General features: G+C 38.7%; 5 protein-coding genes, 2 long non-coding RNA genes and 1 pseudogene across 17 annotated transcripts; 5 read left to right on the top strand and 3 right to left on the bottom strand.

Annotated features, from left to right (window-relative positions):
• Positions 1 to 109,470: 109,470 nt before the first annotated feature.
• On the bottom strand, positions 109,471 to 122,305 carry STC1 (stanniocalcin 1). The gene is made up of 4 exons (XM_079927629.1): positions 121,713 to 122,305; positions 119,547 to 119,689; positions 118,641 to 118,852; positions 109,471 to 112,508 (listed from the first exon to the last, which is right to left on the bottom strand). Exons 1-4 carry the CDS (start codon positions 122,176 to 122,178, stop codon positions 112,238 to 112,240), a joined length of 1,092 nt encoding a protein of 363 aa, XP_079783755.1. The 5' UTR covers positions 122,179 to 122,305; the 3' UTR covers positions 109,471 to 112,237.
• A 123,122-nt stretch (positions 122,306 to 245,427) lies between these two features.
• ADAM28 (ADAM metallopeptidase domain 28) lies at positions 245,428 to 602,294 on the top strand. Of its 8 annotated transcripts, XM_079927363.1 has the most exons (28): positions 245,428 to 245,572; positions 248,120 to 248,253; positions 254,075 to 254,207; positions 366,077 to 366,336; positions 394,904 to 394,999; positions 550,243 to 550,346; positions 554,599 to 554,675; positions 556,163 to 556,241; positions 558,071 to 558,147; positions 559,775 to 559,967; positions 561,721 to 561,792; positions 562,679 to 562,750; positions 567,403 to 567,572; positions 570,149 to 570,233; positions 577,411 to 577,541; positions 580,536 to 580,713; positions 581,898 to 581,987; positions 584,704 to 584,899; positions 587,635 to 587,737; positions 589,766 to 589,925; positions 590,633 to 590,713; positions 591,035 to 591,113; positions 597,329 to 597,437; positions 598,347 to 598,425; positions 599,182 to 599,238; positions 599,710 to 599,772; positions 600,650 to 600,712; positions 601,257 to 602,294. In XM_079927363.1, exons 7-28 carry the CDS (start codon positions 554,629 to 554,631, stop codon positions 601,275 to 601,277), a joined length of 2,205 nt encoding a protein of 734 aa, XP_079783489.1. In that variant the 5' UTR covers positions 245,428 to 245,572; positions 248,120 to 248,253; positions 254,075 to 254,207; positions 366,077 to 366,336; positions 394,904 to 394,999; positions 550,243 to 550,346; positions 554,599 to 554,628; the 3' UTR covers positions 601,278 to 602,294. The 8 variants fall into 8 exon arrangements, with proteins under 8 accessions (XP_079783489.1, XP_079783495.1, XP_079783490.1 ...); XM_079927369.1 differs by lacking the exons at positions 600,650 to 600,712; positions 601,257 to 602,294 and adding an exon at positions 600,143 to 600,175; XM_079927364.1 differs by lacking the exons at positions 245,428 to 245,572; positions 248,120 to 248,253; positions 254,075 to 254,207 and adding an exon at positions 303,478 to 303,985.
• LOC307189356 lies at positions 582,050 to 855,653 on the bottom strand. 2 transcript variants are annotated; one of them, XR_013829163.1, is made up of 9 exons: positions 855,092 to 855,653; positions 851,738 to 851,992; positions 714,943 to 715,047; positions 711,206 to 711,265; positions 709,913 to 709,997; positions 604,136 to 604,206; positions 602,310 to 602,426; positions 598,912 to 599,034; positions 582,050 to 582,404 (listed from the first exon to the last, which is right to left on the bottom strand). It is a non-coding gene; the product is annotated as an uncharacterized lncRNA (long non-coding RNA). The 2 variants fall into 2 exon arrangements; XR_013829164.1 differs by lacking the exon at positions 714,943 to 715,047.
• LOC307189354 (ADAM DEC1-like) lies at positions 626,275 to 703,011 on the top strand. Its single transcript, XM_079927371.1, has 14 exons — positions 626,275 to 626,572; positions 626,804 to 626,922; positions 627,528 to 627,604; positions 635,643 to 635,721; positions 637,136 to 637,212; positions 638,391 to 638,577; positions 638,753 to 638,812; positions 639,501 to 639,572; positions 640,042 to 640,211; positions 640,574 to 640,655; positions 641,370 to 641,500; positions 642,452 to 642,629; positions 701,619 to 701,708; positions 702,735 to 703,011. The coding sequence occupies exons 1-14, from the start codon at positions 626,485 to 626,487 to the stop codon at positions 702,951 to 702,953; spliced, it is 1,629 nt and encodes a 542-aa protein (XP_079783497.1). The 5' UTR covers positions 626,275 to 626,484; the 3' UTR covers positions 702,954 to 703,011.
• Positions 688,846 to 696,364, top strand: LOC307189355 (disintegrin and metalloproteinase domain-containing protein 7-like). Its single transcript, XM_079927372.1, has 3 exons — positions 688,846 to 689,045; positions 692,398 to 692,466; positions 695,242 to 696,364. Exons 1-3 carry the CDS (start codon positions 688,995 to 688,997, stop codon positions 695,374 to 695,376), a joined length of 255 nt encoding a protein of 84 aa, XP_079783498.1. The 5' UTR covers positions 688,846 to 688,994; the 3' UTR covers positions 695,377 to 696,364.
• A 252-nt stretch (positions 855,654 to 855,905) lies between the features above and the next one.
• On the top strand, positions 855,906 to 856,677 carry LOC307189583 (tyrosine--tRNA ligase, mitochondrial-like; annotated as a pseudogene). The gene has a single exon. The product of its transcript is annotated as a tyrosine--tRNA ligase, mitochondrial-like (transcript).
• Positions 856,678 to 867,371: 10,694 nt separating this feature from the next.
• LOC307189357 lies at positions 867,372 to 1,127,386 on the bottom strand. Of its 2 annotated transcripts, none has more exons than XR_013829165.1 (6): positions 1,126,923 to 1,127,386; positions 1,008,321 to 1,008,469; positions 978,323 to 978,365; positions 959,999 to 960,075; positions 873,571 to 873,732; positions 867,372 to 867,634 (listed from the first exon to the last, which is right to left on the bottom strand). It is a non-coding gene; the product is annotated as an uncharacterized lncRNA (long non-coding RNA). The 2 variants fall into 2 exon arrangements; XR_013829166.1 differs by lacking the exon at positions 1,126,923 to 1,127,386 and adding an exon at positions 1,021,639 to 1,021,738.
• An 18,683-nt stretch (positions 1,127,387 to 1,146,069) lies between these two features.
• Positions 1,146,070 to 1,151,072, top strand: NEFM (neurofilament medium chain). The gene is made up of 3 exons (XM_079927306.1): positions 1,146,070 to 1,147,192; positions 1,147,923 to 1,148,047; positions 1,149,262 to 1,151,072. Exons 1-3 carry the CDS (start codon positions 1,146,113 to 1,146,115, stop codon positions 1,150,631 to 1,150,633), a joined length of 2,577 nt encoding a protein of 858 aa, XP_079783432.1. The 5' UTR covers positions 1,146,070 to 1,146,112; the 3' UTR covers positions 1,150,634 to 1,151,072.
• The last annotated feature ends 2,361 nt before the right edge of the window (positions 1,151,073 to 1,153,433 follow it).

The following is a 1,153,433-nucleotide window of genomic DNA, read 5'->3' as shown; positions in this document are numbered from 1 at the left end:
CTGATCCTCTGTGTGGGAATCTCACCGCTTTGCCCCTCGCACCCCTGTTGCTGTGCTCTCCGCGGCTCCGAAGCTTTCCCCCTGCGCCACCCGCAGTCTCCGCCCGCGAAGGGGCTTCCTAGTGTATGGAAACCTTTCCTCCTTCACGGCTCCCTCCCACGGGTGCAGGTCCCGTCCCTATCCTTTTGTCTCTGTTTATTCTTTTTTCTTTTGCCCTACTCAGGTACGTGGGGGGGTTTCTTGCCTTTTGGGAGGTCTGAGGTCTTCAGCCAGCGTTCACTAGGTGTTCTGTAGGAGTTGTTCCACGTGTAGATGTATTTCTGGTGTATCTGTGGGGAGGAAGGTGATCTCCGCGTCTTACTCTTCCGCCATCTTCCCGGAAGCCCTATTTTTGTTTCCTGTTGCAGTTGCAGACATATATTCCTAGTTGACCAGATAGTCTTATCTTTTAAATATTTGTATGTAAGAGGAATAGTTACAATTAGATTTCTATAGCAAGATGATGACAAAAGTGACTAAGCTATAATCTAAATTTCCTCTTCTTGTATCTTCCCCTTGTATGCTGTATTTTTAATTTTATTCTTTTGTAATGAAATGGCACAGCAGGGCAGGAATTCGGATTTCAGTGAGCAAGTGAAACCATGTCAGAGCTGTGAGGTTGAACATGAGTTAAGAAGTGCTTGCAAGGACTTCCCTGGTGGTGCAGTGGTTAAGAATCTGCCTGCCAATGCAGGGGACATGGGTTCGATCCCTGGTCCAGTCAGATCCCACATGCTGCGGAGCAACTAAGCCTGTGCGCCACAACTGCTGAGCTCTAGAACCCACGAGCCACAACTACTGAGCCCACGTACCACAACTACTGAAGCCCACGCACTTAGAGTCCGTGCTCCACAACAAGAGAAGCCACCGCAATGAGAAGCCCGCATACCACAGCGAAGAGTAGCCCCTGCTCGCCACAGCTAGAGAAAGCCTGTGTGCAGCAACGAAGACCCAACACAGCCAAAAATAGATAAAAGGAAATAAATAAATTTATGAAAAATAAATAAAAACTAAGTGCTTGTAGCTGAGGTAGCTGAATAGTAGGGAGAAGGGTTGTGATTTTCTCCAGGAAAGCCTCAAATCCAGATCTTCAGGAAGAAATAAAGCCAGCTTCTGCTGCCTGCGAGGCTTCCTGTCACCTACCACTCTGCCTTTGATTTCTGGCAAAATCTAGTATCACCTTATACTTCCACCTAACTTTTAATCTGCTTATGTGTAAACCAGTATCTCTTTAAAACTTCTTCATGCTTTTTCCCCGCCTTTCCAAATTGCACACCCATGCTTTGTTTTCTTGGTTGTTGTTTTTTGTTTTTTGTTTTTTGTGGTACGCGGGCCTCTCACTGTTGTGGCCTCTCCCGTTGCGCAGCACAGGCTCCGGACGCACAGGCTCAGAGGCCATGGCTCACGGGCCCAGCCGCTCTGCGGCATGTGGGATATTCCCGGACTGGGGCACGAACCCGTGTCTCCTGCATCGGCAGGCGGACTCTCAACCACTGCGCCACCAGGGAAGCCCCATGCTTTGTTTTTGTTCTAAGATGCCTGCCTTCAGTGCTGGGAGTTCAGAAGGCACGGAGAGTTTTGAAGTCTCAGTGTCGTGAATCTATCCTCCCCACCTTCTGGGGTGTAAATTGAGCTGTGGTCCTGGACCTGCCGTTTCTCTGTCTCTCACCTGCTTGACCTTGACATAGTAACATCACATTCGAAGCCGCCTTGGGAGAAGACCTCCCAAAGTGCTCTTTAAACGGTCCCCCCATTGAAACTCACATCTAGATTTTTGTCTCGAATTGAAACCTTACGAGAGCCTAGGACCTGGGTCTGATTTGGCAATAACTCAGCTTCCATGTGTGTGTGAGAAGCAGGTGCAATTGAAGTAAGTGACCTCTTTTTGCCCAATTAGAACAGAAGGGCTTGCAGGAACCCACAAAGACTCGGCCCTGACAAGCACGATGAAATCTTTGTCTTGCAATTTTTAAGAGAAATAATTATCAGAGTCACTGTGGCACAAGGGTCTGTGTATTTGGTTTCCTGATTTTGTATATAAAGAGTGTGAGTAGAAGAGAATATTTATAATTTAAAAACATTATTGGTAACACAGAAAAAAAGCAACACAGCACATGGTGAAATAGATGTGTGGTATAGTTTAAACAGTATTCTTTTGTACTCATGGAATGGTTTAGTGACCATGAGAAAATTTCTTTCTCAGAAATGCTCATAATTGGGAAAATAATTAAACCAATTTTATAACAACAACCAAAAAATCATGATAAATTAAAAAATGGCTTCTGGTCAGTTGGTATAATTTTTTATGCTTAGCATTATTGAAATATATTTTAAAATTATTCAGTATTTGATAAAACAGAAAACCAAAGAAAGGTATGAAAAATAAAGGAAAATGAATATATCCTTTGACTTAACAATCTTACGTCTGTATTCTACAGAAGGAATACCATGATTATATAAAGATGTATCCTCCAGGATGATAATTAGAGTGGTATTTGTAATTGAAATACTAAAAAAGCCTAGATATTCATTAATAGACATTTTGGTGATCATACAATGGGGTAGTACATAGTCACTTAAAAAATGACTGGATTTGGAAGAAAGATGTATGTGATATTTTTTAGGTGAAAATGTGAGTTGTAGACCAGAAAAATTACAAGATTCCACATTTGGAAAAGAAGTGTGTGTGTGTGTGTGTGTGTGTGTGTGTATAAATTCACAGTGGAGTGTGTTTAAATTTAGGAACGAGTTAGGAAGGACAAACGGAATGTTAACAGTTACTAACTTTGGGAGGTGGACTGCATAGATGGAGTGTCCTTTATATAATTCAAACGACAAATGATGGGATTATAGGTAATTTTTGGTGCCTTTTAAATTATATACATATTAAAAAAATATATATCCTGAAACAATGTCGTTAGGCAGCATGAAAACCTCAAGACCAGAGGAAGATACATGGGGAAACTTTGAGCCAACACTGCCCTCTGCTGGGAAAGTTGTGTCATGCACCGGCTTGGTTTGCTCCGGGTCCCAGAAGCTGAGGGTCAGAAACTTTTGAAAGAGCAAGGAAGGTCGCTAAGAGTTAACCCAGTCGAGCGACCTTCAGACCTGGTGTGCATGTCAGAATTACTAGGGCTGCACCCACGGAGAAGCGAATGGAACATATTTACTACTGGGGCCAGGAATTTGTCCCGCGGTTGGTGCTGTTCGTCAGATGTGGGTTCTTGTCTCCATCCTTCCGTGTAGCTTTGCAAACTGAACTGGTCGAGGAAGTTAGTTGTGCTGGATTACACAGGAGGCTTTAGCAGAGCCAGAACTAGAACCCAGATCCCTTGATTCCTAGCCCAGAAAATTCTTTTAAATTCCCCCTCCCCCAATCCTTTCCTGTTGACTTTTGTGCCCTGAATCCACATTTTGCCAGCAATGACCTTGCCCGGTATCCTGTGGTCTTTCCTCTTACAGGTGTCACCTGGGAGTTTCCTGGACTTTCTCCTCTAGCTTACCTCTTTGGCGGGTGTTGGAGATTCTATACCAATAAATTAGGAATCCAGCCCCTTTTAACCTAATTTTCATGGGAAAGCACCCAAACACAGGCCCCAGGATTAGAAGGCTTGGCTGGAATCAGGCTTCACCATTCATCAGCGATGAGACCTTGGGCAGGATAGAACAGATATTTAAGCTTCAGTTTCATCATCTTTAAAGTGGCAGCAAATAATAGTACTTTCCCTCTTAGGGCTGTTAAGGGATCAGATGAGTTAATCTATGTACAGCATCTAGCCTGGCGCCTGATATATTTGCTCTTCTTTTTCTAAAGCAATACAGCAATGCAGAGGGTGGTTAGAAATTATAATGACCCTTGAATCCTGACGAAGAAAGGTGGCAATGGCATAAATGGACCCCACTCATTTCAGAGAACCTCTACCAAGTGTCCATTTAATTCTGACAACATCTCCCTAAAGATAGAGGAAAAATATATGGAAATAAAGGCACTACAAACTTTAGAAAATAAAATTATTTCCTACTTTCAAAGTTAAACTTTTTTTTTTGTAAAAAGTAAAAATAGTCTTTCTGTTTTCCCAGCATCTTCACGTGAGAAAGTAGACACCTCACAAATGAGCAGTTTATGAGAAAACTACTTTATGCACAGTATACTAACATAGTGACTTCAGATCCTTGATGAGCATTAAAATATCAAAAGTATTCAAATACTTAAGAAAGGAAAACAAAGCTGGAGGCATCATGCTCCCTGATTTTAAACAATATTATAAGACCTTCATCATCAAAACGGTATGGTATTAGCATAAAAACAGACACATAGATCAATGGAACATAATAGAGAGCCCAGAAATAAACCCATGTACATATGGTCAATTAACTTACAACAAAAGAGCCAAGAATATACAGTGGGGAAAGGACAGACTCTTCAATAAATGGTATTGGGAAAACTGGGCAGCCACACTCAAAAGAATGAAACTGCACCGCTATCTTACACCACGTACAAAAATAAACTCAAAATGAACTGAAGACTTGGATGTAAGACCCCAAACCATAAAACTCTTAGAAGACAACACAGGCAGTAAGCTCCTTGACATCAATCTTGGCAAAGATGTTTTGGATCTGACTCTAAAAGCAAAGGCAACAAAAGCAAAAGTAAACAAGTGGGACTACATCAAACTAAAAAGCTTCTGCACAGCTAAGGGAACCTTCACAAAATGAAAAGGCAACCTACTAAATGGGAGAAGATATTTGTACATCATATATCTGATAAGTGTTAATATCCAAAATATTTAAAGGACTCATACAACTCAATAGCAAACAAAAACAATCTGATTAAAACATGGAAAGATGATCTGACCTTAAGCCAATAAGAAACATCCCTAACTGATAGTCTGACTTATTCTTCAGAAGCCCTTTTTCAGGGAGTTATTTAGTATTCTCCCATGTAAGCATGTCACATTAATTCATTTAGCAATTAAAAAGGTATTCAAATACTTCCCCAAACTGCTTTTCTACATGACCTCTTCATTACAGGATATTTTTGTATCTATAAGCAGGGCACTTTTGGAAACGCAGGTATGGGAGTGGGATTTATTCTGTTGGGGCAGGAGAAATGGGGTATTGGATATTGGACATATCCAGGATAGGGGAACCCAGAGTGAGGTGGTGAGGTGTTTGAATGTATAGGGGGCGCCGGGGACTCAGAGCACGGAGGCTGCCCAGGAATGGAAGAGGTAAGAGCGAGCAGAAAACAGGTGTGTCAGGGCCAGGTAGGGGCTCCTTGGAGAGCAGCTGCATACATCAGTGGTTTCTCAACTCTGCTGCATGTTAGAACCACGGCGGTGGCTGAAAAATGTCCCCAGAGATATTAGGTCCTAATCCCTGGAGGCATGTGAATGTTACCTTATTTGGAAAAAAGGTCTTTGCAGATGTGATTCAATTAAGGATCTTGAGATGAGGAGGTAATCTTGCATTATCCAGGTGGGCCCTAAATGCCATTATGAGTACCCTTATTAGAGAGCGGTGGATAGACAGGCACAGTGGATAAGGGGATGTGAAGAAGTAGGCAGAGGATGGAGTGATGTGGCCACATGTCAAGGGATGCTGGCAGCTGCCAGAAGCCGGAAGAGGCGAGGAACTGATTCTTCCCCAGAGCCTCTGGAAGGAGCACGGGCCTGCTGTCACCTTGATTCTAGCCCAGTGATACTGATTTCTGACTTCTGGTCTCCAAAACTGGGGGAGAATAAATTTCTATTATCTTAAGTTACTCCATTTGCGGTGATTTGTTTGTTACAGCAGCTCCAGGAGACTAATAAAACCACTCAGGGGGATTCTAAACATTCCAATGGCTAGAGTGCACCCCAGGCCAGTCAAATAAGGATGCCAAGGAGGTGGAGCCAAGCATCAGGATTTATTAAAGATCCCCAGGTGATGTCATGTTCGCAGATCCCTTCCTCTTATTTTAAAATCTGCCCCATTTGCCTTTCTTGGAGTTAGATAGTCCGGCAATTAGGGATTTGCTCCTTGGCGTTTCTTGATCTGCTGCCTCAGCCATTTCCTAGCTGTACCTGGGGCAGAACTTGCTCTTGTTAAATCCTGATTTCAAATGATAATCCAGACATTTTCTTAGTTCAGACTAGTTAGCTCCAAAGGGAGGGTGGGGATAGAGTGGGTACCCTCAAATTTGGAAGAAGAGGCTTCATTGTGTTAGCTCACCAAGTAATTTGTCTGAGTTATCTTTGACTTCAGTTATTACCTTCCAATGAACTATTGGATTCTAAACTCAAAATAACAGCACGTTGTGGTTGGTCCTTGAGAAATTTTCAAAGAAAGTGAAATGAGTCTTATGGTGCATCAGCCTCCCTTCCTTTTAGGGATCCCTCTGTTAGGGACCTAGTGCCCTCCCCTATCTTCCCGATGCAGCTCACAGGTTCTTTCCACTCACAGCCTTCCCTATTGGTGAATCACTGCACCTTAAAGAGTTTAGTAGTTCTGTGTCCCCTAGCTCTGAGCCAAGGGGAACGGCACCCCCTCTAATAAGACACAATCTGGAACCTCCAGGGTTTGTACAGGAAGGAGAAGGTCCTGGTGAGGGATTGCTGACTGAGCAATCTCAGCTCTGCTCCTTCACTTCTGTCATCTTAGGGTTGAACCTCCAGCCTCAAGAATTTGTTTCTCAACCTTTAACTCTCTTATCTCATAGCTAGGATAATCCGGGACTGTAAAGAAACAGTGAATTTTACTCTCCAGAGAGCAAAAGGAATTAAGCAGAGTATTACCCTCTATCAAAGATGCAGCTTGGGCTTCCCCGGTGGCGCAGTGGTTGAGAATCCTCCTGCCAATGCAGGGGACACGGGTTCGTGCCCCAGTCTGGGAAGATCCCACATGCCGCGGAGCGGCTGGGCCCGTGAGTCACAACTACTGAGCCTGCGCGTCTGGAGCCTGTGCTCCACAACAAGAGAGGGTGCGATAGTGAGAGGCCCGCACACTGCGATGAAGAGTGGCCCCCGCTCGCCACAACTAGAGAAAGCCCTCGCACAGAAACGAAGACCCAACACAGCCAAAAATAAATAAATAAACTAATAAACTCCTACCCCCAACATCTTCTTAAAAAAAAAAAAAAGATGCAGCTTGCAAAGTAGATCTCACCAAAACTTGCGTACCGTCTGGAGCTCCTGGGCCCTGTCCTGCTCCCTTGGGAGTTGTGGAGGGAAAAGAGGACCCTGCTAAAAAATTCTCCCTGTTCACTTTAGCATCTTCTTTTCACCTTTTTGTGACAGACTCACTTCCTAGGTCAGGGGCAGGAAGCCTTGTTTCTAGTACAGGTCGGATAGGATTCTGATTGTCTAACACAGGACACTCACCAGAGCCTTTGAGTAACTAAAATCACACGTGTGGAGGGATATGGGAAGCTGGGGAAGCACACATCTATCCCTCACATCTATCCTCTGATCCCTTGATGGTAAATACTGACTTACTGCGATCTCTTTTAGAAAGCATTTTTACTTCTTAATACACTTCAAATGCTTTAGTATGGAGGAGTGAGTCAGGCCTAGGGCAGCAGCGCACGCTTGTGTGCCTTCCTGCGTGTACGTGTGTTCCTGTGTATTTGTGGGAGAGTGAAGTGTCCCTCTGATGGCACAGAACTCAGCGGTGTCGAACATGCTCAGTGGCATGGGTGCTCTGGGTGCTCAAATACATGTTGATTGGCTGAGAATCCAATGTTTCTCCTGCGCTGGGATGCCGGCGTAGGTTTGGGAATTGGGGAGGAAGGGAGAGTGTTGTCTCTGCTTGCTGCAAGGCCCATGGACAGGAAACAGGTGGCTTTGAGAAGCTCAAGCCTGAAGATGCTTTTAACCTCCTTAGGCTTTCAGAAGTGTAGGCTGCTATCATTTTTTTTTTTTGCAGTATGCGGGCCTCTCACTGCTGTGGCCTCTCCCGTTGCGGAGCGCAGGCTCAGCGGCCATGGCTCACGGGCCCAGCCGCTCCGCGGCATGTGGGATCTTCCCGGACCGGGGCAGGAACCCGTGTCCCCTGCATCGGCAGGCGGACTCCCAACCACTGCTCCACCAGGGAAGCCCCTATCATTTTTTTGCTTACCCCACCAACTGCCTACGCCAGCCCTAACCCGAATCCAGTGCTAACCCTTCCCCTCTCCCCTGCTGTTGCATTCCTGCAGGTGAGCGTCCTCTCTCACTGCCGGCTCAGCTCAGCACCAGTTCCCAGGCCAATTTAACTTGAGATGGGAGCCCTCTAAACTGCTTCTGTAGCAGTTCTTGTGCCCCCCAGACACACACACACACACACACACACACACACACACACACACACACACACTATAGTGGGGACATGGTATCCAGTCACCCTCTTTGCTGCTATAGCCACAGACCTCTGCCTTATTTCCCACTGGGATATACGGTAGATAAGCTTCGCCTTATCACAGGGCTCTTTTTCAAAGTTCCAGAGCCTGAGCCTTTACTATGTGCCCAAAATATTTTTTGTCATTTGTCCCTTGGCTCATTCTGTATTTACTAAGTGTCTGCACTTAGTAAATACCCAGTGTCCATGCTGGGCCTGGGGCTTGGTACCTGCACAAGGAGTTCCTGCTCGGACTCCCTGGCAGTGTCTGTCCCATCCTTCTCATCTGTCTGGGAGGCGGAGTCCTGTGATTCCTATCTGCACCTCCCCGCTGCGCGCTGGTATGTCTGGACCTCAGCGTCCTGATCACCCCAAGACTCAGGCTGGTGGGAAGGAACATCTTGTTACTTTTCCCTTGAACTGCGGTGGGAGAGGCCTGCTTGAGCCTCCAGGGGCAGCCCATTCTGGTACCAAGAACAGCCGTTTCCACTCCTGTCCAGCCCCAGGGGGAATATTGAGCGCCGACTGTGGCCTGTGTCACACCGTCTGCCTCATCCTGTGCTCATTAGCCAAGTCCTGAAATGTCCGGGTAGAGCACAGCAGCCTGTAGGGTGAGGTGCGGTGTGAGTGTGGGTATAACGTGTGCATGATGGCGCCATTGGTGGCAAAGAAGGACCTCTAGGAGGAGAAAATTAAACTCTCAGCTGGAGAAAGAAGCCTCCCAGAGTCAAATGAATCAGTTCCTTAAAAAGGAATGAAACTGTGCCATTTTCAGAGACGGGGATGCACCTAGAGCCTGTCATACAGAGTGAAGTCAGAAGGAGAAAGACCAATATCGTATATTAACGCAGATATGTGGAATCTAGAAAAATGGTACAGTTGAACTTATTTGCAAAGCAGAAATAGAGACACAGACGTAGAGAACAAACATATGGACAGCAAGGGGGGCGGGGGTGGGTGGGATGAATCGGCGATTGGGATTGACATCTATACACTATTGATACTATGTATAAAATAGATAGCTAATGAGAACCTACTGTATAACACAGGGAACTCTACTCAGTGCTCTGTGGTGACCTAAATGGGAAGGAAATCCAAAAAAGAGTGGATGTATGTATACATATAACTGATTCACTTTGCTGTACAGCAGAAACTAACATAACATTGTAAAGCAATTATACTCCAAAAAAAAAAATAAAAGGATGTCTTGAGCTTAAAAGATAGAGAGGGAGACAGATTAGCATGGGGTGGGCAGAGGGTGGGCAGGGGACGGCCAGCTAACCTTAGGGAACAAAGAACTGGGTCGAGAGTCCTGGATCCTACATATCTGTCTGCCATTAAGCCCATTGTGTGTCCAGGGTCTATTAACCATGTGTTTTGCTGCTTTGATATTTGAAGCCTTGCTCAACCCCGAGGGACGGCCCCTCCCAGGCTTGGCCAGTTCCTAGGTACAGTAAAGGACTCACCTGAGAGCATGCCTTTCATATGCCTCCCGACCAATCCAGAGCCTGTTCCTAAATCGCCTCCTTTATTGGGCTCTTGCATCTGGGCCACTATCTCTTGTTGCCCTAATCACCGCAGGGCCAGCTAGACACAGCCCTTATGCCCCAGAGCTCGCTGAAACGGTTCAACTAGCCAGTCCTACACCTGCTTGCCCCGCCCTGCCTGCTCTTTCCTGGGAAACCACAATAAAGGCACTTGCCTGCAATTCCCCTCATTCCCTCTGCCTCTTGACTGACCCTGGTGCTTCCTGTGTGCCCCCCGCCCCCATGACCTGGTGTGCCCCCTCCTCTAGGGTATGTTGAGTAACAAACCGTCTTTTCAATGGCCATAGCCTCCTGGTCTGTTGGCCTCACACAATAATAATAACACTTCAAAGGTACAAGGAAGTCTGAACTTCAGTTTTCTATGTTTATTTATTGGCTGCGCCACGTGGCTTGCAGATCTTAGTTCCCCGACCAGGGATTGAACCTGTGCCCTTGGCAGTGAAAGCATGGAGCCCTAACCACTGGACCACCAGGGAATTCCTCTGAGCTTCAGTTTTCTGATCACGAAAATGAGAGACTGGATTCAATGGACTTTTTTGGAGTCTCCTTTTAATGACCCAGATAGGCTTGTTTGCTTCCCCCCGAACTCCCTCAGAACCGGTAACCTTGGGCGTCCTCCCCTCTCCCGGTCACTCAGGGGGCGGAAGATGCTGCCCAGCTTCCTGATCACTGCTGTGGGCATCCTTCCTAGCAATCCAAATGAAAGAACTCTGTTTAAGTGTACAATCCAGTCTGATTAATATAGGCGCGATGTTGTACAGCAGATGTCTAGAGCTTATCCATGCTGCATAACTGAAACTTCATGCTCGTCGCAGGACACTTCCTTATCACTCCCCCGACCCCGAGCCTCTAACAACCACCATTTTACTCTTTGATTCTAGGAATCTATTATAGATGCCTCATATATATGGAATCATGCAGGATTTGTCCTACTGTCTGCTGTGTCTTAGAGGCAATTGTTTGGACTCTGGGGTTGCTCCAGCTTGTCACATGGATGTCTTGACCTGGGCACAGGGCTTCAGGTGTAGCTGCCCAGCACGGGTCATGAGGGTTCACACACAGCTTAGATCCAGGCCCCTAGTTGATGTGGCCCCAGGCAGAGAACACTCCTGGCTGTGTATTTGCAAGAAGAGTAGTTTTACTGTCTAAGTCCCCTAGATGGTGCTACTTGTCAAGTGTGAGTGTTTACTTTTCTTTTTTCCTTTTTTTCTTTCTTTTGAAACTGCTGGCATCTCCCTGTGGCTCCCAGGCGGAAGCTAGTGTCCCTTGCCTTAGTGGAAAGTTACTGCTGTCCGACCTGGTGAGTGATGTCAGAGATGATTTCTACCGGAAATAATCCTCACCTCTGGGTATTTCAAAATGATTTAGGGTATGAGTGTGTTGTACGACTTGTTTACGTGTGTGCGCCTCGCTCTCATGCCTGGTCGCATGACTGTATCATCGGAAACACTGTGTGCGCGGAAGCAGGTCGATATTTACAGTGATCTGTCTGGGGAGGGAGGATGGGGAGAAGGGAGATGTCAGAATTCGTCCCTTCATCCCTTTCTCTCCCTGATTCAACTTTTCGTTAGGTAAGAAACATATCCAGAGGCCCTGATCCATCACAAGCTTTCAGATGTCTCCCTTATCTGCTCTCCGTCCTTCCTGAAATGCTACCAGGTCATATCCATTTTTTTTTTTTTTGCATCATCAGGAGTCTTCCTAACAAGTATATATCCATTCACACCCATAGCTGACTGAAATCACTCTGGTCTGGGAGTCAGAATTTTAACAATGGAGGTAAAAGGATGCTCTAGGAATGTAAGGAGACTTTTTGTGATGTGAGGGCTGAAAATGGGGGAAGACCAGGGACATCAGGAGGGGTGGGTGAAGACCTGGGGAGATGCCAGACAGTTGAAGGAAGCACTAAGATGGGAAGTGGGGAGAAATGAAGGCACGTTTTGCCAGGTAATGTTGAGGACTGCTGGCCTCCTATAAGAATGGGGCTCTTTTTTTTTTTTTATTAATTAATTTATTTATTATTTTTGGCTGTGTTGGGTCTTTGTTTCTGCGCGAGGGCTTTCTCTAGTTGCGGCGAGCGGGAGCCACTCCTCATCGCGGTGCGGGGGCCTCTCAACTGTTGTGGCCTCTCTCGTTGCGGAGCACAGGCTCCAGACGCGCAGGCTCAGTAGTTGTGGCCCACGGGCCCAGTTGCTCCGCAGCATGTGGGATCCTCCCAGACCGGGGCACGAACCCGTGTCCCCTGCATCGGCAGGCGGACTCTCAACCACTGCGCCACCAGGGAAGCCCCAGAATGGGGCTCTTTTGATCCAACATGGAGGCCCTGGGAGCAATCTCTTAGCGGAGGAGATGCTCACTATACCTTGCTAGGGTCCCTGATACACGTCTGTGTGTACTCAAACCAACTGACAGGCATCTCATTTGTTCCCAGTAATTGCTTTATGTTGAGGAGGTCACTATAGAATAAACTCAGCCTTTTGGGAGGAGAAAAGTTTGGTTGCTCACTGGTGAAAACAGGTGGGCTGCAGCTCTTGGTGCAATTTGTTAGGTGCTATTGGTAACGTCTTATGGCTTTGCTCTATCATTTGAGGCCACGGGAGGTCATCTGCTGGTGAAGTAGGTCATCAGGAGAAAGGTGGGGCAAGGACAGGCTTAGGCTTCCTGATACTCTGGGTTTTGGAGGAGTGAAATGTGAAGTGAGGAGAGAGATGGTCAGAAAAGGAACAGCAGTCACCCAAGTAATGAGTTCAGTTGAATCAGTCATTTTCAGTTTTCTCTTTGTAGTTAATTTCCATATTGCAGTCTAAAGCAAGACTTGTGTCCTGACTGCTTTTGTTTTACTTCATTTCACTCTGTAAGCTTGATTCCAGCTTTTGTATTTTATAGTCCACTGATTTGGACATGCAAAGAGTATGTTGAGGAAAGAAGGGTAGGAAAATTGAAGAGGGAAAGAAGGCTGACAAGGGAGCAGAGTCTCTTGCCTTCTGTGGTGTATGTCCGGACCCCTGGGACACAGGCTTGCAAGTTGACACAGGCAACCCACACTCCTCTGTGATGTGGTGGTGCTATCTGACTCAGGTGATGGGAACACACCGTTCTTGCAACTTATCTGACTTCTTAAAGAGACCCAGGGTTCTAGTCTGTCTTACTTGCACACACCATCAACTTCTTCTAAGATGTTGGCTGATAAAGGCTTAAAATATCACCTCTCCTAGGGATTTTTGTACCTTGATTAAGACCTCTTGAATGAAATCCAAACTCCTTAGTTTGTTTTCAGTGTCCTCTATGCTCTGTTCCCAGTCTTACCTTCCTAGATATACTCCCCTTTCCATGCCTTTCAAGGCAGCCACGTCACTGGACAGTGAGCTCTTCCAAGGCAGGTGTATGATTTACTCTTTGGTACTTGTGGTAGATACCTAATGAATCACGCTTCCCCGAATTCAAACCCCATGTATTCTCTTCCCTCACTAAGTCTGGACTGACCTCATGACTTGCTTGTACAAATAAAACATGGTGGAAATGATGTTGTGCAAGTTTCTGGGTCTAGGCCATAGGAGGCCTTGCAGCTTTTGCTTTTGCTCACTTGATGTAAGAGGGGAGCCCTGGAGTATGCAAGACCGTGTGGAGAAGGAGAGGGCCATCTAGCTGCTATCTGGTCACAGTCGTCTTGGAGGAGATGCCAGACTATGCCTGAGGCCATCCTGGATTTTCCATTCCTGGTGAAACCATAAGCTGATTGTGGAGGGGAGATAAGCCATGCTCCTGAGCCCAGTGTAGATTGCAGAATTGTGAATAACTAAGTGGTGGTTGTTGTCCTAAGCCACTAAGTTCTGGGATATTTGTTACACAGCAATAGATAGCTGATACAGTATTGTAAATCATCTTTGTATCTGCATGCCAAACAGAGTTTCATTAGTTGGCTCAATATTTCTTAGGCATGCTTCACACCTTCTCATGCCCCCATGCTCATGTTCTTCCAACCTGGAAGAACTGATTTTTCCCTTTTATCTACCAAAACACAATGGATTCTACCTTCTCTGATGCCCCAACTAGGATTGATCCTCCCCTCCTTCTGAACTCTTTTGGTGTCTCCTGCTATTTGGCATATCCTGTCTTTGTGTATATGTCTTTCTCACTAATTAAATTTTAAACTTTTCAAGGTCAGGTTCTATTTTTTTAAACATCTTTACGGAGATATAATTCACACACCAACACATTCACTTGTCTGAAGCATACAATTCAATGGGTTTTAGTGTGTTTGTAGAGTTGTGCAACTATTACCACAATCTGAGTTTGGGATAATATCATTCACTCCAGAAGGAAACCCCATACCCATTCCACCCAACCCCTAGCCTGAGACAACCACTAATCTACTTCTAAAAAAAAAAATTATTGAAGTATAGTTTATTTGCAATGTTGAGTTCACTAATCTACTTTTGATTTCCACGGATTTAGGACTTTTTTTGGTCAAGCAATGGAAGTCTAATCACTCTGTGTTGACTAATGGAGTGAAACCTCTAAACCTTTTTAAGACCAGGAATGATTGTGCAGTGGTCCAATTTCAGGTTCAGTGACAGGAGCAGAGAGGGACTTTTGCTGAGGAAGGTTTCCGTAGTACTTCATAGATAGCCCCATAGCTGCATCTCCGTTACTCCTCAGAGATGAGTGTTCTGGAGAAAGGACATGGTGAGATCTTGAGTCAGAGCTTGCTTCTGCTGGTTACTAGTTCTGAGGTCTAGCACTAGTTACCCACCTTCTCTGAGCTTTGGTTTCCTCAGTGGTAAGACTTCATAAAGAGATGACACACAGGGTAGAGTTGCCTGTGCTATACAGTAGGTTCTTATTAGTTATCTATTTTCTATATAGTAGTATGTCTATGTCAATCCCAATCTCCCAATTTATCCCTCCCCTGGTAACTCCAATAAAAATTAAAAAAAAAAAAGAGATGACACACAGGGGACACCTCCCACACCTCCCATTGTACATACAAAGTGATTTCCCTTCTCCTAGCGCTTATCCTTTCACTCTCCTCTGTGTCCTCTTCCACCCCAGCTGCCCCACCCAACTGGGTTGCTTCCACCCCACCCAACTCTGCTCCGGGTGGATTGCTCCGGGTGGATTGCTCTGCTTGAATGAGAACTGGGTGGACCAAGGCACTGTGGGTGGGAGGTACCTGGAGAGCTGGGGACCGTGTCATGGCACCAGGAGGATGATGTGATACCCTAGGACCAGACATTCCCAGATAGAAGACTCCCTGGATAGAATTCCACCAATCCCTTCCAAAGATAAGACTTTGGACCATGGCTCTTCCTCCTTTAGTTCTCTCTATGGTGATTTTTGGGGCACATGTATCTAGGCGGCCACTTAGTTGCAGACGAGGTTAGCTGCAGATAGCTGGTCTTTTTGTACAGATTGGCTGACATAGATTTGCTCACACAGAACGCTGGCTAAGCTTTGTGGTGGTTTGGGCTCCCCTGGAAAAGGCAGGAGACAAAGACAAATGTGGGCAAACACAGGGCTAGGCTCCTCTGAATATGCCGGTGGACTTGATGTACTCTGTTCTCTCTCAGCTTTCACAATATTTACAACTGGGGCCGCATGTTTCATGCTGAACTTCTGTGGAGAAAGCAGGCAGGGAGCAGGCTGCCCCACGTGCAATGCCACATGCTCTCTGCTGGGCATCCCCACCAGAGGGCTCCTGGGGGCACGGGGATAAAACTGCACAAGCAGAGCAGCTTCGGTAGAGTCAGGGCATTCTTGGGACAGAGTTGTTCACTGTCATCGCACAGGCAAGGTGGGAGGGACCCTGGCAAACACTGAGAGGTGGGGTTGCTCTCTAGCTTGGTCTCATGGGGCAGAACTGACACATTCACCGTGCTCGGACTCTGATTGGTTCCCGCTTTGGGCAAAGAGGACCAAGAAGGGCCTTTTGCTCCTCAGTTTGCCCCTAGTCCCGTAGTCTCAATAGACATAGCTCCAAAGCCTGGTGCTGTCCCCCTCAAACCTGCCAGATGCTCTGGTGAAGCTCTGCATGTTCTGCTGCACACCACTGGGTCTTCCCATCTTTGCTCTGAGCCAGGCTGCTGGCTGCTCCGTGTAGCCCTCCCACCCCTCCCAGGGATGGAGTCGGACATGGGGACTAGGGAGGAGTTGGGAGGTTCAGATCATGGTTCCTTCCGCTGACTGTTAAGAGAATTCCCATCACCAGCATGGTGGCTTCTGCAGGATTGAGGGTACCTACCTGTCAATCTAGCTCTGTCCTTGGTCAGGAGCGATCAACAACATGAGCTTCGTTAGCGTCCTTCTTCTCAGACAAAGCCCGAGGGTGAAAGAGAGGAAGCTGTCGTAGGTGTGTCCTAAGTGCAGGAGCAGGGGATGGGCATGTGAGGATGTGAGCAAAGACATGCAGGAGACTCACTCTCTGACCCTTTTGATTGTTTTCTCCCCCAATCCCTTCTCCACTCCTGCACCCCAACACTCACAAAAATAGGAAGTGATGTCATCACACATGTGCATGCCTCCCCTTCCAGCGAGGATGCCTCCCTCCAGGTCACCGCTTCCTGTTTCTGAGTCATCGGGAAGGTAATTTCCCTCTGATGCTCTATATCCTCAGGGACACTCTGATCACCAGCACCTACCCAGTCTCCACTTCTTCTATCCTTTCTTTTCTTTTAAATAAAAAAGAAAGTGCACCCCACCCCCCAAAAAAGAAAAAAAAAAGAAAAACTAAACTAAACACAGTACAGCTGCTGGTCTGAGCTGCTGCAAGCTCACGAAATGCATGGTGGATTACAGCCGTCAGCCCCTATTTGGAAGGATGGCTGAGTGCCTGGGTTTAATTGGATAATTATAAGTGAAGATGATTCTGGAGAGCCTCTCCTTCTGTAAGAAGATCTGCCCTAGATCTTGACTACTAAGGGAAAGAGGGGTATTTGACTGCTCTCCCAATACATAGAATGAATCAAAGTGCCAGAATAAGATACCCCGGAGGAACAAGATAGCACTGGAAGGATTTGTTAAGAGTCAACTGAAGCAAATCTTCAAAGAGCCAGTTCTGTAGACAGCCTCCCACTGCATTTTCCCCCCTTCTCCTTTTCTCTCCCCCTCCTCCTTCCTTTGCAGTCCTCCCTCCCCCTTTCCCTCCCTCCCTCCCTTCATTCTTCCATCCTTCCTTCCCTCCCTCCCTCCCCCCTTCCTTCCTTTCTTTCTCTTTCTTTCTTTCTCTTTCTTTCTTTCTTTCTTTCTTTCTTTCTTTCTTTCTTTCTTTCTTTCTTTCCTTTCTTTCTTTCTTTCTTTCTTTCTTTTTCTTTCTTTCTTTCCTTCTTTCTTTCTTCTCTCTCTCTCTCCCTCCCTCTCTTATCCCTTCCCTTTTCCCCTCCTTCTTCCTTAAATCATGTACCACCCTTGCACTTGCTTTCTGCCTATTTTTCGCTCTCTCTGATTTTCACAGGAGGGAGTGACTAGTAAGATCAGGGATATAAAGCAAGTGCTTAGGGCTCAGTAGTTCATTTCCTAACCACTTACTGAATATACTAGGTGCCAAGTGCTTTGCTAGGTGCAGGGCTCAGAGATGTATAGGGTACCCTCCTGGCCTTCAAGAATCTCAGAGTCTGTGGAGACATTTTGTTTAATCATCTATCATCTGTGGATGGACACTGGGGTTATTAAATGATGTTTTAAATAAAACAGGGGTGGGATTAGAGGCTGTGAGGGTCAAGTGGAATTCAAAACTAGAGAAGTGAAAGGAAGCAAGGATCCCAAGTGCATTTTTTGTGGATTGGCCTGGATTAGGGAAGGGGCATACATTCTGCACAGGCTGGCGACAAGAAAGCTAGCGGTGGAGTTGGGAAGATCTATAAATTCCTAAGGGCCCAGGACCCCCAAGAGACTTCCTACTAATTACCCCCAAATTTCTCGGCATAAGTCGGGAGGGAGGCCAGACCTGGTGGAGGTGGGGCAGATGGTGTGAGAAGGGGGAAGAGAAGAATGGCCTCTGCAGGCTTTGCAGGGGGAGCTGAGGCTGGCAGATTGGAGACCTGGCCGCACCCCACGTGATTTCCTTCCCCACTCCCAGGGGGCTCCCCCTCTCTTCATAGCTTCTTCTTTGTTTTCCTTGCCCTCCGAGCTGTTAAATTTCGGTTGGGAGTAGAACGGAGGAGCTTTAAAGTCAGTGCCATGGAAATCTTGCAACAGAGGGATCTAGAAAACCTCTCCCTCTGAGCCAGCCTCCCAGATTGAAGCCTGGCCTCCCGGGAGTGTGGCCCCAGCCTCTGACTTCATGAAGGGCCAGTGGGACCCGTGGCCCACAGCCTGGGCTTAGAGGCAGAGGACCGTCCAGGTCCTGGTGCTGCATGGCCACGGGGCGGGCTGTGGAACCACTCTGATCCTCGGTGTCTTCATCGGCGGGGAGAGACGAGCCTAGGCTGTGTGAACCTCAAGGACGGTGACGCAGGCACACTGTGGGTCACGACAGTGACCGTCCTGAGTGTCTGGACTGTCAGCTGCTCTACGGGACTCCTCTCCTCCCTGCCCGGTCACACCCTCGCCTCGTGCACTGGCGTTCCCCTGTCCACTGAATCCTAATCCCCTTCTTTTTATTTTTTAAAGTCTTTATTGAATTCGTTACAATATTGCTTCTGTTCTATGTTTTGGTTTTTTGGCTGCAAGGCATCTGGGATCTTAGCTCCCCAGCCAGGGATCGAACTTGCACCCCCTGCATTGGAAGGCAAAGTCCCAACCACCGGACGTCCAGGGAAGCCCCCTAATCCCCTTCTAATCACCATCCGGGTGAGAAGATATCAAGCGTCTGCAGCCTGGCCTGCGAGCGCCCCTCCCGTGGGGCGGGGGCGTGGTCTTCTGGGCTCCGCGGGCCAGTACCATTTCCTGTGTTATTTGGGCTCACTCACTGGGGTTACTTTGGAAGCATGGCTTTGTGGGGCTTCTGGGAGCCTGGCTGGGAATTAAGCAACCGCTCTACTCTGGTGCACTGAAGCCGCTGCTTCCCAGAGCCAGGGGCCCTCAGCCGGAGAAGATGTGCTGGGAAAGCGGGTGAAATTGAACTTCTTAGGTTCCCAGGGGGACAGAGGAGAGCGTGGCGGCTGTCTTCTCTCCAGAGGTTCTGACGAGGACCGAACTTGGTTGTGAACCAAGTAATGAGGAAAGCGGGGTGCAGGATACACAGAGGTGGGTCCTCTCAGCCCTAAGTCCCCACGCTGGGGACAGGCTGGCCCCTGCGACTGGGAGAGAGAAGGGAGAAGAGGAGAAGCAGGGGAGGAAACAGAATGGAAAGGAGAAGGGAGGTGGAGGGGGCGGAGGGGGTCGGTGGAGAGAGAACGCTGCCACATGCACAAGAAATGGCTTATTCTGCTGCAGACGCCCCTGCCTGCCGTAGCTTTCCCTCCTCGAGATCCGTCTGTCCCATTCTCCTCAAGTGCCCTTTCAGGGGCAGAACCTGCTCTTCTATAGGGTATGAACGTGGAGGTTCCCAAGCTAAGGAGCTGCGGGAGGGGAAGGGGGACAAGAAAAGGCACCTTTGATCTAAGGGGGTGACTCAGCCTAGACTCCTGTTTCATCCACCAAGGCAGACGTTGGCTGCCCTCCAATTCCTTCCCTGGCCTGCTGTAGGCCAGTCTCTAGGAGCACATCCTCCATCAGTTTATTCATTGTTCACCGCGTGCTGGAAACTTCCAACACAGCAGCTTTCTAAAGACTTGATCCCGTCTTTTGAGGTAGGTGTTACCACTCCCATTTTACAGGTGAGTGGTCTGGGGCTCAGAGAGTTTAAGGAGTATGTCTTGGGTCACACAGCTGTTAAGAGGCAAAGCCAGTTCTCAGCTCCACTTCTGCCTGGCTCCAAAGCCATTCCTTATGGTGCTTGACAAAACCCAAATTTTCTTTGATTCTCTCTCCAAAATGTGTCCGGATTCTGTCTACCTTCCTTCACACCCACTGATACATCCAGACCGGACCAGTGTCATCTCTTAACTGGCAATCTGCAATAGCTTCTTAACTGATCACCCTGTTCCTGCTTTTGTCTCTGTCCAATGTGCTCTCCACAGGACTCTAGAGAAATAATCTTAAAAGGTAAATTGGCTTAGAACACGCCTACCCATAAAACTCAAGGGCTTCCTAGTGCAGTTGGGCTCAAATCTGGACTTCTTAACGTGGGCTGCAGGATCTGTAAGAGCTGACTCAGCTCTCTCCGAGGGTCTGAAACTCATTACACAGTTTTATGAGTACCCCTGTCTTCTTTACTTAGCGTGATCCAGCTACACTGGACATTCAGTTCTTTTCTACCTCAGAGCCTTAGCACATGCTGCTTTTTCAGAATGGAAGATGTTCCCTCCAGTCTTCATCTGGCTAATTCTTAATCATTGGTTTGGATTTCAGCTTCAATGTCACTTCCTTATAGAGAAGAGACCTTTCCTGAACCCCTCAACTGAATGAAACCATCCTTGTGCTTGGAGCTTCTTGGTTGGCAAAGAAGGAAACGGGATGAGTTACAAAGGTCTCATTGTCAGAAGGGAGAGAGAATGCTAGTTCTTCATGGGTGAGAGTTTCCTCTGGCACTGAATTCCTTCCCTAGGAATGATAAGCTAATGTGAACGGCAGACTGTCCTCCACATAAATCATACGGTTAAGCTTGGCCTGGATGGACCACTCTCTGTGGGAAGACTTCACAGAGGAGATGGGTAAGACCTCTCCCTTGTGGATGGAAGGATTTGGATTAGCTAGAAGGGAAAACAGCCTGGCCATGGCTTGATGAAGTGTGGGAATGAAAGCACTGAAAGACCAGTGTGTAGTAGGCACCTCGTATATCTTAGCTTGGATTTTTCTAGTCCTTAAAGTTTCCTTAGTAATGCACACCTCTGCTGTGGTAGCCACTGTGGCTTTTAGGCCAATCCACAGAGGGGCTCATCCCTGTCCGCCTCCTGTGTTCACTTCCTCTTTATCTACCCAAAGGTTTCACCAACTCTGCCCAGCAGGGCCGGGACTAGGGGGCAGCAAGCGAGACGCTGAGGGCATTTGGTGGGCGAGCCGAGCTTGAGGACCTGCTCAGATGGTTCACCCTGGGACACTAACTCCTGTGGGCCAGCGTCTGACCTTAGCCAATCAGGCCATCACCAGTTATGCTGAGAAAAGCAACAGAAACCTTGATTCAAGTGTGTAGGGAGGAAGTGGAGAGTGGCCCTAGAAGGAGGCCAGGAGGTGGACACATTCATCCAAAAGCCCTTTCCAAAAACATCTGACTTCGTTTCTTTACATTGTTAAGAAGACTTTTAAAGCCCAGCTGCCTCTTATTAAGCCTGTTTGGGCTGATCGCCTTCCTGCCAGCCTAGCTCTCGGGCTGTGCCAGCATAAACGGCTAGGTGGAAGTGAAGGGCCCACGGAGTGACGTCAGTGGCTAGGTCTGGGCTTCAGATCTCAGCCCAAGCAGCTGAGAACACAGCACCTTGGTCCTCTTCCAGGGGGAACAGAAAATGCTCTACCCACTGCCCTCGAAGGCCTTCAAGCCTTGGGGGGACCGGAGGATGGACGGGAGAGCATAGGGTGCCCATGCTGGGTGACTTAAGGGGTGGCCTGTAGACTCCAGGGCCATAAATCTTTGTCAGCATGAGGTAGGGAAAGGAGCATGAGTCTGGGGGATCACAGAGCCCTGAGTCTCAATGTAGGCATTTCCTAATTGTATGACCTTGGGCAAGTTAACCAATATCTCTGAACAGCGTTTCCTCCATGGTACGATGTGAATAATGATGCCAGTACCCACCTAAGAGGGTTGTTGTTGGGATTAAAATGGGTTTCTTTATGTGAAGGGTTCAGCACAGACAGGGTCTGGTGCAAAATAGATGTTCAATAAATGCTACCTCTCTTTTTCCCTCTCCCCTCCCTCCCTCCCTCCCTTCCTTCCTTCCTCCCTCCTCTCTTCCCCTCTCCCCCTTCCCCTCCTCCCAGTTTTCCCTCCTTCTCTTCTATCTTTTCCTCTCCCCCCTCCACTTTCCTTCTCCTCCTTCAGAGAAAGCTAATACCTAACAGTCTGTGGGAGTTAGGTGAGTTAGGTGGGATGAAATCAACAAGGAATGCAAACCTTGAAAGGCTTAGGAGTCAGAGGCATCAGAATCTCGGTACCTCTGAAAACTGAGAGACTAGGAAGGGGCAAAACACAGAAGGGCTGGCGGAAGGTTTGCACAAAAAACACGTAGGTACTCACATTCACTCTCTCTTCAGGCATCCAGGCAAGTGCCCCTCTACCTGCTTCTCCCCACCACACACTCCCCCCAAGGTTGTAGACTTAGCCTGGCATTCATGTAATGTGCTAAAAACAGGTACTAAGGGAAACTCTGCACCCCGAAGTGCAAAGGGAATATACGTGGGCTCTTTAGATAAGTGAGATTCCCTTAGCCCCTTCCGCTGCTGAGCACACTCAGTGCAGGAGGCCAGGCGAGGAGAGTGGAGATTGTATTCTGGGAAAACTGTCCAGCTCCAGACAAAGACCTAACAGAATAGATGGATCCTCCCTGGAGCTCTGGTGAAGCTCACCAGGCAATTAGCCCTGCCTATGCATGAGAAACCTCTAATAAATGCTTTGTTCCTCACCATTAAGTATGAAAAGAGGAAGTCAAGAATCACCAAAATTTGAGGCAAGCCCAGAAGGTCAAACATTTGACCATTAGGAGCTCAAGAGGGAGAAAAAAAAAAAAAAAGAAAAAAAAAAAGAAAATAGAGGGGTTAACTATCAAAGAAATGGGAACAAAATCTTCAAAGCATCTAAAGTCCTGGATTTGCAGTCCAGAAAAGCTTAGTGAATGCTCAGCCTAATGGATGAAAAAAAGAGGCCTCATGCAAGGCACATTATTGTGAAATATTAGGACCCTACCAGAGAGGAACAAAGCAGATTGTATGCAAAGGACCAGAAATCAGATAAGATTTTCAACCTTTTGGATATGGTGTAGCAGTGCCTTCCACATTCTGAGGGAAGAATGATTTCCCACATAGTCCTAGTCCTAGAAAAATGACCAGTCAGGAGTGAAGGCAGGTCTCGGGCTTCCCTGGTGGCTCAGTGGTTAATAATCCGCCTGCCAATGCAGGGGACATGGGTTCGAGCCCTGGTCCGGGAAGATCCCACATGCCACGGAGCAACTAAGCCCGTGCGTCACAACTACTGAGCCTGCGCTCTAGGGCCCGCAAGCCACAACTACTGAAGCCTGCACACCTAGAGCCCGTGCTCCGCAGCAAGAGAAGCCACCACAGTGAGAAGTCTGCACACCACAGCAAAAGAGTAGTCCCCGCTCAACTAGAGAAAAGCCCGTGCGCAGCAACGAAGACCCAACGCAGCACCCCCCCAAAAAAAAGAAAAACAAACAGTGAAGGCAGGTCTCAAAAAACGTGCCTTCCTTGCACCCTTTTTTCAGAAAGCTACTGTAGGATGTGCTCCACCAAATGAGGATGAAAACCAAGAAACAGGAAGACTTGGAATCTAGGAATCACAGACAATAAAACCAATGGAAGTAAAGACAATAAAACCAATGGAAGTACAGGAAATTAGTAAGATGATGGAAAGGGAAGCTCAAGACAACAGAGAGGAGCAGCCTAGTGAGAAATCCTTCCATATGAAAGGGATGATGGACGATTGTATGAAAGGTAACAAGTGGTAGATTTCCTGGTGTGTTTCACTGTATTGAGAGTTTTACTGTTGTTTTGGAAGGTGTGGGCTGAATTAGAGATAGATACTAGAAAGACAGATTGAAAACAAAAGCAATTATGCAAAACAAAATGTGTACAAGGAAAAACATTATCATAGTATACTAAAATATGTTAATATAATTGTTGAATAATAATTTCACCACTAAGTGTAATGTAACTATATGGGGAGGATAGAGGGAGGGAAAAGGGATGTTTGTATGCCTGGTGGGGCATGGTGAGGGGTTGGTAAAGAGAACAGGATCTTTATCTTCTGTAGCAGGAAGAGAAAAGATAATGTCAAACTATAAACAGTTAAAATAGAGTATACTATGGGCTACGGGCTATTTAGAAAAATGAGGATTATAGAAAAATATTTTAAAAACTATTAAGACATAGCACTGTTTGACTTCAAAAAAGCTATGCTTGTGCATTACTTTAATTAAGATAAAAAGAATGGGAAGTGAGGAGTGTTTATTGCACAGTTGGGTTGTGAAGACCATCAACCAAAAGTGGGATTTTGAGTCATAGTGACTTTTTTAAGGATAGGAGAGGCTCAGGTGCATTTATAAGCTACAATCTGAGGGGGACGATAGAGAGAGACGGAAGATCCAGAAAAAAAGAGAGAGAATTCATGTTGCAGGAGAAGATCTAAAGCAGAGGTAGGTGGATGAATTAACCTCAGAAAAATGTCCAGGGAAGGAAGGGTAGGTCTAGACACAGATGCATTTGGGATGCTGAGAGAGCTCTCACCTGAGGGTACCTATTTTCTTTGTGAAATAAGAGAGAAGATGTGTAGTTAGAGTGAAGACATTGTTAGGGAGACAGTTTAAGGAGAGTGTTAAAGTTGGAATCATTACTGTAGTGACTAGGGACAGAGAGCTGACCTCGGCAGGGAACAGGGTATCTGAGCAGACCTGAGAATGGAAACTATGCCTTTGGAATGGCAAACCTTCCCAGCTGTGCCTTTTCTCTAGTCACCTCTGCAATCCTGGGGAGCATGCGTGTTGGGATACTGGGGATTTGCTAGATAAGCATAGCCCCAGGACCGAACCGAGGAGATGCAGGTGATGGAGAGAAATAATTGACGGTCTGTCGTGTAGGGTCTGGTCTAGAGAAGGGAGGAGATGAAGCAGAGAAGTGTGAACAGACTGGGAGAAAAGGCTGCAGGGGTTTGGTGCGCTCTGTGAAGATGGGGAGTAAAGTGGGAAAAAAGAGAGCGAGGGAGCTGAAGGACAGGGTGTTGTCACTGGAAGTGGGCCCTAGAGTCTAAGAGGCTAAGATTTTGGCAGTGGGGCAGTTCTAGCATGGACAGTTGACCTGAAGATGATGAAGCCAGGGTGCCCAGGATGAGGGCAATGCTTGAGGTGAGGAGAAGCTAGTGAGACCATTGCCGAAGTCTGACGAGTGAAGGTAGAATTACTAGGAGGTCAGACGTGAGTGCTATGAGGCCAGGCAGAGAGTGGTAGAGCCAGATAGCTAGAGGGCCAAAAGGGGGGTACTTTCAAAAATGAAAGTGAGAAGGTGGGAGAACATCCCAGCTCTAGAATATGGGACTTAGAAATGGGTACACTCCACATTCTACAGGGCTGTAAGGGAAGTGATGTCCTTGGGGAAGGGTCAGCTTCAGATACGGCAAGTTGATGGAGGGAGTACCTTTCAAAGGTGTGCATGGGGTTTCTAGACTTTGACAGTATTGGGAGGGAGGTTAACAGAAAGCAGATGAGTCAGTTGAGAGGCAGAGGGGCATATGCCTCTTAAACTGAGGTCAAGGAGATGAGAGGCGTGGAACTAACTGATTTTAAGGGTTGGATTTTAAAACTCTGATGCAGAAACATTTTCTTTTATTGGAAGAGAGACAGACCTACAGATGAGGTGGGGAGAAGGGCAAGGTCAAACACACTGTCTACATCTGGTCCTTAGGAGCTCCCCAAATGGAAAACAAACAAACAAATGCTATCCATGCCAGAGAGGGAGGGGATTCCCATGCTGCTGAGTGGGCTGGAGTCCTACTCGTTATTTCAGTTTAATACTTTAGAATGGATAACACAAATCCAGCAGCTTCTGATTAGCATGATCAAGCTCAACTTACTTGATGACCAGGGTATGTCTAAGAATCTTGTTTTTCTCCAGGACTAAAATCAGGTTGGGAATCTTAGGATGGTATTTTTCTCGAGATGGGTGTCTATTAAAATTAATTTTGTTATTTTCCGGAATTGCCCTACATAGGGCTTCTTAAACTTACTCTTTGACTCCCATCATTTAGTATTTTCTAGGGTTTCTTGCAACTTTCCTTGACAGAATTCCACCCTCCCCCACCCAATTCTCTGCTTCCTGAGGACTACTGGAGCTAATCACACAACTGGGGGGATTAATATCGCTACAAATTCATGAGGGGGTGCTTCCTACTTCTTCAAGAAAAGCAAAGGGCAAAAAACATGATCTTCCTCAATATAACTTTTTAAAATTAATTTTTATTGGAGTATAGTTGATTTACAGTGTTGTGTTAGTTTCTCCTGTACAGCAAAGTGAATCAGTTATACATATATCCACTCTTTTTCAGATTCTTTTCCCATATAGGTCATTACAGACTATTGAGTAGAGCAGGGGTCCCCAACCCCCAGGCCATGGATTGGTAGTGGTCCGCAGCCTGTTAGGGACCGGGCGTCACAGCAGGAGGTGAGTGGTGGGCGAGCTAGCAAAGCTTCACCTGTATTTTCAGCCGCTCCCCGTCGCTTGCATTACCGCCTGAGCTCTGCCTTCTGTCAGCATTATGGTGAGTTGTATAATTATTTCATTATATATTACAATGTAATAATAATAGAAATAAAGTGCACAATAAATGTAATGTGCTTGAATCATCCTGAAACTATGCCCCACCTTCCCCGTCCGTGGAAAAATTGTCTTCCACAGAACTGGTCCCTGGTGCCAAAAAGTTTGGGGACTGTTGGAGTAGAGTTCCCTGTGCTCTACAGTAGGTTCTTATTAGTTATCTATCTTATATATAGTTGTGTGTATATGTCAATCCCAATCTCCCAGTTTATCCTTCCTCCCCTTTCCCCCTTGGTAACCGTGTTTGTTTTCTACATTTGTGACTCTATTTCTGCTTTGTAAATAAATTCACTTGTACCATTTTTTTTTTTTTTTTAGATTCCACAAGTAAGGGATATTATATGATATTTGTCTTTCTCTGTCTGACTTCACTCAGTATGACAATCTCTAGGTCCATCCATGTTCTGCAGATGGCATTATCTCAATAGAGCTACCATATGATCAATATCTTTAAACTTTCCTATATACTTTTCTAACTGATCTGCAGCTGTACTTTCCCTGCTGTTTTCTGCAGGCTTAGAGCTTACTTGTGCTTTATGTTCAGATCTGAGGAGTTGCCATGCTCTTGGCCTGACTCCTATCACATCAGGCACTGCTGCATTAATCAACCCCTCTACCTCCTCTCCCCGTCTTGGCTAATATCCTCAGTCTTTCTCTCTCTTAACAGTTCCTTCCTCTCAATCAATAAACATAGTCAAGTCTTCCCCATTCTAGAAACACCAAGGTCCACCAGACCCTCCCCTGGTCTCTGACCCCCTTAGCCACTTCTCTTCTCCTTCAGTCTGCTATCGAATTGCACTTTTGGAGACCAATGTCTCCCAAATGGCTGTATCCAGAGGATCTTTATTTTTTTGCGTTTATTCTAGGTTTTCTCTAGCTTTCTTCTGAATCCGGCACTACTGATGACTCTCATTTTCTTATAGCATTATGCATTTGGCTTCCAGAACTCTATAATCTCCTGATTTTTCTTGTACCTTTCCAATTATTTATTAACTGTCTCCTGCAGGAGATCCTCTTCTGTGCAACTTCCCAGTATTTGGGTTCTCCCTTGGGGCCTGTCCTTGGCTCGCTGAGCTTCTTCGGGGAAGAGCTCATCCATACCTATGACTTCAGCTACCACCTAGAGGTAGGCAACCTCCAGGTCTCTTTGGGAGGACCGGATGTGTACATTCTGTTGCATCTCTGCTTGAGGTCTCACAGACACCTCAATTCAGTATCTTCAACACTTGACTCATCATTTCAAACCAGCTGTCTTCCCGGGGACTTGAATGCCCCATGTGCGGCTCTTACACCCATCTAAACAATCACCAAGACCTGGCACTTTTTCTTTCTAATTAATTTTTGGATTTGTTCTCTCACCTCCATTCATATTTTGAGCACCCTAATGGGTGCCTTTACTAATTTTCAACTTAATATTGTAAGTTTCCTGTCTTATCTCTGCCTCTAATTTTGTCTCTGTTAAATCTACCCTTTGCTCCCCTGCTGTCATGATCTGTTTAAAACACTGCTCTGGCCATGTCACTCCCTGTTTTAAAACCTTCCGAGGGCTCCGCATTGTCTATGGGATAAAGTTCATGCTTCTCAACACAGCACGCAGGGCCCAGCACCAACCAGCCTCTCCAGATCTTTCTGCCCCGCTGCCCTTCCTTCCTTCCTGCCTGCCTCACGTTTATTCTCTAACAATACTGGCTGCCTCAGAATTCTCAGCCCACGCTTTTGCTGAGATGGTCCCCTTGGTGAAGATGGTCCCTTTCCTCTTCCTGCCCCTTATTGTAATAATTCATATTCATCCTATAAGATCCAGTTCATATGAAACCTGCTCCAGGAAGCCTTCCTTGAGCCCTCAAACTGCTACTGCTCAGGGCCCTCTAATGTCTGTATATGTCTGAGCACGTGGTATAATAAAAAGAACAAGAGCTTTAGAGGAAGACTGACCTGGATATAAATAGCACCGCTGAGACCTTGGAAAAGATACTACTGATTTCAAGCCTCAGTTTTGTCATCTGTTGATTGGGGATAATAATATTATTTAATTTGGGGGGATAATAATACTATTTAATTTTTAGGGATATAGGAAGGATTATCTTAAATAATGTATATGCTTGTAGTGCTAGACACTAGCAGGCACTCGGTAAATGGTAATTATTATTTTATTTGCATCTTCATCGTTGTATCTACTATAATATTTTATATAACCCAGGTGTGGGAAGGATCCTTTTTTTCATGCCTTTTAACTTGCATTAATTTACGAAAGATTTCCTGGGAACTTTGTCCTCCTGCCTCTTGGGCACAGGGTTCTTCGTGGCAGCTGTTTCCAATCAATGGTGACTCTGCCCTGTGGGAAGGTGGAGCTTGGGGGATAAGAAATGGATGCCCCTTCAGCCATGGCTGTGCAACATGACTGGGGAGCAGTTCCTGTGTCTTACTAGAGGTTTTCCAATTTTCTTCAGACCAAACACTGTATTGCAGTGGAAGAGTAAAAAGTTTTTACTGAGGGGTTGTGTAGCTATCAAAAGAACGGGACAGGGCTTCCCTGGTGGCGCAGTGGTTGAGAGTCCGCCTGCCGATGCAGGGGACGCGGGTTCGTGCCCCGGTCCGGGAAGATCCCACATGCCGCGGAGCGGCTGGGCCCGTGAGCCATGGCCGCTGAGCCTGCGCGTCTGGAGCCTGTGCTCCGCAACGGGAGAGGCCACAACAGTGAGAGGCCCGCGTACCGCAAAAAAACAAACAAAAAACCAACAGGACAGGGCAAACTGAATGGAAATTGTATTTGTATCTAATTTGCTTGTTCTTTGGTATATGCCAGGGAAGCGCATTGTAAATGGAGGCTTTTGAAAAAAGCTTGTCCAATATGTCCGCTCCCTTATTTTCTCCTCTTTTGCGCTCTTAATGTCCCCTAAATCGTGCTTCCATTCCCTTTCACAATTCCACCCCTCCCCACAGAAAGTGTAGGCCCCCCACTCCTATGCTCTACAAATTTGAGTGCCTCTTGCTTTGGCCGGTTGCTGATGGAGTTTTCCCAGTTTTTCATTGCTGCCTTTGGTTGGAGTGGAGATGGACTCTAATTCTCAAAAGAAGGATGGAAGTGCGTGCTCAAGTTTCAGTATGATCTCCCCATCAGTTTAAACTAAAACCAAGCTCACCTTGCCGAAGCAAGCAACACAGTTGAGGCTTATTTGAGGAAAGTCTATTCCTTCTCCAGTCTGTTGCGAAATAATAACACCTACCATTAGTACGTTAAGTAGTATTCTACCATGCCAGCTACAAGTGCCCTGAAGTCTTGAGTAGTTGGCAACAGATTTTCTTAGTTTCAAAATGCTGTCAATGGAATGGGGATGGGGCGTTCCACTTAATTTTGACATTTCATTTGACAGTGCTCTATTGCAGAGTAGACTGTGGCTTCTCGAGAGTAGGGGCCACATTTTATTCAACCCAGTACTCTCAGTCTTGCTTACAGTGCTGGCTTCCTAGAAGGCGTTCATTATTGACTGTGTGAGTGAATCTCAAAGTTTAACGGAATATTCTAACCTTTTCTTTCTTTTGTCAGTGGTGGAATTCAAGTTTGGAGCATAGAAAACATGGGTTTTCCTCTAAGCTCAGATCTCTCCTTCTTGGGAGGTTCAATATCAAGGTGCAGGAGAGCTTTGAAATTCCACATCAGGCCTGTAGAACATTCCAAAGGAGGGTTGGCTACTGAAGTTCATTAATTTGTTCAGCAGGTATTTACTGAGGTTTTTTTTTTTTTTTTTTTTGCAGTACGCGGGCTTCTCACTGTTGTGGCCTCTCCCGTTACGGAGCACAGGCTCCGGACGCGCAGGCTCAGAGGCCATGGCTCACGGGCCCAGCTGCTCTGCGGCATGTGGGATCTTCCCGGACCGGGGCATGAACCCGCGTCCCCTGCATCGGCAGGCGGACTCTCAACCACTGCGCCACAGGGAAGACCTACTGAGGTCTTATGATATGCTTGGCAACATGTTAGGTGTTGGGACTACAGAAGGCGAATGAGTGACAGTTCTCCTAGAATTTGCAACTTTGCTCTAAATTCTTAATCTTTACAGGGTAGGTTTCACTGAAAGGAAAAACGTGGTGTGATTTCAGAGGAATTCTCCCTTGCTCTCGCTTGATACTCAAAATGGACTTTGTAGTTGTACTATCGATCACTTCAATCTCTTTTATGTTCAGCCTACTGGACAGATAATATCTAAATCGTGTTTGACACTCTTGTATGAAAAGAGAAATTGAGAGCAGGTCTTGATTTGGGAGGAGGGAAGGCAATGAAGGTCCTTGGTTACTGTGTTTGGAGAAAGGGGATGTTACTAATGGGGGAAGGGAGAGGATGAAGGACCTGGAGGCTGGGGCCCCAGTGACTGACATGGAGGGGCAGGGCAATGCAGTGTAGAGTTGACAGTCATTGGGGCTTTACTCTGCCACTCATGCATGGGTTGATCTGTGGCAACATCCCTAAAATTCTGATAGTCTAACTTTCAAAGTCCATAATATAGAGATGACAATACTCAACTTTTTAAGAGTTATTGTTCATTTCTTTTCCACTTCCACAGTTTGCTTTGATCTTTGTGACTTGTCAGTAAAGGTATTATTCTTTGTTAAAATGCAAATAGTCTTGGATGAAGGTATAGAAAACTATTACTGGCCGTAAGTATATTGGTAGGAACTAGCATTTATTAAATAAAAACTCTCACCTTGAAAAATAGAACCAAACTCCAGGAAATGCATTCCTTGCTAGGTATGTTTGTTGAGAAGAGAGGATAAGGTTTTCACATACATGAGCCTGAGTTTGTTCTGCGGTGATGAGAGGACATAAGGAGGGAAGGGGGCGCTCCGTACAGAGGAAGAGGGTCCTATGGGATGGGAAAAAAGAAGCTTGCTGTCATGCCTCTTTTTAAATTTATTTTTAAAACTTTAAAATTTATTTTTAATTTCTCATGCCTCTTTCACAGTTTGGTAGACTCAGAACCTTTTCTATGTATCTTATATATTTGTATATATCTTTATATATAGAAAAGATATCTTATGTATATCATATATATGATATCTACCTATCTATTTATTCATATATATATCTATCTACCTATCTATCTATTTATCTATTCATATATATGATATCTACCTATCTATCTATCTATTCATATATATGATATCTACCTATCTATCTATCTATTTATCTATCTATCTTTTTATCCTTTACCTTGTTTGAGATTCTCATAGGAACAGAAGTTGCTTTTATGAGGCTGTCTACTTCCATCAAAGACAGCATTTTGCTCTGGAGAGCGAGATAGAGAGATAGAGAGAGAGAGGGAGAGAGAGAAAGAAGGAGAGTAGGAGGAGAAGGAAGAGGTTGAGGAAGGGGAGAGGAGGGAAAGGGGAAGGAAAAGCAAAGTAAAGCAAAGCAAAAGATATAGTTGATAGTCAATGTCAGATTGATGACAATATACTCTAGCCTGGTGTGATGGCAACTTGAATATTTTGTTCCATTCGTGGGTGCTACATTTTAGGAAGGACATTAGTAAATCTGACAGTAACAAAGGATGTGTGAAGACATTTAAGAAACTGCTGAAAGAAACAAGGATGTTTAAGTTGGAGAAAAATTTCAGAATCCAAATGAAAGCTATTTTCAGACATCTGAGGCAGAGTCTCGGGGAGAAGAAGCAAGGGCTTGTCCTCTGTGTGTCAGAGAACTCTGGGCAAGGGAGAGCCCCGGGTCCTGGATGTCTGGCCTTAGGGATGCTCCTGTCTGTGGGGAATTAGGCTAAATGACTCCAAGGCTCTCTTCTGAGTCTAAGTAGTTAACCAATTGCTTTGAGTGAAATGAGACTTAGACCAGCTTATTAATGATATGACTTAAAAATCTTGTTATAAAAGTACTATGTGTGCCTTATAAAATATTTGGGAAGTAAAGAAAAATATAAAGATGATTGTAACAACTACTAACATTTTGACACCTTGATTTTCAATTTTCTCCACATTTTGGGGCCAAACTAAGAACAGAATCACTTATCTTTTTGCAAAATTAAAAAAAAATACATTTATTTAGTTAAAAAATTTTCAGGTTTTTTGAGATGTAATTGATAAATGTAATTGTAATATATTTAAAGTGTACATCATGGTGATTTGATATATGTATACATTGTGAAAGGATTCCCCCATCTAGTTATCGATAATTAACATATCTATCACCTCACAATTCTCTCTGTCTCTGTCTCTCTTCTTGGTGAGAGCATTTAATTCTACTCTAGCAAATTTGAATTACACGTGCTGTGCATAACTACAGGCACCATGTTTTACATTAGATCCATGTTTTATAGTAAGAAGAGCTTATTCATCTTATTGTTGAAAGTTTATACCCTTTACCAACCTCTCTTTGTTTCCCCTACTTCCCAGTCCCAGCAACCACTTTTATACTCTTAGTTTCTGTGGGCTTGACCCTTTCTTTTCTTTTTTTCTCTTTTCGTTTCTTTTAAGATTCCACAAATAAGTGACACCAAGTGGTATTTGCCTTATTTCACTTTGCATAATGCCCTCAAGGTCCATCCATGTTGTTGCAGGTGGCGGGATTTCCTTCTTTCTCATGGCTCAGTAATATTCCATCATATGTATATTCCACGTCTTCTTTACCTGGTCAACCATTGGTGAACTCTTAGTGTGTTCCCATACCTTGGGCATGGTGAATAACGCTGCAATGAACTCCATATCCTGTTCTCATTTTCTTTGGATATATATTCAGAAGTGGGATTGCAAGATCATCTGGCAGTTCTATTTTTAATTTTTTTGAGGAATCTTCATTCTGTTTTCCATATTGTCTGAACCAGTTTACATTCCCACCGACAGTGCTCAAGAATTCCCTTTTCTCCACACCCTCACCAATACTTGTTATTTCTTGTCTTTTTGATAATAGCCATTCTAATAGGTGTGAGGTGATATCTCATTGTGGTTTTGAGTTACATTTCCCTGGTGATTGATGACACTGAGCATCTTTTCACATACCTGTTGGCAATCTGTATATCTTCTTTGGAAAAATGTTTATTCAGATTTTCTGCCCATTTTCTAATCATATTGTTTGGTGGTTTTTTTTGTTTTTTGTTTTTTGCTATTGCATTGTATGAAGAATGACTTTTCAATATGCAGAGTGAGGCCAAAATTGACACCTCATTTAATCATAATCAGGGACACAGACTGACCCCTGCCTGGGTCACTGTTTACAAGTTAGTTCCTGCTTATCTTAAGGCACAAACTGTCCGTGTTTATGTTTCTGGGCTCCTTCAAGGCCTTTCCCCTATTTCCTCTCTGTGCCCTTCTCTCCCTTCCCATCTATCGAAAAAGAAAAAAGCAAAAAAAAAAAAACAAACCAAAACAAAAAAAACTCCTGTAGATACAGAAAGCATTCCCCTCTCGCCCACAGCAAAAGAAGACCCTACATAGAAATTTGCATCTTCTTTCTATAGTGATTTTTATGCGGAGGAGTCTGGTGCTAGGCTTTGAAAGTTTGTATAAAGGATGAAATGAATGAGGCTGAAATAGGGAGTATTCCCTCCCCCACCCCCATGTATCGTTTTGGGTGAGTCCAGATTCCCCTGGAATGATATGGAAGGGTTAAAGAGCTGCTACAGAATTATTTTGTACTGGACTAACTGCTTCCTGCAGCCTTGGCTGGGAGTTGGAACCCTGGTCCTTTGAGGAGAGTTACAACGGGGGCAAGGGCAAGGAGAATGCAGGGTGGCCGGGAGTTGTCAGGACGTTTGTAGGCACCCTGGCCAGCATGCTATGTTAGGTTTATTAACAGCAAAGCAGAGTTCTGGAGTCCGCTGTCCTTGAGAGAGGTCAGGCCAGTTAAAGGTGAGATGTATGAAGTTCGGTTTCCCCAGAATTTTCTGGCATGGCTCTGGGCAAGCTTTCACTGGAGGTCTGTTTCTCTAGGATTATTTTGCTCTCCAAAGAATGCCCAAGGGTTGATTGATGAATGCCAGAAGATCTAGGTGAATCCTTTTGAAATCGGCTGCTTCTTCAGCTTGGGAGTTTGTCTGAGTGTCCATGCTTTCCTGCATTGGATGCAGTGGAGCAGAAAGGGCACCAGATGAGGACTGTGAAACCTGGCTTTCTTACTAGTTACGTGACGTTGGGTAAATTTGCTTATCCTTAAAATGACAAACTTAGACTAGAAAATGGCATTTAGCATGAGCTCTAAGATGCTTAGGGGTTCATGAGATTTTTCCAATATTTAAAAATGATTCCTGGGAATCATAATTTACCTGTGATATGGCCACACAGGCTAAATAAAGGATCAGGAGTCTTTGCTTTGGGCTGCATTAAGCTATATCCACGCAGTAGTGCTGTTGCATGCTGCCCAGAGGCTGTGATGGACAGTAAGGACATCATTTCTGAAAAACGCCTGGTGAGTCCACCCAAAGTCATCTGTTAGATTATCACATATCTGAGTTAAAATACCACTGCTAGTACTGTGATTTTACTGATAATGGTGTCTTTAGTGGTGAATCTCTGAGGCACAGCTCTGATGTTCTATAAAACTCTAGGTAGGAGAGAGGAAGATGAGGCTTCAAGGAGAATGTTCTTGAATAATAATGACCATAGCGGGTGTCTAATTATGAGACAGGAAACTTGCTTTCTGCAAGGGTCTTTCCATCCTGTTTGGTGCCTTTACCTAGCAAGCCTCCTTGCTCAAGCAGGGTCATCATAAATTGGCAGGTTCCATGTTCCAAGAGTACCTACCTTTCCCTCTCCTCACCCCATCCCATGGACAGTTACCCTTTGATCTGGCAAGTAGTAATGGGCTTCTTAAATCATTTGTCTGAATGTTCTCTATGTAAACTAGCTAAAGGGACCTATATATCAGGAAGACCAAGAATTCATAAATCTTCCCTGGGGTCAGGTTGTCTGCATCGATAACTCAAATGCTCAGTGAAAAAGTGTTGACATAAATGGTGTGAGTAACATTTGCATGGTCAGTCAAAGCTAATTAATTCTGCCTGAATCATTGGAAAGTTTTGATAGTTAAAGGGGGCTAGTCTGCCGCACTAGTTTCTTAGAAAATCTATCGTGCATGGAGAATCTGGATAAATAATATGAAAGAGAAATCTGGATAAATAATATGAAAGAGAAATTTCTAAAAAAGCAATGCTTAAGATATCTGAGCAAAAGAAATTGCTTGCCAGCCCACTCAAGCACCTTGGAAACTTGCTTTCACTTTGGTACTTCTGGATTTCATTTTCAGTCTTGAGAGAAGTGTGGTGTTTTTCACCATGCAAACAAAGAACAAAAGGAAGGAAAGAAGCGGGGAAGGAAGAGAGGGAGGGAAGAAGGGAGGAAGGGAAACTGTAGTTTTGGATTCTGTTACCCAGAAATGGTGGTACCTCAGATATAGTTATGTAATTCAAACAAGATCATAGTCATAGAAGTATTTAAGAAAATGGCAAACTTACCTTTGCTTCTTAAAACAAAAAACTTTAAAAAGTCAAATGTATTCAACAAAGCAATAAGTATATTTGCAGATGATATTTTACGGACTCCTTGTATTTAAACATTATGTTATGGAGTAGCTTTTAGAAAGGTATGTAACAGCAGCTAATTTATGTTAGACACTATGTTCCGGGCACTGCGCTAAGCATTTTATACGCATTATTGCATTTAATCCCCACAGTCTGTCAATGTGGTAGGTAACGTTATTTTTATAGGTAAGAGGCTCAGTGTGGTTTACTCTCTTACCTAAAGTTATGTCTCTAGATAGAAGTAGAGCCAGAACTTGAATCCAGGTCTTGTGGATCTAAGGCTTGTGTTTCTAAAACACGATTGCTAGTGTTGATGATTTGGCATTTCCTCACCAGAGCTTTTCTCTGATAGATTTTTTTTTTTTTTTTTTGCGGTACGCGGGCCTCTCACTGTTGTGGCCTCTCCCGTTGCGGAGCACAGGCTCCGGACGCGCAGGCCCAGCGGCCATGGCTCACGGGCCCAGCCGCTCTGCGGCATGTGGGATCTTCCCGGACCGGGGCATGAACCCGCGTCCCCTGCATCAGCAGGCGGACTCTCAACCACTGCGCCACCAGGGAAGCCCTCTGATAGATGTCTTTATAATCTGCTATGCAAACTCTACTCTGTAGCTCCACCTGATTATGTTCTCTTGGAAGCAAAAGCATTCACTTTTTTAAAGATGGAATGGGAGGACCCAAGATTTGAGAGGGTGGAGTGAGTTTTAGAGACCGCAGAGAATCTGAGGGAGAGAACGGATTGAGAATGATAAAAAGAATTGCCTTCCGGTTATAAAACACGTATGTACTGGGGATGTAGTGTACAGCATGGTGACTGTAGTTTACAGTACAGTATTGTATATTTGAAAGTTGCTAAGAAGGTAGATCTTAAAAGTTCTCATCACCAAAAAAAAAATTGTAACTATCTGTGGTGATGGATGGTAACTGAACTTATTGTGGGGATTACTTCGTAATGTATACATATATCAAATCATTATGTTGTACACCTAAAACTAATACAATGTTATAGGTCAGTTATATCACAATTTAAAAAAGGTTAAAAAAAAAAAGAAGTGCCAAGGGGCTTTAAGGTCCAATACTCTTCCTGAGTTAGAAAGATAAGTGTACACTGTTCAGTAGTAGAATACTCTCAGCAAGTTACCTCTTTCTTCCTAGCGACATGACCTTGTCGCAGTCTTTGTGATGACTCTGGTCACCGGCGTTTTGAATAGTCTGCTCCTAGAGTAACTACCCAATAATTGTAGTTTCTGCTCTTTCAAATGACCTCTCTCTTTGTCCTCCCCCCTCTTCTTGTACATATCATGGAAGAAGAGGATGAGAACAGTGGTTAGAATAACTCTCTAATGACAGGAAGCATGCACTTTGAGTCATTTTATTCTTTTGACATGTAGATTTCTTGGTGACTTTTAAAAAGAACAGTAAAACATTTCTGAATTCCTTTTCAGGTTAGGAATTGATGGGAATATTTTGGCCATTATGCTTCACTAGTTAAATAGTTTTCACATTCCTTAGCAACCAAAAAGTTTTATAGGCATCTCAGTTAGGAAGCTTTCTGGAAAATATTTCCTTTTATGTGTGACAGCAACATTTTGAACTGAATTTGAATAAGAATGTCTTAAAATTGAGATTCAAACTAGTATCATGACATGTGGTTTGCATATAAACAAGTGACAAAATACTTTTAAAGAATTCCACTCTATTTTGTTAAAGCAGGTGGTCTAAAAGCATCTGCTTTCGTTTGAATTTTTTAAATCATGAATTAAAAAAAAAACTCAATAAAACAAACTTGGAAGCACAAAAATGCATAAAGGGGCAGAAATTAAAGACCTTAAAATCCTTCCTCAGAGAGGCAATCACTGTAAACATTTCCTTCCAATCTTTTTGTTCTATTCACGTTTATGGCATGTTGTATCAGTCATGATAGGCTCGGTTATAATGTGGTTATAAGCACCTCTAAATTTCTATCAAATATCAGTATAGATATTTGTTTCCAGCGCACGGCATGTGTCCATTGCCTGTAGTCCTCCCTCAGGGCAATCACGATGTGGAACATCTTTGGTAACAAAAATGTTTGTTACCGAACATCTTTAGTAACAAAGATGTTTGTTACCAAACATCTTTGCAGGGGGACAAGAATGCTCTGAGTGTCCACACACTGGAAGTTGAATGCTTGGACAGGAAATAACACATACTAAACTTCTGGCCACAAATCATGGCAGGGATCAATCATGTGGCCTTACCAACCACAGGCCACCACTGTATCACGTAAGCTTTGTTTAACAAAGTGGTTATTATTAAACAGTGCTTTTAAAGTTTAGTTGGAGTTGCATGAAATTCACAAAATTACGTTTCTTTTCAAATTCGTCCATAGTTCAGACTTCCAACTAAATCGTCGGATTGCCAAGGGTTCACTTGTTGGTCATACCTATCATATTTTGTTTGTAAAGTAATGTTTTTTTCCCTCACTCCAGATGTTTCCTTCCATGCGCTGAGGGACCCACCAGTTTAACACTCTCATCCTCTAGTGACTTAATTTGATTGGTGTGTTTGGAATAAAAAATTGGGCACCATAGCCCAGGCCTTCCGCTCTCCTTCCTCTTGAGAGGGAGCTCTCCACGAGGTGCAGTCTGCCCTGCCCCCATGCTGTTGGGGGCAGTCTGCCCTGGCCCAGCTGGGATGAGCCATCATCCTGGTTTGCTCAGGCTGAGGGTTTCCTGGGATGTGAGGCTTTCGGTGCTAAAACAAGGAGTCTCTTTCTATGACTGGTTGGTCAAATCTGGATAATTTTGGGATCTAGGACTAGGAAGCCCATTTGTTCCATACATAAGTCACATCCTCTATTATCACATTTATCAGTAATCAGGGTGATAATTCAGTGTCCCGTCAAAGACAGGTTTTGACTTATTTCTCAACTGGACCAGAACTCAGGTGAGTAAGAGAGATGCTATTTGTGGGGCCTGTTCAACCTGAACCCTGGATTAGCACCGTCCCCACTTGTCCTTACCATGGACTGACTTGGCAGCCTTCCCAAATAATGAACCCAGATCTGAAGTTGCACTTCTCCAAGATAAACATCCCCATGGGACTCATAAGCTTGATCTAGTTGAGGTCTAAGGTCAGAGTTTATTTATCTATTTGGCTTCTGTAGTGTAATTTCTCCAAAGCCCAGTGATGTTTAGATAACCAGGCCCATAGTGATTAAGGGAGGGTCAGATCAAAGTCAAGACAGGAGAGGGGGTGTGGGGTGTAAGTAAAGGAGGGAGAGAGGAAGATGGGCACTCAGGCAGCTCCATTACCCCAGGGGGGCCCAGGTTGTCAGGCGAGTCATAGAGCCATTTTTGATTCCTTAAGCAAGGGGAGCAGCATGGACCCAGTGGCTAGATTCGCTTCAAACGTAGACCACAGAGGGAAGCCACCAATATGCTAAGAGATTTACTCCTGCTTTCTAGACAGAAACATTGTTGCATATGTTGCTTTCTTTCACTTTTCATAAATCCCCAAATATTTCAGTTAAAGCAAGGATGGAAAGAAACGAAAGGACCTTTGAACATTTAAGTAGCTTCCTAACAGTTTCATTTGTATGTAACCTCTTCTGTTCTGCATATTTGCATATCTGTCATTTTTACAGATAAAAGCTCTTAAATATTTTTAAGAACTATTCTGGCTGACATTCAGCTGCTTTTAATGTATCTATACAATGGTGATGTGCACAATATTTAACAACCAGCACAGCCTGGATCCCAGCCAAGCAGAACAAATACTATATGTAAACCACTGTATAGTGAGGCGTGCTTCACGGAGGTGTGGTCCTGCCAGAAACCAGCTGTGTATATATGTGAATATGGGAATTATCTTGTGAATACCTCTCTGAAGGTCACTTGGATTCTCAGTTCTCTGACTAGAATGCTCTGCATCAGTAATCATCCGTATCTTTTTATTTTTCCTGCTCTTTCCATGGTATTTCTCCAAGTGCAGTGTTCTGGGGAGCTTGTTGAAAATGCAGATTTCTGGGCCTTCCTTCCAACCTGTTGAGTCAGAAGTCCTGGGGTGGGCCCCATCGTGTCTGACTTTGGCAGACTCCTCAGATGACTCTGACGCAGCTCACCCAGGTTTGAAGATCCTTCTCCAGTGCGTTTCTCCATCCCTAAAGAGCCACTTATAATGTGACTGTGGTTACCTCCTGCTGTCCTCATATTAGGATTAGCTGTCTTAAAGGTAGGCCCTTATTATTATTTGACATTTTGAGACCATTAACTTCAACTTAATCTGGTCAGTCATCCTTTTCATTGTCTTGGATGAGGTCAGACTTGCTGAGAATAAACACGAGCCTTTTCCAAAAGGAAGACGCGTGGATCATCTTTGGTCTCACTTTCTTGTCTACAAAGAAGATTTTTCTCTTTTGAGGCTGTTTGGAAAGAAAGAAAGAAAGAAAGAAAGGGAGAAAGTCAGCCTCCACTGCCCCTCCCCTCCTCTTGGTGGGAAGGTAGGAATGAGGTACTAAGTATTTTGTCAGTAATAGAAAAGGCAGGTCTGAGTTTTTCTCCTCCAGGCTGATTTCATAGTCAATAAACTTCTTCTACTCAGCCAAGACCATCCACAGAGCTGGTGGTTTCTGTAACCACTGGGTTTTTAAAAGTAGGTTTTAGGATCTTCTAGCAGTTTTTGAGGTTGGAATGGCATTAGCTACATGCATGAATATGCTCTCAGATATCAAATGTGTTTTCCAAAATGGATCTCACAGAGGCCTGTGGAAGCGTTTCAGCCAGGCCCTCTGCAGGGTGATGAAATTAGATGTAAGTACTGTTTCAGTGGACAAGACGTGACCATACCATTTGTAAGCTGTTAGCTTTATGCCAGTGCTCTGGGGGTCTAGGAGAAGACTAAGGATTGATTCTTGTCCTTTTGGTGTAACTGAGGAGAAACCATCGACATGCATGAAGTGAGAGAAAAATAATACAAAGCTGTGTAAGTTAATATTATCCAAACCGTAGGTGCTGTAGGAACTCAAAGGAAAGAGCATCCAGGGAGCACTGGAGTGGCAGGGCAAAGCTTCTTGGAAAAGATGGACGTGAACTTCACCTTGAAGGATTTGGGAGGACACGGCAGACCCCGGAAGGATGTGAGCAAGGCTCAGAGGTGGGACCGAGGTGGGGATCAGTGTGGGGATTAGCCTAGCAATAGTGAGGGATCAGGGTGAGACCTGCAGGGAACAGGCTGAGGAGGCCCCTGACAGGCAAGCAGAGAAGCTAAAAACAAAACAAAACAAAACAGGAAATAAGGATAGTGGAACGTTTCTGAATGGGGGAAGTGACAGGTTTAAAGAAGAGCTTTTGTGGTTCTGTGGAAATGACTTTATGACCCAGTGTTTCATGGCAGTAGGAGAATTGAGCAACTACGTCGCTGAGCCCAGAGGAGCTGCGATTTGGCCCAGAGCTGCTGCTTCCTCATAGACGTCATCTTTCTAATTTTAAAGCGTTGATGATGATGATGATTTTTTTGTCACCCCTCCTATGTCCAGGTACCACCAATCCGAAAGGATATGGCCTTGTGCTGGAGCAGGTTCTTGAGTCCGCCCCCAGGTCCAGGTGCTAACCCTTTACTTGCTGGATCATGGGAAGTGTGGGTGACTCTGGGGGAGCCTTGGGGGAAGGTCAGAGGAGTGTTTTTTTTTAGCTAAGCTTTTTGTTTTTTAATAGCTAGTGCAGTTTTCCTAGAGAGGACTGAATGGATATTGGCTTCTCGTGAGATTTAGTTCTTGGTGATAAGTGTAAACTCATTTCATAGCTGAAAGTAGACAAAGGATAGGCTAAATGGCATGTCCTACATCATACAACAACAAGAAAAAAAGAAACAGTTCTCTATTAAATTTATCCCTTGGTCCGTAGCCCCCGATTTCTTTTTTTTTTAAGAAATATTGAAGTATAGTTGATTTACTATATTGTATTAGTTTCAGGTGTACAGCATAATGATTCAGTAGTTTTGCAGACTATATTCCATTGTAGGTTATGACAAGATGTTGGGTAGAGTTTCCCATGCTATACAGTAAATCCTTGTTGCTTATGTAGTTTATGTGTAGTAGTTTTAATCTGCGAACCCCATGCCCCTAATTTGTCCACCCTCTCTCTCTCCCCTTTGGTACCCGTAAGTTTGTTTTCTATGTCTGTGAATCTGTTTCTGTTTCGTGTATACATTCATTTGTATTATTTTTTAGATTCCACATATAAATGATATCATATAGTATAATAGTTGCCTTTCTCTGTCTGATTTATTTCACCAAGCATAATATTCTTCAAGTCTATCAGTGTTGCTGCAAATGGCAATATTTCATTCTCTTTTATGACTAATATTCCATTATATATATAAATATATAAATGCATATATAAAATAAATATATAAATAATTATAAATGAATATATAAATAAATATATATCACATCTCCTTAATCCAATCATCTGTTGTTGAGCGCTTGGGCCGCTTCTTGACTCTTGTAAATAATGCTGCTGTGTACATTGGGTGCATGTATCTTTTCGAGTTAGTGTTTTTGCTTTTTTCTGGATATACATTCTCAGGAATGGAATTTCTGGATTACATGGTAGTTCTATTTTTAGTTTTTTGAGAAACCTCCATACGGTTCTCCACAGTGGCTGCACCAATTTCCATTCCCACCAACAGTGTGGGAGGGTTCCCATTTCTCCACACCCTCTCCAACATTTATTATTTGTAGACTTTTTGATGATAGTCATTTTATCAGGTGTGAGGTGATAACTCATTGTGGTTTTGATGTGCATTTCTCTAATAGTTAGCAATGTTGAGCATGTTTTCATGTGCCTGTGGGCCATCTGTATGTCTTCTTTGAAAAAATGTCTATTCAGATCTTCTGCCCATTTTTGGATTTGGTCATTTGTTTTTTGATATTGAGTTGTATGAGCTGTTTGTATATTTTTGATATTAACCCTTTGTTGGTCATAGCTCTTGCAAATATTTTCTCCCATTCTGTAGGTTGTCTTTTTGTTTTGTTGGTGGTTTCATTTGCTGTGCAAAAGCTTTGAAGTTTAATTAGGTCCCATTGTATTTTTGCTTTTATTTATTTTGCCTCATAGCTCTTGTTTTTATTGTGGTAAAAGGTTTTCTGAATTTGAAACCTTTTTCAGAAAAAGGTTGAATGGGAATGGGGGAGGGGCACAGAGCTGGAAGAAAGAAAAGAGGATTCCAGAGCAGTGTGGTGTAACTGAATATTCTCAATCCACAACTAATTGCAAAGTGGGCAACTCCAGTCTGCCAGGAAGCCAGCCCCTTGGGAGATATTTGTGCTGATGAAGATCTCTTTGATGGGACTCACACCTTATCCTTGAATGGATAGATGAATGATGAATGAGTGAGAAAAACACAGGGGGCCTGGAGGGAGAGTTAAGAGACTCAAGTTCTACCTGTAGTTCTACTACGAGCCAGCTGTGGAACCAGGGGCATATCCATGTTTCTGGAACTCATTTCCTTGCTTCCTTTTAATTTTATAACCATTCCTTCACTCCAAAGGGGATTGTGGGATCTAATGAGATGATGCCTGTGTATGTGTCCTTGTGAGCATGAAAGCTGCATGCAAACAGAGGCATTCATGTGTCTTTCCACTCTAGCTTGCTTTGTAACTTTCTATGTGTTTTCTAGGTAACCAGAATCCAGATAATGAACTTTTAGTCAGCAGAGTTGCCTGTTTTTCCTCAAGCGGGTCTTTCCTCCCACGTCAGAGCAGTTGAAGTGGGTGTCTATGCACCCTCTGTCGGTCCTGTAACTATTTCCTATTGGGGCCAGCGGACCTTTGTGGGGGAGGGGGGCTCCGAAGACTCTGGGGGCTTCAGGGACAGTTGTCACCAGTCAACTCTTGGGATCTGGTGTTCACTGGGGTCTCGTAGCTTGGACACCTGGGAAAACAGACTGTTGACCATGAGAATCCTGGCACGTCTGACCACTGACAGAGAGCCTAAATTTCTCCTGGTTAAATGGTCCCCCACAGCTCGGACGATCCAGGAGGTGGGCTGGATATGCGCTGGACCTCCCACCAGCCTTGAGTCACGAGCAGCCAGAACTTCCTCCTGTCCCAGGGCTAGATGTGACCTGGGATCACGAATGTTCTTCCTTTAGTTTCCTTTCCTCTCCTAATCATTTCCAGGCAGCCCTCACTCTGACATGAGCAATATGGCCTCTGTTTATGGAACTTGTGGGCAAGTTCCTAGGGGTCCTAGGCCACTCAGCAGGGGAAAGTCAGATTGATGACACCCAACCAAGGATCTACGTAAATGCCGGCAAACAGCAGAGGAACTTAGATTTGGAATTACAGCATCTCAGTTCCGGTTCTTTCTGTAACAGTGCCTGTGAGCTCCCGTGGACATGGGGCCAGCCTAGCTGGCCGCTCAGAACTTGAAGCTGCAGATCCCTGGCCTTAGAATGAGAAGGACAATTTTGGTCCACCCCTGCCTCCCCCGCCCTACCTTTCACCCCCGCCCAAGATTTGTTGTAAAGATCAAATGAGATACTAGATGTTTGAGGAAAAGCACTTTTAAATCTTCAAGAGTCGTACAAGGTAGCGTCTTTTCCTTCCTGCAACATAAGGGAGACATTTGGAGAAAGAAGGAGCACCGACCCCTCAGATTCTGCTATCATGAAATTTTGGAGGTATGGTTAGGGTCCCTGGGGTACATACAGCTGGGTCAGCTTGGCTGTCCCCCAAACCTCTGGGAACTATACTCAACTGGATGGCAAGCAGTTAGTTGAAGTGATAGAGAAGGAAGTGGCTTCAACAGCTTGGCTTTTAAACACACCTGCAAGTTTTTCCTGTTGCCAGGCCAGGGGGTGGAATTCCTGCTGCTTTTCTTGTTTCCTTTCCAGGCTGGCCTATGGGTGTACAGATGTTTCTTTAGGGGCCTGGGTGACGGGACGGTGAGAACACAGCACGGACACAGCGCGGTGTCTGAGCTGTTTGTGTACTAGTCTAGAGCTAGCTGATAGGTTTTAAGGAAGGGGAGCTGGCTGATGTGTTACTGCCCACTCTGCATACCTGCCCTTAATCCCATTTTCAGAGAAGGGGAAATTTCTCTGCTCCCAGAAAGTGCCAGAGAGGCACTGTCCCCTGGGTTGGTTCAGGGGTGTGTCTCAATTGGCATTATTTTATGTGCTAGATTGGGCCAAAGTCTACCAAGTTCCCTTTCCTTCGTGTGTTCAAAAGGATATGAAATCCGTGTTTGGGGCTTCCTAACACTCATTCATCATTTGGCAAGAGTTTTAATCCAAGAATGATTTCCTGCCTTGGGGATGAGGCCCATCCAGGGGCAGTGGGTTTTACCCCTTGCTCTGCTCTTGTCTTGCTGTTCGATCTGGGCTAATCTACTTGCTCTTTCTGTTACGGGTATCTTCAGCCTTGAAAGATGATGTCCTTTTAATTTTAAAAACAAAAATGAAACAAAACCCCAACCTCTCTAATCTTCCAAAACAGAAAAAAAAAAAAAAAGTGCCTTTTGAAAAGAGGAAATTACTTTTTATTAGGTGTAAAAACCAACAAAAAAGCTCCCAACATCCCCAGAGTCCTGGGAGTTGCCGTGAACCGCTGACCCCATTTCGTTAGGTTGGCAAACATCTGCCCCAGCCCGCCATCCAAGCAGAACGTTGAGCTTGTGCCATGGAACAGCCGTGCCTCACATCGCATCGAGAGACATTTCCATATCCTCCCAAGGGTGGCAGCATAGTCTGGGTACATGTCTTGAGTAAGGGACATTCATTGGCAGGTAGATAAAATATGCTGGAGTGCACCTTGAGGGACCATCGTGTAATCACATCATTTGAGAAATGAGGAAACTGCAACTCAGAAAGGGAGTCGTTTGCCAAGTTCCACGAGGGTTGATGTAACACCTGGGGCTGGAACCTCATCCTTCAGAGCAGTCAGTACTCTTCCCACGAAGTCCCTGGAGACTTTAGAAGGATATTCCCAGTGGCAGCCATAGTCATTTCTCACCAAATATTAGATGTGCTCCCCTACAATCCCCAGTACTCAGGTTGGGGACAGGTGAGTAGTTTTGGCCAACGGGCTCTTGGCAGAACTGAACAAAAGTCAACAAGAAGCAAATTTTGTTGTGTTAAAGCCGCTGAGATTTCGGAGGCATTCTGGCTAACGTGGAGTAACCTAACTTATCCTCATCTAGCACAAACCACCTTGGCAAAGTTGTCCCAGAAAAGCTGACTCCTTGAAGGCCGTATAATGTCTCATCCAAAGGTGATGTTTTTTGTTGACTGGGAGGTGATAGAGTGCAGCAGTTTTGAGACAGACTTTGCTTTTACAGGCTTGGGAATCTGGCAGCTAGAGTGTGTATCTCAGATCCACCACTTGTTAGCTGTATGATTTTCAAGCAGTTTACCTAACCTCTGTGCCTCAGTTCCTCATCTGCAAAGTGGAAGTATCAGTAGTGACCCTATCATCGACTTGTTGAGAAGATTAGATAACACACCAAAAGCCCTTATCACAATGCCTACTGCTGAGTAAGCATTCAATCTGCATTAGCTCATGTTATTTATTGGACATATGCACTCTGTAAAAGTTACTGTACTGGGCTTTTCAGATGCTGTAGGAGTGAATTGGCTGTCTGCAAGGTACTTGTCAGGTATCACCAGTCAGTTACCCAGGAGCTAGATGCATACCCACAGAAGACAAATCCTAGTTGAAAAGCATGAAAAATACAGGCTCTCTGGGTCCCATTCTTGGAAGAACTGCACTAGGGGGTCCGAATGCCAACCTCTTTCTGTGACATTGTCACTCAGTACCTGGAGTCTCCAGGATACTGCTGGTGGACTCCCCATAGAGGAACCAATTCAATTTCAGTATTCACCAACGTTTGCTTTTAGCAAAAGATCGGTATTTGAACTTAGCTATGTGACAGCCAGTATGAGAAGAAGATTTTAAAATACCTAAGGGCTGTGGTTGAAATTAATGAGTACTCTTCTCTGGGGAAAAAAAAAATCTTACAAGGGAAAAATAATAAAACACAACATAAAACTCTGGTTCAAAATAAATGGATCACACACCCTGGCTCTACTAAATGCCTCCAGAAATATTTATTTATTAAAAAGCATCAACTACTCTACTGCTGTGAGGCTGGGGTTGATCTGGGAGTGGGGACAGGAATGCAGAGGCTCGGACCGCCAGTTCAGTGGACGTTGCATGTCATTTGGAACAGCCTGTGCTCTACCTTTTAGCACTTCCCCTGGCCCACACTCCAGTCAGAATGACTCTTAGGAATCCTTACTCTTGATTTTAGTTATATTCTACAGAATGAAAAGGAAGGAAGAAACAAAACAACATCAGAAATCCCTGGGCCTTAATCTCTGGAGTGGAGATTGTGACCTACAGAGCGTTCTCCTTTGTTTCTGTCACGTTCTGTCACAGACTTAAAATCAGCTCCAAAATGAGGAATGAGATTTCAGTTCCTCTTCTTTGAGGGTAATATTTTTAAATAGGAAAAGCCCAGTTGTGACTAACGACCCATGTGGGATAATTCCTCTCTACGCTCCCCAGCAGTATCCTCTGTCTTGTGAGCCAACTTGTCAAAAATAGTCATAACCTGGGCATTTCCATCAGATAAAAGACAACCTATCTGTGAAATGGGCTTTGCATGTGTCTTCCTGCCTCAGTTTCTTTCTGAGAGGTTATTTTTTAACCGCATAAGAAAAATTATTACCCTTTTAGGGAGGTTGTTAGAAGATATGTCTGAAATGGGAAAAGTGTCATAAAAATTAGAAAATAGTGCTTTCCACTTTCTAGAACATTTTCAATTTCACGGTGTCATTTGATTTTCCTGGCGTCTCTGTGAGTTGTGTGGAATAGACATTTTAATCCTGATTTTCCAGACAAAGGAAGTGAAGCATGGAGAGCCCCAGGAACGTAGGAAATCAATTGCAAAGTCAGAACCAAAACCTAATGCAATGTCCTCAAGTGATAACGGGGAACAAATAGCTCTTCGTAGAACTTCAGGAGACCTGTGCTTGGTTCCTGATCTGCCACCAAATGGGAGTGGGACCTTGAAATCACTTAAAATTCTTGACCCTCCTTTCTTCTTGTTTACACAGTGATGAGGTAGATGAATGTTCTTTAAAATCCCAACCCTCCCTGGTTCTTTCCACCCTATAAAGTGGTTGCAAGTGGTGTACGTGGGGGGATTGGAGGCGCTACTGGGGAATAACACTTCACAACTCGCAGAAGGATGGAAAGCGCAGTTATCATACCTAGATGAGGCTGGGGTCTGTATTTTTTTATCTTTCCAAGATGCTTGGCCTCTGAGAGATGCCCATCATGCTAGGCGTGCACAAGATGGTGCTGACCGAAAGCAGAAAGAGGAATAATGCCTTTGCATCTTATCCATCTCAGACAGACACACCCGAGCTGAAGGGGGAAAGGTGCTATCAAGAGTAGGGATTGTTTAAAAAGAGAGGAAGGAGGACTTCCCTGGTGGTGCAGTGGTTAAGACTCTGCACTCCCAATGCAGGGTGCCCGGGTTCCATCCCTGGTCAGGGAACTAGATCCCACATGCATGCTGCAACAAAGGAGCCTGCAAGCCACAACTAAGGAGCGTCTGCCACAACTAAGACCCAGAGCAACCAAATAAATAAATATTAAAAAAAAAAAAAAAGAGTAAGGGAAATGTGTTGGCTTGGCTGGGAGGCCAGAAATGACCCTGCTTTCGGCAGGAGGAAATTCAAAGTGAAAACAAGTCTTGCTTCCATTCTCTTCCCACAGGGCCAGCAAACACTGAGGGACTTCATTTTTTCTCCCCTTAATAAATGCTAACATTTATCTTGTTGGCAGGTGCTTATCTTCCCCTGGATCTCCTTGAGCCTTTGGGAAATACTGAGATAATATAACGAAGGACATGGCCCTCAAAAGATAAGTGCCTGCTTTTTAATAAAGAACTGCTGTCAAGTAAAATGATTTAATGGAAATAGCATGAAAGGGTCCAAAGAAAAGGTTTTGTCTTTTGTTTTGGTTGGCACTATGGAGTTGGTGCCAAGGGAAGTGATCTGCTCTGTCCAGGGTGAGGCTAACGAGAGGCAACAGAGCAAAGTCAAGGGCCAGGTCAGGAGGCTGGGCACCTGTTTTCATTTGCTGTTTATGGCCTGATGACTGTGTGAACTTGCATAAGTCATTCTCCTCACTAAGCTTTAGCTTTCTCAACTATACAACGAGGAAGCGGAGAAACAATTTGAAATTTCCTGCAAAGAAATCTTTAATTCCCATGTAGCCCTTTGAAGTTGCTGCTTTTTTTTTTTTTTGGTCAGACACTCCTTCCCAGGACCCCTCAATGATTTTCCTCCTGGGGTAAGCTCATAGCCTCTCAGGAAGGCTTCTCCAGGGAGTCTGGGTAATGCTTCCCGGACAGCTTTGAAAATGGGGTAGATTCTCCTTCCTCTCTGACTGTTGAGTAAGTAGGTTCTTGCTTGGAACAGGGAGTGGGCTGAAATCTCTGGTTCGCAAACATCCACGAGGGCTCAGAAGCATCAGAATGGTCACTGGTTAACAAAATAAAATAAAAACAACAAACCAAAACTGACCCCTGGGTCCATACCCTAGATCCCGTGGAATCCTGAGGGGTGGTACTTGAGATCTATATATTTAAATAAATTCTGCAGGTTGGGGCCAACTGCCAGCTTAAATAATCTCTTAGGTTCTCTTCTGGCTCTTTGAGAGCAAAGTGTTTTTAATAGAGCTCCCAGCGTTGAGGTGAGGAGGGACAAGCCAAAGTGTTGACCATTGCCCCATTTCACAAACTTATCCCACACTGCTCTGACTTCTCAAAGCCCCTCACCACACCTGCGCTCACTCATCTCGGTCTCTGTGCTCATGACTTCGCCCCACCTCAAATGTCATTTCCTCTCCTCTTGGAGTTTCTAAGTTCACCCATTTTATGCAGCCCAACTCAAGCCCCTCTTCCTCCAAAATACCATCTCTGTTCACCCAGCCCACACTTAGTATCCTCTTTTATCCCCCACTCTGAAATCCATTTTTCGTCCACTAACACACTGTCTTGCATTGTACTTTGGCGAGCTCAGTCAGGCTCACAAGTCTGCCTTGTGGAGCGTGAGTTAATAGAGGGCAGGTGGCCAAGGCACATCTTTCTCTGGCATCTTCCTTGGTGTTGCACACAATACCATCACAAAGAGGAGCATCCTGGGGGGTCCATGCTCCCAGGACCAGCTGACCCAGCTGCAGGACCGGAAATCAGACTTGTAGGAAGGCTGCTGGTGGCTGGATGGGGACAGGGGTGACAGGTGGAGATAGCTAGGGAGGTGAGATACATGCCTTTATTGTGTCCAAAAACACATATCTTTAGCGCCTGGATGAGAGAATCCTGCTTTCTCTTCCTGGCAACTGCAACCCTTATCCTTCCCTCCTACACCCCCTACAGGTACAGGATGACCCTCTTCCCCTTCAAGGATGATGTTGATATTTATTGTAATTTGGCTTCCCGTGACTTAAAAGAAGGTGAAGGTCTATCCTAAATATTGTTATTTAGCACATGGTTGAGTACATTGGTTCCGAGTTGGTCTAGATCTGCACTGTCTAATATGGGAGCCACTAGCAACAGGTGGCTACTGAAATATAGGTTAATTAAAATGAAATAAAAGTGTAAAATTCAGGGCTTCCCTGGTGGCGCAGTGGTTGAGAGTCCGCCTGCCGATGCAGGGGACACGGGTTCGTGCCCCGGTCTGGGAAGATTCCACATGCTGCAGAGCGGCTGGGCCCGTGAGCCATGGCCGCTGGGCCTGCGCGTCGGGAGCCTGTGCCTGTGCTCCGCAATGGGAGAGGCCACAACAGTGAGAGGCCCGCGTACCGCAAAAAAAAAAAAAAAAAGTAAAATTCAGTCATCCATTTGCACCAAGCACATCTCACGTGCTCAGTAACTACATATGGCTTGTGGCTACCATATTGGATAGTGAAACACGGAGCATTTTAAACATTGCAGAAAGTTCTACTGGACAGCGCTGGTCTGGGTTCAAACCTCCGCTCATTTGCTGTGTGATTTTGAAGAAATTACTTAGTCTTCTGGTGTCTCAGTTTCCTCATTTATAAAGTGGACAAAATAATAGTACCAGCGTCACGAGATTGTCGAGGTTCATGTAAGATAAGCCATGTAAACTGAGTGGCAGAGCACAGCACTCAATGGCAGCTGTCACAACATAGCTTATACTATTGGCCCTATTGTTTCTGAGTCCTCTTTCCCCACCACAAAGGATGGCTCTGGTGCCAAACACTGGGAACTTCTCAACAGATGCTCATCATATGAACAAAGTGTTAACTCCCGTGAGAACAAAGGGCTCCGCGGAAAGAGAGTCAGAAGGTTACTTGGTGCAGGCAGCTCTGTTGAGTCAAGACTGAGTGTTCTCTGCGTACACGCAGTAGCTTGGATCTGCAGTTGAACCAGAGGACGTTCTGATGCTTTCACCTTTTCTGAAAGGACAGAAGTTTCCCTGATTGTGGGCATCCAGCCAAGGGTGAACACGTCTTGACCCTCTCCGGTTCTCTCTCTCTCTCTCTTTTTTTTCCCACACTGAAAGCGTATTCCCTCTGAAGAGGAAGTTTGTTTTCTGTGTCCTGGAAATGTCAGGCTCCCCAGAGGGCTGAAGGGTGGACCTGTCTCAGTCAAATGTCTCTTCCTCTGATGCAGTGGGTGACCCCCTGCTTTCTTGAATGACATCAGCCGAGCCGTAATCAAAGTACTCACGCCTGACTCACCATAGACTGTGGAGAACTGACTTCCAGCATAGCGGGGTGGGGGTGAGTGGAGGAAATGGCCCTTGGCATGTGAATGACTTCTTGACTTTTGACTCAGACATTTCAATTGTGGTCAGGCCTCGGCATTCCCCTTCCCTGAGCATCTGTTCGTTCTTGACTTAATTCCTTGCCAGTTTACAGTAAGCCCACCCTGGTTTTCACAGGTCACTGCAGAAGAGCTGAGTAGTTTGCATCAGCAGGGAGCCAGGATGCTTTGCAGAGTGTGCCCAGAGGCTGGTCTCTGCATTGTAAATTCCCGTCAACACACAGGAGCTGGAGTACATCAGCTGATGCATTTTGGCATTTGGTGATGACTTATAGGAGGAGAGAAGGCAGTGTTTGAGGTTTCAGGGGCCAGTCTCGCATTAGGGAGCTAACCTTGAATTACTTTCAGAAGCAAAGAGACGTCAGCTGTTTCCCAGCCTCTTAGCCATCTAGTCTCCCTCGTAATTATAACTCATTGTTCCACTGACTTCCTTTTCCATAGGACAGTGTCTCAAGGGTGGACCTGTCTTAGGGCAGGGCTTCCAGAAGCAGTCCTAGAGAGGGCTCAAATATGTGTACTGAGATTTTCCCAGAGCTCCTTAAAATCTGACTGATGAGTTGTCTGAGGGCCAAACCGAGCTGAGCAAAAGTGAAAATTCGTTTACCATCGGGTCTCTTTCTCTGCTGAAACCACGGAGAGCTCACCACCTCATCCATCATCTGTAACTCAGCACTCAAAATAATTTCCCTCTTGCTTTCTAGAGTGTAGCAAGATAGACCTTTTCACTACAGGGTACACTTCTTTCTAGATATTGCCTTTTTAGGGTAACTTCTAATTTTTGTATAATTTCAAAGTTCCAGCAAAGTTGCAAGAATATATACCTTTCTTTACTGGTTCACCAACTGTTGACAATTTTCCCCATTTTCTATTTTTGCTTTAACACTCCTCCCTTTCTCCCTCTCTCTATGTATATTTTTATGTTTTCCCCCTGAACTTTTGAAAGTAAATTGGAAACATTGTGTCTTTTTACTCCTAAATACTTGTACTTTCTAAGAAAAAGGATATTCTCTTACATAACTGTAGTGTAGGTACTAGAGAATGCATGAAGCTTTTAAAGAAAACAGATGTTTTCATACCTTTCTTAAAGAGTGTATTACCGCAAACAAAACAAAACAAAGCCCCCCCCACCCCCCCCCCCCCCCGCCAAATCTCCAGACACACGTGTATCAAGGTCATTCTATGTATCCAGCATGATGTTGGGAATTGGAAATGATATAAGGAAAGATTAGAAACAGTCCCTGTCCTAGCTGGGGAAGTAAGATCTGTGAAAAGTTAAAAATCAATGAAAGATTTAAAAGGAGACTATTAATTGGTTAAATGCAGTTTCTCTGGGAAAAAAAAATTGAAATACCCTTGAAGGGACTTCCCTGGTTGCCCAGTGGTTAAGGCTTTGCCTTCCAATGCAGGGGGTGCAGGTTTGATACCTGGTCGGAGAGCTAAGATCCCACATGCGTCTCAGCCAAAAAACCAAAACATAAAACAGAAGCAGTCTTGTAACAAATTCAATAAAGACTTAAAAAAAAAAACACTCATTCTAAAAAAATAAATAAATAAAATAAAATACCCTTGAAATAACCATGAAAAAAACTGTAAGTTCAACATTAAGATAATTGTTCTAACTTTATTTTTAGGCTGTATAAATTCCTTAGCTAATAGCAAAATTGTAGAAGGATTTTGAGATAATTGACAGTAAAGTTTTGATTGGATTGAATTTTTTATTACTTCAATCAAATTAGAGTGTGGAGCAAAAAATTATTCTTTGTTTTAGTAGACAAAGCCTTCAATACCAAAAGCAAAGGAAATCTGTATTAAAACTCATTTGTAATCTTTAAGTATTAAAGGATTAGTGGAAAGCTTGACTATGTCCTGTTTAGTTTTGTAACAGTACCTCTCCCTAGCACGGTGCCAGGCACCTGCTAGATAATTGATACACATTGTTTGATGAGAGACAACGGACTGTCTTTGGGGAAGGACACATGGAGCATGAATGCATATCCCGGGGGAAGAGTTTTGGATCCTTCATCTTCATCTTTATTGGAATGTATTCTTGGAAGCTGAGTGCGTTCCAGAATAGGAGGTTATCATGGTTCAGGTTCAAAATCAAGATAACTAGATGTAGTACACTGAAGAGTTACAAGATGGTGGCCTAGATAGAAGAGCCTGAAATGGCGATTAGGATCTGAGGTATAGAAACATGGGATTGGAGAGCAAAGGGAGAGGAGTGATGAAGCCAAGGTGAGTGTGAGTGAGTGTGGAAGACAGGGCTTGGCACTAGGCTTTCATGTGCTACCATTGGGTATGTATGGGTGGGCTTGATCCATTTTGGGTATAGGAAGGAGCGGATACACAGTAGAACTCGATAAATGGTCCCCTGGAATAAATAAAAGATAGCAACCCAGTATCTTATTATTTAGGACATTAAAAACAACCAAAGAACCTCTGAACTGAAGGCATTGCTGTCATCACCTGCAAGGATTTTCAAAATACACCCCACCTCTATCCCCCAGATATGTATAGTGTTTGCCCTAGACTGGGCAAAACAGCTCTTTGAATCCTGAATTTATAAACTCAGGTGCCTAAAGATCGTGGACATAAAATATGAAGATGACACCTGTCATTGTGGGTGTCAACAATTATCCCCTCAGTTTTTCCGCCTTACTACTTGTGGTCAAATGATCCAAAGTGAGTCCCCTTCCCTTACTTCCTTGAGCTCTTCTCCTCTTTATCTTGTCCTTCACCCATCCTCAGCCACTCGTTCCCCCAGGTATATTTTCAACCACATCACCAATAGCTGCAATATCTCCTCCCTCTCAATATCATGTTCTGCCCTTTTTCTGACCAACACCACTATTCTTTAGCCCAACACCAAGAATCTATCCCATCATGACCTCCAATCCATTGGTCCTACCATATTTTCCCTGCCTCTCATTCCCTTGATCCTCATCCCCTCTTCACCTATCTTAAATTCCATGTTCAATTATAATCCTTGCAGATACCTTTGATTCCCTTTCTGCTCGCTCTTTATCATATTCACTTGGCTACATCACAATCCAACTCTTTTTCTGCTTGGCACCTGTGCTTAAGCACGGAGAAATGTAGTTGGAGGAAAACATGTAATTACACTGGGTAGTCTCACTTTAAAATCATGGTCTTGAATCTAAAGTGGACTTTTTAAGGCTGAGAAGCAATCTTATTTTTCACACCTGGTCATCTAACTCTCTCACTTTTCTAGAATCCCTTTGCAATCTGTCATAAACAGTCTCATCCCACACACTCCCTCCCATGCAACTTAATTTTTAATTGAATTTTATCAAAGTAAATCATGTACATAGTTTAAAAGTCAACAAATAATACTACATAGATAATGAAAAAACAGCAGTTCTTTGCCAAATTTCTCATCATTTCCAATTCTTACATTCTTGAGGTAATATTTTCAACTCTTTTACCTGTTTCTTCCCCCAGTATTGTGATTATATTTCTTATCTTTTCAGTGATATATTGCCTTTACACACACACTCATACCTGCACACACACATGAGCGCACACACATTTCCTCTCCCATTACTCCCTAATTTTTCCCATATGGTTTTCTCAAAAGTTTGGGTTAAGTCATTCCCCAGTATTTACATTATTATTACTATGTAACTAATATTCACAGCTGAGCTTCACAGTATGCCAGGACACCATTGCTTCTTCTTTAAAAAAAAAAACAACAACTTAATTTTACCCCTGAATTAACTATTGTCACTTTTTTATTCACCCAGTTTTATTTGGCCCATTCCCTAAATCCCCCAAACTTTCCTCTGAAACAAATCAGAGAGGCTCCTCTGAATACTTCAGGTTTTCTATCATTTTCATTCTTTCTTGATGACCTCCTTCAGGGAACTTCCTTTGCCTGTTCCAGTCCAGCTGGTTTCTCTCTCACCTCCTGCAGAATTGCCATACAGGGCTGCTCTTCACTACAATTCCATGGGGTCCTTCATCATCTCTTCTGTGTTGGAGCCCTGTTACTAGGATCCCACGTCTTCTTCTTTCTTGCCTAAGTCTTTTCTGTGAGAGAGTGAGTCATCCAGTAGCTTCCTGGGGAAGGTACTTGGGAGGACAATTTTGGGGGCATATTGAAAGTCAAAAATGTCTTTATTTTATCCACATACTTGATAATTTGGTTTGGTACCTAATTCTAGATTAGAATCAATTGTCTCTCCCATTTTGATGATACTGCCACATTGTTTTCTAGCTACTAGTGTTGCTAATAAGAATTTTAATGACATTGATACATGCCTTGTAAATGAACACATTTTTACTCTCCACATAATTTTAGATTCTTATCTTATCCCTGCTTTTCAGAAATGTCACATGATGTTCCTTTTCAGTCCTGGAAATTATTATTTTTGTTGTTGTTGTTATTCTTGTATAATTGTTGCTCTTTTCCCTATTTTCTTTTTCTAGAACTCCTATTAGTTGGCCATTGTATGTCCTGGATTGATCGTCTGTTTTCCTTACTTATCTCACCAATTTTCTCTCTCCTTTTCAATTTGTTCTCCTTCCTGGGGTCTTTCCTCAACATTATTTCCCAACATTTTTTCTGAATTAAATTTTTTTGCTTTCATGCTTTTACTTCTCAAGAGCTCTTTCTTATATTTTGAATGTTCCCCTTTTCATAGTATCACGTTCTTATTTCGTGGACCAGGATTTTTTTATTTTTTGGATGATGTTAATCATAAAATACTCTCTTAGTCCTGAGCATGACATGCAAACAAACAAAAACAAATTTGCTGAAGAACACATGAAAGCCTCTGTCCCTGGGGATTTGGTGCTCAGCACTGGGCATGAGACGTAACTTAAACATTTGTTTTCATGACTAACTCCAGGGAAATATTTATTCACATCTCCTGCCCTAAGTCTCAAGACTGAAGGGAATTGTCTTTAAATGCTGGGAAGGTCTGTGGGCGGTGTCATGCAGGATTTAGAGGAGGACACTGCTTAGGTGAATGAGGAGGATGTGAGTGATGGGAGCACTTACGTAAATGTAAAAACAATTAATTTGTCAAATCCTTTTCTCGGATAGCATGAGTGCAATACATTTTTGCCTAATAAAGTATCATTTTCCAATAGCACCCAGTATTCATTTCTTGCTCCTCTTCAGGTTTAACTTGTGGTTTCAGAGTTATTCACGGATTAGCATAATATTTGCCAACAGTTGATCATAGCAGCTGAAGAACATTTTGCACTTTTAAACAAAAATACGCTGAAATTTGTGTATGTGTGGGTCTAGACGTAACATTGTGAAATGCGATACCAATCATTCATTGGCAACTAGATGGACATTGATTTGAGAATAGGTTTATTTTAATGAAATATATCATAGTAAGATGTAATCATACTTTCAAAAAATTAAATAAAACCGAGTTTACTTAAATCATTTCGATTTAAACTTTGGTATTTTTAACTATGATTTTTTTTGTCTTTAAATTTTAATAGATCATTTTGAATGCTTTAGAAGAAATAACTTTTAAAAACACATTATGAACAGAAAAGTTTTTGAATTTACTTTATAATTTTATTGAAAATATATTAGAATTTTGTAAACCTTAACACAATTATATTTTAGTTTTCGATATCATTCCTGTCAATAGAATCTAAAACATGTAAAAATATCAATTGTAAGAACAGTGGTTTTACTGAAATGGAGGCAAGGAAAATAAAGTTTGTAGAATAAGTAAGTAATAATTATGAATCATATATGACTTTATTACTGATCATTGCTAGCCCAGCAACAGAACGAGGACAATAATTCAATCATCGTTGATATTTTTCTGACTTTCAGTCATTTAAAATCCTAGCTTTACCTGAACTTTTCTTTCTTTCTTTTTTTTTGTTATGAGGGTATATTCGTCAAGATAAGAGGAGAGGACCTATTTTATTGAACAATTTGTTAGCTTGGTTTAAAATTTTAAAATATTTAAACATACAGTGCATGGGACTTCATCTGTACTTCTGCCCCAGCCCTTTCATTTGAGGAGACTTAGAGTTCTTATTATTATTAGGTTTAGGCCTAGAATTGAAGGCTGTTGAGATTGTTACCTGGGCTCTTGTGTTCTCGTCTTCCTTCCTCTGTCTCCCACGCTCCCTCTAAACTGGGGTAGGGAGGCAAAGACTATGAAAGTGTAATGTATGATTTATGTTCTAACAATCTATTGTGAGGTAGAGAGTCAAACAAGACATTCTCTATATAATCAATTGCTTGTGGTGACATGAAATATTCTAGTATTTTGAGATGGGATTGATGAAAATCACTAGCTCCTTGGGGATAGAGGTCATGTAGAACTGATCTTTCTCTTTAACAGTGCCTAGCAGAGTCCTGGGCAAATAAGGGAGTGTTTTTGGAAAAGATGAAACACTTCCAAGGCCTGGAGGATGGGGAGGATTTCATACACAGAGTGTTGGAAATATCAGGTCTGGGAATGCAATTGTGGACGAGGTGCAAAAGTATGTGTACGTGTACGTGCGTGTGTGTGGGCGTGTGAGTGTATGAGTGAGATGGGGTGGGGGTGTGAGAGAGATTTTAGCTTGGATGAACTGGAGGGTGTGCTAGAGGAGTGGAGAATAGGATGGGGCAAAAGAGAGCCCCAGCTGATGCAAGACCTTGGGGAAAAACATTATTCTCAGGTTACATTATGAACATGTGGAACAGAGAGGATGGTGCCATTGGAAAAAGGTGATTTATGGATCGCTGTGAATTACTGTAATTACTTTCAGTCAAGCAAAACAAAAGGGAATGATTAAGACAGGGTCCATTTGCATGAAATTTGAGTTTTAAAATCTGGAAAGCTCCAGAGAAGGCAGGAAGCAAAGTGCATCACCAACTTCACAACCAGGCTCATTTTCTAATTTGGCTAATTTTAAGAGCCAATTTTTTGAGTGTCTTTGCTTAACTATAAAGAAAGCAAAGAGAAGCAGGAAGGGTGAGGGCCAGGAAAATTTGAGATGATTTTTCCTTTGTTATATAATGAAACTTAAAAAAAAAAAGTAGATAAGAGCATCAGTCAATCAGTTTCTTTGATTTTGGGCCAAGTTGAAATGTCCTCTGTTCTATTTGCTCATTTTAAAGAGCTTAATGTTAACAAACTCTAATCCTTTCAGTTCTTCTATGCTCATAAGAAAATGCAACACCTGTCAAAGAAAATCTTGTGATCATTTTTGGTTAAAATGAATACAGAAAGGAACTGGGGCAAATTAATCTCCAGCACTGCTTCTTAGCAAATTAACCTCCAGCACTGCTTCCTAGCCCTAAGAAGGGTATTGGGGAATGTTTAGGGGAAAGAGCTGGTCCCAAGCTCTCCTGTTTTATAAAATGCAATAAACATTACCCTCATAGTTTGGGTATTATCCAGTACATGAAAGTCAGTGGAATAATACAAGGCGTTCCAGGGCTGACCCTGCTATTAACTGACTGTATGACTTTAGAAAACTTATCTCTGGGGGGCTCCATTTTCTTCTCCAAAAACAAGAAGAAATTGAAATAGATTATCCCAAAAGTACACTTTGCGAGAGAGAAATGGAGGGCCAGAGGGAAGTAGGAAGGGGACATCAAAAGAAAGGGTCTGGGTGCTTGCTACTGAAGTGTTGCTGCTTCTAAGTGGTGTCAGCTGACAAAGCAAGAAAATATGTGTTTATATTAATAGGTTACATACACATATCTGTGAACATTTTTGTATATAAACATTCGTGTCTACATTAAGGGTCAATTCACACTGATCTCTCTAACTCTAATCTGTTTCCAGGTGGGTCTTTCTGGACTCCTCCCCTAGATTATCTGTAACCTTCTACTCCAACAGTGAGAACCTGGCTCCCATCATCTGCCGCCCATTAATTTAATAGTTCAATTCTAGTATACATCTATAGTGGTATCCAAATGGTTAATCTACACCCCATGGGAATCAACTTGATCAGCTAGGGTGTATCAACTGTGCTTATGTACAGTTTCTCTTGCCTTTGATCTTACAGACTCCATTTCCAAAGTGTCCAGTGTCAGCAGCTTTTCCCCCACCCCTTTCAATGAAGTTGTTTCATACATTTGTAATATGGTTAGATAGTTTTGTCATATTATATATTCTATTCTGGTATCCTTCAGACTTCTACATGATTTTTTTTTTTTTACTTTGGCCGAACCAGGCGGCTTGTGGGATCTCAGTTCCCCGACTAGGGATTGGGCCCTGGCAGTGAAAGCACTGAGTCCTAACCACTGGACTGCCAGGGAATTCCCCTCAAACTCTTAAATGACTTTTTATTTATTTTTTTTTTTTTGCGGTACGTGGGCCTCTCACTGTTGTGGCCTCTCCCATTGTGGAGCACAGGCTCCGGACGCGCAGGCTCAGCGGCCATGGCTCACGGGCCCAGCCGCTCCGCGGCATGTGGGATCTTCCTGGACCGGGACACGAACCCGTGTCCCCTGCATCGGCAGGCGGACTCTCAACCACTGCGCCACCAGGGAAGCCCTTAAATGACTTTTTTAGTTTGCATACATTAAGCTTCACTAATCTATAAAGTTCCATGGGTTTTGACAAATGTGTGGTGTTGTATTTTCACCATTAAAATATACAGAATAATTTTACCATAATTTTACCATAATTTTGAATGCTTCATCATTCAACCCTCTCTTCCCTCGGAACCCTGGAAAACACTGATATTTTTACCATCTGCATAGTTTTGCCTTTTCCAGAATGTCGTATAATTGGAACCTTACAGACTGGCTTCTTTCACTTAGTAATATCTATTTGAGATTTCTCCATGTCTTTCTGCAACTTGATTGTTCCTTTAAAAAAAAGTATTGCACCGTGTGGATGCACCAGAGTTTGTTTAACCTCTCATTTATTGAAGGAAATCTTGGTTGTTTCCATTTTTTGGAAATTATGAATAAAGCTGCTATCAACACTCACCTTTGTGTGAACATAAGTTTTCAAATCAGCCTGGTGAAAACCTAGGAGCACAATGGCTGTAACTTATGGTAGAAAAGTGCCAAACAGTCTTTCAAAGTGGCTCTATCATTTTGCATTTCCATAACAATAAATTAGATAAATATATTGCTTTTTCATTGATTGAGGAGATTTAAAAATGAAAAATTTTGACTTTGCTTAGAAGTTAGTAGTTCTCATGAGGGAAAAAACCCAACTTCAATGGGGGTGTTTTCAGTGTTTCAGACACTATGATAATGCTAAAAACACAAAGATGGTGTAGGCTTCAAACACTAGAGTGTCTATGGAAACCAGGAAGATGAACATTGAAAAAACAACAGCATATACAGTTGACCTTTGAACAGCACGGTTTGAAGCGCGTGGGTCCAGTTATACGCAGATTTTTTTCGATAAATATGTGGTTGGTCTGTGAAATCTGCAGCTGTGGACGGCCAACTATAGGACTTGAGCATCGGCAGATTTTGGTATCTATTGCGGGTCCTGGAACAAATCTCCCTTGGATACAGAGGGAGGGGCGACATTAGTTTGCATTTTCTAGAGTTTTACATAAATGGAATTGTATATTATGTATTCCTTTTTTGTCTGCCTTCTTTCACTCAGAATAGTTATTCTGAGATTTACCATGTTGTGAGATCAATAGTTCACTCATTTTTTTTTTTTTTTTAACGGTACGCGGGCCTCTCACTGTTGTGGCCTCTCCCGTTGTGGAGCACAGGCTCCGGACGCGCAGGCTCAGCGGCCATGGCTCACGGGCCCAGCCGCTCCGCGGCATGTGGGATCTTCCCGGACCGGGGCACGAACCCGTGTCCCCTGCATCGGCAGGCGGACTCTCAACCACTGCGCCACCAGGGAAGCCCCTAGTTCACTCATTTTAATAGCTACATAGTATTCCATTGCATGAATATACCATACTTTTTTCTTTATTAGGATTTCTATCTCTCTGCTTACCTATCTGTTCTTGTGTAATGTCTGCTTTATCTATTGGAGCCCTTAGCACATTAATTATAGTTGGTTTAAATTCCAGATCTGATATTCTAACATCCCTGTCACGTCTGGTCCTGATGTTTGCTCTGACTCTTCAAATTGTGTTTTTTGTCTTTTGATATGGCTTGTAAATTTTTCTTGATAGCTGGACATGATATACCAGAAAAAAGGGACAGGTGTAAATAGGCCTTTGGTAATGTGGTGCAGCGTTGCGGGGAGGGGAAGCGTTCTATAGTCCTATGATCAGGCCTCAGTCTTTTAGGGAGCCTGTGCCTCTGTGAACTTCACGAGTATTTCTCAGTTTTTTTTTTTTTTTTCTTTTCTTACCCTTGGGTGGGAAGGGATGACTCCAGTAGGTTGGACTTGAGTATTTCCCTTCTCCCACCTGGAAAGCTAGAGCTTCCCCCAGGTCAGATAGACTCTAATAATAACCCAGCAGGTTAGACTCTGGTAACTAATTTCTTCTGAGGGCAGGCCTAATTAGAAAGAATGCTGTGGCATATTTAAAAATGGTTCTTTCTCTCCTCCCCTGATGGAAGCTTGAGGGAATTTTTTTTCTGATACTTACTACGAGAATCCAGTAGAATTTGGTATGGTCAGTCTTATTAATTTTAGCTATACTAGTGGGTGTGTAGTGGTGTCTTATTGTGGTTTTAATTTGCATTTCCCTGATCACTAATTACATTGAGCGTGTTTTCATGTGATCATTTGCCCTCCGTATATCTCCTTTGGTGAAGTGTCTATTCAAATCCTTTGTCCATAATTTTATTGAATAATTTTAAAAATTATTGAGTTAGGAGAGTTTTAAGACTATGTATATATATTCTAGATGCAAGTCCTTTGTCAGATGTATGCTTTGCAAATATTTTATCACTATCTGTGATTGTTCTTTTCATTTTCTTAATGGAGTTTTTTGAAGAGCAGGTTGATTAGTGCCCAGGTCTTAATTCGTAAAGGCAATTGAACGACAACACAGAGAAGTCAATACCATTGAAAGAAAAACTTAATGTTGCTCAGTTTCCTGGAAATGTTCCGTGTAAAATTACATGGGAAGCATTATCAAATAAGTGATAAAACTTCCTAGGTATATTGTTTGGGTAAATGTTATTAATATAGATATTGTAGAAATTATATGGAATTCCTAAAAATGTGGTATGTCCTGGTAAAATGTTATCAGTCATAATTCTAGTTATTATCTTAAAATGTTGTATGTCACAGCAGTAATCAAGTTCGTTTGTTAGTTGCATTCTAGTCAGGTCTTTAACCATGCCCTTTAAGTCTTTTGTCATTCATAGACAGAATTGTGTTACTCTGATGCTTTTGAAAAAATGCTTCATTTTTGAGAAGATTCATAGAAGGGACTTTTTGACAAGTACAGGTTTTTGATCAATTTCAGATCATACAGCTGAACTGGGTAAGAAATTAAGAAATCCTAATGGAAAACCTGATGGCTTAATAAGACTGTTAACAAAAAGGACTAGTTACATAGGACTGAGTGAACTGGTAAATATAATTATAATTTTTATGGATTTTCTTTTGGTCTGAAATATTGTCTTTTAATCTGTGTTCTCCAGATATAAGAAAACCTTTTCTCTTAATCTAATGACTTACAACAATTTGGTAAATTATATCTTTGTAAGCAGAATTGAAACATTTAAATATTTATCTTTTCTTTCTACTTATCCCCCAGAAATTGGAAACTCTTAGGTTACTGGAAGTCTTATCAGGTGAATAAGGAAGGTCACCACCTGACAGGTGCAGGAATCTCAAGATACTTTGGGGACTTCAAGAAGAGAGAAATTCACTCAAATCTATAGATATTGCAGGCGGAATCTGCGGCAAGCCCTTAGCATGGCTTTCCGGGCCTTAAGAAGCCTTTTAAAAGTTTAATCTGAGATTTCTTATAAAAATTTCCAGCAAAATCAATTTTAAAAAGGCTCTATGATCGATTACACTTATGTAAGTAATCAGGTCAAGTTTATTGAAACCAGACTGATTTGCAAAACAAATTAGTCATAATTTAACTATATTTGATAGAAATGAGGGCAATTTTAGAGAGAAAAATTATGTATCAATGGATATTAAGTTCTATTATAATTAATTATCTTTGAGGTTTGATATTTACTGCCTAAAACTCACTTCCCAGATAGCTCCTTGTTGCTGTGTTACATAATTGTAAATTTTAATTGAATTATTAAAAGAACACTCTAAGCTTGTTTCTGAAGCTTATCACAGTAATCTGTCTTTGGGTGAAGATCAGATGCCCCACTACCTGCAACCAGTAGAGTGTGCATACTGGAAAAGACATCATTTAAAGAACTGTCTCCAGCCTAGATGGAAGGACCTTTATCAGGTACTCTTAACTAGCTCATGAGCAGTGAAACTGAAGGGGATTGACTCTTGGATTTATATTTCCCACTTAGAAAAGGCCCTGACACTGGACTGGTTTATAGAGAGGACTGCTGACCTCAAAATCACCTTAAAATGACACTCAAACAGGGGAGAAAACCACACCCACACCAGGATGAGAACATGACATCAGAAGTAGACAGCTACCCCAAGATGCTGGACCTGACCTGTATGATTATTTACAGTATTTTCTTAATTTCTTGGACTTTTGCATATGAATCAAATGTTGTTTTCTGTCATAAGTACAATCTAATGCAGAGTTTTAAAATTAATTTAATTGTTGGGTTTGTGGTCAATTACCTATATCCAGTACTTTTGGGTTACTTTGGTGGATTTCTCCTTTCTAAGGCTCTAACTGGATGGCCCTTAGGAAATTAATTCTAGAAGAAAGGAGTTATGTCTGGGACACTATTGATAATACTAGATGGGACTCCCTCACTTGGCCAATCAATCATACTTGCTCTGACCATGGCCATAAATATGAATTTTCTTTTAAAGTTAATCAAGCTCAGTCAGAGTAATGAGCTAACTTTCAGTCAAAGGAAATGACCTTCGTCAGTTATGGGATGGATTTATATGGATAATGCCTGGTTATGATGGTTTAAGTTTAAGGGCCCCCCTTATGTTGGGAACAATTAAACCATACTAAGGATAGTCAGCCTAATAACACTAGGAAATTGAGCTGGGTGCCTTATGAACAATGTGAATATATAATTTCCCTTAAAGATAGGGATTGGTATGGAGCAGACTAGGTCAGATGACCCGGAGGTATACTGGGCTGCACCTAATGGAAGTTCTTGCCTTAATTTCTTACTTATGACCTTACCAATCCTACTAGGTATATTACTTGTATTCTGCCTATTTTGCAAGGTTGTTGTTTCTTGCATTACCAAATGTGTGGCTGAGCCTCTGATAAAATGATGACTAGGTGACTTGAAATGATTGACCAAATACATAGTTCTACATGATATCAATGATTGTAATGGTGATATTCTAGATATGTGAGGAAGCTGCAAGAGGGAATCTTTTCCTGGACCATCACAGACTAGTAAGCCAGGTTGTCCAGGGCCTTTTGGCTACTGTTAACAGAGCCTAGTCCAGTAATAACACTAAATAACCAAAATTCTGGTCTGACCTAGGAGTGAGCATTCCTACCACTGTGGGACAAAATGGTCATGGAATGCCTCCTAAACCATGGTCAATTTTATGATCATGAGGGGGCACTGACAACTAAAAATCATCACTTGCCATCTGATTCTACAAGAATTAAATCACTAGTCACTGCAGTTGCTGACCTTTAACACACCCTGAAAGGAGTTCAGGGCAGAGATCAGGAATGAGGCACTCTGTGCTCTGGAAAAACTGGCAGAACAGGCCTTTTCAGAAGAAAATTTTATGAACCCAATTTCTTGCACCTTCCCATACTTAGAAAAGTACTGAAAACATTAACTAAGATGTCTGTTCCTCGTGACTAGTGGCAACCTTCTACCAGTTCTGTGCTTGATTGCATGTACTCCCTTCACCAAAATTACATATATGCTGACCTCCCCCTACCTCTTCAGAGCAGTTCCTTAGAGTTATCTGAGAGGCCTCTTCTGGGCAAAGAACCAGCTTTTAGTTTCATCAATTTGGTGTAATGTTCTATTTCAGTGTTTTCTGCTTTGATCTTTATGAATTCGTTTGTTTTGGCTATTTGAGATTTAATTTGCTCTTCTTTTCTAGTTCTTCAGGTGGAAGCTGAGGCCATTGATTTGACACTTTAAAAAGGTATAAGCATTTAGTGTTAGGAATTTCCCTTTAAGAGTAATCTCATAGAAGATGATAAAGTAGGAAGCAGCAGGAAGCTTTGTCTCCACCTGGACAACAAGAGTCCTGGTAGAAATGGTCTGAAATAAATATTTTGGAACTCTAACATTTATTGGAATGCTTGCAACTTCCAGGGGAAATCTTGGCTGGTAAGTTGCAGTTAATTTTGGTCAATTTCAGCCATTGGTGCTTTGGGGCTACCCATTTCAAATTCTCAGCCCTGTGACAGTCAGCTGTGGGGATGGCAATCTGTGTTTTTGGTGCTGCATCTAGGCTAGGTAATAAAGACCTTGTCCTCCAAATATTGGAGTTCTGGTTGTAGATTGCTGCTCTGATTACTAAGGCATAGGCATGGTGGCTGGCTGCCATTGTTCCAACCCCCATGGGCTGTAGTGACTTCCAAGATACTTAAAAGCCTCCGCGTGTTTTTTTGTTTGTTTTTTGACATTCAAAAAAAAAAGACTATACATGTAGGGAAATTTAGAAGCCATCATATATTCCCAGGGAGATACACAGACTCAGAAAAGAACTGAGATCTTAAGCTTTCACCTCAGACTGATCCTAGCATAGAGACACCCTATAAGAATCAGGAAAACAGTAAACCCTGGGGGAGGATAAGACTGATTTTCATAGTTACCACATTATAAAATTATAATGTTTACTGTACAACAAAAGTCATAAGGCATACAAAGAAAGTACAGCTCATTCAAAGGAACAAAAAATAATTGATAGAAAATGTGCCCAAACTATCCCAGATGTCAGACTTACTGGACAAAGACTTTAAAACAACTCTTAAAGATACTCAGAGCTAAAGGAAGACATGTACAAAAAAGAGGATATCAATGTGCTAACAAAATGAGAATATCAATAAGGAGATAGAAATTAGAAAAAGGAATCAAAAAGAATTTGTGAAGCTGAAAAGTATGATAACTGAAATAAAAACTAAAATGGAGGGGTTCAAAATCAGATATGAGCAAGCAAAAGAAAGAATCAGTTTATAGATAGGACAATTGGAATTATCAAGTCCAAGGAACAGAAAGAAAAAGGGAATGAAGAAAAGTGAACAGAGTCTAAGGGACCTGTGGGATACCATCAAATAGACCAACATGCACATATGGGAATCCCAGGAAGAGAAGAGAGAGAAAGTGGCAGAAAGAATATTTGAAGAACTAATGGCTGAAAACTACCCAAATTTGATGCAAGATATAAATATACAAATCCAAGAAGCTCATTAACTCCAAGTAGAATAAGCTCAAAGATATTATAATCAAACTGCCAAAAGCCAAAGCCAAAGTGAGAATCTTAACATCAGCAAGAGGGAAGTGATTTAGCAAATACAAGGGATCCTCAACAAAGATTATCAGCCAAATTCTCATCAGAAACCTCGGAGGCCAGAAGGTAGTGGGTTGATATGTTCAAAGTACTGAAAGAAAAAAAAAAAACAAACACTGAGAACTCTATATCTGGCAAAACTGTCCTTTAAAAATGAGGGAGAAATCCCCAAATAAAGGCATTCCTAGATAAACAAAAGGAGTTTATTACCACTACACCTGCCTTGCAAGAAATACTGAAGGGAGTTCTTCAGGTTGAAATGAAAGGAAACTAGACAGTAACTTGAAGCCATATGAAGAAATAAAAATCTCTGGTAAAGGTAAATAGGTGGGAAATTATAAAAGTCAGTATTATTGTAATTCTGCTTTGTAACATCACTTTTTATATTTTGTACATGATTCAAAAAACAAATTATTAATCAATGTTATTGAGCATATAATATATAAAGATGTAATCTCTGACATCAGTAACAGAAAGATGTGGACAGAGCTGTAGAGGAGTAGAGTTTTTGTATGCTATTCAAGTTAAATTGGGATAAATTCAAATTAGATTGTTAGAACTTTAGGATGTTAAATGTACTCTTCATGGTAACCTCAAAGAAAATGTCTATGGAGTATAGACATAAGAAGATGAGAAAGGAAGCAAAATGTTTTACTAAAAAAAATTAAACACAAAAAGAAGGCAGTAATGGAGAAATTGAGGAACAAAAAAGCTAAAGTCGTACAGAAAATATATAGCAAAATGGCAGATTTTTTTCTTATCAGTAATTACTCTAAATGTAAGTAGATTGGAGGAGTGGGTAGAAAATATGATTCGAATGTATACTATCTACAAGAGACTCAGTTTATATCTAAATATACAAATAGGTTGAAAGTGAAAGGATGGAAAAGATATTCAATATAAATAGCAACTGAAAGAGAGCTGGAGTGGTTATACTAATATCAGACAAAATAGGTCTTAAATCCAGAAATATTCAAGGGACAAAGAATGATATTATATATTAATAAAAGTTTAGTATAGCAATATGATATAATAATTATAAACATTTACACACCTAATAACAGATTCTCAAAATATACAAAGCAAAAATTGAGAGAATTGAAGGGAGAAAAAGACAATCCTACAATAATAATTGGAGGCTTCAGTACTCCAATAATGGTAAATCAACCAGACATAACATAAGTAAGGAAATAGAGCACTTGAACTACACAATAAAACAACTAAACCTAACAGACGTATGCTAAACACTCCACCCAACAACAGTAGAATAAACATTCTTCTTAAGTGAATAGGGAACTTCTCCAGGATAGACCATATATAAGGCCAAGAAACAAGTCTCAGTGGATTTAAAAACATAGATATCATACAAAGTATCTTCTTTAATCTCAACAAGATCAAGTTAGAAATCGCTAACAGAAGGAAAACTGGAAAATTCACAAATATGTGGAATTAAACAACACACTGTTATACAACCAATGGGTCAAAGAAAAAAAATCAAAAGGAAAATTAGAAAATACTTAGAGGTGAATGAAGACAAAAACACGATATACAAACACATATGGGATGCATTACAGCAGCGCTCACAAGAAAATAAAGATCTGTAAATGCCCATGTTGAAAAGGAAGAAAAATCTCAAAACAATAACCTAGCTTTATATCTTAAAGACCTAGAAAAGGAAGAGCAAATTAAACCCAAATCTAGCAGAAGGAAGAAAATAATTTTTAAAAATATAAGACAGAGGTAAATGGAGAATAGAAACAAAATAGAGAAAATCAATAAAACCAAATATTGGTTCTACGAAAAGCTCAACAAAATTTACAAACCTTTAGCTAGATTGACAATGAAAAATAGAGAAGGCACAAATAACCAAAATCAGAAGTGAAACTGGAAACATTACTAGTGCCCTGACAAAGATAAAAAGATTATGAGTATACTATGAGCAAAGGTATGCCAACAAATTCGATATCTAGAAGAAATGTACAATGACTTAAGACACAAATTAACTAAACTGACTCAAGAAGAAATAACATATTTTATCGGATGTTTGACAATTGAAGAGATTGAATCAGTAACCATAAACCTCCCAAGAAAGAAAAGTCCTGGACCAGATGGCTTCACTAGTGAATTCTAACAAACATTTAAAGGATTAGCACCAATCATTCTCTAACTCTTCCAAAAAATTGAAGAGAACACTTCCTAACTCAGTCTATGAGACTAGCATAACTTTGATCCCAAAGCCAGATAAGGACATCACAGAAAAGAAAATTACAGATCCAAATTCCTTATGAATATTGAGGTAAAAATCCACAAAAATATATTAGCAAATTGAATCCAACAGCATATCAAAATGATTATTCATCATGATCAAGGGATTTACCCTAGGAATGCAAGGTTGCTCATTATAATTAGTAAAACACAATTAACAGAACGAAGAAAAAGAATCCACATGATCATCTCAACTGATGTAGAAAAGACATTTGGCAAAAATGCAACACACCTTTCACGATAAAAGCTCTCAGGAACATAGGAATAGAGGAAAATTTCCTCAACACAATAAAGAGTATTTTAAAAAATTTATTGAAGTGTAGTTGATTTACAATGTTGTGTTAGTTTCAGATGTACAGCAAAGTGATTCAGTTATACGTATACATATATTCACTCTTTATCAGATTCTTTTCCCGTATAGGTTATTACAGAATATTGAGTAGAGTTCCCTGTGCTATACAGTAGGTCTATAAAGGGTATTTATGAATAAACTACAGCTAACATGATATTCAATGGTGAAAGACTGAAATCTTTCCCCCTAATGTCAGGAACAAGATGAGGATGCTCGCTTTCCTTCTTGCTATTCAACCTTGTACTGGAAATTCTAGCCAGAGATTCTTACTCTTCATGTTAACTTTGATTATCTGATTGAGGTAGCATTTGTCAGGTTCTCCACTAGAAAGTTGGAGAAACTCCTTTTAATAATGTATGCTTTTGAAAGGAAGTCACTATACACAGCATACATTTAAGGAGTGAGGAGTTATGTTCCATCCCTTTGAGAGCAGAGTGTCTCTGTAACTTATTTAGAATTCTTCTGTGATTTGTCTATTATCTCCCATTTATTTATTGATTGAGTATTGATTGATATCAGTATTGACTCATGGATATTTATATTATACTTTGAGTTATAAACCAGTGTTACTTTATTTTGTTGCTCAAAAAAACAGAAAACAGTTTTGTCATTATTTTTTCAAAAATTTTTTCTCCCTTCTCCTTCATTGAGGATTCCTACAATATGTTTATTAGTCCAATTAAGTTTATCCAGCTGGTGTTCTTTCCCCTTTTTTCCTCTTTAGGTTTCTTTTTTGTATAATTTTTATGGCTATGCCTTTCAATTCTCTACTCATTCCTTCTGCAATGTCTGATCTGCCATTAATCCCATACAACATACCTTACAGTCTCTGACATTGTAGTTTTAATCTCTGAACATTACATTTGTGTACTTTTTGGAGCTCCCATATCTCTACTTAACTTTTTGGATGTATGGAACACTATATTTTATGTTTGTATTAATGTCCTTGTCTACTAATTCTAACATCTGTATTAGCTCTGGGTTGGTTTTTATTGATTGGTTTGTCTCTCATAAGGCATCATATTTTTGGTTCTTTGCATGCCTGGTAATTTTTGATTGGATATCAGACATCATGAATTTTACCTTGTTGGATACTGGTTATCTTTATATTCTTATAAATATTCTTAACCTTTGTTCCAGCACACAGTTGACATACTTGCAAATATCAACATTTTGATTCACTTGATGTCCTGCTTTTTAGATTTGTTAAGTGATACAAGGGCAAGATTTGGTCTAGAGCTAATTATTTCACACTACTGGGGTAAGATCCTTCTGAGTATTTTACCCAGCACCTCGTGAATTATGAGGTTTTCCAGTTGGCTGTTGGAAATAGTCAATATTCCTGGCCTTATGTGAGTACTGGACACATTTTCCCTCAATTTTTAAAATTTCTGTCTCTGGCCTCAGGTAGTCTTTTCACAAGGATCAGTATTCTGTTGAATATTCAATGGGGACCCTCGTTCTTTCCCTGTGCAGCTCTCTCCTTTTTGATATTCTGTCCTGTGAATTATAGCCACCTCAGTCAGCTCAGTTTCCTAAATTCTGGGAGTCCTTTGGGCTCTGCCTAGGCTCCCCTCCCGCCATGCCATGGTCTGGAGACTGTCTCAAGACAATATACTGGGGCCATGGTAGGGTTCACCTCATTTCCCCCCCGTCTTTCAGGAATCATTGTTCTTTATTACCTGATGTTCAGTTTCTTGAAAAGTTTTTTTTTTTTTTTCATATGCTTTGTCTTTTTGTTTTGTTCAGTTTGGTTTGATTTTTTCAGGCAGGATGTTCAATCTGGTCTTTGTTACTTTATCTTAGATAGAAGTTGAACATCATTTTGCTCATTTGTTAAATATTGGCACATAATAGAGAATTTAAAAAGACATATTGCAAGCAGACAAAAAACGTCTAGGCTTGCATTTAGTCCTTAGGTCATCAGTTTGTGATCTCTGAGGGAGAAGATCACGTAGATAGGCAAAAGTCTCATTCTGAGAAAAATGAAGCAAGCCAGGGTGAGCTGGTTTAGCCGAGAATAAAAAGATATTCTATGTTTTCAAGAAGAATGGGATTGGCAGCCAATGTTTCCCTGTCTGTTGTAAGGTTGGCCAAGATTATTACTATATTGAAAATTGTTGGGTTTAGGAGGAGACAAGAGGTCAGTATGTGAATAAAATAGGATTGCCAGATTCAGCAAATAGAAATATAGGGCAAGTTTAAATATGAATTTAAAGTAACGAAGGAGAAATCTTTACTATAAGTATGTCCTAGGTGTGATTTGGAACATACATAAACTAAAACAGTTATTTGGTGTTTATCTTAAATTCAAATTTAACTGGATGCCCTGCATTTTTTTTTTTTTTTTTTTGGCCAACTCTAGGATAAAACTACTCAGTGAAAGTGGGAGAAAAACCCAAAGCAAGTCAGGGTGAGCTGAGTTAGGAATCAAAAGTCCTGTTTTGAGTATAATCATAAATGGATTGTCATTGGCTTAGGTCTTGGGATTAGTCTGGTTTTGAAAGAAAGAACTGAAAACTAGCCCACAAAGCTCTTTTAATAATATGATCCCTTACACTGATATAACACGTATGCTTTTCCAAAGTTCTTTCACAATGCATTCTCTCACTTTACCCTCCAAACCACCAGAAGTTCAGTTCACATTAGCCGTAGTTTGACAGTCGAAAACAACCAAGGGCTAGAGAAAAGAGACTATTCTGAAGTCCCCAAATGGGTTAGTATTAAATCAATACCCAGGAACTATTTTTTTTCCTACTTGTAGAGGAGTTGACAATCTTAAAATAGAGGTGCCAAGGTTCAGACTCTGTGTGTGAGTGTGTGTGTGTGTGTGTACATGGACAAACAGGTGAGAATGTGTGACATTCCTAGCAAGGGAGGAAGAGGTTAATCTGCTTAATATGAACCTAATCCTGTGAGTTTAAACCAGGCCACACTTTCCATCCTTCATTTCATAGCTGAAACCGAATCAAAACCAGCTCAGGTGAAGGCAGTTCTTTGGGTCATGCTCACTTCACTTTTCTTGCTTTCTTTTGTTCCTGCCTCTCTTTGTCTCTTAGCTCTTGGAGTTATCTTCCATATCCGGATCCTCAGAGACAAATTTCAGGTTCTTGGGTTTCATTGCTTCCATCCTCGAGATAACAGTTTGACTTGCTCTCGCCCTCTGGTACTTCCTGGTCCTGCCATCTTGACTGAGCTCCAGCCCCCCGCAAGACCGCAGCCTGCTGTTGACTTGGTGAGCTGATATTCTAGCCAGGGTGGGGCTTTTGAAGGAAGCAGGTGGGTAGTAGTCTTGAGCTGTGAGGGGGTGCTTTGGCAGCAGCCAATTAGCTAAAAATCTTCTGCAAACTTGTCTGTTGACCATTTCTGAGACGTGTGCTGTGCTGCTATTCATCTACCTTTCAGCCTGGAGTGCTATGACACAGTCCATACCCCTGGCAGGAACCTTCCTGGCGACCTGCTTTAAGTGTTGACTTAAGCCAGGTTCATGAACATAAGGCCTCCATAGTTCGTGTACCTCTTAAGCTGCCAGCAAATGTTTATTCAGTGCTTTAATTTTATTAATCTGTTTTCCTTCTTTCTCTCTTGTTCTCTTTTTTGCCCTCTCACCCACCCCTTTCTCCCTCTGCCTCTCTCCCCTGCCTTTCTCTTTCCAATCTAGAGCCATTTGAATGGAAATAAGGAACATACTACAATATGCAAGGCACAGCTCCATCCAGTAATATGTTTTACTCTTTTCCAGTTCGTATCAGTTGGGCCAAAAACCCACTACTAAACCAGATGTGAAGCTCCCCCTACCAGCAGTGCATTCTCATCAACTGCTTTGAGCTAAGGATGGAATAAATCGGCTGCTTGAATTGGAAATTTTTACTGACCCTGATACTAAGAAAAAGTATAGCAAATAGGGGTCATGAGGTAATCATTTGTATGTTAGTCAAAGAAGCTCCCTGTGTTGACCTCCAAACCTAAAAATTTTAGGAGAAGATGATATATGGAAGCCCATATTCTCTGTCCTAATCTCACATAACTTTGGAGTTGGAAAAAGCATTGGAGACTCTGAGATGTTGAATGAGGTAGAGTAGGGACAAAACTCAAAGCCCCTAGGCTTTATGACAATCTACTGTTACAATATACTTCCTTTAGTTTTCTGAGTTTTTCATTTCACTCTGTGAGATTGAGAAGTTTCAGAATAATGTGCTTGGTTAGATTGGTGGGAATATCCAATCTAACTGAGATCCAACTAGCTGAGAATCTAGTTCTTTATCTCTTTAGGATAGGGCTGATTCTCCAATGTAGGGCAAAAGTCCAAACTCCTTAGGTTGGCCATTTGAGGTCCTCCACAGGTTGATGTCCACCTGATTTTCCATCTTTATTCCTGGTGAGTGTCATCAGCTTATGCAAACTGGTTCCCTTACTGCCCACGGAACACTCTTCATGCTTTGCCTCTTCTGAGTCTGTTTCTGAAATGGGCTCCTCTCTCCATGCTATCTACATCCTATACCATCTCAAGTCCTAGCTCAGATGTTACTTCTCTATGAAACTTTCCTGACACCCTCTGATCTCCTAGGCCATTTTTGTCTGCACCATTCTTGACGACTTACTGTGTACCAGGAATGAAGTTCAACATAGTGGGCACTAATTGATCAAAATGGTTGCTGGTCATAGCTCTAGCACAGGGTTCCAAAGGATTTCCTTTTGTTCCAGATAGTTCCCTTTAATTGCTAGATGATGAGGAGATCTGGAGGGAAGGGCCAGAGTGGCCAGAGTAGCCCTGGCACAGTGGTGGGAGGATTTTGGGACAGATGTAGAATAGAGGTATTTACCACCCAGAATAGAGGTATTTTAAGATTTTAGCAGTCTGCATAGACATAACAGTGCATATCAGACTAATGTCATTTCTCCATGTATTATCTTATTTTCTTAACCTGCTTTATATGGGTGTGTTTTACATAGTTTTAGAACTAAAAATTTATTTCAGAAATCATCCATTCTAGGGGTTCTTAGCCTAGGGTTCATTCTATAGACTCAAAAGGAGTTGATAGCTTTCATCAGATTTTTCAAAGGTATGCATAAAGAAGAAAAATTTAGGAACAACTGCTCTGCTCCAACACTTCCATTTACAGACCAAGAAAGTATAGCTCAGTGGTTGAGCATTAGTGCTCTGCATGCAATACTTTTCAGGGAAATATTTGCTGCCTGCAGTCTAATTTAAGTTCCTTTGTTGAAGGCACCCTTATTATTAACCTTATTGAAGGTGTTCCATGACACCACGTTGATTGTCTGTACCTTTTCTTCTGCAAGGAGCCTGTGGAGCTTGCCTGCTAGGTTGGAGTTCTTTTTTTAAACAATTTATTTTATTCAAGTATAGCTGATTTACTGTGTTGTGTTAATTTCTGCTGTACAGCAAAGTGATTTATGTATACATATATAGACATTCTTTTCCATTATGGTTTATCACAGGATACTGAATATAGTTCCCTGTGCTATGCAGTAGGACGTTGTTGTTTATCCATCCTATATGTAATATAGGGTGTAATTAGCATCTGCAAATCCCAAACTCTCAGTCTATCCCTCCCCTGCCCTTGGCAAGCACAAGTCTGTTCCCTACATCTGTGAGTCTGTTTCTGTTTCGTAGATAAGTTCATTTATGTCATATTTTAGATTCCACATGTAAGTGATATCATATGGTATTTGTCTTTCTCTTTCTGACTTACTTCACTTAGTACGATAATCTCTAGGTCCATCCATGTTGCTGCAAATGGCATTATTTCATTCTTTTTTAAGGCTGAGTAGTAGTCCACTGTATATATGTACCACATCTTCTTTATGCATTCATCTGTCAATGGACATTTAGGTTGTTTCTGTGACTTGGCTACTGTAAATAGTGCTGTTATAAACATAAGGGTTCATGTATCTTTTTGAATTATAGTTTTATCCAGATATATGCCCAGGACTGGAATTGCTGGATCATATGGTAGCTCTATTTTTAGTTTTTTGAGGAACCTCCATACTGTTTTCCATAGTGGCTGCACCAATTTATGTTCCCACCCACAGTGTAAGAGGGTTCCCTTTTCTCTGCGCCCTTTGTGGCATTTATTATTTGTAGTCTTCTTAATGACGGCCATTCTACTGGTGTGAGGTAGTATCGCATTGTAGTTTTGATTTACATTTCTCTAACAATTAGTAATGTTGAGCATCTTTTCATGTGCCTGTTGGCCATCTGTATGTCTTCTTTGGAGAAATGTCTATTTAGGTCTTCTGCTCATTTTATGATTGGGTTGTTTGGGGTGGTTTTTTTTTTTGTTTTTTTTTTGCGGTACGTGGGGCTCTCACTGTTGTGGCCTCTCCTGTTGCGGAGCACAGGTTCCAGATGCGCAGACTCAGCGGCCATGGCTCACGGGCCTAGCCGCTCCGTGGCATGTGGGATCCTCTCGAGGGACCGGGGCACGAACCTGTGTCTCCTGCATCAGCAGGCGGACTCTCAACCACTGCACCACCAGGGAAGCCCCGGGTGTTTTTGTTATTAAATTGTATGAGCTGTTTGTGTATTTTGGAAATCAATCCATTGTTGGCCACATCATTTGCAAATATTTTCTCTTAGTCTGTAGGTTGTCTTTTTGTTTGTTTATGGTTTCCTTTGCTGTACAAAATCTTGTAAGTTTGATTAGGTCCCATTTGTTTATTTTTCCTTTTATTTCTATTGCCTTGGGAGACTGGAAGTTGGAGTTCTTTTTTTTAAAATTTTAAGATTAATTAATTTTTATTGGAGTCTAGTTGATTTACAATGTTGTGTTAGTTTCAGGTGTACAGCAAAGTGAATCAGCTATACATATATCCACTCTTTTTTAGATTCTATTTCCATATCGGTCATTACGGAGTATTGAGTAGAGTTCCCTGTGCTATTCAGTAGATTGACATATACACACTACTATATATAAGTTAGGGTTCTTGATGGAGTGAGGGTGAGTTGCTGGTGGAGGCAACAGCTCTTACCTAAGGCAATAGGTGATGCTTATACTGAGGTAGTGTGTAGACAAAGCAATTTGTTGGAGAGACAAGTTCAAAAGCCCAGAGCAGAATCTAAAATGGATCGTCAGACCATGGAAGGAGTTGAAAGCAGATATTAATAATTTCTATATTATCTACTATATTAATAGATCATTTATTATCAGATAAGCACTTTACATGTGTTTAAGCTTTGTGACAAACTTATGAGGTAGGAACTTCCATCTTCCATCTTCCAGATGAAGAATTCGAGGCCCAGAGAGGATACTTTCCTTGCTCAAGTTCATACAACTAGGAGAACTAAGATTTGAGCTGACGTAGTCTGGTTCCAGCATCTTCACTTCCAACTACTACATCAACTACTGCCTCTTAAAAGTTGGGGTGTAGAGTCAGGGAATGAAAAGGCAAGGAAGGATAGATTGAAGTGGGTGGTTTAAGTCGAGGGATAGAGTGAGGGAGGCTGGCAAATGTTTCCATCAAGTGCTGCTGCCACAGCCGGCTTTTGTGTGGCTTGTGCTGGGCTGCCGGCCAGGTGTAAAGGGTAATGATGGAGTGGACAGAGTCTCCTGAGAGTCTGAAAGCCAACGGTATTTATTTATTCATCCATGTAAGCCCGGTGCTTGGTACTGGGCACACAAGATGCATCAACAGCCTGGTACCGAAGAAACTTGCAGTTCTTTCCAAAAGGAATAGAAAGCTGAGAATCTGACAGTTCATCTTTGAGGCTGCATCCTCCCCTTTCAGAGCCTTTCCTGCTCCTCGATGCCTTTCTCCCTTCTGTCCTCCAGGGTCCAGTGCCATCATCCTTGCTTCTCTGCTAAATAGTTTGCTCTCAGGAGAGGAAGGGAAACCCTGTTTGCCTGGGGTGTACATAACGAGGGAGGCATAAACTTTTACATTTCCTGGATGTTATTTTAAGCATGTTCTGTCTAGCTCTTCACTTTTACTCCTATGTCTCCTTGAAGAATCATGTAGTCAGCACCACTACGACTAAGCTCCAAACATCCCTCCACCCTCATTCTCAACCCAAGCTCTGGACCCTGCCCCAGCACAGGTTTCTGAATTTTCCTCTTCTTTCTGTGCCTGTACTCGCCTTGGAGCTGATGACAGCATCTATCTCTTCTGTGGCACTGCCTGGCTGCTATCCTTGTCACCCATCCCCAGCTGTGGCAGGATGAGCCTGGCTGGGAAGTGGGGCTGGACTGGGTGGACTTGGGCTGGGACAGCTACTTAAAGAGCCTGGTATTGGGAACAGCCAGGGGACGAGTGTGACCATTCCTGAGGTCTTAACAGCCTCTGGGCTTTCCATACTTTATCTTATTTAATTTTCCCCATAACCCTATGAGGTTAGTGACCTCATCTTACAGATGAGAAAACTGAAGATTAGAGAGTTTAAAATACCTTGTTCAAGCTCACACAGCTAGTGAATGGCAGAGCTGGGACTCAACCCTTACGTGTCTGATTGCAAAGCCCCTCTGTGATATTTCCCCTTCCCTAATACCATGGAAGCAGAATCCTGTTGTCTAGTCCAAGGTGGCAAGGAAAGGACCAGAAATGAAAGAGAAAAGTGAAAGGGTTAGATGTTGAGTGGGCATTGAAGTGAAGCAACCAGAAAAAACCAGCAAGGGAAAGGACAGAACTAGAAAGTAAGATAATCACAATGAGTGAAGCTGGAAAGCCTGAATCTTCTTATGTTTTGGCTTTGGGTCCCATGGTTGGTGGGAGGGGTGGTCTGGTGTTGGGGCACAGGATGGGTCTTCCCAGCCATGCTTTGACTCTCATTCCTGCACCTGTTCTGCTCATAATGACCACTTCACACATGACTTGGCTCCAGACCCCAGGACGGCTCCCCAGCCTTGGCCAGCAGCTCCACGGGGCTCACCCCAGACTGTGCGGCAGGACCAGACAAAATGGGATCAAAGACTGTAAGCCTGTGAACAGAGCTGGCAGCCTGGGATTTTAAACATGAGCAGGTTTGTGGGGAAGGCTGTCTTCTTCATTCAAGGGGTCCTTCTCAGTATCCCTAAAATCCTACCCTGGTTGGTAGCTGCCTATTTTCCATAAGCCTGAATCTGGCTTCAGATAAAGTTATGCAGGTGATATTAGCCCCCTGGATGCTCTTACTTTGGTTTTCTGACTTCCTCTACAGATCCTTTCTCAGGAGAATGACATGCCTTTTCCTTTCCCTTCCCCACCATTATATACTTCCTGGCTGAGACGTGAAATGGAGTCCACAGATGGCTTGGGGGAACCCCAGTGGTCTTCAGCTTGGCTCTCGAAGCTGGAACAGGAGAATTCCAGCTCTGACCTGAACGGCTGACTAAACTCAGCTCCCCTTGTAGAGCTCAGGGTTGTGTTGTTCTCTGCTTCTGGGCATTAGGCAGTGTGTTGAGAACCGCGTGGCTGAGAGAGAGGAAACAGGTGGATAGCACGTGGGCTGGAGGAAGCACAGGGTCACTAACTCCCGCTGGGGCCCCGGATGATTGCTCTTTTTGGAGAATGGCGTGTTAATCATCAGATCACCAAGGTGTCAGGCTGTAGAGAGGAAAGTGAGAGGGGGGCTTGTTAGGTTTGTGATGAGGAACCAATTTAGCACGGGTTAGAGTCACTTTCAGTTCCTTTTCTCAGTGATGTTAGACATTGGAAAAAACCTGAACATTGTCATTGACACCAGGCAGATTGCACTGCCCTCTACGCTCTGGAACTGGATAACTGGAAGAGACCACCTGGTCTAGTGCCTGGTGCTGGAGGGGCTCTGTCAATGTTTATTGAATCTTACTGGATTTTATAGAGGAGGGCAGTGACCTTCCCAAGCTTGTGCTGTACATTAGGACTGGAAGGAGGTGGGTCCCAGGCAGGGATGCCCTTCCCTGTGCAGGAACACTGAATTCTGCACCGCCCTGGAAATCTGTCATAAATATGATTGCCAGAATGAGTTAAGTGGATGGGCAAATATAAATAAGAGTTTCACACATCATGTGTTATTCTCCTATGGATTTGTCATTTAGAGATAATTTATCTTAGTTAACATCCTTCACATTAATTAGAATGTGGATCTCTAAGCCCTGCTCCCTTAGCTGCTCTGCCAGGTTTTGCTTTGTTTTGTTTTGATTTTGGGCATTTAATACTCTACAATCATTGCATGTTCTGTGGGGTCTACATATTTGTTGGGGTGGCAGTGTAGTTTAATAGAAAGAGAAATGGGTGAGGGACTGAGCAGCCCTGGGCTTCAAATCCTGTCTCCACTGCTGATTAGATATGTAACCTCTTGCTTGTTACTTACTTTCTCAGAATTTCTGATTTCTTATCTGTAAAATGAGAGATAGTAAGAACGCTTTCTGTGGGTTACTGTGAGGATTAAATGGGATAATACATGCCTAGCCTGGCATCTAGCACCTAGTAAGCCCTCAATAAAGGTTACTGATATTTAAATCTTAAACTGAACAATATTTAACATTAGTTTTCTTTCACTTATAGGATATTCTGTCTTCAAAGTAGGAACCTCCCTGCCCACCCCCTGCTCCTGCTTTTAAAAAAATAACCAAATAGCCATTACTTTGTAAAGTTGAATGTTCTTATATTGTTTGACATACGTGGAAATACACATCTGTATTTTAAATTAGATCACCTGGTGTTTATAGCCTCTCTGGGGTATACAAAGGACTTTTACATCAGTTTAGTTTTCTTTTTTTAATAAGCTCATTAGTTTTCACAACATTCTTATGAGACAGGAATTAGACATATTGTTCATGAATTAATGAAAATACAGAGAAGTTTTGGCACTTGTCCAACAACACAGAAAAATCAGTGACACGCAGGAATAGCATGGACATCTCCGGGCTGCAAACTCTGTGTCATCTCGCTCTCAGCTGACTATGTGCTCCATGTCCATGCCTTTTCTCCTCTGCTTGGGTTGTGTGTATCTTAGGTCCTCTGTGGTACACGAAGGGTATGAGGGATGCACAGGGAGCCCCTACCAGATGTTGACTACTGACCATTCCCGCTGCCCCTCCCCCATGCCACTTTCAATTAGATGAGACGGAAGGGCCACCTGGAGCAGCGCTGCTGAAGATAAAATGAAGTGTATGAAATACCTAACCTTCTTCTATCCCACTTTCCATACCCTTTTGCCTTCCATTATGTCCATGTTTTTTGACCTTTCTGGAGCCAAGTTCTTTTCTTCCTTTGACACTCTGTTCCTAGGGAAGGTGCTCTCTATTCCTCTCTCTCTGTTGATGGCATCTTAAGTCTTATCCTGAACAAAATCCATTAAGTTCTATTCCACAACCAAAGGCATCTCAGGCATTAGTGTGGTGCTGGTAGGTTATCTGGGGACCAACATGCCATTCCTTGTGTTCCTAAAATCAAGTTGTAACGTTGGGAACCTTTCTACCTCTGGGTGAAGGGTGCTGGTTGAAATCAGGATGTCAGATTTGGGCTCCAGCTGCCTTGCTCAGAGGGTGGACATAAGCCCCCCTGTGGTAGAAGAGGTCTGGTCTTCATAGGCAGCCTTGAGATTGACTCTGGAATGACCAGGTGACCACTTGCTCCCATATTTGGTCTCCCTGATCATGCTGGCTGTCTCAAACCCTGGGGTTGACTCATGGACTCTTCCTCCTCAATGGTTTCTGCAAAGCCTTGTTGTCTTGTGTTGCCTTGCCTGCTAACTGAGGACCTGGGACCAGGCTTAACTCCATTTTGGCAGCTTTCACTGTGTTTCGATTTCCTTCTTCTAGATTCCCGGCAGCCTAGACTTTCACCATCTCTGATTTTGGCCTCAAGCACCTCTCTTAGTGTTGACTGTTTAGTTTTGTCCCTCCTTGCTGTAAGATTAGAAGGAAGAGGGTAGAACAGGCTGGTGATTCACACAAGGTTTCCTGCAGGAGCTAGGAATTGAAATGGTACTTGAAGTTTGGGTGACATCCCAACAAGTGGAGAGAGTTGGCCAGGGGGCCCCAGGCAGAAAAAACAAGAGTTAGGAAGTGCAGCATGGTGTCATAGAAAAAGCATGGTTTGGTGTTGGACAGAATTGGGCTCAAAGTGTAAGTGGCGTCTGGTACTTATGGAACATCTATGCAGGCTTTATGTATGTTTTAATTACAGTGATCTCACTGCAGAGTTTGGGTCCAACAAGAGAGTCACACAAAAAAAATTTCACAGGAAATTCTTTTCTCTTTCCCCAAACTACATACAAGATAGAAGCTGTGGTTGTATATACTTGCATATACATGCATGTATTTAGCTTCTAAAGCCCCCTTTTTATCATAAAAGTAGTGAAATCTCCATATAGGTTATTTTCTACTATAAAAGAAGCAGCTTCTGAAAAATGTATGACTAGCGCTTTGAGTGTGAGGAATTATCAGAAAGGTTCTTGGGTAGACCTCTTAACTTCTCTGGACCTTGCTTTCTTATCTGTAAAATGGGGATAATATAACTTACTTATCAGTGTTGTTGGGACTATTTTTTTTTACATTTTTATTGGAGTATAATTGCTTTACAATGGTGTGTTAGTTTCTACTTTATAACAAAGTGAATCAGTTATACATATACATATGTTCCCATATCTCTTCCCTCTTGCATCTCCCTCCCTCCCACCCTCCCTATCCCACCCTTCCAGGTGGTCACAAAGCTCCAAGCTGATATCCCTGTGCTATGCGGCTGCTTCCCACTAGCTATCTACCTTACGTTTGGTAGTGTATATATGTCCATGCCTCTCTCTCGCTTTGTCACAGCTTACACTTCCCCCTCCCCATATCCTCAAGTCCATTCTCTAGTAGGTCTGTGTCTTTATTCCTGTCTTACCCCTAGGTTCTTCATGACATTTTTTTTCTTAAATTCCATATATATGTGTTAGCATATGGTATTTGTCTTTCTCTTTCTCAATTATGTCACTCTGTATGACAGTCTCTAGGTCCATCCACCTCATTACAAATAGCTTAATTTCGTTTCTTTTTATGGCTGAGTAATATTCCATTGTATATATGTGTCACATCTTCTTTATCCATTCATCCGATGATGGACACTTAGGTTGTTTCCATCTCCGGGCTATTGTAAATAGAGCTGCAATGAACATTTTGGTACATGACTCTTTTTTTTTGAATTATGGTTTTCTCAGGGTATATGCCCAGTAGTGGGATTGCTGGGTCATATGGTAGTTCTATTTGTAGTTTTTTAAGGAACCTCCATACTCTTCTCCACAGTGGCTGTATCAATTTACATTCCCACCAACAGTGCAAGAGTGTTCCCTTTTCTCCACACCCTCCCCAACATTTATTGTTTCTAGATTTTTTGATGATGCCCATTCTAACTGGTGTGGGATGATATCTCATTGTAGTTTTGATTTGCATTTCTCTAATGATTAATGATTTTGAGCATTCTTTCATGTGTTTGTTGGCAGTCTGTATATCTTCTTTGGAGAAATGTCTATTTAGGTCTTCTGCCCATTTTTGGATTGGGTTGTTTGCTTTTTTGTTATTGAGCTGCATGAGCTGCTTCTAAATTTTGGAGATTAATCTTTTGTCAGTTGCTTCATTTGCAAATACTTTCTCCCATTCTGAGGGTTGTTTTTTGGTCTTGTTTATGGTTTCCTTTGCTGTGCAAAAGCTTTGAAGTTTCGTTAGGTCCCATTTGTTTATTTTTGGTGTTATTTCCATTTCTCTAGGAGGTGGGTCAAAAAGGATCTTGCTGTGATTTATGTCATAGAGTGTTCTTCCTATGTTTTCCTCTAAGAGTTTGATCGTTTCTGGCCTTACATTTAGGTCTTTAATCCATTTTGAGCTTATTTTTGTGTATGGTGTTAGGGAGTGATCTAATCTCATACTTTTACATGTACCTGTCCAGTTTTCCCAGCACCACTTATTGAAGAGGCTGCCCTTTCTCCACTGTACACTCCTGCATCCTTTATCAAAGATAAGATGACCATATGTGCATGGGTTTATCTCTGGGCTTTCTAATCTGTTCCATTGATCTATCTTTCTGGTTTTGTGCCAGTACCATACTGTCTTGATTACTGTAGCTTTGTAGTATAGTCTGAAATCAGGGAGCCTGATTCCTCCAGCTCCATTTTTCGTTCTCAAGATTGCTTTGGCTATTCGGGGTCTTTTGTGTTTCCATACAAATTGTGAAATTTTTTGTTCTAGTTCTGTGAAAAATGCCATTGGTAGTTTGATAGGGATTGCATTGAACCTGTAGATTGCTTTGGGTAGTAGAGTCATTTTCACAATGTTGATTCTTCCAATCCAAGAACATGGTATATCTCTCCATCTATTTGTATCATCTTTAATTTCTTTCATCAGAGTCTTATAATTTTCTGCATACAGGTCTTTTGTCGCCTTAGGTAGGTTTATTCCTAGATATTTTATTCTTTTTGTTGCAATGGTAAATGGGAGTGTTTTCTTGATTTCATTTTCAGATGTTTCATCATTAGTGTATAGGAATGCCAGAGATTTCTGTGCATTAATTTTGTATCCTGCTACTTTACCAAATTCATTGATTAGCTCTAGTAGTTTTCTGGTAGTATCTTTAGGATTCTCTCTATATAGTATCATGTCATCTGCAAACAGTGACAGCTTTACTTCTTCTTTTCTGATTTGGATTCCTTTTATTTCCCTTTCTTCTCTGATTGCTGTGGCTAAAACTTCCAAAACTATGTTGAATAAGAGTGGTGAGAGTGGGCAACCTTGTCTTGTTCCTGATCTTAGTGGAAATGCTTTGTTTTTCACCATTGAGGATGATGTTGGCTGTGGGTTTGTCATATATGGCCTTTATTATGTTGAGGAAAGTTCCCTCTATGCCTACTTTCTGCAGGGTTTTTATCATAAATGGGTGTTGAATTTTGTCAAAAGTTTTCTCTGCATCTATTGAAATGATCATATGGTTTTTCTCCTTCAATTTGTTAATATGGTGTATCACGTTGATTGATTTGTGTATATTGAAGAATCCTCACATTCCTGGAATAAACCCCACTTGATCATGGTGTATGATCCGTTTAATGTGCTGTTGGATTCTATTTGCTAGTATTTTGTTGAGGATTTTTGCATTTATGTTCATCAGTGATATTGGCCTGTAGTTTTCTTTCTTTGTGACATCCTTGTCTGGTTTTGGTATCAGGGTGATGGTGGCCTCGTAGAATGAGTTTGGGAGTGTTCCTCCCTCTGCTATATTTTGGAAGAGTTTGAGAAGGATAGATGTTAGCTCTTCTCTAAGTGTTTGATATAATTCGCCTGTGAAGCCATCTGGTCCTGGGCTTTTGTTTGTTGGAAGATTTTTAATCACACTCTCAATTTCAGTGCTTGTGATTGGTCTGTTCATCTCTTCTATTTCTTCCTGAATCAGTCTTGGCAGGTTATGCATTTCTAAGAATTTGTCCATTTCTTCCAGGCTGTCCATTTTATTGGCATAGAGTTGCTTGTAGTAATCTCTCATGATCTTTTGTATGTCTGCAGTGTCAGTTGTTAGTTCTCCTTTTTCATTTCTAATTCTATTGATTTGAGTCTTCTCCCTTTTTTTCTTGATGTGTCTGGCTAATGGTTTATCAATTTTGTTTATCTTCTCAGAGAACCACCTTTTAGTGTTATTGATCTTTGCTATCGTTTCCTTCATTTCTTTTTCATTTATTTCTGATCTGATTTTTATGATTCCTTTCCTTCTGCTAACTTTGGGTTTTTTTTTTCTTCTTTCTCTAATTGCTTTAGGTGCAAGGTTAGGTTGTTTATTCGAGATGTTTCCTGTTTCTTATGGTAGGATTGTATTGCTATCAACTTCCCTCTTAGAACTGCTTTTGTTGCATCCCATAGATTTTGGGTCGTCGTGACTCCATTTTCATTTGTTTCTAGGTATTTTTTGATTTCCTCTTTGATTTCTTCAGTGATCACTTCGTTATTAAGTAGTGTATTGTTTAGCCTCCATGTGTTTGTATTTTTTACAGATCTTCTCCTGTAATTGATATCTAGTCTCATAGCATTGTGGTCGGAAAAGATACTTGATACAATTTCAATTTTCTTAAATTTACCAAGGCTTGATTTGTGACCCAAGATATGATCTATCCTGGAGAATGTTCCATGAGCACTTAAGAAAAATGTGTATTCTATTGTTTTTGGATGGAATGTCCTATAAATATCAATTAAGTCCATCTTGTTTAATGTATCATTTAAAGCTTGTGTTTCCTTATTTATTTTCATTTTGGATGATCTGTCCATTGGTGAAAGTGGGGTGTTAAAGTTCCCTACTATGAATGTGTTACTGTCGATTTCCCCTTTTATGGCTGTTAGTATTTGCTTTATGTATTGAGTGCTTCTATGTTGGGTGCATAAATATTTGCAATTGTTATATCTTCTTGGACCGATCCCTTGATCATTATGTAGTGTCCTTCTTTGTCTCTTCTAATAGTCTTTATTTTAAAGTCTATTTTGTCTGATATGAGAATTGCTACTCCAGCTTCTTTTGCTGTCTATTTGCATGAAATATCTTTTTCCATCCCCTTACTTTCAGTCTGTATGTGTCTCTAGGTCTGAAGTGGGTCTCTTGTAGGCAGCAAATATATGGGTCTTGTTTTTGTATCCATTTAGCCAATCTATGTCTTTTGGTGGGAGCATTTAGTCCATTTACATTTAAGGTAATTATCGATATGTATGTTCCTATTCCCATTTTCTTAATTGTTTTTGGTTCGTTATTGTAGGTCTTTTCCTTCTCTTGTGCTTCTTGCCTAGAGAAGTTCCTTTAGCAGTTGTTTTAAAGCTTGTTTGGTGGTGCTGAACTCTCTCAGCTTTTCCTTGTCTGTACAGGTTTTAATGTCTCCATCAAATCTGAATGAGAACCTTGCTGGGTAGAGTAATCTTGGTTGCAGGTTTTTCTCCTTCATCACTTTAAATATGTCCTGCCAGTCCCTTCTGGCTTGCAGAGTTTCTGCTGAAAGATCAGCTGTTAACCTTATGGGGATTCCCTTGTGTGTTATTTGTTGTTTTTCCCTTGCTGCTTTTAATATGTTTTCTTTGTATTTAATTTTTGACAGTTTGATTAATATGTGTCTTGGCGTATTTCTCCTTGGACTTATCCTGTATGGGACTCTCTGTGCTTCCTGGACTTGATTAACTATTTCCTTTCCCATATTAGGGAAGTTTTCAACTATAATTTCTTCAAATATTTTCTCAGTCCGTTTCTTTTTCTCTTCTTCTTCTGGAACTCCTATAATTCGAATGTTGGTGTGTTTAATGTTGTCCCAGAGGTCTCTGAGACTGTCCTCAGTTCTTTTCATTCTTTTTTCCTTATTCTGCTCTGCAGTAGTTATTTCCACTATTTTATCTTCCAGGTCACTTATCCGTTCCTCTGCCTCAGTTATTCTGCTATTGTCCCATCTAGAGTATTTTTAATTTCATTTATTGTGTTGTTCATCGTTATTTGTTTCATCTTTAGTTCTTCTAGGTCCTTGTTAAATGTTTCTTGTATTTTGTCTATTCTATTTCCAAGATTTTGGATCATCTTTACTATCATTATTCTGAATTCTTTTTCAGGTAGACTGCCTAGTTCCTCTTCATTTGTTAGGTCTGGTGCGTTTTTATCTTGCTCCTTCATCAGCTGTGTGTTTTTCTGTCTTCTCATTTTGCTTATCTTACTGTGTTTGGGGTCTCCTTTTTGCAGGCTGCAGGTTCGTAGTTCTCGTTGTTTTTGGTGTCTGTCCCCAGTGGCTAAGGTTGGTTCAGTGGGTTGTGTAGGCTTCCTGGTGGAGGGGACTAGTGCCTGTGTTCTGGTGGATGAGGCTGGATCTTGTCTTTCTGGTGGGCAGGTCCACGTCTGGTGGTGTGTTTTGGGGTGTCTGTGGACTTCTTATGATTGTAGGCAGCCTCTCTGCTAATGGGTGGGGTTGTGTTCCTGTCTTGCTAGTTGTTTGGCATAGGATGTCCAGCACTGTAGCTTGCTGGTCGTTGAGTGAAGCTGGGTGCTGGTGCTGAGATGGAGATCTCTGGGAGATTTTCGCCGTTTGATATTATGTGGATCTGTGAGGTCTCCTGTGGACCAGTGTCCTGAAGTTGGCTCTCCCACCTCAGAGGCACAGCACTGACTCCTGCCTGCAGCACCAAGAGCCTTTCATCCACATGGCTCAGAATAAAAGGGAGAAAAAGTAGAAAGAAAGAATTAGTAGAAGTAGAAAGAAAGGAAGGAGGGAGGGAGGGAGAAAGGAAGGAAGGAGGGAAGGAAGGAAAAAAAGAAAGAAGATAAAATAAAATAAAGATAAAAAGTAATAAAGTTATTAAAATAAAAATATAATTAAGAGAAAAAATATTAAAAAACAACAAAACAACAACAAAAAAAATGGACGGTAGAACCCTAGGACAAATGGTGGAAGCTAAGCTATAGAGACAAAATCTCACACAGAAGCATACACATACACACAAAAAGAGGAAAAGGGGAAAAAATAATAAATCTTGGTCTCAAAGTCCACCTCCTCAATTTGGGATGATTCGTTGTCTATTCCTGTATTCCACAGATGCAGCGTACATCAAGTTGATTGTGGAGCTTTAATCCGCTGCTCCTGAGGCTGCTGAGAGAGATTTCCCTTTCTCTTGTTTGTTCTCACAGCTCCCGGGGCTCAGCTTTGGATTTGGCCCCGCCTCTGCATGTAGGTCGCCGGAGGGCGTGTGTTCTTCGCTCAGACAGTACGGGGTTAAAGGAGCAGCTGCGTCGGGGGCTCTGGCTCACTCAGGCCTGGGGGAGGGAGGGGCACGGAGTGCGGGGCGGGCCTGCGGCTGCGGAGGCCGCCGTGACGTTGCACGAGCCTGAGGTGCGCCGCGCGTTCTCCCGGGGATGTCGTTCCTGGATCCCGGGACCCTGGCAGTGGTGTGTTGCACAGGCTCCCCGGAAGAGGGGTGTGGATAGTGACCTGTGCTCGCACATAGGCTTCTTGGTGGCGGCAGCAGCAGCCTTAGCGTCTCATGTCCGGCCGCGGCTCGCGCCCGTCTCTGGAGCTCCTTTAAGCAGCGTTCTGAATCCCCTCTCCTCGCGCACCAGGAAACAAAGAAGGAAGAAAAAGTCTCTTGCGTCTTCGGCAGGTCCAGGCTTTTCCCCGGACCCCCTCCCGTCTAGCCGTGGCGCACTAACCCCCTGCAGGCTGTGTTCACGCCGCCAACTCCAGTTCTCTCCCGGCGCTCCTACCGGAGCCCGAGCCTCAACTCCAGGCCCCGCCCGTCCTGGTGGGTGAGCAGACAAGCCTCTCGAACCGGTGAGTGCTGGTCGGCCCTGATCCTCTGTGCGGGAATCTCTCCGCTTTGCCCGCCGCACCCCTGTGGCTGCGCTGTGCTCTGTGGCTGCACTATCCCCCGCGGCTCGAAGCTTTCCCCCTCCGCCATCTGCAGTCTCCGCCCGCGAAGGGGCTTCCCAGTGTGTGGAAAACTTTCCTCCTTCACAAATCCCCCCCCCACTGGTGCAGGTCCCGTCCCTATTTTGTTTCTGTTTATTCTGTTTTCTTTTGCCCTACCCAGGTACGTGGGGAGTTTCTTGCCTTTTGGGAGGTCTGAGGTCTTCTGCCAGCGTTCAGTAGGTGTTCTGTAGGAGTTGTTACACGTGTAGATGTATTTCTGGTGTATCTGTGGGGAGGAAAGTGATCTCCGCGTCTTACTCTTCCGTCGTCTTCCCGGAAGCCTCTGTTGGGACTATTAAATAGTACATGTGAAAGCAGCCAGCACGGTGCCCCCGGGGAAGATTCTCAAAAAATACCAATTTTATGTCATTGCATGCCTTTTATGGCATTCATGCTGCCTGAAATGCTGGTTTACTTAGGTAGTTTGGAGAAAGCCAGAGAGAGAGAGAAAGAGAAAAGCTTCTGTTTCTGCTCCAACCTCTTGCCTGGCCAGCTGCTCAATGTTGAGCACTGAAGATGCTTCCTCTACAGATATGCCTGTTCCCCTGGGCCAGGCTTGAGTGTTTCAGTGCTAGAACTTGCACACTGGTCTAATGATGCTTTTTCTCGTCCTTAATAAAACTCAGCCTGGGAATGAAAAGTGGTATCAGCTCCTTCCCCTCCCAGGTGCCCCGTGTCCCTCATCCTCTTTCCTTGTGATAATGAATTCTAGCTGTTGGTGGCCTTGTGCATTTCACACCAGGCATTGTTATGGAAACTCTAGATTTATGCTGAGTTTAGAGAGAACCTGATGTTGGGAGTAGCTTGGGCTCTTGTTAATCGGATGTGCTTGTGTGCTTATGAGGACATATCTCGTTCCAGCTCAAGAACCAAGGTGCCCATCTGAAGATCTTTATTTTAGGATTTCCATCTTAGGACTTGAACTTCTGCTGGCAAGATGAAGTCATTGTCTCTTGTTTTTGATTCCTAGTTTTTCCCTTACGTTTGATGTAGATGTTTCATCAGCCTCCATCTTTTTTCTTTAGTAACTCAAAATGCCATGGATCATTATCTAGGTACCAATACTTTTGTCCCTGATATTGGATGTCCAGGATTCTTCAATTCTATCTTTAGCTGAGTCCCTTTCGCTTTTTATAGGTCAAAATCTACCTGACCATCTGCCAGAAATGCCCTGGGTCTGGAAGTATCTCTAGACTCCAAACTCTAACTCTGATTCAGCAGAGACTTTGATTTAGCAGGTTGGCTGGAGAAGGGGCTGGGATGATGAAGAACTAAGGGGAAGTGGAGCCTAGACCTGCCCAGAACTCCAGGTGCTTCTGGTACAGGTGGTTCATGGATCATTCAATTTGAGAAACACTAACACTGAAGTTTCTAGAAATTTGACTTTCATATAAAGGGAAATGTTGTCATCTTGGCCCACAGAGCTTTAAAGCCACAGGTAAGAAGGACTTGTTTTAAATCAGAGCTTCTTTGGGGACTGAAAACAGTTTCATTTCCTAAGTAAGCAAAACATTCTTTCTGTAAGTTTGTCTATCATAAGCATCTTTCTTCAGAGGAAACTCAGAGGTGAATTTCAGGCCATGCTTTGTCAAATAACTTTAAAAGTTGAATTTGTTCAAGTCTGTGTTTATGAATTGTGCCTGCGCTCACAAAATATAAAGTGTATTCTCATTTGGTACCATTGTCCGTTTCCCCACCCGCCTCCAATCCTTGCCCTTAATCTGCCCCACACTCCTGCCAGCTCCCAGCAAACATTAGTAATAAGTGCTTCATGGGTGATCTTTCTTTGAGCCGTATTTTTAGCAGAAGAGATGAAAGGAGACTGAAAAATTAAAATCAAGATAAGCAATCTCTCTCTTGGAATGTTATTAAGAGGATATAGTCATTTAAAAGTACTTCCCCCTCTTCTTCTCAGTGTTCGACATCTGAAGTCATGGAAGATGCTATCACACCTTGCTTTATTAACATAGCTAGAGTCACCTGTTTTGAAAGGCCCAGAACATTAACCTTAAATGAAAAGAAAGTGGAACAAAAGGGAAGATAAAGGGAGACTGGGTTTTGGCAGTGGATGCAGGCTCTCAGCCAGGCCCCTTCAGCTACACTGTTAAATGGCCCCTTGAATTTATTTTACAGGGAGATCATTTCCACTATCTGAGTATACTGAGTCTGCTGTTGTTCAGACAAGATCCAGAAGCCCAGTTAAGTTACGTAACGTGTTGATCTTCCAGGAGAACAAGGGAGGGAAGTAGCAAGTTAACGAAGGGAATAGACAGTAAAGATGAAGAGGATTGGCCTTTGGAGCCCAGCGGGACTTGGGGAGAAGGGTCAGGGGTTCAAGAGAAGTTGGGCTGAGGATTATATACACTAAAGCCACAGTCGTTGAGCCCGAGGCCAAAGGCATGTGCTGATAGAGCATGGCTCTTGCAGGAAAGGCGAGGTGAAGCAGAGCTGGGAAGGTGGGTATTACAGCAGTTGACAGAAGCCTTAAAGCAAGCACTGTCACTAATTCCATTTTTTTGCACTGAGGCCTGGGCTTATCATTCTATTTCTTGTTGTTAGAGGTTGAATGTTCCTGAAAGGTGGATGGGGTGGGGATGGGATAGGAGTGTGAAACACTTATAGCCCAGATTTTACAAGACAGGCATATTCCCAGTGTCCTTCAATGACTTCATAGCCCACTGGTCAAACTGTATGTCCTGACCTGGGGGGCTGTAGACCTTCATGCTTTGTTTCTCTGATAGTTTGTCACAGAGTGGCTTTGGGTTCTGTAAAACTTCACTTCCAGGTCTGCTACTTGCCCTCTAGAGTCTAATGAGGCAAGTGACTTTAGTTCGTTAGAATATTAGAATAGCTTGTTATTCAGTAGAATAATGAGGACTGGGGAATGGGTTTGATCAAAAGTGCAACAGGTGGTTTTGCTCTGGTTCCTGAGCGCAGACAGAACTCCCCTACTGCAGGCTACCTTGCAAATGGTTTACCTCTGGTCGTAGAGCCAAAGGGAGAGTGAGGAGGAGGCAAAGATCAGGTGTGAATCCATTTTCCCATTTGGGAAAACAGCTCAATGTATGTGTCATCTTGATGGCTTCATCACTGTATGGAAGAGACAGAAAGTTTGTACCCTGGTAGGAAATGTTTTTCATTCACATAAAAAATAAGGAAAAACTATAAACTGTTACCATTTAGTAGAGGTGAAAGGTGTTATAAGTTCTGGACTGTGATGAGTACAGAGCCTAGCACTTAATAGGAGCTAGATAATGATGTTGTGTGATGTATGAATTGCCTTAACCTTGAGTAGTGTGATTGAGCAGTTTTCTAGGAAAAGACACATATCTCTTAAATTAAAATCATTGGATGTATTTATGAACAGCTGGGAAGCAAATAAGACAAGGGAGCTTGCTACTTTATTTATTTTCTTTATTTTTGGAGCCAAAATGACATTATTATTATCTTTTTAACACCTTTATTGGAGTATAATTGCTGTACAATTTTGTGTTAGTTTCTGCTGTATAACAAAGTGAATCAGTTATATGTATACCTATATCCCCATATCCCCTCTCTCCTGCACCTCCCTCCCACCCTCCCTATCCCACCCCTCTGGTGGTCACAAAGCACCGAGCTGATCTCCCTGTGCCATGCGGCTGCTTCCCACTAGCTATCTATTCTACCTTTGGTAGTGTTTATATGACAATCCTATTGGTCACTTCGTCCCAGCTTACCCTTCCCCCTCCCAGTGTCCTCAAGCCCATTCTCTATGTCTGAGTCTTTATTCCTGTCCTGCCCCTAGGTTCATCAGAACCATTTTTTTTTCTTTTCAGATTCCAAATATATGTGTTAGCATACGGTATTGGTTTTTCTCTTTCTGACTTACTTCACTCTATATGACAGACCCTAGGTCCATCCACCTCACTACAAATAACTCAATTCCATTTCTGTTTATGGCTGAGTAATATTCCATTGTATATATGTGCCACATCTTCTTTATCCATTCATCTGTCAGTGGACACTTAGGTTGCTTCCATGTTCTGGCTATTGTAAATAGTGCTGCAATGAACATTGTGGTACATGACTCTTTTTGAATTATGGTTTCCTCAGGGTATATGCCCAGTAGTGGGATTGCTGGGTCATATGGTAGTTCTATTTTTAGTTTTCTAAGGAACCTCCGTACTGTTCTCCATAGTGGCTGTATCAATTTACATTCCCACCAACAGTGCAAGAGGGTTCCCTTTTCTCAACACCCTCTCCAACATTTATCGTTTGTAGATTTTTTTTTTTTTTTTTTTTTTTTTGCGGTATGCGGACCTCTCACTGTTGTGGCCTCTGCCGTTGCGGAGCACAGGCTCCGGATGCGCAGGCTCAGCGGCCATGGCTCACGGGCCCAGCTGCTCCGCGGCATGTGGGATCTTCCTGGACCGGGGCACGAACCCGTGTCCCCTGCATCGGCAGGCGGACTCTCAACCACTGCGCCACCAGGGAAGCCCCGTTTGTAGATTTTTTGATGATGTCCATTCTGACGAGTGTGAGGTGATACCTCATTGTGGTTTTTATTTGCATTTCTCTAATGATTAGTGATGTTGAGCATCCTTTCATGTGTTTGCTGGCTATCTGTATATCTCCTTTGGAGAAATGTGTATTAGGTCTTCTGCCTGTTTTTGGATTGGGTTTGTTTGTTTTTTTGATATTGAGCTGCATGAGCTGCCTGTATATTTTGGAGATTAATCCTTTGTCAGTTGCTTCATTTGCAAATATTTTCTCCCATCCTGAGGGTTGTCTTTTGGTCTTGTTTATGGTTTCCTTTGCTGTGCAAAAGCTTTGAAGTTTCATTATGTCCCATTTGTTTCTTTTTGTTTTTATTTCCATTTCTCTAGGAGGTGGGTCAAAAAGGATCTTGCTGTGATTTATGTCATAGAGTGTTCTTCCTATGTTTTCCTCTAAGAGTTTGATAGTTTCTGGCCTTACAGTTAGGTCTTTAATCCATTTTGAGTTTATTTTTGTGTATGGTGTTATAAGTGTGCTTTTTTTTTTTTTTTTTTTGTGGTACGCGGGCCTCTCACTGTTGTGGCTTCTCCCATTGCGGAGCACAGGCCCTGGACGCGCAGGCTCAGCGGCCATGGCTCACGGGCACAGCCGCTCCGTGGCATGTGGGATCTTCCTGGACCGGGGCATGAACCCGTGTCCCCTGCATTGGCAGGCGGACTCTCAACCACTGCGCCACCAGGGAAGCCCTTTAGTAAGTGTTCTAATATCATTCTTTTACATGTAGCTGTTCAGTTTTCCCAGCACCACTTATTGAAGAGGCTGTCTTTTCTCCACTGTATATTCTTGCCTCCTTATCAAAAGTAAGGTGACCATATGTGCATGGGTTTATCTCTGGGCTTTCTATCCTGTTCCATTGATCTATATTTCTGTTTTTGTGCCAGTACCATACTGTCTTGATTAGTGTAGCTTTGTAGTATAGTCTGAAGCCAGGGAGCCTGATTCCTCAGGCTCCATTTTTCTTTCTCAGCTTGCTTTGGCTATTCGCGGTCTTCTGTGTTTCCACACAAATTGTAAAATTTTTTGTTCTAGTTCTGTGAAAAAATGCCACTGGTAGCTTGATACGGATTGCACTAAATCTGTAGATTGCTTTGGGTAGTACAGTCATTTTCACATTATTCTTCCAATCCAAGAACATGGTATATCTCTCCATCTGTTTGTATCGGCTTTAATTTCTTTCATCAGTGTCCTACAGTTTTCTGCATACAGGTCTTTTGTCTCCCTAGGAAGGTTTATTCCTAGGTGTTTTATTCTTTTTGTTGCAATGGTAAATGGGAGCGTTTCTTTAATTTCTCTTTCAGATTTTTTGTCATTAGTGTATAGGAATGCAAGAGATTTCTGTGTATTAATGTAGTGTCCTGCTACTTTACTAAATTCATTGATTACCTCTAGTAGTTTTCTGGTAGCATCTTTAGGATTCTCTATGTATAGTATCATGTCATCTGCAAACAGTGACAGTTTTACTTCTTCTTTTCCAGTTTGGATTCCTTTTATTTCTTTTTCTTCTCTGATCTCTATGGCTAAAACTTCCAAAACTATGTTGAATAATAGTGGTGAGAGTGGGCAGCATTGTCTTGTTCCTGATCTTAGAGGAAATGGTTTCAGTTTTTCACCATTGAGAACGATGTTGACTGTGGGTTTGTCATATATGGCCTTTATTATGTTGAGGTAGGTTCCCTCGATACCCACTTTCTGGAGAGTTTTTAATCATAAATTGGTGTTGAATTTTGTTGAAAGCTTTTTCTGCATCTGTTGAGATTATCATATGCTTTTTATCCTTCAGTTTGTTAATATGGTGTATCGCATTGATTGATTTGTGTATATTGAAGAATCCTTGCATTCCTGCGATAAACCCCACTTGATCATGGTGTATGATCCTTTTAATGGGCTGTTGGATTCGTTTGCTAGTATTTTGTTGAGGATTTTTGCATCTATGTTCATCAGTGATATTGGCCTGTAGTTTTCTTTCTTTGTGACATCCTTGTCTGGTTTTGGTATCAGTGTGATGGTGGCCTCAGAGAATGGGTTTGGGAGTGCTACTCCCTCTGCTATATTGTGGAAGAGTTTGAGAAGGATAGGTGTTAGCTCTTCTCTACGTGTTTGATATAATTCGCCTGTGAAGCCATCTGGTCCTGGGCTTTTGTTTGTTGGAAGATTTTTAATCACACTTTCAATTTCAGTGCTTGTGATTGGTCTGTTCATATTTTCTATTTGTTCCTGGTTCAGTCTTTGAAGGTTGTACTTTTCTAAGAATTTGTCTGTTTTATTGGCATATAGTTGCTTGTGAAGTCTCTCATGATCCTTAGTATTTCTGCAGTGTCAGTTGTTACTTCTCCTTTTTCATTTCTAAATCTGTTGATTTGTGTCTTCTCCCTTTTTTTCTTGATGAGTCTGGCTAATGTTTTATCAATTTTGTTTGTCTTCTCAAAGAACCAGCTTTTAGTTTTATTGATCTTTGCTATTGTTTCCTTTGTTTCTTTTTCATTTATTTCTGATCTAATTTTTATGATTTCTTTCCTTCTGCTCACTTTTTTTTTTTAATTGCTCTTGTTCTTCTTTCTTTAGCTGCTTTAGGTGTAAGGTTAGGTTGCTTATTTGAGATTTTTCTTGTTTCTTGAGGTAAGATTGTATTGCTTTAAACTTCCATCTTAGAACTTTTTTTGCTGCATCCCATAGGTTTTGGGTCGTGCTGTTTTTATTGTCATTTGTTCGTAGGTATTTTTTTATTTCGTCTTTGATTTCTTCAGTGACCTCTTGGTTATTTACTAGTGTATTGTTTAGCCTCCATGTGTTTGTATTTTTTACAGTTTTTTTTCCTGTAATTGATATCTAGTCTCATAGTGTTGTGGTTGGAAAATATACTTGATACAATTTCAATGTTCTTAAATTTACCAAGGCTTGATTTGTGACCCAAGATATGATCTATCCTGGAGAATATTCCATGAGCACTTGAGAAGAAACTGTATTCTGGTTTTTTTGGATGGAATGTCCTATAAATATCAATTAAGTCTATCTTGTTTAATGTGTCATTTAAAGCTTGTGTTTCCTTATTTATTTTCATTTGGGTTGATCTGTCCATTGATAAAAGTGAGGTGTTAAAGTCCCCTACTATTACTGTATTACTGTCGATTTCCCCTTTTATGGCTGTTAACATTTGCCTTATGTATTGAGGTGCTCCTATATTGGGTGCATAAATATTTACAATGGTTATATCTTCTTCTTGCCTTGATCCCTTGATCATTATTTAGTGTCCTTCTTTGTCTCTTGTAATAGTCTGTATTTTAAAGTCTATTTTATCTGATATGAGAATTGCTACTCCAGCTTTCTTTTGATTTCCATTTGCATGGAATATCTTTTTCCATCCCCTCACTTTCAGTCTGCATGTGTCCCTAGGTCTGAAGTGGGTCTCTTGTGGCCTGCAGATATATGGGTCTCTTTTCTGTATCCATTCAGCCATTCTGTGTCTTTTGGTTGGAGCATTTAATCCATTTACATTTAAGGTAATTATTGATATGTATGTTTCTATTACCATTTTCTTAATTGTTTTGGGTTTGTTACTGTAGGTCTTTTCCTTCTCTTGTGTTTCCTGCCTAGAGAAGTTCCTTTAGCATTTGTTGTAAAGCTGGTTTGGTGGTGTGAATTCTCTTAACTTTTGCTTGTGTGTAAATGTTTTAATTTCTCCCTTGAATCTGAATGAGATCCTTGCTGGGTAGAGTAACCTCGGTTGTAAGTTTTTCCTTTTCATCAGTTTAAATATGTCCTGCCCCTCCCTTCTGACTTGCAGAGTTTCTGCTGAAAGATCAGCTGTTAACCTTACGGGGTTTCCCTTGTCATGTTATTTGTTGCTTTTCCCTTTCTGCTTTTAATTTTTTTTCTTTGAATTTAAGTTTTGATATTTTGATTAATATGTGTCTTGATGTGTTTCTCGTTGGATTTATCCTGTATGGGACTCTCTGTGCTTCCTGGACTTGATTAGCTATTTCCTTTCCCATGTTAGGGAAGTTTTCAACTATAATCTCATCAAATATTTTCTCAGACCCTTTCTTTTTCTCTTTTTCTGGGACCCCTATAATTCGAATGTTGCTGTGTTTAATGTTGTCCCAGAGGTCTCTGAGACTGTCCTCAATTCTTTTCATTCTTTTTTCTTTATTGTGCTCTGTGGCAGTTATTTCCACGATTTTATCTTCCAGGTCACTTATCTGATTTTCTGCCTCAGTTATTCTGCTATTGATTCCTTCTAGAGTATTTTTAGTTTTGTTTATTGTTTTGTTCATCATTTTTTGTTTGCTCTTTATTTCTTCTAGGTCCTGTTAAATGTTTCTTGTATTTTCTCCATTCTATTTCTGTGATTTGGATCACCTTTGCTGTCATTACTCTGAATTCTTTTTCAGGTAGACTGCCTATTTCCTCTTCATTTGTTTGATTTGCTGGGTTTTTACCTTGCTCCTTCATCTGCTGCATATTTCTCTGTTTTCTCATTTTGTTTCACTTACTGTGTTTGGGGTTTCCTTTCTGCAGGCTGCAGGTTCATAGTTCCTGTTACTTTTGGTGTCTGCCTCCAGCGGGTGAGGTTGGTTCGGTGGCCTGTGTAGGCCTCCTGGTAGAGGGGACTGGTGCCTGTCTTCTGGTGGGTGGGGCTGTATCTTGTTCTTCTGATGGGCAGGGCTTCATCCGGTGGTGTGTTTTGGAGTGTCTGTGAACTTAGTATGACTTTAGGCACCGTCTGTGCTAATGGGTGGGGTTGTGTTCCTGTCTTGCTTGTTGTTTAGCATGGGGTATCCAGCAGTGGAGCTTGCTGACCTTTGGGTAGAGCTGGGTCTTAGTGTCGAGACGAAGATCTCTGGGAGAGCTCTCACTGATTGATATTACGTGGGGCCAGGATGTTTCTGGTGGTCCAATGTCCTGGACTCGGCCCTCCCACCTTGGAGGCTCAGACCTGACACCTGGCTGGAGCACCAAAACCCTGCCAGCCACATGGCTCAGAAGAAAAGGAAGAAAGAAAAAACAAAAAACAAAAATCAAAAACAAAAAAATGAACAGACAGAACCCTAGGACAAATGGTAAAAGCAAACCTATACAGACAAAAGCACACAGAGAAGCATGCACATACACACTCACAAAAAGAGAAAAAGGAGAAGAAAAAAATATCTATATTAAAAAAAAGGAAGAGAGCCACCAAACCAATAAACAAATCTGCCAATGATAATAAGCACTAAATAGTATACTAAGAAAAACATAAAACCAGAAACAAATTAGACGCAGAAAGCAAACCCCCAAGTCTACAGTTGCTCCCAAAGTCCACCTCCTCAATTTTGAGAACTTTTGTTGTCTATTCAGGTATTCTTCAGATGCAGGGTTTATCAAATTGATTGTGGGGATTTAATCTGCTGCTCCTGAGGATGCAAGGAGAAGTTTCCCTTTCTCTTCTTTGTTTGCACAGCTCCTGGGTTTCAGCTTTGGTTTTGGCCCTGCCTCTGCATGTAGGTCACCCTCAGGAGTCTGTTATCCACCCAGACAGGAGGGGGTTAGAGCAGCAGCCGATTAGGGCTCTCTTGCTCACTCAGGCCAGGGAGAGGGAGGGGTACGATTGTCATAATTGGAATGCGGGGCAAACCTGAGGCAGCAGAGGCCAGTGTGACGTTGCAACAGCCTGAAGCACTCCATGTGTTCCCCTGGGGAAGTTGTCCCTGGATCATGGGACCGTGGCTGTGATGTGCTTACACAGGCTCCCGGGGAGGTGTGGATAGTGACTTGGTCTTGCACACAGGATTGGTGGCAGTGGTAGTAGCGTTAGTGGTTCATACCCATCTCTGGGGTCTGAGCTGATAGCCGTGGCTTGCGCCTGTCTCTGGAACTCTTTTAGGCAGTGCTCTGCCTTCTATGGGCACACTGGGAAGGAATCCCCTCTCCTCATGCACCCTGAAACAATGGCCTCTTGCCTCTTAGGCAGGTCCAGACTTTTCCCCAGACTCCCTCCCAGCTAGCTGTGGTGCTCTAGCCCCCTTCAGGCTGTGTTCACGCAGCCAACCCCAGTCCTCTCCCTGGGGTCTGACCTCCGAAGCCCGAGTCTCAGCTCCCAGCCCCGCCTGCCCCGGCGGGTGAGCAGACAAGCCTCTCGGGCTGGTGAGTGCTGGTCGCACTGATCCTGTGTGTGGGAATCTCTCCACTTTGCCCTCTGCACCCCTGTTGCTGTGCTCTCCTTCGTAGCTCCAAAGCTTCCCCTTGCCCACCCTCTGTCTCCACCAGTCAAGGGGCTTCCTAGTGTGTGGAAACCTTTCCTCCTTCACAGCTCCCTCCCAGAGGTGCAGGTCCTGTCCCTATTCTTTTGTCTCTGTTTTTTCTTTTTTCTTTTGCCCTACACAGGTACATGGGTATTTTCTTGCCTTTTGGGAGGTCTGAGGTCTTCTGCCAGCATTCAGTAGGTGTTCTGTAGGAGTTGTTCCACATGTAGATGTATTTTTGATGTATTTATGGGGAGGAAGGTGATCTCCACATCTTACTCCTCCGCCATCTTGAAGGTCTGTTGAGTTTGCTACTTTAATGAGGACTTTTATATAAATATATATGGTGAGAATACAGTATTAATATTTTGGACCCTTTAAGGTCAAAATAAAGTAGCTTCACAGTAATAAGTGACTGTGTAAGGCATGATTTTTTATTCTGATTTTGTAAAATTTTATTTTCGTTGTATAATAAAAGTAGTACATTAGAAAAGTACTGGAAATACAGAAAAACCTCCAAAAAACAAAGCCAAAATGGCAAGTTATTCTATGAAACAAAAATAATCTCTATCAGCATTTTATTATGTAAACTTCTAGTCTGATATATAAATATTTATGGATACATACACACATATCTACATATTTTTATAAAAATAAGATCATATTGTACATGAATTTTTTTTACGTTCTTTTTTCACTTATATATTTTGAATCTTTTCCTATGTTTATAAATATGCTTTGTATCCTTTTTAAAGACAATATTATTTCACCACAATTTCTTTAGTCAATTTATTATTGTATATATAAGTTATTTTTGTTTATTTGGTAATAGAAAAGTTTTTGTGATAAATATCTCCATAGCAAAATGTTGTACGTAGGTATTTTCCTATAGTACACTTCCATATGTGGAATTTCTAGTTTAAAGCCTTTGTAAAAGTTTAAGACCTTGGACAGATACTGATAAAATATTCACCAAAAAGTCACTATTTTGCATTATTATCAGTAGTGTTTGAGAGTTTTCCTTTCTTTAAACACTGATGAACACTGGAAATTATTATTTACAAAATCTTTCAAGTTAGATAGGTGCAGATATACACATCTTGAACCTTTTTCACCTGAAATGGCCAACTGTATTTGTTCTTTTGGAACCTGCTTTCATTTCCTTTGCCACTTTTCCTACCAGAGTGTTTATGTTTATAGATGCTAAGAGCAATTTGTGTCTCACATGTGTCTTGCTGTTGTCCCAGAATGAATCCCCCTAGGAAAAGAATGACCACCTTTTAATTAATTTAACTATGCCACATTCTTCTTCAGTTAAATTCAACAAGTCTTTATTGAGTAACTATTATGTGCCAGGCACTATGCTTGACAATAGGCATTCAGTTTTGAAAGATGACACTGACCCAGCCCTCAAAGAACATATAGTCTAGTGAAGGAAGAGAAACAAGTCTATAGGAAATTTAAATTCTCCAATAGAGAAATAAGCACTAGAAGCTTTGGAAGCAGTAGAAACAGTACCAAACTCTGTCTTAGGTAGTCATAGAAGGCTTCTTGGGAAAGGGATGCTTTTACTGAATTCACCCCAAAGGATGAATGGCAGTTGAGCCAGACATGGAAATGTGTGTGTGTTTGTGTTTGTGTGATACAATAGTGCTAAAAAGTTTTATTGTATTGTTAATACAATAGTATTAAGAAAGGTCAAGGAGACCAAGGTAAATGTATGGAATTGCATATACAACATGCGTGGCTGGAGCTCACAGTGAGAGAAGTAGGAAAGGGGTTGAACTGGTTAGTGAGAGGTGAAGCTGAACATTCAGAAGTGGCCAGATTATGTAGCATCTTATATTGCATGCTAAGCAGCGTGCGGCTTTTTCTGATGTTTTAGAGTTGCCACTGACAGTTTTCAAGCCATGGAGTGATGGAGTCAGATTTGCTCTCTGGAAAGAGTCTTCTGGCTCTAAAGTAGGAAATGGATTTTGGGGCAAAGGCAGGGCATTACTGGAGTCTCAGAAGGAGTTTAGGAGGCTCTTGAGAATGGGGGGTAGCAGTGTGAATGTGGATAAGTGGACCGATTAGAGAGATAATTAGGGAGAAAAACAATGGTTAATATTTGCTGAGAGAGATGAGGAGAGAGGAGTTAAAGGTGGTACCTATATTTTGGGTGGTGGAGACGCCTTGAAATGAGTTTGGGAGCACAGTTTGGGAACACAGAATAGAAGCAAGTCTCTGAGGATGAAGGCGTTTGGAGAATTCAGTTTTGGATCTGCTGTGTTGTTGGTGGCTGTCATACATCAAAGTGGAAGTATCTTGTTGGAAATGTGTTGGATATATGGATCTGAAGCTCAGTGGAGTTTTCAAGGGAAATACAGAGCTTTGGAGTTACCAACACATAAACAGGAATTGAAATATGAGTTCCAAAGAAGAGTATATAGAATGAGAAGAAAAGAGGGGTCAGGACAGAAAGCTGAGGAATTCCAGTATTTAATGGATGAAAAGAAGAGATGAGATGGAGTAATCAGAGAAAGAAAGAGTGTTGCCATGGAAGGCCTTTTAAGGAGGACAGGATGTTTATCAGCAGCAAATGGTGTCCATTAATCACATAAGAATTTTGGATTTAGCAACAAGAGGTATCTTGACCTAGTTTACAGGTATTTCAGTGGAGGTGGATGCCACATTCCAAAGCGTTAAAGGGTACATGGGAGATGAGGCATGAAGAAAATAAATGCAGACACCTCTTTTTAAAAGACTGTAAAAGGATGAGAGAGATAGGATGGTAGCTGAAAGATGGCTCTGAGAGGAAACAGAGCGGGAGAGGCTGCTGATGTAGGAGAGAGGACACTTGAAATGATGGGTGAAAGGGTTGGGCTCTAGAACTCGGGAGCATTCATTCTTCTGAGACAGCAAGAGAGATTCTGCACCGTTTGTGGCAGGAAAAGTAAATAAGAATAGGTATAAATGGGTATGGTAGTGGGGAATTGAGGGCTTTTTGATGTGATGGTTTCTATTTTATTTGTGCGGTAGGAGGCAAGATTCTCTGCTGGGTGTTAGAAGAGTCATGGTCAGGTAGGAGGTTTGAATAGATTGGAGGTTTTAATTGCTGCTGTGGAGAGTGGAAAGGGGAGCCAAACGGGGATGGATAAGAAGATGCCCAGGCAACGCTGAGGGTCCTGTGGAGCTTGAAGCTGATACTTTTTTTTTTTTTTTTTTTTGCGGTACGCGGGCCTCTCACTGCTGTGGCCTCTCCCGTTGCGCAGCGCAGGCTCTGGACGTGCAGGCTCAGCGGCCATGACTCACGGGCCCAGCGTCTCCGCGGCATGTGGGATCTTCCCGGACTGGGACGTGAACCCGCGTCCCCTGCATCGGCAGGCGGACTCTCAACCACTGCTCCACCAGGGAAGCCCCTGAAGCTGATAATTTTAAGTGACATCATATCTGTGCATGGCTTTATAATTTTCTTCTCTAGCTGAGAAGGCAGACTTCAAGGTTTGGGAGTTTTCCAGTTGAGTGTGACGGAAGATTGATGGGGCAAGCTATTTGAGGGCAATGCAATTGCATGGTTGAAGTGAAATTAACCATGGGTTTAAGGCTGAGCAGGGAGAGGATCGTGATAGGAGGGGGTCTGAAAGATCAGGAGAGTGTAGATGGGTCAAGGTCCTGGAGGACGGGGTAAAGTTAAAGAACTGTGTAAGTACAAATAAATGAGTAGGAGAGCTGTAAGGGAAAGATGTTGCAGTCAGAAGCAGAGATTTTGGATTTAAGTTTTCAGAATTGTACCATTTTCAGAGAAGGGTTGTATTCAACGAATTTAACTGGTCTGACATGGCCAATGACCAATCAGAGTAAACCATACACAGTCATACTGATGTGTACCTTTTGATTCCAGAGCATGGGTATGGGGTTGAACTGAGGAAGGACAAGGAGTGTGAGCCCTGGATGAAGCATTTCCCTGAATATTGAATTTTTCCAGACTGAAGTTGTGACTTGAGGATGAAAAGGAAAATCATGAGTCTGTTACCACTATCATCGAAAATGAGAGAGGCAGTTCTTGTCAGTATCATGCCAAGATAATTTGGGGCTGGTTAACCGTGATAAAGAGAGGAGGAAAGTGGTAGAGTCAGGTGGGGCTGCTATAATAGAACACCAAATACTGGGTGACTTACAAACAACAGAAATTTATTTCTCACAGTTTTGGAAGCTAGAAATCCAAGATCAAAGCATTGGAAGGTTTGGCATCTGGCAAGGAGCTGCTTCTTAGTTCATAGCTAGGTATCTTCTCGCTGTGTCCTCACATGGTGGAAGAGGCAAGGAAGCTCTCTCAGGTCCCTTTTTTAAGGGCACTAATCCCATTCAGGAAAGCTCCACCCTCATACCTAAGCACCTCTCAAAGACCACACCTCCTAATACCATTACCTTTGGGATTAGGATTTCAACATACGAATTTTTTTTTTGGCGGGGGCAACACCAACATTTAGACCATAGCAACCTACGCCTCAGCTGGTCAGAAGTTTTACAGGACAGTGGCAGAGTCATATTCTGAACCAGTGTTAGGAGAAAGGCATATGGACCCCACTCTCCAACCCTGGGGATTTGGAAAGATAAGCAACCATTTGGGAAGATTGCAGGGAACAATGTTCTTTGAGGAACCAGTAAGACAAGAAATCAGAGGGGATATTAAAAGGGAGGATGAGATACAGTAGACTGTGTTTACCCTGCAGTGGCAGAGTTTGGAATGAGGAGAGCAGTGGGAGGTTGATTCAGGGAAGAAGGACATAAAGCAATATGAAAATGTGCAGATAGGAGGATGCTAGATGTCAGAGAGGCTTAGACCTTGAGTGCTATCTTTGGAATGATTAGCAAGCTGCAAGGTTTAGTCATAGCAGTCTCCTGATGGATAGGGGATGGGGAGGATAGGAGCTCAGGCCAGTGTGGAAAGAGTGAGCCGTGGCCTGGAATGATTGTGCTTCCAAGAAATCCCAAGGCAGGTGAGCAGGCTGTCACTGGAATTGGTTCCAAGATTTTGACCAAATGTTGGAAACACCGACTGTCTCTTGTGGGACATGTATCTGGTTTTCCTACAGCAGAGTACACCTGCAGTGTGACTTAATTGTGCTAAAGTTGAGAATAACATTCTATCCTCAAATGGAAGCCGTGAATCCCTTAGTGCAGAGTGGGGAGCCGAGATGCATTTAACTGGAAAGCAAGGGTCTGAATTAGTGAGTACTCAGTTTAGCCTGCTGTACGCTGTCTCCAGATACAGTGTCAAATAGCACATAGGTCTTCAGACGATACTTATTCAATAATTGGGCTTTGGTTAGTTGTTTGCAAAACGGAGTGATGTGCACTGCTTTTCAGATTTTACAGTAGAGTGATGGGGTGGGCTTGGCCAATATCTCACTCTGGTCCTCAGGTTCTTCCTTGAGGTAAAAAAATCAAAGGGCCATGGGGAACGCTGTTTGTGGCAGAGCTTGAGTATAGAGAAGAAGAATTAGTGAACTGAAGGGTATTATAAAAATAAGTACATGCCAAATAACTAAGGATACAAGAAAACTTGATGTAGCTTGACTTGCAGATGACCTTATTCCTTCCGTGTTCCAGCTCTCCAGTATGATGCCTTGCACAGACTTAGTGAATATCTAAACATGTTTGTCGATGAGTCTTTTGTTGCTCAGGTTACCAGGAGAAAGTAACAGCAAATGTATACTTTTATCAAGGGTAGTGCTGGAAAGGAATATAGCTATGTGGTATTGTTACAAGCTGGCAGACTTAAGGATACCCAACTGGCAGCTGGAATTAGTTTTCCTGCTCACCATGGTAACATGCTCTCCACTCCCCAGCATAGTCTGCTATTGCTGCAAAGGCCCCAGCATCCTAGTGGAGGAAGAGTCATGGATTAGTTGATGGTGGTCAAAAGACTTCCTTCCTTCCTTCCTTCCCTCCTTTCTCCACTCACAAATGCTTAGCGCATGCCAGCTTTGTGTTAAGTACCGGGAATACAAAGATGACGAAATCCTCTCTCCTTGCAAACAGCCTTCAGTGCAATTCGCTACAAACTTGGGTATTCTGGGAAGGCTTCCCGGGTGATACAGGCTTTGGAGAATGAAAACGAGTTTGGGGAGAAGAATATTCATTAGCAGGAATGATAGGTGTGAAGTTAATGTGTCAAAATAATGAGGCGGAAAAGGTCATGGTGTCTTTGGGGGAAGAATGAGAAATCAGCATTAACAAAATCTAGAATGCATACTGGAAAGAAGGGCCCAGATTTTGAGAGGCTTAAATTTGAAGTCAAGATGCCTGATTTTTGTCCTTTAGGCAGTGGGGAGCTACTAAAGCAAGGAAGTGAAATGATCATACTTGCTGTTTAGTAAGATCCTTGTCGTGGCTGTGTGGAGGCCTCTAGGATTGAGGAATGGATTCGGTTATGTCAGAACAACTGGGACCTTGCTACTTGAATTATCCTCTGTGGAGTATCAGCTTCAATAGCAGCGTCACCTGGGAGCATGTGAGAAATGCAGACTCTTGGGCCTCACCCAGAGGTACTGAATCATTTTAACGAGATTCCCAGGTGATACGTGTGCACAGTAAATCGGAAGCTAGGTTGATAGGTAGTGCTTATGGCATTCATGTAGGACCCATGGGAGGGATGACCTGAACTTTTTCCTTCTCTTATACCACAGATGCACAAACCACTCCATGATCTTTTTATCCCCGTTTTTGAAATGCTGGGGGAAATCTTTAAATGTATATTTCAATAATTTGAGAAATTTTGAAAATTCTTTTAAGCCATGGCTTTTGGAAACATTTTTGTCACAGGTTGTTAATGTACGAGTGGGTTCAGGGAGGCATGCACAAGAGACTTTTATATCTGTGCTATCTTATTTCTTAAGCTTGGTGATGGGATGCAGGTGTTCATATATTACAATTTGCTGTTTTATGTAGGTTGCAATATTTTATCATTCATATTCATAAACTCTTGATTCAACAGTAATTTTTAGTGATGTACAAAGGGAAAAGGGCAAGAGACTTCATCCAATATGGTACCTCAAGACTCATGTCAGGGGTGGGAGAACATAAATGATGGTGGTAATATTCGTGTGAATGGTAATAGTTACATTTGCTGAGTGCTTAATAGATACTCTTTTGGGTATACTCACTATGTGCTAGACACCATTTTAAGTGCTTTATCTATAACTCGCTGAATGCTCATGACCACTCTAGGTGGTAGGACCTATTATTTATCATGATTTCATAGGGACATATTATTTTAAATTTTATCAAAGTATAGTTGAATGATAACGTTGTGTTAATTTCTACTGTATACCACAGTGATTCAGTTATACCCATGTATGCATTCTTTTTCCTATTCTTTTCCGTGATGGCTTATCACAGGATACTGAATATAGTTTCCTGTGCTATACAGTAGGACTTTGTTGTTTATCCATTCTATATATAATAGTTTTTGCATCTGTTAATCTCAAACTCCCGCTTCATCCCTCCCCCACGCCCCATTCCCCTTGGCAACCACAAGTCTATTCTCTATGTCTGTATGTTTCTGTTTCATAGATAAGTTCATTTATTTTGTATTTTAGATTCCATGTATAAGTGATATCATGTGGTATTTGTATTTCCCTTTCTGACTTACTTCACTTAGTATGACAATCTCTAGGTCCATCCATGTTGCTGCAAATGGCATTGTTTCATTCTTTTTTATGGCTGAGTAGTATTCCATTGTCTATATGTGCCACATCTTCTTTATGCATTCATCTGTCAATGGACAGTTAGGCTGTTTCCGTGACTTGGCTATTGTAAATAGTGCTGCTATGAACATAAGGGTTCATGTATCTTTTTGAATTCTAGTTTTGTCAAGATATACGCCCGGGAGTGAAATTGCTGGATCATATGGCAACTTTATTTTTAGTTTCTTGAGGAACCTCCATACTGTTTTCCATAGTGGCTGCACCAATTTACATTCCCACCAACAGCGTAGAACTGTTCTCATAAGGATATGTTCATAGGTGGAAAAAAAAAAGTGTGAAGATGTTAGATACCTGGCCCAAGGCCACAAACTAGAATTTGGACTCAGTTCCCGGAAATCCCAGGCCTAAGTTCTTAATCACTACACTATAGTGTAGTATGTACACAGCCTCTCTGCATAAATAGATATTGATTGAAGACGATTGAGGATAAAGGATCATAATGAAATAAATGTACTCTTTTTCCTCGGCCAGTTCAGAGCAAAGCAAATGCAATACATTTTTGGCTTTGGGGAGACAATTCTCATAGCATTTGTTAGCTATCTTCTGTATATCTAAACTTGGGAAAATGCAGTTTGGAGCTAGAAATGAATGATATTGAGAAACATCCCATTTGAATTTAAAATATGGAGAAAATCCACTCATTAAAAAATAAACTATATAAGACCTCTCTTTGAAACATCTACACCGCACAAGTCCCCAGTTTTCTGTGACTGAACTTGTAACCTTCCTTCTAGACCCAGGTAAATGTCATTCTGTTGGAAATCTTTTCCCCATTTTCCAAGATGGGCCACCTCCTCCTTTCATTCACGTCCCCTCTACCTGTGATGATAATAATAATAGCTGACACTTATTACATTACGGTGTGTTGAACATGTTGTTAGCATTTAACTTATTTTATCTTCTTCTAACAGCCCCATGGACAGTTATCACTCTCCTCATTTTACAGAGGAAGAAACTGATGTATTTTGAGATTAAGTAACTTGTCTGACATCTTGCAGAGACAGAATTCAAATTTCAGTAGTCTGACCCTGGAGCTGGATCTTCAGCACCACAGAGCTATCTGCCTCCCTCCCCACAAGGATTCAATTGTCTTTTCCCCTCTTCTGACTCTTTCTAAATCATTCATTAAAGTATTGAGTGTATCTTGCGAATTGGGTTTTCTTCCCAGTGCTGGGAATGCATTGGTGAACAAGCAAAGGTGCTTCCCCTCTCGGCAAAGGGTGGAGGGCAACATCTTCTAGAAAGTGAGAACAGCATAATTAATGGTGTGGAAGGGAGAGAGTGAACAGTCCTTCCCAGAGCTCCTTCATGGATGGAGCGTAGAGTTCACTGAACAGAAGGGTGAGTCTTGAGGCTGGAGAGCTGAGCAGAGCCAGACCATAAAGCTTCTTCTCGCGTTGTAAGGAGTTTGGGTTGCAGTTTACTGTGAGGGTAATGGTTTTGAGGACATTCGGAGAATGTGCATCTAAAGTATATGTATTTACATATTGGCACTTCGTTAGCGACTTTAAAGAAACTAATCAGCCATTAACTTCATGTTCAGAAAGTCTCATTCAAGAAGTTTTTTTAAAGAATAACAATGAAAGACATTGGGGGAAAAAAAACCCAATAAAACGTAACACTTTATTATTATTTGTTATCTTAGAAGGAATTCACCAAAGGCTTCATATTATGCTATGGCATCTTTAATTATAAAAATAAGCAAATAAAATAACTTGCATCTGTCATTACCATGATATGTTTCATAACCTTTATATGCACATGGAGCTTAAAAATGTAATTTAACAATAAATAATGACATATACCAGATATGCTCACTGTTTATTCCAGTACTCAGCCAAAAACCTAAATATCATTTAAATTATAAATACATAATGCAAATATAATGGCACAAAAATGTCTAAAGTGCAACCAAATCACAAGAGAAGAATCATGCAAACTGGTCTAGGTCAGCCCCGGAATCACTCTGTGCAGCAAACACAAGACTAAAGCTTTGGAAGTTTAAGGGGGACTTGGAGGGAGCAGGATGGGAAGAAGAGAAGCAAAAAACTAGCAACATTGTGAGAACTGCTTCTTTCCATATGTGTAGATATATGTATTATAGATACATATATAAATATTATTGTGGGGAGAAAAGGAGGGGGGTACCACGGTTTGAAGAGGTCACAGCAAATCAAAGAGAATCCACTGGACGGAAGTAAGAGAGAATTTTGTTAGGAATACTCATGAACTACTCGTTGCATTGGGGTCCTGGCTTAGTGGGTTTGAGAAATGGACACAACACACAAAACTGTAATAGCTTTTCTGGTTTGGAGAAGCCAGCCTTGCCTGCAGGGGAGGAATGGGTGAGGGAGGGAGAGGGATAGTCAACTTAGAGTATGATCTACCTGATTTCCAAGAGGCTAAGGCAGTGTCCATATGTTTGGGGACCTGGGGATGGGACAGTTCTGAGTATAAAAATGCTCTTAACAATCTGATGTCAGCACGCTGAGAGGCTGTGTGGGGACAAAGGCAGCCACGCTTGTGCTGCTGCTGGGTCTGTTGCATTCGCTCTTGGTCCTTGAGCAGCACGTTACTGGTTTTAAAGGCTTTGTGGTAAAGTTGTATTGCTTTTCGTTTTTCTGGGGATGTGCCCTCCCTCCTCCCACCAGCATCCCTAACACTCGATTTGGGCAAATCTGGAGTTTATCCTAGTGAGAGTCAAGCACCAATGGTTTCTACCTAAGCGAGTTTGGAGTGGCCCTTACAGTCCTACCCCTCCTCCCTCTTCCTCTCTCAACATTGACCTTTGGTGGGCAGTGACGCTCCTAAGGGACTGTTGGGTTCAAGGACAGTGACCCTGAGAAACTACTGTTGTTCATAGCTAGGTTAATCATTTGGCTTTGGTGGTCGCCATCTTGTAAACATCACGGCAGAAATGATCAAACCGCCAGCTCTTTTTTTTCCTCTTTCTTTCATTTTTTTTTTTTTCTTTTTTCTTTTTTGCAATCCTACAGAGATGGCCCAGCTGCCAGGACTACTTTGGCAGGCAGCGTGCTACAGGACAAAAATGTAAGAGGAGTCTATTAAGGCTGGACAGCCCAGGGTTATTTATACCCCCTCAGCCCCAAGTCCCCCAAACTAAAGACCCAAAGGCTGATTGACTCATTCCTGATTGAGTTAAGGGAAAGCCTCCTACCCCATCATCAGGCTGCCAGATGTACCAGGCCCTGATGAAAGGCAGAAAGTCAAGAACTGCCACTTCCCAAGGTATAGCAGGCCTTATCACACTCTAAGTGGTCCAAGCCCAAAGGGATGCTCTTTTTGGTTCCTGTAATTCTCAGTTGGATGTGACAGAGCTGTTTCAGGAGAGGTCTAAGTCAAGAGTAGCCTCTGGGTTGAGGTGGGCTGGGAGATTAACATCTTGCCTGGGGTCCTTCAGATAAACCTGTTGGTTTTTCCTATCTCATACAGGCCCATCTTAAGTTTTGATGTTGAATAAAACTACTTCTACCCCCTTAGTTATAAAAAAGGCCACAAGGAGCATTTATGTGGATATCTGGAAGTGAGATAGTTATTCCATTCCCAGGAAAAGAAAAATAAAGCTAAGTTACAAAACTAAATCTATATGCAATAAAGTTATTCTATACTGCTTTGTTGAAGCAGAGTCCTCTGGAATTTATGTACAGTACATTAGTTTTCACCTGTTTATATTCCACAGTTAGACCTTAAGATTCTCTGGATTTAAGACAATTGTTAAAGATACTTTTAAAGCTCTGAGCAGTTACAGTACATAGAGATGTTAGCTTTTTGTTTTTCATTAGATGCAAGAAGAGGCAGGCTCCAAGTCTGGTTGGAGAGCCAGGCTCGGGCAATTTGGTAAATGTGTTGGGAAGGAGATTAGACATTGAGGATCAAGACCGTAAGACACTAGCTCATGAGAGATCAAGAATTCAAATATGACATTCATATTCGTCCATGGCCAGCACAGATTCATAACACGAATTCCACTGAGCATCTTTATGAGCGTTTTAAGACATGCATTTAAATTAAGTTGCTTCTTACCAGCTAACTCTACTGGGGCAACCATTCTAAAGGGTTCCACATCTTCAAATGACAAAGTCTGGGGAATTAACATGAATGTTTTGTGTTTGAGAGTCATTGGAGGGGAGCTGGGAAAAGACCTGGTAGAGGAAAGTGGTAAAAGAGACCACTTTCTCCTGAGGAGAGGCAGAAAAGATCACACGTGTTCTGTTGGTGAGAATGCCGCCATTGAAGAATGTTGAGAGATTGATTACAGAAGCCTAGTTTCATGCAATTTTTTTTTTTAAGGGGGGGATAGAAAATAGGAACTACTTAAAAAAAATCAAACCAGGCACAGTACACTCGAAGTTGGTGAGCGAACACCCTTAAAATGATCGTAGTTTGGTGAGGTTGTGAATACCTCTCCCCGGCTATGCACTCTCGTGGGAGGTGCGTTTGATGAGGGAGGGAGAGGCCACCTCACCTCGGAGGCTCCTGAGGAGGACTTTCAGCTTCTGTGGCTCGTTGGCACGCCTCCTGTTGAAGTCAGCTCGCTGGTGTGTGTGGGCACAGTGGTCTGTCTGCAGGATGTGAAAGAGGCTGGCCATGTTGGGTCCGATTTTCTCCATCAGGCTGTCTCTGATTGTGCTGACTGTGTCTTCGTCACATTCCAGTAGGCTTCGGACGAGTCTGTTATAGTATCTGCATTGGGAAAGAGAGGGTCATTCAGTGAGAGCAAGGCAAGACCCAGGCTTTCATCTGGGCTCCAGTCAACACCCGTCCTGAATGGCCAGATGAAGCACCCACGAATAGTTGCCTCAGCTGAAGGTGGCTTTTGCTTCTAACCTTTAGGCAGTGTCTTCTTAGCGTGAGTGCTTGCGCTGCCTGGATTTACCACCCAGTGCAAGACAGCTCTGTGTTCACGTTTTGAGCTCAGGAGACTGAGATCGTACTTTGAATAGTAGGCTCGTGGCGATGTCTAAAATGTTTAGAAAGAGAGAATCGTGGAGCTAGATGGGATCACAGAGACGATTTAATGACTCTTTCATCCTTTCACTGTATAGAGAAGAAACTTAAGGTGGGAGAGCTGAAGTGACTTGTCTGAGGTCATACAGTGGGCTAGTGGTCGAAGCAGGACTTAGTCAAATGTATGAGGTGACCCAACCCTCACACTTATGTTTTAATAGTCATTGCACATGGATGCAATCATTTGCAGTTATTTTGGTGCCTCTTTGCGATCTTTCTTTTTCTTGGTGGTGTGTGTGTGTGTGTGTGTGTGTGTGTGTGTGCATATTCTGATTAATTTCTATCTTTTTTTTTTGGCCGTGCCGAGTGGCAGGTGGGATTTTAGTTCCCTGACCAGGGATCAAACCCGTGCCCCCTGCAGTGGAAGTGTGGAGCCCTAACCACTGGACTGCCAGGGAAGTCCCTAAATTTCTGTTTTTAAAGGAGATCCCTGTCTTCAGTATCTCATGCATTTTTCTACTCAGTCTAATTTCCCTGTCATACACTTGGCTAGCCTCTCTGAAGGCTATTGTCTCACCTCATTTTCAGTCTTCTTGCAAAGGTATATTGCAGTCAGAGGGCCAGATGCCAGGCAACAAGGATATTTAAATAGAAAGATTGGTGATCCTTAGCGGTGTGTGCTTCAATAGTTTCAAGAAGCCTTCTCCCACTGCTCTAGATCGTGCTGCCCTCTCCTTTTTTGGGATGTTTTATAGATATTGGGTTACCATCGTACAGGTCAGCATTTGATGGTTTATTGATGGTTTTATCTTCCTGACTAGGCTGTAAACTTATTGAAGGCAGGACATGTGTCCTTATTCTTTGTATCCCTCATGTGCCATGTCCTAGGGCTATAGTGCCTGCACACTGTCATTTTGTTGATTTATTTTGTGGCCACTGAGAGAATGGAGCTTTCAAAATAGAGTTCTTTCCAATGTCATGATTCCCAAAAGAAGAAATTATCTGTAGGTCTTCTGGTAAGTTTTACAAAAGAATTTATGTTTGGTAAAAATTTCCTTCATCTTTGGTGCAAGTTCTTTAAGCCTCCAAAATGCTGCAGCTAACTGTTACGGCTCAGAAAGGGTAAAACTGTCTTAATATATTTTTTTTCCTGAAGACCATGGTTTAATCATTTTAAATAGTCACAGGACATGTTTCCACACATAAGGTGACAGTGAAGAAGATGTGAAAACAATTGTGTAAATGTTGTACAGCAAATAGTCCTAGGCAATACTCCTTTTGATGCAGGTTTTTGAAAAATCAGTATATATGGGTTAGACAGCATGGAAACTACCCAAAAAAAGATGGAGTCTTTTATGACATAGAGAACACACTTAAACCTTGTCATTGACCTTTTATCAGTAAACTCTCTAATAGTTAAGGCATATAAATTACTCATCCTATTATTTGGGAGGACACTTCGGGTATTTCCCAATTTGAATTGGGATGCATTTGCTCCATTTCGAGGTGGCAGTTGTCAGAACCCATTAGCTCTGTGTTCACTAATTAGGGACTGTCCTAATGATGGTGGTCTGCAGCATTTATGTGGAGAGACCCTTTCCTCAGAGGAGCTCGAGGACTGCCGGACCACAAGATCTGCCGTGAAAAGAAACCTGTTTATTTTTAACTCACCTCACAGAGCACAGGATCAAACATCTTTCCAGAATAACTTAACCCCCCAGAGAGGTCCTTTCAAGGATGTACAGTAAATAGAGTGGAATGTGGGCACTGAAGCAAAGCCATCACCCTTCTGTGAGGGAGCAGAACCAAGCTGGGGACAGAGGGAGAAATGTGTCTGGGTCTCCGATATAGTCCTGGCTCTACCCCTCCCACGAGGGAGGATTATATCCAGCTGTTGGTAAAACTGGGATTCCCTGGCACAGAGACACATTTTCCAACCCTTTGGAATTATAAAGCACATGAGTCAAAGCAGATCTCACTTGGATGGGGAAATGGGGAGAAAAGTGGTTTTGGAAAAACTGAGAATAAACTACTTTGTACCATTAGCTTCAGACATATCTACACACCCACACAGATCCCCAGGCATCTCGTGGGCTCTGCTAGGATGTGGGTCCCCTGGATCTCTTTGTCTATTTCAAACGGTGATTAGATCCTAGAGAAAACGGTTTCTGACCCCTCATCTTCCTGCCCCTCAATAAGGACTTTATAACTTAGAAGTTAACCCTTCCACTTCTAGAAAGAAAGAACTGTTCACACCAAAGGATCTTCCAAATGGGCTGGAGAGGATGATCTTTCCTTATATCAACATGGAAAACTCTAGTCTGGATGAAGAAGTCTAACACCAGTAAGGAAACTAAGCTTCTGTAACTAGCCTCACCTCTTTAAGGTCAGACGCGTTCCTCTGGCCCCCACTTTGTCAAAACACCTCTTTTCCATCTCTGAGAGAGCCTACCTTTACTGTTACTTTCTCTGCTGGCCCCGATAGGCCACCTGTTCTTAGTGCTTCTTGAGGATGACCCTTGCCAGCCTGACTGTTCTTAGCGACTCCCCCCAAATCTACCCTTAGCTTCTCCCATGGAGCTGGTTACCTCAGCCAGGGCAGGCTAAGAGAGCTCCTTGGAATAGATAACAGGCATGGCTCCAGTAGCGGCTCCTCCAAGTGTGGGAAACCTATCAGGCTGCCTTGATGACAACACCGTTTGCCTGAGCAAGCAATAGATTAATCCCACACCTCTCTATTGAGGGCCAGAATATGGCATTGACCTCTGGGGTTGTGTGGGCTGATGAGACAGACCTTTCCTATCTCTAAGCCACTCAGTGAGGTTACTGAAGAGATTTAGCAATTGTCATGTGTTCCTTGATCACTGTCTTGGACCAAGACTTGATGTTACTATAGCTATTGGTGAGAGCTGTACACAAATTTAATCGTTGATCACCAGGGGGTACATTTATTCCATTCTACTTGGAATTCCATTTTTGGATTGTGGATTTTATCTGCAGGTTTTAGTGGCTGCCATTTTTGAAGTGGAAATCAAATAGCCTGGCTCAGGGCCATGTGAATTGTAGGCTCAACTCTGTCATTCACTAGCTGTGTGACCTTCAGCAGGTCGCCCCTCTCTCTGGGTCTCTGTTCTTTAATCAGTAAAATGAGGCAGTTAGTCTAGATAACCTTTATGGTCATTTCCAGCTATGACATTTTGTGTTTCTGGGGTTCGGTATATACGCACCTTCTCAATTTAACAAAAAAATAGTGCAGCTCTGCTTAAGGCCCATCCTTGGCAGGAAGAGTCACAACTATTTAAGAAGATGCCTTTCTTCATCTTTATGGGGAGTGGTGGTGGGATGTACTCCCGAGACTTAATGGGCTAAGTGTTCAGATCGCCCAGCCTGGAAGGACCCTTTAAAGCATGTTTCTTTCCTCCCCCTTTGAAAATTCCATCACTGACTTCTTTCCTCGGTAAAGAATAAGATCAGATATTCTCCATAGCTACTGTTTCAGCCATGCTTACCCAAATACACACATACTGCCTAGGAACGTTCTGTGTGAAGGTTTATAAATAGTCCTTTGTTTCCCTTGATCAATATTATTCTTCTGTTTCCTGTTCCCTATCCATGCCCTAGAGAGTTGGAAGCTTTGTCAGTTTTCCCATCTGGATCTGGATTGGTTTAATTTCTTCTCAGGCCTCATGCTGTCCAGCCCGCCTGATCAATTGTGCCTGCTTCCCTCATGGTTGAAAGTAGAGTTTACAAATTCAGCCAGGGGGACACTCCAGCTCTCCTTTGTGTTCTAAGTGCATTTCTGTCATGGAAAACCTCCCTGTTCTGGCTCCTGGTCCAGTCACAGGCTTTTGGATTCTCCCAGGCCCAAATCTCATGGTAGATAAGTCACAGGAAGGTGGAATGAACCTGTAACTACTTCCTTTCACAATTCTTTGCCAACTGGCACGACGTAGTGTGTATCTATGGTGGGACAGAGGCTGGGAAAGCAGGATGTTTCAGAGGAGTGAGGAGCTTAAATAGAGCAAATCGAGCCCAGCATGGAACCGGAAATCTCTAGCTCTGAGCAGGAATAACATTAGCCAGTTCGAGTGAAGTAACTGGAGGAAGGTAAGAGCTGCATGGAGGATTCTAGTCTTCAAGAGATGACCTTCCTAATGAGGATGATTCTTCTAAGATGATAAAGGGAGATAACGAGACTCCTGTGACCCTTTTCTAAAGGTGGTGAAAACAAGGCACCTATTGAAAAGAACAATGGCCTGGTTAAAAACTCCTATTACTAGTCTCTTCTTAGATTGTTCGGATCACCGGTCCAGAATCCGTATTCTCCTTTCTGTAAGACCTCCTCTTCCTAATGGAAGACGCTACCTCAGTTGAATTAGAGATGTTAGTATTGTCTCAAAACTGGCCACATGCCATATTATAGATCATGAATTGTCACTGGACCATTAAAGATCAAAACTTAGAATAACGACTGTGCTAACATATTCCTGCCCCCCAGCTACCACATAAACACATACTAAAGAGACAGGGCACTCGAGATAAATGCTGAATTTGATTTTCCTGTTCTCAGAAAATCAGGACCATGACAGAGTCACTTTCAAGGACTGAACAAACGATTTTTATAAACTGACATGAGGTTCCGAAGAACAATGATGTGTAGTTAAGAGTGAATCAGAAATTTACAAAGTTTAACAGTCAGAGGCCTTAACCTTTCCCTGAGGAGGAGCTACTTCTCCCGTTTTCCAGTTGCATGTATGTACATGACTAACCCACTGGTAAGCCCCAGAAGGACTAGGTTATTGCCAGTATCTGAAGAAGGGTGGCAGCATCTGGCTAGGAAATTAATCAGGTAAGTCTGCGTTAGTGCCCCTGTGGTCAGAATAGCACATTAAGGTCTGATCTTTGTGAATATGTGCAGATTTGGCTGGAGAGTCAAAGAATCATAGCACTTCAGGACTAGGAGTCAAGTCAGTGGCATCACAGCAGGCTGAACTTGACCGTTCTGCACTGCCCCTACCATGCCTCCATGCTAGCCCCATCAGCACCTTTCTGAACTTGACCACGGATGGGGAAGCCCAGGTCTTGCCAGGAAACTTTCTACGCCTTGGAATGAGCATGTCTGCCATCTCATGTCTTAGATGTTCACACCTGGCTGGTAAAGACAGTGAGTCAAGGGCACAGAAAGGCACGATGCTCAGATATTACTAGCTCAGCGGCTTGGGATCAGTTTAGAATACTAAGATGAGAATGTGATCTGGGGAGTCACCAGAACACCCTTCCAGGAAATCTTGGACTAGACAAATGGGATAACAGACCTGGAAGGGACCACGGGAATCATCTAGTCTAGCCACTTCACTTTTCACAAAGGAAATTTGAGTCCCACCAAAGTCAGATGGTTCGCTCTGGGCTACCCAGCGAAATATCTGATTGGGCTTAGGATGGACTCAAATATATGCAGTTTTAAAACTCTGCATTATGACATGTGACCAAGGTTTTCATAATGGCCAACTGTACTGTGCATAGTCATGATTTCAGCCCAATCTGATGTCTCAGAATCTTGTTTCCATAAACTTCACAATTGCCTTCAGGCTTATGGAAGGAAATAGACAATGCACCCCGGGATGCTGCCGATGAAGTTTTCTATTAGCTGCATGGAGAGACTTTTCCTATAACCGTGAAAAAAAAAAATCCAGGCTGCTTGAGCTGTCACAACCAATCACAAACATATTTTTTTCCTGCAAAAGCTGGGAAGACTGCAAGCTAAAATAAGAGCATCACTGTGGCAATTTAACTCCTTCTGTGTCTGGTTCTGCCGACCAACCACTCCCCTTCCCCCCGAACTGCCACACGAGTGGACTCATTTTGTACCTGTTGGAGAAGTGATTAGGGAGCTGGACGACTTCCGTGATGGCTTCAGGGTTCCGCTTGGCGACACTACACACGTTCAGCTTGCTGTAGCACTCCTCCTGCACCTCGGCAATCATCCTCTGGAAAGTGGAGCACCTCCGAATGGCCAGGAAGACCTTGGAGGTGACCCCGTTGGCGATGCACTTTAAGCTCTCTTTGACAAATGCTTTTCCCTGCCGGGGAAGGGGGGTAGGAGGACAAGATTTAGCTTGAGCTGACAAGAGAGGACAGGGCCTATGCTATGTGGAACTGAAGGGGGCTCACCTCGGCGCTGTCCCATGGCCCTCTCTGCATGTCCTTGCAATAAGCGAACTGTACCCTGCGACCAGGATTTTTTTAAAAGTCCCTATTCCCTTAGACTACCTTGAGAATTGAGCTACATAGAAATGAAATGCGATGAGAAAAAGAGATGAACCATAAACAACCACCCTTCAGCCTAAAAATAGCCATAATAGAGTTTTGTATTCTTGGGATTGAGACTTGATAAATCACAAGCTAGGAAAAAAAAAAAAAAAAGCTAGTACGCCGGCTCTTCGTGAGAAGAACTTCTTTGTTAGAAGAACATTTTTATTTCCTCTTGAAGAGGCAAAGATTTTCCGCTCATCACCCCTCCCTTAGAAGACAGCCTCTGTCAGCCTGTTACAATTGTGTATTAGAGTGGGTGGAGAGTGGCTTATATAGAACCTATTTCTTGGCCAAAAGTGTGTGTGTGTGTGTGTACACACGTTGAGAATTGAGATGAGAATTTAGACTGGGGAGGCTGAGAAGCAGAGCCGGTTCCCTACGAGCCCGGCTCCTAAGAACAATAGCCTCATACACTGTTAAAGACAAGCAGCCAGTTGTGAGCAGGGGTCAAGGTCTTATTACCTGAGTGTCAAATTTAGCAGCGCTGTACAAGAAGGATTTACAGATGTCGTACATCCCATCTGTGTCACAGGTGGAGTTTTCCAGGCATGCAAAAGCTCCACAGCCAACCTGCAGGGCGCTGTTGAGGCAGCGAACCACTTCAGCTGAAAGAGACAAATCCATCCAATCTGGGTCAAACGGTGAGGACAGTCTGGAGGGATCAAGCTGATGTGGAGGCAAAATTCAAGCAAAAGGGGTCGGAAGAACTTATCCTAGAAGTCTGTGATGGGGCCAGTAGATAGAACCCTTCCGAGCGGGGTGGGAGTGAAGAAGAGAGGGGACAGACAGATCCCTTTTGCTTATAAGAACCAGAGAACATGGAGGAAGGGAATGAGTTTTCCCTCGGAGATACACTCTCTTGGTCTCACCATCACACACAGTTTGGGTGGCTGGAAAAGTAAGGTTGGAGTGTGAGGCATGCTCAGTGCTTACAGCAGCTCTGCAGAGTCCAAGGGCATCCCTTAAAGGCTGAAAGCATGGGAAGGTAGATGGTAGTGGTGGGTGGTCAAGTTTAGGAGGAGGAAGGACCAGGGAATCCATTTGGCTTCCAAAAAATACACTCCAGAGTCATAAGGATGGAATTTTGGTCTAAATGGCAGAGAAGAATTTGCCAGGAGTCCACTAGGAGACCCTTCTGATTTAGGGCTTTTAACTTACCTTCCTATTGGCAGAAAGAAATCTGATCCGTTCATGTTTCATCCCAACCCCCCACTATAGGACAGTGCTTAGAGGTATGCATAATCTCTCTCATATTAAAAGCCTTTTTTTTTTTTTTTTTTTAAAAAAAGAGAGAAACACAGGTGTAGAATAACCAGGCCAAGGCAACACTTGTGCAAGACTGGAAGAAAACCGCAGAGAACTTGCATGAGGCTTTCTACATTCTGGATAAGATCTTCCATAAAAGTAATTTCTCTCCTACAGAAGAGGGGTGTTCTGGCAGGCAGCTCCGCGAGAAATGATCTGCAGCCTTCATACCATAGGAGTCTCCTCTGAGATCAAAAGCACGGTTCGGTTAGGCGGCCCCTCCCCCTCCCACCACCCGCAGCCTCTGGGATGTTACAAGTCATTTCCCTAATTATATATTTCCACGGGTTCAAATGATAACTTTGCTTTAAGCAGTTTTAATATGCATTAGGATTGCTATTGTTTTTGGCAAGCTTGAATTGTGAATCACTGCATCTCTATAGCAACTAAGTACAAAAGGAAGTGAAGCAAAGCCCTCCTCTCGGCAGGGACCTGTGCTCTTCCGAGGGGAGCAAGCGTCTGCAGCATTTGGACACCTGCGAGCCCATCTTTGCTGACAGTTGGGGGAGAGAGAGCAGTCATGGAAGGGGAGCAAGCTGGACAAGCGAAGTCCAAAGACAGAGGTGTCAATGCCGGCTTCCTAAGGACTCTTTTCCTTTAGAGACCAAGATAATACACAATTAACTGCTCAAGGAGTCAGGGCTAGAGTGAGACCTCTCCCTTGGAGAAATAGCTGCTACGTTTCACAGATACTCTTTTTCGAGGGGCTCTCTAGCCACGGGGCTGTGTGGGGACTGAATGGAGCCCGAGAGAGCAGGGAGGGACAGAAGGAACAGTGTCGAGGGTGGGATGTGTAGGGTTTTCTCTGAATCTGCCCTGGATTTGTCAGACTGGAGGGCTATGGTTCCGTAAATCAGTCTGCAAAGGGAGCTTTCTGTGTGTTCTCTGGAGGGGCAGGGAAGTCAAGTTATAGGGTCTTCAGGGTAAAGAAAGAGGGACAGCATCAGACAAGTCACGTCTCACCTTAAGATCAGCTTCAGCTTCTGGAAAGTATAGAGAGCGCTTTGAAGCATGCCAACATTCAAGTCTTTCCCCCGCCCCCTCCCCCCCAAGAGGGTACGTGCCAGATTTCAGGCAATCAGGCTAGGCTTATGCAATGAAATACCCTCAGCAGAGCGCCCAGCTTCTTCGTTAGTTGCATGCAATTTATTAAACAAAGGAGCTCCACTTCCTAAGGCTATTGGATTACCCTGGCAGTTTATTGCCATCAGGCATGAAGCACATTTATTATCAAGATCAGCCGTCACAGACACAGTTGCAAAAGCGAGAGGCAAATGAGGACAGCTCTTTGGGGGAGAAACCGGTCCTGGGTTTGCCGCTTACCTGAGTTCTGAGCTGCCACCCGGGCTTTCCTGGGGCTCACAGAATCATTCTGCTCCGCCTCATGGGTTGCAGAAGCACTGATCACCAGCACCAGAAGCACTGCTGAGTTTTGGAGCATTCTCTGAGAAGTTTCCGCTAAGTTGTTGGTTTTTTTTTTTTTTTTTTTCCTCCCCCCCCTTTCCTCTTTCCCTCTCCTGGCTCGAGTGAAGATGTGGATCTGGATACACTGAGAGCCTAGGTGAGGATTTGATGAGGATCTTTTTGTTGCTGCTGATGCTGCTTCTGCTGGCGCTTTTGCTGCTGCTGCTGCTGCTGCAGTCGCTGCTTCTTGCACCTCTGGCTTTTGCAAACTGGGGGCCCAAGAGCTGCACCCAGGGATTTTATAGCCGTTCTTATCGGTCCTCAGGATCAGGGACCAATCAGGTCCCTCAACTGGTCTGGCCAGCCAATCGGAGGGCATGCTCATTGGGCTGGAGCTGTTTGACTTCTTAGAAATATTTTCCAGCAAATTAAAAGTACCTGCTGCCAATGTCTTATACGTGTGTGTGACTGTGTGTGCAGAGATGTGTGAAAAAGCTGTTTTCACAGAATTAAGGGATGACTTTGTATTGATCTAACGAAAGGGAGATCATATGACCATCTCAACAAGATGCCTTGGGAAATCTATCCATCTCTTTTAAAAAATGTGCTATGGGGAGGAATGGGCAGCACAGGCAGGATGAGTAGTGTGGTCTCTTTCGATTCGAATTTAGCCTCATTATAGCAGTTTTTCTATCATTTTCACAGCCCATTCTCTGTGTTGTAAGCTACATACACCATACCTCCCTGTCTTCTCAGTTTAAGTATGTTTACAGGTCTGTGAGGCATTTTGGTTGTATGTGGACATCCTGAGTTTTCACATGTATGAGCCCTTGGGAAGGGACAGATAGGAGGGGGAAGGGCCCTCATGGACTGGAATATGACAGCTCTGAGCTGTGGCCCGAGTTCCTCTTTTGATTAGCTCTATGACCCTGGTCAAGTCCTTTTACCTTGTTCTACCTGTTTCCCGATCTGTCAAATGCCAAAGTTGGAGTCTAGCATTCTTTACGCCTCTAAAACTATGATTCTCTAGTAACACAAATTAACCTCGACTCCATCTTTTTTGTTACCATCACGACTACAAACTCCAAGAGTGTTAGTTACTACAGGTAGACACACGCACACCTATGTACACCACGCTCAACAGGGAGACATCATGAATGCCTGGAAATTAATAAACTGTGTATTCAAGCCCAACAACTTCATAATCACGTTGAAACCATAAGCTGGCCAAAGTAAGACTAAATCTGCTGGGTAAACCAATTCATTTCTTGGGGAGGGGGAGGGGTAAGGGGGTGGACAGTACAGGGAGGAAGGGGCAGGAGACCAGAATGTGTAGGAGAAAAGACAGATAAGCTCTAGACATAATAAGAAAATTACAGTGGCATCACAAACAAGCCTAGGATAGAAGCTCATATTTTCTTATAAGTGGGTTGTAGGCAACACTGAGGCTTGTCACTAACTTGTGAAGGAAGCTAATGATCTCAGAGAGGACTTAGGGTAGAAAAGTGGTCATTAAGGGCTGGGTTGAAGTAAAGGATTAAGCAAGACAACCTATAAACATTTTGGGGAGGTAAATGAGAAAGGGCCATTGGAGATTCATACAGAGAGGGGCAAGATGACCTTGTAAGGAAACAGAGCCAGTGGCTTCTGTGTAAATCCTCCAATCTTCAAACAAAGGTTGAAGAAAGAGCGCCAACCCTATTAACCACAAACCAAGAATCAACCCTATGTGTGTGTGGGGAGTGAGCTTGCTGAGTGATTAGAGGTTCCCTTGCCAAAAAAAAAAAAAAAAGGTTGTTTGGAAAGCATGAAGTTTGCTAGAAAAAGAGATAGAGGAAATAAAGGATAGAGGGAATAACCAAAGAAAAGAAAGGGAATTTTCAAATTTCCATTAAATAATAGTGTTTTTCAATTTAGATTAACTGACAGTATTTGTCAAGTGTCTTCTAGGCTGGGAGCTAGTGGATGAGTGGGGGAAGGTAAAGGAGAATAGAGATAGAAGGAAGAAAAGTAATGATTCTTATCATCGAGGAGCTTGTAATCAAGTTGGGAAGACAGTCAACCCCAGTCATATTTCCTAAAGGTTCGAGATGTCAGGACCTTGCATGGTAAGAGAAGAGCATGGTCAACATTGGCTAGAGATGTGGGGAAGGCTTCACGGAAGGGTCAGTGCAGGAAAGATGTGAGCTGCTGTTCGTGCCTTTTAAGAATGTAGGAAAAAGCCATGATATTTCATTTTTTAAAGCGCTTGTGTTCCGGAAATCTCAGAGGTTGTTTTTATTGCTTTAGGCAGGAGTGGTAGGTGTATGGCACTGTGGCACGGCAACATAGTCGTTCAGTGTTTTCTTCTAGAAGGAAAAAGAGGACAGATGCATGCATATTATTCCCAAGGATTTGGATTTCTGTTCCTCAACATTCTCTGCCTCCTTAGCCATTGTTTATTTTTCTTATTTTTTAAAAAATAAATTTATTTATATATTTATTTTTATCTTTGGCTGCGTTGGGTCTTTGTTGCTGCGCGCGGGCTTTCTCTAGTTGTGGTGAGCAGGGTGAGCACTTGGTGAGCACTTCGTTGCAGTGTGTGGGCTTCTCATTGCGGTGGCTTCTCGTTGCAGAGCACTGGCTCTAGGTGCGCGGGCTTCAGTAGTTGTGGCGCATGGGCCCAGTTGCTCCATGGCATGTGGGAACTTCCCAGACCAAGGTATTGAACCCGTGTCCCCTGCATTGGCAGGCGGATTCTTAACCACTGCACCACCAGGGAAGTCCCAACCATTGTTTATTGTTAATGGCAGTGCTGTTTCTCTTGTTAGACTTTCCCTGTGTTGACCTACTGGCTTTGTAGGGTGATGACTTACTTTCCACCATCCACATTTTTCCCCTACGCTCTGGTGCTCCCACCAGAACAGATTGTTCCACAAGTGTCAGGATGTGTTTTGCGTTTTCTCTGATGTTGATTTATAGTTTCTCCTTATTTCACTCACTTACTATCATGTGCCTGGAGGTTCCTAGCTGGGTGTGTGAAGTGTCTCACAGTGACAGATAAGCTGTCAGCTGAAGAAATCCAATAGTGGGCAGCCATATTGGTTTGCATATTAATTAGTGCATCAGTGCATTTGAGAACATCAAAGGCGGAAGCTGAAGCCTAAGTAGAAATGCCCAATGGAAATAAAGTTTCTTCCCCAGAGTTCAAGGACCTCTAAATGTGCACAATCATTGTGCTCCTCTTGGACTTTGATATAGCAATGATAGAAGAGTCTTGGGAACACTGCAGGTGATGTCTAGTTTCTAAGGAATTTGAATATCAGACTTCAGAGTTTGAATACTATCTTGCAAGCAACAAGGAGTCAAGGGTTCTTGAGTAGGAATTGTTAAATGTGTTGAAATTAGCATCTGGGGAAGGTCTTTTGATTGTACTTAAGATGGTTTGAAGGAAGAAAAGAATGGCGGTTGTAAGACTAGTTAGTAATATCAGTTTGCTTTGATGAGGTCCTGGACAACCACAGTAGTAATAGGAAAGGAAGGGAGAAAATTATGAGAGATATTTTAAGTAAAATGGAAATTATCAATTAACCTAAGAAATTGATTGGAAAAAATCTTTCTCGTAGTTTAATGATAATGGAGATAATATACATCAGGGTTTTCCCTTCCCCATTTATTGGTTATGATTTTTAGTGGATAAGACTATCTAGCATCTCAGTTAGGCAGGCACTTTCTGGGATTCTGTTAAGGTAGTAATTTACCCAACAAAAGGACTTGACGTGCTTAAGGTAGGTGAGGAACCGTACAGTAGGTGGGAGGGGAGGGAAGCCTTTGCCATTACCCCCAAGCAGGGAAAGTGCAAAGGAGTGGGTGGCAGAAGCTGCCAACACCTAAGGCTGGGTGATGGTGCCCTGGCTGTGCCCATGCAAGGCTGGCATGAGTTCAGTGAGAAGATGAAGCCAAAGATCTCTGGGGCTTTGTTGGATTTGGCTAGCTTAAAGCTGAGCAGTGAATGGCTCTTCGCCTTTTGGTGAGAGCAGCCAGGAGCATGGTTTCTTGGTAAATGTTTCTTTTGTTGTTAACAGAGTGCAAGGCTCATCAAGGTTGGTGTGACATGGTGACCAAGGTTGGAGTGTCATCATCATTCTTTTATGGGAATTTTAGGCCTGACTGCACGGTTGGACTATTGAGTCATGCCTTCCTAACCTCAAGAAAAAGGAGGAGAGGAAGAGGAGAAAGGTGAGGGGGAAAAATGATTTTCATCCTTCTGTAAAGATACCAGGTTTTCTGTGTGGACAGTCTCAAATTCTTGAGTCTTAAATTCTTTACCTCTCTAAGTTGTCTTTGATTGCTTTAAACTCTGCCAAAGAAAGAAAGGGAGAAAATATATTAAGAGGGCGAACTCCCCTCACCCCCACTGATTTAGGGAGGGTTACTGAGTGCTTGGCACTAGGTCAGGTGATGTGGGAAATGCAGAGAAACGTTTGATGTTTTCCTGTGCTCCATGAATTCCCAAACTAGTTCTTAACGCACGAATGTTGTATTTGATGAGGAAGAATATCTGTTTTCTGGAAATATAATACGGTAAGTGGGTTGGACTAGGGTTTACAGGTTTAGATTCAATTAACATTTACTGGGTGCCTATCTGCTCTATGCCAGGCATTGCTGCCGGTGCTTCATATCTGTGAGAAAAAACCCTGGTCTCCTCTCCTCCCACAGGAAGAATATGGGACCAGAGAGAAAATGGTTTATGCATGGTCATAGGGTGGATGGTGGAGCTAGGTTACCTGAAATTTCTTATTCTAGAAGGTGCTCTGGGTTCTTCAGTTGTGTGACCCCCGCAGTGCAGGAGAAGTTAGTGCCCTGCCCCTTGGGGTGGGGCAGGGGAGGGAAAAGAAATACACGGGATGACCTAACATGTTTAAACCAGAACAGGCAAGTTGACCTTAGCCTCTACGCCTGTGAACGCTGGCATACCATCCTTTCAGGTGTAAGTTACAATGTCACTTTATATCAGGGAGGACAAGTTCATAGTCCCTGTCAATCTTCCGCTTCATACGAGGCTCCTGAAACAAGTACAAAGAGGATACGTGTGTCATTGAATCTGTCAGTACCAATGGCCCTTTGGAGACTTGAAGGGACATTACTCTATTGAGGCACACGAGGGCGCCCGAACCAACCAGCAAGGAGATGTTTCTTCTACGTTAAAAAGAAAGTGTGAATGCTGGCTAAGTTAGATTGACCATTGATTGTTTCAGGCCATCAGTACGCTTTTTTAGGGACATGACTTATGTTTGTGGTTTAGGTCAGCGGTCCCCAACCTTTTTGTCACCAGAAACCAGTTTCGCGGAAGACAATTTCTCCCCGGACTGGGGGTGGGGGGATGATTTCAGGATGATTCAAACACATTACATTTATTGTGCACTTTATTTCTATTATTATTACATTGTAATATACAACGAAATAATTATACAACTCACCATAATGCAGAACCAGTGGGAGCCCTGAGCTGCTTTTCACTTGCCACTCACTGATAGGGTTTTGAGATGAGTCTGCAAGAAACTGATTTATTATGGTCTCTGTGCAGTCAGACCTCTCTGCTAATGATAATGTGTATTTGCGGCCGCTCCCCAGCTCTAGCGTCACCGCCTCAGCTCCACCTCAGATCATCAGGCATTAGATCCTCGTGAGGGGCACGCAGCCTAGATCCCTCGCACGTGCCGTTCACAGTAGGTTTCGTGCTCCTATGAGAATCTAATGCCGCTGCTGATATGACCAGAGGTGGAGCTCAGGCGGTAATGCGAGTGATGGGGAGCGGCTGTAAATACAGATGGAGCTTCTCTGTCTCGCCCACCTGTGGTTCCTAACCCCGGGGTTGGGGACCCATGGTTTAGGTAACACACCTGTGACTTAGCCAGTGAGCTTACAGATGACTAGCATGGTTCTACATATTTAGAAATTTTGTGATATAACCATTCTGTTTACCATCCTATTATTACCTAGTAGAGAGAGAGGTTGTAGGCAAGTTTATTAACTATTCTACCCCAGCGCTAAGGGGAGGATCACGTCTGTACCTAACTGTTCAGGGCAGATGAGGGGATACGTCAGATAACACATGTATTATCTGAGCTCTTTGGTTTAAAAAAGGGATTCTACTTTAAGGTGGCAGTGAACATTTCACTTTGTTAGTGAAGAAAACAAAACTTCTTTGACCCATTTTTCTACTTAGCGTTCTTTCTTCCAGGGGTCTGCAGACAGAGGTCAAGGCTGACTAACTTTCCACTCAATTTCTGACACTTTTTTGCATCTATCCTATGGCTTGGAAATCTTCCTGGGGAGTGTTGGGAGGTCGACGTGGAGGCAAATCTGTGCATGAGTGTTTTCTCCTGCTTCTCGGTCCTGCCCTCAAACGCCTTTGTGAAGAGGACATTTGTACTCCGTTAGATGCAGGAATAGCTGAGGGATCGGACTGACCTGTCACACTGCACACTTCTGAGAAAGCCTTCCACCCAGCACTTAATGCAGACCTCTCCAGTTAGAGACCAAGGCTTATCACTTGTTGACAGATCCATCCATCAGTGTGTATTCCTTAAGCTCTCTGTGCCTGGGATGGTGCTAGCACTGTGAAAATACAGACAGTGCAGTGCGGGGTGAGACATAGAGGGGTGGACCTGAATCCAAGGCAGCAAATCCACAGGACCCAACTGTGAGCTCTAACGAGTGAGACTGATGAGTGATGCCAGTGAGTTTGTGAAATAGAAATTTTAAAAAATCCACTCCAGCAACCCATGCTGAAGCATCATTCTGACATATGTAGCCTAAAGCCAGCTTGTCATTTGCAAAATGCTGTCCAAGTATAAAGAAGTGTCTTGCAGCCATTCTTGAGTGCTAGACAAATCTATTATTCTGAATTTATTGGCTGAGAAAGGGGGAAGTGGAGAGGGAGCAGCCTCTATACAAAGTTACCTTGCAAGTTAGCAAAGGGACCAGACTAAGAGACTAGAGATTTCTCTACTTGATGTTTGGAAAGCTTGCCAAGAAATTGATTATGGCAATTCAAGTGCATTCTATAATCAAGTTGCATTTAATATGCTTTAGGCGAAAGTGCAATGAAGATACACCGGTTCCTGGCTCTGGATGGGTGTCGTGGGAGTCTCATCATATTCTGATTACTATATCAGTGTAATAAAGTATAGAATGCAGAGTCAGAATTTATACTGTAAGGATTTTATAATGGTAGCGAAAATGGTCACCAAGTGCCATTCTGTTTGCTTTCATGGAACACGGTTTTTGTCAGCTGTTTGAGAAATGGACTCTCTCAGCTCTTTTAAAAATTAATGGTAAGGAAATTTAGTGGAATTAATGGAAAATCCTAGTGCAAAGGAAACACACTCTGGCCTCAAGGCAAGCATTTTCTCGAGGATGTCATTCTGCACTCTGCAGTGACAATAATAGGAAGGGGGAGGAAGAGAGAGAGAGAAAAGAAGTTACAGCTTTGGAGGAAGTGGTGAAGTCCTTAAGGGCAAAAAATGTCATCAGGGAGTCACCGCGCTAAGACAGGAAAATTTAGCCCGAGAAAGCATGGAGCAGCAGAATTTTATTCTTCTCATACAGCAAATTTTAATTATATTTTCAGTGTTCCTCATATTTGTGCCTATAATAATTTCTTCACATAGTTGTGATTGATTGCCTTTACTGTTTTTCTTGTTAAGTTAACAAAGGAAGTGCAGTTTCCTCTCTGTGTGTGTGTGTGTGTGTGTGTGTGTGTGTGTGTGTGTGTGTGTATGGGGGGGGCGTGGTGGTTTACCCTTCACTTGGCATTTAAATCACTCACAGCAGACTTTAGAATATGGAAAACAACTAGAAGTGAGCCACCCTGTTAAAATCAAACATTAGAAGTGAGAAAAAAGTATTTCCTAACATGATGTTAAACAGACCCTGAGAAGTAGATTGAAGGATGGGTCAATGTTTGGAGCTTTTAAAGTCATAGCTTCCCTCTCTCTCTCTTTTTTCTCCAAAGAAGTAGAGACACCGACTGATAGTTTTGCCCTATTCCATGAGCCCAGATGTCTTTCTGATCATGGAGAAAGGTGCAGGGATATGGAGTCATGTCTCTTACGACCTCAGGTGTGGCCCGCACATACAACCATCTCATCTCAACCCGGGCTGACCCTCTGCGGGACTCGGGGAAGCTGGCTGTGTCCATAGTTACAAGGCTCTGAGAATCTATACCTTTCCTTGTGTGTCTCTTTTCCAAAAAGTGATAAATTTTAAGAAGACCTTTGAAGCAGTGAGATTTTCTTTCGGCCCCTCTCAAAACCTTTCCCCGACTCCCTCCTTAAAATGTTGCCTTTTGCCATGAATCGGAAAGAACCCCTGAAAGCCCAGGGCTGCTTTCAGAAGCAGTGAATGCAAAGCCATCAGCTGTAAAATATGTGCCCTGAATGGCTTTGCATAGAGAGGGGGAGAAAGCTTTGCCTCGCTGCAGCCTCTGCGGGTATTGCCAAAAAGGATTTGCTACGTGGTTGAGAATCCAAACCTTACTGAGTCCTTGAGGACTGCTTGTGGAAGGTGGGGAGAGGGGACCCCCCAACCGACCTCACTATTAAGTGATTGAATCTGACTGCTGCTCTCATGCCAGGGGCTTGGTTTATAATTTTGGTTCCTAATTGGTTGGAACTTCTCCAGCTCCTGGTTGTGTGTGTGTGTGTGTGTGTGTGTGTGTGTGTGTGCGCGCACGCACACGCATGCACATGCACTTATGCACCTGCATTCTTGTACATTACGTGATTTAAAGGTATGGCCCTTATCAAGGTAACCAATGGTCTTTCTAAACTCTAGGCTCTCATTCTAATGGAGCTCCTGAATAGTAAATGTGTTATGATGCACCTATATTCCAGGAAAAGTACATTTTTATGTAATTCTATATGATGTGTTGAACAGCAGTTGGCATAATAGCATGATGGTACATTTTGTAGACATTTACTTAAATATCTGTTTCAAATTTTTGCAGTTTTCTTATCGTATTTTTTTCCCTTTGGAACCAGCAAAATTTTTCCCCAGTTCTTCATCATCTTTAAGCCCTTGAAGAACTCATTGATGCTGGGTACCATACTATAATGCCTAAGGTACAAGTTGGTTCTGAGCTTTAGACTTAAGGAGTTATCAGACAACCCAGGGGCCCATTCATTTAAACCAACATTTCCTAGATTGTGTTCCAAGAGGTAATAGTCCCATGCACCATGAAAACAGGACCCCATGCTCAAATCCATTGGGGGTGGGTGGTTTGTGGTGAGTATCTAGCATATCAAAGTCACCCAGGAACCTTGCAATAAGAAAACTATTAAATTGTTTAATCCAGTGTTTCCCAAATGTATTATTTAGAAAGATTTAAAAATAAGTAATACTTATCAATATCCTGCAGGACTAGCGTTCCTTGGAACTCACTTTGGGGAATGCTAGTTTTAAGCTGATCAGCTCCTGGTCACCTCCTCTGAGTTTACCTTGGCCTTGCCCTGGACCAGCTTTCGTCCTTGCATCCTCAAGCTCCCTTCTTTACAACCATAGTTCTAATTAGACCTACCTTTACTTGAGTGTCTACAGAGCTTTAGGTGCTCGACACATCTCATTTAATCCTCCCAACAACAGTGCAACACAGGTATTATTACGAATATTGTACTTACAAAGAGAGTGAGGTTCAAAGAAGCATAGTCATTAAGAAGTAGTACCTTGATTCAACATTGGGGCTGACTCTAGAGCACATGATTCTAACCAATGATTCCATAAAAGAAAACGGAAGCACTTAATTCAGATGTAAGTATATTTAGGAAGACAATAGAAAGAGTGTGTTTCTCTGTAGATTTCTGAAAACTCTACCTTCAACTGAACAGGACTCTCCCAAACTGCCTGTTGGAGCAGAGCAGAGAGGGAAGGAGCACAGGCACTCCTGAATGGTGTTTCGCCTCCTCTCTGCTGCTACCAGTGATCCAGGGTTTTCAGGCCAGGCTGCACCCAGAAGTTTAGGAGGGCTGCTTCCTTTGGAATTTACCTGCTGGGTTCAGCTCCTCATTGGCTGCCTCCCCACGCTACTTCTTCTGCTGAGTTTGCTACCGGCTACCCAAAATACTGCAGCAAAACAAAGTCATCTGGGTTGCCCTTGTCTGTGCTTTCTTCGTTGTTCTACCACCATTGCTCTTGCCTCTTGCTGGGGAATGGCTCAGTCTCTGACTCAGGGTAATTTTCTTGTCTGGAGAAAACGGGAGGGGGAGCACAGTGGTGGCTTTGATGAGTCTGACAGAGCTCAGTGGTGTGTTGGCTTTCTCTCTACTTAAAGAAAAGACTTTTAGAGTCACAACTATTACTGCTGCTCATTTGAGGGGTCCTGAGTCATCACTCCTCAAAACTGCTGGGGAAATTCTAAACTTATGCCTTTCCCCATTTGTATGTAGTAGAAGCGATGTATACCTGGTAAAGACTATACATATAATTTTTTAAAGCACCTCTTTCACGGGAAGACATCTATGTGCCATCCCAATAGTTGATCCTCCATGTGAGGTCTTTTGTCTGTCTATAAAGGTATGTATAGTAATAGCCTTCCTATGTCTCTTATTGGGGGAGTGAGGCACAGAAATTTGTATATATATATTCTCCAGGCTTCACAATTATGTGAAGCTTTTTATTTTTATTTGATTTTTTGGCCATGCCGTGAGGCTTCCTGGATCTTAGTTTCCCGAGCAGGGATTGAAACTGTGCCCCCTGCAATGGAAACACGGAGTCTTAACCACTGGACCGCCAGGGAAGTCCCTGCATAACTAAATGAAATGACACAGGGAAAAGCCAAACTATGGAAATGGAAAGGATTATCCATGTTATTTTTTTTTTCTTTCACCTATTTCTAAGCCAAGAACATCCGTGGGGATAGGGAGAAAAAATTGTTGTTAAATATTACTTAGGTGCTTGACATGTTATGAGGGGCAAAGTCCAACCACATTCTTATGTATACCATTATGTTCACTCCTCTATTAATATCAGTCGTTTGACTAAGTGGCAGTTACAGGCTAACGCAAGCAAAGAGTCATCAATGTGCTGAGTGTTACAACTCAAAAATTCAAGACAATAATCAGACCGCGTGGTCAAAGAAGGTTTCCTAGAAGAGGTGTTGAAGCTGAAATCTCAACAATAACCATGATGTAGTTTGGCAATAGTGAGGGTAGGGCGGTTGGGTTGCACAACTCTAGGGATCACCAATCATAGCCCTCTTAGTCTAGGTATATGATAACCTCTAGTTATTTAACCCTGTTGTGGAAAGGTGTGCAATGGAAGAGGGGGAGAGGTGTCTAGTGGGAAGGAACAGCATGTGTGGCCATCCTGAGATGCAGTATGGTGGACCTGAGGAACTGAAAGTTGTACAGTAGGTGAAACTTAGGGAGAGGAAGAGTGATATTAGGTGAGACCGAAGTGGTTGAATCTAGCTAGATCAAGCATGATTTTGTAGTCCATGTTAAGATTTCTCAACTCTTTCCTACGGGGGAACGAGAGACCCGTAAAGAGGTTTAAGCAAGCAAGTGTAGTTGGTAAGATTGGTATTTAAAAATGTGTATTTCATACTACAGTGTGAAGGAGGGATTGGTTGAGAACTAAGGTAGGGTAGGCACACTAATAGGAGATGAGTGATGTTTGGACTACAGTGATAGTGGGATTAGAGAAAAATGTATGGGTCCAAGGGACATTTAGGATATTGGATCCGTGGGATCAGGTGATTGATATTTTGGGGTGGGGTATAGTAAGGCGAGAGAGATGGTAGATTCAGAGATAATTTCTGAGTTTCTGCCTTGAACTGGATGGATGGGGTGACATTTACTAACATATAAGACGCTAGTGGGAGAGATTTTTGTGTGTGAAGGCAAAATCGTGACCTCAGTTTTGGACTGAATTAAGATGCTAAGTTGTCTAAAGGGAGATTTTGAGAGTGGGCTGGATATATAGATCCGGGAGTCAGGAGGGGAATCTGAGCTGTAGTTATACATTTGGTGGTTGTCAGGGTTTAGAAACCCTGGAAGTGGTTGAGATCGTTTAGGAGAAAGTGTTGGGTTAGAATCAGAGAAGACCCCCAAAGAAAGAGGTTTCTGGAAATCACACATTAAATGGTTGGGTAGATGAAGAGGAGGTTACAGAGGAGATTTAAAAGGAGAGTCCAGAGAGATAAGAGGGTGCAATTATCAGAAGCAAGGGAAGAGAATGTTTCATGAAGAAGGAAGTTGTTAACTGTTAGATGTTGTTGAGGGATGAAGGGTATAAGGTAGGATATCTTTAGCTGCAAACAACAGAGGATCTGATTCAAACTTGCTTAAATTTAAACAACCAGGATATGTATCAACTCTTCTAACTGGAATTTAAGAAATATACAATAATACTGAGCTCTGTGCGTCTGGAGCCTGTGCTCCGCAGCAAGAGAGGCCGCGACAGTGAGAGGCCCGCGCACCGCGATGAAGAGTAGCCCCTGCTTGCCACAACTAGAGAAAGCCCTCGCACAGAAACAAAGACCCAACACAGCCAAAAATAAATAAATGAATAAATAAATTTATTTAAAAAAAAAAGAAATATACAATAAAAGTCTTCAGGTTCACCTTACTCTAATGGCTCTGCCTTCATTACTCTGGATTGGGTTGGTTTTATCTTTAGATGATGATGATTATTGTTAGTATTAATTATAGTTGCTTCTGGCTTCATATCAATACTTCCTGGTGTCCAGAAGTGAGAGTTTGTCTATTCCAACTTGCTCACCACTGAAAGTGAGAAAATTTATTTTATAAAAACCCTTGGCACACTATTCTGGCTTATTATTGAACTGTACTTAGTCACATGCTTATTCCTGGACCAAATACTGACCGGAAAAATACCTTGCATTGAACGAGTTAAATGTGATTCCTGAAACTATTACTGCTTTGGGGTGGGGTGGGGGGGAGACATAAACAGACCAATAAGGCCAATCCCAGGAAATAAGGCTGGAGTTATTTCCTCTTGTGGCACAAATCTGGAGTTCTTTGGGGAATGATGGGGAAGAGAATGGATGTAGGCTGGGCAACCAACAATGTCCAGTATATTAACATAAGAAAGGGCTGAGAATTGTACTTTGGAATTTAAAAAATTCTATATATATTTATTGAGGTATAGTGGACATATATTACATTTACATTTCTAAAAGTGTACCATGAAATGGTGACCACAATCAGGATAAAGAACATATCCATAGTAACAAAAGTTTCCTTATGACCCTTTGTAATCATTTCCCCCCCTTTCTGCCTATCATACCCCTTCCTCCTTGACCAGTCCTCAGGCAATCACTGATTGTGTCTTCTGAGGAATTTATCCCTTTCATCTACATTGCCTAACTTATTAATATAAAGTCCACAATGTTCCCTATTCCTTTTAATATCTGTGGAATCTGTGATGATGTCACTTCTCTCACTGCTGTTATTGTTTACTTATGTGTTTTCTCTTTTGTTCTGCATCATTCTGGCTAGAGAATTGTCTATTGGATTTCTTCCTCTTCCTCCCCCTCCCCCTCCCCAACCTCCTCCTCCTTCTTTCTCCTGTATGTTACTAGAAAATGGAAATAAAAAAATACAAGTTGAGACACCCGCCTAAAGCAAGTACCTCTCTAGTCACAGCAAGTTTTAACAATTCTTTTTAAAATGTTAAGTTACTTTATATAAAGTAGTCATTTTCATATTGTGAAAATTTGCAGTATGCAAGATCAGAAAATAAAAATTAAAAGTCCTCTTTTGTTTCTCACCTTTGTCCCTTTTTTACAGTTTCCACACACCTTGACCTCCTGATGGAATTATTCGTAACAGTTTGGTGCATATTTTGCTAGATGCAATGTTCTCATTGTTTTAAAATTTAAATGGAATTACCTTGCACACATTGCTCCATAATTTATTCTGTTTCCTGTAAAAATATTTTGTAGACACTTTCAGTTAAGCATACACAGGTAGACATCATTTTAAAACCGTTTTATAGAATTAATGTGCAAAATATGTAGCCAACTCCCTAATGGGGGGCATTTAGCTTGCTCCGATACTTTCAACATTACAAAATATTCTGCAACATTGTAACTGTCTTTTGCGGCACGTGTAAGACTTTCTGTGGACTAGTTTCCTCAAAGTAAAATGTCTGGGCCAAAGAGTAAGCATACAAAATTTTATAGAGGTTGAAAAGCATCCTCCTTTAATGAAATAGTGCCATTTGCAGAGACATGGATGGACTTAGAGATTATAATACAGAGTGAGGTAAGTCAGAAAGAGAAAAACAAATAACGTATAATATCACTTATATGTGGAATCTAGAAAAGTGGTACAGATGAACTCATTTGCAAAGCAGAAACAGAGTCACAGATGTAGAGAACAAACTAAGGGTTACCAAGGGGAGAAGGGGAGGGTGGGGTGAACTGGAAGATTGGGATTGACATATATATACCACTATGTATAAAATAGATAACTAATGAGAACCTACTATTGGGTGCTCTGTGGTGACCTAAATGGGAAGGAAATCTAAAAAAGAGTGGATATGTCTATACGCATGGCTGATTCACTTCGCTGTACAGCAGAAACTAACACAACATTGTAAAGCAGCTATACTCCAATAAAATAAGAAAAGAAAAAGCATCCTCCTTTCTACTGCTTCTTTGAATAGTCCATGAGAAAGAACATTTCATCCGTACACTCACCAATGCCGAACAGCAACAGTTAGAAAATATTAGGTGAAATTATATTGTCATTTTATTTTATTTCCTAGATTATTATTATATCTTTCAAAGTGAATCCTTCCCTCTACTTTAAATTTATTTTCATTTTTTGCTTTATTTGGATTTTCTACTCTTTTTTACATGTATGTGGGCAAATTATATTTTTCCTAGAAGAAAGTCATCCATCAATATTTACATTACATTGGTATAAATTTCTTCATGGTATTCCCTTTTAATTTATGAAATATCCTCTGTACCTGTAATTAAGACCATTTGTTGGCTTTTAGTATTGTTTATTTGTACCTTCTCTCTGTTTTTTTGTTAATCAGACTTAGTAAAGATTCTTTCATTATATTGTTTTCATAGCACCATTTTTAAAAAGTCTTCTAGTTATTTGTTCTAGATTATTAATTTCTATTTTATCTTAATAAATTTATTCTTTCTACTTTTAAGATGCTTATTTTACTGTAAGTTTTGCAGCCTTTTGGCTTAGGAGTTTAATTTATTTGAAAAATTTCTTGTTATATAATGCTTTAAGTGTATATATTTCCCTAAAAGCTACTTGGTCACGCTCTAAGAATTTTACCAGTTTTTTCAACAATTTTTAATTTCATATTGTATTCCCTTTAAAAATAAGTAATTATTTAGATAAATTTTAGTCTTCTAATGGTACCACTAATATTTTAAAACATATTTGGAGTTATGTTTTTTCTTGTGATGACTAGTGTTATATTCTCCCTCAAGAATATTATCTGCAACTACTTTTGCTTTTTCCACTGTCACCATGTCCCAAATTGCTATCTAATATTTGTTGTTTAGGTGTATGAAAGCCTTTGGTTGAATAATATGCCATTGCATGTATCTACCACATTTTCTCTATCCATTCATCTGGCAATGAATATTTAGATTGTTTTCCACATCTTAGCTATTGTGACTAGCACTGCAGTGAACATGGGACTGCTAATATCTCTTTGAGATCCTGATTTCAATTTTTAAGGATAAATACCCGGAAGTGGGGTATCTGGATCATATTGTGGTTCTATTTTTAATTTTTTGAGGAACTTCCATACTGTTTTTTATGGTAACTGCACCATTTTGCATTCCCACCAAAAATGCACAAGGATTCCAATTTCTCTACATCCTTGGCAACATTTGTATAAAATTTCAGTGAAGCAAGATGAATAAGTTCTAGAGATCTGCTGTACAACATTGTACCTATAGCCAATAATACTGTGTTATACAATTAAACATTTATTAAGAAAGTAGCTCTCGTGTTACGTGTTCTTACCACAATAAAATAAAATTAAAAAAAAAGACTTTGGATAAAATATGGGTATCAGTTCCTCATTTTCAACCAAATTTTAACAACTCCCAGAGATAATATAGACGTTACCCTTTTAATCTAGCAATAGCACATTTGCAAAATTAAAAAGAAATCCCCAAACAATAACAAGTGATATTAATCATAATGTAATCCCTCCATCTTGCAAAGTGAATAAATAATGCACATTCCTTTTTAGCTCTTGAAGTGGCTGGAGTTTGTGGATGCTTTTTGCTTTGTACTTCCCAGTTGATGAGATTGCTGTTATTTGGTTTGTCTGTGCCAGGACTTTCAACTTTTCTTCTGGACAGTTTTCTTTTAATGGGATTCAAGCCAAGAATCTGTTATCTGGAGCACTGGTCACCTAAATAGGTCATCGAACATTCCGGGATGATAATCATGGGCCTTGAGCAACATAATCAACAGAGACATCAAGAATGACTAGTGCCTTTCGTCCATCCCATAATTACATCTGGGTCTCTGAAAAGCAGCATAATGCCTCTCTTTCCCACTTTCAGTAGGATTTGGACACTTTGGCTTTCGGGATGCCTTCTGTTCACCTCTAGATACCTGGCAAGTCAGTAGTGGACATGACAGCTGAGCTACCTACACTCCTGCCTCCCAGGTCTGAGACTCTGGAGCTTCCCCCATCTTTATTTTGATCCAGGGAATGTAAGAACCTGGCTGCCAGCATTTCTGGAAATATTGAGGAAAGAGGACTGGAGTCTCAGCTCCTTTCCTTTTGTGGAAAGTTCCTCTCTAGAACTCTCTGTACTCACACAGCTCATGGTGCAGAAGGAAGGATAATTGTGGACTCTCATGTAAGCACCAGGCATGCTTAGCTCTAGCGATATTGTCCCAGGGGGCAAATTCCTCATCTCTGATGCTAATGATATTAGTGATGCAACCTTCCCCAACTATTGCTCCTCTCACTGTCACCCTTTATGTCTTCAGATCTGAGAAGGTAGTGGGTGCTAGACAGAAGTTTCAGGACCTGGAGTCACTCATGTCCCATGAGGGGTGGGTCATCCTGCTGCAGTTCTGCATACAGTGCTTTTCTCTGTGTGCCTGTGGACCATGCCTCTCTGCTGCCACTGCCAGGTAGCCTGTCCCACACCGTGGCCTTCCGTCACTTGGGATGGTACTCCCTTTCTCCTGTGCTTTCAAAAGTATTTTTGTATTATTTATTCAAGTTTGAGAAATTGTGGCATAAAGCATTGCCTCTTGAGAGTCCTAGTAAAAATGCTAATATGTTCCTTGGCAAGATCAAAGGTTAATGTAACTACTTCCAACATTCATCAATAAATCTGTAAATTATATCAGATTAGCTAGTTACCCTGCATCATACGTAATAATGTCATGAACACTGGGACAGCTCCATAGTGGTGGAGATAGAGGCTTAGGATTTATTTAGAATCTACTAATTCTAACCATGAGGTGCTTGTCTTATTCCATTCTTATTCTACCCAGACTGGGTGGCTTATTAATAAGAGAATTTTATTTCTCACAGTTCTGGAGCCTTGAAGTCCAAGATCAAGACACCAGCCTCCTTATGTTCTTGTGAAGGGCTACTTTCCAGTTCCTAGCCAGCTCCTTTTCACTGTCCTCACATGGTGGTGGCGGGGGTTAGGCATCTTTCTGGAGCTTCTTTTATAAGGCACAATCTCATTCATGAGGATTTTTCCCTCATGACTTAAGTACCTCCCAAAGGCACCCCCTACTAATACCATCACTTTGGACAATAGGAGACACTTAAGGGGGAACACAAACATTCAGACCATAGCAATGCTAAAGAAGAGTAATAGGAAAATAGGAGAAGGCAGGGGACAGTCTTCTCTTAATCAACATTTTGCTTTTGTGTGGGCCTAATTTGACAAAGATTTAGTGGATAAAAGAGCTTCCTGTGACGGTAGATAGACCTTTGCTGGAGACGCTGGTTTTTAGCCCCTCGTATGCACCCTCTTCAATCCCCGGTCCTCAGATGAGCACGGTGAGCCTCAGTTTCACTTGCCCCTTTTTACTCTTCTCAGCATTGTGTTGGGAACACTAATCTGGTTCCGTCCATCATTTTATGTTTGAGGAAACTGAGCTCTATTTATCTCAAAGTGACTTTCCCAAGATCTCTTATCTTGTAGCCTGTGATAGTCACTGGCTCCCCTCAAAAAATTCATCTCCAGCCCCCCCCCCGAGTATGGCAGTGGACAGCGTCCCCTTGTGAGTATTCTCCTTCTGAGACCAACCTCAGGGGATCTAAGCACAGCTTTGCAAAATTCCTGGTGACCTTCCTTCCATGCAGTTTGTTTTCCTTGAATTTTTGGAATTGACTTTACATAGAGCCACGGTAACAGTGAAAGCTTTTGACAGTGATGACCTTGGCTTTAAGTAGATCACTATAATATAAAAAGAGTTATTTGAGGAAAATGTGGCAAACTGGTAGATGACTGTCTGATTTGATGGCAGGCATGTAAGTAGGGAATAGAGAAGTATTTGTATACCTAATATCTCAGGGTGAATGTTGTCTTGAGAAGACTGAGAGGGAAGTATACAGGGGAAGAAAAAAAGTAGATCCCTGGAAACCTCAACTAGAGAAAGAGCTGGAGATGAGAGTCATGGCTTGTTTGCTTCCCCGTGACTATCCTTTCTACTTTGATTCCCAACAGTTGGTTTAACTGTATTGTGTATCCGATTCTTTCTCCCTCTCCCTCTCTCTCTCTTTTATTTAACAGAGATTATTTCCAAAGAACTTACCTGTGTATTTATCTACTTATCCATCTATCCATCATCTAATAGTAATAGCACACTTTGGGCTGCTTTTAATGGCATTTTTAATGGGTTTATTCATTTCTCACATTGTACTGTAATTGTTTCATTACTGTAAACATGTTTTTTTTGAACATCAGACTAAGTTCCTTAAGGAGAGAATCCATGTCTTATTTGAATTCTGTATCCCAGCGGTCCAGCAGAGAGAGCTTTGGGATGAAGGAATGAGCTCATAATATAGAGATTAGACACACTGCCCTTATTTTAAATTTGTGTGTGTGTGTGTGTGTGTGTGTGTGTGTGTAAGGTAAGTGGCTAACAAGTGGTACCAATATAAACTAATAGAAGAGTTGAGAAAAGCCAGAATGCATGAAGGCATTGTAGGGATTAGGCACTCAGCTGGTCCTTGAAGGATGGAGATAAATTGAATAGGATGTCAGAAGATGTTTGAGGACAGAAAGAATGATGTGAGCTAAGATGTGGATTCAGGAAAGTATAAGGTGTGTTTGGGGGAACAGTTTGAATGAGGATGTTCAAGGTGGCTGAGTTATGTTGGGGAATGATTGGCAGAAGGCTCAAAGTTTGGCCTGGTCTGTGAGCATCTTGAATATCTGTACAATATGCACAAATGAGGGCACAAATGAGAATATTGGGATATGAAGTAGGATGGAAGGTACCAGCAGCTTTGATGAGAGAACTGCCACGATGAAAGTACAGGGGTAAGAAAGAGTTTAAAAGCACTTTATTCATTCCATACATCCTGTGTGCCATGCACAATGCTAGCTTGGGATACAGCATTAAATGTATCCTGAGAGTCAGTAAGTATCCACCCTCGAGAGCTATAGAAGAGGCAGACAGACATTCACAATACACATGATAAGTGTTAAGGGGTCCACGTGAGATAATTGGCCATTAGAAGGAGCATCTGAGACATTCTTGGAGGATTGGCTGGGAAGGTTTCCTAGAAGTGACAACTTGACAAATAAAGGAGGCTTTCTGAAAAGGAAGATCCAGAGTGCCACAGAAAAGAGCATGGCACTTTCATGGCATTCCAAGTAGTTTAGCCTGGTTTGAGTATGGAGACAAAGAGGATGGAGGGGGGGATGTGGTGACCAGGAAGTAGTGACTGATGAAATTGGAAAAATGAGCATGAGAGCCCTGGCTTGCAACCCTAACCTAGTTAGAGATTGCATTATTCATACTTAAAATATTCTTCTTCCTTATACTCCCTCTGAGATGTTTATCAAGGTTACTCTTTTTCATACGATGTCATCTAAATTCATTGCATTCTCTTTTCCACTAACAGTAAGGGCTTTCTTAGGTACCCAAGTCAAAATCAGTGGACTTCTGCCCTCAAAGTACAGAGACTGTAGTTTTCTCCTTTGATAGTCTAATGTCTATTACAAGATTTCTAATATTATTATCATTCTTGAGTTCCTGGAATAAAACTTGTTTTATTAAAAAAGTATTTTTCTGATAATTAGTGAATTAATTTACCAGTACTCTATTCTAGATTTTTGCTCATATATTTTGTCAGAGAGATTGTTTTGCAGGTGTGTTTTTCAGTGGTCAGATATTAGAGAGGATAAGTATAACTTGCTGAAATGAATCACCAAGTAACTTTCCATTGTTTTCTATGGTCTAGTGCATTTTAAACAGTACAGGAATGATCTTTCCCTGAAATTTCAAAAGCTTTATTATTTAGTAAGGAAACCTTCTAATGGAGTCTTTATGATTTTCAGCATAAGAAATCATGTCAGCTGCAAATTGAGACAATTTTACTTCTTCCTTTCAAAATTTGATGCCCTTTATTTCTTTTTCTTGCTTGATTACTCTGGCTGGGATTTCCAGTACTATGTTGAATAGGAGTGGAGAAAGTGGGCAACCTTGTCTTGTTTACTAAATTTAGAGGTAAAGGTTTCAACCTTTTAACATTGATTTTGGTGTTAGTTGTGGGCTTGTCATATATGGCCTTTATTATACTGAGGTACAGTCCTTCTATACCTAATTTGTTGAGAGATTTTATCATGAACAGATGTTGAATTTTTTTCAAAAATTTTTTTGCATTTATTTAGATGATTGTGTGATTTTTTCCTTTCATCCTATTAATGTGATGTATCATATTTATTGATTTGTGTATATGTAGTGGAAGCACCTGAGAGTTGGCTTTTTTGATTGTCAAGCGCGTGCACTTGAGGCATCCACTTCAAAGACAGCTATCTCGAATAAACATGCTGCCAGCCACATCACAAGATAAAGAGCCAGCACCTCCCTCAACCCAAAGTTTTCTTTGTTTTAGTGATCTCTGGATGACTTAGATAACTGACCATCTGACCCCGTGTTTTTCCCCTCCTGCATTTTAATTCCTGCTCTTATGTTTCAAATTCAACAGTAAAGAGTGGACCTGTGAGACCATAGGCACCCCACCCTCAACCCCAATAAAAGCAGAACCCCAGGCCCAGTCTCTGTCTCTCTCTCTCTCTCTCTCTCTCTCTCTGTCTCTCTCCTTGTGACCTCACTGTGTGGCCCCAGGCATGCTGTGTGCCCTCCAGGACCTATGTGTAATGAAACATTTTTTTCCCAAGCTTCCCTGATGGTTATTGCTGAAGTGTGTCTTACAATTACAGTAAGAACTACAAAGACTGGTCTAGCCACAATATTGTTTCCAAAAGGGTAAATGTCTCTGGGGGGCTCATTGTGGGCCCACATGAGTGCCCCCAGGCATTTCTAGCTGACAGCATCACTATCAATGGGCTGAGACCAGCACAAAACAGTATGTTGAACCATCCTTGCGTCCCAGGGATAAATCCCACTTGATCATGATGAATCATCCTTTTAATGTGCTGCTGAATTTGGTTTGCTCGTATTTTGTTGAAAACTTCTGCATTTATATTCATCAGGGATATGGCCTATAGTTTTCTTTTCTTGTAGTATCCTTATCTGGCTTTTGAATCAGAATAATGCTAGACTTGAGTTTGGGAGTGTTCTCTCCTCTTTGATCTTTTGGAACAGTTTGAGAAAGATTGGCTTTAATTCTTCTTTAAATGTTTGGTAAAATTCACCTGTGAAGCCATCTGGTCCTGGGCTTTTCTTTGTTGGGAGATTTTTGGTTACTGATTTAATCTCCTTACTAGTAATAGGTCTGTTTAGATTTTCTATTTCTTCCCAATTCATTCTTGGGGGGTTGTATGTTTCTAAGACTTTTCCCATTTATTCTAGTTTTCCTAGTTTGTTGGTGTATAATTGTTCATAATCTTTCATGATCTTTTATATTTCTGTGGTATCAGTTGTAATGTCTCCTCTTTTGTTCACAAATTAGTTGATTAGGGTCTTCTCAGAAAACCTTCTAATGGCATGAATTTTCCTCTGAGAACAACTTAGGCCCCACAAATTTGTTTAGTTATATAGTGCTTGTATCTTATTATTTTTCCATGTAATTTATGATTGTGTTTTATATTTCCAATTTTATTCAAATATTGCTTGAAAGTGTTTTGTAGTTTCTAAATTGGTTTCCGCCATGAATTAAAGTAGTTGCTATAATTTTTTTCTTTTTAAAAAATAAAATTGTGATCATAGATTTTGGTCTAGATTCAGAGTAAACAAATTTCTATAGATGGCCGGGTATAGTGGCTTTGCAGGTGTATGGTCTCTTTTGCAACTGCTCAGCTCTACCATGGTAGCAGGAAAGCAGCCATAGACAGTATGTAAGAAAATGAACTGTGTTCCTGCTACTAAATGATCAGAAACATTGAGGTCCTTTCTCAGCATAAGGCTAAAATATTTCTGTAAAGAAATGGATATTTATGTGTTTAGTAGGCTTTATTTTTAATGTAGAGGCAAGAAGCTAAAATATTTCACCATTCACCTTAATACTAAACACCAAGCAATCCATTTGCATATTCACTGTGAATACTACCCTTTAACATCATATTACCCTCTTTGGAATGTTTTATGCTTTTGGCTATAAATTCTAATTTGTCCATAAATAGAGCTATCTCTAGCTTATTTATTGCCTCTTACCTGGAAAATCTTTGCTTGTTGTTTTGTTTTAGAACTTTCTGGATCACTGTAGTTTAGGTTTGCACACAGAACTGATAGAGGATGGGAAGCATGGCATTTCCCAGTATGCACCGCTTGTAGGGTTTCTCTTGTCTCTCTTCAGCACACAGTGCTTTAGGCTCATTCCTGGAAATCAGTAACCCACTGCCTTCCTTCTTTCAGCCCACTTATTTCTGTAAGACGTCCTCTTCTACTTGTTTCAAAGAGTGAAACCTGGTTTTGCCATGAGGAGAAGTCTTGATTGGGTGTTTCCCATCCACCTCTCCTCAGTGGAAAAAACAATGTAATGTTGGATCAGAGTCCGATATTACATTGTCTCTAAGTCTTAGGTTTTGGTGTGGTAAGTTTTCATATTTCTCTCAGTTTTAGTGTAAATTTGGTAGAGATGGGCACCATTTTAACCAAGAAGGTCTAAGAGTTATTTTTCATTAGTGATCCCTCCTCAGCTAGAAAGGGGGTTAATGTTTCTGACTTAAATCTTTTTGTTTTTCGTTCTGCATGAATAATTTGGGGGAAAACAATTTTTTTTGCTTAGCATTTCACTTTCCAGAAACATCAAGTATGTTATGGCCATTACTTAGAAACAATGCATAGTTTGTTTGGGTCTTGTGTGTTTGGTGTGTGTCTGTGTTTTTCTAAACAGATGTTGAGTAAAATCTTCAGGTCATGTGTGAGCCAGAGTACTTAGAAGAATGCTTCAGAGCCCAGCCAACTTTAAACACCTTGTCAAATCCATTGTTTATTAAAGTGAAACAATGCAAAAGAGGAAGTAGTGGAAAGCTGCTGGGTTAATATTAAATGAAAGTCATCCCTCTCTTCCACATAAGACATGTCAAACCACAATGAATTATAAGCTAAATGAAGTTTAGAGAGCTGGTTCAGAAATCTTTGAACCAAACTATAACAAAACACAGCCCTAATGGCATGAATTCCACTTCAAATATTTTGCTAGGTTGTTCTACAGACCAGCAGTGAGTCTGCAAAAGGTGGGTTCTCAGGGTCAACCCTGGAACTACTTTGCCAAATAGGAGAAGAGGTGTAACTGATACAAGCCTCAAGAACAGTGGATTTAGAAAGTCAGGGAAGATATTCCTGCTGAGAGAGAAGATCTGGCTCCACATTAAGTTGACAGAATGCTTGTTTGTAAACGTTTCTTCAAGTAAGATCCAACGTCCACTCCAAGTAGGCTGTGAACTCCTCAGGAAGCCAAGCCACCAGGCGGAGGAGGCAGGGTTGGAGGGATCAAAATGATTCCCAGTTTCCCTACTGTAATGGTTCATTTTATGTGTCAACTTCACTAGGCCATAGTATTCAGATACTTGGTCAAACAGCAGTCTGAATGGCACCATGAAGGTGTTTTTTAGGTAAGATTACCATTTAAATCAGTAGACCTCGAATAAGTAGATTACCCTCCATAATGTTAGTGGACATCAACTAGTCAGTTGAAAGCCTTCACTGAAAAAAGACTGAGGGCTCTTGAAGAAGAGGGAATTCTGCTTCCAGACTGCTTTTTGATTTGGGCTGCAACATCAACTCTTCTCTGGTCTCTAGCCTGCTGTCCTGCCCTATAGATTTCAGACTTGCCAGCCCCCACAATTGGTATGAGCCAATTCCTTAAAATAAATCTCTATCATCATCATCATCATCACCATCTATCGTCTATCTCTATCCTATTGGTTGTGATTATCTGGAGAATCCTGACTAGTATACTTACCAAAGTGTAAAGAAGATATATTACTCCATAGCCCCCTAGGCAAGGGCCAACTCATCATTTCTTTGTTAATAACTCAGCCACCTTCCCCAAGCAATGTGGTCAGTTCACACTGGAATCTGAGAATCCCCTAGAGTGACTCCCCAATTCCCACAAAATCATACCCAGACTTCTCTGGCTGTGAATTAGGACCTATTAAAATCTGGCTACATGGCCACTATCCTATCACCTTCCAACACAAAACCTCTGCCCTAGGTGGATGGTTTCTCTTACTCCACCTGCATTTGCCAGAAGAATGTCCTCTTCTGCATCTTGACATAGTCAGGCATCGAATGTCCTTCTGTCTTTTCTTCTAAAGTCCTTCCACTCCTTCCAAGCACAGCTTAAGTTCCACCTCCTCCATGCCATCTCTTCTGACTTTTCCTATCTCTCAACTCCACTTGTATCTCTAGTCTGCCTCACATTGCAATTACTTGTTCTCCAATATTGATTCGAGTATGTGTATTAGTTCAACTTTAGGCTCCTGGAAAGAAGACACCAAGCATCTTACTAATTATGCCTATTCCCCTGGTGCCTATTTGAGTGCTTAGCACATGGAGGCATCATACGGTCCTTGACAACTGATGACTGAAATATATGTCATCTGGGGTTATTACAACTTGACCTTGTGTCGCCTAGACCTATAGCTACATGTTAAACTGGAGTCTGCCACATACTTTCTTTTCAGATGACATGGTTCTGTTTTGATGTGGTTTCAATAGGACAATGCCAATGACTTCCCAGTAATTATTGTTCATCTCACCCATTAATAAACTCCACTTAACTGCCCTGTGATAACTCCTGGTATAATTCTCTTTTGAGGTGTTGTTTGTATAGACTGTGCTTTAATATTTCATCAACTTGAATATCAGAGTTAAAGACTTGGAATGCTCCACAGTGCTTGGCACGTAGTAAGCCCTCCATTAACCAAATTATGATGTAAAGAGTATGGGGAAATGTTCTACCCTTTGCCACAATGTTCTTCCATTTCATACCTCCATACCTTTGTTCATGTAGCTTCCTATGCCTGAAACACTCTTCTTCTCTATTTAGAAACTCCATCTTATCCCTCAAAGCTCAGCTTGAATTTCACCCTTCTGTGATGCCTTTTCACTCAGGCTATGTTAGTTACTCCTTCTTAGACGTTCATAGTTCATAATTCTGTTGTAGAACGTGAATTGTGGCTGTCTGCTTCTTTGTATTTCTTTCTCTGTCTTAGCCATCAGTAGGATATCAGATTCTTGAGGGCAGAACCTGTGTCTTATTCATCTCTTAATCCCCAGTCCTTGGCCCATAACAGATAAGAACTTCTTGATGAATGTATAAATGAAGAATGAATGCTAGTCAAAATAGTTGAATATGCTTATTTTCGGAGTCTTGACTTGTGCATGGGGTGGAAGTTAATATGGTATAGTTTGAGAAAGTCTTCCTGATTTTCTATATATCAGTACCTTTTCCAAGTGCCCTCTGATTCTTTTCTTATTGATGGAAGATCATATTTTCCTTAGTGGGGACTGTGGCCTTCATTTTGCTGTTATGAAGTAGACAATATATGATGACCCTTGGGAAAGGTCACAAACCAATTGTTGCTCACCATGAATGGTCCTATAGTTAATACCAGAACTTTTCTGAGAGTAAACTTTGGTGAACGGTGGTAAGAGAATTGGAGTGGAGCATCAAAGTCCTGGATGCTTGATGAATTGAGTAAGACATCATAGTAAAAGGATGCTGGAAGTTCCAAGATGGCCTCTTTCAGTCACGCTAGGAACTCCACTGTGGCACTCTAAGATCACTGCGGGAGAGATCTTAATACTCCTTGCAAGTATTTATTTGCAATACAAATAAATAAGTATTTATTTGTCTCATTTATACCAATTTTGCTACCTTCTCATATTCAGTATTTAGCCCTCTATGTCTCATTTCCTATATAAATGGGAATTATATAACTCAGGGGTCAGTTATAGGGACTAAATGAGATCATGGATATGAGAAATGATACAGCCCTTTGCAAGTGAAACAGATTAGTGTGTTATTTTCTATTTTTTTCTGGTAACTAATACGTGCCTGGCATATAATGGACATATTTTTTGAATGTGACACATCACACATATGCAGTGTGCACAACTTGTGGCCGTGGTTGGGATTCCTGCAAGTCCATTTCAGGAATAAACCAGGAAAAGGGTTTGCAGGCAGAATATCTGACTCACCTTTTCTTTCTCCTCATGAGTATTATATTCTCCACGTCTGGTTGACCAGACCCAACCCAGCTGACCTCCTTTTTGCCCTTTTCCCGTTAGTGCACACACCTTATTTGTTAGAACCCTCTATTGTCACCTGTTGGATCCAAGAAACTTGGCAATTCTTTTGTTAAAGCCTCTGCATCAGACAACGCAGACTAGAGTGGACCATGGCCAGGAAGGGCTTCATGGAACACAGTCATACAGCGAATATTTTCATCAGCCTTTGGGAACTGGTCATATTGTGGCCTCTCACCCCATAGGAGATTCGCCTGACCCAAGGCTGTGCCTGTTCTTCCAGTTCCTTTCCCATCCAGAGGTTGCTCCACTACTCCTGAGCCCATATCATTGTTCATTTTTAAGTGCCCATTTATTTTTGAGAAAATTTCCCTCCTTTCCTGGGCTATGAGAGGAGTTGAATTTAGGGATGAAGGGCTAGTATTCAAAGATAACAGTAGATTGGAGAGAAGTTCAGAGCTCATCTCTCTGAACGAGCCCTGGAACACCATCGAAAGGGTCCTGCACTGAAATCAGCTACCTTGTCTTGGGCATGTGCCATTCTACCCCACTTCTTGCTGTCTAGCGGTCACTCAGAGCCAGTATCTTCTGAATATTCCTCGACAGTGGTAACTAGCAGGCCCACAGACTGCAGCTAGTTCATCGTGTTGAGAAAGTTTCTTCAAGAAGGAGGGAATCCCACAAAACAGGAAATGCATAGCGGCATGTGTCAGAGTGCGTTAGACTTTGTTACTTTGTCTCTGAAAATGAACAGCACGGGGATGTGGTTGGTGCTCTGGTGTGATGGTTAATTTTTTGTGTCAGATTCACTTGGCCGCAAGGTGCCTAGATATCTGTTCAGATATTACTGGGTGTTTCTGCAAGGGTGTTTTTGTATGAGATTAACATTTTCTTATTTATTTATTTTTAAATTTATTTTTTTATTTTATATTGGAGTTAAGTTGATTTACAATGTTGTGTTCATTTCAGGTATATGGCAAAATGGTTCATTTATATATATATATATATATATATATATATATTCTTTTTCAGATTCTTTTGCCATGTAGATTATTACAGAATATTGAGTAAAGTTCCCTGTGCTATACGGTAGGTAGGTCCTTGTTGTTTATCTATTTTATACATAGTAGTGTGTATATGTTAATCCCAAACTCCTAATTTATCCCTCCCCTCACCTTTCCCTCTTGGTAACCATAAGTTTGTTTTCGAAGTCTGTGAGTCTGTTTCTGTTTTGTAAATAAGTTCATTTGTATCATCTTTTTAGATTTCCCGTATAAGTGATATCATATGATATTTGTCTCTCTCTGTCTGACTTACTTCGTTTAGTATGATAATCTCTAGGTCCATCCATGTTGCTGCAAATGGCATTATTTCATTCTTCTTTATGGCTGAGTAATATTCTGAGATTAACATTTAAATTGATGGTCCAAGTAAAGCAGATTTATCTCCATCATGTGGGTGTGTCTCATCCAGTTAGCAAAGGCCAGCATAGCACAAAAAGGCTGACCCTCTCCTGAGTAAGAGAATTCTGTCTGCCTGGCTGCTTTCAAACTGGGATGTCAGCTTTTTCCTGCCTTTGGACTTGACTGATACATCAGCTCTCCTGGGTCTTGAGCTGCGGTACGTGGGCCTCTCACTGTTGTGACCTCTCCCATTGTGAAGCAGGCTCAGGGGCCATGGCTCACGGGCCCAGCTGCTTCAAGGCATGTAGGATCTTCCCGGAACCGTGTCCCCTGCATCGGCAGGCGGATCCTCAACCACTGCGCCACCAGGGAAGCCCCCTTCTGATTCTTAGACCTTCCAACTCAGACTAGAACTAACCCATTCGTTCTCCTGGGTCTCTAGCTTGCCAACTCACCCTGCAGATATTGGGACTTACTGACCTCCAAAATGGCATGAGCCAATTCCTTACAGTAAATCTCTATTTATACACCTTATTGGTTCTGTTTTTCTGCAGAACCCAGAATAATATACCTGGTCTCTCTGTACAGTCCTGAGGTCTGCTTGAGATCTGGTGACTGGCCAGCATAATTGATAAAGACATAAAGTTCAGAGGGAGGTTATTCATTCAGCCAGCTCCTGTGGCCCTTTCTGGTGCATGGTTACTAATTCCTGTCTTGTGTTTCCAGTTTGGCAGGATCAGGGTTTCTGGTATTCAAGCATGGCCTGCCCTAGGGCCAGATTCTGCTCTGCCCATGTCTTCCAGAAGGGGATTTTCTAGACCACTAGGGAATTTGGGGCTTTTCTGATAATCTCTTGGTGGAAAGAATCTGCCTAATGGACCTGGAAGGTGCCACATAAGGATAAAATCGATAGAATAATAGGGATCGAAGGGAGCCAGTACAACTGGCATCATAGGAACCCAACCAGATTTTCTGAAGTGCAGTTTTCACCCCAGTTACACTTCTTGGTGTGTGCTCCCTAAACAACAGTAAAATGTCCTTTTTGACTCTAAGACTCAATAGTTTTCAGTGTGAGAGGTTTAGAAACTTTTGCCAACTATGTATGGGATGACAGTAAATGGGGAAATACTCTTCGAGTCCAATTTTATTGAATCATGAGGGTACATGTCTAGAAAAATTCTAGGGTAGAATGGGACTCAGTGAATAGCCGCTAATTCTATTTCTACTGTTAACTCAGGAAACGACCTTGGGAAAGTCATTTAATTGCTCTTGATCTCCTATGTCCACTTGCCTCCCCAAAAGTGGCCCTCTTAGCAACTCTCAAGTATATGATACGGTGTTGTTAACCGTATGCTGTACATTAGAGTCCCAAACTTATTTATCTTAGAACTAATCTTATTGTGGTAATCATTTCATAATATATACCTATATCAAATATCACATTTTACACCTGAAACTTATACAATGCTGTACGTCAATCACATCTCAGTAAACCTGGGGGGAAAAAAAGAAAAGTAAGAAATGAATGCAAGAAAAAGTGGTTCTCAAACCAGCAGCCTCCATATCACCTGGAAGCTAGTTAGAAATTTAGAATCTCATGCCCTGCTCCAGACCTACTGAATCAAATCTACATTTTAACAAGATTTCCAGATGGTCTATTTACATATTAAAGTTTGGCAAGCACTGGTATGGAGGAAAGAGCACAACATTTTTGACTGATTTAGAAACTTCTGTTTCCTTGGTCTGGACAGTCCTGTGTGCTTTTGCACATGTCACTGAAAATCTCTGAGCCTCAACTTCCCTATTTCAAAACGAGGGATAAAAATATCTGCCTACCAACCTGATGGAATTTTCAGGAGGATCAAAATAATTTAAAATGTCGTACACAAGTATTGAGGGACTTCACTGTGCCTGGCCCTGTGCGGGCCACTCCAGGGTAAAGAGATGAACTGGACACAGCCCTGGTGTCCAGGAACTCTGCCTCTGACACAGTGGGAAAATATGTATGAAAGCGCTTTTAAATGCAAAGGGCTACCTAATGTTAGCTATTATTAGTATTAATGGAGATAATAATACTTGCCCTACTTATGCTGCATGGTCATTATTAAGCTTAAGCGAGATAAAGCATGTCAAAGCCATTTGAAAAGCTGAAAAGTACTGACGTAAGAACTTATTATTAGTATTATTATTGCCATCACTGAGTGAATGATAATTAAGTCCAGTAGGGGAAAAACCTAGATTTAATTACATTTACTCAGGCCGCAGAGGATCCTGGAGTTTAAATACCAAACTTGGGACTCTTTGTTTAACACGCAAGGGGATTCTCACTTGCTTTTGGTTCCATAGAGGAGCTGCATCGAAAATTAAGTCTGTTAATACTTCTGCTATTTTAGACTATCTGATCCTAGAAGCAGGGATTTCTTTGCAGTTTACTGGCGACTCACTGAAATGCATCCACCTGTGAGGTGGAATGTTCTATCTGATGGGCAGCCTGACAGTGGCACTACTCTGCCGATTAGGATGTGGTCAGGTGGAAAAAAATACAAGAGGCCTATGTTCTGCGAGGTCCTCTATCTGGGCACATGCTCAGGGGTAGTCTCCTGCTCTGTGTATTCCTGTCCTTGGAGCCCAAGGCATCCTGTTGAAACGCTGGGTGCTCATGGTGGGCAAAGGATCTTGGAAATCATCCAGCCTAGTCATCCATGCTTCTTCAGGGGAAGTCGCTGGCCTGGAGAGGAGACGTGTCATATGTACCCTGCTCCAGACCACACTTCAAGCTGATGAAAAAGGAACTTGGAAAATCAGTCCTCCTAATTCCCAGTCTAGCGTGCTTGCATTTCATCTTAACGCACTGGAGGATGCTTTTTTTCTTTTGGGGGTGGGTCTGAGTAATAAACATAGCAGTAGGGAGACAGTTCTCATTGCGGTTGTGATCGGGATGTCTCACGTGTCTACCCTCTGCTCTTTGTTTTTGGTGGTTTGATGGTATAGATGCAGTCTCTGCTCTTCTTGCCTACTGGCTGTAGATTTTCTCTCTTAATACTGCCTGTGACATGGTCAGCGCAAATTTTAATGAGGCAGAGAAAGGGCAAGATTAACATTTTCCTCCCCAGCTGTCATGCATGTTTATTCTCTCGTTGCATACGGTCTGCTTTGATTTCCAGTTATTCATGTGTCTACCTCTCCCACCAGATTATAAAGCTCTGAGCTCTGAAGGTGGCAGCTCTACTGTTGAAATCTAGCTTTATCACTTGGTTGCCCTGTGATCTTGAGTGAATTACATACCACTCTGAACCTCTGTAAATTGGGAAACAATCATATCCACAGATGGTGAAAATTAAATAAACCGTGTGAAGTTATTGATCCATTGCAGTTACTGCAGTAACTGTAGTTACTCCATCTCTGCTGCTCTCAGATGTGGTTTTGGGGGTAGATGGGGAGCAATATCTGATCAACTTCAGCCACCCCCTCACTTCCCCACTCATCCAAACAGATTCTCCAAACAAAAATGGCCTGAGCTCCCAGAAGAACATTCAATAGCCCATAGGGTCACTTAATTCTGACTATTGGTTCTTTTTCAGGGAGGCCATGTCTGCTTCTTCACGGCCCTTCATTATCATTCCCTTTGTTCTTTTGTTATTGCTTTTCAGCTCTGACATCTCTCATCCTTTCACTGCCAAGCTTACTCCCATTTTGTTTTGAAGGATGGTGATGATTCCTTCAGGAGAATAATATTACCTGTTTACCTATGCATGGAGGAATGCGTGCTGAATTGAGAATAATTGGATGCCACTTGACTTGGGACTCTGATTGGGACCTTGACTCATGAGTCATGGCACATTTGCAATCATACCCTTTCTCATCCTGAAGCTCACAGTGGGCGGTGACTCTTCCTCCTTTGACCCTGCCCACCTAGACAGTATATATCTCAAGGGCAGGCATGCCTGTACTGCTCTAGCCCCCCCCACCCGCCCCCAGAGCACCTTGAGTCTAATAGAAACTCAATACAGAGTTGCCTGATTCCTGCTTCTTGAACTTGGTGCTCCCCCTTTAATTAGAAGATGTTTTCCCTTAGCAGCAGATATTAGAAGTCCTTTGAGAGTGTCTCAGCTCCTTCCCTAGGAAAATGCCTTCTTAGTTCACTTAGGGCAGAAACTGAGCCTCCAGGGCCTGGATGAGCTGTTAGTGCTGAGGTTTCTGAAGGAGAAAGATACTTTGCATGACAAGCAGAAAAGTACTTTGCTGGGGAATGGGGGATTCAGGAAGAAGATGTGAGGAATGGAGAGAGAGAAAGAGAGAACTCGGCAGACAGGATGAGCATGATGGGAGAACGCTGTGTCCTTGATGTGATGACCTCTACCCAGGTCCCAAATAATTGGAGAAGCTTGGAGTGACTGGCTCTCCCTTGGATCCTGGTGAAAGGCTGATTCCTCCTGTGAGTGGATGGGAAGATAGCTCTCGAGACTTCGCAGCTCTGCGATTTCACAAAAATCTGGGGAGGAGTGTGGATAGGAAACAGACTGGACTCCTCCAGACCTTGGAAACTGAGACCTGATGCAATGTGTGTGGGGAGCAGGAATTCAAGTAGTTTAAGTCTAGAATGCAAGGGGCAGAAGGATCTTTGTTAACCTCTGGCTTATTTTCACATTGACGCTGGCACAAAACCATGTATTGAAAATGATATCCTGCCAGGATTTTTTGTTTCTGTAGAAAGGGATATGGCAACATTTCAAGGGGACACTGTTGATATCAGAAGGCCACTTTGGGTCACCTCATCCAGGAGTCTCTACTAGTTCCCATGATGCCCAGCCATTAAGAGAACTTTTGGCACTTGGCACCCGGCCTTTCTCCCTCTTGCCCTCTATCTCAATATACACAGGTGCAGCTACCACTGGCTACCAGGCATTTGGGGAATCTGAAGCTTGCTTGTGTCCTAAGCAACTATTATTGGCTCTGAACACAACCACCTCCTCTTTCATTGAGATCTGTGGCACTAGGCTGGCAGCAGATCTTGCAGACCTGAAAAGGGGTCTCTAGAGCGTAGACTCCAGGCTCAATTTCCTCACCAGCATGATCCAAAAGAGGAGACAGCCAACCAAACCCATGTGCCTGTTTTAAGAATGAACAGATGAAGTTTTCTGAGCTTCTCAAATTATCTCTTCAAAGAGCACCTCAACAGGCTTTCCCGTGCTCTTGCAGCTGTGCAGCTGGCCACAATTGCTTACAGGGATACAAGAGTATAAGAGGTGGATCAACGTTTTTTTTCAATATGCCTTACTCACAGCTGTTCACATATTTGGTTTCTTCTAATGTGCTTTCTCCTGGACTTAACCAGAAGAGGAGTTTCGTGAGCCATAAGGCAATATAAATTAAATTTAATAATGAAAGTTTTCAATTTAAAAATGACCTTAAATAATTCTTGGGTTAACAGAGAAATCAGAACTGCAATAATAGACTGCTTAGAAAAGAATCAACAACGAGAATACTCCGTATGGAACTTACACCAGTGTTGTTCTCAAGGGAAATGTCATTGTGCTCAATGCTTTCAGAAATAAACAATACGAATGGAAAAGAATTAAACTGAGGAATGCAAGAAGTTAGAAAATAGTATACACATGAGGAAAGCAAGAAGAAAATTTCGAAAGTTGACATTATTAAATTAGAATAGCAAAATGTAATATAATGGATTAATAAATCTAACAGATATTTCTTTTCATACAATAAGACAGAATAAACTCTGCCTAATGTAAATTACAAATGTAATGAAAATACAAATATTTAATATGAGAAATAAGAAAAAATATGTACCCTAGAGAAAGGTGATTTAAAGAGTAAAAGAAATATTATGGACAACTTGATGTTGGTAATTCTGAAAATACTACTTAGATAAATGATTTTCTTATAACTGTGAATCACCAAGTTGACTCTAGAAGAAATACATAACAAGAACAGAACAGTAGCCATAAAATAATTGGAAAAAAATGTTTAAAGAACTACTTCTAAAAAAAGATCTTGGTTTGTACAGTTCTACTATATTCTTCTTTTAAATTTTTAAGGAAACCCAGAAATCATAAAAAGAAATGGACAGATTTGATTACATAAAACCTAAAAATTTATTATGGCACAAGATACAAATGAGGTGCCAAGTAAAATGATAAATGAAGAGGCAGTATGTACAATGTATAAAAAAGGGTTACTATTCGTTGTATGCCAAGAGCTCTTAGTCATTAATAAGAAAAATCACCTAATAAAATAGGTAGAGCTTAAGAACAAATGAAAAGAAAAGGAGATATAATTTGTCAGTAATATACAGAAAGATACATACCTTTACTAGGAGTTAGGGAAAAATAAAACCATATTGAAATACCATATTTCACCAATTAGGCTGACAAACTGAAAGACTTATTTAAATGATTAAAACGTCCTTTACTGACAGGAAAGTGGGGACACTCATACATTGTTGTTGAGGTTAAAGATGATTACAACCTCTTCAGAAAGTAACTGGCCACCTTTCTTAAAAATGCAAAATATGCCTGTTTGTCAGAAAGCCTAGTTCTAGGAATCTATTTCTCAGAAATAGTTACTAGTTTTTAAAAATAAATGGATAAGGACTTTTATTGCACCGTTGCCTTAAAATACCAAACATTCTGGAAACAATCCAAATGCTCAGTATAGGGGGATGATGATATACATCATGAAGGTAGTAATACCCAATTACTTTCTCAGACCCAAGTCTCTGGAACCATCCTTCACCTCAGTTTTCATGTATACACTGTATCCAGTCCATCAACAAATTCTGTTTGCTTTCCCTTAAAAGTGATTCCTGGTGGCGCAGTGGTTGAGAGTCCGCCTGCCGATGCAGGGGACACGGGTTCGTGCCCCGGTCCGGGAAGATCCCACATGCCGCGGAGCGGCTGGGCCCGTGAGCCATGGCCGCTGAGCCTGCGCGTCCAGAGCCTGTGCTCCGCAACGGGAGAGGCCACAACAGTGAGAGGCCCGCGTACCGCAAAAAAAAAAAAAAAAGTGATTCCAAATATGAACGCACCTCTCCGCTTCCACGGCTACCCCTTGGTCCAAGCTCCCATATTTCTACCCTAAGACTCAATAGTCTCCTACATGGTACCCCTGCTTCCACCCTGCTCACCCTGCCGTCTCTTATGTGTGCAGATGCCAGAGTGAGGAATTAAAAATGTAAAATAAGTGCCACCCTCTTGCTTAAACCTCTGTAGTGTCTGTCTTCCCACTGCACTTACAATGGTATCTGTAATCTGACCACAGCTTAATGGTGCTCTTTGATCCTGCGCTTGGCCATTGCTCAAACTCATTTCCTACCCTTCTTCCCCTTGCTAACTTCTCTGCCAACAATGACTTCTTGCTATTCCTTGAACATGTAAAAGGACCACTGAACTTGATATTCCATCTGCTTGGAAGCCCCCCGCCCCCAAGTTATTGGCATACTCTCTCCTTCACTTCCTCTGGATCTTTGTTTGATTTTGCCCTTCCCAGATCATCTTATTTAAAACAGCAACTCTTCTCTGATCTATCTACATGACACATTCTGAGAAAACACAAGTCCCAAATGTAAGAAAGCATTAAAATAGAGTATATTTTATTTTTTATTAAAGTATATTTGATTTACAGTATTGTATTAGTTTCAAGTGTACAGTATAGTGATTCAGTATTTTTACAGATTATACTCCTTTCCAAGCTATTACAAGATAATGGCTATAATTCCTTGTGCTATACGATATATCCTTGTTGCTTATCTATTTTATACATAGTAGTTTGTATCTCTTAATCCTATACCCCTAACTTGCCCCTCACCACTTCCCTCTCCCCCCTGGTAACCACTGGTCTGTTTTATGTATCTGCAAGTCTGTTTTTCTTTTGCTACGTACATTTGTTTTTGTTTGTATTATTTTTTAGATTCCACATGTGATATCATACTGTATTTGTCTTTCGCTCTCTGACTTATTTCACTAAGCATAATGACCTAATTCTCTAGGTCCATCCACATTGCTGTAAATGGCAGAATTTCATTTTTTATGGCCTAGTAATATTCCATTATATATATATATATGTGTGTATATATATATATATATATAAAACATATTTATCCATTTGTCTGTTGATGGGCACTTGGGTTGCTTCCATGTCTTGGCTATTGTAAATAGTGCTGCTATGAATATTGGGGTGCATGTATCTTTTTGAGTTAGTGTTGTCATTTTTTTATGGGTATATAACCAAGAGTGGGATTGCTGGGTCGTATGGTAGTTCTATTTTTAGTTTTTTGAGGAATTTCCGTACTATTTTCCACAGTGGCTGTACCAATTTACATTCCCACCAACAGTGTATGAGGGTTCTACCAAATATATAAAGAAGATATAATACCTATCCTTCACAAACTAATCCAAACATCTGAAGGGATGAAACACTCCCACATTCACTCTATGAGACCACAGTTACCCTGGTACCAAAACCAGAAAAAGACACTCCCCAAAATGAAAATTACAGGGCATTATCTTTAATGAATATAGATACAAAAATCCTCAACAAAATATTAGCAAACCAAAGCCAACAATATATAAAAAGGATCATACACCATGATCAAGGAGGATTTATTCCAGGGAGGCAAGGATAGTTTAATATTTGCATATCAATGTGATACACCACATTAACAAAAGGAAGGATAAAAATCACATGATAATCTCAATAGACACAGAAAAAGCATTTGACTAAATTCAACAACCATTCATGATAAAAATTCTCATCAAAGTGAGTATTGAGGAAACATATCTCAACATAATAAAGGCCATTTATGACAAATCTACAGCTAACATCGTACTCAATGGTGAAATGTAGTTGAAATCATTGCTAAATTCTCTCAAACAACTCCCAAATGTGGGTGACAGTAGTATCCCTTACACCAATTTAACCACTTAACTGCCAAGCACTTTACACAAGTCGTCTCATTTAATTTTCACCATACTCTTTTTATCAGTATTCCTTATATACAGATCGTTAATCCAAGGATGAGTGACATTGAAAACTTGCTCCTGATTTCCTACAGTGTGAGTGGTGGAGCCAGGATTTGAACCCTGGCAGTAAGGCTTGGCAGCAACAGGCTGTACTGCCCCATAGGGCACTAAGCATTTCTTTCCTTCTTGCTTTTGTGTTGTCTCACAAAGCAAAGCAGCTGTCTTTAAGCTCATGTTTCACTCTTTAAAAGTTTCACAAAACTTCTTCCCCAAACCCAGCCCACACTGGCTAGTTGCTCTCGTGCTGTTTCCTCCTTCCATCCTCGGTCTCTTCTGCCTTGGCTGTGTTCAGTGTAAAACAGTCTGGAATCCTGGCTTCCTGAGCTCTGTATCCCTAGCCACTGTGTCCTCATCTGCACACAAAAAAATCCCAAAAAGCAGCCTGGGCATGCCACACCCTCCTACAGTGGGGAAGGACTGGAGACAGGAACTTTGTCCCACTTATTTTCAAGCTCTTAGGAGAAGCCTCTGTAGCACTTTAGTACTGAGCACATACTTGCTGAACCATTCCAAGTGGACATGACTTCACCTCTATTTCTTTTTTTTTTTTCAGCATCTTTATTGGACTATAATTGCTCTACAAAGGTGTGTTAGCGTCTGCTGTATAACATAGTGAATCAGCCATACGTGTACACATATCCCCATATCCCCTCCCTCTTGCGTCTCCCTCCCACCCTCCCTATCCCACCCCTCTAGGTGGTCACAAAGCACCGAGCTGATCTCCCTGTGCTATGTGGCTGCTTCCCACTAGCTATGTATTTTAAATTTCGTAGTGTATATATGTCCATGCCACTCTCTCACTTTGTCCCAGCTTACCCTTCCCCCTCCCCATATCCTCAAGTCCATTCTCTACATCTGTGTCTTTATTCCTGTCCTGCCCCTAGGTTCTTCAGAACCATTTCTTTTCTTAGATTCCATATATATGTGTTAGCATTACAGTATTTGTTTTTCTCTTTCTGAATTACTTTGCCTGTATGACAGACTCTAGGTTCATCCACCTCACTACAAATAACTCAATTCCGTTTCTGTTTATGGCTGAGTAATATTCCATTGTATATATGTGCCACATCTTCTTTATCATTCATCTGTTGATGGACACTTAGGTTGCTTCCATGTCCTGGCTATTGTAAATAGTGCTGCAGTGAACATTGTGGTACATGACTCTTTGAATTATGGTTTCCTTGGGGTATATGCCCAGTAGTGGGATTGCTGGGTCATATGGTAGTTCTATTTTTAGTTTTTTAAGGAACCTCCATACTGTTCTTCATAGTGGCTGTGTCAATTTCCATTCCCACCAACAGTGCAAGAGGGTTCCCTTTTCTCCACACCCTCTCCAGCATTTGTTGTTTGTAGATTTTCTGACGATGCCCATAATAAATGGTGTGAGGTGACATCTCATTGTAGTTTTGATTTGCATTTCTCTAATAATTAGTGATGTTGAGCATCCTTTCATGTGTTTGTTGGCAATCTGTTTATCTTCTTTGGGGTAATGTCTATTTAGATCTTCTGCCCATTTTTGGATTGGGTTGTTTGTTTCTTTGATATTGAGCTGCATGAGCTGCTTGTATATTTTGGAGATTAATCCTTTGTCAGTAGCTTTGTTTGCAAATATTTTCTCCCATTCTGAGGGTTGTCTTTTCATCTGGTTTGTGGTTTCCTTTGCTGTGCAAAAGTTTTTGTTTCATTAGGTTCCATTTGTTTCTTTTTGTTTCTCTTTCTATTTCTCTAGGAGGTGGGTCAAAAAGGATCTTGCTGTGATGTATGTCATAGAGTGTTCTGCCTATGTTTTCCCCTAAGAGTTTTATACTGTCTGGCCTTACATTTAGGTCTTTAATCCATTTTGAGTTTATTTTTGTGTATGGTGTTAGGAAGTGTTCTAATTTCATTCTTTTACATGTAGCTCTCCAGTTTTCCAGCACCATTTATCAAAGAGGCTGTCTTTTCTCCATTTTATATTCTTGCCTCCTTTATCAAAGGTAAGGTGACGATATGTGCCTGGGTTTATCTCTGGGCTTTCTATCCTGTTCCATTGATCTATATTTCTGTTTTTGTGCCAGTACCATACTGTCTTGATTAGTGTAGCTTTGTATTATAGTCTGAAGTCAGGGAGCCTGATTCCCCCAGCTCCGTTTTTCTTTCTCAAGATTGCTTTGGCTACTCGGGGTCTTTTATGTTTCCCACACAAATTATGAAATTTTTTGTTCTAGTTCTGTGAAAAATGCCATCGGTAGTTTGATAGGGATTGCACTGAATCAGTAGATTGCTTTGGGTAATATAGTCATTTTCACAATGTTGATTCTTCCAATCCAAATACATGGTATATCTCTCCATCTGTTTGTATCGTCATTAATTTCTTTCATCAGTGTCTTATAGTTTTCTGCATACAGGTCTTTTGTCTCCTTAGGTAGGTTTATTCATAGGTATTTTATTTTATTTTTTTTGCAATTGTAAATGGCTGTGTTTCCTTAATTTCTCTTTCAGATTTTTCATCATTAGCATATCAGATTGCAAGAGATTTCTGTGCATTAATTTTGTATCCTGCTACTTTACCAAATACATTGATTAACTCTAGTAGTTTTCTGGTAGCATTTTTAGGATTCTCTATGCATATTATCATGTCATCTGCAAACAGTGACAGTATTACTTCTTCTTGTTTGATTTGGATTCCATTTCTTTCTTTTTCTTCTCTGATTGCTGTGGCTAAAACTTCCAAAACTATGTTGCATAATAGTGGTGAGAGTGGGCAACCTTGTCTTGTTCCTGATCTTAGTGGAAATGGTTTCAGTTTTTCACCATTGAGAACGATGTTGGCTGTGGGTTTGTCATATATGACCTTTATTATGTTGAGGTAAGTTCCTTCTGTGCCTACTTTCTGAATGGTTTTTTATCATAAATAGGTGTTGAATTTTGTCAAAAGCTTTTTCTGCACCTACTGAGATGATCATATGGTTTTTCTCCTTCAGTTTGTTGATATGGTTTATCACATTGATTGATTTGGGTATATTGAAGAATCCTTGCATTCCTGGGTTAAATCCCACTTGATCATGGTGTATGATCCTTTTAATGTGCTGTTGGATTTTGCTTGCTAGTATTTTGTTGAGGATTTTTGCATCTATGTTCATCAGTGATATTGGCCTGTAGTTTTCCTTTTTTGTGACATCTTTGTCTGGTTTTGGTACCAGGGTGATGGTGGCCTTGTAGAATGAGTTTGGGAGTGTTTCTCCCTCTGCTATATTGTGGAAGAGTTTGAGAGGATAGGTGTTAGCTCTTCTGTAAATGTTTCATAGAATTCGCCTGTGAAGCCATCTGGTCCTGGGCTTTTGTTGTTGGAAGATTTTTAATCACAGTTCCAATTTCAGTGCTTGTGCTTGGTCTCTTTATATTTTCTATTTCTTCTTAATTCAGTCTCGGAAGGTTGTGCTTTTCTAAGAATTTGTCCATTTCTTCCAGGTTGTCCATTTTATTGGCATATAGTTGCTTGTAGTAATCTCTCATGATCCTTTGTATTTCTGCAGTGTCAGTTGTTACTTCTTTTTCATTTCTAATTCTATTGATTTGAGTCTTCTCCTTTTTTTTCTTGATGAGTCTGGTTAATGGTTTATCAATTTTGTTTCTTTGTTTGTTTTTCTTCTCAAAGAACCAGCTTTTCATTTTATTGATCTTTGCTATCATTTCCTTCATTTCTTTTTCATTTATTTCTCATCTGATCTTAATTATTTCTTTCCTTCTGCTATCTTTGGGGTTTTTTGTTGTTGTTGTTCTTTTTCTTTATCTAATTGTTTTAGGTGTAAGGTTAGGTTGTTTATTTGAGATTTGTCTTGTTTCTTGAGGTAGGATTGTATTGCTATAAACTTCCCTCTTAGAACTGCTTTTGCTGCATCCCATAGGTTTTGGGTCATCGTGTTTTTATTGTCATTTGTTCCTAGGTGTCTTTTTATTTCCTCTTTCATTTCTTCAGTGATCTCTTGGTTATTTACTAGTGTATTGTTTAGCCTCCATGTGTTTGTAGTTTATACAGTTTTTTTCCCGTTATTGATATGTAGTCTTACAGCATTTTGGTTGGAAAATATATTTGATATGATTTCAATTTTCTTAAACTTACTGTGGCTTGATTTGTGACCCAAGATATGATCTATCCTGGAGAGTGTTCCATGAGCACTTGAGAAGAAAGTGTATTCTGGTTTTTTTGCATGGAATGTCCTATAAATATCAATTAAGTCCATCTTGTTTAATGTGTCATTTAAAGCTTGTGTTTCCTTATTTATTTTCATTTTAGATGATCTGTCCATTGGTGAAAGTGGGTTGTTAAAGTCTCCTACTATGATTGTGTTACTGTTGATTTCCCCCTTTATGGCTGTTAGCATTTGCCTTATGTACTGAGATGCTCCTATGTTGGGTGCATAAATATTTACAATTGTTATATCTTCTTCTTGGATTGATCCCTTGATCATTATGTAGTGTCCTTTGTCTCTTTTAATAGTCTTTGTTTTAAAGTCTATTTTGTCTAATATGAGAATTGCTACTCCAGCTTTCTTTTGATTTCCATTTGCATGGAATATCTTTTTCCATCCCCTCACTTTTAGCCTGTATGTGTCCCTAAGTCTGAAGTGGCTCTCTTGTAGACTGCATATATACAGGTCTTGCTTTTGTATCCTTTCAGCCAGTCTACATCTTTCAGTGGGAACATTTAATCCATTTACATTTAAGGTAATTATTGATATGTATGTTTCTATTACCATTTTCTTAATTGTTTTGGGTTTGTTATTGTAGGTCTTTTCCTTCTCTTGTGTTTCCTGCCTAGAGAAGTTCCTTTAGCATTTGTTGTGAAGCTGGTTTGGTGGTGCTGAATTCGCTTAACTTTTGCTTGTATGTAAAGTTTTAATTTCTCCATCAAATCTGAATGAGATCCTTGCAGGGTAGAGTAATCTTGGTTGTAGGTTTTTCCCTTTCATCATTTGAAGTATGTCCTGCCACTCCCTTCTGGCTTGCAGAGTTTCTGCTGAAAGATCAGCTGTTAACCTTATGGGGATTCCCGTGTATGTTATTTCCCCTTGCTTTTAATATTTCTTCTTTGTATTTAATTTTTGATAGTTTGAGTAGTATGTGTCTTGGCGTGTTTCTCCTTGGATTTATCCTTTATGGGAATCTCTGTGCTCTCTGCACTTGACTGACTATTTCCTTTCCCATTTTAGGGAAGTTTTCAACTATAATCTCTTCAAATATTTTCTCAGACCTTTTCTTTTTCTCTTCTTCTTTTGGGACCCCTATAATTCAAATGGTGTGTTTAATGTTGTCCCAGAGGTCTCTGAGACTGTCCTCAATTCTTTTTTCTTAAGTCTGCTCTGCGGTAGTTATTTCCACTGTTTTATCTTCCAGGTCACTTATCCGTTCTTCTGCCTCAGTTATTCTGCTGTTGATTCCTTCTAGAGAATTTTTAATTTCATTTATTGTGTTGTTCATCATTGTTTGTTTGCTCTTTAGTTCTTCTAGGTCCTTGTTAAACGTTTCTTGTATTTTCTCCATTCTATTTCCAATTTTGGGGGTCATCTTTACTATCATTATTCTGAATTCTTTTTTAGGTGGACTGCCTATTTGCTCTTCATCAGTTTGCTCTGGTGGGTTTTCATCTTTCTCCTTCATCTGCTGTGTGTTTCTCTGTCTTCTCGTTTTGCTTAACATACTGTGTTTGGGGTTCCCTTTTTGCCGGCTGCAGGTTTGTAGTTCTCGTTGTTTTGGGTGTCTGCCTCCAGTGGGTAAAGTTGGTTCAGTGGGTTGTGTAGGCTTCCTGGTGGAGGAGACTGGTGCCTGTGTTCTGGTGGATGAGGCTGGATCTTGTCTTTCTGGTGGGTAGACCGTGTCCAGTGGTGTGTTTTGGGGTGTCTGTGAACTTACTATGATTTTAGGCAGCCTTTCTGCTAATGTGTGGGGTTGTGTCCTGTCTTGCCAGTTGTCTGGCATGGGGTGTCCAGCACTGGAGCTTGCTGGTTGGTCTTTGAGTGGAGCTGGGTCTTAGCGTTGAGTTGGAGTTCTCTGGGAGAGCTCTCTCCAACTGATATTACTTGGGGCCGGGAGGTCTCTGGTGGACCAGTGTCCTGAATTCGGCTCTCCCTCCTCAGAGGCTCAGGCCTGACAGCTTTCTGGAGCCCCAAAACCCTGTCAGCCGCCAGCTGGAGAAGATGGGCTATGAGTTTGTTGTCAGCCACTGCCCTCTCTCAGGTCTCTCTCAGCTGTCTCCAAAGGTCACCCAGATACATTGGGTTATTCCACCATTCCTCAGAACTTGCACATGCCAGTCTGGGATTTGTAGATGTCTTCCTGATACTCTTCATTGAAATACCTTGCATTCGTGGTGGTGAGAGATACTAATAGTGTTGGTTCTCTTCAGTTCAGAGGCTAGAACAGTCTGAGCCTTCATGTGGCCAAGTCAGGAGCAGCTGGCCAACGGTCCCAAAGTGATAACATGTCAGATTCCAAGAAGGTTTTCTGCAGCGCCCGAGCAGTAGTCCCTAGCAGCCACTCTGCTCAGCTGCAGCACTCCGACTGGGGAACTTGGTGGGACCCTCAATCGAGGATTTCTGCCGGCCCTAGAGGCTGACTTGCCCACCCTGGCAAGGAGCTGAGGAGAGTGTCTCCTGGCCCTGTCTCACCAGAGGAGTGGACACCTGGAAGCTGCTTCACCTCTCTTTCTATAGAACATATTACCGATTCCATTCATTTCACCCTAGTATATAACAATATAAGGCAATTGGTAGCTGTGCTGCCTTGAGAAAGTTACTTTCCCACTGCATCTTAGTTTCTTCCTCTGTAAAATGGGGAAAAATATCTACATTTTGGGTTCATTGTAGGAATCAACAAAAGTTACCTAGTAATACTCGATATATAGCTGATGCTTATTAGATATGAGTTGATTTTGAATCCGAATCTGAAGACAGAATATGTACCTTTCCTCATACTTGCAATGTTGTGTCATTGTATGTATTGTATTTTCTGGAGGAAATCACTGGAAAAGAAGCCTAGATTTCACAGCGAAGGAATATCAAGATTACATGGTATATAAAAAACAAAAGAAGGAAACAAACAAAATACATGTAAGCATGCTTCTAACCCTCCTGTGCACGGTTTCCAGGTCAGACATTTCTAAATGTAGCCTTCGATGGACACCTTTGAGCACTGGATGCCCATGCATGGCATGATGGATATGGAAATGGACTGAGATAGGGGATCTGAATTCTGGTCACACTTGCCTCTAACCAGCCGTGTGATCCTGCTCAAGACACTTACTTTCCTTAGGACTCAGTTTTTTTGTGTCTTAACTGGGAAATACCCATAAAACAACCAACCAAATGACAACAGAAACCTTCTCTGCTTGCTTAATAGGGTGGCTGGATCAAGAAAGATAACCTATAGGAAGGTACTTTGTCTATCATAAAAGAAAAAAAAAGTATAAAATATGAGAGAGTGTTATACTAATTTTCTTGTCTTCCTTTCCATTGAAAACAAAATGCAGCTGTAAGTAAGCATTTCCCCCAGTGCTGGCTTGATCGCCGGGCGCATTCTGTAGATGCTGAGCAGCTTCCACTCCTCCCTTTGGGGGGGATGCTGCTCTAGGGCAGTCGCATCAGCATCAGGCTTAGGAAGGGCATGGTCAACAATTGGATCTTGAACTTCAACTGACCTCTGTAGGTCATTTGATTGCTTCCTCTGCCTCTGATAGGACTGTGACTCAGCTCTATGGGCAGGAAGGGGTCAATGCCTGGTGGCCATGGAATGATCTCAGTCTCTCTCTCCCTCTCTCTCTCCTATCTATGCAGATCTATTTATTTTTTTAGCCATGACTGAGCTTCTTAATCCAAATTCCTCTTTTTGCTGCAAAAGCGAGGTTTATTTGATGTTGTAAAATAGGAATGCTCCAAAACGGCTACCTGCCACACAAATAAAGACATATAGCTCTCTATTATATGTTTCCAGATCTTTCTATCAATCTATCATTCCAGTGACAGATAACAAAATGATATCATTTTGTTCAATATATTCATTGACTTCTACCTGCTAGAGTGTACCCTTTTTCTTTATCTTTTGCCTGTCTTTGGGCCCAATCTGGCATAGGGACTATGGCTTCCATCCAAGCAAGTTTCATTCAGTTTGTTCTCAGCCAAGTGATGGTCTAAATTTAGAACCCCCCAGAGGTTTCGAGAATGTCTTTCAACCTTTGGATGATTATCTGAATTCAATCCAGACCTTCATGCTTGAAGACTCTGCTGTTGTAAATTGTAGATCCTCTTCACTGCTGGTCAGTTACCTGGCTGTTTTCCTTTTGCTTAGGAAATGACCTTGTACAGATTTCCTGGGTTGTTTAAAAACCAGCTGCATGGCAGAGGCTGACTGATGATGGGTGAACCAAAGAAGGTTGATAGCATTCATCTTGGCTTTCCCTGGCCCAGGGCCCAAAGCCCCAGGCTTTGCATAAACTCAAATGCAATTCACCTGAAGAGCAGCTTTCGCTAATAATTGTTTATGGTACTGTCTAAATCACAAAAGCCTTATGAGAACTCTGGGCCAGAAAGCACAGGAACAGGCGTGGCCAAGACAGCAGTGGGGATAGGACAGTTGATTATAGGATACAACCTACCTCCCTCATCACTGATGGAGCCTTCGTTTGGCAGTTTGATTTTAGTACATCCTCATTTGGTCCCCTCTACATTGAATTCTAGCTGGGGACTTGAGAAAGAGCTTTTATTTCATTCTTGGCTTAAAAAAATAATAAAGGCAATATGTTCTTTTAAAAGAGAAAACAACAAAACAGGTTTTGCAAGGGCTGGATTTTCAGTTCTGGAGTTTCCCACATTACCTATGAAAGGCCTTGGCAAGAGCAGCCCATGGCTGTTCAGGGTGAAAAAGGTAAAAATAATATCTTATATTTGAGTAGAGGTTATACTTTACAGGTCTTTTCAACAGTCATTGATTGCATACATAATTTCTGCTAGGCGATGTGCTAGGGGAACAAAGAATGTAAAGCAAGGTCCTTCCTTTCAAGCAGCTTCCAGTGTAGAAGAGGGGGACAGATGTAACAACCCACTGTTCATGCTACCATACTGTGCATCTCTACAGTGGGGAGGAGGGAGGAGACAATTCTATTGTGTTGAGGGTAGGACTTAGAAAAGTAGGACAAAAATATTCAAGCTTGATGGAACTTAGATTTTATATAATCTTACATACTCAGTTTAAAGACGAAAGAATTTCATCCCAGATATGAAGTGACTTACTTGAGGTCATGCAGCTAGATGAGCAGCGTGATGGGTCTGGTATATTATTCTTTCATTTCTCAGGACAGTAATTTTTTTGGGTTTTTTTTTTGTGGTATGCGGGCCTCTTACTGTTCTGGCCTCTCCCATTGTGGAGCACAGGCTCTGGACGCGCAGGCTCAGCGACCATGGCTCACGGGCCCAGCCGCTCCGCGGCACGTGGGATCTTCCCGGACCGGGGCACGAACCCGTGTCCCCTGCATCGGCAGGCGGACTCTCAACCACTGCGCCACCAGGGAAGCCCAGGACAGTAGTTTGTTTCTCCCCATAACGGTATCTTGCATCTTCAGGAAGGGACCTGAGCAGTTTGATTGGCTCTGGACTATGCTGGTGAGGATGCCACTTCTTCCTTGTCCTGCACACAGAGCTGATTCAAGGCCAGCCGGGACTCCTGCCCTTCCTCTGTGCCTTTTGCACTTTCTTTCAGTGATGACTAGAGTTTTGGTCCTCAGGGTCTCTCCAGGATTCAGATATTCTCACACAGTCTACGGTGTTAATGATTTCATTTTGTAATCTCCCTCAGAGCATAGCGCCTAGGAGAAGGTCTTAGGAAGAGCATCTAAGAGCCAACTTTCAGGAATTTAGTACAGATACATTTGGGGCAGGAGAGGTACCCATATCCTACCAGTCACACTCCACCAAGGACTACTCAGTAGTTCTAGTTTCTGGGACAGTGAAATTTTGGGGGAAACCTCGACTCTTGTCAGAACCATTCCTCAGCTCACGGAAGTGCGCTGGGAACCTGTACCATGGCTCACAGCTAAAACTAGGTAGAGGAGCTACTGGTGTTTCATGGGAGAAAATCCAGAGGAGTGAGGTCAAGGTCACATGGCTGTTATGGGACCTTGGTGCTCACGCTGCCTGATCGAGTCTGACTTCCTTTTTACCAGCCTCTGGCTCAGTGTGGACATTTACAAGTGCAGTGAGAGTGGTGAGACCTGAGAGCCAGGAGTGGAGGGAGAGGCTCTCTGTGCAACTGTGTGTGTCCATTACTCTCTGGGCTCTTGGTATTGCCTCACCCTTCTCCCCTGAGTTGATCTCAGGAAGGAAAACAAAGTACTGTCCCCATTACTGGACAAACACTTTATGTTGTGGGTCTATTTTGTTCCTTAATCCCTGGTTGCTTTTTGGCTCTATGTGCAGAATATTAGTTCCTGGGACAGCTGTGTGTGTGTGTGTGTGTGTGTGTGTGTGTGTGCGTGTCCCTCTCTCTCTACATGTCACACAATATACAATAAATTTCCGCAGTTTGGTCCAGGCATCTGAGTTTGGTAATATTTGGATTATGAAGACCTGAATCCCAGAATATTCTAAATTAAACATATTTCAAGTTAAAGTCATAGAATCTTTATTTTTTAAAATCCCAGAACTATGGCTAAGAATTATATCTTTACCTGTATCTATCTATCTATCTATCTACCTATTTATCATCTATCTATCATCTATCTATATCTATCTATCTATCTCATCTCTATTAATATATCTATATATTTTAAAATATAATATCTATTTATTGCTTTTTGCCACAGGTGTATTGCAACTATACCCTACCATGTGCAGTGTAAATAATGCTAGATTGGAATCAAGGATGTGGAGTAGGTATAGGAAAGGGAAAAAGGAGGAAGAAGCATATTATAATTTTTCAAGATGGAATGATTGACCCCTTATTTTTTCTAAATAAAAATATTTACTGTGTCTAACACATATGTGAGCAGACATATACATATTCACCCATATTTAAAATAATAAAGCTAACAAAGCAGAATTTATATATCAGTTTATAGTAAGGATCCCCAAAAAGGCCACCGGTCTCTTTAATGATCATGTGCTTCACGGGAAGCAGCATGGAGTCCTGCGGAGGAGAGAGTGGCTGTGTGTTCAGGTTTCAAGTTGGTGCTGCTACTTACTAGGCCTGTAAGCTTGGCAATGTTACTTCCTGTGGGCCTCAGTTTCCTACCCTGTAAAATCAGGGGAAATGATGTTATGTCAGGGGATTGTGAGAATTAAACAAAATCTTAAATTGCCTGGCACATGGCCAGCATTCAATAAATGTTAGTTTCCTCATAAGCTTAGAAGCCTTTCTGTTTACAAAGCACTTGCACATTATTATGGGCTGAATGTTTGTGTGTGTGTCCCGTCCCCCCCCCACCCCGCCCCCGCCCTATATGATGATAGTTGGAGATAGGACGTTGGGGGATAATTAGGTTTAGATGAGGTCATGGGGGTGGGACCCCCAACGATGGGCTTATGCAGCCCTGGAAGAAGAGATGCCAGAGAGCTTTCTCTCTCTACCATGTGAGGACACAGGGAGAAAGCGGCCGTCTGCAAACCAGGAAAAGAGCTCTCCCTGGGACAGAACAGAGTCAGCTGGGACCTTGATCTTGGACATCCAGCCTCCAGAACTGTAAGGAATAAATGTCTGTTGTTTAAACCACTCAGTCTGTGGTATTTTGTTATAGCAGCCCAGGCTGACTGACACATATATGATGGTATTTTATTTATATAATCCCCAATCCTGGGGGTAGGTAGGACTGACTTGGTTCCTATTTCCTGGATGAGGGAGTAGGAGGCTCAGGGAAGTCATGAAGCCCAGCGTTTATACAGAAGGGTCAGATTCAGGGTTAGATGCCATGTCTCTAGTGTCTAACTCAGCATTCTTCCGTGATACCACATTGCCTCTCTATAATGATGGGGCTTGTCGTGTCAGAACTGGAGGGAGTATGGACTTTAATCTTATTTCTTTGTTTCTGATTCAATTCCTTATTGGGCTGACAGCAGTGCTTCTCAATCTGGGGCAGTTTTACCCCCCAGGGAGCATTTGGCAATGTCTGGAGACAGTTTTGATTGTATCCATTTAGATTAGGGTGAAGGGTGCTACTAGCAGCTAGTGGCTAGAGGCCAGAGATGCTGTTTCAGTGTATGGGACAGACCTCACAGTTGAGAAATACAATGAAAGACAGTGGAATGCATTTTTCACCTAGAGATGACAATACTTATACTGTTTGCCGTCTGCCATGGGCTCTGCTGAGTTTGGGGATCAACAACTTGCTGCAAAGTACAATATAAAGCTAGAAGAGGAAAATACAACCCATCTCAGAAATAATAGTCCTTGAACACTTACAAAAATATTATGGCACTGATCAAATCATATTAAAATAACAGGAGATTTCTAAGATAAAACATTTCTGAATCTCATTACCTAATTAAATTGTCCCCATACATACTTAAAATATGAGATATTCATAGCCATCCAAATCTTAAGCTTATATGTAAATGTTCACCTGATTCTAGAAAATGGCTGTGTAACCCTAGAGAACTGACAAAACATATTCTAGAACGTTTCTCATGAATCTGTTATTAAAGAAACTATCTGAAACTTTGATGAATTGGATCCCTCACTAACTGGAACTGCTATAATCGTGTTTAACAGAAAAGACAGAAATGGCAAGAAAATAAACTCATGAAGGGATTTAACGATGAAAGGAATTCCCAGGACATTTGTCGGGTTCAATACTGGTTCCCTACCCCCTGTAGGTACTGGAACAATCTGGTCTCTGATATAAATGATCCTAGGGCTTGTGACTGCTTCAGTTTTCCTGGACAGAGTTGCCCTGCTTTTGCCAAGGCAGGAAAGTAAATCTAGAAAAAATTGCATCGGAATAAAGGACTGGGGGAGAAATGCTGTAAAAATGTCTTTTGGGGGATTCCACATTAATTGCTTGCAAAAATCAATACCCCAAGTGCTCTATTAATAGGGTTTTACCGTAAAACGCCCCTGTATATGTGAAAGATTGAGCTTGAGGTTTGACAAGGATGCAATGGAGGTACACTCCAGCACATACGTTTTATAGAGGTTAGAGGTTACTGCAAGAAGCTCAGGGAATTCATCCTCAGCAGAGCATCCTGAGAGGTGTTAGGCTGGAGGATATTTGATGATGGTGCCTTCCATGATTCCTCCCCCAAAGCACATTGAGATTGTGGCAAAGAAATTCTTTCTTTTGAGGATAAGATCCATGAAGGTCATGGAAAGCCCTGAACAGTAACTTGGCAAACTTCTTTTTTAAAAAGGAAACTATTCTTTTTCTTAAAAAATTGAAATCCACAGAAAATTAAAAGAAAAATACTATAATGTTTTGAGAACTGTAATGAACACTATGTACCCCTCACTTAGATTTTTAAGCTGCTAACATCTTGCTACACCACCTCCATGTTACTTTCTCTAGATAAACACGCTGCCTTTGTGCCAAACCATTTAAACCATTCATTAGTAGCCTGCAAACATCATGACACTTCAGTCTTCAATACTTCAGCATTCATCTCCCAGGAAAAAGAGAGTTCTCATGCATAACCACACCATTAACAAACCTAAGGAAATTAACACGAGTTTAATATTATCACCCAACAAACAGTCCCTACTCAAATATTCCCAGTTGTCCCAACAATGCCCTCAATAACGTTTTGCCATTGCATTGCCTAATATGTTTCTTTAGTTTCTTCTAATTTAGAACAATCACCAAGTATTTCTCTGTTCTCCATAACACTGAAATTTTTGAAGGGTCTGATATTGGTCTGACAGTGTCTTCCTGATTAGAATCAGGTCAAACAATTACAGCAAGAACACAAGTGACATTGTGTGTACTCATTGTGTCACACAGGAGGCATAACGTGTCAGCTGTCCCACTATTGGGGATGCTAAGCTTGACCATTTAGATTAGGAGGTGACCACCAAATTTCTCCATTGAAAAGGACCCCCCCCCCCCAGATAATAAGTAATTTGTGGGATGACACCTTGAGGTTTTGCTTTTAACATACATTGATGATCTTTGCCCGAATCAATTATTACCTTGGAGGGTTTTCTCATTTTAGTTACTAGTTGGCATCTCTCTGTAGAAAGATTTCCCTTTTGTTCTTATTTTCTCTCCACTCCCTTCCTTGCCCCTTCCTCTTCCCCCGATGCCCTCTCTCTCTATTTTTCAAGTATCAGCATTAACTTACACATTTTTTCAATGTTGTAATCTACCACCATTGTTGTTCCACCCCAGTTTTGGACAACGAGAGCCCCTGAAGACAGCGCCTGTGTTCTTTTGACCTGTATCCATCTGTCTTTGAACACTTGCTCCCTTTCCGGCTCAAGATGTGTTAGGCTCATCTCGTTCTTTCCCTGTCTAGGCCTGGAGTCAGTGTTTCTCAATGAATTCTGGTTCCTATTAGTGGGGAGTGGTATTAGAAATACGTACACACGCTCACTTCATATTTATACACGCTCATTTCATATTTATACATCTAATTTACATAGAACATCACAGAATTTTTCCTCAGCTTCTCTCATCCCATATTTATATCTCCCTGCCCTCACAGTGAAAACGCTGGCTTTGCTGTTCTTCTTAGACTCCATCCCCTTATATTTAGATTACTTGAAATAAGTATTTTTCTCTCACTACATGTGTTTTTACTCTGATATAAGTGTTACTTATTTTTGTTTGTATTAAATTTTAGAGTTTGCTTGTTACAACATTTGTGATTTTTATTTTTCGGATATGTAATATTATTTTTAGTTTTTTAATATGGTTCAAAAGTCAAAACTCTATAAAAAGATATACTCAAAGAAACCTCAGTGCTTTCTGTTATCTTCTCCACTCCACTCCCACAGCCTTGTATAGGTATTATTTTCATCAATTTTTAGTTTATCTTCCCTGTTTTTCCTTTTCATAAAAGGTGAATGAATACATATATATACTCATATGTTCCCATATTTCTTTTACAGAAGGCAGCATCCTCTATAACTTCTTAAACAGGTTAATGTATAACATGCAAAATGCAAGTTCCCTCTCTCCTCCCTCCCCACTCTACTGTCACTTTCTAGAGATATCAGAGCTCCCAGTTAGCCATCTAGCCTTCCTTGAAGCGTTCTAAGTGAGCAATGGGATCTCAGTGAGCATCTCTGGATACCAGTTTGGAAGTCCTGCGGGATCCTACCCTCTACTGTCCTGTCATGCTTCGAGTGTTTTCAGGGTGGTCCAAAGTCGTCCCAGGCTTCTTGTGCCTGCAGTAGTGGTTCATCGTCCAGAAGCCTAGGTTTGTTAGGGGAGACATGTAGCTGGGTATGAGCAGAGAAAGGGGGGCATGGGCCAGGTGGCAGGGAATCCTGCATCTTGTAAACAGCGGGGGTCCGTGGGCAGACAAAGAAAAGCAGGAACCTCCAGACTGACAGGAAACGACACATTTTGAGTGATAAGTGTCCTGGAGACAGACAAAGGAAGGTGGGGAAAGGAGGGAATCCCCTGCGCCTGGATGTAACCTGTTGTTCATCATGCTCTCATTACAAGAAAATTAGCCTTGCAGATAAGAAGTTCTCATGATGCACCGGTGCCATGACACGTCCCATAAAAGCTAAATAAGGACAAAAATCTCTCCTCCCCTGGGGAAGGTAGAGCTGGGATGAAAATCAGGGAATACAACTCCCAAACTCCTCCTCCCTAGTGAATATTCTGTCCCTTCATTTGTATGTTCCTTATAATTGGTTTGTCAAAGAAAGCCAGGGCAGCAGCTCACCTGTCTGCTTGCTCTCCCTCTGAGAGTGTATTCTCGTTTAAGTAAGTCCTCACTTTACCTTCTTGACCTCCCCGTCTCATCTCTTAATTCCTTCTGCGATGAGACAAGAACCTTAAATTCACCCGGGGAACAGGTTGACCCTTAATTTTGACACAGCTTTCCGTTACCTTGCAAATCCAGGACTCCCTTGTCTGGGGTGCTAATGAGAGAAAGCTTTGTTAACACAATCCTCTCGATTAAGATATTTTATATACTGTGCTTTTTAGTGTAGTGGTCAGGGAGAATAACACACAGCATATTTCTCTTTGAGCAATGCATGGCTCCCCAGGGGGCTTGTGATGGTTCATTTTACGAGTCAACTGGGCCAAGTTGTGCCCAGATTAAATATTATTTTTAGACGTGTGAGTGTGTCTCTGGATGAAATCAGCATTTCAGTTGGTGGACTCAGTAATGTAGACGCCTTTCTCGATGTAGGTGGGCCTCATCCAATTCATCGAGGGCACGAATAGAACAAAAGGCAGAGGAAGGAGGAATTCACCCTTTTTTGCTTCCTACCTGCCTGATTGAGCTGAGACTTCGGTCTTCTACCCTTGGACTGAGCTTTACACTTTCGGCTCCCCTGGTTCTCAGGCCCTCAGATTCTTCAGACTGGAATTACACCACCAGCTTTCCTGGGCCTCTAGCCTGCGGACAGCAGGTTATGGGATTCAGTGTCCATAACTGCATGAGCCAACTCCTCATAATAAATCTCTCTCTCTATCTACATATCTATCTATCTATGAACTATCTATCTATCTATCATCTATCTATCTACACACATATATTCCTATTGGTTCTGCTTCTCTGAGGAGCACTGACTAATACAGTACTGAAAGTTTGTGTTTGGTTATAAATTTAACAATTGGCTGAAATCACCACCAGGAGTGCCTTGAATGACAGCACCACTTCTGTTAGAAAGAGGCAGGCTGGGTAGATCCTGTTAATGCTGGAAAACCTATTTAGAGATTCAGAAAAGCAGATAGACTAAGTTTTCAAATTTATAACTCTATGTACTGCCTATAAAAGCAGCTTTCTGCTAAATTCCTCTTGGCCCCAACTGTATGAGGTATCACAAATTTCAGTTGTTTTCTCCATGCATAGAGAAATTATCAATGAGGCAATAAAACAAAAAGATCCTTTCCAGGCCCTGAGCATCATCTCAGCAGAGCTGTGGCAAGAGTGGCCCCCTCAAGGGAGAGTTTGCTAATAATGCCATGGAGAGAAGTCCAGGGTCAGGATGGCCTAGGAAGGGGTTGCTTTGTTAAGTTGGAAAACGCCACATGAAAGCATGACCCTTTTTCCCGAGGAGCTCTTGGAAAGGAAACCATAAACACAGGGCTTTGGGGCAGACTCCCCTGGAAAACCATTTATTGCTATAGCTTCATGGGCTTGGAAATCCTGTCTCCAGCACAGCACTAGCTTGAATTCGTTCTGTCCTGCCCAAGCAATTGGGTCATGTCCCCACTAGGGTGCTTGCCACTCAGATAACTTTGGGAGACAAAGACAACAAGGTATTAGTACAAATCTCTCCTGGTGCCCTATGTAGAGAATCCAGGTCCTTCTGCAATGCCTCTGGATGTCTGCCAGATTTACCATCTGCCCATCTCAAAAATGTCCCATCTTGTTCAACAGGGAACCAGTTTAACTCTGGGTCCCAGGCTGAATGGGTCCTGCAATAACATTATATTTTATCAGGATGAAAACCAGAGAGGCTTTTGCCCATAGCATGAATGCTCAGACTGAAGTGCTTCTGGGGCTTTACTTTTATCATCTCCTTCTTCCAAAAAAAAAAAAAGCAGAATTACGTGATTATGAAGAATAAGACATAGGGAAAGTGTTTATCTTTTCCCAGGCTCCCTTATACAGAGACTGGAGATGGTGGCAAGAATTGTCATCTCCATTCTACCATTCTAGATGGGGGTGGATTAGTATTCTGTAGACCACATTCCCACCTTTCCCCAGATCTCTTTGACTTCCTCAGTGCCCTGGAAAGTGGGAGTGGGTTTCAAGAACAGAGGATAGTGAGAGGAAGGGGGAGAGGAACTAAAATGTGTTGAGTACCTTCTACTTCCATAACATACTTTCTTTGTGAAAACCTGTCAATGACCCTGCAAGTTAATTATTTCTCTCTGTATTCTACAGAAGAGGCAACTGAGTTTCCCTCAACTGAACAGTTTGCCTAAAGTCACACAAATAGTGAGAGATGGAGCCAGGATTTGAATCTACTCTTGCCAGCCCTTTTCAGTAAATCACACTGCCTCTCTACACTGGAGTCACAATAAAGGATCCTTATAGGAGAGAAAATGTTGGGAAGAAATGAAACAATGCCCAGTGCTGGGAGAAGAGGCAATAAAAGACACCCTCAACCCTTTCCTCTCCACTCATCTCCCATTATCACAGGATCAGGGGTGGAGGGTGGGCTGCAGAGGGTGGGACTTCTTTGGAGATAAGTGAAGGGAAGACAAATGAAGGACAGCGGGAGGACACTCTTTTGAGAATCTGGGAGAGAAGGTCAAAAGGCAATTACCTTTTTCTCTCTCTTCTTTTTTCTTTCATTGTTAAGACTTCAGCCCAGTATGCATTCAGCTGAAAAGACACTTTTGACTATTGATAGCCAAGAGTAGTGGTTTTCAAACTTTCTGGTCTCAAGGTCCTCTTACTTCATAAAAATTATTGAGGAACTTTACCTGGTTTTGTTTATGCAGGTTATATTTACTGATATTTACTAAGGCAGAAATTAAAATAGAGAAAATATGAAAATATTTATTAGCTATTTAATAGGAACAATAATATACCTATTATATGTTCACGCGTTTGCTTAAAAAGGACTATATTTTCAAAAAAATGTAATGCATAGATTGGCTTTTTTTTTTTGCAAATCTCTTTTATGTGTGGATTAGAAGACAGGGGTATCCTCATGTCTGCTCTTGCATTCAGTGTGTTGCAATATACTGTTTTGGTTGAAGTATATTTGGTAGGAACTTCATACAGCTCTGTCATTGGAAAAGGGATTACTTTCATAGCTGTTTCAGATAACTGTTAATATTCTTTGATACTTCAACAAAGCTTAACAAATGGTAGTTTCTTAAAGGAATGTGGAATGGGAAGCCTTATCAACGCAGTGTTCATGTTTTGTGAAACTGAAATCGATTGCTCTATCTTGAACTTTCAATATGTCTTTATTCATGCATGATTTTGTAATTTTCCTACGTTGGTTATTTGGAAGATATGAGTTCACGAGTCATGCAGATCTTCCAAATGTTGATTGATTCCATTAAAAATCACATTCATTAATCACTAATCTCATCAAAAAAGTCTCTAAGTACTGGAAAGCTCTCAAACTCTTAATAACAGATACAAGTTTTCCAATATTCTTATTGTTTCTTGAAAGTTCACATTTTACCACTGATGACAAACATTAATGACTGTTTCTCTTTAAACGACAGGCTCACTTGGCTCATTTTCAAGAAAATGTCTGCCCTATACACAGATCTAAATAACCAAAGTATCATGGTTAGTCATTCTTTCACGTAAAAATGGTACTCCATGAAACAAGTGGATAGTTTAGCTCAAGTTCAATAGTCACACAAGTACTTTTCCTTGAGACAACCATTGTCCTTCAGTTTGTACCAGAAGTGCTTTAGGCATATGGCCCATTTTGTCACCTTGAATATTAAAAGGTCTTGTACTCTGAGATCAAAATTTAATAACATTACTACTTTTTCCCTGTCCTTCATCAAGGACACTCTAAAGAGAAACTGGTATTTTTCATCCCCTTGCAAGTATGTGGGTTGAAGAATATGACTGCTAGGAGAGGTTGGTGTCACTTCCTTGATTTATGTTAGTCATGTTTTATCCACCATTGCTACTGCACCATCACTTCAAGTGTCAACATAATTGGTCCAGGATAAAACATCAGATATTTAAAAATTATTCAACCCTTTGAATATCTCAGTACCACTTGTGTTTGCTGCCAAGCACTCATGTAGAACATCTTTGATCATAGTTAGTGCTAATTCCAGACAAATTCAAGCAAAACTACAAGTCTAGCCATAGGTTCATCTGTAACAATACAAAAGTACAATTCTACAGATGTGACGCTAACTCATTTTTCATGTTTACAGCTAAATAATTTGTCAAGTTACTGTATTTTTGGAAAGTGGCAGGGTCATGATTTCTTTAAACAACTTTCCATCCAGCAGGCATTCAGCAAATGTCAAATGTAGAAGCTTTATTGAAGTCTCAGTTACTGTGTTCACTTCTCCAGACAATGCCTTGGACACTAAATCTCAAAATGATGCCACCATTTAATTGACACCAAAGTGCTATTCAACAGTGTTCTGCTGCATAATACACAATAATTTAGGTGGTTATTATCATTAATAAAACTGAAGAAAAGATAGCTTTCTTTATATTTTTGCATCTTATTTACATTTTCTTCCAGTTTCTTTCTAGTAGTTTCTTCTCTCTCATGAGTCAAAAAACTCTTTGTTATCTCAATTTTATCTTTTTCAGCACTTTAGAGGTAGACAGTACAGTTGTACGTTGAAAAGTAAGTCTTAATTCCCCCATTTAAGCCAACAATCCGTCCTAAAATACAAGGAAAACATTTTTAAAACATTTTTATTTGTTTCAGAATAAAATTATATTACATTCCAAAATAATGTTTTGATAAAACTTAGAAAGTTTAAAAGGTAAAAAAAGATTTTTTTTGCAAAAGAAGACAAAAATTATATTCATTTTTTGTTGTATTTCCACATAGGTATGAAGAAAAGTTAGAAGTTTTAAAATAATAATTTCTTGGAGGGTAAGGAGATAACATGAATTATAGCTGGTATAACTGAAGATAACTAGGAAACTCTCAGTAGAAGTCTTGAGGACAAACTGAGCTAATCTCACATGTTTATATCCTAAACTCACAACTTAAAAACATTCTGAAAAACCCAGGAATACACAAACTAGCCATCAGAGCAATGGCAGCATCCCATACCATATAGCTTGAGAAAAGTACCTCTATATATTTGTGAGAGAATAAGAGTGAAAAGGGTGAATAACATCTTAGTGATATTAGGACAAAAATTTTGACATCTGGAATTCCCTCACAGAACTTCTGGTTGCTTGAAAACTGCAGGATAAGAGAAAACTGAGCTAGGATCAGAGCAAAGAAAGAAAATGCGTAACTATTCAGGACCTTTTTTTTTTTTTTTTTTTTTTTTAATCTTTAAGGGAGAGGGATAAGGGACTTGAGGCTTCCACATCGTTGGCCCTAGCTTATCTGAGTAGGCAAGCCGAGAGGAATTTGGAGATAACTCCTCTAGCCAGGAATGGAGGGTAATTCAGCTGGAGTGTATCTTGTTTTGTGATTCTAAGTTGACTCTATATAGAAGATTGCTGGTCTGGGTACCAATCTCATGGAGTGTTGGGAACACATAATAGCCATCAATCAGCCTGAGGTCTTTTAAAGGTGAGAAGGGGAGAAAGAGTGGAAAAAAACCCTGCATTTGAAAGAATTACCTGCCCACTCCTGAACCTTCAAATCTCTAGTTCTTACTTGTCTTTTTCAAATCATACTTTAAAAATTAGGTGAATATTTACTTCTTCACCAAAGTTCTTCCATTATCATTTCTGATTCGCATCCTCATATGTCCATTTCATTGCTTAGGATTTGGATTAGTATTGCCAGATGGTACAGAAACCATGCTGACCCAAAGGTGACTCATCGAAGAGGGGTGTCTCAGTCCATCTGGGCTGCTATAACAAGATACCATAAATTGTGTGGATTATAAACAAATGTTTATTTCTCACCGTTCTGGATGCTGGGAAGTCCAGGATCATGGTACCAACACAGCTGGTGTTTGGTGAGGGTATCCTGGTTTATAGATGACTGTCTTTTTGCTGTGTCCCCACATGGTGGAAGGGGCAAGCTAGCTCTCTGTGGTCCCTATCATGGGGGTTCCACCCTCATGACTCAATCATCCCCAAAGGCCTCATCTCCTAATACCATCACCTTGGGAGTTAGGTTTCAACAAGTAAATTTTGGGGCACTCAACATTCAGACCATAGCAAGGTGTAATGTTGGGTCTTCAGCATCAATGATATTGTCTGGAAAGGAATGGCATTCTAATTGTTTAGAAAGAACAGATGCCCTTCTGATTAATTCTCCCCCCATTGAATCCTAACTGGCCGATTCACAATTTCCATTGTTTTATACTTCATCTTTCCCCACTCTATTCCATTGGAAGATTTAAGATAAATAAAAAACAAAACGAAAAATATTAACAAACAACAATAAAACTCTACAGCAGCACAGTTCATTAAAACTTTCTACAGTGATGGAAATGTTCTGTATCTTTGCTGTCCAATATGGTAGCCACTCACCACAGTGGCTATTGAATCTTTGAAATTACTAGTACACTGTTAAATTGAATGTTTTAATTTAACTTAACAGCTTAATCTTAAATAGCTAGATATAGCTATCAACCATATTTGATAGCACATCTCTAGACAGCTGTAGCCACGATCGTTCTTCCCGGTTTCATTTCTTTTTCTGTACTCCTAAGCTCCTTGGGTTTTGTGGTATTGTGATTTCACAGGGGGGTGGGGGAAATGCTGGTATTCTTTTTTCCCTACCTGATGCAGTGGTCATGGGACCAGGGCTGGAACTGTAAGGCTGATAGGAGGGATGATTCCTAAGGCAAAATCTGTAACTGTGTTTTTACCCTTTACATCAGAATTCCTAAGGGACTGATGAGGCAGGATGTGCCTTCACCTCATCTGGTAAAATTGGGATTAACAGTGAATGCAGCTGTATTGCCTGGTTGTGAAGATGGCCCACTAGTTCTGTGCCTATGTAATCTACATGACTAAGCGAACAGGAGTAGACTGAGGGCGGGGGATGGGGGACTTGCCGCCTGCAATCTAGACCAGCACAGTCGCAGAACCCATCCAATGGTGTAAAAGTCTGAGTACAAATGGAGAGAAGGAAAAGTGGTAGATGAATAAATGGGGTATGTAATGAGGGAAATCCAAGGTGATAGTAGCACCTCCAAAGAAGCTCAGAGCAAGAGATGATACTGTCTCTTCGCTCAAGTACACCAGATGCCTGAAAGGGTAAAGTCGTATGTGTCTGACATCACGTCTGCTTTTGGAACCCAATAAAATCAAATGGAAGTCTGCAAACCTGCGTGGCCTTGCCCTGGGAGATGTTTTCACAGGATATGATGATGGAATGGATATTCGCTCATGACTGAATGGGATTATAGTAATGTGCCAGTATCTTTTGACTTTTATGATTGTTTTGCTATAGGAGATTGTGTTCAAAGACCCCGGAGGGGGAATGTGATATTGTAATTGATAATAAGAAATGTATATTTGGTCTTCGTCTCTATTTCTGGCACAGAGCCCTTAAAACCCTTGAAATTTCCTAAGTGATAAAGGTGTCTTTTGTTATGTTCGTGAGGTGACTTTTGGACTGCACCAAAGCCTCTTGGGGTGGTAATAATGAGGGCATGACCAGGGAGTTAGATAGACGAGTTAGCAATTCAGGGCCAAATATCAGACAAAGATTTTCTTGGACAGGTGTCATACGCACCTCTATTCAATGAATAGGAATCGTAGAACTGCACTAAAGGCATGGTTTCTCTCAGATGGGAAACAATGCTCACTAATTGTTTGTGAAATAAAACTGGATAAAACGTAAATGTAAGTTATATGTTTTATTTCATTTTTTAAAATTTATTTATTTATTTTTGGCTGCGTTGGGTCTTCGTTGCTGTGCACGGGCTTTCTCTAGCTGGCGGCGAGTGGGGGCTACTCTTAGTTGCGTTTCGCGGGCTTCTCATTGCGGTGGCTTCTCTTGTTGCAGAGCACGAGCTCTAGGTGTGCGGGCTTCAGTAGTTGTGGCATGCGAGTGCAGTAGTTGTGGCTCATGGGCTCTAGAGCGCAGGCTCAGTAGTTGTGGCTCACGGGCCCAGTTGCTCCACAGCATGTGAGATCTTCCCAGACAGGGATCGAACCCGTGTCCCCTGTACTGGCGGGAGGATTCTTAGCCACTGCGCCACCAGGGAAGTCCCAGTTATATGTTTTAGATATAAAATGTATAAAGTATAAACCACATATACATTGAAGAGAAATATACAGGTCTAGGGTGAATACTTTCTGCCATCAAGTAGCTCATATTCTTGATAGAGAAACAAAGACATAGACACCTAGATGGAGCAATACCACAATGCTATATTAATTTGAATAAAAGATGAAGGTAAAAGTGATTAGCTCTGTTTTTTATGATCACATTCTATTTTTCCAAATATGAATCCACCATTTGCGCAGTGTTTTGAGGGTACAGAGATGTTTGTCGGATAGAGGAATGGATGACCTCTTAACAAAGAGCTTTACTTCTGGTTCTTGTAATCTGAGCCTCACCTCATTACAGCTCCTTAAGATGCTTTGAAACTATCAATTCTAGACCAGTTTTAACCCTGAATACTTAGACAACTTTCCTGGCAGCTGCAGATAAACATTCAGTCAATGTTGTTGGAGCATCTACCAGGAAGATAGAAGATCATCTTTGGAAGATAATGTATAGGTCCCTGTCCTCAAATAGCTTAGAACAAGAATAATGCATTTAAAATTTTGCCACCAATAGAATAGAGTGTACATTACATGTCAGATGAATGGTATAGACGTTAAGTACTAGGCCAGTTCCGAGGAGGGAAGGGTGTTTTCCAGCTGGTGTGATCCAGCTGTTGTGATTAATCAGCATGAGGATGCCCTGGGGGATGGTAGCTGGCTCTGTTTTCTGAGGCCTTTAGTGCTGACTTAGCCGTTCCAGGAGTAAAGGAAACTGACTCCAGTGAAAAAGTCCCAGCCTGACTTCTTTTCTAGAAAAGCATTGGCAAGTGGACTCTCTATTGTAATTCAATGATGAACAGCTTGATACAACTGTCATGGATTGTCCTGGCTTCTCCTGGATGTGAATTAGATCCTTTTGTAAGCTGCAAAAATTCCTTAAGGTCACAAAGTACCATTCTGCTGCCTTGCTCTGCACATTATAAAAGGCTCCCTTAATTATGTACTTGGGAAGAGTACAAAGATTCTCATAATGTATTTGTAATTCACGGTCATGTGAAGTAAGATCTGTATTTGAATTCCATTTTGTCATTTGCCAGCTGTGTGACCTTGGAGAAGTCAGTCTTTCTGGTCCTTCCTCACTCTCCCCCCGCTCCGCCCCCATAGATTTCTGCTTTTAATCCTGAGTATGTAAGTGTTAAATGACATTACACATTTAACCAATAGTTACCATTCAGGTTAATAAGATCCAGGATCTGTAGTTTATCCATTTTCCTTTTCTTTTTTTTTTTTAAATCAGATAATTCTTTCTGTTTCTAGTTTCCCCCTTTGGATATGGATTGCATTATACTATTTCCAATATAATTACCTCAAGAAGGGAGACAATCAAACTTCCACCAGAGGCACCTAAAATAAGGGCTGTACCTTTAAATACCGGTAGGGAGACACCCCACCTAAATTTAGTCTATCATGGTTGTGCTACGGTATAGAGATATAGGCTTCATGAAAGATTATCCCGTTAAGGATAATCATTTATTCCCTCTTCAGCATTCTTTCTTTAGTTATATAGATCTCACTTTCGAATTATTTTCCTTCTCTGTGCAGAACTTTAAAAAAATTCTTTATCTTTTAGAGCAGATTTAAGTTTACAACAAAATTGGGAGAAATGTACAGAGATTTCCCACATGTCCCCTTACCCCAGACAAGTATAGCATCCCTCCTTACCCACATCTTCCACCAGAGTGGTACATTTGTTACAACTGATGAACCTGCACTGACACATCATTGTCACACAAAATCCGTAGTTAACATTAGGGTTCGTTCTTGGCGTTGGACATTCTACGGGTTTGGGCAAATGTGTAATGACATGTGTCCATTATTGTAGTATCATACAGAGCATTTTCATTGCCTTAAAAGTCCTCTATCCTCCACCTATTGATCCTTCTCTCTGTCCTCAGCCCTTGGTAACCACTGATTTTTTACTGTCTCCATGGTTTTGTCTTTTTCAGAATGTCATATAGTTGGAATCATAGAATATGTAACCTTTTCAGATTGGCTTCTTTCACTTAGAAATATGCATTTAAAGTTTCTCCATGTCTTTTCATGGCTTGATAGCTCATTTCTTTTTAGCACTGAATAATATTCCATTGTCTGGATGTACCGCCCTTCATCCATTTACCTACTGAAGGACATCTTGGTTGCTTCTAAGTTTTGGCAATCATGAATAAAGCTACTATAAACATATGTGTGTGGGTTTTTGTGTGAGCAAGTTTTCAGTTTCTTTGGAAAAATACCAAGGAGTGTGATTACTGGATTGTATGCTAAGAGTATGTTTAATTTTGTAAGATGCTGCCAAACTTCCTTTCCAAGTGGCTTTATACCATGTTGCATTCCCAACAGCAGTAAATGACAGTTACTGTTTTCCACGTCCTCACCAGCATTTGGTATTGTCGGTGTTCTGTGTCTTAGCCATTATAATAGGTGTGGAGTGGTGTCTCATTATTGTAATTTGCAATTCCCCAATGGCGTATGATGTGGAAAGCTTCTGTTAATACTTGTTTCAGGGTAGGTCTGTGAGCAATGGCTTTCCTCAGTTTTTGTTTGTTTGAGAAAATATTTCCCCTTCACTTTTAAAGGATAATTTTGCTGGATACAGAATGCTTGGTTGGGAAGATTTTCTATCAGCCCTTGAATATTTCACCCCACCTTCTTCTTGCTTGCATGGTTTCTGGTGAGAAGTCCACTTTAATCCTTATCCTTGCTCCTTTATAGGTAAGGTGTTTCCCCCCGTCTTGTTTCTTTAAAGATTTTGTTTTTGTCTTTGGCTTACTGCAGTTTGAATATAATATGCCTAGGTATATATATTTTTTGATATTTACCCTGCTTAGTATTCTCTGAGGTCCCTGATCAATGGGTTAATGCCTGTCATTAATGTTGGAACATTCTCAGCCACTATTACTTCAAGTATTTCTTCTACTCTGTTCTATCTTCTTCTGGTATTCCGGTTATCTATATATTACATTAAAAAAATTGTCCCACAGTTTTGGGTGTTCTGTTCCTATGTTTTTATTTCTTTTTTTCTCTTGGAGAAAGAGAGTTTGAAAAGTTTCTATCTGACCTATCTTCTAGTTCACTGATTCTTTCCTTGGCCATGTCCAGTCTACCAATGAGACCACTGAAAGCATTCTTCATTTCTGTGCAGTTAGTTTTGATTTCTAGCTTTTCCTTTAGATACTTTCTTAGGATTTCCACTTCTATGTTTACATTATCCATCTGTTCTTATGTATTTTTCACTTTTACCTTGGATCCTTTAACATATTAACCATAGTTGTTTTTAAATTCCCTGCCTAGTAATTCCAAAATGGATGTCATGTCTGAGTCTGATTCCGATACTTACTTTGTCTCTTCAGACTTTTTTTCCTTTCCTTTTAGCATGGCTTCTAATTATTTTGTTGAAAGCTGGACATGATATATTGGGTAATAGAAATTGAGGTAAATAGATCTTTGGTGTGAGATTCTATGTTACACTGGCTAGGAGTTGGGCTATATTTAATGCTACTGTAGCTGTAGGTTCTGGAGGCTTTAAACTCCCCCAGGTGTCCTTGCTTTTGTCTCCCTTGTTGTCATTGGGCTTCCCTAAGAACTCCTCCTCAGATAGTCTCCACCTCAAATTTTGTACAGCTATAATCCATTGTTATAGTAGAGTCCTGTTGGTATGGTGGTAAGTTTTGAATGAGGAGGAGAAGCATTCTAAAATCTTACGATTAAATCTAGGTCTTTTAGTGGATCTGTGTTTCTGAGCTGTGACCTTCACAAGCGTTTCTTAGCCCCCGCCCCATCTTTTTTTTTCACTCCTAGGTGAGACAGCAAAATTAGAGAGGGCTGGATTTGAGAAATGCAGTTTCCCCAGGTGGAATAAAATCTGAAAAGGCATTTCCTCCAGAGAACAGGCCTTTGTTATAAAGATTGCTCGGGGTGTATTTCACAATGGTTACTTTTCCTCTCCTTTTGCTGGAGCCAGAAAGGGATGTTTCTTGGCTCTTCAGTGTAGGAAACTGGTGGAATCCCTGGAGGTAAAAGCGATGGAAGTGTACAGGTCCCTCTAAGACTGTGTTCCAAAGAGTTTCTCACTCAAGCTAGTGCACACTCAGCCCTGGGCAATTCATCCAAATTACCATTTAAGTGTTGCTACCAGTTTATGGCTCCAGCAGCTTCAGCTCCAGGATCCTGGCAATGAGGCTCTGAATTTGCCCGTCTCTCCAGATTTCCAGTGCTAAAGATGTACACTTTGACTGTTGTATTTGAATGGACCTTCCAAGTTAGCTGAATTTTTCATATGTGTCCTTCTCACATGCAAATCAACCTTGGCTCTGAAATAACACTTGGTTTTCAAGCTTTTTGTTTAGGTTTCTTCTAGGGAGGCCTTGGGAACACAAGGAAAGATGAGCTTTGCATTATATTTTGCATCTAATGAATTCTTCAGCTTCTGTTTTATTTCTTGGGCTTATGGAAACAAGTTTTTATAATTACAGAGGGACACCCTGAAAAATCTTGTAATTCCTTATATCTGTGATTCTTAGTTTATGTTTGCGATTGCGATAAATAGGAAGAAAGCTTATGTGGCTTCAGAGGTTTTTTTCCAATAGGAGATCAGAGCATTTGGTGGTAAAAAACTCTCCACTTATTCTGCTATTTTCCTCATTTTTTTTTTTTTTTTTCCATGGGATGTAAGCGACTGACCTATTATCGAATCAGGATAGACGGAAGAGAACTGGCCTTCTCTGTTCAGGTCTGTGCTGGCTCATGAAACCTGGAAGATTTCCTGTCCCTTCCCTCAGACCATGCAGACATGTGTGTTGCAGCTGCATTTATTAACCTGGTTGGTCGTCCTCCTAAACTAGATAGCCACACACTCTACCACCAGCTACCATCGTGTATGGTATATCTTAGAAAATGAATCATTTAAGAACACTTTAAAAATATAAATGATATTTTTATTTCTTTATATTACAAAAACTGCAAAATAGAGATAAATAACAAGCCAATTTATTTCACGATGAATTTTCCCTTTTTATAGTACATTTCCTTCCTTCTTTTTCTTATACATGTTTTTCATATAACTGCAGTCACAGTTAACGTAACTACATAATATAGTTAACGTGACCGTGGTATCGTGAACTTCTAGTCATTCTGATATGTGGGATTTTCTACCCACAGCACCAAGAAATTCTTCAGCACCACCTGGGTGTCCTACAATTCAACTCAATTCTGACACTATCTACCCAGAGATAGCATCAGGTTCCACAGGTTAAGGGCTCAGTCCCACAAGACTGCCCTCTGCTTCAGATTCCAATCACAAGTCCAGGTTGTCACCTGTGCTTCTGACAGACTGGCTATAGATCAGAGGTTCCCACGACCCCCTCCTTGGGTTCAATTGATTTGCTAGAGCAGCTCACAGAACTCAGGAGACTAGTTTACTCACTAGATTACCATTTTATTACAAAGGATATTAAAGGATAAGAATCAGCAGCCAGATGAAGAGATACATAAGAAGGTTTTGAACAAAGGAGCTTCTGTCCCCGTGGAGTTTGGGGACCTGACACGGTGGCACATGAAAGCACTCTGGTTCACCAACCTGGAAGCTCTTTGTAACCCCTCTTTTTTGGTTTTTTATGGAGGCTTCATTACATAGGCATGATTGATAAAAATCGTTGGCCATTGGTGACTGATTCTACCTCCAGCCCCTCTCTCCTGCCTGGAAATCAGGGGATGGGATTGAGAGTTCCAACCCTCTATTCATGGTTGGTTCCCCTGGCAACCAGCCACCCCAACCCCATCTTTAGGGGATTTCTAAAAGTCATCTCATTAACATAAACTCAGTTGTGGTTGAAAAGTCAGTGTTATGAATAGCAAGACACCTATTTCACGTTTATGGCTCTGAAGCCATTTGAGGAACTGGGGACAAGAGACCAAATACTATAACAAAAGATGATCCCCTCACCCTTCTTTTTTTTAGTTGAAATATAGTTGATTTACAATGTTGTGTTAGTTTCAGGTGTATGGCAAAATGATTCAGTGATACATAAATATATATCTATGTTTTTCAGATTCTTTTCCCTTGTAGATTATTATAACATATTGAGTATAATTCCAAGGGTTTTAGGAGCTGCGATCTAGGAACCATGTACAAAAACAAAAATATGTATTTATAACTTATATAATACTGTACATCAACTCAACTTCAATTTTAAGAATTAAATTTAAAAAGTAAAATAAAATATCCCTTAAAAATGTATTTATTATAAATCACAGAATCACGCATAATTAATGTTAAGAAAGCAGGATACAATTTGTCATGGGAGGCAAGAAAGGACTAGGCAACTAACTGGCCTTCTGCTCTCAATCTGTACTCACTTTGGTGCCAGAGACTTCAGGGGGGTGCAACCCAAAGGTATTTCTTTGACATGAAGTCATATTTTCTGATGGCAGTTACGGGAAATGAGATTGGAAAGGGTTAACAGATGGTTTTCAGTTCCTTCAAGAACCCTGCTGACTTTTGTACAGTAAAATAATAAAGTTCCAATTTGGGAGAAAATTTGCTACTGTGACACTAATACAGCCCCAGGCTATTAGAGGATTAGATGAGCCCAAAGCCTTATGAGCCATCAGCTGTGGCACTGGAGGGTGATTCAGCATGTCGGTTGCTGGGAGCAGAGCTGTTAATTGGAACGGGAGAGAGAGGAGCCCTAGTTTGGCAGATCAGGTTTAAATGGGTGGATTGTCTGACGGAGACTTTTTCTGTTCTCTTCTGGCTTTGTTCAGTGCTTATAGCCAGACTGTCCTGCTCCCAGATGGACGTTGCTTGCCTTGGAATGGCTTATTTTTTGGTCGCTTTGTAGTTCCAGATTTCATAGGGCTTGGGTAAGTGAGAGGGGCAGTAGCCTACTTTCATCATCTGACTCTGTGATTTCTCTGGAACCATATTTTACTTTCCAGCTCATTTCATTCTTCTGTCAGCATTGTCCTATGCTCCTTCCCTCCTAATCATAGAGCAGGCATTGCTGCAAGTTTATTTTCAGTACAGTTCAATTCAGCAAGTGTTTATTAGGTCCCTAATGAGATGGCAAGAGCAGAGGATGTGGTAGCCAAAGACCTAAGTTCAGAAAGTGCTTTTACTACTTAGATAGATAACTTGTAAGTTTGATTAGTTCCCATTTGTTTATTTTTGCTTTTATTTCTATTGCCTTGGGAGACTGACCTAAGAAAACATTGCTGTGATTTATGTCAGAGAATGTTTTGCCTATGTTTCCTTCTAGGAGTTTTACGGTGTCCTGTCTTTTTAAGTCTTTAAGCCATTTTGAGTTTATTTTTGTATATGGTATGAGGGTGTGTTCTAACTTCATTGATTTACATGCAGCTGGCCAGCTTCCCCAACACCACTTGCTGAAGAGGCTGTCTTTTCTCCATTGTATATTCTTCCCTCCTTTGTCAAAGATTAATTGATCATAGGTGTGTGGGTTTATTTCTGGGCTCTCTATTCTGTTCCATCGATCCATTTGTCTGTTTTGTGTCCATGCCACACGGTTTTGATGACTGTGGCTTTGTAGTATTGTCTGAAGTCTGGGAGGGTTATGCCTCCAGCTTTGTTCTTTTTCCTCAGGATCACCTTGTCAATTCTGGGTCTTTTGTGGTTCCATATAATTTTTAGGATTATTTTTTCTAGTTCTTTAAAAAAAATGTAATGGGTAATTTGATAGAGTTCACATTAAATCTGTAGATTGCTTTGGGTAGTATGGCCATTTTAATAATATTAATTCTTCCAATCCAAGAACATGGAATATCTTTCATTTCTTTGAGTCATCTTCAATTTCCTTGATCAATGTTTTATAGTTCTCAGCATATAAGTCTTTCACCTCCTTGGTCAGATTTATTCTTAAGTATTTTATTTTTGGATGCAATTTTTTTTTTTTTTTTTTTTTGGCGGTACACGGGCCTCTCACTGTTGTGTCCTCTCCCGTTGCGGAGCACAGGCTCTGGACGTGCAGGCTCAGCGGCCATGGCTCACGGGCCTAGCCACTTCACGGCATGTGGAATCTTCCTGGACTGGGGCATGAACCCATGTCCCCTGCATCGGCAGGCAGACTCTTAACCACTGCGCCACCAGGGAAGCCCTGGATGCAATTTTAAAAGAGATTTTTTAAAAACTTTCTCTTTCTGATATTTCATTGTTAGTGTAAAGAAATGCTACAGATTTCTGTATGTAGCAACTCTTTCTTCTGATGGCTACCTCTTGCGTTTATTACTATTTGCTGACTTTTCCATTTTATACAAAAATCTGTTGACTTCCTATTATAGAAGATGTGAATTTATCTCTATTTCATCTCTTTTCCTAAACAACCCCTCCCCACCACCATATTAGTTTCCTGCTACTGCTATAACAAATTACCACAAACTTAGTGGCTTGAAACAACAGAAAAAAATGTATTCTTTCATATTTCCATAAGTCTAAAATTAGTATCGCTGGGCCCAAATCAAAATGTTGACAGGGCAGCACTCCCTTCAGAGGCTCTGGGGGAGATTCTATTCCTTGCTTCTTTTGGCTTCTGGTGGCTGCCAGCATTCCTTGGTTTGTGGCCATATCACTTTGATTTAAGCCTCCATCTTCATACTGTGCCTTCTCCTCTGTGTGTCTGTCTGACCTCCATATGACTCCCTTTCATATGGATACGTGTGATTACATTTAGGACCACCAGGTAATCCCGGATAATTTCCTCATCTCAAAATCCTTAATTTAATCACACCAAACAAGGACCCTTTTCTTTTTCAAATCAGGTCACAGTTACACGTTCCAGGGATTAGGGCCTGATATCTTTGGGGGACATTATTCAGCCTTCTTCCTCAGCTGCATTCATTACGGATTAATTGGATGTTTTGCTCAGCTAATATTTTGTGCTGACAGTTTTTCTTATGATTATGTAGATATTGTGCACGGCTGAACCATGTAGTATACTATGATGGCATTTCTTTTTTTGTGTGTGTGAACTTTCTTATTTATGGTAATTTATAAAAAATACGGTTTTTAAAAAAATTTTTTTAACATCTTTATTGGGGTATAATTGCTTTACAGTGGTGTGTTAGTTTCTGCTTTATAACAAAGTGAATCAGTTATACATATACATATGTCCCCATATCTCTTCCCTCTTGAGTCTCCCTCCCTCCCACCCTCCCTATGCCACCCCTCCAGGCGGTCACAAAGCACCGAGCTGATATCCCTGTGCTATGCGGCTGCTTCCCACTAGCTATCTACCTTACGTTTGGTAGTGTATATATTGCTCACCATGTGTTTTCTTTGGAGGAAACCATTTTTGATTTGTGGGTTTTTTTAATTAGTTTTCTAGGTGCTCTTCACCAAGTCAGTCTCAATCTTTCTCACAGAATCATGAAACGCCCCTCAACATGGATAAGCTTATGAGGGGCTCCTCGTCACTCTCCTCTTTTTTAACTGGATGCTCCAGTCTGGGCTGGCCGCTCTGTTCTGTGGCATAGCTGTCATCTCAAGACTTCTCTCTACCATTGTCCTCACCTTTCCTTGATCCCTTGCTTGTGCTGGAGCCTCTGTCTCTTGGAGCCCGTGTCTTTTCTCTTCATGGTTTTCTTCCTTGTTTTGATAGAGTAAATCATGGGGTCGGTTTTTTGAGTGCCTGAAAGATAACAGTTTGGAGATCCTTTATTTCTGAAAATACCTTTATTCCACCTTCATCTTTGATTAATATGATCAAGACTGTACCAAACAAATCCCAGAATGCTCTGGGGGTTGGTTTCCAGGGGTCACTCCTGGTACCAAGTCCTATATCAGCCAGGTTTCAATCAGAAAAGAGAAACCACATTACGTACTTGAAAGAGATAATTTAATATAAGGATGGTAAAATGGGTGCCGGAGAACTGAAAAAGTGAAAAAGGGCCCCGAAGGAAACACAAAGATAATAATTGTAGGAAGAGGTAGCATACTTAGGGCAATGAAGGGAAGGTGTTGGGATCCTTAGATCCGGAAGCTTGAAGGAGGAGCCTCATGGTGTTAAGATCCAGACCTCAGATGAAGAGGTGTGGCCAGCCAGTGCCGAGCTCTCTGAGGGGTAGCACGAGATTGGTTCTGGAGTTCTAGGAAAATAAAATACCCAAAGCCTGGAGAGTGATCAGCTGCCCCAGCCAGGGTAAGGGCTGTTGATGCTGATGGGAGTAGAAGGAAACAGGAAAGAGCCTGTACTCGTCCCTTCTCCAGAATCCCAGTCTCCCTCTCTGCCACCTATTGACAGACTCTAACAGGAAGCCAACTAGCGAAGGAGAAATGTGTGGCAGAGTCCCAGCTGTGGGGGGATTGAGGTTAAGGGGAAAGCTCAAAACCCAGCACAATTGTCTTCCTGCAACTGGTGTTGCTAGAAGTTTAGAATCTTCTCTGTAACCTTGGTGTTATAAAATTTCACTTAAAGTACCTTTGAGTGGATTTTTCTTTCAATGACTGAGTTAGGCATTGGTGGGTCCTTTCAATCTGGAAACTATATTCAGTTTTAGAAAAATGTCTTACATTACTACTTTGGTCATTTTAGCCCCTCTATTTTCTTTATCTTTCTAGAATCCATACTGTATATCTCCTTTACCTCTTTGATTGTCTAATTTTCCTATAGTCTTGTCTTGTGTTTCTTATCTCTTTTTCTTCTTGTGATGCTCATTGTGAGATTTTTCTCAACTTTCTATTCTAACCCTTTTAAGTTTTAAAATTTCTGCTAATATATTTTAAAATTTCCAAGACCTCTTTTTTAATCATCTTGTCTTCTATTTTAAATGGCACTCTATTCAACAACAAATAGCACTCTTCATAGATCTTGACCTTGTTTCATCCTTTCTTATGTCTCTTATGCTATACTAAATATATTTAAAATTGTTTCTTCTATAGCACTTCTTGTCTTTCTCGGTCTGTCTGTTATGTTATAGGCTTTTCTCAAATCTCAGATACTGATTGGCGATCCTTTTGAAGGACCAAGTACTCAAAGGCTGAATGGAACAGCTGAGTGTGGGGACGGGGCTCTCTGATTGCTAAATCTCACTATTGGATACTCAAGTAAGAACCTGGGTAATTACTTTGTAATCAAACAGCAATATCTATAGGTATTTTTGGTCCGCCTCCCCGCGCCCCCATCCTTGGACCTGTCAGGTTGCACAGAGAGGAGCTTTTTAGTTTCCAGCCGGGCGCTGTATCCTGGTTGCCTTCTCTGAGAGTTAACTAGGGAAGGTGGAGGTGCCCACCATTCATGACTCATCTTCTATCAAAAGCTCCTGTGTTCTATGCAGTGTCTCCCTCCTTCCCATAACCGTGCCTAGTATTCCTGTTTCCAGAGCTTCTTTGTTTACTCTGTTCAGAGAAGAAACCTCCCCTCCTCTTCCAGGATAGGAGATGGCGTGATGTTGGCTGTACACGCTGGGCGAGACCTGGGAGTCTATCTGTTCCTTGCACAGACTTCCAACCAGTTCTTCTCTTTTCCTCCCTCTGGCCTTTGGAGGCTCCTGCTGCCACCAAGCGCTGAGCTTTTGGAGCTCTCTCTCCCTCAAACAGAGAGACGTGAGAGCTCATCTCTTTTGGACGTGCCTACTGCCCTGTCAGGACTGAAAACCGGCAGGCTCAAGCACGTTTCAGTTGGAAAAGATATTGTAGGAAGTTTACTAAATACTTGTTCTACTGCAGTGAGAAGGTTTTATGATATAAGCATTCCAAGGAGCCCCCTTTTAGCTGCACTTTACACACTCACTCAGGACAACTGGGTGTGCACAGGTCTTTGACCAATTATGTGCTGCCCACCACATTCTTCCTGCCTTGCTTTAAGCACCCAGGTGACCCTCCCATCCTCCGTGAAGCCTTCCTGACTATTGCAGTTCACACTTCCGTCTTTCTTTCTGGTTCTAACTATCCAGGGTGCTGATCCCTAGGCTTCCCTGGGACATCTTCTCACCTTGCTGTCTAGTATGATTTACTCATTGTTTAGGTGTTTACCACCTTTGCCCTGCACGGATGGTGGGTACTTTGGGGGGATGGTGGAGCCGAATTCCGCTTGTTTGTATCCCTTCACTCTGTGCAGAGTGTCTTCTTACACACAGACACACACACACACACACACACACACACACCCTCCCTTTACTTCAACCAGCAGTTATTTGATTATGAATAAATAATGACTGAGGGGAATATTAGTATCACACGTATATAGTTCTTTATAAAAAACCTTCGCATGCTTTATGCCACTTAATTTTCATAATTGGGGAGGAGGATGTGTTGTACCTTTTTTTTTTTTTTTTTTTTTTTTTTTTTTTGCGGTATGTGGGCCTCTCACTGTCATGGCCTCTCCCGTTGCGGAGCACGGGCTCCGGACGTGCAGGCTCAGCGGCCATGGCTCACGCGCCCAGCCGCTACGCGGCACGTGGGATCTTCCCGGACCAGGGCACCAACCCGCGTCCCCTGCATCAGCAGGCGGACTCTCAACCACTGCGCCACCAGGGAAGCCCTGTGTGGTACCTTTTTGATGGCTGAAAACACAGAGGCTCAGAGAGGTGAGATAACATGCAGGACTGGCAGCCACGTCTTTCCTTATGACAATCAAATACTCTTTATTTTGGACACAAATATTCTTAGCAACATTATTTGTAATAGGCCTAAACCGGAAACAACCAAAATATCTAACCATCTGAAGATGAATGGCTGAGCAAATGGTGGCAAATCCATACAATGGAGTACTACCCTGCAATGAAAAGGAATGAATGATTGGTACACACGTGGATAAATCTCAAGATAATTTTACTGAAAGCAAAAAGCCAGACAAACAAAGAATGCATCCTGTAGGGTTCCACTTATATAAAACTCTAGGAAACGCAAAATAACGTATAGCCACAGCAGATCCTGTGGTTGCCTGGGGATGGGAGTGAGAGTCAGACACTCTTTGCCATGCACTACAGCTGACTCTCTCACCAAAGGAAGGCCGGCAGACCCTCACCCCACCCGCTCACAGAAGGGCAGCCTCGGCCCTGGCAGCACACGAGTAGGTAAGTGACCCGAAGAGGCTGGCAGAGCCCAGGTGTCTAGTCTCCCAGTCACCTTAGACCCCGCTTCTTCTCAGACCAATGTGGGATTGTTCTGTCATAAAAATACAAGTGTAGTCATAAAACATATCTTTGTGGGAGAAAAAAGTTCCCAGGCCTAGGAATGTGTGTGTGTAAATGTGAGACAAGCTAAGACAGGTGTCACCCCCTTCCCTCCCCTAGCCTGGGGCCAGGGTGGCCAGGTGTGAGCGCGTGCTAACCTACAACACGAGGGAAGCCCTGAAAGGCGGATGGCATCTGATACCTTCTGTATCAGGCTTAGAACAGTTTCCCAAAAGCTTTGCATTCTCTGGGTCAAGAGCTCTGTTTTTCCCCCCCCCCCCCAAACACATGTGTATTTCAGCAGAAATTCAATCCCTGGGGTTCCAACTCCTTCACACTTACATCAGTTAAAATAGCATTTCTGAAGAGACATGTGATCCTGCAGAAGTCTCTGGAGACTAAGCTCAGCTTGGTAGCCCTTCTCATTTCTTGACCTTAAACCAAAAAAGAGGAAATCACATTTCGTTTTCTAGATCATCTTGACGAAGTCTTTCCTTTGGATTGGCCTGGATTGAATCTTCTGCTCTCATGGATTCTTTTGCCACATTGTCATATCGCTTTGCCTGATGGGAGCAGCTGTCAGACCCCAGGCTGTGGCCAGTGGGCTGTGTCCCTGAGTCCCAACTGCCTGGTTCCTCCATAGAGCTGACCCGAGGGAGACTGGGGCTCTGCACCAGGTCAGGTGAGTTGTAGTTCCCGAAGCATCCTAGAGGTTATCTTTCACTTCCTTGCTCCCCCTTCTAGAGATGAAGAAACTCATGCCCAGGGAGCAAGTGTCTTCCTAGGATCACAGAGATAATGAATAGAGATTCCCATTCTTTTAGGGACCGAAACTGCCAGACATCATGCTAAGTGTTCCACCTTGATTATCTTATTTATCTTGTTCAGTAATTCATTACTAAGTCACTGTTAGCCCCATTTTACGGATGGGAGAAATGAGGCAACTTGTCTAAAGTCACAGCGCTTCCGTGGCAGGATGGAGATTGGAACCATGTGCCCACGTTTGTGTGTTTCTCTCGACACATGTGCTACTTGGTTCCTGCAGGACTTGGGGGTGCGAAGAGGAGGCAAGAACCCAAGCCTCTCCACACCTGTCCTCTCATGTGTTTCTTGGTTTTGACATTCAGAATATTTTATGTAACCACTAGACTTCAGTGTGTATGTCTAGTTCCTCAAAACTTGAAGCTATCTTCGCCTGACTTTGGTGTTGTGAGAACTGATACTAGGTGATGTTGTTGATCTAGCTTTCCGCGCAGTTGTTTTCTTTCTAACCAAGTCTAGCCCCTCCATATCTCTTCTGTTCATATCTTCCACCTCTTGTTGGCACCCAGTTCTCTCTTCCTTTTAGAAAGTTTCAAGAAAGGATCTACTCTTGGTGTGTAAACTTCAGCCAATCGAGACTTCTGCTGGGGGTATTTGTCTTATTCCTGATGGTGGAATGGAGAGATTTCAAGGAAGAAGGAAAAAAGCAAGGACGTGCCACTCACTGGGATGTATTTTGTGTCAGCTATTGTGCTAGATTCTGTTACATAACTTTACTTATAAAACACTTCCTTTCCTCCTCCCCGTTTTTAACAGATAAGGACACTGAAGCTTAGAGATGTTAAATAACTTGCCCCCAGTCCTCCAGTAGTGACTTCCATTTGTGGGATTCTTTCCACTGTACCATCAGCTAGAAGGGGAGGATTTTGAGGGTGATCATGTTGGGAGGGAGGGGCTTCTCTGCATCCTTGGATCGACTGTGAGAGGCTGACCTCTACTGGAGCACATAGCACTTGAACATGAAAAGGGAGAAATAATTTTCTTAGCCTCAAGTGATATACTCTCACATTTTGGAGAGGAATCTATTTAACATAGCTATGGCAAATGCCTCCTACCTACGAAATACTGCCCTAACTGAAAAGGTAAAGCAAATATAAATCAGTGGGCCTGTGTAAGTAACAGTAGGAACAAGCGTCCTACACCTGGTGTGGCCAGCGTCACCAGGGAGGTATTTCCAAATAGTGAAAGACAAGACTCTTCTCGAAGGACTGGAAGACTCTGGTTTAGCCAAAGAGCAGCCCTTCTCTAGGTATATCCTTCTCATATCATACTCCATGTGTTATAATAGGCACATCTGCATTCTGTGTCATTATTTTTGTCCCCTTGTCCACTTTTTTTTCATGCAACATTGATTCTTTAAACAGGCATGTTCTCTGAGAATCACATAAAATGGTTTGAGACACAGAGAGCTGACTCTTATGAATGTTTTATTTACTTATCTGTCATTCTTATCAGTGGCCTTCTCCCCTGTCTCTGGTTACCTTTTTCACTTAGCTGGCCAACTGAGAATTAGATGAAGGATGGAAATAAATTGGCAGGTTGCCTTAGCTGCTAGACAAGGGTTCTTTCTTTCTGTGGTTTAGATTCACAAAGGGTTTTGTAGGCATTGGAAGTTGGTACAAAGCAGCATGGTCTAAAGGTTGCAGCCCAGGAGTATAAACGAAGAAGTCAGGTTCGTTGGCTTCATGCTGCCAGTTTTTGATGTGATGAAATCACTTGTATCTTTTTTTTTTCATTGAGGTATAGTTGATTTATAATGTGATAGTTTCACGTGTAAAGCAAAGTGATTCAGTTATCTATTATCTATGTATCATCTATCTGTCTGTGTATCCATCTATCTATTTTTTTCAGATTCTTTTCCATTATAGGTTATTGCAAGATACCGAATATAATTCCCTGTGCTATACAGTAGGTCCTTGTTGCTTATCTATTTTATATATAGTCGTGTGTATCTGTTGGTCCCGTACTACTAATTTATCCCTCACACCCTTTCTCCTTTGGTAACCATAAGTTTGTTTTCTGTCTGTGAGTCTAGTCATTTATACTTCTTGTCCCTTTCCGGCACTTGGAAAAATTATTTGGAATTATAGTTGTTTATTATTATTATTTTACATTTTATTTGGAAGTTAGTGCTAACTGACCAGAGAATGTGTCTACTGCAGTCGTGTAGCACTCAGCCTGAATGGCATCATTTAGCAGCTGGGGATCATGTACAAAGTCACTCTGCATATAAAAGAAGCACTTCTCTATTAATTTCTAATGTTTTATTGTGCTTGTCTTATTACAAAAGTATTTAATGCAGAAAATTTGAAAAGTACAGATAAGCAACAAATAAATACATAAAAACCACTTGAATCCTTTCACCCAAAGATACCCACTGACAACATTTTATATTATTTTTTATGCTTTTTAAATGCATCTTTTAACAGAAGCAACACTATGCTATTCACAATATTTTTTGAATTCCTTTTTCTTTCAGCAATATATCTGAATATCATTCCATGTCATAAAAATCTTCTAGAATATCGTATTTCATGGTTCCTAAGTATGTGGTTCATATAGGAATATCATAATTTATTTAACTACTTTTTAGGAATATTTAATTTATATCCAACATTTTGTCATTTTGTCACATTTTTGCTCTAAACATCTTTGTTGCTAAGACTTTGTGAACATCCATGCTTTGTTCTTTAGATCAAAGTCTAAGGGTATAAAAAATTTAAGGGTTTTGATATTTGTTGCCCAGCTGATCCCAAGAAAGTTGTATCAGTGTGTACTGCTACCCGTCGAATCATACTTGGGAAAATAGTAGGTGATCGATTATTTTAAAATTTTGCCAATTTGATAGACTAAAGTAGTGTCACATATGTAGCTAAATTTCTTTGGTTATTACTGAAATCTAACAGTTTTTGGATTTTTACAATATACTACTGATTTTTTAACCTTTAAAAGCTCTTTATTTTAATTTGTATATATTTACATTAAGAATACATAAAGCATGGTTCTGAAGACAAACTGACTGGGGTCCAGCCCAAGCTCTGCCATTGCTAGTCATGCTTAGAAAGACCTACATTCAAGACCATATTAATATTAACTCCTATTTTTTCCAGGTACTTTGGAGTTCAATTTTCTACACTTCTACATTTAAAAAAAACTATGTTAAAAGGGCTTCCCTGGTGGCGCAGTGGTTAAGAATCTGCCTGCCAGTTCAGGGGACACGGGTTTGAGCCCTGGTCTGGGAATCTCCCCCATGCCATGGAGCAACTAAGCCCGTGCGCCACAACTACTGAGCCTGTGCGCCTAGAGGCCGTGCTCCACAACAAGAGAAGCCACCACAATGAGAAGCCCGCGCACCGCAAGGAAGAGTAACCCCCGCTCTCCACAACTAGAGAAAGCGCGAGCACAGCGAACAAAGACCCAATGCAGCCAAAAATAAATAAATAGCAATAAGTAACTTTAAAAAAAGAAAAAAACTATGTTAGTGACTTGGTTGCTTATTCTCCAGCACCCCCTCCAGATCCATTTCCTATCCTTTTCCAGCTGCTCTGTGCCACAGGGGCTGCAGGAATGGGTTGCACCATTGGGCTGTCTTGCCTTCTGGCTTTGGTTGGGTCCAGCTAACGGCTGGCGGTGAACGGAAAGGCAGAGGCTGGAATATTCTATTGCAGAGAACAGCATGTGTTAGGCTGAGGACTTTGGATTTAAAACTATACCTAGAGGGAAACTGAGAAGGCTTTTAGGTAGAAGAGGAAGAGGATCAAAAATCAAAGTGGTTGGGCTTCCCTGGTGCCGCAGTGGTTGAGAGTCCGCCTGCCGATGCAGGGGACACGGGTTCGTGCCCCGGTCCGGGAAGATCCCACATGTTGCAGAGCGGCTGGGCCCGTGAGCCATGGCCGCTGAGCTTGCGCGTCTGGAGCCTGTGCTCCGCAACGGGAGAGGCCACAACAGTGAGAGGCCCGCGTACCGCAAAAAAAAAAAAAAATCAAAGTGGCAAATTAAGACAATTTGGTGGCACTGGGCAGGCTCGCAGAAGGCTGAAGTCATAAAGCGCCAGGGGAATGCTAGAAGTACAGTAATGAGGCTCAACTTGTATAGATTGACCACGGGGGAGGAAAATCATAAAGAACTGATTTAAAAGACACTTCTAAAGAAAATGGACTGGTCTTAGGGGGTGTAAGGAATCGAAGAGTAGCACTGTTGCCTTTCTAGTGTGACATCCCACTTGGATCTTTGCAGGGAGAACCTACCTAGTGGCTAATAAGGAGAACAGCTTCCTTTATCATCTTGTTACTAAAGCCAAACAATGTTTGTGTATTTTCTCTTTTGTTTGATTTCCAGGCTTTAGAATATTTTAATTTCCTGAGAACATATACTTAAAATAACAATGACTAACTTTTTTTTCCTTAGTACTTACCTATTATCTCATTTAATATTTTTATTCCTAGTTGGCCTAAATGTTATTGCATAATCAGTTGAAAATCCTAATTGGGAGGCCGCCTGGAATAGAGAAGAATATGGGCTGGGAGGCGATCAGAGTGGGTGCCAAGCAAAGTGGGGCATCTATGTGTGTCTTTCCTCTTAAAGACTCTCCAGCTGCTCGTGTGCAGTCCTTTGGTAACTTCTTTATCCTCTAAATACTTTACTTGAAAATACGATTTCATCTGGGTGTAAAGTATGTGAAGACGTGGGAAGGAGAGAGAATTTAGTTATAATACTTTGAGATATATGGTAGATCTGGACTCCGTTGCCATTGGCTCTGCTTTCTCTTAGGCATTTACCAAGTTCTGGTCTAATCATTGAGCAATGGTCATTGTATCGACTAGTCACATCGAAAGTGATTTTAGATATCGTGTAATCCAATCTCTTCATTTTGCCCCCAAGGAAACCAAAATTCAAATCCCCCCTCTTTATCCCTTGGTCTCCTCACACTGGAAATCTGTCACTTTCTGTGAATCAGCTCCATTAAATGCTGTTGATGTCTGGATAACTTGGAGGTCCCTGGCAAAATGTGATGACCCTCATCACGAGCCCTTGGTCTCTCCTCCAGCTCATTGGTGATTTCTTCATGTTGTCAGCTCCTATTCAGATTTTATATTTGCTTTTACTTCTGAGGGTGTTGATTTTGGTGACGACTAGAGCACATTGGGGCTGGGTAAGGAGCAAGTGACCTTTACTCATCAGGGTTCAATAGAAGAAATGGAGAAAGAGGTACACCTGTGACCTGTTGGGCAAAAAGGCAAGGTTGTATCTGGACAGGACCCTCCACGTAGCGGAAAGTCTGTGGAATGAACTCGTTTTCAATAGAAAAACCCCTGTGGGACTGGAATGCTATTCTCTTTTCCATGTTTTTAGATTTTCCTCTTTGTATATTTCTTCATTCTCCAAATTTTCTGTCATGAATGTCTAACTTTGGTATCCAGAGAAATTCATTTTATTTGTATGTATCTATATCACAATTTCTAAAGGAAATAAAATGCTTGGGGGAAGCAGCTTTGAAAACTTTGTGGACAGTTTTCAAGAAGATTGAAATGGAAGCCCTAAACAGCATTTCCTAAAGTGTTTTGTGGGAAGCGGTCTTGGAAAAAACGTTGCCTGGCCAAATACACTTGGAGCGATGTGGTTCAGCCTCTTCTTGGAGAATTATAATGCCCATTAAGGGCGCTGGAACTTTCTGCAGGAAAAATGAAACAAAACACGAAATTCTGTTTCAGTTCTTTTAACTCAGTGTTTCAAAACATATCTGATTGAAGACTACTTTTTGTGCCTTAACATTCCAGCAAAACCAGTATTTTTTGAAACGTGCTTTGGGAGGGCACCCTTAAGAGAGTTCCACAGAAACTCTTTTCGAAGCCCCGTGGGTCTCAGAATAAGCCTTTTGGAGTCTGAGGCAACCAAATCATGATGTCTCTTCTTTCCTCTGTTGTTGTCTGGGTGTCCATCAGTTAAAGTGGATATTAGAGCTTGCCTTGAAGGGGAAAAGAAGCCCTAAAACCACAAAGCTTGGAGTAGGAGGGGGAGTGTCTTAATGGGGGAAGATCAGACTTAAGGCCTATTGGCAGGGATACCCTTGCATCAGTGTAGCTGGAAGGGTCTCCCCTTCTCATTGGCCACTAACTTCCTAAGTCACAGCCCAGGAGTCTGGTTGCAGCCACTTCCCCAGCCAGGAGGGGGCGCCTCTCTTCTCTGTTGGAGGCCCCAGGGAGGTGACATCTGCATGTATTGTACTGGGTCCATCCTATGTGTACAGCAGCCTTCTAGGCACCCTGGGGTGGCCAAAGGAGACAGCTTCACTCCTACCTTACAAAGCTAACAATCTAAGTTGAGAAGAAGAGGCACATCCGTATAAAGTGTCAGAAAATACAAGGTTATCATATTGTGCTTTGTCATGTGATACAGATTTTAAGGTATTGTAGACATTTGGAGAAGAAGAGGACATCAGTGAGCTTGGGGTGATTAGACAGACTCTCCCAGGATGTGGCAAGTAGGGACAGAGGAATGAATAGAATTTGAAAAGGTAGAGATGAGAGGGGAAGGCAATCATGCAGGGGAAAAGCCTGGAAGAAGCACATGATTTGTCCAGGGGCAGCATTACCACGTCCCATTAGGAAGCCCCCAGGCCACTCTGAAAGGTGCTACACTCAGCAGAATTTTTCAGTTGGATTCTAGGCGTGGCTGGAGGCCTGAGCACCTCCTCCACGCCTTCTTCCCTGGCCACCCTAGTCTCTTCTCTGCTGTGGCAGTTGTGGTTGAGTAGCTGGTCCACACTTCACAGTTCTGGGCTTGCGTTTATGTCCTGTGAGTGTATCTTGTTTCCTCGTTAGGCCTAAGAGCATTTTGAAGGCGTGAGCACAATGGTCTTATCCTCGGCTTCCCCTTTCCCTCCTACCCGTTGGCCTAAAGCATGTCACACGATGCTCAGAATAGATCATGCACTTAGTAAATGTCTGTGGATGGATCTGCTGGATTCTGAATAAAACCTGTGGCTTAGACGCACCTCTACGACCTCATTACGTCATCAGTGACTGCTGGTGTCTCCATTGCGCTGGGGGTCGAAAAGGGGATGGGGGAACCCCACACACTCCAAGGTGGTTAGAGAACCTCATCTAAAATCTCTTTTGAGGCTTAAGAGGCCTTTGCTGGCTCAATTCAGTGTAACAGTAAGCATTTGCTGAGTCCTAGCCTCAGTCTAGTTTGGTGTGTGTAGCAGTGGGAGTGGAAGGGGAAGAATAAAGTGCAAAGACGACGTGGCTGTCTTCCTACCCTCAAGAGGCTTACACTCTGGTAAGAAGAACCAGGGTCAGCACCATCACCTAGAAAGGAGCTGCCAGCCAGCCTTTAAGGCTGTAGGGGTAAGAGGTGCCCCTTCAGTTACCTGTAGATTGTTACTCACTGTTCAAGAAAGATGGGTCAGGGGTCTCTTCTGTTGCTTTCTGCAGAGCCTCTTTTCTCATTGATGCTGACTAGCCTGCCAGCACCCTGGCCTTATCCCCCCTCTCCTCGTGCCCTGGGGCAATGACAGGAGGGTGCTGCAGCTTCCTCGCAATCCAGAGCAGCCCCTGTACCTCCAGGCACAGTCCACCAGAGGGTGCAAAACAAATGAAACACCCTTCATCGTGGTCTATTTAGCTTATCAAACCCGAAATTGGACAGCTGAGGAGAGAACTTCGTTTCCGGGAATTTTCCAGTTCTGAGTTCAGCCAGAAGGGTGTGAAACTGCACCCTTGAGACCCGAATAGAACATTTGGAGTAGATTTAGAAATTAAAAACGTGTGTGCGTGTGTGTGTGTGTGTAAAGAGGTCTTCTTTGTAGGCAGAAAGGAAGCACTTGCCTACATGTGGAGTCTGGGAGACCTCCTGCCCTCACCCCAGATATTCTTCCACCTCCTGGCTCAGTGCTAAACTTTCATGCCACAGAATCGTAAAGGTGTTCAGGTATTAATACTCTAGGGAGGAGTAATAATGCCTCATATTTATTCAGAGCCTTGCATGTACTTTCATACCTATGATTTCGTTACACCTTTATAACAACCCCGTGAAGCTGGTGATGTTATTATAGTTGTTTTATGGATGAGGAAACCTAGGATCAGAGATAGTAAGAGTCCCGAGGTTACACGCTTGGTCAATGATAGAGCTGCTATAGATCAAATGGACATCTTCAAGGGTCAAATCTCTTGCTCTTTTTCACTCCACTGGGCTGAATTCTCTCTTTAAATGATTGCAATCCAATTTTTTTGAAAAGTAGGTGGTGAGAGGGAGAAGGAAGGGGAGAGTGGAGAGAGCTGAACTCTTGACAGAGCAGAGAACGGGCAATCTAAGGGAAGACTGGGCACCCAGAGACAAGATGTGCTTCTTCAAGTTTTCTTGGGCCAGTTGTGTGTGTGTGTGTGTGTGTGTGTGTGTGTGTGTGTGTGTGTGTGAGAGAGAGAGAGAGAGAGAGAGAGGGAGAGAGAGAGAGAGAGAGAGAGAGAGAGAGAGAGGCATACTCACATATACATACATGAACACAGAGTAAGTATCACCTTATAGAGATGATGCCCTGGACTCTTGTGGTTGCAGTGAAACAGATGAGAAAATCAAGTTGTAGGGGCTTCCCTGGTGGCGCAGTGGTTGAGAGCCCGCCTGCCGATGCAGGGCACACGGGTTCGTGCCCCGGTCCGGGAAGATCCCGCATGCCACGGAGCGGCTGGGCCTGTGAGCCATGGCTGCTGAGCCTGCGCGTCCAGAGCCTGTGTTCCACAACGGGAGAGGCCACGACAGTGAGAGGCCCACGTACCGCAAAAAAAAAAAAAAAAAAAAAAATCAAGTTGTAAACAAGAAGTAATAGAAAATAAGCAGATGAAAGCTGTTTCCCTGTTAAATCAAGGTTGCACCAATACCCCAGTACAGCAGCCCATGCCAACCGAGGAAACGTGGTTTCCACGCCCTTGCCTGACCTCCTCTCTGAGCTGCCTGTGCACTTGCCCTTCTGGGCCACATAGGCAGCATGTTGTGAGCCCATCATCATACCTCCTCTGCATCTCTCATTCTTGCCTTTCCCCCAGCCCCCGACAGAACCTGCGAGACTGTCACAGCCCTTAGAGCCTGCCAAGTGAGCACAGATCCTTGAGAATCATCTGTGCTAAATATATTAGTGAATGCTAATGAGTTAATGGGTTGCTTAGCTAAGATTTTATTTTATTCAAAGCATTATACACAATTTAAAACAAAGCAATATGGAGGTTTTAGGCACTGATGCTGGTCAGGTCTTCAAGGTTGCCAAGACTCCTCAGGATCTTGCACACCACACCGTTTGTCTGTGCAGTCAGCCCATGGAGTCAGCTTTGTCGCCTGCCCTTAGAAATGTTTTCTGTTAAGGGGTTATATCTAACCAGGCAAAGTCATTCCTATCTTCTCTCTTCTTTCCCACTTTAGTGCTCCTGGTCTAGTTAAGATTCCTAGGACATCCAACCAGATTATTGCAATAATCTCCTATGGCCCATTTCACCTCCAGCTTCCTTGTACTTTCATCCTAGAGGGTGGCTGCTGGAAGATTTTTTTTTTTTAATTTATTTTTGGCTGTCTTGGGTCTTTGTTGTGGTGCGTGGGCTTCTCATTGCAGTGGCTTCTCTTGCTGTGGAGCACGGGCTCTAGGTGTGTGAGCTTCAGTAGTTGTGGTGTGCGGGCTCAGTAGTTGTGGCTCATGGGCGCTAGAGTGCAGGCTCAGTAGTTGTGGCGCACGGGCTTAGTTGCTCCGCGGCATGTGGGAGCTTCCCGGACCAGGGCTCGAACCCATGTCCCCTGCATTGGCAGGCAGACTCTTAACCACTGTGCCACCAGGGAAGCCCCTGGAAGATGTTTTATACAACTTCGGTGGATCGTTTTACTTTTCTTCTTGAAAATCTTAAATACCTCTCCCTATTTCTTTTTTTTTTAACAATGGCTTTATTGAGATATCATTCACATACTATAAAATTTACCCATTTAAGCTGCATGAATCAATGGTTTTTAGTGTATTCACAGAGTTTTGCAAGTATCACCACTGTAATGGACTGAATTGTGTACCCCTAAAACTCATATGTTGAAGTCCTAACCCTAGTACCTCAGAATGTGCCTGTATTTGGAGATAGGGCCCTTTAAAAGCTAAGTAGCATAAAATGAATTCATGTGGATGAGCCCTAATCTGATATGACTTGTGTCCTTATAAGAGGAGGAAATTAGAACACAGACAACCTGAGGGGCTAACACATAAGGACACAGAAGTCAAAGAGAGAGGCTTCATAAGAAACCAAACTTGTTGACACCTTGATCTTGAACTTCCAGCCTCCAGACTGTGAGAAATAAATTTTTGTTGTTCAAGCCATCCAGTCTGTGTATTTTGGTTTTGTTGATTTTTTCCTATAGTTTTTCTATTCTCTACATCATTTATTTCCACTCATATTATTTCTTTCCTTCCTTTTGCTTTGAGCGTAGTTTACTCCTATTTTCTCATTTCTTATATCAAAGGTTAAGCTACTGAATGGAGCTCTTACTTTTTTAAAAAACAATATATGTATTTACAAACACAAATTTTTTTCTAAACACTCCTTTAGTTATATCCCATAAGTTGTAGTACGTTGTATTTTTGTTTTCATTTGTCTCAAAGTATTTTGTTTCCCTGTGATTTCTGCCTTGACTCATTGGTTGTTTAGGAGTGTGTTGTTTAATAGCCATATGTTTGTACAATTCCCAAATTCCCTGTTACTGGCTTCTAATTTCATTCCACTGTGGTCAGAGAACATACTTTGTATGATTTCAATATTTTAAGTTTGTTGCCGCTTGTTTTATAGCCTATCATATGTTCTATTCAGGAGCATATCCTGTCTGTGCTTAAGAAGAATGTGTATTCTGCTGTTGTTGGGTGGAGTGTTCTAAAGCTGTCTTTAGGTCTAGTTAGTTTATAGCGTGTCCACATTTTCTACACTCTTGTTGATCTTCTGTGTAGTTGTTTTAACCATTATTCAGACTGGGGTATTGAAGTCTCCAGCTGTTATTGTTGAATTGCATATTTCTCCTTTAATTCTATCCATTTTTGCTTCATGTATTTTGGGGGCTCTGTTGTTAGATGCATATATAATTGTTATATATTCCTGATCACTTAAGTCTTTTACAGTTATACAATATCCTTCTTTATTTCTAGTAACTTTTTTGTTTTAAAGTCTATTTTGTCTCAGAGGCGTTATGTCTTACAGACACAATACTGGCAATCTAGCTTTCTTAGAGTTGCAATTTGCATGATATATTTTTTTCTATCCCTTTTCTTTCAAACTATTTGTATATTTGAATCAAAATTGCATCTCCTGTAAACAGCATACAGTTGCCACTTGTCTTCTTATCCATTCTACCAATCTTTGCCTTTTAATTGTATTAATTCATTCATGTTTAATGTTCTTATTGACATGGTTTGAATTATGTCTGCCATTTTGCTTTTGTTTTCTGTATTTGTATTGAATGGATATTTTCTAGTGTAACTTTGTAATAACTTTGATAATTTTTAAAACTATATTTTTTGAGCTAATCTCTCAGTGGTTACTCTAAGTATATATATTAACTTATCAGAAAATATATTTTAAACAATCAGAATCAGATTTATACTAACATAATTCCAATGAGATAGAGAAAATTTACTCATATATAGCTCTATTCCCCCCTCACATTTTAGCTATTATTTTTATACATATCACATCTATAAATGTTACAAACCCAACTATACCTTATTGGTAGTACTACTTTATATATTTTAGTCTTACTTTTAAATGAGCTAAGACAGAAGGGTAAATACATATTTATAGCTTTTTTTGTTTTAAACATTTACCTTCTTATTTACCATTTCTGGTTTTAAAAATTTCTTCCTGTGAATTTGAGTTACCATCTTACGTCATTTCCTTACCTGAATATAGCTTTGTTTCTGCAAATATTCATCAAATGTGTTACATTTCTATATTTATTTTGTAGGCTCAACAATAAATTATATATATATACATATGTATATAGTTTTATGCAGTTGCTTTTAAAATCCGCTTTGAGGAGAAGTAAAATTAGTCTTTTATAATTAACGATATGATAACCTTACCGGCACCCTTTGTTTGCACCTGTGGATTTAAATCACTGTCTGGTGTCACTTCTTTTTTGCTTAAAGAACTTCCTTTAGTATTTTTTGAAAGACAGGTCTGCTAACAATGAATTCTCTCAGTTTTTGTTATCTTGGAATGTCTTTATTTTGCCTTAATTTTTTTTTTTAACCAGCACTTTGAATTAGTTACCTGTTTATTTTTAAATATTTATTTATTTGGCTGTGCCGGGTCTTAATTGCGGCACGCAGGAGCTTCTTTGCCACGTACAGGATCTTCCTTGCGGTATGCGGGATCTTTTTAGTTGCAGCATGCAGGATCTTTAGTTACAGCATGTGAACTCTTAGTTGCAGCATGTGGGTTCTAGTTCCCTGACCAGAGATCGAACCTGGGTCCCCTGCATTGGGAGTGTGGAGTCTTAGCCACTAGACCACCAGGGAAGTCTCTAAACCAGCACTTTGAACATGTAATCCCACTGACTTCTTGTCTCTGTTGTTATTTTATGAGAAGTCAGCTGTGAATCTTACTGGGGTTTCTTTCCTTATACTGAATTAATATTCTATGCTCCTTTCAAAATTTTATCTTTGTCTTTCAACATTTGATTATGATGTGTTTCGGTATAGACCTCTTTGCATCTGTCCTACATTGAGTCCTTTGAGAATTTTGGATGGGTATATTAACGTTCTTCATCAAATTTTAAAAATTTGCAGCAGTGATTACTTAACATTTTTTAACGCTCCTCTCTCTCTCCTCCCTTTCCAGTACTTCCATTTAGTGTATGCTTGAGTGCTTAAATATTGTCTCACATTTGTCAGAGGCTTTGATCATTTTACTCTATTTTTTTATCACTCTGTTTTCAGATTGCATAATCTCCATAAATCTATTTTAAAGTTAGCTGATTCTTCCTTCTGCCAGCTTATATCTACTGTTTAGCTCTGCTAGAAAAATGTTCATTTCTGTTATTGTAATTTTCAACTCTAGCATTTCCACTGGGTTATTTTAAAAATAATTTGTATCTCATATTGATATTCTCTATCATTGTTCCTTTCTTTAATTTTTTAGGTGTGGCTTTCTTTAGTTCTTTGAACGTATGTGCAGTTGACCTTTGAACAATGTAGGCATTAGGGGTGCCAACCTCCCGCATGGTCAAAATTCTGCGTGTAACTTTTGACCCTCCCAAAACTTAATTATTATTAGTTGAATGGAAGTCTTACTGAAACATAATCAATTAACATATTTTTAATGTTATATGCATATATGTATATCTATAAAATATATCTACATGTATTTTATGCATTTATGACATACCTTTCTCTTAATTTTTTGGTATTTCTAGGCTATGTGGTTCATCTGTGAGTTTTTTCAAATTTTTGCAAATCTTAACATTTTTCCAGTATATTTACTGAAAAAAAAATCCCATATAAGTGGACCCATGCTGTTCATATCTGTGCTGCTCAAGGATCAACTCTACTGGCTGTTAAGTTAGTAACAATCAGGCCCTATCCTAAGTACTTTCTGTTGCTTGCTTTTCTTCTATGTATGGGTCACACCACTGTTTCTTTGCATGTCTCATAAATTTTTTGTTTAAAGCTGACATTTTCTATAATACACTGTAGCATTTCTGGATGCTGATCTCCTATCCTGAAATGTGAAAATGGGCGGTAAAAAGGATATACTGTTCGATATGACTTCTAACCTATTCCCTTGTCTCAATTCTCTCAGAAAAGATTCATAGTAGATGTTAAAGACAAATGTAAGAAAGAGAAATAGAGAGGTATCCAGGAAAGAAAACATTGAGAAGAGGTATAAACATTCTCTATTCTAGAGGGTAAGATAGATACCTTTTTCCTACCTCCCCAGGTTGAATACTATGGGATGGATGGCGTAAGAGGACAGCTGGAAGGAGAGCCAAAGCAAAGAGAAATAACTTCTCTATATACTCTTTTTGGGAGTAGTGTTTTGATTTTACACTGATCTACTTTAAAAAAAAAAAAAAAAAAAAGGGCTTCCCTGGTGGCACAGTGGTTGAGGGTCCGCCTGCCGATGCAGGGGACACGGGTTTGTGCCCCGGTCCGGGAAGATCCCACATGCAGCGGAGCAGTTGGGCCCGTGAGCCATGGCCGCTAGGCCTGCGTGTCCGGAGCCTGTGCTCCGCAGCGGGAGAGGCCACAACAGTGAGAGGCCCGCGTACCGCAAAAAAAAAAAAAAAAAAAAAAAAAAAAAAGCCTTATGAACTCTGCTTTTGGAAAACAAGTGAGAGTAGGACAAATCCAAAGGAGAAAAAAGGAGAGATGACTATTTAGCATTGTCTTTGAAAATGAGAGATGAGCCCTTTGAGTTTTCTGTCTAAATCATCTAGTGTAAGTGGCTAGAAGGGAAACAAAGGCACTTTTTAAGGAGTAAAATCTCAAATAATTAGAAAGAGTTTGAATTTGAGTGGATTGTGTCCCTGTGTTGTTATGGTCTGCCAGCCTCTTTTCCCTTATTTCCTAGTAACATCACCCCCTTTAATTTGGGGGGAACATCTCGTCCTCCGTTTCTCATTCAAGAGGAGCAGTTGATTCCAGTGCTTAACCCCCTATCCTTCAAGTCTTCCTGCACATTCTGTGAACTTTACTGTATTCATGTAATAAATATCTTTTCCCCTTCCTTAGGTCAGTCAAAGTTTGTTTCTGTTGATTGCAATAAAAGAATCCCTCAACACCCAGACCCATGTGGTAGATGTCTCTCTAGAACTTTATTGAAGTTGATGAGATCCCGTAACACATGATACTATTACTAACCCAATAACACTGATAGCAAAGCAAACATCTATTTCAAATTCAAAGACAGTAAAAAAGAGAGTGATTATAAAATGAAGAATTTGTTTAAGAGAGCTTGATACTACTGATCCTTGAAATACTAGTCCAGAGGAAAGATTGAAAGCGTAGTTGGATGCCAGAATGACTAAATTCAGAATTTGAACAGGGGACTGGAAGGAACCTGGAAAGAGGCCAAGCTATTGCTTTGAACTACTTTAAAGAGGAAAACAAAGAGCTAACTGTAACGCAGAAACTAGTATGAGAAAATCCTGCACACACCACCAAAGCAAGTTCTGTGCCCTGGCTGTTTCCTCCTTACGCCCTACCCCTCTGGGACTTCTGTGCATGAGCTGCACTCTGCATGTTAGAGCACTTGGTCTGCCAGCTAGAGCACTTCCTCCTGGAGGGGCCGTAGCTGCTGCTGGGAGTGCAGCATTGCCAGCAGGTTCCCTAGGGCTGCCCCCTCCCCAGGGGTCATCTGTCACCCACCTTCCTTGCTGAACCTCTCTCCCACCTCTGCTTTTGCCCTCTGTTCTCTGTTGCTGGCCCCTCTGATGACCTCACGCCCGGGCTCTTGTATTACTGTCCCCTTTCTGTTCTGCCCCTGCTCTAGTCTCTTCCGGACATGGCAGGACTCTGCCTTCCCTTCTGGCAGAAAAAGTAAATTCTTCAACACCTCTTTCCACGACCCTCCCTCCAGACACAAGCAAACACACTGACCCTGGCTCATAAACATGAGCTCTGTTGGTTAGCTGTCAGTGCTCCCCAGGGCTCAGAAAACAGAGGATCTCTGGGTCAACAACAGGTTCCAATTCCATAAAATCAAGCTTTCACCTTGCTCTTTCCCCAGGATGAGAAGGGACAGACTGAGCAATCGGACCCTCCAGGCAGAAGCACTGGATGCCGTCCTGTACTCTTCTTGATTCCCAGGTTTCTCCATGGGGGATTACAATCGACTTCCTATGCCTAGAGCTGCATGAGGTCCCATCACAGCTAACGCCTGCTCTCTTCTTCATCTTCTTTCCCCATTCATTTTACCCCAACAGTCCCATCTGTCTTTAGGGGGAAAATCCTCCTTCCTCCTTCAGTCACCTTGCTTTATGGCTCCGGCAGCCCTGCCCCTCCCCGCTCCTTCCCACCAGACACATGCAGTTACCTGAAGCCACATCGTCATGGACTTCCTCATTAGGAGAGATTTTAGACCATCAGCCTTTCAGGTGAGAGTATAGTTTTGGGGATTTCACAAGTTGAGAAGATGCGTGGACCTTTTTGTGCAGAGCAAGGTTGACACATGGCGAACAAATACATCTATCTCAGCAGGCTCCTTCCACACGAAAGGTAGGGGCGTGTGCCAACGTGTGGGCGAGTCACATCACCCCTCCTCTGGAAATCTAGTGTTTGAGCATTGGAGAACGGTAAACTTAACTCTTCTTCTGTGTTTCAGAGACATTCATTGACTTGCACTCGATGGTCTGTGCACTTCACAAGTTCTTTAGAGAAAAGGGGAGGGAGAGAAAGTTCACACAAGTATGAGAGAATTGAGAGAGGCATCTCAGGTGTTCGGAAATGATTCCTTGTCCTTTGTTTCTTTACTTTTTTTTTTTTTTTTTTTTGTGGTACGCGGGCCTCTCACTGTTGTGGCCTCTCCCGTTGCGGAGCACAGGCTCCGGATGCGCAGGCTCAGCGGCCATGGCTCACGGGCCCAGCCGCTCTGCGACATGTGGGATCTTCCCGGACCGGGGCACGAACCCGTGTCCCCTGCATCGGCAAGCGGACTCTCAACCACTGCGCCACCAGGGAAGCCCTGTTTCTTTACTTTTAAACAAAGATTAAATTCAAGAAAATGGGGACAAAGATGACAATGGAAGATGGACAAAATATGGCAGGTTTTAGGAAAGCATTTTTAACACTGTAAGGCTGAATAAAAGGTTCTAAGGAAACATAGTACCTTTTTGATAGTGTGGAGAAGATTAAAAGAAATAAACCTTGAAAAAGCAACATTTCTTAAAAGATGTTTTTTATCAGAATTAATTACACATTTATCTTACATAAAACAAACAAAATCCTGATTGGAAAGATTCAAAATACTTCAGATTGAGGTTCAGTGGGTAGTTATTGAAAGCTTATTACATGTAAAGATTTATATCTGAGGCTTTCATGTATGTAATCTCATTGAACACCTAAAGTAATCTTATAAAATTGTCATCATTATTCCCATTTTACAGATGAGAAAACTGAAGCTTGAGCCAATTAAATTATTTCCCTAGTGTCAAAGCGAGAGTCAGATGAAATTCTTTCCTCCCATCTCCTCCCCATCTTTACTGAGGTATAATTGGCAAGTATAATTGTAAGATATTTAAAGTGTACAGTGTGATGATTTGATGTACGTATACATCGTGAAGTATACTCCCATCGAGTTATTTAACACATCCATCACCTCACATATTTACATTATTATTTGTATTATTTTTGGTGAGAACATTTAAGTTCTACTCTCAGTAAATTTCAGTTACAAATACAAAATACAATACAGTGTTTTCCACTACAGTCACATTAGATCCCCAGATCTTATAACTGAAATGTGTACCATTTTATCAATCTCTCCCTTATTTCTCCCAGCTTCTGGCCCCTGACCATCACTTTTCTACTCTCTGTTTCTATGAGTTGGACTTTTTTTTTTTTTTTTCAGATTCCACATATAAGTGATACCATCTTCCTAATGTTCTTGAACTGTTGCAAAACCAGTACAATTACTGAGACCTAACAGAAGCCAAAGGAAATGACTGACCATGAGAGATGAGCAGAACCCTTTCTCCAGCCAGGAGGAGAACTTGCAGGCAGGCAGTTATCCTGTTGCCTAGTGGAAAATAGAAATTTTCTCCAGGGATGGTGCAGAGCCCTCAACTACCAAAGCTGGGGTTTCAGAGGGGCTCCTAATCCAGGCCTGAGTTCATAAATATCCATCAGGCAGAAGCGATGGCATTGGGAGAAGGGCACATGCCTACCACCTCGCAGAGGACAGTATCCACAACTGTTGGAAATGTGACAGGTCTATGAAAAACAGGGGAGCTCAGTCTCATAAATTGTCATGAATTTTTTGAGCCACTGTAAAAGGCGCACATTTTTCATCATGGTGGGAAATGAAAGCAAAGTACAACTGTGAACACTTGTAGAACTCGTGCTTCAACTGCAGGAGGGCTTGGCCTACCCACAGCCCAAGATGATGTGTTCAGCTCACCCTGACTGGTAGGCAGGGGTCTTACTCCTTTGGAGTGGTCTTCCCTGCCTAGTAAAATCACGTCTTGGAGAGACGCCCACACCCTACTCCTTACCATGTTAAACTACTCTGCATGCAATCCTGCCCTGAAGCAAACATTTTATTCATGCTCTGCTCATGCCTCTCTTGGGCGTCTGTGGGGCTGAATCCCTTTATTTCAAAATGAGAGACGCTGTTTTAAAACAGTTCTCTTACAGAACTCAGGCAGCCTGATATCTCAAGTAAGAGTAAAAATAACTGATGCTCAAGCTTTTTTGGAGGGCTTATTTGGAGGTTTGGGTAGAGCCAAGGAAGAATCATGGTGGTGGTTTAGTATAAGAGAACTCTCCCAGCCTAGGAGTCAGAAGCCCTTGATGCCAGGTCTGGTGTTCAAGGTTAAGGGGTGATTTTATTTTTATTAAAAAAGCCTTTTATTGAAGTATAAAAGTATAAAATAAAAGTATAAACTATTGCTGTGCGATATTATATAAGTTATAGGGGTACAATATAGTGATTCAAAATTTTTAAGGGTTAAGCTCCGTTTATAGTTATAAAATAGTGGCTATATTCCCTGTGTTGTACAATATATCCTTGTAGCTTATTTTATACAGAATAGTTTGTACCTTCTAATGCGCTACACTTATCTTGCCCCTCCCCGCTTACCTCTCCCTACTGGTAACCACTGGTTTGTTCTCTATATCCATGAGCCTGTTTCTTTTTTGTTATATTCACTAGTTTTTTGTATTTTTTAGATTCCACATACAAGTGAAATCACACAGTATTTGTCTTTCTCTGACATTTCACTTAGCACAATGCCCTCCAAGTCCATCCATGTTGCTGCAAATGGCAAGATTTCATTCTTTTTTATGGCTGAGTAGTATTCCATTGTATATAATACCACATATTCTTTATCCATTCATCTGTCAATGGACACTGAGGTTGCTTCTGTGTCTTGGTTATTGTAAATAGTGCTGCTATGAACATAGGGGTGCATGTATCTTTTTGAATTAATGTTTTTGGGTTTTTTCGGATATATATATACCCAAGAGTTGCCGGGTGATAAGGTAGTTCTATTTTTAGTTTTTTGAGAAACCTCCATACTGTTTTCCACAGTGTTTGCACCAATTTACATTCCCACCAACAGTGTACAAGGGTTCTAAGGGGTGATTTTAAATGAGAGGCTTCTATAAAGTGGATCTGTTCTATAGTATTTAATGAGGACATAGGTAAGATAAAGTATATGAAAGCATCAGGTATGATTCCTGGAACATAAAGACCTGAAGACATTGGTGAACTGAAGATGGGCTTGGAAGTGGCAGAAAGGGAGAAACAGGCTGAAGGGGAAGCTAGATATTTGAAGACCCATTCCCCTGCTTGGTGGGTTTTTCAAGGGTAACCTCTAGGGGGCTCAGAGGTAGAGGTTCTCAATAGGTGCTAGTTTCCTTCCTGCTCTTTTCTCAGTGGAGTGGGCTTGAGGGCCATGGATGATACTGATTGCTCCAATGACACAAATGCTTCAGTTTTTCCAAGTGAAAAACAGAGTAAAAACTGGTTCCTTGCCAAAGTCCACCTGATAATGAAAGAGGACTATGTTGTTTCCTTTCCAGGTATGTGGGCTTTCCCCCCAGCCCCCTGGAATACTGCAGAGTACCCTAGTCTAATTGTCACAAATGCAGACTTAGGAAAATGAGGTCGCTCTTGAGATAGCCAAAGTAAAATTTTGAACATCTGGGAACATCAGGTCAACAGCTATCTCTGGCTCAACTGTCACTTTGCCTTCTTTGGGATGATCCAGAGGAAGAGAACTGAGTTGTTGAGGAAGGGAATTGCTCAATTGCAAATTCCTTTGATATCAGGCTGGTGGGTAGAGTTTTAGAGAAGGAAAGCCTTTTTTGTTGTTGTTGTTCCCTATGACATTACTCTGGAAAGTTCAGATTGCTGAGACCATGCATAATTGACTTTTGAGACAGTCATTGGTTTTATGATTACAGGTGAGCTCTTGGACTTTACGTTTGGCTGGGCAAGAGTGTACAAGAAGAGGCAGTATTGATTCTAGAATTTCTACATTGGAGAGGCCTTGGGTAGCAACCTGCTTGCAAGTATGGGTCGGCGTAGGACAGAGTGTGGTGGGCTGGGTCAGGGGTTTGTTGGGTGTAGTAGGTACACTGCTTTTAGAGAATATACTGCCCTGGGGTGGGTTGGAGAGCATGCTGGTTCTGATTATGGGAGAGGGCACCTAAGCCCTGTCAGCAACTCCATGGTGTCAGCTCTTAAGAGGAGATGAGTTGGAGAAGCCAGGGCAGTTGCTCACTGAAGTATAACGGACAGTACTTGACCGAGGAAGTTGGTTCTTAGATCTGAGTTCCAGCCCTGGCTCTGCTAACAGTCTCATTGTAGGCAAATCAGACTCTCCTCTTTTTTAGGTATCAGGTTAGTTATGTTTAAAATGAGGGAAGTCATCTAGATCAGCACAGTCATGTAGAAATATAATGTGAGAAACATATGGATTTTAGAATTTTCTAGCAACCACATTTTAAGAAGTCCAAAGAAACAAGTAAAATCATAATGGTCTGTTCAACCCCCTATATCTAAATTATTACCATTTCAACAGGTAATCAGTGTAAAATTTACAAATGAGATGTTTTACATCCCTTTTTGTATTAACTCTGCAAAGACCAGTGCGTAGTTGACATAGCACATCTCAACTGGACCAACACATCTGAAGTGCTCTGTGGTCCCACGTGGTCAGTGGCTGCCATATTGGACGGCACGAATCAGGATGATGTCTGAAGGCACTTCCAGCTCTAACATTCTGTGATTCCGTGACAGGCCATCCGTGGATGGCTTTGCCTTTTCCTTAGTCATCCTTCTTCGTCTGGGTTCTCAAGTTTCAAGGACCCCTGTGTCAATGCGAGTACAGGAAGAAATAATTTGTGACTAGACCCTCCTGTCCCAGATAGGCTAGAGACCTCCCAGGAATAAAGCAATTAACTCCCCTACTTACCTTGGGAAATTGCCTCGAGATCCCGTGTGAAAGGAGATGATATATACAAATACAAAGTAATTAGTCTGTGAGCATGTCTTCTTACACAGTCACCTACCTAAGTGCAGTCTGCCATGCATATTCCTGCCCGAAGCCTCAGGAAGCCTAATTAACTATCTCCTGTAAAGTGCGGGAGGTGCTCCAGATGAAAGGTGGCCAGTGGGAACCACACTTCATCCAGAGGAACATTTGAACGTGCCCATCCCCAGGCTGCACCATTACAAGCCCGGACAGAAGTCAGTCACTTTCTGCAGGTAGCAGCTCTTCTGCCTGGGGAAAGATGTAATGGGAGTGTTCAGGCCTCACCAGATGACCCATTAAAAGAAAAAAAAAAAAAAAAGAAACACCCCCAGACTCTTGCTCCAGCGACCTTGCTTTGTCATAGATTCCAAGAAGCAGATCCCATTCCCCCTAAATTGCACACTTATTGCCTAACTGAGTGCTCTTCTCCTAAAGCTGAAGTCACTTCAGGTAGTAAATGCTTTGAATACAGTTCTTCTCATTTTCTTTCTGCTAAGTTGAGCTGGCGTTCAAGGCAAATGTGAAGAAAGTGGGGTTTATCTCCAGCACATGTGTATTTTCTCTTCCCAAGGCCCATTGCTCTTCCTAAGGACACAGCCATCTAGCAGCCCACCCAAGCCCTTGCTTCTGTTCCTCATCCCCTCCTGCCCTGCCATCTGCCATCTCCAAACCGGGCCCTGGACTCATTTACTCCCCTCTCATCTTTTTTTTTTTTTTTTTTAAGTCTTTATTGAATTTGTTACAATATTGCTTCTGTTTTATGTTTTGGTTTCTTTGGCCCCAAGGCTTGTGGGATCTTAGCTCCCTGACCGGGGATCGAACCCACACCCCCTGCATTGGAAGGCGAAGTCTTAACCACTGGACCACCAGGGAAGTCCCTTACTCGCCTCTCATCTTTACGACTGCTTTCTCACCATCGGCATCTCATAACAATTTTACCACATTCATTCTCCCAGATGTGAAGCCTCAGTGGTTTGTCTCATTTGCTCCTTCCTGCATCATCCGTTCGTTAACTCAGCATCTGTGTGTACCAGTCGGTGTGCTTGGTAGGCAATGAACCAGGCTTCAGAGGTAAATTGTGCCCCTTTTGATGTTTCATTTTTTCTGTCTGTCCTGCACATTCTGATGTTCCCCTGGTTTCCAGCCTCCTCATTCATTCACAGAACGTTCTTTTCATTTCCTGTGCTCTCCTGAGGCCCGCTGCCCTTGGCAGTGAATATTGTGAACTGTGCAACTCCAGGGAATAGTGGGATGGAGTTGAGTTCTACAACAGTTGGTCCTGCTTTTCCTGAGAAGTCTCAACTCTCCCAAGGACCTCCAAATCTGTATCTCTAGGCCTCTTCTCACTCTCGAATCCTAGGCCTAGATTTACTTTTCTCCCCCTTTTTTAAAAAATTGAGTTAACACATACCTAACCAGTGTGCCTAAGGTGCTATCTTAGATTAAGACACTTTAACAAAAAACCCACACACTGGGTGGCTTAAAAAACAGACATTTACTCTCATAGTTGTGGAAGCTGGGAAGCCCAAGAGCAAGGTGCAGTTGGTTGCTGATGAGGACCCTTTTCCTGGTTTGTAGATTGTGTTCTTGTACCCTGACATGGGGGAGAGGGAGAGAGAGAGAGAGAGAGAGAGAGAGAGAGAGAGAGAGAGAGAGAGAGAGAGAGAGAGAGAGAGAGAGGAGAGAGGGAGAGGGAGGGAGAGGGCATGCCTCTTCTTATAAGGGCACTAATCCTATCGTGAGGGCTCCACCCTCATGACCTAATCACCTCTCAAAGGCCCCCACCTCCAAATATAATCACATTGAGAATTAGAGTTTCAACACACGAATTTCGAGGGGGCACAACATTCAGTCCTTAACAGGTGCTCATCTTAAGTTGCTGTGTTTCTACATATGTGTGTTCTCTATCTGGTTCAAAATATAAAATCAGTCCAGCTTCCTAGAAGGTTCCTTCATTCTCCTCTTCAGTCAGGCAGGACCATCCTTTGGAAGGAACCATTTTAAAAACTTTTTGACCATAGATCAGTTTTGCTTGTCCTTCAACTTCAGATACATAGAATAGAGTGTGTATACTTTTTTGGTCTGGCTTCGTTCATGCAACACAGTATCTGAGAGATTTAGCCTTGCTATTGCCTATATCAACACTCAGGCCCGTATTTCTAGTAGTATATCTATCTACCTCTATACCCTGCTGAGAAATCCAGTGCTATATATCCGTAACCGAACACATTATTTCTATATTTTGAAATCTGATGGAGGGTCACCCTATCATCAAAAGAATTAATCCTGACCTGAAATAAAGTTAACATGTCAAAGAGATAATGTACGTAGGACACTTAGCAAAATTCTCAAGTAGTTAATGTCAAAAAAATTATTCAGAGTTGAGGGAGGAGTGCCATTCTCCTGGGTCCACATTAATCTTAGCTGCTTACTTTCTGTTTGTGGAAAGTGGGCTCTGAGCTATCTGGTGGTCATGCTTTTATCTTAAATAAAATTTTAGTCTTTAATAAGACTAAATAAAATGATTTTTTTGCTCCGGGAATTTAGCAATACGTTGGGGTCTACTGATTTGTACATTTGAATGGGAGTTAATTTCTTAGGATATACTATCAGGTTTGGAAGTGACTTAGTTGACAATTCAGTGTTAGAAAAACAGTCTAGATCTTTTGTTACCTTTCAGCATAGAGTGACACTTTTAATCACAGAGCGAGTCTTAATACAAATAAATTAAAAAATCAATATGAAATATTAACACCCTTATAGGCAGCCTCCATTCCAAGTAAACATTCTAGTAAATATCAGACTAACTCTATTGCTAGAATGGTGAGTTATTCACTTTGCATTACCTTAAGCTTTAGACATAACGTGAATCTATGGTTCTTACTGACGCTCTACCAAACATTATAAATATCTAGACAAAGGAAAGAAGGAAACAAAATTCCAGTTCTGGGAATTTGGAGTAGAGAGTCAGGGAATCTCCCACTGTAGGAACAAATACTAGGATCTAGGAAAGCAGATGAGGATGAACTGCAGATGTCCAGAGTCAGGAAAGAGCTGGGAGTTACTAGAAATTCTACAAAGGAAAAGTTAGCCTCTGAACAGGAATCAAAGTTTCACAAATCTCTGATGCTGTAGCTTTAGTCATTGCGATGTTCCTACTGTAGTACACAGCTAACATGCCATATCATTGGCAAAATTCTAACCCCTTCCACACCAAACATTGTCAATGTAGCCTAATGTGAAACTTTGGTTGTCATAACACACTTTAAAAATAGAAACAATAGGGAAATAAGGTTTACTTTATACAGATATACTTCTCAGCTCATTCTGTGGTCATGAATTTATTCTATAATATAATGGATTCTTTAGTGAAAGGAAAACATTCGTCATTTTTTTTCCCCCAAAGTCTCCTACTTCTCAATCTCTTTGTGTAAGTGCAGTAAAGAGAATATAGGAGCGACATCATGATGGAAATAGAGAGTCTTCTAGTGGCCAAGTGCGTCTGTTGGCTACTGAGAATTTGGGGTAGCAACAGACCAGCTGAAAGGGTAGCCACAATCGGGGGGGTAGGGCTCCTTCTGAGCGAGGCTGTGAGGACCCTCATGTCAAAGAGACAGAGTTCCCTCCCAGCAAGGCAGTGACAAAGTGTGGAGTTAGCAATTGCCCTAACCTCCCTGTCCCTTTGTTCTCCTCTCTGAGTTGACGATACTAATGGCGTTCATTGAATATTTATTATACTGACTCAGTATAGGATATTGTGTTAGGTATAGAGCAGCACAGATATGAGAAACACACGGAAACTCCTGCATTATTGCTGCTCCTTCTTTACCATGAAGATGACCTATTTCATGAGAAGAGCTGTTGGCTTGGAGATGGAAGAACCAGACATAAGAACTTCGGGTCATGGCTTTGTGGGCAAAGGTCAAGGAGAAAGAATGTGTGATGGGAGAAACACAGCATGGTGTAATCCTAGAAGTGTGACTAGTAAATCAGGGTTGAAATCTCACTTCTCTGCCTTCCTTGTGTGTGACCGTGGACAAGTTACTCTACTCTTGGAACTTCCTTTGTAGAATGGAGATGATAGGACCTTCTCAGGGCTGAGGTGAGGATCAATGAGGTAACATGGGACAGGTGGAGGAGAGGAAAGAAAGTGATAACAATGTTTCTTCATCCTTTTATTAAGAAACTACTCTTTCAATGATTCCTTTTTTCACTTACCAGGTGCTAGGGCCCAGTGATCTAGCAGAGAGCAGGACAGCCCTTGCAGCATGGAGAAGGTCAAGTCTGCGGCAGCACACATTAGGGTGAAACACAGCTCTTCTGGGGCTTGGATTGCAGCTTGGGGCCAGATCTGTGTTGGATGGCAGGTTAGGAAACATGGGCCATACCAAGAGTTATCTTCACTTGATTCACTTAAGTTGGCATATGTATTTCATCATATATTTGCTTTACTGTCAAGAGTATTCTGGGGGTGAGTGGTATAAAACAGGGATGGAGGGAATAACTAATATTTCAGTTTGTGGATATCTGTTTAATTAGCCTAGATACTCCTACAAGACTGTCATTTGCCTTCAGGGAAGTTCATCTCCGAAATAAACTGCCAGGGTGCAGAGAGGCCTTATTTTGCACAGCAGTTGGTTTCCTAAGAAGTAACATGTAAAAAAAAAAAAAAATAGAACCTTATTAAACCCACTAGGGCAGTTGTGGATTATATATGCTTAGGTAGTTCTAAACATAGATAAGTAATCAGTCCCTAATTTTATTAATCTTGTAAAGTTAGATGACTGAGTCTTGGGTTTTCTCAAAATGAGAGATATCCTTATATTTAGTAACAAAAATGAACAGCCACCACGTGGGCTTCCTGGGGGCAGTTAAGAGCAGGTTATTCAGCTCCTGCTTTAGATAAACAGTGGATAAGAATGTCAAGTCTCTAGCCACCCCTCCCCCCCTTTTCCGGCTCCCCACACACTCCCCCCAGCTCTCCCAGATGTTTCAGATTCCAAGAATGTTTGCATTGATTAAACATTCTATTTTTTTACTTATTTCCCCATCCCAGACCTTGAAAATGTTATCTTTACTTTATTGCTGGAGATCACGGCTATTTCTGGAAGCTGTGGGGTTCAGGGGAAAAAAAAATCACATTTTGTGCTCTTCTCTCCCCTGTTTTTTTTTCTTTTGTACAGGTGGGAGCTAACAGGGCTTCAAGGGCAGCTCTTGGAGGAGGAGAGACTATCTGAAGTCCATCAGTGAAGGATTCTGATGGACTGTTCCCTGAGCAATAGATAAAGGAGCGTCCAGGGTCTTGTTATGTGTCAATGATTAAGGCATCTTCCTGAGAACCCTGCAGTCCTGGCTTAGTAGTTTGAGTATGGATGAATCTCTGTATGTGTGTGTGTGTGGAGGGGTGGGTTGGGTTATATAGGGGAGGGTGAGGATAGTCATATCCCCATATCCTGGGGAAGGAAGTCAAGGGCAGCAAGGCTGAGTGACTGCACTTTGGAAAATAAGTCGCAGTCTCTGGGGTTGGCCTGTCAGTCATCTAGCAGTCTAATTTTAACTCTAATTCACTTCAGTGATTTGGTACCTAGGTCACTGCCTTCAAGCTATGCCTGGGCCAGTGATCAGAGGCAGCCACGGGATAAAATACAACACATTGGAGACTTCAAGTCAGGAGCCTTGGAATAAAACTGGATGCTGCCACTTCCTAACGCCATAGCCTTGGGCAAGCCAGTGAACCCCTCTGAACCTCAGTATCTTTATCTACTAGAACAGGGGTGACAACATCTGCCTTATAGGATTGGCATTTCAGTGTTATTGTAAGAATGAAAGGGAATAATGTATGAGGAGATTCCAATCCAGCGTTTGGCACACAGTAGGTGATTTGAACTTTCAGGAATTCTGAAGTTCATAGGGTACCCTTTTCTGGGAAGGTCCCTTCCTGGGGACTTCTATGCTCCAAAATCACTTTGAAATGATCTTCACTTGTCTGACAGTAAAAGTGATTTGGAGAATTCTGGGTCCAGTCTCTATCAAAAGGGACATTTTAAAATTTTATTTTATTTTTTGCGGTACGCGGACCTCTCACCGTTGTGGCCTCTCCCGTTGCGGAGCACAGGCTCCGGACGCGCAGGCTCAGCGGCCATGGCTCACGGGCCCAGCCGCTCCGCGGCATGTGGGATCTTCCCGGACCGGGACACGAACCCGCGTCCCCTGCATCGGCAGGCAGACTCTCAACCACTGCGCCACCAGGGAAGCCCAAAAGGGACATTTTAATTCATATTTCATCAGCGGCTGTTCTTTGTAAAGTTTCCCTCACTTGCTATTGTGTGAAGTAGGGGGCTTTTGCCGAGACTGAGGGGGTTATGGTTTTGGGAATGATGGGGAGGCTTTTATTTCCTCCAGTCTGGAGCTTTAGTTGGGGTCCATGGAATTGCCTAGGGAAGGTGCCAGTGCTCAGGCCCACGACAGACCTGTTGCATCAGAAAATCTAAGGGTGGTGCGTGGAATTCTGCATTAAAAAATCAAGTCCCCTTGATGAGTCCTGTGCACAGAAAAACTGAAAGCCACTGCTTTAAACTGTTATTTTGACTTGTGTGGCTGGAAATCAGGGAAGGAAAGTTGGCCCAGCTTAGGGTGAGAGCTGGGAAGTCAAGGTAGGAATAACCAAGGACCAGTTCTGCTGCCTTCATTGATTTGAGGCCCAGTTCCCTGCCACATCAGAAAACATCATGTTCTATGGAGGGAGAGGAGGACTGATGATTCCCACGCACTTGAGTCTAGAGTGAATCAATAAATTACCTCGCATTTTTTTAAATTGATTTATTTTATTTATTTTTGGTTTTGGCTGCATTGGGTCTTTGTTGCTGCGCGTGGGCTTTCTCTAGTTGTGGCGAGCAGGGGCTACTCTTCGCTGCGGTGCGCAGGCTTCTCATTGCAGTGGCTTCTCTTGTTGCGGAGCACGGGCTCTAGGCATGTGGGCTTCAGTAGTTGTGGCACGCGGGCTCCAGGGCGCAGGCTCAGTTGTTGTGGTGCACGGGCTTAGTTGCTCTGCTGCATGTGGGATCTTCCCAGACCAGGGCTCGAACCCGAGTCCCCTGCATTGGCAGGCAGATTCTTAACCGCTGCACCACCGGGGAAACCCCTAACTTGCATTTTTTTTCCCCTGGAGTTTTGGTTTTGCACAAGGTTCTGACAAAGCTCGGTGTTGGGCTTGTGGATACATGATAGGAGGCTTAGAAAATGTACTTTGACTGTGGATTGGGCCGGTGGGAACTTTTTTTCCTCTTCAGTAACCTTTTTGAACCTAAATCACATATTTGCTGGCAGCATTAGAAACAGGCATGAATTAAGTTATTGCATTTCCTCAATTTAACTCTGTCTTTGTACTACTCAGCCCACAGGAATAGGGATATGTTTTCTTCCCAGTGACACATCTGCGGTTTCTCCTCTTATCTTCCACCCAAACTTCAAGAAAGGGAAGAGAGCTTTAATACCAAGCACAAGGAGGTTTCAGATAATTCAGCAGGTTGTTGTGAAGTTCCTGGAATGGAGCAGAAAGCTCAAAATAGATATCAGCAAAAAAGAGGAAATGGTGACAAAGAACTTACTTTAAGATGGCAAGACCCTCCTTTTATTGCCACAGTTGAGTCACGTAAATTTTTAGTCTCTGCCATGGAGAGGGGTGTTCCCATAGATTGATTCATGTTCTTTGTTTCCTCCTTGAAGAGAAAAAAGAAAAAAAAAAAGGAAACTACTCTGCCGATCTGAGTAATTCCAGCCATCAAAGTAGTGAGGACTCATGGATCTCAGGTTCTCGCAGAAATCTCAGTGAAATAAGGCAGGGCTTAGAGATTCTGTTCCTGTGACAATTCATTCACTCAACAAATGTCAGTTGGGTGCCTACTATATGCCAGATGCTGGGATACAGAAACTAATACGAGATTGCCCCTTCCATTAAGGACCTCTTTGTGGGAGAAGACACAAAGTAAATGAGGAATGCTATGAAATACGAACCTAAAGGACCACGCTGACTTTCTCTGTGGCCCTTCAGGGGCTACTGCCCAGTGAAATCCAGCTAAAAGAAGAGTTTCACAGTTTAGTTGCTGTAGTGGGTTGTATGGTGTTCTCTCAACATTCATGTCCACCCGGAATCTCAGAACATGACATTATTTGGAAGTAGGGTCTTTGGAGATGGAATTAAGATGATGTCATATCAGGTTAAGGCGGGTCCTAAATCCAGGGATTGATGTCCCCATGAAAAAAGTAGAGGGTACACAGAAATACACAGGGAGAAAGGCCGTGTGAAGATGGATGCAGAGATTGGCATGATGCCGCCATAAGCCTAGGAACGCCAAAGGCTGTCAGTAACCAGAAGAGGCTAGGAGAGAGGCATGGAAGAGAGTCTCCCCTGAGCCCCCAGAAGGAACCAACCTTACCAAAATCTTGATTTCAGACTCTGCTCTCCAGAGCTCTGAGACGATTCATTTTTGTTGTTTCAAGCCACCCAGTTTCTGACGGTTCGTCACGGCAGTTCAGCAATGCAGAAGTTTCCATGGTTACTTTCTTCTTTGCCTTACACTTTGGTATTTTTTAATCAGTTTATTCTGCCTGGTTCTTAATCCCTCAATACTGGTAATTCCCTTGGCTGTCGCTGTCTTTCTCTCCATTCTTACCTGCTGTCCTCCTCCACTTGAGTTATTTCCAACATCCTTTTTAGAAAAGACTTTGATCCTTATAACATTCTCTTGTATCTATCCACATGGAACTGCTAATTCATGGTTCAGTTGTGATTCCTTGGCAAAGAAGGTAATGACTGTGTGAGTAAGCCAGAGTTTTAGCTCTATATGCTTTCAGTTTTACTTACAGATGTAAGAATGTTAACGCAGGGAGAGGCAAACCGAATAACATTTTCTATCATATTGATACAGAAGTTGACACAGAAGTTGAGGCTGGTTTTCTAATATTTCAAAATGATCAGCGCCAGAGTTGAGATTGAATCAAAGATCCTTCCCTCTACCTCCCTGCCGGCTGTGTCGGGCAGGAATGGCATGGTCATTATTCCCCAGATTCCAGCAGCACAGATGCCAGAGATAAGGCTTTCTCTATCAGGTTGGTTTGTCTGGGAAATTTTAAAAAATTCGACTTCTCTTCCCTTCCCCCAGACTCATTTATGAAGCAGATGCCAGATGGTGAATTTCAGATTGTATTTCAGTTTCTCCATTCACTCAGAAATTTTATGACCTTGGTTTCATATCCACAGGGGGAAAAGTGTTTCCAAAGAAGCTGGAAAATTATTGAGGGGGTTGAATGTCTCCCCAGTCGCCCCCTGGGACACATCTAGGGGTAAATGTATCTTTTTAATCTATTCATTTTTCTTGTCTATGGGGGCTACCGGATACATCATTTAGAAAGAAAAAGTAGGTTAATTTAATCAAAGAAATGGCCCTACTCTCTCCCTTTGCTATTCCTAACGATGATTGGTTATGAAACTTGTTCTAGAAGGGGAACTCAGGATTGTTACTGGGCCAACCGCCCACCATACTTGCGCTTTACCACATCAGCACCCAGATCACTCTACCAGCCAAGGAACAGGCCAGCCATACTGAAAATCATCACAGCAGCCGTAAGCACCCAGTCCCACTTCCAAGTACGTACCTGAGTGAAAGGACTGCCTTCTGAGTGGCGCTAGTACTTATCAGAGGTGTCACTTTGGGAAAGTTGCTGAACCTCTCTGGCCTCGGTTTCCTATCTGTAAAATGATAATCATGCTAGCCACTTCTCAGGACTATTATGAGGATAAGAGATAAGGTACCTAAAGCAATGCAGAGAGTCAGTACTCCATAGCTAGGAACCACGCTTATCATTTTTAAAATTACAGGGATCATCTGTGTATCTTTATCTATAGGCTTGATCATGATGAAATCTTCCATGGGAGCAAACTTCCCTTAGGCTTATTCATTTACTTAAGAGGTAAGACATCTTTGAGTCACCTTCAGTCACATTTTGGCTGCAGTTCATCTGCTTATTAACGTGTCTGGACTTTCTCGAGGCTCCTGGCCAGCTGAAGGTCCCATGACCTCTGCCCAGTCTCAGGTGCCCAGATGCAGGGACTGGGTAGAGGGCAGTAGGAAGAGGCAGTGAGGGGTCCCCCCTCCAAGGTTTCCTGCACACTTGGCTGAGTTGCTCCAGCCCCAAAAGACTCGTGCCTTAAAGGGGACATCTCAGAGGTTTCAGATAAGAGCAATTCACATTAGGGGGACATCTCATTGTGCTGTCTGGCCCCTCCGGGAGAGACAGATTCTCTGCCCTGCAACCATCACATCAGTTCTTTCCATAACCGTTTTGCATTCTGTTTGGTCTCCTCTCCTCCATTTTTTTTTGCATATTTCTAACAAGATAGGGCACTATTTCCCTTATCATCTAACAGGAATTATAGTTGCTGCTTCTCAGTGCTTAAAGGAAAGATTATGGCTGGTGTGTTATTAGGTTTGCTAAAAGATCTGAACAAATCTAAGATTAAAAAAGCACCTACCTAATATCTTCCTTAAAAGGTGAAAATTTATACGATCTGAAGAGAAACCAGAGTATCCTAATATCTTCCTTAAGGTATCAATTTGGACAAAACATTAAGTATCTAAATACTATCCAAAATTGGGACCAGGGGGGAAGATGGAGGGAGTTACAGATAAACAAATGAAGAATTATAAACGAAATGGTGACATTGTCTGTAGGCATAGGAGTTTCAGTCTGAACCTCTGGGCAGCTGTGTTAGACTGGAAAGGGCACTGCATTTGACATCAGAAAATTTGAGTTGTTTCCGCTCTGCCTTATACCCGTGCTCTTACGTCGGGCAAGACTTGAGCCTTAGTGTCCCGGTCTATCAATGGGGATAATAACGCCTGTCCTACCTGACAGACTGGTTGTGTCAATCAAATGAATTTAACGTCTGTTAAAACGCCCTATAAATTACAAAATGCCCCAGAAATATTATTATCTGGTTATGGCCCAATAAAAAGGGGCTCCACATCTGTTTTTATATACTCGGTGCAGAGCCGATCTTGATCTCCAAGGAAATTGGGATCGGCTAATGACTTCAGATGGAAAAGCTAAAGGAACGTGTCTGCACAGCCCAAGTTACCATCTATGGCAGCTTCTTGTCATTTCCAAATGAATCCAGGAAGAATTCAGCAGCTGAAGCAGTTTCACTGCTTCATTTGCTTTCAAAACCTCAAGTCATCTGGAAAATTACAGGGTTGGAGTTGTTGAGAATGTAAAGTCACTGAGGAAGGCATTTCTGGAGGGCCCTGTGGCCTGGTGCTGCTGGGTTGTACTGCATACACCATGGAGAAGTTGGCTGTTTCCAAGAGAGATGGGGTTGAAGAAACTGAACTAACTGGGAGAGGCTTTCTGTGTTCAGTCCCGAAAGCTGAGGAGGAAGTTAATTTGCTCAGGCTTTTGCTCAGGACCTTTCTGGTGCAGTGGAGAAACGACCAAAAAAAAAAAAAAAAAAAAAAAAAAATCCTTCATGAATAGGAGGATGTGGAAAGCTCTGGACACCCTGTCTGAATTGCTGGGGCAAGAAGGATCCAGCACAGGGCATGGAGAATCAAGTGTGCCCCTCCCTCGATTCCTTACCTTGATCTCTTTCCTGGCGGGCTAGGCAGAATTTGCTTCACTAATAGAGCTCTTGAAAGATTTCAGCCAGCATGTGGGCTCATGTAGGAAACACTTTTGAGTGGTTTTCCTTCACACCACGATAGTGGTGGACTTACGTTAGGACCATGAGGTATGTCTTTCATAGCGTGCCCAGCTGAGGGATTAATGCTAACATCAGTTTTTAAGTTCATAATGGTTCCCATCTCTGGGCCTTGGTGTTAGAGAGCCATAAATGTTCCCAGTCCCTAAAATTCTTTAGGATTAGACCTACCTCTAATGGGGGGAGGGGGAAGGGAGGTGACTGGCTCATGGTGAATAAGCAACACGCCCCAAATGCTAATAGCTTCATTTATTCACTGGGTTCTGTGCTTTACTTACTGTGTTTTCCATGTACTTATTCTCATCTAATCATCAAAACAAACTTATGAGGGAGGTATTATTACGCCATTTTTCAGAGGAGAAAACTAGTGCTGACAGGGGTTACATAACTAGCCCCTCATAGCCACACGGTACTAGATGTCAGAGCCAGGATTTGAACACAAGTCTGTCTATAGTTGACTGTACTGTTTCAACTAAACAAAGGTTTATCGAGAATTCCTCAATCCACACTCTTGAAGATGCTGTGCTGTCTTACTCTATGCCTTCAATGGGTTTTCTATCTTATAGGACAAGAAAAGAACACAGATACCTGTAACATAAGACCCTACATGGTAGATGTCTGAAGGATGGGTTAAATTCACCAGATTGTAACAATAAGTAACTGACCAATCAGAACAGGTTCTGACATGAAACAGTTGTCCTGCTGTATCAGTGGGTACAAGCTGATTGGCACTCCCAGTATTGGCTAAACGGTTTGAAAGCCATATTCACTACCAACAGTCAAGGAGGGATAAGGTGAATCATGGTTACGAGCTTACAACTAGAACACAGTTAAAACTTTTGTAAGTCAAGTTATAATTCAACAAACGCTTACTGCACTGTTGTGGGAAATTAGCTCCCCATCCTACCCCAAGTGTCCCCCAGTTACTTCTGGGAGTTTGCCCCATTGTTTGTGTAACACTCCATGGGGTCTTTATCTGTGGACTGCTGGTCTCCTAGGCACAGCCGTGGTTTTTTTTGTTTTTTTTTTAAATTTTCTTCCAGATTTGTTAGAGTAATGGTGTGTTGCTTCATGGTTCCATCCCATCTCCTTTATTTAAAAAAAATTATTTTATTGAAGTAAAGCTGATTTACAATGTCGTTGTGTTAATTTCTGCTGTACAGCAAAGTGATTCAGTTACACATACATATATATTCTTTTCCATATTCCTTTCCATTATGGTTCATCACAGGATATTGAATGTAGTTCCCTGTGCTGTACAGTAGGACCTTGTTGTTTATGCATCCTAAATATGATAGTTTGCATCTGCTAACCCCAACCCTCAGTCCGTCCCTTCCCCACCCCCTCCCCCTTGGCAACCACAATTTTGCTCTCTAGGTCACAGCTGTGTTTTGGTGACTGCCATCATGACCCCCGCCATGGACTCTACAGAGGGGCTGCTGCTCTCCTTTATTACCCTGTGATAGACTCATCATCTTAGGGGTAGTTTTACTCGCAAACCATTTTGCTGTTTAGAGTCTATTTTTTTCAATTCTCAGGGATCTTTATTCTCCCTTACCTGTCTCGGAGAGTGATAGCAACATGGTTTAACTCGGGCACCATCCTCTTTAACTCATTTTATAGCTGGGCTAAATGAAAATGTGTCCTTCAGCACCTAAGTCACAGAATACACATTGAGCTCTTACTGTATACCCTGCTAGGTGCCCTGTCAGAGACAAAAAAGACAAGGCACATTTGAACTCTTGAAGGGATTTTTACCTTTTCTAGAGAAACAAGACCATTGAACACATGTGCTGTGATGGGGACGGAGCATTGAAGAGGGAGCTTGGAGAATCAGCTCTGCCTTTTGATCCTGGTGTGACCTTATTCAAGTCACTCAGCCTCATATGGAGTCTTCATGTTCCCATCTGAAAAGAATTGGCCTAGATGATATTTCATTGCCATTCCAGCTCTTGTTTTCTAATTCCATGAAACACAAGACAGCAATGCTGAATGGTTTATAACCTGCTGTGAGGATAAGACATGGACTGTATGTGTTCCAAGAAAGGGAAGAATCATGATGTGCTGGGGGTGTCCCTGGAAGACTTGATGTATGAGAGGGGACTCATTTGAGTATTAAAGAGTAATAAGGTTTGGATTAGCAATAGAGAGGAAGAATTTGGTCCATTTCTATCCTGGGTGTAAATGAATTGGGTTAAGGGAGTTACTATCAGAAGTGAAATTTTAGTTAGTAGGGGTGGTATACGAGTGGGTGGATTAAGTGTGCACTTTTGATGAATTTGTTGTAGTTCTGTCCCCAGTTTGTTTTCCTAAAACCCAATTCCATTTCTTGTGCTTTCTTCCCTGCCCTTTAATCAAAAAATCACATTTTGGGGGTGCATTTCACCACTTCTTGTTCCTGAATTCTGAGGGGAAGAAAAGTTTATGCATGTATTTTTTTTTTTTTTTTTTTTTTGCGTCACGCGGGCCTCTCACTGTTGTGGCCTCTCCCGTTGCGGAGCACAGGCTCCGGACGTACAGGCTCAGCGGCCATGGCTCACGGGCCCAGCCGTTCCGCGGCATGTGGGATCTTCCCGGACCAGGGCACGAACCCGTGTCCCCTGCATCGGCAGGCAGACTCTCAACCACTGTGCCACCAGGGAAGCCCTATGTGTGTATTAATAACTGTCCATTGTTTTTCTTTCTGTAACTCCCTTCTCAAAATCTTCAAATCATCCTAAGGGCTCTCCCCCATGTATAAAGACTACAGTGGTAGTTAGTCTTCAAAAACACCCTCCCACCCTCAGAGAATCATGCCTCACCTTAATCATACTCTTGTATAGACCGCTCTTTCTGAATCTGGACTAACCTTGAAACTCATTCAACAGAGAAGTGATACTGCATGACTCCCAGGAATAAGTCATAAAAAGCTTTCATGATTCTTCCTGAATCTCTTGGAAGTTTCAGTCTTGGAAAACTCCCCATTGGAAACTAGCACTATGTAAAGAGGATAGCCACTAGGCTATTCTGAGGACCATCCTGCTGGGAGATACCCAAGTCATGTGGAGAAGCCCAGGAAAGTGAGATGTCATGTGGGGAGAAAGGTCAACGGACACCAAGATGGCTGACATGTAGGTGGTTAAAGTCACCTTGAAAGTAGATTCCCCCAGCCTGGCTGATGCCACATGAATCAGAGACAAACCTACCAGATTTTTCCCAAATTCCTGACCCATAGAATCATGATCAAACAAAAGTAGTTATTTAAGTCACTAAGTTTTGGGGGGCAGTGTTTAAGCTGCAGTGGATAACTGGAGTGAGCACCACCAAGCCACAATACTATTCCAGAAGTGTTTGCTGCAGGAGATTGGAAGATACGAAAAATGGCAGTGGACTGTGAGGCTGGAAAGAGAATTCAGGCCAGACTGTATTATTCTAAGACACTTGGGTTTTTTCCATTAATAATGGAAAACTATTAGAGTTTTTGATTAAGAGAATGACCTATTTGAATAAAAAATTACCTAGAAATCTGGCTGGTGCATCAGAGAGGAAAAAAACGGAGCCAGAAAAATCACTTAAGAAACCTAGGAAAAGAGGAAGGAGGGTGTAAAGTAGGAAAATGGCAATGGCAGTGGAGAAAGGGGACTGGGCAAAGTATGTTGGCAGGATTACTGTAAACAGAACTTAACAACTAACTAGATTGGGGGTGCAAGGAAGGACAGAGGAGAACCTACGAGAAACCTGAGTTTGTAAGCCCTCACGACTTGGAAAAACTGTCCATTAATAGAACCAGGGGATTTCGGAGGGGGGTTTAGTTGGGAAGTGAGGGAGGGGATGGGAGAGGATGGATGATAATGACTTCAGTGTTGAGATGTTTTATTGGTTATCTAGTGTTGTGTTACAAAGTACCCTAAGGCTTAGTGACTTAAAACGAACATTTATTATATCACAGTTTCTCAGGGTCAGGAATCGAGGAGTGGCTTAGCTTGATGGTTCTGGCTCAGGGTGTCTGCTGAGGTTTCAGTCGAGCTGTCAGCACGGGCTGCTGTTATCTAAAGATGTGACTGGGTCTGGAGGATCCCCTTCCAAGTACACTCACGTGGCTGTTGGCACGAGGTGGTAGTTTCTTGCCACGTGAACTTCTCCAGTATGGCTTCCTCCAGGGCAAGTGATGAAAGAGAAAGAGGTGAGAGGAGGAAGGAAAGGGAGGGGAAAAGGTGAGGAAGAGGGAAGGAGGGAGGGAGGTAGAGCCTGAACCCAAAGGAAGTCATAGTCTTTGCTATGGTCCTAGTGTGTCCCCCCCAAATTCTTATGTTGAAACCTAACCCCCAAGGTGATGCTATTAGGAGGTGGGTCCTCTGGGAGGTGATTATCTCTCATGAATGGGATTAGTGTCCTTATAAAAGAGGCTCCAGAGAGATGCCATGCTCCTTTGCACCAGTACTTATCCTGCAGGGAGGATACTGTGGGAAATCCACGACACGGAAGAGGGCCTTCCATGGACCATGGCCCTCTGATCTTGGACTTCCAGGCTCCAGAATTGTGAAAAATAAATTTCTGTTGTTCATAAACTTCCCAGTCTGTGGTGCTTTGTTACAGCAGCTCGAAGGAACTATCAATAAGACAGCCTTCCTATAATCTAATCTTGGAGTGGATACACACTCGCCCACTTCCTTCTGTTGCTAGAAGCAAGTCACAAAATCCAGCCTCTACCACAAGGTAGGGAAGTTAAGCTCTACGTCTCTAGGAGAGAGAATTTGTGGACATATTTCCGTTTAACTTTTAATTTTATATTGGAGTATAGTTGATTAACAATGTTGCGTTAGTTTCAGGTGTACGAGGAAGTGATTCAGTTACCTATACATGTATCGATTCTTTTTCAAATCCTTTTCCCAGTTAGGTTGTTACATAACATTGAGCAGAGTTCCCTGCGCTATACAGTAGGTCCTTGTTGGTTATACATTTTAAATATGGCAGTGTGTACATGTCAGTCCCAAACTTCCTCACTATCCCTCCCTGCCACCCTTCCCCCCCAACCATGAGTTGGTTCTCTAAGTCTGTGAGTCTGTTTCTGTCTCGTAGATAAGCTCATTTGTATCATTTTTTGATTCTGCATATAAGCAATGTACGATATTTCTCTTTCTCTGTCTGACTTACTTCACTCAGTCTGACAGTCTATAGATCCATCCATGGTGCTGCAAATGGCATTATTTCATTCTTTTTAATGGCTGAGTAATATTCCACTGTATATATGTACCACATCTTCTTTATCCATTCTTCTGTCAATGGACATTTAGGTTGGTTCCATGTCTTGGCTATTGTAAACAGTGTTGCAATGAACATTGGGGTGCATGCATCCTTTTGGACCATGTTTTTCTCTGGACGTATGCCCAGGAGTGGGATTGCAGGATCATATGGTAGCTGTATTTTTAGTTTCTTAAGGAAACTCCATACTGTTCTCCATAGTGGCTGCACCAACAGTGTAGGAGGGTTCCCTTCTCTCCACACCCTCTCCAGCATTTATCGTTTGTGGATTTTTTTGATGATGGCCATTCTGACTGGTGTGAGGTGATTTTTAAAATCACTGCAGATGTAAGTTTCAGCTGCTGAGAGTCTATCTAGGTGAAGACAGTTGGTGGACCTTAGGAAATGTGTGTATGGAATTCAGGATTGAGGTTAGAGTGCAAACCAGGGGTTGACGAGTTCTTTTTTGGTTTATTCTAGAATTTTATTCTGAGCATCTCCAATGTCCCAAGCACTCTGCAGAGTGAGGGGTATTCGGGGGTGAATAAGACAAACAAGGTGCCTGTCTTTATCCTGCTTACAGCCGAGAGAAAAATTCAATTAAGTCAACAGGAAGTTAAAACTACAAAATTGTAATACCCTAGGAAATGAGGAGCCGGGGGTAAAGTTTAAGATGAGATTTGGAGGATGTGTAAGAATTAACTGGATGAAAATGGGGTTAGAAGAGAGACATAGAGGCCAGTGTAGGGGTAACATGGAAGTTGGGAAAAAAGGATGCTGCCTAGGAGCTGGGCCATTGTTTTCAACCCGGCTGCTCATCAACAGAATCTGGCCCATGGACTTATTTTATTTGGCCTGAATTCTGTTTTTTTTTGTTTTTTTGTTTCTTTTTAATGAAATAGTTGCCAGTGTTTAAAAGTCCTGGATTTCTATTTTCTGTAAAACTTTGCATTCTCACATGGCACACCCTGCTGGTGCTGCCTTCTTCTGAAGGGTCTTTGCTCTCGTTTATCCCCCTCCCTGACACTTTCAGTTAACTCCACTGCCGTCGTTGCTACTTGTCTCATTTACGCTGTCCGATTGGCTTGCTTTGCTCAACCACACTTTCTGCCTTGTTCTTGTTGCCATGTAAGTTTGCATCCTAGATTTGACATTTGGATGTATTGGGTTGGCCAGAAAGTTGTTCGGGTTTTTCCATAAATTGTTCTGTAAGATGTTTTGGCCAATGCGATACTATGGTTCATAGAGATGTTTAAGTCCTCCAAGATGATGGCAGATGTGGGATTGGGAGAAAAATGATCCCACAGAAGAAGAATTTTAGAGGGCATGGCAGAAAGTTCTGGAAGGGAAGGGAGGCTTGGCAGCATGGCCAGACGAGCAGGAATACTTGGCTGTATTGGATGAAGTGCTGGAGAGGACAGTGTGTGGGATTATAATCAGGGCTGTGAGACATTGTGAGTGCAGCGGGGCCACAATCTTTGAAAGAATAAGTCCTGGCAGTCCCCTGAAAGATGATGAAAATAAGAATAGCCAACTGTTACTGAGCACTTTATATGCCACGCCCTCCTCTGGGTCCCTCATAGGACTGACCTCAGTTTGCTCTCACGACAGCTCTATGAGGAGGTACTAGGATGACGTCATCTTTTTTTTTTGGCACATGGGGAAACTGAGGCAGGAATGAATTGTGCTATTACAGTTAGCCACAGGCAGAACGGGATTTTACCCCGGACTGTGCGACTCTAGAGTCTGAGGTCTCAACCCCCAAACCGTGGGAGAGAAAATTTGAAACTAGCTTCAGAATGAGCCAGTTAAGACCTGCATTAATTGCATTTATAAGGGATTCCTCCTCTCTGGTAGATGTAGAGAAGCCAGTCTCCCTGAAAGGAGGTAACTTCACTCTGGATTAATTGTGTATTCTCAGTTTTAGTTTATTATTTATTTATTTGTTTGTTTTTAAAAAAATGTTTTTGGCTGTGCTGCATGGCATATGGGATCCTAGTTCCCTGAGCAGGGATCAAACCTGCGTCTGCCAGAAGTGGAAGCACGGAGTCTTAACCACTGGACCACCAGGGAAGTCGCAGTTTTAGTTTATTTGTAATTTTTGGGCAGGCTCCAGGGAGAAGTGGTCTGTCTTGACGCTATTGGCAACAGATTCCCCAGACAGGATGAAGGGGACCGATCTTGCCTGTGAAGATAGTCTCAGACGGCACATTGGTGGTCAGATGCCTGGTTTCTCAAGGCTGACCTAAGTGCACAATCCAATCCAAGATTTCTGGAAATCCATATTTGTTACTAGTCACAAGCGCTTCTCAGTGGTGGGTCCATTCTTGAGCTCCGTCTGTTGGGATCTTGTGTAGTCAAACATGGCTCAGGGTATGCAGCCACCAGTGGGGTGCTGGAGGGCTGTACCTAAGCCTCAGAGAGTGCCCTGGCCTCACCAACACAACTGGAAATGTTCAGTCCTGACGGCCTACTGTTCTTTGCTTCCAGCTCTATCTTAATGATGACTTCACTCTAGAATGGAAATCTTGAAATTCTGATGGCTAAAGCCTCCTCTTTTTTAGACCAGGTTTCTCACAGAGGGACCAATCAAATTCACAGATGAAGATAACTTTAACTGGAAACGTAGTTTATCAATATGGATCTTTGCAATATGGTTTGGTTTATCTCTTGGCCCTTCTTGAGTCCTGGGGACACTCTGAAGAAAACATGAACCCTTCTGGCTCCTGATTTGGGTAATTACCCTTAGCACTGGCTGCGAAGATTGCTTCCTAGCTGTATGGTGCCAGTTTTCTTTCTCGTTTTTCCTTCTTTTGCTGAATCAGAAAAAGCCTCAGAACAGAAACTTTCTCTACAGCAACATTTGCCCAACATAGGCATCTCGGACTGACAGCAATATTGCTGTGGCAGTGTGGACTTCCTGGAAATATTTTTTTCACAGTTGGAGACATGCTTAAATAATAAAACTAGGCTGTCATCCCTGGGTTAAGGGTGAAGGAGCTATTTATAGATGAACCAAAAAATCTATGTGATAACTCACATTATTGTACAAGGACAATGGAAAATTCTCCAGGAGACAGATAGCATAAAAAGAATTTGAAATTAACCTCATCACATTTTATTCATCAGGACCTTAAGTGGACTTTTTTTTTATGAAGGCCATGTAATTTTGATTCCTTTCAGTTCTTTTTTTAAAAAAAATAAAGCAGCAAGCCATTTAAATAATTATGCCAGGTCACAAACTGTGATCCTATGGGCCTGTCTTGCCTCGAGACCTACTTGTTTTGCTCAATAAATATTTAATATTTTAGAAATTTCTGTTTAAGTCCTGAAGCTGGGCTCAGGCCCTCGAGTTCACTATAGTCTACGCTACTCTTGCCTGCAGTGCCCGTGGGCATCCAAGTGTGTGATTCCTGCTCTGGGTCTTCTCATGCCCTGTGCAGCCCAGATACATTCTAAGCCCTATGGCTTTGCCTCGTGTATTGCAGCCCCAACTAGTGTATCTCCCCTTTCTTCCAATCCGAATCTTACATATCTCATACACACTGCTGCCAAGAAGCCTTCTCAGGCTATTTTGACCCATGGTGATCTCTCCCCTTCCTGTCTTCCCAACGCACGTAGTTCCCGAAGACTAGGGGAAACAGAGGAAATGTGATCATTAAAAGGTGTTATAACAGTGTTATGACAAGATTTAAGATCCCTGAGGGCAGTTATCATGGCATCTAATTGAAAATGTGCACCTCAGTGTCAGGCACAAATCTTACACCTTGGAGTTCATTTAAGCATGTTGCATTTCAGGTTTACCTGGCTCATTTGTTGTAAAACTTCAAATAACGAAAACTGCGGGGTAGGAGGGAGGGGGGTAGGGGGAGAGAGAGAGAGAGGGAGAGAGAGAGATTAATTGTGAAGAAGAAAGGAGGGAAAGAAGGAAGGGAGAGAGGGAGGAAGGAAAGACAAAAAGAAAGAGAAAGAATAGAAAGAGAAGGAGGGAGAAGGAAGACACGAATTTGGAGTAACATAATGCGTAAAGAATCACCGAGATTAAAATTGGATCAGACCTTAAAGAACATCTAGTGATCCTCCCTCATTTTAGCGCAGGAAGTTGGTGTGACTAATTCAAGGTCATACTGCTAGTTAACGGAAGGGTGGAGCTAGTAATGTAGTCTGCAAATTCCTGTTACAATGTCATTTCTCTCTCTCTCTCTCCCTCCCTCCATTCCTCCCTCCCTCCTTCTCCCAAAGCCTGAGTATGAGTATGTGTGTACAAACAGGTGAGGGTGTGCACGTGTGTGTGCAAGCATGCGTACCACGGTATACATAGAGGATGCTTTGGAAGTCTGTCTATAACAAAAGCCCACTGATACACCAGAAATCTTTTCATGCTAATGGGTAATGGATGAATTGAAGGTGTAATATTAGGGATATATGGTTAATTTGAATTGAGAAAGGGAATCCAGGGATACCTTTTAGAAAATTTTTCATCTGTAATGGTTAAAACAAAAGGTTGGTGCTTAAATGTGTCAAAACCCTTCAACCAACTAGAAAGTTTGACTGTCCTGACTGGCTCCTGCCCAGTTTACAGATGGTTAAGCTTTTACTGCATTTCCATTAGTTAGCAAATGTGATGCCTCAGCCTGTCTGAATCTTGGGAGCCACGGAGGGAGGCTCCAGGTGGAAGGGGTGCCCTTGCGGGCGGCTCCTCTTGCCTTCCTGCTCTGTGTGTTTCGGGGATTGATATGCAGCTGTTCTCCAGATGCCGGCTCTTCCCCAGAAGCAGCTGCGTCTCAGCAGGGGCCCCTTCTATCAATGTGACAACCTGCTGAGGGCTTTGGAACTCTTCCAGATGTAAGGCATGTTGGGGCTATAAAACATAATCATTAGCATTATCTCCATTTTCGTTTTAGAGTCTCAGCTGTTAAAGTTTCTTGTACAGATTTAGGGCTTAATTGTTCTCATTTTTCTTCATAGGTAGCTTCTTTTAGACAGCATGGGATCTTCCCTTGGAGCTGCTTTCCAAAAAAGAAAGAAAGAATAGCTTATGAGAAATGTTCCTTCATTCTGGCAGGCTGAGAAGGCTGAGATTAGGGAGCAGTATTTTCCCAGCTGCGGTTATATGTGTGTCTACGAGCTAAACAAAATCGTCTATGGCTTTTTTTTGCTGAATCACAGGGCTTTCTTTTGCTGAATTCACTTGGAATCAATTTCTCCTTTCTTTTTTCTTTTCTCCCTCCCCACCCTTTGTCAACACAGCCCCTGGCTTCCATATTGCCTGGAGAGAATCTCTTCTTACTTCATTTTTCTTGAGATCTATGCCTTACTCAAAAGGGAGTATATATATATATATATATATATATACACACACACACACACACATATGCATATATATATATACACATATATAACATATATATACATATATATATTTGGGGGGGCTGCTACTTGAAGATTAAAAAGCTAATGTTTCTTTGCAAGACTGTAAAAAGGCATTTCATAGTGAAGGTGAAGAAAATTGGAAACATGGAGTTTGAAGGTCTGTGGAAACATTAACCAAAGACACAGAAAATACAATGACCTCGATAAATTTGCCCGTAGAAATTCATCTTGTTGGTTTATGCTCTAGCTGTTTTGTCTTGGAAATGGCATTTCTCAGTGCACAGCCTCATAATCACACTGAGTTTTGATGACAGGATTAGAAGTATTCGCAGAACTCCACGCTGATCTTCGCAGGCAGGCGTCTATGGCATCAGCTCCAGGCGACTCGTGCCAGGAACTGCTGAGAAGCATTTGTTCACATAGGGAGCTCAGTAACTGGCCAGAAGACAGAGACTTATGCATACTGATGTCTAAATTTCCTGCAATGGTTTACAGGTCTTGAATTTGACATTTAGAATGTTCTTGTCAGTTTCCCAGACAGTTTACAAGATGCTGGACAGGCTTTAGCTACAGACCTCTCCTGAGTTTGGGTCCTGGGCTAGGTGGCCTTGAGATCCACTGTAAGCCTGGCTTCTCCAAGGAGCCAGAGTCTCTGCAGAGAAAGACATATAGGCTGGACAGTGGGTGCTGAACTTCATGTCAGAAACTCCTTATTTCACCTAACAACATAAAACAGTATGCATAGTAAGATCCTATTTTTTAAAAAAGTACATACACACCTATCATTCTATCTATAAAATATTTGTTTAAAGGAAGATTGTAAGACACAAAGCTAATACTGGTTTTGTCTGGGTGATAGGATTATGGATTATTTTTTTCTTACAGAGAAATAATATTTTGAATTTATAAAGTAGCCATTTGTATTCATTTTTTAGATTTTTGTATTTTCTGATTTTTTTTTTACAATAACCATGAGCTACCTTTATAATCAGAAAATATCTACCGATGTGTACAAATGTCTTAAATATTTGAACCCCAAATTGGCTTCAGAATTGGACAGTATCAGCGTTGAGAGTCTTTTCTCTACAAACCTACTCGAATCTCATTGACTCGGGAAATCCACTCTGTGTGCCATAAAAGCTAATTCAGACAAAGGCTGCGGAAAACCCAGATTGACCATTTTGTCATCAGTGTTGCAATGGGTTTCTCTAATACCCATAATTTTGCATATCCTTTCAGCTGGTTATTGTGGTGAATTCACTTGTCAAAACTCTAAAATCTCTTATGATCTGTGTATTTTACTGTTTTTAAATTATATACCAATAAAAAAGAAATAAAAATAAAAAGTCAATATAAGGAGGAATGTACTTTTTCCAGACCTTTGTAATGTCTGTGAGATTATGCCACAAATTGAATGACCTGGTCAGACCAAAAAAAAAAAAAAAGTGCCCGATGGGAACAGAGTATTAGTCTGTTATTTATGTAGTACCAGAACCAAAGTATGAGATGTGGTTAATTTCCCTAGGTTGGAAACTGGGATAAATATAATATTAGGAAAAGCCATTAGGCCATCTCTTCCCTAAGAAATGGAAGCTTAAGATATGCTGTCTCTCCTGTTGGAAGACATCGGTATCAGGGAAGGAAGGTCCTGAGCAAAGGCCTTTAGGTGTCGTATTGGGAGACTGACACATGAGAATAGAATAAGAGGCCCAGTGACATGAACACGTTTGCTGGTTACAAAGCATCATCTGTAATTAAGACTCGAAAGAGGATATTAGACAAGATAACTTACATGGGATATCTTTCATTTTATAAGTAATAAGGTAACCTTCAAATTGTGATTTTTCTCCCTCAGTGTTTGATGTGAAAGATACTCAGCCTGAGGGTTCAGGTCTGAGCCCAATAGAGGGGAGATGTGCTAGCAGAGCTGAGGGAATTTTGGGGGGGCATTTCAATAATGAGTAACTGGCCTTAAACACCTGATAAGACCAAGAGATTATTTCTTAGGACTTCTTTTAAATTTCAGTGATGCAAGGTGAATTGGATGATTAATCAACTATGTTTTGTTATTTAGCTAACGAGGTAAATGTAACTAGTGGTAAATATTTACCTAATGAGGTAAAATTAGAAAAATTCCAATGAGTGTCTCAATCTTCGATCTTAGGTTATACGTATAGAAACTTTTTTTTTCTTTTGTTTTGTTTTTATTTTTCGGCCGTGCCATGGGGCATGTGGGATCCTAGTACCCAGACCAGGGGGTCGAACCCGTGCCCCCTGCATTGGAAATGCGGAGTATTAAGCACTGGACTACCAGGGAAGTCCCCTAGAAACATTATTATACGAATAATAATATTTTAAGTTTATAGTGCGTTATAGTTTGAAATGCATTTTCACCTACATGCTCTCAGTTATTTACCCCGACAACCCTCCAAGAAGTCAGACTAGAAATTACTATCTTTTTATTTTAAGGAAAATTAAACCTCAGTGAGGTTAGATGACTTTCCCAATTCCACTGCTAGAAATTGGATCTGACCCCCACTTTGACTCCTGATATCCCCGATTCAAAAGGGACCCATGCTACTTATTTCTACTTTTGAAAAATCCGGTTAACCAGAATCCACTATATGAATGGTCTCAGACACTCCAGATAAGTGAGTATCTTGTGCCTTCTGTTTACTGAGTCTGCATCAACTGCAGGCTCCTCACGCCATCACTGGTCTGTGCACTCAAATCAGGTCACTGTGACAGTCATAATTTAAATTTCTCCAGATCAGGCCAACCCCTTGAACAAGGTAGGAACTTCAACCCTCCGTTTCCCACTACCCACCACGTTATTTCCTTCTCGGCATGTTCTGTGAGTTCTCATGAACGATCTCATTTCTTCCCACTAAGGGCCCATGGGCTTGGTGGTACTTGGAGGGCAGCCCCAGACCACTGGTATTGCCATCATGGCCTCCTGGGATGCTGTGTCTGACAAGGGTGTCCTTGCTCAGGCCCTGCATTACCAACCCTGCAGATACCAGACTAGCAGAGGTAGGGCGAAGCTGGTACAAATGATTGGACTTGGAGATTCAGACAGGAGTCAGCCCAACTATGTCAACTGTCAAAATAAACTGGTAGTAAACAGCTTAGCCCATGTGTCATTGAAAGGGGTCTGCAATTCTTTTTTTAAATGGGACCCAAATCTGCTTTTGGTAGCCCTAACCTTCCCTAAATCTCCCTGCTAGGCTGAAACCCTGAGAAGCAGGCAGTATGCTTCTCTTTATCACATGGGCATCAAAGTAGAAGAGCTTAGGGGCTTCCCTGGTGGTGCAGTGGTTGGGGGTCCGCCTGCCGATGCAGGGGACACGGGTTCGTGCCCTGGTCCGGGAAGATCCCACATGCCGCAGAGCGGCTGGGCCTGTGAGCCATGGCCACTGAGCCTGCGCGTCCGGAGCCTGTGCTCCACAATGGGGGAGGCCACAACAGTGAAAGGCCCGCGAACCGCAAAAAAAAAAAAAAAGAAAAAAGAAAATAGTAGAAGATCTTAGCTCCCTTGCCTCAAGGGAAAAAAAATAATAATAATCCCTTAGCTCTGCTAGCAAATCTCCCCTCTGTTGGGCTCAGACCTGCACCCTCAGGCTGAGCACGGAACTGATATCTGAAGTCAGACACCTGACTCTCCCCAGCTGCTGGTCTTCCCCTCCACCACTTGGGGATGCACACAACCTAGGTGCTCAAAACCTTCAGCAAAGACCTCCTATGCAAATAACTTACGATGGCCACAACTATGAGTCATCACACAGGCCAGACTGCTCAGACATATCTGGATCCCACTTTTGGCTCAAGCCAAACCTCTGCCTCATTATCCACTTGGAGCAGCAAGATTAACGCCTGTGAAAAGATTAGCGCACGATCCAAGATAGAGTGTAATCAAATGCTAGACAAAATATACGGCCTCTAAGTTCTCTAGGGTTTCAGGGCCAGAAGAGGTTGGTGTTGTTAAGAAAGACCACAGGTGAGGACAGCAGTGAGCTGAGCCCTAAAGCAATGGCAGGATTTTGATGAGCGACCCTGTGTCATTAATTCTACTTGAGGGGTATTGAACATGCACATCCTTACAGAGGACACTCCATGAGTTTTCTAATTTCAGGGTTTTAATTGAAACCAAGTTACTGGCTTATTTTTTCCCCCATCTTCTGGCACTAGAGAGAGAAGCATTTGAGTTCCAATTCCATGCTTTAATGTACTGAAGTGATCAGGCAAGAGATGCAGTGTCTTAGATCAAAGTAGAAACTGCAGAGACCGGAAGTTATTAGATTCTAGTGTTTGCTGATGGATTGGATGTGAAGGTGAGGAAAAGAAAGGAGTCAAAAATGACTGCAAAAATTTTGGCCTGATAAGTTGGGAGGGTGAAGGCCCCACCAGCTGGGCTAAGGAAGGCTGCAGGTTGAAGATGTGTTTGAGGGGAGATTAGGAGTCCAGTTCTGGATACTTTCCATTTGGTATCCACATGGAGATACCGAGCAGCCAGTTAGATACATGAGTCCGGAGGGCAGTAGAAAGCTTTGGGGTGGAGATACTGAAGTCATTGGCATTGAGATGGGCTTTAAAAACCACCTAAAAATGGGAGGAGATGGAAAAAGAGGCAAAGTCCCACGTCTGAGCCCCTTGAGTTAAGGGGGCAATCCAACATATCCAACATTCTCAATAATTAATTTGTATTCAGATCCTTGGGCTTCCCTTCCCTGCAAGCTACTTCCAGTGCAGCTTCCGGAATCAATGAGCTGCCATGCAGTGTCTGCTGGATGCTGAGCAATTGTCTTCTGCCGTGCAGGACATTCGCAGACTCCACTACCTGAGCCAGGCACCACTGCCATCTGCTGGGCATTCATGAGGCTTCTCCTGGTGCAGCTGCACCCCTGGATGCCAGGATGCCGTCTCCTGCAGAGCTGTTGCTGTCTGGGGTGCGTGAGGTCTCAGAAGTGGGTGGAATGGTGGTGGTGTGTATGTAGGGGCATACAGGTTTACCAAAGCAGTACGGCTCACAGCCCCAAATTTAATAGCTGAAAACTCCAAATTCTCCCTCCTGCAGCCATCTACCCCCATCACATTCACAGAATTCAAAGCCTAGTGACAAATACCATGCCCACATGAGGATTGTCCCTTCCCTGACCCCACTGGACATGCTTATCTGTTTGACCTTCTCTTCCCTTGGAATGAATTCTCCCCTGGGAGGTTTCTTCATCCTTCATTCAAATAGACATTTGGCAAGTGTAGCACATCGGTTTGCCAGACATGCCTAGATATGCATCAGTCCAAACAGTGGGGCTTTTAGGCGTATCATGGGGCCCAAGTTCAGACTTTTTCATATGAGAATGCATCTCGCATATTAGTTACTGGGAAGTCTACTGGTTTAGCTTGACACATATCTGATTCATAGTAACATGCAAAAAGATGGGATCTGCTGATGGGTAGGTTTGTTTTCTGAAACGTCTTTGATCATTAGCCTGAAGGAAACAGAATTTCAACTGGCATCAGCTAAGACAAAGCACTTATGTGGCAGTCGTGAGCCATTTGCTGTTTAGCTGGTTTGGAGGTGAAAATATGCAGAAGTCTCCTGGACAGTCATCATGCTTTTACATAGTGAACAACACTTAAAAGTATGTGGAAATGTGACTATTTTTTTTTTAAACTCATTACTTTTAAACGTTTTTTCCAAAGACTGTTTGCTTTTAGTTTAATTTAATTTTTTATTTTTGGCTGCGTTGGGTCTTCCTTGCTGCGGGCGGGCCTTCTCTAGTTGCCGCGAGCGGGGGCTACTCTTCGTTGCAGCGCGCGGGCTTCTCATTGCGGTGGCTTCTCTTGTTGCGGAGCACGGGCTCTAGGCACGCGGGCTTCAGTAGTTGTGGCTCGCGAGCTCTAGAGCGCAGCCTCAGCGGTTGTGGTGCACGCGCTTAGTCACTCTGCGGCATGTGGGATCTTCCCGGACCGGGGCTCGAACCCGTGTCCCCTGCACTGGCAGGCGGATTCTTAACCACTGAACCACCAGGGAAGTCCTGAAATGTGACTATTGAAATCGCATTTTTATTCATCTTGTTAGTTTTTATTATGCTCATGCTTTAAAATTTTTAAGTTTCAAAGTTTTAAAAAAAATTATATTACCATTAGGAACCTACATAGGCCTTAATATATACTTGTTTTTGAAGGGGGCAGGCCCCACAGAAGGCTTTGTCCATGTACGTATCTTACTGGTTATACCACTTCCCCTACTATATTATCTGTAGATCTGCTGAGACAAGGCTGACATTCTGCTGGTCAGTGTTTATTCTGACGGCTAGGAGTCCCCTTTGATGAGTCCATGCCAATGTCACATCAGTCAATAAATATTTTGAGTAGCATCCCCGGTTTTAGATAGAGCTGTTAACCTATTGATATAGTAATTTACATTTTATAGAATGATTTTACATACTTATTACCTTGGAAAATTATAACAACCCTATGAGGTAGATGGGGGAGGTGTATCGATAATAGTCATTACTTTCATTTGGAAGATAAGAAAACTCAAAGTCACAGTGACTATGCCCCAAATTATACCATAAGAAAATATCAATGTCATCTTTAGAACTCAGGACCCCTGATCCCCAGGAAAATGTTCTCTTCATTAGGCAACGCTCCCTTCTCAAGGTTCTTCTGCCTTTTGTGTCATTATCCACATGCACTCTGGTTTCTCTTCAGAGTTACTATAAAGGAGAAAAGGTACAGAGTGAAGTAAGTCAGAAAGAGAAAAACAGATACCATATGTTAACACATATATGTGGAATCTAAAAAAAAAAAGAAAGAAAGAAAATGGTCAGAAGAACCTAGGGGCAAGACAGGAATAAAGATGCAGACCTACTAGAGAATGGACTGGAGGATATGGGGAGGGGGAAGGGTAAGGTGGGACAAAGTGAGAGAGTGGCGTGGACATATATACACTACCAAACATAAAATAGATAGCTAGTGGGAAGCAGCCGCATAGCACAGGGAGATCAGCTCAGTGCTTTGTGACCACCTAGAGAGGTGGGATAGGGAGGGTGGGAGGGAGACGCAAGAGGGAGGGGATATGGGGAGATATGTATATGTATAGCTGATTCACTTTGTTATAAAGCAGAAACTAACACACCATTGTAAAGCAATTATACTCTAATAAAGATGTTAAAAAATAAAAAGAATTTAAAAATTAAAAAAAATAGGAGAAAAGGTAGAAACTTTTGCTTTGACATACTTCCCACAATTCCTTTTGTTTACAAAGTGACATCGCCTCCTCATTCTGGGTTTGCATGTTTGGGAGGAATGTCCTATCTACATGAAAAAATGAAGATGTGAATTTATAGGCTGATGTATAGGCTAGAGGAGAGGAGTGTTTGGTGGGTGATGACAGGTGTGTGAGGGATGTGAGGTTGTGAGCAGGTGGGTGAGAGGGTGTGATGGAGCACAGTGATGTCAGGCTGAGTAACATTTCCTCTCCACAGGGTAATTTACTATGGGACACTTGACACAGCAGGAAATGGAGGAGTAGATAGTGTAAGAACAGCTGGAACACCTGGAGAAACTTTATACTTGGAGGGAACTGTGGATTCAACGTCTTCATTTCATTTGCTACCTGGTATTGTTTGTTATCTTTCTTTGGATGTATTAGCTGTTGTTTTGGGGTTTTTTTCCCCCCTAACTGCGTGCCAAGCTTCCAGATGGAAGGAATGGTATTTTGCCTCATTTTCTCCCTGCAGTGTCTGGCCAGCAGACATTGCATGTGTTTAGAACCCATTGTTAATTGATTGATCCCTGCCATTCCCAGTGGTCGTATATCTTATTGCTCTGCAAGCTGTAGTTAAAAAAATCCATGAGCCCCAATAAGGAAAATCAGTTCACAGTTGCTGCTTCCCTTAACTCTTAAGGAGTCCAAGCACAGCAATGCTGTCATTTTAGCCTGCAAATAGACTTTTTAGTCAAAAATTTAACCAAAAAACCTGAATAAACATTTTGGAAAGTCTGGCTAAAATAGTTCTCTCAGAAAGGTTTTGTTTACCTAACCATAATAATTTTACACCCTTAATCATTTCTTTTCCAAGTTTTGCCCCATGATCCATCTCATCCCAGATTTTCCTAGTTATCATTTGCTAGCAGTAGAAATTTAGTGGCAGGAAGGATAAAATGTGAGCTCCATGAAGGTTAAGATGTGGCACGAAAAAGGTGATTGTAGTAGATTGCAAACATGGCCACCAATGATTCTTCTCCCTCTTCTACAGCCCCTTGTAATTGATTGTATAGGTCTTGTCACATTTGGAGTCTCTTTCTCCACTCCTTAAACGTGGGCTGAACTTGATTTTTGTCAATGGGACATTAATTAATGTGATGCAAGCAGAGACTTGAAGAGTACATCTTCACTGGGACTTTGCCCTCCTGCTACTCTTGCAATCTGGAGATGCCATGTGAACAAGTCCAGGCTAACTGACCACACGAGAGCCACGCAGCTCAGTTGCCTCTGTTGCTCCCGCTGATAGCCAGCCAAACCCCAGAAGCAGAGACACCTTAGCTGACTGACAGCTGACCGAAGACACAGGAAAGACCCCCAATGGAGACTAGCAGAAGAACCACACAGCTGAGCCCTGACCAAATTGCCACTCTGACAGATTGTGAGCTAAATAAATGGTTGGTGTTTTAAAGTACTAAATTTGGGGTGGTTATAAAGCAAAAGCCAACTAATACAGTGCTCACTAAAAATTTCTTGAATAGATAAATAAAATGAATGAATGAATGAATGAAATGAAATAGGTGATTATTTTATGCAGTCTCTCCATTCCACAAGTAAAGAAACTGAAGTCAAAATAGTTAAATAACTTGGCTAATATTAGACAGCCAGTTAGTGGAGGGGCCAGTATAAAATACCGATTGTCCTTTTCTTTTAAAATGATGTTCTGGCTCCCTAATAATATTGTAAGTTTCTTGGGACCAGGAATCTTCACTTCTTTAGATCAGCAGTGTCTAACAAAGTATTTTATGCATTTTCTCTATAAAAATTACTTTTGAACATAGAATACATGCACACAGCTCCCAGGTGAAAAGTTACAGAAGCTTCAGTGAAAAGCAAATCTCTCTCCCATCCCTTTTACTGAGCTTCCCAATTTTCTTCCCTAGAGGCATTTACCGTCAAAAATATTTTTGTTTGCTTGGTGGTTTTGTTTTGTGTACAGTATGTAGTATACATCATACTGATGTATACTGATGGTCTGTCCTACATTTGGTATAGAAGATGGTGACTAAAACTTCGGGCTTGTTTCCAAAATTCAGGGAAAAGAAAGTAGGGGCAACATAGAAAAGCCAGCCTCCTGCTTTCCTCCCAGCCACCCATTACGCTATTGACAAAGCCACACTATTTGTGGAGACAAAGTTGAGACAGAAAAGAATCAGGGCTGATCAGAGTAAATTTATCTTTTAGGTTTTGGTGATCTATATCTGTCCTGGTAAAGCTAAGGAAAACAACAGCAATGTGGAAACGTAGGAGTTTCCCAGGACACTGACCTAGATCCGTGTCCTTAAATGTTTTGTCTGGGTCAGAAACAACTGAAATGTATCTCCAAAGCATAAGGCTCTGAGGAACGGCCTTGGTTTGCTCTACAGTTGGCCAGTGAACAACACAAGGGTTGGGGCCTCCACCCTCTGCTTAGCGACAATCCGCGTATTAATTATGATCGGCCCCTTCTTTTTTTTTTTTTTTTTTTTCGGTACGTGAGCCTCTCACTGATGTGACCTCTCCCGTTGCGGAGCACAGGCTCCGGACGCGCAGGCCCAGTGGCCATGGCTCACGGGCCCAGCCGCTCCACGGCACGCGGGATCCTCCCGGACCGGAACACGAACCCGCGTCCCCTGCATCGGCAGGCGGACTCCCAACCACTGTGCCACCAGGGAAGCCCGGGCCCCTTCTCATAAGTGGTTTCTCCATATCTGCGGTTCTGCATCTGCAGATTCAACAATCCCCCATCCCTGTCACACACAACTGTAGTTATTTATGACCGAAAAAAAAAAAAAAGTCCGTGTAGTACTGGCAACAAAGGAGAAAGGGAAGAATTGGATCCCAGGACAAATCAAGAAGGGTGGGGCTTTCAACAGTTTGAAATGTGGTAGAGAAACTAAAAAAAACGAAGGCTGAAAAAGAGTGTGGGGTTAGTTGGAAGGAGGCCACTACCCCATGGAAGTTCAATATAAATACATTTAAGTAGCAGCTGGGAGGGAAAAGCCAGATTGCTGGGGATTAGGAAATGAGGGAAAGAAGGAAGGAGGACTTACAGAGAAACTGAAGGTAGCACATGATGACCATGTGTGCGAAGGTTTTTTGGCTCTGCTAGGAGAGTGAAAGATGAGGTGGTAGAAAAGGAGGAGACACTGAAATAAAGCTTTTTATATTTTTCGAGGTCATTTTTAATATAGGGAAGTTCAGAACATGTTTGAAAATGGAAAGAAGCTCCCAAAAAAAGGGTTAAAAAAAAAAAGAAAAATTTAAAGTAAGGGGGACACATTCAGTTGTATTAATAACACATGTAACATTTTGTCAAAGTGCTTCAAAGTACTTGATTTCACAGGTATTTCCTATTCTAAATATACTTACATGCCCTACAAATTTGTAGGTCTTTCCCTCTGTCCAGCAAGGCAAACATTTTTACCATTACATTTTAGGTTCTTATCAAAATTTTTAAAATACACATTTTCTTTTCTCACCTCTTCTTCCTCTCTTTCCCCTAATACCTTCTCCTGTTACAGTTCCTATTCTACACATGCCTCTTTGTTTCAGCATCTGTCCTGTCAGAGATCATGAATGTCATCCCCCTGACCCTGTCGGTCATCTTCTTTCAACACAGCTCCACAAAATTGTTCGAGCCTAAAATGTTGCTCTGTTTCTCCAAATTTTTCACTGTCAAAATTTTATAGTTCCCCTCTTCTCTACAAGAGGACTTTAGGCAGGGACTTTTCTCCTTCTCCAGAGTGACGTAAGTTCTCACCAGCCATCGGATGCATAATACACTCCCCACACCATCTAGCCTTCCATTGTGGTGACCATCGCATGAGGCAGGCAGACCTCACTCTCAGCAGAGTGTTTTTTCTACCACGATGACATCTCAGTTTTGCGGGGTGAGCGTTTTTTAGGTCCTCGAGGCCTTTTTCATGTGTGCCAGGGTTTCCTGCAAATGGGAGAGCTAACTTTCTTTCTGCAGGTGCCCATGGAAACAGGTCCTTCTCAACATTGCCCTGCACTTGCTTCTTCTCACCCACTCCCCTTGCCTTGCATTAGGTATGTCTTCTTTTTGGAGGCTAACTGGAAGCATGGCCTAAGAAAGTTTTCACAAGAGAATTGTACAGTTGCACAAAATCAGATCGCCTTGATGTTTCATTCTGGAAATTTCATGGCCCTGGGAAATCAGGGAGTGGGTGGTTTGTTGTCAGTACTCCCAACATCTGTTTCTGAGATTCTGTTGGGCCTCTTTCCACTTCTCTCCCCAAAGGGCTCTTGCTGTTAAAACTGGGGCAAAGGGCTTCCCTGGTGGCACAGTGGTTGAGAGTCCGCCTGCCGATGCAGGGGACGTGGGTTCGTGCCCCGGTCTGGGAAGATTCCACATGCCGCGGAGCGGCTGGGCCTGTGAGCCATGGCCTCTGAGCCTGCGCGTCCGGAGCCTGTGCTCCGCAACAGGAGAGGCCACAGCAGTGAGAGGCCCGTGTACCGCAAAACAAAAACAAAAACAAAAACAAACTGGGACAAAGACATTCATGAGAAGGCATCAGTAACTTTATAGGGAGAAGGCAGTGATGGATGTGGTCCTCCCATGATGATTTCTTAGACACCATGAAACTCCAAGGAAGAGATATGTTTGGGCCAGGGCAGGGTTTCCTAGGTGTTCTCCAGGCCCTCACATCCTCACCTTCTCTGCTTGCTCATAAGATGGCTCTGACGGTAATTTTCAGTACTTATGCAAAGTCTCGAGGCTGCCTTTTAGCCAGTGCCTCCATTTACCCCATCACCACCTCAAAGCTCCATCCTGCTCTGCCAGGCTGGCCCCCTGCACATAAAGGTTGTATCTTCCCTGTCTTGTCTCTGGCAACTTTGGTGTTCAACTTCCCTGAACTGGAAGAAGAGGAAAGAAGAAGAACTGAAGAACCCTCCTGGTTGAGAATTCATTCCAGCACAGTTACCCAGCACCGAGCGGTGCCTCCCACACACAGCTCACGGCTCCCAGCATGGTGTCTGCACAGCCTGGCCCCTGTATCAGCTTTGATAAGAGCCCGGGTGTAATCAGCGCAGCCGCAGTTCTCTGGCTCTGATTTTCCCCTTGTGGCTTCTTCATTCCTGTGGATAATTAAAGGAAGCTTTTCTTGCCATGCTGAAGGCTATATAAAATAAGTTAATAAGTAATAAAAGAAATGGCTTGGAGCCAGGAACTGCTTCTGGGATCCTTCCCATCCTTGTGGTGTCGTTACTGAGGGGAAGCTTGGCTCAAAACAAAACTCAGCCTTTGGAATCGGATCGCTGGGAGAGCAGGCTCAGCTTGGCACTCTGCTGAAAATGTAAGATGCATAGAGAACATTCTGTGAGAGTGTTTATATGGGCCTTGGCCTTTGAAGGAGATGGACCAGTGGTATTTCTTCCTATCTTCCCATCTAGGATTTGCTTTTCTTAAACCCTAGATTTCTTAATTCTCTTTGTCATCTGTAACACTTTAGGGCTCATCCTATTGTATTAAGTTTAAAATAAATGCAGAGGAGACTTGATCTCCAAAGAGTATGTATACTCAAACATCAATTCCTTTTCCACCTTTTCAAAGTTTTATGTGGACCCAACATTAAAGATGAGTGCCTTGGGGCGTCCCTGGTGGCGCAGTGGTTGGGAGTCCGCCTGCCGATGCAGAGGACACGGGTTCGTGCCCCGGTCCGGGAAGATCCCACATGCCGTGGAGCGGCTGGGCCCGTGAGCCATGGCCGCTGAGCCTGCGCGTCCGGAGCCTGTGCTCCGCGGCGGGAGAGGCCGCAGCAGTGAGAGGCCCGCGTACCGCAAAAAAAAAAAAAAAAAAAAAAAAAAAAGATGACTGCCTTGAAAGAGTGCTGTTTATTTGGGGTTTACTGTCTGTCCACTTATGCTCTCTTGAAGTGGCCATGGGTCATTTTCCTCTTCCTGGAGGCCTTGGATAAACCCTCTGTAATGAGGTTTAGGCTCCATCACCTGTTTTGATTAGTCACAGATGCTTTTCTTGCATTCAGTCTGCCTTTGGCACAAAGGGAGAGAAAAAGTTGAGGCCATTCTTCAAGTTATTTGGGTTAAAAAAAATCCCCATAGTCAACTTCCCTGTCAAAAAAGAAGGTGATTTTGGATGTGAATGACCCAGGATGTCTGTTTCAATGAATGAGTATAATTGATGCTCAAGACACATATTTGCTTTTATCAGCTGCCCACCTTGTTCTCTGGCATCGAAAAGGCACAACGCTGTAAAGGACTGGAAGGACAGTTCCAGGAGCACCTCGCAGCAGAGCCTCTAATGCAACCCCTCTGAGGCCTCACAGCCCCCAGTCCACGGGCTTGTAAGTACAGCACTAACAAAATTAACTAAGGTCTATTCTGGAATTACGTGCAGTTCATCTCTGGTTTCTGTGTTTGACATTCAGCTTCCGGTTTCATATATTTCTCCCCATCCATCCCTCGTACTGACTTCATAGTTGCATTCAAAACCTTAACGTGAACTCTCTTTCCTTCCGGAATGCTGATGCATCATTTCTTATCTGCTTCACATGTACTGTCCCAGGGTTAGTCTTGGTTGATTCCAGATTTTCTACCCTAAGTTGGCCCCTGACTCCAGCTCTTCTGAAGGTTACTCACTGTGAAACTTGACTGCAGGGCAGGTGATGAAACAGTTACTGCAGTACATCTATTTGCTGACTCATCCTGGAATCCCAAAGATATACTTATGATAACTTCCGCTGAAATTAATCAACCACATTCTAAGACCAGGGCTGCCACAATGCACAACTGCAGGGCACTCAGTTCACAAAGGGTGCAATGTGAATGGTGCTTCCCAGAGTTGTGCTGTGTGAAGACTTAGATGAAAGCTTTGTCCATGTCAACAAACTCTGTCTTCAACCTCAATGTACAAAACCATATTTTAGAAGAATCTGAAAACTGACATGTTTAGTGATTGCAAAAATTTTAAGATCAGACTTGCCATACAGTTAACTGATGTATTATTGTCTTCTGTGTCTACACCCTAGGTACAGGTGAAACAGCCACATTCAAGCTGGTCATCTACCATATTATAAAAACAGAAAGTGGATATATATACCTACAAAAGACACTTTCTTTCACAGCCACTCTTAACACACTTAAGCATCTTTATCCCTAGTTTTCTCAACTGTTTTCAACCTGGGACATTTCCTACTCTTCAGGGTCTTTGTTCTATTTTGGGTTAGCCAATCTCCTTCCTCACACATACTGAATCCTGACCTCCTCCTTCTTTTTACCTGTAAAAGATGGGTTTTGGCAATTTTGTTTGGCAATTATACTTTCTCATGTACCTTCTGGAATTCTTTGTTGGAAGGTTGGGAGAAATGGGTTCTTTTGTTACCAGGAATTGGACTAAGCTATAGACATATCCTTTCTGTGTGTGTGTGTGTGTATATATATATATATATATATATATATACACACATGAATATGACTCTGGTGTCGGCTTTGTATCCCTTCATTTATTTACTGTTACTGTAAGAGGATTGGATGATATAGCTCCAGTGATATCACTGGTTATTGAACATGTCACCTCTGATGATTTAGTACTTTTTGAATGTCTACTGTGTGCAGAATTCTGTGCTAGAACTAAAGTAGCAAATAAGAGAAACATGGATCTGATGTTATATCAGTGGAGACAAATATTTCACAATTTGTTACAGAATATTTCATTCTAGTTCCTTTAAGTTACCTTGAGAGAGAAGATAGTAGGCTAGAGGATGATAAAGGGCAACTAACATGTCTTGGGGGAAAGGAAAGACTTCTTTGAGCTGGAGTTGAGATTTGAATACAGAGTAAGAATAGATAAGGCAAAGCGGTGAAGTTATGGTGAAAAAAGAATTGGGCAATAGATGTGAGTTGGCATTAAATGTTCCAGGTAGGGCCTAAGACATATGAAGATCCTGAGCCAGGAAGAAAGATGCCATATTCAAGGAACTGAAAGAAAGACAGGATGGCAGGAGTATAGAGAGCTTGGGGAAGCATGTGATAGGAGTCAGCAGAGGTCGGGTGATATATGACCTTCTAGATCATGTTAAGGATACTATCACCAGTTGGACTCTCCAGGAAGCAGACTCTGAGATGCAGATTAGCAGGTAGGAAGTCTAAGGATCTGTATCCATGGCCAGGTGAAGAAAGTAAGACTGTCTGGGCAGAGAGGTAAGTTGGACTATAATACAGTCACAGGAAACTTATCAGTCCATCCTAGAGGGAGCTGCGAGAGCCCTTCAGAGTTGTTACAAGTTTAGGTAAGAAGGCTAGGTCTTTATAATTTCTCAAGTGCCAGTTGACCACTGGTTGAATGGTCACTTCCCTGAGAAAGGGTGTGTGATCATGGTTGAGGTAGCTTTCTTTCCCTGAGGGCAAATCCTGGAGAGGGATTCAGCTGAGAGCTATCAGCTGCTACATACCAGAAGCTGGGGGAATGCACACCTTGGTCCTGAGTGGGAAAACCTCGGTGCACACAATGGCATTCACTACAGATATTACTCTAAGTCTGGTTAGAAAGCAGTGGCAGGTTTTCAACCTGTAAGTAATATCATATTTGTGTAAAAAAGGTTATATTGGCTGTTGCGTAGAGGATAGATTGGAAGGTGGCAGGTTTGGCTCCAGAAATACCAGCTACAAGGCTATGGCAGCAATTCAGGTAAAAGATAAAAATAGATTGACTGTATGATGGCAGAAGAGATGAAAGTGTGCATCGGGTTAGTTATGGAAAAGAGGATCTGACAACAGATTGGTTGTGGGAGACTGAATGATAGAGAGATTCAAGTATAATCACAGAGTTCCTGGCTTATAGTACTGGGAGGATGGTAAGGTCATTCACTGAGCTTCTTTTATTTTGAGAAGAGTAGATCTTAGTTCAATTTAGGGTAAGTTAAACTGAAGTGCTTGTGAGGCATGCAAACAGTGGAGCTAGTTGGATGTGTGATTTTCAAGCTCAGAAAAGATGTCTGGGCCGCAGAGGTAAATTTTAGAAAGGTCATGGTATATGAGACCATGGGCTTAGGTAAAAGGTGGCCTAGAAAGTAGTGTGGAGTAAAAATGAATTTAAAAATCACCCTAGAGGAACTCCCACTTTTCAAGGTCAAGTGGATGAAGAGCTCCTAACAAAAACAGAAGAGGAATAACCTAGAGGGGTAGGAGGAAAGCTAAGAGAGTGTAACATCACAGAAAACAAGAAGTGCGTCAAGATGAAGTTTCAAATGCTGCTTCTGTAGTTGGAAAAACTATAGCCATGCTGTAGACACTTTTTATATTGTTATAAAATGCTATCATCGAAAAACGATGTAAATGTATGTAAAAATAAGGTTATGGAGTTTTCTGTTTCTTTTCCGGTCAGAGCTACTTTAGCCAAGGTTTTAAATAATCGATGGTTGTTCACAATATCCGAATTAAAGCAATACTTTCCCCGGATGCAAAGAAGGGAACATTCCTTTTACCACATAAAAAAATAACTGGTGAAGATCTACTGAGTGCCTACTCTGTTCCAGCACTCAGCTAAGTACTGTTGGATGCATGGAGGCCAAGGTCAGGTCTGTGCTCTTAAGAAGCTTAAAACCTACTTGAAGAAAGAAGACCTTCTACTTCATTAGATATGCCTTAATACCCAAATAAATGATGCTACAGGATATAAGAGCAAAAATTATGGGACAGGGAGATCAGGAAGGGGCTAGGTGGAGATACTGAAATTTTTCACTTGGCTCTGAAGGTTGGGTAGGATCTGGGTGGGAGGGAAGATACGTCAGGTGAAGGGTAGGATTTATGAAAAGGTGGAGAGGGTGAAATAGGCAAGATACATTTAGGAGATTTTAATAATGGAAAAATGCATAAACGTGGTGGTACGTGAACGCTGTTTAAAATAACTGTCATATTCTAAATTCTTATCTAGTTGAGAGGCCTTTGAATATCCTGATATTCAGTTTGTAATATCTTTTGATGTTTTGAAATTTTCTGATGAAATATTTGCTTTTCTTTTGAATTTTAATTGGTGTGTGCCTTGCTTTGTGGTTTCAAATTTCAGATTGGCTAACTTAGCCATCAAGCCCAGAGAGGTTTCCTCTGAAATGCAGTCCAGTGAATCCTACATTATACTTCATTCTTTTATCCCTACCCCACACAAAGAGATCATAGCATACGCTTTTACTAGTGAATTATAGATAACAGTTTGGGTGATGTTTTAAAATCCAGAATGGGTAATTCTTTGAAGCATCTAAAACCTTTGCTTACACACTCTTTCCACATTTATTTAGAATTGATAGACTGTAAAAAGGGGAAAATATGATCAGCACATATATGTTGAAATAGTCAGCAGGCATAGATCCACAGCATTATGTTTATGATAATTGAACTTATTTATTAAGTGGCAGATTGCCGTCTGGCTCTTTCCCAAACGTATGATACTGAATATCATTTAGCAGGCTTGTGCAAACCTAAACTGCTACGTGCTTATCTTTTCATGTTTGCTGTGATTGCAACCAGTTCCCAAACTGAACAGCTCCGGAGAGTATCATTGACATCCTGCTTTATGTAAATTCCATCTTCTATATAAACAAAGAGATTAAAAAACAGAAGCTAAAAAACTATGAAAGTTGAAGGATCAGTATGTTCAATATCCAAATATGTTGGTACCCAGAAAGAAGAATTAATTTATTAGTAATACAAAATATTCACAAAACTACAGATCATGAGTTTCCAGGTTGAAAGGGACTACCAAGCATTCAACATAATAAATACCTTTTAAAACAGTCACCCCTTAGCATCTCATTATGAAATTCAAGAACTCCCAGGATAAAAAGAACCAAAACATTTTCCAAGGGAAAATACGAAGGAATCACATCAAGGAATAGAAATCAGAACAACAATGGCCTTCTCAGTGGCAACTCTGGAAGTGATGAGGCCATGAATCAATTCCTTCAAAATTCTGAGAGAAAATAATTTTTACCTAGAATTCTATACCTAGCCAAAATACCAAACTAGGAACTAAAATAAAGATATTTTCAGACATGAAGTATGTTGGGTAATTTACCTCCCAAGCTGCTGAGTAATGCCGTCTGCCAAAATAAAGGAGTACCCCAAGAGAGAGGATAACTCAGAATCTAGAAAATTTAATAGCGTCAGGAACAAAGATCCTAAAACTATCTAAAAAGTTAAAACTTATACAAAGAATCAAAATACACCAGTCTTTTAGAGAACAATCCTGCATGCTAGAAGGAAATGGAACACAGCCTTTAAAATTCTTGGGGAAAATCTATTTCAACCAAGAATTCTTTATTCAACCAAACTATCAATCAGGTGCTGGAGTAGGTGAAGATTGGTTTGTGCCCATGCTACATAGGGTTAGATATTGGGCCTATCCCTTCCTCCTGTGGCTGTGGGGAAGCTAGTGGCTTCCATAAGGCCCAGACTTCACCTCTACCTACTTACACCATTTTCAGACAGAGCTACCATAAGTGGCACAGACTGTACATCGCACAATTAATCATAATTGAAAAAACTTTTTTTCTTCTCTTTCCTTCAGGACCTTCTGTTTGTTTTGGTCTCTGGCTTTCCTCAAATATCTGATGATCCATGGCGGTATTTAATATTTGGGAGTGAAATTTTAAAAGGTAACCTCTGTGCGAGGCTTGTCGACTGGTGTGTTCACTGTAGGATGACTGGGGCAGGCTGTTTCACTGGGCTGGTCAGTTTGTCCAGAAAAGAGTCGTTTCATCTTCTGTTGGGGGCTTATAAGCTGACTGTTTTTATTCTAGGAGTCAAATAAGGGACGGAACAGTGAGTCTCGCTGTTCAGTATGTTTACTTTCCCGTAATCCCTACGTAGGACTCTGGTCCTCAGCTGAGCCTGGTGTTCCTTTAAGACATTCTTATGCCACTGCCTGAGAAGCGGCCAGTCTTCTGGTTTCTTTTGGGGGGATGGGGAGGAGAGTTATATATTTCTATTTTTTTGTTCTTGTAGATTTATGCCTTTAAAAAAACGCTTTTCCTTGTTTTTCGTAGAGATTTGAAAGGCATTGAAAGTTGATCTTTGTTTTTAATCTCCTCTGTTTAACCTGTGGCCAGAGGCATCCTCTTTGGAGCCCAGGGTTTCCTGTCCCTTTAGACACTTTCTAGGGCCGTGATGTGAATCTCAGACCTCCATATCACTGCAGCCACAGTGAATTCTAGAAGGTGATGGTCCGTGAAGCTATATCCACTAGCTGTGCAGAGTCTGCCTTCATGCGTGGTGGTTTCTCGCTCTTACTACAATCTCCAGTGTCCCTCCTTAGGGCCACCAAAATAACGCCTCACCAGGGTTTTGAATGGATTCCAGAACAAATAAAATGTGTTGTCTATTAGCCGGGCCACACTCTATGAATTCATTAGGCCTCTTGTCCTCTGGAAGACTCTGCCTGCCACCAATGAACACTTGAGTCCTGCCAGCCCCAACATTGGTTCTCATCTCTGTCATCATGTCACCTACAATGCAGCCTCTCCAGGCCCCTATCTTCCCACTTCCTACTCTTCTCACCCCCAAGCTAACTCCTACATCCCTCTTCTCTTTGCTGCTCTCTTGCTCACCATTCCTGGTAGAACGACATGATTAACAAGCTTTTCTTTGTCTTTACATCTTTACAGAATTCTTCCTAACATCTTTGTTTAACTTGGCTTAACCTGGCTACATTTTAAAACTTATTAGCCCCCTTTAAAATATTTCATAATTCTTTTGGTTCTTTTTCGTCATCTTTTAAAAAAATTTTTTTTAATTGGAGTATAGTTGATTTAAAATGTTACGTTAGCTTCTTTGGTACAGCAAAGTGAATCAGTTATACGTACACATATATCAACTCTTTTTTAGATTCTTTTCCCATATAGGCCATTGCAGAGTATTGAGTAGTGTTCCCTGTGCTATACAGTAGGTCCTTATTAGTTATCTATTTTATATATAGTCATGTGTAATGTCAATCCCAGTCTCTCAATTTATTCCTGTCCCCTCCCCACACTTCCCCCCGGTAACCATAAGTTTGTCTTCTACGTCTGTGACTCTGTTTCTGTTTTGCAAAGAGGTTCATTTTTTGAGTTTAGAATTTGCTTATTTTTGAACGGTATGGGATAAAGAGATGCCTTCAAGTAAAATGTTTTGCTTGTGTCAGCGTACTTTTAAAGTTCATATTATAAATTTCATTAAAATACAATTTTACATTGGATTCTCCAGCCAAGAAAGAGAAAAACAGAAATTTACATACATATATTAATAATAGAGATTATTCATTATTACCTATACATATTTAAATATTTTATCATACGTACATTTTAACTGTTCCCATTGAAAAAAATGAAGCATACTTTTTATTTTACTGTGAATTAAAACACATCTATTTTAGAAACTAAGTTGACATTTAATCATATATTGCTTCATCAAGAAAACACTTTATGGTCTAATGTTCAGGATTACTTCACTTTCCATTTTAACTGAAACTTAGCTCTTCTCATAAGGATGCTGTCTTCCTGCAGCTCTCTTGAGTAGAGACAGCTGTCCCCTCATCTCACAGGGCACAAATATGCCATCAACAATTTCTTCCCTCCCTTTGCCAAGCTGACCACAATTGTCTCAATTTCGGGAATTCTCCTTTATTAGTTAAGGGCGTTGTCACCTGGCTCACTGTCCTCTCCCATCTTCCACAGGATTGTGTGCTATAATGGTTGCTTGCCCTCTTCAGGCTGCGGAGGGGAGCAATGTGTCTTACATGTTTGACAACACTAGCCTGGAGCAGCTCTGCATTGCCTCTGAAATCGTAAACTCCACTAACTGTCCTCTACCCACAACTCTCTATGCCTGTAGTCCTTCCACTTACCCCAAGTACACTGGGATCGGACCTCACTATGATCTCAAATATCTCATTTCCTTTTACTCTCTTGGTCCATAAGCCTCCTTCATGGTTTGACTTCTTCCCCATCTAGCCTAGACCTCCATCGCATTATTTAACTAGTATTTTTTTCTATCATTCTCAATACTTTATTAGTAGTATCAAAAGATGACATTTATTAGCATGTTTAGGTGGTAGGTATGTTACTGACCACTTTACATAGATGATATGTCATTCTTTAAATAAAAAGCTCTATGGTTAGATACTTCCATTATCTTTAATTTATAGATGAAGAAACTATGACTGAGAAAGGTAAGATACCTTGCCTCTGGTGACATGGCTGGAAAGAGTTATACTGACTTTCTGTTTAGCGCCAGAACCACTACTCTTTTAAATCATTGTGCTCACATCTCAGCTGTTTCCTCTTACCTGCCTTGCAACTGCCCCTTGGATCATTTTTGTCATCCCCTTTTTCTACACTTATATCAGGACTTCTGATTGCTGCTGGAGAAAAATCACCACAGTGCTTGGTACCATGACAGAATCATGGTCTGCAGAATCACCTGGGCTTTTCTGTTACTCCAGTTTACATGCACCTTATCAGAAAACTCTTTCCCTTTCTGCAGTGGCAATTCCAAACTTTCTTTACAATCCTCAAGTCCTTTACCTTCCTCCTATCTCGTTTGCTCTTAGCAAATGACTTCAACTCCTACTTCACTAAGACAATCATGACTATAAGGTATAAATTAATGTTCTGCCCACACTGACAAATAGACTTATATCTGCAACTACTGTAGCCTCTTTTCCTGCAGTCCAAGAAGATGATGACTCTGCTCAAGACTAATTCTTATGTCTGGCTTCTGGACTCATACTCTTCTATCTAGTCCAAGATAAGGATCACAGCACACATTTCTTGCTTTGTCTTCCATACTTTCTGTCTTCCCATCTCCACTCGTTCCTTCTCCTCCCTGTGATCCATATCGTCTGTTAGCAGGCTTGAGATATGCATTAGCCATGTTCCTAGCAGAAGCAGACAGGGCAATTTGAAGAGAGTTTAATTAAGAGAGTACAGTGGACCTTTGAACGACCTAGGGAGGTTAGGAGCAATCTGCATATAAGTGGACCTGTGCAGTTCAAACCTGCGTTGCTCAAGGGTCAACTGTATTTGCAAAGCTATGAGCAGACGGCAGGGAAACTACAAGCCCAGTAGACACATAGGGCTGAGGGGCGAGGGAACTGGAAGTTACTGGAGTTACTGGAACCCAGAAAAGAGTTATATGGGTAGGGTCAACTTAAGAGGAGTTGGTCAAGGGACAGCGCTAGTCCTAGTTGACTCTATAGGAAGATTTCTATGCAATAAATATCCCAACCTTGTTCTTCTCCCTCCAGTTTCCTGCCAGAGACTTCCATAGGCCAGACACAACCAGAAGCCAATGGACAAAAGATTCCAAATTATAATTAGACCCCTTAGAGACCAGTGTCTTAGGGCACAGAGTAGAAGAAAGAAGGATGAAAAGTGGATCTGGATGGGGCAAACAGAAGATAGAAATAGTGTATGGAATTTTTTTTTTTTTCTGGAACATCTTTATTTTAATTTTCATTGGAATGTTAATTTTAAAGAAGATATGTCCTTTTAAAAGTTTTAGTTGTCATTATTTGATTTCTAGGTGGTAGAATAAATTTCAAAAAATACGTAATTGAGAAAAGGTCCTAATTGGTATATTTTTTTGGTTCCATCATTCTAAGTGTCCATTTATTGTGTGCCTTGAATGTAGGAGTTGCCAAATCAATGATTGATTGGATTTGTTTTAGCTTCACTACACACCATTCTCTATTTGCTTGCATTTCTGTTGCCTTGGTAACTTTCAAAGGCTTCATTCTATAAACAACAAAGGTGAGAGAAAAAGCAAAAAAATCCCCAAAAACAAAAAAACCTCAGTTTTCTTTTTTCTCCAAGTATCGCAAAGTAAGAAACAAACTAAACAAAACATGGAACGATGTTACACACAGTGGGGAAATCTTAATTTTAAGGTAACGAAGTAGGCTTCCCCACCATGCCTGGTTTTGGCTAAGCCATGGTGCATCAAGGCCAAACTGTATGTGGCCAGGGTGGGCCCAAGGGAAGTCCCCCTTTCAGAACTGGCTGACCTCACACCTGCACAAACACCCTTTAAGAAAGGGGCAGTTGTATTTGGCGGCCAGTTCCCCATTGCTATTTCATCAGGGCTTTCTCTTGCTTTTCTCCATTTATTCACCATGGACCTTGGCTAGCATGTTCCTGACACGGATCTGTCTGTGGTTTTCCTGGGAGCACGATGTCGAAGAGGGTGGGTGTTGGCTTCCTGGGGTTGATTAAAGAGTGTCCTGGTTTGCTCGGAAACACTGAAGCCCTGAGTGTCCCTTGGGTCTGTCTGAAGGTTTGCACAGCTGTCTCATGCTCAGGATAGGGTGCATCACCACCAATTATTTTGTCAGCATTATATCTTGAAACGGTAACACTTTGCCACATGGGCGTATAAAGAAAATATGGGAATACACTGGTGGTTATGGCCTGGGGAGAGTGTGACATGCAAAGCTCAGCTTTATCTTGAAACCAGGCAGATCCTTAAGAAAACTCCATTGTTTTCTGAGGAAATTTGAATCATTTGTGCTTACCTCTATTTTCCCCTTCTATTTCCTATTTCCCTTTATTATCTACTTAAAAAACGTCTCCTACCAACAGGCATGAAATAGGACAGGCACATGTCTCGTCACCATCCTTTGATACCTGGACATCTGTTCCAGTCTGTACACTAAGCAGGTTTCAAATGGCCAGACAATCTTACAGAAGCTCTTCCTTGTTACAAGAAATCATAGCTACACTTTGGTTATACGCCACCAGGTGAACAGTGGAACTGGAACAGGTTAAATGCACACTGACTGAAAAATTGAAAAAGACAGGGATGTTATTCTTAAGAGTCTCACTCATTTCCATATAATTGAAAACCTCATACCGTACATACATTTGAATTAAGATAAGCCACAACTACTGAGCCTGTGTGCCACAACTACTGAAGCCCCCGTGCCTAGAGCCCACGCTCTGCAACAAGAGAAGCCACCGCAATGAGAAGCCCGTGCACCACAACGAAGAGTAACCCCCTCTCGCCGCAACTAGAGAAAGCCCACGTGCAGCAACGAAGACCCAACACAGCCAAAAATAAATAAGGCTTTATTCCTTCTTATTACTTTATAGTCATCTTCCCCTCTGTGAACAATCCTCACAAATATTTATTGAGGGCCTTTTATTTTTTATTATTTTTTGTTTTGTTCTGTTCTTTTTTTAGTTTTGGTTTTCTGTTTTTGTTTTTTTTTAATTTTCTTGAAGTATAGTTGATGTACTATATTATATAAGTTACAGGGGTACAATGTAGTGATTCAAAATTTTTTAAGGTTATACTTCACTTATAACTATTATTAAATATATTATAAAATATTTGCTATATTCCCCAAGTTGTACAAAAATAAATAAATAAATAATTTTTTAAAAAGAAGGGATTATATACTTTATCTATCTGTGATGGTTACTTTAATATATCAAGTTGACTGGCCATCTGGTGCCCAGATGAAACCTTATTTCTGGGTGTGTCAGTGAGGGTGTTTCCGGAGAGATTAGCATTTGAATTGATGGGCTCAGGAAAGTAGATTACCCTCCCAAATGTGGGTGGCGTCCTCATCCAGTCCACTGAGGGCATGAATAGAACAAAAGGAGGAGGAAGGAAGAATTCACCCCTTTTTTCCTGCTTCACTGTTTAAGCTGGGACATTTTTTCTCATGTTCTCCTACTCTCCCAACTGAGATTTACACCGGTGACTCCCCTGGTTCTCAAGGGAGACTTAGACTGAATTACACCACTAGCTGTCCTGGGTCTCCAGATTGCAGACAGCAGATCTTGGGACTTCTCAGCCTCCATAATCAATCACATTAGCCATTTTCTCATAATAAATCTCCTTTATATATATACATATATATACACACACACACACACACACACACACACACACATAAATGTTCTGTTTCCCTGGAGAGCACTAATACTTTATCTGTCTACCTATGTATATCTCTCTATATCTCTATCTAGCTAATCTATCTATTTATCTATTATCTATCTATCTATCTATCTATCTATCTATCTATCTATCCCTCTGCCCCATATCATCTATCATCTACATATCTCTATATCCTATCATCTATCTATCTATCAATCAAAAGTATATTGCTATATTTTTTGAGTTTCTGCCTGTTTGAATGCTTGGCGAGCTGGATGGCCATTCAGCCCAGATGATGGTGCAAATATAATATATTCATAGGATTTATTGAATCATCCTCCCGAGAGTCAGGAATGCTCAGAAGCAGGAACCAGGAACTGAGAAGCTTCAGCAGCCAAGGAATAGGAGAACGTTACTCACTGAGCCTGAGCTGGTTTTGTTTGAATGGCTACAAGTGGTCTAGTTCCATGGGTCAGTAGTGCTCAGAGCTTTCTTGGAAGCAGAATATGTTTTATACAGTAGGATTGGGCTTGTGAATCTTCAACAGGCCCTGCACTTGGGTGGCTGGCAGTCTGTGTTGGCTCTGTGAGATGCACTCGATAATAGAGGTGGGGAGGTGAGGGGATGTCTGGAAGCATCAGTAGACCAGTTTGACTGGAACAGAGGTTTTGAAGAGAAGAGTGAGAGAAAGTATTAGGAATGCAGGTTAAATTGTGGAAGGCCTTAAACAGTGCTTTAAGCAAGTCTTTATGGATGTGTAAGCCTTAGTTACCTCATCTCTAAAATGGGAATAATAAAACACATCTCATGAGGTGATCATGAAATGACTTAATACATAGAAAATGTCTAGCATTAATTGGACACATATTAAGTGCTTAATAAAGAATAACTGCTACTATGATAATGAAAATGGTATTTAAGGATGATTAATGTGGCAATAGTGTGCAGGGTTAGTTGGAGGAGGGAAGTAGTGGAATAGAGAGCCCAGTTACAAGGTTGTTTGAACAGTCTAGGCATAAATGTAGTACTAACGAGGCTGGGAAAGAAGAAACCAATGAGAAATAACGTGAAAGAAGAATTAAGAGGCTTTGGAGAGTGCCTGGGAATATGCCATAGAGGGGATGGAGAACTTAAAGATAACTGGGATTTGGGCCTGAGTGATGGGCAATTCCAAGTATGGAATTGGTATTGACTAGGGTTGTTAAATGACAAAACCACCAAGCAGGGGTGGGCTGGGAGAGAGCTTATGCCAAGAACAGGTGTCACACTGGAGAAAGGAAGATGGAGAGGCCAAGTAAAAGCTGAAGGATGAAAACAGACCAGCCCAGAGGAGAAATGTCCAATGGCAAGGCCTGATGATCAGGGAGAGAAGAACAGTGTCGAGGATGAACTGCCTAGTCAGCCACGGTAACTGGAGGAGAGAGTCCAGGAACTAAATCAGATTCCTTCCTCCTTCTATTCTTTCTTTCTTTCCTTCCTTCCTGTTTCCTGTTTTTCTGCCTTCCCTCCCTTCTACACTTTCTTCTTTGCCTCCCTTCTTCCTTTCTTCTCTCCCTCCCTCTTCCCCCCACCTCCTTTCCCTGCTTCCTTCTCTGCTTCCTTCCTTCGTTCCTTCGTTCCTTCTTCCTTTCCTTCCTTCCTTCCTTTCCTCTTTTCTTTCTTCCTTCCTTCTTCAGTTACAGATTGGGCTACATCCTGTGCCTGCTACTAGGTGGATAACGTTAAATAAATGAGATCCTTGCTCTCAAGAAATTCACTATCCAAAGTGAGTTAGACAAAAAGGCTGAGTAAAAATGTGAGAAATAGTTCAGTAAATTAGATCTGGTTATACTGAATTGGGAGAAAAAGAATTAACCAACAAAGTAGAGATCTTTTCATTTCTTTCTGGAGATCCAGGAAGTGTGAGATAAGGAGATTTAGGTGCAATTTATTTGTTTTATTTTTTTAGTTTATAGGTGATATGAGTGCATTTTCATCTGTAGGTAATATGAGTGGCTTTTCATCTGTATGTGATATGAGTGGATTTCTTTTCCAGCCCTTCTCTCTAAAGTGAAAATTATGTGAACTCTGATGAAGAAAGTCGATTTTGATGTTCATTTCAAGAATGTTGAGCTTACTAAGTTTGAAATGGATCCATCTCACCATCATGATATATGGCAAAATTTTTTCTTTACCTTTCTTTCTGAATTAAAAATGCACCTCCGGGACTTCCCTGGTGGCACAGCGGTTGAGAGTCCGCCTGCCGATGCAGGGGACACGGGTTCGTGCCCCGGTCCAGGAGGATCCCACATGCCGCGGAGCGGCTGGGCCCGTGAGCCATGGCCGCTGAGCCTGCGCGTCTGGAGCCTGTGCACCGCAACGGGAGAGGCCACGACAGTGAGAGGCCCGCGTACCACAAAAAAAAAAAAAAAAAAATGCACCTCCGCTGATGATGAGCCATTAGGTCCATCATTCTCAAGTATGGTTCGTGGACCTGCAGCAGCAGCAGCAGCACCTGGGAACTGGTTAGGAATCATTATTCTCAGGTCCCAACCCAGACCTACTGAAACAGAAGTTCTGGAGGTGGGACCCAGCCATCTGTGTTTTCACAAGACCTCCGAGTGATTCTGAGGCCAGCTAAAGTTTGAGAACTGCTGCTTTAGAACCCAGTATACAGCCTTGCATTTAGTGGGTAAACAATAACATCTGTTGAATCAAATTAGTCATATCTGATGCTTTTTTCCACATCTACCCAAGAGGTGGTAACAAACTCTCGGGTGAAATGCTGTATAAAGTTCTCTTAGAAAGTGGAAGAAGCAGAGATTTCTTGTCCTCTTCTTGCCTGGCTCGATTTTCCTTTTGCACTTAACCTCGGCAGTTGGCATAGTAAGCTTTCTATTCTGCGTGAGACCCAGGTTCCATCTTGGGGACAGCTTCATCCTCTGCTCATTACGCTACAGTGAGTGACCCAAAGAATGAGAGTCACGGGTGGCCATTTTTAGTGCGTTCCTCAGTCTCTAGGCTTTATATGGAATCAGAGAAACAAGCACAGGTGCTGGGTTTAGCCTCACCTCCTGGCCATGTGACAGTACTCGATCCTGTTGATTAATGCTGCCTTTTTGAAATTTGCCCTCTCTTAGCTTCCGCCCTGACCTCTGCTCTCTGTCCTTTGCGAGCTTCTTTTCCTGTTCTCTTTTCCTGCCCTTGACTGTTTCTCTGTTCTCTCTGTTTTGGTGATTTCAACCGCATCCAGGGCTCCAACTACTATATCTAAGGGAATTTCTCTCACGTGTATCTCTCAAGCACAGGTCTTCATCAGAGCACCCAGTCTCTATTTCTAACTGTCCTCTGGAATCTCCACCTGGACATCCCACTTGTACCTTAAACTTAACCTGCTTGAAAAAAATTCCTCAATTTTTCCATCATTCGACCCTTCCTCCCAACTTCTCCATTTCTGTTCAGGGTGCCAACACTTGAAATACCAGAATCATCTTTCATGCACGGGATCAAGGCGAAGGCAGGATTAAGGCAGTGCCAGCACTGAGGATGCTTCCCCGCTGGTTCCCTGTCGGTTATGCCCCTGTGCTGGCTCACTCCCTCCTTTCTAGTTTAGCTCTTCACTGACTCTCACCTATGCTGCAGCAGTAGCTTCCTCCTGACTTACTTTCCTCTCTGTGTGAGACTCAAGGATACCGTGAGAAATCGCCCTTAACTTTCCTTTCTCATTTTCAAATTTCCAAGTCATTATTAAATATGTGGGGAAAATCATCTTGCTCTGCAGTTGTATAATAAAGCTCTTGGTGGTAGCTTGTTCAGCCAGCGTGGGCTTGAGATCGTAAACAAATGGAGGTCGTTTTGCCTCCTGGGGGCTTAGTTTTCATATCCAAGATTTTTCAGTTCCTGCTCATTTCCCCTGCTTCTTGCTTCAGAAGTGCAAAATTCACAGCTAAATCCATTGATGGCTTCCACAAAACATAAATCCCAGAAAAGAATGCATAATTTATTCATTGAGGAGACCCTCAGACCTTCAATCTAAACATAGGTGATAATGTATGAGACGCATTCTCACGTGCGTTATTACCTGGCTTTGCACACTGCATGGAAACAGCAAATTAGATTTCTGAAAGGAGAGGGGATGGCGCATAATGCCAAGATTGGCTGACATTAGAAGTGACCTTTAGGGCTTCCCTGGTGGCGCAGTGGTTGAGAGTCCGCCTGCTGATGCAGGGGACACGGGTTCGTGCCCCGGTCCGGGAAGATCCCACATGCCGCGGAGCGGCTGGGCCCGTGAGCCATGGCCGCTGAGCCTGCGCGTCCAGAGCCTGTGCTCCGCAGCGGGAGAGGCCACAACAGTGAGAGGCCCGCGTACCGCAAAAAAAAAAAAAAAAAAAAAAAAAAAAAAAAGAAGTGACCTTTCAAAACAAGCAAGGGAAAGAAAGGAAATGAATCGATATTTTTTTAAGTATTTTCCTTCAATTGTTCAGTCAATCCTGATGACATCTCTTATTTAATAGATGAGGAAACTGAGACTCAGAAATGTTTAATAACTCACTCAAGGTCATATTTCTGCAAGAACTAGAGATTTTAACTTGAGTACCTTGGACCTCCAAAGCCAATTTTCTCTTTATCACACCAGTATCTTCCAAAATGATTCAGTGGAATATGAGTTTGTTGGAATGGTGACCTGTATTCTATGTAAAAGTTTGAGCAAGTTACAGAACAGTCTCAATACTGCTGTTTTATAGTCAACTTCTCTCCCTACCCAGATCCTGGCAAACATTGATCTCTTCTCTGTCCCTATAGCTTTGGCTTTTCCAGATGTCATATAAAGGGAATCATGCAGTATGCAGCCTTTTGGTTTATCCCTGCTTCTTTCACTTAGAAAAATGCATATGAAACTTATCATGTTGTATCAACAGTTTGTTCCTTTTTATTGTTAAATAGTCTTCCATTGTTTGGGTGTTGAAAAACATCCCGGTTGTTTCTAGTTTTTGGCAATTGAGAATAAACTTGCTATAAACAATCTCATATAGATAGGGCGGTAAACATAAGTTTCTATTTCTTTTGGATGGGATTGCTGGACAGTGGAGAAGAGCTTGGAATTTAAAGTAAATATTATATCTTCAGCCCCCACTGATTCTATATTTTCTTGATATCTCACACTTGACCTTAACATTGAAAACTTTGTCTGAATTTTTCTTAAGTATGTCTGGCTACATCTGCCCTAGGTAAGTAGGGCTACAGTTCTGTGGCTCCCTGCAAATGCCTTTTAAGTGCCTGCCTTTCTTTAGATTTCTTGTTAATTGTTGTCCTAAAACCTTAGCTCTGTGATGGACTTATGAAAAGTTTGCTTGTTCTTTTTGTTTTTTTTTGGTTGTCATTGTTGTAAGGGTGAAAGGAATTATATCTCAAGCTGAAACAAATCCCAAGCTAGAATTCTATTTGCTCATGTTTTAAAAAAAACCCAAATACAAGTAATTATTTTGAATAGATCCAAGAGATTCCAAAAACTGGTGCAGTTTACTTCCAGTATTGTTGATAGATGGCTTTATATGCATGGTGGAAAATTTCTTCGAATATAACATTCTCATTTGTAAATATAAAAGGTTAATTTCCATGGACTCCAAATTGTTATGTATTTCTAATATTATGTGCTTGTATGTCCTATAAAGAGGCTTGACATCTAGCAATAGGACTCTCTAGCTGATTCCATTCCAAAGTAAGGTTTCTTAGATCTATTAAGTCTTAAATCAATCTCACGTCTGTCTATGCATGTGTGCATGTGTGTCTTTGTGTGAGAGAGAGAGAGAGAAAGAGACAGAGAGAGAGATCCATATATAGAGGTTAGCATTTTTCGGTCTACTTCAAGCTCATGAAAAGAAAATACAAATACTTTTGGATGCCCATTCCTTCTGCTATATATACTTTCCAGACTCCCTTGACTTTGCTGTCATCATCTACCAACTTCTGATCACTATAGCATGTCCACTGGGACCTGGGAGTGTACAATCTTCCTATAAATCCCAAATTTTACCATCATCTAAACCATCCAATACCCTAGCCTCTCAGAATTGCTGGAGATAAATTACCAAAATGGTGCTTCTACAAATACATGTTTCCAACCTGACTCCAGGTCTCAGACTTCACTTCAAAATCCTTTTAGGTGCCCCTAGCCTACTTATTCTACCATCTACTCAGAGGACATCCCAACATATTAACCCCTCTTTAAAAATTTCAGGCTACTGTCCAATTGCTTATTCAGTTGATGACCTCACTGCCTACAGCCATCATGTGGGATTCATGACTAATTTTTTCCGTGCTCCACAGTTTATTTTTGTGCATTTGTCCTAATCTCCTCTTTTTGTTTTAGTTAATAACATTTTCTCTTCTAATCTAAGGTTAATATTTTCCTCAGAACCCAGCAATTTCCATCGAAAATTTTGAGCCAGCTGTCAATTTTGACAAAAAACCCATTGAGATTTTGGATGGGAATTACTGAATCTATAGAGAGATTCACATTAGTCATTAAAATAATAATTTTTGACATACCTGGTAATATTTCCTGCTTTAAGTTTACTTTTTTGATATTAATGTAGTCATTGCAGTTTTTTTTAAGTTTTTTTTTTTTTTAAAACATGGACCATCGTTAAAGTCTTTATTGAATTTGTTACAATATTGCTTCTGTTTTATGTTTTGGTTTTTTGGCCGTGAGGCATGTGGGTTCCTGGCTCGCCGACCAGGGACCAAACCTGCACACCCCGCGTTGGACGGAGAAGTCTTAACCACTAGACCGCTAGGGAAGTCCCCAACTTTCTTTTGATTAGTATTTGCGTCCCCTTTCTCTCCCTTTATTCGTAATCGATCTGTTTTTATATTTAAAGTGAGATGCTTCTAGACACGTATAGTTGGGTTTTCCTTTTTTCTCCAGTCTGAAAATCCCTGTATTTAAATTGGAGTGTTTAGGATATTTATATTAACATAATTACTGATATGGTTTGGTTTTTATTTAACATCTTACTATTTGTTTTCTATTTGTTTCATCTGCTCTCTGTCCCATTTTCCTTTTTTCTCCCCTTCTTTTGGACTAATTCAGTATTTGATAAAATTTCATTTTATCTCCACTCATCGTCTTTTAGTGATATGTCTTGTTTTATTTTTTGAGCATTTGTTCTAAAGTTTACAATGAATCTTTAACTTATCACAGACTACCATTTCATGGATGATTTAAGACTCTTACAACATAAATTTCCATTTCCTTTATTCTGTTCTTTGTCTTGTACAAAAGTTTAAATCAAAATTTGTTTCTAGGTTCAGGGTCATCGCCACTATACCATTTGGAAAGGCATACTGTGATGGATACCAGCAATACTAAGACATAGACCCCTTCCCTAAGACGTTTACTTGAGAATATGGAACATATTTAAATAAAAAGTAATTGTAAGAGGGCAAAGAAATATATGTGGTAAAAGTCTAATGGCCAGAACAGATACCAAGTATAAAATAAACTAAGAGGAAGTCAGCATGGATTGGAGTGACCAAGAGAGGCTCCATGAAGAGGATGGAACTCAAAGGAAGGATTTACCAAAAGAATTGTATTAACTAAACAAGAATGAGCGAGATGGCAACTCTGGGATTTGGTAAAAGTAGTCTCGTGAAAATGAGCTTGACCAGAATGAGGAACTTGAGTTACAAATGTTAGAATACAAATTTGGAGAGGTTGGCATAATACTTTTGTAAAATTAAGCACAATGTTTTTTGCAGAACACCGCCTCATTATTTTACAAATTGTATTTCTACAGCTTTGTCCTTTTATGCTATTCCATCCCCTTCTTTTAGGTAACAGTGATTTGTTACACAGCGTGCCAAAAGCAGCTCTGCTTTCGTAAACCTTGCATCTAATAACTGTTAATGAATGACTGGAGTGAGGAAAGCAGAGCTGGGAGGCAGAGAATTTAATAAGTTATTGAGAAAGTAATAATGAGTCTAGTGGAGAATATCACTTTTAGACTTGAGAAAAATCTGCTTGAAAAAGAAGAACAAATATTTCCTTTTTTTGTTGTTAAAGTATAGTTGATTTACAGTGTTATGTTCATTTCTGCTGTACAGCAAAGTGATTCAGTTACACATATACATACATTCTTTTTATATATTCTTTTCCATTATGATTTATCACAGGATATTGAATATAGTTCCCTGTGCTGTACAGTAGGACTTTGTTGTTTATGCATCCTATATATAATAGTTTACATCTGCTAATACCAAACTCCCACTCCCTTCCTCCCCCAAAACCCCTGCCCCTTGGCAACCACCTGTCTATTCTCTATGTCTGTGATTCTGTTTCCCTTTCATAGATGGGTTCATTTGTGTTATATTTTAGATTCCACATATGAGTGATATCATATGGTATTTGTCTTTCTCTTACTTCACTTAGTATGAGAATCTCTAGTTGCATCCATGTTGCTGTAAATGGCATTATTTCGAAGAATAAGTATTTCTTAGTTTCATGCTCTCTTCTTTCATTCCCCCTACTGCACTGCATATCAGATTTCTCTCTCGTTTAAATATATCTCTAATTCATCCCTCATGTCACAACTTGTGCTGCTTCTTAAGCCTTAATTAATACTTCCATGACCTGCTCAGTGACCTCACTCCATAGGGGTTGCTTGATAGAAATGGTCTTTCACCTCTTTGATGGAACCATCTGAGTGGCTGTGCAGGTTATTCTCCTCTTCCTTTACTATTTCATGGCATTTCTCAAGGAGAACATTTTATTGATAGGATGATTCTCATTGATATAGGGAGACTACTCTTCAGTCAATAGTTTATTACTTCTATATAGTCAATGATATGTAAACAGATGCTCTGTATGGTTGCTAACCTGGCATTATGACACTTGCACTGCCAGCACCTCTAGCAGTGCACAACCACTGCTACCAACCACTGCCACCAAGCACTGCCACCACCAACACTACTTCCGTTTCCATTACTGCTCTCACTCTTGGCTGTTATGATCAGTACTGTGCTGGACTTCGTCTCTACATCTTTTCCAATCATCCAAGACTCCTGCATTATTGTCCTCTTGCTGCACGAGTACACTGATCATCACGAAGATTAGAGAATGTGTCTAAAGTTAGTGATCAGTAAAGCCGGGGAGTAAGCCTAAGTTTGTCTGATTCTAAACCTAAAGTTCTTTCAACCATCACAAACAGCCTATCCCCAAACCTCCATTAGCTTTACAATTCACTTTCCGAAGCCTACACTGGATGCCTACAGTGCTTATGCGGATAAACCTATTGTTGATATGTTCCCAAATGTCGTTCCGATTATCTTTATGGTTTTATTTGTTTTTATTTTCTTTCTTGTTCTTTTTGCTTCTTTCTTTTTTGCTCCAAGTTAAATGTCTGATCCATGGTTTGGAGCCTCTGTGGCAGTTGGTGATCACTCTAGTGAATGTCAATTTTATTTAAAAAATGCTGTTTAAGTGCCATTTAGCACCGTTTTCAATGTAAAGGCATCTCATAATAATGAAAATTGGCACTAAGTATCATAATGTTCTTAGAAGTGGTGGCACATGGAAAATCTAGTTTGAGTCTTTTCTGAGGGAGTGGAGAGGGACGTGTGATGGTCCATGAAGGTGTATGTTGTTAACTTATTTAAACACAGTCACATGGTAACATTTCCACACTAGTAAATTGCCAATAGTATCTGGTCTCAGGTTAGCCATATCTGTGTTTCCTATATAACCTTAAAAAACTGCTGCAGCTGCTGGCTTTAATTATTTCATGCTTTGCCATTTTAACTCCAGTTCCATATTTCACATCTTACCCATTTTCTGTGATTCCTAATCTCTTGGATTTTCATCTTGTTTTGCTCTTTGGAGTTTTTATCCTGCCTTCATCAAATGAGCAGATGCCATTGGTTGTTCTTTTCATTCCTTTGAACACAGGCAGGGTTGCAAGCTTGGCTTTATCGCAGCAAGGAAGGGATGTATTTTGATGGGTTTTAACCAATCATAGGTAATTTCATTGTCCTTGACTGTGACTGATGTGACCATTGACATTTAATGTAATTTTGGCAAATGAGATGTGAGAGGAAGTCTGTTGAAGGATTTTTTGCAAGCTTTTTCTCATTGGTAAATATTGACAGTGGAGGAACTATTTTTCTTCTATCGCTCAATATTTTTGTGACTCCTGTGATGCATGGAACTGCAGCAGCTAACTTGTGATGATGAGGAACAAGCATAAAGTTGAAAGAAAACAGATCAAAGATGCAATGCCAGAAGATGGGAAGAAGCTGTGTCCCTGGAAACATTTTTGAACCTAGTTAATAAATTCCGCTGAAATTTAATATTTATGTGAGAAAAAAAAACATCAGGTGTGAAATTTGTTGGTGTTACTAAATATCTCAAACTTTGAGAAGAGGCCTTTTTTTTCCTCTCTCTCTCTTTCCTTTTTTTCTTTTCCACAGCAGCACTTGTCAGAGACTGAAAACCAATGGATATGTGAGGAGGAAGCTCATCAAATGGGAGGAGGTAGAGAAATTATTTTATAATTATTAAGATATAAATATCAGCTATCATTCACACTATATTGAGTTTCTAATGCATGCATTACTATTAAATGTGATCTAATTATTCTGGCCTTTATTATTCTCAAGAGTATAGAAAGCTTTAGAAAAGAAACATGGTGATAAAGTTTTCTGCTGACCTCAAAGTCTTCCATGAAGTGCTTTAGACTTCCAGCCACATCAACTCAGCTATATCTGCTTTTTCAAAGGAAAAAGGCACAGCTGAAGAGTTGGCTTATATGAACTTCTGTGACAGAATGCCACATTCAGACTTAAGTTTTTTAGGCGATAATAAACAGGAATGGCATATGTAAGGCTCATTGACTTACAGAATTTTAAGAAATAAACTGATTTGCCAAGTCCTACAATCGGGCAAGTGACTAATGTTCAATAATAATAATAGCTAAATAAATAACTAAAACAATTAGTAGATGTGTTTTATTCCTTCTGCATGGAACACGTTAGCTGATTTTCTTATTCTCCTCTATTATTGTCTTCAATAAGATCTAACTTTTCTGAGAACCCTAGATGTATTTCTTCTTCTTTCTTTGGAGCCATATCTATTTTATTTCTCATTCTGTCAAATGCTAGAGTTTTCTGACAAATTGAAAGTAATCTGATAAAAATACAAGATCATCTTAATGGAAGTCAGAAGACCTGGTTTCCTGATTCAGGGCCATCATTGACTAACTGCATAACTGTGGACCTGTTAAGTACATTTGCTTTATCCATTTTCTAAATGACATAATCCAAAGCCAAATTGAACTGATTTTTGGATAATCACAGCAGGCTCTTGTTGTCATGAATCATTGGAGTTGACTATAGACTCAAACTTGTCTTGCTTATCATATTATGCAAACCCAGTACTATTTTCTCACTGTAGATTATGAAGGCCCCTGACCTTCAATGCTAATAATACACAGGCATAGCTGGTCAAGATACGGTCTGGATCTCTGGGGCCAAGTAAAGCTCTTTGTCTCACATGGACACATTTCATGTACTTGTTATCCCTAAACCTCCACCAGCTGTGTTTATTGGCCTTGCTGCATTATCAACTTATTATGGATATCCATGCCAGAAACTGTTGAGATGGGTGCAAGATACTGAACAGATGCACAAATCCCATTAATGGAACTCTAATGATAGTGAGCTATAGAGCTGATTATGTGCTGCTTGTCATTCTAAGCTGAATGTTGACTTTGAAGATGGCATCAGATCCAAGCCTCTCCTCTGCTTCTCCATAGTTGATTTATAACCTATTGTCAAGTGATAATTTGATGAGATTAACTCATGTTTTCTAGGGAAATAACCCTGCATTGCTCACACTTGAGAAAGTTTTAGGTCACACCTGTATTCTGGATACTTCACATAAAATTCAAACTTGCCTGTGCTGAGCTTTTATTATTTATTGACAAGACCTCTGTTGGTCCTCTTCAGACAGCTCACAAACAAGGGTTTTGTGTCAAGTTCAGACCAGCACAATAAGATGTGTGTTTTAAAGGATAATGCAGACCTGCTTATTTATCAAGAATGGAGGAACTTGGAAAACCAAGGAGGAGAGAGAAGAATGATGGATGGGGGAAGGGCAGAGCAAATATAACCACTAAGAAAATTCATCCTGCAGAAAGTGATAGGGAGGAATTTTCTTTTTAAGGGTTAGAAGATAATGGTGTTCTACACTTTTTTTGGTGTGCTTCTTATTTATTCTGGTCCTACTATTAGGTTTGCAAGGCCAGATAAGTTCATGTGCTGAATTCAAGTATCTCAAGGTCAAGGAAACACTAAAATATTGAAGTTTTTGAGTCAGAATGCAGCATTTTTGTTTGTTTTTTTGTTAGTTTTGCACCTGTGTTTGCACCTGTGTTTGAGGCTCTATTCCTAGAGATTCAGTATTACTTAGAAATGCTGTAAAGATGAAGTGAGGTGATGGGCATGGAGAGAAGAGATTGTTCATCATATTGTTGTTCAAGCCAAATTGTGTGTGACAGTTTGAATGGGCAGAGCTTTATAGAGAGGTTGTGATTAGAGGTATCTTCATTGAACCATAGAATGACAGAGCAAGAGTGTGGGCCTTGATGATCAGCCTGTCCTTCTCCTTTTATAGAGAGGACAACTGAGGATGAAAGAGATGAGACAATTGTTTCAAGACCACACAAAAAGTTAGTGTCAGAGCCAGTAGGCTATTAGGGACACCAAATACCAAAGGGTATAGGTATGTGGATTTTGGAGCTGGACTCTTCGGTTCTACCACCCATTAGCTATATATTCTTGAATAATTTGCCTAATCTTCCTGGAACTCATCTTCCTCATGTACAACATGGAGATATTACCTACTCTAAAGGTTTGCTTTTCTTACCGTATAAAGTGATTACATATGATAATATATGTAAATTATCAATAAATGTGAAGTAAATAAATATATTCTTGGACAATGCCTAATAAGTGCTCAATAAATGTTAGCTACTATTAGTTATTGTTACATCAACTGGCATTTCTTTGGTGAATATTTTTGCACATATTTACTCAAATGTTGATAGCAATAAAGATGACTCAAGGTCATAAAGACATCATTCCTGACTGTAAGAAGCTTAGGGTCTGATTCAGGGGTCAAGAAATGATGCCTGAATAGTTAAATAGCAGGGAAAGGTAGTAATATAAGGTGGTTATCCATAACAGCTGGCTTGCAAGATTAGGCAAATGGGAGCATTTGGGGTGGTGCAGGCATAGAAGTGCAAGTGACCTCTCGAGGGATTTTCTTGCAAAGTTGGAGTCTTTAGCAAAAGGTCCTAGGAACAGCTAGCTATTGAGGATAAGCATTGAGGGTATCACCAAAAAAAAAACCCCAAACAAACTTGGAAGCCTCATAGGAAAAAGACTCAGATTTAACTACTTTTTGGCCAGAAGGCAGCTTATGATGATGCTAGTCAAGTAACATTGTTTTTGTTCACATTACTTCTTTTATCTTCCTTTCCTCCAACCTCAGAAGAGGGGATCAGAATTAGCAGCTGGTGTGTAAAGGATAGAGATGAGGGAGAAAAAGTTACCTGCAATCCCTTTCCTAAAGGCAGATACCCTGATTTCAATAAGGCTTAGCTTGGGAAGGATATGGAGATAAGTCCTACTTTTAATCAGTATAAAATATTAGGCTGGATAACTTTGATTACTGAATTGAGAGAGTGTTTATGACTCAAACTGATGGTAAACCTTTTTATTACCATAAAGAATCTAGAGGAGCTAACTGAATTTTCATCCAAGGGCAGAAAAAAACCTGTAACATTACTGAATACCATTAAAGAAACAGTGGAAGAAAAAATAAAGTTACTTTATGATTATCTCCATAAGTCTTTTATCTTTGAAAAATCATGTAGCATTTTGACCCAACTTTGCTGTCAGCTGCCAAATTATTCCAGCCAGTTTTGTCAGTGGAAGGCATCATGATAAAATAAATTTTATTCTTTTAAATCGTTTTTTAGAACAAAGAAAGGAAAGCATACCTACCTACATATATATGTGTGTGTGTGTATTTACGTACAAACTCAGCAGAATTCTCTAGACTTTTTTATACTCACTTTTTCAGTGGTCCTTTACAATGTATAGCATTTGTCAGGCATGCACTATGGGTGAAAGAAATAGCACAGAGAGAAAATCTGCCTTAGTTGGTCAAACAGTACAACAAAACAAAAATTTTTAACAGTTGAAAGAAAAGTGCACTAGTGAGTGAACTTCTGAAATGGCAGAGTAAAGATCTCACTGAATTTTCTCTTCCTAGAAAACCACAGAATTATGGCAAAAACAACTAAAATCAATAATCCAAAATCAAATGAAGAAATCTGGTAATAATCAAAGCCATAGGACAAACTGGAAATCATCTATCCAAGGGAAACTACTGAAACTCAATGATACAGTGGGGTCTGTGACATTTGAACTCGGAGCTATTTCTTTTCCCTCACCTTCCCCAGCTCAGCAGTATGGTAACAAAAAGTTGGTAGCATTGCAAATAATGGAAAAATCTGACTGCTTTTTGAGATTTGCTAAAAGCACCATCCCCAGAGGACAGTCAATATTTTGTCCAAACATCAACCATGGGAAACTTCTGTTCTCAGAGTATAGTGGTTATTTGCTTTGACTAGAACTCAACTCAGTGTGTGTTTGTGTGTGTGTGTGTGTGTGTGTATGTGTGTGTGTGTAGATAGAAGCCTACCTCAGGCCTTTATCGAAACAATAGCAAGCTGCTGGCAAAGTGTCAGTTGCCTAAGTTTGTGATTTCAGTTGGGCAAACAAGAGCCTGACTTGTTTTAAAAGCAAATCCTGCAGAACTTGACAATCACAACAAACATTGAAAAGCTCAGACATAGTCCTGGAAATCTAGAAGGCTGCACATGTGCAAATGCCCAGGAAAGACCTGGGAAAGGAGAAGGGACCAGTCACTCACTTCTGGATGACCTTGAAGCCCTAAGCAAGCAGGACGTAAAAGTAAGACTGTTTTGTAAACTGCCTCAAATTTTAAAGCTTGAAGTTTTACACAGACCCCCTTGAAAAAGGTTGGAGGATTTAAATGCAAAAGAGTTAATAAAACTTTCTGACCAACTGTTTGTTGACCACAAAATTATACTGAACCAGGTGTGACACCTAGGAAGTCAGACTTAAAAATAAAAACAAGAGCTTAAAAAAAAAAAAAAAGAAAGAAAAACTAGCAGAGAACTCAGAGGCCACACACTTCAGGGAATACAGAATCTAGGAAAGTTGCTAAACAATAATCAGAAAGAAGAAAAAAAAAGAGTAACAACAAGAAAACTTGGGGTTGGGCGAGTGGAGGAAACTGATATCACAGTTGTTACAATATATTATTTAGGAAATCCAATTTAAACAAAAAATGAAGTCTTTGTCTAGTAAGTCCCTGAGGAAACCAGATGTTGGACTTACTAGACAAAGACTTTAAATCAGCTATTTTTAATATGCTCAAAGAACTAAAGGAAACTATGTTTCAAAACTTAAAGGAAAAGATGACAATAATGTCACATTAAATGGAAGATATTATTAAAGTGTTAAACATTATAAAAAATAGCTCAATAGAAATCCTGGCATTGAAAATACAATAACAAGAAATTTTAAAAAATTACTGTAGGGCAATAGCAGATCTGAACTGGCAGAAGAAAGGAGCAATGAACTTCACAAACTTTCAGTAGAGATTATCTAGTTTGAGGAACAGAAAGAAAAAAGATTAAGGAAAAATAAACAGTCTCAGAAATGTGAGAAACCATAAAGATACACATAATGGGAATCCCAAAACAGTAAGAGAAAGAAATGGCAGAAAAATATTAAATAAATGAAGAAATAATGACCAAATATTTCTCAAACTTGATGAAAAATATTAATCTACACATTCAAGAAGCTCGATAAACTTAAACATATCTATCTACACATAGACATATCAATCATAGTCAAATTGATGAAAGTCAAAGATTGTCAACAAAGAATCCTGAATCTGGATAATTTCTTCTTTTTTGTTTTTTCTAAAGAAAAATTAAGATATTTTTAAACCAGAAGAAATAGAGAGGGAGAGAGAGAGAAAAAATGTTGCTTACAGACCTGACCTACAGGGATACTAAAGAAAATCCTTCAGGCTGAAGTAAAAGTACACTAAACAGTAACTCAAATCCATATAAAGAAGTAAAGAGCACCAGTAAAGGTAAATGACAGATATCATAAAGGACAGTATAAATATATTTTTGATTGCAACTATTTATTCTTCCACATGTTTTCTGCATAAAGTAATAAGTATAAAAGTATTTTTTATAAGCCCATCAATGTATAAAGACATAATTTCTTTGACAATAATAGCACAACAGAGGGGATGGAGCTATAGAAGAGCAAAGGTTTTGTGTAATATTGAAATTTTGTTGGTATTAATTTGACTAAATTGTTGTAAGTTAAGATGTAAGTAGTTATCCCCAAGGCAATCACTAAGAAAACAATTTTTTAAAGTATGCAGTAAAAGAACTGACAAGGGAATTAAAATGATACATTAGACAATATCTATTTAACACAAAAATAGAATTGAGGAATAGAGAAAAAAGAAGTGACATATGCAGAAAAAAGCAAAATAACAGCCTTAAATTCTACTTTATCAGCAATTATATTAAATGTGAATGGATTACATACACCAGTCAAAAGATAGAGACTGGAAAATGGATTTAAGAAAGAAAACATGATGCAACTTTATGCTATCTACAAGCAACACACTTTAGATTCAGAAACATAAGTTGTAAATAAAAGGATGGAAAAAGGCATAACATGCAGATAGTACCCCAAAAAAGAGGTGAAGTGGCTATAGTAATAGCACTCAAAATAAACTTTAAGACAAAAAGTGTTATTATAGACAAAAAATGGTATTTTATAAGAATGTCAGTCCTTCATGAAGATGTAATGATTATAAACATATACACCTAAAACATAGCCCCTGAATACAGGAAGAAAAAGCTGATGAAAATTTAACAATAATATTTAGATATTTCAATATGGGTAGAACAACTAAGCAGAAAGTCAACGTGGACATGAAAGATTTGAAGAACTAGACCTAACAGACATCTATAGAAAATGTCACCTTACAATGGCAGAATGCACATTCTTCTCAAGTATACATGGAACTTTCCCTGTGATAGATTCTATTCTGGTCAATAAAACAAGCCTGAATGTACTTAAAGGGTTTGGAATCATACAAAATATGTTTTCCAACCAAAATAGAACTAAATTAGAAATTAATTATAGAAAAACATTTGGGAAATTAAACAAAATATGTTGAAATTAAGTAATACTCTTCTAAATAAATAATGGGTCAAGAAGACATTGAAGTAGAAATTAGAAAATACTTTGAGACAAATGAAAACAAAAACACAACATACCAAAGCACATGGAGTGCAGCTAAAGCAGTGTTTAGAGGGAAGGTTATGGTTGTTAACAAACATATTAAAAAAGAAGTTCTTCAGACAATAAATGAACCATTTATCTTAAGAAACTAAAAAGGCAGACATAAAAACTAACTCAAAGGAAGCAGGAAGAAGGAAATAATAAATAGTACATCAGAAATAAATGAAATAGAGAATAGAAAAACGATAGAGAAAATCAATAAAATCAACAGTTGGTTTTTTGTAAAGGTCAACAAAATTGATAAACTTTTAAATAGACTGAATGAAAGAAGAAAAAAAGACTGAAATTATTAAACCAGGAATGAAGGAGAGGGCATCACTACTGACCTTTTAAAAATAAAAGGATTTATAAGGGAATACTGTAAGTAACAGTATGCCAACAAATTGAATAATTTAGAGAAATAGATAAATTCCTAAAATAACAGAAACTACTGAAACTGACTTAATAAATAAAAATCTGAATTGACCTATAACAAGCAAACTTGAATTAGTAATTAATTGCCCTTCCAACAAAGAAAAGACCAGGCACAAGATGGCTTCACTTGTGAATTCTACCAAGCATTTAAAGAAGAATTAATACTAATCCCTTACAGACCCTTCCAAGAAAATATGAGGAGGTAATGTTTCCCAACTATAAGGCCAGTATTACCCTTTTACCAAAACTAGACAAGGCTATCACAATAAAATCATATACCAATATTCATTATGAATGTCGATGCAAAAACTCTCAAAAAAATGCTAGCAAACCAAATCCAGCAACATATAAAAAGATTATACACCATGACCATGTAGTATTTATCCTAGAAATGCAAGAGTGGTTCAACATTTGAAAATTAATCAATGCAATAAACTAAATCAATAGAATAAAAGACAAAACACATGGTCATCTTAATAGATGCAGAAAAAGCATTTAATAAAATCTAAAACTCTTTCATGATAAAAATATCTGACAAGAATCACTCAGCTTGACAAGGGGCGTCTATGTAAGAACCACAGGTAACATCATACTTAATGGTGAAAGATGAAATACCTTTCTCCTAAGATCAAGAATAAGACAAGGATGCTGCTTTTGCCATTTCTATTAAAACTTGTACTAATAGTTCTAGCCAGGGCAATTAGTGAAGAAAAAGAAACAAAAGTCATTCAATTTGAAAAGGAGGAAGCACAAGGATCTCTATTTCCAAATGATTTTGTATATAATTTCATATATAGAAATTTATAAGGAACCACTAAAAATATTTGAACTAATAAACAAGTTCAGCAATGTAGCAGGATAGAGGATCAATATACAAGAAATTGTGTTTCTGTACACTGATGAGGAACAATTTAAAAATAAAATTTAAAAACAATTCCATTTACAATAGCATCAGAAAGGGAAATATTTAGAAATAAGTTCAACAAAATATGTACAAGACTTGTACAATGAAAAGTACATTGCTAGAAATAAGGAAGATCTAAATAAAAAAGCAAAAATAAATGAATAAAAGGGAAACATCTATGTTCATGAATTTGAAGACTTAAAATTGTTAGGATGACAACAGTCCCCAATCTGATCTACAGATTCAACACAATCTTATCAAAATCCAAGTTTTGTTTTGCTTTTGGGTTTTTTTTTTTTTTAACAGATATTGGCAAGCTGATCCTAAATTTCATATGGAAATGAAAGGGACCAAGAATAGTCAAATCAGTCTTGAAAAAGAATGAAGTTGGAGAACTCACCCTTTGCTACTTCAAAACCTACCACAAAACTACAGTAATCATGTGCAACAATAAGAATTCTTGTTAGGTTGAGTTAGAGCTTCAAGTGTGGTGGAGCCAAAGGGTTCTGCCTTGGAGTCAGGAGACCTGAGTGCTGGCCCCAGCTCTGCCACCTAAGACAATCTCTCCAAGGTCCAAGTGCCTTCTCTATAAAATGAAGCTGACAGTCCTTTCCAACTTGTTCATACTATAGGGCTTTGAGTACACCCACATGGAACACCTCATAAAGTTTAAAAAGTTACCTTTACAACTCCAGATTGGGAACTCTTTGAAGGAAGGGATACACTTTATACTCCTTGTGTTCAATGCCTGGCATACCATAGTATCTCAATTTTTGAGTGAATTTTTGTTTAGAGGTTAGAATGTGTCATTAGTTGTTAGAATTATTTCTGGAGAGCTGTCAACTGCACCTCTTTGCCTTTTTTAGAACTTAGGAAGCAGCGGGAGCCTTACCCTACAAATCCACATCTGCCCTATGACTTGGACAGATCATAGGAGACCTTAAAAGCCTAAAGGCTAAAGCAGATGGGAAGAGAGGAACCTAAGATCAAAGACCAACCCAGAGCAGAGTTCCTGATTACTGACAGTGACCATGACTCACTGAATCAAGATTTGTGGGGATGGGGAAGGAAACCCCAAGGAATAGTTCAAAATATCCTGCTTCCTCATTGACACATATACACTACCAAATGTAAACTAGATAGCTAGTGGGAAGCAGCCACAAAGCACAGGGAGATCAGCTTGGTGCTTTGTGACCACCTAGAGGGCTGGGATGGGGAGGGTGAGAGGGAGATGCAAGAGGGAGGGGATATAAGGATATATGTATACATATAGCTGATTCACTTTGTTATACAGCAGAAACTAACACACCACTGTAAAGCAATTCTACTACAATAAAGATGTTAAAAAAAACCCAAACCTCGAGTAATCAAGACAGTGTGGTACTGGCATAAGGATATATGTATTCACCAATGGAAGAGTATTGAAAGTCCAGAAATAAACCCTTACGTTTATGGTCAGTAGGTTTTTGACAAGGGTGTCTAGAAAATGAATGGGGAACAGAATATTCTTTTCAACAAATGGTGCTTGGATAACTGGATAGTCACATGCAAAAGAATGAATTTGGTTCCCTACATCACACTAGACACAAATATTATTCAAAATGTATCATAGATCTAAATGTAAGAGCTAAAACTATAAAACTCCTAGGAGAAAACATAGGTGTAAGTCTTTGTGACCTTCAGTTAGACAGTGATTTCATAGATATGAAACCATAAGCACAAGTGACAAAAGAAAAAATGATACATCTGACTTCATCAAAATTGAAATTTGGGGGCTTCAGCCCAATAGAAACTTGGGGCTTCTATTAACAAGAAAGTGAGATACCCAAAATAGGAAAAATATTCAGAAATCATATATCTAATAAGGAATTTATATCCAGAGTATATAAAGAACTCTTATAACGCAACAATAGAAACACACATCACCAAATTGAAAAGTAGGTAAAGGATTTGAATAAACACTTAGCCAAAGAAGATATGCAAATTGCCGAAAGATACGTGCACTCTTAGTCATTAGGGAAATGCAAATCAAATCACAGTGAGATACCACTTCATACCCAATGATGATTGTTAAAATAAAAAGAGATGGAAAAGAATGTGTTGGCAAGAATGTGGAGAAATTGGAACACTCATACACTGCTGGTGGGAATGTAAAATGGTGAAGCCACTTTGGAAAATAGTTTGACAGTTCTTCAAAATGCTAAATACAGAGTTTTTCTATGATCCAGCAATTCCACTCCCAGGTATACATTCAAAAGGAATGAAAATGTATGTCCTTAAAAAGTTGTGTATAAACATTCACAGCAGATTTATCCATGATAGCCAAAAAGTAGAAACACCTAAACATCCATGCACTGATAAATGGATAAACAAAATTAGTATATTCATACAATGGAGTTTTTTCAGCATTAAAAAAAGGATATTGATATGTTACAACATAAATGAACCTTGACATCATCTTGCTAAGTGAAAGAAGCCAGTCACGAAAGGTCACTTAGTATATGATTCCATTAGTGTGAAATGTGTAGAATAGGCAAATACATGGAGACAGAAAGTAGATTTAGGGTCGTCTTGGGTTGGAATGGGGCTGGGGAGCAGGAATACAGTGTGATTGCTAATGTGCATGAGGTTTCTTTTTGACCTGTTGAAAATATTCTGAAATTAGCATGTGGTTATAGTTGCGTAACTCTGTTAATATAGCAAAAACTACTCAACTGTACATGTTAAGTGGGTGAATTTTACAATACGTGAAATATATCTCAGTAAAGTTACAAGAAAAGACCTAGAATTCCAGTTTCTACAAACACCTCTTTTCATTTGTATAGTGAGCCTTTGTGAAATTAAACGGCTTGTTTAGTGTTATATATGGAGGATGTGGCAGATTCAAGACAGAAACTAGCTTGGTCTAACATTGGGATTTGTGTTCTTAACCCTACCTAGCTCTTTACTAAGTAAACAGATCTTACCTGAGATAACCATTTCATGCAGGATTGCAAAACACTGGGTGATTTAGAAATAGCCTTTGATATTTATCACATTGTATGCTAATGAAATGAGAAACTGATATAATTATAAATCGTCTGCTTAAAGAAGAATATAAGTATGCATTTTTCCCACCTATATGATTTAGATTGTCTTAGTACAACATTCTTTTCTATGTGATAATGGGAGTTTGATTCAAAAATTTTGAAGAAGTCAAAAAGACTGTATAATAAAGATTCTCCAGTAGGTAGATGTTTGTGAGGATGTGTGCATACATGGGGTGTGAAACATAGGTTTATATCTGTTTAGACCCCTATAACATTCAGGAGAGTGTTATGTACATGAGGAACCATCAGCAACCCCTCTTGCTTATACAATCAAGACCACCTTTGATGGTCCAGTATTTCAGGCTTTCTATTCATCAGCCATTTCATCCATATCTCCTATGAACATCTCTCCATATAGCATATGTTATAGCCAAAGTACCCATAGGTGGTTCCTTGGTCACTGCTTGACCTCAAAAGGTTCTGACCAAGGACACAGTCTTGGGAATTGTTTCCACAAGGATGGGGATACAGTAAAGGAGACAGAGAAATAGCCTCAGAGGCAGGAGCCTTCTCATAGCCAGACTACGGGTACTTACTGAGTATTTACAATGTGCTCACCTTGGCAGTGTAATCAAAAAGAAAAATATCAGGAAAACAGGGGTAGGCAGGCATTTTAATATGGAAAGATACTTCAATTTGGCGATTAGTGGGGGACTTCCTCATCAGGAGAGGTGAGAAAAATAGACCGATTATGATGGATTGTGAACACAATGAATCTATGAATCTGACTGTGAAAGGAAATAAAATTCACAACTATAAGAGGGACAGAATATTTTGTGAAGGGCTTTATAGGCTAGAAATGCAAAGTGTGTTTAAGCCAAGTGGAGGGAAGAAATAAAAAGATAAGGATTGCAGATTTTGGTTGCAGCCCCTTTGAAGGATATTTGAACAAAGCCATGGTCAAGGGTTCAGGTGTCATTCGGTCCAGTTAGCCTTCCATAATAAATGCTTTGGTATTTATTTTTGGACACAGCTGCATCCCTGGCCTTGGACTACCACTTGACATTGCATAACTTTTGACACAAGGAAAGTCAGGCAAGCCAGAGCTGTGAATGTTTTGATACAGATTCATCTCAATACCTGAAAAGGAAACTTGGATCTATACAAAATTAGTAGTGGTGAAGTGCAGTAAAAATCCCACTAGGCTTGGATTTAGAAAATCTGGATTGCAATCCCTCTCTGTACTGTTCCCTTAATACTCTCAGAACACTTCAGAATATTTCAGTGCTCTGGTTACCTGACATGACTGGAAGTAGCATAAAAGTCTTCATTAAGACAATTTACCTGTCTTTTAATAAAAATATAGTTACTTCATAATCATGGCATGACAGGGAAGAAGGAGTATACTGGTTCAATCATTTGTTTATTCATTTAACAAATATTTATTGAGTATCTATCAATCTGTCAGGCACTGAACTAGGTAAGGGGACACAGAAGTTGAGAAGATAGACAAAGTCTCAGGGAAACAAGTAGAAAACAAGTAAACAAAAAACAGATAAGACTTTTAGAGATCGTGATAAGCTTTATGAAAGAAATAAAGTAGGTAATGAATTTGAGTGACTGAGGGTAACCTCTGTAGAGAGAGTGGCCATGAAAAGCCAGTTTGGTTATTCCAGAAACAGACTCTAATATAATGCCAAGTAATGCCAAGAATCACTGGAAAGACAGTGGGTGAGACAGAGGGAAAAGAGCCAATCAAGGATGATTTATCGATCATGTTATCACTTGGGCAACTGCAGCTGAATCTCCCCAGGAACTCTTGGAAATGATGTTGAACATGGTCTCTGAGTTATCCCATTCCAGGAGAGCGAGAGTTGGGATATTTACAAAATAATTACTGTCAGTTATTGGTTGAGAATGGCTGGGGGTGGAGGACACTAACGAGGGCATTCCTTGGCATTTCCATCCTGCTACACATGTGGCCAGGGGAAAACCCTCAGCTAAAGAAATGCAAGTGCAAGCAGTTGGAAGTCAGGCCTGCAAGGTAGAGGTGAGAGGACATGGGTGGGAATGACAAAGTCTGTCACAGCTTCCGGAAGATGGGGTTTGAGTAGATATGTGAAGAATGAAAATGATACCACCATATGAAGAGCTATAAGAGGTGCATTCCTGACAGAGGAAACTGCAAGTGGAAATTCCAAGATGTAGGAAAGAATTGGTGTGTTTGGACTGAAAGACAGGCCAATGTAGCTATGTATTGAGAGTTAGGAGAATGCTGTATATGATGTTCATAGGTATGATAATCCAGATGAGGTAGAGACTCAAAGAACAGGGAGAGGGTTTGGCAGTTATTCTAAGAACAAAGGGGACTAATGAAAGAATTTTAAGCAAGAGAATGTTATTACAAAAAATCACTCTGGCTTCTATGGGCTGAATGAATTAGAAGAGGGGCAAGAGTGGACAAGGATGGTGGCAGTGGGGATGGAAATGAGTTTGATATTTGAAAAAAAAGTCTAGAAATGGAACCCAAGGATCATGATTTGATAAGAAGGTGAAAGAAATGGAGGACAAAAGGCTGATTTAGATACTTGGTGTGAGCAGCCAGGCAGATGGTGGTGCCGTTTCCTGAGACAGTGAAGACTGGAGGAGAAAGAGTTTGGACAAACTGAGTTTGTTGGTGATGTCTGTTAGACATCCAGCTAGAGGTACTAAGTAGCATTTGGCGGATGAGTCTAGAATTCATGAGAGAACTAAATTTGACAAATGACTTTAGGAATTACCAACATGTAGTTGACCTTTAGAATTATGAAGCTAGATTAGCTCACCTAGGAAGAGGGTAGAGAAAAAAAGGAGGAGAGGTTTGTGCACTAATACTCAACAAACACAGGCATTTAATGATCAGTTTGAAAAGGAGGAATCAGCTGTGGAGACAGAAAGAAGGGCTTGAGGGGTAGGAAAAAATTGGGGTGTGTCCTGTCGTGGAGACTATATTGATAAATGCATTTTGGAGGCAAGTGATGACTAAAATAAATCTTCGCTCGCTTAAGTAAAAGAAAGAATTTATTGAACTGTGAAATCGAAAGCTCTAAGATTAGCCAGTTTCAGGCATGGTTAGATCCAAGGGCTCAAATGATGTCATTTATTATTTTTTGGCTCTATTTTCCTCTTTTTTCACCTTATTCTTAGGCAGACTCATGCATGGTCACAATATGTTCCTCTGACTTACAAATCCCAATGGCAAGAGAGTTTCTCTTTCCCACTGCCCATCCTGAATCAAGGACTGTGGTCAAAGAATGTGAGAAACAGAATAGTAAAGTGATTCAGAGTATCAGATTCAACTCAGCACCACCATTTATAAGCTGAGCGAACTTGGACTATTCAACTATTCTGTGGTTCAATTTTGTTATTGCTAGAATTGGCTAATGTATTTATCTCATTAAATGATTATAAATATTAAGTGAATTAATATTCCTAATATGTTTAGAACAATACATGTCTTGCACACAGTAAATACAATGTGCTATTATTATTTGATTGTCTGGGGCGGAGATAGAGGGTCATCCCTAGCTGATATGATATGACCAATGGAAAAAGAGGACAAAATAATGTTGTTACCAGGAGGAAAAGTAGGTCCCAGTGGAAGAAATTCAGTAGACATCCACTTCAGAAGAAGAAAACCGAAGAATGTTTCAAGAGGCAAGCATAGTAAACAGGATTATATACTGGCAAAGAAGAAGTCAGATGAGAACAGAAAAGTATTCATTGGATGTGGAAACATGAGGTCACCAGACAACAGAGGCCAGAATGAAATAGTGTAAAAGGAGACTTGAGGACGTGGGCAGAGATAATAAGACAACTGTTAACTTTGGCTATGAATTCATTGAAGAAACTGAGCAGCCAATGGTAGGAGATGTGAGGGTTAAGAGCTTTTTAATTGTTGCTGTGTTTTTTAGTGACAGATATTAAAACATATTGTATCCAATGGTAATGGCCCAATAGAGAGGGAGACACTGATTACACAGGGTGTGGAGAAGAGATAAAGGAAGAGGCTGAGGCTTTGAGAAAGCAAGAGATGATGGTTTCCAGATCTCAGGTGGAAAAAGATGCCTTCAATCAGAGCAGGACCTTTCTTCCAACGTAATAACAGAGAAGGAGGGGAAGAAGGGGCTGTGTGCACGCATGTTTATATTTTTGGTTAAGAGAACTGGGTGCAGTTTTCCTTCATTACCTTCTTCAACAGTGGAGTAAAAAGTGAGGTCAGGGCTTCCCTGGTGGCGCAGTGGTTGAGAGTTTGCCTGCCAATGCAGGGGAACACGGGTTCGAGCCCTGGTCTGGGAGGATCCCACATGCCGCGGAGCAACTAGGCCCGTGAGCCACAACTACTGAGCCTGCGCGTCTGGAGCCTGTGCTCCGCAACAGGAGAGGCCACGATAGTGAGAGGCCCGCGCATCGCGATGAAGAGTGGCCCCCGCTTGCCGCAACTAGAGAAAGCCCTCGCACAGAAACGAAGACCCAACACAGACAAAAAATAAATAATAAAGAAATAAAAAAAAAAAAACACTGAGGTCATCATCTGAGAGTAAGTGTACGTTGTGGGGAAGGATTCTGGAAAGTTTGAGGAGAGAGAGAAGTTCTGATATAACCTTAGTGGGCCCATGTGAGAGAGTAGGTCATCATGATGAGATAGTAGACCTGTTAGTGGGGAGGGATGATGAAGCCCTTTCGAGGTTTGGTGCCCCACTGTGGAGGAGTCCTGGTATTCAGGGACTCTCATAACATGGAGCAAGTTAAGAATATTTCTGATCTCATTTTTCTAATTTCTACATTTATTTTCAATCACTCAAGTAACACGTCAGTATTCTAACTTCTGTCTCAACTCTGAGAAATCTTGCGCTGACAGTTCAGCACTGTCACCTCCCCACCACTGCCTCCTGTACCAAGTGAGAAGTTTCTCCTTTACTCTGGAGGATGCTCAGTGTCTCAGTCTCCATCTGTGGATTTACAGATGTTGCAAGGTGGGATTTTTCTTTATGTGGTCAGAGCATGAACCATTTGTAATAGTTAAGGTTCTTCAGAGAACTAGGACCAGTGGGAGAACCAGAAGAGCTGATGGTGTAATTCAGCCTGAGTCTGAAGGCCTGAGAATGAGAGTCTGATTGTACAAGTCCTGCTTGGCGTCCAAAGGCATGAGAACCAAGGGTGCCGATGTCCGAGGCAGGAGAAGATGAATGTCTCAGAGTAAGCAGAAAGAGCAAATTCTCCCTTCCTCTGCCACTTTTGTTCTATTTGGGCATTTAATGGATTGGATGATGTCCACCTGCATTGATAAGAGCGATCTTTACTCAGTCCACTGATTTCAATGCTCATCTTTTCCAGAAACACTCCCACAACCACACCTCAAAATAATGTTTTACCAGCTATCTGGGCATCACTTAGCCCAGTCAGGCTGACACATAAAATTAATCAGCATACTGTTTCTGGGCTCTCTTGGTCAATTTCTGGATTTTTGTAGAAGGGAAAGCCTCACTGGGTTCCCATGGGAAAGGCTGGAGTAGCTTCTGGTCATGGAAGATGAGCCACCTTCATTCCCATCATGACTGAGGTGATCCAGAACAGAAACTCAGCTGTTCAGCATAATTCATAAGTAATATACATGTATGACTGTCTTGATCATCTTTGAAAAATATATTCAAAGATAAAAATTTAAATAAAGTATGAGATAAAGATGAAAACATTAAAATGTATTTAACTATAATTTATTAATGATAGTAGAAGCATTTTTGCTTTCATTAAAGTATTACTAATAATTGTTATTAATAATGATATATTTAGTGAGACTAAGGTCATTGAATATTGTGTTTGGAATTAAATGGAGTGATTTGGGTCCTGAGAATAGTTTTTTATGAACCTAACTCTTCTCTTTTTTTTTAGCCTTGAATAGCCCCAGGCTAGTCCTGGAACATGTTTAACTTGGCTTTAGCAAAACTTCACCTTGAAGCCATAATCAATTATTCCTGAAAGCGCGAAGCAGATTGGTTCAAAACAGAAAATTGGCAAATTGGGCGTGGGGCTTTTAATTCCAAGTTTCTGATTTTATTTGACCCATACTTTTGTTATTCCACCATTTTCTCATTGCCAAAGTTAATTATTTCCTTAGTTAAAGAATCCCCTCATTAACAAGCACCACACAGTATGTTGGGGCCATTTGAGGTAAAATGTGTTGCTTTCCCACTTTCCCACCTTTTATTGAGACTATAATTACAAAGGCAAAGTAAGAATAAAAAAAAAGTCCTTATGATCCCTTTCCTCTCCCCACCTTTTTTTTTTAACTAGGTAGTAACAAAGCATTGATAAAAAGACATCAGAATAATTGGTGACTTTTTTCATTTTTTAATCATTGATCATGCTAGATTGACCTAATTAGCAGTCTGGAGAGAACATTCCAGGCTGTGGAACTGATCACCTACATTCTATCTGCATCTTTAGTTAAAGGGATACCATTAAGGCATGACTATGAATGAAGTCTCATTGTGCTTTCTTATTGTCTTATTGTGCTTTCTCACAATAAACGAATATGCTGTGTGAGTGCATGCAGTCTCTTTTAAGGGAGACTCCTTCAAATGCAATACAGTTATACCGGTAATACTGTCATTGCTCAGGACAATCTTTATAAATTCTACTTTTTAATTGTCCTTAGAATTCATCACTAGTTACCCAGTGAAACTAGTGCTAGCGTATTAAAAGTCCACTTAATTTTTAACTGAGTTCGATTGCATAAAACATTAGAAAATTCAGCCTTGAATGGATTTAGACTGTTTCTGAACATCGCGATGATACAAGAACATATGACAAGTTCTGAGCATAGTTCCAAATGAAAGCTAAATTTGGAAATGGAATTTGAGAGTTAGGGGGAAAGGGTCTGAGTTATTTTCAGGACTAAATAGTTAATACACATGAGAGCCATCCTAGCAGAGTCTGGCATTATTAGGTACATGGCAAATGCCATGTTGTTATGGTGACAAAGTAAGATCACATTTACTTCTTTTCCCTTTCCCATCCTTCCCCACTCTCGTGCAACTCCCTAAAGGCTTCTGTGTGCTTTTTGTACTGTTATTCACACTGCCCACTCTCCACTGGACTCTGGCCACTAGAGCTACTTAGCTTTCCTGCCACCCAGAGAGTCCAAAAGTACCTGGAATTTAATGTCCCACCCGAGGTGGCCATATGTAGGGATTATGAAAGCCCAGCTTCTTTTCCTCTTTCAGACCTAAGTCATGCTCAGTGGCGACTGGGCCTGAAACCATCCCTATCCTGCTTCCTTCCTTCTCTTCGTGGTTTCTCCATAGAGGCACGTCTTCAATGAATTACTTGCACGTGAACGCTCCCCCTCCAGGATCTGTTATTTTTGGTTTAAAAAATTATTTTTTATTTTCAGCCATGCTGTGGCTTGCGGGATCTTAGTTCCTTGACCAGGGATGGAACCCGGGGCCCCTGCAGTGGAAGCACGAAGTCCTAACCACTGGACAACCTGGGAATTCCCTAGGATCTCTTTTTGCACACACTGTTCTCCTGGTCTTGACATTTTTGTTTAAATCAGTGGCAGTGTTCAACTATTGCTACCATGTAAATATTCACTGCAGAGATAACTAGTAGGCCATAATTTTATTTCCTTTTTAGATTTTAATTTTTTCTTAGTTTTTTTATTATGTCATATAGCGTCATCATAACCTGAACATTTTTCAAATACATCGTTTTGTTGATCATCCTATTGAAGCCTCTTTAAGATACTTCCTTCCCAGAGCCCTTCATCCTCCTTAATCTGGTATTCTGTAGGTTTTTGTACTCGTTCCCTCTGCTTAAATGTTCTTTGCCCAGATCATTACTTTTTATTTTTGAGATTTCAGCTAAATGCAAGTTCCTCAGAGAGGTCTTCCCTGACCATCATAGGTTAGTAGCTGACCCACCTCCAAAGCTCCTCCCTAATTTCTTGTCTATACTGTCATTTTGTTTTCTTTTCTTTAGGGCACTTATCCTAATTTGAAACTGCTTCATGTGATTAGTGTGTTTTGTTTGTTTGCTTGTATTCAGCCCCATACCTGCCAGTGGAATATAAGCTCTGTGAGTGATTGTTTTTGCTTTTTTGCCATTCTTTCTCAAATATGTAGAACAATGGCTAGTAGGGAGAATGTACTCAAAGCATATTGGTTAAGTGAATGAGTGAACTGAAAGTGTAATGAAAAGTGAAAAGGTCGGGCAGCAAATAGCTCCAAGCAGCATAAGGGCACTGGAAAAGAATGAACAAACCAAAATGAAAATACCCAATATTATTTCAAAACAATTTATATAACACAAATCATTCTGTGCCTAATGCCCTTCACTGGCTTTTCTTTTTTTTTTTCTTTTTTATAAATTTATTTATTTTTGGCTGCGTTGGATCTTCATTGCTGCACGCAGGATTTCTCTAGTTGCAGCAAGCGGGGGCTACTCTTCGTTGCAGTGCGTGGGCTTCTCATTGCGGTGGTTTCTCTTGTTGCAGAGCATGGGCTCTAGGCATGGGGGCTTCAGTAGTTGTGGCACACGGACTCAGTAGTTGTTGCTCGCGGGCTCTAGAGCGCAGGCTTAGTAGTTGTGGCGCATGGGCTTTGTTGCTCCACGGCATGTGGGATATTCCCAGACAAGGGCTCGAGCCCATGTCCCCTGCATTGGCAGGCGGATTCTTAACCACTGTGCCACCAGGGAAGTCCCCTACTGGCTTTTCTTACTCTGAAGTCCAAACGCCTTCATACAGCCTACAAGGCTCTCCAGGAGGTGATCCCTGCCCACTTCTCCTGACTGCACCAGCTCCCAAAACACTAGCATTTCCTTGGTCATCAGTAATTTAGTATCTCCTTTTCCTTCTGGTGTTTATTAAATAAACTCTTCTGAAGACAGCCCTGATCAAGATCATTTGTGATTTTTTACTAAAAAATAATTTAGATCCTCAAACTCCACCTTCAAAAGTACTGTACTGGGATCTGAAGATGAAATAGCATCTTTTTTTAAATTTTTAGCTAGCTCCACAGGTGCTGCTTTTGCCCTGCATGTTGGAGAACCTCTGCCTTACTCTGTAACATCTAGGGTCTGTAAATATCTTCGTCCCTATGTATCACTGGCGTCCATTATATTGCCTGTAGATGCCAATAAGTATTGAAGAAGTAAGTTCCTTTGTCATCGTATCTAAGTCACAGAGAATATAAGACAGAGCCTAGGTCTAAATAGTGGTGGAGGAATAAGATCAGAATACATGAGAAGAGGTCAGAGTTCTTACTGGTGCTTGATAAAGGAACCAGAGAGGGCTCTTCACTTCCAAATGACAGAAACTTACAGGCTACACCTGGAGAAGAATTTGTTGAATCATGCAGCTAAAAATTCAGGTGTATGCCTGTCTTTAGATATGAATGGATTCAAAGGTTCAAATGATGTCACCATTAGAACTCAGTCATTCACTTTTCTCACTGAGAACAAAGCTCTATTTCTTTTTTTTAATTAATTAATTAATTAATTTTTACATCTTTATTGGAGTATAATTGCTTTACAATGGTGTGTTAGTTTCTGCTTTATAACAAAGTGAATCAGTTATACATATACATATGTTCCCATATCTCTTCCCTCTTGCGTCTCCCTCCCTCCCACCCTCCCTATCCCACCCCTCCAGGCAGTCAAAAAGCACGGAGCTGATCCCCCTGTGCTATGCAGCTGCTTCCCACTAGCTATCAACCTTACGTTTGGTAGTGTATATATGTCCATGCCTCTCTCTCGCTTTCTCACAGCTTACCCTTCCCCCTCCCCATATCCTCAAGTCCATTCTCTAGTAGGTCTGTGTCTTTATTCCTGTCTTACCCCTAGGTTCTTCATGACATTTTTTTTCCTTAAATTCCATATATATGTGTTAGCATATGGTATTTGTCTTTCTCTTTCTGACTTACTTCACTCTGTATGACAGACTCTGGGTCTATCCATCTCATTACAAATAGCTCAATTTCGTTTCTTTTTATGGCTGAGTAATATTCCATTGTATATACGAGCCACTCTGTATGACAGACTCTGGGTCTATCCATCTCATTACAAATAGCTCAATTTCGTTTCTTTTTATGGCTGAGTAATATTCCATTGTATATACGAGCCACATCTTCTTTATCCGTTCATCCAATGATGGACACTTAGGTTGTTTCCATTTCTGGGCTATTGTAAATAGAGCTGCAATGAACATTTTGGTACATGACTCTTTTTGAATTATGGTTATCTCAGGGTATATGCCCAGTAGGGGAATTGCTGGGTCATATGGTAGTTCTATTTGTAGTTTTTTAAGGAACCGCCATACTGTTCTCCATAGTGGCTGTGTCAACTTACATTCCCACCGGCAGTGCAAGAGGGTTCCCTTTTCTCCACACCCTCTCCAGCATTTATTGTTTCTACATTTTTTGATGATGGCCATTCTGACCAGTGTGAGATGATATCTCATTGTAGTTTTGATTTGCATTTCTCTAATGATTAATGAAGTTGAGCATTCTTTCATGTGTTTGTTGGCAGTCTGTATATCTTCTTTGGAGAAATGTCTATTTAGGTCTTCTGCCCATTTTTGGATTGGGTTGTTTGTTCTTTTGTTATTAAGCTGCATGAGCTGCTTATAAATTTTGGAGATTAATCCTTTGTCAGTTGCTTCATTTGCAAATATTTTCTCCCATTCTGAGGGTTGTCTTTTGACCTTCTTTATGGTTTCCTTTGCTGCGCAAAAGCTTTTAAGTTTCATTAGGTCCCATTTGTTTACTTTTGTTTTTATTTCCATTTCTCTAGGAGGTGGGTCAAAAAGGATCTTGCTGTGATTTATGTCATAGAGTGTTCTGCCTATGTTTTCCTCTAAGAGTTTGATAGTTTCTGGCCTTACATTTAGGTCTTTAATCCATTTTGAGCTTATTTTTGTGTATGGTGTTAGGGAGTGATCTAATCTCATACTTTTACATGTAGCTGTCCAGTTTTCCCAGCACCACTTATTGAATAGGCTGTCCTTTCTCCACTGTACATTTCTGCCTCCTTTGTCAAAGATAAGGTGACCATATGTGTGTGGGTTTATCTCTGGGCTTTCTATCCTGTTCCATTGATCTATATTTCTGTTTTTGTGCCAGTACCATACTGTCTTGATTACTGTAGCTTTGTAGTATAGTCTGAAGTCAGGAAGCCTGATTCCTCCAGCTCCATTTTTCGTTCTCAAGATTGCTTTGGCTATTCGGGGTCTTTTGTGTTTCCATACAAATTGTGAGATTTTTTGTTCTAGTTCTGTGAAAAATGCCAGTGGTAGTTTCACAGGGATTGCATTGAATCTGTAGATTGCTTTGGGTAGTAGAGTCATTTTCACAATGTTGATTCTTCCAATCCAAGAACATGGTATATCTCTCCATCTATTTGTATCATTTTTAATTTCTTTCATCAGTGTCTTATAATTTTCTGCATACAGGTCTTTTGTCTCCTTAGGTAGGTTTATTCCTAGGTATTTTATTCTTTTTGTTGCAATGGTAAATGGGAGTGTTTTCTTGATTTCACTTTTAGATTTTTCATCCTTAGTGTATAGGAATGCCAGAGATTTCTGTGCATTAATTTTGTATCCTGCTACTTTACCAAATTCATTGATTAGCTCTAGTAGTTTTCTGGTAGCATCTTTAGGATTCTCTATGTATAGTATCATGTCATCTGCAAACAGTGACAGCTTTACTTCTTCTTTTCCAATTTGGATTCCTTTTATTTCCTTTTCTTCTCTGATTGCTGTGGCTAAAACTTCCAACACTATGTTGAATAAGAGTGGTGAGAGTGGGCAACCTTGTCTTGTTCCTGATCTTAGTGGAAATGCTTTCAGTTTTTCACCATTGAGGACGATGTTGGCTGTGAGTTTGTCATATATGGCCTTTATTATGTTGAGGAAAGTTCCCTCTATGCCTACTTTCTTCAGGGTTTTTTTCATAAATGGGTGTTGAATTTTGTCGAAAGCTTTCTCTGCATCTATTGAGATCATATGGTTTTTCTCCTTCAATTTGTTAATATGGTTTATCACATTGATTGTTTTGCGTATACTGAAGAATCCTTGCATTCCTGGAATAAACCCCACTTGATCATGGTGTATGATCCTTTTAATGGGCTGTTGGATTCTGTTTGCTAGTATTTTGTTGAGGATTTTTGCACCTATGGTCATCAGTGATATTGGCCTGTAGTTTTCTTTCTTTGTGACATCCTTGTCTGGTTTTGGTATCAAGGTGATGGTGGCCTCATAGAATGAGTTTGGGAGTGTTCCTCCCTGTGCTATATTTTGGAAGAGTTTTAGAAGGATAGGTGTTAGCTCTTCTCTAAATGTTTGAGAGAATTCGCCTGTGAAGCCATCTGGTCCTGGGCTTTTGTTTGTTGGAAGATTTTTAATCACAGTTTCAATTTCAGTGCTTGTGATTGTTCTGTTCATCTTTTCTATTTCTTCCTGATTCAGTCTGGGCAGGTTGTGCATTTCTAAGAATTTGTCCATTTCTTCCAGGTTGTCCATTTTATTGGCATAGAGTTGCTTGTAGTAATCTCTCATGATCTTTTGTAGTTCTGAAGTGTCAGTTGTTACTTCTCCTTTTTCATTTCTAATTCTATTGATTTGAGTCTTCTCCCTTTTTTTCTTGATGAGTCTGGCTAATGGTTTATCAATTTTGTTCATCTTCTCAAAGAACCAGCTTTTAGTGTTATTGATCTTTGCTATCGTTTCCTTCATTTCTTTTTCATTTATTTCTGATCTGATTTTTATGATTTCTTTCCTTCTGCTAACTTTGGGTTTTTTTTTTTGTTGTTGTTGTTCTTCTTTCTCTAATTGCTTTAGGTGCAAGGTTAGGTTGTTTATTCGAGATGTTTCCTGTTTCTTATGGTAGGATTGTATTGCTATAAACTTCCCTCTTAGAACTGCTTTTGCTGCATCCCATAGATTTTGGGTCGTTGTGTCTCCATTGTCATTTGTTTCTAGGTATTTTTTGATTTCCTCTTTGATTTCTTCAGTGATCACTTCGTTATTAAGTAGTGTATTGTTTAGCCTCCATGTGTTTGTATTTTTTACAGGTCTCTTCCTGTAATTGGAAAAGATACTTGAAACAATTCCAATTTTCTTAAATTTACCACGGCTTGACTTGTGACCCACGATATGATCTATCCTGGAGAATGTTCCTTGAGCACTTGAGAAAAATGTGTATTCTGTTGTTTTTGGATGGAATGTCCTATAAATATCAATTAAGTCCATCTCGTTTAATGTATCATATAAAGCGTGTGTTTCCTTATTTATTTTCATTTTGGATGATCTGTCCATTGGTGAAAGTGGGGTGTTAAAGTCCCCTACTATGAATGTGTTACTGTCGATTTCCCCTTTTATGGCTGTTAGTATTTGCCTTATGCACTTAGGTGCTCCTATGTTGGGTGCATAAATATTTACAATTCTTACATCTTCTTCTTGGATCAATCCCTTGATCATTATGTAGTGTCCTTCTTTGTCTCTTCTAATAGTCTTTATTTTAAAGTCTATTTTGTCTGATATGAGAATTGCTACTTCAGCTTTCTTTTGATTTCCATTTGCATGAAATATCTTTTTCCATCCCCTTACTTTCAGTCTGTATGTGTCTCTAGGTCTGAAGTGGGTCTCTTGTAGGCAGCAAATATAGGGTCTTGTTTTTGTATCCATTCAGCCAATCTGTATCTTTTGGTGGGAGCATTTAGTCCATTTACATTTAAGGTAATTATCAATATGTATGTTCCTATTCCCATTTTCTTTATTGCTTTGGGTTCGTTATTGTAGGTCTTTTCCTTCTCTTGTGGTTCTTGCCTAGAGAAGTTCCTTTAGCAGTTGTTTTAAAGCTTGTTTGGTGGTGCTGAGCTCTCTCAGCTTTTCCTTGTTTGTAAAGGTTTTAATTTCTCCATCAAATCTGAATGAGATCCTTGCTGGGTAGAGTAATCTTGGTTGCAGGTGTTTCTCCTTCATCACTTTAAATATGTCCTGTCAGTCCCTTCTGGGTTGCAGAGTTTCTGCTGAAAGATCAGCTGGTAACCTTATGGGGATTCCCTTGTGTGTTGTTTTTCCCTTGCTGCTTTTAATATGTTTTCTTTGTATTTAATTTTTGACAGTTTGATTAATGTGTGTCTTGGCATATCTCTCCTTGGATTTATCCTCTATGGGACTCTCTGTGCTTCCTGGACTTAATTAACTATTTCCTTTCCCATATTAGGGAAGTTTTCAACTATAATCTCTTCAAATATCTTCTCAGTCCCTTTCTTTTTCTCTTCTTCTTCTGGAACCCCTATAATTCAAATGTTGGTGTGTTTAATGTTGTCCCAGAGGTCTCTGAGACTGTCCTCAGTTCTTTTCATTCTTTTTTCTTTATTCTGCTCTGCAGTAGTTATTTCCACTATATTATCTTCCAGGTCACTTACCTGTTCTTCTGCCTCAGTTATTCTGCTATTGATCCCATCTAGAGTATTTTTAATTTCATTTATTGTGTTGTTCATCGTTGTTTGTTTCATCTTTAGTTCTTCTAGGTCCTTGTTAAATGTTTCTTGCATTTTGTCCATTCTATTTCCAAGATTTTGGATCATATTTACCATCATTATTCTGAATTCTTTTTCAGGTAGACTGCCTATTTCCTCTTCATTGGTTAGGTCTGGTGGGTTTTTATCTTGCTCCTTCATCTGCTGTGTGTTTCTCTGTCTTCTCATTTTGCTTATCTTACTGTGTTTTGGGTCTCCCTTTTGCAGGCTGCAGGTTCATAGTTCCCCTTGTTTTTGGTGTCTGTCCCCAGTGGCTAAGGTTGGTTCAGTGGGCTGTGTAGGCTTCCTGGTGGAGGAGACTAGTGCCTGTGTTCCGGTGGATGAGGCTGGATCTTGTCTTTCTGCTGGGCAGCTCCATGTCTGGTGGTGTGTTTTGGGGTGTCTGTGGAGTTATTATGATTTTAGGCAGCCTCTCTGCTAATGGGTGGGGTCGTGTTCCTGTCTTGCTAGTTGTTTGGCATAGGATGTCCAGCACTGTATCTTGCTGGTTGAGTGAAGCTGGGTGCTGGTGTTGAGATGGAGATCTCTGGGAGATTTTCGCAGTTTGATATTATGTGGAGCTGGGAGGTCTCTTGAATGTATCTCTTCAGTGTCCTGAAGTTCGCTGTCCCACCTCAGGGGCACAGCACTGACTCCTGGCTGCAGCACCAAGAGCCTTTCATCCACATGGCTCAGAATAAAAGGGAGAAAAAGTAGAAAGAAAGAATTAGTAGAAGTAGAAAGTAAGAAAGAAAGAAAGAAAGAAAGAAAGAAAGGAGGGAGCGAGGGAGGGAGGAAGGAGGAAGGAAGGAGGGAAGGAAGGAAAAAAAGAAAGAAAGAAGATAAAGTAAAATAAATAAAGATTATAATATAATAAAGTTATTAAAATAAAAGAATAATTATTAAGAAAAGAAAATTAAAAAAAAAAAGGACGAATAGAACCCCCTAGGACAAATGGTGGAAGGAAAGCTATACAGCATAAATCTTGCTCTGAAAGTGCACCTCCTCAATTTGGGTTGATTCGTTGTGTATTCATGTATTCCACAGACATCAAGTTGATTGTGGAGGTTTATTCTGCTGCTTCTGCGGCTGCTGGGAGAGATTTCCCTTTCTCTTCTTTGTTCTCACAGCTCCCAGGGGCTCAGCTTTGGATTTGGCCCCGCCTCTGCGTGTAGGTCGCCGGAGGGCGTCTGTTCTTCGCTCAGACAGGATGGGGTTAAAGGAGCCGCTGATTCGGTGGCTCTGGCTCACTCAGGCTGGGGGGTGGGGGTGGGGGTGGGGGGGGGCGGGGCGGGCACTGCGTGCGGGGCGGGCACTGCGTGCGGGGCGGGCCTGCGGCGGCAGAGGCCGGCGTGACGTTGCACCAGCCTGAGGCGCGCTGTGCGTTCTTCCGGGGGAGTTCTCCCTGGATCCTGGGACCCTGGTAGTGGCGGGCTGCACAGGCTCCCTGGAAGGGGGTTGTGGAGAGTGACCTGTGCTCGCACACAGGCTTCTTGGTGGCGGCAGCAGCAGCCTTAGCGTCTCATGTCCGTCTCTGGGGTCCGCGCTTTTAGCCGAGGCTGACGCCCTTCTCTGGAGCTCCTTTAAGCAGCGCTCTGAATCCCCTCTCCTCGCGTAGCAGGAAACAAAGAGGGAAGAAAAAGTCTCTTGCCACTTCGGCAGGTCCAGATTTTTCCCCGGACTCCCTCCCGGCTAGCCGTGGCGCACTAACCCCTGCAGGCTGTATTCACGCCGCCAACCCCAGTTCTCTCCCGGTGCTCCGACCGAAGCCCGAGCCTCGACTCCAGGCCCCGCCCGCCCCGGCGGGTGAGCAGAGAAGCCTCTCGGACTGGTGAGTGTTGGTCGGCCCTGATACTCTGTGCGGGCATCTCTCCGCTTTGCCCTCCGCACCCCTGTTGCTGTGCTCTCCGCGGCTCCGAAGCTTTCCCTCTCTGCCACCCGCAGTCTCCGACCGCGAAGGGGCTTCCTAGTGTTTGGAAACCTTTCCTCCTTCACAGCTCCCTCCCACTGGTGCAGGTCCCGTCCCTATCCTTTTGTTTCTGTTTATTCTTTTTTCTTTTGCCCTACTCAGGTACGTGAGGGGTTTGTTGACTTTTGGGAGGTCTGAGGTCTTCTGCCAGCGTTCAGTAGGTGTTCTGTAGGAGTTGTTCCACGTGTAGATGTATTTCTGGTGTATCTGGGGGGAGGAAGGTGATCTCCACGTCTTACTCTTCCGCCATCTTCCCGGAAGCCCCTGCTCTATTTCTTATTTGGTGCAGATTCTACACTCTTGGTGGCAAAATAGTTGTCATCAGCTCCAGGATTACATCTTTCAGCTCAGCAATCTCAGCAGAAGAACATCTCTCAAGTATTAACTCAGAGGAAGTCCCGAGATTGAGTCCATTTGAGCCAATGTGGTTATTTGATCATTCCCACTTTAGTCAGGATGATGGAATTGATTGGCCACACCTGAAAATGTATGTGCTCCTTCAGTGGTGAGCAATAGAGTCAGATATACCCGATCCATATGGATTGAGTGTAAGAGTGAGTTTTCAAAGCAAAATTGAGAATGCATCAGATCTCTGTTACTGAAAATTCATTTGACTAATCATTATTTTTTGATCCCCATGCTGTGTGCCACATTGCTTTATGCACTAAGCATACAGCACGGAACAAGACAAATCAAAGTTTTAAAGTTTGTGTTCATATGCAGCTTACTGTCTGTCCAGGCAGGTGGACAATTCCATTATAATTACAATAATATTAAGTAAGTGTTGCAATAGAGGATTAACATGAAGTATTTACAGAGAGAGTTTATTTGGGCCAGAGAATGAAGGAAGGTGTCCTGGAAAGAGTGAACGTTGAGTTGAGCAGACTCCTGAAGATTGATTAGGAGTTAGCCAGAACTGTCAGAGGGTGGAAGAGTTCTAGGCAGAGAAACGGTTCCAGAGAATAGAGATCATAACACGTCTGAGAACTTGAAATAAGTACAGCTTGAGGGAAGGAGTAGTCCTCTCCATCTCTGTGGTCTGAGCTATTACCAGGCAGTTTTCTTGTGATACCACTTTCCCAAGGCAGCCCCGGCTTATCGGTTATGGTAATACTGTCTCTGCCCTGAGTCCCTCCGATCCTAAGGGTGGTTACAACGGTTGACTGGGTTACAATGTCTTCATTATGTCACCATCCCTCCTTTGGCTTTTCAACTCTTCCATCATTATGCAACCAATTTCGTGTATTAAATGCTCTCAGTTTGAGGTACCTAGAGTCGCTTTTATATTCCCTTTTGGACTATGGTAGAACTTAAAGCCATGAATGGTTAGCTTGTTTCAGTGTTTGATTTTCAGAGTTCTGTTTCTGGTTTGCTTAGTTTTCATTTCTCATTTTTCAAAGTTGATGTGCTAGAGTTCTTTACTTAATCTTGTGACCAGTATTTATGTTGCAAATATTTTTTCAAGATGATGTTGAGTTTTCACTCCTCATTCACATTTTTTGATGTCCTGAATTTTAAAAAAACTCAAAAAATCTAAACAAACATGTTATTTTATGTAATCAAATCAAAACCACTGAGTATATATTCACTTATATTTTTTCAATTCTTCTTTCTCTCTCTTGAAGTTTAATCTTTTATACATCTAGAATGTTTATGTTATATTGGGTGAAATAAAGAGCTAGCTTACCTTGCTTTCCCCTAAATGATGAGTTAGAATTATTTATTGTCACTCTATTCTCATTCTGCTGTCACACATTTGAATCATGTTTCTTTATCCAGGTACCATAAGGTTTGCACTGTAATGCATTTTTGTGTCATTGACATCTATTGAAGGACAGTATAAGAATATTTTATTGAATGGTTTGGGTATATTTTGAAAAACTAGCTGAAGCTATTGTACATGACATAGGTACCAAGACACTCAGGGGATAAGTATTTTCTTGAATTTAATTTAAAAAGTTTATTATCTCATTATATTTTCTGCAGATTGGAAAGAATTCCTTTCTCAGGATATAAAAACTGTGTAGTGAAATATACCATTTAACCAAAAAGTGAACATATTTAGCTCTGTATTAACTAACATCTAACTATTTAAGCCTTTCCCTTTTGGAGTCTAAAAAACTCTCTTCCTTCTGTTTCCTTAAACACTTCATTCAGGTTACTCTTAGTTGTTATGATTGATCTGCAAACTTACCTCAAATGAAGTGAATTTGGAAGACACAAATAACAACAGTAACTAAGTTCTTCAAGATGCCAGTTTCTCTATAAGACTAGGTATGAAAGCGAAGTTTTTTTTTTTTTTTAGATTTGTCCTTTATTTAAAGAATTCAATGCTGAGAAGCTCATATGGGAATAATCCATGAGCTCAATCTCATTCAAGTCAAATTAACAAGTCTAAACATCTAGAATGCATTAATTCATTCAATCAACAAATCAATCAACAAATTTTATGCTAAAAATATCAGTTAGGTGCTAGGGATTCACGGGTGAACAAGATACATGTTCCTTGCCTCCAAGTAATTTCCAGTCTGGTGGGCGAAATGGTATATTATCGATGTGACGTAGGTAGTTAGTAGTTGTTCTTTAGCGCACATGGGGACCATGTTCAATCTAGTTTTTGTAGGTCAGGGAATACATCTCGGAGGAAGCTCACCTGGAAATCTAAAGAACACAGGAGTGGTGGATGAGATATGTATGACTTTAAGGCAAAGAAACAGCATATATAAGGGCCCCATAAGAAGTCCATGGGGTATTAAGAAAAGTTCAAGTAGTGAGTATGATTTAATGACAGAGGGTGATGACCATGAAGTCCTTTAAGTCAAATTAAGATATTTGTCCTGAGGGGAGTAGGGAGTCACCTCAGGACTGTAAGCACAGGGGAGGGCATAATCAGATCTGCTTTTTATAAGCCTCATTTAGCTTCAGCTGAAGCATGGACTGGGGAGAGAAGGCCAGAAGGGAGGCAGGATGACCAATTAGGGGTTGCAGCATGGCCAAATGAGGGGAAGTGGACAAATACGAGAAAGCTTGAAGAAGTAGAATCTACAGGAAGCGGTGATACATTGGAGATGGGGCAGAGAGAAGAATTCAGGATGACTTTAGGTTTCAGTGTTGGTACAGTGAGTGAATAATGGTACAGTTTATCGGCATGGTGACCCCAGGAGAAAGCACAGATCAGAAAAGAAGGTGCAGTTTGGGGCAGGTTAAATTCAAGGTTCCTGTGGGACACCCAAGTGGAGGTGTCTAGTAAAGATTAGGGTACATGGGCGTAGAACTCAAGGATCCAGGTGGAGATTTAGAAATCACCAGTCTGTGAATGGAGAATGGCATCATGAAAATAATTGAGAAGATTGGTTATTGCTCACCTGATTCGGTCCACTACTATGGGCAGGAATGACTACCGAGCAAGTGGAAAGAAGCCTCCCTGCCATTTGCCTGGGTTATAAGCACAGGGAAGTTAGCGGTGTTCCCACCTGAACAATTCCATCTGTGATTTTTTAAGACAAGTACAAAGCTGCAATCTTGACACATTTGCAAAAATATAAATTGAAATATATTATTAAGGAAAGAAACAAAAACATTAAAAGTCTTTGTTGGTCAGTGATGTTCCCCAAAGCTTAGAAGATTCCTTGGCATGTAGTAGGCCCTTAATGAATATTTGATGACTATGTGAATAAATTACAAATTCTCTAAAAAGAAATATAGTATTGATCTAACGGCCCATAATGGTCTCCAGGCTTTTTATTAAAATTCAGTAAATGGCTCATTGAGTGTTTCTTTTATTATAGTTTTTAAATATCCAAAATTCATACCCAAAAGGTGAATTTTAAATAAAAACGTTCAGAGCCTAAGGCACAAAGCCCCAAATTGCAGAACCGATTCTGAACCAGGTCTTGCACTGGTCCCCAGTATTCCTTCTATTTCTGTGACTCTAAGATCAAGAGAAAGGGGGAAACAGATTACCTTGTTTTCCCACAAACTCATCCTGTGTTCCCAATCTGTATCTCCCCACGAAGCCAGCCCTCCAGTTCGATCCTTTGTAATCTCTGTTGCCACCTCTCTGTCCTCATGTGCGGAGAAAATAGTTATTTTTCATCTAAACCTTAGAATATGACCTGTACATGAGATATCCTAGTGAAAATGTTTTCCCAACCTGTTGTAGCTTCCTGCCCTTTGTTTGAAAAGAGTGAAACAACACGGACTTTACTTTTTGACCTTTGAGCATTCATGAGGGAGACAGAGGAGCGAGGCAGCAAGGAGGCCTGGGAGAACGCAGGCCCATAAACCGCTGTCATCATTTGAGCCTCTAAAAGGGCAAGCCTGTTGCTAAGGAAACTGCTGCTCTGGGAGGGCTAAACACACAGTGAAATCGCAGGGAAAGAAAGGCACAAACAAGTCAGATGCTTGGGGGAGGGGTAGCACGAAGCAGCCTGAGAACTTCTAAACCTTTATTGCTGGGAGCACATCAAAGGCTTGGGGGAAGGGAGGTTGACAGGATAGGAGGGGTTCAAGCATCCGTATGCCTTCCTAGAATATAACTAGCTGGAATTTAAAGGGATCCTAGACTCTTCTGTGAATTTAATTTTGCCCAGCGCACAAGCAGGAAGACAAAGTGGCTGTTAACTTTCCATTAACCTTCAGGAAGTTTATAGCAGTTTTTCAAGTTTAATCACCTTCATTTGTAATATGCCAGATCATTAGAACAGATTTACAATGCTCAAAAGCATCTTGTGATTTATTTTGTGCTTGATGCTTACTATTAATGGGGTTAAACAACTATAGAGGCAGTCATTTTGGAAATTATGTGGTGTGCTTTTTAAAAAATTGCATAACTCTCTACCTTTCTTGAAATAAAAATTATGTTCTTAGTTAGAGAATATGTTTGACACTATTTTCTGTTACTCATTTGTAACCAAATGAGCCTTGAGTTGCTTAAGTGAAGAAATCAGCTAGATTAAGAATATTGGAAATAGAATTTTTAACTTTCTACTTAAAAATTAAGGACTATAACTTCAAAGACATTTTCTCTTGTTATAAAATGTCTCCTTTTTACACCAACGAAAAGTTAAATTTTTTATATAGAATGAGTTGGCACAGCATCTAACATGGACAATCTTTGGTCTTTCCATTGCCCTGGCTTGTAAAAAGATCTGCTTGCATCAATAAACATTTCCTTCCCTTCCATACTCTCTTCCAGAATAAAATAAGTCATCAGTTCACAGCTATGCTATCTAGACTGGTACATTATTGAAGTTGGATTGTTGCTTAGAGATCATGTAATCCAAGCTTCTCATTTAGCATGGGATGATATCTACACGCAACTTTTGTTTCTTCTTTCTGGGGTCATTTCCAAACCCATTTATGAAAAGGTATCCGTAAAACTCGAAGATTAAATTCATGTGGATATACCACCAACACACCTAAAATTTTGGCTTTGAAAATATCCACCTCCTTGTTAACATCAGCAGTATCCACAAAGATTTTTTTTTATCTCAAGGGGTATTTTACCAAAATAAGCATGTGCAATAGAGCCATAGAAACTTTAAAATAAGGATAATTCTTTGTAAGTAACAGAAAGCTAAGTTGAGCTGCACAGCATTAAATGAGAAGCCAGGGACTTCCCTGATGTCCCAGTGGTTAAGAGTCCGCCTGCCAGTGCAGGGGACACAGATTTGGGACCTGGTCTGGGAAGATCCCACATGCCACAGAACAGCCAAGCCTGTGTGCCACAACTACTGAACCTGTGCTCTAGAACCCGTGAGCCACAACTACTGAGCCTGTGTACCACAACTACTGAAGCCTGTACACCTAGAGCCCGTGCTTCGCAACAAGACAAGCCACCACAATGAGAAACCCTCACACGGCAATGAGGAGTAGCCCCCACTTGCCACAACTAGAGAAAGCCCACGTGTGGCCATGAAGACCCAACGCAGCCAAAAATAAATAAATAAGTAAACTTATTTTAAAAAAATGAGAGGGCAGCAGAAAAGTCAAGAAGCATTCACCCACCTTGTGCCCAGCATCATATGTATAGATACACAAAGTAGAGTATGTGTATCTGCAGGTGTGTGTGGGCATGTGGAGGAGAATGAAAGAGAAATCAAAGATGTAAGCCTAGTCTGTTGGAACCTGTAATCCAACCAGGTTACTTGAAGGAAGCCAGCTCATCACTAATAAGTGTTTTGGTTCAATAGGTGTTTACTTCAAGAGGTATTAAAGTGAATCTCAAGTGTGTACTTTGATGAACTCAACATACTATTACCAAATGCAAGGTCATGTGCCTGATGCACAGTCAGGCCAAACAAACCAAGATGTTGGAGTTTGGAGCAGAGAAAGGGTTATTGCAGGGCCATACAAGGAGATGGGTGGCTAGTGCCCCCAAACTCCCAGACTCCTCGAAGGGTTTCAGCAAGGCATTTTTAAAGGCAAGGTGAGGAAGGGATGTAGTTAGTTGTTGCAAACTTCTTGGTGTTGGAATCCTGTGTTCTTACAGCTGCTTTTGTAGGTAAGGTCACGATGTTCTGTAAACCTCCAACAAGACAAATATTATTCTCTGTTCTGCAACTTACCTCTATATGAATGGACTCTTAAACGTCAGAGCCCTGAGAATAGGCTATCCTCTATATTTCAGGCTACAGGCAGAATTCTTTTACAAAAGGTGCAGACCAGCCATGACTAGGCACAGGCAACAAAGTACAAAGGTTGAAGTAGAAGGAACAGATCCAATATGGAGTCAGATTCATTCTTCCTTATTATAATACCAGACCCTAAACCCTTACCCAGACTGGCCTTACCAGACTTCATTGTTCATAAGGTCAGTGTTTGACTTCATAACATAAACGAAGGATAATTTTATGGGAAAAAGCTAAGTTTGTTTTCTTTTAAATTGGTGCTGAATTTCTAACTCAGTATTTTTATGGAGATATTTTGAAAGAAGCTCTTGAAGTCTTAGTGATATTGCTAAGCAGTCTTAAGAAAAATTAAACAGACAAGCATCCTAAATGGTCCTAGCTGATTTAAGTTAATTGTGAAAATGAGAAGGGCAAGAGTGCCTTAAAGAAAAAGGAAGATAGAGTAAAAAGTAATTTGAAAAATAAAGGTGGAGTTAGAAAGATATCTGAGAACATGTAGATTAATTAAAAGTCAAAGGCAGATAGAAGTGGTTCATTCATTTTAACAAATTCTTTTATTCATCATCCAACAATTAACTGAGGTCTGATTGAATTCCAGGCACTGTGTTAGGTATTTTGGGAAATATAATATTAATAAAATACAGTTCCTTTCCTCAAATAGCTCACACTTTAATATGTGGACTAAAGACAGAATTTATGCCAGTAATAATATATGACTTTATATGGGGCTTATTTCCTGCTTTATAACATTTAAATATGGAGAAGTATTAGAAATCACCTGTTATAATTCCTTTAAAGAAAGACTAAGATAACATTTCATGTTGAAAACCAGAATCTGTTTTACTGCTCTGCTTGTTTGGTCAGTGGTGAACTTCTGAAATGCATAAGCAACAACAAAAATATATGTTAATAAGGTTTTAGAATATACAAAACACTGCCATACCCATTATCCTGCCTGATTTGCACAATGTCAGTGCTAGATTTATTACCTCACTGCATAGGTATAGAAGTTAGGACAAAGAGAAGTGAGTGGCTTTCTCAAAGTCACTTGGCTGCTAAGAAATAATTCTGCAGTCCATATCTTTGGAACACAAATGTTCTTCTTTTTATAATCCTGGAGCTATGTGTGCAGTTTAATTTTCTAAGGAATATTTATTTTGATTTTAAGAGTATTATATTATATGCATTTTAAAATGAAAATAATAATATTATTTCATTATTGATTATTCTTTTTATTAGTCTAAAATATACACAACATAGTGTATAAAATACACAAATCTTAAGTGTACAGATCAAGGAAAAAATTTTCATATATCCTGTAACCATCATCCAAATTAAAGTACAGAATACTTCCACAGTCCAGAAAGCTGCATCATATAGCTTTTGAGTTGATATCCCCTTTCCTTCTTCCACACTGACCCTCACAAAAGTAACCACTATTCTGACTTTTATCACCAGAGGTTAGTTTTGGATGTCCTTGAACTTTGTATAGAGTCTTACTATATATTGACATTTGTGCCTGGATTTCTTACTCAGCATTATATCTGTGAGATTTGTCCACATGGTTGCTTGAATTCATAGTTTTTTTTCCTATTTTATTGTTCCATAATATTTCATTATACTCTATAGTATGAATATATTATAATTTTAAAATGCTTGCTATTATTGATGAATATTTCAGTTGTTTCAAGTTTTTGGCTATTATAAACAAAACTTCTATGAACATGTCTTTTGGTGGACATACTAATTTCTCTTGTGTATATATGAGCAGAATTGCCAGGTCATAGGGTATACATGCTTCTGGCTTTAGTTGGTGCTGTCAAACAATTGTTCTAATTGTTCTACTTTCTCATCATCTTACGCGGTTGTCAGTCTTTTTAAATTTGGGGCACTCTGTTTGTAGAGGTATCTCATTGTGGTTTAAATTTGCACTTTCCTGATCAGTACCAATATTGAGTACCTTTTCATACACCCATTGGCCAGTTAGAAATTCTCTTTTGTGCTTATGTTTAAACATTTTTATGTTGAGTTATTTGTCTTTTCCTTGTTAATTCATGGGAGTTCTTTTATGTCGTGGCTATAAATACTGTGTTAGAATATGTATTACAAATATCTTCTCCCAGCCTGTGGCTTACCTGTTTTTCTCACTTAATCATGTTTTTGATGAATGAACGTTCTTAAGTTTAATGAATCTCAATTTATCAATTTTTCTTATATGGTTAGTACTTTATCTTTGTTTCTCTCAGGTTCATGAAGATATTCTACAATGTTTCTTCTAGAAACTATGTTGTTTTATACTTAAACTTCGTGTCTATGATACATCTCATATTTATTTTCTATATATTGTGAAGGAAAGGTAATTGGATGGGAGAAAATACCTCATTTTTAAAACTTGTTTTTTCCCCTAGCTTACAAATAATGTGGACAATTCTTTCCACTGCTTCCATTTACTTCTCATTTTTTTAAACCATTATTAGTTGCCCATCCTGTGCTAACACCAGAAATACAGCAGTAAGCAAAACAGACAAACATATCTTGTCCACTTGTATTTCTCCTGTGAGTGTTCTTGGTCATATTCTTTTTCATTTTTTTACTTGGCTGTTTGCAATTGTTTTTTATTTGTATGAGTGCTTTTATATATTTTTAGGTTCTTAAGCTTGTGTTGGTTGTTGATTATTTTTTTTCTCAGACTTTTCACTCATCTTTTGACTTTATGGCATCTTCTGATATTCAGAAAGTTTAAATTCTTTCGAGGGTACAATCCATCACTCTGACGTTTTACCTTTTAGGTTTTACCGGGCTCAGTGCATCACTTAGAAAGTTTTTCTGTGATAAGAGAAAATCTGACAAAGACTGACTTAAACAAGTAGACCCTTGCTCTGCTATATCACAGGATGTTTGGGGATAGATAGTCTGGGGCTGGTGGTGGAACTCCAGGGTCCTTTCCACTTTTTCTGTTCTATGATTTTTAACACAAGGGCTGTTGTTTTTATGCTAATTTATGGTTGCCAGATGACTGCTGTAGTTTCCTATCCTGGGTTCATACTTCAGGCAGGAAAAAAAGGAAGCAGAAGAGGTAGGGCTAGCAGATGTCTGTGTACATCTCATTAGCCAGAATTGTGTCTCATGTACACAGAAAGGCTGGAAATGGAGTTTTCGTTTTTATAGTCTGTATAATAGAAGAAGACAGGAAATAAGCTAGAAATGAAAGATGGATAACTCAGTATACAGATGCTAAATTTAGGAAAAACTCTGTGGTGGATTGTCAAATCATTAGTTGCCTTTAATAATTAACTGTTAATTGTCCTATTATATCTGGAATTTTCTCCAACCTTGTATGGATACACCTGCTCCACACTTATTGCTCCCTCTTGTGGAGGAATTCTTAAATTTTTATGTCTTTGTTTCTTTCAACTCACCAGGCTAGCTGTTGGAAACCTTTCTTTTGTTTCCCAGAAAGTGAAGCTATAGCTTAAATCTGTGGTTCCTCTCTTGCCCACAGACCTGGTGTGTTTTTCTGAAAGCACTGTGTTACAGGTGCTGTCTCTCACTGCTGCACTAGGGAGTGTGCCCAAGTAGCCAGCTGCAGAGTGGGAGGAGGTGTAGGTTTGGCACTTTGTGTGTTGGGTGTGCCTGCAGACCTGGTGGGGAGGGGTCCTCGGGGGAGGTTCTCTCAGAGGCTTGTGGGTGTACTTCCTGCTGAAGTCCTGAGTGCAATCAGCAAGAACTGCATCTCTTTAATGCCTTTTGATCTTCTCATCTGCTTCTTTTCCAAAATGCCCCTGCCCCCAGCCATGGAGTTCCTACCTCAGTGTTCTGGGTGCTGCTGGAGAGAAACATGTTCCTCCAGCAGCATCCTGCACAGGTTGGTTAGCTGGGCACTCACTCACCACTTTCCTTTCCCTCTCAGGAGAGGTTGCTGCTGGCTAATTCAGCCATGTGCTTTGTCACCCTGCGGGAGGCTGTGCTGGCAAAGTTCCTCTTAACTTCTCCAAATGTGTCCAGACTCATGTATATATATATGGTTCCAGTGGCATGCTGGAATATTCCCTCTAGAAGGATGGACTTCTACAAAATCTCTCTCATCCGTAAGTATCTTCTTAAGTCAGCACTCTTCAAAATTTCCCTGACTGTGGGTGAGAAGGGTTGGGCTGGGTTTGCCAGTTCCTCCTCGTTCCATAACCTGAATGGAGGCCTACCTGTCTACTACTGGATGCACAGGTGGGCAAGATTCCTCCCTGGTCTGTCGGCTTATGGTGCTGGGTCCCACAGCTCCCACAGAAGCACTTCTGTTCGTGAACGGATGCCTAGTTAGTCGTTAAAAATGGGGACAAAGAGCATGTTGCTTCAAATAAAAGTTCTAATGACTTTTCTTGAACCCATTAGGGATTTAAAGTTGCAGAGGGGCTTCCTTGGTGGTGCAGTGGTTGAGAGTCTGCCTGCCGATGCAGGGGACATGGGTTCGAGCCCCGGTCCGGGAAGATCCCACATGCTGCAGAGCAGCTGGGCCTGTGAGCCATGGCCGCTGAGCCTGCGCGTCCGGAGCCTGTGCTCCGCAACAGGAGAGGCCACAACAGTGAGAGGCCCACTTACCACAAAAAATAAATAAATAAATAAAGTTTCAGAGAAAACCATCACCTAAAAATCTTATGCCACTGTGATGCTGACATCACTGAGAACCTAATCATTAATTAGATAATTACTTATCTTTTAGATTAGTTAACAATAAGAGAAATAAAAATTTTATTTTACTCTCGTTTATTCTTTCTCCAATGCTTTTCTTTTCTTTACCTGGACCCAATATTTGACTTATATCATTTTCCTTCTGGCCTCAAAACTTGCTTTAACATTTTTTTGCAGAGCAGATGTGACAGCAATGAATTACCTCAGATTTTGTTTTTCTGAAAAAGTCTATATTTCTTTTGTTTTTGATAGGTAATTTTGCTGGATATAGAAGTTTAGGTTGGTTTTCTTTTAAAAATACTTTAAATAGGGGCTTCCCTGGTGGCGCAGTGGTTGGGAGTCTGCCTGCCGATGCAGGGGACACGGGTTCGTGCCCCGGTCCAGGAGGATCCCACATGCCGCGGAGCGGCTGGGCCTGTGAGCCATGGCCGCTGGGCCTGCGCGTCCGGAGCCTGTGCTCCGCAGCGGGAGAGGCCACAACAGTGAGAGGCCCGCGTAATGCAAAAAAAAAAAAAAAAAAATACTTTAAATAGTTCATCCCATTCACTTCTTGCTTGCATGTTTTTTGATGAGAAGTCCACTGTAGTTCCTGTCCCGTTTCCTCTAGAAGTAAGTTTCCCCTCCACCCTTGCCTTCTTTAAATATTTTATCTTTGTCTTCCTGTAGTTTGAATACAGTTTGCCTAAATATAGATATTTTTGGTGTTTATTCTGCTTAATATTCCCTGAGCTTCCTGGATCTGTGGTTTGAAGTCTGTCATTAATTTTGGGAAATTCCAAGACATTATTCTTCCCTTCCATGGCTGCAGAACTCCCAATCTAATTCCTGGAAGCCCTGAGGCACGTTAACTCTGTTTTTGCCACTTACGTGAGATAGGAAGGCTAAAGGGGGCTAGAGCAGGAGGAATGTCCAGTAGTCCGTCTGGGATAAGGCTCTGGAAAAGTTTCTTAACTGGAGAGTAGGGCTGTGTTATGGAGAGGGAACTGGGCACATTTTACAGTGATTATTCTTCCATTCTCCCATCAGAACCACAAGGAGGAGGTGTTCCTGGTAGTAAAACCCATGAAATTGTGTGTGTGTGTGTATGTATGTGGTGTGCGAGGGGTCTTCTAATACTGCATTCCCTAGTAGTTTTCTTACTCTCACACTAGCCCACATTCAGGCTCCAACAGTTCATCCAAATTACCACTTAAGGGTTCCTACCAGGTTATGGTTCCAGCATCTTCTGCTGCAAGTAAACATATTTCAAATGTGGCTCTCTGGATATACTTCTCTTTTAGTATTTTGAGGTGATGGTTTTCCCTGCAACTTTAAATCCCTGATGTGTTCAAGAAAAGTTATTAGGATTTTTATTTTGTCCAACATGCTCTTATTGTAAGGACAGGAGTGATGACTTTTAAGGTCTTTATTTGCAAGTTAAACCATTGACACTTATTGTGAGTAAAGCTTCTGCTATTTAGCATAGCTGAGGAGGGAGAAGAGAAGCTCCTCTTTCTTGAGTGACTCATATCACTTTCATCTTTATCCTTTCCTATTATTTTTAAGAGAAACTCAAGTTTTTCTCTTTATTCATAAATACAATTTCTGTAATAATTAATCAGCTTTTAATTGTCCCAATTATACTTTCAAAATTAAGTATTCTTAATTTTTGTTAGATTTCCAAAAAACGTATTTCTTGGTCTAATGATTTTTCATTTAAGTCAGTGTTTCCATCTACTTAAGAATTTTAATACTTCCTTGAATTTCATTAAAAATAAAAAATTAAAGATGTTCTAACAAGTTCTCCTTTTAAAGCAACTATTTAATGAAAGAAATACTAGTTCTAATTTTTTAGATTGGTCCTTTAGTTAAAAATGCAACACTCTTTTCTTATGCTTGACTCATCCTGACAAAGGGGGTCTAAGCTGGTCTAATTGCGTATTGAGAGAGTTCTGTCAGCAATTAGGTGATTCATTATTGGAATCTGTCAGATAAAATTTGTCTTTACTTTGCTGGAATATAGGTACATATAAGTATATTGTATACAGCTATGAAATATAGCTACTGTTATAGAGTAAGGAGGAAGCTATAACTAGCAATATCTAAGTATAAATCTTTGTCTTTGGGGCAAATTATTTCTTTAACGGGTTTGTGGTGGCATCCTTCTTTAAATGGCAGAACTCTCTTGTTATGACATAGCCATGACACCCCCCTGTCATATTTAGCAAGCAAGCCATCCACGCCTAGGGTAAGCTAGAAGTAATCCTTGGAATAGGAAGTTTGCTTTGTCAAAACTCTAGTTTCTCTGATATGTCTTTAAGACCTTAAAAATCCCAACACTTGCCCTAAACAGCTATCCCATGAACATATCACTCTAAATTTAGGGTAGCAAAGACTGGTGGTTTATTCCATCTACTTCCCAGTGGACGGTTAGCCCTCCTCTATGATTAATCTGAAATTGGCCAGCTCTCCATCTCTGCTTTTATTTGGTGTATAGTTCTCTCATTTTCTGTAATCATATAGATTTTCCTTTATTTCCTTTGTCTACGGTAGAAAAAATTGGAAGCGAACAGAGAGGAGGGTGGTTTTTAATCCTGTGCACTCAGATTTCCATCTAGATGCTTAAATCTGTTTATTGTTTCCCCAGTCTCCAGGTTAAATCCCAGGTTTGAAGCTTTTCAGATTATTTGATGAATATCATACTGTCAGTGTATTTTAAAATTTTAGAGAGTAACAAAGCAGCCCCATCAGTGTTAGAGATTACAACCCACAAAACAATGAATTTCAGTTTATCTACATCTAGCTGTCTCCTTACACTCAAAGTGACATGTATCTTACAAAAAGTTCTCTCTGTTCTGAGGCCATTTATATACACTGCGACATCTCTAAAGCAAACCCTGAATATTTGATAATTATCACTGGAAAGGCAAATGTTATGGACCCTTCACTATGTGTTAGTTTTTATAGTAGTTCTTTGCATGTGTCTCACCTTAAAATGAAATCTTTCATGAGATTTAGCTCTGAAATTTCTAATTTTGCTATTTCAAAAGCTCTTAAGGTTGGAGGATTTATCATAAGGCAATTTTGCTGAGCAATTGTCAGCCTGGAAAACTTGCTGTCAGAGAAAATTAGAAATAGCTTCACACAACCAAATTAAGAACGGAATTTGGCAATATATTTTGGTTGCCTGCCCAATATTTAATATTACTTCAGGGAATGTCTGCTTTTAATGAAAAATAGATTTGCAGAGTGAAAGAACATTTTTATTTTCTCCTTTATCAAAATTAATGATATAGATTAAGAATAAGGTTGTAGTTTTGCATATTTTTCTTGAATATTGCAGGTATTCTCTAAAGTTAACACAGTCCACGTCTTGAAGAAGAATACCCTTATTTTATCCCTCTCCAATCTACCCAAGACTAGCCTTGAATAAAATTATGAAGGAACTGAAGTTTATTTCCGACTATTCTAGAGTAACTAAGAACATATGATGCCCATAAAGTCAGACTGACCTCTAAGTAAATCTTCCTGAGCCTTAGTTCCTCATCTGTTAAATAAAGATAATATTACCTATGTCCTAGGATTTTTGAGAGGATTAAATGAGATAATATATACAAAACATCCAGTATTGTGCCTCTTACTGAGTAGTAGCTCAATAAATGACAGGTTTTTTTATTGTTTTTAAAAATTATTATTTATTAATAAATGCAAGTTCCCGTAGCCAATTCCTTTTCCTTTGGTGCCTGAAAAAGTAAGTAAAAGAACGAAGTAAAGGGAAGCAGTTTAGGAATAACAAGAGACTAGCTGTTTTGACTTTGAACTGATAATTAGACAGAGTCCTGAATCTGTGTTTCTGTTCAGCAATTTTCTGTTTCTACACAAAACATAGCAAATACCAACAACAAGCAAACAAATAGAAGCACACACAAAAGGCTTTGTACCATGGCAGAATACTTACTAATAATAATCAATAAGTGTGTATTGTAATCAATATGACAAAATTATGTCAGTGATTCACAGTGGAAAGTGCTTCTCAATTTTAATTCCAACAATTTTAGAAATATTAATGACAAGATTTTTTTTGTCTTGTTTTTGTTGTGGTTGATCTGTATCTATCTGGATGCCTAAATGCATGGATCAGTTGCAGTATGGTCCTTTCAATGGAACTGAACCTTTCCATGAGCATATGCCAGCATGAGGTGCAGACTGGAAAAAAAGAACAGCTTTTATGAAATGAGTGATTAAATTCAGTTCATTGCATTCCACCGATTTTCCCCATTTTTTGGATCAGAGCTGTGGTTTGGATTGAGTTCAGAGAGAGAGGTTTTTCAGAAGTTGAATTGTTTATATGATTTCAGGAATTTGTGTAAACCCATGAGTTGTTTGCTGTAGCCTCCTTTTCTTCGCACTTCTTTTAGAATAAAGTCCAAATCCTTTTAACATGGCCCATAAAGTCTCTCCTTTTCTAGCCACATCTCTCACCATCTTCCCCTCACCCTATGTGACTCAGCACTTCTCAGCTTTATTCAATTCTTTGAACCTGTCATATCTTCCCCTACATCTAGATCTTCACATGTGCTATTTCCTCTGCTGTGAAAACCCTTCTACACCTTCTTTGCTTTGCCTTCAGGTCTTCAGTTCTCAGCTTACAAGTCACTTCCTCCAGGAAGCTTTCTCTGATAACCAAGTCAGGGTCAGCTCCCCTCCTGGGTGCTTGTACATTTACATTATAGTAAAATAACATACTGGCTGTTTGTCTATAATACTCACTGTTCCTGTATTCCCATGTGGGTGGAAACCATGTTCATTTTTGTGTCAAATATAGTTCCCAGCACGTAAGAAGAACTCAATGAATATTTGTTAAATCAATATACTCGATCTGTATCTTAAATAATAAACAGGAGGATTTTGTGAAGGTACTTCTGGCCCAAATATACATATGTTTTATTTACCCCTTAGCTATCTCTAGTCCTTTTTTCCATATCTCTATCATCCTTTTCTGGAACGTGGGTTTTAAGTAGAATATTAAGAACCTTCACAGACAGGTATGTTTAATGGTATTGAGAACTTAAGTTTATAATGTATATGATGACAAGGCAACATAGCTTAGATGTTAAATGCCAGATTTGGAGTTAGGAAAGCCTGTGTTTAAATCCACCCTTACAGGTGCTGATTCTCAACAGTTTACCTTATCTATGCAAGACTTAGTTTTATCATCTACAGAATCAGAATAATGATGCATTCATTACTCATAGGATTTCACGACAGTTACATGAGGTATCATATATATTTGATTTATTGAGCATTAGGGACTCAATAGAATATGAGCAGGAGGCCACTTAATTCCTTCTTTGTTTCCATCGTTTCTTTAAAATTGCTCTGCTGACTCCTTCATTTCCCCTGACTGAAATCTCAAACAGATAAACGTGTTTTCTGATCATTCTTAAGTGTTAGCATATAGTCTCATTTTTCAGGTGTTAAAAAGTCCAACCCATTTTAATTTCAAAACTTTCATTTCTCATTTAATTCTGATCTTTTTCCTGTGTCCAGGTTGATGTTGCCTCAGATTAGAAAAACCGTGGTTGGGAGAAGATTCTGGGGAACTTGTTCAACATTGCCCCACATTGTTCTTTTCCTCTTCCTCCCCTCATTCACCACACTGCCTCTGCTCTTGCAGGGTGAAGCCTGGAGAAGGGAAGACCACAAAAGACAGATAAGCTCGTTCTTGCTAGCATAGTTTTACCTGGTATTGGTGCCTTTCTAGTGTGGCAGAGGAAAATGCTGGCCTTTTCTCTCTTGTGCTCTTTTTTTGTTTCTCAGAGGATCTTGTTTCTGGGAATCTTCCTTCTGCTCTTCCCTACGTCTTCATGGCTGGTTGCTTAAGAGCTCCTTCAGCCCATTTCTATGTACTCCAAATAACTTTCTTGAAGGTGACTTATCCCTCCAAGCCTACCTTTTGGACAGGGTTCCTTTCAAGTTGACTCATGTCTGGTTCCCCTCCCCAGTGCCTACGTCTCTTCTTGTCCTTGAAGCTCTAGAAATTCTCAAGGTGAAAGATGTTCTTAATGGGACCCCATCTATTCTCTGTCATGCCAAGTTGCTCTAAACAGCTTCTTTCCTTTAGAAGTTTTTGTTGTTGTTGCCATTGTGGAGGTGGTTATAAGTCAGGTACCAGCCCCCTCCCCCAAACTTTAGAGAACCTGTGTCAAGATTTCTGAAACTCATTTTATTTGGATGGGGATGGGGTGGGAGAAAGGAAAAATAGCATCTTGAAATGCTCTTGCTAGGGAAATGCTTACTCCCCAACACCTCTTCCCCAGTTGTCAAGCATTCCTGGTTGTGTGTGTCCTCTAGGTGTCCCAGTGTTTGCTAAGCCTGTTTGCCAGACTACCTGTTAGATGATCTGGTATCTCTCTTTAGAACTTTGGCTACTCATTACGTTTTGGTTTCAGGTTTGGGGAACCAACCAATATTAACATGATGAGAAAGCATCTCGTTTGATATCCTGTTGCACATGTCAAGTTTACATGTAATATAGGTAATTAGTAAGTGGTGTAGTAATTAGCTTGTTATTAAAGCAAAGCAGATGTGTCAGCATCAATTCTGTCATATTGAGTCATTCTCCCTTTTAAGGATGGTAGGAAGATTTAAGTGCTGAATGTTATATAAAATGAAGGATGAAAGAGAACTATGTCTGTCTATGCCATAATCACCACCTAGTAGCTTTCCACTCCGGTTAGAGAAAGAGGTAGGGGGAAAGGATTTCCATTTCCTCACATATATTGGGATTTGATTCCAAATGCTATTTCTTTGGCTTGGAATCTCCTCTCATCTACCCTTTGACCCATTTGCTTAGAAAATTCCTATTTATTCTTTAAGACATAGGAAACGTTTTATTGTATTTTGAAGCGTTTCCTGTTCTAGCTCCAGAGTTGGTCTTCCTTCATACTCTTATAACGCTCTATGTAGACCTTTACTTGGACACTTGGAAAATTGTATTTTACGTTTTTGTATTCACAATATTCTTAAGAGAAAGAACCATACCTTATCATTATTTCTCAGGTATCCGGCATACTTGAGGGGGCCCAAGTTGGCTTTCAATAAAAATCTATAGAATAGATATATCACAGTTAATTTGCTTATGTTGGCTCTCTAAAGTCAGAATGTTAAACACAAGTTGGAATATGCAGTGGAGCTTTGACTAAAATGTAATATTGGTGGAAATTTTATGGTTAGAAATATATAATACTCTGAGAAATATTTATTTCATGTCCCAGGTATAGCTATCCTTTCTATTGTTCTTATCAAGAAACATTTAAGCCCACTATACATCTCATGTTTCTTCCACCTCAACCTTAAAAACCATTCCAGGTATGCCAACAGTACTTTTCAAGAAACAGAGTCAAAATATAAAGGCCTCATTTTACACAACAGATATATTGGGGGAGATATTTTCTACTTTTGATACAAGTTTTGTAGCATAGTTTATTTGTATTAAGACCTTCAATGGATCAGTGGAAATAATAAACTTAACATTTGCAAAGAATGCTCCTGTTTACAGAAACACTATTATAGTTATTATCTCACTTATTTCTTAACACATTATGAGGTGGTGGGTTTATCATCCTCATTATAGGAAAATCGAAGCCCGGAGAGTTTAATAATTTGCCCAACAGCACATTAGTAAGAAGTAATATATAGGTTCATTATTCAAATCAATTCTCCTGACTGAAGGTTCCATATTCTTTTCATTATACCAAAGCTCATTTTGTAAGCTATACAATTAATAACAACAAAAAGTTGTAAATATGATTTATCCGGAACAGATCTAATGCATAATCTATTTATAGGTAGTGTTATCAGGCAGCCAATATTCAATACAAGAAATTATATTAAAATATTGTTTAAATGTATACTAAATTTTCATATTTTTATACACTTAATACTTTTTAAAATGCTTTAATTTCTCTACTGCTTCTCACAATAATCCAACTCTGAGACTTTTCCTCCATTAGTATCTTAATAACTCATAAATATTCCAAAAATATATATAAAGTCAAGCATTTTGTGACATTTCATAATACAGAAACTCGATTACAAGGTTCTGGGAAAATGAAACCATAAATTATAATGCCATGTATAGATTTGAAACAGAGACATCCTCTCTTCTTTTAGTGGTAAAGCGATTGTTCACCCATTTATTCACTAATTGTGCTGCTATCATCATTAAGGAACAGGCTTTAGACCCGCAGAAGATACTAAAATTAATAAAGTTTATCCTTTGCTATCAAGTGCCTTATATCAAGTACCTTCACATATTTGAGATTAAAATATATGACATAAACTTATACGATTCAAATATTTAGTAGGAAAGGATAAAAGACTAAAGAAGTGTTGACGTTCTGTGGAAAGAGACTAATACCACCTCAGGGAATCAAGAGACACTTTAGGGGAAAGAAGACGTTTGAATGGGACCTTGAATGATATAGGCAAGTGAAAACAACATGGAAGAATCTTCTAGTCTCAGCGAATAATAAAATCAAAGGCAAAATATGAAAGCCCAGGCTGAGTTTTGGAAATGATTTGCCAGGTCATAGAATGTATGGAAAGGAGTACAGGAAGATAGATCTCACAAGGTATTTGAGGCCAGGTAGTGAAAAGCCTTGATTATCGAACAAGGAGGTGGATTTTATTCAGTGCACCATGGGGAGCTACCAAAGGATTCTGATTAGGAAAGTGTCACAAATTGCGAACTATAATCTATAAACCTTTTGATATTTGAAAAAAAGTAGAAGAGGCATCAATCTGAGTGACCATAATTGTAGATCTGATTATGTCATCCTTCTTAAATATGCTTCAGTGATTTTTTTTGTCTTTAGGAAACAATGAAAATATAACATTTCTGAGAAGACCTGTGTTCTTTCTCTTTTTTGCTTCTCCATATGCCTTCACTTATCCCAACATGCTGTGCTCGCTCACTCAAGATACCTTTACATATGCTATTTTCTCTGCCAGGAAAATGCTTCCTCCGTCTTCTTTCTGGACTAACTTCAAGAATATGTGTAACCGTTATTACTTCCAGGAGATCTTGTAGTCTCTCTATAAAATAGTAAAATCTAAAAAAAAAAAAAAAAAAGTAAAATCTCCCTAGCTATGTGTCTCCATAGTCCCATGAACTTCTGTTCTGATGCTTATTGCATTTTATTATAATTAGTTGTTTAATTTTGTGTCTTCCCAGTTATATTATAAGCTCTCTGGAAGCATAAACTGTGTCTGTCTTGTAGAATTATGTATCCCTAGCACAGTGCCTAGTTCATGGAGGTTTCTTTACAAATATCTCTGGAATATAAATGTGTGTATATATGGAAGAAATCCACATATGAAAGAAATCCTAGAGTAGCAGCAAAGATATACATACTATCTTATAGCTAAGAATGAAGATTATAATAGCAAATAAACACTTTAGCAAGTTACCTTGTATGTCCTTCCTTATATAGATTAGAATGACCAAGCTTTTTGGTTGAGTGAAGTCAAATCATATATATTTCTGTCCACGGTGCTAAATATTAATATTTTGCCCTTGAGAATTGTTATTTCTCTGGGAGTCGGAGAGTGGGAAATGTGCTTCTTTTCTCTTGTGCATGAACTTACATGGATGTGCCTCCTATCAACATCATCATCATCATATCACCATCATCATTATCATCATTGTCATCATCACAGCAGCTCTCATTTTCTGATCGCCTACACTGTGCTAATCTTTGTGCTAAGAGTTTTATTCATTTTGTTTCACTTAATTTAAGCAACAGTATAAGGCAGTCTCTGTTTTGTTTAATGGGGAATTGATAGTGTTCCTTTAACCCATTAGCACCTCCCATCTATACCTTATCAACAGGTCACCTTTCTCTCCAGAAATGAAGCCTCTCATCTGTGGAATTCCCTTCCTCAATGGATTCCAGAGTGTCTTAAGCCATCTGTTCCCCTCTATCACCACTCCTATCCAGTCCCAAATCTACCCTCTTTTCTCGTTGGCCTCAGACCTCAGTCACTAGGGGCAGATCAATGAGGCTGAAGAAGGGTATGAAGAGAAGTGCTCCTCCTTGGTCTGGGGCCAGCATCAAGCATCAGATCTCTTTAAGGTGGCTATTTCTCCTCTTTAATTTTTATAAAAACAATGTAAAATGGACCAAAGGAGAAGGTGTAAGTCCATAGATAGCTAGGTCTTAGACATGAGGTTGGCATTGAGAGTGAGGCAGTACTCAAATTCACAAGGTGATAGGAGCAGATCCTTGTAGGGACATGAAATGAGCATACTACTCAAATAGGAAAGGGATGAATAGAAAGGAATTGGAATAGAGACTTGCAATGGAGGCTAAGACTAAAGCCTAATTAGATGAACTGAGCCTGCAGTGATGGTGAACCAGGGGGAGCTTGAAGATACTCTAAGGACCAGGGAGAGGCTAAGATTTATGGTGGAAGGTCAGCAAACAGAGCACTGAGAAGCTGGGGCAACAGCAGCGAGTGAAATCAGGCAAGAATACTACATTCGTTGAAAGGAATCGTATCTAACTCCTAATTTGAAACAAAAGGGAGTTTACATTAGATGCAGTGGCAGAAATATTTATGTATATTTTACTTCATTTGATCCTCAGAACAACTATAGGTGATGCTGTTGTCCCATTTTTTCATGTTGAAAAGCACAATTTGCAACATGATTCTTGGTTTCATACAGAAAGTGCAATGTTAAAAGCAGGAGAAACTGGGCTTCCCTGGTGGCGCAGTGGTTGAGAGTCCGCCTGCCGACGCAGGGGACACGGGTTCGTGCCCCCCGTTCGGGAAGATACCACATGCCGCGGAGCGGCTGGGCCCGTGAGCCATGGCTGCTGAGCCTGCGCATCCGGAGCCTGTGCTCCGCAACGGGAGAGGCCACAACAGTGAGAGGCCCATGTACCGCAAAAAAAAAAAAAAAAAAAAAAACAACAACACGAGAAACTATGGTGAAACAGCAATTTCCTTTTTACTATGATCATTTTAGATATGAGCACTGTCACATCACTGTCTTTCTTAAGTAGCCAGAATTCTTAGAACTGGGGAAAAAAAAAAACGAAAGGAAAAAAGAAAGAAATCCTGCTTAGCCACTATCTGATGGCTGGAAGTAGTTTTTCCTTAACACCATGCCAGAGAACATTTTTGCTCTGTGAGCTGTTGCTATGCTAGCCTTAGCCCTGGGATCAAACACTTTACATGTGTTGGCCCTGGGAGAGTGCCCATCTCCCTAAATGTTTGGTTTAGTAAAAGCTAGTGTTTGAACTCAATGATGAGGTCATCTGATTGACTATAGTTAATATTAACATAGGCTGGGGATGAGTTCAAGAATTTGGAGCTCTCCCTTATATTCTCTGTCCACGCCCCCCCAAAAAATTGAGTATGGAGAAGATGAATCTCGGTTGTCCTTAGAATAAATCTATGCAGCAAGTAAAGGTTTTGGTTAGTCTATGGCCAATATCTATGTGCCTGTTCCCTTATAGAATTGTCAAAACTTACAGAGCAGAATCACAACATTTGGAGGACAGAGAGACTACTGCAGTCTTGAAGTTTTTCCACCCATTTGCCTACTTCTTCATCATGCTGTCAGGGGACTGAGTGTCACAAATGTCAAAATATTTTTTTTTCCCTAGGTAGATTTTTTTTTTCTCCCTGTTGGTGATCAATCAGACAGTATTTCTTTGAGCAGAGAATCATTTTGGCAGGATGCCTAGCATTGTGTTGATGAATGAAAGTCCCTAGATTATAATATGCACCTCTGTGCAAAAAAACTATACTGCAATATGTAAAGTTACCCATATAATGAGAAAAGAACGCAATGGAAAATTTGGAACACTAGTGGCTCTGTTCTTAAGGTCTATCAGAAGTTTTTTGCCTTCAGGCAATAATTTGGGGTGTCTTATAGTGAGTGGCAAAGGAACTTAATCAGTACACTAATATGTCTTTATCATTGGACTGTACTTTCCTCCTGCTTAGGAAAATGGTTCCCTCAAGATTGGGATAATGAGCCAGACTTGTGTGGTGAAGTAAAGGGTCACACACAGTGTAGGTGAGATCTTTAGAAAGGGACTCCGAATTGCAAAACTTGGCTTTATAATTTCTAAACTGTGAAACCATTATATTCAACCTATTACAGTATCCAGAACCCTCTGTGAAAGAATTCTTTTTTTTTAAACCAGGAAGCTAAAGGACTACTTTAGAGCCAGAAAACATTTTTTCCATCACAGTCATACATATGAAACTACAATCAGGTTAGAAGGCAGTTGATGAACATCTGGGATCAGGGAAAGAAGAGTTTAATAGAGCTTTCCATGTGTAAATAATCTCAACCTCAAACTATTCTGTTTGCTTGATATTGACTAGTGGGAGGAAAAGAAAAGAGTGATGAGGTAGAGAAGCGGTGGAAACATTTATAAGGATACAGGACTTGTCTCCAAAGGTTATCTATCTTTGTCCAATATAGTCAACAAAGAATCATGACAAATGTGTGGTTTTATTCTGTCTTGAGTAGACATCTAAGGTGGCATCATCTAACATGGGATATAAGACAAAAAGACATTTATGGTACTAGTAATACTTTTAATTGGGTATGTGGCACCATTGGTTTCCAGGTACTTAGAATGCTTGCAGCGGCATCAGGGAAAAGCTAAAATGTTGGGAAGCAAGTACCAGCCTTCTAGAGAAAGGCATTGATGAGACAGCGTGGTAGGGAGTCCAAGCAATATTCAACCCAGCTGGAGATGCAGATAGATCTCCAGGCCCAGCAGGAACCTTCAGTGCCAGGTAAGAATTAGAAAGCAGAAATCTAATTAGATGCAATGAACCAACATGCATGGAGAAGAAAAATCTTCCACTGATTATGGAAACTATCCAGTATATTAGGAACACAACAAAGTCTTAAATTTCTCTTGCTGCTGAGGCTGAAGTTTTTAAAATACTCCTGGACCTGAAAGGCTTGTTTGTGAAAGGTTTGGGGACTTAAAGTTAGTGTTTTTCAAGCTTTCTTTTAAAAGATCTTGTACTACTCTCTCCCACCCACCTTCTCTGCCCACTTTCTAAAGGAATGAAGAATTGAGTGATAACCATGGAGTGGAAATCTCTAGGCAGGAGTTCCAAATATCTTCATGTGCAAGTGCCCAGTGGAGATTTTTTGTGTCATCCAGACTCATTGACAGAATATGAGTTTAGAGTTTTCAGTAAACTCTGTTAAAACTTCAATTCTATTTTATGAATTTCAGTTTTGGTCATTCTTTATTTGCCCAGTTTTATTGAGATGCAATTGACACATAACATGATGAAAGTTTAAGGTATACAATGTGATTATTTGATACACACGTATACTATGAAATGATTATGACGATTAGATTAGTTAATATATCCATCACCACACATAATTACCTTTGTGTGTGTGTGCGTGCACGTGTGTGCGTGCACGTGTGTGTGTGTGTGGTGAGAAGACTTAAGATCTACCCTCTTAGCAGCTTACAAGTATGCAAAACAATGTTTTTAACTATATTCACATGCAGTACCTAAGATCCCCAGAATTTATTCATCTTATAACTCGAATTTTGTACCCTTTGACTAGCATGCCTTTATTTTTCTGATGCCCCAGCCTTTGGCAACCACGAATCTACTCACTGTTTCCATGAGTTTGGCTTTTTTAGATTCTACATATAAGTGAACTCATTCAGTATTTGTATTTCTCTATTTGACTTATTTCACTTAACGTAATGTCCTCAAGATTCATGCATGTTGTTGCAAGTGGCAGGTTTCCTTCTTTCTCATGGCTGAGTAATATTCCATTGTGCATGTCACATTATCTTCATCCATTCTTCCATCCGTGGACACTTAGATTGCTTTCATGTCTTGGATATTTTGAATAATGCTACATCAAACGTGAGGGTTCAGATATCTCTTTGAGAGAGCGATTTCATTTCCTTCAGCTATATACCCGGAAGTGAGATAGCTAGATTATATGGTAGTTCTGTTTTTAGTTTTGAGAAACCTCCATACTGTTTTCGACAGAGGCTGTACCAATTTATATTCCCACCAACAGTGTACAAGGGTTCCCTTTTCTCCACATCCTCGCCAACGTTTGTTATTTGTGTTCTTTTTGATGATAGCCATTCTCACAAGTGTGAGGTGATATCTCATTGTGGTTTTGATTTACATTTCCCTGATAATTAGCGATATTGAGCATCTTTTCATGTGCCTGTTGGCCATTTGCATGTTCTCTTTGGAAAAATGTCTATTCAGTTCTGCTGCCCCTTTTTTAATCGGGTGGTTTCGTTTATTTTGTTGTTGAGTTGTTTAAGCCGTTCATACACATTGGATATTAATCCCTTATAGGTCATATCATTTACAAGTATTTTCTCCCATTCAGTAGGTTGCCTTTTCATTTTGTCAGTGGTTTCCTTTGCTGTGCAAAAGCTTTTAAGTTTAATTATGTCCCATTTGTTTATTTTTGCTTTTATTTCCTTTACTTTAGGAGGCAGATCAAAAAAAATATTGTTGTGATTTATATCAAAGAGTGTTCTGCCTATGTTTTCCCCTAGGAATTTTATAGTATCTGGTCTTATATTTAGGTCTTTAATCCATTTTGAGTTTATTTTTGTATATAGTGTTAGCAAATGTTCTAATTTCATTCTTTTACGTGTAGCTGTCCAGTTCTCCCAGCACCAGTTATTGAAGAGAGTATCTTTTCTCCATTGTATATTCTTGCCTCCTTTAACAAAGATTAATTGCCTAGGTCATTGATTTTAATCTATTCAGTTTTTCTAACATAAGCATTTAATGTCACCTATTCTCTCTAAACATTGCTTTACCTTGATCTGACAGATTTTGATGTATTGTGTTCCTTTTCATTAGTTCACAATATTTTCTAATTTCCCTTGTGGTAATTCCTTGACCCAATTTCCTTTAGAAATTGGGTGTTAGATTTCCAAATACATGAATATTTTTCAGATTTCTTTTTGTTGTGAATTCTGATTTAATTCTATTGTGTCCAATTATATTTGTAAAATTTTAATGATAAAATTTTGCATTTATTGAGACTTATTTACTTTATGGAGACTTGTAGACAAGAATATGTTTTATCTTAGAAAAATTCCATATTCCATAAAAGAATATGCATTCTTCTGGTCGTGGTGGTGTGGAATGGTCTCTAAACATCAAGTCAAGTTGCTTGATAGTATTATTCAACTTTTCTATAACTTTCCTGACTTTTCACTCACTTCCTTTCTATCAATTATTGACAGAGGAATTTGAAATCTCCAGCAATAATTGTGGATTAATTTTTTTCCTTTTAGTACTTACTGTTTATATTTGATATATTTAAAGCCATGTTAATAAGTGAGTACATTTTTAGGGTGCTTATTTCTTCTTTATTAACTAAATGGTTCCTTTATCATTATGCAGTGACCATCTCTGTCACTGGTAATATTTTTTGGTTGTTCTGTACCTACTTAGTGTGATATTAATGTAGCTACTCCTGTTTGTGTGTATGTATGTGTGAGTGTGAGTGTACATGCATGGTATAATTTTTATATTTTTAACCTACATATGCCTTTATATTTAATGTTAACTTCTCACAGATAGAATGCAGTTTGACTGTCCTTTTTCATCTAATCTGTATAACTCTGCCTTTCAATTGGTATATTTTTATAATTCGCATTTAATGTAATTTTTAAAAAATGTTTATTTTCTTATTAGTCATCCATTTTATACACATCAGTGTATACATGTCAATACCAATTGCCCAATTAATCACACCCCCACACCCCCCGCTGCTTTCTCCCCTTTGTGTCCATAAGTTTGTTCTCTACATTGTGTCTCAATTTCTGTCCTGCAAACTGGATCATCTGTACCATTTTCTAGGTTCCACATATATGTGTTAATATATGATATTTGTTTTTCTCTTTCTGACTTACTTCACTCTGTATCACAGTCTCTAGATCCATCCACGTCTCTACAAATGACCCAATTTCATTCCTTTCTGTGGCTGAGTAATATTCCATTGTATATATGTGCCACATCTTCTTTATTCATTCGTCTGTCAATGGGCATTTAGGTTGATTCCATGACCTGGCTATTGTAAATAGTGCTGCAATGAATATTGCAGTGCATGTGTCCTTTTGAATTATGTCTTTCTCAGGGTATATGCCCAGTAGTGGGATTGCTGGGTCATATGGTAGTTCTATTTTTAGTTTTTTAAGGAATCTCCATACTGTTCTCCATAGTGGCTGTATCAATTTACATTCCCACCAAGAGTGCAAGAGGGTTCCCTATTCTCCACTCTCTCTCCAGCATTTGTTGTTTGTAGATTTTCTATTGATGCCCATGCTAACTGGTGCGAGGTGATACCACATTGTAATTTCGATTTGCATTTCTGTAATAATTAGTGATGTTGAGCAGATTTTCATGTGCTTCTGTATGTCTTCTCTGGAGAAATGTCTATTTAGGTCTTCTGCCCACTTTTGGATTGGGTTGTTTGTTTTTTTAATATTGAGCTACATGAGCTGTTTATATATTTTGGAAATTAATCCTTTGTCCAGTGATTCATTTGCAAATGTTTTCTCCTATTCTGAGGGTTGTATTTTCGTCTTGTTTATGGATTCCTTCGCTGTGCAAAAGCTTTTAAATTTCATTAGGTCCCATTTGTTTATTTTTGTTTTTATTTCCATTACTCTAGGAGGTGGATCAAAAAAGATCTTGCTGTGATTTATGTCAAAGAGTGTTCTTCCTATGTTTTCCTCTAAGAGTTTTATAGTGTCTGGTCTTACATTTAGGTCTCTAATCCATTTTGGGTTTATTTTTGTGTGTGGTGTTAGGGAGTGTTCTAATTTCATTCTTTTACATGTAGCTGTCCAGTTTTCCCAGCACCACTTATTGAAGAGACTGCCTTTTCTGCATTGTATATCCTTGCCATAGATTAGTTGACCATAGGTGCGTGGGTTTACCTCTGGGCTTTCTATCCTGTTTCATTGATCTGTATTTCTGTTTTTGTGCCAGTACCATAATGTCTTGATTACTGTAGCTTTGTAGTATAGTTTGAAGCCAGGAAGTCTTATTCCTCCAGCTCCATTTCTTTCCCCTCAGTACTACTTTGGCTATACAGGGTGTTTTGTGTCTCCATACAAATTTTAAGATCTTTTTGTTCTAGTCCTGTAAAAAATGCCATTGGTAATTTGATAGGGATTGCATTGAATCTGTAGATTGCTTGGAGTAGTATAGTCATTTTCACAATATTGATTCTTCCAATCCAAGAACATGGTATATCTCTCCATCTGTTGGTATCATCTTTAAATTCTTTCATCAGTGTCTTACAGTTTTCTGCATACAGGTCTTTTGTCTCCCTAGGTAGGTTTATTCCTAGGTATTTTATTCTTTTTGTTGCAATGCTAAGTGGGAGTGTTTCCTTAATTTCTCTTTCAGATTTGTCATTATTAGTGTATAGGAATGCAAGAGAGTTCTGTGCATTAATTTTGTATCCTGCAACTTTATCAAGTTCATTGATTAGCTCAAGTAATTTTCTGGTGGCATCTTTAGGATTCTCTATGTATAGTATCATATCATCTGCAAACAGTGACAATTTTACTTCTTCTTTTCCAATTTGGATTCCTTTTATCTCTTTTTCTTCTCTGATTGCCGTGGCTAGGACTTCCAAAACTATGTTGAATAATACTGTTGAGAGTGGGCATCCTTGTCTCGTTCCTGATCTTAGAGGAAATGGTTTCAGTTTTTCACCATTGAGAATGATGTTTCTGTGGGTTTGTCATATATGGCCTTTATTATGTTGAGGTAGGTTCCCTCTGTACCCACTTTCTGGAGAGTTTTTATCATAAATGGGTGTTGAATTTTGTCAAAAGCTTTTTCTGCATCTATTGAGATGGTCATATGGTTTTCATTCTTCAATTTGTTAATATGGTGTATCACATTGATTGATTTACATATATTGAAGAATCCTTTCATCCCTGGAATAAATCCCACTTGATCATGGTGTATAATCCTTTTAATGTGTTGTTGGATTCTATTTGCTAGCATTTTGTTGAGGATTTTTGCATCTATATTCGTCAGTGATATTAGTCTGTAATTTTCTGTTTTTGTAGTATCTTTGTGTGGTTTTGGTATCAGGGTGTTGGTGGCCTCATAGAACGAGTTTGGGTGTTTTCCTTCCTCTTTAGTTTTTTGGAAGAGTTTGAGAAGGATGGGTGTTAGCTCTTCTCTAAATGTTGGATAGAATTCAACTGTGAAGCCATCTGGTCCTGGACTTTTGTTTGTTGGAAGATTTTTAATCACAGTTTCAATTTCATTACTTGTGATTGGTCTGTTCATATTTTCTATTTCTTCCTGGTTCAGTCTTGGAAGGTTATACCTTTCTAAGAATTTGTCCATTTCTTCCAGGTTGTCCATTTTATTGGCATAGAGTTGCTTGTAGTAGTCTCTTAGGATACTTTGTGCTTCTGCGGTGTCTGTTGTAACTTCTCCTTTTTCATTTCTGATTTTATTAATTTGAGTCCTCTCCCTCTTTTTCTTGATGAGTGTAGCAAATGGTTTATCAATTTTGTTTATCTTCTCAAAGAACCAGCTTTTAGTTTTATTGATCTTTGCTATTGTTTTCTTTGTTTCTATTTCACTTATTTCTGCTCTGATCTTTATGATTTCTTTCCTTCTGCTAACTTTGGATTTTGTTTGTTCTTCTTTCTCTAGTTCCTTTAGGTGTAAGTTTAGATTGTTTATTTGAGATTTTTCTTGTTTCTTGAGGTAGGCTTCTATAGCTCTAAACTTCCCTCTTAGAACTGCTTTTGCTGCATCCCATGGGTTTTGGATCGTCGTGTTTTCATTGTCATTTGTGTCTAGGTATTTTTTGGTTTCCTCTTTGATTTCTTCAGTGATCTCTTGGTTATTTAGTAACATATTGTTTAGCCTCCATGTGTTTGTGTTTTTTACGTTATTTTCCCTGTAATTCATTTCTAATCTCCTAGCAATGTGGTCAGAAAAGATGCTTGATATGATTTCAGTTTTCTTAAATTTACTGAGGCTTGATTTCTGACCCAAGATGTGATCTATCCTGGGGAATGTTCCCTGTGCACTTGAAAAGAAAGTGTAATCTGCTGTTTTTGGATGGAGTCCTATAAATATCAATTAAATCTATCTGGTCTGCTGTGTCTTCTATAGCTTGTGATTCCATATTAATTTTCTGTTTGGGTGATCTGTCCATTGGTGTAAGTGAGGTGTTAAAGTCCCCCACTGTTATTGTGTTACTGTCGATTTCCTCTTTTATAGCTGTTATCAGTTGCCTTATGTATTGAGGTGCTCCTATGTTGGGTGTATATATATTTATAATTGTTATATCTTCTTCTTGGATTGATCGCTTGATCATTATGTAGTGTCCTTCCTTGTCTCTTGTAACATTCTTTATTTTTAAGTCTATTTTATCTGATATGAGTATTGTTGCTCCAGCTCTCTTTTGATTTCCATTTGCATGTAATATCTTTTTCCATCCCCTCACTTTCAGTCTGTATGTGTTCCTAGGTGTGAAGTGGGTCTCTTGTAGACAGCAAATATATGGGTCTCGTTTTTGTATCCATTCAGCAAGCTTGTGTCTTTTGGTTGGAGCATTTAATCCATTCACATTTAAGGTCATTATCGATATGTATGTTCATATTACCATTTTCTTAATTTGGGGGGTTTTGTTTCTGTAGGTCCTTTCCCTCTCTTGTGTTTCCCACTTAGAGAATTTTCTTTAGCATTTGTTGTAGAGCTGGTTTGGTGGTGCTGAATTCTCTTAGCTTGTGCTTATCTGTACAGCTTTTGATTTCTCCATCGAATCTGAATGAGATCCTTGCTGGGTAGAGTAATCTTGGTTGTAGGTTCTTCCCTTTCATCACTTTAAGTATATCATGCCACTCCCTTCTGGCTTGTAGAGTTTCTGCTGAGAAATCAGCTGTTAACCTTATGGGAGTTCCCTTGTATGTTATTTGCCCCTTTTCCCTTGCTGCTTTCAATAATTTTTTTTTGTCTTTAACTTTTGTTAATTTGATTACTATGTGTCTCGGCGTGTTTCTCCTTGGGTTTATCCTGTATGGGACTCTCTGTGCTTCCTGGACTTGGGTGGCTCTTTCCTTTCCCATGTTAGGGGAGTTTTCGACTATAATCTCTTCAAATATTTTCTCGAGTCTTTTCTCTCTCTCTTCTCCTTCTGGGACCCCTATAATGAGAATGTTGTTGAGTTTAATATTGCCCCAGAGGTGTCTTAGGCTGTCTTCATTTCTTTTCATTCTTTTTTCTTTATTCTGTTCTGCAGCAGTGAATTCCACCATTCTCTCTTCCAGGTCACTTATCAGTTCTTCTGCCTCAGTTATTCTGCTATTGATTCCTTCTAGTGTATTTTTCATTTCAGTTATTGTATTGTTCATCTCTGTTTGTTTGTTCTTTAATTCTTCTAGATCTTTGTTAAACAGTTTTTGCATCTTCTCGATCTTTGCCTCCTTTCTTTTTCCAAGGTCCTGTATCATCTTCACTATCAATATTCTGAATTCTTTTTCTGGAAGATTGCCTATCTCCATTTCTTTTAGTTGTTTTTCTGGGGTTTTATCTTGTTCCTTCATCTGGTAATAGCCCTCTGCCTTTTCATCTTGTCTTTCTGTGAATGTTGTTTTCCACAGGCTGCAGGATTGTAGTTCTTCTTGCTTCTGCTGTCTGCCCTCTGGTGGATGAGGCTGTCTGAGAGGCTTGTGGAAGTTTCCTGATGGGAGGGCATGGTGGTGGGTAGAGCTGGCTGTTGCTCTGGTGGGCAGAGCTCAGTAAAACTTTAATCCAATGTAATTGTTTATATGCATGGCTTTAAATCTACCATCTTGTTATTTATTTTTTCCCATATGTAAGTCCTTTGTTTTTCTCCTTTCTTTTAGATCAGTTAAATATTTTTCATAACTTGATTTTTATTTCCTTGTTGCCTTTTTTGTCTAGCATGTACATATACATATAATTTTTAATTTATAACAACCTTCATTTTAATAATAGTATACTGCTCCATGCATATCATAAGATAGTAAGAGATATTGCTGGCTATAGAATTACAGGTTGACTTTGTTTTCTAGTACTTCAACACTGTTGCTTCACTGCATTCTGGCTTGTGCTGTTTTTGCTTAGGAGTTTATCATCATTTTTACCTTTGTGGTTTTGTGTGTACTGTGTCTTTTTTCCATGGCTGTTTTTAACAATTTTACTTTATTGTTGTTTGGCAATAATTGGGTTATGATGTGTCTTCTTGTGATTTTCTTCATGTTTATTCTGCTGGGGTTTTTTGAGCTTCTTAGTTCTGTGGGATTATAGTTTCCTTCAAATTTTTGAGAATTTTAGCAATTATTTCTTCCAAAAATTTTTTGTCTCACTTCTTGCTCCTTTTCTTCTAAGATTCCAATCATGTATTTGTTACACTGCTTGATACTGCCCATAGCTCATTGTTACTCTGTTTATTTTTCAGTCTTTTTTCTCTGTGTTTTATTTTGGATAACTTCTCTTGCTATGTTTCTAAGTTCTAAGTTTTTTTTCTTCTTCATAATATCATGTCAGGGTGCTTTTATGTTAAACTTTATATTTTTATTCCCAGAAGTTAAATTCATGTCTTAAAATCTTCCATCAATCTTTTTATAATGCTCATGCTTTCCTCCATCTTCTTGAACATATTGAGTTATATTTACAGTAACTATTTTAACATCTTTATTCACTAATTTATCATTTGTGTTCTTTCTGAGTCTGTCCCTGTTGATTGACTTTTTCTACTTATTATTAGTTATATTTTTCTGCTGCTTTTCATGACTGATAAAGTATAACTGTATTTCAATTATTGTTACTTTTATGTTCTTGGGTTTTAGATTTTCTTTTACTTTTTAAATATATTTATTTGGTCTATATTCTGGGACATAGGTACATTACTTAGAAGTTTGTTTTTACCTTAGTTATGTGGATTAAGAGCAGCTTTTTGTGTAGGGTTAATTTGTCCCAACTAGTGAAACAATACACTTTTGCGGTCTCTACTCTAGAGTTGGCAAACATTTTCCTCTCAAGGGCCAGATAGTAAAACTCGCTCCAGGCAGTAATCTGGGGTAATCATAGGACTCTTAGTTTGGTTTAGTAGTTTGAGTCTTAGAAAATCATTGTCATGATTTTATCTGTTGTCCAATGTCTGAAAGCTGTTATTTATAGCAGTTTATATTTATATATTTTGACTTTTTTTAGACAGGTATATAAATCTGGTCTCTATTACTCTGTCATAACTGGGAGCAGGAGTCACTTCCTTAAGTACTTTCTATTATACTTACAAAGTCTCAATGCTATTCATATTGTCTTTGTACCAGGATTCCAAGGGGATAAATTCTAACTTTAAAAAATATGTTTTACTCATTTTAGTTCTTTATGTACATTTTACTTGTGAGTTGAGACTTTGAAAGTCATCATTCATTATGGCATTTATTAATATAAAGTTTCTGAATCTTTCAACATTATTTCCTCTGAACTTATAAAAACTTGTAAATGTAAGAGGAAAATTTTCTGCCTTGTTTTTACTTTTCATTTTTTCCCACAAGCACATATTTAAACTTATTCTGCTAAAACTGCTCTTGATACTTACCATTTCCTATTCATATTAATGGATTTTGATTAAGAGACATTTCCTGCTCTATTCTCCCTGGTTTTCTAAAGGAGTATTTTTCTGTCAAATCCTAGCTTAAGGCTGAGAAGGAGGGAGGCTGAGAGGGTTCTGGCACAGCTTAGACCTTATTATATTTCAAGATTAAAATAAAAGAGTGGCAGTGAGTAGAACACTAAAAGAGAGACAAGAAAACAAGCCATTTGACATTTTAATGTGGGGTTGCACCCAGGGATGGAAGCAATTAGAAAGTCTAGGCAGGTAAATATCAAGATGTCCTTAGCTAGATGACAGAACAAAGTTGTCACTGAGCTCTTGGTTTTAGTCTGATGCCATGTGTACTATATCTGGTAAGACTTCTCTGGTAGTTGTACATGTGGCCTATACTCTTCCGTTGTTCATAGTTCTGATGCTCTTGGCCCTCATTCCTGTACCTCCTAGGTTATTTTAGCCTAGATATGACTTAGAAGGAAAAGGAGGGGAAGGGTCTGCACCCCAAGTGGGAAATTAGAACAATTCCGAGCAAGTTCGAAAGCTTCTGTGGTTACCTATTATGAGACATTTCAGATGCTATATCAACTAAACACTTCATTTAGTCCATCAAGATGTGCTAGGTACTTGTTATTTGGTATACTGTGTGCTAAGTAATGAGACTATAAGGATGATTATTAGTATGTGTTTTCAGCTTTTGTGAACGTTAGTTTCTGGTTGGGAATATAGACATGCAAATAATTAACTGTACTTTTTTTCTGTAGTATTAGGGGTATATGTGAAATGCTCAGGACCCTAATAGAGCAATTAGCAAGCCCTGTAATGACTTACTAGTAAATACATTCGTTTTAATATTCTAAGTCTTTATTACTCAGTGTAACAAGATACTCCTGTCTTGACCCTTTACTAATTATTTGCAATTTACTAACAGAGAAAAACATGGTGCTATTTTCTTTCTTGAGCTACCAATTTTCTTCTTTCTTTTTTGATATTATGGAGTAAATCATTATTTTACTTTTCCTTGCATTTGATCTAAATATGTTTTGGAAGTAGCATTTTTTAAATATAAATTTTAATAATCTACTTTTGGGTAGTTGGAAAAAAATTTCCAATCCTTCTTAACTCTAGAGGACTGACTGTCATTTTTAGTACCTTTGTGGCATGAGATTTATTTAATTACTCATCATCTAAAACAGATGTTGACTAAGAAGAACAGGATCACCATATAATTTTAGGATTGGTTTCAGGTGATTTGCGGTAGGCCGGCCTCTCACTATTGTGGCCCCTCCCGCCGCGGAGCACAGGCTCCTGACGCGCAGGCCCAGCGGCCACGGCTCATGGGCCTAGCCGCTCCGCGGCATGCGGGATCCTCCCGGGCCGGGGCACAAACCCGCGTCCCCAGCATCGGCAGGCGGACTCTCAACCACTGCGCCACCAGGGAAACCCTCAGGTAATTTTGCCTATTGTCAGACTATGAACTAGTTGCTCCTTTTTCCTTCCTCCCTCCCCTACTTCTTTTTCTTCTCTTGGGCATGTTAAATTAACCTAGTCTGTCTCTTCCTGAGGCACAATGAGAAAGCCAATTGCAATAGTCTTGTAATAGAATTCATGTGTGGGTATTAGGCTATTTGAAAATAGTTTCTCATGGAGGATAGATCAAGATGATTATGTCTGCAGATGTCTTTGGAACCCAGGTACAGTATAAATTTGGTGGTAAAAGGATAAAGCCAGGTCTCTTCCAGAATGTTAGTTGTAGAGGTGAGAGTGTAAAGCAGCAACATCTGAATTGAAAATCACCTGAAGGGATGGCGCCTGTTTCACCAGAAGAACACGTAAATTGCTGTGGTGAATCTGAGTAATCATTCATTCACCCTGGCATTTATTGTTTAATAACCTCCTGAAATTCATCTGGTTGGTGTCATTTTTCACTTCATGTTCAGGTGGGATGCATGCTGGGGAGTGTATAATCAGACCAATGAGAGAAGAAACAGACCAAACCATGCAGCTGGCACCATGGGGGCAATCAGGAAATTCAAAGCTAAGTGGGCAAACTGCATAGTATCAGCAGACATCTGTATCTGAGAGTGCTTAATCCAGCAGGTTGGGACTAGCATTAAAGTCCAGGGGACAGACAGGGACATCTGAAGTGAGATGGTGAGCAACTGAAGATCTGGGGAGCAAGGCCAGGCCTACATGGAGGCTTTCAAGGGTGTCAAGACTAGGGAAGCTGGAGTCAGGGAATCAAAAGCAAAATATCCAAGGTTGGACCAGCACAGTGGGGGCTAGGGTTAGGGGAAGGCTGTGTATATACAATGGGACTGGAGGAAGGGAAGAATTCACAAATATGATTCAAACTCCCCAGACATATTAGATACTGTTTTATGTGAGTGAGATTACTTTCCGTGTCTACTGCTGATATACTGTCCTTCTAGTTTTTAGATAAGCTTAGAAACTAACCAGGGCTGGGCCTGCCAATGAGGAGGTGAGGCAGTCAGAAGGTGACTTTTAGTGCTCGTGCACCAAGAGCAAACGAAGTGTCCTACCTGAATATCTAATTTTCCTCATGTCTATTATCTATGCTCCCTTTCTGCTTTCTATTTTTTGCTTAGATTTCATTTTGCTGGTAATAATTTCCTGTGAAAAATAAAACTTCCTTTAATCTATCTTACAGAGGGGTTAAATTAATAAATATAAGTAGGGTCTCTTCTAGCTCTAAACATTTATGATTTGGAATCTCTTTCTATATATGTCTATATAGATATATAGAGAGAATTATACCATCTATCTATATCTATCTATTTATGTATCTATATAGAGAGATAAATGTATATGTGTGTACATATATATGTAGATATGTAGATATATGTGTGTGTGTATATATATATATAGAGAGAGAGAGAGAGAGAGATCTAGAGCTAGATGTCTAGAAATCTAGAGCTAGAAGAAATCTTACTGATACCTATTAGTTGTATAAACTTAAAAATTTTATACATATAAGAGTTATAAATATATCTTTATATGTAAAGATATGTGTATGGAAAAAATATATGTAGAGAGAGAATGATATCACATTATTTAAGAAACACATTTTAAGTCACCCTACTCAATAGCAGGTATTTATGACAACAGTCTTTAATATTGTCGATTCCTGCCTGTCCCTAGCCTGTCTGGTGAAAATCATTCATTTCTTTTTTCATTCAACAATATGACTAAGTACCTACTACATTGCTGGTGCAAAGAATGCAAAGATGAATAAGATATGGCCACTATTGAAGTCTTGCAACTAATAGGCACAAAAGGGTTTGATTCTTCTCCATGTCTAGACAAGACTGGCCTCCTTAATCTATAAATAAAGCATCTGCTGATGTTACCAATGTTGCCAGATGACCAGCAGCCTTTGTTGCCTAATCCTGGACCAGTCCTTCAATGAGCCCAATAGATGCTTATTCCAGATAAGGTTCATGTTTGGTTGATTTGGACTGATGTTCTTTTCCCGGATGGGGACAATCCTTTCTTCCTAGTAAATGTGTCCTGGTTTTACCTAAAACTAGTCCCAGCTTGCTCTCTCCTTTTGGCTGGAAACTTCCAGCATACCATGTGGTTTTAGCAAGAGCTGTATTAAGAAAAAACTGATTAAAATGTTATTTTTAGGCCATGAAAAAAATGTCATTTTACAGTAGTAGTTAAATTCATGTTCATTCTATATATGATTTTTTTTCTTTTTTTGGTATTTGATTATTACCTTCCTCCTTTCAGACTGAAGAATAAGACATAATGTATCAGTTAGGGTTCATTCAGAGAAGTAGAACTACGAGTGATAAAGGGTAAGAGATTTAGTATAAGGTTTTGACCTTATTCAGTGGTGGGAGCTGGTGGAAGTGTCTGTACAATGCTGCTGTTCTGAGTCTGGATTGATGTTGAAACCTTTATGAGCCAACCAGACTGAGAGGTAGGAAGAAGAGCTGGACATGTAGAGAAACAAGGAAAACTGGAACCAGAAAGGATGAACCCATAAGAACAAACTGAAACCTATGTCTGTCTCTCATCACCTGGAGCCGTTCCCATGGATGACCTGGAAAAGAAACTGAAACCTGTTGCCATGGGCTGTGCATGTTCTTGACGCAAGACTCAGAGCAACAGAAAGGGAAGATCTGGCAGGATCAAGGGTATTATTGGTCTATGGTGTTGGCAGCTTGGGCACTGTTATCAGATCAACCTTGGTGAATGTATTAGTCAGAGTTCTCCTGAGAAACAGAACCAATAGTATACCTATGTGGAAAGAGATTTATTATAAGGAAATGGTCGTGCAATTGTGGAGACAGAGAAGTTCCAGAATCTGCCATCTGCAAGCTGGAGATCCAGGAAAGCTGGTGGTATAATTCAGTCTGAGTCTGAAGGCCTGAAAACCGGGAGCAAAGAGGACAGGAGAAGACTGGTGTCTCAGCTCTTGCAATCAGGCAGGAAGGGCTAGAGTCTTCCTTCCTTCATCTTTTTTTGTTCTATTCATGCCCTTAAGGAATAGAATCATGCCCACCCACACTGGGGACAGCCATCTGCTTTACCCAGTTCACCATTTCAAACGTTAATTTCATCCAGAAGTACCCTCACAGACACACCCTCACAGACACACCCAGAAATGTCTGGCCAAATATCAGGGCACTGAATGAGCCAGTCAAATTGACACATAAAATAACTTTTCCAGTGAGTGGAAGTCCACATCGTTAAGCACATGCATGATGTACATCATGCTGCCATAACCACTTTATCAGTCCACTGGGCAATGAAAGTGGTAGTTGGGAAAAGAGGCTGCTTGATGTCCAGAAAAAAGGGTAGTTTCATCCACCAGATTATCAAGGTCCTCCTCTGCTGAGGGCATCCATTGATGGGCATTCATATGGGACACAAATATCTCTATACTACACCCATTTAGGGTCTTCTCTCCACATACCTCTTCCCAAGATCTCCTTATGGACAATTTTTCAATTTTGTTCCTTCCAAGCCCCTAAGGATCCAGTTAAACCATTAATCACTGTCCATGAACAAGCTATATCTGGCCACCTTTTTTATCTATGCCTTCAGAATCTGCTTAAATTTCCTCTTTTATATCGCTTTCTGCTACTGTGCAGACTTTTTGGCTTTGTAGGTCAGACAACCCCAACAAATGATGGGCAGCTCAAGTCACATGGTAACTTATTGGCCCATGATTAAGCATTCAGTCTATACCAGGGTCCAGCCGTAAGCCAGAAGCTGTTCCTCAGAATACGAGTTATTGATAGAGGATGGCATAGCTTTGCTCCATAATCCTAGAAATCTGCGCTGTAATTCACCTAGAGATCCTGCCCAAGGCTCTTTGCTTCATGCCTATCTGCTTCAGATGTTTCAAGCACCATCATATCTGCTGGATCATACAGCCTGACAGCAGTTTGCTTGAGAGCCTGGACTGGTTGCACAGCTTTTTCTTATTCTGTGCCCCACTCAGTGTACTGACAAATAGAAAATCTTCTAAGTTTAGACTGAAGGACAAGACTGAATTTAAAAAATTCAACAGGTTATGGATACCTATGAAGGCTTTGGCAAAATAGCTAGTCAGCTTTTTCTTTGTCAGTGACACACACATTGCTTTTTCTAATCACTTTTGAAAGTTGTTCTTTTATTATTTTCTTTTTTTTTTTTAGTTTCTTATCAACTAAAAACCTTAGAGCATTTTTAAAGATGCAGATGAATAACAAAGAGAACCACTGGGTCTGTACAGTCCTTCTAAACCCTGAGCATGCAGTCACACGATAAATTGGTTGAATTAATACTTGAACAAAGAATGAACCAATAATTATAAATGGGACAAATGTTCACTTGTATGAATAGGTAGAAGATATAGATTAAATATATATGATAGTTTATATAAACCCTGATACCCTTATGTACCCAGATAAATTACTCAGTTTTTCTTTAAATTGAAAGTTGTATTTATTATAGGGAATGGATGTGATCAAATAAACTTTAGAATAGTTTTAGATTTACAGAAAAGATGTGAATATAGTTTAGAGATACCCCACATACAGTTTCTTCTATTATTAGTATCTCCCATTAGTATGGTATATTTGTCATAATTAGTGAACCAATGCTGATACATTATTATTAGCTAATGTCCATATTTTAAAATATTTCCTTAGATTTTTACCTAATGTCACTTTTCTGTTCTAGGATCCCATACAGGATCCAATATTACATTTAGTTGTCATTTCTCCTTAGTCTCCTCCTGGCTATGACAGTTTCTCAGTCTGTTTTTGATGACCTTGAACGTTTTGAGGCATATTGCTCAGGTATTTGCTCAGGTAGAATGCCCTTCAACAGGAATTTGTTCTGATATTTTTCTTATAGATATATTGGAGTTATGTGTTCTTGGGAGGAGGACCATAGAGGTAAAAAGTCATTCTCGTCACATCTTCTCAAGAAGATACACATACATCAACATGATTTATCACTGTCGACATTAACCTTCATCATCTGACTGAAGGAATGTCTGTCAGGTTTACCCCCTATAAAGTTAGTCCTTTACCACCTTTCCATACTGTACTCTTGCGAAGGAAGTCTCCATGCAGAGCCCACATTTAAGATGTACAGAGTTACACTCCTCACTTGTGGGTGAAATGATAAATTATTTGGAATTCTCCTGCATGGGAGATTTATCTCTCCCCCCCCATTTATTTATTTATTCAGTTTTTATTGAACTATGTATGGGGTCATGATTATTTATTTTGTACTTTGTGTTATAATCCAATACTATATTTTGTTGTTCAAATTGTTTCCTCTTTGGTCCTTAGGAGCTCTTTGAGTTTGTCTCTGTCTTTCTTTGACATACCATCATCACTGTGAATTTTTTTGAATACTTTCTCATTTTCTGTCACTACAAGAGGCTCCAGGCTCATCTTGTATATTTCTCGCCTCAGGCCTAGAATCAGACATTTCCCCAAGGCCTTGGTTTCTTTTATTGGAGAATGGTATTAGAAACCAAGATCTGGGTACTAGGTGCACTCAATCAATGCTTCTATAGTGTCATTGTTTCTAGGCTCTCAGGTGACAGAGCAAAATATATGTGTGTGTGTACCAAACTGTGTATATACGCATATTCATAAATATTTCTATATGTAACCATCTGCTTCTATATTAAGCTGAGTTCATACTAATGAATTTCAATCTATTATCACATGGATCATTTTTAGCTTTCTTCCCTTGCTTTTCTGTAAACTCCCACTCCAAATATGAGAAACCTTACTTCTACCATTTGTCCTGTGTTTACCCAATTATTCTATCCTAGCATGTAAGTGTTGTAGACTGAATGTTTTTGCCCCCTCATCAAAAAAATTCATATGTTGAAACTCTAATCGCCAGTGTGACTGTATTTGGAGATTGAGACTTTAAGTTGATAATTAAATGTTAAACGAAGTCATAAGGATGAGGCCCTAATTTAATAGGATTGGTGTCCTTATCAGAAGATGAAGAGATGCCAGAGATCTCAGACCCCCATCTCCCCTCAACCCCCATCCCCACCCCATGCACACACACACACAGAAGAAATCATGTGAGCATACAGTGAGCTGCTGGCCAGAGAGGCCTCAACAGAAATCAACCCTGCTGGCACCTTGATCTTAGATTTATAGCTTCTAGAACTAATAAACTAATAATAATCAAAAACTAATAACCTATTAGTAAAATATTAATAATATTCTAGAAAAAATATCATTCTGTTGTTTAAGCCACTCAGATATTTTGTTATAAAAGCCTGAGCAGACTAAAACATGTAGTGGTTTCAGAATTGCTAACCCATATTTCCATGGGAGATAAATTTATCAACTAAAGTACAACGCTTATATACACTTTCTTTTGCTTTAGTCTTACAGTTACTTAGGTCAGCACCACCCCACCCCTGCGACTCCCTTCAATGAAGGAAGGAATTATTTCATACATTTGTAATACATTTAGATTCTTTTGTCACAGTCTGCATTCCATCCTGAAGTTCCCCAACATCCTAAATGATTTTTAAATGTTTACACACATCAGGATTTACTCTTTGTGTTATAAAGGTCAGTGGATTTTGACAAATGCATAGTGTTGTGTATTCACAATTCTGGTATCAGACCATCAGACAAAACAAATAGTTTCACTGCCAGGGCAAAAATCCCCTGTGCCTCACCTATTCAGAAACTTCTGCCAACCACTGACTGATCTGTTAACTGTCTCTATAGTTTGCCTTTTCCAAAATGTCATATAAATTGAATTGTACAGCCTTTTCAGACTGATTCGTTTCACTTAGTAACATGCATTTAAGAATCATCCATGACTTTGCAGGACTTCATAGTGTGATGACCAGGTTTCCTAGTTTCTCTCCTTGATGCTTTGACACCTTGGGGCCTTGCTGACCCTAGAGGGATTGCCCCTCCCAGGATTAGCTAGTTCCTAGAGAGAGCAAACAAATCACCTTTGAACATACCTTTCATATGTAAACTAACCAATCCAAAACCCACACCCGCAACTGTCTTCTTTGTTGGGCTGTCACATTTTAGGCCACTGTCTCCTTGCCCTAATCACACAGGGCCAGGTACCAGAAAATTAGCGACAGCCTTCCAGCCCAGAGGCTGCTGACATTATTCAAACTAATCCTAAACCTGCTTAGTCTGCTTACTCTGCCTACTGATTCCTTCCTGTGAAAATCACAATAACGGCTCTTGTCCACATTTGCCCCTTGCTCCTTGGCCTCCTAACTGATCTGTGTGGCCCCCCACGATGTGTATAACAGACTATCTTTTATATGGCAATCATTTCCAGCTCTGTTGGCCTTGCCATACCTGAATAATAATAAAGCCTACATTTTAAAACACGCAGGTCATTCCTTTTTGTTACTGAGTATAATTCCATTGTAGAGATACACTACAGTTTGTTTATCCTTTCACCTACTGAAGAGCATATATTAGTTGCTTCTAGTTTGGGGCAATTACACATAAAACTGCTATAAACATTCATGCGGAGGTTTTTGCGTGGGCACATGTTTTAAAATCAGTTGGGTAAGTAAATACCTTTGAGTTCAATTGCTGGATTATATGGTAAGACTATGTTTTGCTTTGTAAGAAACTACCAAACTGACTTCCAACTTGGCTGTACCATTTTGCATTCGCAAAAACAATGAATGAGAGTCTCTATTGCTCCACATTTTGCCAGAAATTGGTATTTTCATTATTTTAAAATTTAGCCATTCTAATAGGTGTGTTGTTTTATTTTGCATTTCCTAATGAAAAATGACATTCAGCATCTTTAATATACTTTTTTGCCATCTGTATATTTTTTTTGGTGAGATGCCTGTTCAGATCTTTGGTCCATTTTTTAATTGGGTTGTTTATTTTCTTATTGTTGATTTTAACAGTTCTATGCATATTTTGGCTACGAGTACTTTATCAGATATGTGTTTTGAAAATATTTTTTCTCCCAGTTGGTGGTTTGTATTTTCATTCTCTTAACATTGTATTACACAGAGCAGATGATTCTAATTTTAATAAAGTCCAACTTATCAATTTTTTCTTTCATGGACCACACTTTATTTTGTACCTAAAAATCTCTAAAGTCAGGACCACTTATACTTTCTTCTATGTTTTCTTCTAGACATTTTGTAGTTTTGAATTTTACATTTAGATCTATGATCCATCTGAGTTAATTTTTGTGAGAAGGTGTAAGGTTTTTTTGTGTTTCTTTTTTTTTTAATTTTTGCATATGGATGTTCAGTTGTTCCAGCAACCTTCATTGAAAGAGCATCTTTTCTCCATTGAACTGCCTTTGTACCTTCATCAAAGATTAATTATATTTGTGTGGCCTATCTCTACTCTCTTTATTCTGTTTCAGTGGTCTGTCTTTTTTCAGCAGATACCACATTATCTTTATTATTGTAGCTTTATAGTAACTTTTGAAATAGAGTCATGTGTGTCCTTCAAGTTCTTTTTTTTTAAGAATTGTGTTGGTTATTTTATGCCTTTTGCCTTTCCGTATAAACTTTAAAATCAGTTTGTTGATAGCTAAAAGATACTTTTCTGGGATTGGGATTGTGTTGAATCTATTGATGATGTTGAGAAGAACTGACATTTTAATACTATTCAGTCTATCAGTCCATGAACATGAAATATCTCTCCATTTATTTAGATCTTCTTCGATATTCTATTTTTTCTTTCTTTGTTTTTTTTTTTTTCCTTTACATTTCAGTTTGGGAAGTTTCTATTGACCTATCTTTAAGCTCAGTGATTCTATCCTCTGCTGTGTCTAGTCTACCAATCAGTCCATGAAAGATATTCTTCATTTAGGTAGAGTTTTTGTGATGTGTAGTATTCCCTTTGATTCTTTTTTAGAGTTTCCATCTCTCTGTTACCTATCCGTTCCTACATGTTGTCTACTTTTATCATAGTTATTTTAAATTCCCTATGTAATAATTCCAAAATCTAAGTCATGTCTGAATCTAATTCTAATGCATGCATTTTCTCTTCTGACTCTGTCTCTTCTTACCTTTTAGCATGCTTTCTAATATTTTGTTGAAAGCCAGAAATTTGTCTAGTAATCAAAACTGAGGTAACTAGACCTCTAGTGTGAGCTTTTATGTTAATCTGGGTATGCATTGGGTTGTGTTTAATATTTTCTTTAACCGTTGGTGTCAGAGGATTCAAAGTCCTTGTTTTGTGTCTCCCTTGTTTTCTCTGGGTTTCCCTAAGAACTCTATCTTAGATAAAGTCTATGTCTTAGTGCCCTTTGAGTTGTATTATACTACTATGTCACTGCCACTATACTAGAGACTTATTGGTATTGTGTAAGGTATAGGGGAAGGGAAGCACTCTATAATCTTATGATTAAATCTCAGTCTTTTCGTTGGCCTGTCTCCTTGGGCTGTGACCTTCACACGTGTTCCTTAGCTTCTCTCTCTTTAGTTTAGAGAGTAAGTCTAGAGGAGGCTTGAATCAGAGAGATGACCTTACTCTACAGGGGATAAGGCTCTGGTAAAGTTTTTCCTTCTGGAGAATAGGCCTTGTTATGGAGAAGGTCCTGGGTGCATTTCACAATGTTTATTCTTTCTTGACCTCTGATATAACCATCTTTCTTGGATTTTCACGTTGAGAACCTTATGTGTGTCTTGAAAATAAAGCCCAGGAAAGTGTGGCATCCCCTAAGACTGGCTTCCAGGAGTTTTGCTCTTTCATGCTAGTCTACACTTAGCTTCCAGAGGCTTCTGCTCGGGGCAAGCAGGTGTCAGATGTAATTATCTGCAGTCACCTGTTTCTCCAGCTTTTGTGGTGGCAGTTTGCCATGAAACTTGCCTTATGCATCCAAGAAAAGACATTGGTTTTCAGTCTATTTACCTTTTAATTGTTGTAAGGATGGGAGGGACAGCTTCCAAGCTCTTTATGTGCTATAGGTAAAACTGGTAGTTGTGATCATATAGATTTAATTGCTCATCTTTTATTGTTTTTGGTATAACATTGTAATGATGAGTAGTGTGTTTTTTTTCCCTGAGGTATTATTTACCCTAAGGAATTAGAGTCACTGTGTAATATAATTTTTTTACTAGATGTTTTATTTGGTTTTATGATTTTTAGTAAAGAAGACACTGCTTTCTTTCCCAAATGGTATACTTAGGCATTGCTTTTCTTTGAACTGAAGTACTTATATGCAAGATGTTTTCCAAGTTGTTAAAAATCTTTACCCGTCAATGGATATGATTCCCTGGCTTGGATTATAGCTTTGGGAGGTGGTTGCAAATTTGGGTAACTAATAAATAAAGTGACTTTTCCATAAAGATTATTTTTTTTATCCTATAAAAGTTTAATTTGCTAGAGGAATAAATGAAAAATAGGCCAGAAGAACTAAAATCTAAAAACCAACCAAAGTTATGATGAGAACACTTGAAAACTTTTTTCTATGTGGCAGAGCATACATCTGTATCTTTATTAAATGGAATTACTGCCCAGCAGATCACAAAATTACTTGATATAGTTTCCCTGAACTACAGAACTTCCTGTGACTCACAGATATGAACTACCTTGTGTTTAGTACTTTTCCCTAATACAAACCAAGAGCCAAATTAGTTATAATGCTTCCAGGAAAAGGAACAAGATTGTCTTCACTCTTATTCTCTCTCTTTAAAACCACAGATTTACTTGATGCTAAGTCTTTTTTCTTTTCAAATAAGAATTCCTTGCCAATTTTAATAAAAATGCAGAGCAACTGGCAGGCATTGATATTTCCTCTCTCCTCTGCATGTGTTATGAAAATGACCCTCCAATATGACTCTGTGTAATTTACTTCTCCATTTCTGAAAACACCGTTATTAACATTAACACTGTTTTGAGAAATAGGAGTTTAATCTGCTTATTGGCTAGCTTAACAGTCGACCTAAACAATATTCAATATTCTCTCTGGTTACAGGAATTTCACTTCTATTATATCCTTGCTTGTAGAATATCAGACTTTTTTGTGTTCTTTTAACAGGACAGTACGATGACACTAATTTATTAAACAACTCTACTTTTCTAGAAATTTTAATATACAGTTCTTTCATTTAATTATCACTGTAATTTTTTTTTTTCTTTTCTTTTTTTGCGGTACGCAGGCCTCTCACTGTCGTGGCCTCTCCCGTTGTGGAGCACAGGCTCTGGACGCGCAGTCTCAGCGGCCATGGCTCACGGGCCCAGCCGCTCCGCGGCATGTGGGATCTTCCCGGACCGGAGCACGAACCCGTGTCCCCTGCATCGGCAGGCGGACTCCCAACCACTGTGCCACCGGGGAAGCCCTGTAATTTTTTGTTTTTAACTAGAGAATTAACAGGGCTGAGATCCAGCTGGTTCACCCTAGTATGGTTACGTGGATTGTTTTGAGCATCACTATCCTATTTCTGACATGAGAACTATCTAGAGATTAATGACCTTACTCAAGATAGTTCAGCTAGTGGTCAGCTGAACTAACATCTGAACCAACCTGTCACACCATGCCAAGTTATCTCAGATTACTTCACTTTGCAGGAGGTCAGTGGCTTTCAATGGGCAGTGAGTGTTTCAGTGGGAATAGCAAATATAAGTGCAATTTTTTGATACAAAGACTGGAAAAGAGCAGTAGATTAAATTCGTCTCCCAGAGTATCAACTGGTGCAACTAGTTGTGCAACTAGTGATCAAAACCAGGACATGTTCCCATGACCAAGAGAAGAAATGTGAGTAACTTTCTTGCTCTCTGGAGTATTTTCCCACCTTCCCTCTCTTTCCCCTAGTTTCCTTCCTTTCCCTTCTCTTCTTTTTTCTCTACTTTTCCTTCCTCCCTTCCTTCCTTCCTTCTGCCTTTTTCTTCTTCTTCTCCTCCTCTCTCTCTCTATACATATATATATATATATACATATATGTGTGTGTATATATATATCCTTCTCATTTTTTTTTCCTACTTATACTGAAAAAAAATACAAGGAGAAATTGCATTTGGCTAAGTGGAATGGCAGTTGTTAATGTGGTAAATTTTGAGTTCTCGTCAGCATATTATGGTCCATGGGCCACATCTTTCTTGCCATCTGTTTTTATATGACCACATGAGTTAAGAAGGATTTTTACATTATAAAATGGTTAAAAAAGAAGAAGAATCATTCATGACACATAAATACTATATGAAATTTAAATTCAGTGTCCATAAATAAAGTTTATTGGAACACAGCCATGCTCACTTATTTACACATTGTTTCTGGTTTCTATCCCATTACAGTGCAGAGCAGAGTAATTGCAATAGAGACCACATGGCCCAGAAAACCTAATTATTTACTATCTGGCCCATTATAGAAAAGTGTGCTTTCTTAGAGGACTAATCTTTTTTTATATATATATAAATATTTATTTTTGATGTTAATAAAAATGTATTGAAATCCTACTAATTGTATAACCTACTTTTGGTGATGTGGAGATATATATATATATATATATATATATATTTTAAACATCTTTATTGGAGTATAATTGCTTTACAATGGTGTGTTAGTTTCTGCTTTATAACAAAGTGAATCAGTTATACATATACATATGTCCCCATATCTCTTCCCTCTTGCGTCTCCCTCCCTCCCACCCTCCCTATCCCACCCCTCTAGGTGGTCACAAAGCACTGAGTTGATCTCCCTGTGCTATGCGGCTGCTTCCCACTAGCTATCTATTTTACATTTGATAGTGTATATATGTCCATGCCACTCTCTCACTTTGCCCCAGCTTACCCTTCCCCCTCCCTGTATCTTCAAGTCCATTCTCTAGTAGGTCTGTGTCTTTATTCCCATCTTGCCCCTGGGTTCTTCATGACCATTTTTCTTTCTTTTTTTTCTTTTTGTAGATTGCATATATGTGTTTTAGCATACGGTATTTGTTTTTCTCTTTCTGACTTACTTCACTCTGTATGACAGACTCTAGGTCCATCTACCTCACTACAAATAACTCAATTTTGTTTCTTTTTATGGCTGAGTAATATTCCATTGTATATATGTGCTATATCTTCTTTATCCATCCATCTGTTGATGGACACTTAGGTTGCTTCCATGTCCTGGCTATTGTAAATAGAGCTGCAATGAACATTTTGGTACATGACTCTTTTTGAATTATGGTTTCCTCAGGGTATATGCCCAGTAGTGGGATAGCTGGGTTGTATGGTAGTTCTGTTTTTAGTTTTTTAAGGAACCTCCATACTGTTCTCTGTAGTGGCTGTATCAATTTACATTCCTACCAACAGTGCAAGAGGGTTCCCTTTTTAGAGGACTAATCTTCATCCTCAAAATCTTCACCAGTGCTTGGAATTCAACCATTAGACATTCCTATTTTGAATGGAGGGATAATTGTTTATTAAAATACAGGTTTTTCTGCAAGGCAAGTACAGTTGACTCTTGAACAATGCGGTGGGTAGGGTGCCAACCCTCTTGAGATGTAGTAAAAACTCTGCCTATAATTTATAGTAGTCCCTCCATATCTGTGATTCTTTGGTGTCTGTGGTTCCGCATCTGCTGATTCAACTAACCACAGATCATGTAGTACTTTAGTAGTTACTACTGAACAAGATATACATACAAGTGGACCTGTGCAGTTCAAACACATGCTGTTCAAGGGTCAACTGTATTCCTATTATTCATCTAGAATTAGTAAGACTAATAGGAATACAGTCCTAAAATGCATCTAATGAATAGCTAGGACTAATAGTTGAAAGATTTGAGAGGGCATAGTTTTCTCTGGGCCATTATGGAAAGATGGGGTAGATAGGCTCTGATTGGGGTGCTGATCATAGGCTGAAAAATACAAGACACAGACATTTACTGCAGACTTAGGATTCAACCCAGGGCTATCAGTTCCCCCATAGCCATGATCACACTTAATTTTCTTTTCTTTTTACACAATTTTGTTTAGGATTGGCTCCAATTACATTATTGTAATATTAGCCTAACTCCTATATTATCAAATTCCTGCTTACAATAATGAACTCCCTATCAGATTAGTTGGTTGAGTTCTTTTGTTTTGTTTTTTTGCAGGCGGTAGTTGGGTGTTGACCCAGCCCAAACAGTTTTGATGTACTATATGGTTCCCTGGGGGATGGCTATGGGAAGTGATGACCCCCAGAATCGTACTGTGTTCCACCTTTTACTTCCTCTTCCCCAGTCTACCAGGTTAAATCTTATGGAATTGTCATTTAAAAATCAAAAACATTTGAAGTTCCAAAACAATTTCATGAGATGCAACCTAATATATTCATTCTGAAAAGGTCTTTTAGAATAGGAAGGGGCTGAGTAATTCTCTATCTCAGCATGTTGTTAGGGGAATGGGTTGCAAATCAGACACTGATCTTTCTTACTGCCAGTAGCTGGAAACACTTTCTTTACTACTTTCTATTTTTATCTTGAGCCACAAGTCCCTGCAACATGTATCATGTACACCTATTCTCCAAAAACCCAGTGGACCAGAAAAAATGTTTTTATTAATTTAGCTCTGATCTTCTATTACAGTGACAGCCATATGATCAAATGTGTGTGTGGGTGTCCATATCTTTAATTATTTCCTAGGTTAAGGATGGAATGTGTCCAGATTCATTGGCCTTAACTCTCACACAATTTTCTGACCAAAATGCCATGAATCTCATATTGACTTCTTATATAAAGTTAGAGGCAATTGAAATGAATTATAAGGTGTTTCACAAGATTCTTTTAAAAATAGTTCTTACCTCTGTTTGTAATTCGTCATAACATCCTTTTCCCTTCACCGCTACCCTGTGTGGGGCTATTTGTCACTGCAGATTTTCTCATATCCTCGATTTTTTTCTCCTGTAGTTTTTCATTAATTCTGGGCTGCTGCTGCTGGTTTAAATTGTGGTTTTACTTTTTCCCGGTTAAAAAAATGAAACAACATGTAAGGAAAATTATCCATACAAATGACTCAATGTTTACAGATCTTCTGATGGAGAAAGAAAATGCCTGGCCTGATGGAGAGAGTTAGGGTCAGTGTGGACATTGAGAGAGAAAAAAAGAATTTCTAAATTATTTCATCTGTGGGCTTCTGGGGAGAATCACTATGGTGAAACTTACACAAAACCTGTCTCTGAACCTTTGCTGCTCACAATGTAGATTCATGGCTTAAAAGGACCAGATCTCTCAGTCAAGTCAGAGAAACAAGCAGCGCTGAGCTTAGGTTAACCTACTGGTGATTTTAGCTTTCCGTCTTAAACTCAAGTGACAGTTAGCCGCCTTTTCTATGTTCAAGGTTAGATAGCAACCACAGGTATTAATGTTATGATTAAACTTCACAGACTAGATCGTTGATTGTTTTACCCAAAATGCACTATTTAACTGGAAAGCCAATTTACTGACCCCTGTTGATTCTTTGTTTTCCTAACGCCATTGTTTAAAACTTAATGGACATTCAGGATATGCATTTTAGCACTGTGTATTGTATATTAAACAGATGCTACTGAATAGGACAGTGACTTACCAAGGTGTGGAACCCTCAGTAAATCTCAATATTTTCTTTTTTCACCCCACATATTGTAGATATGAAATACTAGATTTAAAAAAATGTTAAGGACAGTCTTAAGGAAGAAAGAGGTCAGAGAGAGTGGGATCTGTCAAAGGACAGGGTGGTGAGGAGTTCCAGCTCCATTTTAAAAAATCTCAGTGGTGAATAAATGTATCAAGAAGCAGAAGTGCACAGTGTATAAGCTGCCTAGACCCTGAGAACTGGCTTGGCAGTTTTGTCAATCAACCTATCTTCCGACCGTTGATCTGAGAAGGAGACCCAGCCATTACACAAGCAGACAAGGAAAATAACTTTAATTTATAGAAGAGATTGAAAATATTTCAGAAGGGTGTTGAATCCTGAAGATTTTATGATTTTTGTTTCAAAACATTAAGGAAAACCCAATGTCCATGCTACTTAATCTGTTTATTTTATCAAATCATTATAATATACAGACTACATTTTGGCAGAGGGAAGACAGATGATGAGAAAGACAGATGAAATTCACTAATGAATGTACAGTTAATTTTGCATAGTAAACAACAAAATTAACTGATGCACAGATTACTGAGAGTAAGAGGTGGAAAGGGCCTGGGGTCCATTCACCTCCTCAGTAGTGCTTGATAATCAGCAGCAGCTAGAGAAAGGGGATTTTTTGGTAGGGGGAACAACCAGTGTAAATGCTGAAGTTGCAGAAGGGTGTGTGTGTGGGGGGGGAGCAGTAGAGGACATGAGACAAAGAGCAGGGAACCAGAACACAGGAGGCCTTAGGCCACACAAGTCTGATGTCAGGACCTGCAGCTTCAGCCCTCACTGAATGCATGTTAGAAATGCAAAATCTAACCTTGACCCATTGAATCACAGTCTGCATTTTAACAAGGTCCTCAGGCATTTCTCAGACATATTAAAATTTAAGAAGCACCGTGGATGTAAGACTTTGGCTTTTACTTGGGGCCAATTGTTGCCTGCCCATTGGTAGAATGTGGGGACATTAAAAAATAATGATACCCTACTGCCACGCCCAGATGCTCTGGCTTAGTGGGTTCAGGGTAAGGTCCGAGCATTAGTATTTTAAATGCTCCTGCTGATTCTAATGGACAATAAGTTATTTGGCTGCTCCAAATAACATGATTTGATTTTCCTTTACAAAGGATCAGTCTTGCTGCTAGCAGAGGTAAGATGGCGTGAGGACAGGAGTAGAAATAGGAATAAAATGGGCAAAAATCCAATTCATGCCAACGCGAAAAAATTTAAAAATTGGTTTGGAATTATGTGAAGAAAAATATGTAACTTTATTGAGTATACATTAATAAGGATTTAGCAAAAAATAAAGTGGAAATTCATACTGTCATCTTAGGAAGATCCAAAGGGTAAAGGTGTCCACCCTGTTTTTAATGATATATTTATTGAATTCATTTATCATCAGAATTCCATAAGATTTTGTTGAAACTTTATAAAATCCTTCTAATCCTCATCTAGATGCATTGAAAGTATGAAGAGAGGGACCTACATTTTGATAAAGAAGAATGAATTATAGAAAGTAGTGCTGGAAAGTGTTAAAACCTAACAACCTATAGTAACTATTTCAGTAGATGTATCAGTGGAGATACAATAAAAAGTAAAGAAATAGACATAAATATATGTAAGAATTTAATATTTTCAAAAGGTGATATTTCAGATTGATGCTAGATTACTCATTTGGGATGTTCCTATCTCATACATTTAGATAAGCTCCAGATGGAAGTATTAAAGACATATATGTTAAAGAATTCCCACAAAACACAACTAGAAAAATACTGTGACTATGCATATATATATGTGTAAATATATTTTTGAAGTGGATGAGAATTTTTTAAAGCATGATAAAGGCAGAAAGCATAAAGGAAAAAATGAGTTTGCTTAGGTAAAAACAACTTATACATGAATAAAATACAAATAATACCCTATAGGAAATATTTGTCACATATGTGTTAGTCAAAGGATCACATGTGTGTGTGTGTATATATATATATATATATGTATATAAATCTTACAAATCAGTAATCAAATTGATAAATACTCTGGTATACAATGTGAAAGGTTACCCAGAAAATACAGAAGAAAAAGTACTAATGGAGGGTAAACATACTAACATATGTCCAACCTCAGTGTATTTTCAAGAAATTTAAGTTAAAAGCATAATATAACATTTTTTGCCTGTTGAATTGAAAAGTATTTTAAAATTATTTCATATTAAAATGATGATACTTAATCTGTAAAGAATATAGCAAAATGAGCATTTTCATATACTTCTTTTCAAACTTGGCATATCTGTTAATCCAAATAATAATTTTATGGGAACTTTTATTAAGACAATAATTATTACTGTAAATAAAAATTTGGCCCCAATATATTTTCACAGCATGTTTTTAAAGAATAAAAAGATAATAACATAAAAATTTTCTAGTTGTTCAATATTTCAGTAATTTAAGATAGATCTGAACAATGTAACACCGTATAGACATACTGTAGGAAATAGTCAATATGATTGAATGTTGAAAGAATGCATGTTCTAAATTAATATTTGACAAATAGATATACTTACACATACTATTAAGTAAAAACTGTATTTGAAGATAATACATGCAGTTTGAATTAAAGATATTTTTTCATAGAAAAAAATCTGGAAGTGCCAAAATTTTGGCAAGTCATCTTTGAGTTATGATTTCTTCATATTTCTGCTTATCTGTATTTTCTAAATTTTCTGTAATAAATATATATTGTTTTGAAAAAATAAATTTTTTAACTTGGAGTAATTTTAGATTTACAGAAAAGTTGCAAAGAAAGTGGAGGTCCTATGTAACCTTCACCCAGTTTCTCTTAATGTTAATATATTATAAAACTGTGATACATTTGTTAAAACTAAAATGTTAACGTTTGTACATTACTGTTAACTAAACTACAGATTCTTTTTGTATTGCACCAGTTGATCAACTAATGTTCTTATTCTATTCCAGAATCTAAGCTAGGATACCACATTGCACTTAGTGTATTACTTTTCTAAAAAGATAAAGCCTCCAAAACTCACTGAAAAATAATAACAACAACAATATAAAACCTCCTAATTGAGGAAAACTGTAACATTCGAGCATAAAATGGGCTTTTTCTGGGCTCTATTGGTCAAGAAAAAGAGGGAAAGTTGAGAGGAAACATAGCAGTTCATCGGCTGACACTGTTTCCCCTACATACTTGAGGCAGGTAATTGATGGCAATAGGGAAATTGGGGGGAGATATTTACATACTTTTTCAAGGAACCTGATAGAAAAACATATATTTCTCTGCATGACAGCTATCTATAGCAACAGATCATTAGTCTGGTTAAAACTATATTGACCAAGTATACTTCTTTAATCCTGCTCAGAAACTGTCATTAGCTGTCATACCTTATAAGGAATTGAAAACTGGTTTATTAAATGCAATTTGGTATACTTTTGTGTTCTGTTGGGGGAAAACAAGAAAAGATATTTGATGTTTAGAAATACCTGTGGCTTAAAGAAGTATTTATTGCCAACTCTTATTTAAAAGGAATCAGATTGTGTTGGTTGATTCCATTTCTCTTGCTTTGCTCCATTAGAGACAAGAAGCTTATCTTTCTTAAATTCCATATATATGTGTTAGCATACGGTGTTTGTCTTTCGCTTTCTGAGTTACTTCACTCTGTATGACAGACTCTAGGTCCATCCACCTCATTACAAATAGCTCAATTTCGTTTCCAGCTCGGTGCTTTGTGACCACCTAGAGGGGTGGGATAGGGAGGGAGGCACATGCAAGAGGGAAGAGATATGGGAACATATGTATATGTATAACTGATTCAATTTGTTATAAAGCAGAAACTAGCACACCACTGTAAAGCAATTATTCTCCAATAAAGATTAAAAAAAAAAAAGCGTATCTTTGTAAGGCAGCCGACGCAAGACTTTAAGACAGAGTGAAGTTTTAAGGGCCGGTCAGGTTTTGCATATCTGAGAACTATCTTATTAATGTATATGACACCCAAGGAACTTACTCATTTCATGTCCTGAAGCCTGAATTTATTCAGTGGAAAAATAAGAAGTATTAGGTGATCTCTTTTTTTCCCAACTGTAGTGCTCCTTGCTCTGAGATAGGACCAGTATCTCAGGATTTATCTGGCCTCATGAAATAGAGAGGATTCGACTGGAAAAATCCAAAAACTCAACCTCATTGACTTAGAAAGCCTTCTTTCTACCAGTGTTCTTTCATTTAGTGGGATGATAGGGAATTGCCATTGTGGAATGAAGCTATATAGCTGAATGTCAGATATGTTTATTGAGTTCTTTGATGCCTAAAACAGATTGTTGGCTGACATCTGGTATAAATCCACTATGTTGATTTCCCTGGTACCCCATCCTTTGCAATGGTATCTAAGCTGTTTTATACGTAGGCAGTCTAATTCTGGATAGAGCATAGGTAGTGAACCATAGACTCCCAAACCTGTGCAAGAATAAGCATTGCTGAGGCACAGGCACACTTGTAAAACCAATCTTGCTTAGGAAGCCTTGCTGCGTGATGGACCCACACAGACTTCGGAGTAAGGTGGAGCTGGGTGTAATTCTGTCTTTGTCATTTACGTGCTGTGGGACTTCAGGTTTGTTCCTTACCCTCACTGATCTTTCATTTCCTTATTCATTAAGAGGAGATCCTATATCCTTTGCAGAACTATGAGGATTAAATGAAATAATGTCTATAAAATATTTGATACATAATAGTCGTTCAATTAATTATTCTCTTTTTGGTCCTGCTTCTTCCCTGAAAATCATGCCGTCTTGATCCCAAAAACATAATTCTTATGCAATCATATTGTTTTGAAGCAAGGAAAGGGCAAAATGAAAATAACAACACCTCTGTATTTCCCAGTAAAGTCAAGTGACTTGAGAGTTTGGGATGTGAACATAAAGACATGCCCCTTTGGATCATGGGTTCTCAGAAAGGTGGGGTGAAATTATTCTGTGATTCAAGGCTCCCATCAGTCTGAATTTCCAGAACTAGTTACTCTGTAGAGGCTTTGTGCTGATAACTCAGTTTCTAGATTCATTTGATCAGTTCTCCCACTAAGCCAGAAATAAATGAATCCCAAATGACTTCAAGCTATTCTAGGACGAGTGTCATTTTCCTTAAAGCCAGTCATTACACCTCTTCCCCTGAAGTGTATCTCACATTTTTCCTGCCGAGCAATTTCTGTAATAAAGATTACAAAAAAATGAAAAAAAAGTGTTTATTTTCAAAATATTCCTAGCTACTCTAATTGAAAGAAGATGAAATGTAAAAACATCAGCTCTAGCACTAATATGATGTAGTTATGAAGCTCTAAAAGAATGTAAGAATGAAAAAAGAGAGAATTTAATTGTATTTTATTAGAAGAGAAGAATTTTGTGCTATAAATGCACTTTTAAAAAACGAATGCACCAGTTCTTAAGCCTTTGTACATCTAAAAACTAGATGGATTGTTTAATTTGAAATGTGAATTCTTAGGTTTCACTAACAAAGATCCTGAATCAGTGGGCTGGGCTGGTACCTCTGTAATATTCCTTTTAAGAAGGCATATGGTGGATCTCATGTAGATTTCCTTTACACTATATTTTGTGAAACAATTGGAGAATGGAACTTTTTGGCGTGCAGGTCTTCGAGTAATTCAGCTCTCCTTCTTTTCACAAAATCGCCCTATCGGCCTACAGTTCTGAATTGTTTAAATCATCATTATTTCAGCCTTCCACAATTCCAGTATTCCAAGGAGTTCAAGGTGCTCTGAACTTAAGCATTAAGCCAAGGTAGTTTAAAAATTGTAGAAATAGCAAACACCCTTATTTAGGGTATACAGAAATGTCTCCATTATTCAAAGAAAGCCATGGAGACTGCTCAGAACTAGCACAATGAGTTAATGAGAAACACACCTGACTGAAGTTACCTAGAAATGTAACTGAGATTAGAGAATTGCATCTTGCATATTGGATCTAGCAGTAAGTTTACTTAAAATTTTAATCTAGAGACTGGTAGTACAGACCAGAGCTTCTCAACATGTGTTCTGTGGACTGATGTCCATCCTTGAAGTGTTTGTTACCAATTGGTGACAGAATAAGTACAGAAATTAAGATTAATTTTTCAGAAACTTTAATAGCCTTTTGAAAGAGTAATTTTATGTTTGTTGTATTTAGTAAGTAAAATAAATTAGGCTTGCATTTCGTACATCTTTTCTTACTTACACTTTTCCAGTAATTCGTTTTCATTGAAATTACAAGGTTATTGGACCATGATGTATTGGAGATTTTAAATAAAATTGTTCTCTCACCACCAATAGTTTGAGAAGCGCTGGTTCTAGATCACCTTATTTGCAGTTATCCTTGAGATGGTTATTTAAAATTACTCAGAAATTGACCATTTCTTCTACTTCCTGACTCACACCATTGTTGTTGCCAACCCTGTTTATAACTAGACAGTGAAGATAAAGGGAACTATTAATTATATTTATTACAGTATATCCAGTTTGTTCCAGAAAGGACTTAAGGAGCCTGGCTCGGGGGCTAAGAATGCAGAGATAGAGTGAGGCTCTCTAAATTTGGAAGACATTTTCTGTTTTCAAAGGAAGGTTTTAATGGCCTTTGGATGGGGGACCTCCTTCTTTTTCTCCCACCCTCTGACAGATGATTAGCAGATGGGAGCTGGCTTTGTCTGTCTCATATTTGGATTTATGTGGGTCTCAACTCTGGTTCATGTGTTGACTATGTGTAAGGCTACTTATCAGGTGGAACACAGAAAAAGCTACTCTGAAAATTAAGTATGAATCATGTCCTGTATTATTTACTAGTTGACCTGGCCTATGCGTAACTTAGAACTCCCCGAAATTAAATTTGGGGAGAAGAGAAGCTTTACCTATTAATACTGATGAAAAAGTACACCTTTATTACATTTCTGAGTCTCATTCCCCACCTGGCAACTGTCCCATGGAATGAAGTAGATGGTGTTAGGGAGTCCCCAAGCCCAAGGTCAGCATTTTCAGAGTCCATTAGATTCTACCTATTAACCTGTAATCACTAGGCAGGTCTAACTCCTAATTCTCCAATAGATGCTTCCACATAATACTGCAAATACCATAATTTTCTATGACCCTGTGTTAGTTTCTTATTTCTATTGAAACCAATTAGCACAAATTTACTGGCTTAAAACAAATATATTTATTCTTACAGTTTTGGAGACCCAGAGTCTGAAATGAGTCTTACAGGGCTAAAATCAAGGTGTCAGCAAGGCTGGTTCCTTCCCAAGGCTCCAGGAGAGAATCTTTTCTTTGCTTCTTCCAGCTTCTGGTGGCTGCCATCATTCCTTGCCTTGTGGCTGCATCATTCCAATCTCGGCTTCTATCATCACCTCGTCTTCTCCTATTCTGTGTTAGCATCCCCCTCTGCCACTCTCTTTTGAGGACACGTGTGTTTACATTTAAAGACCACCTAGATAATCTAGGTGGGCTTTAAATTATGTTTAAATGTAAACATAATTTCCCCGTCTCAACATTTTTAATCACACCTGCAAAGTCCCTTTTGCCATATAATGTAACACAATCACAGATTCCAGGGATTCAGACATGGACATTTAAGGGGGCCATTATTTAGCCTCCCACAGGCCCCAGTAAAAATCCCTTGTCCCCTTTTCCTCTTCCCATCACATTTTTGAAGTGTCGCAGCAGAGACTACAGAAAAATGGTTAAGACTATGGACTCTGTAGGCTTAAACTATGTAGGTTAAAGCTAGACTATTTGGTTCAAATTTTAACTCTGCCACTTATAGTCTCTGTGAAATTGACCTGTTTGTGCCTTATTTACCTCATTTATAAAATGGATAATAGTACTTCCTAAGCTTATTATGAGGTTTAGATGAGTTAGTTTATGCAAAGAACTTAGAAGAGTATCAGGAAATGTAGTAAGTGCTCAATAAATGTTAGCTGTAGCCAGTATTACTAAGCAAATATATATTGGCTCACCCTGGGCCAGGCAGTGTGTGAGAGCCCTGGGATTTTTTTCATATGTATTATACCATTTCATACTCATAATAAAAGCTGTGGTGAATATTGAGAGTTGACTCACTCAACCTTTATTCCATCTACTTCTAACATGTCTGTCTTAGGTGAGTTTCGCAGGAAACAGATTCTAAGGTGAATATTCATATTCAGGAAGTCGGTATTGGAGTGACCATGAGATCAATAGTTCTGGAGAATAAAGGGCATAGGATTGGGCAGAGAAAGGAGTTGAACTGTGAGGCTGTCACAACGAAGGACTCAGTCAATTATATGAGGACCTCTGGAGCTGGGATGACCTTCAGAGATATCCTGCCTTGAGGCAAAGGGTCTGGCTCTTTATACCCTCATGGGGATCAGTAATTATGGGGATGCCCCAAATGGCCCTGCCAACAGTGCCCTCCTAAACTAGATGTGCTGTGAGTCCAACATCTCAGGGTCTTACACTGCGTTCCAGCTAGAGGGCTGCATATGATTTGGGTTCTAGCAATGAGAGTACTACTGGGAAGTTTTGATTCAGAACTGAGTTAAGGAGGGGAAAGAGCAGATGGTAGACATTCACCTTGCTGAGTGGGGCTGTGTCACAGGCATGGTGGTTTTTGGTTGGCAGTTTCATTATATTTCATTGGTGGTGACAGCTCTGCTGCCATCATGGCAGAGGCAGTGTGGGAAATGTTTCAGGAAGTCAGCCAAGAGCTGGCTCTTTCAGCTTTCCTGTGATTTTGTAAGCCACTTAATAGTACCTGTTAATAAATTATCTCTGCTTAATTTAGTCAGAGGCTAAATATTTTGCAACTCTACCCTAACCAATTATAATAATCTTCCCGTATTTTGTTCATAGATAAAGAAACTGAAGTCAGAGAGGTGCAGTGATGTGCATAGGATCAGAGCTTGTAAGTGGCGAAGCCCAGATTCAAATCTAGACACTCTGGCTCCACGCTCTAATAGCAAGGTTACAAAATACACGTTATGGGTTCCATCACTCCAACTCTCTTCCCTTGTCCAGAAATGGACTCACAATCTTTAGCACAAAGCTCTATTAATTGATAGAAGTTAGCATATAGATAAAATCTGTTTTTAATTTAGCTCAATATCACACAATATATAGCTTCACTAAAGTAGGCAGTCTTGTTTCTTGGTTCTCTTCCTACCTTTCTTTCTTTCCTCTTCTCTTTTAATATGTTTCATGAGCTCTTCCCAGTCTACACTCTCAGAGGTCAGCCATTCTCTTCTGGAAAGATGTTGTCAATCGAATGTCTTATCCTCATACCAGGGATTTTGACACTTAAAGGAAGATCTTCAAAAGAAAGAAGACAATGCTTAACCCTAAAGAAGAAACTAATAATAAAGGGAGTTTATAACACTTTAAGAGAGACGTTTCAATAATTTCTGGGGACTGGCACTTCCCCTAGTACAGCACTTTGCACAATTTTGCTCAATACATATTTTTTGATTGAATGCTTTTCTAATTTGTCTGCTAATGGCTGTGTGGGCAATGGCAGAAGACTTGGTTTCAAAACAAAGAGCAGTATTAGGGTTAAAATGGTTTCTTCCAGGGACAGCTCCCAGGGTAATATTCTGGAGCATAAATTTAGCTTGGCTGATCTTTTGTGAAGGAAGTAGAGGAGTCTTTATTTATTTTGAAATGCAATAGCCAAGGATTCAGCCTTTGATTTCTCTCCAGATATGGTTGGAAGTCCTGAATAGGTCTCTGGGTGCCTTGATCTTGCTACCCCAGTGCGAATCTTCTTGGTGTCTCTCCTGGGTAGCTATAATCTGCCTTTGATCTCTCTATTTCTGGGTGTGTGTGTGTGGATATTTATAGTTGTACATTTGTTTGCTTCCTTCTCTTTGCCCAACTGATCCATTTTTCAGCTGGGGGTCAATAACCAAAAGCTATGACATTTGGTGGCACTGCCACCCACCCCATTCTTAAAGTGAACACATCTGTGTATTATATAAACAGGATGGCATTACTCTCGCTGGGGAATTTATACCAAAGCTCTGTGTTTTTTCAGATGTATTAAATAAAATTTTCCTTGACTACATTGGTGGTTTAACAATGGATTTAACCTAAAAGCGACCATATGTAGACCTCACCCAGTAGGACGCAGATAAAGGAGCTAACATTCCTTGAACCTTAATTATGTTAGTCACTGTGATAGGCATTTGAAATATACAAATTTTATTTAATCCTCACCATGTTTTGTGACATAGGCATTATTACTCTGAGACATAAAATAAGCCAAAAAAGGGCACAGAGATTTGAATCTACTTGTAATTGACTTCTCAGAACATCATTTTGCCTCCTGGTGGTCTGGGTAGGATGTCATGAATTCAACAAGTCAGTAATACAGACTTTCAGAGACCTTTATATATTGGTCCAAAGTAGACAATTATTTTTGCCCACCTTAGACTCAGACACATTCAGAAAAAAATATATATTTATAAAAATAAAATGGCAAGCCTGATCTCACCAATTAATTGACAATCTTAACATCCTATACTTGTTTATTTGAAAATTTTCTGCATAATAAGAATAGCTGAGTGATTTTTCCCTGTCCTACCTCCATATCATATGAAGCAATGATAAAAATATTTAAATTACTTTTTGCAAAATCAAAACCAAAAAAGCCTGCTGGAGGTTAACTATGGAGATTTGCTGACCAGGTGTGGTCTTAGGTTTTACCTTCACTCTATTCTTTCATTTATGTCCATGAAAGTGGAGGAAAAAGTGGACTTGGAGTGAGAAACCATGAATTCCTATGCCAGCGTTGCATTAACTTGCTGTATAATCGGCAAAATATTTTACTTGTTTGGGCCTCTTTTTCCTCATCTGTAAAAGGGGTGAATTGGGCTAAGTGATTACCATTTCTCTCATACAGCTCTCCCAGCTGCCTGGAAGTGGGTAGAGAATGTTTCATAAAGGATATTTCACTTGATCTGAGTCTGGAAGAATGCACAAGAGTTTACCAGTGACGGAGAATTATGGCTGAGAGAGATAATAATAATACTGAGAAAGAAGAATACTGAGAGAGAAAACAGAATGTTCACCTCTACATGTATGGTGTCTTGGAGAATGGTGAGAAGCTAAGACTTTGGATAGAACACACACTGAGACGAGAAGAAATATGAAGCCGCAGAGGTAAGTTGGGGTGAATTGTAAAGTGCCTTGGATTATCATTTAAGGAGTTTGGATTTAATCCTGTATGTAGGAAATCAATGAAAACCTTTAATCCGTGCAAGTTATTGTCAGAGCTGTGCTTTAGGAAGATTTGTCTAGCAGCAATACTGAGAATGGGCTGGAGAGAGGAGAACTAAGATGGTAAAACAATAGGTTTTGCATATCAATTGTCCAGGCAAAAAACGATGCAGGCTGAAATGAAGATTTTAGCAAAAGGAACATAAAAAAGATACAAATTTCTAAAGAGAGATCTGGGGAACAAACATTTTCCTGTCATAACGATTTAAATTCTCTTGTATATTTCATAGATTCTAAATGCACAGAGTTTTAAAAAACATTTTTGAAAATGGGATTCATCTTATCTTTGGTTTATCCTGATTTAATTGGCACAGTATTCTTTTTTCTTTCTAAATGAATACAAATAATGGTGACTGAAGCAATCTATGGTGTCTTATAGATAATGAAATAAAATCAATAGTCGTCCAATTATTCCCTGTACAAAAGCCTTCTAAAATCTTCTAGTCCAGTTGAGATTAAAAAAAAAAAAAGTTACCTTTCTTTTGTTGAGTGGAGCAAAGTAAAAAACTAAAAATCAACTTGGATCTCCTTAGTACATAAAGGATCTAATTGTTTGTTTAACGTATAAACCCATTCTCTGTTAAAACTGTTTGTATGTAAAGATGAAGTCAATTCTCTTCTCTAAATGAAACAACCAAGTAATGATTCCTGCTGAAGAGAAGCACCAAGGGATAATTTTAAAAAATAATAATTTGTCAGAAGCTCTAATTTTGAGTTCTGTGTTTGGGGCACCAGTTGTGTGACCTTAGGCAAGTCTTTTAAGTCTTTCCAAGTTGCTCAGTCATCTCACCAGTAAAATAGTTATAAGATCAGTCTCATAAAATTATTGGGGGACTTCCCTGGTGGCGCAGTGGTTAAGAATCTGCCTGCAAATGCAGGGGACACGGGTTTGAGCCCCTGTCCGGGAAGATGCCACATGCCGCGGAGCAACTGAGCCTGTGCGCCACAACTACTGAGCCCGTGTGCCTAGAGCCTGTGCTCCGCAACAAGAGAAGCCACTGCAATGAGAAGCCCGCGCACAGCAACGAAGAGTAGCCCTTGCTCGCCACAAGTAGAGAAAGCCTGCGTGCAGCAACGAAGACCCAACTCAGCCAAAAATACATAAATAAAATAAATAAATTAAAAAAAATTATTGGGAGGCTCAAATCAGATAACATATTCACATGGGTGACACAAAAGGAATTTCCCAGTTGATCCATTATCTTGTGTGAGTACTTCGTAAGCTTCAAATTACCATGCAAAACCTAGGTATTAATTTGCTGGCTATATCTGAATGCCCTCATGGTGTGTTCATAGCCTATCTATGGCCCAGTATCTCAGACCTCCAGAGAGTCGTCCTGTCTAACCTGTTTTGTGATTTGGCTCAGAAAGCACGTTTTGGTGGCGGATGTGGTATTACAAATGTTCTAGAGGGGAGAGTGGTTTGCCAGGAAGTTTTGCCAATTGAAAGCAAAGTGAAAATTCAGAATTACGGAGGTTTAATTTCCTGCTGAATAATTCTCCACAAGCTGTGTAAACTTCACTGAACAAATACTCCGGATAAAATACCTTAGATGCTCTTTTCCTTTTTAATAAGAAATGTTCATATTATTTGAGAGTGGAGCCAAAGGAAGAAGAAGGTCCGGCGCTCCTGAGCTGAGTTTGTGTAAGTCATCAAGAATCCTGCTGTGCCTTCGACCTGTGGAGTTTGGAAGGTTGGGTGAGAAGAGTCGTTTTCCAAGGACTTTTTTTCCAGCCAGAGCCCCACAGATTGTCCATGGGCAAGTTCTCTGCAGTCTGACTTTATGGTTCTTTAATGAATTAACCTTTTACAGAAGATGCTTTAAAATAGCACTTGAGCACCTACAAGGTGCCATCCTTGAATAGCAAAATAGGAGTAGTTCTTGACTTCCTAGAACGCAATTTAGAAGAGGATTCAACCAACAAATATTCACATAAATAAATATAAGGGTGAAAACTTTGATAGGTGTTAGTTTATATCAGTGCATCAGAGAAAGATGCTTTCAAGAAAGGACATTTGAACTGGAACCTAAATGGTAAATGGGAGTTGGCTAGCTGTCAAACACTTAGATGAATCTTTTAGTCAATGGTGGTCTTGTGTGCAAAGTCCCCAAAGTGGGGCAACAGCTTGGTGCATTTGAGAAGCTGGAATGAGGTCGGTATGGCAGACAGGACATAGTGAACATGATGGAGAATGGTACAAGTTGAAGAGAAAGCATTGGTTTCAAGATAGAAGCTCCCAGTGACCTGCAAGGACAGTGAGAACCCACTGAATAGTGTAATCAAGGGAATAACTTGATCAGATGATGTTTATGAAATCACTTTGCCTGCGTGTGGAAACCCAGTGAAGAAGAGCAAACCATACAAGCAAGAAAGCCCTTATAATTGAGGTGGACTAACTTGGTGACAAAGGTGATGAAGAGCAGTATACCACTCTCAGATGTGTTTGAAGTCAGGATCCACATGACTTGGTTCTGAATTGGATGTGAGAAGTGATGGAGAGGGAGTGATCAAGGTGGAGTCCCAAGTGTCCTGCTTGAACACGAGCTAGGTTTATGGTGGCGCCGTTTACTGACTCAGTTACACTGAAGGAGGCAGGTTTGAGGGAAGAGACCCAGCTCAGCTTCAGTCATATTGAGTCTGAGCTTCCAAGACTCCCAAGTGAAGTCATAGAGTGCATGTTACATGCATGTGGAGCTTTCAGCAGAGTTCAAGGTTGGAGTTACAAATTAGGCAATTCATCAGCAGGTGAACAGTCTTGAAAACCATGAAATGATGGGATTCCAGAATATTGTCACTAAGAGAATTTGGGGCAAGCTCTTCCTCTGGAGCTAATGTGTTAAGATTAGTTGATGGAGTCAGGTTATTGGGACACAGGCCACGATCGAGAAGGTCAAATCGATCATTATAAAATGAGAGCAATTAGGAGTCAAGCTTCTGTTTTGTTTTGTTTTTTAAGCAGCACTGTCTCTCATTTGAAACATACATTTTTGATTAAACACAAACCGTGTAACAGGCACTGTGCAAGCCATTTTACAAACATTTTTTCCAAGTTAAAAGTTTTTAAAAGTTTGTATTTTTATAAAATTTATATATGCATATAGGTTAAGGAGTCAAATCATTCTACACAGATTATTATAAAAGTAAGTTTCCTCTGCCCTACCTTGTCCCATTGCCCATTACTCATAGGCAATAGCTTTTCATTCTTTTAGCTTTTACACTTGGTATTAACAAGTCTTGAATAACATGTTTATAATGTTAATTCTTGATTTTTATTGTTGTTTAGTTATAGGCATTGTATTTTGGCTTTTCTCTATAAAAGATGAGAATTTAGCCCTTTTTCATCGAGCTCCTCCCCTCAAACACAAAGGCACTGAGAACGTGTCCCCTGAAGTTATGGACAGCGTATAGTAGAATGCATTTTAAAAGCCTCTCTAGTGGTGTTTGAATTGTCAGCGGGGTCTTGAAGTGAGAGATATATCTTGATGGGATGTGAGGGCATGGCAGAAACAGCTCACCTGGAGAAGAAACATCTCCCTGGAGAGGAGTGTAAGATACAGACACCTTGGAGATGACCATAGCACCTTGCATTCCAAACGGTTTCTCTCTTCACAGTGTTTTTCACACCGACTCTCTAAAGGGTTCCTGATAGTTCAGTGAAAAGGTTGGGTGGATATTATTATTCAGACTTTTTTTTCCTCAAGGAAGTAATTGAAGTTTAGAAAGCATGGCCCATTAAACCAAAATGAGTGGCAATCGTGGTCACAGGAATGAGAGAAATAACTGATAGCTGAATAGCCATATATCAAATTCCAAATGAACATATGGGTAATGTTCATGTTTCCAATAATCAAGAAATATACAATATACCTTATATATTACATTGTATATTGCAATGTAATATACATTATTACATGTATATACATGTGTATATATTACATGTGCATATAAATTATATAGGTGTATAACAGTGTATGATTTCATTCACTGTGAAAATATCCTGTGTGTGTGTGTGTGCATGCATATGACATAAATTGGTGCAAACATGGTAGGAAATATGAAAAGGTAAAATAATTTAGTTGGGAACATCAGATTGTGAATGATGGATAAAAACTGATTTTCCCCTGCTATTTATACAGTTACATTATATTTTCAAAACAAATTAAAAAGTGGTGGGACTTAGTAGGTATTGAAACCAAATTTTAAGAGTTTTGGATTTTACACTGGAAATGCTACAGGCTCTTGTTTAGAGAGCCACACAAATAGAAAATTTTAGAAGAAGTTACCAAGTGAGCATAATTATGGTTTAAGAGAGAGAATAAGGATACAGTCTCTCCCCACTTTCTAATACTCCCTTCCCAATTCCTACTTCTTTACATATTTCAAAATTGCAATTTGGGGGATTATGTTATTCAGTGAGTCACGATTTATCCTCGAATCAGCCATGTAAACTCATGAAGAGATTTACCACTGCCTCTCTTCAGCATACAGCCACACACCCATGATTTTGTCATGGTGCCCCTCTTCAGGGTAGTCATGATAATGCTTGCTGGGAAAAAGAAAAACTAGATCAGAGAGGGATTTATTGCTGTGAGTTAATCACGAGAGAGAGAACTACCCAGATGAAGGTAAGGGTAAGGTAAGAATTTGAAGACATATTTTCCCTGAAGTTTGGTTGGGAAAAAAAATCAGTATTCTGAAAACTGCTTAATATGTGATGATTTCTAAAACTTCAAGGCAGTGTAGCAGGCATGTCATTGAAAAATAATTAACTTAGCAATTGGAAGTAGAGTTGAGAATGTCAACCCCCTTCTGTGCGTCTGTGAAAAATGCAAGGTGCCTTTAATGGATTTAAACATGAACTGTTTAGTGTAACATCCCTTGTGAGAACATAATGCCTGTAAATGTAATGAAAAGTCATGAGAGGCTAAATTGCAACTTATTAGCATAACTACTAGAAGAGTGAATTGAAGAAGAAATGTAACCTCCCTGGCCTGATTCCATAATGGATATGACACACATTCAGATGGCAGCCCACACTCTGGGTCACACAGGTATAACCGATGCTCTGAATGATCACAAGTAAATAGCGAGCTCTACTTTGTTCCCTGTGATATGCTTATCTCTTGCTGATGAATGCATTACTTATTTTGTAATGCTAAGTGACTACTTAAAATGAATTTTTCTCCCTAATTAGGAATACTTCCCTATGTGCTGTATTCTCTCCCCAAGTGAAAATTTGATTTAGTGGGAAACTTGCTTTAAGAATGTCTGCATGGACATATATACACTACCAAATGTAAAATAGCTAGCTAGTGGGAAGCAGCCGCATAGCACAGGGAGATCAGCTCGGTGCTTTGTGACCACCTAGAGGGGTGGGATAGGGAGGGTGGTGGGGAGACGCAAGAGAGAGGGGATATGGGGATATATGTATATATATAGCTCATTCACTCTGTTGTAAAGCAGAAACTAACACACCATTGTAAAGCAATTATACTCCAATAAAGATGTTAAAAAAAAAAAGAATGTCTGCATGAAAAAAGAACAGGAGTACAGCTTAGAGTGATCCAGGAATTTTGCATTTTATTAATCTCGCACTCTCTATTGTTGTAGAGATGAGTTTTCATCCACTTTGAAATAAACCCTTTATGTCTTGATAAGCGCTTTACACCCACATGTAGAGCTGATTTAAATTGTGCATCTCCTTCCTCCTTACATTAGGGATTTTTGATAATGCTTGTCAGGAACCATCTGGTCCAGGTTACCCTCTGTGGGGCTTGGGACCCAACTTCTGTGTCCCTTTTCTAGTTGAATCCATGCCTTTTCAAGGTTCCTGTGTCTCAAGTAATGAGCCTGCAGAACAGCTGGTAGAGGGAAAAATCCCAGCACTGTGCTGAATAAAATGGGCACAGAGAACTGTTAAAAGGAGGATCAGTCATCAGACTCCTTGGACCAGACCTCATGACCTCCTACACCAGAATCGAAGGATGATTTAAGTTTCTATGTCACTGGATTAGTGAGCAGAGCTTTATTGCCTCCAGGATAGGAGATAGGGGCATCAGTTTGCGTTCACAAGTGAACAATCCAGGGGCTGTTTCTCTTAAGAAAATCTTGAGCTGTAGAATGAGGTGGCAGGGTACCTCATTTGGCTTATGGAAAAATAATAGTTGAAGGCCATTGTACGTTTGGTAGTGCATCTTTCATTGGGGGTGACCTTCTTCACTCATCCTCCCTCACAGTGAGTAAACCTGTCTCCCTTTGTTGTGGTTTTTACAGTCGTGGCAGAAGTCAAATGGTTGAGGAGAATTAAAACGTTCTCAGTGATTTCTTTCTCAACAGGCTCTTCTAGTCCATCATTTGTCCAGCCAGTACTATTTTCAGGGTGACATGTGTTTGTGCTTTTTTTGGGTTGAATATCCACAGTCTGGCCTGTTTCCCTGGATATTAGCCCCTTCCTTCTTCACTCTTCCAGCAGAAACAGAGCTGCTTTTCACCTCTTTGTGACTTCCTAGGGACAAGTGCCCAACCACAATCTCATAGACTATGTATCTCCACCATAGGAAAATTCAAATTTAATACACGTACTCGCACGCGTGCACACACACACACACCCTAGGTCCTTGCTGCCTGTGGCTGCAGATCAGGATTCAACCCAATTTTTTCATTTTTTTTTAAGCAACTCTCTTTGAAGGGATAATCACCTATTATTCAAAGCCTCCATTTTTTTGATCAGTCACATACATCAGGGTGTGTGTGTGTGTGTGTGTGTGTGTGTGTGTGTGTGTGTGTATTTAAATCTGATGAGCGTGAATCTAGTCTTCCTACCAAGGATGTTGTGTGCCCTCCTTTCTATAATGCTAACTCCTCCCCACTTATCCCCAAGGATACACCTTCCTGCCCCCTTGCCCCACCCAGACTTGTGCATATTGAGTTTGAATCACTTTATGCTTATTGGGTACCTACTTTTCTTGTGAGCATTCTGTTTACGTACATTGCCCATTGTTCTACTGGAGGTATCTTTCCTTAGTGTTTTGTTTATTTATGATCTATTTTAATTTCCATTTCGGATGCTCCTTCTGTGACTTAGCTCAGATATTTTGCCAGAATGTGTTACGCAGTCAACCTCTTCTTTGATTTCACCTGGGATGTGATGAGCTTTCTCAGTTTCATAGAGTAAGGTTTTGCTTGAAAAAGTTTCACTCTTTTATATCTTTGATTGGTATTTGGGTTCCATACATTCTCATATGGTCAATCCTAATGATTCATGGATGCTGTATTTGTGAATTTGCCTACTCCATGAAGTTTATTTGTAACCTTGAAATCAACGCTTGTGGCACCTTTATAGTCATTTGTGGACATTCACATGCACAGAGCAGCAAAAAATTTCAGTTCCTCGTGATGTGTAAGTTCTCAGCTGAGATAGATAAAGCAACACTGCCTTTTTGTTTCAGCTCTCATACTGGAAAAGAGTGTCCTTTTCATGGTGTATTTAATGCCACATTTCTTTACATTTTGCTTTTTTTGTTGGTGATTTCTCTGTTTACAATGGCGCTCAAGCATAGTGCTGTTCAGTGTTCCAACATGCAAGAAGACTGTCACGTTCCTTATAGAGAAAACGAGAGTTTCCAGGCAGGAATTATAGTTCTATTGGCTGTGAGTTCAATGTTAATTAATCAACAATATATATTAAATAAGGTATCTTTAAACAGAAATACACATAAAAAGGTTATGTATTAATCAGTTGACTAATGTGTCCAGAAGCTCACAGGAACCTAACTCTGTATTTCCCCTGGAAGCAATTGTCCAGGATTCACTAGTTCAGTGTTCAGAATGACTTTATAGAAAATAACTACCACAAATAATGAGAATTGACTGTATATCTTTCAGAGGCATTGATATTTTGAGCCTGTCCTCTCTTTCTACTATTTCCCTTGTTTGTTAACCTTTTGATCTCTTAGATTTCTTTGTGAATTTTGCTAGCTTGACTCCACTCAATTGATTCAGTTTTCTTTTTAACAGGATTAAATATGCTTTTTTACCACCTCCAGTAAGGACTATCAGCCTTCTGTTTTGTTGTTGTTGCTGTGATTTTTCATCTGTTTGTATCTTTCTGGCTATTAGCGTGAAAAATCTGAAGTCTTACCAGAGCTTACTGAAGAGATGTCATTTTGAACTAGAAGTCTGCTGATTATTCTGGTTTTGCTTTCAGTTGTTTTATGTGTCATGAGACTTAGTATATCATAATGACATGCAGACACAAAGATATTATCTTCATTCAATTTCTTCAGTGATAAAAAGGGCTACCCTAGAATATGTCAACCAGTAAAAAAAAGGTTCATTTTCCCTTAAAATTGACTGAATTATCCACCCGCCCCCCACTGTGGTTCTACTTTTAGAAAATTAAAGCCAATGATTATCCTTAAAATGAATGAATCCACAGTAACATTACTCCTTTTTTAGTATGAGGTGAAGTGGGGATGGAGCAGGAAAGACAGCCGTGAGATTCTTTTACCACAAGAAACTCACCTTTATTGATCCTTGTCAGGCATTTAAAACACTATCTTAATAATTACAAAACCAAATAGTATAGGCATTTATACACTCAGTATAAGAGTAGGTTAAGAGCTGGGGTTTGGAGGAGACTTCTTATATTTTAACCCTGGCTCTGTTACTTATAAGAAAAATAATGAGCTCTACCTTACAAGGTTATTATGAACATTGCATGAATTAATTCATGCAAAGCACCTAAAAGAACTCCTGGCACTTAATGTTCAGATATAAGTGCTATTTTTTGGTAAAGAAAACATTTTTAATCTTATAATACAGTACCTTAAAAGTACAGTAGTACAGTACAACAGCTGGTGCTTCTTAGAAGTACCAGCTACCGCACCGCTGCTTTTACGCTTGCTTCCGGACATCCTGGGCTTGAAACAAAGATACTGTACTACTGTACTCTATACAGTACTGTGAAGTACACAAAATCACAACCATAAGTGCTATTTTTGGAACTATAACAATCTTTCAAATGAACTCAAACTCAGAGATCAAGTAGTTTTTTTGAAGTCACAAAGAAAATAAATGGGAGCACCAAGACTCAGACCAGACTTTTCTGAATTTAGATTCCTTATCCTTCTCGTGCCATTTACTGTCCCTTAAGATAAATATTACAACCTGTATTTGTGTTATAACTGTATGTGCGGCAGGGTTTCAAGGAGGCAATGATCAATGTGTTCTTCAAAATGGTCACTTCTCAATAATGATAAAAATGATAATTGACTATGCATTTAAAAATATTACTGGTATTACATAAATATTTACATACTTCCTCTGAAAATATGTGCTTTTCACTAATTTTTCCCTTTACTGTTTTGCACGTCACCTGTTGACCCTGCCATGTTGCAAAGATCTACCTTTCCTTCTGGCAGTTGGGTTCTCCTTGACCTTTTTAGCTGGACGGATGCACTGAGGCCTAATCTCAGTAGATAGAGTCTTCTGTGCCATGACCCTGTGTTCCCTTCCATGAGTAATTCAAGAAACCCATTTTGAAATCTGTTGTGTCCCAAACACAGAGCTTTACTGTCTGTCACCCCTTGCAAATATTGTAAAACAAATCTGGTTGTTGTGGAGATGTTGAAAATTGGTTCCCAGATCCTAAAAGCTGTCTCAGTGGCTCCAGCCCTCATGACTAAATGGGCAGAGGTATAAGATAGCCAGAAGACTACAGTCTCTGGAATAATTAAAACCCTGGTCTGGCCATTCAATAACAATGTGACCTCAGGCAAATTAGTTAATCTCTATGACTCACAAACTTTTCATTTAAAAAATACCATAATGATGCGTATGATAGAGAATAGTTGCAAATATTTAATGGGAAATATATATAAAGCATCCATCTATGTGTCTGTACATTAAATGTATTCTTCTATTTATCCTCCCATGATAACTCCCACTTTCACATGTGTGTGAAGAGCGTGCCTCACTTCTTAGAAGGTTAAGATGACATTGCAGCTTTCAAAAGGATTTAATAAAGAAAATAGGATCAAGGAAAGAATTAACAGGAGATGTCATTTCAGGATAAAAGGCTCTAGGGTAAGTGATGAGATTAAGAAATTTTCCCTGAATATTACCATCAATTTTTGACCCTGGTTTCCTAATTTAGGGGAGTTCTTCCCTGTTGTTCTGGAAGCATTGCTTTCATGGGGAAAGTATGTAGATGTGCTACTTCTACCATCATGTGTTTTAGACTGATATAGATCTGTGTGTATATACAGTATAACACTTCAATAATCAATGTAGCCACCGCAGTGAAAATAAGTCAGAGCTTTTAGCATCATAGAAACACTTTATCTTAGAAAAAAGAATTCTTATAGCTTATTTTGGAAATAGAGATGTGATCCCAGAATAACCAGATGAAAGGTGAAAACAAGCATCCTTCAAAGTAGTGTCCTATTGGGGGTATAGGAAAGAATCACCTGTAGAAACTTTAAAATATACTCATGCCTGACATCAGGTCTCAGAGGTTCTTATTTGATTGGTGTGGGTGGGGCCTCAGTATCTGTATTTTGTTTTATAGCAGCTGTATTAATATAACTCACAAACTAAGTAAGGTATCAAGTGGATTCAAGCATGCATGCATGGCTACAGCTTTCGGCCATGGTTTTATAATTTTCATTGTTTCCCCTATTTTAAAGATAATGCTATACTAGTTATTTTTCTTTTGCTCATCCATGTTCAATGTCCACTCTTTTCTATCCTGATCTATGATAGGATAAGCTAATCTTCAGGGTATTCTTTCCATTGCTTCCCCCCTGGCAAAGGAATCAGTCCTTGGGCAACCTCTGAACTCTCTGGGATGTGCTAAGGATGCCCTCCTCCAGACCTAGGGGGTTGTAATACCTCTTGGCTCTTGTTAACCCAGAATATGGATTCTGTTTCTAGCCCCAGCTACTTGGTTTTCTTAAACCTAGTCAATACCATGTGTGATGGTTAATTTTATGTGTCAACTTGACTAGACTATGGAGTGCCCAGACATTTGGTCAAACATTATCCTGGGTGTGCCTTTGAGGGTATTTGAGGCTAACACTTGAATCAACAGACTGAGTAAAGCAGAGTGCCCTCTTGCTGTGTGGGTGGGCCTCATCCAATCAATTGGAAACCTGAATAGACCAAAATGGTTGAGTAAGTGGCAACTCCTCCTCCCTGACTACTGAGCTGGAAAATCAGTCCTTTTTGGCCTTCAGACTGTCACTGAAACATTAGCTTTTCTTGGATTCTTTCTGGATTTCAGTCTGGAAATATGATCATTGATACTCCTGGTTCTCAAGACTTTGGACTAGGACCGGAACTACCCATTGGCTATTCCGGGTCTCCAGCTTCCTGGCTCCAGATCTTGAGACTTCTCAGCCTCCATAATTGCATGAGCCAATTCCTTATAATAAATCTCTTTATCTCTCTCTCTGTCTCTCTCTGTCTCTCTCTCTGTCTCTCTCTCTCTCTCTCTCTCTCTCTCTCTCTATATATATATATATATATATACACACACACACACATTCTATTGGTTCTGTTTCCCAGGATAACCCTAACTAAATATAAGTTGTAAGTAACCACTTTATCAAACTCAACTCAATCAACCATTTCTGATGAGCCATAACCCTGCCTCCTGATGCATATACCTAATTCAATGGCCTACGATGACTAATCAGTTATTCCACAGCTGTCTTTTTCTTTTAAATTAATTTTTATTGGAGTATAGTTGCTTTACAATGTTGTGTTAGTTTCTACTGTACAGAAAAATGAATCAGCTATATGTATACATATATCCCCTCTTTTTTGGATTTCCTTCCCATTTAGGTCACCACAGAGCACTGAGTAGAGTTCCCTGTGCTACACAGTAGGTTCTCATTAGTTATCTATTTTATACATAGTATCAATAGTGTATATATATCAACCCCAATCTCCCAATTCCTCCCATCCCCCCCTTTCCCTCTTGGTATCCATACATTTTTTCTCTATGGCTGTGTCTCTATTTCTACTTTGCAAATAAGATCATCTATACCATTTTTCTAGATTCCAAATATATGCATTAATATATGATATTTGTTTTTCTCCTTCTGACTTACTTCGCTCTTTACGATAGTCTGTAGGTCCATCCACATCTCTACAAATGACCCAATTTCATTCCTTTTTATGGCTGAGTAATATTCCATTGTATATATGTACCACATCTTCTTTATGCATTCCTTTGTCAGTGGACATTTAGGTTGATTCCATGTCCTGGCTATTGTAAATAGTGCTTCAATGAACATTGGGTTGCAAGTGTCTTTTTTTTTTTTTTTGGCAGTACGCGGGCCTCTCACTGTTGTGGCCTCTCCCATTGCGGGGCACAGGCTCTGGATGCACAGGCTCAGCGGCCATGGCTCACGGGCCCAGCCGCTCCGCGGCATGTGGGATCTTCCCAGACTGGGGCACGAACCCGTGTCCCCTGCATTGGCAGGCGGACTCTCAACCACTGCGCCACCAGGGAAGCCCGCAAGTGTCTTTTTGAATTATGGTTGTCTTTGGGTATATTCCCAGTAGTGGTATTGCTGGGTCATATGGTAGTCCTATTTTTAGTTTTTTAAGGAACCTCCATACTGCTCTCCATAATGGCTCTATCAATATACATTCCCACCAACAATGCATGAAGGTTCCCTTTTCTCCACACCCTCTCCAGCATTTATTATTTGTAGATTTTTTGATGATGGCCATTCTGACTGGTGTGAGGTGATACCTCATTGTGGTTTTCGTTTGCATTTCTCTAATAATTACTGATGCTGAGCACCTTATCATGTGTTTGTTGGCCATCTGTATGTCTTCTTTGGTGAAATGTCTATTTAGGTCTTCTGCCCATTTTTTGATTGGGCTGTTTGTTCTTTTGATATTGAGCTCCATGTGCTGTCTGTACATTTTGGAGATTAATCCTTCATCAGTTGCTTCATTTGCAGATATTTTCTCCCATTCTGAGGGTTGTCTTTTCATCTTATTTATAGTTTCCTTTGCTGTGCAAAAGCTTTTAAATTTAATCAGGTTCCATTTGTTTATTTTTGTTTTTATTCTCATTACTCTAGAAGGTGGATCTGAAAAGATCTTGTTGCAATTTATATCACAGAGTGTTCTGCCTATGTTTTCCTCTAAGAGTTTTATGGTGCCTGGCCTTACATTTAGGTCTTTAATCCATTTTGAGTTTATTTTTGTGTATGGTGTTAGGGAGTGTTCTAATTTCATTCTTTTACATGTAGCCCTCCAGTTTTCCCAGCACCACTTATTGAAGAGGCTGTCTTTTCTCCATTGTATATTCTTGCCTCCTTTGTTATAGATTAGGTGACCATAGGTGTGTGTGGGTTTATCTCTGGGCTTTCTATCCTGTTCCATTGGTCTATATTTCTGTTTTTGTGCCAGTACCATTCTGTCTTGATTACCGTAGCTTTGTAGTATAGTATGAAGTCAGGGAGCCTGGTTTTTCCAGCTCTGTTTTTCTTTCTCAAGATTGGTTTGGCTATTCAGGGTCTTTTGTGTTTCTGTGCACATTTTAAGATTTTTTTGCTCTAGTTCTGTGAAAAAGGCCATTGGTAATTTGGTAGGGATTGCGCTGAATCTGTAGATTGCTTTGGGTAGTATAGTCATTTCCACAGTATTGATTCTTCCAATCCAGGAACGTGGTATATCTCTCCAACTGTTTGTGTCTTTGATTTCTTTCTTCAGTATCTTACAATTTTCTGTGCACAGGTCTTTTGCCTCCTTAGGTAGGTTTATTCCTAGGTATTTAATTCTTTTTGTTGTAATGGTAAATGGGTTTGTTTCCTTAATTTACCTCTGTGATCTTTCATTGTTAGTGTACAGGAATGCAAGAGATTCAAAATTCAACACCCATTTATGATAAAAACTCTCCAGAAAGTGGGCATAGAAGGAACGTACCTCAACATAATAAAGGCCATATATGACAAACCCACAGCAAACATTATTCTCAGTGGCGAAAAACTGAAAGCATTTCCTCTAAGATAGGAACAAGACAATGGTGTCCACTCTTGCCACTATTATTCAACATAGTTTTGGAAGTCCTAGCCACGGCAATCAGAGAAGAAAAAGAAATAAAAGGAATCCAAATTGGAAAGGAAGATGTAAAACTGTCACTGTTTGCAGATGACATGATACTCTACATAGAAAATCCTAATGAGGCCACCAGAAAACTATTAGAGCTAATCAGTGAATTTAGTAAAGTCACAGGACACAACTGTCCTTTTGATTTTTGACTATATTTTATAAAAAAATTTCCAGTAAATCTATATAAATTGACATTATTGACTTTATAAAATTATTGTTTTTATGCCAAAAGTAATCTACTGAGGAGTTTTATAGACATTTTAGAGCATTTTAGAAAATTAGCTTCTTTCTGCAAGTATTTTGCTTTTTTTCATAAGTTCCAAATGTAGGAGTGGATTTGCTTTGTCATCATTCATTTCAGTTTGTTTGTTGTCAACTCTACCAGGGCACTGGTATGTGTGGGTCTTAGTGAAAATAGTTTAGTTCCCAGTGGAAAGAGTGTCCAATTGTTTTAATTTCTTTTATCACAGCTGTTAAGGAGCTCTTTCATCTTTGTAGTGGATCAACTTTTGTTGCATTTGAAATCCTTCAGAATGAAATTTGGTCAATTCATGAGGAGAATATTGACCTTGGAATCTGTGGGCACTGATTAAATGTGCAGGGTCATGTAGGGAGAAAAGCTGAGTACTCTAGTGAGGGCTCCAGTGACTGGGGTTGTTGATCTACTTGGAAAAAACCTTGACTCTCATCTGGAACTTACTGAATAATCAATTCATTACACTCTTTGGCTGAATTCTCACTAGCTAGGTAAAATTTATCTAATATGAATCCCCACTGAATTTCTTCATTCTTGTCCAGAAGTGGATCCATCATTTCAAGCAGTGAAGGTGAACACAGTTCTTTAATAAGCTTAAGAGATATCTACCACTAGGAATGGTTCTCCCCTGATCATCTGTGTGATTGAGCAGAGTTATGCTGCTGTATGTGTTTCTTCTCTCCAATATAAAGCATAATTTCTCTACTACAAAAACATTTATGCAAAGACAGTTATAGGCTCCAGATATTAGGAAGGAACTTAGTTATTATCTAATGTATAGGTTCTCATTCTGGGAGCCATGGGTTGGACATTAGGGGTTTGTGAACCCATGAAATGTAAAATTTTGTAAATGTGTACCGCATGGGGGAGGAGATGAAAAGCCATAAAATGCAACTGGTTGGTTGGTTTGTCTCATGAGAAGCTCTCTTTGAATCTTCATCATCCATACAAAAATCTAGGGATCTCTCGAGCAGAAGGGCGAGTTCAGGTCGCGCGCGTGCGCGCGCGCGCGCACACACACACACACACACACACACACACACACACACACAGAGTCCCTTAAAGACTGAGTCTGTCATTCATGTTCAAATGATGCAGCCCAACCCATACAGAGCCCAAAGAGTGAGGAGAAATTAGTGAGTTTGTTCCCTATTCAGAAAGGAAAGGCCTCTCTCAGAGACAATTGGGGCATCCCATGTGGATGCATCTCTGCCAGTGGTGATCTCCTTACTTGTGTTCTAGCTCCCCTTTAGCACAGTTATTTGGTCCTTTAACCTCTTCTTTTTCTCCAGAGTTCTTGCCTCCTTGTGTATTTCACTTGCTGGAGAGGACAAGGAGAAACTTCAGGTCCTGTGTGTAGAGGAATGCGAAAGGAAAGACAACAGGAGTCCTTGCTTTTGGATAAAGTCTCTAAAAACAATCAGACATCAAGTTTACATATCAGCCAGGGGATCAAATTATTAAAAATACCTCTTGTTGTTAGCTTGCTCTTGGAAGGTACCAAAGTGGAAAATAGAAAATGTGAGAGGAGAGGCATTTGTCCAGCTTTGTACATCCCTTCTGTTGAGAAAATTTATCTATCACTTTTGTGAAATTGTCAAAGGAGTATATGACATAGAAGGATTTAAGAGCCACTGCTTAAATGGAAATTTCTCATTTCATAGATAAGAAAACTGATGTTCAGGAAAATGGGGGGAATTGCCCAGGCTCACACAGGTAGAGACAGCGGGGTGGAACATAGCTAAAATGCACTTTTGCAGGCTTTGTTTCTCATTTCAGCACTACTTCAGAGATACACTGCTGACTCTAAAATCACATATAAAAGGAGGTTTTACAAAATTTTTCTCAAGGAAGATGACATATAAGTTCAAGTTAGGGTTCTGATTAACAGAAGAGCTACTTTTGAAAAGGCCTAAATCAAACCCCCCAGTTAGGAATGCAGTTTTGGAACTGGTTTGTTTCTTACGGGTGATGACTATGAATGACAGCTGCAAATGACCAGCATCTCAGTATTTACTCTGACCCATAATGGGAAAGCAGGAGTGCTTTATGCTGGGAGTAGGGGCCAGATAATGCTCTGTGAGTGGGAGAGAGAAGAGAATTTCACTTTCCTTTTCTGGCTTTAATCACCATGGATACAAATTGAACATGATAAAATATTCATTCATTTTGCCTCCTTGACCCATATCTGCATGTTTTTAATCCATATATATTAAAATTCAAGCATTTAATCATAACCATAGACTTATATAGAACCTGCAATTGTTAAGGCTCTTTAATAGTATCTCGTAACTCATCGATCTCTGATAGATCCTGTGTCTGTAATGCTTCCTAAGGTTAGCTTAAGGTACTTGTAACTACTTCTGTTGCCATTCTATTGTGCAACAAAGAACATTTTTTCCTAGTCTGTAGCTTCCATTGTACGCTCTCTTTGTGTGCATAAGAATCCCTAAACTGAAAACTGTGTCTACTTGCTTCCCTGGTCCTTTCTATCTGGGAACCAGTTGGCTAAAGCACATTTGAAATTTACCGTAATACACACACAAGGCATATGCACACAAAGCATATGTACAGAATGTGACTAGATCTTGTTCCTATGCATGTGATTGACTAAGGTTGGTTACTAGCCAAGACGTATGAACTGGTCCCAGTAAGCAAACTGATTCTGGGTAGACCTGAGTGGTCCACATATACCACTGTAGCCGTGTCTAAACCACTTTGATTCCTCCGATTGCCTCCAGAAATTACCTGCCCACCACAGCGTAACACAGTTACTCGGATCACATAAAGCCATCAGAACATAAGCAAGGTATCACTTACACAATGACTGAAATAAGATAGTTACTTACATGCTTCCTATGTCTCTGCCTCTTTACATATACACACCTTTCTCTGTAGAGTCTCTAACATGGGGAGAAAGGCTTAGGCTATGTCCTTCTACTTTGTTAGGAGGGTCCAGACTTAGTAGCTTGGGAGGACAACATTGCTGTTCAGAGCATTGCTGGTAGGTTCCAGGGTGACTTTTTGATTTCTCTAATCAGAAAAGGACTTACAGACTTTTTTTTTAGTATTTTCTCTAGAGATTATAATATACATCTAATTTATCACTGTCTACCTTGAATTAATATATCGTCATTTCACTTACAATGTAAGAGTTCTACAGCAGTGTGTTTCTATGTATGTCCCTATCATCTCCTTGCTATAATTGCCATATATTTTACTGCTGTTATAAACCCTATAATATATTGTTGTTATTTTTTTGCTTCACTGAGTCAATGGACTTTTAAAGGATTTTGAAAAAGAAAGAAAACTAGTCATTTTTGTTTTTTCACATAGTTACCATCTTTACTGCTTTTTATTTCTCCCTATAGATTTAAATTTCCATCTGACATCATTTCACGTTTATCTGAAAAACTCCCTTTAGCATTTTTTGTAGTACAGATTTGTAGAAGACAAATTTAAGAAGATTTTATCTGAAAATGACTTTTCTTTTGCCTCCATTTTAAAGATATTTTTCACCTAGATGTAAAATTCTAGGCTGACAGTCCTTTCTTTCAGCATTTAAAAAATATTGTTCCACTGTTTTATGGCTTCCATAGTTTCTGAGAAGTCAGCTTATTGCTATCCTTGTTTCTCTATAGGTAATGGGCCTCCTTCCGTGGACTTCTTTTAAGATTTTCTCTTTATTTTTGTTTTGTAGCAGTTTGATTGTGATACACCTCCGTATGGATTTGCGTGTGTATTTATCCTGCTAGAATTTCCTGTATTTGTGTGATGCCATTTTTGATCAGTTTTGGAAAAATTTCAGCCAACATTTCTGCAAGTATTTTTATTCACAATTACCTTTCCTCTCTCCTTCTGAGATTACAATTACACACGCATTAGACAACTTAACTCTGTTCCCCTTGTCATTGACACACTCTTCATTCTTTTCTAAAAAATTTTTATTGTGCTTTAATTTTTAAACATTTTTTTGACTTTTTTTTTTAACATTTACTGGTTTTCTGTTGTGTCCAGTTTGCTGTTATTACCATCCAACAATTATTTATTTTCAGTTATCATATTTTTTAGTTTTAAGATTTCCTTTTGTTCTTATTTATAACTTCAATATATGAAATATGGCTTCAGTACAGGAAAAAAATATATATCTCCCTTGAAATTCCCCACCCTTTTGCCATTTAATCCATTTTTGTTTCCTGTAGCTTCTTTAACATAATATGTATCATGGTAACTTAAAAGTCCTACTTTGTTAATTAAATTTGGGATGTCAGGGACATTCGTAGTTTTGTTTCTATTAACCATTTTTTTCTTCACTTATAGGTCATATTTTTAAACTTCTTTGTGAATCTAAAACTGCTTTATTTTATCTAAAGATTATAGAATATATTAGATTCAACGTTGCAGAACATTGTAGAGAATTTGGATTCTGGTATCACCCTCTGAGGGGTGCTGAGACTTGTTCTAAGCTCCCTGGAGTCTTACACATGTATTGTTCAGGGATCAGCAAAGAATTTGAGAGAAGTTTATACACTAATTTTGTAGCTCCCCTTCTGTGACTTCTTCCATTAATTTCTAGCCACTCTGGCAGCTCCAAATTCTGTCCCATGACTCCTAAGGCCAATAATGGTATGAGTTTGAGTTCTATCCTTTGAGTGCAGTGCAGAGAAGGGAATAACTTCAGCAGAGTTAGGACAAAGGTAAGGCAATAGAGGCATCTAGGATACAACATTAGAGGAGGTTTTCACTATTAGCATCATGCAAATGCACGGTCATTACTTGGGATCAAGTGCCTCCTTACATGGACCCCAGGCACCTCTCTTCCTCATCCCCCTCCCAGTCTGGCCTGACCTTCAGGAGAAAAGCTATATACATTAGGAAGGAGAAAAAAAATGGAAGGAGAAAAATAATACTACCTTTATCACTACACAATAAGAAAAGAAAGGGAAAGAAACACCTCTATTCTCTAATGAAAACCTACTTTAAAAACCCATTATATACATATACACATACATATGAATATATGTATACTCTCCAAAAGGAAAAATAGAACTGAGGGGAGACTGTGGACCAGAGATGTCATCAGATTTAGAACAAAGGAAACAGCTGGCTGAGTGGGATTTGTTCAGCATAAAGGAGAAAGCTGAAACCTAAGGGCTTGGAGAAGAAATGTGAATGAGAAGCAAGGTCATCTGAATCACAGAACTCTGGAAAGGCAATAGGTTACCTAGTTTACTAGGGCATAACTAAAATCAGGGAGTTGGAAATCTGCGTAAAGATTAGTTAAACCCTAGTACCTCTCCTCCTGTCCCAAACAGGACACCTTGCCCAGCTTCACCAGCACTTCAGAGGACGGGAGGTTATTTCTAATGGAAATAACCATGTCTTAGGCCAGTGGTTAAGCACTGTATAAAAAGCAGTTGAGAAGCGTGTATTTCAAGAGAAAATACATGTCTGGTAGGGATATTCTTGGCTGTCTTTTGATACTCTTCAGCTAGCATGTTGGCAGCCAGCCTTCTATCTCTCTTGGCAAAGGATTGGAAGATTATTCTCTGGAAAAACTGACCCAAGAGAAACGCCTACAGATACTAACATTTGGGAGTCCACCAATGAAACGTTCATGACCTGGCCAGAATTATAACAACAGTGTGAGATTTAAATCCACTTATCTCAGAAGCTAATAAGCCAAAAGAAAGAAAAAGTCTTTAATTATGTTAGAAAAATCTTTGATACATAAAATGTATCTAATAAACCAGAGATGAGAAAAAAATGGACTATTAATAAAATTTGACTGTGTATTAAGCCCCAAAGAAAAAATGTCCATAAGTTTCCATAAAGCAGAATTTTTATGAATATTTTCTAGGTCTAAAGTAGGAAATTATAAATTACCAATAAAAGTATTTTTGGTTGCAAGCAACAGAACTTACTATGACTATTTTCAGCAGCAAAGAAATTTATTGGAAAGATAGTAGAGAGCTTACAGAACTGACTGTAGGTGGGAGAACCAGGTAAGATACAAGAAGGACAGGTCAAACAGAACTCATGGTGAAGGTCCAGTTTGGATGTCATCTTGTGTATGATCATTTGATACTCGCTGCCACTGGAATCTTGCTGCTACCCTCATCTCTGGAGTCTCCACCAAGACTCATCCCGCAGAGGCTGACCTCCAAATTGGAGGGGTGGCTGAATGCTAGGTAGCACAGAACAGCAAATATCAACTACTGGAAATAACAACAACAAAAGAAAATGAAAAGAAATACCCTCTGCTATTCATATGAATATTTTCTTAAAAATTCTTTTAAATAATTCAAGTTAAAGAAGAAATCAATGTTGAAATGACAGTCTATTTGGGAACGAATGAAAATGTGAGCAAAATCAAAACTGCCAAGGCAATACTTAGAGTAAATTTTTTAACAAAATTATATATTAGAAAATTACATATAAAAATTATATATTAAAAAATTGAAGATAAAGCACATCACTGAATAAACTAAAAAATAACCACTGTTTCAATGACAGAATACCTGAAGATACGAATAATCAAGGGAAAAACAGAACACAGTTGCAAATCTGTCACTTCAGTGAAGCTACTGGCCTACATTACTGAAAGGAATTCTACCTAATCTTGAAGGGATAGGTAATTCTATTTGAACTGTTCAAACAGAAAAAGACAAGAAGTCCACTAATCTATTCTGTGTGGTTACAGAGTGCTCATGAAAATTACTGGACAACGATAGCATAAAGAAAACTGTAGATCAATTTTACTTGAGAGCATTAATGCAAAAAAAATATGAGAATGGTATTTTCAAATTAAGTACAGTAATGGATTGACAGAATAATCATATTCTAAGCATTGTTTATTCCAGGATTGCAAGAATGATTCAACAATTGGAATCTATTACTCTGAATCAACATATTAATTGAAAAAACAAACACATATTATCTTCTCAATAGATGTCACAGGAGTTTTGATAACATTTAATATTCTTTCCTGATTTTAAAAGACCTCATCAAGCTAAGACTAGAACCGAGCTTCCTCAGGCTGATAAAACTCTCTATCAGAAAATTACAGTACCCAGCCTAATAATTTCTTTTTTTAAATTGAAGTATAGTTATTTCAATGTTGTGTTTATTTCTGCTGCACAGCAAGGTGATTCGGTTATACATATATATATGCACATTCTTTTTAAAATTTTCTTTTCTATTATGGTTTATCATAGGATATTGAATATAGTTCTCTGTGCTATACAGTAGGACCTTGTTGTTTATCCATTCTATATATGACACATGTTTCTGAAACATTAGACACAGTCTAATGTAAGTCACAGTAAGTCAGGGTGGCAGGCGCTCTTGGTTGTCTACCCATTATACCTTCTTCCTTTCTTCCTTTCTAATAAAACGTCACTGTCCTTTTGGGGGACGAAGATGCTCAGTTAAGTACTCATTTTCTCAGCTACTTTTGCTGTAAGAGGTGGTTATAGGATTGAGTTCTGTCCACTCAGTTGTACATGGAAGTCCCCTGTGCATTCTGAGAAAGCTTGTTTTTCTTTCTTGATAGAAGGAGGTACCAGACTGTCCCGAATTTCTCCTCATTCTTTTGCCTTGATTGTGAGAAGGACCCGTTTTTCAACCCACAAATAGTGAGTCTAAGGAAAACCCAACATACTAAGGAAGATGCAGAGAAAGATATAAAGAGCTCGACTCACTGTTGGCACTTTTCTTGAACAGTTGTACCACACCAACAACCTATGAACTTCTAAGTACTGAGGGGAGAAGGAAACTTTAGTTGAATTATTCAGGACTGAACACATCTAACTGAAACAGCCAGAAATAAGACAATAATACCCACCATAACCAATATTATTCAGTGGTGTATTAGAGCTTAAAGCCAATGTAGTAAGATGAAACAATTAAACAAAAACTTCAGGAAGGCAATAGGACAAATTTTCACTATTGACAGACAATATGCCTGCCTATAAAATTCAAGAAAGTCAAACTGAAAGATATTAGAATAAAGTAGAACAGTAAAGTGGCTGGTTACAATACCTATGTTCAATGATCATCAGCTTTCCTAATCAGTATTTACAACCAATTAGAAAATATGATGGAGTAAACAGCCCCATTCACAAGAGTAACAAAATCATAAAGTATTTAACAGGAAAAGTACATGATCTGTATATGATAGGAACACAACTGAAGGACAAATAGAGACAGGAAGACATACCATGTTCTTGGGTAGAATGACTCAATGTTGTAAAGATGCCAATTATTGCAAAATTATTTTTAAAATTCAATGGACCATGAAGTTAAGCCCCTGATAGGATATTTTATTAAGCTTAACAAGCAGGTTTTAAAGTTTCACAAAAGATAAAATGGACAAAAAAGGCAAGTATGTTTGAAAACACCATCAAAATATAAATGAGTCTGCTCTATCATATGTCAGCGTATTACAAAGCTATAACAGTGAAAGCAATGTGGAATTGTCACAGTAATAAATCAGTCACAGAACTGGATAGAGTCATGTTTATCATCAGTGTGTCTATGTGTATACATATGTAGGTCAGCCTCTTATATGTCTGGAGTTAAGGGCAACACCATGCTTTGGAGATTTTTTTTATTAAAAGAAGCATCATTTAGGTGGGCTACATTAGTTATGTAAGTGTAAGTGACCCGTTGTCCTAGTAGAAGGGTACTCAAAGGTGCTAGTGAGAATATTGTTCAATTAATATATGGGAGGAAAAGCCATACCTCTAACCCCTTCTTTTTTATAGTCCAGTGTTGTTATAACTCTCTTGATGGCTTGAGATTGTCCCACTCAGATCTATTAGAATCAAAAGACATTAAGAACCTAAGAGGGTGCCCACTGGAAAGGCGGTGTCTTGTAGGGTTCAGGCGGGGTCCTCTGGATTGGTAACCAGAGCTCCACAGCAGATCTTGGATTGCAAGAAAGAGTAGGGGGCTCTTTCTCACACCAACTGTAGTGAGTCTTGAACCACCTTCAAGCTTTGCCACTCTGGCAAAGTGTTGTGATTTGGGGATGAGAGCTGAGCATGTGTGTGTGGGCTAACAGATTGGCCACTTTGGAAGAGAAGGCAACTGCAACTGCAGGCTTGGAGACATCTGAACCAGCAGGGGCACAAACACAGCAGTGGAAAAGTGATCATCATACTGTGTCAGGGTCAATGTATAAGAGCAATGCCCTGTGGCGGGACAAAAGTGACAGTACTAGTGAATAATTCAGCCTTTTCAGTGCTATTAGTTTGTCTGGTATATGGAAGCAGTCTTGAAGAGGACGCCCCTCCCCCCACCCCCAGATTTTGTACAGAATTTAAAGTTAGGAAGGTGAGAAGCCTTCCAGAAAGATAGCAGATTTCCTACTGGTAAAATATTTGAGGTTTGATGATTAGAAAAATAAATCAGATATGACTACATATATTTCCCTAATTGATGAAGATATTCACAATGGTGCAATAGATGAAGTCTGTCTTTTCTTCTTAAAATTGCAGATGGAATTACAGTATAAATGTATTGAAATAAAATTTAACTGTTTTTACTTCATATATATTTTAGACTTTTTCTATGTCAGTACACATAGATATAATCCATTCTTTTAAAGTGTTTTCTAAGATCTTATTGTAGGGATGTACAAAAATGTATTTATTTTGCCCCCTCTTGATGATTATTAATTCTTTCTGCTGTTATAAAAATGCAACGAAGAATATCCTTGCAATGATATCTTTGTGACATTGTGTAATTTGTCTATAGAACGAATTCCTAAAAGTAAAACTGCTGGATCAAAGTGTATGTATAAAATATTTTGAAGCTACTGCCAAATTGAAAATTATGTTTCAGTTTATAGTCACCAAAACAATATTTGAGTGGGCCTGTTTTCTTATTAGCAAATATTGAATATTCTCAAACACACCTTTGCCAATCTGATATATGGAAAATTGCATCCCTTTATTACTTTCTTTTGAATTTCTTAAAATATGAGAGGCTGAGAATGTTTCTGAATTTGTTGCAATTTATATATGGGTTTGTAGTTCTTTGTATATGGTTACCTGAATTATTCTTTGAACTGAATATTTAGTAAGTATTAATATTACCATTTTTAATTTTTTCATTTTACTGATATATTTTTCCAGGTTTTGTTTTTAACCTTTCTGTGTCATTCTGTTTTATATATTTCCTTGGGAAATAATAATGAGCTATTTTGAAACTAATATAATATTCTTGATTTTAAATAGATAAGTTGAACTTATTCATATTCATTATAAATTCTGATCTGCTTGGTTCACTTTAGGGCATATTATTTTATTTTATTTCACCTCTGTATACTGTGTTTTTTAAGTTAAATGTCCTCTCCCACTTCCCATTTCCTTAACAGTAAGATAAATACATTTTCTGTTTCATCTTAATTCCTTAAGTGGTTTGGGCATGATAGATCTCAAGTATGTTCTAATAATATTTATGCTTAAATTTTTAACAGACTTATTTGAATTATCTATCAAAATGAAAAATCTATACACTAATAACATACTATCAGAAAGAGAAATTAAGAAAACAATGCCATTTAAAATTGCATCAAAAGAATAAAATACCCATGGATAAATCTAACTAAGGAGGTAAAAAACCTGTACTTGGAAAACTGGAAGATACTGATGAAAGAAATTGATGATGATGCAATCAAATGGAAAGATATACTTACTGTGTTCATGGATTAGAAGAATTAATATTGTTAAAATGACCATACTATCCAAGGCAATTTACAGAGTCAATACAATTCTTATCAAAATACCAATGGCATTTTTCACAGAACTAGAACAAATAATTTTAAAATTTGTATGGAAGCACAAAAGACCCCAAATAACCAAAACAATATTGAGAAAGAAGAACAAACTAGAAGTATTATGATTCCTGATTTCAAATGATACCACAAAGCTACAGTAATCAAAACAGTATGGTACTGGCACAAAACAGACACACAGATCAACGGAACACAATGGGGAGCCCAGAAATGAACGGACATTTACATGGTCAATTAATCTATGACAAAGGAAGCAGGAATGTACAATGTGGGGAAGACAGCCTCTTCACTAAATGGTGTTGGGAAAACTGGAAAGCTACATGCAAAAGAATCAATGGACTGCTTTCTCATACCATGTACAAAATAATCTCAAAATGGATTAATGACTTAAACATGACACCTGAAACCATAAAACTCCTAGAAGAAAACACAGGCAGTACACCCTTTGGCATCAATCTTAGCAATATATATTTTTTTAAATGTCACCTCAGGCAAGTGAAACAAAAGCAAAAATAAACATATGGGACTGTATCAAACTAAAAAGCTTTTACACTGCAAAGGAAACTATCAATGAAATGAAAAGGCTACCTACTGAGTTGGATAACATATTTACAAATGATATATCTGATAAGGGGTTAATATCCAAAATATACAAAACTCATACAACTCAACACCAAAAAAATCAAACAATCCAATTAAAAAATGGATGGAGAAACTGAATAGACACTTTTCTAAAGAAAACATATAGATGGCCAACAGACAGATGAAAAGATTTTCAACATCACTAATCATCAGGGAAATGCAAATCAAAACCACAATGAGATATTACCTCATACCTGTCAGAATGGCTATTATCAAAAGGACAGCAAATAACCAATATTAGTGAGGGTGTGGAGAAAAGGGAACCCCATGCATTGTTGGTGGGAATGTAAATTGGCGCAGGCACTGTGGAAAACAAAATAGAGATTCCTCAAAAAATTAAAAATAGAACCACCATATGATCCAGCAATTCCATTTCTGGGTATTTTTCCAAAGAAAATAAAAACGCTAACTTGAAAAGATGTATGAACTCCAATGTTCACTGCAGCATTATTTGCAATAGTCAAGATATGGAAGGAGCCTAAGTGTCCATCGATAGATGGACGAATAAAAAGAGATGTGGTATATATTATATATACAATGGAATTTTACTAAGCCGTAAAAAAAGAATGAAATCTTGCCACTTGTGACAACATGGTTGGACCTAGAAGGTATTACGCTAAGTGAAATAAGTCAGACAGAGAAAGACAAATACCATATAATTCCACTTGTATGTGGAATCTAAAAACCAAAACAAATGAAGGAACATAGCCAAACAGAAGCAGAGTCACAGTTACAAGGAACAAACGTGGTTACCAGAGGGGAGAAGGGTGAGTGAAATAGATGAGGGAAATTAAGAGGTACAAACTTTCAGTTACAAGATAAATGAGTTACAAGAATGAAATGTAAAGCATGGGGAATATAGTCAATAATAATATATCTTTGTATGGTGACAAGAGTAGTCAAAAGGTACAAACGTCCAGTTATAAGGTAAGTAATTACTAGGGCTGTAATGTACAACATGATTAATGTAACTATATGTTATTTACGAAGGTTATTAAGAGAGTAAATCCTAAGAGCTTTCAACACAAGGAAAAATTTATTTCTTTTCTTTTGTATCTATATGAGATAATGGATGTTCACTTGACTTACTGTGATGATCATTTCATGATGTATATAAGTCAAATCATGGTGCTGCACAGTTTAAACTTATACAGTACTGTACATCAATTATCTATCAATAAAACTGGGAAAAAAACCCAAAAAATTTAAATGAAGAATTATATTATTAATAGTCTTCCTTTTTTAAACAAGATAAGATCTCAGCCTTTTTTAACTTTCCTCCTTTCCTCCCAGTCTGTTGTCAAAAATATTTGTTTTGCTAAAATAATCTGGAATTTTAGCTTTAGGTTGCTATTATTATTACCAACTTTATTTTATATTTCCCACTTGTATTTAAATAATTTTTTTTCCCTAATAAGAGCAGTCAATTTCACAGACATTATGAACAGTGGCTTAGATTTACTCTTAAGTTTTCCTGTTTGGAGCTTATCACTATTTCTGCTATAGCATGTCTTCTCCCTTCCTGAAGTATTGCTCAGATTCAATTTTGCTTATTTGGTACACTTCATCAGGGATTTTTCTCCAAAATTTATTTAGGAGAAAAATAAATAGTAATTTTTTGTTTTTATATATTTAAAAATGTCTTTATTTTTCCCTCACATGGAAAAATAATCAAATTTTCCTGTTTATACCTTTTAAATGTCACAGTCTTTGAACTGAGAGTGAAGGAATGAGTTTGAATTCTAATCTCTAAGTTAACTGAGGGAGACGGGAACATTCCAGACACAAGGAAAGGTATTTGGAGAAATTTTAAGGCACTGATTTTCATTAGATTTATCTTTGGATATAAGGAATGATGAAAAGGAATATATTGAAAATAAGGAGATAGTTAAGGAAGAAAACAAATGGAGTGGCTTGGGAAGTAGAAGAAAAAACATAAACATAATGCTTTATGACATCATTTTCCAGTTGAGAAAACTGGTAGACGTGGTAAGACCATACAATATAAATGAGAAGCCAAGATCAAAGAGAAGCATAAAGAGAGGTTCAAGAGTTAAACAAGGTGAAAGATTCAGACTTAGAAAGATAGATAGATAGACATAGATGATAGATGATAGTAACTAGATAGATAGATCGATGGATGATAGAAAGAATTGGGTTTGGCTAGCAAGAATTAAGTGGTGCCTCAAAGAAGACAGTGGGCATGAAAACTATAGAATGTTTATTTGAGAAACTTGGTTTAAAGGAAAAGAGAGGTCTAGTCTAGTAGTTGAAAATTAGCCTTCATACAGAAATGGTGAAATGGCTGTAATTGTCCTGTTTCCCTCAATGTGTAGAACATGCATCTGGAAATATAAGGAGGTCTGACATTGAACTCTGCTTTTCCAAACAATTGTTCCCTCTCTTGACCTTAACTTAAAATATGGTTTTATTTTTTATTTAGCTGATGATTTCCCATGTTTCCCAGGAAGAGTTATAAATTCTATTTGGGAAATATTCCTGACAGGGGCACCAATTATGTTTATATCATAGCACTGACTACTGGCACAGGGCAAGCCTCCTCTGACAGACCTCCTTTGCTATCTCTGACTGCGTGCATTTATTTCTAGGTAAAATGATTACTGCAAATGGAAGACTCTTCTCAATAAATTTCCTGTGACAGTCTTTGAGCGACCTCGGTTTACCTTCAAATGAGGAATGTTCAGGTAAGAATTCTGCAGAGACTGGTTTAACATAGCTAAGATCATCTGTCCTTGGTAGTGGAAAATGTTTTCTCTCTGTTTGGATGCTTGGATTCAGCCCCGTGGGCTTTCTCTTAGATGAAGCAAGGACATCAGTCCTAGTTACAGCTGGGGTCTGCCCAGCTGCTGGCTTAGCTTATCTAAAATTGCTCAGAGATGGAGTAAATATCGTAGAGATGGTAAAAGCCGAGAGGTCCATCACTAACACTGGGAGTGTTCTATTTGGTTTTATGTATCAGGCATTAAAAACAATTAAGCTATCTTAAGTAAACTTTTTTTTCCTGCATTTGCAAAGAAAAGCCAAGTAAAGAGAATGATTGGATATTAATTCTGTGCACAGGTATTCCAACTTTGAGGTTTACTCTGGGAGATAGAGTTTGTTGTAACCTCTTCATACCCCTTCCTCCTAGTCTCCTGGCACACATAGCCTGCCACTGGCCCAACAGGGAGGTGATTTTGGAAACATTTTCTCTTCTGTCCTAGGGTAACATTTCTCATTGGGTAAATATCCCTCCCTTCTTCCCATCGCCACCCCCCTTTAAAAAGCAGGATAAATGTAAATGGGTTGAGTGATTTACAGCTGCTCTCACTCACAAAGCTGGAGAAAATTGCTTTTACACAGAGCTGATTCTTGCTTAGTGCTCTTAGGTATTTTCCGATTTTTCCATAAGCAAGCTGTGCTGACCAGGGAGAGGGGGCGTGAGTGATCTTTCATTAACTTGACAGCAGAAAAGCACTTGACAATGTCACAGCATCCCAACTCCTGGCAGTGTGGAAAGGTGACCTGTCTCTTTATACGGGAACAGGGAATGGCAGAAGGTATCTTTTTCCCTGAATGAAAGCTGGAAAGAAAGGAAACACTTATTATATATTTCTTACTCTGTATTGAGAACTGTATTAAATGCTTTTGTTTGCTAGTAGTTATTACTTTGACACTCTATGAAGTAGATAATAGTGTTCCCAATTCTACAGATGAAGAAACTGAGACTCAGGAAGTTTAAGATACTTGCTAAGGCCATGTGGCAATACTCTTTGGCCAATAGCAACTGTCCAGTCCTGCCGAATAGTGAACCTGATCATCAAATTCTTTGGCTCCTTTGGAGGGAAGAAGTGCTGAACTAATTCAGACCACATGATGATCAAGTTCACTTGCTCCCAAAAAGATTCAGGAAGAGTTTAAAAAGCCTCTTACACCTTCTAGTGCACACAGTAAACATGCTTCTAGGTCAGTGGGCATGCAGCATTTTCTAGAAACACATTTTATATTGTGACCCATAACCAAACATGCATACTGTTTTTTACAGATGTCTATTTCATTAGAAAAATGCTCATTGGTGCACCACGAAATTGATTTCATGATCACTTATATAGTGGCCTGCCATCCTAAACCACAGAAATGGAAGGAAAAAAAAAGTTCAATCCCTAGCCTCACCCAATCTTTTAAAATATTTCTCCAAGTTTCTCTGACCTTCTACTAACACTCCTCATTTCAAGATCTAACTGCTAGATCCACTTTTTCCTTCAAACTACTGTGTTTATTGAAGACCTTTGACTATCATGGGTATATTTGGTAGAAGTTAAAATTTGGACTTGACCTTCAAAGGAAGTTTAAGATTTGGACTTGACCACTCAGAACCATATATTAAATTTTAATAAAAGGTAGAAGCATGGTGTTTGTTTTAATTTTGTGAATTCTTCATGTTAGGAATGGTCTTAAACCATATAGCATACTGTGATCCCTTGCTTTAAGATGTCATGGTATCAATATTTAAACTTGAAGATGCCTGATGAATGTTCCGCATTGGTGGGAAGGCCAGAAAGTGGAACAGAAACTAGTAACTTGCATGGCTTGAGTGATGGCCTCTTGCAGCTATTTCATTATAGCCACAGGGGTATCCAGAACTCCTGGGTACAAACTTAGAATTCATCAGTTATACCATGAGACTTATCGTGAGTCAGAAGACTCAATGTGTCCCCTCATCTCCTTTTTTAAAAAATGATTTATGAGCAGTCTGACACTGACCTTACCATTCTATTTCTTTAGTTTGCAAAGTTGAATATAGTAATTAACTATAGAGGTGAACTGTAAAGGCAGAAATCATCCTGCATAAATGTTAGTATAAATATGTGACATTCTTTGCTCAACTTGTGTCCCAGTCCAAGTTCCAGAACCAAAAGAGATTTAAAGGCTTGTTGTTGCTGGTGGCTCCAGGGGTTTCTGGGGCTACTGATTTGTAGCATCTCTGTGGGAAGTCAGCAAACAGAAGCAGAGGTGTCATATGCTTCAGTGGTGAGGCATATAATCAGGCTCCAGACGAATCCTTTTCAGTTCTCCTCATGGAATTCCATGCATCTTATGAGCTCAACAAATAAATATGTATTTTATAGGAAAAACATGGGGAAAGGAGGACCCAGCAAAGCCTCCCAGAACTGTTGGTATCTTTGGGGGGACAGAACTTCAGCAGAGCTTTCAAGCAAGTAACATTTATCTGCCTGCATATTTTCTAGGCTTTCAGAGTACAAGAAGGGGACAGATCCAGGTTGTCATTAGTCTTTCCAGACTGAGGCTATTGGAGAAGTGATTAAATGCTCTCACTGAAGCTAATCAGGGAGAATTCAGGGTAAATAGCCCTGTGCTTTCAAATGTAGTGCAGACCCAAACTAAATGTCTGAATGACTTTTGTTATTAACACCATCAGGGCAGGCTATTTCAAAAGCTGTCTGTTGTCTTGTTGCGGAAGACTTCCTCCTAAAACAGGGCAAGTCATAGTACAGATATTTATTTAATATTTCTTTTTTTTAAACTTTTAATTTTATATTGGAGTATAGCCGATTAACAACTTGTGACGGTTTCAGGTGCATAGCAAAGGGACTCAGCCGCGCATATACATGTATCCATTCTCCCTCAAACTCCCCTCCCATCCAGGCTGCCACATAACACTGAGCAGAGTTCCCTGTGCTATACAGTAGGTCCTTGTAGGTTATCCATTTTAAATCTAGCAGTGTGTGCATGTCGACCCCAAACTCCCTAACTATCTCTTGCCCCCATGCTTCCCGTCGGTAACCATAAGTTTGTTCTCTAAGTCTGTGAGTCTGTTTCTATTTTGTAAATAAGTTTATTTGTACTATTTCTTTTTAGATTCTGCATATAAGGGATATCCTATGATATTTCTCTTTCTCAATCTTCCATCTCCATTTTTACCTGGACTAGAGAAATATACCCAGGCTTGGATGTCTTCCTCATATTTGTTTCTTACACACCATAAATTTTAATTTCTTAAACAACAATCTGCAAAAAGACTGCTTACTACTGCAATCTATTTTGCTTCGTTGCCTTGGAAATAGATTAATTTCTAATGTAGATAAAAACTCTCTTAAAATTCATTTCTATTTTTCAGTCAAGAAAGAGAAATAGGTTGGAAAAATATAATGCCATATGTAGAGGCACTCCAGTTCAAGAATTTCTTGCCCTTTCCTCAAAACTTGATTGAATGTGAGTCCCCCAAGGATAGGTATCTTTGCTTTCTTTATTGGTGTATCTCAAGCCTCTAGAACCTTGTCTGACATATAATAGTTGCTCAAAATATTTTGTTAAATCATTTGCTAAACTCTTGGATCTTCAGAAGTCTGGTTTTTCATCTTCCTCAGGGACATGACAAGATGCAATCTGGACTTACAATTGAAATCAATCATACAGTGGGAATTTATGGAGCACCTCATATGTGTGCGTTCCAACCATTTTTAAAATTACGTTTGTTTCAAGGAAAGGCATTGAGATTGCCTTTGGGTAAAATATGAAATAGGAAAATTTTCGTATTGCTTAGATTCCTTTCTTCTGCTCCCATATAGAGTAAATGCCCTGTTGCTCATTACCTTTTCTCCAGCCCACAGCACCTATTTATCCTTGTTTAAGGAAGATATAGCCCAATTATTTACACCGTAGTTTGAAATTAGGTGAAAAAGATAATGAATGGGAATGCCTAACTAAGTAGGGGTAAATAACTATGTGTTCCTTTAGGGCAAAATTTCTCAACTTGGCACTACGGCATTTTTGAACCAGATGATTCTGTTATAGGGTCTGTCCTGTGTATAGTAAGATGGTTAGCAGCATCTCTGAACTTTATTAGATGCTAATAACACCCCTATACTCCCCACTCCCTCTTACCCTGTTGTGACCCTTTAAAATGTCTTCAGACATTGCAGATATCTCCTGGGGGAGTGGCAGCAAAATATCCTGCTGGTTGAAGACCACTGCTTTAGAGAAATATATGATTTCTCCAAGTATATTCAAGCTGAGTTTCTTGCTAGAGGACTTTCAAGAACCTGCAGTTGGTATAATAGGGAGGTATTTGTTGGGAGGTCTTTTGAAGCGCTTTTAAAGGGACTGCTTATTTCATTTGCCTTTTAGAACAGTCCCAGTTCAGGTTCTTATGACCTTGCACCTGGGTAGAGGTTGAGTAAATGAAGCATCTATGGGTTATCCGAGGACTCTTTTTTTTTTTTTTTTTCCCCTTGCGGTACGCGGGCCTCTCACTGCTGTGGCCTCTCCCCTTGCGGAGCACAGGCTCCGGACGCGCAGGCTCAGCGGCCGTGGCTCACGGGCCCAGCCGCTCCGCGGCATGTGGGATCCTCCCGGACCGGGGCACGAACCCGTGTCCCCTGCGTCGGCAGGCGGCTTCTCAACCACTGCGCCACCAAGGAAGCCCCGAGGACTCTTTTTGATTGTATATATCGGGTTGGACCTTGCCCCCAACCTCATCCCCACTGACCTTGCCCCAGTTTTCAGGATTGTTGGGATATAATTTTTCTATGCTTAATGATAACATTCTAGTGATGATATGATTATGTTATTATAGTGATGAACTGGTTTTGGTATTATCATGATAATTATAATAAAAATGCTAGTGAGTGCTTTCTTTGTATGTGCAGGCACTGTGTTAACTGCCTTATGTAAAATAACTCACTTAAGCCTTTCAGCAGCCCTGTGTAATGGATGACGGTGACAATTGTTTAGCAGGCAGAGCAGATTTTATGCTAATAGCCATCATTATTAAAACCTGATTTCAGAAAAAAAACTCTTCCTGAATAGTTGATATGGGCAGAGTACTCTGGGAAATAAAAGGAATTATATCCCACACTAGCTGTCTTTAAATAGTTGTTAAATAGTTTATTGTGTCATCCATCCTGCCTCGCAACTATTTGTATACATGTCTGTCTCTCTCCACTAGACTCTTTAAGTATTTGTGAGGGTCTCACTTACTGCTTTTGGTATCCTCAGTGCTCACCTCACAACAAGTACTTCAATGTACTAACAGACAGAATTCCCTGGCGGTCCAGTGGTTAGGAGTCTGCGCTTTCACTGCCGAAGGTCTGGTTGGGGAACTAAGATCCCACAAGCTGTGGGTAGAGTGGCCAAAAAGAAAAAATACAAACAAAAGAAAAGTTGAATGTGTAACAGAATGGGTAAGCAAATAGAGGGTATGCCGTGTTAAAGAGAACAACACAAGTTCTGCTGGCTTGCCGTTTCCAGATTATTTGGTTGAAACATCAAGACTTTTTTTTAATTTATTTTTTTATTTTCTTGGTCCCTTTTAGTTTCTTTTTCTTTCATATCTACTATGGAATTCTTATATGTTGTCTCATAAATGCAGTTATATAGAACAAGTGTTATTATTTTGACTGAAAATTATCGTCACAACTGAAAATTTTTGGAATTTGCCTTTGTTTTCTTTTTAATTTTATTGAAGTATAGTAGATTTACAATGTTGTGTTAAGTTTTTCTGTACAGCAAAGTGACTCAGTTTTATATATATATTCTTTTTCATTTTCTTTTCCATTATGGTATGTCACAGGATATTGAATATAGTTCCCTGTGCTATACATTAGGACCTTGTTATTTATCCATCCTACATATAATCATTTGCCTCTGCTAATCCCAATCCCAAGGAAAGGATTGAGGGTTTGGGATCAGACATCAAGACTTTTAAAAAGTATCCTCTCCCATACCTCTTGCTCTGGGAGTAGAAAGTTCTTAAGTCTTATTTTATAATGCCATCCTTGAGGGTCAGAATGAAAGAGAGAGTGGCATTTCCGTGTCACCCATTATGTGTTAAGCACATTCTCAGATGTTATTTCATTTTATCTTTGCATGGACCCTTATAGGTGGGCCTTATTTCCATCAGCTTGACGATTAAACAACTAAGGTTTAAAGAAGCTGTTATGGGGCTTCCCTGGTGGCGCCGTGGTTGAGAGTCCGCCTGCCGATGCAGGGGACACGGGTTCGTGCCCCGGTCCGGGAAGATCCCACATGCCGCGGAGCGGCTGGGCCCGTGAGCCATGGCCGCTGAGCCTGGGCATCCGGAGCCCGTGCTTTGCAATGGGAGAGGCCATAATAGTGAGAGGCCCTCGTACCACAAAAAAAAAAAAAAAGCTGTTACATTCCTTTTGTTTCAGATTGATCATTACCTTTACAGGGCATTTTGAAAGCAGGTCTTTTGCTCCTTTCCTGTTTGCCCATTTCTGTTCTCCTCTAACCTTAAAAGAACCTAATTATAGGAATTGTGATCTGAATTCACACCATGCCTTGTCTACTCTATTGATTATTTTCCTAGATTAAAAAAAAGTACCCCCAAAAGCCCCCCTTAGCAATCCTGCAGGCAGGTCACACAGGCAAGAAAACATCTCAAGAAAGAGTCAGCCAGTCTGCATTCAATGGAGAATGATGCAGAACCCAACCTCCTGCCTTGATGATTCACTGAGATTCTTTCACCCCATTTTTCCCTTTAAAAACTATCATGGTGGCTGAGCAGAATCTTTGGAGTTGGTCTCTGGACATGAATCCACCATCTCCCCATTGTTGGCTTTTCTGATTAAAGCAACTTTCCTTTCTACTGACACTTGCCTCTCGAGTTATTGGCTTATGAGTGGCGAGTGGCTGAACCTGGGTTCGGTTACAATTTCACTTGTACTGAATTTTTAATTTATAGTTCAAGGTGCACATTGGTCTGACCTTCCTCCCCCCCCCCCCCACCAGAAAGCTCTATCATATAAAATGACTGTGCATTCCAATGTAGGGACCAAATTTTATTATTGCCTTTCCTTTAACTTACTGTGGGATTCTGATGTCTCATCTTTCTCATCCTTAAAATATGAGCATTGTTCATTTCTGCCATCAGACCATGTCAGTGAGTACTTTAAAAACCTTAAATGAAAGACCCTACATAAACAACAAATATGGCATTCCAGTGGCAGTAAACAAGAGAAAGAAAGTAACTTGGGGTTAAAGTGTCAAGTTTAATCCTTTGAAATCTTTTATCTCCAAGCAAAGCCAGGGTGGGTACATCTTTCCCTAAACTTCCCAAGAACCACACGCTAAAGAGTTGGGAATTCTCTTTAGTTCTGCAAAAGATAAAGAGTTAAGTAAATCATACCAGGGCTTCAGCCCATGGCTCCAAGGAGTCTAGGTACATCAAACCAGATGTTCAGACCACTGAGCCATGCCCTCCAGCTGTCCCAGGAAAACATTTTTTAGACTAAGAATGAACATCTTACATGTCATTGTCGAGCTGCACGTAGCTTCCAGCAAAGTGAAGGCTGGTATACTTTTAATTTGTTTTGCTATTCTTAAACTTTGTTCATTCTTGTGGTCTACTTTATTTGTGTGTGAGAAAGAAAGGCTTAAAAAAAACCACACATATTTGTTCTCTGTTTCTTTTGGTATTTTCTTGGGGACAGTCTTAATTGAGGACAATTGGGGATTTGCCCATTGGCCAGTAGAGTCGTGCAGACTGTTGTCTTGTTTTCCAGTAGGAGGCTAAAGGCCAGCAACTGTTTCCTTCTGAAAACTGTCAATATGCAGAGATGTCTGGCCCCAGTTTTTGGGTGTTATCTTCAATTTTGTAGAAAATATTATTTTGGCGCTTTAGTGTTCCAGAACACCTCTACCTTCTGCTATTTCATCCTTTATGCTAATTGAGACTTTACCAGTATAAAAAATGGAACAGCTGGAGCACAGCATTAATAAAAAGCAGGAAAAACATCTGGATTCACTTATCTTTTGGACATCTGCCTCTTCCCTTGCGTTTAATCTACCATGCACGAGTTCTGGGTACCAGGTTAGAGAATAGAATGTCCTAGGACATTGGTGTCTAAGATATTTTCCTTCTTCATGATATCAGAAAAGATGAAATCACTTGAAAAGCATTTTTCCCTCTTTCAACTAGCAACTGTACGGTAGAAATTAGGTTAAGTTCCAAACCAGTGCTTCGGTAAAGCTGACGCCTAACAAAATAAACGGGACAGGTAGCATTCCCCCCACCTCTCTTTGATGGCGGTTTTGACAGTGCAAACCTTGTTACCTTAGAAATATGCACCATTGCGTAAAAAGCTTTTTATCTTGGGACCAAAATAAATGCTTTTGCAGTTTTAAACGCACTAAAAGAAACCTCAAGAAAACCTGGAGCAAATTAGTCAATTGATGTCAAAATGACAGAGGCTGGTATATTTGCCTTCTTACTGTCACAGACCGGCTGCTACAACCTTCTGAGTTTCTAATAGCTTCCCTCTAATTAATTTACAATATTCAATGTATTTTTGTTTTGGTTGTTAGGTACTGTTTACTTTCATCCTTTGGCAGACTAGCGAGTTACTTAGAGACAATTTTTTTCTCCAAAGTGATGTAAAAGGAGGAAGTATACCATTTCATTTTAAATCCTGGGGTTTCTCAGAAAGTGAAACAGAGCTTCAGTAATATGCACTTAAAAGAAGTCAACCAGACAAAACTAGAATTCAAAAAGATACATGCATCCCTATGTTCATAGCAGCACTATTTACAGTAGCCAAGACATGGAAACAACCAAAATATCCATCAACAGATGAATGGATAAAGAAGATGTGGTATATATATATATATACATTGGAGTACTAATGTAACTACAGATGATCATACTAAGTGAAGTAAGTCAGAAAGAGAAAGACAAATACCATATGATATCACTCATATGTGGAATCTAAAATATGACATAAATGAACCTATCTACATAACAGAAACAGACTCACGGACATAGAGGACAGATTTGTGGTTGCCAAGGAGGAGGGGGTTGGGAGAGAGGTGGACTGGAAGGTTAGGGTTAGCAGATGTAAGCTACTATGTATAGACTGGATAAACAACAAAGTCCTACTGTGTAGCACAGGGAACTATATTCAATATACTATGATAAACAATAATGGAAAAGAATATGAAAAAAAGAATGTATATATGTATAACTGAATCACTTTGTTGTGTAGCAGAAATGAACACAAACATTGTAAATCAACTATACTTCAATTAAAGAAAAATTTAAAAAAAGAAGTCAAAACCTCTGCTTATAAAATCTGTGTTTTGCAGCATCTTGAATCTTTTGCTATCCCTTGCCTGATACCAGTTCATGAAAGGCACACTCGTGCTTGTAGTCAAGATTCAGGAAACCACCTTCCATTTTGAAACTGGGTGACGTTGAAATACTTTCCTCTTGCTTACTCATCTGAAATTAAAGCTTTAGACATTACTGATGGCCTGACAGTGCCAATGTGGAGCAATTAATAACTGAAGACAAATATGTCCAAGGAATGCTTTCTCAAAACAACAACTTAAGCCAAACTTTTTGAGAGACAGCATGGGTCCTGTGCCACACGAATTCCGCATCACATTTTCCTGTTGTTTTGCCCTCCCACATGTCTCACTCTGTCTCCCACTCTTCTTATATCCTTTATTCAGATCATACTGAAATGTATTGCCTTTCAGTCGGCCTTATGACTTGGACATGGTACAAACACCAGAAACCTTCAAAGTAATCAATTATGGGAAATGGTAAATTTCAATAAAATAAACACGGAAGTATAAGAAACACATTTTATTGCTGAAACTTGACTTCCCAACTTCCTTCCTTTTCCTCTTCTCTTCCTTTTTAAACCTTTATTGGTTCTACGTCTTATTTGGGGAGAGGGGAGGTTCTGGATGCTCACAAGAATCTGAGATATGCCATTATTTCAGTATAGTTTTCCAGAGTAAAAGGATTAGGATAAGTATAGTTGTTGGAGGTATATGATTTTGTCATCTTGTCATTGATTGGCATTAAGATTCATTAGGACATTAGCAACAAGCTTACCCCTTAGGTTTCTTGGTTAGTATTAATAAAATGTTTAATAAAATTCTATCTGAGGCATTACGGTATGTAAAGCACAGAGCACAAAGCAATTTTTCAAGACCCATCATTGCTATATGAACTTATGCTCACAGATACTCTTCAACATGATCTGGTGGGGATAAAGTTTGAATTAGGGATTACAGCCCAATTCTTTCTGCCTATTCAAGAACTGTTTAATGAAAAGATAGCTCTATGTGGCAGTACCGTAGAACAAGTTACTGGGTATACAGAAAAGTCATGTAGAAACTGTCAAGTCTCTTAAATTAGACCCATGGGATATGCAAAAAATGCAGACGAACAAAACTTCAAGATAATAATATGAGATTCAAAATATCAACAACCTTTCTGTCAGGTGTTTATGCGTGAATTTTGGGAGATACAAAAGATGAATTTAACCAAACAGGAAATACAAGAAGAAAAATTCCAGGATTCTTTTTATGTCACGAAATTACATTGTTGATCAAGAGTAATTAAGATCATGTAACTGGGTTCCAAGTTACTTTGGGATACATGTTTTTATATGTATCATCTGACTGAAGACTCACCCAAAAACATAAATAAATAAAAGAGTAATTGAGATCATAGTTATACGTCTGATGATTCACATGCCACTGAAAGGCAGAAAGTTTCAAAAGGCTTGAATCTCTGAATATGAAGAAGGTTTAGAAATAAGCATTTGGACATGGAAAAACAGTAGTTATGTTCATTTGTATAAATGAATGTTTTTGCTGGACTTAAATATATGTCTATACTTAATATAGTGTTTCTTATTTCCAAAAATCTTGTTATTTAAATGGAGAGTATATTAAAAATATTAAAAATATATATTTTATCTAAACTCTGAGGGTATAACAGTGACAAAAGTCCCTGTTCTCATGGAGTTAATCTTCTCATCAGAAAAGATAAGAAAAAATTTAAAAAAAAACAAAAAACAGAAATGAAATGATTCAATTTAGTAACACATATTGTGGACTAAATAAACTAGGCTGTGAAGTAAGTTCTTTTTTCTCCTTGAAACTGTCTCCTCATCTGTAAAAATGAGGTGTTGATTTACCTGTTCTTGAAGCTCACCTCTGGCTTTAACAGTCTAAGAATCTATTGACTATGTATTAATGAAATATATGAGCTCATATAAATTTTACAAAAGATGTATAAAATCATCATTATTACACTTGGTGCAGTCAAAGGGGCAGAAGGTCACTGACAAGTTTTGATGGGGATTGACGGTCAGCACCACTTTCGCCTTCTAGCTTTAAGGAGAAGCTGAGGACTCAGAGATGGTTAGAACAGTGACCGAGAGCTGACAAGTTGATATAGAGAGAGCAGGTGCTATGGACTGAATGTTTGTCATCCCCCTCCCCACCCCCACCCCTGCCATTCATATATTGAAGCCCTAACCTCAGATGTGATGGTTGGAGGTGAGGCCTTTGAGAAGTGATTAGGTTTAGATGAGGTCATGAGAGTGTGATTTTCATGACGGGATTAGTGTCCTTATGAGAAGAGGAAGAAAGAAAGTTCCCTCTCTCCATTCACAAGCACTGAGGAAAGGCCATGTGAAGACGCAGAGAGAAGGCAGCTGTCTACAAGCAGGAAGCAGGACCTTACCAAGAACTGAATCCGTCAGCACCTTGATCTTGGACTTCTCAGGCTCCAGAATTGTGAGAAATAAATGTCTGTCATTTAAGCCCCCAGTGTATGGTATTTTGTTACAGAAGCCCCAGTTAACTAAGACAACAGATAACGGTGTTGACTAGGCCAAACAACTAAATCGGAAGAGTTAGAGACAGCAGGCATGCAGAGGAGGGAGGACCAGACTCAGAAGGGCTTGAACCCCGCCCTGCACTTTCCTGTTGTGTAACTTTAGCCAGTAGCTAAAGTTGACTTCTTCAAGCCACCGTCTCCTCATTCATTAAGAGAAGATAATATCTAATTTACAACATTGTGAGGATTCAAGATATGTGTATAAATAGACTGAAACATGACAGACACATATTATTTTTTTCTTTCTTAGGCAAGAATTTTTGAAAGGCAACAATCTCTAAGGCGCATCAACAGATTATGCAATTCTGCCCTAAAGATTCTCTGTGCCCTGCCTATTCATCCCTTGCTCCAACTTGGAAACCACTTATTTTTTATTGTCTCCAGAATTTTGCCTTTTCCAGAATGTCCAACAAGTTGAAATCGTACTGTATGTAGCATTTTTAGATTGGCATTTGAGGGCTAGTAATATGCATTTAAGTTTCTTCCATGTCTTTTCATGACTCGTTAGCTCTTTTTTTTTTTTTAAGTGCTGAACAATATTCCATTGTCTGGATGTACCACGATTTATTTATCCGTTCACCTACTGAAGGGCATTTTGGTTGCTTCCAAGTTTTGGCAGAGATGAGTAAAGCTGCTATAAACATATGTGTGCAATTTTCTGTGTAGCCGTAAGTTTTTAACTTCTTTGGGTAAATACCAAGGACCATGATTGCCAGGTCAGAGTACTTTTTTTTCAACTAGAATTTGAATTATTGTTCCAAATCCCCACAACTAATAGACATTTAAACATTTAGATTTAACATAAATCTTATTTTGCTATTTATTTTATCTGCTATTACTATTTTTATTGTGGTTAAATAACACATAACGTAATCTACTCTCAAAATGTTCGTAAGTGTGTATTACAGACAGTACTGTTAGCTATATGCACATGGTTATACAGCAGATCTCTAAAACTTTTTCATCTTGCAGGACTGAAACTCTATACTCACTGAGCAGTGCCCCATTTCCCCCTCCCCCAGCCCCTGGCAACCACCATTCTACTTTCTGCTTCCATGAGTATGGCTACTTTAGTTACCTCCTACAAGTGGAATCATGGAGTATTTGTCCTCCTGTGACTGCCTTAGTGTAATGCCCACAAAGTTCATACATGTTGTAGCATATGACAAGGTTTCCTTCTTTTTCAAGGCTGATTAATATTCTAAGTATGTATATAATAACTACATTACCTTTATCCATTCATCAATGGACATTTAGGTTGTTTCCACCTTTTGGCGATTGTGAATAATGCTGCAATGAACATGAGAGTACAAATACCTCTTCAAGATCCAATTTTTAATACTTTTGGATAAATCCACAGAAGTGGGATTGCTGGATCATGTGGTAGCTGTATTTTTAATGTTTTTAGAAAACTCCATGTTTTTCAGTTATGGCACCGTTTTACATGCTCACCAACAAGACACAGGAATTCCAATTACTCCACATCCTCATCAACACCTCTTATTTTCTTTTATTCTCCTTTTTCTCTTTCACTCCTATACCCCCTCCCTCCCTTTCTCTCTCTCCCTTCCTCCCTTTCTTCCCTCCCTCCCTTCCCCTTTTCTTCTTTCCATCCTCCCTCCTTCCTTCCTTCCTTCTTTCTTTCTCTTCCTTCCTTCCTTCCTTCCTTCCTTCCTTCCTTCCTTCCTCCTTTCCTTTCCTTTCCTTTCCTTTCCTTTCCTTTCCTTTCCTTTCCTTTCCTCTTTCGGCCATCTCAGTAGGTGAGAGGTGATATCTCATTATGGCTTTGACTTGCACTTTCCTGGTGATTAGTGATGTTGAACATCTTTTCATATACCTGTTGACCATTTGTATATCCTTTTTTGGAGAAATGTCTGTGCAAGTCCTTTGCACATTTTTAAATAAGGTCATTTTTTTTTTTTGCTTTTGAGCTGTATGTGTTTCTTATATTTTTTGGTTATTAACTCCTAATCAGGGACATGGTTTGCAAATATTTTATTTCATTCTGTAGGTTGCCTTTTCACTCTGATTTGATGGTTTCCTTTGCTGTGCAGGAGTTAGTTTAATATAGTCCTACTTGTCTGTTTCTGCTCTTGTTGCCTGTGTTTTGGGGGTCATATGCAAGAAATCTTTGCCAAGACCAGTGTTATAAAAATTTTCTCATATGTCTTCCTATTGGAGTTTTATGGTTTTATATCTTGTTTGGAGGTCTTTAATCAATTTTGAGTTGTTTTTTGTGTATTGAGTTGTTTTTTGTGTGTGGTATAAATTGAGGGTACAATTTCATTCTTTTGCATGTGGATATCCAGTTTCCCAAGTACTATTTGTTGAAGAGAGTATTCATTTCCCTTCATGTAGTCTTGGCACCCTTATAGAACGTGAGTTGACTCTATATGTGCATGTTTATTTCTGAGCTCTCTATTCTATTCCATTGATCTATTTGACTGTCATTATGCCCGTATTATACTGTTTTGATTATTATAGCTTCATAATATAGTTTGAAGTTAGAGGAAGTGTGATGCTTCTAGGTTTATTCTTTCTCAAGATAGCTTTGACTATTCAAAGTTCTTTGTGGATTCATAAGAATTTTATAATTGTTTTCTTCTCTTCTTCAAAAATGCCATTGGGATTTCAATAGAAATTGCATTGAATCTTTAAAATGCTTTGGTTAGTATAGGCATTTTAACAATATTAATTCTTCCAACCCATGAACGTGTATGTCTTTCCATTTGTTTGTTTGTTCTTTAATTGCTTTCATCAGTGTTTTGCAGTTTTCAGTGTATAAGTCTTTCACCTCCTTAGTTAAGTTTTATCCTAAGTGTTTTATTTTTGGGGGGCTATTGTAAATGTTTTTTTTACTCTTAATTTTATTTTCAGCTAGTATATTGTTAGTGTATAGAAATGCAACTGATTTTAGCATGCTGATTTTTTATCCTGCCACTTTATGGATTTTTTTTTATTAGTTCTAACAGTTCTTTTGGAATCTTTGGGGTTGTATAATATCATGTAATCTGCAAACAGATAATTTTACTTCTCTCTTTCCAATTTAGATGCTTTTTTTTTTCTTGCCTAATTGCTCTGGCTAGGACTTCCAGTACTATGTTGAACAGAAGTGGTGAGAGTAGGCATCCTTGCCTTGTTCCTGATCTTGGAGGAAAAGCTTTCAGTTTTCCCCTTTTGAATATGATGTTAGCTGTGAGCTTTTCAGATATGGCTTTTATTATATTGAGGTAATTTCCTTCTATTCCTAGTTTGTTGGAATTTTTATCATGAAAGTGTGTTAAATTTTGTCAAGTGTTTTTCTGGTATCTATTGAGATAATCATGTGATTTTAATCCTTTGATATGTTAATGTTTTTCATATGTTGAATCATGCTTGCATCCTAGATATATCCACTTGGTCATGGTGTAAGATCATTTTAGTATGCTGTTGAGTTCTATTTGTGAGTTTTTGTTGAGAATTTTTGTATTTGTACTCATCGGGGATGTTGGGCCATAGTTTTCTTTTCTTGTATTGTCTTTGCCTGGCTGTGGTATCAATGTAATGCTAGCCTCATAAAATGAGTTAAGAAGTATCAATATTCCCTCCACTTCAGGCTTTTGGATAGTTTTCAGGATTAGTACTAATTCTTTATTAAGTGTTTAGTAGAATTCTCTAGTGAAGACATCTGGTCCTGGACTTTTCTTTGTTGGGAGGTTTTCACATCCTGGTTCAATACATTTATTAGTTATAAGTCTGTTCAGATTTTCTATTTCTCCATGACACAGTTTTTGTAGGTGGTGTGTTTCTAGGAATTTATCCATTTCTTCTATTTTATCCAATTTTTGGCATATAATTTTTCATATAATTGCCATTTTGTTAAGTGTTTTATGTTTGGTTTGTAACATTTTTATCCCTCTTTCCCTCTCTTGCTGTTTTCTTTGTGTTTTGTTGATTTTTAAGTGATATTCTTTAATATCTTTTTCTTTTTCTTTTTGTCTTCTATGGGTATTTTCTTTGTGGTTACCATTGTGCTTACATGAAACATCTTATTCATGACAGTTTAGTTTCAACTGGTAATAGCTTCAGTTACTTATAAAAAGTACTATTTTACTTCTTCCCTCTCTCACCACACTTTATATTATTGATATCACAATTTATATCTTTTATACTGTGTATCTGTTAACATGTTTTTATTAGTTATTTTTTATACTTTTTCCTTTTAACTTCTACACCAGAATTAAAAGTGATTTATCCACCACCATTGTTGTAATACTGTGTTCTGTATTTGTTTATATATTTACCAGCAAGCTTTATACTTCCATACGCCTTTGTTACTATTTAGTATCCTTTCATTTCACCTGGAAGGGCTCACTTCAACATATTTTTTAAGGCAGGTTAGAAGTGAGATACTTTCTCAGCTTTGGCTTATCTATAGAAATCCGTATTTCTCTGTCATTTTAAAGAACAGTTTTGCCAGAATCTGCATTTTTGGACAGCAGTTTTTTTCTTTTAGTACTTTGAATGTATCATCCTATTCCCTTTCTACCTACAAGGTTTCTGTTGAGAAATCTGCTGATAATTTTATGGAGACACCCCTGTATGTGATGAGCTGCTTTTCTCTTGCTGCTTTCAAAATTCTCTTTTTGTCTTTGACTTTTGACAATTTGATTATAATGTGTCTGGATGTTCACTCTTGGTTCATCCTTATTGGAATCCACTGGCATTCTTGAAACCAAATGTACTTTTTCTTTGCCAGCTTTGAGATATTTTTGGCCACTATTTCTTTAAATAAACTTTCTGCGTTTTTTCTCTCTTCTACTGGGACTCTCATAATGCATGTATTCTTCTTTGTGATGGTGCCCCATAAGTCTTCTAGGCTTTCTATATCGTTTTTCATCCTTTATTCTTTTTACTTCTCTGACTGGATAATTTCCAATGATCTGGCTTCAAGTCCACTGATTCTTTCTTCTGTTTGATCAAGGCTGATGTTGAAAACCCCTACTCCACCCCCAGTAAGTCTTTCAAATTCGTTATTATATTCTTTAGCTCCAAATTTCTCTTTGGTTCTTTTTAATAGTTTTTTAATCTCTTAGTTTATATTCTCATTTTGTTCATGCATTGTTTTCCTGAGCTTTTTGAGCATCTTTATAAAGGTTATTTTGAATTATTTGTCAGATAATTCATATACCTCCATTTGTTTAGAGTTAGGTTTTGGACTTTTATTTTTCTCCTTTGCATGGCCCATGTTTTCCTATTTCTTCATGTGTCTTGTAACTTTGTGTTAGGATCTGCATATTTGAAAAAAACAGGCACTTTTCACAATCTGTATGAACTGGCCTCACAAGAACTTCACCGATCAGGTTGGCTAGAGATTATGTGGACCTCTCAAACTTTTCCTGCGGATGGATCTTCTCTAGATTTGTGGGTAAATTCTCAATTTGAGAAATTTGCTGGTGTCTTCTTTCAGGAATCTGTAATCTCTTCCTCCCTCTCATGTCCATCTGTGGTACTACAGGTGCTCCAGAGCTGCTGCAAGCCTCCCAGCTCTCTTTTTTTACCCTCAGCAAGCCCCCAGGCTTCTAGAGTACGCCAGGTATCATCCATGCTCCAAATTTGTGAAACAGAACTTGGTCCCTCAGGTAGCCCCCTGAAAGTCTAGAATGTTGTACACATGTTCCAACTCTTTCCCACCTCAAGGAGAAGCTGGAAGTTAGGGGTTTTCTCCTGCTTATTCCAAGTTGAGCCAGGAGGAGGGATTATGGTCAGTAAGTGCATGCTAGCCCAGAATGTCACCTTTGTCCTCAGTGGTTCCCAACCTGGAACACTTTCCTTCCAGCACTGAGATTCAAGCAAGACAGAAGCCAGTCCCACAGGCAGACCCTCAGAATGTCTGAATATTGGATGTACAGTCCAGTGTTCTTTTTCCCTCCTCAGGAACTAACCTGGAGCTGAGAGTTTCTTCCTAACTCCACTGCACTATGCCGGTGGGAGGGACTGTGATGAGTGAATGCCATGAATTTTCCCACCAGCTTTGATGGAACTGGCTTCATGCTCACTTGATGTAGAAATGCCTCTTAACTGTTTTTCTGTTTTGTTTTGTTTTTTTTCAATTCCTCACAAAGGGAATTGGTCCATATATTGTTGTTCAGTTGGTGCCTCCATGGGAAGAGGAGGATCTGGGGTTTCCTATTCCACTTCCTAACTGGCATCATCTCTTATTTTGCTATTTATAAGTGTAACAAATTTTAATAATCATTTTTTAAGAAGCATTTGATTAATATTTGGTAACACATATAAACGTAGTGTTTTAAAAATATTTCAAAATGCATTTATCATTTTAATATATCTTAAGTACTTTGATTGTCTGATAAACCTTCCCAAATTCTTAAGTAGATTTTATAATCTAATAAATTAATTTTCTCTAAAAATCTCTTAATTTGTAATTGTATATTAAGTTTATAAGATTTTGAAACTTTTGAATATCAGTTATTCAATTATATGTTGTAAATTTGTAATCCTAAGACCAATCAGTCAGATTCTCTTTATATTGCACCTAAATGCCAAATACCTATCTTTTAGAACCATAAATCAATAATTCTACTGACAATTAAGAATTGGAAACAGATTATGTCCACTTCTCTCAAGCCATTGTTATCAGAAACTTTCTCAGGTGTCTTGTCCTCCCTCCACCCAAACTGAGCCTATTGTTTTATGGAGCTGAGCATAACCTAGCATGACTTGGACTTAGGGGAAATTTTATTCTTTTGACTGGCAGCATATTGATATCAAGAGCTCTCCCTGACTTGATCTCTTTCATCTGATGTCAGGGGGATGGTTTTTGTGGTTTTGAGATTTTCAAGGGCAGTCTTTGTCATCTTCTTGAATCTTTCTAGCATAAACGAAACCTTAAAAAATAGCCTCACTCCCCTTTTGCCTTTCCAGTGGCAGGTGGATCTGTACTACTTCTCCAGATTAAGGTAGACAGAAAAATATCTCCAGCATACTTTTCATCTTCCTCCTGTATCCTTTTGAAAGTCTCAGTTTACCATTAATGTCTCCACATTGCTTCACTGTTTTCGTTTATTTATTTATTTGCTTGTTCCACATGGATGCTCTTTATTATATTACTGCAAGGAGGTTTTTTTGCATTTAATTTATTTTTTAAATTTTAATTTTCTTCCAGTTTTATTGAGATATAATTGAAATGCAGCACCGTATAAGTTTAAGGTGTACAGTGTAATGATTTGACTTACATACATCGTGAAATGATTACCACAATAGTGAACATCCACTGTCTCACCTAGATAAAAATATCAAGGGAGTAGAAAAATTTCCTTGTGATGAGAACTCTTAGGACTTACTTTCTTAACAATTTTCACATAAAACATACAGCAGCAGCAATTATGTTTATCATGTCGTGCGTTACATTCCTACTACTTATTTATCTTATAGCTAGAAGTTTGTACCTTTTGACTGTCTTCATCCAGTTCCTCTTCCACCAACCCCCACCTCCGGTAACCACAAGTCTGATCTCTTTTACTATGAGTTTGTTTGTTTTTGAAGTATAATTGAACTCCAAGTCTACGTTAGTTCCTGTTACACAACAAAATGATTCAGTATTTCTGTACATTTCAAAATGATCACCACGGTAAGTCTAGTTACCATCTGTCACCATACGAAGATACTACATAGTTATTGACTATATTCCCCACACTGTACATTTCATACATGTGACTCATTTATTTCACAACCGGAAGTTGGTACCCCTCGATCTCCCTCACCAATTTCTCTCCTCCCCACAACCGTCTTCCCTCTGGCAACCACCTGTTTGTTCTCTGTATCTATGACTCTGTTTCTGTTTTGTTGTGTTTGTTCATTTGTTTTCTTTTTGAGATTGCACATGTAAGTAAAATCACACAATATTTGTTTTTCTCTCTCTGACTTTTATTTCACTTAGTATGATACCCTTTTAGGTCCATCCATATTGTTGCAAATGACAATATTTCATTTTTTTTTATGTCTGAGTAGAGTAATATTCCATTGTATACATATACCACAGCTTCTTCATCCATTCATCTATTGATGGACACTTAGTTGCACACTCAACTTTATGGTTCGGTGGGTCTGATAGCACCAAGTTCATGAAGGACAGCTCAGGTCCATGGTCATTTGGTGGACCATGCTCAAGCATTCAGTCTATAGTAAGGACCAGTAGCAGGCCAAAGCTGTTTCTCAAAAGAAGGGTAATTATCTGCAGATGATGTCAAGGCCTTTCTCCAAACTCTGAAAGGCCTGTGCTGCAGTTCGAAATAGCATCCCTATGTATCACTGACACTTCAGTGTCATTGAATCTGCTGGACCATACGACCCAACTGGTGAAGCAGCTCACACAGCAGCTTGGACCTACTGTAAAGCTTTCCCTTATTCTGGGCTCCACTCAAAACTAGCAGCTTTTCTGGTCACTCGATTAACAGGCTGCGATAAGACAGCCAGATTAGGAAGATATTGCCTCTGAAATCCAAAGAGAGCCACCGGGCGTTGTGCTTCTTTCTTGACTGTAGGATGGACCAAATGCAGCACCTCATCTTTCACCTTAGAAGGGAGATATCCCAACATGCCCTACACCACTGTACCCTTAGAAATTCCACTGAAGTAAAAGGCCCCTGAATTTTAATCCAATTTATTTCCCACCCTCTGACAAACAAATGCCTTACCAATAAGTCTTCTATGTCTGATTATTTCCCTTTCCCCAATGTATGGTGTACCTTGGTAAAAAATAATAGGTCATTGAACAAGATTGGAAAATTGGTGACAAAGAAATTTGGTAAGCGGTATAGGGATAGACCTCTCTGAATCGGCAAAATACATGAAGATATTTGTGTTCCGCCAAAGGGTGACCTTAGCAGAGGATGATTTTAATAATCGAGTCTACCCTTCTGTAGATTCCTGTCATTGCCCAATGGGCTCATGAACATATTGGCCAGGGTGGCAGGGACGCAGGTTATGCATGGACTCAGAATCATTGACTTCCACTGACCAACGCTGACCTGGTGATGGCCACAGCTATGTGCCCAACCTTACAGCAGCAGAGACCCCCTGATACAGCACCATTCCCTGGGTGATCAGCCAGCTAGCTATCTGGTGGCAAGTTGATTACGTTGGACCACTTCCAACATAGAAGGGACAGTTTTGTTTTTGTTGTAATAGACACTCTGGACGTGGATTTGCCTTCTCTGTACACAGTGCTTCTGCCCAAACTACCATCTGTGGACCTAAGGCTGTCTTATCCATTGTCATAGTATTCCACACAGCATTGCTTCTGATTAAGAAACTTACTTCACAGCAAAATAAGTGTGGCAAAGAGCCCATGATGATGGAATTCGCTGATCTTACTATGTTTCCCACTATCCTGAAGCAGCTGGCCTGATAGAAGGATGAAACAGCCCTTTGAAGACTCAGTTACATTGGCAGCTAGGTGACAGTAATTTGCAGGGCTGAGACCTCCAGGAGGCTATAAATATCCTGAGTCAGTATCCAATATGTTTCTCCCATGACAAGGATTCATGGGTCTGAGGATCAAGGGGTAGAAATAAGAGTGGCATCGCTCAGTAGTACCTCTAGTTACCCACTAGCAAAAAGTTTACTTCCTGTTTCCATGACTTTATTCTCTACTGGCCCAAAGGTCTTATTTCCCAAGGGAGGGTTACTTTCACCAGGAGATACAACAGTGGTTTCATTGAACTGGAAGTCAAGTCAGCCACCAGGCCACTTTGGGTTTTTCATTCCTCCGAATCAACGAACAAAGCAGGGAGTTATGGTGCTGGCTGGGTTTATGTGTGGGTCATAGGAGATCCTTTAGAGTGTTTCTTAGTGTTACCGTGCCCATGATTAAGGCCAGTGGAAAACTACAACTCAATCCAGGCAGAAAGAGTAGTGTCCCAGACCCTTCAGGAGTGAAGGTTTTGTTCACTCCAGCAGCTAAAGAACCATGAACAGCTAAGGTGCTTCTGAAGACAAAGGGAATACAGAATGGTAGTAAAAAACGGTAGTTATAAATGCCGGTCATGACCATATGACCACCTACACAAATGAGTAGTGTAGTTGTCATGAGTGTTTCCTCTTTATTTTGTTATGAATATGTTGTATGTATATATACATATATTAAGCAAATTGCTTTGTTTTCCTTCCTCTCTTATTCCCTTATCACATAGTATCAGATGTTAAACACTTTACATCAGTGTTTAAGGATTGCTAATTTCACATCTAGTATTTAAGTTACAGGATATCAGAAGAATAAATGTTGTTTAAGGACTTTGCCTCTCTTCTGGGGAAGGGATTAGTGAATTTTTGGTTGTAAGCAGGATAGTTGTATCATGTTAAGTTGGATTAGGACCTTGTTAATATTTTTATTTGCAGATTAAGTTTGGTTTAAGGAGATGCATATGAATGCCAAGTTGACAAGGGATGGACTTGTGATTACAATTACTTCACTGGTTTTCCTGCTTGCAGATGACAGATGGCGGACTTCTCAGCCTCCATAATCACATGAGTTAATTCCTCTAATAAATCTCTGTTGGTTCTGTGTTTCTCTGGAGAACCCTGATAACACACTCCCATATCATTAACCAGTCATTCTTCATTGATCTGAATTAAAGTGAAAAGAGTATTTTACTTTTTGTTTTCTTTTCTCTCTGATAATTACAGTTGACTTTAAGGCAACTCAGGAATAAACCTGATATATCTGATTCTAGCAGAATTAGACCTCGAGTTGATCCCTTCTTAAGTTTTGTCCCCCTAGAAATTGTTATATCATCATCATCTTATCGCTTTCATAATTACAAAACTAGAGTCACACATACATTAAAATATCTTCCTATATTTCTTATCACATATAGGATTCTCTAAGTGCCATCAGTTTTATCTCAAGTTGCTCCCTCGTGCAGCTAGGTAGCTGCTGGATGTGGAAGCAACACAATATTTGAAAGTTTCATCTTTTTATTGCGTATTTGATGACAGTAAAAGGGGTGTTACAAAGGTGTACATGGTAATGACCATACATCCTAAAAATAAGTGTTATAGGCATTCTGAAGGAGACAAGAGGACATCAGCCTGAGGTTGACAAGTATGGCCTTAACGAGGAGGCAAGATTCAAGCAGGAAGTATGGTGAGATTCAGAGAGGCAGAAGAACTTGGGATGATGGGAGCAAAGACTTGATCTGAAAGCATAAGATGAGATTTGGAGAAAGCTGATCGGTTTGGCTAGACTGAAGCATTAGAGGAAGATTGATGTGAGATTTAAACCTGTATGAGTTTAGGTAGAAGAGGAACAGAATCCTAGAGATGGTTGAAATGTTAATGCCTGGAGCCTTGAAGAGGAAGTGGCCTTGGCCTCTGAAGAGGAAAGTTTGGTACATGGGGGGAGCATGTGAATTAAAGAACGGCCTGGACTCTCCGCTACTTAATATCCCCTGGTATTGAGCCATTCTGTTTGAGATAGCTTACAAAAAGGAAAGAAAGGAGATTGTTCAGAGGTTTATCAATGGATGTGCTGTCTGTAACCATTTTTATAAAGTCACTGTGTCTTGCTAGTGTACACTTTAAAAACTTCTGTTGGGTCTTCCTTTTCATGTTCATACTGCTTTGCGGCTCACCTGGAATCTTATAGTGCTTGTACCAAAAGGCTCAAGTCATGCTGGGCATCTCAAGAGCCAGAGATTAATCTGATATTAAATCTGAGTTTGGCTTGCATGTCTAGATGAAGAGATGGACTTTTTGTCCAAGTTTGGCAGTCGCTTAGATGTTGAAGTCTCAATGTTTCAAACTCAGCTCAAAATCCTTTGGTGTGTTTTGAGTTTGGCTCTTGGCAAGGCATGATTTCCTGTTTCTAAGAAAAAAGACTCATGAGAGAGCCTCAATAAAGCTTCTTGGACATCAAAACAACATTTTGATGAATTAATTGTAAATGAATCAGAAACATATGGATTCATTCTCTTGAGACACACATGTGTTTAAAAAAAGAGGGGGGCGGTTATTGCTCAGGGCTAAATGTGTTTTGGGTTTTATCAAATGCAAAATGCTTAGGGGGCAAAAAGAGCAAAAAGGATGTATTGGAACTTCTTCCTTGTCTTTAAATAGACAGGCCTATTAACTATCTTATTTACTGCCACCTATTTTTGTTCCAGAAGAAATTCAGCAGTCATGACTAATCACTACCAGTCACGCCTGGTGATTTACACCATTACATAGTTTTCAGTCTTAGTGGCTTGAGACCTTAGGCAAGGCCTTTGAGGCTTAGGAAAGAATAGGTCTTGTTTTCGTATTATGAACACAGTTAAGGTTGGTGAGGATTGTCGTCTCTTATGAATAACTTGTAAATCTACTCATCTTTTATCGAATACTCTTTTGTCCTCTTAAATGTAATGGCTGAAATGAAGAGCAATTTTCTGAAAATCCTGTTTCAAAAACAGAACAACCATGAGATACCATTTCACACACGTTAAGATGGCTACTTCACAAAAACAGAAAATAATCAGGGTTGATGAGGATGTAGAGAAATTGGAATACTTGTGCGCTGTTTGCAGGAATACAAAATGGTGCAGCTGCTATGAAAAATGGTATGGCAGCTCCTCAAAAAATTTAAAATAAAATTACCATATGATTCAGCCATTCCATTTCTGGATATTCCCCAAATAATTGAAAGCAAGGCCTCTAAGAAATTTTTATATACTTATGTTCATAATAGCATTATTCACAATAGCCTTTACATGAGGTATCTCAGGTAGTCAAATTCTTAAAGAAAGAAAGTAGAATAGTGGTTTCCAGTGGCTGCAGGGAGAGGGGAATGGGAAGTTGTACGTTAATGGGTATAAAGTGTCTGTTTTGCAAGATGTCACGTGTTCTGGAAGTGGACGGTAGTGATGGTTGCACAACAATGTGAATGTACTTAACACCATTGAAATGTACACTTAAAAATGGTTAAGATGGTCAGTTTTATGTTATGTATATTTTACTACCATTTAAAAAAACAACAAAATAAGGGACCTTTATTTGAATACTGTCAACCAGAGTCGTCTCAAGTATATATGACATCTGCAGCCCAAAGGATTTTGTTCTTTGCATTGATGGAGTCCAATTTCTGGACTAGAAGGATTTTGTTATACCCATGAGAAGGTGACTTGACCCCCCCCCCCCGCCACACACACACACATACACACACAGAGATCTGCCCCAGCCCCACCTCAAACTAAAAGTTCTATGACATTTTCCAACATACTCCCCTGGCCCAAAGGCTGTGCTTGGTGTTCATTTTAAGTAACTATCACCTGGAAATCAATTTTGTGCTTGGAGAAGGGAGCATAATTGAGTCTCCAAGTTCTGCTTCTTTGAGGATGGTCCTGTTTATTTCTGCATATTATCATGCAATTTACATCAAGTTCTAATAGGGTTATTTACATATAGGAAATAAAGGAGAGTGTTGTTTCTTGGTTAAGTTTCATACATGACATTTTTACTACTATATAAAATACATTTTACCCTGGATGTTTTTTTCCAGCTTATGCCTGTAAACACTTTATCTTTTTTTGAGAAATGAGAGAAAATATGTAATTTATGGATTATATGATTGATTTATACTATAGCTCATTCCAAAAAGGATGTGAAGTAACTTACAAATAAGATAAAAATAAATTGGTGGTAGAATTAGGATTAGTATACAAAATATATGCAATAGGAATGATATCGTTGCTACAGAGAGGTTAAAAATTTAACTCTGGGCTTCCCAACCAATAAAGCAAGGAGGAAAATATACATTATAAGACTCACAGAAATGAATCTTTCTCCACCTGACAAAGGGCCTCTTGAAATAAATACACTAGATATCTTAGTCTGATTTTATTTTATTCTCCATATTTGCTTAATTCAATTCACCAAAAAATTTGTTTGGTGCTGTAGAGTGGCCGAGAGACCCATGGTTTACTAACTTTAATAGACAATACTGGAATTCATAATCTATGAATTACCTGTTTTTTGAGTCATCAAGATCTTTGCTTATCCCTTCCTCCTTCAAACTCTTCTAATTCTCTATTCTTATTAATATCTCCTGGAAAAGAAATAAGGATTAGATGAGAGGAAATAAAATTCAAGTTTGTCCAGTTTTTCACTGTGTTTGCTTAGTTGATTCCTTTAGAAAATCTCAAGTTTAGTCACTATTTGGTTCTTCCTATTTAAAATATTTACCTGGAGGTCTAAACAACCACGTGACTTTAGGAACCTTCTCTAATCCTTATTCTGTGCTATGTTAACAACTGGGTAGATTGGCAGAGTGGAAAAGGCAATCTATTAAGAGTTAGCTAGAAGAGTTAGCTAGCACGTGGTGTGAGAAGATACTGGCTTGTCTGTGCCTCTGTCCTGGTCTCTAATAACACAAGGAGGGTGATATGGACAGTCTCCTAGGTCCTCCTCAGCTCTACATCATACGAGTTCTTTAATCTTCTTGCTCAGAGAAGACTCAAGTACATGAAAGTATCCTGTCGTGTAGTGTTGTCTTTCAATCATCTCTATTCAGCAACCTCTAGCTAGGAGATGTTGATAATAAAAAGACTGCTTAAAAGTGCCTCTGAGTTTTTGGGGGCAGGAGTCCAAGAAGAATGCTTTCTGTAATTAAAAAGACAGGGACATGAGTGAGAGGCAAGGGAAAAGAGGTTGGGATATTACCCTAGGACGAAAATGACTACTCTGTACACAATGGAATTTGGCAGCCTAGATTGTTTTGCCTTTATTTCCATTCTCTTAAAACAAATGTGTGCGGGAAGAAGTGTGTGGGAGATGGGGACGGAGGAGATATAAGTTATTTTGGGTATCGTGCATTAGTCATTTTTCATCTGCGAAGTCACCACCTGAAAGAAACATCACATGGCAACAGACGTCATTCATAAGCAAAACGTTTTGTTTTGAGAGAGACATTTATGGATGTGATTAATCCCTGTTAAACATCCTATGCCACTGGGACTGGAAGCCATTCTCATTGTGTATTCTCACTTGTGAAATGTCACGAGTCAGGAAATACATGAACTTTAAAAACTCTTCTGGCTGGATCTATACATACTTTGGGAACTGGGGAAGGGAGATATAATAATCTGACTACTCAAGCCTTGAAGATTTGGAAATTTAGTCATAAATCACCCAGATGATTCCCTTAATTTTCTGTGTCCTTTTTTGGAAGTAGATACTGTTGATTTTGCATCCAAAAGCAACTTATTTTTTTTTCATTTAACTATAATACTTCAAATTATGTCCATGGTAATTTACTGGTACAACTTGGAACAATAATTATATGCACATTTACAGTAATTCTCTACAATGTTGCTTGTGATGGTCTTAATCTAAAACTGGTGGGCAGGATTTTATTTTTAATGTAACCTCAGTATTTTGCTAGAAGGAATGAAAAAGTCTTTACAAAAGGAAAGGACAAATAGCTTTTGTATTAAGGTAAAGCCCTGGGTTAATATATATGTCCAGACAACTCATTGACTAAACAGACACATCGGTGAACAATCTGAAAGGGTGGTAGCCATGAGGTGGACCTGTAATGTGGGTTTTTCCTTTCCCAAATTTGGCCATAATTGGAAAATATTCCAGAATTTATTGACAACTCAAATGATCAAATCCACATTTGATGTGAATTAAAATACATTTAAAAATATTTTGAGAAAGAGCCCATAGTAAGTAATGCCATTTTTATAAATTTGAGTTGGTAGTGAGTTGTAATTTTATTTGGGTACATAAATCACTCTAGCAGTATGATGTTAATTCCTAATACTACATTGCTGGTATTTTAAAACTGGCTCCATTCACAGTTTAATTGATTAATTAAATGTAAAATACCGAAATGTTTAATTTGCCCTACCACTCCCTGGTTTGACAAAGACTGCCATGACGCAAAAATACAAAACCAAAGACAATAGCAAAACCCAATGAATAGAAGTTAGTTGATATGTGTATCCAAAAGTCAAAAGAAGCTACTTGGCATATTTTAACAGTTTAATTCTATTTTAACTTCCTGTTGATTCAAATAGAAGCTCACATATAATAAATTCATTTGGAGGATCTAAGTTTGGTCACAAGAACATGTCTTCAGGGTAGTCTTTGATATGTGTAAGATGTAAAATTGGTGAGTGACTTTGTGGAAGTTCAGACAACAGGTGCTCCTGGAAGGCTTTTATCCTTAAGCTTTGTGAATTGACATTTACCTCTGAATTTTGAAGTTTCCTGTTACTTTCTGCTTGGAACCTAGAAGCAATCCATCATTGTAGTTCCGAGGTATAAAACATCTTCAAAAGGTTCATATCTTGAGAATTGTTCAACTCTCTAAAGAGTGAGCCTTGATCCTCAACAATTTATTTTATCATCTATTTAGAAAGAATCTTACTTAGTTAAATTATAGTCCATCTCATTTTTAAAAAATTTTTATTGGCTTAAAATACCCATAACATTTACTGTCTTAACCATTTTTAAGTGTACAGTTAGCATTAAGTACATTCAGTAGCATTAAGTACATCAATAGCGTTAAGTACGTCAATAGCATTAAGTGCATTCACATTGTTGTGCAACCAATCTCCGGAATACTTTTCACAAAACTGAAACTGTATACCCATCAAACAAAAACTCCCTATTTCCCTCTTCCTCCAGCCCCTGGCAACCACCATTCTACTTTCTGTCTATGAATTTGACTATTCTAAGTACCTCGTACAAATGGAATCAAAAGTATTGTCTTTTTATGTCTGTCTCATTTCACTTAGCATCATGACCCCAAGGTTCACCCATGTTGTAGCATGAGTCAGAAGTTCCTTCCTTTTTAGGGCTGAATAATATGCTGTTATATCGGTCACCTATTTATCTGTCGATTGACACTTGAGTTGCTTCCACCTTTTCGCTATTGTGAATAATGTTGCTATGAACATGCTTGCACAAATACATCTTTCATAGTATTTCTTTCTTTCTTTTTTTTTTTTTTTTTTTTTTTGGCGGTACACGGGCCTCTCACTGTTGTGGCCTCTCCCGTTGCGGAGCACAGGCTCCGGACGCGCAGGCTCAGCGACCATGGCTCACGGGCCCAGCCGCTCCAAGGCATGTGGGATCTCCCCGGACCAGGGCACGAAGCCGTGTCCCCTGCATTGGCAGGCGGACTCTCAACCACTGTGCCACCAGGGAAGCCCTGTGTCTCTTGTTTTTAATTAATCTCTTGCCAGATCATATGCTCTACTTTAGTTTTTTTCCTTTTCTTAGTGATTCATTAGAACTTTTAATATATTAAGGATATTAAACATTTGGGTGTTGTGTGATGAGAATGATTTTTTTTCACTTTTTATCATTCACTTTAATCTTCTTAACAGTGATTTTAGTATTCACATATTTTAAATTTTCAAAGTCAAATATAAGTACATCATTGTGAACTCTTCAGTTTTTTCTTAGAAACAGTAACTATCACATAAAGGAGATTAAATATGCTTACACATACATCCTTCTATCATAAATGGTTTATTTGGTTTTTTATGATATTATGGACATGTTGTACATATAGATAAAAAGTAAATACATCATCATTAATCAAAGGCAATAGCTGTCATTATTTCGGTATTTATGATTCCAGATTCTTTTTAACATTAAAATATACATTGTTTTTTTAACTTGTTCTTTTCACTAAATAATATTTAGTACATTTTTTATCATTTCATAATCTAAAAATTATTTTTATAACTCTATGACTTGTATTTCTTTATTAAGAAAATCTTTTTTTCTTGAACATTTTCAGTCTTCTGCTATTGTAAAAAAAAATGTTGCTGGGATACCATGGTAATTAAATCCTTGTGGACATTCATGATTATTTCCTTAAGATCTGTTTCTAGCACAAGTTAGTATGTCATGGGTATGTCTACTTTAAAGTCTCCCATCAGGGCAACAGACTACTAATTTTGAAGTGGGACGATGAGATCAGGCTGCTTCAGTTAGAATGTTGGTTTTGCCCCTCACTAACCATGTCACAAATTCTCTGTGTCATTTTTCTCATTTGTATATCATCTGTAGTAGTATCTACCTCAGAATTGCTATGAGATTATGTGAGCTAATATATACACTAGCAAGAGTGTTTGGTACATAGCAAGCAATCAATAAATGCTTTTTATGGTTGTGTATAGCCAAATTGTTCCTGTAAATATTGTGACTATTTACAATTTTACCATTACATTAAAAATTCCCACTTCTACAGGTTATTTTATTTAAAAATCTTATGATTAATTGTATATTTAAATTTGCATCTATTTAGCTTTCTAGCAAGACTAAACTTTTTAATTCATATATTTGTAGCTGATATATGTATATATATTTCTGAATTACTTGCTTAAACATTTTCCAAAATTTGTAATGAGATGCTTGTTTCTTATTTATTAATAAGATTTTTTTAAATGCATTGATATTAACTCATAACTTAAATACTACAGTTATTTCCTGTCAGTTGTTTGCCTTTTAAGTTGTATACATATTATGACTAATTTTTATGTAGTCGAATATACACATTTCGGGGGGAGATAGAAGAAGTGGTACGATACTTTTTTTATAAAGAAACTTCTTTCTGTGATTACTAACCTGTTCCCTAAAGTACTAGAAATTTATAGACATTATAGGAATTAAATATAAAGTTTACAAATCCAAGGTAATAATAAAGCAAAAGCTTGGATTTAGAAATTTTTTTTTAATGAAAGAATATTTAGTAATATATTTTGAGTAGAATGTGTGTGTGACAAAGAGTGAGAGAGAGAGAGAGAGATGAGTCCCCTCAGTAATTCTTGAGATGATTTGGGACTATCCCATTTGGCCCTATGAATAAAGACCTGGAGTAGTTTTACGAAACAATATAGGCACTTCACCAAAGCCAATATTGTTTCACCTGTAAAAATCTGCAAGTGGAACTCCAGTTTCTTCCCTAGGAAGACAAAGCCCAATTTTACGGGAGACAGAGAAGAAAGTTCAATCCCCTCTTCATTAGGGTGTACCAACTCAGCCTGGAGTTATGAAAATCTCTATATCTCCCTTACTACCTTCAAGTACCACCACCCTCCATTTTATTATACTACCCACAGGATGAGTGTTGAAGGGGAAATTAAAACTTACTTTGTTTCATATCTTGTTTCTGGTGTAAAATGCCACTCATTTGGAGGAAAAATTATCTCCTAAATCCACCTTTGGAACTTAGAAAACTTGTCTTTATTGCACTCAAACAAAAGCCAAGATTAAAGATTTACAACTGTATTTATCTTAAAAATTAATGGTTCCATTATTTACATGTTTGTCTTAATCTGGTGTGTATTAGTGCTCATGGAAAAATAAGATTCTCACTTAATTTACTATTAAATGATTGACTAATTTCTCCGGTTCCATGAATTTAAAATTTACCATTTCAGCATACCTTTAGAATATAATACGTATAAAATTTAAATTCATGCATAAATGGATCTGTATCCTACTATGCCAATAGAAATACTGTTTTTATTATCATGGGTTTATAGTATGTTTTACTCTCTGAGAGGATATTAAATCCTTTCTGACTCTTGTTCTTTAACATTTTCTGGCTGAACTTTCCTCTTTATTTTTCCCAAAGAAGTATAGGATTTCTTAAGAGAAAAAAAATTAAAACTATTCCAGAGGGTTTTTTTTCCTAATTTTTGAAAATTTATGTATACATTTGGTGAGTATTGCTATGTTTATAGCATCTTCCCATCTGGGAACGTTATATATGTGTAATTAATATTTTATTCTATGTCCCTAAAAGTAGTCATACTGTATACTCTACCTATGTATGTATGTATGAATGTATCTATCTATCTAGACATACATATATATACATACTTTGTGCATAATTAGACAGTTTATAAGTATAAAATGGTTATGTACTCTTGTATATTTAATATTTTAAAATTTGAATTGCCAATACAAGATTTTACTCATATATTCTTTCAGAGAATTGCTGATAAACAGCAATACTACTAGTTGTCAGACATTTATCTTCATCTGGATATCTTAGTAAATTATTTTTGTTTAAGTAGTGCATCATTCTCTTTAGATTTCTAGATAGGTAATCGTGTCATCTACAGATGCTATTCTTTAATTTCCCAGTAGAAATTAGTTTTTTTTCCAGTTTCACTCATTTATCGGGCACTGATAAGATAGTGTACATAACTGTAGTAAAAATTATTTCACCTTAAGTTTTGCTGTTCTCTTTACTTTCAAACATTTCTCAAAGAAGTGGTCGAATAGATGTTTTCTACTATCTAGTCTCCAAAGAACACCAGTTTTGACAATCACCCAGAGGCAAGAGTGCCTTTGTGGAAGTCCGGGAATCCAGCAGAGAAGTTCCTGCATATCACTTGAGTGAAAAAATACAAAATTGATGCATCGAAAGAGCATAAAAAAAGTTTCACTTTACCTACATCACCCCTCACTCGTGGCAGAACAGGAAGTTCCGAGAGAGATGTTCTCAGCCAGAATTTCTCCCACAGGGGAAAGTGAGGGTATGTGAGTGAAAAGCTGGTGTTCCCAGAAGTGCACGCCACTGCCAAAGGGCTCAGTTTGGTCTTGCCCCATCCAGAATAGAGGAGTTCTGCATAACTAGAGGGCAGGGAGAAGCTGGGGGAACATCACACAGGGTTTTCAGAGAGGACTAACTAACCACTGTGGGGTCCATCAGGAAGTCTGCCCATGAGTCACTGGGGGTGCCTTGACTGAAGATTCTCTCAGCAGTCAGTTGGAGGAATCTGGAGGTGGTGATTGCTTCTTCAGATTTGAAGGTAGCAATGCAAGACTTCAGGGAACATGAAAGATCAAGGAAACATGACACCACCAAAGGAAAACTAAAAATTTCCAGTAGCTGACCCCAAAGGAAAAGAGATCTGTGATTTGCCCAATAAAGAATTGAAAATGGTTATTTTAAGGACGCCCAGTGAGCCTCTGGAAAACAATACATGAACAAAACAAGTTTAACAGCTTTAAGGACACATATAGGTGCAAAGCGATGGGCTAGAAAAAGGTATTTCATGCAGATGGAAACCAAAAGAGAGCAGGGGTAGCTATACTTATATTAGACAAAATAGACCTTAACTCAAAAGCTGTAACAAGAGACAAAGAAGATCCTTATTTAACGATAAAGGGACCAATTCATCAAGAGGATATAAAAGTTGTAAATTACATGTACCTAACATTGGGGCACCTAAATATGTTGAGTGAATATTAACAAATCTGAAGCAAAGAAATAGACAGCAATACAATAATAATGGGGGATTTCAGTACCTCACTTTCAATGATAGATAGATCTTCCAAACAAAATTGATAAGAAACCATTGGGCTTGAACTACACTTAATACCATATAAACCTAACACATATGCAGAACATTCCATCCAACAGCAGCAGAATACATGTTCTTCTCGAGTGCACGCATAACATTCTCTAGGATAGATCACTGTTAGGCAAGAAGACAAGTGAAATTAGTCAGAGAGAGCAAGACAAATACTGTATGATCTCACTTATATGTAAAATCTAAAAATGAAAAATTAAAGTTGAACTCATATAAACAGAGAGTAGAATGGTGGATACCAAGGGCTGGGGGATGGAGGAGATGGGGAGATCCTGGTCAGTAAAAGAGTCCAAGCCTTCAGTTATAAGATGAAAAAGCTCTGGGGATCTAATGTGCTGTCTAGTGACTATGGGTAATACTATATTCTTAAAAACATATTTTTTGTAAGTATTCTTTAAGACTTCTCTATGTGTATTAACAGTTACATTCATTCACTGATATAACACCTTTCTCAAATGTAGCAAGCAAGTAGCATTTTTAGAAATATCCTTTTTTTAACAGCTGTTCTTAAAATATTTCTCTAAATGCATACAGAATGTACTGAGAGTAGACCGTAAGTGTTCTCGCCATACACACACAAAGGTCACAATGCGAAGCAATGGATGTGTTAATTGAAATGATTGTGGTAGTCATTTCACATAGTATGACAAATCATCTATTTGTATACTTTAAATATGCACAATTTTCTTTGTCAATTATACCTCAATAAACCTAAAAATTTCTTTGTTTTGCTAAAGAAAACAGTATTTTCTAAAAATCAGGAATAGGAGTTCACTCATCAAATTATAATTGAAAAAATATTAGTCAGTACTTCCTATGAACACAGTATTAAGTATATCACATGTCCGATTGCATTGAATCCCCAAACTCTATAAATCAGGTATTATAATATCAGTTATACAGATTAGGAAATCATATTTTGGAATGTTAAAAAAAACTTTTCAAGTATTATATTTGAAAGTGGTTCCTGAGTTTCAAATTCGTATCTTAAATAATCTATGTTCTTTTTTTTAGGGTTTTATAAACACAATTATATTCTTTGTCTCCTCTGACTTACTATAATGAATAAAGTAACTAATTTTTCTTTAAATTATTTTCTTTCAATTCCTACAATTGGCCATGCCGGTTACTTATCATGTAGTGTTGGATTCAAGTAGGTAGCACTTATTTATGATACATTAAATTATATACATACAGCTTCTCTGCATTTGTTTTTGTTTTGTTCAATTTAGAAACAAGAATTAAAGTATATCATACTTATGATCTCAATTTCTCTATTTTCATTTCTCTGGCCACGCTCCAATCTCACATTTCTACCACATTATTCAAATTCAACTGAATTTGTCACTTCCATGCTACCTGTCAAATTTAATGGTCAAGTCTCTGTCCCTATTCACTATCTTCAGCAAACTTTGAGACAGCAAACCCATCCCACTATCTTGAAATGCTTTCATCACTTAGCTTCTGAAACAAATCACTGCCAGATTTTCTTTCTCCTTCACAGTTTTCCTCTTTCAATTGCCTTTTCTCGGTCATTTTCCTCTTCCCCAGCCCAAATGTTAAATTTCTCTAAGACTTAGTGCTTGGACTCTTATTTTCTCAAATTACACTCTCTCTCTCTAGATGATCTTAGCCAGTCCTGTGGCTTTAAATGACATGTATATGCTAATGATATTTGTGTAGGAAAAACCCAGTTCTCTTCCTGTTTCTCCTTTATTCTCACACTACTACCACAGTCACATTTCTGACACCAGATGTATGGGTTCTTTTCCACACCAAGTAATTCTGCAACACCAGCTGTGTGTCCTACAATTTACCTCAATTCTGAAACTATCTACCTAGAGATAATGTCAGGACCCACGTTAAAGGGCCCCCTTGCCAACATCAAATGCCATTAAGGGCTCAGTTTACAAGACTGCTCCCCCTCCAATTCAAATGCCAATTGCATATCCAGTTTTTTACCTGTGCTGACCAATTGGCTATGAATTGGAGGTTCCGATGACCCTCCCTCTTCAGTTTTGATTAATTTGTTAGAGCAACTGACAGAACTCAGGAAAAAAGTTTACTTAATTTTTTACTTAATTACTGTTTTATTAAGTAATTAAGTTAATTTAAAGTAAAATTAATTTAAAATAAAATTAAAGTAAAATTAAGTAATTTTACTTAATTACTGTTTATCAGTTTATTGTAAAAGGATACAATAAAGGATACAGATGAAGATCCAGAAGGAAGAGATGCATAGGGAAAAATATGTAGGAATGGACATGGAACTCCCATGCCTTCTCCACTCTCCCCACCTCCACCTGCTCACCAACTCAGAAGCTCTCCAAACCCCATATTAATTCTATTTTCATCCCTCGTCCCTCTCTGGAGAATCAAGGATGAGGCTGTCAATTCCAAGCTTCTAATCATGGCTTGGTGTCTCTGGTGATTGGCCCCCATTCAGGAGCCCACCAAGATTCACCTCATTAGAACAAAAGACACTGCTATCAGCAAATTCCAAGGGATTTAAGAACTGTGTCAGGAACTGGAGTAAGGAACAAATATTAGAACAGAAGGGGCTCCTAGTGCTTCAAGGACAGTACACTTAGGAAATTATAAGAGTTTGGGGAGCCCTGTGCTGGGAATCTGGGACAGAGACCAATATCAATATTTTCTATTATCTCACAATATTCAAATGTTTCCAGTCTCGGTTTATCCAGTGAAATCCAGACTTTTCTTTTTCCAACTAACTTTTTGATTCCTCCATTTGGATATCTAGCAGAATTCAAAATTGGCATAATCAAAATGAAACTTAGGACAATTATCAATTTTAGTGGTTAAAAATAAGAAAAATGTGTTTTATATTTACTTCATTTCTGTTGTTTCCAGCCCTCTTCCACATTTCTGTCTGGTATCATACTCCTTCAGCCTGAACATTTTCCTTTAACATCTTGTATATTTCAAATATTCTGAAGAGGTTTTATATTTTATCTTCATTTTTTAAGGGTATTGATATTTTACAGAATTCTAGATTGCCATTTTTTCAGTACTGTAAAAATGTCACTCCATTGTCTTTTGAATTGCCTAATTTCTGCTATTGTTCTTATCTTTGTTGCTTTGAATACAATTTGTTTTTTTTCCGCCTCTGGCTGCTTTGTGGATCTTGTATTTATCTTTGAGTGTTAGCATTTTACTATTTGTCTGTCTGTTTGATATTTATCCTGCTTGGGTTTCTTTGAGCTTCTTGGATTTAGGGTTTGATGTATCTCATTATTTGGGGAAAATTCTTGGTCATTTTCTCTTTAAATATTTCTTCTACCCATTCTACCTTTTCCTCCTAGGGTTTCAATTACCTGTAATTAGATTGTTAAATACTATCCAACAGCTCTTGAATGTTCTGTTTTGTTTTCACTCCTTTTCCCTTTGTGTTTCAATTTGAATATTTAAAAAATAATGTGTATTAGCTTATTTTCTAGGTCACTGATTCTTTTATCACCTGCAATAAATCTACTGATGAGCTCACCTAAAGAATTCTTTATGTCTGCTATTGTGTGTGTATTTATTTATAACATTTCCATTTGACTCTTTATCAGTTATCAGCTTAAATTTCCCATATGTTTATCCATGTTTTCCATCTTTTCCACTAAGCCTCTGGCATATTAATCATAGTAATTTTTAAATTCTCTGATTGATAATCCCAGATCTGATTCATCCCTGAGTCCAGTTATAGTCATTGCTTTAGTTCTTGACAGAGGGTTGTTTTCTCCATGCTCTGTTCATGTCTTACAACTTTGTGTTGAATCCTGAACCTGATATAGTGGATATCGAGGTAAATTATATCCATGGCCGGAAATGGACATGCGTCTTTATCTGCCTTGCTGTTTGTGTGGAGGTTTCACTTCTTTTAGCCAGGGGTTGAACTAGCTTTTGGTTTTTTTGCTGCTATCATTACCTCTAATGCTCCACCGAATTCAAAGTTCTCTAATAGTGCTCTTCTGTTGTCTTGTGGTTAGGGTGGGGACTGAAATATCAGAGGGTTTTTGTCAGTATTTCTTCTCTGCCCTCAGTTTTCAACCATCCCTTCATGCCTGAACCACATATGGGGCTCTTCCCACGTTCCTTCCCTTCTCCCAGCAGCTGACATATCTTGTTTGTTACTCAGGGCCAGGTTCATGGCTGGGACAGATGGGTCTTCGTCCAATCTCAGTCTTAACTTAACCTCAGTCTTGCTGTGCTTGAATCTCAAGTTTAAGATTTCTCAGTGTTCTTGCCTGTCCTCTCCTTGGAAGGAAATCTCTGTCTTCACAGTTGATTTTGAGAGGGAGAGATTTTTTTACTCCCCCAGTGGTAGCGGACCTCTGCTTAGTCTGCTGATGATTTCTTGCCCTTCCTCCAGAGAGAGATAATTTATCTCATCTTTTTTCAAGCTGCAGTGCTTTTTCTAAGCATCTCTCTCCAAGGAGACCAATGTGTCCTACAGTTGGAAAGGTCTCCAATTTCTCCCCAAGAGGTAGACAGACTGTGCTTCTCTTCAACTCCCTAGAAGCAATCAGTCTTTATTTGTGCCGAGTCAGGAAGTTTGCTATTCTCTTACAGAAGTCCATGGGTGTTCTTCTGATGAGAGTGTTATACAAACTATCCAAAGATGCCCTCTCTCTATTGGTTCTACGTTATTTATTTCTTTACAGCAGGCTGGCACCTTTAGCTCAAAAGCCTGCTGGGGCCAAACTAAAATTTTTACATACGCATTTGCTCAAAAATATAGTCGAAATCAGCATATTTTTAGTGAATTAGAGAATGCCTGCTTTGCATCCTCCCCAACATTGCACTCAAAACCTGTTAGCCATAGATAAGACAAACACTGGGATTAGAAAAGACCCAAAACCACGGTGCCTTTTGGAATTCTTTTACCCAGAGACTCCCCATTGAACTGCTGAGTGACATTATCCAGAAACAAAGGCTCCCTCACAAATTTCTCCCTCTCTCAGAAGTTCCCGAGTCCTTTTTCCCTCCTAGAGGGTAAGCCTGTACCATTGTCTCTGGAAGCTCTCATGCTATGAGGTACTCCCTCCACCATCCCACATGCAAATCTATCAAAGTGCCACCCAAATAAAGCTTTATTGTTTGTTAGTCACCTTGTGGTCATATACTTTTCCTTAATCAGCTCCAAGTACATGAAATCACCACAAGTGGCCGTGAGGACCAGGTGATTTTTGGTGATGATCAAGGAATTCTATGGTGTCTAACCAGTTCATAAAACAATCTATTGGAAATCCATCCTGGACATCCTTGAGTGGTTGAGATGCCAAAATTTGGAATGCCTATGTGTTAGTTTGGTATGGCATTGCTTAGTCTGTATTAGGCTCTGTATTTTTCATGGTCTCCTCATGTGCTTCATTAGCCTGGCAGTACCACCAGTATTGGAGCGAACCCATACCATTAGAACTAACTTTGGGGGTCAGAAGCACCGAGCTGCCCAGGGAAAGCCCACCTGCCTGGGTTCCCCACTAGGCAGGTGCTGATCTTTGTAATACTTAGGGACATAGTAGAAAAAGAGGAGAATTGCATGCCTCTAGACTAAAGATGGGGCACTGATAACCCCATAACTGGCTAAAGTGGCAGGAATTCCCCGTAGCTGGGCCAGTGATTTGGGGTACTCTGAGACTAGAGGATTTCCTCACCTCTGGGGATTTGTGTAGTTGGTAAACAAGCCAATAAGGCACAAACATGAGGCTGCGGCCAGTCTCCAAAGTGCAGTTGGAAGAATAGCCTTGCAAGCAGCTAGCATGCCTCTGTGGTACTTAGTTATGGTGCTGTGATGTCATCATTGCAGTTTCCCCTCAGAGGACTATTCAGACCCCATCTCTTGGCCTGAGCTAGGTAGATTGTAATTTTAAGTGAATAAAGGCAAGGGGATTTAAATCCTTGTCCATCCCAGGACTCCAAAGAGATAGCTGTGCTGCTGAACAGAGGTTCCAAACCATAAGTTACGTGCTGGGCCTTGCTTGTGGTAGCTTCTCACCAGGAGGTCACACAGAGAGGAGGAGAAGTCCAAGGTCTTGAGGGAGATGATACAGAGTGGAAAGACCCTAGGAAGGTGGACTGGTGCTCTCCAGATGAAAAGGCAGCACAGTGTCTCCATTACTGTGACTGGGATAATTTGCCCTCTGCTTTGACAGTAACAAAGTAATAAGAAATACAAAAGTAAAGGGCCAGATTCTTTTTCCATTTAGGTTATTACAGGATATTGAGCAGAGTTCTGTATTATACAGTAGGTCCTTGTTGATTGTCTATTTTATTTTATTTATTTATTTTTTGAATTTTATTTTATTCTTTTATATAGCAGGTTCTTATTAGTTATCTATTTTATACATATCAGTGTATGTATGTCAATCCCAACCTCCCAATTCATCACACCACCACCACCACACCCCCGTCACTTCCCCCCTGCGGTGTCCATACATTTGTTCTCTACTTCTGTGTCTATTTCTGCCTTGCAAACCAGTTCATCTGTACCATTTTTCTAGATTCTGCATATATGCGTTAATATACAATATTTGTTTTTCTCTTTCTGACTTACTTCACTCTGTATGACATTCTCTAGGTCCATCCATGTCTCTACAAATGACCCAATCTCATTCCTTTTTATGGCTAATATTCCGTTGTATATATGTACCACAACTTCTTTATCCATTTATCTGTCGATGGGCATTTAGGTTGCTTTCATGACCTGGCTATTGTAAATAGTGCTACAATGAACATTGCTGTGCATGTGTCTTTTTGAATTATGATTTTCTCAGGGTACAACCCAGTAGTGGAAATGCTGGGTCATATGGTAATTCTACTTTTAGTTTTTTAAGGAACCTCCATACTGTTCTCCATAGTGGCTGTATCAATTTACATTCCCACCAACAGTGCAAGAGGGTTCCCTTTTCTCCACACCCTCTCCTGGTTATCTGTTTTAAATATAGTAGTGTGTCAGATACAGTAGTTAACTATGTCAGATAAATGTATGTATAACTGAATCACTTTGCTGTACACTTGAAACTAACACAGCATTGTTAATCAACTATGTTCTAATATAAAATAAAAATTTAAAAAAAAAGTAATGGGCCAAGAAGGAGGAGAAGGGTCTCAATTGGAGGTGGAAACACAGCTTCTTTCTTACCCTGGGGACAAATCTCTCCTCAAGGAGCTAACCCAGGAAACAAATTAAAAAGGGGCTACTTTGTTATGTAGAATGTATCTGATGCGGAGTGAGCTCCAGCTAACGGGCTGAATTTAAACAATTGGCTACTGTAGTTTTGGATGCAAAAATTGGATTTGGATCCTACTAAAGGATCTTGCACAATTAGCTCAGAAGGTGGGAAAAATCCACAGAGGAAGCTTTGGACCCCGGTACACATATACCTTGCTTATGTGGATTTTCAAGTCCTGGAAAGCTATTCAGCCTACATGAGGTCTCATAATGGCCTGGGCAGACTGTCAATGGAAAACGTTAGCTGAGACCAAAGATCTCTTCCACCAGTTAGGGATTTTGGACTAAGTTTATCAGGCAACAGATGGTATTGTAGCATGATGACTTGGCAGGTCCAGAGGGCGCTGATGAGTATTGAATCCATCTAGATGTTTCTCAGAGTGGCTTCTGAAAAATATAAGTTCTCTTTACTGGCAACGACGGCCAATAAATAATTGAAGAGACCAGAGATATCCTGGATTTATTAGAAGTTCTGATAGTCATGTCCTAGGAGTTATCCACACACATTAAACAAATGGCCTAAGAACTGGAACTCATGGCTGAATCTCATCATACTTTAGGGCCCATAGTGTTAAATGACCATGTGATGCATTACTTATTGGCTGATGAGGGGAGGGGGTGGTCTGTGCACTTGCTGAGACATCTTCCTGTAGATAACATTCATCAAGTTTTACTGATAATCAGAGACATGTACCAAAGGACCATAATGTTACTCTATTATAAATAATTAAACAAATCAAAGTCTTCTTTTCATCTATCCTCCTGAATTTCCCCAACAAACTGGACAGACTGGCTGCAAATGGACTATGAAATCCTAGTTGTGGCCATATAGGATTTTGGGTCTTTAGACTGCTTTATCACGTACTCCAAACTCAGGCTTTATGAAATAACTTACCCTTAGATTGTATAACAACATGGGCCACGGGATATATTGTAATACAAATGAGCCAAAAATTACCTCTATATATTGGTCCTATGTTTAATTCTTCACATCAGGCTTTTGAGAGTGGGACCACTCATCCAATTGCTTTAAGTATAGCCCATGAAATTTTGAGAGAGTCTAGAAATTAAAAGAGGCTTTGAACTAAAATAAAATGGAAATACAGGGACTTCTCTGGTGGTCCAGTGGTTAAGACTCTGCACTCCCAATGCAGGGGGCCGGGGTTTGATCCCTGGCCAGAAAACTAGATCCTGCTTGCCACAACTAAGAGCCCGCATGCTGCAATTAAAGATCCCACACACAGCAACGAAGATCCTGTGAGCCACAACTAAGACCTGGTGCAGCCAAATAAATAAATAAATATTTTTTAAAAATGGAAATACAACTTATCAAAAATTGTGGGATACAGTGAAGCAGTGCATAGAGAACATTTTGTAGCATTGAATGCATATATTATTAAAGAAGAAAGATTAAAATCAATAATTTAAGCTTCCATCTTTGGAAATTAGAAAAAAAGAACAAATTAAATCCAAAGTAAGCAGGACAAAAGAAATATGCTATTAGAGTGTAAATCAATGAAATTAAGAACAGGAAATCAATAGAGAAAAATCAGTGAAGCCAAAAGCTGCTTATTTGGGGCTTCCCTGGTGGCGCAGTGGTTAAGAGACCTCCTGCCAATGCAGGGGACACGGGTTTGTGCCCCGGTCCGGGAGGATCCCACATGCTGCGGAGCGGCTGGGCCCGTGAGCCATGGCCGCTGAGCCTGCACGTCCGGAGCCTGTGCTCCACAACGGGAGAGACCACAACAGTGAGAGGCTCATGTATGGAAAAAAAAAAAAAAGGGGATTTGAAAAGATCAATAAAATTGATGTAACTTTAGCCAGATTAAGAAAAAAAAAGGAGAGGATACAAATTAGAAATGAAAGAGGGGACATCGCTACATATCATATGGACATTAAAAGGATAATAAAGGAATATTATAAACAACTGAATGTCTCTTAGATAGCATCATCCATCAGAGGGCAGACAGCAGAAGCAAGAAGAACTATAATCCTGCAGCCTGTGGAACAAAAACCACATTCACAGAAAGAAAAACAAGATGAAAGGGCAGAGGACTATGTACCAGATGAAGGAACAAGATAAAACCCCAGAAAAACAACTAAATGAAGAGGAAATAGGCAATGTTCCAGAAAAAGAATTCTGAATAATGATAGTGAAGATGATCCAGGACCTCAAAAAAAGAATGGAGGCAAAGATCGAGAAGATGCAAGAAATGTTTAACAAAGGTCTAGAAGAATTAAAGAACAAACAAACAGAGATGAACAATAAAATAACTGAAATGGGGCTTCCCTGGTGGCGCAGTGGTTGAGAGTCTGCCTGCCGATGCAGGGGACATGGGTTCATGCTCTGGTCCGGGAAGGTCCCACATGCCGCGGATCGGCTAGACCTGCGAGCCATGGCCACTGAGCCTGCGCGTCCGGAGCCTGTGTTCTGCAACGGGGGAGGCCACAGCAGTGAGAGACCCTCGTACCGCAAAAAAAAAAAAAAAAAATAACTGAAATGAAAAATACAGTAGAAGGAATCAATGGCAGAATAACTGAGGCAGAAGAACGGATAAGTCACCTGGAAGACAGAATGGTGGAATTCACTGCTGTGGAACAGAATAAAGAAAAAAAACACAAAGAGAAACACACCGAGACACACAGTAATCAAACTGGCAAAAATTAAAGACAAAGAAAATTTCTTGAAAGCAACAAGGGAAAAACGACAAATAACATACAAGGAAACTCCCATAAGGTTAACAGCTGATTTCTCAGCAGAAACTCTACAAGCCAGAAGGGAGTGGCATGATATACTTAAAGTGATGAAAGGGAATAACCTACAACCAAGATTACTCTACCCAGCAAAGATCTCATTCAGATTCGATGGAGAAATCAAAAGCTTTACAGACAAGCAAAAGCTAACAGAATTCAGCACCACCAAACCAGCTCTACAGCAAATGCTAAAGGAACTTCTCTAAGTGGGAAACACAAAAGAAGAAAAGGACCTATGAAAACAAACCCAAAACAATTAAGAAAATGGTCATAGGAACATGCATATCAATAATTACCTTAAATGTGAATGGATTCAATGCTCTAACCAAAAGACACAGGCTTGCTGAATGGATATAAAAACAAGTCCCATATATATGCTGTCTACTAGAGACCCACTTCACACCTAGGAACACATACAGACTGAAAGTGAGGGGATGGAAAAAGATATTCCATGCAAATGGAAATCAAAAGAAAGCTGGAGTATCAATACTCATATCAGATAAAATAGACTTTAAAATAAAGAATGTTACAAGAGACAAGGAAGGACACTACATAATGATCAAGCGATCAATCCAAGAAGAAGATATAACAATTATAAATATATATGCACCCAACATAGGAGCACCACAATACATAAGGCAACTGCTAACAGCTATAAAAGAGGAAATCGACAGTAACACAATAATAGTGGGGGACTTTAACACCTCACTTACACAACCGGACAGATCATCCGAAATGAAACTAAATAAGGAAACAGAAGCTTTAAATGACACAATAGACCAGAGAGATTTAATTGATATTTATAGGATGTTCCACCGAAAAACAGCAGATTACACTTTCTTCTCAAGTGTGCATGGCACATTCTCCAGGATAGATCACATCTTGGGTCAGAAATCAAGCCACAGTAAATTTAAGAAAGTTGAAATCATATGAAGCATCTTTTCTGACCACAACCCTATGAGATTAGAAATGAATTACAGGGAAAAAAACGTAAAAAACACAAACACATGGAGGCTAAACAATACGTTACTAAATAACCAAGACATCACTGAAGAAATCAAAGAGGAAATCAAAAAATACCTAGAGACAAATGACAAAACACGACGATCCAAAACCTATGGGATGCAGCAAAAGCAGTTCTAAGAGGGAAGTTTATAGCTATAGAAGCCTACCTCAAGAAACAAGAAAAATCTCAAATAAACAATATAACGTTACACCTAAAGGAACCAGAGAAAGAAGAAAAAAGGAAACTAAAAGTTAGCAGAAAGAAAGAAATCATAAAGATCAGAGAAGAAAGAAATGAAAGAGAAACAAAGAAAACAATGCAAAGATCAATAAAACTAAAAGCTGCTTCTTTGAGAAGATAAACAAAATTGATAAACCATTAGACTCATCAAGAAAAAGAGGGAAAGGACTCAAATCGATAAAATTAGAAATGAAAAAGGAGAAGTTACAACGGACACCACAGAAATACAAAGTATCCTAAGAGACTACTACAAGCAACTCTATGCCAATAAAATGGACAACCTGGAAGAAATGGACAAATTCTTAGAAAGTTATAACCTTCCAAGACTGAACCAGGAAGAAATAGAAAATATGAACAGACAAATCTCAAGTAATGAAATTGAAACTGTGGTTACAAACCTTTCAACAAACAAAAGTCCAGGACCAGATGGCTTCACAGTTGAATTCTATCAAAGATTTAGAGAAGCGCTAACACCCATCCTTCTCAAACTCTTCCAAAAAATTGCAGAGGAAGGAAAACTCCCAAACTCATTGTATGAGGCCACCATCACCCTGAAATCAAAACCAGACAAAGTTACTACAAGAACAGAAAATTACAGACCAATATCACTGATGAATATAGATGCAAAAATCCTCAACAAAATACTAGCATACAGAATCCAACAACACATTAAAAGGATCATACACCATGATCAAGTGGGATTTATCCCAGGGATGCAAGGATTCTTCAATATACACAAATCAATCAATGTGATACACCATATTAACAAATGGAAGAATAAAAACCATATGATCATCTCAGTAGATGCAGAAAAAGCTTTTGACAAAATTCAACACAAATTGATGACAAAAACTTTCCAGAAAGTGGGCATAGAGGGAACCTACCTCAACATAATAAAGGCCATATGTGACAAACCCACAGAAACATCATTCTCAATGGTCAAAAACTGAAAGCATTTCCTCTAAGATCAGGAACAAGACAAGGATGCCCACTCTCACCACTATTATTCACATAGTTTTGGAAGTCCTAACCATGGCAATCAGAGAAGAAAAAGAAATAAAAGAAATCCAAATTGGAAAAGAAGAAATAAAACTGTCACTGTTTGCAGATGACTTGATACTATGCATAGAGAATCCTAAAGATGCAACCAGAAAACTACTAGAGGTAATCAATGAATTTGATAAAGTTGCAGGATACAAAATTAATGCACAGAAATCTCTTGCATTCCTATACACTAATGATGACAAATCTGAAAGAGGAATTAAGGAAACACTCCGATTTACCATTACAACAAAAAGAGTAAAATACCTAGGAATAAATCTGTCTAGGGAGAGTAAAGACCTGTATGCAGAGAACTATAAGACACTGATGAAAGAAATTAAAGATGATACCAACAGATGGAGAGATATACCATGTTCTTGGATTGGAAGAATCAATATTGTGAAAATGACTATACTACTCCAAGCAATCTACAGATTCAATGCAATCAATCCCTATGAAATTAGCAATGGCATTTTTTACAGAACTAGAACAAAAAATCTTAAAATTTGTATGGAGACACAAAAGACCCCGAATAGCCAAAGTAGTCTTGAGGGAAAAAAACGGAGCTGGAGGAATCAGACTTCCTGACTTCAGACTATACTGCAAAGCAACAGTAATCAAGATAATATGGCACTGGCACAAAAACAGAAACATAGATCAATGGAATACGATAGAAAGCCCAGAGATAAACCCACGCACCTATGGTCAACTAATCTATGACAAAGGAGGCAAGGATATGCAACAGAGAAAAGATAGTCTCTTCAATAAGTGGTGCTGGGAAAACTGGACAGCTACATGTAAAAGAATGAAATTAGAGCACTCTCTAACACCATATACAAAAATAAACTCAAAATGGATTAGAGACTTAAATGTAAGACTGGACACTATAAAACTCTTAGAGGAAAACATAGGAAGAACACTCTTTGACATAAATCACAGCAAGGTCTTTTTTGATCCACCTCCTAGAGTAATGGAAATAAAAACAAAAATAAACAAATGGGACTTAATGAAACTTAAAAGCTTTTGCACAGCAAAGGAAACCATAAACAAGATGAAAAGACAACCCTCAGAATGGGAGAAAATATTTGCAAAAGAATCAACAGACAAAGGATTAATCTCCAAAATATATAAACAGCTCATGCAGCTCAATATTAAAAAAGCAAACAACCCAATCCAAAAATGGGTGGAAGAGCTACATACACATTTCTCCAAAGAAGACATGCAGATGGCCAAGAAGCACATAAAAAGCTGCTCAACATCACTAATTATTTGAGAAATGCAAATCAAAACCACAATGAGGTATCACCTCACACCAGGCAGAATGGGCATCATCAGAAAATCTACAAACAACAAATGCTGGAGAGGGTGTGGAGAAAAGGGAACCCTCTTGCACTGTTGGTGGGAATGTAAATTGAGACAGCCACTATGGAGAACAGTATGGAGGTTCCTTAAAATACTAAAAATAGAATTACCATATGGTCCAGCAATCCCACTACTGGGCATATACCCAGAGAAAACCATAATTGAAAAAGACACATGCACCCCAACGTTCATTGCAGCACTATTTACAATAGCCAGGTCATGGAAGCAACCTAAATGCCCATCGACAGACGAATGGATACAGAAGAAGTGGTACATGTATACAGTGGAATATTACTCAGCCATAAAAAGGAACGAAATTGGGTCATTTGTAGAGACGTGGTTGGATCTAGAGACTGTGATACAGAGTGAAGTAAGTCAGAAAGAGAAAAACAAATATCGTATATTAACACATATATGTGGAACCTAGAAAAATGGTACAGATGAACCGGTTTGCAGGGCAGAAATTGAAACACAGATGTAGAAGACAAATGTATGGACACCAAGTGGTGAAAGCAGCGGGGGGTGGGGGTGATGGTGTGATGAATTGGGCAATTGGGATTTAAATGTATGCACTGGTGTGTATAAAATTGATGACTAATAAGGACCTGCTGTATAAAAAAATTAAAAAAGACTTGTTCATCATTAGGAAATCTATTGAATAAAAAGGTAAAAACAAATAAAATAAAATAAAAAATAAACAACACTATGCTCACGAAGTTGATAACCTAGATGAGATGGACCAATTCTTTTAAAGACACAGTCTCTCAAATCTCACACAAGAAGATGTAGATTACCTGCTTAGGCCTATATCTGTTAAGGAAATTAAGTCAATAATTAATAGGAAAATTAAAACAGGAAACACCAGGCCCAGATGGATTTATTGGTAAATTCCACCAAATATTTAAAAAAGATATTATGCCATTTCTCTAGAATCTTTTCCAAAAGATTGAAGCAGAGATAATAAATCCCAACTCATTCTAAGCCAGCATTAACCTAATACCAAAACCAGGCAAAGACATTATGAGAAAAGAAAACTGCAGAGCAATACCTCTCATGAGCATAGACACAAAAGTCCTCCAGAAAATATAAGCATATCAAACCTAACAATATATAAAAAGAATTATACACAGTGACCAAGTGGAACTCATCTCATGTATACAAGGCAGATTTAACATTCAAATATCAAGTAAACTGATCCGTCACATCAGCAAGCTAAAGAAGAAAAATTACATGATCATATCAATAAATGCAGAAAATGCATTTGACAGAATCCAACACGTATTCATGATAAAAACACTCATCAGACTAGAACAAGGGGGTACTTCTTCAACTTGAAAAGAACATTTGCCAAAAAATCCACAACTGATATTATATTTAATGATATTAAATATGAAACTCCAACTTATTCACCAAAATTAGGAGCAAGGCAAGGATGTCCTATCTTACCATTCCTTTTCTCCATCATACTGGAAGTCCTAGCTAATGCAGTAAGACAAGAAAAGGAAACAAAACCCATGTAGATAAGAAGGAAGAAATAAAACTATATTTGTTCACTTATGACATGATTGTCTATAAAGAAAATCCAAAAGATTTGACAAAAAGCCTCTTGGAACTAATAAGCAATTACAGCCAGGTTGCAAGACATAAGGTTAATACACAGAAGTCAGTCACTTTCCCGTATGCCAGCAATGAACAAATGGAATTTGAAATTAAAAACACATTATCATTTATATTAGTACCTCTCAAAAATGAAATACTTAGATATAAATCTAATAAAATATATTTAAGTTCTATATGAGGAAAACTTATAAGCTTTGATGAAAAAGACCAAAGAAGAACTAAATAAGTAGAGAAAGATTCAATATTTATGCATTGTGAGTCTCAATATTGTCAAGATGTCAGGTATTCTCAACTTGATCTATAAACTCGGTACAGTTCCATTCAAAATATCAGCACATTATTTCTTGTATATCAACAAACTGATTCTAAATTTTATATGGAGAGACAAAAAAAAGTCAGAATAGTCAACTCAATATTGAAGGAGAAGAACAAAGTTGGAGGACTGACATTACCCAACTTCAAGACTTACTATAAAGCTACAGTAATCAAGACAGCGTGTTATTGGCAAAGGAATAGACAAGTAGATCAGTGGAACAGAACAGAGAGCCCAGAAATAGACCTCCATAAATGTAGTTAATTGGTCTTTGAAAAAGGAGCAAAGGCAGTATAATGGAGCAAAGATTTTTTTTTTCAACAAATGATACTAGTACAACTGGACCACCACATGCAAAAAAAGAAAAAAAAAGTAAAAGAAAAAAAGAAGAAAAAAGATGCATCTAGACACAGACCATACATCCTTAACTCAAAATATATAATATGTATAATGGACCTAAACGTAAAATGCCAAACTATACAATTCATAGAAGATAACATAGTAGAAAATCTCCATGATGCTGTGCATGGCAATGACTCTTTGTTACAATAGCAAAGTCACAATCCATGACAGAAATAATTGATAAGCTAGACTTCATTAAAATTCAAACTTCTGTTTTATGAAAGACAATATCAAGAGAATGAGAAGACAAGCCACAGACTGGGAGTAAATATTTGTAAAAGCACATCTGATAAAAGACTGTTATCCAAAATATACTAAGAACACTTAAAAGTCAAATATAAGAAAATGTACTACCTGATTTAAAAATGGGCAAAATTGCCAACCAAAGAAGATATACAGATGGTAAATAAATATACAAAAAAGTGTTCATTATCATATGTCTTTATGGCATTGCAAATTAAAACAACAATGAAATAAACCACCCACCTATTAGAATGAACAAAATCTAAAACACTGACAACACCAAATGCTGGTGAGAATGTGGAGCAATAGGAACTCTCATTCATTACTGGTGGGAATAAAAAATGGCGCAGCCACTTTGCAAGACAAGTTGGCAGTTCCTTACAAAATTAAACATACTCTTAACCATATGGTCCAACAGTTGCACTCCTGGGCATTTACCCAAATTAATTAAAAAGTTATGTCCCAAAATAAATGGGCATGAGGATATTTATAGCAGTTTTATCCATAATTGCCAAAACTTGGTAGCAACCAAGATGTCCTTCAGTAGGAAAATGGATAAACTGTGGTACATCCAGACAATGGAATATATTACAGCACTAAATGAAAATAAGCTATCAAGTCATAAATACACATGGAGGAAACCTAAATGCATATTACATAGTGAAAGAAGCCACTGAGAAGGCTACATATTTTATGATTCTAACTACATGACACTACGTGACACTTTTTCTTACGGAAAAACCCGAAAGAGCTTTTTGGCCGACCCAATATATTAGTGGATACACGTCGTTACCCATTATTAAAACCCAGAGAATGTGCACCTCCAAGAGTGAACCCTAATATAAACTGTAGACTTTGGGTGATAATGATGAGTCAGTGTAGGTTCATCAGTTGTAATAAATGCATCACGGTGGTGCAGGACGTTGTGAGGTATGAGTGCAGGGTGTAAATGGGAACTCCATATCTTCCACTTAATTTTGCTGGGAACCTAAAACTGCTCTAAAAAATAAAGTCTATTAAAAAAAATCTGTACAGTTAATTCTCAAAGTACTTTCTCAAAACACTTTTTGGTTTTTTTTTGTTTATTTGTTTTTAGGTTGTTTCCTATCCAACTGCTGAAAATAGTCTAAAGTAGAAAAAAATACCATTGAGTTTTTGGTAAAGGATTTTTTACTTCTCTTCCTCTTCGTCTTCCTCTGTTTTTTTTTTTAACCTGAACATTTTTTTTACTGGTAGACTATAGAATGTAGTGTTTTAGAGTGCCCTAGTGGTATCAGACTGACTTCATTCAAATCCAGGCTCCACCCCATACTTGTTGTATGGCTTTAGGAAATTTACTTACCTACTCTAATCCTCGAGCTTATCAGATATACAATGACAGGGGAAAACACATACCTCCTTTGTTTGTCATGAAGCATTCTGTTAATTTTAAATTCACAGAAGCTATTGTTAATATGCTTGTTGCCACTGAGGAGGGAAATGGGATGGTCCTGGGGAAATGGGTCTATTGTACAGACAAGTCTACTCAAATCCCTGATCTCTGTCCATTGCTTGGTTGTACTTAGTCATCCTAAAGAGTAATTTCTGCCTTTTAGGTTATGCCCATTACCTGTCATTAAAGATTTAGTTTTTGCACAAAATTTATACTTCTCTGTGAACCCAAAGATGGAAGAAGAAGGAAATTTTTCTTCACAATAAGGAAGAACTCCATGAGAATAAGTCTCACTAAGAAATACAGATTGCCAGCAAACACATGAAAGAATTCTCAACTTCACTAATCATTAGAGAAATGCAAATCAAAACCACAATGAGGTATCACCTCATAGCGGTCAGAATGGCCATCCTCAAAAAATCTAGAAACAATAAATGCTGGAGAGGGTGTGGAGAAAAGGGAACCCTCTTGCACTGTTGGTGGGAATGTAAATTGATACAGCCACTGTGGAGAACAGTATGGAGGTTCCTTAAAAAACTACAAATAGAACTACCATATGACCCAGCAATCCCACTACTGGGCATATACCCTGAGAAAACCATAATTCAAAAAGAGTCATGTACCAAAATGCTCATTGCAGCTCTATTTACAATAGCCAGGACATGGAAGCAACCTAAGTGTCCATCAACAGATGCATGGATAAAGAAGATGTGGCACATATATACAATGGAATATTACTCAGCCATAAAAAGAAACGAAATTGAGTCATTTGTAATGAGGTGGATGGACCTAGAGGATGTCATACGGAGTGAAGTAAGTCAGAAAGAGAAAAACAAATACCATATGCTAACACATATATATGGAATTTTAAAAAAATGCTTATGAAGAACCTAGGGGCAGGACAGGAATAAAGACACAGATGTAGAGAATGGACTTGAGGACACATGGTTGGGGGAAGGGTAAGCTGGGATGAAGTGAGAGAGTGGCATAGGCTTATATACACTACCAAATGTAAAATAGATAGCCAGTGGGAAGCATCTTCATAGCACAGGGAGATCAGCTCGGTGCTTTGTGGCCACCAAGAAGGGTGGGATAGGGAGCGTGGGAGGGAGGAACAAGAAGGAGGGGATATGGGGATATATGTATATGTATAGCTGATTCACTTTGTTATACAGCAGAAACTAGCACAACAGTGTAAAGCAATTATACTCCAATAAAGATGTTTAAAAAAAAAAAACAAGAAAAGTCTTACTAGTTTAGGGGTCGTTAACTAGTTTAGGGGTCATTAACTAGTTTAGGGGACATTAGCAGTCCTTGCAAGCTTTTTTCAATTATTCATTTATAAAATGGAAATGATGATATTTATATTAGAGCATGGTTGCAAAGATTAAATGAGATTCAGGGTGCCATCCTCTGAAAATACTAGCTCCTTTTGCAAATCCCTGTGATTTTCATCCTTTTATCTTATCTGAAAGGAACAAATCTTAATTTCCCACTTTTTTTAAACATCCATAGTTGTCAAGGTGCCACACATTATACACAGAAAGGCCCTATTTTCACCTTCTGCTTTAACGTAGCACTTATTCTACTGTAGCTAGGGCAAATATAAATATCAGTGCACATACTTGAGGACAGAAACTTGCTAGAAAGCTAAAAATGTTCCAGCATCCCCTACTATACTTTTGTTCCTAACTTTTCACGTGTGTGTGTGTGTGTCTCCTATCAAGGAGGGAGGCAAGTATTACCCTTGTGCATGCACGCTTCAAGTAAGCATTCATGAGGGTAAATGGCAAAGCAGTCAGTGAGTGGAGACCCAGGTAGAAAGCAGAATTCCTGGGCAGGCTCCCTGAGTCCATCTCAAAATGAAAGTATTTCCCTCTTGCTAATGTCTATATATATATATATATATATATATATATATATATATATATACATTTTAAACTTTTTATTTTATATTGAAGTATAGCTGATTAACAATGTTGTGATAGTTTCAGGTGCACAGAAAAGTGACTCAGCTATACATATACATCAATGTGTACATTTGATATAGTCATCAGGAAACCATATATAGCAGACTGCAGTCATTAAACTTCAATTCGAATTATTACACTGTCACTCACAAACTCTGGGGCCATAGCAAATTTATATCTGTGAACATGAATTTCTTCATCTGTGAAGATAGGAATTATACCTGCTTTGGGGTGAGATAATGAATATGCACAGAAAAGATAAATGTTTGTGTGACTCTAGTCAGAAAGATCTATGTAAACTTAGCAGAATACATTAGTGTCCAAGTGGAAGAACATTTCCTCAATCCCTCACTGCTCTAGCCTCCTGCAATGGAAAACCCAACTTTAAGATCCTCACCAATGAAGACACAATTACTTTACTTTTTATGAGTAAGTAATTGCAGAATATCAAGTGCTTTGTGTTTGTAATTTCCATGTCAAGAAGAGTACTTATAAGTGAAGATTTATGTGCATTTCTAAGCAGGATCTTAATGAGAAAGTGAATATTACAAAGTCCATTCAACCCTTTGTTCCCAGTGAATATTAGAAATGTCCATTTAGCCCCATAGCATGTGATTATCTTCTTGATATCTAGTTTATGAATGTAGGGAGTTCTGTGTCCTCAGTTTTAAGTCCCCTTAATAAATATATGCATTGCTTTCATTGATTTATTTATCCATATCCCTTACAATCTTCTTTTCTCAAGAAAGGCAGAATAGTAAAAGATAGGGAGGCACATTTGTGTCATATTTATCATGGCTCCCCTTTCTTGTGCCCACAGCAGACATCACGAATCAATAACAGAACTCATGGTCTCAGAATCATTCACAACACAGGGTTTCAAGTAGTCACTACCAATCTGTAATGTTTGACTAATAAAATAAAATCCATATGCCATCCAGTCTATAGGGAAAGGAAGAATGCACAGGAAGTTAACAGGATTGCTTTACTCTCAACTGTCTTAGAGGTCTTGGATATATCACACAACTTGTCTAAGACTTACTTTTCACATTTGTAAAACAAGACAATTGTGGTGGTTTTGTGATGTGTCAACACAGCTGGGCTGAATTACATACCCATAATTTCCTTTCCTGTGTGTTTCCAGCTAGCGCTGGCCAGAAGAAAGATTCTTACAGGAGACTTGGAGGACAGAAGTGAAGCAGCAGCCATTCTGTAGACCATACACATTGTCACTCATCTGCTGATTCACCTTGCTTGTGTGAGGCAGCAGTTGAGCCTGTGATAGCTTCACCTTGCCAAGGATCCTCTTTCTATTTCTCCAAGTCCTGGGCCATGTATGTTTGTATCCCTGGCTCCTGCAGGATATCCTCATCACTAAGTACAGAGGTGACAAGTCTGTTGCAGGTTTCACACCATCCTTTAGCTTGTGCTTGTGGGTTCCCACTTGATCTTACTCTTTCTCATCCCTCACCCATCTTCCCTTCCCAACTTCTGTCCTGTGAACTTTAGACTCCAGAACTGGACACAAAAAACACAACCTTAGACCTGAGGCCCACAGCTGCATAGGATCAAGTCACTGTAACAAATCCATGTATAACCTAGGGATTCTACTTCTGTGATTGCACCCTGACTGATGCAGGAATTAAAATCACATGTCAGATAATTTCTAAAATTTCTTCTATTTCCTTCTTCTTACACATGGGAAGCTCAAACAGCAGAATGGTTAGGCGCCCACACTTTGTGGTCTAGGCTAACTCACGTTCAAATCTTAGTTCTGACACTAGCTGCTCGTGTGTCTTTAGACAGTTTTTAACCTCTCTGAGTATCAGATTTCTTGCCTGTAATAGAGCGGTATTGTTTATCCCTATCATAAGACCATCATGAGGATTAAAGAAAATTATAGAACGCTTAGCATAGTGCCTGACACTCAACAAATAGTAGCTTTAAAAAAAATGTAACTATAGATCTTTAGTCTTATTACATTTTGGATTGACAGGATACTAAAATAAAAACTCTAAAAATCTTCTTTGATTAACTCAGCTGTGAATAAGCCATGTATGAGAAGGAAAAAAATAAAAATATCAATTTTATTGACAAAAAAGTATATTGCTTATACTTCCATTTTATTTTTCCTTAAGCTATAATTTGCTATTTGATTTATAGTTCATTATTTTAAATCAGTGGCTTTACATTTTGAAACAAAATACTTATCTGTCAATTAATTCTTTTTTATGCTGTCCTAAGTCTGTGTATGTCAGTGTCGTACAGTAGAAAGTACACCCAGACAACTCCAAAGTCCTGGATTCAAGCTTGACTTCCCCGCTTCTGACAGGGAACAATTAACATAGCATTACTAAAAATTGCTTCCTTATCCATGAAATGAGGGTAATACCTCATAGGAGAACTTGACTTTAAAGGGTTGTCATGAAGGTTAAAGGTGAAAGAATGTTGGTAACTTCAGAGTGCTATAGAAATGTATGATAGTGTCATCATTATTAGATGTATTCTTATTAAATGCCAATCTGAATTGTTCTCTTGCCTCTGCTTAGCCAAATAGTAGTACTATTTAATTTCCACTTTAGGAAGATAACTTGGGAAGCATGAAGTCCAAAGGGAATCAAGGTTTGCTCTTACTCCTCAAATGAGAATAATGCAACACATTGTGTTTATTAATTATTTAACCATTTGGAAATGTGGGAGGAAACAAAGTAGAACTCCTAACTTTCTCCATTATACTTTTTTTTTTGCATGGTAGGTGTTTATTTTGAATAAATGAATAATTAAATGCTAGCTCTAAAAAATAAAGTTAGCACACATTTATTCATTGCTTAGAATGGTCAGGATACTTGGCCAGGTGTGATAAGCGTACCAAAAATGAAATTGATAGAATCTCTGTCTTTAAAGAGAAAGAGACCTAATAGGGAGAATAGATCATGTCACATGTAGAAATTAAATATAATTCACAATAGAAGATGAGTGTCAGCATCTGGAGGAAACCCCAGCTTAGATAATCAGATAATTTCCTTCTCATTCAGGGCATTTTTGTATGACCTTATACTTTTTACCACCAAGTTTACTGAAATTGAACTAGCATGATCCAAGTGAACTCCAAGTTAGGCAATTAGGCCAAGGCTTGTTATCTTGATCAAAAATAATAAAAATAGAGAAATAAAGGAAAGATGGCTCCATTGCGTGTATTTGTTAGTGAGGCTGTTGAGAACGCTGAGAGGAGATGATTCTTGATCTTATTTGTGTAGAGAAGAATGTCGTTTTTGATGAAATGTGATTTATTTAGACAATGACACTCGGTAATGAAAGGAAAGGAAATTTTCTTTGCATGGTCAGGAATATTTTGGAGAGGAAGTCTAAACTTGGTCATGGGAAATAAATTTTGGTGGAAAAAATTGCTCAGATAATTCCTCGTATTCATAGTTAAAACATGGGTAAATAGGATTTCCAACTATTAGATCAATATCTACTTTGTCTCTACTAAACCCAGATGCTATACGGGTCTTGATTTACTGTCTGCACACATAAGGAGTTATTCATTCTAGATTTCTCTAGCACACTCTTCCCAATCCCTGGAATACTTTCTTATAAATTAAGATTCACTTGATTTCTTTTAATTACCTATCTTGATTCACCATTGCTGCTATTTAGGTTCATTATTAATTTTAGTTTATTGACTTTTTTGCAATATCTTATTTCCAATAGGTCATCAATTCACATAGATTTTTAAATTTTGTTTTCAAATTTGTGAATGCAACACACATTCAAAAAGAAAATAAAGAATAAATGTCCAGTACAATGAATAGTAAAATAAATATCTATACAACTATTGTACAAGTTAAAAAAAAAAAAGAATACTGACAAAATCCCAGAAGTGCTTCTTCTGGGTTTTCTATGTAGAAAATAAAATTGTCTTTTTATAACAAAAATTTTGTTTCTTCATTTCTAATTATCTTATCATTCTTGTTTTGTTGAGCTGCATAGAATCTAGAGTATTATAATTACTATTTCTTATGCGGGATCGTATTTAAATGACATAAAACCCAAATAGAAATTTTGAGATACTAGATTTTCCCAAACAGGAACTGGCAAGTGGCATCTCTCTCATGGTGACTATAGAATCCCTTTTAGTATCTTGGATAATTAATGACCTTTTTTCTGATTTCCTGTCATATTGGTACTTTTTATTTATTAATTATATAATTTTTTCATGTTTTTGTTTAAGAAATGTGACTTAGCAATTCATAAATGGACTCACCAAAAAGCTGATGATATAGCTGGAGAGCTAAAACATACACACATAAAACTTAAAAATTTTTACTGAATATTTAACAATGATGTAGTAATTAAAAAATGATGTAGGCAATAAATGCTTGAAGATTTCTCGTGAGATGATATGTATAGAGAGCTGATTTACAGCTGGACTGGAAATGCTGGATCTTTATCTCTGGGGACCCCTGGATGTCTGGTTTTACTTTTAGCCAAGATAATTGCAATGGTATTTATGATGCGCTGAAACTCCCCTAGTGACCTCTAGGTCAGTTTCTTTACTGAAGGTCTGTAACTGGCCTAACCGGTTTGATAACCTGACTTGATTATTTAAAGGGCCACTGAGAGCTTTTGGGAGGATTTCTTCCTAAGATTCTTGGCACAGATTTTCTGGTTCAAGCAAGAGGCTCAGTCCATTGCCTGGTGCTTAGAGAAAGGGTCCTGGGGAATTTGGGCCAAGTGACATCTCTTGGACCTCTGATGCTCCCCTGCATTCTCTTTTTCCTGCTGTCCTGTACCCTTTACCTTGAAATAAAAGCCTCATGTGAGTACACTCTGTAGAGTCCAGTGGTGGCATACCCAAACTGGAGAACACCTTGAACTTAGTTGAACACCAGACAGCCACCCAGATGGGACGACTGAAATGACACTCCCCAATGCTGTAATTTAGATAAGAAAGGCTAAGGCGTTGTCTAGGAAAAGGAAAAATGAGGTAAGTGGTTAGGAATGAAAACATCGTTTCCACGTGGTTTCTCCCTGTCCACACCTAGGCTGAGGTCCCAAAAATATTCCTTCTACTCATGAGCAGAAAAGCATTTGTAGACCCAGGGCCTAGGGAGGTAGCTAAATGGATAACACAAGGGATTCAAACAGAGGGGAAGTCAGTCAAGAAGGTGTGTCTTTCTAGTGACTATAACAGAAAAGATTGGGTTGACATATACACACTACTATATATAAAATAGGTAACTAATAAGAACCTACTGTATAGCACAGGGAATTCTACTCAGTACTCTGTAATGACCTATATGGTGGACATATGTATATGTATAACTGATTCACTTTGCTGTACAGCAGAAACTAACACAACATTGTAAATCAACTATACTCCAACAAAAATTAATTTAAAAACAAAGAAACAGACTCACAGATACAGAGAACAAGCTAGTGATTACCAGTGCGGGGGAGGGGCAATATAGGGGAGGGAGGGTGGGAGGTACAAACTACTGGGTATAAGATAGGCTCAAGGATCTATTGTACAACACAGGGAATATAGCCAATATTTTATAATAACTGTAAATGGAAGGTAACCTTTGAAAATTGTATAAAAATAATTTTTTTTTGTAAAAAAGTAAGAGGTGGCTTTTTGCTCCTGTCTGTTCTAACTAAAGTGACTGAAAGCAGAGTGAAGCTACCAGAGTCACTGTGTTAGGGCCTGTGACTGTCTGTAAGGGGGAGGAATGGAGTGTCCAGGAGGAATTTGCTTTGACTGGAATTTGGTAAAGAGTTAAGTTACCTTTTCCATACATTTTGCAGCTCTTTTTGGAATTGCTTTTGAAATGGAAATTGGATTTGGAAGGTTAGAGGTGACAGCCTGTGCAGTCTTACTCAGGATCCTACACTGGTTTGCAGCCTTCCTAGAAATGGGTGTAGAGGGACAAACTCTCACTCTGTTAAATTGCATAAAGACAAGAGTATGTGGTGTGTGCCCTGAAAAGGGATATTGCCTACCTCCTCTCTTAGATATTAAATGGAATCCCCTGAGGCTGCTGAAATGCTGGAAATGCTAGTAGCTTTAGATTGGTTGCATGACGATGCATAACCCAACACTAAGACTCTGACTCAGGTGATGACTGATGGTGAGATAAAAGGGAGCTACAACTTCGTGGAATCCTCAGTACCTACATCGTTGGGGGGATAAGAGCATGTGAGGGAAGCTGCCCCAGATCTCCTTGCTCAGCTCCCCTGAATGAGATTTAATGATAGGAAAAAAAAATTAGGAAGACTCAGAAGAAATGGAATGATAAGAATATGAGAGATGGGGGGAAAAAAAACCTTGGACAACTGAGCCAGGCAGAAATGTCTTATAGTTGATTCAAAATGGCATGAAAAAGGAAGAGATCAATGAAGTAGTCAGTAACTGTTAATGAATCACTATAAAAGATTACAAAAGCTCCAACATCAACTCCTCAGATTATAAAATGACAGTCACTCAATTTATCCTTGCTTTGATGCATTAAAAATCTGAGTATTACACATAAGCAAAGTCTAAAATCTCTTCAGAGCCTAGGCCAATGGAAAAAGTGCAGAGCAAAGAGAGGCTTATGACTTTGATGGGAGAACCCAAGTCCCAGAAAAACTCCAGCCAGGGACCCAAGGCCATTTACACTGGTCTGGTACCAGCAGCCTATGGGTGGTGAAAAAACTATTGGGATTGCTGGACATTGGTACCTAAACCTGCTCATGAAGGGTTTAAGGGCAATATAATTACATTTGGAGAATATGGTGATGTAAGTGTAGAAGGCTTGCAAGTGAAAGTATGGTTCAAAGTGGGGATTTATGAATACAAATTGTGCATAGTTATTGCCTCGCTCTTACAAAGAATGTGTCGTTGCAATGGATATGATGTCTGAATGGGGACCCTTCCCTTATCCGAATCATTGAGAAAGGGATGTTGTGCAAGTCTGCTCCTTCTCCCCCTTCAATTAGACATGCTAGATAGGAAAACTTTAGAATTGCCTGAGGCCACTCAAGTGGTTAATTTAAAACAATATAGGATGCCCTGGAGAGCAATTTTGGCTTTAAGTATGGATCTGTGATATGCAGTGATATCAGTGACCACAAATCCCTTGTTTCATAGTTCAGTAAATTCTCCAAGAAAAGCTGAGAGCTTGGAGGTTAACTGTACATAGTAAGAGAACTGAATAAGGAAATCGGTGATGATGGTGGAAGTTTCTACTACCTGCAGTTCTGCTGACTGGCGCTTCTGGCAAAAGTCTGTTACTGCCATCCAGCGGCAACAGCCAGGATTATTGGATGAGGACTAATGGACTGGTAAAGTAATTTGGAAAAGGGGGGCTTAGATGACTAGAAAATTAAAGGAACATTGAACTGGGGTCCTCTGTTATGGAAAACCTTACGGACCTGAAGAAGGAAGTTAAAGTGGGACATATGTTTGCACATCAAAAAGCCCCCTTCCCATTTCTAAGGTGACGAGCCAAAAAGTAAATGCCCCACTTGCACCTTGAGGGTAGACTTTTGGATACAGGAGATCAGTGGCTGGAGAGACATTCAAGCAACGCAACAATGGGCAGGAAAAAGATGTATTCACCTATCTCACTCAGAAACTTGAATGGTGATTAAAAATTGTTATTTTTGTTGACAAGAACATGAGAGACTAAAGCTAGCCATGGGCTTCATACCAAGGTGATCTGGGTCCACCCATAGCTGGCAGGTAAATTTATGATTCTGTGGTGGATTCCAATGGGTCTTCACTGGGATAGATATTCATTCTGGGTTTGGATTTGCGTATCTGGTAGCTGAAGCAAATTCCCCTAACACAGTAGAAGCTAGAACAGAAAATACAGTTTCAATTTGGACTTCTTGCTTATTTATCACCTAATCAAAGAACCAATTTTATCACAGGTACACTGCAATGTGAACTAAAAAGCATCATATACAAGGAAGTTTACCCCTACAAAGTCATGGGTTGACTACAAATTGGAATAAGCAGATGAAACACTTGCTTACTAAATTGAGAATGATCATAGACTGAAGGGATGGCTTCCAAGATTGGATAAATGTGTGTTCAAATTTAATATGCATAGAAGTAAGGGGGGGTTGTCATTAGATAGATTGTTGAGAAACTGTGGAGAAGATGGAGAGGAGGGGGTGGGGCATAGGAACTTACATAAACTTTTTCTCTACTTGTAAATTTTTTTCTTTATCCTTACCTGATACTGTAGTGTCAGGACTTGGGTTTCATGTAAGAGTTTCAGGTAAAGAATCAATTGCTTAGCATGACACCATGATGGTAGCCCTAAATATCACTGTACAGTTTCCTAAGGGAATTATGGGTTGTTTTTCCCCACCTGCCTAAGCTGGATCTCTGTCTGCTTTCCTACCCAGTGAATGGGATAGTCATAAGCTTGTATTTATCCAACCCTACTCCATTTGACTGAAGTGGACAAAGGGGAAGACATTGACAAGACTCCCTCTTGCCGCCTTTATGGGTCAGTCCTCTTCTGAACCTTACGGTTGTACTGAGAGGATGGAAGGAGGATGTGGGTGAAAATCAATAGCAAATTAAAAGAAGAAATGTTTTATGATCTCAGGGGGCTTTCAAATTACAATGATGGGGCAGACATAGAACAGACATTCCCTTTCCAAAACTGAGAAATGGTAAGGAAGCAGGGGGTCATGGGTCCTCAACAAGTCTGAAAACTAGCAGAGAAAATTCCATTCGATTTTAAGGCTTGAGACTAACCCTCTTTGGTTGAATGCTTTGTCTTCTGGGGCCCTCGGTGGCAGCCCTGGGTGATGATCTGCTTCCTCTGCTCCTGGGAAGCAACCCCGCCCCTTGGAACTCATGATGTGGCCCTACATTTTGGAACTGAGAAGCCTCCCTTGGCCTTTAGCCTCCAAGTCCTAATGTCAATGACAGATCCACTGGCCTCTGAACTTCCCTTGAGGTCATTCTTCCCTTTTCTCAAAGAATAACTGATATTCACAGCCAGATAATTCTACTTGCCTGTTTCCTGCCTGTAGAATCCCAGAAGTCTGACAGCCTTCCTTTATTTCATCTCATCTCTATCTCCGTCAGTCCAAGCTGCAAGTGTTTCTGCTGAAATGGTGGATTGGACTCGCAAATCACATGCCTAGTCTCCTTAGCAAACGGTTGTCCAGCTACACCCCTGGTGTTCTCTCCAGAACATGCTTACTTACTCATTTTGTGCAATGTGGATTGGCTGACAATTTCCACATCTTCGCATTCTGGTTAAAAATTCCTTCTTTGGTTTATTACTTTCCCCACTTACAATTTCTTCTTGCAGCCCAACAGAACACAATTCAGATAAGCTCTCTTCCTCTTTATGATAAGGATGACCTTTCCTCCAGTTACCCATAACATACTCTTCATTTCTATCTGACATACCCCCAGAAGCACTTTTAACATTCATATTTCTGCAATATGGTGCAGTTGCTCCATATTACATTCACACCGGCAATGTATGAGGGTTCCAATTTCTTCACATCCTTGACAACCCATTATTGTGTTACATTGTTATTTTTATTATAGTCATCTTAGTGGGCATGAAGTGTTATCTCATTTGCTGTGCACTGCCCTGATGGTTAGTGATGGTGAGAATATTTTCATGTGGTTTTTGTCCATTTGTTTATCTTCTTTGGAAAAATAACAGCTCAGATCCTTTGACTATCTTTTAATTGGGTTATTTTATCATTGAGCTGTACAATTTTTAAAATGTATTTTAGATTTCATGAGTGCAGTTGAGCTGGGAGACAGAGCACAGCTGCCAGGTGTCTGAGTAGCCATGTAAAGCAACAAGGCAAAAATGAAGGAGTTAAGCCTTTAATCACTAACCAAGATGGTATAAACAAGAGGTTAAAATCAGAGAAAGTACAGACTCCCCTGTTCCATTTTTCCCCATGGAATAATGTACCGTTTGAGAGTCACGTGGATCAGTCTGGTGCAGGGCTTGTCTCGTGGTCAAGTAAGCCCCCAACAAAAGCCTCTAGCAGTTTTGTGGACCATGATTTGGGAGGAGAAACAGGGGTAAAGCTTGTGGAAGTGCTGGGTACCGAGTTGGAGTAGTTTAAAGTGTCTTCAAGGTGTTCTCCTCCTCCCCTACATAAGGAGGTCTTAGCAGAGGTGTTTGGGAAGATCTGCCCAAGGCTAGGAATGGAGTTAGGAATGCAAAAAAAAGAGCATGACCTTGACCAGACAGAGAGGCTTGAGTCCTTGACTACAACTCTCTTCAGAAACTGCAATGCATAGCTATGCACCAAATTCGATGTGAGGAGGGAAAGCTTTCCCATATGAGGCCTGCCTGGTAAAGCCATTGTAATTGCCTCTGCTCAGATATGAAAAATCACACATAGATTTTTAATCAAGAGTTGAACTTCTTATTAGATACAAGTTCTGGTACTAGATACCAGTACAAGTATACTAATTACAGTATGTTTGGGGAAACTTTTCTCCTATTACCTACATTGTCTTTTCACCTTCTTGATGGTTTGGGAAGTGTATATTGATCTATCTTTAAGTTCACTGATTTTTTTTCCTTAGCCGTGTTCAGTCTACGGATGAGCCCATCAAAGGCATTCTGCGTTTTTGTTACAGTGTTTTTGATTTCTAGCATTTCCTCTTGATTCTTTCTTAGAGCCTCCATCTCTCTGCTTATATTACTCATTTGTTTTCACATCCTGTCCACTTTTTCCATTAGTGCCCTTTGCGTATTAATCATAGTTACTTTAAATTTCCAGTATAATTCCAACATCTCTGCCACATCTGAGTTTAGTTCTGATACTTGCTTTGATCCTTCTGTCTTTTCTTGCCTTGTAGCCTGCCTTGTTATTTTTGTTGAAAGCCTGACATTATGTGTTGGAGAATAGGAAGTGAGCTAAATAGGCCTTTAGTGTGAAGTTTGTGTTAATCTGGGTAAGAGTAGGTTGTGCTTAATGTTTACTGTAGCTGTAGGTGTCAGAGTCTCCCAGTGAATTTAGTGTCCTTGTTTTTGTTTCCCCTGTTGACTTTGTACTTTCCTAAGTATTACTCCCCAGAGGGAGTCTGTGTCTTGGAAAACTAGCAGCTGCAATTCACTGTTATTCTGCTGGAGGGCTGTTGGTGTGGTGGTAATGTGGGGTGGGGGAGAAGAACCATTTTGTAATCATATGATTAAATTGCCTTCTTTTCGTAGGTCTATGTCCCTGTGCTCTGACCTTCACAGTTTTTTTAGGAAACATTTTCAATTTTTATCCTCAGGATTATTAATCAAAATGGCAGAAGCTTATTTACAGAGCCACAGATCAATAATAAAACAGGAGGGAAATGAAACTTACAAGAGATATCTTGAAAAATTCCAAAGGAATACACACTAGCTAAAAATCTACAGTTAAATTGTGGCTGCACAACTGGCTATAGTCAATCCTGTATTTAATCCGTAAGTTCTTCTTTATATCATAGGCTTTCTCTTTTCCAACTTGTCACGATTTGGCTTTACATTCGAGAATTTTTTTTTTCTTCCAGTTTTAGCCTAGTGATAACCACCTTGCTCAGATGGACGTCCACGTGGACAATTGTACTCTTAGCTTTCTCGCACCCACTTGATGTAGATGATATATTTCTTTCTGTGCACGGGCACTGCGTTGCCAATTTGCTGACCTGTGTAGTGTTCCTGGGCCACCTGGAGCTCGTCGTCCTTGCAGAGGCGGATAGACCAGACATTGTACTTCTGCTGCATCTCCCCTGAGAGCCAGGCAGACATGGGCCAGGGGGCACTGAAGTGGTGTTTGCTGCAGTCCTAGGTCACAAAGGGATTGAACTTCATGATGACTGTCTACCTGGCACCCGCTGGGCTCAGAAGTGTGCGCTTTCACATGTATATTTTAGATCTCCTCACCTCCTTTGGTGAATCATGAAATCTAGAGGGTGACGCAAGTGAGAGAAGTGCCCTTATTGCAGGTATGACAGACTCTGATGAAGTTTGATTTTTCCCTGGAGAATAGCCCTTTGTTGTGGAGAAGACTTTAGGCATATTTACAATTGTTACTCTTCCTCTTTTCCTGCCAGAGCCAGGAGGGGCTCTTTCTCAGAATTTCACCATGAGGACCTAGTGGGTTTCCTGGAGGTAAAGCCCAGGAAAGTGTGAGGCCCCATAAGACTCCGACCAGCAGGAGTTTCTCTCCCATAGGTTGGTCCAATTCAGTCTCCAGCAGTTTATCAAAATTACCGTTTAAGTGTTCCTACCAGTTTATGGTTCCAGTGATTTCTGCTCTTCGGGTAAACAGATCTCAGCTGTGACTCTTTGGAGTCACCTGTCTAGATTTTGGGGTGGCAGTTTTCCCAACAACCTCAGTTCTCTGGTAGGTCCAAGAAGACTTGTTGATTTTTAGTTCATTTTACTTGGCTTAGTTTTTTTCTGGTTATAAAGATGAAAGTGATGACTTCAAGCTCTTTACATGTCAGAGATGCTAGAAGACATATGTGAGCTATTAGAATGTTAACTCTTTATTCTCTGATTTTCAGAGTGGATGCATCATCCTCTTAAAAAAAAATCCCTCTCAGTTCAGATTTATTTATTTATTTTTTTTGGTTGGAAATGACTGGTTGGGGTATTTCATGTCACTGCAGGCAATAGGCAATGCACTTAAGAACCTGACTCTGAAGTCGAAAGATGAGAGTTTGAATTCTGGCTCTACTTCTTTTCCAAGTACGTTACTTTGAGAAAAATATTTCACACTGTTGTTCCTTAGTTTTTTCATCTGTAAAATGAGGTTCATAATAGTAACTTTCTCTCAAAGAGAGGATTAATTGTGTTAATACATACAAAACATCGTAGAACAGTGTCCAGCACAAATTAAGGACTTAATAAATATTGACTATTAATAAATTTCTCCGAAGTTTATTTGTTCCTCTATTGGTGTGAGAGTGCGGGTGTGTTTTTAAGACAGTGTTTTCACTGTTCCTGTAGAGTTTAGAGAACAGGCTCAGATTGGCATCAGAACTGATAGAAATCAGCAAGCAACGGTCAAGCCATGAGCGTAGGCTATAGCAAAGGGTTTTCTAATTGAGACACGCCTTTGATTCTGACAACGAAGGGCAAAAGTCCAAGAGCTTTGTTTTATTTTGTTGAAATCATTGTGTTTTCGAAGAATTATCTTCACGGATAGTTTATGGATTCTGGAAAACTCCCTACAAAAACAAGACTCTTTGATCCACGAGCGTTTGTTTTTTATCTCAAAAAAAACACAAAAAAACAAAAACAAAATAAAACCACCACCAACAAATAAACCCAATAGAAAATTTTAAAATAAAAAATTTTGAGGAGCTTTGAAGGCCTGTCCTTCTCCCTAGAAAGCGTCCGTCACTGTTATGATATACACAACTGCATTGCCATGACTGGGAATGTGACCCAGGTCCTTCAGCCGAAATAGAGATGTTCATGTAAAGGGGGACGACCATGTAGGAGGATGTTCTCTTCTGAGCTGACTGTTTGGTTCCACAGTGATTTTTTTATCTGTGCCAAGACTGGCTAATAAAGACATATTGAGGTAAAAAAGTTTGTCCTCAAGAATACCCAGTCTATTTTGCTCTGTTCACCAGTTTCATCTTACCTTCAAGCCTGTAAGCTTCCAGTATCATGAATAGCAAACATTAATAGGTGTCTGTAAGTTGCATGCAAATGTGTTATAAATTATGAGAAACATCACATGGGGTTCTTGCTCTCCAAGGTTTCACAGTCTAGTCTTTTATGCTGCTCTTTGAAACTTCGACTTAGTTCTGCTTTCCTTGAATCTTACTCTGTATTTTCTCTTTAATTTTTCCACTAAATTACATACCCTTGGAGGGAAATATAAAACTCATTTAACCCCATTCATTTAACATTTTGTGGCAAAGATAATGCTATCATGCTGTGTGTCCAACGTTTCAGCTTACCTTATATCTAAGGAATTCACTTTATTCATTAATTTTCAGAATTGATGTAGGTTATCCACTCTGTGGATGTCATGGAGTTTTTGTCTATGGAATGTAGTCAGAATGATAGAAGCTATCTTCAGGTCTGGCTCTCAGATGATCCTACAAGGTCTTTCTTGCTTTCTCCCTGTGGAGCCAAAAATGAAGGACTCCAAAATAACAAAGGCACAATATGGAAGGGGACTGGTCCCTAAATTACATCTTGTCAGAGTGCTACCCCAAGGGCCATTTAAGAGTCACCTGATAAAGAAAATCTTCATCCAACTTTGAGATCAGAGAATATAATTTATTATTTATTAATAATTACTGATTTATTAATACACAATAAATGAGTTTTTTACAGGTGTTTGTTACAGCAGTTATCATTAAATAATACCCAGGTAGAGAACTGAATCTCAGAGAGTTGAAGTAGTTTGTTCTAAATGACATATGGTTTTGTGCCAGGGCTGGAACTAAAACTTTCTGATCTCTAATTTGATTTCATTTTCTCTTTATTCCTTTCACTGTCCAGTCTCAGCTAGTTATAAAAAAAGGAAAAAATATCAAAACATGAAAAATTAACATTGAGCTGTTTAATGTATAATAATTCCACTCAATTACTTCCTCTCTGCACTTAAAAAACACAACTACTGAATTTCAAGACACTCATTCTTTGGGTACTTGCCATTGCTTCTCCTAACATAATTTCTAAAATTGTGAATTTCAAGAAGTCTAGCTAAAAGTTGGGGAGATGTATATGGATATTAGACAATTAGTCAAAATTAAATCACGAGAGTTATCACTAACTCTGTTTATGAAATAAGTCCATTTCTGTCCCAGGGATCAAATTTCCCTTTGAATTGAAACAATAGTCACATGAGCTTGTTAATCTTTAACTCCATTTAATACTCCATCTATGCCAATGGGATGAGTTGGACAGTTAAATGGATCTGAGTAAAAGAAATAATTTAGGGACAAAGTAAACAATCAAAATGCTTTGCAACAGAGCAGATGCAAATCTTAGTGGGTTTCTCACCATCAGCTGAGAAAATAATAAAATATTCATATCCCACAGAAGCATTTTAAAAAAGATTGAAAACAGGGCAAGGTTTGTTACTTGTTTCCTGTATGCTACAAATCTGAGATCAGTTGCAGTAAAAGTTGAAGATTACTTGAAGAAGTCTGGCCTGTTGCACACAGGGTACATAAAGTGTTCCCAAAGCAAAGCTCTTTAGTTCAATGGCTCTGAACGTAAGTGGTTATGACTAAATCACAGAACGTGACAACTTCTGAGGACCATGCTGTCACCTCAAATGCTCCAGTGAGTAAATGAGGAATGCCAGCCGGCGATAGGAAGAGTATTTTCTTGCCCAATTCTCTTTTTTGGCATAGTGAAACATTTGCATAAAGTGACTCAATCAAAAGCAAACTGCATATCTGTTGTTATGAAATCTTACATTCTTCCACAGTGAAGGGAAAGAGAAAAAAAAAAAGCATAGAAGAAGAGGGCCTTTTTATTTTACAAACAACAAGAAGTTAACTTTTTCTGTGAGTTTTTCCTTAGGAACTTGTTGGGAATCTGGTAGTGTTATGAACTATATTTCAATTTTGATTGTTGGATTTTGTATTTTCCAATTTTGGAAACTTTCCATGTTCTGTTTCTTTCTTTCTTTCTTTTTTTTTAACATTTGTAAAGTAATTCCATGAAATGACTTTTTAAAAATCTTTCCAGAGTTCTCTGCCAAAGATCTTTGAGTAACTTTTCCTACACTGTGTTACTACAGTTCTTTCTTCAGAACTGATGAGCTACTCATATGCCCTAGGGCAGGGCTATATGGCCAAATAAGACTAGAATGGCTTTTGAGATGTATTCATTCATATTTTGTCATTCATATAAAATGAATACACTGCACACCATACAGTTTCTATGTAGTAATCGTCTAAAGAAAATATGTCTGTGTAGTATAAGGATAATTACTACAAAAATCTCATCATAGGGAGTATTCTAATGTGAACTTTAGAGCAGGTATTTTAGAATAGAGTAAAATATAGAGTATACATACATACTATCTTATGGTGTTAATTTAAACTTTGATATTATATGTAATAAGCACTGACCTGAACAAGATAACCTATATGTTTTATACTCTATTAAAAGTGAAGAATTTCCTCATTCAGTCTTCAGAAGATAGGAGAGATTGTGCTACATATGCCCTTATTAAAGCGGGCAATCAGATTGACTTTGGACTTTGACCTAAAGCTCAAGGGCTCTGGACTATCAACTAAGGAAGCGACCTCATTGGAAAGACCAAAAACCCAAAGGAAAGCCACACCTGTTCTTCAAGGGGAAAACAGATGATAAATGACATGATGTACTTTCTCCCATAACTATTTTCTTTTTTGCCCTTGAGTAATTTTTCAGATATAGGCGGTCCCCATCTTGTAAGTTCACAAAGTTCATTTGTCAGGAGAACTGTTGGAACTGAGAACATAACATCCCATAAAATCAGTGTTATGCTGGTGGTTACTGAGGTTGATGTGTTTTGTTTTGTTTTTTTTCTGGATAAATCCCTCCCTTTTCTGCTGTAGATAGTACCCCCTTCTCTACCTCTTACCCCATGGCCCTCAGAGAACACCTCCATACCCCTTGACAGCAACTTTCATCAAAGTTCAGTGATAGTCAAAGAAGAGGACACAATTTAACTTGGGGACAATCCTAGTAATCCTCCCTAGCCCGTAGTCATAATGACTTATCTAAGTGGTGGGCATGTGGCTCCAGCTGAGCCTGGCTAATTGGATTCCTTTCCAGGAATAGTTCTCACTGGAGCTGTAAAGAAAGAACTCTATTATCTCTGTTCTGAAGCTGTGAGGCTGTGAACCCACTGCTTCTAGAGTCAAAGTCTCCCACTGTGTGAAGACACTGGCTTATAATAAGAAAGAGGAAAACTAACAGGCAAGGCCAGAGATGAAAAAGGAAGTGGAGGAGGGAGAGAAACCTGACAACATTGGATCCTGGTTTTCATTACTTGAGGACCAGAACTGCCTTAGTTTCTGTTTTCTGAGGTTGGTTGTTCAACTCTTTGTTTGAGTATAAGCCCCCAGTACTCTTCAAGCAAAGCAAACAAAACCTCTCTCATCCACATTTTTTTTTCCTTAGGTTTTTTAAAATTGTGTTTCTGTCTCTTATAATCAGGTGTCCTACCTAAAATGGTTGATTTCTGAGGCTAGGATTTAGAAATGTATTCTGTCTGTAATGTAGGAAACTAGCCATTCCGATGAGTGTAGGGACCCTCTTCTTCCTTTTTCCTCTGATCTGCTTTCAACAAGCGTTCAGTGAGAGCAGATAACCTAAAGGGAGAAAATTCAGGCCCAGGATTTTAAATTAAATAGCTCCTTCCCTAGCTGTAATCACAAGTGATAACAGTATAGTGAAAAGGGAACATATTGATTTGAGAATTACTGCAGTTTTCTGGGACCCTCAGACCAAGTAAAGAGGCCAGGGAGACCTTTAATGTTGTGTAGGCTGACCGTTAAAAACAGTATTTATGAAGGAGGCAGGTACAATGCTGACAATAACTGAGATAGCCAGGGCTTTAATCATTTAAGAATGGCTTTCATGGCATACTCACCCACTCATTTGTACTTTGTTTTGTTTTCCAAAACAGCTGAATCATCTCAACAATGGAAAAAAACTTTAAAAAAAGTACTGCTCAAAATAGCAGTTACATTATTGTGATGATTGTGATTATAATCAACATTTATTAGAGTAGTTCATTTCAGATGAGAATATTCTTCATTTTTAGAGGTGCGAATCTTCTGAGACTCTGATAATACTTTGCCACACCCTAGAACAATTAATTCTTATGCACTTTTAAATTACAGATGTTTAATCTTATGTATGTGCTCTACCATCTCAATGACCACCTAAAAATACACACACACACACACACACACACACACACACTAATGTAGGTACATTCCCCATTTCAGAGCCATCGTGTCCACTGCTTCTTGGCATAGCCACACTCAAACCAAATACACCTGTACAACAGTGTCTTTGGTGAAAGGCAGGGGGTGATTAGAAAGAAGAGTACATCATTGAGCTACTAAGTAAAACTGTTTAAAACTATTATACACAGGGCTTCCCTGGTGGCGCAGTGGTTGAGAGTCTGCCTGCTGATGCAGGGGACATGGGTTCGTGCCCTGGTCCAGGAAGATCCCACATGCCGCGGAGCGTCCGGAGCCTGTGCTCCACAACAGGAGAGGCCACAACAGTGAGAGGCCCACGTACCGCAAAAAAAAAAATTAAAAAAACCCTATTATACACATAAAAAGGATCCAAAACAAACAAAAAAAATGATATAAAAATACTCAATAACAGAGTTAAATGAAATCAAATAGAACTTCTAGATATAAAAGTGACTCGGGGTTATTAGCAAGATCTTAGGAAGTCCCAGCCCTTGTTCTGTCACAGAAACACTGATTTAACATCAATGTATGGATCAAAATAACTTTATGCAATTTCCAGGATCCAGTTAAGAGGCTGCAACGTCCCAGATGAGCACAAATCCAAGAGTAAACTCATTGAAATGGGTAAGAAGAGCAGTTTCACTTTTTCCATGTTAGACCCTCCCCCAAGCTGTCTCAGGTCAGCACTGAGAGACATCACCTTGGACTGAGATGTCTTCCTTGGGAGAAGGAGAGAGTAAAACATGCATTCAGTGTCTCTAGTCTTTTGAGGCATTGCCCAGGAGATCTACTTCGGTCCCACTTAACCCAGAGTGAAGTGTTGAGGGAATAAGTAAAGTGTGAAAGTCTAGGGGTAGATAAGACCAAAAATGGGCAGTTGGCTCTCAGCAACCAGCATGATCTACAAGGTTGGGAAGAGGTGTATAGGCCATGAAGCTTTCCCTTTAGGAAGGAAGGAGAGAAGTGGAACTTGCACCCAACATCCAGGCCATTCACTGCATCAACCTAATGAAAAGGAGTGGGTAATTTATGGTGACCTGCATGGCTCTTCAAGATTAGGAGAATGTGCATACCCCTGAAGCATCTCTTCCAGGAAGAAGGATGAGGAATGAACTATGCATATTCATAGAGAAGGTTTTCGAGGGTCCCAGAATTTCAAGCCAGGCTGATTAGTGAAGATCTCTCCCTGTCAAAGTCAGTCCACAAAGACTGAAAGGATGACTCCTTCTTCAAATGTGCCAACATGAATGCAAAGCTACAAGAAGTATGAAAAATCAGGGAAATTTCCACAAGCAAAATAATAAAATAAGTCTCCAGTAAGCAACACTAAAGTAACAGAGATCTATGAATTGCCTGAAAAAGAATTTCAAAATAGTCATTTTAAAGAAGCTCAGTAAGCTACAAAACATAAAAAAACTACATTAAATCAAGAAAACAATACATGGACAAAATGAGAATATAAATAAAGAGAAACCATAAAAAGAACCAAACAGAAACTTTGGAGCTGAAGAATACAAAAACTGAGCTTAAAAATATAACAGAGGATTTAAATAGAAGACTTGATCAAGTAGGAGAAAGGATCGATAAACTCAAGACAGGTAATTCCAAATTATACAGTCAGAGGAGGAGAACAGAAAACAAGAATTAAAAAAAAAAAAAGTGTAGAGAGCCTAAAGAACTTACGGAATACCATTAAGTGAGCCAATATGCATTTCAGCTGAAAACGTCCCAAATCTCAGGAGAGAAGTAGACATTCACATTCATAAAGCCTAAACCTTCCAAAGAGGATGAATCTAAAGAAATCTACACCAAGACACATTATGATCAGATTGTTAAAAGTCATAGACAAAGAGAAAATTCTGAAAGCAGCAAGGGAAAAGCAACTCGTCACATATATGGGAGCCCCCATGACTATCAGCCGATTGCTCAGCACAAACCCTGCAGGAGAGAGTGAGATGCTGTATTCAAAGTGGAGAGAGAAAAAAAATTGCCAGCCAAGAATACTGTATCCTGCAAAACTGTCCATCAAAAAATGAAGGAGAAATACTTTTCAAGACAAAAGATAAGGGAGTTAAATCTTCACTAGACCTGCCATATAAGAAATGGCAAAGGGAGACATGCTAAAGGGAGTTCTTCAAGTTGAAACAAAAGGACATTAAGCAGAAACACAAAAGCATATGAAAGAATAAAACTCACTGTTAACTATACAGACAAATACAGAATACTATGGTATTGTAATGTTGTTGTGTAAAACAATTTAATTTTAGTATAAAAGTTAAAAGAATTTGAAAAAGAACAGAAAAAAGTTAAAAGACAAAAGTATTAAGTATAACTACTATTACAAAAGTTTGTTAATGAATATCCAATATAAAACACATAAATTGTGACATCCAGAAGATGGACGTGAGAGAAGTAAAAGTGTAGACTTTTTGTATGTGATGGAAGTCACTTTGTTATCAGCTTTAAAAGGACTGTGTAACTATAAGCTGTTTTATGTAAGCATCATGTTAACCACAAGCAAAATACCTGTAGAAGATACACAAAACAAAAAGAAAAAGATATTCAAAGAATATTACTCTTAAAAAGTCAACAAAACACACAGATAGCAAGAAAGGAAAGCAGAAACAAAAGAACAAGAAGATGGACAGAAAACAATGATCAAAATGACAGTAGTAAGCCTTTCCCTATCAATAGTTACTTTAAATGTAAATTGAACTCCCCAATGAAAAGGCATAGAGTGGCTGAATTGACTAAAACTCAAGATTCAAGTATATGCTGTCTACCAGAGACTCGCTTTAGACTTAAGGATACACATGGGCTGAAAGTGAAACCACAGAAAAAGATACCCAAAAGAGGGCAAGGGTAGTTATATTTAGACAGAATAGACTTTAAGCCTAAAACGGTCACAAGAGACATAGAAAGGCATCATATAATGATAAAGGATCAATTCATCAGGAAGATATAACAATTACATATAAATACATATGCACTCAATATGAGAGCTCCTAAATATATAAAATGAATATTGATAGTACTGGGGGGAAAATAGACAACAACAAAATAATAATAGGAAAATTCAAAACCTCATTTTAACAATGAATAGAACATGCCAACAGTAAATCAATAAGAAAAGGGAATTTGACCAATACTATAGACCAAATGGACCTAACAGACATGTACAGATCATTTCATCCTACAGCAGTAGAATACACAGACATCTCAAGTGCACAAAGAATGTCCTCCAGGAGAAATCATATATTAGGCCATAAAACAAGTCTTAAAAAATTAAGGAAAACTGAAATCATACCAACTATCTTTCCCAACCATATTGGTATGAAGTTAGAAATCAAAAACAGAAGGAAAATTGGGAAATTCACAAGTATGTGGAAATTAAACAACACACCCCTAAGCAATCAATAGGTCAAAGAAGTAATTAAAGGAGAAATTTTAAAAATATCTTAAGACAAATGAAAATGAAAGCACAACATCCCAAAACTTATGAGATGCAGCAAAAGCAGTTCTAAGAGGGAAGTTTCTAGTGATAAATGCTACATTAAGAAAAGAGAGATCTCAAATAAACAACCCAATTTTACACCTCAAATAAGAAAAACAAACTAAGCCCAAAGTTAGCAGAAGGAAGGAAATAACACAGTAGAGCAGATAACAACAAAATAGAGATCAGAAAAAATAGGAAAAAATCAACACAACTAAGACCTTTAAAAAAAAAAAACAAAATTGACATTTAGCTAGATGAAGAAAAAGAGAACACTCAAGTAAATAAAATTATAAATGAAATAAGAGACATTATAACTAATGTCATAGAAATAAAGGACAAAATAAGAGGCTAAAATGCAACATATGAAAAATTATACATCAACAAATTTAATAAGCTAGAAGAAATGGATAAATTCCTAGAAACATACAACCTATCGAGACTGTCATGAAGAAATGAAAAATCTAAACAGACAAAAGTGAATAAGGAGATTGAGTCAGTAATCAACATCCTCCCAACAAAGAAAGGCCCAGGATCAGATGGCTTCACTGGTAAATTTTACCAATCATTTAAAAAAGAATTACCACCAATCCTTCTCAAACTCTTCCAAAGGATTGAAAAGTAAGGGACACTTCCAACCTCATTTTATGAGGCCAAGCATTATCTTGATACCAAAGCCAGACAAAGACACTGCATAAGAAGAAAACCTATAGACCAATATCCCTAATGAAAGTAGATGCAAAAATTCTCAACAAAATACATTATACACAACAGTTAAAAGCTGAAAGCTTTTCATTTAAGATAGGAACAACACAAGGATGCCCACTCTCATCACTTCTGTTAATATAGTATTAGAAGTCCTAAGAGCAACTAGGCAAGATAAATAAATAAAAGGCATTTAAATCAGAAAAGAAAAAGTAAAATTATCCTGTTTGCAGATAATGTATATAACAGGTTGTATACAAGCCTAAGGACTCCACAATAAAACTGGCAGAACTAATAATTCCATAAATTGGAGTAAAATTTTAAAAATTAAAAGAGAAGCAAGAGAATGGATTCAAGGCACCACGTGGAAATGCATTATGTTATGGAAGAATGTTTTACACTCATTCTCTTGGAAAAAGAAGGATTTGGCAAGTTATGTAGTCTTCTCTCTTACTAACTCTTCTATTGCTCCGATCCTCTTCACTATGAAGCATTGTCATCCTTGACCATGGCTGTCACACAACCCTCAAATATTCATGGCATTTCACAGTAATTGTTTTTTTCCCAAGAATTCAAGAGAACGTTTCTAGGCATCTGAATGATGTTACTTGTAAGACCAGCTATTTAGTTTTAGGTTGCAGTGTACTAACACAGTGCTGACTTCCAAGTGACAATAGTTTAAAAATATTCTGTGTGTGTTGTCGTATGCAGGACATTTTAAAATACGGAATCCAAGAACCTCCCTTGCCCAAGTGTTCAAGTAGTGCTGCCAACTGGAGTACTGGAAGGACAGAATAAAGAGAATGCAGTATTAAAGAAGGAATGGGTGGAATTTTCTCAGAAATAAAAGAAGACAGAACGGCTTAGAAGCTCAGATTCAGGAAGCCTAAGGAATCTAGTGAAGGATAAATAAATTAGATTGAGCTAAACACATCACAGGGAACCTCAAGACACCAAAGGAAAAAGAGATTCTGTAAATAACTGGAGATGAAAAGTAGATGAAAAGAAAAAGTTCTTTTCTACAAAGAACATGTTTACCATTAACATACTCATACTGAAGGAGTCTCAAAGAATGTACTTCCTGAAGAAAAACAATAAAAACCTAAGGAAGATAGGATATGCAAGACAGAATGGTAAATAAATAAATTGGTACACATGAGGGAAAGTATGAACCAACATTAATGGTATAAAATAATAATAATGAAGACTAATTTAATGGAGGGCATATACAGGTGCAACTAACATATTGGCCAATGAATGATATGATGTAAGTTGAAAGGAGGATAATTGAAATTTAAGCGTTCTAAGGCTCTTGAATATTTTGGGAGAGAGTGAAAATTATGATTTACTTTATACATTGTTGAGGAAATACATGTGCTACAAATTTGAGGTAATCAACCAACAACAGAAATATAATGTATAAATGTCAAACTTAGTGAATAAAAGAAAAAATAAAACAAAGAAATCTGTAGCAGCAACATGGTAAACAGAAACACAGAAAAAGATAGTAAACATAACTTTAAATGTATCAGCAATAAGACAAAGCTTATCAGCTAAAAACGTATGCAATTTAATAAAAAGGAAAAAAGGGGACTACCCTGGTGGTTCAGTGGTTAAGAATCCGCCTGCCAATGCAGGGGACACGGGTTCGAGCCCTGGTCCAGGAAAATCCCACATGCCACAGAGCGACTAAGTCCATGTGCCACAACTATTGAGCCTGCGCTCTAGAGCCCACGAGCCACAACTACTGAGCCCATGAGCCACAACTACTGAAGCCCACACGAATAGAGCCTGTGCTCTGCAACAAGAGAAGCCATCGCAATGAGAAGCCCATGCACCGCAACGAAGTGTAGCCCTTGCTCACCGCAACTACAGAAAGCCCCTCAGGCAGCAACCAAGACCCAAAGCAGCGAAAAATAATAAAATAAATAAATTTTTTAAAAATTTAAAAAGGAAAAAAATAAAGAATTTCAGTTACATAAAAACATATCTAAAACGAAAGTGCACTGAGAGGTTGAAAGTAGAAAGATAAAAGTTACAATAGACAGATCACCAAATAAAAGCTAGTGAAGTTACAGTACTATCAGAAAAAATATTTTAAGGCAGAAACAGAGAGATAAAATGGTCGCTGCATAACCATAGAAAGAAAAACTTATGAAGAGGATACAAATGTGTATGCTTCAATCTGTATAAAGCTTCACACCATATAAGGCAAAACTTGATAGAATTACAAGAAGAAAAATATAAATACATCATTGTAATGACAGAATTTAGAGTATGTCACTAGGTGATTAATTGATTAAGAAGAGAATATCTTGGTTAACCATATATAAAAGTTAAACCAGACAATGAAAACATGATAGATAGATAAACCATGATACATAGATAGATATGGATATATGTAGATACATATAGATATATATGTAACTTATGAAATTACCTCTATTCAAAGATTCTTTTTTTTAATTAATTTATTTAATTTATTTATTTTTGGCTGCGTTGGGTGTTGGTTGCTGCCCACGGGCTTTCTGTAGTTGCGGTGAGCTGCTCCACGGCATGTGGGATCTTCCCGGACCAGGGCTCAAACCTGTGTCCCCTGCATTGGCAGGCGGATTCTTAACCACTGAGCAACCAGGGAAGCCCTATTCAAACATTCTTGACTTAATACTGGCAATTAGTTTCATATGGTTCAATAGAGAATATAGAAAACTAAATCCATTACACATTCTTTTCAAGCACTCTTGATAACTAAAAGTTATCACAACTAATAAAAGTTTATTAAGGTAACTGGATACTAGAGAAACATAAAATTTAACTGCTTATTGTAGCCCAGAAGGCAAAGGTAAAATCTAAAAATATAATGAAAGAAATGTTTATTTCCCAATTGCAATTTTAAAAGACCCTTAAAATACTATATAGAAATAAATTTAATAGAGCTACATAAGACGAATGATGAATTAGTAAACTTAATTATACAAGAAAATAATTTTAAAATGTTGCGGTGTTCTAAAGTATAAGAACACTAAAGACTGTTGACTGATAATTTTCTAGCAGTTTTCATCTCTACAAAAGAGGAGATAAAACATTCTGGAACTGATTTAAAGTAGTAAGTTTGTGGATGTGGCAGAAGGAAAGGAATAAAAAGGAATTGAGGGTTCTGGTAAAAGGGTAATTGATTGTCTCTGGGGCCCTGCCTTGGTAAGATTAAGTGGTAAGTGAGGGTTGAGAATTTTTTTCTTAAATGGAGGCTAGAAACATATAAAGGCAGTGGCAATGGAAACAAGAGGACATATTCAAGAAATGCTAATGAATTAAAATAGGTAGAAATTGTGATTAAGTGAAAGTGGGGGTTGATGGTGAGAGAAATACCTAGAATAACTCCAGTGCTTCTGTCTCAGATAACTGGTGCATTTATACATTAGGGAATATGGAAGGGGGGGGCAGGATTAGGAGGAAAAGGATAAAATCAGTTATCAACAAATTGAGTTTAAGGTGCATGGGGATAATCCAGGTGACCATGTTTAATAGACAGTTTTATAAATAAATTACAAGTCCAGCAGCATCTTAGGTCAGTTTCCCCAGGAGATTCTGGGAGAAAAATTCATGGGCAAGTGGTTTATTAAAGTGCTTCCAGCAGTAGTGGAGGCTGAATGAGGAAGATAAGTCAATCAAGGGTGCAGTCTCAGGTGAAGTCCCAGCCTCCTCTGATCTCAAAAGGAACTCTGGAGAATAAACTACACGTCATACTTGACTTGCTCAGTACAAGGGAGCTGGGCTTTTATACTGTTGCATCCATCATTAGCTATGGTCTGCCCCACAGGACAAAATTCCAAGTACTTAAGTTCTTCACATGTTCAGGCAAAGTGGCTCCAGTAGCCCAAGAATTGCCTTCAGAAGAGGGATGCAGATGCAGAGGCAAGCCTTCAGAAACAAAACATGCAGAACCTGAGGGTGGGCACAGGGAACAAGAAAACGGGATACGAGAAGGATCTAGCCAGAACACTGAAGCATCCAGAAAGAGACCTAAGTTTAGAATTCATCCACCTGTTTGTAGAAGTTAGAACAAGAAGTGGATGGGATATGAAAGCAGATGGTTTAAAAGATAGAAATGATCTTTGAGAATATGATAGAAATGATCCTTGAGAATAACATTTCAAAGGAAGAAAGGCCTGTGAAGAAACTTGAAAAAGCGAAGAAAGCATCAAGAAAAATAAGAAGAGGAGCAGACCATGGCAATATCCTGGGATGTAATCATTATTGGCTTTTGCTTATTTGCTTTATAACTATTCACATACTCATACGGCTGTTTTAGAAGAGCCAGTTGTGGGTACCAGTGGAAAATACTTGTCAGCGTGGTACAGATGCCTCTCCTGGGGAAGTCCAGTCATCTATCCCAGAAGCACCCTTCAGCTTCCTCCCCTACTTTCCATAGAACCCCAACTAAAGCCAAAGGACCCTCACAACTGTGATGTATACTGAGCCATGTTTGAATATGGAGAGTCTTGAGAGAGCTCAAAGTCTTCTTGACCAAGTGTGGAGTGTTTTTAATTAGGCAGTCTAGGAGGCATCAAGGACGATCAAGCACAGACATTCTGAAAGGGTGAAGGGAAATTGCCTGAGGGACTTGGAAAAGCCTTGGGTAATATTTATTTAAAACAGTGAGTGAATCAGACTGTGCTCAAGTCTTCTGGTCTGAGTCCCAAACAGGAAATAAAGCCATAAGAATTGTGACTCAGAGGCTAATCTCTCTACTTACCTGGCAGGAAGAGGGAGAAGGGAAGGGAAAGGGGAATCTGGAATGGGGACGGAAATCTTTCCCATCGCACAAGAAAAGCCTTCTGGTACGCTCAACAATTCTGATTCTTTCCCTCCAGGTCCATCCTCTTCTATATTTTTTAAAGGACAAAGTTCGCCTTGGGTGTGTTGTTATTTGATACTTGCTACATAAGAATTACTACTTAAATAACACAGTATTTACTTTGGAAAAATGATAAAATCAAAAATCATTTTGAAAATCACCTGCGTTCTTATAAACATAACTTTTGGACATTTCACATGAGTAAAAGTGTTGATTCTTAGAATTATATTGTGCTTTCTTTTTATGGTAATACATATTTTAAAAAATAATATTGTCTTATGGCTATGCCTTATAGAATATTCCTTTGTAGAAATATCACAATTTATTCAACCTCTTGACTATTGTTTGACTTTTTTTTCTAGCCTCCTGTTTTTAAACTAAGTAAAATAAATAAGACTCTGATACCGGGTATGTAACTGGCATTCGGTGGCGTGGCTTGGATCTACTAGCACCTGCATTTTCTGGGGATAGCCATTGATTGTATTTGGAGGAAATGCATCACTGGTAGATAAGATGAGTGTGTAATTTGAAGCTCTAACAGAAAGAATTGTATCCAGATAGAATACCTCCAACTCAATTAGTAATATGAAATTATTCCCCAATTTTACAAAAATATTTAAAAGATAATTGTGCAAGCCTAACACAATAACTGAAATTTGAAGTCTGTGTGAAATTTTGGAATCCAAGGGGACTATCTCCAGTAGCACAACAGCCACCACTTCTCCCTCCTCTTCATAGAGTAGGATAAGAAAAAAATGTAAAATGTACTCTGTGACCTGAAAGAAAAATGCCATCTAACTGGGAATGCAGAACAACATAGGCAATATAATAATTATTCCTGCCACTCTCTCCACTGCCCTCCAAAATACCCTTCTGATATTCTTAACCTCTTTACAACCACTGCATTTATATCCACATTTTCTCAAACTCTCTCTGCCATGTCTGCACTTTGAGGCAAAATGATTCCAAATGCCAGTGAATTTGGATTCTATTTCTCTTACTAAACTCTCCTTATTTCCTTCATGCCACCTGCTCATTCCAATTTTTTCATCCTGATCTCCAAATACCCAAAGCTGTATGTTTTTTCTCTTAATTCTTGTAACTCATAGCTAGGTCCATTACCTTCTAAAGTTCTGGATCTTATGGTCAGACATTCAAAATCTTTTTCATGAATAGCCTAGCATTCTTGTTTCTTTCATACTCCACATGTTTACTTCTGATTCTTAGTTTGTTATGTGTTGCCAAAGAAAGTCTCAAATCTAGGATATCATATTCCCTATAAATTCATGATTTTCCACCTTCATTTTTGTATTGACAGCTGCTCAGTAATCCTTTCATTCACATTTTATGGATTTCTTATGGCATTATCCACAGCTGCTATTCCAAAACTTTTCCATACTCCTTTGAACAATCTCTGTAAATTGCTTGACCTGAAATATTTCCCCCTTTGTTATTTGCTAACAGAAACCCCCTTTTATTCAGGAAGCAAAATGCTCAGCCCCAGAATAAAACTTGTGATTATTCTAAGCCAGTCATGCTAATCTCATTTTCTTTGCTGATTTATGGTCATTTATTGACCAGTATTGGTCAATGAGATTAGGGGATATTTGCTAGTGGCTTCTGTAAAACATTAGATGTGTGTGTGTATGTGTGTGTGTGTGTGTGTGTGTGTGTGTGTGTGTATTTATATATGGTGTGTATATTTATATATAAAATAGCCATATGTAATATCTATCTATATTCAGGAGAAAATGTGTTTCTTTTCTATCTTTTTTCTCCCTTCTTTGGAGAGGTCATGTGAAATCTTGATGCAATACCCATCTTACCACTTTCAGAAGAAGATGGAGAAGATTTTGAAAATGACATACCTGTATCCTAACATTTATTGAGCTCCTCAAGTCATCCTGGAATTGCCTGTTTCTAGGTTTCTAATATATGAGATAGTCAGTTGCCTGTCAATTACTCTTAGTTGGCAGTTATGCTACTTGTGAGCCCAAATATCCTAAGGGATCAACTTCTTAAGCCCCAAACCTTATTACTGCCTCTTGATATCAGCAGATGTCACTGCTTCCTACTTTACTAACTATCCTGCAAGGGCACAGCTAGATCACCACCCGTTCTATTCTCCCTTTCTTCTATTTAATAGGATGAAGCTCTCTTTCTTGGCAAAATTAACTCATTTATCTACCCGTTGGAGTCCCTCAGCTTATCCCTGCTCTAGGACATTGCTCCATCAAGCCTCTGTTTCACTTGAGCCTTCATTTCTTTTTTGTTTGTTTGTTTTTCTTGCCTCCTCCTCACCATTTTGGTGACAGAGGGATCCCCACTGTAGGGTTATGGGGATGGCCAAACACATGAAACCTGACGCTGTACAGGTTCATTTGACAACAGTTTATTAGTCACATGTACTCACAGACCAGAGGAGGACACCACTTGTGACGCATGGTCACGTGGGGTTTGCATTCCGAAAATAGTGAACCAGAGGCTGCCGTAACAAGGGCGTGAGGGGAATCCTGGTACCCATAAGAGGACGTGACTTGTTTGTTTGAATAGTTCTGTGGGCTGGCAGGGAACTGAAGCCTGCTACTTAGGGATAAGGAGGTCTGTGCCTGGTCCCCATGATAAGGAGGGTTGTTTGGCTAAGGGAGCTTATCGAAAACACAAATGTGAACATATTGTTCACATAACAATAAACTTAACACCTAAACATAAACTTAAATATACTATTGATATATTTTTAAGACTTGTTTTCTTTTAATTTTGTGAATACTTTTCATTTAAGCGTGTACATCTACGGTGTATTACTCATGATTGTATTGTCTTTACTCCAAGACCAAATTTTAGATACTTATTTGTTTCTGATGGTATGCCCTTGTTATATTTTTGTTGACTATTCTTATGGCTAGATATTTGCACATATAAGTGATTTTTTTCCTTTGAATTAATGCTAGGAAGTAGAATGTAAGCATTAGCTACATGTTAATTGTCATATAAAAAGTTCATCTTAATTTATACCCTCAAAAATGTACTAGAGTGCACATCCAATACTTTTGATAACACCAAGCTTTATACTATTTTAATTTACTTCAGTGTGATAAGTAAGAAAACTGTCACTCTTGTTTAAATCTTTGTCTCTCCATATGTTTATTGGCTATTTATATTTCTTCTTTCATAAACCAGGGATTAATATTATTTCTCATTTTCCTGTGTATATGTTCATATCATTTTCTGACTGAATATTTATAGGATATTTTTATTCTAGAAATAATTTTTAAAATTTCCTGTGTCTAGTGACAAATATATTGTTGGAGTGGGTACTTTTTCATTAAAATTATCTAGTTTTTATTTAGGAGCCCTCTGCATCTAAATATCAAAGTTTTCTTATCTTAGGGCAATTTTCCTCCCTTTTCTTTACTGTCTTCTCCTCAATTCATTTTTTAAAAAATTCCTATTATGACTACATTTGACCTCCCTATTCTGTTATCTACATTTCTGACCATTTCTCTCTTCACTTTTATGTCTTAATAGTCTTACTCTGATTTTTCTAAGTAACATTAAAATGTCCTCTAATTTTTAAGTTTCATTTTAAGCACACTGCCTCATTTGTACTTTCTTTTGTTTAACAATCAAGTTTTGTTTAATTTCTATTCTGTCTTGAGTTTCTTTCTTTTTCCAATTTCACAGATGAAATATCTGCTCAGGTTTCTTTGAAAGTTTAATTAAAGATATTCTAAAGTTTTCTTCTGTTTCTTTCAGTAGCTGTGTTCCATAAGATATAGTCACTTACTGATTTCTCCTCTATAGTGATGCTTCTGTTTATTATTCTAATAGAAAGAGACCATATTTTTCTATTTTAGAGAGTTGAAATGGATGCTCTTGGATAATGTTTAGGCCCCTGTTTAAGTCACTGATAACCTATAGGAGGTGGAAAAATTTATATTTATTAGAGTTTAACCTTGCCAGGCCATATATCCAAGACCATTGCTGAAAATAGAGGGCTGTATCTCATGAAGGCAGGTTTGCTTATGTGTTAAATAGTTGCCCTTTACAAGGCTGTTGTGGCAGCCTAATTATGTCTTAGCCCATGACCCCCCTCTTTTGCTAATCCCAACACTGGCCAGTAGAATATTACCCACATTTCATTTAGCTTGTTCTTTACTCAGCAACTCAAAGGTGTGACTTTAAAAAGGGAGTCTTTACCTCCCCCAAAATATCAGTAGGATAGAAAGTAGGCTTTTGCCAATTCCCCCAGAGACTTCTTCCCTTTCAGTGTCTTGTTTTCTACACCAGAAGATGTTATTATAGTTCTGCTGGGTAGTGAGTTCTGTGTTCCTAAAACAGACTTATTCTATTATGTGGTAAACAGCAGGTCACTCAGTAATTCCCTCAATTCTGTCTCACAAGCAGGTATATGTCAGATATTTTTCTTCAATATTATTCAAAGTGTTGGTGTATTGCTGGAACTATTCTTTTGTTTTTAGTGTCAATACACTTTTTCTCCCACTATTTTTATTTCTTATGATTATTTAAAACAAACTTTGATAGGGATGATGAAGGATGATTCTCTTCAGTTTGTATTAAATATTTTAAATGGATAGTTGGTACTCTTTTCTCATAATTTTTTAAAATCAATAACTCATTATTAAGTCCTTAAATCCACTTACTGCCTAGAAATAGACAACTAAAAGTTCTGGTTATATTAATTAGTCTTAATTAATAAGTTCTTATTTTTTCTTACTCCCTGTATCAGTCAGGATAAGCTATCTGTATGCTACAGTAACAAACAATCCCACCACCTATGTCTTTAAACAAATGAGATGTATTTCTTGCCCATACTGCATGCCCTTTGTGGGTTGGCAGGGGGCTCTGATGCTCATACACTATGTCCTAATTCTTTGTCCCAAGCTAATGAAGCATCTATTATCTGAACCTTCCGTCAGGGCAAAGGAAACAAAAGGAAGCATCGGGAAGTTCTCATTGACAGAGCTTTCAATGGAAAATAATATGTATCACTTTCAGTCACATTTCATTAGCAAAACAAGTCAGGGAAACACAACCTTTAATGTACCACGAAGAAGAGAGAGCTAGAATATTTATGGACAGTTTTAATAACTACCACATTTCCTATCATTTTTAACTTCTAATACTATTGCCAACCCAAACTTCTAAAATTTCCTCTTTGTTTTCCATGACACGAAATCCCTAGCTCTCTGATTGTTTATCATATTTTCCTCCAACTTCTTCTCTTTTTGCAATGACCTAAGTGTAGTTGATCCTTAAATTTCTGTCCTTGTTCATTTTCCATTTTATCTCTTTTGTCTGTCCTTGAGTGACCCTATAGTAACATTAGATACATATTATCAACCCAGTCTTTCATCATTCATTTACCAGGCATTTATTGCCAGTCTTGTATGTGCTATGGGACATAATCAAGATAAAAGCCCTGTCTTCAGGGAAGTCACAGATTAGTTGGAATGGCAAAACTCAAACAGTTTTTGGTAAAAAATGTGCTGCATGTTTTAGTAGATTTGTGGTATATGTGATAGTAGAACTTATGATTCTAATGAGTAAGATAACTAAGTAATTTGAAATCTGACAACATTCAAAGTTATTCTTATAAAATTACCCTTAAAATATGAATAATAACAGCTAAATCTCTGAAATTCTTAATGACATCTTTTACTTAATCATTTTCAGGTAAAATTTGTCGTTTGAATATTTACATGAAAGAACTCTGGAGGAAAACTATCATGAAAAGGAAGTTTAAAAGTCATGCCATTTTAAATTTAATACTTCCTGTGGATTATTCCTGGTTGTGAAAACACTACTAATCTGGAAATTTGAAATGACAAATGCCAAGGTTTTTTTTTTTTTTTCATTTTCTCTAAAATGATTAGAAGGTGTAAGAAATGGTTTTGACTACTTGAAAGTCAAACTCTACCTCTTGATCTCTGCGTCAAGCAAAACACTACACAAAGTAGTGCCTGAAAAATATTTATGAGATGAAATGAAATTGATTTATTCTCTATCTTAGGAAAATTTGGTTTTTTCACCCTACTTATTACTTGGAAGTTAAAAGAATCCAAATGGAATATAAAGATTAATAAAACAATAAAATAAGGGCTATTAGAGAAGAATGAGATTGGAGACTTGAATCTACCACTGTCTGTGCATGAGCAAGTTACCTTACCTTACTGTGGTTTGGTTTTCTAGCTTTGAAGCTTGAGGAATCAATGATTTTGAATTGGAATGGGATGGTGATAAGAACAAGTCTAAGGTAGTATCACTTTCCCTTTTTTACCTTTGAATTTATGTGTATTTGAGCTGTTCAAAGAATCTAACACCCTCAAAACCCTAACCTCCAATGCCAAAATCTGTATTATATATTATTTTGAGAGTCGACATGATGTACAATTTTTATAGGTAGCTTATGGAAGTCAGTCTGCACCCATCTTAGAAAAGTAGACATCTGAGGTAAGTGTCCAAATTAATAAGGTAAAAACAAATATTTTCCCATAGAACCCAATAAATCACTGGCATTTCTCAAATTTAGTATAATGGGGACCTGAGAAAGAGGTAAGTAAGAGAGAAAGAAGTATCGTTTAATTACTTTCCATTTCAGGACCTGCAGAGTCTCTGAATTGTATATTTTTATAAAATGAAAATCAGTTACTTGCAATCATATTAGTTCCCTAATACCTTGGAGAAACCCTTTATATAATAGATGTGTGTTAAGATCATTTGAACTATTAAGGAAGCCATACTCAAGCATCATTTAAAATTTAAAGAAAACAGTAGGGATTTGATGAAAAAAGATGACCCTGAAGGGTGAGTCTGTTGGGTTTAAACCTGTAAAGGGACAGTCAGCCTCAAACATGAGGGTGAGTGAACGTCCACATCGTAACTCAGAAGTTAAAGGCACGTGTTTGGTATTTGGAGAAAATGTGAGACTTTTCATTAGCAGGTGAGACCCTAAATGACTCTGCAGGAAGAAAGCGTCCTAATTGTGAATTACACATCAGCCATTGCAGATGCTCTCAGTGGAGACTTTCACTATAGCAATCTTCTCAGTAGATGACTAAGCCAGACCTAACTGTCTCTGTTAATTAAATGCTCTGTCATGATGTTTCTTTACTAAACCATGTTGGAGCATTTAATTAACACATTAAAGTGTGCAATATTTTCTCTTTTTTTCATAAATTTGTTTATTTATTTAATTTATTTTGGGCCGTGTTGGGTCTTTGTTTCTGCTCGCAGGCTTTCTCTAGTTGCGGCGAGCAGGGGCTACTCTTCGTTGCGGTATGCAGGCTTTTCATTGCAGTGGCTTCTCTTGTTGCGGAGCACGGGCTCTAGGCATGCGGGCTTCAGTAGTTGTGGTGCGCGGGCTCAGTAGTTGTGGCTCGCGGGCTCTAGAGAGCAGGCTTAGTAATTGTAGTGCGTGGGCTTAGTTGCTCCATGGCAAATGGGATCTTCCCAGACCAGGGCTCGAACCCACGTCCTGTGCATTGGCAGGCAGATTCTTAACCTCTGTGCCACCTGGGAAGCCCTGTAATAATATTTTCTTATGTGGGACAAGAGGTTAGCTTTTTTTAATACAAGTTGAATTTTTTTCTTTACCCCTTTTTTCATTTTTTTGGCAGAAAATGGATAAAAGATGCATGATTTCCAATACAAATCTGAGTACATTCACTTGAGGAATAAAAGTATAATGGATTATTTATGCTATATTGTTTTCATGATGTGCTTTAGATCAGTACATTCAACTTGTCACCTTTAACTACACTTACAAAGTTGAAAATAATTCTGTTTTGGTTCCCTCCTTGGCTGTGGAGAGCATGAGTTCTTTCCTAGTAGAGCTTATGAGTCTTTCCATTAGATATATTTGAGTTTGGGACTCTGACTTCTCAGCTTATTGTTTCTAAGGAAATGGCTCGGAAAGGTCACACATCAGTTTTTTAGAGTAAAAATAATGAATGGGCATTTGAAATGAATAAGAATTAGTTCTCACCCTCTGCCCCACCTAGGCCACGTGTTTGCCTTGTGCCTCATTTCCCACAACTGGAAGCTCCCAGCTGAATAATCACATCCAAACATGCTGAGTTAATTGAAGAAAGGTGCTATATAAACACGAGGTACTATTATTATGGTCATTTTCCCAGACCTTGGGCTTCCCCACCCACTTCCTCTAAACGTACAATGAGGTGGAAGGCATTGCTTCCTCCAACTAGATGCAGAGTTTGAGAGCAATGCCTTTGGTGCCCTCAAGTGGTTGCCTCTAGAAGACATCTGCTGTGGAGCTGAAGTTCATGGCATAGAAACGATGCCCTAGAACCCGCCAGTTTAGAGGGGGAAATATATATGAGAAAAGCATATAAGGCTTCTTAGGTTAATATTTTTCAAACAAAATTATTTACACGTATTAAAATGCCAGGCAGTCTTCACTATATTTCTTTATTTATTTTTATTTTTTAACATCTTTATTGGGGGATAATTGCTTTACAATGGTGTGTTAGTTTCTGCTTTATAACAAAGTGAATCAGCTATACATATATCCCCATAACTCCTACCTCTTGCGTCTCCCTCCCTCCCACCCACCCTATCCCACCCCTCTAGGTGCTCACAAAGCACGGAGCTGATCTCCCTGTGCTATGCAGCTCCTTCCCACCAGCTATCTGTTTTACAATTGGTAGTGTATATAAGTCCATGCCGCTCTCTCACTTCATCCCAGCTTACCCTTCCCACAGCCCTGTGTCCTCAAGTACACTTTCTACGTCTGCGTCTTTATTCCTGTGCTGCCCTTAGGTTCTTCAGAACCTTTTTGTTTTAGATTCAAAATATATGTGTTAGCATATGGTATTTCTTTTTCTCTTTGACTTACTTCACTGTGTATGACAGACTCTAGGTCCATCCACCTCACTACAAATAACAATTATGTTTCTTTTTATGGCTGAGTAATACCCATTGTATATATGTGCCGCATCTTCTTTATCCATTAATCTCTCAGTGGACACTTAGGTTGCTTGCATGTCCTGGCTATTGTAAATAGAGCTGCAATGAACATTGTGATACATGACTCCTTTTGAATTATGGTTTTCTCAGGGTATATGCCCAGTAGTGGAATTGCGGTGTCACATGGTAGTTCTATTTGTAGTTTTTTAAGGAACCTCCATACTGTTCTCCATAGTGGCTGTATCAATTTACATTCGCAACAACACTGCAAGAGGTTTCCCTTTTCTCCACACCCTCTCCAGCATTTATTGTTTGTAGATATTTTGATGGCCATTCTGACTGGTGTGAGGTGATACCTCATTGTAGTTTTGACTCTCATTTCTCTAATGATTAGTGATGTTGAGCATTCTTTCATGTGTTTGTTGACAATCTGTATATCTTCTTTGGAGAAATGTCTATTTAGGTTTTCTGCCCATTTTTGGATTGGGTTGTTTGTTTTTGTGATATTGAGCTGCATGACCTGCTTGTAAATTTTGGAGATTATTCCTTTGTCAGTTGCTTCATTTGCAAATATTTTCTCCCATTCTGAAGGTTGTCTTTTCATCTTGTTTGGCTTCCTTTGCTGTGCAAAAGCCTTTAAGTTTCATTAGGTCCCATTTGTTTATTTTTGTTTTTATTTCCATTTCTTTAGGAAGTGGGTCAAAAAGGATCTTGCTGTGATTGATGTCATAGAGTGTTCTGCCTATGTTTTCCTCTAAGAGTTTGATAGTGTCTGGCCTAACATTTAGGTCTTTAATCCATTTTGAGTTTATTTTTGTGTATGGTGTTAGGGAGTGTTCTAATTTCATTCTTTTACATATAGCTGTCCAGTTTTCCTAGCACCACTTATTGAAGAGGATGTCTTTTCTCCATTTTATATTCTTGCCTCCTTTATCAAAAATAAGGTGACCATATGTGCATGGGTTTATCTCTGGGCTTTCTATCCTGTTCCATTGATCTATGTTTCTGTTTTTGTGCCAGTGCCATATTACCTTGATTACTGTTGTTTTGTAATATAGTCTAAAGTCAGGGAGCCTGATTCCTCCAGCTCCATTTTTCTTTCTCAAGATTACTTTGGCTACTCAGGGACTTCTGTGTTTCCATACAAATTGTGAAATTGTTTGTTCTACTTCTGTGGAAAATGTCATTGGTAGTTTGATAGGGATTGCATTGAATCTGTAGATTGCTTTGGGTAGTATAGTCATTTTCACAATATTGATTTTTCCAATCCAAGAACATGGTACATCTCTCCATCTGTTGGTATCATCCTTAATTTCTTTCATCAGTGTCTTATACTTTTCTGCATACAGGTCTTTTGTCTCCTTAGGTAGGTTTATTCCTAGGTATTTTATTCTTTTTGTTGCAATGATAAATGAGAGTGTTTCCTTAATTTCTCTTTCAGATTTTTCATCATTACTGTATAGGAATGCAAGAGATTTCTGTGCATTAATTTTGTATCCTGCTACTTTACAAAATTCATTGATTACCTCTGGTAGTTTTCTGGTAGAGTCTTTAGGATTCTCTATGTATAGTATCATTTCATCTGCAAACAGTGACAGCTTTGCTTCTTCTTTTACGATTTGGATTCCTTTTATTTCTTTTTCTTCTCTGATTGCTTTGGCTAAGGCTGCCAAAATTTTATTGAATAGCAGTGGTGAGAGTGGGCAACCTTGTCTTGTTCCTGATCTTAGTGGAAATGGTTTCAGTTTTCACCATTGAGAATGATGTTGACTGTGGGTTTTTCATATATGGTCTTTATTATGTTGAGGGAAGTTCCTTCTGTGCGTACTTTCTGGAGGGTTTTTATCATAAATGGGTGTTGGATTTTGTTGAAAGCTTTTCCATCAACCGTTGAGATGATCATATGGTTTTTCTCCTTCAATTTGTTACTATGCTTTATCACGTTGATTGATTTGCATATATTGAAGAATCCTTGCATTCTTGGGTTAAACCCCACTTGATCATGGTGTATGATCCTTTTAATTTGCTGTTAGATTCTGTTTGCTATTATTTTGTTGAGGAATTTTGCATCTATGTTCATCAGTAATATTGGTCTGTAGTTTTCTTTCTTTGTGACATCTTTGTCTGGTTTTGGTATCAGGGTGATGGTGGTCATGTAGAATGAGTTTGGGAGTGTTCCTTCCTCTGCTATATTTTGGAAGAGTTTGAGAAGAATAGGTGTTAGCTCTTCTCTAAGTATCTGATAGAATTCGCCTGTGAAGCCATCTGGTCCTGGACTTTTGTTTGTTGGAAGATTTTTAATCACAGTCTCAACTTCAGTGCTGTGATTGGTCTGTTTATATTTTCTATTTCTTCCTGGTTCAGCCTCAGAACGCTGTGCTTTTCTAAGAATTTGTCCATTTCTTCCAGGTTGTCCATTTTATTGGCATATAGTTGCTTGTAGTAATCTCTCTTGATCCTTTGTATTTCTGCAGTGTCAGTTGTTACTTCTCCTTTTTCATTTCTAATTCTACTGATTTGAGTCTTCTCCCTTTTTTTCTTGATGAGTCTGGCTAATGGTTTATTAATTTTGTTTATCTTCTCAAAGAACCAGCTTTTAGTCTCATTGATCTTTGCTATTGTTTCCTTCATTTCTTTTTCATTTATTTCTGATCTGATCTTTATGATTTCTTTCCTTCAGCTAACTTTGGGGTTTTTGTTGTTCTTCTTTTTTCTCTAATTGCTTTAGGTGTAAGCTTAGGTTGTTTATTTGAGATGTTGCTTGAGGTAGGATTGTATTACTATAAACTTCCCTCTTAGAGATGCTTTTGCTGCATCCCATAGGTTTTGGGCCATCGTGTTTTCATTGTCATTTGTCTCTAGGTATTTTTTCATTTCATCTTTGATTTCTTCAGTGATCTCTTAGTTACTATTAGTGTATTGTTTAGCCTCCATGTTTTTGTAATTTTTAGAGTTTTTTCCCTTTAATTGATATCTAGTCTCATAGCATTGTGGTCAGAAAAGATACTTGATAAGATTTCAATTTTCTTAAATTTACCAAGGCTCAATTTGTGACCCAAGATATGTTCTATCCTGGAGAATGTTTCATGAGCACTTGAGAAGAAAGTGTATTCTGTTGTTTTTGGATGGAATGTCCTATAAATATCAATTAAGTCCATTTTGCTTAATGTATCATTTAAAGCTTGTGTTTCCTTATTTATTTTCATTTTGGAGAAAGTGGGGTGTTAAAGTCCCCTAGTATGATTGTGTTACTGTCGATTTCCCCTTTTATGGCTGTTAGCATTTGCCTTATGTATTGAGGTGCTCCTATGTTGGGTGCATAAATATTTACAATTGTTATATCTTCTTCTTGGATCGATCCCTTGATCATTATATAGTGTCCTTCTTTGTCTCTTGTAATAGTTTTTATTTTAGTCTTTATTTTAAAGTCTACTTTGTCTGATATGAGAATTGTTACTCCAGCTTTCTTTTGATTTACATTTGCACGGAATATCTTTTTCTGTCCCCTCACTTTCAGTCTGTATGTGTCCCTATGTCTGAAGTGGGTCTCTTGTAGACAGCGTATGTATGGGTCTTGCTTTTGTATCCGTTCAGCAAGGCTGCGTCTTTTGGTTGGAGCATTTAATCCAATCACGTTTAAGGTAATTATCCACATGTATGTTCCTATTACCATTTTCTTAACTGTTTTGGGTTTGTTATGTAGGTCTTTCCCTTCTCCTGTGTTTCCTGCCTAGAGAACTTCCTTTAGCATTTGTTGTAAAGCTGGTTTGGTGGTACTGAATTTTCTTAGCTTTTGCTTGTCTGTAAAGGTTTTAATTTCTCCATCGAGTCTGAATGAGATCCTTGCTGGGTAGAGTAATCTTGGTTGTAGGTTTTTCCCTTTCATCATTTTAAATATGTCCTGCCACTCCCTTCTGGCTTGCAGAGTTTCTGCTGAAATATCCACTGTTAACCTTATGGGGATTCTCTTGTATGTTACTTGTTGTTTTTCCGTTGCTGCTTTTAATATTTTTTTCTTGTGTTTAATTTTTGACAGTTTGATTAATATGTGTCTTGGCATGTTTCTCCTTGCATTTACCCTGTATGGGACTCTCTGTGCTTCCTGGGCTTGATTAACCATTTCCTTTCCCATATTAGGGAAGTTTTCAACTATAATCTCTCCAAATATTTTCTCACTTCCTTTCTTTTCTCTTCTTCTTCTGGGACCCCTATAATTCGAATGTTGGTGTGTTTAATGTTGTCCCAGAGGTCTCTGAGACTGTCCTCAATTCTTTTCATTCTTTTTTTTTAATTCTTCTCTGCAGTAGTTATTTCCACTATTTTATCTTCCTGGTCACTTATCCGTTCTTCTGCCTCAGTTATTCTGCTATTAATTCCTTCTAGAGAATTTTTAATATCATTTATTGAGTTGTTCGTCATTATTTGTTTGCTCTTTAGTTCTTCTAGGTCCTTGTTAAACGTTTCTTGTGTTTTCTCCATTCTATTTCCAATATTTTGGGTCATCTTTACTATCATTATTCTGAATTCTTTTTCAGGTAGACTGCCTATTTGCTCTTCATTAGTTTGGTCTGGTGGGTTTTTACCTTGCTCCTTCATCTGCTGTGTGTTTCTCTGTCTTCTCATTTTTCTTAACTTACTGTGTTTGGGGTTTCCTTCTTGCAGGCTGCAGGTTCATGTTTCCCGTTGTTTTTGGTGTCTGCCCCCAGTGGTTCAGTGGGTTTGGTTCAGTGGGTTGTGTCAGCTTCCTGGTGGAGGGGACTAGTGCCTGTGTTCTGGTGGATGAGGCTGGATCTTGTCTTTCTGGTGGGCAGGACCACATCCGTTGGTGTGTTTTGGGGTGTCTTTGACCTTATTATGATTTTAGGCAGCCTTTCTACTAATGGGTGGGGTTATGTTCCTGTCTTGCTAGTTGTTTGGCATGGGGTGTCCAGTGCTGGAGCTTGTTGGTCATTGAGTGGAACTGGGTCTTATCGTTGAGCTGGAGATCTCTGGAAGAGCTTTTGCCATTGATACTACGTGGAGCCGGGAGGTCTCTGGTGGACCAATATCCTGAACTTGGCTGTCCCACCTCAGAGTCACAGGCCTGACACCCAGCCAGATCAGCAAGACCCTGTCAGCCACACGGCTCAGAAGAAAAGGGAGAAAAAAAAGAAAAATAATAAAATAAAGTTATTAAAATAAAAAATTAAGAATATAAAATTTAGGGCTTCTCTGGTGGCGTGGTGATTGAGAGTCCGCCTGCCGATGCAGGGGACGCGGGTTCGTGCCCCGGTCCGGGAAGATCCCACATACCGCAGAGCAGCTGGGCCCGTGAGCCATGGCCGCTGAGCCCGCGCGTCCGGAGCCTGTGCTCCGCAAGGGGAGAGGCCACAGCAGTGAGAGGCCCACATACCGCAAAAAAAACCAAAAAAACAAAACAAAACAAAACAAAACAAAAAAAAAAGAATAAAAAATTTAGAAGTGACAGAAAAAGAAAAAAAAGAAAGAAAGAAGAGAGCAACCAAACCAAAAAACAAATCCACCAATGATAACAAGTGCTAAAAACTAAACTAAAAAAAAAAAAAAAAATGGACAGACACAACCCTAGGACAAATGGTAAAAAGCAAAGCTATACAGACAGAATCACACAAAGAAGCATACACATACACATTCACAAAAAGAGGAAAAGGGGAAAATATATATATATTGTTGCTCCCAACATCCACCTCCTTAATTTGGGATGATTCGTTGTCTATTCATGTATTCCACAGATGCAGCGTACATGAAGTTGATTGTGGAGCTTTAATGCACTGCTTCTGAGGCTGCTGGGAGAGATTTCCCTTTCTCTTCTTTGTTCGCACAGCTCCTGGGGTTCAGCTTTGGATTTGGCCCCGCCTCTGCATGTAGGTCGTCGGAGGGCTTCTGTTCTTCACTCAGACAGGACGGGGTTAAAGGAGCCGCTGACTCGGGGGCTCTTGCTCACTCAGGCCGGAGGGTGGGAGGGGTACGGATGCGGGGCGAGCCTGCGGCAGCAGAGGCGTCATGACATTGCACCAGCCTGAGGCACGCCATGCGTTCTCCCGGGGAAGTTGTCCCTGGATCACGAGACCCTGGCAGTGGCGGGCTGCACAGGCTCCCGGGAGGGGAGGTGTGGACAGTGACCTGTGCTCGCACACAGGCTTCCTGTGGCGGCAGCAGCAGCCTGAGCGTTTCATGCCCGTCTCTGGGGTCTGCGCTGATAGCCGTGGCTCGCTCCCGTCTCTGGAGCTCGTTTAGGCGATGCTCTGAATCCCTTCTCCTCACGCACCCTGAAACAATGGTCTCTTGCCTCTTCAGCAGCTCCAGACTTTTTCCCGGACTTTCTCCCGTCTAGCCATGGCGCACTAGCGCCCTGCAGGCTGTGTTCACGCAGCCAACCCCAGTCCTCTCCCTCTGATCTGAATTCCGAAGCCTGAGCCTCAGCTCGCAGCCCTGCCCGCCCCGGCGGGTGAGCAGACAAGCATCTCGGGCTGGTGAGTGCTGGTCGGCCTCATCCTCTGTGCGGGAATCTCCCCGCTTTGCCCTCCGCACCCCTGTTGCTGCGCTCTCCTCCGCGGCTCCGAAGCTTCCCCCCTCTGCCACCCACAGTCTCCACCCATGAAGGGCCTTCCCAGTGTGTGGAACTCTTTCCTCCTTCACAGCTCCCTCCCACTGGTGCAGGTCCCATCCTTATTCTTTTGTCTCTGTTTTTTCCTTTTTCTTTTGCCCTACGCAGGTACGTGGGGGGTTTCTTGCCTTTTGGGGAGTCTGAGGTCTTCTGCCAGCGTTCAGTAGGTGTTCTGTAGGAGCTGTTCCACATGTAGATGTATTTCTGATGTATTTGTGGGGAGGAAGGTGATCTCCACGTCTTACTCTTTCGCCATCTTGAAGGTCTCTCCTCAGTCTTCACTATATTTAAAAATAATATTAGTGTCTTCTGAGTGGCAAAGTATAGCCACAATAAATTTTTTTCTTAATAATCTAATCACTCAACAGGTTGTTGGGACAAATCTCCCTGTCCCTACACTGAAAGCTGCATTGTGGATACATGAGGGCTTATGGAGGTACTGAGCAGACAATTGGTGCTTCATAAATGTTTCCTGAATCTTTCTCTTGTTTCAAGTCAGCCACTATCAAGCTGGGTGAGGTCAGATAGTTACCTGTCCTAGTTGACCTATAATTTCTTTATTCTTAAAAGATAAGCACTTAACCAAATGAGTGGTTTTTAAAGTTATCTATTGGTTTGATCCTCTGATCCTCTTTTTATAAAAGACATATTCCATACAACTTCAAAATGTCAAATAAATGGGAGTGGGACTATTCTGGCTTAGGCTGTGTTGAAGAGGCTGACTTTTACCTGTTTAGTCGTCTTTTCTTTTTATCCTCACCCCACCCCCAAAGGCCTTGATACACCTTAGAGAATCCCAGAGCTCCAGAGAACACAGTTATAAAATCATAGTACTAATTATCATTATTATTTATTTAAGCTCCAATTTAAAAACTTGTTTCAAAATATTATTTAGTTAATTGCCTTACAGGTTCCTACAATTTTAATTTTTCTATTGTTCTGTAATAAAACTTTTTTTTCACTTCAGTCATCAACATGTGCACAAAGGCAGTAAAGTAGAAAAGATGAATTTTCAAGGTTCATATCTATCCTCATGCTTTGGAGACTTTATGAATCTATAAACAATTCTATTTAATCACACACACTTGAGTATCAGAAACTCAACTTGATGTTGGATTTTGTAAGGATAAAGAAACTGGTTGAGATATCTAATTGACAAAACTTTTGAAAACTATAAAGTACTGTATCATAACTAATTGAATAACACTAAAATATATATGAGTGTTGAAATTCATGTGATAAAGTTGTCTGAATTTTATTGCTGTTCAGAGGAAAGGGAGGCCAGTATATTTTGCAGGAGTCAGAAAAAGGACAAAGTGAGGGCTTCCCTGGTGGCGCAGTGGTTGAGAGTCCGCCTGCCGATGCAGGGGACACGGGTTCGTGCCCCGGTCCGGGAAGTTCCCACATGCCACGGAGCGGCTGGGCCCATGAGCCATGGCTGCTGAGCCTGCGCGTCTGGAGCCTGTGCTCCGCAGTGGGAGAGGCCACAACAGTGAGAGGCCCGCGTACCACAAAAAAAAAAGAAAAAGGACAAAGTGAGATGAGCTGAGTCTAGAAGAAAGCAAGACTTTGGACAGACAGAAGCATCAGAGGTTGATGAGGTTCTTATACAAGTTTGGTGGCAGGACTGAATGCATGGAACCCAGCTTCGTGAGGCTGTGTGGTACACAGGAGGACCAAGAGCTGGGGTCAACAGCTCTGCTGCTGGACCCTGACTTTCCTCCTTAGTCAATGAAAGAATGTTTGTGAAGACACAAACAATATTTGGCACTTAAAACCATTCATTTTTTTCTTCTCTCTTAGAGGGGGATATGAGGAAAAAATTAATCCACTCTGCTCCCACCTATATATTATTTTGACCGTGTAAAAATATTGGAAGAGTACAATATATTTATGGTATAAGTGCATAACTTATACTTTGAAATGTGTTTAAGTTTTGACCTTTAAGCAGAGAATTCATTTTTCATATGTAGATTGGTGATGTTAAGAATTGGTATAATATCTTCAAACATGAATACGTATGGTTCTGTGAAATATTTCTTACTGGCAGATAGTCATGCGTAAGGAACTCTGCCTGGTAGGTCAGTGCTGCCCAAAACAGATGGCACAAGTCATGGGGTATCAGCTGTTCTAAGAAGTGGGATATGTTATGTTGGAAATCTAGCTTTTCACATATGAGAGGTGGAATACGACTATAACGAAGGGTGAAATGTCATTTTTAAGGGACAAGCCCCAGATAGATAAGGTAGGATCAACTACTACCATGTTACCTCTTACCATGTCTGTCTGGGCCTTGTTCCTTAAAAATGATGTTTCATCCTTCATTTGATGATTTTATAAATCATCGTAGATCCTATTTGGTGAAGGAGCAATAAAAATCTGCCCCTCCATAGAAGTTGGTGGTGTTTCTCCTCTTAAATTGCTATTATTTTTCTTTTTGCACCCTGGCTCATGGGCTTTCTGGCCCTGAAACAGGTTGAAGCAAAAACAGGAAAACATCATTTCTCCTACTCTGTTTCCTGCCAAGTCAGCACTAGGAAGTGTTAAAGGACCTGGAGGTGTAGACTCAGGTCAGTTCCTGAAATCTTCCTAAATCAGTCTGGTTCATTCCCTGAGAAGGAGACTTACTGTTAATAAGATTGTGACTCCCACCAAGAAAGAACATTGATAGAAAGTCAGTTAACATATTTTATCACATTTATAGGCCGAATGGAAGAAAAATATGATACTCTCAAACAATGCTGGAAAGCTGTTTGAAAAAAGAAACTCAACATCTGTTCACCAATGAAAAATATTTTAGGACACTTGGAATCAAAAGATGTATAATACTAGAATAAATAGGCAATATGTTTTCTAGGGAAAATAATATATAAATAATGGAAAAGAGGACAAAGAATTATTATTATATGTACATGATGCACCAACCAGGAAAATGAACAAATTACTTTGACAACTATTTAGAACCAAGAGATTTTAAGTGCATGATTATAATATTTACATATGAAAATTATTAGATGTTCTCTTTATAGCAATAACAAGTTATAATGTGAATGGGATATATTCCACTTACAATATCAAGAAAAATGAAAACATCATGAATAAAACATACCAAGAAATGTTTTAGAAAAAATTTTGAAGGACATAGTAATAGAAAATGATTTAATGTAGATATAATCTATTGTGTTACTGAAACTTGCAAAGTTTATTTCTTCAGCTGTGGCAGCCTTGGGGTGCAAGAGGTAAGAGATTATAACTATGCTAATATTAGGAAAATTCTCTGCTTTTCAATCTATGCCCTGAGCTGAGAATTCTGGACTTTTAAGTTGTTACTCCCTATCTTTAAGTTGTCAGTCACTCTTAGGAGCCACCAGTTCACCTCCAATCCCTTGAAATTCTCATGCCCTACATATTCTTCCATGCACAGACCACTCAGACTTCCAAGCTTTGCCTGTAATGGGCCGTTTATTACATGTGATCCCAGACAGCCCATGCATGCCTCTAGCTGCCAGAATTCCAGCCCTTAATTGCACCAGGATTTTTCACTGCTCTCAGCACCAACTAGGCCAGTAATACATCCTAAATTTCACCACCTTTCTTGGTGGAATGGTTGTCAGTTGTATTAGTTTAGTTGTAAACATGAGAGTCTAACTTATAATGTTAAGAGTCCAACAAAACCTTGCTATAAGCAAAAGGTTGATGGTTTGTATAGGTAGGAAAGGATTATTAAAAGGATGGTGGTAACTGACAGAATCTCTTAAGGTGCCAGACAAATAGGTGTAGAGGTTACACAGAAAAGAATGCCTCAAATCCTACCCAGTACTCTTCTGCTACTGCTGGGACGTAGGTAGTACATATGATTAAAACTGGACACTAATGCCACTAGAATTGCTGTCACTGCAGCTCTTGGAAACTAGAAGTAGCTGCTGCCTCTGCTACTACCTATCAACACAACGTGAATTTCCAATCACGAAGGGTGTGTGATTGGAAAGGGTGTGAGGAAGGGTGTGTCTGATTGGCATGGCATAAACTGTGTCACCACAACTTGAGCTATGGAGGCTGGGAATGCAAATACTTTACATTTACAAGTCTTCTAGAGACGCAGCCTTAGCTTCTTCAGGAAAAGGAGTCCCTAAGCATAGGAAGGGGTTCTGTTTCCGGGATGCAAAAACAATGACAAATAGTAAGTAGGGGAAGTTCTTGCTCATGTATTTTCTTTCTGAAAAACATTTCTTCTCAACATTTCTATCTTATTTTTCGTTTTCAAAGGAATCATAGGGTCACATGACACATTTTGAAATAATAGAGTTCCAATTTTCATTAGAGTAGATTTAAATCAATCAGGTAACTTGAAAAAAATTTACATTTTGTGATACCCAGTATTTCCATCTAGGAATATAGCATGACTCAATTGATTTACATATTCATTTATATTTTATAACGAAGTCTGCAAATATCTTCACGTGAAGATAAATTTACTAAATTTATTCCAAGGTAATTTTTCTGTTTCAAATGAGGTCTTCATATGGTTTTTAAACTGGCGTTTGCCAAAATATAGAGAAGTCATTGATTAGTAAGATTGTTTTATTGAAATATACATTTAGAAAAGTATACATATCACATGAATTTTCATAAATTGAATATATCCTATAATCAGCAACTAGATCAAGAAACAAAAAATTACCAAGCTTGACACCAAAGGCAAAAATCTTAGCATAATTTTCTTGAGCTCTATCCTTGTTGTTTATATGTATCAGTAATTCATTTCCTTAGAGCTGAGTAGTATTTCATTGTATATATATATCCCAATATATTTATTTATTCATCTGTTGATGGACATTTGAATTGTTTCTAATTTTTGATTGTTACAAATGAAACTGTTACGAACATTATGTGTAAGTTGTTGTATGGACATATGCTTTCATTTCTGTAGGATAAATATTCTGCCCTAAAAACTTACCTCAGGTTCCCATCCCCGTCTTCATAACTCAGGGAAACTACACACTGAGTCTGCCTTCTTGTGCTTTGTCACGGAAAATCTTTCTAGGCTGGAGCAAATGTAAGGCTTACCTCTGTGTTTCTCATCATCCTGGGATCACTGTCTTTGAATTGCTAAATGTCCAAATTCTTGAAAACTGTTGCTTAATGAATTTTTTCCAGTTTTTTATTTGTGTCTGCTGGGAGGGTTAATGCTACTCCATCTTGGCTTGAAGCTGAAGTCCTAGTAGATTTTTATTTTTTTTAATAAATAGCTTTACTGAGAGATACTACACATGCTATAATGTTCACTATTTCAAAGTGCAGAATAATCATTCTGTAGGTTGCCTTTTCATTTTTGAATAGTTTCCTTTGCTATGCAGAATCTTTTTAGTTTTAGTTAGTCTCACTTGTTGATTTTTGCTTTGGTTGCTTTTGCTTTTAGTATCAGATTCAAAAAATCATCACCAAGACCTGTGTCAAGTAGTTTACCACCTATATTTCCTTCTAAAAGTTTTATGGTTTTAGGTCTTATAGGCAAGTCCTTAATCCATTTTGAGTTAATTTTTGTGTCTGGTGTAGGATAGTGGTTCAGTTTCATTCTTTTGCATGTGGCTGTCCAGTTTTTCCAATACTATTTATTGATGAGATTGTTCTTCCTCCATTGTATATATTCTTGCCTTCTTTGTCATAAATTAATTGACCATATCTGTGTGGGTGTATTTCTAGGCTCTCTATTTTGTTCTATTAATCTATGTTTTCATGCCAATACCATACTCTTGATTACTGTAGTTTTGTAATATAGTTTGAAATCAAGAAGTATAATGCTTGCAGCTTTATTCTTCTTTCTGAAAATTGCTTTAGCTATTTGGGGTGTTTTGTGGTTCCACACAAATTCAGGATTGTTTGTTCTATTTCTGTGAAAAATGCCATTGGAATTTTGATAGGGGTTGTGTTGAATCTGTAGATAGCTTTTGGTACTGTGGACATTTTAACAATATTAATTCTTCCAATGTATGGGCATGGAATATCTTTCTATTTATTCGTGTGTTCTAATTTCTTTCACTAATGTCATAATTTTCAGTGTACTAGTCTTTCACCTTTTTGGTTAAATTTTTTCCTAGGTATTTTACTCTTTTTGATGCAATTGTAAATGGTATTTCTTTCCCTCAATTTTTCTTTCTTGTCATTATTATTACTGTATAGAAACACAACTGATTTTTGTACGATTTTGTTTTCTGCAAGTTTACTGAATTTGTGTGTTAGTTCTAACAGTTTTCTGGTGCCTTTATGGTTTTCTATATATATGATATCATGTTATCTGCAAATAATGACAGTTTTACTTCATCCTTTTTAGGATTAGGATGCCTCTTATTTATTTTCCTTTCCTTGGCTAGGACTTCCAGTACTAAGTTGAGTAAAGGTGGTAAGAGTGGGTATCCTCAGCTTGTTCTGATCTTAGAGGGAAAACGTACACCTTTTCACCATAGAGCATAATTTAATTATGGGCTTGTCATATATGGCCTTTATTATGTTAGTGTCCATTCTCTCATACCCACTTTGTTGAGAGTTTTTATCATGAATGAAAGTTGATCAACATAGTCTTATATATTTCTTTGTACATTTGTTTTAAATCAGATAGGAGAAGAAAAGTGGTACAAGCAAAAATACACTCATATAAAAGAGTAAATGGATTTCATTTTATTGCTGTTTTTTATTTCTGCAGTCAATCAAATCTAGTATCCTTTAATTTCAGCCTGAAGTACTTTTTTAAGCACCTTGTAGTGCAGGTGTCTTACAAAAGATTTTCTCAATTTTTGTGATCTACAAATGTTTTAATTTCACCATCTTATTTTGGAGGATAGTTTTGTTAGACATAGAATTCTTGGTTAACAGTCTATTTCTTTCAGCACTTTCAATAGATTATTCCACTGTCTTCTGGCCTCAATAGTGTCTGATGATAAATATTCTGTTAATCTTATGAGGATTCCCTAGTATATAATGAGTCAAAAGTGACCCTTGATGCTGTCAACATCCACTCTTTTTCTTGACTTTTGACAGTTTAACCATGGTGTTTCTAGGTGTGAAACTCTATGAATTTATCCCAGTTAATATTTGTTGAGTTTCTCAGATGTTACATAAATGATTTTCCTTAAGCTTGGGAAATTTTTTGGCCATTATTTCTTCAACTATTTTTTTCTACCCAATTCTTTCTCCTTTTCTTCTGGGACTCCAGTTGTGCATACTTTGGTATGATTTTTGGTCCCCACATGTCTTTGAGACTGTATTTTTCTTTATTATTTTTTTTTCAGGGAGAAGCCAGACAGGTCAAATAGTGACAATTTCCTGTTGGGTGTTTAATAAAAGTCTGTTATTAACAATAATAGTTAATACTTAAGTTTTATTGTATGTCATGAGAATCGATACCTGAACAATTTTGAGTCTTCCAATACATAAACGTTTATTTCTCAATTCATTTAGCTCCCTTTAATTTCTCTTAGCAATATTTTATAATATTCAATGTATCAACTTTGTACATATTTAAAAAATTTTGTCCCAATTATTTCATGATTTTTGTTGCCATGGTTTATGGTATTTTTAAAATTTCACTTAAATTATTTGTTGATAGTATGTAAATATACAATAAATTTTGTATATTCACCTGTTTGCTACACTCCTCCTTAGTTGTAATACTTTTATTGTAGATTATTGAAGATTTTCTACCTAAATTATTTTGTCCTCTATAAATAAAGACAATTTTACTTCTTCCTTTCCAAACTGTTAGCCTTTTATTTCTTGCCTTATTGCACTGGTTAAAACTTCTAGATAAATGTAGTGAGCAGGTATTCTTGGCTTATTCCATATTTTAAGTATAATGTTATCCAGAAGTTTTTCATAAATGTCCTTAATCATGGATATTGAATTTTTTCAAATATTCTTTTTCTTCATCTATTGAGAAAATCATGTTTTCTTCTTCATTCTGTTAATATGATAAATTACACTGATATTTGTGGTAAACCAACATTGCCTTCTTAGAATAAACTATGGTTAGTCATGACATATTATTCTTTTTATACGTAGCTGGATTAGATTGTTAATAGTTTAAAAAAATTATTTTTGTATTTGTGTTCTTGAGAGAGGTCACACTGAACTTTCGTTTCCTGTGATATCTTTGACTTTAGATCAAAAGTATTCTGTTCTCATAAAGTGAATCTAGAAGTACTTGTCTCATCTATTTTCTGAAGGAGTTTTTGTAGGGTTGGTCTTATTTCTTCTTTGAACGTTTTGATGGAATTATCAGTGATATCCTGTGAGTCACCTAAAATTCTGAGGATAGATACATGTATAGATTATAAATTCAGTTTCTTTTGTAGTTATAGGACTACTGAAATTTTCTTTTTCTTCTTGTATCAATTTTGGTAATGTTTATCTTTCATGGAATTTGTCCATTTCATTTGAGTTTTCAGGTTTATTGGCATAAATTTTTTCTATAATACTCCCTGATTGCCATCTTCATTTCTATGAGACCTATAGTACTGAAATCTATTTGATTCCTGATATTGGTCATTTGTACCTTCTCTCTTTTTTCTTGATCAGTTTAGCTAGAAGTTTATCAATTTTTTGACCATTTCAGTAAAACAGCTTTTGGCTTCATGGATTACTTATTGTTTGTCCATTTTAAATTTTATTTATATCTATTTATTACTTTGTATGTTTCTACTTACTTGGGTTTAATCAACATTTATTTTTCTAGCTTATTAAGATGGAGACCTAAGATAATTAATTTTATAATTATTATTTATTTTCTAATATTAAATTTAAATTTAACTGTTTCTAACACATTTTGATACACTGTGCTCTCATTATCATATAGAAGAGCTTCAAAATAAACAAAATAACCCTGATATGAAAAGAGAAATAGAAAAATATGTAAGCTACAGCTGTTTTATTATTTATGTTTGTATAATTCATTTTTCCTATTCTTTTAACTTTAAACTTATTTGTTTCATTAAATTAAAAGTGAATTTCTTAAAGACAACATATAGTTGGGCTCACATTTTTATTCAGTCTGATAGTCTGAAAGTCTGACTTTTAATTGGAGTATTTAGTTTATTTAAATTAATGTTATTATTGATAGAGTTAGATTTAATGTACCATCTTGATATATAAACTGCTATTTTATTTTTTTCCTCAATTTTATTGTCTTTTTTTGATTAACTAGTTTTCTTAGTGTTCCATTTTATCTCCAATACTGTGTTGTTAGCTAACTCATCTACTTTAAAATGTTAAGCATTTACAATATGTATTTTCAAATTTATTAAATCTTTTTTCAAATAATGTTATTCTAATTCACATATAATTTGGGACCTCTGTAAAAATATACTTTCATTTCATCCCCACTGCTTTTGTATACAACCAATTTTTAAGGAATAAAAGTTTTTAAGGAATTTGATAATTAAGAACAAGTAAGTTACATTTCCCACATATTTCTGATGCTCTTCATTCCTTTGTTTGGACACCATTAGAAAATGAAATGCAAACCTCATTCTGAATTAATTTATTTGCAATGTATATATATGACAAGGAAGTAGGACCCTTAATAGATAAAACTCATAAATTAATAACAAGATAAAGCAAATAAAAATGGTCAAAAGATTTGAATTGACACTTTACTAAAGACGGTCTTGAATGGCTAACATACATGTTGAAAGATGCTCAACATCATTAGTCACCAGGAAAATATCAAGATGAGACTGTAATAGATATTATATAGCCTCTAGATAGCCTCTAGAATGGTTGTAATCAAGAAGACTGAAAATACCAAGTGTAGGGGATCTTGTGGAAAACTGTCACTTAAACACTGCTGGTGGAAGTATAAAGTGGTAGTAATACTCGGGATACTTTTTGGATATTTCTCATAAAATTAAACATTTTGAGGATAATCATAAAATCCAGCAATTTTACTACTAGGTATTTATCCCAGATAAATAAAAATAGATGTCCATACTTGGTCTTGAACAGGAATGTTCCCAGCGATTTTGTTAATAATGGCTTCAAACTGGAAAGTCAAATATATATCAACAGGTGAATGAATAAGCAAATTACGGTGCATACATGCATTGGAATTCTACTTATCAATAAAAAGAAACAGTCCACCAATACAGGTATTAACATGGATGACTCAAAATATTTCACAAAGTGAAAGAAGGCAGATGTATAATAATACATACTGTATGATTCCACTGATATGTTCTATATAAAGCAACCTTGATATTAACAGAAATCAGGTCACTAATTATCTGGATTGAGGAAGAGGGATCGCCAACAAAGGGGCAGGGAGACTTCTCTGTGTAAGGAAACATTCTCTGTCTTGATTGTGCTGGTAGTTACATCAGTGTATACATTTTTCCAAACTCATTGATCAATTTAATTAAAGTAGGTGGATTTTATTGTAAGTAAGTTATAACTCAATAATATTGACCTAAAAAACAAAGAATAGAAGTTTGTACTTTAAAGGACCACTGAGGGCTGGTCATTTTGGGAGGAGAGGATTTTAATAACTTTCACTATTTCTTCTTTGAAAATCAGTATGTTTTTAGTTCCTATGTTTTCTGTAGTCATTTGAGTATATTACATATTTTTAAAATATTTTCCATTTCATTCATATTTTCTAGTTTATTTGCATAGAAAACAAAGTTGTCTTCTATGTATCTACATTTTTCTTTTTTGTGGTTATTTTCCATCTTTTTAATTCTTTAGGTAACTTTTCGTTCTGTGTGTTTTTTTTTTTACTAGATTTAGATGGTGATTTATTTTCTTACAGAACCATCTTTCTTTGTATTTATTAATTTTACTCTGTTTTCTAGTTGATTTTTGCTTTTATCTATCAGTTTTGCCTTTTGTTTCCCTGTAATGGATTGTTTTTCCTTTTCTACTTCTGAAGTTATATGCTTAATTTATTTGTTTTCTTTATTTTTTCTTAATAATGCTATAATTTTTTCTGAGCTATACTTTAACCACAGCCTACAGACTTTCCTATATACCATCATATTATTTTTGGAAAATGTGAAACTTTTGCTTTATTATATAAATGACACGCAAGTTATTTAAGGTAAAATAATATTTATCTACAAGCAATAAGAGCTCTTTGTTTTCTGGTTTCCATAGTAGTTTCCAGTCTATTGCTTGAATCCCTTTCCCCCCTAGGATGTTTTTTTTTTTTTTTTTAATTTATTTATTTATTTTTGCTGTGTTGGGTCTTCGTTTCTGTGGGAGGGCTTTCTCAAATTGCGGCAAGTGGGGGCCACTCCTCATCGCGGTGCGCGGGCCTCTCACTATCGCGGCCTCTCTTGTTGCGGAGCACAGGCTCCAGACACGCAGGCTCAGTAATTGTGGCTCACGGGGCTAGTTGCTCCGCAGCATGTGGGATCTTCCCAGACCAGGGCTCGAACCCGTGTCCCCTGCATTGGCAGGCAGATTCTCAACCACTGCGCCAACAGGGAAGCCCCCCTAGGATGTTTTTGAAGATATTTTGCCATCTACTCCTTTGAAGAGGCTGGAGCAGTTTGGGGGAAACTTGTTGAGAATATCAGTGACATTGCCAGTAATATTTATTTTAGGGTCCTCTTCATTCTCATTCACACTTTTTCAGAAAAAAAGCAAAGCATGTGAAACTAGACTTTTAAAAAGTTAAGAGTCAGGGACTTCCCTGGTGGCACAGTGGATAAGACTCCATGCTCCCAGTGCAGGGGGCCCGGGTTTGATCCCTGATCAGGGAACTAGATCCCACATGCATGCCACAACTAAGATGCCACAACTAAGGAGCTCACGTGCCGCAACTAAGGAGCCCACCTGCCACAGCTAAGACCCAGTGCAAGTAAATAAATAAGTAAATGAATAAATGGGGGAATAAGAAATAAGAAAGATAATAATCTAAAGAAAAAGGATAGACTCAAATAGGGATTACTGAATGTACTGAAATTGGTTCTAAAGTCAATTAATTCAAAAAAAATTCAAGACATTAAGGCAATGAAAGAATATCTTTAGAATAAGTAAAGGAGATAACTTTCAATGGTGAATATTTTGAAAGTAATAACATTCATATGCATCTGCAAACTCTGCATTGTTTAAAAAAATATATTCTCATTGTATCAGTACAGTCTTGTTCAAAATATAACAAATTTGGAGTTAGCTACCTGAGTTGGCATCCTGCCTTAATCAGTCACTAATTGTGTGATCTTGAGCAAGTTCTATAACTTCACTGAGACTCAGTTTCGTCATAGTTAAGCATATAATAATAATAATGTCTCATTAAGTCATGATGTGAGGGTTATAAGTGTAGTTTATTCAAAGCACAAAACCTGCCACAATGAAGACATCCTTCAAGTGGTAGTTATTTCTGTTTGTGCTGTTATCAAAAGAACCGAAGTAAGAGTGGAAGTATAAGAATCCTCGTCTCACTCATTATATTGTACTATTTTCAATTTTGTGAATCAATAGTGTGCAAGCTTTTTAAGAAATAGGATTTATGCATCTTCCACAGAACCCAGATATATGACTAATGTGGAAGAGTTATCCAATAAATTTATTCATTCCGCGTTACCTTATCGAGCACTTATGCTCACAGAAACATAAAACTGAAAAATAAATTGGGAGTGCTTAGATCTGTCTTGTCTTGGTGTGTCACAGAAAGATTTAACCACGAGGTGGCAGCAACATATAGGGAAAGACACTGACTTTCTCTTGTAGAAGTTAGCTGGTCTGTGTCAGCATAACCAGCGTTTATAGCACTGACACCAGCATAATCAGCTTCCTGGCTGCTGGTAATGGCCTGAGTTACTTCCTAATTGTCACCATGAATCCATTTCATAGCTGATGCTAATAAAGGAAAGCCATAGGTTCTCTCCTTGACCATCCCAACAGGATTCTCAGAGTGATATTTGGGAATTTCTTTTTGTTTCAAGTGAAAAAAATGACTACATGAACAATATACTTTAAAAGTGCTCCCATTACACTTGGTACTATCTCTACTTCAGCTCAAATCAGCTTGTCTTCTCTCTGTTACTGTAGGTGTGTCACGAGCCCCTGGTGAGGATATATATTTTTTTACCTTTAGCATATTTAAATTTATATATTATTATCATGCTTCAAATTTAGTTATAATATTCTCTAGGGGCATTTGTTTTAACCAATTAGAACACGGATTGTAGAACTAGCTGTGATTTTTCTAAATTTTATACTTTTTTATTTTGGAATAATTTCAGGTTTATAAGAAAGTTATAAAAATAGTACAAAGAATCCCCAACTATTCTCCCCATGAGGATATTTTAACTCTCTCTGTAACCTTGATGGCTAGTACCATTCCCCATAGTTGAGAAAGAAAATGATTCAATAATAATTACTCCAGAAATAATCTTACTTCTAAAATGTATTGTGTTGGATAATTTTAAGCAAATACCAGAGTCCAGATGAAACTTTCTGTATCTAGTCACCGTCCAGAGAAAGCCAACATCTGATAGTTACCTTTGTTTGCTCAAGGTTTTCTTTGTTTGTTTGTTTTGTTTTGTTTTAATTAATTTAATTTTTGGCTGCATTGGGTCTTCGTTGCTGTGTGTGGGCTCTCTCTAGTTGCTGAGAGCGGGGGCTACTCTTTGTTGCGGAGCACAAGCTCTAGGCGTGCGGGTTTCAGTAGTTGTGGCACATGGGCTCAGCAGTTGCGGCTCACGTGCTCCAGAGCACAGGCTCAGCAGTTGTGGCGCACGGGCCCAGCTGCTCCGCGGCATGTGGGATCTTCCCGGACCAGGGCTCGAACCCGCGTCCCCTGCACCGGCAGGCAGATTCCTAACCACTGCGCCACCAGGGAAGCCCAGCCCAAGGTTTTGAACCAAGTTGTTTCTTATTACCATTTCAAAACTCTATTCGTACCTGCCTGCTTGCATTTTATTCACAATTCTCAAAGGATTTTCATGTATTTACTCCTTACTGCAATCTTTGTGGGTAGATGAAGCAGGCATTACTGTGTCAACTTTACAGATTTTACAGATCATTTAAGTGACAATTAGGGAGATTAACTACATGGGAACTAAATCAGTGTAGGAATTTATACTGAAGAGTTTGACTCCCACTTTACCGTTCTTTCTCCTCTACCTTGCTGCTTTTTCCTCAGTAGAAATATCATGATGCTGTCCTGCAAATACATCTTAATAAGAGGTAAGAATGAATTAGGCTCTAAGGCTTTGAACAGCATTTAATCTGCAGGCTAGACATTTGAAGACAATCTCTCTTACTCTATAGTTTTCAGTAAAATGGCTCAAGTTGTCCTGGCAAGAACTATCCCTTATAAATAACCTTTGAGGGCTTAGAGATATAAAAAATTTCTCTTCATCTGACATTCTCACATACCCTTTGTAACAGTCAGAGCCCTTTGATCACAAGTGACAGAAAATCCAGCCTGCCCTGCTTTACACACCAAAGGGATTATATTGATTTCTGACTAAAAGTACAAATGTGGGTCTGACTTCAGAAGAGAATCTGGACACTCCAATCATGTTTTTAAGATTCTATTTTCTCTCTCTCTTTATCCTGCCTTCTGCAGTGTCGACGTCCTCCTCAGGCTCTGTGTGTCCTTGTTCCCGTACCAATCTCCTTGTCCCCAAACAGCTCCATGAGCAAAATGACTGCTGTGGTTCCAGACCCCAGACTCTACCATCTAAAGATGGAGAGAGATCCTCTTCCAGAAGATCCCAAGCAAATCCTGGGATTTATCTTTTCTCTTTGGCCTGAATAGAATATTATGACTATTCCTCAAACCATACAGCGCAGGAGATAGGATTCGCTGATTGGCTTCGACTAACCAGGGTCCCTTCCCATAGCTGGAAAGGAGCTAATCTTCCCAAGTCCCAGGCCGGAGAACGGAGGCAGCCTCGATTCTCCAAAGTCTTTGGGCAGAAGCAGAGGGAGATGGATATTGGGTGGCAATCAGCAAATTATACTCCCTTCACTGTGCCCCTGTTTTTAGGCTTCTTCAATATATTATTTCATCAATTATTACTTCCTCATATTTCCTCACAGTTACTTCCTCTCTTTGAATTGGAATACTTGGGGTGAGATTTATGATAACTGAGATTTTTCTGTAGCATCGAGACCTTTTATCAGGAGTCATATCTTGCTGTTGGCTAAACACCAAAATATTTGGCCATATTTAGATGGTTAGCTAAAGTTTGCTGGATACAAAATTTACTAAGCATCTAACTTAAACACATCACAAATTCTGAGTCAACAATAAAAATACTTAATTCTTGAGGGATTGAGATAGCAGAGGTTAAAACACCTAGCAGAAAATTGGTTCCCTTTTTTCTCATGAATGACTTGAATGGCTCAACTAGACACTGACCCCTCATCTACCTCAGTTCTAATAGGGCTTGGCACTAAAATGCATGCTCCAGTAGGCCCGCCATCCACTTCATCCAGGTGTCCTCAATAATTTTGTCAACCATCTCTCCCCTAGACAGACCAGAAAGGAGGACAGTCTCTGGTTAAGAGTTCACTTGACTTCTAACAAGTGATAATTTTAGTAGTTTCAGTGTGCTAAGAGAATGTCCATTAAGAGACTTTTTGGTCTGTACTAGGTTTATCCCTTGTTATCTTCAAGCCTGAGGAGGGAAATTTTGAAAACTAGAGTATGAAGAAAAATAACTAAAATTGCTATTCATAGTAAGGTAAGGTCATAAACCTAGAGCAGTAGTTCTCATCGGGGACAGTTTTGTCCTTCAGGGAACAATCGGCAATGTTTGAAGATATTTTGGGGGGTCCCAAGTGGAGAAAGTTGGTGGTATTAGCATCCAGTGTTTAGAGACCAGAGAAGCTGCTAAACTTTCTATCAGTACAATGCACAGGGCAGCTCCTGACGACAAAGAATTATTCACCTCTGCTCAAAAGTATCATTGTAGAGTATGGGACAGAAAAAATATTGTTTTCCCTTCTTAGTGGGTTATATCCTACAATGTGTGAGATTCGATGTGTGTCCTTCAGGAGGTGTGTGTGTGTGTGTGTGTGTAGTTTGTGTGTTTGACTGAACAGTTACTTACTGAATAACCAGGAGAATAAAGAGGTATGTCTAGCTGGGCTAGATTGGACTCAATTTGGATGTCACTGCCTTCCTTATAGAAAAAGTTGAAGATCTAAACCAATACTTTCCTGTGCTTTGCCATTCAAGAATTTCCAAATATAATTGAGACTAGGAAAAATGTACTTCTTGAGAGAGGGACAGGTACTGTGGGTAAAATGGTGAGCCCCAAGTGAAGGTGGAGAGAATTTAGCAGAATTTAGAAGAGACAGACAATTTCACAGAGAAGCGCAAACAGAAGGACTATGGACTGGGGGGGGGGCATACATCCCAGGTTCTCAGCAGAGTTCTAATTTACCCCTATTGTCCAGAGAGCTATTACTAAAGCCCTCTTTCATCCTAATCATGGAGCAAGCTTAGCCCCCAGAGTGAACACATAGAGCCCACACAGGGAAGGATTATATTTCTTGAGCGCTTTGCCATTAGACTAACATAAAAGTACAATTTTAAGTGTTTATCCTTCTCCTATGTTGTAATTCATTTTTTAGTTTTTCCTAACCCTTCAATAAAATCTGATATAAAGTTGTGTCTGGAAAATAAAGAAACAGGCCTGTCTGTCTCACCCTCATTAGCAACCAGCAGCCAAGTACAGAGTTCAGTGACCAGAGAGGTCGTCAGAAGCAGATCTGGGAGAAGAGACCAGTGGGGAGAAGCAACCTGGGCAAATCAGAAGGATTTAGTTCTTTTGAATTAAAATTTTTTGACTGGGGACTTGAAAAGCTGATTTAGTTATCAAAAGTTTTTTTGTACCTTAATCTCATTCTCTGCACACTGCTTGGCTCCATTTTATTTATTTATTTATTTATTCATTCATTCACTCATTTATGCATTTATTATATACTCCTCATTTCCTGTAAAACTCCTATTTATCCTGCCTGAGTATTGGACGCTACGTCTCTCCCCTCAGGCGGATCTGACTGCTTAGTTCTTGCTTGTCAACCAGACATTTCATCCACTCTTTATCTAGTTCTTGGAATTAAATTTGTTCCATGACATGACTTTTAGGTCATGGAACAAATTTAATAACTCTCACGGTTATTCATCTACTCATGTTTCAACATACTCACATTACTGCTTATGTTTCTCCTTGAGACATAAGAAAATATAAAAGCAGAGCCCTGGCCTTGTGTGGCTGGTATAAGAGAGAAAGTAACAATTACGTTTCTGGATTGGTCCAAGGTCTGAAAAGTGGAGCTGAAAATGGAGGTCCTCCAGGCATTACAAGAAAGGAAACTGGGCTTCCCTGGTGGCGCAGTGGTTGAGAGTCCGCCTGCCAATGCAGGGGACACGGGTTCACGCCCTGGTCTGGGAAGATCCCACATGCCGCGGAGCGGCTGGGCCCGTGAGCCACGGCCGCTGAGCCTGCACGTCCGGAGCCTGTGCTCCGCAATGGGAGAGGCCACAACAGTGAGAGGCCTGCATACCACAAAAAAAAAAAAAAAAAAAAAAAGAAAGGAAACCAAAAATATGGAAGCCCAAAGAACAAATCTGGGGTGGAAAAGCTTAAGGCAGTATGCTCTCACGCCTGGCAGGTCATCACATTCCCTGTAAAATTTATAACACATAGATGCCATGCCCCACCACAGATATGCTCAATGAAAATCATGCAGATTGGGATCCAAGGATCTGTACTTTTGGAAAGCATCCCAGGTGATTCTGAAGAGCGATCAAGTTTAAGAAATTGGGTTCTGGGGATTTAAGGTGAAGAGCTGCCTTGCAGGTGTGACTGCACTTATGGATCCTGCCATGTCTGGGGACAGGCTTACAGAGTTTCTGAGATGCAACACGTATTGCTGGCCCCTGAGTCCTGCTTGGGCCCAGCCTAATTTGCATCATATACCCTCCTGTACTCCAGTCTGGGGGGGGCCGGGTCCTCACTGCCTGTGTTCCTGGCTTTAGGTAGAGCACTGACCTAATATATAGATCCCATCACTTTGTACTGGGCCTTACTCTATTTCCCTTGGCCTATACTCATGGCACAAAAAGAGATGAGAATAATTTTTTGAATTCAAAATTCAAAAAAATTTTTTGAATCCCGTATATATATATATTATTTTATATATATATATATATATATATATATATATATAATTTTCCATAAAATCTGTGCCACAGGGAAGGAGTGGTTTCCCAGCCTCGGAAGCCTCTTACAGCTGGTGTGTGTGGTTTTGTTACTGAGCTGTCTCTTCTGAGTGGTTTGGAGATTTTTAAGCTACAAAATGTTAATTGTATGATTTTCAGGGAAATGGCATAATTCTGTACAATGGAACCTCCTGTTTAAAAAAGACCTTGCTCCCAATCCATATATAATGTCTCCTAATCTTGCACTCATGATTTCTTTTAAAAATTTGAACATGGGCTTCCCTGGTGGCGAGTGGTTGAGAGTCCACCTGCCGAGGCAGGGGACACGGGTTCATGCCCTGGTCCGGGAGGATCCCACATGCCGCGAAGCGGCTGGGCCTGTGAGCCATGGCCGCTGAGCCTGCGCTTCCGGAGCCTATGCTCTGCAACGGGAGAGGCCACAGCAGTGAGAGGCCCGCGTACCACAAAAAAAAAAAAAAAAAAAAGAAAAAAATTTGAACATATTTATTTGTTTTTCTGTTTACCACACTTTCTTGTTTTGTTTTTTTCTTAACTACCCTTTTATTAAGAACACCTTCCCATTATTAAAAAAAAAAACAGTGATTACAGTAATGTATGATTTAGAAGTACAGTCTTCCCACAGGACCTTCTCATTTGGTATATTTAATATTCTTAATCTGGGATACTGTTGTATATTAAGTGTAATGTGTACATATGTTTAAATATAAAAACACAGAGGCTCATAATTTGAAAGCATAAAAATAAAAGCTAACCTGGTAAAAAGCAGGCTTGGAGTGTGTATCATTGAATGGATTCTGAGATGGCATCCCTATACTAATTATATGAGTCAATGAGCAAAAAGATTAGCTTACCCTCAGCATTTCAGGGTCATATCTTTGGCGTTTGGTATAAAAAACTAAAGCTACATGAGGTTAAAATGAAACTCAGGGGATTCCAATAGTACTTTATACTTGGTGAATTAGTGCCTTTATAAAAGAGGCCCCAGAGAGCTTGTGAGGCCCCTTCCACCATGTGATGATACACGAAGTCTACGACCTGGAACAGGGCCCTCACCCTACCGTGCTGGTACCCTGATCTCAGACTTCCAGCCTCTAGAACTTTAAGGAATATTTTCTGTTATTTATAAGCAACTCAATCTGCTATTTTGTTATAATAGCCAAAATGGAGTAAGACACTTAATATAGTGGTCAGTGCCTGGTCCCTATTGAATTTACGATATCATGTCCTTGCTTCAATACCATCCTTAGGTACTCATCGTCCATGGCCAAAAATTAAAATTATCTAGTTTTATATTTCCAGTAACTTTCATGATCTGGCTATAATCAATCCTTCAAGCCTCATTTTCACCTAGTTTTCTCTAAGAACCCTCTGTTTCACCCAGACTACACAGTTTCCTCATTCCTAGGGAAAATACCTTTGTTCAGGATTTCCCACTCTTCAGAAAGGGCAACCAAACTTTTTTCCATATAGCTGAGTCCTACTTATAATCTAACACCTAGTTTACATTGGCCCCAAACCGAAAAGACTTTCTTGACCTCCCAAGACCAAAGTGTTCTTTCCCAGAATTTCTGTATCATTGAAGGCCCATTTCATTCTTCTGGCCCTTAACATAAGCTGTCTGCACTGTCAGTGAACTTTAAAGCTATGTTTGTATCTTGTTATCTCAGTTATGTTGAAAGTCCCTAAGGATAGAAATTTGGAGGTTTCGTCTTTGTAATCTTTCATAGCATAAAATAGTGCCTTTCATACCACACTCAAATATGTATTTAATTTTTAGTACACCCAACAGAAGTAGATATAGAGTAAATATTACACAGTTGAATATCTGTTTGTAACAGTGAGGTATTTTTTAATATATGAAAAAGGTTAGTATTCGTTCCAGTCACTTATTTTTTTATTTTCATATTATCTTTGGATAACATGTGAGTTTCTTTTCCAGTTGTTTTCAACAGTCCCTAATTTTAAATGTTCAAGCACAGTTTTTAAAGATGTTAAATGGTAATTCTGGCTAAAAATAATTCTTATTGAATGGCTCTGATTTGGGACTAAAATTTGAAAAGAAGACAATCAATGTTTTTCCTAGAGCTTCTTATTAAAAGCACAATAAACATTCCCAGAATTGTGGAGAAGTTATAGCACAGTTAAGTTTGTTTGTCCTGGAGCCAAAAATTCAAAGGAACATATGTTTGTCAAGTTAATGGAACGTGAGAAGATGGGTTTAAATAATCACAGGATAAATCTGTTGCTAAGTTTTTCAAGGATTTGAAAGTTTTAGATGAATGTGATTGGGATCAAGGGACTGAGGGAATGAGCAGAGCCTGTAATTGTGGTCATTTAGTCTATATTTCTTTACACTTACCATGATTGTGTGCTCCTTTCCCACAGCACACAGATGTTTGCTTTGTAGTATTCCATTACTCAGTTGGAAAATAAAAAGCTACACATTTCCAGGACTGTTCAGTAACACACTGTGTTAGGGCCAACCATCCTAACTCATTCTGCCTTCAGAGTTAATCATGTCCGTAAGACAATTACATACATTGCTAACTTAATACCCTGACAATAACTGAGGTGGTATTTTCCAACTGCTTGTATTATAACTCACCTAAATATCCTGAGAGGACCAGACAGAAGTAAGGGGACTTGACTTTCCTGTTCAAGACTTCAGAGACTAATTTGGCATTTATTTGTTTCACTCTCAGAATTCAACTCTTTAAAAAAAGAAAAACCCATGTGGTTTTAATTAAAAACAGAGTACAGACTTATACTAGATAATTTGGAAGCAATAAACAAAGATAAAAAAGAAAAAATTTTCTCATATTTCCATCCATCTGTCATGACCCACTATTAGTATTTTGTAGTATTACTGTTTTTTCTTGGAATATATAACATATTTTTAATAAAATCTGAATTACACAATACTGTTTTATAATTTTCTTTTAAATTTAACAATACAATGTGCATGTTATACCATGTTATACATTACTTATCTTTTATAATGTCATTTAAATATTTCTGTAGTATTCCATTATCTCCCTATTCTATATTTTAATTAATATTTTAGTAAGGAATGTTTATGCTTCCATTTGTAACTATTATAAATACTTCTGCAGTAAATATCTGTGCCTATTTTTTGTTTCAGTCATTGCAATTTTCTATTATATTCGTATTGTATCAGATGAGTTCTTTGTTCCTCTTTATATTTTTTCTGTGCAAGCACTTTTCTTCTGAATTCAGGACAATTTCTCAAGCTTGTTTTCTAATTCCCTTTCTTATCCAATCTAATATATTCTGCCTCCTCTACACTTCAGTAGAGATTATATTTTTCGTCCTACAATTTTCCTTATCTGAGCTTTTTCCCCCCTCATAAAGGCCTGGCCTAATTTCAAGATGTAATATTTTATCAGATAACTTGATGAACAAAGATTAAATATTTACAAACATTTCTTCCGTTTCACAATGTATGTGTTTCATTGAGGGCTATTTGTTAATGTCTCAGCTCAACTCCTTTCTTTGAATAGCTGTCCTTTCATGTGCAGCTAATCCTCCCCTACACAATGATCCCATGTAATAAGCCATAAAAAGACACATGGTCTGAAAAAACATTTTAATGCAACTTCTGGGTGACAAAAAGCATGCTAAGAAGTATACCCTAAATGTTAGAATTTCTGGAGTACCTGGAAGGTATGTTCTCTACGATGGCGGCTGTGTGTCAAATAGTATTCTGATATTAATGGTTTCCTTCAGAAATGGACAGGATCGAAATTTATTTATAGATGAAATCACTGACATTAACAAAAGGAAGACTAATTGTTAGTGCATGTTACTATTTATGTCAGCAAATTTTGTGCAGTCTTTTACTAACATGGCTTTACAGAAAGAAAGCAAGAAATCCGTTTTATCACGTTAGGAGAATTTTTTCTAGTTTCAGGTCTATCTTGTTGTAATCTCAAGACAATGCTGTTTTTAACATTCTAACTTTAGGTGTAGGGTAAAAAAATCTCTGTTAATGGCTATTTCTCATTAGCTACAAATTTCTGAGTTGTTTTATGTTTTGGAGGAAAGGGGTCAGGAACGTGTGTGTGCACGCGCGCGTGTGCACGCTCGCACAAGCTTAGGAGGGAGTAAGGGGGAGAGAGAGAAATAGAGAAATGGGGGGGTTGTGAAGTGAAGCTCTAATAAAGAGGATCACTAAGAGACATTTTATACTGAAATCATCAAGAATGGTACTACCTAAAAAAAGTGAATGAATGACAACAAACACTCATCAAATTATAACCTTTGTGGGAGGGTGGGTTTGATGACGGCAACTGGAGACGCCTGTCATGCCGAGACGCTAGATGGCTGATATAAGTTTATGGCTTAACGATGATAAAATTCTTTTCAACTTCTGTTAAAACTGAGTTGAGAAAAACTAACAGTATCTCTCCATCTTACAGTGGTACTGTGCTATAATGTTGTGAGTTGCTGGGGCAAGGAATAAGATAGCGACTTAGTAAACTGAGAAGATGGTGGATGAGTGTCCCCCAAAACCATCCTGCCTGGATTTGGTGCTAGTTTCTTTTATAGAACAAAGAGGGGGTGATGAGAAGGTAAAGTAAAAAGAGGATAAGTTGTAGCAAATATTTCCTGGTTCCTGACAGACTTTTGTGGGAATGTGTTCATTTCTTCTTTCCTCCAGCCATTCACAGGTGGGCCTGGTCAGGATGTTTCCTGTGGGCTCGAAGAAAGGTGTTTTAGCTTAACATTTAGGCTTGGGAGGAAGAATTGTCAGTGGCGGATTATTATGTATACTTTATGCTATGGGCAACATTCCTTCAGTGATTAACTTGTGGTTAACAAAAGGCATAGAATACAAAAGTTAAAGTAAAAGAAACAGACCCAATATGGAGTCAGATTTGTTCTTCCCTATTACAATGATAAGAAATCTATATCTTGATCCTGGTCCTTGACTCCTGGCCAGACCTCCTAAAACCCTTGTAATTTCCTAAATAATAAGAGCAAAAGGAGCATCTTTAGTTACATTCCTTTTTTGTCCCTAGTTCCTGAAAATGGCTTTGGAGCTATAAATGTGAAATTTGCATCTTTTCTTATTCATAACAGGCCCATTTCAACCTTTATTATGTTAATAAAGTGACTTTTGGAAGCCTCTCAGGATGGGGGTGCTGGTTGCCAGGAGAAACGATCATATGATTCAAGAGGGTTAATCACCAATGACCAAAAAATGGGCAGATGACCTGAATAGACATTTTTCAAGAGAAGACATAAATGGCCAATGGGTGCATGAAAAAGTGTTCAATGTCACCAATCATCAAGGAAATGAAAATCAAAACCACAGTGAGATATCACTTCACACCTGTTGAGATGGATATTATCAAAAAGGCAAGAGATAAGTACTAGCAAGGGTATGAAAAAAATGGAAACCTTGTGCACTGTTGGTGGGAATGTAAACTGGTACAGCCACTATGGAAGACAGTATGGAGGTTCTTCAAAAAATTAAAAATAAACTACCATATTATCCAGCAATCTCACTTCTGGGAATATATCCAAAGTAAATGAAATAATTATCTTGAAGAGATAGCTGTACTCCCATGTTCATTGCTGTGTTATCCATAATAGCCAAGTTGTGGATGTAGGCTAAGTGATTATCAATGGATAAATGGAAAAAGAAAATTATATATATAATTTAATATATATATGTATTATATATACCTCCAATGGAATATTATTCAGCCTTAAAAAAGAAGGAAATCTAGGGGGCTTCCCTGGTGGCGCAGTGGTTGGGAGTCCACCTGCCGATGCAGGGGACACGGGTTCGTGCTCCGGTCTGGGAAGATCCCACATGCCGCGGAGTGGCTGGGCCTGTGAGCCATGGCCGCTGAGCCTGCGCGTCCGGAGCCTGTGCTCTGCAACGGGAGAGGCCACAACAGTGAGAGGCCCACGTACTGCCAAAAAAAAAAAAAAAAAAAGAAGGAAATCTTGTCATTTGTGACAACATGGAAGAAGCTGGAGGACATTATGCTTAGTAAAATAAGCCAGACTGAGAATGACAAATACTACACGGCATCCCTTACATGTGGAATCTAAACCCCCCAAAAGTGAAACTCATTGCAATAGAGAGTAGAAAAGTGGTTGTCAGGGCTTGAAGGTGGGGGAAATAGGGAGAGGTTAGTAGAAGGCTACAAACTTTCAGTTATAAGCTGAATAAGGTCTGAGGGTCTAACGTATAACCTGGTGACTACAGTTGATTGTATAATTGTATTGTATAATTGAAATTTGCTAAAACAGTAGAATTTAAATGTTCTCACCAAAAATAATAATTATAATAATAATAAGGTAAATATGTGGGGTGATGGATAGGTTAATCAACTCAATGAGGGAGGCCTATGGTAAATTCAACTTTAAGGATTGGAATAATCAAAGAAGACACTTTGTTAAATTAAGTATTGACAATATGTGACAAACTGGAGTTTAGAAAATGTTCACCAAAGTGCCTGAAAAATGGCTTAATTTCCTATTCATAGGTTTAATTTCCTATTTCCAATGGAAAGATCATTGATGTTAAAAAAAAAAAAAAAGAATTACACTAACAGCCAAATGAGTGTTAGAGGCCGTAAGTATTATACAATAGGTGTTCATTAGAGCAGGAAATCAGTGTGGGCTGGGTATGGTCAGGGAATGTGTCTTGGTAAGTACAGGATCTTGAGAGATACAACAATCTCTTTCAAGTATACTGTGAGCTTACTGGAGCATAATGGATTAAAATAATGTCAAGCTCCTTGGTTTTTACCTAACCATATATTTGCAGTGAGAGTTCAAAGATGGGGGCAGACATAGCACTTGGTCACTACCTGTACTTCCTAACTCTTCTTCTTTTTTATAGGCAATCCTCTGTTTTGTGGGTTTAGTGGTTTCAAAGAAAACAAACCGTTTAAAGCAGAAATCAAGGTGAAATAGATTAGGTTTGAACACGAGAAAATGGTTTTTAAGACTCTACTGAGTTTTGTTTCCCTTCATTCTCTTTAAGGCTCTAAATAAATCTGAAATAGCTTTAGCCATGTCTTTTATGATTACCTGAGATTTTTTTCTCAAAGTGACTAAGTCGACTTTGGAATATACACATAGGTGCCGAATAAATACTTGTTGTCTAGTAGACTAAACTGTGGTATTAGCTCTTGATGTTGTAGACGTATGTTGTTGATTGGATAGTGTTAGAGAAAGCAACACTTGAATCTTCCTAAATCTTTCTCCCCAATGTGCTAGTAAACTTTTCTTGTAAGACAGCTTATTATTTTTTTCTTTTATTGTAACATAATTGACATATAGCATAATATTAGTTTCAGACACACAACAAAATGATTCACTATATGCGTATATTGGGAAGTGATCATCACAATAAGTTTAGTTACCATCTATCACCACACACTGTTACAATTTTTTTTCTTGTGATGAGAAATTTTAAGATCTACTCTCTTAGCAACTTAGCAATTTTCAGATATACAATACAGTATTATAGTCGCCATGCTGGGTATTATTTATCTTTTAACGGAAAGTTTATACCTTTTGATCCCCTTCACTCATTTCACCCACCCCTGATCCTAGCCTCTGGCAACCAACAATCTGTTCTCTCTACCTATGAGTTTGGCTTTTCTTGATACATGTTTATATGTAAGTGAGATCATATGGTTTTTGTCTTTCTCTGTCTGACTTATTTCACTTAGCATAATGCCACAAGAGCCACCATACAAGTTGTAGCAAATGTCAAGGCTTCCTTCTTTTTTTAAGGCTGAATAATATTCCATTGTGTGTGTGTGTATCACATTTTCTTTATCTAGTCACCCTTGGATGGACACTTAGGCTGTTTCCATGTCTTGACTATTGTAAATAATGCTGCAATGAACATGGAGGTACAGATATCTTTTCAAGTTAGTGTTTTCTTTTCCTTTGGATAAATACCCAGGAATTGCTGGATCATATGGTAGTTCTTTTTTTTTTTTTTTTTTTTTTTTTTTGAGGACCCCTCCATACTGTTTTCCATAGTGGCTGCACCAATTTACATTCCTTCCAACAGTGCACAAAGGTTTCCTTTCGTCCACATCCTCACCAGCACCTGTATTTTTCTTGTCTTTTTGCTATGGCCATTCTAACAGCTGTGAAATGCATATCATCGATATATGATACATATCACTGTGGTTCTGATATATCATTGTGATTCTGATTTGCACTTCCCTAGTGATTAGTGATGTTGAGCACATTTTCATGCACTGGTTGGCCCTCTGTATGTCTTCCTTGGGAAGATGCCTATTCAGATCCTCTGCCCATTTTTTATTAAGATTGTTTGTTCTACTATTGAGTTGTATAAATTTTTACATGTTTTGAATATTAACGCCTTATAAACTTATGATTTGCAAATGATTTCTTCCATTCACTAGGTTGCTTTTTCTTTTTTTTTTTTTAATGGTTTCCTTTGTTGTGTTGATGCTTTTTTTGTTTGATGTGGTCTCACTTGTTTATTTTTGCTTTTGTTGTCTTTGTTTTGGTGTGAAATCTAAAAAAATTCATTGCCAGGACCTATGTCAGGGAGCTTACTGCCTATGTTTTCTTCTAGGAGTTTTATGGTCTCAGGTCTTTACAAGTCTTCAACAGCTTGTTCTTTGTCTACTTTAAATCTGACATTTTAAAATTTTGATTTTCAATTTCCAGTGGATGTGTTTCTTAGACAAACTTAAAGAATAGACTTTTACTTTATTTCAAGAGACATCAAAACTTAGTCACTTCCTTTTATAAAACTCTTCAGCAATACTTAGGAAAGGAGTCACAATAATAAAATAGGGAAATGAGAACAATTTATTCATGGAGAAGGGAATTTTTACAAAGGGAAGTAACGAGCTAAGACAACCATCCAACCTCTTTACCCAGATATTTTAACCAAGCAGATTTATGGACCAAAAGGCTGAGATTAATGGTTCTTAAGCCTGGCTGAGCGTTACAATCACCTGGGGAGCTTTCAACAAATACCTAAGTCTGGGCCTCACCCCTGGAGTATCTGATTTAATTGACTTTGGTGATGTCTGGGCATTGGTGCTTCTTAATAGCTCTCCAGGTGATTCTAATGTACAGCCAGGGTTGAGAACCACTGGTCTAGAAACTGTCTCTACTGCCCCTATGAAATATACAGGTAATATAATCAGAAGTGCCTTTCGTTGGTTTTTCTACTCTACCTGTGGAGCTTAATCATCTTTAACTCCTTCAGGTTTCAGGAAATGTTGTAGTTAGACATTACACACACCCAGGCACAACAGAACACCCGATCGACTCAGATCTTTAGAGCAACAAAGAGGTACAGACTTTATCATGTCTTTAAATGCTATAGCTCAGAATCTTCAAGTGGCAATACCTGTCACAGTAATAATCACTGGTCTTTAATAAAAATAGAATTTCACAGTTTGTGCCTCTAAGATCAAACATTGAATAAAGCTCTTAACTCTAGTAGTATAGACATGAATTGACAAATTCTTTGGAAGAGGCTGTCCAGCGATCTTTTATTCATTCCCTCTTGGAGGTGAAAGTGATGACACGTGGAGAGTGAAAGTAGCGATGTGGATGGGGGTGCAGTCCTCATCAAAATTTTCTTCCACATTGAGAAACTGCTATAATTCAAAGTAGTTGGGCTGAATGTAGTCAAAGACCCCTGGGAATATGCCCATAAGCTTCACAATTGAAGACCAAAGAGATAGGTAGGAATAGAGTGGCAGGATTCAGCGTGATGAGGAAGGAAGTAGGGTCTCCTTGCTAGAAACATGCAAATATTTTTTAAATAACCATTTATTATTTATTTTTATTAGATTATATTAGTAATTTAACATACTTTCAGAGATTAGTTGGAAGTCAGTGCTGGACAAGAATGAAACATTGACTAGGTAGCAGAGTTGAGGCGAAACGTTTTCCACCAATATATTGGAAACCTATATCCAAGTGTTTTCACATAGATTTCTCTTCCTCAAAGATTAACATGAGTGGACTTCCCAGTCTCCTACCCCCCAGATTCTGTTATTGCGACCTAAGCTTACATCCTTTCCTTCTGTACTATCTGAATCCCTCTCGGCCATTGGCAGTGTGCCTATTGGAGATCCCATTAAAATTCTGGCTCATAATACTTATGTGATATTTGTCAACCTCAGTGTGTAAAATGGAAATGATATGATGTCCTATGATTTTTATTAGAGCAAAAATTAGATTAACGTATGAGAAAGTATACTGTAAACTTTTGCTACTCAACCTTAACCAAAGCTGAACCTAGGAAAATTCACGTTGCTTGCTTTCTTTGTTTTTTACTGCCAAAGATCAATGTGGGAAGTATTGCAAATATGCTGATCCTTTGACATATTCAATGTCAGTCTGTACCTCACTGCCGTCCTATAATTCTTTAACTTTTGTGGCCTCTCTGTTGCATTATCTAAAATGGTTGTTTCATACTTTTTTCACTTGCCTCAAATCTCTACTTCTGCCTCATTTCAGCTCCTGTGAGTAGATGGCCTTGGCTCTGTTATCAAGAATGATTGGGTCCATCCAACGGGAGGTCCCTTTAATGTTTTTGCATTTTATCTGGATGTATTTTCCTGGATTGTCATCTTTCCTACCTCTCTTTGCTCCTGCCCAAAATCTCTAGGTCCTAAAGATTAGCTTGACTGAAGCCCATCTTCTCCTGCTCCTATGAAGCCTAAGTCATGATCTTCTCTCTGCTCAGCCTCTTCCCTCACTCCCTACTCCTTGACTTGTTGCCTTCAGACATGTTCAGGTCTCACCACCTCCATATAAACTCTCCTTCACCCTGGTTCTACCTTACATTACCATGACATCTCCCTCTTTCCTGGATCCCAAGTCTCTTAAGTGAGTAGTCTTTCCTCATCCCCCTTTCAATATTTAACGTCTCGTTATTTCTCACACCCTATTTCCTGTGACTTTTCAGGTGTCCGTCCCATCTTTGTGGCACTAGCATCTTCTTTGGTCTCTGTGACAACGGCTCTCCTCATTTTTGTCTTACATCTCACACTCTTTCACTGACTCCCTTTTCTTTCTTGTCTTCCAAGTAGTTTTACACCAAATCCATTCCACAGCCATCTTTTCATTTTAGAATTTCTCCCTTAAGATTATTAACCATTCTCACAAATTCTAATATGTACATAACTCTCAAATTTGGTCAATGCCAGTCTTTTGAGTTTTATTCTTGTATTTCCGATTGTTTGATGGTTACCCCCACCAAACTCATATTTAAAATTGAATTCGTTGTATTTCCCTCAAGCACATTTTCTCCAGTCTTCTTATTTCTATTAATGACATTATCAACTGTATAATATTGGTGTTTCAATCTCACTCAACCACCGACTCAATCATATTTAGTCTAAATGTCTAAACGTATTAGATTCATATTTAAAATCATGTAATCAGTCTAGCCCATGCAGTGAAAGAAACCTCCTAAATACAAACACACATTTTTCCTCTTTATCATTTATTTTTGTGAATAACATGTAAATATTATGAGTATGAAATTGGTTACTAAGGATAATCTGATTTGATGGCATTGTATTTATTGGAAGAAAAGAATGGATTTATAGTAATTGCACATGCGACTATTGTCCAGGAACTAACCGAATCAAATACATATTGTAGCATGAATGTCTTTTACAGTAACAAATGCATTCTGCCTTTAGTGTATTTTAAAATTTGTCTTATTTTATATCTTAGGTTGAAATGTTAAGTGATAGCAGAAATTGTATTCCATTCATCTCTGTTTTATCTGTGGCCCCTAGAACTTGCTCTTGTAAAATAGGTAATCAGTAAACATTCACTAAATTTACAAAGGCATTCACAGAGTCCTTGAGGTATAATGCAAAAAGCCACCCCAAATGTGGAATGGCTAGTGGAACAATTGCTGACAACAGAGTAGAAGGCTTGCAAAGAGCAATCTTTACTTATTTATGTATTTTTTCCTAGGCCCAGACATTACTGCGGCATCTTCAGTAAGAAACAAGGACATTAACACAAGGAATGCATACATTTCTACCCATAGTAACACTTTGTGTTTTTTATTTTTATATTAGTTATTTATTTTAACATCTTTATTGGGGTATAATTGCTTTACAATGGTGTGTTAGTTTCTGCTTTATAACAAAGTGAATCAATTATACGTATACATATATCCCCATATCTCTTCCCTCTTGCGTCTCCCTCCCTCCCTCCCACCCTCCCTATCCCACCCCTCTAGGTGGTCACAAAGCATGGAGCTGGTCTCCCTGTGCTATGTGGCTGCTTCCCACTAGCTATCGGTTTTACATTTGTAGTGTATATATGTCCATGCCACTCCCTCAGTTCGTCCCAGCTTACCCCTCCCCCTCCCCGTGTCCTCAAGGCCACTCTGTGGTAGGTCTGCACTCTGTGGTAGGTCTGCACTCTGTGTTTTTTATATCCCATCTTTTTCTTTGTCATTGGCAAGCCTTACATATTTAGCTTAATGTTCATCCTGGGTGTCCTCCTAGAAATATCATGAGATTAGCTCACTTATGAAACTTGAGCAATTGTACTACATGATTATCGCCTATAATAATGATAATGAGTTAATAAAGAGAAACATGGATTCAACAATTCTCAAGACCAACAGAGCTCTATGGAACCATCTGAAGTCCAACTGGAGGCAGTTCTTAAAGAGCCAGTGAGCAAAATCTAGACAGTTTATAAAAGCAGCCTGAGCCAAGAATCATGAAAACATAAACCTTAGGGAAACTAACTTCCAACTGTATAGATTTCCTCTTTAAGTTTCAAAGTTACCTGTTTAAAAAAAATCACAAAATTCCAGTACTTTCCATTTTATTTTGGAACTGGATTGTCTCAGAATCAAGCCACTGTTCTTATCTGACTTCTGGTTGGTCTCATACTGCCTTTTTATTAGTTTGGCTGGCGTTGGTTCTAAGCGCCATGCCTAAAATTGTGGGCTTGTCAACAAAATCCAGTTTTTTGTTTTCGTTGCCGACATGTTATATATACCCTCATAGAATACTTAGTGGGTAAATGGAATAGTCTCCATTCTTTGTGGCAATAGGAATTATTTTCAAATGAGTCATTTGCGGTAAATGAATGTGGTGGTGTGGGCTACCGCTTATACCAGCAGCGTGTAAAGTTAGAAACATATTCTAAGAAACCTTAGAATATGAAGACATGATTTAAATCTTGGAAAGTTTTTAAATTGATAGTTTGATATTTGATTTCTTAGACTCACACATGATGTATGGAATATTTACCAGGGAAGAAATAAGGGGAAAAAAGGAAAAGAAAGGAAAAAAAAAAAAACCCCACAAATACCTTTTCTTTGACTTTTATTTTTTCTTTTAGCCTACACAGATAAAACAAAGTTCAGAATTTACTGCCAAACACTTATTCATGAGTGTAAGTCAAATTAAATGAAGACAAGTTAATAACAGCACTTTGTAAAATGAAAAATAGCTAAATAAAAGGAAGGCATTATTATATTGCAGATCATTTAAAGCTATATTGGACAATATGGAGCAGTTTAGGAAAGATTTGAATTTATGACAGATTGTAAGCTCCTCAATGCCAGGAAAGAAGTTCTGCTTCATCTTTGTATCTATTCAGAAAAGCGGTATATTTTAAGTGAAGATATAGATGTGAATGTATTAATATATAATTTTATATTTATATATAAAATATATTAACATATAATTTGCATATATTATATATAAATCTTATATATATATGAAATTTTCAAAGAAGTAGTGCAACCTTAACAAGTTTTTTTTTTTATTTACCTTAAGAGTCACCGGTATATGTTTCTATTGTTTTATGGAAACATAAAGAGTTAAATTCAGAAAAGTAAGGGAAAGCAGGGGCCAGGATTCTCCAGCGTGACACACTAGAAATATCCCTACAAAACAGAAATGTCTGTGGATTGATGTGTCATATCTCAAAATATGGCCCTACAAATATAATAGGATGAAGAAAACATCTTGCTGACTCATCTATTTTCAATAGATGCTCTAATACAGTATTGTAAATGGGAGGTATTCCTGTCCCAAAATAACACACCCAAACCTGTTAGATAAATTCAACTTCATATGTCTGTTTCTCTATAGGAAATGTTAAAGCCAGTTGTTAACACACTTTGGAGACTTAATAAAGGTTCACCAAAAATACAGAATAGACTTCCTCCCCTGTGCATTAATCCTACCAAACCCTCCAAATCCAGGTCTCACCTTCTCCTGGACACATCCACACTGCAGAAAGGAAAATTAAAAATCATCTTATCTGGCTGGTATTACAGGTGAGAGGATTGAGCTGTCGAGAGGTTATGTGAGTGGCCTAAAGTCACACAGTTGTTCTGAGGCCAGAACTCAGATCTTCAAGTCCAAGTCTACTTCACTTTTGCCACTTCCTCACCATCCCTAGTAAATTTCTCAGGCTTTGAAGATGACCAATAAATGCAATTTAGGGAGGTAGTGTTCTAGGAAATGGGTGCAGTGTTCCGGGACCACCTCCCCACCTCCAGTGGGGTCTTCCTGACAAAGAAAATAGATGTAAGAGGCTTCTTAGAGGTGAAACCTCACTCTTTAGTTTGAGGGGGTGATGTTGGCAGTTACAACAGAGTGGGAACAACCTCCTTGCCAACATTATTATAGCTTACCTTTGATATCAGGAATGAGTGTACGTTCTAGAACACTGGTTTTGAAAACAAATCAATAAATGGACTTCACAGGCTCAGTACTTCTCATGAAAATCTATGCAGAATTTTCTTAATTTTTTTTTTTTTTTGCATTTATCGGCCAAGTCCAAAGATTTCCTCAAATTATCTAAGGGTTTTATGAACCAAAGAAGACATAAAAATCACAGATTTAGACTGTGAAAGGAAGTAAATCCTGCTCTAAAACTGCAGAGTTCATGCTTTTATGTTTAGTATTTCCAGCCTCTCCTTTCTGTAATATTTTGTCTTCATTAACAATATTCTGTTCCAGTCATTCCCTCCCATTTCCGTACTCTGTTCTGATGGTCTTTTTCTCCCTCTTCAAAGCCTGTCTTCAAGAAAAAAAATATTCAAACCTCTTTCCTCCCCACTGAGATGGATGTGACCCATAAAGCTGTCATTCATCTACTCTCTCCTGTTTAGTTGAGCTGGAGGTTTGAAGGCGTCCAGCCACTTCCCGCTTTGGTCATGAGAGGATGACCTCCACATTCCTTGGCTATTTGCCATCCTCTCTTTCAGACCAACTTTAATGATTCCAGATGGGATATAATTCTTTTCCTGTGTTTATCAACTTCATGTTCTAGAGAACATGCAGTTTTTTTCATGAAATGATTATCACAATCATACTAATTAACAAATCCATCACCTCCCATAGTTATCATTTTGTGTGTGTGTGTGTGTGAGAGAGAGAGAGAGAGAGAGAGAGAAAGAGAGATCTACTATCTTGGCAAGTCTAAAGTGTACAATACATCATTATTAACTCTGGTCACCATGTATAACATGAGGGCTCCAGAATGTATTCATTTTATAACTGACACTTTGTCCCCTTTGATCAGTATCTCCCCTTTTCCCTTACACCCCCATTTTCTGGTTGCTATCATTCTACTCTCTGCTACTCTGCATCTGACTTTTTCTTTTTTTAAGATTCCACATATACATGAGAAAAGGACTGCTGGACTAGCCTGAAGAGAAGGGATCTGCTTTGGGAATTATAGGAAGTAAGGCTGAACACCTACGGGAAGATAAGTTATGTAGGGTCTTCTATTCCATGGTGAATTTGAACAGTGTTATCTTTACAGATTTAGGTACAGAACATGGTCTCTTTGCGGGGACTTTTGGAAAAAAAGGATGCTCAAGAAAGTGACTTGGCTGCAAGAGGGACTCTAGAGATGGGTAAAGGGGACAGAATACGATTTGGTAAAGAATTCAGGTGGCCAGTGAATCAGGTATTCAGAACAAAATAGTAGGGAACTTAGGCAAAGGTTAGTTTTCAGATTTTGGCGGGAAGGTAAGGAAGTAGTTGTTATTTGTGAAAATTCTTTTTGGATGGCAAGATTCTTCATACTGACTTAGGTCTAGAGCAGAGCTCAAGTCTCGCGGTGGGACTAAGACAGGTGTTGGGATATCTCTCAGTACAAATACACACATGCATGCTCGCACATACATTATCCCAAATCAAAGACACAGGACAGTAGGCTAGGCCACCATTTGGTTAGGCTGGAGGAGGAGTTGTATCAGTTGTACAACTTGTATCCAGAACTCTTTTCTGGAAGTACAAAGCTCTGGGTTAGCAAAAGGGACTCAGAGGATAAAGCAGCAACCCAACCGGTACAACTGGACCACCCCTATCCCCTTTTTTGGTAGAAACAATTCTTAATATCTAAAAAATTCCAGTGTATCACAGAGAGTATTGAAAAAAAACTAGAAAAGCTCTCTGTTTCTACTTGATGTTTTAGACTGTTGCTGAAACATCTCACTAGTGGCTAAATTTATGCTTTTAGGTGCATTGCTACCTTTCTAATTTTGCCAAAAAAAGATTCTGTGCAATTGAATAAAAGCTTTTGCTCCAAGCCATCCAGTGTCCTTTCTGGACCAGTAAAGATCTTCGTTTCAAGAATGGGCTAGACAGTAAAAAAGAATGAAATAATGCCATTTGCAGTAACATGGATGGACCTAGAGATTATCCTGCTAAGTGAAGTAAGTCAGACAGGGAAAGACAATTATCATATGATATCACTTCTATGTGGAATGTAAAAAAATGATATAAATGAACTTATTTACAAAACAGAAACAGATTCACAGACTTAGAAAATAAACTTATGGTAACCAAAGGGGAAAGTTGTGGGGGAAGGATAAATTAGGAGGTTGGGATGAACATGCACACACTACTACATATAAAATAGAAAACAGCAAGGACCTACTGTAGAGCACAGGGACCTCTATTCAATATTCTATAATAATCTATATGGGAAAAGAATCTGAAAAAGAATAGATATATGTGTATGTATAACTGAATCACTTTGCTGGACACTTGAAACTAACACAACATTGTAAATCAACTCTACTCCAATAAAATTTTTAAAAATGATGTGCTAGACAGAACTCAGGGGTGACACCCCAGTTTATTAGGCTGGAATGGAATGAAACTCAGGTTTCTGGGTAGCTTGAGCTCAAATTACCTACCTGATATCTCCTGAGTGCCTTATTCTGATCTACAAGATCATATTTGCTCAAAATGCCATCTGAAGTTTCCCTGAAGTAAACACTGACAGGCCGAAATGAAGCTAGAGTGACAGTAAGAGCATAGAACCATGGTTAATATGCACGGAGGGCTTTTGGAGAAGACCTGAGTGCTACACCATTTACGCTGGGATCAAGCATTAATGAGATGTGATAAAGAGAAGCAGAAAGTAATCATGACTCACTTTGTCATCTGGTACAAACCACACCCTCTGGTGTGCAAACATGTCCCTCTTTCCCATCCAGAAATGGTGGGAACAGATGGCTTTGGAAAAACTTGTTTTGTAAGATGAACTTCTAAAGGGTCTAGTGTGTTTTTTACATGACCCTTATCTCCAAACACAAGACCCTCAAATCCTGTATTTTTTCTCACTGTGTGTGTAGGGGGCTGGGGGAGGGAATGCACATTCTCTCAGTCCATGCGAATAAATCTCTTGCCCTGGCCCTGGTCCATTTCTGCCTAAATGAACTCATAAGAAATACTATAATTGGAGCCAAGGTTTGCAGCAAAAAAAAAAAAAAAAAAGAAAAAGAAAAAAAATTTTTTTGACTGAGAGAGAGAACTGACTTTATTTCCTCCTGGGACTTTTTAAAAAGATAACTTAGCCTTGTTGATTCCAGCTTTCTTATCAGGCAAATAAGTAGGTTTGGCTAGAAGGCTCACCTAACTAGTTATTCTGTAACTCAGATCCCTGATACATTCAGCATTTCCGTTGGGGTTAATAATGGTGTATTGTGCAAAGCAAGCTTGATTTTCACAGCTCAGTCTTTCCTTTGCTTGTTTCTGTCTTCTCCCTCTCCTCCACATTATCTTCTCGCCACGCACATTATGAGTTCACTTTATAGCATCCCCGGCCTTCCTGTCCCTTCAACCTTTCATTAGTTCTGAATTCTAAATGTCTCCTTATTTCCTCACTGGTAACTCTCTCAGCCTTCAATCTTGTACCCAAGTCATGAGCAATCATTACAACTGTTCCCTTTATGTCTTCAGCCTGCTTCTTCCTCCCTAAGTCTTGTTTATTCATTTTTTTTAATTGGGGTATAGTTGCTTTACAATATTGTGTTAGTTTATACTGTACAGCGAAGTGAATCAGCTATACATATACATTTATCCCCTTTTGTGGATTTCCTTTTCATTTAGGTCACCACAGAGCATTGAGTTTCCCTGTGCTATACAGTAGGTCCTCATTAGTTATCTATTTTATACATAGTATCAATAGTGTGTATATGACAATCCCAATCTCCCAATTCATCCCGACCCCCCCTTCCCCCTTTGTATCCATATATTTGTTCTCTACATCTGTGTCTGTATTTCTGTTTGTAAATAAGATCGTCTATACCAACTTTTTCAGATTCCGTATCCATATATTTGTTCTCTACATCTGTGTCTGTATTTCTGTTTGTAAATAAGATCGTCTATACCAACTTTTTCAGATTCCACATGTATGTGTTAATATATATTTGTTTTGCTGTTTCTGACTTACTTCACCCTGTATGACAGTCTCTAGGTCCATTCATGTCTCTTCTCTACAAATGACCCAATTTTGTTCCTAAGCCTAGTTTATTCTTATAAGAAGTTTTCTTGCCTGGACAGAAAGAATCAATAAAACATGACCAATGAAAATATTGCCTCTCCTGCACCTTCTCCCATACATAGTGTGTTATTTAATCATTGATTTTATGATATTCAGGTCGCCGGTTCTTGATGATAAATTCTCAGAGAAGAAAAACGTTCTCTACTTGAGCAGTGGGCATGGGCGAACCAAATTCTCGTGCTTATTTTGTTACTTGCTTTGTGATCTTTGGCAAAGGACTGCTGTATGATGTATGCAGATTCATGTTAGTACCTGTCGCATGATCTCAGAGTGTCATCATGGTGCAAATGAGTTGCTTTCTTCCCGTGCTCTATTTTTTTCAAAAATGCTCAGATTAGGAGCTTATGTGAGCCTCTTGAAGGTAGTTTCTTTAGTGTCTGCTGTGTGTATGTGTGTGTGGGGGGGGGAGAGGGAGAGAGAGAGGGAATGTGAGAATATAAAGAAGGTAATGAGTAATCACTTATGGAGTGAATGAATGAAACTGGTTAAAATATATGAAAATCAATGGGGTGTCATTTTCTATTAATAATTAGAACAGAGAAACACATTCACCTACTAATTTATTTATACTTAAGAAAAGCCAAAGTTCTGAAAAATTCAATGAGATTTTTTTTGTAGCTCCCACTTTTCAGATTTATTTCAGAATTTTCCAAACCCCACATCTTCTTAAATAAATCGTGCTTTCAGGAAAATGTCACCATGCTAAGAATTAGTTGATTTCAAATTTTCAGATGACCATGACTATTAATTCTCAGTTGATAGGGACTTTGTGAGCACACTACACTCAATAGCGTGAGATCTGCCAACAACAGGTGTATTTTTGTTTCCAGTGAAAGGTGTTGCCTATTTTGGCAAGAGTGGAACCAATTTATAAATCACTAGTTTACGCTGGTGTTGTGTTTACACACACACACACACACACACACACACACACTTACACACATGTATATTTATATATGCATACACTCTCCCAGCAAACAGCCCAGCTATCCAAGACTGCATTCCAATTTGCCAGTGTCAGTAAAATTGGCTACAATACCAAAAGGTGTTCTAATAAAATTGTGTGTCTATCCCCAAATGGTGAGAGTGTTCACATGCTTCTGCATGAGTATTTTCTGTAACGCTGTGACAATGAAATGTTGGAAGCAATCCCAACAGAAGTACATTAGTTAAATTGTTGTGCGTCCATCCAGTGGAGCACTGAGCAGCAATACAGATGCTTCAGAACTGTACCTATTCATTTAAGAGATTTTCACAATACATTTCTAAATGTAAAAGAAAGCTATAGAACTTAATATCATGGTCTCATTTTGGAGAAAGTAACACACATATAGATGTGTTGAAAATTTTCTAAATGAATATACCCTGGTGAGAACTTGTCTCTGATGTGGAGAAATTAGACCCTTTAAAAGACTTTTTTTCTTTTTTTTGCTTGTTGGTACTTTGTGTTCTTCTGTACTCAACAAGAGTTAATATGATAATAAGGAAAAACACTTTCAAGATGGCTATTTGGCCATATATGTTAAAGCCCAAGAATCATCATCCCCTCAGCATAAGAAAAATTTTACACTTTGGAATAAGACCCAAGAAAATGATTAGAATGTATACAACGTATCCAAAATATTGGACTAATTTCCCCTTCCTTCAGCAGTGATATCCTTGGCAATATTAAGCACTATCATTTAAAAAATCTGTGCTAATTTGATGGGTGAAAAATCTGTTTATTTATATTTTATATATTAATTTTTAATTAATGTGGAATTAGTGTATCAGACAGGAATCCTAAGTCGATGTTTTTCTTTTCTATATAGTTAATTAGCTAGACTTATTAATTAGTAAACCTACTAATTAATACCATTTATTGAGGACCATAAAGTGGTATGAAAATTTAACCTTATTATACACTAAATTTATAGATATATTATGGTCCATTTCTGTACTGTCTAGTCGATCTCATGTATCTGTCTGTTACTCTGCCTGGACAAGACTTTTATTTTTATTTATTTATTCTTTTGCGGTACGCGGGCCCCTCACTGCTGTGGCCTCTCCCGTTGTGGAGCACAGGCTCCGGACGCGCAGGCTCAGCGGCCATGGTTCACGGGCCCAGCCGCTCCGCGGCATGTGGGATCTTCCCGGACCGGGGCAGGAACCCGTGTCCGCTGCATCGGCAGGCGGACTCTCAACCACCGCGCCACCAGGGAAGCCCTGGACAAGACTTTTAAATAGTGTAGCTTCATGATTTAACTCTGGTGAAGATTTGCCCCTCCCTGTCCTCACTTTAATGAAGGGGTGTTTACTGAAATGAATAGAGAATTATTAATCAAGGAACTCAAAAGCATGAACAGGACTGTTTGGGGACCCCTTACAAAATTTTGACAGGTAAACGTGTGATGTATTTCTCTAGGTATCTGGGTCAGTGATATCATTACGACTTGTCTGCACACGTAGACAGTGTTCACCTGCAGATCAGTATTTCTCCTAATCAGCTTTTCTACTATAAATGTTCTAACTCCTTGCCACCCAGCTTCTTTCCTAGGAACAAGAAATAACAATGTAGAAACTTCAGATAACTCCTTGGGTTCTGTGGGTCATGTTTCATTCTGTTCATCCTGACCCCATTCACGAGGTTGTTCCTGATAAATACCTTTCCTCTATATAGTAAGACACGTGCTGAGGTTTGCACCTAACAACTCTGGTAAGTCAAGCAACCCTGGCAGTGATTCATTAGAGAATTGCATACTGGAGACATCTGAGATTGCTTCTGCAACTCTCTGTGATCTATGAAGATAGTTCAAGACAGTATTTGTACATGAAGCTCTCATCTCCCATTCTGCATTCTACTTATTCTTCCAAGTATGTTCTCCTAGAGCTGTACCTTTATCTTTTTTTAATTTAATTTTTATTTTATATTGGAGTACAGTTGATTTACAATGTTGTGTTAGTTTCAGGTATACAGCAAAGTGATTCAGTTTTATATCCATTCCTTTTCAGATTCTTTTCCCATATGGCTTATTACAGAGTATTGAGTAGAGTTCCCTGTGCTATATATTAGGTCCTTGTTGACTATCGAACTGTTCCTTTTTCTTTCAAGTCCTGCCATTCGTGGTCATCTTCCAGGTGAAAACGACTTTGGTCAATTTTTTTCTATATTCTTGTCTCGAAATTTCTCTGTGCTTCTTGTGTCACCTTGTCACTACACCACTGCTCTCTTTTCAGGCTTTCCATTGTGCCTTCCAGAATGACTGTGGCATTGTTTACAAAACCTGTGTTACTTTTGACATCACTTCACTTCATTCATCTCTAGCAAGGATAATGTACATCTGTAGCTTTTTAGTGGACAGTCCTCATTCTGTTACCTCCTAAGTATGCAGGAAGCAGTGTTCAGTTTCCCTAAGTTTCCCAGCTATTGGTATCTTTCCTCTTCTATATGTGTGCAAATCGTTTTTCCTCTGAAGCTGGGCAGCACTCTATATTTGCTTAGCCTCCCAGCTACTTCTGCATATTCATCTACAAGTTAGCACACTTTTCACAGATTTTCCTCTTTCAAACCCTAGTTTCTACCACCATCCAAGTGAGTACAATGTTCATGTAATCTGATAAAAAAAGCTGAGCTTATCGCTCAGTTCCTTGACATTCTGTTGCATTTATCTTCCCCTTATGTCATTCTCAGAAATAGCTTCATCCTCAACCTGTTCATCACTCTAAAATTCTCCAGTTTTGGAACATTAAAAAAAGTTTTTGATTTCTAATTTATTATATAAAATTAATAATGTTCACTTTAGAAAAATTTTAAGAGAATTTAAGTATATAAAGAACATACAACTCACCAGTAAGCCCAGGATATTGATAATTTGTAATTTGATATATTATATTGATATAATATATATATATTGATATAATATATATATATTGATATATATCAATCTACCTCTGTATCGATCTATCCATCTATCCATCCATCCATCCATCCATTTATTGTCTATAATGTGCATGTTATCTAGCTAGCTAGCTAGCTATTTACCTATAATTCTCCCTCTCAAAACCCTCAGCCACACACTAACACACACGTACTAACATATAGGTATACATACATCACTTTTTCTATGTCTGCATGAAGTGGCAATTGAAACTCATTCTGGCCTAAATTGCTAGGCATAAACACGTGCCCTGGAACTAAGGCTGTGTAGATGAATTCTCAAAGTTGTAATGTTGAGATCCAAGTAGATTTGAGCAAGAAACACACAGTTTCAGCCTTATTGACTCTCAGCGTCTAAACAGAACACCTCTTTAACTGCCTATTGCTCTTGAATAATCATGAATAGTGTGACCAACAGCAGTGCAGCAGCTATCCTGCAAGACATCCAAGTTCCATCATGTTCTGTGTATCTCCAGGGGCCTTGTAGTGTCTGGAGCAGAAAGATTAACTCCCTAGGCTCACATGGCCATCTGACACAGGTGTTCTTTTCCATTCTTTTTTCATTACAGGTAGCTCTCTTTGCACATGTAAGTGTTTTTCCTTCTCATGGCTTTCTTCACCTGTTATACAGACATTTAAAATATATATACTTTTCAGGGGGCAACATATGACTCCTAAATTGTTTTATATGTCTTTTAAAAAATTATTTTAACAAGCATGCTTTTTTTTTGTGGAAACTTGAGAGCAATACTTCATTGCCTCATTTCTGCCTATATTTTTATAGACTTCAAGTTGGTTATTTTATCTATATTCAATTTGAATGGAAAGACATCATTCTAGTTCTGGTGTTTCCTAATATACACGCTGATGGAAACAAATTTATGAATCCCAATGTCCAACATGCTCCCCCAGTCCCTCACCTAGCCCCTACCCCTTCCTTTTAACACATGATGCTCTTATTTTATGGAGAAAGTACTTTTCATAGTGTGTATACTTCTTCACCAACCTTCAGTCATATTTTTTAGATGTTCCTTTATCTTAACAATTTATAACCCAGAACCTTAGTTTAATCCATCTATCTTACCCTCACATAAATGATCAATTAATATTTGACAAAGGAGCCAAGAGTACTCAATGGAGAAAAGATAGCCTCTGCGATAAATGTTTTTGAGAAAACTGGATAATAACACACAGAAGAATGCAGTTGGACCCCTATCTTATACCGTACGCAAAAAATAACTCAAAATGGATTAAAGACTTAACTATAAGACCTGAAATCACAAAACTCCTAGAATAAAACATAGGAAAAAATATTCTTGACAGTGGTTCTGGCAATGATTGTTTGGATTTGATGCCAAAAACAAAAGCAACAAAAACAAAAATAAACAAGTAAGACTACATCAAACTAAAACAATAAAAACTAATAAAACAAAACTGCACAACAGGTAAACAATTGGCAAAATGAAAAGGCAACCTACAGAATGGAGAAAATATTTGCAAATTATGTGTCTGGTAAGGGGTTAATAACCAAAGTATATAGGAACTTATACAACTCAATAACAAAAAAACATACATTCCAGTTAAAAAATGGGCAAAGACCTGAAAAAACATTTTTCCGAAGAAGACATACAGACGGTCAACAGGTACATGAAATGATGTTCAACATCACTAATCATCAGGGAAATGCAGAACAAAACTACAATGAGGTATCACGTCACGCCTGTTAGAATGGCCATCGTCAAAAAAACAATCGATAGAAAGTGCTGGTGAGAATGTGGAGAAAAGGCAACCCTTGTGCACTGTTGGTGAGAATGTTAATTGGTGCAACAACTAAAGAAAACAGTATGATGATCCCTCAAGATATTAAAATTAGAGCTACCATATGATCCAGCAATCCCACTTGTAGGTATTTATCAAAAACAATAGAAATCAAGATCTCGAAGAGATGTCTGTACTCCCCTGTTCAGTGCAGCAGTATTCACAATAGCCAAGAATGGAAACAATGTAATGTCCATTGAGGGATGAGTGGATTAAAAAAATTTATGCATACAATGGAATATTATTCAAGCTTAAAAAGAAGAAAATCCTATCATTTATGATAACATAGATGGACCAGGAGAAGGTTATGCTAAATGAAATAATCTAGACATGGAAAGACAAATACAGAATGATCTCATTTATATGTGGAATCTAAAATCATCAAATTCATAGAAGCAGGGCTTCCCTGGTGGCGCAGTGGTTGAGAGTCTGCCTGCCGATGCAGGGGACGCGGGTTCATGCCCCGGTCCGGGAAGATCCCACATGCCGCAGAGCGGCTGGGCCCGTGAGCCATGGCCACTGAGCCTGCGCGTCCAGAGCCTGTGCTCCGCAACGGGAGAGGCCACGACAGTGAGAGGCCCACGTACCGCAAAAAAAAAAAAAAAAATTCATAGAAACAGAGAGTAGAATGGTGGTTATCGGGGGCTGGGGGCGGGGGAAGGGAAATGGGGAGTTTATGGTTAAAGAGTACAAAGTTTCAGTTTTGTGTGGTAAATAAGTTCTAGAAATCTGTACAGAACAGTGCCTAGATCTAACAATACTGTATTGTATACTCAAAATTTACTAAGAGGGTAGATCTTATGTTAAGTGTTTTTACCACACAAACTAATAGTAGTAATAAACAGTAATTTACAAAGGAGGTGGGAGGATACTTTAGGAGGACTTGGATATATCTATGGCCTTGATAGTGGTGATGGCTTCACAGGTGTATACTTATCCCCAGACACATCAACTTCTATACTTTGAATATGTACAGCCTTTTACATGTCAGTTATACCTCAATAAAGTGGTTTAAAAAAGAATCTGCTGATTTAAATGTTAATCTCATCAAAAAAACCTTCATAGAAACATCCAGAATAATATTTGAACAAGTATCTGGGTATCATGGCTCAGCCAGGTTGCCACATAATATTAACCATCACATATTTATAAGTTAAATTCTAAATCTTAATTTCTTCAAACTCTTCTCAGTTCCTTGGCATTCAGTTGCACTTCTTTTCTCTTCTTAAGCCACTCTCAGAAATGGCTTTATTCTTGACCTATTAAGAAGATCTGTTCAACACAAAATTAATTTAATTTATGAATAATTGGATGGTTTTAATTCATACTTACAGTGCATAAATGATCACAGATTAATAAGTGCATGGGTTAGCAGCTTTGCTTGGTTAAGGCCAGAGAGAAATCAGAAAGGATCACCCAGTCCTATATTATTATTCTATCAAGCTTACAGAGTACTTCTTCTCAACCCAGAAGCATGTGACACAGAAGGAGAGTTTGTAGAATGACTAAGTTACAAATAAATAAATTTGTTTAATGTGACTCCTGGGACAGTGTTCTTCCATACAGTTTGTATAAAAGTAAGGACAATGCCGGCGGACTCCACTTCCAGGTGTTTAAAGTTCATTTTAGTTAACCTGTCACAGCTTTGGGCATTATTACTTGTGTGGCTATCCCTTCCTCTCTACAGTGGGCCCAAGATTTGTAATACTGAGTTGATCCTCTTTGTCTGGCAAAGAATCTCTTGGAGGGCCCTCTCTGATATGCAGATGTAGGGCTAGCAGGAACACATTTTTCTAGGATTAGAGAATTAGTGTGTAACCAGTTCTTTTTTGTCTTTTTTCAGTGATGAAATAGCTGCAATGTGGAGTACATCTCTGTGGAGAGAGTGACAAATTAAATAAAAAGCCCTGGGCTTTCTGGAAGGAAAGAGTCAAATCCCAATCTATATGCCTAGTGTATGATTAATTTTCTGTGTTAACTTGGCTAGGCCACAGTACTAAGATATTTGGTCAAACGATATCCTGTTCCTGTGAAGATTTCTTTGCAGATGACATTAACATGTAAATCAGTAGACTTCAGCAAAGGAGATTACCCAATTAATATGTACAAGCCTCATCCAATTACTTGAAGGCTTTAATAGAAAAAAGAATGACCTCCCCTGAGAAAGAGAGCATTCTGCCAGTAGCCAGCCTTCAGACTTGAGCTGCAATCCTAACTCTTCTGGGTTTGCAGCCTGCTAGCATACCCTGCAGATTTTGGACTCGCCAGCCTCCACAATTGTGTGGGGCAACTCAGGGAATACTTCAGGATATGAGGACCAAAGACAGAGACCTCTGAATTAAATAGCATGTGGGAAAAGGGACTTTACGCTGGAGAGCAGGCTTTAGACAAGGTTTTAAGTTTGATTGAGAAGAGTTGATTTGAAGCAATACGAAGCTGCCACTTCCTTTAAATCTAGCTATCCTCCCATGAACAAGCAATGTGAGCGATAGCTAACCAAGTCAATGTGAACTAAGAACCTTAGTGCCTTATTTGAAGCACCATCACTGTCCAGGGAGGGTTCAGAGCCTGTAAAAATACTTCTATATTATGGACCAGTTTTTCCATCCAGTGACAAAACAGTTGCAATAATAGACCAATCAGAATCCAGTTCTCAGTCTCTGCTTAATATCTTGATATCTTGAAAAGGCATGACGTACTTTCAGCTATGTAAATCTGTAAGAGTTTTGAATGATTTGGGGAGTGGAAGGGTGTATACAGAGAAATATAATGGGTTTCCTGTTAAGTGTGTAATGGGGGCTCAAGTGGGTTACTAAAAACTTTTCTAAAGTTAAAATATACATCAGAATTTTATGTTAATAGATAAAAGAATTTTTGCTCCAATTTTTTAATTTAAATTCATCCATTTAAAAAACATTAACGAATATTTATTGAGCATTTTCTAAAACATGCACAGCTCTAAGTGTTAGAGCTAACTTATTGAACCATTACTTGCTTCATGGAATTTACATTCAAGGGGAAGAGAGAAAGGCTTTAAAAATGAATAAACACACAAATACATAATGTAGAATGTTGGTGTGTAATAAGTGCAATGGAGAAAAATAAAACAGAAAGGGTATGAGTTGTGCTACAGAAAAGAAAAATGGAAATTTCTGATTAAGTTACACCTCATTGAGAAGGCAACCTTTTTTTTTTTTTTTGTTGCGGTACGCGGGCCTCTCACTGTTGTGGCCTCTCCCGCTGCGGAGCGCAGGCTCAGCGGCCATGGCTCATGGGCCCAGCTGCTCCGCGGCGTGTGGGACCTTCCCGGACCGGGGCACGAACCCGCGTCCCCTGCATCGGCAGGCGGACTCTCAACCACTGCGCCACCAAGGAAGCCTGAGAACGCAATCTTTGACCAAGTACTTGAACTAATCATCCAGGTACATATCTGAGGGAAGAGTATTTCAGGCAGAAGGAAGAGTCAAAGCAAACGCTGCGGCAAGCCTGTGCCTGATTATTCAAGGAATATGGAGTCATCCAGTGTGGCTTGATTAGAGTGAGCAAGAAGATGAGCTCAGACCAGAAGGGACTGAGGGGTGAGTGCCGAGTGTCGGAGTACAGGTCCTGTATAGCCTTGAAAGTCATTGTAATGGATGGAGTTGAGTTTAATTAGGGTGGTGAAGATTTTTCAGTCAGTCTGGATTTTCATGTGTAGGAAGACCATGAGGGGACGACCATAAGAAAACTTTCTCTACCTTTGATTGTAAATAAGAGGAATGAGATTTCCCTATGGGAGTTTACATGTGAAATCAACACATAATGAATCCAAACAGATATAAGCAGAATGCCTCCCTGGTCCCTTTGGAAAGGATTACTGTTTGACTAGGGGACCTTATCCATAAAAATAGAGTAGGGAGGGAAATTTGTAGTTAGACCAATCCAGGCTCTCTCTCTTTTTTTTTTTTTTTTTGCCATATCAAAGCACACATATTATTGGATCTTAATTTTAGTTTTTATACCAGATGAAGGGTAGGGGAGAGTGTAGGTCAGCAGTGGAGCACAGAAAAACTAGAAGAATCACAGATATAAAGATGGACAATGTCTATTCTCATTCCACCTGGAAGACAGAGTGTTCTGACAGCCCTATCTGCTTGTTAAGTACATCAGATTATGCAAATGATGCATCAGTTTGATTGGACTCAATAAATCTCTGTGATTAGCTACTGCTTTTTAATTTAGATACTGTGTGATGAGAGGAAAGGTCACTTCATGTTACAAAGAGCCTAATGCAATGTAGCAAGTCTTAAATAATAGCTAGTAATTCAGGGTGATTCAGGGTGAGAGGAGTTATTGGCTGATTATAACAGTAAAACTTAAGGTAAAATCTTATGTAAATATAGTACCTGAAAGGAGATAACAAAAACCTGTTGGCTTTCGTAAGTAAAAATGTATTTACAGAGCTTAAAAGCCAATAGCTTTCTTTCTTTGTGTTACACTATCTACTTACCATAGGTGGGAACATAAGTTAGAAGAGGAAACCTTAAGCTTTACCTTTGTTCTGGTTTTAGAAGACTAACAGCGCTTTTCTCTCTTTTCTTCTAAGACTCAGCTGCTCATGGCTTGTAGTTCAGGGGCTCTGCTTGTTTTTTGAGTGATCCTCCTTCAAATCACTAAATCAATGTGCAAACATATATTCATTAGCTCCTGTTTTCTAAGCACTCTGTTGGGGTCTTGAGGGTGCAATGATGACTAATATGTATCCTCAAGGAGAGCTCAGTTTAGGGGAGAATAGGTCTGTTCTGAAAAAATATTTTGATTTTTGTGTTTACTTTATGTAATTTCTAAATTATAAAAATAATAGTAACCACTACTTAAATATTACGAAATACAGGAAGAAAAGAGGTAAAAACATTCATCTTCCCAGCACATACAGAAACACCTCCCTAAATATATGGGAATTTTTTTGCTTTTTTTTTTTTTTTACTCCAAATAGGTTTTTGAAATTTTTATGTAGTTGTGACCATTTTGTATATAAATTTGTGGCTTCAGTTTTGTTCCAATATTATAATGTTACAATTTCCCATAATATTAAATTTCATTGTAAGTGGTTTAATATTTTATTGAGTAGGTATGTAGTTGACTATATGCCCATCTTTTTATTTTTGGATATTTAGTTTTAGTTTTATTCCTTATAGATAATGTAATTAACATCTTGATGCATAAAACCCATTTTATATTTCAGACAATTTTCTTAGAGTGATTCTCAGTGGTTGAATTACTTGTTTAAAATAGAAAATATTTAAAAATCTTGAATTTGATGACCAGTCTGTCTTCCTTTAAACTCTAAGTTTGTATTTTTGTTTGTTCTGTTATAGGGATGTGATCCAATAAATTTTCAACATGTGTACAGTATGTGTATAGAGCAGGCAGAAGGAATGTATTCAGCCGTGTTAACGCCTGAGTTCCTTATGCTCTACAACATATCCTTTAATAGCGTCTCTGGAAGCTATTTAATTTACTCAGTGCCAGCTCTGTGTAGTTCATTTCTGGGCACAGGGAAGACAAAGGTGGTGCCTCAGTATTCACTGACCCCGTAGTGTGTCTTTGGGTTGAAGGAACGTTACCTCTCTGTCTGTTCCAGAAGCAATTTGTAAGAGCATAGCAGTGTAGGAATGTTTTAATTAAATAAAAACATATTGAAGAAAGATCCTACACCCAGTGGTCCCAAGATTTGTCACACATGCTCAGAAAAGATCAATACTGGGACTTCTCTGGGAGTCCAGTTGTTAAGACTCCGCACTTCTGCTGCAGGGGGCGCAGGTTCGATCCTGGTCAGGGAAGTAAGATCCCGCAAGCCGAGCGGCCAAAAAAAAAAAAAGAAAAGATCAATATCAAGTCTTTGATAATTCAGTGACACTTCCTTCTCTAGGTTCTAGGTTGTGGTGAAGATGATTCATGTTAATACAAAGCAACTAGCACATTCTAATCACACAGTAAACATTTGCTCCTTTCTCTCTTCCTGCCAAGAAGACTTTGCATCCCCTTGGTCTGAGTAGAGTCAAGTAGGTGGTGACTGAATAATCCTTTTCTCCCAGTTCCAATACTAACATCATTTGGTCTTTTTTCTACGTGATGTTCCTTGAACTAATCAGAATGGAAAGCAGAAAGAATAGTGAGAATTCTGGGCTGAAAAGAGATTTTTGTGAAGTTCTTTTGAGGAAAAATACAGTCTTCCATGTGTGCTATTTCTCTTCGCCCTTAGTGAATAGGGACAGAGCTATAATGGTCCTGGGAGGTGAAACAGTGACAGTAAGATCTTCCTGGAGCTTCAGTGAGAACCCATCTTGGGCAGAGTTCAAGACCTGATCTCTCATTCAAATGATTTGATGATTCTAAATAATTACTGTTGAAGAAATTTTGAAAGCCTTGAATGACATAAACATACAGAGAACACAGCAGAACGATTATATTTATTAAATCAGATACAATCTATGAGTCTTAGTAACCTACCCATAATTGGATCCTTTTTTTCCCATGATCCCACTCTCGGTTTTAGGTCCATTTCCTCCTAAGAGGTAAAGATAAGGTGTTTTAAACCTTGAACACCTCCCCTACCCATTTATCTATGTCTGTTTCTCCAGAAGTTTCTTTTTTGAGGTGTGCAGCAGGGAGGAAAACAAGAAGAGAGGGTGTCCTATTGTGGTACAGACACTGCTCCAAGAAACACTTCCCAAAGCATCAATGAAAAGGCAGAGCTCAAGACCAGATCCTCCCTGATACATTACATTGATCCTCATTGCCTGTCTCCTGCTTGGTGCTGTGGGGTCCTTTCACTATCAGCCTTTCCCAGCCAGCATCCCTAAAGGATTTTCTTTTTCTGATAATCATCTCCCAGTGGACTGTGGCCCTGAAGGATGGAGTAGGATCTGAGTAACTCCAACGCTACCAAAAAACAATCCTTCATAAGCTACACACTGCTGAAGTCCCTGCAAAAACTCCCTTAATACATCTGGACCTCAGTTTCTGCATATGTGACTTGGAGTTGTTGATACATACATCGAAAAATTTTAATAGGAACTAGCGACACCACATACAATGAACTTCAAATGGCATCAGGCGTATATTAAAGGGAAGGGGCTTTACAAGTGTCTTATACATTACAATGCATAGGAACTACACAATCTGGAACACCAGTTCAAAGTAGTAATGTTCTTACCTGTAACCAGATCAGATTTCATTCCTCACTATTTTTAATCAAATGATTAAAATGGATCATCTTGTTAGAATCCTCTCTTTAGGTGACATTTAACTAAGAGAAATTTGTGTAGAATAGAGGATAAAGTAAACATTTTACAAGCGCTTTTCAAATATATATTATCATTTGATCCTTATAAAGTCCAGTGAAGTAGAATGCTGGAAGTTATTTGCTACATGACTTTGGAACTTAACTTTCTCCATAATCAAGATTTAAGAGAAAGTTATATTCCCAGTGTAATAAAGCAAGTGGCAGAGTAAGAACTTGAACCTGTATTTTCCCACTCAAGTTCCTGTGCTGATATCACAACAACATCTTCCCATTCCCCCAGACACTCTTTGCTCCAAAAACACCAAAACATTACCAGCCATAAACTAATGTGTTTATCCTCCTCACTACTTCTCACAGTTGGTTCTTCATTGATCTCATTGTTCTTGCCTCCAGGAAGCCGTCCTTGCCCTGATAGGATTTCGGCATAGAGGTCACCTCTGACTTCTGACCGCTATGCCTAAATCTATCATAGCACTAAACACAAGGTACTGTGATATACGGACAGTACTCACTTTGCACAACTTCATGGTAACTGTTCTTGCCTATCTGCCTCACCAGACTGCAAGCATCTCAAAAGAAATGATTGTGTTTTCAGCCACGACCTCAGTGTCCTACGCTTAAGATACTAATGCATGTGTACAGAATTAATGGAGAAAAGCCATGTAATCATTTAAAAGCAGATGTATTCTTTCTGTTCCCTGAAAAAAACAAACCAATAGAACTTGGATGGAAGAGACAAGACACCTGTGAGATTCCCAATCCTGATGGCTGAAATGTTCAATAACTAGATTAAAAAAGTCCCTTATGCTTGTTGGCCAATATGTGTATTATCATTTAGAGATATCCCTTTTCATTGCAATCACTAGTATAAGAATGTGCTCAGAATCCGTAAAATGATGCATAATTTTAGTGGACCAGGAATGGGTTTTGTAATAATACTTCAGGGTTTTTTAGTAGGAATTGTATATTTATTTCTCAACAGAAATATAACTGGGTGTATAAATCAACTGCATAAGTAGGAAGCATTAGAGTCTGTGAGTAGGAGATCAGACAACACCAGGTCCAAATTCCACTCCTACCACTTGCTAGCTAGGTAACTGTGGGCGAGCTGCTTACCCTTTTTATTCTATAAAATGAGGAAAACTGAGTCTTAATCTTCTGAATTTTTTATCTTTTTAAACCCCAGTTTTTTTCATATACAAAATATGGGTAAGATGATATTTATCACACAGGAGTATCGTAAGAATCAATATGATAATTAGTATAAAGGACCTGGAACTTGGTAAGCAGCTCTAATTAATATTAGCTATACTGTGTGATATCTGGGCATGCCAGCTTAGACTCACTACCACCTGTGACAACTCCTGAAATTATCCTGGAAATTACATTTTTTGAGTCTTAAAGGCTTCCCCCTACCCCCTTCTCTTGGTTGTTATTGATGTTACGAATACCCTTGGAGAGCTGAAAAACCTTGAGCTTATAGACTCCTACATTCTTATTTCATGAGAGTTCAAGCTCCCTGAGATCGCCATTGTGGAAGAACAGGCTAAGGATACAAAATAATTGGAAAAGAGAGTTTTATATAATAATGGGATTGGATCAGAAATTGCTTCACTGAACCACATGTATATGTGAGAGGATAACCTTCTCAATAAATTTTTGCCAACATAGCAAATACATATACATGTATTTATTTATTTTGCTTTTTATTTTTTTAATTTTTATTTATTCACTTTTTTATTGAAGTATAGTTGCTTTACAGTGTTGTGTTAGTTTCAGGGATCCGCAAAGTGATTCAGCTACATATATATATATACTTTTATATATACATGTATTTATGTGTATATATATATTTACAAATATATATATATACTTTTTCAGATTCTTTTCCCTTAGAGGTCCTTACAAAACACTGAGTATAGTTCCCTGTGCTATACAGGAGGTCCTTGCTGGTTATCTGTTTTATATATAGTAGTGTGTACATACACATATATTTATTATACACATAATAAATACACACATTTATCAAGCTGCATTGAAGCCGTTATTGCAGTGGCTTATTGGAATATAGTATTTTCCTGGAAATGTACTACTTCTGAGTGGGGAATATGGGGAAGAAAGAAAGAGAAACAACAGCGTGGGATCAAGGGATCTTAGAGCCAGACTGCGGCCAGAACTTCCGCCTGCTGTGCCACTGTCACAGGACCAGAGCCCCGAGGTTGTGCAACACCTCTAGTAAACACTTGCTGAAGCAGAGACAACAATGAACCCTGAGGTTTCATTCTGTCTCACTTGAGAGGAGGGGACAGACCCAGTGCACGTCTGCTTGAGACAGAAGGACAGACACCAGGCTCCTGGGATCACCCAGCATGTGGCCAGGGCTTCTTTTGACAGCCACTCTCCTCCTTTCTCCACTTCCAGGTAGGTGTTTAACTCCTGTTCAGGTTCTGTTAAATACCCAGGGAACTGCTTGCTTTTCATCTTCTCCCAGTATTTTTTTTTAACCAATTTTACTAACCAGTTGAGCTGGTTTAATTTGTTGTTTTGGGGGGCCCTGACTGATTTAAACACTCAGTGTAAAGGAGAGGCAAGCAGACTTCTTGAATCAGTATTTACACGTCTGATCTGAGAACACTTAGAAATCAGAGGGGAAATTTCATTCAGCATCATTTAAGCAGTGAATGTGATCTTTGCATCAAAGAATGGAATGCACCCAGATCAACCTTGTCAGTTTTTAGAGCAGTTAAGATGAGGCAGGTTTGACTGGTTATTGCGGTACAGAAGGCTTCAGAAAGTATCTGTTATTATTATTGGGGCCAGTTCGATTCGTCCTATTCCTTTCAATCACATTTTTATATTTAGTCCTTTCATTATTGGTGATGATAAATATGACGAATTAGAAATAAGTAGTGGACCCATTTCATGTTTATAAAGCACTGTGATATTACTTGATCAAAACAATGTTGCCGTTGAACTTACGTTGATCGTTCACTTCCATTTTGCTGGTTAGATCAAACATTTGTTGACTGAAAAAAAAGAAAGCACAATGTGAGAGTTGTGAGTGAAGTTTTATTTGGGGCAAAATGAGGACTGTAGCCTGGGAGACAACTTCTCAGATAACTGTGAGGAACTGTTCGGAAGAAGTAGGGCAGGGAGATCAGTGTTATGCGTTTTGGTGAAGGGGGACCCATGGAATCAAGTGTACATTTTGGCAGGAGGTTGCTGCTAGTCACGGTGAGCGGATGTCTCCATTAATAATTTTAGAGCTTTTCTAGATATGAGAAAATGCAAGAAATTGGGTTCATAACATCTTCTCCTAAAAGTATCTAATTATCTGAAGGTCTGTTCTGCCAGTTTTTCCCAGAGTACAGAGTGCCTCGTTTCTGATCTTTGCCGGCCCTGAACTCCTGTTTCAGGCTGCGTATTGAAGGTCAACTACTGCAGTGGCTAGTGACTTCATTCTTTTTTTTGGTGTACGCGGCTCTCCGGACGCGCAGGCTCAGTGGCCATGGCTCACGGGCCCAGCCGCTCCGCGGCATGTGGGATCTTCCCGGACCGGGGCACGAGCCCGTGTCCCCTGCATCGGCAGGCGGACTCTCAACCACTGCGCCACCAGGGAAGCCCCAAGTGACTTCATTCTTGTAGTGCCAGATGGTGAGCAGCAATTTTTAGTTTAAGAATTCAAAAGTAGAGTAATATTCCTTCCTAATAATCAATTATATCTAGCAGATCTCTCCATCTCTGATGAATTCTCCAGTTAGATTTTGGTTAAATTAGATTGGCTAACACATTTCCTTTGTTTATTTCTACTTCGAGAGCTTATTGAAATTCAGCACGTTAGCTTCAGTGTGTGAGACTCCTTCCCTGGTAAACCTTTTCCTGGGCTTTAGAATGTTTGCCGGGACCTAGAAGTGGGAACACATTATCAACAAGAAGGATGGGGTTAGGTAGGGAAATATTCTCCTACCCCTTTTGCCCACACAGTACTTTGTCACTAAAAGCGACTTTCCTTTTACGCTGGTTTCTGATTTGTTTTTCAGACTTGGGAAAGTTTTAACTTAACATCTTTTGGTATAGAACTGTGCTAGGAATTTAAATTATTGACTTAAAATTCCTATTTTTTGAGTCAAAGTTAACAGAAATCTTCTTTCCCTACATTCTCCAAAAGTAGGATCACTGAACACTCTCTGGGACACTTTGCTTGGTTGAAACATAAGAATTGTTTGTGTACTAGCCTTACCCAACAGCATAAAGATCAAGCGGGATCTGTTAACAGAATAACATAGCTACCAGTGCGGTCCACCCACATTATAGCCTTTTCGGTGAATTTGGGCATACCAATTGATTCTGTTCTCCTGTCTTTGCATTCACAGCATTTGCCCCAAGAGACAAAACATTTTTAGAGGTCATGTCTCAAAGTGTGACATCTCTGAATACTTGGTGAGAAGGGGACAGAGGTTCTGAAGTGGCTTTTGTGAGGATGGGGGGATGAACAGAAAGCTGCCTTCCCTTATCTTCCATCTGGAACAGAAAGCTGCCCCCTCTTTTTTATTTTCCATTGTGTATTTTCAAGAATGTCTCCGTGAATCCGCCTGCCAATTCAGGGGACACAGGTTCGAGCCCTGGTCCGGTAGATCCCACATGCCGCAGAGCAACTAAGCCTGTGAGCCACAACTACTGAGCCCATGTGCCACAACTACTGAGCCGGTGTGCCGCTACTGAAGCCCACGAGCCTAGAGCCCGTGCCCCGCAACAAGAGAAGCCACGGCAATAAGAAGGCCATGCACCACAATGAAGAGTAGCCCCTGCTCACCACAACTAGAGAAAGCCCGTGTACAGCAACCAAGACCCAACGCAGCCAAAAAAAAAGAATGTCTCCATGGTCCCTGAAATGAAATACCCACTGAAATGTAAGACGTAAAGCAATTTCCATTTTCCCATCTCCTCCTTTTTTTGTTTCTCTGCCCCCATCATCCAGAGAATAAGTATGTGCCCCTCCAACCATGAGTCCTGCCCAGTTCTTACATATGCGAAATTAAAACATGAGGTCAAATCAGGCCAACTGTTTGTAATGAGCTTTACAATCCCCTGAGAAAAATAACTTATAAGATTTCATTGTAGGAAAGGGAAAAAAATTTAAAGAATGTGACAGGTGCTTGGGGGTGAAGAAGTAAGGAGAAATTTCTTTACTTCAGAATATCCAGGGGGTACAGTACTTTTTGAAATTATTTTATTTCAAATTGCAGTTTCTTCCTGTCTTCATAAGTCGACTGGAAGACCCCAAAGAGTATACGTAATTTGATCTTTAGAGCCAAAGTGATAGACATAATTAGGATGTGTATTTTCCTTTAGTGTTTGTACTCACTTTTACTGCATGAAGTTTAAAATCACCAGATAGTTTGATGGGGTAGCTTGATGGGGTACAGAGAATCCCAGAACTCAAGTCCATGTCATTGCATAAACCCTGATTCAGGGCTTCACATCATGTGTTTAGTTTGAAAAGACATTGCTTTCAACAGTTTTGAAAAGATCTGAAGAAAAATGGAAATATCAGTATTATGTACAAAGGGGCTAAACTCTAAAATGGCTCCAAACACATTAAAAAATAAAGTAGCCATCCAGACTAATGTCTGGTATATTAATCTTGTCAACAAGATTTAACTTTTCTAAAGACAGAGGGAGGGAGGCAGAGAGAGAAAGAGAGATAGAGGAAGGAAGAAAGAGAAAGAAAGAAAGAAAACGGTTGGAAGGAAGGATGAAGGGAGGGTGGAAGGAAGGTGAGAAGTTTCCAGATTAAAAGAGAGTAAAGAGGGCTTCCCTGGTGGCGCAGCGGTTGAGAGTCCGCCTGCCGATGCAGGGGACGCAGGTTCGTGCCCCGGTCCGGGAAGATCCCACATGCTGCGGAGCGGCTGGGCCCGTGAGCCATGGCCGCTGAGCCTGCGCGTCCGGAGCTTATGCTCCGCAACGGGAGAGGCCACAAACATGAAAACTATTAATACCTGACCCTAGAGTGGATCCTGCACTGGAATGGGGAAAATGCTATAAAGGATATTATTTGGTCAATTGACAAAACTGGAATACTGATGGTAGATTAGATAAAAGTACTGGCTCAGTGTTAAATTTCTTAAATTTGAGAGCTGTGCTATGGCTGTGTAAGAGAATATTCTTGTACTTAGGAAATACTCAAGTTTGTAGGGGTAAAGAACCATGATGTATGTAGTGTAACTCATCCTCAAATGGTTAGAAAAAATTGTGTGTATGTGTATGTATATTTATATAATATGTATGTGTATATACACATGTGTATATATGTGAGAGACTGAGAATATTCAAAATCTCAGTGACAACAGCCTCAAAATATTGATGGCTTACAAGAATGCTTTGTCACTACATGAACATGTAGGGTAAATCTGTGAATTAGGTAAATCCGGGTGAAGGATATAAAGACGTTATTTGTACTATTCCTATTCTTGCAATTCTTGTATACATTTGAAATTATTGCCAAATAAAAAGTGTTTAAAAGTACCCCCCCCCAAAGATTTCACTTTTCTAAAACTAATATACAGTGAAAATAATGATCTAACCCAAAGCCAAATAACAGTTTTCTTTTTCTTGATCCGGTTTTGCTCGTCAAAACTAATCCATCCTGTGAGTTCTGTGGGAGAGAGAAAAGCAAGTATTAAAGTGAATTAGTAGAAACATATTGTGTTTCATCTCAGATTTGTGTAATCCCTGGATGATAGTTAGTTGTGTTTGTTCCACAGGCCTCAAAATAATTAGTGTGCTGTTACACAGCTGGGAGGAGACGGCAGCATCACACCTTAGGATGATGAGCCAAACAACACTTAGGTCTGTTGCCTCTCTTTAACTGCTGTATAATTTGTTGTATCTCAAATCTCATTCTTTCAGGGCCTTCTTGGTTTCAGAAAAAGAAGGGCCATTAAGGGAAATTCTATCTGTTATCTTTAGAGAATGTACCCTGTTGTAAGAATGTGAAAAGCTGGAAATCTGTTCACTTCACACTGAAGAAAGTGAGAGGTTGCTGGAGGCGTTTTAAAAAATATCCTGGTTTAGTTTATTCATTGATTTGTTTTGGTTGCCATTTGGAAGTGCTTGGCCATCAAACAAAGAGTTGGAAAGAAATTTCTCCACTGATTTACATGCTTAGACTCCATATTTCATAGTCAGTTGGGAAACATTAGCATTTAGATACTAACTAGAGGCATGGAGACCAATGTGTATATCAGAGAAAACTTGTGTTGGTTGGATTGGCCTGTCCCCTTCACACCACTTCTGAAGGGCAGCATGTGAGTGTTATCCCTTTCTGCTTTTATAAAAAGAATTAGTTGGGTAGTTATTATTTTATGAACTGAGGGCAGCTTAGACTAATATTTCCCATCAGAATAATGTGTGTTTCATACAGCATTTTTAGAAGAGTTACTCTGGTTGCAATGTTGGTGAATATATGGCTTCATGAGCTCCATATTAATGGGACTAATTGCACTGATTGAACACAGTCCACCAGACAGCATGCGGGTGCCTTATGGTGTACTTAGAGAGTAACAGGAGACTGTACGGAATTGCTACCATCAGTTAATTTCTGGCAAGAGTAATTTTCTTACTCTTGGCATCTTATTATTTTGAAATAATTATGATAATTAGGAAAATTTTCACTCGATGGAAAGAAAATGACTGATTTACTGTTCCTTTAGGCTTTTGAACCTCGCTTATTGTTTTAAAAGTAACATTATTATTTTCCTCTACCAAAAATTAATTAAATAGAAATAAAAGATGCCCAGTGATTAGCTCTATAACAGCAAGAAGTAAGTGACTGAGGGAACTTGTGATGTAATTCTTGAAGTGTGACTATGTAATGAGACATTTTATCACAAGGTTCTGATTAGAACATTATTGAAATGACCGTCACCTATTCAAAGAGATCATTGGAGATTCTGTATTTATTTGCATAAAGTTGTAGACTGCTTGAACTGTTCTTCAAGATCATTTAATCTGCCCCCTCTTTTCACAATTAAAAAACCCAAACTAAACCCAAAGTTAATGTAGTCTAGTGTTGACGCCACGGCTTTAAGTGTTTCTGAATTATTTTTAACAGTAAATCTTGAGCCAGTGAAAGAAATGCCATTTCATCTCTTTAACACTCCATTTTTGACCCAGTGAGCTTTTAGCAAATTTAATCACTTTTTCTATTCTTCAAAGTTAGATATGCAAATGGCTCTTGAATGGTCAGAAGAATGAAAGCCATCCTAAAATGATAAAAGAAAATTGATATCCCTAGGAATTTTGAAAAGTTTCTGCTTTAGTTTCTGAAGAAACTTGGAAAAAATAAGCATTTATTCTCTGGAACATCACTGGGATAAGTGTACATTCATGCAAAGTGACTAATGAAAAATACTGTTTTATTTGCTAAAAGATCAACCCCATCACATAAATTTATGTTATCACAGAATTTAGGTTTGCCTATTTTAATGAGCTAGAATTACCCTCTAGTCATTTAAAGCCTTTCCAGTTCTAGTTAGGAAACTGCTGGGTTGGGGCCATCCTGTGGATCCCCTGTTCCCTTGTACCTACATTCTCTGTGGATCTGCAGCCCCTTAACCTCTAAAGAGCTGGTCTGTTGACATTTCCTCAGGCACTTCTTTATACAGAGTAGGGACTGGACCATGTGGGCAAATAAAAAAGAAAATAGAAAATTCAGCATCAGCTTTGGGAAAACTGAATTTCTCTAAAAAAAATAACTTCTAGAAACAACATTGAAATGAGAATTCAAGATGCCAATAGTAGGTTGAATCTTTCCAGTTCTCTTTCAATATAACTGCAGGTTCAGAAGTTTTCCTTCCAGGCCAGTCCTAGTGTTCTAATTGTCTGCTTCTCCAGGTTTCATATGTTTCATGTTTTGTATTCAAAAATGAAGGTATGTCTGTACTGCAAAAGTCAGCCCATTCTATGGAGCTGATATTGGAGCCTTTTCTTACTGATTTCGTTTCTTTCATTACTGTAAAATATTGCTGTTGGAAAACCCAAGAAAAATATATTAGAATCTGAAATGGCATCCATTAGTTATTTCATTTTTATGACACTGTGTAGTTTCAGAGTGCTTCAGTTTGATTATTCTGACACTGATTAGGTTCTTAGAGGATTACTTTGGCTTCTGTTCTCCTGTCCTGGCTTTTGCCTGAACTGTTTGCTACCTTCCCCTAGGGGACACAAAGTGGTAAAGAGAAGCGGGAAAATTCTTAGTGAGGAAATATCTTCACTAAGTGTTTTTGAATTATTTTTATCTTTGAATTATCTTTTATCTTAGTGAAGATATTAAATATCTTCACTAAGCTGAGAAACACCGGTAAACTTTCAGTGGGAAAATATCTGAAGATATAGATGAAAGATCTGAGAGGAAGAGTGGGCTTCTGATTTTGTTGATCTTTTCTGGTGTCTGCACTCTTATAACTCTCTCACATAACTCAGTTAAAGCCCCTGCGTGTGGCCTCATTCATCAGAAACGCAATCAACATGACCACTACCGAACAGCATATGTTAGTTCTGCTTAGCTGAATCTTCTCTAACTTTTTTTTTTTTTTTGCTCAGTAAATTCTATAAAAGAACTCCCTGGAGTGAAAAACTATGAAGTGGTTTATCCCAGAAGACTTCATCCACTGCATAAAAGAGAGGTCAAGGATCCAGGTCAACAGGTACAGCTTTGGATTTAATAAAGAATTTTGAATACACGCACACACACACACACACACACACACACACACACACGCATATATATAACTATATTTAATATGTAGATATATCTACATACACACATTTGTGTTTTTTAACCTGTCTTACCTTTATTAATCTTCACGATAACCCAACATTCTATTATTAGCTTTATTTTGATTTTAAAGTTCTGGCAGTTGAGATAAACTAACTGTCCAAGGTCACACAGAGGGTGAACTTTATTTATGGTAATTTATAACTTATTCTGTTACTTCTAAAGAATTTGATGCAACTTCTTTTATCTATCTCTTTATATATCTCTATCTATCTATCTATACATACACACATACAAACAAAACCGTGAGCACTAAAATTGAAGTAAAAAATAAAATACTGTGGGTGAATAAATGCATATATGTGTAGTAAATTAGGATTAATTCCTGTAATCGAACATAAAATTTACCTCTGTTTTTTCAAGAGTCGGCTATTAAAGTTTGTAGAATTCTTACCACTTGACAAAACACACATTCTCAGTCAGAAGAGGAAAGCTAAAACATGATGATTCATTCCACAGCAATTTTCTAATTACCTACACCTGGAAGTCTTCTGCTGGGAGCCAGGAAAATACAAATAAATGAGACATAAATGACAGCTTCTACATCTACCTATTGTAAGATGAAACTCACTGGAAGCTCATATTCCCCAACTGGACAAAGTTCCTCACAAATTATTTTTTCTAAAGCAAACACATGTATAGCAACAGAACCCAGAGTAGACTCTGTTTCCCAAAATAATTGTCTCTCAACAAAATGTTTCTGCTAAATTTATATAGGACCCATATGCATTGGATTCCCTGTCAATATGGCTTTCTTCAAATGCTTTCTGGCAGTCTCTTAAAAATGCCAACTACATTTTCCACTGAATATTTTGAGGTGAAAGCCAAGTTGCTAGAAATTAACTTTGTGGTTTGTGTGTTGAGACTCTTGGTCTTCCTTGTGCAAATAATTGATTAGCAATTACGTGAAACATTTAGAATTTAGAGTGCATGGGACAGAGGGGATCCCTGTATCTACACAGATCTCAGTCTGGATTGATCACTTCTCAAGGCAGTGAAGAGGAGGACTCTTGTACTTACTATTACACCACTGTGCCCTCTGCTGGACCAGAGAATTAAGGCATCAACATTACCTGTCAGGTATGCCAAGAGCATGGCCCATCTTTCTGACTTCCTCACACCTGGCCACATTACTTAAGATTTGAGCTAGAATGAAGTAATCCTCTGAAACATTTTCTGGAGGAGGCACTAACAGCCAAGACAGAATCTTAAAGATTTGATTCATGATTGTATTCTTGACTGTATTTTACATACATGGCATAAGGAGACCTGAATAAGCGTTTGTTGAATAAGTGAGCAAATGAGTAAGTAAACAAATAGACAAATGAATGAGTGTAAGTGGAATACATTTCCTATAAACCTGCATAGATGTATAGTCAACACATTCTCAGTCAAGGTCCCCGATGTTGAAACTTACATTCCAAAGGTGGTCACTGTTCTTGCAGTCTTCAGATCACATGCTTCCTTAGAGGCCAAAATCATCTTGCTGTTGGTCCATGCCTTAAAACAAAATATCTGGGGCTTCGCTGGTGGCGCAGTGGTTGAGAGTCCGCCTGCCGATGCAGGGGACGCGGGTTCGTGCCCTGGTCCAGGAGGATCCCACATGCGGTGGAGTGGCTGGGCCCGTGAGCCATGGCCGTTGGGCCTGCGCGTCCGGAGCCTGTGCTCTGCGACGGGAGAGGCCACAACAGTGAGAGGCCTGCGTACCGCAAAAAAAAAAAAAAAAAAAAATCTGGCATCACAATGCCTCCCCTATCAAGAACAACGTCAGGCCTTAGCTAGGTCCACCAAGGCTTTCAGAGGCCTCGGATTACTGTATGTTATCACAATAGTTGGGCTACAGGGTTTCCTTTGTGTATTCACAGGCATCATGTTGACTTTACAGTTCTGTTTCCATCTCAGAACCATACAGGACTCTAACCGTCCCAATCCACCCACTAGACCTTACCCATGGTGTTTCCTGGAGGAAATTTTTATTTATATGTCCCTGTGCCCAGTTAATCTTACTCAGTGAGCTCCAAAGCATTTCCTTCTAGTGGAAGCTCTCCAAATAAAGGTGCCTATTTCCTCTCCCAACCCATAGCTCAGAACCTAGATAGAATACAAATAAGACACACTTCTTATTAGCAGGCATTGTTCTCCACCATGAGCTTCTACTTGAGAAGTACAGTTATAACATTACCCAGCGCACCCTCTTTCGTATAGTCTCTGGTTTTCTTCTTTGCTGTTTTCTTTCATCCGTACCCTCTATGATAGTATTGGCTAAAACTCCCATTACCCAATTATCTTTTCTGAAACAACCTCCAAATAATATTTTATCTGAAAATCTACTAAAATCCATTGCTGACAGAAAACAGATATCTGGAAGGCTCTTCTGTTTGGACGGTCATATCTGGTATCCTCCTAATATTTTCATTTTATCTGGCCTTTCTTAAGCCTGAACAAGAAGTGGTGACAACAATTCTCCATGACGTTTGTTTTCAACCCTCAGGCTTTTTTCCAGCTCCTGTTATTCATGAAAGTAAACTCAATTAGAGCAGCTTCCTCTCCTCTAGACCCACAGTGTAGGATATTTATAGTCTGAGATTTTTGACACCAGAGACACACTTCAATAACTGAAAATTTAAAGGAAATTTTAGCTGAAATAACTGACCTTGGAGATGGTAAATCCCTGCACAATACTCTGACCAGATGGCTCTAACTTTTTTTTTTTTTTTTTTTTGCGGTACGCGGGCCTCTCACTGTTGTGGCCTCTCCCGTTGCGGAGCACAGGCTCCGGACACGCAGGCTCAGCGGCCATGGCTCACGGACCCAGCTGCTCTGCGGCATGTGGGATCTTCCCGGACCAGGGCACGAACCCGTGTCCCCTGCATCAGCAGGCGGACTCTCAACCACTGCACCACCATGGAAGCCCCTTTCTTTTTTATCAACAATTTTATTTTTATTGGAGTATAGTTGCTTTATAATATTCTGTTTATACTGCGCAGCGAAATGAATCAGCTATATGTATACATATATCCCCTCTTATTTGGATTGCCTTCTCATTTGGCTCTAACTTTCTATTGTCCCTGGATGAGCTCAGGTCCTTTTCTCTCCTTCAGGAGAGGGAGGAGACAAGAAAGCTTGACCTTAGGTGTAACACAACAGTGGAAGCATCACTGAGTCCATAATAACTGGTGCTTTATCACGTTTGCTCTGCCATATTGGATCTCTTTAATAACAACAATGTCCTAGTACTTCCCAGTGAATTGGTAGATATTACATGTCACCATGGCTAATAACCCTGTTTTATAGGACAAAGTCAGAATTCAGTACCTGATAACATCTTCTTTAAAATTCTTCTGTATAGACCTCTCTATCTCCTCCTGTATATATAAATCTAAACTTAAAATAGTTCTCCTTTTCCACACAGTTTACTAGAAGTGCCATTTTCTTCTCTTTCTGAACACCCGAGACTATGTTTTCTTCCTGATGACTTCTTCTTGCCTTAGGGTACGAATTCATGTTATTTTGCCCATATTCTGCCCTCCATGTAGCAGTGAGAAGACCTCTAGACCAAATCATCAGTTGAGAGGCTTGCGGGTCTTTGGGTCTGTGTGCATAGTAGTACTTCTTCTCAAATAACTTCCCCACCCTGTGTCACCTGGCTAATTCATATCTCAGCTGACATGTTCCTTCCTCAGGAAAGTCTTTCCCTGCCCTTAAGACGTGAGACATCCTACCCTGCTTCCAGATTCATACCCCTTATCATATAACTCACTTCTATTGTCTGTCTTTCCACAATATTATAAGCTTTCTGACAGTCAGTACCAATTTTTCCTGCTCAGAGGCCAGTTTCCAGAACTTAGCAGTGCCTGGCATATAACCCACACTCACATCCTCTTTGTAGAATGTGAGGCTGCCTGGATGGATAGATGGGTTTGTATAAAGGTCTCAGATAATTTGTCTATTCAGTTGGCAGCTTGACTTGTTAAAAGAGGCAGAAGCAGACATTTGGAATTAGAGACCATTGTTAAAGAAAAGCAGGCATTGCTCTCTAATGATGAGACAGATGGACATAGCCAAGTGAATCTGTGTGTGTATGTTTTTAATCACCAGTAAGTGTTTGTGCATTTTTGCAGGAAAAATTTGAAACTGAACTGAAGTATGAAATGACAGTTAATGGAAAAATCGCAGTGCTTTACTTGAAGAAAAACAAGTAAGAGTCTTTACTTCTGATACTATCCTCACCAACAGCCAGTTAGCATGTGGCAAGTGTGATGACTGAGTCTGTTACTACTTATGACTCCCACAAACCTTGACTAATCATCTTTTACTCTCAAGTGACCCAAGGGCTTCCACGAGTATTTGTTTGTACTGAAGTAGTAGAGACACTGAGTAAGGTAACAGTTTTCTAGTGTTCTGCCAGTTGAAGTCATAAACACAATGAACGAGGTGCGAGCAGATGTATATTTTATCAACTTCTATGAAACAGCACATAGATTTTTAAGTCTCCCCCATGCATCACTGCATTTTGTTATTTTAACACTGAAAGATTAGATATTTTAAAAATTTGCAACTATTTTCATCAGAAAAACAAGACATACATAAGTTAAGTGAACTCTAGGGCCAAAAAACAAGTCAGTGGTAAAAACTGACTCAGGGTCCCCTGATTGCAACGCCAATGCTGTTTCTACCCAGCCAACCACTAACCCTCCATTTTCTCATACATTACATTTTCCTGTATTCCTTCATTCTCTTCATTCAGTTCATTGAAATTCAACATTCTTTTTCAAATTTCACTACCTCAGCTCTCACCCAGATCTTGATCATCCTATATCTAGACTATATCCAAAGTAGTTTCTTCCTAATTCTATGCTTTCAAGTTTTTTTAATCCCTCAATTGTTCAGTATAGGGCAACGAGATTTTTTTTTTCCCCTCAAATAGACTATCACCTTTTGCAAAAAGCCACAACTGTCGAGAGTTTGGAAACAGTGTGGTACAGTGGAAATAGTACAGGCTTTGAATTCAGACAAATCTGGATAGGATTCTTTGCCACTTGAACTGTTTAATCTCATCTGAAAAATAAGGAGAGTAGTATTTATCTGGTAGGGTTGTTGAAATGATTAAATGATATGGTCTATCCCAGCAGCCAGGATAGAGATGGTATAGAATACATATTAGTTACTTCCTTTTCTCCTTGCCCTGCCTCTTTTAAAAATATATTCAGACTCCTATTTGCTGGTGGATAATTGAAAGAACTTTAAGAAGCTCAGTGAGAATGCTGAAAGAGCCCACACTACCAAGTGCAAGTCAATTTTCAATACACTTTCCACTGCTGCAACTGTTAACAGTTACTGGTAACTGACAAGGACTGGGTGAAAAAGGCAGTCATCCTTAGCTGTGGGGAAGAACAGTGCTCTTTTCAGTCATTTTTATCAGCTTTGCCCTACTCAGTTCTATTTCTTCCTCAAATCTCTCCTCAAACAGGCAGAGTCTGATGAGGAAACAGACATTGTTCCACACTACTCAGGAATGTCCCTGCCCTTCCCACTCTCTCCAGTTTAAGCATCCCTTTCACGCTTGGATTTGCCCTGAGGGGCTAAGAGGTAAAACTTTTCTCCACACCCAGGGAAAGCTCTCGCTTTGATCACTGGACTTTGCAATTAGCATGAGTAAACATGACATTTTCCTCCCACCCTCAGGGGTCTCCTTGCACCAGGCTACACGGAAACATATTATAATTCCACTGGAAAGGAGGTCACCACGAGCCCACAGATCATGGTAAGACAGAGTATCCTAAATTCATTGCTAATTGGCGTGTGACCCACACACTCAGAAGCAGTGTCATTGCCAATTAGTGAAAGTGAAATGGTGTTATGGCAACGATGTTTTTTTCACAGTAGTAATTTCTTTTCTTTAATTTTTATTTTATATTGGAGTATAGTTGATTTACAATATTGTGTCAGTTTCAGGTGTACAGCAAAGTGATTCAGTTATACATGTATATATATCTGTTGTTTTCCAGATTCTTTTCCCATATAGCTTATTATGGAATACTGAGTAGAGTTCCCTGTGCTATACAGTAGGTCCTTGTTGACTGATTATCTTATTTTATATGTAGTAGTGTATATAAGATGTGGTACCTATATACTATGGAATATTACTCAGTCATAAAAAAGAATGAAAAAATCCCATTTGCAGCAACATGGATGGACCTAGAGATTATCATACTAAGTGAAGTAAGTCAGACAGAGAAAGACAAATACCATATGATACCACTTACATGTGGAATCTAAAAAAAAAAATTATACAAATGAACTTATTTACAAAACAGAAACAGTAGTAATTTCTTAATAGATCCTCTAACATTTTTACAGTCTGACAAGAATAAATGTATTCCTTGACCACCATGGTAACCGTTTCCAGCCTTTAAGGACTCCTTATAGGAGAGTGGGCAGAAAGAGCTTCTTATTTTCATTTGAAAAGTAGAGAATTAAATGTATCTGGTGTTCTTATTCAGTGCCAATCACCTCTCAGGATCATGTAGTCTCTCAAACTCAAGACTATTTCTTCAATGGTAGAATTGTAGATTTCTGTGTTTTCCCTAAATAATTTCCACTCTGGACTCTTATTCAGAGAAGACGACAGGATGAAGTGGTATGAGGAGTGTTTTATCCTTGCCATCTATTCTGAGGAAGTTTTTCAAGCATTTTCTTCCATAGCAATGCACAGAGGTTTATGTGGGCCAATACCTCACCTGTTCCAAAGTAGAAAGGTGAATTTGACTGAAGTACATCCATGTGAAAAAGTGCTAAGACTGAGCATTTGGCTTCGAGTGGATACAGGGATGTTAAACTAATCTAGTTAGTCTGGTGGCGCTCTTTGGAAAAATCAAGAAATAACAGCACAAACTGAATAATCCATTCATTGGAAAGAGCTCATCAGTGTTAGGAAAATTTACTGAGCAATTAGCCAAGGAAAAGAATGAATGTCTGGTGTTTTGGGGGCTCAGGTTTTAAACTTATACCTGTGAGTTGTTTTTTTCCCAGACTGTATTCATCCCTGTTATCCTTCTTCGGCAACAACAAAATTTACAACAGTGTTTAGTTAATGCCCCCTAAGCATGTGGGATCATTAGCTAAATAGTAAAGATTTTAACCACAAAAGGCTGCTTAAAAAATTTTTTTTTAGGGAGACTTCCCCGGTGGTCCAGTGGTAAAGAATCCACCTTCCAATGCAGGGGATGAGGGTTTGATCCCTGGTTGGGGGACTAAGATCCCACATGCCGTGTGGCAACTAAGCCTGCATGCCACAACTACTGAGCTCACGTGCCTCAACTAGAGAGCCCACACACCACAACTAGAGAGAAGCCAGCACGCCGCAATGAAAGATCCTTCATGCCTCAGCGATGATCCTGCGTGCTGCAACTAAGACCCGATGCAGCCAAAAAAAAAAAAAAAGAAATTAAAAAAAATTTTTTTTGTTGTTCAGCATAAAATGATTTGAAAATATTATAGATCTTGATTCAAGATTTCAAATTCAAATTTAGTAGCGGGTCTAAAGTACATGCACACTTTTCCTTTGTCAAACCCCTTTTCCCTTTTCTCTAGGATGACTGTTATTACCAAGGACACATCATTAATGAAAAAGTTTCTGATGCTAGTATCAGCACATGTAGGGGTCTAAGGTAAGGCTTCATAATGGTTTGTACCTGTGATGATGGGTGTGTGTGTGTGTGTGTGTTAATTACCTAAAGAATCTCAAATATAATAAATTATACTATAGTTGAGTATGCATTCTAAGGACTCAAAAATTTTGAAATTTAAAGGAAACATGGCTTTTCTTGGTAGTAGTTTGTAAATTACACCTCTGAATTGCTTGCAGAGTTGTTTTTGTTTGTTTGCTTGTTTTCAAAATATAGGTTTTTGTGTCCCAGTTTTAGAGTCAGAATCTTTAGGGAATGGGAACACCTCTCTTCACTCTAAACTCTCTCTAGTGTGTCCAATCCATGCCTATGACATCCATTTCTTTTGGGATGTTAATGACTTGTCATATATTTGTCTACAGTAAGATATCTCTTCTGATGCCCAGACTTCATTATCTCACTTCCTCTTCCATATCTCCATCTCTCTCCATATCTGGATATCTTAAGGAAATCTCAATCTTAATATACTCCAAATCAAACTAATGATATTCTCCCTCATGTGGCGTTTTTCCAGTGCTTCCTATCTCAATAAAAGATATAGTCAACCAACCACCTAATACAGAAACCTAGATTCCTTGATGACTTCTTGCCTTTCAAATACGCATTTTCTATCCATTTAACAAGCCCTATTGATTATATGTTCTAAATATTCCCTGAGATTATTCACTACATTCTCTCTCTACTGCCACATCCTAGTCCAAACTGCCATGATCCTTTAGGCAGACTATTGCAAGAAATCACCTAACTTATTTCCCCAGTCCACTCTTCTACTTCCAGGTATGCTTAGTCCAGTCTCCCTGCTATATATTCTCAGACTTTTTCTTCCTAGCAGTTATCTGCCATAATTGCATGTATTACGTATACATCATATAATTGTACATATTTGTGGATCAAATGTGATTATTCGATCCACATCCATCTTCCTTATTTGAATATAAGCTCCATGAGATGAGAGACCACGACTCTTTTCCTTTTACCTTCTGCGCTTGCTCCAGTGTCTAATGAATAATGGGTGCTCGCTCCCTAATTCATGGTTAAATGAATCTTAGCTCAGGGCTTTAGCAGAGAGAATCGAGAAGAAATTGATAATATTCATTGATTATGTGCCTTATGTATTATCTCCTTCAATCTTTACAACTATACTATTAGGTAGGTATTATTATTCCCATTTCAGAGGTGGAGAACTAAGGCTATGTGAGTTTAAGTCTTTTTCCCATGGTATCATGGATAATAAGTGATAGACTCAGAATTTTAACTCTATCTGTAAGACTTCAAAGTCTCTTTTATTGTCGGTGTATCTTTAGAGCAGACCAGGCATGAGAATCGGAAGGACACTTGACTGAGAGTCAGGAATTTTCCATTCTAGCACCAGTTCTGACACAGGTTGGCTATATGACTGCAGTAGTTACTTCTCCCCAACTAGTCCAATTTCCTCATAGAGAAAATAAGTTTAGGTAATCTCTAAGCGTCTCTTCAGCTATAATGTTATACTGTATTTTACTGCCATGAGCTTGGAATGCTTTGGCATTGGTCATTTTTTGAAGTCGACAAGTCTTTAGTGCTCAGAACTGGAATATTTTTAGGAAGCTTAGATTCTTGTGTTTTTCAGGGGTTACTTCAGTCAGGGAGATCAAAAGTACTTCATTGAACCTTTAAGCCCCACAAATCAGGATGAACAGGAACATGCACTCTTCAAGCACGATCCTGATGAACAGAAGACTAACAGCAACTGTGGGATGGATGACATGTTATGGGTACCTGAAATTCATCAGAATGCAGCCCCATCGGCCACCAGTCTTCTTGTATGCCTACTTTTATTTTTTATTTGCGGTGCTCTCATGTATCTCATCCTGGCTGCTCTGGTTTCCAGTCTTAGTAGCTCCAACTGACTGAAACTTTACAGTCATTGTTGAAACTAGTAGGTTAAAGAGACACTAAAACCTTACTGTACCTTGACGATTTATTTAATGAGTGTGTAAGGATCAACTATTATTAACAACATGTTGTGTGCAAGGGTTAAAAAGACGCATCGATATAATGCTGGCCTCCTAGAAGCAGACAGCTTTCGCGATGCTACAACATACAACAAAGGTGTAAAGTATTATTACTGCTTTGAGATAAAATACCCTGCCTTCTCCATGAATGAATTTATTCAATAAATCTTTCTTAAAGTACCGCCATAGGTGCTGGGGATATAGCAGTGGGCAAAATAAATATCAGATCTTCCCACAGGAACTTAGAATATTCTTTCATACCTGGAATTCAGCTTCTGGTCACAGAAGGAAAATGAATATCGCTTGTGTTTGAAACTATAAAATATATTCACAAAAACTTTGTCATTATTACCTTCATTTTCTTTAGGATACGCTTCACATCCAATCATCTCTTCTACTGATACATGTTCTCAGAATGCATAAGCACTGGACAGAATAGGTTTGAATAAAATAGAATCTCTGTTGGATTCAATTTGCTATGGGTTTAAATTCTACCAGCGGTATGATATCTAAGAGTCCAGGAGAATCACTCTGAGCTATATGTTCCTGTGAACGTTGATCTCCTCGTTTAGCTTGGTACAGGCCTCTAGTCTTTCTGTCTCAATTCCTTGGTAACTGTGTGCAAATAACCTCGCTCTCATGACATCTTATTGTTTGGTTTTGCGACTTCTTCTCAGTTCCTCTCACTGTTATCCCGCCTCTGATGGACCACTAAATATTAGAGGCCTCATGTAACTCAATACTGGGTCCCATTCTTTACTTTATCTACACATTCTTCCTAGGTAATCTCATCCAGTGCTATGTCTTATTTAAATAGGAACTGTTCACTAATTACCATCAAATGTATATCTCCAGCCTTTGCCTTTAGAGGCCAGACCGTTACAAGTAGCTACCTACTTCATGCATCTAACCCGTGTCTGAATTTCTCATCTGGCCTCTTACCAACTTCTACTGATTAAAGAGTTCAAGAACCCAGATCAGTAAAAAATCTACTGTGAAACATGTTTTTTGTTTTTGTTTCATTTTGTGGAGAGAAAGAAACTGAAAATAGGGAGGCTTGGAATGTGGGAAGGCGATCAAGCACTGTCTGAGAAGAAAAGGACAGACTGGGTGCCGCGGTGGCTCTGGACTTTGCACCATTGGTAAAGGAGGGTGTATTCACTGGGATAGGAATAAAAGGCAACCAAAACAAAACAAAACCCTAGGAGGATGCTGAAGTTAACGTGCCTCTATTTCACAGCAGGCTAGTGGAGAAAGTCCACCGTTCAAAAAATATGAAGACTTTGGTTTTATTTTTAGCACTCAGTTGTGTAATCCTTTACACTCTTTGGTAAAAATGAAGGGGCCAGACTAGCATATCACCAATGTCTCTTCTACCTCTGACATTCTGAGCCTTGTCTATAGATGATTCTGGATGGTTAGTTAGAGTCAAAATGGTGATATTGTCTTCCTTCATTCCCAGACCAACCAACTCTTACAAAATTACTCATTTAAAATTTAAGAATGACTCTTGCAGAGAAAGATGTTGTCTTAGTAATCTTCTTTTTTATGTTTATTATAGAAATCCAAAGACCAGAAGGCTTGGGAACAAAATAAATACATAGAATATTTTTTGGTCCTGGATAATGGTGAGGTAATTATATCAGATAAATGTGTCTTTTAAAATGCTATACTACATAAATTTATTATGCAAGATATTAAATAATGGATAAGTTTTTAAAAATAATGAGTATCTTTTTTACAAATTGTTTTGAACCTAGGAAATGTAACATATAATTAGACTGATATGATCTTACCTTTTAAGGAATGTACACCTAATATGATATGCATAAACTGATTTTTTTGCACTATAATGCGCCTTTCTCATTGTCTTAAGAGCCCCAAACTTATTTTCCAATTAAATTCCTTTGTCACTTTGTCTTCTGTTAAGTAGTTAAATCATTGGTAAATTAAAATTTATGCTCATCAGGGAGTGGTAAATTAAAAAAAAAAAACTAATGGATAGAATTTTCTGAAAAAGATGATTTTTTGGTAATATTCATTGTTAATCTTCTTTTATAAGAATGCATTTTATATATTGATTGTTCTAAACCTGAAGTCCACATGTGTGCTCTCAAAAGGAAAATTTTTGTGTTATGATAATGTAAGTTAGTTCAGACCCTAAAATTTTGACCTCTCATTATACTAAATTCACTTACTGCTCATATTTTTTGAAATAAGTAGACTATTCCTTGCACTAGTGCTCCTCAGCTTAGGAAACTATGGTATTTAACTGAAAATATGTCTGCAATAGCTCCTTAGAGCTTTACACTGAGCTAGTACTTCAGGGGACAAAACATCATCTCTTCTTCCAGACTGCTTTAATTTAGGTAGAGAAATAAGGAAGTGCTTTGTTTTTAATGTTTAAGTGTTAACTTTTATAACTGATCATTAGTTATAATAAGTAAAATAAAGTGAAATTGCTTTTTCTTACCTTCCAATTATATTCATTTCTATCAATGTCTATATTTTGTCTGTAGTTTAAAAAGTACAATCAAGACCAAGAGGAAATAAGAAAGAGGGTGTTTGAGATGGTCAATTACATCAACATGGTATGATATATTTTATTAAGTGTAATTTTAACAATTTGCTAGGTGATGCCATTGGGTGTTTCTATGAATGTTCATGAAGCAGGGAAGAAAAGCCAATAGTCCTAAGACTAATACTGCTTACTGGCTCTTGAAGGGTGACCACAACTTTGGCAACTTAATTGAATATTAATATTACATGATAGAGAAGTATCTCACATACTCGCCACACTATTCTCAGGTCCATGAAGGTATAGGAGGTGGTTTTGTTTCATGGTTTTTATTTTTCTAAAACCCAGTAAGAAAATGCTGACACACAAATCCCAATAGAAAACCAATCTAAGGAAGAAAATGGAAAACCAACCAACCAACCAACCAAAAAACAAAATAAGCCAAGCTCTGGTACATAGCAGCTTTCAATACCTAATCTCATTTAATCCTTGAACAACGCTAACATATTATTAAACGTAATTTATAGCTAAGAAATTAGTTTCTAAGATGCAAAATAACTTGCCTAAAATCACAAAGTTAGGAAATGGTAGAGAGAAGATTTCAACTTAGATCGGTTAGATTTCCACGCCTGTTTCCATTGTAAAACTGTTGATTTGGTTCTTTAAACGTGATTTTATTATCTAATTTCTAAAAACTTTTAAAAAATGATTTTTATATCATTTCTATTTAAATCTTGTTAGTTTCCTATTAGTTGAACATATGGTTACCTACTTAGTTGAAATGGCTGAGTCACTTGTGGTCCTGCAAATCCTCTGAGGATAGAAATAAAATGAAGGTGGATACAGTGACCAAGGTCATATCTCATCTTCTCACCACAAAGAGTATGCTGACTCCTCTTAAAGAGCCCCAAGAACTGGCCATATTTATTGAGCACCTACTTTGTGTCGGTACTTTTCTAGATTACGGAAATAAAATGGGGGACAAAACTGACAAATATCCTTTTTTTCAAGGAGTTATCCTTCCCTTCAGGAAGTTAGCATCCTTGTTCAAGGAGGCAAACAAACAAGTCAAATAAAGAGTATGTAAGATGGTGATAAGTGCTATAAAGAAAAATAAAGCAGAGTTTTTAAAAAGAGAGAGAGAAAGGGAGAGAGAGAGAGAGGGGAAAGATTGAGATATCTTGGGTGCTGTGTTAGACAGGGAAGTCATTTCTAATAGGGTAACATTTGAGTAGAGACTTGAAGGAAGGGAGAGAAGTCTGACCCTAGGCAGAGCACAGGACCTGAGGGCAGAACCTAGATTGCCTTGTTTGAGGAATAAGGGGAAGGCCATTGTGGCTGGTTGTAATAAGCCAGGGCTAGGGTGGGAGATGACATCTAAAGGTAGCAGTGGCCAGAACCTGAAGGCCCTGTGGGTCTGCGTAAGGACTTTGCTATTCTTTTTTTTTATTGAAGTATAGTTGATTTACAATGTTACGTTAATTTCTGCTGTACAGCAAAGTGATTCAGTTATACACACACACATATATATATATATATATATATATATATATACATTCTTTTTCATATTCTTTTCCATTATGGTTTATCACAGGATACTGAGTGTAATTCCCTGTGCTATAAGTAGGACCTTGTTGTTTATCCATCCTATATATAGTAGTTTTCATCTGCTAATCTCAAACTCCAAACCCTTCCCTCTCCCACCCACCTCTCCTTTGGCAACCACAAGTCTGTTCTCTATGTGTGTGAGTCGGTTTCTGTTTCGTGGATAGGTTCATTTATGTCATATTTTAGATTCCACATATAAGTGATATCATATGGTATTTAGCACTTTGTTATTCTTAATGAATGAGGAAGACATTGGAAAACCTGAGCTGAGGTGTGACACGTTCAGATCTGTGTTCTTAAAAGATTACGTTGGCCATTCTGTTGAAAATAAACTGAAGGAAAGCAAGGGCAGAAACAAGACCAGGTAGGGGAATCGTGTCATAATTCAGGGCAAGAGAAGATGGTGTCTTGAGAAAAGGCAGTGATGGGAGACCTATTGAGAAGATCTGATGTCTGGACAGAGTCAACTGGGTTTACGAGGTGGGTGGAAGATGAGAAGCATAAGAAAAAGAGTGGAGTCAGGTGACACCAAGGGTTTTGACCTAAGCAACTTCAAGAATGGGGAACAATGGTGGGGGATGATGGAAATCTATCAGAGGAAAGATTAGGATTTCCATTTTGGACCCAGCAACTTTGAGATATCTCTTTGTATAAAAATTTCTAGGTGGAAATGCTGGAGATACAAGATTGAAGTTCAGGGCAAGAGATGGCAGGTCCAGGTCCATAGATATAAATCTATGACTTCAGCACATACAGATGGCATAAGACACAGGTTAGCAAACTGTAGCCTGTGGACCAACTCTGGCCTATTGCCTTTTTATAAAATAAAGTTTTATTCAAACACAGTCATGCCCATTTGTTTACATTGTTTATGGTTGCTTTCCTGCTACAATAACAAAGGTGGTGAGTAATTGCAACCAAGACCACATGGCCTCAAAGCCTAAAATATTTTCTACCTGGACCTTTGCAGAAAATGTTTGTAAAATCACCAAGGGAATGGGTGTAGATAAGTAGGAAGAAGACACAAAGATATATACTTGAAGTACTTCTCTAAGGAGGAGTAAGAGGGGAAGAGGTGAGAGAGTGGAGGTGAGACCAAGGAGTAGACAGTGAGATAGGAGGAAATCCAGGAGAGGTTGTTATTCTAGAAGCTACTTGAAACAAAAATCTATCAAAGGAAGACATGATCAATGATGTGAAATGTTCTGAGGACCAGGAACTGGCCACTGGATTTAACAAAATAGAAGTTATTGGTCTCCTGGATGAAGCAAGTTCCTGTGGAGTGTAAAAGCATGATTCCAGGGAGTCCAGGAGACAATGAAAGAAGTGGAGTTAGAGACAGCAAATACAGAAATTTTGTTATAAATGGAAGCAGAGAAATGGGGCCTAAGTCATTGGAGGAAGAATCATAAAGAGAGATTCCGGTCCCGCCACGATGAGGCATCCTTTATATGCTAATGAGAACCACGGCACAAAAGGCTAAACACTGACAGTGAAAAAAAGATGGAATAATTTTTGGAGGAATCTCTTTGATCTGGGGAGAGATGGCAGGTCCAGCGCATGCATGGAGAAGTTGGCCTTGGGCTCACAGTTCATTCATATAGTGAGGAAGGGGAAGCACAGGTTGTTTGAACAGGTGTAGACCAGTGGGTGGACGGGGTGGGAGCTTGTGGAGATTCTCTTCTGGTTGCATCTATGTTCTTCGATGAATGTGGCAGCAGGGACGTCTGCTCAAAGTGAGGTTTTAAAAGAAAGTGGCAGAATTTTTGAGAAAGAAGAGCAAGCATGAAAAAATGTATAGAAGGTTGTGAGAGTGAACGGGTTTCGGAAATGCAGCAGGTTTGCTGGAGGGTGGTTCAGACCACTGGAGGTTAGTGGTCATGGCTTCTAAGCGAAAGCAGCCAACATCATTTGTTTTCCCCTGTCTGTGTTCGGGGCTTGATGGGGGAGAGACAGAAGGGAGAGTTTGTTTTAACCGGGACTGGAGTTTTGTCAGATGAGTAAGATAAAGAAGTGAGGAATAAGGAAGTTGGAAAAAAATCAAAGGCAAGCTTTTACTCTGATTAGATTTTTACTTTACTTTTGATGATAATTGCATTCCTCAACACTTTTCTTGTTTTCTTGTTTTTTTTGAAAAAATATCTCCTCAGGTTTCTCAGCAGAAAGTTGCCCCAGGAGAAGGCCTGTAACTGTGTAGTTTTCTTCCCCAGCTTTATTGAAATATAACTGGCATATTACATTGGGCAAATTTAAGGTGTTGTGTTGATCTGATATACTTATATATTGCAAAATGATTAGGTTCGCTCACCTAATAGGTTGGCTAACACCTCCATCACGTCACATGATTCCACCATTTCTTTTCTGCGATGAGAACATTAAAGATCTTCTCTCTTAGCAATTTTGAAGCATAGAATACAGTATTATTAACTTTAGTCACCATGTTGTACATTAGATCCCCAGAACTTACTCATCTTATAACTGGAAGCTTGTACTCTTTGACCAACACTGTGCAGTTTTATATAGTAGTAATTTAAGTTTTCATCTTTACAGTAAGTGTATTGTCTCATAAGCTTAACTAGTTATTTCTAAAGGTTATTCTGTATGCATTGTAGATTATCTGGTTCAGTCCAGTTTCAAGTATTAGAGGTCCCTTACTTTATTGTAACTCACATATGCAGGACTTTTTCATGTAGCCTGTTCCTTTTCTGATGTCCAAATCAGCACCGAGTCAGGCTTGCTAATTCTGAAAAATTATGACTGAGGAAGTTACATAGCATTTGAGGAAATATATTTATAGTAAAGTCATAGTCATGAACTACTAGCAGGAAATTATAATATTTTTTGAGGTTGCAAACAGGAAAAGTTTGTTTCAATAGACCCTTTGTCCCAAAAAAGGGAGTTTATAGACCTGAAATATCTAAGGGTGTCTGTCTTGCCTACACATGGGGATGCTAGTGTCTGCCAAAAGAGATGGTAACTTCCATTTCACAAGTATGTTTGGAAAGAAGGTTTTTACAGTGCTGTTGTAAATAAGTTTCAAAATCTAAAGTACATTGAAAATATTAAAAGATAACACCATTATGAGTTGTTACTTTGCCATTTATTCTCTTTCAACAGCTTTATAAAAAGCTCAATACTCATGTTGCCTTAATTGGGATAGAAATCTGGAATGACAAGGATAAGATAAAGATATCCCCCAATGCAAGCCTCACCTTGGAAAATTTTGCTAAATGGAGGGAGGGTGTCCTCCTAAGAAGAAAGCGTCATGATGTGGCTCAGTTACTCACGTATGTAGAGATTTTCCCCTTTGTATGTTCTGTGGTATTTGCCATAGACATTTTTCAAAGCCTTGGCAAAGCAAATGGTATCTCAGGTTACAGGTTTACACATAGAGCGTTAAAAGTTTAAAAAGTATTCATTTGGATCTTATGTTGCATGTGCTCTTACTTTTGTTCCAACGATTTCTTTTTCTTTTTTTTTTTAAGAGAGAGGCTAGTAAGTGAGCAATGATTCATAACAAGCTTGTTTGTTTTGATTGTGTATAACAGAAAGGAAAGGCGGGTTTAGATAATGGCAAGAGGGATTTAGATTCAATGTTTTAAAAGAATGGATTAGCTGTACGCACCAATCAGGACAAACTTCTAGGACTGAAGGAAAATTGAACATGATATTCTAATCCCATGCTTCTACCATCCTGACAAAATGACTAATTAGTGACTAATTTAAAAAATAGGGGAAATAAATCCAACAGCTATAAATGACACAAGACTGCTAAGCATATGCCTCAAGACAGTTCTGCCAGATGGTTTGCAGCTGGAATCAGACTGCAACAAAGAGTGACTTAAAATTACTTGAGTTTCACTACCTAAGAAAACAGTGGGTGTCATGGGAAATAAGTGGACTAGGTCCTGTCAGAATTAATTAATATTCTGTGCTGGTTGTCTGTGACTGCATGATGCATCAGCCCGCAACTTCCAGACTTAAAATAAGTCTTCTTCATTTATATGTCTAGTGCCTTGCCTGGGGTGCCGGTTGGTCATCTCTTTGCATATACAGCTTTTCATGCGGCTAACTTGGACTTCCTCCAATATGGCAGTCTCAGGTTTCTGGATATCTTAACAAGGTGACTAGCTTTCCCCAGAAGAAGCATTCTAAGAGGCCCAGGAGAAAACTTCAAGGCTTGTTATGACTCAGTCTTAGAAATCACACATCACTTCTGGTGTATTCTATTGGTCAAGAACAAGTCATAGACCTATCCAGTTTTAGGGAAGGTGCTACACAGGATATGAATACCACAAGGCTGGCTCATTGGGTTATCTCTGAAGGCTAGCTGCCACAGTTCCTTAATTTGGAAAGATGAGTTCCAGACTCAGGGGCCCACCACAAGACATAGCTCATTTTGGGGAGTGGTTTGGTGATTTTCCAGGGTCTCGAAGGTAGTGAGTAGTAAGGGAATTCAACTCTTACCAGACTGGTCCCAGGACAAAGCTAAAATGGTAGTTGAATCCAGTATTGTGAAGTAATAGGGTAGAGAAATATAAATTATAGACAAGATGACAGATGTATAGATAAAAAATAGTAATCTAATATCAAGAGTAGATTTCCTGAATAGACCAGAATAAACAAGATAAAAGAACTAAAAAGATAAGGATGGAAGGAAATAATTGCCCTTTCATGTGTAAATTGAAAGCCTTACCATTTACCTGACAAATTAACAAAATATACCTATACCTGGGCATAACCGGGTATGAATCTTAGAGTCCAAATATACTCTATCCACTGAAAAGAGAAACCAAAATAGGTAATCCCATAATGGAGGAAGATTTTATTTTTTATAAATGAGCTAGTAGTAAGAATTAAATCCACAAAAATGTAGACTTAAGTATAAATAATTTCACAATATAATTTTAAAAGAGAATATAAGTGCCATAAATCTTTAAAATATCATGTATGATACAAAATATCATTACAGAATAACAGATATTGAAATCTCCATAGGGAATGGAAAGTGGCAGGAAGTTCTCTGATTTCCTCATTTTTCATGGCAAAATGTGTACTTGCCATTCTTTATGTTGATAAGTGGAAAAATATAGGTTCAACTTTTTATGTAAATGCACCTACTATGGGAATTTTTAAAATGATGCATACTTGCAAATTTCTAGACGCAAACCGGGGTCAGATTCTTAACAGACAATAATAACAGAATAATAATAACAAAAAAAGCACATGGAATTATTAAAAATTGAAAGAAAAAATGAAACAAAACCAAAATAGAAATTAAAATTACTAAAGACCAAATATATCATCTACGTAAATAAATGCAAGTGGTTCAGATGTCACTCCGATAGGACAAATATTGCAAATGCATAAATGCTTCAATAACACAAATACTTATAGAATGAGCCCAAACGTAAATCAAGCTACAGCTAAAACAGTGCTAAAATAAAAGTAAACATATATAAAAATACATGAGGAGAATATAAATTAAGGTGAAACATGTTTCATCCTAATTTATATATTTATATAAATTTATACATACATATGTATATTATAAAGCAAAACATTTGTTAGAAAAAAAATCCCCCTTTATTTCCTGACAAGAAATGAATTCCACAATGAAAACTATAAGAATCATGAATAAGAGATATAAAATATTAAAGTGATTACTCCCAGATGCTTGGATTTAGGTGGTATGAAAACCATTGTATTTAAAAAAATGCCTTCTGCAAACTCGCTGAAGGAAATATTTGAGTGATGATTCGCAATGTGAGTTTCTCTGTTAAATAGTAAGGGTTCTGGATGAATTGTCTATAGAAAATATACTTAGAGTCATAAGCTTTATCAATTTCTCTCTTTTTCGCAGGGCAAGTGAATTTTCTGGAACAACTGTGGGCCTTGCTTTCATGTCTACAATGTGCTCTCCGTATCATTCTGTTGGCATTGTTCAGGTTTGTTTAAACTGTTGGTTCTACAGCTCAAGCCTGTCAAATGCTGTTCTGCTGCATCTGTTGAGAAGGTCATGTAGTTTTTCTCCTTTGGTCCTTTGGCATGGTAAAAAACAGTGACTGAATTTCAAATGTTGAATCAATCTTGCATATCCAGTATAAACCCAACATGGTCATAATGTATTATTTGTATATATTGCTGGAGTCAACATGGTAACATATGTTGAGGATTTTTGCATCCATATTCATGAGGGATATTAGTCTGTAGTTATCTTATCCTGTAATGTGTTTTTCAGGTTTTGTTATTAGAGCAAGTATCAGGGTGAAGGATGTGCTCCCAACTCTTCGATTTTCTGGAATATTTGAGTAAAGTTAGTATTATTCCTTCCTGAAATGTTTGGTATAATTCACTAGTAAAACCATATGGGTCTGGCATGTTTTTGTGGAAAAGTTTTAAACTACATTTTCAGTTTCCTCAATAGATATTGGACTTCTCAGGTTATTTATCTCTTCTTGAGTGAGCGTTGGTAGTTTGTGTCTTCAAGGAAAGTTATCCATTTAAGTTGGCATATATTTGTTGATGATATTCCATTACTATCCTTTTAATATCTGTAGGATTTGTAGTTATTTTCCCTCTATCATTCATGATATTAGTAATTTGTGGGGGGTTTTTTCCCCATTATCAGTCTGGCCAAAGGTATATCAATTTTATTGATCTCAAGGAAACAGTTTTTGCTTTACTGAGGCTTTCCTAGTTTCAATTTCATTGATTTCCGCTCTTGTCTTGATTATTGATTTTTTTCTGCATTCTCTGCATTTAATTTGTTACTCTTTTTCTAGTTACTTAAGGAAGAATTTTAGATTGTGAATTTGAGGGTTTTCTTCTTTTCACATATAATCATTTAATGCTATAAATTTCCCACTATGCACTGCTTTAGCTGCATCCAAGTTTTTTGGATACATGTGGTTTCATTTTCATTAAGTTAAAAATATTTGCTAATCTTTTTAATAAATTTATTTATTCATTTATTTATTTATTTTTGGCTGCGTTGGGTCTTTGTTGCTGCGTGCAGCCTTTCTGTAGTTGCAGCGAGCAGGGGCTACTCTTCATTGTGGTGCGCGGGCTTCTCATTGCAGTGGCTTATCTTTGTTGCGGAGCACAGGCCCTAGGCTCACGGGCTTCAGTAGTTGTGACACTCAGGCTCAGTAGTTGCAGCACACGGGCTTAGTTGCTCTGCCATATGTGGGATCTTCCTGGACCAGGGATTGAACCCGTGTCCCCTGCATTGGCAGGCGGATTCTTAACCACTGCACCACCAGGGAAGTCCCCTTAATTTCTTTTTGACTCATGTATTATGTAGATGTGTATTGTAATAGTTTTCATTATTGACTTTTTAGTTTAATTCTGTTATTCTGTCATGGTCTGTGTATTCATTTGTTAGGGCTGCCATAACAAAATACTATCGCCTGTGTGGTTTAAACAACAGAAATTTATTTTCTCACAGTTCTGGAGGCTGGAAATCCAAGATCAAGGTGTCAGTAGCTTTAGGTGACAAGGTATCTGAGGCCTGTCTCCTTGGCTTGATGATGACTGCCTTTTTGCTGTGCCCTCATGTGGCCGTTTTTCTGTGCACACTTATCCCTGGTGTCTCTTCCTCTTCTCATAAGGACATCAGTCTTATTGTATTAGGGCCCCACCCTTATGACCTCATCTAACCTAATTATCCCTTTGACGATTCTATCTCCAAATACAGACATGTTAGGAGTTAGGGCTTCAACATATGAATTAGTGGGCAGGACACAATTTAGTTCATAATAGTCTGGGAATATACTTTGTAGAATTTTGATATTTTAAATTTTTTTGAGGTTTGTTCTTGGTCATTGCCCCATATGAACTTCAAAAAGAATGTGTCCTGTTGTTGGAGTGTTCTGTAATTGTCAATTATGTCAGGTTGACTTATAGTGTTCAGTTCTTTTGAATCGTTTATGGAGAGAGTGTTTAAGTATCCAAGCGGAACTGTAGATGTGTCTGTTTCTTCTTTCAGTTCTATAAGTTTCACTTCATGTATTTTGAAGCTCTATTGTAAAGTGAATACACAGAGTTGTCATGTCTTGTTGGAGAACTGATCCATTTATCATATTATGTCCCTCTATTTCCCTGAGATATTCCTATTCTGAAGTCTACTTTGTCCAAATTCAGTATAATCACTCCAATACTTTGTGGCTATAGTGTACTTGATACAACCTCTTCCTTACTTTTATTTTTAGCATATGTATTTCTTTACATTTAAAGAAGGTTTCTGCTAGACAGTATATACATGGATTTTATTTTTTATCTAATCTGACAATCTCTGTCTTTTATTTGGTATGTTTAAATAATTTATATGTAATATCATTATTCATATTGTTGGATTAAAATCTTTCATTTTGCTAGATGTTTCCTATGCCATCTCTTCTATTTTTTCTGCCTTTTTAGGATTGAGTGTATAAAAAAAATTTCGTTTATCTCCATTATTAGCTTTTTATTGATTTGTTTCTTTTTAATGGTTACCCTGGGGTTTATTATACATCTCTGCTTGTATGTTTTACCTTGAAATGGTATTAACTGGTTCACATATAGTATAAGGACTTTACAAGGGAACACCTCTAATTACTCCCTTCCATCCTTTGTGCTATTTTTATCAAATGTTTAACTTCGCATATACTACAAATACAATATACATTGTTACTAATTTTTCTTTAAAAGTCATCTTGCTGTGCAATTTAAAATGAGAAAAAATTAGTTTTCCGTTTATCTTATCTTTACTGGTGCTTATTTTGGTTACATTCCCAACGTTCTTCCTTTCTTTGCAGAGAGAAAATTTCTATCTGGCATAATATATTTTTTCTTCCATAAGAATTTTTAAAAAATATTTCTTATAAGACAAGTCTCCTGTCCATGAATTCTTTCCATTTTTTTAAGAAGATGACCTTATCTCTCTTTCATTCTTGTATATATATTTCACTGGGTTGACAATTCTGGGTGGATAGTGTTTTTCTTTCAGCACTTTTAGTGATCTCACTGTCTGCTGGAGTTCCTAACGAGAAATCTGCTGTAAACTTTATCTTTGTTCCTCTCTAATGTGTGTGGGTGGGTTTTTTTTTTCTGATTTTAAGATTTTTCCTTTGTCCTTAATTTCTTCGATTATAATTATAATTATGTTATAACTAAGGAGATTTTGTGGGGAGAGGTGATTTATCCTACTTAGTGTTCCTTTGTCCTGGGGCTTGGTATTTGTGATTAATTTTGGAAAATTTTAGGCCATTATGTCTTCAAATATTTCCTCTCTTCCATTCTCATCCTTTTTACTTTCTGGGATTTCAATTACATATAAGTAATTGAACATACATGTATGATCATTCCATATTACCCCACAAAACTTGTATCTCCATGTTCGTTTCATTTTGTTTGGTTTTTCCTTTTTATCATTTTTTTCAATTCGTGTTACCATTTGGGTAATTTCTGTTGAAACATTAAATCCACTGATTCTTTCCTCAGCTATTCCGGATCTACTGTTAAGCCTATGGAAGGCATTATTCATCTCTGTTACTGTCTTTTTCAATTCTAGTGTTTCCATTTGATTCTCTCTTATGGTGTCCAACTCTCTTCTGAAATTTTCCATCCAGTCTTATATGATATTCATTTTTTCCACTGAAGCTTTTAACATATTAATCGTAGTTATTTTAAAGTGCCTCTCTGATAGCACTAATAATCTGAGTCTGGTTCTGTTGATCAGCAAGGTATTGTTTTTTCTTGTTTTTTTGGGGGGGGGGAATGCCTTATTACTTTTTGTTGAAAGTTAGGCATCTCGTGAAAGGCAATAGTCTGAGGTAAATAATTTTTTTTTTGGCTTGGAAATGATCCCTTCTTTCCTTCTTCTAGGACTTCAGTGTGAAGATTGGAATCAATCTAGCAGGAGTTGAGCTGGGTTCGGGATTTTTTGATTGGTATGGACATCCTCAGTGCATCACAGATGTTAAATTCCTTTCACATTATTTTGTGTTTAGAATGAAGGATGGTTTGCCAGAGTTTTTCTCACTGTGTGTTCCACACTCATCTTTAGGGCTTTACTGCACCTCACAGGGAGTCTCTTTAAGCTGTTATCCATCTCCCATCAATAGGTTGTTGTTACTTGTTACTGGATGATTGTTGGACGTTTGGTGGGAGGAGGGCATTTCCTTTTGTTCTCATTAAGCTCAGTCTTAGGCAAGTCCTGCATCTCTTAGTTTCTGGCATGGGTCCTTCTAATGATTCTGGTCCACTGCCAGATGGTAGAGACCTCTAGTGACGTAAACCCAGCAGGCATTCCTGCCCCTTCTGCCTCTCCCCTCCAGTGGTAGAGGTGTTTTGCTTTTGGGTTTTTTATTTCCCTTTCTTTTTCTTTTTCTTTTTCACAGTTGCACTGAGACTTCACCAGTGCGTTAAGGGTGGCAAGATTTGTTGCCCTTCTCTTAGAAGTTTAAGACCTTAGTTAGGGCTAGGACTAGAGTAAGCCAAGTGAGGCACTTAGCTCACCCTGGTGCTGGTCACGTTTGCTCCATTACAGGGATAAGGGAGAAGGATTGTGAAGGGGTTTCATGCCTTTGCTACTGCTGTTCTGCTCCCCCAGGTCAACACCATGATGGAGGATTTCCCAGAACTCTGACTTAGTGACGTCATGTGGAGAAAAATCTGTGAATAGGTGGGAATTTCTCTAATTTCTGAATTCCTCACATTTTGCATATTCTCTTGCTATTCCACAATCAACATTTATCAGTTTTTTGGGGTTTTTTTTTTTTTTTGGTGTTTCCACCACACTTTTTTTTTAAAATAGATCTTTATTGGAGTATAACTGCTTCACAATACTGTTTTAGTTTCTGTTGTACATCAAAGTGTACAACAGAATCAGCCACATACATACATATGTCCCCATATCCCCTCCCTCTTGAGCCTCCCTCCCACCCTCCCTATCCCACCCCTCTAGGTCATCGCAAAGCACCGAGCTGATCCCTGTGCTATGCTGCTGCTTCCCACTAGGTGACAGTTTTACATTTGGTAGTGTATGTATGTCGATGCTACTCTCACTTCACATCAGTTTTTAATGTTTTGTATGAGTTATTACTGGCATCTGGTAGTGTCTGCCCCAGGTAAACAGAAGTTCACGTCCAGCTCTCCCACTAGGTGCCAGCCTGTCTTTCCTTAGATTTCAGCTTTGTTGCCTTGTGACCTCAGCTCTAGGATTGGTTCTAGAAAATTGTGAATCTGACTACAATAAGTTTGGGTGGGATGCTCTGTCCAGCTTTCTATTATCTGGTGATGAGAAACAGGGGTCAGGGAATTCTCATCTGACTTTGTCTAATTTCAGTTTTCATCAGGCCCTGGGTCTCAGCAGCTAGGCTTTCTCAGTGATCCTGCGTCCTTTCAATGGCAGCAAAACTCTGCTTTCTGACTTTTGCAGATCATTCCTGGAAGAGAGTTTCCTGGCCCTCCTGCACTGGCAGAAAACCTCACTTGATATCAATATAGGATCCTAGGCTCAGGATTTTTGTCTGCCCCTCTCTCAGGAGTAGAGGTTTTTGTAGTTTGTGTGTGTGTGTGTGTGTGTGTGTGTGTGTGTGTGTGTGTGTGTGTGTGTGTGTGTTAAACTCATGCCCTATCTGTAACAGGTCGGCAGTTCTGCTATAGATTGTTGCCACTTCTCCCGTCAGTGAATATGTATATATCTCTCCAATATATCTTATGAGTCTGGGTTTATGATAGGCTTCCTATCATAAACGGAGGAAGTAAAATATGTATTTTAAAACTTGAAAGTGCCTACCATAAAATTGGAAGAGAAACTAGCCCACTTAAAGCAATAGTTAATAATATATGATAGTAACATCCATAAGATGTTATGGAAAAAACCTGAACAAACTTTCTGGCCAACCCAACAGACTTAACACTGCAGTAGGAATCCAGAGGAGAGGATTGTAGATGAAGAGTAATGTGGTCAGGAAAAGTTGCACTAAAACGAACCTCAGAGCTTGGATTGGATTTAAGGGGAAGAGAGGATGGAGGTAATACCAGTAGAAAAAAACCATTTAAGTTATGAAAATAATTATTTAAAGGAAGGTACCGTAAATTTGAATGAACCTCAAATAAGGCAATCTGGAAAGTGTCTATTTAAACACATTTCTTTTTTTCTTAAATTGTTTGGTTTTTGTCCCCACTGAAGACTCTCCATCTTAATAGATAGTAAGGTTACCAGGTTCACCTCAACAGGATGAAACAATATTGTGAGTGGTAGGTATTAACTTCCTGTCTCACATATGTGTTCCTTGTTTGCCAGCCTTGTACTGTGCCTGATGGACTTCTCTATTTTGTTCTTTGAAATGAAGTACATAAGGGAATCAGTTTTCTGTGGGTGGGTGTTATTGGCATATTCCTGTATCCCTACTGGGAAATTACAACCAGCAATAATTCTTTAGTGTTGTTTTATTGCTTCTGGATAACTCGGATGTCCTGGTCCAACACCTTTAATCAGAAACAATCTGGTAATGAAGTTGGCTACTCGCTGAACTTCATGCAGTAAGGGAAGTCTGGAGTTGACTGATGTCTAGTCTTGGCAGTAGTAGATTTGAAAAAGGTACCAGTGGTTCTAAAGTTCTAGGTTCATGAGCACTTCTAGATCCCTATGAACTAAATACATTAAAGACCTCCAATTATTGATAAATTGGAAAGAATTTGAAAAACAAACCAAATGTGAGGGGGGGAGGTAAATCAGTTTTTAAAAATTCTAATTTCTTATTATTGTTGAAAAAAAGGTCATTATCCGTCATGGCAGGAAATAACAAAAATCTTCATTATAGGGACCCATTGACAAGAACAGAGAGTAGGCTGTATGCCTTGTGATGGGGATTCAGTACCAAAGGGGTGTGTGTGTTGGGGGGAGAGACAGCAAGAGATACAGAGACAGAGAGACAAAAGTGCAGAGAAAGTCAGGGTGAGAGACAGGAGAGAAGGGAAGAGAAGGAGAGAGGGGAAGAGATGGGTAAGCTGAGGAAACTGAAGCTAAAATCAGACTCTCTACTCTACTTGACTACAGTGAAAATACTTAATTATGTCCTGAGTGATAATTCAATTTGCAAACCAGAGTATCTGTCTCCCTATTCTCATCCTCAGGACCACAGTCACAACATGCTTAGCACTGCAGGGACCATGGCCCATGAAATGGGCCATAACTTCGGAATGTTTCATGACACCTATGCTTGCAAGTGCCCTTCTACAGTATGTGTGATGGACAGAGCACTAAGGTGAGCCTTTCTGGGAAGATGCTATTTATCTGTGTTTTGGATTCACTCTGGGCTGTCATCTTCAATGACATGTTCAAACTTTCAAATTATTAAATAGCAGTATCAGGACAAAATCATGGATGTGTATCTATACCAAACTACCTTGTACCTCATCTATGTGTAATGTTTTTCATTAACTGAGACATAGTTTAAACATACTATCTCTTTGCTGTTGGGGTGATATGTCACTTTATCCTCATCTTAGCTACACAAGATCTGGGTTCATAAAATCATTAGCATTTATCACATTTTCAGTGAATTCAGATTGGGTGGTGGTAATGGAGAAGTTTTAGAAGAAAACTGTAATTAAAGAAGAATGGGGCTTCCCTGGTGGTGCAGTGGTTGAGAGTCCGCCTGCCGATGCAGGGGACATGGGTTCGTGACCCGGTCTGGGAAGATCCCACATGCCGCAGAGCGGCTAGGCCCATGAGCCATGGCCGCTGAGCCTGCGCGTCCGGAGCCTGTGCTCTGCAACGGGAGAGGCCACAACAGTGAGAGGCCCATGTACTGCAAAAAAAAAAAAAAAAAGAAGTAAACTCAAAATGGTTTAAAGACCTAAAGGTAAGGCTGGATACTATAAAACTCTGAGAGGAAAACATAGGCAGAACACTCTTTGACATAAACCACAGCAAGATCTTTTTCAATCCACCTCCTAGAGTAATGAAAATAATAACAAAAGTAAACAAATGGGACCTAATTAAACTTAAAAGGTTTTGCACAGCAAAGGAAACCATAAGCAAAACAAAAAGACAACCCTCAGAATGGGAGAAAATATATGCAAACAAAGCAACCAACAAGGGATTAATCTCCAAAAATATACAAACAGCTCATGTAGCTCAATATCAAAAAAACAAACAAACCAATCAAAAAATGAGAAGATCTAAATAGACATTTTTCCAAAGAAGACACAGATGACTAAAAAGCACATGAGAAGATGCTCAACATCATTAATTATTAGAGAAATGTAAATCAAAACTACAATGAGGTATCAACTCACATGGGTCAGAATGGCCATCACCAAAAACTCTACAAACAATAAATGCTGGAGAGGGTGTGGAGAAAAGGGAACCCACCTATACTGTTCGTGGGAATGTAAATTGGTGCAGCCACAATGGAGAACAGTATGGAGGTTCCTTAAAAAACTAAAAATAGAGTTACCATATAATCCCACTCCTGGGCATATATCCAGAGAAAACCATAATTCGAAAAGATACATGCAACCCCAATGTTTATTGCAGCATTATTTACAATAGCCAGGACATGGAAGCAACCTAAATGTCCATCAACAGAGGAATGGATAAAGAAGATGTGGTACATATATACAAAGGAATATTACTCAGCCATAAGAAAGAATGAAATAATGCCATTTGCAGCAACATGGATGGACCTAGAGATTGTCATACAGAGTGAACTGTCAGACAAAGACAAATATATGATACCACTTATATGTGGAATCTTAAAAAAGGGTACAAATGAACTTAGCTACAAAACAGAAATAGATACAGATGTAGAAAACAAACTAATGGTTACCAGGGTGTAAAGGGGGGAGCAGATAAATTGGGAGACTGGGATTGACATATACACACTACTAGATATAAAATAGATAATAAGGACCTACTGTATCACACAAGGAACTCTATTAAATACTCTGTAATGGCCTATATGGGAAAATAATCTAAAAAAGAGTGGATTTATGTATATGTATAACTGATTCACTTTGCTGTATATGCGAAACTAATACAACATTGTAAAGCAAATATACTCTAATAAAATTTTTTTTCAAAAAAGAAGAATGTTCTCATAGGAAGATGACCAGAGTCTTTGAAAAGAGATTACACATTCCTGCCACACCTTAGGCAAAACTGCCCTGGAATTTTATTTTTAAGGACCCCACAGTCCCTTTTATGTGTTCATTTCCTCTTTTTGTATTTCCCTCTCCCAGCTCATTCAAGCTAGGGTTAGTCTCCCATGCCCTTCCACAAAGTAGCATATGGCTGCATGCCAGTTACATATCTTATGCTATCTCTCACGTATATTACTGTAGTTTAAAATTTTTTTTTAATTTTAAGTATAGTTGATTTACAATGTGTTAATTTTTTCTGTACAGCAAAGTGACTCAGATAGGTAGGCATATATATTCTTTTTCATATTCTTTTCCATTATGGTTTGTCACAGGGTATTGAATATAGTTCCCTGTGCTGTACAGTAGGACCTTGTTGTTTATCCATCTTATGTATAATAGTTTGCCTCTGCTAATCCCAAACTCCCATTCCTTCCCTCCCCCGCAACCCCCTGGGCTACTGCTTTTTTTTTTTTTTTTTCTCGTTACGCGGGCCTCTCACTGTTGTGGCCTCTCCCGTTGCGGAGCACAGGCTCCAGACGCGCAGGCTCAGCAGCCATGGCTCACGGGCCCAGCCGCTCCGTGGCATGTGGGATCTTCCCGAACCGGGGCACAAACCCGTGTCCCCTGCATCGGCAGGTGGACTGTCAACCACTGCGCCACCAGGGAAGCCCGGCTACTGCTTTTTTAACCTCATTGTTATTTGTGGAATGAAGAGAGGCTGTCAATAGAAATCCCTCTGAAGGAAAATGAATTCTTAAACATGTAAATAAATATAATTTTAGTGCCTTTAAGACTTCAAAACCAAGACGACCGAAGGCTGAATTAGATTATCTGGATAAATTAGAACGATTTTTAGTTTATTAAATAGCAGCCTGGATGTTCTGTTTTAAGATGTGACCATACTTGCTTTGTTCATTAAGCTGGAGGTGTTTATACCTGCCCGGGTGGGCTACTTCAGGAGCAAAAATAAGAGCTCATGATTTAGCAGTTGGTGAGTGTCTTCCCTTTGATCTTTTGGGTCACGTTTTGAGTGTATCACACCCAATGTCTGATATTTCCCCCTATCTGCTCAGCGTGACTGTATTCCATTTTCTTTTTCCTTACCTTTACAGCTTCTATATACCTACAGACTTCAGTTCTTGCAGCCGTGTCAGCTATGAAAAATTCTTGGAAGATAAATTATCCAATTGCCTCTTTAACGTTCCGCTCCCTACAGATATCATATCCACCCCAATCTGTGGGAACCAGCTATTAGAAATGGGAGAAGACTGTGACTGTGGGACCCCCGAGGTACCACCAAGTTCCTTCTAAAATGATCTACTTTGTTTTTCAATTGCTGAGAGATAAACTATCAACGTGAGGTTCACTAAAAAAATCACACTTCTTGTAATTTTGTAAATGTTTGTTTGTAGACATTTGTTAGGCCAACTTTGGGACTCAGGACATTTTACCATTCGAAGTGCCTGGCTTGGTCCCATCCTCTTGACAGGGCAGCCAGGATTCTGAATGGGACCTTTGCCCCCATCTTATTAATACCTAATGCGAGTACCAGGCCAAGCTCTCAGGGGGTTGGCCTTTCAGTACTTCAAAATAGGATTACACATTTATCCCTTCTGTGAGAAAAAGGAATCTTTCCCAGGTGATGTTTGTTTGAATAAGGGCAAGAGTTTTTGGGGTTTTTTTTGCGGTACGCGGGCCTCTCACTGTTGTGGCCTCTCCCGTTGCGGAGCACAGGCTCTGGACACGCAGGCTCAGCGGCCATGGCTCACGGGCCCAGCCGCTCCGCGGCATGTGGGATCTTCCCGGACCCGGGCACGAACCCGCGTCCCCTGCATCGGCAGGCGGACTCTCAACAACTGCGCCACCAGGGAAGCCCAGGGCAAGAGTTTTAACCCTAAAAATTGGTAACTGTAAATATCTCACTCTGAGGTTCCCAAAGTAGGAGTTTCCCCAAAGCCTTGTGCAGATGCCTAATTTCTCAGAAGCAAGGTGGGGAGAACAAGACAAAGTATACTGCTTTACAGAGAGCTGAATTAAATGTCAAACTTGAATAAAGAACTATATTTTTAGATTTTCAGTACATGCTCTAGAGATTAAGTTTACTGCTGGATAGATACAAAATTGATGAGCTGAACTAATTATGTTCTGTAACAATTTAGAGGAATTTGATTTTCAAAAACTGTCCCTTTCTTTTGTTTTCTCTCCTATTTCACCAAAAATAGACCATGTTCAGTATTACTATGGGAGATGGGGGAACTAGAAAAGATATTCAAATAAAAAAATGATGTAAGTAGAATTAAGATAAACTCAGTATTTCTAACATTAAACTTTTTTTTTTTTTTTAGTTTTCCCCCAAATCATTTTCAGACTGTATCAAAGAAAGGTCTGTGTGATGAATAAATTGTATTATGAATTGTGCCAAAATGAGACCAAAAAGTAATCTTGCATTTGCATTTGTTTCTGGTATTTCTTAGGAATGTACCAACGTTTGCTGTGATGCAAAAACATGTAAAATCAAAGCAAATTTTCAGTGTGTGGTAGGGGAATGCTGTGAAAAATGCCAGGTAAGATTATTATTTTATCTATCTTAATAATTATGATTACTTTGTTTTTTCTGTATTAAAATCTTAGGGATTATGTTAAATGAAATAGGCAAAGTAATATTTTTCTGTCTATAAAATAATGTTACCTACCATCTATCAAGTCCTCACTGAGTACTTTGCAAAGATGGGCTCTTTAATCCTCCAACAGCCCTTTGAAGTATATATTATCATTTAATTTTGTTTTCGAGCAGAGTCTCAGAACAGATAATGTACAAAATAATACAGCCACTAAATGGCAGAATCCAAGTATGATCAGTTCCAAAACCAATGCTTTGTTATTCCCACCTGCTATTTCTTCTGATGCCGTGTGACCCTCTTGGACCAAATCCAGTAATTGCTTGCATATCCCTTTTGTTGGCAAAAAATTAATCAGCCGATCTAAGAAAGAAATGGAAAATTTTATTCTAGCCAAACTGAGGATTATAACCGGGGAAGAGCATCTCAGAAAGCTCTGAAAACTGTTGAGCCAGTTAGAAGTCAAAGCACAGTTGTGTAAGTTTTTTGAGACAGAGGGCTGTACGTTAAATGGCATATTATTGATAATTTACACAATCCATATCTAAGCATCACCATGGCCCCTTACAAGATCAAGAAGGAACGTTATCTTTTAAGGAGTTGTCTTGTTGGTGCTGGGAGTATGTTGGTCTTTATGGTTGAGCAGGTATTTCTCCTGATGGGGGAGGTCTGGTCAATGCCTAATGCACAGTGCACGGTATGGGGAGAGAGGAGGTCAGAGGGAGTGACAATTTCTTATGTTTAAATTTTCCTTGTCTTGCCATAAAATATGAATTTTATTTCACACTTTAATATGGTGTAGTGGAAAAGCTTTTAATTTTAATAATATAGGGGCTCCTCTATCTTCAACCTTTGAAGTCACTTCCGGGTGAAATTCTTAGAAAAAAGACATAAGATGAGGATGCCGTGTCATTTTCTCTGTGCGGCTTTTTTGACTTTCTCTTCCAGTTTGAGTTCAGCATGTTACATCCTACTGTTGCAGAGAATTCTCTATTATGATTATTTGTTTATGTGTCTTCTTAGTTAAACTGATGCTTAATGTCTGGAGTCTGATTCATGCTCACCTAACACAGAATTGCGTTCATTTTAAAAGCCCAATAACCATCTGTAAAAGGAATGTGCAGATGGCATGCCAGGTTATAGGCAGTGTTTGAGATAGGTTTTTTTTGTTTGTTTGTTTGTTTTTAATGTTGGAGGGAGAGGAAAGAAATAAAGGAGGCCAAACTGAAGAAAATTTGAGAACTTAAGTAGTATTCAACAAGTATTTATTAAGTCTTGTTTGTTAGAGATTATGAGTGATAAAGAAAACTAGTATTTGACTTCAAAAAACTTGCTATTTCTTTAGGGTGATGACATACATAACTAAAACAGACGAAAATATGATACATGATTAAATGCTCAGATAGATATTATAATGACAGATGGCCATTATATGGGTAATAGTTGCCACATATATTCTCACTTAATGTTCATAATGACCTTAGAAAGTTAATATTGGATCGGGAAACGGATCTTCAGAGAGATTAAATCCATTTGCTAAGGGTACACATCTAGCCACTGGCAGAGCCAAGATTCAAACCTGTATCTTTCAAATCCAAATTCAGGGCTCTTTTCCTACCACATGTAGAAAAGAGGAACAGTGATTTGCATTGAAGAGGCCAGAGGAGATTTTAGATAAATAGAAAGAAAAAATCCAAGTGAGCAGGCAGGGAGAAGGAAGAAAGAAAAGAAGATATAAAGATGGTTTGTGTGACATCTGGTAAGAAAGCTAGTCTGACTGGAGTAGGGGGGGCTTGAATTTGGAGGGTCTCATATGCTCTGATGAAAATTTGGATTCTTTTAAAAATATTTATTTGGCTGTGCCAGATCTTAGTTTTGGCACATTCTGTCACCAGCGTGAAGATATGGAAAGTCTTTTGATGATATGAGAGCATGCCTTCTCACTTCAACTAGAGAAGGGTATGCTTCCAATATCCACACAGGCCTCTTAGATTTGTATGAATGGCAGAATTTCTTTTCCTAAGGTTTCTCTGAGCTCACAAGAGCAAGACTTGCAGTAATAGATTGTAATGGAATTAACACATGAAATGAATATTTGGTTGTTTCCTCCTTCTGATAAATCATTCCATAGAAAGACGTGAGTTGAAAAGAAATATCTGAACATACAATAAAAGGGATTAAGGATTAGGAAACTCTATGCCTGGGGAAGTCTCAGAGCATGCTGATCTGGGTTTATAAACTTATCTTCCTTACTATGGAAGATTTACTTCACCAATAAATCTCTGAAGCTGCAGATTTAAATCTCCTTGAAAAGCTTGTCAAAGATGCATTCAACAGAGGGAGAAATAACTTCCTTCTTTCCATCTAAGATATTGCTCAGTTTTCTTCTGTGTTTTTTCATTGTTATTTCTATAACGTTTGCTCTACAAATTCAGAAGTATTGATTGCTTAAAGACTCAGGGCTTGGCCAAAGTCAACAGAAGAGAGATTATAGGAGATGGCTTCAGCCTATACAGTGAAAACGTGAACTAAAACAGAACGATGCCTCTAACTACGTTGCCAAAAAAAGGCCACAAGGAAAATGTTATTTGAATCAATTTGAGATATTAGGGTTAAGTCAGGTGGAAAAAAAAGCCTTCTCTCCAATTTTATTTCTCTATAGTTTAAAAAGGCTGGTGAGGTGTGCAGACCAGCAAAAGACGAGTGTGACCTGCCCGAAACGTGTGATGGCAAATCTGGTCTCTGCCCGGATGATCGATTCCAAGTCAATGGCTTCCCTTGCCAAAATGGGAAGGGCTACTGCTTGATGGGGATGTGCCCCACCCTGGAGGAGCAGTGCACCAAGCTATGGGGACCAGGTAGGAGGACAAACCCCAGTGATGCTGGCACTACCTTTGTACATACAAAGGAAAATCGTATCACTCCAAGTGACAGTGTTTAATCATGGCCAAAGTAGCATTCTGTCCCTTTCTTCCATCTTAGAGACTGTGCCACTGCTCAAAATCCTGGATAAGTGGAGAATTTTGGTGTTGCTAGATGTAGCAAATAAAAATAAGGACAGTCCAGTTACATTTGAATTTCAGATTAATTAATTTTTTTTTAAGTGTCAGTATGTCTCAAAAAAAATTTTTTTTTAAGTGTCAGTATGTCTCAAAAAAATAAATTTTTTTTTAAGTGTCAGTATGTCTCATGCAATATTTGGGTGAGACTTAGGCTGAAAAAAAGTCTTTATCTGGAATTTAAATTTAACTGGACGTCCTGTACTTTATCTGGCAGCTCTAACCAAAATCCTTCCCAGTTAAGCAGACCCTTGGAATTGTGTGTGTGTGTAGGGGTGGAATGCAAAGGAGCAGTGAGGAAAATTGAAAGTTTTAAAAATGTTTATTTTGTCCATAATACCAGAATTTTAAAGGTCATATTCTCTGATTACACCATAAAAAAGAAGTTAAAAATAAAAGCATAACTTAAGAATTTTCAAAAACTTTAAACCCAAATTTAAATTATGCTAAATAACTTGATTAGAAGAGCAATTTTTAAAATATCAATTCGTTGGACTTCCTGGATATGATGTATATTGTGTAGATATATTTAATTTTCATACCATTTTCTGCTACATTTCCAGATTGCTACTTAAATGGCTGAAGGACTATTTTTAACAGGGAAAATACATATTCCTAAAAATATTTGAGGAAGGTTATCATATGCTGGAAACTTTCTATAATTCCTGAAAATATACATAAGACAAGATGAAGGAAAGCAACAAAAATCACTGATTGACAATATACCCAGAAAAAAAGACACCTGGGAAATAAATGGACAGGAACCTAGAGAAACCCCTGAATGAAAGCCTCTGTATCAGGCTAGGGTGAGCTGAGACACAATTTGAGGAGAAAGCTTGATACCATTCGTGCATCAGGAAGTGCTCTGATGGTCTGGAATTGGGTTCTGGCTCTCCTCCAGTTTATAGGTAATGCAGATGGACGTGCTAAGTTACAGCTGCAAGCAAAGATGGCTTTGCTGGTTAAAGACCTTGTACTTCCTTGGCTAACTTCAGTATATGGCAGAAACCTGGGGAAAGGAAATCTTCAGCACAGAGATGAAGCTCTGAACATCTCCTTTGTTACTTGGCTATAAATCACTGCGATAAAAACTATTACTTTCTTCTTTTTGCCTGACCCTTCAATATCGCCTCCCTTACAAATCTGTAAATTTTCTAGTACCTAGACACTGTTTTGTTCATAGTTGTTATTCCCAGTGTATCCTAGCACAGTGCCTGACTTTAGTAAATGTTCCAAGTGATCTATTGAATTAATGTTGAATATATTTATCCAATATTGGAATAGAGAAGAACTTTTAAATCATATATTTAAAGGTGGCCTTTATAAAAGACCAGAAAAATAGATTTGCCTAAATAAAATTTCAAATTTTACAATTCACAAGGATCACACATTTATTTTAAATTAGTCTTCAAAGTTTGAAAAGTCTTATAACACATATAAGGGGGGAAAATCACTGTCTTTAACCTCCTATAAATCATTTGGAATTCCAAATATTGAAAATGTGACCAAGGAATAAACAGGCAATTCATCATAAAGAAGTACACGTGTTTAATAAACATTAAAATCATTTTAACTCACTAGCAAGAAGTATGAAACACTATTAATACATCAGCACATGCAATATATGGTAAGAAATATAAATGAAGACAAGTTAATCTTCTACACTTGTTAAATTGCAAAGCTTTGTTACAGTTAATGCTTAGTGTTGGTGAGGATGTGACAAAACACTTAGTTTAATATGCTCTGGTAAGAGTATGAATTAGTACAATCTTTTCACAGAGAATTTGGAAAAATGTGTGTGCAACCTAAAAAGAAAATGTGCTCCTTTCCTTAGCAATGGTACCCAGGTATATTTATTTACAAAGGATTTTCAGCCAGCATTTTCTTTCTGAACCATGTACTACAGACCAGGCACTCTCCTCAGTGGCTCACATATATTAACTCATTTAATCCTCATAATAACGCTGTGGGGGAGGTACTATTATAGAATCCTCATTTTTACACAGAGCAAACCAAGAGATTAAGGCACTTGCCAAAGATCACACAGCTCTTACTTAACGCCTGAGCTCTTAACCACTGTGTTCTGTTGCCCCAGTTGATGGGGATCTGAGGAAGATTACCTGAGAAATTAAGCATGCGATGCTCATCTCTGTGGCTGGCAGAGTAGAAGTTTGACTAAGCACAGCATCTACCTGTCACAGCTGCACCCTCCAGCAGGATAACATTCCAGTATCTGCCTGTGGGCTGCTACTACGATAACTACGGCTCTTCCAGCTAAGTCTTCAATCATCCAGATGTTTCCAAATATTTAGATAGCCATTATTCAAAAATAGGCTATCTAAAAGATTGTTTTAACTCTAGCCATCTCTCTTGGTATCAAATTAGTGCAACCTATATTTCCAAGAAGGGTCAAGGGGATGATGCTAAAATCGTATTCCTCATGCTGGTTTTCTGTTTCATGAATCCTTTATGGCACTGAACTATTTCTCTCTTTTCTTTTCAACTGTGTGCCTACTGACTATGCCTGGTCCCAGGAACCCAGGTTGCAGATAAGTCATGTTTTAGCAGAAATGAAGGTGGGTCAAGTTACGGGTACTGCCGAAAAGTGGATGACACACGCATTCCCTGTAAAGCAAAGTAAGTGGCCTTGTTATTTGAACCTTCCTGCTCATTTTGACACATTCTGATTTATCCCATTTAAAGAGAAAGTGAATTTGGACATCATTCATTTGATAAACATTCATTGAGTGACTATTATATGATATATTTTAGGCTAGGCACTGAGTTAAAAAGACAAATAGGGAATGATCCACTTTTTCCAGTCTCTCATAATGGATGCTTCAAAGGACACCAAGTACAGCTGTTGTTAAATAGAATGAATGTTTGAGACCGAGCGTGCAATAGTTAAATGGGCCTGGTTGGAAATTTGCACACTGATTCTCCAGTATACTTTAGATGCTTTTCCATCTAGTGTCTTTCATTTTGATTCTAGGGTATAAATATGTATCTACTCAGAGAAATAAGCAATATGATGATTGTACAGTTTTATTTAAATTTGCCATGGCATTCCATAAAGAAAAAATACAGTAAGGGAAAGATTGACAATTTACCTAAAGAATTTGTTGTCCTTTTTATATTGATAGTCTGAAAAAAATGATAGAACACCATAAGCAATGAACTTGAGATTTTTTCTATATATTTTCCTTTGATTCTGCAATTTTAAGATGACTTTTAAAATTCAAATGATAATAGATTAAACTTTATACCTGCTCCAAATTTTACACATACAAACTAATGTGTAACCAGAGATTGAATGAAAAAAATCAGCATTTCTCAAAGATTTTCTATTAAAATAACACTGATTTTTCTCAATGATAGATATTACCAAACAAACTACATTTTGGACAGAAGGTCATCTCTTGGGGAGTCTAAGCCTCAAAGATAATCATACCCTGTGGGTTCTTCTTTACAGGAAATCATGAAAATTATGTAAAAGGCAATATGTGTGGGAGAGTGGGGTGGGAGTGTGGCAATATTTAGTCTGAGAGAGTGTGACAGGGAAAAGAGACTAGGGTAATTCCATCTTTCCTCTGTAGAGTGTATACACCCTTGTCCTGTAAACTTTGTGTGAACACTGGGTAATTTCTGCAACCAGAGGCACAAGCATTTCATTTCTTCCCACAGGCTGACCTCCTGGTCACTTCTTGATAGTCTTTGGCTGTAGTGGGAAATAAGCCTGAAAGTCCCTGTGTCCTAGAGCCTTCCTCATAAAGCTCTACCTAAATGATTCAAGAAAAACACCCTCTCAAGTCTGGAGAGAATGCGTGCCTTTCTCCACTCCTCAATGGTATTTTCTAAAAGCCTCAGAGACATCAGAAGAATCTGATTCTACCACTCTCCGAAGAGTTTTTCACAGCATTCCTCTAAATTCTGCATAAAGCAATTGATTCCAATTTTGTTGGCGATGACTTTCTTCCCCTTGCTAGTGAAGGCAAGGCTTTAATGAGTGCTGAGCAGTTTCATCTGAATTTGCAGGGGTTCTTCCAGTAACACACGATGCCTTGGAGTGACCACCGAGGCTCAGCCTTATACCGATACAACTACAGTCGAGAGAATTATTCTGCTGCCCTTCATGGCAATAAATAACTTAGCTGAAACAAGACAGAAACTGATTTCCTAGGTGCCCTCCATGATGTTAGACATCCATCCTCCTTATAGCTTCTTGCTCCATCATACGTATGACCTCCTTTCCCAAATGTTTCTCTCAGTCTGTGATGGCTTCTCCAACTCCAACCGTCATATTCCAATAAGCAAAAAGGAGAAAATATTGAGAAGAGGACATATACCCTCACGTAAGGGCACCCTCAAGAATCTGCAGTTAAGATTCTGCTTCCTTCCCATTGGCTAGAATTTAGGCAACTGGCCAAAATTTGGGAATATGAGAGCCATGGGATTTTTCTTTTGAGCAACATTGTGCCTTGCTAATACTCAATGGTTCTATTACTGAAGAATAAGGGGGAAATTGGTATAAAGGAGAACTAGAAGTCTCTGCCGTAGGGGAAAATACCATTAGTTAAATATCGATAGGGAGCTGATTTATATTTGTATAAAACTGCATTTTGGATCCTGCTATTTCAAAGGCAACAAATTTCGGCTTTTCTTCAGTGACGCCCTGTGTGGGAAGTTGTTCTGTAATGGTGGGTCAGATTATCTGCTCTGGAAAGGACATATAATAACGTTCCTGACATGTAAAACATTTGAACCTGAAGACAGCAGTCAAGAAATCAGTATAGTAGCAAATGGAACCAAGTGTGGAGAGAATAAGGTACATTGATTAATGGTGGCTTTTACTCAAAATGTTCTGGTTGTTTGTTCATTTTGTTTGCTTGCTTCTCAAGGCCTCCTTGTGTTTCATGGAGCACAGTTTTTCAAAGTAATGTTTATGCCATTCACGTATACATGACTGCATTCTTGCCTTCAATGCTATTTAATAAGTACCTATTATGTGCTTAGCACTAGGTTGTTAAATTTAGGTAAATTTTATTTCCCCCAAATTGGTATGGTCTCAATAAATGATAGCCATTCTGATGATAATAATGAAAAAAATCGTAACAATACTATTTATTTTTACATAAATGATAATTATCTTAATATTGGAGATGATGTGATATTACCATGTTTTCCATAGTATTTTTGTTTAGGATGCGTACCTTGTACCATGTACAATGCTTAGCTCAGTGCTCTCAGTCTTCAGAGTTGGACTAAAGAGGTGCATTAAAGATGACCCATGAGATATGACGTGAAGTAAGGAAATCTTCTTTAAAGAGGACTTCCTAAATATTTAATTATAAAAATGATCTAGATTCCATATTCCTATTTTCAAAAGGATTTGGTGATTTCCCTAATGAAAAGGCAAGTTTGATAACAATAATAGTAACTAAAAATACAAGGCTAAATACCAAAGTCAACAGTTTGCAGAACTGAAACCACTGGACATTCATGTCTACTTTGTGTTTTTCATATCACTTTCAGGTTTGCATTAATGCAGAATGTGTGGATGTCGAAAGAACTTACAGATCGGCCAATTGCTCCTCTAAATGCAAAGGACATGCTGTAAGTCTTGACAGTGTTTCCCCAAGCTTGCTGAATCTTGTGTCATTTTAGGTCAGACAGTTTGGATGATGTTAAAATAATGTTTCAGCGTTGAATGATTAAAATTATTATCTAACTCCTCACTAGTTTTATTCAATGAAAAATTCCTTCAAAGAACCTAGTACTGAAATTACTATTACTGATTCATACATTACGTAGACAGCTGAAAGGCTACAGAGCAGAGGTTATTCTTTTTTTGGAATGGACTTAATTATGGATGAATCAACCCTCGGGTTGGGGATTAGTCCAGTGAGAAAACTAACAGGATCATTGCTCCTCTAGGTGTGTGACCACGAGCTCCAATGTCAGTGTAAAGAAGGATGGGCCCCTCCTGATTGCGGTGCTTCTTCCATGGTCTTCAGTAAGTAATACTGCACATCTAATGTGAGAAAATTACTCTCCTCTTCCAAGCTTTTATTTCCTGTTATGTAAGATTTCATTGTCTTTTTTCCACTTCTCTTGGAATTCCTATTCTGTAGATATTGAATCCACAATATTAATCCCCAAAGTTTCTACAGCAACTTTTTAATCATATTTTCCACATTCTTATGTTTTTGTGCTACATACAAAAAGATTTCTTGACATTTTATATTTGTCATTTTATTTTAATTTTCCGAATTTTCTTGCTTTATGATTGTTCCATTTTCATAGCAGCCTTGACTGAATGTGTACTAGATATAATATCCTCATAAAACTCTAAGAATATGACATAATTTTTGCAGGTTCACTTTGTTCTCTAGATTGTTTCTTTTGAGTCGAGTTGTTTTGTTTTTTCACCCTGTCTCTTTTATTTCCCTGGGCTGTTTTTCTTCAGTATGTATGATCCTTCTTTCAATGTGGGATTAGGTTGACTTGCTCTTTATAACTAATAATAATAAAATCTTTTCTTATTTTTTGGCCATTTGGATTTTGTTTTTTGCAAAGCATCTGTTCAAGCCATTTTGTTTATTCTTCTATTGGGTGTCTCCCCTGACCCCTTAATAACTTGTGTAAGTTTTAATATATTCTTGATATAAGCTATTTTTTCAGTTATATATGCTGCAAATAACTCCCTTCATTCTGTGTTTTCTCACTGTCTTCGTGATGTCATGTGATTAAAGAAGCTTTTTTTAATTATTATTATTTTTAAAATCTATTTTTGGCTGCGTTGGGTCTTTGTTGCTGCGTGCGGGCTTTCTCTAGTTGCGGCGAGCAGGGGCCACTCTTCGTTGCCGTGCGTGGGCTTCTCATTGCGGTGGCTTCTCTTGTTGTGGAGCATGGGCTCTAGGCGCGCGGGCTTCAGTAGTTGTGGCTCACGGGCTCTGGAGCACAGGCTCAGTAGTTGTGGTGCACAGGCTTAGTTGCTCCGTGGCATGTGGGATCTTCCCGGACCAGGGCTTCAACCCGTGTCCCCTGCATTGGCAGGAGGATTCTTAACCACTGCACCACCAGGGAAGCCCTAAAGAAGCTTTTAATTGTAATGTAGTCAATTTGTTAATCATTTCCTTGATTATTAGTTTTTTTTCTTTTTGTGTCCTTTTTAAGGACAATTTTCCTATCCTGAAGTTATGAATGTATACCCATATATTATCTTCTAAAAAGGATTTTTGTATTGCCTTTTCAAATTTAAGTCTGTAATGTATCTGGAATTATTTTGTGTGTGATGCACACAAAGTGTGCAATTTCATAATAACAAAAGTGTTAATTCACTGGGAAGACATACAATTCTAAACTTTACTGTAGATAAGAGCATGGTCTCAAAATATATAAGTATTGATAGAACCAGAAGTAATAGCCAAATTCAGAGTTATAGTGGGGGATTTTAACACTCTTGACTCAGTCATTTGTACAACAAACAAACGAGGTATCAGTAAGGGTTAATATATTACACACAGTTAACAAACATGGCATTAAAAACATATGGAAAACACTGCACATAAGTGCAGAACACATATTTTTGTGTTCATAGACAGAACACTTACAATATGGGCTTATGCTGGGTCATAGAGCAAGTGTCAACGAAGTGTTCAATTTCGTTTTTATCTCAGCTAGATGCCCAGTTGTCACACCATTATTCATATCATAAATGACTTTCTAATAAAGCACGTATGTCCATGCACGTGTGTTGTTCTGGGATATCTGTTCTTTGCTGGTGGCCCTATTTGGCTATCCTTATGCCAGTATAACACTCTTTTATTATTGTATCTTTAAAATAATTTTGTTATCTTATAGGAGATCCTTTAACATTGTTCTTCAAGAATGTCTTGGCTATTAGCTTTTGTATTTCCACATATATTTTATAATCAGATTCTCAAGTTACACACACAATTCCTGTTGGGATTTTAATTTAGTGTAAACTACAGCTATACATTTACTTGCAGAAAATGAGCATATATAAAATATTGAATTCCAAACCTACTGACATGAAATATCTATCCATTTACTTAGTCTTCTTTAATTTTGCCCAATAATAGTTAATGGTTTTCACCACAGAAATTTTACATATATTTTGTTTGATTTGTTTTATAAGAAATTAATTTTTATTGTATTTTTAAATGGTATTTTTTGAAAAAATATTTTTCAACTATTACTAGAATATAGAAGGTCAACTAATTTTTGTATATTTATTTTTATATCAAGCACGTCTGCTAACCTCTCTTAATGATCTTAGTAATTTATTTGTAGATTCCATTAGATTTTCTACATATTCAATCATTCTGTTTCAGAAAAAATGACAGTTTTGCTTCTTCTCTAATCTTCACCATTTTAATTTCTCATACTTGTTTTCCTTCACTGAGTAGTACTCTTGTGCAATGCTGAATAGAAATAGAGATAGCAAGCCTCTTTGTTTCTTTCCCAATCTTAGGAAAGACTTTCAGTATTTTGCCCTGTTATCTGAAGGTATTCTGTACATATTGGATCCTCTTCATTAGATCAAGAAAATTCACTTCTATTTCTAGTTTGCTAAGAATTTTACCAAATACTTTTTATTTATTGGTTAAGATTTTTACCTCTTTACTCTGTTGGTATTGCAAAATAAATTGATTGATATTTGAACATTTATCTAACGGTGCATACTTTGGATAAACCCAACATGGAAATAGGTCTCACGGATACTGATGGATGATGTTTGCTATTATTTCATGTTCATGAGTGATGCCTGTACTTGCTAAATTTGAGTATCATGGTTATGCTAGACATATTAAATGAAGTGGAGCATTTTCATTCATTTAAATTCTCTGGAAGAGTTTGTATAAGAATGGAAGACTCTTTCCTTAAATATCTGGTAGAACTTGTCAGTAAGCCATGTAGGCCTAGAATTCTGGACAATATTTTAGTTAAAGATTCAGTGTCTTTAGTAGCTATAAGACCCTTCAGGTATTTAATTTCTTCTTATGCAAGTTTTACTATGTTATATTTTTCTTAGACATTTACCTACTTCACCTAAATGTCAATGTTTTGGTTTAAGAGTGCTCATAATACTCACTTATCTTTTCAATATCAATAGTATCTGTAGCATTGTTTTTTCTCTTTTTTTATATTATCCTAACAAAATTTTAAAACTTATTATTCTTTGATTTGTTTTTTTAACATTTTTTTTGCTATTTCAATTTCTACTTTATACAATTCCATTTCCTTAAGTTTATTTCATCTTTAAAAGAAAAATCTTGAAAGGAATCTTTGGCTCATTAATTTTCAGTTTGTAGACCATATCGTAATTGGTGTTTTCATTATCATTTGTTTCAAATTATTTTCTATTTGCTTTCTTCTTTGGCCCTTGAACTGTTTAGACATCTATTTCTTAACATACATGCATATGGAGATTTTCTAGCTTCTGTTAAATTAATACTTAGCATAATTCCATGGGGATCAGAAAACCTACTGTGTTGAGAATATGCTGAAATTTGTTGACACTTGCTCTATGACCCAGCATAAGCCCATATTGTAAGTGTTCTGTCTATGAACACAAAAATATGTGTTCTGCACTTACTTATGTGCAGTGTTTTCCATATGTTTTTAATGCCATGTTTGTTAACTGTGTGTAATATATTAACCCTTACTGATACCTCGTTTGTTTGTTGTACCAATGACTGAGTCAAGAGTGTTAAAATCCCCACTATAACTCTGAATTTGGCTATTACTTCTGGTTCTATCAATACCTATATATTTTGAGACCATGCTGTTATCTACAGTAAAGTTTAGAATTGTATGTCTTCCCAGTGAATTAACACTTTTGTTATTATGAAATGCTTTTGTGTATCTCTAGTCTTCTTGCCTTTTAAAGTCCACAGTTCCTGGAGAAAAATGTAGCTGTACCATATTTCTCTTGGTCTCTTTTGCTTTGGTATAACTTTTTCTTCATACTTTTACTTTCATCCTTTCTGAATCCTCATGTTTTATATCTGTCTCTCATTTTAAAAAATACAGATATATTTTAAAATTTTAGTCTCAATCATTTTTTAAAAACTTAGTCCATTCAAATTAAATGTAATTACTGATAAATTTGGGTATAATCTACAATCTTATTATATGCTTTTTATTTGTCCTGCCTGGTTCCTGTTCCTTTTTCTCTCCTTTCTTGTTTTCTTATGGACTTACTGAGGATTTTAATCACTTCATTTTTGTTTTTATTAATTTGGAGATTATACATTTATTTTATATTCTTTTCGTGGCCAGCATAAAAATTTCCATTTTATTATTTTTAATAGAGACTTTACTTTTTAGAGCAGTCTTAGGTTCACAGTAAAACTGAGCAGAAAGTACAGAGATTTCCCCTATATCCCTGCCCCACACATGCACAGTCTCCCACCGCTAACACCCCCCAACCAGAGTTGAACATTTGTTACAATTAATGAACCTACATTGACATGTGATTATCATCCAAAGTCCACAGTTTACATTAAGGTTCATTCTTGGTTTATTTACTTTTCATTCCTTTCCGCATTTCTGAGCTTCCTTTTATGATCGTTTTCCTTCCTGTGTTTCTGAGTTCCTGCTTTCTCACGCCAAAGTAATTTTCTCTCACTCCAAAATATTTTCCCCCTATTTCTTCAGCACTTCTGTGCTTTTAGGAAGATTTTTTTTTAATTCATTCGTTGTTTTTAGTGAGAGAGCTAGTCCAAATTTCCTAGACCACCATTTCCAGAAACAGAAAGGGCTGTATTTTTTGTTCAATCACTGACATCTTCAACTGTAAACCTGCTTCCTTTTATAGTGCTCTCCATCTGCCTGATGCCCCGGCTTTACCTCTAGACCACATCCTTTCAAACTATGGATGTCTGTGAAGTACTGCCAAGTTCCTCTTTATTTCCTCTGGACCGTGTCACTCTTTTGAAAATAGCTACGATTCTGTTGTTAGTGCAAGTACACTTTTAAAATTCTGAACGCATCTATACTGTTTCTAACACAGATGCTTCAGAACTTTATTTCCTTTGACTTTTTGGGTAGGAATTTTTATGGAGGGTAGAGAGTATTAGGTATTTGAACTGTTATTATCTTACCTAGAATTCTACTTCTGAGGTCCCTATCTCTCTGCACGCATGTGTGCTCACACTTGTGAACTTTTCTTGCATTTATGCAAAAATCATTCTTATTATTCATTTACTGATCTCCGCCATCTCTGTAATAAGAGAGCAGTAGCTGTTTGCATTGCTCTTCAAACTTGTACCTCCTGGTCTTTGTGCTTTCAGATTATTATAAGAGAAATGAATACATGAGATAGCAAAAGATTGAAGTTGCATTCTTTATTAGATTAGTAGGTAAAAAACACCCTATAAATCAAAAAACTTTGTTAGAACCATTCCCCAGTTCACAAGGTCACATAATTTTTTTGTCCATAATAATTCCACTATAGAGCAAACGTCAGCAGGACACTCACTTATGTCCTGTCTATCTATCACTTATCAGTTATCCATCAATTCTCTTTTTCACGTCTCAGCTTCTTACTTGCTACTAAGAGGAATATGATTTCAAGTCTTCAGATTCTTTTCACTGGTTTTATTCCAAGGCTGAATTTTAACAATGTTTCCCTCCTCTTCCGCATCCTCCTTACTTCATATTCTTTCAGCCCTTTGTTTTCAATTTATTACAAACATCATCCCTTCTAAGAATTCCCAGTAGTATGATGCTTTACCTATCTCGTGTAAAATGTTCTCCCTAGACATCCTCTTACTTTCTTCTATCTAAATAATATTATAATAATCATTATCAAAATATATTTTCATTTTACTGGCTATGAGAGATGTTCCAGGGACTGCATGTCCTTTGGGGAAAAGGTAGGCAGAGTTTGTGATAAATAAAGAAATAAGGGGGCTTCCCTGGTGGCGCAGTGGTTGAGAGTCCGCCTGCCGATGCAGGGGACACGGGTTCGTGCCCCGGTCCGGGAAGATCCCACATGCCGCGGAGCGGCTGGGCCCGTGAGCCATGGCCGCTGAGCCTGCGTGTCCAGAGCCTGTGCTCCGCAGCGGGAGAGGCCACAGCAGTGAGAGGCCCGCATGCCGCAAAAAAAATAAAATAAAATAAAGAAATAAGGACCAGTGTGATGTATACTTGTGAATTTCCCCTATTCTCACGAGGCTCTCGTTCTCCTGGCTGCAGATTTCTCCATTGTGGTTGGGGTGCTGTTCCCTGTGGCCGTCATATTTGTGGTGGTTGCTATAGTAACCCGATGCCAAAGCACCAGAGGAAAGCGGAAGGAAGTCCGGAGGTAGGCATTATCTTGCCTTGGGGACGTTTTTGGCCTTTAATTCACTTCAAATGTAAGGACCCAAATTATCCAATTTAATTTTAGTTTACTTCAAATACTCAGAAATAAGTACAGATACATTTTTCTTGGACCAGAAGCTAGTTATTCTTTTTATTGGGAAATTCTTCACAGTAAGATCTCCTTTTTCTCTTCTATTAATCACCGTTTATAATTAATAACTCTCATTATTAAAGATGTTTATGCTCATTATCCAAATACAGTATCTAAAATGTATCGCTCATAGCTTTATGACAAGCACTCTGCTTAGCCCTTTTACATATGTCATTTAATCTTCATAAGGAAATAATAGTTCCTATTATTCCCATTTTATAGATGAAAAGGTGTTATAGATTGATCCTCACAACAGTCCTGCAAGGCTAGGCACTTCACTTTTTTACTGATGTGGAAACAGAAGCTCAGGGAGATAAACTAACATGTTCAGAGTCTTACAAAGTAAGTAATGGAGTCTAGGCTTGCACATACATCAGTCAGTCTTTCAAAGATAATCTTGACACTACAGTCTCTTTCTAGCATTTTTTAAAAATTGATTTATTCACCCAGAATGGGCTTTTAATAAATAATGAATAAAACAAATCTTTAAGTAAATGGCATAATTTAGATAAAAGTTGGATTCAGCATCTTCATTATTAGGTTTCAGGGATTGGTAGAGAATGGAAAAGAAAATTAGTGGTAATGATTATTAATTACAAGACAAGGAAACCTGCAGGATGCCCTAGGGAGCAGATGAAAACCCAGTCAATTACCAAGTATGAAACAATGGGCAGAGGACACTAGCAGACTTCTCTTGAATCTCCCTCTCACGGGGAAGGAATTTCTAAGTCAGTTTATATGATATGCTTTCACATGCAGGCCACTGTCTACCACTGACACCGGGCCACACAAGCAGAAGAGGAAACCACAGACGGCGAAGGCTGTTCAACCCCAAGAGGTGAACCATAGTCTGTACTGTGTTTGCCCTGGGTCCCAGTTTGTGATTCTCTCACTCTTGTCCTGACCAGCTAGCTGTCATTTCTACTCAGCAGTGTTTTACAAATCCATCTCACTAGTTAGTATGCAGCAAGGACTGTGGGCTCTGAACTACACATTCAGAAAGTTCACCTTTGCCTTTTGTTCCATGCAAGAGTCTCTACAATTCAGAGGCTGCTTTGCTGGGGTTCACAAAATGCAAAGAGAATAAAGAGAAAGGGGAGGGCAGATGACAGCTCTCTCTCCTTTTCTCTCTGTGGGATTCTAGGTTGATTCCTTATTCCTTTTGCAATATCCCAATAATGACAATAATATGTATACTTGTATGACAACACCTGTAATATGTATAATCCTTAATGCCCTAGTTGTGTCCTGCAAGTTTAAAAATTTAAGTGGCAATTGCCTAATGACAATGACATTGGTAATAATGTTTTTGATGGAAACTTACCCATCTCTGATAGCTCTGTACACAGCAGAATGCAGCAGCTGGGCCACTGTGATTTTCCATCCAATCTCTTAGTGTCATCATCTGTTCTGAGCTCACATCAGAAAGGGCTGCTTTATTTGGAAGCTGAAATTAGGACACCGATCATTTTTTAAAATTTATTTTTATTGAATGAAGCATTCTTTAAATTCTGTAGTGCTTTACAATTTTCAAAGTTTTCACACACATGATTTCATATAAACCCATTTTAAAATTTTATTTTTTTCTTTTTAGATGAAGCTTGACACACCTGACCTTCTGGCAGAGGAGGATGCGCCTCCAGCTTCTGTTGTGAGTTGGTAACGTCTCTTAAAAATCCCTTCCAATCTAACCTCAGGGGAACGCTAGTGAAAGACATAACCCACAATGCCCAATTATTTCTTCAGGAGAATGTTCAGATCTGTGTGAATATTCATAGAAAATATGGATTCTTCTGCAAAACGTTTTGAAAAGACGAAATACGAGCTTGCCTTTCCATTATACTACTAAATTTAACCCTTCAACCTGAGTTACTGGGTCTGAAAAGCTAATTCATTAAAGAAGAGAACCGATCTGCTTCATAGAATGCCATCTTCATCATATGTCTGTTGGCATTGAGCTTGTTTCTGAACTGCATGTGCGCCCCTTAGTGAAAGCAATTAAATGTACAGGTTTAGAAGATTCCTAGTTCTCCGTTTCTGAAAGTGATTTAAGCCTTTCCGTTAAGCACACCTGTTTTCGAGGCCCCATTTTTTAATTTTTTTTTTTTTACCTTCTTACTAGCTAATTACGAAGCCAGATTTTTCTCCACCGCTGATTCCTACATCTGTGTCATTCTCTTTCCTTGTAAGTATCAGATGGTCACTGGTGGTGTTTTAAATGTCTCTGGTGCCCAATGTGAAGGGTGTCTTCAGATCTCTGGGTTCCCTTTCAGGATACGCTAAGCTAACCTGAGATATCATAGCCCATAGGAATATCTGAGAAAGAAGGCCTACTCACTATCTACAAATTAGAATGGCTATTAATTTTTTTACTGTTAAAAATAGTTCTACTGTTACATGATTGTTAAGAAATGATAAATGGTTCTGCTGCAGAAGTTGAACTGTCTCCTTCACAGGTTAGTTTCTAGACGCTCTTTTTGGAGGATACAAAATTGTATTATAAATTAGACTGTACTTGTTTATTCTAGACAGAATAAGGTCTGTATTATTCACAGTGTTCTAGAGGAGGAAGGGTATGAAAAACAGAGCACATGAAGGCACACCCAGAATAAAGGCCAAGCACTCAGGAAGCAACAGGTAGAGTCAGTCATTCGCTCAAGTGGATCCTGAACATACTCCCCTCATACTTGGTACTTTGTTGTGAGTACATGAGAAGGAATTAAAACTTAAGGTCCTTTTTTTCAATAATTTTTACATTTCTGGTAGGAAAACAAATCATATGCATATGGAGCACTTAACTCCTCATATATTACGTGTGCCAAAGCAGGCAATACTACTGAGAGAAGTATGGCGAGGGGACAATGAATGGGGTAGGAATGGGAAAGTAAGAGGAAGGTCCATTGACTAAGTGGTTGGAATTTGTACTGGACCCTGAGGGTTGGGTGGAAGTTAAAATAAGTGACAAGGAGGTAGGAAGGATTTAAATAAGGAAATAAGTATAGCAAAGATGGGAACTGCACAACATTTCTAACGCCCTCCCATTATTTTTGTCCCTAATATAGCATAAAGACATAAAAGGACTTTCCTCTGCTGTTTTCAAGGATAAGCCAATGTCTGCACTTAAAGTAAGAGATCGATAACCAAACTATTCTAATCTTGTAGCCCTCCTAGAATCAAGGACAGAAGTGCTAACCATGTCTTCCTAGAAGATGCTCACTAAGGACCGTGTCTATATGAGTATATTTTGGGTTCTAGTATATGTCTTCCTTCTGAGCTTGGACAAAAACCAAGAGAAAGAAGACGTAAGGGTCTTTGCTAGAAAGTGATGATGACCCCAATATTCTTTGTTTTCTCAGAAAAATTACCCAGGGATAGTGAGAGGGAGAAAATTCTCCACAGAAAAATTACTCAGCATGGCATAATTCTTCTCCTGATGCCCCACCCTCTACAACTGATAAGTGGCCAGGTGGATAGTTGAATCCCAGTTGTGATGTTTTTCTCTCCTTTCTCTACCCTCTTATGTTTCCACTCCTTCACTGTGAAGTATCAAGCTACAGAATAGCAAGAGTGACTACAGATAAATCATTTTAATTTCTTAATAGTTCAAAGTTATGTAATATCTAAGTTTTTAGGGAAAGTTCATTATTTAAGAGTTCTGTCTTTTTTTAGGGCTCCAGTCCAGAAGTCTGAAGTAACAGCTAAACAAGGATTGGTGGGTAAATGATCAACTTAGAAGACTGGACCATCTGGATGGAAGAGAAATGTACTAATATTGCTCTTGACACTCAAGGACGTTACTATTTCTTGATTATACTTTGAAGACATAAAACTTTCAAGAGAGACATACTCTTGATAATCTTTGTATGAATTAAAATTTTCTGTTCTCTATACTCACGGGAAAGAGGATGGCTCTAAAGAAAGAGTTATAAAGCTGAAATCTCTAATTAGGTGAATTTCCTAACCTTTCCCACCCCTGCTTTTTTACTGTGATGTTGACTAATATTTGTTAAAGGGTTTTGAGCACCTTGATTTCCTCATTCAGTAGGAATTAATTCACCCTCTAATGAAAACAAAAAACAAGAAATCACAGGAAACTGGGAAGGATGGGAGAAAATTGTATACTCCTCATTGGATGACTAGCAATAGCTTAACTGTTTTAACCCTGAAACTGTCAAATTAGAACCCTCAGTTACAAAGAAAATTATACAGACAGACATTCTCTGGTTTATATCATGTCTTTTTCCTACCCTACATTATCTTCTGGAATTCTTATTAGCTGTGTCATTGGAAGTTCACTACAACTGATTAAGACTTTATTAATTAAATTGTTTTTTCATAGAAATTTGTATAATTCAGTTACTGGTAAGCTTAAAGTGAACATTACTTTCTAAGTAGTTTTAGTAGAAACTTAGTAGTACTTTCTAACTAAGTTTTAGTTAAATAAATTAATAACGTAAACCAGAAGTTGTAAACTGCTGACCAGCAGGATGTGTCTGGACTGCAGATTTATTTTATTTGGCCTCAATGATTTTGGCCAAAAAGTATTTTTTAATGTTTTGAATGTATTGCCAATATTTAAAACTTGGGAGATCCTGCATAAACATCCAGATCTCCAGCATTTTAAAAGTAATCAAATGGTTTGTCAACCCTGGAATCACATTGCCCACAGCAACCATCAGCTTAGCTGACTGGTGATGGAACAAACATTGTAGGTTGCCTTACCAAAAACTCCTTTCTTGCTTTTCAGAAGCCAAATTTTGTTCAGTTTTCCATATGCATTTCCATTTTCATGCATGCATGAAGAGATAATCTCTGTAATAACCTATATGGGAAAAGAATCTGAAAAAGAATAGATAAATGAATATGTATAACTAAACACTTTGCTGTACACCTGAAACTAACACAACATTGTAAATCAACTATACTCCAATATAAAATAGAAAATTAAACAAAAAAAGACAATCCTAACTCCATCTCCTGGATACATTTCTATCATCAGTCACTCTAAGTCAATCATAATAATCTCATTTCCTTTACCAGTGGTTGATTGATTTAGAGGTAAGTGTATTAACCCACCCTACCCCCATCCCCCCCTTTTTTGCCAATGGGCAAGACAGGAGATATGCTGGGGAATTTCTAGGAAAGATATCCTTGTCCCTTCTGGCTATTTGGATATCCTGTCTGGTACTGTTGCAGCCATGTTGTTGTGATCATGAGGGCATGGCTGATATACTGAATAAGATAGAGCAGAAAAATGAAAAGAATAAAACCTGGTCTTTTAATGATGTCATGAACTGGTAGATTAGTAACTGCCTGCATCACCGTGTACTTTCTTGGGACTTCTGTTGCATGACCAAGAAAATCTTCTTATTGTTTAAGCCATTTCAAGTTAAACGTGCTCTTATTTGTGACAGAAGCCATCCTGACTAATAAAGTAGCTGCTCCTATTATTAGGGCACATGTTCCACTTCACCATCACCGCTATAGATCGCTTCCAGAAAAAGACCTTCCCTTGCCAGTGACAACTTTAGACATTGCTTAGCAATTAGCCCTGGACAGTCTGCTATTCTGCTCAACACTAATACAATATTACTATTCTTAATCTGCTAAATAAGTAATATTGTTATGGAAACTAAGTTCCTAAGCAGAAGAAAATTATGGTATGCTGTTTACTATGAAAGTATCTCCTTGTTAAAATTTAACTCTTTTCTCTCTCACACCTGGTGTTGAAGTCCATACTCTTTTTTATAAAATAAATTTTTAAAAATGTATTGTGGTAAGAACATTTGACATGACATCTGTCCTCTTAACAGATACTTAAATGTACATCAAAGTATTGTTACCTGTAAGTACAATATTGGGCAGCAGCTCTCCAGTTCTTATTCATCTTGCATAATTGAAATTTTATACCCATTGATTGGCAACTCCCCATTTTCCCCTCCCAGCCTCTGGCAACCACAATTCTGTTTTTTGCTTCCAAGAGTTTGCCTATTTCAGACATCTCATATAAATGGAATCATGCAATATTTGTCCTTCTATAATTCACTTATTTCATTTAGCATAATGTCCTACAGGTTCACCCATGTTGTTGCATATGACAGGATTTCCTTCCTTTTTAAAGGCCAAATAATATTCCTTTTTACATGTATACCACATTTTAAAAACTCATTCATTCATTGATGTTCATTGTTTCCACATTTGGGGTATTATGAAGAGTGCTGCAATGAACATGGGATTGCAGATAACTCTCTGAGACCCTAATTTTAATTTTTTTATATAAATACCCAGAGGTGGAATTGTTGAATCATATGGTGGTTCCATTTTAAATTTTTTGGAGGAATCTTCATACTGTTTTCCATAGCAGCTGTACCAATTAACACTCCCACAAACAGTGCACAAAGTTTCCCTTTTCTCCACACCTTCACCAACTCTTCTGATCTCTGGCCTTTTTGACACTAGCCATCCTAACAAGTGTGAGGTGATATTTCACTGTAGTTTTGATTTGCATTTCCCTGATGATCAATGAGGTTGAGCACTTTTTTACATACCTGTTGTCTGTCTTCTTTGGAAAAATGTCTGTTAGGCTCCTTTGCCCATTTTCTTAAACCTGGCTGTTTTTCTGAAAATATAGATAAAAGTTTTACCATTTTAACCAATTTTAAGTTTACAATTCAGTGGCATAAGTACATTCACAAGGCTGTGTACCCATCACCATTATCCATTTTCAAAACTTGGTCATCATCCCAAACAGAAATTCTGTACCCGTTAAATACTTCCCATTACTACTTCCCCCAGGCCTGATAACCTTTCTTCACCTTCTGTCCATATGAATTTGCCAATTCTAGGTACCCTAATAAGTGGGATTATACAGTATTTTTTTTCTTTCATGTAACTGGTTTATTTCACTTAGCACAATGTTTTCAAGGTTCATCCATGTTGTAGAATATATCAGAATGTCATTCCTTTGAAAGGCTTAAGAGCCTAATATCATTTTAACCTATTTATTTTCTCCTTAAAACAGCTGGAGGCAGTTTCTGGGGTTCCACTTCCTCATGCACATTATCACTGTTTTCAGGCTTGCTCATTCCCTAACCCACTAATTCTTTTTACACGTGGCTTCTTGGTGAACATACTTTTGAATTGATCATGTTACTCACTGTATTCTTAGTATTTTAGAACGTTGTTTTAAAGCAAGGGTCTTGCTAGCCTCTTCTTAGCAAGAACCATGTCTTAGGTCGCTTTCCTAGCCTTACCAAGCATCCGCATGAGCTGAGTGTTGAAATCCTTAGTGTACAACCCCGATGGGGACCTAAAGGAAGCTGGTAAGTTTGTCTAAGTGAAAAACAGGGTGTAACAACCTGACTATAGATAATGGTCTCCTCCTGATGTCCCAGTAACTTCTGATGAAGGTGATTGCAGCCTCTAACTGCCAAAATTGTTGCATTTTTCATAGAGAAAGCCCCTGATTCAGAGGCCAAGTACATAATGACTCAGTATATAACGTTTTCCCTTCTAAGTCAATGTGTGTCACCTGTTTGGCTTTCTAAACTCCAACTGCTGTGAAGTAGCCCCCTGAGGTTTGTGTGTCTTTGGGGACATGTTATAACCGTAGTTAGAATGGAGTCTACAGCAGCCAGTTCTAGGCAGACTCCTTTAGTCCTACTTGTCAATGGCAGGCCAAGCAGACCCAGTGAAAAGCTGAAGTGTCAGATGGGGACCCGGAGAAAGTCAAGAGCAAATTTAATGGAAATGTTCAGAAAAGAATAAGGAAAAGTTTTAAAAAATACGTTATGTGGGGGAAATATACAATACACAGGGATAAAAGCAGAGACAGTTCCCCCAGCTCTTCCATTAACTAGCCTTTTAGACTTAGTAAATAATTTGAACTCTGTGGGCATCTTTAAATTTCCTATGAAATGCAATTAACAATTCATGAATTGCCAATATCTAAAGAGGGTTTTCTAAGAAATGTGTAAAGGTAGTATGAAGAACATAAAAAGAAAAAGAGAAAAGAAGAGAGATGTCCATAGTCTAGAAGGGCAGATAATGTCCATCTGTCATGGATCTACCCATAAGATGCTTCCATTCTTGGATTTGTCAAAGGTGGAGCCCTTCTCCGTACAGGCTGTTTCATGCATCTTTGAGCAGGAAGTAGGGCAAAGTTACTTATTATGTGTAGATATCTCATTGGTGAGCCTCTATTTTTCTTAGTGTTTTGTTGCGTCTATGAAGTGCTTTTAGAATTTGTCTCCATACCTTTATTCCTCCCCTTCCATTAAGTCTAAATCTCAGCCAGAACTTCTGGGTCAAATCAAACACTGTTCTAGATTTGGGGCTGCCATGTAAAATGACCTGGAATTGATATTTGAGGGAAATCAACAAGCACTGAATCCACAAAACTATTAGAAAAAAATGAAATCACAACTGATTGTAAATTTGATGATTTTTTTTAAAAGTTAGAATATCATAGGGTAATGATAAAAGTTTACAACTGTAGAGTACCATATGATTTATGCAAGCCTGTGTGTATGTGTGTGCATGTATGTCTTTGCTTAATCCTTACAACACTATCCTCATTTTACAGATGAGAAAACAGAGATAAAAATGAGAGTAGGTTATTTTTCTCTAGATTATTCAGCTAGGATGTGTTGAAATAGGGTCTCAAACCCAACTATTCTGACTCCAAGTTTTTAGTTCCTTCTACACAACCACACTGTCTGCAGCAAAACTATTTTGAACAGAAAGGCACATTTAACATTATAGTACTAAGTAGAGAAATTCCCCTTTATCTCCAGCTATAATTTCCTTTCTACAGTGTTACCAGTGAAAATTTATCTCATGTTGGTGTCAAACTTTATGCCCCTTGGCTGTCCACTCCTTCTGAAAATAACTTTTAATTTTTCTCCCCATTCTTGCCGCTATTGATAGCACAGAGCCTGGAAAATGGTAAGTACTCAAAAAGTCCTTAACAAAAGTCTTTGGTCAAGACTCTGGATTTAGCATTATGCAACTTACACTTACCTGGTTGTTTTCTTTTGTTCTTTAATGCAAACATTTGCAAAAATGGCGAGAGAGAGGCATGGACATATATACACTAACAAACGTAAGGTAGATAGCTAGTGGGAAGCAGCCGCATGGTACAGGGATATCAGGCTCGGTGCTTTGTGACCACCTAGAGGGGTGGGATAGGGAGGGTGGGAGGGAGGGAGACGCAAGAGGGAAGAGATGTGGGAACATATGTATATGTATAACTGATTCACTTTGTTATAGAGCAGAAACTAACACACCATTGTAAAGCAATTATACCCCAATAAAGATGTTAAAAAAATGTTAATTTACTATGTTGACCTTTGGGATAGAAAGATTAACCTCTTTCCCTGATGTCCTGGGACACACAGCCTCATTCTAAAGACTGGCGTAAATAAATACAGAAATAAATTTATTGCTAAAATAACAGCACAAGGGAGCATGGGGGAAATATTTATCAAAGGAGGGCATGAGAAATTTCTCAGGGAGGTGCCACTTCAACCTTAAAATAGCAGGTTTGTCAGGCCTATAAAGGAAACAAGAAGAAGGGGGCATTCTGGGGAGATAATGAGATTCAACAATAGCATGTATGAAGTCATGGTTCATCAGGTTTATCGAGGTTAGCCTGAAATGAAGCATTTTATTTATTTATTTTTTTAAGGAGTCTCTTTATATATTTACATACACCACCCTTCATTAAACATACACACACACTGTGCACACACAAATTGTGGAGGTTTCAAAAAGTATAACAAAAGGAAGAGAAACAGTTAAGAGAATTAGAAAACAAGAAAGCAAGAAAGTTCCAGAAACCATAAAGCCATGGGTAAGATGAGACCAGTGAAATATAAAACATACAGCCCTACAAGTTTGATAAGTATGAGCTCTAAGTTTTACTCCAAACTATCTGAAGACAAAATAGTAAACAAACGAGAAGTAAACGGGATTGATAGGAGATGGATAGCACCCATAAAACAAAAACATACTATCAACAAGGATAATAAAACTACATAAACAGAGCAAAGCCAACCAAACAAATACATAAAAATCAGAAGGAGCACAGCTCTTCCTGTTTCTGAGAGTTTTCATGGTGGTATCGTTATTGGATCAAACTTGAGAACCTGACTTTGCCTTTTTCCTGGGCTTTCACACTGGTATCCCCCAGGTATTTCACAGATACAGATTCTTGACTACTTGCCCTAACCCACGCTATACTCACACCCAGTAGGAAAAGAACCCCAAAAGGGAGGAATCTGTAGGCTTAATTCAGCTCATCGACCCAACCTTTTCACCAGTGACTTTAATCCATTACTTGTCACAGTAATGGAGTAATTTCAAACTAAGCTGTAAACCATGAATTGAGAAATCAGATAATTGATCTTTCTCACACTAATATATCATCACCGAACAAGTGAAATAGATATTTTAACCTGTTTTAAGAGTACTTGCAGCAATATGGATGGACCTAGAGATTACCATATTAGGTGAAGTAAGTCAGACAAAGACAAATATCATATGATATCACTTATATGTGGAATCTAAAAAAATGATACAACTGAATTTATTTACAAAATAAAAACAGACTCACAGACCTAGAAAACAAAGGGTTTTCCAAAGTGGAAAAGCAGGGAGAGGGATAAATTAGGAGTTAGGGATTAAAATATACATATTATATTATATATATATATATATATATATATATATATATATATATACACACACACATATTGTTACATATAAAATAGATAACCAACAAGGTCCTGTGATTGCTGGATTGTAGGGTTACTCCAAATTGTCTTCCAAAGTGGCTGAAACATTTTGCTTTCCCACCAGCAAAGAATGAGTGTTCCTGTTGCTCTGCATCCTCCCCAGCATTTGATACTGTCAGTGCTCTGGATTTTGGCCTTTCTAGCAGGTGTGTAGTGGTATCTTATTGTTGCCTTAATTTGCAATTCCTCATGATATATGATGTTGAGTGTTTTCATATGCTTATTTGCCAAACATACCCTTTGGAACTGATCCAGGAACCTTTTATTTTGTTGCAACTGAAGATAATGTCATAATAAAACTTATATTTGAGTCCTTCTAATATCTCTTGAGATGGTAAATCTTCCATGCAGTGACTCAGATGACATCAAATAATACCTCCATTAGCAATAGGTGGGTCTCACAACTAAAGGTACACGAGCTGTTTGGTTTAGACTTCTGCTTTCTTCTTAAAACACAAAATGGAGAAGTAAAGAGGGAAAAAGGAAGCTAGGCTGATAGAAATAGGTTTTGTAATTAGAAAGGGGTTTTAAAGGACCCATTCAGCTGAATGATCTAATTCTAGGTAAATTTAGTGAGGAAAGAAAACATGCATATCTTGTTTACATTTAAAAATCATCCAGTCATTTCAAGGAAATAAGCTGATGTGGCACATCTGGCTATTTCTTTAGTCCCAGGAGAACTTAAGGAAGCTGGAAGACTTCCCCAGATAATGTGGGAGTGGGGGTGGATTTGTTTTTAGATTTCTGTGTGCTGCTTTGGCTTGGAACAGGAGGCAGCTTGGAAATCTGTGAGAGGGTAAAAGAGGAACAGAAGGTATTGAGCTTCTCTGGCTGTTTGCCAGATTTGCCTTGAATACACAGTGTTGTGTATTATATCTGCTCCAACTGGGATTAGTCCTGGTGGACTCAGGAATAAAATCAGGGCAATAGAGAAACCCTGAGCAGTATGATTCCAGAGGAAATGAGACTAACTAATCCTTCACAGTTGCTTTCTCACCTCACCTGCTCTAAACTGACAAAGGAAGTAACATCTAAAGAGTTTATCTTACTAATGCTATTTCTCTAGGGGCAAACGGTGAAGGTCTGAGAGCTGTCTGTGGGTGGGGAGTAATTGACTTGTTTCCTTGTATTTGAGGTTTTCCACCTTGTGAGAGATGCATCAACTTCCCACTTTCTCGCTTTTCTAGCTAACAATATCTGAGGCTGTCCTTCTCTATATGCATGTCTTAGTAGAATAAGCAATAGTGCTGTGTAAAAATGAGGTAGCTGACCCAAAAATAACACATTAGGGAAACAAACATTTCCAAAGACAAGCAATATGTTGCATTACAGATTCCAACCTAGGCAGAAATATTAGAAGAGAGGAGACAAAAATAATAATAAACATACTAATAGGAGTAAAGGAAGATAGTTCAAATATGAAACTAAAACAAGAAAACATAAAGAAAGGAACCAAGGGAAAATATGAGACATAAGAAAACTTAATAGTTGAAATATACAGAATAAAATAGAATAAATAATAGAATAGATAGAATTGAGGAACAAATCAGTAAACTGCAGAGACCAAATAAAAAGTTTTTTCCAGAAATAACCAAAAAAATTACGAAGAATTTTTTTTAAAAAAAGGAGAGCCAAAAATTATGGAGGGTAGAAGTAAAAATGCTAAAGTCCAAATAATAGAAATCCCAGAAAAATGATATCTCAAAAAAGGGGAGATAAGTAAATATTTGAATAATGGAGATGAATTTTCCAGACTTAAGAAAGAGAAAAGAGCACCATATGAGAAAAGCCATGGAGAGTCAAAGGGGAAAGGGAAACAAAACATTTAAAAAAAAAAATCTTGCCCTTAGCAAATTTATGACAAATTTAGGAATATCAAAACAAAGAAAAAAATCCAGTGATTCCAAGAGAAATAGCATATCACACAGAAAAAAAATAAAAAGATTTTCATTGACCTCACATTTTCCAACAGCTGTAATAGATTCATGAAGGAAATACAATAGCAATTTTAAAGTTTTGAAGGAAAAAACTTAGAACTAGGATTTTATACCCAACCAAAACTCTATTTAATTATAAGGAGTTGATTCAACAATATTCTCAAGCATCAGGGGTTACAGAAATTGACTACACAAAGACCCACTTGAAAAGCCTTTTGGATAAATTAATAAATGAGACAAAAAAAAATCCAGAGTACACCACAAGAAATATATGAAGCAGAGATGATTAAACATCTTGATAAAATGTATGTATCCTAAAACAAAATAGTTATAGCTCCCCTCCCCCAAAGTATATCCATAATTGCCCTGATTGGAAAGTCTGGATCAATTCTATTCAAGAAAACTTTGTTATGATGGAAGTATTCTACATCTTCACCCTGTAAATGGTAGCCACTAGCCACATGGCTATTGAATGTTTGAGATATGGCTTCTATGACTTAGGGACTGAATGTTTAAATTGTATTTAATTTTAATTAATGTTAATCTTAATAGACACATGTGGCTAGTGACTACTTTTTGGACAGTATAAGTCTAGATGATATCAATAAAATGTAAGACTTGGGAAAGAGCAAGGAATAAGAAAGCGAGGTGAATTCTTGTCTTATTTGGGGGGAGAAATAGTTATCAACTATTTAAAAAGTAAGAAATAATTTGAAAAGATGAAAACAAGGACAAAAAATACCAATAGTAACAATAAATATAATTAAACTAAACTTACAAGTTAAGAGACAAAGATTGATGAACTGAATAAAAATAAAATGCAGATATGCATAGTTTACAAGTGACACATCTAAAATATAATTTCATGTAAAGTGAAAAGATAGGAATAGAAATATCAGGCAAATATAAGTAAAAAGAAACCTGGGGTATCTAATTATCAGAGAATATATACTTTATGGCAAAAAAGCATTATTAGGGATGGAGAGGGTAGGGAACAAAGAGAGTTATTGTATAATTTTAAAAGGTACAAAGTAAAATGTAGTATTTTATGCATCTGAACACCTAATAAATTTCTAGAACCACAAGGGGAAAGTGATAAACTTGCCTTAATTGTAAGCAATCTCAACATCTTCCTTTTGATTATGAATAGTTCAAACAGATAAAAAATTAAGAAGAATATATAGGTGATGTGGACAATATAATTAACAAGCTAAGACTAATGTAATTATATAAAGGTCTGCATCAAACAAGAAAAAAATCTAAAAAACTATTACAAAGAGATATAGCCAAAAATCCAAATACAGGGACTAAAATGTGACACTAAAAAAATTTGAATACCCAAAAGAAGGCAAGAAAGGAAAAACAAGAGAATAAAAAGCAAATGCATGCAGACTCTGGAGGGGCTCATGCCAGGGAGTGCTTCCTGGGGCTTCTGCTGCCGGTGTCCTTGTCCTCACGGTGGGACAGGGCCTACCCCTGCCTCTGCAGGAGGCCCTCCAACACTAGCAGGCTTTTAAAAGGCTACTGCCAAAAGTTGTTTACATAAAAACTCAAAAGAGAAGAGGAACCAAGATGGCGGAGTAGAAGGACATGCTCTCACTCCCTCCTGTGAGAACACCAGAATCACAACTAGCTGCTGGACAATCATCGACAGGAAGACACTGGAACTCACCAAAAAAGATACCCCACATCCAAAGACAAAGGAGAAGCCACAATGAGATGGTAGGAGGGGCGCAATCATAGTAAAACCAAATCTCATAACTGCTGGGTGGGTGACTCAAAGACTGGAGAACACTTATACCACAGAAGTCCACCCACTGTAGTGAAGGTTCTGAGCCCCATGTCAGGCTTCCCAACTTGGGGGTCCGGCAATGGGAGGAGGAATTCCTAGAGAATCAGACTTACAGAGACTCCACTCTTGGAGGGCACACAAAGTAGTGTGCACATCAGGACCCAGGGGAAGGAGCAGTGACCCCAGGGGAGACTGTACCAGACCCACCTGCTGGTGTTGGAGGGTCTCCTGCGAAGGCGGGGGGTGGCTGTGGCTCGCCGTGGGGATGGGGGCACTGGCGGCGGAGGTTGTGGGAAGGGTTTCTAGGCGTGAGCCCTCCCAGAGTCTGTCATTAGCCCCACCAAAGAGCCCAGGTAGGATCCAGTGTTGGGTTACCTCAGGCCAAACCACCAACAGGGAGGGAACCCAGCACCACCCATCAGCAGTCAGTGGATTAAAGTTTTACTGAGCTCTGCCCACCAGAGCAACACACAGCTCTACCCACCACCAGTCCCTCCCATCAGGAAACTTGCAAAAGGCTCTTAGATAGCCTCATCCACCAGAGGGTAGAGAGCAGAAGCAAGAACTACAATCCTGCAGCCTGAGGAACAAAAAGCACATTCACAGAAAGTTAGACAAGATGAAAAGGCAGAGGACTATGTACCAGATGAGTGAACAAGATATAACCCCAGAAGAACAACTAAATGAAGTGGAGATAGGCGACAGTCCAGAAAAAGAATTCAGAAAAATGATAGTGAAGAGGATCCAGGACCTCAGAAAAAGAATGGAGGCAAAGATCGAGAAGATGCAAGAAACGTTTAACAAAGACATAGAAGAATTAAAGAACAAACAAACAGAGATGAACAATACAATAACGGAGATGAAAAATACACTAGAAGGAATCAATAGCAGAATAACTGAGGCAGCAGAACGGATAAGGGAACTGGAAGACAGAATGGTGGAATTTACTGTTGTGGGACAGAATAAAGAAAAAAGAATGAATAGAAATGAAGACAACATTCATTTCTGGGACATTAAACACAGCAACATTCACATTATAGGGGTCCCAGAAGGAGAAGAGAGAGAGAAAGGACCAGAGAAACTATTTGAAGACATTATAGTCGAAAACTTCCCTAACATGGGAAAGGAAATAGCCACCAAAGTCCAGGAAGCGCAGCGAGTCCCATACAGGATAAACCCAAGGAGAAACATGCCGAGACATATAGTAATCAAATTGGCAAAAATTAAACACAAAGAAAAATTATTGAAAGCAGCAAGGGAAAAATGACAAATAACATACAAGGGAACTCCCATAAGGTTAACAGCTGATTTCTCAGCAGAAACTCTACAAGCAAGAAGGGAGTGGCATGCTATACTTAAAGTGATGAAAGGGTAGAACCTACAACCAAGATTACTCTACCGGCAAGGATCTCATTCAGATTCGATGGAGAAATCAAAAGCTTTACAGACAAGCAAAAGCTAAGAGAATTCAGCACCACCAAACCAGCTCTACAACAAATGCTAAAGGAAATTCTCTAAGTGGGAAACACAAGAGAAGAAAAGGACCTATGAAAACAATTAAGAAAATGGTCATAGGAACATACATATAGATAATTACCTTAAACGTGAATGGATTAAATGCTCCAACCAAAAGACACAGGCTTGCTGAATGGATACAAAAACAAGACCCATCTATATGCTGTCTACAAGAGACCCACTTCAGACCTAGGGACACATACAGACTGAAAGTGAGGGGATGGACAAAGATATTCCATGCAAATGGAAATCAAAAGAAAGCTGGAGTAGCAATACTCAAATCAGATAAAACAGACTTTAAAATAAAGAATGTTACAAGAGACAAGGAAGGACACTACATTATGATCAAGGGTTCAGTCCAAGAAGAAGATATAATAATTGAAAATATATATGCACCCAACAAGGAGCACCTCAATACATCAGACAACTGTTAACAGCTGTAAAAGAGGAAATGGACAGTAACACAATAATAGTAGGGGACTTTAACACCTCACTTACACCAAGGGACAGATCATCCAAAATGAAAATAAGTAAGGAAACAGAAGCTTTAAATGACACAATAGACAGATTTAATTGACATTTATAGGACATTCCATCCAAAAACAGCAGATTACACTTTCTTCTCAAGTGTGCATGGAACATTCTCCAGGAGAGATCACACCTTGGTTCACAAATCTAGCCTCAGTAAATTTAAGAAAACTGAAATCATATCAAGCATCTTTTCGGACAACAACACTATGAGATCAGAAATGAATTAAAGGGAAAAAAAAGTAAAAAACACAAACACATGGAGGCTAAACAATACGTTACTAAATAACCAAGAGATCACTGAAGAAATCAAAGAGGAAATCAAAAAATACCTAGAGACAAATGACAATGAAAACACAATGATCCAAAACCTATGGGATGCAGCAAAAACAGTTCTAAGAGGGAAGTTTATAGCTATACAAGCCTACCTAAAGAAACAAGAAAAATCTCAAATAAACAATCTAACCTTACACTTAAAGTAACTAGAGAAAGAAAAACAAACAAAACCCAAAGTTACTGGAAGGAAAGAAATCATAAAGATCAGAGCAGAAATAAATGAAGTAGAAACAAAGAAAACAATAGCAAAGATCAATAAAACTAAAAGCTGGTTCTTTGAAAAGATAAACAAAGTTGATAAAGCATTAGCTAGACTCATCAGGAAAAAGAGGGAGAGGACTCAAATCAATAAAATTAGAATTGAAAAAGGAAAAGTTACAACAGACACCACAGAAATACAAAGCATCCTAAGAGACTACTACAAGCAACTCTATGCCAATAAAATAGACAACCTGGAAGAAACAGACAAATTCTTAGAAAGTTATAACCTTCCAAGACTGAACCAGGAAGAAATAGAAAATATGAACAGACCAATCACAAGCACTGAAATTGAAACTGTGATTAAAAATCTTCCAAAAACAAAAGTCCAGGACCAGATGGCTTCACAGGTGAATTCTATCAAAGATTTAGAGAAGCGCTAACACCCATCCTTCTCAAACTCTTCCAAAAAACTGCAGAGGAAGGAAAACTCCCAAACTCGTTCTATGAGGCCACCAACATGCTGATACCAAAACCAGACGAAGATACTACAAAAACAGAAAATTACAGACCAATAGCACTGATGAATATAGATGCAAAAATCCTCAACAAAATACTAGCAAATAGAATCCAGCAACAAATTAAAAGGATCATACTCCATGATCAAGTGGGATTTATCCCAGGGATGCAAGGATTCTTCAATATACACAAATCAATCGATGTGATACACCATATTAATAAACTGAAGAATAAAAACCATATGATGACCTCAATAGATGCAGAAAAAGCTTCGACAAAATTCAACACCCATTTACAATAAAACTCTCCAGAAAGTGGGCATAGAGGGAACCTACCTCAACATAATAAAGGCCATATGTGACAAACCAACAGCAAACATCATTCTCAATGGTGAAAAACTGAAAGCATTTCCTCTAAGATCAGGAACAAGAAAAGGATGTCCACTCTCACCACTATTATTCAAAATAGTTTTGGAAGTCCTAGCCATGGCAATCAGAGAAGAAAAAGAAATAAAAGGAATACAAATTGGAAAAGAAGAAGTAAAACTGTCACTGTTTGCAGATGACATGGTACTATACATAGAGAATCCTAAAAATGCCACCAGAAAACTACTAGAGCTAATCAATGAATCTGGTAAAGTTTCAGGATACAAAATTAATGCACAGAAATCTCTTGATTCCTATATACTAATGATGAAAAATCTGAAAGAGAAATTAAGGAAACACTCCCATTTACCATAGCAACAGAAAGAATAAAATACCTAGGAATAAACCTACCTAGGGAGACAAAAGACCTGTATGCAGAAAATTATAAGACTGATGAAAGAAATTAAAAGATGATACTAACAGATGGAGAGATATACCATGTTCTTGGATTGGAAGAATCAATATTGTGAAAAATGATTATACTACCCAAAGCAATCTACAGATTCAATGCAATCCCTATCAAGTTACCAATGGCACTTTTTACAGAACTAGAGCAAAAACTCTTAAAATTTGTATGGAGACATAAAAGACCCCAAATAGCCAAAGCCGTTTTGAGGGAAAAAAATGGAGCTGGAGGAATCAGACTCCCTGATTTCAGACTATACTACAAAGCTACAGTAATCAAGACAATATTCTACTGGCACAAAAACAGAAACATAGATCAATGGAACAAGATAGAAAGCCCAGAGATAAACCCATGCACCTATGGTCAACTAATGTGACAAAGGAGTGAAGGATATACAATGGAGAAAATACAGTCTTTTCAATAAGTGGTGCTGGGAAAAATGGACAGCTACATATAAAAGAATGAAATTAGAACCCTCCCTAACCCCATACACAAAAATAAACTCAAAATGGATTCGAGACCTAAATTTTATACTGGGCACTATAAAACTCTTAGAGGAAAACATAGGAAGAACATTATTTGACATAAATCACAGCAAGATCTTTTTTGATCCACCTCCTAGAGTAATGGAAATAAAAACAGAAATAAGCAAATGGGACCTAATGAAACTTAAAAGCTTTTGCACAGCAAAGGAAAGCATAAACAAGATGAAAAGACAACCCTCAGAATGGGAGAAAATGTTTGCAAATGAATCAACGGACAAAAGATTAATCTCCAAATATATAAACAGCTCATGCAGCTCAATATTAAAGAAACAAACAATCCAATCCAAAAATGGGCAGAAGACCTAAATAGACATTTCTCCAAAGAAGACTTACAGATGTCCAAGAAGCACATGAAAAGCTGCTCAACATCACTAGTTATTAGAGAAATGCAAATCAAAACTACAATGAGGTATCACCTCACACCAGTTAGAATGGGCATCATAAGAAAATGTACAAACAACAAATGCTGGAGAGGGTGTGGAGAAAAGGGAGTCTCCTGCACTGCTGGTGGGAATGTAAATTGATACAGCCACTGTGGAGAACAGAATGGAGGTTCTTTAAAAAACTAAAAATAGAATTTCCATATGATCCAGCAATCCCACTACTGGGCATATACCCACAGAAAACCATAATTCAAAAAGACACATGCACCCCAATGTTCATTGCAGCACTATTTACAATAGCCAGGTCCTGGTAGCAACCTCAATGCCCATCGACAGATGAATGGATAAAGAAGATGTGGTACATATATACAATGGAATATTACTCAGTCATAAAAAGGAACGAAATTGGGTCATATGTTGAGATGTGGATGGATCTAGAGACTGTCATACAGAGTGAAGTATGTCAGAAAGAGAAAAACAAATATCGTATATTAACGCATGTATGTGGAACCTAGAAAAATGGTACAGATGATCCGCTTTGCAGGGCAGAAGTTGAGACACAGACATAGAGAACAAACGTATGGACACCAAGAGGGGAAAGCCGCGGGGGGATGGGGATAGTGGTGTGATGAACTGGGAGATTAGGATTGATATAGATACACTGATGTGTATAAAATTGATGACTAATAGCCTGCTGTATAAAAAAATAAATTAAAATTAAATTAAAAAATTAAAAAAAAAGAGAAAGGAAACAGAAAAATAGCATATTCTCCCCAAAAAAATAACAATACCTAAAATGAAAATGGGCAAAACACCTAAAATAAAGCAGCCTAAGCAGATATATTAGAAGAGAGGGTCCAAAAATAACAATAAACATATTAATAGGCATAAGAGAAGTTACTCCAAATATAAAACAAGAAAAGATTTTTAAAAAATAAGGAAAAACATTAGGCATGAAAAACTTCATACTTGAAATACAGAATAAAATAGAATAAATTGTGGAATGTATGGAATTGAAGAACAAATCAGTAAATTAAAGAAACGAAGTAGAGAAAATATTTCCAGAAAAAGTTTAAAATTTGATTTACATCCAGAGAGACATATACTCAATAGTACTGTAAAGTAGAACTGACTGTAAAAACACATATCATGTAAACACTCTTTAAGAAAGGCAGTGTGGCTATATAAATATCAGACAAAATAAATTTTATACAGGAAATACAGCTGGAAATAAAAAGGGACATTCATCACAAACATATAATAATCTCAAATGTTGTGCACCAAGTAATAAAGCTTAAAAATACACGAAACATGGGGCTTCCCTGGTGGCACAGTGGTTGAGAGTCTGCCTGCCGATGCAGGGGACATGGGTTCGTGCCCCGGTCCGGGAAGATCCCACGTGCCACAGAGCGGCTGGGCCCATGAGCCATGGCTGCCGAGCCTGCATGTCCGGAGCCTGTGCTCCGCAACGGGAGAGGCCACAACAGTGAGAGACTCGCGTACCACAAAACAAACAAACAAAAATACACAAAACACAAACTAAAAAGCATTAAGGTAGAAATAGGTAAATCCACAATTATGGTAGGTGATTTAAAATACCTCTTTCAGGCATTGATGGAACAACCTGGAAAATTTTAACAGTACAGTTATGGAAGACTTGAACAACACTACCAACTAGACAACTAGTATGACCTAATTAATAATGAGTACAGTATTATATTCATAACCACAGAAAATACATGATTTTTAAGAGAACATGGATTTTTCACTAATATGTTGATGAATGTCTCATATATTTCAAAAGACTGTAATGTTACAAAAATTTTCTCAGAACACAACAGTAATATATTAGAATTTCATTAAAATGAGATATATTGGAAAGCTCCAAATATTTTGCAATTAGGCAGCATGCTTCAAAATCTCATAAATTAATAACAAAAATAAAATTAGGAGATATTTTTAACTGATGTTTTTATCTCTTTCAAATAAAAGAAATAGTGGATAGTGCTGAGAAATGTATAGCTTCCCAATGCTTATGTTAGAAATTTAAAATCAATGATTCAAATAATAAAAAATTAAAAAGAAAATAAATTAATTAAAATTAAACTTATAAAAATTAAGAAAAAATGAGGGACTTCCCTGGTGGTCCAATGGTTAAGACTTTGCCTTCCAATGTAGGCAGTGCGGGTTCAATCCCTGGTTGGGGAGCTAAGATCCCACATGCCTCATGGCCAAAAAATCAAAACATAGAACAGAAGCAATATTGTAACAAATTCAATAAAGACTTTAAAAATAGTCCACATCAAAAAAATCTTTAAAAATATAAGAAAAAATGAAATGGCACACAAAATATAATAAAGAAATGAACAAAGGAAGAATTTGATTTGAAAAGAGAAATTTGGTAAAGGTTTGATAAACTTTTACCAAACATATCAAGTATAAAGAGAAAGCAGAAATTACTAATATCAAGAATCAGAGTGATTCCATCACAACAGACCCTTTAGATGTTAAAAGGATAATAACAAAGTAGTATGAAAACTTTACAGTAAAAATTCAGCAACTTAGATAAAACAGAAAAATTCCTTTAAAAACAATTTAATTTGGAAGACAGAGTAGGTGTACTTTTCCCTATTTCTCACATGAAGTACAACTAAAAACTGTATGTGGAATATATATAAAATAAACATAATAAGACTCAAAGGTGGAGAGAAGACAGAACATCTAGGACCTTGGGCTGCAAGTAAGGACATAATGGTGAGTTCCCTGGGTTTTCTTTCACCCAGACTGTATCTGAAGAAGCCATCAATTTGGAAATGTCAATGGACACAGACAAGAAAATCCTCAACAGAAGTCTGTTCATTTTAGTCAAACAACCAGGAATAAGACAGGTTAGCAACACAGAAAATTTTAAATGCTCTACTCCGGCCAAACACTACACAAATATTTATGGCTACACTTCAACTACATCAGCAAAAGCTGAATGAACCCTTTGACCACCATACTGGGGTGATGTCAGACAAGGCTAACTGGAGGCCTGCGTTTTTTTCATTCTCACCAGGCGGTAATGATCATGACAGCCCACTCCCCTTGGTCTCAGTGGAAATGAGGTAGAGAGCCTTGATTTCTACCCCTACCTGGGGAAAATGAAGGGCTCCCTCCCCACTCACTGCTGCAGGGTTGTCAGAGGAAGCTTAGTGGAGAGTCAAGATTTTCATCACCTCCCGGGTGTAACAAGGCCACCTTCCCTAACCGAGGTGTCAATGGAGACCATGTGGGGAGCAGTAACAAGGTGCTCCTACCTCTCCAGAGAGGGTAGTGTCAGTGGAAACCTAGTGGGGAGCCAGAACCCCCTCTCCTACCCAGGAATGATAAGAAGCATTCCCACCTTTAGGTGTCAGTTGAGTTAGAGTGGAGAATGTGGATTTCTACCTGCAGTAGGTAGTAATGAGGCAGTGTCCCCCTTCTCCTGCCAGAGAGGTGTTAGAAGAAGTCAGCTAAAACAGAAAGTTTAAGTAATATTTAGAGTTTCAGAGCATAATATCTCCAAAGCCCAAGTTTTAGTAAGAAATTACTCATTATACCAAGAACAGTGGGTATCTCAAATTAAGTGATTAAAAAACAAAAACAAAAATCAGCCAGTATAGATGAAAACACTGAGATGACAGAGATTATAGAATCATCTGACAAAGATTTTAAACCAGTCATTAAAAAGATGCATGAAAGAGCAACTATTAACATGCTGGAAACAAAAGCCAGTATTTAAAAATCACATTAATAGACTAAATAAGAAACATCAAATGATGATATCAATCAATGAAGGAAAAATTTAACAAAATTCAACTGTAGTGCATGATTAAACCCTAAGTAAAAAGGAATAGAAGGGAATTTCCTTAATTTGTTAAAGAACTTCTAACAATTTTTAATATTTAATTATATGATATTACATTTAATTGTATTTAATGATGAAAAACTCAGTGTTTTCTCCTAAAACTGGGAACAAGGTGAGGCTATCTGCTCTTGTCACTCTTATTCATCAGTGTAATAGAAGTGCTAGCCAGTGCTACAAGGCAAGTAAGGGGGAAAGAATCAGATCAGAAAAGATAAAATAAAACTTTATTTGCAGATGACATGATGGTCTATATAGAAAATCTCAAGGAATCTACAAAACAATCCTAGAATAAGTAAGTTTCACGAGGTTGCAGGATACGAGATAAAAATAAGTTTTATTTCTCTATATTACTAATGAAAACAAGAAAGCTTAAACTAAAACTACAATCCATTTGCAGTTTCTTAAAAAATTAAACATGTGTGTAAGTCTAACAAACATATATAGGATTTATATTCTGATGAAGTACATCAAAGAAGATTTAAATAAATGGGGAGACCTCCCATATTCATGGTTAGGGAGGCTTAGTATAGTAACATGTCAATTCTTTGCAAATTGATACATGGGTTCAACACAATTCCTATCAAAATCTCATGAGGATTTTTTCTATATACAGACAAGATAACTCTAAAATTTATAGGGAAAGGCATAGAAATTAGTATAGCTAAAACAATACTGAAAAGGAAGAAGTGAAAAGATCAATTTACCTAATTCCAAGACTTATTATTTGGCTATTCTCAAACTCGTTTTAATAGGTTTTATACATTTTTTTCTCTAGCTCATGAACATATTACTAGTGGAGGACTGGTCTGATACAACCTAGTCTGCAACAGTTGGCAGTTTTCTTTGGTTGATACCCAAAATACTCTTCTCTTACCTAATTCTGTATTTTCTTTTCCCTCATGCACCATTCCACTTACTGTTCAGTGTAATTTTCCTCACAATTATACTGTTGAATCTCACCTCCCAAAACCCTTATACAAAGCCTGGAACATAAGCAATTCTAAATATTTGTTGAATGAATGAGCAAACCCAACTGAACCCTCTCTCATTCCTTTTACTTTATTCACCTGAAAATATACATACTCCTTATCTTCAATCTCTTTACCATCTGTCATAACTGAAATCCCACTCTCCATTCAATGACCTCGTTACCTTGCATGCATTTTAGGGATATTTCCAACATATTTCCCACATTAATTGGGAAAACTGCTAGTTCACCAAAGATGGCTTTTAAACGATTGCATTTTCACTTTTACTTCCATTAAGTTTCATGTTGCTCAGCTGTCACCTTCTATTTTTACTTATCTTTGACATCTAACAACTTGATGATAGCTAACAAATATACATTAAAGCTGTGTGATGTAGCTGTTCACCAAACCCATTTCCCTTTCCTCTGGAATCGTGTAGCTGGACTATTGTCCCAGCCTCCCTTACAATTAAATGTGACCCTGTAAGTTCTGGCCAATGGAGTTCCAAAGATGCGATGTTACTTCCAAGCCTAGCTCCATAAATGCTCCACTCTTTCTCTTCCTCCATCTTTCAGATGGATGTTGATGTCCATGGTAACACTGAAAGTTACGTGTTGAAAATGGCGGAGCCTCCATCATCCAGTGTCTCCGAATGACTGTGTGGAGCAGAGCCCCTTGCTGCTGATTGGATTTTAAGTGAACTATATGTTGTGTGTAGCCACTGAGATTTAAGATTTACATGTTACTACCCTTAGAATGACCTTTAGTAGTGCACGTGGCACTTCTCTGTATCAATAAAGTCTGCTATAACTTTAGAACTTTTAATATTTAAAGACCCAGAAGCATACTAACATTATAGTTCTTGGATCTTACTGCAAGGCAATACTTTAACTCTAGTGGTATCAAGCCTTACTATCATTTCAGATAACTTAGGTACCTAATCTATTGTCTAATATGAAACTCTTGTACATCTAACTCTTTCTGTGATTTATAACCTTAGTTGTTTCATTAATACTAACTAAACAATCTTTTTACCTTTCCTTAGTCAGCTCCCCTTCCATTGTTTTGAATAATTATTCTGAGTACTTATTTATTTATTCTTATTAAAGTATAGTTGATTTACAATGTTGTGTTAATTTCTGCTGTACAGCAAAGTGATTCCTTTATACATATATATACATTTAATTATTCTAAACCCTCTCTTCTCATCTCAAACCTCTCAGCCAACCCACTAATTCCTATCCTCTCATATTCTTAGAATAGGCTTCTTCCTTGAAGCGATTGAAGCCATCATGGATCCCTCCCACAATAAGATATTTGAAATACTTTAGTTCTCATATCAAGCAACTCTTCTCCTATGTCAGTGACTTAGGAGACATATATTACAGACCTTCTGGATGATTTGAAGTAAGTCTCTTTGAGTCATCTATAAAACGGGAATCACAATCTTTGAACTGACTACTTAGATCTATTACGATTACCAAATAAAAGAATGTATGTAAAATATTCACATTTTAAGGGATTATTGTAATTTTTATCCATGTTGCTGTTCTATTTTCATTTCTAGTTAGACACTGTTTAAACATCTTCCCCAGTCATCAAGTATACTTTATTATGAAACATTTCAGAATGTTGTTAACTTTTATTGGAACAAAATTCTCTGTGGTCAAGACGTTGGTCATGATTTCTTAGTTTTGTGATCATAAATTAAGTCCTATGTTTAGTAAATCCTTGGATATTGTGTTCATAAGGGTACATGATATGTCATTCCTCATTCCCTCCAGATGCATCAAGTAAACAATCTCTTCACTATTATTTCCACAGCTTTAATTTATAGACTGATATTCAACTATTTAACAAACAGCATTAGTATCTCAGGCAGACAGTTCAGTTTACAAACTTCTTTTCATTGAATGTGAATATTTTTGAACATCTATTATCTCCAAGGTGCTGTGCTCTTGAAAGATACACCAGGAGATATATATCCTGCCTTTAATGGTTATAACTAAAACAGTCTGATCAACTGACCAAATGGGAAGATGTCATCTATAAGATTCATACAGTTGCTCAAACTGCCCCTTAGAACTCATTCCAGATTTTTCTATCTTCCTTAGTTGTTACATCCGATCAATTAGCAAGTGTGACAGTTTTATGAGCTAAATATTTCTCAGATAGGTACCATTTTCCTTAAGCCCTTTAACATTTGTCTCTCCATAACTTGGCCCCCTGAATATCTCAAAAGCTTTATGCCGTATACCTATTACTTTTTATGTTATGTTCAAGTCATGGAGAACATATTGTAGTTCTACACACATATGATTTTCTACATATCCATTGCTTTTCTCACATAGTTTTCTCTCACAGAATGCTCATTCCCCTATTTCTTTTCCAGCTAATATTATCTGACTCTCTCTGTGCACCAAATGATGTATTCTAAAGTCTACCTGAATGTAGTGCACAAGCCTCAATCATAATGTTTACCATTTGTATAAACGGACCTATTTGTAAATTAATCTCTATTATTAGACTTTGTTACGGGACTATCACAATACTAAGGATAGTATCAGGGTCATCTTGAAATGCCCAGAATAGTAGCATTAATTTAATATAAACTCAAATTTAACATGATCTCAATAAATATTTAACTTATCTTGAAATACTAGCTGTATAAGTAACCAAAAATTAATGTGGTGTTTAATAGTCTGAAAGCAGACTTTTCAACAGCAACACTAGTTGTCAAAAAAAAAAAAAAAAACCCCAGTAAAATAGCTTACAAATGCTGAGACATTAATTGTCATTCTAAAACTGTATTCCGAGCTAAACCACCATTAAAGAATAGGGTGAAATAAATACTCTCAGAAAAAAAATTAAAAAAAAAGTAGTGTTTACTCTAAGAAATGATTTGTCAGAGAATATGTTTTATAAAGACATTTAAAAAAATACTAATACTAAAAGGATCTATAAGCAAAGAAGGTGGTATGATTGTGAGTAATTTCAAATAGTATTATCTGTATAAAACACAAACTAATGATAATGACTAACTTAGGGGTGAAAATCATGGTAGAGCTAAAATACCTGACAACAACATGTAAGATGGCAAGGGGTGAGATGTTGATAAGAGTTACACCATTCCAAAGTCTTGTACTACTTGACGGTAGAGATGTTAAGATTATATTTTGTGAAATTTTAATGGTAACTACTATAGGATATATGTAGACTGTTGATCTTCTGCACCAGCAAAAAAAAAAAAAAAATAAAAAAAATATATATATATATATATATATATATATATAAAGTTATAGAGAAAGCTTAAATGACACAACAGAACGTAGAAGAACAAAAAGAAGCATGAACATGAAGAGGTAACTATAAAACTTACAGTCCAATGCTAGCAAACTCCCAAATGTATCAGTGAAAACTGAACTCAGTAGTTAAAGAGCATAGATTTTTTAGATTGGGAAAACTCTGCAAATGGGGGTGTAATTTGGAGCTAATTATCTGAGGATTACCAGATCAATGTATACCAAGAAGCTCAAATTGTTCTACCTTTTTAACTAAATAATACCATTTCTAGTAAGTTATCCAAAAGAATCAGAAAATCAATCATAGAAATATACACAAATAACGACATATAAAACATTACATGCAAGGCAATATTCTAAAGTCATTAAAATAACATATTAATATACAATAGGATGACAATGTTTATGCTATAATGCTATGCAAAAAATAACAGGTTCCCCAAACCTTTTCTACAGTAAGAACTATAGTTTATAAAGTTTAATTTTCTTTTTTCTTTCCTTTCTTTTACTAGTGCATGGAAGAGAGATGAAAATAAGTTGTCAAAATGTTAACAGTAGTCACTTCTTGATGTTGGGCTGTTGGGTGACCAACTTCTTTCCCTCAGGATACTGATTTGATGCTTATGACCATGAAAATGTATTATTTTTGTAATCAGAAAAAGTTATTTTCCTTCAGTAGAACTCATAGTGCGTTTCAAAAATACTTTATATGCAGTATAATTTGAGGCTAGCACTGTCGTCAAGAGAATTTACATTTGCACATTTCCTTATAGTTTTACGTGTGTGCGTGCATGTGTGTGTGTTACCTTCTATGAACTTTATAAGAAACTTAGAGTAGGTATCATTATCATCATCCCCTTTTCACAGATAAGGAAAGTGAGGGTCAGAGAAATTATAATATCCTAGCTTATAAAACTTTGCCTGGTGCTTGTTTTACAGATTGTTTTCTCTGTGCCAATTTTTCAAAATATGTACAGACTACTGAAATATTTTCTAAAAGTATGGATCAATTTCTATAACACTACCGAATGGCATGAGCAATGGCTGAATTTAATGAATATGTAAACATATGCACACACATCTGTCTCAGTTGGTACTTTCTCACTACTATAGGAGCATCAGGGCCAAGCAGCTGTCCAGATGTGACTCCTTAAGCTGTAACCACAGACATAAACACCTCTCATAAATGAGGAACATTCTCACGATCTTGACACTGCAATTTCTTAGCAACTTCCCAGTGTCATTAGGAAACATTCCTCAATCTCCCAAAGAAGGTTTTAGGTTTTTATTATTTTTTTTCAATTTGTAAAGAGAAGTAGGGGAAGATAAAACTGGACAGCTGGGGAGACCAAATCTTCATGTTGTGTGGGATGTCTCAGCTACCTACAGTAGCCAGCATGTCTTTGGTCCTGCTTTCCACCCTCTGGCTCATCGTTCAAGCTCAAGGTAAGTACTAATATATTGACAGTTCCAAAGAATTGTTTCATCATTGTCACATCTTTCCAGAATAGGGAGAAAAACTAAAGAAAAATTCTTTGTTATCAAAGCTGAACTGGAGGAGTAACTTGTTCTTCTCAATGTTTCCCTTCTCAATGGAAATTGTCTTCCACTCACTTTCAAAAAACCAACCGACAAAAACCTTTAAATATTTTGTCAGTATTACCTCTCTTTTTCTAGCAATAGCCATAAAGCAGACTCCTGAACTAGAGCCCTATGAAGTAGTTCATCCTAAAAAACTACACATTTTACACAAAAGAGAGATACAGAACAACCAGACAGAGAAGCATGGCAAAGAGGTAAGCAATGGGATGACCGTGGGATTTTGCTGTCATCTAAAGAGACAGTAAAGGACCTTTTCACTAGTAGAAGTGATGTCACAGTCAACATCTAGTAGTTCAGTCTTGAAGCCCATTTACACGAATGCTCCCCTTTGCCCAGGAGAGGGCACAGGATTTTTCTAAATGCTTTTACAGTTAAGCAGCAGGAAGGGAGTTAACTCCCTTCCTGCTGGATCAGAAAAAATAAAACAGTTTGGGTGTTTCTCCAACTCTGTGGGGGGATCATCAGAAAAAATAAAACAGTTTGGGTGTTTCTCCAACTCTGTGGGGGGAACAAAAAAAAAAGAGGACAGAACGGCAGTATTTCTAGGAGAAGACATTCCTTGCCAAGCCCACCAAACCCATGTCTTCTCCCTACCCTCACCTCCTGACCCCCCGAATTGCCTTTTGTCTATGATAGAGAAATCATATTATCTCATTAATTAACATTTTAAAAATGTATTATAGATATTAACTTTCTATTACATTTGTAATTATTATTCTATACAGCTACCTATATCATTATAATTATTTTAGATAGACTCATAAATATAAATTATCATTATATTATTACATATTTTTAGGAAAGATATGAACATGAACTTCAGTATCAGATGATATTAAATGGAGAAGAAGTCATTCTTTGCCTACAAAAAGCCGAGTAAGTTGTATTTCCTGACAGTCTAATCACTGGATTATACCTAAGAGAATGTGGAAAAATAAATCTTCTTTAGACTCTATATACTGTAATTTGACATAGAAGACATGAAGCATATTGAACATTAGATGCTAATAGTTGGTGTTAATATTATCTAAGAAGTTTGATGTTTCCCTAGGAAATTATATGCAAAGAGTAAAACAAAGAGCTGCACGAATGACTTGATTCCCTGCTGCTTTTGGAATTTACTGAAAATATTTTTCACCCAGATAAACTGAAACCTTTGATGTGACTTTCCATTACTTTTTGTTGCTGTTGTTCTGTAAAGCATTTTAATTTTTTTTAACATCTTTATTGGAGTATAATTGCCTTACAATGGTGTGATAGTTTCAGCTGTATAACAAAGTGAATCAGCTATATGTATACATATATCCCCATATACCCTTCCTCTTGTGTCTGCCTCCCAACCTCCCTATCCCATTCATCTAGGTGGTCAAAAGCACCGAGCTGATCTCCCTGTGCTATGCGGCTGCTTCCCACTAGCTATCTATTTTACATTTGGTAGAGTATATATGTCCATACCACTCTCTCACTTTGTCCCAGCTTACCCTTCCCCCTCCCCATGTCCTCAAGTCCATTCTCTACGTCTGCATCTTTATTCTTGTCCTGCCCCTAGGATCTTCAGAACCATTATTTATTTATTTATTTTTAGATTCCATATATATGTGTTAGCATATGGTATTTGTTTTTCTCTTTCTGACTTACTTCACTCTGTATGACAGACTCTATGTCCATCCACCTCACTAAAAATAACTCAATTTCATTTCTTTTCATGGCTGAGTAATATTCCATTGTATATATGTGCCACATCTTCTTTATCCATTCATCTGTTGATGGACACTTAGGTTGCTTCCGGGCCCTGGTTATTACAAATACTGCTGCAATGAGTATTGTGGTACATGACACTTTTGAATTATGATTTTCTAGAGTGTATGCCCAGTAGTGGGATTGTGGGGTCGTATAGTAGTACTACTTTTAGTTTTTTAAGGGAACTCCATACTGCTCTCCATAGTGGCTGTACCAATTTACATTCCCACCAACAGTGCAAGAGGGTTCCCTTTTCTCCACACCCTCTCCAGAATTTATTGTTTGTAGATTTTTTGATGATGGCCATTCTGACCAGTGTGAGGTGATATCTCATTGTAGTTTTGATTTGTATTTCTCTAATCATTAGTGATGTTGAGCATCCTTTCATATGTTGTTGGAAATCTGTATATCTTCATTGGACAAATATCTATTTAGGTCTTCTGCCCATTTTTGGATTGGGTTGTCTGTTTTTTTGATATTGAGTTGCATGAGCTGCTTGTATATTTTGGAGATTAACTCTTTGTCAGTTGCTTCGTTTCTAAATATTTTCTCCCATTCTGAGCGTTGTCTTTTCATCTTGTTTATGGTTTCCCTTGCTGTGCAAAAGCTTTTAAGTTTCATTAGGTCCCATTTGTTTCTTTTTGTTTTTATTTCTGTTTCTCTAGGAGGTGGGTCAAAAGGATCTTGCTCTAATTTATGTCATAGAGTGTTCTGCCTATGTTTTCCTCTAAGAGTTTGATGGTGTCTGGCCTTACATTTAGGTCTTTAATCCAATTTGAGTTTATTTTTGTGTGTGGTGTTAGGGAGTGTTCTAATTTCATTCTTTTACATGTAGCTGTCCAGTTTTTCCAGCACCACTTATTGAAGGGGCTGTCTTTTCTCCATTGTATATTCTTGCCTCCTTTACCAAAGAGAAGGTGACCATATGTGCATGAGTTTACCTCTGGGTTTTCTATCCTGTTACATTGATCTATATTTCTTTTTTGTGCCAGTCCCATACTGTCTTGATTATTGTAGCTTTGTAGTATAGTCTGAAGTTAGGGAGCCTGACTCCTCCAGCTCCATTTTTCTTTCTTAAGATTGCTTTGGCTACTCAGGGACTTTTGTGTTTCAACACTAATTGTGAAATTTTTTGGTCTAGTTCTGTGAAAAATGCCATTGGTAATTTGATAGGGATTGCATTGAATCTGTAGATTGCTTTGGGTAGTAGAGTCATTTTCACAATGTTGATTCTTCCAATCCAAGAACATGGTATATCTCTCCATCTGTTTGTAACATCTTTAATATGTTTTATCAGTGTCTTATAGTTTTCTGCATACAGCTCTCCTTAGATAGTTTTATTCCTAGGTATTTTATTCTTTTTGTTGCAATGGTAAATGGGCGTGTTTCCTTAATTTCTCTTTCAGATTTTTCATAACTAGTGTATAGGAAAGCAAGAGATTTCTGTGCATTGATTTTGGATCCTGCAACTTTACCAAATTCATTGATTAGCTCTAGCAGTTTTCTGGTGGCATCCTTACGATTCTCATTGTATAGTATCATGTCATCTGCAAACAGTGACAGTTTTACTTCTTTTCCGATTTGGATTCCTTTTATTTCTTTTTCTTCTCTGATTGCTGTGGCTAAAACTTCCAAAACTATGTTGAATAATAGCAGTGGGAGTGGGCAACCTTGTCTTGTTCCTGATCTTAGTGGAAATGGCTTCAGTTTTTCACCATTGAGAATGACGTTGGCTGTGGGTTTGTCATATATGGCCTTTACTTTGTTGAGGTAAGTTCCCTCCATGCCTACTTTCTGGAGGGCTCTTACCATAAATAGGTGTTGAATTTTGTCAAAAGCTGTTTCTACATCTATTAAGAAAATCATATGGTTTTTATTCTTCAATTTTTTAATATGGTGTATCACATTGATTGATTTGCATATATTGAATCCTTGCATTCCTGGGATAAACCACACTTGATCATGGTGTATGATCCTTTTAATGTGCTGTTGGATTCTGTTTGCTACTATTTTGTTCAGGATTTTTGCATCTATGTTCATCAGTGATATTGGCCTCTAGTTTTCTTTTTTTGTGATATCTTTGTCTGGTTTGGGTATCAGGGTGATGGTGGCCTCGTAGAATGAGCTTGGGATTGTTAGTTCCTCTGCAGTTTTTTGGAAGAGTTTGAGAAGGATGGGAGTTAGCTCTTCTCTAAATGTTTGATAGAATTCACCTGTGAAGCCATCTGGTCCTGGGCTTTTGTTTGTTGGAAGATTTTTCATCACAGTTTCAATTTCTATGCTTGTGATTGGTGTTTATATTTTCTATTTCTTCCTGGTTCAGTCTCAGAAGGTTGTGCTTTTCTAAGAATTTGTCCATTTCTTCCAGGTTGCCCATTTTACTGGCATACAGTTGCTTATAGTAATCCTTCATGATTCATTGTATTTCTGCAGGATCAGTTGTTACTTCTCCTTTTTCATTTCTAATTCTGTTAATTTGAGTCTTCTCCCTTTTTTTCTTGACGAGTCTGGCTAGTGTTTTATCAATTTTGTTTATCTTCTCAAAGAACCAGCTTTTAATTTTATTGAAGTGTGCTGTTGTTTCCTTCTTTCTTTTTCATTTATTTCTCATCTGATCTTTATGATTTCTTTCCTTCTGCTAACTTTGGAGGGATTTTGTTCTTCTTTCTCTAATTGCTTTAGATGTAACGTTAGGTTGTTTGAGATTTTTCTTATTTCTTGAAGTAGAATTGTATTGCTATAAATTTCCCTCTTAGAACTGCTTTTGCTGCATCCCATAGGTTTTGGGTGGTCGTGTCTTCATTGTCATTTGTTTCTAGGTGTTCTTTGATTTCCTTTTGATTTCTTCAGTGATCTGTTGGATATTTAGTAGTGCATTGCTTAGCCTCCATGTGTTTGTACTTTTTACAGTTTTTTTCCTGTAATTGGTATCTGGTCTCATAGCATGTGGTTGGAAAACATACTTGATACGATTTCAATTTTCTTAAATTTATCAAGGCTTGATTTGTGGCCCAAGATATGATCTATCCTGGAGAATGTTCCATGAGCACTTGAGAAAAATGTGTATTCTGTTGTTTTTGGATGGAATGTCCTATAAATATCAGTTAAGTCCATCTTGCTTAATGTATCATTTAAAGCTTGGTTTCCTTATTTATTTTCATTTTGGATGATCTGTCCATTGGTGAAAGTGGGGTGTTAAAGTCCCCTACTATGATTGTGTTACTGTCGATTTCCTCTTTTCTGGCTGTTAGCATTTGCCTTATGTTGAGGTGCTCCTATGTTGGGTGCAAAAATATGTACAATTGTTATGTCTTCTTTCTTGGATTGATCCCTTGATTGTTATGTAGTGTCCTTCTTTGTCTCTTCTAACAGTCTTTATTTTAAAGTCTATTTTGTCTGATATGAGAATTGCTACTCCAGCTTTCTTTTGATTTCCATTTACATGGAATATCTTTTTCCAAACCTTCACTTTCAGTCAGTATGTGTCCCTAGGTCTGAAGTGGGTCTCCTGCAGACAGCATATATACAAATCTTGTTTTTGTATCCATTAAGCCAGTCGATGTCTTTTGGTTGGAGCATTTAATCCATTTACATTTAAGGTAATTATAGATATGTATATTCCATTTACCATTTTCTTAATTGTTTGGGGTTTGTTTTTGTAGGTCTTTTCATTCTCTTGTGTTTCCTGCCTAGAGAATTCCTTTAGCATTTGTTGTAAAGCTGGTTTGGTGGTGCTGAATTCTCTTAGCTTTTGCTTGCCTTTAAAGATTTTAATTTCTCCATCGAATCTGAATGAGATCCTTTCTGGGTAGAGTAATCTTGGTTATAGGTTTTTCCCTTTCATCACTTCAAATATCTCCTGCCATTCCCTTCTGGCTTGCAGAGTTTCTGTTGAAAGATCAGCTGTTAACCTTATGGGTATTCTCGCCTATGTTATTTGTTGCTTCTCCCTTGCTGCTTTTAACCTTTTTTCTTTGTATTTATTATTATTATTTTTTTTTGCGGTACACGGGACTCTCACTGTTGTGGCCTCTCCCGTTGCGGAGCACAGGCTCCAGATGCATAGGCTCAGTGGCCATGGCTCGTGGGCCCAGCAGCTCCACGGCATGTGGGATCTTCCTGGACCAGGGCACGAACCCGTGTCGCCTGCATCGGCAGGTGAACTCTCAACCACTGCACCACCAGTGAAGCCCTGTATTTAATTTTTGATAGTTTGATTAATATGTGTCTTGGCGTGTTTCTCCTTGCATTTTTCCTGTATGAGTCTCTGCACTTCCTGGACTTGATTAACTATTTCCTTTCCCATATTAGGGAAATTTTCAACTATAATCTCTTCAAATATTTTCTCAGTCTCTTTCTTTTTCTCTTTTTCTTCTGGGACCCCTATAATTTGAATGTTGTGTTTAATGCTGTCCCAGAGGTCTCTGAGACTGTCCTCAATTCTTTTCATTCTTTTTTTTTTATTCTGCTCTGTAGCAGTTATTTCCACTATTTTACTTCCAGCTCACTTATTCATTCTTCTGCTTTAGTTATTCTGCTATTGATTCCCTCTAGAGAATTTTTAATTCCATTTATTCTGTTGTTCATCATTGTATGTTTGCTCTTTAGTTCTTTTAGGCCCTTGTTAAACGTTTCTTGTATTTCTCCATTCTATTTCCAATATTTTGGATCATCTTTACTATCATTACTCTGAATTCTTTTTCAGGTAGACTGCCTATTTCCTCTTCATTTGTTAGGTCTGGTGGGTTTTTACCTTGCTCCTTCATCTGCTGTGTATTTATCTGTCTTCTCATTTTGCTTAACTTACTGTGTTTGGGGTCTCCTTTTCACAGTCTTCAGGTTCGTAGTTCCCATTGTTTTTGGTGTCTGCCCCCAGTGGGTAAGGTTGTTTCAGTGGTTTGTGTAGGCTCCTGGTGGAGGGGACTGGTGCCTGTGCTCTCTGGTCGATAAGGCTGGATCTTTTCTTTCTGGTGGGCAGGACCGCATCCAGTGTTGTGTTTGGGGGTGTCTGTGAATTTATTATTATTTTAGGCAGCCTCTCTGCTAATGGGTGGTCTTGTGTTCCTGTCTTGCCAGTTGTTTGGCATGGGGTGTCCAGTGTTGGACTTTGTTGGTCATTGAGTGGAGCTGGGTCTTAGTGTTGAGATGGAGATCTCTGGGGGAGCTCTCACCAATTGATATTATGAGGGGCCAGGAGGTCTCTGGTGAACTTGTGTCTCCCCCACTCAGGTCTGAGACCCAGCTGGAGCACCAAGACCCTCTCAGCCACATGGCTCAGAAGAAAAGGGAGAAAAGAAAGAAAGAAATAAAAGAATAAGTAAAATAAAGTTATTAAAAAAAATAAAAAGATAGTATTAAATTTAAAAATTTTCTAATTAAGAAAGAAAAAGACGAGAGCAACCAAACCAATAAACAAATCCACCAATGATAAGAAGCACTAAAACTATACTAAGATAAACATAAAAATCAGAAACTAGTCAGTTGCATACAGCAAACCCCAATCTACAGTTGCTCTTAAAGACCACCACCTCAATTTTGGAATGATTAGTTGTGTATTCAGGTATTCCACAGATGCAGGGTACATCAAGGTGATTGCGGAGATTTAATACGCTGCCCCTGAGGCTGCACAGAGAAATTTCCCTTTCTCTTCTTTGTTCGCACAGCTCCTGGGGTTCAGCTCTGGATTTGTTCCCACCTCTGCATGTAGGTCGCCCTCTGGCAACTCTTCTTCGTCCAGACAGGAGGGGGTTAAAGAGCAGCTGATTTGGGGGCTCTGGATCACTTAGGTCAGGGGGAGGGAGAGGTATGGAATGCAGGGCAAGCTTGCAGTGGTAGAGTCCAGTGTGACCTTGTACCAGCCTGAGGTGAGTCATATGTTCTCTCAGGGAAATTGTCTCTGGATCACGGGACCCTGGCAGTGGCGGGTTGCACAGGCTCCGAGGAGTGGAGGTGTGGATAGTGACCTGTGCTCGCACACAGGCTTCTTGGTGGCAGCAGCAGCAGCCTTAGCATCTCATGCCCATCTCTGGGGTCTGCGCTGATAGCTGTGGCTTGCGCCCATCTCTGAAGGTCATTTAGGTGGTGTTCTGAATTTCCTCTCCTCGTGCACCCCGAAACAGTGGTCTCTTGACTCTTAGGCAGCTCCAGACTTTTTCCCGGACAGCTGTGGCACACTAGCCCCCTTCAGGCTGTGTTCAGGCAGCCAACCCCAGTCCTCTCCCTTGGGTCTGAACTCTGAAGCTGGAGCCTCAGCTCCCAGCCCTCACCCACCCCGGCGGGTGAGCAGAGAAGCCTCTCAGGCTGGTGAGTGCTGGTCGGCGCCGATCCTCCGTGGGGGAATCTCTCCACTTTGCCCTCTGCACCCTTGTTCCTGCACTCTCCTCTGTGGCTCTGAAGCTTCCCCCCTCTGCCACCCACAGTCTCTGCCTGCAAAGGGACTTCCTAGTATGTGGAAATTTTTCCTCCTTCACAGCTCCCTCCCAGAAGTGCAGGTCCTGTCCCTATTCTTTTGTGTCAGTTTTTTCTTTTGCCCTACCCAGGTACGTGGGGAGTTTCTTGCCTTTTGGGGAGTCTGTGGTCTTCTGCCAGCGTTCAGTAGGTGTTCTGTAGGAGTTGTTCCACATATAGATGTATTTTTGATGTATTTTGGGGGAGGAAGGTGATCTCCCCGTCTTGCTCCTCTGCCATCTTGAAGGTCCTCTTCTCCATTACTTTTATAATAACATATATCTAACGCTCATTCCGGACACACAAGTTTGAGATAGATCCCAGGGTATGGGGCTCCACCAAGTTCTATAATAGTCAGTAAACTTCTCCCTGAATGCAATGGTCCTTCATGTGTATTTACGACCCAACACCCTACAGAGATCCTTTGGAGGCTATATCCTTGGTTCAAAGAATCCCAAAATAATCCATTTGAAGGTAGAAAAATTCCTATGTGATTTTTCTATCAGAAAAGTATTTCAGGGTATTTCTTTCCTCAGATCTAAGAGGTATAACTAATGCTTTGGTTTGCTTCAGGAGCAGACTTCTGATGTTGGAAAAGGACCAGTGGTCAGAATGCCAGCTCTTTCTCACTGTAGACATTATCATTCCTTTAGTACTGATGATCTTACAGGAATATTAGCCTTTACTACCACCATGAGAGTATCATGCAGCTTTCTGCTCTCTACAGGCATCTCCTGGGGCCAGACTACCTTGAAACATATTACTCACCCAGAGGAGAGAAAATCACAACAAGCCCTCAGAACATGGTAGGTTCCGAATGCTTTCTGGGACTCTTACTTGGATCTGCTGCTTACATCATAAGATTCATAGGTTCAAGGGCAACTTAAAAAAAATTAAAGGACTTGAAAACAGGATGCTCATCTAAGACCAATGAGATAACAGATGAAAAAAATTGTATCTTTTTTTAAAAGACAGGAGTAGTAGGAGGCTTCCAAGTGTTGCATTTTTAGAAGCAACCAAAAGTCTGCTTTCCCTTAAACCATCTTATCAATAGGTTAGAAATATTGTCCCCTAGGTACTTGAAAGGTCATGTCGCTGTTTACTGTTTCCTAATGATATATGCATTTATCCTGAGATCAGAAAAGGTACATTATTTAATTAATATAATTTTTTATCTGGTTAAACTACCATCATATGAATAATGCCAAGGTATAGATATCAGACATAGAGAATCAAGGCCAAGGGAAAAACAGGAAGAGAATATAAAAAGACTCATTCATAGAGTATTACCAAGCTAAGCGAGTTTCTCAGAGCCACCCTCCATGGTGCCCAAATATCTATGTTTCTATAAAAAAACAGACAAGACTTATGCCACAGAATGACTCTCCATTCCCTTCTCAAGTCAAGACTCTCATTTCATGGATGTCTGGATTGTTGCTAACATTGACCTCTGGGGAAAATATCTGATAAATTTATTCATGCTCAAGTGTGAATAGCCAGTGATATCTTAATGTGGTACCTTTTCCAAGTCGTCTATAAGAAAATGTTTATGACGACAAGGTTTCTTACAAAGGAAAGAAAGATACAGATGGATTTTCAGACCCTGAGGCAAGTCAGTTTATTTTGAGCAAGAGTTTATTCATTAGCTTTCTTGGATCATTCTACATAAGTGACCCATTACTTTGCTTCTACGAAGCGCCAACCATGTGTGAATCTCTAGTTGTAGATAAATTCTCTGGGCTTCGGATGCTGGTAAAGGGATGCCACTAACACACTAGTTAAAATAATGAGTTGGACCAGTTAGTCTGAGGGGCTCAGGAGTGGTGATGTGGCCCCCTGAGGACTCTAGAATCTGGAAAAGTGAATACCTCATTTTATTGATATGTGATGCACAGTGGAGCTTGCATAAGGGAACTATATTCTCAAAAGTTGACACTCAAACCTGAGAGCTCTTGGGGAGTGCTATAGATCCCATTGGGGAACTGGCTACTTCTCAAATGCAGCATCCACTCTTGCCATGAGTCCATTTAGATTCAAATTCCCCATGGAGTAGTTCATGAAACCGCTGAGGTTCTCAATGTTTTTGTTTCTGGGAGCTGGTCTGGCCACAGCCACTACTTGAAGAACTTTCCTACATAGTCAAGATAAGAGCTTTCAACACAACTGTGATATGTTTACTTTTGTAGTTAAAAAAAACAAACACATTTTTTTCAACCTTAGGAACACTGCTACTATAAAGGACACGTCCTAAATGAAAAGGATTCTGTTGCCAGCATTTGTACTTGTGATGGGCTGAGGTGAGTGCCACTTGCAAAAATGTTAAACATCAAGAACCATTTTGTGACACAAGGTTGAGTCTTTCTGAACACCATATCTTCTTACTATCCTGGTAAAATTGTCTCCATTGATAAAATGTTGAATATATGTGGTTAAAGTGAAGAATAATGTATCATCCTTGCACTCATTATCTGCGGTTCCAGTAAAAGTTAAAGTTAGCAATTTTTAAACAAGTACTACATTCTGGAGCTTGATGATATCTGGATCCATTTTCATGTTTATCACCCACTCTACCACTCACTCCCCAAAACCACCTGTTTCATTTTCTTAAAGATTCTACCCTGCAATTGTCATGGTTGAACATAATTTTTAGAAGTTTGTGTGTATGGGTATGTGTGTGTGTCTGTCTGTGTGGTATTTCTGTTTACTAAAATAATTCTTGCCAATTAGGGAAAATTTTTAACGTGTGAGAAAGCACAAATACAAAAATATCCACCATAAAATTTTACCTCTGTGTATCGCTATTATTAATATTTTGTCATGGTTGCTGCCTTTTATGCATATAGACAAATACATCTTTTACATGATTGAAATATGAAATAAAATATACATGATTCTTCTGCCAACCTGGGACATACCACATGACATCATAAGCCTTTTCCCAGGTCATAAAATACCTTCATAGATGTAATTTTTAACAGCTGTGTTGGCTTTCTAATATTCCAACATATGGATTTACTTTGTATTTCTGAACTAATTTTCCTTCTAAGAGGAGAAAATCTTTAAGTTAATACTAATTATAAACTGTTCCTCTGGCTGATCTGCTCATCATTCTTTCTCTCTTCTGGGGTTCTTGGTATCTAAACATGCCTTTACTGCATTTTCCATTATATGTCTGGGAACTGCCAAGAAATATTTGCTAAATGTGAAAATAAACTATGGTGTACATTCCAAATTCTTTGGGATAGCTTCACCTTAGTACTTCTTGTTCAGAATTCTCTAGGTAATTAAAATAGGCTCTATTTTAGTACTGACAAATACTGAGTACAACTTAAGTTAGCAAAAGTTAGCTGCAAGGCCTACAAATGAAAACTCTATGTGTGAGTTTGGGATTGAGGGAGAGGTATCCCTCCACACTCTGGTCAGTGGATGTGACTCTGGAAGACAATCTTGAAATATGAGCCTCTGTATCTCGCAGGGGATACTTCACACATCACAATCAGAGATACATGATAAAGCCTTTGAAAAGCACAGACCAAGAAGAACATGCTGTCCTCATATACAACCAGGAGGAGCTAGACCCAGCTAATCACACCTGTGGTGTAAGAAATGTCGGCAGGAAACAGGGCCTTATTCGAACCTCAAGGTCACTCAAAAGGCCAAAGGTGAGTGCAGCTTTCCGACCAACATTCATTTCAGCAATGATGTATGAAATACTGGTGCACCCAGCAATGACTCGTATGAGTAAAGCCCAACCCTTCTTTACTTATTTAAATCTTTGTAAGCTTTTTAATCTCTTAGGTTGACGATATTAACAATGTTCTTTCACTCTTTGTAAAGAAAGACTTTCTTCAGGCTAAGAAATACATCGATCTCTTTTTGGTGCTGGATAATGCCTTTGTGAGTATGAAATATAAGTACTTTTTGGCCAGTTAAGTCAACTTTTAAGTTTTCTTATCAAGTGGACACAAGCAATAAACTATTCTAGCTGAAAATACAAAGCCTGTCCACCTGATTGTCTTGTCTGTTCTACCTGCTTTGTCAAAAATAGTTTTCATTCATCCCCCCCTTTAAAATCTTCTGCCAAAATATTCAGATATTGGAAATATACTTAATGCCAGATAGCAACAGTAAAACAACCACAATAACTAGAAACATAAAAGAATGGGTTATTAATGTCTTTTTAAAGTTCTCACTATAATACATATAGACATAAAACTATCTGTACTTTACAAATTATGTTCATATGCTCAAAAATACTAGAATCTGTGCTTCTCTCAAATACTGCTTTATAACCAAATTTTAATAATATTAAATTGGTTTAAAAACACTGAAATTAATTTGATTTATTTAACTTAGTTTGAATTGAAATTTTATATGAATGCCAAATTGTTCTCCTGCCAAAAACGTCTTACATTTGAATTAGAATTTGTTGAAATAGATTCTTATATAAGATAGACGTGGAATGAACAGACATTTATTTACATTGAAACGTGTAATTTTTCTTAGAATGTAAAATCCTGTACCCCATCAGCTTTCTCATTTTAATTTGTGGTTTTAATTACTCTTTGCATTTTCTGTTTTACAGTATAACATGTATAATAGGAATGTAACTTTGATAAGAAGCTTTCTGTTTGATGTGATAAACCTACTCAATGTGGTAAGATATTTGTTCTCTAAACATATATTTCCACACAGGAGCTTAGGGCTTCCCTATGTGTTCACCAAATAAGGAGCTGGGAGAGTCACAATGGCTTAAGGCCAGCAGTTTTGGGAAATTTAGCAGATATGATCAACATCAAGGTAAAATCACATATACTGTAGAAAAGGCAACTTCTAGGTTTTCTATTTTCAAAATTTGGATACATTTATGCATCACTTGTGGTCAGTAAAATATCTAAAATACTAAAGAAATCTCTCCTACTATATATATATAGCACAGGAAACTATATTCAATATCCTGGGATAAACCATAATGGAAAAGCATATGAAAAAGAATATATATATATAACTGAGTCACTTTGCTGTACAACAGAAATTAACACATTGTAAATCAACTATACTTCAATCAAAACTTTTAAAAACAGAAATCTCAAACATTTTCATGAAGAAAAATGTTCTTTCCACAGATGTATAATACCATAGATGTTCAAGTGGTCTTGATAGGTATGGAAGTCTGGTCTGATGGTGATAAGATAAAGGTGGTACCCAACACAGCTGTCACCTTTGAAAACTTTCTGAATTGGCATCGTTCTAACCTGGGGAAGATGAAGATCCATGACCACGCTCAGCTACTCACGTGAGCACACGCTGGACAGGGCCAGGCCTATTTTGGCAGAGAAGATAGTTATCCCAAATGTTTCTTGGCAGACATTCCTGTTCAATTCTACCTCCCTGATCAGTTGTCAGAGAGCCTAAAGTTCTACTAATAGCAGTTCACCTGTGAGATTATTGGAGACCCATGTCAGAACACTAAAATCGACTCTTGGATGTGGGATAGCCATCTGTGGTCATTATAATGCTATAGAACAGCAGAAGCTTTTCGGGGGCCTCATGAATATGAAAAGGATAGGGGAACTAGGGAAATCTCAAACAGAGTTGAAAAAAGCTGATGGTTCCAAAGATTCAAATTGTGACAATGTGCCTGTAACTTTCACACAGTGGAGTTGGCTTCAAAAATCGAATTACAGCACTGGCAGCCTTGAATTCCTTGTGTTCCCCATCGTCTGTTGCCGTTATTGAGGTTTGTAAAAATATAGCTCCATGAGGTTCTATAACCTTCAGGAAGACAAGCACAATGTCTTATTCAGAGTTAGCACAATGTACATTTTCTGAGTCAGTAAATAAAAGTAGAAATGAACCTCCTGCTAGATCACTACACTGAAGATTCCTTGGATTATGAAACAGAATATCTCTTTACATTGACTATCCCAGAGGTTTCATTCTTTAGTTTGTGTTAGTGAATGAGAACAGGAAGACTGGGACGTAAAGGGAATCCAGGTGCCCTCTGGGGCCCAAGGCAACTTCAAATTAATCATCCCTAGTATCTATGGCCAGGAAGGTCAGACAAAGTGCATGCTGGTGTCATACGGCCAAACACTACCAATGTCATAGTCATCACGGCAATAGTTTTTGGAGGTCTTTGAGTATATACTATGGTGTATTTTAGTACTTCTTATAAAGAATGGAATTACCATAATTTAACCATGGTTTATCAAGAATTCATCATTAATTCAGCAAATATTGATTGAGCACTGGCTCAATGGTTAGATTCCCAGGAGGCAATCATTTCAAATGTTTATGCAACAATTTTCAATAACCAATGACAGGGCAAGAAGCTCAATGATTCAATAATTTTCATCTGTCAAACTATTTTTTTGTAACACTGAACATTGGCAAAAATTAACAAATAACTGAATAAAATCAGAAGTAATAGATATTTCTATTCTTTTTCCAGGGTAAGAGAAAGAATAGTGTCTCTCTTGCAGGAGTGATGGCACATGAGTTGGGTCATGCCCTCGGTATGCCTGATGTTCCATATAACACCAAGTGTCTCTCTGGGAGTTGTGTGATGAATGAATATCTGAGGTGAGCCCTTGTCACCCTAGAGAAAAAATATTTCTTAAATCCCAAAGAATTCAGATGCAGCCTATATAGTTGGATGGAAAATTTTTTTTTTTTATGTAGGGCTGTTTCCTGCTAATTCACCCTCCAGCTTCTTTTTTCTTTTCTTTTTTTTTTTTTTTTGGCCACACCGCACAGCATGTGGGATCTTAGCTCCCCAACCAGGGATCAAACACGTGCCCCCTGCATTGGAAGTGCAGAGCCTTAACCACTGGACTGCCAGGGAAATCCCCACCCTCCAGCTTCTTGATGTATAGGATTTACCAGCTAGCAGAGTTCATTATTTAAGATCTCCAAATATGCCAAGATAGAGTTTATAAGTATAGTGACCATGTTAACTTAAAATAATTTTAGCTTAAAATAATGTATTTTCTAAAAATATTTATCTAATTAAGATGATGACAACATCCTTATAAATCCCCATCACCAATCAATTCATTTTTATGTTATTAATAGTTGCCTTTTAATTCCAGGCACTTTGCAAGGACCTGGGATAGAAAAATGAAAAAACATACCTTGCTTTTGAAGTGTTCATAAATAGATAAATATGTCCATAGAACCTCTAATTCTGCAATTATTTCCTTTCACTATTCATTGTTATTATCGCCTACCTCTTAGCCCTCGGCGAGATGAGTGAATGATAACAAATGGCGAGGCTCATCACTGCTGCCCTTTAGGACAGAAGTGAATCCACACGGGAATTTAAATTCTTCCAACTCTACAACTGGGTGTCTAGGAAAAGAATTTTTCAACCAGCAGAGTATGCCTGCTCTATGAAGCTCCACATATAACATGGTCCATTTATACTAAATTTGGAATTTTCATTGAACTACATAATATCGTTAGACAAGTCAGATTCTCATGTTCACTTATCACTGTGTGTCATGATATGTCTCATTTTTCTTCTGGTTGCAGTTCAAAATTCCCAAAGGATTTCAGTACAGTCAGTCGCTCACATTTTAAAAAATATATTTTATCTCAAAAACCAAGCTGCTTGCTGAAAACACTGGTTCCTAAAAATATGACGATAAAACCAGTGTGTGGGAACCAACTTCTGGAAGTAGGAGAAGTCTGTGATTGTGGCTCTCCTGAGGTATGAAAATATCCACGGTTTAAAAATTTTACTAAGGAGTTATTGTTGCATAAGAATTATACTGTTTTCTTTTTCTTTTTTTTCCTTTAAAATGTTTTTTTGGAAATTCTTTTTAAAGACAAACTTGACATCTTAGTAAAACGTAGGCTTGCACTTGTTTTCAGTACTGCTTTTAGTAATCTTTTGAAAAGCATTTCAAAGCCAGGATACACTTATGACATGATTGTATGAAGTTCAGTGTAAAGAAGTAAATCATTAACTATAACATGTCACTTATGATCTTTCCTAAATATATTAGTCAGAAATTCCTAAATCACATAAAGTCACAGCTGATCATTTGTTGAGCAATAACAATTAAAAGTCTAGAAGTAAGTTCTCTCCATAGAAAAAGTGCTGGCCTTCTCTCATCAAACCAGTGTGTAAACGAGGAGAAATTAAAACAGAAGGAGAAAAAAGAAAAATCACACAAACCTGTAGAAAATGGGTTAACATAGAACGTCTAAGATAATTACTATACTTCTGCTAATCTTCATAAAAATGTGACCCCTTCAAGGCATCAGTGCACTCTAAAGAATGTCTCTGATAGAATGTTTACTAGCAATCCCAGATTGGGTTTCTAAAAGAAAGCATTCTATTTTCTTAGCAATCTTCTTTTACTTTTAAGGTTGAGAAAATGAGTTACTATTTGAAGAGAATTTTTATGTGTTAATCTGCAAAATGCTTTTATAATCACAATCTCCTTATTACTCACAACAAATCTACAAAATAGGTTTGTTATTTTCCCAATTTAGAAAAGAAGTGAGATGCAGAAAATTTAAGTAACTAGATCCAAGGATACAAAGCTAGTAATTGGTGAAGCCTACTGCAACCCAAGACTTATCCATTACTTTAAGAGGCTCTATGACAATGGGGAAGGCATGTAATCTCTCTATGCCTGAGTTTATTTATTCAAAAATTTTAAGCTATTGAATTATATTAAAAGTTTACATGGTGCAACAATCATTTGTAAAGAATATTGCAAATATTCTCTTAATTATAATGAGATATGAAATTTTACAAATGACGTGATACCCTACAATAAGTTAGACTTATGTTTATCTCATTCTTACTTCCTTACATTCCCATGTGGTTTCTTGGGTGGAAGATCATTGAAGTTGTTCACAATCCTTACTATTTCTAATTTCAGCAGGTAAATAACGTGTATTCAGTACATACAGACACACCTACAAAAAAAAGAGGGAGAGAAGGGAGGAGGAGAGGAGAGAGAGAAACTACTATATATGATGTATAATATCTAATATTCTTTAAGTATATCATCCAACTGCTATACTTTTTCCATATCTTGATTTTCTTCTTCTACAGATGAATAAAATCAGAGAGAGTTCAAGCTTACAAACAACTGAATTTTTAAACAACTGTTTTCTTATCCAAAAAGTAGTGTATATATACTTTATATAGTATCCTTTAGTGAAAAATCCAGTTTTCCATGATCTTATATGCTATTTTATTATTTTTATGTATATATGCAGGTATTTTTCTGGATTTAAAAAATAATCATTCTATCTATCTGTCTAGATATTATCACACAACTGAAATGCTATTTTAATGACTGTAACTATGTAACACACTTTAATATCTTTAATAGAAAATTTCTTCACTGGCTTTTTTTTTTTTTTGGCAGTGTTTACATAGCAATTATCCAGTGTTCATTCTTCTATAAAACTCCCAGTATTTTTTTTTTGTCAACTTGCCCACAAATACAATTGAGATTCTGGTTGAAACGTGTTAAATTCATAATTCACTCTGAAGGCCACTGGCATTTTCACAATATTAAGTATTGTCTTAAAAGACAAGTTGCCTTTGAAGTTTTTCAGGGAAGTTATATAAAATGTTCTTCATGCAGTTCTTGCACATTTTGAAAGTTTATTTTGAAGTATTTCCAATTTTTTCTTTTTGCTATTAATATGTATAATGTTTTCTTTTTTATTTAGGTTCTAATTTATTAGTGTTCTTGATGTTATTTTATTGTTATCTTAAACAGCTATCTTAGTGACTCATTCAAAGTTTTTAGAGTTGATCCTCTCTTTTTTTCCTAGGTCAAGAATTGTACCACATATGAATAATGAAAGTGTGATTTTATGTTCCAATTATTATACTTTCATGTATTTTTTCACTCATAGCATTTGTCAGAATTTACATTAAGATATAGCCTATGAGTAACTTTTTTAAATTACTTTTTATTGGAGTATAGTTGCTTTACATAGCTTATAAATAATTCTTGTCTTATAGTTTATATTATTGAATATATTTTTGCTATTCATCAGATAGATTTTATCATAATGATGCATAATTCTGTTCATAGTTTACTAATATATGCTTAAATAAGTAAATAATGGCTACCTAATTTGTACTAATTTTTGCCATCTATCACTATAATATTAGTTGTTTTCTCCCCTTAGCCTTTTAATATGATGGATTATATTACTTTATTCTGTAGAGCTGAGTCACTCTTGCATTTTTGGTGACAAAAAAAACCCTGCATAGTTTGTAATAGAGAGTTGTTATATTAATAAGCTAGTGTTTTACTAATATTTTATTCAAGTTTTTGCATTTATATTCATAAATGAGAATAGTATGTATGTGTATATTCATTACCAAATCTCATTATCGAAATTATGCAGGCTTGGTAAAATGAACTGAGGATTAAGAAAATTTTTTTCTCTATCTTCAAGCTGTTTGAATAGTATAGAAATATTGTCCTTTGAGCTTTTAAATTAACTTACATGTAATACCACGTGGGCAAATTTATTTGGGATAATTCTTGGATAATTCTATTTTTGTCCTTTTAGGAGGTAGTTTTCACTACTCAGCATTTTTTCTATTATTAAATTTCCTTGGTCATTTCCATTAGAATTTGTATAGCAGAGTAATTTAGTTTAGAAAGTGAAATTTCACTGTCATCTTGTACCAGAATTCTGTGCACCTAGTCTACAGGAAAAAAAATACTTGAACCCACTTTCGCATTGTGTGTGTGCTTTAAAGGAATGTGCCAATCCTTGCTGTGACGCCACGACCTGTATGTTAAAACCTGAAGCTGACTGTGGAAAAAACAGTAAACCATAACACGTAAGACTTTTTTTTCTTTGTTTCCAAATATTTTCATACTTCTATGTGATTTAAGAAAGATGTGACACTGAGTTCTACAATACACTAAAACACAATTTATTTTACATTTTTTAAATGACTCAGTTTCAGAAATGAAAAAAGCCATCAATATGAACATAAATAACTCAGAGTTGTGTGCATACTAATATAGTAATGAGAAAAGTGGCTACTTTATCACCTACTAGATCAGGACTGCTGTAATCTGTGCTAAAATTTGTATAAGTTTCTATTAGTTATAAGTTTAATATAAAGTAATATGACAGGAAATTTTATTTAAAAAGGTCTCAATTGAAGAGCAAATTTTGTTCTTAAGTGCTGATCATTGAAACTTGCAGCGTAGTCAGAAAATAACATTTAAGAACACACTACAAGATTTAGCAATTTTATTCCTTTCAAAATGCCTCAATAATTCATAGTTCACTTATTATTTTTGTGTTTTACACACTCCTACATAAGTTATACTAGGAAACCTAATTGTTCTGAATATATTCCTTTCAGTGAAAAACAGTCTCCAAATCTAAAAATGGCAACAAGAACAAAAAGTTATAAATAGGGGAAAGGTTCAGGATAAATTATATTAAAGGAGTTATTCTTACAAATCCCCACCCTTTCCTGAATTTCCTGAATCTTTTCTGGGACGGAAACTGCAGAGAGATTATAAAGTGAATAATCGACTCAAAAACCATTGACTATAACTTCCTCAAGGAAAGGATCAGAGGGGTCATAAGATGAGGAACATCATTAATTCTCTCACCAAGCATCATTGCACTCAGCTGAACCCCTGGTGTGATCCATTCTGCAGGGAATGCTAGACATTAGGCCCATTTTCTTCCTCTGTCACAGTGACCAGAAGCATAGCGTCACAGCAAACATCCATTCAACTCTTTAGGGGCTTGGAATGATAGGTGGGCATGCCCCATTACTGGGCAAGATTGGCAATTTAGTATCATGGAAAGAAAATTGGACTTGGACTCAGGAAACTTCAATTCTTTTCTTAGTTCTTCCCCAAACTAGGGACTTTAAGCTAAGTTATTTAATTAGTTTTCTCACCTGTAAAATGAAGCTAATGATATTGCCTTTCAGTAGGGTTGTTAGCATTTTTAAAATTCTATAAATATTTATTATTATTACATAATATTTTATAATTTATAATAACCATGGCTTCCAACTTTTTTCTTTTGATCAGAGAATGAATCCAAAAATCCACTTCATTGAGATGCTACTTGCCAGGACAAGAATCAAGAAATCTAAACATGCCAGGAATCTTGCATATTCTCACGGTTGCCCTGAGATATATTTTGCTTTTCACTAGTCATTATGCTTCCTATAGTTTTACCACTCCAGCCAACAGGTCAATAAATGTATTTAGAGAAGCTGCATGTTTTCTAAGCCTGATCTTTAGTGTATTTTTAAGGACCCTGAAGCTGTTGTTTAGCTCTGTTCTTTGGAGAACAAAAGAAATTAGCCTTTGACTAAAACACCTCAAAATGTTCTGCTGAATTATGCAGGCTCAATTCAGAATTGTAAACTGTTAAGTGACATGTGTTTTAACCCCACTTTTTTTTTTTTTTTTTTTTTTGCGGTACGCGTGCCTCTCACTGTTGTGGCCTCCCCCATTGCGGAGCACAGGCTCTGGACGCGCAGGCTCAGCGGTCATGGCTCACGGGCCCAGCCACTCCGCGGCATGTGGGATCTTCCCGGACCGGGGCACGAACCCGTGTCCCCTTCATCGGCAGGCGGACTCTCAACCACTGTGCCACCAGGGAAGCCCCTTATTAAGCATTTTTAATTTTGTCATGTGTAATCCTTTCACCATCACATTTAATATTAATTTGAAGAAGTCTGCATTGCTTACACTGGAATTTAGCCACCAAGGAATGCCACCAATTCATCTATTGGCTTAATGAACCACAATGTCAATGAATAAAAGCGCAACTTTTTGAGGATTTTCTGTGTGGTCATTTTCAAAAATGAATATTTTCTAGCTTTGCCGTAGGTTTGTGTTAGACGTCAAAGCCTCACATAATTAGACAGTTTTCCCTCTGGTCATTTGACGGCATTGCCACAGAGAGCTGGGCATCGTGATGGAGATGGAAAAGGTCACATCATATTTTAATGCCCGAAATGAAATGACTTGAGGCCAGTCACACAAGACTAGACTTCTTTTTGAAGTTTCTCTAAACCCTTTTTAACAATTAAAATAATTGCCCACATTTCCACTGATGCCTGGGCCGGGAGAACAGGAACTTAAACATACTTCTAAAGATTAGGTTTTGAAACAAGCAACCTTCCAGAAAACGCTGCTTGCTCCTGTCGGCTGTCTTCCCCTTCCTTGCTTCCATATTACTGGTGGGTTTGTAACTACAAGTGTTACAGTGAAGCTGCACATCTGATGTTGCTGGTAGCCCTGCTGCAGCCAGGACTTGTCAATATCCCCAACTGTCCACTGGTCTGATACAAACTCCCACCCTAATCTTCCAAGGAAAAAGGGTTTCTTTAGGTTTATTTCTCCCCTACCTCATGCTCAGATAGAGGCTTCTTATAGTAAAACCGCTTGACCTACAAGGATTATAACCAGTGGCATGCTGGAGACAGCTAGCATTGGTTGTAAAACACAGCCATTACTAAAAAAGCAACCCATAAAAAATGTGTAATTAAATACATTATATTAAAACCTACATTAGAGCTCCCCAGAGAAACACCATACATACTATATTTACATTTATTCACTTTTTATGATAAATAGATATATATCATATACATATGATATCTATTTATCATATACATATGATAAATACATATCTATATCTATATTTATAGATGTCTGTCTGTCTATCTATCTACCTACCTACCTATGTAAGAGAGAGAGAAATTGAGTTTTGTTGTGAGGAATTCGCTCACACAATTATGAAGGCTGAGAAGTCCCCAGATCTACCATCGGAAGAACCAGGAGAGCTGGTGCTGTAATTCAGTCCAAGGGCAGGAGAAGTTGGGATGAGGTGTCCCAGCTCAAGCAGGCAGGCAGGAAGAAAAAACAGGACAATTCTTTTTTCTCCACCTTTTGTTCTGTTCAGATCCTCCACAGATTGGATGATGCCCACCAACCTTGAGGAGGAATCTGCTTCACTGAGCCTTACGACACCCCGTGGTGCAGTCACAGAAGCAAAGGACACACTGAAAACTTATCACTTCCTATCATACTACATTTTACTAACCCGTGCTCTTCTTGTTGTCTAGGTCTACCATAATCATGTGATGGAAATCTCATACAGATCTTCCTTGATTTATGATGGGATTATGTCCCAACAAAGCCATCGTTAAGTTGAAAATGCAGTTAATACACCTAACATCGTAGCTTAGCCTCGCCTACCTTAAACGTGCTCAGAACACTTCTATTAGCATACAGTTGGGCAAAATCATCTAATAAAAAGTCTGTTTTACACCAAAGTGTTCAATCTTGCAAGTAGTTTATTGAATACGGTACTGAAAGTGAAAAACAGAATGACTGCCTGGGTACAGAATGGTTATAAGTGTATGGGTTGTTTCCCGTCATGATTGCATGGCTGGCCGGGGGCTTTGCTTCCCTGCCACTGCCCAGCATCTTGAGAGAGGATCATACCACATATCACTAGCCCGGGAAAAGATCAAATTTCAAAATTCGAAGGACAGTTTCTACTGAATGGGTATCGCTTTTGCACCATCATAAAGTCAAAAAATTGTAAGTTGAACCATCATAAGTCTGGGACTGTCTGTATACCCGTGTGCTACTCTGTGTAGTGTGTACACCTCTACTCTGTGTTCAGTGATGTCACATTAGTAGCTTTGAAATGGACCCTGGTGGGAGAATTTTATTACAGAAATAGGCAAGTGCTATAAATCACTGATTGTTTTGTGCATTGTCTATATTTCAGAAAGTGATGGAGAAGTTTTTTATAATGCAGATTCAACTTAAAAATGAGTCTTTAGGGCTTCCCTGGTGGCGCAGTGGTTGAGGGTCCGCCTGCCAATGCAGGGGACACGGGTTCGTGCCCCAGTCCGGGGGGATCCCGCGTGCCGCAGAGCAGCTGGGCCCGTTGGCCATGGCCGCTGGGCCTGCACGTCCTGGAGCCTGTGCTCCGCGGCGGGAGAAGCCACAGCAGTGAGAGGCCCGCGTACCGCAAAAAGATAAAAAAAAAAAAAGAGTCTTTATAGCAATTACAATGTGAATAGCACAAAAAAATTGAGAGACTATTCTTTCAGTATTGGAAAACTATTAACCACTTAAAGTCACTCACATTTTTGACAAATGAGAGAAATTCCAATATATATTTTTGTGGTTTCATTTCTGTTCATTTGCATAAACAAAGATACAAGTTCTGACATTCATATCAGAACTACCCTCATTCATCATTTGCAGCAGCTAGTCTGGCTACAGACACAATTGTTCAACAGAAATCAAAGAAAGCATCCTGTGAGGATCCAAAGGCTGTGTGAAATTTACAATAAAGAATACTGTATGCTTTATTATTATTTAAAAATTATATGACACACACCCTTCGTATCAGTAAAATTTATAATAAGCATATGTACTTATGTGCAAACATGCCTTTTTTTCCCCCTGAGAGCCAGTTGTTAAAAATTTACCAAGGTACCACTGATTAGAGCATTTTATATCTAAAATTTTTAAGTCATACTCATGTGACTTAACATCACTTTGTCCAGGGTATATCAGTGTTATCAGAATGCCCAGGTCATGGGAATGGATTCTAATAGCCCAGAAATATGATCTCCATCCCTTTTCCACTCTCTTCTCACCTACTAAGTCCATATACATAGTCTAGTCCTTTCCTCTTCCTTTCAGTGTTGTTTTTTTTTTCCCTAAAAGATCCCTAGTGTTTTTCTGAAATTTGCCTTGATTAGGGCTGCTCCAGTCTATTGAACATGGGTTTATATCTATAAACCTCAAAGGCAAGAGTCGGGATTTTGATTTTTTTTTCCACCTTAAAAGATTATTCTCCCTCAGTTATTGAGACAGTATATAAATACATGGACTAGAGCTGAAATAGGGAGGACCCCTTCCAATTCTACTTAATAGCGTCTAAGCTCCAAAAGCTGATGTATATTGAGGGGGAGGGGCAACACCTAACTCCAAGTGGCTTCAGGCTGTAAGTCCCAAGCCCTTGCCTAGCTAAAATGTCCTATTACATAATTTAAAATTTCTAAACAACTCCTCATTTTGTAACCAAAAGTGGGGTCTAGTGCTCGCTGCTCAAAAGCCAATAAAGAGGCAAGCTTGGTGGAAAGGAAAGTTTGCTTTATTTTGGATGCCAGATACCAGGGTGGACACCCATCCAAAGGCTGACTCCCCGATACTGACAGAGCTTTTATAGGCTGAAGGAGGAGACTACATGCAGAAACAGCACAGTCAGCTCTGACCGTCATCTTGAAATTGGTCATGAGGTAGTCTGACCACTGCCATCTTGATTGTTTTAAGAACAGTTAATTTTCAGTTCTAGGGTTGGTTTGTTCCCATTTCCTTGAGGCCAATTCTTGGAATTGTGGCAGCTTATGTCATGGCTACAGTCCGATCATCATGTAGTTAGCTTCTTCCACCTGGTGAGCGTTTCAGTACCTATAAGACAGCTCACAGGATATGGCTCATAATATTACCTATAGCCCTTGAGTAGGAACTAAGGGTCCTTGACTAATGTTTAATGACTAAACTATTATTATTTGGTCTCCTTTGACCATTTTCCTTTGTTTCTGCATTTTCTCACTTCTCTGATTAAACTTATTCTTTGGCTAAAGTTTTTCCACAGATGAAAGACAGACAGAGGACTTGGGGGACAAGGACCATAGGGTCCTGCTCCGTTTCTATTTGTCATGAAAACATAGCATCTTCAGAAAAGTGGCTTAGAGATTTGGACAATTTTTAAAGGCTGGGTATAATTGGCATATTACCAAATAACCAATTTAAATAAAAGTTTTCCCACTGAGTTTATCAGGAGCCATCAAACTATTTGGGAAAAAAATTGCTGTGATAAAGACTTAAATACTGTTTTTGGAAACCTTCAGATGATTGGCATGTTGGTAGACCAAACATCTGGATAGTTTGCTTTTGACATTTGGTAATATGCAGACAGTCCAACAGTTAAATGTGATGTGTTTTTAACATCCAGAAATTACTTTTCAAAGGCATAATTTTGTTTCCAACCAAAGCAAAATCAAAACACCACCATACATCTGTTCGACGCTGTAAGTTTTTCAAAGTATTTTTATATCTTTTACTTAGTTTGATTCTTAATGAAATCAATAAGAGATATGCATGAAAAATATTATTATTTTTATTTCATAAGGAAATAATCTGTGGCCAAAGAGGTTGTTTAGTGATTTATCTAGACTTCTATAGGAAAGTTTGACAGAACTCAAACTCCAGTGCCCTGAGTCCCAATGTCAGATCACTTACAAATAATTTAGATGTTTACCATTTTATCCTCCTTTCTGATGGGATTATCTCTGGAATGGATGAACCTCACATCTTAAAGCATTCAGATGGCATTTATATATTAAACCTTAGAGTGTGTCATAAATCCTAAGAGAACCTAGGATGTTGGAAAATTAATTTGAGCTCAAAGGCCTAACTAATGTCTACAGATAGTGCTCAGTAATCTGCTTTCTACAGACACTGCAGATGTTACTTCTGTTTCCTCCAAAGAGCTTCCTTTTCAAATACATGTTTCAGGAAGTCTTGAAATATTGGAATCAGTTTTTACATTGCCTTTCTCTGTCTTCCTTGTGATCACGTAGTCAACAAATTCTAAGAGGAAATTGAAGGCATAGAAACAGAGGATCAGTAAAAGCTCACCAGGGACTTCCTGGGTGGTCCAGTGGTTAAAACCCCACGCTCCCAATGTAAGGGGCCCGGGTTCGATCCCTGGTCAGGGAACTAGATCCTGCATGCCGCAATAAAGGTCCCACGTACCGCAACTAAGACCCGGCGCAGCCAAATAAATAAATTTTTAAAAAATAGAAGAAGCTCACCAGAAGAGAAAAGGTAAGAGAGAGGGAGTAGAAGGAAAAGAAATCTACTCTCCTCAATGGATATATTAGAAAATACCCTTTCTAGGTGGCTACCACTCGGTACCAGGTGACTGGAAAAATCATTCTTCATCTTGACCATCAAATATCAATACATCAGAACATTAGATAGTTACTCACAGCTATTCAGCTTTGCCTATCCCCAAGTCTACCACCACCTAGGGACAGCCCAAAATTGACAGAGCTTTTAATTTCTGAAATCAAATTAATCGGGATTTTGGGCATCTTCATAGACAAATGACAATCATCAAGAAAAGGTAAACCTGTAAGAGGGAGAGAGTGCCCCTACATATCTTAGGGGTAAAAAGAGAAGTGCTGTTTTCTCAGGTATAATAAGGTCCACGGGATACAAGAAAGCAGTGAGAAATCAGGGTCAAGGGTAGGTAATAATGTTTCCGTGGACAGACAGGAAGAAGCTGAGAGGGAGAATCAAGGTTTGAAAGGTCAGTGCTGTGGCATCAAATTAGAACTACACAGTGAGATCAGCTATATAGAGATTACTTATAAGAAAACTAATCCATCATACAGGAAACATGTCTAACTCTTCAAATATTCTGGAGCCCCTGACTGTCCTCCTGGACTGGGCTCACTCATTTTCCTTCTGCTGATGCACCACGAAAATTCCTGATATAGCTCTTCCTCAACTGTTATCGACACAAGCCAATCTTAAATAATGAAAAATAATGACTTCTTTCTTGTTTCTCTTAGCAGATCTAACTAAAGTGCTTTTTGAAAAAACTAACTTTACTATAGACTTAATAATAGGAAGAAATAAATAGCAGCATAAAAAGGAAACATAAAAGATAGCCGTCTTCCCACAGTGTGGCTTTTCTGACAAGTGCCAGTCCAAAGGACTGTACATCTTCATGGACTTTGCCCAGGGCCCTTCCTCCTCCTCTTTATTTCCACGGGAGGGATTCCATTTTATTATCTATTAACTTTTCGTCCTGAATTTCTGAGCCTTATTCATCCCTAAAAATCCCACTTAAGAACCATCTGCAACGCCCTCCCTGTAAGTTTCCAGGAAAGCCGCTTACTTCCCTGCAGGAGACTCTCTTCCAGGAAGGCTTTGGACAAGGAGCCAAGTTCCGGTGACAGGGAACAGACAGCAGATTTGCTCATCCCAGCGGCATCAGCGACACAGAGCAGGGTGGGAGGGGCCTTCCGAGGCCGGCTGATCTTCAGGACCTCCCAGGAGCAAGGACTTCTTGCCTTTCCCCATCTTTGCATCTCAGTCTAGTCCCCTTTTCTCCCGCATCAGAGGGGCTGTGACCAGTGCGCGTTGTTGAACAGAGTAGAGGACTCCAGGATCAGGGCAGGTGGACTTTAGTCTGAAGTCTGGAAGCTTAGAGAGGGGCTCAGGCAGGGCCAGGATCTGTGGACTCAACGCCGGCTTTCGCAGTTGTGGACACTATTTAGGGTTTTACGCGCCCTCGTGTGGCCACAATATATATAGCAGCAGAGCCCATCTTTACTACCCGTCCAGTCTGCATTTCCTTCAAGTCATCTTAACAAAGTTGATCCACTGGGGTTGAAAGCTGCATCCCTGGCCAAGCTTTATCCATTCAGTTCAATACAACAAACTGCTCTCTGGTTAACTGCTGAATGAGGAAGTCGGTATCTTGGTTCTACTTGCGTTTTAAGAGTTTCTAAGGACACTCTTCCTTATTCCTTTCAGATTTGACCAGTTTCCCACCTAAGAAGACTCTTTGAAGCTCAGAGGACAGATGGGCATGCATGCTCTGGAAGTGGTCTCCTCCCAGCACTGCTAATGTACTGCACATACACACACATTCACACACCACGCTGACTGCACTGATTACCTGGGATAATTACCCACGGGGTTTACAGATTCCACACAGCTGTCACTCAGAGCCTGGGCAGGGGGTATAAACCACAGGGTTATTGTCCCTAGTCAGAAACACAAAAGGAAGGGTCAAATACTGAGGACACTCTGGTTTATTTCCCAGGGATAAAAGGAAAAAAAAAAAATTGGATCAGAGGAACTCAGAGGTCTGCAGATTGTTCTGGCAGAGTGACATACGTCAGAGACTTCAAGCATTTGGGTTTCATTCCCAGACTCGCAGGCCCTAGAGGTAACCTGGTTCATTCAGCCAAGAGGAACCCTGCTAAGCCCTGTTGGGTGGATGTTCCATTTAGTGGGCTTTCAGAAAGATTAGGGCCAAGAGTAAACACTGAATCACTAGGATACATCCTCTATTCTGCCTAAGAATTAAAATTAGTCCAACCATGCTATCTCCTATCCAAGGGTTCATCAAATTTTTCCTTTCCCCTTCTACTCAAAAGGAAAGCTATCTTCTCATTAAATCCTACACAAGCTCCCTCCTTTCTCCTTAACCTTAGCCTGGAGACACAAGATGCAGGATGACCTGCTCCCTTGTTTTTCCTTGTTAATTCTACCTGGGACTTGAGCCTTACCCCTCATTTCTTGCCTGTGGACCACAAATCTCTTGGATTATGGCTATCCATCTACTACCATTTTTGAGTGCTAATATTCTGGACACGAGTCCTTGTCAGATATATGTATTAAAAACATTCAGATAAGTCAGAATATGAATATATATATATACACACCCATTGGGTATAGTGGAACTTGCCTTTTCATTATCTTAATGCTATCTTTCCAAGATTCAAAGTTTTTAATTTTAAGGAAGGCTAATTTATGATTTTTTTAAATGTTTGTTGTTTACTCTATATTCGCACATCCTTCTTCCCTTAGGGTTGTTAAGATTTTCTCTTATGTTTTCTACCGGAATTTTTATTATTGTATTGATGCTTTTTACATTTAGCTCTATGATGAATTTCAAGTTAATTTTCATGCGTGGTGTTAGGTAAGGTCCAAAGTTCACTTTTTCCATATATGGCCTGTGGTTCCAGCACCATTTGTTGAAAAAAATTATCAGTTCCTCATTGAGTTTCCTTGATGCATTTGTAAAAACAAAAAAATCAATCGTTTATATGTGAGAGCTCGTTTCTGGACTCTTTATTCTGTTTCATTGATCTATGTATCTAATCTATGACCTTGCTCAACTAACTTATTCATTCTAACAGCTTTTTCTCCCCCCTAATTTAAATACTGCCTTTTCTTGTTGTATGTCGTCTAGAGGACTACAAATCCCAAAGCTCTTCATTGATGTGTCACATTATTTAGGATCTAGCGACTATTCCTAAATCAGTTTGTGCAGCCAGTTCAGTGACAGCCATTCAGTCTGGATGTGGCATGTGTGTTCTGTTCCACATCCTGGTGCCTCACTCTTTCCTAATGCTACTATGTGATGACTTCCTGTCCCGTACACATGCCCTCCCACCAAGAACCAGGCTGATATGACCATCACTCTGTCCTCCCCATCCTCCAAGTCAGTGGCATCATCTATATTTTGCTTTCGGCAACATTAGCCCAGTAATTCAATTTAGAGACTGGAGATTCCAGCTTTTACCCTGGAGAGGGCTGTCTCCATGGGGGGAAAAAAATCTCATAGTCCATAATTGATAATTTAGGATTTGTATTTTTTTTTGCTTTATTTTTTGTTGTCTATTTATTTGAACATTTATGGCAATATTTCTTCCTTTTGTAGAATAAATAGAAGTACAGAAGAAATTGTAAGTTTGAGGAAGATGGACTCATGTTTGGAATATGCCAGGATATTCTGCACAACTCAGCTACAAGACGACATCTTTTTTGACCACAGTGCATGTCGACCTCTTGTCTTACATAGGGATATCCACCCAAAAGGGTGTGATGGTCTTCGCTGAAATGAGGGGCCTGGGATTGAGTGCAGAGATGTATTATATGAAAAACTAGGGGCTCATTTACTTTTTTAAAAAAAGGGAAATACAAACAAACAATATTCAACAATAAAGTCTTCTCTAAGAATGTGAGCAAAGAAAGATAAAAGCTTCCGCTGAAAACTGGGAGATAACGTTTCTCATGGTCTGCTGCCAGGGTTGGGATGGTCATTGTGTGGAGATTGTTACCTGGTTTATTTTTCTTGTATTTATTGAACTCCTACTGTGGGCCAAGGGGAAAAAAAAGCACGCTCCTATTTCAGGCAGCAGAGAGAATTCTTTATCTCCAAAAATGCAAATGGAAAAGAGGGCACCACCTCCTGTGTCCATCAGCAAATACCAGGGCCCACCACCATCCTTCATCACCCCAGGCCCTGTGGCCTCGAAATTCTGATGATGTATAGCATCATGTTGTTTTCTTAAAGTATCAGCCAGCAGGTGTATTGACACTCGGTTGGCACCCTCCAGAATCAGGCTCTGTGCAAGGGAAACTGAACAGGGCAGATGTCTGGGAAACTGGGAAGCAGTGGCAGGGATGTGAAACTCACCAGCCACTTGCAAACAGCATGTGGTTAGTGACCATATTTCCTTGGTGCTAAGGGTAACATCCTTTCACATTTTAACATTTATGAAGCTGGGATATTGCTTGTAGTATATATGGATGTATATTTTTACACACACACACACATTTGATGAGGTAGTGTTCTGTTTTTCTCTTCAATAACTATAATTAAATCAATGCTGTAGTTTACCAGCATGTTACTTGCCAATGCAGGAAGGCACTCATTACCATGTCAATTCTCACAATGTGCTAATGATACTAGTTGCCTGTTTTTTAAAGCCATATGTCAAAGTGATTAGTGCCTTTCTCTTTTTCATTAAGAAAACTTACAGCATGCTTCTCTTTTATTAGGCAACTGTGACACCTGCTGTCAGAAACAAAGAACTTACTTTCCAATTCCTTGCTGGTCTTTCCTATGGAAAAGAGATAAATATTGCTAGAACATGAAAACTTCTAGGAGAAAATGAGCAAATAACAGTTAATTTTTCCTGACCATTGAAATTCCAGTATTAAGTAGGTAGCATTATGTGTTGAAATATTGTAAGCAGCCCAAAGCATGTCTCTGTGTCTCCCCCTTGTTTTTACTTGAGGATTTGGTGATGAGTGATTTAGTGACCACAGATGGACAAATATTTGCAGACATCTACCCATTCTTTGAGCAGGTAGATAGCACCCTTCTATAGTTTCTAGTTCCTTTTGTATGTTTGTTCCTATGTTTTGTTTTGAGCATTTTCTTTTCTTTTCTTTTAATTTTTATTGGAGTTTAGTTTGCCCATGGGCTCTGTGGGTTAGGATTTCAGCAGGGCACGGTGGGGACAGCCCTTTACTGTCTGGGGTCTCAGCTGGAAGTACTAGGAGTGACTAAATGCCTGGATGTCAGAGCAATTGAGGCGATGTCACCCATGCATCTAGCGGTTGATGCTATGGGCAGAGACCTCTGTGCTCTATAGACTGGGACACTTATCTGCTGCTTCCCCACAGCATGGTGAGTGAGCATTAGCATGCAGCAGGTCCTGGATCCAAAGGCGTCCAGAGCCAGGCAGAAGCTGCACAGCCTTTTCTGACACAGTCCCGGAGGTTGTATAGCATCACGCGTGCTGTACTGTATTGCTTGCAAATGCACCCCTGTGGTCAGTCTAGATTCAAGAGGAGAGGTCCATGTTCAGAGAATCTATGAACATGTTTTAAAACGACCGCATCTATTTACTTGTGTGCCCTGGCAGTCCATTTCTTACAATCAATTAGCAGAGCACCATTGTATGGCTGTGCCATGCTTAGTGTAATCGATTTAACCTTTCATGGCTATTTAGGTGGTTTCTAGTTTGTGGCTATCATGACTATAACTGCAATAAATATTTGTGTACAAGTCTTTCTAGGGACATACATTTTTATCTCTCAGGAAAATACCAAGGATAAAATTACTAGGCCATATGGCAGTATATATTTAACATGAGAAAGTAACACAATGTTTTCTAGAATATTATGACTTTGTATTCCCATCAGTTTATATGTGAGAATTCAAGTTACTCCACATCTTCACCAACAGTTAGTATCATTCATCTTTTTAAATTTTAGCCATTCTGCTACGTATGCAGCATTATCTCCATGTGATTTTAATTTGCGTGTCCTTATTGACAAATGTTATGAACACACTTTTGTACGCTTATTGGCTATATCTATTTTCTTGTGCAACGTGTGCATTCAGATCACTTGTACATTTTTATTGTGTTGTGTATCCTATTATTGAGTGATAGCAATTGCTTATGTATCTGGACACAAGTTCTTTGTCAGATATACCTATTACAAATATTTCCTCCTAGGCTATCTATCTCTTGCCTTTTCATTTTCTTAAAGATTTCTTTCCAAGATTAAAAGATTGTTGTTTTAGCATATATGTGGAACCTAGAAAAATGGTACAGATGAACTGGTTTGCAGGGCAAAAATAGAGACACAGATGTAGAGAACAAACATATGGACACCAAGGGGGGAAAGTGGCGGGGTAGGGGTGGTGGTGTGATGAATTGGGAGATTGGGATTGACATATATACACTAATATGTGTAAAATGGATAACTAATAAGAACCTGCTGTATAAAAAAATAAATTAAATAAAATTCAAAAATTCCAAAAAAAAAAAAAAAAAGGATTGTTGTTTTTAGACTTGTGGTTGCCAAAGGGGACAGAGAGGCAGGGGAGGGCTGGACTGGGAGTTTGGGATTAGCAGATGCAAATTATATATAGGATAGATAAACAACAAGGCCCTACTGTAGAGCACAGGGAACTTTATTCACTATCCTGTAATAAACCATAATGGAAAAGAATATGAAAAAGAATAGATATATATGTATAACTGAATCACTCTGCTGTATACCAGAAACCAACACAACATGCTAAATCAACTACACTTCAATAAAAAAAGGGTTTTATTTCTTTTTGTTTTTTTTAAGTAAACCAAAATCTACAGTTTACATTAGGGTTCAGTCTTGGTGCTGTACATTCTAAGGGTTCGGACAAATGTATAACGACATGTATGCATCATTATAGTATCTAACAGAGCATTTTCATTGCCTTAAAAATCCTCTGTGCTCTGCAGATCTTTTTCCTCCTTGCCCCAACCCTTGATAACTACTCATCCTTTTAATTGTCTCCATAATTTTGCCTTGTTCCAAATATTGTATATAGAGTTAGAATCATATAGTAAGCACCCCTTTCAGGTTGGCTTCTTCACTTATTAATATTCATTTAAGGTATTTTCATGTCTTGTCATGCTTGAGGTCGCATTTCTTTTTGGCACTGAATAATATTCCATTGTCTGGATGTACCACAGTGTATTTATCCATTTACCTACTAAAGAATAACTTGGTTGTTTCCAAGTTTTGGCAATTATGAATAAAAGAGCTATAAACACTCATGCATATAGGTTTTCGTGTGAACCTAAGTCGTCATCAACTTTGGGAAAGTAGTACAGAGGGCAAATGCTGTATTACATGGAAAGAGTATATTTAGTTTAGCAAGAAACCACCAAATCATTTTCTAAAGTGCTTGTACAATTTTGCATTCCCACCAACAATGAGTAACGGTTCCTGGCACTCCACACCCTCAACAGCACTTGGTATTCTCAGTGTTCTGGATTCTGGCCATTCTAATAGTTGTGCAGTGTTATCTCATTGTTGTTTTAACCTGTGTTTCCCTGATATATGGTATGGAGCATCTTTTCATATGCTTTTCTCCCGTCTGTAGATAGTATTTGCTGAAGTGTCTGTTAAGAACTTTGGCCAATTTTTTAATGTGGTCATTTGTTTTCTTACTATTGAATTTTGAGTTCTTTGTATATTTTGGATAGCAGTCCTTTATCAGATGTGTCTTTTGCAAATATTTTTTCCCAGTCTGTGTCTTGTCTTCTCATTCTCTTTACATTGTCTTTTGCAAAACAGAAGTAAAGTTTGAGGTCCAGCCTTACCTTAATACCTCAATGTTTAATCTCCACGTATTTGGGGATTTTCTGGTTATCCTTCTGTTATTGATTTCTAGTTTGTGGTCCATGAGCAGATGTATGATATCTATTCTGTTAAATTTGTTAAGGTGTGGTTTATGGCCCAGAATGCGGTCTATCTTGCTCAATGTTAGGCACAAGCTTGAGAAGAATGTATATTCTGCTGATGTTGGATGCAGTAGTCTATAGATGCCAACTCTATTGTTGATTGATAGTGCTGTTTATTTCAGCTATGTCTTAATTGGTTCTCAACTGCTGGATCTGTCCATTTCTGAGAGAGGAGTGTTGTGCCTCCAACTATCAACTATCAAGTGGATTTATCTATTTCTTCTTGCAGTTCTATCAGCCTTTGCAACACGCTGTTGTTAGGTGCCTACACAGTAGGAATTGGTATACCTTCTTGGAGAATTGACCCCTTTATCATAATGTAATACTCTTTAACTGTGATAACGTTCATTGCTTTGAAGTCTGTTCTGTCTGAAATTAATATGGCTACTCCTGCTTTCTTCTGATTAGTGTTAGCATGGTATTTTTTTCTCCATCCATTTACTTTTAAGCTATATATATCTTGTAGATGACAAGTGGATTTCTTGTAAATGACATATGCTTGGGATTTTTTTTTTTTTTTTTTTTTTTGCGGTACATGGGCCTCTCACTGTTGTGGCCTCTCCTGTTGCAGAGCACAGGCTCCGGACGCGCAGGCTCAGCGGCCATGGCTCACAGGCCTAGCCGCTCCGCGGCATGTGGGATCTTCCCGGACCGGGGCACGAACCCTGTGTCCCCTGCATCGGCAGGCGGACTCTCAACCACTGCGCCACCAGGGAAGCCCCAGGTAGTGTATTTTATAACAACAAAATAATTCTAATTTCTCACCAGTCCCATCCTGATTACTACCATTCAATTCACGCGCACACACACACACACACACACACACACACACACACACACACCCTATATCTATCTATATCTATATCTATATATCACAACCATTATATGATATATACATAAGCATAACATAATTGAATACATTGTTGATAATATTTTGAACAAGTTGTTATCCACTAGATCAATTAAGAATAAGAACAATAAAACTTTTTATTTACCTTCAATTACTCCTCCTTCAATGCTCTTTCCTTATGTATATCTGAGTTTCTGACTTGATCATTTTCCTTCCTTCTGAAGAATTTCTTTTAACACATTTTGGAAGGCAGGTGTACCAGCAAAAAAGTCCTTCAGTGTTTTTCGTCTGAGAAAGTCTTTATTTCTTCTTCACTTTTAAAAAGTAATTATTCTGGGTACGCAATTCTAGGATAGTTGGTGTTTTCTCTCAATACTTTGAATATTTTACTCTACTCTTTTCTTTCTTGTATAGTTTCTGAGGAGAAGTTAGATGTAATCTTATCTTTGCTCCTCTGTAGGTAAAGGTTTTTTTCCTTTGGCTTCTTGAATTTTTTTTTTTTTTTATCATTTCCACTTGCTTCAAGGTATTTTTAAATTTTGTTTGTGATTTCTTATTTGATCATTGGTTGTTTAAGATTGGGTTGTTTACTTTTACTTTCCCTCTCTTTATGGGACTAAAATTATATACATATTAGAAATCTTGACTTTTTCCCATAAGCTGTTGAAATTTTGTTTATTTTTTTCAGCATTTTTACACTCTACACTCCATTATAGACATTTTCTATTGTTATATCTTCAGGTTCACTGATCTTTCCTTTTGCATGCCTAATCTACTGTAAATCATAAACAGAAATTTAAATTTTGAGACCAATTTTTTTATTTCTAATAATTCCTTTTTTGTATTCTTTGTGTCATTTATCACTTTATTAACTTCGTTTTCTTTTAAATATTTGAATATATTTCATATCAATGTTTTACTATTCTAGTGGGCTAATTCCATTATTTCTGTGATTTCTAGTTCTTTTTTTATTGGTTGATCTTCTCCTGGTACTGGGTAATATTTTTCTTTATCATGTTTAGTAATTTTTATTGGAGGTCAGGCATTGTAGACTTATACTGTTGAATCCTGGGCTTTGTTGTGTTCCTTTAAAGTGTACTGGGATTTGTTTCTGATTTAATTTCTCTTTCTGATTGTTCGTTATTAGTGTATAGGAGGGCCAGAGATTTCTGTGCATTAGTTTTGTATCCTGCAACCTTACCAAATCCATTGATTGGTTCTAGTAGTTTTCTAGTGACATCCTTAGGATTTTCTATGTATATTATCATGTCATCTGCAAACAGGGACAGTTTTACTTCTTCTTTTCCAATTCCTTTTATTCCTTTTTCTTCTCTGATTGCCGAGGTTAGGACTTCCAAAACTATGTTGAATAAGAGTGACAAGAGTGGACATTCTTGTCTTGTTCCTGATCTTAGTGGAAATGCTTTCAGTTTTTCACCACTGAGAATGTTTGCTGTGGGTTTGTCATATATGGCCTTTATTATGTTGACGTAGGTTCCCTCTATATGCATTTTCTGGAGAGTTTTTATCATTAATGGGTGTTGAATTTTGTCAAAAGCTTTTTGTGCATCTATTCAGATGATCATATGGTTTTTATTCCTTAATTGGTTAATGTAGTATATCACATTAATTGATCTGCATATATTGAAGAATACTTGCATTCCTGGAATAAACCCCACTTGATCATGGTGTATGATCCTTTTAATGTGCTGTTGGATTCTGTTTGCTAGTACTTTGTTCAGGATTTTTGCATCTATGTTCATCAGTGGTATAATACCTAGGAATAAACCTACCTAAGGAGGCAAAAGACTTGTACTCAGAAAACTAAAAACACTGATGAAAAAAATCAAAGATGACATAAACAAAAGAGAAATATACCACGTTCTTGGATTGGAAGAATCAATATTGTGAAAATGACTATACTACCCAGAGCAATCTACAGATTCAATGCAATCCTTATCAAATTACCAATGGCATTCTTCACAGAATTAGAACAAAAAATTTTACAATTTGTATGGAAACACAAAAGACCCCAAATAGAAAAAGCAATCTTGAGAAAGAAAAAAGGAGCTGCAACAATCAGGCTCCCTGACTTCAAACTGTATTACAAAGCTACAGTAATCAAGACAGTATGGTACTGGCACAAAAACAGAAATATAGATCAATGGTGCAGGATAGAAAGCCCAGAGATAAACCCACACACATATGGTCACCTAATTTATGACAAAGGAAGCAAGAACATAAAATGGAGAAAAGACAGCCTCTTCAATAAGTGGTGTTGGGAAAACTGGACAGCTACATGTAAAAGAATGAAACTACCTAACACCATACACAAAAATAAGCTCAAAATGGATTAAAGACCTAAATATAAGACTGGACACTATAATAAAACTCTTAGAGGAAAACATAGGAAAAACACTCTTTGACATAAACCACAGCAAGATCTTTTTTGACCCACCTCCTAGAGTAATGAAAATAAAAACAAAAATGGGACCTAATGAAACGTAAAAGCTTTTGCACAGCAAAGGAAACCATAAACAAGATGCAAAGACAACCCTCAGAATGGGAGAAAATATTTGCAAATGAAGTAATGGACAAAGGATTAATCTCCAAAATATACAAACAGCTCATGGAGTTCAATATCAAAAAAGCAAACAACCCAATTAAAAAATGGTGGAAGACCTAAATAGACATTTCACCAAAGAATACATACAGATGGCCAAGAGGCACATGAAAAGATGCTCAACATCACTCATTATTAAAGAAATGCAAATCAAAACTACAATGAGGTATCACCTCACACCAGTAAGAATGGCCATCATCAAAAAATCTACAAACAATAAATGCTGGAGAGGGTGTGGAGAAAAGGGAACACTTTTGCACTGTTGGTGGGAATGTAAATTGATACAGACACTATGGAGTACAGTATGGAGGTTCCTTAAAAAACTACAAATAGAACTACCATATGACCCAGCAATCCCACTACTGGGCATATACCCTGAGAAAGCCATAATTCAAAAGGACACATGTACCCCAATGTTCATTGCAGCACTATTTACAATAGCCAGGACATAGAAACAACCTATATGTCCAACGATAGATGGATGGATAAAGAAGATGTAGTACATATATACAATGGAATATTACTCAACCATAAAAAGGAATGAAAGAGTGCCATTTACAGAGACATGGATAGACCTAGAGTCTGTTATACAGAGTGAAGTAAGCCAGAAAGAGAAAAACAAATATCGTATATTAACGCATATATGTGGAATCTAGAAAAGTGGTACCGATGAACATATCTGCAGGGCAGGAAGAGAGATGTAGACGTAAAGAATGGACATGTGGACATGGGGGGGGAAGGGGAGGGTGGGACGAATTTGGAGATTAGGTTTGACATAAATACACTACCATGTGTAAAATAGATAGATAGTGGGAACCTGCTGTACAGCTCAGGGAGCTCAGCTCGGTGCTCTGTGATGACCTAGGTGGGTGGGATGGGGGTGTGGGAGGGAGGTCCAAGGGGGAGGAGATGTGGGTGTACATGTGGCTGATTCACTTCATTGTGCAGCAGAAACTAACACAACATTGTAAAGCAATTTTACTCCAATAAAATAAATAAATAAATAAAGTGTACTGGACTTCCCTCTGATAGTCTTTTCAGCATGGACTCTAGAACTTTTAGCATGGATCTAGAGTAGCCTTTTAGAGCATGAATCTAGCACTAGCTTAGCCTTACTACTAAGATGTGATCCCCCCTTACTCTACTGAATGTTCTGAGTGATGGACAAAGTCTCTCCATTCTGGTTCTGAATTTAGCTCGTAGAATTACTAGCTGAGCTTTTGTAATTGTTTGGTTTATTACTCCTCTGTAATTATTCTTTCTTCAGAAGTCACTATTTTCCTGATTCACGAAGTTTTCTGTTACACACATGCACAAATTTTTGTTCATCCATGAACTCTATGGACCCAATGTCAGATTTCTGGAGCACTTTCTCTGCTACACTGATCTACAAATCCTATCTTCCTAAGGATTCTCCCACCCAATTGAACTCTCTCCTCAATTCAGCAGAACCATAGGCTATGTTTGTGTTTCCTCTTCTTGTGCTGCATTTCAGGTTGAAATCAAGGTTACTGTGGGGCTTCCTTGTTTGTTTCCCTTATTTCAGGGAAGCCTGTTGTCTAATTTCTAAAAATATCATTACATATAATTTGTTCTGTTTTCTGGTTGTCTATAGTATAAACCCAAATTTCAATACCCCGTAATGAGGAAATTGGAAATATTTGGACCTATTTTTTCTTATTCCATTCATCAGTTATCTGTGGGTTTTGGAGAAAAGAACACCTAAGTTTAATTTGTCACCTTAACACCTATAGTTTCAAAGCAGTGAAGAATAACATTTTAACCATAACAGATGGTATTTGGATGCAGTCATCCTAACAAAACTTTGTTCTTATTGTAAAATATAAGAAAAATCCAATCCCTTTAAATAAACGCTAAATACAAAGATAAAACGCATCATGAATTTATAAACATAAGTGTACCTCCCACTCACAGAAACTATTCCATGTACTCCATTTCTCATCACTAGATAAAAGGGCAGGAAGAAACTTATTTTAGAGCACTGTACATCGATCTCATGATTGAAATGCAATCATTTCCAGTTCTTGAAGTTCTTATTCAAACCAGAACTATATGTCTTTTTATTCACAGTGTTTTTCCATTCAATACAGGCATACTGCAGGTTCAGTTCCAGACCACTACAATAAAGTGAATATCAAAATAAAGCAAATCACATGAAGTTTTTGGTTTCCCAATGCATATAAAAGTTATGTTTACACTATACTGTAGTTTATTAAATGTGCAATAGCATTATATCCAAAAAAGTACATACCCTTATTAAAAATACTTTATTGCTGAAAAATGCTAACCATCATCTGAGACTTCAGTGAGTCATAGCAGTAACATCAAAGATCACTGACCACAGACCACCATGACAAATAGAATGAAAATGAAAAAGTTTGAAATATTGAGAGAATTACCAAAATGTGACAAAGAGACACGAAGTGGGCAAATGCTGTTGAAAAAACGGCACTGACAGACTTGCTTTATGCAGGATTGCCACAAGCTTTCAATTTCTAAAAAAACACAATATCTATGAAGCACAATAAAATGAGGTATGCTTGTAAATATTTTTTGTTTGTTTTATGGGAATTCTACACGCCTGGTCTGCATGCCTTGGCCTGGCCACTTATTCTTTCTAAACTTCACTATTCATAGCTTAAGACATAAGGATAATTTCTATTTTACTAGCTTACAAGGTATTACCAGGATCACATGAGATAATCTATGAGGTACCTTTTTTAGATGTATTGAGCTATATATATATCATACACATGTTTGTGGAGTCCCAATGTCCTTGACATAAGCCATTATAATGTATGTGAGAATATTTATGTTACTAAGAAGTTACTTTGATAGTGTATGTCCTGAGTCTCTCTTCCTGAAAAGCATTTGATTTTAACTATATGGAGAATTGGAACATTTGCATGCATTTCATTAAGAAAAGTAATGGGATCTCCAATTAGTATAGTCAAATATTCATTCATTATCCTCAGATTTAAATTAGCTTTTTAAAAATCATATATCTCCCTTAATTGGTAACCCACATTAAAAATAAAAAGAAAAAAAACTAGTAAATATGAATATCAAAGCTTATTGCCTGGTCTCTCTCTCTCTTCTAATCTATCATCCTATCCATACCAACCTACTTATTCCTACACTGGGTAGTTAAAAAAATTGTTAAGGTAACTAATAATGATACATAATACACGAAGATGAAAACATCAATTTGAAGCAAGCAACAAAAAGTAAACCTCTGGGTTTTTAAATATTCATCTTTATTAATTTTGTCCTCAATGTGAATAAGAGGTGTTCTGGATCAGAGAGAGATTAGTTATTAGTATTTCCATAATAATAGCTGTATTGTTTCCTTTGTTCCACTCTTACCCCAAGACAATACAATGAAAGCCAGATGGGAAAACTTATTTGAGTGGTCAGATACTCCCTAAGCAAGAAATGGAGAAAAATGGATTTTCTCAGCTGTCTCATGGCTGTCTTTCTCTCCAGTCCAAAAAGAAGACAGAAAAACCTTTGTTCCTTAGAGACAGGATGGAAAAGTTTCTAAGTTCTTACTCTAATCTTTTGGAATATAAATATATCCCTCCAAAGGCCAGAGATGCCCCAGACTTTCAGGCTTCTATGACCTACAGATATACCTCCAAGGTCCCAGGTCCCATTTTCCATTGAAATTTTAACTCATACTTGTACCTATGGAATTAGATAAATGTCACTGGAGTTCTCTCACTCTCTATACTGGTGTATTATCTTCTCATGGCTTATTCTTAGGTCAGAGTACAAAATTTCTACAAAATTTATTCAGAAGATCCTTGATCTGCAGAAACACAAAAATATTTTCTCTATATTGCACAGTCATACAATGGCAAGATCATAAAATTTATATGAACAGCAAAAGTAGGAGAAAGTAGCTCTAGGTTAAGTCCTTGAAATTTCTCTTTTAATAAATCTCAGAAATCAACTAATTTCCTAGTTAGTTTCCTAGTTAGTTACTCTCTCTTTAGAGTAAAATACATATACGTAAGTCCTGTGCATATACACACACAGAAAACAACCAAGCAGAAAAAAAATCCATTATTTTCACGCAAAAGAAGTGACTATGTTTTGTTTTGTTTTTGTTTTACTTCCACTTGGGAAATTAAAATAAGCTTCACAGAAATTAGAGAACCAAAATATTTTGTTGTAAAATAGAGAGAAAAACTCATCAGGTTGACTTAAATGTTCTTTTGATTTTTACTTTTCCAGATAAAGGGCTTTTTGCCCAGGGCATGTTATTGAAGTCAGATTTCCTTATTAGGAACAGAGCACTTTAAGCTAGAAGAATCCTTCAGTATTTAACAACCCTAATGGAATCAGAGCTAATTTTAGAAAATGTATGTCTAGGATACATACTGATTTGTAGTACTGATGAAGTTTGTGTTTCTTCAGAATTATATATTTCCAGTTACCTTTCTATGTTCTTATTACCCAGATGGGCTTTCTAACTGCTTTAAATCATAAATCTTTTAAAATTAGTGTATCTTTTTAAAAATTTAATTTATTTTCTATTGGAGTATAGTTGATTTGCCATACTGTGTTAGTTTCACGTGTACAGCAAAGTGATTCAGCTATACATATACATATATCCATTCTTTTTCAGATTTTTTTCCCATATAGATTATTACAGAATATTGAGTACAGTTCCCTGTGCTATACAGTAGGTCCTTGTTGATTATCTATTTTATATAAAGTAGTGTGTATATGTTACTCCCAAACTCCTAATTATCCCTCCCCCCACCTTTCCCCTTTGGTAACCATAAGTTTGTTTTTGAAGCCTGTGAGTCTGTTTCTGTTTTGTAAATCATAAATGTTGACAGGAGGTAGATGCTTGGGATTTTTAAAAAAGGTATTGACCTTTATTAGAGTCAGTGTGATATCCTGAAAAGCACTGGCTTTGTAGAATACAGACTTGGTTAGAATCCTTACTCTGCCACTTACCACCTGTATGAAATTAGAAAGTGAGATAGGTTTACTCACCTATGAAATTACCCCCCATTAATACATGAGGACACAGGATGTAGAGGCACTGGATGAAGTACGGTTACATGCTGCAAACTTTTGGCAGTTTAACAGAGATATATAAATTGCTAGCTGTGTGTGTGAGACACAGTAAGCACTAAACCCATGGAAAATAACTTTAGTAAATTTCTAAAATAGAAATCATTTTTCTCTTTGTTCAATCTCTGATGGACCATCTAAATATCTCTGACTTTCCATAGCTCTGCCTTCTTCACCAACAGGAGGGTAACTCAGGACACAGTTGGAAAACTTCTTGTGCATCTTTTGAGGACTGCATTCGTTTGCATCACTTATACTGACAAGACCATTTACACACTTTCAACAAAGAGTGGTGCCTCAGTGTCCAGGAAAAGAATGCCTAGAAACTTCATTATGAGATTAAATACTCTAAAAGACAAGTTTGGCTTTCTTTCAACAAAAAAGATAAAGCGTTATGTAACACAGTGAGCAAAACAAATTGTTCCATTTTTGTTTCTTCTTGCTTTTCTGTTTTTTACTATGTGTGTGTGTACATGTCTGTGTGTATATGTGCAGTACTCTGTAACTTAGGCTGTTTGAGAGGACTTCTATTCAACTCTTTTCTCCAGATTTCCATTTCAGTTCCTCTTAAGAGCTCTGATCAGTAAAATGTAATGCAGCAACCTCAATACTATTGAATATTTATCTCCTCAATGGTTCAAAACTTTAAAAACAAACGAAGGAAAAATACACTGACAAAAACAACATTGCCTAAGACTCGAGTTGGTATATATTTTCTGTAAGGGACTAGATAGCGAGTATTTTAGGTTTTGTGGGCCATGTGGTCTCTGATGTAACAACTACTTCTCTGCAGTAGCCATAGACAATACATAAACAAATGGGTGTGGCTAAGTTCCAATAAAATTTTATTTATAAAACTGGTGGCCCACAGACCATCATATCACAACCCCTGGCTCATAAAATACAATGGATGCAATTTTATTTCTTAATTTTGTGGAATATCACAGAGCAACCTTCCAAATAGTGGGTTACAAATCATTACATTTAATATTCCACACTAAATACAGCTGGAATATCCTGTCTCTAGCAAGGAAAACTCCCAGGAATAAAATCCCTCCATCTGAGGGATAGGATTGAAATTTACCAATGTGAGTGAAAACTAAATTAAGATAAAACTGATAAAATTCTCCTTCCTGGTCAGAAGATCTGGTACAATCATCACCATTTTCTCCTTTCTCCACTCCAATCCATCATGCCAGATGTCCTTATCATATGAGAAACAGGTCTGACAATATTTTTTCTGTGTTTAAAATTCTAACAGCTATTGTCTTCAGGATAAAGTATCATTCTGTTACTCTGGCAAACTGACTTCTTCATATTCCATCTTCAACCTACCTGGAAAGCCTTCTTTCATGGCACAATCCACCTCCCCAATCCCACTTAACATGTTCCATTGTTAACATCCCCATTGATCACCCAATCAAAGGATCTGTCAGAATTTTAGATATGAGTTGACTTCATCTACATTGTTTTTAAACAATTTCATTTAACTTCATAGCAATACTCTCCTACAGAGTTCATACCTTTGAGCAAATCTCATCATTCCATTAATATCCAACTAATTTTTTTTTTTGTCCTGCTTAAAAGACTATTACAGTTTCTACAAGAATGTATTACTCAGTTGAAGCAACTGAGAAAGTTCAACAAAGGAATGGCAGAAGCAAAGATTAGAGGGGCTCAAGCCGTAACAACAAACAAAAGAGGAAAACATAACACAAAAACAAAACAAAAGCATACTTCCTCACTTCATAGGAAGAGAATGAGAATAAATAATTTTCTTGGGTGACGTCTCCTTAAGAATTAGGGAAAAATAAGTATGATTCTTAAAAGAAGAAACCAATGAAAAAAATTAAAACTCTCAATCTCAACTTTCTCTTTCTATTTCTGCTTCTAACCATGGCCACTGGCAGGCAGCAGGACCATCACCAACAAAGCACCGTGGAAAGCAAAGGCTCAAAATACTCCATATTTGTATGGCACGTGGCTAGAGTTTGAAACTGGAAGGGAATTTCAAACCTTATGCAGGGGCTGGTTACTTTGAAAGATTAAAAGTATTTTTTTTTTTGAGATTATCACTACTGTAGGATTTCTCTGTTATGCTCAGAAGTGAGAGAGCAGGATAATGGGAACCTCACACATTGTCTAAGGGACTTGGGCATACACAAAGCTCCACCATTTGCTGATTACCCTTGAATGGGTGAATTTCCTTTTTGAGACTCAGTTTTTTCATCTGTAAACTGGCTAAATTATTATTTAACTACCACATACTGTTAACACTGAACGAGCAAGTGACGGACAGAGTGAATGCTCAGGGTATAAGTTTTATTTCACCAAGCTTTTAATTTCAAGGCTGAATCAAGACTGTGCATTCTGAGTTAAGGAATATCCAGGTGCCAATACCCCTCCCTCCCTTAATGTTCTCTTTGTGAGGTGACAACTTTGGCCCCATGGGGAGCTTCTGGCACAGGTTTGAGGGCCATTCCCAGCCTCTGCTCCACGATTAATGAAGTGCTGCTGGTACAGTAACATCGAGATCAAGCTGTGCCGGAAGGTATTACTGTGGGTGAAAGCAGTCTACAGAGTTTGAATGGGCAGACTGTAGAGATGGTATCACATTCTTTCCCATTTTCAGAAGAAAGGCACGATCGATATCCAAGTTATTCGAAATATTACTATGACCCTGACTCCTACTACTTGATGGTCCATGAATAGCCCTTAGTCACAGCGATTAGGGGGCTTTTAAGCAGGCTTAGGTTAGCTACACAGAGACCCAAAGAAGCTCCCATTTTCAGGAAAATGAGAATTATTGTGAAATTTTTGTTCAGTCCCAGTGAATCCATAATATTTATCATCTGTTCTATAAAATGAGTGTAGCAATAATGTTATGATAAATTATAATCAAGTTCTTACATTACTATTTATTGAGTACCAACAACATGCAAGGTCTGGTACTGTTAGACTCCGCAGGTGACATGTGAATGCTCGCCGTGGTCTCTGTCTTCAAAGGGCTTGCACATATTTCAGAAGATAAAGTGAAAATTATATTAATAATTCCTATGACTGCGAATATTTGAGAGCAGTGATAGGCAGAGGGTAACTTCAGATATATCACTTTATTAAGAAATAAACAAACAAACTTACTCGATACTGTGTATTCCACTATATCTAGTCTACCATAACAAGCAGAGGAGAAAGACTCACTCAAAGGTACTTACATACCAACATGCAGACTGTAGAGCAGAGCTAGGCAGGGTATCAGGAGTCAGGGGAAGGAAGGAGCAGCGCATGCTATGCTGGGAATAGGGGTAATAGAAGTATCATGAAGAATGTGGTACTAGATGTGTTGGGTTCAGGGAGGGTAGACAGGGGATGATGGCCCCTCACCCCAGACAATGATTTATTATATTTGTCAAATTGGAGGCAAAGGGTGGCATAGAATGAAGCATATGATGAAGCCACAAAAGACTGACAAGTATACTCTGAGTTCTGTTTAATCAACCTTGAACAAAGATGTTTCAGCTGAAATTGTAGGCAGATGAAAGGAGGGCCAACTGTGTAGGAGAACTCCCACAGGCATGCTGATAAAAGGAGCAGGGGCACCAAGAACTGAACGGGCCAACCAACCAAACGGTCACTTGGCTAAAAATAAAGTCCTTACACCGTTTTGTTGATAATCTTAAAATATCGTGCAAACAGTGGCTAGATAGGATAACTTATGTCTCCTTACATTTGACCATCCATGCTACTAAGAAATCCTCTTCAGAAAGGCAGAAGAGGCCAGAATCTCAGTCATTCATTGGTAATACTCAGTTTCTTGAAAAGAAAATGTAAGCTCTATGGACAATATCCTGAAATAAATGGTTACTTTACACAAAAAGTTTATTGAGAGTCTGTTAAATGCAAGGAACAAGCCTAAGCATTGGGGGTATAGTACCAAACAGGAAAAAATCTCTACATTACATTTTAGAACAGGCAGAGGATGAAAAATAAATACATGAATAAAAGTCTTTACTGACCAGGTACTAAGAAGCCTTCATTCACCAAGTGGGAAGGGGGGTACGGAGTGCTTAGATATTTGTTCAAAGACAGGTGCAATCTAAAATAGAGTGAACAGAGAACGTCTTGGTGAAAAGGTACTGAGGAAAGAGCTAAAAGAGGTGAGGGAGGGAGCCATAGGGATGTTGCCTTGAAGCGACAATGGGCTAGCGTGTCCATCCTGGGTACAGGGAGAAGGACAGAGTAGCTGAAGAGAGCTGAGAAGAGCCAGTGATAAGGTCCAAGAGTCACAGGGCTCCAGACCATGTAGGGACTTGTAAATCTCCACAAGGAATTTAGCTGCCACTCACCATTAGACGGCAAGCCACTGGAGGACACCAAACACAGGAATTGACGTGGCATTGCTTCCATTTTAAGATGATCACTAACTACTTTTGGAAAAGAGACTACGAGGGAGAGGCAAGGATAGACATGGTGAAACCACTGGTCAGGAGGTTACTGTAGTAACAGACTGTGGATTTGCTCAGAGTGGTAGCAGTGGAGGAGAGGAGAAAGATTAGATGCAGAGTATATTCTGAAAGAAGAGCTTCTGGAGCTTCCTGAGAGATGGTGTATGGAATATGAGAGAAAGAGAGGTGCCCAGGCCAACATCAAGGTCTTTGGCTTGAGTAGCTATTTTGATTGACAGCATTGTCATTTCCTGAGATGAGCGGGATGTGCGGAGGTGCAGTTTTGGGGATGAAAATCAGGAGTTTTGTTTCTGTGTATACTGAATTTGTTATGCTCACTAGACATCAAAATAGAGATGCCAAATGGACAACTGGAGTCAAGGAAATAATTCTGGGACCTATGAATTTGGCAATCAACAGCAGCGCAATAGTTTTTAAGACATGTGATTTGTTGAGATCTCCAAGGGAATAAGTATAGACAGAAAAGAGAATAAGTTCAAAGAGTGAGACCTGAGACCCTCCAATGTTTAAAGGTCTGGGATATGTGGAGAAATGAGTGAATCAAAGTAAAAAAAAAGCATCTAATGAGAGAGAAAAAGCAGGGCTTCCTTTCCAGTAAGGATAGTGTATCAAAAAAAAAGAGAGGGTCAAATGACAAATTGAATATGACCAAGAAATGAAATTGGGACTGAAAATTAACCACAAATTTAAAATATGGAGATCATTGGTGACCTTGATGAGTAATTTCAGTACAGTAGTGGGTACAAAAGAGATTGTCTCTTGTACCTGACTGGAGTGGCTTAAAGAGAGAATGAAGAACTGAGAACAGTGATTATAGATAGCTCCTTGAGAAGTTTTTGCTATAAAAGGAAAATAGCAAGGTTTCTGGAAGGGCATGAGAGATCAAGAGAGTTACTATAAATTGTTTAAAAATGAAAATTACAGCTTGTTGAGGAGTGAAGTGAAGGTGTGACATAGTTCTGTAGGAATTGGACTTGTGGATAGGATCATGAATGCTATCACTTATGCAACTGGAGAAAATCTAATTGCATTTCATTTCATACCCTGTCACCACTTGGCTTTAAATCTATGTTGTTTAAACATTTTGACCTTACCGAAGTTAGTGTATTCCCTAAAGCTCTTATGAAACAGTTAAATTGAAGGTGAGAAATAATGTCAACCCTTCAACAAAACTGAGAGTCGTATATGTATTATGCACTATTCATTAATTATCTTATTAATCTACACAGTGATCTTGTGTAGGAAGCACTATTATCTTTAATTTGCCACGAGGAAACCAAAACTCTAGGAATATTAAGTAATTTGTTCAATGTCACTAGTTAAGTAATGTGACTTTCAGAATTAAGAGGTGAAATTTCTATGCACTCTTTTTAGTCTGGGTCTGCCATTCCCCAGGAATAACCTTGTCCTTTTGGGTAGCAGAGTGAGTCAATTTTTTTATGGCTCTTGTTGCATTTATAACATGACATTTACTATGCATATTAATTTGTGGAAAGTAGGGTAATGATGAAAAAAAAAACTCCGAACTTGTCATTATTCTATCAAGTCAAAATTTCTACTTACAGTGAAGAGGTCTTGGGAAAGGAGAAAAAAATTCAGTAAAAGCATGGAAACATAGCATCCTGATGTTAAAAAAAAATCTTAAAGATCAAATAATCTGATATTCCCAATTTATAAATAAGGCACTGGGGCCCAGAAAATAAGTGATTTGGCAGAGGTAGCAGAATTAGTCACAGGTGAACACAGAGTTCCTGATTTTGAATCTAGTGTTCTTTTCAATGCACTTAAAACACAATTAATGGGCTGAAACTAGCTTCTACAAAAAGAATTGCAAGTTCCCCTTAATTAACGTGGTTTTGGAGTACTTTATAATGATATTTCTTTTAAAGTCAGACATAAAACGCTACCCTTTATTCCAGTATTTCTGTGTGAAGTTTTTGCCATTTCTATTGTAATTTGAATAAGATTTTTTTTTATTCACTTCATTCTCTTCATTCACTTGAATTTACTGCCCCTTTTCTTCATGTTTCTCTTGGCAAAGGACAAACAAGAATAAGCGTTTTGAGTCTGCAGAGTGCGCCGCCGTTTCTGACTTAGAATATATTCTTTATCATCTGTCATGCTTCCTGGGCCTCCACTATTGTGAATTCACTCTGTTAAGTCCTTAAGAAGGGGGGCTTCCCTGGTGGCGCAGTGGTTGAGAGTCCACCTGCCGTTGCAGGGGACACGGGTTCGTGCCCCGGTCCGGGAAGATCCCACGTGCCGCGGAGCGGCTGGGCCTGTGAGCCATGGCTGCTAACCCTGCGCGTCCGGAGCCTGTGCTCCGCAACGGGAGAGGCCACAACAGTGAGAGGCCCACATACCACAAAAAAAAAAAAAAGGAAAAAAAAAGAAGGGGTGAGGGATTGCTCTCTAAGTTGCTGGCTAGGAGAGGGGGAGGTGGACTGAGGGAAAGAAAGAGAGAAGGACGCTCAGGACGGCAAGCCTGAAGGGGTACCTGGATTGTGAGGGAGGTCAAAGGGAGAAAGTGGACATGCGCTTCACAAAGCTGGGAAGCCCCCAAGACACATACTGCTTCACTGCTTGTTAAAGGGTGATCCTAGTAATGATAAGGATTGGACACAAGAATGTACAACCTCCAAACCCCTCCCTGAAACCAAGATGGCATTCGATTGGAGAACCTCATATGAGAGGTTGCTTCACTAATTTGCAGCTAAGATATGAGCGGACAGAACGTTCTCATATTTGTCTAATTTTTAAAATCTGCTTTTGTCTGATAAGCAGACTTCCCAGAGCCTCTTTGATAGAAATCTGCTTCAGGGATCACTGTTTGTTTCTAAAGCTTTATATACTTTAGTGATGATGTTAATTTAAACACAGAAAGCTGTGACCTGAGAGTGAGAATAAATTATAAACTAGTTATATTATAATATTGCACTATTCCACACTAGTCACTTGATAGAGCTTTATGAGAAAAAATAAAGTTTCTTTTCCCCTCAAAAAAAGCACTAGTGTATAATAAGAACACAGAGCCATGCAGAAATTTTATCTTAATGTCTGCTTTTCACTTATTGATTATGGGTCACGAGTAAGTTCCAAAAATTTTTCTTCTTTGAAAGTTGTTGGCTGTTTCACCTGGATTAGCCATGGATAATGTCACATCTCTAATCTTATAGACATGCTAGAAAGTTAGCTCAGCCATAACTAAAGGCATCAGACAAATGCCTTTAAGCCTTATCCTTTAACATGACACCATAAATAATTGGGATTTCACAATTGGTATTTTAAACATTGTTTATTCTAGTTTCCACAATTTAGACTGTAATAAAGGCAAGCTCAATATAGTTCCAACCTATCACCCAATTTAAAATGCTCTCTTTAACTGTCACTGTGAATGAAGCTGCTAAGTTCCATTTGATATGTGGATGAGTATTTGTTTGGTGATGGGTCAGATATGCTGAGTACGCCAATCAGTCTTCAACTATCTCTTGTAATGACCTGAAAGATTATCAGAAACTCTACTGGTAGAGATGCTCATTTGGATTAAAGTTGTTTCAATTACGTTCAAAATTTTTAGAAACACACGTGGATGTAGCCAGATAATAATCATGTTGCAAATTAGGTTTATTTCATTCAACAAATTTATATTGAATACAGTGTGTATATGCAAGGCACTGCTAGATTTGTGGTACCAGAGTAAGAAAAAGCCATTAGTTTGGTTGAGAACCACCTTGTTAGTGACTGTATATAACATTCCAAGAATCGAGCCCTGGATATCTGAGGTATTTAGATACTGAGGAGGGAAGGATGATGCAACAACTGAGACTAAGAAGAAGCAGTGAATAAGCACGGAGGAGACCCACAAATGAGCTAAACTCTTCAAAAGGTGAAAGTCATCAACAGTGTCAAAGGTTGTAAAAGGTCAAGTTAGTGAAGATTGAAAATTGACCACTGGATCTGGCAAAGGTGCAGATCAGCAGTAACATTGACAAGAAGTGTTTCATTGAGTAAAGGATGAAAAGTATGTTTGGAGTAATTTCAAGAGCAAATGGGGAGAGAGGAACTGTACATTCATCTTTCAAGAAGCTGTGCTATTAAAAGAAGTCAGGAAAGCAGTAGTAGCTGGGTGGAAGGTAGGGTGATGTAAAAGAAGAAATGCTTTTTGAAAAGATATAAAAATGGCAGCATATTTGTATATATACTAATTGAGAGTATTCAGTCTCGAGAAAGAACTTGCCAGAATGATGATATTGGGGCTAGGGGACAAGAAGAAACGGAATCCAATATATTAATGGTGGGTAGACCTTAGAGGAATGGGCAGTACATTTATAGAAACAAGAGAGAACTAGTCTCTTGTCTTAAGAGACTATTGTCTTAAGACTTAATCCAGACTAATATGAAAATTTCCAATATGAATCTACAAGATGAGCCTGGACAGGGCACGAAATATACAAAATGAGTTGGGAGCATCTTGTAGTTCTAGAAAGTAAGGAAGCTCTCAAACAAACGAAAAAACAAACCCAAACCCACATTGATGGGAATATGTCAAGAGAACACAGGGGGCCAGCTGAAAGATCTCTCAGTGGCCAAAAAGACAATTTGAGCAACAAAGGCAATAACATGGTTTTGGACCATAACACAAAGTATCAGTTAATATCCATGAGCCCATATTGATATAAATAAAAGACCGAACAAGTAAATTAATGAGGGAGAATAGACAAATCTCCCATAAGGAAGAATCAAAAAACTGATGTAGAAACGTGCCCCCCGCCCCCACCAGGAGGAGCCCTACCCTTTGAGCATGGGCTGTGCATAGTGATTTCCTTTCAAAGAGTAGACAGAATAATATGGAAGGAGGAAAAAGTATAACTTTAAAGTGGAAAAAGCTGACAAATGCTACCTCAGCAAAGCAGTCCATGGTAACATCAGTAATAAGTCATGTTGACAGCATGTACTTTTTATTTGATGTGATGAAAAGTGGCACTTGATTTTGTTTTCTATCAAGTCTCCATAACTCCAGTCTAAACATGAGAAAAACATCAGAAAAACCGAAATTGAGGGAAAGCCTACAAAAAACCTGACCAGTATGCTTCAAAACTGTCAAGGTCATCAAAAATAACGGACGTCTGAAAAGCTATCACAATCTAGAGGAGCCTAAGGAGAAATGACAACTAAATATAATGTGTCCTGGATGGAATCCTAAAACAGTAAAAGGACATTAGACAAAAACTATGGAAATCTGGATAAATGTAGCCTTTAATTGATAATATCAATCTTGGTTCATTAGTTGTGACAAATATACCAGAGTAATATAAGGTGTTAACAACAGGAAAACCTGAGTTGTGGGGTCCATGGGAATTTTCTGTATTGTCTATCCAATGTTTCTCTAAATCTAAAATGCTTCTAAAATTAAAATGAATTCAAAATTAAACAAAAATAAATATAATTCTAAAATAAAAAAATTGAAAATTTTGTTTATTGACAGCAGAATGACAAGATGAAAAGCAATATTATCACATTTAACAATACTAACAACAGTTTCATTATATTAGCTAATATAAAATCCATATTCAAGCACTGAAATTTCAAAAGTCCCATTATAACATCTTGTTACACACACACACACACACACACACACACACACCTATACATATAGTTATGTCGTAAGATGGGATTCAACCCTTCTTATTTGATTGAGCACCTAGTTTCTTGTCTGGCCATCTATGAATTCTGCATCTTTACAATAAAGTTCTAATTTTATATTAAACTTGTAATCAAAAAAGTCCTAACTAATGCGTTCCTCACATTCAACAAACACAAACCTCCCCTCTTCCTCCCTCAAAGCTGCCCCTCCTTCAAAAGATCCACCTTTCAGTGGTGAAAAAGTTAAACAAACCAGAAACCTGGGGCAATCCTTGACTCTTTTCTTTTGCCTCCTCTATCAAGCAATCACTAAGCCTTGAAGATTCTAGTATGTAAATAGTCTTTGGAATCATCTACTCGTCACTATTCCTGCAGCCACTCCCCTGCTCAAATCACCTGTACACCATCAATAACCTGTAAATTCTTTTTCTGCCTACAGTCGTGATTTCTGCTGATCCATTATCCATAGTAAGCAAGCCATCTAAAATACCAGACCAACTTCTGCATTCTTCTGCCTAAACCTTTTGCTTCTCTTTGCTCTTAGGCTAAAGTCCAAATCCTCTTAAGTGACTTAGTGGGCTGTACATGATTTGACTCTTTCCTAACTTTTCGTTTCTCATTTCTATTCAACTTACACTTGATTTTCTGGCAATATTAAACCTCTCTCTGTCCTTCAAATGTGTCAAGCTTCTTCCTACCTCAGGGCCTTTGCATGTGCTGTTCCTTGCCCCTGACCCCTCTTTTCAATATCTCTCACACAGTCACTGAATTTCTCGTATTATGATGCTTATAATACCCAATTACATTTGCTTGATTTTTTCTTTGCCAAGCTGTGGCTTCCTTGAGGGCAGTGACCTGTATCTTGTGCACCACTGTTGAATAAATGAATAAACATATACCCATAATCCCATCAAGACATACAAATACAAATATGCTCATTAACATTTCACTATATTTATTTTATATCATATTTCTTTGTCTATCCATTCCTCTATCATCCATCCATCCTCCATCTTATTTTTATGCATACCAAATTATATTGCAGACATTAGTATACTTCCCCCTAAGTACTTCAGCAAGCATATCATTAGAGTTTAATATGTGTTGACAGTTTTTCTTTTGATGTAAAATTTTCATGCAATGAAATGCACAACCTCAAGTGTACATGCATTGAATTTTGATGAATGCACATACCTGTGTTACCCAAATTTCTATACAAGTGAATTATAAAAGAACTGTCACTCAGAAAATTTCCTCCTCCTCCTTCCTAGTCAACTTCTCTCAAAACCTATTCACAGAGATTTTACTCATCATAGATTATTCTGTCCATTCTGGAAGTTTTTATAAATAGATTTACACTGCATGTACCCTTTGTGTAAGGCTTCTTTATTTTAGCATTCCATAGACAGAGATTCATTCATGTAGTTCATGTATCAGAAGTGTGGTTCTTTTCCTTTCTGAGTACTACTCCATGATGTGTATGTATATGTATATATATATATGTGTGTGTGGGGGGGTGTATATACATATATATATATGTATACACACACACACACACACACACACACACACACACACATATACACATTAGCATTTTTTTATCCATTCTATTGATGGAGACCTTGGCTGTTTCCAGCACTTGGCTATCATGAGTAAAGCTTGAATGAGCATTCTTGTATAGTCCTTTTATAAATATATGTTTTCATTTCTCCTTGGTGAACGCCAAGGAGTGAAGTTTCTGGATCACAGGGTATGTATATGTTTAGTTTTATAAAAAATTGTCAGATCATTTTCCAAAATACTGCGAACAATGTATGAGAATTCTAGTTGCTCCAAATCCTCTTTGTCATTTTGTGTTCTCGCCCCTTTTTAATTTTAGTTATACTGGTGGGTTTGTGGTGATATTTCATTTTGGATAAGTTTTCAGTTCCCTGTTGAAAACTTTTTTATGTGATTATTGTCCATTTGTATATCTTTTGTAAAGTGTCTGTTTAAATATTTACCCATTTTTAATTGGGTTAATTGTCCTTTACTGAGTTGAAGATCTTCATACAATTTGGAGATTAGCCCTTTGTCAGATATATTTCTTGTTAACTGTTTTCTCCATCCTGTTACTTTTTATATTCATTTTCTTAATATTCTTTTAAAAAGTAAAATTTATAATTTTGAAGAAATTTCAATTTACTAAATTTTCTAACGTTTTCAGGGTTTTAGTTTTGGTCTATTATCATCTTGAATTTGTGTTTGTGTTTGTGTGTGTGTGCCTGTGTGTGTGTGTGTAATTTGAAGGTGGGTCAAGGTTCTTGGTTTTGCATATACATAGCCAGCCTCTTTTGTTGAATTGCCTTTCTTTGGATTGGATAGCTTTTGCACCTTTGACCAAAAGCAAATGACTATTTCTGAGCTCTCTATTTTATCCTGTTCACCTCCTTTTCAATCCCCAAGCTATGACCACATTGTCTTGATTACTGCAGCTTTAAAGTAAGTCTAAAAGCCAGTGTGGGTAACATATAATTTTGCTCTTCTTTTGCAGAATTAAAAAAAATTCTAGATCCTTAGCATTTCTCTATAAAATTTAGAACTCACTTGTTAATTTTTATTTTTTAAAGAGCCTGCTAGAAGTTTGGTTGTGATTTTACTGAATTTATACATGAATTTAAAAGAATTGATATCAACAATATTGAGTCTTCGTGTTGCATCTCTATATTAATTTAGATCTTTAATTTCTATCAACAATGTTTTGTAGTTTACAGTGTACAGCTCTCAGACGTCTTTGCTTAGATGTATTTCTACATATTTAATGCTTTCAGTGCTCTTGTAAGCAGAATTGTTTTTTATTATTTCATTTTTCTGTTGTGAGGTCTTAATCTACGGATTTATCTATTGTTTCATAGATTACTTAGAGATGTTCATCAGCAAGTATTGGCAGTTGTATATCTTTCTTTCTAGTCATTATTCCTTTTATTTCTATGCTTTATTGTAATGGCTAGGAACTCCAGTACAATCTGAGTAGAAATAGAAGAGTTGGCAATATTACAGTATCCCTGATCTTAAGGGAAAAGTGATAAATATTGAATGATTAATATTATATTGCCAATAGACTTGTCATTTGTGTACTTTATGAGATTAAGATAGCTTCCTGAGAAGTTTACTGAAAGCATTTCATCTGTATCCATTGAAATGTCCATATGGTAATTTACACGGATTGATATTTGAATGTTAAACCATATTTGCATCCCTGTGATAAAACTCTCTTTGCTGTATACAGTTCACGAAGATTTTCTTAAGGATTTTGACACCATGTTAATGATAGATATTATTCTGCATTTTTAGTTTTGTGTGTGTGATGTCTTTGTCACATATTTAATATTAAGAGGTGAATTGGGAAGTGTTCTTAAAAATGAATTGGGAAGTGTTCTCTCTTCCTATATTTTCTGAAGAATGTTATTTTTAGATTGTTGAATAGAATTCACGAATGAAACTACCTTGAGGGACATTTTGTGTGTATGTGTGTGGAGGAGGTTTTATGATTACAAATTCAATTTTATTGAGAGGGTTATTCAGATTTTCTATTTCATTTTATGTCAGTTTAAAATTGTAATTTACAAGGAAAATGTATATTTCACGTATGTTGTCAAATTTTTGGTATAAAGTATTTCATAATATTCTCTGATTATTCTTTTAATATCTGTGGTACCTTAAATGATAATCTTTTTATAATTTCTAATATTGGTAATCTGAGTTCTCCCTCTTTTTTTTCTTGACAAATCTAAAGAGGTTTATCAATTTGTTGATCTTTTTAAATAACCACCCTTTGAATTTGTTTATTATTGCTACTGTCTGTTTATTTCACTGAATCCATCTATTATCTTTATTATTTAATTTATTCCACTTATTTAGTGTTTACTTTTTTATGCAAACATTTGATCTTTTTGTCATAGTATTTAAAATATTTAAAACCATGACATTTCCTTCAAGCATTAATTTAGATGCAATTCAAACACCTTGACATCTTTTATTTTTATTATCATTCCTTTCAAAATATTGTCTAATTTCTTTTAAGATTTCTTCTTTGATTCATGGATTATTTAAGAGTGGGTTATTTAATTTCCAATATTTGGTAGTTTTTACATACCCTTTCTCAAGCTTTGTATGATATCATTTTTAAAAACATGTATTGCAATTTGTTTTATGGCCAAACCTATGTTCTAATTTGTTAAACATACCTTGAAAAGAATATGTATTTTGCAGTTACTGGGTGAAGTGCTCTATAAACAACAATTAGGACAAAGTGGTTGATAGGATTATTTAGATCTTCTATTTTTACTTATATTACTTGTTTATCTGTTCTGTCAACTGCTGAGGGAGGAATGTCAAAACATTCAATTATGATTTGGAATTGTTTATCTTTTCAATTTTTAAAATATTTTCTTCATGTTTTGGAAGCTTAGCTATTACGTTATACACATGTACTATTATTTTTTCTTTATGGTGAATTTACTCTTTTATCATTATGCCATTATGGAATGCCCGTCTTTTTGGGAACTGTACTCTACCTGATATCAATACAGCTTAGCTCCGCATTCACATATTTACTGTTTCCATAATGTACTATTTTTCATGCCAACCTACCTGTGCCTTAACATTTAAAATGTGTCTCTTGTAAGATGGCAAGTAGTTGGGTTCTGCCTTTTTAGTGGATTCTGACAATCTGATTTCTAATTGGAAAGTTTAATCCATTAACATTTAATGTCATGAATGATATGGTTGTATTTAATATTGAATTTCTGTTTGCCTCTCATTTTGTTCCTCTGGTTTTCTCTTCCTGCCCTTCTTTGGATCTTCGAATTATTTGATTTCTTTTTTACTCTTATCTACTGGCTTTTTGTTTATCGATTGTTTTTATAGCAATATCTCTCTGCTTTAGTTTAAAGCTTTTGTTTTAGAGGTTACAATATTTACAGTTAATATTGTATAATTTCACGTAAAATGTAAAAACTTTGCAATCATGTTAAATCCATATCTATGTACATATGATACATATATCTTAATACATATTAACCCAACAGCTGTATATTTAGATAAAACATATATAGTATATACATTTATACATATGATACATATACATCACAATTTTTTGCATTAATTTTGGCGCTTAAGGCAAGAAGATTTTTACTTAGATAATATTTTCTCTAGGTTCTTCTCAAAATGATGCCTTGTTAAAACTGCCAGAATCTTTTACCATCTTTATCAAACCATGAAATCTAGGTAGAAAGGCTTTTCATGTGACTGGGATTGATTTTGCTTATTTGCTTTTAGCATAAGAGGATCTTGCTGAGAAGTGAAAGCAGCCTAGAGCCTTCACTCTCACATAACAGGTTTTATCTGCTAACTTTTTAGAATAAGCGAATCTCACTACCTCTCTGCCCTCTTTTCCAGGCAGTTCCTAGCCTCAGATTACAGTGAGACATACTACTCCACAAAAGGAGAGCAGATCACCAAGCATCCTCAGATCATGGTATCTTATGGGACCTTCCTATGTCTCTTCTCTGAAACTATTGTTTCCTCGTATGATTTTTAAATCCCATCCTAGCTTTACAAGCAGCTTCAGAAAGTGTTACATCAGAAATTACTCCTGCATTGACTACCATCACTGAATGATTCTAGAACAGAAACTATGACATTCTGACCTCTAAAGGAGATTGATCACTGCCTAACAAGCAAATCAATGACTGCTAATGTATTTTCCTTTACCACACTGACTTCTATGTACCCAAAATGGGGTTAAGTCTGGAGGAAGGGTAAAGCAGGACACCAGAGAAGTATAAGGTACCATGATGGAATAGTAATTAAGCTAAAGGATAAAACTTCAAGACATGAAACAAGTTTAAAACTTCCATCTAACTGACCCTTATGGGAGTCAAATCCTCTTGCCCTGTCCTTCTGATGCACCAACACTGAATCCTCTCCTTCATTCTCCAAATGAATCTTTGTTCATTAATCATGAATATTATTCCAATGGATATGAGTTCTATTTTTATATTTATTCCCCTTTACAGAACATGCCCACTGCAGCCTTCTAGCCAAGGATGACTTTATTCTCTTCTATTAAATGTATACTTTTAAACCATATTGCCTCTGTTTAAGGCAGCTATCAACTATGAAATCTCAGTCATAATGCAATCTTTGTAAAATAGAACAGTAAGAAAACTGGGTAACATTCTTTTATACAGTGAGTGGTTGTTCGTCTGTGAGAGTCTGCGGTCCAGGACCATGGAAAGTGTCACACATAGGCAGGAGCTGAACATAAGGAACTGATGGAAAGAGAAATTATTTGGCGGAATCACCATGGATAGAACACCCAGTAGGGAGTAATAAAGATACCAACTTGATTGAAGCAGAGAGGCAGGAGACAAAGCCACGAGGGGACCTGGTTGGAGAGTGAGACCTAATTTCTGCGATCATCAAAAATTTTGACTTTATTTCATAGGCAACTGGGGGAAATTTATAATAATAGCACAGGAGGGGTAGTCTGATAGGATTTTAAGATGGATTAAAAAAGTAATATTTCAAAGGAAAAGGGTCACATTTCTGAGGTTAGCATCAACTAATAGACTCTTAAATTTGTGAAAGAAGAATTCATACACTGCTTCACACAAAGTAATCATGCAATTAAAATAAAAGGCTTCTAAAGTAGCTTCGAAATTTTCCAATGAATGAATGCATGAATGAATGCAGAAATGAACATAAGTGTAGTTTGTGAAAATGAAATAATGATGTATTGTGAACATAAAATATGTAGGTATTAATATTTATATAATATCAATACATGTACTTACATCAGTAGCCTCTTCATCTATTTTAGGATCCCTGTTTTTACCACGGATCCATCATACATGAATTTGATTGTGCTGCCAGTATCAGCACATGTAACGGTCTGAGGTATGCACCGTATCTTTCTACCTTTATGAGTTTTCCTATGAATTTTCAAAGACATTCACGTCTCTTTTCTTTTTAAGACCTTTAAATAGAAAAATTAATGGAAAAAGGCTACTGTATATTTTCAGCATGAGGATCCACTCCAGCCCATTGTTTATGTTCATTTTTGAAAAAAAGATGTAAAGCACAGCCCTAAGCAAGACAAGTTTTTCAGTATATGATCAAGGGATTCAGAGTTGGAAGGTGACTGGAACTCATCCAGCCTGTCCTCTCATGTTACAGATCAGGATACTGACATCAGAGACTTGCTCCTGAGCATTCATTTTGCTGGTGGTTGAACTCTGTCCAAAAACCAGGCCTCCTAATTTGTAGGCCTGTGAATTCCCACTGCATCACACCACAACGCTTCACAGCTTTTTACTAAATTAGGCAGTGTTTCCAGACTCTGGAAAGTAAAAAATGTCACAAGTAAAGCCTATATTGTTGTCTCTAGATCTTGGGCTCAAGGACAAAGGAAGAAGATGTGGGGTGGCAAAGAGTAAAGAGCAAGAAACCTGTGTCTTCATTTTTGAGGATTTTACTTGAGTAGGTCCCAGAATTTTAAAGAATGAGAAACCCTTTAATGACACAATTACCACATAATAGTGTCTGCACCTTCATATATTTACTCTGTAATTAATGAATGATGGACATGAAAATTCACAAAATTTTTGCAAGAACTCACACTTGCCAGAGGTCCTCAACCCTGGGTGGGAATTGTTACTCTACCTATGCTTCAAAGGAGAGGTTGGGCTGTTAAACTTCTGAAAATCCAGATGAGCTGACTCTTAGAAAAGTTATTGAGTCAAAGGTTACATGCCATCTCACCTCTTTGTCTCTCAGAATACCTGGCTACATGCTTACATGAGGCCTTGACTCTGCAGTTTCCCTTTCTTGAAAAGGCAAACTCCATAAAGTGGAACAGAGAAATATTGTGTAAGTAATGTAGCAGTAAAATGAAAGAGATCTTAAAGAGACAATTGTATTCCCAATTTCCACAGGGGGTTCTTCAGGGTGAGTGACCGAAGGTACCTCATTGAACCAGTGAAATATTCAGATGAAGGAGAACATGTGGTGTTCAAATATAAACCCCAGATGCAGCAACCTGCCAATTATTCCTGTACAGAGCTCAATTTTACCAGGACAGCTGTTCCAAATGACAATACTAAATCCATGGAAGACTCCAAAATGGAAGTGAGTGCCTTATTTTTAAATTATCTTTATCCCAAGTCAAATGCCTCTTACTTTCTTACTGATCTCAAGAGAGAGATTATGAGCCCAATTAATGAAGTGTATAGGCTGCCTGAATCTGAATCTTCATTGTTTGAAATCTGAAATGTCAAACTTTTGTTTTTGTTATCTATACAGAAAGTGTTCATTCCCTACAGCAAATCCCAGTTTGTCTCATCAGTTTCTAAGAAGGGGCATATCTACAATCCTACATATAGATTTATAGTATTAGGGCTATAAGTGGTTGGAAAGAATGAAATTTACATCTTGAAATCTCTCTTAGATATTGTCTTTTCTTTCCTTGTCTTTCCTGCCACTTTTTTGGGAGGAGCTGTTGATGATAAGCCAGGTTATCCCCCTTTCATCACGCCAAATATTCTCATTGTTAAGGTGGAATTTCTAGTAGAATGAAGGCACAATGATAGTCCTCCATATTTTAGGCTTTTCTATACTTGTTCATATCAACTTAAATCCCCTCTACATGTTAGCCTTTAAGATGTGTGAGTGTTTATTTTCTTCACATATCCACGGTGTAGACTGTGTCTGAAACTTACTAGATGCCTAATAGATGGGGTTTTTTGATTGAATAAATCAATAAATAAATGATTACTTAGTTCAGAAAAGAATGACAGTCAAATATTTGAACAATATGCCTCTGGTTTATATTCAAGAGCATATGCATGTACCTCAATGCATGACACTGAAAGCTGAAAACTTAGAATTTCTTGGTATTGTGTTTTATAAAATAAAAGATCTATAATTAACAACTTTCATATGTTTCCTTGGAATTGACACTCCCATAAAGGGAGACTGGGAGATAGAAGAGGAGTAGAAGGAATACAGTCACTCCTGTTGGCCAGTTATATGTCTTGCTCTCAACTGTAAATGGTCCTTTTACATGAGCTTACTTAGTAAGCATTTACTTTGTAAATTAAAAAAAACCCTAAATGTTAAAAACTGGATTCATGATTCTTTGTTTATAATCCTTATTTTACCTGAAAGACTAAACAAAAATAAAAAGGGTAATAAAATATGGAATGTTGTTTCAGGTTTACTAGAATCTGATGCATAGAACCACACGTTTTAATAATATAGTGGGTTTTATTTACCTACATTTCTAGAATTATTAGATATACTCCTGCATGTCAACTTCCAATAATACTAACATTTCTCACCTTGAAAATTTTAGCTTAAAATGTTAAGATAAGAGACATTAACCGTACTTCATTCAATTTTCCATAAATTTCCAGAGTATGGAAAAGGAAAAGTATATTGAACTGTTCATTGTTGCTGATGATAACATGGTAAGTTTTCAGAGAAACATTTGCTCCCCATTCATTCTTATAAAACTATAGTTGTGATTTTTAACAAAGAGAAAGTAGTATTTCAATCAGAATTCCATTCCAGGTTCCATGTTCTGTTTTTAGCTTCCCCAAACAGGCATATATAAGAGATGATAATGTCCTTTGGCAGTACAGCAGACTAAGCCAAAATAGAACCTCCCTCCACATCATGAACATACGGAACTGATGAACAAATTCAAAAAATTGAAAATATGTTCACCATCTATAGTTGAGCTAAAAAAAACACAGAAAATCTCCAAGTGCTAAAAATGAGGCAGAGAATCTCCATCGAAACAGTAACTAAAATTCAAAGGCATGGTGACACAACACACAGTATACAGAATATATTGCATAAGGCCCAGAGCCACAAAGGGCTGTCCCATCTCTGAAAGGAAACTGGAAAAGCTCTCTAGTGAAACTGCAGAGAGAAAGGAAACGTTTTGTTTGTCTGCCTGTAGCAATGGGCAGGGAAAATGTTATGCATGAGAAAACAAAATCCTAAGCCTGTGTCCTGCACTGATGTGGAGCATGACATACTTTTCTTTAGATACAGAAATGCCACGCCAAGCTTTCAACAAAAAAACTGATCAGAAATTCGGTAAACTGCTAGACTCCAAGTCAAAAATGCCCTATAATCATAATCCAAGGTAAAACTAATCACACGAGGAAGAGTCAACCAACATAATGAAAAGAAGAATGAGCTCTCCAAGAACTGCAAATCATCCAACGATATTTCAGATTATACATCTTACAGCAGAGTATAAAAAGATATACAACAACAACAAAAAACATGGTTACAGGGTAAGAAGGGTTGTTTTTTACATCTCTATTAGAAAATTTTAGGCTAAGCAGGGAAAAAATTCAACAAAAATAGAAAAGATTTGAACCACATAAATATAGGTTTGATCTAATCAATTGATGGATGTATACTGCAACCAGAAAAAAGACAATATGTATTCATTTCAAGTTCAAACAAAACATTTTCAAGAATTAAACTGACATTTTGCCACAAAGGAAGTAAAACAGATAGGAAAGATATATATGGAGAAGATCACCGCTTTTTTTTAACCACAACCAAACTGGAAGGTATAACAAAAAAATTGTTAAACTAGACTACAAAACGAAAATTGATTTGGAAACTAAAAGAAAAATACATTGCCAAATATTAATTGACTAAACAAGTCAAATCTGAAAGTATGAAATATTTATAATAGCAAAAAGAAAACATTAGTTGAGATAAATTTTTCTAGATGCAGGTGGCATAACAGTAATTAGAAGGACATTTATAGACAAACATTTATATTAAAAAAGAAAGAAATTTAATGAATTAAGAGTCTAACTGGAAAAGTTAGAACATAAACACAGAATAAAACCAAAAAAGAGAAGGAAAAATAATTTTAAGAATGAGTAAAATTGATAAAAAGCACAAGACAAAAAGAAACAAAGTCAAATGCTAGTCCCTTGGAAAGATACATGAAATAGAGGAACTTCTGACAATACTTATTAAGACAAAAATAGAAGTACAAATAAAATTAGGAATGAAAGAAAAACATAACTATAAATATAGGAAAGGTTATATGTATATCATTAAAAAATATATGTACAACCTTGTGCCAATAAATTTATGAGTAGAAGAATGTAGTACAATGTTAAGAAGCTGACTTGAGAAGAAATAGGAAACTCCAAAAAGAATGTTACATAGTTTTAAAGTTAAACAAGTAGTCCACAATCTACTGACAAATAACTAGGCTCAGATGAGTTTAAAGACAAATTTTACCAAAATTTATTGTAACAGAAAACCCCATTTTTTATACACTGTTTTCAAGAATAGGAAACATTCTTCACACATTTCATAGTTATTATAACGTTCATATTAGTTATCTACTGCTGTGTAACAAACTACCCAAAACTTAGTGTGGGTCATTTATACAGTTGCAGTAATCTGGTGTTTCCACTGGGCTGGCTGGATGGTGTAACCTGGCCTTAGCCACTTGTCTGGTACATAGTGTTGGGTTTGGCCCACGTGTCCCAAGTAGACAAGCCCGTTCTTCTGGTATTATAGCTGGGCATCAAAACATCATGAGAGACCAGGCTTCAATGTACAAGAGCTTTTCAAGCTTCTGCTTATAGGACACTTATAAATGTCTTATTAACTAAAGTCATATGGCCAAGTCTAGAATCAATGGTTGAGGGAACCACACATCGGTGCAGATACCCGGAAGAGTGATTCCTTAAGGGTCATTACCATAACAACCTATGATGATACTGATAACAAATCCAGACAAGAAAGTAAAATTATAAGCCAATCTCACTTACAAATACGACTGCAAATACCCTAAAAATATTTGCAAACCCAATCCAGCACATATCAAAAGAAAAAGTGTGCATAACAATGAAGGTTTACTCTAGTAATGCAATGGATTTGATGATTAAGAGGACATTTATGGGCCTATCAGGAATAGTTTCAGTAGAATAGTGGCATTTAAATCAATGAGTAGTAAGTTGAGGAGTGGGTAGGAAATGAAAATTAAAGGGATTCTAATGTAATATCTTTGGGGGTATTCAGATATTTAAGATAACAGGCGAGCAATGGAATGTTAACTATAGGATAATTGCAGCATTCAGAAAAGGCATTTTTTAAATTATTATTATAAAAGAAGCTTGACCACTTGCATGTATCTCTACGGGATACCTTATGTTATTATTAAGTGTATTTTATTAGGTCTAAACTGATAATGTTGAGAACAAGTACAAATAGGGAATCCATTTGTAAGAAGAGAACAACATAGAAAATTAGCTGGAGCAGGAAACTGCTTTGTCTTCTTAGCCTTTTCCTGGAGAGAAAGGAGGGGAAACCACAATTTCTTGTCCCTCTCCATCCTATCCCTGGCTCCAGGTCCTTGATTACATGCTCCTTAGTTTGTAGCCACCATGGATACAGGAGTGCGGACAAAGTTGTTTTTTGCAATATAATGGTTGCTGTGGAGCTTTAGTAAGTTTTGTTATGAATATGGACTCTAAAGCACACTTATCAGTTGGTTTAATAAATCAACGTAATGTAATATATTTAATGTGAAGAGGGAACAGAGTCATAAAGAAAACCTTAAAGTAGTGCCAAGGTGAAGCATGACTTTTGAAACTGCTATATCTAGTTACTTTATATAAAACATGTTATTTCTGCATAAGTTGCCCAGATATTTTAGCCCTCTGGAAGGAAAGCCAATGAATTTTTTTCTTCGAAATATCTCATGATGTTGAATTTTTATTCAACTCCTATGATTAATGAGTATTGATTTGATGTCTATATTTCCAGTATCGCAAGAATAATCACCCTAACAAACTGAGGAATCGAGTTTGGGGAACGGTCAATTTTGTCAACATGGTAAGATTTGATACAGTCTGAATCAAGCCAAAAACACAAATGGAAAGAAACTTTTAGGATAGATCTCTGCTGGATTTTTGTAGTAATACTGATATTAAGACAGCCCAAAACATAACAGTTCACCAAGTAGTCTAGCAAAATTCCATTGAAAAAAAAATCACAGCAACAAATGCATCATAGCCCTAAGTTTTTGGTTTTCTAAGTAAATGACACTTAATATTTACATAAGTTTCAAATATTGGTCACTATCACAAAATTTATAAAGCAATGTACAAAGATTTGAATACCCATCATGAGTAGATCAAATCCACTATTTTAAATCACTCTTCCATGACCTCTGCATAGCAAAAAGTCTTTCAAGCTATAATTTATTGCCCATGTTTAGACAGAGAAATCAGGGGAAATATTTCTGTAAAATTCGCTAAAATGATTAATTCGTCTAACATGAAATGAACTAGTATCCTGTCAAAGAAGCAAGACTGTGAATTATACACATCTTTTTAAAGCTGACTCCTTCCGACCAGCTCCATTACCAGGATAAAGAGGCCCCAAAGAAAGACACTGTAAGAAATCGCTCCTTTAGATCAGTGGTTTTTGCATTCACCAGCTGAAGGACATTTGATCTTTTTCTAGTTTTTCACTAGGATGTTTGGGGCCTGAATCAGACCTGAGTGCACTGAATTCCCAGGGTAGATGAGGCCACCAGTTTTGCTCCGCAGACGGGGGAAGCCACGGGCTGAACTCTGTTCAAGTTCCGCAGTTGAATGGGCTATGTAGCGTCTCACAGTGAGGGTCCCTGGTCAGACAGGCTGAAGTCTATATTCAGCAATGAGCGGGGCTGCAAATTAAATTCCCTGCTTGGGCACAGCAGGAGAAGCAGCCCTGAAACTGGTAAAGCTCTTTGTTTGCTGCCTTAACTCAAGCTGACCCCAAGTTTCCCAGCTGAATAGGAGTACTGGCTTTGCTTGCAGACTACTGGCTCTGTCTGCCCTTCTCTCAGCTTGAGCACCGCTGGGATGCATATCTTTCAGGTGTTCTCACCAGCCCTTCGGGTCAGATGGGGCTGGAAAACAGTCTCCACAGTGCGCGGGGCTGTCTCAGCCCCCTAGCATGGGCAGGAGGTGGAGGAATTGTTTCAGGGTACTCTCAATTTCCCAAACAGGACTGGAGGGGCTGAGAGCTACCATTAGCCTTGGATATAAATGAATCCCTTTCCTGGGCATAGTGGGGAGCTCCCACACCCAGTACTGGCTTTGCTCTGGGGGTGATCTCAAGTGCTGCTTCTCCTGTTTCTTATATCTTGCAATTGTCTTTATTACTCCTCTAACACTGACCCAAATATAAGACTCTAACTCTCTCCTTGGGGTCCCATCTCCAAGATTGTTGCACATTGCTGAACTTTTACTAAAGATTTTCAGTTCAGACTGGGGGCTCATACCACAAACAATTTAAAGTAGCACAGTCTAAAAGTCCTTGACTCTTCCCGTCATATCTCTTCTTACTGGCCCTTTATCCTCCACACTCATTATTTCACTGCATCCTTTCTCACTTTACTTTCATGTCTTCACCTCTTTTGTCTCAGAAATTCCAAAGTTCTTTCTCAACAACCTTCCAAATATGTATATCCAAACCCATCCAAGCATTCTGTAGATAAAATATGGCTTTATTTTATAGGATATTTTTTCACTAGAAGAGAATACATCCATAGAATAACAAATATTGTTCCCATTTGCACTTGAATCCAGTTTTATGGACCTAAAGCCCACCCACGAATGTAGAGAATTCAAAGGTTAAAAAAATTATCTTGCTTGGTGGGACCTAATTCATAAGGTTTATTCCACAATACGATCAGAGCCAAAAGGAATGGACATCTAGTTAGGTTTGAGATCATGATTTAACTAAAGGTCGGCCTGGTGCTTTGTGACAGCCTGGAGGGGTGGGATAGGGAGGGTGGGAGGGAGGGAGACGCAAGAGGGAAGAGATATGGGAACATATGTATATGTATAACTGATTCACTTTGTTATAAAGCAGAAACTAACACACCATTGTAAAGCAATTATACCCCAATAAAGATGTTAAAAAAAAAAAAGTTTATGAGAACCATAGTTCTCACGGTTATGAAATGACTTAAACTCTTCAACTCTTTTGTCGTGGCATCAAAGTACCTATCAACTAGGTGTTTACAAAAGCAGATGGGAGTAGGGGTGAGAATCCTTGGGCTACAACTATTTCTGTCTGTTTTGAGGCTTTGAGCAATCCCCAATAAGATTTCTTACACAACAAAGTAGTTCCAAAAATCAAACATGGGGAACAAACATGAAAGCTAAGCTATGGGTTTTTGAAAACAATATCAACTTTCTAATCTGCTACAGAACAAACTCATGACCTAAGTAGAGAGATGAATAAAGAACATTCATTCCATTATGTGCCACTGTTCATAAATTCATATTTTCAGGTCAGGTATAATCTCAGAGCTTTAGTAAATTATTTATTTTAGACATATCCTGAGCCCAGTGTATGTAAGGATTATAATAGTTCAAGGAGAATCAGGTGTTTTTGGTCAAGTTTCTTTGTTGGTCACGGCAATTCACCCAGTATTCTGGACGATTCAACTCTACATTCTGCTTCAATACAACTGTTTGTAAAATGAGGTCTAAACTTTTGCTTATGTACTTCATGCATTAAAATTACTTTTTTTAATGTAAAGGAATATAGCCATGATAAAGGATCCTTCTGCAACTTGACATTGTGAAAAATTATTTCTCCTTTGAACAGATTTATAAAACCTTGGACATTCAAGTGACATTAGTTGGCCTTGAAATATGGACAAATGGAGACAAAATAGGTATAGATTCTAAAATAGAAACAACCTTATTACGTTTTTCGGCTTGGCAAGAAATAATCCTTTAAAAGAGGAAGAATTTTGATCATGTTATGTTACTCAGGTATGTCGCTGCTCTATTTTCCTGCACATCTTAGGTGGATTATTAAAAAAGAAAACAAAACAAATAAACCAAAATACTTTTTAAAGCAGCTGATTTTTGGATAAAAGCCACAGGAACAAAAATGTTATGTGTAGCTATACAGAACATTTCCAGGTGAGCTTGTAAATAACCTTTCTTCCTAATAATGATTAATATCAGAAATGAAAACCCTGAAATATTCATGTTGCTGGGCAGAGTTGAAAATGTCATTAGGTAAGCAAAGCACCCTTAGAATCCATTTACTTTACTTATCAGCATCCAATTTGAACTCTCTTCAGCCTTCCACGCCATGCCATTTCAACACTGCACCGAAACCCACCTTTCTGAGAAAGCACTTCATTTTCTGGACATTTTCCCTCAACAGAGTGTGCGCATCCAGACCAGCTCTTCAAGAGCATCTATACTTAAGATAACAGATTATTAATCTGATAAATTAAACCTGCCACAGCTTTAATGTTCCTAAGTAAAGGGTTGGATTTTTCTGTAATACTAGGTCATTAATTCCTTAAAAGGGGGGCTATTTTTACCACTTTGTCATTCAAAATACCTAGTACACTATTCAGCCTATAGGAAAATGATAAATTATGGTGGAACTGATCTGACATCAACTTTGTGTTTCACATAGTCCTGTCACCATAAGGAATGTTAAATTAGGGAAGAACAAATTTGAAGCAGTGGAGTCTTTTAGCATCTCTTTTGATGTCCTTAAAGCTACTCTATAAGAGTGGTATCCACTTTAACTATTTCATCTACCTATATTACCAGTATTTCTCCTAAAGTCTACAAACATAGCCTGCAAATATGCTTTCTATCGTTATCTAAATGTTAACTTTCAGTCTGAACTCAGAACTGTGAAGCTTCCAATGCCCATAGTCAGAGGTCAGGTTCAGCCCTTTGGCAGACTGATGAGTGAACCAGACCTCCAAATATCATTTCTGATTTTCATATCCAGGATGGTCCACAACACGTATCTCCAGGGGAGTAGTGGTTGGGTTCAGATATTCACGTACTACTGTGCCCCAAAGTTATGGAGATACAGTAAAATATTATCATGACCTTCACAGCAGGCAAGATTAGCTCTATTTGCCTATTCCTTGGATGTATGTCTTAAAATACTTAATAAATTAGCCTAGGAAAATTAACTTGGTATAAGTAGACAATCTTTTACTTCCATGTGTGTCTCTTACTCTGAGCAGTAGCTTCACCACCAATAGTATGTCTACAAATAGAGATATGGGGGAGTGCTACTAAATGACTTTAAAATGTAGGGACAGAAACATATCAGTAGTGAAGAAAGAAATACAGCATATCTCCTTGATCAGAAAAGTTAAACACTGAAAGGGGTCATCTAGCCTGACTAGCTTTCTTGTATTTGAACCGTCTCTATTATACTCTACGTACGGCCCTTCAGCCTATGATAGTTCTTTTTAAAGTGGTCCAACTCTAAATATTCTTCTTGAAAGCATATGAAATTTGGCTCCCTTTAATATACACATGTACATCTGTCTTTTTAGATAACCCAGGAATAGACCTGTTTTCACATGACAAGTGTTTTAAATGTTTGATTATACTTATCAAATCCTCTATGAGTTTCTACGGTTGATTAATTTTTTTGTTTTAATTTTCCACCACGGCAAATTAATCGTGGTGTTGAGTCCATTCACTATGTTGCATTTTACCCTCTGAACACTTTAAACTTTTTTGGTCTTTTAAGTGGTGTTATCCAAAGTTGAGTGTAGGGCAAACTAAAGTCAAGTCAAATGGACTCTGACCTTATTATTATTTTTGGGGGGAAAGTACTCTTTTATGATTTCAACTCAAGACTACATTGACTTTCTCAATGCCTCTAAAATACCACAGGTTTAAAATGAGCTTCATATCAACCAAGGTCATCCTCAATTCCAGAACTCCAGTGCCAAGGCACTAGCATTGGGGGGGTTCACGGCACTTCAGTGTTTGTGTTAACTGAACTACGAGTTTATTTATATCTCGTTCATAGTGGAAAGTGGCTCTAAGCACATGCACAAGGAACTTCCTATTCAGGGGGTATATGCCTGCCCTATTATTCCTCCAGTGTCGTTAAGGTGGGCTGTGTTTTATTTATGTTGTATTACTTAATCAAAATGCTTACCTTAGATTTCTGTAATCTTCTGTGTCCTATTGAAAGGGACCATGTATGCATCCTGTCATACATTCCCACCAAAATGTCACGATGAAACTGTCATGTTTCCGTTATTAAATGGGAAATGTTTTATTAAAAACTATAGATAAATAATGAAGATAAACCAGTGTTTTCCGAGTTTATATGAATGTCATACACAAATTAACCTACAAAGATTAGGAAATCTCTTTTGCATATTAAATATAGTTATTTATAAGGACACGTGATGTACATAAAACTTGATGGCTGGTTTAGCAAGTAAGGATAATTGTTCTTATGTGGAAAATATCATACGTAGATGGCTTTACCATTCACTTTCAAAAAGCCTAAAACCTACATACTGCTGACTCCCCTTGTTTACCTGATCCTTTCCCAAGTCACTACACTTCTAGTAAATGCTGCCCAAATAACACTAAGACATTCTTTAAGATATCAAGGTTTGAAAGGAAAAAAAAAAAAAAGGATATGCACAAAGACTATGAAAATACATTACAAAATTTGTTTAAAAAAAAAAGATATCAAGGTTTGGGTTGATTTCCTATAGTGTCTCTGCCTAATTGTTGTTATGCTTAAGCAAGTCTTGTAAGACCTTGAACTTAAAAGCCAGTACTTATTAAAATGGCTACCTGATTTATTATTCCTATGGTTCTTTTTATGATTACGCCTTTGCCCATGGTATTTTAGAAACAAAATTTTGCATAGTAGAGTCAAATTAATCTAATATAGGCTGTCCACTCCAACTATGACAGTATAACCCATCCAGGACACATTTTAAATGTCATATGAGTAAGATGAAATCACCAAATTAGGGGTGTTTTACTTTTACAGTAACCTGATATCCCACCCCTCTTTGGAAATTTAATTTTTTTCATTAATATAGAGATTAAAACATGAAATAGAACTAAGAACAGAGATAACTATCAACTCTGTGTTGGATTTTACATTACTGATCTTCTGACTTTTTTCATAGTGGTAACTGCCTCTTCATGATTGTATAACATTATCGCCTAATGTGAGACTATAAATTGGAAACCCAAAACTCACATATTTTTATTTTTACTCCCTTTGAATATCTAATAATAGAAGACAATCAATAATGTTTATTTTATTGTGTAGGATTTTAATTAATAAATTTGAGCTATTTGTAAAAATGAGTCTATATAAAACCAACAATGACTGCACCAAAAAAAAAAAAAATTTCAAAGTGTTAGTGTTAGAGACATCCAAAAGGTTACTTGTCCAACCTCATTATATAACTGAAGAAACTAAGGTGCAAGAACGGAAGATAACTAAGTCCACGACCTCTTAGATAAAATACTAGTTAACCGGAAGCTAGAAACCAGCTCTCAACCACTAGTTCAAAGCTTTATGTACTGTAGTGTACTATCTTACAGAACTTTCTAATGCACATCTTTTTTGGCATCAGGATCTTTGACCTGTGACCTAAATGCCATTGCAAGCAGAATGGCACATCAGTTGGGGCATGACCTTGGGATGCGGCATGATGATTACCCATGTACCTGTACTTTGGGAAAATGCGTGATGGATAGTGATGGAAGGTGAGGCTTAAACAACATAGAGAATATATTTCAATATTGGGGGAGTGGCTTTGAGTAAAACTCAATATTGTAGGGACATATGGTTATTATCTGGAATTTTCCTGATATCTCCTGGGTAAGAACTCAGTAACTGATATCTAATTTTACATCATTATCTACATAATTAGTAATATTTTGGGGGGACCATAACATCCCACTCAAACGTATCCAAGACTTTAAAAGTCCATCTGTATCCAATCATTGTATCAATAATAATAACAAAGGAGTCAAAACAAAAGGAAGATGGAAGGGAGGCAAGTTTCAGCTTAAAAAGAAATATATCACATTCCTAAGATGTGTAAGAGCGTACTATATATTAACAGTTTGTTTCAGAAAATGTTTATAGAGAACTACTTTGCGCCAGGCACTGTGTTAACTAGTGCTTATTTTTAAAAACTTTGAACACGAGTCAGTCCCTGTATTGAGAAGCTTGTATTCTTGCATGGATGGTAGGCAAATATATAGATTATTTCAAGTGGGGCAAATAAAAAGTGATATGGGAGCAGCAGGCACAATTGGTCGGAACCATGGGCTTCAGGAAGGATATTCTGGAGGATATATAGTCTGAGTATTTTCACTAAAATAGTATGTGTTGGCTGTGTTTCAATAAGACATTTTCTATAATAAAGAGCCCAGCTACTACTCTGCTGTAACAGTGAGACAAGAGTAAAAAAGGTAAATGGACCTTGAGTCTATCATTTACGTATGTTTTTTGTTCTAAATTCTTCACAGAACTTTCATAGCTGTTCTACCACTATGCATTGATATGATTAATCTTTATTTTTAACTCGTCCTACCTCTAGCATTCCTGCACTAAAATTCAGTAAATGCAGCAAAACCCAGTACCAGCAATATCTCAAGGATTACAAGCCAACGTGCATGTTCAATATTCCATTTTCTGATAAGTTAAGTGATTATCCATATTGTGGAAACAAGAGGTTGGACGACGGAGAAGAGTGTGATTGTGGCCCTGTTCAGGTATTTGCAAATGATGTTGCCTTTACATTTACAAAGTGTAACCTCAGCTAGAATCTAGACAGGGATGTAGCCATTAATCAACGATGGTAATTCTTGTAAAGCTTTAAAAACTGTGCTTTAAAAAAAAAAAAGTTGTTGGTGCAGCCTCAATGCAAGGCTTCTTACCAAGTCATGTAATGATCTTGCTGGAGATTCAAAGCATCACATTAGCCTGGTTTATACATTAATTGGCTCCTCTTGTGAGAAGGGCTCATAGGTGTCGTTAAGTCTGATCTCTCATGCACGGTAGGAATCTGTTCTACAAAATCCCTCACAGTCAGTCAATCGAGTTTTACTCAGGGTCTTATGAGGTTAGTCTATATCCCTGTTGACCAGTTCACATTATTAGAAAAGTTAATTGAGCAGAAACCTTCTAAACTTACACATATTCATTGCAGTCTCTGGTACATTTAGAATAAGCCTTGGAGGCATATTTTAAATTAATTCTTATTCTGCTTTTCTCTAACATAGGAGCTTTTTCTTTCAAGAGGTCATCATATAGGTATGTGTCCTAGATAATGACTTCTCACATTATCAAGTGCTCATAAATCACCTGGGCATGTTGTTAAAGTGTGGATTCTGATTCAGTAGGTCTGGAGTGGAACTGAGATCCTATTCCTACCAACCTGCAAGGTTGTCTAAGGCCGCCGGTCCAAGGACCACATTTTAAGTAGCTATTTTCTAGACACTGCACAATTCAAAATTCACTCTGGCTATGAAGAGACTCCAAGATCAGAGCGGAGGCAGCGAAGGTCCAGAGGTTACAGCTTCTATTTTTCAAATGTCTCAGATTAAATGGAAAGAGAATCCTAACTTTGGAAAGTGATGCTTTTGCCTATGTGCATTTTTTGGAATAGTCCTACAGTTTCATTCCAACACTTGAAGTACCTTACATGACAGGATGCAGACAATATTTTGCAGTCTTAACTTTGTTTCAGCAGATAGGGTCTAAGTGTCCATCCTGTTATTATTATCTAACGATGCATTTTGTTAAAAGTTCAGCCATAAATATTTAGCATCTTGAGGACAATATAAAATCAGAAGTTGTATTATCTCACACCCAACATTTAGCATGAGAAGCAGCAGGACTCTTCCAGAGAACAGAAGTCATCAGGAGAATGGAAGGTCACAAACTCCGGGCTTTGTATGCTACCAGTGAGAATCATTAGCTGTGGAGTACTGAAGAGCACAAGGGAAGGAAACAAAGTAAAAGTCCCAAACACCAGTTGCATGCAGTAGTCTTTGTATACATATCATAGTCAAGGACCATGTATTGGATTTAACTCTGAAAAACAATTATGGCTAAATTGCATAGAAGCACCACAAATTAACTCTTCAAACAGGAGCCAAACTACAAACTGCTTCTAATTTTTCATTTTTGATTATTGCCAGGAATGCACTAATCCTTGCTGTGAGGCACACAAATGTATGTTGAAGCCAGGATTTAGTTGTGCAGAAGGAGAATGCTGTGAATCTCGACAGGTAAGATCCTTTGCTAGGACTGGGTTTCTCTGTTTTCAGTTTATTAAGTATACATAGAACCAAAGAGTCGTCTGGCCACTGAATGACCTTCCACCACTAATCCCAGATTGGAGCTAAGATTGCTCGTACCCAATACAGCCTCTTCTGAGATGCTCAGACTTCTAAATACTAAGCAGTGTTATGGTCTGGGGAGTGGAGAAGCAGGTAAGCAGTGCTTGGACTTTTAGGAGTGGAGTTATACGGCTAACATGATTCTTGCTTTTTTTGTCGATCATTACCAACCTATTTGACCTCAGCTGAGGGGGAAAATGGCATCCCAACAACAGTGAACTGAAAGGGAAAAGGGTTATCCTGGAATTGGAAAGTGACAGTGACTAGTAGCTGGAGATATATTCCTAGGAAAGATGACCAAAAGTCCAAATGCCTCTGTCTAAGGGTTTATTGACACTTCTTTCACGCCACTAGATTGCGAACTGACAAAGGAAAGGAAGTGTGTTTTATTCATCTTCAAATTTTTCCAAAACCCAGCACAAATTAAATGCATATTGAATGGCTGAATGAGAGAGAATATTTGCATGTCGTGCCCTCCAGCAGTGAGAGCCTGGGTATGTTTTTAGTTCATCTGAAAAGATCTGATTTATTGGGAGTGGTGATTCCTCATTAGAGTCAGGCGTTCCCAGCTGCGCGTGTACGGTGGGGTGGGGTGTGAGAAAGGCATGTACTAAAGGGATGAAGAAGGCAAGATGAACAAAACATATGCTTCATTTCTCCATTTTATGTCCATTCCAACTCTTCTCAGTGCTGCTCTAATACCAAATTTCAAAAACACCAACTTGTCGTTCCTAAAATCACATAAAAACCAAGAATGCTAATAATTCTCAGTGGAGTGGAGAGGGAAGTCATGATCCATCCTTAAAACTTTTTTAGATAAATTAAATGGGTCAACCTCCTTACTTCCTCCTACTTACTGAACCTTTCCTAACCTATGGATGTCCAAGATTCAATCTATTCATTTTTCTTCAACAGTTGAAAAAAGCAGCGTCTATACGCAGACCAGCAAAAGATGAGTGTCATTTTCCTGAGATGTGTACTGGCCACTCTTCCGGGTGTCCTAAGGACCAATTCCAAATAAATGGATTTCCTTGCAAGAATGCAAAAGGCTACTGCTTCATGGGGAATTGTCCCACCCGGGATGATAGTGCTCTGAAGTGTTTGATAAAGGCGAGAGACAATTACAGTGAATGATTGATAAAGATAACAGCCGTTATTTCTGTTACTGTCCCTTAGGAATCTGGGGACAAGACTGGAGATAATGCCATTTGTGGCAGGTATTACCTGGCACCTTTCTAAATAATACCTTTCATATTCATTGACTTTACCTCTAATATTAATTGACTAGCTCGGTATGTGGGTTAAGGTATGTTTCTTTCTTTTTTATATTCATATTCCTTCCTAAAATATCCTCCCGAGGCAATAGGATAGTTTTTAAGTTATTTAGTTGTCCCATTCTGCTTCACTGCTACATGACACTGAAATTTCAATTATATTAGAAAAGTAAGGCATTTTATGATTTGTCATATTCATGCTTTCAATGTTTTACTTTTATCATACCATTTTTGGGTCCCAGAGGCAAAAGACAGTTCTGATATCTGCTACAAGATGAATAAAATTGGAAATAAATTTGGATACTGCAAACACACGAAACACGTATTAATTCCTTGTGAAGAAAAGTACGTGCCCTCTCAGAGTGTTTTGCAAAATCAGAACAGCTCTTGTTCTGACAGCTGCCAGCCTGTTTTTACTGAGATTAGGAAGAAAGGGAAGCAAGAAGGGAGAGAGCACACATCCCTGATGGAATTAACAGGCATTTATGTTCTGTATTTTGTAACTGAAAGTCATGGAACACAAGGAGGAAAGATGGGAAAGATTTAAGATTCTTAGGAAGAAAGGGAGGAAAAGAAGCTACAAAAAAAAGAGAGAAAGAAGCAAACAGAAGGAGGGCAAAAATAAGTAGAAAAGGGGAGAAGAGGAAAAAAGAAGGAAAGCCATCAGAAGAAAGAAAGGTAGATGCTGAAGTTGAAGACAGAATGGGACAATTGGATGTTAGATCTGATTTTTAAAAAGCATGTGCTGACCCCCACTTCTGGGTTTGTTTCTGACATTTGGCAAGGCTTTCTGTGTGCCCCCAAACAGGATCTGGACTGAAAACAACAATAATAAAAACCTAGAATCAAGTTCAACTTTGCTTCTAAATATAATCCTAAAAATGGGCAGTAGCTTAACTTCTCTCACTTCCAATTGCGGCCTAATCTGTAGGGGGGGTGATTATAATGATAGCAACTTCATAGATTTGTTGTGAGAATCAACTGATGTGCTCCACGCAAGAAAGAGTAAGAAGGAAATCTTAATATCCTGATTCAAGTTATGCTAATTCAAATTACTAATAAGAAATATTCTCCTGTAAACTTGAGCTAATATTGCTTTATGAGAATTACATAGATATCATAAAGAAATACAATCATTTTACATCTTTGTCTACTCATCTCAGTTTCCAGGGTCAGGAAACAGGGTCCAACAGTTTACCCAGCCTCTCCTCTCTGACAAGCCTGGTTTAGAAAAACATGACCGGGCCACTTCACTTCCAACCTAGTCTCTAAAGTTCTATTGTATTTCTGGTCCCAAGTGTGAGAATACTCTTCCTTTCCTTCAGAGGTATCAAATGTGGAAAGATATTCTGCACAGGTGGGCAGCATTCTTCTGTCCTTGGAGAAGAAAAGATCTATCACCTTAAGAAGGCTCTGAAGCAGAATGCCACTGAATGCAAAACTTTTTTTTTATACCACGATTCTAAGGATTTTGGCCTGGTTGCTCCTGGAACAAAATGTGGAGATGGACTGGTAAGATGAGGGCCCTTTGTTTTATTAAAACTGCTTGTCCAGTCACTTAAAACCTCATTGGATCCTATAAATGGTTCCAGAGGGCTTATATATGGGAACACAGAAAAAAACTCTGCAGTATTTTTTTTAATTGAGCAGAGTAGCAATAACACTATAGTAAATATTCATTTTGCTTAATATTTGTTATACAAATTATGAAAATATTATAAATGTGCTTAATTAGTGTCTTACAGTAGATGCTCAATAAAATTATAGACTGATTTTTTTGAAAAATTCATTTGACTATGAAGTAGCCATAGAATCTTCATTTATTTTATTCATTCAGACATATTTGCTGGGCACATACTATGGTGCCAGTGTCTGTGCAGGACACACTTGATGTAAAGATGAGTGTACTTGAGAATTTCGTAGATTAAATTAAGTGTATCACTACAATCTAACTCAACTGTTTTCATGGTGATGTGATCAATGTGCACGAGTCCAAAGGAAGTGACTGACTTTACTTGTAGAACACAGAGTGGCATCTTCTGATGCCATTAAATGAGCAACATTTCACCTTTGACTTTATGAACAACATTTTTCAACACACAGAAGATGAGAAAAGACTTTTTAAAAAGAAATATACCTACATAATACGCAAAGGTACAAGTGTATGGCATAGACAGGTAGCTGACAATTTCAGAGTGACTGGCACTCCGAGTGAAATGGCAAAAAATTAAATTGAACAGGTAGAGTGAAGCCTGATTGGAAAGGCTTTATCACTCCAAGATGAAAACGTGAGAATGTAAACTAAAAACAGTAGCCATCTCATCAAGGTTTATAAACAAAAGAATATTTGAAAAAATATAACGCCATAGAGAAAATCAGCAATTTTGAAGTTGAGCAGTTTCTGTGATATGCACCACCCCCTGACACTGCCATCCACAAGCATTACAGTATCATTCATATAATGAGATAGATAAATGAATTGGAAAGTAAAAATTCAGCATGTAAAAGCAGAATCAGAATTTAATAATTTCATAGAGACCTCTATTTCAAGTCCATAGATTTAATTATACAGTTTCCCATTGAAAGACTAAATAAACATAAAAATGGCGAGGAGTTAATAGCTGTGAAAATTTGGGTATGTGTACCAACCACAAACTAGAAAGTTCAAGGACGTTCAGTAAGATAGAGTATATGAGGCATTGGTTTGAAGAAAATATCGAATAATTTTCTACTCACTTCAGGTAAGGAAAATCAGCCAGAGGTACAAAGCAAACGTACGACATCCCTTTCACAGAATGGCAGGAATTAAGCCAAGAAGTTGATAGGGGAGCAGTTATTAAGGAACACTTCGTGATTGTGCAAACACATCACGACCATGTACCACCACATTGAGTGCCTAATTCCTTCTAGAGAAATCTTAGTACAGAAGTGCGCCACTCACAATGGTACCAATTCTTGAACCAATTCCTATTGAGGGAATCTATGCATAGCAAACGCTAGTCTGTAGAGGTATCACAAGGACACTACTGACAGAATTTGTCATTTTCATATTTATTCTGAGATACTATTTTTTAGACTTGAGGAACTTTAAATGCCTAAAAACATTCTAGTTTCTCTTAGTAGTTATTCTTTCTGGGTAAATTTTAATTTGGCATGGGAAAAGAGGACAAACATATCCCATTACCCCTGGGTGCCCTTTTCCTTAGTTATACTATAGAACTTACAACATAGATAAGAAAAAAAGATGAAAAGTAAAAGACGAGAAACAGTAAGAGAGAAAGATAGTAGACTGCAGAGAGAATGAGAGTAGAGGAGAGAAGAGAAGAAAGAGAGGAAATTAGTTAATTCTTTCATTCTCTACCAGGGAAGAATTGCTCAAAAACTGTCTCTGTAGTTATCTCTTTATTAAACATACAGAACAGCAGAATCAAAATAAAATACATCTCAGTATTTTCCTTTAGTTGAGCCTGAAATACCTGAAGTGAGGTCTACGTGGGTTTTAAAACAATGTTTCTCACTGTTTAATCATGTATATAGAAAACCCATTCTATAAGCATAAGGAAAGAAGATAAACAACAGACATAAGAGAATTCAGTACAGTGAACAAAGGAGACCAGTGTGAGATATCAAAGATGATAGTCTCCTATGAAACAGATGCATTTTTAAAAAGACGAAAATCCTATAGAAATAAGTTAAATTTATATTTTATACTATTTAGAAGGATATTAAATCTATAAAAATGATATAATTTGAAATCAAGAAGCACTGCCTTCAAAGTGCAAAATGAATCGTGATTGCCTGTTTATATGCAATTTATGCAGTAAGCCATGGAATAGAAACTCCAGGGGAAAAAAAAAAAAAGGAAATTGGAAGCTAAACTTCTTAACACAGAAAAATAAGATAAGGAAATTTTTTAAAATAAAAGAAAATGAATAAAAGCAAGAGAAACAGTGCTAAGAAACCTGATACAGTGTTAATAGGAATTCTAGATAAAGGAAACAGAATAGAGGTAAAAAAATGTAATTAAGGAAATAATACTCAACAATGTCCCTGAGCTTAGGAATGAATAAAGTAAAAACTCAGTACCGGGAAAAAATCGTAAAAATAAATGAGCATTTAGACTTATCTTCATACCATGAAGTCAACAATAAAGAAAATGTTCTATGAGCACAAAAGAAGGCAAGTATTATTTTTCAATAGGAAAAATTATCAAGTTACCATCGTATGTATCCCCAACAAAAAATGCCGGAAGATAATGCAGCAAAATCCACAGTTTTGGGAAACAGAAATATGGTGACCCTAAAACCATATATATAACCAAGCTATTATTCAGAGTGTAAAGTAATAGAACAACACCCGCACAACCTTATGATTAAGACAATATACAGTAAAATTAGACAGCATTTATTTTCTGAAAAGAAGAATAGTCAAGTACTCCAGCCAACTGGAAAATGAATTTAAATTGAAGTGATATCTGCACTTTCGTATTCACTGCAACATTATTCACAATAGCCAATGGAAACAATTTAAATGTCCTTGGACAGGTGAATGGATAATGAAAATGTGATTATATACACATATATGTGACTTTGTATATATATATATATGAATATTATTTAGCCTTAAAAAATAGAAATCCTTTTTAACAACATGGATGAACTTGGATATTTCACTTATGCTAAGCAAAATAAGCCAGACACAGAAAGACAAATACTGTATGATCTCACTTATATGTGGAATCTAAAAAAATTAAAGTCACAGTAGCAGGAAGGAGAATGATGGTTGCTGAGGACGAGGGGTAGGGAAAACAGAGAGACGTTGGTTAAAGGATACAAACTCTCTGTTATAAAATGAATAACTTTTGGAGATCTAATGTAAAGCATGGTGACTATAGTTAATAATACCGTAATGTGTACCTGAAATTTTCTGAGAAGTAGATCTTAGGTGTTATCACAAAAAAAGTAACTATTTGACGTGATGGGTGGGTTAATTAGGTTGTTTGTGGTCATCTCACAATGTATAAGAGTACCTAAAGTCATCACGATATACACTTTAAATATATACAATTTTTAATTGTTAATTATACCTCAATAGAGTTGGAAAAACATTTCCAGATGTAAGCTTTTTTTCTAAAGAAACAGGTAAAACTAAAAATAACAGTTGACAAATAAATGAGCTAAGATAAGCCAGGCAATAACCACAAGCAACACAACAACAGTAATTTGGTCATAAAACCTACCCCCCAAAACGAGCATAATTTAAAACGAAAGTAATAAGTATAAATAAGAAGATTAATTGATTTTGACAAAATGCCCAACCAGCAACTGTGAAATAAACGATCATAGATCCTTATCAAATCAGAAAAAAACCTCATAGAAGGAATAGAAGAAATTGCTGCAATTACAATGGTGGAATCTTTGATAGATTAACATTTGAAGAATTAATAAGGACATAGGCATTATAATAATTAATGTTTGTATACAACAGTATTTGAATGTGCAGTACACATTTCAAATAACCATTGAATATTTATAGAAGATTTCTTCTTCCACAGAAGATTCTACATGTGGTTTTTCACAACAGAACAAATGATGCAAATTCTAAGAGCAAGTAATTCTAATTCATCTTGGTGACTTCATTTCTAGGTGTGCAGCAATGGTGAATGTGTGACTACTGCACAGGCCTACAATTCAACCAACTGCTCCTCTCAGTGCAATGAAAATTCTGTAAGGTTTGACTCCTTTTAAAATTAGTGTCTTACCAGTCATTTATTTACACAAGACTTCATTCCTGAGCCCATGTATAAGTGCAGGTGTGCGCATGAGCGTGTATGTATGTATGTATATACGTACGTATAGTGATTTTTAAATAAAATATGCATTTGGGATCCATTTTTTTCATGTATCATCAATAATATTGATCCAAAAGCCAAACCAAGTATTATACATAGATAATGCCAGTGTTGCAAGTATATGTCTTATCATTGGACTGGTAATCTAGAAACCCAGGAGCTTACATATGAATGAAGTTTAAACCTGAAGTTTAACATTGGATCTATCATAATTTCACTTACAGTTAAATTACACCAATATCAACATTAGCCTAAAGCTTTTGAGAAAAACAATAAAAGCAATTTTTTTCACTCATTTAACACTGTTCAATACTAGCAGTACCTAGCAGTTTGCATGTGTGGGTAACATCTTTCCTAAGCCAAATTAATCAGTAACACGTATATAGAGTTGTACTCTTTCAATTATTTTACATATACATTAAATTTTAAAAGCTTCATAACAACATTAAAAGATAAGTACTATTTCTATGCCCACTTTTAGAGATGGCGAACCAGTCGCACTGATGGTATGCGCAAGGAAAAGCTGAGAATTCAGGACAGAAAGAGTGTGTGTTCTTAACCATTACACAATGCTCTTTGATGAACTAAACATTATGCCATCACTCTTTTCCCACATTAATATTATCTCACTGTTACTAAGCCTAGTTAGAGTCTCCTCTTTGGCTATGACATGTCCAGCTCTAGCCGGGCTGTTCATTTAATAAGATTTATGGCTTCTGGAAAAATAAGTCAAACTACCTGGCTCATCTGGTTCTGAATTTGTCAGGATCATTCTCTTGTTCCAAGGCCATCTTCAAAGACAGCTGCTCCTTGTATTTTGTTTGCTTATTTTTCCCAACGTTGATTTTGGTATGTTTAGTTAATTAATCAATAAAAAGTTCATGAGTGCGTGGGTGTGTGTGTTTTTGGGTGTGTGTGTTTGATGTAGAGCTGGCACTAAGCTAAATGAGCTTCAAAACACAACTTACCTCAGTCCTTTGATGAATTATGATTTACGGCTCTTCCAGGTGGATGATGGTGAACTTGAGTGCCAGTGTGAGGCAGTACAGGCATCTGCGGAATGGGAGGAAACCTTAAATGTTACCAGTGAGCATCCTAGATTAATATAATATCCTTCATATATCAAAAGCCTCACCAGTGAGAATGCTTTTTGCTTATATTCTAAGTCCACTGCACATATGTTGTATTTCTGTATGGATTTGTATGGTCTTCTTGGTACATTGGATATTTAAATACCCAAGTTTGAATTTACTAAAATTTCTTTTTAGAATGAACGTATCTCCTTCTAGTTAAATTTGGATGAGTTCTTCTAAGAACCCGTAACACAGTAAGGCCTTTTCTATAGTCAATAACTGACAATCCAACTTTTCCTGCTGACTGTGATTCCCTTAAACACAATGGAATCTTGGGTGGAGTGTTAATTGTTAATACAGATAATAATTTGTGCAATGTTTTGGTCTTTTACTTTATTTAAAAAAATAACTGGTGGAGGGAGAATTAAAGCCCTTTAAGGAAGGAATAAGCAGAATTGTAACAGCTCAGTTAAGTGTTAATATTCCATCGTCCTAAAGTTGATGTCCTGGCTGAAGTTCATGTGTCTTAATGTTACAGATATCTCCATCCTGGTGGTTGGGCTCATCCTGGTTATTATTGGTGTTGTGGTTGTCATAGTATTAATTCGTTACAAAAAATGTATTAAAGTTGAAGCAAGTTCAAAGGTATGTCTGTATTCTCTCTGTGTTGAAGGGGACCATGACTGAGACTATGTAAGCTTTATGGCCATAGAGATGGGAGAAAAGTATAAGCCTCTTACTGAAGGCCAAGTAGATTAGTAATAAGTCAGGCTTTTACACACTTTGCTCTCATTGAAATGTTTATCCCAGTGACTCCCAAACTTTGCTGCACACTGGAATCAAAAGGGATTTAGGATTGACATACATATACTACTATGTATAAAATAGATAACTAATGAGAACAGACTGTACAGCACAGAGAACTCTACCCAATGCTCTGTGGTGACCTAAATGGGAAGGAAATCCAAGGAAGAGGGGATATTTCTATACGCGTGGCTGATTCACCTTGCTACACAGCAGAAACTAACACAACACTGTAAAGCAACTATACTCCAATTTTTTTTAAAAGGAGATTTAAAAAAAATACTAAATTTGATTCCTCCATCAGATTTAATTGTTATAGAGTGTAACATGAGTATCAGTCTTTAAAAAATCTCCAAGATGATTTAATATTAACCACTGGCTTACCTCATACTTTAGCTGGTATCAACATTCAATTCCTTTCTTGACAGCCCACCGAGAGAAACCCTAGGAGTGGAGAATAAAGGATACTTTGGTGATGAGCAGCAGACAAGGACTGAGTCCATCTTACCTGGTATTCACCCCCTACATGTAAGAAAATATCATTCGCACTAGTTAATCAATTTAAAAAGTAGTTGTATGTATGTTTGAAGTGGAACTATCCCTAAGCTAAGTGAGGTGGGAAATGCAGAATGGTCTAACCTGATTCCACACCAATAACCTTCCGTTGACAGGTGGGGAAGGAGAGGACGGCAGGACTCAAACATACCAAGACACTATTTCAGAGCAGAATGGTTAAATAAAATACTAATTTGTGCATGACTGGAAAAATGTACAAGCATAAACCATATTCTGGGATATGAAACAAATCTTAATAAATTTAAAAGAATTGGGGTCATACAAAATATGTTCTCAAAATAAAATTCTATTAGAGATCAGTATGAGAAAAATACTGGGAAAAATCTTTTTCTCGTAAAAAATTTAAAATGTACAAGACTAAATGATAGTGTTAAGAGATAAATATTCGGGGGTAAAAGTATAATCACATGCAAGGAGGAGGTCACTATTATAAGTTGGGAAAGTGGCTAATTTGGGGGGAGGAAGTGGGTGACAGTAATGATAGGAAACTTGAAATGGCAAAGTTTTATTCCTTAATCAGTGCAGTGATTGCAAGGATATTTACCTTAAATGGTTCATTAAGCCATGAATCTGTTTTGTGTGTGTTTTTTATCTGTATTGTATTTTCCCAAGAAATGACTAAAAATGAATAAGGGCAACAATGCCAATTATTAGTGGGGATATAGAGAGTAAAAACTCTCATAAAAGCTAATGAAACTTTAAATGGTACAACCAATAGGTAAAATTCATACTATACCCTAAACGTGATCATACACATTCACTGTAATCCAGCAATTCCTGTCATTATGAACACACCGAACAGAAATGTGTACATGTGTATATCGGAAAACATCAACAATAATGTTCCAACAGCATTATTTGCAAAAAGTGAAAATAATACGAATGTCCAATAACGCTACAGAGAAGGAAAAACGAACAAACTACTGACATTTACAACATACTATTGTATGTGATATCTTACTGTCACACACTCTTAGACAACACACTGAACCTAAAAGCAAACTGTATGATTCAACTTATATAAATTCAAACTGACAAAACTACTCTATGGTATTAGAAGTCAGGGTAGTCGTACCACAGGGAAGATTTTCAGAGGGAACGGTTAAAGTTTTATGTTTTGATCTGGGTGGGGTTCGGTTACCCATAGGTGCTCATTTTTAAAAATTCACCCACCTCATACTTTCTGTTTGTACATTTCTTTGTGTATCTTTTACATTAAAAGAAAAGTTTATTAAAATGACACCCATAGCAATATATGAAAACCTAATAAAAAAGCTGACAATCCTGTAAAAGTCCCTGCAAGCAGTGGCTTGTTCAGCACCTTTAACAACAGCTATGATTTCCAAAGCATTTGATTCAGTGGAAAAAAAAAAAAAAATGTGAGTGCTGGTTAGGAAGCTACAAAAGCATTCCTTTTAAAAAAGTTAACCAGTGAGGAAAGAATTTGCGATAAGATTATACCGATGAAACTGCCCACTAGGACCTAAGTTTTGAAGGAAGTATGAACTGATCCTTGTTAGATGCAAATGCCAATGAAAATATAATGGTGCTAGTATTTTAAAATTAGGATTTTTTTTTTTTTTTTTTTGGTTAGTGGTAATCTTGCTCCACGTCTCCAGAGATTCTGAATGCTTTACCCCAACTCTTCATGTCCCAAAAGCCCCGTGCTTTTTACTGTACAATATTACAGAACAAGCTCCCACCCTACCCCCAGGAACACATATATGACATCATAGTAGAAAGGCTTTTACTGAACTTCTCTTACTTATGTCTGTATAGTTACCCTTTCTCTGGTAATATGATGGTTGATCATTTTTATCCAATCATACATTTTATTATGCCAGTGGTGACCCAAATCAACAAGTCTACATTGTCCACGCAAATGAAAGGAAAATATTGTGTAATAATTTTTTAAGCTTACACTGAGATTTTCTGATATGAGAACACAGGATGCTAATATCAGGTTTAAATAAGAAACTGAATGTAAATGCACTTAGCACCGTGTCTGGTATATATTTAGCACTTAATATGTGTTAAGTGTCTACTATGCCTCATGCACTGTCACAGTAACTTCCCTAATTACATTTTCTTTAAATTAATGTGCAAAACAGTTGCACTCCCAGAGAACGGATTCAGGTGAAGTTAGCCTGAGCGTATGATCAATGATAGATAGTCATCAGAGGTTCAAATAGAGCCTGGGGCATATTTATATTGAATACAAAATCCTTAAGGGCTTTTTGGATTTTTAGTTAAATGGGGGAACTTAGAAGTAGAGCTTAATAAATATTTGTTAAATATATGAACGAATTTAATTAACCATATAGCATAATATATTATAAATACAGATTGTATAGGACAGTTTGGGTCCTTGAATCTCTTGTTTAGGTTTTTTGTATTATTTGTCATAAAATTATATGAATAATAATGATTTAGCTGACTCCTGTCTGATACATTAGTTACCCATCAAAGGCCAGTTCTCAGCAAAATTGTGGTTTGGAAAAGATCTGTGTTTGGTGTCCTTTCCCAGTTACATTAATGATATTTGGTTAGCTTTTCTGTCTGGTACCCAGTGCCTCTCCTAGGTCCTGTTTCCACTGAACCATGCTGCCTGGTTGTATTAATGTCCACGGGGCGGGGGGGGGGGGGGGGGGGGGGGGGGTGGGGGGGTGGGGGGGTGGGGTTTAAAAGAAAGCACTTCAAAAAGGGTAACTTCGCAGGGTACATCTGCATCACAATAGTAAGTTCTGGAAATCCTCACAGACCTCCAAGGTCCAAAGGGATGTGCCTGGTTGTGGAATTTCAGGCATGCAGACAATTAGAGACTCTAAGATTTGGAAGTTAACAGACTGACCTTTAACTACTCATATCATAACATGTAAAGAAACTCCCACTCTTATATGTATGCTTGATGTACAGATAAGTTGTTAGACTCATCCATCACAAGAGAACAACCTAGGCAAGATATGGTCTCTGTGTGTTTCAATATCTGTACATTTACTAGGACTGTATCCTAGAGACGACTAGCAAATGTATTTTGTAGGCTCGGAAAACAGTCATAGTTGTTTGAGCCCTAACTGCAGGTTAAGAGTATCTCTTTTCGTCAGCCAAGAACTGCAGAGTCCTCGGAGAGACGTCAACCAGTTTCTTGAGTCCACACTGCATCACGCTGGTATGGTCCCTTGGCTCTTTTCTGTTGGTTGTGCTGGTCTGTGTACATTTCACTAATAATCTTGGTACCTCTTAACCACTCATTGGTCCCTTGAAAATTTCCAACAGTATAACATGGCTCTCTGACTTGAGGCAGAAACAGGAACGTCCTACTTCTCAGCAGGGCTGGGATTAGGGTGATAAAGAGCACAGTGACTCTTATAAGCACACAGTCAGATACCGTCATATTTAAAATACTGACTGTGCTCATCATGAATTCTTGGGAATTAGTTCTGATTTTTTTTTTAAAAAACAACACATTAACGTATTATTGATTGTGATCACAGAGTTTGTTTGTACCCCTTAAATGCTGCTCCTGGGACAAATGCCTCGCTCACCTCGCCCTGGTCCCAGCCCTGGTTCTCAGGGGTCAAACCCAATGACAGCTTCCAGAGAGGCCTTGATCAGGAGAGGGCTTTCCGCTAACTGAGGAGATGTCTTCCCTGAATAAATATTGATGAGAAAGAAACAAATTAGCTAAATCAGCCCACACATGCACGAGAGACACGGAGCCAAAAAAGAGATATTACCAGGTTTCTAAGAGCCCCTGTACCTTTATCTACACCTGTATCCTCAAGGTCACACAGAACACTTCCTATTCAGAACTGGACGCCGAAATCACCGAGACTCTCAACTACATCTTTGTAAACTCAGCAATTCTCATTACGCATTGTTCAATGGCCAGAAGGGTGTGATTAAGGTAGTGTTCAGTCTGTGGCTCCACAGAATCTGCCTGTCACACAAAAGGGTCTCAGAACGTGCTGTATAGTCAGCGTGGCACGGAATGAGCATATCTCCCCATGCCCTGCTCCACCAGCACGGTCCCTTTTTATAAATTGGTTTTACTGGGATTTCAACTGAGATGTTTTTTGAAGGAAAGCTCTAGTACTTGAAAAATGTTTGGCAATCTTACCAAATATATTGTTGGAGAGAGTTACAATCAGGATAACAAGGAAACCTGGCTTCTGATAAAACGTCACTTATCCTGAACTATCATTGCCTCACCCCACCCCCAACCCCTCCATTCCCTAGCGATTTACAGTCTTAGGTTTTTCATGGATCAAAAAGAGGTGGTCTGTGTGTATATGTGTTCATGTGTATGTGTGCCTGTGTGTGAAATCTGGTTTGGTTCCTGACACAGATTTTTCAAATGCTAGCCTCCTTTTGTGTTCTTTGTCTACTCATTGATTGGAGAGATCCTCTGTTCTTATCAAAAGATTAGGAAGGTTGAAATTGTTTCCCCTGATATGCTTAAATTTCTAACTGATAATTCAGCAGTGCATGTTTTAGTCCAAGAGTTTTCAACCTGACTGAAGGAGCAAGCTAGAATTCAACAGTGTCAGAGTCTGAATACATTTTACAAATAACAACAAAAACAAAATTTCTTTCTCAAACTTTTCTTGGATAGAGTATACATACCCATGGGTTCTCATGAGGTATTTTAAAGGACATAACAGTACTGGTAATCATAGAAGAGGTATCCTTTCTAATGGAACAGTTTTTTTCATGATTACTTTGTCCAAGTTTTCACTTACAAATCAATAACTGACTATGCCCCAGGAATGATTTCACTTTTGAATTATTAGGTCTGATGTCAGAATATTTATCAAAAAATTGTGATTTTTGCCAAAGGGAGACAAAATGAGCATTCAGAGTTTTTGTTTTCATTCCTTCATTCATCCATTCAGTGACTTTTGTTGAGTCCCTGCAATGTACTGGGTTAATGTGAAGCTTTCCCCAAGAAAGCATTCTTACTAGAACTACTGCCCAATACACTTTCCCTGTTGGGATGGAGAAGACAAGACTTTTCTAATGGTCCCTCCACTCCACAAGGATGAACCTGTCTCATACTGGGGAGTAGAAAGAGATGCTCCTTAGTGCAAGCAAACTGGCTTCTTGTATTGAAAAATAAAATGATTTTCTTTCTTTTGTGATAGGCTTGTTGATTTTATTTTATAATGACGGCTTAATTAGCCATGGCTAAGGCGATCTGGGAGAATGTGAATAAATGAAGTACAACAGAATCCAGAAAGGTTACTGTAATTAGTAGATATAAATGAAATATAACATGCTTATAGATTTTGCAGAAAACAATCTACTTTTAACCATCGCTTTTTATTTAGAGCTTGAAATTGGATATCCAAAACGGCCGTGCAAGGCTAGGCTGAGGATTCCGGATGCAAGATCGTCTTAACCTTCCCTAGATGTTTGCTACACATATTTCTGGTAGTTTTTCCAATGTTTTTTATCCAGACAGAAAACGGTGAAGAGAAACAACATCTTCTGTAATATTTACCTGTAGAATGGCATAGACATAGTCTACCAAAAAAATCTACCATTTTTCAAATGCTCCTTAGCTTAATACAAAAAATAGTCTTCTTGCTCTAGGATTTTCTTACAAAATATTAATCTAATTACTTAAAAAAAAAGAAGAGTCAAAACTTAGAGGATAGTAAATTACAACGCTGAGTCTAAGAAGTAAAACATCTCTTATAACAGGTTATTTCTTTGGGAACATAAAAGTACTTATCTTAATTTGAACCTGACATAATTACCATTAATTATGGCTTAAATAAACTTCTCTCCTGTAGAGATGCCAAGGAAATCTGTGCAGGAAACATCAGATTCCACTAGTTAATTAAAAGGTAGACAGTGAAAGAGGGAAAAGAATAGTCACTTTAACTACAAAAATCCTTCTTAAACTTGTGGTGGCAGCCAAAGAGGACATGAAATGCTCCTGTTAATTCTAAATGACTAGAAGTTAATTCAAAATCCCTTATTTTTTAGAATTCCTTAAGAACGTGACAGAAAAGTCAGAGCATTACAAAAATTTCAGAAAATTGACTCCAGCAGAGAAGAAAGACAATTCCCACGAAGGACTTTTGAGATCCTTACAATATACGGGTTTGAGCACTTCCTGTGCGATTTCTGCACTGTTTCCTTCCCTTCTTGTCAGTTGACGGTGATGCGCGGGATTGTCCTGGGAATGATTTCAGCTCCTTCTTATATGGGGGCTCCTCAAAGTGTTCTCATGGGTTCTCTATTTTCTTTTTTGTTAACTGCTAAAGCTATCTGCAATTATTTTTTCACTTACTGAAATAAAGTTTTCAAGGGCTAACTGCAAATTTTCTGATTCAATGAAATAAAGACTGCAAATCAAAGAAGAAAGCGGATGGTTCTTGGTGAATTTCTGTGGCTCTGCTGACTGGTTGATGGGAGAGTGAGTGAAATCAGCAAAGGACAGCAGTGACTCAGCACTTTGTACCCAGTGTGCTTTCAAAAAGCATCTGTTTTTCTAATCAAAGCTATTCCTTTAAGAAACAAAACTGGCACCTTGGATGGGCAATGAATTCATGCACCGAGGGCATTTACCAGCCTGTGGTAATGAAACAACGTTTCACAGTATATATTGATAGGTGTTATAGATTTAATTTGTCCCATTTTCCAGAGTGACATGAGTCTGGTCTGGGTAGGAGATACAGAGTCTGCCTCCGTGCTCTGGCCTCCACAAAAGTGCCTGTCTCCTGCGTATCCTCCACAGGGTAAGTCGGACACTTAAAAAAGAGATGATGAATACTTACCTGATTAAAATAAATCTTTATATGTAAAAAGAAAGAAAGAAAGAAACAATACCGATAAAGGCATGCTTAATGCAAAATATACTAATTGAAATATTTTATGTAAATTTTTGAGAAAAGAGAAATTCCATATCATATACACTAGCCTCATTAAAGCAAACAAATAATCCTCATGTCCAAGACAATTATCATATGATATTGCTTATATGTGGAATCTAAAAAAAAAAAAGGTACAAATGAACTTATTTACAGAACAAATAGTCACAGATGTAGAAAACAAACTTATGGTTGGCAGGGGAAGCAGAGCGGGGGCGGTGGGGGCAGCAGGGGTCAGGGGGAGGGTTAAATTGGGAGACTGGGATTGAGATATACACACTACTATATATAAAACAGATAACTAATAAGGACCTATTGCATAGCACAGGGAACTCTACTCAATACTCTGTAATGACCTATATGGGAAAAGAATCTAAAGAAGAGTGGATATATGTATATGTATAAATGATTCACTTTGCTGTACACCTGAAACTACCACAACACTGTAAATCAACTATAGACAATTTTTTTTTAAAAGACAAAATGAAGGGATGTTCACATATCCATATTTGCCTGAACAATACGTGTTGATGAACAATATACATTTGGGTGATATTCCCCCTTTAAAAGAACCATTTTCTTGATTTTTTTTTTTTTTATTGTTCCCATATCTCTTTCAGAAAACTCCCCTCATGGTGTCCTTTCCGAGGACGTCACTCATGTCCTCTGTCTTGGGCTCCACATTCAGCTAACTACCAATTTCTAGTGATTTTTTTTTTCATATTTCTTCTCTCCAATTATAAATATGTCTGGAATTCCCTAAGTCCTCCTGCTTCATTGCTTCCTGCCTAGATAATCACTCTAGTCTTCTAATCTGCTTCCCTGTTTTTCAAATAACCCCAGGGGCCTTCTGACAATCGAGCCTCTTTTTAATTTCACGTGGTATTCACCAGGCTTGCCCATACTACTCAACTTGGGCCTTAGAGACTTTACCTACAGTCCTTTCAAATGCTGCCTCTCTCTGCTCTATTTCTTAGGGATCTTCTTCTTCCAATATTGTCTACAGATTAGGAAGCATTTTCACAGCCATCCCCTACTAGTGGGCCCCTTGTAGGCCCAGTTCTGTCCCTGGTTATGGAGCCAGTTATGATTTCATAGCCTTGATATTTCTAGCTCTTGTCACCTCCCAGGGTTTGAATCCTTTCCCTTGAACCCACAGGCACTGACAGAACTCCTGGTGGGAATGGACGTACCTGCTAGACCTACTGTCCGAGCACCTCTGCCTTCCACCTCAGCCCCGTAAGTGCCTTGCTGCCCTGCCACGAATAAATAACCCTTCCTGATGCTAGTACTTGCCTCAACTTAGACGGAGCTTGCTACGGGTCTGGGATGTTGTGTCTTGGGATGCTGGGCTGTGCTTACAGCTAGGTCATGTGCCCTCTGCCCTGGACAGAGACAGATTTATCGGCAAGCTCATGAAGCTGGGGCTTCAGGGCCCATCACATGCACTGCTCCTTCCAAGACCTTTTATCTAACTTTGTATTTATATATATATTTTTTTTTGCGGTACACGGGCCTCTCACTGCTGTGGCCTCTCCCGTTGCGGAGCACAGACTCGGGACGCGCAGGCTCAGCGGCCATGGCTCACAGGCCCAGCTGCTCCGCGGCATGTGGGATCTTCACAGACCGGGGCACGAACCCGTGTCCCCTGCATAGGCAGGCGGACTCTCAACCACTGCGCCACCAGGGAAGCCCTGTATTTACATTTTTTAAGGACATTCAGTGGGCTGGTTTGGGTTGGTGAGCAGGAAGTCAAACGATTGATCAGCAAAAGCGCCAACAGAAAACAAATAGGACAAAGATGCATCTTAGTTAGGCTGAGGTTTAGTCATAGGGAGGGTGAGAGTGGACCGACCTGAAATGGGAAGAGGCGGGTATGGGCATGAGAGAAGCATGGCAGGTTTGACAAGCCCCCCACACCATCCCACCCCCACCTGGGGGGTGAGTACCTGAGAGAGCACCACAGAGGAAAATCCAAGGCATGAGTGAAACCCAGCTGAACTCTGACGATGCTCCCCAGCCCAGGCACAGATCAAGGGCAGAGGGCCAAAGGTGTATCGGCTCCCAGAATTTGAGCAAAACCGCTGCCCAAACCTCTGACCTGTGAGTGATACAGAACCAGGGAACCCCACAGAAATCAGTAAAATATAAAAAGAAGTCAAACTGAGCAGAGACGTGAGTAGCTGTACATTGCAGGGGGTGGAGGGCAGTTGGGGGATAGATTCTGCAGTTTAACTTCACACAAAATCACTTTAAAAAATTCTCCAGGGCTTCCCTGGTGGCGCAGTGGTTGAGAGTCCGCCTGCCGATGCAGGGGACACGGGTTCCTGCCCCGGTCCGGGAGGATCCCACATGCCGCGGAGCTGCTGGGCCCGTGAGCCATGGCCGCTGAGCCTGCGCGTCCGGAGCCTGTGCTCCGCAACAGGAGAGGCCACAACAGTGAGAGGCCCGCGTACTGCAAAAAAAAAAAAAAAAATTCTCCAAAAAAATAAATCAGAATCCGTATTTGTTATAATATATTGTCTAAATGCTACAGTGCCAAGGAATCTCAAGTATATTTTTACATCATTTCTGCCAGGAATGCAGTGATGGTGACCCAAACGAAAACAAGACAAAACCAGCATTGCCAACAGCATCCATTACAGTCCTGCCTCGGTATCTGTGGAGGATTGGCTCCAGGGCCCCCAAACAAAACTCCTCCCAAGCTCAAGTCTCTTACATAAAACGGCAAAGTATTTGCATATAACCTAAGCATATCCTCCCAGTATACTTTAAGTCATTTCTAGATTACTTGTAATACCCAATACAATGAAAATAGTAGCTTTGTAAATAGTTGTAAATAAAATGTAAATGCTATGTAAATAGTGGCCGGGATGTGGCAAGTTCAAGTTTTGCTTTTTGGAACGTTGTGAATTTTTTAAAAAATATTTTTTCATCCTCAGTTGGTTGAATCCCTGCATGCAGAGCTCATGATTACAAAGGGATGACTGTATTCTCAAATATCAACCAGCTCCATATACCCAATTTGCCTTTTTCTCAAAGCATCTGTACTGACACAAGATTGTGGAATTAAAAAAAATCCACACATTTTAGCACACACATGTGCTAAAACTGGGAAATATATTCTAAAGAAAGGTAATAACCTCCTTATAAACGTGCATATATATGTGGCAGGTCTGTCTGTACCTGACAACCCATCAATGAAGTTCTTAGAATGGTCACTAGGTGGCGACATAGGAAACTAAATCTCCTGTGAGTGAAGATTTAGCTTGCTGGACGATTTCATCCCTTTGTCAGACAACACCAGGCCGTCAAAATCATGACTTTAAATAAACGTACTAAGAAATGTATTAAAGTCCTGTTCTTGATTATTAAGGAGGTAACTCTGTGAATTTAGCCAGACACAACTTCCTGTCTGCCAGGGTCATGGGTTGAGGTAGAAAAATAGGGATCATTATCACTGAACAAAAGGGGAGCTGGGCTGGCAGCCTGAAAGCTTTGATTGGAGATTTTAAATTGGAAAGACAAATACTATTTATTCTCAGTTCTGCAATCCAGTCTTCTTGAAGCTGACCTGTCAATAGTCCCAAATAACCCAGTCTCCTGAAGACGCCTGTGAGGTTTTGCTTTTGTTTTTAAATTTTGTATTATCTGTGTCCTTATTTTTTAGAAGGCCAGCAGATTAGCCACTTCTGCCATGGAAACTTGAAGAGCTCCCCCTTTTCCAGGGACACCTAATGGATAGAAAATGTCAGGAAAAGCCACAGCCTGTGTGACATGACTTTTTGGTGGACCCTTGATGACAACTGATCATCACCAAAGACTGAGAAACATTGATTAGACTCCTGAGCTCACTGGAAGCTTCCTGATCACTTTCTAACTGAAGGTCAGGCTTTTAAGAAACTCAAAAGCCGTTCTGTAAGGAAGTGGCTGCCTCATGGCCTTGACAGAATCCATTAGCATCTTTCTCCAGGAAAAGTGGTAACCGTGAGCTATACGTAATGGATATTGATTGCTAAGGAAAGAAGATACATATAACTTTAAACCTCAGAGGTCTCCAGGAATGAAAGACCTAGAAAAAGATGTCTTCAGCGTCACCCGAGTGCTAGCTCAGAAGAAATTATGCCAGAGCTGTCTTAGAGAATCTTAGATAACTGAATGTAAAACCCAGTGTTCTTGCCATGGATACCAGCAATTTGCTACAAGGAGAGCAAGTACGGCATTTACTGAGTGCACACTCTTTGTTAAGCATTATTCTAAGCACTCCATATGTATAATTTCATTTTAAAATTAAAACAATTCTGAGTGAACTAATATTATTATTCTCATTTTATAGTTTGAGAAAATCAAGGTCAAAAGTCAAATAATCCACCGAAAGAGAGACAGCTGATTCAATTACATAGTCAGGACATCAACCCAGGAAGTCTAACTCCAAAGAGTACGCTTTCAATCACTCCCACGCTGCTGGTGTAAATATACTTTTGATTATATTATAGGGAAAAAGCAGAGACTCCCCCAAATTCAGACTCCTGGAAAGGAAATTAAGATATCTCACTCCCATTCTCATTTTCCATCCACCAAACTTCCCACCCTTTGCAGCCTCAGGGACAATGATTCATGGGTTAACACAGCAAAGAAAGAAAAGGGAAGCCAGGCAGCAGAGTCACCTCACGATTTAGCCGATTTACCCTAGTTGAGATGCTGCTGTCCACAGAGAGCTGTGTCTGGGGATACAGCTGAGGCTTTAATACCTTTTGCCGTTCTCCTGGCCACTCCCTAGGGGGTGCTTGTGATCCTGGAATCTTTTCTGTGTTTTACAACTACTTCAGGTTCTGGACGATGCTTTCTCAACAGAACGGGGCTCTCCCTGGGTGATGTTTTAGTTCAGTTTAGCATGCCTTGGGAACTGTCTGATGCTGCCTCCACCATCTGTGTTCAGGGAAGGAAAACCAGCAGAATTATTGACACTTAGCAGCTGATGGGTCACGGGGTGGCAGGCATCAATAAAGAGGCAGAACCCTCTGATGAAGCCTTTTTCCTTGCTTTAATAATAATAAAAAAATGCCCCAGATGAGTGGTCACCTTTCACAGGTAAGGAAAGAGAGGGTATCTGTACTGCACCCTTTCAGACTCCAGGCACCTGCTAGACCTTTACACACTTCTCCTGGGATGTCCACTGCAAAGTTCTGTGACAACGATTATTTTATAGACAAGGAAACTAACGATAAGTGGTCCCCAGACATACAGCTGTAAACGGGGCTCAGACTAAAAGCATGATCTGAACTGTCACCCATTCCAGTTTTGAGGCTGGAGTGGGTAACAGTCAGGCACCAATGTAACAACAACATAACAGGTCGCTGGTGAACGACCTAAGAGTTTATTCCTGGGGAACGCGACTTTGATCTAGAAAGGGGTTGCCCAACGAAGAGCAGTGGGTGGGCCTGGGTTTTGGCCATGAAGCAACAGATATCAATTTCATTTTTCACACCTTCTCCAGGTTCTTTGAAGTAATGATTAGAGGGAAGAAAATATTCAAAGGTCTGTCGTCATTCCAAAAGGACTCAAAAAAAGGACTTGCTGGATAGAAAAACATGAATGATTTTAGGCAAATCCTCCAGCATTTAAAAATCATTCTCATCCCATATTTAAACTTTTCCATTCCTCACTTTATCAGGATCAGCCTCTTGATATAAAAGTTTATGATGATGGCCCGGGAAAGGTGACATTTTTTTAAAAAAAGAAGAAATCTGAGGTCCTGACTCTGGAACATGCTTCTTCAGGTCCACCCGGCAAAGTAGCTGGAGATTAGTTTGATCTCAGAAATGTGTGTGATGCTCTCTCTGAAGAGGGACTTAGATTTAGATATCATTATCTTCTGCAGTCTTTAGGCTGCCCAGGAAAGGAAAAGAAATGATCTTCTGAGATTGGTTCAAGATGGCGGAGAAGAAGGACTTGCTCTCACTTCCTCTTGCGAGAGCACCGGCATCACAGCTAACTGCTGAACAATCATCGACAGGAAGACACTGGAACTCACCAAAAAAGATACCCCACATCCAAAGACAAAGGAGAAACCACAATGGGATGGTAGGAGGGGCACAATCACAATAAAATCAAATCCCATAACCACTGGGTGGGTGACTCACAAACTGGATAACAATTCCACAGAAGTCCACCCACTGGAGTGAAGGTTCTGAGCCCAATGTCAGGCTTACCAACCTGGGGGTCCAGCAACTGGAGGAGGAATTCTAAGAGAATTAGACTTTGAAGGCTAGCGGGATTTGACTGCAGGACTTTGACAGGACTGAGGGAAACAGACACTCCACTCTTGAAGGGCACACACAAAGTAGTGTGCACATCGGGACCCAGGGGAAGGAGCAGTGACCCCATAGGAGACTGAACCAGACCTACCTGCTAGTGTTGGAGGGTCTCCTGAAGAGCCCAGGGGCAGCTGTGGCTCACCGCGGGGACAAGGACACTGGCAGCAGAAGTTCTGGGAAGTACTCCTTGGCATGAGCCCTCCCAGAGTCTGCCATTAGCCCCACCAAAGAGCCTGAGGATGCTCCAGTGTTGGGTCGCTTCAGGCCAAACAACCAACAGGGAGGGAACCCAGCCCCACGCATCAGCAAACGGATTAAAGTTTTACTGAGCTCTGCCCAACAGAGCAACACACAGCTCTACCCACCACCAGTCCCTCCCATCAGGAAACTTGCACAAGCCTCTTAGATAGCCTCATCCACCAGAGGGCAGACAGCAGAAGCAAGAAGAACTATAATCCTGCAGCCTGTGGAACAAAAATCACATTCACAGAAAGACAGACAAGATGAAAGGGCAGAGGGCTATGTACCAGATGAAGGAACAAGATAAAACCCCAGAAAAACAACTAAATGAAGTGGAGATAGGCAACCTTCCAGAAAAAGAATTCAGAATAATGATAGTGAAGATGATCCAGGACCTCAGAGAAGGAATGGAGGCAAAGACCAAGAAGGTGCAAGAAATGTTTAACAAAGACCTAGAAGAATTAAAGAACAAACAAACAGAGAGGAACAATACAGTAACAAATGAAAAATACACTAGAAGGAATCAATAGCAGAAAAACTGAGGCAGAAGAACGGATAAGTGACCTGGAAGAGAGAGTGGTGGAGTTCACTGCTATGGAACAGAATAAAGAAAAAGAATGAAAAGAAATGAAGACAGCCTAAGAGGCCTCTGGGACAACATTAAATGCAACAAAATTTGCATTATAGGGGTCCCAGAAGGAGAAGAGAAAGAGAAACGACCAGAGAAAATATCTGAAGAGATTATAGTCGAAAAATTCCGTAACATGGTAAAGGAAATAGCCACACAAGTCCAGGAAGCACAGAGAGTCCGACACAGGATAAACCCAAGGAGAAACACACCAAGACACATAGTAATCGAAATGGCAAGAATTAAAGACAAAGAAAAATCATTGAAAGCAGCAAGGGAAAAATGACAAATAACATACAAGGGAACTCCCGTAAGGTTAACAGCTGATTTCTCAGCAGAAACTCTACAAGCCAGAAGGGAGTGGCATGATATACTTAAAGTGATGAAAGGGAAGAACCTACAACCAAGATTACTTCACCCGGCAAGGATCTCATTCAGATTCCATGGAGAAATCAAAAGCTTTACAGACAAGCAAAAGCTAAAAGAATTCAGCACCACCAAACCAGCTTTACAACAAATGCTAAAGGAACTTCTCTAAGTGGGAAACACAGGAGAAGAAAAGGATCTACAAAAACAAACCCAAAACAATTAAGAAAATGGTCATAGGAACATACATATCGATAATTATCTTAAAAGTGAAAGGATTAAATGCTCCAACTAAAAGACACAGGCTCGCTGAATGGACACAAAAACAAAACTCATATATATGCTGTCTAAAAGAGACCCACTTCAGACCTAGGGACACATACAGACTGAAAGTGAGGGGATGGAAAAAGATATTCCATGCAAATGGAAATCAAAAGAAAGCTGGAGTAGCAGTACTCATATCAGATAAAATAGACTTTAAAACAAAGAATGTTAGAAGAGACAAGGAAGGACACTACATAATGATCAAGGGATCAATCCAAGAAGAAGATATAGCAACTATAAATATATATGCACCCAACATAGGAGCACCTCAGTACATAAGGCAACTGCTAACAGCTATAAAAGAGGAAATCAACAGTAACACAATAATAGTGGGAGACTTTAACACCTCACTTACACCACTGGACAGATCATCCAAAATGAAAATAAATAAGGAAACAGAAACTTTAAATGACACAACAGACCAGATAGATTTAATTGATATTTATAGGACATTCCATCCAAAAACAGCAGATTACACTTTCTTCTCAAGTGTGCACGAAACATTCTCCAACACAGATCACATCTTGGGACACAAATCAAGCCTCAGTAAATTTAAGAAAACTGAAATCATATCAAGCATCTTTTCTGACCACATCACTATGAGATTAGAAATGAATTACAAGGAAAAAAACGTAAAAAACACAAACACATGGAGGCTAAACAATACGTTACTAAATAACCAAGAGATCACTGAAGAAATCAAAGAGGAAATCAAAAAATACCTAGAGACAAATGACAGAGAAAACACGACAATCCAAAACCTATGGGATGCAGCAAAAGCAGTTCAAAGAGGGAAGTTTATAGCAATACAAGCCTACCTCAAGAAACAAGAAAAATCTCAAGCAAACAATCTAACCTTACACCTAAAGGAACTAGAGAAAGAAGAACAAAGAAAACCCAAAGCTAGCAGAAGGAAAGAAATCATACAGATCAGAGCAGAAATAAATGAAATAGAAACAAAGAAAACAACAGCAAGGATCAATAAAACTAAAAGCTGGTTCTTTGAGAAGATAAAATTGATAAACCATTAGCCAGACTCATCAAGCAAAAGAAGCAGAGGCTCAAATCAATAAAATTAGAAATGAAAAAGAAGTTACAACAGACACTGCAGAAATACAAAGCATCCTAAGAGACTACTACAAGCAACTCTATGCCAATAAAATGGACAACCTGGAAGAAATGGACAAATTCTTAGAAAGCTATAACCTTCTAAGAATGAACCAGGAAGAAACAGAAAATATGAACAGACCAATCACAAGCAACGAAATTGAAACTGTGATTTAAAATCTTCCGACAAACAAAAGTCCAGGACCAGATGGCTTCACAGGTGAATTCTATCAAACATTTAGAGAAGAGCTAACACCCATCCTTCTCAAATGCTTCCAAAAAATTGCAGAGGAAGGGAAACTCCCAAACTCATTCTATGTGGCCACCATCACCCTGATACCAAAATAGACAAAGATGCTACAAAAAAAGAAAATTACAGACCAATATCACTGATGAATATAGATGCAAAAAGCCTCAACAAAATACAAGCAAACAGAATCCAACAACACATTAAAAGGATCATACACCATGATCAAGTGGGATTTATCCCAGAGATTCAAGGATTCTTCAATATATGGAAATCAATCAATGTGATACACCATATTAACAAATTGAAGGTTAAAAGCCATATGATCATCTCAATAGGTGCAGAAAAAGCTTTAGACAAAATTCAACACCCATTTATGATAAAAACTCTCCAGAAACTGGGCATAGAGGGAACCTACCTCAACATAATAAAGGCCATATACAACAAACCCACAGCAAACATCATTCTCAATGGTGAAAAAATGAAAGCATTTCCTCTAAGATCAGGAACAAGACAAGGATGTCCACTCTCACACTACTACTCAACATGGTTTTGGAAGTCCTAGCCATGGCAATCAGAGAAGAAAAAGAAATAAAAGGAATCCAAATAAGAAAAGAAGTAAAGCTGTCACTGTTTGCAGATGATATGATACTATACATAGAGAATCCTAAAGATGCCACCAGAAAACTACTAGAACTAATCAATGAATTTGGTAAAGTTGCAGGATACAAAATTAATGCACAGAAATCTCTTGCTTTCCTATACAGTAGTTATGAAAAATCTTAAAGAGAAATTAAGGAAACAGTCCCATTTACCACTGCAACAAAAAGAATAAAATACCTAGGAATAAACCTACCTAGGGAGACAAAAGACCTGTATGCAGAAAACTATAAGACACTGGTGAAAGAAATTAAAGATGATACAAACAGATGGAGAGATATACCAGGTTCTTGGATTGGAAGAATCAACGTTGTGAAAATGACTCTACTACCCAAAGCAATCTACAGATTCAATGCAATTCCTATCAAATTACCAATGGCATTTTTTAGAGAACTAGAACAAAAAATCTTAAAATTTGTATGGAGACACAAAAGATCCCGAATAGTCAAAGCTGTCTTGAGGGAGAAAAACAGAACTGAAGGAATCATACTCCCTGACTTCAGACTATACTATAAAGCTACAGTAATCAAGACAATATGGTACTGGCACAAAAACAGAAATATAGATCAATGGAACAGGATAGAAAGCCCATAGATAAGCCCATGTACCTATGGTCAACTAATCTATGACAAAGGAGGCAAGGACATACAATGGAGAAAAGACAGTCTCTTCAATAAATGGTGCTGGGAAAACTGGACAGCTACATGTAAAAGAATGAAATTAGGACACTCCCTTACACCATACACAAAAATAAATTCAAAATGGATTAGAGACCTAAATGTAAGATGGAACACTATAAAACTCTTAGAGGAAAACATAGGAAGAACACTCTTTGACATAAATCACAGCAAGATTTTTTTTGATGCACCTCCTACAGTAATGGAAATAAAAACAAAACTAAACAAATGGGACCTAATGAAACTTAACAGCTTTTACACAGCAAAGGAAACTACAAACAAGATGAAAAGACAACCCTCAGACTGTGAGAAAATGTTTGCAAATGAATCAACGGACAAAGGATTAATCTCCAAAATATATAAACAGCTCATGCAGTTCAATATTAAAAATACAAACAACCCAATCCAAAAATGGGCAGAATACCTAAACAGACATTTCTCCAAAGAAGACATACAGATGGCCAAGAACCACATGAAAAGCTGCTCAACATCACTAATTATTAGAGAAATGCAAATCAAAACTGCAATGAGGTATCACCTCACACCAGTAAGAATGGGCATCATCAGAAAATCTACAAACAACAAATGCTGGAGAGGGTGTGGAGAAAAGGGTACCCTCTTGCACTGTTGGTGGGAATGTAAATTGATGTAGCCACTATGAAGAACAGTATGGAGGTTCCTTAAAAAGCTAAAAATAGAACTATCGTATGGCCCAGCAATCCCACTATTGGGCATATACCCTGAGAAAACCATAACTCAAAAAGAGTCATGTACCCCAATGTTCATTGCAGCACTATTTACAATAGCCAGGACAGGGAAGCAACCTAAGTGCCCATCGACAGATGAATGCATAAAGAAGTTGTGGTACATATATACAATGGAATATTACTCAGCCATAAAAAGGAACGAAATTGGGTCATTTGTAGAGACGTGGATGGATCTAGGGACTATCATACAGAGTGAAGTAAGTCAGAAGGAGAAAAACAAATGTCGTATATTAACGCATATATGTGGAACCTAAAAAAATGGTAGAGATGAACCGGTTTGCAGGGCAGAAATTGAGACACAGATGTAGAGAACAAACGTATGGATACAAAGGGGGGAAAGTGGCGGGGGTGGTGGTGGTGGGATGAATTGGGAGATTGGGATTGACATGTATCCACCAATATGTATAAAATGGATAACTAATAAGAACCTGCTATATAAAAAATCAATAAAATAAAATTTAAAAAAAAGAAATGGTCTTCCATGTAGCACACTGAGCACATCTGATGCCTCAGTACTGAGGCACTGCCAAGCAATTCAGAATAGAAATCAATTCATCCCATCTCATTAGTGATGCTTTGGTGTTTTAACAGGTTTCTATGCTGAAAATCTCACCAGCTGGACCCTGTGCCACTCAACATCCCACCTTCAGAACTGAATTATCAGACACAAGGCCAATGTAATGTCATACTCCTGCCTGGGTTCACTTGGATCTTCAACTGAGAGAACGCTCAGAAAGAAGAGTGAGAAATCTAAAAAAGAGTGGAGATATATATATATATATATATATATATATATGTACATGGATAACTGACTCACTTTGCTGTACAGCAGAAACTAACAAAATATTGTAAAGCAACTATACTCTAATACAAGTGAATTTAAAAAAAGGGAAAGACGGGGCTTGCCTGGTGGCACAGTGGTTGAGAGTCCGCCTGCTGATGCAGGGGGCACGGGTTCGTGCCCTGGTCAGGGAAGATCCCACATGCCGCGGAGCGGCTGGGCCCGTGAGCCATGGCCGCTGAGCCTGCGCGTCCGGAGCCTGTGCTCTGCAATGGGAGAGGCCACAGCAGTGAGAGGCCTGCGAACCGCAAAAAAAAAAAAGGAAAGGAGAGTGCTGGAATGAACATCATTTCAGGATCACAGAACAGCCAAAATATGATCTTCTTCACTAGGAACTCCCCCACTCAGTGACACTTCTAAAAGCAAACAAGCAAAAACTAGAAACAGAGACCAATAATCCTGGTAAATTTCAGAGGGGGAAAAAATGGCATAAAAATAACAAAATGAATCACAAATATGGATTGATAGCATTTAGGTTCTTCTTGTTTCATTATCCATTTACTTCATTATTCAACAAGGATTCATTGCACACTTGCTGTGTTGGAGGTATTGTTCTAGGGACATGAAGATATACAGGTGGATAAAGCTCTGCCCTAAGAAACCCAACCCTCACGGGAAAGCAAAATAGGCCTCTAAATGGATGGTCATAAAATAGTGTGATGAAAGGCACAAAGGAGGAAGGCAGTAGATGGGGTTGCCCAGGGGAAGGAAGAGGAGGTGTGTACCATTTGGCAGAGTGGAGAAGCCTTCAAAAAGGCATGTGAGTTTCCAGATAGAAAGTACCCACCTTAAAAGTTACAGTGTAATATAGCTGATTCACTTTGTTATACAGCAGAAACTAACACAACATTGTACAGCAATTATACTCCAATAAAGATGTTAAAAAGGACTTCCCTGGTGACGCAGTGGTTAAGAATCCGCCTGCCAATGCAGGGGACGCGGGTTCGAGCCCTGGTCTGGGAAGATCCCACATGCCACAGACCAACGAAGCCTGTGCACCACAACTACTGAGCCTGCGCTCTAGAGCCCACGAGCCATGATGGTTGAAGCCCGTGTGCTTAGAGCCGTGCTCCGCAACAAGAGAAGCCACCGCAATGAGAAGCCCACGTGCAGCAACGAAGACCTGATGCAGCCAAAAATTAATTAATTAAAAAAAAGTTATAGTGTACTGAAATTTCAAATCACCAGTTTTAAAAAGAAGAACTCAAAACCTCAGAGGCAAGTTATAGGTTATAAAGAGGAATCAAAATCAGGGATATCATTATATTTCTCAATACCGTATAGGAGGTTGGGAGAAAACAGATCAATGCCTTCAAATACTGAGGAAAAATGTTTTTCAAACCGGAAGTCTAAACTCAGCTAAACTTCATAATCAAGTATGAAGGTAGAATAAACATTTTCACCATGCAAGCTTTCAAAATTTTAGCTGTTATTCACCTACTGGAAGTTGGTAGAGGAGGTGCTCCAAAATGTACGAGAATAAAAGGATAAAGAAGACAAAAGATTTGAGGAACAGATGATTCAACATAGTAGAAAAGTAAAGGAAATTTCCCAGATGTGGGTGGAGGGAGGTCCCAGGATGACTGCTGTCCTAGGGAGTCCCAGAAAGTCTCTGGTCAGATTGCAGAAAGGATAGAAAGCTCCAGAAGAGATGTCCTCAAGAGGAGATAAACAAAAACACAATAGTGGACCTGGCTGAGAACAAGGTGTCTTTACCATCCTGAGATGTGGTTTCCAGTTCTTCTAGAGCAGTGGTTCTCAGTGAGGGTGATTTTGTTCTTCAGGAGACATATGACAATGTCTGGAGACATTTTTGGTTGTTCCAACTAGATGGAGGTGTTAGAAGGAGACCAGTGACGCATCTAAATATCCTACAATGCACAAGACAGCCTCCTGCCCTTTACCATCCCATCCAAGAATTATCAGACCAAATTATCAATAGATCCAAGGTAAAAAAAAAAAACCCTGTCCTGGAGAGTTTAATACAAAAAAATTTTAATGGGGCTCTTTGAAATCCAAGGAAAAAAATGTACAAGGAAAGAAACGTAATCACCTATACTGTGCTGTTCAACTATGAGCGATATTTAAAACAACTGTGCTATACCTATTTTGGAAAGATTAGGAAACAAGTGGTAAGAAGAAGGAGATAAAAGAGTGGTGAGTCTTTATCGTTCTCAGATGGAAGATGGTAGATAATTCCTAAATTGACAAATGTACCAATGGAAACATAAGTGACTTATTTAGAAATATGGAGGTATCTGGTAGTGGAAATAACTTACAGTACTGGTTGTTTAGTGTATAGTGACTGGGAAAGTATGGGGCAGGAGCTCCTATCTTTCATTATAAATCTTGAATATCATTTGATATTTTAAACTATATGTATGTTTCATGAAAAAAAAAATACCTTTAATGGACATAAGTTCTCTGTTCATCCTGAGACCCAGTAATCTAATTCAGAAATTAGACTTCTGGTACCTGTAAATGAGTAAATAACTTAGACAATTTCGATGAAAATGTAATATTTTAATTTTCTGATTGAGACACCAAAAGATGCAATTTTTCTGATCTCTGCAATATATTTTCCTTTATATTTCAAGTTGGTTTCCCCCAGTGGAGAATTCAGGCTGGGCAGACTAAAGGGAGTGTATAGAGGGGCTGATTCATCAAGCACCAAGATGGTTCCATCAACATCCTGCCAGAGGGCCCATGTAAAATTGTGATTAAGAGACATAATTGAGGCTGACCCAAAGAGACATGTGCAGAGTGGGTCCTTAAACTGCAATACAGGAAGCATCAAGAGCCCACATAGTGAAAATCAACTGTAATTGGAGAGCTTGGCAATTTGGAGAGAACTGGCTGGAATGAGAAGACTAGGAGGTGTCCTGGAATAACCAGAGAGGTGGAAGCCCATGACCGCCACTAAGGTTGTGCAAATTCTCCATAGACATCAGCATCTGTGAGTTCACCCAGTAAAGAGGAGGGAGCAGAGAAGAATGTCACACTATCTCATGAAAGGAAGACTCAAAAACTGAACAAATACACAAAGGGTAAATTGTTCTCTTACTGTGAAGTTCGATGCATGACTTCTGTAAACCACCCTAAATTAATGAAATAGATGAGATTACCAGTCTTCAAGTGATCAAGACAGAACCCTGCTTTGCTGCAATGCTGAAACAGCATCAATGGATGACAGTGTCACTAGAAATCTGATTGACTTCACAAAGCATCCTGCTTTTGACTAAGGAGCCTAGCATTGAGGGCTTGTTTCTTCTGGGTAATGGGTTTACTTACCTCTTTGCTTTAAGGGGCACTGCTAACATAGGCCTGTTATAATCAAGTCTTCAATAATACACAAGGATTTTTTTAAGTGATTTACTATTTTAATTAGATGTGGTGGTGATTAAACTATCTTGCATTACACTACAGTAGTTAGAAGATGACAGTGCAGTTTTCTTCTTATTACTGAGAATAATTTTTATTAGCAGATTCAGAGGATGCACACATGTATAAGTAGAGATGGTTTTTAAAAGAGGAATAGCTATGTCACAAGAAAAATATTAAAAATCCACTAAGCTAATGATGCTAATACTTGCATTCGTGTGGTTAAAATCCTTGTCTTTTTCATACCAAATTTTTCAGCTATGCGTATTGTTCAGTATATAATTTTTCTCTTAACCACAGGAGGTACAAAGTTGCTCCTTAAGACAATTGCATTCGGGCATGATATTAGAAATAGAAGAACTACAAGTTTGGTTTTAGTTAGTTTTTTATAAAGCCAATGATAACCAAGGAAATTATGGTATTTCTAATGGCAACCAGAGTAGGGTAGGAAGCTCAAGACATGGTCTGCAGTACACCTTGGTGCTGTATGGGTTTGGGTTGGTTTGGGAGGTAAGGATGTATCTGATAGGAAACAAAAGATAATTTAAATCATCCTTGTTATCAAGTCACTTATATCAGTTTGGGAATAAAGGCTAATTTGTCGAGAAGAAAATCCCGTGTTAAGTGTCAAGCACTCACCTCAGATAGAAGAGGAACACAGTGTGAACTACCTCACGTGTGAACGTCTATGGGTTTGAACCCCAAAGACCTTGCAAAACACTGTCTTTCAGGCTCCAAACTTTGGCCATTGCAGGGAAGAGAAAGTAAAGGAGGCAAGGAAATGAGTAAATTTCTCTCTATATGTTTGCATAATTTACTAGTTAAAAGCAAAGGAGATTACTTTTTGTAATTTAAAAAGAAATAATGTGTTTTTTAAGATAGATAAATGAGTCACGCCTGATTTCCCATCTCCATTCTCAGCATAGAAAATGGCTTGTTGACGTCCTAAACAGAGTCAGAACCAGAACAAATAATCTTCTGTAATAAGGGCATCGCATCCTCGGCCTCTGCTACCACAGAAGGTGGATCGTTAAGTGCATTTTCAGCCCCACCGCCCACCCCTCTCCTAAGTAAAAAGCCACTCAGAGTTCCCCGTCTACCCTGTGTGCTACTGGGGGAGAAGCACTTAGGATGAAGATATTTGGTCATTCTTTACTTCAATGTGGCTTCTATACTGAATAATATGAGAGAGAAATCCTAGTTTTAAAAAAACTTGGGAGGACACTAAGTATACTTTAGATGCTTTACCATCTTTTTTTTTTTAACATCTTTATTGGAGTATAATTGCTTTGCAATGGTGTTTTAGTTTCTGCTTTATAACAAAGTGAATCAGCTACACATATACATATATCCCCATATTTCCTACCATCTTTTTTAGACTCTCCTGAAACCCTAATCACACATCTTTCCAAAATAGCAAATTCTCTTCTTGCTACTCTTTTCATTGACATTCATCAATTACCCACACTGAGTGCGGCATCTGTGATCTGCCTAGACCCTGTTGGCTACAACATCAAAATTCTGCTTAGTTTCACGCAGAGGTGGGGAGAATATTCACCCTTTTTCCTGGTTTGGTGCCACATGCAATTACATGAGCCCTAAAACAGATCAGTTTCTATACAGTTAAGTCATGAAAATCTCATGAAACTCAGTTTCCTACGATCTTAGGAAACAGGCAAAAAGAAAAAAATTTAATAATTCTCTCCATCCTTCTCATTAGGCCCTGCTCCTATTCACAGCACCCCTGTCAGGCATAAAATATGGATACAAAGAGACATGGCTGACAGGGGCATGAGGAAGGAAGGCTTCGCCTAGAGGGATTGAGTTCCAATACAGAAGCCTGCAAGCTGAGGGGGTAGGGAAGGGTGTAAGCGGCAGAGGTAAGAAATTCAAAATTACAAAGGTTGGACTAATCAGAAAAGCTTTGATGGAGAAGATAAAGCCAACTTGACCTTGATAGAGAAAAAGGATTTGGGACTAGAGAGCCTGGAGTGCATTTCAGGGGTGGGTAACATTTATGTAAAGATAACGAGGTAGAACATTAAAAGACTGTGGACAGCAGGTGCTGGGGAGTCGGGGGAGATGGGGTTGAATGGGTCAACAAAGCCATTCAATAGAAGAACTTGAAAGCTAGTTAGAAATATTTAAATTAAGACTCCACAGAAAGGGTACAAAGGAACTTATCTACAAAACAGAGAGTCACAGATGTAGAAAACAAACTTATGGCTATCAGTGGTAAGGCGGGGAGGGATGAACTGGGAGACTGGGATTGACACATACACACTATGAGATATAAAATAGATAACTAACAAGGACCTACTGTGTAGCACAGGGCACTCTACGCAATACTCTGTAATTGCCTATAAGGGAAAGGAACCTAAAAAAGAGTGGATGTATGTATAGGTATAACTGATTCCCTTTGTATACACAGGAAACTACCACAACACTGTAAATCAACTAGACACCAATAGAAATTTTTTTTAAAGAAATATTTAAATTAGATGTAGTCAGCAATAGGAAAACATTAAAGTTATAAACTAAACATGACCAGATCACTGGGAGGAATTGTTTCCACAATTTGGGTTAATTTAATAGGATTTTGGAGTTGTGAAGGTGCTCTCCTCAGAACCACCAGGTTAGACTTTCAGGAAGACGTGGGAACCAATAGAGCCAAGACAATTCTTCTATAATGGCCCATTTGGAAATCCTGAAATCTTTAGTTAAGAGAGTTATGGCATTTTGCTAAATCTCTGCAAGGAGGAGAGGTGACAGATAAATAGGCCTAGGACACAATTCTGAGTTTGGAAACTGCAAAGCTGTCCAAGTGTCCAGAAACTCACCCAAAAGTGACTGCCACACAGGAAAGTTTCCCTAATTTCCATTTCTTAAAAAATGAGTCAATAATTCTTTAGGTTTATGCTACATCTGACACATTGCTTGATTGGCAGTCTAAAAGAAGCAATAGTGTAGAAAAGGGCAAAGAGATGAAAATGACCAGAATTGGCTGCAAGCAAAGTCAATCTATCATGGATGGACTCCAGTAAGATTACAGGTCATAAAATGCCCTATGCTTTTTGATCATCTAAACGGCTGCACATGACTTTTTCTTTATAATCTCATAGAGAAGAATAAGAAATACAAAATTAGTGGAGGGGAATAAAACTAACATGTTTCCGAACATTTAAGGGTCGAGGTCTGTGCTATGTTCTTTGCATTTCCTCATTCACTCTCAGTTTTATTAAGCCTAGGGGTGTTAAGTAGTTTGTTCAGGATCACACAGCACCAGGTTGTAAGTTAGGATGCACCATCTTCAACAATCAATGACTTCCACGTGCTTCTCACCTGGTATAACTGAGCAGAAGTAGTTTGTTTGAATCTATATATACTCAACCCAATAAAACTGATTTTTTTCTTCCAAGTATTTTCAACAGGTGTGCTGCAGAGCTAAGACCCTGCCTGCTTGCAATCACTCCTATATCTCTCTGATCTGAATTAAGCCTCTAGTTAAAGAAGATCCACTCTCTATTCCTTTCCTGACACTTTCATTGGGTTTCCTTATTTTTTTTTTTTTTGCTCCTTCATTTTGTGTTCGAAAAAAAAAGATTTGATGTCATTTATTCATTTATATTTTCATATATTTTAGCACCAGCTATATGCAAAACATTCACAAGAACTAAAAGGAAAATAAAACTTCAATCCCTTATTCAAGGAGTTTTTACAAAGACTTAAGGATATATTTTCATATATTTTAGCACCAGCTATATGCAAAACATTCACAAGAACTAAAAGGAAAATAAAACTTCAATCCCTTATTCAAGGAGTTTTTACAAAGACTTAAGGAATGGACAATTGTGGCAAGAAATATTATGGATCCTCTAAAATTGTATATGTATATTGAGTAATGTATGTTGAAAGTGACCCTGGAAAACATCATGTTGAATTGATAAATTGTATGTTGTGAAGGATCTGAATGCCAGGTTTCAGGAACTTGAAATTTAGGCACTGAAGAGTCATTTTACATTTTTGAGGAGAAAAGTCATTTTAGTATCCCTTAAATCTGTGTCATTTCCAAATACAACTGAGAGATTATCAAGAATCCATGATGTATGTAGAATAAAAATATAGAATTTAGAAATGGAAGATGCTTTTAAAATTACTCTGTTCCACTCTCTCATTTGTCAAAGAAGATGTTCAAGCCAAGAGAGGTTTTTCTTTTCTTTTTTAAAAAAAAATTTTTCACTTTGTTGTAAAATCCCCAAGGTCTGGAATAACTCTATAAATGATACTGGTTAGAAAAATGCTGCTGCATCTACAAGTGACATTTCCCATTTGGAATAAGGTCATTAGTGCTTTACTCTTCAGTGACTGAGCCCACGGCTTTGCCAACAGCCGGTGCTCCAGAGACGGCTGAAACTAAATTTCCATCCTGGAAATGATAGAGGTAGGTTTCTTTCCTGCTCTAAAAGCTTATAGCTCTTCTTTAGCAGCTGGCCTATTTGTTGAGCTGTAGAAAAATCTCTCTTTCATGAAGGAATTTCATTTCACAGATTCAAAAAGTAGTTCAAGGCTATCAAAGGTCATTGGGCCATTTTCCCCATTTTTTTTCAGGTGAGGAAAGTGATACCCACAGAGCCTGGGGGACTGGCTAGCTAGCAACCAGGTGGAACTAGATCCCTCCACACCTAGCACGTGTCCAGGATTGCTTCCACTGTACCATGTTTCTTTGATACCTTCTCCAATGTAATTCCACCATCATTAAAGAACTTGCAATGACCCATTATGCAGCAGTTTCAGGAAGAGTTCCATCTACTCATTCAATGTCATTCTGAGTCCCCATCGATTTTTGTTCCAAGCAGAGCAGCTAGGATGAGAAAGAATGAGACTCCATCAGGGTTTCCTCTTCTTTTGTGGCAACTTTATTGAATGCACCACTTGCTAGCCTGTCTCCTACTGAACGCTGTTTGCTCTAGTGATTTAGCATTGAAAACATTAGGAAAATTTGTAAGATAGATATTCTGCTAGACACTTTGCCTGTTATCTCATTCAGTTCTCACATATCTCTGAGGGGCTGTGTGTACGTATGTGTGTGTGTGCATGGGTGTGCGTGATTACCTTTATTATGTAGATTACAAAACTGAAGCTCTGAGAGATTAATCTGTCCAGGTCCCACACCTAGTGCATGGCAAAGCTGGAAGTAAACTCTGGTCTCTCCAAACCCAAATCCATGCTCTTTTCACTGCACCAGTTTCCTCACCGAATGCATCAATTCTGCCCCCTAAATTAAATAAAAGTAATATTTGCTTCCATGCAAGGTTTACAATGAACAGAACTGCACTTGAATTTATATAGCATTTTGCATTTCCCAAAGGTTTGGCATCCTTTTTTATTGCTTGCTCTATGGGGAAAATGTTTATAAGTGATTTTTGCAAGTCATGGTGGTTAAAAAAAAAAAGCAAGGAGTTAGGGCCCTGAGTAGTGATGGTTCCGGTGCCGTCAGACTCGAGGAAGGATTACAACTTTTAAAGTTCCCTGAGTTTTGTTAATGTCCTAGATTGATAAGCCCATCAGTTTCAAGTCCGGAATTGGTATAGGATTGATTGCCAGGGCCACTGAGGACTAAAACACCAGGTCTCTCTGTTAAAAAGCAAAATGAAAAACATTACAAAGATAGATTTGGGAGTCACAGAGAACTCATGGTTGTGATTTGTGGAAGTCTTGTTACCACCACTGATATATCAATGACTCCGTGTAATCTAATGAGCCATCATAAGCCTTAAATCACCTAGCATTACAAATCCACTGGGGTGGGTAAGCAGGAGACGGTGTCACTGTGTCACAACACTTCCATGCAGTGGCCGATACAGTGACTGCTTTCCCACCCATTTCTTTTGGCGCTATTGATTAGGCTGCATGCATTTACATAAACACAACAGAGACAGTAGTCTGGTTTATACTGCAGTGACCTCTACTTAGAAACATCAATTCTCCAGAAACTCTAGCCTCACGGTTCCCAGAACTGAAAACTTGAGAATAGTATATTTAAGTAAAATTGAGGTGCTGTAAGGTTGAACTAAGATGTGGGAGTTAGTCTTCCCACCTACCTCCAGCTACAGAAATAGACTACGCAAGATGATTTAGATGATAAGCGGAAAGAAAACCAAGAAATGGAGTACTGATACAGGGACCTTACCAGCAGGCATGAAAAAGGTGCAGCAACAAATTCTTCTGTGAAACATTGTGGCTAAAATCTCTGGGGCTGGCACTTCCCTGGTGGCGCAATGGTTGAGAATCCGCCTGCCAATGCAGGGCACGCGGGTTCGAGCCCTGGTCTGGGAGGATCCCACATACCGCGGAGCAATGAAACTGGTGCGCCACAACTACTGAGCCTGTGCTCCGCAGCAAGAGAATCCACTGCAACGAGAAGCCCGTGAACCGCAAGGAGAAGCCCGTGCACTGCAACGAGGACTGGCCCCGCTCACTGCAACTAGAGAGTGTGCAGCAATGAACACCCAATGGAGCCAAAAAATAAATCAATACATTTTCAAAAAAAGCTATGGGGCTGCAACTCAAGTCTAAGGCAGGTGCTAGAAAAATCTGAACTTGCTCCTTGTTCTGCACTGATTTTTTTGGAGTAATATTAGACACAAAATCTGAATTTGGGTTCCTATTTCCACATCTGTAGTTTGGGGCATATATCTTTTTGACATACTGGCATATCTTATTCATGTAGAGCACAGCAGTATTTAATTCATAGATGACATTAAAGTTAGGTTTATTGAATAACTTAGGATTTGGTCTTCTGATTGCCTGTAGCATGCGACATCATTAAGAGACGGCATAGTTTGGTGGTTAAGTGTATACAGATGGGACTCATAAACCCTGTGTTTGAATCTTAACTACACTGCTTAACACATGTAAACCTGGTCAAGTTCGGAAATCTTTCTGGGTCTGATTTTCCTCAAGCGTAAAATATAACAGTACCCATCTCATGAGGAAAGGAGCTAATACATGTAAAGAAATTAGGATATATCCTGCACACAGAAAATATTAGTACATGTCAGCAATATTACCGTGTTAAAAATAGCTTCATTAGCTCTGAGTCCTTTATTCTATTTATAATTTCTATTAAAGGTATTTATGAATACCAAAATGCCCAGTGAAGAGCAAGGGAAAGTGAAGGCAATGAAGAATAATCAAAGAGGAAGAATAAACATCTTACACATCCCAGATTCCCCGGGTTGCTGTCATGTCCTACAGTACAAACAAATCAAAGCATTTTAACAATGTGCTTTCATAAAATACAATGCATTCCTCATGAACTCAGGAATGTGAAAATGAAAGGCATCTTCTTACAACTGGGAAAGAGGACGAGAGGGCACGTTTGCTATCTAATTCCCTTGTCTGAATTCAGTATTATTGTTTGCATTCTTTCTCTGGGCATACGATGTTTATCATAAACTTTGTCTTTGAGGCCGTTAATTTGCTGGCTCTTCCTCCACCTGTATACTCACAACAGTCCCACTGGGGAAGCACTGTTTCAGATTCTACATCTTATGCATGACTTAGAGGTTTACACATTCCACTGAATTATTTCCAAAGGAATAAGGCAATAAAATTTCTGATTTTGTCTTTAAAACACGTAAGTAATCTATTTACAATGAGACCTCCTTGAATGAACAGGGTGGAAACCCTTTACGAGATCACGATCCTGAGCCCTTTCTGCCCTAGTCACGCAGTCCTAACTATAGCTCGTGGGCCTATCATGTGAAGACTCTGGGCCAAGCTAGACGAAACCAGAGGGACCTACAAGGAAACAGGCTGCCACTTTGGGGCTCAAGTATTGGTCTTACTTCACCAAGCCCAGGGTCTGTTTTTTCTGTAGTTATTCACAAGCAGCTGCTTGTAAATTGTGCTGCAGTCTTGCATTAACCTCTACTATCAGTTTCCAGACTATGGGCCTGGGCTTCTGCCTCTGTTTCCTGATTTTCACTCCAGTTCCTGATGGCATTGGAAATTGAAGCTGGAGCCCAACTGAAGTATGTAGGACTCTGACACACAACTGAAGCCTCCCTGGCATTTACTTTGGGGATTAGATTTGCTTTCTCTACTTCCTTTGCTGGTTTCTATTTTGTTCTAAGGCAAATGGACCACCTGCAATCATAATGTTGATTTCACATGACTAGGTGTATGCCCACTATTTAGAAGTTCTCCTTATTTTGCACCATCCATCAGATCGGATTCTCTTGTGTTTAAATGACAACCCAGATCAAAAGATAATTAATGTTGCTTGTAGATAAACTCATCCAGGTTTACGTATGCTCTCAGAGATTAGCACTACATTTGGGTCTGTTAGTTTTGGCCCAGTGTCTACTTACTCTGCTCCCCACTGAGCTGTAGGCGATTTATCATGCCTCACGGCAGAGCCTATTGTAGCCATGCTTCATTAAACATTAGAATTAAACACATGTATATGTATATATGTGTCTATGTGTGTGTATGTTTACACATGTAACTATGTATACACATATGCAGTCTGGGTCACTATTTTCTCATGAATTCATACGCCAAATCCACTTTTAAGGCCTTTACTCATTCAATAAATATTATTTGAGCAACTGCATTATGCCAGGTACTGGAAAATAGAGGAAGAACTAAAGATTAAGGAGATATGGTCCAACACAAGAAGAAACAGAAAATCTGGATAATCTTATGTATCTTAAAATATTAAAACTATAGTTAAAAAAACAACAAATCTTCCCACAAAGCAAACCTCAGGTCCAGAAGCTACACCAATGAGTTCTATCAAATATTTGGTAATTAATTGCGTTAATTCTATACAAATTCTTCCAGTGAATACCAAAATTCTTCCACTGAATAGCAAAATGAAAACTTTTCCCCAGTTTATTTATAAGAGGAGAATAACCCTGATGCCAAAACTTGAAAAGGACATTAAAAAAATGACAGATCAATCATGAATAAAGTTGCAAAATTCAAAAGCAAAATAGATTCAAATAAAATTAACCCGTATATAAAAAGGATAATACATCACAATAAAGTTGGGTTTATGCCAGAAAGAAAAGTTTGATTTAACATTAAAACAATATAAATCATATTAACAGACTAAAGAAGAAAAATTACACAATCATCTTGATTTATACAGAACATCATTTGATAAATTTAGCATCCATTTATGGCAAAAATTCTTAAAGTAGCAATAGAGGATGTTTATTAATCTGATTTAAGGCATCTACAAAAAACCTACAGCAAAATGTATCCTTAATGGTGAGAAATATGAAGCTTTACCTCTGAAATCAGGAATGAGACAAGAATACATCTTATCACTAATTTCATTTAACATTGTATTAGATGTCTTGGCTAGCACATTAAGGCAAGTAAAAAAAAATATATGAAGATAGAGAGGAAGCAATATTATTCATTGGTAATGTGACTTTTTATTGTTGAATAAACAACAAAATCTACAGACTGTTTCAATTGCTAAGTGGATTTAACAAGGTCACGAGATACAAGATCACAGTGCAAATGTAAATTGTATTTCATTATACTATCTAAAAACAATTAGAAAATGAAACTTTGAAAAACCATACCATTTACAATACCATCAAAAATTGTAAACTTAGGAATAAATCTAACAAAATATGTGCAAAAACCTCTACACAAAAAAAAAACGATAAAACATTCTTGAGAGAAATTAAGAAAAGTTTAATAAATGGAGACAGAGACGTATCATGTTCATAGTCTTCAAAAAGAATAATGCATATTTTAAGATATGCATTCTTTCTAAACTGATTTGGAGATCTGATAGAATCGCAGATCCTTGAATGTGTGTGTGTGTGTGTGTGTGTGTGTAGGAGTATATGGAAAATAGCAAGCTGATTTTAAGTAGTGTTTTGCATCTGGAAATGCAAAGGATTGGAAATGGCTCAGATCAACTTGAAGAAGAGCAAAATTGGAGAACTTATACTTCCAGGTATTAAGAATTTTATAAAGCCACAGTAATTAAGGCAGTGTTAGCAGACATCAAGATTTTTTATAAAGCTACAAAAATTAAGACAGTCTGTAAATATAGATAAATAGGAAAAAACAGTAATACAAAAAATAAAGGGTTCAGAAGCAGACCCACACATATACTGACACATGCCAGAGCAGTGGCAAAGGGTAGTCTTTCTCTGAATGCTGCTGTCTTTTGATAGCCTTCTGGGAAAAGGTGAACATCTACCTCTATTTCACTCCATATACAAAAATCAATTGTTGGTGGACTGTGACCTAATTTTGAAATAATAGAGAAGATAATGTACAGGAATGTCTTTATAATATTGAGGAAGAGAAAGTTGCCCTTATGCAGGAGACACACACACACGTGCACGCGCACACACACACACACACACATAATTAATGATAAAGGAAAAGACGGATGAATGGAATAAAATTAGCAATTTCCGGTCATCAAAATATACCATTAGAAATGTCAAAATACAAGCCACAAAATGGGAGAAGATACTTGAAAAACATAAAGTTTAAGAGCACTTGCAGCACAAATTAATAAATGACTCTTACATCAATTAGCATATAGACAGATAATTGGATAGAATATCAGGCAAGAATGCTAAAGAGGCATTCATCAATGAGGATAACCAAATCACCAAACAGCAACAGACACATGCAAAGGTGCTCAACCTCATTAGTCATCAAAGAAATACAAATTGCAACGAAATACCACTTACTCTTCAGAATCACTAATATTAAAAGACTGATATAGACACTGCTGGTGAGAATGTAAATTGGTATAATTATTTTGAAAAACCCTTCGGCAGTCTGCTAAAGATATATCAGTGTGTGTGTGTGCATTTTAAGATCCAGAAATAACACTCCCTAGTTTAGGTCTAAGAGAAATACATGCATACATGCATCTGAAAACACATACAAGGATGTCATAGCAGTATTATTTTTAATTTCAAGTGATTGAATAACAGAATATATTAAATATATTGTGGTGTATTCATACAATAGAATACTACAGAGGAATGAAAAATATGATCTACTGCTACAAGCAGTATTATAGATGGAGTCACAGGCATAATTTTGAGTAAAAGAAGCCAAACACAGAAGAGCGTATGCTACATGATTGTGTTTATGTAAAGGGCAAAACCAGGAAAAACTAAGTGGGAATAGTAGTAAGAGTGCCATCTGGGATGCAGATAATGTTCTATTGCAATTGCTCTGTGAAAAGACATTTTCACATTTAATATCTGTGCACTTATTTGAATGCACATTATGTTGTAATTACCTGTTATTAAAACATTAAAATATGGTCCCTGCAGTTAAGATCCTTGCAAACTTAATGTGGGGACTACAGATTCACAAATAATACATGATCTTTCCCTTGCTCATTTATCCACCTTCATTCTAGTAATATTTTCCTGTGGGTCACTAATGCCAAAATCTGTAGCTGTAGCCCTGACATTGCTACCCTGCTGTCAACCAGACTTGATGCAATGTGATCCCTTGAGCACTTCCTCATCTCATCCCACAATTCCATTCTTTCTAAAATCACTGAGTCCATTTTCTCCTCCCGTGTCTGATAATTCTGCTTGACACCCTCCTGCCTTTTCCTGGACAATTGTAGTGACCACCTAATTGACCTTCACAAAGGCATTTTATATGTATTGTAAATATAATTCCTTCAAGACTATAAATATGATGATGCCATTCTTTGGCTGAAAAATGTCAACATTCTTCAACTGCCTACTGATTGAAACCAAGGCCTCTGAACCACATGGTGTCACTATCTATTTTTGTTTCCTTTGTTCATATTTCTTCTGCCAAGAATGTCTTTCTTACCAACTGCAGAGACCTAAGTTAAAACGTTCTACAATGTCCAATTCAAATGCCACCTCTTCCATGAAATTTGTTCCTTAATTCCTTTCTGATTCAACTTCTCCCTCCTTTCCAAGATCATCACTTTACTTCTATAGCTCTGGTGTGCATCTATCAATTTTCGCCTTACATAAAGGGCCGAATTTGCATAAAAATACTAAATGCGTAATTGGAAAGCATGAGTTTGAATGCTACTTTGCCACTTATTAGCTGTGTGATTTGGGGCAAGTCATTTAACTTGAGCTTCCATGTCTTTTTTTGTCAAGATATGAGAGATGCATAAGACTTTCCAAGACCCATCACAGTATAACCCTTATCATCAAATAAAAGCCTTTCACATCTCTAGGGAGTCTTGGGAGTCAAATAAAAGACACTTTGTTAGGTGACCTCTAGGGTCTCTCCAAGTTTCATGAACCTCTCCATGTTTTACAGATACTTGTGTACATTTTCCTACCCTCTGCAGTGCTGCAAGCTCCTAGAAGATGGTGTTTGTGATTTACTCATTTTTACTCCCTTAGCCCAAGTATAGTACCTTATACACTATACATGCTCAAGAAATATTTGAGTAAATCATGCAAAAGAACCATATATTGACAGGATGGTATCTTACATAGAGAGTTAGGTAACTAAGGAATTTGATTCGGAATGGTCAAAGATGCTGTAATCAATGATAACATCACAAACTAAACCCAAGTGTCATGTCTGAGTCCGAGACGATAATAACTCGATAGTTCATCCAATCACAGATAAAATAGTGAAAGGAACTCTAGTGATCATCTAATTCAAGCATGTCATTTTATACGTGAGTTCCCTCAAGTGCTGAAATGCTTTTCCCACTTAATGTAACAAGAAAGCTACAGCTAGAAGCAAGGTTTCCTCTCTTCTCTAGAGATTTCTTCAGCGTTTCACATTGCTTTCCTCTGGAAGTTCTGTTGTTCGGCAACCGTGAGCTCTTTCAACCACTTAAGTTTTAAGTGCATTTTATAAAATCTCTCTGCTTGACAGATCTGAATGATGGTGGAGTTTAGCAGGGAAAAAGAAAAAGCCTGGAAATGGCCAGTTTGTGAGCTTATGGCAGCTAAACCCAATCCATTTCCCCAACTGGCAAGTGGGACTGTCCTGCCTGTTGGGAATAATGAGCAGGGTAATGGCATTACAACATCAAGCACTCAGCGTCCACACATGCCCTGGGAAAGCTGACTGAAGCACTCACATCTCTTTCAAGGGCAGTGGATGTTAATCTCAGTATGTCCTTCTAGAATACAGATTTCATGTAAAATTCCATTTTTAAATTATTTTAAGAGGATTTTCACTTGGGGTGTTCTGTATTTAATCTGATTTTTATAGCAACTCAAAACAGTACAGAGGCCTTTCTCTCTCACCTGATTATTTTCGACTTCCCCTGGAAAATTGCCCTGGGATCCCTTCTGGCCCACTGCTGAACTCTGATTCTCTTAGTTTCCTCGGCTGCTTGACCAAGGCAGCAAGGGGAAATTGAAGCTGATTCTATAACTGGATTCAGCACTGCTTCTCCTGTTTGTCTGCAATGCACCACAAAATCTCTTCCAAGCAGAGCTAGACTTAATTCTGGTAATGTTTTCATTCCTGTATTTTTTAATGTATAATATCCTTCCATTTTGACATGTGGGCCACATATTTAAGAGGAGGCAGTCTGCTGTTCTTCAGAGCCTTGGAAATGATGAACAGATTGTATCCAATTACTCCTCTCCTGACAACTCTTTTGGCCAAGAGGCAAACTCTGGACATAGGTACTTTCACCAAAAACTGATAATTGTGGGTTTTTTTAAGATCTTAATCCAACCCTGCCAATGAGAAGCCACCTATTAAGTTACAGGTGATAAAAGAGCCAAGGCTATTTTTATACTTAAAAGTATTTGAAAGTGTCCAAGTGCCATATACATTTTATTGAATAAATTCTTGAATCACCTGTAATAAAACATGTTAGAATTACAACTTATAATCATTTAGTTTTATGTAGCACTTTTCACAATATAAAGTATTTTATTTTTGAAGTTCATAGTGACCCTGTGAGGTAGACAGCTCTGTAAAGGTAAGCATCAGCTGCAGTTTACACAGATGAGAGAACTGAGACTCAGAGAGGTAACAGGACTTGCCCAAAAGCATTCCACGGAAATGCTGGGACCTGAAACCAAGACTTAAAACTTCAAATCCACTACTGTACTAATAATGCTTCTCTTTGTCAAGAGTCAGTAAACTATACTTACTGAGCTGTTTATCCCATCCTCTGCTTGTTAGAAAGCAGTGATAATTCTAATTATCTAATACTAATACTAAAAGTAGCTAATACTTTTGGAAGCCTGTCACATAGGCCCTATGATTATCCTCTCTTTACTGATGAGAAAACTCAGGCAAAGATAAGTTAAGTAACTTGCCAAATTTCACACACTTAAGAGGGAAAGTGAAGATTCAGACCTAGGTCAGTTGGTGACTCCTAAACACCCCTTGTTTGATGTAACACGTATAAGGCAGCTAGCTAGAAATAAGGGGCAGTGGGGATTATGCAAGCTCACGGGTTCATGTGGGGACCCATCCTGCCACCCCAAGGTCATTATGCTAATATTAAATCCCTGAAAGCTTCAAGCAAAGACGGTGCTAGGTTTATGAAGGAAGAGGCATTGTAAGCTATCAAGACTATGCAGCTAAAGAATATTAAATTCAAGCACTGGAGGTCTGAGAACACAGCTGAAGATGGGGGTAGAGTAGAGGAATGGCCCTTCCACCAAGTGCTGATTGGAACACTTGTCTACTTTAGAGCACAATCCTGCTCTAAAATATTCCTACATCTTTTTTTTTTCCCAGTGACATAGTTTGAATAAAACATGGTAGTTAGGATGATCATACATCCCAGTTTGCCCAGGTCATTTCTGTTTTATGTCTTTTCTTTCAGAGAAACTACTAATGGTACACCTTTCACTCTCAAAAGTTTCCCAATTTGGGTAATACATTATGCGGTAAGAAACTTGTAGTTTCTGAGCTACCAAAGACTTTGACTTAGTGGAAAAACCTATATTTTGTTATAAAATTGACAAGTGTGGTTTCTAGTTACTAGATGTTTTAGTTTGATGAAATTAAGGATGTTATTTCAGTCTCATATCTTTCATTTGCAAAACAGGGATACCAATATAAATCTTGCACAGTTATTATGAGGATTAAGTAATGGAAAATCACTGGCTGCCAGGAGAAGTTTGTTCCCATTCTTCACTTCTGGTATCTTATTCATATTTAACACTTAACTGCATACTGACCATTATATCTTCCCATATATGCTTCTACTCTTCCAAATTAGTGAAGTTCCTCAGTAGATATAATAAGATGTTAAATCACTGAATGTCCCAAGCACTCAATATGTTTCTGTGTACATTCTCTTTGTGTAATAAATGTTTGTTGATAGTGGATTTGTCTATTAATTGATCTTACTGAAATATTTAAACATCAATAGTATCATGGAATCGATATTGATACCAGAAAGTCATTCATTTAATAAGAACAAATTTTACCCTCTTGGGCATAAGCAAAACAATTTTGACAGTTATAACACTTCTTTCATCTTACTAGGGTATCCCTTAGCAAGCAACTGTAAAAATACTTTACAAGAGTGGGATGCATTGAAGTCTTTTCCCATATATTATCTCTTTTTGATCCTCAACTCAACACTCATTATTTCCATTTTGCACATGAGAAAATAGTACATACCTCATTAAGGAAGTATAAAGTATAGCATGGCCTTAAAATGAATCAGGCTCTCTGTTAGAGATAAGTTCCTTAAAGAAACATTGCATTGTATCTTAAGGCACTGACATGGTTTAACTACAGAGAAAGTCAGTTCCAAATCAAAGTTTGCATAAATATATATTTGCAGAGATCTTAATAAGCCGATATGCATAGAATTCTGGGACTTTTGCCTATAGAGCTGGGAGGCAGAGTAAGACACAGTGGCTAGCTTGAGACAAAATGCCAAAGCCTTACTAGAGGAGCTGATCTTGCAACTGAGGTCCGCTGAAGAGATAACCAGGCAGCTCCAAGCATAGTGAAATAGTGAAACAAGACTCAATTATGAGTATCTAAGTGATCAGTGTTGAGGAACAGAATCAGGTAGGGAGGACATAGTATGGGGAAATCAAAAGGGAGAGGGGCAGGACTCTTGGAAATCACGTAAACTGTTGCTGTGATTCTAGGAAATTTCCTCATTGAGCAGAATTCAAGATTGAGCCCCTCGAGGAGACAGGAATTCTGCTTCCCCTATTAGCACTCATTACATTTTATAGTAAGGTCTTGTTAAATACCTATCACCTCAATAGACTGTAAACTCTGTGAAAGTAGAGGAAATCTCATCTTGTTCCTGCTGTAATCCAGTACCTAGCTGGCACATTGTAATTATTCAATAAATATTTGTTGCAAAAATGCATGAATTGAAAAGCTACATAGAACAAGAGAATCTTAATTATGCAGACTAAATAGAAAAAAAAAAAAAACTTTAGCTAGAGACTAACAATTCAGGGAGAGAAAACTCTAACATGGAAATCAAGCTGGGGTCCCAGGGGCCAGCCTGAAATTCTGGTAGTGGTGTGCACTTACCTCCACATACAAAGTCCAAGGTCAACTTGGCAGAAAAAGAGACTCCATGGGACAATTGAAATTCAGACTGAAGTATATGACTCAATCCCAAATCTAACCAGAGAGGAGCAACTGCCATTGACAATCTCTCTTCTTATTAGGGCTGGCTAAGAGAACACAAGGCTGGCTGCCAACGGATCAAGCACTGGAGAGTCACAAAGGCATTAGAGTATTTGTCCTTGCATTAGGTCATTTAAAATAGACACTTCTGGCAGACTCTGTAAAGTCTACATATTGGCTTCACTGTTTATTGCAATTTGATGGAAAGCTGGGTATTGATTTTTTAAATAAAAGCAAGAAATACTTGGAAAGATTTTGATCATTTCCATTAACTTTATTAGGACTATAACAAATCATCCCACTCAAGATTAGAGCATTTGTGTAGAGAAGACAGAGTCCTGCATTAAATTTGTTTTGTCCCATGCTCTGCCTCTCACAAGGCAAGTGTAGTATGTTACCTAAAAGTACTTCTAAAGATGTTTCTGTTTCTAACTTGGTATTTTGTTTTAATGTAAATAATTCTACTTAGAAAAGACCATTTGATTATTTGTTTTGAGGTGAATTAAAGACTTCAGGAAATATCCAAACTATTCAATATGCATTTGGATCTGTTAACAACATTTTCTTCATTTCCCATTAGAACATCTTTGTCTATAAATAGTAAAATGTAGCATTTAAGGATAATTCAGGCTCAGCTATGAGTCGCGTTGGGATAAGTGCAGTATGAGGTGAAGCTGAGACACGGTCAGATCAAGACCAATGGTACTGACTCTGGTATACTTAACTCTGCATCCTAGAACTTAGGGAAGGGTCTGAAGTGCAGTTTACATGCTCAGAAAATGGATGAAAGAATGAATGAAAAAATGAAAGAGTGAATGAATTAACTAATCTTGAAGGATATGTATGCTAATTAGCTGCCCAGCGATCCAAAGTAAGGCCCAAAGAGATCAAGACAAATAGGTTACTATTAGCCATGATAACATGGAACCAGGTCAAGCCCACGGCTCACAAGAGTCCCCATACTTTGAGCGTAGCACAGCTCATCCTTGAGGAAAGGCAGGTGCCAGCAACAACAGCTAGGTTAAAGGTTAAGACTAATTTTATCATGGAACTGCAACAGTTGAACAGGAAGACAAGACATAGCCATTTAGAACAAAGAGGTACACCTAAGAGGTAAAGCTGAAGGCTGTATCCCTGTGACGTTCAGAGGTTCAAGGTTCATCAGAGGTGAAACCGATAAATGACAAGAAATTTAATTCAATATCCATTAATTCAGAAGGATTGGAGGCTGTCAATATACTTCTTTCTGTCTTGATGAGAACTGGTTAGGGACTTAGAGTGTAGTTAATTTAAGCCACGAGTAAAATGTTTCAGCATCTCATGACAGAGCAGGAATGAGTAAAGTAGGAGGTGATACCAGAAAATTCCTGCTAAGAGCAAAATTTTCTTAGTTATCATCCAGAATGAATAAATTTCACCCAGAGTAAAGGGGAGACGGTAAAGAAGATGGCAAGGTGGAAGGATCTATGCAACTTCTTGAAATCCGTGTAACTATTTGTGAACTAGGTTCCATTTCTCCTAGTTTTACAGACAAGGAATCTGAAGTTCATGTAATTTAAAGAGCTTATCCGAAATTATAATACAGAAAGTGACAGAGCTACGAGTCAAATCTCGATCTTTTCCAAGATCATTATACCTTCAGCCATCTTAAAACTCAGAGGAACTAAGTCTGTGACCTGTAAAAGAGACAAAAGACTCAGATCTTCTCTTCTGGAGTGAACTTTCTTAATCCTGTTAGCTATTAAGAATTATGGTCATTTTCAGGTACTTACTCCCAGGTTCTGACTCAGACCATCACAATATTAACCAGTCTTCAAATGTTTATTGGGCTAGGTTCTGAGTGAGACATAAAAAATTGTAACTCCTACATCTTGACCTCATAGAATTTACAATCTAATTGACAACAGGAGATAAAAATGGTTAGATAACAATGTGTTAGGTCACAATACTAGTATAGAACTGTCATGAAACAGGACAGAAGCACTATGTGAGGGGTCAACATATGAGGTAAGAATAGTTAGAACTGCTTTAAATAGAAGAAATGGGATTTTACTTTTGCCTAAAGCATCGGTGGGATTAGGAAGAGAGATGATGGGAAAGGCCTTCCTATAACAAAGAAGAGCAAGTATCTGCTCAGGATAAACATGACAGGAGCCTCTTACCCCTGGATCTCTTTAAAGCTGCTCCTATACCTTAGCTGCATTCAACGTTCTTTTTCCACATACATAGATTTCTACTCCCCACTCCAGCAACTAAACCAAGAGTAATCCCCAAGTTGCCAAAGATAAATGTATAAGAAAGTATAATCCATGGAAAATATTGGATAGTTTGGAAGCCACGGGGTTTGATACACATAGAAGACCACGCGTTTGTGATTCTCTTTGCTCTTTTTTTTTCTAGTGTGCAAATAGAGATATTACGATTCAGCAAAAAAGGAAAGTAAGGTTCCTTTTCTTAAATCAAATTGACCATTAGCATTGTGATATGTTTTAAATGGAGATAAGTGGCATTTGCTTCTTTAATCATATGTTATATCACACAGAATGTCTTTAGTATCAAGAGTTAGTTCCAACACTGCATCATGTAGGATTTATAAACACAAGGGTTAAAGTATTAGAAACTATCTTTAAGCAACTTGGAAAGTGAACAGCCAATGAAACATTCTTTGGATGAGGTAATGCTGTTTGCTTGCGCTTCACTGGTTGAGTCTAAAATTCCTGTTTCCAGGAGTTGAAGGATAAGTTTCTCTGCAACCAGAAAGAACTGGATACTCTCCAATTGCTTATATAAGATATTTTATGATCACTCAATAAAAGCAAGTCCCTCCTCAACTTGCCAATAGCTTCCTCTGAATTATTTCCCAACAACACTTGTACATAAACTCGACTGTAGGGATTTTTGCTGGGTCCAAACGAAAACCTACATAAGATATTAAGAAAGGCAGTTAGACGCTCAGTGATTATATTTGTGTGCTATGGTGTAAAGAATACTGCAATCTTCCTCTCACCTTTGCAACCTTGTGCTGCTACTTTCTACATCTAGAATGTAGTTTCTTCTATTCTTTCCTTTTTGGGGAAGGGGAACGTTGGATTTCTTAGCTCACAATGGTAATAACTGTGCTAGTCCGGCCTACTTCATAGAGTTTCTGCATGCACGGACATCTAATTAAATACTGTATGTGCAAGAGTTCTAAAAGACAGAAATGTCTACCTCAACTTCCAGACTTGCCTATCATTTTAAGGAAGACAGTATTGATGATTTCTCATTTTTGAGGCAAAATTAGCACCCTTTATAAGCAAGCACAGAAAGCCTCTTGGCTAGAAGTGGTACTTTCATATGTTGAAGAATCCCGGGAGCTGAGAAAGCTTTCTGCGCTTTAATGCTAGAGAGAAAGATGCAGGCTTTCTTTAGACAGAGTTCTATCCAAGCTGCTTTGAGTCTTAATTATCTAATTAGAAACCACTTTTACCTTTGTGAAATACAGAAAAGTTCTCTGGGACACTGGGACACTTAACTTGCATCTTCAAACCCACTAGGGTTCGAGGCAAGTAGCCCACCTTCATGTGACAATGTCTAACCATCTAGGTGCACCACCCACTGCATAGGTACATCTACAGCTTTAAGTCTCTTGCTATCTTGGCAAGAAAAAATGCAACAGATTCCTTTTCGAAGAGACAGTGCTGGTTATAGATTTTTAACACATTCAAAAGCAAACTCCTGATATCCTTACTACCCAACTCCCACCTTCCAAAATCACCACTCCTCCTATCTTAGTAAGTGGTAATCTTAGTCCTCATGTTGTTAAGACAAAACGCCATGGAAGCATTCTTCTTTCCTTTTTTTTCCCCTTCATCCAACGGTGAATCTATCAGCAAATCCTGCAGGCCTATCTTCAAAATACATCCACAATCCAGCCCAGTGTTTGACTACACTGCTGGTCAAAATTGCTGTCATTTTTCCTCTGGATTATTGCAGTCACCTCCTAACTATTTTCTTTGCTTATGGCTTTGTCCTCATAAAGTCTATTGTTCACACAACTATTTGAGTGATTGTTTTTAAAAAGAAGACAGCTATGTCACTCCTCTCCTCCAAACCCTCCAATGGTCCCATCTTACTCAAAAATAAAAGGCAGAGGCTTTACAATGATCTGGCCCTACCACCTCCTGTCTGCCTCCTCTCTCTTATCACTGACCCCTTCAGCTCCCTGAATAATTCAACCCTTCCACCTCACCTTTGCACAGGGTTTGTACGGGATGATCTCTCTCTCTCTCTCTCTCTCTCTCTCTCTCTCTCTCTCCAGATTTTTCCTCTATTCCTTTTCAGAGGCCTTTTTCAGACCACTCCATATAAAATAACATCCTCTCCATAAACCCTATCTTTTTTACATTGCTATGTTATTTTACATTGCTATATTTTTCTCCACGTTTCTTATCACCATCTGGTAGACTTCATATTTTCTTGTTTATTGCCATTCTTTGGCACTACAAAATAAACTCAATGAGGACAAGAGCTTGGTCTGGATTTTTCTCCCATATTCAGCCTCTAGCAGTAGGTGTTAAAAAAAATATTTAACAAAGTACTTGGCAAAGGTACTGTTTAATATGTGATTTGAGGTAGGCATGAAATACTTTAATATTTAAGAAATACTGAAGTGCAACTATGAAGTACTAAGATATTTCCTAAAAATATTGCAATTTATATGTTCCTGGAAGAGACTTTCAGCATTTAATCAGTGTCAATACCATTGCAATAGTGTACAGCTGCTTAAGGATATTATATTGATTTGGGAAATATGGAAAAGTAGCATACAATGAATGCTTAGAACTCCTCAGACCCTGGGTGATTTTCTTTTGTTAGCATTTTTATCTCATTTAGAGAATCTCAGTGGTCAATAATTATTTAGATGCACATATTCTTTTGCATTCTTTATAAAACCAGTCTTTCATATGTTTAAGTGTGAACATATGTGCTGAGATATTAAAAATGGTATTATCCTGGATATAGAGAGACAAATTCTGACATACAAGTAAGTTACTCTCTAGACAAGAATTAACCATCATGTAGGTTGGAAAGAACATATTTAATCAGTTCTGTAGACTTTAGAAAAAGGTCTGGAAGAATCAGCATACCTCTCAGAGATCCTCATTTATGTGCAGAGCATAGCAATCTCATAGGGAACAACATGGTGTATGTTAAAGAAAAATGTATTCTGATCCTAGTTAAAATGTTAAGGAAGATTTTATTCAGGACTATTTCAATAGGTTTCAAGACTATACCAATAGAGGAAATAGATAAGGCTCAATCCTGAATACAAAAAGACAGCTGGGGATTTATAGTTAAAGAGCAGACCTAGGGGTCAGTGGGTAGAAAATTGCTAAGAGAAGACATAAAGGGTAGGGAGATTTTTGCTAAACTTACTTCGCAGGATTCTTGCTAAAACTGAACTAGGCAGACTAAAGTCAGGACCCAAGGACAAGGCCTAGTCACAAAAAGAGCCCAGAGGAGCCTGACTGAAGTTTGGGGAAAGAGTCTTTGTCACATAAAAGGTCTTCTCAAGAGCCCATTTGAAGTCCCTTTGCCTCCAAATATCAATAATTAAATAAGAATCATCCATTGTTTAATTCAACAATATTCATCCACTGAGCTTGCTATAGGCACTGTGCTAAATAAGGAGGGAATAAATTTGAATATGATGCAATCCTGATCTGGGAGCTGCCACTCTAGTGGGGAAATCAAGGTGTTAAGTTAATAATTACAATGTAATAGAACACATGCTTTATTAAAGGGGTAAAACATTCCTGCTACGGAAAGACAGGGGTGGGAAGGGAATTAATGCTAAGTAACAGAGAAAAGAACACGGATCAAGAAAGTCTTCTCAGAAGAAGATTCTTTTGGATTAGATCCAGAAGGAAGTGGAGGCACTGACCAGTTAGAAAAAAAAGACTGGCTTTTCAAGGCAAAAGCAACAGCACTTACACAGGTACGTACAGAAACATACGACATCAAAAGTGACAGCTCACTGAGAAATGGAGGAGGAGGCTAGAAGCAGCATTGGGAGTCTGGAGAGAAACAGAAATAGATAAGGCTGGTAGTCACCTGGAGCCTGACTGTGAAAGACATTGTCCTTGAATACTTCATGGACTTGGGCTTGACCTTTGATGGTGGGAGGGGAAAGAAAGTCAAATTTGTAGTTTAGAAAGATTTCTCTGGCACGAGTGGAAGAGGATAGATTGGAATAGGAACAGGCCAAATGGAAGTCAACTAACTTAGTAGTTCAGATCCTAGGAGGGAAAATACTGAAGATCTCAAGGAGAGATAATGGGTCTGGAAAGGAAACTAACGACTTTAGAGGAGACAGATTTCTATTAGTAATCCAATATAAAGTATAAGGAAAAGTTAGAACTTAATAATGGCTCCCAGGTTTCTGGGTTGAGTGTTTGTGAAGATAGTGGTGGTATTAACAAATGTAAGGAGTACAAAAAGCAATAGCAAGTTGTCTGTGGGATAGAGAGATTTGCTTTGAAAACGTTCAATTTAAGGTGCTTGAGAGTCCAAATCTAGATGTCCAGCACGCAGATCTGTGTGTGGGTTTGCAGCACAGGAGGAGGTGGAAGTTGAGAGAGGAATTTGCAAATCACTGTAATAGAAACGGAAGTTTGAAACACTGGAGAAGGAAAGGGGATACAGGAAGAACACCAGGTAAGGAGGCAAATGGAATATGGAACCATGATGCACTACTGCTTAAGAGAAAGCCTGGTGTGTCCAATAAAAAAAAGCATGGTTTATGTTATATAATCTCAACTGTTCTTAAAGAAGGCATATTATATTAATGAGAAAAGCCTTGTTTTGAGAGCACATGGATAGGTTTGGGTAAGCAAATTTGGGCTATGCAAGTTTGCTGAATTACTCTGCACGTTAAAAAGAACTGAAATTCTTTAGAGAAAAATAGGGGAAAAGAGAACAAAAAAAGAAAGGCAGGATGCTTAGCGAGATCAGAGGGATACACCTTGGCAGGAACTTTAGGAAAAAAATATGCTGTAAAGAGATTGAAGTTCTATGTTCAGCTTTAAGTTCTCGTCCCCAAATGAAAACTTCAGTAAGTCTGCAGTCCACTGATGTCTTTATGCCTGTGGATTCACTGGCAGGGGATATGGGGGGTGGTAGTCAGTTCTCAAAGATCTACTGATTTCCACTTTTGCCTACTTAGTACAATTAACAGATGATACATAAAACAGAGGAGGCCATGAGAGACTAGGCCTTGAGAAATGACCAAAAAATATTGTGTGGAGGGTTCCCCGTTTCTCACAGGGACAGTTCCAGTTGACCTTTGTGTTACATAGTATAGACGTATATAAATGATACATATGAATAAAATATACACTAGATTCAGCTGGCTAGCTCTGCGATCTTTGCCAAGTTGCCAATATTTACCCATATATCAACTCTCTTATACATGTTCCCATACTCATATACCAAATTCAAAATGATACTCTCATTGAGATGCTTAGCATGAACCATCATATTTGTCTATATATTTCACCACCTTTCTACATTCATTACTATGTATACATGCAAAATGTTGCCTCATTGTATATCCCAAAATAATACAGAAAGAAAAAAAAAAATATATATATATATATATACACACTCTTCTTAAAGCTACATATCAATCTCTGATTTTAGAAAATGACAATTTTAATTTTATGAGAGTTTTGTGATTAGGCAAATCATGCAAAACAGAAAAAAGAAGCTTAAAAACATTTCCAGGATACCAAAAAGTTAATCAGAAAGGCTCTTCTATACAGGTCAACACAGCAAAGCAAACCTTAAATGCATTCTGCAGGCAGATTCCTGTCAAGTTTTCATGCTGCCCTACGAGTCCCAGAGGACGCCCTTATTCATGCTGCAGATACTGCAGAGATGTGGGTGTGGTTTCTAATACAGAAGCTGACTGTCTATGAATATTCATAGACACACTCTAGCTAAAACCCTCTGATGGTTTTCTGGGAACAGTTAAAATAGAAACAGTAAATTTTCTACAGCTAACCAGATACAGTTAGTTAAGGAAGGATGCTGAGTTCCTGGGAAATGAAAGTATGCAGCACCCCACTCCAAAGAACAAATCTCCTCTGAATCAGCCTCCCCTGAGTTATGGGGGGCATGTGACTTGAAATGAATTGGTAAGAAACAAGAAGCACAATTCAGACAGCTACAAAGCAACCGAATCCCATTCTTTCTTAAGATGGTGTCTATAATTGGATATTTCTGGATCCCCAGGAAGGGTTCCAAAATTCAGATAGCCTCAAACTTATTTATTTTGGCAGAATTGTGCAGCTAAAGGTATCATTTTTCCCCTAATTATGAGCTGATCTTTGTACAACTTGGGAAAGATACAAAGCTGTACAAAGAAAGCCCAAATGCTTTAAATCCCCTACACAAAATTAAAATTATGAACACCGTTAACACAATAGACAATTATTTATCATATATAAATTCCTTTATGCAAATTTTTAACCTGTCTACTTATCTATCTAATCTACCTGTATACACATATACACACTATTTTTTAAGACTTTTTGAAGAGCAGTGTTAAGTTCACAGCAAAATTGAGGGGAAGGTACAGAGAGTTCCCACATACACCCTGCTTCCACACATGCATAGTCTCCCCCATTATCAACACCCCCACCAGAGTGGTACATTTGTTTAAACTGAGGAACCTATGGTGACGTATCATAATCATCCAAAGTCCATAGCTTACACTGGAGTTCACTCTTTGGTGTTGTACATTTTATGGGTTTGGTCAGCTGCATAATAGCATGTATCCTTCATTACAGTATCATACAGAATATTTTCACTGGCCTAAGAATCCTCTGTGCTTCACCTGTTCATCTCTCCACACTCACAACCCCTGGCAACCACTGATCCTTCTACCATCCACATCGTTTTGCCTTGTCCAGAATGTCATGTAGTTGGAATCATACAGTATGAAGCCTTTTCAGATTGGCTTCTTTCACTCAGTAATATGTGTTTAAGTTTCTTCCATGTCACTTCATGCTTGATAACTCATTACCCTTTAGTACTGAGTAATATTCCATTGTCTGGATGTACCCCTATACATTTATCTATTTATCTACTGAAGAACACCTTGGGTGCTTCCAAATTTTAGCAATGATGAATAAAGCTGCTATAAACATCTGTGTTCAGGTTCTTGCAAAAACATAAGTTTCAACTTTGGGCAGATACCAAGGAGTGCAGTTGCTGAATCCTATGCTAAGAAGATATTTAGTTTTGTAAACAAACGAACAAAAAACCCACCAAACTGTTTTCCAAAGTGGCTGTGACATTTTACATTCCCACTAGCAATGAATGAGAGTTCCCACCACTTCACATTCCTCACCAGCATTAGGGATGGTCAGTGTTCCAGAGTTTGGCCATCCTGATAGATGGGTAATGGTATTTTTTTTAATTTGCATTTCTCTCATGAGATATGATGTGGAGTATCTTTTCATATGCTTATTTTCCATCTGTACCTCTTCTTTTGTGAAGTGTCTGTTTAGATCTTAGGCCCAGTTTTAATTGGGTTGTTTGTTTTCTTTTTTGTTGAGTTTTACGAGTTTTTTGTATATTTTGGATAACAGTCTTTTATCAGATACGTTTTTTGCAAATATCAATATTTTCTCCTAGTCTGTGTCTTGCCTTATTATTCTTTTTGTCTTTCCCATAGCAGAAGTTTTTATTTTAATCAAGTTCAGCTTATCAATTAGTTCTTTCATGGGTTGTGCCTTTGTTGTTATATCTAAAAGTCATCATCATACTCAAGGTCATCTATATTTTGTCCTGTGTTATCTTCTAGAAGTTTTGTAGTTTTACATTTTACAGTTAGATTTGTTCTCCATTTTAAATTAATTTTTTTGCACTCATAACCTTCTTTATCACATGTGCTTCTTTCAAGTACTTCTCTAAATGCATTACAGAATGACTATCACATCTATTCCCTGAAATAACATTATTTTGAGTTAATTTTTATGAAGAGTATAAGTTCTAGATTTCATTCTTTTGCAGGTGGATGTCCAGTTTTTTCAGTACCATTTGTTGAACAGATTATCTTTGTTCTGTCATATTGCCTTTGCTCCTTTGTCAAATATCAGTTGACTATATTCATGTGGGTCTATTTCTGGGCTTTCTATTCTCTTTCATTGATCTATTTGTCTGTTCTTTTGCGAATACTACACTCTCTTGACTACTGTAGGTTTACAGTAAGTCTTGAAGTCGGGCAGTGTCAGTGTCAGTCCTCCAACTTTGTTCTTCTCTTTCAAGAACAGAATATTGTTGGCTATTCTGGCACAATATACTTAAATGTATATTTTATATATCTAAATATATTAGTACCTTACTATATACTGTTGATATCTCTTTTCACGTTATATGAAGGTCATTCTCCCAAATCTTTAGCGATGATCTCAAAATTTCACATTATGGATATACTATCATATATTTAAACAACCTTTAATTGTTAGATACTAAGTACTTTCCATTTTTTGCTATCATAAATAAGAATATAATAAATATTCTTGTATGTAAGTCTTTGTGGACCTCTTTGATAATTTCCTATGAATAAAGTTCTTGATTAGGATTATCCAGGAGAAACTTCCCAAAATTTTGGAAAATTTATCAGAATTTTTACTCATAAATGAACATTTCTTCTTTCCCCACATATTCACCACCATTAATAATAATGATGGGGCTTCCCTGGTGGCACAGTGGTTGAGAATCTGCCTGCTAATGCAGGGGACACGGGTTCGAGCCCTGCTCTGGGAAGATCCCACATGCCACGGAGCGGCTGGACCCGTGAGCCATGGCCGCTGAGCCTGCACGTCCGGAGCCTGTGCTCCGCAACAAGAGAGGCCACGATAGTGAGAGGCCCATGCACCGATGAAGAGTGGCCCCCACTTGCCACAACTAGAGAAAGCCCTCGCACAGAAACGAAGACCCAACACAGCCAAAAATAAAAATAATTAAAAGAAGGCTCAACATTTAAAAAAATAATAATAATGATTATGGTCATGGTCATGATAGCAACAAACTTTAATCTACATTCTTTGATTGCTAGGGAAGCCAAACATCCTTTATGATTATTTCCTCTCTCCCTCCCTCCTTCCTTCCTCCTCCTTTTCCTCCTCTCTTCTTTCCGTCTATTTCTTTTTCTATATTTTGGTAATGGTCATATTATATCCTCTCCCTCTCTTTCTATCATTATCAGGTATAGTTTTTAGGAATATGTATTTTTTTGTTAAATGAATTAGAAAAACTTTTCATTTTTTTTCTTCCACCCTCACATAATTTATTTGTCATGAACATTAAATCTTCTTGGAAGTTCAAAGTAAAAGTGGACCTGGAATTATCTGTTGGGACTATAGTATTTTTCAGATGTAACTTTTCTAACCAAAAAAAAAAAAATCCCCTTTTGCTATATCCATGGTCAACTCATTTCTTCTATTTTTTAAGCCCACTGAAGTCATAAAATTTTGAGACAACTGTACATTTCTCTTCCAAGACAAATGTGTCAGAGAGTTTTATATATTTGATTATTTATTAAAAACTCCTTTTGTTTCATTAGTTACATACTCTTAACTTTGTGAAGTTTTTTCTATACCTCTTTTTAAAATGGATTACAAAAATTTTTATACTCCAGTTAATTAGTAAAGACCAGTACTTCATTTCTTGGGGCGGCATCATTTCTTTAATCTATAAATGGTCTTCTTTTTCCCACTTAAGACTTTTGTTGTGGAATTATTTACCTGTTAATTGATGCTGTGTGTACTCTGCTTTAGTATTTTATAAATTATTCTTGGTCTAAAATATTCTCTTCATTTTACTGATGATAATTCCATCTCACCTTACTTTAGAAGAGTATGTATTGGATAACAGGGCTGTTCTTTGCTTTCGTTATCCACTCTATAGGGATAATCAGAGTACTTTGATTGACTATTTTACCATAACTCACGTTTGGTCTTTTTTTTTTTCCATTTTGTCTTTTGCCTCTTTTGCTCTTTCAGCTAAGCTTTTTTTTTTTTTTTAAACATCTTTATTGGAGTATAATTGCTTTACAGTGGTGTGTTAGTTTCTGCTTTAAAACAAAGTGAATCAGCTATACATGTACATATATCCCCATATCTCTTCCATCTTGCATCTCCCTCCCTCGCACCCTCCCCATCCCACCCATCCAGGCGGTCACAAAGCACCGAGCCGATCTCCCTGTGCTATGCAGCTGCCTCCCACCAGCTATCCATTCCACGTTTGGTAGTGTATATATGTCCATGCCACTCCCTCACCTTGTCCCAGCCTGCCCCTATCCCTCCCCGAATCCTCAAGTCCATTCTCTAAGTAGGTCTATGTCTTTATTCCTGTCTTGCCCCTAGGTTCTTCATGACCATTTTTTTTTTGATTCCATATATGTGTGTTAGCATACGGTATTTGTTTTTCTCTTTCTGACTTACTTCACTCTGTATGACAGACCCCAGATCCAACCACCTCACTACAAATAACTCAATTTCATTTCTTCTTATGTCTGAGTAATATTCCATTGTATATATGTGCCACATCTTCTTTATCCACTCATCTGTCGATGGACACGCAGGTTGCTTCCATGTCCTGACTATTGTAAATAGAGCTGAAATGAACATTTTGGTACATGACTCTCTTTGAATTATGGTTTTCTCAGGGTATATGCCCAGTAGTGGGATAGCTGGGTCGTATGGTAGTTCTACTTTTAGTTTTTTAAGAAACCTCCATACTGTTCTCCATAGTGGCTTTATCAATTTATATTCCCACCAACAGTGCAATAGTGTCCCCTTTTCTCCACACCCTCTCCAGCATTTATCGTTAGTAGATTTTGGGATGATGGCCATTCTGACCGGTGTGAGATGATATCTCATTGTAGTTTTGATTTGCATTTCTCTAATGGTTAGTGATGTTGAGCATTCTTTCATGTGTTTGTTGGCAATCTGTACATCTTCTTTGGAGAAATGTCTATTTAGGTCTTCTGCCCATTTTTGGATTGGGTTGTTTGTTTTTTTGATATTGAGCTGCATGAGCTACTTGTAAATTTTGGAGATTAATCCTTTGTCAGTTGCTTCATTTGCAAACATTTTCTCCCATTCTGAGGGTTGTCTTTTGGTCTTGTTTATGGTTTCCTTTGCTGTGCAAAAGCTTTTAAGTTTCATTAGGTCCCATCTGTTTCTTTTTGTTTTTATTTCCATTTCTCCAGGAGGTGGGTCAAAAAGGATCTTGCTGTGATTTATGTCATAGAGTGTTCTGCCTATGTTTTCCATTAAGTGTTCAATAGTGTCTGGCCTTACATTTAGGTGTTTAATCCATTTTGAGATTATTTCTGTGTATGGTGTTAGGGAGTGTTCTAATTTCATTCTTTTACATGTAGCAGTCCAGTTTTCCCAGCACCACTTATTGCAGAGGCTGTCTTTTCTCCACTGTATATTCTTGCCTCCTTTATCAAAGATAAGGTGACCATATGTGCGTGGGTTTATATCTGGGATTTCTATCCTGTTCCATTGATCTAGCTTTCTGTTTTTGTGCCAGTACCAAACTGTCTTGATTACTGTAGCTTTGTACTATAGTCTGAAGTCAGGGAGCCTGATTCCTCCAGCTCCATTTCTCTTTCTCAAGATTGCTTTGGCTATTCGGGGTCTTTTGTGTTTCCATACAAATTGTGAAAGTTTTTGTTCTGGTTCTGTGAAAAATGCCAGTGGTAGTTTGATAGGGATTGCATTGAATCTGTAGATTGCTTTGGGTAGTAGAGTCATTTTCACAATGTTGATTCTTCCAATCCAAGAACATGCTATATCTCTCCATCTATTTGTATCATCTTTAACTTCTTTCAACAGTGTCTTATAATTTTATGCATACAGGTCTTTTGTCTCCTTAGGTAGGTTTATACCTAGATATTTTGTTGTTGTTGTTGCAATAGTAAATGGAAGTGTTTTCTTAACTTCACTTTCAAATTTTTCATCATTAGTGTATAGGAATGCCAGAGATTTCTGTGCATTAATTTTGTATCCTGCTACTTTTCCAAATTCATTGATTAGCTCTAGTAGGTTTCTGGTAGCATCTTTAGGATTCTCTATGTATAGTATCATGTCATCTGCAAACACTGACAGTTTTACTTCTTCTTTTCCAATTTGGATTCTTTTTGTTTATTTTTCTTCTCTGATTGCTGTGGTTATGACTTCCAAAACTATGTTGAATAATAGTGGGGAGAGTGGGCAACCTTGTCTTGTTCCTGATCTTAGTGGAAATGCTTTCAGTTTTTCACCATTGAGGACAATGTTGGCTGTGGGTTTGTCATATTTGGCCTTTATTATGGTGAGGAAAGTTCCCTCTATGCCTACTTTCTGCAGGGTTCTTATCATAAATGGTGTTGAATTTTGTCAAAAGCTTTCTCTGCATCTATTGAGATGATCATATGGTTTTTCTCCTTCAATTTGTTAATATGCTGTATCACATTGATTGATTTGCGTATACTGAAGAATCCTCGCATTCCTGGGATAAACCCCACTTGATCATGGTGTATGATCCGTTTAATGTGCTGTTGGATTCTGTTTGCTAGTATTTTGTTGAGGATTTTTGCATCTATGTTCATCAGTGATATTGGCCTGTAGTTTTCTTTCTTTGTGACATCTCTGTCTGGTTTTGGTATCAGGGTGACTCACAGAATGAGTTTGGGAGTGTTCTTCCCTCTGCTATATTTTGGAAGAGTTTGAGAAGGACAGGTGTTATCTCTTCTCTAAATGTTTGACAGAATTCGCCTGTGAAGCCATCTTGTCCTGGGCTTTTGTTTGTTGGAAGATTTTTAATCACAGTTTCAATTTCAGTGCTTGTGACTGGTCTGTTCATATTTTCTATTTCTTTAGCTAAGCTTTCTTATTTGGTTTGGTTTTCTCCAATAATTTGGGAAACATACCTATTTTCGCATTTTATGTCTCATTAACTCAAACTTTTAAAACTATCCTAGAAATTTATTTCTGTAATAATTAGAGTCAGCAATGGGAAAACATTAACTGTCTTTCATGTAAAGGGAGAATAAATTATTTTCTATTTTCTATGCTTTTGGTGCTATTTTCTTGGATTTCAGACCTACTGTTTGCTTGGATTTCTCTTTGTCACCTGATTAGTGTTTTCCAAATTTACCTGATGATGGAAATCACATCAGGCTTTGGCTGCTAACCCAGATTGTTTGGTTCCATCCAAACCTACTGACTCATACTCTTCAGGAGTGGGCATGGGCATTAGTATTTTCAACTTGTACTCAAGGTGTTCTTTGTTTTAAGAAGATAAGAGTTTATTTTCAACCTTTGTATTCAATGGATATTTTTTCTGCAAACGTCAATTTTGTTCAATTCAAGAGTCTTTCTATGTTATCTATTTATCTATTATTACTGCTACAGTTTTAAAAAATTCTTTGTGTTGAATGCTAATATCTGTAAATTGCATCTTCAGTCTTTGGATGAAAACTTTTGCCTTTTAGCCATCTTAATGCTTTTGCTTTTAATTGTGAAAGTTTTAGATATTTAGTTTTTTTTTATTTCCAATTTTGTACTTTATACACGATGCTATCGTGAACATCTTTGTTCAATTACCCAGACATGATTTGATAAATATTAACAAAGTTCCCTCTAAAAGACTGTATGACTTCAGAATCCTGACAACAGTGGTACAGTTGCTCTATTGACTGTTATTAATTCTTTTAATCACTGGAACTCTGAGAGACAAAAACCAAAGTTCACTCTAATTTTTGTTTTTCTTAATTAGATGAATGAACATATTTTCATATAGTAATTTTCTATCTGAATTTCTTAACTTTCATACCCAAAACTTCTCTGCACTATTTATTCATTTAAAAAATAAAATGTAGCACTTAGTATGTGCCAGACACTGCTCTTGGGGCTTAAAACACAGTAATACATTTACTCTACCACTAAAATACTCACTTTTTTTAATGTGTGAGAGATTTCATATATTAAGAATATTGAATCTTTCCCTATCATATAATTTGAAAATGATTTCTCCCATTTATGATATTGTGAGTTTTATTTTTAACTTTATTATGATAGTTGAGAAGGAGAGAACCAACTTTATTTTGTTGAAATTCCTAGCCATTTACCCACATTCATTAAGCAATCCTTTGCTTACTGATTTGGAAGGCCATCCCAAAATGTACTTGTACAAGAGATATCTGCAAACACAATGTTTTTAAAATGAATTTTATAGTGCGTTTATACATCTTTTAGAGATTTAAAAAAACATAGTTAAGAGTACAGAAAAAGTTACATCTTCCCCTATATTTTAGCGTATTTAATGGCATCTGTCTAATAATCTCAGATCTCTAGAATGCAGCCAAGAACCTCCTGGAGGAAAAGAGGCTTGTAAGCATCTACATTCCACATGACAAAGAGCAGGCATTAAATCTCAGCCTCTTAGAATCTACACATTGTCAGTCGAGAGTCTAGTCAAGCGACCTTGATCGTAGCATTCCTGATTCACTAAGATTAGAAAGTATGAAAGGCATTAAATCTATAAGAAGGCTTATAACGAGCAGTGAGAAATTATGTTAAACCTTGACAATAACGGAAAAGAGAGATGCAGAGCAAAATACAGGCATGAGGAATAAATAACACAATGGTTGAAGGTCATTTAATAGAGTGACAAATAATTTACTCACTTCAAAATGTTATAAAAATTGATTCTCGAAGGGGCTTCCGGTAAGATGGCGGAAGAGTAAGACGCTGAGATCACCTTCCTCCCCACAGATACACCAGAAATACATCTACACGTGGAACAACTCCTACAGAACACCTACTGAACGCTGGCAGAAGACCTCAGACCTCCCAAAAGGCAAGAAATCCCCCACGTACCTGGGTAGGGCAAAAGAAAAAAGAATAAACAGAGACAAAAGGATAGGGAAGGGACCTGCACCAGTGGGAGGGAGCTGTGAAGGAGAAAAGGTTTCCACACACTAGGAAGTCCCTTCGCGGGTGGAGACTGCAGGTGGCGGAGGGGGAATCTTCAGAACCGTGAAGGAGAGCACAGCAACAGGGGTGCGGGGGGCAAAGCGGAGAGATTCTCTAATAGAGGATCGGTGCTGACTGGCACTCACCAGCCCGAGAGGCTTGTCTGCTCCCCCGCTGGGGCGGGCGGGGCTGGGAGCTGAATCTCGGGCTTCGGTCGGAGCGCAGGAAGAGGACTGGGGTTGGCAGCGTGAACACAGGTGCAGGGGATTAGTGCGCCACGGCTGGCCAGGAGGGAGTCCGGGGAAAGGTCTGGACATGCCGAAGAGGCAAGAGACGTTTTCTTCCCTCTTTGTTTCCTGGTGCGCGAGGAGAGGGGATTAACAACGCTGCTTAAAGGAGCTCCAGAGACGGCCGCGAGGCGCGGCTAAGAGCGCGGACCCCAGAGACAGGCATGAGACGCTAAGGCTGCTATTGCCGCCACCAAGAAGCCTGTGTGCGAGCACAGGTCACTATCCACACCCCACTTCCGGGGAGCCTGTGCAGCCCGCCACTGCCAGGGTCCCGGGATCCTGGGACAACTCCCCCGGGAGAACACACGGTGCACCTCAGGCTGGTGCAACGTCACGCCAGCCTCTGCCGCCGCAGGCTCGCCCCGCACTCCGTGCCCCGCACTCCCTGCCCCTCCCTCCCCCTGGCCTGAGTGAGCCAGAGCCCCCGAATCAGCGGCTCCTCTAACCCTGTCCTGTCTGAGCGAAGAACAGACGCCCTCCGGCGACCTACACACAGAAGCGGGGCCAAATCCAAAGCTGAGCCCCTGCGAGCCATGAGAACAAAGAGGAGAAAGGGAAATCTCTCCCAGCAGCCTCAGAAGCAGCGGATTAAAGCTCCACAATCAACTTGATGTACCCTGTGTCTGTGGAATACATGAATAGACAACGAATCATCCCAAATTGAGGAGGAGGACTTTGAGAGCAAGATTTATGATTGTTTCCCCTTTTCCTCTTTTTGTGAGTGTGTATGTGCATGCTTCTGTGTGAGATTTTGTCTGTATAGCTTTGCTTCCACCATTTGTTTGAGGGTTCTATCCATCCGTTTTTTATTTTTAATTTTTCTTTAATTTTTTCTTAATAATTACTTTTTATTTTAATAACTTTATTTTATTTTACTTTATCTTCATTCTTTCTTTCCTTCCTTCTCTCCTTTAGACAACAAATCATCCCAAATTGAGGAGGTGGACTTTGAGAGCAAGATTTATGATTTTTTCCCCTATTCCTCTTTTTGTGAGTGTGTATGTGTATGCTTCTGTGTGAGATTTTGTCTGTATAGCTTTGCTTCCACCATTTGTCTTAGGGTTCTATCCATCTGTTTTTTTCTCTCTTAATAATTATTTTTTCATTTTAATAACTTTATTATATTTTATCTTACTTTATTTTATTTTACTTTATCTTCTTTCTTTTTTTCCTTCCATGCCCCTTCCTTCCTTCTTCCCTCCCTCCTTCCTTCCTTCCTTCCTTCCTTCTACTAATTCTTTCCTTCTACTTTTTCTCCCTTTTATTTTCAGCCGTGTGGATGAAAGTCTCTTGGTGCTGCAGCCAGGAGTCAGTGCTGTGCCACTGAGGTGGGAGAGCCAACTTCAGGACACTGGTCCACAAGAGACCTCCCAGCTCCACATAATATCAAAGAGCGAAAATCTCCCAGAGATCTCCATCTCAACACCAGCACCCAGCTTCACTCAATGACCAGAAAGCTACAGTGCTGGGCATCCTATGGCAAACAACTAGCAAGACAGGAACACAACCCCACCCATTAGCAGAGAGGCTGCCTAAAATCAGAATAAGCCCACAGACACCCCAAAACACACCACCAGACATGGACCTGCTCACCAGAAAGACAAGATCCACCCTCATCCACCAGAACACAGGCACTAGTCCCCTCCACCAGGAAGCCTACACAACCCACTGAACCAACCTTAGCCACTGGGGACAGACACCAAAAACAATGGGAACTACGAACCTGCAGCCTGCAAAAAGGAGACCCCAAACACAGTAAGATAAGCAAAATGAGAAGACAGAAAAACACACAGCAGATGAAGAGGCAAGATAAAAACCCACCAGACCTAACAAATGAAGAGGAAATAGGCAGTCTACTGAAAAAGAATTCAGAATAATGATAGTAAAGATGATCCAAAATCTTGGAAATAGAATAGACAAAATGCAAGAAACATTTAACAAGGACCTAGAAGAACTAAAGATGAAACAAACAACGATGAACAACACAATAAATGAAATTAAAAATACTCTACATGGGACAATAGCAAAATAACTGAGGCAGAAGAACGGGTAAGTGACCTGGAAGATAAAATAGTGGAAATAACTACTGCAGAGCAGAATAAAGAAAAAAGAATGAAAAGAACTGAGGACAGTCTCAGAGACCTCTGGGACAACATTAAACACACCAACATTCGAATTATAGGGGTTCCAGAAGAAGAAGAGAAAAAGAAAGGGACTGAGAAAATATTTGAAGAGATTATAGTTGAAAACTTCCCTAATATGGGAATGGAAATAGTTAATCAAGTCCAGGAAGCACAGAGAGTCCCATACAGGATAAATCCAAGGAGAAATACGCCAAGACACATATTAATCAAACTATCAAAAATTAAATACAAAGAAAACATATTAAAAGCAGCAAGGGAAAAATAACACACAAGGGAATCCCCATAAGGTTAACAGCTGATCTTTCAGCAGAAACTCTGCAAGCCAGAAGGGACTGGCAGGACATATTTAAAGTGATGAAGGAAAAAAACCTGCAACCGAGATTACTCTACCCAGCAAGGATCTCATTCAGATTTGATGGAGAAATTAAAACCTTTTCAGACAAGCAAAAGCTGAGAGAGTTCAGCACCACCAACCCAGCTCTACAACTGCTAAAGGAACTTTTCTAGGAAAGAAACACAAGAGAAGGAAAAGACCTACAATAACGAACCCAAAACAATTAAGAAAATGGGAGCAGGAACATACATATTGATAATTACCTTAAATGTAAATGGACTAAATGCTCCCACCAAAAGACACAGATTGGCTGAATGGAGACAAAAACAAGACCCATATATTTGCTGTCTACAAGAGACCCACTTCAACCTAGAGACACATACAGACTGAAAGTAAGGGGATGGAAAAAGATATTTCATGAAAATGGCAACCAAAAGAAAGCTGGAGTAGCAATTCTCATATCAGACAAAATAGACTTTAAAATAAAGACTATTAGAAGAGACAAAGAAGGACACTACATAATGATCAAGGGATCGATCCAAGAAGAAGATATAACAATTGTAAATATTTATGCACCCAACATAGGAGCACCTCAATACATAAGGCAAATACTAACAGCCATAAAAGGGGAAATCGACAGTAACACATTCATAGTAGGGGACTTTAACACCCCACTTTCACCAACGGACAGATCATCCAAAATGAAAATAAATAAGGAAACACAAGCTTTAAATGATACATTAAACAAGATGGACTTAATTGATATTTATAGGACATTCCATCCAAAAACAACAGAATAAACATTCTTCTCAAGTGCTCATGGAACATTCTCCAGGATAGATCATATCTTGGGTCACAAATCAAGCCTTGGTAAATTTAAGAAAATTGAAATTGTATCAAGTATCTTTCCCGACCACAACGCCATGAGACTAGATATCAATTACAGGAAAAGATCTGTAAAAAATACAAACACATGGAGGTAAACAATACACTACTTAATAACGAAGCGATCACTGAAGAAATCAAAGAGGAAATCAAAAAATACCTAGAAACAAATGACAATGGAGACACAACGACCCAAAACGTATGGGAAGTAGCAAAAGCAGTTCTAAGAGGGAAGTTTATAGCAATACAATCCGACCTTAAGAAACAGGAAACATCTTGAATAAACAACCTAACCTTGCACCTAAAGCAATTAGAGAAAGAAGAACAAAAAAACTCCAAAGTTAGCAGAAGGAAAGAAATCATAAAAATCAGATCAGAAACAAATGAAAAAGAAATGAAGGAAACGATAGCAAAGATCAATAAAACTAAAAGCTCGTTCTTTGAGAAGATAAACAAAATTGATAAACCATTAGCCAGACTCATGAAGAAAAGAAGGGAGAAGATTCAAATCAATAGAATTAGAAATGAAAAAGGAGAAGTAACAACTGACACTGCAGAAATACAAAAGATCATGAGACATTGCTACAAACAACTCTATGCCAATAAAATGGACAACCTGAAAGAAATGGACAAATTCTTATACATGCACAACCTGCCAAGACTGAATCAGGAAGAAACAGAAATTATGAACAAACCAATCACAAGCACTGAAATTGAAACTGTGATTAAAAATCTTACAACAAACAAAAGCCCAGGACCAGACGGCTTCACAGGCAAATTCTATCAAACATTTAGAGAAGAGCTAACACCTATCCTTATCAAACTCTTCCAAAATATAGCAGAGGGAGGAACACTCCAAAACTCATTCTACGAGGCCACCATCACCTTGATACCAAAACCAGACAAGGATGTCACAAAGAAAGAAAACTACAGGCCAATATCACTGATGAACATAGATGCAAAAATCCTCAACAAAATACTAGCAAACAGAATCCAACAGCACATTAAACGGATCATACACCATGATCAAGTGGGGTTTATCCCAGAAATGCAAGGATTCTTCAATATATGCAAGTCAATCAACGTGATACACCATATTAACAAATTGAAGGAGAAAAACCATACGATCATCTCAATAGATGCAGAGAAAGCTTTCAACAAAATTCAACACCCATTTATGATAAAAACCCTCCAGAAAGTAGGCATAGAGGGAAATTTCCTCAACATAATAAAGGCCATATAGGACAAACCCACAACCAACATCGTCCTCAATGGTGAAAAACTGAAAGCATTTCCACTAAGATCAGGAGCAAGACAAGTCTGCCCACTCTCACCACTCTTATTCAACATGGTTTTGGAAGTTTTAGCCACAGCAATCAGAGAAGAAAAGGAAATAAAAGGAATCCAAATCGGAAAAGAAGAAGTAAAGCTGTCACTGTTTGCAGATGACATGATACTACACATAGAGAATCCTAAAGATGCTACCAGAAAACTACTAGAGCTAATCAATGAATCTGGTAAAGTAGCAGGATACAAAATTAATGCACAGAAATCTCTGGCATTCCTATACACTAATGATGAAAAATCTGAAAGTGAAATCAAGACAACACTCCCATTTACCATTGAAACAAAAAGAATAAAATATCTAGGTATAAACCTACCTAAGAAGACAAAAGACCTGTATGCAGAAAATTATAAGACACTGATGAAAGAAATTAAAGATGATACCAACAGATGGAGAGATATAGCATGTTCTTGAATTGGAAGAATCAACATTGTGAAAATGACTCTACTACCCAAAGCAATCTACAGATTCAATGCAATCCCTATCAAACTACCACTGGCATTTTTCACAGAACTAGAACAAAAACTTTCACAATTTGTATGGAAACACAAAAGACCCCGAATAGCCAAGGCAATCTTGAGAACGAAATACGGAGCTGGAGGAATCAGGCTCCCTGACTTCAGACTACACTACAAAGCTACAGTAATCAAGACAGTATGGTACTGGCACAAAAACAGAAAGCTAGATCAATGGAACAGGATAGAAATCCCAGAGATAAACCCATGCACATATGGTCACCTTATCTTTGATAAAGGCAGCAGGAATGTACTGTGGAGAAAGGACAGCCTCTTCAATAAGTGGTGCTGGGAAAACTGAACAGGTACATGTAAAAGTATGAGATTAGATCACTCCCTAACACCATACACACAAATAAGCTCAAAATGGATTAAAGACCTAAATGTAAGGCCAGAAACTATCAAACTCTTAGAGGAAAACATAGGCAGAACACTCTATGACATAAGTCACAGCAAGATCCTTTTTCAACCACCTCCTAGAGAAATGGAAATAAAAACAAGAAGAAACAAATGGGACCTAATGAAACTTCAAAGCTTTTGCACAGCAAAGGAAACCATAAACAAGACAAAAAGACAACCCTCAGAGTGGGAGAAAATATTTGCAAATGAAGCAACTGACAAAGGATTAATCTCCAAAATTTATAAGCAGCTCATGCAGCTCAATAACAAAAAAACAAACAACCCAATCCAAAAATGGGTAGAAGACCTAAATAGACATTTCTCCAAAGAAGATACACAGACTGCCAACAAACACATGAAAGAATGCTCAACATCACTAATCATTAGAGAAATGCAAATCAAAACTACAATGAGATATCATCTCACACCAGTCAGAATGGCCATTATCAAAAAATCTAGAAACAATAAATGCTGGAGAGGGTGTGGAGAAAAGGGAACCCTCTTGCACTGTTGGTGGGAATGTAAATTGATACAGCCACTGTGGAGAACAGTATGGAGGTTCCTTAAAAAACTACAAATAGAACTGACATATGACCCAGCAATCCCACTGCTGGGCATATACCCTAAGAAAACCATAATTCAAAAAGAGTCGTGTACCAAAATGTTCATTGCAGCTCTATTTACAATAGCCCGGAGATGGAAACAACCTAAGTGTCCATCATCGGATGAATGGATAAATAAGATGTGGCACATATATACAATGGATACTCAGCCATAAAAAGCAACGAAATTGAGCTATTTGTAATGAGGTGGATAGACCTAGAGTCTGTCATACAGAGTGAAGTAAGTCAGAAAGAGAGAGACAAATACCGTATGCTAACACGTATATATGGAATCTAAGAAAAAAAATGTCATGAAGAACCTAGGGTAAGACAGGAGTAAAGACACAGACCTACTAGAGAATAGACTTGAGGATATGGGGAGGGGGAAGGGTAAGCTGTGACAAAGCGAGAGAGAGGCATCGACATATATACACTACCAAACGTAAGGTAGATAGCTAGTGGGAAGCAGCCGCAGAGCACACTCGGTGCTTTGTGACTGCCTGGCGGGGTGGGATAGGGAGGGTGGGAGGGAGGGAGACGCAAGAGGGAAGAGATATGGGAACATATGTATATATAGAACTGATTCATTTTGTTGTAAAGCAGAAACTAACACACCATTGTAAAGCGGAAACTAACACACCATTGTAAAGCAATACTCCAATAAAAATGTTAAAAAAAATTGATTCTCATGCCATTAATAATGAGACATAAGTAAACAATAAATTTTTATATGATATTCAGCTAAAAGTGGCAAAAAATCAGATAATTCATCTTTTAAAGCTTTCTATAAACTGACAAATAAAATATATATGAATTATGCCTTATGCATTAGCACCCCAACATGTGCTTTTGTGGAACACATTTAGAAGAAGACAGACCATGAGATTTTTCTATTTTTCAGGTAGATGTAATTTTGTTGTTAGGTAGTAAAGGGTTAATTCAGTGGGCTTGGGATACCCAAACCCTGAACATTTCAAAGAAAGGACTGGCCCTTGCCAGCTTCTGAGAGATAACCTCTAAGTCCCTGTAATACTCTACTTGATAAGAATATCTTTGTATACCTGGGGACTTGAGACAAACCAGATTTACTCCAACAATGTGATTTATGATAAATACATATTTTTATTTGCTTGGGGTCTTGGGCCACACTTCATCAGTTTGACCTCTGGGGAGCAGGAGGAAGGTTAAGGCTGAGTAGTTAAGGTCAGTCTTGCAGGCACCCTATGCCTATGGGACTGACCTAAAATAAAAACACTAGACTCCAAAGCACAGCTGAACTTCCCCATTGGCAACACTTCAGATGTATTGTCCTATATCATTGCTGTGAGAGTTAGGTGCTGTCCATATGACTCCACTGGGAGAGCACAGTTGGAAACTGAGGCCTGGTTTCTCCTGGACACTGCATTACGCACCCTTTTCCTTTGCTTATTTTAATCCATATGATTTCAATTTGTAATGAATTTTAACCATGAGGATGACAGCTTTACTGAGCTCTGTGAGTCCTAGTAAACCACTGAAGCTGAAGGTGGTCTTGGAATCCTTGACACAGTTGCTGAGACAGCTAAACATCTTCAGTAAGTGCTTGCTAAGTGTCACAAGAGTTACTGAAACTTCAGTTTGGAAATGGCTACCAAGGAAATCTGAGCTACAGCTGGAGCTGGAGCTTGAATTCTGGATTTCATGTGTATCACTCTATACTTAGAGTGGAAGCTGCATGCCAAAAGGATTATACCCAAGGAACAGACCTGGCCCAGCTGTGGAGTAAACCAGAGAAATTGAGAGGTCAGAGGGGTCCAGTGTCATGCTCAAGGCTAGAGGTAAGGATACAGTTTTGAGCCAGGTATTTGGGTTTACACTCACTACCTCCTAACTCTGATGAAAAGTGTAAGTTAGTTAACCTTTCTGTGCCTCCAACTCTCACATTATATATTTCTAAAGAAATATATAAAATCATAGAGAATTTTAAGAAGCCAGCATCAACAATATTAATATAGAGGTATAAGTCTTTATCCCACAAGCCATGCCTGTTCCCTGCCAGGAACTTAAGTTCCTGGACACTATTTACCTCTACAGAATTCCAGTGATGAAAACATCAAGGTCATTTGCATTTTTGGAGGATTAAATGAGAAAATGCATGGAAGATGATCAGAGTTAGCCCCAGGAGTAGATACTACAAACATATGTTGTTTTTGTTAATATTTGTTCTGAGTAGGTACCATGTGCTTTGTGTCAGGCACAAGGGTAGTGATTCAAGGATTTAACAAATATTAAGATATGGTTAAACATATGTACATAAGAATGAAAACAGATGTGCATCTAGGTGCTTATGGTTCAGTAAGGAGACCGACATGCATAAAGATACAATGCAGCAGAGGCAAGTGAGTTGGGGAAGGGCATTTCAGGTAGAGGGTAGAGTCAGTCATAGTTTGTGCAAAGGTGTGATGAGTATATTTAAGAGACAGTGAAAATTAAAGTTTCCAGAAGCTGGAAACTAGGCTGTGTGGGCGGAGATAAGGAGGGTCAGAGAGGGCACCCAGGTACTGTAACTGAATCCTTTTCCCCACAATGTCACCAGTGTTTCCTCAGTTGCTTTCCTAAAGGCAGAGACTGTAGAGGCATTTGGACTCTCTGTCTTTAAGCTTTCCCTTTAGACTGTGCAGTATGTTCCTTCAGAAGCTAAAACAAATTACCCTTATTGGCAGATGGCTGAGACTACTGCAGTTAAGGCTGTGTGGCGTGTCTGCATTTCCAATGAGATCCTTCTGATTTATTTCATCTGCAGTAATTAAACTTGCCTTTCCTTGCAGCAATGACTTAAAAATGCCAGGCGCTCTGGGCCTCATTGAAGAGGTTTGTCGTTGTCACTGTTGGGTTACCCAGATGCATCTCAACTCTTGCTGTGGCCATTTCAGATTTTCACCTGCAAACTCTAGGAACGAGGTCCTCAGCTATCATACTGAGGTGCAGCTAACAGCCTTTCCATCCATTAGAACCAAAGACTGAACCAAAGAGACTCTCATCTCTTTCTTTGTATTCCAACAGAATGATGACTCCATCCTATGGTGTGTTTGTCAGGGTTCCCCAGGACAGTAACAGGGGAACAGGGCTCTGTCAAGCTATAGAGAAAAGAACCATTTTGGAATATTGTATGCACCTTAAAGGATGCAAAATATAGAGACTTCAAACAAAAATAAATAAATAAATAAGCTTCTTAAGCACAAAAAAGAATGCAGTTAGTGCCAGAATTCCACTTCAGAAATCCACAGACATTTAAACTAAGTTTCTAATCCCCAGCCTTCAATAACATGCTTTGATTGTCTCATTGAAGAATCTGCAGGCATTATCAGGAACGGTGCAGAAAAACAAAGGAAGCCAAGTGAAAGGCACATGCAGTACAAACACTCTTTGCACAACGTTGCTGGATCAGATCATTCTTCAGATAAAACTCAAAGGAGATAGCCAGGTATAATATTGTGATTTATAATAAGATATATATACTTGATCTTAGGTCACTGTTGTCCCTGGCACACAGCCTGTAAAGCCCTTGATATTTCCTATAATGAATGTGATAAAGATGTCTTTCTTTATGTTAATGAGGTGACTTTTGGAAAACACCTAAGGATGGGGACTGGTTGCCAGGGGAGCCAAACATGTGATTAGAGGGTTGGAACTTTCAGTCCCACCCTCTTGACCTCCAGGGAGTGGAGGGTGGCTACAATCACCAATGGCCAATGATTTAATCAATGGTGCCTGTGCAATGAATCCTCCATTAAAACCCCAAAAGAACAGGGTTCGGAGAGCCTCCAGGTTGGTGAACACATCCAAGTACCTGGAACATGACACAACCCAACTCCGTAGGGACCGAAGCTCCCAGGCTCAGGACCCTCCCAGACCTCACCCCGTGTACGACTTCATTTGGCTGTTACCTTTAGTATCCTTTGTAATAAATCTGTAATCTAGTGAGTAAACTGATTTCCTGAGTTCTGTGAGCCCTTCTTGCAGATTAAACGACCAAGGAGGGGGGCTGTGGGAACCTCTAATGTATAGATAGTCGGAGGCACAAGTATCAACTTGGACCTAAGATTGGCATTGGAAGTGGAGGTGGACTTGTGGGACTGAGCCCTGCTTAACCTGTGAAATCTGATGCTATCTCCAGGTAGACAGTGTCAGAATCGAGTTAAATTTATGGGACACCTGGCTCATGTCCCCAGAAAATTGATGTGTAAAAAAACCCAAACACACACATTGGAATTAGTGTCTGAATTGTACCAAGTATATAGGCTATTGGGAGGTGGGTGTGGGAGAATGAAAGAGGCACTTTGGATGTGGCAACCAGTAGGGTTTGGTAAGACTGGAAGAAGAGTGGGTGGTGGGAGTGGTTGGAGATAAGAACATCTAATTATTGTTATACAATTATAATTACACGGCCAACATCTTGCTCACTTACTCCATGTAGGGCACTGAGCTAAGTCTGTTAAATGCCTTATCTCATTCAATCCTCACCAGGGGCCCTGTGAGGTAGGAACATCATTATCCCAGCTTTGCAAAGGAGTGAACTGAAATGCAGAGATTGTGATGTACTGGTCAAGGTCATTCAGCTCTGTAGCTAGGCAAAGGTCAGGTGATAAAAGTTCTTATATTCCAAGCCAAACCTGGAGTTTACCTCTGAAAGCAATGGGGAGATGTGGAAGGATTTCAACTAAAAGAGTGGCATGCTCAGACCTGTATTTTGTAAAGATAGATTTGGAAGTGGGGGTGGAGGAGGAAAGGGGGAGCCAGGGGGCAGAGGAAAGCAAATCAGGACCAATTAGAAAGCCTTAGCTGATATTTGGAGGTAAATGATGAGGCAGAAACTGGGCAGCTGGTGAGAAGGGAGTAGCTTTGAAAGACATAAACTATAGTAGACCATCATGAGCAATTCAAGAGTTAAAGCAATGTTCTCAAGCAGATATTAATGACATTTTATTATTTTATATTTCCCAGAGGATGATGGGAATCTGAACAATTATACAGGATTCGCACCATGGTAAATATTTACTTGGCAATTTGGAAAACCTGATTAGTGATTAATAGAGTTGTTTTAAACTCATGGGCCACGGTCATTAAGAAAAAGAAAATTGGGCTTCCCTGGTGGCACAGTGGTTGAGAGTCTGCCTGCCGATGCAGGGGACGCGGGTTCGTGCCCCGGTCCAGGAAGATCCCACATGCCGCGGAGCAGCTGGGCCCATGAGCCGTGGCCGCTGCGCCTGCGCGTCCGGAGCCTGTACTCCACAACGGGAGGGGCCACAACAGTGAGAGGCCCACGTACCGCAAAAGAAAAATAAAATAAAATAAAATAAAATTGCCTCTCTTGTTGCATTATATTGTAATTCCAGGCAGGAAAGCTTATTTAGCAGCCTTTGTCACAGAGCTTATAAACAACAGTTTTTTAAAGTGAGACAACATAAACACGGTATCATCCTGACACTTAATGAGTCAGCCTCTACAAAACAGGACAAATTTCCTCAGCCCCAGACCAGTAGTCTGTTTATAAGGGGTGAAAGCTCATTCCCTAACACCACCTCTTAACTCATGCCCTTGAGAGGAAAAATAAAGTTACAGATCTCTAAGGGAACTGCAATCAAAAAAAAAAAATCACTTGGTTAGCAGCCACAGAAACCGATTCCCTCAATTTCTCTCTCATATCTTCACGAAAACTGGTCAAGGTCAAATTTGCACTAGTCATCGTTTTCCCCCTAGAAGAAAAGTAAAAGCAGTAGCTACTTATGATTTTCCAGAAAAAGCCAGACAAGAGAAGTATCAGAACTTGAGTCCAGTTTACCTGGCTTCAGGGTACCTTTCCCCATAATAATACGAGAGCCCTCAGGGCATGAAATAGCATGATTCAGAATTTTTCAGAAAGGCCAATGGGAGGTTAAGTTCCTGCTAAGTCCTGTATTTTATATCTTAAAAATTATAATCTGTAAATAGTTTGTTATTTATATTGAATTTTCATAAATCATGTTCAAAAAAGCCTTCATATTTAGAAGGCTGGATAACTTTTTGAGAAATGCAAATTAAACCTCAGAATGGAAAAAGTGATCAAAGTTGATATAGATTATCTTGGCACAATCCCTAAATCTTAAAAGAGGTGAGAAGCCATGAAATGATAATATATAAAAGAAGGACATCGTGTAAAGTTTTCTGAGCAATTTGTTGTTTTTTTAAAATATAACATATACACCAAAATGTGCCCAGACTTTAAGTGTATAAGCTGTTGTATTTTTACAGTGATCCCATCCATGGAAACAGTGACCAATTCAAGAATCAGAACCTGGTCATCACTTCAATCACTACTTTCTCTTGAACGATGAAGTTACGGACAATGTTTGTATCCTCTCAAAATTCATTGGTTGAAGCCCTAACCTTTAATGTGATGGTATTTGGAGACGGGGTTTAGGTAGATATTTAGGGTTAGATGAGACCATGAGGGTGGGGCCCCCATGATGGGATTAGTTCCCTTACAAGAAGATATACCAGAGACCTCGATCTCTCCCCATAGATGCACAAAACAGAAGTCACATGGGCAGATAGCAAGATGGTAGCCACCTACAAGCCAAGAGGAGAGGCCTCAAGATGAAACCTGTCTTTCTGACACCTGCATCTTCAACTTCCCAGCCTCAAGAACAGAATAAATTACTGTTGTTTAAACCACCCAATTTACAGCATTTTGTTATGGCAGCTCAAGCAGACTGAGACAAATGGTAACCACTGTTCTGACTCCTAGCAGCATAAATTATCTTCCTTGGTTTTGAATTTTATATATCTAGAATTACACTGTATGCATTCTTCATGTTTAGCTGTTTTACCTTGGTATAATGAGAAATTCAACCATATTTCCCAGAATAAGGAAATACTTTTTTTATTTTTAGTTTACTGAAACGTTTCCTTTTTTTTAACTCTGAACAGTGTTGAATTTTCTCAAATGTTTTTCTGCATCAAGAGGAGAGATAATGTGATTTCCCCACACACATCATTTTCCTGCTAATATGGAGAATTGCTTCATTAGTTGATTTTCAAATATTAGCTTACTCATATTGGTGGAGAAAGATCAGTTTAATCAAGATGTATTATCATATATATATCAAATATATATCATATCTATATGATATATAGATATATATATCATATACATATTGCTGGATTCACTGTGCCAAAATTTTGGTAAGAATATTTGCATCTACGTCCATGAGAAAGATTGCTGTGCAATGTCATTATCAAGTTTTGAATTCAAGGTTATATCGTACTCAAAAACAATAGGGAAGTGTGTTCCCTTTGTTTCTATTCCTTGAAATAATTTAAGATTGGTGTTATTTTTTTTCCTTAAATACTTCGAAATATTCGGAAATATTCATTGGTGAAGTTATATGAGGATGTTTTTTGGGTTTTGTAACAACAAAAACAACAGTTTTTGTTTTTTGTGTGTGGAAGGTATTTAACAATGGGTTCAATTTCTTTGCTAAATATTAGGCTAGAGATTTTTGTTCCCATTACTTTCAGTTTGAGTAGTTTTTTCTTAAGTAATTTATTTATTTCATCCCAAATGTCAAACTTATTGGCAAAAAGTTGTTTCTAACATCCTCTTATCACTTTAATGCATGTAGGGGATATGTACTGATGTTCATTCTTTCTGTTGGTTACTTGTGTTTCCTCTCCCTTGCTGCCTTTCTTTTCTTCCTTCCATCCTTCTTCTTCCTTTCTTCCTCTTGTCATTGATCACTCCTTCTAGGTTTTTATCAATGTTAAGTTTTTAAAAAGAGTCAACTTTTGTCTTTGTACTCTTGTATTTTATTAATATCTACTGTTGACTTTATTATTTTCCTTCTCTTTTATTTAATTTAGTTTTCCTGGGTATTTTTTTTATTTTTATTTACTAGTTTCTTTCTCTTCTAATATATGCATGTAAAATTAAAAATTTGCCTCTGGGCCCTACTTTAGCTGAATCTCACAAGTTGCTAAGTGTTGTATCTTTGCAGTAATTCCATTCAAAGTATTCTCTAATTTCAGTTGTAATTTCTTCTTTGACACACAAATTACTTAGGAGAGCACTGTCTAATTTCTAAAAGGTTGGAGATGCTCAAGCTATGTTGTTATTACTTATTTCTAGCTTAATTCCACTGGGGACTGGACATCATACTCTGAACATTATTAAACCTTTGAGTTCGATAAAGCTTCCTTCACAGTCCAGCATATGATAATTTCAGTGAATTTTTTAACTCATTTTTCTCTCTGTGCTTCATTTTGGGTATTTTCTACTAACTGTTCTCCCTAGTCACTGCTCTGTCTTCTGTTATGTTCAATTTGCTGTTAAAATCACCAATTCAGAGACTGTTATTTTTCTATTCAACAATGTCCATTTGATTTTCTATATATGTTCCAATTACATGTTAAAATTGTACATTATTACTATTTTCCTTCTTTTCCTCTATTTTCTGGAACATTCTAATCAAATTTATTTTAAAGAGCTTGTCTGCCAACTCCAGTATCTGGACTACTTGCTGGTTTTCCCTCTAGTGTCTATTTTGTATCTTAGGTTTTGGCCCTATATCCTATCTCTTCACATGTTTAGTAATTTTTTATTGAATGCCACATATTTGGGTAAAAAAATTGTAGACGCTTCAAATTATTTTATCTACCATAAGAGAGGTTTCCCCTTTCCTTTGCTAAATAGTTAGGAGACGATTGTGTTAATCTAATCACAAACTGCTCTGGGCCAACACTGAGGTGCAGTTGTGTTAAGGTTTGGTCAACTTCTTTTTTGTACCTGTTCCTAGGGCAAGGCCCCTGAGGGCTTTCAATTGAGATCTTTGTAAATCTTTGTCTCCTCAGCAATAAAAAACTACAGGAATTTCTGCTCTAATTTCTGGGGGGTTTCAGTTTAGCTCTTTAGCCTTCCATCCCACACAGCATCACAGTTTGACAACTGTCTTGAGGAGGAGACCAGCTGTGTTTAAAGTCCCTCAAATTTCCAATTTTATCACTCCATTTCTGAATAAATGACAAAAGCTCTGCTGACTTCTCTGTCTACAGGAATGGTCCTCTTTCAGAGGTCAAGCCTAGATCCTTAGATTATAGCTGTACCAGATCTGCAAGTGCCTCCAGGAAAAAAGAAGTTAGAGCTTTGCATCTGTGTCAGCTCACCACTCCAAGGGGGGTTTTCAGTTCTCATCCCTTGCTTTCAGGTTTCCTGCCCCTTGTAAGTATTTGTTTTCTAAGTAGCAGGAGGCTGTGGAAAATTCCACTCAGCTTTTCTGAGACTTGGGCTTAGTTCTTTAGTCTCCTATTCTACGTAGATTTGTAGTTCAGCACATGTATTAAAGAGGAAATTGGCCATCTGTTTGAGGACTTTCATATCTCTAAACCTGTCACTCAAACCCTTCATGACTGCTCCAATCTCTAGTGCTTATTTTATACCCCAGTAGTCCACAACCAGGCTGAGTCCAGGCTTTCTCTGTAGTCCTTATAGTTCTGTGGTTCTCTGACACATCAAATCTTTAAAAATTGTTATTTTATCTGACTTGTCCGGTTGGTTTCAGCAGGAGCATTGGCCTGCTATGAAATTTTCTATCTACCCCAAAGCAGAAGTCCTGACTTGGCTTTTTATATAAATTAAATAAGTGTCATTCCTCATTTTTTTACTTCTACATGGAAGTTACGTTCAGATCTTCTGAATGTATACCCAATAGCTTTACTTGGGGCTTCTCAGCATATAAATGAAAACTGACAAAATAATTTTATTTCAAAGAAAAGGAAAATCCACACATCATAATTTATTTCATCTTTTCTGAAAGTTGCTGGGTGTTTTTAATCTACAATCACTGATAAGAGAAACCATCAAAACCAGTTTTTCTATAAATGTTAGCTTTTAGATAACATCTAGACTTATGACTTCTGAATAAGAATTTATTTACTAATAAATTTTATAGCAGATCATGTCTTCTTTGTCCCCTGTCCCCCCCTTCAGTGACACTGTTTGCAGATTAACTCCACTCTTGCCCCACACCTTGACTTCAAGCATCCAAACATGACCTTCTCCCTCAGTGTTGTTCACCAGGAGTTTTGGTACTTCTGAGTTTCATAATAGAATTTTAGTTGGGAAACATGCTTGTAGAGGGATTTGAGACTTTGTAAATATAAAGGCATTTGATATCAGCATTTGTCTGGTATAATGGGATTGAGAAGTTCTGACACCTCTTTCCTTTGGTAGAACAATAACAATGGTAATATTACTGTAGAGTTTTTTTGCTTACAAAGTAGCTTTACATAATCTCACATTTACATCTCAAAAATCATATAACCAAGTTATTATTATCTCCATTGGAGAGAGTTATTGATTTCCCCAAAGTAAAGTGGCTAGAAGTAAACTGAACTGGGGCTCAAATTCGGGTCTTTTTATAAATTCCATGCTGTTTCCTTTTACTTCATTGCTTTAGTGAGGATAACTAGCATAGCAAGTATTGTGCTAGAAACTGGGAAAATGTAATCATATAAGGTCCTGCCCTTATGTCTACGTAGTCCATGAGAAGACACAGGCTAATGACTCACAATTTTCAGACAGTGTAATAAATATCATACTATGCAGATGATAATATGGGAACATAGAGACTTAATATTTAAATTAAAAACAATGGATTGATCTCAGGTGGCCTCGGCCTGCAGCGACTTGAAGCAAGGTTTTGGTTCCTGGCCAGAGATAGAAGTCAGACTACAGCAGTGAGAGCGCTGAATCCTAGCCACTTGACCAGTGTCCAGTGACAAGGCCTTGACCTGTCAGCTGTGTAGAACTGAATTTCCACAGACAGATGGAAAGTAGTGAAACAAGTAAAGTGTTTATTAGGAGTAAAAAAGGTACGTGTGGATAGACACGTGGGCGGGCTCAGAGAGAGTCGTGCCCTCATGGTAGTTTGAATCACTTATATGGGGCATTTTTTCCGGGTTTCCTTTGGCCAGTTGGTTCTGAGTCTGTATTTGGTTTATCTCAGGGTCCTCCCAGGTGTGCATGTGCATCTCTTAGCCAAAGTGGATTCCAGCGAAGAGGCCAATGGGTAGGTTGACATCACCTACTATGGGATGGCGACCCCTCCCTTTTTGACCTTCAAGGAGCCTTTCTGTGCATGTGCAGTCAGGAAGGTCTCCTTGACCTTGAAAATGAGAAATATATGGTCTCTTATCTGGGCAGGGCTTAGCTCCTCCTCCTCTTCATCTTGGAGTATTTGTCCACAGGGGACAAACTCCAGCTGTTCAGCCTGGGACCCACCTATCTCCTGCCTCAAGATTAGTAAAGGTTTATCTGAGGAATGACAAGTGCTGAGTTTTCAAGGTGCAAGGATTGGGCTAAGAATAAAGGAAGAACATTTTCCAGAGGCAAAAGTAAATGGAAAGACACATGCTCTAATGTTCTAAGTACAATATTCCACCTGGGGAATGGTTCAGAGGCAGTGATTAACTTATACTCTATTAAAGATTCTTAGAGCTAGAATTGTTCCCCAGAGTCTGCCCAGCCAGTCTACTTGTTAGTAGCCACATAGTATCTTAATGATATCAGCCAAGTGGTCATTAGTCCATAAAAAAAAAACAAAACTTTATACTCTTTCTAATAATATTTTCCATTTGCTAATAGCACTTATTTCAGAATTATTTCAATAAATAATCTTCAGAGCTCATATACTACCTGTTTCTGCCTTGGGTAAGATTAAATGATGATAGACAAGCGAGAGCACAAACAATAACAAACTGATATTTCAATCTGTTAAACTCATCATATATTTTACCAACTATTCTTGAAAATGTCACCGCAGCCTTTGAGGACATCAATTTCCTTCCACATGGAGCAGGTCATCAAAAACTCAGCTAACTTTGGTTATGTTTAATGGACCAAAATTTACAATTTTTTATTATATCAATTTCAATATCCTTTACTTTCATTTAGTGACAATTTTCTAACCTAAAAAAGATGATAGAGAAAATAATGTAATTTTTATTATAATAAAATACAATTAAATGTATCACTGATCCTACTGTAAATTAAAATAGTTTATCAGTCATAATAATTGTTAAATTTTATAAAAAGTATACTTCTCAAAGATGTCACATATTTTATTTCATCCTCACATTTTATGACATTATGAGCCACAAGCAGACGTTATGTCTACCTGGCCCTTGGTCACAAGTGCTGAACCTGAGTTAAACTCCTTTTCAAATCCAGTGATTTTCCCATTACTCCATGCTGCCTGACCACTAGTCTCCCTCTTTTCCTCTCTCTTTTTTTCTCTTACAGCCTGTTCTTCTAAAATCCTATTATACCTTGTAAATTCTATAGTGAACAGACTGGAGTTTCCTTCCCTGGAGTTTATGCTTTTGATTAGAGTTCCTGAATCCTATAACCAAATGACGAATGACTTTGACATTAGGGAGCTCTCTCTTTGTGTCAATTACTGAATATTCCCTTTCTGAGTCTTAGATTCATTTTTTATTCCTGACACAGATGTAGGACTTGACCTACTTTCTAAATTTATATTACATTGCACTTTACCCTCACTTCTAACAACCCAATTTATCTCACTGCTTTGAAGAAAAAAATTGATGTGAGGACACTTCTTGGTGAATGTGATATTGTGGTTTACAAGAAATATATATTTGTCCGTTCGGATGAAATATATTTCTCATATATATTTGGTATTTGTCCACAGCTCCTGTCTCAGAGTTCCCCAAACCCTTAGAATTTCTTAAGTCTTGAAAGTGATAACAGTGTCTTCTATTATGCTAATGAGGTGACTTGTAAAGCACCTAAGGATGGTGGCTGGTTGCCAATGGAGTCAACCAGGTGATTGGAAATTTCCGTCCCACCCCCTGACCTCTGGGGCAAGGCAAGGGGCTAGGGACTGGGTCAATTGCTCATGGCCAATAATTTCATTAATCATGCTTACGTAATGAAGCCTCTACAGAAACCCAAACAGACAAGGTTCAGAGAGCTTCTGGGTTGGTGAACACCTGGAGATGTGGTAATAATGGTGCACTCCCAGAGGGGATGGAAGCTCCAGACTTTTGCCATGCTTGCTCTATGCTTCTCCTCCATCTGGCTGTTCCTGAGTTATATTCTTTTATAATAAACCAGTGATCCATAAATAAAATGTTTCTCTGAATTCTGTGAGCCACTCTAGCCAATTACGTGAACTGAAGGAGGGAGTTGTGGCAACCTCTTATTTAAAGCCTGTTGGTCAGAAGTACAGGTAACAACCTGGGCTTGTGATTGGCATCTGAAGTGGCGGGGAGGGTGCAGTCTTGTAGGACTGAGCCCTCAACATGTGGAATCTGATGCTATCTCTGGGTAAAGAATGTCAGAGTTGAATTAAATTTAGGACAGCCAGAGAATTTCTTGGTGAGAGTGGGGGCAGGGAAACCTTCATATATTTGGGGACCAGAATTGAAGTGTTCCTGAGAAGGTAATGGAGACACACAAGGAAGAGAAACATATAATAGGGAAGAACTGGGTTTTTCCTTACACAGGAGAAGAACTGTGACTTTTTCCATTTCGGTGAATTTTTAACTTAAACTCTTAGCAAGCCCATCAGCTCAAGATGAGATGTGTAAAACTACTGAAGAGATAGCAAGAGGAAAAAAATTAAAACTTATCCTAGTTTGTCACTTAACTGAAAGGTTAAGTATATCAAAATAGACCTTGGGGTCAAGCTCATTAAAACCATAATCTTCACAAGCAAGTTTGGGGAACAACATTCTGGTAAATCATTTCTATCTCCCAGTGAAGATATTGCAAAATGGAAATTAAGATTAAAATATAAGAAAACCAGAGGATAAATCTAGAAGAATTTAAGAACAAAGAAAAAAGGGTGAATCTTATTAAAGCAATAATACAATAAAATTTCCAGAGCTGAAGAAATGTCCTCAGATTTAAAAGTACAGCTGAGTTACAAAACAATACATGAAGAAAATTTCAAAAGTTTCCAAGTGAAAGAAAATCCCATGAAGAATATTTGGGATTTGAATGCTTTCAGATTTCTAATTAACTATTGTTTCACATAGAGAAGTGACATAATCTTATTTATAATTTTTATATAATGACTCTGGATGCTTGTAAATAAATGAATTGTAATGAAAGCAGGGAGGCCAGTTAGGAGGCTATCACAACCATCTGTTGACCTAAAACATCTAGACTTGTCAGTTATTTCTCCAGCAAAAACAAATTTATTCAGGATCAGGTGAGAATTGCAATTCGGGGTGTGCAACAATAGCAAGCCACATGCAAGTCCCTGCAAAGCAAAGGAAGGAGAACTCTTTTATAGAGGGAAAAGGGAAGTTGGGAGGGCTATCATAAACAGAGTCCATGGTTTTTCATTGGCTGGGTTGTTGCTAGAAGAATAATCTTTCTTCTTCCTTTTGGGCTCTGCTACCATCATAGGACCTAAGAGCTCCCCCTCTGGCCTCTCACCTCTATATAATTCAGGTTTCTGTTTACTAATTATTTTACACATCCCACCAATACGATGATGATAATGAGGATGGAGAGTTATCATAGATCTGAGATAGAATCAGTAGGAGTATGGAAATAAGGAATCCTAGGGGAGGGAGACTTACCAACTTACAAAATCCCATAGATACTTCCCATATACCTCATCATGACTGAAAGTGACACAAAGATTGTATTTGCAGATAAGCACAGTCTGAAGATCTGGAATTCTTTTCACAACATCAAATAACCTTTACTTTTATATCTCTACATTACATACATACATTCTTTTCGCTAAGCCAGTTCCAAGATTAGACCCCAAGAGACCTTGTACACTTCCACTTTTTCTCTTGGTCCTCTGCCTTCCCCAACAGAACAAGATTAAGCCTACCTTCTAGAGGGCGAGGGGCCCCATGAGACAGAGCTGAGTCAGTTGCCCAGCAAAGATCTCAGAACTGTGAGAAAGCCCAGCTAAGATGTGCATTAGACTAGCTGAACTATAGCTGACCACAGACATATGAGAGCCTCACTGAGCCTAGACTAACAGCCAACTTCACCTATATTCATGAACAATAATAAACATTTTTTAAGCCAATGAGTTTTGTGATGGTTAGCTATGTGACATCATTATGACAAAGATAACTGCTACATGCATCTTCTAGGGAGGAAAATATGGTCCAGAGAGGTAATTTACAAAATTGTTTGCAAAGAAATTTGCCAAATGGCTCAGTTATTAAGTATTAGAACCAAAATTCAATCTCTTTAATGCCTGGCTCCTAAGCCAGAATCTCCTTTATGTTGCACAAACTGTGAACAAACACATCAATATAACCCCTCATGTACCCAGACTCAGAAGTTGATACTGAACCAATGGGGATATTATATCAATCTCTTACTCAAAAGTCTTTTACTCAAAAGTGGCATGTTTGTTTTTTTACCCCTACAGTCATCTAAATTATTTCATCCGTTTGCAAGGTCCTCTTGTATCTGGGCCCACACCTTCCTGTCAATCATAAGAATTACCCAAGAAGGACTATCCTGTGTTACACTATAAACAGAGCTACTAATGAAACAGCATTTTAAAATCCCAATCACTCTTTACTAGAACCACATCACTTTAGGCTTTGAGGAGAAATTTGACTGAGCTAGGGGACTGACTGACCAAGAAAAACTTTATTCTGTGATTTTTTTTTTCCACCAATGATTAGTATTAGTCTTTTATTTTACCCAGAAAGCATATTCACCCAGAACCTTTCTTTCCTTTGGATGAGACTCTTAAAACATCCTTTGAAAAGTCCCCTGAGCAAGGGGTGGAAGATTGCTATGTCCTATTCCATCTGCTACAACACAAACCCACATCTCATGTTAAATGGTGGTGTGACTTCAATAGGTCTTGGTATTGCCTAACCTCAAACCCTACTGAACTTCCTTCTACCTATTTAAACTCCAAGCCCATGCACTTCTTGTTTCAGCTTTCACACATAAAGAGGTAAAAGTTTTCTATGCCATCTTTACAACAAACAAAGCTGGACAATCTAAAAAGCAATGACTTTTCTTGCACACTTCAGAGCACTGAAGACATAGGGCATAACACCAAACCCCAAATCTGGAAAGACGGTGGTATCCAGAAAGATACGCTTACTGGAAGAGAAAAATTGGGAGTCATTAACTGGTAGGAAAATTCACAATTTAGATTTACTGTTGGAAGCTGAGTGTGAACTAGCATGAAAGGAAGAAACTCCTGGGAACTCAGTCTTAGGGGATCCCACACTTTTGTGGGCTTTCCCTCTAGGAACCTCACAAGGTTTTCACAATGAGGGTCCAAGAAAGAACTACGAAACAGCCAAAAAATGGCAAAATGTCAATAGTAATTTTTACCTATCAATAATTAATTGTAAATAGATTAAATTCTCTAATTAAGACACAGAGTGACTGAAATGATTTAAAAAGGAAAAAAAGGATTAAAAAAACACTCAACTACATGTTACATATAAGGGACTCACTGCAGATTTGAGAATGTACATAGGCTGAAAGTGAAGGGATGGAAAAAGATATTCCACATAAATTGAAATCAGAAGAGAATGAGAATAGCTACATTTATATCAGACAAAATAGACTTTAAGTCAGACACTGTAATGAGAGACAAAGAAGGTAATTTTAGGCAAAGGAGTCAATTCATAAAAGGCTATAACAACTATAAATATACATGCCCCTAATGTCAGAGCACATAAATATAGAAAGCAACATTAACAGATCTCAAGGGAGAAATAGACATCAATATAATAATAGTAAGAGACTTCAATATTCTACTTTCAATAATGGATAGACCATTCAGACAGAAAATAGATAACAAAAAGACATAAATAAATGGAAAGATATCCCATGTTAATGGATTAGAATAATATTCTTTAAATGTCCATAATACTCAAATGGTTCAATGCAATTTCTATGAAAATTCCAATAGCACAGTGCACAAAAACAGAAAAAAACAATTATAAAATTTATACAGAACCAAAAAGACCCCAAATAGCTAAGCCAGTCTTGAGCAAGAACAAAGCTGGAGGCATCACAGTTTCTTTTTTCAGACTATATTACAAAGTTATAGTAATGAAAAGAGTATGGTACTGATGTAATAATAAAAACAGACCAATGGAACAAAATATAGAAGGCAAAATTAACCCATATATGTATGATCAATGAATCTTCAACAAATTTGCCAAGAATACACAATGGGTAAAAGATAGTCTCTTCAATAAATGTTGTTGGGAAAATTGCATATCTACATGCAGAAGAATTAAATTGGGTGCTTATTTTACACCATGGACAAAAATTAACTCAAAATTGATTAAAGACTTAGATGTAAGATATGAAGCCATAAAACATCTAGAAGAAAACATAGGGGAAAATCCCGTTGACACTGGCCTTGGTGGTAACTTTTTGGATGTGACACCAAAAGCAAAGGCAACAAAAGCAAAAATAAATAAGTGGAATTATGTCAAACTAAAAAGTTTCCTCACAGCAAAGGAAGCAGTTAAAAAAAAGTGTAAAGGCAACCTAGAGAATGGGAGAAAATATTTGCAAACCATATCTGTGATAAGGGGTTAATATACAAAATACATAAGGAACTTATACAACTCAAAAGCAAAACAAACAAAACAAAAAAATGGGCAAATGGTCTGAATTGATATTTTTCAAAAGAAGACATACAAATGGCCAACAGAAACATGAAAAGATGTTCAACATCACTAATCATCAGGGAAATGCAAAGATGACATCTCAAAACCATAATGAGATTAATCCTTTGCTGTTTCATTTGCAAATATTTTCTCCCATTCTGAGGGTTGTCTTTTTGTCTTGTTTATGGCTTCCTTTACTGTGCAAAAGCCTTTAGGTTTAATTAAGTCCCACTTGTTTATTTTTGGTTTTATTTCTGTTACTTTAGGAGGTGGGTCAAAAAAGATCTTGCTGTGGTTTATGTCAAAGAGTGTTTTTGCTGTTTTCCTCTAAAACTTTTATAATGTCTGTTCTTACACTTAAGTCTTTAATCCATTTAGAGTTTATTTTTGTGTGTGGTGTTAGGTAGTGTTCTAATTTCATTCTTTTACGTGTAGCTGTCCAGTTTTCCCAGCATCACTTACTGAAGAGGCTGGCTTTTCTCCATTGTATGTTCTTGCTACTTTGTCATAAATTAGGTGCCCATATGTGTGTGGGTTTGTCTCTGGGCTTTCTATCCTGTTCCATTGATCTATATTTCTATTTTTGTGCCAGTACCATTCTGTCTTGATTACTGTAGCTTTCTGGTATAGTTTGAAGTTGGGGAGCCTGATTCCTCCAACCCCGTTTTTCTTTCTCAAGATTGCTTTGGCTATTTGGTGTCTTTTGTGTTTCCATACGAATTGTAAGATATTTTGTTCTAATTCTGTGAAGAATGCCATTGGTAGTTTGATAGGGATTGCACTGAATCTGTAGATTGCTTTGGGTAGTACAGTCATTTCCACAATATTGATTCTTCCAATCCAAGAACATGGTATATTTCTCCATCTGTTTATGTCATCTTTGATTCCTTTCCATATACTGAAGAATCCTTGCATCCCTGGGATAAATCCCACTTGTTCATGGTGTATGATCCTTTTAATGTGTTGTTGGATTCTGTCTGTTAGTATTTTGTTGAGGATTTTTGCATCTATGTTCATCAGTGATATTGGTCTATAATTTTCTTTTTTTTAATATCTTTTTCTGGTTTTGGTATCAGGGTGATGGTGGCTTTGTAGAATGAATTTGGAAGTGTTTCTCCCTCTGCAATTTTTTGGAAGAGTTTGAGAAGGATCAGTGTTAGCTCTTCTCTAAATGTTTGATAGAATTCGCCTGTGAAGCCATCTGGTCCTAGACTTTTGTTTGTTGGAAGATTTTTATTTATGGTTTCAATTTCATAAATCATGGTAGGCCTGTTTATATTTTCTAATTCTTCCTGGTTCAGTTTTGGAAAATTGTACCTTTCCAAGAATTTGTCCATTACTTCGTGGTTGTCCATTTTATTGGCATATAGTTGTTTGTAGAAGTCTCTTATAATCCTTTGTATTTCTGTGGTGGAAGTTGTGATTTTTCCTTTTTCATTTCTAATTTTATTGATTTGCATCCTCTCCCTTTTTTTCTGGATGAGTCTGGTTAAGGGTTTATCAATTTTGTTTATCTTCTAAAAGAACCAGCTTTTAGTTTTATTGATCTTTGTTATTGTTTTCTTCATTTCTATTTCATTTATCCCTGCTCTGATCTTTATGATTTCTTTCCTTCTACTGACTTTGGGTTTTCTTTGTTCTTCTTTCTCCAGTTGTTTTAAGTGCAGGATTAGATTGTTTATTTGAGATTTTTCTTGTTTCTTGAGGTGAGATTGAATTGCTATAAACTTCCCTCTTAGAACTGATTTTGCTGCATCCCATAGATTTTGGGTTATTGTGTTTTCATTGTCATTTATTTCTATGTACTTTTTTTTTATTTCACGGAGCTCAATATCAAAAAAGGAAACAATCCAGTTAAAAAATGGGCAGAAAATCTAAATAGACATTTCATCAAGGAAGACATACAGATGGCCAAGAGGCACATGAAAAGATGCTCAACATCACGAATTATTAGAGAAATGCAAATCAAAACTACAATGAGGTATCACCTCATGCCAGTCAGAATGGCCATTATCAAAAAAGCTAGAAACAATAAATGCTGGAAAGGGTGTGGTGAAAAGGGAACCCTCCTACACTGTTGGTGGGAATATAAATTGATACAACCACTATGGAAAACCGTATGGAGGTTCCTTAAAAAACTAAAAATAGAACTACCATATGACCCAGCAATCCCACTACCAGGCATATACCCTGAGAAAACCATAATTCAAAAAGAGACATGCACCACAATGTTCACTGCAGCTCTATTTACAATAGCCAGGACATGGAACCAACCTTAATGTCCATCGACAGATGAATGGATAAAGAAGATGTGGCATATATATACCTTGGAATATTACTAACCATAAAAAGAAATGAAATTGTGTTATTTGTAGTGAGGTGGATGGACCTAGAGTCTGTCATACAGAGTGAAATAAGTCAGAAAGAGAAAAACAAATACCGTATGCTAACGCATATATATGGAATCTAAAAAAAAAAAGTTACTGATGAACCTAGCTGCAGGGCAGGAATAAAGAGGTAGACATAGAGAATGGACTTGATGACATGGGGTGGCAGGGTGAAGCTGGGGTGAAGTGAGAGTAGCATTGACATATGTACACTACATACACTACCGAATGTAAAATAGTTGGCTGGTGGGAAGCAGCAGCGTAGCACAGGGAGATCAGCTTGGTGCTTTGTGTTGACCTTAGAGGGGTGGGATAAGGAGGATGGGAGGGAGGCTCAAGAGGGAGGGGATATGAGGACATGTGTATGCATATGTTTGATTTGTTGTGCAACAGAAACTAACATGGTATTGTGAAACAATTATACTCCAATAAAGATCTATTTAAAAAAAAAAGAAAAAAATACCATAATGAGATGTCGCCTTACACCAGTTAGGATGGCTATCAACAAAAAGTTAAAGTGTTGGCGAGGATCTCGAGAAAGGAGAATCCTTGTTCATTATTAATGGGAATGAAAATTGGTACGTCCATTACAGAAAACAATATAGAGGTTTCTCAAAAAATTGCATATAGAACTACTATATGATCCCACAATTCCACTTCCGGGTATATATCCAAAGGAGTGAAAATCTGAATCTCAAAGAGATATCTGCACTTCCATGTTCAATGCAGCATTATTCACTATAGTCAAGATATGGAAACAATAACAAGATATATATACATATATATGAATATTATTCAGCCTTAAGGAAAAAGGAAAATTGTGCCACTTGCAACAACATCAGGAGAGCATGTTATGTCAAATAAACTAGACACAGAAAGATAAATACTGCATGATCTCAGTTATATGTGGAATCTGAAAAAGTCAAAGTTGTAGAAACAGAATAGAATGATGATTACCTAGGGCTGGTGGGGAGAAATGTGGAGCTACTGGTCATGAGTACAAACTTTCAGTCATTAGATAAATCAGTTCCAGAGACCTAATGTACAGCATACATTATATACATATATATACACACATAACTAGAGTCCTATCATTAATAATATATTGAAAGTGTTAAAAGAAAAAAACACCAACTTAGAATTCTACTTCAGTGGCATTCTTCTTTTTTTTTTTAAGCCATAATCACTCGTTTATCCCTTCATTTATTTGTTCTTAGGGGTCCCTTTTTTTTTTTTTTTTTTTGTCCACACCGTGCAGCATATGGATCTTAGTTCCCTGACCAGGGATGGAACCTGTGCCCCCTGCATTGGAAGTGCGGAGTCAACCACGGAACCGCCAGGGAAGTCCCTCAGTGGCATCATTCTTAAAAGGCAAAGGACAAATATACTTTCTCAGTCAAATAAAAATGGACAGAATTTACAGCCAGATGAGCTGCCCTACAAAGGCTTCAGTGAGAAGAAAAAGGATATAAGTCAGAAACTTTGATATACATAAAGAAATGAAGAACATCAGAGAAAGAATAGGTGAAAGTAAATTAAAACTTATAATATTTTTATTCTTAACTAATCTTAAATATAACTCTATTTAAATCAATAATAGCAAAAGTATTGGGTGATGATAGCACATGGATAAATTAAATGGATAAGAGGAATACCAAAAAATATGAGAGAAAGGAATTAGGAATACAGCTGGTGGTCCATATCTGTGAGTTCCATATGTATGGATTCAATGAACCACAGATTAAAAATTTTTTTAAAAAGTTCTGGAAAGTTCAAAAATCAAAACTTGAATTTGCCACATGCTAGTAACTATTTACATATAATTTACATTGAATTTACAACTATTTACATAGCATTTACATTGTATTAGGTATTATAAGTAATCTGGAGATGATTTGAAGTATATGGGAGGATATGCATAGGTTATATTCGAATACTATGTAATTTTATATAAGAACCTTGAGAATCCATGGATTTTCATATCTGTGGGGCATCCTGCAACCAAGCCTGCATGGATACTAAGAGATGACTGTACTGTTATAAAATACATGCATTTCAGATAAAATGCTATAGTGTTATTTGAAGGTGGACTTCAATTAGCTTAAAAATATTGCAAGCTCTAGGACAACTATTTTTTAAACGAGAGGAGATAAAATGAAACTATATTAAAGGCTCAATTAAAATTGGAGAAGCCAAAAAAGGAAAAAAATAAACAGAACAAACACATTGAATAAAAAATATTGCAAACATGGTGGTTAATCTAACTATTTCAATAATCACTTTAAATACGGTCAAAGTTAAACACATCAATCAAAATAGAGATTAACAGAATGGATTAAAAAGAAAAAAACAAAGTCTGACTACTTTGTCTACAGGAAATCCACCTTAAGTATAAAAATTCTGATAGGTTAAAAGTAAAGAAGTGGAAAAGATATATCTTGCTAACATTAATCAAAAGAAAACTGAAGTAGTTACAGTAATTTTAGACAAAGTAGAGTTTAGAGCAAGGAAAATTATCACTGATAAAAAGGACATTACATAATGGTAAAGGGGTCGATTTTTCAATAAAACAATTCTCCAAGAATCCTGAAGTTGTATGTATCTAACAATAGAGCACCAAAATACATGACTTAAAAACAGAAAGAAGAAATAGATAAATACACTGTTATAGATGGAGACTTTAACACCTGATTCCCATTAGTAATTAATAGATCAAGCAGGCAGAAAATCAGTAAGGCTATAATTGACCTGAACAGCACTATCAATCAACTTATCTAACAGCCAAACTGGCTGTTAGCTTTTGAATACTCCACTCAATAACTACAGAATAGACATTCTTTTCAAGCTCACATAGAACATTTACCAAGACAGAACACATGTTGGATCACAAAATACACTTTAACAAATGTAAAACAATATATATTATACAAATTATGTTTGCAGATAGTAATGGATTTAAAATAAAAATCAATAACAGAAAAATAGCTAGAAAATCCCCAGATGTTTGTAAAGTAAACAACATATTTCTACATAACACATAGGCTGAAAAGGAAGTCACAAGATAAATTTTAAAATGTTCTGAATTAAATGAAATGGAAATACATCTTATCAAACTTTGTGGGATGCAATAAAAGCTATAATTAGGGAAAGTGTAGAGCACTAAATGCATATATTCAAAAAGAAGAAATATTTAAAATCAATAATCTAGCTTCCACCTCAGGAAACTAGATGTTTAAAAAAACAATTTAAGTATAAGCAAGGAGAGGAAAAGAAGTTTAGGTAAGGGAAACAAAAACAAAAATAAACAAATGGGACTACAACAAACTAAAAAGCTTTTGCACAGCAAAGGAAACTTTCAACAAAATGGAAAGGCAGTGTACTGAATGAGAGAAGATATTTGCAAATGGTATATCCAATAAGGGTTTAATACCCAAAATATTCAGAGAACTCATACAACTCAACATCAATCAATCAATCAATCAATCAATAAATGGCAGAGGGACTACATAGATATTTTTTGAAAGAAGACATACGGGGGTCAACAGGCATATGAAAAGATGCTCAACACTGATCATCAGGGAAATTCAAATCAAAACCATGAGATCACTTCACACCTGTCAGAAGGGATATTATCAAAAAGAAAAGAAACAACAAGTGTTGATGAGGATATGGAGAAAAGGGGCCCTTATGCACTGTCAATGGAAATGTAAATTGTACAGCTGCTATGTAGAACAGTATAAAAGTTTTTCAAAAAATTAAAGATAGAACTACCATACAATCCAGCAATTTCATGTCTGGGTATTTTTCCAAAGAAAAAAACACTAACTCAAAAAGATATATGCACCCCCCTATATTCAATGCAGTATTTACAATAGCAAAGATGTGGAAGAACGCTGATAGATGAACAGATAAAGAATATGTGATATATATATATATACACACACACATACACAGACACATGCATATACATGTGTCTGTACATATATATACAAATACACATTAAAATGCTACTCAGATATAAAAAATAATGAAATCTTGACATTTGCATCAATATGGATGGATCTAGAAGATATTATGCTAAATGAAATAAGTCATAGAGAGATACATATTGTATGATATGTATGTACATATTGTATGATTTTACTTGTATGTACAATCTAAAAAACAAAACAAATGAACAAACACATCAAAATAGAAACAGAGTCATAGATACAGAGAACAAATTGGTGATTTCCAGAGAGGAGAGGAGTGGGAAGATGAGTTAACTAGGTAAGGAAAATTAAGAGGTACAAACTTCCATTAATAAAATAAATAAGCTACAGTGATATAATGTACAGCATATATAATATAGTCAATAATACTGTAATAACTTTGTTTATGATATATGGTAACTAGGTTTACAGTGGTGATTTTATAATGTGTACAAATATTGAATAACTGTATTGTACACATGAAATTGACATAATATTCTAAGTTACACATCAATAAATAAAGTAAATAAATAAATACAGTTAAGTGCATCCACAGGTAGTATTGATTTAAAGAGTCATTTTCTAAGTGAACCATGGATTTGTTCTCTCCAGACATTCCTTCTGGAAACATGCTAAAGGAAAAAGTGATGAGATGCCAAAAGTGATGATTTATACATTTTACATTATCAATTATATGTTTGGCATTAACTCTATCAGAAGAGAATACACTCAGGTTTGGTTTACTGCCTTCAATATTGATGGCCTATAAAATTATATTGAAAAATCAATGTGTTAAAGTGTGTAGGTGACTGTCAGGAAAATGGAGAAGCCACTATCATTTACAATTGCTTTTACATTCTAATTCTAAATCCATTGTCACAATATGTCTATGCTTATAGAAAGACTTTTTCTGTCAATCTTTGGATAAGACCCCTCTCCGCACTCAGATATCTTTTTTTTTTTTTTAATGAAGAGCTAATTTTGACAGAGAAAAGTTGTTAGATCTGGATCCATAAGAAAGTCATTTTCTTGATTTTTAGAAGTGCATAATCATTGAAGAAATTACTAGCGTTCAAGCTAAAATTTGTAGAAATGCTTCCTGGCCTTGAGTGAACAGAGTATAATATTGCTTGAGATTTTTGCTATTCCTCCTTGGAACAGAGCTTGATTCAGAAATATCTTGTGTTAAGAAGATTCTGGTTGCCTGATGAAGGCTGTAATCTAACTGAATCCTGTCTCTAAAACAGTGATTTTCTGAAGAGCCCATCCATGCACAGTACTGACGAGTTTCCTAAAAGACACAGAGATTACAGAACAGGTTGCAAGATTATTCTGTGCTATTTTCTAATGAGTCATTGACTTGTGAAAGAACTTGGTTTGAGGTTTACTTTCTTATAATTTAGTAGGGAGAGTGTGACAGAAGAGACCTAAACTCTTTACCCAGCTCAACATTCCCCAAAATAGCATACATAACCATATTGGCTTAGGTCAGTTAGCAATCTACTCTAAATCAAGGTTAAAAAAAAAAGAAAAATGATAGCCAGTGCTCTAGGGCAGCTCAAGTCTTCCCCAATCTCACTCCCACCTACTCCTGTTGGACAAGAAGACCACTGACATAGTGCAGCTTTCTGGATAAAAGGTGAACATGTAATAGAGATGAAGCATTTGTTATAGAATACTCTCACTTCCTTGAAGCACCACTTCTTGACTCTTGCATTTGTGCTCTTTTCTGGAGGCTGTGTCAGAATCTTTCTTTTTATTTGGATAATTTAAAGTTTCTGACTATGTGGTTGACATGGAAAGAGTGGCCATGACTTCTTTTGCTTTGTTGGGGAAGGTATTGTCCACTGTCTCTTAGAGTCAGGAATGGAGGGTGAAGCATGAAGAACCTACTGACACCAATTACTGATAACTTTCTTGGGCATGGGAGGGGTGGGGCATGGGGCAGTAAAAAATGGAGAAGGCTAGAGAATTAAGGTAGAGACAGAGAGAAAAGTTCCCTGTGTGTCATGCTAAGAATTCTGGACATGATGCTTTGGGAAATGAGGACAAAGGGGTGGGAGTCACAAGAGAGACCACTGCAAGTTTTAAGTCAGGAAGTGCAGAAACATATTTGCATTTAAGGAAGTACTCTGGAGGATGTAAAGACCCAGAGACAACTAAGGAGATCATTTCTTAGCCCAGGCAAGAGAATAAGAGGAATGAAAGTGTGGAGAAGGACACTAGCAGGGAGATGGAGGGGAAAATGGGCTATATTCAAGGCATTTTTAAGAAATAAAGGATTGGGTCCCATGTCTCCAATGTACTTTTTCACTTTCATATTTTAACACATATTCAAAGCATCTAAAAATAAAATATTTTTCCTAGAAAAATATTTTCCATTTGTGACTGGAGTCATCACTCATAGGAGCATCATCTGGTCACTCAGAGGAAAAAAAGAACTATAATCTTTTTTTCAGTTGAAGTATACTTGATTTACAATGCCATGTAATTTCTGCTTTACAGCAAAGTGACTCAGTTATACACATATATTCTTTTCCATTATGGTTTATCCCAGGAGATTGAATATAATTCCCCGTGCCATACAGTAGGATCTTGTTGCTTATCCATTCTATATGTAATCATTTGCATCAGCTAACCCCAAACTCCCAATCCGTCCCTCTCCCTACCCCCCTACCCCTTGGCAATCACAAGTCTGTTCTCTATGTCTGTGAGTCTGTTTCTGTTTTGTAGATGGGTTCTTTTGGGCCATATTTTAGATTCCACATATAAGTGATACCATATGGCATTTGTCTTTCTCCTGACTTACTTCACTTAGTATAATAATCTCTAGTTGTGTCCATGTTGCTGCAAATGTCATTATTTCATAAAAGAACTATAATCTGAGTCCACAGTGTCCTTTGTTCTTTCTCCTTTATTAGTTGCCCAGAAACTCAAATTCCTATTTTCCTTGTTCTTTCCAAGCAGCATACCTTTTTGCCCAAGCCATCTTTAACCAGTGGAGTCAACTGAGACAACTTTTCAACTGGTTTTCTTGCCCTTTCTCACTTTTTTCTCTCCCTTTTTATTCTCTGCTTTCAAACTAATCTATGACACTACTTTTTTTCCCCTAAACCTCCATTGTTATCGACTTGCAATGGGTTCCAGTGACCAAGAGAATAAAGTTAAAATGCTTGCTATTCAAAAAACTTTACAGTTGGTTCCCACCTTATCAATCCTACTTCATCGTCCAAACTCTCTAACAGATATCCCACTTTTTATTCATTCAACAAACAATCTGAACACCTATGTCTCAAGCACTAATTAAGTTATAGGCAGCAGCCATGTTTAAAAAATGGTAAAAATAATTGAACTTTTTTCAAAGCATGGTGGGAAGCCATCAGCAGTTTGGGGGGGGGTTATTTTTAGTTTTTAAAATTTTATTTAATTGTATTTTAAAATAAAGACTGACACAACCTGCTTCTGCTTTGAATCTTTAAAGGGTCACTCTGGACACGGTATGGAAAATGGATTCTCAGGAAGCCACAGAGAGGCAGGGCGGCTATTATATTACGTGGGAGAAATTATTATGACTTGGACTAACATGATAGCAGTGGAGATTGAGAGAAGTCAGCAGATTCTGGCTATATTAAGAGTAGAATTTACAGGGTCTGGCTGGTGGGTGACAAAACAGGAAAAACAGAAAGGTATTAATCAGTAAGGACTTCGGAGTTGGACATCATTATTCGACCCTGTAAAAACTCTAACTTTTCTGAGACTAAAACTCTCTGTTTAATAAGGATAACAATATTTGTTTAGACCATACAAGATTGCCCATTTTGACCATTAGTAAAAAAAAAACAAAACATTTATATAGTTCATATTAAAAACATTTATATCTAATAGCAAACACAGAATAACTGTAAGGACTAAATGGAATAATGTGTACAAAGACAGCAGCTTAACACTCTACCTTAGTAGATGCTAATTTCCATTTCCCCTCTTTTTTTTTCCTACCTTCTACTTCAAGATCCAAATAAAAAATCTTTTTATTGTAGTCTTCTTGGATTAACTGGTACACATTGATCTCCTTACTCTAGGAACTCTTATTTAAAAACCAGCCTGCTCGACGTACTAGAGAATGGACTTGAGGATACGGGGAGGGGGAAGGGTAAGCTGGGACAAAGTGAGACAGTGGCATGGACATATATACACTACCAAACGTAAAATAGATAGCTAGTGGGAAGCAGCCGCATAGCACAGGGACATCAGCTCGGTGCTTTGTGACCACCTAGAGGGGTGGGATAGGGAGGGTGGGAGGGAGGGAGATGCAAGAGGGAAGAGATATGGGGATATATATATATATGTATAACTGATTCACTTTGTTATAAAGCAGAAACTAACAGACCATAATAAAGCAATTATACTCCAATAAAGATATTAAAAAAAAAAACCACTAGACTGCTCTAGTTTAACAATCCTAAAATCTGCCTTGTTTACAAGAGTCCAGATAGGCCATTTTTACCACAAAGGCACTAATATGAACATTAGTCTACTTAGAGAAAAATGAAAGTTAGCAAGAATATGAAACTAGATGTAAATTAGATCACTATGGTTATGCCATATTTCTTCCTGACTCACAAAAACAAGCAGAGAATATTTCATTATTTCAATGATACTGGGAGTGCTATTCATCACATATGTGGTACAGTTAACCAAGGCTAAGACAGTTCCAAATATCTTGATTTAGGGGAAAACCAAGGCATCATCAACAGGAAGCCAGTTTTCTGAACTATCTAACATTTTATGAGATTTTACTGAATTGTTTTATGATAAGTGAGAATAGTCAAGTATGGTGGATAAAAATATTCAGCCTAGTTTTCTGCAAATCTTATAGTTTCCACAAGTACATATGAAATAAATATATGGAACATGGATTTTCAACATTATGTTTTAAAATATTAGGATGTTCCAAGATTAGGATGACCAGTCTACCAATTTGCCCAGGACTGAATGGGTTTGTGGAGTGTGGGACTTTTAGTTTTAAAACCAGGGCAAAAAAAAAAAAATACATATATATATATATATATATATATATATATATATATATATAAAGAAATTCATATTTCCTACTAATTATAGGATTCATGTTTTTCCTTTTTTAACCATTTTTTAAAATTGAAGTATAGTTAGTTTACAATGTTGTGTTAGCTTCAGGTGTACAGAAAAGTGATAAATATACATATATATATATTTCAGATTCGTTTCCATTATAGGTTATTACAAGACATTGAATATAGCTCCTTGTGCTATACAGTAGGTCCTTGTTGTTCATCTATTTTATACATAGTAGTGTGTATATGTTAATCACAAACTCCTAATTTCCCACCCTATCCCCAATATTCCTTCTGGTGACCATAAGTTTGTTTTCTATGTCTGTGACTCTATTTTGTATATACATTCATTTATATCATTTTTTTAGATTCCACATATAAGTGATACTGTATGATATTTGTCTTTCTCTGTCTTATTTCACTTAATATGATAATCTCTAAGTCCATCCGTGTTGCTGCAAATGGCATTACTTCATTCTTTTTTAATGGCTGAGTAATATTCCATTGTGTAGATATACTGCATCTTCTTTATCCATTCATCAGTCAATGGACACTTAGGTTGTTTCCATGTCTTGGCTGTTGTAAATAGTGCTGCAGTGAACATCGGGGTGCATATATCTTTTCAAATTAGAGTTTTCTCTGGATATATGACCAGGAGTGGGATTGTAGGATCATATGGTAAATATATATAATTAATGTATATAGTGTATAGTGACTGCACCAATTTACATTCCCACCAACACTGTAGGAGGGTTATTTTTTCTCCACACCCTCTCCAGCATTTATTATTTGTAGTCTATTTCATGATGGCCATTCTGACTAGTATGATGTGATACCTTATTGCAGATTTGATTTGCATTTCTCTAATAATTAGTGATACTGAGCATTTTTTCATATGTTGGCCATCTGTATGTCTTATTTGGAGAAATGTCTATTTAGGTCTTCTGCACTTTTTTTCTTTTTTTTTTTTGCGGTACGCAGGCCTCTCACTGTTGTGGCCTCTCCGGTTGCGGAGCACAAGCTCCAGACACACAGGCTCAGCGGTCATGGCCCACGGGCCCAGCCACTCCGCGGCACGTGGGATCCTCCCGGACCAGAGCACGAACCCGTGTCCCCTGCATCAGCAGGCGGACTCTCAACCACTGAGCCACCAGGGAATCCCTTCTGCACATTTTTGATTGGGTTATTCACTTTTTTTATATTAAGCTATATGAGCTGTTTCTGTATTTTGGAAATTAATCCGTTGTTGGTAGCATCATTTGCAAATGTTTGCTCCCAGTTTGTAGGTTGTCTTTTCGTTTTGTTTATGGTTTCCTTTGCTGTGCAAAAGCTCTTAAGTTTAATTAGGTCCCATTTGTTTATTTTCGTTTTTATTTCCATTATTCTAGGAGACAGATCCAATAAAAATATCGCTGCAATTTATGTCAAAAAGTGTTCTCCTATGTTTTCCTCTAGGAGTTTTATAGTATCCAATCTTCCATTTAGGTCTTTAATATATTTTGAGTTTATTTTTGTATATGGTGTTAGAGAATGTTCTAATTTCATTCTTTTACATGTAGCTGTCCAGTTTCCCCAGCACCACTTACTGAAGAGACTGTCTTTTCTCCATTTTATATTCTTGCCTCCTTTGTTGTAGAATACTTGACCATAAGTGTATGGGTAGAATTCACTCTTCAGTTGTAATCTATTTGTATCAGAATCAAGAATTTCAAAATCTCTCTACTGAACATGTTGGCAGAATCATCTTTCTAGATTGAAAAAAAAGACATACAACTAGAAACCTTGATTTGGAAAAGGTGCTTCAGTGCTAAGAACTGCCAAACATTTAAGTTTAGTAAGTTCAATACTTGCTTATTTCCAGCTTAAAAATATTCATTCTCTTGTGATGTATAAAACTCACAGTGGGGGAGTCATACTGCTGAATCCTGCCGATTTAGATGTACCAATGTTGGGATTATATCTCAAAATAGAAAGAGAAAACTGGGTATGGTACAATTTACATACCAATAGCAGTGATATTATTCCTACTCTCAACACCAAAGGTATAAAAGGTTTACATTGCATACAAATGTTTTGGCGTTGGTTGTTTTTAAACTCCTTTAACTGATATATTTGACAAAATAAATGTGTTATTATGTTTCTTAGATTATGACAGGACACCCAAAACTAAACTGTACTCTCTGATGAACTGAAGGCATGGAAAGACAAAGTTCTCTATTTCTTCTTTTAGCAGGCAGGGCAATCACATATACACAATAAAAAATTCTACAAGAGTAATTTAGTTTGTGTCTTTCTCACTTTCAGAGAACAAATGGTAGAATGGATTTACTTTAAACTATCACCACTGTGGTTTTAACTTTTTTAAAAAAGCATGTGGGGTTGGAAAAATCAATGAATAAATAAATTAATAAACATAGTGTAATCTATTAGATTCAGACTTAGCTTCATTTAAGAAAATGGTACAGATGAACTGGTTTGCAGGGCAGAAATTGAGACACAGATGTAGAGAACAAACCTATGGACACCAAGGGGGGACAGCGGTGGGGGTGGTGGTGGTGGTGGGATGAACTGGGAGATTGGGATTGACATATATACACTAATATGTATAAAATAGATAACTAATAAGAACCTGCTGTATAAAAAATAAATAAAATAAAATTCAAAAAAAAGAAAATATTAACAATAATTATTTATACTTGCTGAATATGATCCTGTAGATAACATTCTTCTCTACAAGTCACTAATGGAAAAAAACTATCCACATAATGATTGTCTGAAATATATTTAATAGCTCACCCAATTTAAGCATAATACATTTGTAGATGCTCTCTGAAAAGGATGATATAATGAACAGTACAGAGTTAGAATAATTTGTCATTAGTGACTTTGTTTTTTATTATTAAATATAGAGAAATGTATTGGTATGATAAATCAAGGCATAAGTTACAAAAATATTTTAAAGAAATGTAATTGTGCATATATTTTGAATAATACGCAAAGGTTATGTTTTACTGTTAGAATTATATAGCTTGAGAGACATAAAAAAATTCCTCAAAATAAATTTAAATATCTTGGCTTACAAATTACATTTAAATTTGACCCGGCAGTATGATAAACGTTTATACTTTTCCGAATATAGAATGGATTGGTGAACAGCTTTAGGTGATGTTTTATGAACATACGTATGTAATTCTATTAATTTAGTCACTCACTGGTTCTTGAATGCTTCTGCACATATCTGCTACTGCTGATCTTAAGAAGGTCCACCACAGTACATCCTTCCAGTATGTGCTTGCAAAAGTGCTTGCCTCAGTTGCCCGCTACTGCGCAAGCAGCTTCTGACTGCAAGCACTGCAGTGATGAGCTTTATAGCAAGCTCTGACCTTTGGCAGGTGTTAGCAGAGTGCTACAATAACTCATAAACTTTCCTGTAATTTTAAACAAGAGAGCAAACAACAACAAACCACAAAAAAACAGAAATCCTGTTTGGTTTTTTTTCCTGTTTCACTATAAAATATGCCCTCTTCACCCTACCTCTAACAAAGTACAGCACCCTGGCACTACTTACTATCTCACAATCCCTCAAGCATCGATGCCCAAACATATGGAAAAGTAGAAGTGCATGCCATGTTCAGGAAAGGGCAAGACATTCGTGAACTGTGTGATTAGAGTGAGGAATGTTCTTAGGAAAAGTTCTTGGCAAGTAAGTGGACACAAGGCAGTAAACACAAGCTGTAGCTAGAGTGTAAAGAATACAGTTGCAAAATTTTTTGTTCTAGTTCTGTGAAAAATGTCCATGGTAGTTTGATAGGGATTGCATTGAATCTGGAGATTGCTTTGGGTAGTAGAGTCATTTTCACAATGTTGATTCTTCCAATCGAAGAACATGGTATAGCTCTCCACCTATTTGTATCACCTTTAATTTCTTTCATCAGTGTCTTACAATTTTCTGCATACAGGTCATTTGTCTCCTTAGGTAGGTTTATTCCTAGATATTTTATTCTTTTTGTTGCAATGGTAATTCGTATGGAAACACAAAAGACCCCGAATAGCCAAAGCAATCTTGAGAACGAAAAATGGAGCTGGAGGAATCAGGCTCCTGACTTCAGACTATACTATAAAGCTACAGTAATCAAGACAGTATGGTACTGGCACAGAAACAGAAAGCTAGATCAATGGAACAGGATAGAGAGCCCAGAGATAAACCCATACATATATGGTCACCTTATCTTTGATAAAGGAGGCAGGAATGTACAGTGGAGAAAGGACAGCCTCTTCAATAAGTGGTGCTGGGAAAACTGGACAGGTACATGTAAAAGTATGAGATTAGATCACTCCCTAACACCATACACAAAAATAAGCTCAAAATGGATTAAAGACCTAAATGTAAGGCCAGAAACTATCAAACCCTTAGAGGAAAACATAGGCAGAACACTCTATGACATAAATCACAGCAAGATCCTTTTTGACCCACCTCCTAGAGAAATGGAAATAAAAACCAAAATAAACAAATGGGACCTAATGAAACTTCAAAACGTTTGCACAGCAAAGGAAACCATAAACAAGACCTAAAGACAACCCTCAGAATGGGAGAAAATATTTGCAAATGAAGCAACTGACAAAGGATTAATCTCCAAAATTTACAAGCAGCTCATGCAGCTCAATAACAAAAAAACAAACAAGCCAATCCAAAAATGGGTAGAAGACCTAAATAGACATTTCTCCAAAGAAGATATACAGACTGCCAACAAACACATGAAAGAATGCTCAACATCACTAATCATTAGAGAAATGCAAATCAAAACTACAATGAGATATCATCTCACACCAGTCAGAATGGTCATCATCAAAAAATCTAGAAACAATAAATGCTGGAGAGGGTGTGGAGAAAAGGGAACCCTCTTGCACTGTTGGTGGGAATGTAAATTGGTACAGCCACTATGGAGAACAGTATGGAGGTTCTTTAAAAAACTACAAATAGAACTACCATATGACCCAGCAATCCCACTGCTGGGCACATACCCTGAGAAAACTATAATTCAAAAAGAGTCATGTACCAAAATGTTCACTGCAGCTCTATTTACAATAGCTCTGAGATGGAAACAACCTAAGTGTCCATCATCAGATGAATGGATAAAGAAGATGTGGCACATATATACAATGGACTATTACTCAGCCATAAAAAGAAACGAAATTAAGCTATTTGTAATGAGGTGGATAGATGCAGAGTCTGTCATACAGAGTGAAGTTAAGTCAGAAAGAGAAAGACAAATACTGTATGCTAACACACAAATATGGAATTTAAGAAAAAAAAATGTCATGAAGAACCTAGGGGTAAGACAGGAATAAAGACACAGACCTACTAGAGAATGGACTTGAGGATATTGGGAGGGGGAAGGGTAAGCTGTGACAAAGCGACAGAGAGGCATGGACATATATACACTACCAAACGTAAGGTAGATAGCTAGTGGGAAGCAGCCGCATAGCTCAGGGAGATCAGCTCGATGCTTTGTGACCGCCAGGGGGGGTGGGATAGGGAGGGTGGGAGGGAGGGAGACGCAAGTGGGAAGAGATATGGGAACATATGTATATGTATAACTGATTCACTTTGTTATAAAGCAGAAACTAACACACCATTGTAAAGCAATTATACTCCAACAAAGATGTTAAAAAAAAAAAGAATACAGTTGCTAGACTAAGGCATTTGGACTTTATTTTATAATATATGCAGTAGATTGGGAGATTTTAAGCAGACAAGTAACTTGATCAGATTTGTATTTTGTATATTTATAAAGATCACTCTCATGGCAGAGTAATCTGTAGGTATATACACCTTTAGGACAATTTTTGCAATAATCAAGTGAAGGTTGATAAAGGTCTGTGCTAAAGCAATGGCCTTGGAAAAAATGGAGATGCGGATGAATCAGGAACGATTAAGGAGGTAGAAGTCAGAGGATTTGGTCATTGACTGGGATACTGGAAGAGGATGTGCTACAGAGTCAGGCAGACATGGGTGGAAATTCTGGTTCTACCCGTAACTACCTGTGAGTAACTTGGACACTTAAATTCTGTGGCTCAGTTCCCTCATTTGTGAAATAGAGAAAATAACAATGATTTTCATAACGCTGTTATGATGACAAAATAAAATAACCCATTCAAAAACAAACTGCAGTGTCAAGTACAGAATTAAAAATCCATAAATTTAGCTTCATACGGGATGGGTAAAAACGTAAGGATGACTCTGAAGTTCCTGACTCAGCATTCCGTTAGGAATATCACAGAGGAGACTAACACCCTGGGCTTGATGAGAAACTATGATTCAATGAGTGGAAGAAAATATAATTCCTATGACACAGATAAAAAATAATTTACAGAGCACAGTTCTTACTGCCTTTAGGATCAGTTAACTGCAGCAGAATCTCCGGTTGCTGATCTCACTCCAGGCGACCTGTCCTGCTTCCTTTGATTAATTGATCCTTGCAGAATTCTAGGAGACAGCATTTGACTCTGCAGCTTTACAGGCAACCCCTTATTTCGGTACAGGCTGATCACTTTAGGCTCCATTTCCAGCCTCAGGTCATGCCCTTGTCAGAGCATCCCAGCTGCTTCAAAGCAGGAGGCGCCTGGCTCTCCATTAAATACATCATATGAAGCCCTAGTAACCACGGCAACAATCCTCGGAAGACACAGCCCCATCACCATGCTGACCTTTTGACCATCCATAGTGAAAACCACAATTCCTGTTTAAATGTTTTAAATTGGACACTCATATGGTCTGCTTTTAGTCAAGGGAAAATACCACGTGCCCATGTTGACAGCTGCCTAATATCAATCATACCAAGATGCCAATGATAAAATGCTGGGCTAACATAATTTGGGGCAAAATATAATCAGTCCTTTATCTCTAATGGGCAGCCAACATTCTTCAATTTGTGTATTATTGTGAAGTTTGAGATGTCTGCTTACTATTTTAAAATATTTTCTGCATGAAGAAATCATTTTCTGTGTTTCTCTAGGAGTTTGGGAGCAAAGAAACTTTAAGAGTGTTATAATTAAAATGAAACCTAATGGATCTTCTAGTTCTCTGCCTAACTTTAAAAAGAATGAAACTGAAGCACAAAAATAAGATAAAATGGATTGTCCAAAAAGCAAGGCTTGAGGGATCACTGAGACTTTAAATCTCTCTCTTGATTCCCCTAGAAGCTTTTTTCTACTGCATTCTGCTCCTTGCTGGGTAACAGAACAGTGGCAAAACTGATTATGCTGTCAGTTTTACAACTAGGCTTTGATATATTAAAAATCAACAACAACAAAATAGCACCATTGTCATGGGAAGAACAGTGTTTACAATCAGACAGACTTTAACTCAAATCCAGCTTCTGCCACTATCTTGGAGTCAGTATACAATCTTTTACTTTTCAGTTTCCTCATATACAAAAGGCAACAATAGTTATCTGCTTACAGGGTTAATGTGAGAATTAATTAAAGCCGTTTACATAAAATATCTGGCATTAAGACAAATACACAATAAATGTTCATTTCTCTCTTTCTTAGATTCTATATTCAAATTATATAAATAAATGAACAGCATATTTCTAAAGTTAATATGGACAAATAGAGCAGGAGGATGGGTTCACTTCAATATTTTTCTTCCCTTCAGAAAATAAAAAGGTGATATCATTATATATATATAGGTTGCATAAAGAAGCTAAAAGATTATTGAAACAGGCCTTTTAGTTCACTGAGTGAAGAGCATTCATCATCCTTTGAGCATGAGATAATCAAAGCTCACTGAGAACCTTGACATGCAGGAAGTTGACCCAACAATGGCTATGAATGGACAAGTCAGATGGCTCACAGGGGAATCAATGAGGTGAATGAAAGTAGAAAATAATTTATTTTCCTTGGAAACAACTTTTTCCAACAAGAAAGTGCTTCTAAGGAACATATTTCTCACATGCAAAGGAGAACAACATTCACAACTCAAAATTGCAAGTTAAGGAAAAAAGACAAATATCAACAAGACCAAAAACCAAGATAAAGATACACCTTCATACCAGTGTCAAGATGAAATCCTAATTATTAATCAACAGGACAGGTCAAATCAGATTTAGAAGAAATCCTACTTAGGGCTGATTTTAAATCAGTATTTCTTCATAAAATAAATACATAATGAAAAATAGTAATAAGTAAGAGGGCACCCGCTATCCTTCCCCCACTAACTGTCTCCATACTCAGGGCACCAACAAATGCAGGTTAACAAGGCATATTACCATGGCCATCACCTGCCCTTCCCTACAACCTTCATTCTTTCAGTCATTCCAACATCTCACCATTCTTATTAGAGGTATGTTCTATAAGAAGAAAGGAGACATGTAGAAGAGTCAACAGTATATTCTTTCATATATTTTTGGGGTTTCTACTGTGAGCAGTGGTATATTTGTAAATATTTAACCATCAACTCTCCAAAAATACAATCTGGATATATGTGTACAAATATCGGTTTTTATATAAATGTAACTGATTCAAAGGTGCAAGGCAGCAATTTACAAATAAAAATAAAATATGCAATATTCTTTACTGTAGATTCCAAATTACCAATTAATTATCACAGAATACATTTCCTTGATTTTTGCTGAACTTTCATACCCATAGTCAACCTACAGTTGCAATTGGCAAATGGGTGTTGTGACATAAAGGTTGGGGATGGTTTGTCTGAGTTAACAAAGAAGAGAAAAATGACACAGTGAAGACATATGTCAGAACTTCATTCATTAATGACATGAGCAACATTTTTTGCTGAATCAGTTAATAATTTCCAAATATTAGAGGAATAGTTCCTCCGATTCTGGTCTTATTGACACTGAAGTGGCTACAGACAATAAGTTTAACATTTTCTGCATTCTTAACATTTTCTTCATCATTTTTCTAAGTCTAGACAATCAACAAAACAATAAATGGTAATAGTTTCTTTCCATGATGCGAATACTCCCACCATGACTAATTTTAAATGCACCTACGTATATCACTGAATGCAGAGTAGAGAAGAGATGCATGCTGGCACACCATTATATAGCATTATATAGCAATGGTATATAGCATTATATACCATTATATAGCATTTCAACCTTGCAGATACAATATTCATATATAATCTCAAGAGCAAAGGATATAGGAAAATGTAGTAAAATAATTAGGAAGTAATGGAAAGTGAGTTTTTACTGCCTCTGTTTTTTATTATAAGTTATTTAATTGAAAGTTTATATAATTTAATTTTAACAATAGTTCTATTTAACAACTGGCTCATAAAATTCCTGAAAATTTAATAACCTGCGCTTGCAGACCAGAACGAGCTGGCTCTGGGACAGCACTGAATGTACAAAACACTGTGTTCCATGCTGGCATGGCCACTGTTTATCTGAAACAAACATTCTTGTAAGAAAGACAAATATTATAAGAATTATATTATTTATTATTTAATTATATCACATTCATTCATTCATGATAAATATTTATTGACCTTCTTATATACCAGACAGAAGTAAAAATATAAGGTACAATGGGAGTATGGCAATGCGTTCCTAAAGAAATAGCATTTTCTGAGAGATGAGTAGGGAGTTACACTGGAGAAAGTAGGATTTAGAGAGGTTAGAAGGAGTGTGTTCTAAGAGAAAAAACAGCTGTACAAAATCTCTAAGATGAGTAAAAATATGATATATTAGGGAATTTGAAAGAATGTTTCTGGTGCACAGTGAATGAAGAGGAATACAGCATAAAATATTGGTAAGAAACTAAATCACAAAGAACATTTTAGGCAGGGTATCCATACACCCTGGTTTGCCTCAGATTTTCCCATTTTACTCTTACTGCCCTAATTATTGGTGTAATTATAAACAGCACCCCTCTTTCACTTTCAAATGTGTGCTACTCTAGGTAACAAATTATACAGCCATCCTATCTATAAACCATGTTAGGGACTTCAGTATTTATCATAAAAGATTTAAGCAAGGAAATCTAGAAGGATTTTAGCCACATCTGTATGTATTAAAGAGTGGCTACTGTGTGTAGAGAACATTAGAAAGTGCAAGAATCAAAATAGGAAAATCCATTTTGGAGGCTTTTACAGTAATCCAGTGAGAGGCCATGGGAGCATAGACAGGACTTGTGGCAAGGATTTGAGAGCACTTAATCTGAGACATAATGAATAGGCAAGACTTGGTGATTCATGGAACAGAGAGGAAGAAAAAGAAGGAGATGTCAAAAGTATTCTTGAATTCTGGTCTATGCAGCTAACTGACTGGCTGCGCCATTCACTGAAATGGGGAATACCAGAGGAAGACCGTGTCTAGAGCAACAACAGATGGGTTCTGTTCGTGTGTCAAATTCAAGATAATGATGAGACCAAGAAATGGATATGTTCATAGGTGACTGGATAGAGACCCTTAAATTTAGAGGAAATACCTGGGCTGGAGAGGAAAATTAGAAATAATCATTTCAATGAGAGGGTCATGACAGTCATGAAATTTCCTCAGAAAAGGGTAGGAAGGAAAAAAGAAGCTCTAGGGCAGAGTTTTGAAAAAACCTACCAAGCTCACGTGATACATCTCAGAATTAAATCAGCCTTATATCTAGAAAAGGAAGATCCTGGAACCCAATAAGTGGATCCTGCTATCCATGAAGATGATAAATAGAAGACACAGCTAGGAAAAGGAAACTTTCTTTATGATTTATTGGTGATCTACCCCTAAGTGCCAATTTGGAGCCTCTTAAATTCAATGACTTGAGATAGGAAAACTTTCCTGGTGCAGAGAGCCTACATAGACATGCTTCTATGGCCCATATTGTTCCTACTTGGGGAGGGGGCTTCTACTGAGGAGGAGCTAACTACAGTGTAGGAGTAGCGAGAGGGGATGGGGTGGGAGGGGAGACAGAGAGAACGTTCCATAGACAGACCATAAAACTAAAGCCTCAAATAATAATTATAAAGAGTACAACTTACTGAGGACTGAAAACACCTAATTGAATCGTCATATAAATCTCATAAGGTAGATGTTCCCATCTGAAAGATGGAGGTCTGAGCCACAGGGAGGGTAAATATACAGTAAACCAGTTTTTTCTTTTTATTTTTTTAGGAATGAATTTTTTTTAACATCTTTATTGGAGTATAATTGCTTTACAATGGTGTGTTAGTTTCTGCTGTATAACAAAGTGAATCGGCTATATGTATACATATATCCCCATATCCCCTCCCTCTTACGCCTGCCTCCCACCCTCCCTATCCCACCCCTCTAGGTGGTCACAAAGCACTGAGCTGATCTCCCTGTGCTATGCAGCTGCTTCCCACTAGTTATCTGTTTTACATTTGGTAGTGTATATATGTCCATGCCACTCTCTCACTTCATCCCAGCTTACCCTTCCCTCTCCCTGTGTCCTCCAGTCCATTCTCTACATCTGTGTCTTTATTCTTGTCCTGCCCCTAGGTTCATCAGAACCATTTCATTTTAGATTCCATATATATGTGTTAGCATATGTTATTTGTTTTTCTCCTTCTGACTTACTTCACTCTGTATAACTCTAGGTCTATCCACCTCATTACAAATAACTCAATTTCATTTCCTTTTATAGCTGAGTAATATTCCATTGTATATATGTGCAAAATCATCTTTATCCATTCATCTGTCGATGATCACTTAGGTTGCTTCCATGTTCTGGCTATTGTAAATAGCGTTGCAGTGAATATTGTGGTACATGTCTCTTTTTGAATTATGGTTTTCTCAGGGTATATCCCCAGTAGTGGGAAAGCTGGGTCATATGGTAGTTCTATTTTTAGTTTTTTAAGGAACCTCCATACTGTTCTCCATAGTGTCTGTATCAATTTACATTCCTACCAACAGTGTAAGAGGGTACCCTTTTCTCCACGCTGTCTCCAGCGTTTATTGTTTGTAGATTTTTTTCATGATGGACATCTGCCCAGTGTGAGGTGATACCTCATTGTGGTTTTGATTTGCATTTCTCTAATGATTAGTGATGTTGAGCATCCTTTCATGTGTTTGTTGGCAATCTGTAAATCTTCTTGGAAGAATTTCTATTTACGTCTTCCACCCATTTTTAGATTGGGTTGTTTGTTTTTTTGATATTGAGATGCATGAGCTGTTTATATATTGTGGAGATTAAGCAGTTGCCCGGTGATTCGTTTGCAAATATTTTCTCCCATTCTGAGGGCTGTCGTTTCATCTTGTTTATAGTTTCCTTTGCTGTGCAAAAGCTTTTAAGTTTCTTTAGGTCTCATTTGTTTATTTTTCTTTTTATTTCCATTACTCTAGGAGATGGGTCAAAAGAGATCTTGCTGTGATTTAGGTCAAAGAGTGTTCTTCCTATGTTTTCCTCTAAGAGTTTTATAGTGTTTGGGCTTAAATTTAGGTCTTTAATCTGTTTAGAGCTTATTTTTGTGTATGGTGTTAGGAAGTGTTCTAATTTCATTCTTTACATGTAGCTGTCCATTTTTCCCAGCACCACTTACTGAAGAGGCTGGCTTTTCTCCATTGTATATTCTTGCCTCCTTTATCAAAGATAAGGTAACGATATGTGCATGGGTTTATCTCTGAGCTTTCTATCCTCTTTCATTGATCTATATTTCTGTTTTTGTGCCAATACCATACTGTCTTGATTACTGTACCTTTGTAATATAGTCTGATGTCAGGGAGCCTGATTCCTCCAGCTCTGTTTCTCTTTCTCAAGATTGCTTTGGCTATTTGGGGTCTTTTGTGTTTCCATACAAATTGTGAAATTTTTTGTTCTAGTTCTGTGAAAAATGCCCATTGGTTGTTCGATAGGGATTGCATTGAATCTGTAGACTGCTTTGGGTGGTATAGTCATTTTCACAATGTTGATTCTTCCTGTCCAAAAACATGGTATATCTTTCCATCTGTTTGTATCATCTTTAATTTCTTTCATCAGTGTCTTATAGTTTTCTGCATACAGGTTTTTTGTCACCTTAGGTAGGTTTATTCCTAGGTATTTTATTTTTGTTGCAATGGTAAATGGGAGTGTTTCCTTAATTTCTCTTTCAGATTTTTCGTCATTACTGTATAGGAATGCAAGAGATGTCTGTGCATTAATTTTGTATCCTGCTACTTTACCAAATTCATTGATTAGTTCTAGTAGTTTTCTCGTAGCATCTTTAGTATTCTCTATGTACAGTATCATTGCATCTGCAAACACTGACAGTTTTATGTCTTCTTCCCCGATTTGGATTCATTTTATTTGCTTTACTTCTCTGATTGTCATGGCTAAAACTTCCAAAACTATGTTGAATAATAATGGTGAGAGTAGGCAACCTTGTCCTGTTCTCAATCTTAGAGAAAATGCTTTCAGTTTTTCACCATTGAGAACAATGTTGGCTGTGGGTTTGTCATATATGGCCTTTATTATGTTGAGGTAGGTTCCCTCTATGCCCACTTCTGGAGCGTTTTTATCATAAATGTGAGTTGAATTTTGTCAGAAGTTTTCTCTGCATCTATTGAGATTATAATATGGCTTTTAACCTTCAATTTGTTAATATGGTGTATCACATTGATTGATTTACATATATTGAAGAATTCTTGCATTGCTGGGATAAACCCCACTTGATCATGGTGTATGATCCTATTAATGTATTGTTGGATTCTTTTTGCTAGTATTTTGTTGAGGATTTTTGCATCTATGTTCATCAGTGAAACTGGCCTGTAGTTTTCTTTTTTTGTGACATCTTTGTCTGGTTTTGGTATCACGGTGATGGTGACCTCGTAGAATGAGTTTGGGAGTTTTCCTCCCTCTGCTATATTGTGGAAGAGTTTGAGAAGGACAGGCACTGCTCTTCTCTAAATGTTTGATAAAATTCACCTGTGAAGCCATCTGGTGCTGGGATTTTTGTTTGCTGAAGGTTTTTAATCACAGTTTCAATTTCAGTGCTTGTGATTGGTCTGTTCATATTTTTCTATTTCTTCCTAGTTCAGTCTCAGAACGTTGTGCTTTTCTAAGAATTTGTCCATTTCTTCCAGGTTGTCCATTTTATTGGCATATAGTTGCTTGCAGTAATCTCTCATGATCCTTTGTATTTCTGCAGTGTCAGTTGTTACTTTTCCTTTTTCATTTCTAATTCTATCGATTTGAGTCTTCTCCCTTTTCTTCTTGAGGAGTCTGACTAATGGTTTATGAATTTTGTTTGTCTTCTCAAAGAACGAGCTTTTAGTTTTACTGATCTTTGCTACTGTTTCCTTCATTTCTTTTTCATTTATTTCTGATCTGATCTTTATGATTTCTTTCCTTCTGCTAACTTTGGGGATTTTTTTGTTCTTCTTTCCCTAATTGCTTTAGGTCTAAGGTTAGTTTGTTCGAGATGTTTCTTATTTCTTGAGGTAAGATTGTATTGTTATAAACTTCCCTCTTAGAACTACTTTTGCTGCATCCCATAGGCTTTGGGTCATCGTGTTTTCATTGTCATTTGTTTCTAGGTATTTTTTGATTTCCTCTTTGGTTTCCCCAGTAATCTCTTCATTATTTAGTCACATATTATTTAGCCTCCATGTGTTTGTACTTTTCACAGTTTTCTTCCTTCTATTGATATCTAGTCTCATAGCATTGTGGTTGGAAAAATACTTGATACGATTTCAATTTTCTTAAATTTACTGAGGCTTGATTTGTGACCCAAGATATGATCTACTCTGGAGAATGAGTACTTGAGAAGAAAGTGTATTCTGTTGTTTTTGGATGTAATGTCCTATAAATATCAATTAAGTCCATCTTGTTTTATGTATCAGTTAAAGCTTGTGTTTCCTTATTTATTTTCTGTTTGGATGATCTGTCCGTTGGCGAAAGTGGGGTGTTAAAATCTGCTACTATTATTGTGTTACTGTTGATTTCCACTCTTATGGCTGTTAGTAATTACCTTATGTATTGAGGTGCTCCTATGCTGGGTCCATAAGTATTTACAATTGTTCTATCTTCTTTCTTGGATTGATCCCTTAATCATTATGTAGTGTCCTTCTTTGTCTCTTGTAATAGTCTTTATTTTAAAGTCTATTTTGTCTGATATGAGAATTGCTACTCCAGCTTTCTTTTGATTTCCATTTGTATGGAGTATCTTTTTCCATCCCTTCACTTTCAGTCTTTACGTGTCCCTAGGTATGAAGTGGGTCTCTTGTAGACAGCATATATATGGGTCTTGTTGTTGTATCCATTCAGCCTGTCTGTTTCTTTTGGTTGGAGCATTTAATCCATTTACATTTAAGGTAATTATATATGTTCATATTACCATTTCCTTAATTGTTTTGGGTTTGTTTTTTTAGGTCTTTTCCTTATCTTGTGTCTCCTGCCAGGAGAAGTTCCTTTAGCATTTGTTGAAAAGCTGGTTTGGTGGTGCTGAATTCTCTAGCTTTTGCTTGTCTGTAATGGTTTTAATTTCTCTGCCAAATCTGAATGAGATCCTTGCTGGGTAGAGTAATCTTGGTTGTAGGTTTTTCCCTTTCATCACTTGAAATATGTCCTGCCACTCCCTTCTGGCTTGCAGAGTTTCTGCAGGGTTCATCAAGTTGATGGTGGGGATTTAATCCACTGCTCCTGAGGCTGCATGGAGAAATTTTTCTTTCTCTTCTTTGTTCGCACAGTTCCTGGGGTTCAGCTTTAGTTTTGGACCCGCCTCTGTGTGTAGGCCATCCTCAGGAGTCTGTTCCCCACCCAGACAGGAGGGGGTTAAAGCAGCAGCTGATTAGGGCTCTCTTGATCACTTAGGCCGAGGAGAGGGAGTGGTCTGACAGTCATAACTGGAATGTGGTGCAAGCCTGTGGTGGCAGAGACCAGCATGACATTGCAACAGCCTGAGGCATGTCATGTGTTCTTCCAGGGAAGTTGTCTCTGGATCTCAGTACCCTGGCAGTGGCATGCTGCACAGGCTCCTTGCGGGTGTGGGTAGTATCCTGTGTTTGCACACAGGATTCTTGGTGGGAGCAGCAGCAGTGTTAGCATTTCATGCCTGTCTCTGGGGTCTTAGCTGATAGTCATGGCTCGCACCTGTCTCTGGAGGTTGCTTAGGTGGTGCTCTGCCTTTTGTGGGCACATGGGGAAGGAATCCCCTCTCTTTGAGCACCCTGAAACAATGATCTCTTGCCTCTTTGGCAGGTCCAGAGTTCTTCCTTGACTCCCTCCCAGCTAGTTGTGGTGCACTAGCCCCTTTCAGGCTGTCTTCACGCAGCCTACCCCAGTCCTCTCCCTGGGGTCTGACCTCTGAAGCCTGAGCCCTGGCTCCCAGCCCCCACCCGCCCTGGCAGGTGAGCAGACAAGTATCTCAGGTTGGTGAGTGCTGGTCAGCACCAATCCTCTGTGCGGAAATCTGTCTTCTTTCCCCTCTGCACCCCTGTTGCTGCACTCTCTCCCGTAGCTCCGAAGCTTCCGCCCCACCCACCCCCAGACCCCACCAGTGAAGGGGCTCCACAGTGTGTGGAAACTTTTCCTCCTTCACAGCTCCCTCCCAGAGATGCAGGTCCTGTCCCTATTCTTTTGTCTCTGTTTTTTTCTTTTCTCTTTTGCCCTACCCAGGTACGTAGGGGGCAGGAGGAGGTTTCTTGCCTTTGGGGAAGTCGGAGGTCTTCTGCCAGCATTCAGTAGGTTCTGTAGAAGTTGTTCCAAATGTAGATGTATTTTTAATTTATCTGTGGGTAGGAAGGTGATCTCCATGTCTTACTCCTCCACCATCTTGAAGGTCTCCCGGGTAAACCAGTTTTTAAGTAGTAGAAACAAGACTTGATCCCAGGTTTACCTGACTCCAAGGTCTATGTTTGCAATTACTGGTCCTAAAGAAAACTCTAATTGATTCTTCATTGCAAAACGTCTTCTCTTGAGCAGTGTGGCCCTATTCTTTTTAAAAACTGCTAGTTGAGTGAGGGAGAATAAACACAAGTTCACCCAGAGGAAGACAGTGTGCAACTCACAGCACAGTGATGCAATGGAAGACCATGCACACAAAACAATTGATGGATTAGAGAATCAGTTAATCACACAGGGAATGGCTTTCCATACGGTATTGTCTATGCTCCTCTAAAGGGGATGCCTGTCCCCTTACATGTAAGATGATGTTTGACCCATATGATAAACATAGCTTATCTCCACAGACTGTCAATTTTATTAAATATATCTGAGGGACAATTCTTTAAAACTAACATGCATTTGATATGGATTGCAATGCAAAATTCACATGAAAGAGAAAAACACGGAATTCAAAGAAAGTGTCTATTTTTCATGGACCTGGTTAGGCTTCTATATCAAGACACTCAAAGTTAGTTATCTCCTCTTGTTTACTATTAGGAACAAAAATTTAGAAGAAAAATCTCTATGTCACGAGAAAAAAAAAATCATGCAATAGAGTATATACAATATAATCTCTGACTCCATAAAAAAATACAAAATTTTACATAACACATACAGGGAGATATAGATATATTAAAAAAAAATCCTGATTGGGGAAAAAATACATGATGGCAGTACACCAAAATGTTAACAGTAGTTGTCTTTTGTATGATTACAAGTGTTTACTTTCTTCTTTATGCTTTTTTAATATTTATATAATTTTTCTTAAGTACAGATATGTGGCTTTTTAAAATTATTTTTAGATAATCTGTTATTTTTGAATGAAGAAAATCCATAGGAACCCATTTCTGTTGTATTAATGACCATAGAAAGACTAATTTCAAATTTAATAAAGTAATAGCATGGCTATATTGAATAGTAAAACAATTAACATTAGAATATATGAGGTTTCTTGGATTATTAACAGTCTTCCTCTGGAATGAATTGTTTAACTTTCATGAAATGATTGAAGTTTGGGGAATGGAAGTTTATTATTCTCTTTTTTAATTGTATGGATATATTAAATTCTGCTAGTGGAAGCTACATCTTCCCCCATGTGGCAAATACATGAGAAATAATGCTCCAGTATTTCTGTATCCAGAGAGGTGCCAAATGTTCCACAGCTTTATTCATTATTAACTATAAAAGTCTTTTAACATGTGCTTTGCACTCCTTCTTTTGAGAAGCAACTTTAGTTTTATTTTCACCAGTCATACTCATAAATGTTAAACAAGAAAGAATATTTTAATAAATACCAAATTACCGTATCATCGGTCTCCACTGTGCTATCAGAGTGCTTTAGTACACTACAGAAACTAGGGCTAGCTCTTTTGAGCCTCTGCTTCTGAATCTTTGGTCCAGCAAGATTGTGGATTGCTTAAATTCTCTTATGTGAACTGCATGTTGCATCTGGAGATGAATGATCTGGTTGTGTATATAGTCCAGGAGACAATCAGTGTTAGGAGTGGACTGTAATTCAGGCTTGTGAAGTATCAGAATGGTCTTTTCACAAAACCTCTCTCAACCAGCCTAAAAATTGAAGGCACTCTTTTAATGCTATGTGTTCAAATATAAAACTTACATGTCATCTGTATAAAATGTCTTAAAATATTTTTGAGTGTAATAGAAATAAAACAATTTAAGGCTAAGAATCAAGAGTTCTGGATCCTGAGCCTAATTCCATCACCTTATATGACTTTTAAGAAAGTCATTGACCTTTGGGCATCTCATTTTCATTGTCAACAAAATGAGATTAATAACACTGCTTTTTGCTATCTCACAAGACTGTTGAAAGACTCAAGGGACTGGAAATATACTTTGAAAAGTATAAGAGAAAAATGCAAATACAAGATAATGTGATTTTTAAAACTTCAAAGGTCAATTATTTATAGACCATTTTTCTCATGTTTGGAAAAAGAACGTACCCTTTAAAAAAAAAATGTGATCTGAGGCATTACATCTCTTAAGGAAAAACAAAACAATAGAATAATTCTCTTATCTTGCCAGTGGACACTATTATATTTTGACTTTCAGACCCAGCTGAGTCAAATGAGGTATACCAATTCTACGATAATCTTCAAAATAGAAGTTAAATATTTGCTACATTTTTTTCTGTATTAAGATAGGGCTGAAAGGTGACCCCCCCCTCCCAATCTATGGAGCCATCTATCCTCAGATCCCAGGGAGAACAACACCCTTGACGACTCCTGAGTTCGCTTTGGCACCATGACGTTGGCCACTTTTACACTGAGACCTTCCTCAGCATTTCCTCCTGTGTCTGGCCTCCCCCCTCCCCAAAACTGTAGATTCCCTGGGAGCAGACAATGTGTCTTACTCATCGTTTTATCCCTCCCTGTTTTACAATATAGAGCTGTGTGAATTATAGCCACAAATGATAGTTGTTAAATAAATAATTACCATTTCTATGCTTGTAGCTGTACTGAGAACTAGCATTTATTGAGCACTTTTTATGTTCTTGGTCACCAAGCTAAATGTTTTGCAAACAAGCCTCCCTTAATCTCTTAAGGGGATGTTACAAGTAGCCCTTAGAACACAGCCCTTAGTCAGTGTTAACTGTGATTGAGATAATGATAATTCTTATTATTCTCCTTCAACAAGTGAAGAAACTGAGTTTCAGAAATGTGAAGGTAACCAAGGTAACATGGTGAGTAAATGGTGAAACAAGGACTTAAACTCACACCTATCTGATATCCTACCTCCTAGTCAGATATTTTACTCTGCTGCTTCTCCAAAGATGTGGATATGATTACTGAGATGTTTCCCCAGACAGAAGGGCCATCTTTGTCTATTATTGCAAAATTGCTTATCCCTCTGTATGGTTTGATAGACCTTTAAAGAGTCTGTGAATAGTCTGGACTATTTATTGTGTGTCTCCTTAATCAGATTCAGTTTCAGACTCTTATCTTCTTGTTCTGCCCCTGTCACACACTGGGCTTCATAATATGTGCCTCAGGATTTCTCACTGAAAGCAGGCTGAATTTCTGTGTAAGCAGTTTATGATTCTTACCGATTTATGTGCTACAATATTCCTTTGTTTGGTTGAAGAGAGTCTCAGTCTTTTTGTTATTTTTGAACTATTACTGTTTAACTTTATTCTTTATAAAAGGAGTACGATGTTTATTATAGAGTACTTAGTAATACACAGGAGCAACAAGGAGAAAAGAAGATTCATCCGTAATCACACTATTTACTGCTGTCCACAATTTTCTAGATGCCGTTTTCTATGTGTGATATGTATGTGTGTGTATATAAATATTGTATGAGTATCGTGCATATACATAACCACACATACAGCAGTGTCATACCACACGAACCATATGTACTAGGTGATTCTGTTTTTTAACGTAATAATATATCTTGAGCCTCTTTCTATTACAAAAAACATTCTTTTAAATTATCATGTAAGTGGTTACATAATAATATTTTGTATAAATACATCATGCTATTTAAGCAATCTTTCATTATTAAATACTTTATTTTCAATTGTAAACACAATGGTGCAAGGATTATCATTGTAGTTGAGTATTTATCTGCATCTTCAACTATTTCCTTAAAATTACTTCTGAATTTTTGTCTTCTTCAAATTTACAGCTTTACAAAGGGAAAGTGTTTTGATCTGTAGTTAAGTGAATATACAAAGGTTTTATATATATATATATATATATATATATATATATATGCAATGCACAAAGTGGTTTGGATTCTAACCTCCAATATGTATAACTTAAAAGTTCCTGCATTTTCCACTGTACCATATGGTCTCCCTATGATAGCATACCAGTCAGAAAACTATGTCCAATCCACATGCCCAAAATGCATAAGGGAATTTTTAAAAAGAAAAATAGTAATGCTTATCCTAGGGAAATTGTAATTTTGATGGTGTGGTCATATTTGGGAATCATCTTTGTATTTAAATTTTTAATTTGCAAAATGCTAGAGGGAGCTTGAAACACAGTCTAAGAGGTCTAACCATGAAGTATATTGGTCTTTCTAATGAGCTCAGCAATTTTAAGGGGAAGAAAAATGCATTTATTGATTTGGCTCAGCTGTCTCGATTTGGGAGCTGTCCCAGTAATCTCATTACTATGGTATGTATGCTTTTATTCCCTCAGCATCAGAATTAAGTCTATATATAGAGCCAGCAGCTGCATTCTCAGCAAGACCTCAAGGTATCAAATGCACCCAGGAGCTCTCAACTACCCATTTTCATTAACACAAGGCACTGATGACAAATATCTTTTTTATTTTTTTTGACCAGCATGTTATTTCCAGTCCACAGACTTTTTTTCTCCTTTATATATCTTTGTCTAAACTAACACATAGCTTTTATCATTTCTGGATTCAGGCCTTAAATGCTTAGATTTGGGCCAAGGTTTAAATATATTCAAGCAAAACTTTCTTTTTATCTGACTCATGAAATCACCAGATTAGGCCTCAGAATATCTCATTAATCTAATACAAAGAAAACTATAATAACTAAAGAATGATACTGTATATCTTGATTATTGTTCTTTTCATCACAACAATTAATTCTAAAATCAGTATGTATCCTTTTCTTGCCAAGAGAAACTCTTTTCAGTGCTCTTCCTTTACATTTTTCTCTCTCCTGCACAAGGAAAAAGATGCTTATGTACAGAAAGTCTGGCTTGCCAGAGTCTCTAATTTACCCTCACTTGCCATATGCAATGCATAAATTTATAATGTGTTAAGCTTCAAGAACAGCTGACGACAAATTTCAGCTTTCCGACCTAGGTTTGTTCCATTTAGACTCTCTGTCCCCTTATATCAGCTCTGTGTGTTGTGAAATGCTTTATGACTAATCAAATATCTTCTGCTGCAAAGATTTTAAGGGCTCTTAGGGAAAATGAAAACCTGTATTAATAAGAACTTGAGAAGTGCTAATGAAATGTGTTTGTCTCAATGCCATTTTTTTTCTCCCTTACCCTTGAAAGGTCATGGGCTTTCAGAACAGAGTTTCTTCTATGGCCAAATTCTATGACATTCAAGTGAAATGTTGGGTTATAAGGGTATCTTCTTAAATAGTAAGATTAGTTCTTGCATTATTATCATTTGCTTTCTAATATCCCAAGCAGAAACTATGTTCAACTTCTATTCATTTACTTGAGGCAAGAACTAGCCATTTAATCTCTTGCTACTGAAAATTAGGCAGTTCTAAAGGAGGAAGGGATTATCTGTTTCAACAACCTTTGTTTTACATAGAAGAAAAAAAAAAGTTAATGCCACACAACGAATAAAGACAGGGCTGTGGCTTAAGCACAGTTCTCCCAAGTACCTTCCAAAACAACACACGGATATACATTTGATGATGTTCCTTAAATGCTGAAGTGTAAGTAGAAAACCTATTTGCCTATTTAAATTATCTTGGTGTCTTAAAAAAAATAAGTAGAATGAGTGGAGCACGATCAGTAGCCCAACAGAGAAAGTGTTTTGCTTATTTGATTAAAAGTCTCTCACTAATGTGTCAAGTCAAATCAAAACTGGGTATCTACTAATCTAAATAAAGCTGACATGAATCAGCAGGCTATGAAGTAAATTATGACATAAAAATGATTCTAAACAATAGATTATTGTGAATTTGAGAGTTTGAAGTAAATGATGCAGATGGTGACTTGTTCATTAAGTTATCTAAAAAGAAATTTTTCAGAAAGAGAGATTAGAGCATTTCCTAGAATGATGGCATCTTGAATAAAAACATCTAAGCCAGTTTCTTTCTTAAAGTATAGCATAAGACCAAAGGAATACAAAATTGGGAGGAAATATGTATCAGCATTGGAAACTAGAAAGTAATGCTATGCACATCTTATAAAACATGAAGTCACATTCTGCTAAATACTGAACAAATAGGAATATACTGAGTAGAAACACAGCAAGAACCAACTCATAATCACTCTCTCTGGAACACAATAATTTCAAGTATACTAACAGAAGATATACAAGCAGAACACTGCTAACAAGTCCCAATTTGCAAGGGCAGAGGAAAGATATTGATGCATAGCAAAGCATTCTGAACCAACTGTGCTAGAAAAACCCTGGAGTGAGTTTTGCTACAGCAAACTGTGAAAATGAAGCCTCTGCCCCAGCTCCACTATTTCCTCTCCATGCGACCTCAGGTTAGTTAATTACTCTTTCTGTGACTATCCGTTCTCTAAAATGTCAAATAGTAATAACAGTGGTACTTACCTCAAGGGTTTGTGGAAAGGAAGAGATGAAAGAATATGTGCAAAGCTTTAATCATGGCGACTAGCGTAAAATAAGCACTCAATATGTGGCAACCACTATTGGCATTATAATCATTATCGTTATCATCACTATCATCATCATGACCTTCACCTCTTGAATACATATGGACCTTCCTTTTTTATAGTAACGCAAGGAAAAGAGCTGGACAAGCTCTCTTATGTGAAGACAAAACAGAACAGAAAATTAATTCCAGGAAGCTTATTCCTGGTGGTAGATTTATGCAGAAAAGTAGCATGGAAACTAAATTCCTTATACTACAACTGCACTTCAGGGTGCTCACCATTTGCTCAGAATGTTGGGATCAAAGAGTTGGCAATATAATGCATATCAACCAGTTCTTCAACTTAAGATCTGAAAAAGGATTTTAAAAGCACTCAAGTAAGGAGTCTATTTTAGGACGTAATACCAGATTAGAATTCTCATCCTATCTAAATATCAAAGAACAAAAACACAAAACCAATATGGAGCCTGTGGTAGGTTGAATGATGCCTTCCCCACACAAAATGTTCACATCTTAATCCTCAGAACCTTTGAATATATTATCTACACGATGAAAGGGAATTTGCGGGTGTGATTAAGGATTTTTAGATGAGGAAATTATTCTGGATGAGCCCAATGTAATCACAAAGGTCCTTTTAAGAGGGAGGCAAGACCTTCAGATTTAGGTCAGAGTAGAAGATGTGACAATGGAAGCAATGGGTTGGAATAATTCACAGAAAGGGTCACTAAGCCAAGGAATGCAGGTGGCCTCTAGAAGCTGGAAAAGGCAAGGAAGTGGATTTTCCCCTTCCAGAAGAAACCAGCCCTGCCAACAACTTAATTTTAGGCCAATGAGACTAATTTTGGACTTCTAAAATCCAGAACTGTAAGATAATAAATTTGTGTTGCTTTAAGCTACTAATTTCACAGTAACTTGTCACAATGAGAATAGGAAATTAACACAAGCCCTTTGAACTTATTCTTTATTAAGGAAGGTTATGATGCAGCACTCAAAAAACTATATATCAGAAGAACATTCTTACAAAAAAGATAAATGCAAAAAAAGATACAAATAAAGAGAATCTTCTCTGTGGTATAAGCAAAATACAATAATACCAGGACATCATGAAAAAGATGCAGAAATGAATATGAAACTGTAAGGAAAAGTGAAGGAAGGGATCCAGAAAAAAAAAAGGTAATTGCTATGGTCTGAATGTTTGTGTCCCCCTGCCCCAAATTTGTATGTTGAAATCCTAACCCTCAAAGGTGACATTATTAAAAGATGGGGCCTTTGAGAGGTCCTTAAGTGTCCACCCTTCTGAATGAGATTAATGCCTTACAAAAGAAGCTCCAGAGAGGTCTCCAGCCCCTTCAGCTATGTAACGGTACAGTGAGAAGCCTGCAACCTAGAACAGGGCCCTCACCTGACCATGCTGATACCCTGATCTTGGACTTCCAGCCTCCAGTTCTGCTTGTTGTTCATAAGCCACCCAGTCTATGAGGAACAGACTAAGAATATTGATAATTTTAAAGCAGAATTTAAAATGGCATTAGGAATAATCAAGGGCAGAGGGGACATGCAGAAAAGAGACCCATTATACATAAGATAAACACAGGCAACGTTCTCAGGATGCAAAATAAAAAGATAAATAGACGAAAATGAAAATGCTAGATCAAGAAATATAACAGAGATCTAAAACACATGCTATCCTTCCTAAATAAAATGACATATCAAAAATAAGTAATAAAAAAACCACAATAAAAAATGTTCTTGAGCAAAATTTTGGTTGCTTTAGACTAAGATAATATGATTAAAGGATCTTAGACAAAAATACTTGTTTTAAAAGATTATCACTATAATTAAGCAATCCAACTTATCATCATTGTGTGACAGCATGAAATTATGTGCTTCTTGATGAGATGCAATATAAAGAACATAATACCACCTAAGAACAATTTACAAAAAATATTAAACTTGAATCTAATCAAGACTTTGGACTTAACTTCCAGTTTACCTGGGACTACTGGGGAAAGAGAAACAAGATAAATGACACCACAATCAGATAAATAAATGCAGAATGTAGCTTATTCTACAATACAACTGGTCTTATCACTTCAAAAGTATGTGTCATTAAATTAAGATAGAGAGAACTGTTCTAAGGTAACAAACTAGAAAAAGCAACTATAATATATAAATCTTAATTGGATTTGGTTGGAGAAATACAACTACAGAAGTCATTTGTGGGACAACTGGAGAACTTTGAAGATGGATTAGGTATAAAATGAAATTATGTAAATATTGACTCTTTTTGGAGATAGTTGCATCATAATAATGTAAAAAAAGTCCTTTTGTTAAAAATATTCATGAAGATGCTCTAGGTGGTAAAGTCTGCAGCTTCTATGAAATGGTTTAGCATGTATACACATACACACACCTATTTGCAAATAGGTATAATAAAATGTTAAAATAATTGTTTCTGAGAAGTGAGTTTACGGATGTCCATTGCACTAATCTTCAACAATTTCATATACACAAGAATTAGTGAGAAGCACTGGAAAGGGTAAATGTAAAGAAATATCAAATTTACAAAAATAAGAATATTGCATTTTGAGTATAAAATATGTCTAATTGAAATGCATGGCATTATTAACAGATGAGTAAATACTTCTATGTGTCATAGCATTATCATAGAAGTGTTAAAAGTAAGAATTTGCATTGGATAATAATGCCATGACTCATGTTGTCATCTTTAGGGTAGCCATTGAAAGAATGAACAAATAATTACAGGTTAATAGAAGAAAATGTAATACAAAAGGAGTTGACTAACCTAAAAAAAGGCAAGAAATTAGAAAAACAGTAACATAAAACATAAAAGTAACATAAAACAGATGCATTAAATTGGAAATAAAAAATGGATGGAGGGATTTCCCTAGTGGCACAGTGGTTAAGAATCCACCTGCCAATGCAGGGGACACAGGTTCGAGCTGTGGTCCAGGAAGATCCCACATGCCGCGGAGCAACTAAGCCTGTGCACCACAACTACTGAGCCTGTGCTCTAGAGCCCCCTTGCTGCAACTACTGAAGCTGGTGCGCCTAGAGCCCATGCTCCACAACAAGAGAAGCCACCGCAATGAGAAGCCCACGTACTGTAACGAAGAGTAGCTCCTGCTCGCCGCAACTAGAGAAAGCCCACATGCAGCAACAAAGACCCAATGTAGCCAAAATTAAATGTATTAAAAAAATTATTTTAAAAAAATGGATGGAAAATAAAATAAAATGGATGGAAAATAAAACCCAACTATATCAGTAATTACACTAAGTGTAAATGGACTAAATACTCCAAGCGGATGAACAGGATTAACAGAATGGATCAAACAAAAAAAAAACTACAAAAGCAACACAAGCAATTATATTCTCATTAAAAGAGAACATTTCTTAACTTTAAAGTCAAAGACAAGTGAAAATAAATGGACATATACTTACATATATATACCTGTACTATATATTATATGTAAACATATAGAGAACTTAGAGAGAATTATGTTCTACATAAGTTATAAATATTAAATTCTATATGTATATGTAATTTCTATATATAAGTTTATATATAATATATAATACAGGATGATATATATGTTGCTATATATATTACAATGCATAATATATATATTTACAAAGATTTATATGTGTGTGTGTAAATGAAAAGAGAGTTGTTGTATCTACACAAATATCAGACAATGTAGACTTTAAGGAAAGAAGATTAATTCAATTAAAGAATATATTGTAATGATAAATGGATTAAACTACCAGAAGATATTACAATCTAAACTGCGTACCACATAACTTGGCTTTAAAATGCATAAAACAAAAATTGACTGATAAATGAGAAAAGAGACAAATCCACAACCATATTGGCACAACTCTCTTAAAAACAGATAGAACAAATAGACAAAAACCAGTAAGAAGAAAATGTACTGAAGAGGCAAACAACAAAATTTAAAACTTGACCTAACTGAAATACATGAAAGACTGTTCCAAATAATTACAGATTTTATATTCTTTTCAAAAACAAAAGTTACTAAAATTGAATAAAGGTTGGCCATTAAAAACGTCAGCCAAGAATCACTTTTAAAAGTAAAAAGCAGTCATCATGGCACAACTGACTAATGCACCAAGTAGCCAAAAGGAGCAGCATATTGAATTATCCTACCATCACCCAGACCAGAAAGAGTTCATTATCCCTAGCTTCTCCAATCCAAGCTCACTTGTTACATCAGTGAATTTCTGTACACTCTTTGACGGGAAGATGTTAGTTACATTGGAGCTGGAAAGTGTAAAGACAAAGTATTATCATTGATGGCCTTTCATATTTATTTATATATTGAGGCAAGAACTCTCATTACTGCATATTCCTTTTACACCCTAGTAGACAAGACCATGGCAGAAGATAAAAGCATAATTCACATGCTTATTATGCTGCTGTTGATAACAATACTTCAGTAAAAATGAAAAAAATTCAGAATAAACAGGAAACCAGATGAGATATTTGGACAGCAGTGGTAAACTGGGACTTTCCCAGACAAACCAGAATATGTGGTCACACTAATCTTGTCTCAACCTAAGAAACAGTGAGATTTTTTTTTTTCAGCTTGCTTATTTACCAATAGACAGGATGGGATGGGATGTATTGACTGCCTTTATCCCTGTTCTTTCCCCACATGCTTAGTGGAAAATTCTCTTTTCAGTTTAATAGCTGAAGGGCAAGATGACAGACACAACTCTCAGCTGATTTCCTCTTCTGATTCTTGCTTCTTGATTCTCATTATTTTAAGCTGGGGTAGTACACATATGTAAAGTAAAATCCCTAAATATATCATTAGTAAAGTGCATTAGTGATTTATTTGTGGGAACTACATCTCCTAAGGTGCTATTAGACTTTATTACCATCCTAAATGCAGGATGTTTTCCAGCAACCTGTTTTCTAGGTACCCCAAATAAATATATTCACTTAATGAGGAAGGAACAAAAATAACCTGGATGCTCAAAAAGTAGCAGCCATACTGCAAAGGAGCCATTTTCTAGCAGGAAGGAACAGACTTTTGAGTGTTTATGTGTGTCTGGCAGGGGGAGAGCAGCAGTGCAGAGATCAGGAAGTATTTTTATAAATAGTTTTAATGCTTTTTCTTTTGCACAAATATTTGCATTTCCTTGGTTCACTTTCTTCCTAGTTACCTTTTTACATATTCTGATAGTTATCTGTCAGTCCTAATTTTATATTCTTCTGGGGTGTCATATATTTCTCCCTTCACAGGTATTTAGTGGGAAATTGGAGAAGATTCATCATAGGCTTGTAGCCAGATTCCATTTTAAATTGGAAGTCTCTGAATCAATGATTTTTAATCAGGGGACATGAGCAATGTGCAGTAGAGCTGATTAAAACTCATTAAAATATAATTTCCTTAAATATGGTATTTCCGTTTTACTCTGTATCTGTCATTGTATTATCACAGGCTATCAGATATGCTAGGAGATAATTCTTATTTCCAGAATTAAAACTGACACCACTTAACAACTCTCCAATACAGAGATTTACAAATTATTTTGGCACTCCCATTTATGGTTCCCCTACCACCCCCAAGAAAGAAAATCTTATAGTTCTCAGTTTATTTGATTAATTGCAAAAATTAGAGTTTTTAAATTGCTGTTTTTATCAAAGGCTCTGGGAAATATAATTCATAGTTTTATTGTTGTTCCCAGATGTAAAACAGAGGTAGAGTTAGTTCTATTTTTTTCTTTATTTGTACATTTCTTCTGAGAATTTTCCTACATCACATGAGCTCTATCAATATTGAACAGGCCTCATTTTAACCATGTGGAATACACAGATTCGTGTATAGTATATTGAGTCTGTTTAGTAAAACTTACACCAACTTAAGAAAAATGGAGACATTTTTGACACTCTGTATCAACCAATTCTGTCATGACTCCATCAATGTACAGAAGTACTTAAATCTGCTTCATCTGTGTTGTAAAAGGTGAATCATAAACTATCCCTCTGATACTGAATATTTTACTAGACACATGACATTTTCTGTTCTCATATATGCTAGAATATTAAAAAAATCCCATATTCTAGGTGAGGAATTAGCTGACAGTTATCTTTTCTCCTTTATTCACCATTTCAATTTTCTACAAGTATTTTTGAAGATACACTCAACTCATTTCAATATGTCTTTAGAAGGGTAATTTCAGGGGCCTTGATCTGATAAAAGGGAAGATGCAAAAGCAGTAAGAGAGAGGTACATTTTAATTCTATTGCCCTTTCCCCAAAAATCATGCAAAGAGATTCTTACTTAGACCCAATTTTTACCAAACAAACAAATACATTTTGTAAGTGATATCACTGGACTCATCACAAACCTAGTAAATTTGTATTTCATATATGTTTGTCTAAAGTGGAGGGAAATTTTTGACGTTGTTTTTATGCACATTTCATTATTTGACCCACATTTGTTCTGTACTTAATATGTGTTAGCAAAGTGTGCTGTAAACCTACATTATGTTGTCTCACAATCTCTGTACAAAGGAGAAATTTTACTTCTCCATTTAACAGAAAGAAATTGAGACTTGCAGAGCCTCAATAAGTTGCAAAGGGTCATTTAGCTATTGAATGACAGAGATAGATTCTGTTTTTCCAACGAAGGCTTGATGCTATTAATGTCAGAAATTCATGAATTCTCAACTGATTAAAGAATAAAGATACCTACAGATAACATCATACCTTTTGGTGAGAACCTAGAAGCCTTACCACTAAGATCGGGAACAAGTTCTAGATGAAATTGACCAATTCCTTGAAAGATACAACATGCCAAAAATCACACTAGAAGAAACAGAAAACTTGAGTAGGCCTATATCTATAAAAATATTGAACCAATAGTTAATAATCCACCAAAACAGAAAGCACCAGGCCTAGATGGGTTCATTGGTGAACTCTATCAAATATTTACAAAGAAAGTATATTGATTCTCTACAATCTCTTTTAATATCTAAAAGCAGAAGGAATACTTCCTAACTCATTGTATGAGGCCAACATTACCATAATACCAACAGCAGACAAAGATACTGCAAAAAATCTACAGACCAATAACTCTCATGAACACAGATGCAAAAATCATCAACAAAATATTAGCAAATATAATGCAACAGTGTATAAAAATAATTACACATCACGACCAAGTGGGATTTATCTCAGGCATGCAAGGCTAGTTCTACATTTAAAAATCACTTAGGGGGTGGAGTCAAGATCGCAGTGTGGGAAGACGCTGAGTTAGCGTCTCCCCACAACTAGGTCACCTGTTGGCCACTGGTGGGGGACTCTGATGCCCAAGGAAATGGGAGGAACCCCCAAGTGAACTGGTAGGACGTGGGGGTACTGAAGGGGAAGGAGGAGTGGAGGCCAGACAGCATTGGCGCCCCTGAGGCTGGGGAGATCAGGAGAGGCAGGTGGGAGGGGCTCTCTAGGAGGAGCAGGAGAGGAGTGGAGGGCGATTGCCCCACCCACTCAGGCCCGGGGAACCTGCTGAGCTCCCAGGCCGTTCCCCTGCCCTCCAGGGCCAACCCCTCCCCCCAACCTCATTGTTCCTGGGGGCATAGTAGGGAGGCCGGGGAGATCAGGAGAGGGAGGTGGGAGGGGCCCTCCAGGAGGAGCAGAGGGTGACTGCCCCACCAACTCGAGCCCAAGGAGCCTGCTGGGCTCGCAGGTGAGGTTCCCCCCCAATACCAGGGGTGGGGGGCATGCCTGGATGCCTACTGTTCCGTTGAGCCTAAGACTCAACCCCCACAGCCCCCAGGGCCTTTTCCAGCCCTTTGGGTCCTAAGCATAGGTCCCATCCACCGCCCAAACCATGCCCTTGCTTAGGCCCCGCCATCCAAAGCCAAGGCCTTCACCCCCCTTTTTTTCCCCCTCTTCCTCTTTTTTACTATTATGGTACTGTTGTACTTTCTGGTTGTTGATTCATCTATATTTTTATTTTTATATTCTTTCTAACATACCTGTTAGTTTCCTTGTCTAACTATATTTCTAACTTTGTTATCGTTCTCTTTCTTTTTTTTATTATTTTTTTCTTTTTTTTGCCACCCACGTGGCTTGTGGGATCTTGGTTCACGACCTGGAGGTTGAGCCGAAGCTCCGGCGGTGAGAGCTCTGAGTCCGAACCACTGGACTAACAGAGAATCTCAGACCCCAGGGAATATTCATTGGAGTGATGTCTCACAGAGGTTCTCATCTCAGCACCAAGAACCAGCTCTACCCAACAGCCTACAAACTCCAGTGTTGGAAGCTTCAGGCCAAACAACCAGTAAGACAGGAACACAATCTCACTCATTAAAAAAAAAAAAAAGTGAGATAGCAAAAAAATAGGTCACAGATGAAGGAGCAAAGTAAAAACCTACAAGACCAATAAAATGAAGAGGAAATAGGCAATCTATCTGAAAAAGAACTCAGAGTAATGATAGTAAAGATAATCGAGAATCTCAGAAATAGAATGGAGGCATGTATTGAGAAAATACAAGAAATATTTAACAAAGATCTAGAAGAACTAAAGAACAAACGGAGATGAACAACACAATAACTGAAATGAAAAACACACTAGAAGCAATCAATAACAGAATAACAGAGAGAAGAACAAATAAGTGAGTTGGAAGACAAAATGATAGAAATAACTATTGGGGAGCAGAATAAATGAAAAAGAAAGAAAAGAATTGAAGACAATCTGAGAGACCTCTGGGAGAACACTAAACGCACCACCATTCGAATTATAGGGGTCCCAGAAGAATAACTGAAAAAGAAAGGGCCTGAGAAAATATTTGAAGAGATTATAGTCAGAAAATTCCCTAACATGGAAAAGGAAAGAGTCACCTAAATCCAGGAAGCACAGAGAATCCCATACAGGATAAACCCTAGGAAAAACACACCAAGACACATATTAATCAAACCAACAAAAATTAAATTCAAAGAAAAAATATTAAAAGCAGCAAGGGAAAAAGGAAAAAATAAAATACACAGGAATTCCTATGAGGTTATCAGCTGATTGTTCAGCAGAACTCTGTAGGCCAGAAGGAAGTGGCAGGATATACTTAAAGTGATGAAACAGAAAAACCTACAACCAAGATTACTCTAGCCAGCAAGGATCTCATTCAGATTCGATGGAGAAATCAAAAGCTTTTCAGACAAGCAAAAGCTAAGAGACTTCAGCACCATCAAACCAGCTTTACAACAAATGCTAAAGAAACTTCTCTAGGCAGGAAACACAAGAGAAGAAAAAGACAATGAAAACAAACCCAAAACAATTAAGAAAATTGTAATAGGAACATACATATCGATAATAACCTTGAATGTAAATGGATTAAATGCTCCAACCAAAAGACACAGACTGACTGAATGGATACAAAAACAAGACCCATATATATGCTGTCGACAAGAGACCCACTTCATACCTAGGGACACATACAGACTGAAAGTGAGGGGATGGAAAAAGATATTCCATGCAAATGAAAATCAAAAGAAAGCTTGGGTAGCAATACTCATATCAGAAAAAACAGACTTTAAAATAAAGACAGTTACAAGAGACAAGGAGGGACATTACTTAATGATCAAAGGAACAATCCAAGAGGAAGATATAACAATTGTAAATATTTATGCACCCAATATAGGAGCACCTCAATACATAAGGCAAATGCTACCAACCATGAAAGGAGAAATCAACAGTAGCACAATAATAGCAGGGGACTTTAACACCCCACTTACACCAATGAACACATCATGCAAACAGAAAATAAATAAGGAAAAACAAGCTTCAAATGACACAATAGACCAGATAGATTTGATATCTATAAAACATTCCACCCAAAAGTGGCAGAATAGGCTTTCTTCTCAAGTGCACATGGAACATTCTCCAGGATAGATCACATCTTGGGTCACAAATCAAGCCTCAGTAAATTTAAGAAAACTGAAATCATATCAAGCATCTTTTCTGACCACAGTGCTATGAGATTGGAAATCAATTACAGAAAAAAAAACTTTAAAAAACACAAATACATGGAGGCTAAACAGTGCACTACTAAATAATCAAGACATAGCTGAAGAAGTCAAAGAAGAAATTTTAAAATATATAGAAAAAAATGACAACAAAAACATGATGACCCAAACCTATGGGATGCAGAAAAAGCAGTTCTAAGAGGGAAGTTTATAGCAATTCAATCTCACATCAAAAAACAAGAAAAATCTCAAATAAACAATCTAACCCCACACTTAAAACAACTAGAGAAAGAAGAACAAAGCAAACCCAAAGTCAGTAGGAAGAAAGAAATCATAAAGATCAGAGCAGAAATAAGTGAAATAGAAATGAAGAAAACAATAGCAAAGATCAATAAAACTAAAAGCTGGTTCATTGAGAAGATAAACAAAACTGATAAACCCTTAGCCAGACTCATCACTCATAAAAAATGATGTTTTTTTCATCAAGAAAAAAAGGGAGAGGATGTAAATCAATAAAATTAGAAATGAAAAACGAGAAATCACAACTTCCACCACAGAAATACAAAGGATTGTAAGAGCCTACTACAAACAACTATATGCCAATAAAATGGACAACCACGAAGAAATGGACAAATTCTTAGAAAGGTACAAGTTTCCAAAACTGAAACAGGAAGAATTAGAAAATAAAAACAGACCTATCACAAGTAATGAAATTGAAACCATAATTTAAAATTTTTCAACAAACGAAAGTCCAGGATGAGATGGCTTCACAGGCGAATTCTATCAAACATTTAGAGAAGAGCTAACACTGATCCCTCTCCAACTCTTCCAAAAAACTGCAGAGGGAGAAACACTCCCAAATTCATTCTACAAAGCCATCATCACCCTGATACCAAAACCAGAAAAAGATATCACAAAAAAAGAAAATTACAGACCAATATCACTGATGAACATAGATGCAAAAATTCTCAACAAAATACTAGCGAACAGAATCCAACAACACATTAGAAGGATCACACACCATGATCAAGTGGGAGCTATCCCAGGGATGCAAGGATTCTTCAATACATGCGAATCAATCAACGTGATACACCACATTAACCAATTAAGGAATAAAAACCATATGATCATCTCAATAGATGCAGAAAAAGCTTTTGACAACATTCAACACCCATATATGATAAAAACTCTCCAGAAAATGGGCATAGAGGGAACCTACCTCAACAGAATAAATGCCATATATGACAAACCCACAGCAAGCATCATAGTCAATGGTGAAAAACTGAAAGCATTTCCACTTGGATCTTGTTCCAAGATCAGGAACAAGACAAGGATGGCCTCTCTCGCCAGTATTATTCAATATAGTTTTGGAAATCCTAGCCATGGCAATCAGAGAAGAAAAATAAATAAAAGGAATACAAATTGGAAAAGAAGTAAAACTGTCACTGTTTGCAGATGACATGATACTACGTATAGAGAATCCTAAAGATGTTGCTAGAAAACTACTAGAACTAATCAATGAATTTGGGAAAGTAGCAGGATACAAAATTAATGCACAGAAATCTCTTGCATTCCTATACACTAATGACAAAAAATGTGAAAGAGAATTTAAGGAAACACTCCCATTTACCATTGCAACAACAAAAAATAAAATACCTAGGAATAAACCTGCCTAAGGAGGCAAAAGACTTCTACTCAGAAACCTATAAAACACTGATGAATAAAATCAAAGGTGACATAAATAGATGGAGAAATATACCATGTTCTTGGATTGGAAGACTCAATATTGTGAAAATGACTATACTACCCAAAACAATCTACAGATTCAATGCAACCCCTATCAAACTACCAATGGCATTCTTCACAGAATTAGAACAAAAAAATCTTACAATTCATATGGAAGCACAAAAGACCCCAGATAACCAAAGCAACCTAGAGAAAGAAAAATGGAGTTGGAGGAATCAGGCTCCCTGACTTCAAACTATACCACAAAGCTACAGTAATCAAGACAGTATGACACTGGCACCAAAACAGAAATAAAGATCAATGGTACAGGATAGAATGCCCAGAGATAAACCCACGCACATATGGTCACCTAATTTACGACAAAGGAGGCAAGAACATACAATGGAGAAAAGACAGCTACATGTAAAAGAATGAAAATAAAACACTACATAACATCATACACAAAAATAAACTCCAAATGGCTTAAAGACCTAAATGTAAGACCAGACACTATAAAACTTAGAGGAAAACATAGGAAGAACTCTCTTTGACATAAACCACAGCAAGATCTTTTTGTACCCACCTCCTAGAGTAAGAGAAATAAAAAAAAAGAGACTTAATTAAACTTAAAAGCTTTTGCATAGCAAAGGAAACCAGAAACAAGACAAAAAGACATCCCTCAGAATGGGAGAAAATATTTGCAAATGAAATAACAGACAAAGGTTTAATCTCCAAAATATACAAACAGCTCATGGAGCTCAATATCAAAAGAACAATCCAATTAAAAAATGGGCGGAAGACCTAAATAGACATTTTACCAAGGAAGACATACAGAGGGCCAAGAGGAACATGAAAAGATGCTCAGCATCACTAATTATTAGAGTAATGCAAATCCAAAGTACAATGAGGTATCACCTCACGCCAGTCAGAATGGCCATTATCAAAAAATCTAGAAACAGTAAATGCTGCAAAGGGTGTTGTGAAAAGGAAACCCTCTTGCACTGTTGGTGGGAATGTAAATTGATATAACCACTATGGAAAACAATATGGAGGTTCCTTAAAAAAACTAAAAATAGAACTACCATATACCCCAGCAATCCCACTACTGGGGATATACCCTGAGAAAACAATAATTCAAAAAGAGTCATGTACCAAAATGTTCATTGCAGCTCTATTTACAATAGCCAGGACATGGAAGCAATCTAAGTGTCCATCGACAGATGAATGGATAAAGAAGATGTGGCACATATACACAATGGAATATTACTCAGCCATAAAAAGAAACGAAATTGAGCTATTTGTAATGAGGTGGATAGACCTAGAGTCTGTCATACAGAGTGAAGTAAGTCAGAAAGAAAAAGACAAATACCGTATGCTAACACATATATATGGAATTTAAGAAAAAAATGTCATGAAGAACCTAGGAGTAAAGCAGGAATAAAGACGCAGACCTCTTAGAGAACGGACTTGAGGTTATGGGGAGGGGGAAGGGTGAGCTGTGACAGGGCGAGAGAGAGTCATGGGCATATACACACTAACAAACGCAGTAAGGTAGATAGCTAGTGGGAAGCAGCCGCATGGCACAGGGATATTGGCTCGGTGCTTTGTGACAGCCTGGAGGGGTGGGATGGGGAGGGTGGGAGGGAGGGAGACGCAACAGGGAAGACATATGGGAACATATGTTTATGTATGACTGATTCACTTTGTTATAAAGCAGAAACTAACACACCATTGTAAAGCAATTATACCCCAATAAAGATGTTAAAAAAAAAAAAAAAAGAAACGAAATTGAGTTATTTGTAGTGAGGTGGATGGACCTAGAGTATGTCATACAGAGTGAAGTAAGTCAGAAAGAGACAAACAAATACTGTATGCTAATGCATACATGTGGAAACTAAAAAACAAATGGTACTGATGAACCTAGTTGCAGGGCAGTTATAAAGATGTAGACATAAAGAATGGACTTGAGGACACAGGGTGGGAGAGGGATGTTGGGGCGAAGTGAGAGTAGCATTGACATATATACACTACCAAATGTAAAACAGTTAGCTAGTGGGAAGCAGCAGCATAGCACAGGGAGATCAACTCAGTGCTTTGCAATGACCTAGAGGGGTGGCATAGGTAGGATGGGAGGGAGGCTCAAGAGGGAGGGGATATGGGGATATATGCATACATATGGCTGATTCACTTTGGTGTACAACAGAAAGTAACACAGTATTGTAAAGCAATTATACTCCAATAAAGATCTATTTTAAAAAATCAATTAACATACTCCATCACATCAACTGACTAATAAAGGAAAACTACATGATCATATCTATAGATGCAGAAAAAGCATTTGACAAAATTCAACACCCATTCATGGTAAAAACTATCAGTAAACTAGGAGTAGAGGCAAACTTCCTCAATTTGATAGATAATATCTACAAAAAACCGACACCTAACATCATACTAATGGTGAGAAAGTTGAAGCTTTCTTACTAAAATCAAGTACAAGGCAAGAATACCCCTCTCATCACTCCTTTTCAACTTCATACTGGAAGTTACAGCTAATGAAATAAGACAAGAAAAGGAAATAAAAGGTATAAAGATTGGTTAGGAAGAATTAAAACTGTCTTTGTTTGCAAATGACATTAGAAAAACGTATGTAGAAAATCCAAAAGAATCAACAATAACAAAAAAAAGCACCTGGAACTAATATACAATTATAACAAGATTGCAGAATATGTATTTAATATACAAAATTCATTTGATTTCCTATATACAAGTAATGAACAAGTGGAACTTGAAATCAGAAACACAGTGCCATTTATATTAGCACCACAAAACTAAATACTTAGGTGTAAATCTAACAAATTACGTTTAAGATCTATATGAGTAAAACTGCAAAACTATGATGAATGAAATCAAAGGAAGACTAAATAAGTGGAGAACCATTCCATATTCATGAAGAGGAAGACATAATATCGTCAAGATGCCGGTTCTTCCCAACTTGATTTGTAGATTCAATGCAATCCCAATCAAAATTCCAGCAAGTTATTTTGAGGATACTGACAAACTGATTCTAACATTTATATGGAGAGGCAAAAGACCCAGAATACCAACACAATATTGAGGAAAAAGAACAAAGCTGGAGGACTGATGCTACTCTATTTAAGACTTACTATAAAGCTACAGTAATCAAGATGGTGTGGTATTGAAGAAAGAATAGACAAATAGATCAATGAAACAGAATAGACCTGCATAAATATACTCAACATATCTTTGACAAAGGAGCAAAGGCAATACAATGGAGCAATAATAATCTTTTCAACAAATGGTGCTGGAACAATTGGACATCCACAAGCAAAAAAAATTTAGATATAGCCCTTACACTCTTCACAAAAATTAACTCAAAATGGATCATAGAGTTAAATGTAAAACATAAAACTATAAAACTCCTAGAAAATAGCACAAGAGCAAATCTAGATAACCTTGGGTATGGCAATGACTTTTTAAATAAAACACCAAAGGCAAATCCATGAAAGAAATAATGATAAGCTGAACTTCGCTAAAATTAAAAATTTATGCTCTGTGGAAGACAATGTCAAAAGAATGAGAAAATAAGCCACAGACAGGAAGGAAATATTTGCAAAAGACACATCTGATAAGGGACTGTCTTCTAAAAACACACAAAGGATGCTTAAAACTCAACAATAAGGAAACCAACAATCCAATTAAAAAATGAGGTAAGGACCTTAACAGAAACCTCACCAAAGAAGATATGCAGACAGAAAGTAAGCATATAAAGAGATGTTTCATATCATATTTCATCAGGGAAATGCAAATTATTTTTTTAATTTATTTTTAAAAAACTTTATTTTATATTGGAGTATAGTTGATTAACAATGTTGTGTTAGTTTCAGGTGTACAGCAAAGTGATTCAGTCATGCATATACATATATCTATTCTTTTTCAAGTTCTTTTCCCATTTAGCTTATATCTGCACAAAAACCTGTATGTGGATATTTATAGCAGCTTTATTTATAATTGCCAAAACTTGGAAACAACCAAGATGTCCTTCAGTAGGTGAATGGATAAGTAAACTTGTCCATCCAGACAACAGAATATTATTCAGTTCCAAGAAGCAATGACTATTAAGCATAAAAAGACATAGAGGAAACTTAAATGCATATTACTATGTGAAAGAAGCCAATCTGAAAAGGCTATATACTGTATGATTCTAACTATATGACATTCCGGAAAAGGCAAAACTATGGAGACGATAAAAAGATCAATAGTTTCCAAGGGCTTGGAGGGAGGGACGAACAGGTGGAGCACAGTACAGACTTGACTGATTACGATATGTCAGTATGGGCAACTCTGTGCATGTGTGGAAGCAGAGGTATGTGGGAAATCTCTATACCTTCCACTCAATTTTCCTATGAACCTAAAACTGCTCTAAAATAAAAGTGAAGCCAATCTATCAAGCTACATAGGGTCAAAATGTGATTTAAAAAAAAAGATTTTTAAATGGACAAACTGAAAATAATTTTTACAAGATTGAATTTATTAAATGTTAGAGTGAAATATATTAAAATTACCATTAAATATCAAAAATATAAAGATTAAGTCTTCTATGACTCCTACAGCCCATACCTGAATCCAGATAATGTGTTTCTTCAACTGAAAATTTTATAATTATAGGTTTTATCGTACATTATGTTTTCTACCTTAATAACTCTACTGATATTGTTTTATTTTTTCTGTCTTCAGCATTTTCACAGATCCATGCAAGTGACTGGAATTCAGGAGACATGAATTTTCAAATGGCTGTTTTCTCCAGTGTTCCTTTTGTTTTTAAACCTTGCTGACAATCTTTGCAAATATGCCTTTATAAAGATATAGTCTCTGGCCAGCGTGAAACAGGATTTTATAGACCTTTCCAACTTTGAGAGAAAATCTCACAGCTGGCAAACTCACATCCATTACTTAGAAGCCATTTACTCTTTAATAGCTTTCTGTCTCCTGTTATAAAAGAATCCCCTGCATGCTCCTTGGTTAAAGTGTTGGCAACTGCATGCATCATATACATTTTCATGTGACATTTCTTTATTCAACATGTCTATTATGTATCAATGACTAATCAAAGCAATAGGGAAATATTAGTAAACAGAGAAACCTTCTTGCCTTCCAGGAGCTTACCTTTCCGATGGGGAAACAGACAATAAAAGTGGTAACTCAATTAATTATAAGGGATAAGTACCAAGTGATACCTGAAAGCGATAAGGGCTAAGAATATTTGAAAAGAAAAAAGGGCATCCAGAGATGGTGAATGTTTAGAGAGGATAGCTGGGGAAGATCTAACTTAGGTGACTTAAGATCTGGAAGAAGGAAGGTATTTGAGATTCGACACAGGTTTGAGCAGATTTAGTTACATGTCAGCACCCATTTGACGACCAGCACCCAGCAGCCATTGGTTGAAAATGGAGCAATGTGAACCTAAGTGCCCCAATGGGGATCAAACCCACAACCCTGGCCTCACCTGTTCCCTGTGTTAATAGAGCTCACTGCCAATTATGTCCAAGGGACTGGCCCCACAGTAGCCTCATCAGTATGTTAAGGGTATTTTACCTGTGACTCGGGTAGGACCAATGAGGGCATATGTAAGGAAGCACAAAAGCTTATTTTAGTATTATCTATTCAACTGTTCATCAACTGCCCCCAACGTATGCAATTCCCCCTTAAATGTTATTACTAAACGTATAATGGCTCCAATAATCGTGTCAGTTAGTTCATTTATACACATTATCTTACACAGTCCTTACAATTAGTCTCTGAGGTTGACGTTATTTTCTTTCTACTCATGAGGATGCTAAGGCTCAGACACATCAAGGAATTTTCCTAAGTTAACATGGCAAGAAAGTGGTCAAACTAGATTTCATACACAGATCTAGCTGGATCCTAGAGCCTATACTCTTAAGTCTCATGCTTTGTTCAATAAAGTTGATTGCATCAGACACAGAAGAAACTTTAGTATTAATCCTGTCCACACTGAGGCCCAGAGAGATGGAGATATTTTCCAGTGACTCAAAGAAAGTCAAGGGCAGAGTTTGGAATAGAAGTCAGATGTACTCATCCTAGCCTGGAAATCTTTCTACTACAACATGTGAGGGTTATTCATTGCTATAATATAAAGCTCCAGGAGGAATAAACACCTGCCCCAGGACCTATTATTCCTTGGTGGGAATGACCATGACCTTCTGGTGAATGTTCCATTCTTTCTTTAAAATCTAATGAGATGTTATTTTCTTTGGAAAGCCATCCTTGATACTTCAGTATACTGTCACTCTCTTCTTCCTTTATATACTTATTCTTGTCTTACCATGTCATCTAAATCATATCATAACATATAAATCACATGCCTTTATCTCCTTTAAGATTGAGCTCCTTGAGAGCAATCACCACATCATTCATCTTGGTACCCTTCGTGTATAAAAACCAGTATATAGCAAGCAATAAATATTTCTGCAATTAATTTTTTTTAATTTCCATTTCCTCAAGAAAACCACGATTAATACAGTCTTCTAAGTTTCATCCAAATAGAACCAAAGAGAACTTTAAAGAAATCATTATGTCCATTGTCTTTTAGCCAAGTATTTATTGAATAGGTAACTTTCCATGTTTATTTGAGCCATAAAAACCTAAATACAGAATTACTCTCAATGAAATGCAATTTTTCCTTTTATTTTTATAGGAGCCACCAGTATTCCAAATTTCTTAGCAAGAGATACCTTTTTGCAGTCTTACTACTAGCCCTATTGGTGCATACACCATTGGGAATATGCTTCTGGACAAAAGATTCTCACCCAACTCCATGTACAGAGGTTCTCCTACATTACTGTCTGTTCACATAGGTTTCTATTCCCCTGATGCATTGTTAAATATTGGAAAAAGAAAAAAATCTATAGTCAAAAACTTTGTTTCATGTTCCAAATCTTCCATTTACTTCCTAAGTGAATGTGTGTAAATCTCTCCAGCATTTTGAGCCCAGCAAAAGGGGATTAATAGTATGGGCAATAGTATACTTCTTGGCAAAGTAGTGCAAATCAACTGAGTAGTACTTGTAAAAGTGCTTAGTCCTATCTGTTAAGGGTAGTCCTAGTTGTTATTATATGTTCAGATTTTGCTCACACGCATGGCATCTACTATCCTAATATCTGTCATTTTGCCACTCCAAAGGATAATAAAATGTAAATATAAGTGAAATATCATTTTATCTCGAACTTCAGACAAAATTCCCAAATGATTTACCTTTTGCAGAATTTTATCCAGATTAATGAGTAATTGTTCTTCATGGAAAGATACTGAATGAAAAAATAAGCTTTCTAATTGTTTAGTTATAATTAAAAATAAGTAGTTTGAGTTGGTAGGGTCCTTCTCCAGGGTCCTAGGACTGTGTCTATTTTATGTTATTTTGGTGAGTGCTATTGGAGTTTACTATTTTCTGATGAGGGTGTTAGGGTATTTCGTTTGGAGAAAGTTAATGAGCATATATGTGAAAGTGTTCCTTGACGCTTGCACAAGAAAACTGTGGGGACCAGAAACACTACTGGTGTTCCCCTGCTCATCCCTTTCCTACTTATAACACCATCAACATAAAGGTCCTTCGACAGACACCTGACAAAAACTAGTAGGGACAGAACGAGCAACTCTACACCATTGTTCCTTGAAGAAAGGTAGTCTCCAGATCAATGAATCACTGTTTCTATAAGCAATCACAAGCACAGAAAATGTTATCTTGTAGTATCAAAGACATCCTTAAAATTATATTAAATGAGATGCAATCTCTGCACATTTAGCTACAATACTAATATTGAAATAGAGATGATTTGGATGTTTACTGTAGATTTTTGCTATGACATTTTAAGCACAGAGACTTTTTAAAAATATTTAATATTCCAAATTGCACCCTGCATTTATGAAATCCCTCCAGGTTGTGAAGACTGAATTTTAGACCTCCCATTAGAATACAGGGTACCCAAAACAAAAAAAAATCAAGACAGCACATAAGAGTTTCATATATTTTTTCCTGAATATCAACAGAATGGGAACTGCATAGAAAATTCTCCACCTACAATTCCTCAGTCATGGACTTGAAAATATAGTGACAAAGTTCATCTTTACTGTGACATCTTAATGTACCTTACTCATACTCAGATAGCCAGAGCAACCAGAAAATTAACTCTATATTTCCATATCACACTCACCCTCACTTTCTCTTCTCACCTCCTGCTTGAGAACTGTCTCTTTCCCCAAGTATCTTAAACAAGTCTTTGATTTTGTTTTTATAAAGAAAAAGGTGTTGAGAATAGGATTCATCTTACATAAGGAGTTAACATAAGATTCAGGATTTCTTCAACCATTGATTAGTAATGGGATCTTATAAAATGTCAAAGGGCATTTATTCTATGAAAATAAGGGTAACAGTAAGAAACAGTACAATTTGGTGAAAGCATGTACACTCATTATAATTAAAATTTTTCATTTGATAAAAGGCCTTGATAGAGGTGACAATATTCTCATGAACACCAATGTCTAGAAGCATTTGACATGCAATAATGAATCACTGTGGTCAGCGAGATAAAGAGATACTTACCCCGAAAAACAAGATTAGAGGAAAGGGAATCAAATTTTACTTGCACATTTGAGGCTAATTGAGGGATATCAACAAGAACAGAGTTGGAGCTCAGAAGAGAAGGTCGACGTCTTGATAAAGATTGAACTATCCAAATGTCACTTCTAGAAACCCAGTGACAGAGTTACCTGGTCAATTTAGTGCTATTATACTTAAACCCATAGATAGATAAACAATAGATAGATAGATGATAGGTAGATAGATAGGTAGTTAGAGATATTGATATATAAATGAAGTAAAAACAGCACTCAACTATAAAGCATCGTATAGTTTGTTAGTTCCATTTTAGGTCAATGACTATGAATGACTGCACAGTGGATAATAAAATTTATTTCCTGGTGGGGTGAATTTTGTGAAATTGCTATGGTTACTGATGCTTGCATGCCTCTCCTTTCATCTTGCTACCTTCAAGGACAGCCAACCTTATCAAGGAGGATTAGTAAAAATGGAAATTTACTTTTATTACTATCAACTAATATTTACTGAGAGCCTACTAGTACATGCTATCTTGTGCATTGTTTCATTCATCTTCACAATGCCCTTGTGAGGCAGGGACTATTATCCCTTTCCTCTGCCTTATGAATGAGTAAACAGCTCGGACATGGTAAATAATTCACTCCAAAGAAAGCATTAGAACTTCAATATGAACTAAAACCTAACTACTAAACCTTATGTGTCTTTTCAGCAGCCCTTTTTTATTCACTTAACTGGCATTTATTAAATTAGGTATTGTAGAGAAAGTGACATAGTCCTAGTTAATTACAGAGACTTTAGAGTCAGAGAAGGCTAAAATTCCAGCTTTGTCATTTACAAGCTGTTTAGCCTTGAGGAAGTTACTTATCTTCTCTAAGCATTAACTACCTCATCTATAAAATGAGGATTAAAAAGATGCATAATTCAGAGGACTGTTTTGATAATTAAAGAAAATACTGCAGACAAAATACTTAGTTCAGTGCCCAGGTCATAGTAAATATTCAGGAAATGGCAACTTCTCTAATTGTGATAAATATGCCACGGCCTCTGCCCTCGAGGACCATAGATTTAAAGAGGGAAGGTTAGATGTATATCAAATGACTGTAATAAATAACTGAAAAAGGCATTGTGAGAGTTGAGAGTAAAGAGTCATAAATTCAGTCTAGTGAGATCATGGGTATCATTGTGAAGGAGGACACATTTTATTAGGGCCTTGAGGAATTGGCTTCTGTAGATTCAGTGACAGGGCACCCCAAGGAGAGGCATGAGCAAAGCTGGAGGCAGGAAAATACTAAGCTTGGTGGATAAACAAAGAGAACTGAGATTGACTCAAACATAAGCTCTATGCAGGAATGCAGTGGAGACCAGACTATATGTTAGAGACTTGAATGTACACCTAAGGAATCGTTTCTTTACTTAGAGGATAATATAGAACCTTTGAAGATTTTTAAGAGAGGAGTCATAGGAATGAGACTGAACTATTACGATGTAAATGTAAAGTGTTGGGGAAAAGGAAAAGGAAAAGTACAACAATTATGTGGGCCAATTAAAGAGAATGTATGGAAGTCAAATTGAGCAATAAGGGTGCTTGAGCAAAGCAGAGCAGTGGGAGGGTAATGCAGAGAAAGGGACTATCTCTGAGGGTGATAGACACATAAACTAGACAGGAGTTGGCAAATATTAGGCAAAAGAGACAAGGAAGAAGAAAGAATAAAAGATGACTGAAATTTCAAGTCTGAGTTGTGAGGACAGCAGAGGAATTTTCAAAAGACAGCAATCAGAAAAAAAGACCAGCTTTGCAGAGCGCATGATGAGCTCTCTTGACATACTGCATTTGAAACCAGACGGCTATGTAGAGGTGCTAAAAGAACAATCAGAACCGTGTGACTGCAACTTAGGAAAGACTAAATCATGGGGTAACTGATTTGAATCATCACAAGGCAGAGAAGTGAAGTATCCTTTGCTGAATGAAAACGCTGAGGTAGAAAGAGAGAAGAACCAGGAACAAAACTGCTTGCAGGAAGGGGAAAAGAGTCACAGAAAAGACAGGGAAAGAAACCAGAATGTTAAAGCATCACAAACCCAAATAAGAAGTTACAAGGAAAATGGAAGGTCATCACAGCAAAATGGTACAGAGCAATCAATAATAAAAATTAGTAAGACCAATATTAACACTAAAAATAAGAATTCATTGGTGCATTCACTTTGCAAATACTTTCCCAGTTTCTCATGATATCAAACACAGAGATACTATATGAACCAGCAATTCTACCCCTCGGTATCTACCCAGAGAGAAATGAAGACATATGTCCACACAGACTTGCACACAAATGTTCATAGTAGCATTATTCATGATAGGCAAAAATGGAACAACCCAAATGTCCATCAACTTATTAATGGATAAACAAAATACCGTTTATCCATACAATGCAATATTATTTGGCAATAAAAAGGAATAAAACACAGGACTAGCTAAAATAGGGATGAACCTTGAAAACATTATGCTAAATGAAAGAAGTTAGTCATGAAAGACTACATACTGCATTATTCCATTTATATGAAATGTCCAGTATAGGCAAATCCACAGAAATAGAAAGTAGATTAATATTTGCCTAGGGATAGTGGAGATTGAACAGAATGGGGAGGGACTGCTAATGGGTATAAGGTTTTTTCCCAGGGTTATAAAAATATTCTAAGGTTATAACTTGATGACTGGACAACTATGTAGATATACTTAAACCACTGAATTGTACACTTACGTTGGCTGAATTTTATAGTGTATAGATCAAATCCCAATAAGTCTGTTTTAAAAGGAAGAAGAATCCACTGGTTAAGTTTAAAAAAATCAATTTCTGCAAACTGATAGAATTCAAAGGCATAAAAGCTTCCGATATGAATCACATTTAAAGTTTATCAGTGAGGTTATGACCATAAGGTAAATCAAATGAAATCTTAAATATGACTCTAAGATGATTCTGAGTGTCTCTGCAAATGAAATTCTGGGAATCCATTAATGTTCTCCCTGGAGGAGAGTAAAAAAGAAAGGTGCGGGTGTGACTGCAATTGCTGAGACCTGATTTCAACGACTTCAAGATAATAACCCATAGATTTTTGGGAAAAGGCTAAGACTTAGTTATGACAACTCAAGTCACTGAGAACACCTTTCATCCCCAACAGACCCTTCATCAGACATCAACGGGTCCATAGTAAAGCCACTGAGAGGACACCTGGCACAGTCTTACTGTGGTGGTGACATCAAGGGCATCAACCAAAGGTTTTATGTGTGGGATGCTGGAATATTATCGGATGTTATACAACTGATCAGCACCCTGGGGCATTTGGTTGGGTCTCGCGGTCTCAGCACTAAAAGTATTCAGTTATCACAAGACAGAAATGAATATGCCTGAGTACAAAAGGAATATTAATACTAATTGAATAACTTATGTATTATATTAATGACTCAAAATTTTCAGGAAAAGAATATTAAGATTAAACAAAATGTGACATTGTAATAAATGTATATACTCGAAGCAATAAAAATCCTAAATATTAACAAAATACCTCAAAGAAATAGTATAGGCTCTACTAGAGAAATAATTTCTCTTTCAAATACCATGTTTTCAGTTCTTAAAATATGGATGAGTGAATAAAAGGAGTAAATGATAAGTATTCTTATGTGTGAATAAATTAATAGATAACGCATTCTTACTAAATTCCCTGACTCCAAACCACCTGGACTTATTAAAGAAACAAGTGGTTTAGGCTATTGTTTGCTTCAACACTGAACAGTGACCCAACTGATTAATGCTTGTGGAAAACCTACCCTTAAGCAGCTTTTATAAAATGAATTAGTGCTTCTGAAATTATAGAACATATACTTCAGCACCTCAGAAAACTTCTGATGGCTAATCAATGGTTAAATACCACTCTATTTCCAATCTTCTGAGCTATCTCATTAATATAATGAAACTGAGACACCACAGCTTCAGGGCCTACATCCCCTGTGATTCTAAGATTAATGTATAGAGCACAGCCCTTCAGAACAAGGAGCGTAGAGCAGGAACGTACTGCCATTTATCAGCTCAATGGATTGATAATGAATTCAATTCAACAATTTTTTGAATGCCTACTATGTGCCAGACACAGGATTGTTCTAAAGGATACAGAGAAATGTAAATCATAAAGACTCTATTCAATATAGTGAGTGGGTTAGATAAATTTAACTTTGAGTAATATAAATACTAAAAGAGGACTAAAATAAAATGTACTTTCAAATTTTAAAGTAAGAAACACGTTTGAAAAATCAGGAAAGCTTTCAATCAGAAAATTATCTTTGACAGAAGATTAGAATAATACCATCTTTTAAGAATTTGTGTGACAAGGATATCACATCTATTTTCTCATTTAATCCTAGAAATAACACTCTGAGGGAGGTATGAAAATCTCCATTTTACAAATGAGAAAACCAAAGTTCCAAGACATTACTGAATTTCTCAAGTTCACGCGTGGTCAATAAATAGAATCTGAGTTCAAACCCAAATCTACCTAGTTCCCAAGGTTTAACCAGGTCGGTATAATGGCCTTAAAAACACAGAAAGTTGAAACAAGCAGAACTGTTGTCAAATTTCCTCAGATGTGGAGGATTAAAGTGCAAAGGTATATGAACCAAAGACCATGTCAGTAATCCACACAAGCACAGTAGGAGAGAATATTTGAGTGCTCAAGGACGAAAGAGAGCTTTGAATGCCACTTTGGACCTTTTTGGTGAAAAATGCAAAACCACTGAAGACTTTTAAAAAGGGAGTAAAATCATCAGAACTCTTATTCTAAAAGACTGTCCAGATAACAGTCTATAGGAAAGATTATACGTTGAACCATAATATCCATAAAGAACACCCACTCCCCAATTAAAATTATTAGTGGTAATTAGAAGCAGATTGTTTATTGAAAATGTTGACTACGGGTAAAAAAAGGAAGTTTGGAAAGCGTTTGACGTGAATGAGCATTTTATCGAGTGAAACTCTGAGAGATAAGAAGGTGTTAAGAAATATTTATAAAATTCTGCCAGACTCACTGTTTTGTGGTGATTATCCATCCTGGACTCTGAAGAGCCAATAATTTCTCTGTCCACATCAAGATATTTTTCTCTCCAAGTGATGCTGTTGTGTTGAAGGACACATTTTCTTTGAATAGTTTCAATGGACACTTTATAATATATTCATTGCAGATTTTAGATCTATTAAGCATATTTTTCTCATTTCATCTTCAGTTCATTGTTCATAATCCATTATTTGTTGAAAACTTTCCACACTAGGGATTGTGTTGAGTCCTGGGGACAGGAAGAAAAATAACAAAGGTTATACAGCATACCAAGGGACATAGACATGTAAACAAAGCATGACAATATGTTGTATTATGAGTGTATACTAGACACATAGAAAAATCTCTATATATATATCCATCAGGATCTCACTATAACCATTTCAAATATTTATAACAGAGAAAATGTAAGTAGCCGGCTACTCAGAAGAGGCAGGATCTGAGCAGCTAAAGAGTGAACAATAAGATAACCTAGAGATTTTCTAAAGCAGACGGCCTCTACCAATCATAGATGGGAGAAACAAGGAGAGGAAGTGATTGTAGTGGGTTGAATGGTAGGCCTCCCCCCAAATATGTCCACATCCTAATACCTGGAGCCAGTGAATATTAACTTATTTGGAAAAAAGGTCTTTGCAGATGTAATTAAAGATCCTGAGATGAGAGTATCTTGAACTAATCAGGTGGACCCTAAATCCAAAAAAATTTTCTTCCAAGAGACAAGAGTAGAAGATGCAGAAAGAGAAGAGAAGAAGACCATGTAAAGACAGAGGCATAGATTGGAGTAATGCTGCCATAAGCCAAGGAGCACCTGGAACCACCAGAAGCTGGAAGAGACAAGGAAGAATTCTCTTCAAGAACTGTTGGAAGGAGCTTATCCCTACTGAAACCTTAATTTCAGACTTTTGGCCACCAGAACTGGGAGAGAATACATTTCTATTGTTGGGAATCACCAAATTTGTAGTAATTTGTTACAGCAGCCCCAGGAAACTAATACCATGTTGTTACCAAAGCTACGGTTCCCCACTTGGAACTGGAGCGGAAGCAAGCATGTCCAGAGGGAGGAATCTCTGAAGGAACATACTCACTACTAGAAAAGTCACTCAATGAAGGGAGGGAAGGGAAGAGCCCATCCCCCATCTCCTGCCAGTGATGCCAGCCACAAGCTTCAGCTGCTATACAGGAGCTTGGAGAATGCAGCCTGGAAAAGCCAGTCCCCCACCACGCAGAGAAGAACCAGCAAGGACAAAGAATATTTCTAAGAGCCACAGTGTCAGCACCAGTATGCTATGGGAGCACAATGGATAAGTAAAGCTTGCTATATCAAGGCATTTTCAGAGAAGGTGAAATTTAAGCTTAATCAAGATGAATGATTAGAAATTCATCAGGCAGTGGAGGAAAGGTATTGAATGGGAAGAAAAAACATGTGCAAAATGAAGTTCAGAACCCTATGCAGTCTTCCTGTCCTCCACTTTTGTCCTGGTCCTCCATGTGGAAAACAAATATGGACTGAGTCTAATTGTTAGGGGCAGGCCATGTAATTAGTCTGGGGTCTAATCTGAAGACTTAGCCATTTTAGTTTCAGGACAGAGAGAGAACAGGAAATCCCACTGGGGAATCCAAGCTCGAGTCATACACTCCAAATCAGTTTTAACAGAGAGGGCTGGGTTAAGTCCTGTGGCAAGGCTGTGTTAGGTAATAGCTGATCCACAGTAGAAGAGTATTTTGATTCCTATTTGGTTTTCCACCTTGTGTATATATCTTATACATCGTGTATAGGGAACCCCAGTGGAGATGAAGTGAGGAGTAAGATTTTCAATCCTCTGCCCTATTCCCCAAAAGAGAGGTTAGTTCTTAGTTCATTTGATCCATTTATATGTAAATGTTCATTACTCAGTTGACGTACGTTTCTAAAATTTAAAATAAGTATGGGCATGAGACAGAGGTTTGGAAATATTCAGATAGGAATTTAAAACAAGGCATTGGATGATACCATCTAGGTAGAAGGTAGATGAGGACTTAGGGCTCTAGGGAACCTCCCAGTGAGAGACATATTGCTGTTGCTCTTGAGATATTCTACCACTATTCATTGGACACCTGCAACTACGTGGGCCCTCTCCCCTTACCTTAGGCCTGAGCCAAAGTTATTAATAGAAGCTTAACTTTAAACCATTAGATAATCCTTTACTGCAGTATCTATTCTACAGGGTACTGGAAGAGATTGGTCAGAAAATGACACTGCAAAGCCATTGCAGCTCGGTAACCTTTTTTTTAGTCACCAATTCTACCTGGATTTCAACGAGAGATGAAGAAAAAAGGTGCAATTATCTCCCTTAATTTACACTTCCTGAAAATATAACTCAATCTTTAAAGCCTGCACTCTTTTATTTCTTGCTTATTTGATCCTTTAAATCCTGTTCAAACGAAAATATAGTGATATTTTCTTATTTTAGCTCTCTTCTGAAGCGACCTTGAAAGGCTAAAGAAGATCTTACAGTACTTTCTTTTCTTGGGGTCTTGGTAAAAGAGGATGAAAATGCTGACTTGTCAGCTAAACAGCATCGGATGGTTACAAATGAATGCAGCCCTTCTCAGGGGACAAGACTGTATCCAGGCAGAGGCTGGCAGCCCTACAGCACTGCACATAAATGAGTGATGCACTGCAGATAAAATGGGAATCAACCTGTTTTCTGGGCAGCAAGCCCGTTCAAGGAAGAAATTGTGCTCTTTCCTGGAAGCGCGCCATCCTCCTTGTCTGCATTCCCCAAATGCCTTTCATTTCTTTAAGAAAATATCAAATAAAGGACTGGCCTCAACGAAGAAGCCACTGTCCTACAGCAGGGTACTTTGACCTCTCCAAGCAGTTATCAAACTGCATTTTCTGAAGACAGAATCAGCTCCAACGATTTAGACATATTGGGAATGTTTGTTTCTTTACTGATTCATTTCAAAAGATGTTTATAAAACATCCCAAGTAAATCTGACTGAGAACATTTATGTCTATTTTCTAGCATTTGGAATGTTGATGGTAGCTTTAAAATCTGTGGTTCTGTAATAACGAAGATCTTAAAGACAAAAAAGGTTTTAGAGCACTTTGAGTCTAGTGACGTAATCTATCCCTACCAGGAAATTTCCTTTACAGCATTCCAGGAGGTATTTTCCTTTGCAGCGTTCCTGGAAAATTCTGCTTTGTCCAGGGACAGGAAGCCTACCCACTATAAGACAGCTCATCTCTTTGATTCAAAGTTCTAACTAACAGAGTTCCTCCTGATAGGAAGCCAACATGTACAGGACCTATCTTCCCCCATCCTGCCACTCTGTTGAATCCTACCTGCTCTTCTACAGGAGCGTGTTCACAAATTCCAAGGCTGCTTCTGATTGGCTGCCACCAAAATGGTGGCGCCCATGTTGCGGTCCTTTTCCTTATGCAGGTGGTCTGGAGCCCCAGGCCCTTCAGGGGTCTTGCGCCTGGGGCTGCGTGAGGCTCACTCCGGCGCTCAGGGGTGGCCGGCGGTGCAGGAGTCCGGGGGTCTGTTCAAGAAGTTCTCCCCCGGGCTTCCCTGGTGGCGCAGTGGTTGAGAGTCCGCCTGCCAATGCAGGGGCCACGGGTTCCTGCCCCGGTCCGGGAAGCTCCCACACGCCGCGGAGCGGCTGGGCCCGTGAGCCATGGCCGCCGAGCCTGCGCGTCCGGAGCCTGTGCTCCGCAACGGGAGAGGCCGCAACAGTGAGAGGCCCGCGTACCACAAAAAAAAAAAAAGTTCTCCCCCAAAAGGGGTATGAAGATAGAATTGCCAGAGCTCTTCCACTGTGGCAAGGCGGGAAGCTTTCTCCAGACCATCTACTGTTGCCTCATCCCACGGCCGACTTGTTGCCTCTTGTGGGCCGTCCGCTAGCGCAGCTGCGCCCCTTTACCTACAAAGCGATTGCGCAGGCGGGAGGGGCCATTGCGCCTGCGCAGAGGCCTCCAGCAGCTGATCAGCATTTCTTTGCTGATGAGCCGACCGGCAGCTTCACAGCGCAGTACTCCATACCCTTCCGAGCAGCTGTGGGCGGACGCTTGCGCATGAACATCCAGACTCGTCGGCACTAGAGCCCTGAGATCATGAGGTCGAAAGAGTTCTTCTTATACTGAATGCTCCAGGCCTATGAACGAGTTCTTCTTATACTGAAGGCTCCAGGCCTATAACTTCTACTACCTGTTCCAGCGTTATGGCTGTTGATCCGGCTGGGTGGATCTGATGAGCTAAGCAATCTCATGTCCGGGTATGATTTCATCCACAAGATGACTGGAGAAGACGTATTTGGAATCACTGTTCCCCTAATTACAAGTGGATCAAAACCATGAAAGTCATCTGACAGTGCTGTTTGGCTGCACAGAGTTAAGATACCTCCCTTTGAATTGTATCAGTTGTCAGGCAGCAAGATGATTCAATAGAAAGGTACCAAAAGCTCTTCACTTTTCCACCCCTTCCAGAGATTAATGACATAATGCAGCAGCATGTCACAGAGCCAGAAAATCGGCGTCCTCAGAAACGACTTGCTGCAGAAGTAACAAAGTTTGTTCGTGGACCAGAAGGGCTGGATTCTGTGAAACAGTATACACAAGCCCTTTGCCATAGTAGGATAAATGCACTGGAGGTTACGTCTGATCAAGAGTTAAAAGAGTTGTTTAAAGAAGCTTCATTTTCTGAAGTAGTTCTTAACCTTGCAACGTGTCCTAAATATAAGCTGCAAAACAAATGCCATTCCGCATGGTCCACGAGGGTACTGGCTAACAGAAGGTGGAGTTGGTATTAATCAGAGATAAGCAACAAATCCTGAGAGTGCTAGTTGTTGGACCACATATACTTGAGAATGGACTTTCATTCTTAATAATGGAAAAGGAATTTCTACACTATAAAACGGCTTCAGCTATGAGGAGAAACCCTGGTGGTTCAAACATCCATCATTCATTCTCAAGATATAAGAAGGCACTTATACGTTTGCTTATGATAATCAGAACAACAAAGAATGGAGTATACTCTAGGCTTCACACTGTAAGTAATTTCATTTTTTTATAAGGGCATTTTTAAAAATTTATTTATTTATTTTTGGCTGTGTTGGGTCTTCGTTTCTGTGCGAGGGCTTTCTCTAGCTGCGGCGAGCGGGTGCCACTCTTCATCACGGCGCGCGGGCCTCTCACTATCGCGGCCTCTCTTGTTGCGGAGCACAAGCTCCAGATGCGCAGGCTCAGTAGTTGTGGCTCACAGGCCCAGTTGCTCCGCGGCATGTGGGATCCTCCCAGACCAGGGCTCGAACCCGTGTCCCCTGCATTGGCAGGCAGACTCTCAACCACTGCTCCACCAGGGAAGCCCAGTAATTTCATTTTTTATGTAAGCTGGTTTATACGTAAGGTGTTTGTGTGATGATGAAATATTTTATTTCCTGATCTGCAAACACCAACGACCATGATTTCCTGGGTTAATCTTTTTTTAAAATTATACTTTATGAAAAAATTAAATTATGTCTTTTTTATCCTAAAAAAAACCCCCAATGCTTCTCATTTTACAGAAGCACAGCATCCATACTTACACATGTATTATGAAGGATGTGCCTGCAGTGAAACTGACCAGTACAGCACCCTGCTTACAGTACTGCACTTGTGCAATAAATGTTAGCATCTCTTTGATAATAACCTCTGAAATTTGAGTAGCACTTGATAATTTCAAGGGACTTTTTGACATACTCTCTTAATTAAATAACTCCACAAAGTGAGGAGGAGGGTGTTATGATCTTCATTTCTCAGTTGAGGATATCTGTTCATTCCACAAATATGTATGACATGTGCCATACACTGTTCTAAGCATTCAGATTGACACTGAGAAAGCAAGACATCTGTTCAAGCTCATGCAGATTCTAAGGGGGAGATTCAGGACCCTACATGCAGATCTTCATATCAAATCTCATTGTCTTTCTATCACATAAGTTATCATGTTTCTCCAGAGGTGGAAGAAGACAGGGCTCCATGGTCCTGGGCAGTGAGGGTTTAGTGAGAGACAAACAACTCTATTTATTGGTACAAAAGCATCCAGTCGGCTTTTTAGTAGCCCACTCTTAAATAAGAATTTACAGTCAACAACTATCACATATTTGAGGGAAATTGTATTATAAAAGACAGAAATCACATAAAGTAACAGGAAGGACACAGAGATAGTGCAGGGGAAAAAAAGTTTTTAACCTATATTAATACCTTCCAAGAGATAAAAGATATTACATCCATGAAGCAAAACCAGGATGCTTCAAAAAAATATTAAAAGAGCCAGAAAGAGATGTTAAGAATTAAAAATGAGGAAAAAAACCCCGTAAATTTGAAGAAATCTCCCAGAATGTAGGACCAAAATATAAAGAGTTAGAAAATGGAGAGAAAAGATAAGAAAATTGGACTTTTCCAGAATGTCCATCATACACACAAAGGAGTCACAGAAAAAGTGGACAGAGAAAATAGAAGGTAAGAAATTATCCACGAGATAACTGGAGAAAGTTTCTCAGACTTGTAGGATGTGAGTTTCCAGATTGGAAGAGCCCATTTCGTGCTCAGCACAATAGATGAAAATAGACCTACACTAGAACCCCTGAAAAATTTCAAAAGACTGGATATTAAGAAAAGATTCTAAAACTTCCAGAAAGAAAACTGGTTTCTTGCAAAGGATCAAGAAATCAGATAATGTCAGATTACCCAGTAGCAACAATGGAAGTCAGAGGACCATGGAACAATGCTTTCAAAAAGAAATTACTTTCAACCTAGAATTTTAGTCAACCAACTTTCAATGGAATAAAAGGGGAGAAAAAAGACATTCTCAGATACTTTTTTAAAAAGCTACAAAATCTGGAAAGTAGGGTGTTCAACACAGCAGCTGTGTGTGTCAATCCACGTTGGAACATGTCAAAAAAAATCCTGGGATATTTATTGTTTAAAAAGATATTTAAAAATACCTAATGAATCTGAACATATTGGGAGATTTACATCACTGAGAGAGAATTTGGGTATAACTTAATGATAGGTGCATACAAACTAAATCAAATGGTGAAAAGACAATTATTAACTCTAGGGAGAACAAAAATATATCGATGAGAAACAGAAAGCAACTATGGTATATATACAGGGCTCAGCTATAACGTATGTTTTACAATGTGAAGATAAAATGTTTATGTCACCCAGTGGTTCCCAGAGTGTGGTCCCTCGGCCAGTTCAACAACATCATGACATCACCTAGAAATTTGTTTGGAATGCACATTCTCTGGATCCTCCCTTACTGAATCAGAGGGGAGTAGGACCCACAAATCTGTATTTACACAAGCTATCAAAGTGATTCTAAGGCATTCTAAAGTTTGAGAATCATTGATCTGACCAAAGTTATAAAATCTAAACTAGAGGGCTTCCCTGGTGGCGCAGTGGTTGAGAATCTGCCTGCCAATGCAGGGGACACGGGTTCGAGCCCTGGTCTGGGAAGATCCCACATGCCGCCGAGCAACTGGGCCCGTGTGCCACAACTACTGAGCCTGCACGTCTGGAGCTTGTGCTCCACAACAAGAAAGGCCGCGACAGTGAGAGGCCCGCGCACCGCGATGAAGAGTGGGCCCCCGCTTGACGCAACTAGAGAAAGCCCACGCACAGAAACGAAGACCCAACACAGTCTAAATAAATAAATAAATAAATTTAAAAAAAAAAATCTAAACTAGAGAGAGTGACAGGCTTTTGACATGTATGTGATGAGGATGGGCAGAGGAGAAATTCAGTAACTAATGCTTAAACCAAGCATTAAGAAAAACCAAGAAATGCAATCTAAGCATGGTATTTAGAAGTAGAAAGGGCAAGAGAGCACCCTTATTTCAGTCGATAAAATAAAAACAAAATTATATAAGAAGCACTGACCTGCTCAGTCCAACTGACCTGATGTTCTCGGGCTCACCAAAATTAAGGATGTTTTCTCTTTGTAAATTATAAAGAGTTCCTAATCCACGAAAGAAAACTTGCTTATAGGTAGTAAAGATGTATGTTATTTTTATACATCTTACTTTAAAAAATCACTCAGACGTCATAAACCACGGATCTTATATTGCAAAATATTCAGTTACAAATTGGTATTACTTTGTTATCCTGTAGATGAGGTTTTTCATTGAACACCAACATATGGGGAAAAGCATGGCACCATGACTTTCATTACTGAGCATGGTATGATGTGGCATGTTACATATATGTGGGATTAAATGAAATTAAAGAAGTTATATATATATTTATAATATATGTGTGTGTTATATATACATATTTATTTATTTAACCTTTATAACAATTTTAGGAAAAATGTGGTCATCTCTGATTTAGAGATGAGGAAATCCCGGCATCAAGAATCATTGAAAATGTTTAGCATCACACAAGTGGTGGCTGTGCCTTCCATGACCCCCTGTTAAACTAGATTTAGTTTGTAATTATTTGTACTGCAACTAGTCAGATGGGGCAACATCTGCAGACAACTACCAGACGCAGAGGACCCCATCTTTCTGTTTTGATACAAGGAGCTCAATAAGTTAAAACGAGCAAGTGGCTCTGCAATTTTCTATGTAATCTTTAACAAAGTAATTTATTAATCACCAAAATGTCACAGGCAGTTTACTAGCCAGTGAAGATATCTTCTTTTTCTAAAACATCAGACATAACTCTAGACATATGGAGTGAATGGGGGAAAATCTGATTCTTTAACCTTATTTGCCTTAGAATTCTCCTTCAGGTTCCTACTGGCTGTGTGAACACGGACCTCCCAGACTCTGTATTAAAGCCTTCCAGGGCCCACCTTATTTCCTGTCCTGTTTAGCATACAGTCTCGACTCTAAATCATGCACCACGGTCAGGAATCAGCCTTGGTTATAAGAATTGACTGACCAGGGAAGACGAGGAGATTGTGTAGACACTCAAGCTGACTGCTGTATTTTTCTTTTTTTTCTTTTTTTTTCCGGCGGTACGCGGGCTCCTCACTGTTGTGGCCTCTCCCGTTGAGGAGCACAGGCTCCGGACGCGCAGGCTCAGCGGCCATGGCTCAAGGGCTCAGCCACTCCGCGGCATGTGGGATCCTCCCGGACCGGGGCACGAACACGTGTCCCCTGCATCGGCAGGCGGACTCTCAACCACTGCGCCACCAGGGAAGCCCTGTATTTTTCTTTTTAAAATAAGTATCACTTGCATCCTTTACATCCTCCTCACATTCAAGCCTCGTTCTGGATCTTACAAATGTCATGTCAAAGACGAGCAGCCCAGGCCCTGACTTTTGAGATAATCTTACATCCTTAGCAGATACAGGCTCGCAGCCTCTGCCCTGCAGCCCCTGTGACTGCTTCCACTCAAGCTGCTTCCGTCTGGATGCTGGGTTTCTTTTGTTCAGAACACTCCACCCTCAAGCTGACTTAGTTCAACTGCACGTCCACCCTGAAACCACTTCACTCAGGGAACCGGGGGGCAGACACACCTAATTTCACAGATGAGCAGGCCCCTGAAAAAAGCTCAGCAACCATGCAAAATGATTACTAACGATGATGTAACAGATTCCGAAGTGAGACTGACTTGATGTTTGGGGGTCTGCTGAAAATAAGGATGTTTTCTCTTTAGCGTCTGACTACAGTTTGGTTCTTTCTATTGAGGTGAGAAAGAAATTGCAGAATCCCCAAAGATAAACTCACTAAAACGATCCATAAAAGCAGTGTCCAAAACTATCCAAATCATTTCCAGCTTATCTCCCATCTTCTGCATGAAGGAAAGACCCAGGCATTTCCCCAGAGGCCCAGGCCCCATCACTGGCTCAGATGGCTAGTGACCAGGCAGACAGACAGCAGACCCTGCTGGCCTGCCCTGGCATCCGTTCCAATAGGGGACAAGTCACGCCATGAGAATGGGAATCAAGTGTTCTAACCCCTTCTATTACTTCTCTCATCAAAGAAATGTGTCTTCTCAATAAGACAAGTTTCTATTCTTTTTTTGAAACCTTTCTTATTGTGAAATGTAAAAATATAGCACACTTACAGAAAAAGGCATAAAATATAAGTGTGCAGTTTAATGAATTATTGTAAAGTAAACATCCCTAAAACCACCTCTGAGGACAAAAAAGGAATATCCTTGCATTCCAAAAGCACTCAACATATGGTTCCTAATTAAAACTCCCTCCTATATCCTGGAATAACCCTGACCTGACTTTTATGGTGATCATTTCCTTGCTCTTTATTATACTTTTAATACTTATGTATGAACTTCCAAATAATGTGGTTTAGTTTTGCTTATTTTTAGCTTTATATAAATGGAATTGTACAGTATGTATTTTTAGTTTGGCTTCTTTTACACATTATTATACATATTTTTTCATTATTATATTTTTGAGATCTCTTTACACGCTTGACTAATGAATGCATAGCAGACATTTATTCATTTTAATTGATGTATAGTGCTTCTGTTGATAAGCATGTGTTTTTTTCTCATTTGGGCCATTATGAATAACACTGTTGAGAATATTTTTATACATATCCCAGTTCACTCTGAAAGTCATTAATAGACATAAAAAATGAGCAAGTCTGAATTCAAAGCCAAAAGAGACTTTTAAAAGGGAATTTTCAGATCCTAATACATTTTTTCTCTTTTGTTGCAAATGTATGTTAATCCTGAAGAGGAATGCACAGACCCTATTACCTTACTATTCTGTTTGTCCCGCCTGCTTTCTGTGAGCTAGAAAAAATACTTTCATGACACTGTTAGGGGAATTGGGGGTCCTAAAAGCCTTTTTTCCAAGGGACTCTCATAACACCTGAGTTCTAGAACAGCTAGGCCACTATCTGCCAGTGATATAAGACCTAGGGAAAGTGACTTGACATCACTGAGTTTCGATTTTTCTTTTATGTCAAATTCAAAGGGGAATCAATTATTATTATGCATAAATTACGTTATGTCGAAGGCATTTTGCCATCTGTGTAGCTAACTAGCTTATTAAAGCACTTCAAAAACTTTGTGAAATAGCTATTACTATCCACATTTTCTACTTTACTATTTCTATCATCTCCCAGAGTTGTTTTAGAGAATAAATAAAAGAATATATGTTAAGTGCTTAGCACAGAGTTGAAATTCAGCACACATTCATTACAATTGATTTTGTCTCATCACAGTTTGTGCATTTTTTTTTATGTTTCCAGACACTAAATGCCTTGTACACATATCTGGCCAAATCTGGTTTGTCATCGTCTTTACTTATGTCTGATCCTTTTATTTTGATTTGTTTCAGCCTAGAGTTAAGTGTGGGAACAAGCAAACAAGAGAAAGCACAATTAACATAGAATCTAAACTGAGTTTTCACCCAAACTTATTAACTTTCTTTAAAATATCTTCTGTAAAATTAACTTTCACTGATTAAAACACAGTGAAAAACTGGAATCCAGGTTTAAAAAGTAGCTGTTATTTAAATAGGCCCCATGTCCCTGGAAAGTACTGCTTAGGACTACGTATCCATTCAGGTTCCTAAGAAAAATAAAGAGAAAACTGTGAGTATATTTATGGCTACATTTAACGTCTATTTTTTCTTCCATGCTTCAGGTTTGGAGCTTTAGCACATTATTTCACTGTGATAGGAAAGTAAAGCAATTTCTGTGACCCTAGTATACAGGGCTCATCTTGACACAGGATTAGGGAGGGAGGCACTCAGTCACTTTGAATCCATGTCTTAGAACAGGAGGACGCTGTCAAAGAAGAGAAATGAAATAATTACAGATCAGGTTTTCTTTCCCCCACCCATCCCTGCTGGTTTCCAGCTGTTCCTCTGCTCTAATCTTTTGATGGCCAACGAGATAATGCACCTTGCTAACAAGATGAAGACTCCTTGGGTATCGTGGCTGCCGATTCAAACTCAGAGGGAAAAGAAGTGTATGAGAGCCATTATGCAGGAAAAATATTTATTGAGAACAAGCTGTGTGTAATGTGCCGTGTGAAACAATATCAGCGAGCATGGTTCAACTGTCAGATCATGGAGTTATTGAATAGATTTTTACCTCTACCACTCAGTATTCTAGATAATGCATAATTATTGGTTTAAAAAAAAGAATAGAAATAACATCTATCCTCCAGGTGCCCGTCCACCCTCTGGTATGGCAGTTTCTTGAATCTGATTGATTGTGCTGCTTTTTTTTTTTTTTCAGTACAAATTTAGTATCTTGATGCCAGTCCCGTGGGCAGTTATGTCAGAATCTTTAGCTCATGTCTGTCTGAAAGACTGATCCCTGAGTGTTCTTTAACATCATGTGAGAGCCTGCAGTAGAGACAAGAACCAAGAGGAGCAGTGGGGATGGTGTTCCAGGATCTGAGCGAAAAGAGCACATCAGCAGAATCAAACACTAAGCTTCCACCATTTGCACCTGGCTATGTACCAAGCCAGTCCTCGCATCATCAATGCAACTTCAGTTCCCAACCCTGGAATTAGATACGATACAATATAGTCCCTAATAAAGGACTTGTCTGTGGCAGCGGTGAATATAAAATAATGGGGTTGAACGGATGATATGGCGTACGTAGTCTCTCTTCTTTGTTTCCGGCTGCATTGTGACTAAGTCATCCACAGTACGGTTTAAGATTGGCTAAAGAATTTTACTAAATTCTCAACAGTTCACTAAGAAAATGGTGTGGGAGTTTCAAGAGGAAGTTAACTATGACACCAATGAAACTTTGATTACAAATTGGAAGGTTCAAAATAACGTTCATGGCAACAAGCTAGCTTTGGATTATCAATATACATGTATCTCTTTTGAAATTCCTAATGGACTCAGAAACCAAAATACACCTTCTTCGAGGGGGAAAAACAAGAAACAAGAGAAAATAACCCCTGGAAACTAGCTGAGCAATTTTTGGAAAACTCGGTCTTTTGTATAATCAGACACCAAGCAATTTCAATACTGCAGCTCTGAGTCCAGAGGCCAAAATATATTACTGTCTTCTAAGGAACGCGACTTTCATGTGTTTTAACCTAGCTGAGGGTAAGAAATAATCTCCGTAGCAACAGCTGCAATTATTTAAGTACTTCCTTCTTGCCAAGCACTGTACCAGGGGATTCACATGCCTAACAGCCAAGCTTCTCCACAACTTTGGAGTAAAATACTACCTTGTCCGTTTCATGTCCTCCAAACTGAGGTCCAGAGAGGTCGAATAATTTACTGAGATTGCACAGTTGGTAAGTGACAGAATGGCATTAAAAAATCAAATTCTGCAGCAGCCGCATGGCACAGGGATATTGGCTCGGTGCTTTGTGACAGCCTGGAGGGGTGGGATAGGGAGGGTGGGAGGGAGGGAGACGCAAGAGGGAAGACATATGGGAACATATGTATATGTATAACTGATTCACTTTGTTGTAAAGCAGAAACTAACACACCATTGTAAAGCAATTATACCCCAATAAAGATGTTAAAAAAAAAACAAATTCTGCCTCATTCCAAATCCTATTTTATTTATGTTCGTTATGCTACTTCAACTTCTCTTTCTCTGGAGGAGAATTCATTCATTCCTTCCTCCATGCAGAAATTAGTCGCTGCCTAATATGTATCAGACACTGCTCTAAATGCTAGAATCACAGTAGTGAATGAAGCAAAATCCTTTCTCACATTTTAGTAATCAATCTATAAAGAAATATAAAATAGGGTATGGGGTGATACTAATGGAATACTACTATAAATAAAACAGTCAGGAAAGGCCTCTCCAAAGACATAGCATTGAGCTGATACGAATAAGGAGAAGAACAAGGTAAGTAACTATCAGGGGGAAGAGCTCTCCAGGCAAAGGAGAAAGGAAGTGCAAATGTCCTGAGAGAGAAGTATGCTTCCTATACTGAAGGAATGGCAAGGCTGGAATTGCTGGAGCCAAGTAAGCAAGGAAAGAGTGGTAGAAAATGAGAACAAAGGGAGCAGTAAGGACCAACCCTGCAGGTTCTCACTGGCTCAGTGAGGACTGTGGATTTTATTCTAATTGTGAGGAGAAGCCATTGGAGGGTTGAAAGTACAGGAATGACATGATCTTATTTTCCTTTAAAAATGCTTATCTTGGCTGCTGTGAGAAGAATCAGCTTTAGGGGTATAGGTTAAGAATGAAAGCAAGGGGAAGAGTTAGATGGCTGTCTTAGGACAGTCAGGAAAGACATTCGTATTCATGAATTGTAAGAATTAACATTGTGAAGATGTTAATAATACCTAAAATGATTTACAGATTCAGTGCAATCTCTCTCAAAGTTCCTATGACCTTTTTTGCAGAATTGGAAAAGCTGATGGTTGTATTTATACAGAATTGCCAAGGGCCCTGAATGTTGAAAAAGAATAACAAAGGTCCGATTTCAGAAACTGGTGCAAACGTACAGTAATTAAAACAATGTAGTACTGGCTTAAGGATAGCCATGCAGACCAACAGAATAAAACTGAGAATTCAAAAATAACTTGTACATTTACTGCCAATTAATTTGCAGTAAGGGTGCCAAGGCCATTCAATGAGGAGAGAATAGTCGCTTCAAAAAATGGTGCTGGGACAACTGGATATCCACATGCAAAAGAATGAATCTGAACATTACTTAACACTACATACAAAAATTAATTCAGAATGGAACAACCTAAATATAAGAGCTAAAGCCATAAAACTCTTAGAAAAAAACATAGGGTAAATCTTCATGACCTTGAATTTGGCAATGAATTCTTAGGTATGGCCCCAAAAGCACAAGGAACAAAAGAGAAAGTAGATATATTAGACTTCATCAACATTAAAAACTTTTCAAATCAAAGGACCTTATCAAGAAAGTGAAATAACTCACAGAATGGAAAAAAAATGTTAGCAAAGCACATATCTGATAAAGATCTTGTACCCAGAATATATAAAGAATTTTTACAACTCCACAAGAAAAAAAATACAATTTTTAAGATGGGCAAAAAACTGAAATGGACATTTCTCCAAATGGCCAACAAACACATGAAAAGATGCTCAGCATAAATAGTCATTAGGAAAATGGAAATCAAAACCACTATGAGGGGCTTCCCTGGTGGCGCAGTGGTTGAGAGTCCGCCTGCCGATGCAGGGGACACGGGTTCGTGCCCCGGTCTGGGAAGATCCCACATGCCGCGGAGCGGCTGGGCCCATGAGCCATGGCCGCTGAGCCTGCGCGTCCGGAGCCTGTGCTCCTCAACGGGAGAGACCACAACAGTGAGAGGCCCGCGTACCGCAAAACAAAAACAAAAAACAAAACAAAAAACCACTATGAGGTACCACTTCTCATCCACTAGGATGGCGACCCTCAAGAAAGTGAAAAATAGCAAATCTTGGTGAGGATGTGGAGAAATTGAAACCCTTACATATCACTAGTGGGAAGGCAATGGTTTAGCCACTGTGGAAGACAGTTTGGTGGCGCCTCAAAGAGTTAAACATAGAATTATTAAGTGACCCTACAATTCTGCTCTTGGGTAGGTACCCAAAATAATTGAAAATAGCTACTCAAACAATAATACATATTATCTTTTATATAATATTATATACTATCTTTTCTATCATCAGAATCCTTGCACAGGTAAAATCTAAAAAAAGACATAATGCTGTGAAAGATTTTTGTAAACTATAACATTGCCTTCCAGAACAAAGTTAAATAATACCATGAATTTTCTAATGCCTGACTCCAGAACAAACTTAACATGATAAAAATTCTCAGAGGAGACACTTACATTTTTCTCCACATGGAGAATCTCCCTTCCATAGTCTTTGGTTGCAGCTAAGCCAGCTCCTTCGTAGTCACAAGCATGCTGAACAGCCTTAGAAACAGCCCTACCAAGTAGAGCTCAGTCTCAAACACATACACATCTATGATAGAAAAATGATTCATGAAGGAAATTGTCTCTGGATTCCTCTCTAGTGCTCACTGGTGCTTTCTGCACCAGTGTCTCTCTGTTTCTCTCTCTCTCTCTCTCTCCCTTCCTCCCTCTCTCATACATGTGCGCACACACACACACACACACACACACACACACACACAAAATCTCCTTCTAGTCTTCCTCCCTCCTTTAAAGATCATTCTTGGGAACTCTACTCAGTACTCTGTAATGACCTATATGGGAAAAAAATCTAATGAGTGGATATATGTATAACTGATTCACTTTGCTGTACACCTGAAACTAACACAATATTGTAAATCAACTATCCTCCAATAAATTTTTTTAAAAAATTAAGCATAATTCAAAGAAAGTTCATTCTTTTAAGAGGAAAAAAAAATGACCTAATAAAAAAGAAGCAAAAAAAAAGGAAGCAAAAGAGAATATTTTTTCTAAAAGCCCATCCTGTTGGCCTCTGCTTAAGATCCCACCCATGTGTTAAGTCACATTTTATTCCTCTAATTTCCTTGAAGCCTTTCTTAATTGTCCCAACCTTGTTGGCCTCTCCCTTCCTTTAACCCTAACAGCAGTTACAGTCCATATTCTGCATTTCCACAAATAGTGGGATTTCCTTCTCAATAACACTCCCACCCATGTTCTTTTGTGCATTATTGTTCCATCTCTTGAGTGATTCTTCATCCATAACATCTTCACCTACGAAGTCTCTACTCTGCAGAATATCGTCAAAGATAATAAAATGGTTTTCAATGAGTATCACATCTGCCAAACAGAAAGGGTTAAGTAAGTAATTCCTCTTCACTCCCTCCCTTTTGTATCTCCAATGGCCAGCAGAGCTTTTGGGTAAAGATTAAATGTGTCAATAAACAGGATAAAGAGTATTGATGGATTCTACCCATTTCATAATCTGATCTTTTCTATTCCCTTTGGCATTATAGAGTTTTTCAAAGCTATGGAAAAAGAACCCAGTGCTCTTTATACTGCACCCCTCAATTAATTTCCCCTCACTATTGTCCTGCTTAATTATATAGGGCCTGTTTAGGCCCATCTCCTGTGATTAGCTGATTCAAAGGCTTGTTGGTGGATTTCATTTAAATTTCAACTTTTAGGGCTAATTGATAATGTCATTAAAGTAACCAGTTCAGGAAAGCTGCCAATGTGTATACTATGAATTCATCACTGGTGAAAGCCCTTATTCTGCCAAGCGTGCACAGAATGTATAAAATATTCAGAATGGAAGCTGAGTTGCTCACGCAGCAGAAAATATCCCAGCAGATCTGCAGCTCGGCACAGAACAGCAGGCAAAGACTTGAGCCCAGAAAACTCTATCACACAGGCCTAGTATTTCTATTTATGGTAAAAGAGGAGAAGAAACTCTTGGCTGGGCTTAAATCATGACCTGAAATCTAGGTACAGTGAGAAGCTCGGTGAGTGAACGTGAGCCTCTTACTCATGAATGTGGTGAGAGCCTAACAACCACCCTGCAGTCCCTGAGCCCTCCAGACTTGATGACTGTTCTCAGAGGGAGGGACGTCAGTTACCCTATTTCACCCCCAATCTCAGCCACTCACAGCAACCAGCCATTCTAATGGTCTGCATGTCCTATGGCCAAGCCATAGAGATCACAATCTTTACACAACAGAATATTAGACTAGTGACCTTCTCGTGCCTTGTGGTCATTTTCTCCAAAAATGCAGTGCTGGCTACTGAGAAACTCATGCTTTCAAACAAGAAGAGCTTTTCTCAAGGTCACATATAAGTGGGTGGTAAAGGTGTTGGAAAACCCATTGCATTGAAGCAACTAACATAATTAAAGCATCTGTGTGTTGTGATTTCTGCAGTACATACTGGAAAACCTTCCTTCCTTCCTTCTACATTAGAATTCCTTCCTGTCGGAAACTCCTGAAAGTGAACAACCGAATTTTACTCTTTAATTGGAAATAAGGATCAGAATTGCAGTCGCACGTAGGATAGGTGATCCAGTAACTTACATTTGCACCAGAAAAAAAAAAAAATCACAAAGCCCCTCCCCCCAGATCATGAGCCTCTTCATGCAGTCAAGAAGCTGTAATGGTAGATGACATGCATTGATTCTTCATCTATTACTAGTCAAAGACAGCACTCATTAATTATAGCAGAGCACAGCTTAGAAATGCAATGTTAAAGAACAGGCAGAGAGAGACAAAAGCAAATTGGCTTCTAGAAACAGCAATTTCTATTTAAGAGTTTTAATTTCTGCTCTTTTAAACTCTTTAAATTAAAGGTGCACAGGATAACCAATAAACAAACTGACTTTGAAGATTCTGGTTGAAGGTAAAAATGGAGCCCACCTTTTTAACACTCCCTGCCTCTCAAATCCTACTAATATGATAAAAGGAATGTAAAAAAGGTTTCAAAAGCTACACCTGTAGATCCTAAACCCAGGCGACAGTGTTCACATGTGCAAAATTTCAAGGGATTTTTGCAAGAAACAGTGCTGGCAAGGCCATGGAAGGGAGTCTCCTGACCGGCATCTGGATCACTGCATGAAGAGAAATCCTGCCTTGACTGAGGGGGAAGCAGGGAGCCTGGGCAATAAGGTTAGACCAGGGGACAATCTATGGCCCAACCACTGTCTCTGGAAAAGCATGTCAGTGCTGACACAAGAACAAATGTCTGCACTGCCCCTCCTGACTTTCATCTGGCAGGACTTTGGGCTCAGTACGAGAGTGGGGGTCAGTAAGAGTCAACCAATGAGAAAATTCAACCAGGTTGCAAGTGAAGAAACAATAAAGATCAAAATCCATCACTTCCTTATGCCCCAGCAATAAGAACATACAGTTAGACCTTTAAACAACTGGAAGTTATTGGCACCGACACCCATGCAAATGAAAATCCAACTATAATTTTACAAAGGGTCCAGAGCCCTCCATATCCTGGGTTCCAGCATCCGAAGAGTCCATCAGTTGCAGATCATTTATATTGTAGTAAGCATTTATTGAAAAAAAATCTGCCTATAACTGGACCCACACAGTTCAATCTAACCCCTGTTATTCAAGTGTCAATTGTACCCTAAAAGGAAAAAAGACCTCATTTACAATAACAATGTAAATTCTGGTAAATTCAAGAGTAAAAGGTAGAAAATTGAGCCTTAAAATTTTTTAAATAGTTTATCAAATACATAAAAGAGTTTTATTATAAAATACATATTAGAAGGAAATGGAAGTGTTTATCTATATAATATCATTTATATAATATTAATTCTTCTAAAATATAACCCTAAAGGCAACATCTTAAAGGAAAAGAGCAGCTCAAAAACACAAATCCATTTAATAGTCAGATATTAAATAAAATTTCCATAAATAACTAAATTTTAAAATTTCAATAAAATATTAAAATATTGGAGGATATAATGAAATCTGTATGACAAATCCATCCTATATAAAGAATGCTAGGACATTAATATGAGGAAAATAAAGTCTTTGAACTCTTCAACAAAACACTAATGGCCCTTAAATATATGAATAAAGTGTTTAAGCATACCATAAGCAAATAATACTAAAACCCTGAAATATAATTTTTTAAATACCAAACAGACTGCATGCAAATTATAACTCATGAATGGCAAGAGTCAGAAAAATGGGAACTGCCATGCCTATGAGAATATAAATTGACACAATCTTTCTTTAGCACAATTTGAATATATATGTATTCAATAAATATCTTTAAAATGGGCACATCTCTTTTACAGTCCCATGACTAGGGAATGATTCTAATAAAATAAGTACAAATATATCCAAAGATGTAGTCAAAGCCTTTCAATTATAGTACTGTTTAAAATTGCAAAATATCACATACACACACACAAATGGTAACCATATGAGGTGATGTATGTGTTAACTAACCTTCTTGTGTTAATCATTTTGCAGTAATACATATATCAAATCACCACATTGTACAACTTAAACTTATACAATGTTATATGCCAGTCATATTTCAATAAAGCTGGAAAAAAATTTTCAGTTAAAAAAATTCAAAAAAGTAAAATGGCAAAAAATTAGAAATAATCTAAATGTTCAAGCTTAGGGCCTGATAAAAGTCATGAAGTTATATGTAGTCCATAAAAAGTATATGATAAAAATATCGTAATAATAGAAAATGTATTTTATGAGAAAATTGCATATTTAAAAATTGTAAGTAAGAGTAAGAGATACAAACTATTACGTAGAAAATAAGCTACAAGGATATATTATGCAACATGAGGAATATAGCCAATATTTTATAATAACTATAAATGGAGTATAACCTTTAAAAATTGTGAATCACTATATTGTACACATGTAACATATAATGTACAGCAACTGTACTTCAGAAAAAAATTAAAATAAAAAATAAAAACTGTAGATGTGTTGTAATTTAATTCTGTTACTATGCACTTATTCATTCAATCACAAATTTACAGCCCTGCAAAATTTGCATTTTCATGGAAATCTATGTATCTTATATCTAACAACATATATATTTAGAGGGCTACTGATCAAAATGGTAATAGTGATTATCTCAAGCTGACTGAATCTAAGTTTCTTATTTTTCTATAGTAAATCTGTGAAAATAAAATAATTTTAAATGACACATAGAAAGTAATAATGACAAGATTGAATTAAGTCAAATTACCAGTTACTTCATAGGATTTTAAACACTAGTGATTGAACCCAAACATTTGCTTTGAAATAAGCTTCCATACATAGTCCACAATTAAATTAACAGTTTATTTTGCATAATTATTTTGACTGAATTAATACTTTGATTAAAACTTTTCCCCCACAAATGGGTTTGAATAAAAAATAAGGAGAACTTGATCAAAAATGGTGGTGAGATAGGTTAAAATAAATTTGTATTGGAGATGCATGTTTTTCTCCCAGCAACTCTCCCTTTTCTATGCAATGATTCCTCAGTAGAGTAACCAAATGCAAAACGCATTTCCCACAAATTCAATTGAGATTCAAGGGATATTCCTTACAGATATATGTAAATAACATTAAAACTTTCTTTTAAAATGAACAACAATAATAGAGTCTTCAAATTTTAAAAAGATACAGATTCAGTCCCACTCTCACTTATAGAGTACTTATTCATGGATGATTAGAAAAATGACAGCTTGTGCACTCAGAGCCTTTTGTATAAATATCACTTATTCTAGATTGCTATCCTTGCATTTTCTCCCAAGCTGCTTAAAAGACTTTGTATTTAACATCATTTCCATACCCTTCCTTCACTCACTTATCCTGATTTAGTTGGAATACATCTCAAGGAATGTATGTATTCTGGGTTCTAATTTCAGTACCATCAGCTGGATTTTCACCCTTGAACCCCTTATTTAACCTCTTAGGAGAGGGTACACATGTATCTGAGAACTATTAAAGTATTGTTAAATAGTATGCCTCATTTCCACAATGTGTGTCAGACTAATTTTTAATTCAGAAAAAGAACATGGTTACCATAACGCTGAAGTTCATTTTTCTTAATCTATAAGAGAAAGTGAACAACAGTCCTTTTTCAAACAGGGATCTTCCAAAATAGTTAATGAACATATACTGTATTATTTTTCAAAGCTAAGCACTCCTACATGGAACATGAGGGTTACATAGAAGCAAATTGCATCATACCTGCTTTCAAGTTGGAGAAAGAAAATAAAGCATAAAAAAGGAGACCTAATATTTACTCACGTGTTACGACACTGTGTAACGTGAGACGCACCACCCCAGAATCCCTGTAAGGACTACATTGACACCTGTTTTGCAGATTGAGAAATCGTAGCACAGAAAAGATGATAACTGGCATATGCCCAAGGCCCCAAGAGAGTGATCAGTAAAACATTCTTACAAATAAAGAAGGACAGAAAATATTTTAAAATTTAGAATTCATACCTACCTTATATCAAGTCTGCCAGTTACTCTTAAATACTCCAATATGAAATTGCTGGGGTGTTTCTTCCATCCTCTGATTTTCCTTAAATTGGTAGTATTGGACTTAGGTATCCATGCTTCAGCTGGCCACTCATCTAATCCCTTTGTTGCTAGAAAGCCCTCTCACCTGTGAAAATAAGATTATTATAGAATGACAATTATCCCCTCTTCCTCCATTTCCATTATCATTCCCTACCTCTGCGTTTCAAAGATTTTGCAGCAAATCTTGAAAACAATGACCATCTGGCCATTTTTAGTCAATCCTTGACAGGCTTCTGAGACATCAATAAAAAGTAAAAGGCATTTCACTCACTAGCTATATTGAAATTTAAAAAGTGCTTGTGCAACTGCATTTATATTCATATATGTGCATGTATGTATGTATCAGTCTTTTGGGAAACAGGCATCCTAACAAGTTTGGACAGAGGAGTCTGAAGCCATGTGATTTGGTTACTCATCTTTCAACCTACAATTTTCAGTGAGAGATCCTAAGTTTTATAGTGATTTTACCCAGACTCCTCTCCACCTCTCAAAAATAAGAGACAAACCATGAAAATGTCCCTGACATCAGGGAAGATCTTTATTTAGGACTTGGTTTCTTGAATGCCTACTCTTTTCTCAAAACCTCCCCCATCCCAATTTACCTGATTGTGCTTTTCTCCATCTGCCAATCATGATGATACCCTCCTCACAAGCCCCCGATTCACACCCACACCCTACTAGGGAGGCTCTGCTTTCTTTATTAGGCTGACACCCTTTCCACATCCTTTCATTCTCCCGAAAAACTCAGACAAGAATCAGACACATTTACTTCATGGTTGCCATACTTCCTCTGCCCTACTAGTCTCTCTCTCTTGTTTGTTGTTGTTGTTGTTTGTTTGTTTTTGTTTTTCCAACAAGTCCCTCGGCTTATTGCACACAACACAGGTTAGTCAAAGTAGTGAACATCCAAAGGGGATAACGAACCACACCAAGGAGAAGTCTAAGAAAGAAATGTCTCAGCACCAGCAGCAATCTCTGGTCCAGCAGCGGGTCTCGAGACAAGCATGAGTGGGCAGTTGCCTTCTGCTCCCACAGATCCTCCAGCATCATCAGCCTGGAACAGCTCTCAGCTGGGTGGAGTCATGTCCTCCAGCAAAGAACCTTCAAGTTGCTGGGTTCAGTGGTGTCATTTGAAGGAGTCTGCCAGTAGCGTATAATGGTTACGTGTCTCATTGTCGCTTATAGTCTCTCTTAATAGTGCCCAAATCACATGGCATCAAACTTTTCTGTTCAAACTAGTTAGGATACCTGTTTCCAAAAAGACTGATACATACATACATAAACACATACATACATACATACCGTAATCTCTCTCTCTGCCTCTCACGCCCAGTTACATCTTCAAATTCCCTCATCTATTGCTTCTTTCCCATCAGTGTTTATGATCTCTCCTTTCCTTCACAGCCATACTTTTTTTAAAAAAAAGCATCCTGAGACTCAGGATCCTCAGATTTCATTCACTCCTCAACCCATTATAAACTGGCCTCTTCTACCACAATCCACTGGAAACTGCTCCTGATCAGGTTGCCAGAAATCTAGTAAAATTCAGTGACTAAGTTCATCTGCACTATCTAATTCTTTGACCATATCATTTATCTTTAAAAATACGTGCAATAATTTTTTAATATTAAAAGTCAGCAATGTTCAAAGACTGAATTCACTTATTCTTGTATGTGGCTGGATGTTGTGTTTTAGGGCTGGACAAATGTTTCATTAAGGAATTGAATAAAGACATGGGTATTTCATAGATTATTGCCAATTTAATGTTTGCACCATTATATCATCAGTAAGCACTATTTATATTGTTATAATCATATTTTGAAATAATTTTTCAGTTCCATTTGAGAGTAAGTAATGCAAAATTAGACAATTTTGAGTCATTGTAGTTCCCACATTTTTTCTTTTTATTAATTCCAATCTGGAGAAAATTTGCTTTTCTAACCAAATAGAAAATGTAAGTATTAATAAAATTTTTATACAACACTAGATTCAAATGTATTTTACATATCACATTAAACACTGTAATGGAACCACATGTGATAAATTGTTATCATTATACAGTATATTACAAAATATTTTAATTCCATCATATAAATAATCACATCTCATTTACCATATCTTAAAACAATACCTAAATCCATATATTATTTTTGTTATTCTTGCTCAAATTTTTAATGCTAGACAATCAAATGAAAAACAAAATTATCAAAATGTTGTTCAATGTGTTCGACTCTTCTCAGCTAAGACTATACCTTAAACTATTATAGCCAGAAAATAGCATAAATAGAATTTACCACCAGTATTTCTTTTTTAACATCTTTATTGGAGTATAATTGCTTTACAATAGTGTGTTAGTTTCTGCTTTATAACAAAGTGAATCAGCTATACATATACATATATCCCCATATCTCCTCCCTCTTGCATCTCCCTCCCACCATCCCTACCCCAACCCTCTAGCTGGTCACAAAGCACTGAGCTGATCTCCCTGTACTATGCGGCTACTTCCCACTAGCTATCTAGTTTATATTTGGTAGAATATGTAAGTCCATGACACTCTCTCACTTTGTCCCAGCTTACCCTTCCCCCTACCTGTGTCCTCAAGTCCACTCTCTACATCTGCGTTTTTATTCCTGTCCTGGCCCTAGGTTCTTCATAACCATTTTTTGTTTTTCTCTTTCTGACTTACTTCACTCTGGATGACAGACTCTAGGTCCATCCACCTCACTACAAATAACTCAATTTCGTTTCTTCTGATGGCTGAGTAATATTCCATTGTATATTTGTGCCACATCTTCTTTATCCATTCATCTGTCGATGGACAGTTAGGTTGCTTCCATGTCCTGGCTATGGTAAATAGAGCTGCAATGAACATTGTGGTACATGATTTTTTGAATTATGGTTTTTTCAGGGTATATGCCCACTAGTGAGATTGATGGGTCATATGGTAGTTCTATTTTTAGTTCTTTAAGGAACCTCCATACTGTTTTCCATAGTGGTTGTATCAATTTACATTCCCACCAACAGTGCAAGAGAGTTCCCTTTTCTCCACACCGTCTCCAGCATTTATTGTTTGTAGATTTTTTCATGATGGCCATTCTGACTGCTGTGAGGTGATACCTCATTGTAGTTCTGACTTGCATTTCTCTAATGATTAGTGATGTTGAGCATCTTTTCATGGGTTTGTTGGCAATCTATATATCTTCTTTGGAGAAATGTATATTTAGGTCTTCTGCCCATTTTTGGATTGGGTTGTTTGTTTTTTTTGATATTGAGCTGCTTGTATATTTTGGAGATTAATCCTTTGTCAGTTGCTTCATTTGCAAATATTTTCTCCCATTCTGAGGGTTTACTTTTCATCTTCTTTATGGTTTTCCTTGCTGTGCAAAAGCTTTGAAGTTTCTTTAGGTCCCATTTGTTTATTTTTTGTTTTTATTTCTATTTCTCTAGGAGGTAGGTTAAAAAAGGATCTTGCTGTGATTTATATCATAGAGTGTTCTGCCTATATTTTCCTCTAAGTTTTATAGTGTCTGACCTTACATTTAGGTCTTTAATCCATTTTGAGTTTATTTTTGTGTATGGTGTTAGGGAGTGTTCTAAGTTATTTCTTTTACATGTAGCTGTCCAGTTTTCCCAGCACCACTTATTGAAGAGGCTGTCTTTTCTCCATTGTACATTCTTGCCTCCTTTATCAAAAATAAGGTGACCATATGTGCGTGGGTTTATCTCTGGGCTTTCTATCCTGTTCCATTGATCTATATTTCTGTTTTTGTGCCAATACCATACAGTCTTGATTACTGTAGCTTTGTATTATAGTCTGAAGTCCAGAAGCCTGATTGCTGCATGTTCATTTTTATTTCTCAAGATTGCTTTGACTATTCAGGGTCTTTTGTGTTTCCACACAAATTGTGAAACTTTTTGTTCTAGTTCTGTGAAAAACGTCAGTGGTAGCTTCATAGGGACTGCAATAAATCTGTAGATTGCTTTGGGTGGTATAGTCATTTTCACAATGTTGATTCCTCCAATCCAAGAACATAGTATATCTCTCCATCTGTTTGTATCATCTTTAATTTCTTTCATCAGTGTCTTATAGTTTTCTGCATACAGGTCTTTTGTCTCCTTAGGTAGGTTTATTCCTAGGTATTTTATTCTTTTTGTTGCAATGGTAAATGCAAGTGTTTCCTTAATTTCTCTTTCAGATTTGTCATCATTATTGTATAGGAATGCAAGAGATTTCTGTGTATTAATTTTGTGTCCTGCTACTTTACCAATTCATTGATTAGCTCTAGTAGTTTTCAGGTAGAGACTTTAGGATTCTCTATATATAGTACCATGTCATCTACAAACAGTGACAGCTTTACTTCTTTTCTGATTTGTATTCCTTTATTTCCTTTTTTTTCTCGGATTCCTGTGGCTAAAACTTCCAAAACTATGTTGAATAATAGTGCTGAGAGTGGGCAACCTTGTCTTGTTCCTGCTTTTAGTGGAAGTGGTTTCAGTTTTTCACTATTGAGAACGATGTCGGCTGTGGGTTTGTAATATACTGCCTTTATTAAGTGCCCTCTAGGCCTATTTTCTGGAGGGTTTTTATCATGAATGAGTGCTGAGTTTTGTCGAAAGCTTTTTTCTGCATCTATTGAGATGATCATATGGTTTTTCTCCTTCAATTTGTTACTGTGGTTTATCACATTGATTGATTTGCATATATTGAAGTATCCTTGCATTCCTGGGATAAACCCCACTTGATCATGGTGTATGATCCTTTTAATGTGCTGTTGGGATTCTGTCTGCTAGTATTCTGTTGAGGATTTTTTTTTTTTTTTTTTGCGGTACGCACAGGCTCAGTGGCCATGGCTCACGGGCCCAGCCACTCTGTGGCATGTGGGATCTTCCCGGACCGGGGCACAAACCCGTGTTCCCTGCATAGTGGTCCCCTCAACCACTGCACCAGCAGAGAAGCCCCCATATATTGGAGTATAGTTGATTACCAATGTTGTTAGTTTCAGGGGTACAGAAAAGTGATTCAGTTATACATATACATGTATCCATTCTTTTTTTTTTAACATCTTTATTAGAGTATAATTGCTTTACAATGGTGTGTTAGTTTCTGCTTTACAAAAAAGTGAATCAGCTATACGTATACATATATCCCCGTATCTCCTCCCTCTAGCGTCTCCCTCCCACCCTCCCTATCCCACCCCTCTAGGTGGTCACAAAGCCCCGAGCTGATCTCCCTGTGCTATGCAGCTGCTTCCCACTAGCTATCTATTTTACATTTGGTAGTGTATATATGTCCGTGCCACTCTCTCACTTCGGCTATTCAAAGTCTTTTTTCCCATTTAGGTTGTTACATAATATTGAGCAGAGTTCCCTGTGCTATACAGTAGGTCCTTGTTGGTTATCAATTTTAAATATGGCAGTATGTACATGTCAATCCCAAACTCCCTAACTATCCCTCCCCACCACCAGTCCCCCACTCCTATAACCATAGTTTCGTTCTCTAAGTTTGTGAGTCTGTTTCTGTTGTGTAAATAAGCTCATTTATATCAATTTTTTTTTAGATTCCACATATAATTGATATCATAAGATATTTCTCCTTCTCTGACTCGCTCCACTCAGTACGACAATCTCTGGGTCCATCCATGTTGCTGCAAATGGCACTAGCTATTTATATATAATTTTTAATCTGAAATAAAATAGTCCTCAAGTGTCTGGTGCTTCATAGGGTCCTGAGATGATTAGAGCCTGAGAGAAGCAGCAGCAAACAGGAGGGGATTATGTAACAAATCCTCCTGGATGGAGTGCAGTGCTAGAAGTGAACTAAGGACATCCTCCTCAGGAGAAAACCAGAAGGAAAGATTCTCAGGGAGATAAATTTCCATAGCCTCCGTGTTCTCTGTTTTCTTTTCCACACAATGGTTAACATCCCTTAAAACATGCCACTCAGTCTCAGAGGCATTCCTGAAGCACTAACGCTTAATGAACTTAGCTGTGACTCACTCCAATAGCTCCCAGAGTAAAAGGTTCTCTGGAAAATGTTAGGTGCTTTCCACAAAGGGGACACTTTCTGAAAAATGAAGTAAGTTAGAACGTAGCTAACAGAATCACACTTGTTACCATAGTTAAGAATTTACATAATACATATAGGTGCCATTTAGTGTACCAAAGAAGTCTATTATAGATATTAAAATTGCATGCTTTGGAGCTGGGTAACTCTTGTGCAAATACCCCCTCTGCCAGTGACTGGATTTGTGAAGGTGGCGGGTATTTCTCCTTTCTGGACCTCAGTTTTCTCATCTAAATACTGTAGATCATGGTCCTACATTGTTGGGTTTTTCCAAATATTCAGTTTATTATTACACAGAAAGCCATTAGTAAGTGCCTGACACAAAGTAAGTGTGTAATAAATGTTAAGTATAATGATTATAATGTGTAAGGAACTGAGGAAAGAGCTGAAAGAGCACAAGATTTATATGGCTTAATTCTCATTCTCAAGGAATGAATTTAAACAAAATTCAAATGAAAGGATAATTAGTTCTTAATGGGCCTTTATCAGCTAGTTTCTGCCGTGTAACAAATCATCCCCCAAATTTATAAAATCACCTCACGTTGCACCTGTATCACGGCTCCTCATTCCTCTCTCCCTTTCCACTCTTCTCCCACCCCAAGTACATCTCAGTGTGTCTTTTTCCAGGCTCTAATTCCAAATGTAGCTATGCCCCTACATTTTCTTAGGTAAAAACCATCATTATTTTCAGCACAAAGGATCTTCAGTTTAACAAGTTCCACTCTTCTGAGACAGCAGTTGTGTGTTTTTAATCCTGTTATTAGATAGAGTTTTTATTATTTTGTAAGCATTGTTCTCTTTTAATAAAAGGAAAATCAGCAGTGGCACCAAAGTTGTAGAGCCAAAAAAAAAAAAAAAAGCATTATAACTGGATTTAACATAACACGCTGATATATTCAAAACCATATAAAAATCATGTCCTGAAACCCAAACCATCCTCCTCGTTGATCTTAGTAAATAAAAAGTAAATAGTCCTATTCCTAAATGCTCCTCAAAAGGCCTAGCATAAGAGAATGTGAGACTAGTGCCACTCTGAATAACAGCCCTAAAAGATGACCTCTGAGGACTCAGGGGATCCACAAATACACACATCCACGCTTACGAAATTCCTACGAAAATATCAATATTGAGAATATTAAAATTTGAGTTGACTCCCATGACATTTTTTTCAGCTTTTTTGAGATATAACTAGTACACAAAAACTTGCACGTAATTAATGTATCTAATCTGGTGAGTTTGGACATATGTATATAATCTTATTAACATCACCACAATCCAGGTAATAAACATGCCCACCACCTCCAATGTTTCCTTGTGTCCCTATGGGGTTTTGTTTGTTTTATTTTATTTATGTGTGTGTGATAAGAACACAACATGAGATCTACCTGCTTAACATATTTTTAAGAACACAATACCTTACTGCTAACTATAGGCACTATGTATGGAAAACAGTTTGGAGATTCCTCAGAAAATTAAAAATAAAACTACCATATGATCCAGCAATCCCAATTCTGGGTGTATATCCAAAAGAATTGAAATCAGGATCTCCAAGAGATATCCGTAATCCCATGTTCATTGCAGCATTATTCACAATAGCCAAGACATGAAAGCAACTTAAATGTCCATCAACAGACAAATGATAAAGAAGATGTGGTACATACAGACAATGGAATATTATTCAGCCTTGAAATAAAGAAGGAAATTCTGCCATTTGTGACAATAGGGATGAACCTGGAAGATATAATGCTAAGTGAAATAAGTCAGTCACAGAAGGACAAACACTGCATGATCCCTCTTATATAGGGTATCTAAAATAGTCAAAGATATAGAAGTAGACAAAAGAATAGTGGTTACCAGGGGATAGGGGAAAGGGGAACTTGGTGTTCAATGGCTATAAGGTTACAGTTATACAAGGTGAGTACATTTCAGAGATCTGCTCTACAATATTGTCCTATGACACTTTTCTTGATCACATCTTCACTACTGGCTTTGACATATTAACTGACCCCTAGAAGGATGATCCAGCATTCAATTATTTCCGAATACTTTGTTACAGTATCAGGTAGGTAATAGCTGTATTTCTAAAACAAGCTTGAAGTAAACGGGATTTAACTGATTACTTAAGCTGATCGGATAAATTTACTAGGCAATGAAACCTGCATTAATCTTTTCTAAATTTTTATTTTGTAAAAACTCTGAGACATCCAGCAATCAATAAAAGTAGAATCAATTATCTTTTTATCTCCTTGTATGTTCAGGAAATGAATCAGCAGCTCCAGCAGTGAGGGGCTGCTCAGTTTTATTATGAATCATGATGCAAGCAGTAAAATGTCTGAGAGATGTGGGGAGTTAAGCTGCTAAAGTCTCATTTAAAGTGGAGCAGACAGGGACTTCCCTGGGGGTCCAGTGGTAAAGAGTCCGCCTTACAATGTAGGGGATGCGGGTTCGATCCCTTGGGGCAACAAAGCCTGCACCCCACAACAACTGAGCTCATGCACCTCAATGAGAGAGCCCATGTGCTTCAAACTACAGAGCCCATTCACTCTGGAGCACAAGCACCACAACTAGAGAGAGAAAACCCTGCATGCCACAGCTAAAGAGAAGCCCGCAAACCAAAACAAAGAGCTCACACACCACAATGAAAAAGATACCGCATGCCTCCACAAAGATCCTTAGTGCCGCAACTAAGACCCGCCACAGCCAAAAAAATAAAAAATAAAATAAATAACATTATAAAAAAGAAAATATAATTTTAAAATTAAAAAAATAAAAATAAAATGGAGCAGACAAACAATCATGGCAATTAGTATTTGTGAAATATCTTACCTTTCTCAGGCATTTTCACAACCACTACCATATTTAAATCATCACAGAACACCTGAGACAGGTATTTCCATCTTGAAGATTTCAAGGTACAAAAAGGTTACATGGAGACTCTGGGAGGGCTTATGCCAAGGAGTACTTCCCAGAAATTCTGCTACCAGTGTCGTTGTCCCCACGGTGAGTCACAGCCACCCCTACCTCTGCAGGAGACACTCCAACACTAGCAGCCGTGTTGCTGACAGGGCCATGGCACTGCAGCCAGTGTCATGCCTGGGCCTCTGAGGTGGGAGACACGAGTTCAGGACATTGGTCCACCAGAGACCTCCCGGACCCACATAATATCAATTGGTGAGAGCTTCCCCAGAGATTTCCATCTCAACGCTAAGACCCAACTCTACTCAACGATGAGCAAGCTACAGTGCTGGATACCCTATGCCAAACAATTAGCAAGACAGGAACACAACCACACCCCTTAGCAGAGAGGCTGCCTAAAATCATATCATAAGTTCATAAGTTCATATCATAAGTTCACAGACACCTCAAAACCCACCACCGGATGCAGTCCTGCCCACCAGAAAGACAAGATACAGCCTCATCCAGCAGAACACAGGCACCAGTCCCCTCCACCAGGAAGCCTACACAACCCACTGAACCAACCTTACCCACTGGGGACAGACACCAAAAACAACGGGAACTATGAAGCTGCAGTCTGCAAAAAGGAGACCCCAAACACAGTAAGTTACGCAAAATGAGAAGACAGCAAAACACACAGCAGATAAAGGAGCAAGGTAAAAACCCACCAGACCTAACAAATGAAGAGGAACTAGGCAGTCTACCTGAAAAGGAATTCAGAGTAATAATAGTAAAGATGATCCAAAATCTTGGAAATAGGATGGAGAAAATAAAAGAAACATTTAACAAGGACCTAGAAGAACTAAAGAGCAAACAAACAATGATGAACAACACAATAAATGAAATTAAAAATTCCCTAGAAGGAATCAATAGAAGAATAACTGAGGCAGAAGAATGGATAAGTGACCTGGAAGATAAAATAGTGGAAATAACTACTGCAGAGCAGAATAAAGAAAAAAGACTGAAAAGAAATGACGACAGTCTCAGAGACCTCTGGGACAACATTAAACGCTCCAACATTCGAATTATAGGGGTCCCAGAAGAAGAGGAGAAAGAGAAAGGGACTGAGAAAATATTTGAAGAGATTATAGTTGAAAACTTCCCTAATATGGGAAGGGAAATAGTTAATCGAGTCCAGGAAACACAGAGAGTCCCATACAGGATAAATCCAAGGAGAAACATGCCAAGACACATATTCACCAAACTATCAAAATTTAAGTTCAAAGAAAAAATATTAAGAGCAGCAAGGGAAAAGCAACAAATAATATACAAGGGAATCCCCATAAGATTAAGAGCTGATCTTTCAGAGAAACTAAGCAAGCCAGAAGGGAGTAGCAGGACATATTTAAAGTGAGGAAAGGGAAACACCTACAACCAAGATTACTCTACCCAGCAAGGATCTCATTCAGATTTGACGGAGATATTAAAACATTTACAGACAAGCAAAAGCTAAGAGAATTCAGCACCACCAAACCATCTTTACAACAAATGCTAAAGGAACTTCTTTAGGCAGAAATACAACAGAAGGAAAAGAACTACAATAACAAACCCAAAACAGTTAAGAAAATGGTAATAGGAACATACATATAGATAACTACCTTAAATGTAAATGGATTAAATGCTCCAACCAAAAGACATAGACTGGCTGAAAAACAAGACCTGTATATATGCTGTCTACAAGAGAACCACTTCAGACTAAGGACACATACATACTGAAAGTTAGGGGACGGAAAAAGATATTCCATGCACATGGAAATCAAAAGAAAGCTAGAGTAGCAATTCTCATATCAGACAAAATAGACTTAAAAATAAAGACAGTTACAAGAGACGAAAAAGGAAACTACACAATGATCAAGGGATCAATCCAAGAAGAAGATATAACAATTGTAAATATTTATGCACCCAACATAGGAGCATCTCAATACATAAGGCAAATGGTAACAGGCATAAAAGGGGAAATCGACAGTAACACAATCATAGTAGGGGACTTTAATACCCGACTTTCACCAATGGACTGATCATCCAAAGTGAAAATAAATAAGGAAATACAAGCTTTAAATGATACATTAAACAAGATGGACTTAATTGATATTTATAGGACATTCCATCCAAAAACAGCAGATTACACTTTCTTCTCACATGCTCATGGAATATTTTCCAGGATAGATCATATCTTGGGTCACAAATCAAGCCTTGGTAAATTTAAGAAAATTGAAATTGTATAAAGTATCTTTTCTGACCACAACACTATGAGACTAGATATCGATTACAGGAAAAAAATCTGTAAAAAATACAAACACATGGAGGCTAAACAATACACTACTAAATAAGCAAGAGATCTCTAAAGAAATCAAAGAGGAAATCAAAAAAAACCTAGAAACAAATGACAATGAAAACACAATGACCCAAATCCAATGGGATGGAGCAAAAGCAGTTCTAAGAGGGAAATTTATAGCAATACAATCCTATCTCAAGAAATAAGAAACATCTCAAATAAAGAACCTAACCTTACACCTAAAGCAATTAGAGGAAGAAAAACAAAAATCCCCAAAGTTAGAAGATGGAAAGAAATCATAAAGATCAAATCAGAAATAAATGAAAAAGAATTGAAGGAAACAATAGCAAAGACCAATAAAACTAAAAGCTAGTTCTTTGAGAAGATAAACAAAATTGATAAATCATTAGCCAGACTCATCATGAAAGAAAAGGACAAGACTCAAATCAATAGAATTAGAAATGAAACAGGAGAATAACAAGTGACACTGTAGAAATACAAAGGATCATGAGAGATTGCTACAAGCAATAGTGATGAAAGAAATTAAAGATGATACAAACAGATGGAGAGATATACCATGTTCTTGGATTGGAAGAATCAACATTGTGAAAATGACTATACTACCCAAAGCAATCTACAGATTCAGTGCAATCCCTAACAAACTACCACTGGCATTTTTCACAGAACTAGGACAAAAAAATTCACAATTTGTATGGAAACACAAAAGACACCGAATAGCCAAAGCAATCTTAGAAAGAAAAACGGAGCTGAAGGAATCAGGCTCCCTGACTTCAGACAATACTACAAACTTACAGTAATCAAGACAGTATGGTACTGGCACAAAAACAGAAATATAGAGCAATGGAACAGGATAGAAAACCCAGAGATAAACCCATGCACATATGCTCACCTTCTCTTTGATAAAGGAGGCAAGAATATATAGTGGAGAAAAGACAGCTTCTTCAATAAGTGGTGCTGGGAAAATTGGACAGCTACAATTAAAGGAATGAAATTAGAACACTCCCTAACACCATACACAAAAATAAACTCAAAATGCATTAAAGACCTAAATATAAGGCCAGAAACTATCAAACTCTTAGAGGAAAACATAGGCAGAACACTCTATGACATAAATCACAGCAAGATCCTTTTTGACCCACCTCCTAGAGAAATGGAAATAATAACAAAAAGAAACAAATGGGACCTAATGAAACTTAAAAGCTTTTGCACAGCAAAGGAAACCATAAACATGGCCAAAGACAACCCTCAGAGTGGGAGAAAATATTTGTAAATGAAGCAACTGACAAAGGATTAATCTCCAAAACATGCAAGTAGTTCATGCAGCTCAATATGAAAAAATAAACAACCCAATCCAAAAATGGGCAGAAGACCTAAATAGACATTTCTCCAAAGAAGATATACAGATGGCCAACAAACACATGAAAGGATGCTCAACTGATTCATCCTTTGATTACTAATCATTAGAGAAATGCAAATCAAAAGTACAATGAGGTATCACCTAACACTGGTTAGAAAGGCCTTGATCAAAAATTCTACAAACAATAAATGCTGGAGAGGGTGTGGAGAAAAGGGAACCCTCTTGCACTGTTGGTGGGAATGTAAATTGATACAACCACTATGGAGGACAGTATGGAGTTTCCTTAAAAAACTAAAAATAGAACTACCATATGTCCCAGCAATCCCACCACCGGGCACATACCCTGAATAAACCATAATTCAAAAAGAGTCATGTACCACAATGTTCATTGCAGCTCTATATACAATAGCCAGGACATGGAAGCAACCTAATTGTCCATTGACAGATGAATGGATAAAGAAGATGTGGCACATATATATAATGGAATATTATTCAGCCATAAAAAGAAACGAAATTGAGTTATTTGTAGTGAGGTGGATGGACCTAGAGCCTGTCATGCAGAGTGAAGTAAGTCAGAAAGAGAAAAATAAATACTGTATGCTAACACATATATATGGAATCAAAAAAGAAAAAAGATGGTGCTGAAAAACCTAGGCACAGGACGGGAATAAAGACGCAGACGTAGAGAATGGACTTGAGGACATGGGGAGGGAGAAAGGTAAGATGGAACGAAGTGAGAGAGTGGCATGGACATATATACAATACCAAACGTAAAATAGATAGCTAGTGGGAAGCAGACGCATAGCTCAGGGAGATCAGCTCGGTACTTTTTGTCCACCTAGAGGGGTGGGAGGGAGACGCAAGAGGGAGGAGATATGGGGATATATGTATATGTACAGATGATTCACTTTGTTATACAGCAGACTTTGTTATACTAACGCACCATTGTAAAACAATTATACTCCAGTAAAGATGTTTAAAAAAAAGATTAAATGACTTTACAAAAGACACATAGAGACCCCTGGCAGACTCCTGGTTCCACGCGTAAGGTTCTTCCCCATTTTACTGTTTCATGGCAGAATCCATAAAGTTACTATTGCATTTTGTCTCTTCCTAATGAAATATGTTCTCACAAATGGTTATCAGAAATGCAATCTCCGAGGGCTTCCCTGGTGGCGCAGTGGTTGAGAGTCCGCCTGCCGATGCAGGGGACATGGGTTTGTGCCCCAGTCCGGGAAGATCCCACATGCCGTGGAGCGGTTGGGCCCATGAGCCATGGCCGCTGAGCCTGCGCGTCCGGAGCCTGTGCTCCGCAACGGGAGAGACCACAGCAGTGAGAGGCCCGCGTACCACTAAAAAAAAAAAAAAAAAAGAAAGAAATGCAATCTCCTTGCAAACATTACCTTTCTTGATGGTTTTTAGTTCTTAATCATACAACTTGCCATAATCGTATTTGACCAGATATAATTAATTTCCCTAACAAATTAAGAATAATGGGTTTTTATAAATGCTGTTGGGTATTTTAAAATCATAAATTTTAGGCAACTATAACTAAGATTAGCTAATTCTCTGCAATATCAATTATCACAAATACATGAAAGCAATTCTCAGTTACTCACTCAGATCATCATGGTTAATTTTTTAAATCTAAAATTGTTTCTTTCTTTCTCTGAGCACACTTCAGATTACATCACCCTAATCAGGGAATACAAATGAAAATGAATATTGGCTTAAAAGAAAATATAATTAGGAAAAAAGACATAATTTATATGTCCTATATTCAAATACCTTTTGCTACTTTATTCCAACTGAGTTAATAATCAAAGTTTGATGGACAGAAATAAAAAGTTATTCAAATAACATATACAAACATACATATATATACATAACAAATATATGTGGTAGATACACACACATACACACACACACACACACACGTGAGTTCATTCTAAAATTTCCAATGACAACCACAGAGGGTTTATTTTAGTCTTTCCCCTTTCTGCATCTGACAGGGAGAAATCTAGCTCACATTGTCCTCAATATATTTATTTGATGGCCCAGTCATAAAATACACAGAAACTAGTTTACTATAGTTAACCCATAGCACTTCAAACAAAGTTACTAGCTCAATATTTATTTATATCTTTAAAAAAATCTTTAGTGTGAGGGCACAGAGTCAAAACACTGAACTCATCAAGTTAAGTTTCCTCTCCATTCAATGTAGCAATGTTATTCATTGAAATACCTTTACACTCAATTTTAGGTGTTCATTTTTATTTTATGGTTATTTTGAGTATGTACAACATTATCACGGTTCCAAGAAGTCAAAACTATCTGATAGGTACAGTTAGAAAAGGGTCATCCTCACCACTTCCACCTCATTCCCATTCTCCCCTGTAGGTTGCCAATCATTATTTTCTAGTTAACTTTTCACACAAGTTTTTTGTAAAATAGATAAATCTATAACGTTATATTTTCCTTTTTTTCTAAACCAAAAGTTTGAGTACTACAGATACTTTTCTGCACTCTGTTTCTTAGAAATCACTTTATATGTGATCATAGAGATCTTCATCATTCTTTTATAGTAGCTGCAAAGTACTATGTCCTACCACACTACGCTTCTAGGTATGGCCATTCAAGATGTTTCAGTATAGTAAATCACAAAAAAGAAATACTGAAACAAATATCCTTGTGCAACTGTAATTTTACATTGTTGGAGATATATCTTTAGGACAAACTCCTAGAAATAGTATTTCTGGGTCAAAATGTAAAATGCATATGTAGATTTCTTAAATATTGTCGTATTCCCCTCCATAAGGATTGTACCAGTTTGCAGTCCTATCAGCGATGTACGAAGGTGCCTAGTTTCCCACATCCTCACCAAAACCTTGGTTAAATTCTTATCTTACACTTCTGAAGGCCAGAAGTCCAAAACTGGCCTTCACTGAGCTTAAATCAAAGTGTAGGGAGGGCTGTGTTCATTCTGGAAGCTCTAGGGGAAAATCCATGTTCTTGCCTTTCTCAGCTTCTAGAGATTTCCTGAATTCATTGGAGCATGCATGCCCCTCTTCCTCCATCGTAGAGGCCAGCAACATCACACCTCTCTTCCTTCTTCTGCCCTCACATCTCTCTCTTTATAACTGCAGCCACTTTTTAAAAAATAACTTTTATTGGAGTACAGCTGATTTACAATGCTGTGTTAGTTTCAGGTGTACAGCAAAGTGAATCAATTATACATATACATATATCCACTCTGTTTTAGATTCTTTTCCCATATAGGTTATTTCAGAGTATTGAGTAGAATTCCCTGTGCTATACAGTAGGTCCTTATTAGTTATCTATTTTATATATAGTAGTGTGTATATGTCAATCCTAATCTCCCAGTTTATCCCTCTTCCCCCTTTCCCTCCTGGTAACCAAAATTTTGTTTTCTACATCTGTGACTCTATTTCCATTTTGTAAATAAGTTTATTTGTATGATTACTTTTTTAGATTCCACATGTAAGCAATATCATATGATATTTGTCTTTCTATTTATGACTTACTTCACTTAGTATGATAATCTCTAGTAAATCCATGTTCCTGCACATGGCATTGTTTCATTCTTTTTATGGCTGAGCAATATTCCATTGTGTATATGTACCACATCTTCTTTATCCACTCCTCTGTCACTTCCATGTCTTGGCTATTGTAAATAGTGAACTGCAGCCACTTTTAAGGACTCGTGATTACAGTGTGCCCACTCAGATAATCCAGGATAACTTCTCCATCTCAAATGTCTTACACTTATCACATCTGCAAAGTCTCTTTTGTCAAGTAAAGTAGAATATTCAGATTCTTGGTGATTAGGGCATGGACACGTTTACAGGCCATTATTTTTCCTACCACATATATTTTATCATTCAGTGTTGAAATTTCTCTTTCAGAGGGTGATTTTGTCTGTGTTTCATCTAAATCCCTCTTTCTCCTTGCTTCCTTCTGATGGAATCTCTTAAGGCCTCCATTACCCACTTGCTACACCCAAAGGCTGGAAGGCTAGCAGCTCTGTTGCAATTTGGAGTTTATTTTTCTCAGAGGTTACTTGAAGTTCATGATATTCTCTGTCTCCTACTAAAGAAATGCTGAAACCATAAGTCAATGTATGGTTTTATTATACTTCTTGTTGAATTTTATGTTTTGGAGGGATTATGAATAAGAGATTTGGATTCAGTTAGATGCAAAGTTGAAGGTTTTATGACTGTTAAGGTATGAAGGGTATTTCTAAAGCTTCTCTTAGGGGCTTGATACTGTTAACACAAATGCATTTTGAAAATGAGAATACCACATATTAACTCTGATCACCAAAGACGTCAGTGAAGAATAAAATTCAGAAGCATTTTGAAAAATGCCAGAAATAAACTACTATTGCAGTCAGGCAATGAGAACTAGTAACTACAATGAGCTACAGGATGATGAACAAACACCCCACTGGAAAACAGGGCTCCTAATTAATTATGTTTGTCATTTAACACCTACTCCCTACAAGCTAGCTTTTATCTGCAGCTGCTATAATCAATAGTGCTTTGTTGCTGGCAAACATTGCTCTCTTATAGCTAGTGAAATAGGAAAATAAATATTTAAAATCTCTCAATATCTGTGTTTGAAAGTCTCACTGCCTATGCTCAGCTCTTTTTATTTGCAAACATATTCTCTCTCATCACTTTACAGATGCTTTCTCCTTTCTAGAAAAAAGGTTTCATTATTTTATCTCTTAAGACCAGAAATGATCAATGGGCCCAGTTTCATTAACCAAATGGACACACTGTATAAAAAATTGAAAGGAATTTTAAACAAGTTGGTTTTGTAATTTTTTTAATAAATTTTTTATTTATGTATTTATTTATTTTTATCTTTGGCTGCATTGGGTCTTCGTTGCAGTGTGCGGGCTTCTCATTGCGGTGGCTTCTCTTGTTGCGGAGCTCGGGCTCTAGGTGCATGGGCTTCAGTACTTGTGGCACACGGGCTCAGTAGTTGTGCCCACAGGCTCCAGAGCGCAGGCTCAGTACTTGTGCCATATGGACTTAGTTGCTCTGAGGCGTGTGGGATCTTCCCAGACCAGGGATCGAATCCATGTCCCCTGCGTTGACAGGTGGATTCTTAACCACTGCACCACCAGGGAAGTCCCAGTTTTGTAATATTTTTATTAACTGTATTTTTTAAAGCAGTATGTTAAAATCAAATGACACCAAAGGATACACCATGAAAAGCAGGTCTCTGTCCAACCTTAAACCCTTAGTTCCTCAGTTCTCAAAAGCAACTCATTTTACTCTTTTCTTATTTATTCTATCTAACTCAATGACATATAGACACATTGCCCTTTATAATACACAAATGAGAGCAAATTATACTATCAAATTTTCATTTTTTTACTTAACTGTGAACGTTGTGATCTTTTCTTATCACCTGACCAATATACAAATCTGTCCCATATCATTTTTCACAGCTTCATGGTATCACTTGGTATGAATAATACATAATTTATTTAAACACCTCCCTACTAATGAATTTATATAATTAAGTTTTAAATTTTAATTCCTATTGTTATGCACATTTATTTAGAACATTTATTTTCTGCAAGACAAGTGTTTTCATTTCAAAAAGTAATAGTAAATACTTAGAGTATAAAATGGAATCTGGTTAGCAAATAAATTATAAAACATAGGAGCAGTTTCCCACATGAAAAGAGCTTAGAAGTTAGCACTCCAATCCTTACAAGAAGCTGAACAAACTGGAAATCACTGGACCCACCAGAGACCAGAGAGCTGTCAACTTAAAGAAAAATGTACAACATGGGAGTTGTGAGTTTAAGTTTTATTCAGGGTCTTATAGAGGACTATAGACCAGGAGATGGCCACTCAGTAGCTCTGAGGAACTGCTCCAAAGAGGTAGGGGTGGTAAGGGAAGAGCCAGTATATACTGATATATGAATTTTTTGGCTTGGAAATACATGTAGTCAAGCATACATCTCGGTAAAAGATTATTGCCAATCACAAAGAACAGATATCTCAAGTTAATTATTTTAGTGCTTTTCTGTGTAAGGGAAGATGCAAGAATCTGGGGTCATGGAAATTCTTCTTGAAATATGCATTTTAACTATCTAGGGGTCCACTTATCCAAAGCCCAGAATGCCTCACCTCTTTTTTCTATCCTCAATTCCCCTCAGGGCCCACTAGAAGACTGAAATTCAATCATAAAATAGTAGAATGGTTTCCCCTGCCCCCCAACTTACCACCACATTAATGGAAACCCAGTACAATAATAGTAGATGACAGCTGGAAAAGCTGCAAAGCACATACTCTATTTAAAGAAGAGTCCTTCAGGATACACAAAGAAAAACAAGGGAAAATAAGAAACAAAAGACTTGGAAGAACTCGGAACCTCTAGCACCTATACCTACAGCAAACTTTAAACACAGCCCAACTCCTAGGCAGATTAACACAAAACCTCAGACTAAAGGATTATTTATCTCAGTTCCCAATACCCAATGTCTGGCTTCCAAGAAAAAAAGTATAAGACGTGCTAAAGAAACTGAATCAATAATTGAAACCGAGCAAGACTCTATGGGGCCCAGTGGGTACAAAAGCCTTTTTGCATTCCCCATTTCTCGTTTGTAGAAAAAGGCTTTATGCTTCTAGGTTTTCCTTGAGTTCCAAAGAGCAAGCTCAAGCAGTTACTAATTAGGGAAATGAGGGAATGCAGGAACAAAGGAAAAGCAGTCACACAAGAAAAGTAATGATAGCTTAAGCAATAGTTCAGTGACAAAACAGAGTCCTAGTTCCCCCTCAAGGGATATACATTACAATCTGACACATATCTTTAGGTTGCTCTGCAGAAAATAAGACCCCCACCCAAGTGGAGGATGGTGACTACAGGCTGACCACAAGCATGTAGACCTTAGACTGGTTGGGACCAGAAGGCTGATGATTAAGATTCTTGAAACATCACGCTGTCACTTCACCACCAACTAATTAGAAGAAAGTCCACTATCTGATCACACACTTTGGAACCCTCACCACAATGTTGCCTTTTAAAACCCTTCCCTGAAAGCCTCAGGGAGTTCAGGTCTTTTGGCACTAGCTGACTGTTCTCCTTGCTTGGCACCCTGCAATAAATGTTATACTTTCCTTCACCACAACCCCATGTCAGCAGATTGGCTTTGCTGTGCATCAGGCAAGGAGATCCTAGTTTTCCTCTCTACAAAAACAAAAAGGCACAAAATAACCTTCCCTGCTGTGATTTCCATAGATGGATGCTTCTCTGGGAACCCTTTCCCCACCTCCACCCACACACCCGCCCCATATAGCTACATGTTTCATTTCAGAACATCTTGCTTCCTCCACACGTTTCAGTGCTTTCCTATCACTATAGAATTATTAACTCCAAGAATAAAGTACACAAAAAGGGGGTGGATAATGGGAGCAGAGTGTGTGACATGGTGCTCCACAGTGTGCAACATGGGGTCTAGTAGTAGGTTTCCTTCTCCACCAGCCACCAGGGCATCAGCATCACCTGATGATGATTTTTCCGACTTTGTCATATAGGAAGATGAGGAGAGAATAGGAGAAGACACTGAGCCACAAGGTAGGTTTGAGAGGATACATCCTCAAGGCAACACCCACTCCAGGGCAGTAGAAAAGGAAAGCAGCAAGGGCCATCTCTTCAAAGAGGCCAAATCCCCTGCTGGAAGACTGAATTCCTCCTGGTCTTGCAGATGACCAAGTTGGCCCATTGTGCCACCAAGATACTGACAAAGAAGGCTGTGTGGCAGGTAAAAGCCAAGATTTTCCTCTGCTTGTAGGTCCACTGCTTTCCGCAGCTGTCCTCAACATCATTGATCCAGTGGTCATCTCAGTCCCCTCAGACCCAGTAGGTGAATTGGGAGGAAGCTCTTCTCAGCCTAGGATCACAAAGTAAGTGAAGAAGCCCCCCAGGGCCTGGATCATAGCAATCTGTCCATAGGCCATGCTGATCAGCTGCTTATTCACGTTTGTCCATTTTGGGGTTTTCGAGCTGTCTCTTCATGATGTCACTCTGAGCTAGCTCATAAGCCAGAGAGGTGGCTGGAACCATGTCCATGCCCTAGTTAATGCAGAGGATGGTGATGGTCCTCAGGGGCAGTGGAATGTTTGTAATAATGAATATCAGGAAGGGGGTGTTCCAGATTATTAATATCTGGAATGTTCTGGTTATGGTGTAGGCAATAGATTTCTTCAAGTTATCAAAGATTAGATGACTTTCCTCTACTCCAGTCACAATTGAGGCAAAATTCTCATCCAAGGAGAATCATGTCAGTAGCTTACATAGACACTTCTGAGCCTGCAATTCCCATAGCAACCCCAGTGTCCACCTTCTTCAAAGCTGAGTCATTGACACCATCACCAGTTACAGCCATGATAGTGCCCTCTCTCTGGCAGTCTTCCTGAATGATCAGCTTCTGTTGAGGAGAGGACCTGGGAAACACAATCTCAGTATGGTACTTCAAAATGTCATCCAGCTGCTGGAAAGTCAAGTCCTTCAGATCACTTCCATGTACCATGCAGGCATTGGCATTTCTTGGGTTCACTTGGCTCACTGGGATGATGAGGTAGGCAGAAATGTCTTCTATGGTTTCCTTGTCTTCTGAGAGGATGCCCACACCTTCGGCAATGGTTTTGGCTGTGATTGGATGGTCTTTGGTAACAAATTAATAATCTTTCAAAAAAAGAAAAGAAGCACTGACTGAGATGGTTTCACTGGATTATGCTGCACACCCCAAACTGAATAAATGCAGAGGAAACACGCATAAGCAGAGCATAGTCAAAATGCTGAAAAACAAAGAAATAATGAATTCTTTAAAAAGTTGGAGAAAGGGATATATTATGTACATGGGAACACAAATTCAAAAGGCCATGGACTTCTCATCAGAAACTAAATGGGCATGTAGTATTATTTCAATATGGATTTAATTTGCATTTCCTACTGATTGATGGTATTGAGCATATAGCTATGAGTGGATTACCTATTCATATATCTTCTTTTATAAATTCTGTGAATCTTTTTCCCATTTTTATTGAGTTTATTGTCTTATCTTTGAGAATGAAGAGTTCTATATATCTTCTGGATACAAGTCCTTTGCTAGATACTATGTATTATTAAAATAGTTTCTCCAAGTCTGTGATTTGCTTTATCATTTAACTGTGTCTTTGTAAGAGAAGTTTATAGTTTTTGTGATGTCAAATTTATTAATTCCTTTTCCTGGTTTAGACCTATTTTGTTCTATCTAAATATTTGCCTGTCCCAATGTTGGAAAGATTTTTCTCTTATTTCTTCTGGAAAAAAACTACAGTTTTAGTTTTTATGATAAATTATAATATTTAGGCTTATAATCCATTTTAAGTAATTTTATGTGGCATGAGGAAATGGTCAAGGTTCATTTTGGTTCCTCATCATTTTTTGAAAAAACTCTACTTTCCCCACTAAATTACCTTGGCTCTTTTGTCAAAAAGCTATTGGCAATATTTTGAGGATTTGTTGCTAGGTTCTCTCTTATGTGTGTTTATTGATCTATATGTCAATCCTTATGCCAATACCAGTATCAAAATTTCTTTAGATTTATACTAAGCCTCAAAATTAATTAGTGAAATCCTCCAATGTTGTTCTTTTTCAGACTTGTTTTGGCTATTCTAGCTCCTTTGAATATTCATCTAGGTTTTATATTCATCTTTCAGCTTCCCAATTTCTATAAAAATAAATAAATAATAAATTTAAGAAGGCTGCAGAGATATTGATTGGGATTACATTAAAATTACAGATCAATCTGGGGAGAACCACAATCTTAATAATATTGAGCCTCCCAGTTCACAAACATGGTTTCTCTCTCCATTTAGTTACATCTTTCTAAAATTTCTCTTGACAATATTTTGAAATTTTCATTACCAAGTCTTGTACAAGTTTTATTAAATTTATCTATAACTAGTTCATGATTTGTATGCTATTAACAGTATTTTTATTTTTATCTTCTAATAGTTTATATCATATATAGAATAAAATTTTTATATTGAGTTCTTTACTCACTCACTTGTGAGTTCTAGTATCTGCTTTTGTAGCTGCCTTAAAATTTTCATCATACATATTTATGGCATCTTCCTTTAGATCCTTGAACATATAGGGTATATTAATGACAGGTTTTTTGTTAATGTCCTTGTCTTCCTATTCCATCAACTCTATCAATTCTTTGTCTGTTTCTCTTTACTTATTTTTCTCCAGGTTACAGGTCATATTTTCCTCTTTACATGACCATCAAAAATTTTTATTGGATATTGAATGCTATGAACTTTGTATTATTAAATGCTAGATTTTATTGTATTCACCTAGAAGGTAGTTAGATTATTTGGAGATTAGATTTATCCTTCCAAGGTTTATTTTTAAACCTATTCAGAGTGGGTCTAGAATACTCCTGAGGTTAATGTAACCATTTTAATGTGTTCTATGGTCTCTGCCCAATGCCCTATGTATTTAATGAGGTCTTCCCACCTTAGTTGGAACAACTAGAGTGTTCCCTATACCTATACAAGCTCTGGGCATTGTTCACCTTAAAGATTTCCAGTAATTGCTCTTTCTTCAGAAGTTGTTCTTGTCTAGCTCTTTTGGGTTTTACCCTACACATGTGCAGAGTTCTCATCCAAAGATGCATGAAAACAATTATCCACATTTCTGGAGTTCTTTCTATGTATTTCTTCCTCATCTTGGGTCTTTTCCTCAGAAATTCCAGACTCTGTCCTCCCTGAACTTTGCTCTCTGTCATTTCTATTGCTACAGGAGATTGCTAGAGTCTATCAGAGGTTCATTGCCCTGGCCTGCAGTCCAGAAATATCTTCAAAAAATTTTTTATGTATATTTTCCTTGTAATGGTAGGGTTCATCTCATTTGTTTCCCTCCTTTCCCTTTTCTCAGAGATTGTAATCCTGTCCTGTCTGTTATCTTATGTATAAAAGCAGATGCTTTTATAGTAACTCTAATTTACAGATGTTCACAACAGGAGATCAGTTCTGTAATAGTTTGTTCTCTTATGCTAGCTTTTACTGACTTCGGCCAACCTCTTGTTTTTACTAGATTTGATTATATCCATCTTTAATATATTGAAATGACACAATATTTCTACCTTTCTCAAGGTATTTAGGAATGATTAAAGACACTGAAATTATAATCATGGCAGATTTTTAAAAGGGTACTTACCCTGAGTGAATCATTTTTCGCTTAAAAAAGTCATAGCCTGATAATTTACACAGTCTTAATGTTTATTTTATCTGAGAATGTTAGATTCTTAGGCATTACAGGTAATTTCCTTCTCCTCTCATACCCACACTCTGGGTTTAATGCCTAACTTCTATAAGATGCTTTGCATTTTCTACTTTCTCTATGGTATTCCTTTACCTACTTTCTGCCCCCATGCAGCCATGTAATCTAGTGATGGGTTTATAAGTATCTTAAGAACCATTAGCATCCTCCACCTACTAGATGATTATAGAAAAATCATCCATGAAGAATACTTATCCCAGAAATTGTTTGGTTTCTCTTTTGATATGGGGAGTTGAGCTGTTTTCCTTCCATATACCAGGAACTGAAGATACAATTATAAGCAAAAACAGGGTCCTTACTTTTGTGGAAATTATACTCTAATGTAAAAAATGCATTAATTATCATACAAATAAATGTATATTTGGAAGTAGTTACAATTGTTATAAGGAGAAGGAAAAGTGTACTATGAGCCATTAAAACAGGAAACCCAGTCCAGTTTAGGGAACTCAGGGAAATCTCAGTGAAATAACCACTGACATGAAATCTAAGGCTTGAGTAGGAATTACATACATAGACAAAGGTAATGGTAGGGAGATGGGGTGAGAGAGTTGTTCAGGTAAAAGGAATACCGTATCGAGGGTCTAGGTTAGAAGGAGCATGGCACATTTAAACAATATGAAGAAGGCCAGTATCGCTGACACTGGACCATGAGGTTATGCTGGTGAAATAGGCAGGAACCTGGCAGTTTACGTTAAAGCTATTAGTCCTTACCTTAAAATAACAGGAAAATTATTTCAGTGTTTTAAGCAGGATAGTGATTTGATTAATCTAAGTTATAAAAAGATTATCATGATTTCAGTATAAGAGAGAGATTGAAAAGATGCAAAAATGATGGAAAGAGACTAGTTAGAATGTTACTGCAGTAGCCTTGACATGAAGTAATGGGAACATGAACTCAAGACTTAACAGTGAAAAGAGAAAGCAGCAGATGGATTCAAAAGATGTCAGGAGATAAAATCAACAAGATGTGAGTTATTATTACACACGGGAATTTTAAAAAGATCAAGGAAGAGAGAATGATGATTTCTGGGATTAACCAGGTGATGGTGTCACTTACTAAGGAGGAAAAAAAAGAAAAAAACAGGGTTATGGTGTTTGGGGAGAAGAATGAGTGAAGGCTGTGAGTCCAGTTTGGCTGTGCTGAGTTGAGGATGCCCTTGATGCATTGAATTGTAGATGCTGGGTAGACAGCTGAGTGTGCAGAGCTAGAGCTCAGAAAAGAGGTTAACAAAATGGCAATTGTAGATGAGTTTGCCAATGGACACAAAACAAAGTATCTGGAGGACACTACGGTAAGCCACCCAGATCCCCTTTTAGTGAACTACTCTTTGCCCCTACTGCTAAGAGTACCATCAGCTGAGAGCCTGTCAGCTGCTTCAGGAGTTATTTTATCTGCAAAGATCATGTCATACCTATTTCCAGGTTGGCTGAAAAATATCTGAAGGACTATAAAGCCCAGAGAATCATGGCCCAACCCAGAAAAACTGAAGAGCCGTTCCAGTTTCACAGTCCCCCAAATTGTTTTTGTTTGTTTGTTTTGTTTGTTTGTTTGTTTGAACACCTTTATTGGAGTATAATTGCATTACAATGGTGTGTTAGTTTCTGCCTTATAACAAACTGAATCAGCTAGAGAGTCCCCCATATGGTTGACTGAGCCTGTGACTGTGATACCGAGCAGGGTTCTTGGCCTTCCCCAATCAATAGAAATTGACTAGAGGCCAAAAAAGTAGTTCAGAAAAGGCTTTACTGGGGGCCCTGCTGCAGTAAGAAGAAGGAGAACAAGTAACAGGTTCCCCTGCTCACTTGCTCCGTGAGGAAGTTGAGCTTGTTCCTTATATGGGGTGAGGGTAGGGGTGTGTCCAGGGGTGGGGCTAGAGGGGTGGCTTAGGTGTTTGCTCACCCCTCTGGTGGTGGTGTGTGCAGTACCCTGCTTTTGCTCCCGACCCGCCGTTCTGCTCCAGGCTCTTCAAAATTGGCAGTTGGGGGAAGAGCTACAAGATGGCGGAAGAGTAAGACATGGAGATCATCTTCCTCCCCATAAATACATCAGAAATACATCTACATGTGGAACAACTCCTACAGAAAACCAACTGAACGCTGGCAGAAGACCTCAGACCTCCCAAAAGGCAAGAAACTCCCCCACGTAGCTGGGTAGAGACAAAGAAAAAAGAATAAACAGAGACGAAAGAGTAGGGACGGGACCTGCACCAGTGGGAGGGAGCCGTGAAGGAGAAAAGGTTTCCACACACTAGGAAGCCCCTTCGCGGGCGGAGACTGTGGGTGGCGGGGTGGGGGGGGAAGCTTCGCAGCCACGGAGGAGAGCATAGCAACAGGGGTGCGGAGGGCAAAGCGGAGAGATTCCTGCACAGAGGATCTGTGCTGACCGGCACTCACCAGCCCGAGAGGCTTGTCTGCTCACCCGCCGGGGCAGGCGGGGCCTGGAGTTGAGGCTTGGGCATCGGTCGGAGCGCAAGGAGAGGACTGGGGTTGGCGGCATGAACACAGCCTGAAGGAGCTAGTGCGCCACGGCTGGCTGCGAGGGAGTCCGGGAAAAGGTCTGGAGCTGCCGAAGAGACAAGAGACTTTTTCTTCCCTCTTTGTTTCCTGGTGCACGAGGAGAAGGGATTAAGAGCACTGCTTAAAGGAGCTCCAGAGACGGGCGCGAGCCGCGGCTAAAAGCGCGGACCCCAGAGACGGGCATGAGACACTAAGGCTGCTGCTGCCACCACCAAGAAGCCTGTGTGCGGGCACAGGTCACTATCCACACCCCCCTTCCGGGGAGCCTGTGCAGCCCGCCACTGCCAGGGTCCCGGGATCCAGGGACAACTTACCCGGAAGAACGCACGGCGCGCCTCAGGCTGGTGCAACGTCATGCCGGCCTCTGCCACCACAGGCTCACCCCACATTCCGTACCCTTCCCTCCCCATGGCTTGAGTGAGCCAGAGACCCCGAATCAGCTGCTCCTTTAACCCCGTCCTGTCTGAGTAAAGAACAGACGCCCTCAGGCGACCTACACGCAGAGGTGGGTGCAAATCCAAAGCTGAACCCCAGTAGCTGTGCAAACAAAGAAGAGAAAGGGAAATCTCTCCCAGCAGCCTCAGGAGCACTGAATTAAACCTCCACAATCAACTTGATGTACCCTGCATCTGTGGAATACCTGAATAGACAACGAATCATCCCAAATTCAGGAGGTGGACTTTGGGAGCAACAATATATATATATTTTTCCCTTTTTCTCTTTTTCTCATTTTCTGAGTGTGTATGTGTATGCTTCTGTGTTAGATTTTGTCTGTATAGCTTTGCTTTTAGCATTTGTCCTAGGGCTCTGTCTGTCCGTTTTTTTGTTTGTTTTTTGTTTTTTTTAGCATACGTTTTAGCACTTGTTATCATTGGTGGATTTGTTTTTTGGTTTGGTTGCTCTCTTCTCTCTTTCTTCTTTTTCCTATTTTTTTCATTTTTATTACTTAAAAAAATTTTTTAATAATTATTTTTTATTTTAATAGCTTCATTTTATTTTATTTTACTTTATTTTATTTTATCTTCTTCTTTCATTCTTTCTTTTTTTATCCCTTTTATTCTGAGCCGTGTGGAGGACAGGCTCTTGGTGCTCCAGCCGGGAGTAAGGGCTGTGCCTCTGAGGTGGCAGAGCCAACTTCAGGACACTGGTCCACAGGAGACCTCCCAGCTCCACGTAATATCAAACAGCAAAAATCTCCCAGAGATCTCCATCTCAACACCAGCACCCAGCTTCACTCAATGACCAGCAAGCTACAGTGCTGGACATCCTATGCCAAACAACTAGTAAGACAGGAACACAACCCCATCCATTAGCAAACAGGCTGCCTAAAATCACAGTAAGGCCACAGAAACCCCAAAACACACCACCAGACGTGGGCCTGCCCACCAGAAAGACAAGATCCAGCCTCATCCACCAGAACACAGGTACTAGTCGCCTCCACCAGGAAGTCTACACAACCCACTGAACCAACCTTAGTCACTGGGGACAGACACCAAAACAAATGAGATCTACGAACCTGCAGCCTGTGAAAAGGAGACCCCAAACACAGTAAGATAAGCAAAATGAGAAGACAGAGAAACACACAGCAGATGAAGGAAAAAATCAAAAACCCACCAGACCTAACAAATGAAGAAGAAATAGGCAGTCTACCTGAAAAAGAATTCGGAATAATGACAGTAAAGATGATCCAAAATCTTCAAAATAGAATGGAGAAAATAAAAGAAACGTTTAACAAGGACCTAGAAGAACTAAAGAGCAAACAAACAATGATGAACAACACAATAAATGAAATTAAAAATTCTCTAGAAGGGATCAATAACAGAATAACTGAGGCAGAGGAACAGATAAGTGACCTGGAAGATAAAATAGTGGAAAAAATACTGCAGAGCAGAATAATGAAAAGAATTGAGGACAGTCTCACAGACCTCTGGGACAACATTAAATGCACCAACATTCGAATTATAGGGGTCCCAGAAGAAGGAGTGAAAGAGAAAGGGACTGAGAAAATATTTTAAGAGATTATAGTTGAACACTTCCCTAATATGGGAAAGGAAATAGTTAGTCAAGTCCAGGAAGCACAGAGAGTCCCATACAGGAACAATCCAAGGAGAAACACATCAAGACACATATTAATCAAACTATCAAAAATTAAATACAAAGAAAAAATATTAAAAGCAGCAAGGGAAAAACAACAAATAACACACAAGGGAATCCCCATAAGGTTAACAGCTGATCTTTCAGCAGAAACTCTGCAAGCCAGAAGGGAGTGGCAGGACATATTTAAATTGATGAAGGAGAAAAACCTAAAACCAAGATTAATGATGTTGAGCATTCTTTCATGTGTTTGTTGGCAATCTGTATATTTGCCCCAGAACTGCAACCCAACTGCGCATGAATGCAGTTCTTTTCAGTTCCATATAGTTTCTTTGTATTTTGTTGCTCAAGGAGAAGTTTGTCCAGGTGCTAGCATTGCCGCACTGCAGCAAAGGGTCTCAGGTCCCAACCTGTCTCAGCTTTCATCACAGATCTGCTTTTCCCTCAACCAAACCTGACGTCCTTCTCCTGTCCACAGGTGTTGATCCCAATAACACTCCTTAGCAAATACAGCACATGCTAATCCTGGGGGAACCAACCTTAGAGTGGACATGGAAAGAGGTCCTGGACTGAGCCTTAATTAGTCCAAATATTTAGTCCCCCTTAAGGGAAGAGGAACCATAAAGAAGATAGTGACAATAGAACCAAATGAATACAAGTAGAAGTAGGCAAGAATGGTTGTCACAGATGCAAAGAAGAAGTTAAAGTATCAATTAAAACGTGAACTGAAAAATAATATTTATCTGGCTTAGAGGTTTTGCTTTTTTTTCATAACAGTTTGGAAAACTGTGGGCTGAGGAGGGAATGGGATGTGCAGGAAAAAAAAGATGGTGAATGTAGGCAATTCCCCCGAGAAATTTTTCTTTGAGTAGGAGGAGAGAAATAAGGCTGATGGTGGTTGGCAGAGGTCAGGAAGGTTGTTTCAGTTCTTAAGAGGAGAGAGATTTATGTTTGTTCACTTATTTATAGAAAGGAGCCAGTTGAATAGAAGTTAAACTTTTAGAAGTGGTATACAGAGGGCAATATAATAAGATGTTACATTGGGGACGCTTGAAAGATAAAAATGAAACAAAGAAGGTAAATACAATGATGGGGCTGACTTCAGAATTCAGTGGAGTGAGTAGTGGAGTGACAGCAAGATAGGACTCTCCGAAGTCAGTTTGTTTTTTTAAATCAAACTTCAGTGTATGTAATAGTCATTAGGGGACTTGTTGAAAATGGAGAGTCTAGGATCATTCTCCGAGACTTGGATTCAGTAGTAATGCATTGGGGACCAGAAATCTGTACTTATAAAGCTCTCAAGTGATTCTGCACGAATAGTCATGGATCATGTGAGGAGAACACGGGCATTGGAGGTGCACCTCATGAGTGTCTTGATGGCCCTCTGTTGAAGTAGAAAGAGATAACGTATGCGTATGAGGAAGAAATCAAAATATTATCAGAACCAGAGCCATCCTTGGGTGGACAATAGAGTTTTCTTAGGAAATTAGCTCCCTAAGGAAGTAGAAGGTAAGGCCCAGAGGCCTTGAGAACTGGAAATATAATGGAAAAAAGAGAGAAAGAAAAAGGTACATTGATACGCCAGAGCAATGACCAAGAAAGGGAGGAAGTGGGTGGGAAGAGACAGTGTGACTTTTCAAGTGGTAAGCACTTAGGGAAAATGTGGCCACTGAAAAATTAAGGAACAGTGATGGAAAGACTTTTAAGATCTGAGCTGTTAGTTGATTCTAATTTGTTTGTGTTGCTGCTGTTATGAAAATACCCTCTCACTCTCCACACCTTCTTTAAAACCTGACTTATCTACAAGAGATATAATGGTGATGAAAGGAATGAGTAGCTGAAGTGAAGTGTGAGCTCGTCTCCCGGGTTTCTCCATGATGTCTGGGTGGTCAGACCATGATTTGAGTCGATGGTCAGTGGTCTACAGGACAAGAAAACGAAGTCAAGTAGCAGTTACTCCATGGAAACAACTCAGGTGTCACTGAGAGATAACCTTGCTTTTTCCACAATATTAGAAAGCTAATAAGTCGATTACATATTTCTTCATCCATTTGACAAACACGGACTATAAGTCAATGATGTTCTGTATGTAACAGATTTTAAAAGAGTGCAAAAGTAGCCACGGTCCCTTTCCTCATGCATTTTGCAGTATGGTAAGGAAGATAAAAGTAAATTTAATAATCCCACAAATATAATTGCAACTTTTTGAGGTCCTGGGGAGATAAGATGCATGCCACTGTAAGAGTCATTAATAAGGGAAAGTAATTTAATGTGGGAGGTGAGATCAATTTTCCGGAAAATTCACTGGATGTTGAAGGATGAGTAAGAGTTAATGGGCTTCATGATATCTTATCACAGTGTCATCAAGAGGATGAACTGAAACACTGTATGAAAAGCCTCAGGACGTGGCACATTTCCTTGATTTTGAGATGGATGGTATGAATAAAAAGACACATTTATTTAACAACAGCTTTGTGGGGGATAAAGAATCATGACTACTTAGATGTACACGTTTAGTGTAAGGTGCTGCTTCACTTCTGAAATATTAAAAGGTTAACCCCCTGGAGACTGAGGCACAGCATTCTTTATATTCCAAGCCTAGCATAGTGCCTGCCACCTAGGAGATACTCAACAAACGTTTGTAAAATAAATTACTATCTGCCCCTCTTCTGCCTCTCTTTCATCCTTCTTTTCTCTCGGGAGTTACTATCATTTCTCTTGTCAGGTACACTGATATTTAAAGATGTATTTCTCCTTCACAGAGTATTTTTGTTTTGAAAGATGCTATGAACAAGATAATGATCACACTTAAGAAATGAATGCTTACTAATGGAATTTTAGGCATTTCTACCCAGGTGTTTTGAGGTGAGGGCCTTCCCAGAGATCTTTGAATTTGAACATGTAAAAAGCAACTTGTATTAAGGCAGAATGACAGAATTTTGTTTGTTTGTTTTAATAATTTACTTCACACCATCATAGTTCATATTTTGAACAAGTCTCTGTCCAATACAGGTGGACAGGGTCGTGCTCTGTTACATGCAGGGATCTCTTTCCATCTTTTGTGGCTCTGCCCTCTTCTGGGTTCTTGCAGTCCTCTCTATTCAGGAATAGGATGTAGAAAGACGGAGTGATATTTATGGTGGAGATATTTAAGGGCCAGGCTGGGCCCTTTAGAAGCCTCTGACTGCCAGTCAGCAAGAAATTGTGGCCCTAAGTCTTATAATTACAAAGAAATAAATTCTGCAACAACATGAGTGAGCTCAGAAGTAGATGCCTCACCAGTCGAGCCTTCAGATGAAAACACAGTCTGACTCACACTTGGATGGCAGCCAGGTGAGACCCTGAGCTGAAGATCCAGTTAATCCAAGCCTGGATTCCTAAACCACAGAGACTGTGAGATCATAAATGTGCGTGGGTTAAGCAGCCCAGTTAGTGGTAGTTTGTTATGTACAAACAGGAAATCAACACAGGAACATCATTTGTTCCTCTGCCTGAGCTGTGCAGCTACAACACGATTGGTAATCCAAAGCCTTAACACTTGACTGTTCAAGGTGGATTTGGAAATGGACAACACACACTTCAACCTAAGTGTCAATTTTGTTTCCCAGTCCTCTAGAAAGGGACCTCCCTGTGTGTGCTATGCTAATCATCCTCCCACACTGATAATGTTTTCTTCTTGTCAGATTTACTAGGTAAACACTCCGCTTTCTTATCTGTGCCATGACTGAAATAAATTTACAATCCTTATTGGATTGTAAATTTGTAATTCATTCCAAACTTGACACAGATGAATCATGAAAAAAGAAGATGGTAAAATGAACAGAAATAAGCACAGCAATTCTTATGCAAATTCCTAAGGAGCGGAACAGCATGGGGCCTTGTGGCTGCCAACCCCATACACCCTCGGCTGCTGGGCTGAGGAGAACTTGGCTCCAGTCGCCTCTCCCTGGCCAGAATATCGGGTCCTTGGGGAATAAAGAAATGCTCAGAAGCAGCCCTGAGTAGAGCTTTGAACTGCTGGACTCTTCAGCCACCCGGAACAACTGACAGATGGAGCAGTCATGGAGCCAGGTGGTGAGGCTGAGTTGCAATCTAGATGCCCGCCCATCAGCCCATCCTTCTGTTGCTCTGGGATGTCCCACAGGAACCCACGCGGCAGCAGGGAATCGAAAGGATGGGAAACACCTTAGCAATAGTTTCTAAGCAGCCCACAACGCACAGCCAGCATTTGGGAATATAACCGACTATCTCCCTTGCTTTGAAAAAAAAAATCAGGTCCTTCCCATAATAGGGAGAGGGAGCCTCCCTGGACTGTGGAGGAGGAGCTGGCCATATGCTGGCTTCATCCTATAGGCAGGATTATATAAACTCCCCACAGAGGCCCATCAAATCTCCATCTCATCCAAATAAAAGGAATTGAAACAGCTTTCATGCATCTCTCTGCTCGAAAAACAAAGAATTTTGGTAGCTAGTCAACATCATCTTATCCACATCAATCAACACAAATCCCAGCTTTCGTTTTTCTCACTCACCAAAACATAAATCCAATCTTTTTTTTCTATACATTATACCTCATTCATTCACTTTCCCTCATCTTCAAGTTTGCAAAGAGTAGAAATTCCCACACACACCTGCCATTTGAAAATATATATTCCTAGAATGGAAAGGCAAAATGTAAAGAGTGGAAACACATATTAAAAAGTTCAACCTGAGAAAAAAGTACCTGCCAATGTACCAGTGCAGATAAACTGGGTATAAAAAACTAAAATTAGTTCCTGAGGGAAAAAAAAATCACCCCCATCTGCAAATCAAATCAGCAAATATTCATTGAGCACCCACTATATTCAAGACATTAAGCTTGATGTTAAAGAAAATATAAATGTCTTAAAATTACTATTTCCTTCCCTAAATGTTTACCATTTGTTTGGGGAGATAAGGGAAAGAGATTAGAATGACACCATAGTATATAAATTGTAGAATGTCACGCTCATTTCACATTTATAATCATTTTCCATGTCTATAAAATGAAAAAAACACCTTTTCCAAGGGCTGATGCAGTACAGGTATAGCTCTGAGATACTGTAGGTCCAAGCAAATAACCCAAAAAAGCGAGTCGCCTGAATTTTTTGGTTTCCCAATGCATATAAAAGTTATGTTTACACTATAATGTAGTCAATTAAGTATGCATTAGTATTATGTCTAAAATATATATACATAGCTTAATTTAAAAATACTTTATTGGGCTTCCCTGGTGGCGCAGTGGTTGAGAGTCCGCCTGCCGATGCAGGGGACATGGGTTCGTGCCCCGGTCCAGGAAGATCCCACATGCCGCGGAGCGGCTGGGCCAGTAAGCCATGGCCGCTGAGCCTGCGCGTCCGGAGCCTGTGCTCCGCAACAGGAGAGGCCACAACAGTGAGAAGCCCGCATATCGTAAAAACAAAACAAAAATACTTTATTGTTAAAAACTGCTAACCATCATCTGAGCCTTCAGCTAGTTGTAATCTTTTTCAATAGCGACATCAAAGGTCACTGATCACATATCACCATAGCAAATATAATAATAAAAGAAAAGTTTGACATATTGAGAGAGTTACCAAAATGTGAAACAGAGACATGAAGTGAACAAATGTTGGAAAAATGACACTGACAGACTTGCTCAATTCAAGGTTGCCACAAACCTTCAATTTGTAAAAAAATGCAGTACCTATGAAGCACAATAAAGCAAAGTCTAATAAAACAAGGTATGCCTGCACAGGAATGTTTTTGTCCTTTAAGGCAGAGAAGGAGGGTATGAGGCAGCAATCCCTACTTAGGTAGGAGGCAGTAATTACATAGATGGGCTTGTTACAAACTGCCTGAGTTCAGATCTCATTTTCATTACTAACAAGCTATATAATCTTGCAAAAGCTGCTCTGGTTTCCTAATCTATCAAATGGAGATTCTGAGAGTACCTAACGCCAATGACTTTTGTGAGCATTAAATGAGTTACCTCCCCTAAAACACTCATCGAACAAGTGCTAAATAAATACTGAATTTGAATCCCTCTGAACACCCTGTATTTCCCTGAAAAAACAGTTGTCCAAGAATCCAACCTAGAACCCTCCAAGCAAGAAAGATTGAGAACATGCCGTGGGGCCTGGTTCTGAGCAGTAGTTCTAATAACAGCACAGGGTGCTAGAAACTCCCAGCTGCTACAGATCAGTTGCTTCAGAACCAGAATTGATTCTGAGCAAGCCAAGTTTTATAGATCTAATTAGAAAGCATGGCTTTATTGCCCCAAAGACTGTGGAAGATTCATATGTGTGTGTGTCTGTTATGTTTTTACAGCAGACATAAAACTTAACTGAAAATCTTTCTTCAGCATCCAAAGTAGCTCTTTGCTCCTTATTTCACCTGAACATTTAGTCTACTTTTAAAGAACTAGATTCTACACATTTTACTTTTTTTGTATTTTGAACACTTCTAATTACGTGTCTCCATGTTCTGTCTTGGTTTGGTTTGGGTTTTTTTTTTTTTTTTTTGCGGTACGCGGGCCTCTCACTGTTGTGGCCTCTCCCGTTGCGGAGCACAGGCCCCGGACGCGCAGGCTCAGCGGCCACAGCCCACGGGCCCAGCCGCTCCGTGGCATGTGGGATCCTCCCGGACCGGGTCACGAACCCGTGTCCCCTGCATCGGCAGGCGGACTCTCAACCACTGCGCCACCAGGGAAGCCCTGGTTTGGTTTTTGTTTGTTGGTTTTTTGGATTATGAGCAAATGAAGTCCTTGACTTTCACAGATGCTCTCTAATGTGTTATGATTTCTACTAACTCTAGTAGCAATTGTGCATGAAAATCTTTAAGGATTAAGTAACACAGTCAGACCACTGATACTTAGATTGAATAAAAGAAGGCTTTGATACATTGTGCATATTATAAACCCTAAGCTAAATATCAAATGATTCGCAGAAGGGACGAGGAAAGAGGGCATGGGGTATAGACACAATGAGCATACTGCCTCAACTAAAAATGAAAATAATATTTCTAATTTGTTAATTTATCAATAAAAGACTCATAACCACATTAATATGTAAATCAACCTTAGTAATGTGTTCAGCATATTACTCTGCATTGAAAAGGAAATAATTGCCTTAAAAAATACATTTTTTAAAGATACATATTAGTTCAGATAATCTTTGAAATCATGTTTGCTCAGATAAGACATGTAATTGTTCCAGGAAAGGGGTTGCTGGTCTACGAAGTATAATGCCTATGATGACTGCTCTGTGCTAGGCTTTATACACATGATTTCAATTAATTGCCCCTATTTAGGAAGTAGATCATATTAGTTCCAGTTTTCAGATAATCTTACTGTGGCTTATAAAAGTAATTTCTCCAAAACCCACATCAAGCAAGAAGCAGCATGAAGATTCAAGCCCAAGTGCTGCTGATGATAAAGCCTTCCCATTCGCCCCTGTTGCCTGCTGCCTCCCGAGAACAAACGAGAATGAGAAGCATTCCTGGGAGCTGGCACGTGCTCTGTGCGCCATGCTCCCTAATGAAACCCAACTGCCTATCTCAGCCTAAGACCTTATCCCCAGACAGCTGGCTTTTCCTGTTATTGCCACCATAAGACTTACCTCCATCATTATTTATGAGGCTAAAAAAAGTGGGGATTCTGGAAAACGTTCTAATTCATTATAAGCTCCTAAATAGAATTCATATAGCAAAAAAAAATTTGTACACGTATTAATATATATGAACATGTAAGCTTGTAAGCATATAAAAACATAATCATAGATAAAAGTCTACGATTAGTTATTTTTCCCTACCTCACTGAAAGGTAACTCTGAAAGACACTGCTACAAATACAGAAGTGAACATATTTATTACCTTAATCTCAGAGCAGTGAACCTCATAGGTAATTAAAAGTGAAAAACACAAAACCTTTGGACTCCATATCAAACTTTCAATAACCAAAGTTTCTGTAATTTACTTTCTTCCACTCAACCCTACAGAAAATACTGCATTTTGGTTTGGTTTGGTTTTTATTTATTTGTTTTTTGGATTATGAAGAAATGCAGTCATTCACTTTCTGGAGCAGAAGAAGATATAATTGTTGATAATGAAAGGTTTTTCACTAATATTTATTTCCAAGAAAATCGTAATGCCAAGACAATGAACAAATTAGTGCTTTATTGAAAGAAAAAAAAAACATACTTAAATGGTTAAAAACTGAAAGATGGTTAAGCAAATTTAAACAAATGTTATTGTCACTGAGAATGTTAGTAAGATGAAATATAGTACTGGAAATATATATATAATGGAAAGCAGGGAGCATAAAAAATAAGGAGATGATTAAAATCAGTGTTGCACTCTTGTCTACAGTAGTTAAACAGTCAATAATTCTCTAAATCAATGAAATGAGCCCCCTTTTCAGTGTTTGAAAAAATTTTGATAGAGTCTAAATTTGTCTTGTTTTTGAAAACTCCCTAGACTCTTCCACAAATATAAATCTAACAGCAGAGGAGAGTAAGCACCTATCCCTGGGTGGGGAAAAAAAAAGGAAAACAGTTAACCACAAGTGTAAAGTGTTCTGGAGCCTCATGGTTTATCTTAAAATTTGTGCAAAATTTTCTTTTTATTCTATAATATATCTGTGTTTGTTGTAAAGTTTTTAAAAAGTCTTATACTTCCCGGTTAACTTCTCTTATCTCATACACATGTTCACACTCACGCATACATGTCCAAATATAATCAATAGTCAGGAGGGAAACAACCTGTTTACCATGTTGTTTTAGATATTCCCTGACCTACTATAAAGTCACAGGGGTAAACCTGAGATCTTAGCTAATGTTGGGGCTCAGATCAAATTCTTCCCCTTCCAATATGCACTCACTGGCTTAATGGAACTAATGTCCTTAGCACAGGATGATAGGTGGTGTCTAGTCTGAAGTTTTGGAAATGTTACTCAATTCCCACCCCACTCCTGCTTGAGATAATGAAAGTCTCAAAACACACCTAACACCTGGGCACTACACTACAACATCTTTGCTGACTCCAACAAATACTTGACCACACCTAACTCTATGTGCAGTTTTGGCATAATTTCTGGGAGTATAAGAGCAGTACCATGTATTGGGGGTTAGTCTTTAACAAGATTGCTATGGGAGGGGTTACCTTCTGCTTAAATTCTATTCTCTTTCTTCAGTTAACATAGCACCAATTCAATATAGTTTCATAGTCAGGACAATGTGAGTAGGATAGGGGTCCTTCTTAGATCTTTCCATTTGTCCTTAACCTTTTTTTTTTTTTTGCAGTACGCGGGCCTCTCACTGCTGTGGCCTCTCCCGTTGCGGAGCACAGGCTCCGGACGCGCAGGCTCAGCGGCCATGGCTCATGGGCGCAGCCGCTCCGCGGCATGTGGGATCTTCCCAGACCGGGGCACGAACCCGTGTCCCCTGCATCGGCAGGCGGACTCTCAACCACTGCGCCACCAGGGAAGCCCTGTCCTTAACCTTTTAAAGAACATGACATACTGTGAGACAGGAAGCAATAGGGAGAGAAAGAAAGGGAAGACCTGATGTCATTAAAGATCACACACAGAGAGACATTAACCCACTATTTTCTTTGTCGAAGAGAAAAAAACAGAGACAGAGAAAGACAGGGACACGGACACAGAGAGAAAGGCCTCTGTATCCTGCTCAATACAAATCCTTTATAAATATCCATGAATTTTACTACAGCAATGAAGACAATAGGGTGTTGGTGATGCAAAGAGAGACTCTAGAAACAGACTCACACATACATAGACACTTTATTTTTTAACAAAGATAATACTGCAATGCAGTCAGAAAGGAATGGTCTTTCTGATAAATGGTATTGGGAGATCGGATGTCCGTGTGAAAAACTGTTAAACATTATCCCTAACTCATCTATTTAAAAATAATCAATATAGTCTGTAGATCTAAATGTGACTAGTAAAACAATAAAGCTTCTAGAGAAAACATGGGAATAATATCGTTATGACTTGGCAGAGGCAGGACTTCAGAAATGTCAAAGAAGGACCTCTGAAAATCCCTTCTCCTATAAAAGCAATGACAACATTGGCAAAAATTTTGAAAACAGATTTTTCAAAACTCTGGAAATTTGAGACTTTATTCAATTAAATTAGCTGCACCTTGGTAAGAATAATGAGTTTGTGGCATTTTAACTGGCCCTATTCCCACACCCTCTTTTTTATTTCATGGTAGCCTTGAAAACCAGCACCTTCACAAGCATAATAGGTATGAAAATCAACATCACAGCAACCACTAGAGGGAACAGATTAGGTTTAGAGCTCTTCAAAAGCCCTAATTTCAAATAAATTAGAAAACAGTAACTGAAAGAAATTTGGAGAGTTCAAAAACAGGTGGAAATTAAACAATACTCTCCTAAATAACCAATGGGTCAAAGAAAAATTCACAAGGAAATTAGAAAGCACTTTGTCATGAATGAAAATGAATACTAATGGGATGCAGCTAGAGCAGTGCTTAGAGAGAAATTTGTACCTATAAATATATACTGTAAAAAAATAAGAAAGATCTCACCTTAATAACCTAACTTTCCACCTGATTCACTTTGTTATAAAGCAGAAACTAACACAGAATTGTAAAGCAATTATACTCCAATAAAGATGTTAAAAAAAAAGAAACAGTAAGAGAAAAATAATGAAAAGCAATCAGAAGGAAGGAAACAAACATTAGAGTGAAAATGTCTGAAATACAGAATAAATAAACAATAGAGAGAATCGATGAAATCAAAAGTTGGTTCCTCAAGAAGATCGACAAAATGGACAAACTTTTAAATACACTGATTAATAATAATTATTTTTAAAAAACAGAGAAGGTTCAAACCACTAAAATCAGGAATGAAAGAGAAAATATCACTACAACCTCACAGAAATAAAATGAATAACAAATATCTAAAGAAGAATTATCACCAATCCTTCACTAACTTTTGCAAAGAAAACAACAGAGAAGGGAACACTTTCTAATTAATACCATGTGATCAGTATTACCCTGATAGAAAAACCAGCCAAAGGCATCACAAGAAAAAGAAAACTACAGACCAATAATACTTATAGATGCATAATTATTTATTCATAAATATTTATTCTTTATTCTCAATAAAGAAACAACTAGCAAACTAAATTCAGCAACATAGTAAAGAGATTAAAAACAATTGCAATAGTGATATTTATTCTAGGAATGCAAGGTTAGTGTAACATCCAAAAGTTAATCAATGTAATATACCATATCAATAATGATGTATAAAAAAATCATTCGACAAAGTCCAACACACTTTCATCTTAGAAACAAACTAGGAATAGAAGGAAACTTACTCAAACTGATAAAAAGCATCTACAAAAACCTCACAACTAAGATCATACTTAATGGAGAAAGACTGGATGTTTTTTCTCGAAGATCAGGAACAAGCCAAGGATGTTTGCTCTTGTCACCTCTATTCAACATTGTACTATAGATTTTGGCCAGGGAAATTAGGAAAGAAAAGGCATCCATATTTCAAAGGTAGAAATAAAATTTTTTCTATTTGCAGATAACATGATCTTACATACAAAAAAATCCTAATCAATTAAAAAAACTACTAGAACTAATAAATTCAGCAAAGTTGCAAAATACAATTTTGATATACAAAGTCAATCGTTTCTATATACTAGCAATCTGAAAATGAGGTTAAGAAAGGAATTCCATTTATAATAGCATCAATAAGAATAATATAGTTAGGAATAAAATTAACAAAAGGAGTGTAAGATTTATACATTGAAAAGTACAAAGCATTGTTGAAAGAAACTTTAAAATATCTAAATAAAAAGAATGACATCCATGTTCATGGGTTAGAATAGTAAATACTGTTAGGATGGCATTAATCTTCAAATTGATCTACAGATTGAGCTCAATTTCTATCAAAGTCCCAACTGGCTTCTTTGAAGAAATTGGCAATTCAGAATTCATAGAGTTATGCAACCATTGCCCATTATTTAATTTTAATTATACTAATATGCACCCAAAGAGAAATATAAGAATTTTAATAACAGCCCTATTCATAATAGCCTCAAAATGGAGACAACCCAAAAATATATTGTGTAAAATGTATACATAAATTTTGGAATACTTATTTAATGGAATGTAAATGAATGAACCACTACTAAATACAGCAACCTGGATAAATCTCACAAACATAATGTTGAACAAAGAAGCCCATTACCAAAGAGAACATAGTTCCAAATCAGACAAACCTAACAGTAATAGAAAACGGGATAGTGGTTACCCTTAAAAGGAGTTGTGACTAAGAGGAGATGCAAGGAGAGCATCTCATGTGCTGGGATGGTCTATTTATTTCTCAAGGTATGTGTTTCCTTTGTGAAAATTAATTAAGCTGTATACTTATGACTGCTGTACTTTAATGTGTGTATGTTACACTTCAATAAAAAGTTTGACTTAAAAATTTACGTAATCATTACATAATCATTACGTGTCATGTATCATACATACTTTAGAAAGGTATTCACGATTTTGTCAATTTATTTCTAAAGACAAATTATTTAGGTCATGTTCTCTGAATATAAAATAGAATAGAATAGAATAGATCTGAATTAATAATAATAAAAGTTTTCTAAAATTTAAATCCCCCTAAAAATTGAAATGCACTACTGTAACTTTTAGATGAAAGTGAAAATTAAATCAGCTTTTACAGAAACTACAGAGAATGGCATAAAACACTGACATAGCAAAATCCATGGAGATGTGGCCAAAATTGTCTGTATAGTAAAATCATGATTTTGACTTATTTCATAATTGTAAAAGAAAAATATAAATTTAAAAACTAAGATTTAACTCAAGGATTTATTTTTAAAAAAACAGTAAAGAAAGCTTAATTCAAGTAGGAGGTAAGCAATACTGAAGATAAAAGTAGAAATTACTGAATTTGGAAATAGAGTAGAAGAAATAATTAGCCCCCGATCTGTTAAACTAATAACAATTTAAAAAGCAAAAAGAGAAAAAGAAAGAGAATGGGATCATGTGTCCCCTAAACACCTTCTTCTTCCTCTGCCCCTTCCCAGTAAGAAAGGTGACATCAACCAGTGATCTGAATAATGGTTGGGCCATGTCTGTAAAATGGTCCCCAAATGCATTAGGCATCATATCTCTTGGTTTATAACTGCTTACTTATAAATCCATACACTGTTATCTCAGAAATCTACTACCCACATGATACTAGATCTCTAACAAATTAAACAGAAGAAGCAGTTCTGTCCTGAATCCTATTTACCACAGTTATAAAATTCAAGTCTAAATATTTGAACTAAATGCCTCTAATAGCAACTAAGTCAGCTACATACAGTGGTGCTGTTGAACAGTGATCTTAGACCAGAGTCAAAAAACTTGGGACAGAGGTCTTTTCCACTGTTTACTTCTGATCATGGACAAATCACTGTAATATGATTCCAGTTCCACTTCAGGGACCTTGAGGTCCACCTTCCATAGAAAGATGGGATGGTTTTCCATTTGGGAATAACAACTTTAACTATCATAGTAGAACAGCATACTATCTCTTTGTCAAGCATTCATAATTCATCAATTTTCCCAGCCCAGAACCATGGAATATCACAAATGCAGGACAGAGAGTATTACCATATTTTGTCTGCTGTTTACCTTTTTCAAAGCCCAGCTTGGATTAACAATCTCCAAATAAGACAGCCTAAAGGATGTGCTATCTATATACCACTCTAGGTATTTTAAGTACATCAGAGTTATAACAAGTTAGAGCATAAAATATGACATACTTAGATCACACTAACTTAGCTTATTGACTAATAATCATTTTCACCATATTATTTGCAACTAATTTGGGGATCTTGTCATATGCCTCAGGTTTGAACAGGAAATAGACCTATGGAAATAACTTTACACTCATTTAGAGGTAGCATTGGGACATTTTCGTCATGCTACTTGATGTCCCCTGAATGAAGCTTCACACGATAAATTCCTTTTGGAACTAGTAAAACTTTGTCTCCTTTGAGGTATAGATATCTAACATGTGTGTCTTCCTATTGTATGCTAAGAATTATGTAAAAAAATTTCTTCCATGGATCCTCAACAGTGGACTCCATACAATGTAGTTATCTAATATAATGACTAGCACTTAGTGGGAATTATCCAAGTATTCTTTGTCTACACTGCTGCCTTCACATTTCAGAAAAACTTTACAAGGCCTTTCTGAGATGAGGCAACTGAGGTTCAAAGAAGTTCAAGAACTTGGCCAGGTTGTATAGCATAAATGGCGGCGCTGGGACTTGACTGGGCCTATTTGTCCGTTAAGTCCCTGCTGTTGACCACTGCTTTAGAACCATATCCCTAGAGTGAAATCATTATGTTCCATATGGTATTTCTTATAATGACCTCAACGGCCAATGATAAAAATGTGTCAACAATGGAAGAAGTTATCTGCAAACTAGAAGCCTAAATCATTACTGTAACACAACTTTAATTTTTTATATTGAATTCTTCTTTTGTACTTTCCACTAGTAAATTACTGGGAATACAAAAGATGAATGTTCTTTTTCAAAGCTACAAATGCTTCCTTAGTAAATAAAACAAGTCACATTTTCAAAATTCTGTATTTTCTCTTTTATGTAGATCACAGCTCTCGCACAGACTATTCAAGGGTTTTCTTACTAATGAAAATTAAAGTACACTTGTGGATTCTAGAAGTTTCTCCTTAAAGAGACTGTCACCTTTTGTTTAATTTTGAAGTTCTGTGGAAATAACTTAGTTTTTTTCCCTACTTGCATAGGGAACTTTTTCACCCAAAACCTGTTGGAAATATTAAATAGGTTATATTTCCATCAAAGAAAAGCTTATTACTTATTCACATAGTATTTTCCAATGGTGTCAAATTGAAAAGTGGCATTAAGTGAGTGACCACAAGACACCTTAAAGGCTAAGGAAGGATTAAACTAAAGGCTAAAGCCTGAGACAGGTTTATGTAGACTGTAGTGTCCTTTCGTGGAGCTTAATGTCTTTTCGCCTATCTATAGAGGATATCAGAGGGTCACAATTCTTTGACGAAATAAGACCAGTAACTTAGTTGAGTTCGTATTTAAGGTAAGGTGAATTAAAGAAGACAGTTTCTGAAACAGTTGTCAGATGTGTTTTTCAACCTACAGTCAGAGAATTTTCAGCAGTTGAAAGACAGAAGGTCTTTGGGTGGTTCTTCCTTGAGGAATGTCAAAACCAGGAAGTCTTCACAGAGGGTCTAAGTATACAGATCTACACACTGATTAGTCCAAACTGAAGCTACTTACTCTTAGTAAAATGTCTGCACATATAAAATGAAAGGACAATTTTATTTTAAAAGAAATACAGTTCTATATAGATCTAATGAAAAATAAACAAGTAAGGAAGTTATCTTATAGAAACACCATAAACAGCAAAAAAAAAAAAAAAAAAAAAAGTGACAGATTATTTCCCTTTTTGATTTTGGTAGCCAGGGCCTTTGAGCCAAAGTCAATGCCCAATCAAACATTAATACCCTGACCAATGTACCTATTTTCTGCTTTTAAATCAGAGACCTGCTATGTACCAGCTATATGAGTTTTGACAATTTATATAGCTGTTCTAACCATCCATTTTTTTATCTATAAAACAGGGATTACAATAACTCCTACCTATGTTGTGAAGATTCAATAAGAAAAGCCATGTAAAACATTTATTTCCCCACACCTGGTACATTGTACTGAATATTTTTAATATATTTTATTTTAATAATCTCATTTTATAGTTGTCTTTTACTACAAGCTACTTCTACTTTTTTAAATACTGCATTTAAAATACTTATTGAATGTTACCACGCTAAACACTAGACACTGTTCAAACTCCTTTGATGTCTTAATCACTTCACTATACTGAAACTCCATCAATAATAATCTAATTAATCATGAAGAATAACTCTGTTAGCTGTGAAATTTGGTTCAAATTTCACAGCCCCAAAAAAAGGACCCAAAAAGTAAAATCATGTAAGCCATGTAATTCTCAACATCTGATAGATAGAAGTCATAAAATTTACCATTTCTCAAGTTTGTGGTAAACAAAAAAAGGCATTCTATACATAAAAGTACTTTGGGAGTATTATTATTTTCTTGTTTCATATGGATAATAGTATTAAAAATTATTAAAGCAAACTTAATCTTTCTGTATAAGTAAAGAAACCTAAGTAAACAAAAGCTAGGAATTGAATGAATTTAGCCAAATAAGGAGATAGAAAGCTACGACAGGACATTCTTCAATCACTGGAGAGACCAAAAACACTCAAAAGCATGACTGCAGCAGAATCACTATATTTGGTCCACCTTCCAAAAACCTGAGGCCAAGACATCAACGTTGGTGGATTGAGAATTCCATGTTTGGTGAGGGTATGGGATGGGAATACCTCACTCTTGGTTGTATATGTCATGGTCCACAGATGTAATATCTTGAGGTCAAATCACTTTTACAACAAGTGTAACCCCATGGAATTCACATTCATTATTTTTTAGAAGATGGTACAAATTCTTTAGCATTCTGTACTTTCTTAATTTAAACAACTTGATGACTTTGTCAGATGCATTAGGCACTGGTTAATGGCAATGCATAAGATCTCATTCCAGCAAGTGGCCAGATGGTAAAAAGAATAATCCAATTTAATCAACACAGCACTGCAAATTAGCAAATTTAATCATTAGCACAGCACTAATGATTTTATTGATTAAACTCTTATAACAATAGCTTACTACGTGCCAGGTACCACTTCTAAGTGCTTCCTATATATTTGCTATTAACTTTGACAATCATAATCCTGTGAGTAGTTACCATTATTATCTCTCATCTTATAGATCAGGAAACCAAGGCACAGAGAGGTTAAACGACTTTTCACACTCCTGTAAGGAGCAGAGTTGGAATTTGAAGCCAGGCAAACTGGATCCAATCCACACTCTCCACCACTACTCTCTACTGTCACATATGTATTAGTGTGTGAGATGCAAAGTGAAAAGCACAACAAAAGTGAAAATTGAACGAAGTTGCTTCATCAGTCTTCCCTAGTTTTAAATCTGGTTGCTATGTCCTTTTCTCATTGTTTATCCATGTAACCAATTCCTTTTTCGGTTTAAATTGATGCTTTACCCTCAGGTAGAAATAATCATTCTTCCCTCTGTGTACCCACATAACTTGTACATTCCTATTATTACAGCACTTATTAGAGTGGATCTTAATATTAGTTTGCCTCTTTCTCTCCCTATTTAACATAAGCTTCCTTAATGGTAGAAACTATAACTTTGTGCTCCCAGTGTGTAGCACGGAGGAAGGGAGGAGGGCAAGAGAAAGGATGGGAGAGAGGAAGAAGAGAGAGGAGTAAGAAAAGGATGGACCTGACACTTCTTTATTTCTTTTCTGCATATTAAACAGGGGAGTGCTTTAATATGCATAATATTCAGGACCCCTCTCCGTTTAGATAACCTGGATGGTGAAGGGTCTGCTATAGTCCTGTAAATTTGTCACCAATGTGTGAAAATATTTTTAAAGTAAAAAAAAAAATGTGATCTGGAAGAAAGAGGAAGAAGAGAATAAGATAAAGGAGGAAGCAAAGGAGTCTTGAGGATACTTCAAAACTGCTTAGATACAGGAAAGAAAGCCAGCTCCCTCTCTCCTCCACTCTTGTCCAAAGGAGATACTTAGCTGATTAAAACAGGAACTGGTTCACTTCCAAAAGACTGCATCACCATCTATTTATTAAATTTATCCTTTGTACAGATTGAGGCAAGCAAACATTTCACTTGTTCAAATACCTCATGCCTTGGAGACAGGCTTCAGTTGCAAATAATTTCACCCTTTGGCTGACTACAGCTATGACCCCTCTGCCCTTCACCTGTCTTGCTCTTTTCTTCCCATTTGCAACTTTCACTGATGTGATCAACAAGATCATACAATACAGCCTTAAATTTTCATTTTCTTTGGACTCAGAACCATCGTCTGTTCCCCAAACAAAAATTCTGGTTACCTCTACTTCTAAAGTTCTTAACCAGTGGTGCTGGAAAATTCTTTAATTTCTTCTTCAGCTGCACCATCCTGTAGCTGCCCCACCCAGGATGGTATATGTGCATTTTTTAACTTGTTCCTGTTTTCCCTTGTAGCTGTATATGTAAATATAGTATATTTATATTTTCTACTTTGAGAGTTTCTTTAACGAGGCCAAAGGTTTATTTAACTTTCTTATAAATGTCATCAGTGCCTGAGATGGATTGGTTTAGAGGCACCCAAAACCATTACTGGGCTGACCCAGGAGACCCCAGTTCCCAGCAAAGAGCCTATGTCATGGACCTGGCAATACATAGTCTCAATGTATTTGTAAATAATGAAATGATGAAAGTTATTTAGGACTGCAGTATATTTCATCCATTAATCTAACAGTCTTTTTTAAAACCAATCCCTGCTTTGGTCTCCCTGGAATAGAAAAGCCATCTGTACCAACCCTGAACAATTTATTAAAGACTTAAAAAAAAAATGTAGAGGAGGGGTATGTTCTCGTTGGTGATATCCCTTGTTTCCATTCTTCTGGTCCATTTTTACTACATTTTTTCCTTGTATGATTTTCTATTTTCCCAGGTTTAGATGCCTCATGAGCTGGACTTTGTAATAAAGTCCAATGTTTTCCTCCTTTCCATACTTTATATTAAAGTGATGGGCTTAAAAACATGGGTTTTAGACTTAGGAAGCCTGAGTTCAATGGCTAGATGTGCCACTGAGTTGCTTGGTGAACTCAATCAAGTAACTTCACCTCTGTAAGCCTCAGTTTTCTCATTCACAAAATGGGAATAATACCTACTTTTCAAAGTTGTGTGAATATGTTCAAAATCTCTGAGGTTGGGCAACACTCTCTCAATGAAAGCTGCTAAAAAAAAGGGCACATGTTCCTCGGGGAATTTTTTTTTTTTTTTTTTTTTTTTTTGCGGTACGCGGGCCTCTCATTGTTGTGGCGTCTCCCATTGCAGAACACAGGCTCCGGACGCGCAGGCTCAGCGGCCATGGTCCACGGGCCCAGCCGCTCCGCGGCATGCGGGATCCTCCCGGACCAGGGCACGAACCCGTGTCCCCTGCATCGGCAGGCGGACTCTCAACCACTGCGCCACCAGGGAAGCCCCCTTGGGGAATTTTTGAAACAATCTTTTTTCTCCCCGATAACTGCTTTAACATCTCTGAAGTTCGCTGGAGAAGGGAGAGAAAGGATGTGGGTTGCTGAATATCAGAGCAGTCTGCTGATCTGGTATGAGCCCAGTCTGCGATAATTTATCCCTCTGGACTGTCCAGGGTAGTCCTTTCCTGCAGCAGGTCAACTGGGCTGAGCTGGGGGAGTCTTGGCCAAAGTGCATGCCTTGGGGGTCAGAGTCAGGCTGGTGAACTGACAGGCAAAGTGGACTTTTTCAGTGAGGCCTTGTCCATTTCAGGTTGTTATGGAACGCTCGCTCAAGCTGCCTTAGGGCAGTATGCTGGGCCAAACACTTCAGGGAAGCAGGGGGGGAATCCAAAAATTTTTTTTTTTTTTTGCCTTAATATCAAGCTAGTCTTAAATGTATCACAGTCTTAGCTTTTTAAATTTATTTTCAGCATCTTTAGGGCCCTAGAATTTTTATTAAAATAAAAGTTCCACCCTCTCCAACATCTGTTCTCTATGTTTCTTACAACACCAGAAAGTTTCTTTTAGTCAGAATGCACTGAAAACAACACAGATAGTTGAAGGAGATCCCCACCTGGTCTTGCACGCACTGGGCCTTGATGTCTGACACTGGATGCCTGTGGAGGATTGAGTCAGTGCCTCCACTTTACTGCAACTGCTTAGAATTGTGGCTATTTTCACTTAATCCTTGGCTGGATAGAAAGTACCTTGAAAGCAAGGTTCATTTCTAATTTATGTCACCAGCATTCACAGTCTCTTCACAATACCATGCATAGAGCAGATACAGCGAATGTTTGTGAATGAATTTTAGCGGCTCAGAACCCAAAGTGAGATGTCAGCCCGACCAGGCTTACTTGCCCATTACTTAAAATCACGTTGGCAATTTCTGTGTTCTTAGGGGAAATTGCAAAACTATGCGGTTGCATTCGCTTCCTCCACCTAATTCCCTTGCTTCCGCTAAGAGGGAAAAAAATCCCATTTAACCTCTTCAATAAGCGTTCTAGTGCCCAGTGTAATGAATTATGTGAATTATGAGCTTTGGGGTCAGACGGCAGATTACAAAGGGAGCGCTGTGTGAATTTACACTATTGACATAATCGTCTAAAACTTGGCTTTCTCATCTTGAAAATGAGGATAACAGTAGTGCCTTCAACACAAATTGATAGGAAGTATTAAACATGTAACACACACACACATTAGGAGCTCAGTAAATATGAGTTTGCTTTTCTCTGATTTTTTTAGCTCCATTAAGTATGGGAAGAAATGTTCGAATTCTCTAGCAATTAGACAAATCCAAAATAAAAGAACCCTTTAGGTCCATCATGTAATACTAAATGTTGGCAAGGAGTGTTTAGACAGGAATCTTCTAGGCTGCAAAGGAGAGAATAAACTGGAGCAGCCATTTGGGAAAGCACTCTGTCAATCTTTGTGAAATTAGGTATATGTACACTGTATATACACACAACCAGACATCTCAGCCTTGGGAATATATCCCAGAGAAATTCTCATATAAATCCATAAGGAAATTAAAATGAGAAGAATTACTGCAAAGTTGTTGATTATACTGGGGCGTTGAAGATAATCCAGGTGCCCATAATGAAATAAAATGTGGTAGATGCATTTAACATTCCATGCAACTGTTAAATGATACAAACTAGATGTATACATAGTGAATGTAGTTTATTGCAAGAAAAAGAAACGGATAGGTATCCCTTCCGTAAACTGGAGACACATGAAAAGCAACGTTAAATATTTTATGAGTGCATATAAATTCAAGGCCATATATCAAAGTCCTTGGAGCATGTGCCCATGGGGAGGAAATGAGATAATGGATTTAATGGCAAAGGGGAGAAAAATCTAAAGGTGCCTTATACAGACCAGTGATAATGACAGTATGCCATAAACTGAAGGAAATGATTAATTCAACCCTCTGCACCTGAAGTCCAAAATAATTTAAAAATGGAAAGAATAAAAATTTTAAAGATGTGTTTGTGTGTGTGTGCACATGTGCACACATGTGTGCTGAAAGACGCATGGAAATAAATATACACAACAATCTCAATTAGGGTTATCTTAAGAGAAGATTGGGGATTAACCAGGAGAGGGGGAAGGGGGAGTTTTTATTCTATACGTTCTGCATTATTTGAATCTTTGCCTTGTGTATGTACAACATCTTTTTGAATAAAACTTCCAATTTCATCTCTAATCACTTATGTTTCGCATTGGTATCAGAATCTTTCTAAAATGCTCGGGTGATCTTGTTAAGTTTCCACTTAGGAGCCTTCCAGTGGCTACCATTTTTTTATGAGCAACTTTCAAACTCCTAATCCCGAATGGAAGGCCCTTTACAATCTGGTAGATATTCTCTAAACTTGAGTTGATCTAAGCCCATAAGCCCTTTACTTCTGAAAAATTAGACTACTCAACTGTTTCCACACTGCCAGGCACCATTACATTCTACATGTTGACTCATGCTGTGTTCTCTCCTCGGAATGTTATCCCCTAATTTACTGTCAGTTGAATCCCTACCTATCAGTCAAGGCCCACATCATAGTTTCTCTTTTCTGGATTTCTCTCTGGCTCCTTGCTTTCCTGACCACACACTATTACCTCCTCCATTTACTTTCCTGTCACATTTTAAACAAACTTCAACTAAAGTCCAGTCAACTCAGTGACCTTGAGCTGTTTGTTGCCATGTCTGTCTCCCTGGCTAGAATTGAGGTTGTTTTTCCTCTAAATGTTGAAATGTCAGAAACCTGCATAATGTCTGGTGCACACACAGTGTGTACCATAACCGTTGAACTAAACTAGAAATTGTCTTCTCAGACTATGCCTTTAAATGAACTGTTAAATCATCAGTCTGAGCCGAGAATAGAGAAAAAGCAAGGGTTCTTTCCTAAATTTAAACGGCAAAAGACTCTGGTGAAACTGTCAGTTCAGGAAAAGAAAGTGTAGACCCATTTCTCCCTGTTCCTCTCCTCTAAGTTCAACTAAAAAAATCCTGGAAATAATCTGATAGACAATCATAAAAAACAAAACAAACAGAAAACCTCTGAAAGGTGGCCAGGAGGGCAGACTGACTGAGGACCTTAGGACTTAAGAAAGGGCGTGGTAGTAAGTTCCTTGGGTTTTCTTTCTATCTGCCACGTATCTCAGACAGTGAATCTGAGAAACCCTAGATACCTCACCCTCAGATCTTAATAAAGGCAGAGCCCTAGGTCCGTTCTTTCTTAAAACTAAAGTGTTATCGGTATTGCAGCCCACAAAGCAGACCAGGATGTGTGTTCTAAATTAAACAGGGTAACTTTCTGCTAAAATAAAAGACATAAATATCAAGAACCAGGAAAATCACAACTTTGAGGAGAAAAGACAATAACAGACACAAACCCTGAGATGGCAGAGGTGCTGAAGTTGACTGGCAGGGATTTTAAAGGATCCATTGTAAAAATACTTCAACAAAAAATTACAGATTCTCAAGCAACCAGTAAATGAGGAGAAAATCTCAAGACAAAAAAATAAAAGTTATAAAAGGGAACCAAAATAGAAGTTGCAGACCTGAAAAATACTGTAATAGTTTTTCTTAAAAACTTCACTGGATGGACCCAAAAGTAAGATGGAAATGTTAAGGAAGAATCACTGAACTTGAGCACAAATCAATAGAATTTACCTGACTGGAACAGAAGAAAGAAGGTAGACCACCAAAAAAGCAACAAACAAACAAAACAAAACAAAACAAAAGCAGAGGCTCCGAAACCTGAGGGACAGTAACAAGAGATTTAACATTTATGTCATTAGAGTTCCAGAATGACAGGGGGGAAATGTGAAGCTGAAAAATATTCACAGAAATAATAGCTGAAAATTTCCCAAATTTGTAAAAACCCTAAACCTACAAATTCAAGAAACTGAGCAATTCCCAAACAGTATTCACTCAAAGAAATCCATGCCAAGATACATTATAATCAAACTTCTAAAAACTCAAGACAAAGAAAAAAATCTTGAAAACAGCTAGAAATTAAGGACACATATAGGGGAACCCTGATTTGAATGGCAGTAGGTTTCTCATCTCAAACCATGGAGCCAACAGGAAGCAGAACAACATTTTTAAAACACTGACAGAAAGAACTGCTACCTTTAAATTCTATATCCAGCAAAAATATTCTTCAGTAATGAAGGGGAAATAAAGACATTCTCAAAGGAGAGAAAGCTAAGAGAATTTGTCATCACCAAACGAAGAACGATTACAGGAAGTTCTCCAAACAGAAAGGAAGTATAACAGAGGAGACATGGAAATCTATAAAGGAAGAAAGATCAAAAGAATGGATCAAAATAGGGCTCAGTAAAATAGGCTACCCTTCTCCTCATGAGTTTTTAAAACTATATTTGATGGTTGAAGAAAAATATAGTATCACCCAATGTGGCACTCAGTGTATGAAGAGGAAATACCAAAAATGCTATATTTTTAAAGTAGAGAGGATAAAGTTACCTAAATGAAAATATGATTTCTACACTTCACTTGAAGTGGTAAAACTTCATTACCAGTAGACTGTGACATATACAGTTATATATGTATATTGTATATGTATATATATAACATATACAGTTATACATGTATATTGTAATATCTAGAGCAATCACTAAGAAAATTATGCAAAGAGGTATATTCACAATCATGACAAAGTGGACTCTAAAAATAAAAGTTCAAGAAACTCAAAGGAGGACAAGAAAAGATCAGAGAAATGAGAAACAGAGGAAACAAACAGAAAACAAAAAATAAAATGTCAGACTTAAGCCCTAGCATATCATAACTTTAACTGTAAATGGTTTAAATATACCAGAGATTGTCAGAGTGGATTATGAGAAGCATGACTGAACTATATGCTGTGTAAAAGAAACTCACTTCAAATATGACATAGTAGGTTGGAAGTAAAAGGATGGGAAAAGATATATCACGCAAGCATCAAAGAAAAGCGGAAGAGGTTATGTTCATATCAGATAAAGTAGACCACAGAGCAAAGAAAATTAGAGACAAAGAGTGTCATTACACAATAATAAATGGGTCAATTCACTTAGCAATCCTCAATGTGTATACACCAAACAGAGCATCAAAATCCATGAGGCAAAAACGAATAGAAGTGAAAGAAAAAGACCGATGTAGTTTCTCAACTGAAGAGTGAGGATCAAATCTTTATTTATTTATTTATTTATTTATTTATTTTTGGCTGCTTTGGGTCTTTGTTGCTGCTTGTGGGCTTTCTCTAGTTGTGGCAAGCGGGGGCTACTCTTTGTTGTGGTGCGTGGGCTTCTCATTGTTGTGGCTTCTCTTATTGCGGAGCTTGGTCTCTAAGCACACGGGCTTCAGTAGTTGCGGCACGCGGGCTCAGTAGTTGTGGCGCATGGGCTTCATTGCTCCGTGGCATGTGGGATCTTCCCAGACCAGGGCTCGAACCTGTGTCCACTGCATTGGCAGGCAGATTCTTAACCGCTGCGCCACCAAGGAAGTCCCAGGATCAAATCTTAAAAAGAGTAAAGGAAGCCTACAACAATCTCTCACAAGCTTCTCCTTGACAAGCAGTCTTCTGTATTAAGTGCAAAACTGTGCTTGTAAGGATCTGCTATACTCCTGCATCAGATTAAAAAAAAAAGTAATTCCTCTAAATTGGGAGAGATCTTTTTTGTAATGATAGATATCTCTTATGCCAGATATTGGTATTTTGCCAAGAATTGCACTGTATTAATATTCCAATAAGTGGGTTATAAATATTGGTTGGTAACTCAAGAGCACTGCCACTTTAAGGAAAAGAAAAATCATGGCCAAAGGAGAAATGTTATACAAACACACTTCATTTCTAGCGAGCACTCAAGTATCTGGACCCCTATTTCTTTACCTCAGCCCATCCCCCTGGTCTGATCTGCCTGCTCCCAAGAGCTAGCTGTCATGAAATGATATTCCCTGGCCCAGCCTCTATTGTTCTTTGACAAGAGCTTTACTTGATTTATTGGTTGCAGTTTCTACTACTCATAATCAACACAAACTTCTACTTCTGGCTAAGATGTGATAACAGGGACCCGACTTACCCTGCCATCTGCAACAACATCACACACACATACACACTTGCACACAAACACAACATATATATATACATATATATGTAAACATATACGAAACGAAACGTTTCAAAACACTGTACAAAAGGCAAAGAAGGACAGGGACCTCTGGGAGATGGGGAACAGAGGAGATGAGCCCTACTGTTGCCCCAGCTTCCTGCCTCCAGAGTCTCCACGCCACAGTGCAGGGAGGGGGAATCCAGGCAGAGACCTGCAGACTCCCTGAGTTGAGCAGATAGAACTAGGAGTCTGGGAGAATAAGGCAACCAGAATTCCTGGGATATAACACCAATGAGAAGACTGTGTAGAGAGTACCAAAATTCTCTACACAGAGAGAACCCCAGAGATCTCCAGAGCGTCCTGCTGGATCCATCACTCCAATGCATGCATGTGAGGAAATTACCCAAGGCCAGGAGAAAGAACTACTTGAAGGATTAGAGGAAGCAGTACCCAGTAGCCATACAGGTCTGGGGATCATTTCTGTTCTCACCACAGACTGGAAAATCTTATCATTCATGGGGCATTGCATAGAGTACTCAGAATCATTTTGCCTCAGCAGTGCGGAATGGTGCTGTTCTGATCCCATCTTAAAAGCGAGACTCCAGAAGAATAAACTGTTTCCAAGTATCTTAACTGCATGCCAAAATAAAGGCAAAGAGTGTTTAAAGCAATACAAAAATGTCCAGCACCCAACAAGGTAAAATTCGCAATGTGCACACCCAGTCAAAGATCACCAGACGTGCAACGAAGTGGAAGTGTATGACCCTTAGCGAGACAGCTAAGCATACCACCTCTCCCCACCTTACCACACAAGCCTTTCCCACTTAATCATGACAACTAGCAATTATTGCATTTCAAAGTAAATTATTAAATGGGTGTTTATGAGATATGACTTCAATATTTGATTTGGTTTGGTTTCTTATGATTTAACTTCTTCTCTTTAGGATAACAAGATCCCAATACTTTCTCAAGGTCAGTGGTTGCTGTCAACTCAACCTCTACTTCAGCATTTTAAAAATAAATGCAAACACACATTGTCCCCCCCCAGTGGACTGAAGGTCAAAGTCTTGTTCTTGTCAAGTCCTAATCAGAAGATCTCAGCTCTGAGAAGTGAAAATTATGATATGCTTGAGAAGTTCTGAAACAGCAGCTTTTTGTATTTGAAGAACCCGTGTATGTAAGCACAATTTGAATGAGGCAAACAGTTGAAATTTGCCTGTGATTATGCTTACCTTGCCCAGCTGTTGAGAATGGCCAAGTGGAAAGTCAATGCTGACCTTGCGTTGTGAAGATTGATAGTGTCAATAATCAGATTACCGCCTGCACAAATTGTTTTTGCTGAAACCAGTTCTCCAGCATATGCATAAAGGAAATCCTAGGTCTTCCATTGGCCCGTGACTTGAAAGTCCTCTGTGACCACTTAATTTACCTCTTTGATTATGATATAAGATGTCAGTTTTTCACTCACTCTCTGCATGACCTTGATCAGGTCATCAAACATCTTTGGGCTTGTGTGAATAGATGCAAAGATGAAACTGAATCTATTTTCCATTAATCTCTCTCAGAGAGAATAAAATAAGATTGTGTGCTCAGAGCTTTCTTTTCCCAGAAAGGCCTTTGACAGATATATAATGCATTATTGTTCTTGGAACCGACCCCAGCCTGCTGCCTTATAACAGGGGTGCTCGATCAATACCCTGGGTTGATAGATTGGTTCAGTAAATGAAAGTGTCCATATGAGAAATCTACAATCAGAAATATCCCCAATAAAACAGATTCAGCAGAACATCCACTGAGTGTTCAGATATAAGTGCCTTCTCTCTTCTGAGTTAAATGAGACACTGAAAGACACAGAGCACCCAAAGAAATCAATGACGCTAACAGGTATTTATGGAGTCTGCAAAATTCCATCTACTGGGAAGAATCTAGAACTTCATAGAAGATAGAATATACATGCAATACCTCTGTCAGCTGACTCTTCCAAACTCAGGAATAATTACCCACTTGGCACATGGTGGTTTGTTCTAGTAGCTGTTTTGCCCAGAAAAATATGATACAGAATCTTACTAAAGTCAGAGTTTGGGAAATTGTTCCAGCAAAACGCAGTCCTTTTCTCTCTCTCTATGACTCTTATGAGCCGCAGCTCAGTAAGCCCTGCACACTAAGGAAGCTAAAGTTCTGACCATTTTAAACTTAAAAGTCTGAGAGAGATTTGTAGAAAATCATTGCCTGGGTTGTACTGTTAACTCCACTTGAGTTAGGAAACAACTCATTTTTGTCACATTATGGTATCGTGCCTATCTTGCACTATTTTAGGACTACCTGTACCCCCAAATCCCTGTCCTCCACCACAGCACACCCCACTGCCATCCTGTGTACCCCTGCCACCGTGCTTGCCGTTATCTATTGGTATGATTACTTGGGAACTTCTGGCGGTATGTATATTAACATTTCCAATCATCTAAATGGCACGATCTAGAAGGAATTACGTATTAAAGGCTAAAGTCAACAGAAATCATTTTATTTGATTAGCTTAGAACCATCCTTTTCACTTAACAGATAGGAGCTTGGAAATAATGAGAACACCCAACAAGACTGAGAATGAAAAATCAGCATTCAATCTTTAAGCATCTTATGTGAAAAGGATGAGTATTCTAAAAGGACATGGGGGGAAAATGGGAGACTAGAAGCAGGCAGACAAATTCATTTTGCTTTATAATCCTAAGACTTAAATACACTTTAATTTGTGTAGATATAACCTGATTTAGACAACAAGGAACCAGAGAATCACAGGCTGTCTCAACTAGAATGGATTATTTGGAAACCACTCTGTATCATAATCTGAGATACATTAGACAAGATAGCCCCTTGGCTAGGAGAGAAGTACCATTTGATTGTAAATATAGGCCTATCAGAACCACACACGCACGCTCAAGCTGTCCTCCAAGCCATCGGAGGCAATGTCTGCAGATATCTGGAGGACTATTAGAAAGAGGAACAGATGTTCCTTGTCAAAAACTATTAAAGCTCCCCAAGAAGGGGGTAGGCCCAGAGGCTGACCTCATAGTATAGGAGATAAAGAATGGAGTGATGCCATTCAAGTGGGGAGAAAACTCTCAGGCAGACTGACTTAGATAAATGATTTTAACTGTGATTCCAAAACAACAGGAATGCATTAAGTGGGTGCTGTCAGCATCTAGGGACAAGCAATACTGCACTTGCATTAATCAGTCTGGTCCCAATCCCACTACAGACATGATTCATAAGACTGTGTGCAGCATTATAGAAAAGCAGCATGATACAGTGAAAAGGGCACTCGCCTAGGAGTTTGGAGCACTAGGAAATACCCGCAAACATTACTGAGCACCTGCTATTTAGCAGATATTGTGCTAAGCACTGTAAGAGCAATAGCTGTTCAATCCTCCCAGCACCTTCTGTGACAGGCAGTGGTGTGTTGGAGCCAGCTTGTACCAGTTTATGAGAGCATCTCTGCTGTTTGCATCTCTTCCTAAGTCCGTGTTCATGACATCACACTGCTAGCTTGAAATCAGCCACAGTGGGACCATCCATCTACTTAAGAGCAATCAGCAAAGACAACAATTCAGTTCTGTTTTTTGTTTTGTTTTTTTAACATCTCTATTGGAGTATAATTGCTTTACAATGGTGTGTTAGTTTCTGCTTTACAACAAAATGAATCAGTTATATATATACATACGTTCCCATATCTCTTCCCGCTTGCGTCTCCCTCCCTCCCACCCTCCCTATCCCACCCCTCTAGGTGGTCACAAAGCACCGAGCTGATCTCCCTGTGCTATGCGGCTGCTTCCCACTAGCTATCGGTTTTACATTTTGTAGTGTATGTATGTCCATGCCACTCTCTCACTTTGTCCCAGCTTAGCCTTCCCCCTCCCCGTGTTTGGGTTTTGTTTTTGTTTAACTGGTTGTTAAATATTAACCAGCATGCTACTGGTGACAAATACCATTATTACTCCTTCTTTATGAATAAGGACACAGTCGGTGAGACACGAGAAAACATCCCCAAAAGCATACAGCTGGGTAGTGTTGGAGCTTAAGCTCAATCTCAAGTTGATTTGGTTCCAAAGCCCATGCCTATAACCCGTATGTGCTCAGAAGATCCCTGGGCCAGTGCCAAGTCTGATGACTTGACACCTCCAAACTTCTTTGAACTCCAGCCTCCTGCTAAGTAAATTGGGTGGTTTAAATGGAAAGATCAGTGGTTTTATCCAATTCCTCTAGCCTACTTGTGTGGTGATCACGAACATGAATTCACAAGCCATCATTTAAAACCTTTCTAGAGGGAGAGACTCAATGTTGTCGACCTCATTTAAAATTTCTCCAGTATACTTATTCTCCAGCAATGCCTACCCATTAAAGTCATTCTTTAGGTAAAATAGTCTATGGATAGGTATTATTCCCCTGGCTAAGGGAACCACATTTGACATTTAAAGCCTTTAATCTTGCTATAATGGAAACCTTAATTGAAATGAAGGAAAGAAGCTGTGTCCTGGAAAACCACCATCTTAATAAGATGCTTGATCTTTTTGTTCCTCCTACCATCTTATGATCTTAGGAGGTTTCTCTAGCTAAGGGGGTCTCTACTGAGGACATAACTGGTATGACAACAGCTAACAAAGACTACAATACTTCTGAATGATAAGCAAGAAGAAAATACAAACATAAACATTTAGAGACACCATCGACCATATACATTCGTTCATATTTTGCTGATGTTCACTCTCTCCTTAACACATTTGCATAAGACACAATCAAATGTCACCATTCCATGCTTGGGAGCTCAACTCCATCCCTAAGTAGATGAAAAGGGTCTTTAATTCTAGGAAGCTTCATATTTTACTGATTCTTTGTTCTCCCCCTTCTTTCTTCTTTTTCATGAATGTTCTACTTCCCCTGGTCTAATCTGATTTTCTTCTCTATTTCACCTTATTTGAACACTGTAAGTCCTTTTTTTCTCCAAATACATCTTCACTCATCAGAGAACTCACAAAATTAATTCGAGTATCTTTACTTTTAAGGCAACATTAACAGTCCTTATTTTATGGTTATACAAGCAATGCATGTTCTTCATGGAAATTTTCAAAACTATAGGGAAGCAAACCAAACAAAATTTAAAAGTTATCTGTATCCTCATTACTGCAAAGAGATTTTCACTGTTAATATTCTGCAATATTCTATATTGATTCTACTTTTTTTTTCTAACTCAGCCTGCTTTCAGGTCGAAGATTTAGACCAGTGGTTCTCAATCAGGAATGATCTCACTTTACTGCCCCTCCCCTCCCACTGCAAGAGATATTTGACAGTTTCTGGAGACATTTTTGGTTGCCACAACTTGGAGAGGTGTGCTACAAACATCTAGTAGGTATAGGCCAGGGATGCTTCTAAACATTTTACAGTGCACAGGACCGCTGGCCACAAGAAAGAGTTACCCAGCCCAAGATATCAATAGTGTTAAAATTGAGAACACTTGGTCTAGACAAAGCCTAATATAGTCTAGGGTTTCCCATACCTATTGTATTTCTGGTTTCTCTGATACTTTCAATTAATTTCCTGGTTCATCCCTTGTCTTCTCGTAGCCAATTTTCCACATGGAATTATCAGGCAATCAGTGAACACACTCTAGTGAATGAGGTGCCTGCTTCTTTTTGTGTCTCTGCTATAGCCCTCCTCTCCAACTGTGCTTAGAAACTTTTTTTTTTTCATTTTCCCATCCTTAGTTAGTTCCCTCTCCCCCTCCCTCCCTCTCTCTCTTTTTCCCTTATACATTCACACACATTTTTGTACTGAAATGCTTTGAATGGATATTTTCCATATTTTATTATGGACGTGGTTATCTAGTCTTCAAATTCTTTGAAAGGTTTGGTCTTCAAAATGAATTAACAAAATGTGGTGGCATCCCTAAAGAGGGAGAGTTTCTCTGTGAAGACAAAAGGGATGGGAGATGCTGCAGAATTGACGGGGGTATGTGGTATTGAAATTGAGCAGGACCCTACAGGGCCTTCCCAAGGACAAACCCTCCATGCCCCTGCCTGTTGTTTGTAGAAAAGCTTTAGCATCCTTGGCCTTCTCTGAATTCCAAGGAGAGCATTTAATCAGAGAAACAAGAAAATGCAGAAACAAAGGAAAACAGTCAAGCAAGACAAAATAATAACAGTTTAGCCATAAAACAAAGTCAAGGACCTTTAGTTCCTCTTCAACGACTATAGATAACATCTTGAGCCTTATTCTTGAGTTGTTCTGCAGATACTAAAACCCCCACCAGGTGGAAGAAGTTAACTTCATTGTTGACTACCAAGATGTAGACCCCATACCTGTTGGAAACAGACGTTGATGATTGAGATTCCCAAAACATCACCCAGTTACCTCACCATCAACCATTCAGAAGGATGCCCATGAGCTGACCACCCACCCTGCAACCCCTCCCTCACCTTGCCTTTAAAAATCCTTCCCTAAAAGCCATCAGACAGCTTGGGTCTGTTGAGAAGGCGCTGTCCATTCTCCTTGCCTGGCCCCACGTTGCAGTCAACACTGTACTTTCCTTCACCACAACCCAATGTCAGTAGATTGACTTTACTGCATGAGGGCAAGTGGACCCAAGTTTGGTTCAGTAACAGGATAACAGAGGAGAAGAAAGCACTGAGACTGTCTGCCAGGAAAGTCAAGGGAGGGTCCCCCAGCTTACATAGATCCAGATATATAGCATGGATCAGAGGGCCATGACATAAATTGCTGGCATCTAGATGTCAAAAGGACTTCTTCCCCTTCTCAAGTGCCTAGAAGAGACAGAGTGAATAATACTCTGTGACCTCTAAGAGCCTGAGCCATTGTAGGACTTTCAGAGGCATTACGCACATTGTAGAGTGTACCTTTTTATAGGCTGTTTCCTGTTAATGAAATATCCTTCTCCCATCCTGAATAAACAGTGCTTCTAAGGAATGCCGAATGTGGTATAGATCTCTGTGTTACACTGGGTAGATGTTTGAGTCAAGAAAAGTCCACTTCTGTCCTGTTCCTCCACCCCTATTACAAACAAACATCCTGGGTACCAAAGGGGTAACTTCGCCAAGAATGAGATCTCCCATAATAATGTGCTGAAGAAACAGTTAAAACTTGATCATCATTATGACCAGTATTTCTAAGATTTTATAGACTGCAAAGCATTTTCACTTACTTATGTTGCTCGTTCCTCACTATCTTATCAAGGGTATAGGGCGCTTGATTTTACATTAGAATTGGCATTCCCTCTCTGCCATTTAGTATTTGGCTTTAGGCAAGCCACTTAACCTGTTTTTCATCTGTGAAACTAGGATAATTATGTGTTTTTCACCCGATTCTGATGAGACTTAAATAAGAAAATGTATTAAAAACTTTTTGTAAACAAAAAGCATGTTACAAATACAAGCAAATATTTTGCAAATGTAGAAACTGAAGCTTGAAAAGATTAGTGACATGCAGAACACCAAGGGTGACTCCTAAGGTAAACTATGGATTTGGGGAGATAATGGTGTGTCAATGAAGGTTCATCACCTGTAACACATGTACCACTCTGGTGGAGGATGTTTACAGTGAAAGAGGCTATGCATGTATATGGGAAATCTCTGAATCTTCCTCTTAATTTTTCTGTGAACTTAAAACTACTCTAGGGGACGGATAAATTGGGAGATTGGGATTGACATATACACACTACTATATATGAAATACATAAGTAATAAGCACCTACTGTATAGCACAGGGAACTCTACTCAATCCTCTGTAATGGCCTATATGGGAAAAGAATCTTTAAAAAGAGTGGATATATGTATAACCGATTCACTTTGCTGAACACCTAAAACTAACACAACATTGTAGATCAATTATATTCCAATAAAAAAAAATTTTTTTTAAATTACTCTAGGGCTTCCCTGGTGGCGCAGTGGTTGAGAGTCCGCCTGCTGATGCAGGGGACACGGGTTCGTGCCCCGGTCCAGGAAGATCCCACATGCCGCGGAGCAGCTGGGCCCGTGAGCCATGGCCGCTGAGCCTGCACGTCCGGAGCCTGTGTTCCGCAATGGGAGAGGCCACAACAGTGAGAGGCCCGCGTACCGCAAAAAAAAAAAAAAAAAAAAATTACTCTAAAAAATTAGGTCTAAAAAAAGCAATTAGTGACTTTTTGAACATTACACATCTAGTAAGTTCTAGACCCAGGTCTCTGATGGCATATTCTGATACCACATTCAGGACTCATTCTTCTCATTGCTCTAGGTGATTTCAAATCTTAGAAATTCCATAATTTATATTCTGCTTAGATTTTAACACAATACAATAGGTGTCTGATACAGTGGTGGTCACAAAATCTATAGGCACTAAATAACTACTATGTCTGCTTGAGTGATTCCCTGAAACTTAATAATGGAATAGAACACATCTTTCTACCAACTTTAAAGTCATCCCATACTGAAAGGAAGCATTGTACGATGGATATGAAATAGAATTCTAAAATCAAACAATCCCAAATTTAAATCCAGCCTCTGTCATCTATTACTTATGTGACCTTGAATAAGTTACCTAATATCTATGAACCTATATAGTTCCTTATCTATAAAAGGTGGATAATAATATTTCATAAAATTGCTAAGACAACTGAAAATATACTGTAGAAAAAGAATTGAGTACCAGGCTTAGCTTATTTTATACACTCAATAAATATTCACTTTTCTATTATTTTATGCTAAATTTCGGTACCAATTTCTTCTTTTCTGTGTTATTGAGTTAACTTTATTAAGGCAGTTAAATACCAGTACAATTTGGTATTATGAAAGAAACATCTATTCCACATACTGAGAACAAAGGTTTGCTTAGAAGGCAAGAGAAGAAAACGAAGAATGCGAAGAAATTTCCCCCTTGTCTGGTGGCTCCAAGAGATGTTTTGGTTGTTTTTTTGTTTTGGGGGGTTTTTTTGGTAAGAAATAAAAAGAAAATTTTAATGTTAAAACATGAAAAAGTCAAATTTCTCCTGCAAGATCCATAAGTGGAATGGAATAAATGGAATTCCTTCTACCGGTCCTGTTCATAAACCTAGAATACCAATTACAGCATGCCCTGATTAAAAACATACTAGCCTCTAAGACAGAAAATATTTGACTTGTTCAAATGTCAAGAGACAAATGAAAGTACTTAACAGAGAAATAATTAATGGGGATCATTGAGTTGGCCAGAAGATTTTTAGAAGATTAAGACTCATTTTTAACTACTAAGGGTGAAAAAGAGAAACTAAAAAAATTATACCCCTGACTGACCTTAAGGACCTTCTGCTTAATTCCTTTTTGTCACTTACTCCCAAGGACCTCCACCTCCAAGCTTTCAGGACAAGGGCAATTTTCTGTTAGAATCCATCTAGAAAAAAAAATGCTTTGTTGCTGGGTTGTGTCTTGCCTGTCATGGTGTGGGGGCTAGTTTTCATGCCAGGGGTCAGCAAACACCTGAAAAGACCAGTGTGTTTGGAAGAGTTAACATCCCATGTTATTAAGCTGGAAGTTCTTCCCTCTACTGAACTTTGCACATCATGAGAAGAAAAGTCAGCCAATGACTCAAAATAAACTTTTCCAAACACTCTTTTTCTCCTTACTGTCCCTGCTGGGGAATTTTATTCCTCTGCAACCTGACCTTCTTGTTCAAAGCTTCCAATCAATTCCCCAGCTAAGTGCTGTCTCTCCGGAATTGAGATCACCATTGAAATTTCAAATATTGACATTTTTGAACACCTGGGTGAGAAGCTCCCGGTGAGATAAGACAGAGAAATAATAGAGTAGGCTCACTGTGTACTGCAAACCTTTGGCATTCAGGAGATGGGCTCACAATGAGTCAAAAGGATTGACAGCTTAATACTTTGGCCAAGGTTCCTAGTGCCAACCCAAATATACTCCTCTCACTGTGACGTGTCCAGGTAGAGTGAAACTTTCTCAGTCTCCAAAGACTTTATATTCTTCTGCCTTCATAACCAGAGATAGGCAATCCTGAACTGTGGCTGAGATTTCTGCTTTTCAAGATAGAAAATCGTCAATGACAGTTTAAATGTTTTTGGAGTTTCTCTAATGCTTGTGTCACAAAGTTCTGAAGGGACTGTGTCTACTCCAGGGAGAAAAAAAATAGGGCAGGCCCCTAGAAATCCCAATGGCATGAGAATCAAAGGAGCCTCCTCGCAGCAACAGTGATGAGAAATTCAAGTCAGATAAACACAAGTGTCAGAGGCAATTCTCTCCTGGACACGTAGCACGGGGAGCACCTTATTTCAGAGAAAAGCAGAGCACGCTTCTACCAGACAGGATAAGAAACTGGGAAAACTGGCCATGCAGCAAGAGCATTTTCTTCCTGAAGGGAAGAGCAGCACACTTACAAATAACCAAGAGAGTAAGAAGGAGAAATCATGTAAGCAAAACTCAGAGAGCAAGATGGAACCCAAACAGAGAATGTAGTGAGGCCACATGCAGGTTTTGAGTCAGGAGCCATTCTCACCAGGTAAGATAAGCTCATTTACGGTGAAACAAGGGAAGATATGGAAACAAGCTAAGTGTCCATCAGTAGATGAATGGATAAAGAAAATGTTTTTGTGTGTACACACACACACACACACACACACACACACACACACACATACTGGATATATATATACTGAAAAAATAATAAAATTTTAACAATAAAAACACCTTAAAAGATGGGACGAGGGAGCTCTCAGGCAGAATTCAGCCCCCAGAAAAGATGGGTAAACAGAAAATGAGGAGGTCATGGCTGTTAGTCAACTCTCAGGGATTCAAAATGAGGTTGCATTTTCCAAAGGGAACCATTCAAGGCACCAGGTTGTCAAGAACTCTTCAAGAAAACTAGTCCAAAAAGAGTGGACATATGTATATTTATAACTGATTCACTTTGCTGTACACCTGAAACTAAAAGAGTGGACATATGTATATTTATAACTGATTCACTTTGCTGTACACCTGAAACTAACACAACATTGTAAACCAACTATACTCCAATAAAAAGTTTTTTAAAAGAAAAGAAAAGAAATCTAGTCCGGGGCTTCCCTGGTGACACAGTGGTTAAGAATCCGCCTGCCAATGCAGGGGACACAGGTTCGAGCCCTGGTCTGGGAAGATCCCACATGCCACGGAGCAACTAAGCCTGTGAGCCACAACTACTGAGCCCGTGCACTGCAACTACTGAAGCCTGCATGCGTAGAGCCTGTGCTCTGCAACAAGAGAAGCCACTGCAGTGAGAAGCCCTCGCGCCGCAACAAAGAGAAACTAGAGGAAGCCTGCAGGCAGCAACAAAGACCAAACGCAGACAAAAATAAATAAATTTAAAAAAATAAAAAAGAAAGAAACCTAGTCCATACATGGTGAAGGTAGATTAAATCAGTTAAGTTTCAGTTTTCCTATGGACACCAAATTCCAAATTCATCATCAAGTTTATTACACTAGGAATGCTGGAAATTACTGCTGGAAGAGTGAAGGAAGTTGGACTAATTAGGCTACTTCTAAATAATATTTGCTGGAGAGTGGTTTCTAATTGTACCACGAAACTTGGTTCTCATGGAGCCTGGTCCTGAACAGGCTGGAATTAGCAGTAGCAGAACGCCTTGCATCAACCCTTCTCTCTACCCTCCTCTTTCATCTGGAACCCATCATCACCATGTCAGGTGGTAGATTGCCTTTTGTCATTTTTCACAATTTAGCTGAAGACTTACAGGTAAGATGACAACTAGACTATCATTTATAAAACGGAGATACACGACCTCTCAAAATTATTGCAAAGATTAAATGTGATAATTCATGCACAGTTTATAGCTATGGTGTCTAATAGTGTTAGGTACTCATTATACAGCAGTTATAATCATCATGATTATTATGAAGCATAAGCATCTTTCTCCCTATTAGCTGATAAGTAAAATACTCAAAGGAATATAAACATATAGGGAATCCAACAGTGGCAATGAAAAAATTAAAAGTACAATCCAGTAGACAGATATTTCTGCTAGCTCTGTTGCAGACAACTAACTCACAAAGTCCACTACCCAAAAATTGGTACAATGCCTCAGATGGTAAATAGAAAATATATTTGCAAACAGTCATGAATGCCTGCTTATCTAAAAAAAAAAACATCTAAGGGCAAAGGAAAGCTATGAGAACAATGGGGAGCACTCCATTTAATACCACTTTCACCACTTCTTAACAACAACACACAAAAACAAATTTTCTGAGAGATCTAAGAAGCCAGAAGGTGGTGAGTCTTCTAATACAGCAGCTCCCAGAAGGAACCCATTCACAGCTGCACCATAGCCAGGAATTCTCCAGCCCAGCTGCATGGGTGGATCATTTAGGACCTTTAAGATATACTGATGTCTGAGTGCCTTTGTCCCAGAGATTCTGATTTAATTGGTGCAAGCAAGCTTCAGAGCCATTGAACCTGAACCATGGACCAAGATGAACTAAAACCTACAAGTAGAAGGTTGGCTGCTAACTCAACAGCTTCATCATCAGGAAAAAGAATCTCTGCAGTTCATGTATGATTCTGGCTCCCCCCTCCCCTCCCTTGGACAGCAAGATCATTGACTCACTGAATGCAACCTTCTGAGGAATAGCATGTGAGGGGATTCCAAGAATGTGGCAAGGCATCAATCCAGGCACACTGCTGGTCAGATATCAGGCTGTGGGAGAGCTTTTCTGAAAGACAAGTCAACAGAGCAAAGCCAGCAGAGCTCATGAAAAAAAACATGCATCAAAAATAGAGTGAGAGAGGACCTTCAAGATGGTAGAGGAGTAAGATGTGGAGATCACCTTCCACCCCACAAATACATCAGAAATACATCTACATGTGGAACAACTCCTACAGAACACCTACTGAACTCTGGCAGAAGACCTGAGACTTCCCAAAAGGCAAGAAACTCCCCACATACCTGGATAGGGAAAAAAAAAAAAAAAAAAGACAAAAGAATAGGGACGGGACCTGCAACTCTGGGAGGGAGCTGTGAAGGAGGAAAAGTTTCCACACACTAGGAAGCCCCTTCACTGGCGGAGACAGGGGGTGGCAGAGCTTCGGGACCACGAAGGAGAACACAGCAAAAGGAGTGCAGAGGGCAAAGTGGAGAGATTCCCGCACAGAGGATCGGGGCAAACCAGCACTCACCAGCCTCAGAGGCTTGTCTGCTCACCCGCTGGGGCAGGCGGGGACTGAGAGCTGAGGCTCGGGCTTCAGAGGTCAGGTTCCAGGGAGAGAACTGGGGTTGGCTGCGTGAACACAGCCTGAAGGGGGCTAGTGTGCCACAGCTAGCCAAGAGGGAGTCTGGGAAAAAGTCTGGACCTGCCTAAGAGGCAAGAGACCATTGTTTCGGGGCGCATAGGAGAGGAGATTCAGAGCACTGCCTAAATGAGCTTCAGAGATCGGCATGAGCCATGGCTATCAGCGTGGACACAAGAGATGGGCATGAAACACTAACTCCACTGCTTCAGCCACCAAGAATCCTGTGTGCAAGCACAGGTCACTATCCACACAGCCCCTCCTGGGAGCCTGTGCAGCCCGCCACTGACAAGGTCCCACGATCTACGGACGACTTCCCTGGGAGAACACACGGCGTGCCTCAGGCTGTTGCAAAATCACGCTGGCCTCTGCCGCCGCAGGCTCACCCTGCATTCCACACTGCTTCCCCCGGCCTGAGTGAGCTGCAGACCCCTAATCAGCCACTCCCTTAACCCCCTCTTGTCTGGGCAAAGAACATTCACCAGGCAGTGGCCTACATGCAGACACGGGGACAAATGCAAAGCTGAATCCCAGGAACTGTACGAACAAAGAAGAGAAAGGGAAATTTCTCCATGTAGCCTAAGGAACAGTGGACTACATCCCCACAATCAACTTGATGTACCATGCACCTGTGGAATACCTAGATAGGCAACAATTCATCGCAAAATTGAGGTGGTGAACTTTGGGAGCAACTGTAGACATGGGGTATGCTGTAAGGGACTGACTAGTTTCTGCTTTTATGTTTATCTTAGTTTAGTTTTTAGTGCTTGTTATCATTGGTGGATTTGTTTATTGGTTTGGTTACTCTCCGCTTTTTCTTTTTTTATTACTTTTTAATATTTTTATTTTAATACTTTTTTATTATTTTCTTTTAATAATTTTTAATTTTATTTAATTTCTTTAATTTTTTCTCCCTTTTCTTCTGAGCTGTGTGGCTGACAGGGTATTGGTGCTCTGACTGGGTGTCAGGCCTGAGCCTCTGAGGTGGGAGAGCCAAGTTCAGAATATTGGACAACCAGAGAACTCCCGGCCCCATGTAATATCTATTGGCAAGACTTCTACCAGAGACCTCCGTCTCAACTCTAAGACCCAGCTACAGTCAACGACCAGCAAGCTCCGGTGTTGAACACCCCATGCCAAACAACTAGCAAGACAGGAACAGAACCCCACTCGTTAGCAGAGAGGCTGCCTAAAATCATAACAAGGTCACAGGCATGCCAAAGCACATCACTGGATGTGGTCCTGCCCATCAGAAAGACAAGATCCAGCCTCATCCACCAGAACACAGGCATCAGTCCCCTCCACCAGGAAGCCTATACAACCCACTGAAACAACCTTACCAGCTGGGGGCAGACACTAAAAATAATGGGAATTGCAAACCTGCAGCCTGTGAAAAGGAGACCCCAAACACAATAAATTAAGCAAAATGAGGAGACAGAGAAATATGCAGCAGATAAAGGAGCAGGTTAAAACCCACCAGACCAAACAAATGAAGGGGAAATAGACAGTCTACCTGAAGAAGAACAGAATAATGATAGTAAAGATAATCCAAAATCTTGGAAATAAAATGGAGAAAATATAAGAAACATTTAAAAAGGACCTAGAAGAACTAAAGAGCAAACAAACAATGATGAACAACACAATAAATGAAATTAAAAATTCTCTAGAAGGAATCAATAGCAGAATAACTGAGGCAGAAGAAAAGAAAAGTGACCTGGAAGATAAAATAGTGGAAATAACTACTGCAGAGCAGAATAAAGAGAAAAGAATGAAAAGAACTGAGGATGGTATCAGAGACCTCTGGAACAACATGAAATGCACCAGCATTCGAATTATAGGGGTCCCAGAAGAAGAGAAAAAGAAAGAGATTGAGAAAATATTTGAACAGATTATAGTTGAAAACTTCCCTAATATGGAAAAGGAAATAGTCAATCAAGTGCAGGAAGCACAAAGAATCCCATACAGGATAAATCAATAGAGAAACATGATAAGACACATAGTAATCAAACTATCAAAAATTAAATACACAGAAAAAATATTAAAAGCAGCAAGGGAAAAGAAACAAAGAACACACAAGGGAATCCCCATCAACTTAACAGCTGATCTTTCAGCAGAAACTCTGTAAGCCAGAAGGGTGTGGCAGGACATATCTAAAGTAATGAAAGGGAAAAAACTATAGCAAAGATTACTCTACCCAGCAAGGATCTCATTCAGATATGACAGAGAAATTAACACCTTTACAGACAAGCAAAATCTAAGAGAATTCAGCACCACAAAACCAGCTTTAAAACAAATGCTAAAGGAACTTCTCTAGGCAGGAAACACAAGAGAAGGAAAAGACCTACACAAACAAAGCCAAAACAACTAAGAAAATGGTAATAGGAACATACATATCGATAACTACCTTAAATGTAAATGGCTTAAATGCTCCAACCAGAAAACACAGACTGGCTGAATGGATACAAAAATAAGACCTGTATATATGCTGTCTATAAGAGACCACTTCAGACCTAGGGACACACACATACTGAAAGTGAGGGGACGGTAAAAGATATTCCATCTAAATGGAAATCAAAAGAAAGCTGGAGTAGCAATTCTCATATCAGACAATATAGACTTTAAAATAAAGACCATTACAAGAAACAAAGAAGGACACTGCATAATGATCAAGGGATCAATCCAAGAAGAAGATATAACAATTGTAAATATTTATGCACCCAACATAGGAGCACCTCAATACACAAGGCAAACGCTAACAGCCATAAAAGGGGAAATCAACAGTAACACAATCATAGTAGGGGACTTTAACACCCCACTTTCACCATGGACAGATCATCCAAAATGAAAATAAAGAACGAAACAAAAGCTTTAAATGACACATTAAACAAGATGGACTTAATTGATAGTTACAGGATATTCCATCCAAACCGACAGAATACACTTTCTTCTCAAGTGCTCATGGAACATTCTCCAGGATAGATCATATCTTGGGTCACAAATCAAGCCTTGGCAAATTTAAGAAAATTGAAATTGTAACAAGTATCTTTTCCGACCATAACGCTATGAGACTAGATATCAACTACACGAAAAAAATGTAAAAAATGCACACATGGAAGCTAAACCATATGCTACTAAATAACCAAGAAATCACTAAAGAAATCAAAAAGGAAATCAAAAAATACCTATAAACAAATGACAATGGAAAGATGACGACCCAAAACCTATGGGATGCAGCAGAAGCAGTTTTAAGAGGGAAGTTTATAGCAATACAATCCTACCTCAAGAAACAAGAAACATCTCAAGTAAACAACCTAACCTTACACCTACAGCAATTATGGAAAGAAGAAAAAAAAAAAAAACCAAAGTTAGCAGAAGGAAAGAAATCATAAAGATCAGATCAGAAATAAATGAAAAAGAAGTGAAGGAAACGATCGCAAAGATAATAAAACAAATACCTGGTTCTTTGAGAAGATAAATTGATAAACCATTAACCAGAATCAACAAGAAAAAGAGGGAGAAGACTCAAATCAACAGAATTAGAAATGAAACAGGAGAATTAACAACTGACAATGCAGAAATACAAAGGATCATGGGAGATTACTACAAGCAACCATATGCCAATAAAATCGACAACCCGGAATAAATGGACAAATTCTTTAAAAAGCACAACCTACCAAGACTGAACCAGGAAGAAATAGAAAATATGAACAGACAAATCACAAGCACTTAAATTGAAACTGTGATTAAAAACTTCCAACAAACAGAAACCCAGGACCAGATGGCTTCACCAGTGAATTCTATCAAACATTTAGAGAAGGGCAAACACCTATCCTTCTCAAACTCTTCCTAAATATAGCAGAGGGAGGAATACCCCAAAACTCATTCTATGAGGCCATCATCACCCTGATACCAAAACCAGACAAAGATGTCACAAAAAAAGAAAACTACAGGGCAATATCACTGATGAACATAGATACAAAATTCCTCAACAAAATACTAGCAAACAGAATTCAACAGCACATTAAAAGGATCATACACCATGATCAAGTGGGGTTTATTCCAGGAATGCAAGGATTCTTCAATATACGCAAATCAATCAATGTGATAAACTATATTAAAAAATTGAAGGAGGAAAATCTTATGATCATCTCAATAGATGCAGAAAAAGCTTTTGACAAAATTCAACACCCATTTATGATAAAAACCCTCCACAAAGTAGGCATAGAGGGAACTTACCTCAACCTAATAAAGGCTATATATGGCAAACCCACAGCCAACATCATTCTCAATGGTGAAAAACTGAAAGCATCTCCTCTAAGATCAGAAACAAGACAAGGTTGTCCACTGTCACCATTATTATTCAACATAGTTTTGGAAGTTTTAGCCACAGCAATCAAAGAAATAAAAGAAATAAAAGGAATCCAAATCAGAAAAGAATAAGTACTTTCACTGTTTGCAGATGACATGATACTATGCACAGAGAATCCTAAAGATGCTAGCAGAAAACTACTAGAGTTAATCAATGAATTTGGTAAAGTAGCAGGATACAAAATTAATGCACAGAAATCCCTTGCATTCCTATACACTAATGATGAAAAATCTGAAAGAGAAACTAAGGAAACACTCCCATTTAACACTGCAACAAAAAGAATGAAATACCTAGTAATAAACCTACTTAAGGAGACAAAAGATCTGTACGCAGAAAACTATAAGACACTGATGAATGAAATTAAATATGATACAAACATGTTCTTTGACTGGAAGAATCAACATTGTAAAAGTGCTGATACTACTCAAAGCAATCTACAGGTTCGATGCAATCTCTATCAAACTACCAATGGCATTTTTCACAGAACTAGAACAAAAAATTTTACAATTTGTATGGAAACACAAAAGACCCTGAATAGCCAAAGCAATCTTGAGAAAGAAAAACAGAGCTGGAGGAATCAGGATCCCTGACTTCAGACTATACTACAAACCTACAGTGATCAAGACAGTATGGTACTGGCAAATATATACATATATATAGATTAGTGGAACAGGATAGAAAGCCCAGAGATAAACCCACGCACATATGGTCACCCTATCTTTGATAAAGGAGGCAAGAATATACAATGGAGAAAAGACAGCCTCTGCAATAAGTGGTGCTGGGAAAAATGGACTGCCACATGTAAAATAATGAAATTAGAACACTCCCTAACACCATACACAAAAATAAACTCAAAATGGATTAAACACCTAAACATAAGACCAGACACTATAAAACTCTTAGAGGAAAACATAGGCAGAACACTCTATGACATAAATCACTGCAAGATCCTCTTTGACCCACCTCCTAGAGAAATGGAAATAAAAACAAAAGTAACAAATGGGACCTAATGAAACATAAAAGCTTTTGCACAGCAAAGGAAGCCATAAACAAGACTAAAAGACAACCCTCAGAGTGGGAGAAAATATTCGAAAACAAAGCAACTGACAAAGGATTAATCTCAAAAATATACAAGCAGCTCAATATCATAAAAACAAAAAACCCAATCCAAAAATAGGCAGAAGACCTAAACAGACATTTCTCCAAAGAAGATATACAGGTTGCCAACAAACACATGAAAGAATGCTCAACATCATTAATCATTAGAGAAATGCAAATCAAAACTACAATGAAGTACCACCTCACACCAGTCAGAATGGCTATCATCCAAAAATCTACAAACAGTAAATGCTGGAGAGGTTGTAGAGAAAAGGGAACCCTCTTGCACTGTTAGTTGGAATGTAAATTGATACTGCCACTATGGAAAACAGTATGGAAGTTCCTTAAAAAACTGAAAATAGTACTACCATATGACCCAGCAATCCCACTACTGGGCATATACGTTGAGAAAACTGTAATTCAAAATGAGTCATGTACCACAATGTTCATTGCAGCACTATTTACAATAGCCAGGACATGGAAGCAACCTAAGTGACCATCGACAGATGAATGGATAACGAAGATGTGGCACAAATATACAATGGAATATTACTCAGCCATCAGAAGAAACGAAATTGAGTTATTTGTAGTGAGGTGGATGGACCTAGAGTCAGTCATAAAGAGTGAAGTAAGTCAGAAAGAGAAAAACAAATACTGTATGCTAATACATATGTATGGAACCTAAAAAATGTTTCTGAAGAACCTAGGGGCAAGACAGGAATAAAGATGCAGACGTAGAGAATGGACTTGAGGATACAGGGAGAGGGAAGGGTAAGCTGGGACGAAGTGAGAGAGTAGCATTCACATATATACACTACCGAATGTAAAATAGATAGCTAGTAGGAAGCAGCTGCGTAGCACAGGAAGATCAGCTTGGGGCTTTGTGACCACTTAGAGGGGTGGGATAGGGAGTGTGTGAGGGAGGCACAAGAGGGAGGGAATGTGGGGATATATGTATATGTATAGCTGATTCACTTTGTTATACAGCAGAAACTAACAGAATATTATAAAGCAATTATACTCCAATAAAGATGTTAAAAAAATACCTAGGAAGTAATAAAAAGAAAATCTCAAGGGCAGTGGCAAGCTCTCCATCACCCCACGTGCATTTTTTAAATTAAACTTTTAAATTTGTTGGTTGGGTGGAGGTTGGACCACAGCATCTTCTGTGGTGTTTGTCTGGAGTAGAATAACTATTATGGAAAAAAAAATTGTATTGGTAAGCTGCCTCTCTTCTGGTCCTTTGGATGGAGAGCAGCCTTTGGTTGGGAATTTTTTTTTTCAGCACCTGTTGACATTTCTGGGTTGCCAGTTTTTACAGCTCCAAGTTTGGGATATATCAGACAGAAAGGGAACCCATGCAATTAACCATCACATTATTCCTTGGGTTGTGAGATCCATCACCTATCTGCCTTCATCTCTACACCTTTCCAACTCTTCTTATGTTAGTTTTCTATTTAATGTTCAGAATTCTTAGTTGAACTTAGCAAGGGAAGTAGGGATAAGTACTACTTCATCGTCCCAAAGCAAAAGTCTCCCCTGTGTGCACTTTCTCATACCCTTTATCACTTTATCACTCTAAATTGTGATTATTTACTTTTGTATATTTCCCATATTAGATACTTATTACCATAATAATCGTTGTGAGACAAACGAGCTCAAAATTCAGTGATCAAAAACTACATACCTGGGGCTTCCCTGGTGACGCAGTGGTTGAGAATCTTCCTGCTAATGCAGAGGACACGGGTTCGAGCCCTGGTCTGGGAAGATCCCACATGCCGCGAAGCAACTGGGCCCGTGAGCCACAACTACTGAGCCTGCGCGTCTGGAGCCTGTGCTCCGCAACAAGAGAGGCCGCAATAGTGCGAGGCCTGCGCATCGCGATGAAGAGTGGCCCCCGCTTGCCACAATTAGAGAAAGCCCTCCCACAGAAACGAAGACCCAACACAGCAAAAATAAATATATAAATAAATTAATTTTTTAAAAAACCTACATACATTTATTTGCTCATGAGTCTATGAATTGGTGATTTAGAAGGGACAGTTCTTCTGTGCTCAGGTGGGCTCTTCACATGGCTGATAGTTGACAAGTTGTCAACTAGGATCACTTGGATCTGTTCCATGTGTTTTTCATATCCCTCTCAGAGGCTTACCCTGATATATTCTCACAGTTCAAGTGGAAGCAAAAGGGTGTAAATCCTTTTTCAAGCCTCAATTATCTCACCTCTGCTAAAATGCCATTGGCCAAAGCAAGTCACACGGCCAAACTCAGAATCAAGATGCACAGAAATAAGCTATTTTTTCAGTCAGAAAAACTCAAAATTTCAAGGCAAAGGATACCTATACAGGTAGCATGAAGAATTGGGGCAATTTATACAATCAGTCTACCGCTCTCCCACCACAGGGTAAGCTCCTTAAGAGCAAAGAGATATTCCCTATATCTCGAGCACCTAAGGTGCTAAAAGACTCAGAACAAGTGCTCAATAAATGTTAGGGTGAATAAATGAATAACTAACTAATAAATGACCAATGGCATTTAAATTTACTTGCCATCCAGTTGAAGATGGGAAGGCAAACATTCCAAGTCTCTAGAGTTTATCTGTAAGCTTGGGTTGTTGGTATCCAGAGGGATGCTAGTAATGTACTCTCCATCAGGGCATTTTCCAATTAGGAGATCCTGGCAACTTTCTTTTCAGGAATCTTAACTATTCACTGTAACCTACCTTGCAGCCAATTCACTCGCTAAAAGATCTTATTGTACCAACAGTGAGCATTGGAGACTGTCCAGAAATTTCAAAGCAGGCACTATTCCTCTCAAACTAACAAGATCTACCTCATTTTATGTCAATCTGTTTGCTTACTGGGGAATGGAATGAAATCTTGCTGCATTCACTAAGACTTGTCTATTTTGGATTACAGATGGCCCTTAGCTCCTGACCCAGCTGTTTCTCCAAGTATCCAGCACTTTCTTCTCCCAATCTGGTCTCTTCCACATTGGTCACAGCATGAAGAGCATTACCATCTTATGACTCTCATACTTCCGGTAGAATCCACCTTTCAAAGTTCAGCATAAGTACCTATACTTAGGCAATCCCTAGAGATGTCCTTGAATCTTTAACTGGAATGATGCTATCTACATAAATCAGCTTTCATCAAATAGACTTATACAGTGAATCCTAAAATTACAACACACATTTCTTCTAAGATTGTGCCAACTGAAAATACAATTTAGAGATGACTGTAGACATTCATTTCCAATGACTGATATATTAATACCTTTATAAAGGAAACTATGGCATTTCATGATGCTGCTCTACACTGTTGAAGTCAATGCCACCTTGCTGTCCTACTTAATATCTCTCAAAGTCTATGAAAAAATAATTTACAATCACTTTTGAAACCTCTAATTTCCTTTCCAAATATAATGGTATGTGGTGAAAGATACATAACAGATTGTGTCAGAGGAAATTTGAAAAATTTACATTTTGGTTAAAAAAAAACTCAACTGCCACAAAAAGTATTCAAGAAATACCTAGAAAAGAAAAAAAAAAAACCTTCCGCACTGGAGAGATTATGTGATGGGTTTCACAATGCACAAGAAAAGTGAAGTTTTCTGCCTTTACTCCTATAAAGGGGAAAAAATAAACATTAGATAATGGAGAGAATGAAGAAAGACGTTTCCTTGTTTTCTCTTTCCATTTTATGTCCTTAGTCTTAACTATTTCTAGTCCACTACCCACCTGCTTTACATAATGAGAGTGACTGAAGGAAAAAAAAAAGAACAGAACCAACAGGTTACAAGGATCCAGTTAGGGAATTTGTAATTACCGCAATTTTTAAAAAACATACATTTATTATGCAGCAACAGCCTGCAAGGATTTTCATTCATTTCTTATTAATAAATATTTAATGAGTAGTTATTATAAGATTGTAAGTAAGGCATGCTGCATATAGTGAGAGAATACAAGGATAAATCAGTGTACAGAGCTACAAGAGAAAACAATGAAACCAGATAGAAAATGGAGGATGGATGGATGGATGGAGAGATGATAGATAGGGAGATAGATAGAGAGAGAGATAAAGAGAGAAGGTATAATATAAAAGGAAAGAGAAGAAAATTGAAATGATGGAAAGTAAGTGCTATAGGAGGTCAAGGAAGAAATTTCCTATGGCCACCAGAAAGAAGTTGTGGTTTAGGATCCAGAAGAGGTAAGGAGAAAGAGTTTAGGCATGAGGTGATGAGAAGTGCTCTTTTTGAAGAGTTAGATGGAGCTGGAAGAAGCAGAAAGAAACAGGAACGGCTGCAAAACAGGAACATGTGCAAATATCTAGGGAAAAAATAAATGGTTCAGTTTGATAGGAGCACAGAGAATATGCGGGAAACACAAGAAACAAGATTAGCAATGGAATTCAACAAAATTTGCATCCCAGATGGGAACGTTACATATCTAACCAGCATCAGAAACAAATCTTAAATTAAACAGATGTTTTATTTCTCCTGCCTACTACATTTTAGTGTAACTAATTCTAAACTCTTTACATAAACTAACTAGGATTATAAAGACAATCACTAAATAAACCCCAGGACGTTTTTGAAAATAAGAATATATTTTGCTATATCCCTAATACTTTCTTGTGTATAATTCTAAAAAGCAGCACCAGGTTTTCCTCTGCATAGTTAGATGATAAGCTGAAATAATTTTATCCTTCCAATAAATACATAACCCAAGCCAAAGCAAACAGCAAAGGTTAGAAAGAAAAATAAGCACATATGTAGAAAAAAGAGAGAAATCAATATTTATCTAGAAGTCAAGAAGCTATCTGAAGAATTTATGCCATATTTCACTGTTTTGAAAATGGAAGGAAATAATACTGTAACATCCCAAGCTGTACAGATATTTATTTTATTGCAGCTTTCATTTGTTTTAACACCAAAGCCAGAACAAAGAGACCATAAGCTTTTCCATACAACTCTAATCTCTGGGAGGGTGTGTAAATGGAATTATAAAAAATGCACCGATAGCTGATACTTGGCAGCCAATCAAGACTTCTCCATTTCTGAAATTAAATGGAATGGCCTCTCCAACAATGGGAGATGAGGGGACAATTGAAAGGCTGCTGCATTATTCCTGAAACTATAAGCCAGATGGTTTCAAAAGTCAAATGCTTCACACATAAGTCACTGCTCTAAATGAATTATTTTGGGGTCTGTAAAATGGAACCTGAGCTGTCCATACTACTGGGACATATTCCACTGCACCATCAATCTGAGAGTAAAATGCTTACAAGCTCATTTGAAATTTTACCTAAAGAAAAATCATGGTGGCAAAGGACTTAAACAGCATGTTTAGAAAAAAGCATCATGTAATCTTTAGCATGCACAGAAAATACAAAATCCCAAATCATGTGTGAAAAACATCTTCCCATTCAGGCAGGTGGGGACCCATAGACAAATAATAGGTGTATAGAAAATTAGTTGCTCCTGATAAAGTGAAAACTATGGAAGCAACAGAGGTTTAATGAAGCACAGATTCTAGAACTAAAGTAGATTTAGTAAAGATGCACTGCCTGTGAAACCCAAGCAGTCCTGAACATTTGATAAAAAGATTCATTTTTTTCTTTTTGGAGGTCACGAAGGATTAGACAATAGGAGGAGGTGTACGAGGGATGCACTGGAAAAGTTCCATAAAAATGCTTTGGACAGCTCTCTGTGAACTAGTTGATGCCTCTTCTTTAACCAAATTTGACTTTAATATGCAGAGGGAATGCAGGCTATTTGCACAGTAGAATGTAATGGAAATGTCAGAGTGAAGGTTATCCTTTGACTTTCATCTGATCATTATTGAAGGCAAACAAACAGAGAATTCATTTAGGATTTTTAAAAGGTCTTTCTTTCTTCCTCCATTTCTCGGTCTCCCTTCCATCCTGTTCCTTCTCCTCTATTCTTTCAATTAATACTAAATAAACATACTCTGGAAGTCAAAGAAGACTTTACAAGATCATTCCACTTCAAATATTTGAACATAATAGAAATCTTTAGTTTTCCATTCACTTGACTTGACTGGCCTTAATATATCAAAATATAGGATAAATATAAGAACTGGAAAGCTCCATAATTATAAGGATGAGTTTTCCTATCTCCTCCAATGGAGCTGTCATGGTAAAAGCGGTCCTTATTGATTTGATCTTTCCATGTATGAAACACTAATAGTGCTCGAGAACTGTTTTGCACACTGCAGCCCTGGACTTCAGCTACTCCCTGTGTTTTGCTTTAACTGTGGCTTATACAATATCATGCCTCTTCAACTAGAATGGAAGCTTCTCAAGGCTCAATAACTTACATTTGTTCTGTGTTCTTCTCAATACACGGAACAGCACTGAGCAAATTTATGGGAGACATTTACTAAGCATATTTAATTGATTTATTGGTTGAAATGTGTACTGAAAAGTTGTGTTGTTTTTATCCAAAATAACATTTGGGAAGTTTACTCGTATCACCCTTTCAAAGGAATTTTATCTTAAAAGGCATGATCTTTCTTATGTCACCACATCTTTTGGCTGTATTTTTTAGCCACATTACCATTCTTCATCATCAACTTACCCTTTTCTTCGCAAATATTTAATGATTTATGAACTAACACAATTTCATTTTGGAAAAAAAATTATTCAAAGTCTTGCTGTTTTTTCCCCAAATCTTAGTCTTAAAAAATGCAATCTTATTAAAAATAATGGCTTAGTCCATTCAAGCTACTATTTTAAAATACCATAGACTGTGTAGCTTATAAACAACAGAAATTTATTTCACACAGTCCTGGAGGCTAGGAAGTCCAAGATGAAGACACCTTCAGATTCTGTGTCTGGTGAGGACCTGCTTTCTGGTTCATAGACAGTGCCTTCTCACTAGCTCTGTTCTCATGTGATAGAAGGAGTGAGGGAACTCTCTGGGGCCTCTTTCATAAGCTTACTAATCTCACTTATAAGGGCTCTGCCCTCATCACCTATTCACCTCCCAAGGACTGCCCCCCACCCCACCTCCTAATATCATCACCTTGGGAGGTAGAATTTGAGCATATGAATTTGGTGGGGAAACAGACATTCAGTCCATATCAAATGAATAATCACTACCACTCCTAATTTATTCATTAGCTTCTAATATAATATTATCTTAAAGAGTGCAAACTATAAGCCAACTAATCAATTCTACATAGGTGAGAAAATTAATATAGAGTGAGCATCACTTATAATTTGTGAGCTTTGGGGTCATCACTTGAATTCTCTGTGTTTATCAAAACATCCTTCTTTCTTTCAAACTTCTTAGCAGTGTAAAGAATAAGCGAAAATAATATACCAAAAACCAGAAGCTTCAAAAACTTAACATTTTCAAACTAATATCTCAAGATTTCTATTAGTACCCACAGTGTTCCAACCAGAGAACAGAAGGACAGCCAACTCAGTGATAGAAATATCAGGAAATAGAAGAAGTTTTAGTTTAAACCAGCTGACCAGAGTTCCATGGAAACAGAAAAGCTGTCAAAAGCAAAAGCAATGACTCTATCATTTTTCCTACCTGGAAACTGACCAGACAGAAATGCATGTTATACTGGAAGTAACTTGGAAAATGAAAGGTTGATGAAGATGTGGAGATGCTATTAGGAAATGAAATAAAGTTCATAAGAATCCCCTTAGGTAAACCTGTACTCTTGTTGAAAGCTTCAAGAGTAGGCTAAGCATGGGGCATATGCACCTAAGATTACTCAGATCCACCTGGCTCCTCACTGACTACCTTCCAAAGAACTCTGGTGCACTGACCTTAGATATTTAATTTTCTATTGCTATGACAGATAAATGACCTTGTCTAGTTTAGAAAATACAAAGAAAGAGTCATCCCAGGTAACCAGGTATAAGCCAGAATTTCGAAGATTTGGATCTTCTACATGACCCTAATTCTGACAATTAGTGAGATGTTGAGTTCAGTTTGCCCATCCAAAAATTGAGGAACATATTGATGCTCTCACCTCCTTGCGTATGAAGACTCATTAGACCAGAGAGTCGATGCACTTTGACTTCAAGAAAAATGATGCCCTATGTAAAAATAGTCTTGAATACTCAGCAGAACATCTCTGCTTGGGTCTCTGTTACCAAATTCTAAAGATTCCAGGCCCTATAAACTGATACATTAAAAGGAATATGGGGCTTCCCTGGTGGCGCAGTGGTTGAGAGTCCGCCTGCCGATGCAGGGGACACGGGTTCGTGCCCCAGTCCAGGAAGATCCCACATGCCGTGGAGCGGCTGGGCCCGTGATCCATGGCCACTGAGCCTGCGCGTCCGGAGCCTGTGCTCCGCAACGGGAGAGGCCACAACAGTGAGAGGCCCGCGTCCCGCCAAAAAAAAAAAACCAAAACAAAAACCCAAAACAAAACAAACAGGAATATGCTCCCCAAAAGGCCATTCAGGGTAAAGTTATTTCTATTCATCTCCATTACTCTGAGGACAATCTGCCAAACACAAATTAACTGCCCAAGAAAACTTACAAAAAAAATCTTTGTTCCCAAAGCTATAATATCTTAATTTTATCTTGGCTTCCTTGTCAAAGCCATAAATTACAGAATATCTCCATCAAAGCTAGTGTCAAATTACAAATATCTCCTCTGGCTGTCATCTGAGTGAAGAATTTTATTCAGGCTTCAATCAACTGTGCGGAAAGAGTAGACTATTTTATGATAGCCTAGGCAATAAAAAGTCAAAAGAGAAATCATTTCTTAAAGTCCCTGAGTTGACAGCTTTGATCATAGCTCTGTTTTTCATTTGAAAAGGTAAGTATCCCTGCTCCTACAATGGCAGAACCATCAGCACTAACAAACTTGGGAGCAATTAATCTGCTGATGAAGTCAGCATGAGCTAATATGAAGGCTCAAGGCTGACACTTACAACCTGGGTTCAAGTTGAGTTTTTTCATGAAGAGGGAGTTAGAACTTGAGCTTGTCACTTCATGTCTTAGGTAGATGATCCCAGGAATGTTTCCTTGAACATGGCCTTGAGATATCATAAAAAACATACAAGAACATAAAAAGGTGAAAAAATGAAGCTCAAAATTAGTTGAAGGAAGGAAATAAAGATTAGAGCAGAAATAAAATAAAGACTAAAAAGACAATTTAAAAAATCAATGAAACTAAGAGCTGGTTCTTTGAAAAGATAAACAAAATTGACAAAACTTTAGCTAGACTTGCAAAGAAAGAAGGATGGAAGACTCAAATAAATAAAATCAAAAATGAAAGAAGAGGGCTTCCCTGGTGGCGCAGTGGTTGAGAGTCTGCCTGACGGTGCAGGGGACATGGGCTCGTGCCCTGGTCCAGGAAGATCCCACATGCCGCGGAGAGGCTGGGCCCATGAGCCATGGCCGCTAAGCCTGTGCGTCCGGAGCCTGTGCTCCACAACGGGAGAGGCCACAATAGTGAGAGGCCCGCGTACCGCAAAAAAAAAAAAAAAAAAAAAAATGAAAGAAGAGATGTTATAACTGGTACCACAGAAACACAAGAGATAAGAGATTACTACAATTATATGCAAACAAACTGGAAAACCTATTAGAAAGGAATAAATTCCTAGAAACATACAACTTACCAAGACTGAACCATGATGAAATAGAAAATCTGAACAGATCATTTACTAGCAAGGAGTTTGAGTCAATAGTCAAAAACTTTCCAGCAAACAAAAGTTCAGGACCAGATGACTTTACTGGTGAATTATACCAAACTTTCAAAGAAGAATTAATACCAATCCTTCTCAAAATTTTTTTAAACAGGAGAGGAACTCTTCCAAACACATTTTATGAGGTCAGCATTACCCTGATTCCAAAACCAGACAAGGATGCCACAGAAAAAGAGAAAATTACAGGTCAATATCCCTGATGAACATAGATACAAAAACAACCCTCAACAAAGTAATAGCAAACCAAATTCAACAACACATTAAGAGAATTATACACCATGATCAAATGGGATTTATTCCAGGGATGCAAGGATGGTTCAACATCACAGTCAATTTGATAAACAGCATTAAGAAAATGAAGGATAAAAATCATATAATCATCTCAAAAGATGCAAAAAATAGCATTTGAAAAAAGTCAACATCAATTTATGATAAAAACTCTCAATAAAATGGTTATACAGGAAAACGTACTTCAACATAAGAAAGGCCATATTACAAGCCCACAGCTAACATCATACTCAACAGTGAAAATTGAGTGATTTTTCCTCTAAGATCAGGAACAAGACAGGATGTCCATTCTCACTGTTTTTATTTAACATAGTATTAGGAGTCCTAGCCAGAGAAATCAGGCAAGAAAAAGAAATAAAATGCATCCAAATTGGAAAAGAAGAAGTAAAACTGTCACTATTTCCAGATGACTTGATATTACATATGTGTAATTCTCTAAAGACTCCGTTAAAAGAAAAAACTGTTAGAGCTAATAAATGAATTAAGTAAAGTTTCAGGATACAAAATCAATACACAAAATCCTGTTGATTTTACATACACTAATAATGAATTATCAGAATGAGAAATTAAGAAAACTATCTTATTTAAATTGTATCAGAAAGAAAAAAATACCTAGAAATGGATTTAAGGATGTGAAAGACCTGTATATTGAAAACTATAAGACATTAATGAAAGAAACTGAAGAAGACACAAATAAATGGAAAGATATTCTATGCTCATGGATTGGGAAAATTAATATTGTTAAATGCCCATACTACCCAAAGCAATCTACAGATTGAATGCAATCCTTATCAAAATTCCAATGGCACTTTTCATAGAGTTAGAACAAACAATCCTAAAATTTGTATGAAACTACAAAAGACACCAAACATCCAAAGCAATCTTGAGAAAGAAGAACAAAGCTGGAGACATCATGCTCCCTGATTTCAAACTATATTACAAAGTCATTGTAATTAAAACAATACAGTATTGGCATAAAAAGACACATAGATCAATAAAACAGAATAGAGAGTCCAGAAATAAACCCACACACATATGGCCAATTAATTAATTTATGACCAAAGAGCCAAGAATATACAATAGGCAAGGGACAGTCTCTTCAAAAATGGTGCCGGGAAAACTGGACAGCCACATGCAAAAGAATGAAACTGAACTACTAGCTTATAGCAGACACAGAAATTAACACCAAATGGATTAAGGACCTAAAGATAAGACGCGAAACCATAAAATTCCTATAAGAAAACACAGGCAAGAAGTTCCTTGACATAGGTCTTGATGATGATTTTTAAAAATCTGACACCAAGAGCAAAAGCAACAAAAATAAACAAGTGGGACTACATCAAACTAAAAAGCTTCTGCACAGAACAGGAAACCATCAACAAAATGAAAAGACAACCTACCAAACAGAGAATGTATTTGCAAATTGTATATCTGATAAAGGGCTAAAACTGAAAATATATACAACTCATAAAACTCAATAACAAAAAAGCATTTAAAAATAGGCCAAAAATCTGATTAAACATTTTTCTAAAGAAGACATACAGATGACAAACAGGTATATGAAAAGATGCTCTACATCATAATCATCAGGAAAGTGCAAATCAAATCCACAATGAGGTTGTACCTCACACCTGTTAGAATGGCTATTATCAAAAAGACTAGAACTAACAAGTGTTGGCAAAGATGTGGAAAAGGGAACTCTTGTGCTCTGTTGGCGGAAATGTAAATTGGTGCAACCCTGTGGAAAATGGTATGGAGTTTCCCGAAAAACAATAGAACTACCATATGATTTAGTAATTCCACCTCTGGGTATCTACCTGAAGAAAACAAAAATATTAATTCAAAAAGATTATGCACTCCTATGTTTACTGCATCATTCTTTGCAATATGGTACTGGCATAAAAAGACACCTAGATCAATAAAACAGAATAGAGAGTCCAGAAATAAACCCACACATATATGACCAATTAATTAATTCATGACCAAAGAGCCAAGAATATACAAGGGAAGGGACAGCCCCTTTACAATAGCCAAGAGTTGGAAGCAACCTAAGTATCCATTGACGGATGAGTGGACAAAGAAATTGTGAGATATACATATATATATATGTATATGTGTGTGTATATATATATGTATATGTGTGTGTGTGTGTGTGTGTGTGTATATATATATATATATATATATATAAAATATTCAGGCTTAAAAAGAATGAAATCTTGCCATCTAAAACAAATGAATGGACGAAGGGATTATGTTTAGTAAAAAGTGTCAGACAGGGAACAACAAATACTGTATGATCTCTCTTATATATGGAATGTCAAAAAAATAAATAAATAACCTCAATAACAAAAACCAAGCTCATGGGTATAGAGAACAGATTGGTGGTTGCAAGAGGCAGGGAGTGGTGCAGTGGGAGAAATGGTGAACTTCTTTTTAAGTTTAAAGAAATTGAATTTTAAAAGTTTTTTTTAAGAGTTAAGAAACAAAATCTACATTACCACCAGAAAAAAAATGAAGCAAAGAGAGAAAGAAAGGGAAAAAAGAAAAATAGTAGTCTGGTGAGACATGGTGGAAGAATCTGGAAAACTGAGAGTTTGATAGAATTTGGTGGTCATTTTTCCCAAAATGAAATAAAGAATTTAAGGATATGTGATGTAACACTTTGACCATCACCACCCCTAGAGTTCCAGTACACTGAAAAATCTGTACTCCTAATTATGAGATTGCAATAGCCTCCCAAGGTTTATTTTATACCTAAAGTTATCACCTTCTTTTTATATCAGGTTTGTTGTAAATGTTCATTATTATCAGTGTTGCTTAATTTAGCAGATGGTTGGAACTGAACAATTCTTCTCAGAAGAATTAAATATGGTTATGTAATTTCCCAAGTTGATTTAAAAGAAATAATTTGAGTACAAGTAATATCTAAATTTCAGTATTAGCTCAGAATCATAGATGTTTTCGTTTATCCACATCTATATTTTGAATATCTGTGATGAAGAACTGAATTGGTCTTCCATTTTTTTAGTTCTTTATGGTCTTCAATAAAAACGATGAATAAATCAATTTTTAAAGTCAATAAAGATTAAAAAGAAAGCAATCGCACTGTTGGGAGAGCCATCAGAGCCCAATTCCAACCTACTTCTGCCTGAAAACATCCTGTAAAAACATCCTGGTCTTGGAGCCTATGCCCTCAACTGCAAGGAGCAAAATATCAAACTTAAAATAGATTAATACAAGGAAAAGTATTACATACAATAAGTCCTTGGAATGAGTGGCAACTTCACCAAGGACCCAGGTTCTTACCATCATTCTGTTTAAACATCCTCAGCATCTCTGCTCTGTCCCCAGACTAGTTGCCCTCAGGGCTGTCAGTTGGCCTGCAGAGTCCCAGAAGTCACACCTAGGAAAGGTGACACCTTTTTTTTGTACCTTTTTAAAAACAAGGAACCTTTTTTCAAAAGTTTCTAGCAGACACACCTCTTATCTCTTTGGTCAGAACTGATTGCACAAATAATTCTAACTCTCTCAATTAGAAAAATGGAATTATCTTGATAATTTAATTAATGCGAATGTACCTCATAGTTGGAGGTAAAGTCACCTTCCCTACACTCAGCTGCACAGAGGAAACAGCTGTACAAAGAATCCTGGAGATCTGTCAATAAAGAAGAAAGGGAATAAAAAATGAGTAAGCAGCCAACAGTAACCCCTAAACTAAGAAAAAAAACAAATGTTTTATTTTTTATGAGTTTTAACTCATAATCCACTCAAATGGATTCATTCATTCGTATGATTTGAGACAAGCAAACCAAGTGGAGTGATTTAAATTAAAAACAAAACTCTTTTGCTCCATACTTCCCAATATCCAGTTTTTCTTACAGGAGTAACACCCTTTAACCTTAAAAATTATTTCTAAAATTGTATTTCTGATGATTACTTTCAGTCTTTAACTAATCTACTTTTCTACTATATTTCTTGATTCATTAATTTGAGATAATATCTGTTGACTTGCTATTCTGACACAAGATTTAAGTCTTATATCATCTCAGGCCTCCTGCCAATGTGATTCTTACCCTCCTTTTTTGCTTTCCTTTAATTATTTTTGTAACTTTAAATAAATGTCCACCATTATATTTCTTTTTGTAGCAACCATAAGCTACATCTCTTGCCTTTAAACTGTCAAGGTGAATAATATTTGCATCCTTTTCCAAGGCTATAAATGTCTTCTATGACTGTTCTATAGTTTGACTATAAAAACAGAAAGCCGGTTAATCATGTTTTGTTTGTTATTCCTCTGTAGGTACTGTGCACTGCAGAACCATGTAATTGATTTTGCTATTTTGTATAGCTTTTGCATTTTTCTGGAGTTTCTAACTACCTTTTTATTTTCTCATATTGCTTGCCCTTATTAAATACTTTAGTAGTTCTACCTTCTCAACAATAATATCAAATTTATGAAATGCCATTTTTTGCTGGTGCTTCCGTCTTGGATCCTCTCTCTGTTCCCTCACTTTTGTCTGGACTGCCATCCTCCAGACCTGCTGCAAAGCTGCCATCCTGGGACTCCTGCCTTTGTCACCTACCCTGAATCTGCATTGCCTTGGATTCCATGTCTTCTTCATTCTTACTCTCCTCATTTTGCTAAACAAAATTGTTAAGTAAGTTCCTAGGAAATTTTGTCTGGGAAGTAATATCCCTTAGTTTTGTAAACGTCTTGATTCTTTACTCATCCTGATTGAGGATTTAACTTTGGATTTTACGTATCTTTGAAAATAATTTTCCCTCAGAACTTTGAAAGCACTTCATTTCCTTTCAGTATCCAGTATTGCAGATGTGAAATTAGTATTAGTCTGATTCTCATTCCTTTATCCTTGAACTGGTTTTGCTCTCTGGAAGATTTCAGAATCTTTCATTTACTCTTGTCATTCTAAAATTTCACAGTGATTTGTCTTGTACATTTTTATAATTTGTGATGTTCTATACCCTTTCAATCTGAGGGCACTTATACTCCAGCTTGAAATTTATCTTTCAAGCTTTATTCTATAATTTCCTTCTACCTATTTTTTCTGTATTGCCTGTTAGTCAAATGTTTACCTCCATTTTCAGTCCTCTATGTCTCTCATCTTTTCACTTCTCTTTTCCCTCTACTTGTCTTTTTTTATAGTAGCTAATAAAATTTCCTAAAACTGACATTCTAATTGCATAATTGGAATTTGTGTATTTTTTACTAATCTTTTGAATTTCCAAAAAACTACTTTTTATTCTCTAACTTACTAATTTTTCGAGGCTCCTCTGATGTTATTTATGGAGATATTTTCTTAAATCTCTCTGAAGGTACTGAGTTATTTTACAGTGCCTGGGTTATCTTACAGTTTGTTAGAGTCATTTTTTTTCCTATTAATTTTTCTTTGCCTTTTTCCTCTAATGTTTCAAAACTGCCGCATGTTGGATTACCTGTTTATGTGAACAGAGAAACCATCATCAGGCTTCACTTTATTTTTTATAAATGTATTTATTTTTTAAATTTTTGTCTACATTGGGTCTTCATTGCTATTTGCAGGCTTTATCTATTTGCAACAAGTGGGGGCTATGCCACCTTGTGGTGCTCAGGCTTCTCATTGTGGTGGGTTTTCTTATTGTGGAACATGGGCTCTAGCTGTGTGGGCTTCAGTAGTTGTGGCACGCGGGCTCAGTAGTTCTGGCTCGCGGGCTCTAGACTGCAGGTTCAGTAGTTGTGGCACACAGGCTTAGTTGCTCCGTGGCATGTGGGATCTTCCTGGACCAGGGCTCAAACCTGTGTCCCCTGCATTGGCAGGCAGATTCTCAACCACTGCGCCAACCAGGCTTCACATTAGAAGTGGCCAGGAAGGTGGCTGGGGGGCGGGGGGCAGAATGCAAAAGTCTTTATTAAGTAATGCCACAATTCATACTGGCATCCCCAGAGTTTCTGATTCAGATGATCTGGGTAGGGCCTGGGAGCTAACATTTCTAACAAGTGTTCAAGTGAAAATGATGCTCTGCAGGGGAGTACTGCTTGTGCCTCAGTTGACCTCATCAGCCTCAGATATTTTTGAACCCAATTTCCTTCATTCTGCTTCATCGGCCATCTGTTCTCTACCTTATTTCCATCTTGCACAAAGTTGCTAAAATTTCTTTTCTACTAATGGTCCACCTCCAAACCCTATGTTAGGGGCAATACTTTTTTTTTGCTTTACTTCTGTTGATTAGTTTGTTTTCTTTACTATCACATTAATGACTTTTGGGAAAAGAGAGAATATAAACGTATGTTGTCAGGCTGCCTCATTATTTTTTTTTAAACATCTTTATTGGAGTACAATTGCTTTACAATGTTGTGTTAGTTTCTGCTTTATAACACAGTGAATCAGCTATACATATACATATATCCCCAAATCTCCTCCCTCTTGTGTCTCCCTCCCTCCCACCCTCCCTATCCCACCCGTCTAGGTGGTCACAAAGCACTGAGCTGATCTCCCTGTGCTATGCGGCTGCTTCCCACTAGCTATCTATTTGACATTCGGTAGTGTGTATACGTCCATGCCACTCCCTCACTTTGTTGCAGCCTACACTTCCCACTCCCCATGTCCTCAAGTCCATTCTCTATGTGTGCTGCTTTATTCCTATCCTGCCCCTGGGTTCTTCAAAATCTTTTTTTTTTTTTTTTAGATTCCATATATATGTGTTAGCATACAGTATTTGTTTTTCTCTTTCTGACTTACTTCACTCTGTATGACAGACCCTAGGTCCATCCACCTCACTACAAATAACTCAGTTTCAGGGTTTTTTTGGCTGAGTAATATTCCATTGTATATTTGTGCCACATCTTCTTTATCTATTCATCTGTTGATGGACACTTAGATTGCTTCCATGTACTGGCTATTGTAAATAGAGCTGCAATGAACATTGTGGTACATGACGCTTTTTTTTTTTTTTTTTTTGCAGTACACAGGCCTCTCACTGTTGTGGCCTCTCCCGTTGTACAGCACAGGCTCCGGATGTGCAGGCTCAGTGGCCATGGCTCACGGGCCCAGCCCCTCTGCGGCATGTGGGATCTTCCTGGACTGGGGCACGAACCCGTGTCCCCTGCATCGGCAGGCGGACTATCAACCAATGTGCCACCAGGGAAGCCCACGTGACTCTTTGAATTATGGTTTTCTCAGGGTATATGCCCAGTAGTGGGACTGCTGGGTGATATGGTAGTTCTATTTTTAGTTTTTTGAGGAACCTCCACACTGTTCTCCATAGTGGCTGTATCAATTTACATGCACACCATCAGTGCAAGAGTGTTCCCTTTTCTCCACACCCTCTCCCAATTTATTGTTTGTAGATTTTTTCATCATGGCCATTCTGACTGGTGTGAGGTGATACCTCATTGTAGTTTTGATTAGCATTACTCTAATGGTTAGTGATGTTGAGCATCCTTTCATGTGTTTGTTGACAATCTGTATATCTTCTTTGGAGAAATGTCTATTTAGGTCTTCTGCACATTTTTAGGAATGGGTTGTTTGTTTTTTTGATATTGAGCTGCATGAGCTGCCTGTAATGTTGGGAAATTAATCCTTTGTCAGTTACCTCATTTGCAAATTTTTTCTCCCATTCTGAGGGGGTGTCTTTTCGTCTTGTTTATGGTTTCCTTTGCTGTGCAAAAGCTTTGAATTTTCATTAGGTCCCATTTGTTTCTTTTTATTTTTATTTCCATTTCTCTAGGAGATGAGTCAAAAAGGATCTTGCTGTGATTTATGTCATAGAGTGTTCTGTCTATGTTTTCCTCTAAGAGTTTTATAGTGTCTGGCCTTACATTTAGGTCTTTAATCCATTTTGAGTTTATTTTTGTGTATGGTGTTAGGGAGTGTTTTAAGTTCATTCTTTTACATGTAGCTGTCCAGTTTTTCCAGCACCACTTAATAAAAAGGCTGTCTTTTCTCCGTTGTATATTCTTGCCTCATTTATCAAAAATAAGGTGACCATATGTGCTTGGGTTTATCTCTGGGCTTTCTATCCTGTTCCATTGATCTATATTTCTGTTTTTGCGCCAGTACCATATGGTCTTGATTACTGTAGTTTTGTAGTCTGAAGTCAGGGAGCCTGAATCCTCCAGCTCCATTTTTCTTTCTCAAGATGGCTTTGGTTATTCGGGGTCTTTTGTGTTTACATACAAATTCTGAAATTTTTTGTTCTAGTTCTCTGAAAAGTTCCATTGATAGTTTGATAGGGATTGCATTGAATATGTAGATTGCTTTGGTAGTATCGTCATTTTCACAATGTTGATTCTTCTAATCCAAGAATATGGTATATCTCTCCATCTGTTTGTATCATCTTTAATTTCTTTCATCAGTGACTTATAGTTTTCTGCATACAGGTCTTTTGTCTCCTTAAGTAGGTTTATTCCTAGGTATTTTATTCCTCTTGTTGCAATAGCAAATGGTGTGTTTCCTTAATTTATCTTTCAGATTTTTCATCATTTGTGTATAGGAATGTCAGAGATTTCTGTGCATTAATTTTGTATCCTGCTACTTTACCAAATTCATTGATTAGCTCCAGTAGTTTTCTGGTAACATCTTTAGGATTCTCTATGTATAGTATCATGTCATCTGCAAAGAGTGACAGCTTTAATTCTCCTTTCCGATTTGGATTCCACTTATTTCTTTTTCTTCTCTGATTGCTGTGGCTAAAACTTCCACACCTATGTTAAATATTAGTGGTAAGAGTGGACAACCTGTCTTGTTCTTAATCTTAGAGGAAATGGTTTTAGTTTTTCACCTTTGAGAACGATGTTTACTGTTGGTTTGTCATATATGGCCTTTATTATGTTGAGGAATGTTCCCTCTATGCCTACTTTCTGGTGGCTTTTTATCATAATCAGGCGTTCAATTTTGTCAAAAGCTTTTTCTGCATCTACTGAGATGATCATATGGGTTTTTCCCTTCAATTTGTTAATATGGTGTATCATAGATTGATTTGCATATATTGAAGAATCCTTGCATTCCTGGGATAAACCCCACTGAATCATGGTGTATGATCCTTTTAAAGTGCTGTTGGATTCTGTTTACTAGTATTTTGTTGAGGATTTTTGCATCTATGTTCATCAGTGATATTGACCTGTAGTTTTCTTTTTTTGTGACATCTTTGTCTGGTTTCGGTATCAGGGTGATGGTGGCCTTGTGGAATGAGTTTGGGAGTGTTTCTCCCTCTGCTATATTTTGGAAGATTTTGAGAAGGAGAGGTGTTAGCGCTTCTCTAAATGTTTGATAGAATTCACCTGTGAAGTCATCTGGTCCTGGGCTTTTGTTTGTGGGAAGATTTTTCATCGCAGTTTCAATTTCAGTGCTTGGGATTGGTCTGTTTATATTTTCTATTTCTTCCTGGTTCAGTCTGGAAGGTTGTTCTTTTCTAAGAATATGTCCATTTCTTCCAGGTTGTCCATTTTATTGACATAGAGTTGCTTGTAGTAATCTCTCATGATCCTTTGTATTTCTGCAGTGTCAGTTGTTTCTTCTCCTTTTTCATTACTGAATCTATTGATTTGAGTATTCTCCCTTTTTTTCATTATGAGTCTGGCTAATGGTTTATTAATTTTGTTTATCTTTTGAAAGAACCAGCTTTTAGTTTTATTGATCTTTGCTATTGTTTCCTCCATTTCTTTTTCATTTATGTCTGATCTGATCTTTATGATTTCTTGTGCAACCTTTGAGGGGTTTTTGTGCTTCTTTCTCTAATTGCTTTAGGTTTAAGGTTAGGTTGTTAATTTGAGATGTTTCTTGTTTCATGAGGTAGGATTGTATTGCTATAAGCTTGCCTCTTAGAACTGCTTTTGCTGCATCCCAAAGGTTTTGAGTCACTCTGTTTCTAGGTATTTTTTTGATTTCCTCTTTGACTTATTCAGTGATCTATTGCTTATTTAGTTGGGTATTGTTTAGCCTCCACGTGTTTATATTTTTTACATAATTTTCCTGTAGTTGATATGTAGTCTCAGAGTGTTGTGGTGTGAAAAGATACTTCATACGATTTCAGTTTTCTTAAATTTACCAAGGCTTGATTTGTGACCCAAGATATGATCTATCCTGGAGATTGTTCCACGAGCACTTTATAAGAAAGTGTATTCTATTGTTTTTGATGGAATGTCCTATAAATATCAATTAAGTACATCTTGTTTAATGTGTCATTTAAAGCTTTTCTTTCCTTCTTCATATTCATTTTGGATGATCTGTCCATGGTGAAAGTAGGGTGTTAAAGTCCCCTACTATGATGGTGTAACTGTCGATTTCCCCTTTTATGGCTGTTAGCTTTTGCCTTATGTATTGAGGTGCTCCTATGTTGGATGCATAAATATTTACAATTGTTACATCTTGCTGGATTGATCCCTTGTTCATTATGCAGTGTCCTTCTTTGCCTCCTGTAATACTGTTTATTTTAAAGTCTGTTTTGTCTGATATGAGAATTGCTACTCCAGCTTTCTTTTGATTTCCATTTGCATGGAATGCCTTTTTCCATCCCCTCACTTTCAGTCTGTATGTGTCCCTAGGTCTGAAGTGGGTCTCTTGTAGACAGCATATATACAGGTCTTGTTTTTGTATATTTCCACCTGTCTATGTCTTTTGATGGGAGCATTTAATCCATTTACATTTAGGGTAATTATCAATATGTATGTTCCTATTACCATTTTCTTAATTGTTTTAGGTTTGTTATTGTAGGTCTTTTCCTTGTCTTGTGTTTCCTGCTTAGAGAAGTTCCTTTAGCATTTGTTGTAAAGCTGTTTTGGTGGTGCTAAATTCTCTTAGCTCTTGCTTGTCTGTAAAGGTTTCAATTTCTCTGTCAAATCTAAATGAGATCCTTGCTGGGTAGAGTAACCTTTGTTGTAGGTTTTTCCCTTTCATCACTTTAAATATGTCCTGCTGCTCTCTTCTGGCTTGCAGAGTTTCTGCTGAAAGATCAACTGTTAACCTTATGGAGAGTCCCTTGTACGTCATTTGTTGTTTATCCCTTGCTGCCTTTAATATTTTTTCTCTGTGTTTAATTTTTGATAGTTTGAATAATATGTGTCTTGGCATGTTTCTCCTTGGATTTATCTTGTATGGGACTCTCTGCTCTTCCTGGACTTGACTATTTCCTTTCCCAAATTAGGGAAGTTTACAACTATAATCTCTTCAAATATTTTCACAGTCCCTTTCTTTTTCTCTTCTTCTTCTGGGACTCCTATAATTCGAATGTTGGTGCATTTAATGTTGTCTCAGAGGTCTCTGAGCCTGTCCTCAATTCTTTTCATTCTTTTTTCTTTATTCTGCTCTGCAGTAGTTATTTCCTCTCTTTTATCTTCCAGGTCACTTATCCGTTCTTCTGTCTCAGTTATTCTGCTATTGATTCCTTCTAGAGAATCTTTTATTTCATTTATTGTGTTGTTCATAATTGTTTGTTTGCTCTTTAATTCTCCTAGGTCCTCGTTAAACGTTTCTTGTATTTTCTGCATTCTATTTCCACGATTTTGGATCATCTTCACTATCATTAATCTGAATTCTTTTTCAGGTAGACTGCCTATTTCCTCTTCATTTGTTTGGTCTAATGGGTTTTTACCGTCCTCCTTCATCTGCTGTGTGTTCCTCTGTCTTCTCATTTTGCTTAACATACTGTGTTTAGGGTTTCCTTTTTGCAGGCTGCAAGTTCGTAGTCCCTGTTGTTTTTGGTGTCTGCCCCCAGTGGCGAAGGTTGGCTCAGTGGGTGTGGAGGCTTACTTGTGGACTGGACTGGTGCCTGTATTCTGGTGGATGAGGCTGGATTTTGTCTTTCTTGTGGGCAGGACTTTGTCTGTGGTGTGTTTTGGGGTGTCTATGACCTTATTATGTTTTTAGGCAGCCTATCTGCTAATGGGTGGGTTTGTGTTCCTGTCCTGCTAGGTGTTTGGCATAGGGTGTCCAGCACTGTAGCTTGCTGGTCGTTGAATGGAGCTGGGTTTTAGTGTTGAGATGGAGATATCTGGGAGATCTTTCGCCGTTTGATATTACATGGAGCCTGGAGGTCTGTGGTGAACCAATGTCCTGAACTCGGTTCTCCCACCTCAGCGGCACAGGCCTGACACCCTGCCAGAACACCAAGACTCTGTCAGCCACACAGCTCAGAAGAAAAGGGAGAGAGCGAAAGAAAGATGAAAGAAAGATGAAAGAAAGAAAGAAAAAGAAAGAAAGAAAGAAAAAGAAGGAAGGAAAGAAAGAAAATAAAATAGTTATTAAAATAAAAAATTAGGGCTTCCCTGGTGGCGCAGTGGTTGAGAGTCCGCCTGCTGATGCAGGGGACACGGGTTCGTGCCCTGGTCCAGGAAGATCCCACATGCCGCAGAGCAGCTGGGCCCGTGAGCCATGGCCGCTGGGCCTGTGCATCCGGAGCCTGTGCTCCACAACGGGATAGGCCACAACAGTGAGAGGCCCACATATCACAAAAATAAAAAAAAAAATAAAAATTATTAAAAATTTAAAAAAATTTTAAGTAATAAAAAAAAGAAAAGAGAGCATCCAAACGAAAAAACAAATCCACCAGTGATAACAAGTACTAAAAACTATGCTAAAAAAAAAAAAAAAAAGACAGAACCTTAGGACAAATGGTAAAAGCAAAGCTATACAGAGAAAATCACACAAAGAATCATACACACTCACAAAAAGAGAAGAATGAAAAAAATATATTTTTTTTAAAATTTGTTTAAATCATTAAACAAATCTAACATTAATAAAATCTAAATACTAAACTAAGATAAACATAAAACCAGAAAGAAATTAGATGCAGAAAGCAAATCCCAAGTCTACAGTTTCTCCCAAAGTCCACTGCCTCAATTTTGGGATGATTCGTTGTCTATTCTGGTCTTCCAGAGTTGCAGGGCAGGGTACATCAAGTTGATTGTGGAAATTTCATCTGCTGCTCCTGAGGCTGCTGGGAGAAATTTCCCTCTCTCTTCTTTTTTGCACAACTCCTGGGGGTTAGCTTTGGATTTGGCTCCGCCTTTGCATGTAGGTCGCCTGAGGGCGTCTGTTCTTCTCTCAGACAGGACAGTGTTAAAGTAGCAGCTGACTAGGGGGCTCTGGCTCACTCAGGCCAGGGGGACGGAGGGGTATGGAATGGGGGGTGAGCCTGCAGCGGCAGAGGCCAGCATGACATTGCCACAGCCTGAGGCATGCCGTGTGTTCTCCCGGGGGATGTTCTCCCTGGATCATGGGACCCCGGCTGTGGTGGGCTGCACAAGCTCCCAGGAGGAGAGGTGTGGATAGCGATCTATGCTTGCACACAGCTGCCAATAGCTATGGCTCCCACCCATCCTTGGAGTTCTTTTAGTTGGAGCTCTGAATCCCCTCTCCTCGTGTACCTCGAAACAATGGTCTCTTGCCTCTTAGGCAGTTCCAGACTTTTTCCCGGACTCTCTCCCACCTAGCTCTGGCACACTAGCCCCCTTCAGGCTGTGTTCACGCAGCCAACCGCAGTCCTCTCCCTGGGATCTGACCTCCGAAGCCCAAGCCTCAGCTCCCAGCCCCCGCCCACCACAGCGGGTGAGCAGATAAGCCTCTCGGGCTGGTGAGTGCTGGTCGGCACCGATCCTCTGTGCGGGAGTCTCTCCGCTTTGCCCTCTGCACCCCTGTTACTGCGCTTTCCTCTGTGGCTCCGAAGCTTCCCCCCACCCACCCACCCCCTGTCTCTGCCAGTGAAAGGGCTTCCTAGTATGTGCAAACTTTTCCTCCTTCACAGCTCCCTCCCAGTGGTGCAGGTCCCATCCCTATTCTTTTGTTGTTTTTTTTTTTCTTTTGCACTACCTAGGTATGTGGGGGAGTTTCTTGCCTTTTGGGAAGTCTGAGGTCTTCTGCCAGTGTTCAGTAGGTGTTCTGTAGTTGTTGTTCCACATGTAGATGTATTTCTGATGTATTTATGGGGAGGAAGGTGGTATCCATGTCTTACTCCTCCACCATACTGAAAGTCTCTGCTAGCCTGCCTTATTGAGCCAAAGTCACGCTGTAATATTTTGATGCATCAGAATTTCCCTAACACCAACATATTTGTCTTTAAATCTTCCTCCTTGTCCATAAGTCTCATTATCAACTATAATTTCTGGTTAAAATTTTTAAAATTTATTCTAGTTGTAGAAGTTTTAGATATCTGAAAGTATATAAAGGAAGGTATGTGGGGAATTGAAGGTATTTTTAAGTAACTCAAAAATAAAATGTGGCATAGGTGGGCTAGCTGTTTACCAAGCCCAATTTCTCTTCTTCTGCAACACCCAGAAAGTCTCCATGTTATTAGTTCTTTATTATGTTCTATGAGTGGAAGTGATGCATGTCACCTCTAGGCTAATGTGGTTAAGAAGTAAATGGACCTTCTTTACCTTCTCTTTGCTCCTCAGAGGGCCTCTCTCTGAGGCACTAAAGGATAACACAGCCACAAGGTGGAAGGAAACTGGATCTTTGAATGACTAACCCACAGGAAGGGCAGTGGATCAGAAACAACTTCCTTGGATTACTATGTGCTAAGTCACTGAAATCTTAGAGTATATCTTACAGCAAGCTACTTTACCCTAATTAATAAATAACGATGAAATAAGGTCCCTTTTGGTATATAAATGTGTTTAGGATAAATTAACTTTGCATTAGACTATCTTCTGTATGAACTTCTGTTTTATGAAAGCTACAGATGCACATAGAATTTCACCACAGAAATATATTAAATCATTTTTAGTTGGATTATTACTTAAAATTTGGTCTTATAAATCTAAAGAAAATGTTCTTGTTTCATCTCCACTTTAGTAAATAAGATCTAGTATTTGCAATGATGATGCATTGAATGAGATAACAGACAAAAAGTACTTTCCAAAGTTAAAAATATTATCCAAGTTTTACATAATAATGAACTTTTCTTAGGAGCAAGGGTGTCTTAAAGATGATTCTAAATTTCTCCTTGTATTACTTGGTTCACTGAACTTGTAAATTTTAGATTCTTCCCCAAAAGTCAGTGGATTCAAGGTTATTGGAGATCTTAAATTAGTTTTATCAGCTCAATTCCTAAGTTAGTACCACTGCATTATGTAAGAAGTTTAATTTTTGTATTATTCAATTTTTAAAACACGAGAAGTTTTAATTAAACGTCATCAGTGCTTCTAACTTTTGGAAACTCTGAGGTTCCAACTGCAGTATGTCATAAGTCATCTAAGATGACTGAGGACCCTGAAGGCCAAATGAGGCTAATCAGGCAAATTTCCTCTTTGGTAATTGAACCACTGGCTTCATGCCACATGCTTAGACTGGCCTCTTGAAAGTGAGTTATCCTCCAGCCCTAAGTTTCAATATTAAGATCTGCCTACAAAGAGATAGGAAAAGAGAAAAAGAATTTTGAGGGCACGTCAGTCCTCTGTACATGTGACATTCAACAGGCCATTTATAAAATCTCAAGTTTTTACATTTAACCTAACAAATATGTATTAAACATGTATTATATATCATATTCTGAAAGGTGGCCATAAGGTGAGGGTAAGGAGCTAATCTGTATTTGCTTGTAGAAAATTCAACTCTCAGCTTTAAGTTTATAAGACAAGTTTTCTATCTCCTCTGAAACAAAGCCTAAAATGTTCATGCCTTAAGTCTGCACCAGGAGGATTTGCAAAGACCCCGTAAAGGCTCATCAGTTTAAACTGGGCCCACTTGTGATTATTTTGACAGAAGCTGGACTGGCACTTACTTTAGTGCTCAATGGAAAAAAGATTAAAATGTGGTAAGCAAAAAAATACTGTTAACAAAAATAGAAGGAAAAAACCTTACCTTACCTTTTTAAAAAAATAAATATTGTAAGGGATTTATTAATATCCACATATAGAATAAAATTAGTGGACTAGTACACATCATCAGTATTAAGGCACTCAAGCAAGACTAGAAGAATTTCCATTTGACAATCTTTTTAGCTCCATTGATGTTGCTGACAAAAATTAAAATGGCTTGGGCTTCTCTGGTGGCGCAGTGGTTGAGAGTCCACCTGCCAATGCAGGGGACACGGGTTCATGCCCCGGTCTGGGAAGATCCCACATGCCGCGGAGCGGCTAGGCCCATGAGCCATGGCCGCTGAGCCTGCGCGTCCGGACCCTGTGCTCCGCAATGGGAGAGGCCACGACAGTGAGAGGCCCACGTACAGTAAAAAAAAAAAAAAAAAAAATTTAAATGGCTTAACATTGCCTATTAGTATATTCTGGCCTTCTGTATATCTGGACCAAATTAGTTTTCACTAATCACTCTCTAATAAAGTTTAAACAATATTTATTGAACATCTACTTTGTGCCACTGATTGAGATAAGATTTAACAGGAGTGGTCCCTGCCCTCAAAAACCTTGAATGAAATGGAGAAAAGTTAAGATGACACAAAAAAATAATTAGCAGCTACAAGCAACAAATGACATTCAAATAATACAAGTAAGTTTTACTACAGTCCAGAGGAGGCAAAGATCACTTTCAGTTTCAGTTTTCTCAAGATTTTTCTCGAAGAGACAAAGTATCAGCTGTACTTCAAAGACAGAGGGGATTTCAACAGGCAGCAAGAAGCAGTTCGTATATTTTAGGACAACAAAATATGTCCTTAGAAAGATGAGAAAGCCCATAGCAATTTAAAAGCCATTGAAAGGTCAACATAAACCGAGTAGTAGAATAGGGAAGAATAGAATAGTAGCACAGAATACTCTAAATTCCAAGCCGATCTGGAAAGATCATGAGCTTTGATAACAGAAGACTTCAGTCTGGTTTCTATCCTACAAAATCAAGCTACATGACCTTGGGCAGTTACTTAATCCCTCCGAGCCTCCCTTCTATATTTGTAAAATAGGAATTATACACCTATATCACTCATTTGTGAATCACTGACTGTGAAGGTGAAAGAAAGTAATATATGTAAAACCCCTAACAAAGAAAAGCTTCAACATGTTAGTACTTCCTTCCTGTAATACATCCATTAGGTATTCATGTTAATAAGTAATGGATTGGTATATATGCTTTCCGATCAAAGGTGCAATCTGGTATTACTAACTAAAAGAAATACCAAGGGCCAACCAGTCAGCTTCTTTTGGGAGTTGGGGATTAAAAAAAATAACTAAGAAATTCTGTATTAACTAAAAAGGATTATTCAGCTCAAGGCATATCTTAGTCAACTTCTCATCTTTCTCTCTCAAAAGCAGTGGTCAAAGAGCAAGAAATTCTATTCGCATTTATTTTTTTTCCAGTTTTACTGAGAAATAATTGACATACATCTCTGTATAAGTTTAAAGTATACAGCATGATGGTTTGATTCACATATACTGTGAAATGATTACCACAATAAGTTCAGTTAACAGCCATGTTCTCATAATAGATACAATAAAAAGAAGGAAAAAGAATTCCTCCCTGTGATGAGAACACATAGGATTTACTCTCAACACTTTCCTATATATCATTACAGCAGGGTTAGCTATAGTCATCCTGCTGTACGTTACATCCCTAGTACTTACTTATCTTATAACTGGAAGTTTGCACCTTAAGACTACCTTTCTCTAATTTCCCCTTCCCCCACCCTCCACCTCTGGTAACCACAGGTCTGATCTCCTTTTTTGTAAGTTTGGTCTTTTTTGTTGTTGTTTTTTTAAGATTCCACATATTAGTGAGATCATGCAGTATTTGTCTTTCTCTGACTTCTTTCACTTAGTATAATGCCTTCGAGGTTCATCCATGTTGTAGAAAATGGTAAGATTTCCTCATTTTAGTGGTTATAGACAATGCTATATAATGTTAGTGTATATACAAACAATGGAATATTATCTATATACCACAACTTCTTTATCCATTCATCCATTAATGGACACTTAGGTTGTTTCCATGCCTTGGCTATTGTACATAATGTTGCTATAAACATGGGTGTTCAGGTATCTTTTCAAGTTAGTGTGTTTGTTTCCTTTGGATGTATTCCCAAAAGTGGAATTACTGGATCATATGGTAATTCTATTTTTAATTTTTTGAGGATCTTGTATACTGTTTTCTATAGTGGCTATATCTTTAATCCCATTTGATACCCAAACCTTAAGGGATAAGAATTATATGCTATAATGGAAATAACTTATACAGAAACATTTAAAAGGCTACTAACTAATTAGCCACGTAACTTCCTGAATTTTACTGTTTTCGGAGATAAAATAAAATGAATAAATTTGCCCTAATTAGGTGTAATGATTGTTATGAAAAGTAACATATGATAACGTAAGTGAAAATGTCTTGGAAATTTATAGAGTACATTGAAAACTCACCAGGTTCATTGAGTAGTAATCTATGAGATTGAACATTCACTCAGAGCCATTCTATACAGCCAGCGTTAGACATAGCCCTCTTCACACTCTACTACCAACAATTCATGTCGACACAAGGTTCATAATCCTCTTTCTTGCACTTCACAGTAGCTCCAGGCATGTCTTCGAAATAGGCACTAGATCTCTTTCACATAGTTTCTTTATTTTTTTAATTTTTATTGGAGTATAGTTGATTTAAAATGCTGTGTTAGTTTCTGCTATACATACAGCAAAGTGAATCAGTTATACGTATACATATATCCACTCTTTTTAAAATTCTTTTCCCATATGGGTCATTACAGAGTATTGAGAAGAGTTCCCCGTGCTATACAGTAGGTCCTTATTAGTTATCTATTTTTTATGCAGCAATGTGTATGTGTCAATCCCAATCTCCCAATTTAACCCTCCCCCAACATTTCCCCCCGGTTTGTTTTCTACTTTCTGATTAAAGTTGTTCACCACTATCAATAGATCGTAGGAGAGCATTTGCAGGTTTATCCAGCCATGAGATCAGATGGAAAGCTGGGTGATACCATGGGCAATGTACAGGCTTTAGAATTAGGCAGAATTATTTTTGGTCTCTGATTCAATGGCACGCACCAGCTCTCTGTCATTGAGCAATTTAACCTCTCTAAAGACTTCCGTGTAAAATGGGGAAACATGTTTCTTACAAACTGTAAAATCTAGCACCTAATAAGTGTTAAATGTTCCATTTGTTCCCTCTTCCCAAGTATATAAACTAAGAAATCAGTTCTACTTTACAGCTACAAAGTACTGTTATTATGTTAATTTGTAACCCTGTGGCTGCTGCAAACAGTGTCCTTCACTGTAGGATGATGACGATGAAGGAGGAGGAAAAGAAGAGAAGGGCAAGGGGAAGGAGAAGGCAAAGGAGGAGACGAAGAAAGCTGACAACAAAGCACATTACTAGAGCAACTTGGAATTGGACTCACTTGTTCTGGATCTTAATCCTGTATATTTCTATATGAGCTCAGTACTACGTATGCTTCCTGGTATCTAATACAAAGTCCACTGGATGTAAAACTCAGAACCCACAGCCGTTGCTAACATTATTATATCACTTTTTATTTTTATCTCCCTAACCACCCCTAAATTGGATGAAGTAAATGCATCTTGAAGTCTAAGTATGTGTCTATACTGAATTTTGCACTGAATTTGTAAGTAGATTAAGCATGAATTTCAATAGGGTTCCATGTACTTTTGCCCTTTCTTCACTGTTTTACAATTGAGGTTAACCTAGCTCATGGATAATGAGATAAAGTCAGGAGAAAATACTCTGTCTTTTAGATGATTAAGATAAAATATCATCCTCAGAAAAATGATATAATTTTAGCAAATATAAAAATTTAAACATTTTACACAATAAAGTACCATGTCGTTTCTTTGCTAATAACCCTAGATTTCTCTACCTACCAACTTTATCCACATTTTACCTTATCATCATTATTAAAATGACATTTTGTCACTATATTTATGTATGAAATGATAATCCATTATTTGTATATTACTTATAATACACATAGTGCATAACTATTTTCAGCTACAATAGAAGTATCATGAATTTAACCAGTCTATAGAGTCTTAACTTCACTTTGATGACCAAGACACAGTGGTCCAAGCCAATAGACTGTTTGACCCAGTGTTTGACCAACTTCATCTTTTCAAATATTGTTGTTAAGTTCATAAGTGGAAATCCTTCCTCTCATTGAAAATGAAAATGAAACACTGAAGGTCACTAACATTTTGGAACGACTAGAGAGTTTATCACTGGGGATCATTTAAATGTTCTTCAAAACAATTTTGTTACAGCTTGGCCCCTTGGCCAGCATCTGGCACTGAGCTGTTCTTCTGCCCATCATCAGGCTCCTCTGGTCAGAACCTCTTTCTGGCATCACTACATTTCCCAAGGTTATAGTTATTGAATTGTAAACAAAACCAGGTCTGTAATTTCACAATCCAGTCAACATTATGCTGAAACAATTCTAGACCAGTTCCTTTCCTCAAGTCTTTTTCCTCCTAGTTTCTCATCAAACTTTTCAAGTACTTCCCACAATCTGCATCCCAGCTCTACATCACGTAAAAATAACGACACTAGTTTTGTTTGGAGATACAAAACTAAAGTTAGGGGAAAATATCCCAGTTATAAGTATAACCTACAGAAATAAAGACGAGTTAGAAGAAATTTCCATATTTACGTTACTCTACAGAATAATGTTTTTCAGGCTGAAGTGTTAACATTTGGAGTGTTTCATTGGATTCAGGTCTTCTACAAGAATAAGGGGCAGGAACATGGTCTTTATTTGCCTAAGTAAAAGGATTCTTTCAAGGATTAGGTTTTTTTTTCCCCAGGTCAGTGAGTCACTCTTTTCCAAAATTTCTATCTTAGAGGGAGGAAATTGCTTATAATGTTTTAAATAGCTAGGAGGTGGTTATTGTTGATTTAGCTTAGTAAAAAGGGTAAGTACAAGTTTCATCTTTACCACCTGCTGAGGACCAGTCACTGTGTACTAAAAATATATCTGATCTGATGATTGAAAAATGAAGAAACAGACCCACGACTGCTAAGTGATTTGTTGCACATAATGTAATCTCACAGATGGAAATATAAAAACTATAACTTTTACTCCTTTTTTCAAATCCAGTAAGCCTCTGTTTAGTGTTTGAACACATAAGCCCTTAAGAATGCTTGACAAGGAAATGGTCAGAATCTAAATTTTACCGGATTTATCCCTGCATTGAAAATCCATCTCTTTCCTTTCCTGCCTGAAGCTGTCTCGATTATACTCTTCAAATATCTTCTCCTCTGTAAAGTTTCCACTGAGTATCTCACGCCCGCTGTGCTGTTTGTGCCTTTTCCAATGACAACGTTTGTGGTACTGTGCATTAAATGTGAACTCACTGAAGACAGAGGTTTTATTTCATTTGCTTTTATATCTCTACTGTTTATCACAGTGCCCAGCATAGCCTTGGGCACACGGGCAGACTTTGGAGATATTTCCGGTTCAGTTCCAGAGCACCACAATAAAGTGAATTTGCAATGAAGCAAATCACGTGAATTTTCTTGGCTTCCTGGTGCATATAAAAGTTATGTTTACACTATACTGTAGTCTATTAAGTGTACAATAGCATTATGTCTAAAAAAAACCATGTACATACCTTATTTTAAAATATTTTGTTGCTAAAAAAAATGCTAACCACCATCTGAGCCTTCAGCAAGTCATAGACTTTTTGCTGGTGGAGGGTTTGAAATATTGCGAGAATTACCAAAATGTGACACCGAGACATGAAATGAGCAAATGCTGTTGGAAAAATGGCATCGATGGACTTGTTTGACCCAGGGTTGCCACAAACTTTCAACTTGTAAAAATGCAATATTTATGAATAGCAATAAACCAAAGTGCAGTAAAATTAGGTATGCCCATATTGTAGCGCCATAAAGAAGAAATAATGAATGAATAAATGCCTGAAAAGAGCATCTATATGATGGCAGAAAAATTGGGTAGATTAAATACCTTTCAAAATAATATGTTCAGTATCTTATATTCATACTCACATTTCTGTGCCAATGAAGAATGTAGGTTGATTCCTTATTTTCCCTAAAACAAAAGCAGAGGTTCTCTGAGAAGAATGTAGATAATATCAATAGCTATTTAAAAGGTTTAATATAGTAAAACTTTGCAGAACTAGGTCACTTTTGAACAAGGAATAAATAATGTAGGATAGATTAAGAAGAAATAGTGTTCCAAGTTGTTTATTTTTTCCTGAGGACTTTATTTTATTTTAGTTCTCTCGAATGGGTTAAAATTCACCTGGAATGTACCCCTTCACTCTGTTTGGCCCAAGGTCCTAGAACCTTAACTCTAGACCCACCTCTAGTGGTCCTTTCTCATTGTGAGATTTATAATATAATAGCTCTCTGAAGTAAATGAAGTCATATTCATAGTTAGAATATCTGGTAACTCTGATAAAAAAGAAATATCAGGAAGATTTTAGAACTGCCATCACAATCAAGGCCAAAACATCTTCCCCTGTAGATTTGTAAAACTGACTGAAAATACACCCTGAAAAACATAGTCCATGGATTTTTAAAAATACAAAACATAGATACTTGCATACTTGTTAAAATGCAAAGAGTTCTGGGACCAGGAATGCATTTAGCTGTAGCCAACCATTTACACTCTTAGAGGTTCTCTCCCTCCAATAGAGGGTCATCAGTGACACTGAAGGAGCTGCATTTTGGAAACACTAAGCACTGGGTCTTGGCCCAGAGAGAAGAGAAGAGAGTGAGGGGGAAGAGGAATCTCTGTGCACACAGCAGTAGTGATGATATTTCTTGGAATGAGACTTGCCTGACAATAGATGCTTAGCACGGATGCTAGTATTACCTCCTCCTCAACTTCCTACAATGTTCTTTACAGACACATACATACTCATTTTCTCATCTTCCAGTTCTTCTGTCATATATTCTAACTTATAAAAAAATTTTTAATAGGATATTTCATGGATTTTAACTTTTATACACATGCAATTTTTAGAATCAGTTGTGTCATTATACACTCCCACAAGTAATATATGAGTGGTTCACTTGCTCCCCATCTTCATCAACATTTATTATTTTCAGTATTTTTTATTTTATCCATGCTAGTGAATGTACAATGATATCTCATTGTGGTTTTAACTTGCATTTCCCTGATGACTAATGATTTAGAATTTCTTTTCATATACTTATTGCCCATTCATATATAGCCTTTTGTGAAGTCTGTTATTATTTATCATTATATTACTGAATCACAAGAATTCTTTATTCCTGATACAAAGTCTTTGTTGCATGTATGCATTTTGAATATTTCCTCTCAGATTTTGGTTTATCTTTTTATTTTTCTGAATGATATCTTGGGTGGGAAGAGAAAGAATTTTTAACTTTAATAAAATATAATTTGTCAAATTTTTAAAATATCTTTAGTGCCTTTTGTGTCTTACTTGAAAATTTTTTGCTCATTTGTGGTAGATTAAAGATGTGAGCAAACTCTTTGACATTCCTCTGATCAACAGTCAGAGCCTATGCTCCCTCCACAAGCCATCTGCAATGGCTCTATGACTGCTTGACCAAGAGAACATGGTAGAAGTTATTGACATGCCAGTTTGGAGGCTCAGGCCTTAAGAGACTAGCAGCATCCTCTTCCTGTCTTTTTGAATCCTGGCTTTTGAAACCCATCTACCACGTTCTACTGAAGTAGCCCTGTGGAATGGCCCCTGGGGTGGGACAGAGGTCACTAAATGGTAACTGTGACTGAGCTCCCCACTGATAGTTAGAATCAACTGGCCAGCCATTGGGGAGGTGATATGCCAGATCCAGTTGAGTAATCCTAGCCTGATGGGTGAAGGAGACACGAGCTATCCTGTCCAAGTTGCAGATTTGTGGGCAAAATTAAAAATTGTTGTTTTAAGCCACTGTATGTGGGTTGATAGCAGGGGTTTACATAGCAGCTGATAACTAGAAAACTACCTGAAGGTTCAAATTTTTTTGCTTGTTTGCCTAGAAGTTAAAGAGCTTTCGCCCTTAAATTTGGTTCTCTGATCCATTTCAAGTTAGTTTTTTATAAATGTTGTGAGGTAAGGGCTGAGGATCGTTCTTTTTCATATAGATAACAAGTTGTTCCATTATCGTTTTTGAAAAACCTATCCATTCTTACCTACCCACCCCCAATAAATTAACTTGACACTATTGATAAAAACCAATTGACCGTGTATATGTGAAGATCCACTTACAGAATATTCTATTCCATTGATGTATACATTTATGCTTTCGCTAATGGCACACTGTAAATTATTGTATTTTTATAGTATACATAAATAGAAGATACTAAAATTCCTCCCTTTTCAAAATTTTGAAGCTTTTTTAGACTTTTACATTTCAATATAAATTTTAGAATCAGCTTGTCATTTTCCACAAATAAGCCTGCTGAGATTCTGATTGGGAATGCATTGAAATCCATAGATCAATTTTGAAAGAATGGACATCTCAACAATATTGAGTCTTCCAATTCATGAACATAATATATCACTCCATTTATTGAGGCCAGCAATATTTAATTTCACTCAGTAATACTATGTAGTTCAGCATAAAAGTCTTGAACATTTTATGTTCATTTTTTCCTAACAATTGTATATTTTATACTATTAGAAATAGATTTCAATCTGTTTACTGCTGCTACTTGGAAAAATGATTGATATTTGAATACTGATACTGCATTCTGCAACCTTGCTAAATTTGCTTATTAGATCTAGTAATTTATTAGACACCTTAGGTTTTTCAATATTAAAAAATCATATCAACTGTAGAGACTGACTTGCTCTTTTTCCTATCTATTATAAATAATTATTATGTTTCTCATTCTTACTTTATTGCAGTGGCTTAGACAAATTCACTTACTTTGATTTTAAAAGTACTGGGAGAGAAGCTTCAAGATGGTGGAAGAGTAAGACGTGGAGATCACCTTCCTCCCCACAAATACATCAGAAATACATCTATAAGTGGAACAACTCCTACAGAAAACCTACTGAATGCTGGCAGAAGAGCTCAGAGCTCCCAAAAGTGGTGTGGATGACAGGTTCTTGCTGCTCCAGCTAGGCATCAGGGCTGTGCCTCTGAGGTGAGAGAGGAAGGTTCAGGACACTGGTAAACAAGAGACCTCCCAGCTCCACATAATATCAAACGGCGAAAATCTCCCAAAGATCTCCATCTCAACACCAGCACCCAGCTGCACTCAACAACCAGCAAGCTACAGTGCTGGACACATTATGCCAAACAACTAGCAAGACAGGAACACAACCCCACCCATTAGCAGAGAGGCTGCCTAAAATCATAATAATGCCACAGACACCCCAAAACACACCACCAGACGTGGACCTGCCCACCAAAAAGACAAGATCCAGCCTCATCTAGCAGAACACAGGCACCAGTCCCCTCCACCAGGAAGCCTACACAACCCACTGAACCAACCTCACCAACTGGGGGCAGAGAATAAAAACAATGGGAATTACAAACCTGCAGACTGTGAAAAGGAGACCCCAAACACAGTAAATTAAACGAAATGAGAAGACAGAGAAATACGCAGCAGATAAAGCAGCAGTGTAAAACCCCACCACACCAAACAAATGAAGGGGAAATAAACAGTCTACCTGAAAAAGAATTCAGAGTAATGATACTAAAGATGATCCAAAATCTTGGAACTAGAATGGAGAAAATACAAGAAATGTTTAAAAAGGACCTAGAAGAACTAAACAGCAAACAAACAATGATGAACACAATAAATGAAATTAAATATTCTCTAGAAGGAATCAATAGCAGAATAACTGAGGCAGAAGAATGGAAAAGTGACCTGGAAGATAAAATAGTGGAAATAACTACTGCAGAGCAGAATAAAGAAAAAAGACTGAAAAAAATTGAGGACAGTCTCAGAGACCTCTGGGACAACATTAAATGCACCAACATTTGAATTATAGGGATCCAAGAAGAAGGAGAGAAAAAGAAAGGGACTGAGAAAATATTTGAAGAGATTATAGTTGAAAACTTCCCTAATATGGGAAAGGAAATAGTTAATCAAGTCCAGAAGCACAGAGAGTCCCATACAGGATAAATCCAAGGAGAAACATGCCAAGACACATATTAATCAAACCATCAAAAATTAAATATAGAGAAAAAATATTAAAAGCAGCAAGGGAAAAATAACACACAAGGGAATCTCCATAAGGTTAACAGCTGATTTTTCAGCAGAAACTCTACAAGCCAGAAGGGAGTGGCAGGACATATTTAAAGTGATGAAGGAGAAAAACCTACAACCAAGATTACTCTATCCAGCAAGGATCTCACTCAGATTTGACAGAGAAATTAAAATCTTTACAGACAAGAAAGACCTAAGAGAATTTAGCACCACCAAACCAGCTTTACAACAAATGCTAAAGGAACTTCTCTACGCAGGAAACACAAGACAAGGAAAAGACCTACAATAACAAACCTAAAATAATTTTAAAAATGGTAATAGGAACATACATATCGATAATTACCTTAAATGTAAATGGATTAAATGCTCCAACCAAAAGACACAGACTGGCTGAATGGATACAAAAACAAGACCCATATATATGCTGTCTAAAAGAGACCCACTTCAGACCTAGGGACACATACAGACTGAAAGTGAGGGAATGGAAAAGGATATTCCATGCAAAAGGAAATCAACAGAAAGCTGGAGTAGCAATTCTCATATCAGACAAAACAGACTTTAAAACAAAGACTATAACAAGAGACAAAGAAGGACACTGCATAATGATCAAAGGATCAATGAAAGAAGAAGATATAACAATTGTAAATATTTATGCATCCAACAAAGGAGCACCTCAATACATAAGGCAAATACTAACAGCCATAAAAGGGGAAATCGACAGTAACACATTCATAGTAGGGGACTTTAACACCCCACTTTCACCAATGGACAGATCATCCAAAATGAAAATAAATAAGGAAACACAAGCTTTAAATGACACATTAAACAAGATGGACTTAATTGATATTTATAGGACATTCCATCCAAAAACAGCAGAATACACATTCTTCTCAGGTGCTCATGGAACATTCTCCAGGATAGATCATATCTTGGGTCACAAATCAAGTCTTGGTAAATTTAAGAAAATTGAAATCGTATCAAGTATCTTTTCCGACCACAATGTTATGAGACTAGATATAAATTACAGGAAAAAATCTGTAAAAAATACAAACACATGGACGCTAAACAATACACTACTTAATAACCAAGATATCACTGAAGAAATCAAAGAGGAAAACAAAAAATAACTAGAAAAAAATGACAATGAAAACACGAGGACCCAAAACCTATGTGATGCAACAAAAGCAGTTCTAAGAGGGAAATTTACAGCAATACAATCCTACCTCAAGAAACAAGAAACATCTCAAATAAACAACCTAACCTTACACCTAAAGCAATTAGAGAAAGAAGAACAAAAAAAACCTACAGTTAGCAGAAGGAAAGAAATCATAAAGATCAGATCAGAAACAAATGAAAAAGAAATGAAGAAACGATAGCAAAGATCAATAAAACTAAAAACTGGTTCTTTGAGAAGATAAAATTGATAAACCATTAGCCAGACTCATCAAGAAAAAAAGAGAGAAGACTCCAATCAACAGAATTAGAAATGAAAAAGAAGAAGTAACACCTGACACTGAAGGAATACAAAGGATCATGAGAGATTGCTACAAGCAACTATATGCCAATAAAATGGACAACCTGGAAGAAACGGACAAATTTTTAGAAAAGCACAACCTGGCAAGACTGAACCAGGAAGAAATAGAAAATATGAACAGACCAATCACAAGCCCTGATTGAAACTTTGTTTAAAAATCTTCCAACAAACAAAAGCCCAGGACCAGATGGCTTCACAGGCGAATTCTACCAAACATTTAGAGAAGAGCTAACACCTTTCCTTCTCAAGCCCTTCAAAATATAGCAAAGGAAGGAACACTACCAAATTCATTCTATGATGCCACCATCACCCTGATACGAAAACCAGACAACGATGTCACAAAAAAAGAAAATAAAGGTCAATATCACTGATGAACATAGATGCAAAATCCTCGACAAAATACTAGCAAACAGAATTCAACAGCACTTTAAAAGGATCATACGCCATGATCAAGCGGGGTTTATCCCAGGAATCCAATGATTCTTCAGTATATGCAAATCAATCAATGTGATACACCATATTAACAAATTGAAGGAGAAAAACCATATGATCATCTCAATAGATGCAGAGAAAGCTTTTGACAAAATTCAACGCCCATTTATGATAAAAACCCTCCAGAAAGTAGGCATAGAGGGAACTTTCCTCAACATAATAAAGGCCATATATGACAAACCCACAGCCAACATCATTCTCAATGGTGAAAAACTGAAACCATTTCCACTAAGATCGGGAACAAGATAAGGTTGCCCACTCTCACCACTATTACTCAACATAGTTTTGAAAGTTTTCGTCACAGCAATCAGAGAAGAAAAAGAAATAAAAGGAATCCAAATCAGAAAAGAAGAAGTAAAGCTGTCACTGTTTGCAGGTGCCATGATGCTATGCATAGAGAATCCTAAAGATGCTACCAGAAAACCACTAGAGCTAATCAAAGAATTTAGTAAAGTAGCAAGAAATAAAATTAATACACAGAAATCTCTTGCATTCCTATACACTAATGATGCAAAATCTGAAAGTGAAATTAAGAAAACATTCCCATTTACCATTGCAACAAAAAGAATAAAATACCTAGGAATAAACCTACCTAAGGAGACAAAAGACCCATATGCAGAAAATTATAAGACACTGACGAAAGAAATTAAAGATGATACAAATAGATGAGAGATATACCATGTTCTTGGATTGGAAGAATCAACATTGTGAAAATGACTCTACTATCCAAAGCAATCTACAGATTCAATGCAATCTCTATCAAACTACCACTGGCATTTTTCACAGAACTAGAACAAAACATTTCACAATTTGTATGGAAACACAAAAGACCCTGAATAGCCAAAGCAATCTTGAGATAGAAAAACGGAGCTGGAGGAATCAGGCTCCCTGACTTCAGACTATAGTACAAAGCTACAGTAATCAAGACAGTATGGTACTGGCACAAAAACAGAAATATAGATCAATGGAACAGATAGAGAGCCCAGAGATAAACCCACGCACATATGGTCACGTTATCTTTGATAAAGGAGGCTAGAAAATACAGTGGAGAAAAGACAGCCTCTTCAATGCTGGGAAAACTGGACTGCTACATGTAAAAGAATGAAATTAGAACACTCCCTAACACCATACACAAAAATAAACTCGAAATGGATTAAAGACCTAAATGTAAGGCCAGACACTATAAAACTCTTAGAGGAAAACATAGACAGAACACTCTATGACATAAATCATAGCAAGGTCCTTTTTGACCCACCTTCTGGAGAAATGGAAATAAAAACAGAAATAAACAAATGGGACCTAATGGAGCTTAAAAACTTTTGCACAGCAATGGGGACCATAAACAAGATGGAACAACAACCTTCAGAATGGGAGAAAATATTTGTAAATGAAGCAACTGACAAAGGATTAATCTCCAAAATTTACAAGCAGCTCATGCAGCTCAATATCAAAAAAACAAACAACTCAATCTAAAAATCGGCCGAGGACCTAAATAGGCATTTCTCCAAAGAAGATATACAGACTGCCAACAAACACATGAAAGAATGCTCAACATCATTTATCATTAGAGAAATGCAAATCAAAACTACAATGAGATATCATCTCACACCAGTCAGAATGGCCATCATCAAGAAATCTACAAACAATAAATGTTGGAGAGGGTGTGGAGAAAAGGGAACCCTCTTGCACTGTTGGTGGGAATGTAAATTGATACAGCCGATATGGAGAACAGTAAGGAGGTTCCTTAAAAAAGTAAAAATAGAACTACCATATGACCCAGCAATCCCACTACTGGGCATATACCCTGAGAAAACCATAATTCCAAAAGAGTCATGTACCAAAATGTTCATTGCAGCTCTGTTTACAATAGCCAGGTCATGGAAGCAACCTAAGTGTCCATCAACAGATGAATGGATAAAGAAGATATGGCACATGTATACAATGGAATATTACTCAGCCATAAAAAGAAATGAAATTGAGTTATTTGTGGTGGGGTGGATGGACTTAGAGTCTGCCATACAGAGTGAAGTAAGTCAGAAAGAGAAAAACAAATACCGTATGCTAACACATATATATGGAATGTAAAAAAAAAAAAATGGTCATGAAAAACCTAGGGGCGAGGTGGGAATAAAGACACAGACCTACCAGAGAATGGTCTTGAGGATACGGGGAGGGGAAAGGGTAAGCTGTGACAAAGTGAGATAGTGGCACGGACATATATACACTACCAAACGTAAAGTAGATAGCTAGTGGGAAGCTGCTGCATAGCACAGGGAGATCAGCTCGGTGCTTTGTGACCACCTAGAAGGGTGGGATAGGGAGGGTGGGAGGCAGAGAGACGCAAGGTGGAAGAGATATGGGAACATATGTATATGTATAACTGATTCAGTTTGTTATAAAGCAGAAGCTAACACACCACTGTAAAGCAATTATACTCCAATAAAGATGTTAAAAAAATATTTTTTTTGCATAGGAAGAGGAAAATGTGACTCCTCTGTAGTCTCACTACTTTGAGTTATGTACCATCATTATCATATAGTCTTTCTTCTATAAATATGTATAATTCTTACACTATTAAATTCAGACTGTACATACTATTGCTAGCTTTTTTTTCCCACTAAACTGCACATTTTTTGTGATGTTACTCTTCATGTCCATGGCTTTTAATGTCTTGATCTTGTGACATTATACAAATTGTATGTGCCAAGACATATGTAATGTGTGAACATTTTGGGCCTCCACTGTAATCTCAAGATTCCTCCTCTTCCCTCACCCATATTCTTCTCAAGGAAGATTCAGGAAACAGGTCAAAAGAGCTAATATCTCCTAGAGGAGGGTATATTGCTTATCTTTTTTTCATATCCTCATCAATACTGGGCAGTAGTGTTTAAAAAATACTTTGCCAAATTAACAGAAAAAAATTACGTTTGTTCTATATCTTTGATTACATTTCACAAAATTGGGCCTTTGTTCTTTCTGTTGTGAATTGCCATTTCATGCTTATTGTCAATATTTCCTACTAGGTTTTTTAATCTTCTTTATCCTCTTAATAATTGTCTATCTTTCATAACGTTTCTTTGTTTCTTCTTATTAATTCAGAGTGTGTCATTTGCCTATACCTTTACTTATGGAGCAATGTCTTTCTTATGCATTGAAATTCTGCCATCAGCCTATTTTCTAATTATGATTGACTATGAAATCTATTTATACTTCCATTTCTAACACCTGACTAGTTAAGTATCACAAGATCTGATGCATAGTGGCAAAGTTAACATATTGTCTAGACATCGTGGTCCTTCAAATCACCTTCTCTCTCCTTTCTTCTTGCAATTTGACGTCATCTCACACAGAATAAGTTCCCACTTGTGTGCAAAGCTCTAGGCCTTGGGAGGCAGATAGGACTCTGATGAGCAAGAGCTCATTAACCTTCCACATCCTGCTTTTGTTTTTTCTTCCCAAACAATGAGTCCACATCCTGTCATTCCCTCCCCCACATACACCCCAAGGTCTGTCAAAGGTAAAGCCCTACTGTGGCTCCAGGCACATCTGGCAAATACCCTGAGGGTGTCCATCTATGAAACTAATTAACTGAGTGCTTGGCTCAATTGGAATGCACATCAAAATATCCTGACGAAATAAAGGAGAGAGGAATGTCAGAGTGTACAGCCATAGAAAAGACACCCTAGTCCAGGCCTCGGGACAATGGCATACTGCGTGAAGGCACTGGGTTTCCCTGCAACCAGAGTGGAGAAGGGCAGAGCAGCTGAAGAAGGAGGTTGAGGGCTGAGGTTGTGTAGCCTTCTTTACTTTTATTGGAGTATAGTTGATTTACAGTATTGTATATTGTAAGTGATATATATATGTGTGTGTGTGTATATATCTCCACTCTTCTCGATTCTTTTCCCATATAGGCCATTATAGACTATTGAGTAGAGTTCCCTGTGCTCTACAATAGGTCCTTACTAGTTATCTATTTTATATATAGTAGTATGTATATGTCAATCCCAATCTCCCAATTTATCCCTCCCCCCACTTACCCTCTGGTAACCATAAATTGTGGGGCTTTCTTTTAACTTTCTCTAGGCTCCTGGAGGTCTTCTAGTCCTTATTTTAGTTTTTTGTTGTTCTTGTTGTGGTTTGCAGACACAAACAAATAGTAACATCTAAAGTACCAAACTCTCTGAAATACCATCCTTTACATTAGTCTTACAAAACAACAAGATCTCTCCTTTATAGACTGATACCCTAGGAACATACCCTCAAACTTAGGGCCTGATACAATATACAATATTAAATTTATTCAACAGGCAATATCTTACTAATGCTCTTCAGGATATTCAAGTCATCTTGCTCTGAGTAAAGAGACAATATGGATTCAAGATGTAAGAGTGACAAGGAGACAAACATCAAGAGAATGTTTAATGTACAAATACAAGAAGAGATGTACAATAAAAAGGTTTCTGGCTAGCGATAATTCCTCTTTCATTTGACGTCACTAAACCATCACCACTGCTATGTTTGTAAATGTTTATGTAACTGAATTGGTATAAATAATTCAAAGGAATATTATCTTTGATGTACAGATAGATTTTCCTCTGAAGGTACCTTGGATGGTATTGGGGGCATTACTGTCTTAATTGTAGAAGGTTTTAATGTGGTAGTTCTTGTGGATTTTTTTTTTTCTTAAGCAGAATTCTCTAAGGTTCGGTTTATGAAGGGCTGGAAATGGCTCTCTCGGAGCCAAATCATTTTAGAAGTAATTCCAGTGCAGGAAGTAAAGATGGGTAGCCTTCTGATTCTGGTGGAAAATAAGACACATTCTCCAGAAAACAAAGTAAACTCAGTCCCTGGGAGGGGCGGTAACAGGAATCCTTGGAAGCAGGAGGAGAGAAGAAGGGAGAGTTAAGATATGTGAAAGAAACAAGGCAGTGGTAAGGAATAGAGAAAGGGTGGGACGTATAGCCCCTGCTCTCAAGAGGAGTCAGCTTTTAGGCAAGGCTGGTCCTCAGGAGATTCACTCTCCCATTTTTCCTGTGATGACTTTGGAGCCTCCGGAGAGGAGAATTCTGGTCAGACGAGTGCTGTGCTCTGTGAGAACCAGGTTTGCCCTGGCTTCAGAACGTTAATGAACAATAGAGTCCCCGTGTAATACATCTGCCCTCAGAATATGAAATAGTATCTCGGCAAACGTCATCAAAGATGCCCTTCCTCCCTGATGAAAGTCCTCTAAGAATCCAAGAGAGGTCAGCCACATGGCCTGATTTACAGGCGATCTTTCCTGAAGGGGATTGGAGATCCTCGGTCTCACCAGGTCCCTCCCAGCCCTAGGCTCCTATGAAAATACATTCTGCTCATTTCCTCCCCGTGCACGAATTGCTCCTGGCAGCCTGCTGACCTTTAATGAAACTGTCTGCAACCCTAAACTTCCCCTGGGAGGTAGTGGAGGAGCAGGAAGCTGGGGAGCAAAGGAAACATAGTACAAATCGGATTTGGAGGCAAGAGGGGGAGGGAGCCTTCCTGGGATTTCAGCTCCAGAGCAACGAGCTGCATTGACCTTTGCCTGTCTTCTCCTTTACTCTGTGCTGTTCCCTTTCAGTTTGGTTTCTTTTTCGCAGAAGAGTAAGCTGTGTGTGGGATGAGCTAAACCATTGGTAACCGATACATAATGCCCCCCAACCATCGAATTCTTAAAAGGAAAAAGATACAAGAGCAAAAGCTCATCTTTAATCACCTTCCTACTCCTTCATGAAAAACTCAAGCTACAAACAGCCGCAGAGAACTCCTTCCATGAATAACAAATAAAGTCATAGTTCACAGGAATGGACTCTTTTCCAGTGGGTCTATCCATTCACCTGCCCCTCTGAAGGGTAGTTGGCCTGGACCACCCATGTGGGGATAACAAATGCACCTTCTCTCTGAGAGCAGAAAATCCCTGCAGGGAGAATGAGGCAGTTTTTGCAAAACCTTTCTCTCTGTGGTCCAGGCTGCTCTAGTTGTGGGCTACTTCATTGCTGCATCACACCTCTGCTTTCAGGAAAAAGAAAAAGGGGAAAAAATTCTCAGTACTGTAAATCTAAACACTTGTAAAAAATCATCTTGGGATTTATTTCACGCAGGACCCACAGGAGTTTCTCCCAGGTGGAGGTGGGGGCAGATGATTGGATGCTTAAGAAAAGATCTAACTCAGCCTCCTTGTTTCCTGCCAGCTGCAGTTCTCAGAATTTTAATTGTCAATCTTTTTGAGGAGGACATGCTTTCTTTTGACAAAAGGAACACCACTTGGTACCCCTTTGCATGTACCCATAACGCTGGGACCCTCACCACCACCACCCCAAAGAACTCAGCCAAGTGACTGGAAGCAGGTGATGCTTTTAATGGGAAAAAGATGAACTTCCTATATATATTTTTAAATTAAATAAGCTACATGAATTATTCATTTTTCACTCCCCCCCTTTAAAAAAGTATGGGTATGATTACATTTTAAACATCGTTATTTCCCCCACTGAATATCAATTTCCTCCAGAAAGCTCTCCAGGATAACCTCAGCAGAAGGAAACGTCTACTCTGAATTGCTATTGCATTTATGATCAGTCCCGCTCACGTGGTGTTTCATGGATTGCTTTACAGCTATTTATGGGCGCAAGACCTTTCTGGTGGTGCCTGAGTAACCCCCCAGGAGACAGGAAAAAGAACCCGAGCACCAGAGCCCACATTTGTCTTGGTCACACTAATGCTAGGTGACCGGATCTGTTCACCCCATCACTGACAACCTGAGGTGGCTGAGGGACATAACAAAAGCGGAATACAAGCTTGTCAAGAGCCGAGCAGCTGAATTCAAATCTTCTCTAAAAGCAAAAGGGGTTGAAATGGCATTTATCTTAATCAGTGCTGAAGGCTAATGTGCACACACGGTTAGCTCTGTAGGAAGAACATTTCCTTCTCTTCCTGGCTTTTTGCTATGAAAAAAGAATTCATCTTCAGAAGGTAATTAAAGAGGAGGTAATTAAAAAGCAAATGTCAGTCTGCTTCCAAAGCATCCATTTTCTGTGTCCAACCACATGACGCTGTCCTTCCTGCAGTGTCCTTGGCCAGGGGATCACCTGAGAGCGCTCCAGGAGGAGGTAATGCTGACTCAGACAGAACTCTGCAGTCCTCGCTTAATTGCAGGCTCCCTCTTCCCTTGTGAATCCTCCCCCATTTGCCCAATGGGATAATGTCAGCTTACCCATTGCCAACCAAAGGGTGGGTGCCTACTCATCTTCTCTCTTTTGCAAACCCAAAGAGTTAAAAATATGCACACAAGCTTCTAGAAGGCAAAAGGCAGAGGGAGTATCAATCTGCCCTGATGGATGACTCTTGAGCCCAGAGCAGCCCCAGCCCTTTCTCTGAGTCAGTGCAATAAGGAAGCGCTTGGTTTCAGCATCTCCGTGCATAGGAAAGAACTGTGTGTGTCAGCTCTGCAGAAGTATTGGGGCAAAAGGGCTGAATGGCTGGTCTGCAGTACAAGCTCCCAGGAGAGATGTTTTTTTCTTCCTTCTTGCAGGGGATATACATCAGAGCCAGCAAACACGAGGAAAATCATGAGATGAGGTGTACCATCTGGTCAGAGGTGGGGTGAGGAAACAGCCCCAGCAGAGCTGTGCGATGGATAAGTCAGCAGTTTTCCTGTATCCAAGCAGCAGCATCTGTGAAACTGAGCTGTGGCTATTTAGGTTATTGTTTCATTGTTCCACATGGAAGTAATCCCTTAGGCAAGTTTTCTTTTTTTAATTATTATGATGATGCTTATCACCATAGAACTCAGGCAAGCAATATCCCAATCCCTTTTATAAAGGAAGAGACAAAGACACAGAAGAAAAGTCATGGTGCTGAGGAAACAGGAGGCCAGTGTTCTAGACCTAGCTCTGCCCCACCTTTCCACAGAATCAAAGGGAACCACATCACCTCTCTGTGTCTTAACTCTGAGGTTGCCAAGAGCCATGTCTTTCTCCATATACTTCTTGCTGGCAGAACCCCAGTTTTGATTGGATCGTCAGCCTCCTCTGAGTTCAAGGAAGATGACTACTTCTCAGCCCCAGGAGATGAATATTGATTATAGTAATTCCATTACCCTCACTGTGATTAGTATAAACATGGATATGTAAAGAAATCTGGCAAATGAGATCTAAGACAGCAGCAGGTCTCGGAGAACATTTTTCTCACTGTTACAAGGGACATAGATGGGGATTTGCCCTTTTCTGCGTTTGGATCTTCTCTATGAGGACCGGATTAGTGTTTGGAGCTGTGGCAGCCAAACTGTGTCCATGAGGAGAAGTGCCATCCATATATCAAGGATGGCACAGCAGGAAAGTGGAAAGCACCTTAGTATCTGAGCACATGGCTATGCTACTGAACTAACCCCAGAAAGGTAACATGATTAACCCCTTGTTATTAAGCCACTTTTAGTCTTATAGTTTGAAACATGGAGCTAAAATAATCCTCTAAATCTATCAACCTTGCAACTAAAGGTTTTTTTTTTTTTTAATCAACAGTTATGGAGATAGAAAGCCAGTGTTACCCAGAAACTTCTTCCCTTTATTATAGAATTTCTCCACATAAAGAAAAGGGTAAAACTGGATTCCTACCTAAGGTCACTGCTGTCCTTTAGAAGGAATTCAAGCACTCACCTTTCACTCCAACTTTGAGAAGGAAAGATGCAAAGACCTTTTCATTTAGGCTGTATTTGGACACGTTTAGAGTTACAGTAAAGAGACTTTAAGTCATGACTTGTGCCATAATTGCTTTGTATTCTTAACTCTTTGGATTGTCTTCTCTCTCCATGCACCCATCTAGTTGGAATGTTCAGAGGAACCAGGGGCTGTCCCTGGTGGGGTGGCATTTCCTGCCAAGCAGAATCTTAACAGTGGGATACTTCGATTGGCTCTAGCCTAGACTGCAGGAAGAAGAAATTCCTTTGGTACCATTTTACTTGGGCTTAGATTTCTTTCTTTGTTGTCCCAATAAGTGAGACAAAACAAGCTGTGGATCTAGGGTCTCCCCAGCATCCCTCTGGTGACAGTCTTAGGCCAGAGTCCCAAAAGAAGTTTTCATAGTTCACAAGTGATTCGGTCCTGCGTATCAGCCATAAGGGCGTCTGAATCCAAAATTTAGCAGTGCGCATTTCCCCCGTCTACCCTTCTCGTGAAACTGACATTGTAGTTGAAGTTGAATCAACAATCTTAAGATAAAAGACACATCCTACCATGGATGGAGTGTTGCTGTGTTCCAGTTGTTCCTGGTTCTTCTCCCAGGCACAAAGTAGAATAGTGTTCCTTTACCCTAGCAGGTTGGGAGTGGTTATGCAGCTGAATTTGAAATGTGAGAGTCACTTCTGTTAGAAGCTGTGAGAGCCACTGCATGATTTGCCACACTCTCTCCCTCTGGGACATGTCTGGCATTATCCAAGAAGGTGGCTACTCTGTCGTCCTGGGTCCCTGGGTGGCAACAATGAACAGAGCCCTGCTGGGCTAGAATGGGCATGCAGCATTAACAAGACATAAGCCTTCATTGGTTTATGCCACTGAACTTTCTTTTTTCTTGTTTATTTTTACAACAAAGCCTAGCTTGTCCTGACAGCTACAGACGCTACCGCCTCTGGCCTCTAAGACCGTGCAGTGGCAGAATCTCCATAAGAGGTGTGATCCTGAACTTGAAGTTTTTGTCGGAAATTTAGAATGCTCTAGGCATCACCCTATGAAAAACAGGCTGTTGGGCAGTGTTTTGAACACTGAGAGCTTCTATAAGCAATAACCAAAATGACTAGGATGAAAAATGTATCCCTATTTATAGACTGCTTACTAGAAAATTCCCCCAGGTTTTTTATTTTTGAGCTAATATGTGGAGAATGCCTGTTTAGGGGAAAAAAAGAGAAGGGAGGGGAATAAAAAGAAAGAGAGGAAGCTTTGGCAGACAGAGGCAAATTCTCATAGGTTATGTACTATATGCTAGGTCTAAGGCAAAGCTTTGCTGATGTCAGGGAATAGTAAACTGGAAGACCTATTATGAAACCTATTATGAAACCAGAAGACCTATATTGGAAAGCAGCTTAATCATATCATATTTACTTCTCTAAGGCAATAAGCGTTTTTGGAGTACAGGATAAGTAACAGCATAACAAAATAATACAAAGTATTAGCATGTCCTTCATGCTACTATTAAATTAAAAATAGGACAAGAAAGACCTATAAGGAAAAAAGGACACTCGTAAAAAGAGCTGTGAAGAGTAATTGAAATGATTATAGCTGAACGTGGATACTATCCAAAAGAGACTTTCAAATTGAAAGGAAGTAATGAAAAGAAAAATTTTCTTTTTCTGATTGGGAATGGGGGCCAGTAAAGGAAATTAAAAATAAAGAAAAGTGGTGTTTCAGTTTTATATGTGCCTGATTTATACATGATACAAGAAAAATCAAATAAATTGTTAAAAGAAAATTAGATAATACACTGTACCAAGTAACTCATGCAGTAGCCAAGCTCACGCAGGGGCCATAGGAAAATAATGGAACCCTTACTGCCTTAAGAAAGGTAGGAAGAAGTCACCATGCTAATTGTAGAAAGCTTTGGAACAAGAGAGTTAGAACAGGAAATAGAGATTCTGACTCCACATAGAATGAAATTCTCTCATGGTCCAAGTGCCATGATCACAGAAGTTCCACATGATAAAGCTAAAAATCCTCTCAGTGTTTACAAAATTCAAGACTGGATTTTCTTGGGAATCAGGATAAAAAAAATAGTCAATGACAAAGTTGATAGAAGGAGCGGCTTCTGAACACAAAGCCCCTCTTCATTCTAGATGAAGGGATTATGTCTCTAAAGGTTAAGAGGGATATTGGGGAAGTCTGAGTCTCCAGGTGCTAATCCAACATCCCAATCAGATAACTTCCTGGTATGATTAATGTTCTGCAAGAATTATTTTATACCCAGACCTGTTAGACGTACTGATCTATAAAAGTGGCCCCGAGAAAGAGGCCAAGCCAAAGACAGCTTTATCAGCATTCTGGAAGGAAATGCTAAGTGGCTAAGGGGCTAAGAACACAAATTTCAGCATCAGACAGTCTTAAATGCCATCTGAGTTCTGACATCTGCTCACTGTGTGACTTTGTGAAATCGTGTCTCTTGCTCTCCATCTTCCCATCTATGAAATGGAGAAAATAATAGAATCTACCTCATAGGGATGACTCTGAAGATTAATCAATATAATACTTATAAAATGTTTAGTTCCTGGCATTCAGTACAAAATCAATACACGTTTGCTATTGTTAGAGCTTAAAGTTTTCCCTTTGGGCCTGAGGAATACCTCAATCTCTTTCCAATATTAGGTCAACAATCAAGTGCAGTTGCAACATTCAGCCCAGAATATGGAATCCTACTTAGAATATCTACAAGCTGTTCGAGGACTGATCCAAGCAATGAGCAGTAATTAGGAATTATAAGAGGTAATATCATTAGGGACACATGGAATAAAATAGTTCCCTTAAAACAAGGTGGAATTTGCCAAGACCTGAACCGTTCTCCAAACGTAATCTGAAGTTAAAGGTCACTTGAAGTTGGCCTAATACTATTGAACATTTATTCTTTAGTTTGAGACCCTGCCTTCCCTTTGGACTGACCTCCTGGAAAAGAAGAAATCAAATCAGTACTCACACATTTGGATTGTCCCAGATTACGGGCAAAGGGTTTATATGACTGATGACAGATATATGAGATACAGAAAAGGAGCTATCAGAACCATGGCAAGAGAATCAGAAGCGCTCTGTTACTTTCTCAGAACAGAAAGTCTCTGTATGAGCTCACATCAGTATAGAAGGAGTACTTGGCATCCCTTGTACCTTGGGGAAGATCAAGTCTGCTCTAAGCACATCAGGTTTTGAAGTAGTTAGGAACCATGAGGAATTTTCATCTCAAATTTCAGCACTCAGCACTGAGTCCACGACAGTTCTATTTCCTGATAAAATGTCTCAGCATATTTAAAAATGTGATAGGCAATGACACTTTGGGGACATTTTGAGTCAAACATTAAGAAAGATGATGTAATTTTGGGCAAATAAAGCGCTCCCCAGGAGGGGAGGAACAAGAGTGGAATGGCATTGGCCATAGAGAACTAAATCCCTGTGCAACCTCTTTCCTTTGGGCCCCATAAGAAGTAAATATAAGCCATATCTTAGAAGTCAAAAAAAAATAAATTATTTACATAATTAATATGTTTAATTCTATGCTAAACATAGCATGAACGAAATAAAGCACAGCTGGAAACTCAAAGAAAATGTGCTTAATGCCATCTTCTCTGAAAATTCAATTACTCAGGACTTAATAACATTTTAATGTCACTAATTCATTCTTCTCCTCCTCCTTCTTCTTCCTCTTCTTCTTTTATCTCTCTCACAGAGAAATATTTTTTGAGTACCTACTGCACACCTGGTATTGTTCTAGGTTCTAGGTGGTACAAATACAGTGGCAACAGCATCTGTCTTCAAAGAGTTCATAGTTTTAGAAAGAAATTTTTTTAAATAGACAATTACAATGTAGTGTTATAAATGCTTCAAAAGGGAAAGGAGAGAATTCTATGGGAGCACATAAGAAGGATCCATAATCCAGCCTTGGAGGGCGGGATTAAGGATGCTTATCAGGAGGTGGTAATATCTAAGGTAAAACCGGAAGGATAAGGAAGAATTAGCGCATCAAATGAGAGGCATGGAAAGGAAGAGAGATCCAAACAGAAGAAACTAAGGGGGAGAGAGAGAGATGGATGGTGAGGGAAGAGATTGAAAGAGAAACCGGCAAAGAGAGAAGACAGAGAGAGACCATGAAATATTCAATGACTTGTAATTAGTTTAATAAAAGAGTAGGCTTGGATAATAGTAATAGCAAGAGATAAGGCCATGAAGGAGTTTGAATTTTTTCCTGAGAACACTTGGAAATAATGAAAGTTTTGAATGTGGTGGTTGCTGACAATATGATTAGGTCTGCATTTTAGAAAGATCATTCTGGTTTGTGTATTAGAGGAAAGCAAGATTGGAAGCAGAGACCACGTGGGCTGCTGTTGCAATGATCCAGGTAAGAGAGAAAGTTGGTGAGCAAAAATAAAGAGAAGCAGATGACTTAAGAAGAATTTGGAAAATAGAATCAACTGCACTTGTTGATTCATTAGATGGATGGAGAGATGAGAGAAAAAGGTTTTCAAGATAAAAACAGGGACTCTGGTTTTGGGACTGAATGAGTAGTTGGATCAGTTTCTTGGGAAAAGTTTATGATTTGGGACATGTTGAGTTTTGGATGTCTGAAGAACATCCAAACAGAGATGCTTAGTAAGTAGTTGGAATGTATGAGTCTGAAGCTCAAGAGGAGACTATAGGGCAAGAGACATAAATTTGACCACCATTAGTTAAATACGATAATTGAAAGGGGAAGGGAATGAGATGGACTGGGAGAGTGTGGGGAAAGTTGAGAAGGACAGCAGGCTAAGTTGAAAGCCTGAAAAACAGAGACAACTAAGAGATAGCCAAGGAGTGATGCCTGGAAAGGATATTAAGAAAAAGCAGAGGACTTCCCTGGTGGCGCAGTGGTTGAGAGTCCGCCTGCCATTGCAGGGGACACGGGTTTGTGCCCCGGTCCGGGAAGATCCCACATGCCGTGGAGCGGCTAGGCCCGTGAGCCATGGCCGCTGAGCCTGCGCGTCCGGAGCCTGTGCTCCGCAACGGGAGAGGCCAGAACAGTGAGAGGCCCGTGTACCACAAAAAAAAAAAAAAAAAAAAAAAAAAAAAACAAAGAAAAAGCAGAGAGGTAAGAGGAACTCCAGGAAAGGGTTGAGTCATGAATGTCAAAGAAAAAGACGGTTGAAAAGGAGGGAGTGTTAGGATAGTTAATGCTATCTTCTCTGAAAATTTAATTACTCAGGACTTAACCTTTTAATGTCACAAACTCTCTTTTCCTCTTTCCCTCTCTTCCAGAAAAATTTCTGAGCACCTACCACATGCCTGGCATTGTTCTAGGGGCTGCAAAGAGAGTGGCAGCAGTATCTTTCTTCAAAGAGTTCAAGTCTTTGGAAAGAAAAATTTTAATAGGCAATTACAATAGTGTTATAAGTGCCTCAAGAAGTAGAGAGTTCTATGAGAGCACATAATTAGGACCCATAATCCAACCCTGGAGGGCAGGATCAAGAATGCTTATCAGGAGGTAGTAATATCTAAGGTAAAGGAGAGGTCAATGGAGGTAAGGATGGAAAAGTGTACATAGGTTTAGTAACACGGAGGTATCAGTGACTTCCACCCAGCATTTTGAATGAAGGAAGGAAGGAATGAATGAAATGCCTTGTTGTGGGATTTCAGATACCTGCTTAATACCTGATTTTAAAGGGAGTGAGGAGTCACTGTCAGGCATTCAAAAACATGTATCAAATAAAGGACCAATGCTGCTACATTATGAGGAGAATTGCCCTAGGCCTACAGGCCTGGACACTCCACAAGTAGCGATGTTTCTACTAACTGACATTTTCTAAGGAAACATTTTTATTTTTGTCATCCTCAGCTGTGACCTTATCATCCTCATCTCAGAGCCTCTGTTAATTCCCCTTTGCATTCGTCATTGCTAAATAAAGGATTCAAACCCCCAAGATCACCTTTCTGGGGAGAAATCATTCCTGTGTTTCTTGAAGTGTCCATTCAGGAAGCATAGCTTAAGTGCTTTTCATTTTCTTCTGTGGTATTGATTGTTGTGCAGGCAGACCAGGAGACTTGGTTGATCTGCTCTCCATCAAGATCAGGCCACAAAGATTAAAATGTTTACCAAGCCTCCAGAAATAACGTTGATGGTTTGCATTCATCAGGCTCACTCTCTAGAGAATGTATTGACAAGAAAAACAGGGGTATCAACACCTCGACATAGCTGAGAGGTATTTACACACCCTTTAAAGTTCTCCTGAGTCATCAGGGCCTCATGCCACTCTTTGTAGCAGCATATCTGTGATGGAAAATTAATAAAATAAAACAAAATTAAAGCCCCGTGCTCATTATCCATCATGAGGAAATACAAAGGAAACTGATTCATAAGTGACCCTCCAGTCTTATAAATCTGTGACAATGTTACCAGAGTTGTTTTTATGAAACACAAAGTCCATCCGGGGCTTCCCTGGTGGTGCAGTGGTTGAGAGTCCGCCTGCCAATGCAGGGGACATGGGTTCGTGCCCCGGTCCGGGAAGATCCCACGTGCCGCGGAGCGGCTGGGCCCATGAGCCATGGCCGCTGAGCCTGCGCGTCCGGAGCCTGTGCTCTGCAACGGGAGAGGCCACAACAGTGAGAGGCCCACGTACCGCAAAAAAAAAAAAAAGTCCATCTGGGTTTGCTTTGCTTAACATCCTTTAATGGCTCCTTTAACTTACAGGATAAAGTCATAGCTCCTCATTGGGGTAATAACAACAATAACAACAACACAATAAACAATAACGGTAGTAAATGACACACGCCGAGGATTGTTTCAAGCTTGTTAAATACACTACACACCGCCTTAAACATTTTAAAGGACCTACGATATAGGGTTTATTAGTAACCGCATTTTGGGAACCATTAGTAGCCCCATCTTATAGGCAAGAAAACTGAGGTTTGCAGGAGTTTAGTAATATTTTCAAAGGCAGACAAGTCATAGGTGGTAAAGATGGGATTTGAAGCCTGGCTGTGGCTTAAAATCTAGGGCTCGTAACTACTATAGATATTCCCATCACAAGCTCCATCTCGCCAGGCTTTTCTCCACCATTCTACTAGGTGTGTCCCAACTGCACCAACACTGTTAACACTGCTCTTTTTTCTTCTCCTGAAAACTAAGACTAAAGAAAAAACAATAGCAACAAATATCGTCCTGCTTTTCCATCCCTCTGTGCCTTTCATATGCTATCTTTCCTTACTCTAGGGAAAATTCTTTCTTCCTTGTTATGTTCCTGGAATAATCCTAAGTATTATTCAAGCCTCAAGGCCTCTGATGGCCTTTTCTTCAATTTATCACCATCCACCCACCCAGCGTTCCCTCATGTACCCTTGTAACAAACAGCTTTGCAATATAGGGACATATATTCAACTCCTTTGACAGGCAGGGCAACTGAGGCTTAAAAAAAGTTAACTACCCACCTGAAAGTTGCAGAGTTGTGGCTGAGTCAAAATTCTATGCCTAGATTTCTAAATCCAAGACCAGCACCTCCTTTGGATTATATTTTGCATGATCATTCTGTCAAAGGCTGAGACAGGTGTGTTAAAATATCCAGTTACTCTTACCTGACGTTTGATTCCTTCACATATTTCTGTATAGAAAAGATTTAATTTATATATAGTCTGATGATATGTTATCTGAAATACAAAGCTTCAAGATTATTTTGACATATTTTTGGATCATATAAAAAATTTATTAAAAAGATTCTGTGTCCCTTTCTTTGAAAATTATGATATTGATATGGCAACCACTGTATTTTTTAAAATTTTATTTGTTTATTTTTGGCTGTGTTGGGTCTTCGTTGCTGCATGTGGGCTTTCTCTAGTTGTGGCGAGTGGGGGCTACTCTTCATTGCGGTGCACAGGTTTCTCATTGCAGTGGCTTCTCTTGTTGCGGAACACAAGCTCTAGGTGTGCGGGCTTCAGTAGTTGGGGCGCGTGGGCTCATTAGTTGTGGCTCTCAGGCTCTAGAGCGCAGGCTCAGTAGTTGTGGCGCGTGGGCTTAGTTGCTCCACGGCATGTGGGATCTTCCCGGACAAGGGCTCGAACCCATGTCTCCTGCATTGGCAGGCAGATTCTTAACCACTGCACTACCAGGGAAGTCCCAACCACTGCATTTTTTATTGCATTGAGTTTATATGTCTTTCTACAACTTTTACTTTTAATCCCTCTGTCAACAAATTTTGGCTATGTCTTATAAAGACTATGCTTATAAATAATATTTTTTACCTAATCTAAGAATCTACAAATTATTTTTCCTTTTTTCAACATACGTATTATATTTTTTGTTAGCATAAAGGAAATGCATGTTCTTTGTAGAAAGTTTAGAAAATATAAAAAGATATAAAGAAATCAAAGCACATGGTATGTCACCACCAAGATATAATCACTATATATTCAAATTTTCTACACTTTTCTGTAATATATAATTAAAAATTAGCATTTAATATGTATTTATTGTATGTACTCTGTTAAGGGCTTAAATGGGTTAAATCATTTATACTTTACCGAAGCCATATGAAGTAGATATTATTATTATTTCCATGTTAAAGTGAGACAACAGTAGTAAAAGAGAAATGAAGAATTTTCTCTAAAGTAGACCTTGGGTATTAAACCAAGGAGCCCTGACTCCGTGGGTCACATTCTCATTACACTATATCTCTTCCTAATAGACAAATTAGAGAAAGATTCAGTAGGTAGGTGAGTAGGTAGGTGAGGGTGGGGGTAAGAATATATTCCATATACAGAGCTGCATATTGTTTTTCAACCTGCTTTCTCACTTAAAATATATCACAATTTTCCTTATTAAATATTTTTCCAAACCATGATTTATGACTGTATAGCATTTTATTCTACAAATATAGCATTATTTATTAATCAATTCCCTGTAGTTTAACATTTAAACCAAGGCATTTTCTTTATCTTCTAAGTAAAATGAGCTGTTCTAACAAAGGAGATGTATAGCTTGGTGCAACCAGGTCAAATAATGGCTTAATCCGGGTATTTCTTAAGCAGGAGGATATTCCAAAAGTTACACTTGCTTTTGTTTCATTGTTTTGTTTTCGTCTTCTATAATTTAATCAGAAGTTATTTTTGCAAGTCCAGTCTTTTTGTTTGTTAGCTTAGTTTTTGTTTTGTTTTTAGGTTGATGGATCTCTGTATTGGTGCTCTTGCCTCAGAAGCTCATGCAGCCTGGAATTACTGTCATGCTTCCTCCCTACTCCATTCTCTCATTCCCCAGCTTCCACCCCCAATCCTATGGCTGTTTACAGTATTTGTCTTAAGGATGTACACCCCCTGATTCAATAGGCAAGCTTTACAATAAAGCTGCGCTAAAAGCCATCAGAGGCAATTGCCTCTGAAGTTGAAAAGTGACCACATTGGTCTCAACAATCTCTCAATCCACCAGGAATCTACCACTTCCAAAAAGACTCCTCCACCAGAGGGAGGTCCCACTCACACCAAGAACTTCTATTTTCATTCTGTTTTTGATGCTATTCTCTTTTTTTTTCTGTGATACATTCACAGAAATGTATTTAAAGTCCTAAATTTTAACACAGTTGGCCCAGGAAAGAATAGCAAAAATTCAAGTTGGCTATTCATATGAAGAAAAAAATAAGAGAAAAATTAAAAATACCCAGGGTACTTCATTTCCAAACATAAGACAGTAAAATAATCAAGACTCCTCTCCTACTAGAAACAATTAGAAAACAGTACAAAACATGGGAAATTACTATTTTCAGACACTGAACAACAGGCAGTACAGGACTGTGATCCCCTAAAAAAGCAGAGAAACATTTTCTCCCTAAGGCAATCCTGGATATGGGGCAAGGAGAGGAAAACAGAGTCTAAAAATCTTGTTTGAGATTGAGAAATTCACGTTTAGTGAGGCTGAGGTAGCTATAGTTGCAAAGGAGAATGACTAAAAAGAGGGGGCTACACAGAGGAAAGAGTTCCAGAAATATGCATAGGAGTTCCTGTGAGCCTTGGTCGAAGATGATTCTACACATGTGTAAGGTAAAACCCAACAAGAAGGGACCAAAATAACTTTCAAGGGAAGAATTATTACCAGAAAGCTGTGAAACTAACAATTTCTGGAGGCTACCCAGGACAACCATGACTTGAGTTCCCTCTAACAGGGATAGAGAGATCTTGTTGACCATGTGTAGTATTTAGTAGAGACCTCTGAAGACCCAAACCTTCAAAAAGAGAGAAAGAATAAACGAAAACTGAAGCTAAATTAGCTCTACAATAAATATTGCTCTAGACCTACTATAAAAGAGGTTAGAAACAAATTTCAAAAGGTTCAAACTAATGCACATGTAATTTAACTGCCTGCAACAAAATAAAAGACCAGAATTCTTTAAAGGACCACAACAAAATCCAGCACTTAACAATGTAAAATATACAGCAGCCAATTAAAAATTACTATCTGTACAGAAAACAGGAAAAGTGTTTTACCATCAATAGAAACAGACCCAGAAATAACAGGGATGATGGAATAGCCAGAAGAAGACATTAAAACAGCAATTATAAATATGTTCTGTATACTCAGGGATATAAAGAAAAACATGAAAATCATAAGACAAAAATGGCAGATGTAGAAAATATCCAAATTAAATTTATATTGATGAAAAATACAAGCTCTAAAATGAAAACACACTAGAAAAGATTAACACCCAATTAGACACTCTATAAGAAAAGATCAAAGAACTTGAAGACACAGCAATGGAAACTATTCAATGGAAGCACTTCCGTTTGGAAGCACAATCAGGAAAAAGACTTAAAAAATAAAGCTTTGGTGATGTGTGGGGCAATATCTAGTGGCTTCATATATGTGGAATTAGAGTCACAGAAAAAAGGGACATAAAAATATTTAAAGAAATAATGGCCAATTTTTTCCCAAAATTTGATGAAAATTATAAACCTACAGATCCAAGAAGCTCAACAAACCCTAAACAGAATACACACTAAAAAAATCACTTCAATGAATATCATAATAAAATTGCTAAAACTCAGTGGTAAAAATAAAACCTTAAGCGTAGTGGGAAAAAGCAGCATGTTACACAAAAAAAAAAAAAAAAAAAATCAAAAGTAAGAATAAGGGCAAATATCCTGTCAGAAACTATGTAAACCAGAAGATAACAAATTATCTTTAAAGTACTAAAAGGAAAAATGTTAACCTAGAAATCTATAAAATGTTGAAAAAAATCAACAGCCAGCAAATCTGTAACACAAGAGATGTTAAACAAAATTCTTCAGGCAGAAGGAAAATAATACCAGATAGAAATTTTATCTACACAAAGAAATAAAGAGTGCTGGAAATGGTATAAATGTGGGCAAATATCAAACATTTTTCCTGATTACTAATTTTATTCAAAACCTAATTAAAGCAAAATAATAACTGTGTATTGTGGCTTACACCAATTTAAGATAAAATATATGACAAACAAGGTACAATGTATTGGCCTGGGAAATTGCAAAGAATGCTGTAAAGTTCTTACATGAAGTGGTGTGATAGTATTTGAAGGTAGACTGATAAGTTAAAAGTTTATATTATAAACAGTAACCACTCAAAACTATAACAAAAGAAAGAAGGGCATAAAATAAGCCAAGTGAAGACAAAACAGCATCTCAAAGTATGCAATCAATCCAAAAGGAGATAGGAAAACAGGACAGAAATAAACAAAGAAAATATGTCACAAGTAGAAAAGAATAACAAAATGGTAGATTTAATCACAACAGATATATACTTACATGAGGTATAAATGGTCTAAATACTTCCATTAAAAGGCAGAGATTATCACATTAAATAAAAAAACAAGATCCAACAAAATGCTGTCTTAGAAATAAAGAAAAAGTGAAAAGCTAACAGTGGAAGACTTGAAAAATAATTACCATGCAAACACTATTAAAAGAAAACTGGAATAGATATATGAAAATAAGAAAAAGTAAATTTTAGAACAAGAATTATTAGCAGGAATGAAGAATGGCATTTTTATTTATAAAGAGCCAATTTATCAAGAGGACATGACAATCCTAATTTCATTTGTATCTAATAACAGAGCTATAAAATATATGAAACAGGGGCTTCCCTGGTGGCGCAGTGGTTGGGAGTCTGCCTGCCAGTGCGGGGGGCACGGGTTCGTGCCCTGGTCCGGGAGGGTCCCGCGTGCCGTGGAGCAGCTGGGCCCGTGGGCCATGGCCGCTGGGCCTGTGGCGTCTGGAGCCTGTGCTCCGCAACGGGAGAGGCCGCAGCAGTGAGAGGCCCGCGTGCCGGAAAAAAAAAAAAAAAAAAAAAAAATATATATATATATATATATATATATATATATATATATATATATGAAACAAAAGCTGAGAAATTTTAAAGGGAAAATAGGTAATTCCATAATTATATTTAAAGATCTCAATATTCCTCTCTTAGTAATTATATAAGTATACAGAAAAATAAATATACAGAACATAGAATAAGTACAGAGCAAGCTACAGGCATACCTCATTTTATTGTGCTTAACTTTATTGCACTTTGCAGATATTGTGTTTTATATAATTGAAGTTTTGTGGCAACCCCACATCAAGCAAATCTATCAGCACCATTTTCCAACTGCATTTGCTCACTTTGTGTCTCAGTGTCACACTTTGGTAATTCTTGCAATATTTCAAACTTTTTCATTATTATTATTATATCTGTTATGGTAATCTGTGTTCAAAGACCTTTGATGTCACTATTATAATTGTTTTGACATTTTTTTAGCTATAAAGTATTTTCTAATTAAAGTATGAACATTGTTTTTTAGATATATTGCTATTACACACTTAATAAACTACAGTATAGTGTAAACGTAACTTTTATACATAGTGGAAAACCAAAAACTTCAAGTGACTTGCTTTATTGCAATATTTGTTTTATTGCAGTGGTCTGGAACTAAACCCTCAACATCTCTGAGGCCTATATAGAGGACTGAACAACAGTGTTGACACACTTGATCTAATTGACCACAGAGACACCCTCAACACATTGTAAAACATTAAAACCACATGCTTTAGTCAAAGTCTCGTTAAAATAGACAATTATGATATAAAAAAAAACCCTACCTAGAAAATCACATATTTTAAAATTAAAAAATATACTTCTATCTAGAGATCTGCTGTACAACATTGTGTCTATACTTAACAACACTGTATTGTGCACTTAAAAATTATCAAGAAAACAATCTCATGTTAATTGTTCTTACCACAATTAGAAAAAGATCCTTTTAGGAAACTTTTACAATTTATCCCTTTTGGAATGGAAATGTCTATTCTATGCCTGTTCATCATTGTATTTTGGAAGTATACAACCTGCTGTCTTGTTTCTCAGTTTCACAGCTGGAGAGAAATTTTGCCTCAGGATGAATCATACCTCAAGTCCCATCCCACCCATACCTGATTTAGATGATATTTAGATGAGATTTTGGACTTAGAGCTGCTGCAGGAATTGGTTAAGACTTTTGGGTCTGTTAAGATGGGGTGAATACATTTTGCAAGCAAGAAGAACATGATTTGGGGGAGCCAGATGACAGAGTATTATGAGCTGAATTCGTTTCCCTCCAAAATTCATATGTTGAGTCCTAACACCCAGTACCTCAGAATGCGGCTGTGTTTGGAGATAGGATCTTAAAGAGGTAATTAAGTTAAAATGAGATCATCAGAGTGAGCAATAATCCAATATGACTGATATCCTTATAAGAAGAGGAAATTTGGCCACAGAAAAGTACAAAGGGAAGACACAGGGAGAAGACTCTTTTTCAAGCCAAGTAGAAAAGGCTCAGAAGGAACCAACCTTCCTGACCCCTTGATCTTAGACTCCCAGACTCCAGAACTATGAGAAAATTAATGTCTGTTGTGTAAGCCACTGAGCCTGTAGTACTTTGTTATCGCAGCCCTAGAAAACTAAATATACCATACAATCTAGCAATTCTATTTCTGAGCTTATGCCCCAAAGAAGTGAAAATATGTACTCAAACAGATATTTGTACATCCATGTCCATAGCAGCAGTATTCACAACAGCCAAAAAGGTGAAAGCAACTCAAGTGTCCATTGATGGATGAATGAATGAAATGTGGTCTACTTATACAATGAAATATTATTGAGCCTTAAAAAGGAGGGAAGTTTTAACACATGCTACAACATAGATGAACATTACAGACATTAAATGAAATAAGCCAGTCAAAACAGGACAAAACTGTATGAATTCATTTACATGAGGATCTTAGGTTAGTCAAATTCTAGAGACAGAAAGTAGAACGGTGGTTGTCAGGGACTGGGAAAGGGGAGAATGGGGAGTTAATATTTAACTGGGTACAAAGTTGCATTTGCAGGAGAAGAAGAAGTTCTGAAGATGGGTAGTGGTGAAGGGTACACAATAATGTGAATGTATTTAATACCATAGAACCGTACATTTTAAAGTAGTTAAAATGGTAAATTTTATGTTATGTGTATTTTACCACAATAAAAAAAGGAGAAATAAACACTTTTCAGACAAACAAAATATGAAAAAATTCATCAGCAGCATACCTTCACTATAAGAAATATTAAAGAAAGGTAGAAAATATTACCAGTTAGATATTGGCTCTTCATAAATTAATGAAGAACACTGCAAAGGGTAAATATGTGGATGAGTATAAAAGACATTTTTATCATTTTTAATCTATGCGCAAGATACTTGACTGTTTAAAGTGAAAATAATGACAATGTGTCGGGGGTTTATAGCATATGCAGAAATAAAATGTCTGAAAATAGCTCAAAGGACAGGAGGGAAGAATTGGGTGAATTCTGCTGTACACTTTTTACACCACATGTGAAGTGGTATGGTATGACTTGAAAGTTAACCCTTAACTTTCAAATGGTACTAAAGTTAAATGCTAAAAAATAAAACAACAAGGTATAGATAATAAGAAAATCGTATTTTTAAAACTCAATCCGAAAGAAAGAGAGAGAAGGAACAAAGAGCAAATGGAAGAAATAGACAAGAAATAGAAAGATGGTAGATTTAAACTAAACCACTTTGATAATTATGTTAAACATACCTTATTTCAGCTCAGGTCTTCCAAGAAACAGATGCCAAAATGAGATTAGATGTGCAAGAGATTTACTGGGGAACACGCCTGTGAAGGAGCACGGGGAGACAACTGGGATAGGCTGCAAGAGCCTTTAGACCACCACATAGGTCTGCCATCTGTGAAAGAAGCAAAAGAAAGGAAAATTGAGCAGGACAGGCCTCAGACCATTTCACAGTTCGGAGAATCTCACAGCAGGTTAAGGAACCCTCACTAGCAAAGGTTTCCCATTAGAGGCAGGAATGTCCCAACTCTAATAACTGTGTCATGCTGGGAACAACCCAGAGGAAGCATGGCTTCAGCGTGAGCACCATGTTGTATCTGAATGTATAAATGGAGGTGTTTGTCTAACTGTGCTTGCCACAGAAGATCTGCTTGCAGAGAGATTGAGCAGCTGCATCCACGGCCACCATAGCCCATCTCTGTCCTACACAGATGCATGCCGCTAGACATTTTCCATGGTTCCATTGACCTCTTTTCCATAACGAAATATACTTTAGCCCCAACTGCTGCAGTTGGTTTCAGGGCCACTGCTGGTACTGATCATCGCCCTCCCCCATCATCCACTATAAATTTCTCTACCCTCAGATGGTACCTATGCAGGTCTTTGTGTCTTACCTGGTGCTGTAAACCAAACCTTCATTTCTGAAGGATCTGAATGTATGCTCATACCATCCTCAGAGGTTGCTACACATGTTCACACTAAGAGGCACCTAAGTGGATCACCTGGGTACCATAAATGTTCCTCTCTACTTCTACTGTGTAAAAGCAGACCTATCTGCCTCTTTCTACTCCTGGCATCACTTACTCCTGCCAGTACAATTACTCCTCTTCTCACTTGTTGGTCCCTGTTAAAAGGACTCTGAAATGCCCTGGCATTACGTATAGTATACAGTTCAATAATATTTTATTGTGTCCCCTAGTAACAGTATGGCGGGCCAGAATCTCTACTTTGTAGAGCTTGTAATTGCAGAGATGGGAAGCACACACTCTACCAAAAGGATATTAGATCCCACTCAATTTTTCTGTAAACCTAAAACTATTAAATAAATAAATAAATAAAAGTATATTAATTTAAAAAAAGAGGAGAGAGTCAGGTCATGTCATTCCTCTGCTCTAAACGCTATAGTCACTCTCCATTTCATTCAGACTCCAAACCAAAGGTTTCTTTCTATAAGGCCTACACGGCCTCCTTTCATTCTCCCTATGACTTTCCCTGCTACTAAAATTTCTCTCTCACTAATTTACTCCAGGCAGGCTTCTGGCGTAGGATATTTGTACTGGACATTTTCCATTTTCTGGAATGCTCTTCCCATAGGTATTCACATAGCTAATCTCATCTTCTTCAGGTGCTTCAAAGAATACAGATAATATAAACCCCAAAAAATATATAAATAAGAGAAATAGCCCAATTCAAAGAACCTGGGCATAAGATTTGAATAAACTCTCTTAAAACAGGAAATCCAAATGGCTACTAAAAAAGAAGACACGTTCAACTCCTTAGCAAGCAATGAAATGCAAATGAAGACCAAGGTGGAAAACCATTACAGACCTATTAGATTCACAAAAAATATAGTATCTGACAATTTCAAGTGTTGGTGAGAAAGTGGAACAATAGGAATTCTCTTGAGAGAGAAAATTGATACAAATTCTTTGGAAATAGTTGAGCATTTTCTAGTAAATTTGAAGGTATGCATTCTCTATGATGTAGCATTCTAGCCCTAATTATACACTCTGGGGAAACTCTGGTACATAGCCAGAAGTTAGGTACTGTAGAGTCCATAGCAGCATTGTTCAAATTAGCTCCAAACTGGAAAGGATCCAAGGTGCATCGAAATAGAATCAATACAAAAATTGTTAACTATTAACACATTACTGTACTATCCAACCATAAAAAATACGTAAACTATGTATATATACATCAACACGGATGAGCCTTACCAATATACTACTGAGTGAGAGAGCAGTCAAAAAAGAAAAAAAAAAAACTCTAATTAATTTGCATAAATTTCAAAAGCAAACAAAATCAAACTGAAGCCCTTAGCGGTTCAACTATAGAGGCAATAAATCTATAAAGACAAGCAAGGCCAGATGGTCACATTTCTTTGGTTGATATGTCTGATGAGAGAAGATTCTGTTCTGACTGTGGAGAGGCATGTGGCCAGTTTCCACCTGGTCTGAGTGATTCACAAATGTTGCTTTGCAATTGTTTTTTTAACCTGTACATATGTTTTATGCCCTTTCTGTATGTACAAAACATTTCACAAGAAGAAAAACAAACCGACCCCAAAAAGGCAAATTAATGATGGATCTAAATCCACAGCCATCAATATGAATGGAAGATGCAGTCATAAAATTAAGAAAACATCTGGTTTACTTTTTTCTTCACATTTCTCATGGCTTTGGCTTGCATTGAGTACTAATTACCTACTCTTTGTGCTGCTGCCTATGCATTTTAATAGCTGTTCACTGATCTAGTCTGACCTTCTGCTTAGTAATTTCAAGTAGTCAGCAGGAGGTCTTAAATTGCATCAAGACATAATGCATTATGCAATATTGTAAAAACTAAGGTAAGATGATGCTAGGGCTTGCAAAGCAGCAAAATGTAAATGAGACACTTTGGTTACAAGACCTGGCTTTAACTGGAAGAGAAATGTCACACAATTGAACTGCCCTGGTCTCAAGCAAAAGAAAAAAAAAGACTAAAAACACTTGCTTCCTCCAGCTCCCAGGATTCTGAACTCAAATCCCTTTAATAATTTTCTTACTTTAGATTTCAGTTCTGAGCAGGGCTATTACACAATTTGGCAAATTCATTTCAGAAAGACTGTTGCCAAGGTCATTTCCTAATCAGGTAGGGTAGGATGGTTTGAAAAATAAACTACAGCAGATCCAGGATTTGAAAGCAAGTCTCTCTAATTTCAGAAACTTTATCAGCTGCCATGTCACATGGTCGTCCTAAAAGGGCTCTAGGTGATTTTCAAAACCATCTATGTAATCTCCTTTTGAGGCCATACTCAAGTTTCACAAAGCTGGTTTGGTATGTAATTGTGACTGCAGAAGTTGTATGAAATCTGCCCTCTCTAAATCAACTTAAAAATAAAATAGAAATGGCTTCAACAGTACAATTTTCTGTTGAGATATTTCTGTAGGTAGAAGTCAAGAAATGAAATACACTGTGATATCATGGAAAGCTCCCTGCATCAGGTTCCAAAGACCTTATAGATTGTATGACCTTGGGCAAGTCATGCAATCTTTCTATACATAATTTGTCTAATCAGAAAGACGTAATAACATCTGTCAAGCCAATCTCATGTTGGATGGACCCAATGAGATGGAAGATATGGAAACAGTTTATAAATTTTAGATCATTCTGCAAATATTTTATTAGTATTGCAAAAGCCAAATGGAGAAGATGCTCAAATTTTCTCCTCCTTAAAGTCCTCAGGCATTGTAGGCATCTAATGGCAACTCTCTTCCCAGTTACGTGTGGTAGCACATCTCACCAGGTTTAATTGTGCCAGTCACTTCATCTCCATCTGTAAAATTCATAACTCCTCAGAGCTGCACTTCACAGGGATGTGGTTAGGAAAAAGTGAATAGGCAGAAAGGCAGAATGACATTGAAGACTGGACTGAGTTTTGGATTCTTATTTTCCTGTGTGACCTTGGATGTGTGAAACAGATGATTGCTCATGTCCTATCTATTCTAAAGCTTAATATAAAGAGTGCATTGAGATAGGAATCCTGCTGACTGTCCAGGCGTAGAACATATGCTTTGAAGTTTTCTATAATAATGATGAGGCCCTGGCTCCAACCCAGTGCTCACCAGGTCCTCCAGTGTGGGCTCACTTTCAAGATGAACCCACCAGCCTTTGCAGTTTAAGACCATGGCCATAAAAGAAATTTCTTTCCTGTGTAAAGCAAACTGGATCATATGGGGTCTAAATCCATGACCTTGGCCTTGTTAGCTGTGCTCTAACTAGGTGAAGTAATAGGTCCAGATGGTAACAAGATGTAGAACACTTTGCAGAAGTCATTCCGTACTTATATAGATCAGAGATGACTTCCAAAAACTGAATCCTTTGATAGCATGTGCTGTTTCACCCCTAGGTACATAGTGCATGGTTCTACAGAAGCAAAAGTAGGGAGACAGATGGTCAAGCTGGAGGGAAGGAAAAAGAGAACAAACATAAAGAGAAGGAAGAAAATGTTAGGATTCTGGCCAGTGCCCAGAAATCTGAAATATAATAGAAAGCTTATAAATCACAAAGCATGAGAAACTTAAGCAAAAACATTAGTTGTTGCAGTACAAAGCTTAGCCATCAAAATGAAATATCTCTCCTTCAAGAGAACACACTAACATCAAAACAAAGTATAGTACACAATTGGATTGGTAAATATTCATGAAAGGTCTTCAACCATGAAAGAAAATAATACTGAACCTAGGAACACTTGAGAAGAATTCCAAAGTTAAAGGAATCAGGGGCAAGGCAGGGGGCTGGCTGGGGATATTTCCAGCAGCAAGGAGAGAGCTCTTTGCAACCCTTGTTACTAAGGAAATTTCAGAGCCATTCTATAAATAGCTTCCTGCCATTAGCCCCATCAGAAATGAGATTTTGCTGCAACACTGCAGCTCTGTGTGCTGCTGAAGGAAATTTAATTCTAACCAATTCTTTCTTCCAGGTTTTGCTTTCTGCCAAAAAGAAGGATAAATACCGCAGGGAAGAAAATGGACGTGTTGATAGATGTATAGCTCAAGACTGCAATGCTTCTTTTACTCAAGAATTTTAACTCATGCAACTATGAAAATAATCCCAGTATTAAACTAGGTAGGAGTTCAGTTGCGATACTTTCAGGGTTGGCATCTGATGCCTGTTTTTCATGGGTCGTGAAGAAGGAATTAATATGGTAACCTAGAACCTTTTCTTTTATTGAATAAACTCTAATTCCCTTGCAAAGTTTCTTTCATCCAAGACATTCACATAATAGAATTTTTTTAATTTGTAAGTATTCTCATTTTGATAAATTATAAACTTCCCTTCTTGCGCAACACCATTTTTGCCTTTTTCTCCTACTACTTGTTTGTTTTCTTTTGAACTTATTCCCAACAAATAACTGAGTAATTTGCAACTATTAATTTATTTCAACAAATGTAAACATCAGTTTGGGAAAAAAAAAATGGCTGTGATACAATTTAGTAGACGTCATTCCAGCAGGTAGTTTTTATCAAAATTGCTGCATTTGGAACCTTTAAGCCTAATCTTTGGCAAATGCAGGGATAGAAGGAAGCTGATTTCAATATCTGTCCCCTTATTCCTTCTGCCTTTGGAACTCTTATCCAGAGGGTCTCTGACCATGTCTTTAAATCCACAGGATCAATTCACCTAGCCCTGCTTAAGATGTTTTGCTTTCTGCTTTCCTCTTCCTCTCCCAAAGCAAAACTTAATTCTTTCCCCAAATTAATCTTCAAATTCAATGCAAGCAAGTCCCAGTGGAATTGACAAGCAAATTACAAAATTTGTTTAGAGGAGTAAATATGCAAGAATAGCCAACAAACTTTTTCAATGAAGAATAGGAAGAATCATAAGAGAGGGATTTGCCCTACAGAATATCAAAACATGGTACAAAACTACATAGTTAAAACAGTATACAAGTGAAGACCAGCAAATCAATGGGACAGAGAAGAGAATCCAGATACATGACTATATATCTACCTATGTATATAAATATAAAATATGAAGAGGTGATATTTTAGATCAGTGAGAAAGGTTATTGGACAAATTGGCTATCCATCCATCAAAATAATAGATTTCTTACCACATGCTGTATACAAAACTAAACTCAAATTAAATAAAGGATCAAATGTAAAAAAGTAAAATTTGAAAGATACTATAATAAAATGCAGAAGTCTAACTTTATAAATTTCAAGTGGAGTAGAAGAGGGGAAGGCTAGGCAGCCCATAAACCCGGAAGCTCCAAAGGAAAACATGAATATATTCAACTGTGTAAACTTTCAAATCATGAATATAGTGAAAGACACTGTAAACCAAGTGTAAACAATAGCCTGAGAGAAAATAGTGCAAGATAGTGTCTCTTATATAAACCTTAAAAAATCAATATGAGAAAAGGCAGATAACTTAGCAGAAAAAAATAGACACAGAATCTGAGCCAGTAATTTATAGAAGAGGAAAAACAATGACTGATAAGCATAAAAAACATAGTCTCCCTAGAGGTCAGAGAAATGCAAGCTAAAATAAAGTGAGATTTTGCTTTTTAGCTATCATGATAACAAAAATTTAAAACTGATAATACCTAGAATTACTCAGATTATAGAGAAAGAGATCTCTCATACATTCCATCTATCCCCTTAAACTCATCTTTCTGTTTACTCTCTAGCTGCTCATATGCAGCCAGAACCATCTGGAGAAAAATACACAATCACCCTGAAAGTCTAACTGCAAACATACTATCACAAATTTCTCATAGCCCACAACACTGTCCAACAATCTTATTACCCTGTCATGTTCACTCGCCCATTCTCCAAAAATATTATTAACTTTATGCTCCTATTTTTTCAAACCTTCAATCTTTCCAACACTCCTTTACAGCCACTTCCTTTACAGCTACACTTGTCTGATATTTCATTAAGAAAAAAGAAGCAATTAGGTAGTCATTTCTTATTTTCCCACCACTAAATCAACTAATTTATCTGCATCTGCAACTATACCATCTTCTTTGCCTTTTGTTACTATGGATAAAGTGTCCCTAGTCCAATTTAAGGACAATCCTTCATTTGTTCTCTGAATCCCACAACTTTTTTTAAAAAGAACTTCAATCCTACATTAATCATCACTGATTTCTCCCTCTATTGAATCAGTTTTATCGGCATGCAAACCTAATCTAGCCTCTTCCGTCTTCACACACACACACACACACACACACACACACATGTCCTCTTCCAGTAGTTAGCACCCCATTTCTGAGAAAAGCTTCCACCCTATGAGTTATTTATTATGGTTTTCTTCACTTCATCCCATCACATTATCTCCTCTTCTCTGAGGCACTGGGCTTCCATCACCGCCACTTCACTGAAACTATGAAAATTAAAGTGATCAATGAACTCCATGCTGCCAACGACTTTCCTGTCCTCATCTTATTTGATATCTCAGCAGCATTCAACAAAGTTCACTTCATCTGCCTATTTAAAATAGTTCCTGTTCTTGGATTCTGTCACCCCAAACGATTAGACTTTTCCCAGTGTCACGGTTGGTTTCTCCTTCTTCACTTGACATCAATACGTTAAATGATTCAAGACTGTGTTCTGTTGTCCACTTTTCTGTCTATACATTTTCCTTAAGAGATTTCTTCCATTCCTGTGTCCTTAAGTACCATCTAGATGCCAGTGACTTCTAAGCCTGCATCTTCATTCCTGACATCTACTTAACTCCAACTTTGTATATCTAAGATCCTTCTTGCACACCACAAGGGAGCCTAAGAGTCATTACAAAATTAATATAGACAAGGCAGAATTCTTAGTATATCACACCATATCCAAGGCTATTTTTTCTCATCCCTATTCCAGTAAATGTCACCACAAAACAATCATTTGCTTAATCCCAAATCCTAGTAGTTGCTCTTTATGTATCCTATTTCATCATATAAAGTTAATCAGCAAGTCTTATCTCCTTCATCTCTAAAACATGTTTCTAATCTATTTAATTTTTCCCACTTTACTACTAATACCCTTGTCAAGCCACTCTGCTTTCTTAAATGGATTATGGTGGATTATTGGTCTTCTGTCTTGTCCTCTTGAGATCCACTCTCCATGGAGCAGTCAGATATCTCTCTAAAACATAAATCATATCCTCTGCAATGGCTTTCCATTGGTGTCAGAATGAAAAGGTCTTCCATTTGTCTGACTCCAGCCTATATCTGCAAGATCATTATGTCCAATAGGCTCTAGCTGCACAGATCTATGTGCCCTTGAATATACCAAATGCCTTAGAGTCTATCCATGAGCCATTCTATTCCTGTTTCACATTGTTCCTATCTCTGTACTTGGATAGCTATTTTTTAAATGTTTTATCTCTTTTTCTATATTTCATTTCTTAGTAAAACTTTCTCTGACCACCGAATCTAAAACAACAAGACCATGATCACTCTCCATCACATAGTCACTTTATTTTTTTCATACCTGGTATAAATTCCAAATAGTTCTCTTGTTCACTTACTTACTTATCCCTCTTCCACCCATCCCTTCTCTAACTCGTTGCTGGAATGTAGGCTGCATGATGGACCTCAACTGTTTTTTTCTTAACTGTGTCCTTTGTGCCTAAAAAAAAATGCCAAACATAATCCAGAGATTATCCTGGATTATCTGAGTGGGCCCCGTGGAATCAAAATAGTCCATAACAGAAGGAGGAAGGAGGATCAGAGTCAGGGAGAGAATACATGAGGACAAAAGCAAAGGTCAAAGAGGAGACAAGAATGGTATTCTTCCGGCTTTGAAGATGGAGGGAGGAGCCAGAACCAAGGATTGTACCAACGTCTAAAAGCTGAGAGAGGTGAAGGAGTGGGTCTCCCCTCGAGCCTCCAGAAGGAATGCACACCCGCCAACACCTTGATTTTAACCCAATACAACTGATTTAGTATTTCTGATTTCCAGAACTATCAGGTAATAAATTCGTGTTCTTTAACCTGCTAAATTTGTAGTAATTCGTTACAGCCACAATAGAAAAGTAATACAGTCTGTCATCATTTGAATTTACATGATTTTTATGTAGTAATTTCACCTCAAGATATCTATCCTTTGGAAAGTCCACATCGTTTGATTACTATAGTTTTATGTTGTCTTAAAACTGGGTAGTGAGTCCTTCAATGTTGCTCTTTCATTGTGTCAGCTTTCCATGTAAATTTTTTCCTTTCCATAAAACTTTAGCATCAGTGGTGGATACCTGCAAAATAGCCTGTTGAGATTTTGATTAGGATTGCACCGAATCTGTGGATCAAACTGGGAAGAATTGACATCTCAACAATATTAAGTCTTCTAATCCATGAACACACAATATATTTCCACTTATTTAGATCTCCTTTGATTTCTTTTATCAGTGTTCTCCCCCATTTAGATCCTATACATAACTTTTTTTAGATTTATATGCAATGGTAAATATTATTTTTTATTTCAAATTACAATTGTTCATTGTTAACATATAGAAAAACTATTGATTTTGTATGTACCCTTGAATTCTGCAACCTTGATATACTTGCTTAGTAGTTCCAATTTTCTTTCTGCTAATTTTGGGGATTATCTACATACACGATCTATTATCTAAGAACAAAGACAGGTTTGTTTCTTCTTTTCCAATCTAGACTTATTATGGTGATCATTTCACAATATACACAAATATCAAATCATATTTTTGTACACCTGAAACTAATATAATGTTATATCTCAATTTAATTTTTTTAATAAAATAAACATAAGGCTACTAGGACTATTTCTCTTTGTGTGAGTTTTGGTAGTTTGTTTCTTTCAAAGAATTAGTCTCTATCATGTAAGTTATCAAATCTGTGGGCACAAAATTGTTCACAATATTTCTTTATTATCTTTGTCATGACCACAGAATCAGTAGTGATGGGCTGTTTCATTTTTATTATTGGTAGTTTATGTCTTCTCTCTTTTCTCTTTTTTCCTCATTAACCTAGCTATAAGTTTATTGTTTTACTGATCTTTTTGAATAACCAGTTTTGACATAGCAGATTTTTGTTATTGTTTTCCTGTTTTGCATTTCATTGATTTCTGCTCTCATTTTTACTACATCTTTCTTCTGCTTGCTGTAGGTTTCTTTCTCTAGTTTCCTAAGGTGGAAATTAGGTCACTGAATTTAAATTGGCCTTATTTTCTAATATATGTATTTTATATAATTATTATAAATCTCTTTCTAAAGCTACATCCTACAAATTTTGATTATTTTTTAAATTTTGCTTTACAAAAAATATATTTAAATTTATTTTCAGACTTTTCCTTTGGTCCATAGTTGTATTAAAATGTGTTGTTAAATTTCCAAATATTTTGGGAATTTCTTCCAGTTTAATTCCTTTGTAGTCCGAAAATCCACTTTGTATTATTTCTATTCTTTTAACTTTGTTGTTTTAAGGCCCAGAATATGGTCTATCTTGGTGAATCTTCTGTAAGAGTTTGAGAAGAGTACCTATTCTTCCATTATTTCATGAGGTAATCTATAAGTATCAATTAGGTCAATTTGATTGATAGCGCTGTTCAGTTCATCTATCTCCTTACTGACTTTCAAGCTATTGGTTCTATCAATCACTAACAGAAGAATGTTGAATTCTCCAACAACAATAGTGAATTGGTCTATTTCTCCTTTCATTTCCTTTAGTTGTTGCCTCATATACTTTGATGCTGTCTTGTTAGTTACATAAACACTTAGGACTGGTTTGTCTTCTTGGAAAATTGACTCCTTTATCACTATGTAATGCCCCTCTATTTCCCTGTGAAGCTTCCTATTCCTGACATCTATTTCCTCTGAAACTAATATAGCTACTCCAGCTTTCACTAGCCTGATATATCTTCTCCACTCTCTTTACTTTTTAACTTGTCTGAGTCTTTAGAGTTAAGTGAGTTTCTTGTAAACAACATATAATTGGGTCTTTTATATCTACTCTGTCTCTGTATTTTTTTTTTATAAGAGAACTTTTTCTTTTAATTAATTAATTTATTTATTTTTGTCTGTGTTGGGTCTTCGTTCCTCTGCCTGGGCTTTCTCTAGTTGGTGGTGGCTTCTCTTATTGCAGAACATGGGCTCTAGGCATGCGGGCTTCAGCAGTTGTGCTTCGAGGGCTCAGGTTCAGTAGTTGTGGTGCACAGGCTTAGTTGCTCCACAGCATGTGGGATCTTCCCGGACCAGGGCTCAAGCCTGTGTCCCCTGCGTTGGCAGGTGGATTCTTAACCACTGCGCCACTAGGAAAGCCCCTCTGTCTCTGTATCTTAAATGGTGTTAGAACATTCACATTTAGTGCAATTACTGATATAGTTAGAACATTCACATTTAGTGCAATTAGTAATATAGTTGGGTTCATATCTACCATGTTTGTAACTGTTTTCCATTCATGGCGTTTGTTCTTTTTTCCCACCTCTTTTTCTGACTTCTCTGGTTTTAATTAAGCATTTTATATGATTCCATTTGATCTGCTCTCTTAGCACATCACTTATACTTCTCTTTTTTAGCTGTTTTTAGTGATGCTGTAGAGTTACTAATATAAATTTTTAACTAATCTAAGTTCACCTTCACATTAACACTCTGCAACTTCACATGTAGTGCACATATAGAGAGTAATCTAAATTCCTCTTTCCTGTCCCTTGTGAAATGTGTCGTCATGAATTTCACTCATCAGTATGATATAATCAGCCAATACTTTGTTACTCATTTATTTAAATAAACAATTATCTTTTAGATCAGTGGAGAATATGAAAAATAAAAGTATTATTTTACCTTTATTTCTTCTCTGATGCTTTTCTTTTCATGTAGATCCAATTTTCTGTCCTATATCATTTTTCCTCTACTTGAAGAACTTTTAACATTTATTGCAGTGGAGGTCTGCTGGTGATGAATTCTCTTAGCTTTCTTGTTTTTCTGATAGGGTCTTTTTTTCCTCTTCACTTTGAAAGATAATTTTGTTGAATGCAGAATTTTCTCTTTCAACACTTTTAATATCGCACACTACTCCCTTCTAACTTGCACGGTTTCTGACAAGACGTTTGGTATAATTCTTATCCTTGCTACAGGTAAGATGATTTCCACCCCCCCTCCCCCCCGCCCCCGGTTCTTTCAAGATTACCCTTTTGTCATTCCTTCTTGCAGTTTGTATATGACATGTCCAGGTGTGGTTTACTTTGGGTATTTACCTTGCATAGTGTACTCCGAGCTTCCTGAATCTGTGGTTTGTTGTCTATATTTTGGAAAGCTTACAGCCATAATTACTTTAAATATTTCTTCTGTGTCATCTTTGTTCTCCTTCTGGTATTCCAATCATGCAAAAATTACACCTTTTGAAATTGTCCCACATTTCTTGGATGTTCTATTCTATTTTTTCTTCATCCTTTATTCTCTTTGAATTTTAGTTTGGGAAGTGTCTATAGACCTATCTTTAAGAACATTAATTCTTTCTTCAGTTGTGTTGAGTCTACTGATGGCCCATCAAAAACTTTCTTCAACTGTATTACAATGTTTTTGATCTAACATTTGCTTTTGCTTTTTTCTTAGAGTTTCCATCCTTCTGTTTACATTACCCATTTGTTCTTATAGCTCGTCTACTTTCACTATTAGAGTCTTTAACATATTAATCATAGTTATTTTAAATCTCCTTTCTGATAATAACAACATCTTTGTGACCTGAGTTTGGTTCCAATGATTACTTTGTCTCTTGAGACTGTTTTTCTTGCCTTTGGCATGTACTGTAATTTCTGTGGAAAGCTGGACTTGACATATTAGGCAACAGGAACTGAGGTAAATAGGCCTTCCATGTGAAGATTTATATTAACTTGGCAAGAACCTTGGCTGTATTTAATGTTTTCCATAGCCAGAGGCATCAGTTTTCTTAATGTCTTTATTTTTGTCTCCCCTGTTGACTTTGGACTTCCCTAAGTACCTTGGGGAGAATCTATGCCTTGCAGCTCTTTCCACTGTAATTCACTGTAATACTGGAGCTCAGTCAATGTGATGATAAGGTGTGGTGGAAGAGAAGCATTCTATAATCTTATAATTAAATCTCAGTCTTTTAGCGGGGCTGTGTCTCTGGTCTATGACCTTTACAAGTGACTCTCCAGTGGTATAGATTTTATTCTTCCCCATTCCCCATTCGTTTCTCAGGCCACAATATCCCCAGTCTATTTCCTTGAAGCCCTGAACCTGTTTACTATGTGTTTTTCCCCTTTAGATGATACAGGAATGCTAGAGTGTTCTAGAGTGGCAGGAATGTCCTTTCCCAGCTAAGACTGGCAAAGTCTCTTCCTCTGGAGGGAAGGCATTTGTTATGAAGAAGGCTGTGGGTGTATTTCACAAGGATTATCCTTCCCTTCTCCTAGCCAGAATTTTGAGGAACTCTTCCTCAGGTCTTCAGGAGAAGAATCTAGTGGGGTTCACGGAGATGAAGCCCACAAAAGCGTGGAAGACCCTCCAAGAATGCTGCCCCCAGTAGTATCTCTCTCACATTAGTCCACACTCAGCTCCCAACAATTCATCAAAATAACCACTTAACTGTCTTACCTGTTTATGGCTGCAGGAGCTTCTGCAGGCAAAGAAGATCAGGAGATCGGGGTTTTAGGAACAAATATTGTAAACCTTGAATGAAGAATCCCACCATGTGTGATGAAGTATTGAAAACAGCTCTATGACTTGATAGATCTGTTTATTAAAAAAACTGAAAGGAAGAAGCCTTCTTATTTGTAACTTTTCATTCGATATAAGTGCAAACTTAAAAAAATATTGCAGAATGAGATATCATCTCACACCAGTCAGAATGGCCATCATCAAAAAATCTAGAAACAATAAATGCTGGAGAGGGTGTGGAGAAAAGGGAACACTCTTGCACTGCTGGTGTAATGTAAATTGGTACAGCCACTATGGAGAACAGTATAGAGGTTCCTTAAAAAACTACAAATAGAACTACCATATGACCCAGCAATCCCACTACTGGGCATATACCCTGAGAAAACCATAATTCAAAAAGAGTCATGTACCAAAATGTTCATTGCAGCTCTATTTACAATAGCCAGGAGATAGAAACAACCTAAGTGTCTATCATCGGATGAATGGATAAAGAAGATATGGCACATATATACAATGGAATATTACTCAGCCATAAAAAGAAACGAAATTGAGCTATTTGTAATGAGGTAGATTGACCTAGAGTCTGTCATACAGAGTGAAGTAAGTCAGAAAGAGAAAGACAAATACTGTATGCTAACACATATATATGGAATTTAAGAAAAAAAAATATCATGAAGAACCTAGGGGTAAGACAGGAATAAAGACACAGACCTACTAGAGAACGGACTTGAGGATATGGGGAGGGGGAAGGGTAAGCTGTGACAAAGTGAGAGAGTGGCATGGACATATATACCCTACCAAACGTAAAATAGATAGCTAGTAGGAAGCAGCCGCATAGCACAGGGAGATCAGCTCTGTGCTTTGTGACCACCTAGAGGGGTGGGATAGGGAGGGTGGGAGGGAGGGAGACGCAAGAGGGAAGAGATATGGGAACATATGTATATGTATAACTGATTCACTCTGTTATAAAGCAGAAACTAACACACCATTGTAAAGCAATTATACTCCAATAAAGATGTACAAAAAATAAAATAAAATAATAAAGTTATCGGTGATTTTTTAAAAAAAATATTGCAGAAAGAGTACAAGAAGTGCTCATGTACACTTTTCCAAATTAATCAATTGTTTACCTTTAGGTTGATTCAATTCATATATGAATATTGTTATATATGAATATAATATGTATATGAATATAATATATATGAATATCATTTTTATGAATTATTTGAGAGGAAGTTGGAGACATTTTGCCCCTTTACCTGATAGTTCAGTGTGTATCTCTTAAGGAAAAAAGTTTCCTACATGACCACATTACAGTTTTCAAACTCAGGAGGTTTAACATTGATACACTATACAATACTGTTCTATAGTACACAGTCCATCATCAAGTATTGCCAATTGCCCAATGACAATGTCTAGCTGTTTTAAGGTTACATATTGCATTTAACTGCCATGTCTCTTTAATTACCTTTGGAAGGAAGGGGCTTGAAGTGCATTGGAATAGTGACAGGCTTGGGAAGAAATTATTTCTGTGGAAGGGAATTTTGACGTGGGCTGGAGAAGCATCCCTTGGAAGCTTAAAGGGAAGAAAAGAAGGAGAATAATAGTTTAAATTATTGACAATTATCAAATCACAAAACGAGAAAACATACCAATTCATAAGAAACTGCACTTTACTAACAGAACAAGGTACAGGTACCTTTGATATAAGAAACCAAGAACACAATGAAGCCCCTAACTCCTGCTTACATACACCTATTAATGCTGATTCAGAAAAAAATACAACACTTAAAGATGAAGAGGAAAATGATGTAAAATTACATACTTACAAAGCCACTTTATGAAGAAAACTTTAAATGAGAATAAAAATATTGCAGTTAATGTAAAGTCTCCCCTTAAAAATCAACCACTCAAACATAAAGCAGAGGAAAACTATTTTTAAAAACTCTCCAACATAAACTATATGCCTTTTAAGAAACATTTTCAAAAAAAAATTCCTGAGTCAAATATTCAAAATATCAGAATTGAAATGAATAACAGAAGTGATCATGCAAACAATGAAGTGAAGAAAATCATCATGGAAGATAAAATGAAAGTACAAGGTACTGAAGGTTGTAACTGGAAAAATGGATCTGATATGCTTGACAGCAAAGTATGTACTAGAAACTATTAGACTTTAAATTAAAATATAGTCTGAGCCTTCAGGTAAAAGACCCAGTTACTTACAAAAGAAATCAAATTAGCTTGTTATCACACAACTTGATAACCCCATACAAATCAAGACTAAAGTAAAAAAGTATTTTTAAATGTCAAGGAGGAAAATGTGAGACAGTTTTAGATATAGTTAAATATTCCTTTAAATATCAAAGTTAAAAGAAAAAACCCCACAGTTGACAGGTTTAAAAACTCAGAGATTTTGTTTAAAAAACTTTCCCAGGGAATTTTCCAGATGACAAATTTTATTAAACTAAAAGTTTGAGGATATTTAGCAGAAAGACTAGTAACAAAGTTTTAATGTATTTAGCAGAAAGACTAGTAACAAAGTTTTAATGTATTTAACTGGAGATCTAAGATTAAAACAAAGGTAAGGACAAGTGAAAGAATAGCATTTAACTCTTGTACATTATAAAACAGTATAAATAATGCACTAAAATAATAGGAGAAGAAAGTGAAGAGTACAGTCATCTCACTTATTAACCCTAGACATCGGTGAGAATTAGCATATATTATTTAAAACTGAAAGCCGAATAACAGAAGCCTAAATGAGGAAAAAGTGATTGATCTTATCATAAGGAAAAGTAATGACTAGAACAAAAACAAAGCTTTCAAACATTCAGAAAGAAATACAAAAAAAGCAAAGAAAACATACCAAATAGAGGAAACATGCTGTAAATATGGCATAATATTTCATACCATTTCACTGATAAGTTAGTTTTGTTTCTATTTACCAGTGATGAACAACCTGAAAAGGAAATTAAGAAAGCAGTCCCATTTAAAATAACATCAAAAAGAAATAGGAATAATCTACAAACAATAAATGCTGGAGAGGGTGTGGAGCAAAGGGAACCCTCCTGCACTTGCTGGTGGGAATGGAAATGGATACAGCCACTATGGAGAACGGTATGGAGGTTCTTAAAAGAACTAAAAATAGAACTACCATACGACCCAGCAATCCCACTACTGGGCATACACCCTGAGAAAACCATAATTCAAAAAGAGTCATGGACCACAATGTTCATTGCAGCTCTATTTACAATAGCCAGGACATGGAAGCAACCTAAGTGTCCATTGACAGATGAATGGATAAAGAAGATGTGGCACATATATACAATGGAATATTACTCAGCCATAAAAAGACACAAAATTGAGTTATTTTTAGTGAGGTGGATGGACCTAGAGTCTGTCATAAAGAGTGAAGTAAGTCAGAAATAGAAAAACAAATACCGTATGCTAAAACATATATATGGAATCTAAAAATAAAAAATGGTTCTGAAGAACCTAGGGGCAAGACAGGAATAAAGACGCAGATGTAGAGAATGGACTTGAAGACACGAGGAGGGGGAAGGGTAAGCTGGGACGAAGTGAGAGAGTGGCACGGACATATATACACTACAAATGTAAAATAGATAGCTAGTGGGAAGCAGCTGCATAGCACAGGGAAATGAGCTCGGTGCTTTGTGACCACTAGAGGGGTGGGATAGGGAGGACGGGAGGGGGACACAAGAGAGAGATATAGGGATATATGTATATGTATAGATGATTCACTTTGTTATAAAGCAGAAACTAACACACCATTGTAAAGCAATTATACTCCAATAAAGATGTTAAAAATAAATAAATAAATAGGAATAAATCTAACAAAGGAGGTAAAAGACTTGTACACTGAAAACTGGAAAGCATTGCTGAAAGAAATTAAAGACCAAATTAAGCAAATGAAAAGATAATCTGTGCTCATGGATAAGAAGACAATATTGTTAAGATACCAGTGTTAACCAAAGTGATCTACAGATTCAATGCAGTGCTTATGAAAATTTTAACAGCCTTTGTAGTCAATCCTCAAAACCATATGGAATTGCAGGGATCATGAATCACCAAAACAATCTTTAAAAAGAAGAATAAAGTTGGTAGACTCACCTCCTGAGTTTAAAACTATCTACAAAGATACAGTAATTAAGACAGTATGGTACAGGCATAAGGGCAGACATATAGATCAAAGGAATAGAATAGAGAATCCAGAAATACACCCACACATACATGATCAATTGACTTTCAACAAGTATGCCAATGCCATTCGGCGGAGAAAGAACAGTCTTTTCAACAAATAGTTCTGGAACAACTGGTTATCCATATGCAAAAAAATGAAGCTGGACTCTTACCTTACACCATACACAAAAATTTACTCAAAATGGATCAAAAACCTAAATGTAAGGGCAAAATCTACAGAACACTTAGAAGAAAACATTGAGGAAAATCTTCATGACTTTGGATTTGGCAATAGTTTCATAGACATGACACCAAAAGCACAGGCAACAAGAAACAAAATTAATTCACTTTATCAAAATTAAGAACTTTTGTTCATCAAAAGACACTAGTAAGAAAGCGAAAAGACAACCTACTCAAAGGGTGAAAATAATTGTACATTATATGTCTCATAAGGGATTAGTATCCAGAATAAAAAACTCCTAAAACTCAATAAAACAAACAAAATAAACACTAAATTCAAAACTAGGCAAAAAAGACATTTTTTCAAGGAAGATACACAAAAGGTCAATAAGCACATGAAAAGATGTTCCACATCATTAGTTATTAGGGAAATCCAAATCAAAACTACAATGAGATACCACTTCACAGCCATTAGGATGTCTATAATCAAAAATATTAATATTAATAACAAGTATAGGGCTTCCCTGGTGGCGCAGTTGTTGAGAGTCCGCCTGCCGATGCAGTGGACACGGGTTCGTGCCCCGGTCCGGGAAGATCCCACATACCGCGGAGTGGCTGGGCCCGTGAGCCATGGCCGCTGAGCCTGCGCGTCCGGAGCCTGTGCTCCACAACGAGAGACGCCACAACAGTGAGAGGCCCGCGTACCACAAAAAAAAAAACAAACAAAAAAACAAGTATAGGTATAGATAGTGTTGAGAGCTACATGACGTTGTGAATGTATTGAATTGTACATCTATGAATGATTGAAATGTTACATATTACATTAGGTATATTTTACCATAATAATAAAATTGATTAGAAAGAAAGATACAGAGTAGGGCGATGATAATACATGCAGCTTGTTGAAATGGATGATAAATTCTGCTAGACACCATGTTCTTAAAACATAATGGCAAAGTATCTTAAGGCAGGAAGGACTTCAAAGAAATTCTGGGGTCATTTGGGTTATATAGCTCTATTTTCCAGACTGTTAGTAACATAATGGGTTCAGACAATTTGTCCCTACCCAGTATTTATAATCCTGGTCCAAGGCAGTTTCATGAACAAAGACTGGGCTATTTGAGAGATAACCCCAAGAACAATAACAAGAGTAGTGACCACAGTAATAAAATTTAAAGGATAATATATAATATAACTATATAATTTTAAACTTGAACTGGCTGTGGCAGTCATATTTAGGCTGGACGTTTTGCCAGTGGTAAAACTGAGGCACAAACAAATTTTCTTTATTTGTTTCAGGTCAAAGAGTTACTTCTATCAGAGCTATGTTTCCAGACTTCCAATTCAGAGGCTCCTCTACTTTGCCACACTGATGTAATTTTTATTTATCCAGACACAATAATTACAACGGTTTTGAGAGTTAAGCACTGCATGGTTATTTGGCAACATAAAACACGTAACTTGAAAATGCTGAATGACACTTAAAATTAACAAAAATAAAACTCCACTGAATTTCAAAGAGCCCAGCTCATCCATGAAAGTATATTGGGACCAGAGGAAAGCCTGTCATAGTTATAAGTACTCTATTTCAGGAATTCATCTGACCACTTTCCAGTTATCTCTGACTCTTATTGCTTCTTGATCCTGGCTTTCCTGATTAATCAATCCTCTCCCCATTTTGGCTCTATGGACTGCTTATCTAGCCTCTGTGATTAGCAACCAAACATTGGCTTTCCCTGCAGCATAGCATTTCCTACCCACCCACGTCCCCCATAATAATTTTGTTATTTGCTCTATATATCTATGAGCTACACGGATAAGAGGAATACATGCTTGGACTACCTGGGACTGATCATCCCTCCTCCAGGGCTTGTCAGAGGTTGCTGAACATGTTAAAGGAGACATTAAAGGCCACCTGATTTAACAATACAACCAATGTTCAAATGTACTCAATAGCTTCTGTCTGCCCACTTGCATCTCATAACTAAACTGGCTATTTCTGGCTGTTAGAGAATGTTTTCTTATATTTAAACAAACTATGTCTCCTTCTGAATTCTACCGCACTGGTTTCAGTTGTAGGTCTTGGAGTAAAACAGAATTTACCTGCTCCGTCTTCCACATGACACCTTCACGTATTTTTAAAGATTTTAGAAGTCCCCCTCCAAATCTGCTATTCCCCATTCTGAGATAAGGAGCAATCCAAATTCCTTCAGAAATTTATCAAATGAGTTTTTTAAATTCCTTAATGTCCCTGTCACTCTTTCAAAACATCATCCAGTTCTTTCATGCTCCTCTTTAAGTGTGATGTGCAGAGCCAGATACAACTCCCACCCCAGGTATTGTCTACCCCTCCTGAGAGGAACAGGAGTAAGATTCCCTATGATTCAGATACAGCATCTCAGTCCCATTTCTCCATTCTCCATCTGCATCCCACTGCCTCCAGCATCTTGCTCCATTTACATCTTCATCCTTTTCCAGAGCCTGTGATGCTTTCTCTTCCCTAGGTGGTTGCAACTCACCCTACTTGGGAAGAGCTTCCCTTTCCTTTCATGGAACGCCAGTGTTCTAGTTTCTGTTCCTTATCTTTCTTCTTGGTGGAAGGAAGAAGGTAATTCCAATTCTTCCAGGAAACCTAAGTTGAGATGTATTTCCGAAGCCTTCTGAGTACAGTGACTAACTTTCAGTTTACACATATACAGCAGATAATTGTCTACCACAGACCAGTATGTCATATCTCCTAAGGGCCACTGAAAGCTCCATTCTTTTATGGTTACTAGCAACGCACTAGGGTTTTTTCAAAACTAGAGCCTGCCTGCTGTGCCCCCATTACTGACCCTCATCCACACCTGTCAGTCCTGGTGGTACAAAAGAACTACCTGCAGAATTTCTTAAACTTCTTTTAAAAAATTGCCCCCTCCCAAGGATTCTGATTCAATACGTTTTTATTGTTACTGCCGTTGTTGATGTAGATGTTATTTTTGAGTTCACGGGTGATTTTTTATCTAAAGCTTCTATTGAGACCAAAGACTCTGAAGTTTTGCTCACTCATCTACTAGTTATGAGATACGGGCAAGTTGCTTAAGGAATGTGAGCTTCAGCTTCTCACCTATGAAATGAAGTATAAATTAGGCCTATTATATAGTTCTTAATATAGTGTTTCAAAAACATTTAGCACCATATTTGACATAAAATTTATATTTAATTCATGGTAGCTACCTCTCAGCAAATCCTACTATGCAAGTAAATGCCTTCTCACCATTTTTGGTCTACCTTAACCACTTCCTCCACCAAAGACAGAGTTGGTCTCCCAAATCTGGGTACTAACAGTATCTCATACAATATCAGTTATTGTACTTTTCATATAACTGGATTATAAAGACCTAGCAATGAAATATTCCTCTGAGAATATTGTCAAACCAATATTCCTGAAATCTTTAGCTCTGACAAAGATAACTATTCAAACTTATTTATCTATGATCTTTACCAAGAACCCTTAGTAGATTATATAAAACGACCAATAAAAAATCATTCCCTGGGACTTCCCTGGGGGTCCAGTGGTTAAGACTACACCTTCCAATGCAGGGGGTGTGTGTTTGATCCCTGGTTGGGGAGCCAAGATCCCACATGCCTCGTGGCCAAGAAACCAAAACATAAAACAGAAGCAATATTTTAACAAATCCAATAAAGACTTTAAAAATGGTCCACATCAAAAAAAATATTTTAAAAAAAGTACACTTTAACAAAAAATCATTCCCTAAAACATCCTTCACTTAGGGGCCCAAACTTATAGCTAAAGAATGAAATTTTATTAAAACATAACCTGTAAGATGTTTGAAATTTTAATTTCTTTGGGGTGGTTTTTCTTTTCGTTTATCAAAAAGACACAAAGAAGAAGAATAAGAAAGACCTCTATATTCTAATTGCAAATCCATGACATAAATTATTGGCAGATTCACTTTTGTTGGATGAGCTAATGTGATTTTCAAAACTCCCAACTGAGCTAATGTGATTACACTCAGTTCCAATTAACCAGGGGTCAACCTGAGCCAAGCCCGTGCCCCTGACCTAACACAAGCTGAGGTCGATAATGGAAAAAGGGATGGCATCTGCTCAATAAGGAAAGCATCCCAGTCATCAGATTGTACGTGGGAAGACAAAGCTGTGTTGGCACTGCTCTCTCATCATTTGTCCAAAGGGACGTATATAAGCATCTCAAAGACAGCAAATTGTGATACCAATGCTAGAAAACCTCACAGTTCAGCTCTCTTTTGCACACAGGAGGAAGTTAGAGCCTGGAAGGGAGAAACCATTTACCTTAGGTCCTGACTGTGGCATGACTCTTTCAACACATCATGCCATTTCAGATGACTTTCTAGCAAAAATGCATGTGGACCCAGTATGGGGCATCATTTGAAAATGCCCCACCTATAAAATATGCTACGGAGCTTAAAGACATGTTTCCTCTATCCTTCCCCCACAAAAGCAAGGAGAATTATAAGCAACTTCAAATTAAGTTTTAATTGCAGTGGTTTTCAAGTGATTAATATGTTTACTTTTTCTCCTGAATTACTTATAATGAATTGTGCAGTGTTGTTTTTTCCCATGTCTCTCAAGAACAGAAAAGGATTCCACACTAGGGAAATACATTTGCTTCTAAACCAAGAAGGGCAAGCCCAGTACCCACCTGATTCCAAGCTTCTGTGAATAAAGGAGTTTTGTCCAAAGGTGATCTTTACAAAAATGGTTTGCATTGACAGGTAAAACGTGTAAAATACACCAAGGATATTTTGAATAGCTTACTTTGCATATGTACCACATTGATATCCATTGCGTAACACTCAATACACCAAAATAATTTCTCTCATACCTCTCTTTTTCTCCTCCTCTGCTCCTACTGCCACCTTCTCTTCTTCTCACACCACTCCCTTTCCTAGTCTCCCCCATATCTCTTTGTGTGATTCTCTCCCTCTCCATCACAAAATTGCTCCAAATTTGTCTTAGATGGCTAATATAACCTACCTGTAAGTCAATCTCATAACTCATTCATGGTGAGCATTACACGAGAAATAAGCACAAAATAAATGTATTCGCTGTTAAAACTAAAATTATGAAAACTGAGTAAAATTGATCAAAGAATCATATATTTTTGATGCATTTATAGCCACAAAAATTCACCAAAGAGTACTGGACTTAGAGGAAATTATTGCCACCAAAGAAATCCCCCGGTGACAAAAAGCCAGGATAATTAATATGTGACTGATGAACTAAATATTAGTCTTAAATTTAAATTGAATAGAATTAATTTTGATAATATTAATTTTATGAAATAAAAATGAAAATGGGAAATTAGAAATGGCTTAGTGGTTCTTTTTTTTTTTAAAAAAGCAGCCACAAAATTAAATTGATTTAATACAATTTACCACTGTCTTAAAAATTTATCTGTGGCAAAATATGACTAAAATGTTTGCATTAAAATGGCTAAGTCAAAATATTGTGTACCCTATGAGCTATTGTCAGCAATGATAAGAAGTTTAAGACTTGTCTAAGAGTAACTCCACAGCTTCCATTACAGGGTAGATAATATCATTATCTTCAATAATAAGGATATTCAAACTTTTTCAAGTGCCAGAAGCATGCAGTTCTCCAGAAGCTGGTGCCCAGCTCTGAATGAAAGATTTCAATCATGGTTGATACATACAGGCAGGTCCATAGATTGTAGTACATAATTTAGCCCTATGAATCTTGTATGTCCCTTATAAATTGAAACTTACAATTATTCCCCTATATCGTGGTTAATTTGTAAAGTAAGTAGGCTAGTGTCTCAGCATTCTCTTTGGTTTTTCACTGAGTTATTAAGAAGGCATTTTCCCAAATCCTTGATCAAAGCAATAACAAAAATGGAAGAACCTACATCTATAATGGAGATATACAGGGATGAATTGACTGCTATCTCTCCTGAGCTGTAGTTGTTGTGGAAAATGGTTTACGTAGACTGACATTTGATTCATATGGTGAGTGTGTGCATGTGTGTAAATATATGTATGTGTATGCATATAATATTTAAATATAGAAGAACACATAGAGAGAATATTTTATATATATGTATACAGTGCATAGTGTAGTGAATATATAACTGAGATACACATGGCTCTGTATCAATGAACACACTTTGCAGTGGGAGAGGGGGCTTTCCACTGTGAATAAAATTCATATTTTATGGCAAGACAAGAAAAAATTTAAACATAAAAACTTGTCTCTGCCCTTCAGCCTCCTCTCTCCCCTCTCCTGTGCATTGTATATCTGTATTATGCACCGACCAACCTCCCCCATCAGAGAAATACCTGCTCAACCACAAAGAGTAACATTCTCCCAGCACCAACAAGACAACTCCTTAAAAGATATTCCTTCTCGAGGGGGTCATGAGAAGCCACCAGCCTGTGCCTACAGATCTGGATCGTGCAAACTATCTATGTCATTTAAGGTACAGCCCTCTGTCTAAAAATCTACATAACGCTGCTTTGACCTTTAACAGGGAGAACATTTCTCGGAGCTTTCTGAGAGGCTGTTCCCGGGTTATAATCCTCAATTTGGCTTGAAAAAAATTTTCTATTTCTTTCTTAGATCGACTAATTTTTTCCTCAATACCAGGCAGGGGTAGCAGCATGTTCCAAATTTCTTAGTTGAAAAGGCAATAAACGTAATCAGTGGAGGAAGCTCCAAGTGGTGTGAGTGTCTGGACTGTGGAAGACAAAGCTGGTGACTTGTACATCCCTAAGTGAACATAATAGGTCTCAATGAATAACTTGCTAATTATTTTTCCTTCCATTGTTATAAGCTCAAAACCTCACCTAAAAGCAGTTACTTTATCCTAGGTAAAAATGCAATATGGAGAATTTCCTACTCGATTATGCAAAGGATCCAATAGCAATAAAGTCACAGATAACAAGGAAAAACATGTATATATGAAGATGAATGGCTTAGATTGGAGGAGGAAAAAACCCATCCACCCATGAATGGCCCCAGGCAAAACCGTCAAAGTACAGAACTTCCTTCCAGCTGCCCTTAAGCTCTGTCTTTGTTAGATTTCCTTTCTCTTTGCTTTCTAGCTTTATCTCAGGGCTCACAGACGGTCACCAGGATCATCTTCATGTTTCATTTCCAGTTTTACATTTTAAAAGTGAATATTTTCACGCTGACGTATTTAGTAGGAGGGGTACTAATAGCTGCACTTTACTTTAAAAGGGCACCTAAAGGGGCTTCCCTGGTGGTGCAGTGGTTGAGAGTCCGCCTGCCGATGCAGGGGACACGGGTTCGTGCCCCGGTCCGGGAGGATCCCACATGCCGCGGAGCAGCTGGGCCCGTGAGCCATGGCCGCTGAGCCTCCGCGTCCAGAGCCTGCGCGTCCAGAGCCTGTGCTCTGCAGCGGGAGGGGCCATAGCAGTGAGAGGCCTGCGGACCGCAAAACAAACAAAAATAATAAAATAGATGAAAGTGGAAAGGGGGCTGGGTAGCTGGATAGAGGTGTGATAAAGCCAGTACAGTAAAATGTTAACAGTAGAATCTAGTAGTGGGAGGAAGGGTGTATATACTTTGCTATATGTATGAAAACTTTCCTAATAAAATGCTGAAGAAACTGTGGGCATAATGGCCCAAATTCAGCCAGCAGGAGCCTCCACAATTTTGCTCCTGAGTCCTGTTAACATGAATCCAGTGTCTTCAATAGCTTGTTTGCTATTTGTTATGACAAGATGTTCCAGACTCATCTTGTTTACTTCCTGTTCCCACCTAGAAACAGACAGTGGAAAACAGTGTTTCAAGACAACAGTCTTAGTGTTAGGGATACTCATTGAGACTGGGCTGGACATTATTTTATGGGCCTTTTCAGAGTACAGAGTGGAACCGAGCAAATGTTCCTTGTGGGGCACTCCCCCCCACCGAGGACAAAGCCCCCTCCATGCCCCCTGCCTCTTGTTTATAGAAAAGCTAAAGTCTCCCAGGCCTCCCTGAGTCACAAAAGAGCAAACTGAAGCGCTGAAGCAGTTAATGATTAGGACGAGAGAGTCACATACTCCATGTCTGATGCACATTCTTGGGCTGTTTTACAGATACTGTAACTGCCACCGGAGGGAAAAAGCTTGATGACCAGACTGCAGCCATGACATTAGCTGCTCCGTCTTGAGCAGTACTGAATCTGTGGCCAGCACAATTCCAAGAACTGGCCTTAAGAGAATGGGATTAACACTATTGCTCACAATAATCTATATCTTTGCGGGCATCAAAATAATTGTAGCTGTTCTGCCTGTATATGTAAAAGGGCATCTATAACTGTCAGCAAAGAGATGCTACAGACCCATGTCGAGTCTTCCACTCTAAGAATAAGGCACCCTATGTCATCATGAAGAAGGTACAGAAGACGGACCTTCGCCCATAATCCCCATAGAAATGGAATGATATTCTGCGAAGTGGGGATTTGTAACCAGCCTTTGGCAGGAAAGAGCTCTCTGCAGAAGGCCCCTTTTGCCTTGTCACTAACCTTAACCGGGCACCCCCCTTGCTCTACTCATCTCTGGCCCTAGCACACTATTGTATCTTTTGATCATACAATACCTTGCCTAACCTGTTGGTTCTTTCCATGGATCAAATAAGTAGAAATGATGAATAAGTAGTTAACAGATGACCAGATCTCTTCCCTAGCTTCCCCTGCAGTAATCTCTTGAACAAACTGTGAATACGATAGCATCTAAGGAAAGACCACAAGAAGTCAACAGGCCTGCACGCCATGGGGGATGGCGGCAACTTTGACCCCCTATCTCAAAAATTAACTGAGATTACTTCCTTTTTTCCCTTTAAAATTTTTCACAGCTGAGCAGAATCTTCGGAGACGGTTTTGGAGGGACACCGAGTCCACCATCTGCCCAGATTGCTGCCATTCTGATTAGAAGTTGTTCTACCAACAATTGCCTCTCGGGCACTAATTTTTTTTTTTTTTTTTTTTTTTTGCAGTACGCGGGCCTCTCACTGTTGTGGCCTCTCCCATTGCGGAGCACAGGCTCCGGACGCGCAGGCTCAGCGGCCGTGGCTCACGGGCCCAGCCGCTCCGCGGCATGTGGGATCTTCCCGTACCGGGGCACAAACCCGTGTCCCCTGCATCAGCAGGCGGACTCCCAACCACTGCGCCACCAGGGAAGCCCTCGGGGATTAATTTTTGAGGCTGAGCAGCAGGACCTGAGTTCAGTGACAAGAGCTAGGATAGAGATAAGAGGAAAGAGCAAGAGAGATGCTTTTAAAAATAAGATGCCCCATGAGTACGTACTGATATTTCCTTTTCAAGTTAATACTACAGGGATTTCCCTCACCCTGTCCTATATTACTTCTGTATATTTTCCCACACTGAGAATCTCAATCCTCAAGGCACAGAATATAACAGAAATAGAATATCCCACAATTCCTCTTTGCTCTATCCCACATTATACAAACAACAATCTCCGAAAGGTGATACTAATATAACAATTCTGATCACTTAAACCAATTAAAATTTTTTGCATATACTTGCCCCATTCTCCCCCCCTTTTTTGAAGTAATGTATTAACATTATCAGAGCATATAAGCTGATACATACTGTGCTCTCTTTTAATCCTCATTTAGTCTTAGTTCTATGGATAACTTTATGTTTTATGCTCATCATTGATATCTTTCTACTCATTTTCATCTAGAACATCTCTAGTAGATTCCTCAAGAAAAGCTCATGGAAACAATATTTCTTTAGTTCTTGCATGTTAATTACAGTTTGTGTCCTTTATAAATGAAAGTCAGTTTCCATTAAAATCCTTAGCTCACATTTTCTTTCCTTGAGTATCTTAATTACTCCATTTTCTTTAGACATAAAAGATCACTGTTGAAAAGTCTGATTATAATCTAACTTTCCTCCTTAAACATCTCTTCTATTTAGATGTTCAAAGGATTTTTTTTGTTTCTCTTTAAAGTCCAGTAGTTTTACTAGAATAAGTCTTGGTGTTGGTCATTCTAGATTTATATTTTCAGGTACATAGTGTGTTCTTTCCGTCACCTTGGAGGAAGACAGGGAACCAACTTAAAAACTGATAGAGGGAAAATATCAAGCATTGAATCTGTCTTTTCTGAACACTGTGTAACCAAACAGTAGATAAGAGAAAGATCTATTCATAAAAATATTTTAAGCTCATAAATAAAAAAAAAAAAGATTGAAGTAGAACATCGCTATTTTGCATGAGAGCTGACTTATTTTAGATTCCAAATCTCTTATGTTGCCCTTGAGGGTGACTGCATGTAATTTAATAAATCTGTAGTCATCAGCCATCTTAAATGATTTGCTATTGATGTGATATAGGTAGGACAGGGCAGTTGCGGGTAAAAGAATATACTGGCTTCCTTCATGGAGGCTGTGCTGTCTAAAATAACCTCTCAAACTTTTCGAAGCCTTATTTACAGGACATGTACATTTAGAGGTGGTCCATCAACAATGCAGGCAACACCACAGCGTATCAAATAAACATCCTAAATACAGCTTTCCAGGCACATTGGTGATGGAAACAAACAAAAGCTGACTAAAATCACATAAACATTAACAATACTCAATATGGATAACAAGAGCTAGACCTTCCTAAGAATTTACTAAGTGCAGCCCTGGACTAATCTCATTTGATTCTCACAAAAGCTTTGAGGCACATACTGATATTTTCCCAATTTATAAATCAATTGTACATTTCTCCTGGGTTATATATAGTCTATCTCTGAAACCAGTCACACTTTTAAGAGGGTGATGTTTTATTGATTGACTTATAGTGAGACTCCTAGGAGTTTGGAAACTTCTCCATAGTCATATATGTAAGAAACATGGCAGTAAAGAAAATAGGCATCAGTCCCAGAAACAAGGATGGAGAGTATAGGGGGAGCTCTCATCTACTTGAAACAAACCTTACAGATGTTGCCAAGAGTAAGTCCCAATTCCTCTTCCTGAGAAATATTTGCTGTATCCAAAGGGCAGTCAGGTGGGAAAAAATAAGACCCCCTTCTACAGCTCCTGCACTGAAGAAGATAGGGATGAGGCTTCATAATTTTTCCCAAAAACCTGCAGAATCAACTGTGTCCAAGATTAATGGAGACACTCGTAGAGCACTTTCAACACCCTGGAGGAGAAGAATATGTGCAAAGATGGAGGTCCCTGCTAGGACTGCCCAGAGCCCAGGTCCTTCCACAAAACCCACACTTTACAGAAAATGAGTCACAGCTTTTTGGCATAGGATACCAAAGGAGAATAGTAACAGTTTCTATTAGATTAGTTCTGGAACCCAAAGAGAAGTCACTATGCTAGAACAAATATCACAAGACAGTAGACTTTTTCTTGTTGAACGCTGAATAAACAAGAAATAACACTGAAGTCTGAAAAATAACTGGGGCAGCATAAAAGAGAAAGATACACACAGAATACAAGGCAGAGAAAGGACATATTTTTAAAAATTATTTACTCTAGTAAACATCGGTTTTATAATCTCAGTGAAAGTGAAGAATAACCAAACATAAAGCAAAAGGTGAAAGATGATGTGAAAAACTAAGAGACAAATGAAAATTGAGAAGTCATTGTAAGGAAAGAACATAGGGAAACTATGATAAGATTTAAGATGGCATTGGTAGCAATAAAGGACAGAATCTATGTTCTGTAGTAGATTACAAGCTTACTGCTATGACCTGAATGTTTGTGTCCCCCAAAATTCATGTGTTGAGATCCCAACCCCTAAGATGATGGTATGAGGAGATGGGGCCTTTGAGAGGTGATTAGGTTATGAGGGCAGAGCAGTGCCCTCATGACTGAGTTTAGTGTGCTTATAAGAAATAAATTTCTGTTGTTTATAAGTCACGCAGTTTATGGTGTTTTTTATAGCAGTCCAAATGGATTAAAACACTTACAAACTTGAGAAATTCTCCTAAAATGAAAAGAAAAATATAAGTTATGAAAGCAATCAGAATGAAGAAATCAGATTATGAAGAATAGCTTATAATTTAAAATATGGATAGTGTTTCAATGAGGTCAGGATCAATATTATAAAAGCAATAATCAGCTGCATAAAAGAAATAGTTTCCTATATCTATATGTACACCTGCAAATTCATAGGACAGATCATTAAAAAAGAATGTTCATGAAAGAAACTAATGTTTAGATTTATGCCAGTGATTTTTTTTAACTTCAAGCTTAAAGAAATAATGATGCCAGCATCTAGGCAGCCACAAAGTAAAAAATAGAGAGCTGGACTCCCAATTCTCTATAGCAACTCTAATTGCCAAAGAACAAAGTACTGAGGTCTTTAAAATTGAGTGAAAAATACCGTGACCAAGAATTCTAAAGCCAGCCACCTTATCATTTACATGTGAAAGCAACAGAAAGCCACTCATATATGCAAGTATGCAGAAAATAAACTCTATATACTATTTTTCTGGGAAAAAAAGAACTAGTCTCAAAGTAGTAAGAAAAAGTCAACATAAATAACTAAAAACCAGAAAATATATACTGTTATAAGGACTAGCATTCAAAATAGTAAAATGTAGAATTAAATCCAAAAATCTCATATAAATGTTTTACTGTGCATATTAAAAATACTATTTGAAGAAAATATTTAGTCTTAACCTTGGATTAAATAGTTTTTTAAAGTATTTTTTAAATAATAGTAATAAACTCACAAAACTTTACAAATTTTTCTGACAAAAGAAAATAAAATTGGAGGTAGTAAAGTTTACTAATTGACTTTTGTAATAATAAAGGGAGTTTTATTATTGATATTGCTAGAGAAGTATAGTTTTTAAATAATTTTTTAAGAAAAGGTAACTATGAAACATATAAGAAAACATATAAGAAAAGGCTCTTTGAAATTTAAAATATTGCACCTAAAATACAAAATTCAATATAAAAATTGGAAATAGGGTCAAGAAAATCCACCAAGGGACTTCCCTGGTGGCGCAGTGGATAAGACTTCACACTCCCAACGCAGCGGGCTTGGGTTCAATCCCTGGTCTGGGAACCAGATCCCACATGCATGCTGCAACTGAGAGCGTGCATGCCACAACTAAGAAGCTGGCGAGATGCAACGAAGGAGCCCACCTCCTGCAACTAAGACCTGATGCAACCAAATAAATAAATAAATATTTTTTTAAAAGAAAGAAAATCCGGGCTTCCCTGGTGGCGCAGTGGTTGAGAGTCCGCCTGCCGACGCAGGGGACACAGGTTCGTGCCCCGGTCTGGGAAGATCCTACATGCCGCGGAGTGGCTAGGCCCGTCGGCCATGGCCGCTGAGCCTGCGCGTCCGGAGCCTGTGCTCCGCAACGGGAGAGGCCACAACAGTGAGAGGCCCGCGTACCGCAAAAAAAAAAAAAAAGAAGAAAATCCACCAAAACATATTGAACTTAATATTATAAAATAAAAAGGTGAAACAGATGTGAGAAGAGGTAGAGAGTATGACAGTAGCTCTAACCCTCTCATTTTAGACAGTAGGAAATCAAATGACTCTAAATTTTATAGAAGAAATAAAGCTTTAAGCATATTATTTAAAGTTACAAAGGCAATCAGGAGGATAATAAAAATAACACTATAATTGTCAAAACGTGGGGGATAGGCAAAAGGGGAGATGAGGAATAATGTAAGTGGCCTAAATATTTTTCTGAGCCCAGAGTCAGTGTTCATTAAACGTTCAGCAAATATTGAACATTTATTATGTATTAAGCACTGTTCTGGTTGCAAGAGACCCATCAATGAACAACAGACTGCTTGCCCTCATGGAGCTTCCATGATAGAGCAGAAAAACAGATAATAAGCAATAGACCTATGCTTAAGGAAGGGAGCCATTACAGAAACATGGAATCAGGAGAGGGTCACCATACAGGATAAGTGAACCTGGGGCAAGGCACTTGGCCATGTATGATGATCTTGCCAAGAGCTCAGATCTAAGCAAATTGGCCTTTAGGGTATAGAGCAGAGAGGTTTAGGGTGAAGAGTGGATTGGGAAGGACAAACAGAAGACATACAGTACAATATATTGATAATAAATAAGGATGCTGTCCTAAGTTGTCTGAAGATTATGCATGCTCTGAGGGAAAGGCAAATGTAGGATGAATCAGAAATGATGGTGTAGGAAGGGACTTGCACTTTTAAATAGAGGTGTTCAGGTAACTTCTCACTGAGAAGATTTGATTTAAACAAATACTTGGAAAAGGTGAAGGGGTGAGCCTTGTGAATATCTAGCGCAAAAGTTATTCCAAGGAACAGAAGCAGCCAGTGCAAATTCTAATCCTAGGAACATGGCTGAAGATAGAACACGGAACCTGAAAACGATCATTCGGCTTCAGCATATCAGAGAGGTTAAGTGTTGGATAACACTGCATTCATTCAGCAGGTATTTATGGATCACCAACGACATGCTTCTTATTCTTCTAGGTCTGAGTGTCCAGGATATTATAAGAGACAAGGTACTAGTTCTCTGGAAGCTTACATGTTAATGGGATAGATATCAACTAGCCAAGTAAACGAGGAGATAAACATGGTGACTTTAGATCATGGTGCGTTCTGTAAGGAAAACAAACCAAGGTAAAATGAGAAAAGGAAGTAGGAAGGCAGAGCTTGTTTCAGATTAAGTGGTCTCTGAAGAAGTGGCCTGACACTAAAATCATGAGGAAACAGTCAAGGGAAGAGCTGAGTTAAAGGGTTCCAGCCAGAGGGACAACAAACCCAGAGATCTGAAGCAAGAGAGCACTCAGGGCATTTGCCAATTAGAAAGAAGACTGGTTTAAGAAATAAAAAACAAACCAAAACAAAAAGAAACAATTAAGTAAGTAGACAGATAAAGAGACAGATATGACATGATCTAGCTTATATGTGAAATCTAAAGAAATGGTACAAATGAACATATTTACAAAACAGAAGCTGAGTCACAGATGTAGAAAATAAACTTGTGGTTACCAGAGGGGGAAGGGGGACAGGGATAAACTGGGGGGATTGGGATTGACACATCCACACTACTGTATATAAAATAGGTAACTAATAAGAACCTCCTGAATAGCACAGGGAACTCTATCCAATACTCCATAATAAACTATATGGGAAAAGAATCTAAAAAAAAATGCATATGTATAACTGACTCACTTTGCTATACAACAGAAACTAACACAACATTGTAAATCAACTCTACTCCAACAAAAAAATTAATTAACAAAAAAGAAATAGTTAAACATGGATTATCTTTAGGATGCAGAACTGGTAATGAGGATCAACAAAGGAAGAAACTATTTTTTTTCTATTTGTCTTTCGGTTCTACTTGAGAAAAGCTAAAACTCCTGAAATACTGCACGTTGAATAACAATATCAAAATATGTAAAGTAAAAGCAAGGTGAAACAGATCAGTACCAGAGTGGTTGGAGTCTTTAACACATATCCATCTGTCCTAAAATCAAATGGACAAGACGGTGGAGTGGGAAGATCCTGGGTTCGCCACCTTCCACAGACTTACCAAAACTACATTAGAGCAACTATCTCTGAGAATGACCTGAAGCCTAGCAGAAAAGATCTTCTACAACTAAGCATAAAAAGAAAAGAAATTTTGATAATTTTCCTTCCATACATATTTCTGTGCATACATGTACCCCAAGGTATCTTAGATACTATACTTAATGCTTTATAGCCTGAGATGGGTACAGTTGAGATGGATAAGAGCGGCAGAGAGGCAGTTCTGGCCTCAGCTCATTGTACTGGCATGGCAACCCACGCAGGAGTGTTATCACAGTTGTGGACGTCCTCCTGAGGAACAAGAGGTGCACACTCCACCATGGCCTACCCAGTCCATTTGACCTGCACTGGGAAGACGAGATCCCTATGGTCTGGGTTTGAAAACCAGCAGGGCTTATGTCCAGGAGAGCCAGAAGTCTGTAGGAAACCCAGACTTCACCCTTAAAAGGAACACAAAAACTCTTTCACTCCCAGTCCTGGTGCAGAGGCAGCAGTTTGAAAAGCACCTGGGTCACACATGAAGGAGATTCACACAAATTTGGGCGGAGGTACCCAAAGGGCAGGGATCTGTTGGAACATGCTCCAGGTACAAAGGCACTGGCAGGCTACCCAAAGCAATCTGCAGATCCAATGCAATTCCTATCAAAATACCAAGAGCAGTTTTCACAGAACTAGAACAAATAATCCTAATATTTGTATGGAAAAAAATTTTTGAGTTGGGTTTTTGACCCTTGCCTACTCATTTCTCAAGGCTCCTACCAACATTTTTATCTAATAACACTCCTCTGTCCAAACATCAAGTCTCATTATCCTTCTAATCAATTTCCTCACATTTCACACCACCAATACTCAGCCCCCTACCTTAGTCCCCTTTATTTCATTATATCTCATCACATCTTTCTGATATATAAATACAGTCAAGTTATTTGCTTATTAAAGATGTCACTGGATCCCTCTGGTTTAAGTCCAAACTTCCCCATATGGGCCACTGGATCCTTCCTGATTGGGGCCCTTTATTGTAATATCTCACCACCCACCAATTATTGTACTTTAGCCATACCCAAAAGTTTTGGATGCCATGCTGCTTCTCTCTTCTGTACCTGGGAAGGAGCTTTTAGCCCTTACACTAAAAATAGATGAGTCTCATGGTTTCCCTGAGAGTTAAGGCTAGAACACAGAGAAGTTTATGAGACTGATTTCCAAACGATCAAAGAGCTGAGGGAAATTCTTCAAAATAATGAAAGAAAGGACAGAATTGCATGTGGGGAAGAGAATTGTGGTGGGAAAGGTCTGAAACACAAGTTGCTACTGATAAGGAGGTGGGGACCATATGAGGAACTGGGATGAGAATGAGGCCAGGGAAGCTGGCATCAGAAGTGCAAAAGCAGTGAAGACAGGCTTTTTACAAGTGTGAGCCTAGTTCAGAAAGAAAATGAGGAGATTGGTGATTCCTTCAAAGGGTTGCACAGTTGCACAGTGGTTCCTTCAAAGAGTGTCCACATTTTTGTGAACAGAGTTGGAAAGTAGAAAGAAATACCACAAAACATGTATTTTTCCCAAGAGTCAAAACCCTTGTCAGACTGCTCTTCTTATGACATAATGTCCTCAGAACTAGGAAGTGTTTAAATTTCATGTAACCTATTCAGTTATGAGGTTAATAATTAAAGGGGAAGATATCTGAATACACATTTTAAAATGCAACAGATGCTTTAAAAGGGTATTGTTTCCTGCACCAAAGATAAAGTGTGACTTAAAAATTCATGTATGAAATGTCACCTTGAAAGTATGAGGACAGCTGCACACACTATTAAATGAAGCCACAAGTAAAAGCCATTGGCACTGTGAACAGAAGTTAATAGAGACCAAAAAACAAAAAAGGAATGGAGGGGTGGCAGAAGGTACATCTGACATTAATTTACGGAGATAGAAAAGACACATCTTTTGCAATAACATAAAAAATATTTTTCTTACAATGAGGTAACTTGTGTTCATTATAGGAAAAACAAATGAGAAAAAGAAGGAAATTAGAGTCACAAATAACCACAAGAGACAGCAATTACACCTATTAACATTTTGATAATTCTCCTGCCATACATATTTCTGTGCATACATGTACCCCAAAGTATCTTAGATACTTAGATACTTAATGCTTTATAGCCTGATTTTTTTTACATTATAAAATATCAAGAACATTTTCTGCATTAATTATTCTTGTAAAGCATATTTTATGACTACAGTATTCAACTAATTAGATCTAGGATGCTTTATTTATAGAGTACCTACTCAAACCCTTGAAGAGTAATAACTACTTTTGCTTTTATCTGCAATGTTATTATGAACATCCTTACAGCTCAGCTTTATATAGGCTTTCATAATAATGTCATTGAGACAATATTTCTCAAACCATATTGTGCGAAGGTCTAATCCCTTGAAGTATTCCCCCCACAAAACTATGGTTAAATAAGTTTAGACAAGAGCATTTGTTTGTGTTCTCTTGAAGTTTACAATATACATTAGCACATTAAAATTCTGAGAAATTCTCTTGGTTAAAAGCCTTATATAAGCAAGCATTTTGTCAAATTGTTTAAATCACTGAAAATCCTTCATGTTCAGGTACAATTGTTAATATGCCTCAGAAATGCATATCTTAGAATTCTTAAACACGAAATTGGAGGGAGGCCTTCAAGAAGGCAGAGGAGTAGGACGTAGAGATCACCTTCCTCCCCACAAATACATCAAAGATACATCTACATGTGGAACAGCTCCTACAGAACACCTACTGAATGCTGGCAGAGGACCTCAGACTTCCCAAAAGGCAAGAAAATCCCAACATACCTGGGTAGAACAAAAGAAAAAACAGCAACAAAAGAATAAGAAAGGAACCCGCACCTCTGGGAGGGAGCCGTGAAGGAGGAAAGGTTTCCACACACTGTGGAGGCCCTTCACTGGCAGGGACAGGGGGTGGGCAGAGGGAGAAGCTTCAGAGCCACGAAGGAGACTGCAGCAACAGGGGTGCAGAGGGCAAAGTGGAGAGATTCCTGCACAAAGGATAAGTGCCGACAAGCACTCACCAACCTGAGACACTTTTCTGCTCACGTGCTGGGGCGGGTGGGGGCTGGGAGCTGAGCTTCAGGCTTCGGAGGTCAGACTCCAGGGAGAGGACTGGGTTGGCTGTGTGAAGACAGCCTGAAGGGGGCTAGTGCACCACAGCTAGCTGGGAGGGAGTCCAGGAAAAAGTCTGGAGCTGCCTAAGAGGCAAGAGACCATTGTTTCAGGGTGTGCGAGGAGAGGGCATTCATTCCCCCTGTGCCCACAGAAGGCAGAGCACTGCCTAAGCAAGCTCCAGAGTGGCGCGCAAGCCAGAGACGGGCATGAACTGCTGCTAACGCTGCTGCCTCTGCCACCAAGAATCCTGTGTGCAAGCTCAGGTCACCACCCACCCCCCAGGAGCCTGTGCAGCCTGCCACTGCCAGGGTCCCGTGATCCAGGGACAACTTGCCCAGGAGAACACATGACACACCTCAGGCTATTGCAATGTCACATCGGCCTCTGCCACCACAGGCTCGCCCTGCATTCCAATTATGACTACCATACCCCTTCTTCTCCCCAGCCTGATTGAGCAGGAGAGCCCTAATGAGCTGCTGTTTTAGCCCTGTCCTGTCTGGGTGGGCAACAGACTCCTGAGGGTGGCCTACAGGCAGGGGCGGGGCCAAAAGCAAAGCTGAACCCCAGGAGCCGTGTGAACAAAGAAGAGAGAGGGAAATTTCTCTGTGCAGGATCAGGAGCAGCAGATTAAATCCCCACAATCAACTTGATAAACTCTGCATCTGAAGAATACCTGAATTTACAACGAATGTTCCCAAAATTGAGGCAATGGACTTGGGGTTTGCCTTCTGCATCTAATTTGTTTCTGGTTTTGTTTATCTTACTTTAGTTTTTAGTGCTTATGATCTTTGGTGGATTTGTTTACTGGTTTGGTTGCTCTCTTCCTTTTTTATATTTTTTTTTATTATTATTTTTTTATTTTTAAATTTTGTTTTCCTTTTTCTCTTTTTGTGAGTGTGTATGTGTATGCTTCTTTGTGTGATTCTGTCTGTTCAGGTTTTCTTTTACCATTAGTCTTAGGGTCCTGTCGGTTCATTCTTCATTTGTTTGTTTGTTGGCTTTCTTTTTTTCTTCCATCTTTTCTTCCAAGCTGTGTTGCTTGGCAGGATCTTGTGCTCCAGCTGGGTGTCAGGCCTGAGCCTCTGAGGTGGGAGGTCCAAGTCCAGGACATTGGACCACCATAAACTTCCTGGACCCACGTAATATCAGTTGGTGAGAGCTCTCCCAGAGATCACCATCTCAACACTAAGACCCAGCTCCACCCAAAGGCCAGCAAGCTCCAGTGCTGGACGCCCCATGCTAAACAACTAGCAAGACAGGACACAACCCCACCGATTAGCACAGAGGCTGCCTAAAATCATAATAAGTTCATAGACACCCCAAAACACACCACCAGACACGGCCCTGCCCACCAGAAGAACAAGATACAGCCCCAACGACCAGAACACAGGCACCACTCCCCTCCACCAGGAAACGTACACAAGCCACTGAACCAACCCTTCCCACTGGGGGCAGACACCAAAAATAACGGGAACTACAAACCTGCAGGCTGCAAAAAGGAGACCCCAAACACAGTAAGTTAAATAAAATGAAAGACAAAGAAATATGCAACAGATGAAGGGGCAAGGTAAAAATCCACCAGACCAAACAAATGAGGAGGAAACAGGCAATCTACCTGAAAAAGAATTCAGAGTAATAATAGTAAAGATGATCCAAAAACTTAGAAATAGAATTGAGAAAATACAAGAAACGTTTTAACAAAGACCTAGAAGAACTAAAGAGCAAACAAACAATGAAGAACAACACAATAAACAAAATTTAAAATACTCTAGAAGGGATCAATGGCAGAATAACTGAGGCAGAAAAACAGGTAAGTGACCTGGAAGATAAAAGAGCGAAAATAACTGCTGCAGAGCAGAATAAAGAAAAAAGAATAAAAACAAGACAGTCTCAGAGACCTCTGGGACAAAATTAAATGCACCAACGTTCGAATTATAGACGTCCCAGAAGAAGAAGAGAAGAAGAAAGGGTCTGAGAAAATATTTGAAGAGATTATAGTTGAAAACTTCCTTAACATGGGAAAGGAAATAGTCAATCAAGTCCAGAAAGTGCAGAGAGTCCCATACAGGATAAATCCAAGGAGAAACATACCAAGACACATATTAATCAAACTATCAAAAATTAATTTAAAGAAAAAATATTAAAAGCAGAAAGGGAAAAACAACAAAGAACATACAAGGGAATCCCCATAAGGTTAAGAGCTTATCTTTCAGCAGAAACTCTGCAAGCCAGAAGGCAGTGGCAGGACATACTTAAACTGATGAAAGGGAAAACCCTACAACCAAGATTACTCTAACCAGCAAGGATCTCATTCAGATTCGACGGAGAAATTAAAATATTTACAGAAAGCAAAAGTTAAGAGACATCATCACCACCGAAACAGCTTTACAACAAAAGCTAAAGGAACTTCTCTAGGTAGGAACCACAAGAGAAGGAAAAGACCTACAATAACAAACCGAAAATAATTAAGAAAATGGCAATAGGAACATACATATCAATAATTACCTTAAATGTAAATGGATTAAATGCTCCAACCAAAAGACACAGACTGGCTGAATGGATACAAAAACAAGACCCATATATATGCTGTATACAAGAAACCCACTTCAGATCTAGGGACACATACAGACTGAAAGTGAGGGGATGGAAAAAGATATTCCATGCAAATGGAAATCAACAGAAAGCTGGAGTAGCAATACTCATATCAGACAAAATAGATAAAACAAAGACTATTACAAGAGACAAAGAAGGACACTACCTACCAACGGATCAATCCAAGAAGAAGATATAACAATTGTAAATATTTATGCACCCAAAATAGGAGCACCTCAATACATAAGGCAAATGTTAACAGCCAAAAACAACAGATTACACTTTCTTCTCAAGTGCTCATGGAACATTCTCCGGGATAGATCATATCTTGGGTCACAAATCAAGCCTCAGTAAATTTAAGAAAATTGAAATCGTAACAAGTATCTTTTCCGACCACAACACTATGAGACTAGATATCAATTACAGGAAAAAAAAATGTAAAAAATGCAAACACATGGAGGCTAAACAATACACTACTATATAACCAAGAGATCACTGAAGAAATGAAAGAGGAAATCAAAAAACACGTAGAAACAAATGACAATGAAAACACAATGACCAAAACCCTGTGCGAAGCAGCAAAAGCAGTTCTATAAGGGAAGATTATAGCAAGAAAAATCTCAAATAAACAACCCAACCTTACACCTAAAGCAATTGGAGAAAGAAGAACAACAACAACAAAAAAAAAAACACCAAAGTTAGCAGAAGGAAAGAAATAATAAAGATCAGATCAGAAATAAATGAAAAAGAAATGAAGGAAACGATAGCAAAGATCAATAAAACTAAAAGCTGGGTCTTTGAGAAGATAAAATTGATAAACCATTAGCCAGACTCATCAAGAAAAAAAGGAAGGAGACTCAAATCCACAGAATTAGAAATGAAAAAGGAGAAGTAACAACTGACACTGCAGAAATACAAAGGATCATGAGAGATTACTACAAGCAACTGTATGCCAATAAAATCGACAACCTGGGAGAAATTGAAAAATTCTTATAAAACCACAACCTTGCAAGACTGAACCAGGAAGAAATAGAAAATATGAACAAACCAATCACAAGCACTGAAATTGAAACCATGATTAAAAATCTTCCAACATACAAAAGCCCAGGACCAGATGGCTTCACAGGCGAATTATATCAAACATTTAGAGAAGACTAACACCTATCCTTCTCAAACTCTTCCAAAATACAGAGGGAGGAACACTCCCAAACTCATTCTACGAGGCCACCATCACCCTGATACAAAAACCAGACACAAAAGAAGAAAACTACAGGCCAATATCACTGATGAACATAGATGCAAAATTCCTCAACAAGACACTAGCAAACAAATCCAGCAGCACATTAAAAGGATCATACACCATGATAAAGTGGGGTTTATTGCAGGAATGAAAGGATTCTTCACTATATGCAAAACAATCAATGTGATACACCATATTAACAAACTGAAGGAGAAAAACCATATGATCATCTCAATAGATGCAGAAAAAACTTTCGACAAAATTCAACACCCATTTATGATAAAAAGTCTCCTGAAAGTCGGCAAAGCGGGAACATACCTCAACATAATAAAGGCTATTTATGACAAACACACATCCAACATCATTCTCAATGGTCAAAAACTGAAACCATTTCCTCTAAGATCAGGAACAAGACAAGCTCGCCCACTCTCACCACTATTATTCAACATACTTTTGTAAGTTTTACCCATGAAACCAAAGAAGAAAAAGAAATAAAAGGAATCCAGATCAGAAAAGATGTAAAACTGTCACTGTTTGCAGATGACATGATACTACACATAGAGAATCCTAAAGATGGTATCAGAAAACTACTAGAGCTAATCAATGCATTTGGTAAAGTAGCAGGAGACAAAATTAATGCACAGAAATCGCTAGCATTCCTATACACTAATGACAAAAAATCTGAAAGATAAATTAAGGAAACACACCCATTTACCAGTGCAACAAAAAGAATAAAATACCTAGGAATAAACCTTCCTAAGGAGACAAAAGACCTGTATGCAGAAAACTATAAGACCCTGATGAAAGAAATTAAAGATGATACAAACAGATGGAGAGATATACCATGTTCTTGGATTGGAAGAATCAACATTGTGAAAATGACTCTACTATCCAAAGCAATCTACAGATTCAATGCAATCCCTATCAAACTACCACTGGCATTTTTCACAGAACTAGAACAAAACATTTCACAATTTGTATGGAAACACAAAAGACCCCGAATAGCCAAAGCAATCTTCAGAATGAAAAACAGAGCTGGAGGAATCAGGCTCCCTGGCTTCAGACTATACTACAAACCTACAGTAATCAAGACAGTTTGGTACTGGCACAAAAACAAAAATATAGATCAATGGAACAGGATAGAAAGCCCAGAGATAAACCCACACACATATGGTCACCTTATCTTTGATAAAGGAGGCAAGAATATACAATGGAGAAAAGACAGCCTGTTCAATAAGTGGTGCTGGGAAAACTGGACAGCTACATGTAAAAGAATGAAATTAAAACACTTCCTAACACCATACACAAAAATAAACTCAAAATGGATTAAGGACCTAAATGTAAGGCCAAACACTATAAAACTCTTAGAAGAAAATATAGGCAGAACACTATGACACAAATTACAGCAAGATCCTTTTTGACCCACCTCCTACAGTAAGGGAAATAAAAACAAAAAGAAACAAATGGGACCTAATGAAACTTAAAAGCTTTTGCACAGCAAAGGAAACCATAAAGCAGACGGAAAGACAACCCTCAGAATGGGAGAAAATAGTTGCAAATGAAGCAACTGACAAAGGATTAATCTCCAAAATATACAAGCAGCTCATGCAGCTCAATATCAAAAAAAACCAAACAACCCTATCCAAAAATGGGTGGAAGACCTTAATAGGCATTTCTCCAAAGAAGACATACACATGGTCAACAAATACATGAAAAGATGCTCAACATGACTAACCATTAGAGAAATGCAAATCAAAACTACAATGAGGTATCACCTCACACCAGTCAGAATGGTCATCATCAAAAAATCTACAAACAATAAATACTGGAGAGTGTGTGGTGAAAAGGGAACCCTCCTACACTGTTGGTGGGAATGTAAATTGATACAGCCACTATGGAGAACAGTATGGAGGTTCCTTAAAGAACTAAAAATAGAACTACCATATGACCCAGCAATACCACTACTGGGCATATACCCTGAGAAAACCATAATTCAAAAAGAGACAACGTGCCCCAATGTTCACTGCAGCACTATTTACAATAGACAGGACATGGAAGCAACCAAAGTGTCCATCGACAGATGAATGGATAAAGAAGATGTGGCACGTATATACAATGGAATATTACCCCACCATAAAAAAAAAACAAAATTGAGTTATTTATAACGAGGTGGATAGATCTAGAGTCTGTCATACAGAATGAAGTAAGTTAGAAATAGACAAATAAATACCATATGCTAACATGTATATGTGGACTCTAAAAAAAATATGGATCTGATGAACCTAGGGGCAGGACACAAATAAAGATGCAGACGTAGAGAATGGACTTGAGGACACGGGGAGGGGGAAGGGTAAGCTGGGATGAAGTGAGAGAGTAGCACTGATATACATACACTACCAAATGTAAAATAGATAGCTGGAGGGAAGCAGCCACATAGCACAGGGAGATCAGCTTGGTGCTTTGTGACCACCTAGAGGGGTGGGATAAGGAGGGTGGGAATGAGGCACAAGAGGGAGAAGATATGGATATACATTATACATATAGCTGATTCACTGTGTTAAACAGCAGAATCTAACACAACATTGTAAAGCAATTATACCCCAATTAAGATGTTTTAAAAAATGAAATTGCTTTGTCAAAATATAGGACCATTTTAAGTTTCCTGAAATCTATTACTAAAGAGTCTTGTAAAAAAGGGTCTGCAGTGTAAAAGACTTTCTCTAAACTAATGACAGCAATGAGGATTATCGTTTATTGCCTTTGTCAATTTGGGATTTTCTTTCTAGTTTAATTGAGATATAATTGACATATAGCACTGTACAAGTTTAAGGTGTACAGCATAATGATTTGACTTACATACATGAAATGATGACCGCAACAAATTTAGTGAACCTCTATCATCTTGTATAGATACAAAATTTTTTTAAAAGAAAAAAAAGTATTTTTCCTTGTGATGAGAATTCTTAGAATTTACTCTCTTAAAATTTTTATGTATAACATACAACTGTGTTAATTATACTAATCATGTTGTACATTACATCCTCAGTACTTAACTTCCCATTATCACTTGAAGTTTGTACATTTTGATCACCCTCCTTCACTCCTCCCCCACCCCACCCTCCAACACTACCCTTCACCCTTTACGTCCCCCCTTCATCTTTAATGTTTTTTACATCATGTGTTATATTTTTTGTTTTGTGTATCCCTTAAGTACTTATTATGGATATAGATGATTTTACTAATTTTGTCAGTTAACCTTCCTACAAGCTTTATAAGTAGCTTACCTACTACCTTTACTGTGTTTTTGTTTTTACCAATGAGATTCTTCCTTTCATAATTTTCATATTTCTAGTTGTGGTATTTTTCTTTTCCATTTAGAGAAGTGCCTTTAACATTTCTTGTAAAGCTTGGGACTTCCCTGATGGTCCAATGGTTAAGACTCCACCTTCTAATGCAGGGGGTGCAGGTTCAACCCCTGGTCGGGGAGCTAGGATTCCACATGGCTCGCAGCCAAGGAACCAAGGCATAAAACAGAAGCAATATTTTAACAAATTCAATAAAGACTTTAAAAATGGTCCACAACAAAATGTATATATAAAAAAATCACTTTAAGAAAAAACATTTCTTCTAAAGCTCATTTAGTGGTGCTGACCTATTTTAGCTTTTGCTTGTCTAAAACTCTATCTCTCCTTCAAATGTGGATGATAGCCTTGTCAAGTATTCTTGGTTGCAGGTTTTTTCCTTGTGCCAAGAAAGCAAAAGTGAGATAGTGAGAGAGACGCAGAAAGAAACTGAGACACACAAAGAGATAGAAACGGAGACAAAGAAAAATAACCAGAAAATCAGCTATATTACAAGCTTCAGAAGCAGCATGTTGACAAATTGAGGAGATCAGAAAGAGATATTTGAGGAATTCGTTTCAGGATGAACACCTAGTTGCAGAAATCACCAAGTTCAGGGAGGGGCTAATTTCCAGCAAGTTGGTGGGGGCTCATGCTGGAAAAAAACAGTACAAAAAGAAGTATAACCTATTTTGTGGCCACAGAGTGGTAACACAGGGGACTTACAGGTTACAGTAAGAAATTTTATCCTAGTCCCAGCTTAATTACTCAGGAAGCCACAAATGCCACTAAGATCATAAGATGCTCTCAGAAGAATGAAACTATCATTTCTGTACTCCATGGCTCAATTAGGGAAACCATTAAGCCAGGTAAAAGCAGATTCTCATCAATAATGAGGCTGCCAGAGAGACCTCAAGCATCCCTATTTTCCTGGACCCACATAAATCTGAAGACATGCACACAACATGGGGTTACCCCAGACTCTCTGCTTCCCACTGAAGGACAGGTTGAAATTCTGCTCAAATAATAATCTGAATTAGAGGACAAGTCTTAAAAACTAGAGAAATGAGGAATCACTGGGCTTTTAGAAATTATGTCATCTAATGACTTGTTTTTCAGTTGAAGAAACTGAATACATTTTTTTCAGAGAATTAAAGACTTCTTAATTAAAAATTAAACAGAATTTAACTATTTAAAAATTAAAGAAATGTAATTAATTAAAAATTAAAGAGAATTAAAATGTTTTTCCTAAATACTGACAGCTAAAAGTAAGAAGCAATAAGTAGTAATTATAATTTCTAGATTATATTATTATTAGACCTTTTTTTTAAAAAGGATATGTAATCCTGTGTCATCAAGTGAACAAAAATCAGTTGGTTCCCACATCTGCTATCTCTTTTGGAGTAACTGATTATGTTTTGTAATTTTGTTTAATCTCGTTTGTTGGATGTTTTAGCCATAACATTTTGTATTATTATTTAGCGATTGCTCTAAGGCTTACAACATGTATCTTTAACTGAAACACATTCTTTCATGAATTAATACTATACCACCTCATGTATAATGCTATAACCTTTAGATATGACTCCCATCCCAACTTTGCACCATTATTATCATACATTTTACTTCTCCACGTGTTAGAAACCCCACAATACATTTTAATTATTTGTTTGCTCTGAATAATCAAGTATCTTTTAAATAAATTAACAAATTTAAAAATTCTTTTATATTTGCCCACGTTTGCCATTTTGATTGCTCTTCATTCCTTCATGTAGGTCCAAATATCTTCTAATATACTTTTCCTTTATCCTAAAGAGCTCCTGTTAACATTTCTTATAGTATAAGCCTAAAGTAATAAATTCTCTCAGCTTTTGATCTGAAAGTGTCTTTATTTTGTCTTCATTTTTGAAAAAAATATTTGATGAATATAGAACTCAAGGTTGACAGTTTTTGTTCCTCTTTCAATCACTTTGAAAATATTAGTCCATGGCTATCAGGCTTACATTGTTTCTGATAAGAAGTAATGATAATTTTTACCATTGTTCCCATAAAATAAATACGTCTTTTAAGATTTTCTCTTTATACTTGGTTTTTAGGTGTTTTACTCTAGTGTACCTTCTTGTGGCCTTTTTTGTATTTATGCTGCTTAGGGTTGTATTTTTTCATTAAATTTGGAAGTTGTTAAGTCATAATTTTCTATTTTTTCTGAATTATTATAAGCTTCTCTCTTTCTGAGTTAAAATTATGCACGTTATACCACTTGATGTTGTCTCACTTGATGTTGGTTCAGTTTAATTTTTAGTATTTTTTTCCCTGTGCTTCAGATTCAATTGTCTATCTTCAAGATCACTGAAAGTTTCTTCAGCAGCTGAAACATCTCATAAGCCCATCGGCAAAATTTTCATTTCAGATATTGTATTTTTCAATCCTAAAATCCCTATCTGGTTCTTTTTTATAGCTTTGGTTTCTTACTGAGATTCCCCATCTTTTCTGTCATTTCCTGTAAATCCTTGAACATAATTATAATAGCTGTTTAGAAGATTTTGTCTACTAATTCCAACCTCTTTCATCTCTAGGTTTGTTTCTATCGATCTATTTTTCTTTACTGTGGGTGACATATTTCCACTTCTTAAGTACAGATGAAACAAATTAAAAGCAAATAAAATGATAGCTGTAAACCTAACCACATCAATAATTACATTAAGAATAAGCAGATTAGAGGTTCCACTTCAATTTAGAATGTAAGAAACTGAAATCCACTTCAACTTAGAATATAGGGTATTAGAATGTTGCTCCTTAACAATAAAAAAATTAGACAATCCACAAAAATCATATCCTTTATTGAGCCCATCAGAGAACTAAGGTCTCATTGCAACTTTTGAATTCCAAAGGGTTAGAAGACCCTTTAAGAAACATCAAATCACTGAACTGTTTCACCTTTTTGCAGAGTACAAAAACAAGAGGCATCTACCACAAAGAAGGGTAAGAAGAAAACAGCTGAAAGTTTAACAAGTTCTTAAAGGCAAATGTAGACTAGAATGATGATTATAATCCCTAAGAGCCTCCTATACAAGGGGTTCATGGTTACTAGCCAGCTCTTTTCCGTGGGCTTTACTAGGTACTCACAGGAAAGATGAGGACAATGTGGGACCTCATAGAGCCCTCTTAGAGGTGCACATTCACAAAACCTCATCCATTTTCTGGATCCTTCTCTCATGCAAAACACTTGAGCCAGTGGGGGAGCAACAGGAAAGCCTCCTGCCATTGGAGGAGGGGCATAAAACCTCATGGACCCAAGGTGCTCCCCTAATACAAAGTTGAGGTTTGTTATCATTGGTGAAAGGAAAAAAATCAAATAAAAGTGTTATTCCCAAGACTTCCCACTAAAACATGCAGACGCTGGCTGCCAAAATTGCAGGCGGTGGGGGGGGGGGGGGGGGCGACAGGAATTAGAAAAAAGTCCCAACCTTAAAGTTTAGGCACATGGTAGCTGCCTGAGAAAGAGGACAGACCAGAAGATCTAAGGAAAGTTCCACTGTGCTACAATGGAGCTCATACTAAGTAGCAAGCAACTTCAGCCTACTTCAGGGTGAGGGGTAAGAGCATGGAGAGAGACACACTCTACAACATAGGCTTTCTAGATCTGCTAAAATCTGAGGGTGAAATGGAAATACTGAGGAAAACACTCTATCATTCAAGATCCACACAAGACAGGTGGCCTACAATTTGGAGAAATTTGACATCTGTGATCTACTGAAGGTACTATACTAACAACAAAACCCAAATGAAGGTCAGCTGCAGACTAAATTGACTCAACCACCCACAACAAAGGCCTGGCAAAAGGAAATGCATGCCTATTTTGGAGTGTAATTACTATTTACCTCAGCCTCTACTGTTCTTTTATATATAATATCTAACATTCAATCAAAAAGTATAGGACACACCCAAAAAAAATCAATATATTGTACAGCATTTATATATGTATATAAATATATTTACATATATATGTATATATACATATATATATGACCCACTGTTAAGAGATAAAGAATGTCAACAGAAACACATGCAACCAGATGTTAGAATTATCATACATGGTCTTTAAAATAACAATGAATAATGTGCTAAAGTGTCTAGACAAATAGGTATAAATATTCAAAACTACATGAGGAACTACAAAAAAAGTCAAAAACTATTAACAGAGTGAAACATAAATGCTAAAAAATTAACAAAATTACGAAAAATCTACAGCTAACATTATACTCAATAGTAAAAAACTAAATACTTTCTAAAATCAGAAAGAGGGCAAGAATATTTGCTCTTACAATTCTATTCGATATTATACTGAAGGTCCTAGCTAGTGCACCAAGAGAAGAAAAAGATATCTAAGTCATACAGATTGGAAAGTAAGAAGCAAAACTGGTTTTATTTGCAGACATGATGTATATAGAGAAAATCATAAGAAATATGGAAAACATCTAGTAGAGCTAGTCAGCAAATTTAGTGAGATCATAAAAGACAAGGATAATATACCAAAATATCAATTTATTTGTAAAACAAGCAGTAAACAATTGGAAAATTTTTAAGTAATACCATTTGCAACGGTATGTAAAATCGTAAATGCTTGGACATAAATGTAATAAAAGATATTTCATACTTCTACACCAAAAAGCACATCACATTGCTGAGAGAAATTTAAAATATAAATACAAATGGAGAGATATAGCTTCTTTAGGGTTTGGAAGATTCAGTGTTGTTAAGATGTCAGTTCTCTTCAGATTAACCTCTATATTTAACACATTCCCAATAAAAATCACAGTAGGCTTTTTGTAGAAATTGACAAGTTGATTCTAAAACTTATAGGGAAATGCAAAGGACCTAAAACAATTAAAACAATCCTGGGAGGTTATAGCTGGAAGGTTTACATTCTCATGCCTTAATACTTAACATGAAGCCACAGTAATCAAAGTATTTTGCTATTGGGAGAAAGCCAATAAGTGAATCAGAGGAACAGAAAACAGTACAGAAATGCACCCATACTTATAAAGGCATCAAAGCAATTCATGGGGGAAAGAAAAGTTTTTCAACAAATGGTACTGAAACAACTAGATATCTATATGATTGAACCTCAACCCTTATCTCACACCATACACAAAAATTAATTTCAGATGGATCACAGACCAATGGAAAAACTAAACTATAAAGCTTCTATAAGAAAACATAGGAGAATACCTTCATGACCTTGGATTAAGCAGACATTTCTTGGACACAGAAAACACTAATCATAAAAATATATTGATAAATTCAATTTCATCAAAATTCAACATTTCAGCTCATTAAAAAAAAACTATAAGGGAATGAATAGGTAAACCACAAAGGGACAATTTCACAATATATAGATCTAATAAAGGACTTTTTTGTCAGAATACATGAAGAATCTCTATACTTAATAGTAAAAAGACAGCCTAGTTTTTTAAATGGGCAAAAACCTTGAACAGACACTTCCAAAAGAAAAATCTGAAAATGGCCAACAAATACATGAAGAAGTGTTCAGCATCATTAGTCACAAGGGTAACTCAAACTAAAACCATGATGAAATATCACTACAAACTCACTAAAATGTCTAAAATTTAAAAGACTAACAGCAGTTGGTCTGAATGTTGGTTTAATGTTGGATGTTGATTAACCAACAGTGGGTGGTTAAATATTGGCAGGGATGTGGAATAACCTGAACTCTCACACTTACACTACCCTTAGGAATGTAAAACGGTACTTTGCAAAACTCTTAGGCAGTTTCTTAAAAGACTGCACATATACATATCCGATGACTCAGCAATTCCGGCCGTACATATTTACCCAAAGAACATACATACAAATGTTCACAAAAATATCTGTGTAAGAATATTCATAGCAGCTTCATAGAAGGTAGCCAAAACTAAACATAGCCAAAACGTTCATCAATAGGAGAAAGAAGAAACAAAGTGTCATATATGTATATTAAAAATATTATCAAGCAACAAAAATCAACACAGTAGGAATACTAGCAGCTATGCTTAAATCTCAAAAAAAATTTATGCTGATCCAAAAAATGGAAACAAAAGAGTGCCATGTTATTTCATTTAAATAAAGTTCTAGAAGTAGAAAAACTAATCTATGATGAAAGAAACACAGAACATTGGTAGCCTGTGAGCAAGGACTTTTGGAAAGGGGAATGAGGAAAATTTATGGAATGATGGAGTATGGGTAACACATCAACCTATCCCCTTAAGATCTATCATTTTCACTGTAAGTAAATTTGCCTTAATAAAATAACAATTTTAAAAAGTTAAAATAATATGGTTTCTCTTTTTATTCACATCATTTATTATTCTAAACCATTTGTCCATTTTTTGTTCAAATCTGGATGACTTTCTTGTACAGCTTTTTGTTTTTTGATGCATTTCTCATTGCCTTTTTTTTCTCTTGCAGAAAGAAAAAAAAATTATGCCTTCATCATCTTTAAAATTGCCCACATTCTTTATCACACAAATTGTCATGGCACTCACTTTAGTGTCTAATGAAGTAATCACAGGACCTTCTCTTCTAATTTCCTTCGGTTGTATTTCAGACTTGTGGCACAGCTCTCAACATATGGTTTCTTTTTATTGCACTGCTGTTTTAGGCCCACTGTTTCTTAGACATCACTTTTCTTAGATTCCTTTTTCATTTTTCTGGAGTATAACCTCAAGCAACATTTCAGAAACTTTATGGGAGTTAAACCTTTTAAATCATTGCATTCTGAAAAGCATCTCTATTTTGCTCTTATAGTAGATTGCTAGTTTAGAAATGTATAGTGTTCTACCAAGATTACTTTCCTTTAAATCCTAAAGATTTTTTCTTAATTTTTGACAACAAATAAGATCTGATTTTTCATTCACATGTAGGTAAACTGTCTTTTCTTCCTTTTTTAAAAAAGAGATTTCAGACCTCTTTTTAACCTTGGTGACTTGAAATTTCATTAAGATAGGTCAAAAGGTAGGTTGAATTCCAAATTTGAGGTTATAGCAAACAGATTATTTTTTAATTTTTGAATTTTATTTTATTTTTTATACAGCAGGTTCTTATTAGTTATCCATTTTATGTATATTAGTGTATATATGTCAATCCCAATCTCCCAATTCATCACACCACCGCCACCACCACCCCCCATCACTTTCTCCCCTTGGTGTCCATATGTTTGTTCTCTACATCTGTGTCTCAATTTCTGCACTGCAAACCGGTTCATCTGTACCATTTTTCTAGGTTCCACATACATGCATTAATATACTATATTTGTTTTTCTCTTTCTGAATTATTTCACTCTGTATGACAGTCTCTAGAAACCAATACTACTAGCCACAGAATCCATCAGACTTTAAGGTTCTCAGGAAATAAAACATTTAATTTGTTAACCTTTGCTTGTTTATTTCAACAAAGAGTATTGAAAACCTATCACATCCCAGGGACTATTTGAGGAACTTGGGATACAAGACTGAAATAAAAACAGTTAAGAGGGCCTTCCCTAGTGGCGCAGTGATTGAGAATCTGCCTGCTAATGCAGGGGACATGGGTTCGAGCCCTGGTCTGGGAGGATCCCACATGCCGCGGAGCAACTAGGCCCGTGAGCCACAACTACTGAGCCTGTGCATCTGGAGCCTGTGCTCCGCAACAGGAGAGGCCGTGACAGTGAGAGGCCCGCACACCTCGATGAAGAGTGGCCCCCGCTTGCCACAACTAGAGAAAGCCCTCGCATGGAAACGAAGACCCAACACAGCAAAAATAAATAAATTAATTAATAAACTCCTACCCCCAACATCCAAAAAAAAAGCCTTTAAAAAAAAAAAAAAAGTTAAGAATCTATACCCTCCTGTCCTAGAGTTTATATTCTAGTATAGAGAGGCAGACAATAAACAACAAATACAAGTTAAAAATAAGTAAATACATAAAATATATAAAAAGTAAATATAGAGCATAATGGAAGTTGATAAATGCTATGGAGAATACAGGCAAAATATAGGGGATTGAGAATATGAAAACTCTGCAATGGTATAGATTGAAATTTCAAATAGGAAGACTAGCATTACTTTATTGAAAAGGTAATATTTGAGCAAAGACTTGAAGAAGGCAAGGGATGCATCTAAGAAAAGAGCATTACAGGCAAAAGGAAGAGATGTTGAAATAACCTACAACAGTAAAGTACCTGGCATGTTTGAGAAATAGCACGGAGGCCATATGGTTAGAAGAGAGTGAGTAGGAAAGAATAGGAGATAATATACCTGGAATGTGGGGAAAGCAAATCACGTATGGCCTTTTTAAGCCCTGAAAGGTTTTTAGAATGAGTGATACGATCTGGATTATGTTTTTAAAGAGCCAAACTGATTGATCAATTACAGACAGATAGAAAGACATCATATATATTATACATGCACACTTCTATCTTTTTCATAAAAATATGCTCCTGATTATTTGTTTTCTTGTCTTTTAGAGTAACATTCCTTACTCAGTAGAAATGAAAAGCTCTCTCCACAAGCGTTCAACGAGTCTCCACTGGGTGCCTAGCACTGTCCATGGTGCTGAAGAGGTTGAGGAAACAAGTTGAAAAGGTTGCTTCTTTCATGGAGAAAATCAAGAAATAATAAACCAGTAAATAAACAATAAAACAAATCGTTATGACATTTACTGTGGGGGAAAAGTAGAAGACACAGATGAGGTGTAAAATAACTTGATGGCCACTTTAGAAGGGATGGTTGGGGAAAACCACTCTGAAGAAGTAGCAATTAAGCTAAGATCTAAGAAGCTATCCATAAAATGGTCAAGGGAAGAGCCAAGGGAATCTTTTGTGCACAGATCTTAAAGCAAGAAAAATAAACTTACTCTGGTCAAATAACTAAAAAATCACAGTGTACTAAATCATATTTGTTACCGGGAAACCAGAGACTTAAGTAGGGGGTCACAACATGGGACACGGGGGAGGGGGGTTGAACGAGGATGATAGTAAAAGAGATGGTGTGGACAAATTGAGTTCAGAATATGACTGGGAGCAACTAAGAAAGGGAAGTCTAAGGCTTTTATACTGATTTAGTCATGCATGCCTTTTGTTCTATGTCTTGCTGGGGAGAAGATGGTTTTCAAGGCTATGGAACCTTTAAACTCTGATTTTGTAAAAAAAAAAAAAAAAATCTTTGTGTAAGGCATAGTTTGAAATTCCATGGAGTTGCCTTTAATGAGAGCTTAAAGCTCCCTAGAAAAACTTCAGACATAGCAGGATTTTTAAATAAAGCAGCCTCTTTTTTTCTTGCCTCTGAAACTGGGACAAAATGCCCTAGGTTTTTTTGCCAGGCCAGTGGCATCCAAAGTAAAAAGGTGAAAGTGAGTGCAGCCTAATGAAAAGAGGACAGGATCAAAGCAGAACACAGCCAGGCTCCACTTATCCAATATCACTGAGGAACAAGACATTCTGTGTGAGAGATCTCTCCAGCTATCACTCAACTATTCAAACAAAACTTCTCAAAGAAAGCAGCCCTACTTAGATTAGGCTTATTTAACAGTTTTATTCAACAGAGCATGGATTTTAGAGTCAAACTGCTATAAATGTGAATCCTAGCTGTTCACTGTGTATCCATGATCCAAGGGACTTGATTTTTCTAAACCTTCTAAACTTTCAAAGAAAACAGTATATCTACCTCATGTGTTTGTTGTGAGAATTAAATGAGCTAATGTGTAAAGAAACTTTACATAAAATGTCAATACTCTCCGGTGGCCAATAGCTATTTTGTAATGTCTTCTCTGGAGTAAAAAGCCACTGTCAAGTTGTACAAGTAATATAAATCATACGGGTAGAAAATAATGCAACTGAGAAATCTTTCTTTAACAGCTGATATGCTAAAGAAAATCACAGAAAAGTCTCCTATCGCTTTCTTGGTTGAAAAATCTACATCCTAATAAGTATAAAGATTGCCTCATTTATTCTAAAACATGGGGGGTTTTGCTGACTCCATGTTAATAGTTTAACAAAGTAAATGAATGACTTCTCAGAGAAAACAGATGCTGCATTTGGAATATTTCCCGCTATGAAGCTCTCTAACTCCTTTCTTCCCTTTCACTATTTCATATGGTTGACTTACAATAAAAAGTGATCATCAAATATTGACATGATCAATGATCAGAGAAGCAGCAGAGGTGGGGAGAATAACAACAGTTGTAAGCTAAGTACAAGGCATGAGCCACATGCTATGCTGGATAATTTTAATCTTTCCACCAATTCTTTTTTTTATAATATTTATTTATTTATTTGTTATTTATTTTGGCTGTGCCGGGTCTCAGTTGCGGCATGCGGGACCTTCATTGCGGCATGCAGACTTCTTATTTTCAGCATGCGAACTCTTAGTTGCAGCATGCCCGCAGGATCTAGTTCCCCAACCAGGGATCAAACCCAGGCCCCCTGCATTGGGAGCGTGGAGTCTTACCCACTGGACCACCAGGGAAGTCCCCTTTCCACCAGTTCTTAAGGAGGATGCTTTTTCCTCTCTTGCAGATGAAGAAACTGTTGCACATAGGAGTTATGTAATGTGTCCAGAGCACACAGCTATGAGGCGGCGGAAGACTTTGGACCCAAGTCTGTCTGGCTCCAAAGTCCAGGGGACTTCCACAACATCAGGAGAAAAGAAACACCCATCCTAGACAGTCTGACAGAAGGACAACCAGCAGCCTCAAGGATGGGAGTGATTTTAGAAAGAAAGTGAATGTTACCTAAATAATTATTTTGTACAATCTTCATTTTTACTTTGTTACATGTTATTTCTATTGTGTATTCTGTAGTCTAGCCCAGCAGTCCCCAACCTTTTTGGCACCAGGGACTGGTTTCATGGAAGACAAGTTTTCCACGGGATGGGCTGGGGATGGTTCAGGCGGTAATGCGAGCGATGGGGAGCGGTGGGGAGCGGCAGATGAAGCTTCGCTGGCTCGTCCACCACTCACCTCCTGCTGTGCGGCCCGGCTCCTAATGAGCTGCACACCGCTACCGGTCCACGGCCTGGGGTTTGGGGACCCCTGGCCTAGCCAGCATTGTTGCCCTCTGCTTTTCCTCTGATCTCCGCTGCCTGGAGTCCTAAGCTCTAGCCATGGTCCTCCCTATGGGGGACCTCAGCACCCAGGACCTGGAGCATCGCCCTCTCTTTCCCTTCACACCAAGTCTTGTCAAAGCCTATTTACTTCATATTCTTATTTCAAAACCTTTCCTTCTTGGCCATTCCAACACGAAACCACTAAACACTGACTCACAAACTTTCAGCCGGAACAGAGAGGCAGCTTTTCATATAATACAGAAAGGATGGCAACTTTTCAAAAGGAAATTCTCAGTGATAGAACAATGTAAAGGCCGCGGCAGAGGAAAGGATGTTTCCTCTTTGTCAAAAATCCTTAAACATGGATTAATGATATGCTGAGAGATACAGTCACCCAGGGACTCCTGAAATATTATAATGTATTTAGTTTGAGTTTGTGGAAACCCCATCTCTCTCCATGAAAATCCTGAGACATATGACTGCTCAACTTTCTCCTTGACAAAAGTTAGGTTCATTTTCCAGGAAGACTATACCTTTCTCTACTATTGTTTTGCTCACTTAAAAATGATCGAGGGGGCTTCCCTGGTGGCGCAGTGGTTGCGAGTCCACCTGCCGATGCAGGGAGGGGACGCGGGTTCGTGCCCTGGTCTGGGAAGATCCCACGTGCCGCGGAGCGGCTGGGCCTGTGAGCCATGGCTGCTGAGCCTGCGCGTCCGGAGCCTGTGCTCCGCAACGGGAGAGGCCACAACAGTGAGAGGCCCGCGTACAGCAAAAAAAAAAAAAAAAAAAAAAAAAAAAAATGATCGAGGGCTTATTTAAAGGAAATTTAATTGGTGAAAACTTAGCTGGGTTCCTCTTAGACGCGTAAATCACAGCAGCATCCAACAAATGTTCTTAGTCACAAAACTATGTCAAAGGAGGAAAAAAGAATTAGAACAAGAATTTAGTACCTTTTATAATTTCTACAGATAATTCGGCCCAAAACAATTTTATTCTCTTTTAGAGAAAATATTAAAAACATAAAAACAATAACACTGAATTCTCTCCTAATAAAATCTTGTATTTGAATCATTGCTTTTAATTTTCCAGAGTGCGTTCATACCCACTATATGATTTTATGTTCAAAACCACAGAATAAGGAAAAGTAATAGTATTCCTATTTTACATATTAGAAAGGTGAGGCAAGGGGGCACTATGTGATGTCCCTAAGTTCACATGACTGGTTAGTGACAGAGCTAGGCTAGATAATTTATTACAACTTCTGTAATTATTTTCTCTCTTAGTCTACTTATTATTCCTGTCATTTTTCCTATTTCTATAAAAGGACCCATTCTGTATTACTTCAACAAATATTTGTTGAGCACCTATTATTGGACAGGTGATATAGGAGGCAGAGATATATTGGTGAAGATAGATAATATCTCCGTTCACATGAAGCATCCTTTCTGGTGGGGAAAGAAAGAGAAAACAAAGTAAACTGAAAAATCAGACAGTACTAAGTGCTCTGCCAAGGGTGACATGTTGGCGAATGACTGGGGACCATTTTAGTCTAGCTGGTCACTGTACCACCCTCCTCACAGCTTTGTAACCTGAAACCCTTCCTTTTCTACAGCTCACACTGTGTCTATCGTCATGTCATCAGCACCTTTATAACTCCTTGATGTCTTTTACATGTTTTAATGCACGAATAAAACAGTCTCTGGTGCCTCCCCTGCTCTGCTTTTGTCATTTGACTAGATTTTTACCCGCTAGCATTGCTCGGTCTTCTATATTGCCCTTTGCCTCTCTAAGTGAGCATGATTTTCCCCTACGCCTCCATTAGCGTAGAGTCTAATTGTTTCGTAACGTTCCTTACCAGCCGCAGCTTGTCAGCTATAGCCCTCTGTCCCCCAGTGCAAACACACTTTACCCCCATATCACCTGCCAGTTGATGGCGCCTTCCTCCAGGAGTTGGCCAGGCTCTGAATTCAGACCTCTTCTGCAATGCTTTGGGATTCCCATAAAATTCAAACAGATCTCTATGTTCATGTCCTTTCAGAGCCTCCTGTGGTACTTTCTTTTCCTTTTAAGGCTCAGCAAAAATGCTTTCAAGAGCACATGAATGAAAGGAACAGGGGAGCATAATACATAGTTTCTACAAGAAATCAATGGCTAGCAAAAATATTCCCCATGAAACAACCTGAATGAAGCATTTCTAGTCTCAGTGGAAGCCTCTGGGGAGCACAAGGGGCTTTGGCTGTGATGTCTCATGGAGACACTTCCCAAAGTGGAAAGGTATTTTTCTTTCAGGCAAGGACATTGAGTCAATTATGTGATGCAGCTAATACTTAGATCTTCTCTCAGATAGGTATATGCTGAGATCTACGTAATGCTGTATTCACATAACCATTGATGCAGGAAGACTCGAGAGGAAACCTTTAATGCCAACATGGTTGAAAAAGTGTCAGTACTTCAGTGGTTGTCAGTGGCTGCTGAATGTCACCAGGTGCTGAGAACTCACAAGGAGAAAATGAGTGGAAATTTCTGTCAGAAACACATACAGATTCACAGAGAGTTTAGACTGTCAGACCCCTCCTAATGATGTCGCTTGTTTTCATAGTGGACAAAAGGAGCTGTTGACTGGTGTAATTACAGTCACCAGCTCCTCATTTCTACCTCCACAATCCATCTGTTTCCCTAATTCACTCGCTCTTTAAGTCTCCACAGTGGCTATTTCAAACCTTATCTACTCTCGTTATATCATCTATCTGCTTCGCTCTCAGCACCCATCTTACAATTTACTGAGAAAATAGGAACCTTTAGGCAGGAATTCTCTCAACTGTGTGCTGTCCCACCCGTTGTTAGTTATCAACATTATTCCCACCCTTTTTATTCTTGTTGCAATGCAAGAGTTGCCCTGTTCCCCATCTGAAGCTCACCCCGCCACCTGTACTCCAGATCTCATCCCCTCTTTTGGAGAAGGTGCTTCACCAAATATCCCTAAATCTCTCCACTTGTTGGTTTCTTCTTATTACTGTGGGAAAAACACGTTCAGCATTCCTACATAGAGAAGGTAAAAACAAAAGCAAAGGCTTCAGCCGTCTCTTGGCAACCAGCAGATTGCCAATGCTAACTATTGCCCTGGGTCTGATTTTTTTTCATTCTGTACATTTTCTTTGCATGAACTCAAGCAATCTCCATGCTTCCGTTATCACCCATTTGCTGACGACACACAAGTCTCCCTCATCTCTAAGGCAGGCCTCCCTTCTGACCTTCACACCTGTGTGTCCATCTACTTCCCGGGCACGGATGTGCCACATGGATATGCCACCACCACATGTACGAAAACTGAACGCAGCATCTCCTCTCACCCCCACCCCAATTTCCCCTCAAACTGGCTATTGTGCCGCATCTTTCATTAAACGGCACCACACTCACTCTTACCCCCCAGGCAAGAAAACTGGGGATCATCTTTGCCTCCTTTCTTCCTCCCTTACTGACCCTGCCCTCATGGGTCATCACTGGACCTTGCTGCTTCAGCTCCTCAGTTTATGTAGCTTCTATCTAAGTAACACATTATGGCACTCCAAGCAGAATTTGCCATAGGGCTCCATAATCAATCAGATCAATATTTACGCAAAAAAGCAATATACACGGTAAGTGGGACCTACAATGATCAATAAAGCAGACCTGCGTAACAAGAAATGCAAAGAGCTGTTCTGGAGTCTGAAGGAAAATTATAACACATGGAAATACGGATCTTCCCCCAAAATAAGGAGCATCGAATGTGTAAATATCCAGCCAAATAGAAAAGACTATTTTCCTGTTAATTTCTTTAAAATACATACGAGTCTTTAAAGCAAGGTAGTATCTTGTTAGTTTTATATCAACTTAATGTCATCATTTTAATAACTTTTAAAGAAAAATATTTAGTGGCCACTTTGTAGATTATATCCCCTTGTTTTATATGATCTTAATATCATCATTTTATATCATTTTAATATCATCTTGTAGTCTTATAATAAATGTATATTTAACACATATGACAACAATAGCATAAAAAACATGGCAAAGGGGGTAAATAGGCCTAACAGTTGCAAAGTTTCTGTATTTTATATGAATTGGTACAGTTTTCATTCTAAGTAACTATGAAAAACTAAGAATTGTACTTTAGTAATTTCTAGAGCTACCAGTCAGAATAATATTAGTGCAAAGAAAAATAGTTTAAAAAGCAATGGATAGGGCTTCCCTGGTGGCGCAGTGGTTGAGAGTCCGCCTGCCGATGCAGGGGACGCGGGTTCGTGCCCTGGTCCGGGAAGATCCCACATGCCGCGGAGCGGCTGGGCCCGTGAGCCATGGCCGCTGAGCCTGCGCGTCCGGAGCCTGTGCTCCGCAATGGGAGAGGCCACAACAGTGAGAGGCCCGCGTACCGCAAAAAAAAAAAAAAAAAAAAAAACAATGGATAAGTTCTAATTACATTTTGATCATTAATAATAAGAATAGCAAATATTTATTGAGTGATTTCTGTATGCGATCGTCTCATTTAAACTTCAGAAAAATTCTATAAAGTCAACACTCTTATTTTTCCCATTTTACCAATGAGTAAAATAAGACTGAGAAATAAAGTAATTTTCCCATATTTATAACAGGGTTAGTCCCAGAGCTGTCAGACTACAGTATACACTTTTTATAAAATAAATTTTAAATTTCCATTTATTTTTTAAATAATCGTAGTAGCTACACATGTGGAAAAAATAAACATAAAGATACAAAAATGTTCCTTCCACCAAACTCCAGTCCTATTCCCCAAAAGTAGCCCCTGTCAATGACTTCATATATTATTCTAGAAAAAGAAACTGTATATAAATACCAACACGTATGTTTTTAACAAACAAAGCTAGCATTCTGTCATATAGATCATTTTTCCAATTAGTGGCTCTTGAAATCTTTTCATATTCATATATGTAGCTACCTCATTCTTTAGTGGCTACATCTCATTCCAAGTATGGTTGTAACAAAATTTATTAAATTCACTACTGAGGGAAAATTAGGTTGTTTCCAGTTATTGTTGTTGTTATATATTACATCAATTAAGACCTTTGCAATACATTTACAAATGTATATGTACAATAAATTCATAACCATGGCTGGGTCATTGGGTCAATTCATTTTGTATTTTGATAGATATTGCCAAATGACTATTCATCGTTTTCATCACCTCTTGTTTCTAAAACAGATTCTGAGAGTACTAGAGTCTGTGAACTCAGTTACTCTTCAACCTCTCTTTAAAGTAACATTGAAACTTTGTTTCTGATATTTTGACTTAATAAGAATTTGGTATTTTTATGTGGTCAAATCTATTGACGGTTTCCTTTTTTCATTATATAAATTTCAGGTGTATAATATTATAATTTGATGTCTGTATTCACTACAATGTGTTTACTCCCAAAAGTCTAGTTACTACCCATCATCATAAAATTGACGCCCTCCACCCTTTTCACCCACCCATTAGCTCCCTCCCATCTGGTAACCACTGATATGTTCTCTGAATCTATGGTGTCTATGACTTTGTTTTTGTTTTGTTTGTTCATTTGTTTTCCTTTGTTTCAATTTCACATCAGAGTGAAATAATAAGGTATTTTTCTTTTTCCTTCTGACTTACTACTCTCAAGGTCCATCCATGTTGTTGCAAATGGCAAGACTTCATTCTTTTTTGCGGATGAGCAGTATTCCATTTTGTGTGTGTGTACATATATATACGTACATATATGTATATATATCACATTTTTCTTTACTCGTTCATCCATCAAGGGACACTCAGGTTGTTTCCACATGGCAAGAAGTAAGGGTGCTTGTTAAGCAAGAGTTGGTTGGGGTCTGAAATGTTTGCATAGTTACAAGAGGAGACCTTGAGACCATAAGATTGTAGCTGGCAGTTGCTAGCAAATATTGTTTTGAGAATAGCTGCTGGTGTCCTTGAGTCTTACACAGTTCAGAAAATTCAAGTTCTCAGTAACACAGGAATGTGGCTGAAACTACATCCACAATGGCCATCTGGCTCCATTCTGAATGCCTGAACCACAGCTACTCCATTTTGATTTTTAAACGCATTCTTTTCTTTCATGGTTAAAGCAGATGTACAATGTACGTTTGAGGGATCAAAACACAGGCTGCTCTAGTTAGCATGAAGTTTAAGGTAAATCATATATACAAGCCAGGACGACTTCTCCATACCTCAGTATGTGAATATTTCTTCCATTAGTAAATAATGCTTCAATGAACATAAGAGTACACATACCTTTCAAATTAGCATATTCATGTTCCTTGGATAAATACTCAGAACTGGAATTGCTGGATCATATAATAGTTCTAGTCTTAAGTTTTTCAGTTCTCTATACTCTTTTCCATAGTGGTTGCACCAATTTGAATTCCCATCGACAGTGTATAAGGGCTACCTTTTCTTCACATGTTCTCCGAGCCTTGTTAATTCCTGTTTTGATAATAGCCATTCTAACCGGTATGAGGTGAGATCTCATGTCTTTGATTTGTACTTCCCTAATAATTAGTGATGTTGAACATCTTTTCATGTGCCTCTTGGCCATCTGTATTTCTTCTTTGAAAAACAGTCTATTCAGATCCTCTGTCAATTTTTAATTGGATCATTTGGTTTTTTGTTGCATTGTATGTATTCTTTATATATTTTAGATATTAATTCCTTATCAAATATGTGATTTGCAAATATCTTTTCCCATTTAGCAGGTTGCCTTTTCACTTTTTTTTTTTTTTTTTTTTTTGCGGTACACGGGCCTCTCACTGTTGTGGCCTCTCCCGTTGCGGAGCACAGGCTCCAGACGCGCAGGCCCAGCGGCCATGGCTCACGAGCCAAGCCACTCCGCGGCATGTGGGATCCTCCCGGACCCTGCATCGGCAGATGGACTCTCAACCACTGCGCCACCAGGGAAGCCCTGCCTTTTCACTTTGATGACGGTTTCCTATGCTGTGCATAGGCTTTTTAGTTTGATGTACTCCCATTTTATTTTTTCTTTTGTTTCCCTTGCCTTAGGAGTCAGATCCCCAAAAACATCACTAAGACTGATGTCAATGAGGTTAACACCTATGCTTTACATTGAAGTCTTTCATCCATTTTGACTTAATTTTTGTGTATTGTGTAAGATAGTAGTTTCATTCTTTTGCATGTGACTGTCCAGTTTTCCCAACACAATTTATTGAAGAGACAGTACTTTCTCCATCACATGTTCTTTGCTCCTTTGTCATAAATTAATTGTCCATATATGTGTGGATGTATTTCTGGTCTTTCCATTCTGTTTCATTGATATATGGGTCTGTTTTTGTACCAGTACCATACTGATTTCAGGGAGCATGATACCTCCAGTTTTGTTCTTCTTTCTGAAGATTGTTTATGCTATTGGGAATGTGTTGTGTTTCCATACAGATTTTAGGAAATTTGTTCCAGATCTGTGAAATATGCCATTGCAATTTTGATAGGGACTGCACTGCATCTGTAGACTGCTTTGGGTAGTATGGACATTTCAACAACATTAATTCTTCCAATCCATGAGCATGCTATATCTTTCCATTTGTTTGTATCATGTTCAATTTCTTCCATCAATGTCTTACAGTTTTTCCAAGTACAGGTCTTTTACTTCCTTGACTAGATTTATTCCTAGGTTTTATTCTTTTTGATGCAATTATAAATGGGATTGTTTTCTTAATTTCTCTTTCTGGTAGTTCATTATTAACATATAGAATTGTCACCGATTTCTGTATATTCATTTTGTATCATGTAATTTTGCTGAATTCATTTATTTGTTCTAACAGTTTTTAAATGGAGTCTTTAGGGTTCTCTCTATATAGTATCATGTCATCTGCAAACAGCAACAATTTTACTTCTTTTCTAATTTGGATGCATTTTATTTTATTTTATTTTATTTGCCTAATTGCTCTAGCTAAGACTTCCAACACTGTGTTGAATGAATGTGGTGAGAGAAGGCATCCATGTCTCGTTCCTGATCATAGAGGAAAAGCATTCAGCTTTTCACTGTTGAGTATGATGTTAGCTGTGGCCTTGCCAAATTTGGCCTTTATTGCATTGAGATATGTTCCCTCTGTCCCCACCTTGTTGAGAGTTATTTTTATCATAAATAGATGTTCAGTTTTATCCAATGCTTTTTCTGTACCTATTGAGATGATCTTATGATTTTAATTCTTCATTTTGTTAATGTGGTATATCATGCTGATTGATTTTTCAGATGTTGAACCATCCCTTGCACCCCTGGAATTAATCTCATTTGATCATGATGTATAATTTTTATAATGTATTGTTTAATTCAGTTTGCTAATATTTTGTTGAGGATTTTTTCATCTATGTTTGTCAGAAATTTTGGGCTGTAATCTTCTTTCTTTGTGGTGTCCTTGTCTGGTTTCAGTATCAAGGTAATGCTGGCTTCATAAAATGTGTTTAGAAGTGTTCCCTCCTCTTCAGTTTTGGAAGACCTTGAGAAGGATAGGTGTTAATTCTTCTCTGAACACTTAGAAGAATTCTCCAGTGAAGCAGCCTGGTCCTGAACTACGAGATGCAGAGCCAATGCCCTGTGGACCCAGAACAACTTCAGTTCTACAGTTAACACTTCTTAGGCCCAAATTAGGCATCTTGCTAATGGTAATTGAGCAGTTCATTGTGACCTTTTTTTCTGTTGGTCTAGGAAGCCCAAACCTAAATTTATAGCCCAAATATAGTACCCATGCTCTCCTTCATGAATCAAAATTATGTTCCTTTTTTTTAACATGACCATTGCTTTCTATTTTTATTTATATTTTCTTGGTATCATTTCCCTATTTCTTAGTCTATCACTGTTTTATGGCATTTTTTTTATTATTGCAGTTCTGCAGTAGACCAAGTGGCCAGGAAGTACCCAGGACTAGAGGTCTTCTTTCAGTCTATTCATTACATCCATTCTGTTCACTCATCTCTTTATGCCATAAAATAGATTCAATCCTTCTTCACCTCTTAAGGACTTTAAGATATTAAAACTGATTGTTACAAATACCTACTTCTCCTATAGGTGATCAAGAATGATTTAAAAGGGAAAATAAATTAATAAAGGTATATATAATACAGTGTTGGGGATTTCATATACCATTCCTTTGCAGGAAGGCTAGCACACAAAAAATTGTTTAAACATTGTTAATGGAGGTTAAGCAATTCATGGAAGACATTCAGATCCAAGACCTTCCCCAAACTCCTAAGATGAGATCTCCAACCAGTAGTGTTCTTAACTTGCTTCTAAATCCTAACGTAAAAGCAAGATCATCTGAGCATGTTCAAAACTCTTTTGTTGGGATTCCTTGGTGGTGCAGTGGTTAAGAATCCTCCTGCCAGACACTATAAAACTCTTAGAGGAAAACATAAACAGAACACTCTATGACATAAATCACAGCAATATCCTTTTTGACCCACCTCCTGGAGAAATGGAAATAAAAACAAAAATAAACAAATGGGATCTAATGAAACTTAAAAGCTTTTGCACACCAAAGGGAACCATAAACAAGATGAAAAGACAACCCTCATAATGGGAGAAAATATTTGCAAATGAAGCAACTGACAAAGGATTAATCTCCAAAATTTATAAGCAGCTCATGCAGCTCAATATCAAAACAACAAACAACCCAATCCAAAAATGAGCAGAAGACCTAAATAGACATTTCTCCAAAGAAGATATACAGATTGCCAACAAACACATGAAAGGATGCTCAACATCACTAATCATTAGAGAAATGCAAATCAAAACTACAATAAGGTATCCTCACACTGGTCAGAATGGCCATCATCAAAAGATCTACAAACAATAAATGCTGGAGAGGGTGTGGAGAAAAGGGAACCCTCTTGCACTGTTGGTGGGAATGTAAATTGATACAGCCACTATGGAGAACAGTATGGAGGTTCCTTAGAAAACTAAAATTAGAACTACCATACAACCCAGCAATCCCACTACTGGGCATATACCCTGAGAAAGCCATAATTCAAAAAGAGTCATGTACCACAATGTTCATTGCAGCTCTATTTACAATAGCCAGGACATAGAAGCAACCTAAGTGTCCATCAACAGATGAATGGATAAAGAAGATGTGGTACATGTATATACAACAGAATATTACTCAGCCATAAAAAGAAACAAAATTGAGTTATTTGTAGTGAGGTGGATGGACCTAGGGTCTGACATACAGAGTGACGTAAATCAGAAAGAGAAAAACAAATACTGTATGCTAACACATGTATATGGAATCTAAAAAAAAAAAAAACACGTTCTGAAGAACCTAGGGGCAGGACAGGAATAAAGACGCAGACGTAGAGAATGGACTTGAGGACACGAGGAGGGGGAGGGGTAAGATGGGACGAAGTGAGACAGTGGCATGGACATATATACACTGCCAAATGTAAAATAGATAGCTGGTGGGAAGCAGCCACATAGCACAGGGAATCAGCTTGGTGATTTGTGACCACCTAGAGGGGTGGGATAGGGAGGGTGGGAAGGAGATGCAAGAGGGAGGAGATATGGGGATATATGTATAAGTATAGCTGATTCACTTTGTTATAAAGCAGAAACTAACACACCATTGTAAAGCAATTATACTCTAATAAAGATGTTAAAAAAAAAAAAAAAGAATCTGCCTGCCAATGCAGGGAACACGGGTTCAAGCCCTGGTCTGGGAAGATCCCACATGCCACGGAGCAACTAAGCCCATTCACCACAACTACTGAGTCTGTGCTCTAGAGCCTGCCAGCCACAACTACTGAGCCCGCATGCCTAGAGCCCGTGCTTTGCAACAAGAGAAGCTCCCGCTCTCCACAACTAGAGAAAGCCCACATGCAGCAACGAAGACCCAACACAGCCAAAAAATAATTAATTAATTAATTTTTTAAAAACTCTTTTGTTAAATAGAAAATTGTCTTCTCTCTTTTCTCTAATCCAGAAAAGGAATTACATCATGCAGCTTGTGAATCACACTTGTGTACATGAATGGGGAATGAAAAAAAATAACAGCCTTGCCAAATTAGCAGTGTATGTATGCCAAGAAATTCACAAATTACAGTGATTATTCTGAACATCTGACTCCAGAGGGAATCACATCCCAGTCATAGAAACAGTTGAAAATGAAAATCCAAGAGCAAATCCTATTGCTCCATCATATATACTGAATCTGTTTTAACTCCCTCCCACCATCCTTGTCTCAGTGACCATGAACATTTGCCTGGACTATGAAATTGCCTTGGAATTAGACTCCTTTTTTCCTTGCATGTTCCTTACAATCTATTCTCCAGAAAGAATAAACAGTGAATTTTCCAAAATAAACTACATCACATCACTCCCCTGCTTAAAACTCTCCAGTGGCTCCCACTGCACTTAGATGAAAATCCAGACTTAGTTTTATCACCTGAAATGCCCCTTAAGAACATGGTCCTGCCTGCTTCTCTTACCAAACATCATAATATTCTCACTGTTTCTTACTCTGTTTGATGTGTACCTCAAACAAAATAATGACTGCATGTATTTGTCCAAATTTGCAGAAACTTACACTAAAAGAGTAAATTTTTCTGTATATTATGCTTTAAATTTTAAAATGAAATATTGCTATGAATACCAATAAACAACTGGAATTTTCCATTTTTAAAAGATATTTAAAATAACAACAAAGATTAAACGATCCTTCAACAGCAACTGCTCGTTTCCCACTACCCCCACCTCTATATTGATTTTTTTCTTTTCTTCCTCAGTGAGAGAACTCTGATTTTATTAAGGGTAACAATATATCCAACAAAAAACTCCATTTTCCAGCCTCCCTTGAATCTAGAGATTGTCAGTTATATGTGAGCAAAAGAATGCTGGTCAGGAGCTCCCAGAAATCCCTTTTTGTCCTTGTACACTCCCTCCTTCCAGCTGCAAGGAATTAGACATTATAGCTGAAGTTTCAGAAACCATATAAGAAAAGAATAGAGAACTACAAAGACCTCAACCTTGACATGCTGTGTCATTGAAACACAAGTTACTACCTCTCTCTGGGCTTCTTTTATTTAAGAGGTTGAGCCATAATATGTGTAAGACACTAGAGCAGGTTCTCTTCAGGCATCTAGGCTATTCTTAACTAATATAGACACCTAAGCATATATCTAACAAAATAGTGACTGTATCTTTGAACCATAGACTTCACACATGATTTTCAGCCTTTCCTCTCTTAGATAGGACAGGATGGCTAAAGTGGGCTGGAGTTGGGTATTTCCCTTATTCCCCAGGAAAGGCTCGAGGAGCTTGGGGTTCAGTGTTTTTCCTTCCTCTAGGTCAATTAGGCTCTGATAATACCCCAGCAGGTTAAGCTCTGGTTAAACAGTTTCTCCTGATGGCAGACCTTGTTAAGGCAGAACAGAATGCTCTGGCATGTTTCAAAATAGTTTCTTTTCCCCTACCCCTGCTGGAAGCATAAGGGGATTTTCCTCTGATATTTACTGTGAGAACCTGATAGAGCTCCAGGAGATAAAGCTCACAAAAGCATGGGTAGATGGCCAGCAAACACATGAAAAGATGCTCCCCATCAATAATTATTAGAGAAATCAAAACTACAATAAGGTACCACCTCACACCCGTCAGAATCACCATCATCAAAAAATCTACAAACAATAAATGCTGGAGAGGGTGTGGAGAAAAGGGAACCGTCATGCATTGTTGGTGGGAATGTAAATTGGTACAGCCACTAAAGAGAACAGTACGGAGGTTCCCATATGACACAGCAATCTCACTACTGAGCATATACCCAGAGAAAACCATAATTCAAAAAGACACACGCACCCCAATGTTCATTGCAGCACTATTTACAATAGCCAGGACACAGAAGCAACCTATATGTCCACTGACAGATGAATGGTTAAAGATGTGGCACATATATACAACGGAATATTACTCAGCCATAAAAAGGAACGAAATAGGGTCATTTGTAGAGACATGGATATACCTAGAGACTGTCATACAGAGTGAAGTAAGTCAGAAAGAGAAAAACAAATATCGTATATTAACGCATATATGTGGAATCTGGAAAAATGGTATGGATGACCTTATTTTCAAAGCAGAAATAGAGACACAGCCATAGCGAACAAATTTATGGATACCAAGGGGAAAGGGGGGAATGGGAGGAATTGGGAGATTGAGATTGACATATATACACTATTGATGTATGTATAAAATAGATAACTAATGAGAATCTACTGTATTGCACAGGAAACCCTACTCAGTGCTCTGTGGTGACCTAATTGGGAAGGAAATCCAAACAAGAGGGGATATATGTATACGTATAGCTGATTCACTTTGCTGTACAGTATAAACTAACACAATATTGTAAAGCAACTATACTCCAATAAAAATTTTTTTAAAAAAAGTTTTTTTAAAGTATGGGTAATCTCTCCTTCAGTGACTTGCTCCCCCTGGAGTTTTTAACTCTCAGACTTGTCCATACTGACCCCCCAGCAATTCATCAATAACATTTCAGGTTTCCTAACCTGGCACTGATTCCCAGAGAGGCTAATACTGTGGGCTTCTGCTCAGGTAAGCTGTGACTCTCTGTAGTCTCCTGTTAGTTGCTCCCTGGGGGGCCATGGTTTGCCCTATTCTCACTATTCATTCTGCTCAGCTTTTTACTTGTTAAGACACAGTGACAACTTCCAAGTTTCTTACATACTAAACTGTAACTATCTAAAAAATATATGTATGAAATGTTTATGGGGAAAATGATAGCTTAATAAATATAATAAGACCTGAATAAATGGGGAGATTTCCAAAATAATGAATGAAAATACTTGACACTACAACAATTGAAATCTATAAATTGCATGCAATTCCAACCAAAACCCCAACAAGATTTTTCATGGAACCTAACAGGAAATTTAAATTTATATGAAAGATAGGCTAAAAAGAGCCAAGACAATACTGAAGAATTATGTTGATGGGATTTGGCCAACTAGATATCAGGCCTTCATAAAAAGCTACAGTAATTAATGGAGACACAAATATATCAATTAATCAGAGTAAAGAGCCTAGAAACTATTTTTAGTATAGTAGTGGCATTATTAATGTGGGGACAGTTGATTAATCATGTAGAAAAGATATAATGAAATTCCCTTCCTCATCCCATACACAAAAATAACTTACAGATTTGTTAGAGACCTAAATGTGAAGAACAAAACTTTAAAACTTCCATAGGAAAATATATTTATGTTCTCTGGATAAGGAATGGTTTCTTAGCTACATCACAAAAACATAACTGTAAAGGGAGAAGTTTGATTTAAATGCCCGCATTAAAACTAGAATGCAGGGGCTTCCCTGGTGACGCAGTGGTTGAGAGTCCGCCTGCCGATGGAGGGGACACGGGTTCGTGCCCCGGTCCGGGAGGATCCCACATGCTGCGGAGCGGCTGGGCCCGTGAGCCATGGCCGCTGAGCCTGCGTGTCTGGAGCCTGTGCTCCGCAACGGTGAGAGGCCCACGTACTGCCAAAAAAAACTAGAATGTAAGGCACAACTGAGAGCACCAGAGCCAAGTGAAAAGGCCTGCCACAAACGGGATGAAAAATTTAGCATTATTTACAACAGTGTGAACTCAAGGATATTTTTAACCTAATGTATTATAATCCATTATTATCATTCTTTTAGTTTATTGCTCAAATTTTCCCAGATTTTTCCAGTGAGAGCCTTTCACACTGGCTTCTACATCTTTCACGATGACTCATCAGTTTTTGAGATACGGTTGCTCTCAGTGGAGACTGGTATTTAGAAACTTAGATCTGCATGCTAGGTATATTAGTACTATTTTTAACAAGAAAAATAGAAGCAACTTAACCATCCTTCAGTTGAATACAAAACAACATGTAAAAGACATGAACTAGATCTACTAGTATCAACTTAGGTTAATCTCACACTATAACGATAAGTTAAAAAGCTAGAGGCAGAGAGAGAGGGGGAAGATGGCGGAAGAGTAAGACGCAGAGATCACCTTCCTCCCCACCGATACATCAGAAATACATCTACACGTGGAACAACTCCTACAGAACACCTACTGAACGCTGGCAGAAGACCTCAGACCTCCCAAAGGGCAAGAAACTCCCCACGTACCTGGGTAGGGCAAAAGAAAACAGAATAAACAGAGACAAAAGAATAGGGACGGGGCCTGCACCAGTGGGAGGGAGCCGTGAAGGAGGAAAGCTTTCCACACATTAGAAGCCCCTTCGCGGGCGGAGGCTGCGGGTGGCGGAGGCGGGCAGCTTCGGGACCGCGGAGGAGAGTGCAGCAACAGGGGTGCAAAGGGAAAAGCAGGGAGATTTCCGCACAGAGGATCGGTCCCAACCAGCACTCACCAGTCCGAGAGGCTTGTCTGCTCACCCGCCGGAGCGGGCGGGACTGGGAGCTGAGGCTCTGGCTTCGGTCCGAGGGCAGGGAGAGAAGTGGTGGCACGAACACAACCTGCAGGGGGTTAGTGCGCCACGGCTAGCTGGGAGGGAGTCCGGGGAAAAGTCTGGACCTGCCGAAGAGGCAAGAGACTTTTTCTTCCCTCTTTGTTTCCTGATGCGTGAGGAGAGGGGATTAGGAGCGCTGCTTAAAGGAGCTCCAGAGACAGGCGCGATCTGCGCTAACAGCGCGGACCCCAGAGACGGGCATAAGATGCTAAGGCTTGTTGCTGCCGCCACCAAGAAGCCTGTGTGCGAGCACAGGTAACTCTCCACACCCACCTTCCGGGAAGCCTGTGCAGCCCGCCACTGCCAGCGTCCCGGGATCCAGGGACAACTTCCCCGGGAGAACGCACGTGTTTTCCGACCACAACACTATGAAACTAGATATCAATTACAGGAAAAGATCTGTAAAAAATACAAACACATGGAGGCTAAACAATACACTACTTAATAGTGAAGTGATCACTGAAGAAATCAAAGAGGAAATCAAAAAATACCTAGAAACAAATGACAATGGAGACACAACGACCCAAAACCTATGGGATGCAGCAAAAGCAGTTCTAAGAGGGAAGTTTATAGCAATACAACCCGACCTTAAGAAACAGGAAACATCTCGAATAAACAACCTAACCTTGCACCTAAAGCAATTAGAGAAAGAAGAACAAAAACACCCCAAAGTTAGCAGAAGGAAAGAAATCATAAAGATCAGATCAGAAATAAATGAAAAAGAAATGAAGGAAATGATAGTAAAGATCAATAAAACTAAAAGCTGGTTCTTTGAGAAGATAAACAAAATTCATAAACCATTAGCCAGACTCATCAAGAAAAAAAGGGGAGAAGACTCAAATCAATAGAATTAGAAATGAAAAAGGAGAAGTAACAACTGACACTGCAGAAATACAGAAGATCATGAGAGATTACGACAAGCAATTCTATGCCAATAAAATGGACAACCTGGAAGAAATGGACAAATTCTTAGACATGCACAACCTGCCAAGACTGAATCAGGAAGAAATAGAAAATATGAACAGACCAATCACAAGCACTGAAATTGAAACTGTGATGAAAAATCTTCCAATAAACAAAAGCCCAGAACCAGATGGCTTCACAGGCGAATTCTTTCAAACATTTAGAGAAGAGCTAACACCTATCCTTCTCAAACTCTTCCAAAATATACCTGAGGGAGGAACACTCCCAAACTCATGCTACGAGGCCACCATCACCCTGATACCAAAACCAGACAAGGATGTCACAAAGAAAGAAAACTACAGGCCAATATCACTGATGAACATAGATGCAAAAATGCTCAACAAAATTCTAGCAAACAGAATCTAAAAGCACATTAAAAGGATCATACACCATGATCAAGTGGGGTTTATTCCAGAAATGCAAGGATTCTTCAATATATGCAAATCAATCAATGTGATACACTATATTAACAAATTGAAGGAGAAAAAAAACATACGGCATAGAAAGCTTTTGACAAAATTCAACACCCATTTATGATGAAAACCCTCCAGAAAGTAGGCATAGATGGAACTTTCCTCAACATAATAAAGGCCATATATGACAAGCCCACAGCCAACATCGTACTCAATGGTGAAAAACTGAAAGCTTTTCCACTAACATCAGGAACAAGACAAGGTTGTCCACTCTCACCACTCTTATTCAATATAGTTTTGGAAGTTTTAGCCACAGCAATCAGAGAAGAAAAGGAAATAAAAGGAATCCAAATCGGAAAAGAAGAAGTAAAGCTGTCACTGTTTGCAGATGACATGATACTATACATAGAGAATCCTAAAGATGCTACCAGAAAACTCCTAGAGCTAATCAGTGAATTTGGTAAAGTAGCAGGATACAAAATTAATGCACAGAAATCTCTGGCATTCCTAAATACTAAAGATGAAAAATCTGAAAGTGAAATCAAGAAAACATTCCCATTTACCACTGCAACAAAAAGAATAAAATATCTAGGGATAAACCTACCTAAGGAGACAAAAGACCTGTATGCAGAAAATTATAAGACACTGATGAAAGAAGTTAAAGATGATACAAATAGATGGAGAGATATACCATGTTCTTGGATTGGAAGAATCAACATTATGAAAATGACTCTACTACCCAAAGCAATCTACAGATTCAATGCAATCCCTATCAAACTACCACTGGTATTTTTCACAGAACTAGAACAAAAAATTTCACAAAAATTTCACAGAACTAGAACAAAAACTACCACTGGTATTTTTCACAGAACTAGAACAAAAAAACAAACTACCACTGGTATTTTTCACAGAACTAGAACAAAAAATTTGTATGGAAACACAAAAGACCCTGAATAGCAAAGCAATCTTGAGAATGAAAAACAGAGCTGGAGGAATCAGGCTCCCTGACTTCAGGCTATACTACAGAGCTACAGTAATCAAGACAGTATGATACTGGCACAAAAACAGAAATATAGATCAATGGAACAGGATAGAAAGCCCAGAGATAAACCCACGCACATACAGTCACATTATCTTTGATAAAGGAGGCAGGAATGTACAGTGGAGAAAGAACAGCCTCTTCAATAAGTGGTGCTGGGAAAACTGGACAGGTACATGTAAAAGTATGAGATTAGATCACTCCCTAACACCATACACAAAAATAAGCTCAAAATGGATTAAAGACCTAAATGTAAGGCCAGAAACTATCAAACCCTTAGAGGAAAACATAGGCAGAACACTCTGTGACATAAATCACAGCAAGATCCTTTTTGACCCACCTCCTAGAGAAATGGAAATAAAAACAAAAATAAACAAATGGGACCTAATGAAACTTCAAAGCTTTTGCACAGCAAAGGAAACCATGAACAAGACCAAAAGACAACTCTCAGAATGGGAGAAAATATTTGCAAATGAAGCAACTGACAAAGGATTAATTTCCAAAATTTACAAGCAGCTCATGCAGCTCAATATGAAAAAAACAAACAACCCAATCCAAAAATGGGCAAAAGACGTAAATAGACATTTCTCCAAAGAAGATATACAGACTGCCAACAAACACATGAAAGAATGCTCAACATCATTAATCATTAGAGAAATGCAAATCAAAACTACAATGAGATATCATCTCACACCAGTCAGAATGGTCATCATCAAAAAATCTAGAAACAATAAATGCTGGAGAGGGTGTGGAGAAAAGGGAACACTCTTGCACTGCTGGTGGGAATGTGAATTGGTACAGCCACTATGGAGAACAGTATGGAGGTTCCTTAAAAATCTGCAAATAGAACTACCATATGACCCAGCAATCCCACTACTGAGTATATACCCTGAGAAAACCATAATTCAAAAAGAGTCATGCACCACAATGTTCATTGCAGCTCTATTTACAATAGCCAGGAGATGGAAACAACCTAAGTGTCTATCATCGGATGAATGGATAAAGAAGATGTGGCACATATATACAGTGGAATATTACTCAGCCATAAAAAGAAACGAAATTGAGCTATTTGTAATGAGGTAGATGGACCTACAGTCTGTCATACAGAGTGAAGTAAGTCAGAAAGAGAAAGACAAATACCATATGCAAACACATATACATGGAATTTAAGAAAAAAAATGTCATGAAGAACCTAGGGGTAAGACAGGAATAAAGACACAGACCTACTAGAGAATGGACTTGAGGATATGGGGAGGGGGAAGGGTAAGCTCTGCCGAAGTGAGAGAGTGGCATGGACATATACACACTACCAAACGTAAAATGGATAGTTAATGGGAAGCAGCGGCATAGCACAGGGAGATCAGCTCGGTGTTTTGTGACCACCTAGAGGGGTGGGATAGGGAGGGTGGGAGGGAGGGAGATGCAGAAGGTAAGAGATATGGGAACATATGTATATGTATAACTGATTCACTTTGTTATAAAGCAGAAATTAACACACCATTGTAAAGCAATTATACTCCAATAAAGATGTAAAAAAATAAATAAAAAGCTAGATGCAGAATGAGGTATGCAGTGTATTATTGTTCATTCGAGTCTTTAAGACACACAAAATAATAGTGTATTTTCTTTATGAACAAACACATATGTGGTGGCAAAGAGAGAAAAACTCCTGATATCCAGGAGCTGGCCTGGCACCCACAGCTAGGCCATAATATTCTCCTGTTGAAGGTAAACAATTTCACAGAGCATCAACATTCTGAACCATGGTAGGTCCAAACAAAAATAAGACTACTCCATCATTATATCTAAACACTAACAAAAATAATAGCATTGTCTAAACCACAAAGCTGAAGAAATATCCCCCTATCCTGGCTAGTATAAGAGACGGTGGCTTCTTAACCAATTACAACTTTAGTGTTGCTCTAGGCTTCTCTCCTTTTAGATGAACTGTACTAAGATATCTAATCATAGAATTAACCTCACTTCCTCACAGCATCGAACCAAGAGCAAAGCCTGCTTTATTAAACCCTTTCCTCAATCACCTAACACAGACCTAAATCCTATACCAAGTCCTTTCTGAGACACTCCATGGTTCTCCATGGTGCATTCAACTCCAGGTGTGTTTCTAGTAGTCTTGGAAGGAAAGCTTTGGCAGTAGCAAAAGTATTTTTTAAATGCATAGTAATGATATGCACCCAAACTTTAGGACAGTACTTACATCTGAAGAGGGAGAAAAGGAGGAAGGTCTGAGGTAGAGAGAAGGGACAGTTTAAGCTTATTTCAATGTTTTACCTCTTTTAAAAGAGAGAAGTCTGAAAAGTATGTGACAACCTATGTATCTGTTTGCAGGAACATAATAACCTCTTTTATTAGTTTCTCTGTTTATTTTAGTTGTGCTGAAATACACACAGCATAACATTTACCATCTTAATCATTCTTAACTGTATAGTTCAGTGGCATTAAGCACATTCACATTGTTGGCTACCATCACCACCACCCACCCACAGAACTCCTTTCATCTTGCAAAACTGAAACTCTGTACCTATTAAACAACAACTCCCCATTTCTCCCTACCCCCAACCCCTGGTGACTGCCATTCTGCTTTTTGCATCTATGAATTTGACCAATCTAGGTATCTCATAAAAGTGGAATCATACAGCATTTGTCCTCTCCATTTCTTGATCTGATTGAAATATATCAGTATTTAAATAATTATTTCTGTGAAACAGAGTAAAAGAGAAGATCTCCCTCGATCACACCCTGGAGGAAAGGAGTTTTAAGAGTTTTTTTAATGCTAAGTGTTTTATTTAATACATATTCTTCCAGAGTACACATAGAGGGATATGATGGAACAGATGCTCCTGTTGTGTCGCATCTTATCTTGGCACTCATATTATAATTATCTATGTGTGGGTCTATACAGCCCACTAGAAGACCCTTCCCTTGATTATGGGAATGGTGTCTTATTTCCCTTTTTTCTTCCAATGTCAAGCACAGTCACTGGCACATAATAGGTGCTTAATAAATGTGTATTGAATAAATGAATGAACTAACCATTCTACTAAGACTGCTTTATTGTGTTTCGAAACCACTGACTTCAGATCAATAATTTGAAAAACTCTCTTTGAAATATACGATTTGTTCCAAATTATCAGTTTTAAGTCATCCTGTGTATCTTTCTTTGTTGCCTTCACAGAAACCTCAACTCTTCCTGAAGCTTCAGTGGCACAAGGAAAGTCCTCTTGCCTGCAAACACAAGCATTCATTCATATGACTGATCTCTCTTCCCTACAGCCTCATCTTACTGTATCAAGCATTTGAAACTTTAAGTAATTTTCAGGCAGCTGAAAATTGAAGAGATATTATGGCCGTTGAAACTGTGTTAGTTACATTACCATAGCCATAACTCAGTCACAGCACAGACAAGAACATCTTCATGGGAAAAAGGCTTATCATTCACTATTTTATAGCAATTACTTCCTTTATTCTTCAAAGCCTACCATTGCTCAGGATGCCAAGGAAAAAGAATTGATCATAACGGATCACAAACTGAAACTCAGGGGAAAATGTTAAATAAATGAAGTAAAACAAAACAAGAAATTAAATTATCTTTAATTAAATACATCAGTAAAAATGAGCCCAAATCCAGTCCATGTCTAAGATGCAGTAACATGGGCCAGTGAAAGATCACATACTTTGAATGGAGAAGACCTGAACCCATGTCCCTGTTTTGATGTGTGACAATGGACCATTCCCTAACACTAACACTCAATTTCCTCAAGTAGGAATAGTATTATTTACCTTAAGGATGTTAGAGGATTAAATGAGAAAGGGTAATGTCAACAGTTTTCATATACTGTAATCTTACTCTAAAAATAAGATTACATATTTATTAGAAGAATTTTATCAAAGAAATAACTTAAGACTAGGAAGTGGGTGTATCAAAGGGTAAAAGTGTGAAAGCTGAACTCAGATTTCTATGTTTAGGAACATTGACTTCTTTTGTGACCGAGCACTTTCAGCTCAGTTTTCTATGTTCTATAAGACAATCAGAAGGGGGAAATGGTGACATTTTGGTCTACGTATGCTCCTAATTTACAAAATGCCCAAAAGACACCTCATTAGGCTAACAAGTCTGCATTGCATTCAGAATTTCAACTGGGCTCTCAACACTGTTCTACAACCCTTCTACTATACTACTACTACTGCTACTATTAATACTACTAATATTACTAATACTACTACTGCTTCATTTTCTCACTCTCCATGGTGACTGTATTAAACTATCTGCATTCTCTTCAACCAAGGCACTACCCACCATCTCAGCAGACAACCTCACCTCTAACTGCACAGAGAAACTGGAAGTAATCAGAGAGGAGCTCTCAACTTCCCACCACCTGCTCTCAAATGTACAATGTATCTACATCTGTTCCCCTCTTCTTGTCAATTCCATTAAAGCCAGCTTCCTTCTTCCTGCTTAAGGTCAAATCCTCTCTGTTCTGTAACCCATTTCCTCAAGAATCATATCCTATCAATTGTCTCCTCTCTCTTCTCTGTCTTCTAGATTATCATCTCCGCTCGATTCCCCTCTGGTCATTCAAATAGGTCCAAATCCTATCCAAGAAAATCTCCAACTTTATTTCCCCCTCTATCTCTTCTCTCCTTTTCTCAGTCACATTTTTTAAAAGAATTGTCTATACTCACTGTCTCTCTTGCCTCGTTTCTCACTCATTCCACAACCCACTGAAACCTTGCTTCTGCTCTCAACAGCCCACCAGACTACTGAACTAAGGTGGCCAATGACCTCCAATAGGTATTCTTTGGACCTTAGCTTACCTAGCTTCTCAGCAGCACTTTATGGAATTAACTCCTTTGCTCTCTTGTCTTTTTTGATATGCTCCACTCCTGGGTATCCTCCTACTTTTCTGAACAGTCTTTTAGTTTCTCCTTCCCTGGCTTACGTCTAAAAATTGCAGTTTGTCAAGACTCAGTCCCTTAGCTGCCTCTCTTCTCCATTCTTTCTTCTACACAAAATCAGCTACTTGCATATTTTCACTCACCATCCGTATATTGACTACTTAGGAATGTACATCTCTAGATCACACCTGTGTATCTGACTTGACATCTCCACCTGGTTATCTGCTGCAGGTTGGAGTCTACAGAAGCACGCACTGAGATGGCATTTGGGGCGTAAGATGTTGTTTAGAGATCAAAATCCTGTGAAGGAAAGGGGCAGGAGAGAGTTCTTGTCCCAGGAAGAAGTTGAACTGCATTCAGGATCCCCTCAGTCACCTCAGCACGTTGCTCTGGAAAGAATACTGCCCATCAGAGTGTCCCACCTCACTCCTTCACCTGGTGGGGGCTGACCCCAGAAAGGACATGACCTCTGAGGAGGCCGCTCTCACTGCTCAGACAGACCCTGAAGTTGCTGACAGCCGGCTGCCTTCTCTCAGCTGGAAAAGGTGTCCTTCCTTGGAGGGGAATTTGGTGGACATTTCCTCTTCTCACACAATATTTTAACATAGATATTTTAACATGAAAGCAAAAATTGAACCCATCCCTTCCAAATCCTGTTCCTTCTCGTGTGCCTGCCCTCTGGAAATAACACCCCCAGCCATGCAGCTGAGGCCAGTATGATCCTAAGGCTGCCTTTGCTCTCACCATTTGTCCTTACCCTAATCCTAGTGCTGTCTCCTCAACTACTGAAATAAGCTTCTAACTGGCCTCCCAGATCCCTCTTAGCTCCCTCGAGCCCTTTCTTTATACTCAGTCAGAAGGAGGACGCTTTTTAAAACATGAATCTATACTAACCCTTAGCTTGGCTTCCCACTGCTTTTAGGATAAAGATCAAAAATCCTTTAATGGAGTCACAAGGTCCTGCAAGATTTGGTCCCTCCCTCACACCCAGTCAAGGTACTAACTACTTGGGATGTTATTCAGGCACTAAAATATGCAGTGCCCTTTCTCACCTCAGGTCCCTTGCACATGCTGTTTTCTCTTTCTGGAATGATCCACCCTCTTCCCCACTCAGCCCAGCTAACACCTTCTATCCTTCAGATCTCAGCTTTAATGTCATTTTCTCCGAGAAGCTTCTCTGACCCTCCAGAGTCCCTAGGAAACAATACCGGGTCACCATAACAATCAGCACAGTTGCAGTGGTAACTAAACAGCTATTCTGTACAGTAAGTCCCCTTCATGTGAACCTTCAAGTTGTGAAATTTCAAAGACGTGAACGTCAGTTTGCAGGTCCAATCACGTACGTTAGTTCTCGTGTTTGGCTCTAGCTGTGAAAGTTGTAAGTTTGTTGGACTTACAAACAAATTGGACTTACAAACGCACTCTTAGAATGGAATGTGTTCGTATTTAGGGGACTTACTGTACTCACTAACATTCTTTTGGAACCTGAAAATCAGTACTCACAGAGTGTTCTAGTTTTTTTAGTCTGCTTTTCCAATTCATCAGGAATCCATTTTTGCATTTGTTCAATAAATTCTTTTAAATAGTTAACCAGCAACATTAATTGAATAATGAAATACACAAAGATCAGTTAATTGTTCAACATATAGCCAGGTTAATTCATTACCTCCTTCTACTTCTCCAAACATGCTTCTCCCCATCACTATTCTCCCTGTCACTCAAGTCAGCATCCTAGAAGTTACCCTCACATTTCCCAGTGTTCCCTATTACATCCAATAGTTCTCCAGAAACCTCTTTAAGATCTCCTTAGCGAGCACAAAACCTAATTGTGGTCCTTCCAAAGACTCCAAACCTGTCTTCCCACACTCTCCCAACTTTCTCTCCAGTACCAGCTTGGGCCAGATTCAATTACAGTAAGTCCTCTACATACGAACCTTCAAGCTGAGAGCTTTCAAAGATGCGAACCTGCATTCCATCCACGTCAGGCATGAGTGACATTGCAGCTTGCCCTCCGTCTCCTATTACTGACGATCCTTCAGCTCTACCATCTCCCCCCTCCTCTCCCTCCTCCAGTCAGTAACTCTTCTTGCCTGTTCACTCGATGCCAGCCCGTTTGCCAGCTGTTATATTGTACTACTGTATTTTTCAAGGTACAGTACTGTAAGATTAAAAATGTGGTTTTTTTGTGCTTGTTTGTTTTTTATGTATTATTTGTGCGAAAAGTATTATAAACATTACAGCACAGTACTATATAGCTGATTGTGTTAGTTAGGTACCTAGGCTAACTTTGTTGGACTCATGAACAAATTGGACTTATGAATGTGCTCTCAAAACGGAACTCGTTCCTATGTAGGGGACAGCTGTGCCATGTTCCCCGTGCTGCTAGCTCATTTTGGATCACCCTTGAAAATCCCTTCACTTGGTTGATTACCTCCTGCTTGTCCTTCAGGCCCCAGCTTAGATATCCTTCCACAAAGAAAACTTTCTAAACCCTGGAGGTTGGGTTAAGAGTCCTTCTGTAGGTGCCTTGTGATAACTCCATTACACTGCTTACAGGATTCGTATTTTCTAAGTTTATCTTGTCTGTTTCCCCTAGAGACTTCTTGAGATCATAACACATATCATATTTCATGGTTATGAAATAGGCACCAGTGTCACATTGCGCCAGTGTCACATTATTTTAATATATTATGTTCTGTGATACCTTTTAATATCTAATAAGGCACACCGTCCCACACATTACTCCTATTTTCTCATCTGTTTAGTCTGTTAGATGACCTTGAGAACTGCATGTTAGGGGTTTTTTTTTAAAGCTTTGTAAACTTCCTCTGGTGTTTTAATGGGATTACATTAGACCTAAGAGGAAAATTATATCTGCAAATAATACTTTCATCACCCTCTGAAAACTTCAGAGTTCTCATTTCTGTTACTTGGGTTACTGCACTGGCTAGAACTTCAGGGAATAATAAATATACTGGTGATGCAGATATCTCTGGGAATGTCTTTTACTACCTAGATTTTCTTAAAATTACAGGGTAATTTGCTTAAGAAAGACTTATGAAAGAAATGCTTAAGAAAGACCAATGTAGTGCAGTACTATATGAAATAACAAAACTATTTACAGAAAAAAGAAAAAAAAAACGGGAACCTAATCTATCTTACTGGTCTTTTTATCCTAAGGGCTTTGACATTCCCTCAGAAATGTAAAATAATAACTTAGCTTTCCAAATGAAATATCTAAGAGCTGCTAAGCTTCTCATCCTCCCACAGATTTTTCTTTCTTTCTATCATTGACCTGTAGGAAGAAAACTTTGTGTGACCCTGACGAGAATGGTTAATAGACCCTGCAGAGTGTTTTGTGTGTTTTTTGCTTTGTTTTGTTTTGTCTGTTTTGTTTCTGAGAGGGCAAGTTGTAGTTCAAGTTGTCCACAGCCTTTCTGGAAAATTAGTGGCCCTTCCTCAGTCTTTGCTTTTGAATAATAAAGTCATACTATCATTTGTTGAGCTCTTAGTATATATAGGAACCATGCTAAATGCTCTGCATGCATTGTCTCATTTAACATTCTATCAATTTATCAATCAGTGTTCTGCAGAGAACAAAACCAATAAGAACATATAGGACATATCTATTGTATAACATATGGTAAAACACGAGACATATGTTTATATATATATATACATATATATATATACACACACATATATATCTACACCACCATATGTCTACAAAACAAACCTATTATATATATATACACATATGTATGCATAATGCACACACATTTATATATGCATATAATAAAGAGATTTATTTTAAGAAATTCACTTACCACTGAGAAGGGGTGCTGATACCAACTGCCCTTTGCAGGCTGAGCATCTTAGGAAACGCTGACAATCATACTGAAACAGGGGATAAGAATGATTTGTCAACAGTGTGTAAGTCTGACTTGCATTTGTATTAACTCACATTTTAGTAACAGGCCTGAGGGAGAAGGCCTTGTCTTCCCTCATTGGCAAAGGTTCAGAAATATCTCATATAGATTGTGCTGGTGTTTAGTGAGAAAAAAAAAAAGAAAAGAAATTGGCTTATAGGACTGTGGTGACTGGCAAGTTTCAAACTTGTAGGGCAGGCCAGCAGGCTAGAAACTCAAGCTGAATTTCCGTTACAGACTTGAGGCGGAATTCCTTCCTCAATTTATCTTTTTTTTTTTTCTAGTATTTTACTTTAAACAGCAAAGACAAACCAGACCACCTCTTCCGCATTCTGTTTGGAAATCTCCTCAGCTAAATCTCCAAATTCATCATTCACACGTTCTGCTTCCCACCCAACAATAGAGCGTAATCCAGACAAGTTCTCCGCACATTTACATGAAGGATCTCCTTTCCTCAAGCGTCCAATAACACGTTCTTCGTTTCCATCTGGGACCTCACCAGAAGCACTTTAATGTTCCTATTTCTAGCAACATTCTGTTCATAATCGTATATGTTCTCTAAGACGGTAGAAGTTTCACTATAGCTTTCCTCTCCTCTTTCTGAGCCCACACCAAAACTACCTTCGATGTCCGTATTTTTATCTGAAATCTCTTCAAGGCAATCTAGATTTTTACTGTCAAATGCCTCAGAATTCTTCCAGCCTATACCCATTACCCAGCTCCAAAGCCACTTCCACCTTTTCTGTATATGTGTTATAGCAACAGCACACTTCTCAGTACCAAAATGTGTATGAGTATCCTTTGGCCGTCTGAACAAAGTACTGCATGCTGGGTGACTTAAAACAACAAAACTTATTCTCTCCCAATTCTGGAGGCTGGAAGTCCAAAATCAAGGTGCTGGCAGGGCTATGCTCCCTATGAGACTCCTAGGGGAGGATCTTTCCTTGCCCCTTTCACCTTCTAGTAGCCCCAGGCATCCCTAGGCTTGTGGAAGCATCATTCCAAGCTGCCTAAATCTTCACATGGCCTTCTCTCGGTATCTGTGTGTCTCTGTCTTCACGTGGTATTCTGTGTGTCTGTGTCTGTGTCCATGTTTCTCTCTTCTTGTAAGGACACCAGTCATAACTATATTAGGGCCTACCGTAATGACGTCAACTTGATCAAATCTGCAAAGACCCTATTTTCAGATAAGATCACATTCACAGGTCCTAGGATTAGGACATCAACACTTTTTTCAGAGACACAATCTAATCCATAACAATTTTAATCTCATCAATTTTTGAGATGAAAATTATTATTTTCATTTTCAGATGTAAATGCTCAGTCTTACAGAGGCTAAGGAGCTCATACAAGTCATGCTGTTTGTAAATGAGAGAGCTATGGCTCATACCCAGGGGGTTTTTGTTTGTTTGTTTGTTTCTTGGTTTGGGGGTTTTTTTAAGATTTTTTTGATGTGGACCATTTTTAAAGTCTTTACTGAATTTGTTACAATATTGCTTCTGTTTTATGTTTTGGTTTCTTGGCCGTGAGGCATGTGGGATCTTATCTCCCCGACCAAGGATCGAACCTGCACCCACTGCATTGGAAGATGAAGTCTTAATCGCTGGACTTCCAGGAAAGTCCCTCATACCCAGGTTTGACTGACACTAAACCCATACTCTACCTTACTGCCTTAGAAATTGTTAACATTCTGCCTAAAAATATAATCAGCAATACCAGACAATGCTTCCTGGTTGAATTTGACAAACTGACCGTTCCCTTCTTCCTGAACCTGTCCCCCTTGACTTTCCTGGTAGCTCTCCCTCCTGAGAGTCCTGTCTCACAGGTAACTCCCTCTCACGCTGCCATGGGCTCCAGCTCTTGTGTGCACTCGTGTGGTAGCATCCCCAGGATGGGTTCTCTTCTCTATAAGCAATCACTCCCTCGGTGCTCTGTCTGTGACTTTAAATACCATCTCTATGCCAGTGTCTCCCAGTTATATAACCCTAGCTCTGACCTCTCCACTGAACACCAGTATTTCCAACTGCCCCCTTGAGATCTCCCTTTACCTATCTGACAAGTTTCTCAACTCAACCTGGCAGTCCTACTCAAGGTTTTATTAAAAGTAAACAAAACCTTATTCTGATTTAGATATATATAGTATTTGAAAGGGTATTAGGTGACAAAATTCCTAGGAGAACCAAGAGAATCAGACGTGAGGGCTAACAGCTGGGGACAACCCCCAGATCACATTGTGGAAATGCCCAAGGGAGTTGCTTCCACGACCATGGCTGGGCACAGATGCCAGAACCCACACTGTTGACCCATGGCACCTCTGCTTCTGCTGCCTCTAAAAACTGGATAAGGCTGCTCACTCCATGGCCAGAATGAATGCCAATTTGTAGTCTCATAAGTGTGTCTAATTGAGCCATTGTCACAAGCTGCAACGAAGCCACAAGAGCTACTGGTTAAGCAAGCTTCTGATGTGTCTTAGAGAAACATGGATTCATAAGTAGAGGAAATCCTCAAGTATAGGAAGGATGTTCAATGGTACTGAGCCGCTGAAAAAAACAGCCAATGTCCACCACAGTGGCCAAGTAGGACTCTTGATTCTCCTCCTCCTTTGACCCAAGTGCTCAAGCTCTGCACCTAGGAGTCATCCTTGATCCTTCCTTCCCCTATTCTCCATATCTAATCTGTCATCAAATCCTCTCACATCTATCTCTGAAACATATCCTAGAATGTATCCCCTTCTCTCCATGGATAATACCTTAGACCAAGCCACCAGCATCCTTCACCTTGACCATGTACTGCAACAGCCTCCCAGTTGGTGCTCCCACTTCTACTCTTCTATCTCTGCAGCCTATTTTTCATGCAGCAAACTGACTGATCTTCTAAAAATGCCAAGTGGATCAATCGATTCCCTGCTTTAAGCCTTCTAAAATTCTTACCCTGGCATAAAAGGCACCACATAAGCTGGTCCCTGCCCAGACCTATAACCTCTCCTCATAGTAGTACGCCTCCCCTTACTGAGCTCCATCTGTAACTACATTGGAATTCTTTCCCATCCTTGGACACAACAGGTTCATACCAATGTAAGGATCTTTGCACTTGTTTCTTCTGCCCCAAGAGCTTCTCATGGCCATTTTCTTATCGTTTCTCAGGACTCAGCTCAAATGTCACCTATTTTGAGAAGTCCCATCCTAAAATAATCCCTCTCTCACTCTTTACTGCAACCTCATTGTTATTTATAGTAGTATTTATAATATGTTATATTATCCCATTTCTGTTGATTGTCTGTCTCTCCCCACCAGCTTGCAAGTTTGTCCATTTTATCCACCTCTGTATTCCCAGTGCCTCTAACATTGCCTGGTGCAGAGTAGGGACTTGAAATGTATATGTGTGTGTGTGTGTGTGTGTGTGTGTGTGTGTGTGTGTGTGTGTGTGTTGCACAGGCACAAGGCAACCAGAGAAGATAAAATCACAGAAGTATTGAAATCTGCGCTTAGCCTTAAGGAATGGGCAAGATTTGGACCTTCAGTTACTTAACAGAATCCTGAACAAATGGAAAACATGACATAAAGATGATTCAATATAAAGATGTCAAATAAGCATATGAAAAGATGATCCACATCATATGTCATTGGGGAAATGCAAATTAAAATGACATACCACTACAGACATATTAGAGTGACCAAAATCCAGAGCACTGACATCATCAAATGCTGACGAGAATGTGGAACCACGGGAACTGGTGGGAATGCAAAACAGAAGAGCCACTTTGGAAAACAGCTCGGCAGCTTCTTACAAAACTAAACTTACTCTCACCATACGATCCACCAATCACTCTCCCTAGTTTTTACCCAAAAGAGTCGCAAACTTATGTCCACACAAAACTATGCACACAGTCATTTATAGCAGCTTTATTGATGATTTATTCAATGTGGAAGCACCCATGAGTAACTTTCAGTACGTAAATGGATCAATTAACTGTGGTACATCCATAAAATTGAATATTATTCAGCATTAAAAATTAATGAGCTATCAAGCCATGAAAAGACATGGAAGGATCTTAAATGCATATTGCTAAGTGAAAGAAGCCAATCTGAAAAGGCTGCATACCATACAATTCCAACTATATGACATTCTGGAAAAGGCAAAACTTGGAGAGAGAAAAAGATCAGTGGTTATCAGGGGTGAGGGGAGGTAGGGATAAACAGGTGAAACACAGAGGATTTTTAGGACAGTGAAACCATTCTGCATGATACTGTAACGATGGATACATGTCATTTTACATTTGTCAAAACACACAGAATATAAACACCAAGAGTGAACCCTAATGTAAACTATGGACGTTGGGTGATTAGGATGTGTCAGTGTTGGTTCATCAGTTATAACAAAGGTACCACCCTGGTGGGGGATGTTGACAATGGGGGACAGGGGTTTGTGGCAACTTTCTGTATCTTCTGCTCAGTTTTGCTAAAATTGGTCTAAAAACCCTAAAATTGCTCTAAAAAAGCCTATTTTAAAAAATGTAAAAGAATGAAAGATGCAACAGAAAATGTCTAGAAGCTTGGCGGGAAAGCCTAAGGTTGAAAGAGACTGACAGGAAGCATGCATGGTAAAGTACAATGGTGACTGTCACTGACTTACAACTGGACTCAAGGCCAGTCCTTCTAGAACATGTTCTCATGTGCCAAGATCATTTGTGAGCTCTCAGTGGCAGTCATGTAATGACATATCCTATCGAGGAGGAACCTCCATGTCCTCTGAACATTTCATCAGGCTAAGGTCTGGAACTGATGGTCACAACACCAAGGTGGATGCATCGGTAACAGAAAGACACAGGAATCAAGAAGCAAGGCAAGTGAATCCAGAGATCTAGGTGATAGAATCAGATTGGAAAACACACAAATGAGAGCCGCAGGCCCATAAGCCAAAAGGGGGCAGAAAGAGATGCAGATCTCCAGGAGAGAGGGACAGCCTCGGGCCTCTGAGGGCATAGTGGAGTGACCCCCTTGTGACAGTGATACTCACCTTACCCTTGAAGCCCAGGCCTAAGATTGGAGAAGAGGAAGCAACAATACACATGAGCAAATTGAGGAAGAAATCAATCTTTTTAGTGCCGCAGTCATTCCATATTAATTAAGCTGGTAGTTAGGTGCAAGTCTCTCTCTAAATTGCTCTCTCTCTTCTTCCAACAGCGCTCAATGACTACAGGTGGCACATTAAAAAGTCAAGGCAACCAACTTGCATACATTTCTATATTCTCCCATGTTTAGCAAGTTTGAGAAGCTGGATGCCTCTTCTCAGGAGGCTGGGGTATGGGTTTATTAACGAACTTATAAATCCTAAGAAGGCTGTCCCAGAACAATTGGCTATGAATTTCTCAGAGACCTGATGTGCAAATTACCTGCCTGCTGTTATTTCTTTTCTGGATTATCCATTTTTCCTTGGTCTTGGTACAGATTTAACTCACCACTAACCATATTTCTTACTGGCTGTTCCCCCTCCCTGCCCCTGCATGATTCCCTTATCCCCACATGCTAAGGCAATGCAGACTGGAGTAAATAACCGTCTGAACAAAGAAACAGGCCATCAGCATCATATCGGGTATCTGTGAGGAAATGGCAGGCCTGGAACTGGGAGTCAGTCCCTGCTTCCTATTTCAGAGGTGTTCTGTATTATGAACGTAGGGCCTGTACTAGGAAATAAGGCACACTCTGTGAGTGGCTGGAGGGGTCCACATGGAGAGAGAGGTCAACACTGGAGAGAGGGGCCTGTCCCCAAAGAGGTGGCTCTAGGCAGGCCAGGAAGGCAAATCATGAATTTCCTTCCTGTATTCAACAAAACTTGCATATAACAAAGATTACAAATTTAATAAGAAAAAAGGGGAGAGTGAGATGTAAAAAGAAAACAAAAAAAAAAACCACACAAGAATAGGATACAAAAGGGAGAATTATTCCTTTCATGTTGCAAGTTATATACTCTATCTACCCAAAAAAAAGCACTAATTGAAATTGTCACATGAATGGCCTCTGGATACATGACACTGAAATACTGCCACGCCTCCACTAAGATACCAGTGGCTGGTTGTTTGTTGGTTGTTTTTATTTTATTTTATTTTTTTTGCGTTATGCAGGCCTCTCAAAGGCTCAGCGGCCATGGCTCACGGACCCAGCCGCTCCGCGGCACGTGGAATCTTCCCAGACCGGGGCACGAACCCGTGTCCCCTGCATCGGCAGGCGGGCTCTCAACCACTGCGCCACCAGGGAAGCCCCCAGTGGCTGTTTTTGCTTAGTCATTATGTTATATTGTCATTGAAATCTTTACTGCCTTTTCATTCCAGATTATGGGGGTTACTCTTCCATGGAGTCTTGCAATTCAGTCTAGAGTGCAAGTGTCAACCTCCCCCTCATTTCAAGTAAGAAGTACAATGCTGGGAGTTGAAGAAACAATAGAGATGAGTAGCAGGGAACTCCTCCATCACAACCAAAATCTTCACCCCAGAGGTAAAGTTATTAAAGTTTCACACACATGACAATTTGAGAAAAAAAAATGTGATGCTGTTTCTTGAGGCAGGAATAAATCACCACTTCCCATGGTAATGATAGGCCTTTCCCTAGGAGCTAGAAAGGACAATCATGGAAAGAAACTCATCAGCAGAGTGGGTGGGAAAAAAAATGACTCAGGTATTATATTTTCTGTATTTTTGTCAGGAAATGCATCACTCCACAGATGGATCTAATTTAGTCAGGTTATGGAAAGCCAAACATGGTTTTGGTCCATAACAATACTGGCCAGCATTTACTGAGGGCCTACTATGTAACAGGTGTGTTGCATATATTAGCTGTAATCCTCACTCAAGTCCTTCATAGGCTGTACATTTTCCAATTTTATTGATAAGTCACCTGCACTCTGAGAGAGTAAGTAATTCACTTAAGATCACATGGTTAGTTAGTGCCCCTAAGCTACCGCCCTACCCTTACTGAGACCTATGCTAAAAGGTTGATCAGGTAAACTAAAACTAATCCAAAGAAGCCGGGGACTTTCTCACTTACCTCATTTTCTGCAGATAGCTGGGGACCTAGAAGACAGGAATGGTTTTTTTTTTGGTTTTTTTTTCGGTACGCGGGCCTCTCACTGCTGTGGCCTCTCCCGCTGCGGAGTACAGGCTCCAGACGCGCAGGCTCAGCGGCCATGGCTCACGGGCCCAGCCGCTCCGGGGCATGTGGGATCCTCCCGGACCGGGGCACGAACCTGCGTCCCCCGCATCGGCAGGCGGACTCTCAACCACTGCGCCACCAGGGAAGCCCCAACAGGAATGTTTTATAATTTATGAGAGGAATAACTCTAGTGATAACGAACAGAACATGTTAAGCAGTGTAATCCCAGACGCCATAGCCAGCAGCAGTATTTGAGAATAATCAGAGAATAGAATAATCTAAGAACATCTACATGAATAGGGAGCTTTTTATTCAGACCGCATCTAGAAGGCACTCTTCCTGGAAAAAACAGGCACTAAACCTTCAGTAGGAACTAGCTTCAGCAATTCACTCTCAACAGAAAAGACCCACAGTGCTGGACAATACAGGGGTGCCTTTCTTGTTTATGTGATCACTGGTGGCAGAACATGTGGGAAGAAGTAAGCCTCTTTCAAAATAGAGTGGACACAGATCCTATATACATACTGAACTCTGAGCAATTTCAGACCAGACACTCTCTGCAACCATCCCAAGCTCAGGACAGATGTAACAAAAGAGCAAAGAAGAACAAAGAAGAAGGGACTTCCCTGGTGGCGCAGTGGTTGAGAATCCGCCTGCCAATGCAGGGGACACAGGTTTGAGCCCTGGTCTGGGAAGATCCTACATGCCCCCAGAGCAACTAAGCCCGGGGGTCATAACTATGGAGCCTGCGCTCTAGAGCCCGCAAGCCACAACGACTGAGCCCACATGCCACAAGTACTGAAGTCCGTGTGCCTAGAGCCCAAGCTCTGCAACAAGAGCAGCCACCGCAATGAGAAGCCCACACACCACAAAGTAGAGTAGGCCCCGCTCGTCGCAACTAGAGAAAGTCCGCGCGCAACAATTAAGACCCAACAACGAAGACCCAATGCAGCCAAAAATAAATAAGTAAATAAATAAATTTATTTTTAAAAAAAAAGAACACAGAAGAAGAATCAACAGAACACAGACAGCAAAGGAGGAACAATATGGTCCAATGAGGCCTTGAGTCAGACCTGATTTAGCACATTCAATAATTACTTAAAGATAACTTGGTCTGTTTCTTATATATCCATCTATGTTGTTTGTTGAATATTTACTTGCACTAAAGGTGGCAGCAGAATAAATGGGATATGGTAATTTTTTCATACTATGTAAGCATTCAACCTCAATGAACAAATACCGTCTTTAATTGAGGAGGGAGGGACTTCCAATACAGACAATTGACATAACCACTGGGTCATGCTATCTTATAGTATTTTATTTTTCTCTTTCATCCCCAGCCCTGCTCTCAGGATCCTGCCTCCCTCCTACAGGCACCCACTTTAATGAATTTGATACATATTCTACAATGTTTATGTCATTGTAAAAAAGTAGTTCTGTGTGTATGTGTGTATATATATATATATATATATATATATATATATATGTTTAATTTTGAAATGGTATTATGCTTTATATCCTGTTCTGCTTTTTCCAGTTTCTTTTTTTTTTTTTTTACTAAGCACTATGTTTTTAAGATCTCTGCATGTAGCCATATATATCATTATATTACTGCCTCTGGGTGCTACACGATACTCCACAGAAGGCATTTCCTCTTTTCACTTATCTATCCCACTAGCGATAGACAATCAGATTACCCCACTTCCACAGATGCTCTCATACAGGTGCCCTATGAACGCGTGAGTTTTTCTGGAGCAAACACCCAGAAATGGGATTTTGGATATTCAGGCATATGCCTACTTCACTTCAGTGAGTCCTGCCGGAGCATCTTCTAAATGGCTGCATCAATTTGCATTCCCGCTACAAGTGCTTCCAGTTTCCCTACACCCTCATCAACTCTTTCTCTTCTGCAATTAGTCCCTTCTTGCCTAACTTATGCATGTTGGGCAGTATCTTATCATTTCAATTTGCAGTGACCTGATTACAAATAAGGTTGATCTTTTCTTCCTGCACGTGTTATCCAATTCATATTTGTTCTTCTTTGAATTGCCTGGTCTTCTTTAAACCACCCATTTTTCTAGGAGTTTCTGTCTTTTTCTTACTGATTTGTCTGGAGTTCCTTTATATTCCTAGATATTAGCGCCTTGTCACTTTTACATTGTGAACATCTTCTCCCAGTCTGTCATCTGCCTGTTAACTTATCCTATGGTGTCCTCTGTCATATTTCTAAAGTTCTGAATTTTTTAAAAAACGTTCGACTACTGTTATAATTATTATTTTAGAGCAAGGTGAGTCCTGACAATTGCAGTCAGGATTTGGTGTCCACAGTAGGCAGGCTAGATAACTATTTTAGAGTGTGGTCCTAGGGAAATACATTCCAGTCTGGCTGCCACATTTTAGGAACATTTTGGGACTTCACTAAATTCACTTAATTTACTTTACAGCCGATGCTTGCCTGCTTCCACTTTCCTAAGACAAGGTATCCTGAAACCACAGATAAATTAAGCCCGTAGTTTGTTGGCAACCTCGTCTTTAAAAATTTCTCATTGCCTCATCCCTAACCCCTAACCTAATAGGGCAGACCCTTGCTCAGATGGCTCACATTTCTTTTACATGTATTTTATCTTTCACAATGACCAGACTTTGAAAACCATTGTACCCACTCTTGTGTATCATTAGAATGTGCTTCTCTGCTCAAAAGTTCTTGTTCTGTCAACCTCTCTGCATGGAAGTGTCATATATCCTTGACCTTCTAAAATCAAGTTGGCTGGAGCACTCCCCCATATTTCCTTGATCCAGTAAAATCCCCTTGTGTTATGGGTGGACCTCAATCCTATGTCTGCATGATCCATCATACATGTTTTCCCACCATGTCATGCTACCTTCTCCCATCAAGGCTGATTTGAATCATTCAATAGAAATAAAACAGCACCTTATCATAGGAACTGCCATCTGGACCAGAAAATTGTACTTTGAGAAAAAGTATTAGTTGTAATAAACTATACAAAACTACTTTTAAAATACCTACAACCAGGGGAATTCCCTGGTGGTCCAGTTGTTAAGACTCTGCACTTCCACTGCAGGGAACACGTTCGATCCCTGGTTGGGGAACTAATATCCTGCAAGCCGTGCAGCACGGCCAAAAAAAATAAATTAAATTAAAAATAAAATGAAGGGGCTTCTCTGGTGGCACAGTGGTTAAGAATCCGCCTGCCAACGCAGGGGACACAGGTTCGAGCCCTGGTCTGGGAAGATCCCACATGCCGCGGAGCAACTAAGCCCATGTGCCACAACTACTGAAGCCCGCGCGCCTAGAGCCCATGCTCCACGACAAGAGAGGCCACCGCAATGAGAAGCCTGTGCACCACAACGAAGAGTAGCCCCCACTCACTGCAACTAAGTGCAGCAACGAATACCCAACACAGCCAAAAATAAATAAATAAATTTTAAAAAATAAAATGAAATAAAATACCCACAACCAGCAATCATTCACTTAGTATAAGGTACACGGTGATGACTCCACATGGCCTCTGCATATTCTATTTCCTTCTACTTCTTTCATCACAAAATGTGGGACTTCAGATTTGAGCTACACAGTGAAGGCTTAAAGCACTTATCAAATGGTATATACACCAGCACTCTCCAGACCTTTTACCCTGAGGAAGAAAAAAGCACTAGGAGCTGGCCCGGGTGTTCTCCTGATGGACATAAACAATTTCTCCAAACATCAACATGAGGCAAGGCCACTCTGGAACTGCAATGGACCAAGACAAAAACAAGACCATTCCATAGTCATGTCTGAATACAAAAAATATAAGAATATTATCCAAGCCACAAAATATCAACATCTCAACTCGTTCAACTACAGGTGTGCTCCTAGTGGGTTTTTTGGTGGAGGACATTCGAATTTCATTAAACTCATGAAATAACATATAGCATATGAGAAAAGCAGACTTTAGAATTCTGACTTTACCACTCGTTGACTTTATTATTTGAAAATGTTACTTAATTTTTCCAAATCTTTTATTTTTTCATCCATAAATTAGGATAACTGGGATTATTCAAAAAGTCTGTGCAGATATACTTCATAGGGATTTTGTGAGCAGGTCTACCATGGACAGCCGAGCAGGTTGTACACTGCACAACTCCAGAGTAGACCATTCACATGGACCTGGAATCATTCACGTAGTAGTCCTCTATGAAATAATGTAAATCAAGTGATTGACGCCATGTCTCTCACGCGTTAAAGGCCTGATAAGTGGTGACTATAACCGCTAAACATGCTTGAGTTTGTAACAGAGTGAGCATTGTCCTGAGAATCAGTGTTGCCCTGCTAATTGAGCAAGTGGCTGCCTACTGGTGTGATTAGATTAGAAAAGTCAATTCAAAAAAGGTGCCAAGACAGACAGAGAAAACAGACTTGTGGTTGCCAAAGTGGAGGGGGAGTGGGGAAGGGATGGATTGAGAGTTTGGGATTAGCAGATGCAAACCATTATATATGGGATGGATAAACAACGAGGTCCTACTGTAAAGCACAGGGAACTATATTCAATATCCTGTGATGAACCATAATGGAAAGGAATATGGAAAAGAATATATATGTATGTGTAACTGAATCACTTTGCTGTACAGCAGAAATTAACACACTTTGTATATCTACTATACTTCAATAAAATAATTTTTTAAAAGGCGCCTGCCCTAGATCACACCTAGAGGATTATAAAACGCCTAGCATCTCACCATCCCAGACCCTATGTGATGAAAGCTGATACCTTCTCCTTGGAGATAGTAAGCTACAGGGATGATAGCAATGACATAATGCCTCCAGTCTACAAACCTTTCCATCCCTTATTTCTTTTAGTCCTCACAATACCTTGTCAAGATAAGTATGTAGGGAATGTTCTCAGGACACCTGTTTTACAGATGACAAAAATATGCTCTGAGAGGGGCAGTGACTAATTCAAAAACATACATCAACCATGTGGCAGGGGCAAGACACTAACCCAGATCTTCTGATCCCAAACCCACTGCTCACTCCAACAAATACACTTGACTCTCTACTACTGCTGAGAAAGTCTGGTTGCAAGTGCCAAGCTTCTGAGATGTTACGGGAAAGCTGGGGGAGCCCTCCCCAATGGCAAGGACTGCAGTACTCATTTTGTGTCCGCACAGCAAATGAAGACGACACTGACACTATTAGAGGTCATTTTAGGTGCTAGTCTAACGTCTGTGAAGTGGACTAGATTAATTGTCTCCCAGCTCTGATGTGTAAAGACTTGTTGATGCTGTAATGAATGAAATCACCCAAACAGTATGCTTAGTACCACCACTGACAGCACCTCTTTTGCTGTTATATTTCTTTGATGTCCCAATTATCAGTCAGTTTCCTCCAGACCCTATTTCCAAAAGAGGGGGAGAGGGAGGCTAACATAGACCAAGCACCTGCCAGAGGAGGCACCAGACCAAGGGGCTGACAGGAATTATCTCATTGAATTCTCGCAACAACTCTGTAGGGTAAGTGGTATTTTTTGCCATTTAATGGATGAGGAACTGAGGCTGAGATGTTAGGTAGCTTAGCCAAGTTTTCAAGGTAAGTGGAGCCAGGATTTGAACACCAGACTGTGTTACTCTGAATTCCAGGCACAGTCCATTGACCATGCTGCTTGCCAAATACATGAAAAAGTCAAAACATGTTAAGCTGGTCTGGAAAAGAGCACAGGTAGCTGATCATGGCACACTGTGTTACCTCTACCTCTTCCAAAGTCACTTTTACTTTCCAGTGACCTTCAATGTCTTCACTGGCTAGTTGGGAATTCCCTGGCGGTCCAGTGGTTAGGGCTCTGCGCTTCCACTAGAGGGGACCTGGGTTTGATCCCCGGCTGGGGAACTAAGATCCGGCATGGCGTGGTCGGAAAAAAAAAAAAAGAAAAACCCTGAGTTTACCAATAAGGAGATCCTCGTCATAACCAGTAACAGAATTGCCCCACCTCTGAGGGGCTCTGAGTTTCCAAACCCTCCTTCCACTTGCCACTAGTCTCTCTTCTTTAAAAAAAAAAAACACACACTGGCTAGTCAACATGGGGAATATAGTGAATATTTTGTAATAACTGTAAATAGAATGTAAGCTTTAAAAATTGAATCAAATTTTTTAAAATAAATAAATAAATAGAAAATAATAGCAAGTGATATGAAAACGGTTGTGTGAGGGAACTGTTGACTGAAACCACCCTCCTTGGCCAGGCACAATGTGAACAGCTTGCGTGAGCTGTCTCACAACACGAGGTCCCTTCCTGATAAGGAACACAGTGCTGCCGCTGAAAACTAACTGGGAGAACTCGGGAGAGGCGGAAAGGAGGGAGGAGATGCCAGCCCATAATATGTCTTGTAAAAGTAACTGGGAGAATTTGGGAGGGGCCAACAGGAGGGAGAAGACGCTAGCCCATATGTCCCACCAACCTCCCAGGAACTCTCCCACTGAAAACCATCTTTTTTTTTTAAATTTATTTTTGTCTGCGTTGGGTCTTCGTTGCTGCGTGCAGGCTTTCTTTAGGTGCAGCGGTGGGAGGCGGGCTACTCTTCGTTGTGGAGCAAGGGCTCTAGGCACGTGGGCTTCAGTAGTTGCAGCACGCGGGGTCAGCAGTTGCGGCAGGCGGACCCTAGACCATGAGGGCTCAGTAGTTGTGGCTCATGGGCTCTAGAGCTCAGGTTCAGTAGTTCTGGCGCATGGGCTTAGTTGCTCCGCAGCATGTGGGATCTTCCCAGACCAGGGCTCGAACCCGTGTCCCCTGCACTGACAGATAGATTCTCAACCACTGCACCACCAGGGAAGTCCCTTGAAAACCATCTTGACTGAGAGATGCACGCGCCACCAGGAAGGGCCTTGAATCAGACCAAATATGGGCACAGGCAAGATGATTGGCCAGAGACAATCCAGAAACTAACCCTATTACCATAAAACCTAAGACTGCGAGCCACATGGCAGAGCAGTTCTCCTGGGTTCCCTTACCCTGCTGCTCTCCACCCAGGTGCCCCTTCCCAATAAAGTCTTTTGCTTTGTCAGTGTGTGTGTCTCTGGACAATTCATTTGAGTGTTAGACAAGAGCCCACTCTCGGGCCCTGGGAGGGGTCCCCCTTCTGATAATAGATGGAATATCATTAGAAGAATGTATTCAAAGATGGGGAAAAGCGGAACCCATGTCTACAGGTTGTGGAAGGATGGCAGGCCACTAATGAATTTAATTATTCAAAGCAACTCACAACTTGATGGAAGAGAGCATTCTTAGAAAACTCATTTTCTGTTTATATCTCAATCTCCAGATCCTTGAAATATAGCATCTCTTACTGCAGACCCATCAGTCAAGCCTCAGTTAGATCTAGAGCTATCCACATTAGGTACTGGTTTAATTTGTCATTGTCTTTATAAAAAAATATTCTATTCGATATTCCATTTGTAAATCACATTTGGAATTTATTTGCAGGAGCCAAAGGCAGCAAGATGCAACTGAGACCATATAAAAAGCCTTTGCAAGGTATCTCTTACCACAAGCATTTCTTTCATTGTATGCACACATTGTATGCACATTCAGAAGTGCAAGCCAATATGTCTTGACAAAATGCAACATTACTATGTGGCCATTTTTTAGAGGAGATGGGTAGTAACCAGGAGTATTTGGACAATATAAATTCACATCTGCAAAATGTCTGCGTACAAATTATTGATTTTTGTCTTCCCCAAATAGCCTATTAAAGGGAAACATTTTTCTAATGCTTTCCAGGGGGGCTGCAGGAAATCATTACTGGTGGTGACTGTTGTTTTATGGGTCTTTGGAATGGAAGCTTTAAATGTGAACGTGAAATGTGAAAAGGAAGGAAGTGATATGCAGATACCTGCCTGGGAGCCGCTTTTTATTCATTGCTGGTCCCCTAGTCTATTTCTCCAGGAAGTTAGCCCAGGGTGTCATTCTGGGAACCATTTGTTGAATGGCTCCTTTCTCTGCAGGAAATTTTTACAGAGCCTAAGGCTGGATTTAATTCCTCCTCATCTGGCCTCCACCCCGACCCTGTCCTTTCTATCTCTTCCCAGACACCCACTTTTTCCCATCACCAGTTTCTCACTGGGGTTCCCACTCTCACATGTGTAGACTAAAGCATGACACCCACTGGGCCTGGGCGGCAACACAAGACCGGGAAGAGTCAGGAAAACCTCTGTGCAAAGTCTGTCTCTGCACCAGGGCCAGGGCCAGGGGTGGGGGAGGGGGTGGGGAAGTGGGCAAAGCATTGTGTCTAAAGGTGTGGCATCGTCAGAAAACAGTTCAGGTAAGAAATAGAGTTACAGATGTAGAAAATAAACTTATAGTTACGGGGGGTGGATAAGGATGGGAGAGGGATAAATTGGAAGATTGGGACTGACATATATATACTACGATATATAAAATAGGTAACTCACAAGGACCTATTGTAGAGCACAGGGAACTCTACTCAATACTCTGCAATGGCCTATATGGGAAAAGATTCTAAACAAGAGTGGATATACGTATATGTATAACTGATTCATGCTGCTGAACCCCTGAAACTAACACAACATTGTAAATCAACTAGAATCCAATAAAAATCAGAAAGGAAGGAAGGAAGGAAGGAAGGAAGGAAGGAAGGAAGGAAGAGTGAAACAGTTCCGGTAGGTACAGCATACCCTTACTTATCACAAGGGATCACCCTGGGACATTTGCAAAACTCCAAACATGAAAGCACCGTCCTAGTGATGAGGATACTGATGATGAAGATGAGGAAAATAAAAGCAGTTTCGTTATACTGAGTACTTAGTGTGAGCACCTGCTCCCTCATCTACTCCTGACAACAACTCTGGGAGGTAGGTGCTATTACCCTCAATTTACCAATGAGGGGCACATTTGCCCTTGGTCACTTATGAATAGTGGAGTGGGATTCAAATCCAAGTGCAGTGGATTCCAAAGCCCTCACTCTAAGCCACTGACCACCGCTGAGTGGTCAGGCTTGACCTAATCCGTTCCTGCTCACAGTCAAGTTCATCTAAACCTGGAGAACAGGTGTCAGTGAGCACTCTGGATAAACTTGAGGCACAGCCAGAAGGAACATATTTCATTCAATATTTAATTAAAAAGCATGTATTGTGTATAAGGAATGTGCAATGGAAATAAAGAGGAAGGATGCTAGGGCAGTGGGGAGACGGTCCATAGACCAACTAACACAAAAATAAGGGTGTAACACAAATTGGTGTAAAGCTGTGGAGGACAAGTGTCGAATGCTGTGGACACGGTAATAGGAATCTAATTGACATGAAGGGGCCAGAGAGGCCTCTCTGAGGCCAGAGGGATGAGCAGGAGTTAGGAGTTAACCAGGAAGGGGAGGAGGAGGGAAAAAGGATGTGCAAAGGCCCTAAAGGGGGCAGGAGATTAAGGCATTTGCAGAACTGAAAGAAGGTCCATGTGGCTGCTGTATGATGAGAAGCAGGGAGAATGGCAGTCAGTGCAACTAGGGAGAGAACAAGGGGAGAAGCACTTGGAGTCTTATGGGATGCTTGTATCCTCCTGGGTGAAATAAAGAAGCCATTAAATGTCCTGGTGAGGGAAAGACATTGTTACCCTGAGCATTGTTAAAAGCTCACTGCGGGGCGCCTTCAAAACGGCGGAGGAGTAAGACGTGGAGATCACCTTCCTCCCCACAAATACAACAAAACTACATCTACACGTGCAACAACTCCTACAGAACACCTACTGAATGCTGGCAGAAGACCTCAGGTTTCCCAAAAGACGCCCTCAGGTGACCTACACGCAGAGGCGGGGCCAAATCCAAAGCTGAGCCCCAGGAGCTGTGCAAACAAAGAAGAGAAGGGGAAACCTCTCCATGCAGCCTCAGGAGCAGCAGATTAACTCTCAACAATCAACTTGATGTACCTGTATTTGTGGAATACCTCAAGAGACAATGAATCATCCCAAAATTGAGGTGGGGGACTTTGGGAGCAGCTGTAAACTCGGGGTTTGCTTTCTGCATCTAACTTGTTTCTGGTTTTATGCTTATCTAGTTTAGTATTTAGAGCTTATTAAAATTGGTAGATTGTTTATTGATTTGGTTGCTCTCTTCCTTTTGTTATTTTTTTATATTTTTTTTCTTTTGTTTTTCTCTTTTTGTGAGTGTGTATGTGTATGCTTCTTTGTGTGTTTTTGTCTGTATAGCTTTACTTTTGCCATTTGTCCTAGGGCTCTGACTGTCATTTTTGTTGTGTATTTTTTTTTTTTTTTTTAGTATACTTTTTAGTGCTTGCTATCATTGGTGGATTTGTTTTACACTTTGGTTGCTCTCTTCTTTCTTTCTCTCTTTTATTACTTTTTTATTTTTAATAATTGTTTTCTATTTTAATAACTTTATTTTATTTTTTCTTTATTTCTTTTTCTTCCTTTCCTTCTGAGCCGTGTGGCTGACAGGGTCTTGGTGCTCTGGCCAAATGTCAGGCCTGAGCCTCTGAGGTGGGAGAGCCAACTTCAGGACATTGTTTCACCAGAGACCTCCCAGCCCCACATAATATCAAATGGCGAAATCTCTCCCAGAGATCTCCTTCTCAATGCTAAGACCCAATTCCATTCAATGACCAGAAAGCTATAGTGCTGAACACCCTATGCCAAACAACTAGCAAGACAGGAACACAAACCCACCCATTAGCAGAGAGGCTGCCTAAATCATAATAAGTTCACAGACACCCCAAAACACACCACCAGACGTGGTGCTGCTCACCAGAAAGACAAGATCCAGCCTCATCCACCAGAACACAGGTACCAGTCCCCTCTACCAGGAAGTCTACACAACCCACTGAACCAACCTCACCAACTGGGGGCAGAAACTAAAAACAATGGAAACTACGAACCTGCAGCCTGTGAAAAGGAGACCCCAAACACAGTAAATTAAGCAAAATGAGAAGACAGAGAAATACGCAGCAGATAAAGGAGCAAGGTAAAAACCCTCCAGAACAAACAAATGAAGAGGAAGTAGGCAGTCTACCTGAAAAAGAATTCAGACTAATGATAGTAAACATGATCCAAAATCTTGGAAATAGAATGGAGAAAATACAAGAAACGTTTAACAAGGACCTAGAAGAACTAAAGTACAAACAAACAATGATGAACAACACAATAAATGAAATTTAAAATTCTCTAGACGGAATCAAGCAGAATAACTGAGGCAGAAGAACGAATAAGTGACCTGGAAGAAAAAATAGTGGAAATAACTACTGCAGAGCAGAATAAAGAAAAAAGAATGAAAAGAATTGAGGACAGTCTCACAGACCTCTGGGCAACGTTAAATGCACCAACATTCGAACTATAGGGGTCCCAGAAGAAGAAGAGAAAAAAAGGGACTGAGAAAATATTTGAAGAGATTATAGTTGAAAACTTCCATAATATGGGTAAGGAAATAGTCAATCAAGTCCAGGAAGTGCAGAGAGCCCCATACAGGATAAATCCAAGGAAAAACACACCAAGACACATATTAATCAAACTATCAAAAATTAAATACAAAGAAAAAATATTAAAAGCAGCAAGGGAAAAACAACAAATAACACACAAGGGAATCCCCATAAGGTTAACAGCTGATCTTCCAGCAGAAACTCTGCAAGCCAGAAGGGAGAGGCAGGACATATTTAAAGTGGTGAAAGGAGAAAACCTACAACCAAGATTACTCTACCCAGCAAGGTTCTCATTCAGATTCAACAGAGAAATTAAAACCTTTACAGACAAGCAAAAGCTAAGACAATTCAGCACCACCAAAGCGGCTCTACAGCAAATGGTAAAGGAACTTCGCTAGGCAGGAAACACAAGACAAGGAAAAGACTTACAATAACAAACCCAAAACAATTAAGAAAAAGGTAATAGGAACATACATATGGAAAACTACCTTAAATGTAAATATATTAAATGCTCCAACCAAAAGACATAGACTGGCTGAATGGATACAAAAACAAAACCCGTGTATATGCTGTCTACAAGAGACCCACTTCAGACCTAGGGACACATACAGACTGAAAGAGAGGGGATGGAAAAAATATTCCATGCAAATGTAAATCAAAAGAAAGCTGGAGTAGCAATTCTCATATCAGACAAAATAGACTTTAAAACAAAGACTATTACAAGAGACAAAGAAGGACACTGCATAATGATCAAGGGATCAATCCAATAAGAAGATATAACAATTGTGAATATGCACACAACATACGAGCACCTCAATACATAAGGCAAATGCTAACAGCCACAAAAAGGGAAATCGACAGTAACACAATCATAGTAGGAGACTTTAACACCCCACTTTCACCAATGGACAGATCATCCAAAATGAAAATACATAAGGAAACACAAGCTTTAAATGATACATTAAACAAGATGGACTTAATTGATATTTATAGGACATTCCATCCAAAAACAGCAGATTACACTTTCTTCTCAAGTGCTCATGGAACATTCTCCAGGATAGATCATATCTTGGGTCACAAAGCAAGCCTTGGTAAATTAAAGAAAATTGAAATCATATCAAGCATCTTTTCCAACCACAATGCTATGAGACTAGATATCAATTATAGGAAAAAACTATAAAAAATGCAAATACATGGAGGTTAAACAATACACTACTAAATAACCAAGAGATCACTGAAGAAATCAAAGAGGAAATCAAAAAATACCTAGAAACAAATGACAATGAAAACACGATGACCAAAAACCTACAAGATGTAGCAAAAGCAGTTCTAAGAGGGAACTTTATCACAATACAATCCTACCTCAAGAAATAAGAAACATCTCAAATAAACAACCTAACCTTACACCTAAAACAATTAGAGAAAGAAGAACAAAAAAACCCAAAGTTAGCAGAAGGAAAGAAATCATAAAGATCTGACCTGAAATAAATGAAAAAGAAATGAAGGAAATAACAAATATCAATAAAACTAAAAGCTGGCTCTTTGAGATGATAAACAAAATTGATAAACCATTAGCCAGACTCATCAAGAAAAAAAGGGAGAAAACTCAAATCAATAGAGTTAGAAATGAAAAAGGAGAATAACTGACACTGCAGAAATACAAAGGATCATGAGACATAACTACAAGCAACTACATGCCAATAAAATGGACAACCTGGAAGAAATGGACAAATTATTATACATGCACAACCTTCTGAGACTGAACCAGGAAGAAACAGAAAATATGAACAGACCAATCACAAGCACTGAAATTGAAACTGTGATTAAAAATCTTCCAACACACAAAGGCTCAGGACCAGATGGCTTCACAGGCGAATTCTATCAAGCATTTAGACAAGAGCTAACACCTATCCTTCTCAAAGTCTTCCAAAATATAGCAGAGGGAGGAACACTCCCAAACTCATTCCACAAGGCCACCATCACCCTGATACTGAAACCAGACAAAGATGTCACAAAAAAAGAAAACTACAGGTTAATATCACTGCTGAACATAGGTGCAAAAATCTTCAACAAAATACTAGCAAACAGAATCCAACAGCACTTTAAAAGGATCATACACCATCATCAAGTGGGGTTTATCCCAGGAATGCTAAGATTCTTCAATATACTTATATCAATCAATGTGATACACCATAGTAACAAACTGAAGGATAAAAACCAAAGGATAATCTCAGATGCAGAAAAAGCTTTTGACAAAATTCAACACCAATTTATGATTTAAAAAACCCTCCAGAAAGCAGGCATAGAGGGAACTTACCTCAACATAAGAAAGGCCATATATGACAACCCACAGCCAACGTCGTTCTCAATGGTGAAAAACTGAAACCATTTCCACTAAGATCAGGAACAAGACAAGGTTGCCCATTCTCACCAGCATTATTCAACATAGTTTCGGAAGTTTTAGCCACAGCAATCAGAGAAGAAAAAGAAATAAAAGGCATACAAATCGGAAAAGAAGAAGTAAAGTTGTCACTGTTTGCAAATGGCATAATACTACATAGAGAGAGTCCTAAAGATGTTACCAGAAAACTCCTAGAGCTAATCAATGAATTTGGTGAAGTAGCAGGATACAAAATTAATGCACAGAAATCTCTTGCATTCCTATACACTAATGATGAAAAATCTTAAAGAGAAATTAAGGAAACACTCCCATTTAACACTGCAACAAAAAGAATAAAATACCTAGGAATAAACCTACCTAAGGAGACAAAAGACCTCTATGCAGAAAATTATAAGACACTGATGAAAGAAATTAAAGATGATGCAAACAGATAGAGAGATATACCATGTTGTTAGACTGGAAGAATCAACATTGTGAAAATGACTATACTACCCAAAGCAATCTACAGATTCAATGCAATCCTTGTCAAACTACCAAGGGCATTTTTCATAGAACTAGAACAAAAAATTTCACAGTTTGTGAAAACACAAAAGACCCTGAATAGCCAAAGCAATCTTGAGAAGAAAAACAGAGCTGTAGGAATCAGGCTCCCGGACTTCAGACTATACTACAAAGCTACAGTAATCAAGACAGTATGGTACTGGCACAAAAACAGAAATATAGATCAATGGAACAGGATAGAACCCACACACATATGCTCATCTTATTTTTGATAAAGGAAGCAAGAATATAAATAGAGAAAAGACAGCCTCTTCAGTAAATGGTGCTGGAAAACTGGACAGCTACATGTAAAAGAATGAAATTAGAACACTCCCTAACACCATACACAAAAAAAACACTCAAAATGGATTAAAGACTTAAATGTAAGGCCAAACACTATAAAACTCTTAGAGGAAAACATAGCAGAAGACTCTATGACATGAATCACAGCAAGATCCTTTTTGACCCACCTCCTGGAGAAATGGAAATAAAAACAAAAATAAACAAAAGGGACCTAATGAACTTAAAAGTTTTTGCACAGCAAAGGAAAACATAAACAAGACTGAAAGACAACCCTGAAAATGGGAGAAAACATTTGCAGATGAAGCAACTGACAAAGGATTAATCTCCAAATTATACAAGCAGCTCATGCAGCTCAATAACAAAAAAACAAACAACCCAATCCAAAAATGGGCGGAAGACCTAAATAGACATGTCTCCAAAGAAGATATACAGATTGCCAACAAACACATGAAAGAATGATCAACATCACTAATCATCAGAGAAATGCAAATCAAAGCTACAATGAGGTATCACCTCACACCAGTCAGAATGGTCATCATCAAAAAATCTACAAACAATAAATGCTGGAGAGGGTGTGGAGAAAAGGAAACCCTCTTGCACTGTTGGTGGGAATGTAAATTGATACAGCCACTATGGAGAACAGGATGGAGGTTCCTTAAAAAACTAAAAATAGAACTACCATATGACCCAGCAATCCCACTACTGGGCATATACCCTGAGAAAACCATAATTCAAAAAGAGACATGTACCAAAATGTTCATTGCAGCTCTCTTTACAATAGCCAGGACACGGAAGCAACCTACGTGTCCATCGGCAGATGAATGGATTAAGAAGATGTGGCACATATATACAATGGAACATTACTCAGCCGTAAAAAGAAACGAAATTGAGTTATTTGTAGTGAGGTGGATGGACCTAGAGTCTGTCATAAAGAGTGAAGGAAGTCAGAAATAGAAAAACAAATACTGTATGCTAACACATATATATGGAATCAAAAAAAAAAAAAAGGTTCTGAAGAACCTAGGGGCAGGACAGGAATAAAGACGCAGATGTAGAGAATGGACTTGAGGACACGGGGAGGGGGAAGGGTAAGCTGGGACAAAGTGAGAGAGCGGTAGGGACATATATATAGTACCAAATGTAAAATAGATAGCTAGTGGGAAGCAGCTGCATAGCACAGGGAGATCAGCTCCGTGCTCTGTGACCACCTAGAGGGGTGGGATAGGGAAGGTGGGAGGGAGACGCAAGAGGGAGGAGATATGGATATGTATGTATATGTATAGCTGATTCACTTTGTTATTCAGCTGAAGCTAACACACCATTATAAAGCAATTATACTCCAGTAAAGATGTTTTAAAAATAAAAAAATAAAATGGGAAAAATCCAAAAAAAAAAAAAAGAGAAAATAAAAAGCTCACTAGGGCTGCTGTAAGGAGTGTGACTGGAGTCAAGGGTCATTATGAGGCGATTGCAGTGGTGTAAAAGAGACAGACAAGATGGGGGTCGGGGTTGGGCGGGGACAAAAAATCTAAACCTACTTCATTTGGTTCCATGGAAGGAAGGGAAGTGTATTCGTTTCCCAGGGCTGCCATGCCAACAAATTGCCACAAACTTGATGGCTTAAAACAAGAAATTTGTTCTTTCACCGTTCCGGAGGCTAGAAGTGCAAAATCAACGTGTCAACAGGGCTATGCTCCCCCCAAAGGCTCTAGGAAAGGCTTTTTCCTCTTCTTAGCTTCTGATGGCTCCCAGCAGTCCTTGGCATTTCTCAGTTTGTAAATGCATCGCTTCATTCTCTGTCTCTATTTTCACACGGCTTTCTTCCCTCTGTATCTCTTTTGTGTCTCTGTGTCCAAAGCTCCAGCTCTTTTCCCTTATAAAGACACCAGTTATTGGATTGAGGGCCACACTCATCCATTATGACCTCATCTTAACTTGGTTACATCAGTAAAGAAGCTATTTCCAAAAAAAAGTCACTTCACAGGTACCAGGGGTTAGGACTTGAACATCTTTGCAGTGACAGAGTGCAACACACTACAGGAAGTAAAGACATCAAGTATACCTTCCAAGTTCCTATCAGGAGCAACTTAGTCAATGGAGATATTCAATTTACTAAATTGGGAAGAATGAAGGAGAAGCAGTTTGGGGTCCAGTCTGGGGCATGTTACATATGGAATACCAATGAATGCATATGCCAAATTGATAGTTAATATGAAAGTATTAAGCAAAGAAGAAAAGTCTGGGCTGGATATAAATATTAAAATTCAAGGGAGTCAATGAGATTGTCACGCAGAGTATCATGATGCAATACTATAAGCAAAAAATTTTTTCAACAAATTTTAATGCCATCAGAAAACATGCTTATTGACTGAAAGAAGAAATGTACAGAATTGTTACATTTGTGGCCAATTGTATATGTGGCCAATTATGTTTTATGTAAAATATATGACTCTAAATATGCAAATACTTTTTTATATAGAAGAAGAAAGGAAATTGACAAATATTGATAGTGGCTGTCCTGGGTTTTTCTTCTTTTATTTCTTTCTTTCTTTCTTTCTTTCTTTATTTATTTATTTATTTTTGGCTGCGTTGGGTTTTTGTTGCTGTGCGCGGGCTTTCTCTCGTTGCCATGAGCAGGGGCTACACTTTGTTGCAGTGCCCACCAGCTTCTCATTGAGGTGGCTTTTCTTGTTGAGGAGCAAGGGTTCTAGGCACACGGGCTTCAGTAGTTGTGGCACGAGGGCTCAGTAGTCGTGGGGCACAGGCTTAGTTGCTCTGCAGCATGTGGGATCTTCCCGGACCAGGGCTCGAACCCATGTCCCCTGCATTGGTAGGCGGATTCTTAACCACTGTGCCACCAGGGATGTCCCCTGATGGTTACTTTTGATTTCTTATGCTTTGAAGAGTTTTTCAAATTTTCTACAATTGAGTATGTGTTTTTTTAAACAAGGTTTTTTCCAAGACAAGCTGTATTCAGAAATTTAATGTGGCTGGAATATGGGGTGTGAATAAAGAAAAGACTGAAGAAAGGTGAAGCTAAATGGTAGTTATTGAGCCTGGTCTAATTTGCTAAACAAAGCAATTTATTTTTCATCCTATATGCAACAGGGGATTCTAAAAGCCTTGAAAAATGGAAGCGGGATGATTATCTCATGGAATTTAGTTAGCTATTTTTCTGACTGTAGAAGTAACATATTCTCATTATAGAGAATAAAAAATAGAGCTACAGGAAATTACACATCTACTGTTAACATTTTTTCAGTATTTCCTCCCAATATTCTTTTCTATACCTATTTTGCACAGATTAGACCAAATTCTAAACAGCTTCCTTTTTTAAATTCACCATAATATGATAAATCTTTCACAGTGAATTTGAAAATCCCTGAAAGTATAATTTTATTGACTATGTGGCCATACCATGGAAATAATATTATTTACTTACCTATCCTTCTACATTTGAATGTGTTTGTCATTTTTATTTTTAAATAAATTCCAAGTAATGCTGCAATAAGCATCTTTATCCATAAATTTCTACCAGAACATTTATCGAGCACCAAATATGCACGGACACTGCAGGAAATATTGAGAAAGATAAGCTGAATGTCACCTCTCCCTTTCCACCTGGTCCTAGGGCTGCTCCTGGCTTCTGGCATGCAATAATGCCATCTGCCCATTAGAGGGAACTCTCTGCATATTTAAATCAGTCTCCTTGGCGCTGAGCTAAAAGAGCAAACTGGCCAAGCCAGCCATGAAAATGTTTTCTTAGCTGGGTGGTGCAGTTCAATCCCACTGTCTCACATTCCTGGCTGCTGGTGCCCCTATGACTGGCGTCGTTTCGCTAACCTAGTCACTAGCTCTTTTGACCCTAACCAGCCAAGCTCCACCTCGATGCGGCAGCTTTAGGTGCTGAGATGCTCTGGAAGCCGGCCACAAGCACTCAGGTGCCCTCTGAAACATTCCATCCATAAGACTTGAGCTTTCTGGAACCACAAGTTACCATCCATCTATTCTGCTCACCACTTCATCTTCAGTGTCTAGCTAGGTGCCAGGCAGATATTGGACATGTCATAAATATTATTGCGGGAATGACTGAACCAATCCTTTGGTAACTGGAATGACTTGACAAGAACAATGGCCTCCCCTGAGTTCCTGAAAGTTTGTCCTTGAAGTCAAGTCGGTCGAGTCTTCCTGCAGGATTCACTCTGTTGCTAGTTCTGCCCCTGACAAAGGACAGTTTTCCTCTCTGCAGCCTCATTTCCTCAGCTCTTATGATGGACAACTCTACCAGCTTTGAGCGCGAGGGCGTGTGAACAAACTCAGTCAGCTTGTTGATTAGTCATTGGGTACATCACATTCGTACAACCTGAGAAGTATTTTTATAATGCAGAAGCCACGCAGTTAACAAAACCACCTAGAGATATTTTTTAATAAAAATATCTATAACACACTTTCTCCTGCTTCCCCACCCCTCCCCCATCACATTCTAACAAACAAAGATCTCTCTGATACACACCGGGAAGAGAGACTTGTTTAGAGTGTTTAAAAGTCCTGCAGGTGATTCTAATGGGCATGAATACACACACATTCACACACATGCTCACTGGCATGCACCCCATGCCACCCCCATCCCCGGCACACTGAGAGTCATTACTATGGACTAGCTCTTCTACACCCTGGGTGCATATCAAAATCACCCAGAGATTTTTTTTTTAATTATGTTGATGCCCAAGCCAAACCTCAGAAAAATTAAATCAGAACCTCTCAGAAAGAGGCTTGGGCCTCAGGGCCTAGCCCGTCCACAGAACCTTCCAACCTGATGGGTACTACAAGGTGATTAGCACACAGTGACTACGCACAAAGCAGCCCAGAGTGCCGCCTAGTGAGGAAAGCACTGGCCCCAGTTTAGGAGAGAGTAGGCTCAGGTTTATCACTTAATAAGTCAATTCTGGCCTCTGAGGCTTAGTCTCTTTATCTATGAAACAGCAACACTTTTACCGCAGAGAGGGTAGAAGGACCAAATAAAATGATGAGGCGAGTTATTTGTAAATTATAAATAGTTACACATTTGGAAAGGATTATTATGGGGAAATACCACATAAATTTTTTTTTTTTTTTTTTTTGTGGTATGCGGGCCTCTCACTGTTGTGGCCTCTCCCGTTGCGGTACACAGGCTCCGGACGCGCAGGCTCAGCGGCCATGGCTCACGGGCCCAGCCGCTCTGCGGCATGTGGGATCTTCCCGGACCGGGGCACGAACCAGCAACCCCTGCATCAACAGGCGGACTCTCAACCACTGCGCCACCAGGGAAGCCCCACATAAATATTTTTAAATAATTTTTAAAGTATTATTTTAAATTAGTTCAGCCTTGAAATTGACTCAATATTTATCGTGGCATCTGTAAGAAGATTCCTAATTTTTAGCGTTTCAAGCCTGTTGCCCGGTTTCCAAAGTCTTTTGTCACCTCTTTCTTCCCCAGCCAATGCATTCCCAACTCTGTTAAAACACTCACTGACATTATATCTCCAAAAAATCAGCGTATCTCTCACCGCCGTTTCATTCAGTTATTTTACATCATCACAAACTCCCATTATTTTCCTTTAATAATATTTTCTATTAATAAGATGCTAAAGCTAACTGAAGTCCTCTATTCCAGTAGCAGGCTTTTGAAGACCCAAAGTAAATAATCTTTCCTAGGGCTTTCCTGGTGGCGCAGTGGCTGAGAGTCCGCCTGCCAATGCAGGGGACACGGGTTCGTGCCCCGGTCCGGGAAGATCCCACATGCCGCAGAGCGGCTGGGCCCGTGAGCCATGGCCGTTGAGCCTGCGCGTCCGGAGCCTGTGCTCCGCAACGGGAGAAGGCCACAAGAGTGAGAGAAAAAATCTTAAAAAATAATCTTTCCTGGTGCAATTTCAGGCATCACCACCGAGCCAGTCAGAGAACTGTTTCTGAGTAAGGTTCTGCTCTTGACTTCACAAACCATGCCATTCAGGAATAGCAAACCACATGCAGAGTTGTTAAGAAACTCTGAATAGCATAGACTTAACCACTGAACCGCACAAGCTGGCTTTGTCTTAAATAAGTCAACTAGACTTAATTTTAAGATGTGCAGTTAACCTAGAAACTAATGAAACCAGCACAGCAAATGCTTACATATTTTATACGGTTTTTTTCCTAAATTGTGACGGTTTGTAAGTAAGATTTTTGGCCCTGGTTTTGCTTAGTGGCAGATCAGTAAAATTATGTAAACTATGGAGGTGTACTGAAAAGACAGAAGGCAGCTGGTTATGAGTCTGAAACTGGGTGGTAAAGAGAAAGCTCAGGGGCTTCCCTGGTGGCGCAGTGGTTGAGAGTCCACCTGCTGATGCAGGGGACACGGGTTCGTGCCCCGGTCCGGGAAGATCTCACATGCCGCGGAGCGGCTGGGCCCGTGAGCCATGGCCGCTAGCCTGCGCGTCCGGAGCCTGTGCTCCGCAACGGGAGAGGCCACAGCAGTGAGAGGCCCGCGTACAGCAAAAAAAAAAAAAAAAAAAAAAAAAAAGAGAGAAAGCTCAGTGTGAATGGAACGAGCCAAGATGTTGATGACAAGGAAAGGGAGCTCACTCCTTCATGCGTGGGACACAGTCCTACAATGAGGCAAGTAACCCCTCATCTCAATCCCAAAACCCCAACTCATGCTCTATCTACAAGGAAGAAAGAGCCAATGGACAGTTAAAGAATTATCTAAGTTGGAGTGGGACAAGCAGATAAGGTTTTTGTTGTTGATTATGTTTAGGGTTTCACCTCCTCATAGTTTGGAGATGGTGGTTTTCGTGTGTTTATTTGTTTGTAAGAATATATACAGCCAGAGCCATCCAACGTTCCAATGTTATGATTAAATCAGAGAAAGTAAATCCATGTGGAAAACAGAAAAACTCTCTCTTTGAAATCTGAGTCTGCTGTTAAAACTGAGACAGAATACAGGCACATAGGTAAGCTCTAACTCAAATTTAAGAAACAATCAGCAATAAAAGAAAAAGTTTCAACCCTACTGAATCAACTGGAAGATTAAAATACGAGTGGTCCTATTTTACATTAAGACATTTTATTTAGATTCACGGTGTAGGCAGTCTAGGTCAAGGGGATCTCCCTCCTCCCATAAGAATGGAGCCAGTAGAGGTTAAGAGATGTCTTATCCATCTTTATATCCTTTACAACTCCTAGTACAATTGTGCTTCAGATAAGCTGCGCATTCGAATTTCCTGGTGATTTTATTTAAATAAAATAAAAACTGTGTCCATGCCCACACCCAACTCTGCCTCAGGGCCCAGGCATAGGTTTTTGTTGCTGTTGTTGTTTTTGTTTGTTTGTTTTTTACTTTCCCATGTGATTCTCAGTTTCTGAGAACAACTATTCAGCTATTTTCTCAGCTGAATTTAAGCAGAATGTGGTGGAAGAGTAGTGACAAGAAACCAAGAAATCTGGATTCTAGTTTGGGCTCAAATACTAAGAAGCAAAGGACCTTTTGGAAGGCCAGAACTTTGCTCTGCCACATTTCCTTATCTCTGAATTTACAGGGTTGGTCTAAATAATATATAAGAAGACTGCTTCCAGCTCTCAATTTTCATTGCTCTGTTCAATAAATCAGGCTCTTTACAAATTCAGATTTGTCTTTTCTTAATAAGTCTGACACAGGAGAATGTGGAATAATCTTTGAACTAGGACTGGCACTCGATTTTACTCAAGGCTGCCTCTCCAGTTCTTACCATGGCACTTGGCACGGAGCTGATGCAATAAATATTTGATGGTATTTATTGCCATCAATAGTGTAGCTGGTATTTATCGCAAAAAGCAAACTGAGAATACCTGGCTCCTCCCCTTTTTTACAAATGAGCAGACTGGTATTAGAGGCTGTATTTACATGGGCTATAGATGAATGGACATATAGATGAATGTGAATTCCAAACACTCAGCACCTGCTTTCTGCCTTTTACCCACCGCATACGTGCAGACACTCTTCAGTCACATACTACACTTTGTGCCCCTCACGTGGCAACTTAAAAGACAAAAACGTGGTGTGTAACATAAAGGTCCACCTCTGGAACTAGAAAACAGTTATTCGGATGTTTAAAGTAACTGTTTTCTAGGTGAGTAACCTTGAACACATCGTTCAAATTTTCCATCTTCTCGTGTATAAACTGAGATCAGATTACCTTGAATCTACTTTTTTCTAGTGCCAAGAACCTACGATTGGGGGAATAAGCAAGATGAAGCTAACCACAGCTTTCTTTTCCAACATTTTTTATGTCCAGCGGCTAGGATTCTATGGAGATCAAACACGTAGATGGAAGAAGCCATGCTAAGATCAAGAAGAGTTTGTGGGGTTTTTTTTCTAATAAACAACAAACTCTGCAAATATAAAAGAATGTCAGTAAGTTGATTACTCAGGCTGTCTTTTGCATGAGGAGACTAGAATTTGGCACACGGTTCTCCGTCCTCCACAGATACTGTAGGGTGAACTGCCTTGTACACAGTGCGCTCGTCCCAAATCTGCCTTGATGCTGAGGAAATGTATATTAACTGACAGACATGTCTTTAGTGAGGTCCAGGAAGAAATCTTGCCTCTAGGACAGTTTTTGTATTAGAAAAAACAGGAAGTGAAGCATCAAATATGACACTCAGATTTTAAGCAAGGGTGATGGAGGAAATGATGGTGACATGAGCAAATAAAGGAGCACTTTTGGTTTCAGTTATTTCAGAGTCACTGGCCAGAAGATCATCCTAGAGGGATCTTAAGCAGCTGAAGGTCAAGATCAAGTACTGAGGGTCCATCCGTGTATGTATAAAGATGTAAAAACTCTGTTACAACTCACTGTCTTTAGTTCACAGTCTCAAGCCAATAAAAGTAGGTTTTGAACGAATGAAGTGGGTGTCAGAATGGAAGCCAAGCTGTGTCCTCTATAAACCCAGGTATATCAAAGCATAGGTATATATTTGTCCTCACTCTGATTGACTCATTCTCCTCCCTCAACTCCTCATCCCTAGATTGAGAAAGGGAGAAGTCAAGCTGCACAAGGCTTGCAGTTTTCCGGGTTTACTCAAATCAAGGGACTGTTCAGCTTATTATTATTTTCAGATGATCTCCCAGCCTGGTGACTTTTAGGCACACAGCATTAACCTGGAACAAGAGAAGCAGCAGATAAAAGGCTGCACCACCAGATTTTCAGAACAAAACTAAGGGTACAAAGCAACGTGAGGGTCTGGCCAGATTACATCACCCTTGCAGGCATAGGGTATTTCTTTTTTTTTTTTTTACTTAATTTTTAGAGGAGTATAGTTGATTTACAATGTTGTGTTAGTTTCTGCAGTACAGCAAAGTGAATCAGTTATACGTATACATATATCCACTCTCTTTTTTAGGCATAGGGTATTTCTACCCACCTACCTCAGCACAGAGACTGTAGAAGTGAAAAGGCAAAATGACCTCATCGAAAAACAAATGCCGGATGCTAACGCACATATATGGAATCTAAAAAAACAGTATTGATAAACCTAGCGTCAGGGCAGGAATAAAGACGCAGACATAGAGAACAGACTTGAGGACACACTGGGGGAAGGGAAAGCTGGGATGAAGTGAGAGAATAGCATTGACATATATACTCCACCAAACGTAAAATAGATAGCTAGTGGGAAGCAGCCGCATAGCACAGGGAGATCAGCTCGGTGCTTTGTGACCACCTAGAGGGGTGGGATAGGGAGGGTGGGAGGGAGGCTCAAGAGGGAGAGGATATGGGGATATATGTGTACATATAGCTGATTCGCTTTGTTGTACAGCAGAAACTAACACACCATTGTAAACAATTATACTCCAATAAAGATATAAAAATTTAATTAATTTTTTAAAAACCTACACTCCAAACGATAAAAATTTGCCACCTCTCCACAATGTAACTCATCTCAACTAACAAAATTGGTTTGCCTTAGTAAAATTTGACATTTCAATGAAAAAAAAAAATGACCTCATCAGAAGAAGAAAGGACATTCTCCAATATATGAACAACTGAAGGTAGCAGTTCACAAACCAGGTAGAATCCCCACACACTTCTTCCCAGCCCACCCCACATCCACTCCCCCAAACACGTACTCCCACATTTGATAACATCGTTTGATTCAGATAGAAGGACTTAGAAAGAGGCTGCGGCTCCAGCCACATAAGAACGCACCTGGAAAATACCACCTTTATTTTATTTCTGCCGTACTAATTCTATGGCACTACCCAGATTGGTGTGACCTGAGGAATCAGTATGAAAAACCATGTTTTCTGGAAAGAACATGTTTTTCAATTCCAGCTCTTTGGTTTACTAGCTGGAACACACTTTTTGGAACCTCATTTTTTTTAATCTATAAAATGAGAACGGGGTAGGGAGGTGGGATGAATTGGGAGATTGGGACTGACATATATACACTATTGATACTATGTATAAAATAGATAACTAATGAAAACCTACTGTATAGCACAGGGAACTCTACTCAGCGCTCTGTGGTGACCTAAATGGGAAGGAAATCCAAAAAAGAGGGGATATATGTATACATATAGCTGACTCACTTTGCTGTACAGTAGAAACTAACACAACACTGTAAAGCAAATATACGCCAACAAAAATTTTAAAGTTAAAAAAGTAAAATGAGAACAATGCTGAGCTTACAGTGTCATTTGGGGGATTGAAACTAATGTACATAAATGTACATAATAGAATTGACCTTCCTGTATGATTGCTCCCAGCTGCAGAATCTTCCACCTGCCATTATTTTAATGTCTGTCTCCACTGTGGTTTCTCCAGACACAAGCCTGGTCTTGTTTGTTTCTGATTTTCCAAGGAAGACCACAGAGTCTGGCACATTGTAAGTGGAAATGGGATAACAGTTGCTTTGAACTGTAGCAGGCTCTGTACCTAGTCACTTTTACACTCTGAGGCCTGTGGAGAAAGCTCACAGCTCTTAGCCCAGCATTTTAATCATTGTAGAACCCTAAGAAAGATAACGAGCTAGTTGAATGAATGAATGAATGGATGGATGGGTGAAGACATCTCTGTGAGGCAGTTTATGAAAATGAAATTGATAAAATCATCTAAGAAATTGTATAAGCAGTAATGGGGCTCAACTTACCAATAATCAAAGATTGGTGATGTGATTCTTCTTTACTTTAGGACCTAATCAGTACCAGGCAAAGAAAGAGTCTAGGGCACTGGAAGAATTGAGGAAATTTTTAATTGTGAGAACTACAGGTTATCCCAGATTATGGTAAACAATTACCAAAGTGGAACCGGAAGAACAGTACACTAAAGAAAATATTTATCTTATAGGAGAATTATTATTATAAGCTGTGTGGGAAATAGTGGGATAAATAACAAACAACTCATAATATTTCTGGACCTTTCATTAGATTCTGGAAAGAAAGGTATCAGTATTTCTGGGCATGGCTTTTCTACATTGTGATTTTTAATGAGGTATGTAGCATCACCCCAAGAGATACTCCGGCATTTTTAGTAGCTTTTTATTCATCCACTTAAGGAAATACTTCATTTTAACTCAATGTGGATTCTCCCCTTGGTAGGGCTTTTTAGAGCAAGCTAATTTCCTTCTACTTAAAATCCTTTTGTCGCACTTATGCCTAGATTCAATTAATCTCTCAAAGAACTTTTCAAGTTCAGACTTTACCATTTAGTTCCATCAGTGAGATGGACCACTACAAATCAGGGGCTAACAAAAAGTAGGGTCTTAAAAAAAAATTTTTTTAATTAAAAAAAAATGAAGCGTCTAGGAATGGAGTCCAATTCCTTATTCACTAACACTTTAAAATACTGTTTAAAAATTCCCTGTCTCATTTTCCCAAAGTAGAGTTAAAATACTTTCACAAATACGGCTCATAAAAGCATTGTTGCTGACAAGGAATTTGAGTGCTTCCAAATCACTTTGGAAATATAAAATGTGACATAAATGCTTACTTGAAAAATGACATGTGACACAGTTGCTATTTTTACTACCTGTCTAACAAGAACCCACGCAGACTTTTCTAAAATAGCTGAGTTAGAAGCCAAGAAGGAATTCAAGCCAAGATATTGAATGCTGCACTTTGATTTCAGAGGCAATGCATATTCAGACCCATTGCAATTGTTCTTGCAATCCAAGAATGGAGCAGATTCCTTGGGGGAAAAAAAAAAAAAGCTCGCTAATCTGGAAGACCTCTCCCCTTAGACCTCCTTTGAAAATAGAGGTTCCAACTCCAGACAGCTATCTCCAACAAGCATCATCACCAAAGGGCCTCTCTTCCCTTTTCTCCCCTGCTATGCAAATTCACTTAAAGTAGATATAATGCATGACTAACAAGTTCAGCAGCAAGCAAAAATCAAAAGGGCAATTGATGACATTAATGAGCACCTGTAGTGCCCTGCGTGTGGTATAGACATCACCTCAAGGTAAGGATTTTCCTTTGGGATCCCAAACAGTTCCAACAGTTTCTACATATTGATTAGAAGAGATCAATGGGAAAAAATTCTCTCATTTTTTCTCCCCTCACTTTTCCCCAAGTTTACCATCTGATCACCAAACATCAATTGGCCATTGACTCTGGATATAAAATGCTGGCACACATAATCATCCCTGTCACTATTCCCAATTAAAATTTACTTTATACAGTTGTAGCTGTATACTGTCTTCATAAATACGGGAGATAAGCGGAAGTGTGGAGAGAAGCCAGGAGTTCCATTGCTGCCGGTTGTCATTAGTGCAATCCAGACACCTGAGATGACCATGATTCCTGGTTGTTGGTTTTGACTTTGCTTGACCTACACTCTGGACCTGAGGAAGACACTCCCAAGTGAATGTCACAGAAGGATTCTCCCCAGAAGATCAGGGGGCTAAAACCTAAACTAAAGAAACCTAACCAAGTTGCCAATCAAAAGGCAAGGAAAAGACAAGGGTCAAAACCCTGTTTCCTCTGAGTTTAGGAAATCATAACTCTGATGCTTTCTTTGATTTCGTTTAAATCAATGTGTCTACTTATAAAGCACATACTGTTACTTGCTATTGTTCTACACACTGAGCGGCTGGAAGTGGGGGAAGATAAAGTGGCATTAAGAAGTAGTCTTTGACTTTAGAAGCTGAAAGTTTCCCTGCAGGAACAAGATTTATCCACGTGTTTGATATAAAACGATAGGAGCCAGGATAATCACTAAATCCCGCCATACCAACTGTAGTGCTGGAGGAACTTAGAGAAGAGGGGAGGAATCAAAGTCTTCACAAGGAGGTAGAGACTGCACTGTGGTCCAGCAGATAGAACTTGGATAGGAGCTGAGTCATGGATGAAACATTCAGGAAGAACAGAATGCCATCCCAGGAGAATTCTAAGCATGGTGCCCTCTGGTTCCACCCTCACCCCCAGCACCAGTTCATTAAAATCTCACTTTTGGAACCATGATGTGGTAGAGAGCACCTTGCTTTGGCATCAGATAGGTGTATTTCCAACCCCAGCTCTGCCACTATGAGCCCTTTGAACTCTGCTAAATTGTGAAACATCTATGAAGCTCTATTTTCTTATGTGCGATAATGGTATCTATCTTGCAGAGCTATTGAGATCATAAAACAAAGTGGGTACCAAGCTAGCTCTTAGACGTTCAAATAGCACTAGTTTACTTTCACCGTCGGAGCACACGAACAGTCATATCTGTGGTAGAGAGTGTTATTTATCCACCAAAGTCTCTCCTTCTTCCATAGTAACAGAGTGGTGGCTGAGCCTGTGCATACCCAGCCAGAGACTGCACTTGCCAGCAACCCTGGCAGCTACCTGATCTGTGTGACTTTGTTCCTGCCAGTGGCACAGAGGCAGAAGGGATGTGCATCTCTTCCAGGCCTGGGCTTGAAAAGAGCCTGTCACTTTGTCCTCTTCCTGTGAGTTAGAAGATGGATTTGCCTTGAAACCCAATTCTGACCATGCAGATGAGTAGTACCTTATCATGCAGCAAAGAAACAAGTTGCAAGGAACCTAGAACCATTCTCCCACTCCCCACAAAGTGACTATGCAGAGAACAGTCCACCTACCCTCCAGGATCAGTACAGAAAAGAGAAATAAACTTCTTCGCTCTTTTAGTCACTCTCCTCTTGGGTCTCTTGATATCTCCACTTAGACTTTTCACCTAACTAGTACAAGATCTCATTTATCCTTTAAAAAGTAGTCTCTTTTTAGGTAAGTCAGATATTATCCCCCATTTGACAGATGAACAACCTAAAGACAAGGGAAGTCTAAGTCTATCTGCCATGTCAATGCTATCCTGTCACTGATTCCCAGAGCCCCAGTCTTCGCACGTGACAACTTTGTCCCTTCTTATGCCTGAGACTGCGAACAGAAGAAGCATTTAGATTTAGGTGTTGATGAAAGTTTGACAGGGTTGAATATTACATTTCAAATATAGAATCAGGAGACTAGATTTTAAATTAAGCAGCACATTGCAAATGGTTTCGTAATTATCGCTATTATACATGTGTTGCTACTGCAAAATTTTAAGAAGCACCGGAAGATGTAATTGCAACACAGAGTTCTGGAATCCAGGGCAGAAATGTTTGGCATTGGGGGTAATTTACACCCGTAATGTAATTAAATAGGAGACAATTTGCATTCAGATTTGCATGTTACAGTATTTTTTTCTGATTACAAATTTTTTTAAAAAAAAAAAGCTTTGGCAAGCTAGGAGGTTTCTGAGTGTTCTGACAATTAGTATTTTAGACAAATGACATTGGGAAAAAGGACTTTCTAATCCTTTTCTGGAGTCTTAGAGTTTGCCAAGGAAATAAGCTGTCTGTCAGATATTTTAATATGAAACATGCTGTGATAAATAACTGTTTTCACTCCCACATTATTTTTCTTCAAATGTATTTATAAAGATTTCTCAAGGCTTCCGGGAAGATGGCAGAAGAGTAAGACACGGAGATCACCTTCCTCCCCACAGATACATCAGAAATACATCTACACGTGGAACAACTCCTACAGAACACCTACTGAACGCTGGCAGAAGACCTCAGACCTCCCAAAACGCAAGAAACCCCCCACGTACCTAAGTAGGGCAAAAGAAAAAAGAATAAACACAGACAAAACGATAGGGACGGGACCTGCACCAGTGGGAGGGAGCTGTGAAGGAGGAAAGGTTTCTACACACTAGAAGCCCCTTCGTGGGCGGAGACTACGGGTGGCGGAGGGGGAAAGCTTCGGAGCCGCGGAGGAGAGCACAGCAACAGGGGTGCGGGGGGCAAAGCGGAGAGAGTCCCGCACAGAGGATCAGGGCCTACCAGCACTCACCAGCTCGAGAGGCTTGTCGGCTCACCCGCCGGGGCGGGCGGGGCCTGGAGTTGAGGCTCGGGCTTCAGTCGGAGCGCAGGGAGAGGACTGGGGTTGGCGGCGTGAACACAGCCTGCAAGGGCTAGTGCGCCACGGCTGGCCGGGAGGGAGTCCGGGGAAAAGTCTGGACCTGCCGAAGAGGCAAGAGACTTTTTCTTCCCTCTTTGTTTCCTGGTGCGCGAGGAGAGGGGATTAAGAACGCTGCTTAAAGGAGCTCCAGAGACGGGCGCGAGCCACGGCTAAAAGCGCGGACCCCAGAGTCGGGCATAGCTAAGGCTGTTGCTGCCGCCACCAAAAAGCCTGTGTGCGAGCACAGGTCACTCTCCACACACCCCTTCCGGGGACCTTGTGCAGCCCGCCACTGCCAGCGTCCCGGGATCCAGGGACAACTTCCCCGGAAGAACGCGCGGCGCACCTCAGGCTAGTGCAACGTCACGCCGGCCTCTGCCGTCGCAGGCTCGCCCCGCCCTCCGTGCCCCGCCCTCCACCCCCCCTCCGCCAGAGTGAGCCAGAGCCCACGAATCAGCGGCTCCTTTAACCCCGTCCTGTCTGAGCGAAGAACAGACGCCCTCCGGCGACCTACATGCAGAGGCGGGGCCCAATCCAAAGCTGAGCCGCTGGGAGTTGTGAGAACAAAGAAGAGAAAGGGAAATCTCTCCCAGCAGCCTCAGGAGCAGCGGATTAAAGCTCCACAATCAACTTGCTGTACCCTGCATCTGTGGAACACCTGAATAGTCAACGAATCATCCCAAATTGAGGAGGTGGACTTTCAGAGAAAGATTTATTATTTTTTCCTGTTTTTGTGAGTGTGTATGTGTATGCCTCTGTTGTGAGATTTTGTCTGTATTGCTTTGCTTCCACCATTTGTCCTAGGGTTCTAGCCTTCCTTTTTTTTTTAATTTTTTTCTTAATAATTATTTTTTATTTTGATAAATTTATTTTATTTTACTTTATATTCTTTCTTTCTTTCCTTCTTTCCTTCCTCCCTCCCTTCTTTCTTTCTTTCTTTTTTTCTTTCTTTCTTTCTTCTACTAATTCTTTCTTTCTACTTTTTCTCCCTTTTATTCTGAGCCGTGTGGATGAAAGGCTCTTGGTGCTGCAGCCAGGAGTCAGTGCTGTGCCTCTGAGGTGGGAGAGCCAACTTCAGGACAATGGTCCACAAGAAACCTCCCAGCTCCACGTAATATCAAACGGCGAAAATCTCCCAGAGATCTCCATCTCAACACCGGCAACCAGCTTCACTCAACGACCAGCAAGCTACAGTGCTGGACATCCTATGCCAAACAACTAGTAAGACAGGAACACAACCCCACACATTAGCAGAGAGGCTGCCTAAAATCATAATAAGTCCACAGACACCCCAAAACACACCACCAGACGTGGACCTGCCCACCAGAAAGACAAGATCCAGCCTCATCCACCAGAACACAGGCACTAGTCCCCTCCACCAGGAAGCTTACACAACCCACTGAACCAAACTTAGCCACTGGAGACAGACACCAAAAACAATGGGAACTACAAACCTGCAGCCTGCAAAAAGGAGACCCCAAACACAGTAAGATAAGCAAAATGAGAAGACAGAAAAACACACAGCAGATGAAGGAGCAAAATAAAAACCCACCAGACCTAATGAATGAAGAGGAAATAGGCAGTCTACCTGAAAAAAAATTCAGAATAATGATACTAAAGATGATCCAAAATCTTGGAAATAGAATGGACAAAATGCAAGAAACATTTAACAAGACCTAGAATAACTAAAGGTGAAACAAACAATGATGAACAATACAATAAATGAAATTAAAAATACTCTAGATGGGATCAATAGCAGAATAACTGAGGCAGAAGAACAGATAAGTGACCTGGAAGATAAAATAGTGGAAATAACTACTGCAGAGCAGAATAAAGAAAAAAGAGTGAAAAGAACTGAGGACAGTCTCAGAGACCTCTGGGACAACATTAAATGCACCAACATTCGAATTATAGGGGTTCCAGAAGAAGAAGAGAAAAAGAAAGGGACTGAGAAAATATTTGAAGAGATTATAGTTGAAAACTTCCCTAATATGGGAAAGGAAATAGTTAACCAAATCCAGGAAGCACAGAAAGTCCCATACAGGATAAATCCAAGGAGAAATACGCCAAGACACATATTAATCAAACTGTCAAAAATTAAATACAAAGAAAACATATTAAAAGCAGCAAGTGAAAAACAACAAATAACACACAAGGGAATCCCCATAAGGTTAACAGCTGATCTTTCAGCAGAAACTCTACAAGCCAGAAGGGACTGGCAGGACATATTTAAAGTGATGAAGGAGAAAAACCTGCAACCAAGATTACTCTACCCAGCAAGGATCTCATTCAGATTTGATGGAGAAATTAAAACCTTTACAGACAAGCAAAAGCTGAGAGAGTTCAGCACCACCAAACCAGCTTTACAACAAATGCTAAACGAACTTCTCTACGCAAGAAACACAAGAGAAGGAAAAGACCTACAACAACAAACCCAAAACAATTAAGAAAATGGGAATAGGAAGATACATATTGATAATTACCTTAAATGTAAATGGACTAAATGCTCCCACCAAAAGACACAGATTGGCTAAATGGGTACAAAAACAAGACCCATATATTTGCTGTCTACAAGAGACCCACTTCAGACCTAGGGACACATACAGACTGAAAGTAAGGGGATGGAAAAAGATATTTCATGCAAATGCAAACCAAAAGAAAGCTGGACTAGCAATTCTCATATCAGACAAAATAGACTTAAAAATAAAGACTATTAGAAGAGACAAAGAAGGACACTACATAATGATCAAGGGATCGATCCAAGAAGATATAACAATTGTAAATATTTATGCACCCAACATAGGAGCACCTCAATACATAAGGCAAATACTAACAGCCATAAAAGGGGAAATCGACAGTAACACATTCATAGTAGGGGACTTTAACACCCCACTTTCACCAATGGACAGATCATCCAAAATGAAAATAAATCAGGAAACACAAGCTTTAAATGACACATTAAACAAGATGGACTTAATTGATATTTATAGGACATTCCATCCAAAAACAACAGAATACACATTTTTCTCAAGTGCTCATGGAACATTCTCCAGGACAGATCATATCTTGGGTCACAAGTCAAGCCTTGGTAAATTTAAGAAAATTGAAATTGTTTCAAGTATCTTTTCCAACCACAAAGCTATGAGATGAGATATCAATTACAGGAAAAGATCTGTAAAAATACAAACACATGGAGGATAAACAATACACAATAACAAAGCGATCACTAAAGAAATCAAAGAGGAAATTAAAAAAATACCTAGAAACAAATGACAATGGAGACATGATGACCCAAAATCTATGGGATGCAGCAAAAGCAGTTCTAAGAGGGAAGTTTATAGCAATACAATCCTACCTTAAGAAACAGGAAACATCTCGAATAAAGAACCTAACCTTGCACCTAAAGCAATTAGAGAAAGAAGAACAAAAAACCCCAAAGTTAGCAGAAGGAAAGAAATCATAAAAATCAGATCAGAAATAAATGAAAAAGAAATGAAGGAAATGATAGCAAAGATTAATAAAACTAAAAGCTGGTTCTTTGAGAAGATAAACAAAATTTGATAAACCATTAGCTAGACTCATCAAGAAAAAAAGGGAGAAGACTCAAATCAATAGAATTAGAAATGAAAAAGGAGAAGTAACAACTGACACTGCAGAAATACGAAAGATCATGAGAGATTACTACAAGCAACTCTATGCCAATAAAATGGACAACCTGGAAGAAATGGACAAATTCTTAGACATGCACAACCTGCCAAGACTGAATCAGGAAGAAATAGAAAATATGAGCAGACCAATCACAAGCACTGAAATTGAAACTGTGATTAAAATTTTCCAACAAACAAAAGCCCAGGACCAGATGGCTTCACAGGCGAATTCTACCAAACATTTAGAGAAGAGCTAACACCTATCCTTCTCAAAGTCTTCCAAAATATAGCAGAGGGAGGAACATTCTGAAACTCATTCTACGAGGCCATCATCACCCTGATACCAAAACCAGACAAGGATGTCACAAAGAAAGAAAACTACAGGCCAATATCACTGATGAACATAGATGCAAAAATCCTCAACAAAATACTAGCAAACAGAATCCAACAGCACATTAAAAGGATCATACACCATGATCAAGTGGGGTTTATTCCAGGAATGCAAGGATTCTTCAATATATGCAAAACCATCAATGTGATAAACCATATTAACAAATTGAAGGAGAAAAATCATATGATCATCTCAATAGATGCAGAGAAAGCTTTCGACAAAATTCAACACCGATTTATGATAAAAACCCTGCAGAAAGTAGGCATAGAGGGAACTTTCCTCAACATAATAAAGGCCATATATGACAAACCCACAGCCAACATCATCCTCAATGGTGAAAAACTGAAAGCATTTCCACTAAGATCAGGAACAAGACAAGGTTGCCCACTCTCACCACTCTTATTCCACATGGTTTTGGAAGTTTTAGCCACAGCAATCAGAGAAGAAAAGGAAATAAAAGGAATCCAAATCGGAAAAGAAGAAGTAAAGCTGTCACTGTTTGCAGATGACATGATACTATACATAGAGAATCCTAAAGATGCTACCAGAAAACTACTAGAGCTAATCAATGAATTTGGTAAAGTAGCAGGATACAAAATTAATGCACAGAAATCTCTGACATTCCTATACACTAATGATGAAAAATCTGAAAGTGAAATCAAGAAAACATTCCCATTTACCATTGCAACAAAAAGAATAAAATATCTAGGGATAAACCTACCTAAGGAGACAAAAGACCTGTATGCAGAAAATTATAAGACACTGATGAAAGAAATTAAAGATGATACCAACAGATGGAGAGATATACCATGTTCTTGGATTGGAAGAATCAACATTTTGAAAATGACTCTACTACCCAAAGCAATCTACAGATTCAATGCAATCCCTATCAAACTACCACTGGTATTTTTCACAGAACTAGAACAAAAAATTTCACAATTTTATGGAAACACAAAAGACCCCGAATAGCCAAAGTAATCTTGAGAATTAAAAACGGAGCTGGAGGAATCTGGCTCCCTGACTTCAGACTATACTACAAAGCTACAGTAATCAAGACAGAATGGTACTGGCACAAAAACAGAAAGCTAGATCAATGGAACAGGATAGAAATCCCAGAGATAAACCCATGCACATATGGTCACCTTATCTTTGATAAAGGAGGCAGGAATATACAGTAGAGAAAGGACAGCCTCTTCAATAAGTGGTGCTGGGAAAACTGGACTGGTACATATAAAATTATGAGATTAGATCACTCCCTAACACCACACACAAAAATAAGCTCAAAATGGATTAAAGACCTAAATGTAAGGCCAGAAACTATTAAACTCTTAGAGGAAAACATAGGCAGAACACTCTATGACATAAATCACAGCAAGATCCTTTTTGACCCACCTCCTAGAGAAATGGAAATAAAAACAAAAAGAAACAAATGGGACCTAATGAAACTTCAAAGCTTTTGCACAGCAAAGGAAACCATAAACAAGACCTAAAGACAACCCTCAGAATGGGAGAAAATATTCGCAAATGATGCAACTGACAAAGGATTAATCTCCAAAATTTATAAGCAGCTCATGCAGCTCAATAACAAAAAAACAAACAACCCAATCCAAAAATGGGTAGAAGACCTAAGTAGACATTTCTCCAAAGAAGATATACAGACTGCCAACAAACACATGAAAGAATGCTCAACATCATTAATCATTAGAGAAATGCAAATCAAAACTACAATGAGATATCATCTCACACCAGTCAGAATGGCCATCATCAAAAAATCTAGAAACAGTAAATTCTGGAGAGAGTGTGGAGAAAAGGGAACCCTCTTGCACTGTTGGTGGGAATGTAAATTGATACAGCCACTGTGGAGAACAGTATGGAGTTTCCTTTAAAAACTACAAATAGAACTACCATATGACCCAGCAATCCCACTACTGGGTATATACCCTGAGAAAACCATAATTCAAAAAGAGTCATGTGCCAAAATGTTCATTGCAGCTCTATTTACAATAGCCCAGAGATGGAAACAACCTAACTGTCCATCATGGGATGAATGGATAAAGAAGATGTGGCACATATATACAATGGAATATTACTCAGCCATAAAAAGAAACGAAATTGAGCTATTTGTAATGAGGTGGATAGACCTAGAGTCTGTCATACAGAGTAAAGTAAATCAGAAAGAGAAAGACAAATACCGTATCGTAACACATATATATGGAATTTAAGAAAAAAAAATGTCATGAAGAACCTAGGGGTAAGACAGGAATAAAGACACAGACCTACTAGAGAATGGACTTGAGGACACGGGGAGGGGGAAGGGTAAGCTGTGACAAAGTGAGAGAGTGGCATGAACATTTATACACTACCAAATGTAAAATAGATAGCTAGTGGGAAGCAGCCACGTAGCACAGGGAGATCAGCTCGGTGCTTTGTGACCGCCTGGAGGGGTGGGATAAGGAGGGTGGGAGGGAGGGAGATGCAAGAGGGAAGAGATATGGGAACATATGTATATGTATAACTGATTCACTTTGTTATAAAGCAGAAACTAACACACCATTTTAAAGCAGTTATACTGCAGTAAAGATGTAAAAAAAAAAAGAAAAAGAAAATAAGCAATAAAAATAAAGTAACAAAAATGTTTGATTTTAATATTAGAAAAGCTAAGAAATATATTTTGTCTCCAGATTGTCAAAGATTAAAATGAATTGTATTATTTAGTGTCATTTTTGGCTCATTCTAATATAGAATTATCTGAACACCCTGTAGAATTGTATATAAAAAATAAAAACCATAGATTATAAAGATTTCTCTGATCCCCACCTATTGATAGTATCTGCCTATAAGTAAAAGATTTGAAGGGCATAAGCCTAAACACTCAGAGCGATAAGAATCCAAGTGTTATGCTGGCAAAGAAATTAGGATTTAGGGTGATTTTTAAAATATATATTGATTATATCAAAAACCTGTATTGTATTTGAAAAGGGCTCTAGACATGGGATGATGCCCTTTTCACTGCAAAAAAGAAATACCTCAAATACCTCAGTCAGGTATTCCAGTTCTGTGTGTCTTAGTCTCCTGTTAAAAAAAAAAAAAAGAAGAAGAAGGAAGAAAGAAAGTAGAAAGAAAAGTGTAGTATCGTCTCACTTGGTTGATGTGAATATGAAGTAAGATATTTACAGAAGTGTGCCGAGCATACAATAGGAGCTCAATAAATACTTGCTAAGTCGTTAAAGCCTAAGTATAGGGAAAGGGTTAGTTTAATAGTAACTAACATTTATTGAGCACAGCTTGAAGTCAACTCCATGAGAGGGTACTAATATTGTCACCACAGTATTACAGATGAAGACACTGATGAATGGAAGGAATTGGTGGCTCTGTCTGAATTCACAGTGCTGGGAAGTACTGAAGGTCAGATTTGAACTCGGGGATCCAGACTTTCTAGGTTTTGTACGTAACTATCAGGCTGTATTACATCATCCCATAAAGAGGCTTCCTCTCCTGAACGGAAGTGGATGGAACTTCTGATTTGTGCTTTGCCAGATATATCATTGGTGCCCATGAGACAAAAGATTTGGTCTCTAGTAAGGTTGAATGTTTATACACAAAGTTACATGTTCTGTTCATTTGATTTGTCAACATGTAGCTCCTCAAACTGGTAACAAGAGAAGGAATGGAGATCAAAAAGAAAACAAAATGGAAGTAATACGATCCTGCAATCCCACACCTAGGCATATATCCAGAGAAAAACCTGGTCCGAAAGGATATATGCACCCCAATACTCATTGCAGTACTGTTTACAATAGCCAAGACATGGAAGCAACCTAAACGTCCATCGACAGAGGAATGGATAAAGAAATTGTGGTACATAAATACAATGAAATATTAGCCATTAATAAGAATGAAATAATGCCATTTGCAGCAACATGGAAGGACCTAGAGATTGTCATACCGAGTGAAGTAAGTCAGAGAGAGAAAGAGAAATATCGTATATCACTTATATGCAGAATCTTAAAAAAATGATAAAAATGAACTTATTTACAAAACAGAAACAGACTCAGAGAACAAACTTACGGTTACAGGGGGGAAGGGTGCGGGGGAGGGATAGTTAGGGAGTTTGGGATTGACCAAAAAAAAAAGTATATCACTATATTGTACACCTGTAACTTATATAATATTGTACATCAACTATACATCAATAAAAAAATAGATTGAGTATAAAAAAATTCTTAATAAAATTAATAAATAAAAATTTTAAAGTGGAAGTAATCTGCCCTGTATGATCCATTATATGTGTTACCCTCAAACAGGAAACTTTCTATGTCTGCTGTATCTGTATGCAAGAAATTTAGGGGAGAAAGGGAAGGGTGTCCTGTTAAATACATCCACATACTCGATCATTTGAGAAAATAAATGTTTCTGTTATCTTGACATTGAACTATATGCCTGAGATCAAGCACCCAACAGCATTCTGATTGAATCGGTTTATAATCATCTTAGCCCTTTTTACTGCCAAAGCTGGTGAGCTAAAGCACATCAATTTACTTCTCTTCTACCCAGGGAAAATTCTTGTCTCTCTGACAAGTCTTTAAACTCCTACTGGAAGGGTTATGTGACACACTTGTCTTTAACCTTTCCTAGTACATGGGGAACCCCTACCCCATGCCCAGCACTGTGCCAAGCACTACGGAGGTGAGGTTAGTCATCATCATCATAGTAGTAGGAATAACCATCACTGACTGAGCGCTGCCAAAGGCACTAAGCATTTCACATACACTATTTCACTTAATCCTCGAAACCACGTTATGAAATAGGTACCATTATTATTGCTGTTTTACAAATAAAGAAAGTGAGACGTAGCTCGGACTACTTGTCCTATAGAGAGTGGGGCTTTCCTTCCTAGACAAGGAAGTTCAAACACCTGGAAGGTTCTTCACGTGGTTGCCTCACAGACACTCCACATTCAGCATGTACAGCAGGAGGGTCAGTGTGAGGGGAAGAAATTGTGAGGTGGAACAGAGATCAGAGAGGAGAAAGATGTGCCAATGCTGGCTCTGAAAATAGAGGAAGGGGCCGTGAACCCAGGAACGTAGCATCCTCTAGATGCTGGAAAAGGCAAGGAAATAGATTCTCCCTAGAGCTTCCAGAAGGAACACTGTCCCATCAACCCGTTGATTTTAATCCACTGAGACTGATTTTAGACTTTTGACCTCCAGAACTCTAAGATAATAAATTTGTGTTCTTTTCGGCCGCCAAATTTGTGGCAGTTTGTGACATCAGCCATCGGAGATGAATACAGGGGATGACGCCACCATTCACCTGTTCCTCCAAATCCTGTCCTCGTTATCATAATCCCTGCCTCTCCTCACCCACCCTTCTGAATTGACACCTTCCTCCAATCTCATCTGGATGATTGCAATAGCTTGCAAACATATTTCCCTGCTTCCAGTCCCCTTTCACCATCCAAAATATTCTGCCCCCTTTTGCCAATGTGATTTTTCTAAAATTCGTCTTACATATATACACTATTATATGTAAAATAGATAACTAATAAGGACCTACTGTATAGCACAGGGAACTCTACTCAGTACTCTGTAATGACCTATATGGGAAAAGAATCTAAAAAAGAGTGGATAGGGACTTCCCTGGTGTTCTAGCAGTTAAGGTTCACACTTCCACTGCAGGGGATGTGGGTTCAATCCCTGGTGGGGGAACTAGGATCCCACATGCAGCCCAGTGCAGCCAAAAAAAATATTAATAAAATAAAATAAAGTAAAATGAGTGGATCTATGTATATGTATAACGGATTCACTTTGCTATACAGCAAAAACTAACAAACACAACATTGTAAATCAACTATACTCCAATACAAATTTTTAATAATAAATAAATAAAATAAAATTTGTCTTAAATGCTTCACTAATTCTAATTAGCTTTAAGATAAATGCAAAAGTCTTGTCACGACATAGGAAGCCTTCCATGGTCTCTTCCCTGCTTCCGCCTCCAGCCTGGGCTGCATGTCCCTTATCCTGCCCACCTCACCTAATATCCTTTTTCTATCCTGGACTATGTGTTCCCCCTCTCTCCAGCCTGGAATGTGTTTGCCTTTCTCCAGGCTGTGCTACATGACCCCATCTCTGTATCCCCGGCTACATACTCTCCGCTCCAGCCAAAGCTGCATTCTCCCCCTTATTCTGTTCACTTACAGTCCTTTGGGTGCACTGTGTCTACCCTTGCCTCAGTGCCTGTGGTTGCCTGTCTCCCCTTCTACATCTTGGCACTTCCTACTTATAACTCAAAAGTCACATCAGGTGTCACCTCCTCCAGAAGACTCTCCCTGAGGCTCTTCCACCTTTATCACCAATTGGTTTAGTTGCTCATCCTCCGTGCTCCCGTGAAGCACTTTGTTTATCTCTAGCTTAGGTAAAGGTCCACAGTTCCCCCGTGGTAACTAGGTTTTTACGTGCCTGAATCCTCCATTAGAATGTGTTCAAACTGGAATTCCCTGCCGGGGAGTCGTTAGGACTCTGCGCTTCCATTGCAGGGGGCACAAGTTCCATCCCTAGTCAGGGAAATAAGATCCTGCATGTGAAGTGGCCAAAACAAAAAAAAAAAAAAAAAGGAAAAAACAAAACAAAACAAAAGAATGTGTTCATCCAAGCTACGATTGTGTCTTTCATATCACTCCCCAATGTCCAGCACGGCGTGTGGTATTGAACAGACTGGTGTTTTTTGAAAGAAAGAAAAAAGGTAGAACTTCATTTACTCATTAATACAACAAACATTGATCGGGCACCTACTATCGGTAAAATGTTGTAGGATGCGCAAATACCTACAAGACTTGGTATCTGCTACTTGGAATTTTAAGTTTAGTGAGAGAGTTGAGATATTATTTAAATGTCCAGCAGGTGGTAGTACCTAACTAGACCACAAACACTGAGCTTTAGGGACGGAGAGGAAGAATTCCTCCCTGGAAAAATTGGAAAAGATTTGGAAAAGTAGAAGTTTCTGAGAGCCAAGTCATAGGAGTACAAACGAAACCAGAAACCCAGAAGCAGAAGGCAATCATTGATGTGGGATCTTCCATAAAGACCTAAAGGCTTGATCACGACATGCACATGTCCCTTGTTCAAGAAGGCGCACGTGTCACTCTTAGAAGTTTCCGAGAAGGCAACAGATTGCTAAGGTATATTGACCTGACAGGAGGGAAGGACCACATAGACTAACAGGAAGCATAGCAAATTGTATTAAATGAGTCACAGTGGCTAAGGAAGAATTTCATCACTAGGCATTCAGTTCCTAATAATTTTATGTAATCCAGATCCAGAAGCTCATTGCTATCATAACTAATACAAGATACATGTTGTTTCTTTTCAAGGTCAACTTTTGTTCAGGAAAAATGGGAACGAGTTCTCTTCCTTGACCGTGTCTGATAAAGCAGAAGCCAAAGCAGATTTATACAAATGAAAATAAGGGTGAGTCAGAGCACTTTATCCCATAAATAACAAAAATGGATTAAGGCTGACTTGTCTCTAGGCAACCTATATAAACACAGTCACATAACCCTGATTTTAATATATAAGATAGATGATCAAGAGATTCACTTAAAATTATTCATGGCTGTCTCTTCACTGTTCTAATAGATTTATAAAGCTGCTTCCTTGCCAGCCATTCCATTGTAAGCCTTCCCTGATGAAGACTGGGGGACCAAGCTATTTCTTCTGCCGAGATTCAAATGTGTATTATTAGATCTCTCAAAGTAGATTTAGTTTCAAGAGTTTCACATCTACAAAAAATTGTGAACACATATGATTAAAAGATTTTCTTTTTAATTTGAGTGTAAATATATAGACATATTAGCAAATGAATGATATAATAAATCAATGTATATTACAAATTAAAGCCTCCTAAAAACTAAACCAAAAGTGCATGTAAACATAATGATAGATACCAGTTAAATTAATAGATAAATGATTAAGGATACTATCTATATTAAGGAACTAGAATGAATGAGTTAGATGTCCTTCAAATTACACAGAAAATTAATTTAGGATAAAGAAAAAAAACAAAGACAAGTAATTCAAAGTTTTCATTTTTAATAGTTTTAATATCACAAACCAAGAAATAATGTTATCTGAAAAAATATTCAAATGTTTCATATTTATATAAATGCAGAAAAAAGGCAGCAAAAGAATTCACAGCATATGTCCTGGATTTTTTAAAATATGATCTAACAGTTAAACAATTAGCTTTTAAATGAAATTTTTAAGACCGACTGCATGGCCTTTGAAGCAGTGTTACACCGCAGTGAGGGTCACCTTCCCTCTAACGTTAGACATTCAGAGATTCACATCTCATCCCCACCATGTCCTAGCTGTGTGTGATACTTAGCCTCTCTGTGCCTGCGTGTTCAATTGCATTTTCCTACAAAATGGGGACAATAATCGTGTCACCTCAAAGGGTTTTTGTGATGGTTAAGTAATTCAGTAAAATCTTGGCACAGTGCTGGGCACCTAGTAAGCACTTAATTAATACCAGTTATTGTTACTAATATTACTAATATCTGCCTACCTTTATTTTTTTCATGCTGGTGGAGACAGGATTGGATCCCCTACTAAAGGAATTTTTTTTTTTTAATGTTAGCAGTACTATCAGAAGATCTGAGTTCTGGTATTGGCTCCACCACTTACCAGATAGATGGCCTTGGACAAATCTCTTCAACAATTTTACCAAATGTAAAATGGAAATAATAATTTGTGTTCTACCCTGTCTACCCCTGGTACTCAGGCCAGATGAGATAAAAGAGTTATGTTTTGCTTCTTTGACGTAACGTGTTATTCACATGTAAAACTTCAAGGTGGTGATGATGATGGCTTTGGGATTCAGGGTACCATTGAGTGTAAAGGAATACAGTATTCAGGCCTGACGAGGCCAGATTGCAGTTCACCACTTCTGACTGTCACATCACCGCCTTCCACTTCACAATGACACTCCTCTCAGCAAACAAGAGAGAGAGAGGCAGTCAGAGAGAGAAAGAAATTAATACTCAGACCCAATTAGACTTTCCTGATCTATTATCATTACTCTTATATTATTAATTGTTATTATTATGTTATCATTCTTGATCTAAAGGGCCCTTAAAAATCCTTTTTTAAAGAGGACAATGAAAGTCAGTCTTTGGCTAGAACCCAGGTCTCATGGTGTACAGAACCACATTCCTTCCTCTAAAATAGCAAATTACATATTCAGATACATTTATTTTACAAAACGGGGTATGGAATTACATAAACAGAAAGATTCCCCTCTATATTTAAAGTACAGAGGAAAAGCTAGAAGAAAATACTTCGATTATTGTTTCTCTGAATTTTGTAAACTTCTACAAGTATATGTGAATTGTAACCAAAAAAAAGTGAGTAAAAATATTCTAAAATATATGATGTTCTTGGCAATCTGAGCGAAAAGAGATGGCTATGACAGGGAACCCATTTTCTGAGGATAATGAAAGAATACTACTTTTCAGAATTGCTGAGATTGTGGAGAAAGAATCCAGTCCTGGGACAATAAGACTTGTTAGGTAGGGCTTCCTTTTTCCTTTGTTTTATGTCCTGGGTTTAGCTCGTCTCAGAAATTTGTTCCAAAGATAACAGATCATTGATCTGCTCTAGTTTTACAAGGTTCATTTTAATTAAGAGTTTCTAATAAAAGAATTATGTCTCTTGCTAAGTCAAGCCTTGGTAAGCTAGGGATGAAAATATGCCATAAATATGACACGGCTGCACTGGTGCAAAGTGATGTGCAATGGAGGGTTTTAAAAATTCAAGTGCATATTATCAAGATCTGCCGCTTTATAGGTAAAGCCAACATGTCCAATTAAAAACATGCTAAAAATCAATACGACGGTGCTGTTTTATTAGGCATCTACTTAACTTTATTTTTAGACTCACTTTTAGCAAGGCTATCTCAAATACTTTTTAAGAATTCTAAGTCCTTCTCCTCTGGCTTTCGCAGAACTGATTCCCGGCAGTGAGGTGAAGGCATTACACAGCAAAAAAAAAAAAAAAAAAAAAAAAAAAAAATCAGCAAGCTACGTTAAAGCTGAAAAATAAGTCTTTCCCCCCATAAAACATGACATTTTCTGGTATAGAATTTCAAAACTGATTAAGCTTGTATTTGGAACAATATAAAGCCATAAAATGTTCTTAATTTCATAAATACTTCAATTAACTTTTCATAAAAAACAGTCACTCACAGAACTATAAGGCAATGTTCAACAACAACAAAAAATATTTGGCAAGGGAAACAAAGACCATTTCAGTGCTTAATATTAGAAAAAGGATCCTGTGTTTCAGACGGACTTGTTTTAATTGAAGACAATAGGGATATATACATCCCGATTTCCTGGCAAGAAACAGCCTCTTCCTGCGAGGATACTTTTATTTTGCTTTCAACATCTCAAATCAAAAAAGACCAAAAGCCAAGGCTGCTTTTAAACTTTGACATCCCGAAGCTCAAGTAGAAATAAGTATTACAGTGTTCATTTTCTCATGTTCCCATTCCGGGAGACTCAGTCCCGAGCTTCCTACATCGACAATCCCTTAAAAAAAATCAGCAAGGGACAATTTATTTAAAAATTACTTATTATGAGTTCTAGAATATCTGATCCCAGGCAAAAGGGTCAGGTTCAAGACATCACAGCAGATTGGGACAATGTACAGATCATCAAATCTGGGATAGATTCAGCCCACCAATTTGACAGTGGTGTCTTCCATATGGAGCAGTTGCTTGCTGCCCGGTTCTCACATCCTCCTTGCATTATTGTGTATCAAAAAAGTATTCTTTAAAATGGAAGGAAATATGGAAAGGAGGAAGGAAATGCCCAGCTCCTTATTTTTCTAAACTTACTTTGATGCAAAGAATAAACCCCTTATGCAAAGAATACTTTCCCATTATCATTAGATAAGACCTCACAATAGCTATCTCTTAACTACAAAGTTAATGTTTGCACTTCACCTACTGAAGGAACACACAGCAGGCTGTGTATTTCCCTATGGAAATAAATCGATTCAAAACACACTGTAGCTTATGGTACAACACCCAGAGACAATTTCATTTAAAATGTCTTTCATTTAAATCATGTGTAACTTCCTTATTTAGAATAAATTATAAAAGTATCATAGCCAGACTCAACCGTGTTGTAAATTCAGATAATTCCTCATGCTTATTTTCTCTCTTGGTAATATTTTCAGAAGATTCTGTAGCCTTAGTGTCATTAAGGTAAAAAATGCAAAAGCTTACATTTCTTTCTATGTAAAATATTAGGGTAGTAAATGTTCTTCAAAAATATGAGACAAGGAAAAAAGAATGTTATAACTTTTTTAAAAAGTTTGTATACTAAATTCACTGACCAGCATAACCTTCAAGTCACCTTCAGAAAGAGTGATTAAAGTGAAAAGTCTAACGTAAAATAAAATATTTTACTAAATGTGGAACTGGATCAGTCTTTTTAAATTTTTAATTAATTTATTTTTCATTGAAGTATGGTTGATTTACAATGTTGTGTTAGTTTCAGGTGTACAGCAAAGTGATTCAGTTATACATACATATACATCTATTTTTTTTCAGATTCTTTTCCCTTACAGGTTATTACAAAATATTGAGTATAGTTTCCTGTGCTACACAGTAGGTCCTTGGAGCAATCATTTTTTACGCCATGAGAACTTTTCTCCTTCATAAGGTGACAGTTATAATTCTCTGCATTATCTTGTTGTGGCCAGAATGAACAATACTTCATGCGACATTGAAGTTATAATTTTAAGCTGTAGGCACTAACTGGATTTAGCCTCAGTATTTAGCCATTATTTCATTTGTCCGCAATGCTTTCTTCCTTCCGTGACCAGTTAAAAGCTGAACAATTTCTAAACCAGCTTAGGTACAAGGCAAAACTAATTGTGAAGTTGGACATGTGATTCCTTGTAAATGTCTCTCTGCAGAGTCATCTCATTTTCAAAGCCCTGAAAAAAACTCACAGCAAATGGCAAGCACTGTATAACAACTCCTGTTTTTATGCGGAGTTTTACACTAAAAAAATGCAAAACATTTTTTATTTGCAACAAACAGCTCCCAGGAAAATTTAAACTTGCTTTATGGTATTTCCTTTGTATAGTGTTAAGCATGAAATAATTTTAGATCAAGAATTTCTTTGAGTTGAGTAAAACAAAAGAAAACAATGTTGTATGTGTTCAAGGAAAACATGCACACAAATACATATGTGGGTGTGTCCCTCCTCTTCCAATGTGTTTTCTAAATCTTGGCTTATATAACCTGTACATATTTGTGTGTGGGGCAGTGGGAGTTGTGTGTTGATTTCCAATTAGCCTGGTTGTAGACTCCTCAGAGGTGTAGCATATCGAGTTTTCTGTCATTGTGCTGTTTTTGTTGAAGACCAATTTGTTGCAGTATTTTGGTATGCATTCTGATAAATGGTGATCTTCTATTAAAATATGGCATTTTTTCTAAAAAAATAAAAAAATAAATAACTCACAGCAGCAGCCTGCTCCTTAACCGTTTGCTCTCAGGGGCAGAAAGTGCTTTCAGTGCACGTGCAACCGGAAACTGACAAGGGTTTGTATATTTTTTAATAAAAGCAGAAAGTACTAAGTAACTAAGGCATAATTACTGCATAATTAGCACTTGGCCTTATCTGATGATATCTTTCACAGTCCAACCTGGAGACTGGCAGTACTTAACAGAAGAACAGGCGATTTTCTTTTTTTTCTTTTTTTTAAATGTATCCCTCCGAAACCAGAAAATCCTGTTTTTGCAATATGCACAAGTTAATCCCCTCACTCTGTCACCTGTCTCTCCCAACAGCTTGAGACATGGACTCTCCATGCCTGAAAGATAACCTGTCTCTTAGCAAACTAGAACTTCCTTTCCCCACAGAGCCTGCAATGCTGCAGTTTCACATTAATAAGCCAAAAGGAACTCCCTAAATTAACCTGTTTTGTTTTAAAATACAAAAGGGCCAAGAGATTTTATAAAAATAAATACCTCTAGAAACCAAGCCTTTTCTGATTACATACTGATTGATAGGACCTCGTCATTTAATAAAACAAGGAGAAAGCTGTGAAGAAAAAAAGTCTGGGGTCTCTACTTTCCACAAGCAATCGTTTGTTCTCAGCCATAACAAGCATTTTGCATGCAATCACTTGTGCCTGTGGTCCTAGCAAACGTGGTCATTAGTTAGGCATTCTACTCTTCACTTTGTCTTGCAGTATTCTGAACTTTTTTACCCTGAATTGTCCCCAAAGCACAATGCAAAATAAAGGGACATTTTAAAAGTTAGCAGTGCACCAGACAGCAAGAAGTCTGTGTAGGTTCCTTATTTAAATAAACATGTTTAAAGATATAGAAAATCTATTCTAACTCAGTCATTAAAATCTCAGTGGAAGAAAAAAAATATCTGGTTTTATTCAAAGTTATGGTGAGTAACTTGGCAACTTTTAAATTAATTTGAAATTAATTCAGGTGCTTTTCAGTCATCGCAGTCACAAACAGGGAGTACTGAACAGAAAGATGACAAGGCAATTGTTTTTGTTCAGACTTGTCACAAACTATATTTCCCTGGACTTTTCATCTCTGCAGATTTCAAATTCCCCTTTCCAAGGAATATTTGACCTTCAGATTTCAGTCCCTGTATCTCTTGATTTCCTACATCCATCATATGTTAGAAAACTGAAACTGGGCTACAAGTATATTATCTCTGTTACCTGACTTTAATTAATTTTATTTGTTTTCAAAACCTGCATTGTGCCCACCCTGCATTGCAGAGGAATCTTAGCATGAGATCCCACCTTGGCTCCTTCAGAGTCACTGCAAACTGGCTTTAATTGTATTTACTCGGGTAGAAGGGGGGAAGGAAACCCCCGCCAACCTAACCACACAAGCAATGCTGGGCGACAAGCCCCCAGGGCGGCTGAATCTTCCAGCAAACCAGCCTGGGCGCTGTCCTTGGTGCTGCCGGCGCCATAGCGAGCACAAGCGCCTTACCTTCTGCCCCTGCGGAAACTGCGGACGTCCCCCAAACGTTAAGCAGAAAGCAGCGACATATCCCACTTTTAATACAAATAAATACCCCGGCCCAGCCTCTCTGTCCCCTTCTCGAAGACTTCAGGCTGACCGTTCTTCAAAGTCTTTTTGTTTTTTTCTTCTAGGCCCAACTCGGGGCCTGCGCTCGTCTCGGGCTGCTTTAAGACCGGGAGTGGGGGGAGGGGAGGAAGGCAAGGGGAGATGAGGATGGGGGAGGGGCGGGAGGAAGGGGGAGGGGAGGAAGGAGAAAGAGAAAAGACAAGACTGAGAAGAAAAAGGTCCAGGAGGAAGGGGCTCAGAGTGAAGGGAGGAGTGGGACTAAAGAAGTTTTAAAGTGGGAAGGCGAAGAGATGCCAAACAGAGGGGGAAGTGATTAAGCACAGAAGATGGGTAAAGGAAAAAGTAATGGAGAACGGGCAAAAGAAGAGAAAAACGTGAAGATAAGAGTGCAGAGGGCTTACAAACACACACACACACACACACACACACACACACACAACACAAAACAAAACAAAAGAACAAGAACAAAGTGGCTAGGGGGTCGCTAGAAAAGCGGCCCGAACGGTGGGAGAGTGATTGAACAAAGAAAGGGCGTTGGGTGCATGCTCCCACTGGGGGTGTAAAATGCAATCCGAAGATGAAGAGAAATGGAGAGAGGGGTCTTGGGAGGGGACAGGTGGTCTGGCACCGAAAGAAGAGCTGGGGGGCAGGGGTCGGGGCCAAGGTAGCAAAGTCCGGGGTCCGATGCGGCGCGAGCCCACGTGGAGCGGGCGCTGAATCACTGCTGGGCTGTCTTCACCACCACCCCCCATCCCCACGGCCCGGTACCCGCAGTCCCCGCCTCCTCGGCCGCCGCCTCCACTGGGCGGGGCCCTGGCCCAGGACCAGCCGCCGCGGCTATAAAGGGGCTGCGGCGAGGGCAGCAGAACGCTGTGCCAGCCACACGCCCCGAAGCCTCCAAGATGAGCTACACGCTGGACTCGCTGGGCAACCCGTCCGCCTACCGGCGGGTAACCGACACCCGCTCGAGCTTCAGCCGCGTCGGCGGCTCCCCGTCCAGCGGCTTCCGCTCGCAGTCATGGTCCCGCGGCTCTCCCAGCACCGTGTCCTCCTCCTACAAGCGCAGCGCGCTGGCCCCGCGCCTCACCTACAGCTCGGCCATGCTCAGCTCCGCCGAGAGCAGCCTCGACTTCAGCCAGTCCTCGTCACTGCTTAACGGCGGCTCTGGGCCGGGCGGCGACTACAAGCTGTCCCGCTCCAATGAGAAGGAGCAGCTGCAGGGGCTGAACGACCGCTTCGCGGGCTACATCGAGAAAGTGCACTACCTGGAGCAGCAGAACAAGGAGATCGAGGCGGAGATCCAGGCGCTACGGCAGAAGCAGGCCTCGCACGCCCAGCTGGGCGACGCGTACGACCAGGAGATCCGCGAGCTGCGCGCCACCCTGGAGCTGGTGAACCACGAGAAGGCTCAAGTACAGCTGGACTCGGACCACCTGGAAGAGGACATCCACCGGCTCAAGGAGCGCTTCGAGGAGGAGGCACGGCTGCGCGACGACACCGAGGCGGCCATCCGCGCGCTGCGCAAAGACATCGAAGAGTCGTCGCTGGTCAAGGTGGAGCTGGACAAGAAGGTGCAGTCGCTGCAGGATGAGGTGGCCTTCCTGCGGAGCAATCACGAGGAGGAGGTGGCCGACCTGCTGGCCCAGATCCAGGCGTCACACATCACCGTGGAGCGCAAAGACTACCTGAAGACAGACATCTCGTCGGCGCTGAAGGAGATCCGCTCCCAGCTCGAATGCCACTCGGACCAGAACATGCACCAGGCCGAAGAATGGTTTAAGTGCCGCTACGCCAAGCTCACCGAGGCAGCCGAGCAGAACAAGGAGGCCATCCGTTCCGCCAAGGAAGAGATCGCCGAGTACCGGCGCCAGCTGCAGTCCAAGAGCATCGAGCTCGAGTCGGTGCGCGGCACCAAGGAATCCCTGGAGCGGCAGCTCAGCGACATCGAGGAGCGGCACAACCACGACCTTAGCAGCTACCAGGTAGGAACAGCGGCTGCGCAGCCAGCCTGCGCCAGCGCCAGCGCCGCGCGCCCCCGACACTCAGGCCCGCGCCCCGCCGCGTTCTCAGCCGCGCTCCCTAGCGGCCGCTGGCCGGCGCGCGCGCGCGCGACGCAGACCCAAATTGGAGGCTCAAAGCGTCCTCGCCCTCCCCATCCCCTCCACACGCCTCCCCCACGCACCATCCCCCGCTCGAAGACCCCTGACCGTTTTCAAAATGTGCTTCTTTTCCTTAGGAGTTCTAGTTTTGCAAGCTTGCGCGTTTAAAGTAGGAGGTATACATTCGGGTAGTTGGTAAAGCAGCAACTTTAGGATAGCTGTGCAGAAACTCATGTATTCTCAACTTTTCCAGACGTGATCGGAAGAACTCCCAAAACTGGCTTCAGCCCAAAGGGCTCAGATGGGAAGGGCCAGGTCAGCCGTGGGGTTTCCCCATGCATGTGTGTTTCCTGCTGAGACCTGTTCTAGATCCGCTGGTCCCAGTGCGTGGTGTGCCCAGGAAATGTCTACTTGTCTTATTGATTCTGTTTGTTCGTTTGTTTGTGAACTCCTTAGATTTTTATTTTAAGGGGGGACGGGGTCTGGGAGCGGTACCCGAGGTTTGCAAAGCTGGAGGGAGTCGAGGGAGGGGAGGAAGAAGGAGGAGGTAGCAAGTGGTTCGCGAAAGAAGTGGCTGTTTGGAAGGATAAGTCTGTGGCTGTGTCTCTTTCAGGACACCATCCAGCAGTTGGAAAATGAGCTTCGGGGCACAAAGTGGGAAATGGCTCGCCATTTGAGAGAATACCAGGATCTCCTCAACGTCAAGATGGCTCTAGATATCGAGATCGCTGCATACAGGTACCGTGCTCGCGGCGGACGTGGCCGAAATGGCAGCCGCACTGTAGAGGCCGTTTAGGCAGGAACCTTCACCACTTAAGTTAAAGCAAGCAGGTTGCAGGAGTCTTAAATCAGTGCCTGGTGTTCTTCTTAATTAAAAAGTAATTAAAGAATTGCAACTTTTTATGCAGCTTTAAAAGAGTAAATAGTAGTTAAAATGTTTGAATAAAGTGTTTAGAGGAAGAGCGCCGATTAATTTCAGTGCTTACTTTTTTATTTTAGTGAAACAGTTGTTTTCAAATATTTGAAACAAAAAAGAATTTTAGTTTTTAATATTTCATCTAGTGCTTTCAGCTTTTCAACTGTGTAATGTCAAGGACGTCCCAGGACGTCCCATTTCTCGCTCAGTTACAGCTTACTATTGCCATCATCTGGCTGAGAATAAATATGATTGGTACAATATATATTTTTTTAATTTAGATTTATGTTTATAGATCTAGATATACATCCAGAGAAAGAGAAGCGATTATAAATATATTAACTGATGTCACCTTGCTGTTGACTAAGTTCATAGGTGAAAATCCTTGACGAAATAGTTTTTTTCGGGGGGGGGAGGGGTTGTTTTTATTTTTGTTTTTTTACCAGTAAGATCATTCATATTACAAGAATAAATTGCACTCAGCTCAGAGCCATCTGTCTTTTCCGGAAAGCTGAATAGTTATATAAAATAGACACTTTATGATTAAAATCGCAGACCAGTTTCTAACTCGATATGCACCTATTAGTACCTAGCTGTGATAGATTAGCTTGAATTCTAATATATTCTAAATAGCTTTGTAAAATTTTTGAATGTTCGCTAAAAGACATTTAGTATACATCTTGAAAGTCCAAATGCTCAAGAACGTCACTTAAGGCCTTTTTGGCCTCCAGGGAGCTTTGCAGCATATTCATGTTGCACCGAATGGATTGCGGCAGAGCTGAGATTTGGTAGCTGGGTGTAGTGAGTGGACTGTTGGGCGTGGTTCGTTACTGCATTGGGTGACTGGTGGATTGTCCCTGAGCATCTGTTTCTGTCATTGAATACGACACAGTATACTAGTGAAAGGATAGCCAAGGGTTACTTCAAGTGATTCTATTTATCCAAAGGTACCTACCACGTTACACGTACTGGAATGAAGTTCAGAAGACCCGATGAGATTTTAATGACGTCTTGCCTTCTTTGATTCTCTCCTTAGGAAACTCCTGGAGGGTGAAGAGACCAGATTTAGCACATTTGCAGGAAGCATCACTGGGCCGCTGTATACACACCGACAGCCCTCCATCACAATATCCAGTAAGATTCAGAAAACCAAGGTAGAGGCTCCCAAGCTAAAGGTCCAACACAAATTTGTCGAGGAGATCATAGAGGAAACCAAGGTGGAAGATGAGAAATCAGAAATGGAAGAAGCCCTGACGGCCATTGCAGAGGAATTGACAGTTTCCATGAAAGAAGAGGTCAAGGAAGAAGAGGCGGAAGAAAAGAAAGAGGAAAAAGAAGCCGAAGAAGAAGTTGTAGCCGCCAAAAAGTCTCCAGTGAAAGCTACTGCACCTGAACTTAAAGGAGAGGAGGAAGAGGCCAAAGAGGAAGAGGAGGAAGAGGAAGGAGCTAAATCAGACCAAGCTGAGGAAGGAGGATCTGAGAAGGAAGTTTCTAGTGAAAAAGAGGAAGGTGAGCAGGAAGAGGAAGGAGAAACAGAGGCTGAAGGTGAAGGAGAGGAAGCCGCCGAAGCGAAGGAGGAAAAGAAAATGGAGGCCAAGGGTGAAGAAGTGGCTCCCAAGGAGGAGCTCGTGGCAGAAGCCAAGGTGGAGAAGCCGGAGCAAGCCAAGTCCCCGGTGCCAAAGTCACCAGTGGAAGAGGTGAAGCCCAAAGCAGAAGCTGCAGCCGAGAAAGGAGAACAGAAGGAGGAGGAAGGGAAAGTGGAGGAAGCAAAGAAGGAAGAAGCAAAGGAAGCTCCCAAGGAAGAGAAGGCAGAGAAAAAGGAGGAGAAGCCAAAGGAGGTGCCAGAGAAGAAGAAGGCTGAATCCCCAGTGAAGGAGGAAGTCGTGGAGGAGGTGGTCGCCAAATCAGCAAAGGTGAGCTTGGAGAAGGATGCCAAAGAGGAGGAAAAGCCACAGCAGCAGGAGAAGGAGAAAGAGAAGGAGAAGGAGAAGGAGAAAGCGGAAGAGGTGGGGAAGAAGGAGGAGGGAGCTTTGAAGGATTCCAGGAAGGAAGACATAGCCGTCAATGGGGAGGTGGAAGGAAAAGATGAGGTAGAGCCGGAAGCTAAGGAGAAGGGCAGTGGGGGAGAAGAGAAGAAAGGGGTTGTCACCAATGGGCTAGACGTGAGCCCAGCAGATGAAAAGAAGGGTGGTGATAGAGGTGAGGAGAAAGCGGCGGTGACCAAAATGGTAGAAAAAACCACCAGTGAGAGGGGAGATGGTGCTACCAAGTATATCACCAAATCTGTAACCGTCACTCAAAAGGTCGAACAGCACGAAGAGACCTTTGAGGAGAAATCAGTGTCTACTAAAAAGGTAGAGAAGGTCACTTCACACGCCGTAGTAAAGGAAGTCACCCAGAGTGACTAATAGACGAGTCCATCGCAAAAGGTTAAGCCATATGACAATTTCAAAATGCATGTGATTGGCAGCTTCAAAGCAGAACGGGTTCTCCCATGGGGGCTCCAGACATTGTATTTTACTTTGTGCAATATGAGGGACCTGCATGCAAGCTCAGGGGGCTCCCTCCCCAGTGTTTGGGCGATTCGAATGCATGATACTGTATGTACCTGGGGAAGTGGCCAATTTCCTAAGCTGTTGGAAGGGGGGCGCTTGGGGGGATGTCTTGAGGTATATTATGCAAAGAACCAACTGAGCCAAAAATAATAAATGAAACACAGAACTCTCTTAGCCTTAAGAAAGCTATATATGAATAATTATGTTTACCTCACTGGTGCATTTAAAAAGGACTTTTGTTCATGGGAGAACCTCGTTGACATGCAGTTTGCAACTTTTCATTGATTGATGTTAAGCGTCACAGCAGTAGTTGCTCAATAAAGGTCATATTGGAAACATAGTCAGTTGCTTGGTGTCCTGTCATTTCAAAGTGAATTCTCCACCGCTTGACCCTTTCTTTCCCCAGAGCAGATTATTTGGGGGATTATAAGCAACTTGCATTTCTTAGCACTATTTCCCTGAGAGCGGTTACTGGGAAAACATAATTGACAAAAACATTTTCAGGTGTCAAAATCTTTACTTAGCCCAACCTTCATCCCAAAATTTTTTAATTATATTTTTGAAATAAAAATAAAAGCATCTGGGCTTCCCTGGTGGCACAGTGCTTGAGAGTCCGCCTGCCGATGGAGGGGACGCGGGTTCGTGCCCCGGTCCGGGAAGATCGCACATGCCGCGGAGCGACTAGGCCCGTGAGCCACGGCCGCTGAGCCTGCGCGTCCGGAGCCTGTGCTCCGCAACGGGAGAGGCCACAACAGTGAGAGGCCCACGTACGGCAAAAAAAAAAAAAAAAAAAAAAAAAAGGGCATCTGATAAAAAGGTAACATTGGGGGGGGCATGGAAATCTTCAACCTCCAGGTGTTTAGATCCCAAACTGGAACTCAGAGAACCTCAAGGTGAGAGGGGGCAATAAAGGAGCCGTAACTTGCTCCTATGGGGTTGGGACACAAAGGACCTCATGGCATTTATATCAATGTGTCCAGAAGAAGCAGGACTGGAACCTCTAACAGTCTTAACAAGAAACCTCCAGCCTCAGATGCATGGTTCTGGTACACACACACACACACACACACACACACCCCCCACACCACACACACACACAGGCTTATCTGCCGCCCTGAGTCTTGATTTGGTCGATGGAGGTTTAGACTTTCAGTGTTCTACTAATTGGGGGAAATAATGTTAAAAATAAACAAAATATTCTACTTACAAAAAGAAAAACAGGATTCCGTGATATAAGCAGTAAGTGTTTTTAGATTTTTTTTTTAAAGGCCTGGGAAAAATTTTTTTAATATTTTAAAGTTTTTAAATTTTTTTTTAATTTAAAATTAAAAAAACATTTTTAAAGGCCTGATCTTGACCAAGGAAATAATACAATGCCCTTTTCAAAATGTATCTGTTCTAAACCTTTAAAACCACTAAGAGTATATTTGTTCCAAGTCTGTATTTCTTTTATCAATAAGGATCATCCCAATAATACAATCTTGGATGCTCTTTTTAATGAATTTTCAAGATATTCCAATTTTAATCCCTAAACATGCCCAGGAAGTTTGTTGCTAACGTCAATAATTGTAATGATGTTTCCCTATCATTAGCCCTTTGGCAATCCTCACAGTTTTTGCTAGATCTGCATATCATTTGTACAAACTCTTGGTTACATTTTTTTCTTTAAAACAACCATGTTTTATGTTAATACCATGATTTTTCTAAAGCAATAATATCCATAACATCCAAAGTGAAACAAAAATTTTAAATATAATCAGCAAAAACTTACTCTAGTTATGTAGGATTTAAAAATCTGAAAAGAGCATATTGGAAAGATACAGCCTAAATTCTAGGATGGAGGGGTCAGCCAAAGAGACACTGGTGGGAGAGACAGTCCCAGGAACAAAGAAAACAGAAATCCTCGTGCAGTCACAGGGCTGACTGAATTTGAAACTTGGTATCACTTCATTGACCGTTCAGAAAAAGAGCATACGTTTGCCTCACTCTGTAGCCCTCAGAGGAAGAAGCACTTTGATTGACAGTCCCACCAAGACTGATACCACTGATACAGCAGCATTTCCCCAAAGAAAAGTCTGGGAGCTATTGCCTGAAGTAGGAATAGAGGCTGGATTTATAGGATAGGCTACTTGACTTTTAAAATACCTACTAAATATATAGCCATTACTATAAGAATACTCACCTGTCTACACCTAAAACTCATTGTCAGTGCTGGCTCCTGAGTGTAGAAACCGCTTTTTGTAACATACAGTGTCTAAACATGACAGGATCAATCAGCAACCACCCCGACCCCCAAAGGCCAACACTAGAGACTTATCACTTCAGCTCCTAATTTGATTTTCAATCATCTCATTTTCTTTCCTGGGAAGGAAAGAATTTAGTAATATTTCTAAATACTCCAAAAGACAGACCATTGTTTTGCCCTCTGTAAAATAGAGCAGCGTGCCTTTGATAAGCCAAGCAGACATTTCTAAATATCAAATTGCTTGATCGGTTCATCAACTTAAGAACTATTTACTGTGAACTATGGCTCGGGTATACAAGGATGTTCTCTTCCAGAATTCACTGATTCTATTGTCAATGCCAATCATTGCACTACTATTTAAAGAGAGAGCAATTTGCAGTTCATGTTTCCAAATATGTTGACAGGGAG

The sequence above is a fragment of the Stenella coeruleoalba genome (genome assembly GCF_951394435.1).
Source record: "Stenella coeruleoalba genome assembly, chromosome: 7".
NCBI classification, from domain to species: Eukaryota; Metazoa; Chordata; class Mammalia; order Artiodactyla; family Delphinidae; genus Stenella; species Stenella coeruleoalba.
The sequence above is the reverse complement of the archived record's forward strand: the minus strand, read 5'-3'. Positions and strand labels throughout refer to the sequence as shown.

Coding starts and splice junctions, on each gene's coding strand:
- STC1 (XM_079927629.1), bottom strand. CDS start 122,178: ATGAGCATGCCCTCCGATTGGCTGGCCAGACCAGTTGAGGGACCTGAT. Junction 118,853..119,546: donor CTGCTAAATTTGACACTCAG/GTAATAAGACCT, acceptor CTTCCCCGGCAG/GGAAAAGCATTTGTCAAAGA. Junction 112,509..118,640: donor CCTAATCACTTCTCCAACAG/GTACAAAATGAG, acceptor TTCCCAATGCAG/ATACTATAACAGACTCGTCC.
- ADAM28 (XM_079927370.1), top strand. CDS start 543,009: ATGTGGCCAGGGCTTCTTTTGACAGCCACTCTCCTCCTTTCTCCACTT. Junction 543,061..550,242: donor CCTCCTTTCTCCACTTCCAG/GTAGGTGTTTAA, acceptor TTTTTTGCTCAG/TAAATTCTATAAAAGAACTC. Junction 554,676..556,162: donor CTTTACTTGAAGAAAAACAA/GTAAGAGTCTTT, acceptor TCCCACCCTCAG/GGGTCTCCTTGCACCAGGCT.
- LOC307189354 (XM_079927371.1), top strand. CDS start 626,485: ATGTTGTGTGGGATGTCTCAGCTACCTACAGTAGCCAGCATGTCTTTG. Junction 637,213..638,390: donor TGTACTTGTGATGGGCTGAG/GTGAGTGCCACT, acceptor TGTATCTCGCAG/GGGATACTTCACACATCACA. Junction 701,709..702,734: donor AATGCTGTGAATCTCGACAG/GTAAGATCCTTT, acceptor TTTCTTCAACAG/TTGAAAAAAGCAGCGTCTAT.
- LOC307189355 (XM_079927372.1), top strand. CDS start 688,995: ATGGAAAAGGAAAAGTATATTGAACTGTTCATTGTTGCTGATGATAAC. Junction 689,046..692,397: donor TTGTTGCTGATGATAACATG/GTAAGTTTTCAG, acceptor CTATATTTCCAG/TATCGCAAGAATAATCACCC. Junction 692,467..695,241: donor CGGTCAATTTTGTCAACATG/GTAAGATTTGAT, acceptor TCCTTTGAACAG/ATTTATAAAACCTTGGACAT.
- NEFM (XM_079927306.1), top strand. CDS start 1,146,113: ATGAGCTACACGCTGGACTCGCTGGGCAACCCGTCCGCCTACCGGCGG. Junction 1,147,193..1,147,922: donor ACGACCTTAGCAGCTACCAG/GTAGGAACAGCG, acceptor TGTCTCTTTCAG/GACACCATCCAGCAGTTGGA. Junction 1,148,048..1,149,261: donor ATCGAGATCGCTGCATACAG/GTACCGTGCTCG, acceptor TTCTCTCCTTAG/GAAACTCCTGGAGGGTGAAG.